This window comes from Ambystoma mexicanum, chromosome 3p, assembly GCF_040938575.1.
Source record: "Ambystoma mexicanum isolate Mex_15411 chromosome 3p, UKY_AmexF1_1, whole genome shotgun sequence".
Lineage (NCBI taxonomy): Eukaryota > Metazoa > Chordata > Amphibia > Caudata > Ambystomatidae > Ambystoma > Ambystoma mexicanum.
Window position 1 is genome coordinate 1,113,409,712 of NC_090925.1, and position 1,011,252 is coordinate 1,114,420,963.

General features: G+C 46.7%; 1 protein-coding gene across 6 annotated transcripts; it reads right to left on the minus strand.

Annotated features, from left to right (window-relative positions):
- Positions 1-68,698: 68,698 nt before the first annotated feature.
- RNF14 (ring finger protein 14) lies at positions 68,699-630,528 on the minus strand. Of its 6 annotated transcripts, none has more exons than XM_069652473.1 (8): positions 630,285-630,528; positions 560,498-560,602; positions 545,259-545,410; positions 510,756-511,274; positions 418,701-418,929; positions 199,993-200,165; positions 144,761-144,891; positions 68,699-73,448 (listed from the first exon to the last, which is right to left on the minus strand). In XM_069652473.1, exons 2-8 carry the CDS (start codon positions 560,592-560,594, stop codon positions 73,391-73,393), a joined length of 1,359 nt encoding a protein of 452 aa, XP_069508574.1. In that variant the 5' UTR covers positions 560,595-560,602; positions 630,285-630,528; the 3' UTR covers positions 68,699-73,390. The 6 variants fall into 6 exon arrangements, with proteins under 6 accessions (XP_069508574.1, XP_069508573.1, XP_069508579.1 ...); XM_069652472.1 differs by having other exon boundaries at positions 560,441-560,602; positions 630,285-630,527; XM_069652478.1 differs by lacking the exon at positions 560,498-560,602 and having other exon boundaries at positions 545,248-545,410; positions 630,285-630,527.
- Positions 630,529-1,011,252: the final 380,724 nt, after the last annotated feature.

The following is a 1,011,252-nucleotide window of genomic DNA, read 5'->3' on the forward strand; positions in this document are numbered from 1 at the left end:
ATACCGCGGATTTTCCCTGGATGTGCTGCAACCGGAACTTTACAATGTGTAATGTTTATTATTTATGTTCAATTGAAATTAAGATCTAAAATAAAACCCAACATATATTTTAACAATGGTTGTTTTGATTTTTTAAATGAATCTAGTGTGTCTCCATTGAATAGTCTTCCTGTGCCTTGTCTTGTCACACCACATGTCTCCGGCCAGCATCCTCCCTCACGCTGGCCGCCCACCTTCAATCCACATAACCGTTGAACCCATATGCAGCAGACATACATATGTTATTTTGCGGGTTGGCATCAAGCCTCCCGGCCTTGCCTCCTCCCCCAAAAATACTTACCACACCACTTTGTTCAAGCGTTGGCAATAAAAGGAAGGCCGTTGGATTTCATTGATACAAAACATGGTTATAGGTAAATAATCAATATGGTTGATCATAATAAATCATCCTTTTGGGCACCGGGTACAGAGATGACCCCCTCTGGCCCGTGCCGCCTTGCCACCACAGGCCAGCCTGCTGCTGACTAACTGCCTAGGTGCCAAAGACCATGTACACTTCAAAGTGGTCTATAGAGCATGGGTTGTTGTTCCCATGTCTACCTCCAGACCCCGTGTCTCCTGCCAAGCATCCCCCCTCACGCTGGACGGCCCCCTGCATCCACATAAGTGTGTCTCCATTCACGAGTCTTCCTGTGTCTTGTCTGCACGACCAACGCCCCAATCCACCCCCCGCCCTATCAAAGGCAGTTCGCACCGGGGTACTTGTGCTGGCAACTGGAGCTGTCAGGGAGCGATAAAGGCCAAGAGGTGCCAAAGACCATGTACACTTCAAAGTGGTCTATAGAGCATGGGTTGTTGTTCCCATGTCTACCTCCAGACCCCGTGTCTCCTGCCAAGCATCCCCCCTCACACTGGACGGCCCCCTGCAATCCACATAAGTGTGTCTCCATTCACGAGTCTTCCTGTGTCTTGTCTGCACGACCAATGCCCCAATCCACCCCCCGCCCTATCAAAGGCAGTTCGCACCGGGGTACTTGTGCTGGCAACTGGAGCTGTCAGGGAGCGATAAAGGCCAAGAGGTGCCAAAGACCATGTACACTTCAAAGTGGTCTATAGAGCATGGGTTGTTGTTCCCATGTCTACCTCCAGATCCCGTGTCTCCTGCCAAGCATCCCCCCTCACGCTGGACGGCCCCCTGCAATCCACATAAGTGTGTCTCCATTCACGAGTCTTCCTGTGTCTTGTCTGCACGACCAACGCCCCAATCCACCCCCCGCCCTATCAAAGGCAGTTCGCACCGGGGTACTTGTACTGGCAACTGGAGCTGTCAGGGAGCGATAAAGGCCAAGAGGTGCCAAAGACCATGTACACTTCAAAGTGGTCTATAGAGCATGGGTTGTTGTTCCCATGTCTACCTCCAGACCATGTGTCTCCTGCCAAGCATCCCCCCTCACGCTGGACGGCCCCCTGCAAACCGCATAATGCCACGACATATACACGTCATTCATTCACAAACACACCCGTTTCGAATTCTTTATAACCCACTTCATATTTCTAATGAGCACTTCTTTGCGCTTTGCTAGTCAACCCGTGAAGGTGCTGGTTATCTGCTCTTCGTCTCTGTGAACTTCCGTGACCACTTCGAGGAAACTCCTCAGTTTGCAACCTGTGAACTGCTCCCTGTTCTACGACAAGAAACTACTCTGATCCCTGCATCTAACTGTTTGTTTGTCAAGGTAAGGCCATGTACCATAATCATTTTGCGTCCAATTTCTTTTCGTTCAAGACAGTACATGCAAGGAACTAGTCACATGTTCTGAGTTTACATTGGTATTCATAGAGAATTGTTGATCTTTACTTTTCAGAACTTTCCAAAATGCCTGCCTGTTCCATTGGCGGTTGCCCTTCGAAGACCCATAATAAATCTGAAGGTACTATAATGGATGTTTTCCCTAAGACCATAGATCAGATAAGAGAATGGGTCCGATATTGCGGATATCCACCGTCTGAGCTTGAAAGTAGAGTCCTAGAAGTCTTTGCGGACAAGAGGGGTGATCGATACCGCATCTGCAGCAGGCACTTTACCTCTGACATGTACTCCACATCATTGCTAATAAAGAAGAACACACCGCGAGCGAGGCGAAAATTGCTCTCAACCGCTATTCCCACTCTATTCGTCCACATCCCTCCACTGGTGAGTCAAGTTTACGTATTTATCTCTCGGCCTTGCGGTAGTGTTTAGCATTGGCTAACAATAATTTCCCCATTTATGTATCCACTCAATATGAAGGCGGAAGTTTCTCCATCCGTGTCGTTATTGCAGTCATCAGCCACTTCAAGCGCCTATCGGGTAATCTTACTTGGCTATTCTGCCACTGACTTGTTTTAGGCATGTAAATCAATAGTTTTAATTTATCGTGTAATTATTTTACCTAATGGTACACCCTTGTACTTGTCCTCTAGTCTTTGTTTTCAGTTATAATTATTGTTATCCAAAATAATGCAAGTACTGTCTTTCAGGGAGATGCTGAGGAGTCCAACGTATTGACGACTATCGTTGATGTCACTCAGATGCTCGAGGTACGTTTCCGGACAGTTCCATCTATGGAGATCATCAGATCTTGCATTCTTGTAGCGTGATTGTTACACACAATGTTTCTTTCGTTTTTAGCCATTGATATGTCCTTCTGTCGTCGCCCTCCTATGTGTCTTCTTTTTTCAATATTGTGTTCATTACTAATGAAAGTCCTATGTTTCAGGGAGTCGATGGAGCATTAGTCCAAGAAGAAGGGGGAGCATGCAGTTACGGGTCGGCGCAACAGCTTGCAGAAGTGTGCACCGCAGTTACATCGTCCCTTGATGTTCTTATGCATTTCGAGGTATGGATACTGACAGTTCGATCAAGCGAAATCATATGACGTGATTACATCCGCTATACTTCCTTCTTTATTAACGCAAGTACTATGTTTCAGGGAGATGACGGAGCTTCTTCTACAAGAACATCACCCCTAGTAGTTGATGCAGATCTCTGGGTGGTGACACTTCCAACGATCGAGCAAATCGAATCATATTTACATATCCATTATTTATTTTAGACAACTGATCATTTGTGCAGGTCTATTTAGATGAGCCGTTGACGCCTGCACAAAGTTTATGTTCTTTTTAACAAAATAGAAAACCATACTAATGCAATTACTGTGTTTCAGGGAGTTACTGAAGCATCATCTTCAATAATATCATCAATGGAAGTCTACGAGGAGCCCGAGGTATGGATCTTGACAGTTCCTTCTAACTAGATCAACAATGCGTGAATAATTGTTGTTTGAATGTTCTACACAAAGCGTTCATTCGTGTTTTGCTATTGAGATGTACGTGTGTATTGGTCCCCAAGTACATTTTGTGTTTTCGATATTATTATACATACTAATGAAAGTTCTATGTTTCAGGGAGTCGATGGAGCGTCAGTGCGTGATGGATGTGCTTATCATGAAAATATAGTCGTTGCAGCGCAAGAGGAAGTGGAGACATGCACACACGAGTCGGAGCAACAGCGTCCTGATGTTGAAGTTCGAGGCAAGAAAGTTTCAAAGAAAAGAAAGCAAAAGAAGGTTAGTGTCCTGGTCACTATATTATGTTGTTTTTCACTGTTAATAGTTCAATACTGTAAGTTGTATTTAAACTGGACATCCCTTTTCCAATCTGTCCTCTAGTTGCGAGTGGGTGTACGAACTAGATCTACACAGACAGTGAAGCGAACGAGAGATGTTGCTTGTCAAACCTTTTGGCAGGGACTTGAGACTGGAGATGCATCGTGCCAATGGGAAGAATATGAAGTGATTGACAACGGAGCTATACCACCACCAGCCATTGATAGTGAATGTCCTCCTGGTAGTTCGGATGCAGTCGGAGATCAATTCACAGAATCCACACCCGCAAAAACTAAGACCGCGAGAAAGTTGAAGAAATTGTTTTATTCACCCATCGCCGGAGAAGGAACAGATGTTGCAATGGAAGAGAATGAAGTGGACGACAATGAAACACCATCAATATCACTGAACATAGCGGAAGACGATATCAGAGATTCTACCTTTCATGTGAGTGACATGTCCTCCAGGTTACAGGCCGAACCAGCTGGGATGCAGAGTGACAGTATAAGGAAAGAGGCCAAATTCATTGTATTCGATAGTTGTTTGATTGATATTATTATTCGGATGAAATGTGGGCATTCGGTTGGTGGGGAAGTATGTGGGGAGCCATTGATTAATGTGACTCGTGCAATTCGAGGCACTAACCTTAAAATACATGCCACCTGTACAAAATATCATCCTTTCTCATGGTCTGCACAACCCATGCTGGGGCAACTGCCAGCAGGCAATCTACTTTGTGCAGCGGCTGCACTTTTTAGTGGTTCAAGTTTTAAAAAGTTAGAGTCTTTCTTTCAGTTTGTGGGAATCCATTTCATTGCGAAAACTCAGTTCTACAAATACCAAACCGATTATCTATTTCCAGCCATTAGCGAAGCTTGGAGAATGGAAAAAATGTCTATTGATAGTACATTCGCGGGCAAACGGTTCAGGCTAGCCGGTGATGGACAGAGCGACAGCCCAGGATTTTCAGCCAAGTACTGCACCTACCACTTTCAGGACATGGAAAGTAAGAAAATTGTGAGTTCGGTGGTCGTGTAGGTGTCACAAAGTACATCCTCAGTGGCCATGGAGAAAGTTGGCTTTGTAGCATCATTGCAAGAACTACAATCGCGGGGAATGGTGATCGACCTGATAGCCACGGACAGACACGTTTCAATTGCCAAGACAATGAGAGGAGAGTACAAAAATATAAATCACCAATTTGACGTTTGGCATCTTGCAAAAACAATCAATAAAAAAATGTCGGCTGCAGGTAAAAAAAAAAGATATGCAAGGTATTTCACAGTGGTCCAAGTCAATCAGCAACCATCTTTGGTGGAGCTCAAAAACATGTGGAGGGTCGTTGAAAATTCTACTGGAAAAATGGCGGTCAGTAATGCTACACTGTACCAACGTTCACCGTTGGAACACAAACCAACATTTCCACAATTGTGAACATGGCCATTTGTCCACAGAGGAGGCACGGAAGAAGAAGTGGTTGATTCCTTCATCACCCACTCACAAAGCCATTGAAAAGATTGTATTTGATAAAACTATAACAAGAGATTTGAGGGGACTCACGGAATTCTGCCACACAGGAGATTTGGAGGTGTTCCACAATATGTGCCTAAAGTACAGGCCAAAACGATTGCATTTTGGCATGGAGGGCATGATAAATCGGACTCTTCTAGCGGTCTTGGCACATAACCATAATGTTGGCCGTCAACAAAGTAGGACGACCGGAACTTTAGGGACGCTTCGCTACAATAAGGCCTTCACTAAAAGAAGTAAACAATGGGTGATCAAACCAGTGTTTGAGGATATGCAATATGAGTTTATTGAAAGACTTATTGTTGACGTCCTAGATAGGCACATAAATGGAGTTGTGAACGAACCTGTGCAGGGGACAACTGCATTGCCACCCAACATTGCCTGTGTTCCATGTCCACCTAAAGAAGAGCTTATTGAGAAATACACATCACGGTTTAAATGATTGTAATTTGATTGTATGTTCTCTCGAGTCTCCTCATGTTGCAGGCCCATTGAATATGGGTATCTCTGTAATGTGTAAATAAAAGTGATTGCTCAGTGTACATGCAATGTGTCTCTCCACCTTTGCCCCTCCCTTCACCGTGCAGTTGTGCGAACCACCCGGGTGTCACCTGTGACTTTGCTCTGGAGTCTCCTCATGTCGCAGGCCCATTGAATATGTGTAGCTATGTATTGTGTAAATAAAATTGATTGCTCAGTGTACATGCAATGTGTCTATCCAACCTTGTTCATTTGCGCATTAAATTAAACCAAACAGTAATATAAATCATTTTTCAAAAAATATAGAATGTCTCCGTATTTATGGTTCTCTGGGGCTGCAAATGCACGCAGACAAAATGCAAAGATGGAGTGTAAATTTCAAGTCCTGTGAGATGGCCTTACACTGAATGTAGCTAACTAGGAATGTGTGCTCGTTCAAAGTGAAGGTCAGCTGCTTTGATTTTTTGCTCGGGTGCCGGAATGGCCCACGACTCAGTATAAGGTTCTATTGTTATTTGACCTTGACAGGCCGGGACCATCCCGAAAGACTTCTTTTTGGGGGTGTGGTGCAATAACGTAAACGATAATGAATATAATTTCAGAAACGAAAGCCATTTAATGTTCGTTCATTAGAAGAAATAACGTCGGCATAGAAGGAGTGGTATTTCGGGGCTGCCCTACGCACAGACACAATGGAAAATGCAAATATAATGTAAGTAACTCTTTAGATGAGTTTATACCGCAATTTAATTACTATACAGTAGCTTTAAAGACGGGTTAAGTTGTACTTGTTCGTTCTATGTGGCATATTGTTTTGTACCGCGCACTATCTTGAGGAGAACCATCTCCTTTTACGGAAGCACCTCAAAACCTTCCTCTTTTCTTCTGCTTTCTCTCTCCCTCTCCATTCTACAACTGGTCCACTGTCTGCGACCTCGGTCCTGGGCCCTTCCACTCTCCACCTGCACTGCCTCCCTGTCAACCCCTGCACTGGGGGACTGTCTCAGTATCCTACAGCCCCCCCTTGACGTATAATACCCAGTTGCACTGTCCTAGCTATGAAATAATTTCCCGACCTAATATATAAAATGAATAATTTTAATAAAGATCTGATGGTGAGACTAATTTCATTTTTTATGTTTTTCAAACAGGTACATCATTCATTATTGCATGTGTCACGAGTACCAGACACCGGCGGATGGGTTTTTTAACCGCCAGTTGCTTCTCCGCGTGAACAACGTTACCACCCTGACCATTTTATGGGACGATCGCCAAGTACAAGTATGCCCTTAGGCGGTACTAACGGCTAGATGCAACATACAGACCGTTGTGGTGGCCTAGTGCCTCGTTGTTGGAACAGCCATGCGATTATCAGTGCGACCGAAGAGCTTATTTTATCGTAAACCAACACCCTGTTGTCAGAATGTACCAAAGTATTAACTGAAAAGGATACAATACTCAAAAGGATACAGGAGGTAGGGTCTTCCGGATCCCTGTTCACCCGATTTGATAGTCGTGAAGTCAACAAAGACCTTCCAAATGATACAACCCTCTGGCTGATAAAACAGGCAGAGCGATGGATCACTGGAAAGGGCGTGGGTAAGGTATAGTAATCCAGCCTAGGACAAATTAAAGTATCATGAATAACTGCTCCAACCTGAGTATGATGAATTAGATAATGACAGGAATGATCACACTGACCTGTATCTCTGGGTAGAATAATCCAGAAGTCTCTTGATGGATTTGAAATGAAGAACAAATGACAGGGAAGGGAAAATTAGTAAGGGAGACTTATCCCGAACGGAACGAGGCTCACGCTAGATACGGGTTGAATTCACCACAGGATAGCGTCCAAAGTTCAGTTCAAAGTCACTTCCAATAATCCTTGAAAGGCTTCCTTCCCACTTTAGGGATCAATCCTTCTGTTAATTCCACAGATGCAGGAGTTAGAAGAAAATAGCGTTTGAAGACAACGTGCGCGTGTGGATTTACACGCGGGCAGGATTCGCGCAGCCTGGGCCAGCCGCGTGTGAAGACAACGTGCGCGTGTGGATTTTACACGCGGGCAGGATTCACGCAGCCTTGGCCAGCCGCGTGTGAAGACAAAGAGCGCGTGTGGATTTTACACGCGGGCAGGATTCACGCAGCCTTGGCCAGCCGCGTGTGAAGACAAAGAGCGCGTGTGGATTTTACACGCGGGCAGGATTCACGCAGCCTTGGCCAGCCGCGTGTGTAGACGAAGAGCGCGTGTGGATTTTACACGCGGGCAGGATTCACGCAGCCTTGGCCAGCCGCGTGTGTAGACGAAGAGCGCGTGTGGATTTTACACGCGGGCAGGATTCACGCAGCCTTGGCCAGCCGCACTTGAAGACAAAGAGCGCGTGGGGATTTTACACGCGGGCAGGATTCACGCAGCCTTGGCCAGCCGCGTGTGAAGACAAAGAGCGCGTGTGGATTTTACACGCGGGCAGGATTCACACAGCCTTGGCCAGCCGCGTGTGAAGACAAAGAGCGCGTGTGGATTTTACACACGGGCAGGATTCACGCAGCCTTGGCCAGCCGCGCTTGAAGACAAAGAGCGCGTGTGGATTTTACACGCGGGCAGGTTTTACGCAGCCTTAGCCAGGCGCGCTTGGAGACAGAGAACGCGTGTGAATTATCACGCGAAGGGATAGCTCCAGGAATCAGCGTGTGGCGGAACACACGCTATCGAAGGCCCAAAAGTAGCTGTAGGATTAAGCCAGGATGTAGATCAGAGGTTCAGCTACACAACGCCAATAGAGACGATCAGAAGAAGCGAGTGAAGTTACTACGCTGCTTAAATACGTAATACCGTAGTTCACGTGACGAAGCAAAAGTCACGTGAAGTTAGCGACGTGAAAAGTGCAAACGTCGTTTTCCCGGTAACGTATCGAATAGCCTCCATTTGGAGTAGAACGGTCTAGCTGTCCTACGAGCGTAGCGTCCAGCATGCATGACAGTGCCATCCCCCAAAGGGACAACCTCTCCCCTTCTTGTGTGAAAGCGCTTCAATAAAGCAGGAGCATGAATGTTGGAAAGAGGTTCCCAGGACCTATCTTCGGGACCATAGCCCTTCCAGTCCACCAGATAATATGGTCTACCAGAACGGAGTTTCATATCCAGTATGCGTATTCATCAGAACCCCGCACAGAAATAGCAACAGGCCGTACAGGCAGTCTAGTAGTGTCAGAGAATGGCTTAATGAGCGAGACGTGGAATACAGGATGCACCCGCCATCGTTGTGGCAAAGCCAGACGTACAGCAGCAGGATTAAGAACATGGAGCACTACATACGGACCGATGTATCTAGGCAACAATTTCTTTTTGCCTGGAATTTTTAAGTTCTTAGTGGATAGCCAGACTTTCATCCCAGCCTTATAGACAGGTGCGGATACCCTATGAGCATCGGCATAGAACTTGTCACGTCGTTTAGCCTGCTCCAATTGCTGCTTCACCTTTCTTTGTAATCTCTTCAGATCACGAAGAGTACGGCCTGCGGCAGGCGTGTCCAGGGATAGACCGGAATCCAGAGGTATTGATTGGGGTGTTGTCCATAGAGAGCATAGAACGGTGAAGTGCCTATGGCACTATGATAAGAGTTGTTATAGGCGAATTCAGCCGCCGGCAGTACCGTGAGCCAATCCGATTGGTACTGCAAACACAGACACCGCAGATATTGTTCCATAGTACAATTGACCCTTTCAGTCTGTCCGTCGGTTTGAGGATGATAAGCGCTGGACATTCTATCATCAATTAGTAATGCAGATGTTAAAGCTCTCCAAAAGCGTGACGCAAACTGCGAGCCCCTGTCAGTAATGATTACTGATGGTAGACCAAAGAAACGAAATATATGTTGGATGAATAGTTCAGCCAGAACAGTAGCAGTTGGTAAACCAATACAGGGAATAAATAGAGCCAATTTAGTGAAATAATCCACTACGACCCATAGGGTATCATATCCCTGATTTGGGGGGAGTTCTACCACAAAGTCCATAGATATCATGTCCCATGGTTTGTTTGGGACAGGCAGGGATTGGAGTAAGCCCACTGGTTTACCAGGAGTATTTTTACATTGGATACATACAGAACAAGAAGATACATAGTTTATAACATCTTTTGCCATGGATGGCCACCAGCACCACCTTTTGAGCAGGTCCAGTGTTTTCTTCCGTCCAGGATGGGCTGCAATCAAGGAATCATGATTCCATTTGAGGGCTTTATTCCGCATTGAAGGAGTTGGTAGATAAAGTACTCCTTGTGTGAAAGGTAAACCGTTATGCACGTCCAGATTCATATCCTGGACTACTTGTGGATTATTTTTTACCCACTCTTGTATTTCGGTTTTTAGGGATGGTTGAACCGAACAACTACAAATCACATGATCTGCCAACAGCTGGATCTGTACTTGTTTTTCTTCCTGCGCCTCTTTACTCATACGGGACAAAGCGTCCGACTTAACATGTTCTCGGGCAGGACGATAGGTGACCCGGAAATCGTATTGGGCAAAAAAGACATGCCATCTGGCCTGACGGGCCGTAAGGCATTTCATGGATTTGAATGCTTGGAGATTTCTATGGTAAGAGTACACTAACACCTGTTGTTTGGCCCCAAGAAGATGATGACGCCATTCTCGGAAAGCATCTTTGATAGCCAGTAGTTCCCGCTCAGTAACGGTGTAGTTTCGTTCATATGAGGTGAGTTTACGAGAGAAGAAAGCCACTGGGTGTTCCTCCTTGGTTTCTGTGCAAACTTGTGAGAGCACTGCGCCAATAGCGACACTGGATGCATCCGCTTCAACGATAAACTGGCGATCAGGATCCGGATGTTGAAGCACGGGTGCAGTGGTAAATGCTTCCTTCAGCTTTTCAAATGCTGCTTGGGCATGTTGGTTCCAACAGAAAGGTGCTTTGGAACTAGTTAAAGCCGTCAAAGGAGCTACTGTTTTGGAAAAGGAATGGATAAATCTGCGATAGAAATTCGCAAAGCCCAAGAAAGACTGTAGTGACTTGACGTTATGTGGAATCGGCCAATTCAAGACGGCCTTTACCTTGGAACGACTCATTCGAGCACCTAGATTGGTAATGTCGTAACCAAGGAATTCCACTTCCTGTGAATGAAAGACACATTTTTCGGCTTTCACATAAAGATGGTTCTCCCTAAGTCTTTGTAGGACTGTAGAAACATGTCTGACGTGTTCCGATAAAGATGATGAGTAGATCAAAATGTCGTCCAGATAGACCACCACAAATTGGTCCATTATGTCTCTGAATATATCATTCATGAAGAATTGAAATGTGGCGGGAGCATTGCACAGACCAAAAGGCATCACCAAATATTCGTAAAGACCATACCGTGTCTTAAAAGCGGTCTTCCATTCGTCGCCTTCACGAATGCGAACCAAATTGTATGCACCTCGCAAGTCCAATTTGGTGAAATAACTGGAAGTGCCTAACTGATCCAACAGAACGTTTATTAGTGGTAAGGGGTATTGGTTTTTGATGGTGATATCATTAAGTGCCCTGTAATCAATGCATGGTCTGAGGTCTCCCTCTTTCTTAGGGACAAAGAATAGAGGAGATGCAGCAGGAGATTGTGAGGGCCGTATAAAGCCCGTTGCTAGCGCTTTGTCAATGTATTCTTTTAACACGACATCTTCTTTAGGTGTTAAAGAATAAACACGGCCTGTAGGAATTTTGGCACCAGGAATCAATTCGATAGGACAGTCGTACTGTCGATGAGGAGGTAATTGTTCTGCCTGGCCTTTATCAAAGACATCAGCATAATCAGCGTATTCGCATGGTATGATATTGTCGCATTGATGTACAACGCTGATAATAGAATCCTCCACCATAGAGGCCAATACGTGTTGTTTATTTGACACCTCCTGACTGGTAAAGCAATGTTCATTGCAATGAGTCGAAGGATATTGGAGCGATCCCGAAACCCAGTCAACAGCAGGATTGTGAAGGGTTAACCATGCAAGACCAAGTATGATCTCGTCCTGCGGAGCAGCAATAACATCGAAGATGATTTCTTCTGAATGGTTATTTGATAACGTCATCTGAACAGGTACCGTCTCCTGGGTTACCATACCAGAAATCAGAACAGATCCGTCCACGGTGTTCACCGTTTCAGGTCTTTTTTTGTTTACAAGGGGTAAGGAACGGTTCTTGGCATAAGTGATGTCTATATAATTGCTGGTGGCTCCAGAATCAACCATGGCCTTGGAAACCACTTCTCGCTCCTCACAATGCAACGTCACCTGAACTATTACAGGCGCATGTTTAGGAATGGTACTGGAGTCCGATGAAACACTCGACATAGGGACTCCTGCTAATGTCGAGTTTTGGCGTTTCCCGCACGCTTGATGGGTTTTTTAGGACATGTTGCCAATAAATGCTCGGAAGAACCACAGTACATACATAAGTGGTTTTTTCTTCGTTTCTCCCGTTCTGCATTGGACAATCGGCCTCTCACGGCGCCTATCTGCATGGGTTCAGGGTCGTTAGAGATGACTGCTGGTGTCTCTGACCGCCCCGAGACTGGCATGAAGGGCTTTTTCTCTCCCTTTCGAGCATTCCTTCGGGCGTCGATTTGTAGAACCAAATCGAGCAGCTCTGGGAAACCCGTAGGAACCACAGGAACTGTAGATAAGGCGTCTTTCAGTTCTTCAGAAAGACCCTTGTAAAAAACAGCCGTTTTCTTGCTGTCAGGCCATTGGGTTTCCGCCGTCAGTTGATTGAACCGGGCAACGTAAGACATAAGGGGTTGGCTGCCCTGTTGTAGGTTAAGCAACTCTAAATCGGTGGCTTGAGTAGAGTAACGCATGTCAAAGTCTTTACTCATAGCAGTCAAGAGATCGTCACAATCGTACAACAAAGGGCTATTAGTTTCCAACAAAGGGTTAGCCCAAGCAGCAGCTGTGCCCCCTAAATGGGAAAGCACGAAGGCTGCTTTTGTGGTTAGATCAGGAAAAGATGTAGGACGGCAAAGAAAATGGAGCCGGCACTGATTTACAAAGGTTCTGTAGGTTTTGGGATCACCCGTGAACCTTTCCGGAGGGGCCAAGGGAAACTGAGTGGGCATAACCACATTAATAGTTTCCTGTGGGGGTGCCGTAATCCCCGATCCAGATGCAGTAGCCATCGGCGCCTGTGCTCCCTGAGGACTACCATGTAGGGCGTCTTGCATAACGTCCATACGGTGCCGTAACATGTCCTGTGCAGTAACCATTTCATTTCTCAAATCGTTGATCAACTGTGTCAAAACAGTTAAAGGATCCGTACCCTCCATGGCTTCTGATTCTGTCAGAATGTACCAAATTATTAACTGAAAAGGATACAATACTCAAAAGGATACAGGAGGTAGGGTCTTCCGGATCCCTGTTCACCCGATTTGATAGTCGTGAAGTCAACAAAGACCTTCCAAATGATACAACCCTCTGGCTGATAAAACAGGCAGAGCGATGGATCACTGGAAAGGGCGTGGGTAAGGTATAGTAATCCAGCCTCGGACAAATTAAAGTATCATGAATAACTGCTCCAACCTGAGTATGATGAATTAGATAATGACAGGAATGATCACACTGACCTGTATCTCTGGGTAGAATAATCCAGAAGTCTCTTGATGGATTTGAAATGAAGAACAAACGACAGGGAAGGGAAAATTAGTAAGGGAGACTTATCCCGAACAGAACGAGGCTCACGCTAGATACGGGTTGAATTCACCACAGGATAGCGTCCAAAGTTCAGTTCAAAGTCACTTCCAATAATCCTTGAAAGGCTGCCTTCCCACTTTAGGGATCAATCCTTCTGTTAATTCCACAGATGCAGGAGTTAGAAGAAAATAGCGTTTGAAGACAACGTGCGCGTGTGGATTTACACGCGGGCAGGATTCGCGCAGCCTGGGCCAGCCGCGTGTGAAGACAACGTGCGCGTGTGGATTTTACACGCGGGCAGGATTCACGCAGCCTTGGCCAGCCGCGTGTGAAGACAAAGAGCGCGTGTGGATTTTACACGCGGGCAGGATTCACGCAGCCTTGGCCAGCCGCGTGTGAAGACAAAGAGCGCGTGTGGATTTTACACGCGGGCAGGATTCACGCAGCCTTGGCCAGCCGCGTGTGTAGACGAAGAGCGCGTGTGGATTTTACACGCGGGCAGGATTCACGCAGCCTTGGCCAGCCGCGTGTGTAGACGAAGAGCGCGTGGGGATTTTACACGCGGGCAGGATTCACGCAGCCTTGGCCAGCCGCACTTGAAGACAAAGAGCGCGTGGGGATTTTACACGCGGGCAGGATTCACGCAGCCTTGGCCAGCCGCGTGTGAAGACAAAGAGCGCGTGTGGATTTTACACGCAGGCAGGATTCACGCAGCCTTGGCCAGCCGCGTGTGAAGACAAAGAGCGCGTGTGGATTTTACACGCGGGCAGGATTCACGCAGCCTTGGCCAGCCGCGCTTGAAGACAAAGAGCGCGTGTGGATTTTACACGCGGGCAGGTTTTACGCAGCCTTAGCCAGGCGCGCTTGGAGACAGAGAACGCGTGTGAATTATCACGCGAAGGGATAGCTCCAGGAATCAGCGTGTGGCGGAACACACGCTATCGAAGGCCCAAAAGTAGCTGTAGGATTAAGCCAGGATGTAGATCAGAGGTTCAGCTACACAACGCCAATAGAGACGATCAGAAGCAGCGAGTGAAGTTACTACGCTGCTTAAATACGTAATACCGTAGTTCACGTGACGAAGCAAAAGTCACGTGAAGTTAGCGACGTGAAAAGTGCAAACGTCGTTTTCCCGGTAACGTATCGAATAGCCTCCATTTGGAGTAGAACGGTCTAGCTGTCCTACGAGCGTAGCGTCCAGCATGCATGACACCTGTGTACTGCACACGAACATCGCTTGCCTCAAGACGAACTATTTTGGATCGAGAGCAAATAAAAATGCAAATCGCTGAATATTCTCGAAACATTTGATGTCAAATAAATGTACTTTACCAAATTTACAATCTTGCGGTTTAATTTAAAAGTACAGTTTCATATTCCCAATTGTGGCGCGCTGTGTTGTGAGCTGATCTGTGTTGATTTCCGGGTTCTGTGTGGAGTCGCGTAGAAGACGCCTGGGCGCGTTTGCCTACGCAGCACAGTCACGTCACGGATAGAGGCGGGGAATATGAATGTTTTGCTAAAGTCTGTTTCAGGGGCGGGGGATTTGATTTAGTGCCGCAAAAGCAGGTGAGCCAGGGCGATGGGGGGAAATGATAGGATTATCAGAAAATGGCGGCTGATTTCGAGTGCGTTAATGGACGAAAAGTCGGGTAAGGTCCATAGGAAAGTTTTCTACGATCTACCGAATTATGCTTAAAAACACATGGCCGAACCGTAGGGACAATAAAAAAAAAAGTCCCGGAACTATCCTTTAAAGGGAGTAAAGGTGATTATTATGCTGCGAGACAGCATATCAACCTATAGGTTGTGAGCGCGACGGGCGGGGGGCGTGACCAGTATTCTTGATACCTTCATTCCTTTGGTTTGGTGGAGGGGGGACCCAAAGATGTCAGTGCCCAGGCCCCCAAAAGTGCTTAAGATGGCCCTGCCCAGTTCAAAGACACAACCATCCATTTTACCCACTCCCCAGTAAAAGCCCCATCCAATGACATTCACAAAAGCATATGCATGTACCCAAAGACATGTCCAACAGAGCCACACAGCAGTGACACATGACTGAGGCTATGCTCACTGACACACGCACAAAAGAAATGGGAGTATTCCACACCAATATTGAACATCATGGAAATGTATTAAAACAAATGCAAAATGACCACTGACAATAAAATGTGAAAATGAGAAATGAATGAAAGTTGGTCCATGTCCAAAGTCCAATAAACGAAATCCAAAATGAAAACCATAAAAAACCATTCCTTCATGGGATAAAAAAAAGAAAATGAAAGTATGTGCATGATCCCAAAACAAAATGAAACCTACAAAAAACCCTATGTAAAACACAACTATAAACAAAAAGTGGAGCAAAGTCTGTGTACCCCAAATCATAAAAAAAAAAATGAAACCTAAACACAAAAAACTATATACAATGTCGACAGGCTAGTCCGACGGCTCACTTATTGATGGGCCAGGGCATAATCGAACTCCACGTTGATGTACCGGAGGCGGGCCTGTTCCGTGGCCTTGAGGGCTCGCAGGGATCTTGCCATGGACTCCTCTAAGTCCCTGCAAGTTTCCACGAGGCACTCAGCCTGCCTCAACGCCGGTGCATGGAGTTCTCCGCCCTGACCATCGTGACCCGTGCCCTCTCCGCCTGCCGCCACTCTGCATCGATTTGCTGGCCCAACCGCTGCCACACGGAAGACACTCCGAGTCCTGGGTCCTCCTGCCAGTCGGCCCATGCCTGCCCCAGGGATGTTGTTGTAGTCCCCGAGCGATGACACCTCCCACGCCGAGCCTGCTGCTGCCTCAATGCCAAATTCCTCTGCCACCACGACGGCCTCCGGAATGATGGTATCCCCCGGCGCCATCGTGCATGTGCCCTGCTCGATGATGCCTGCACATCCTCCATTTGCTGGGATCCAGTTGGTTTTGCTGGGGTCCAGTTGGTGGTGTGACCTCCGACTCCCGACTGTGGCAGGAATGTGCTCTCCACCAGCCTGGCCGCAGGCTCAGGGGCAGCTCCACAGGGGGCCCAGGTGATACATGGGCGGGAAGACGACCCGGAGGACGACTGGTGCATAGGGGGTGCAGATGAGGAGGGGGTAGCAAGAGCATCCAGCACACAGAGGAACCCTGTGCCGGTGACCTATCCTAGCAAGTTGAGGTGGCCACGAAGGTACTCGAAATGACGTGCACTGTCCTGCCTAGAACCATGCACGTCATCCCGAATACCACGCGTGTGCAACGCCACACTGACTAGGACAGGCTCAGTATAGTCACGGATTGCCACATCCGCAGGGAGAGGACGGCCAGTTGTTGTAGACGCATCCCCTACCTACGAACGGGCCTGGACAGAGGCATCCCTGCTGGTGCAGGAGGATGCAGTCACAGGATCAGGGACAGGATTACACACAGGCACCTCCGCTGCGACCTGTGCTGCCTCCTGCCCCTGCCCCTGGACTGCACGACTCACACCAGTGGAACCACCCCTCTAGGCCCCATGCATGGAGCTGATACGGCCTCCTCCTCAACCACACCCCCCACCGACCTGGATGACTCTGTGCCGTCTTCCTCAGTAAGCCCCTGTGGGGGCTCAGCTGCCCCTTCAGCTGCCATGGACGCGGCACCAGACTCCTCACTCCCGGAAGATATTATAACCTGGGAGGGGAGCTGGTCCCTGCGTCTCCGGCTGGTGGTTGCATCCTTGCCGCTGGGCTCCACAGCACCGTCTCCGCCCTCTCATCAGTCGACGCTGCAGACAGGGAGAGACAGAATACTGGCATCAGGGCACCGTACAATGGTCTGCTACACACTTAACAGTTGCACATGCGTGTCAGTGTCGGACATCACAGATGGCATCACACTCCCCAACACTCATGTCATTTGAACCCACCCACATGCACAAATAAACTGGGATCGTGCAACAGGCATCTTCATCCATTCACATGTTGTGCATGTACATCCCAAGGGTGACAGGAAGTTGCAAGCATCATGGGGCATGACAATCACTTGCACACATGCCACCCCACAGACATGCCTATGGCCATCTCAGCCTCCTGTCACAGTGAAATCGTCACCAACTGTCTCACATCAGCCAATCGGGCACTCTGATGTGCGTGTAACAGGCATCCATGGCGTCTCACAGTCACACACATACTAAACAGACACACGCACATGCACATCATGCAAGTAGATGAAGGTGGGAAGGGCATCCATGTGTCACACAACAAACATGGCATAGTACACACCCATGGGAAAACAGGGGTAACACAAACTGCCTCTTACTCCTACCGTGTGTGCAACAAGACACCCATTATTCAGTCTTTAGAAACCATGTCAGGAAACGCCCGCCAAATTGCTGGTACACAAGACACCTTCCTTTACCCAAAAAAGACCTAGCCTTTTTAACATGCAAGAAAGGCAAACACTTCTGTGAGTTGTAAGAACCTACAGATTGCATACATTTTTATTGACCTGTCTTAATTTAGTTCCCAATTCATCATAAAATTAAACAAAAAAATGACTCATTCTTCGAGGCCCATTTCGCAGAACACAACATTTATAACATGTAACATCTAATTCAGGACATACACAATGTAAAAATGTATGACAGCATAGATTGAATAAAGGGCTTCTCAATCACTCAAAGTTCTGACAGGTTTCAGAATTGGTGTTTTTATGGGTTTTCTCTTATCCACTCTCCTCTCAGCGGTACTAATGGGCAGTGGATGAGGCTGCTAGATAATCGTGTCAGTGCAGTGCTTTTCTGCCTTACTGGCATAAGATAGACCGCATCCCTCCGTGGTCTTCTCCTTTAGTGATGCCGGGCCTTCATCAGGACGGGGAGTAAATGGTCTAGGGGGCTTCTGTGGTCGTTAGCTCGTGTGATACTTCTCTCATTTCTTTTCTGGGGAGTGATGCAGGCACAGGGACAGAAGAGTCAATTGTTGATTCTAGTTGACTGCAAAAAGCCTCTTTTGGAAGGCTGAGAGATATTATTGTCTCTATTTTCTGTGGCGCAGGCTCACGAGGTTGATCAGCCTTAGGCGCTTGTCATATCTCCATAATTAAGGAAACTCCTAATCCAACCACTTTTAGAAGGTTGAGAAATGATATTTTCTGTACTGTGGGTTGGCGTGATTAATAGGTCTCAGGAGTATGTAGTCTCTCCTTAGTTGGGGGCTCTCCTTGTCCAACTCAGGGAAGGTGCACTGTTCAAGAAATGCCAAAGAACGGGCACAAACCCCTCGTGAAAAACAAAGTTTGGGTTCACCTGTTGTATAAAAAATAGTACACACCCAGACATGCAAACATGCGTGCATCAAAACATGCAGTTGTGCATCATGCATTGGAATCCATTCACCACTGATGTGAACCCCACATGACTTGGCACACATGCAGCACGGTCATGTCCCTGCAAACACACATCCATGAATGGACCATGCCACACATATGTCCAAGCTGCACACCTCTGCCACACCTCAACATGCACTGCTTGGAATGAGAATGCACGGACACTTACCGCTCGACTCCAGATGGGTCTGCATCTCGAGGACCTGGTGGTGAAGCACTGTGCGAATACGTTCCAGGACCCTCATCTGGTCGATGGTAAGCTGGACCTGGCGCCCCACTGCATCCACTGCGTCCAAGAGGCACCGGGCCTTCCGGAGGGTCCTGGACTTGAAGTCCTCCCAGCGTTTCTGGACATGTTTCAAGTCGAGGGTTGCCACCCTCTGCGCGTTGATGGCAACCACAATGTCTGACCAGATCCTCATCTGTCCTCTGAAGAGGGCATCATAATGCCCCAGGACTTGCTCCACCAGGACGCCAACTTCTCTGACTGAGTAGCTGACAGCCCTCTGCCTCTATGGCTGGGGGTTGCCAGTGGTCCCAGATGGAGTTTGCCCCGACATGGCAACCCCTGAGGCAGGTGTGGGTGGGCAACTGGGTCCTGGGGCTGGGCTGTGGAGCGATGGAACACCAGTCAGGAGTCTTCTGTTCCAGAAGGGGTGGTCACAGCAACTGGACCCCTGCAGATGGCTTCTGTGCAGGCACCAAATAGCAGGGCACGTGGGCAGCAGGCAGGCAGGCAGCAGCAGATGGCTCATGGGAGGCTGCTCGGGGCTCTGGGGGGCAGGAAAATGGCCTTCTGGGCAGGAGCGTGGTCTTCCGGGTGTTGTCGCGTGGCCAGCTTGATGCAGAGTGAATCTGCACGTGCAAAAACAGCATGTCCACGTGAGATTGCATGTAATTCGAGGAAAGGGCCTTAGCGCGTAAGCGTGTAAATGACATGACATGCGCGGGCGTTTCCCTTGGAACGGGTTAAAGGTGAGCACGGACCAGCAGTTTGTTGCACGTGCTTTTCGTGGAGACCGACGTGTGTATTGCTACTTCGTGTTGTTTCATGCGGCATCACTTCACAGCGAATTGAGGACGTACCTCTTCTTTTGGCAGGGGTCTTGCCTACACGTGTTTTTCTTTCCCACGCTAGTCAGACAGTGAGTCGCGCACACTATTTTTCCCACTGTGGGTCCCCCTGTGTATCGCGTACCTGTTTTCGAGGTCATAGTAGCCTGTGTGTCCCACGTGTACATGGTTTTTGTGTCCGTGGGTGCCAAAACATACTGCGGGAGGTTAATTCCACACATGTGGGCTACCGGGGGTTCCGTGCACGGTTTTATTGCAGATTTAGGGTGCCCGAGCATTGCGTGACCCGTCATTTTCTCCCAGGGGTCACATACAGCCTTGCAGGAGCACAGGGGTGCTGTTTACATCACGTACCCCGCCCCCTTCACCCCAATTGCCCAGGACAATTGTTGTGTACACATCCCATTGGCACTAGTACATCCGTGGCATGGTTGGGAGGCCACGAAAGGTGAAGGGCGCCTCAGTTGGGCGTCCTCCACGTGTTGGGGGCATAGTCAGGGACGTGGCCTGGGTGACCAGGGAGTAGGGGGAGTAGGGGGAGTCCAGGTTGGACAGGGTGGCTGCAGATCGGGGAAGAGGCAGGGGTGTGCCACTTGGGCAGGATGTTCTGCCACGTGTTGGTGCAGTCATGCCACCACCCCCTGCGGCTACGGGAGATGCAGCTCTTGCATCTGACACTGGCACCCATGTGACCCAGCAGTCAGTTTCATCTACTGTCACAGGGCCAACGGTAGTGGTAGCTGCAGATGCAGCTGTGGCGACCACCACCCAGGCTCAGGGTCGGCCAGCGCATGATGCGTTGGCACCTGAGGACTCCCAGGCTGAATTCCAGGTGGTCAGGAGGCACAAGCAATGTGCACGCAGGGATGCTCTGACCGAGGCACATGTCCCTGGGGCAGTGTTGTCATCTGCTGTCCCAAGCAGCCATGTGTTAGCAACTGCATGGGCAGATGCAGCCAACACCACCCCGGCTGTGAGTCTGCCAGCCAGGACTGTGTCGGTCACAGACCTTGGCACAGCGGCTGTTGTTGCGTTGGGTCCTGTCAAGAGCTCCCAGCAACCACTGATGCAAGTCAGGGCTTCCGTCCCGGTTCCACCTGCCACTCCCTTGGTCCAGTCCACCAGCTTCACTACCCCTACTGATCAGGGCGGCATTTGCCAGTCAGGGTCCGTACCACTGCCCAAGAGGAGGAAGGTTGCTCCTGCGCAAGAGGCTGGGACCCCAGATACGGCTCCAGCCTCTGGCACGTCGAGGAAGAAGCCTTTCAACAAGCAGGAACTGGACTTCCTTGTGGGCTACGTGTCAGAACACAAATGCAATATACTAGTGGACCCAAATTACCATACTCCGCCTGCCCAGCGTTGGGCACACTGGAAGCATGTTGCGGATGGTGTTAGTGCATTCAGATATGAGGTGCGCACAGCTCAGGACTGCAAAAAGCACTGGGATGACCTCCGACGCTGTGCTAAGCAAAAGTGTGCCTCCAATTATGCCATGACTCAGGTGACTGGCAGTGGGCCACCACCTGAGGAGGAAGACTCACTCTGCACAAGGAGATCACTGCAGAGTTCATCCCAGCACAATTGGTCGAAGGAGTGGGAGAGATGCAGGATTATGATGCTCCATCTGGTGGGTGTTGTTGCGTGTTTGTCCAGCTCATGTGTTGTTTGCTTGTGTGATGCGTTATGCTTGACTGCCACTACATGCTATGTGTACATGGTTCTCATGTGCGAGTCATGCAATGCTTCACTAATGCGTGCCTGTTGTGATGCATGCTGGACATGTGAAGCAGATGGGGACTGTCCTCATCACCACACATGCACCCTACTCACATGCTAGTCACCCGGCTGCCCCTTCGGTCCATGTTCCAGCTCACTGACCCGTCTGCATGTAGCCTGTGGTGTCTTTCCACTCAGCACTCGGACTATGTCATCACATGACTGACGTGCATGTGTGTTCAGCCTGCATGCAGGTACTCCACGCGGGCATGCTTCCTTGCCCCTCTACCCCCCTGCACCTCAATTTCACCATGGCACTGGCGGGTAACATGTTGGACTACTGCAATAGCCTGTTCCACGCTTCTGTGTACATGCACACTTCCCCCTGCGAACCTGCCTGACACATACTGTGGGGTACATCCTTTGTCCTTGATGCAGGGTGTCTTACTCGGACTGTGCAGATGGCAGATGCTCCCTGGGGACATGAGTGCCCATTCATGCTCCATGTGCATTCCATGCACGCCCCTATGTGTCCTTGGCAGGATGATCATTGTAGAACGTGTCCGGGATTACATACATATCATGGCATTTGGTCATCGATTCCATGCTCACTCTGGCTCAGACCTGCATCATGCACATGTTTAGTGTATCATTGTCTGTGTGGGGCACAGGCCTCCCCCTCTTGCAGGCCCCCTGACTCTGTTCAACTGGTGTAGTGCATTCTGCATGAATGGCTGTACTACTGACGGTTCATCATGTGTCCTGCTTGCTGTCCCATTCTCATCTGCTGTGGTGTCAGTTGACTGAGATGATGCAATTGACGCCAGCCAACACTGTCTGCCAATACACAGTTCTCTGGTCAACTTTTCATTGCCATGCAATGCCTCCGTGCATTTTCACTAAAGAGTGGGGGGATTAACTCTAGCCATGCAACCCAGTGCATGCACATTGCACATGATGGCTTAACTTGCCCTTACACTGCCGTCGTTAAGTGATTGACGTCGAAACGTAGTTGTTGATGTAGATGGTTGGTAACGTACACATGTACTGCACTGCACCCACCCACTTCTGAGCCATGTTACACCGTTCTACATGTCAACTCACTGCTGCAATGTCAAAGTGACCTGGCATGTATGTTCAGATGTTCATCCCTTGACTGTTATGCAACGAACCAGCACAGGTGCATCCTGTGACACATTTACTCTGTATTGGAACACCCTACTGGGTGTTTAGCAAAGTTGATTGGTCAATCTGCGGCCTATACTAACTGGTATAACCTGCAGATTGGTTATAGCCCGCAAATCGGGTTGTAATTACCGTGGAGCTGCCTGCACATGTGTATGTGTACACTTTCACATACATCAAAGCAAGCAGCGTTGAAGCTGCTTGCTTTGCTGTATAGGATGCTGTTCATATACACCATACGGGTGTATATGAAAACGGGTGTATTTGGACACTTTCACATACACATATGCAAGCAGCCTCAACGTTGTGTAGTGCAACATTGCAGCTACGTAGGTGTGTGTGAAAGTGATTATTTACACATGTGTTCTCAGGAGCATTTTTGTTAAATAACTAATATGTTGTTATTTTACGGAAATACTGCTGACATTTCAGCATTGCGCCCGTTATGTTAAACTGACACAATCCTGAAGGTGCACTGTCATGCAGTACGAGTACGCCCAGGCCCACTTAGCAATACTGGTGGAGCCTGGGCATGGGGATTTGTCACACTGAATCATGTTTTTTGAAAATTCAATGCACAAAGTGCTGAATCATGCCCTGAAGGGTGTTCTAGAAGCTTCATGGACCGGCAGCTCGAACCGTACTGGGCATTATGGACCCTCTTACCTCGTTGAAGGCTCTAACTTTGCTCGGGATATTCACTATGTCTTCAGGGTCCATGACGCCTGGTACGGGCCGAGCTTCTGATGGATGAAGCTATATTGGTGATGATGATTTAGTGATGCATGTGTACATACATATTACGTGTGTCACGGTGTGTTTTGATTCACTTGCAGCTGTGGCCATTTGGCTGTTCAAATATGCTTATGCTACGTGCCATCTCTTTGTAGCCATCTGTCATTTCTGCCTATGATATGTGCCTGCCAGAGGTGGTGTGTGATGGAGCTGATATACCACATTCAGTACATGTGTAGGCTTTGCAATTTACACGCATCCATTTCTGCTTTCGAGATGCCATTGCATATCAATGCCACTGGATGCATGCCGGAATTCGATTTGTGTGTGACTTGTCTGCTTCATGTGTTGGCTGTCGATGTAGTGATGTCTATGTGTGTGTGGGTTATGTGCTGCTGACATGTGTATTGTTTGTTTTGTTCATGTTACAGGTGATGATGCAATGGACCAGAGGATGGTGATGTCATTCCAGACACAGGGTTGCTTTTACATCAGCAACCCGCAACAAGTGGGGGTTGTGGGGTGGTAGACCAAGAGATCCCATTTATTCTCCAGACCGTCGTTTCCAGGGCTGGCAATCAGACAAGCTCTGATGAACACTCTGAGCACAATGTTGAGTTGGATGCGCATCATAACGATTCGTCGCCGGTGAGTGATCCTGATGTGGGTGATCTTCTGTCCACGACACCTGCACTCAGGGGCCACGCAGTGTTGGAACGTCCGCTTGTGGTGGTTCTGGACGCACAGTCACACTCCACACCAGTTGCTGATGTGCCTGGGGCATCATGTCGATGGAGGGATGCAGTCATGCAGCCGCGGGTGGTGCCAATCCAGCAAGGACCACGGCTCCTTGGGTCCCACAGGTGTAATGTCCGGCAACGCGGTGGCCGTGCGCCACTGGGGAATACTGAGTGGGAGCAATCCATGTATGCCAGTTCACAGCAACAGGGGGAAGCTATTGAGAAGATTGCTCAATGCATGGAAAGTGTGGCCCAAACCATGCTCGCCCCTGATAGGCAGGTGGAGCTCCAGCAGCAGGCAGCGCAGTCCACAAGCCGCTCACTCAGGCTGGGCATGGCAGCCTCAAACTGGGCACGCTTGGCTAAAATGGTGTCACTGCGCGAATCACTTGCTGCTCAGGCAGAGGCACACAGAGAGGCCCTGAGGGATGAACACCAATCCCTCAGATCTACTCTGGGTGTGCTCAACATGTCCTAGAGGCAGTGGTCAGAAGTGAGGTTGGAGCAGCCTGAGAACACCATCTCGGCTGAGCTACGCGCATGCCGGGAGGTGCTCCAGATGTCATGTGAGGCCATGCAGGCAGAACTCTGTGTTACACGTGCTACCTTGCAAGAGGAAGCATGCATATCACGTGAGGTGCTGCATGCTAACCTACGTGCCATTGCCACACAGAACCAGGCTTACCAGACCTGCATGCTTGCTGCCGTGGAGAGGCAAGCTGTGGATAGGTGTGGTCAGGCAACTGTGCCACGTCCACCTGATTTCCATCCAGAGGGTTTGTAGGACGACGACTTTTCTTCCACACAGGTCGGGCCGTGCAGGCTTTGAGCCCATGGAGTTTTTTTTTTAACTTAACATCATCGCATGTGGGTGTTGAGGTGCACCCTGTGCCCCCCGGCACCCCTGAGTCGTATGTTTCCATTAATTTTTTTTTATAGAATATTGTTTGTCTATTGTGCATTTATGTGATGGTGTGGTGCTTTGTGGCTTTTGAAAGCATCCACTGTGTGTTCCCGCTGGGCCCATACAAACTTGTCTCGTGTATGTGTTTGTGGCTTGGGGTCCTGACACATATGCCACTCCTGCTTCCCCTTTCCATGGGCTTGCAAGGATGGGTCGGTGTGACAGCAAATTACACAGGGGCATTGGACTTGCGTCATATCTGTTGCCAGTCTGCAGTCCTACTTGTGTATACACCCCTAGTGGGGATTATGGATGTTTTCTCCACGGCATGTCTGCATTCAAAGTTGGTGAGTACATTTTTGAACTGTGCTTTTATTGAAGTTGATTGTGATGTTTTTTCATTTTTTGCCTGTATACCTGCTTGATGCACTTCATGCTATAGACGGTAGCCTGCACCCTTTAGCTGTCAAAGCCACACTGATGGTGGGAGGGGGCCGTGTGGTGACAATGTCAAGTTGGTACGTGTTGGGTTCACCCCCTTGAAATTGTGGCAAAGGTGGAAGCATTAGGAATGTGACCCAAGAACCACAACTCATGGTCCAGCCCTCACCTGAGATGGCCGTCTAGACTACTTCTACGCTCCGTTCCGTTTGGACGGCAGGTTGTATCTGTCTTCCCTCTTGTACTTCGCTGATGCGTTACAGCACAGTTTTCCTACTGGACTCCAGCTCTTTTACTCATTTTTCACACTGTGGTGCCTTTGGTCCCTGTTTTTCTTCCTGCTACTGTCCTTGTTGCAGATCTGTCCGCCCATCTCTCGGGCAGTTCTTTCTGCATACTCGTACGCTGCCTCGGTTAGCCTCGGTACACTTCTGTACCATAGCAAATCTCTCTCACGCTCTCTCTCTCGCTCCTCCTATCTTTCATCTATTACATCCATACCTTTATGTTGACTTCGGCCTTTTACCAAAGCTATTCAACTATTCTGGGTCTTAACTTGCTGTCAGCTGTTTCCAGCGATCTCACGTTCACTCTGCCTTTCCAGACTTGTGCTGTCTCTGCCTTTCTCCGTTCACACTATCAAGGATTGATTGGGTTTCGGCTCAACCACCCAGTTGTGCCAGCCTCCTTGGTTATTTTCTACTCAAGTTTCAGCTCTACCCATCAGTTGTGGCAGCCTCATTGATTATTGTCTACTCAAGTTCCTACCCATCCTGTTGAACCATTTTACAACTGTGGAACCTTGGAAGTTATTCTATCATTCAGCTTGGACATTTACTTGCCCATTTTCTACAACTTCAAGTCATCTACTAGAGACTCTTCCAGGGTTTTTTGGCGGCTTGAGGCTTTTTCCCTGGTTTGGGGGTCTGGCTCCTTGGAGTTCTCTTCAATTTGGTATTTTTACCGGTCAAGGTGGCCTCTGAAGGAGCTAGAGATTATTTACATGAAAGGAAGATAAGAAAACCAAGGAGAAGGGGGATCCTGAAGCCAGGTAGACTAGAAGGAAGAAGCCGACGGACCCTAGAGACAGTTCTTCTGAAGGTCAAGGTGAGGAGGAAATGAGGGAGGGGCTTTCGTTGTCTGAGAGTACGCTTGGGCTAGTGATTGGTCACTGTCTGACATTGTCAATGTGGGGTACTATGTACATGATGTGTTCTGCTGGTCAATGGATGTTCCTGTGTTGGGTTTACTTTTCAGGTGTCAGGGGATTGGTGTGGTTTGACACACTTGGGTGTCCACGTGGGAAATGTTCACATGTGATGTGTACAGGACACTAAGGGTCACTTCATTTCACATGGATGTATTGAGTGCATGTTCCTACTGACACACACACTTACACAACGCACCACCACACATACAACTACCCATCCATGCCCACACGTGCACACAGATGGCCTTCTCTACCATGCTGTGTCCCTGCAGCGCATTACTTACAATTTTCGGATCGTGTACATGCGTCACTGGGTAATTTTTGTTGCTTGTCCTTTTTTATATGATGCTCAAGGTGTATCCCCAACACAATGGCCGCTCACTGTGCTGTGTGCTGAGCGGTGTGTTGCAGGGGACACACACAGCACACAGTTTTGGTATTTGTGGATTTGGATTGGCCAATGTGCATGCCCACAGGCATTCTGTCTTTTGTTGATGGTACCGCTGGTGGCATGCATTTGTGTATGACTTTTGTGTGGGAGGGTGTTGGTCACTCATTTCATCTGATTCCATGTCAGGTGTAATTGTCTCAGGCCTGTTTCCATTTATCATGTGGCACTTTGTGAAGAATTTGTCATGTGTTGTGCATTTGGTTTGCTCTTTTGCTGTTGCTTGCCATGTGATGGTGTGGCCGACGAGGGTCATGGGGCTTGGGAGGGTTTGGGTCACATAGCAGTGATTTTCATGGCCTGTTTTGCAGTGGGTGGTGGGATATGTACCTTGCATGTGTTCGTTTTGGTCACACCGGATTGGTTATCTTTAAGTAGCTAGGGATGCACACAATGTAGCACTTCCGTGGAAACATTCTCTGGGTGGTAAGGTTGTGACAGTTGACTGTCTCTTTGCCCTCATCGATTGTCACCTGGTATGTGCCAGGCCTGTGTGCACTCTGCCGGGATGGGAGTTTAGGTGAAAAATGTGGCCACAAGCTGGGTCCGGGCTGCCTCGCCACGTGCCCTTGCCCCTCCCAAAGTGCAGCGCCTGTGGGTGTAGTTGGGCATGTGAGGGCACCACTATGTCCACCGGTACACCCCGCTGTGTTGCAACATTGTGCAGGACACATGCTGCCACAATGATCCTGCACACTACTAGGGGTGCATATAGTAGCTGCCTGCCAGAGCGGTCAAGGGAGCGAAAGCGTGACTTGAGCACTCCGAATGTGCGCTCCACTATGGCCCTGGTTGCAATATGGGCTGCGTTGTATTTTACCTGGGGTGGGGTGGTGGGGTTCCGTATTGGCGTCATCATGTGGGTGCTCAGAGGGTAGGCACTGCCCCCTGGGGAGGTGATGATGGTTGTCATTAGTTGGGTTTGTGTATTTGTCTGCGTGTGACATGCATACATGTGCACAGACATTTCTACTCACCAATGAACCAAGTGTTGCCATGCTTCCCAACTTCCAAGGCCCGGCTCAGGGCAGACATTCTGTATATGAAACTGTCATGGATAGACCCAGGATAGTTTGCATAGACAGAGGTGATGATTCCATGGGCATCGCATGCAACCTGTACGTTCTTGGAATATCAGTGCTTGCGGTTGCAGTAGATGTTCTCAGTGGCCTTAGGTGGACGTAGGGCCACATATGTGCAATCTATGGCACCGAGCACTTTGGGGAAGTGTGCCACCTTGTAAAAGTCATGGACCACGGGCTGCCTTACTGCAGGTGTTTTGGGCATGTATGGGTGCCTGCGGACTGTGGGGCGTGCAGTCATGATTGCCAACACCTGGTGTAAGCAGCGTGACTGAGTGGCCTGTGAGACACCACCAACTATGGCAGTTGTCTGCTGAAATGACCCAGTGCCAAAAAATGCAGGACATTGAGCACCTTTTCCAAGGGGCTCAGTGCTTGGGAGCACAAGGTGGGTGAGGTAAGGTCATCCTCCCACTCAGTGACCAGGTCTAGGATGATATGAGGTGGAAACCTATACCTGCCATAGACCTGGTCATCAGGCATCCCAAAAAGGCTGGTCCTGGGCAAAGAAATGCTGGCTATTCTCCTCCTGCGGTGTCCCGCGATCACTGCTGCGAGAAATGGGACATTCATCGTAGCTGTATATGCATGTTTGTTGTTTGCACGCACTTTTATACTGCGCAGTGGCGGACATGTTTACGCCTGTGCATGTCTTTTGGTGTGCGCGGCTTTTCCCTATCCGATTCCATCAATACGTGTTGTTCGCGAGCGTGTGGGCGTTCCATGTATTTCCCAGCAGTACTTCCCCAGTTACGCCCTCATTTTCACACGTTGTTCCCCATTCTGCATGTTCCGCCCCCTTTTTGGTGTGTGCGCTACACGTTGTGCGCTTTCCCTGTGCATGTCGCGCATGGCGTTCCGGATGTCGCAGTGACGTGTAAGGTAGGCGCGGATTTGGCGCAGCTCCTAGAAAAAACACGCGCACAGACTTCCATGAATCGCTTGCATGTGATTCGCACGCGTGTGCTGGATTTTTCACGCTTGCACCGCTGAATTCGGCGTACAATTATTCCACGAATCAGCCCCATAATCGTTTGTATCCGGGTTAGGATCTGCAGGTTTGTGCACTCATTCTTCATGGATTTGACTTGCTCCTGGAGCTTTACCTGTGAGTCTTTTAGTGCCTGTGTCTTAGATTCCATTATTCTCTTAGTGGCTTCAGTATACCATTCGAGGTAGCTGTGCCACTGGCATTGGTGTACATGTGAGTCCCTTTTCTCTAATGCGGTTTTCAAATTCGTTATTCTGTCTAGATCAAAAGTGCCTTCCTGAGGAAAATATCTAAGTGACTTGGTAGGTATATACTAGTGCCATTGTTTACTGGTACTGTGAGGAATCTGAGTGCGTCCTCACCTCTTTTCCCAATAAATCCTCCTCCCAGATGGCATGGGAAAGGCCCTTGCTATTGGATCCTGACCCTGGGTTGTGGATATATATATACGAGGGAGGACTACCTGGGTGTAGGAGACCTGGGGAGTGGGGATGAGGCACCCTTAGGTGAGACACGGTATCCCCCATTTCCCTTTCACCATGAGCCCACAGTCCCCCTAGTCTTTATAGGCTACTGTCAATCCCTTCCCTATGTTTTCCCCAAAACATTCCCCAATAGATACCAGTTTGGTACGAGGAAGAGACCAACTAGAGACATACATCCTCTCTTTATTGACACACACAAATACATACAAACAACAGTTATGTACTGGGACAAGGAGGAGGCAAGCAAGAGCAATGCAGAACTTCTAAGTCAGCAATGAGCGGTCTAGTCCTTTTTGGACCTATCAATCTGGTGGGGGTTTTAAAAACAGAAAGAGCGATGACAGTTTAGTCAGCTGTGGAAGAAGGTGTCTGGCCTGTTGGACAAGAGCAGACCTCTCCTAGAAGGCGGCATGGTAGATGGAGTGGTCGAGGACTCCGGAAAGATGCAGAGTGTATGCAGCAGGAAGCGAAGCTGGAGGCCGGTGGCAGACCACAGAAAGGGAACCACTGTGACCAGGCAAAGCTGTAGAGTGAGGTCTGGGCTGCAAGAGACTCATCAGTGGTGGGAGCACATCCACAGAGAGCTGCTGTGAAGAAGGAGAGGCACCGCACAGGAGAGAACTCGTGGCAACTGGGAGCCTAGCTGAAACGCCATAAGCACCAACCAGTGAGTCAACCTAGGAATGGGGACACCGGGCGGCAGGCGAACATGTAAAGCTTGTGAAAACTTTAATGAATGCCGATTTAAATAAAAGCAAGTACTTTTTTTGAATACCGATCCAAATGAAAATGAAAGCAAGCATCTTGTGAATATCCATATGAAAAGAAAGCAAATCCAGTTGAATACTGATCTGATTGAAAGCAGTTTTGAGGAATTTCCTGATAGAAAGCAACTGTGTAACTTGAGAGAACAGGCATTGGCAAGAGCCATGAGAATATATGAAAGTGCAACAAGTGAGTGGTGGCAAATCAAGCAAAGGTAAAGCACCACGAGGATGTGAAATGAGAATAAACTCAGCACCACTGTAGAGCTGAAACAGTGGCAACGTGCATATGAAAGAGCAGCAAGTAAGGAGTGTCAGTTGTGTGACCTGTAATGGGTGGACGTTGCGGTCCGACAACTGCACCTAGACCAAGTAGATCCACATATGGAAAAGCCACTTAAACCACCTACAAAGAAGCTTGTGATTGAATATAAGGAAATCTTGTGTGATCTGAAATTAAGGAACTGAACTCTATGAAATTGGTGAAAGGTAGCCAAACCAGAAGAGCTGGGAAGTATCCTAAGGAATTGTGTTGTTTTGGAAAGTTGAAAAGACTTGAAGGCTTGGAGAAGGGAACCCCTTTCTGTATTGTGAACTATTTTGCAGCTTTGGGAAGGGAACCCCTGTTCCAATTCAAGAGCTGGAAGAAGCTCTGAACTTTTATTTGAACACTTCTCCTTTTGATGCCGACATTCCTGGACATGGTATAAAAAAATAGATGCAAGGTCAAGTATAGGTTTTGGACACTGACAAACATTCGATTTAGATCTCCTGAGACAGACTATCCTTGGTTTCATTTAGGTAGGGAAATCCCCCATTAGCATAGGGCAAGTTAGGACTATTTTCAACGCTCTTTTGGTTTAATAAAAGTTTATAACCCAAATTGCATTTCAGTTGTCTGTGTCTACTTCCTGATGCCTTCACAAATGGTGTCAGGGTTGGAATGCGGCTCAAACGATACAAGTTGGGGAACCCTAAAGTTTGAGAAGTCCCAAAGCGCTAGACCCCTCAGTAGCCATAGAAGGCTCTATTGACTTTAACATCTGTAGCAGTAGGGAAGACATCATTCCCCCAGGTTAAAGAAGACTGATCTGGTCTTGATTCCACCCACACATACATACATCAGATTGGCTCCCAAGTCGGGGTTAGCATGGACATTTGGAATTGATGTGTTAGCAGGGGTTATAGCTCCAGACTTCAGGTGAAATATAAAGGTGTTACTACAGAATCATGGGAAAGATCCCTTCCAGATCCTTCGGGGGATCAAATTGTACAGGGGGTGCTCAAAAGATTAATGTTTCCTAGGGTAAAGGAAAAGGCCGGGAAAGAAGTAACAGATCGAGGTACCTGAGGCTTTGGGTAGGCTGATGAAACACCCAACACCGCACAAAAACCCAAGCCCAGAAGGGTCATGGAAGAACCACCAGAAACTTCCCGACCTAGCCTTTGCCCAGAGGAATTGCCCACTGTTAACTGAAGCCTTCCTACAAATCGTACCAGAACGTGAGGGCGTGAGAAAGGTGGACCTTTTTTCTTTCTAAATCATGGGTTGATGTACTGGGGAGACACCACCTCAGAGGGCATGGATAGAACACAGTTAATCATACCTAAAAGTCATAGGGCTCCATTACAAGTTTGCCTGTTTGGAAAGAAGGGTGCCAGTAAGCTCACTGGAATAGCCCGGTGGCACTGCGAAGTCAGTCGCTGGTAATTTTCTACGGGTCCGGCGGCAACCCGTAAGGAGGCCCATAGTCCTCGAAACAGCCCATTCCCATCTGACCAGAGCTCACTTAGGGCAGACAAAAACCCAGGCACAAAATCCTCAACAAAATCTACTGGCCCGGAATTCACACCAATATTAAAGACATTTGTACAGTCTTGTACAAAGACCAGCGCTCATATGCCACCACCAGTACCCCAACAACCTCTCCCAATCGTTGAAGTTCTGTTTTCTAGAATTGGCATAGATATTGTACGATCCCTGGAAACATTGAAGTTAGGGAACAAGTACATACTGGTAATAGTAGATTATGCCACAAGATATCCAGATGCCTTTCCCCTTAGAGCTAACACCACCTAGCAGATCCTGAAACACCTACTCCCCTTCTTTTCAAGAGTGGGGTTTCCTAAAGAAATCTTAACGGATCAGGGCTCTACATTTATGAGCAAAATCGTGGGAGAAGTGGAACAACTATTACACATTACCACCTTAAAGGGGTTGTTCGGTTAGAAATTTTATTGGCCCAATGGATCGGGCATGTATTTCAGAGCATACATCGATCGTTCATAAGAAACTTCAATGCAACTTACGTGAGTTTTTCACACTTTAACACATGTGAAAACTACGGCTCGGGTACCGCCATCTTGTGCTATTCTTATCCGTTGATCTATCGCCCTAAGATCAAGTGGCCTCTTGGCACTGATCACCCACCCCTAACACTGACATCACTAGACGCTCACACCCCATTTCACTACACCAATGCATGTTTAATGTTAACGTCCTCGGTGCACAAACTATTGACCTGTCGCCATGGAAATGCCAAGAGGCCTCATTTCTTAAAGTGTAAACAAACCGTTTCTGAGCACACAACGTTGGAGTTTCTCTTACCTTCGTGTCAGTGTATTTAATTTCGAGCTTCCCTGACTTGTTTCTGCTCTGTTCAGCTCTTTGCCAAGTACGACACACTGAGAACAGGTACTTATACAGCCTAAAATGTATTAACCCAGTAGTCACTTTTCATTTCTTATATTATGCACAGAGGTCTTTACCAAACCATATTTAAACATGTGTCCATGGGAATTTATACAGTTTGAGACTATTAATTTTGCCTTTTTACAATGTGCTTTTGTGACATTGGCTGTTTCTTTATTTCTTTAACATTCAATGTTAATGGGATACCTCTTTTCTTTGCTTTACACAAACAAAAAGGGTTTTATTTGCCTCTCGGTTGATTCTGTGCTTCTTCACTATTCAGGAACTATGGTAATAATTCAGCCCTACATGTACAAGCCTGAATACTCAGAAGGGGAGATCCTTGAAAGAGAAAAAAGTCGAGACTATGTGGTATCAGATGAAAATCATGAGGAACAATTGTTGGAGCCTGAACCCAGTCGCATGGAACACGTCTCCACCTGGTTTACCTGCCATTGTTGTGAGCTTTTGCCTACTCTGGTAGAGAACTGCTGGTTCAGAGAAAACTCTGGCTGCTTGGCCTACATTGCCGAAGGAGACACACCGCCGCCATGCATTACCGAGCTGCATGACTTTAGGTCCGCCTGCCTTATAAGATCCGTGCTGCGAATGATGATGGTCCTTATGCACGAACCTCGAGCTAGTTTGCCCTTGTAATCCTAGTAACGAGTAAGTTTACTATATATATATATATATATATATATATATTATTTTTTTCACACTAGCGACGGGTACAATAATATGTTGTTCACCCAAATCACTAGAAGTTCAATGGATCACTGAAACGAGAATGTTTCTGTAAATTTAATTATTTACCCATTGTAAACTGAAGCCAAAGTGCTCCACTTTAGATTTATCGTCCAAGCTATAAAAAAATGTTCACTTTGAATTATCTCCCAAACTTCTTTTTCTTTAATGTGCGTTCACATTTGTAACTGATCCGTACTTGAAATCACAAGTACTGTCGATACGTTGACTGAAAATGTACTTTTTAAACCAAAACAATGCCCTACATTTTATAAGGTAGTGCAAATTAAAAATAAATTCAATTATTGGGTTAATTCCAGTAAACTATGTCTGTATCTCTTACAGCGGTGGTACAGGCTTGTGGCATTTGCATATTTACATGGTGGATTCATGGAAGACTGTGATTTTGCGTCCGAAGAGTAATACCTGACTGTGTGTTTAGAGCCATTCGTGATGAATTCCCCAGTGACAGCGGACAATACTGTGGATTTATGCAACCAGTACCTCGACTGCAGCAGTATAATTTGTAGTGTCATTTTTTTTTAATTGTGAAACAATTTTTACAAGTATACAGATTTATAAAACATGTGGTCCTTGTCCTGTTTCGAGCATCTGTTGGACCGAGCAAAACATCACGGTCAGGTAGTCATTGACATCCACCTTACCAAACTAAATACAAAAATAAAAAATAATTCAAGCTGAACAGTTGAGAGAAATTATTTGTAAGTCCAATACATGTCAAAACATATAAGAGTATCGTAAAATATTGGTGTGCAATAACACGTGTATTGGCATATCGCACTTGCCTCCTCCTTATCCATCCCCCCTCCAGTATCAATGGCAGTTTTCACCTGCAGCCCTGCACTCGCAAGGGGACTGGGTGGATGGGAAGGCACAAGATGCCGTACACCATGTGCACCTCAAAGGCATCTTCCGCACTGCAAAGATTGACCACATGGTCACTGCAGACCCAGTGTCTCCAGACTCCCCTTTGAAGACCCCGTGCCTACAATCAACAAATGTATGTGTCCCTTGAACATTGCTTCGGACCTATCGCGCTCGCTCCATCCTCATCCACCCCCCCCCTCCAGTATCAATGGCAGCTTGCACCTGTAACCGTATGCTCGCAAGGGGGCTGGGTAGATGGGAAGGCTCAAGATGCCAAACGCACGTGTACCTCAAAGGCATCTTCCGCACAGCGACTGTTGTCCACATGGTCACCGTAAACCTGGCGTCTCCAGACTTCCCTTTGAAGCACTCATCCCTGCAATCAAAATATGTATGTCCTTTGAACATTGCTCCGGGCCTATCACGCTCGCCCCATCCTCATCCATTCCGCCTCCAGTATCAATGGCAGTTTGCACATGTGACCGTGCACTCGCAAGGGGGCTGGGTGGAGGGGAAGGCACAAGATGCCGTACACCTTGTGCACCTCAAAGGCATCTTCCGCACTGCGACCATTGACCACATGGTCACTTCAGACCCAGTGTCTCCAGACTCCGCTTTGAAGAGCCCGTCCCTGCAATCAACATATGTATGTGTCCCTTGAACATTGCTCCGGGTCTATTGTACTCACCCCATCCTCATCCACCCCCCCTCCAGTATCAATGGCAGTTTGCACCTGTAAACATACGCTCGCAAGGGGGCTGGGTTGATGGGAAGGCTCAGGATGCCGAGCACCACGTGCACCTCAAAGGCATCTTTTTCCTAACTGCGACCATTGTCCACATGGCCACCGCAGACCTGCTGTCTTCAGATTCTGCTTTGAAGCCCCCATTCCTGCAATCAACATATGTATGCATCCCTTGAACATTGCTACGGGTCTATCGCACTCACCCCATCCTCATCCATCCCCCTCCTCCAGCATCAATGTCAGTTCACACCTGTAACCATACATTCGCAAGGGGGTTGGGTGGATGGGAAGGCTCAAGATGCCGAACACCATGTGCACCTCAAAGGCATCTTCCGCATTGCGACAATTGGCCACATGGCCATCGCAGACCCGTTGGCTCCAATCTCCTCTTTGAAGATCCTGTTCCTGCAATCAACATATGTTTGTATCCTGTGAACATTGCTCCAAGCCTATCGTGCTCGAGCCATCCTCATCCATCCCCCCTCCAGTATCGATGGCAGTTCGCACCTGTGACCATGCGCTCAAAGGCAACTGCAACCATTGTCCACATGGCCACTGAAGACCCGGTGTCTCCAGACTCCCCTTTGAAGACTAGCTACCTGCAATCAACATATGTATGTGTCCCTTGAACATTGCTCCAGGCCTATCGCGCTCGCTCCATCCTCATCCATCCCCTCTCCAGTATCAGTGGCAGTTTGCACCTGTCACCGTGCACTCGCAAGGGGGCTGGGTGGAGGGGAAGGCACAATATGTCATACACCAGGTGCACCTCAAAGGCATCTTTCGAACTGCGACCATTGACCACATGGCCACCGCAGACCCGTTCGCTCCAGTCTCCTCTTTGAAGATCCTGTTCCTGCAATCAACATATGTATGTATCCCTTGAACATTGCTCCAGGCCTATCGTGCTCACCCCATCCTCATCCACCCCCCCCTCCAGTATCAATGGCAGTTCGCACCTGTAACCATAGGCTCGCAAGGGGGCTCGGTGGATGGGAAGGCTCAAGATGCCGAACACCATGTGCACCTCAAAGGCATCTTCGCATTGCGACAACTGGCCACATGGCCACCGCAGACCCGTTCGCTCCAGTCTCCTCTTTGAAGATCCTGTTCCTGCAATCACCATATGTATGTATCCCATGAACATTGCTCCAGGCCCATCGTGCTCAAGCCATCCTCATCCATCCCCCCTCCAGTATCAATGGCAGTTTGCACTTGTGACCGTGCGCTCACAAGGGGGTTGGGTGGAGTGGAAGGCACAAGATGCCGTACACCATGTGCACCTCAAAGGCATCTTCCACACTGCGACCATTGACCACATGGTCACTTCAGAGCCAGTGTCTCCAGACTCCCCTTTGAAGACCCCGTCCCTGCAATCAACATATGTATGTGTCCCTTGAACATTGCTCCGGGCCTATCACGTTCACCCCATCCTCATCCGTCCCCCCTCCAGTATCAGTGACAGTTCACAACTGTGACCGTGCGCTCGTAAGGGGGCTTGGTGGATGGGAAGGCTCAAGGTGCCGAACACCACGTGCACCTCAAAGGCATCTTTTTCTAACTGTGACCATTGTCCACATGGCCACCGCAGACCCAGTGTCCCCAGACTCCCCTTTGAAGACCCCATCCCTGCAATCAACATATATATGTGTCCTTTGAACATTGCTCCGGGCCATTCGCGCTCGCCCCATCCTCATCCATCCCACCTCCAGTATCAATGGCAGTTTGCACCTGTGACCATGCGCTCACAAGGGGCTGGATGGATGGAAACACTCAAGGTGCCGAACACCATGTGCACCTCAAAGGCAACTTCCGCACTGCAACCATTGTCCACATGGCCACTGCAGACCCGGTGTCTCCAGACTCCTCTTTTAAGACCCGTAACCTGCAATCAACATATGTATGTGTCCCTTGAACATTGCTCCGGGCCTATCGCGCTCACCCCATCCTCATCCATCCCCCACCTCCAGTATCAATGGCAGTTCACACCTGTAACCATACGTTCGCAAGGGTCTGGGTGGATGGGAAGGCTCAAGATGCCGAACACCATGTGCACCTCAAAGGCATCTTCCGCATTGCGACAATTGGCCACATTGCCACCGTAGACCCGTTGGCTCCAGTCTCCTCTTTGAAGATCCTCTTCCTGCAATAAACATATGTATGTATCCCGTGAACATTGCTCCAGGTCTATCGTGCTCAAGCCATCCTCATCCATCCCCCCTCCAGTGTCAATGGCAGTTCGCACCTGTGATCGTGCACTCACAAGGGGGTTGGATGGAGAGACTCAAGGTGCCGAACACCATGTGCACCTCAAAGGCAACTTCCACACTGCAACCATTGTCCATATGGACACTGCAGACCCGGTGTATCCAGACTCCCCTTTGAAGACCCCATCCCTGCAATCAACATATGTATGTGTCCCTTGAACATTGCTCCGGGCCCATCACGCTCACCCCATCCTCATCCATCCCCTCCAGTATCAATGGCAGTTTGCACCTGTGACTGTGCACTCGCAAGGGGGCTGGGTCGAGGGGAAGGCACAAGATGCCGTACACCATGTGCACCTCAAAGGCATCTTCTGCACTGCGACCATTGACCACATGGTCACTTCAGACCCAGTGTCTCCAGACTCCGCTTTGAAGAGCCCGTCCCTGCAATCAACATGTGTATGTGTCCCTTGAACATTGCTCCGGGTCTATTGTACTCACCGCATCCTCATCCACCCCCCCTCCAGTATCAATGGCAGTTTGCACCTGTAAACATACGCTCGCAAGGGGGCTGGGTTGATGGGAAGGCTCAGGATGCCGAGCACCATGTGCACCTCAAAGGCATCTTCCGCACTGCAACCATTGTCCACATGGCAACCGCAGACCCGGTGGCTCCAGACTCCTCTTTGAAGATCCAGTCCCTACTATGAACATACGTATGTATCCCGTGAACATTGCTCCGGGCCTATCGTGCTCGCGCCATCTTCATCCATCCCCCCTCCAGTATCAATGGCAGTTTGTACCTGTGACCGTGCGCTCGCAAGGGGACTGCACTGGCGGGATTGAGAAGGTAAAACATTGTGATAGAGGTCTGGTGGGTTTAAATGAACACGCCAGACATTCACAAACACATCCACTTCAGTAAGCCTTGATAAAGACTTTCTAATTTACTAAGAGAACATCTTTGAAATCGGCAACCGATATCTGCATCTCTCCACTTCTTACCTTGCTTGCTGAATCAGCTCATCTGTTGTTTCAAGTAATGGTTAGTCAATTTTGAGTGTAGTTTTCAATATGTCATCAATCTCCACTAGGTCACTTTCTATTGCTTTATACCCCAATATATACCCTATTCTCACCTTATTTTATTTAAAAAGTCTACACCATTATCAACCGGCATATGCATTTTTATCTCTGTAATTAGCACATAACATTACAGAGTATTGTTTTTAAATGTAATTTTTAGGAGTCCATGTTTTCAATGAACACATTGAACAAATCATTAAAACCACTTTCTCAATATGTACTTTGTGGGATCAAAAGCTTTTAACATTACATTGTTTAAAAATGTATTTAATGTTCTTTGAATTTATTACGTACAAGGACTGTGCTACTGAAGTGGCTGAAATTGAAAAGAGACATGGACAAGAGGTATACGTAACATATTGAAAAATATCAATCATCATCCATTTTAACAGTAATGTAATATTTAATATGTTTTAGTTGCTTTCATAGTGACATTTAGTTATATTTGCGTATATGGACATATGATTCTTTAGCTGGAAGACCACATTTGAAGGTTTATACAATTTAAAAATGTTTTTCAGCTTGGTCTGGAGGTTGGCAAATCCAATTTGACAGTTTCAAGCAAAATCCGCAAAACAAAGGTACATAAAGGCTTTTTTAAAAATATATATTTTGTTGAGGATTTACTCCATTGAAATTACATTTTCAAGTTGTAATTGATCTATTCTGTGTTATACATTAAGCATGTTTTTTCTCTGTTAAATTTTAGAGGCCTAAGATGAAGAGGAACATAGAGACTCAGACAACTACACTAACCAAATGATGTCGGTTGCCAAACAGACGTGACTTGGGAGCAGCTACATGTTGAGGCTGAGCATGGTTCATGCAAGATTCAGTGTTGTGATGCAGCAGCCCAGTGACCAGAATTTGAATGAAATGTTAACAGTGACCCATGGAAAGTACGCCTGGATCATTGTTACACCAAACGTCACACAGAAGAGACAAACAACACAGCAGATGTTTCTTAATTGCTTGCAAAACCGCTCACACAATCAACACCCTATAAACAAATTCTTTCTAGGAACCTGAAAATGTTCCCTGTTTCCCAATACATGTGGACATATCGGAAGCATCACCCACAGAAATAATAGAAGCATCTTTACTACGAATTGACGGTTGTGCTTGTGATAAGGACTTCACTCTTCCTAGTGTTGAGGACTTATCCACCTCTGGACGATTGGCTACTAAAGGAATAATCAAAATACATTGTATTCGACTGCTGCCTGATGAACATTATGAAAATGGTTAATGTGATCATAAATTGCGTGGGAGGATTTGTGGGGAGCCATTTGTGGGTTTACTCATGTAGTTAAAGACACCAACGTGCAGATCAAGGGTAGCTGTGAACACCACTATAACTCATTTTCAAGGTCTGCTCAACCTATGCTTGGAAAAGTGCCTGCTGGAAATGTACTTTGTTCATCTGCATTGTTGTTTAGCAGATCAACGTTCAGTACACTTAAGTTTTTCTAACTTTGTGGGACTTCAGTTCCTTTCAAAAACCCAATACCACAAATATAAGGATTTCTTGTTCCCCGCTATTAGCCAGGCATGGACACTCGAACAGTTGTGAATGGACAATGCTCTCGCTGGCAAAAGGCTCTGGCTTGCTGGTCATGGACAGTGCAACAGTCCTGGTTTTTCTGCTAAATACTGCACTTACCCCTCTAAGACATGGAAACCAAAAGAATAGTGAGTTTGGTGGTTGTGCAAGTAGCCGAATGTACATCTTCTGTTGCCATAGAAAAATATGGTTTCATCAAACCCATTCAGCTTCTGCAATCAAGAGGAGTGCACAGAGACCCAATAGCCACTGGCAGGCACGTTTCAATTGCCAAGGCCATGCGAGAGCAGTTACAAGACATAAAGCATCAATATGATGTATGGCACGTTGCAAAATCCAGTTTGAAAATAATTACAGCTGCTGGAAAAAAAAAGCCCACCGAAAACATTTATTTTTAAATCAAATTTTATTAGCATTTTGGTTATAACAACATTGAACGGTATTAATATATTCCTTAATAACCTCAATATTGATACCACCACTGCCCCCATGCCATGGAATCCCCACCTGAATGTCACAAAATAAATTGGACATTTAATGATACCTCCTCTCTTAATCCAGGTTCTATCCCTGAGTACGCCTGAACACAACGCACATGAATCTCTCCCCCAGTCCCCACCTTGGGTCGTCAATCCACCTATGCCACTTCCCCCTAGAGAAACCGTCCTCCTCCAACCCGTCCCGTGCACATTCCTCAGCCCCTCCGGTCCAACCGCCATTTCTCTCAAAAAAGGGGAACCAAACACCCTCAATGTTAACCCTAGATTCTGCCAAGAGGTTGGCTAGGTACTCCATATCATATATGGCACGGATCTTGGAAACCCATCCCTCTCCACAGGAATGCGTGGGCTCTTCCACAATTGGGCCAAGCAGCATCTTGCTGCAACCAACATAATGTGAAACATATGTCCCTGTTCCGCTTCAGATTCCTCCTCCGTGCTTACCCCAAAGAGAACTAGCCAAGGCGAGAGGTCCCTTTGAATCCCATGAACTCTCTTAATCCAAGAGATTACTTCCCTCCAGTATGCCCTCACCTTAGAACAGCCCCACCACATGTGTATGTAGTCTCCACTTTCACACTGGCATTTCCAGCAGTGCGGGTCATATTCGTCTCTCATCCGAGCCATCATCACAGGGGGGTAGTGCCACCTATGCAGGAGTTTAAGAGCCTGGTGTCTGTATTGAAGAGACACGGTGGAACGATGGGCCCGCCTGCACATTTGGACCCACAACGTGTCCCGGATATCCCTGTCCAAGTCCTGTCCCCACTTGATTCTCGAAGAGGGGGGATTCCCTCAGGATTGCCAAGAGAATTAGTTTGTATAATCCAGCTATCAGCCCTTTGGACCCAGTCCGAGTGATCAAGAATTTCTTAAAATTCGTCAGTTCCCTCCCGAGATTTACAAACACCCCCGCCTCCAACCTCTGCTCGGACAGGGCCACCTTTAATTGTAGAAACTGAAAGGGCGACAGCTTGCACAGACCCTAGGCCTCCTCCAGTCCCCCCAGAAATATGAAAGCGTTTCCTACCCATAATTGTCCCACCCTGCTGAACCCCGCCTCGAACCATGATTGAAATGCCAGTGGTTCCTCTATTCCGTCCCGGAGTGGAGGCACCCAGACGCAGCTCAAAAGGTGATGGCCATGTCGTGAGCCATCTGTTCTCCCCTCCCTCTTTCCAGACAGACAACAAAACCTCCAAAGCTGAGTGGTGCAGGACTCTATTCGGGATGAGTGCTCTCGGAACCCACAACCACTCGTCCAACGTGACCGGGGCCAGTACCTCATTGTCCATTGCTACCCATTGTTTCCCTGATCCTGGGCTAAGGTGATCTAACAGGACTCTCAACTGGGTGCTTTGTAGTATGTTGCCAAATCCGGGTATCCCACTCCCCCCTCTTTCTTAGGCCAAGTTAGTGTTTCGTAAGCAATCCTATGTTTCTTCCCCACCCAGAGGAACCGTAACATGGTTCGCTTTACCTCAAGTAGGAAAGACGTGGACACAGGTATCGGTAACATCTGGAATAAGACTAAGAATTTGGGGAGAACCACCATCTTTATAGAGTTTATCCTCGCCATCCAGGACAACCCCAGCCCCGCCCATCTCTCCATGTCTCGCTTCACAGCTGCCCAGAGGGGGAGGAAGTTACCGGGGAAGAGATTCCCCAGGGTGTCGTGTCACCTGGACCCCCAAGTAGCGGAACGTCTCCTTCTGCACCTTGAATGGCAACCCAGCCACATAGTCCATTTCCTTATCTGATAATCCCCCAATTGCAATAACCACCGATTTCCCCAGGTTGACTTTAAAACCTGACAACTTCCCATACTCCTCCAGACTTTCCAACACTTGGGGGGATGACTGTGATAGGTCAGTGATATAGAGCAAACCATCTTCCTTAAAAATGCTTAACTTACAGTGTACCCCTCCCACCTCGACCCCTCTGATCTCCCCTTGTCTCTAACCGACGCAGCCCAAGCCTCCATCACTAACGCATAGATCAACGGGGACAAAGGGCACCCTTGGCATGCACCCCACTGCAGAGGGAAGGGCCCAGATTCATTCCCGTTCATCACAACCCTAGCATTGGGTTCTGAATACAGGGCCGATATCCACCCCATCCACCTTGGGCCCATTCCCAAAGACCTCCCCTATAAAAGCCCAGCTCACCCAGACAAATGCCTAATCGGCATTAAGGACCAACAGAAGTGTCCTCTTCTTCCGTACCACCTGTGAGCTCATAACATGGAGAGTTTTACACATATTGTCCGCTCCTTGCCTATTTAAGACAAAACCCACCTGGTCCGGGTGAATCAGTCGGGGGAGGCATGTTTCCAGACGCGTCGCCATGATTCTGGCAAAAATCTTGGCATCCATATTTTGGAGGGAAATAGGCCTGTATGAGGCACAATCAGCCACGTCTTTAACTGGTTTTGGTATGACAGCTATCAAAGCCTGCAGGAATGACAGTGGTATTGTGTCCTGTCCCCCTATTATATTAAACAGCTTGGCCAAAGGTTTTGCCAGCAGGGATTGATATTGCTTATAAAAATCAGCCGTGAAGCTGTCCACTCCCGGGGCCTTCCCTACCCTCAACCTCTTGATGGCTTCCAGCACCTCCTCCCCCTCCAAAGCCTCCCTTTCCGACCCCATAAGCTTGGGGAGGTTGCGCTCAGCCAGATATTGACATATGCCCTCCACAGATTCCTCCGCCGGCCTGGCATGTCATTTTTTGTCAAAATTTGCAAAGCATCCAGCTATGTTCTCCCCATCCCCCATTCTGGACCTTCCCTTGTCCATCCAGGACACCCTCAATCCTCCTTTCCACTCTACAACTCCTAACCTTATTTGTCAGGAGGGTCCCTACCCCCCCCTCTCATAGTATCTGTCGGGTGTACCTCATGTGAAGCAGCTCTCCCACTCTTATCTCCTTGGGCCAATCGGGGGGTACGCATAAGCCCTGTTGGTTCTGAACTGAACTGAACCCAGACCCACGCCTTCTACCACCCCGATACCTCCCCCAGACCATGAGCCCTCTATCCGCAAGACACTCTTCATTTCTTAGCAATTAAAAACTTGGACAAAGTGAACAGCTGGTCACTGTCCCTCCAGCAAAGAACAACTCAACAGTGGTTCCCCCATTTTCAAACGACTCCTTCAGGGTCCCTCGGCACTCAAGGGTATCACAAAGAGGGTATAAGTAAACATCATTCTGCGCCTTGCCCCCTCAAGGGGGGTGGATGGGGTAGGAGTGTTCCAACTTCTGAAACTTGTGGCCTCCTTTCCCCTTACGCTTTCCTCGCATTGAGTCTGGGCCTCTGGGTCCTCGAGTAGGGTTCGGCCCCCACCCACCATGCTCCAATGAAGGACCCTCTCCGCTGCCAACTAGATCCTCTGTGATCCTATGGATGTCCTCCTCTGCCACCAGATGATGCCTTTCCCCCACCCACTCGAACACCAGTGAGAATGGGGAGCCCCAATGGTATTTGATCCCCTTTTCCTGTAGCCAGTTACTAAGGGCACCACACTTCTTTCGCCTCAACATGTGGGCCGAGAGGTCCTGGGAAATAGCCACTTTCGAGTCATCATAGTTTATTTCCCAGAGACGTTTTGCTTTCTCGAGGACCCGCACCTTGTCTCCATAGTACTGCATGCATGCTAGGACCGACCATGGACCCTGTGCGCCTATGCCTGCCCGAAGCACTCTGTCTATCGTGACCGTTTCACCTTCCCCCGTGCCGAGGACAATCCTTATTATGTCCTGCACCTTGTGCTCCAGGCCCTCCAGCAGTCCAAAGATCCTGAGATTATTCCTTCTCTCACAGTTGTCAATATCATCCACCTTGAGGCCCAGCTCCTCTTCGTGTCGTTCCATTTCCATGAAACGGTCCTCTATCTGTTTCCAGGAGCCCAGTGGACATTTGGTTAGCCTCAACCCCATCCATTCTGTCTTCCAGCATGGACACCTTAGCAGACAGGTCGGCCAGCCTCGCCCCCATGTCTGTTCTAATCCCAATAATCTCCTTCAGGATAGTCTGTATGTCTGACTTTATGGAGCCCAACTAGACTGGCGCTGAGGGGCAATCCATCGTATCCTCAGTATGAAACTGAAATTTTGCCAGGGCCCCCTTCCAACTCATAGGGTGTCTGGTCCCGCCCCTTCTTTATTCTCCAGGAGTCACAAATACGGTTTATTCAATCCTCAAGTGCCCCCTGAGCGCTGGATTGTGTTCGCCTGGGCAATGCACCAATGTATTTGGGGTGGACAGGAGGCACTGATATCACCAGGGATGTCCCATGGCGCAGAGGGGCCAAACCTGGTTTTTCCACAATTAAAGTGACCCCCGCACCCTAGCAGATTCCCTGCCTCCTGGTTAGGTTGCTGTGCCCATCCAACCGGCCAACAGTGGGATGGGTGCCACTCAGGTGGACCACGTGCCGCAAGGGGCCTCTCCTTCCCACCCTTAAAAGCTCCTCCAGTCCTTTTCTTACTCCTGGAATTGGGGGGTGCTCCCAAGCAGGAAACCTGGTCGCCCGGTTCAAGGGCCTGTTATCTCCAACCTCAACAAGGCCGTCTGTGCCTGCCTATTATCTGGCCCTAACTACCTGCGTCTCACGTTCCTGTTTGGCTGCTCAATTATTGCAGTTCTCTGTGGCCGTCTCTTTATGGGCCTGGGGCCTTTTTTTCCACCACTGCTGCTCCCACAAGATGGTGTCCCCAAGATCCTTTCTCCTTTCCTTAGTAGACATGTGGGGGGTGCTGCCACGCATGGGCGGCCTCTTGTGAGGTCTCTGTCAGCCTCTTTGCCCAAACGAGTAGCAGCAGGCACCCAGGATCTCCCGAAGCACCAATCCGCTCTCGGTCGTGCATCGTGGGTATCTTGGCTCTGCGTTCAGCTCCCCCTCAAAGGCTTTGGGCACTCTCTGCCTCCTCACCTGCTGCTTGTCACATGGCGGGACAGTCCTCGGGCTGCCGCGGTTATCCCTCTCTGCTGGAGGCAGCGTCTGGCAAGGCGCACACCCGTGTCGGTCTTGCCAATGGATCTCAGCACTGGGGGCGGAGGCTCCTCTCCCCACTTGCCGTTGGTCTGACACTCCCCGGTCTCAGCTAGACATAGGGATCCACCTAATTTGCAGTCCAGGCCGTCACAGCATCCGGGTTTGGGAGCCCGCCGCTTCTTCTCTGTTTCCAGTGTAGAGCCCAGCCACAGAAGCGACTCCAACACGCACCAGACTGGTTTTGAGGTACCGGGACAGAGGTGAAACTCCTCTCAGCCCATCTGGGTAACTACATGTTCCGATGTGCGAATCACAGCTCCAAGAGCTTTTAGGAGATTACTAAGCACAAGAACTCCTTGATTATTCCAAGGCTGGGGACAGAGCTTTGCAGTCAGGCAGCCATCTTGCCTGAGCTCCTTGGTGGCCTGCAGAAAACATTTTAAATTGGTCACAGTCTGTAAGCAACCATTTTTGGTGGAGTTCAAAAACTTGCCAAGGAACTGTTCATATCCTGCTTGGAAAATGGCGTTCAGTGATGCACCATTGTTGTAACATATACTCTTGGCAAGAAAACGAATATTTCCATGAATATGCACATTGACCATTGAGCAGGAGCATAAGAAAAGGTGGTTGGTTACAGGCTCCCCTCCTCACACAGCACTTGAGTAGATTGTTTTCGACAAACACTTTCAAGGGACATGCAGGGACTCACCGAATTCTGCCACACCTGAGATTTGGAGGAGTTCCATAATATGTGCCTAACGTACAGGCCTAAAAGATTACATTTTCGCATAGACGGTATGGAGGACAGAACAAGACTGGTTGTACTTGCGCACAACAAGAACCTGGAAGGGAACAAGCAAAAACTGCAGAAATTTCCAGGATGCCTCGTTACAGCAAGGAGTTTAAAAAAAGAAGCAAACAGTGGGTGGCAAAGCCAATCTACCAGCAGATGGATTTTGAATTCATGAAAGAACTGACATTGAATGTGCTGGCCATGTAAACGTGTGGAATTGATCCAGAATTTGTTTCGAGGGCCCAAATTGTTCCACGTAACATTGCAAAAGAGGTTTGCCCTCCCAAATTGGAACTTGTGAAAAGGTTGACTTTGAGATATAAACGTGTGGCTCTCTTTACAATGTTTAACAAAGGCAATTTCAAACATTCACACAGTGCCTGCAAGCTGTTTTCATTGTGCAAAAAAATGAACTAGTATGTGATTTGAGATGTGCATTTTAATGAATTACTGTTTGTGAAGTAATGTCACTAGCTAGGCATACACATTTCAATTTATCGTTGCTTTTTCCATTTGTAACCATCAAAATAAATTATTTTTCAACAATAAATGCTGGTCTGATTATTTCAAGTATTTCACTCGAATGATCTCTGGCTCAATGCCAGCAAGACTGAGATCCTTTCTATTAAGATTACTGTTCTTTCCTCAATTCACTCTAGCCACCCTCCCTGGGCTCTCCTCCCTCCTCTTCCTCTAAAGCCAAAAACCTTGGAGTCATCTTCGACTCCTCTCCCTTTTTTCTTCCTCACATCCTGGACGTTGCCCAGAAGGCCATTTTCTAACTTCACCTCCTTAGAGGTATCCTCCCTTTCCTCACTTTTACCCAGAAGCTCAATGTTTCTAGAGCTTTGGTACTCTCTATGCTGTACTATTGCAACAGCATCCTCTTTGATCTATCCGCTTCCTCTCTCGGCCCCCTCCAGCTAATCCAAAATAGGGCTGCATGACTTATCCTTGGCCTCAAGACCAGGGACTGGCTATCTCACTCTGGCTCTTTAACCTTTACTTGGCACTCTGGCCCACCTCATCTCTATATTCTCTCCTAACTTTCTCTGGATGACACTCTGCTTTCCTTCTATCTCTGCGCTGCCTCCTCTCGTGTGTATTCCTGACTGTCTATCGGTGATTTAAGAATGGTGTGGCTCCAGAGATCTCTGCCTTAATGCAGTAAGACTGAGATCCTTCTCATTGGGACCCTTGATCCCGCTTTCCCTCTTTCACTACGTCCACCCTTGATGGGCCCTCTACCTGCACCTCCCAGAAAGGCAAATAAATATTGGTGTCATCTTCGACTCCACACTCTCATTCTTTCCTCACATCACGGACATCTGTAAGGAGTACCACTACCAGCTGCATCTCCTCAGAGGCATTCTTCCTTTTCTCAGTTTCCCCCAGTAGCTCAGTCTCAAGAGCCCTAGTTCTCTCTGGGCTGGACTTTTGCAACAGCCTCTTTCTAAATCTTCCTGCCTCTACTCTTCACCCTCTGCAACTTATCCAAAACAGAACTGCAAGACTTGTCCTTGTCCTCAAGCGAAGGGATATCTCTCCAGCCCTGAAATCTCTCCACTGGCCCCCAGTGGCTACAAGGATCAAGTTCAAGACCCTCTGCATTGTCCACAAGGCTTTCTGGGGCCTAAACACTTTCCTTCTAGCCCTCCGATCATCCACCTCCAACCCTCTGAGGAGCAGATGCTTCGCCAGGCAGAGAGTGGGGGGTAGATCTTTCTCCTTGGCTGGTGCATCCCCCTGGAATAGCCTCCCTGTCTCGCGCAAACCTGAGCAGGTACACCTCAGGTTCCAGAAGCAACTGAAGACATTACGCTTCTGCTTTCTCTCTCTCTCCCCTGCTGATGTTCCCGGTCTGCTGCACTAACTGGTTACCTGGCCACCCTGTGAACCTTATAAGGACCATGCTCCATCATGACCAGTAACCCCATGCACTGCATCCGGGCCCACCGCGCACCATGGGCTGTATTGGCAACCCTATGGTCCCCTGCCTACTTGCGCTTACTTTGAGCCGGCCACGCAGGGGCACTTATTTGAACTTGCTTATTACACTCTCCCCTTCGCTCCCCCTGTACTTCTTCTCTCCCTTTGCCTTGCATGATCTGAATGACACAAGGCCTAATAAGATAGTTTGTTCTGTTCCCCTTTTATCTTCCCTTCCTTGTTTTGTCGCGCCGCGCCTAGAAACACTGGTGTACAGGTGCGTCATAAATTACTTATCATATCATAGCTGTTTTTTCCATGCCCCCCCTCCCTCTTTTTTGGTCTTGTGATGACTTGAAACACTGTTTTTTTGTGTAGGTGCTTCACAAATAACCAATACATAAATCAATAAAGTAAATGAAGTCTGAACACGCTGGAAATTAGGAACCATGATAAGTGGCTGCAGATTGCAATAGACCAAAGGTTTATGTGCCCCTGTGTTAGCCAACATTGAATAAGGCGAACGAATATGTATTGCCAATGTGCATTATGAACATGCGCCTCTGGCCTTTGCACATTTACATCTTACTGTCGAGGACAACCAGGCGTGCCTGCATCAATGCAGAAATTGATAGGATTATGGGAATATATCTACACAGAAGTTAGTAAGTCTCTATTGACATCTGCCTACTTGTTGAAGACTCTGATCTTGACGTTCTCGCTATCACCGAGACGTGGTTCAATGCCAGGTCTGTCACTGCTTTTGGCTCCTTCCTCATTTATGTATACAAGGTCCTCTCCAAGCCTCGGCCCAACCGATCTGGTGGTGGAGTAGCCCTGATCTCCCCTGAGTTGGTCCATAACTCTCTCATACCCATGCCCTGCTATTCCTCCATTGAAAGTCTTATCTGAAAGCTGGGTGTCTCCCTCTCTCACCCTTGTCACTTGTGCAGACCCTTTGGCACCATGTTTGTCTTCCTTTTTTAATGGTATGACTTCACACCGTCTCCTATGACTTCTGCCTCCAAACTACTCCTTTTGACTTCAACATATACCTCGACTCCACTGTTCATGCCTCTACACACTTCCGGGATCCCTGTATGTCTCTCTCCCTCACTATTATGCCTTCAGGTCCCCAGCCATTCTTCCAGACAAACTCAGATGCCTTTGTGGTTGCTTCAAGGATCAAATTCAAGACCCTTTGCATCATCCACAAGGCTGTCTGGTGCATGGTAAAACACACTACCTGCAGCTCTCTCTCACAAACTATTCTCCTTCGCAATACCTTTGATCCTCTCGCTCCAACTATCTGCTGGGCAAACGCTTCTCCAAGCAGACAGCCGGGGGCAGATCACTATTGATTTATAGGGAAATCCATGCCTGTGTGCACCACCTCAGGTCATCCTTGAAAGAAAACGTAAATGTAGTGGGAACAGGTGCGTTGATACCGTTAACATGCCTATAGGCTGCCATGTTGCTCCTTGTTACTGCAACTGTGAAAGGACAGATTGTTGTCTGGCGATCATCCCAGATAATAGTTATCACAGATGCGTTGTTGACAATTTTTTTTTTTTTAAACCTTTTTATTATTTTCCAACAATAGAAAATAAACTAATAAACAGAACATAACATTTACTCCGGCACTTCTTTGTGGGTTCTGCTCTGCATTGTCATCCTGGAGCGGTTTTGGCTCCTGCCGCCCTGGTCTACCTTCGTCCATTTGGCTAGTTTGATTTCCCTTTCTCATGCGCATCTGCTCCCTCAGGGGGCTCAGCATACATCTGCCTATTTTCTAATTATTGCTCCTCCTCCCTCCTGGGATCTTCTGCATCACTCACTGCCCCTTGTCCGAATAAATGTTGCATCAGGGAGTTCCATGCCAGTATCTTCTGCCCATTTTCCCCTTCTCCCCTCTAGTCATTACCACTGTTTCTGCCAGTGCTCATTTCTGAAGGTCAGACCACCATGATTTTATAGTTGGGCCCACCCTGGAGTTCCATGCCATTGCTATCAGGCGTTTGCCCAGTATACTCACCAATTCTTTCGTTTTGGCCAGGTGTGTCCTTTGTCTGTCTCCCCTGGGAAAAAAGGCCTAGTAAGTATGACTCGGGATTCCAAACTTGCATTTGGATTCCCCCTTCCCGCACCATTTTCTCCTTGATCTTCCCCCCGAAAGTCTGTATCACTGGACAAGTCCAAAACATATGCAGCATGTCCGCCTCATCATCAGAGCATCAGGGGCATTTACAAGGTTTTCCCAGACTCATCATGGTCATCCTTTTGGGCGTAAGCTATGCCCTGTGCGTAAGGTAGAACTGTGCTTGTTTGAATCTTGTGTTCCTGAACACTGTTTTTGGATATCTCAGCACTCTAGCCCATTCCTGCTCGCTAAAGGGCCTTTGGAGCTTCTCTTCCCAGCATTCTTTCACTGAGTGCCTGTGCCTTTCTGAATTCTAACAACTGTTCATATAATCTAGAGGCTGTGTGTCCCCCTTCTGAAATGTCGTACCACACATCCAACCCTCCCCCCTTATCCTCCTCCTCTGGCCATGCTGCCCATCTCTTATTGATAGTCATTAGCATGCTGGTGTGTAAGATAAACTGGCCACCATGTATGTCCTGGTCCTCCACCATGTTCCGGAATTCCGCCCATTGTCCCTCCTTCCTCAAGTCTCCTATCTGTGCTATGCCCTTGGCCTCCCACTGGGATTGATAAGTTGCGAGAGTATCCGTGTCCGGGCCTACAAACCCCACCAGGGGGATCTGGGTCTTTCTTCCCCGGGGTTTTCCACGTCCTACTCCATAGGGTTATTGCGAGTCTGACCATGTTCGGTAAGGCCTTGATCAGGGATTTATCGATCCATGGCAATTCCCTCAGGTAGTACTGTTTTAGCGCCGGCTGGAACAGTATTGTGTCTATTGTTGTCTCTTCCCCCAGCCATTTTACCACAAACTGCAGTTGTCCCGCCAGGTAGTACTTTTTGAAATCCGGCAGTCGAATGCCTCCTGCTTCATAACCCCTTTGCAGAGTCATCATAGCAATCCTACACCCCCACCCCCCAGCCCACAGGAACGTTTGTGCTATAGTATTTCGTTTTGTGAAGAATGCCCTGGGTATGTTATATGGGATGTTCATGAAATAATATCACATATGTGGTAGTGTCACCATCTTCAAGAGGGCCGCCCTCCCCACCATGCCCAATGGGAGTGTCCCCCAGAATTGCATAGCCTTTTGTGCTCTATCAATGGCTACCTGCGTGTTATTTTTGTGTGCGTCTGTGGTATCATGGTGTATTTCTATCCCTAAATATCAGAAGGAGCGCAGTGCACACATAAGGCCCAGGTCTGGGAGCCAATTCGAGGGGACCCGTCTTAGGTCTGCCAGGGGGAAAAGAGGACTTTTCCTTATTAATGGCTATCTCGAAAGTCTAGCGTATGCGTCGATCGCTTCTAGCAAGGACAGATTTTCTCGCGGGTTCTCAACAAAGAGGAGCATGTTGTCCGCGTACAGCGAAATTTGATGCACCACTCCGTCTATGTCTATCCCTGTGTTTCCATAATCTGCTCTTAAGAAAACCGCCAGAGGTTCCAGGGCCAATATATACAACATCGACTACAGGGGGCAACCCTGCTTGGTTCCCCTATATATCCTCCATGCCTCCGAGATGTGTCATCCCGTTTACACTCTTGCTCTGGGGTCCCTATACAGCAACTTGACCCACTGAAGGAATCCTTCCCCCTATTCCGGGCAAGAACGTTCAATAGCCACACCTAGTTTACAGAGTCAAAGGCCTTCACAGCATCTAGTGACGCTATGGCACATTCACCCCACTTGAAATGTGTTCAGTCTATCACGTGGTGGAGCCTTTGGAGGTTCCACAGTGTGTTCCTCCCCGGGACGTAGCCCATCTGATCCGAGTGGATCAGCGCAGGTATCACTCATTTCAGGCGGTTAGCTAACACTGCCGTGAGGATGTTGGCGTCTTGATTAATGAGGGAGATCGGCCTATATGAGGCGCACTCCAGCGGCGACTTCCCAGGTTTAAGGATCGGTATGATTCCTGATTCCGACATGCTGCTAGACAGCTGTCCCTTCTCGTACGCCTCTTGGTATGTTTCTAGCAATCTCAGCGCTAGATCCCATCAGGTCTTGGGGATTTCCCTGTTGGGAGTTCGGCAATTACTGTCTCTATTTCTTCCACTGTGAGGGGATCATCTAGCTATTGGGCCTGTGCTTCTGCCAGTTTCGGTAATCTTGTCTCCGATAGGGCATCTGCAATGTCCCCTGGCTCCACCTCTGGGTTAGGGGCGTACAACCGCTCATAAAAATGGGAAAATAGTGTGTTGATGCCCTCCTGGCTTCTGACCTCTGTCCCTGCTGTATCTTTTATTGCATTGATTGGGTCTATTTTACATTCCTGCTTGGTGAGCCAGGCCAGAAGCCTACCAGGTTTGTCCCTCTCTGCGTGCAACCGTTGTATATATTTCCCATAATCCAGTTTTCCCAGTTTCTCCCAGAGTACCACACATCTCAGCCTCAGCGCTATTAATTCCCTGGGTTCCTCCCCCGCCATCCCCACCTGGCGTTCTTCCAATTCCATCTCCTTCTCCAGGTTACTAAGCTCTACCAGGGCTTCTCCTCTTAGTCCCCCTTTTTTTCCTATTGCTGCCCCCCTTATCACCACCTTGTACGCGTCCCAGGGCATGCCATTACTCTCTACACTTCCTGCGTTATGCTCAAAATAATCCTCTATCACCTCATACAAATACTCCCCCCTCCTTCAATGCCTCTGCCCTCAGCTGCCACGTTGGTATCGGAGCCCTTCTGTGGGTATGTTCCCATGTTGCTAATAATGGTGCATGGTCGGACAATATGCATGTCTTTATATTTATACCTGTAAAGTCTTTCAGAGATTCGGTGCCTGTGAACAAGTAGTCTATATGTGCAAATATCCCATGGGGTGCGCTACAATGTGAATATCCTCTCTCATCACCATGTACCTTTCTCCAGACGTCCGTCAGCTGCAGTCGGTTCAGGACCATTTGTAGTGCCTTGGCTGGGGGTGCTGGCTTCCTATGTTTGTCATCCGACCTGTCAAGGAGCGGGTCAAGAGTACAATTGAAGTCACCCGCCCAGATGAACGTTGCTTCTCTGTACTGGGCTAGGTTCAGCACAAGTTTCCTGAAAAATTCTGTTGCATCGTGATTCAGGGCATGTGTGTTTATTAAGCATATCTCCTTGTTCTCCAGCATTCCGTGCACTAGCACTAGTCTTCCATCTGAGTCGTTTTTTTGTTCTATTAGCTGAAATGGTACCCCTGGTGTGATTCAAACCAGTACTCCCCTCGCATAGTTTGAATATGTGGAGCTGTACATCTGACCCCCCCCACCCCATTTCTTGTCGACCTTGGTTTGTTTTTCCCATGTAAGGGGAGTCTCTTGCAACATCGCTATCTTGACCTTCATTCTGTTTATCCAGACATACACTCTGAGTCTTTTGACATAGGCATTAAGCCCCCTGATGTTCCAAATTTCAATCTTTATCTCATCTTGGCCCATATTCGCTGTGACTTTGTCGGCTCTTCCGTCCCATAGTCCACTGTGTGTCCGCTGCCCAGTATGTCAATCTATCGGCCCTGACCTGGTATAATCCTCCTTCTTGTGGACCGGATCTCTTCATTCCTTCCCTAATGTCACCTTGTATCTCCGTTCCAATGGGCCATCGACTGGGGGCATTTCTCTGTGGCTGACCCTCACGTTCTTCATCATTTCCGCCGCTTGTTGCTCCATCCCATCTACTTCTGCATATGCTGCTTCCTCCACTGTCAGTGCCGTCTGCCAACCAACCAAATACTTGACTAAATACAACTATAACTATCAAACCAATGCCCAGTCACCCTCCCCCTGCTCGGGCTCCACTGCTTCTCTTGCTCTGCCCACCGTGGTGGGGCTGGCCCGGCGCAGCGCGATGCCTCCAAACCGACATCTTAACTCGTAGAAAACTCTGGGGTCGTGTGTCCCGTCAGCGTTGCTCCGTTATAGAATTCTTTCTGGCTGTATTGTTACTTCTTTGCTAAGTGTCCCTGCTCTTCTCCAGCCTCCACTCTTCATCACCAGGGTGGGTTCCTACCATCATTGGCATTCCTAAGACTTTGCTGAGGGAAACCTTGCTGATTCATCCCAAGTGTGATCTTCCTCCGTTGTCTCGAAGAAGCTCGATCTACCCTGGTGTATCACCTTGAGTTTTGCCAGATACAGCAGCAAGTAGCGTATGCCTGCTAAACCAAAGGCGTTCCTTAGTCGGGCCGAAGCACGCCATCTGCTTCTGGACAATGACAGTGTAGTCTGGGTATATGGTGATCCTGGAGGAGTTCCTGGTGATCACTCCCCCTTGCCTTGAAAAGGCCAATATCTTTTTCCTGTCTTTGAAGTTCATGATCTTGGGGGGGCACCCGGTTGGGGCCTCCTGGTCAGGGCTCTGTGCGCTCTCTCTACTGGAAAACCCTGGAACAGTGCTCCTGCCCCAATCTCCTGGAGCAGCAGATTCTCCACGTAGTTCATAGGACCTCCGACTTCTTCGCCCTCCGGCATTCCAACTATACGGATGTTGTTCCTTCATGCCCTCCCTTCCGCATCCTCCGCCCTGCGTTCCAGGATCTTCACTCACTGCATCACCTCCGACATTTGTGTCTGTGTGACAGCGACATCAGTAGCGTTCTGGTGCACCTGTTGCTCTGCTGTTGTCACTCGATCTGTCAGGTTTCGTGCATCCTGCCGGAGGAGGCCCACATCCACCATGACTGTGTCTAACTTGTTTTCTAAAGACGCCTCCAGGGCACCTATCGATGTGTCCATTTTATTTTCAAGGGACGCTTTCAGGGAAGCAATTGCTTTCACTTCCCACTTGTTGTGTGGCACTAGTTGTAGCCACCACTGCCTTTGACTGGGGAAGGTTGTTGCTTTTCGGATTTGCTGGTGAAAGCGTCTATGCAGGTCTGTTTACCTCTCCCTTCTTTTGGCATGTTTGACATTATCTTTTTGCTAGCGTGGGGAGTCGTTTTCCCTTTCTGGTCATCGCGATGGCCCAGCCATGTAGGTCTGCATTAACTGGCGTCCCCTGCGTGCAGCCGTGCATAGATCTATGTCCCAGAGTACTGCATGGCCCGGTGTGCGCACCGGTACCCCGGGGGGCCAAGCTCTCCCAAGCACCCAAATCACCAGGCCCTTCAATTTTCTCTGGTCTACTGTGCGCCTCGTCAATCCCGCTTGCACTTATAGCAAGTGCCGTGGTGTTCCGGCCACACACCGGCTGGGCCCACTCCCCCAGGGCTCCCTCGTGGTGGCTGTCTTAATGCCGTGTCCAGAATACAGTGTCACTTGCGTGTGTCGCTACCCTGAGTTGCAGGTTATGTGTCCCCCTCGCCACTGCTGTGGTCTCCCACATGGAGGCAGCTATGAGCAGTGTCAGGGTCTCAAGCATATCCTCTCCCCTTAGTCACTCCTCTCGTAATGCAGATGCTGAAGGTAGCTCTGCAGGTGCTCAGGCCGCGCTTATTGCAAATTATTATCCTCCGGCTTCTTTCTTGCCTGCGTCGTACAGTTACTGGGACTTTCCTGAAGCAGCCAATTGGTTCCTGTGGGCAAATGGACTGTGTCCTCCCATGTGTGGGGTGTACACACCAGGATGAAATCTACTTATGCACCAGTTGTCCCAGGTGCTATGCACTGTGCCTCTCTGTGCTCACTATAAATGGAAGAGGTCTTCCACCTGCCACTGTGTCCTCTGGGCCTCCCGGATCCAACAAATGTCTCTGCCTGCCCCCCGGCTTGTCCGCCTCCTTCCCACCACCTGGAGGGTTAGTACGCCCTGAGTTCTTGCTTCTTGTGGCAGGGGCTGTGTGCGTTATTATATGGCTGAGGGTCTACAAGCACGGGCAGCCGGGCCACCCGTGCCAGTGGGTACGCGGCTCTATTTAGCTCTGGGCAGTCTTCTCAGTATTCCGCTGAGCTCCAGCCTTGGCCACAACAAACCTCGGGGCTGATTTGGTGGACCTCCCCTCACTGCTCTTATTCGCCTCTGGGTTTCCTGGGGTCGCCACTCGGGGCACAGCTCTCCCGCCACCTTTGTTCTATCTCGCTAGTCCACACCCATAGGGGTTCCAGGCACCGCCAGTGTTGCCGGCCGGCCTCTCTAAGCAGGCTGATGTCACGCTCTCTGGTGTCGGCCCTTCTCAGCAAGCCACGCTGGGTGGCCCGCCATCTTGGGATCTGCCACTCTGTTTCCTTCAACTGGGATAACGTCCGTTCGGTTTTTCTCAGAAGTTGCTCCGGATTGCCTGCAGACCTTCCGACACCTCTCTTATTTCAGCTGCCTTGGTGTATGTATTAAGCCAGTTATGTCAGTTCTTATTCAGGATCACTACAGAGCTCTGGGAATCAGCCTCCCTCTGCATGGCAGACAAGCCACGCCCCCACGTTGTTGATTATTGTCCAAATACTGTTGAAGAAGCCATTGGCCAGTAGGCTGTACCCATGACAGGCACATATCGGGATCATATAACTATTTAAAATCAAGAATGCAAAAACATATTTCAGTAACCACTTTATAATTAAATATACACAGTACATTCTTACATTGGCTATACATTTAAGTTACCATTAACACGCACAATGTCTATTATTTAGAATTTGCATTAGTGGGCAAACCCGATAGAAATTGGAGATTTTTTATCGATTTCAGGAAAGTCAATGCCATATCTGCCTTTGAAGTCTATCTGATGCTCCGTATTGATGATCTCATTGAACGGCTTCACAATGCTGTCTTATCTCTCTACCATAGACAAAAGGGTCTCTATCTTACAAAAGGGTATTGGCAGGCTCCACTATATGGCCCGGATACAGAAAAAACGGCCACGCCCGAGGTCTGTTCTACTTTAAAGTCCTCCCATTTGGACTACATGGGCCCCCAGCAGCATTCTAACAATTGATGGTTAAGATCTTTCAACCTTACTCTGACTTCTGCATGGCCTACATAGATGATATTGTGACACAATAGGACCTGGAAAGATCAGGTCTACCACCTCTATACAGTCACGCATCTCGTGCACCCCTCCCTGCTGGCCTGCCAGAAACCTCCACAAACATAAGGCTCAGGGGAATCACCTGCGACCTCCACCATGACTAGATCAGGTAGGCCTCAGAAGTGCCTGTGATGCGTGTTATTTGTTGCAATTGCGCACTAGTGCACCCTATCAAGATCTTATCTGCCTGCAGCCCACTATCTACGTGAGTGCACTGTTGTGTGCCTCATTTAATTCAATTGTACTCTCTCTCTTGCATTGTCTCTACTTATTGCTCACTTGTACCCCCCTTTTAGCGCCCACTGCTTTCCTATTCCTATTGTGTTCCTTTTCAGCCTGCACCCTCGTGTCAACTCCCTCCCTCGTGGCCCAGTTGCTCAGCCTGGTTAAGTGCACCACACCTTGTCCCCTCACAATGCCGTTCTCCATCTCTCCTATTTTCTCCAACTACTTCTCCATCTCCTATCCTTCCCCGCTCGCCAAGTCTGGCAGGAAGAAACTTAAGGAGGACACACTTGCCTCCAATCCAGGCCTTCCTATCGCGGACACTTGCACCAATGCATCCACCAGAGAGACTCTCACAGACATCCTCTTTTTCAGTCCCTCCACTAACATTTGGACCCTACATATGGTCGCTCTGCTCTCCCACTACTCTTCCTCACACATCAATGGTGGCACCCGCTTGTAGGTCCTTCTTGCCTTTTCCTCGACCTCCAAGGTCACCATAAATGTCTATCGCAATGGTACCTTCTTGGTGCAAGGGCCTCAACCCAACCTCCTCCTTTTTTATAGGCTCCTCCCTCGCCTTATCAACTTTCAATCTTCCTCCTCACTGGCACTGCATCCCTTGCCATCTACCACTGTCCCGGCTCCCTTGCCTGCACTCCCTTCGGCCCCTCTGCCTTCTCTTGCTTCTAGCTTTCTGGCCCCTGCGCAACTTACAGTGGTGTCCTTTGCACCCCTGTAAGTCTTTAAGAAACGTCAATCTGCTTCATGTTGCCACGTTTAACTCTTGCTCCGCAGTCAAGCACTCTTCTGACATCTGCCACCTCTTGGAACACCTGGACCTTGATGTTCCTGCTATTACGGAGACCTGGTTTGACGACAGCTCTATCACAAGTTTTGACACTTCTCCCTGAAGGCTACAAGATTCTCTCTGAACCCAGGCCCAACAGTCCAGGAGGGGGAGTTGCCCGTTTCCACCATTCCCACTCAGGCCTATTCCTCTTTCGAATGCATGGTTTGCAGGCTCTCTCTTCTGTATCCTCTGTTACTATGGCCACCTTCTATCGGCCACCAGGCCAGTCGACCCTCTTCCTCTCAGAATGGACTGACCTGGCACCTTCTCTCCTTTCCTCATCCCCCTCCTGTTGGGAGATCTCAACATCCATCTTGACTCTACCGACTCTTCAGGAGCTTTCCGCAACCGACGGAACTCGCTCTCTTATCTCCATTCTACCTTCTGGTCAGGCGCATACTGCCAGCCACACCTTGGATGCTCTTATCTTCACAGACATTCCTCTCACCACCCCACTGTCATGGACTGATCACTCTTCTCTCCCCTCACTTGAAGCTTTCCTCCCATTTATCACTGGCACACCCTGCACTGCCCCCGACCTTCAAGGTCATCTGAACTATGAAAAAAGTGTCAGTGGCTGCCTTTGCCTCCACATACTCTCCTCCTCCAACCTTTGTGGCCGACTACCACCCTGACACAGCCCTCTCTAACTTTCACCTTTCAACCTCCAACACCCTTAACATCCTTGCCCCTGTCAAAAGGGTCCGACTGAAGCCTGCCAAAAAGTGCAACTCTTGGTACGACTCAGACCTGGCTGACCTTAAACGCAAGTGCATGGCAGTGGAACGCAAATGGAGATCTTCAGGCACACCCTCTGACAAGCTGGCCTGCCATCTTCTATAAACGCAATATAGACTCTGCACCTGGTCCAAGAAAAGAGTCCATATTCATGCCTGCATCTCTGTGGAATCCAACAACATGGCTGAACTTTTCAAAGCCTATAAAGAACTGGCCAATCCTACTGCAGCCTCTTCCTCTACTGCATCCATCCAGGCCCTTTGCTTGGCCCTGACTGCACACTTCACCAGCAAAACACAGGACATCCTGTCTTCTCTGTCCTCCACATCCACTCATGCCCCATCATCTCCTGGGCCCCCCTTGTCCTCCCCGACAAATCCCCGTCTTCACTCCTACCTCTCCCCTGGTCAAACATGAGGAGGTCTCTAGATAAGTCTGGTCTATGAAAGCTTCTTCCAAACAGGTGGACCCCTGGCCATCCAAAACCATCAAGGACAACCATTGACTCACTAGCTCCAGCCTTGGCAGACCTCTGCAACCTCTCCTTTGCCAATGGAGTCTTCCCAACTTCTCTCAAGCACTCTTGTGCACCCTCTGCTAAGAAAACCCTCTGCTGACCCTACTATTCCGGCTAACTATCGCCCAATCTCCATCACTCCTTTCCTGGGCAAACTCCTGGAGAAGTGGTCTCTCAGCTTACCCTCCACACTGAATCTGTTGGTTGTCTCCATGACCATCAGTCTGGCTTTAGAGCATCCAGAGGCATGGAAACTGCTCTTCTGAACACCCGTGAAGATCTGCTCTCAAACCTTGACTCTAACTCTCCCTCTGTCCTCATTCTTCTTGCCCTCTCCTCTGCTTTCGATACAGTAAACCACAGTATCCTGATCTCCAGTCTACGTGAGACCTTGGGCATCACTGATCAAGCCCTGGCATGGTTAGCATGCTTTCTCTCTGACCGTCCTTCACAGGTTGAACTCTGTTCCTTTCTCCCTGCTATCACTCTCTCCACTTGTGGTGTTCCCCAGGGATCTAATCTATCCCCCTGGTTATTCAATGTCTACATGGTCCCTTTGGCCCACGTGATCTCTGCCTTTCAGTGTTATGCGGATGAGACACAGCTCTCTTTCAGGCTACCCTCAGCCTCTTACTCCTCCTCGCTCATCCCTGACCGTCCGCTATTCAGTCCCAGTGTGCTGCTAATGGTCTCTGCCTTAATGCCAGTAAGACCGAGATCATCCTCATTGGGACACATGCTCCCATGTTCCCGCTCTGGCTGACCACCCTTGGTCCTGCACCCTCACCCTCTGGTGAGGGAAAAAATCTGGGGGTCATCTTCGACTCTACTTTCTCCTTCTCTTCTCAGATCTCGGACATGTCCAAAAAGTCCCACTACCAGCTGCACCTCTTCTGAGGTATTCTACCTTTTATCTCCTTCCCCCAGAGGCTCACTTTCTCCAGAGCCCTGGTTCTCTCCAGACTGGACTACTGCCAACGGTCTCTTTCTCAATCTTCCTACCTCTACTCTTCGATCTCTTCAACTTAACCCGAACAGAACTGCAAGACTTATCCTTGGCCTCAAGCCCAGGGACCCCATCTCTCTGGCGCTGAAATCCCTCCACTGGCTCCCCATGGCTGCAAGGATCACGTTCAAGTCCCTCTGCATAATCCACAAGGCTTTCCGGGGCCCCATTATCTGCAACACTCTTCTCAAATACTCTCCACCCAGAGCTCTCCGCTTCAGCCTCCTCCAACTCTCTGCGGGTGAGAAGTTTTTTCAAACAGAGATTTGGGGGTAGATCCTTAGCCTCTGCAGTTGCCTCTCTCTGTCTTGAGCCGGACCTCCTCAAGTTCCGGAAACTCAAGCCATCCCTCTTTTCTTCCTCTTTCGCTCTTCCTCTCCCTTGTTAACCTCTCTCCTCCTTCCCTCTCATCCCCAACCTGTTTAGTCAGCTGACCGGTCACCTGGTGCCCCTCCAGAGCCTCACAGATCCCGGGCTCCCCTGCCAGTCCTGCACTTGCCTTTGGGCCGAAGCACTTCTGCCTCGCATTACTGCACTCTGAATACGTTCCATGAGAGTGGCACCCACTCTGCACTCATTCACTGGCCCTGAAGGACTGGGCGCACTTGCCCCCTCCCGCTCACGACCTGGAATGTACTTGTTGGTCAGCCTGTCCTCCTCTCCCTCCCCTCCCTAGCTGCCTGCATGCATACGTGCATTGTTGACCAACCCTTTGTCTTGTATGTAACAAAAATAATAATTAACTCTGTCAGGATGTCACAACAATAAACTGTTCACAGACGTATGTCCAAAAACCTACTTTGACCATCACACTTATACACCACAAAACTAGTATTCGGGGAAATAAACAATTTGCTTTCTTCCTATAGCCGTTTGACTCTAGTGGTTTTAATTCTTGAAGTAGATATTGTTTGTCACAAAGACACCCCCCTTACCTGGTCGTTTCCCACTTCATTCAGTAGTTATGCTACCATAGACTTTCGAAAGTGCATAGACTTGCTTTCCTCTATGCGTGACCACTCTGATATTTTATTTCACCATTTCTTCCTTTTGCGATTTACTTTCTTCCTTATGCATTGTTCTCAGTTTCCACTCCAAGTTCCACAATGCCTTTCTTTCAGTAACAGGTAACTGTGCCTTTAAAATCACTTAGTTTCGATACAGAATACCTTCAGAATACAATTTGAGCCAGAGAATACCTTTCCTGCTTCGTTTAAACACAAAGGGCTTGTCAATTTCATTTTCCTTGCACGCTCCGGTTACGTTGTATTCATTCTGTTTTCCTTTCCCCAATGTCAAATTTCACTTTGCTCAACTCGCAGTCGAAGAATTATGCAGTGTTTTCCCCCCTACGAATATTCCACATTGGAAAGGGCTTGTTATTTTGTCACGGTAAAAGGATTTCAAAGCTTTTAGATTCTTGCACTCACTGGCTTCTTGCAGAAGTTTCCTTTTCCCTGCGTTGCACTGCGGACCAGTTGCAGGCTCTCCCTCTGTTCCTAGACACTTCTGTGCCTCGACACTCCACAGAAGAATGAGCAAGCCTCCGGTCTTCAGAACCCCTGTTCTCTCGATTGACCCACCACAACTGTCTTCTCTTGCAGCCTTCTCGGGTCACAACCCACGCAGGACGTCTCTCAGCTTCCCAGCAACTTGCCTTGGTTTCCGTACAGTCCTTCGTGTTTTGCTCTTGTCTGCCCTGCCAGCTGCCCCATTTACAGTTCCTGTGTTCATGTTGGCACCCAACCATTCAGGTAGTCCAGAGTACTACTTCCATGACTGCCACGTTGTATTTATTGTATTCTTGTTGTGTAATGTAAAAACGCTTTTGTCACAAGTTTCTCCCCTTCTCACCTGTTTTTCCTTTCTTGTGACGCTCTTGGACGTAGCTTCCTTTTTTCTTACTGTCCGGGATTTGTATAAACCTGGACGTGGGTCTTCGGAGTCCAGCGTGAGGCTTTAGCCTTCCAATTGGAAGCGTTCAGTTCAATATCTGGGCGAGGAACCAGGAGGCAGACGAGTCGGCTTGACGGAGTCGAGGCTCCGACCCAGAGCACGAAGTGTTTCTAGGAGAAGACCACGAAAAGAAGGTAAAGGGAAAGGAGAAATCAGTACCAGGAAGGAAGGAATTAAGGTATCAAGGAGGGCATGAAGTGAACTTCAGACACACACGTCTAACTACACCAAGCAGTAGTGTTGAGATGCGCATCGCCGCAGAGGCATGGCCTTTTTCTAGGAAGTCGAACAAAGAATGGAAGAGTTTGTTAGCAGCGCTTCAGAAGTGCCGGCCATGTTGGTAGTACCGCAGTGTTTACACCGCGGTGCATCATGGACCATGAAGTCCTAAATGGGCGTGTTCGGCGGATCATGACAGCTTTGGCGTAAAGCGCTATATACAAGTTAATAAATACAATTGCACTACTTCTGCAACTCTCTCCACATCGGCCGCTTCCATTGCTACTTCCTTTCACATTAAAGTCCCTTCTGCTGCTATTTCTTTCTCATTCACTTATTGCCACTAGTACAACTACAACCTCCTCTGCTAAAACTACCACTACAACTTTTAGTTTCCAGCCCTTCTCTTTTATGCATTGTGTTACACAGAGAAGAAGGACTACATCACTGTGTACAGTCCTGTGCTTCCTTCTGTGGCCTCCTTGTCGCAGTACCAATCTTGGTAATTACTTCAGAAGATGCCACATTATATGCCATATAAGTGGATAATGAGCTGGAAGAGATCGGAATAAAGATTGCCCACGCTTACAGCTCAGGAAAGTCTTCATTCTATTAAAGACAAGGAGGCGAGCATTATGCTTTACTTTCTTTATTACTGCCATAATAGTTTTTCAACTTAAACTTTTAAAACATAACATTTGTGCTTTTTTTCTTTCCAACATGAAAATTCGCCAATTTTAGGTTTAAAAGTTCCAAGAAAATATCTTCCACCTTTAAATCCCCTTAAACTAATACTCCCATAAAACCTATGGAGTCTAGTAGTCTTGACCTCCTCTCCTGCTCCTAGCAGCTCTCAGGTCAGTCTATAAGAACCCCCCAGCATCAGGTCCTTTCCGCTTTCTTTTTTGCTGTCAGAATATAAGTACCTCACATTCTATTCTCTTAGATAAGTGTGGGGACTGAGTGTTTATACATTCTAGAAATCTTGATAAGAGTGCGTAGGCAGCATAAGTATGCGTTATCTTATAAGTTGTTAATTTACCACGTATTCCGGTGCGCATATCAGTGCGGAGTTGGGTCGCGTATGCCGTTTAAGCATTGAGCCCAGGGAAGTTTCCTTAACCGGTGAGTAGCATTTTGTCAGCGTGGAAGAGGAGGCGATGCTGGCGCGGCGAGCGAACGCGCCCACCTCCGGCACTTGGCCCCGCTCCTCATAGCTGACAGCCTAGAAGTTGCCCTGTCTTGTCATAGAATCTTCGAACCTTGTCTGACTTTTGTTAGGGGAGTAACATTGTCTTGGCGAAACATGGGGACGAAACCCCTGGGTTTGTGACACCAGATCAGGTGGAATGAAGAAGATCAAAAATGTTACACCCTACTGAAAAACACTTTGTCAAAGCCCCATTACCCAATACTATATATTAGCAGAAAACTGTTCCAGAGAAAAAAGCGACGGCATTATAGAACTAGTAGCCGGTGCGATAAAATGGCCCATTGTCCATCTGAAATACTATTTGTTCGGGCAGAAGTTTAGACTCATCACCGACCATTCACCTCTACTGTGGAATAGCCAAAGGAAGAAGACAAATCCGCAAGTTATGCAGTGGTTCTTGGATCTCCAACAGTACTGTTTTACTGTGAAACACCGGAAGGGTCGAGATCAAGGCAATGTCAACTTAGTTTCTCAGTACCCCTGTGCAACATCCAGATCCAACCTGCATTGGGTGAAAGGTCTGAAGAACCTGAGGGCGCCCTCACTTCTTTTCCAATATTTCCTCCTCCCAGGTGGCCAGGGAAGGGCCGTCGCTATTGGCTCCTGGGTGGATATGCAAGGAAGGACTGCCTGGGTGGAGGAGTGGGGATGAGGCACCCTTGGGTGAGACACAGTATCCCCCATTTCCCTGGCACACGAGCACACATTTCCCGAGCCTTTGTGGGCAACTGTCAATCCCTTCCCTATGTTTTCCCCAAAATATTCCCCAATAGATACCAGTTTGGTACTGGGACGAGGAAGAGACCATCTGACATACATCCATCCTACCTACCTACCTACCTACCTACCTACCTACCTACCTACCTACCTACCTACCCACACACACACACACACACACGTTCAGTACGAGGAGGAGACTAGCAAGAGCAATGCAGAACTCCCAAGTCAGCAATGAGTGGTCTAGTCCTTTTTGGTTTAAAAGCAGGAAGAGCTGTGAAAATGGAGTCAGCTGTGGAAGCCGGTCTATGGACTGCTGAACAAGAGAAGACCTCTCTTGGAAGGCAGCATAGCAGGTGGAGTGCTCGAGTACCCCGGAAAGATGCAGACTGTATGCAGCGGGAAGCAAGGCTGAAGGAAGTTGGGAGGCCAGTGGCATACCGCAGAAAGGAAACCGGTGCAACCAAGCAAAGCTTTAGAGTGAGGCCTAGGCTGCAAGAGATAGAGCGTTGGTGGGCGTGAAGCCACGGAGAGCTGCTGTCGAGAAGGAGCAAGGCGCTGCATAGGGAGAGAACTTGTGGCGGCTGGGAGCCACGCTGGAACGCTGTAAGCACCAACCAGTGAGCCAACCTAGGAAGGGGGACACCAGGCCGGCAGGCGAACACGTAAAGCTTGTGAAAACTTTAATGAATGCCGATTTAAATGAAATCAAGTACTTTTTTTTTTTTTTAATACTGATTCGAATGAATATGAAAGAAAGCATCTTGTGACCATCGATCTGAATGAAAGTAAGCCTTTTTTAATATCGAACTGAAAGAAAGCAAATACAGTTGAATACAGATCTGATTGAAATCATTTTTGTGGAATTTCCGGATGGAAGGGAACTGTGTAATTTGAGAGAACACGCACTGGCAAGAGCCATAAGAATATATTATAGTGCAACATGTGAATGGAGGCAAATCAGACAGTCATCATGAGGATGTGAAATGAGAATAAACTCAGTACCACTCTAGAGCGTGGCAATGTACATAGGAAGGAGCTGCAAGCAAGGTGTGTTGGTTGCGTGATCAGTAACGGGTGAATCATGTGGTCCGGCAACTAGGCTAGGCCAAGTAGACCCATCTATGGAAAAGCCACTTCAATCACCTACAAAGAAGCTTGTGATTAAATATAAAGAAAACCTTGTGTGATCTGAAATTAAGGAACTGAACTCTATGACATTGGTGAAAGGTAACCAAACCAGAAGAGCTGGGAAGTATCCCAAGGAATTGTGTTGTTTTGGCAAGATGAAGACTTGAAAGCTTGGGGAAGAGGACTCCTTTTTGTACTGTGAACTAGTTTGCACCTTGCGGAAAGGAACCCCCTTTCCAATGCAAGAGCTGGAAGAAGCTCTTTACTTTTATTTGAACACTTCTACTTTTGATGCGGACATCCCTACACATTGTATACAAATAGATGTGAGGGCAAGTATAGGTGTTGGACAGACAGACATTTGATTTGGACTTCCTGACAGACGATCCTTAGTTTCATTTAGGTAGGGAAATCCCACCTTAGCAAAGGGCAAGTTAGGCCTTTTTCCAACCCTCCTTTTGGTTTAAAAAAAAAATGTATAACCCAAACTTTTTTCAGTTGTCTTTGTCTACTTCCTGATGCCTTCACAGTACTTACATGTTTTTGGCACTACTATGACCAACATTGCGGTCACACGTCTTCTGAAGTCAGTAGGGAGCATGGATGCGCTGCTTTTCAAACTGTGATGGACAACCGCTTTACCTCTCTTACTTCAGATAGCCGGTTCTTGATTTAGACAGGGTACCTTCCCACCCATTGTTCCAGACAGATTCTATACTTAAACTCCAAATATAGGTCTTTGCCCAGTTTCAGACAACACAACATCAAAATACATTGATGCAGTCACTGGTGTTCATCAATCCAAGATTTTTCGATGAGCTCTTCCCTCTGCATCTGCTCTGTGAGCCCCCTAGAGTATACGGGCACTCCGGCTAGCTCTCCCCACCGATGAAATTGTTCCTTCTTGGGCCCTGGGGATCACCGGGAAGTGCGCCCGGTGGCACAGGTCCAGCCGCATAGCAGCGGGATCTGACGTCTAAGGCACCAGATTGTAGTGGGAAATAATTCTGGTGGATTAACACTTTATTAGCTAAGCAGTAATCAAACAAATAACCAACAGCAGCACAAGACTTTGGAGCAAGTGAATCCCCCTCCCTCTCTGGTCCCGTCTCTTTTACTCCCAGGAATACATGATTGCCAGTGGAAGGGGGGTGGTCTCACCCTGGCAAGGTCACACCTTGCAACTTTAATTGCTGACAGAGACAACCCCTTGTACCGTATTTAGATGCCAGCTGCATTCAGCTGCACTTGTTATTGTTATCAGTAAAAGCAGCTCAGCGCAAGGCATTTCGCCAAGATGAGTATACTCCCTAAAACGTCGCCCTCGCCTCAAGGCAGGCGAGAGGTCTAGAAATATGACATCCGCCCGCTAAAGCTGCCTTTCAGTAAAAGGCGAGAGCAGGGGACACACTTAGGTATGCCAAAACTGATGTGTGTCAGAAGCGTGAACAGTGAAAGCAATCATTCTCAAAAAGGTGTAAAGAGAGATGTTCTATGGTCGACATGCGTTCTACTGTCTACCTTTATTGCAGGCTAGAGACAGTGGTTTAGACATGGCATAATACATGACAAGCAGAATATATGGTCACTAAATGATAGGGTAACAGGGGAGTACTTGTATGATCAAGCCTTATTCAATTCCCCCCACAGGCTCCAATGTGATATGGCATAACAAGTATCTGAGTCCTCTAAGACATTTTGGATGCATGAGTACTAACCAGACTAACAAGGAAGTATTGTAATAGTGTGTTAGCCCAGAAACCCCTCTACCCATCCTCAACCTCTTTCCGGTTTCACCAATTCCCCCCTTTACCTGTCCACAGCCTATACGCAACCCACTTCCAACAATTGGTTGCCTTGTGGGTGACCTGGTTGTAAGATCAGGCGCCCCGTGACCACCAATAAGAGAGGGCTGGATCCCTGTGGCTTATGTGGTTATGCGGAGGGTGTGACCAACACAGCTTGTGACCACTTTACACTTACATACATACATGATCCAATGCAAGAGTAACTTTCTTCCAACTTTGATGTCATGTGTTTCATTTTATTTTCATGTGTTGAGATAATGCATTTTCAGTCAGGTCCCTTCCAGACTGCCTGATGAGATGGAACAGGGAGCAACAATGTTCCAGAATGGCAGCAAGCAGTGAGTTATCCATTAGGCACCTAATACATTTAAACATATTTTGATTTGCTTGACTCATGTATTTAATTGTTGAGGCAAGCATGTTTCGAATGCATGAGACTATGCCTAAAACACAGATTATAGTCTGGCCCCTGAAGAGCAGACAGATGTATGGCACAAACATGTAAAATAAACTACCTCTAAAAAGAAAGGTCCTGTTGTGGAAGTAAGCCGTAATTAACATTTAAAGCATAAATGGCAATACAAAAACAAGAGCATTAAAAAATGATTTAGACATAAAATGCAGATTCTTAAAGAAAATATTTTATTTTGTTGCTTACTCAATGAACTTAAAATATTTATCATAATTTTTACAGAGTCAGCCAAAAGTGCAACATATTGTTTATGTGAACTACAAGTATCAGAAACGTACCAACTTTATCTGAAACGTCTTTTTCAAATGCAGTTAATCAATTATTTTATATCTGTGCCGCTATGTCCATTCAAGGAAAATACAAACAACATTTATCATGAAAAATCATCAAGCCTGAACAGACGAAAGAAAAATATTTATGCATGTCCCCATCAAATCTCTCAGCACAAAGCTATTTTATGGGGAACGCAACTGTTAAACATTTGTATCCAAAATAACTACTGATCTGACTATTGTTATGTACTTAATGCTCCATTTTTATCAAACAGAAGTATTGTCTAACCAGAATTAGTTACTTACTCGATTTCCCTTTTACTACCCTATGTTACTTGGTTTTAAGAAAGCAGATTCAAGACAACCAAACCCAGGCTAGGTCAACATTTTAAAGTCCTAAACTACAAAGCAACGGGTGCTAAAAAGAACAATGGAGTTGATCTTATCTTAAACAGACTATTGTAACAATTGTCCCACAAGTTGCTTCCCCATGCACAATCGCAAGAAAACCCATGTTTTGAATTAAGAAAGTCAGTACTGCAGATACATGTTTTTAAATTGTATATTTAGATGACACTCCAGCTGATTCAGATCATGCCCGGAGCATGGCCACAAGGACGTGCAGCTACAATGGCATTATGGATTATTGAAAGGAGAGGTCTGTCGAGACTTTTTATTTTGTTAGGAAGTAATAAACATACCTTTCTACATTCCCAAAGGAAGTATGAATCATTTGCAAAGCGATGTTCATCTGCTATGGGAGACTGAGGCAGTAGTGTGGGAAAGCCACCAATCAAAAATACATATTTTCAATATTATTTCCCTTTAAACTGGAGACCCTGCCAAAATGCCTTTCCTAATCATGGAATGATAGTTGGTAGCCAGTAAGTTTCTATGATGCGACAAACTGGTCTGTACAGAGAGGAGACAAATACAGCAGTTAACATTCATGTTTACCAGGGTAATGGAACTACTTTGCACTTTTATTTCAACTCAATTTTCTAACAAACAAAGCAGCCTGTCTAAAATAAGATAATCCTATGGGCAGCTCCAACAAGGGTAGCCACACAACTGCTGCACATCAGACATCATACTTAAAGGGAAAAGAACGGTTTAGCCCTTTTAAGAATAATTTAGAGCACACTGCAAGCTAGTTTGAATAACCAGGGTCCTCTTTCTACATTTGTGCAAATTTTATATGACTATGTGGCGACGTCATGTATGTTTAAGCCATGTCTTGCCAGTATTGAAGTAGGTCGTGCTTTGAGATCTAAGTCATCAATAAAAAAATGAGCATCAAATACTGGACCTCTGGGACCTCCATTTCAAATAGTAAAACCAAAGATTATCCTGGCAGGTTTCCCATTTTCAAGCATTAGATACACAGTAACAATTGCCTCTACAAATGGTACTGGTTTATGTACTTTTGAGGTTAGAGTTCTTTTGCCATTCTGATCAAGTCATTGCATTCTTTGTTTTCATTAAAGAGATTCGAAGGCGGCTGCTTCAGGGAGCAGTTAGTGAAATTAAAATCATGGTGAAACTTCTGATTTGGTGGCAGCAGGTTGGGCCACGTGTACTTTAGAACGAGCCTGCCCTTTACACATTACAAACACATTGCATGAAACGTAAATCATGATCTCAAAGTGGAATTTGCATACGCACATTAGACTTGGGTAAATAGAAGAATTGCCTTTAAAAGACGGTGGTTTCCAGCTTCATGATCATATGTTTTTAATGCAAATAATCTCCTCTGCTAGCCCTTGAATAAAACAAAAAAACCTCGGACATTGAGGAATAAGTCGAATTTCAGAGTAAACAAAATGAACAGAGCTCCCTTTGAAATGCACATAATCCAAGACTTTTGGCTGAGGCTGATAATCTTGACAGGGTTACTTGGAGCAACAACCACTAGGTTTCCTAGGGCTTTTCATGGCATTTGGAAGATTTAACTGCAGTGTACAGCTAATAAATGTCCAAATAATAACAAACTATAATGTCCTGGGGTAGACAAAACGTATAATTGAGAACTACGGGAGGGGCAGGGCGAGTCTCATGGAGTTTATTTTCTCCACAAAAGAGAATCATATACTTTTTCAGCATTGTTTTAAAATCATATGGTAACATTCCTTTTTTTAAAGTAACATTTTGTAACATTCCTTTTCAAGATAAATATTAAACAAAATTAGGTTATTTCAAATATGCAAGTTCAAATCGACAGAACTTTCTTTTTTTTAAAAAATATATTAAATTCAGATATGCTTACAAATAAAATACTAAGTATTCCGTGTATGTTATTAGACTAGATGTATACACAATACATAGGTGTGGTAAAAATGCAGGCCTCAATGCGGATGTTCGTTTGCGTACACCAGGTAGAGTTACTCAATAGATGTGGACATTTTTACACACTGGACGACAAAGGCTTTAGTAGCCTTGCATGTATTACTACCTTCAAACCTAAGCAGTCATACATTTTACAATTGTGTGTTAAACAGCCAAGCCATCTCTTGTTAGAAGCGAGGTTAAAAGGGCACATGTATTCCAATAGGGCAATCTTGTTTTATGAAATTCAGAAAACATAATAATCTAAAGAAACTACTTTCAGTGATGGCAACCAGATATGCTCTTCAAACCCAAACATGTTGCTCAGTGCACAATTATGCATCAGTTAATCTTTTATATGCAGAGTAACTGTCAACGAAGGAACTAAATGCAGTCAACTGTGAGAACTTAAACATTTGTTAATAAACCTGTATGCCAATAGATCATAAACCTATAATGAACATTCCGGTTTGTAACAAATGTATTAGACAATAAGATGCTTGTCTGCAAAAGACCTTTCCAACCTAAAGAAAAAGAAGAAACCAATGTATATTAGGAGGGCCAGAAACAGGAGGGAGAACCCTTAAAAGAAATAATACTATCCACTGGTAGCTTAGAGTATTCAATACATATCTTGTTTTTTTAATGCTCCCACCCGATCTGTTTAAAAACGGAAGAGTGAAGATGCAGTTCTTTCTGAAAAGGGAACTTCAATATTTGTCTCAGCAAGCTTGTGTCTTCATCTGTAGGTTGTGAGACGAAAGAAACTTAACAGAAGATGTGGCACTTGTTGACAGAACAATAGGAACAGAGATGAGGACTAGATGTTCTCTTTAAAGCACTAATCTAGTGGCAAAAGCAAAACATTTGTGAGCTTGAAGGCTTCATACATTCACACCCTGTTCCACTATCACACATCTTAAAGAAGTGCTTTTTGATTACTGCAGACGCTTTTAAGAATGCATATCTAACTCAAGAAAAGGGTTAGCAAACAAGGTAATGGGGGAGTTGTCGAGCAACTCGAGGAACAGCACCCATGATATTTGAGGTGAAATATAAAGATTACCAGTATTTTTTGTTCATCTTAATATTTTTTACATATGTTGTACAGGTCTCAAATGTGCCCGTCTTGTGAGTTTGCCAATGATTTTGAGGTGCATGCTTAGGCTTTATGTTCTGATTGGATTAGACACCATTACATTTCCTATTGAACCATGTACTTTTCTCTTGATCATGCAATAATTTGAAACAATAAAACATGGCACAGTAACATACTTTTTGGATGATGCCAGTAATTGTTCAAAGTAAAGCTAATGAACCCGGTCATTGTTCTTTTTACAGAAGATGAATGTGGGTTCCAACATTATACCAAAAACCAGTTGAACATTACAAACGTGGTTGAGTGGGAGTGTAATGTTTGCAAGCAGAGCTCGTTTGATTGGATGGGACACTGGAAATCTTCCACTCCCCACTAATTGGATGCAACATGGGCAAACCACAATGCTAGGTTGCCCAAACCTTGCGTGTGCCTAGTGAGCTTGTTAGTGCGATTCTCATTCAACCCTGAGTTAGTCCATATATGGTGCCAACTAATTGGTGTTTATTTGTGTGTGGGTGAAATTGACATCTGACTCCTGGATCCAGGAGTGCTACCTGCAACAGTACATCCCTCCTAGACCTGGTTGCAGACCAGGCACCCAAGAAAAAAAAGATGTAACCCTCTGTTACAACATTCATTTGTCAACTTAAGATCTCAGGCAGATTATATGCACATCATAAACACGTGCTATACAAAATAATGTAAAACAATGTGGCTTTGCTAGCCAGGTTCAACATGTTTCTCTAAAACTGAGAAATAAAGAGTGATCAATATGCAAGAAAGAAAGGTATGCTTCCTACCACAGATGTGCCTGATATAATAAATATTATACTTAAAACAGCCATTCATTAACCTCTTTAAATAACGAATAAAACATAATGGGATTTACAAAAACATGTCATTCCTTTTTTGCCACATTCTATTTTGTGCCTACCATCGTCAACCTATATATTTATATATACACATGACAAATTAAATAGTCCTTTCATTCAGATATGAAGAAATGCCTGGCGTGCTGCTTCAGTGGCATGAAGAACTGGCTAAGCATCCTGCATGATTAAAGCATGATTGCGGGAAAATAATACTCTTGACAGAAGACCAGTCATTCATGTGCTCATTAGTGTTCCAGCTTTACTAGCATCACTAAATGTCATCAACGGCATCCCACGGGTCTCCATCCGCCTCCAATGCATGAAACAACCTGGAAGATCAAGAAATTTAGCATTGTATGCTTGCAATTAAGCTACTAATTGAAATATTTGGATTTTTTTCTTTTTCACCCAAATTGCATTGCATTCTTGAACTTGAAATCCTGCATTGTTAATTGGAAAAGTAAATCTGGAATCCAAGTTGAAAAACCAATTTTTAACGTTTCCGGTGCAAACAGTTAGATAAAAGACCTACAACTTTCTTTGTGCAACCTACGAAAAGCCACAACTTTTCAAAAAGAAGAACATGGCTTCTTACTATTCAAAACAGAAATACATTTACTGCTATATTCCATGTTTGTGCTATTTGTGAAGGCTAATTCGAAGGGGAATTCCTGTTGCAAAAAGGGATAACATTTTTCAGCCAACCAAGCATTTAAGAGAAGACCAACCTCCTAAATCATCAGGTAACATCACGTGCACAAATGTAGCATTTGAATAATATAAAATAGACTGTTCTCCTGATAACAAAATTGTAAAGTGCAATGCATCATCTCATTTAAAACCAACCAAGTGAATGGAGGCCTAATTGTTACACTGGCAGGTTTTTCTAATTAAGCAAGGACAAGTCAATGAAAACAGGAAAAAGTGAACAAAAACATTTATGTCTGTGGACAGTCAACTGATATGATTATATAATATAAGCTAGAGAGGCAGATCGTAAAAGCTGCTCTAGCATTATATGTAGCAAGAATGCAATGAAGAAAATGAGGACTGGATGATATACATTTGAAATGGGACACCTTGACAGCTCTGCTGCCAAGTAAAATCAGACACTAATCTCACAGAGTTTCACTGTGTAGTTAATGATAACAGCTAGCTTTTAACGCACTACCTTTTCTCTAGTACAGTGTGAGTAATTGCACAAGTACTGGTTTTGAATTTGCATTTTGGTACTTGTAGTTTTGCTTTTACTAGAACCCAAGGAACCACGAAATTCCTTATCAGATTACAAGAATCCAGAAGGTATTATTGAGGGTTAAGCATTGCATCAAAATATTTGCTAAAAACAGGAGAAACCTTTGTTGGCAACAAACCAGGCTAAATAACCTGTCCTGTTCTATGTGATAGCGTTCATTGGGGTCAAGAACAGAGTCCCGATTCTTTGGTGGCTTCTGCAGAACTCCCTTCTCTAAAAACCCTATTATTAAATAGTTATATAATAGTAGACCAATGCATATTTCTCCTTCGTAAAGGTTATGTAAAGAGTAAATGTTCATATATATACTGCGTGGACTATGTGAGAAACCTGAGGGTATTCTCCTAGTTAGAGCCCAGGAATTCCTCATCTAGGTGGCCAGGACACGGCCATCACTGTTGGATCCAGTTCCTGGGCGTGGACCACTGGGGGGAGGATCACCTGGGTGTGGGAAACCAGGGTTATGCTAGGGGGACTATCCAAGGTGAGGCGCAGTATTATACCGAGGAAGAAGGCGAGGGGGACAAAGTCCCTGACGCTTTCCTTGGTTATTCCACTTCTATCACCCTTACAACCAAAGAAGCTCCCTTAATCAAATACAATCGCCCCTACACCTCTGGTAAACAAACTAGGAGCCGAAACCCTGATACACCCGGAACCTACCTCTCTCAGAATCCCTGCCTTCCTATATCCTACCCGAATACTCCCAGTTAGTCTTCTTCCCCTTATTTCCCACACTCCCAACCTGCCCAGATAAAACACTACAGTTCCCACAATCCTCCTTTTTATTTTATAATAAAAACCCTGGTCATTCCCGTCCATTTCAAAATCCCTCTAAACCGAGGGCTGTAAGTCCATAGAACACTTGTTTCCCCATCCTACCCTGTAGGAAACTCCGACACTTCAAACCTTCCCCTTTCCGACATGAACATTGTTTTACCGCCCGGAAGATAACAGACTTATAATAAAACTGTTTACCTGACATGTCCCGACACAACGGTCAGGCAAAGTCAGGTAATTGACTTAAATCACACAACTGACGGTCGTCCCTTTTCCCCACAGGGATAAAAGGTGGAGCGAGAGAGCACAGTACGAGCACAGCAGACAGCACGACGAGACGGCTAACGAGGTGCGGCAGTTCAAGAGAAGGAGAAAGGCGCCAAGAATCGAGAGGATACTGATGAGAGAAGTGAGTTTGCCCTTTTCGTCTCAGACCTGCAGAACCTTCGAGGAGAAAGACATAAGACTGCGAACAAAGTGTCTTGCAGCAGATGTCAATGGTACATGGGGTAAGCCTATGCAGATAAGCAGGATCGAGGGAAGCTCCCGTGCCCATTGTACCGGACTTGACTCGAGAGAAGAGAAATGGCAAGTGGTTCATCAAAGCCGGTGAGATGAGGGGAGAACCAATAAGAACCAGGCTGCATTGAGAGAATTGCAAAGTGGCAAGTTTGAACTATGTTCAGTGAACTGAAAGAACGGTAAACAGTGTTCAGGGGAGACCAGCTGCAGAGGGGAAACCAGCATCATGCGGGTGCTAACTCACGAGACTCTGGTCGATTGCCATCTGAGAGAAACTACAGATACTAGAAGGCCAGCGGATAGGTCAAAGTTTTCATACTGAGGGTCAAGCAAAATCTATGTACAATCAAAAGCCTTCTATCTACAAACTGTGTGAAAGAAAGGAAGGAAGGTGAATCCCGCAAGCAACTGTGAATATGAAGTTAGCAAGAGTGAACCCAACCGAGGGATGCTGACGAGAGGGGCAAAGTCTAAAGTCCAGAGAAACAGGATGTTGACAAACGTGAACCCGGCTGAGGGATGTCCACTATGAACTGTTTGAAAAGACATTGAGAAAACAAGGGACGTGAATCCTGCTAAAGAGAAGAGAAGGGTCTGAGCCCGACCGAGAGAGATCCGGCTGAGATATGAGAAGGGTCCAAGCCTGACCGAGTGAGATCCAGGGGTGAATCTCTCACCCAAGTATTGGCAGCTAAGAGGGGTTTGAGCCCGAATGAGGCAGATCCAGGGGTGAATCGATCATCCAAACTTAATTTGAGAAAAGAACTGAAATATATAATTGTGAAATACGATACGTGGAGGGTCAGTGCCCAAAAGAGGGGGACCCAGAGGTGAAGCCATCACCCCACGTGGCCTGTGGCTAAGAGTTGAGAAGGGTCAGCGTCCAGGAGAGGGGGACCTAGGGGTGAGCCCATCACCCAGCGAACATTGGAAACTGAACTTCATTTGGATGTTAAAGGAACCTTTGCTTTTGTTATTTGAACAGGTCAGGCCCTCGAAGGCAAGAGACTTTCAAAGGAAAGAATACTTGGCCAATGATGGTCCTGAGAGCTGCAATTGGAACGGTCATCTCGTGCGGGAGAAGCCAGAGACTGCACTGTGCTCCAAACTCCCATCTTACCCCGTGCTCAAAACATAAGGAAGGGATATCCAGACTATCACCTACTGACCTATTTGAGAACACTTCTTTCTTTTCCTGAAAACTATCCCACACCCATTTTTGTATTAGTTTTAAATGTTGACAATAGGTTCCTTAGTATAGGCCCTTTTTATTTGACAACGCCAAAAAGACTGCCTTAGTTTCATTTGATGGGTGACGCTTGCACCCATCCTAGATTTAGGTTTAGATTAGGCATTTTTCCAACCTGCGTACAGCATTAATTGTTCAATAAACACCCTTGAACTGTGATCACTTGTGTCTGTCTTGCTTGTTGCCACCATGAGGTCCTCACAACTAACCCTTGCTGCATGTTGTCATACGTTACGTTGTACCTTTTTACCTCCATACGACCCTTTCAAGAGCATAACCTTCACTGCTATCATATTGTTATACATGGGATAATCAGAACGTACAGGAACATTCTGCAACCTGTGTGGGGATGTATCTTCCTGATCTCTAAAACTTAGGGTGTAGGAACATTCTAACAGTGTGGACTTTTCCTCAAGATCTAAAACTGAAAATGGGGCGTATACGAGAGTTGGGAAGTTTGTGGTCGTATACTAAATTGTTTTCCCAAAAGGGATGGTTTGGGGTTGTTGCATCAGGGGAAGCCAGTCGAAAAGCAAGAATTTAGGGGTGTGTAGGCCAATGAACATTATTTCTGTTTTACTTGTGCTTAAAGGTTGTCATCATTGGTACATTTCTGGATGTTTTGTCAATCTTTTGATTACCACAGTTAGGGTTTAGGTTAGGCAGTATTTGAAAGTTATTTGCATACATTTGGCAGATGGGGGGTGCCAGTTTGGATTCAATTTGCTAGGGGTCATCACATACACATGATATACTTCTGGGAGATGCAAGCATAATGCATTTATTTTTCATGGTCACTTTCTTCGTTTGCACTTTATTTGTGCAGTTTTCATCATTGTCGTTTTCCCGCATTTTTCTTTTTTTTAAAACATGTTTTATTGATTTTACAATATGACAAATATTAATCAACTATTTCATAACTCCCACCCCCCCCCCAATAAGCTCCATGTTCCCTCACTCCTCCATCCCTCAGTGGTGTGACTCGTTCCATTGTCCGGGTTGTGGAAAATTCTTACAAGAAGTCCAGTATTCTGATGGTGTGCAGGCACCATTGCAGCATGTAGCCACTTTGTAGGTAGGCCAGGATTTGACAACAGTCTTTCTGAAAGGCTTCCGATGCTCCCTGGATTTTGTACGCCATCCAATCCAGTGACACAAATCGCCATACTTTCTGCAGCCAGTCATATGTCGTTGGTGGGCCTTTTTGCTTCCAATGTTGGGCTATCGTCAGCCACACCGCTATTATGATCATCACTCCCCTTTTTGTGCTTTTGTGTAAGGTCCCTGGGTGGGGTCCCATACTCCTGCCATCCATACCCTTTCCTAGAGTTGTTCTATTCCTTGCATCATTTTGGCCATTTGAGCTTTCACATTGCCCCAGAACTGCTGCAGGTTCAGGCAGCTCCACCAGATGAGTTTCCAGTCGCCCTTGACAGAGCAACCCTGCCAACATTTGTCACTGGTGACTGGGTACATTGCGTGCAGTCTCTGGGGTGTAGTGTCCTTGTTGTAGGACTTCTGCCACATTTCTCGCACTTGGATCGATCTGGTCAGTTTTGGGATAATTCTCCATACATATTCCCACTGTTTCCTAGTGACAGGCACCTCTAATATGTCGTCCCAGCGTTGCATATAGTTCCAGCGGATTTCTTCCCCTTGATCGTTCAGGAATTTTAAAAGGTTCAAAATCATTTTTTTCGAGCCGTTGTCTGATGTTAAATAGTTCTTGAACCGTATTAGCTTTCTCGTGGCGTTGGAGGGGGGATCCAATGTTTTAAATTGAGTGTATTTGAATTCTTCTCTGTCCGTTATTCCCAGGTTCTTCTTGCAATTACATAATTGTTTGTCCCCGATACATGTCTCTAATCTTACAGCAGCTCGCCTGGACCCATTGTGCGTACGCGTTCTGTTCCAATCCCGGCTGAAAGTCTGGGTTGCCGAACATCGGGTAGAACAGAGACTGGAATGTCGTTAGGGTCCCCCTTTTGACTGCCTTGTCTCAGGTTTCTACCCCTACTTCCAAAATCTCGCTTTTCTTGGTGTTTGGATGCCTATATAGTTTGATGAGCCATAGTAGGTGTGAGGGGAGGGGGGGGGGGGTGCCCGCTACCGCCCTGTCTTGTTTGGCCCAGATGTGTTGTGGATGAAGGGCCACCGATTCCCGTATTACCCTTAGCTGTGCTGCCTCATAGTGCCTACGAAAATGGGGAAGTGCCATTCCCCCTTGTGTCTTCTGCGATGTTAGTGTCGGCATTGCGATCCTAGGGTGTTTTTGCTTCCAAATGTAGGCGCTTACCATTTTGTTTAGAGATCTAAAGAACGTTTTTCGGGATTCTCACTGGCATTGCTTGGAAATAGTATAGTCATTTTCGGAGTACTGTCATTTTTATGGCGACTAGTCTGCCCCACCAGGAGATGTTAAGGGGGTTCAATCTTGCTAGTTCTCATTTTAGGTTATCCAGGAGTTTTGGACAGTTTGCTATGCATATGCCCTATTAAATTAATTTGATTCCCAAGTATGTAATACCCTCTGATGAGTTGTTCAATTGTGTGGTTTGGGCTAGTTTGTCTATTGTCTCTGGGTTTTCTGTTAGATTTAGTATCTCTGCTTTTTGTTTGTTGATTTTTAACCCGGAGATCGAGCCGAATAAATCTAATTCACCTATCAGGAGTGGTAGGGAGTGTTCTGGCATGGTCAGTGCTATCAGAATGTCATCCGCGAAAGCCATTATTTTATGTTCGCCCCCTCATCCCCATTACTATCCCCTTTACCTGCTGGGCTTCCCAAATGCGAAGCAGTAGCGGCTCCAAATAAATGGCATATAGTAAAGGTGAGAGCAGGCACCCTTGTTTGGTGCCTCTACTCAGGGCTACTGGTCTGGAGAGAGTTCCCTTCAGAGCGATCCGCAACATTGGGGAGTTGTAGTTGGCCTTAATCATTTGCAGATAGTTTGCCTCGAATCCCATATGTTCCATTGTGTTAAAAAGTTGGGTCCACTCCACCCTGTCAAAAGCTTTCTCTGCGTCCAGAGACACTTGGATCGGTGTGGTATGGGTCAGTTCTGCCTTCACGATTAAATGACATATCCTTCGGGTGTTATCTGACATTTGTCTCATGGGGATGAATCCGGATTGGTCTGGCCCTATGCGTGTCGGAAGGGGGCGGGCTAATCACTCCGCCAGAACTTTCGTGTATAATTTTGCATCCAGGTTTATTAGGGCTATTGGTCTGTATGATCCCCGTTTAGGAAATACCAACAGTTCGGCTTTGTTCATTGATTTGGTTATGGTTACCTTTGACTTTAAACTGTTAAACAGGGTGGCTAATTTTGGTGCCAGGGCGCCCTGATATTTCCTATAAAAGATGTCCGAGTACCCGTCTGGGCCTGGTGCCTCGTTTCTCGGGAGTCTTTTAAAACGCACTTATAACTTCCTCAACCTGAATGTCCCTTTCCAGTTCCATCATGTCTGTCTCTGAAATTTTGGGGAGATTAAGCTTCAAGATATTCCCCCCGTCTATCCTCCAGAGGTTCATCTGACTTGTATAGGGCCTGGTAGTAATCTTTTAATATTTCCCTGAGCTCCTCGTTCAATGTTTCAGTTTTACCCTGTTTGTCTCGCAGCTTCACGATCGACTTCCTCCACCCTTACTCCCGTAATTGCCTTGCCAGTAGTTTGTCTGCTTTATTTGCTCTAAGATAATAGTTATGTTTTAGGTGTAAAGAGTGCTATTTCTGCTTTTTTACTCTGTAGCATTCCGAGTGGGCCTTGTACGTGCTTGAGGGCTAATTGCACTTTCCTGGTTGGGTTGTTTGCTACTTCTTTCTGTAGCTCTTTCAGCTTCCCCTCTAGCTCTTCCTCCCACTTCTGTCTCCGTCGGTCTCTACATGCTTTTATGGCTATTAGGTCACTACGCAGTACTGCTCTGAAGGCGTCCCATATAATATCTTGTGCAATGTCACCCGTATCGTTATTGGAAACGTATTATTCTACCTTGTGTTTTATAGCCTCCTCTATTAGTCGATCCTGCAATAAATCTGCCAGGGAATTTCCGTTCCATATTCCTTCCCGTGTCGTGTGTATGTTAAATGTCGCAGTTATTGGGGCATGGTCGAAGAGGGAGATTGAGCCAAGTTTGAGGCTACCCACTTTTCCTACCAAACCTGTGGAAGCCCAGATACATTCTATTCTAGACTGGGTGTTGTGTATGTGTGAGAAGCAGGTGAATCCCTGCGTTTCCCCTCTTACTGCTCTCCATAAGCCGTGGAGTGCTAATGTTTCAAATGCTGTCCTCAGAGGTTTTAGGAGGCATTTGTCCCTTGTTGTGATTTTGAGCTACTATCCAGGGTGGGGTTCCATGCCATGTTCAGATCGCCTCCTAGTATAATCTCCCCTGTAGCAAATCCCTCTAACGCCTTCAGAATCCCTTTGAAGAAACCATGCTGTCCTGTGTTGGGGGCTCATAAGGATGCTAGCGCAGGTTTTCTGACTGCTAGTTCTACATCCAGAAAGATGTTATCGTCCCTCTGTATCGGATAGGGAGTTTTGGATGCATACATTTAATCTGTCGTGCAATGCGATCAGGACGCCTGCCCTCTTTCCCCCCGCATTGGATTTATATACTTGTGTTGGCCCTTTATGCGCCCCCGACCCCCATCTGCTTATTTTCTTGGTACATTAAGATATCGGCTTTCGTTCTCCAGGCCTGCCGCTATAGCTTTTTCCTCTTGGTCTGGGTTTTCATCCCCCACATCTTGTATGTTATGATTTTTACTGGTTTTGGGTATACCCTATCCATATTCTGGGTCTCCACTACCAGTTAATGTCCCCTACATCCCCCCTACCTTCCTCATTTGTGCCTCTCCCCCCTGTTCCCCTCCCTCCCCCCCAATCGTCCCAGGTTCCTAGGAGTGCTCCGACAATGTGTCCTTCATGCCTGGCCCATCGTTACCCTCAGTATTAACTTGTGGGGGGTCCGAAACCCCACTTGAGATTCCAAAGTCACACTTCGGGTTTCTCCCTCTGGGACTCCCAATGTCTGATCCCTGGCGGCTCTCCTCCAACTCGGAGTGAGTTCCCTCTAGTTTCCTGCTTGTGCTGGTTGTTGGGCTTGTTCGGGTTTCATTTCTTTCTCCCTCCTCGACCCCTTCTTCCCACTGTCGTCCAGCTTTCTGCTTTTCCCGGGCCTTTTGGTCGGTACATGTCTTTTCATCGAAAAATGCACATAGAGGTGATGTTACAACAAATCTTTTTTAGTGAAAGAGGTTACAAACAACAGCCATACATAAAGTGGAAAGTGTTTATACATTGAAACCCTTTCATCAAATAGAGTTTCGCTATATAAACACTTTATTTATTGAATGGAAAATCGCTGAAACATGGATAATGTTACAACGTTACAGGGAGCTGTCCAGTACTGAAATAGATTGCAAAAAGTAAATCTAATCCAGCACTGGACAGCTCCCTCTAACTTGTTTTTGATGGAAAATTCTATGAACATTTTTCGATGAAACATTTGCAGATTAACATTGTATACCCTTTTGGTTGTCCTCTTGCTTGTTCTCTGTCGTTCTTGCCTTCCTGGTGGAGATGTAGGATCTGCTCCCCCTCCTCGCATGTTGTGATCCTGTGTTGCCGTCCTTCCCATGTGAACAGGAGGCCGCATGGAAATGTAGATTTGTTTCTTACTTGATTGGCCATTGGGTGGTGTATCACTGGTCCCATCCTCCTCCTCTTCTGGAGTGATCCTCCTCCTCCTCTGGAGTGTGGTTTGTGCCAGGTCCTGGTATAGCTATACTTCTTTCCTGTTCACTTTCAATTGACCCATTATTCTTGCCTTGCGTAATATTTGTTCTTTTTGACCATACGACATCACTGCCACCAACACATCCCTTGGTCGCGACAATGGCTCGTTCAGCCTTTGTGGGCCTACCCTGTGCAGTCTTGTGGACCTGGATTGGGGGTCCGGAGTCATCGGACAACACTTCTGTAAATAGCTGGGGGACCGTACTGGTCAGATATTTATCTTTGACAGTTTCCGGGAGATTTTTGATTCTTATGTTAGATCTTCTTGATCTGTTTTCCAAGTCTTTACATTGGATTTCCAGATTGATGTATAGTCAAGATAGGTGTTCTAGCACCTCGTCTAATGTTTGGGTGTCGCCTTCCATTTGTTGGACCACTTTTTTTACTCCTTGCAGTGATTGCTTCATGTCCTCTTTCAGGTTTTGAAATTGTTCCTGGAAGGAGAGCAGGAATTGGCTCTGGAATTCTTTGAAGCAGTTATGAGGTTCCATGTCATTTCATCGTGGGATGTTTTTTCGCAGGGTTTTTTACAGTGTATTTGTTTATGAAAAAACTCGATTTTTGTATTTAATGTTTGTATATATTCCCAAACACCAACACCCACACCCAATTTGTATATTTTTGTAACACCCCCCCAAAAAAAATTAGATGAGTTTTTTCGGCAAAAAAATCGCGGCAAAAAAACATCCCGCGATGAAAGGATGTCGTACCAGTTTTGCATATCTTCTTTGGTCATTACTTTTTCTCCTGTCCTCTGACATTCCTGGGGGGCGGGGTGCAAGTCTCGGTTGGTTTCCCCCTGTCTCGCCGTCGTTGTGTAATGCTCTTAGGTTGCCTCCCTGGAGGGGATTGAGGTGTTGGGGCTGTGGTTTTCATTCTGGATTTTGACAAAGGCTGGTGCTGTAGCATTGCGTTTATGGCTCTTTCTGTGGCGCTCTAGTGACCGTTAGGCAGACCCTTTGGTGGCGGGCCGTGATGGCGTCTCCCCTCCTGTTGCGGCCGGGGTGCCTGGCGGTGATGCTGGCGGTCTGTCTTTTTTCCCTGCTGCTTTCCGGTCTCATCCCAGCAGCCCTGCTGCTGCTGCTATATTCACTGGCTCGCCACCTGGCGGGTCGATTTGGAGCGGTCTTTCCTACCGGCACATATTTGGCTCTACTCTGGACACCCGCCCTGCTTCTGATTCCCTCTGGGGGGGCTGATGTTATAGTGCCAGAAGGGTGGGGAGTGTCTGGTGTGGCTGGTGGGGGTCTGTGTTATGCCGATTTCCTCGCCTGGGGCTCCTTGTTGTCCACCATGTGTGGCAGGCCTTTTTCCCCTGCTTCCTCTATGAAGACTGGCCTCGCTGCGCGTTTTTGCTGGATTTGTTGTTTTTATGTTCCAGTGTGCGTGTAACTCCCGGTTCGTATTCTGGTCCTCGACTGGGGGCGTTTCCCTTGCTGAGTGCTACCGCTTCCTGCGTGTCCCCCACGTAGGGTCGGTACGCGCAGTTACTGCTTTTGAGGCCGGGTGTGGTGCCTCCTTCTGGTTATGTCTCTCCTTTGGAGTCTTTCCTATGGGTTGCGCCATTGTTGGGGGTGGGTCTCACCCAGTGTCTCCCGTTAGAGGGCCGCTCTGGTGTTTGGTGAGTGGTCAGATCTTCCCCCTGCCAGTCCCTCACAGGGTTCCTGATCTTCTGCTCCAGGGTGGAATTATTGTTGAAGACCTTATCTTACGGGTGGGCATCCCAGCGCCAAAGAAGTGGTTTCTCCTTTTGTCCTTGCGTAGCCGGAGGTGGGAACCGCTCAGCACTCTTTGTCCCCTTCTCTGTGCCTGCCTGCTTTCTGCCATTGCTTTGGGTTGCTGTCTGCCTTGGAGTCTCCACAGTGCAGGGGTAGAATGTGTGCTGCGTGTCTGGTCTCTGGCGCTCGCCGCAAGATTTTGGCTGGCTGGAGGTATCCCCTCGATGAGCGGATAAACCTCTCTCGTGTCGCTTACCGTGTCCTGGAGGGGGGAGAAGCCCCATCACTTTGCTGTCTCTGCTTTTTAACGTGGCCTGGCGGGGAGAGACACTTACGTCCTCCTCTGCCGGCCACCATTTTGGAATCCCACTTTTCTTTTTTAATATAGGTTATGTGTGGGTGGGGTAGGTGGATGTTGGGGAAACTGGGGGACCAAACCCCCTAGCCCTTTAATAAAAATAAAGTTCAGTGAAACCAACAAAACGAGGACAACTGCACAAAGAAACTGCAAACGATGAAAGTGAAAATGAAAAATACATGTAAAAACACATGACAGAACCATGTTGGACTCAACAGGGTTGGCTCATTATGTTTGTAGTTCTCGATTTTCACTTGCACAATACAGTCTTAGTTGTACAGCCATTTAAGGATAGTGCCATCTATTCCTTTTTGCCAGAGGTCTGCAACCTTTGGCTCTGCAGATGTTTTGGGCTAGAAATCCCATCAGCCCTAGAAAGCATAATCAATGGTGAAGGGTCATAGAGATCGTAGTCCTAAACATCTGCAGAGCACTAGGTTGCAGTCCCCTGCTCTCTGCTCATCTGATGCTACAGCCTACGGATTAGCAGTTGCTGGTTGACTATCCTAGGCAGCAGACAGTTAGGTCCAAACACGTGAGGACAGTTGGGTGCATTTCTATGAATTTATTAAGAGTATTTTCTCTCTCAAATAAATAATGTGTCTGAAGGTTACACTAGAAAAAAATATATCAGGCTCGCTTAATGTCATCTTCCAAAGCAAGAACTTCACATCATGCTAAATATAATGCTCAAATCCAGGGTTGACTGATGGCCATTGCTTAAACAACAATTAATATTCAAACACTACAAGAAGTAGACAACCACCCTTTCTGTGAATGGTGGGCCTACCGTGCATGTTAGACTTGGTCACTGTACTCTAGCAATCACCATTTTCCCCAAATGGCCATGGACTAGTTGCTAGTAGGGAATCGCAAGCATTGCAATCCTGATGGTCTCCTAGATTAAACTGATGGGTTTCCAGAGTTGGAAAGCACCTCCTCCTAGAGATCTAACGAGTTATGCCGCCTTTGATTGACTGGCATCAAACTCTTGCCAATGAGTGGTGTACACATCAGATATGGTATAAAGAATTCTCCAAATTCCACGTAAAGAGGTTTCACTCATGCCCGACACGAGCTGCAATTTGTAAAATGTACCAAACTCTTACCTGGAAAGAGCTATATTTAGGGCACTGCAGCCAGTCATTCTCCCTCCCACGTAAAAGAAAACAAATGATGAACCCAATTCTATAGATAGGGAGCATTTCTTTCCATATTGGGGCTTTTAGAGAGCCCCCATAAGTAAAGTCAGAAGAAACAGAGGGTTCCAAGTCATAGGAATCTCTCAGTGAACTCATTAGGCCTAACTGCTGACTTGTCTTTCAGCGAGTCCCTTGGTATGCTGAAGTATCATTCAATACATTAAAAGAGGAACGATATGCATTTTCCAATTCAACTCGAGCTTGTCAGTCACTCATCTGCAAAGCAGAGTACAGCGAGCACTTCCATGATGGTCAAATCCAGGATGAGAGGTGGCCAGAACATCTACCATTGAAGAAAAACCTCCACATAGTGAACCCCGACCATGACATTACTTAGAGATGTACCTCCAAAGGGGATCTTCAGGATCACCACGGGCAATAATCCATAAGCAAATTATTCTGTAATTCCAGAGACAACGGCACGGGTAACCTACATGTGCTTCAAAATCTGTTTGCTTGATGGCCGTCTTATGCATTTGCTGTCATCAATTATCCTTTTAAGGTAGGTAATCTGTTTTCATGTCATGGCACAAAATGGCTAACAGCAGCAGGCGGGGAGGCTATGTGCTGTTCTGAGATTCATGAGGAGAATCGGTCCACATTACGGCTTAGGAAAAGCCATGTTCTTTGGAAAAGCCAATGCTATGAGTCCAGATCTCCTATGAGTAGCAGAATGGAAGTTCAAAGCTTATCTGCTGCTGCCCTCCGGTTCTTGGCTCGTGAAAACTCAGGATTTGTATGGTTTGTGGAGAGTTGTAGTTAGCATAGATCATGTGCAAGACCGACACATCCTTTGCATGCAATACAGTGTGCCCTTAATGAGGCATCAGTGTTGATGGGCAATCAGTGAAGATGTGCAAGCAAAATTGGAGGTCACATTCTTGTGTCAGTCTACAAGTGGGCAGCTGCATAGGTTTGTGCTCCTATAATATCTAGTCTCATTTCTAGATAGGGGCCGTTACAATGGTATATAGCCTTGAGGTGACAATGGATTCTATGATAGCTCTTTGAGGTGGAGGCAAATAAGATACGACACACGGAAGAAGTTCAGCTTAAAAAGGTATCATTTTGAAACAGAATCTATCTGCAGAACAAAGGATAAAAGTAGGTAATTAATAAATTCCATGGGTTAGCCAGACAGAAGTAGCAATTGGACCAGACCAAGAGGAGCAGAAATCAGCTGACCATAGCTACTATTTATCGCCAAGAATAAGGAGACTAGTCATGTTGCCATTAGGATCCAGGTAATTTAAATGATGTAAGTAGTCCAACAACTGTAATAACTAGGTTATTGCCTTCCGGTGGACAATCCCAATGAAATATGAAGACAAAATTATCCTCAAGTTAAACAAACTACCACCAAAATCCTTAGCTTCACAGATGCTATCATCAGTACATTTTAGATAGCTCACATAAAAGAATGCCAGTGCCAAGCCTCAGGGAGGATCCTTTATCTACCAAGGAGCTGTGCCCTGGACAACTATTGTTACAGACATGCAACCTTTCCTTTTCTAGCATTTAGTTCTCGTGACATTCACAATGTTACACACAAACTTTGTGCCCATCGTCAAAATGGCATGAAGGTGAAACATTTCAAAAACACATTTCCAACAAGATGCCTTACCAATCTCGGGGTGCATTTGTGTCCAAGAAGTAATGCCTGTACAAAGTATGGATAGATCTTTATGTTGCTTCCTTATAAGCATCTTCCACAGGGATGTTTTATTATAAAGCTACTATTGCTACTTTTCTCCTAGTGGTATATGCTGTGGGGCCCTGTCCTGGTGGTTAGAGTTTAATACAAGATGCCATCCAACTAAAAGTGAACTGCTTTGATAATCAGATTGGGGCATACAAAATAAAAAAGTTCACTTGTTCTCGATTATTTTAGTTCAAGGTCATTTTCACACTAAGCAGGCTTACAGTTTATTATGCTGATAAATATCAATCTGGGAGAAATGTCAGAGATAATTATTGCCCGTCAGATGTAGAATTGAGCTAAACCATCTTTGGCAAGGAAGTAGGGTGTGACCTCAAGTCCACTTTATCTCAATAGAAGGCTGTACAGGTTTCCCATGTATGAAGAGCCTGAAGCTTTGGTAGTTTCACATATTGACATGAGAAATTCGGTTCTTGTTGGTCTTTTAAGAGCTACTCTCGGTCATTGAAGGTAGTAAGTACTCCATGGTGCATTTAGGTTGGTACAGTAGCTGCAGGAAGTTTAAACACAGCACCCACTTTAAAACACATTTATGGCCAGGGTATTGTTTTTGTCCATTCATTCTCATATGCATGTCTATTTGGCCACTGAACAGTTATGTTCAGGTGGCGAGAAGTCCACCAGCTGGAGGTACCAAAGATTTCCCATTCCACGACTAGGAAGGGATCTTTTATGGGCACCGCCCTCGGTATTGGAAAGTCATCCCTTTGTTTATTGAGCAGAAGAGTCATCGCCTTCGTTTTCATTAATTAGTTAAGTCTTGCCTCTGAGTAAGGGCTTACATAAATAGTCGTTATGACTATTGCAATTGATTAGGAATGTTTCATGACCATGTAGGCAAGGTCTGTTTTTAGGGCTGCAAATTTATATTCAAAGCAGTTCTACATGTGTTTTTTTATATTGCTCAGATCAGTTTTCTGCTTACTTCACAATATAAAGGAATTTAAAATAAATAATTAAATTTCAATGACTCTTCCTGGCAGAAGAGATTGCACAAGGAAAGCCACTTTCAAGTCAATGTTTTAAGTCAAACCTGTGCATCGGGTTTGAAGAAATCCTCATGGACTTTGGTACGATCATATTCAACTTCCAGGAAGTGACACACTTAACCTGTAGTGAACCTTACCTCATGTGGAGTGTGCAAAAATCTATAAGAAACCAATATTTGTGTATTAAGGTTAATATGGAATACATTGGAAAGACAACTGTAAAAGGATACTAAGAAATCTTGCACCGATGAGAGCATTAGCTCAAATGACGTTTTGGCAAATTGGCAAGTCATGTCAATAATGACATGTTAAAGTAGCTAGAGCATTTAATGCCAATAATTCAAAGATGAAGCAGAAATAAAAAATATTTAAATTAACAATGTATTAGTCCTTTTTCTGTAAACAGTTCTCTGCACCAAAAAGTCTCGGGTATGCACAAGCTGCTACCGGGTACCTTGCCATAAATTAAACTTTAGGGTGGTCTTCACAAGTTTTCATTAGAAGACTGCAGATCAGATTTGTGTGGCTCACATGGGTGCCACTTCGACCAGAACATTCACTGCTCTACAACCTGTGAAAAGAAAATGGTGGCAAGGGGAGCTGGAGTAAAAGCATTTAGAAATGTCCTGTACGAGGCTATTGAAAAGTAATTTCCAAGGAAGTTCCGATGGGAAGCCTGAATGCAAAAGAAGGTTATGTTGCATTTCTTCCTCTGGCAGTAAAAGTCTTTACATGGTGTAGTTTTACCATTGCTCAAAAATAGCTCCCGTGTGTTGTTCTTCTCCATGTCTGTATTGGATGTATGCTCTATTCTTGTTCAATGCCCAGAAAATGGTGGACTGGGTTCTTGTATGACAACCACCACTTCCAAAGAGCTTGGGTTTCCTGCAAGATGATCACATACATTGTTCTTCACAGTTTGCATACCCAGAACATGCTGTTTGTGTTTCTTTGTGTGCATAAGAATCAACAACATTTGGAAGATGGACAAGAAATATAACAGTTCTAGCTGGAACACCCTCTATTTGAGAGAGTTAATTTGAAGTATCATCTCTTTTAGGGATCAAATGCTCTGAGCAGAAACGTGTTTTGTCTGGGCTCTGAACCTCATTGTGGGTGCATCAGACCGTTCCATCTCCTGGAGGGATGGGGCACTCCAGGGCCAAGTCTTTGAATGCATTGTTTAGTTTTGATCAACATTTGTGGAATTATACCACTGACAGAAAGAATGTTATGCTGGTTAGGTATGAGGTATATGCATAATGACATCAAGCTCAAGAGAGATCCAACTCTGCAGTCTGACCGGCTGACTATTGTCTGAAAAGCCCAGAGCATCTTTTATAACATCTTTTTCATCAGGTCAGTGTTGATAAGTGCTTGGACTGAAAATAGTAACATCAATGGCTGTTGAATATGTTGAATAGATCAATTCAGAGAGAATACCAAATATTGCAGCAGATTATTTGTTGCTTGTGAGACCCACATTGCTTTAGGATGCGAAGATCACTTCACTAAAAGTTAGGAGTTTCTTTCCAAAGTCCCTGCCTGGGGTAGGACTTCGAGAAGCCAAAAGGGGGTTGTTGCAATCAGAGTTAAACTTAACAACACTCTCAAGGGTAGCGAGACAAAGCAGTCAGGCTGAAGAAAGGAGGCAAAATAGAAAATAAAAATGAAAGGTGTAAGCTGCATATGTACCTTCTAATTCCAGAGGGAGGAAGGGCGGCGCTTGTGAATCTAAGAAGATTCAAGCATCAGAAAGACGATTACAGGTATGTAATATTTGTCTTCTGAGGCTTGCGGATCTGCTTAGAATCACATGCTTTGCATAGACGAGCAAGCAACACCAAGAGAAGGAGGTGGGTTGTTAGAAGGGGGAGTGGAAAAAAGATGTCTCAATAGCTTGTCCTACTTGAGTCGCTCCTAGATTGTGTCCATAGTGTGTCTGTGTGGGTGAATGTGTGAACTGAGCTCCATGTTGCTGCCCTACAGATTGCCTCTAAGGGCACATTTGCAATGAAGGCTAATGTGGCCCCAATACCACGGGTAGAGTGTGCTCTAGGTGTAAATGGTAGCGCTTTATTAGATAACCCGTAGCATTGCTGTATGCTTTTTACAATCCATTTAGAGATAGCTTATTTGGAGACAGGATCCCCTTCTCTCCCTGCAGCTACAATTGTGGGATATAGTCTCTTGACCCCCTCCATGAAAGCTTTAATCACAGAACCCTCCACCAGGAGGTAGTGCACGCTGAGAGTGCAGTTCGATGGACTTTAAGAGAGAACCACTAATGAGTCTAACAAGTATAGGAGGTAGTGTATAATATCAGAAGGTGAACAGTCAATGGGGTTGACGAACAAGTTACTCTCTTACCTGGTAACGTTCTTTCGATGGGATGGTCCGACGACTTATTCCATATCTATGACAGTAATCACCACAGCTATGCTGCTTCTGAAAATCTTTCGGCGTCTGCGTCAATGACGTCGATACGCTGCCCTAGAGGACCTCCTCCGACGGCAGACGTCACTGGATGTTATAAGTAGGACACGACGCCCTAAGCCTCAGTTGTAGTTTTTTCCGCAGAACGTGTGGCACCAGTCTTCTGCCAGTCTGACCACACAAAGCCTTGCGGAAACGTAAGCTGCAATTGCATAAGAAATTCTGTAGCGGGGAAGGCAGGGAGGGAGCGATATGGAATACATCGTCGGACCATCCCATCGAAAGAACGTTACCAGGTAAGAGAGGAACTTGTTCTTCGAGGGGATTGGGTCCTCCGACGTATTCCATATCTATGACAGACTCCCAAAGCAGTACCAATGCAAGGAGGTGGGAAAAGAATTTAGCAAAAGAAATTTAGAATGCCCAATCAAATTGCGGAGCAAAGGACCGCCTTGCCAAAGGCCAGATCCTGCCCACGGATGGAATGGAGGGAGTAGTGACATACAAAAGTATGGACCGAAGCCCAGGTGGCTGCGTCACAGATTTTACGAATAGGAACACCCATCTGTAGGGCAGTAGAGGCAGCCATACCCCTGGTAGAATGGGCCCGCAAGCCGACCGGTGGGTCCTTACCCGCCAAGCGGTAACACTCAGAAATAGCCAGAATAATCCAGCGAGACAAAGTCTGCTTAGTCACAGCTTGTCCCAAACGCTTACCAGCGTAACCAATGAAGAGTTGATTGTCCACTCTGACCCGGGACATGCGTGAAATATAAAAGCTTAAAGCTCTCCTAGGATCGAGTCTATGGAGCCTCTCCTCTTCCTTACCAGGATGTGGAGGAGGATGAAATACCGGAAGAACAACCTTCTGGCCCAAATGAAATTCCGACACCACCTTGGGAAGAAGGAAGGACGAACTCGAAGGACAACCCTGTCCTTATGAAATACAGCGAAGGGTGGCTTAATTGAAAGTGCCTGTAACTCACCCACTCTGCGAGCGGAAGTGACCGCAACCTAAAATACAGTTTTAAGAGTTAACAGTCTCAAAGGGCAAGAATGCAAAGGCTCAAACGGAGCACCCATCAGAAACTTGAGGACAAGGTTCAAATCCCAACCGGGCACTTGGAAAGGTGACGGAGGGAACACATTAGTGAGCCCTTTTAGAAACTGAGAAATTAAAGGAATTTTAAAATAAGAACATTCTTCAGACGAGCGCTTAAATATGGACAGCGCCGCCAGGTAACCTTTAACTGTATCCACTTGCAAGCCCCTGTGGGCTAAAGAAAGCAAAAAAGACAGAACCACAGGAATGTCACATGCAAAAGGATCCACATTCTTTTTTTTTTTTTTAACAACTTTATTTTATTTTTCAAATAAGTACAAACATTCCCAATAATGTCACCCCTCTTTCCCCCCCAACAACCCAACAATCGATACGGTGTAGTCAATATCAACAAATTAGTGACCTGGATCGTACCTTTCTCAGTTCAGCTTGTGTAATTAGATAACAGAAATGCTGCGCAAAAGTCTCGGTTTAAAGTACATTTGCTCTCCGTCTATTGTATAGTCGTGCAGTGGCAACCAAATGTCCAAATATTTTGTGTAGGAGCCGTGGGCTAAGGCGGAAGTCTTTTCCATGGCCATCACCCCCCATAGTTTCACCCACCACATAGCTGTTATCGGACCCTGTCTGATCTTCCAGTTATGAGCTAGAGTTATTCTAGCCGCGTTTAACATGTGGGTGATGAGGTGGGCTTTTGGACCCGATTTAGGATAGCATCCTTCGACCGCTTCCCCCAGTAGGATCACCAAAGGGTCAAATGGTAGTTGTGTCCCAGTTATCTCCTTGATGCGACTGAGGATTTCCTTCCAATATGTTTTGGCCAGCGGACAAGTCCACCACATATGTATGAAGTCACCTGGTTGCCCACAGATCTTCCAGCAGGTTATGGGGTAGTCCGGATTGATGGTGTGCATGCGTACAGGTGTCATGTACCATCGTAAGCACATTTTGTATGCTGCTTCTTTGATGGAGGTGCACTTGGAGCATTTTGCGGCTCTTTGCCAGAATTGACTCCAAGTGTCACTAGAGATCGGTTTCCCCACATCCGCCTCCCACCGCTGCATATAAAGAAGCACTTCTTCAGGGTCTAATGTTACCATTAGGCTGTACAATCTCGACACCCCTTTCTCAGGAGGACCCTCTTTCATCGTGAGCTCTAGGCCCACTGGTTCTCGGGTTGAGTCTTCTCAGACTTTTCTATTAGTAATCCAATGCCTTAGTTGAATATAGTGAAACCGCTCGGTCTCAGGAATATTAAATTTGGTTTTACATTTATCAAAGGTCAATGGTGTGCCTTCCTCATAGAAATCTCCCCTTCACCAGTCACAGAACTTTCGCCAACGGCAACGGTACAGGGACTTAGTTGCGGGCCTTCTGGCCGAAAGCAACACCTCCATCACGTCTTCAGGGAGGTCTCAATCCTTATACCGCAAACTTTCAGAAACCAAGCGTGAAGGTTGAGGGATCTGACCTCTGGATGGAGAACCTGACCCCCCTCCCGTGAGAGCAGATCGTCTCGGAAGGGAAGACGACATGGAGGGCAGATGGACAAGTCGAGAAGGTCCGGGTACCACGTCCTCCGGGCCCACGCTGGAGCAATGAGGCTCATCCGGGAACTGAAAATTCGTAACCTTCGCAGCACTTGCGGGATGACGGGGACTGGAGGAAACGCGTACAGCAGTGGGAAAGACCACTCCACCAAAAACGGGCTCCTTTTGGAGGAAATTCCCACGAGCAGAACCCTTCACACTTCCGGTTGACACTGGAGGCAAAGAGATCCACTTGAGGGGTCCCCTAAAAGGCGAAGATCTCCAGGAGAATCTCCTGAGCAAACTCCCACTTGTGAGAGATCGTGCTCTGCCTGCTCAGAGCGTCCGCCGTCTCGTTTTCGTCTCTGGCCAGATGAACTCCCGAGATCGAAACTTCCTGAGGAAGTAACCCTGCCCCCCCTTTTTGTTGAGGTAGCGCATGGCCACTGTGTTGTCCGTCAAGATCAGGACTTTCTTTCCTCGCACAGTTGGCAGAAGCCTGACGGCCCTCAGCTCCAAAAGATTTATATGGAGTCTGGACTCCGATGGAGACCAACTACCGCTAACTGTCAACTCGTTGGCATGAGCTCCCCATCCCGTGAGGGATGCGTCCGTCACGATCGTCACCTCCGGCCAGGGTAGCCAAAAAGGAGCCCCCTTCATCAGATTGCCTTTGACGGCCCACCACAGAAGGTCCAGGGCGACCGAGGACGGCACCTGAACAGGGTCTGACATCCTGCCGGAGGACTGAGACCACTGGAGCTTGAGTGCCCATTGCAAAGATCTCATCTGCAACCTGGCCTCTGGCACCAGAAGAATGCGATGCCATGAGACAGAGCAATCTCAAGAACTCGAACGCTGGGAGACACTGGGCAAGCTGAAACATGTGCACCATCTGCTCAATGTGATGAGCCCTAACCTGAGGAGGAAAACACTGCCCCAGGGACGTGTCGAGCACTGCTCCGATGTACTGGAGTCTCTGAGTTGGTGTCAAATGGGACTTCTTTAAGTTGAGGGAGAAGCCCAGCTTGTGGAAGGAGTGGCAGGTGACTGACAGATGATCCAGGACTTGCTCGGGAGAGCGCGCCCTGATCAACCAATCATCCAGGTAGGGGTAGACGTGAATCCCCTTTCCTGAGATGCGCTGCCACCACTGCCATGAGCTTGGTGAAGACCCTCGGGGCGGAGGTCAATCCGAATGGCAGGACCCGAAACTGAAGTGCGAGTCGCCAACCGCGAACCTCAGGTACTTCTTGTGCTTTGGATGGATCGGCACATGAAAATAAGCGTCCTTGAGGTCGAGAGACACCAACCAGTCCTGAAGTTGAAGGGCCCGGAGGACTTGAGAGAGAGAGAGTAACCATCTTGAACTTGTCCTTCCTGAGGAGTTTGTTCAAACCGCACAAGTCCATGATGGGTCTCAATCCCCAGTCTTTCTTGGAAATCAAAAAATAAAGGGAATACCAACTCTTGTTCCTCTCCGCTACAGGCACCAGTTCCATGGCGCCTCTCTCCAGCAGGGATTGAATTTCCTGCGCAAGGAGCGGATCCAGAATCTTCAAAGAGAGATTCCCCGGTGGATTTTCATGAGGCCTCTGCCGGAAAGGAAGACAGTAGCCATGGGCAATGATCTCCAGAACCCACACATCTGAAGTAATGGCACGCCACTCTACAAGGCCTTCCCCCAACCGGCGAACCATGGGACATGGCCTCATGACTGAGCTGAAGCGGCTGTGGCGTTGCCTGAGGGCAAAGAGGCAACTGCCCGAGCGGCCTTGGCACCTCGAGTACCTTGTTTTCCACCTCTGGCACTCCTACGGTGGCCCCTTTGACTGGCAGCCCCTCTCGCTTTACCAAAGCATGAGTAATAACAAAAGGAACCTCCCCTCCATTGCTGTCCCCTAGGACGAAAAGGCGGAGGTTGTCGAACTGCAGCGCCCAAAGACTTCGCTGCAGCTTTGGAGGCCTGCAACCTCTCAAGGCTCTCGTCTGCCTTGCTGCCAAAAATATGTACACCGTCAAAGGGCATGTTGAGGAGCCGAGCCTGCACATCAGGAGCAAACCCGACTTCCGCAACCACGCAAAACTGCGTATTACGGTGCTCGCCGCCATGGACCGACTGACGCAATCTGCCATGTCCAAACCCGACTGAACGGCCTCACACATGGCATCCTTTCCATCCTGGACCATAGCAAGGAAGCCACCCTGTTCGTTCCCCTTCAGGAATATGTTCAGCCGCTAAGGAAACAGTTCCACAGAGTGTGCGTGAATCGAGACAAGGCACATACAGAGTTGACCGCCTGAAGCGCCATACCCCCTGAAGAAAACACTTTCTTCGCCCAACCATCAAAACGCTTGTCGTCCCTATCAGGATGGATGGTAGGATACAACACCTGCTTTGCTGGGGGCGTAGCCGCCTGCACCACCAAACTCTCCGGAGTGGGGTGCTTGGTCAAGCAGCAGGGGTCGCTACTGGCTGGGCAGTATTTACGCAGCAAAGACTTGCCCACTGCCGGGAGACTCTCCGGAGTAGTCCAAGCCGCCGCCACCCTCCTCTGTAGAGCCATATGGAACGGCAGTACCGTGTCAGTTGGTGGACCTTGGTCGAGGATATCCGTAAGGTCATCCTGAAGAAAATCCCCTGGGGGAGCAGACCACCCCAAGTACTCGGTGACCCTAGACATAAGGCGCCGGTGCGAGGAGTCGGCATGAGTGCCAGGCTCAAGCCTACAAAACTCCACCTCCGGAGAGGTGTCCAGACCACTGGCGTCATGCAGGGACTGACGCAGATCCTCAATTTGGATATGGCCAGAGAGAATCTCATCTGGCACTGTATCAGGAACCATGCCATCATCAGAGCCCTCATCCAGCTCTGAAATGAACTCAAGATGGCGGTAAAATGGCACAGAATGGGGAACAAAGCCATGCTTGACCTTGGCCAGAGCATTTCTAGGAGGTTCCACCGTGCCCCGGGGTACCCCTGTCGAAACAACCTTGAAAGGTGTCGAGGGAAATTGGCGTTGACACAAGTCCCGAGGGCGGAGCCCCGAGCGTGTCCCTTGACAGCCTGGGTGCCGATGGCGTCGACGACTTCTTCTGAGGCGGAGCCTCGAAAGAGTGTCGACGACCTTGGCGCCACAGGCGTTGACGTCTTCCGCGAAGACACCACAGGTGCACACGGTCTCAAGCGCGTCGAGGATCGGGACCTGGAACGGGCATGACAAGAATGATTCCTTTTGTCCGAGCGGGACCTTTCCTGTGAATCATGCCGACCATCCGAGCCCGAAGGCGTGTGAGCGGTGTCTCTCGACCAATCCCACTCGGAGGCGCAGACAGACCAGAGCTCTGCGATTCGCTAGCATTTTCTTACCGAAGGAAGCCCATTCCTCCGGCGTCGCATGTTTGGTGGGATAAGCGACCCGCCGACGGGCAGAGTCCTCAGATGAGGACAGGGAAGGCGACCGATGACGGTGCTTCCGGGAGTGCCTCGAAGAGGCAGAGGAGTGGCGGGACCTACTCCAGGACCGAGACCCACTGGACATCTGACGATGATGCGGAGAGTCGCCCCTCGAATCGTCCGTCGAAAGCCCCGCAGACCTCGACTTCCGTGGCTTGGACACCTTACCTACCGACAGTTTCTTCTTGCGCTCCCGCAAGGCTTTGGACGTAAGCGACTGGTAGTTGACACAATCATCCGTGTCATGGGCCTCCCCGAGGCACCAGAGGCAGGCGTCGTGCGAGTCCGTCACTGACATCTTGGACCCAAAGTCCCCGCACTTCTTAAAGCCCGGACGCGGGGTGGAAGACGAGGTAGACATCACGAAGGATAACTTCACAAACAAACAGGTTCGAAGATCCGATAAAAGAACAGAAACTCCAAAGAGTCGAGGCGCGCCGAGATCTCCAAAGCGAACACGTTTGCCGAAAAAACAGAACTGAGGCTACGGGCGTCCTACTTATAACATCCAGTGACGTCGGCCGTCGGTGGAGGTCCTCGAGGGCGGCGTATCGACGTCATCAACGCAGGAGCCGAAAGAATTTCCTAAGCAGCACAGCTGTGGTGATTACTGTCATAGATCTGGAATACGTTGGAGGACCTAATCCCCTCGAAATTACTTTTGCACCACAAGACAAAACGTTTCCATTTGTTGAAATGATTGTGCCTTGTGTCTGGTGTACATACGTACTTTAAAGATGTCCATGCATCTTTGAGGCAAGTTTAGGTGTCTACATTTTATGACCTTAGGAGCCAAGCAGCCAAGTTCAGCGTTTGAGTATGTGGATGGAGGGTTGTTCCTTGATGCTGGGACATCATGTTGTAAGGGCTTGGCAGTTGGACTGGTGGGCTGTTAGGAGTGCTTAATGATCTGGTGAGGATTCATGCATCTCATTCAACTGTACATTCATTTTATGTAAATAGTTCCTTCATCAGTGTTACATGGTTGTCTGTATTACCAGTTGGAATCTGGAGCCTTGTCCTGATTGAAGGTTCCAGGTCCAGGCTGGTCAGTTCGAGGGGGATGTGCTGGCTGGGGGTTGCCAAGTAAGGACTTGTCATACCTGAGGGGAGATCCTCAAACACGACAAGCTCCAGCACAAGCACGTGTGTGTGTCCTTTATGTGCATTTTATGCCTCACACACACAACTGGCGATGTAGAAAAGCAAGCAACCTCCAGAAAAGCGTGAGAAAGGGAGGTGTATCGATTGACACCGTCGTGCCGGGACCCCACTAAGCCACAGGTGAGGTCCGTGCCAGTGAGTGGATTGGGGGGGGGGGGGTGAAGACCCAGAAACCCCAGCGGGGGCAACTCCTTGTTCCCAGCGAAAGCGAAGTGGTCGCAGCTCTGAGCACGCACACGGTTCCATCCTGCAAGGTCCTCGCCGTTAGAGGAAGGGACCTAGAGGTGTGGGATAATGTGTGGCCATCTTGGAAGTGGCATCTCACGTTGCCAAGGCAACCTCCCACGGAATCAAGCATTCCCCAGAGCTCACAGAGCTGAGCATAATCCGAACTGTAAGGCAATCCCTGGCAGAGATAAGCAAATGCCCTGCTAGAGACATTCTCCTGCGCACTCAGAGCTGAGCACTATTAAAGTCATGAGAAGGGACAGACTGGGATTATTTAAGTACATATATATTTAAGAAAAACAAGGTGTTACACCCAGAAGTTAAGGATTGTTTTTCTTTTGTGTTGGTTCTTTTCATTTTTCCTAAAAAAAAAAAAAAAAAACGGGAACAACCAGGGACCCTCACTACACCAGTCAAGTGAGTGTGTATGTGTGTGTGTGACATCTTTCAACATGGTGCAAGGGATATCCATTGAGTGTGGCGTCACAACACTAGTCTGCTTACCAAATTCAGCGCATCATGGCCAATGTACCTGGTCCAGTGTTTTTTCTTCCCACTCCTGGTGAACCCAGAGGGTGCTGTACTGATTGGAGGGATGGCTTCACCAAGTATGTCTTGGCTGTGTTTGGCGCTAACTATTCAAATGATAGGAAGGAAGCGCTGCTGTTCCATTGCCTCGGATCTGCAGGCCAGCAAATTTTAAAGAAGCTACCGGTAGTGATAGGCGATGCAGGTTTGTATGAAAGGACGATTGCCAAACACAACAAGCACTATGAGGTGCAAGAGAACATAATTCTAGCCCGATATCACTTCTCAACCAGAGAACAGAAGGCGAGTGAGAGCATTGAGGAATTTGTCACAGCCCGGAGGGGACTGGCCATGAAGTGGCAGTTCACTCATTGTCAAAAAGAACACTTGCAAGATCAGTTGATGATCAAGTGCAGTAATGACAAAATAAGGGACGAGATGTGGAAGGAGCGCAACCCCACCTTGTCAAGGGCGATTGAAATTGCAAAATGCAGAGAGCATACATAGAATTGCATCAAGGCTCTGCATCTGGACAAAGGCTCTGAAAGCAGCAGGACAGCACCGGAAGAAGGTTCTGTGGACAAAAGTTTGAAAGCATCTGAAAAGCAATGGTCTGGAAGTTCGAGGAGGGGTGAGAGTGGAGAGAAGAGGTAGAGACACCCCAGGCGACACGGGTCCACACAACAACAGGAACACAGGACGTTTGTGGGGTCCTCCGAAGGAGTTCAAACCCTCTATGGGCAAACTGTTCTATAGGTGTGACAGTGGTGCCCACCTAGTGTATGACAAGGAGTGTGTGGCAGTCCACATTATTTGTCGTGACAGTGGACGTAAGGGACATGTGGCCCGCTGCTGCACATTTTTTAGATCCTGTGGACAAGTGCAGGAGGTGGTTGAAGATAATGAGGATCATTAATATGGAAACATGGGGAAGGAAATAATAGGATCAGTACAAGCGGCGTCAGGGAAAGTGAGAAGGCATAAACCCTATGCCATGATAACCGTCAGAGGAGTACCCATCTCGATGTTAATAGATAGTGGTGCTGACTATACTCGAAGTTTTCAAGCATGGAGGAAGAAATTTGGCTGCTGCACACTACAAGAGCAAGAGATAATGGCTAACAAATATGGCGACATTCCCATAGAAATTGTTGGCCAGTTCAGTGGAGAGTTGGAATTATTGTGCTGGAGTGACATGGCGGAATTGTAAATATGACTAGATGCAAGACATCCCGAGCAGGTCTTGGTGATAGAAGGGGTCAAACCCAATGACAACTCAACAGGGTTGACAGAGAATAGTCAACACATTTTTGAGAAAAGACTAGGCTGCCTCAAAGGATTTGTGCACCGCATTAGACTCAGACGTGGAGCTCAACCAACCGAAGGTGGCCAAGTTGCGCATGGTGCCATTGGGACTGCACAGAGATGTGAAGGAGATCATAAGCAGGATGGAGTGCGAAGGGGGTCATTGAGCAAATTAAAATATCAGAATGGATTAGCCCTATCGTTGTTGTGAGGAAATCCAATGGCTCAGTGAGACTCTGCATAGATCTAAGGCATTTAAACAGTATGGTGGCACCCAGAGAGAATCATGGGTGTGGAAGTTCTTTAAGACCGTGTCAGGGGTACCAAAGGCTTAGGCTACCCATGTTCAGCGCATTGAGTGTGGAATCAAATTCAGTCGTGGACAACACGGGCACTACTCTTTTGGTACCATCTCCATGCGCCGCCACACCCGCTCCTACTACCAAGGTACTCGGAGAAAGGTTGTTCCTTTCTCAGATAGTAGTAGGCTGTCTTCCTCAACCTCTAATATGTCACCACACAGGCTACTCCTGTGGGGCAGAAAATCCCACCAGCTACCAGTCAAGCCATAAAAGAGGCCGTTGATCCATATCTTTCCAAGACAGCAGTACTCTGTGTATACTGCAACACACCACTCTGCAGGGGCAGTTTTGAAGTGCCTTTGAGGTTGTAATCAAGGAGCATGAGAAACACTGCCCCTTAACTTAGATTTTACGCACACCCAGCATCCTCTCCTTTCCACCTGCCCTTCCATATTTGTGGTTAGTGCCCCTTTCCTCATTTCCCTCCCCCACCTTAATTTCTTGCCTCTCCTGCAAAAACAAAGTACAAAATCAAAAAACACCAAAAAAGGTTCCTTTAGGAACCACCTTTCATAGTTAAAAAATAGAACTAAAAAAAAATATCTTGTAGACTATCTACTTTACATTTTTTGGTAAAGTAGTTAGTCTCAATAAGATTCTCCAACATCTCCATTAGCATGTTGTACTATGCTAATGGAAATAATGGACAATTTTAAACTAGAGAAAAAAAGCACAAAAATGTTCTGTCCCAAATTCTTTTCTCTAGCATGCAATAAGGAACATAATCGATGGACCTTGATGACTATCCGCGGTCTCTGTAGTGCCCTTTCCAGGCAACTCATCATTAAAAGACCTGAATTACACTTGCACACCGTTGCACAGGTCATCCCTTCTACCCTTTTTACGGTTTTGTTTGTAATACTGCTTCATTGCCTGCTTTCAAACAGTCACACATCTATCCACCAGTCACTTCCAAAAATTCTACATATAACCCTATCAACATATATACTGGTGTCGACTAGATATAGGGCCTGGAACTTATGAGGTTCATGAGGGACAAGGCCACCAGTCTAAGTGGAAGTGGTATGAGTTGGCAGGGAAGGGATTGAGTGAAACAGGAAGAGAAAAGCAAAGATTTGAGAAGTTTCTGGAACGTAAGGAAGTCCAGCTCAAGTCTAAGAGGAGCTGGAAGGCTGTTCCAAAGAGAGGCACTGGCCGAAGAGAGAGACATGCCTAATGCTTTCTGTTTCGAAAAGCGTTTGACAAGCAGAGAATGGGAGTTATAGGAGTGGAGGGCTCTAGCAGGGGAGTATTTAGGGAGACAAAGTTGGAGATAGCGTAGATCCAGGCCCCATAAAGCCTTTTCAACGATAGAGGATCTATCTTGATTTTCATCCTTCCAGACACCAGGCTGCAGCGATACGATCGCTAGGCTTGAGGCCAAGAATAAGTCTTGTAGCCCTATTCTGGATTAGCCGAAAGGGGCGTAAACAACAAAGGGGGAGATTGAGGAAGAGGCTGTTGCAGTAGTCCAGCCTAGAAAGGACCAGGGCTGTAGAGACGTTGAGCTTCTGGGGGAAGGTGAGGAACGTTAGAATGCCTGCAAGGAGGTAAAGCTGAAAGTGGGCCTTCTTTACAAGCTCCAAAATGTAAGGAGAAGAGAAAGGGAGAGGAGAGGGGGAGAGGAGAAGGGGGCGGGGGAGAGAGAGAGAGAGAGGGAGGTCTCAAAGATCACCCCAATGTTTTTGGCCTCACAGGATAGTGAGAGTAGAGGTCCCAAAGACATCAGCCAGTGGGTAGGAAGAAAACTGGGCACAGGTGTCCCAATAAGAAGGATCGCTGTCTTACTGGCATTGAGACAGAAATTGTTAGCCGCACACAATGCGTAGATGGCGGTCAGACAATCGGGGATAAAAACGGGGACAAGAAATTAGTAGAGGGAAGTTTCAAGGAAAGCTGTGTGTCATTAACAGAACACTGGAAATGAGAAAAAAAACAAATTAATCAGGTGAGCCAGAGGGACGAGAGAGATTGAAGAGCCACAATGATGGGATAGAACCCTGGGATACGCTGCAGGTAGAGACTGAGGTGGTTGAGTAGAACCAGCCCATTTCCAGCTGGGAAGGCGGATAGTGAGATAAACGTGTCAGCCAGCCCAGTGCCCATCCCATGATGCTAAAAGGTATCATGTAACCGTTATGAGGATAGAATGGTTGACCGTGTCAAAGGCGGAGGAGACATGGAGCACTATCCTCAAATGTCCTATCATAAATACCATATAAACTTCAATTATATAATTCAACCAGATTACAAATATGGTACACTCCCCCTATAGTACCTATAATAACTATACACATATTAGTATACTATATGTGGCCAGTGGCCAGGTTCTTGGCCCCTAAGAATCTGGCCACTGGCCATAACAACCACAATAGAATTAAACTGTGTAACAAGTATGTGCAAAACACCTTCAAATAACAAGACTCACCCAGACCACCCACCCACCCCCAATCCCAATAGCGTCTGCAGACGGAAAAATGATCAGCAGACACGGCAGCACCTGCACAGCTTTTTTTCACCTATAAAAAGCTCTCTATTTTCCATTCCCCTACCCTTTCCAGGCCCTCTTTCGTCCACAAAATAACCCCAAATATTTTGTCCATACTTTTCCTCACCACGCTATCTGCAGACAAATGCCATAATCCGTGCATCCAATATGACAACCTTTTCTAAAATTATGATGCACTTCATATTTTCAAACATCCAATCAGCATGCGCCTCTCCGCAAACTTTGGTGATCATTCGTCGCACAACGCCAAAGTTATAAGCTGCCAAAAAAGTAATCTTTCTATAAGTTGAGCAACTTAACCAAAGATATTACCATTCATCTTATAAACATTTCTCAAACAAATATCACCATTTCTTATTTTAACAGAAATGACAAACATACTTCAGTGGCTAGAGGAAAACTTTCCCAAAGAAGAAATGAGTGAAGATAAAAAAGAATGGTAGGCAATACATCTTTAAATATAAACAAATATTATAATTTATGGAGAGCTCATTGAAATAATAATTTCTTCTTTTCTTGTAGTACGTAGTTTATATAAAGAAACTACACCAAAGATTAATTATACAGAATCCCAACAATCAGAAATACAATGCCAAACCCAACTGTACAGAATGAAATAAGTATCTTGTCTTTAAAATTGTATGAACTTAGCAATGGCTTTAAAGAACTTTTAAATTATGTTAAAAATCATTTTATTACAAAAAATGTGTATTATCATTATTTTACTTGCACCTGTCCCCCTGCCCCAACACTCACCCCAATCAAATTCACAAAACATAAATCAAACAGGGTTTGATGAAACTTCTCTCCCTCTATCCCCCAGATGATAACTTTACCATTTGGAGGGTCCGTTTGCGCAATGGGGCGTCCGCGGACATCGGGCCCCGTCTGTGCATGACGAATTTTAAATTATTCCACAGACAAAGCGCCCGTTTGCCAACATCCCCACACATGCGACCAACATCTCCTTCCTGCCGATGTCCGCGGACACCCGCCACAGACGTTATGTCACTGCACTTGTGCGGCGTGCTAACGTGTCCATGGACAATATCCGTGATCGTGAACAGTTTGAAACTGCATTTCCAGACAATTTAGAAAGTTGAAAGTTTACCATTCAAGAGCTCCTAGACCTATTCTTAGTTGATCTGTCAACTTTTTCCAAGATCTATTTTCAACTTGGTAGTCCGCGGACAGTCGCGAGGTTGGTGACGTTTCCTCTGAAGGAACCCACCCATTACTTTTAGTCATTTTCAATTTGGCAGACCAATAGAAAGCATCTTTTCAGAGCTACTTCCAGGAGTTCAAGAATGGCATCCATCATAACCATCCCACCTTCCCAGGGGCTACCGCCATCACCACATGGAGGACCTTTGACAGGGGAACAAGTGCGATGTTGCGGAGAAGGATTGCAAGGAACAGGAAGATGCGGTAAAAGTTCCTACCGCCAGCACCCAGAGAGAATCATGGGTGTGAAGGTTCTTCAAAACCATTGGGGTATACCAAAAGCTCGGGTTGCCAAGATTGAATGCATTGAGTGCAGGGTTGTACTCACTGGCAGACAACCTGGCCAGTACTCTTTTGTGACCACCTATATGCGGCACCAAAGATGCTCTAAGAAAGGCTATTTCTTTCTCAGGGCGAAGTTATCTTCCTCCACCCCATCTTCCTCAACCGCTCCTACCACCACACAGGCTACACCTGTGGGGCAGCTGTTCCCACCGGCTGCCTTGCATGCCATACATAGTGCTGTTGACCCTTACCTTTTGAAAGTCACAATACTCTGTTTGTATTGTGACATACCACTTTAAAGGGGGGAGCAGTTTTAGAGTGCTTTCGAGGCCGCGGTCAAGGAGCATGAGAAACACTGCTGTTAGGGAGAATTCTCTTATAAGGCTAATTTCCCAAACCTAGTGAGTCCACCAGCAGCTTTGCTGGATTTTTGGGGTTTGTTTTTTTCTCCTGCTAAGAGTGAGACTCTTTTGCTCCCACTCTTAGGCATGATTTGAGGTATGTCTGACTTTGTGTGTGCTTATGGGCTGTGGGGTTTTCTTTCTGCTCCATAGGGTATCATCTATTTTTTGTGTGCGTGTTACACAGCACCCTCAGTGCAGTAACACAGGGGTGTCATAGTGACCCCCAAACAGACTCCATACCCTGGGACTGACTACTGTCTCCCAGGGCAGGTAAAGTCACCATTGACTTTACTAGTCCTAAATTGTGAACAGAACCAGTAAGAACCATATTGTGGAAGTACTGGAAGGGGTTAATTATATTGCCCCTGGGTCTGTTTCCAAGGGGGCACTTTCCAGTCCCCCCTTGTCGAGTTTCTGGCTGGTGGCAGTGGTTACCACGCGAAATATTCCACCGGAATATTCTCTATGGGATTTTCCCATTGATTTTAAACGCACCACTTTTTGGTGCAATGTTAAAGATACCGCTGGTTTATTTATTTAATATTAAATTAACGGTTGGGTCTTTTTGCAAGAACTCTTTTAAAAAAATGGCATTCGTGTCCGTCTCTGTAACTCTGACCAAGGTCGAGCCCTTTGTTCCACTTTTTGGCGGGCTTCTCCACAGAAGCCCTCCAAATGGTGCCACTCTTTCTGGGTTTCACAGGAAGGGTGGAGGGGGGAATTGGCACCCTGGACTGCGTTGCCTCCGCAACCCAAGTCTCACTCTACTCTGATTGGCCCAGTGGTGAGCCGCCCGGCTTACCACTTAGCAAGTGTGATTGACAGCTAGGCTGATGAAAGGGTTTTTCTGCATAAAAGCAGGGCCTTTGGGACTGGAACTTCAGAAGTCGTCACAGGACCTAAGAATCCGAAGAGGGAAGAAGCTGAGCCATCTGCAACGACGACACCACCGGTGCAGCCCTGCGGCAACTACCTCACCACTTTCCCGACAAGAGAAGATCTTGTGCTGGACGAGTCTTCTTCCTCTGAGCTGGTGGGACCAATGCGTTCGCCCTTTTCACCTTCCAAAGACGTCTCTTGGTCGAATCGCCCGTGCCAAACACCCCGGCGGCCGGATAGCCAAGCTTCACCACTTTGACCGTGAATAAAAGGAACGCTCCTTTTATTGACGAACTCCGCGGCTGGTTTCATCCCTGTGCAGTGCAATGATGCCACGTTTCCTCCTCGATGAGATCCTCTCTTCCCCTAGTCGAAACAACGAACTGCAACCACTGCCAGGAACAACTGCCACCGCTGGAGCTTCCTCTCTGTTTAAGGTACTGTGCCCTGCCTGGCCTCCCTTTCTTCAGTTTGCCCAAGGTGACCCTTAAATCCTTGGCTTCCCAACTGGGTTGGCCCAGACCTTCTAACTTTACCTTCTTGAATCGCCCCAACCTCTTTTGAACATTCTGCAAAGACTTTTCGTGCATTTGTAAACCGTGTGATCCTGGGCACATATTGCTTTGCTCCATTTAAAGTGGGCCTGACCTATGAACTTTGGCTCTACAGTGTATACTGCCTTTATTCCCTTGCTGAGAACTCCTAAAAGTGTTGGGACCTGTTTTATTTCTATGCTCCGCCTTTTTCTCTCCCTTTAACCGAACTAGTGGAGTGCCATCAGGTTATGCGCTCACATCTGTTTAACAAATCAAGGTGTTTTAATTCGGACTTGTCTAATAGTTATTAAGGGAGGTGTGTATACTTTACCTGACTGTTTTAACTTGCTTTTTATTTAGAGTGCTAGAGTATTGCCTAAAATGTGTTTTAAATAAATAATTATATACTTTTCATACAAAGCTCTGGTCAGTGTTTGGTTGCTCTACTGTGTGTTGGCCCTATTGTGTATACTCTATATACTGCCCTACTCTTCTTGAGAGAAGTCCGACTGCTCAGCCACAGATACCAGGTAAATCCGGGTGGTGCAGACTGCTACCAAATGGGTTTACTGCTTACTCCTGGAGTCTTAATCTTTTTGCAGTGTTCCCCAAGGGAACTGCACAGGATTCTGCCTAACAACTGCCCCCTAACGTAAATTTAAGGCACGCCCAACATCTTCCCTTGTCCACCTGCCCCTCCATATCTGTAGTTGGTGCCTCTTCCTTCCCTCCCTCCCTCCTGTTACGCTCACCTGGTATCCACAGGGACGGCACCCAGCCGGGTTACTCGCTGTTATGCTCCTCAGCTTTGCCCTGATGTGGTCTGCGGGGAAGGTTCTGCCTGAAAATACAGGAGGACTGTGTTCAAGACTGACTGACTGGGGCAGTATCCTCCCTCCACCCCGTATGATTTCAGTCCCTCTGGAGCCCTCTCCTCACCTTGTGGTAGAACTAGGCGTGCTCTCCGTCCTGCCTTCTTTGCAGGGGCTTGTTGTCTTTCATGGGCAAGTGCGGTCCAGTTACTTCACTGACGCCAGCCCGTTTGATAGTGTTCAGGTAGGTCTTATTGCTGTTCTTTAGTTTTGTTGCTATCCTGCATGCCTTTCTTGGTTTAAAATGTCTCTTTTTTTCTCCCTTAGGTATGCGGAGCTTCAGTGTGGCGAACTGGCTTGGTTGAGCCCCGCTGGTAAATGATGGCGCATTAAGAGCGCTATGATGCGGTAAGTAAGTGCTATGCGCAGCGCTGCAAAGTCTTGCCTTTGCTAACCCGTGTTTTCCTTCCTTGTAGGTCGCTGTGTTCTTCAGCGCAAATGGAATGTCCGGAGTGGTGCCAGCTGAGAGGCGACCAGCCAGGTAAGCCCTTTGAGCAGTTCGTAATTTGTAAATGTCTCTACTGCTTTCTTTAATGTTGCCTCTATCTTCCTCTTTCAGGTCCTTCTGTTCGGGAGGCGTGCAGATTCGAGAAAGCTGTTCTCAGTAGCTGCGAGCGTTTAAAGATGAAGACTGCAGGTAAGATGCTGCTGCTAATGATGTTTCTTTTGTCTCCTTGCAGGTTCTGCTTCTCCAAGGTTCGAGGGACTAGCTGAACACGGTGAGCGTCACGTTGCAAGCTGCAAAGTAACGCGAAGCGTGTTGTCTTGCTCAGGTGTGGTTTAAATAGCCCCAACAAAATAGTCCAGGTAAAGTAGTCCCTAGGCTACCACACCCAAAACAATAGACCGCATAGCTTGGTTCTTAGTAACCAAGCTATGTGGATGCCTCCATGTTGGCTGACAATACAATAAAGTAGTTTCCAAGCACATTGTTTTTCATGATGTATGAGTCTGGCGCCGTAGGCGCCAGGTCTGGCCCCATGAGGGCTTTTGAAGAGGATTCCAGGCTCTAGAGGCCCGAGTCCTGACTCCACCTGACCAATGGGTTTGCCAGAGGGGGTTTTGGGCGAGGGTCATGACACCTGCCTCACCTTACCTCCTCGCCTATCTTACGAAAAAGAAAAGAAAATATATAAAAACCACAAAGACAAAAAAAAAAAAAAAAAAAAAAAAAAAAAAAAAAAAAAAAAGGTTCCCTTAGGACCCATGATTCACAATTAAAAAATATAACTAAAAATGAATATCACAGGACCCTTTGCAGTCCGCGGACAGTACGAAATTCTGCGGACATCTGGAAACTTGTTTGTCATTCAGAAGAACAAGTTACTTACCAACTTTAACATTCTTTCGACTGGATGTTCCTCCCTCGTATTCCTCATCTTATGATAATTCGTTATCTCCAGCTTCGCTGCTTCGGAAAAAAATTCTCTCTCGGCAGAGGGCGCTGTGCTCGAGGTCGTGGCGTCGATTGTCCCTCGACGCACTCCGTACTCTGTCGACGTCACCGATAGTATAAATAGCTCGAGCCACGCCCGTTGCTTCAGTTCTGTTTTTTCGATGAAACATATAGGAGGAACGCCCAGGCGTGCCCCATAACTGATGCACTCTTCGTGAGAAGAAAGTAAGAAAACGTAAACTGTACTGTGGGGTAGGATGTGAGGGTCGATGAGGAATACGTGGGAGGAACATCCAGTCGAAAGAACGTTACAGTTGGTAAGGAACTTGTTCTTTGAATGGATTGTGTCCTCCCACGTAGTCCCCATTTTATGATAGACTCCCATAGCAGTGGCAATCTTGGAGGTGGGAGTACCAATTACAGTTTTCATGGACAGAATGCAGAATTGCTTTGGCAAATAAACCCTCATTGGAGGAGGCAGTATCCAAGCAGTAATGCTTGAGAAAAGTATGCATTGTTTTCCAAGTTGCAGCTGCACAAATATCTGCTGCCGTGACTCCCCTCTTTAGAGCCGCAGAAGTAGCCATTCCCCTTGTAGAATGAGCTCGAAGCCCATCTGGTGGGTCTTTTCCCACCAATCTGTAACATTCAATTATGGCCAAAATGATCTAGCGGGATATGGTCTGTTTTGTTATGGATAAGCCCAGTTTATGACAAGTATAACCCACAAACAATTGGTCATCTTGTCATAATTTAGACATCCTCGAGATGTAAAAACTAAGAGCCCTCTTGGGATCTAGTCTATGCAGTCTCTCCTCTTCCTTGCCCAAATGAGGAGGATAAAATGTTGGTAGTATTTTTTGTGACAAATGAACGTCCGAAACTACCTTTGGTAAAAAGGAAGGTTTAACTTTAAGGACTACCTTATCCTTATAAAAAATAGTATATGTTGGTTTGCATGAGAGAGCCTGAAGTTCACTAAACCTGAGGGCTGATGATAGAGCCACAAGAAGGACAGTTTTTGGTGTTAAAAGCCTCAATGGACAGAAGTGCAGAGGCTCAAAATGTATGCAAGTCAAGAATTTTAGCACTAAATTTAAATCCCAAGTTGGGACATGAAAAGGTACCGGAGGGTATACGTTAGTAAGCCCTTTTAAGAATTGAATTATTAATGGTATTTTGAAATATGAAACCTCTTCCGAGGTGCGCTTGAAAATGGACAGCGCAGCAAGATATCCTTTGATTGTTCCTATCTGGAGCCCCAGATTGGCTAGATGTAATAGAAAAGAGAGCACTACTGGAGTGCCAAATTGAAAAGGGTCCACATCCTTATCTTTGCACCAGTTACTAAACCTGTTCCAGCGACATCGGTACAAAGATTTTGTTGCTGGCCTTCTGGCCAAAAGCAAAACTTTCATTACGTCATCCGGAAGATCCCAATCCTTGTATCTCAACCTCTCAGAAACCATGCGTGAAGGTTGAGTGTCTTGACCTCTGGATGGAGAACCCGACCTTTCTCTTGCGAGAGAAGAACCTCTCTTTGCGGAAGACGTATTGGAGGGCAGATGGACATGTCTAGAAGGTCCGGGTACCACGTCCTCCTGGCCCAATCTGGGGCAATTAGGATCATGGTTTTCCTGAACTTTCTCAACCGCCTGATTACTTGAGGAATCACGGGGACTGGGGGAAACGCATACAGTAGTGGAAACTTCCACTCCACTACGAATGCGTCTCCCAGAGCTCACCTTTGAGGAAATTCCCTTGAGCAGTACTGATCGCACTTCCGGTTGATCTCGGTGGCGGACAGATCCACTTGAGGGGTTCCCCAAAGGGTGAAGATCTCCAGAAGGACTTCCTGAGCTAGCTCCCACTCGTGGGAGACTGTGCTCTGCCTGCTCAGAGCGTCTGCCGCCGTGTTCTTCTCTCCGGCTAGGTGAATTGCCGATAGAGAGATTCCCTCTCTTATTGCCCAGAACCAGAGCTGCATTGCCTCTCTGCACAGTGATAGTGACCCTACACCTCCTCTCTTGTTGAGATAGTACATGGCCACTGTATTGTCCGTCATTATCGGGACATTCTTGCCCTGTACAGAGGGCAGAAAGGCCTTCAGCGCTAGTCTGATTGCCCTCAGCTCCAAAAGGTTGAAGTGTAGTTTGGACTCCGATGGAGACCAACGTCCGCTGATTGTCAGATCGTTGGTTTGTGCTCCCCACCCCGTGAGTGAGGCGTCCGTCACTACTGTTATCTCCGGCCATGGTTGCCAAAAAGATTCTCCCTTGAGAATGTTGTCGTTGCAAGCCCACCATAGAAGATCCTGAGCAACTGCGCTCGGGACTTGCAGAAGATCCGACATATTCCCTGAGAACTGGGACCACCGAGTTCTGAGTGCCCATTGAAAGCCTCTGGTACCAGGAAAATGCAGGATTCCATGAGGCCGAGCAACCTGAGAAAATCGAAGGCCGGTAGATGTTGGGCATTCTGGAACTTTGTTACCATCTGCTGGATGTGGAGAGCTCTCACTTCGGGAGGCAAGGCTTTTCCCGAGGAAGTATCCAAGACTGCTCCGATAAACTGGAGTTTTTGGGATGGTATCATATGGGACTTCTTGAAATTGAGGGAGAAGCCCAATTTGTGGAGAAAATGGCAGGTGATCAAAAGATGTTCCTGAGCTTGTATTGGAGAACTTGCTCTGATCAACCAGTCGTCCAGGTAGGGATATATGTGAATACCTCCTATCCTGAGACTCGCTGCCACAACCACCAACAGTTTGGTGAAAACCCTCGGCCGAGGTCAACCCGAATGGCAGATCTCGAAACTGATAATGAGAATTGCCAATCGCGAACCTCAGGTACTTTCTGTGCTTTGGATGGATTGGCACATGAAAGTAAGGATCCTGAAAGTCCAATGATACCGAACAATCTTGGAATTGGAGAGCCTGAAGGATCTGAGAAAGAGTCACCATCTTGAACTTGTCCTTCCTGAGGAACTTGTTCAAATTTCTCAAGTCCAAGATGGGTCTCAGTCCTCCGTCCTTTTTTGGAATGAGAAAGTATGGGGAGTACCAACCCCTGTTCCTTTCCGCTACAGGTACCTGTTCTATGGCACCTTTCTGTAGCAGGGTTAAAATTTCCTGCAACAGGAGCGGATCTGGAATTTTGACGGAGTTGGCTCCCGGTGGATGATTCTGAGGCCTTTTTAGGAAGTAGAGACAGTAACCTTGGGCTACTGTTTCCAGTGTCCAAGCATCTGAGGTAATGCCCCGCCATTCCTTCAGATGCTGAGAGATCCTGCCTCCCACTGGTGTTTTGTGCAACAAGGTCTCAGAGGGATTTGGAGGCGGCTGCAGGAGTGGCTGAGGGTACAGATGCCACTCCTGAGGCTGATTTTGCACCTCTTGCTCGTGCTCCACGAGGGAAGTTTCTTTTGCCCCTTTGAGAAGCCTGTCCTCTTCCTCTACTAAATGAGGAGTAATAACGAAAAGAACGACCCCTCCAGGAAGATGAGCCAGAATAGGGTTTTAGAGGCTGGCGCATGGAGGAGCGAAGCGATTTAGCTGCCGCTTTCGAGGTCTGAAGTTTTTCTAGGCTTTCATCAGCCTTGCTGCCAAACAGCCTCGAGCCATCAAAGGGCATGTTAAGGAGTCTGGCTTGCATATCTGGTGCAAAACCCGACTTCCTCAACGGTTTATAGTTATAATTTAGAAAACAATAATGTCGAAAGTCATTTTTTAGAAAAGAAAAGTCGAAAAAAAAATGTCGAATTTATTTTCCAATACGTTTTTTTTTTTTTTTTTAAATGGGGGAGGGGGGGTTCCCCCCAACACTCCCTTTTTTTATTTTACCCATTTTTTATACTTACCAGTCAAAAAATACATATAAATAAAAAAATAATACATTCGACATTTTTTTTTCCCGACATTATTTTTTCGACATTTTTGTCATTTGACATTATTTTTTCTAAATTATGACGGACCACCTTCCTTTCCTCAACCATGCAAATCTGTGTAGCACAATGCTTGCAGCCATGGATCTGCTAATACTATCAGCAATATCCAGCCCAGACTGGAGACATTCCCCCATTGCCTCCTTCCCGTCTTTGACGACATTCAGGAAGCCTTCCCTTTCCTCGCCTTCCAGAATATTATCAGCCGCCGCCGAAATACAGTCCCACATGGTATGGGTAAACCTGGCCAGGGTGCAGGTGACATTTGTAGATTTAAGGGCCATACTGCCCGATGTGAAAACTTTACGTGCCCAGGCATCAACTTTTTTATCCTCTCTATCTGGAGGGATAGTGGGATATGCAGGTTGCTTTGATGTGGATGCTGCCTGAATGAGTAGACTTTCTGGAGTCGGATGCTTGTTTAAGTATTCGGGATCCGTACCAGCTGGTCTGTATTTCTTGGGAAAATTACTATCTGCAGCAGCAATGCTCTCAGGCTTTTCCCAGTTTCTCTCCACCGTCCTCTGAAGAGCCCTGCGAAAGGGGAGAACTGGATCTTTTTCAGGACCTCTGACAATTATATCCGTCATGTCATCCTGTCCAAAAACGGGTGAAATGTCACCCCCAACCCATATACTCAATTACTCTGGTCATAAGACTCCTGTACCCAGCGTCTGCATGCTCTGCAGGATCAGGTCTGGCAAACTAATTCTGGGGAGGTGTCAATTCCACTGGCAGAATGTAGAGTGTCACTCAGGTCTCTAATTTTAGATTCTTGATCAATGACTTCCTCAGGAACTTGCTTTGTGCCATATGAAACTCCAAAAGGAGTAACTTCGTTTTCCTCTGAGCCAGATTCCTCATAAATTGATGACATGGACTTAAAGTCTGATCTGGGCAACGGAGTGAATCTTCTTTCTTCCTCTACCATACGCGTCGAAGGAATAGAGAAATCCTTCGAAGTTGTCTAAGGAATCTTCAATGACTTCGAAGAGGACTTCGACACGGGCGTCGAGGTTGTCTTTGGTTTCGATGCTGAAACAGTCGACGCCGACGGTGTCGATGAAATCGTCGAAGCCTTCGAGGACTTATGTTTTTTATATGGCACCAGAGAGGTGCTCGACTCTTGAAGAGTCCTCGACGACTTGGCGTCGACTCGAGTTTTTCGAGTATCCTCGACACTAACGGTTTTTACCATGGTAGTCTTGGACTTCCCTTTGTCGTCCAATGGAGCGACTTTAGGGGTATGGCTTTTCCGAGGTTCATTCGAGGGGGGTCGGGGCGCATTCTCGAATACCACCATCATCTTTTTACGAAATTCTTCCCATTTTCTGGGAGAATCCGATTTTGTCGGACATCGAATTTCTTCAGTCGACTCTGAAGATGATGGAGATCTACGGCTCTTCATTTTTTTGGACGAGGAAGAAGTGTGTCTCGATCTACTCCTAGATCGAGATCTCTTGGAATGCCTATGGCGATCCGATTCCTTCGAATAAGTTGCCTTCTTATGTTGTTGGACATAGCCATCGTAGAGGCTTCCCTCCCCACCGACAGTTTACCTCTCCTCTCACGAAGAGCTTTCTCGGTCATGGATTGGTAGGAACCACAGTCGTCGGTCCGTTGACTGGAACCGAGTAACCAGAGACAAACCCGGTGAGGATCCGTGATCGACATTTTTTGATCCACAATCTACGCACTTCTTGAACCCAGTCTTGGGTGTCGAAGGAGTCGAAGATGACGACATTTTCTTCACAGAAAATCTCAAGCGCGCCGTTCTCGATAGCGAAGCGATCGGAAAAACGGAACTGAAGCAACGGGCACGGCTCGAGCGATTTATACCATCAGTGACGTCGACAGAGTATGGAGTCCGTCGAGGGACAATCGACGCCACAACCTCGAACACAGCACCCTATGCCGAGAGAGAAAACATTTTTCCGAAGCAGCGAAGCTGGAGATAACGAATTATCATAAGATGAGGAATACGTGGGAGGACACAATCCATTCGAAATGGGGGCTCTGAACCTTTTCTTATTTTGTTGAGGGTTTTATATACCGCATGAACAAATGTTCTAATGAACTTTATTTTGTTAAGCTTTCAAAAACAACTTGTAATTTATTTTGGTTTTTTATTTACTACAACTACTAAAAAAATACTTCACAACATATTTCACTAGTTCACAAAAATGTTTCCAGTGCATTTTGGATATTCAAAAGAAGAATCCGATTTCCGACATCAGTCAAATGCATTGCATCTCCTCGAAAAATATTTACACCATCCAACTTGATATTTGCATTGTCAAAAGATGCCTATTCCTAAACCAAATTAAAAAATTACTTAAACATGTATTGAAATGCTCTATAACTTCTTCCATTTCAGAACAAAACAAGTTTGGACGTCTCCATATTTGACTTTCATGGATTTTAGAAACTATAATCTTTGCCGCTGGAAGCAGTTTCATTACGCTTTTCAACATGTCCTTCATGGAAAACTGCAACAATCCATAGCCCAAACTGCTTCCTCCACAACGCACAATAATAATATCTGGATGTTTAAAGTGAGCCATACTCTCAAAGAGTGGTAATAAAATCATCTATAAAAACAGCTCCATATCAACTTTATTCTACCCCAAACCCACCCTTTCCAGGCCCCCTTTTGGCTACCAAATAAATCAAAATCTGTTTTCCACACTTTTTCCTCACCGTGCTATCTGGTCACCTGTGGCGGTCTGCGGGTCCAACATGGCGACCGGTTCATAAAATATGACGTGGATCACGTTTTTGAACAACCAATCAACGGGCGCGTACGATGTCCACGGACCTCACGCCAGACTCCGATTGGTCCAGAGGTGTCAGCAGACCCCGAATAAGAAAATTAGTCTGCGGACCAGACCCAGATATCGCTAATTTTTTTAAACCTACTTTTTGGCAATTTTATTTTAAACTACTGGACGGATTTACACCAAATTTACAAAAGCACGGTTTGGTGAAAATCCGTCCACCAGTTTCGGCTCTAGGTGAAAGCAAAACATTTTTTCATTGTGTGTAAGAGAATTTCACAAATTTGGGCCCCTCCTATAACTATGGCCCCCCGCCCCCTCCTTGATGAAATCTCACTAAACTTCGCAGAATCATTCCGGGGGCGCCATATACTTTTTGTGCAAAGTTTGGTGAGGATTAGTGCTGGGGGGGGGGCAATGTTCTAAGCTGTCCAAAAGTGCTCTATGAGTTGAACAACTTAACCATAACTACAGGGCTGCTACGGCAGGCCCTTTAATACGGCTGTGTAATCGTATTCATAAGCATATGAATCCATAATAGATCCCATGCTGGAGAAGGAACACGTTGCTTACCTCCTGTGCTCCAGCATGGGTATCTTTCATGGATTCACAAGCAACCCTCTCTCCTAAGCCTCTATGGCTCTTCTTGGTTCCTACTGTCACATTTCGTGCACTTTCAAATCTATAGATAGCCACCAGGGGTGGAGCTAGGAATTACTAATGCCATTGGCTGGGGCAGTATGATCCAAAGTGACAACAATGGGCTATATAAGTGACTCTTTTTTTTTTTAGGATTTAAAGCTAAACTACTTGTTAAGGAGAATTCTCAGAAATGTGCCAATTCCCTCTACCATAGAGACCTCCAGCAACTTTGCTGGATTTTGAGGACTTGTTTTTTTTTAACCTGGAGAGAGCGAGACCCTTTTTCCCCACTCTCTCAGGTATTTTAATGTGATTTTGTACTCTGTTTTTTTTGGTTGTGGAGTCTGACTATCTCCATAGGCATCTTTACATTGTGTCACACAGCACATTCAGTGCAGTGACACAGGGAAGTCTTTCAGATTTCCCAAAGGTTTAAATACCTTATGTGGGATAAACTGTTTCCCGAAGCAGTAAAGAGAAATTGACTTTACTTACATTTGTAACTTTCTAGACCCAGCACACACTATCTTACAATAGGGTGCTGAGGGGTTACTTAATATCCCCTTTGTCTAGCTTCTCATGTAACATTTTTATGTTACCCTTTCCTCGATGAATGGCTGGTGGAAGTGGTTTATTTTTTACTACCATTATGGGGTTTTACCGCGGGCTGTGTACGCAGCCACGGTAAAACACCCATGGGTGCCATTTTTGTCAAAATGGCCCTGGTCGTCTCTTTTTCGCCATTTCTTTGTGGAAAGGTCCTTCGAGATTAAGTCTGTGCGCCAAACCAGGTTTGGTCCCTTTGTTTTGTCTTTGGCGGGCTTCACGAGTGAAACCCGGCTCTGGCTCCAGGGTGTCTGGCGGGGGCAGGAAGTGAGGGAGGTGCCCAAAACTCCCTGTGCTTAGTCTCCTAGGAGACCCAATTGCACTCTGTGGTGATTGGCCGACTGACGGTCCGGCAAGGACAGCCAGCCTGCTGGGTGACTGACAGCTAGGCTGGAATGAATGGGAGCAAGCTGCATAAAAAGCTAGGCTTTTTGGCTTGGAAGGCCGAGTTGACCACTGGACGAAGGAATCCGAAGAGAACTTGAAGACGCCTGTTGCAAATCCTGGACCGTTGGTTTGCCCGGTGAAGCCCTGCTGCTGTGCTAAAACTCCAGTTTCGTATCGACAGGGAAGCTCCTGCAAGGACGACTTCTCCCTTTGAGTTGGTGGGACCAATCAACTCCAAAGTAAGCCACCTGGACATCCTCTCGGAGCTGGTTGAATTTCCACAGAGTTGCTGCTGGAAACCGAAAAGCCTGGGAGAGGAACACCAGTTTGTGTGGGCTGCTTTTAAGCTGGCCAAGAGCTCCACGAAGATCCTCCAGACTCCCAGGAAACAGGATTGACCGAGTCTGAGCCCCCTCAACAGAGTGCGGGACCCCAGAAGCAAGGAAAGTCCATCTCGACAGCCATGAACCACAGTGTTGCTATTTGCGGTAGTCACGAGGAGCTGAAACACCAAAGTGCCACTTCTTTGAAGTTTGCCGGTTGCAAGCGGTGACCGTCCCATTGCAGTGCAGGAACCTCAGAAGTCCTCCCTCTTGTCCCCACGACGGAGGCCCAGGAACAGTGAGATCTGCAGAGCTGCACAGGAACAGAAGTCATCTGATGCACTTTTTCTTCAATCTAAAGGTACTGTAAATTCTGAGAGAACTTACCTCTTGTTGGAGAGTTGCTTGCATCTTCTACTACTCACAAGTCTAACAGCTTGTGGCCCTACATTGATTCTTCTTTTTCCTCAAAGACTTCTAAAACATTGTGCAAAGACTTTTCTTACTTACCTGCAAAGAAGTGCTTCAGCTCATATAGACTTTTGCCCATTGACATTGGTGCTTCACTGAATAACTCTTGTTGGGGGATCCAAAAGGATTTGCCTGGTTGAGAATATTTGTGATCTCTAGTATGTTCTAATAACCTTTTCCCATCAACCGAATTCCTAAGTTCTTGTAAATGCAACACTGATACATTAATGTCACCAGCACCCTAGCTATTTAAGTCACCTGAGGGTGTAGGTTGTGTCTGTGGGCCATCCCAAAGAACAAGTTACTTACCAACTGGTAACGTTCTTTCGACTGGATGTTCCTCCAACACATTCCACATCTTTGACATGTAATGTGCACAGCTGTGGACATTACATATCAAAGATGTGGAATGCGTTGGAGGACACAAGCCATTCGAAAGGGTACTTACTGATTTAGAAACTGAAGAGTGTGTTTTGAAATATATTTGTGTGGTGTTTTATATTGCTCCCTTCTGAAGAAGGCTTACTCTAACTGATAAATTGTTTTATTAAGAAACCTTGTGTATAAGACTTTATTTGAATACTTGTCACTGTGAATCTGTGTCACACTGACCCATCTTGAGATAAGCCTGGCTGCTCTACACGCTACCAACCTGTGTAGTGCAGACTTACACCAAAGGTTGGGTTTCTATTGCCAGGAGGTCAGGGTTGTTGTAGTGCACCTAATGGGTACTGCATACAATCTTGCCTAACACTAATTTAATATTAGGATTCCCAGCCTGACGACAGGGAAATCTACATATGCATGTGAATCTATGAAAGATACCCAGGCTGGAGAACAGGGGTTACAGGGAAGTAACATGTTCCTTAAACCATTCAAAACCCGGACATCCAAGAAGAGGCCTGTGGAAAATGTGCCTATCAATGATAAACTCCTTTTTAATGATCGCCTAAACACGGCAGCTGATCACTTAAAAATTGAAACCCACAAATCGGAAAAAGACACCGATTTTGCAGATATGACAATGCATTACTTACCGTAAAAGCATTTCTGATGGTTGTATCTGCTTAGATTCACATGCTGTGCATAGGTCCGACATCCAGTGGTCAGTGCGGCATATTGCATTTTGTTTTTCGTAGTCGAAAAGGGACGTCGACAAGGCGTGTCTGAAATACTAACCCTATAGTGACGTGCGTTGTACCCACAATCCCTCACGCGTCGAGGTCCCTCTGTTTGTATTTTTCTGCCCTGAGGGAGCCTTCTAGACGTGAGTGAGTACAGAAAAGAGAGATATAAAAGGAAGTCTATGTTCCTTCCATCCGAGCGGGGAGGAAGGGTGGGCGCATGTGAATCTAAGCAGATACAACCATCAGAAATGCTTTTACGGTAAGTAATGCATGGTCTTCTGATGTTTGTTAATCGGCTTAGAATCACATGCTGTGCATAGACTAGCGAGCAGTACCCGGAGTTGGCGGTGGGTTATGAGAAGGAACAGTAGAGAAAAGATGTCTTAATACTGCCTGTCCCACCTGGGAGTCAGATCTAGAGTGTGCATCTAGACAGTAGTGTTTTGTAAAGGTGTGCACAGAACTCCAGGTAGCCGCTTTGCAGATGGACTCAAGGGGAACATTTGCAATGAATGCCCCCTTGCCTCGAGTAGAGTGTGCTCTTGGCTTAAAGGGCAGTTCTCTCTTAGCAAGAGTATAGCAGAGTATAGCAGAGAGTGATGCATTGAACAATCCATCTAGAAATAGTGGACTTTGAAACTGCATCTCCTTCTCTTCCTGCTGCCACCGAGACGAAGAACTGATTAGTCTTCCTCAGTGGTCTGGTTCTTTCCATGTAGAACATGACCGCTCTGCGCACATCTAGTGTGTGCAGAGTCCTTTCTCCCAAGTTGGAAGGATTTTGAAAGAACGTTGGTAGTTCTATAGACTGGTTTACGTGGAATTTCGAGATGAATTTCGGAGCAAACCTTGGGTGAGTGCGTAGAACCACCTTATCTCTGTGAACTGTAACGAAGGGGTCTAGAACAGAAAGAGCCTGTAGTTCACTTACTCTCCTGATGGAGGTGATAGCTATTAAAAAAGCAGTCTTAAGAGTGAGGTGTTTAAGAGATGCTTTGTGCATGGGTTCGAATTGGTGAGCCCATGAGTCTGGTAAGTACCACGTTAAGGTCCCATCCGGGAGCTGGGTCAGCTATCGGGGGGTGTATTCTCTTTACTCCCTCCATGAAGGCCTTTATAACAGGGATCTTCCACCACGACACCTTGAGTTGGGAAGTGGTGTATGCAGAAAGTGCCGCTAGGTGGACTTTAATGGAATTGAACATTAGACCTGAATCCAAAAGGTGGGTCAGGTATAGAACAATATGTGTGGAAGAGCAGTCAATCGGGTTGATGCTTTTTCCCCTGCACCAGATGACAAATCTCTTCCACTTGCTAGAATAGCAGTGGCGAGTGTTAGGTTTTCTGGCTTCCCTGAGGATATCCATGCATCTCTGCGGGAGCTGTAGATGTCCGAATTCTATGATCTCAGGAGCCAAGCTGCTAAGTTCATGTTCTGGGGGCATGGATGCAGAGTCCTGCCCTTGTCTTGTGACAGCATGTTGTACGGGCAGGGGAGTTTCACTGGGGGAGATGGAGACATCTCCATCAAGTGAGCGAACCATGGCTGTCAGGCCCACATTGGGGCCACCAGTATCATGGTCACTTGTTCCTGGTGCATCTTGTGCACCACCTTGTTGAGAAGGGGAGTCGGGGGAAAAGCGTAAACAAATTTCCCTGACCGTTCCCCTTGGATTGGTTCTGGAGGTACCTGGAGGCGTAACTTAGGCATTGTGAGTTCTCCAGGGTTGCGAACAGGTCTATTTCTGGGAATCCCCATTGTGTGAAGACCTCGAAGACGATGTCTTCGTGCAGTCGCCATTCGTACTCTTCGGGCAGGGGGAAATGTCTGCTGAGTTTGTCTGCTAGCAGATTGAGTTCCCCTGGTACATGTTGTGACAGTAGGAACATGTTTTGTTTGAGAGCCCACTTCCATATATTTTGGGCCAGTTTGGACAGTCCTGGAGAGTGGGTGCCCCCCTGTTTGTTGATGTAGTACATGGCTGTGGTGCTGTCTGTAAGGACCAACACAGTCTTGCCTTGTAGGTGTTCCTGGAAGGCTTTTAGCGCCTTGAACACAGCTAGTAGCTCCAGTAGATTTATGTGTTTGGATGCTATGTTCGGAGTCCACACTCCGTGAGCAGTCTGATGGGATAGGTGAGCCCCCCATCCTGTGAGGGATGCGTCTGTGGTTAGAGTGGTTTCCGCCGCGGGTGTGGCAAAGGGTTTCCCTTTTTCCAGGTTTTTCCTTTGTCCACCACCGTAGCGAGAGAACCAAGGCCTGCGAGACCACCACTAGATCGTCCCATAGTCCGCTGGCCCGACACCACTGGCTGTTGAGCCACTCTTGCATAGGGTGCATGCGCAGGCGCGCGTGAGGTAACAAATAAATACACAACGCCATCATGCCTAGCAAGCGCATTGCTTTGCGTACCGTCACCTCTCAACCGGTCACATATTGAGGGATCTGAAACAGCATGTTTTGGACCCTCTCATTGGAGGGGAAGACGAGGCCGTCCTTTGTTTGAATTAGAGCCCCTAGGAATTGTTTGATTTGGCTGGGGTCTAGGCTGGACTTCTTTTCGTTGATGGAGAAGCCCAACTGGAACAAAAGGTCTACAGTCTTTTGGGTATTGGAGAAGCATGTTTCGTAAGAATCCCCTGTTATGAGCCAGTCGTCGAGGTAAGGGTAAACTGGGATGGATAACCTGTGCAGGTGGGCCGCTGCCACTGGCAGTACCTTCGTGAATACCCTTGGTGCTGATGCTATGCCGAAGGGTAGCACTCTGAACTGGTAGTGTTTGCCCTCTATCATGAACCTGAGGTATCTTCTGTGCGCTGGCAACATTAAAATATGAAAGTATGCATCTTTCATGTCCAATGTTGTCATGTAATCTCCCTGTGATAGCAGTGGGATCACTCCTGTAAGGTCACCATACGAAACTTTTGGGGTTTGATAAACTTGTTCGCTGGGCGCAGATCTAATACAGGGCACATGGGTAGATCCTTTTTGGGTACAAGGAAGTACACTGAATAAATACCTTCCGTTACCTGAGATAGAGGCACAACCTCTATGGCTCCTTTTTCCAGCAGTTGTTGTACTTCTTGGAGAAGGATGGCAAGGTGTTCCGGTGTCATGCGTCGTCCCCTCGGGGGTCTGTATGTTGGGGAACTGTTGAATTCGATGCAGTATCCGTGGGCTACGGTGGAAAGTACCCAGCGGTCTGACGTTATACCCTCCCATGCTGGAAGAAAGGATGTAATCCGGCCCCCGACCAGTGTTGCATGGGAGGGGACGCGAATCTTCGCGTCACTTGGTGTTGTTGGGGGCTTGGGAGCCTCTGGGGTGGACCCCTGACCTCTCCCTTTGCCCCGGCGCTGGCCTCTTTGGCTGTACTGCCCACTATTGGTCTGGTAATTGGTGGCAGGGTACTGTTGCTGCTGATTCTGCTGTTGGCGTTGGCCACGAAAAAAGCGTTTGTTGCCATAGCCGCGTCTGGTAGTGGGCTTAGAGATTTGGTCAAGAGTTTTGATAGTATCAAACTCTTTTAGCCATCTCCAGAGCCTCATCCACCGCTTTCCCGAAGAGGTTTGAGTCTTCAACAGGTTTATTTATTAAAGACGCCTGTGTCTCCGGTTTGAACCCTGAGTTGCGCAGCCATACATGGTGTTTTTAGGAGTATTCTCTGAACCAGGGAACGTCCCGCTGTCTCTGCAGCATCCAGAGAGTTCTTTACAATACTCTGGTTGACCAGGGTTCCTTCGCCAATAGTTGATAGCAGGCGTGTACGTAGTGGTTCCGGCGCTTCTTCGGCGTCTTTGCGCAGTTTGGCCCACTGCGCGTTCGCATAGCTAGCGAGCAAAGAATTGTTGTTCGCAATTCTTGCCGAAAAGGCAGCCGAGGATGTGACTCTTTTTGCAAGGGCATATAACCTCTTGCCCTCCTCGTCAGGTGGTGCCTCGCTGGTGGAAAGCGGTACCCCTGCCCTCTTCCTTGTATTAGTTACTACAAGGGAATCCGGAATGGAATGTCCCCTGATGTACAGCGGGTCTGAGGGTGAAGGAGTGAAAAGTTTTTCAATTCTTGGATTAACTCCTCTGATTAGTACGGGTGTGGACAGCGAAGGGATGATTCTTCTCTTCACTGAAGCGAGGAGGGGAATGGTCTGGCTGACCGGGGGTTTCTCCTTAATTACTCTTTCCACAAAGTCTATTTCAGGAGAGATCTCCCCAGTGTCCAGTTCGAAATGTGCTGCTGCTCTGCGCAACAGGGCATTGAATGTGGGCTGATCGTCAATGAGAGACGTGTTTCTAACAGGTGAATTGTCAGGAGGATTTAGGTTCAGGACATCAGTGTCCGAATATACTGATGGGGATTGCCAGGGATGAGAAGGTCCTTCTTCTGGATTTTCTCCCAAGCCTTCTCCTATAATGTCTGGGCTGTCTTCCAGACCTTCCTCCTGGTTCTGTCCCTCTTCATCGTCCATAAATTCATCCTCCTCCTCCAAGTATTGTTCCTCACCAGTGAGGTCATACACATTATGGAAGTCTGAGACTGTGTCCTGCTGGGGATTGACTAGTCTCGGATATTTGGCCCTGGGTCCTCCTGAGGCCCTTCTCTTGTTCTCTTGGGAGTGGGAGGTTTCTGGGTCTTCATAAACCTCTCCATTCTCTCCATGCAGAGATGGAGCCTTTCCATGGTTTCATGGGGTACCCCTGAGCGGTCTAGCGGGGGAAAATTAGTGTCATCTAGCTGAAAACGGCTCGACCTCTCCCATAACGTCGAGGAAAGTGTCCCGTCGCCTTCCGGTGTGCTGGGGGTCCCCCCGACTGAAGGGGGTAGTCCCTGTCTTTCTTCGGGCTTTTTCGACGTGTCTTTCGACCTCTGCGTAGCGCTCGACGTGTCTTTCGGCGTACGCTTCTGGGCGTCGGCTACCACGATCCTCGCCAAGCTCTCAGCGACTCGTTTGTCAGCGGAGGGCTGTGGTTTCGACGCTACGGGTGTCGATCGTTCTACGGCGGCGTGCGCTTTCTGCTGGTGCGCGCCGGTCGATGGTTTGGGGACGGCGCCCTTATTTGCCGAAAGCCCAGTCGCTGGTCGCGGCTGCGGTTGCGAGAGGGGCTTCGAACCTGAACGGTCCGAGGAGGCCACCGGTGGAACCTGCTTCTCCTTGGGCGCTGATGCACTCTTCGTCTTCGACGAAGAAGAGCCATGGGTTGTGTGCTTATGTGTGGTATCGTGTGCGTCAATGTCGCCGGGGTGTTCATCCCCATAAGCAGGGCGTGAGCCGAGCCCGTCGGGGCCGTGGACAGACGACGAAGAGCGCGAGCGCTCTTTAGAGGGGTTTACGACTTCCGTAGCGGAGGTCGTGTTATCACGTTCCTCGTCACTGTCAGTGGTAGCAGCGGCGGGTGAAGCATCGGCCTTCGACATAGCGTAGGCCGCCCACCTCTTGACCCTACGGTCTTTTAGAGTCTTTGGCTTAAGAATCCGACAAGCCGTGCAACCCTCCTCTTTGTGATCGAGGGGCAAGCAGCGGTTACACCGTGAATGCTTGTCCTTCCAAGTAAACTTGCCCTTGCAAAGCGAAGCGGGCAAAACCTAAAGGGTGTCCTCTCCATAGCCGAGGCAATAAATCGTGATAACCACCCCAAGGGAAAGGAAGGGGAAAAGGAAAGGCATTCTCAGAAAAGAACCAGAGATGTCCCACGACCCCACTCTCCCTACTGTATATGGCCTGCGAGGCCAGGCCACGTGTTCGGCAACGCCGAAGGATCTCCTCCGCTCGTCCCCTCCGTCGAAGATCTTGCTCGGCGGAGACAGCTTCACAACTGCGTCGACGGAGGGATCGATATGTTATATACTAAATAGGAAAACGACCAAAGGTCGAGGAGATGAAATCTGCAATGTCTCTCGAGGAGCTACGCGTAAAGGCGACCAGTAGCTGGGCGGAAAAAAACAATCTGAGGGACCTCGACACGTGAGGGATTGTGGGTACAACGCACGTCACTATAGGGATAGTATTTCAGACACGCCTTGTCGACGTCCCTTTTCGACTACGAAAAACAAAATGCAATACTCCGCAGTGACCACTGGATGTCGGACCTATGCACAGCATGTGATTCTAAGCAGATTAACAAACATCAGAATCTTTGTTATTGTTATTTTGCATTTATATAGCGCCTTATATACCCTTGGTATGGTCTGAAGGCGCTGGTAGGTTGAACGCCCTTGGGAACCGAAGTTCCGAGAGAGTAGAGAGTCAAAAGGTGCGTGTGAGCACCGGGTATGTGTGCAGCTCGTGCGGTGTCAGTGTAATAGCTGCTACTTAGCGGTAGGTGTGGTGGTTGAGAAATCAGGAGTATGTGTTCGTTCTGGCAGGATTTATCCAGACCGGATGTGGCTGCGTTAGGCCTGAAGACCGCCTGGCTGGGGGGGGGTGTAACCAGCAGTGTTTACTTAGAATGATGTGGAGTGAGCGGTGGATGTTGGTATGAGAACAGTTATACCGAATGGTGTCATAGTATCTCTGTGTTCTAGTTGAGTGGTGATGTAAAGGAGAGAGTAAGCGTGGTGGTGTGATATGGTGGGTTGTATGCTCTTTCAAACGTTCTCTGCATTCCAAACCATACTATATACGTTGCGCAATTCTATGCGCTCCAGTCTGTTCCATGCACTCCTATCCACTCCATGCATCACAGTCTGCTCCATACACTCTGGTCCGTTCCACGCACTCATGCATTCCGGCTCGCTCCGCGCGCTATAGTCCGCGTGCATACTCCAGTCGGCCCCACGCATGCACTCCGCATTCGGCAGCTCTACGTATTCATCCATTCTACGCACTCATCAGTATTAGATGCAATCTGTGCTTGTTCGTTGTACGATCTAGTCTGCTCTACGCAACACGTCCGTTCACTCTGCACTCGTTCGCTCCGGCATTCATCTGCTTTATGTCCTCACATGTACTATGCATTCACCTGTTTTACGCACTCATCCCCTCTACGCACTCATCTGCTTTAATCACTCGTGCTTTACATGCATTCAACAGCAATATCCTGTTCCTTATATTCATCTCTACACTCATCTGTTCTATACCTTCATCCGTTCTGTACACTCATCCTCACTGTACACTCATCTACTCGTCCGCTCTAGGCGCTCATCCGCTCCCCGCGCTCCTCCGCTTTAAGCACTCGTGCTTTACACGCATTCAACAGCAATATCCTGTTCTGTCCGCTCTATACACTCTGTCCGCTCTATGTACTCGCCAGGTCTGTACATTCATCTGCTCCAGCGATCTACATACTCTCCGCATTCGCCAGGTCTGTACATTCATCTGCTCCAGCGATCTACATACTCTCCGCATTCGCCAGGTCTGTACATTCATCTGCTCCATCGAACTACACACTCTCCGCACTTCCATATTCATCCGTTATCCACACTCATGTGCTCTACATACTCATCCGCTCCACATACTCATCTGTTCTAGACACTTATCCGCTTTACGCTCATCCGTTCTGGACATTCATCTGTTTTACGCTGTTCTTCCACTCATGCATTCTTCCACTCAGCGCATTCCTTTGTTCTACCTGATTCATCCATTCTAACCAATTTATCCACGCCATTCTTTTCGTTCACTCCGCATGCATTCTGTTCATTTCAGGAGTTTAAATCTCTTTACTGTTTCCGTATGATCTACTCTATTAACCCTTTCACTGCTTTGATCTACTTTTATTCGTTTAATTCTGTTTGCCCTTCTAGTTTATATTAGGGGTTATTAGCTGTTAGTTTCTCGCATAAGGTGGTTTGATGGATTGGTGTCCTTGAGTTGATGTTGGTCTGTTTGGGTTAGTTTGGTACGGGTTGGTTTTAGGGGAAGAGCCAGGTTTTCAGCAGTTTGCGGAAAGACATTAAATCCTCAGTTAGGCGGAAGTGGGGGCCAAGGCTGAGAATGATGATCCGCCTAACCTGATTGAGTTTGTCTTCGGTATGACTAGGAGACCGGCTGAGCTTGATCTTAGGGTGCGTGGAGGGTGGTAGGATTTTAGCTTGTCTTGAAAATATTGAGGTCCAGTTTTATGCAGTGCTCGATGGGAGATGCAAAAGGTTTTGAAAGTCACCCTTCGGGCTACTGGAAGCCAGTGCAGCGTCTTAAGGGCTGGGGAGATGTGGTCTCTTGGGCCGAGCGCAGTAGCAATTTGGCTACCGCGTTTTGTGCTCTTTGGAGTTTATTCAGTTGGTACGCGTGGACTGCGAGGTAAAGGGGGTTTGCGTAGTCCAGTCTTGATATAACGATTGATTGGACCACAGAGAATCTGTTGGGAAAGGAGAGATATGGAAAGATGTGCCTAAGGGTTTTACGGTGGTAGTGGCAGGACTTTGAGACGTTGTTGACTTGGCGCGAGTGTGTTAGGTCAGAGTCAAGGGTGCATCCAAGATTTTTCACTGAGTTGGAGGGGGTCGGTGAGTTGCCCATGGTGGATGGCCAGGGTAGTGGGTGCGGAAGGAGTTTGGAGTTGCCACATAACATGATTTCCGTTTTGGAGGGGTTTAACAGGAGGTGGCTTTGGGTCATCCAGAGTTCTATGTCAAGGAGGCAGGAGACTAGGTCAGGTCGGGAGTTGGGTTTTGAGTTCAGGAGTTTTAAGAATTAGTTGAGTGTCGTCGGTGTAGTTGTAGCACAGGATGTTGTGCGAACAAATTATTGGTGGGAGGGTGATCAAGTAGAGACTGAAAAGTAGGGCGGATAGGTGGAGAGTATCGTTATTTGGTACCGATCTTTGAGGAATGAGGCTATCCATTTAAGAGTGGTTCCACAAATTCCTAGTGAGTGGAGGCGTCTAGGAGGATTGAGTGATTGATTGCGTCAAAGGCGGCGGATAGGTCAAGAAGGATTAGTGCTGCGCATCCCGCAGAGTCTGCCGAAATTTTAAGGTCATCCCAAATAGAGGTTAGCGTGGTTTCTGTACCGTGACAGGCTCTGAAACCTGATTGAGCGGGGTCTAGGAGATTGTTGACTTCGACAAAGGCATTTAGTTGGGAGTAGTCAGTTCGGTCAATGAGTTTGGCAAGGAATCTGGTGTTTCAGATGGGGCGGTAGTTTTTGGGCTCGAGAGGGTCGAGTGAAGGTTTTTTAATTAAAGGTTTGATGAGAAATAAATCAGTGGGCCAATATATTCCACTTTTACAATCCGTGAAATAGCGTATCCCGATATCCCTTTCCACGCCATCTCTCACAAGGCCAGTAAATCCACATATATAAAAGTGGTTCAAGCCAGCTCTCTCTGACCCCCTTCTAGATTAGGGGTCACTTAAAGCCACACTCTCTAGTGGTGACCACAACTCGCTAGAGGGTGGGCACTCATCTAGCTAAAACAGAAGCTCCTCCAGATAAAAAGAATATAGTCTACACAAAAGAAAGTGGCTAAATCTGCTGCTTTTCAAGTCAGCATTGCCAATAATACAAATCTAATGGCAAGCTACAACAGGGCCCATTGGGTTGTAGTTGAAAAGCAATTGGATTAAGTGCCAGAACCTCTCAAAACACTCATTTTAAAAACTGTGTCTCAGGGTAAAAAAGTGGCAAATTCCAATATTAAAAATGTGTTGACACAGCTGACACTGCTGGTAAAATTGTTGCTTAGGGGACACTCCTCAAATGCCACTTGTAGCTCCGGAACTCCGGTTTCAAGCCAAAGATGCAAGCAACTTTGATTAATATGCCCATAGACAAAGAAGTTCTTTTTTTTTTTGCAAAGCAATAGACGATGTACTTGACTACCAAAAAATAAACATGAAACCTTAAAAGCCCTTGGCCAAATCTCTAATAATCCCTTTATGCAATGGGGCGCCTTTAAAACCTCGTGCACTTTTCATTCACATGGGTTCTCAAGAGCATCACAGTCACTTTACACACCAGGTGCATTATCCACACCCTGGTATACAAGTGAATCCCAAACCTCGTCCTTCAGTCCTCCGGTCCAAGAACAAGAACCTACCAGACAGGGCCTAGTCGAGGCAAAGGCTAAGCTACTAAAAGCATGGCCACTCTCTCCAACCTATGACAAACACATCATGGTTCCCCTCCCATGACTCCGCGTGAGCACATTTCACAATACACTCATGCATGGAAGGGAATCATTACAGTGGGTGCGGTCTACCGTACCAGAGCGATACTGCATTGAGTTTTTGGAAATAAAGTGTGATCATCCGCTCAGATCAAAATTCATGTCCAAGTAACATCAAATAATAGACCCAATCAATACTCGAGAAGGGAGCAAGAGCACTCAGCCCTTTGGAAGAGGTAAACAAGGGTATTTATTCTGTGTATATACTTGTTCCAAAGAAAGACAAATCAAAACATCAAGTACTGCACCGAAGATCTGACGAAGCCTCAGAAGTTCAGGATGACAACCTTACAGGAGGTCAACCCACTTTAAAAAAAAAAAAAAATTAAAAAAAGAAAAGGGTGGGGTAGGGGATTACATGGCAACATTGGACATGAAAGATGCATGCTTTCATATTTCAATGTTGCCAGGTCATCGAAAGTACCTACGGTTCAAAGTGGGGTTCACTCACTACCAGTTCAAGGTGCTTCGCCTCAAGTTTTTACAAATGTTCTAGCAGTCGTGGCAGCCCACTCACGCAGGCAATCTATTCCTGTGTACCCTTATATGGATGACTGGCTGATAACAGGAGACGCACGGCAAATGTATCGGCAACACATCCAAAACCTCATCAACCTACAGTTTAAACTGGGTTTTTCAATCAACGAGAAAAAAAAAAAATCAAGTCTCGTTCTCAGTCAGACCAAACACTTTTTGGGTGCAATATTTAATACAAGCAGCACCCTAGTCTACGCCTCCTAGGAAAGAGTACAAAACATGCTGTTACAATTTTCCAGTTACACTGACAGTCGTTGGATAACCATCTAAAGGGTTATGCGCCTTTTAACAATGATGGCTTCCTGCATCTTTCTGGTGCCATACACAAGGCTGCACATGTGTGCAATACAAAAGTGGCTGACCAAACAATGGTCTCAAGCAAACAGTCACTGGGACAATCCTGTGGTTGTTTCACTGGCTATAGTGACGACACTGCAATGGTGGACAAGGGTGAACCTGTTAAAAGCCAAACCTTTCTCAACCCTGCAGTACAGGCCAAGTTAACTGACGCATCAATGTCAGGGCGTGGAGCACATTATCACCACCAAACCGTGCATGGGATGTGGACACAATGTCAAAGAAGCATATCAACCTTCTAGAATTACTGGCAGCACTTAAAGCCCTACAAGCTTTTCAAAACCAACTGTCAGGAAAGACAGTTCTAGTCCTCACAGACAGCACAACAGGCATGTTTTACATAAATAAACCAGGCAGAACACACCAAGTTGGTCCATACTAGCTTGGAGGATTTGGGATTCCTCCTATCGCAACATGTTCCAGCAGAACACCACTGTCTAGCGGCCGAGTTAAGTAGAAACATACAGCTTCCCTCAGAACACGAATGGGAGTTACACTCAAACATTCTATACAATGTCTTCAAAGACTGCGGACATCCAAACGAAGATCTCTTTGCAATACAAGAGAATGCAAAATGCCATGATTATGCACCCAGGTTTCCCCAGACAAGGTCCAAGGCGAACACACTGTGGATGTGTTGGTAAGGGAGATTTGCATAGGCTTTCCCTCCCACCTCCAACACCACTACTCAACAAACTGATCTACAAGATGCACCAGGAACATCTTCCCAATCCCAATCTTGCAATGTGGGTACGTCAAACATGGTTCCAACCTGGAACCTTCAATCAGGACAGGCACCAGATTCCAACTGGGAATACAGACAACCATGTAACACTGATGAAGGAGCTATTTACATACAATGAATGTACAGTTGAACGAGTTGCTTGAATCCTCACCAGATCATTAAGCACTCCAAACACCACCCTCCCTTCCTCCTACTCTCTTACCGACACCTTGATCCGATGCAATACCACCACTCTCTCCTTGTTCCAAATCCCCACACCCTTGACCAAAATGGAAGGACCCAGATCTTTAACCACCTCCTTGGGCTCGGAAAACATCGAGTTCCACTTTCTCACTTTTGCCGGCAACTTCACCTTAATTATCTCATTGACACATTTCTGCAACCATTCTTCTGGTCATATCTCTGCTTGGACCTGTGCCAACTGACCAGTAATTTCTCTCTCTCCCCCCTTCCACCTCCACACTTCGACCTACCCATCCAACCCGTACACAGATGTGTATTGGGCTTCCTACCCCGTAGCAATTCAAACGGAGGCACCGCCGTCACTGCATGTGGAGCAAGCCCATATCGGAATGTCCTTTCCATGACTGCCCACTCCCAGTCGCCACCAGTGGCCAGCGCAATCCTGATGACATCCATCAGGGTACGGTTGAACCTCTTGACCTACCCATTACCTTGTGGATGATACAGAGAGGTCGTAACCTGTTCTATGCCATGCCTTTCCAAAAACTCCTTAAAGTCCCTTGAGACCAACTGGGTACCATTGTCCCACAGACACCTACGGGGAAAACCTTCTCTCCAAAATAGAGTTATGGTTGCTTAGCTTACATAACTAGCAAATTTCTGGGTATGCAGTAATAAAATTGAGGCAAAAAAGTAGTCTGTACAAAAAATAAAGAGAACCAAAAAAAATTAAAATTTGCTGTGGTTTAACCCAGTAAAGGTGTACCCCATTATACCATTTAAGGGGAGCAGGGGTTGCGGGGGCAAAACCACAGCCTTTTTGCCACGATTTCTTGTGTAAACGGCATTTTCTGCTGCGATTGTACCACATGGAACCGAATTACTGGGGGGTTTTGGTTTTACTTGTAACCATAACGTCCCTTTAACATTTTCTCACTGAATATATATATCACAACCAATGGTTTGCCTTACAGCTCCACTGAAGCAAATAGAAATCACCTCTGCAACACTCACCTCTGGAAAATAGGTTTGAAAGCACTGCTTGCCCGACACTAGACTCCTCCCTGGAATCCCTGTCAATGCAGCAGAATCTTGTTAAGGTGTGGGTAGACCGCCACGCAGCAGCTTTGCAAATGTTGAGTAAGGGAACACCAGACAGGAACGCTGTAGTAGAAGCCACTGCCCTAGTGGAATGTGCTTTAGGTCTACCTCGCAGCAGGCTCTTTGCAAGCCGATGACAATGGGAAATGCATCTAGATAGCCACCTGGAAATTGAAGCCTTCGACAGGGCCTTCACTTTATCAACTGGTCCAAATAGAAAACAAAAAGTTGCAAAGTCTTGCGAAAGTCCTTTCTGCATTCGATATAGAACTTCAACGCACAGCAACGTCCAGTGAATGCAATCCCCTCTCTGCCGTAGAGATAGGAGAGCCGAAGAACACCGGTTCGTGGAGATGAAAAGTTGCCGGTACCTTTGGCATAAATGAGGGGTGAGTGTGCAGCACCACCCTGGATTGATAGAAAGTTAAATATGGTGGCTTGTAGTAGAGCGCTCTTAACTTTCAGACACGTCTGGCAGAAGTAATAGCCACTAGAAAGGCAATCTTCCATGAAAGATACTTCAGAGGAGCCCGGTGCATAGGCTCAAAGGGTGGGCCCATTAATTTGGAGAGGACCACATTCAGCTCCCAAGCTGGGGCAGGCGCCTTTACTGGAGGAAAAGTCCAAAACAGGACCATGAGGAATTCTTTAATCAGTCGATGAAACCAGAGGGCCTACCCATCGTGCAAGTGTAACGAGAGATAGCAGACAGGTGGACTTTTACTGATGCGTATGCTAAGCCTGCCTTTGCTAATGATAGCAGATCTGGCAAAAACGGAGAAGACTTGATTCAAAGACGGTTGAGCTTTTGCGAATGACATGGTAAAATGCTTCCACTTGTGTTCGTAGCATCATAAGAGTAGATGGAGATCTAGACTTTGCCAGTATTGTACGTAATTCCAAAGGCAATTTGAAATGCCCAAACTCTAGTGCTGCAGGAGCCAAGCTGTCAATTTGACAGACACTGGGTCGTGGTGGAGCACGGATCGGCCTTCTCTGGAGAGCAGGTCTGGAAGAGGAGGCAGTCTGATGCAAGGTGCTACCGACAGATCAAAGTCGGATTACCAAATTAGGCGTGGCCACGTCGGAGCAATGAGGATCATCTTGCATTGGCTCTGTTCTGTCTTAATTACTCGTAGATGGAGAGGGATTGGAGGGAATGCGTAGACAAAACAGGCTCTCCCATGTAATAGAGAAGGCGCCCCCAGACTCCTCCTTTGAGGGTTCCTGCTAGCAAACTGGGTGCATTTTCAGTTGGCCGCTGTGGTGAATAGGTCTATCTGCGGCCAGCCCCGTGTTGAGAAAAGCCAGAGAACCTGGTATTGACAGAGTTCCCATTCATGGCAGGATCACAGTTCCTTGCTGAGGGAATCCGTGATGGTGTTGTGGATCCCAGCCAGATGAAACGAAATGGGGACCATATTGTGAGGGATCGCCGAGTTCCTCAGCCTTTGCAATTCTTTGGAGAGAATGGGAGAGCGGGTCCCTCCTTGCTTCCTGATGTAGAACATGTTGGTGGTGTTGTCTGTAAAGATGTGATCCACCTTGCCATATAGCTGGGGTCTGAATTACGTGAAGAACCAGAACACCGCTCGGAGCTCCAACACATTGATGTGAAGCGACTTGTCCTCTGGCTGTCAGAGGCCTCTTGCATGGAATTCTCCTGTATGCGCTCCCAAACCTTCCAGGGAGTTATCGGTTGTCACCGTGGCCTGATGTACCGCTGAAAGGGAGCGGCGCCCTGTGTGAGGGGTTGTTGATGGCCCCACCAATGCAGAGTTTGGCAGAGAGGCGGATTGAGCTCGATTTTGTCGTTCCAGGAGACCGGCTTCCACCTGGCATCTAGGAACTCCTGAAGAGGTTTTATATGCAACTTGCAGTGGGGTACTACAGGAATGCAGGAAGACATCATCCCCAGTAGCGACATGATGGAGCAAACTTTTGTCAGCTGGAGAGAAGACAGCTGCAGGACCTTGTGGGGAAAGGCTTGGACGCTTTCCTCCGATGGAGTTGCTAGACATTGCAGTGTATGCCGACGTGAGCAGAGGAACAGAGCGTTCAGAGAGCACGCTATGTATGACTTTGGAAAGTTGATGGAGAATCCCAGAGAAGTCAGGCATTGGATGGTCTCTTTTGTGTGCTGCAGGGTTAGTGACTGTGATGGTCGCACATTAGCCAAACGTCTAGGTAGGGGAAGACTTATATGCCTGGGCGTCAGAGAGTGGCAGCCACCAGAGCTAAGCATTTTGTATAGACTCTTGGAGCCCATTCTAGGCTGGAGGGCAGAGCTTTGAACTGGTAATGCTTGCCTCACACCATGAAACGAAGGAAATGCCTGTGCTTGCGATGTATGGGGATGCTGAAGTAGGCATTCACCAAGTCCAGAGAGGAAGTCTTCCTGTTCCGGCTGGAAGAAAACCTGTTTTAGTGTGACCATGCAGAACGTTTGCGATTTTAGAACTTGTTGAGTAGCCTGAGGTTGGGGATGGGCCTACACCCACCAGACTTTTTTCTCACCAGGTGGTATATGTAGTACACTCCAGAGCCCCGGAGGTGTGATGGCAAAGCTTCTATAGCCCCACCCTTTTTTTTTTTAACAGGGACCTAACTTCTTGTAAAAAAGAGGGGCAGCTGTTAATTTTTCTTTATTGGTGAAATGGAAGGGCATTTGTCCAGAAATTCGAGGGTGGGACCCTGTAGAACAATGTTGAGCACCCACTTGTTGGTGGAGATGTTGCGCCACTGGTCGACAAACTGACGACCGGCCTCCCACTGAAGTGAGCTGAAGTGGGGGCCTGGACCCGAGTTTGCATGTGGGAAGAGTCTTCGTCGTTGTTGAGTACCTCTGTATGCTTGCAACCTCTCCCAGTACGCCTACTGTGAGGCAGTGCAAGACGGTAAATCCCTGGAGGTTCTGGAGAATCTGCCATTCCGAGATCAAAAGGGCTGCCTCTGTTGCTGCAAGGTGCCCCAGGAGTGGGCGGTGTCAGTGCTTTACTTTAATACATTTATATAGCGCCGCCATGAATCCAAGGGCATGAGGGCACTACAAGACACAAACAACAAGTAAGAGAGTCCGGGATGGAAAGCTATTGTGGAGAAGATAATTTATAACTGTCTCAGAGTCATTTAGTTGAACAAATATGCCTTTAGGCTCTTCTTCAACAATTCTAGGGAGTCAATGGATCGCATCTTTAAAGGAAGAGCATTCCAAGCGCTAGGTCCATTGAAGACAAAGGCTGAGTTAGCTGCTCTGACAGTGTGGCATATTGGTTCAGACAGAAAGTGCTGATTGTTCGACCTTAATGTTCGTACATTGTTGTTTGTGGATAGCAGCTGTTGTAGGTATCCAGGCAAGTTTCCGGATCTGCACTTATGTATAATAGTCAGGGTTCAGAATAGAAATCTAGAGGTCACTGGCAGCCAATGTAGCTCACGTCTTGCCGATGTGACATGGTCTCTATATTTAAGATTCATAACAGCTCTGATAGCCCCATTTTGGCATACCTGCAGCCTATTACAGTCGGACTTACTGATACCCATGAGTAGCTAGAGCAGTAGTCCATTTTAGAACCTGCTATTGTTCTCGCAATAGTCTCAGCGTTCTCCTGTGAGATCAATGGCCTTAGGTGTGCTAACAATTTGATGTAGTATGCACATGAGGATACAAGACTGCTGACATGCTGTTTCATGGTCATATGCTGATCGAAGGTTACTCCAAGGGTTTTCACCTCGTCTGTCTTGATTGCCTGAATGGACTTGTCGACCTTTTTACCAAAGGGGTCTACTCCATTAAAGGGCATATCTACGACTTTACACTGCACCTCCGGGTCTTCAACCACCCGTTGCCTCAGCACGGCGCCATTCCCCCATTTGACAGAAACCAGTGTCGGTTATGTCTAGGGCTACAATGATGTTGTGATCAGATGCAGCCTCCCCTTCATGTAGCAAGGCCAGGGCATCCTCCTTTTTGCCATTAGGCAGGACATCTAGGATGGGGCCCATCTTATACCACAATTCCGGGTCGTATCAAGGAATTTGCGGCTTTGATGGTGGTGGTAGCCGTGGCAATCACCCGATTTCCAAAAGTGTCTAGTTGCTTCCCCTCCATGTCCGGGGGCACCATGCATGGAGAAGGGTTGGCCGATCCCTTATTTGCTGTAGCTGACACAACAGAGTCAGGAGGTGGCTGAGCGTGAAGACACTTTGGTGTGGTATTCAGAACTTTATATTTCTTTCCTATGCAATCTTTTTTTGGAGGAGTTGGTGGATTTTCATGACCAGATGCTGTCAAGTATAGGGATGGGTATGACTGATTTTCTGGAGGTTTTGCTCCTTTGAAACAGGAAACCCTCTTTCCTCTGTTACTCCAGAACCAGATCGAAGAGCTTCACTGTACGTGTTAATAGTACATGAAAAGAACCTATTTCGTCTGGTGGAGAATCTCGTGAAGGCAGATCACGGGTTTCTCCATCCGCTGGTACAAGGTCCTCACACTCATCTGTAGTATGTGTATCCAGGCCTGTGTCCGTGTCTGGACCAGGGGTTGTGTCTGTGAGAGCAACCACTGGGACTAAGAACAACTGAAGTGTTGGTTGAAGAGGCCGCAGCTGCAGGATTACAACCCCTGTGCGGGCAACACTGGAGGGCTCCCTACTAGGGGCAACTTGAGGGGCCGGAGAAGGTATCTGGTACTGCAGTTCTTTGACTAAAGTCTGTAAAGCTGATAAGATGTCCAATGACAGATCTCTGGGGGCCGATGATGTTCCCAAGGGAACCATAGGCATAGCAGTGGGTGGAAGTGGTGGTGGCACTCGCTGACGGGGTGCTAGTAGAATTGTCCGGTTCCCATTCCCCATCCTCCTGATCCAAAAATGATGACTCCAGAGGCTCTTCCTCCAACATGCTACCTTCTTGCAGCATCTGGACAGGTGGTGTCTCAGTGGCCAAAGGGACAGGATGAAAAATGGTTTTGCCTCTTTTGACGAATGCTGCTGCAAAATCCCTTCAGTGTCCTTTCTTTTGTCACCAGGACTAAGAATCTGAAGACCGGGTCTTGTGCTGCTGCATCCTGAAGGCGTCCGACTCCAAGCTCTTCTCTGATGAGGTACTGTGTTGGCTTGGGTAAAACTTACCTTAAATCTTGTGTGAATCCTGTGTAGCTTTTGGGGTGATTCGTGTGTTTGGGAATTCGCACATACTGTTCAACCTGGCACAAAGCTGGGAAAGTCTAGGTTGTCTTCTGTGGAGTACCTGCACCCTTTCAGCGAACCCTGAAGTCTGCACTTACTTGTTGGAAGAGATATCCTTTGGAACTCTTATCTTTCTGCATCCTGTGCCTATCCTGACCTGGCTAAAGTTGGCCACTAGACCACTAGTGTCCCCCTTCTGTCACTGAAACACTCATGCTCCAAGAATAGGGAAGGACTTACAAGGTTTGGGCCTTTGCCTTGAAATATAAAAAGTGTTGCAATGTACTCACTTGTAAATGAGTTGGCTAGGTAACGATCTCTGTAATAGGATAAGTTACAAAAGTTCTTACTTACCTGTGAAAGTTCTGCCAAATTCTAAAAAGTATAGAAGGTTATTTTACTTACCTGTGAATATGTTTTGCCATTCTAAAACGTATTTGACATTACTGTACTTGCCTGTGAATTGTTTTCTACTCTTCTGAAAATGTAATATAGTTGCTTTCACTTTATTATATATCTAATTGTATAATTGTAAATGTTCATCAACTGCATCTTACTCACCTTGAATAGCTGTGTGCCATTCTAAAAGTGTATCATTTTGTTTTGCTTTCCCTGATCTGCTTTAGAGCATTTCTAAAATAGTCTTTACAGAAGCTTTGCTTACCTTGATCTGCTTTAGTGCATTTCTGAAATAGTATATGGAGTTATTGCTTACCTTAGTCTGTGGTCCACTGATCTGAAAGGCAACCTTAGTATAACCAATAGTTTACCATAACATTGGTTTTACTCACCTTGTATAACTTAAGGTTATCCTAAATGTAGTTCCGAGTTGATACTGATCCTAGAACTGTGTTTCACTATTCTGAGAAGCATCTAAGTTAGCTTTGAACTGTGTTCTGGAAAGTAATTCAATTGTAACTGTATGGGGTCTACCTGCAACACTGTTGCTATAACTGTTTTACTCTTGCTACAGAATAACACTGAATGTTATGACCCTTAGTGTATACTGCCCTTAAATTACTTATAGTGATCTAAAAGCAACTTATGTGGTTTTACTCCTGATGAATAGGTGTTTGCTATTTTAAATGTGTTACACAAGGTTTGACTAACCTTGAATTAGTGATTGTTTTTCCAAATCAGGTTTACGCTTTGGTTTGCATGCCATAAGCATTGTGTTGGTTTTTTTATATTGATTGTATGAATTGACATAGTACTTTCTTCCTGACAAGAATTGTCTTGGCCTACAAGTATTTAAAATACACCTTTATTTTTACAATACGTCTGGGTGTAATGTTTCTTTTGAACCACATACATGCTATAAATTGTGCTTGCCTACAGCCCCCTCTCCCTCCTAAAATAAGCCTGGCTGCTCGGTCTATGCTACCAAATGTTCTCAGGTGGTACAGCCTTATACTAAGAGTGTAGTTGTGGACTGCCTCAGATACTGTTTTGTGAAGCCCTTAGTTGGACTTCAGAAAACTCGCTCTAACATTTACCCTATTCCAAAAGAAGTGTTTTTGGTTTAATTAGGTTTATCTTCATAAAAGGTGACAACCTCAGACACCTTGTACATTGGAGGTTCAGATCTCTCCTTGGACCATGTACCTGTCCTTGACGTTTCCGGAAGGAAAAACACAATGTCCTCTGTGTCTACAGTTATCTTATGAAGGGTTCAGACAATCTTTCAGTAGCTTTGGTAAAATCAGAGGAAGTTGCTGGTGTATTAACAGGAGACCAAGAAACGTGTGTTTTTGTGCGCTTTCCCCCCATGTTTCAACTTGGATCTCATTAACCCAATCCAGCTTCCGTAGGTCGATAGAGTGTGCAAATGGCTGATGGTCGCTCTCTGTGCAATCAATCACAGTAAAATCTTAGAGTTAACAATCCACCATTATATACTCTATTATGGAGGAACAGTATGCCTGCTGGCATCTATCTTTCATTTTCACCAAGGCAAATTCAGACATTAAGTTATCTAAATACCTGCTGGTTCGTTCGTGCTTTGCTGACGGGAGATTTCTAGGAGGAATGCCACATGCTTCCTCCCGCAGCCTTCTTTTCGTCATAATTTTTGAGCAACTCACCGACTTGGACATTAAAATTGCCCATCAGCATAATATTGCAATTTGCACCATTCCCTGTGCTATCATGAAGAACTCTCCTTAGATTGTTCAAACTTGCAATATTGATGTAGATCACTATGTTTGTTAGAACAATATGGTGCAGAAAAGAACAAAAGCAATCAGTGTACTATTGGGGAACAACCTTGCGACCTGTAGCCATACACAGTCACGGAATAGAACTGCCAATCTTCATTTGTTCCTGCCCTTATGGCTTTTCTCAGCTTTTGCTCCAAAAAACAAAGGCCTGGTACATTGACTTCTTCCACCAGCCAATATTCCTCGAGGCAAACTATGTTAAAATTCTTAAATAGCCCATCCAGGCAACATCATATAAGTTTGTTTTCATACACCAGCCACAGTCCATGAAATTCTATTTGTTGCAGACATTAGGGGTGGTGAGCTGTGGGTTTGTTCACTTATGTGTGCCATAGAGATAATTTGGTCTATGTATGTGGATACCTTCATATGCTCTGTATGAACGAGGTATGCTTGTTTGGACACTATCAACTCATCAGCGATGGAGTCCCCTGCAAAGCCTTGTTCAACTCTAATCTTGTTAGGTCGATAATGGGAAAGATTGATTCAGGCAATGGCCCATCTTGAGGCATACCTTCATTTCCCCTCAAGCCTGATAATAAAGATGGATTAATATATTCATACCATGAGTCAAGGATGTGCAACTGCCTGGATTTTACATCTAAATAAAGCTAATTACCTTTTGCTAAAGCCTCTTGACATAGGATCAAGAAAGCCCGAAAATGAGGGTTGCTAAAACCAAAGTGGACAATGCATCCTCCACCTTAGAGACAATCGGATAGAATCCTAACTGATGTAAAGTTTTTAAAGGAAACCTATGTGAATCCCAACCTTTTTTGAATGGCAGCGATCAATGTATGCTTGGTTCCTCCGGTTTTTTAGACCGTCATCTTTCTCGGTTGAAATGACTTCTTCAGAATAGAAAGTAGGTACATTACATGGCCATGGCAAGGAGCGACAGCAGAGTAGTGTAAGACACAGAGTTAGATGTCATTCATAGCTAGCCAATTTTTTGTGTTCTTTCTGAAACTTAGGAAGGTCTGGTCAATTCGTAGATGATAGGGAAGGGCATTCCAGAATAAAGCTGCCTGCGCAGGGAAGCTGTTACCGCTGGCTTTCTTCAAGTTGAATCGAGGGGCTAAGATGCAATAGGAATTAGCTGCTCGTGTGGGCCGTGACAATGTTTGATGATTCTTTCTCTTAAGTACTGTGGAGCATTGTTGTTCAGGTATTTGTGAGTAATGGAGACTATTTTGAGTTGAATCCTATCCTTGATGGACAGCCATTTGTATTGTCTAACCTCCGAGATATGTTCTCTTCTCGGGATGCTTAATGCTGTTTGAAGAGCATTATTTTGTAACATTTGGAGTTTGTCTGTTATATATTTGCTAGCCCCTGCGTAGAGGGCGCTGCAATAATCAAGTTTAGATGGGATAAAGGCTCTTGATAGTGTGATGCAACTATTAGTGAAAAGGCAAGGTTTGCAAGCATGAATCAACTTGCACGTATACGCTGTAGCGGAGGCCGTTGCGTTAACTTGTTTGCCCATGTTCAAGGTAGAATCCAAATAAAATCCTAGCGTTTGAGTTTTCTTGCCAACTTTAATCACAATACCATCAATACTGAAAGATGAGTATTGCTCATCCTGTTTATTGAGGTTAGCCTGGGCTCCTAGGATTAGTATCTCAGTTTCATCATTCAGGCAGAGGCTGTGGGCTGCCATCCATGCCTGAATGATTGAGTACATTTTATTTACTAAGGCGAGGTCTGTGTTGTAGTTGCCCGAAAGAGGTATGAGTATCTGAGTGTCATCTGCATAGTTAGTGTAGATGACACCAAGATGGTCCAAGTCATCGAACAGGAGCTTGGTAAATATGCTATACATGGTCGGAGAGAAACAGGAACCTTGCGGTACTCCACATGTAATGGGTGTTGGATTGGCAGCAGCACAGAGAGAGAAGACTCTCATAGATCTGTTACTGAGAAAAGATTGGATCCACTTTTTGAGGCTTCTTGGGAGAACTTATCCGCGAATGATGTGTTCACAAAGGAGTTTGTGGTCCACCAGATCAAACGCAGCTGACAGGTCGATTTGTAGTAGCAAATCTATCAGGGCAGTTTCTGTGCCATGAAGTGGTCGAAAGACAGATTGTCTTAATCCTATGAGGTTGTTAGTCTCAAGATACCTCTGGATCTGGAGGTAAGCAGCCTTGTCTATTATTTTGAGCAAGAACGGGACCGTGGTAATAGGGCAGTAATTAGTTGGGATAGAAGGGTCCAGTGTTGATTTCTTTAGCAGTGGTAAGACCCATGCATCTTTTAAGTTTGTGGGTACCTTGCAGGTGCGGAATGAGGAATTAGTTTAGTTATAAATGGGGGAAGGTGTCTGTAGGCTTCTTTTATTATTTGGGCCGGGCATAAGTCACTTTGGCATCTTGAAGGTTTAAGCAATGCTATGATCTATTCAACCTCCAAGGTGGAAAATTGCGTGAATTTAAATTCCAGCAGCAAGTTAATTGGGTGTTTGAGGTCTCTGGTATGCTTCTGATTTGGAGAGGTTAAGTCTTTTTTCAGCTATTTTATTTTGTAGCGTTGCAATTTTGTCAGATAAAGCATTATGGATGTTTGTATATCATGTTTTATCTTTAGAGCAAGAGTCATCAGGGAGAATGGGAGATTCCATTTCCCTAAGGATCACAAAAAATTCCTTCGTGTTGGAGCTGGCTTTTTGGATCCTGTCGTTGTAGGTTTCACGTTTGGTACGGAGTATTTCCGATTTGTATTTGGAAGATCTCTCATTCGGATTGTCTCTATTTTCTTTCAATGGTAGATTTTTCCAGATGGTTTCCAATTTTCTATTCTCTAATCTTAAAGCTTTTAACTGAGGTGTGAACAAAGTATTGAGGTGTGCTTTGGGTTTGCTTTTTCTCAATTTAAGTGGGGCAATATCATCTAATGCTTGGGTAATAGTAGTATTGTATAAGTCTAATAATTAACAGGGACTACTAGGTTGGAGGATGCGTTCAAGGTAAGGCTCAGAAGAGGCATAGGTTTGTCGGTAGTGATATACTGTTTGTTCCTGGTAGGGAGAGGCGGAGACATCGGGTTAGGCTTGATGGCCACATGCTTGGCTGGAATAGTAAAGGATACAAGATAGTGGTCAGTCCATGTCTGTGGTTCGATAGAGGTGATTGAAGATTCACAGTTGATGTCGGCTACCCAGTCTAATATTCTACCTTTCTCATGGGTAGGTAGGTTGACTCTTTGTGAACCTACCTACCCATGAGAAAACTTTGTGAATTTGTTAAGACAGTTTTCTTCGTACAGGCCATCAATCTCTCCAGAGCCTCCAGGGTGGATTTACATATTCTCTGGGCTTCCAAAACCTGTTCCTATTGACAACGTTACACCACAACAATCAAGAAACTGGTATTCTGACCTGCGCCAGTGTCTCACCTCTCTAACCTTTTGTTTTCTTCTGGTATGCTCGTGCTCTGTTTCATGGTGCTGACTTTTATACGTCATTAAGATGAAACCCAGTCAACTATCAATCCACTTCTCTCCTTTCTCACTATTCCAAAGTTCTTGAACTTGTACTCTTTAACCATATTACCGAGAGGTCAGCAAGCCCTGTGAGCCCTTCCAGTCTGGGTTCTGCAGCAGCTACTGCTCAGACATAGCGCTTAACCAAGTCTCCAACTCCCTCAATTTGACTCATCCAAGCCATGTGACATCTATTCTCATTCTTCTCGATTGTTATTGCTGCATTCTATTCATTTTGTTTACTTTTCAGCATTGGCCCTACTCAGAATAGCTTTGGAGTGCCTTACAAAGTTCAAATGTTATTTACATACAGTTTATCATCTCTCCTTCAGACCCTCTGAGATCTTGGCTATCAGGGATCCGGCCTTGCTTGGCTGGCCTTCTACCTGGCCGATGACTCCTTAGCATTTTCTGAAACTTTGGAATGCCGTGTGTCTATCCTCAATTTGGGCACAACGATCATGCCTTTCCTCTTCCAAAGGTACAAAATAGCTTATTTCTTATATCCCACACTGTTCAATACTGTATGGTGTATCCCACAAACTGTATGGTGTGCTAGAACTACCTGAAAAGGGCTTGAAAATTATGGATTTGTAAAATGGATATAAGATTCAGGCCACCACACATAGCACTAACCCAGTCTCACATTGTGTTCAGGCTATGATGTGTACTTTCATAACTTCAGCGTGGCAACTTCTCCCCTAGCAGACCTAGATTCTTGCAAAAAGGAGGCCTCTCAGTATAGGTGGACATACAACACATATTCCCAAATTCACCCTGCTGTCCTCTCTAAGCAAAGGAACACAACTGACAGGGAGAATGGAAAGGGCACAATTATGCAGGTGATCCCCAGTTTAACAACACTGCACTGAAAGGGGCCAACACCTAGTATTAAAGACACACAGATTTAGCTTCACCCTCATTTAAAAGTGACTTAACCATGAATGTATGCAGATTTCGGAAGTTGGGAAGACCAGGAACTGTATTGTGCTCTCCTGGGAGCCCCCACACAACTCCCTCTCACCTGTCACAGCATGTGCAAGGCTCATAAAGAGGTACTGTGAGGTAACTGATTCTGCCAATGAGGACATATGCATCCAGTACTCCTCAAGTGGACACCTCATGGGCGATAATGTCCTAGCACCTGCAGACATTTCCAGGCAGGCCAAGGCAGGTCAAAATCATAGTTTACACGAAGTTTAAGTGAGACAGAGTCAATTATCTAAAAAGTCCCCCTGGGGTCAGATAATCAAGCACCTGGAACATTAATTTCATATTCTTCTCATGCACAACTGCCACACCTGTAAAGTAACATCCAAGCTGAATCTCACTGTAATTGGTTCAGAATTTATTTTCTTTCAAGCGTGTATAAAACAACCTTGAAATTATGCATCAAGGCTGGTTTTATGTTACTACATTCATTCTCAAAAGAAAGCTTGTGATTCTGTAACTTACCATAGTTCCTGCTATTTGTGGTTGTCGCTCCTGGAATTTAAAGTCACATTACTGGGCAATCGGGTTCTTGCATTTTTAAATGACAAAAGTACTAGAATGCAAAGGGATGGGCTTAACATCTCTAAAAGAGCTCATGCGCAATATAATGCCATTAGTCATTTTCACAAGAGGCAAATAGCTGTTTTTCAGAGAAAAAACACATTTGTGCTACTTACTGATTAAAGCATCCTAACCCTGGATCATTGAAATGAGAGTATGGATTCACTCTAGACAAGGAACCCATGCAGAGCCAGCAGAAGTACTGTGCGCAGCCAGTGCATGTCATCTTGTTGCAGCCATCGATTTTCTGATGAAAAAAATGAAATTAATATATCATGTAATAAACCTGTAATGTCAGATTCCACAAAGCACCATTGTTCCAGGTAGGATTAGTATGCTTTTCAAGGTAGTGCAGTCTAGACAAACTGAGCACTTGTAGACATGTCATGGAAAACCTAATTCTCCACCATGAGATCATCCATTTATATTTTTTTTAATCAAGTTTATTTATTTTTAAAAGGATGCCACACACGTTCTTTTCAATACTAACATACAATTGCTGTTTTTAGGAATGATTGACACTTAGTACACAAATTGTCATCGTTTTACATACAAGGCTGCAATTGTTGCAGCAAATAATCACTGGCAACAGACACTGTCGCATGTGCATTAATCCGACATCAGGAAATATGCTTTACAAAGCATGTTTGTTAAATTAAACAGGTAACAGTCTGTCAACAATCGATGTCCATAGACGAAATAGGCTGAAACTCCACACACATATTGGTAAATGTACACATTACATTTCTTAACTATAAACACCAAGAATTGTGATGATAAATGGGTGTGTGGTGTGATGAACACTGCTACCTGACTTTTGGGCGAATAGCCGGGAGACATCCTTGGGCGACATGTGCCATAGCCCGCTAAGTGATTTTAGGCCATGGAGTGAGGAGTAGGACCCTGGCTGACATCATCCAGCTTGCGTAGCAGGTGTTTGTCACATGGAGTCTATCATGGGTTCTGTGCATATAAAGAACATTGGTATGGTAGAAGTCCCTGTCATGTTGACCTTAAACCCCTGATCATGCTGGGTCAGAACAATACAAACACCTGGTGTCCCAAGCCAAACATTTATGAGATAGGTACGGTCAGAGGGGGCTATGAGAGACACTTCACAAGCAAAGCAAAAGAGAACAACTTAAATGCACGTACGTTCAAAGCAGAGAAACCTCTGTGGTGCCGAACCAGGCTTGTGAATCTGTGGTGGGCATTGCCCCAGCATGCTCAGCACCATCCACGCAAGCTGTTAGGGGAGTTTTCCTAAAGTCCTAATTGGAGGTAAGACTTTAGTAAGCGATCCCAGTGGTTTGTAGATCGCAAACATATGAGTCTGTACAACTCGGAGACCTTGGTAGAGTGGTGGAGCAGTGAGGTTTATATTAAAAGGATGATGTGAGCTGTAGGTAAGTACAGTGACCCTAGTTAGTTATGCACATCAAGGAAACACTTACACATACATTTATATTAAAATATAGATTATATTTACACAAGAGTCACTGTTAAATAATTAGCACAATAAACTAACACACATTGGTATACTTTACAATACTTTCAAAAGGCCACTTCTTAGTTGGTAGTTGCTGAACGCACAGTAGTTACAGGAGTTTGACAGGTCTACCGTACTATCAGTGATAACGCGCACCCACAAAGTAATACGGTAATTGCATTTAGTCAGCATACACATAAAATAATGATTTTTGGGAAGGAAAACAGTAAGTGTTACCCTAGTAGAGCTTCAGGTTCTAGAGGTGGTTTCCCTACACAGCAAGTGAAGTCCAAAACGCAATCCTAGCTAAAAGGCCGCTCAGAGAGGCTTAAAGTCTTGAAAAGCAGCAGAAGTCAAAAGGTTACCGTGGATACTTTCTAGTCTCTAGGAAGGAAGATACAAGAAGTCTTAACCAACCCTGTTAAAGGACTTGTTAAAGGGACACAAGCAGCAGCTTCAGTCTGAGGTAAGAGGGGGTTGCCCTGGACACCTCTTTGTGCACTCCAACGCTCTGGAGCGACTTCCTGGAATGAGGTAAGCAATACCCTTTCCCCCACAGTACCTTAGGTTTGAAGAAAACGTTTGTGGCGGATGCTGCACAATGTTGAAGCTCTGGACCCCAACCTCTGGATTCCTTGGTCTGATGACAAAAGGCAGGATAATGGATGGGATCTTTCAGCAGCAGTCTTGGAGGAGCTCTGGCACGGCTTTCATAAACTTCTTGTGTCACTCTGCGGTTTTGGAGCCTTTTCTGCAGCACCAACAAAGGAAGTGATTTGCCCAGTCAATCATCTTCGGTTCCTGCAGTCCTACACTCTGAGGAGGTCTGGTCGAGTTGGATTAGGTCTCTGGAGTGTACTTAGGTCTGAGCAAAGACTTGGATGGATGTTGCCTTTCCACGATGATACACTCTAAGTGGGCAGCAGGTCTCCTGGTATTGGGGTTCCACAGTTCTGGAAACTCACAGGACCTCGGGAGATGGCTCAAATCAAAGTTTATCTTGGGACTGGCTGTTCCCACCAGTTAAAAGGGAAAGAGTCGCCCTCGTCAGAGTTTCTCTGTCGCACAGAAAATGGCGTCAGGACAGCAATGGTCGCTTCACAGTGTTTCGAAGGGTCTTGCAAGAACCTCTGGTAGGCTTCTTCTTCGGTTACTTCATCTTCCAGTGGTCGACTTGCTCTCTACTCCAGGAGCCTCACCTTTTATACAGTTCCAGCACTCACTCCTCTGCAATCTTCCTCAGCAGTTTACAGAACAGGGCGTTTGGCTGTCCAATCAGGACAGCCAGACCCCCAGTGGGAGCTGGTCCCATTCAGTCACTCTGGCAGACAAAGGACAAGGGGGGTGGAAAAGTCCTCCCACACTTCCTGCCTGCCCAAACACTCTGGAGCCTTGGTGGGGACACCCAAGGGTTCCCGCCAAAGGCAAAACACACACACAGGCCTCCCCTTCCCAGAATGGTAGAAGGGCTTACAAAGAACCACCACGCTAGTAATGGTGAAAAAAGAAGGGAGGCCCCAGTACTTGGGTGCCCCTATTGTCCACTACTGAGGCTATGGACATAGCTGTGGTAGAAAAATCACACACTTGTTGGTAGAACACGTCCACTGCCACCAGCAATAACTAGGAGATTGTCTATGTGACTAAAAAGTCACAGGAGCAGAGAGAAGGGAGATACTATGCATCCCTTTGGCACTCCACATAAGGTGGTGTGTGCCAATCTCCAACTATAAAGTTTTCCTTAGGAACTGTAGTTACTCTAGGATAAAGAAAGAAAATCAAAAGGAGGACCCCAAAGGTCCCCGGCAACACTGCCCATAAGAAGCTGTGTGCTGCCATAGTAAAATACAGATGCCTTTAAGAGTTATGGAGGAAAATAGACACCATAGCATAGGTACAATACAATACAAAGAATAGAGTTCCAAAAGACAGAGCACATAAGAATGAATGAGTGGAAAAAGGCTCCACTCAATCATAATTTCAGAAAAGGGTCCAGAAGTCAAGCAAAAAGTGCTGGGGGTTTAAATAGAAGAGGGGATGAAGCATAAAAATGATAAATCTCCCGATCACATGCGTGAGACCAAGATTCAAGATGGTGGTGAGCCCCTTCGTCGCAAGGTCTCCAGAGGACTGAATCTGGGAGGAAGGCTAAGAACGTATTTGGAAGGTTGGGTAAAAGAATAATTAATACATCAGGTTGTAGAAAGAATGTGGTGGCACACCTGAACCCAGTTAATCAAGGGAGATCCCCTACAGTTGGAGTTAGGCTCTTATGCCAGGCCTACGGACTGACAAAGGTACAGATTGGAAAGAGTGGAAGCACAGTGCAGGAAGCTGGAGGAAAGAGATGGAGGAGCTGGCGAGCAAAGTAGGAGGCAGTTGAGAGAAAAACAGTGGTGCAGATGAAGTTGGAGGTAGTGAATGCTAGAAGGGATTTTCAGAAACATATTTGTGGAGGGGTTCCGAGAGGCCAACCTAGGTGATGAGCAAGGGCTTTTCACACGTGGTCTTAATCTCTCTCAAGATATGGTCGACTGAGCAGAAAGGTAGAGTGAGACGATCAGGTGCTGGTGTGCAAGTGCAGTTGTAAACACTCTGAAGCCAAGTAATTGTGTTCACATTGAAGCATACAAATAAACTATTAGGCCTTAACACACATGCAGGTAAAAGTCTTTCTGTGGCTTGTATGTGTTTAGAGTCCTCAGTGCCTAAGGCCCATAGTTGATTGCAAGCATATACCTCCATTGCATACGCTACACACTGTTTTTCTCTATGAACCCTGCCAGTCTTAGGCTTTAGCTTTTTACACGCTGGGCACCTATCCTGCCCATGGTCTCTGGACATTTATTACACAACCAATGGGTGTCTTGTGCCGCAGACTAGGCATTACAAGTAGGTAGAACTTCAAACAAGTGCTCTGCATGAGTTTATTAAAGCAAGGGCAAGTAGAGCAAGTGAAAACATAATTCTTAGAAATAATGAAAATATTGACCTCTAGAGCAACACCAATATTTTGCTCTACTACGCTGCACAGATTTGCGTAGGTGTTGCCCATGGAAAAGGCAGGAGTTATTATAATCAAGCTTCAGCGGTTACACCCGTTTCTTCTCTTGGCATCGTTCACCTGGCCACCCTCTGTTCTTTCGGGCCCAGGTATCTAGTCACCCTGCCACCATCTGCACTAGGGTTCTGTATCTGTACCCATACAGTCCCCCTCCCACTTTTCTTCTGCACTTATCAGATATACCTTTATGACTAACTTTCACCTGCCACTTGCTGGCTGCACTACCATGGTTTATCACCCTTATTTATTCTATTTAATATTTATGTTTTCTCTCTTCTTCCTCGCACTTTCTACTCCCCCCCCCCCTTTCCATGCACTTTTCCCCATATTTTCCTTTTCCATGCACTTTCGCTTTCTTAAATGTCACTGGGCCTAGTAAAATAGCAGTTTTTCTGTTTTTTCTCCCTTGTTTCCCTCCCTTTTTGCCTGGTCGTGCTCTGAAACACTTGCGTATGAGCGCGATATAAATAAAATATAATTTCATTTCAACCACACCGATGGCACAAAAAAAAGGACCCCAACGTGGGGATCATAAACTACATCACAAACCACTAGATGGTGGCCTCTGCAACACATTAAGCTGAAGCAGATACACAAGCCATTAAAAGGCTTTAGGACAACATTAGAGATACACCTCTAATTTCACCACACTATGGATTACCCATGGGGGCATCAAAAGCTCACCTCCACCGCTCACAGCCAGGAAAGTAATGATAGGGAGTGGACTTATACCCATGCAGTATAAACACTTGCACCCAGAACTGTGATTTGCCGAGCTACCATTCCTGGAGCACTCAGAATCACTGGGGATACTTACTTCTGTCGTTGGTGTCGTTGTCGGGAGTCCAAGGGTTGTGGGTGCAGTGGCTGATGAGGAGGGAGCCCCAATGACACATTAGGCAAAGTGTAGCAGCGAAGGCTACTGGCCAGGGGCCAGCAGGCTCGGTTTGTGGTGGCAGCAAAGAACAGGCTTAAGGTAGGCCCCCTCTCCAGGAAGGAGGGCAGATAAGGCAGGCAACTATATTCCCGGGCCACAAAAGGAGTGCCTGCAAAGCCGAAAGCTCCAGCTCTGGATGGTGACCTTTCCAGCACAGGAGGCTGCTCTGTGAACGATCAGCCCACAGGATGCTCCCAGGGCGCTTTGAAGTCCACAGACAACAGAACCCTCATGCACATTGCAGGACTAGTAGATCACACCAGGCCAAGAAGGAAGGTACCATTAAAGGTCTTAACTGGTTACAGGGGAGGCAAAATAGGTTGTGGCATGCTGGTTTCCATCAGCATCAGTCCTCCAATTCTCCAATGCATTCGTCACATCTCTGGATACTCTGCTCCATTGGGCGACTTACAGAATGGCTCCAATGCACATCTTAACCAAATTCCAGGTTGGAAGTTACCCTGCCCACTAATGATCTCCACCACTGAAACAGTTAAGAGTTGTCAAATTATGGAGAGTGTAACGAATTGCAGGGTTTCATCACAGCTCCCCACTAGGGAGCCTTTCCTTGTGAGGCTAGGGAGGTCAGCCTGCTATTCAACATTTCTGCTAGGGTCAAGGGTCAGCGGGAGAGAACTCTTCTGGGGATAAGGACTCCCATCGTGTTAAGGAACTCCGTAAAACCCTCTCTGTTGAACCATCAATACCATCCATGCTTCAGAGAAATCCATCACTACGGTTGGTTATTGTAATGTTAGTCCTAACTGCAAGGGTGCAGAAGGAGGAGACTGACACATAGCTGGCATAGTGATTGCTATAGACTTTTATTCAGTATAAAAATAAAGAGAAAACCTATCTTTCCCTACGTCTATGATGAGGGGTTTCCCTGCCTCAACTAAAGTACTAAAGGATCTGTCAGGATGTCTTCTTCACTTAAAGAGTCCATTGTCCTGTGTCAAAAAGTCCCCATCTCTGTCACTTACAATGATAACTGATATCCAAGGTTGCGCCAATGTTCTTGGTCCAGTAGAAGGGCTGGCTGGCACAGTTCTGGTTATAAGTTACTCACCAGGTGGAATGACTCCCTTCCCTGGTTTTAGTACTTCACAGACAAACAGGATTGCTGATCTCTCACAGTTCACCATTTCTTTGTCCTTGGGGGGGGTGGGGGGGGATAATGACCCCTTTCCCCTGGATCACTGGTTTGATCCTTCTTGCAAACTCAGCTACAAGGAGAATGATTCCCTTCTCATGGCCTTCCTTGGCTTTGCTTCTCATAGATCACAATGCCAGGGGAAAGGTCTCCCTTTCTCTGGCTCTTTTGTGCACTTGGTTTCACAGTTCACAACAGGGGCATGACTCCCCTCCCTTTGCTTCTTGTTTATTTGGTTTCACAGTTCAACCCTCTGCTGGTTTGTTCTGGCAAACATCGTTCACTCTCCAGCCAGGTACTGCTCTGAGGAAGATAACTTATACTGATCTTACCTTGTGGCTGCAGGTCCCAGACCTGTATCTTTCTACTACTTGGATTTGGCAGACCTGGGCTTCTTTCCTGCCAGGTACGGCCACAAAGAAGATGACTTGTGTTATGTTTCAGTTTCTGGGCCCCTCCCTGGTGGTCAGTGGCTTTACTTGACCCCAGCACGAGGGAAACCTCCCTCTGACTCTCTGGGTTTTTCTGCGGGTCCCAGGCCCTACTCTGGTGGTCAGTGGTATCTCTGTTCCCACTGTCATGAGGGATTTTATCCCTGTGGCTGTGCCTGGCTCTCCACTTCACCGGGTCTCCCACGTTGCCTGCTTTCAAAACGGGAGTCACCGGCTTTCGCAGGGTTCATGTTACTTCTCGCCAGCCTCTCCGGTCTGCTCTTATTCCAACCGGCTTTCTCCAGTGGCTCCCCGAGCCCTGATGTTTCCGCGTTGGCGACGTCTCGCCCCCTTGTTCCCTTCGCGGGAATCTTACTGGATTGGACTCGACAGTCCACTTCATATCAAGTGTGGGACTTCCAGTCCGTCGACAACCCCGGTACGAGTTGGCCTCCTGCTGGCTCCTCTGCTGCTTCTGTGGCGTCTCGCCCTTTCGCTCCCTTCTCCCAGTTTAAATTTCTGGGGCAGCTGTCGCAGATTACACACTTCTGTGGTAGAAGACGCTGAGTCCTCCTTCAGTTTCCTTATTATGGGGCTTGTCCCACCATTGTGTAATGTCAGTTATTGCTATTAGTGGCTCTGAGGTAATTCTCATGTTTCTTGAGAGACACCTCGTCTCAGTACTTCTGTTTTGTCTGTTTTTCTGGCACTGCTGTGATACCAGAGTCTACTACAAACAGCTGTTAAATCTTAAGGTTTGCAAGTGTTGGGTAAGGTATTGGGCTCTACATAGTAGGGCTGTGAGTAGGGTGTTGGGTGACGGGTGTTGTACCGCGTTCTCCCTAGATGGTCTTCTTTGTCCCTAGAGGGGGTAGTCTCTCCCCATGAGATCCTCCCGTCGAGTACCAACCCCAGGGGACCTATCAGGTAGCAGCCTCACTACCCTGGCCTCACTGGAAGGGGCTCCCCCTCGGGGAGAAGTGACAACATCTAAGGATTTGTCACAAGAATTTTTAAAAAATGTCTGACAAAACCACTGCGACAAAGAAGAACGATGGGCATGTAATACAGATTACTCTGTGCTCCAATGTTAATCCAACGAGTAAGAGGGATTACTCATCCAAGAGAGAATCCAGTGCTTAGATATAAAAATAGAAGCACTGAAGATGGAGAGCGAAGTCCAGAAAGTTCGCACCTGTGAAGAGCTGGGAGCTGCTGAGGACCAGGAAAGCCCCGGCTGTGAAGACATGGCTAGTGGATGTACAGGCGAGGCACAGGGAAACCAGAGATCCGTGCTGTGCAAGGGAAGAGAACCTTGAGGAAAAGAGGACCAAGTGAGCAGCGGCGTGACCTGGGAAAGGTGGACTTCAGTCCAGAAACAGCACAGAGACTGCTGCAGCCATGGCTACGCCACACTGAAGAACCAAGAAGAGCTGGCGTGACCTCCAAAGTTGTTTCGATGCCAAGAGTTGTTCTGATCCCAAAGAGATCCGGTGACGCTAGCCTGTGAGCAAAAAGGTAACGGAAGAGGCGGGAGACCCAGAGGCATAAGGGTAGCGGGGACGCACACTGCCTACCCGTCCCAGTGACACAACAAGTGCTTATAAGGGTCAGAAAAAAGCAAGCATTTCTAATGACTAAGAGAACATTTGTATAAAGCACGTTGATTTGGGGGAAATAAGGAAGGAAAGGAATACAGAAAGTCAAGAGAAGAGACATTTGTGTTCCTTTAAAGTGTTGGGGAAAGGGTACCTTAAAGAGACTTCAAGACGATGTGTCCCAAAGGGGCAAACAAGCAAATATTGCAAGGAGAACAGGGTAATCTCTAAAAGGAGGGGGAAGGGGACACCAAGAGGGTGGAAGGGTCCCTGAGAAGAACTAGAGAGAAGCACCTCAAAGCACCGCTTTGCTGCTCATGCTGCTCCTTTCCTTGCTGATCAGCTGATTGTGAATCGTTTTATCAAGCAGAAAGCTCTGGGAACTTGTGCTAACAAACTTTTACGGACTGTTTGTATTTGCAAACGCTTGGCTCCTCACCTTTTCTTCAACATGCATAAAAACCAGCACGCATGCGCACTAACGCGCGTGCGTACCAGTGAGAAGCACCTCGAAGCACTGCTTTGCCGCTCCTTTACCTGATCAGCTGATTGTGGATCGTTTAATCAAGCGGTAAAAAGACACTTCTCCTGTTGCTAAAATCATCTTGCATGGGCCATTGTACAAGTATTTACACTTGCCTAACTTTTTACATCAAGGAAAGATCTGGAAACATTGTCCTAACAAACTTTTATGGACTGTTTGTATTTTCAAATGCTTGGCTCCTCCCCTTTTCTTCAAAACACGTAAAAACTGGCATGCGCGCGCACCAATGAGAAGCACCTGGAAGCACTGCTTTGCCGCACTGATGAAGCAGCAAGAGTGGTGAGAAGTGTTTGCTATTTTGATGTTACGGTTTCACAATATTGTTACATTGTTGCACCACAGTCACAAGACTGGCGACTGAACAAGGTTTGTTTGTTTGTTTGTTTATTAATTTGTATAGCGCACCTGACCCAAAGGTTGTTGTGCGATTGCATTAATGCTTAATGGTTTAACTCATGCACGGTTACATTTCTCTTTTTGATAGCCGGTGAAATTGTTGAAAACATAATTGAAAGTGTATTTTTTGTCACGTATGTCCATACCATTCTACACTTTATAGTCAATATGCCAGACAGGATGAATACGCTGCAGAGCGTCATATTGAATGAACGTAATATACCTCGGAGAAAGACCACACCAAAGGTTATTATTTTGACGCCTGTGAACAAACACCAGTCAACACTGACATTCGTGATTTTTATTCGGTTCTTGCTGAGAGCAGAACAGAGTCTTGCTTACACCCCCTACCAAAGTTGGTTGATGCAAGCACGAGTCCTGTTGAGGGAACAACAGTTAATCACTTCATGTCACAACCGGCTAATACAGATGCTTCTAACATATCAAAAAGTTCTAAATCACTACAAGTGATTTCAGATCAAACTATATTAAGAGTATCCCATTCACCTCTGTGTCCAGTAATCAATTTACTGGACCTGACAACGCTAGAGACAAATCAGGTGATTTCTGATATATCAATTCATGCAAGTGATGTAAGTGCACAACAGCACAATCGGTTATGCCACAAACACAGGTGGTCTCAAGTAGTATGCTAGAGATAACCTTAACAGCAGTTAATACAACCATAACAAGCCTATTTAAATTATTTGAAATCCTAGATTCCAAATTGTCCCAACAATCCGGCCAAATCCAGCTTATAGCGGACTGGATTTCTCAAGAGATGCTTACCAGAACAAGTAATACGATCTCAAGCGAAAAAGCCAAAGAGCTATTAGCAGCCCCTCCTACCAAATCACGAACAATCTTTTCAGATAAAACTAACATGCCATTTGTTCTACCCGATTTGTCACAGAATTACTCAGTGGTGAAAGTAGATATTTGTGGACACGGGAGGAGCAGAATAAATCTTTGAATTTAAATATTGAACAGCATCCTTTCGACATATTTACAGTAACGGGCACCAAAACAGGGAGTACAGAAAGCTCAAAATTTAAATTATTAAATCAAGAGCAAAAGAAAATAAAAAAACATGCGAGCTGTGAAGTCTACCAGCATCAAGAGTGCCAAACCATTCATACGTGCCATTTGTAAGGCACTAAAGAGCCCGACATACGTAATTGGAACTAAAACGTTAGCCAAGAACAGACCCCCTAGCAACTCATTGCCACTGACCACCTCTGTAGAACAAAACAGTGTACATTCATGGTCATATGAACCACTGAATGATTTAATCACTGTAATTGAAGATAAAACTAGTCAATCTGTAAAAATATATACTCTCAAGGATCCCAATCAAGGCACAGTGCAGGAGAAAGAAAAAGAATACATGGAAATCAACAAGGCAGTAGACATTTATTTGATGGAACGATTTGAAGATCAAACTCAAACCTTGAATTAATGTACAAGTGTCAGAAGTGACAGTAGCGGGCAATGTACTAACTAGTCCGTCGACTTTGCAAGGTGCGCAAAAAAAACCTTTGCCAAAATTGCCTGTTAGTACAATAGTCCAAACATTAAGTGTCAATAAATCACAGAGTCATAACCAGGATAATAATACCACCAACAGACAAGAGATGGCTCATCAAGCTGTGACAACTAAATTTAAGTCCCAACACCAAACTCACTTGTTGATATTGAAATGTCACGCAATACAGAACAACAATTATGATCTATGTAGAACTAGCATACTGAACATATTTGCAGAAGGTCCAGCACTAGAAGACATCACATCTGTTGACATAGAACAGGTTGAATTTTGAGACAATATGGATATATCCATTGTAAGACTATGGCTACCATCAGGCCTAGTCTTGAATGCAGTGTGAAGAGCAAAAATGGATCTCTTTACATTGGGATTCATTATTGCACATAACCCAGAAATGAGACATACGTCCCCAGTTATGAATCATACCGATCAAACTATCAAGTTGTTCTTCTACCTGTGTGCATTCAAGAGTACATCAACAGTCAATACACCGAAAGGAACAGGCATAACCACCAGCAGAAAACCCTGTAAAAACAAACGCTGTTGGCGAGTTGGAACACTCGCGGTCATTCTCACTTGCAGTTTTCCAATTTCAATCAAATGGAAAAATGTGATATTTTAGACCTGCAAGAGACCTGGCTTATGGTTAACCCAATATGGGACAACCATAACATTTTATTGCCAAAGAAAAATCTATCACTTGCACACCAAATGTAACGGGAGCGTAGTTTGGATTTTATGGCATAGACTAAAGTTTTTTTTTTTAAAAGGAATTTAAAGTGCGGGGGAGAAGAACAACAATCCTGGAATATGGTCTGTGTGATAAGTAGAAAGAAGAAGTTTCCAATTAGGGAACTCCCATCCCCTGCACACCATCAAAGGCTAGACAAGCCAAATGTTTCTAGCTAACAAGTTTTTACATTAAACATTTTTTGAAGATTATATTCATAGTTCACATTTAGACAAAAGAATAACTAGTATGAGCAAGTTATTCAATTTAACACACTCCTAGTTCCTTCCACTATGTGTCCCAATAGGACATCGACCTACAGACACATTGTTCTACACAGCACCTGAATTCCTGTGATGGTACGTTATTGCCTATATTCATATTTTTGTCTTAGCCTGAACATATATCAGCAAGTGATAGAATTTTCTCTCTCTTTTTATATATTACCCTACTCAGGGGTGGCATATACATACACATTTGCACCCACACCTCCAAGATATGTCATTTTCTAAAATCAACAGTCTAACTGACAAATCAGCAGCTACCCTAGTCTTCAGTGAGGAATAAGCTAATCGAATATTAGGCCTTATAAAAGGTAACAGACAAAGAAACATCAGGTGACGATAACCCTGACAGACTTATCTTCAAATTAGAAAAAATGATCAGAAGAGAAATTTCACAAAAATTGCATGCGACAACTCTGGCCCAATACTATAAGAGCAAGAAAATCGCCAGAGGACTTTGTGTTCATCTCAGACCTACTTTATGTAAGGACAATCAAACGTTCATGACACGATGAGAGCAAATTCTAAATAAGTGTTCCCTTGACCTCGTTTTATTGACTATTGAGGAATTGGCTAAATCGTTATCAATCAACCAAGAAATTGACGACCCAACGCAACAACTTTCTAATCTTAAATAGGCCGATTACTTAAAATCCATTCTTGAAGATACCAAAAAGAAATTGGATTCATACAAGAAGGATATTGAGCAGCGTAAAATCAGGACATTCCGGCGTGATACCCTGGCTATGCACGCGACAGTTTACACGTGGCAAGACTTTTATAATAACTCAAGATCAGCACCACCCAGACCACCAGGACCTACCAACAACAGTGACAGCGGTGAGAACGAGACCCCCCCCTCACAGACTCCTCAAACATCACAGACCACTCCAACCACACAGCCGGACAACAGTCGTGAAGAAACAAACACCCCAAGTACTGCACCAATCACCTCAACAAAAGTCCCTTTTTAGGAGAAGGAAAGCCAGAATAGGGAAAAAGAAAACAACGGCAGAAACACAAATAACAGAATCTATCATCTTAAACATCTCATCTAAACAGTTGACCAAATCACAAATTGATACCCTCAATTTAAGTTCATCATTCATACCCACCAACACCACCACTAACTTTGAGGAAGAAATTAATTTGTTCAAACTAATACGAAAAATTGAATAAAAAATCTTCTTTGACTCACTTCCGGAATCAGTGGAAAAAACGCCAAAAATGTAAATACCTGGAATTAAAAAACAAGAGTACTTCCACCCACAGATAATCATCAACCTATTCAAGTTAAAGACTACCAAGGATTTAAGGCGCCTTAAGTACACTACTTCTGCTAGAACTAACATCAGAAAACACCAATTTAAACTAATCAAGGAGATAGCTGATGATCCCTCCATCACGCTCAAACCAGCCGACAAGGGGGGAGCCCTTGTCTTAATGGACACCGACTTTTACAACAAAGGATGCCACAACTTGCTAAATGATCAAAGTACCTATCTTATATTGGACTCTGATCTAATTTCTTCAATACAGAAAACAATCAAAGAAGTTGTGGAAAAGGCGGAAAGTATGGAATGGATTACTGAAAGCACAGGTGACTTTTTGATCAAAATATTTTTATTCACTTCCCTGGATACATAAAAACAGTATGAATCCTTCATTAAGACCAATTGTTGCAGGAAGTGAAAGCATCCTTCACCCTTTGGCCATCATCTGGATCATGCTTTACAACATTTGGTACAACAAAGATCTACCCATCTTAAAGACAAAGCCCATTTTCTCAGATTACTTAAAGAAATACGAGAAAAACAAGCTATTGATCCCAACATCATCCTATTTACACTTGGAGTAAATAGCCTATATACATCGATCCTTCATAACCTATGGATAGAAGCACTCAAATGGTTTCTCCCACAGCATAGAGAAACTCATCCAAAAAATCTTTGCCATAGAACTCCTGAACCTAATTCTCTATAATAATTACTTCCGCTTTGAAGGAAAGTACTATTTACAGATTGCGGGTACGTCAATGGGGTCAGAACTAGCACCATCATACGCCAACATCTTCATGTTCTACTTTGAACAGACATTTGTACTCAATGAGGATCCCTGGAAAAGTAAGATCGTCTTTTTGGGATTTGGCATGGTACCATTGATGAATTACAACAATTCTTCCAATACCTTAATAACTGTCATGAAAAAATAACTTTCACTTTGGAAATTGGACAATCAAATATCCATTTTTTGGATGTGAACATTGAAAAGATCGGGTCCGATCTTATTATCAGCATCTATAGAAAACCCACTGACACTAATAGTACATTGCACTTCAGAAGTTTTCACCCCTCTCACATCAAGGAGAATCTACCCTTCAGTCATATGCTAAGACTTAAAAGGATTACCTATGATACTACACGACTACTAGATGAGTATGAAAATATGAAGCAAAGATTCAAAAAGAGGCTTCCCTGAAGAAACCTTGAACAAAGCAATCAAATGTACAGAACCATACACCCGTACTGAACTGTTGGAAGTACAGCCAAAAAAAGGAAACCACAAGATTAATCCACACCTTAAAATGTTCTAGTCAAAGATACTGCATCAAAAAAATCAACAACAAAAATTGGGATCTAATAAAATCTGATCCCAACTTACACAAACTATTCCCAGGACCCCCAATGCGGGTCCTTGATTTTAATTTCTTAACTTTACCCTCTAGATATATACCTTTACTTCTTAGCATGGATACACATGCCATCATTTGGTTAGATGAATACCCGCAGGGTAAGTGTGACATTATCCTACTTTTTCGAATCAAGATTAGAATTCTTTCTTTTGAATTGAATACCCATTAGCAAAGCTTATTTCATTATACCTATTAGCTTAGCTAATTAACCAACTACTGTTCAATCGCTCCTTTAGCAACAAACAATCTGTTACATTAGGATTATTCCCCGAATGACCGTTTCTTTGAACTAATGATTGTCCATTTTTGAGTTAACCTGGAATTGTGCTATGAGCCTTTAAGTATGTTATTGATGAATATTTAAGTGTACAATATACTTTTGAAATTAGTAGATTTCTAATTATAAACATGCCTGACTGTTTTTCTATATTAGATAGAAAATTCTGAAATTCAATTGGCACCTGAAGAAGAGAATACATCTCGAAACGTGTTGGGCAAACTTCCCCTATTGATCAATGCATTTCGTGTGTTAAATTGAATAACTTGTTCATACTATTTATTCTTTTGTCGAAATATGAACTATGAATATAATCTTCAAAAAAACGTTGTAATGTCAAGGCATAAAATAAGCAGTGTCACGTAGCAATTTGCTATGTAGTTTTGTACGTTTGCTAATTAAATTGGCACTTGTATAGCAAAGTTAGCTATTTAAGTTACCATGTTCAATTAAAGCACAGCCCTCCCTGCATTCCTCTCTTGCCTTCGGAGCGCTCTCTACCCCTTTTCTTTGTTCACTGCAAGTTCAAAGGGGCTAATGGAGTTAGAGTGCAGTAGTAATCATCCCCTTGACTCCTGTGCCAAACGGCCTGTGTGGGAGTGCTACGCACATTTTATTTTTATTTTTCAAATAATTGCAAACCAGAAATAATCAGGGATAATACTGTTATTAAGCTAACTGTTTCACGTCTGCAAAAGACCAGTATGTCATTTAAAAAAAAGGCTTTAATTCATTTTCTAAAAATGTAATGGGTTACATAACGCATAATTACAGTATTGCTACTGTAAAACACTGCATTGTCTCCATGCTTTACAGTGAAGTATCTAAATCTCAGTGTCAACTAGATTTTATTTTGTTGGGAAGATGCATCATATTGACGAGTGGACACCTTTGAAAATGTACATGGCCACGTGGCCAAATGCTCTGATGGCAAACCTAGTCCTGTGGCCTGCTCGTTATATACAGCTTGCAACTAGTGCTCAATCCATGAGCTGATCCCATACTCCTTGACATGCTATCTTACAATGTTGGTTTATACCCGCTACGCTGAAAGTGAGATGGCCGCAAACTACAATATTGTGCCTAGTTTGCCCAGTTCTCTGCCTGCTATGCGCCTTCCACTCTGCTTAGTATTTTACATAATGAATACACAAAGCCAACTTGATATTTACTTAAAGTAGCAATCCATAATTTCATCCAGTCTATACATCTACAGACCTACTGCAAAACTGTACAATGTAGTTGGCCTCCAGAGCTCACTTTGCTCTATGATTATGATTGCATCATATATTTGCACCTGTAGTAGAGAGCTGGCCAAACTGTTTTAAGAGCCTTTTTAATCATATCTATTTGTGTCCCTTCATGCAGCTAACCTTTTTGCAGGCACTCAGGGCTCGCAAAGTATTTTCACCCACTCGCATAGTCGAGTAGATTTTAAGAAGGGCCAGTACCATTTGCAGGGGATGTTGGAAACTTATTTAAACTTTACATTGTTTTCCGTAAATGTCAAATACAAGTTTCACTGGGCATGGCTGGCCTCTGGGTGGCAGCAGTGTGCCAAACTAAAGTGGGTTTGTGGTGACATGCACCATTTTACAGTAAGAATTTCCAAGGTCTGACTTATCTCAATGTCTTACTTCAGCAGTATACAAAACTGCTGTATTGTTGCTCATTTTATATCTTGGATACAAGTATCTTCTGGTGGCAATAAAAACATTAGTACAACATTGCTAATCAAATGGGTTTGTTTGCTAATCAAGAACAATTTAATTAGCAAACTCTTCTAATCAATTTTTGAAAACTAATTTATGCCTTGAATGTACAAGCTTGTTACCTAGAAACATTTCGCTTGTCTAGCCTTTGATAGTGTGCAGGGGATGGGAGTTCCCTAATGGGAACTTATCTTCTTTCATCATTTTGCCAGCCAAGACAGCACTTAACGGCAGACCAACCTCGGGTCTGCTTGTGGCAGTAAAGCAAAGTGCAGGTCTAACAATTCTTCATTGGGCGCTCCGAACAATATTCGTGCAATTAGTCCAAATCAATGGTTATGATCGGAAAATAGCCCTTCTGAACTTATATCGAAATCCTGTAGCAATATCTGATGATAGCTTTTATAAAGCATTAATAGCCTTACTTGATGATATCGCAATGACCACGGGTGTTACAACCACCATAATTATGGGTGATCTGAATTAGAACTGTATTAATTGTAGACAAAAGGTAAAACATATTGAGAGTACTTCATGAATAACACATGTCCGAAAGTAACTTTAGAATGGCAATGGATCCATTATGGGCGATGTACCACCACAGAGTACATGGAGGAGATTTAGTACGCAAAGTATCATTGACTATATATTTTTAGAAGATGGTTTATTTGCGATAGCTGATAAATTTGAAATCATACAGCAACCTCAGAGTGATCACAATATGCTTGCCCTAACCTGGACATGGCCAATCGGACACGACACGACAGAATGGTACAGGCAACCGTTAACTCTTAATAATGCTAAAACCTGTTTCCGTTGGTGTGATGACAATTTGCAATGGCTTAATAATGAACTTTTACAATGGAACTGGTGTCATTCCAATGAGCAATACACTTCAATTTTGAACAGCTTTAAATGTTCCCTCATGACAGCTCGGCCCAAAGCTTTCCACCATTCACATTGCTTTGATCCTGTTCTAAACACCACAAAGGCAGAATGGCGCAGAGAAAAGAAAATCATTCCAAAATTATTACCAGCTGAGAGATCTAGAGCTATGAAATCAGCTAAGTGTCGCTATCTCGTAATTGGACCAGAGGTCGTTGAGCTTGGTGGTTTCAACACGATAGTGAAGCTATGCTTGAATCTCTGCATAATAATAACTCTGCACAGATGTGGCACCTCTTGAACAACACCAAATCTAATATACAAAGCTCCAATCAAATAAATGGCGTGTCGGAAAATCAGTGGTTGGCACATTATTCTACCTTGTATGCTGATCTACAATTTGATGCCCTAATGAGCACATATCAATTACACGATGTTTGGAATTTGCATTTCACAGCTGAAACCATTGAGGACGCATTGTGTTACGTGACTTTAACATCTGGACTAAGACATCGGCAGAGGGATCCCAATCAAACAGGGTTTGTGGCAGGTATGGGCACAGGAATAAATCTTCTATGCCTTAATGCCATCAAGGCCCAGGCTGACTCGTCAAAACAACCAATTTATTTCTCATTTATTGACCTTCCCTCTGCGTTCGACTCGGTTTCTCAAGTCCTTCTAATTTCCAAACTCAGTAAGGCTGGCTGTCCTCCCACCTTATGCAACATCATTTAGGCTTTTCATTCCAGCATTACTGTGCAAATAAGATTAGCCATGGAAGGATTATTGTCAACATCGATCCGCACAGCACGGGGGCTGAAGCAAGGATTTATCCTTGCTTCAGCACACTTCAATTTTTTGGTTCATGATGTTGGGGAAGCATTTAATGTCGTCATCTCTGATTCGCCCAAGTTAAATGGCACACCAGCCCCCCCCCCTATCTAACAGAGAGAAGATTAGGAGAACATCGACTCGCCCATCCAGAGCAGCCAATTCCCACTGCCTAGAGATACCCAGATTTAAGCTCAAATGATCGGGTAGAAGCAGCTTTCCGGTAAAAGCCGCTCAGTCCTGGAACACACTTCCACTAGATCTCAGAACTGACCAGTCCTACTTTAACTTCATACGCAACACTCTCAAATGGCTGCGCTCTAATGATGTATAATCCCTTTGGACTAACCCTGCTATATCGACCCATGTAACAGACTATAACTATTTGTACTATCCCTCTGTACCTGCTTGTATTTTTGTTGTACTTGATCCTCTTCCTCACTAACTTTTTCATTGTGTAACTAAGCTTTAAGTATCCTTGTACCTGGTTGCGCCCAGTTACCTAAGGGTTCGGTGCGCGCTACAAATCAATAAACAAACACTGATAAAGGCATTATTGTATGCCGATGATTTGGTGTTAATTACTGAAGCAAATCCATTAGTGATCAATTTGCATAAAACTCAAGTACTTGCTTGTACTGTTTGTAAACCAAGAGGAGGTAAATTGGCTTGGTCTGTAAACAATGTTCGACTGGATGTCGTACCCAACTGTACTTACTTGGGTATGATTATTTATCAACAAGCACACAAGTCATCTTTTGAAGTTGGAATGCAAATTGATTACTGCCATATCACAGACCAAGAATATATTACACAAGTATGCTAAATTCTCTAAAATCCCTGCCATAGCTTATTATAAGCAGAAAGTCATTCCAACTCTCTTCTCTATGGCATGATACGGTTGTATACGAATTGTTCGTTTTACAACTGTTCGAATGACAATTGACCTTTTCACAATTGACCGAATTGTGAAGGTCAATTGTACCATATACACCCAACGCCAACCCCCCCCCCAAAAAAAAAATAAAAATTATATATATATATATATATATATATATATATATATATATGATACATTACTCACCGTAATCGTATTTCTGATGCTTGTATCTGCTTAGATTCACATGCTGTGCATAGGCCGACATCTAGTGGAAGCTGCGGAGTATTACAGTTTGTTTTTCGAAACTCGAAAATGGGCGTCGACACAGGGCGTGCCAGTAATACTATCCCTAGTGTGACGTCCACTGTACCCAAGATCCCTCACGCGTCTAGGATCCTCAGATTGTATTTTTTCTGACATGAGGTAGCATGAGGAGTAGCGCGAGTACAGATAATCCAAGCAGATAGACAGAAAGGTAAGACTACAAGCAATCATGCGCCTTCTCTCAGAGGGGAGGAAGGGTGGGTCGCATGTGAATCTAAGCAGATACAAGCATCAGAAATATGATGCCGGTGAGTAATGTATCCCTTCTGAGGCTTGTGGAATCTGCTTAGATCACATGCTGTGCATAGATTATCGAGCAGTACCTGAAGAAGGAGGTGGGATGTGAGAAGGGTCATGAGCAAATAAGTGTCTTAGAACCGCTTGTCCCACTTGTGTATCTGCCTTGGAATGGGTGTCAATGCAGTAATGCTGAGTAAAAGTGTGAATAGAGCTCCAAGTAGCTGCTTTGCAAATGGTGTCAAGGGGTACATTTGCAATGAAAGCCAAAGTGGCCCCAATGCCTCTAGTAGAGTGGGCTCTTGGCGTGAAAGGCAGAGTTTTTTCAGAGAGAGAGTAACACAGCTGGATACAGTTAATAATCCACTTCGAGATGGCACCTTTAGAGACGCGATCCCCCTCTCTGCCTGTAGCTACGGAGACAAACAGTTGATCTGTTTTTCTTAGCGGTCTGGTTTTATTTACATAGTAGAGGATCGCCCTACGCACATCTAGGGTGTGTAGTTTCACCTCAGCTGAGCTTTGCGGGTCCTGGAAGAAAGCCGGAAGCTCGATGGACTGGTTTACATGGAATTTTGATATAAATTTAGGTGAGAACCTAGGGTGTGTGCGTAAAACCAGTTTGTCTTTATGGACAGTAAAGAAGGGATCCTGCACTGACAGAGCCTGAATTTCACTGACCCTTCTTATAGAAGTAATAGCTACTAAGAAGGCCGTTTTATAACTCAGGTGTTTGAGACTGCTTTTATGCATGGGTTCGAAAAGGGGGCCCACGAGCTTGGCTAGCACCACATTAAGGTCCCACCCTGGTGGTGGGTTTGAAATAGGAGGTTGAAGTCTCTTTACTCCTTCCATGAAGGCTTTAACCACTGGTACTTTCCACCACGAAACCTTGTTATGGGAAGTGGTGTAAGCCGACAGGGCTGCCGGGTGTACTTTCAGTGAGTTAAAAACCAATCCTGCATCTAGCAGGTGGAGCATGTATGTAACAATAGTGGAAGAAGTGCAATCAACCGGGTTGATTTGTCTACTCTGGCACCAGATAACGAACCTCTTCCACTTGTCAAAGTAACAGTGCCTTGTCTTTGGTTTCCTAGATTCCTTTAGGATGTCCATACACCTCTGTGGCAAATTGAGATGTCCAAACTCTATGACCTCAGGAGCCATGCTGCCAGGTTCATTGAGTTGGGTTGCTGGTGCACTGTTTGACCTTGGTGCTGGGACAGTAGGTTGTACCAGGATGGAAGTTTGAGGGGCTCGCACACCGCCATTCTGCGTAGGTGTGGGAACCACAGTTGTCTTGCCCACATGGGAGCAACTAGGACGAGCGTCATCGACTCTCTGTTCAGCTTGTTCACCACTTTCCTGATGAGGAGTTGGTGGAAAAGCGTACGCAAACATCCCTGACCAGTTCATCCACAGGCCGTTCCCCTGGGAGTCTGGTTGGGGGAACCTGGATGCAAATCCTGGGCATTGTTTGTTTTCGCTTGTGGCGAATAAGTCTATAGTGGGGAAACCCCACTGAGAGAAGATATCTTCTACGACCTCTCTGTGTAGAACCCATTCGTGTTCCTCAGGGAGGGAGTCTCTGCTCAGGGCATCCGCTAGGGAATTGAGCTCCCCTGGAACATGTTGTGATGACAGGAAGATGTTCCATCTGAGTGCCCATATCCAGATTTTCTGGGCATGCTTCGACAGATTTGGCGAGTGAGTCCCTCCTTGCTTGTTCAGGTAGAACATGGCTGTTGTGCTGTCCGTCCGGATTTGCACTGACAGGTTTAGTAGGTGGGGCTCAAACGCCTGAAGCGCTCTGAATACTGCCAGAAGCTCTAGCAGGTTGATGTGGTTCTTGGCCACTGAGTGAGACCAGAGACCCTGAGCTGTGTGGTGGAGATGGTGAGCTCCCCACCCCGTCAGACATGCATCTGTAGTGACTACTGCCTGTACTTCGGGATCGTAAAAGGGTTTCCCCTGTGCGAGATTCTCTCTTGTCCACCAGTGAAGGCTTTGTACCAGTGTTGGCGAAACGACCACTAGATCGTCCCACTGACCACTTGCCTGAGACCACTGTTTCGCCAACCATTCCTGCATGGGACACATGCGCAGGCGCGCGTGGGGGACCAGGTAAATACAGGACGCCATCATGCCCAGTAAACGCATTGCTTTGCGTACCGTTATTTGTTGACCGGACTGATAATGCGGAATTTGCAGTAGTATATTCCGAATTCTTTCTTCTGAAGGAAAGGTCAACCCCTCTTGGGTATCTAGGATTGCTCCTAGGAATTGTTTTGAGGCGCTTGGCACCAGGCTTGACTTTTTCTCGGTGATTGAGAAGCCTAACTCGTGGAGGAGGTCGATAGTCCTTTGAATGTTTGTCCTGCAAATTCCTGGGGTTTCCCCCGTTATGAGCCAGTCGTCCAGATAAGGGTACACTGGGATTGCCTCCCAGCGTAGGTGTGCAGCCGCCACCGCCAGTACCTTGGTGAATACCCTTGGTGCTGACGCTATCCCGAAGGGCAATACCTTGAATTGGTAGTGTCGACTGTCCACCTTGAAGCGCAAATACTTTCTGTGCGGTGGGAACATGGAAATATGAAAATAAGCATCTTTCATATCCAAGGTTGCCATGTAATCCCCCTTTTTTAGGAGGAGGATTACCTCTTGTAGCATGGTCATACGAAATTTTTGGGGCTTGACATACTTGTTGGCAGGCCGTAAGTCCAATACTGGGCGCATTGACAAATCTTTCTTTGGCACAAGGAAGTAAGTTGAATAAATACCCTTGTTTACCTGGTGTCCCGGGACGAGTTCTATCGCGTCCTTTTCTAGCAGAATGGCGATCTCCTCGAGGAGAATCTTCTGATGTTCTAAAGAGTGTACTCTTTGTCGTGGAGGATGGTTCCGGGGACGCTGCAGTAGCTCTATACAATATCCTGCGGATACTGTTGACAGCACCCATCTGTCTGATGTGATCCCTTCCCAAGACTGGGTGAAATTGGAAATGCGTCCCCCTACTGGGGTTGCGTGAGAAGGGACCCTGAACTGAGCGTCACTGCTTTGGTGGAGGCGTGCCGCCTCCCTTGCTGGGGCTGCCTCTGCCTTTACTACGACCTCTCCAATTACCTCTGCCGTAACCCTGGGTAGACTGTTGGTTGTTGTTCCACTGTGTACCCTGCCCCTGGGAATAGTTAGATCCTCTCTGGGAATTTTGGCCGCGTGGGCGACGAAAATTACTATTCCCTCTCTGGTTAGGGGGTTTATTGGTTAACTGGCCAAGGGACTTGAGTGTTTCATATTCGTCCTTGGCATTTTTCAGTGAGTCTTCGACCGCCTTACCAAACAGATCGGTTTCCACCGGTTTGTCCAACAATGATGCCTGGGTTTCTGCCTTAAAACCAGACTGCCGTAACCAAGCATGTCTTTTGATAACAGTACCCTCCGCTATCAATCTGCCTGCGTTGTCCGCGGCGTCGAAGGTTGCTTTCAAAATGCAACCAGACACGGCTCTACGCTCTGCGGAAATCCGAGCTAACTGGCCCTTTAAAGGTTCAGGAGCAGAGGCTATGAGTCCCGCAACTTCTTCCCACTGATGGCAGTTGTAGCTGGCCAACAGGGTGGTGGAGTTAGCAAGCCTTGCTTGATAGGCGGACGTTGAGGCTACTTTCCTGCCGAAACCGTATAGTTTTTTGCTCTCCTTGTCAGGAGGAGCTTCGGACGATGACAAGGGTGTTCCAGCCCTCTTACGAGTGTTGGTGACAACTAGGGAGTCTGGCTTCAGATGTCCTCTTATATAGAGAGGGTCAGACTGGGCCGCCCTGAAAAGTTTTTCAACCCTGGGATTGACTGCTCTGGTGAGGTTCGGGTTCACCAGGGACGGATCTATTCACCGCTGAATGGACTTAAGGATAGGGATGGTCTGGGTAACAGGCCTCCTTTCTCCCACTAACTCTTCTGTGAAGTCCCTTTCCTCCTTGACACCGTGGGTGGCAATGTGGAAATGTTCTGCTGCGCGAGCGAGAACCTCATTTAGGAGGGGTTGGTTATCGACCGGGGAGTCGGTAACCGGGGCTTCGTTCTCTACTGGGGAATCTACTCTGTATGTTTCCGGGTCCTCCTCTTCTTCTTCCTGGTCCTCATCATCCCTATAGTAGCCCGTCCCGGTTTGCTCTTCTATCATACCAAATTCTTGGTCTTCACCAAAGGAAGCCTCTCCTTGATACCCTGAGTATGGTCTTGCGTAAGGTTGTACCGCGAAGGGTTCTGACCTCATCGGAGTTTCAAACCAGGGCTTTTTACTCGGGGGGGATAGGATCAGTAAAGCCTGAGGGTGTGGCCCCTTGTGGATCATACGAGAGGAAATGTTCTGGATTTTTATCATAAAAATCAGCCAAAGAAGACATTCTTGACATGACCCTATCTATGTCTTCACTGGACCATTTCTTGGAACTGGGAATGACTCTCAGCAAGCCTATGGGATTTATCTTGAGTAGCTTTGCTGGTTGTAGACCTATCAGCAGACCTGGTTTTGTCTGTCTGTTTAGGCGGAGTGGAGTGTTTCACAGGTGTGGAAGAATGCACAGGTAGTTTCTTCTGCTGTTTTCCCCCCTCCCCGTGCGTGGAAAAATGTTTTCCCTGTCCTTTAGTGGCTCCGGAATTTTTCGAAGCCTGGCATCGAGGATCGGGGGTGGTGTCCGTGTCCTTCGAGTGTGGGGCCTTGCTGGCTTTAACTGTGGGCTCCGACTCCTGGAGCGCGGCCTGGGGGTGGAAGTCGTCTTCGTCTTCCGACGATCGAACTTCTGTTAGCCTAGGGAGCGAGGCACTCTTGGCAAGAGTGGATGACTGCCTGGAGTCATGCGGCGATCTTGATCGAGAGCGCCCAGAGGACACCGAATCGGACTGTTCTGTTTGTGCCTCTTTCCGAGAACTCGACGTCGTCGAGTCTCGGTTGGACTTAGTGTGTTTAGTGTGTGTAGTATGTGAAGCGCTTGTGTCGCCTGGGGTCTTCCCCATAGCCGCCCTGCTGGACGACCTTCCGAGGTCGGGGACCTGCGCTTGGCTGTCTTTCGACGCCATAATGCCCTCGCCGTCCGAAAGTACGGCGTCGCTGCCATCGCTGAAGGCGCCCTCCGCTGCCATGGCCGCCTGCCTGGCGTGGTGGGCCCAACGCTTCGAATGGTCCTTAAGTGTCTTAGGTTTAAACCTACTACACGCTCTGCAGTTCGCTTCGGGGTGGTCCCTCGGCAAGCAGAGATTGCACGTGGCGTGCCTGTCGACCCAAGGGTATTTGCGATTGCACTTGGGGCAGAATTGAAAAGGGGTACCCTCCATACGCACCTTGAGGCAGCGGGCAGTTAAGTGTAGGAAATGTATAAGGTGTACCTATATACCAAGAGTGTAGAGTATGTACCACCCCCCACTCTCCCAACTTGCAGGGCCGAGGCCAGAGGCCTACCAAGGCCCGGGCCGAGGCCAGCGGCCTCCGAGGCCCAAATCCGTCGTGCAGCAGCCGACGGTCGATTTCTTCTCCAGCCGGCGTCGAGTGTCGAAGTTCGACGTTGGGGTGGGGAAGGATGTCAATAGATTATTCTTTTAAATTTTTTGCAAAAGCTTCCGACCAGTATGGCGGAAATAAACAATCTGAGGATCCTAGACGCGTGAGGGATCTTGGGTACAGTGGACGTCACACTAGGGATAGTATTACTGGCACGCCCTGTGTCGACGCCCATTTTCCAGTTTCGAAAAACAAACTAATACTCCGCAGCTTCCACTAGTTGTCGGCCTATGCACAGCATGTGATCTATGCAGATTCCACAAGCCTCAGAAATAAAATATATATATATATATATATATATATATATATATATATATGTATCTGCTTAGATTCACATGCTGTGCATAGGCCGACATCTAGTGGAAGCTGCAGAGTATTACAGTTTGTTTTTCGAAACTCGAAAATGGGCGTCGACACAGGGCGTGCCAGTAATACTATCCCTAGTGTGACTTCCCCTGTACCCATGATCCCTCACGCATCAAGGACCCTCAGTTTGTATTGTTTCTGACATGAGGTAGCATGAGGAGTAGCGCGAGTACAGATGATCCAAGCAGATAGAAGATAGATAAGATAAGACTACAAGCATCCATGCGCCTTCTCTCAGAGGGGAGGAAGGGTGCGTCGCATGTGAATCAAGCAGATACAAGCATCAGAAATACGATTACGGTGAGTAATGTATCCCTTCTGAGGCTTGTGGAATCTGCTTAGATCACATGCTGTGCATAGATTAGCGAGCAGTGTTAGAAGGAGGTGGGATTTGAGAAGGGTCATGAGCAAATAAATGTGTTAGAACCGCTTGTCCCACTTGAGTATCTGTCTTGGAATGGGTGTCAATGCAGTAGTGCCGAGTAAAAGTGTGATTAGAGCTCCAAGTAGCTGCTTTGCAAATGGTGTCAAGGGGAACATTTGCAATGAAAGCCAGAGTGGCCCCAATGCCTCTTGTCGAGTGGGCTCTGGGTGTAAAAGGCAAAGTTTTGTCAGAAAAAGAGTAACGCAAATGGATACAGTTGACAATCCACCTGGAGATGGCACCCTTAGAGACGCAATCTCCCTCTTTGCCTGTGGCTACGGAGACAAACAGTTGATCTGTTTTCCTAAGCGGTCTGGTCTTGTTTACGTAGTAAAGGACCGCCCTACGCACATCTAGGGTGTGTAGTTTAACCTCAGCCGAGCTTTGTGGGTTTTGGAAGAAAGCTGGAAGCTCGATGGACTGGTTTACATGGAATTTGAAAATAAACTTAGGTGAGAACCTAGGGTGTGTCCATAAAACCAGCTTATCCTTATGAATAGTAAAGAAAGGATCCTTCACTGACAGAGCCTGAATTTCACTGACCCTTCTCATGGATGTAATGGCTACTAAGAAGGCAGTCTTATAGGTCAGGTGTTTGAGACTCGTCTTATGCATGGGCTCGAATGGGGGGCCCATGAGTTTAGATAGCACCACGTCCAGGTCCCATACTGGTGGTGGGTTAGAAATAGGAGGGTGAAGTCTCTTTACTCCTTCCATGAAGGCCTTAACTACTGGTACTTTCCACCACAACACCTTGTTATGGGAAGTGGTGTATGCTGACAGGGCTGCCAGGTGTACCTTCAGTGAGTTAAAAACCAGCCCCGCATCCAGCAGGTAGAGCATGTAAGTAACAATAGTGGAAGGAGTGCAATAAACTGGGTTGATTTGCTTACTCTGGCACCAGATTACGAATCTCTTCCATTTGTCAAAGTAGCAGTGCCTCGTGTTGGGCTTCCTAGCCTCTTTTAGGATGTCCATACACCACTGTGGTAATTCGAGATGTCCAAACTCTATGACCTCAGGAGCCATGCTGCCAGGTTCATTGAATTGGGTTGAGGGTGCACTGTTTGACCTTGGTGCTGGGACAATAGGTTGTACAAGCTCAAAAGTCTGATGGGTTCGCACACCGCCAGTCTGCGTAGGTGTGGGAACCATGGTTGTCTCGCCCACATGGGAGCAACCAGGACGAGCATCATCGATTCTCTGTTCATCTTGTTAACCACCTTCCTGATTAGAGGAGTTGGTGGAAAAGCGTACGCAAACATCCCTGACCAGTTCATCCACAGGGCGTTCCCCTGGGAGTCTGGTTGGGGGAACCTGGATGCGAATCCTGGGCATTGTTTGTTTTCGCTTGTGGCGAATAGGTCTATAGTGGGTAAACCCCACTGAGAGAAGATGTCTTCTACGACTTCTCTGTGTAGACACCACTCGTGTTCCTCTAGGAGGGGGTCTCTGCTCAGAGCATCCGCTAGGGAATTGAGATCCCCTGGAACATGTTGTGATGACAGGAAGATGTTCCGTCTGAGTGCCCATATCCAGATTTTCTGGGCAAGCTTGGACAGATTTGGCGAGCGAGTCCCTCCTTGTTTGTTCAAATAGAACATGGGTGTAGTGCTGTCGTCCAGATTTGCACTGACAGGTTTAAAGGGTAGGGTTCGAAAGCTTGAAGCGCTCTGAATACTGCCAGAAGCTCTATAAGGTTGATGTGATTCTTGGCCACTGCGTGAGACCGGAGACCCTGAGCTGTGTGGTGGAGATGGTGAGCTCCCCACCCAGTCAGGCATGCATCGGTTGTGACTACCGCCTGTATCTCGGGATCGTAAAAGGGTTTCCCTTTGGACAGATTCTCTCTTGTCCACCAGTGAAGGCTTTGTACCAGTGTTGGCGAAAGGACCACTAGATCGTCCCACTGACCACTTGCCTGAGACCACTGTTTCATTCCTGCATGGGACGCATGCGCAGGCGCGCGTGGGGGACCAGGTAAATACAGGACGCCATCATGCCCAGTAAACGCATTGCTTTGCGTACCGTTATTTGTTGACCGGACTGATAATGCGGAATTTGCAGTAGTAGATTCCGAATTCTTTCCTCTGAAGGAAAGGTCAACCCCTCTTGAGTGTCTAGGATAGCTCCTAAGAATTGTTTGTATGTGCTTGGCACTAGACTTGACTTTTTCTCGTTTATTGAGAAGCCCAATTCGAAGAGGAGGTCGATAGTCCTTTGAATGTTTTTTCTGCAAATTACAGGGTTTCCCCCGTGATGAGCCAGTCGTCCAGGTAAGGGTACACCGGGATTGCCTCCCTGCGTAGGTGTGCTGCCGCCACCGCCAGTACCTTGGTGAATACCCTTGGGGCCGAAGCTATCCCGAAGGACAGTACCTTGAACTGGTAGTGCCGACTGTCCACCTTGAAGCGCAAGTATTTTCTGTGCGCTGGGAACATGGAAATATGAAAATAGGCATCTTTCATGTCCAATGTTGCCATGTAATCCCCCTTTTTTAGGAGGGGGATTACCTCTTGGAGAGTTGTCCTGCGAAGCTTTTGGGGCTTGACATACTTGTTGGCAGACCGTAAGTCCAATACTGGGCGCATTGTCAAATCTTTTTTTTGGCACAAGGAAGTAAGTTGAATAAATACCTTTGTTTACCTGGTGTCCCGGGACGAGTTCTATCGCGTCCTTTGCTAGCAGATTGACGATCTCTTCTAGGAGGATCTTCTGGTGTTCCAAAGAATGTATTTTTTGTCGTGGAGGATGGTCTCGGGGACATTCTAGTAGTTCTATACAGTACCCCTCAGATACTGTTGACAGCACCCATCTGTCTGATGTGATCCCTTGCCAAGCTTGGGTGAAGTTGGAAATGCGTCCCCCTACTGGGGTTGTGTGAGAAGGGACCCTGAACGGAGCGTCACTGTTTCGGTGGAGGCGTGCCGCCTCCTTTATTGGGGCTGCCTCTACCTCTACCACGTCCTCTCTTATTCCCCCTGCCGTAACCCTGGGTAGACTGCTGGTTATTATTGTTCCACTGTATACCCTGCCACTGGGAATAGTCAGAACCTCTTTGGGAATTTTGGCGACGAAAATTGCCATTCCCTCTCTGATTAGGGGCTTTAGTGGTTAGCTGGCCTAGGGATTTGAGTGTTTCATACTCGTCCTTAGCATTCTTTAGTGCGTCCTCGACCGCCTTACCAAACAACAGATGCGGCTCCACCGGTTTGTCCATTAGTGACGCTTGTGTTTCAGCCTTGAAACCAGACTGGCGTAGCCAAGCGTGTCTCTTAATAACAGTTCCTTCTGCTATTAATCTGCCTGTGTTATCCGCGGCATCAAAGGTTGCCTTTAAAATGCAAGCGGACACGGCTCTTCCCTCCGCTGAAACTCGTGCCAATTGGCTCTTTAAGGGTTCTGGTGCGGAGTCTATGAGTGCTGCGACCTCTTCCCACTGATGCCAGTTGTAGCTGGCCAACAGGGTGGTGGAGTTGGCAATCCTTGCCTGGTAGGCGGAAGTGGAGGCCACTTTCCTGCCTAACCGGTACAGTCTTTTGTTCTCCTTGTCGGGAGGAGCCTCGGACGATAAGGGTGTTCCAGCCCTCTTACGGGTGTTAGTAACAACCAGAGAGTCCGGCTTCAGATGCCCTCTTATATATAGTGGGTCTGATTGGGCCGCCTTGAAAGTCCTAGGGTTCACTGCTCTGGTGAGGTTAGGATTGAGGAGTGACGGGTCTATTCTTCTTTGAATAGATTTTAGGATAGGGATGGCCTGAGCAACAGGCCTCCTCTCCCCCACTAACTCTTCTGCAAAGTCTCTTTCCTCCTGGGCACCCTGGGTGTCGATGTGGAAATGTTCGGCTGCTTGAGACAGCACTTCATTCTGGAGTGGCTGGTTGTCGACAAGGGAGTCGGTAATGGGGGCCTCTCTTTCTACTGGGGAGTCTACCCTGTAGGGGTCTTGCTCCTCCTCATCTTGATCCTCATCATCCCCATAGTAGACTGTCCCAGTTTGTTCCTCCACCATGCCCAAATCTGGATCCTCAAGAAAGGATGTCTCACCCTGGTAATGAGAGTAGGGCTGGGCGTAGAAGGGGTCTGAAGACCCTGTTGGTGTCTCAAAGTGGGACCTTGCACTTGGAGGTATAGGATCCTTAGAGCCAGAGGGTGCTGACCCGCCGGGAGTATAAGCAAGAAAGTGTTCTGGGTTTTTTGCATAAAAATCTGCCAAAGATGACATTCTTGACATTACCCTATCTATGTCAACACTGGTCCATTCTCTGGAACTGGGAATGACCCTTTCTGGGAGTTTTCCAAATTTATCCTGACTAGACTTGGTAGCCTGTGCAGGGGTTTTGGTGTTATTAGAAGACGTGGACTTGTCTTTCTGTTTTTGAGGAGTGGAGTGTTCTACGAGCTTGGAAGTGGGTAGAGACGGCTTCCTTTGCTGTTTCCCTCCCTCCCCGTGACTGGAGAAGTGTTTCCCGTGTGCTTTAGGGCCCTCTGAGCTTTTCGACGCCTGGCGTCGAGGTTCGGGGGTCTTGACCCTATCCTTCGAGCGTGGAGGTAAGGTTTCGGGATCTGCAGTAATTCGCTCTGCGGGCGCCGACCCTTGGAGTGCGGCCTGAGGGTGGAAGTCGGCTTCGTCTCCCGATGATCGAACTTCCGTGACCTTAGGGAGCGAGGCACTCTTGGCAATAGTGGATGCTTGCCTGGCGTCGTGTGGCCCAGAGGACGCCGATTCGGACCGTTCTCTACGTGCCTCTTTCCGAGAACTCGACATGCGCGTCGAGTCTCGGTTGGACTTTGTGTGTTTTGTGAAGGTGTCATGGGAAGCGCTTGTGTCGCCGGGGGTGTTCCCCATAGCCGACCTGCCGGTCGACCTTCCGAGGTCGGGGACTTGCGCTCGACTGTTTTTCGACGCCATAAGGCCCTCGCTGTCCGAAAGTAAGGCGTTGCTGCCGTCGCTGAAGGCGCCCTCTGCTGCCATGGCCTCTTGACGCCTGGCGTGGTGGGCCCAACGCTTGATTGAACGGTCCTTAAGTGTTTTAGGCTTAAACCTACTACAGGCTCTGCAATTTGCCTCGGGGTGGTCCCTCGGCAAGCAGCGGTTGCACGTGGCGTGCCTGTCGACCCAAGGGTATTTGCGATTGCACTTGGGGCAGAATTGGAAAGGGGTACCCTCCATACGCACCTTGTGGCAGCGGGCTGGTAAGTGTAGGAATATATAAGTGTGTCTATATATTACAAGAGTGTAGAGTATGACCACCCCCCACTCTCCCTACTTGCAGGGCTTTGCCCAGCGGCCCAGACCCGGGCCGAGACGGAAGCTTCGAGGCCCAAAGTCGTCGTGCAGTCGACGGTCGAAATCCTCTCCGATCCGGCGTAGAGTGTAGAAATTCGGTATCTCGACGTTGGGCTGGCGAAGGGGTAAAATTATCAATATTTTGCAAAATTATGGCTTAGTGCCAGGAACTCCGCAAAATGCTTCCGACCAGTATGGCGGAAAAAAAACAATCTGAGGGTCCTAGACGCGTGAGGGATCATGGGTACAGGGGACGTCACACTAGGGATAGTATTACTAGCACGCCCTGTGTCGGCGCCCATTTTCGAGTTTCGAAAAACAAACTGTAATACTCTGCAGCTTCCACTAGATGTCGGCCTATGCACAGCATGTGATCTAAGCAGATTCCACAGGCCTCAGAAATATATATATATATTCGGTCAATTGTGAAAAGGTCAATTGTGACCCTTTAAATTCAGTCAATTGTTCATTCGAACAATTGTAAACAAACAATTTGGGTAATACCCATGATACAAGAGCTATCCTACATAAATCGGTCTTTGAGAGATTAGAGGGCACATTTTTGAGGCATGCGTTACAACTGCCTCAGTGCATTCCAGTAGCTTTGATGCAATACGACTTGGCCTTGTTTCCTTAAATGCAGCATATCATTGGCGCTTATGCGCCCTATGCAGAACATGTTTAATGTCTCCTAACTCGGACACATTGCTCAAAACCATTTCCGATTATATTTTTTCATCCAAGCATTCATTTCCTAACCTATGGTCTATGGGCATTCATAAAATCTTGTCTAATGCAGATATCAACATTCAAACCCTGGTAACTAAGCCAGACCGTGCAAAAATGAAAATCTACTTTGTGGACTGATAGAAATGAGACGAATCTGCTTAACGTATAAAAACTTCATAAATAGCCCATTTGGCAAAAAATAATTGGGATAATGGAACTTTATTTAAGCAAATCTCCATCCCCTATCATTACATCTGCCATACTTAGTTTCAGGCTGAATTTATGGCCAACACAGGATTTGATGGCTGTCTGCAGTTTTATAGCACCTGACTTAAATATATGTTAGTTTTGCAAAGATGCAAGACACAAAGAAACTGTGGAACATCTAATCATGTGTTGTACAGCCTTAAAAGCAAAAAGAGAAAAGTACTTTGCTAACCATTATCAGTCTTTAAGGGCAATAAATCCTACTTTGCAGTGGCAGATGCTCTTCACTACCTCTTCTATGAGCATCAGAATAGCAACAATTAGCTTTCTTCAATCACTATCACTGAGTGATTAAATAAATGTTTATGCTAGACAAAAGTGGCTAAGTATTGTTAGACATCGTAGCCAATATTGCGAGATGTATAACTGTTAAAAGTAGGTTAGATTTTATTGATTGAAATGAAGTCATTTATATATTTTGTAATTATGTTTATGTTCATGAAGGGAATTACATTGTTCGACAGGTACTATGAAGAGTATTTGATTATTCTGGGACATTTGTTCCCTTTTTCTGAATTTTAATTGTTAAATTATAGTTTTAAATCATTCTTGTTTTTACATGGTCTTTCTTTTGCATACCATGTTGTCAATTAGAACTATTATTAATTAGAATGCTAAATCTGTCATTATCAATTGTTTAATTTTATAATTCGTTTAATTTTATCGAAGTTTTGTATCATTGAAAATGTGATTAATTCAGTTAATTTAATAAAGAAGAAGAAGAAAAAAAAGAACTAAAGGTATTAATCCAAGAGATAGCCAAGAATCATGTGTTAGGGCCGAACAGTCTATCCAGGAGAAGGGACTCATTCTCCTGGACTTCTATAGTTTCTTTCTTTAGTGGTAGGGCCAGAATAGATTTGTTCTGAGATGGGGGAGGGGCAGACTGTTTAATTTTGGACTTCACTATAGACGACAAGCACAGTTAGTTTTGTTAGGTAGGGAAACCCACTTACTAATTATTTCAATAAATCACTTGTTGACTATGACAAAAACTAGTCGGTGTCCTCCTAATGACCTACCACACACATGGTGTCAGAGGTGGATCATGCCCAAGTGAAAACGTTGGTGGACCCTGAACTTTCGCAAATTAAGTCCAAATGCCTCTACCCCTACGCTAGCCTCTGTTGAAATCAACAGGCTTTGATTTACATAGCAGTGTCAAATTAACTATAGATTTAGGTGAGCGCCAACTGGTTCATACAGGTTTTGTCATCCCCACCAGGAACTTATGTTAGACGTGCTTTCAAGTCTGGATTGGCTTGGAGGTATGGGTTGGATGTAATGGCTGGAGTAACTGACCCCAACTATAGGGAAGACGTAAAACACCCATATGATGTAAAAATAGGGGAGAAAATAGCACAGGGAATATTAGAAAATGCCATCTTCCCTGTCCCCACCAAGAAATTCAAGAACAAAGTGAAACCGAGGCAATCAAGGATTTGGGGTGGCAGAAAAACCGCTAAAGGACCCCTTCCCCACAACAAAGAAACTGTACGTATTCCCAACTTGGCATTTTCACAACCTAATGATGCCATTCTATCCATACTTGCCCATATTTGCCCTTTAGTTGAGCCACCTCATAATACCCACTCATGATGGGTAAGCCCAAGCCCCCCTCATTCCTAGGTGTAGTTAACAAATCAAACGAAATCCTAGGGTGTTAATTTTGCCAGACAAATTATGAAATCAATGTATAAACCGTTCTAAAAAATGACTGAGGAATGGGGATTGGGAGGGCCTGCAACAAATAAAGTAGTCTTGGTAAAGTTACCATTTTCACAATGGAAATACGACCTAGCCAAGACAGTTAGGGTAATTTGCTTTGTACAGGTGGGCGATTTTGCTGGTTAGTTTTACCCCTTAATAGGTTAAACGTATCTGATTTCCGAAAAAGGGGAGATCCAGTTTCCCCAGTAGCGATACCTATGCCGGAATTGATGTCTTGGGCTCTACCAGTGTCATCAACATATCAGCGTATGCCGCTGTCTTGTGCACTTCCCCCTCCAAAAAGGTATGCCCATTGTCTCAGTGTTTTGAGGGATCGTAAATAATAACAGTTCCAGGTAGATTGCGTATAATAAGGGGGATAGCGGGCAACATGGCTGTGTCCCTCGTAGAATCTTTATGATGTTAGATAAAGAAGAGTTAATAGAAAGGCGCATTGATGGATTTTAATAATGTACCTGTACCATCTGTATGAAATTCGGGCACGAAACCCAATTTTTCCATTGTCTCAAACAGAAACAGCCATTCGACGCTATCAAATGCTTTTTCAGAGTCAAAGAGGGGTTTTCCCTGCCCCAAAACTAGCTAATGAAACTGTCTGTCAGAATGTCAAAGTAAAGTTTGCCGTCCTGTGTCGGAATCTTAACCTAACCCTCACAAGGTAAACTCGATATAATGTGCAAGTGTAAATGTCTTGAATGCCGACCTGTAGCCTGACCTTTTCCAAAAGGTGTAGAAACTAAAGCAAAAGTTCCACAAAATTCAAGGGGTTGATTCACTTTCCCCAGAGTCTTTCCAGAATATGAAAACAAGTGAAAGTGCCACAAAACGTAAGGGCTTGTCTCCTTTTCTCAGTACCCCTCCTTGGTTTACTCTTCTGCCAAGTAGGGCACACGCCCTTCTCATTCACCCACAGGATTGGTTTACTCTCCTGCCAAGGTGTCTGAGTGTTCTTTGAATATGCAAGCTTTGTATTCAATGGTATTCTGGTTTGGGGTATTTGTCCCCTGTATGGGTCTCAGGCCCCCTTCACTTGGTTAGCTTCCCATGGCTCTCTGTCTTCACGATACAGACTTGGTTCACTCTCCTGCCAAGTTCTGCAAATCTCTCTTGCATGTGTAAAGTTTATATTCCTCTTTGTCAATGGGTGGGGGTTATTTCCCCAGTGTAGGTGACCCCCTTCACTTGTATGTTCTCCAAGTTCTCTTTATTTATAGACCACAGACTTGGTTTACTCTCCTACCAAGGTCTGCGAGTGCTGCTTAAATATGCAAAGTTTGTATTTATCACTGTTCGGTGTGCATCTTTCCACCATGGGTCCCAGACTCTCATTGTGTAATTATTCTGCCTCTTTGGTGTCACATAATTCCTGCCTCCAGCCTCCTGCCCCCTCTGGATCTCCACAACCGTGGGATCAGCAAACCTGGTACCTGGAGTGTCTGGACCGTGCCTCACGGGTTGCTCGCGGGTCACCAAGGGGTAGCTTCCTGGGCTTTCCGGCGTCCTCGCTGACCGCCTGCGTGCTTCTTCTGCTGTTTGGCATCCGTCTCCCTGCACTCTCGCGGCTCTGGTTAAGGGTAAGCAGCTTTTTGTTCGCTCCGGTCTGCTTATCGTGCTGTGAGCCTTCTGCAAGAGCAGTTCTCTCCGGGATTCGATTTTCTTCTCCCTCTGGCCGGCCTCTGCATACATGAAGCCTCTCATGGTCCGTGCCGGACCAAAAACGAAGAGGCCATCCTGCAGTTCCCTCTGTCTTTGAATGACAGCGGGCCAATCGGGTCCATGCAAAGGCTAGAGTGCGTACTGTCGTTTGTGTTGGTAATCAACATTACTTGCAACCCTCTTCATCGTCCCAGTAGTGGGATTGGATGTATTATAACAATACATGAAGTTTTCAGGTAATGTAGAGAAGAATGGGTTTTCAGGGAAGGTGGGAGGGGAAAAGGGATATTGTGTTCTCCCAAGCTGGTCACTACTCCCAATGGGGTCCTCCCTGCCCATGAAATCCTCCCACTGAGCACCACTACCAGGGAGAATATCGAGTAGCGGCCTCACCTCCCTGGCCTCATGGTAAGGGGCTCCCCCATCTAAAGCAATGGCGACACCTTGAGATTCATCAGATTAGGGAAACCCGGGAAAACAGGGAAAAAGCTGCAGTACCCATTTCACAAACTGCCCAACATCTTAAAGAACACGTGGTTATCGTACGGGAAGTGGTAGATAAACATCTAGCCCAAACCCAAGAAACAGAAAAGGCCCACTATGATAAAAAGGCTGTTCATCTCTCCTTTCAGTCAGAAAGAAAGTATTAGTATTGCTACTCACTTCTGACTGGAAAATGTTGAAGTGGTTTGGACCTTATAAAGTAAGAGAAAAAAGGTCCATGTAATTATGTGATTTTACAACCAGATCAAAGGCAGAAAAAGAGCTCTATCCAGCTATATCACATCAATTTATTGAAGGAGTGGAATGTAGATCTCACTGAAGCTGCCTCGATAACCATGGCCACCTTAATGACTGAAGTCGGTCCAGAAAACAGCTTAATTTCTTCTGAGTTAACATATGACCAGCAAGAAGACATTAGGGATATTTTAAATCAATTCCCTGATGTATTTCACAACCAACCTGGGAGGGTTAAGAACTTAACACACACCATCAGAAATCCCCACGGTAAGGTGAACTTAAAACCTTACGTAATCCCAGAATCCAGAAAAGAGAATATTCCGGGAAGTGGAAAGTATGCTAGAGGCTGATATCATCGAGCCACTGAAGAGCCCTTGGTCTTTGCAAATAGTCCTAATGTCAAAACAAGATACATCCTGGAGGTTTTGCATTGATTTTAGGAAAGTGAATCCATCTCACAGTTTGATGCCTAGAATCGATGACTTGATAAATTGAGCCAAGCTCAATATGTTTCCACAATTGATCTCACAAAAAGGCTACTGGAAAGTCCCTTTAAACCCTCATACTGGGAGAAAACAGCTTTAGTTCAAACTGTTGCACTTCGGGTTGCACGACACACTGCCACCTTCCATGGCCTAATGGATTAAGTGTTACACCCATTATCCCATTTTTGGGGTGCGTCTTCGACATCTTGATCCATAGCCAAACTTGGGAGGAACATCTTCATTTATATGAAATAATCAGAGCATTAAGGAAGGCGGGCTTGACAGCAAACCCCAAATAAAATGTCACCTGGCACAGTCTGCCATCAAATACTTAGGATTCTTTGTGGGTTGTTCCGGCCACAAATCGAGAAAGTCAAATCAGTCAAACTTACAGCCCCACCAAAGACAAAAAGTTAACTCTGTGCATTCATATGGCTTACAGGCTATTACCAGAGGTTTATTCCTAATTATTCCACCATCACCTCCTGCCTACCGGATAAACGTAAGAACGCAGAACCCCAAGAACTTAAGTGGAGTTAACAAGATCAAGACAACTTTGAGATGCTAAATACCATCCTATATAGTAAACATGTACTTAAAGTTCAACATTTTAACATGGAGTTTATCCTTCAGACGGATGCCTCTATAAAGTAGGTATTGGAACGGTTCGCTCTCAAAAATACGAGGGCATGGAACATCCTGTCCTCTATATTAGTCGCAAACTTTTTTTAGGGAGAACAGAACTATGCAACCATCAAATTGGAGGCATTAGCCATTAAGTGTGCCGTCACATATCTAAAATATTACTGTATGGGGCGAAAGATTAGGTTAGTGATTGACCATTCTCACCTGACAAAGTTAAGCCTTACGAAGGATACAAACCCTCAAATAATGCGCTGGTTCCAGGATCTCCGACCATTCTGTTTCATTGTTGAGCACAGAAAGGGAAAGGAGCAAGGAAATATTGATTTTCTTTGTCCATTTCCAATTTCTGAAGAAGGGGAAGCCAATCTCTTTCCGGAAAGGGTATGTGACAAATCACATGTTTTCATCACTTCTCCCCAGAAGGGAGCCTTTCCTTGTGAGGCTAGCCAGGTGAGCCCACTACACAACATTCCCCTAGGGGTGGCGGACAGCAGGACCTCACAGCGAGAGGCTCCCCTTCTGGTGATAAGGACTCCCACTCCGCTAAACTCCCTAATACCCTCTCTGTCGAACCAACAATAACATCTGTGCTTCAGAGAAGTCCATTAGAGTAAACTAATGTTTGTTATTGTAATGTTAGTCCTAACATTCATTTTGAAGAAATGTCTGACAAAACAACACAGACAAAGAAGAGAGATGGGTGAGTAATACAGATTACTCTGTGCTCCAAAGTTAATTTAACTGTGACAAGGAGACAAGATGAGTAAGAGCTAACTGTCTCAAAGAGAGAGAAAAGACATTGATGTTACGCTGTGGAGGACACAGCGCTTGGATATACTGATATTTTATTTATATCATGCTCATACATGTGTTACAGAGCGCAACGTGGCAAGGGGGGCAAGGGAGGACAAAAAGAACGATCTTACTAGGCCCAGTGACATTGAGAACACGCAAGTGCATGGGAGAGGGGAAAGAGAAAAAGCGCTGAGCAAAATATGAAGTAAATAAAACATGAATAAAATATATAACCAACGACAAGTAACGGTGGTAGTGCAGCCAGAAAGTGCTAGGAATAAGGCAACCAACAGGGTGTGTCTGAATAAGTGCAGAAAAAGAAAAAGCGGTGGCAGGGGGACTGTAGGGTTACAGATACATACCCCAGTGCAGGGGATTTCCCAGAGGCAGTGCGGGTGGGTGGCAGGCTGAGCAGGTGCCTGGGCCCTAAAGGCAGAGGGAGACCAGGTGCACAATGCCGAGGCAGACCAGATCAACAGGGAAGAGGAGGAGAGAATGCAGAAGCCAACAGGAAGGTCTCAAGGTGCTTCCGGAACCGGAAATGGTTCTCCTCTATTTTCAGAGTGGCAGGGACGCTGTTCCAGAGGGAGGCCCCAGCCGAACACAGATCTACCCCCAGCACGTTTCTTGGAAAAACGACTGACCCGGAGGGAGTTCGAAGTAGAGGAGCAAAGGTAATTACGGAGGGAAAGCTGAAGGTATTTTGGACCCAGGTCCCAGAAAGCCTTGTGGACAATGCAAAGGGTCTTGAATTTAATCCTTGCATCCACTGGGAGCCAGTGAAAAGATTTCAGGGCTGGAGAGATACGATCCCAGGGCTCGAGGCCAAGGACAAGTCTTGCAGTCCTGTTCTGGATAAGTTGCAGAGGGCGGCGAGTAGAAGCAGGTAGATCTAGAAAGAGGCTGTTGCAATAGTCCAACCTTGAAAGAACCAGGGCTCAAGAGACAGTGAGCTTCTGGTGGAAGGAGAGAACCGCTCCAATAACTACTTTATAGAGGCATCCGTCTGAAGGATAAACTCCATGTTAAATGTTGAACTTTAAGCACATGTTTACTATATAGAATGGTATTTAGCATAGCACAGCTGTCTTGATCTTGTTAACTCCACTTAAGTTCTTGGGGTTCTGCGTTCCTACGTTTATCCGGTAGGGTAGGCAGGAGCTGTTGCAATAGTCCAACCTTGAGAGAACCAGGGCTCAAGAGACAGTGAGCTTCTGGGGGAAGGAGAGGAAGGGCAGAGCACCTCTGGAGGTGAAGTAGGAAGTGTGACTTTTGGGAGACATCAGAGATGTGGGCAGAGAAGTAAAGTGTGGAGTAAAAGATTACCCTGAGGTTCTTGCCCTCACAGGTGGGGGTAGGAGGAGGGCCATGGGAGGCTGGCCAGAGTGATAGGAAAGGAGTCCTCCTTCTATACAAATAGAAGGACTGAAGATGGAGAGTGACGCCCGGGAAGTTCATAGTTGAGAAGAGTTGGGAGCTGTTGAGGACCAGTAGAGCCTCAGTTGTGAAGACCTGGTTAGTGGACGTACCGAAACACGGGGAAACCAGAGATCTGTGTTGTTGCTGGGAAGAGAACCCAGAGGAAAGGACCACCAAGTGAGCAGTGTCATGACCTGGGAAAGGTGGACTGTTCAGCCCAGAAATAGCACTAAACCCGCTGCAGCCGTGGCTACACAGAGCCACACCGAAAAACCAAGAAGAGCCTGCATGACTATAGAGGTTTTTTTCCGATGCACAGAGTTGTTCCGATCCCGAAGAGAGAACCAGTGATGCTAACCTGTGGTAGCAGGAGAGGCGGGAGACTCAGCGAGGGATAAAGGGAGCAGGGACACACTCCTACTCGTCCCAGTGACACAGCAAGCATTTCTAAAGACCAAGAGAATATTTGTGTAAAGCATGTTGTTTTTAGTGAAATAAGCAAAGCAATACAGAAAGTCAAGATCAAGAGAAGAGACATTTAAGTTTTGGGGAAAGGGAACCTTATAGAGAACACTTCAAGAAGACTTCGCCCAAAAGGGTGAACAAGCAAATATTGCAGGGAGAATAGGGTCATCTCTAAAAGGAGAGGGAAGGAGACACCAGGAGGGTGCAAGAGTCCCCGAGAAGAACTAAAGGAATGTATTAAAAATAATAGCCAAGAACTATTTGAAAATCATCCGTTAGGGCCGAACAGCCTATCGAGGACAAGAGAGTCATTCTCCTGGACTTTATTAGTTTGTTTAGTGTGGTAGGGCCAGAATAGATTTGAGATGGAGGGCAGACGGTTTACTTCTTGGACTCCACTACTGACAAGCATATTAGTTTTGTGAGGTAGGGAAACCCATAGAATAGGGATAGAGAAGTAACGTTCTTATTTCAATAAATCACTTGTTGAAATTGACAGAAATTAGTCCGTCTCCTCCTTCTGACCTACCACAACAGCCACCTACCACCCCACATCTGTACAGCAACAGACAATCCCCGGCTGAAATGTGTATTGGGAAGAGACAATTCCAAGCCTAGTTTCAACCAATTCAGTCACACAAAGCCCTTGCCCGGGAACCAGACCCCATAAAAGTCCTTGCATAGAAGTTACCAATGTAAGCGGGCAAGAAGACTGCCAAAAAGCAAACACACAGGGAAGGCATTTTGAGTTAAGTGGCACTGGAAAAAGTTGTAAAGCCATGATCACTAGCACCAGCCTGTCCCCAAGCAAATCACAAAGGCATAATAAATGTTGCCAGGGAAAAAGGGTTACTAAGTACACAAAACGAAAAAACACAGGAAATAAATGAGAGAAACAGTCTCCCTGCACCGACAGCTGAAGACACAGACCTGTGCCCAGAAAAGAGGAGCTGAGCAGGCAAGTAAAAATGTTTGGGGTTTGTAACAATTCAATGAAATGTGTCCCTTCTCCCAAAGTGGAGCCATTCCCTTTGGGACTAGGGAGGTGAGCCCGCTATGCTTAACATCCCCTAGGGGACAGGGCAAGTGGCATCCCACTGGGGGAGACCCCCACTTGTGGGATAAGGAAACCCCAATTGTGGTTTTTAATCATCCCCCCTCATGGACCAAGTCCCAACAATTGATTTGCTATATGGGAACTGAGCTGGGCAAAACTGTATAGGGCTCTTTAAAAGCTGGTGTGGTGAGTTTACCCCCAAAAGGTTGAAAAATAAAAGCGAAATGCGCGTTTGTAGCGCATTCGGCACTGACCCCAAAAAATAAAATCGAAGCCCATAATGCCGAACAGGGGGAGCAGGGGCTGTGGGGGTGTCCCCCGCTCCCTTTGTTCAGCATTATGGGCTTCGGGGTTCCCCCCTTGCATGACATTGGAAGCAGGGACAATAAAGACAAAAACGAAAAAAAGAGAAAGAAGCACCCTGCGGCGCCAGCTCCGACCCACGTTAGTGGTAGGGAAATGGGGCTGCAGGGGTACAGGAGAGTCAGTGGCACACTTGTGGGCGGGGGGTTGTGGGGTAGGGGGAAGTCAGATAGTGATATACGTAATCACTGGGCCACGGGATTTAGCGATTCAATCTTTTGGGATTTGCAAATTACTGATGCGCAGTAATCACTTAGATCCGGTGTGGTTTCCGACCTATTACCGTTACGATCTTTGCATGAAACATAGAATCAATGGACAATCCCATCTTGTTCCAGGCAGGAACATAAAGGTCCTGTGAGACGGACACAAAGCGGAAGGACCAGCCAGAGGGCTAGAGACGCATACCTGCGTAGAAGTGCAGATGAGGGAACATTTCCCTTCCAGGTGGAGTCTGAAGGCATTGCCACACAGATGGTGTGGTGGGCAGAGCAACGCTGCAATCTCCAGCAAGATGGGAAGGTCAGAGCCGCTGGGCAGAAACGAGACGCAGCCACCACAGGTGCGGCCTACTGACATCTTCAATACCCAACACTGAAGTCCTGTAGGGCACCGACGGGAGGAACAGATGCTAGAGACCAGCCGGAGAAGACCAGAAAGAAGTCGCAGTGACCGTTCCACAATGATGAGACCGCCGCCCCAGAAGAGGCTTGCTGCCGAGCAACAGGTACGCTGCACGTATCGAGAAGCAAGAGAAAGGTGGAAAAAACGGGAGATACCCCACTAAGGTGCGAGAACCCCCATCAGTCAAAAAGGACCAAGGAGCCAAATAGCCCAAGTCGAGCTAAGATCTGAGAAGCCGCATGAAGGGGTGAGAAAGGCCAAGGAGCCAAAAAGCCCTAGTCAGGCAGGGATCAGAGAAACCCCACGAAGGGGTGAGATAACTAAGAAACTCATAAGGGCTGAGATGCAAGAGGCGCTGGGAAGCCAAACAGCCCATGCCAGGCTGAACACGGAGATACCACAAGAAAGGGTGAAAGACATTTTACTTTGTGAAAACAGAGGCAAACCCAATCAAACAGAGCTTGTCAATGAGAACACACACAAAGTCTTTGGACAATCCTGAAACGGGAATCGCCCATTGAGGTGGATTGCGTAAAGAACAAAGTAAGGACATTTGGCTGGTAGCCTGGACCAAGCACCACTTGGGAAAAGAGGAAAACTCTCAGATTTGGAACTGTATAACCAGGCACGTGGTCGGATGGAGAACAGAGATATCTTTAGGTAGGGGTCAGAAACCAGCAACCATTACCTGAAGTAAGGGGAAGTCTTTAACCATATTACCTTTATGTTCGAGTTCTGTATTAGTAGTAGAGACAGATTCTAGGATAGACTAGGTTTGGACAGAGGACTGTTTTTGGTATTGTAAGACATCCTGACAAGCACTCTTTTGTTATTTTATCTTCAGTAGAAAAGGGGAAACCACCTCCTCAGACGTAGGAACAGGATAGGCCCCATTTCCTTTGATAAAATATATCACATCAGTTAGAAACATGATCTGTTGTCTATCTCCTATGTCTGACCTACCACAGGTTCTACTGAAATCGTTGCTCGGAAAGCTGCAAAAAGAAATCCCTAAAAAAAGGAGAGGATGGAGAGAGAAGGCAAGAACGGTGGTGAGAAGATTAAACGGAGCTCAGAATGGAAGCGTGAAGGATAAGGGGAGGATGGAGAAAGGGAAACAGAAAGGAGGAAGAGGAAAAAACAACCAGAGTAAGGCAGAGATTAAGGAGGAGTAATTAAGAATAAGTGGAAGGAGAAGGAAAAAAGGGACCATCTTGAAGGTGGAGTGTAAAAAGGAAAGGAAGAGCTAAACAAGAAGGATAAGGAGAATAAATAACTGGGGGTGGAAGAACTACGGAAGAAGCAGAGATTATCCCCCAGGAAACAAGAGTGTGTTAGCCCAGAAAAGGAGGTAGAGAGGAGAATTAGTCACATTAGAAGCCAGAGATATGTGAGGGGAAAGGAAGGCGGTTGTAGGGGAGAAAAGCCAGGGCAACAGAAAACCACAGCAGGGGCAAGGGCTTCCCTTAGGAAACAGGATGTCCCAGAACAGCGAGCAGACAGTGGAAAAAGGAGTCGTGGTGCGCAGAGTTAATCAGTTTAATTTTTGAAAGTCACAGAGAAGGAATCAAATATTTGTGTTCTGAAACAAGATGCTAAGGGTAATGTACAGTAATGGAACATAACCGATGGTTATTTTGAATAAAACAATGATATATATCCAATTCCAATCATTGGTGTGTGCGTTGTTCATTCTGCTCAGCTTTGTGACAGTGGGCTTCAAGGTGGGTAACTGTCTGTGATGAAAAGCACACCTGTTTAGCCCATCACATTTCAAAGCGCTACTAGATCCCCCCCAACTACCCTCTGTACCAGATGGCTCAAAGAACACTCCAACTCTCAGAGATGGTGCAAGGGATTTTATTAAAGGTTTCAGCAAAGTGCTAGGGCATTATGGCCATCCGGCTCCCTTGTCTAGAAATAGCGTTTACCATCCTAATCTAGGCATCCCTATTCCACGAGTTAGTATATACAGAACATTGAACTTTGTTGTCTAATTTCTAATCTAGCTGGTTAGGAACACCTTAAGGCAAAGGCTATCTAGACTCTCCTCAGGGAATTCCAAGACTAGCCCTAACACTATCGATGTTGACTAAAAGGGATTCAGACACCCGATTAGCTCTTCTTCCATCACAGTGAGCATAGCTTTTGGTAGCTTTTGGTAGGCAGCCAATCGGGCTGGCCCAATTAACCCCCAAACGCACTGGCCCACTGACATGGAAGTTAGATTGGGAAGTCTGTGGTTTGTAAATAATCTACAAAGGTTTAAACCACCATTGAGGGTGCAGCACTCAACCCTGCTTCTAGTCTATTGGTCAACCACTGATCCACTTGACCTCATTGAACACCTTCCAATCACCTCTATGCTGGCTGGGCTTTTATAGCCCAGTTTATACTCTTCAAACAATCCTCCCAGCTCCCATTGGTCTCCCTGGTGACATGCTCCCCTTGGCCAATCTCTGGCTAATCTATCCCTCTGAAGTTTTGGACTTTCTCTGGAAGGCTTTTTCAGTCGGCTTTTGTGGGATGGCAGCTATGTGCTCAGGCCACTCATTTTCCTTGTGGTATGCTTCAGGTTCTGGTGTGTTTTATTACAAACTGGGTTTTGGGAGGATTACTGTGTCTCACCTGCTCACTTGCAGTCCGTACTCGCTCAGTTATATTTCTGTTGCTGCGCCATTCTGCCGGAGTCCGTCCAGGGCTGGTGGTTCAGTGTCTGGTGTCTCATCCCTTTTTGGCAGGAAAAGCCTGTCCATACTATGCCTGGTCTCGATTATATTGCCCTTGTACCAGTACAGGTTTTCTTAGTTTCTCTGAGGTGTATTCTGGGAGTTGCCGTTTTAAAAAGGAAAAGATAACTCGGGGCAAAAGAGGGGCTGCGGTACCAGCAGTCATATACAATGCACACTCCAGGGTGGCAGGGACTGGTTCTTACCCCCAGCCCCCAATACCACTCCCTATATCCACCACTGGGGTAAAACAGCTCTGGTAGAGGTGTATACCTACCCAGGTCGAGAAGGGTCTCCGTCCCCACACATCCGGCAGGGTCTTGAACCTCAACCTGACACACAGACACACACACACTTCAAAGCACCCCTTCCCTTTTCCCCAAAGGTTTTCCGGGACCGTCTCTAAAACCTATTTGCTCCAGGCTAATCTTTTGAGTTCAACAAGGAGGTAGAAGATATGTCCCCAGGCCTCAGGGGCGGAGCATCTGTCAATTGGTTTTCTTGGTGTCTTAAGGCTTTATTCTTTGTGGCATAGACTCGATTAAATCCCTGAATCCTAGAAAATCTGCTCCCCGACACCTGATCCTCTAGGAGATTAGGGATCAGCAGGACTTGGTGCACCAGTTACTGTGTCCCCCCACCAGGTTTGGAACGCTTGCTGTGCTCTAGGTCATCCAATCCTTGTGGATGCAACAGGTAGCCATGTTGTTCTCTGGCCTGGGACTGTGCGAAGATAGGCATTCTGGACGATTGGCATTGCTTGTGCTGCCCGAGTATAATAAGGCCCAGACCATCTCCTCCTGAATCTCAACCGGCACATGGAAGGTTCTTTATGGTGCATCATCTCAGGTATACAGATAGCGATGGTGGGAGCATCCCTTGGAAGCCTTTATCTTCCTCTTCCATTATGGTGCAGGTTTCGATGAATGAGTAAGATCCAGCTCCTGGTATCTGGGGAGAGGTCACAGAATTTCAATGGGCCCCCTTACCACAAAGACTAGGCACAACATTTCCTCAGTTTTGCTCTCGCTACTGTATGGGAGGTCAAAGTAGTCTTCTTTGGGCAATTGATGTAGCACTACAGCCCTAAATTGTGCCCTTTCCTTCAGGCAGGGCCTTTTTCCTCCTTGGAAAGATCTTCCAGCTGTAGCTAAAGTGGTTTGATCTCCACCTTGTGTACATCCTGGGGTTGTCTCTCTCTGTAGGTAATGGTACCTTCATGGTCTCAGATTATTCTTCTGACGGCAGACTCTCAGAACCCTGTTGGGTCTTTTCCCCAAGGTTTTCCTTGGGATAGGTCTTCCCATCTGATATCTGATCGTGTCAAGTCGACCATCAGCCCTTTTCACACAGGGTTTAACGGATGCAGCCCAAGGTCTCTTGTCTCTTCTTGATCCTTGTTTGTGCTACTACTTTCCTTGGGGAGCAAAGTTAGCGGTTCAAATCATGTCTTTACCAATGGATCTGGGGGGAAATCGAGTGTCCTCTTATTCTCCTCTCTAGCGCTTTCTCTGGATTTCTCTGCAGAGATATGTCTTGCTGGAGCAGATATTGATCTTCAGGCTCCTCCATGTTACTTTAGCACAACTTTATATCAAGAAATTCCGATCTCCCTACCATAGGAAAATATATATGCGTCCAAGACTAAATCAGTTACCGTGCCTTTCAGTACTGTGTCCATGCTTGGGTCTTGCCTTGGAACACCGTAGTGGTCACATATGTAAAAACATGATCCCTAGCACACAGACCAATGCGTTAAAAATTCTCACCTGGAATACGAGTGGTCATAAACATTTGCTACTTTTCTACCCTGTACATTACATGTGCCCCATTCTATAACACACTGGCATTTTGTTGGTATTAATATTAGGAGGATAATTCAAATCAAAGCCCATGCATACAAATTCTGTCACGTAAGACATGATGAACTTTGATCTATATATTGATTACAATTGACTATTAAACACTTAAGTATAAACTAGCTGCACCCAATCTATATCATGCGTTTGCACCACTCTTATACTGATAATACACATGTAAGTGTAGTGCCATCTTTTAAACTGAAAATCTCTTGTATTTTAACACACACCGTAGCGCTTCCCCCCTCCGGACACTTTCTTTTCCTTAATGTGACTTCATTTTGCCTGCTTACAGTGTAGTTTGCAAGCGACCAGTGGTCCCTCGGCTGTTGTATATCACCTGATATGTTACCTCTGACTCCGCTCATCGTCACTCTGTGACAGCGATTGCGTATTTGTAATGTTCATATCTGTTACAGGTTTACCAAGCCATTGTTCTAACTTGGTTTTATTCTTTTTGAGCTTTTTAGGCTTAACTGTGGACGTTGCTTGCATTTTCATTTTCTTTAATTTTCACATAATATAAAACATTCATCAGTTTCTATTACTTCCATCTGCTTATGTGTAGCCAATGCACCTTTTTTCCAAGTGCCTCCTTATGTTACTTCTAGTTTTTCTTGTATTTGGTTTTGGTTTAGCCCTAAAAGGTCTTGGTAATGTTTCCTTAATGTCCATATCATGTGCAGATGCAAGTGTGTGGATATGGTAACCAGCGCCATCTTCGGGAGAAGGAACAATACCAAGTCTACCTGCCACCCCTGTTACTGCTACCAGCTTATGATTATTATTGCTAATTGCAGTGCCCTGTACAGCCACAACACTATTGATCTTATTGATGATAATCAAATGCAAGTCTTTATTAGCTTCATTATTATTTACAAGTGCTATTTTGACTGACATCACGCTGGTTAGTGCATGTAGGAGATTTTCAATCCTTAGTATTTTTTTGTATAAGGCTTTCTGTAGTACACACACTTCACGGCTTGATGCAGTTAGCCGTGATATGTTGATTAAAAGTAACAAACTCCATTGTTAAGTAGTTGTATTAAAGTGCACGTGTGGTAAAATGTACAGGGCTTCAACTCTTAGGTCTGGCCTGAACTAACCAAAAGGTTTGGTAGCTATGGTCGAGCAGCCTGGCTTAGTATAGGAAGGAGGAGGGCTGTAGTTGAGTACACTTAGTCAAGGAAACACACACTGTAGTTATAAAATAAATAGAGTTATTTATTATATACACTACAGCAATGTTAAACTCAAAATATAATTCAGGTAAGTAATGAAAGTTCCACACACATGTACAGAACAACATCTGCTGTAGCAATACTAAATTCACCAATAGACCCTTAGATGAGAAACGGGTATCAAAAGTAGCTTTAGGTTAGAAAATCTTTTATCAACCAACATTTACTAAATAGCAATACTGATAAGTGAAATACCTTTCTGTAGGTTAAACTTTAGTAGTCCAACCCTATCTGGGGAATGAGTCTCAAAGGTCAGATGGAAGCACTGGGGACCAGTGACCCGTGGGCGGAACAAAGGAAGGCAGATGCTGTAAAAGTTGTCAAATTCACAGATTATGCTTTTCACAGCAAGTAAGCAACGAAATTGGATTCAGGGGGCTAGGTAGGCCACCTGAAGGATTTCTGCCTCTAGGAGTGATGTCCTAGATGTCCACGCCAAATTAAAATCCCCAAAAATTAACAGTTCTATCATAAATGTTTCTAGTTCATTAATGTCTTTTTCAAAAAGCTATACTGACCTGTGTTTGGGGCGTATATTTATACTAGGATCATATTGATCGAGTCCATGTGGAGGGCCACAAATAGGGATGTACCTTCACCATCCAATTTTGTATTAATTATTGTCAATTGTAATCCCTGCTTAAACGCAGTTAGAACCCCACCACTTTCCCTGGCGTATTGGCTTGAACAATTATGGGGTAGTGTTGAAATTTAAAGCAGACTTGTCTTGCTGTCTAATGTGGGTTTCCTGCAGAATTAAAATTTCAGGGTGATGCCAATATAAGAACCCTTCCAATTTTTGACGTTTAACCGGGGTATTCAGCCCCTGAATATTACATGATATACACTTGAATGTTGTTCTTTTTCAAAACTGTTAATCTTTGGGACTATGCCCCACAAACTCGGAATGATCAAGCTTTGCGGCTTCATTCTGAAGTTGTCCCCCCCTCACCCTGTGCATGCCCCCCCATTCACCTTAATTCCAGCAACTTGTCTACAATTCCCCATCCTTCCCCCTGCACCCCCTCTGGTGTGACCCATAGTACCTAGTGTACTGACCTCCACCCTTCTACCTCGCGGCTCCCCATTTCCTCTAGGGATACCCTCAGGGTATCCTAAAACCCTCTTCTCCTCCACTCTAGATTCCCAGTGGGGCGTACCGTACCCAAACTAATAACTTCACCATATTTTTATCTGTTAGTGTTAACATCCGATTAAAAAAAGCTCCCCTCACCATTATTTCTTTTCATTCACTTTTTCTCCTCCAATATTGGGCCCTGCAAGCTACGGTTCCACCGGGAAACCCTTCCGACCCCCTTCCTCGCATGATGCCAATTCCTCTGGTGAATCTTCCCCATATTCCCTGTGGAGTCCGGCCTTCCCTTTGCGTTGGTTGTTGCTCTGCATTTTCTCCTTCATCTTCATTGATTTTCAGCAGCTCCAGTCCTTCTGCGAGAGAGGTGATCCTATGTTGCCCCGCATCAAGTGAGAAAGTGACCCCAAATGGAAAAGTCCATCTATATCTTATTTTCTTTTGTTGTAGCACTCTCACCATGGGTTGCATTTCCCTGCATTTTTGTAGAGTGATCGAGGAAAGATCTTGATATAGTTCTATTGTTGCGTCATTGTACGTGATTGGTTCTGTTTGTCTGGCTGCCTCAAGAATTTGTTCTTTTTGGGGGTATGATGCACTTGCTGCCAACACATCTCTTGGGCATAAACCAGGCTCCCCTCTTTTCAGGCCCACCCTATGAACACGATCGAATATAGTTTCTTCATTGTCTTTTGCCCCAAGTAGCTCTTTAAAGATTGTGGTTCTTGCCTCTTCCAGATCGGAGTCAGTGACTGATTCAGGGAGATTCCTGACCGAATATTTGCCTAGCGAGACCTATTCTCTAAGTCCTCACATTGAATCGCAAGATTCTGGGTCTCTCTGGCCATCTGTTCAAGCAATTCTTCCGACTGTTGGTTGTCTGTGGTTAGACCCTGTATCACTCTTCCATTAGCATCTGTGCGCTCTCCCAATTTGGTCAAATTTTTCTTCAAGTCTGTAATTATTTGTTTGATTTCCGTTGTAAAAGTGGTGAATTGCGCCTGGAAAGATGCTGTGAACGCGCTCTGGAAGTCCTGAAAACATTTCGTGAAGTCCTCTTTATAAGTTGCTGTTTCTGTTGGGGTGGCGTTGGGGCAAATCGAAGGGCTATGCTGATGAGTCCGAGAAGTTTGGGCCCAAATGTCCTGTAACAAGCTCTCCTTAGTGACGTGTATTTTTGTGCCCGGGTGAGACCCCCTGTTTTATCTGGTACACACTATGGCTTTGTTAGCTTTTATGGATCACGTGGCCACCCATGCTCATAATTTTGTGCATTCATTTCTGCTACCCGTCTAAACTCTCCTCCAAAGTGATCAGGTAGATTTAGGGGTTATTTATGCTATATTAACAATCCCTGATTTTCTCATTTGGCGGTAACAGCTTGATCATAGAGTGTAGTATTGGGCTCTTTATGTGGGGGTTTGATTGGTTGTGAACCCAGTTCGACCCTTGTGCTTTATTGTTCTAACGAGAGCCCATGTCTTCATATAGCACGCTTTGTGACTCAATTTTCACCATTTGCAGTGGGTAGTGTTGTAGCAGGTCAAACGTGGAATCTTTAGATGCCCATTCTATTTGAGATTCCACCTGCAAATTATCTGATGTTAGCTCCTGGTGCAGCCCCACTACCTTTCTCCGTGTCTGTTTCTCCGTAGCACTGCAGAGTATTAATAAGGATCGACACGCGTCAGCTGATCTTTATGCACCATATTCCCCAGACTGTATTATGCCTGGGCGCGTTATCGTGCGTTTGCAAGCTCCGAGTGCCTTTCGCATCCTTGATTTGCTGTCCTTCACGACGACACCACCCACCAGCAAATACGTTCACTGCCCGGCCGTCGGATTACATATTTAAGACACCAGTGCACCATTAACGTATAATGCCCTGGTTTCCCCTCCTGCGCGCTGGCAGTTATTCAGTGTTATAGCGGGGATAATGTCCGGCATATGCGGTGTGGGAGAATTGCAAATGTGCGTGGGTTTTTAAACGTTCCATCGTAAAACACTTTCTCTCCCAGTCCCTACCGTTCTTCAAAAGTCTCCAGCCGACAGCTTCCACATGGTCTCTCCCACGTTGTACCGAGGCTCTTCTTACTAATCGCGTGCACCCTTGGCTGCCGTGTACACTTGAAGTCTTCTTCCACGGGAGAGCCGAATGTCCTTATTGCCCGTTTCTGCAGCTCTGCTTTCGTTCATTTCAATAATCTGCGTTTATGGTTCACCCCCGTAATGCTGCTTCCTTCTATCGGCAAGCCAAGCGCTCGTCCCACAGGTTCTTGGGCATAGCCCCGCCATCGCACTCTGCTTTTCTCTACATTTTTAGTGCCTACTATCGAATTCACGCTCCCGGAGGGAAACGTTCTGTTTATTCTCATATGCTGCCGTTTCTGATGAGGAAAACTGATTTTAATGCTGTATGTTCATGCCCTTTGCTTCGGGTATAGGCACGAAGCTCCTCCTGCATGCTCCTTAGTGCATAGCGGCCATCTTGGAACCCAGTTCCTCAATTTTAATGCATAGTGGTTAGATGTTGTCAAGCAGGAGGAATACACAGAGGGCAGAGAAGTTTCTATTTGTCCCTGCCTCTCCAAGTCACTTTCCCTAGGCAGCGCTGGTGGGCCGCTTATCTAACAGTGGATAGAATAAGGAGGTGCAGAAGTAGCTACAGATTATTTATAGTAAAATTCAAAGAAACATTCTTTTTGTTTAGACTGTAGATGTTTATTATCTAGTCTTTAGGTAGTCTTTTACTATCTCTAATAGTGTGCAACATTATAACAGGGGTGGCCCTGCGAAGGGCTGGTGTTAGTTGTGTAACCAATATTTAGAAATATGATCAACTAAAAACAGGGCAGGAACCCCCCCCAGATATTCTGCCAATGATTGCTTTATTGGCCTATACTGTGGCCGAGTATGCCATGGTAAAAAGGGAGAAAAAAAGAGCCCCCTCAATAGAGCAGTTAAAAACCGAAAGAGGGCACATCCATATATTAGAGGGTCTCCCTGATGCTGAAGGGCGGGACTGCAGTGGAAATCTGTCCACCGTCTAACCGCATTCGGTCAACCGGTTTCGCTGTACTTCTAAGTTTATGACACTTTCTTCAGGACTGTCTTCGGTCTGGATTGCGATCATCATCTGCATATTAAATATGCCCATATTAGTTAGGCTGTTATGACGCGATTCCAAGGACATCATACATGGAAGGGTCTCACCTCAGTACTGGATAAGTGGAGATTTTCAAGCAGACCATTGTTGGTCTGCCATTCATATGTATGTCGTCATAAAGTTTGGATGCAGGGGCTGTTTATAGCTGTGTCTTCCGTGTGCCCCTGCTTGTTTGTCCTGCTTGCAACCTCCACATGTTGAATCAGCCACCACAGGCCTGCACTTATTTATTGGCAGCTAACCACTCACCCTGGCACTTAGAGGGATCACTCCCTAGCACTTCCCTCCTGGTACCCCTAGCACTTACCCCCCCCCACTCCCTCATCCCTTCTCTTGACTCTGCACTTGCATGTTCTGAATGCTCACAAGGCCTAGTAGGTACGCCTCTAGCTTTCATTGGTTTATTTGATTTTCATTCCCATATTGCCCCCCTCCCAATCACCCCACTGTTGCCCAGTGGGCACTTTGAAACACAATTTACTTGCCTTAGAAATGCACAATATATAAATTAAATAAAAGGAACTTCTACTCCTCCTGGGAATGATGCTTGGTTGCCATTTTCTGGGTCAGAATGTGTGATGTTGGAGAGAGGTGCGCAAATTCCCCCAACAAGCCGGTACCATTCCTCTGCAACAAATTTCCATAAAGTGGTTGGTCATAACACAATGTTATGTTAAGTTACTTGATAATTGTATAGCTCCTTACGGTCATTGTTATGGCTTGGAAGCACTTTGGGATGTGTGGCCCTTTGGCAGACTGTACTCTGAACATACATAAATAAATATAATAGAACTGCATTGTATGTGGCTATAGAATTTAGAATGACATGTCAAACGATTCTCCAGAAATATGGCCAGGCTCCTCAGGGTACAAGCCCTTTGGCGTATTACGAGATGAAAACCCAGCCAATGATATCTGACATAACCACTTTGTAGAACTGATAGTGTACCACTTGCGGGGTACTTAGGATTGACCAAGTATATGTCTTCAGTAATAAAGCTTGGAAGAAAGATGACAATGAACAGGTCCCAGACACTCTAGGCAAAGGTGAAGAGGGCCCCCTTTGGAAAAGGACCTGCCACAAGAGTGGCAGCAGCTGTGATCCCAAGGCCGGGAGGCCTGGAGGCAGACTGACCGCAAAAAAGAACTGCTTAGCAGTCGGCACCTGGCACAACAAAATGGTATGCAGATGAATTTAAAAAAAAAAAAACATGCCTCTGGCAACTGCTGTTTACCCATTAATGTGTAGAAAGGGGCTAGTAGTTGTGGGCAGAGGAGCATGAGAGAAGGGCTTTCGCCTGGGCATACCTGAACCTGCTGCCTTAGTTTTTTTTCCTGTACTGCTGCACAGAGTACTCTGGTCATGCCCACTTTGGAATGGCATGCCACAAATTCGGAGGAAAGTGGAAAAAACATAGGCGTACAGGATGTAACAGACTGCATATTAGTTAAGTGACATTTGTATGAGCAGTACACTATTTCGTATCGATATGGTGGCCCTTGGAACATTGCCTTTTTTTTCTTCCCATGTTGGTACTAGATTTTCTTGCTTCTTCCCTTCCTGTCCAAGCCTTTCTCTTCTGATAATCAGAATAATCAGTATCTTCACATTCAAAATGTTAATGGCTAATTGGGACAACAGAAATTAGAATGAAGAACAATCGCTTTGTGAACAGTGGCCTCATTAACACAACTCCCAACCTCAAAACAATATTGATGTATTTCTTTGTATGCCATCTACTATTAACAGTAGAAAGGAAGGTTCCTTTACAGACTGAAACCACAATGCAAGATTACAACTGATCTCTTGAGCAATGTGTGTACAGAAGCCATTATCGGAGCAGCTATGTCAAGGTCTATTCACACCTTCATGAGAATTTTCCATAGCATCCTACTCCAAAGTCAAGCTTCTTTGTTTGGCCCCACCTCAGTGTACGGATCCATTGTTATGGCATATCTATGTTTGTCCATTTCAAGAAGGAGTTGTGTTTTTGGAAAATAATCGAATTCACTCGGGTATATCCTCTGTTCTCCCACTTACGTATTTTGTTAGCTATTCAATTTATGGTGTAAGGATTAATAAAGATCCTGTGAAAGGTACTTATTTGTGAAGCTAGTTGTCTTACGGTTGGGCAGCTTCATTATAGCCATAAACAACCCAGCTTCCTCTCATTCATGTCAGATAAAGAGTAATAATGTGGAAATGTATTCATCTCAATATCACTGCAAAATCAGGTTAACTGACAATTCAATGCATTGCGGATACTCTTGATTATGTGACAGTTGTCCTTTTTTTGTGAACCATAGATTGAATGAGTTGAAAGAATCATCTTTTTTGTCATTCAGGTAAATGGAGATGGGAGGGTACATTTGTTGATGAATGCACGTTTCTAGTAATATTTTTTATTACCTCAATACCCACCGCTCATGAAGGAAACTAAACTCCAATTTTCTTCAAATATATGAGGTGTGCCGAACAAGGGAAAAACAGTGCACAATAATGAACAAATGAAAAAAGAAGGCAGAATCCAAAGGCTCAGCCTACAAACACATTCAGCATTCCACACACAATGGAACACTATTATTTAAAAAACAAACACCACAAATCCTGAGGGTCTCTCTATTATCTTCTCATATCTCACCTGGATGTGTGTGCCACAGCGCGGGCAGGCCTTGGAGTTTTTTTCTAGCCAATCTTTACTTTCCATTTCTTCAACAGCTTTCTGGATCACCCTCTTGCCATAACGTTTCTCCAGAAATCTTTTAGTGTTCTCATCTGCTTCTAGGTACTCAGTACGCAATGCAATTAGCTTCTCTGCTCATAAAAGAAATATGAATGTATGGAAAAGGAGATTATAGACAAGATAAAACGTCAAAAGTATTATTCAACACTAACATTCTGTTTCTAAACATCAGCCGTTATAGAAAGTATATAAATGGGTACGTGCACCTTTCAATGAGTGTGTCATAATACTATTCTTTTCAAACAAAAAAATATGCATCATGTGAGACATAAGGGAAGAGTTACCTACCTGTAAGAGTTGCTTTCCAGCATTGGCATCGTTTTTACAGTATCTATTTTATTGGTTTTAACAATAGCAATAAAACTTCCAAGTGAGTGGCCAGCTCCAAAATATAACAAAAAAATAAAATGGGTGGAAGGTGAAGGTTATGAATTAATCTAAACTACTGGTATTGCTCAGGGCAACCTTCCACGCCACTGTTTATTAGTCTGCTTGCACATATTGCAGAAGGGGACCAGCCATATGCAAACAAGTCTTAGTCCGGCTAAACTGCTAAACGCATCACCTCAGCACAGAAACAAGCAACCCATAAACATTTCAGCCTTGTTGGGCTTCAATAATGAGGTGCAGCTTGGTTCTCTAGGTAGCAGCAAGCAAGAGACTAGCGTCTGGTTTGCATATGGGCCTTTCTATTTACTGCACTGCCTTGGTAGGCTGGAAAACGATGGTCTGGAGGGTTGTCCCGAGCAATGCCACAATCTAAGATTAATTCCTTCCAAAACCTTTCAGCCATCACTCCTTTTGTTTTGCTTTAGTCGCCCCGGGGTGGGACAGATATGCCAAAACTTGGGTCCTGAGTCGGCTGGGCCTAGAGACTCAAGATACACCTCACCAATGAGGAAAGATTTTCTTTTTGCTGCTTTCCTTAACCTTACTTTTTTTTTTTCCCGACTCCTAACTTGACTTTTTGGAGGTAAATAAAGTCTTCTACTTTACTTCCCTTGTTTTCTTTGCTCGGGTCCGATCAGTCTGTAAACCTAATTAGTACTGAAGTCTGTAAGACTATCAGTACTGAGATACTATGACCCTCAATGTGAGTTTGCTGGTATTAATAGTAAAGTTTAGGTTAGTGTATCTAAACCTCAGTGTCAACTAGATTTTCTTTTGTTGGGGAAGATGCATCACATTGATGAGTGAACACTTTTGAAAATGTATATGACCACACGGCCAACTTCTTTTAATGGCAAATCTAGTTCTGTGACCTGACCTGCTGGGTGCATTCATCTGTGAAACTGGTGCTCAACGCATGTGTGGTTTTATACCAGTTACCCAGAAATTGAGATGTGTTGTAGGAGTGGTTTTTGTAGTCGTCGACAATGACTTAGCTGACAACAAGGATTTTGTGACTGTAGATGGCGTTGCAGCCGGTGGAGCAGGTGCCGTAGTTGAGGTTGTGGACGGTATGTTTGTCATTGACATCGATGACTACATCAATGACACTGCCGTCGCTAATGTTGGAGTTGTATCTTTATTTTATTTATTTGATTGTTAATTTAGAACACGCTTAATACCAGCCAGTGATTTCTAAGCGCGTGAAAATGAAGGTGAGGAAACTACAGAAGCAGAGTCAGGGGCTCCACCGGCATCTTCAAACCATGCTACCAGTCATCGATGATGCTCCCGCAGGGTCTTATTCGATGTGTGGATGTAGGCAATATAGACACTTCTCGTGCAGTCTTCCACAAAGATCTTCTGTAGGCCACATCGTGTGCAGGCATTAAAAAGACTTTCTCTTGGCCTCAGACATTTCAGTATGCTCAAATGTCAAGGGTAGAAGATGGGGCTACCTGAGGCAGGAAAACCGCTGACTAGCTGGAAAGATTGACAGATGCTATCTAGTCTTCAGTTTGTAGCTTGATCTGACGTTGAAAGCTTTGTAAAGTTATATTTCTATGAACTTATAGTAAATCGCATATACTAGACAGTGAAACTGATGACTCCCAACATCAAAACGCGTGGTAAAAATCTGAAGATGGAGTCCTTTCTATTAACTGTGGACAGTTTGACCCAAAATCATAGAGCACTAAAATGACTTGAGCTCAGTTTAAAATTGAACTTAAGTCATTTTGAACAAGTTACTCTTACTCTCTTACCTGGTAACGTTCTTTCAATGGGATGGTCCGACGACGTATTCCATATCTATGACAGGTAATGTCCACAGCTGTGCTGCTTCGCAAAATGTTCGGTTTCTGCGTTCTGCATCGATGACGTCGATGCGCCATCCCAGAGGACCTCCTCCGATGGCCGACGTCACCCGATGTGATAAGTAGGACGCACGACGCCCGTAGCCTCAGTTGTAGTTTTTTCCCCAGAACGTGTGACATCAGTTTTCTGCCAGTCAGACACACAAGGCCTTGTGGAACGCAAGCTGCAATCGCATAAGAAATTCTGCAGTGGGGAAGGTAGGGAGGGAGCGATATGGAATACATCGTCGGATCATCTCATCAAAAGAACGTTACCAGGTAAGAGAGTAACTTGTTCTTCGAGGGGATTGGGTCCTCCGACGTATTACATATCTATGACAGACTCCCAAAGCAGTACCAAGCAAGGAGGTGGGAAAAGAATTTAGAACACAAATTGAGCATGCCCAATCAAATAGCGGAATAAAGGACTGCCTTGCCAAAGGCCAGATCCTGCCCTCGGATGGAATCGAGGGAGTAGTGACGTACAAAAGTATGTACCGAAGCCCAGGTGGCTGCATCACAGATGTGACGAATAGAAACACCCCTCTGCAGGGCAGTAGACGCAGCCACACCCCTGGTAGAATGGGCCCGCAAGCCAGCCGGAGGGTCCTTACCCGCCAAGCGGTAACACTCGGAGATAGCTAAAATAATCCAACGAGACAGTCTGTTTCGTCACAGCTTGTCCCAAACGCTTCCCAGTGTAACAAATGAAAAGTTGATTGTCCACTCTGACCTGGGACATGCACGAAATATAAAAGCTCAACGCTCTCCTAGGATCAAGCCTATGGAGCCTCTCCTCTTCCTTACCAGGATGTGGAGGAGGATAGAATGCCGGAAGAACCACCTTCTGGCTCAAATGAAATTCTGAAACCACCTTCGGAAGAAAGGAAGGACTAACTCAAAGGACAACACTGTCCTTATGAAACACAGTGAAGGGTGGCTTAACTGAAAGTGCCTGTAACTCACTCGCTCTGCGAGCGGAAGTAACTGCAACCAAAAACACAGTTTTAAGAGTCAACAGTCTCAAAGGGCAAGAATGCAAAGGCTCAAACGGAGCACACATAAGAAACTTAAGAACAAGGTTCAAATCCCAACCAGGCACCAGAAAAAGTGACGGAGGAAACACATTAGTGAGCCCTTTCAAAAACTGAGAAATCAAAGGAATCTTAAAATAGGAACATTCTTCAGATGAGCGCTTAAATATGGACAGCGCCGCCAGGTAACCTTTAATGGTACCCACTTGCAAGCCCCTGTGGGCCAAGTAAAGCAAAAAAGACAGAACCATGGGAATGTCACACTCAAAAGGATCCACATTCTTAACTCTGCACTAGTCGCAGAACTTACGGCAACAGCAAAGAGACTTTGTTGCCGGCCGTCCGGCCGAGAGCAACACCTTCAACACGTCTTCAGGGAGGTCCCAATCCTTATACCTCAACCTTTCAGAAGCCAAGGGTGAAGGTTGAGGGATCTGACCTCTGGATGGAGAACCTGACCCCTCCCTCCCGTGAGAGCAGATCGTCTCGGTAGGGAAGACGACGTGGAGGGCAGATGGACAAGTTGAGAAGGTCCGGGTACCACGTCCTCCGGGCCCACGCCGGAGCAATGAGGATCATCCTGGAACCGAACTTCCGTAACCTCCGCAGTACTTGCAGGATGACGGGGACTGGAGGAAACGCGTACAGCAGTGGGAATGACCACTCCACCACAAATGCGTCTCCTAAGGCTCCTTTTGGAGGAAATTCCCACGAGCAGAACCTTTTGCACTTCCGGTTGACACTGGAGGCGAAGAGATCCACTTGAGGGGTCCCCCAAAGGGCGAAGATCTCCAGGAGAATCTTCTGAGCCAGCTCCCACTCGTGAGAGATCGTGCTCTGTCTGCTCAGAGCGTCCGCTGTCTCGTTGTCGTCTCCGGCCAGATGAACAGCCGAGATCCAAACTTCCTGCTGGATGCCCCAGAACTCTAGTTGCATCGCCTCCCTGCACAAAGGAAGTGACCCTGCCCCCCCCCCCCCTTTTTGTTGAGGTAGTGCATGGCCACCGTGTTGTCCGTTAGGATCAGGACACTCTTTCCTCGCTCAGTCAGCAGAAAAGCCTTCAGGGCTAGCCCGACGGCCCTCGGCTATAACAGATTGATATGGAGTCTGAACTCCGACGAAGACCAACGATAGCTGACTGTCAACTCGTTGGCATGAGCTCCCCACCCAGTGAGGGATGCGTCCGTCACGATCATCACCTCCGACCAGGGAAGCCAAAACGGGGCCCCCTTCATCAGATTCCCTTCGACGGCCCACCACAGAAAGTCCTGGGCGACCGAGGACGGCACCTCAACAGGGTCCGACATCCTGCCGGAAGATTGCGACCACTGCATCTTGAGTGCCCATTGCAAAGATCTCATCCGCAGACGAGCCTCTGGCACCAGAAGAATGCAGGATGCTATGAGGCCGAGCAACCTCAAGAACTCGAACGCCGGGAGCGTCTGGGCAAGTTGAAACTTGTGCACCATCTGCTGAATGTGAAGAGCCCTCACCTGGGGAGGAAAACACAGCCCCCGGGATGTGTCGAGCACTGCTCCGATTTACTGGAGCCTCTGAGTTGGCCTCAAATTGAACTTCTTTACATTGAGAGAGAAGCCCAGCTTGTGAAGGGAGTGGCAGGTGATCAACCAATCGTCCAGGTCGGGGTAGACGTGAATCCCCCCCTTTCCTGAGATGCACTGCCACCACCACCATGAGTTTAGTGAAAACCCTCGGGGCGGAGGTCAATCCGAACGGCAGGACCCAAAACTGAAAGTGCGAGTCGCCAACTGTGAACCTCAGGTACTTCTTGTGCTTTGGATGGATCGGCACATGAAAATAAGCGTCCTTGAGGTCGAGAGACACCAACCAGTCCTGAAGATGAAGGGCCTGGAGGACTTGAGAGAGAGTAACCATCTTGAACTTGTCCTTCCTGAGGCATTTGTTCAAACCGCGCAAGTCCATGATGGGTCTCAATCCTCCGTCTTTCTTCTAAATCAAAAAATAAGGGGAATACCATCCCTTGTTCCGCTCCGCTACAGGCACCAGTTCTATGGCGCCTTTCTCCAGCATGGCTTGAATTTCCTGCGCAAGGAGCGGATCCAGACTCTTCAACGAGAGGTTCCCAGGTGGATTGTTGTGAGGCCTCTGCCGAAAGGCAAGACATTCGCCGTGGGTTATGATCTCCAGAACCCACACATCTGAAGTAATGGCACGCCACTCTACAAGATGCTGCACCAGCCTTCCCCCAACCGGCGAACCATGGGACCTGGCCTCATGACTGAGTGGTAGAGGCTGTGGCGTTGCCTGAGGGCACAGAGGCAACTGCCCGAGCGGCCTTGGCACCTCGAGTACCCTGTTTTCCACCTCTGGCGGCACTCTTATGGTGGCCTCTTTGACAGCTCCTCTCGCTTTACTGAAGGATGAGTAATATCGAAAGGAACCTCCCCTCCATTGTTGTCCTCCAGGACGAAAAGGCGGAGGTTGTCGAACTGCAGCGCCCAATGACTTCGCTGCAGCTTTGGAGGTCTGCAACCTCTCAAGGCTCTCGTCAGCCTTTTGCCAAAAAGATGTTCACCGTCAAAAGGCATGTTGAGGAGCCGGGACTGCACATCAGGAGCGAACCCCGACTTCCGCAACCACGCAAACCTGCGTATTACGGTGCTCGCCGCCATGGACCGGTTGACACAATCTGCCATGTTCAAACCCGACTGAACGGCCTCACACATGGCATCCTTGCCATCCTGAACCAAAGCAAGGAAACCATCCCGTTCGTCCCCTTCGGGAATATGTTCAGCCGCTAATGCAACACAGTTCCACAGTGTGTGTGAAACGAGACAAGGCACATATGGAGTTGGCCGCCTGAAGCGCCATACCCCCTGAAGAAAACATTTCCTTCGCCCAGCCATCAAAACGTTTGTTGTCCCTATCCAGAGGGATGGTAGGATACGACGCCTGCTTTGCCGGGGCCGTAGCCGCCTGACCCACAAAAATCTCTGGAGTGGGGTGCCTGGACAAGTAGCAGGGGTCGCTACTGGCTGGACGGTATTTTCGCGACAAAGACTTGCCCACTGCCGGGAGACTCTCCGGAGCAGTCCAAGCCGCCGCCACCCTTCTCTGCATAGCCACATGAAACGGCAGTACCGGGTCAGTGGGGGGACCAAGATCAAGGAAGTCTGTCAGATCATCCTGAACAAACTCCCCTGGGGGAGCCGACCATCCCAAGTACTCTGTGACCTGAGACATAAGGTGCCGGTATGAAGAATCGGCATGAGTGCCAGGCTCCGGAGAGGTGTCCAGTCCACTGGCGGCATGCAGTGACTGCCTCAGGTAATCAAATTGGCTATGGCCCGAGAGAAGCTCATCATGCACCGTAACCGGAACCAAGCCCTCATCAGAGCCCTCATCACCCTCTGAAATGTACTCCAGGCGGTGAGAGGAAGACACCTGAGGACCAAAGCTATGCCTGACCTTAGCCAAAGCCTTTCTAGGGGCTACCCCCTTGCCACGGGGCCCCTCCGACACCACCGCCTCGAAAGGCGTCGAGGGCGCCGAACGAGTCGGCGCCGGCGTCGAGAGAATTGGCGTTTAGCGAATCGGCGTCGACGTCAGCCGCAGCACCGCCAGCGTCGACACAGGCCTCGAAGCCATGGCTCCGAGCGTGTCCTTAGACGACCTAGGCACCGACAGCATCGACGGCCCCCTCGAAAGCGGAGCCTCGAAAGAGGTCGTCGATAACCTCGGCGCCACAGGCCTCGAAGACAGCACAGGATCACGTGGTCTCGAGCACGTCGAGGACCGGGACCTGGAACGGGCATGGCGAGAACAGTTACCCTTGTCCGAGCGGGACCTCTCCCGCGAACCGTGCCGGCCACCCGAGCCCGAAGGCGTGCGAGCGGTGTCTCTCGACCGATCACGACCGACCCCACTCGGAGGCGCGGACGAACCAGTGCCCTGCGATTCAAGAATCGCCAACATCTTTCCGAAGGAAGCCCATTCCTCCGGTGTCGCTTGCATGGTGGGATAAGCAACCCGCCGACAGGCGGAGTCCTCGGAAGAGGATAGGGAAGGCGACCGATGCCGGCGCTTCCGGGAATGCCTCGAAGAGGCAGAGGAGTGGCGACACAGACTCCTGCAAGAAGACCCACTGGACCTCCGACGACGCGGAGAGTCGCCTCTCGAATCATCCGTCGAAAGCCCCGCAGACCTAGACTTCCTGGGCTTAGACACCCTACCTACTGACAACTCCTTCTTGCGCTCCCGCAAGGCCTTGGCTGGCAGTCGACACAGTTGTCCGTGTCGTGGGCCTCCCCGAGGCACCAGAGGCAGGCGTCGTGTGAGTCCGTTACCTACATCTTGGACCCACAGTCCCCACATTTCTTGAAGCCCGGACGCGGGGTTTAAGACGAGTTAGACATCGTCACAAAAACCGAACAGGTTCAAAGAACCAAAAAGAATACAACAAACTCCAAAGGGTCGAGGCGTACCGAGATTCACGAAACAAACACGTTCGCGGAAAAAACAGAACTGGGGCTACGGGCATCGTGCGTCCTACATATCACATCGGGTGACGTCGGCCGTCGGAGGAGGTCCTCGGCGACTGCGCATCGACGCAGGAGCCGAAAATGTTCCGAAGCAGCACAGCTGTGAACATTACCTGTCATAGATATGGAATACATCGGAGGACCCAATCCCCTCGAAGTTACCATACCGGCTTAGTTGAGCCTTGTTTTTGTTCGATGTCACTTCCCTATCCCCTTCCTCCGCTAACTGCACTCTCCCTCCCTCCCCTCCTTCCATTTTTGTTGACAGCACTTTCACGTTCCAAATCGTCTCACGACCTTTACAGCAGAATTGTGTTTCAAGATAAGGGATTTGGGGGAGGTATACTACGGGGGGGGTTAAGGGGGGGGAGGGAGACAGGGGAATGAGGGATAAAACAAGATGTTCTTAAATGGTCTTGAAGCATTCGGAATGGGGCTAAAGCAGGGGGCAGGAAAAAAAGGGTGAGGGAGGGGAAGTTCAAGAAAGGGGGAGATACTTGAAGCATTCGGAATGGGGCTAAAGCAGGGGGTAGGAAAAAAAGGGTGAGGGAGGGGAAGCTCAAGAAGGGGGGGAGATATAAACAAAAACATTCTGACTAGGTCGTGAGACTATTCGAAACGTGCAAGTGCTGTCAACGAAAATGTAAGGAAGGAGGGGAGGGAGAGTGCAGTTCCAGGTGGAAGGGGATAGGGAAGTGACAACAAAAACGAGGCTAAACTAAGCAATGGGGAAAATCAGAGCATGCAAGTGCTAAAACCAAGAGGGGGCAGGGAAGAGGACCACCACAGTGAGGATGCTGCAACAAGAGCATACAGACGGTAAGCCAAGAGTGGCAAGCCAGAGTAAAATAGTAGGGAACATCTCACAATACTCAGCAATTTAGAGAGTGGATAACAGGTAGGGGTAAAGAGGAGAGGTCAGGCAGAAAAGGGAAGAAGGGGGGGAGGGAGCAAAAGGCAGGAAGTAAAAGCAAAAAGCAGCACAATTGCAGAAAAAAACATGAAAGCAGTGACAGTCGAAGGGGTCAGCAAATTGAAGGGGAAGAGCAATTCAGAGGCTGCTGAGGCAGAGACTAGTCAGTACACGGTGAACAAATCCAAGTTGCAGCAATAGGATGATGCAGGATAGAGTTTGGAGCGGTCAGGGTAGTGAAAGGAAGTCAAGATGAGGACCGTGAGGTCTGCAGGGACAGTCCGGCACACTCCGGTAAAAAGCTCCAGCTGGCAGGATACGAGTGAAATCACAGGCTCAAAGAGAGGGTCAGCAAAGGAAAGTTTGCCAGAATGAAGGGGGGGGGCAGGTGGTGCCGAGGCGTACCGCAAGGCTGCACAGATGACCGGTACCACACATCACACAAGAGGAAGAGACGAGGGAAAGGGCGAAGAGGGGCGGGGGGTTGTGGCATGGCCACCTTCCTGGACAAAGACAAAGGCCTTAGTGTAGGCCTTAGTGGGGAGCTGGCTTCGCCTGCCGGCTCACCCAGATTGGCCCAAAAAAATAAGTGGGCGGCCAATCCACCATCAGCCCTGATGTTGGTGCAGCACTGCAAGCTACAGATTATGAAACATGGCAGTGGCCATGTTGGAAGGCACAGAGCCTTCGATCAGCTGCTGCAGCGCAGCAGGGCTCATCTAAATGCTGGAAAAAAAAATGAAGCAGATGGTGCGAGTGGGCTTGCAGGCTGTGGGCAACCGGCAATGAGCTGGGGAGTGAGTGCCCCTGGGGCAGCTTTCCTCAATCTCCTTTTGAACTTTGTATCACAGCCATTGGTATCGTCCAATCTCTTAGTAAACCTACCTGAAAAGTATTTATTTTTTTAAAACTTTCTTTATTGATTGATTCACGTCTCGAGACATACCATTTCACAAATCCGCACAGTGAGATACAATAATACAACAGTACATGTTACATGTTAACAGGCGTGCAACCAAATTACCAAGACAATGCGGAGTATTCGAGGTAATGCTTATACCTTGATCTCACACTCGCATAATTGGATAACTTTCAGCAAGAACAAGGTCCGGGGGCCGGTTCATTGTCTGTTATGCAAGCATTGGCTCCCCAGAGTCAGTCTCCGGGCAGCGAGACAATAGATAGGACAGGAAAGGCACCCATATGCTCTTCGGCTTGTTCTGTGGGCCACACAAACGTCCATATTCTTTATCAGTGTCATTTAGCCATACGAGTTCCTAAGCCAAGTTCCTCAGCCAAGTCCCTACCTCAGGCGGGGTCGAGCTAGTCCATCTCATCAGAAAACATCACCTCGCAACTATCATACATGTTTTAAGTAGCTTCCAGTTCTGTTTTGGGATCCCGGGGAGCCAACCAAACATGTATTTCAACAATTTGCAGGGTACCAACATATTAGAGACTGCCTCCACCACCCCTTCCCAGAAAACCCACAGTTTGGGGCAGCCCAACAGCATATGGATAAGGTCAGCTGTTTCCTCATTGCACCTTGGCCAGCCAGCTACTTGACCTAGAGCGAATAAACAAGTGGAGGTGGGCCGGTGCTAGATACCCTCTGCAGGGTTTTAAGTCAAATCAAGAGTCAACATCTGTTAAATGCACCACTATGCGTGCATTCGCAAAGCATAGCCCATTGTTTGTCTGAAAAGGGCGCTCCAGCGTCGTCCTCCGACCTCAGCCTACACTTCAGGGTCGCACGAGGAGAGTCTCGTTGGTTTAGCCTGTATAATGTTGAGACCACCCTCCTTGTGGACGGGGAGCCCAGTATGTATTTCAGCAGCGGGAGTGCGTGTGGCATATTGGGGAACGGGTGCCATAACGTTCAATACCCGCTCCTCGTCACTCCTGGATCAAGGCTACTTCACATGTTGGTGGTACGGACTCTACATTCCATAGCTGCAGACCTGGGTCAAAGGGGTCAAAGGGTCAAAGGGGATATCAACCCACAGCAGCTTCAGGACCCTGTTCCATCCATGTATTGTGTATGCCACTGGGTCAAATTTGCATTTATCCGACACCCTCCTTGACACCAGGATCCCCTGCAGGCCAAGTGGTTGCACCGAGCATCTTTCTATGCGTACGTGGGGGTAATATGGGCATTCGGCATCCAGTAAGACGAAATGTACAATTGTGCTACAAGAAAATATAACTCCAAGTCTGGGGCACCCACCCCACCACCCTCCCAAGGGAGAACCAGGGTGTCCCAGCTGACTCGAGGGGCCCGTAGGTGCAGTGGCAACTTGACCAACTGACCAACTGGGCCTTCACCTCGCCAAAATAGCTGACCCCCGGCCATACAGGGATGTTTTGAATAATATAGACTAACTTGTTGGACCACCACCATTTTTGCAATCGCAATCCGCCCGAGCAGCGTGAGGGGGAGTTTGCACCACCTCTCCATCTTGGTTTTCAGATCATTCAGATATCTTGCATAGTTATCCTCCAGAAGTGTTCTGGCATCCCGACTAACTCGCACCCCTTGATACGTGACTGACCTTTGTTCCCACCTGTAACCTTCAGTGTCCGGGGGCTGAGTGGTCGATTCATTCAGTGGGAAGAGGATCAACTTTGACCAGTTTATTCTGAGGCCGGAAGCCCGGCCGAACTCTGCTATTTCCTGTGACAGAGGTTGCAGATTATTCGTGGGGTCCTTAAAACAGAAGATTGCATTATCGGCATACAGCGACAACAGTTCCCTAGCCCCACCTAGCGCAAGGCCTCTTTCCAAGTAGAATTTACATAACCTGGCTGCTAGTGGTTCAATCGCGATCGCGAAGAGCAGTGGCGAAAGCGGATATCCTTGCCTAGTTAAGCGACCCAAGTCAAAAGGTACCAGATCCTCTGCCCTCTAGTCCTATGCAAGCATTCGCCCCAGCATATAGCAGACATACCGCTGCCAAGTAGTACTCCGGGATGCCCCCCTGTCGCAGCACCTCAAATAAGTAGTTCCATTCGACTGAGTCAAATGCTTTCTCCATGTCTAGTAGGGCCACCAATGCCTGCAATCTGAGCCAGTATTGCGAAGAGCCTGCACAGATTCAGCACGGTCGATCTCCCAGGAATTAAACCTGAATGGTCCGCGTGGACAATAGTTGAGACGTACAGGAGCAAACTGTCTGCTAGCACCGTAGCAAAGATTTTTGTGTCTAGGTTCAACAAGGATATAGGGTGGTACGAGGAGCAGTCTTGAGGGTCCATCTCAGGCTTTAGGATCAAGGTGATCACAGCCGAACACATAATTGGGGGGAGATGGCCAACTTTCAACCCCATCGCTCATACCGACAGTAAGTATTGCGCCACCTCCGGACCAAACTCCTTATAGAATTCAGCCGTGATTCCATCTGTGCCACACGCTTTAGCGGATGCCAGGGCACGTATTGGAAGCATATCATTCTGCGTGATTGGCTCAGCCAGCTCCTCAAGCGCCTCTTGCGCTTGAGCATCGGTAGAGACTCCTCGCCCACATAGCTTTCCAACTCATTTGCCGGAAGCGACCCCTTGATGCATATAGGCGTTCATATTATCGGCGGAAAGTGTCCAGAATGGCCTTCGGTCTCACAACCACTTCACCCCCCCTCCGTTCGCACAACGGTAATGTCTGTAGCCCCCGCTCGCATCTGATCATTGCTGCTAAAAGTCTCCCCGGTCTGCCCTCCTCTCCGTACCAGCGGGCCATTGTCAGACATGCCAGATATTCAATCTTGCGTTGGGCCTGATTGTTAAATTGCTCTAGTGCATCCCTCAAGTCAGCCCCGTGGTCGGCCTCCCTCCTTTCCCCAGCCCTGCTTTCATACCTCTTGATTTCCCTCTTTATTTCGTTTAGTTGCCTACGTATCGTCTTCAACATCCCAAGTTACACCGCCAGACACCCCCCTTCACAGGACCAACTTGAATGCCTCCCATGTGGAGCACATCGTGGTGACGGAACCAAGGTTCTCCTGGAAGTATGACTTGACCAGGCTTAACACTTCACTCATGAGCACTATATCTGATAGGGCCGCGGATTTGAATCTCCAAGGGTCGAGGGATACTTGTGACGCCCGAATCCAATGACCAAAGGACCAGTGAGTGGCCTGATAATTTTCTGGGCAGAAGGATACAGTCAACTGTTCTCTGTGTAGAGGAAGAGCCAAGTACCCCCACTCCACTGGCCCCGCCTACATTACCTGAAAAGTATGAACCAAAATATGCGCCGTATACTGCACCAATAAGACAGCAAGAAGAAGAGCAACGACTCTGTGCAGTACCTATAAGAATACCTATACCTAAGAGAATATGGGAAGTAAATTACCCATTGAGGAAACCATACCTACATCCAAGACAATATGATGGCAATTTGAACGCGATTCCTGATGAAACAAAGAAACGGAATGACCAGGATGAATGGTGATGTCATACAAAACTGTATCGACTCCATATAGAAGATAACCAGACCAGAGAGGCAGACGATTTACATGGAGCGAAGAAGTACCAAGGATAAGTGACATCTTGGGGGTCAAGATGAAGAGACCTATGCCATAAGCATGATGAAGATAATTAGTTTAGACGTGTACAGATGCAATGAAACGCAAGCAGCAAAGCAATCATGAAGCTAGCCACATGATAAAGAGTGAATAGATTGCGGCAAGCGCCAAAAAATACATTCATACCTCATAGATACATATGGATTAAATAAGAATGAATGTTTCCACTACGTATAAAGCAGTCTTGAGCAACGAGGAAGACCTCTGGTCAGTGTCGCAGTTACAAAAGCAAATTGAATTAAACAGAATATATTTCAGCTAAGGAGTTCACTGAGCCAGGAAAGCCAAGGTCTTATCAGAACTAGAATTGGCTGTCATTGGATACAATTAACGTGAAAGAACAGAAGCTTCTGTTCAAGAAGGTCAAGCGAAAACAAAAAGACATCAGAGGACTATTGGAGAATAAAATCAAATACGCAAAAAGGCTCAAATCGTGGTGTCCAGTCACGTGATGGAAGAAAGTTGGACGCATGAGAAGATCACACCTACGCACGGAAGCCAGACAGTACCCATACTCCTTAAAAAAATCCCAGAGAACAGTACAAACTCAAGGCCAACTTCAAAACACTAATTGACACTGAACCATTGAGGTGATGATGGAATGTATTTTTAATTGGTGGATAGCTGGTATCAAGACAAGCTTACCCGCACCTGGTTGTTCAGTCTGCGTTCTGCTCACGTAGGTGGTAAGTTATTGACAAGGGTTAGTAGTGTCATGACCACTGCTTCCAAGGAGTCAGGAGCAGCCCAACGCCCTTGGAAGCAGGCTCACAACATTCATTGCAGACGGCAGCAAGTCCCTCTAGGGACCTTTTGGGCCTTGTCCTGGCACCGGTGGTGCCAGGCTCATTGTGGGGACTGGTCCCGGCACAAGAAGCGCCGGGCTCATAGCAAATACAGAAGTGCTTGGGTGGACCTACCTGCAGCAGACCATGCTGCTTCCTTACCGACAAGATGATGTCTTCATCCTCTTCTGGCAGGAACTACTTTTCCTCTGGGTGGGGCTGGCACCACTCCCTATAACTGGAACTCTTCTGGAAACTGGAACTCTTTTTCTTACCTGGGCGAGGCTGTGGAAGAAGACGCCTAAGCACTCCTGTGCACTATTTAAACCAAACCCGATTGGTGCAACGTGCTTCCGTTATTCTGCATCAGCAGCAGGACCCTCACCGTGTCAGCTCCAGGGAATCTTGCATTCCGGCTCCTGTGAACGCGAAATCTCCGGATTTACCTGATGAGAATCCAATCTTCAGTCTTCAGCAGCATCTGCAAAACAACAAAAACACAGATTAGCAAAGTCAAGGTCGGCGCTTCAATTTACCCGATCCACCGGAATGTTAAGGTATTTGCCGCATTCTTTCTCCACCATCGAGCCCTGCAAAGACAAAAGAACATTGGTTAGTAACGTTCTGTTTCTGAACGGCTTACCTGTGCGACGTACGCTCCAAAGTCAGCTCGCACCGCACTCCGCCACCTGCAAGGCAAAAGAGAGACATTAAGGTGCGTTTAAAGGCCTAGAACAGACTTTCTACTTACGTGCCTTCATATGCCCCATCATCTTGTTCACTCTTCGGCACAAACCTGGGCATCATCTCCGGCGCCTTCATCATTCTCCATCTGAAAGGAAAAGACATTAAGGTGCGCATTAAAGTACTGTGGCATTCATTCTACTTACGTGCCTCCACGAACTTTGGCATTCTTTCGCCATCATTTCTTCTCAGTGAACCCTGCAGAAAAGGGACGTTAAAAGAGAACATTAAGGACTTTGATATATGCAAAATACGCTTGTGCAATTAACGGCGGCATCGCTCTCTACTTACCCTCTGCAATCAAGAGGCTGATCCCAAATCCAGTGAAGTAACTGGACCCTGAGCCCCTGCACAAGACGCAGGATGGAGAGCCCGGCATTCACCTATTTAAGGTGAGCACAGTTAGAAACCGAGTACCACGGGAGGAGAGAGTGTGGGGGTAGAGACTTCATCCAACCTTCCAGCTACTAATCCCCCGATTTTCCCACTTGTAGACATCTCACCCTCCAAGTCAAGCTTTCGGTGAGAAGGGGGCCAAACCAGGGAGCCAAACGAGCCCTACGCCTAACATTGATGACGGTTTCACCGCCCAGCCAAGACCCGCGCCTCCGAGGGAACCAGATGAGCGTTACAGAACGCGAAGCCTTACCGCATATTTCCCGCCCAGGCGCAATGGAAACCTCAGACACAGACCAATTGGCCCAGTTGCTTGGGGAGTTGAGGGCAGAAGTACACGCAGCACGCCAGGAAACGAATGCCTTAAGGAGAGAGTTAGTTGTTTCTAAGGAGCGAACTGATGATCTTGCCAGACAGTTGTTACAAGCCCAAGCGGGACGAACTCCTCTGCCCGCCTCGGGAGGGAGCCATGCTCCAACGACTTCCACTAATCCGGTGCAGATTAATCTACCAGGAAATGTACCTTTGGCCCCGCCCGAGCGTTTTTCTGGTGATCCGAAGAGATTCGCTGTATTCTTCAATCAGTGTCGCTTGCACTTTTTGTGTAGACCCGCCGCATTCCCAACGGACCAGGCCAAGGTGGCCTTCGTGCTCTCATATCTTAGTGGCAGTGCCGCAGAATGGTCTATACCTTTAGTGACTCAGGATGACCCTGTTCTTCATAACTTCCAAGACTTTCAAGCTAGTATGGAGAGATTGTTCGCACGACATTCCCAGGGTCAGGCCTTGGATAATGAACTTCTTTCACTACGACAGGGTAATCAAGACCTCTTGGCTTACATTGCGTCATTTAACAGACTAGTGGTGGAAACCGGATGGCCGGAAGAAAAGAGAATCACGCTTTTCTACAGAGGCCTGCGAGGGGAACTTAAAGACGTTCTGGCCCAGGTGGTAAATCCGCCACTAGACTGTTCTGAATATATCGATCTGGTGGTTCAATTAGATCACAGGCTACAGAATCGGAAGGCCGATCGTTCCAGATTTGAATCTCGTGTTTTTTCAAGACCAAAGAGCTCCGCTAAAGGAAATGATTCCGTGTAACCCATGCAAATTGGGGTCGTAAAAGGACCCCTAACCCAAAAGGAACGGGAAAGGAGAAGACAATTGCAATTATGCCTCTATTGCGGAAATTCCAGACACTTTCTTCGAGATTGCCCGGTGAAACCAAAGAAGAAGATGGTAGGAGCATCCGATAAAGGTGCCGAAGGTTCTGAGTCGGAAAATGACCTCGCCCAACAAGTGTAGAGGTCCGCTTGCCGAGCGTTAAAACCAGTTCTTTGACCTCGCATTTCATCATGCCTATGGTCCTCGTGAGTCCAGAGCAGCCTAATCGTATGCATGCCATAAAAGCATACATTGATAGTGGCGCGATCGGCAATTACGGGGATTGTGAAATGGCCGCCATGATGAATCTACCTCTTTGTCCTAAGACGGTGAGAGACGTCATTACCACCGTGGACGGTACGGAAATAGCTTCCGGACCAGTAACTCACACCACCTTGGAAGTGACGTTGGTAGGCCAAGATGGACATCAAGAGAAGATCATGTTTGACGTGATCAAGGCCCCGCAGTTTCAAGTTAGTCTGGGAATCCCTTGGTTGGAGAAGCACAATACTCAAATCGACTGGCGAGCAAAGACAATTCGGTTTCCAGAATGCGCTCCCACCTGTTATCCTCAGCCTCCCAACAAGCTGGCAGCAACCTCCTCTGAGACTCCACAATTGCCTCCTGAATACCGGGAATATCATGATGTCTTTCGGAAAGATCAAGCTAACACCCTGCCTCCTCACAGGTCATACGACTGTCAGATAGACCTGATTCCGGGATCTACTCCTCCGTGCAGTCGAATTTATGCCCTTACCGAACCAGAAAATCTTTACCTAAGGCAATATTTGGACCAATACCTGGCTAATGGATTTATCCGTCCTTCAAAGTCCCCAGCCTCTTCAGCTCTGTTCTTCGTTCCAAAAAAGGAGGGAGACCTGAGAACATGTATAGATTACCGTGCCCTGAATCAGATAACAATCAAGAACAGATATCCGTTACCATTGATCCCAGAACTACTAGACCAAGTTAAAAGTGCCTGTATTTATACTAAGTTGGACCTCAGAGGAGCTTACCATTTGGTACAAATAAAAGAGGGCGATGAATGGAAGACGGCCTTTCGTACTAAGTATGGATTATTCGAGTATCAAGTAATGCCCTTTGGATTATGCAATGCACCGGCCGCTTTTCAGTACTTTATGAATGACGTCCTCAGAGAACTCATTGATGTGTGTGTAGTTGTCTATATTGATGATATTCTGGTCTACTCGGCCTCTGAGGCTGATCATCGAAAACACGTCACAGCGGTACTGGAGAGGCTCCGTCAACACAGACTTTTTGCCAAGCTGGAGAAATGCGTTTTTCACGTTACTGAGGTCGAATTTTTGGGATTCATTTTGTCACCTAACGGAGTTCACATGGACTCGAGAAAAGTGGACGCTATTCTTAAGTGGCCCTCACCAACCTCAGTAAAAGGAGTCCAAAGCATGTTGAGCTTCGCCAACTTTTATCGTAGGTTTATTCCAGACTTCTCTCAAATAGTTCAACCCATTACAGCCCTTCTCAGAAAAAACAAACATTTCGAATGGTCTACGGAGGCCGAACAAGCCTTTCAAGAACTGAAAACTAAATTCATCTCAGCTCCGGTTTTAAAACATCCCCGCCCGGAACTTCCCTATATTGTTGAGACTGATGCCTCCAGTCTCGCGATGGGAGCAGTGCTTTCGCAGAGGGACCCAGAAACAAACCAGTTGCACCCTGTGGCCTTTTGGTCCCGCAAATGTTCGGCTCCCGAAATCAACTATACCATTACCGATGAAGAACTTTTAGCTATTAAGTCCGCCTTTAAGGCCTGGCGGCACTATCTCCTGGGAGACCGACACACAGTCACTGTCATTACGGATCATCGCAATTTACAATACTTGAAATCAGCCAAAGCTCAATCCTCTAGACAACTCAGTTGGGCTTTATTTTTCGCCGAATTCGACTTTGTAACTACTTACCGACCAGGCAACAAGAATGGAAAAGCAGATGCCCTCTCCCGAGTGGGAGTAGATGAACTCACGACTAGTCCTGAACCCGTACCAATAATTCCGGAACAAAGAATCCTGGGTTTAATTAACACACAATCCCTTGAAGATATTGAAGCGAAAGTTAAAAAACTTATAACTCCAGCAGAAATAAAAGATTGGAAACTCAAGGGGAAAGATTTTACAACGGAAAAAGACTTACCATACTTTCAAGGTAGATTATATCTGCCATGTACGGATTTACAATCACAGGTCATCTCATGTTACCATGACTCCTTAATGGAAGGGCATCCCGGCATTGCTAAAACGTCTGAAAAAGTAAAAAGACATTTCTGGTGGCCATCTTGGAGGAAGGACATCAAAGATTTTGTAATCTCCTGTGGTGTGTGCGCTCAAAACAAAAGTCAGAAGGAGAAACCATCAGGCCTCTTACATCCAATAGACATTCCTCCTCACCCGTGGCATACTCTCTCCATGGATTTCATCACGGATTTACCACCATGCTCCGGATATAATACGATCTTAGTAATTGCGGACCTATTTTCTAAAATGGCTCATTTTATTCCATTGAAGGGGTTACCCACAGCTTCAATTCTAGCCCGGGAATTCCTCGAGAACATCGTTCGGTTGCACGGCTTTCCTTCAGTTCTAATCTCGGATAGAGGAAGTCAGTTTATTTCCCACTTCTGGCGGAGTTGCTGTCGCTTAGCCCAAATTGATGTAAGGCTTTCAACCAGCCATCATCCCCAGACCGACGGGCAGACCGAGAGGACCAACCAAACTCTGGAACAATATCTACGCTGCATGTTGCAGCAAGCAGAAGGCACTTGGAAAGAAATCCTCTGGATTGCGGAGTACGCTTATAATAATTCAGTCCATTCTGGAACTGGAAAAACCCCTTTTTTCCTCTTGTATGGAATCCACCCTCGCACCTCAAATCTCGATCCACCTCAGACTCTTGGAACACCTGCTGTAGATCACCTGCACTCTACAATCACTCAAGCCTTTAAGGAAGCCACTTCTCATCTTCAGCAAGCCAAGGAACATTACAAGAAGAGTGCAGACCAACATCGAAAGGAAGCTCCCCAATATCAAGTGGGAGATCAAGTCTGGCTGTCCACCAAACATTTACCCTTAAAAGGACCACGTACTTTCAATCCACGATACCTGGGACCTTACCCAATCACTGCCATAATAAATCCAGTGGCAGTTAAATTGGGCCTACCTACTCATATGAAAGTTCATCCCGTCTTCCACGTTTCCTTACTAAAACCCATGCAACCTGGAACCCGTTTGACAAAATATCCAGACCCTATCCTAGTGGATGGAGAACTGGAGTTCGAAATTCAGAACATCCTAGACACCAAGATTTCCAAATCAAAGCTATACTATCTGATTGACTGGAAAGGTTATGGCCCCCAGGAACGGTCTTGGGAACCATCGGAACATGTGCATGCACCCCGTCTGGTCAAGAAGTTTCATTGAACTTTTCCCGACAAACCAAGACCCCCAGAGAAGACGAACTTGGGAGGGGCCTTGAGGGGGGGTGTGTCATGACCACTGCTTCCAAGGAGTCAGGAGCAGCCCAACGCCCTTGGAAGCAGGCTCACAACATTCATTGCAGACGCCAGCAAGTCCCTTTAGGGACCTTTTGGGCCTTGTCCTGGCACCGGTGGTGCCAGGCTCATTGTGGGGACTGGTCCCGGCACAGGAAGCGCCGGGCTCATAGCAAATACAGAAGTGCTTGGGTGGACCTACCTGCAGCAGACCATGCTGCTTCCTTACCGACAAGATGATGTCTTCATCCTCTTCTGGCAGGAACTACTTTTCCTCTGGGTGGGGCTGGCACCACTCCCTAGGACTGGAACTCTTCTGGAAACTGGAACTCTTTTTCTTACCTGGGCGAGGCTGTGGAAGAAGACGCCTAAGCACTCCTGTGCACTATTTAAACCACACCCGATTGGTGCAACGTGCTTGACGTTATTCTGCATCAGCAGCAGGACGTTCACCGTGTCAGCTCCAGGGAATCTTCCATTCCGGCTCCTGTGAACGCGAAATCTCCGGATTTACCTGATGAGAATCCAATCTTCAGTCTTCAGCAGCATCTGCAAAACAACAAAAACACAGATTAGCAAAGTCAAGGTCGGCGCTTCAACTTACCCGATCCACCGGAGTGTTAAGGTATTTGCCGCATTCTTTCTCCGCCATCGAGCCCTGCAAAGACAAAAGAACATTGGTTAGTAACGTTCTGTTTCTGAACGGCTTACCTGTGCGACGTACGCTCCAAAGTCAGCTCGCACCGCACTCCGCCACCTGCAAGGCAAAAGAGAGACATTAAGGTGCGTTTAAAGGCCTAGAACAGACTTTCTACTTACGTGCCTTCATATGCTCCATCATCTTGTTCACTCTTCGGCACAAACCTGGGCATCCTCTCCGGCGCCTTCATCATTATCCATCTGAAAGGAAAAGACATTAAGGTGCGCATTAAAGTACTGTGGCATTCATTCTACTTACGTGCCTCCACGAACTTTGGCATTCTTTCGCCATCATTTCTTCTCAGTGAACCCTGCAGAAAAGGGACGTTAAAAGAGAACATTAAGGACTTTGATATATGCAAAATATGCTCGTGCAATTAACGGCGGCATCGCTCTCTACTTACCCTCTGCAATCAAGAGGCTGATCCCAAATCCAGTGAAGTAACTGGACCCAGAGCCCCTGCACAAGACGCAGGATGGAGAGCCCGGCATTCACCTATTTAAGGTGAGCACAGTTAGCAACCGAGTACCACGGGAGGAGAGAGTGTGGGGGTAGAGACTTCATCCAACCTTCCAGCTACTAATCCCCTGATTTTCCCACTTGTAGACATCTCACCCTCCAAGTCAAGCTTTCGGTGAGAAGGGGGCCAAACCAGGGAGCCAAACGAACCCTACGCCTAACATTGAAGACGGTTTCACCGCCCAGCCAAGACCCGCGCCTCTGAGGGAACCAGGTGAGCGTTACAAGTAGCCAACCAATTGTAGAGGACCGCGTAGTTGGGGGTCTTATAGTTTGTGTAGCCAATGGGACGTCGTACATTTAGTGACGTTCATAGTGGCCATTTTGAAGGGAGGGCTTAGTTGCCACACCTGTTGCTGACTATCCAATTATTTCTCTGCGTTACCCCATACAGATATAACACCTATGATTAGTTCCTCACTTGGAACCAATCCCGTTTCCCCGATAGGTTTTAGAAGTTTGTCACGTAGGATGACATTGGTAATGACGCAGGTCAGCACATCAGCTATGACCAATTATGGGTTTAAGAACCCAGCTTTTTTATGAAATGATTGAGAGTGGAGTATCGAGCGATTGCTGATGTTCGCTGTACTCCTGGTTTTAATTACTTGCATTAAAACAGAAACATTTGCCAAGCTATTGGTGTCGTCTGAATTATTTATGTTTGATTAAAATCTGCATCCCCATCCATCGCCAGGGTATTGCTACTCGTCTTAAAGGGCTGGAAGCTTCCAGTTCACTTGGTAGCAGAGATTGATGGTTAGATAAGATACCATCGGCCTTTGACATAAGTAACTTTAGAGTCTCGGCAATATCACACGACCTTTGCCTTTCGGCTGACGTGAAGCTCCCCGTAGAATAGGACAAAATCCTTGCAAGGAGGGTGTGACAGGACCCCTAGTTTCAACAGAAACCCCTCCCACATCTACGAGAAGCGGATCGGAAAGCGGCTCGAAGAGCCAGTAACAAAGGCGGTGATCCCGAGGGTCCGAATACGAAAAACATGCGAACAGTGAGGGGAGACCAAGACGAACAGGATAGAAAAGACAAAGAAAGGGAGGACGATTGAGAGATGAAGGAGCGAAAAGAAGAGATAGGCAAAGACAAGAACAGTTATATCAAGATGAGCAAGCTAAAAAACGAGAGCAGAAGAGCAAAGAAAACGTGATAATAAAAGCAGAACAGCCAATGAAAAAGAAAGGCTAAAAGAGAAAAGAATAGAAGCAGAAGGGAGAAAAGAATACAAAGGTGAAGAGATGAGGAACTATGAAGGGCATATGAATAAAGGGATATGAAAAAGAAAGAGGAAGATAGAATAAGAGAAGAGGCGAGAAGCGCAGAGAAGTCGATGACAACATGGAACGCAAAAGGAGACCGAGCACGCAATCTTGAGTATTTGGAAAGGGAAGTAAGAGAACCCAATCCACACGTAGATTGGGAAGACAGAGGAAGTCTTTCCCGAGTCCAAGCCATTACCAGGCACATCTAGAATAAATCCAGAAGGCGAGTTTGACTTGCAAAGCATTGGGGAAATGATCTATAAAGTATACCACAAAATGCAAGCACAGAAGGAAGCACAAAGGAAGGGAAAAAATGATCTTCGAGAGTACTCAGTTGTATGACACGGAGGAACCCTGAAGTTTTATGAGACAGGAGCTGTCTTTAGACAGATTAACATTAAATAGAGATGATGATGAGGAGTTGCACGAGTTGGGCACAAGAAGTATCAGACGAAGAAAGGGAAAACTATTCGAGGGAGGTTAGGAGTGATATATGTGATCTAGAAAAACATCCGCCTTTGGATAAGGAAGATGGTCAGATTTAAAGATACCTATGTCCAAGGCATCAGAGCCTCTGACACAGTCAGACTGACATAAGGGGCAACCCCATGGTGTGGGCTACTTTGACCCACTCAGCAGTACTTACCCACATCACCAAGCTGCGCATCTGCAGTCACCAGCAAAATGGCTGCGCTGGCTCCTGTGAGCACCATGGTTGCACCATCTTGCCAAGCACATATTGGGCAGGATGGAACAAGGGGGCACACTGAGGGAGCTTGCCAGTGTGTTCTTAGATATACAAAAGAAATAGAGTAAAAAAAGTAGCGCCGTTTTGCTGTCAGCCCAAAGTCCCCATTGAAAAGGGGGTATTTTACCTTAAAATGATGCTGCTCTGACGCTATTTTTATCTGTTCTTCCTCAAACTACTGTTATTAATAAGGCCCTGCCATGCCCATTCATATCCCCATTGTGCTTCAGCAAAACCAAGCATGACCCCTGAATGACAGGCTCTGTCAAACCAAATCTGAGAAAAATCAACCAAGAAATTTCATTTTCCGCTGCACGGGAAAAAGCTTCACTATTCAGTTACAAAGTGGCAAGGATCAGTAATTCAAAGAAACTCCAGCTCTGGACTATATCAATTTCAGTGCATAGGTGTCACGCTCACCTGGTCTCCACAGGGGCGTACTCGTGTCCGAAGGATGTCTGCACTGGTGTTGCGCTGCTTAAATGAGGGTGCTAGCACGCGTCTTCCCTTCGTTCTCACCTCAGGAGACGTTCGCCTGCAAGTCGAAACAAGATATTAGCCAACTGAATGGAGCTGGTTTTGGTTTTCACCTCCTTCCGATTTCCTTCTCTTCCTCTGGCTCACCTTGGTTTTTTTACGGGTGAGCTCTCCGTCCTGCACACTCTGGCAGGGGCGCGGATATACAGTCTTTCCAAGATCAAGTTACTTCACCGATCCGATGGAGGTTGCTAAATTGGAAGGACCGGAGTAAGCAGGTAAGTCTCTATCCCAATAACTCCTTGGAATAGCTGCCTTAAGTCTTTCCTGCTCAAAAGTAACTTATGTTCGTTCTTGTCTTTCAGGCGCGGCGTTAAGCGGCTTTCGGATGATGGGTTGACTCTCCTGACAATGATGAGCAGGATTCCTGCCAGTGACTATAGCGCTGTGCGAGGCGCGCTAATTGTTTGCTTTATTTAGCTTTCCTTTGCTGTGTGCAACTAACCTGCTTTGTCTTTTCTGTTCGGCAGGTGCGGCGCAAATACCAGGAAGAAGATGGAAGAACCGCTCGACGGAGTTACTCAACGGTGTCGAGATGCGGCGCAATGCAGAATGATGAAGAACTGCTCGATGGAGTTCCTGGAGGAGGCCGACCCCAGGTGTGTAGCTACCCGAGAGGGGACCTTCTGTTCTGCTCTTCGACAGATGCGGCGCTCCGTGGGTAAGCAGAAGGCGAGGCCAGGATATTCTGCAGGTAAGGCCTTCAATGCTTTAATAACTCCTGTTCTTCTCTTTTCACAGCTGCCGATGGATAGAAGACTCTGGACGGGTGTGGCTGAAGGGAAGCAAGAGCTGAACTGACACGGTGAGCGTTAAAGTGCAGAATAACGCGAAGTGTGTTCAGTTTGCAGGGTGCAGTTTAAATAGCCTTGCAAGTAGCTCCAGGCAAACAGTCCCCTTAACCATATCCTGCCTGTAGTTAACACCTACCATGAGCCTGGCGCCAGGACTGAGTCCAGGTGAGCCTAGCTGGGGCCTGATAAGCCCCCAAGGAAGCCAGAGTCAGGGATGGGCTCACCAGTTTCAGGGGTTTGGGAGCACGCACCATGACAGCACTCCCCCCCCCCCCCCCCACCCCAAGATCCCCCTAATGGCGGACTCACTCATTGGTCCTGGTTTGTTCGGGTGATTGCGGTGGAACCTTTTTAATAGCTGTGGAGCATGCACATTTTCGCTAGGTTCCCACGATCTTTCATGTGGTCCGCACCCTTTCCAGTCTATCAATTAAAATAGTTTTGGTTTGGTGATTTTTGAGTCAAGAATTTCTTTAACCTCGAACTCAGGTTCCCCGTTGACTGTGATCGGTTTCGGTGGTTTCCAGGTTGCACTGGTTTCAAAAGCGAGACATGAAACACAGGATGAATCTTCATGTGCAGGGGTAAGTCCAATTTCATAGCCACCGGATTGATAATGGCCTTAATGATATATGGCCCTAGATATCTGGGGTTGAAGGTACGAGGCCCTTTCACTGGTATGTGCTTTGACACCAACCAGACTTCATCCCCAACCTGATATCTTGGAGCTTCACTTCTATGTACATCGGCTGATTTCTTGTATCTTTCCTTAGCTTGTTTTAGATGATCCGTCGCTTGTTTGAAGGCTTGGGTGATGGTAGAGTGCAAACTTCTCACAGCTGGCATTTCCAGAAGTTGCGGCGGGTCAAGATTGGAAGTTCGCGGGTATAACCCGTAAATTGTATAGAAGGGACTTTGACCTGTACTGGAATGTAGGGAGTTGTTATAGGCATACTTGGCGATCCATGAAACATCCTTCCAGCTGCTTTCAGTTTGATGTAACATGCACCTGAGATATTGCTCCAAGGTCTGGTTTGTCCTCTCAGTCTGACCATCAGTTTGGGGATGGTGACTGGTGGAAAGTCTTACGTCGATTTGAGCTAACTCGCAACATTTCTTCCAGAAGTGTGAGATGAACTGGCTGCCACGGTCTGAGATCAGGATGGAAGGAAATCCGTGAATTCAGACAATCTGCTCCAGAGAGTCTTTAGCCTGAATTGAAGCGGAGGGCAATCCTTTTAGTGGGATGAAATGGGCCATTTTCAAAAAACAAATCCACCACCACTAAAATTGTGTTGAACCCGTTACAAGGAGGAAGGTCTGTTATAAAATCAAGAGATAGGGTATGCCAAGGTGTAGGTGGAATGTCTAATGGCTGTAGCAGGCCTGGTGATTTTTTTTTTTGGGCCCTGTTTTGAGAGCAAACTCCACAGGATAGTGCAAACTGCTTGATGTCTTTTCGCCATGTCGGCCACCAAAAATGCCGTTTGACCTTGGCCTCAGTTTTTGCGATTCCAGGATGACCTTCTACTAATGAGTCCTGGTAATGTGAGATGACTTTTTCCTGAAGTTCTCTGCTGGGCAGATAGAGACGTCCTCGAAAATAGGGTAATTTGTTTGTGACTGAATGTTGAGGACTTTTGGTGTTGGAATCCATGAGATGAGAGATTCCTTCTTGAATGTCATCCAACGTTACAGACGTAGTAATTCCAAGAATCTTTTCACCAGGAATAATGGGCACTGGGTCGGGATTGGCGTATTCCTCGTCTACTCCTATACGGGACAGTGTATCTGCCTTGCCATTTCGACAGCCAGGTCGGTAAGTAATTACAAAGTCAAATTCAGCAAAAAATAATGCCCATCGGAGTTGGCGAGATGATTGAGCTTTCGCCAACTTCAGGTATTGTAAATTGCGATGATCAGTAATTACTGTGATGGTGTGCCTAGCTCATAAGAGGTAATGCTGCCAGGCTTTGAAGGCCGCCTTGATGGCTAACAGTTCCTTGTCCGTAATAGCATAATTCAACTTGGGAGCCGTAAACTTCCGTGACCAAAAGGCTACCGGGTGCAGTTGACCAGTTTCGGGGTCTCTTTGTGAAAGGACCGCTCCCATTGCCAGACTGGAAGCATCCGTTTCCACCACATATGGTAGATCTGGATGAGGGTGTTTCAGGATCGGGGCTGATATGAATCTTTGTTTTAGCTCCTGGAAGACTTTCTCAGCCTCTTCCGACCATGGAAAATGCTTGTTTTTGCGCAGCAGAGAGGTGATGGGGTGCACTAGTTGCGAAAATCCTGGAATGAAACGACGATAGAAGTTTGCAAATCCGAGCATACTCTGAACTCCTTTAATTGAGGTTGGCGACGGCCAGTTGAGAATGGCATCAACCTTTTGTGAATCCATGCATACACCATGAAGGGTTAGGACAAATCCAAGGAACTCGACCTCAGTAACATGGAAAAAAATGTTTTCCAGCTTTGCAAATAGTTTGTGTTGTCGAAGTTTGTCCAAAACTGCGCAGACATGTTTCACGTGTTCTTGCTCTGAACGGGAGTATACCAGAATGTCGTCTATGTATATTACGCCACACACAATCAATCAATCATTTCTTGCAAAACATTGTTCATGAAATACTGGAACGCCGCTGGGGCGTTGCAAAGGCCAAAAGGCATCACCTGGTACTCAAATAGCCTGTATTTGGTGCGGAAAGCAGTCTTCCATTCGTCCCCTTTCCTGATCCGTACCAGGTGGTATGCTCCGTGGAGGTCTAACTTGGTGTAAATCCAGGCATCTTTAACTTGATCCAATAGGTCAGGAATCAGAGGCAACGGGTAACGGTTTTTAACAGTGACCTGATTCAATGGGCGGTAGTCAATGCAAGTCCTAAGGTCATCTTACTTTTTAGGCACAAAGAATAAGGGTGAAGCCGCCGGGGACTTGGACGGGCGAATAGCGAGGTACTGGTCTAAATATTTTCTCAAATGCAAGTTCTCAGGTTCTGTGAGAGCATAGATTCGACCGCACGGAATCTGTGCTCCTGGTACAAGGTCGATCTGGCAGTCATACGAGCTATGAGGGGGCAGTGTGTTGGCTTGATCCTTTTGGAATACATCCAGATAGTCTTGATATACCAGAGGTAGAGAGTTGGTTGGTTTCATGATCGTTGTCGCTCCAGTGACCAAAGGTCCTTTAGTTGGATAACAAGTCTGAGCACAGTCGACGGAGAAGGTCAGCCTCTTGGCACGCCAGTCTATGCAAGGATTGTGTGATTCGAACCATGGCATTCCCAGAATTATTTGAAATTGTGGAGCCTTGATTATATCAAACACAATGGTTTCCCGATGACTGTCTTGGCACAAAAGAGTCATCTCTGTCGTAGAGTGCATTACCGGACCCAAAGCGATTTCAGTTCCGTCGACTGTGGTGACTTAGTCTGTTGTTGCCTTTTCGCAAATGGAAAGGTTCATCCTCGAAGCCAATTCTTGATCCATATAAATTACCGTATCCTGCCTCTTCAGGTATAGTAGTCCCATGCCACACCCTGCACTGAATGGCTCAGCCTCCCAGAGCCGAGTATATAGACCATGTAGTTAACATCTACCATAACTGAGTCCAGGTGAGCCTAGCTGTGGCCTGATCAGCCCTCAAGGAAGCCAGAGTCAGGGATGGGCTAACCAGTTTCAGGGGTTTGGGAGCATGCACCATGACAATAGGTGGTTCAAATAAACTACTGCCTAAAAGAAAATCACTTTAGCTGCAAAACAGTGTGGGAATCCAGATGGAAAGTCAAAAACTGAATTTGAAAGCAAAGTGCTCGCAACTTGCACCACTTGTGTAAAAATGGGCTTTGCAAACTAAAGGAGAAAAATGCTTGTTTGAGAGTACTAGGTTGAACAAAAAGGGGATCCTACTGTGAAAATACAATGTATGAAATGGTTCTATTCAGCAGGTTTTCTTCCAATTCAGAGCAAAAATAAATACAATTAAATCAAACTTCAGGGGCTGCATGGGGGAGGAATCAGCCCAAGACAGGTTTCCGCTGAGAGGATGACGGAAACAATAGGGGCCCTCTCAGTAGATACTAACTCCCCAGTGATAATTACTAGGTTGGACAGAATCTAGTCTGGGCTGAGCCATCTACAATGGAATTTCCCAGACAAGTGGAGATGGGGCAATAAACCTTCAATGAAGCTGGGGAAACCCCATCCTCCCTCTGGGGGAAGTGACGGTTGGTGGTAGCTGAAAAGAAAAAAAAAATGGACCAGTGTAGGACAAAGGATGCCCATTTGTTTCAAAAGACTATTATATTAAGAAACTTTGAAGACTTATCTTTGCAAAAGGACTTTGCAAAAATGTAAAAATGTAGTAGTTTAAATGTGATTTTTGTGGCTTTCAAATAAGAGGTCTTGGCTGTCAATAGGATGTATGGGACACAAACGCCAGAAGAATGTGAATCATGGGGAAAGGACACATGATGGAATGTTAATAATTAACAGAAATATAGTACGTACGCACATGTAAAGTCACAGAATTTTAGGCCGAACATGTCACACTGAAAATGACCAAAGATTATTAAACGTACAAAACAATGTCTCACAGATTGCAGAGTTGGACTGCAATGGTCTGCATAAAAAATGTAACCTGTTTATGTAATTTGATAAGAGACTTCAACTGTATAAATGTACCATTTGGGGCAAAATCGGATTTTAGCTAAAGTAACTGTGGGAGGTTTTTAAACATTGTAAAACTCACATCATAAATCTGACATCCTGCCCTTGAAATCCAACCAGCTGAGAGCGAGGCGGGGACTATCACCCCTGACCAATCTAGTGGTTTAGAGGTGTGCTTAGCTAAGCCTGCCCAGCCATATGCTTCTATGATGTCACTATGCATTATAAATAAGAGTCCAGGACAGGACTCTAGACACACTGTTCCTGAATTTCCTGCTCCTGCGTTCCTGATCTTCTGCATTCATCCTGCCAGATTCCAGACCCCACTGCAAGGCCAAAGCATTGCTGATCCTATTCCCAGCTAGGCCACTGATCCAAAATCAACCCACTAATCTCCCATCAAAAAGGGGAAAGCTGTGGTACCTTTTGCATTCTGAAACCAGAACGGCCTGCTGCCCACTAACTGCATCCAGTGGTACCTGTGCCATCCAGTGACCCGAATTGCCCAGCTGTTCGCTACCTGGTGACAAGACCTTGCCCAGATGACTTTTGCCAGGCGCACCGCCGTGTGGTGACCAGACCCTGTTGACTGTGCAAAAATCCCCAAACTAAAAAGTGGACTGTGAGCATAATCCCCACCCCATAGAGACACATAGCCTATCCTGTCTTGCCTTTGTCGTTATCCCACCCTCTAAGTAGTCATATTTACACCCTGATAACTTGTTGAAACTGTTAAAATAATCCTTGTATCCTGTCCTTAATGTTTAAGTGCCAGCGCCATCTCTTTTCAATATTGTCTGGTGTTAATTATAAGACCTTAGTTATATTTGGAGTAATCAAACTAATTTCCATATATTTATTGTTGGGGTTGAGCACTGGGGTGACAAGGTTGACCTCGCGAATCAACCTTGGAACCGATTTTCTCACTTTTAACTGCTCTATTTTCCTAAAAACGAACCTCGCTCTACCTTCCAAATCTCTCTCAATTCACCAGCTAGAGTCCTATTTTCACCTCTATATTGTCCCTATGATATACATCTATCCCCCAGCTCAAAAACCGCACTCCAAATCAGAGTATTTCACCAGTTTTTCAAAGAAACCATTTTGACATTTTAAACAGGAATTGGGTAAATTGCAAAGTTTCCAACGTGTTGTTTGGCTGCAGCCGTGTTAACGTTCCACTCATTTTTTAATGGTATGCTCCGTGTTGATCCATTGCATTCTGATAATTAGTCTCTATGCATTGTTGCCTTAGTGAGAAATCATATTTACTTCAAATTTTAACCGCACATTAATTATTTATCAAAATCCGAGTCATTTCAGGTTTTTGTCCCTTACTCTGTGAGGGAAGGTCGGATTGTGATTCTGTTTTCTCCGTCTTATTCCGGACTACCTGATGCTTCTTTCTATCCACTAAGAATTATTTGTGGGTTGAGGGAACATTGCACGGGAAACCTTAACTTGGGTGCCATCTTTCCTAACATCAAAAAGTGCTCCTTTTCAATTGTGCAGTGTATATGTTCAGGGAGAAGGTTAATTAAGTGCATTGCTTCCATTTTTCTTGTAATTATCACCCCATTGGTGATCGCTGCCCCATATTAAAAACTATGATTTCCTTTGAATTTTAAAAATAAATATTGTATTTTCACCAACCGGCCTGGTTCATGGTCCATTGTGACCCGGGGTATTTGAAAAAGGGGGTGTGATACGAGTTGTGTACCATCCCAAATAGAATTTGTATAAACTAAGGAGAAAGGCATGTCATGGCCACTGGACAAGGGCCCATGTCTTCCTCACCACCAGGGTCCAAATGTACCCAGTCCTGGCGCCAGGCTCATGGAAAAGTGTGCTTTGCACACTTTGTGCCTGAGACATGTGCATCAGGGCCGGGCATAGTCATAGACAATCATTGGAGGGCACATGCAAGAACCTCTGGGAGGGGCAAGGTGGAGCCACAAGGCGGGCCAAAAGGATGGGCCGAGGCCAGCCTATTTAAGGCCAACCCGCCCACATGCTGGCGCTTCGCGTTATTCTGCTTTCTGCAGCGTAACGCTTACCGCTGTCCTTACCTACTCTTCATCTTGTTGTGCATCTACTTGATTCCAGCTACTCCATCGCTGCAGGTGTATTTTACCAGATTCCAGTTACTCCATCACTGAAGGCACACCTTACTTGATTCCAGCTACTCCATCGCTGAAGGCACACCTTACTTGATTCCAGCTACTCCATCGCTGAAGGCACACCTTACTTGATTCCAGCTACTCCATCGCTGAAGGCACACCTTACTTGATTCCAGCTACTACTCCATCGTGGAACGCGCGTCTTAACTGATTCCAGCCGCTCCATCGCTGTGCGTGCATCTTACCTGTCTCCCATCGCTATCTGAGTTGGAGACTTTCCTCACCGGATCCGTGCGTCGAGTTACGCTGGAGCTCCACTTCCCTACTTCATCTTTGCGGTACCTCCATCCTGCAGCCGCGGATCGGGCGCCGAGCAACCAGACTCCGCTCGACGCTGCCAGACTTCTCCTGCAAAGGAAAAAGAACACAACAGGTTAGAAGTCACATAAATAACTAACGCTTGACCGCGCCATACTTGAGCCTAGAGTTCTATCTTAAAGGCCAACTTACCATCTAATTTGAGGGCTCCATCTTCCTCAGGGGAACCACCAGGCTCGCTCCGCGACTCTGATCAGCCATCTTCACACCTATAGGGGAGAGAAAAGACATTGCAAAAATTACCATTTACAAGCACGGCAAAAGACAATATAATAAACAAACAATAAACATTGCCAAGAGACTCACCTTCTAAGTGGTTGGTCGCAGCCGGTCTGGATCGCCACTTCCACGGACCAGTGAAGCAACTAGGTCCACTCTACGCGCCCCTGCTACAAGAAGCAGGACGGAGAGCTCAGCTTTACAAAACAGGTGAGCTTGCATGGGAAAACGCTTGCGTACTTCGTTCTGGCACAAAAGGGTCGAGGGGATTCACGACACCACCACACCATTCTCATTGCCTCTCATCTTCTCTCAGGGGCAATATCAGCATCCAGAGCCGTTGATTCCGCAGCAGCTGGGACAGAGTCGATTCAGGGGAGCCAAGTCGAGGGAGGGCTCCAACCGTGCCCCAACATCCCCGCAGAGGCCAGGATAGCATAACAGCATCTCAGTTGTGCGCTACATACTAGGCTGAGACCAAGGTGTGTGCCACCTGATTGAAATCCTTAACAATGGTCAGAGGGGGGAGTCCCTGCCCTATGTAAGCAGGCTTAGATCATTGCCAGGTAGACTGCGATGTGGGAATATTACTCCAGCAGTAGATAGACAAATGAGAGATGAGAATGAGTTTGGAGCATCACAGTTCCAGAGGGGCCAGGCCACAGTATATACCATGGCCCCAGATGGACAGGGAAAACTTAAAATGTAAACTCCTGAATTTAACTTCCTGCGGTGGAAAATGGATACTGGAGTTAGAAAAAATGATGGAAGGGAATACATTAGCTATAGGGGATATTAAAGGTCTTCCAATTGCCATACTTGGTGAAAGAGCTGGTGACGTATGGACACGGGCAGGTTACCCTGGTGTGACTACAGTCAACACAGTGCATGATGGAGCGCCGTTTAACAACTGTAGAGCAGTGATTTTGAAATCTCTTCGAGTACTATATCCGGACACGTCCGATATGGGACCTATAATGACAAAAAAAATGAAGGAAGGAGAGGACCCGTTGCTTTACATTCAAAATTTTCAAGATGCATGGGCGCTTGAAACACATGAGGCTTGGGGGGGAAGTCTATACCTGTATTTTATCATATATTATGCCAAGGGCTGCCAGAGCAGGTGCAGAAACAGCTCAAGAAATTAGTGGGGATAGAAGCAAAACCATGGTCGGACATTCAGTTAAACATTGCACATTATTGAAGACTCCTGCAGGAAAAGAATCGCAAAAAAGACTATGCACGAAAAGATGAAGAAGCAAAGTTAGTTCCGAAAAGATTATCCAAGTATGCCATTGAAGGGGCAATGTTAACTAACGTGGGTGGATCAAACTCGCAGCAGGCAGTGAATATGCCACATGTAAATGACCAATGACAGTTTGATCAGACAAATAATGGATATGCTCCAAGAGGAAGGGGATATCAAGGAAGAGGTTGGCAAGGTAATCAAGGGTGTTGGCAGAATAATCAGCAAGGGTTTCAGAATATGCAAAATGGTAATCAAAACATGCAATATGGGCACATGGGGAGACAACCTCTTGTATGTTGGACATGTGGAATGACAGGGCACATAGCTCGTATGTGTGGAAGCCAAGGGATGGTACAGAATACTCAGTTTTCAAGACGGGAAATGCCAAATCTACCTGCATATTCGCAGCAGAGCGGAACTGGAGTTGCGCAAGATCAAACAGTGCAGCAGCAAGCAGCAAGAGTGCAACAAGGCTTGCAACCACAGCAAATGTCAGTTAATCAACCGCAAGGACAATCGCAGCAATCTCCTATGCAACTTCAGCAGAACACAAACACAGAGCAACCTATGACACGCAGAATAGGAGTTGTGACTGTTGATGGAGGAAATCCATTCACGAGTGATGGAGTGAGGCTGTACCCGCCATGGTTCAGCTCACTGGGAGACTTGATGTGTTCAGTCCTTTCTATTACGCCGAATCTTCATGCGGAGCCATGGGTAGACGTAATTGTCAGTGGCAAAGCTTTTTTCCTTCTTAGTGGACATGGGTGCAACACGCTCGTGTATACGTGAGGGCAAATTTTCAATGTCTGGCGATGGGAGGAATACCCAGGGCTTTCCAGGAGCAAATAGTCGTGTTCCTTTTACAGAAGAATTACCAGTCTCCATAGGAGAGTGTGATATGAAGGTGCCACTGCTTTATTCGAGGCAAACACCTGTCAACATATTAGGACGACATTTAATGACAAAAATAAATATGACCATTTTGTTTACAGACAATGGCATAGTATGCTCAACACCGGGAATGCATTATTTAAACGCGTGCGAAATGATCAGGGCATACGCAGGACAAATAGCGCTTAGAGCAATACCATTGGAACCCGAGGTGTTCCATTATGGGATACGCATCCTGTTAACATGGCTGGCAGGACTAGTAGGCAGAACCATGAGAATACCAGATGAGTTTCTATTTAGACCACAGATACCTATGGATGAAGAAGAGGGGCGAATTTTCCCCTTAGCCTTAGAAGCAGCTATAGTCCGAGGAACTATGGCTTTGCTTGATGCAACTGATAAGGGTAGACGATGGAGCACAATAATTGCCATTGAGGAAGGCTGCAGAGTGACTGATGTCACTGATGATTTGTTTGGAGATGACAGATCCTACAATTTTGTGATATTTTAAATGTGCATTACTTATTGGGTCAAAGAGATTAAGAGAAAGGTCTTGCAGAGAATGATGTTCGCAAAGAAACGTCCCGAATATTTCGATGAAGATATGGCGAAAGTGCCAATTTCAGTATGGACCACTGGCCCCTGGGACGTAGGGTTACTGAAAGGAGCTGGGGAAGTGAAGATTAAATTGAAACCAGGAGCAATTTTACATTGAGCACAGCAATATCCCATGCCTCAAGAGGCAGATGAAGGAATTTTCATGACGATTTCCACCATGATGGACCAAGGTATCTTAGTGACATCAGAGTCACCATGTAATACTTCGATTTATCCAGTGAACAAGGGAAAGGAGGTCGTGAAGGCTAATCCAAGACCTTCGCCAAATAAACAAGATTGTAGAGGCCCAGGTCCCTCTAGTCCCGAAGCAGTCTACGATTCTATGTAATATACCTGTTGATGCACGATATTTCACAGTGATTGACTTGAAAAATGCATTTTTCTCAATCCCACTGCACAAAGACTCACAAGTTTTGACATCATTCACTTTTAGATAAGTGAGATTAAAAAGCACAGGGCTGCCCCAGGAGTACTGTGAGTCCCCATCAATATTAAATAGAGTCCTCCGGATAGAAAGCATTGTGTTGCAATACGTAGATGACATTTTAGTTTGCAGCACCACAGAGGAAGAGTGCAGACGCTATTCTGTTCAGCTAATGATTATACTTGGATATAACGGTTGACAAGGAAAAGTTCCAATATTGTCAACAAGAAGTGTTGTACATAGGCCAATTGATTTCACATGAGAGGAAGAGTTACTCCTGAAAGAGCGGAGGTCATTTTCACAACAGCTAAGCCACACACGATAAAACAGATGCAGAGTTTTCTAGGACTATGTAATTATGTACGAGCATGGGTCTTCGACTACAGCTCGTATACTAGGCCGCTCTTACAGGGCTTGAAGAAAACCCAGGCAACGCAAGAGAAAATCTTGTGTACCGAGGCAATGGAAGAAGGGTTTGACGAATTGAAAAAAGCCATTTGCACGGCTCCAGTTTTAGGGATTCCCAATTATGCAGAGGAATTATTTTGATTCTCGCACACAGATGGTACTTTTATGACAGCAATACTCACACAGAGAACTACATTGGGGTACAAACCCCTTGCATATTACAGTGGAATTTTGGACCCAATAATAAGGTCACTTTCCATGCGAACCAAGTTTAGCAGCCGCCACGTTCGCTACAGAAAAGGCTACAATCGTAGTGATGGGATGCTCCATGACGTTCTTTGTTGTACATGCATTATTTGCAATTTTAGAAAAAAGTGAATCCAGCTAGGTTTATAGCTGAACCCAGTACCGAAGGAGAACCTATACACGATTGTGCAAACTATGAAGAGTTCTGTGATGAGCTCCCTAGGGTAAAGGAGAATGCACTTGCAGGGTGAGAGACTGTCTTTATTGATGGTTCTTCAAAAATTCATCAAAATGACGGGCAAAGATATACAGGCGCCGCAGTAGTGAAACATTTCGCAAATGGAGAATTTCGAGTGTTTGATAGTACTCTGTTGCCATCACATTATTCAGCGCTAGCTGCAGAAATATTGGCATTGATACTCGCAGTCGAGTATCACGCAGACCAGGAAGTGACAGTGTACAGCAACTCTGCCTATGTGACGTTGACAGTGCACAGAGGATTAGTGTGCTGGAAAAGGAGGGGCTACCTCTGAGCAGACGGCACGCCAGTGCAGCATGCAGCCTTATTGGACCGGCTCATTAAGGCACTACAACTCCCAGTGGGCATAGCAGTCGTTAAATGTGCAGCTCACACGAAAGGGACAGATTTGATCTCGCGCAGAAATCAAGCAGCAGACGCTGAAGCCAAGCGCATAGCACATACAGATAGAGGAATGATGAATATCCAAACCACTGATGTGAATGAAAGAATGACTGATGACAAGTGTGGACGAGGGATATAATCATATGCCTAAAACACAAATAGTGGAGCTGCAAGGGGAGGCACTGCAAGAGGAAAATAACTTATGTAAGCAAAGAGGGTGTTCTTTAAACCCCTCTGAAGTATTGTGCCGATGAGCTCGGATCTTCCTGGGAGACACCAAAATCTATCCCAGAGAGACTCCTCTGCCTACACCCCACCGCGAAGAAGCTACAATCATCGGCAAAGAACCACAGCGTGTGCAGACGAGATCCATGACGGGAAAGCAGGACACATAACCCGACATGTGGAAAGCGTGAAGAACTTTTTAGTTGGACTGTGGCTTAATTTGGACACACCCTTTTCAGCTATAAATAAAAGGGTAAAGGGACACATTAGAATACTCTGTGCATCCTAGTTGCAGAGTAACAGAAGATCTGCATTCTTGAAAGCGACAGTAGGTTATTGACTTTGGACTGAGGCACACTTAAGCCTTGATAAGAATAAGGATATGCCAAATTTTGATTGTGGACACAGCAATTGGAAAAGGATACAGTACCCGATTCCTTCTATACAGAGCTTTTGTTCAGTGCTACTCATGGTGTTACCCAGTGATTACCTTTCTAGGCATATACTTGGGTATTTTGAGTTGGTGGTACGTTTGTATCTGTCACTGTTGGGGAGAACTTGCTGCATTCCAGATGTTATTGATAATACTGACATTGAAAGAAATCATTAGAAGATTGCTCATAATCATCACTGAAGAGTTTTTGAAGTTGCCCGAGTTCAGTGAGGAAAACACAAATGCCCCCATCACCCGACGCAGCACATAGACTGGTCAGTGTGGTGTTTTTTCGTTTAATTGAAGACTACCCGCATCTCGTTGGAAGACACACTGATGTGGTAACCTGTCTTAGAGACCCACAAAATACTGCAAACTTGAATGTGGTCCTGGAAGGAATCATCATTCAGGTGGCAATCTATTCTGAAAGAAATCACAGAGATGTGTAGAAACTTTCCTCTGAGGGACAGATCGAGGAAGTGATAAAACCTAAAATTGTATTCATGCTGACAGGGAAGCTACAATGTCATCTGGACTGAAGCAAATTCGAGGCATCAATTGCAAACTGGTTAATGAAGCAGAATTTATAGCAGCTTGCAGAAATCACCTTTTTTCACGATAAAGGAACATTTGCACCGCGACTGGTGAAGGAATTGGTTCCAGAAAACAGCTAGTTGATCTAGGACGAATGCTGAAGAAGACAAGTTTCCAGAAGCAATCTTTAAATGCAGTGTCATTAAAAGTGTTTTTCCTTCCTTAGCATCAAATGATCGAGATGGGGAATGAAAGCAGCAACTTTGTGTTGCCCCAAGAGGACAGACGAGCAAATTATCCCAGAAGTAGATGCTGTCACATTACATATCATTGTATTGTTTACACATGTATTGTATTCATACTCGTATTGCTTTCACTGACAGTAAGAACTGCTTTCTATATAGGAGCACGTGATGCAAAGATTCCTGTATATGTTTCTGAGCAGAAGGAAAAGGTAAACGTGGCAACTACAAGGCAACCCAGGCCATTCATAGTCATTCCCGTCCCTAATGGACAGATACCTGAGATCGAAATGGATGTTATTAGTAATACATCACACACAGTACTTGTTTCAAACACTACTTTTGAACGCTGGAGACAGGGTCGGCGGAACAGGCAAAATAAGGTGTGGACAAAGTTGAGGCCCACACAGAATGTATGCAGACATACCGGGTCCAGTGACACAAACCCCAAGCACAAGACCCACAGAGAAATCACGTGCACAGATGACTGCATAATCTTTATAGCCGATTTTAGCTATTGTTAGGAAAAAACAGAGATAAAGAAAGACATGCCGAACTTTCTACTACTCAGGGAACCCGGATGGATGTTCCTGCAAATCAACCTGCCAGAAGAAGTTATACTGATGTATTTAGAGATGTGGTTATAGAAAACTACATGAAGACTTTGAGAATCAAAAGAAGCACCCAAGAAGACAGTTATGAACCGAATGTTTAGACAGCACAGCACACTTGGGAAACAACATATGGTACCAACACATGAAAGAAGTTGGAAGAAGAACGTCAGATGAAGAATGCTTCGTATGTGCACTCCTGCCATACAGCATGGGAAAGTCAAAGATCTTCATAGCAATTGAAATCGATGTCCAGACAGCTCATTGCCTTTCGCACTTTGCAAAACAAGAGGTCAATTTATGGCAAGTGATGCTTCTCTTAAATGGGCAACTGAAAAGACAGATCCAGATGAAGATGACTACATACAAGACAAAGACAAGAAACAGAGCCCATACGAGAAATCATGTGATCAGATATGAGAAGCCTGGAGTGAAAGGAGCTGGCATTATATGGGAAGTGAACAAAAAACTTGATGTCAAAGGAAAATCTGCAGAAGACACCAACACGGAAGAATAGAGGACAAATGCAAATTTGGGGACTAGTACTGTCACCAGACGGATGGGAGAAAGGAGTGGTGATCTGCAGAGCAAGGATGATCATTGAATACTACAAAGAAACAATTGAGAATGCACAAATGTTATGCAAGCCATTATGGCCAAGACTTGCTAAACTACTGACATTGGTGGAAAACAGAGGAGGACCCTTGCAGATAGTACCATTAGAAAGTTCTAAGTTATGCTTCAGGAACAATGGTACAAGAAAAATGGGGGAAAATCAGAACTGTGGACGAATATTCGATGCACCCGGAATGAAGATTGGAACCGCAGTAATAATGGATCTCTATTGGGCTTGTGGATCAAAAGCCTACATCAGACTGCCTAAAGATTGGGGAGGAATATGCACATTGGTGAATGTCCATGTTCCTGCATTGGTGATTCCTAAATGTGACCTGAACATTGATCGTTTTCCAAAAGCAGATGCTCATTTAAGAAAGAAGAGCTCTGTAGAACTGATAAATCGAACAAAGAGAGAGAACTTCTTCTCTGCTAAATTAATAGAAGCCTTTGATGCTATTCTGTATGAACACAGGCTGTTCAGCCAGACCTCATCAGTGTTCACGATGATCTTTATGCCAAGAATCCAGGTTGGAGCAAATACCAAGTGGTTACAAATCACCAGATGGGAATTGCTGCAGACAATTAACACAACTATAAAAGGATTCAATGCAATCAGAGAAGAACTGAGAGCTGCAAGACTAATGGCTCTCCAGAACAGATACGTTCTGGACACGATTACAGCCATGGATGGAGGTGTTTGTGCCAAAATTGGAGAATCATGTTGCATATTTATACCTTCTCAAGATGATAATGGAACTTTGAGAGAGGCCATAGACATGCTGACGAATCTCCATGGCCAGATGATAGAAGAAGATATTGCTGATGAAAGCTGGATTGGATCACTCTTCTCGTGGGTTCCACAATGGATGGTGATAAGTTCAAATTTCTTGGAGCTTTGCTATTATTAGTGATGCTTGGGCCCTGTGTGATAAAGATAATAAACTCACAATGCAAGAAGACAGCAAAGAAAGCCATAGGGATGAAGATCATGATCGATGTTGAACCAGGACGGAAGCCTAAAGACTTGAATGATGAAGAAATCAGAGACTTTGTGAAGTCTAGTATCCATGCACTCGAGGGAACAAAGTTCCTGTATCCAAAGGACCACAAAAAATATGTGGGAAGATGGATCTACTGCAGTCCAAGTGGACAGTGCATGCTCATGACATGGAACAAGGATGATCATGTGAAATCAGCCAGATGCCTGAAGAGAGTCATAAAAATATGGGTCCCAAAGAGGCACTTCTTCAGACCAGGATGTCTAGGAATAGAAGACTATGTGAGAGTGGTCAATAAATCGCCCAGAGGTGGGAGTGTAGAGGAGGAGCCAAGTACCCCCACTCCACCGGCCCCGCCTACATTACCTGAAAAGTATTAACCAAAGTATGTGACATATACTACACCAATAAGAAAGCAAGCAGAAGTGCAACAACTCTGTGCAGTACCTATGAGAATACCTATACCTAAGAGAATATGGGAAGTAAAGTACCCATTGAGGAAACCATACCTACATCCAAGACAATATGATGGCTATTTGAACGTGATTCCTGATGAAACAAAGCAACTGAATGACCAGGATAAATGGTGACGTCATACGAAGCTGTATCGACTCCATATAGAAGATAACCAGACCAGAGAGGCAGACGATTTACATGGAACGAAGAAGTACCAAGGATATGTTACATCTTGGGATCACTATGAAGTGACCTAGGCCATAAGCATGGTGAAGACACTTAGTTTAAACGTGTACAGATGCAATAATTAAAATATTTTTGATTAGCAAATAAACGTATTTGATTAGCAATTTTGTACTCCTATTTTAAATGTCACCCAAAGTTAGTTTTACCCCAAGATAAACAATTAGCAAGAATACAGCATTTCTATGTACCTCTCAAGTAATACTTTAGTGCAGTGAGTGTCTGTAAAATGTAAAGGTTCATTTCATGATTGGACCACATAAATAGATCTGATTTAAAAAAAGCTCTGATTTTTTTTTCAGTTCAAGGCTCTATGCAGCTGGGTCATGCAGCAGTCAGTGGTGCATAGTGCAGTGTCTATCAAATTGTCAACAAGACATCAATAAAGATGCAATTGTGAGTGTGTCATTTTTATTTTATTATCAAGTTTCATTTAGCTAGTGTTCTGGCATTTAACAGTCACAAGCAACTCCCCAAGATGAAGACAGCAGCTACAAGGAGTTTGTGACAAATTGGGGACATTAGTTAGCTTATTCTGCAGAACCAAATGTCCAGATGCCAGTCTCTTGGTCTGCCCAGCTCAGTGAGGCCCTGATGCAGCACCTACCAGTTACTAGTGCCGTAAAGTCTCATGCATCTGCGAGACAAATGGGCCCAGCAAGTTAACATACTCATCCATTTTTGGTCTGGCTTATTGCAAGTCAACAAAAAGTGAGATTTAAAAGATCAAAATAAATGTGCCATCAGACACCTAAAAGCCAATAGAAAAATCATGAGGGTGCCCAAGAGGTTGGAAATCTCTTCTCTAAACCTATGGCACAAAGGCACCACATTTTGTGACTCCGTGGCATTGTGGGAAGTATTGAGTGGCAAGTTAGCAGCAAATTGTGAAATGTAATGCCCATCAGGCCACCAACACTGCCGAAGGATAAATAATGCACATTTCTATTCTTGCCAGCACACTGGTGTGGCTGGGTTGGGTCAAATGATTTGCCCAGGATCACACATTTTGGTTAAGCAGTGAAGCCAGAATTTGCCAGCAATTTAAACAACTTGCCACATACCTTCTAAGCTCTAATTAGTACACATTTGTTTTGGTTCAAGAACTACAAATGGTTGTTTATTTGCAAAGAACACAAATCACTCGAAGCAACCACCTTTGGGGGAGTATTTGCAATACCCTGAATACAGCGTGGCCACCTGCACCAATAACGCATCCTGCTTGCAGAAGGCATTTGAACAGTCTACAATTAAAAAGAAATTTCTAGAACAAAAGGTTGGGCTAGGCTTTGCTTACCTCTCAGGCACGTTGTTTGTTATCAAGTCACAGTGGAATGGTCCTCTCTGCCTAATCTTCCTCTACACTCGGACCAATTCCTACAAAATAGGCAAAAAGCAACTCATTACCCACAACAATGCACACTCTCTCGGGGGAGTGGTGGGGGGGAGCAGCTCGAGAATCAACAGGGCCCCTCAGCACCCGCTATGGAGTGAAAATAATATTTCTCCCACCCGAACAGGTCGGAGAAATAAATGCTAGCGCAGCCACTTGCTAACACCCAGCCCAGCAATCAGGGACAGCGTTGGGGCATTTCGCCTTTACAAACAAAAGAGGACTTGAGCCTCTGGGGGAGGGAGTCCAGCAACTTCCCTCATGTTTCCAGTCTGCAAAGCACAGCAAAAAGTCACAATTTTCGTTCTGGGGCTTTTAATATGCGCTTTACAATGCTCACATTAAAGTTATGGCCAGTGTAAAGCTTCCTACTGGCTCTGGCTGCCTGCCTCGTGATAAATTCAGCAGCTAATCTCCATGCACCATTGCAGGCTCGGACTGGCCTATAGGGCAATAGGCCCATGGCTTAACCAAAAACGCAAAATGCTTGTGTGGGCCCATTTTTTGGGTCAAAGTGGGCCACCTTTTTTGCCAATGTGGGCCAATTTGATGCGTTACTGGACTATATTGTGACTAATAGTTTTGATCAGTGTTGAATAAATATTCTCTAAAATGTACAATTTGCATCACATTTGATCAGAAACCTCCCCCTTCGGTTATTCAAACAGCGTCACAAAAGGAATGAATTCCCATTTGCAACAATAGAGCACTTTTTAGTTGGTGCCCCAGACAATTATTGTATGCCCCAGTCTGACCCTGGCTGGCAATAATATTTCTTCCGCCCGAATGGGCGGGAGAAATATTATTCTCAGCCACTTGCTAACACCAGCACCCGCAGTAATAACGCAGCCTGCTCGCAGAAGACCTTTTGAAAGGCCTTCTGTGAGCTGCGTGGGCCTGTGTTTTGGGTCAAATTAGTGGTCCACCTTTTTTGCCAATGTGGGCCAGTTTGAAGAGTTACTCAACTTGACCATTATAGTTTTGACCAGTATTGCTGAATAAATATTCTCTAAAATGTGTTCAAACAGCGTCACAAAAGGAATTAATTCCCATTTGCAACTGTGGAGCACTTTTTAGTTGGTGCCCGAGTCAATTATTGTATGCCCCAGTCTGACCCTGCACCACTTTTCACCCTCAGCAGTGGCGGGCCGGGACGCACACATCTTCAGCCAGGCCTATTGCTGGGTGTTAGAGAGTGGCTGGCAATAATATTTCTCCCGCCCGAATGGGCAGGAGAAATATTATTGCCTGCCACTCTCCAACACCCTCCAGCACTCGCAGTAATAACGCAGCCGGCTCACAGAAGACTTTTGAAAAGGTCTTCTTGCGAGCAGGCTGCGTTATTACTGCGGGTGCTGGTTTTAGCAAGTGGCTGACAATAATATTTCTCCCGCCCGTCTGGGCGGGAGAAATATTGTCAGCCACTTGCTAAAACCAGCACCCGCAGTAATAACGCAGCCTGCTCGCAGAAGGCTTTAAATATATTTTAAAGCCTTCTACGAGCATGCTGTGTTACTGAGGGGCTGGGTAATAGCAAGCATGGCTGGAATTAATATTTCTCCCACCCGAACAGGCGGGAGAAATATTTCTTCCCAGAATGCCCACTTGCTATACAACCAGCCCCTCCACCCCATGAAACATGAATGTAAAACGGGCCCGGCTCCCCCACCCAAAACTCCCTCAAGCACTCCTTACCTGAAACGCCAGAACCGAGTGTGATAGGGGGACTGAGATCTTCCTCTCACGCGATGACGTCGCCTCCGGGCTGGGCTGGGCTCATAACATTGATACAATGTTATGAGCCCAGCCCCGGGGTTCTTCTGCCTCGCCTGTAGTGCACGCTGTGCACAGACTCAGGCGCAGAGTTAAGGCACAATCTTTTGCTGTAGATTTAATGAATCATGAATCATATCGCAGTTGATGCGACAGGATTCATTAAATATACAGCAAAACAGCAGTATTGTATCGCAAATTGTGATGCGATACCGCTTATTTTATGCCTTGCGATAGGTTTTAGAAGTTTGCCACGTAGGATGACATTGGTAATGACACAGGTCAGCTTGTCAGCTATGACCAATTATGGGTTTAAGAACCCAGATTTTTAATGAAATGATTGAGAGTTGAGTATCGAGCGTTTGCTGATGTTCTTTGTACTCCCTGTTTTAATTACTTGCATTAAAACAGTCAAACTTTTGCCAGGCTATTGGTGTCGTCTGAATTATTGATGTCTGAGTAAAATCTGCATCCCCATCCATCGCCAGGGTATTGCTACTCCATCCATCGCCAGGGTATTGCTACTCAAGCCTCCAGTTCATCCGTGTAATAGGCAAGCCTGCAAAGAAATAGTGAATTCGCGAGGATGTGTTGTGAACAGTTGAGTGGAACGAGTACTCCTGGCTCTCTGGCCGAAGTACCCTCCATACATCCTCCAGCTCCGGTTCCGCTATGCCTTTCCGTACCGTTTCTGCTGCTCGGGAACGCAGACAGGTGCTACCAGTTGATCTATCTCTAACCGGCTCTAGGGTGATATAGAGGTCTTCCGCCCACACTATATTGGTGTGTAAGTACTTGTGACATCTGATTATTAACGACTCATAAAAAGAGGAGTTGTCCAAATTTGGGCCATATAGGTTAACAAAGGTCATCAAAGTGGACCCCCAGCATCTCCAAACAATCACGTACCTTCCTGTTGGGCCCATCTCAGTCTCTGTGGTGAGAAATGTGAGCGACTTATGCATGAGTACCATGACCCCGGACGATTAGGCAGATTAAGAAGTATAATACTTGCAGTTCCCCCAGGAACTGGCAACCCCATCCTCCAAATGGGTTTCCTGCAGGAGGGCCACCCTGGCTCCATGTGTTTCACAGTATTGTATCACCTTTCTGGCCTTACATGGGTTAAGCCCCTGCACGTTCCAGCTCATCACCCTACATCTCGCTATGGGCCCGCAATTATATAATGCAGGACAATCCTGCTTCCAAATACACTTGCACCCCTGAGCAGCCAGACCCTAAATTCATGAGACGTGAATCATTTTGAACTATTAACTCCCACCAATCGCGGGTCCAACCTCCGACCCCCCACCTCCTCCAGCCCCCATTTAACATCCAATATGAAACAAAATAAATTGCCATCACAGTTTGCGGGGGAAAACAATGGAACAAACCCAGGAAATTTCTCACATACAGGAAAAAAGATTAACGAGAGCGAGCATGAAAGGTTTGACCAGCAAACAATTAAATAACCTATGGTCAACTTATCAAGCAGACGTATCACTGATGACGAACTTACTGTCCTTAACACAGGATTATTCTTTTCACCAAGTTCAGCTTTAGACCCAATTGAACTGCAAATTGACTTTTTCAAATGTATTCGTAAACTGAAACTCAAAAAATGTTTGCTACTCGAGCTCAACCACCACAAGATCCAATACTACTAGACGTGGCTAGCCAGCTCACCATTTTGGATATTGAAAACACATTCTTATTGTGTTCACTCAATGAGAGTCAGGAATTTGAAATGAGAGATCTTATCAGTGATCTGAAAATAAAACCCATCACTTATGACTTGCAAGAATGTAAGCCTAAATCAAAATGTGTACCCCAGTTTGGTCAAGATAACATCACTGCCACTTTCTCCAAAGCAGTCATCAGGGACATTAATCAACAGTGTCAGATTTTCAAAAAAGACCAGTGGAAAACCTCTATTTATGGTAATTTGTCCAGACATGAAACCGAAGCACTCAATGCACTCAAGAACGATGACACAATAGTAATTAAAGAAAAGTATAAAGGGGAAAATATAGTCATAATGAACTTCGATGACTATGAACAAATGGCAATGAGACACGTGAATACCCTACGGTATTATGCAATTCTACGATGAAACCCAAGGAAGGACGTGGTAATACATTTGCAAGATGGCACAGGCAGGAATTAATTACAGATGGGGAGAAATCCTTCCTCAGTATCAGAGAACCAACCCTACCAACTATGTATTTCCTACCAAAAATACATAAACCATTTGACAGCATACCAGAGGCCAGACCGATCCTTAATGGCATAGGGTGGGCCACAGAGCCACTATCAGAATACATTGATGCGCTGTTAGCTCTTCATGTACCAAAACTTAAATCCTATCTGAAGGACACAAGTGTACTAAAATTACTCAAGGATCAAAATGGGACCAAAAATGGTTGTTGGCCACCTTTGATGGTTGGGCTCTTTATACTTTGATAAGCCACGACCAAGCAATCAAAACTATTGAATATCTATACAAGGACAGCTCTGCTTCCCACTACCACCCCGCAACATGTTAATTGAAATGCTGGAGATTACATTGGAGCAAAATAAATGTGTGTGCAACAATACAAACTATCAACAAATCCAGGGTGTTGCCATGGGCACTAAATATGTGCCAGCCCTAACAAATCTTTTCATGGGGCTCTTTGTGAGGTTCTACACTAATCCCAAATATGGCAGGAATGTGATCACATGGACAAGATATATAGATGACGTTTTTCTAATCTGGAATGGTACCACAAAAGAGAGAAGAATTCCTTAATGAAATTAACAGCAATGATTTTGGCATATCCTTCACAGGGACTTATGATGCAAAGAAAATCAGTTTTTTGGTTCTAGAAATATACATATCAAATCAACAACTAGAGACACAGACATTTAGAAAGCCAACGGAAGTCAACTCAACGAGTTGCCATCAAAATAAAGTGATACGCAATTTCCCAGAAGGGGAATTTATCAGGGCCAAAAGGAACTGCTGAGATACAAAAATATTTCAAAGTGAATGCAAATTGCTTTCCGACAGATTTCAACAAAGAGGCTATCCGAGAGACAATGTACGGAAAGCACTCAAAGCTAAACTACTGTATAGAGCAAACACTCGGACACAGAAAACTAGGAAGGTTTAAGACTAACGATGGAAGTACAATTTATAACCAAGTACTGCACCAACCATTTCAAGATAAGATACTTAAGAAATACTGGCACCTATTACTATTGGACAAAGAGCCGACAATAATATTTAAAAGAGCACAAACACTGAAAAACCGACTCAGTCCATCGTTCCTTACAAGCCGCACGTCAAGAGGAAATCTGCTCTGGTTCAACCACTTTACAGCGGGGTTTCATAAATGTGGCACCTGCACAATGTGCAGATATGCTATGATACAAGTATTGAATTTGTGAACCTCAACGGCACAAAATGGGAAATAAATAGTTTGTGTGTGTAATAAAATGTACATTGGGAGTACAATTGGAACACTGATGACGAGAGTCCGGGAACACCTTTCCTCCATCAGCAGGCTCCCTTTAGCTCTACACTGGCAAGAGAACCACCAGATGCAAAACAAAGATCAAATTAGATTAATCGGTTTGGAAAATAATACAAATGAATGTCAGAGGTGGGGATCAAGAACACCTCGAGGCAAATATGCCAGTTCAGGGCTTCAGAAATTTGACTTAATTTTGACCATGAAATTGGTTCCTTTTTGTAAAATACTCTGTTGGTTGAATTCAGACAAGGACATTCAGAAAGAACTTATCATAGACAGCCTTTAATGGTAGTTGGTTGTAAGTGTATATAGAATGTGTTGGTTAATCTCACACAAAGGTGACAAAGACTTTAAATAAGAAATCTGTAGCTCACACAAACTTTAAGACTAGTCGGCGCTATTTGGCTTGGAATTGAACAAGGAATTGGCTTTGCAAACCAACCAACAGGGGATTTGAAGAAAGTAGATGGAATTTTGCACTGTGTAACTGATGGATCGTTTTCTGTACCATAACTCAAATGTCTTCAATTGGTAGCATCTCCTGTCTAATTGGTTTCTCTCTTGCAGATTTTTCAAATCTTTCAGATGAAATTACTGACAGTCAAATATCATTCATTTTATTTCATGTTAATGATTTGTGAATTGTGACTAGGAAATTCGAAAATCTATTATGTTCAGAATTTCATGATTCCAGGTAATGTCTTCAAAGAGCAGAGTTAAATTGCGTACATTAAAGAATTATACAACAGACAAGGTAAACGTTGAACAGGTAACATTTTGGATAGATATTTATTTAGCCCACATAGCTGGTACACATTGTGTTAAAATCAGAATTTAAAGCATAGATCGGTATTGAGCGTGAAACAAATTTGCTCGTCATTTCTATGATATTTTGCCTTTTATATAAATTGCTATAGTCAATCATTGATCAGACCAAGCACTTCATCAAAAGACATTCAATAATATTTTTTTCGGAATTATCTACTCCTCCAACACTGATACCGCAGCACCCCCACGAAATGGTTAATACCGCACGGGGCGGGGCTTAACATTACGATCTTACTATAAAAAGTGAAACAAAAGGCAGCCACGTTTGTTTACTTACAATGCAGCCACAAGGATATTCTAGCACCAGATATATACAGGCAAGTACAAGGAGTAGAATTACTATTTTGAACTCTCTAGTTCAATATGCCGTATGGGCAACACAACGTACCTCTCAGGGAATTTCTAATTTTATTAGCAAACTCATGCAGGAAATTTTAAACAAAAGGGAGTCAATGGACCATATGGTAATTGGGAGTGTTTGCATTTGTCAGTGAATGTGTACACTTTTCTGAAACGAAGATGTAAATACCACAACTTATCGCTTGCGCAACTAGCATTCACTATACCTTGCGTCTAAGCTAGATCCATCAGCTACGATTGGCATATGGGCCAATTTAATGAAGCGCCGACATGGTCAGACAAAAACCAGAGCTAACACACATTATTGCACTGCTCAATGTGATGAGTGGCCGAAACACGAGTCCCCTTGGAGACACAGACCAAGAGTATATCAAACACACAGATTAGCGACTGGAAACACTACTGGGTCACAGGCTATATGCATAATATGCTCACTTAAGATACTCTCCATAATCAAATAACTCAAACATGCGCAATGATGTACTACACAATGCCGGATATTAATTGTCAGACATCTCTGGTAATTAATCATTACACTTTTCAGGAACAGCGATTTCTCCAGTTGTGAATGATTCACCAAGAACAGTCACTGCAATTTTCAAGATTCCTTATCTTTTCAACTTTTGGGGTGAGTTAACCCCTACTTAGACGTTCACACAACTATCATGTCAATTACTGATTTCTATGTCATTACCATAGTTGATTCTTAAATATAGATTCTCATATTTCAGTCAATGCATTGAAATAACTTTGGTGGCCGCTTTTCGTCAAAGTCTAGGTATTCAATTGAAGGGATTTCAGAACAAAAAATGTAATTGCTATATTTTGGTTGAATATTGACAATCGCAGGGCACAATGATAATTCACGTTTATAATTCTTTCAATTGAAAGGATTTCAGAACAAAGAATTGAATTGCTATATTTTGACTGAATACTGACTGAATCATGGGCACAATAATAATTCCAGTTTACCATTTTTCATTTTCTCATTCCCCTAAAAATCCATACCCACCTCCAACCCCTATTTTTCTGTCTCCTCACACTGTATATTTTTGTTTTGCTTTGTTTGAAGGATTTCTTTTTGGTGTAGTAAATGTTTGGTTTTGAAAAAGGCAAGGGGTCGAAAACATGCATTAACCAGAGGACATATCAACGATTAAACAACTATCTGGCGCAAATTGTGTGGTGGACATTTATTTTCTTTCATACTAAAGACAGCAGTGGGTCTACTCAAAGCCTTCACACAAAGCGACAGGACATTCGACCTTGAATATAGTTACACACCAATTATTTGACTGCAAGTCGCAGAAAGATCCCCTCCACTAAACCCACACCAGTGAGAATAACACCCAATAAATATGTCCTCTCCCACCCACACTGCCCACTCCCAACTAGCAGTGAATAGCCCCCCCTCCCTTCCCAAACACCCAAAACGTCAAGGGACACAGCCCGGAGCGCCGGACTCCACTACCCAAGGGCCCGCACACCAGTTCGGACCTCAGGGGGAAGCCCTCATAATAACATTACTCAGCAGCTGGACGGATTCATTACATGGGCTAGCATATCTATGACCCACCCGGAGACATTGGATATGCAGGCTGTTATTGATCTCAGTTTGCGAGGGACTGTCTCCCGTATAGACAGTAATGCACGGTCCCAGACAGGCAACAGCCCATGGTCACTTAGCTCAGATTCAAGCAGCTCCCCGTTCCCCCGGTAGCGACTCCAGGAAATCTTGCACCTGCTCCGGGGTCTGTGAAGAAGTGCGCCTGACCACCATGCTGCATCCGCAGCCTGGATGGATACACCATGGCATATTATAATCTGCGGTGACAGAGTGCCCTTTTTGCCGCCATGGAAAGGCAAGCCTTCTGGACCGAGGGGTGAAATCCAGGTAGAAGTAGAACTGGGTGTTCTCATAATTCAGATGTCCGAGTTTGAACAGCCCTGCGGAGGATGGTGTTGTGGTCACTGTAAGTGGGCAATTATTGGGCGGGGGCTCTGGCCCGGTGTGGGAGTCACCCGTGACACCCGATGCGCCCTCTCAATCAGGGACTGTGACAGCAGTGGCAGTGCCTGCAGCACATCCTGTATACATTATTCCATGAAGACCTTCACGTTTTGCTGAGGGATGGACTCTGGAACTCACACCACCGGGATATTGTTCCTCCGGGACCTCTCCTCCAAGTCTTCATTCTTATCTTTTATAGCACTGACCTCCCTCTGATATTGATATTTTCTTTGTATCGCGCTCGTACACAAGTGTTTCAGAGCGCGACGAGGCAAGGGAGGGGAAATCAGGGAGAACAAAAAACAACGATCTTACTAGGCCCAGTGACATTGAGAACATACAAGTGCATGGAAGGGGGAAGGGGAAAGTGCAAGGGGGGGTCAAATGGGAAAGGCTGAGCAAAAGGAATAAAAAAAAATAAGATAAATAATAGATAAATAAAAAAGCAACAGGCAGTGGTAGTGTAGCCAGATAGTGGCAAGTGCTAGGTTAAAGGCTACAGATAGGGTGTGTCTGATAAGTGCAAAAGAAACAAAAAAGGGGGGCTACTGTAGGGTTACAGATACAGACCCCAGTGCAAGGATTCCCAGGAGGCAGTGCGGGTGGGTGGCAGGGTGAGCAGGTACCTGGGCCCGAAAGTCAGAGGGTAACCAGGTACACGATGCCAAGCCAGAATAGATCAGCAGGGGAGAGGAGGAGCGAAGGTAGAAGCAAAGAGGAAGGTCTTAAGGTGCTTCCCGAACTGGAGATGGTTCTCCTTAAGTTTCAGAGAGGCAGGGAGGCTGTCCCAGAGGGAGGCTCCAGCCAAAGATGGAGATCAGCCCCAGACCATTTCTTTGAGAAACGACTGACCCTGGGGGAGTTAGAGGTGGAAGAGTGAAGAGCTTGCGAGGGAAGGTATTTCCGGAGGGAAAGCTGAAGGTATTTTGGACCCACGCCCCAGAAAGCCTTGTGGACAATAAAAAGGGTCTTGAAATTAATCCTTGCAGCCACTGGGAGCCAGTGGAGCGATTTCAGCGCTGGAGATACACGATCCCAAGGCTTGAGGCCAAAGACAAGTCTTGCAGTCCTGTTCTGGATAGGTTGCAGAGGGCAGAGAGTAGAAGCAGGTAGATTTAGAAAGAGGCTGTTGCAATAGTCCAACCTAGAGAGAACCAGGGCTCGAGAGACAGTGATTTCTGGGGGAAGGAGATGAAAGGCAGAATACCTCTGAGAAGGTGCAGAAGGAAGTTTGATTTTTTTGAGACATCAGAGATGTGAGCAGAAAAAGGAAAGCGTGAAGTCAAAGATGACCCTGAAGTTCTTAGCCTCACAGGTGGAGGTAGGAGGAGGTCCAAGTGAGGTGGGCCTGAGAGTGACAGGAAAGGAGGGTGCCGGTGTGCCGATGAGGAGGATCTCTTTCTTCCATGCAATTGTTCAGAAGTCCCCCGGGTTCCCAGACCCAGTTGCTACCTTTGGTTGTAGTCACACTTCAGGAGAGCAGGGAGGCTGCTGCAGTGCAGGGGCAAAGGGGAGCGGGCATGACCCAGCAGGGTTAAGGGTGCACAACCTTTTGCCCTCCTTGGGGGCCACAGCACCGGCCAGGATTTCGTGCTATGGAGCAAAGTATTGTGTGGATTATACCGGACCCACAATATACCAAGCATGGCCCTCCCCCCCCATAACATCCACCTCCTCTCGCACCACCCGGGGGCTCAGGGTCTCAGTCATCTCCACTCACCGCACAGCGCTCCTGGAGGTTTGCAGCGTTAGTTTGCTCCTCCTCACTAGCCAAGGGCACTCTGGCAGCGCGAGCCGCTCCGCCTCCTTGTTGCCATTGGGGCAGCCTCTGGCAGTCTGGGGAGCTCGAGCTCGATCAGCAGGAAGACAGTATTATATGGATGTGCTCCCGTCTCAATATTTACTTATTCTGTGGATGGGTCGGTACCAGCCTCCCCCTTTGATAGACGCCCCCTACCAGAAAACTATAACTTTGGAATGATGACTTTAGGGCACAGGGGGGAAAGCAATCTTAGGGCTGGGCTTACTAAGAGTGAGGGGAACTGTTTTTTGATTATTCTAAAATGCTTTTTACTGAATTTCATGCATCTGAGGGGTTACAGGTGTTGCAATAGTTATTGCATCACATGCTTTCTTTCTGTTCTTAAGGGTGAATGTATATGGCATACATTACTCACCATAATCGTAACTCTGATGCTTCTATCTTCTTAGATTCACATGCTTGCATAGGTCGGCATCTAGTGGTAGGTGCAGAGTATTGCATGACTAGTTTTCAAAGTTTGAAAAATGGACATCGACTGGGCGTGTTTGTAACACTATCCCTAGTGCGACTTGTATTGTACCCATGGTCCTTCACGTATCAAGGTACCTCAGATTGTCGTGTTTCTGACATGAGGGAGAATGAAGTGTATGGAATAAGTTATTTACCTGTAACTTGGTTCTCCAGCATTGGTATCTTTCATAGATCCACATGCTGTGAATATTCCTCATAGACAGGATGGGAACCCTTGGTAAAAGAGCAGTTTAAACAAACTTTCAGTCACGTTTGTGCTCTAGTACAGTAATTCCTGGGTCATACTGCCCACAGCCAATAGGAACATCTCCCTTAGCTCCTCCCCTGCCGGCCATCTGCATACTTGCCAAGCGGGAGAGTGAGTGGCAGTAAGAGCCAAAAGATGAGCCATGCGGGGTAGGAGGGAGGGTTGCATGTAAATCTAAGAAAGATACTAATGCTGGAGAGCCGGGGTTACAGGTAAGTAACTTATTCCTTCACCAGCATTAAATCTTTCAGAGATTCACATGCTGTGAATAGATTACAAAGCAGTATTAATAAACAATACATACGGGTTGAGGCAAGCTCCCAGCACAATTTACCACTGGAGGTTTACTAACCCCACGCAAAAAGGTTCCACAGAACTGACTGGCCAACTCTAGATTCTTCTACTGAATCCCGGTCAACACATTAGAACTTGATGAATGTGTGCACCAATCTCCAGGTAGCTGCACAGCAGATGTCAGGCAGCGGGATCCCGAGAGGAAGGCAGTGGTAGCAGCCACCGCTCTGGTGGAGCGAGTCCGGGGGCTGCCCGAAAGGGGCCTGCCAGCCTGTTGATGGTAGAATGAAATGCAGGCCGCAATCCACTTTGATATCGAAGACTTTGATAAAGCTTTTCCCGTTCCAGTCGGGCCAAATGACACAAATAATTGGTCTTTGAGATGGAGTGACTTAGTACGTGCAACCTAGTACTTTAGGACACACCACATCCAAAGACTGTTGCTCAGTCTGAGTCATCAGTGTGCTGAAAAACACTGAAAAAACACCTGGTTGACTCAGAAGATGGAAGGAAGACAGCACCTTAGGCATAAATGTCAGGTTTGTGCTTAAGCCTGAATTTCACCTAATTGCCTGGCTGATGTCATGTCCACCAAGAAAGCAGTCTTCCAGGAAAGATGCTTGATGGATGCCCTCTGCAGGGTTCGAATGGAGGTTTCATTTGCCTTGACAGCAGCACATTAAATTCCGGACGGGCGGGAAAGGCCTGTACAGCCCACGCAAGAACTCCTTTACCAGCCGGTGGGACCAGAGGGATGGCACACCTGCCGAATGTTGTACCTGGAAATGGCAGCTAAGTGCGCCTTGATTGAAGAGTGTGCCAACCCTGCCCGAGCCAAGGATAACAGATAAGGCAAAATGTCTTGCGGCCAGACGGCATGAGGCTGCAACTGGTGACTTCTACACCACACCTGAAGTGTCTCCATTTGCTCTTGTAACACACCAAAGTGGACACTCCTCTAGCCTAGGCCAGACCTCTTGGAAGTCATGTGGAAAAGACAAGGACCCAAACTCTAAGAACACAGGAGCCTGGCTGTCAGATTGAGTGAGACCGGGTTGTGGTGCAACACTGGCCTTTGGTTCCTGGACAGGAGATGTTGGTGTGGATTCAACTTGAGAGTAGCAGCTGATGAGAGGGAGAGGAGGTTGGAGTACCAGAACTATCTCGGCAACGCAGGGGCCACTAATATCAGTTTGCACCAATATAGTCTGAATGTGTTGATGACCCGCACCACCAGTGGAATCGGAGGGAATGCATAAAGGAACCCCACCCCCCTTCCTGGAAACGGTTCTATGTGATATTTCCACATTTTAAAGGCCAAACACAAAAAAAGACCGATTTATTTTGGCCTTATTTGTGTGGTCTTTAAAATGCTGCAAAACCACATAAACCCACCCCGCCCTGCACCCTGCGCTCGGAAGGTGATCCCTGTCCCCACTGCCCCCCTCTCGCATCTCGCACTGGTTTTCCTGTTAATCGGGGGGTTTAACCACCCGAATCTCTCATATCCCCCATCACCCCCTTCCCAGCCCAGCACACACTTTCTTGCCAAACACACACACACACACACACACACACACACCTTCCTCAATGCTCCTTTCTTCTCCTGCCCACGCTCGTCCGCTCCTGTGCGCACTTGTGTGCGGCATGGGCATGACTGTTAGATTTAGAAAGACCGCTCTGTGTGGTCACAGAGCAATCTTTCTAAATCAATCTTTTTTTCCTGAGTATTTTAAAACCATTTTTTAACTTCATACCCTGGAAACGGAAAGGCGTCCCCCAAGCTCTCTAGGTGGGGGAAATCGGCTGGCGAAACTTTTGTAGGTTGGAAAAAAGGTCGATCTCTGGCGTGCCCTAAGTCTGGAACAGGTGAAGCTGGTCCTCGTACAGTTTCCACTCATGGCAAGAGCGCAGTTCCCTGCTGAGAAAGTCTACTAGGGTATACTTAATCCCTGGTAGATGGCGGGGAATCAGGAACATGTGGTGTTGCAATGCTTAGTGCCAGAGGGCCTGGGCCTCCTTGGACAGCTGCAGGGACCTTTCCCACCCCACACCCCGTTTGCGGACATATAACTATGTTGTATTGTCGTGTAGACTCGCACCACCTTCCCTGCTAGTAGGGGGAGGAAAGACTTTAGGGCCCAGAAAATTGTGCCCGCAATCCAGCAGATTGATGTGCAGGCCCTTCTGTTCTGTGAACCAGAGGCCTCTGGTGTGCTGGTCCTGACAGTGGGTTCCCCGATCCCTCCAAGGAGGCATCCGTTGTGATGGTGGCCTGATTGGGGCACGCTTCACTAGATTTATTTATTTGCCATTTGTAGAGCTCACCAAGCCCACAGGCATCCATGCGCTGGTTACGTTGATTACAGAAGTCGAAAATGTACACACATGTCTAGGGATGCTGTTGGTACTCTTGTTCAGAGGAGAATTGCCTAGCATTTCGGTGCTGGACTGCCCCAGGGCAGGACAAAGACTGATATGTTTGGGATATTTCTTCTCTGTGGAAGATAGTGAGCTAAAGACTCTGGGTAAGTCTCTCGTAACCAGGACTTATGTCTGGCAGAGAGACTCCCAGGACCCCCCTTGTCAATTTGCATATTTAAGTAACTTTGGGTCTCACCCTAAGTTACTAGGGGAATCCAGACGTGGACCCCTTGCTCACTGTTCTTAGAGAGGCACAGCTCCTCCCTACTGATGAGGTCCAACCAGACCGAAACACGTGTCTGGGGATGCTGTTGGTACTCTTGTTCAGAAGAGAATTGCCTAGCATTTCGGTGCTGGACTGCCACAGGGCAGGAGAAAGACTGATATGTTTGGGATATTTCTTCTCTGTGAAAGATAGTGAGCTAAAGACTCTGGGTAAGTCTCTCGTAACCAGGACTTATGTCTGGCAGAGAGACTCCAAGGACCCCCCTTGTCAATTTGAAAATATACACAGTACATACAATAAATATGTTTGTACTGAGCTTGGTTACATTGCATGTTTTAGTCAGTCATGCGAGCAGATTAGTGGTCTTGAGAAAAAAGCCAGGTTTTGAGACATTTTCGGAACGTCCGCCGCGGCCACTTCTAGGAAGATAGAACCACTTGCTCTTTGTAATCTGAATCTTGGTATCGAGAAGTGGTGAGCTTGAGCGGACCGTGTCGGTCTAGAGGATTGTGGTATAGAGAATGCTCGGGTGAGGTATCTTGATGCCGTGTTGGCAAGGCATTTGTCGGTTAAGGAAACGCTCTCGCATTGGCTGCCAGTGTAGGCTTCTTTTGGCTGGACAGATGTGGTCTTTCTTTCTTTCTTTGGGATGTTTGAGACAGCTCTTAGAGCATTACTGTGTATAATCTGAAGCTTTTTGAGATTACTGATAGTGAAGAGCACATTACAGTAGTCTAATCTGGAGACTAAAGGAGCTCTTGCTATTGTCACAGCTCTCAGTAGAGAAGAAAAGTCTGCTGGCGGTGATCAGTTTCGCGGTATATGCTGATATGGAGGTGATAGCATTTACCAATCTGGTTAAGTACCAGTCTGGTTAAGCATAATGAATCGTCCAAGTACACCCCTAGGGTTTTTACTTCTTTGGCGACTAGGATGGTGTTGCCGTCACTACTGAAGGACTTCTATGCTTTGTCTAGTTTATTCAGAAGTTGAGATCTGACCAACAGCAGCTCAAGCTCGTCATCGTTCCAGCACAATGAGTGCGTGGCCATTCAGGCCTCAATAGTTTGGTAGATCCTAGCTAGAGTGTTGGAGTCTGTATTATAGGAGCCTGAAATAGGAATATGGTTTTGGGTATCGTCTGCATAGTTCGTGTAGGAGATACCCATTGAGTCTAGGAGGTCGAAGAGTGGTTTAGTGAATATATTGTATACAGTTGGGGGGATGCCAGAACCTTGGGGGACTCTGCAGGTGACAGGCTGGAGGGCCGGAGCGTGGCAGGAGAACACTGATCATTCTGCTTGATAGAAAGGTTGAGATACAAGCTGTAACTTTGGGGGTGAAGTGGCCTGTTCATGAAAGAAGTTGGCAAAGGATTTTATGATCTACCAAACCAAATGCTGCTGACAAGTCCAGTAGGAGGAGAAAGGCAAGTTTGCCCTTGTCTTTAAATTAGTATATTAGTATTTTTCAGTCTACGAGAGCCGATTCTGTGCCATGGCCAGTGGGTGCAGCCCAGGGAGGATGTTGGATTCTATATGCTTTGGTATTTGTAGATAGGATGCTCGGTACAGTCGAGATTGGGCGGTAGTTGATCCGCGTGTTAGGTTCTAGGGTGGGCTTCTTGAGGAGTGGAGGGAGGTACCTAAGCATCTTTTAGATTTACAGGCACGGTCCTAAAGACAAATGAGGCATTGATGAGAGAGGCAATGAAAGGTGCCAACTCTTGTGCAGTCTTTGATGGGCTCTTACTAAACACGAGCACAGGCTCTGCCTGAAGTCCTGTGTCAGAATGAAGCGATTGTCCCAAGTCTCCGATGCCCTAATTCATCGAGCGTCTAGCAGCAAGTGATCAGAGGAATGCATGACGATATCACCCCCAGCTGCGACTTGTAATCGCAAACCCGTGTCACCTAGGCACTGCTGAGGTGGTGTACTTTTGTGAGGAGCGCCGCCACCCTCTCGTCCGAGGGTGTTGCAGTGCAGGACTGAGTGTTGCCCTTCGATCTCAGATAAGAGTGCTTGTCTTGAAGGCGCTTAGTGCGACTTTGGGAAATTGATGGAGAATCCAAGTTTTCGCAGACACTGGATGGTGGACGGTGTGCTGTCTTCTGCCAGTGGGTAGGAGGGCACACCTAGCAACTAGTCATCCAAGTTCGGGTATACATGGATGCCACTCTGCTGTAGGTGAGCCACCACTGGTGCGAGGCACTTGGTAAACACCCGTGGAGCTGAACGAAGGGCAAATGCTAGGGCCTTGAATTGGTAGTGTTCTCCTGCCACCACGAAACGCAAGTAGTGCCATTGTAAGCAGCAAATAGGGATGTGAAAATAAGCGTCCTTGAGATCGAGGGACGCCAGAAAGTATCCTTGTTGCAGCTGGGACAGGACCTGCTGCAGCATTACCATGCAGAACGTTTGTACTTTTAGGAATCTGTTGAGCACCCCTCGACCTAATGTGGGTCTCCACCCCACCCACCTGACCTGACACCCCCCTCCCCACACCTGACTTGTTGTGCAGTGCCTTATTTCTTACCAGGAAGTAGCAAGAGTAGACTTCTGTGGCCAGTTCTTGGATTGGCACCTTCTCCACCGCCCCTTGTACTAGCAACGCCTGCAATTCTTGTAGCAAGCGGTGGCGTAACGTCCTCCCACCGGGTTTATTTGACCTAATGATTTCAGGGTCCCATGTTCCTCCTTTGCCCCTTTGAGTGCATCAACGGCTTTGCCGAAATCAAGATTGGGCACAAAGGGCATATTTAACAAGGTAGCTTGTGTCTCTAGTTTGAAAACTGATTGGTGTAGACAAGATTGACATTTTAAAAGAGTACCTTCTGCACTAATGCGGCCAGCATTGTCTGCTGCACCTAAGTTTTTCTTGAGAATGCAGTTGGAAAGTTGCTTGCCTTCATACACAGAATCTAAAATCGGGTATTTTAAGGGCTCAGGAACTGCACCGACTTTATTTATTTATATTATTTGTAACGCGCATAGTAAGGAGCCCGGAGGGAGAAGAGAGGGAGCAGAAGCGGTCATGCAGAAGCTCATAGTCGGATTGTTGGACGGAGGTTACTCAAATAGATGGATTTTCAACCTGCTCTTCAAGAGCTGCAAATTAGTGCATGACCTCAGATCTAAAGGAAGGGAGTTCCATATCCGTGGAGCAGCATGTGGAAAGGATCCATGCTCCACATAGGACAGATGCGCTCTTAGAGTTTCTAGTAAAACAGTATTTGATCTCAGCACTCTGCGCGCCGATAGGCGCGAAATGCGACTGGCCAGATACCTGGGGGGAGGCTTGCCCTGAGAAGCAATTGTGTGTAATGCACATCACGCGGTAGGTAATACGGCTACAAATGGGGAGCCAATTTAATGCTCTCCTAGCCATTGTAACGTGGTCTCTCCTTTGCAGACCTGCACAATACGCACTACGTTGTTCTGGATCACCTGCAGCCGGGTCATACCTTGTTTAGAAATTCCTAGCAGTAGACTGGAGTAATAATCAATTTTAGCTCCAATAATGTCATGGGCCACTGCGGCACAACTGGCTGAGGACAGGAAGGGCCATTGAGGAGTTGGGAGCTACAAATGATAACACATGCTGGAGACAAGACAGTTAACCTGGTTTTTCATAGCCAATTCTTGTTCAAAGATCACACCAAGTCTCTTAACCTTGTTCTGGGTATTGATAGGACAGTCTGCAATTTTAAAGGATAAATATGTCCCATAGGTGGCAGTTTTAACTTGCGATAAGGTGGTATTGTTCGCAATGCATGTCTGATACGCTGCTGATGTAGACCCTTTTCTGCCAAATGTGTATAGTTTTTTTACTTTCTTTGTCAGGTGCTGCCTCTGCGGATGCTAGTGTACGTGCCCTCTTTCTTGTGGTTGATACAACTAAAGAAGCAGGTTTGAGTTGTCCCCTAATGCAAAGCAGATCTGTAGGAGCAGGCTTAAACTTTTTTTTCGATTCTAGGATTAACAGCTCTGGTTAATGATGGAGTTAACAAAGATGGTTGAATACATCTTTTTACTGATTGAAGGAAGGGTATAAACTGTGTGACTGGCTTCTTATCCCCTAAAATGTCGCCCACAAAGTCTGTGTTCTGAAGGACTTCTTGATTCTCAATTTTGAAGTGCTCTGCTGCTTTAACCCCTTAAGTGCCAAAGACGAGCTATCTCGTACTTAGCTGTACGTTTGCAGTGCCAAGGGGCCCCTCTCTTTGTGCGATCGCTCAAATCTGTAATCCAAACTCCGGGCTATGTGAGGAGGAGGTTCCTCCTCACGGTCCGGGGGTTGGATTTCCATTCAGTGCACGTCAGCGTGCGTAATACATGCTGACGTGACACAATGTAAATTTCACAGCTGCAGCCATTTCTGGCTGCAGCAGTGAAATGGAAGGTGAGTTCCTCCCCCTATCTCTGGCATTTCTCTTCTGTTTGGATCGAAGGAGGTGTTGTTGGGAAGTGGAGACTCTCCCCTTTCCAACAGCAGCTTCCTTGAAGCATTGCTGGGCGCGGATCGCTCGATCCGCGCCCAGCAATGCCACTAGAGCACCAGGGATCTGTTTTAGAAGTGGGGGCGGGGGGGGGGTGCATACTATGTAAGGCCAGCAGGGAACTTTGCAATGGGAAGGGGGTGGCTCTTTCCTCCCCACCACCTAACCCACTGGGGGCAGATGGGCACAGTGATGTGCCCATCTGTCCCTAGGGAAAGGGCAAAAAAAAAAAAAAGAAAAAAGAATAATTCTGTTTTTTCTGGGGTTGTTGAGGTGTGCACTAGACCACCAGGGATTTGTTAGGAATGGAAAAGGGGTGCTCCCCCCTACCCCTCCAACCCCAAATGGATGGGTGCATCTCATGCACTAGCAATCTGCCCCTAGGAAGGGGTACATGAGATGCCCCAATACATTTGGGGTCGGGGTGAAGAGGACCACCAGGGAACTTTGCAATGGGGAGGGGGTGCCCCCCCGCAACTCCTGGGGGGCAGATTGGCACAGTAATGTGCCCATCTGCCAATAGAGAAGGGGCACAAAAACAAATTCACGTTTTTGGTGGGGGCAATAGACCAACAGGGAACTTTGCAGCGGAAAGGGGGGTGCCCCCCCACCCCAAATGGATGGGGGCATCTCATGTAGCCCTTCCTGGGGGCAAGTCTGCCCCTAGGAAGGGGCAAATGTGTATTCACTGGGTGGTGGAGGGGTCACTAGACCAGCAGGGATGGCTTGAAACGGGGGTGGGGGGGTTATCAGAGCGTAATAGTTGCGATTTGTTTTTGCTGGGCTGACCATAGATGAAAGTTTTTTGTTTCGTTTACAGGTTGCTTTCTTTTTTTACGCAAGGAGCTGCAATGTTATGCGAGTAGTTTTTGTATTATTCTACATTTTGGGCCCATTGTCAGAAAGGTGGGTGGGACTGGGGCTAGATTGTTGGTGGAGTGGTCAGTCTGGGGAGGTATTTTGGTGGGCTGGGACACAACTGCAGGGTCAGGCCACAAATTGACCCCCATGCCAGCAGAACATTGCTGTTTCCCTGGGAGCGGCTGTCTACTATGTGGCTTGATCGTCCGCAAGCCCAGGCTGCAACTCTGACCGTGCTGCTTTACTGATTTTACCTCTGGGAGGAATGGGGACCCTGCCGGGGCTCCCGGAACTGCTGATGGACTTGGGGAAGGTCGACCCAAGGCCAGAGGCATTACCTTAGACTATCCTGGAGTTCTCGCTGCCCTGTGTTACAGCCTTTCCCTCTGGGAAAGGACAGGGACCCTGCCGGGGCTCCTTGGAACCGCTGTTGGGCTTTTGGGACGGTCAACACTCATTGGAGACAGCCACCCAAGGACATGGACATCACTCCCACCTTCCTGGAGCTCTGGCTGGCCTGCCTTACAGCTTCTCCCTCTGTGAAAGGACGGGGACCCTGCCGGGGGGCTCCCTGGGACTGCTGCTGTGCTTGGGGACGGTAGACCGACATGGGAAATTAATGCCCAAGGCCAGGGACATCACCCCTAACCGTCCTGGAGTTCTGGCTCGGCTGTGTTACAGCTTTCCCCCACCAGGTGGCCCTGGCAGTTTGCCAATCCCTCCCTGGAGGGAAAAAGCTGTAACGCAGCCCAGCCAGAACTCCACAACGGTTAGGGGTGATGTCCCCCGCCTTGGGTGGTTGTCTCCCATGTGGGTTGACGGTCCCCAAGCCAAGCGGCAGTTCCGGGGAGCCCTGGCAGGGTCCCCCTTCCTCCCCACAGGCAAAATCTGTAACATAGCCCAGCCAGGGGTGCAGCCTGGACTTGGGGGCGGTCAACTCACATGGGAGACAGCCACCCAAGGCCAGGGACATCACCCCCGACAAATCCTGGAGCGCTGCCTGGGCTGCGTTACAGAATTTCCCTCAGGGACCGGATGCGGACCCTGCCGGGGCTCCCTGGAACTGCTGCTGTGCTTGGTGATGGTACACCCACATGGGAGACAGCCGCCCAAGGCCAGGGACATCACCCCCAACCTTCCTGGAGCACTGGCCTGTGCTATAGCTTCTCTCAACGGGAATGGACGGGGGCCCTGGCGGGGCTCCCTAGGACTGCTGTTGTGCTTGAGGACGGTAGACCCACATGAGAAACGAATGTCCAAGGCCGGGGACATTGCCCCTAACCGTCCTGGAGTTCTGACTGGGCTGCGTTACAGCTTTTCCCTTCAGGGAGGTATTGGCACACTGCCAAGGCTCCCTGCTGGGGAAAAGCTGTAACAGGCCAGCCAGAGCTTCAGGATGGTCAGGGGTGATGTCCCTGGCCTTGGGGTCTCCCCTGTGGCTGGAGCATCCCCAAGCACAGTGGCACTCCCAGGGAGCCCCGGCAGGGTCCCCAACCTTTCCTGGAGTGAGAAGCTGTAACGCAGGGCAGCCAGAGCTCCAGGATAGTCGGGGGTAATGTCCCCGGCCTTGGGTGACTGTCTCCCATATGGGGCAACCATCATCAAGTGCAGTGGCTGTCCTAGGGAGCCCCAGCAGGGTCCCCATCCCTTCCCAGAGGGAAATTCTGTAGCGCAGCCAAGCCAGTGCTCCAGGATTTGTCGGGGTTGATGTCCTGTCCTTGGGCGGTTGTCTCCCATGTGGGTTGACCGCCGCCAAGCCCAGACTGCACCTCTGGCTGGGCTCTGTTACAGATTTTCCCTCTGGGGAGAAATGGGGACTCTGACAACCCACATGGGAGACAGCCGCCCAAGGCCAGGGACATCACCACCCCACCTTCCTGGAGCTCTGGCTGGCCTGCGTTATAGCTTCTCCCTCTGGAACAGACGGGGACCTTGCTGGGGCTCCCTGGGACTGCCGCTGTGCTTCGGGACGGTCGACCCACATGGGAGACGGATGCCCAAGGCCGGGGGCATCAGCTGCAAACGTCCTGGATTTCTGGCAGCGGCAGTTGCGGGGTGCCTCGGTAGGGTCCCCATTCCTCCCTGGAGGGAAAATCTGTAAAGCAGCCCAGCCAGAGGTGCAGCCTGGGCTTGCAGACTGTCAACCTCACATGAGAGAGCCGTCCAGGCCAGGGACATCACCCACAACCACCCTGGAGCTCTGGCTGAGCTGCGTTACAGAATTTCCCTCAGGAACCGATGGGGACCCTGCCGAGGCTCCCTGGAACTGCCGCTGTGCTTGGGGACGGTACACCCACATGGGAGACGGATGCCCAAGGCCGGGACATCACCTCCAAACGTCCTGGAGTTCTGGCTGGGCTGTTACAGCTTTTCCCTTCAGGGAGGTATTGGCACACTGCTGGTGCTCCCGGGTGGGGAAAAGCTGTAACACAGGCCAGCCAGAGCTTCAGGATGGTCGGGGTGATGTCCCTGGCCTTGGGCAGCTGTCTCCCATGTGGCTTGACCATCCCCAAGCACAGCGGCAGTCCCAGGTAGCCCCGGCAGGGTCCCCATCCATTCCCAGAGGGAAATTATTTAACAGCGCAGCCCGAGCTCCAGGATGGTTGGGGTTGATATCCCCAGCCTTGGGCACCCGTCTCCCATGTGGGTCGACCATACCCAAGTACAGCAGCACTCCCAAGGAGCCCTGGCAGGGTCCCCGACCTTTCACAGAGGGAGAATCTGTAACGCAGGGCAGCCAGAGCACCAGATAGTCGGGGTGATGTCCCGGACTTGTGCACCCGTCTCCCATGTGGTTCTACTGTCCCCAAGCACAGCGCAACTCCCAGGGAGCTGTTGCCTGACCTGCGCAAATCTCCCCTGCCTAAACTTGGAATTCTGTCTATTTTTCAAAAAAGTATGCCTTTCTGTCTTCCCATTCAGCTTTCCTACCCTCCTCTTCCATTCCGTCCACGCATGTCCCATTTGAAAAAAAAAGGGTAAAATCGCCTACCTCCCACAAAACTGATTGAAATGTTTTTTTGGTTTCCATTCAACCTGTTCTTGAAAGCCTGAAAAATGGCGAATTCAGCAAAGCAATCCATTAATCCATTTGTTCCTAGCTCTCACAAGGAAAAACCCACAGGCTTCTTTTCTGTACCTCTTTTTATTGGCATTTTTGGAAAAAAACACATTTGCTCCCTTTTTGGTTATTTTCTCTCACCCCCATACATCAAACTAGGATTCCTTGGTGGCGTTATGACCGCCTAGATGTGGGCGGAAAAGGAGCCACATTTGGCAGAGATATCACATGTAACAAAAATGTTACAAGGGATTGAATGGTGACATGAGTGTGGAGAGGGCATGAGTGTGTGTGAGCGGACGAGTTGTGGGGAGCGGATGAGCGCGGTTGAGCGCGGAGTACGGTTGAGTGCGGAAAACGGTTGAGTGTATAGAGCGGCTTAGTATGAGGAACCGAAAAGAGCGGAGGACTGTGGAGAGCGGAGGACTGTGGAGAGCGGAGGACTGTGGAAAGCAGAGAACTCTAGAGAGCGTAGGACTGTGGAGAGCAGAGGACTATGGAGAGCGGATAAGTATGGAGATCGGGTGAGAGCGGAGATCGGGTGAGAGCGGAGATCGGGTGAGAGCGGAGATCGGGTGAGAGCGGAGATCGGGTGAGAGCGGAGATCGGGTGAGAGCGGAGATCGGGTGAGAGCGGAGATCGGGTGAGTGTGCGGAGAGCAGTTTGAGAGTGGAGAGCGGACAAAAGTGGAGAGCGGATGATTTTGAGAGCAGATGAGTGTGGGGAACGCACGAGTGTGGGGAGCGCACGACTGATTATGGACTGAACGAGTGTCCTACCTCGACCAGTATGTAGACTGGACGAGTGGATAAACTACACGAGCATATAGTCTCGACAAGTGTCTAGACCTGACGAAGTGTGCGGTCTGGACGAGGGTGCGAACCAAACGTAGGGTGCGGACTGGATGAATGTGTGGAGCGGTCGAGTATGAGGAACGGACGATTATGTGCAACGGACGATACTTAACACGCCTTGGAATAAAGGAAACTCTTGAAAACATACATCACGCCACACCCCACGCTTACTCTCTCCCTTACACCACCACTCATCTGGAACACAGAGATACTATGACACCATTCGGTATAACTGTTCTCATATCTACATCTCCCGCTTACTCCACATCACTCTAAGTAAACATTGCTGGTTTCTCACCACCCAGCCAGGCGTTCTTCTCAGGCCTAACGCAGCCACACTCGTTCCGGATAAAGCCGACCAGAGCAAACACATACTCCTGATCTCTCAACCACCACACCTACAGCTAAGAAGCAGCTACCACTTGTTTTCGCACCAGCTGCACACATACATAGTGCGCACACGCACTTTTTGACTCCCCCCCTACTCTCTCTACTGACCTGAACTTCGGTTCCCAAGGGCGTTCAACCTACCAGCGCCTTCAGACCATACCAATGGTATATAAGGCGCTATATAAATGCAAAATAACATAACATAACATACCGAAAACCACCAAAAAAGGGCTTTGCAGGGGGGGTCCAGGAGGGAGGGGGGGGGGGTTTAATAAGTAGCTGATTATCTGTAGGGGAAATCAGCGATGGGTTGGTCTTGGTCTTCTGGTGTTTGCAAAACCTAAATGTCTGGGTCATCGTCGTCATAATATTGATCCTGTGTGAATTGGCCATCTTGTGAATATTGGTCATCCTGTTGGGTATCAATGATGTATAAATCATTTGTTGCAGTTTGAGTGACGACGTGTCAGGGGGGTGTACCAAGTGTAATCTTTGTGCTTTAACAGGAGGTTCCCTTCCCCCTGTGGGTCTGAAAATTGGTCAGGGTGCCTGTCCATACAGTCAACAAAGCACGTAAATAGTTTCAAGGTCCTTTCAAACTTTTCTCTAGTCCAATGACTCGAGTTGGGGACATCTCGAAACTGAAAAGGATCAGTGGGATCCTTGCCCTGAGCGTGTAAAGCTTCTGTTAAGGTAGAAGTTGAAGGAGTGTAATGTGTGTGTTTGGATGTGACCTCAATGGGTGTTGAAAGATCTATGGATTTTGCTGGGAACTGGTTTTGAAAATATTTTAGAAACCTGTTTTAAACATGGTTGAAGTATCAACGTATTGTGGCCATGCGCCAAGTGTTAAGATTTGAGCGCTTGCTTTTCGGCAAGCAAAACAAATGATATTTTAGGCGCAGTGTCAGTTGTTGGTTTGCTCAGCGTCTGTTCAGATAATTGGTCATGCAGCGATTGCTAAGGCGGGGACCCAGAGGACAAAGGACTCTTCGAGGTAGAAAGGGTTTTCGCGCTTTCTTTTGACACAGAGTGGCCGTGCTTGTCTAACGATTTAGTCGACGAACAGCTACGGGTTGTGCGTTTAGTGCAATGGGCATGTGTGCCTTTGTTGCGGAGTGTGGTCTCCATCACAGGAATGCTGGCCTGCTTATCAGAGGCGGGTACTGGCACTTGGGATTTTGATGATCCCATATCGTCTTCAGCATCTTTATATGCTCCACAGCTGCCTTGATCATCTTCAGACTTTTCAGCGCCTGTTGGCACACCAATGGACACCTCAGCCTGTATGGCGTCGTCAGCCCAACGTTTGGTACGCCGGTCCTTCAATGTTTTGGGTTTAAAGAGTTTACACAATTTGCACTGTTTCTCCGAGTGATCTCTACGGTGGCAATGATTGCACACAGTACGCGTCCTTTCAGGGGTATTTACGGTTGCAGGACGGGCAAAATTGAAATGGTGGTTTTTCCATTATTAAAGTAAAAGACAGCACAGCGATAAATAGAAAATGGAGAAAGAGGAAAAGACATTCTCGGTGTGCAAGAGTAAATGACCACCTCCACTCTCTCTACTGTAACAGGCTGGGTCTGGTTTAGGCCGAAGCCAACTGTCGTTGAAAGGCGATGATCTCCCGTCAAAGGTTCGGAACTGGAGCAGTCCATTGAAAGCAGCACAAGAATGGTCGTCGAAACGATAAGTGAAGGCTCGAACAGCTAATATAATGTTATAACTTTTTATAATAAGTGACCTTAACCAGAAAACACTGCGGATAGCGACAAGACTACGATGGCGGAAAAAAACAATCTAAGGGACCTTGACGCGTGAAGGACCATGGGTACAGTACACGTCACACAAGGAATAGTATTACAAACATCCCAAGTCAACGTCCCTTTTTCGAATTTCGAAAACAAGTCATGCAATACTCTGCAACTACCACTAAATGTCAGACTATGCATAGCATGCTATTCTAAACAGATCCACAAGCTTCAGAAATATCTTCCATTACTAACCGTAATCCCATTTCTGGTGCTTGTATATGCTTAGATTCACATGCTGTGTGTATAGGCTGACATCTAGTGGTAGGTGCAGAATATTGCAATATTGTTTTCGAGTTTCGAAAAGGGACGTCAACAGGGCGTGCCTGTAAAACTATCCCTGTGCGACATGTATTGTACCCATGATCCTTCACACATCAAGGTCCCTTCGATTGTTTTGTTTCTGACAAGAGGCAGCATGAAGTATGCGCGAGTACAGAAGATAAAGAAGGTGTTAGCTGTCTATGTGCCTTCAAGTCTTAAGAGGTGAGTAAGGGCGGGCGAATGTGAATATAAGCAGATTCAAGCATCAGAAATACGATTACGGTAAGTAATGTATGCCTTCTGAGGCTTGTGGATCTGCTTAGAATCACACGTTGTGCATAAACTAACGAGTAGTACCAGGAGATGGTGGTGGGATGTTTCAAGGTACAGCGGCAAAAAGATGTTTTAACACCACCTGACCCAACTGTGAATCACTCTTAGAATGTGTATCCAAGCAGTAATGCTGTATAAAGATGTGAATTGAACTACAGGTAGATGCTTTGCAAATGGCGTCTAAAGGTACATTTGCAATGAAAGCTAAAGTAGCCCCTGTGCCTCGAGTAGAGTGTGCTCTGGGCGTAAAGGGTAAAGTTCTCTTTGAAAGGGAATAACACATCTGGATGCATTTTACAACCCATTTTGAAATAGCCGTGTAGAGGAGGTGCCAAGCTCGATTCACACTCCAATTGCCCATTTTGAAGTACCAGGAACGTTCATGCCGAAATATGTGACGTATGATGAGAAAATAAACTAGCAGAAAGCCGCAGTTGGGCTCTGTCCAGTACCTATCAGAAGAACAACACCTGTCGAAGTACCGACACCTAAGAAAACCTGGATAGTAAGGAACCCATTGAGAAAACCATACCAACACATTAGAAAGAATGACGACTGTCAGAAGACAATACCTGAAGAAGCTAAAAAGATACTAAAGGGAGACTAATGATGACGTCATAAGAACCCAGACTGACTCACATATAGAGGAAATGATGACCTGTCAATGATGAAAAGAGACGAACACCATGAATAAGTGACATCCTGAGCCTAAAGTGAAATCATTGATGTCAAGATGTCAGAAATAATGCCATATACGCGATGAAGATATTCAGTTAGTGTAAACGTGTACATATGCAAGGAACTGCAAGAAGCAAGGAATCGTGAGGCTTGCTTATGCTTAATAGTAAAATAGATTGCGGCAAGCGCCACCTATACATATCTACCTCAAAAAGGAGTACTTTGTATACTTCTACTATGCACAAGAGCAGAATAAACTAAAGGTTACAAGAGGAGAGCTTTGCAGCAAACAAATTGAGAATTAGAGACAGAGAGAAACTCAGATGAAGGTAAATCGTGCCAAGAAGCCAAGGTCGTATCGGCTTGGATACAATTAATGAGAACAACAGAGTATCCTGTTCAGAAAGGTCAAGATAAGCCACAGATGGCTGACAGAATTAAATCAAATACATGAAATTGCATGAAGAATAAGATGATTTCACAGTGTCAGAATCACGTGACCAGACGAGTGAGAAGGGGTGAAACTTTCAGACCTAGGCATGGACCTGTACCATGCACAGATGCCTCAACATTTCCAGACCAAGAATCAGTCTTGAAGCCAACCACAAAGAAATAATTGACACATGACCACTGAGGTGATGAGTGATTGTAGCAATAATTGGAGGGAAGCTGAGGGTGCAGACAACTCCCTGCACCTGGCCAGCTATTCTGTACGCTGCTAAGCAAGTGGAAAAGTATGAGTGGGGTTGTTGCCAACCCAATCATAATGGAACTAGTAATCTAGGGTCCTATAATTAGTAGAACCAATGAGACGTCGTACTTTTAGTGACGTTTACAGTAGCCATTTTGAAGGAAGGGCTCAGATGCCCCACCTGACAGTGTTTATCCAATCCCCTCTCCCCCTTACCATATACAGATATAGTGCCTAGATTAAAGTTACCTTCCTAGAACCAATAGAGTTGCATGCTAAAATTTTAAGAGTTACACGTCAGCGATGACAAGTTTTTGTTATAAATACTATGTTTTTTCTGAAATTAATCGGAGTTGAAGCAAGAAGGAAGATCGAGCGATTGCTGATATTCATGAACACCCCGTTTTTTGTACTAGTCATTAAACTGACTCCCTTTACCAAACTATCGAGTTGTCATTGATTTGATGCGAGAGTATTAATCTGCATCCCCATCCATCTCAAGGGTGCTGCTGCTCATCTTAAAGTGCTTTTGGGAAACCCCCAGTTCTATGGGCCGGCGGGGCCCTACTGCACACTTGGTAGCAGAGGGTGATGGTTATCGATTAGATAAGATACCCATTGGCCGTCGACATAAGTAACTCTAGGCCCTCGGCAACATCACAAGTCCTTTGTTTCTAAGTACACCGAGAGGCTCCTCGTCGATAGTCTAAGTGAAAACCCTGCATGTTGAGGTCTGAAGGAACCTGTGCTTTCCCCCCCCACAAACCCCTTCCCACTTCTACGAGCAGCTGATCGGACGAACAGCAAGAAGAGGCGGTAATGAAGGCGGTGATCCCGAGCATCCAGAGAGGAAAAAAATGCGAACGGTGAGTGAAAAAAGACTAAGTTGCATGCCTTAGAACAAGTAAGGGAAGGTAACGGAGGGAGGTTGGACAAAAATAACATCAAAGTAAGAGTATAGTGAATATTTAAAGGGGAAAGAAGAACAAGTTACTTCTTACCTTGTAACGTTCTTTCGACGGGATGTTCCTCCGACGTATTCCTCATCTTAGATATATCCTTTCAGCTCTGCTGGCCTCGGAACATTTTTTCTCTAGAGGGCGCTGCGCGTCGACGTCCCTCGAGTCGATGTCCCTCGACAGCCGCCGTATCGACGCTCAACGTCATCCTGCCTATAAAGGCCGCGCGCAGCGTCTGTTGCTCAGTTCCGTTTTGTAGCCCACAGTATTACTGTCTGGACTAGACTAATCACCCTGGAGGAGCGTAAGCTGCAACAAGGGAAGTAGAACTGCGGGGATGGATGGGAGGGTCGATGAGGAATAAGTCGGAGGAACATCCCGTCGAAAGAACGTTACAAGGTAAGAAGTAACTTGTTCTTCGAAGGGATTGTGTCCTCTGACGTATTCCTCATCTTAGATAGGCTCCCATAGCAGTATTCTATATTCGGAGGAGGGAGTACTGACTTCACGCTGTCTTCTATTGATGAATAGAATGCAGTACAGCCCTTCCAAACCTAGTCTCTTGACTGGAGGAGGAATCCAGATTGTAAAAACGTGTAAAGGTATGGACAGACGACCATGTAGCGGCCGCACATATGTCTTTAACCGGCACGCCTCTTTTGAGGGCCAATGAAGCTGCAATACCTCTGGTCGAATGAGCCCTAAGGTTTTGAGGGGGCTCTTTCCCTGCCAGTTTATAACATTCCAGAATGGCTAGAATGATCCATTTGGAAATGGTCTGCTTAGTTATTGGTAACCCCAGCTTGTGACCTGCGTAACCTACAAACAGCTCGTCTGCCTGTCTTATCCTGGCTAGTCTACTAATGTAAAAACTTAAAACCCTCCTAGGGTCTAGTCTGTGTAACCGCTCTTCCTCTTTCCCCGGGTGAGGAGGAGGATAGAAAGATGGTAGGGTAATCTTCTGAGTGATATGGAATTCAGAAACCACCTTTGGGAGGAAATTAGGCTTCACTTGCAGGACAACCTTGTATTTGTGAAAGATTGTATGAGGGGGTTTACAAGAAAGAGCTTGTAATTCGCTCACCCTTCTAGCAGATGTAAGTGCTATTAATAAAACAGTTTTAAGGGTAAGGAATCTTAACGAACAAGAATGGAGTGGTTCGAAAGGTGTACCCATCAGGAAAGTTAGTACTAAGTTTAAATCCCATAGGGGAACTTGGAATGGTCTTGGGGGATAAACATTGGTTAACCCCTTTAGAAACTGTATTACCAAGGGTAATTTGAAATAGGATGGTTCTTCCGCAGTACGCTTACAGATAGATAGCGCTGCGAGATAGCCCTTAACGGTGCCAACTTGAAGGCCTGAATTTGCCAAATATAGTAGGAAGGACAAAACCATTGGTGTACCACATGAAAATGGGTCGATATTCTGTTCTCTACACCAGCTGCAAAATCTGTTCCAACGGCAGCGGTATAAAGACTTTGTTGCTGGCCTCTTTGCCGAAAGCAACACCTCCATAACATCATCAGGGAGGTCCCAATCCTTGTACCTCAGCCGTTCAGAAGCCAAGCGTGAAGGTTGAGGGTTTTGATGTCTGGATGGAGAACCTGACCTCCCTTCTGTGAGAGTAGGTTCTCTCTGAGAGGAAGTTGAATTGGAGGGCAGATGGACAAGTCTAGAAGGTCCGGGTACCACGTTCTCCTGGCCCAATCCGGGGCAATTAGGATCATGGTTCGCCGGAATCTTCTCAACCTCCTGATCATTTGAGGAATGACAGGGACCGGTGGGAACGCGTACAGAAGCGGAAACTCCCAGTCCACTATGAACGCGTCTCCCAGAGCTCCTCTCGGAGGAAATTCCCTTGAGCAGAACAGGTCGCATTTCCTGTTTAGGCTGGTGGCGAACAGATCTACATGAGGGGTTCCCCAAAGGGCGAAGATCTCTTGAAGGACTTCCTGAGCTAGCTCCCGCTCGTGGGAGACTGTGTTCTGCCTGCTCAGAGCGTCCGCTGTCAAGTTCTTCTCTCCGGCTAGGTGAACTGCCGATAGAGAGATTCCTTCCTGGATTGCCCAAAACCAGAGCTGCATCGCCTCTCTGCACAGGGGTAGTGATCCTACGCCTCCTCTTTTGTTGAGGTAATGCATGGCCACCGTGTTGTCCGTCATTATCAGGACGTTCTTCCCTTGTACAGCTGGCAGGAAAGCCTTCAACGCAAGTCTGATGGCTCTCAGCTCTAACAGGTTGATGTGTAGTCTGGACTCCGATGGAGACCAACGACCGCTGATGGTCAAGTCGTTGGCGTGGGCTCCCCACCCCGTGAGTGAGGCATCCGTGACTACTGTTATCTCCGGCCAGGGTTGCCAAAACTGTTCTCCTTTCAGAATGTTCTCCTGACAGGTCCACCACTGAAGGTCTCGAGCCACCCTGCCGGGAACCTGAAGAAGATCTGTCATTCTCCCTGAGAATTGTGACCACTGAGTCCTCAGTGCCCACTTGAGGGATCTCATTCTCAGGCGAGCCTCTGGCACACGGAAAATGCAGGATGCCATGAGGCCTAGCAACCTCAAAAAGTCGAAGGCTGGGAGACGTTGGGCATGCTGGAACTTGGTAACCATCTGTAGAATATCTTGAGCCCTCACCTCTGGTGGCGAGGCTTTTCCCAGGGAAGTATCCAGGATCGCTCCTATGAACTGGAGTCTCTGCGATGGTATCATTTGGGACTTCTTTAAATTGAGGGAGAAGCCCAGTCTGTGAAGGAAATGGCACACGTGATTTAGCTGGATCTGAGCTTGCTCCGGAGAAACAGCCCTGATCAGCCAATCGTCCAGGTAGGGGTAGACGTGAATCCCTTCCCTCCTTAGACTTGCAGCCACTACCGACATTAACTTGGTGAAGACCCTCGGGGCGGAGGTCAGCCCAAATGGCAGTACTCGAAATTGATAGTGAGAGTTGCCAATTGCGAACCTCGGGTATTTCCTGTGTTTGAGATGGTTAGGCACATGGAAATAAGTGTCCTGAAGGTCCAGAGATACCAACCAGTCCTGAAACTGAAGGGCCTGGAGGATCTGAGAAAGAGTGACCATCTTGAATTTGTCTTTTCTGAGGAATTTGTTCAATTCTCGCAAGTCCAAGATGGGTCTCAGTCCTCCGTCTTTCTTCGGAATGACAAAGTAAGGGGAGTACCAGCCCTTGTCCCTCTCCGCTACAGGTACCGGTTCTATGGCACCTTTCTCTAGCAGGTCCAAAATTTCCTGCAAGAGGAGCGGATCTGGAGCTTTCTGAGAGCTGATCCCCGGTGGATGACTCTGAGGTATACGTAGGAAAGGCAGGCAGTAACCTTGGGCGACTGTTTCCAATGCCCAAGCATCTGACGTGATAGCCTGCCATACCGTCAGATGTTGAGTCAACCTGCCTCCTACAGGTGTCCCGTGAGGGGAGTCCTCAGAGTGGTTTTGGGGCGGCTGATGCAGATGCTGATGGTAAAGAGGCACCTGCTGTTGCTGCGGCTTTAGAATATCTACCCCGTCCACCTCGGGTAGTTCTTCTTTGACCCCTTTGAGCCGGTCGTCCTCTATCTCTTCCGAATGCGGAGTAGAAGCGAAAGGACTTGCCCCTCGCAGAGGTTCCTGTGGGACGAAAAGGAGTCTGACGGATTGCAGCTCCTAGGGATTTTGCTGCAGCTTTTGAAGTTTGCAGTTTCTCTAAACTGTCATCCGCCTTTTTCCCGAACAAAGAAGAGCCATCGAATGGCATGTTCAAGAGCCTGGCTTGCACATCTGGGGCAAAACCCGACTTTCTCAACCAAGCGAATCTCCTGGTTGATGTACTTGCCGCCATTGCTCTGCTGATACGGTCAGCCGAATCAATGCCCGTCTGGAGGGATTCGCACATAGCGTCTTTACCGTCCTGTATAATATTCAGGAACGCATCCCTTTCTTCTCCCTCCGGGATGCAGTCAGCCGCTGTAGAAGCACACTCCCAAAGTGTATGGCTGAACCTAGCAAGGGTGCAAGTAGCATTAACAGACTTTAACGCCATGCTACATGCTGAAAAGACTTTCTTTGCCATAGCATCATATTTTTTTATCGTCCCTGTCCTGTGGGACTGTAGGATAAGCCGTCTTGACATCGGTAGAGGATGCTGCTTGTACCACCAGACTTTCTGGGGATGGATGTTTAGACAAAAACTCTGGGTCTGTGGAAGATACCCTGTACTTTGCAGACAGTTTTTTATTTACTGCTGGTATTACATCTGGGGTTTCCCAGTTTGACATGATCTTTCTCTGAAGAGCTTTATGAAAGGGCACCACAGGATCCTCTTGTGGGCCTTTGTCGAGAATATCCGTAAGGGCATCTTGCTGGAAAGATTGTGAAGGTGCAGACCACCCCATGAACTCTGTAATCCTGGCCATTAAGGCTCTGTAGGGGGTTTCAGCATGCTCCCCCGGGTCTGGCTTAGCAAAATCCACCTCAGGGGAAGTGTCTAACCCACTTGCCTCATGTAAAGAATCATGCAGATCCTTTAATCTGCGCTCTTCAGAGGAAAATTCCTCTCTAACTGGGGTTACAGGTCCCTGTAACTCAAATGTGTCTTGTTCAGACAAATCACCCTCTTCTAAAATTGAGGATATAGTTCTCAATTGTTCTGAACTCATAAAGGGAGTAAATCCCATTTCCAAGGCAGAGGGTGCCGAACTTGTCATTATTGGCCTCGAAAACATCGATGTCGTCGGAGAGGGAGAGCCAGACAATTCAAAAAGGAAAGAGAAGGAAAAGGAAAAAGGATTGAGAGACAAAATTATCAGGAAAAAAGAAAGACAGAGACGAGAGCAGTTGTATCGCAAAGGGCAAGAAAGGAAACGCGATCATAAGCAGAGAACAGCTAATGATCAAGACAGGCAAGAACAAAGGAGAATAGAAGAAGAAGAAGAACACAAAATACAGGAAAAGAGAATAAAGAGACGAAGGGATGAGGAAATACAAAGGGCAAATGAACATAGAGATGCGATGAAACAGGAAGAAGATAGGGTCAAAGAGGAAGCAAGGAAGCGTAGAGAGTTCGATGACGACATAGAATGTAAGCAAAGACAGAGAGTAGGAGATCTTGAATATCTCGAAAGAGAGGTTAAAAAACTTGATCCAGTAGTAGACTGGGAAGACATAGAAGAATTCTTTCCTGAGTACGATTCAGTACCAGGCACGTCTAGGGCAAATATGGAAGATGACTGACACCAGAAGCATCAGAGAGACGATCGATAGACTATATGATGTAATGGGGCTAGAACAAGTACCCCAAGGGAAAAGAGATGAGCGATTGGAGAGCACTCGATACAAGACGCCTCCCGAAGTAGCAGAAATAGAGAGCTGTCCCTAGATAGGTTGACACTAAACAGAAATGAGGAGGATGAGAGAAGTTGCACAAGTTGGGCACAGGCAATATCAGACGCAGAAAGAGAGGCATATGAGGAAAAGGAAGATGAGAGAAGACATGAAAAATGCTTTTCTGTAGGAAAGGGAATAAGATGGTCAGATTCTTGTGGATCTGCACCCAAGGCATCAAGGTCAGCCACACAGTCGGACCGACACGAAGAAGTATCTTACGGTCAGAGGGGGGTGTCTCCACCACCCTATGTGAGCAGACTAAGGACATTGCCAGGTAGACGGCGATGCAGGAATATTAACCCTACATGGATAGGAAAATGATGCAAGAAGAAAAGGAGTGCCATGTGTTACAATTCCTGTTGCTCTAACAAAGAGGAATGAGGCCACAGTATGTACCTTGGCCACACATGGATAGCGAAAATCTGAAGAATAAGCTTCCAATGTTAACATCGGGAGCTGGAAAATGGATACATGAGCTAGACAAAATGACGGGAGGGAACACGTTAGCTATCGGGGATATTAAGGGTCTTTTAATCGTCATGCTTGGTGATAGAGCCTACGATGTGTGGACGCGTGCATGTTACCCTGGCGTGACTACAGTTAATATTGCGCATGATGGAGCGCAGTTTAACAATTGCAGAGCCGCGGTATGTAAAGCATTATGATTGCTATACCCGGACACTTCAGACATGGGAGATATAATGACACGTAAAAAAAGGAGTCCGAGGATCCTTTGCTTTACATTTAGAATTTTCAAGACGCATGGGTGCTGGAAACTTGCGAATCTTGGGGGAAATCCATACCCGTGTTTTACCATATATTATGCCAAGGGCTGCCAGATCAGGTACAGAAGCAGCTCAAGAAATTGGTAGGAATTGAGGCTAAACCGTGGTCTGAAATACAGTTGACCATAGCACACTATTGCAGGCTGCTGCAAGCGAAAAAAAAAATCACAAAAAAGAGGCTGCACAAAAAGCTGAAGAGGCAAAATGAGTGCAGAAGAAATTGTCAAAGTATGCCATTGAATGGGCAATGATAACTAACAGACGGATCAAACATGCAGCAGGCCAATAATCAAGGGCAGGAAGATCAAGGCAATACCAGGTTTTACCCAAGGGGGAGAGGCTTTCGAAGAAGAGGATGGCAGAAAAATCCAGGAGGTTTTCAAAACATGCAAAACGGCAATCAAGATATGTCAAATGGGCAAATAATCAGACCTCCGCCAATATGTTGGACGTATGGGATGACAGGGCATGTAGCACGCACATGCAGAAGTCAAGGCGTGGTGTAAAACGACCAAGGAACAAGAGTAGGGATGGTGAATACACCTGTATTTTTACAGCAGTGTGGAAATGGAGTTGCACAAAATCACAATGTGCACCAGCAAGCGCCAGGAGCACAGCAAAGCTTGCAACTACAGAATATGACAGGTTTTCCGCAAGGAGTGTCCCAACAGTCGCCAATGCAACTGTCACAGATAACAAGTACAGGACAGGTACTGAATTCTGGAATGAGAAATAGCACTGGTGATGGATGAAGTCCATTCACTCAGCATGGGACAAAGATATATGGATTATGACAGCTCACTGGGAAACCTGATGTGTTCTATTCTATCAGTGACACCAAACCATCACGAGGAACCAAGGGTGGATGTCGTTATAGGGGATAAAGAATATTCCTTCTTAGTTGACACAGGTGCAACACGCTTGTTTATACGTGAAGGCAAGTTTTCCTTGTCCTGCAATGCCATAAATACTCAGGGCTTCACAGGAGCAACAAGTTGTGTTCCTTTTACAAACAAACTTCCAGTTTCTACAGGAGAATGTGACATGAACGTGCCACTACTGTATTCATGGCAGACCCCAGTAAATATATTGGGATGAGATCTAATGATGAAGTTAAACATGACAATCTCGTTCACAGAGAAGGGCATAGTATGTTCAACTCCAGGAATGCACTATTTGAACATATGCAAAATGATTAGAGCATATGCAGGACAAACGGCTATAAGAGCTGATCCATTGGAACCAGAAATATTCACGTATGGAGTGCGTATACTAATGGCAGGGCTACCAGGTCTTGCAGACAAAACCATGAGAACCCCTGATGAGTTTCTATTTAGGCCAAGAATACCTATGCATGAGGAAAACGGACGAGTGTTTCCCTTGGCAATACACAGCTATAATGCAAGGAAAAGTGGCATTGATCGATGGTTATGATGACGAAGGCAGACGATGGCCCCAGTGATCGCCATTGAGGAAGGATACAGATTGACTGATGTCACTGATGATGATCTGCTTGAAGAGCAAACAGGTATAGATGAAACAGTTGAGGTTAATCTCGTTTATTGGGGGAAAATGATCAAAAGAGGTGCCCCAGAGAATGATGCTGGCACAAAAACGTCCTGAATATTTTGATAACATGGCAGAGGTGCCTGTCTCAGTGTGGACTACAGGCCCTTATGACGTAGGCTTGTTGAAAGGAGTCGGGGAAGTAAGGATTAAATTGAAACCAGGATTAATTTTACCAAAAGCCCGACAGTATGCCATGTCTAGGGAAGCGGATGAGGGGATTTTCAAGACAATTTCTGCTATGATGGAGCAGGGTATTTTAGTGAAGTCAGAGTCGTCATGCAATACCGCAGTGTACCCTATTAAAAAATCAAAGGGGGGTCTTGGCGTTTAATCCAGGATTTAAGGCCAATAAATGATATTGTAGAGGCAGAGTTCCCTCTAGTCCCGAACCCGCCCACAATCCTATGCGATATACCTGTTGAGGCAAATTATTTCACAGTGATTGACTTGAAAAATGCATTTTTCTCAATCCCATTGAACAAAGACTCACAAGATTTGATGTAATTCACGTTCAGGCAAAAGCGCCTGAAAAGCAGTAGGCTATCCCAGGGGTACTGTTAGTCTCCTTCGATTTTCAACAGAGTCCTGCAGATGGACCTAAGCAATATCACATTAGAGAGTGTTGTCTTGCAATATGTGGACGACATCTTAATTTGCAGCACGACGGAGGAAATGTGCAGAAACAATTCTATTAAGCTATTGACTATATTGGCTGAGAAGGGATATAAAGTTGACAAAGAAGTTACAGTATTGTCAACAAGAAGTGCTGTACATAGGCCAGCTAATCTCACAAGAGGGGAAAAGGGTTACCTCTAAAAGGGCTGAAGCCATACTAAACACAGCCAAGCCACACACGATAAAACAGATGCAGAGTTTTCTAGCCTTATGCAATTATGCCAGGGCATGGGTCTTTGACTGCAGCTCTTATACCAAGCCCTTGTTACAAGCCCTAAAGAAGGCACAGGTGATTAAAAAAAAAATTGAATGGACCGAAACCATGTAAGAAGGGTTTGTAGAACTCAAAAATGCCATTTGCACGGCACCAGTTCTAGGAATTCCCAATTATGCAGAGGAATTCTACCCATTTTCATACACGAATGGCAGTGTTATGACGGCAGTACTCACACAGAGAACCACGTTGGGGTACAAGCCTCTGGCATTCTACAGTGGGAATCTAGACCCAGTGATGAGGGGTCACTTCCCGTGCGAACAAAGTTTAGCTGCCGCTGCGCTCGCCATAGAGAAGGCTACAACCATTGTGATGGGATGCTCAATGACGTGGTTTGTCAACCACGCATTAATTGCCATTCTACAGAAACCAAAAGGCACATTGACATCTCAGAGAGCTTCTGCTTATGAAGTGATCATATCAAATCCATTGATTAAGATAATTCTATGTAAAATGGTGAACCCAGATATGTTTATAGCAGAGCCAGTCACTGACAGAGAGCCAATCCATGACTCCGCAAACTATGAAGAATTCTATGAGATTCAAAGAGTGAAAGAAAATGCATTGGCAGAAGGAGAAATTGTCTTTGTTGACGGTTCTTCGAGAATCGATCAAAATGTCAGGCAACGATATACAGGCAGCGTTGTGATGAAGCACACGGCAAATGGAGAATTTCGAGTACTCTGTGCACGATTACCATCTCATTATTCAGTGCAAGCTGCAGAATTATTGGCATTGATCCTCGCTATCGAGAATCCCGCAGACCAGGAAGTGACGGTGTACAGTGACTCCGCCTATGTGACATCAACAGTTCACGCAGGCCTAGCATGCTAGAAAAGGAGGGGCTACCACCGAGCGGACAGCACGCAGCCTTATTGGACAGGCTCATTAAGGCACTACAACTCCCAGTGGGCATAGCAGTCATGAAATGCGCCACCCACACGAAAGGGACAGATTTGATCTCATGTGGAAATCAAGCAGCAGACACGGAAGCCAAGCGTGTGGCGACAAAGGACGAAATAATAATGAACGTGGAAATAACTGATGTGCATGAGAGAATGATTGTTGCATGAAGTGAACCTGAAGGTTATAGTAACATTGGGCAAACCCAGTTAATAGAACTCAAAGGGGAGGCACTACAGAACAAAAAACTCTTTGGAAGCGGCAAGGGTGTTCTTTAAACCCCTCCGAGAGCTTGTGGCGACAAGACAGCACTGGTAAACTGGTGATGCATATAGCCTTATTGAAGATAGCACTGGAAAAGTTGCATTATACAGCGCACATGACAAAAGAGAATCGAGCAGCGACGATTGCTGAAGACTGGTTTATACCGAACTTAGCAGAGCATGTTGCTTTTTTTATGGTGAACTGTATAATCCGTCAAAAGTTCACGTCTGGGCATACACTACGAGTCATTAGAGGAGTCATCCCAAGGCCCAATGGACCTTTTCAGTATTTGCATGTCGATCTGATTCAAGTATGTAACGGGTACAGGTACCGAATTGTTATGGTGTGTCCATTCCCTAGATGGATAGAAGCCGGTTCATGTACACACCCAGACTCTACCTGTGCGGCTTAATCTTTGGTGAGAGCAGTATTTCCCAGATGGGGAGTATGTGAGGTCAGATAATGGTCCTCACTTTGTTAATGCAGTATTTGAACAGATTAGCTTGTTGCTTGGTATAAAGCACAAGTTTTCTTCGGCGTATCATCCCCAAGGTAATGGGATATGTGAGAAGCTCAACGGCTTATTAAAGGAAAGGATAGCCAAGTTGAAGCTTACTCATAAGAAGGGATGGCTGCACTGCCTTCCACTGGCACTGTATGCGCTCAGAAACCAGCCTGGTTCTGACCACCATCTTACGTCGCATGAAATCGCGACAGGCAGAAGGATGCACACACCACTGACACCACGAGATAGCTAGATGTGATGCTCAGCCGACAGGGGAAGTTTTAGGATCAGAAACACAAAATTACTTGATTGCATGATATCTTGTCTTACTGTAATTTCAGGACAGCTGCAGCGACGACAAAACGACAGAAGGAGATACTACAACAGACCAAATTCAAGGTTTACGTCTACCACAACTGTTCCCTGGGGACACGGTCCTGGTGAGAAACCACACAAGAAAAAAGTGGGACGAGCCATGGTTCAACGGACCATTTAGAGTGGAGGACGTCACTCCCTCTGCAGCTACAGAGGAAGAAGAGATTGGTTATTCCTGGGTGACATCAAGCCATACAACGGAGAAGGCCCTCTGCCCGCACCCCAATGCGTAGAGACTACAGGTGACAGGGAAGGACCATAGCACGTGCAAACGAGATCCATGACGAGGAAGGAGGACGCATGACCAGCAAAGCAAAGGCAAAGAACTCTTGTGCAAAGTTGTGGCTTAATTTTAGACATTTCCTCTGAGCAAAAAAGGGGATAAGGACATAAAAACTGACACTCTGTGTAGCCTAGTTGCAGGGTGAAGAAGAAAAATTGCATGTAGATGCCACAACATAGTTTATTGACTTTGAACTTTGGAATGAGGCATACTGAAGCCTTGATGAGAAAAGGATATCCCAAAATTTGATCGAGGACACAAATTGGAAGAAAATACAGTATCCAGACTCTTTTCATACAGCAGCCTTATTTGGACTCACTTATGGTGTCCCACAGCAGTGACATCACTAAGGACGTTTTAATATATTTCGCGTTAGTATTAAGATCGTACCCGTCGTTAGTGGGAAGGATCACTAACATCGCTGAATTTCTTCAAGACCCTGAAAACGAAAAGACAATAAGGAGGCTGCTCATTGTGATTGCCAAACAGTTCCTTCTGCTTCCGGAATACAGGGAGGACAAGACAAATGTCCCTGTCACCAGAAGATAGACTGGCAAGCAAAATCTTCTTTCGCCTAATTGAGGACTTTTGAGAGCTTGTGGGGAAGCCTGCCAGTGTTAACGTCCTCACTTTCATCAGAGACCCAGCGAACTCTACACAGATGAGCATGCTCCTGCATGGTATTGTAATGCTGGTTGAACTTTCTAATAATCATCAATTTCCGGAGAAGATTGTAAGACTTTCCGCCGAGGAACATGTCGAGAAAGCGTTGCCAGAAACTTCGCTCCAATTTATGCTGACAAGGACACGACATGTCCTCTGGAGTGAAACAGATAAGAGGCATTGGCAGGGAGCTTGTTTATTTTGAACACGCAAACTAGTGACTTGCTGAACTCATTACCTTATTTTGACATTTTCGTATACAGAAAAGAGAACGGTTTCCAGAGACAAGAGAGAATATTATTCAGGAGGACAATCACTCCAGTATCTGCAACCTATGAGCAGAGACAGCAGAATCCAGAGATAATATTACCTAGAATGTATTAAAGAGTTTGTTTTCTTTCCTTAGATGATCGGCATGGGCAACCAAATTAGTAATGTTGTCATCCCCCAGGAGGAGAGACGCACACATTGTCCCTGAACTAAGTGTTGTAGGTTAACCTATAGAGGAATCATGTACCTATGCATTGTATTCATCATTGTTTTACTGTCACCGACGATTCGAACTACATTTTTTTATTAGTGCAAAAGTGTTCCAATTCCAGTGCACCCACTCAATGATGTACGCATGAAACCCACAAAGGCACCCATACCTTACATAGTCATTCCAGTCCCTAGAATGTCTGACAGAGGAGTGAGGAACTTGAAATGGATGTGATTAGCAATGACACACACATTTGGTAACAAGCAAGCTGAAAAGCCGGAGACGGGGTTGGCAGAGTAAGCATGAGAGGAAATTAATGAAAAACACACACACAAACAATGAGTGCACATATACAAGGTCTAGTGTCAATAACTGCAGAACCACGAGCCAAAGAATGGGAGAAGGTTGGACAACCAACGATGAGAAGTTCCACTATAAGTGAGGTCAAAAGACAAATGGAAAAAGATTAACTTTTTAAGAGACAAAAGGAGCTGGAGAATAAATCAACAGAGGCAGCATTGATAAGCACCCCTGATCCAGTGATGAAAGGGGCAAGTACAAGTCCAGCAAAACTATCACGTGCAGAGATGATAGCAGAATCAATGTGGCCATTTGTAGCCAGAGCCAGGAAAAGACAAGAGGACAAGGAAAGAATTACCAGACTTTCTCCTACTCAAATGGTACAGATAAAGATGCCTGGACCACGGATGGAGATACCCGAGACTCCTGCAGTGAGGAAAAGCTATATGAATGCTATTAAGAATGTGATAGCAAACTACATGAAAACCTTGAGGATCAGAGAAGCACACAAGAAGAAAAACTAAACGACTACCTGGACAGCACCGCACACTTGGGAAATAACATCTGGTACCAACATATGAAAGAGGTTGGAAGACGAAATTCCGAGGAAGAATGCTTTGTTTATGCACTCCTACCTTACAGCATGGGGAAGTCAAAGATCTTTGTAGTAGCTGTTGAAATAGATGTGCAGACGGCACACTGTCTATCACACGTAGCAATGTGCAAGACCAGAGGCCAGTTCATGGGAAATGATGCTTCACTGAAATGGGCAACTCAAGCAACGGATCCAAATGAAGACGATTATGTCAAGGACAAAGACAAGAAACAATGGAAAAACAAAGAACATTTTGATCAGATAGGAGAAGCCAGGAGTTAAAGGAGCAGAGATCAGAAGAGAGACAAACCAAAAACTGAAAGTTCAAGGAAAAACTCCAGAAGAAGCTCAGAGATGGAAGAATAGAGGCCAAATGCAAACCTGGAGAACAGTGATTCACCAGACTGATGGGAAAAAGGAGTAGGGATTTGCAGAGCATGGTTGGTCATAGGTTGTTACCAAGGTACCATTGACATAGTACAAAATGGATGCAAGCCATTATGGCCAAGACTTGCTAAACTATTGACATGGGTTGAGGACAGAGGAGGACCCTTTCAGATAGTGCCATTGGAGAGTCCATAATTCTGCTCCAGGAATAATGGCACAAGGAAAATGGGAGAGAATCAGAACTGTGGATGAGTTTTTGACACTCTAGGAATGGCACATGGTACTGCAGTGAACATGGATCATTATTGGGCATGTGGATCCAAAGCATATATCAGGCTCCCGAAGAACTGGGGAGGTATATGCACACTGGTGAATGTCCATGTTCCAGCATTGGTGATTCCAAAAAGTGACCTGAATATTGACAGTTTCCCGAAAGCAGATGCTCATCTGAGGAAAAAGAGATCTGTAGAACTGATGAGCCGAATGAAGAGAGACAATTACTTTTCTGCCAAATCCAAAGAAGCTTTTCATGCAATCCCGTATGAACACAGGCTGTTCAGCCTCACCTCATCAGTGTTCACGACGATTCTGATGCCAAGAGTTCAGGTTGGAGCAAATATTAAATGGTTGCAGATAACCAGATGGGAGTTACTGCAGACCATCAACTCAACCATAAAGGGATTTAATGCAATCAAAGAAGAGTTAAGAGCATTTCGACTAATGACGCTCCAGAACAGATATGTCCTAGACATGATCACAGCTGTGGATGGAGGTGTTTGTGCAATCATGTAGCACATTTATACCGTCACACAATGACGAAAATGGAACCTTAACAGAGCCATAAGTATGCTGACGAAACTACAGAATAAGATGATTGATGAAGCAGACTAAGTGGACGACGACAGTTAGTTTGGATCACTATTTTCAAGGGTTCCATAGTGGATGGCAGATACATTCAAATTCCTAGGAGCCCTGCTAGTGATGATATTGCTCGGATTCTGGGTTATCAAGATAATAATATCTCAGTGCCAGAAAACTGCAAAAAAGGCCATAGGGATGAAGATCATGATCGATGTCGAGTCAGACTGGAAGCCCAAGGACCTGACTGATGATGAAATAAGAGACTTTGTGAAAGCCAGCATTTATGCACCAGAAGGAACACAGTTTCGATATCCAAGGAAACATAGAAATTATGTGGAAAAATTTAATTATTGTAGTCCAAGTGGACAGTGTCAACTAATAACTTGGAACAAAGATGAGCATGTGAGAACACAGGAAGCTTGAAGGGAGTCAAAGATATGGACCCCCAAAGATATATTTCTTCAAACCTCTATGTTTGGATCCAGAGGATGTAGTAAAAGTGGACCCAGAGGATGAAGCAAAAGTGGATGCAAAGGAAGAAGTGAAAGTGGTCGATGAATCGCCCAGAGGGGGGAGTGTAGAGGAGGTGCCAAGCTCGAGTCACACTCCAACCGCCATTTGGAAGTACCAGGAACGTTCACGCCATAATATGTGACATAGGATTAGCAAATAAACCAGCAGAGAACCGCAGTAGGGCTCTGTCCAGTACCTATCAGAAGAACAGCACCTGCTGAAGTACCGACACCTAAGAAAACCTGGACAGTAAGGTACCCATTGAGAAAACTATATCGACACATGAGACAGAATGACGATTGTCAGAATACAATACCTGAAGAAGCTAAAAAGATACTAAAGGAAGACGAATAGTGACGTCATAAGAACCCAGACCGACTCACATATAGAAGATATGGCGACCTGTGAATGATGAAAAGAGACGAATCACCATGAATAAGTGACATCCTGAGCCTAAAGTGAAATTATTGATGTCAAGATGTCAGAAATTATGCCATATGCGCGATGAAGATATTCAGTTAGTTTAAACATGTACATATACATGGAACTGCAAGAAGCAAGGAATCGTGAGGCTTGCTTATGATGAGTAGTAAAATAGATTGTGGCAAGCGCCACCTATACATATCTATCTCAAAAGGAGTACTTCATATAAGTATACTTCCACTATGCACAAGAGCAGAATCAACCAAAGGTTACTATAGGTCTGGAGAGCTTTGCAGCAAACAAATCGATAATTAAAGACAGAGAGAAACTCAGTCGAAGGTAAATCGTGCCAAGAAGCCAAGGTCGTATCGGCTAAAATAGACCAACAGTGGATACAATTAATGAAAAGAAGAAGAGAGTATCCAGTTCAGAAAGGTCAAGATAAGCCACAGATGGCTGGCAGAATTAAATCAAATGCATGAAACTGCATGAAGAATAAGACACTTTCACAGTGTCGGAATCACGTGAGCAGACGAGCGAGAAGGGATGAAACTTTCACACCTACGCATGGACAGGTGCCCTGCACAGACGCCTCAACTTTTCCAGACCAAGAAGCAGTCTCGAGGCCAACCACAAAGAAATAATTGACACATGACCACTGAGGTGATGAGTGATTGTAGCAATAATTGGAGGGAAGCTGGGGATGCAGACAAACTCCCTGCACCTGGCCAGCTATTCTGTACGCTGCTAAGCAAGTGGAAAAGTATGAGTGGGGTTGTTGCCAACCCAATCTTAATGGACCAAGTAATCTAGGGTCCTAAAGTTAGTAGAACCAATGAGATGTCATACTTTTAGTGACGTTTACAGTAGCCATTTTGAAGCAAGGGCTCAGATGCCCCACCTGACAGTGTTTATCCAATCCCCTCTCCCCATTACCATATACAGATATAGTGCCTATATTAAAGTTACCTTCCTATAACCAATAGAGTTGCATGCTAGCATTTTAAGAGTTACACGTCAGTGATGACGAGGGTTTGTTATAAATACTATGTTTTTTCAGAAATTAATTGGAGTTGAAGCGAAAAGGAAGGTCGAGTGATTGCTGATATTCATGAACTCCCTGTTTTTTGTACTTGTCATTAAACGGACTCCCATTGCCAAACTATGGAATTGTCATTATTGATTTGATGCGAGAGTATTAATCTGCATCCCCGTCCATCAAGGGTGCTGCTGCTCATCTTAAAGTGCTGTTGGGAAACCCCTAGTCCTATGGGCCGGCTGGGGTCGAACTGCACAGCCGACTTGAGACAGGATCACCTTTTCTTCCAGTGGCTATGGAAACAAAGAACTGATCTGTTTTCCGTAGTGGTTTAGTTTTATTTAATACATTATAGCTCTTCTGACATCTAATGTATGGAGGCTTCTCTTTGCTGAATTTGTAGGGTTTTGGAAAAATGTTCTATTGACTGATTGACATGGAACTGTAGATACATTTAGGAGAGAAGCGTGGATGTGTGCGTAAAAGCACTGTCCTTGTGAATGATGACAAATGGATTATGAACGGAGAGTGCTTGCGTTCACTCACCCTCCTTATAGAAGTAACGGCCACGGGAAAAGCAGTTTTATAAGCGAAGGCCTTAATACTGGCTTTATGCATTGGCTCAAAAGGAGGGCCGATAGGTTTATTAAGGACTACATTCAAGTCCCATCTGGGAGTTGGATTTCAAATCTGAGGGTGTAATTGTTATGACCCTTGCCCCTGGCCCTCACCGGCAAGTCATCCTTACAGTTAGGGCTAGGTCAAAGGCATTAAAACCTCATCCAAGTCTCTCTTGGAGTCGGTCCTGGCGCCTTTGGCGCCAGGCTCATAACCATCATGAAGACCAACATTAGAATGGGACTATTTACTTGGGACTATTTAACTTGAGGGGGTTCAGCCAACATGGAGGCACACACACAGCTCAGTTACAAGGAACTGTGCTATGCGGTCTAGTCTTTTGGGTGTGGCAGGCCTGGGACTACTTTACCTGGACTACTTTGGGTGCGGCAGGCCTGGGACCATTTTACCTGAGACTATTTAAACCACACCCAAACAGCAGAACATGCTTTGCGTTATTCTGCTGTGGGCAGCGTAACGCTCACCGTGCCCAGTTCTTTGATGCCATCTTACCTGAAACCAAGGACCTGCAGAGAGAGAAAGAACACTACGAAACTTACCTGGAACAGTATCCGGTCTTCAATCCATCGTTGACTTCACTTCCACTCACCTGAAGGTACGAACTCCATCATCCGGCACCGCATGCATCCGGGAATACCATAAACTGGAAAGAGGAGAAAGAAAGAAGCATTAGTAAGCGTTTACTCACGTTTCCTCCCGAATGAAGAAAGCCACACAATTCTTACCTGGGTAGTCATCTCCTGGTCAGTATCATTGCTGGAACATTACGGCGCTCGGCAAGGAACATCGCAACCTGCATCGCACATAACTCACCAGACAGCATCGCGCACACCACACTTTCGCCTACCTTCCCATGCTCATCTTCAAACTGCATGACAACACCAAAATACCTTTCCATACCTAAAAGGAAAGAAGCATGAAATTATTATTCGAACTAAACGGAACATAAGAACTGCATATGAAGACTGTAAAGCAGCAAACCTACGGAGCCGCAACAGGTCTAGATTCCGACAGGGGGGCTAGCACCAGTGAAGTAACTTGGTCGCTGCTCGCCCCCACATCTACGTGCCTCTGCCACGAGGAGCAGGACGGAGAATCCACCTTTTACAATATTAAGGTGAGGAGCAGGCCCATGGGGGAGGAAGGAGTTGAGGCCAAGGGAGGTGGGAAAACGAAGACAATCTGGTATTGAATACAGCTCTTCTATATTGCAGACCCATCTTTAACCTGTGGCATTACCAAAGGACTGGGAGAGGGTTCGAGAGTGCAAATCATCCAACCAGGGCTGGGTGGCGTTCCCGTGGATACTAGGTGAGCGTAAGAGTAATCATTTGACCCCCTTCCATAAAGGTTTTAATAACGAGGATTTTCCAACAAAAGATATTCTTTTTAGAGGTGGTGTAAGCAGAAAGAGAAGCTAGATGTACTCTTAGCGAGTTAAAAACAAGCCCTGAACCTAGAAGGTAAGTATAGAAAAATGTGGTAAGGAGTGCAGTAAATAAGATTGATGCTCTGTGATCTACAAGTGTTTCCACTTAATGAAATAGTGTCTGGTATTAGGTTTGCGTGCCTCTAAGAATGTTCATACATCTTTGAGGAAGATTCAAATGTCCAAACTAAATTAATTGAGGAGCCTGGCTGCTAAATGCTGTGTTTGAGGACATGGCTGCAGTGTCGATCCCTGATCTTGGGACAGCATGTTGAATGGGCATGGAAGCTTGACTGGAGGACAAAGAAATCCTCATTCGGTGTGAGAATCATGTCTGCCACATTGGAGCTATTAGGACAAGTTTGACTTGTTCCTGGTGCATCCTGTGCACTATACTGTCGAGGAGAGTAGTCTGGAGTGGGAGGGGAGGAAGTGTAGGCAAATCTCTCTGACCAATTCACCCACAGGGCGGTCTTCATGGATCTTGTCTGGGGATACCGGGAATCGTCGTCTGGGCATTGCACGTTCTCCAGTGTTGCGAATAGATCGATATGTGGATGGCCTCATTTTGTGAAGAAGTCGTGTACAATGTCGGCGTGCAACTGCCATTCGTGCTCTACAATTCCATATGTTTTGGGCTATTCTGGACAAATCTGGAGAGTGTGTCCCACGCTGTTCGTTTATATAAAACATGGCTGTAGTGCAGCCTGTTAGGACTAGAACTGTTTTCCCTTCTAACTGGTTTTGAAAGGCTTTCAGAGCTTTGAACACTGCCAGAAGCTCAAACAGGTTGATGTGCTTGTACGCTAGTGTCTGAGCCCACAGGCCATGTGCTGTATGATGAAGATAACGTGCTCCCTACCCTCATAGGGAAGCGTCTGTGGTAAGCGTGGCCTCTACTGCTGGTGTAGTGAATGATTTCCCTTTAAGAAGGTTCTTCCTTGACCACCACTGCAGGGACACAACTAGAAGCTGCGAGACAACCACTAGACCGTCCCATTGACCGCATGCCTGAGACCATTGTCTTGAGAGCCACTCTTGCATCGGATGCATACGCAGGCAGGCGTGAAGCACTAGGTAGATGCAGGAAGCCTTCATTACTAGCAGGCGCATGGCCTTATGTACGGTTAGCTTGACGACCAGCTATAAATTGTGGAATTTGGAATAGCATGTTTTGGACCCTCTCATTGGATGGGGAAGACAAAACTGTCTTCTGTCCGAATTAAATCTCCCAGAAATGGTTTGACTTGACTGGATTTTTTTCTCAGTGGAGAACCGTAGCTGAAACGCTAGGTTGATGGTCTCTTGAGTGTTTTTGAGACACACTCGAGGTGCGTCTCCTGTAATTAGCCAGTTGTCTAGATAAGGATACAATGGAATGGACGGTTTGCGAAGATGATGAGGATATGCCGTAAGGCAGTACTTTCAATTGATGATGAGTGTTTCCCACTTAGAATCGTAGGAACTTTCTGTGCACTGGCAACATTAGAATATGAAAGTACACTGAATAAATACCCATGCTTAGCTCTAGAATGGGGATGAGTTTTATGGCTCCTTTCTGAAGTAATGTCTCCACTTCCGCTTGCAGGATGAGCTGATGTTCTTGCAAAATCCTTCTGTGCTTTGGCGGAAGGGAACAGGGTTTCAGTACAAATTCGATGAAATATCCGTCTGCAACGGTAGACAGCACCCACAGGTCTGATGTTCTCTCCTCCCATGCACGGGTGAATAATGAAAATCTACCTCCTACTGGAGATACATGGGAGGGAACCTTGATAGAAAAGTGACTTGCTGGCAGGGGAGCCTATAGAGGCAGCACTCCTACCTAAACCTTTGCCTCATCTGAAACCACAGTTTTGAGAGGTTTGGTAGGTAGATTGCATACCATGCAGTGTGTGTACCAGGAAGAGGACCCAGATGAGAGCCCTGAATGTGTTGGAATGGAGTGAAAGGAACAACGGGTGTTAAAACTACACGTTGGATAAATGGCTTGTTAGAAATTTGACTTCGGGTCTTAAGCATGTCGCGTTCCTATTTTGCTGTCTCTAATGATTCATCGACACTTTTGCCAAACAGGACTGATTCCTCAATAGGCTTATTTATTGAAGTGGCGTGAGTTTCTAGTTAGAAACCAGAATTACACAGCCAAGAGTACCTTTTTAATAGGGTTCCTTGTGCAAGGACTATGCCTGCTGTTTCAGCTGTCTTGAAGGTGTTCTTTGAAGTGCTACGAGTGACAAGTCTACCCTTTAGGATGTCCTTGACAAAGTCAGTGTCAGAAGTACTCTCCTGTGACTGGATCTGAAAATGCACTGCTGCTCATTTAAGCAGATTACTAAAAAGGAGTTGGTCGTCATTGGCGACAAGTTTCTGGCCTGCTCATCGCTAAAAACATATTCATCGAGGCTATCCTGGGTGAGAGTTGCTGAACAAGTACCCTGAGCAGCATCCCATTGCCAAAAAATGTGATTCTGATCGCCTTGGTCTTGCACCAAATGGAGATCACTTTGATCATCTTTAAAGAGGTTAGAAGTGTCCTCATAGATGACGTGAGGTGGAGAGTGATGGAGTCTGGGAGACCTGGGGGGTGGGGTGGGAGGGGCTCACCCTCCACATGGAACATGGTCTTTGGCTTATACCCTGTCCATAGTCTTCAAATGTTTCTTTTGTCCATGTTCCTGTTCTTGGAACCTCGGGGAGGGGGAAATACAATGTCCTCTGGGTGAACAGACCTTTTACCTTGTAGGGACTTAGACAAAATCTCTGTAGACATAGCGCAAATGGAAGCGGTTCTAGAAGTGTTAACAAAACATGTTTAGAAACATGTTTCGACTTGTCCGAATCGGCAGTCGATGAGTGTTTATGACCGGCAAATGATTTGTCCGTACATTTAGAGCTATGTGGCAAATGCAAAGCTGACTTCGAGCGCAAGGGTTGGAGCTCTTTTGATGAAACCTTCGACGAAAGTTCAGTTACCTTTAAAGCCCCTTTTGACAATCCCGTCAAGGATTGGCTTGTGGTTGTATGTTTTTGTGAGTGCACATGTGTGCGTTTGTCACCAGTGGACTTCCCCGTAGCAGAGCTTTCGGCCCGCCTAGTGGCGCTGGGGACAGACCCGCAGGAGTTCACTGACTACTCCAATAAGTCTCTGGCTTCCAAAAACAGAGCAGTAGCTGCCGAGCTCTTCCTCGTCTGACCCAACAGCGCTGGTGGGGGAAAGATTTGGCCGGGATGGCGTAGGCCACCCACCGGTTGGTGCGCCTGTCCTCAAGTGTTTTAGGCCCAAAAAGCTTACAGAAATTGCAACGTTGTTCGGCGTGATCGCCTGGAAGGCACCCATTAACCACTCGGTATGCATCTTTCTAGGAAAATCTTTTATTGCAGGAAGGACATAATTTAAAGGGCGTCCGTTCCATAGTATTGTATTAGTTTAGAGGCAGCCAAACAGAAATCAGAAGCGGAAAGAGCCATGCTAGAATGTTCTTACGATTGCATGATCCTCCCACATATTCCTCAACTTTTTTTTTTTAATTACATTTTTATTGGTTTTTCAAGAGCAAGAAAAAGCAAACTTATGCATGTGGTATACATTGGGCACATGCCCATAATGACTTCAAAACTTAATAGAAACACAAGGCTTTAACGCTTTTCACCCCCCCGCCACCTCTTGGGAACTCAAGAGTCCGCAATTTGTGAATCTTCTCTTTGGGCAGCACCAGCCGGGCCCGGGGCCAACTATATATAATCGACTCTCCAGATTCCCATGCATAGGGATCCATGAACAAGGTAGTATTGGGCCGGGTGGAGGCGTCCAATTACCCTGGAGACTTGTCCTCCGAGTTGACAAACACCTCCATGAAACGCAGCCAGTCGGTTGCAATCTGTACACTAGAGCCATGTATTGCGGCCGTTAGTTTGTCCATGAAGTAAATGTCCTTGGCCACTGTCACCCATTCCCTCTTCGTTGGAAGTGTTTGTCTTTTCCAGGTCCTGGCCCGAGCCGCTCTAGCAGCCAGCAATAGGGCGTGTGTCAAGGCCGGTACCTTTTCCTAGTACTCATCTCTATGTTGCAGGCCAAAAATCACCAGTATGGGGTCCAACGGGTAGTCCCCCTCCTCCGCATCCCTGATCCAACTAAGCACCTCGGACCAATAAGTCTGGACTTTGTGACAGGTCCACCACATATGCCAGAAATTGGCTTTTTCCCCACACCCATGCCAGCACACTGGGGCTACGTCTGGGAACATCCTGGAAAGAGTAATCGGGTCGTACTGCAACCTGTGGAGGAGCTTGACAGCGTTGGACTTATATTGGCATGAAATCGACGTCTTGAAGGCCCTAGTGCAGAGTTTCCCCCAGAGACCATCCCCTATGGTGCAGCCTAGATCCCTTTCCCATTTTCTTCTGAGGCTCCCAGTGGTTCCCTCTCGGGGAGCCAGGAGGGCCGTGTACAGGAGTGAGATGAGGCCCTTCATTTCTGTATGGGAGTCCAGTACTTTTTCCACTGGGGTGAGCCCCCTCTGTAAGCATTCCTTCAGTTTTGGGTTCATTAGAATGCCCTTGAGTCTCTTCCGATACCCAGCGCCTCCTCTAGTTCCTGCATCGGTATGAAAGAGTTAACCCTCACCAGTTGGCCAACCCTACAAAGCCCCGCTTCGAACCAGGACTGGTAATGTTCGTGTCCCAGAATCTCTTCCAGTACTGGTGTGGACCATATGTGACTGAGTCGGAAGGCCATGTGGTGACTCCATCCTCATGTCCCTTCCCTGCTAGTGCCTTCCACATAGTTCCAATAATGGGGTGGTCTTTAATTCTTCTCTGAAGTTTCTTAAGTGGGACCCACAACCATTCACCCACCGTAACTGGGCTCAGGAAGGAGTTTTCAATGTAGACCCACTATTTGTTGGGGTCTTCTCTAAGGTGGGGGGCCAAAACCCTGAGCTGGGCAGCCCTGTGGTACGTGTCGAGATCTTGGAGGGCCACACCTCTTTCTTTGGGAAGTGTGAGGGTCTCATACCCTATTCTGGGCTTCTGGCCTCGCCATATAAACTTCAGTATGCGCCTCTTGGCCTCTCCGAGGTATGCCACCGGGGCCTCCAGTGGGAGCATCTGGAAGAGGTAGAGCACTCTGGGGAGCAGGTTCATTTTTATCGCATTTATTCTACCCATCCAAGAGATTTGTCCCTTCCCCCAACCCTCCATGTCCCTGAACAATTTATCAAACAGAGGGGGTAGTTTGCCAGACTCGGGTCCTCATTGGGTCTTACAATGTTGATCCCCAGGTATTTTATCCCATCGATGCAGACCTGAAGGCCCAAAGGGGGCAATTCAGGTAAGCACCCATCGGCATCCGAGGCAAATGGGAAGATCATGGGCTTGCCGACATTAACTTTAAAACCTGAGAACCTGCCAAACTGGTCGATGATCTGAAGGGCCGCCGGGGCTGAACGCGTGGGTTCCCTCAGGTGGAGCAGGATGTCGTCCATGTACAGGCCGAGTTTAAAGGTGCGGTCTCCCACCGCTATGCCCCGCACCATGGGAGAGCCTCTGCGGCATTCTGCGAGAATCTCCATGGTCATGGCAAAGAGAAGGGGGGAAAGGGGACAGCTCTGCCTCGTCCCCCTCTGGAGGCCAAAAATGCGAGACAGGCGACCATTGACAGTCACTCTGGCCGAAGGTGACATATATAGGGCTTTGACGGCCCGTCTGATCCCCATTCCAAAGCCCAGCTTTTCTAGGACACTATGTAGGTACCCCCAGTCGACCCGATCAAATTCTTTCTTGGCATCTATGGACACAAGGACTGGGTTCTCACCCATCGGAGCCGCGACCCGCATGAGATGCAGAGTTTTACGCAGGGTGTCGGCTCCCTGTCTTCCCTGTATAAACCCCACCTGGTCTGAGTGGATTAGGTTCGGCATATGGCCGTCCAGCCTCGTGGCAATAATTCTCGTGAACAGCTTCGCGTCCACGTTAAGGAGGGAGATAGGTCTATAGGAGTGGCAGTCCGTAGGGTCCTTCCACTCCTTCGGGATCACTGTGATTAGTGCCTTGCCAAATGACGGTGGTGCCTTCCCTGTCTGCATTATATTCGAAAATAGACCCGCTAGGAAGCCCGCCAATAAACCCGAGAAAGCCTTGTAGAAGCCTGCGGTGAATCCATCCTCCCCTGGGGCCCTACCCAGCTTCAGCCCTGTAATTGCTTTCAGCACCTCCTCCTCTGTTATTGGGGCATCTAGGGCCGCGGATTCCAAGGGTCGGGAGTGAGACCCCATTGAGGTATGCCTCCCGTGCTTCCCTCTCCACTACCCCCCCCTCTCTTCCATATAGGGTCTCGTAAAAACTAGCGAATTTCTCTGCTATGCCTTCCGGATCCGTACATTCCCCCTCTACATCATGCCTGATTTGTTGGACCCACCTGTCCGCTCTCTGACCTCTGAGTTTGGCCGCCAGCATAGCATCGGCCTTGTCCCCCTTCTCGTAGTACCTCTGACGCAGGTGTTGGAGTCCCGCTACTATTTTGCCCAATTCTAGATCCCTGAGTTCCTGTCTCTTTTCCTTCCCCCTTCCCCTCAGATCTTTCTAGGGAGAGTATATCTGACCTCAACCTGTGAGCTAGAAGGGTCCTTTCTCTTTTCTTAGAGGCTCCTTCACTTATCAGCCTACCCCTCCAGGTTGCCTTCGCCGCCTCCCATACGATATCCCGATACACTTCACCCGTGTCATTTAGCTCGAAATATTCTCTGATAGCCGAGGACATTTCTTCACTAAAGACTGCGTCCCTGAGCAGGAAGTCGTTGCATTTCCATAAAGATTCCGTGGCCTTTAAGCCAGAGATGCTTAGGTCCGACCATATCATGGTCTGACCAACTGACAGGGCGAATATCACACGCGTCTATTCTACTCATGAACTGGTGACCTGTGAACAGATAATCAATTCTTGTCCTTGTCCCATGGGCAACTGAATAAAAGGTGTACCCCTTTGCTCTTGGGTGGCGTTCCCTCCAAATGTCCACAAGTCCCCTTTCCCACATCAGGTCTCTGAGCCCCCATTCCGGGCCTCCCCCCACGACGCCTGGTTGGGTGCCCCCCCCGCTATGGTCTAAATCCCGGTCCGCCCACATGTTGAGGTCCCCACCCAGTACCAGGAGACCTTCCGCCCTGCGCATCACTTCTCCCATGGCCTCGTGGATGAATTCCTTCTGGCCTACATTGGGGCAGTAAATGGATACCAAGGAGATTCTGGAGTTGTGGAGATTACCGGATACCATCAGGACCCTCCCATCCTCCCTCTCCCAATGGGAAACCTCTGTTAGTTTTTGGTGCCTGTGGATCAGGATCCCAGCCCCCGCCTTTTTAGTGGCGCTGGACACCCAAAATACCTGGCCCACATGCGATCCGGGGATGGCCCTCTCCTCACCCTTCACCAATCTGGTCTCCTGCACGAAGAGGATGTCTGTCCCCGCATTCTTCATTCCTCGCCCCAGAAGAGAGCGCTTAGTTGGGGAGTTAAGCCCTTTGACGTTGAGTGAGCCAATTCTGATCATCTCGACCCGGCCCTTTCTCTCATGGTCTGCCATTACTCCCAAGCATGGTGTTCATCGGCTTCCCGATTCGGCGGGAGCTGCCCTGTCTCCCGTTCTGGCTGGATCCGAGAAGATCCCGAGAGTTCCCCTCTCCCCTGTTTGTGACGCCTGCCAATGGGCAAGCCGCCAAAGCCAAAACATGATTGTGCACCGCAGTTCTCTTGGTCAAAAGAAAATCCTGTCCCCGGCCGGGGTTGTGCCACTAGGGACCGGATATATCCCATGAGTTCATAGTCGTTTCATTAGTCTCCTCCAGCCTCCGACGGTGGGCTGTTGGGTTTTTTTAAATTTCCTCCTGCCCTTTGTTTTCTTCTTTATCGACCAGGGACCCAACGGTCCCCTCTCCATTTCCGGTCTGGGCCGAGTTCCCGCTCCTTCTCTCTCCTCCGGAGGGTCTCCCTTGAGCGCCTGTAAAACTTGCGTAGCCTCCTTACCACTGATCACCCTGTAGTCCACCCCCACCCGTTGGAAGGATAGGGCGAACGGGAAGGACCATCTGTATCTCATGTCCTGGCTTGTCAGCCATTGTGTGAGTGGATGGCACTCTCTCCTACGGGTGAGCGTGAGGGTCGAAAGGTCCTGATAAATCTTAATTGTGTCCCATTCAAAGATGAAGCTCCCCAGTCTCTGTGCCTTCTACAGTACTTCCATTTTCTCCCTGTAGCGGAGAAACCTCACCACGATAGATCTTGCGCCCCCCCCCGCACCGCCTCCACCTCGGTGCGCCCTTTCCAGCTGGACCTCTTTGCCCCCCTCCAGTGCGAAGAGTTGATTGATTAGGCCCTGGACTTTTCTCCCCACATCCGCGGGCGTCTCCCCTCTCTCCTGAGACACCCCCATAATGCGCAGGTTGTTTCGACGTTCCCTGTTCTCTAGATCGTCCATCTTTAGGATCATGTCCTCTCTCATTTCCAAGTCTGTTAACCTGGCCTCATATTTCATGTCGAGGAGGTCCGCCTGTAGATGGTTGTTTTCCATCCCCTCCATTTTGTCTTCCAGGGTGTCCACTCTCCCCTTGAGGTCTACAATGGAGGTTTGTATGTCCGTGCGGAGTGCCCTGATCTCCTGGAGGATATCCTTGAGGTCGTCCCTGGTCAGTGCTGTCGGGGGGGGGGGGGGGGGGGTTCCCTACAGCCGGCATGACGACTCCGGAGCCCTCGGGCTGGGTTGGGGGCTGGCGGCGAAACCGCTGGAGAGAACTGATAGTGCCGGGGAGTGGGGTCTGCTCCAGGATCGGGGGTAGGGCAGGCACCCCGGAGGTGGCGCCGCTGTGCAGGGTCCCCCTGGAACTTTCTAGAAGCTCAGGTCGGGGATCACGGCCCCTTCTTGTTGTAGGGTGCTGCGGCCACAATGCCAACCTGCTTTCCTCCCCTTCGGCTCACCTTGTATCGGCGGCTGATTCGGCCGAGCCCCTCCGTGGGGCCCGAGAGCAGCGGGAGCGAGGTCCCCCATGTGTGCGGCCCTGCGGGCCCGACTTTCTCTGGGTCCTCTTTGGTCCAGGCACCCAGGCTTTCACGTGGGGCGTGGCCGAGGAGCGCCTGGATCGGCGCGGGGCAGTCACGTCCACTCTGGCCAGGGACGGGTCCGGGGCGGCCTCGTCTTTCTCCCCCCTGCGCTCTGGTAGCTGGCACCTCGTGTCTCGCTCCGGGCTGTGGACGAGGGGGTGCCTCCGTCAGCGCCCCGGCTTCCCTGATATTGTGGTGATTGTTGGGGGGGGGTAGTTCCCGCCCCACTGGCGGTTCCCGTGTGCCTCCAAAGGGCCCGCTCGGCGAAAGCTCGGAGGTGTCTCCCGCGCCATAGGCGCCGCTCGCGTTCGGCGGGCTGTGACTTTCCCGCTTCCAGCGACTCTCTCTGTGGCTGCCCCTAGGGAGGCTGGCGTCTCAGGCTGCTGGGCGAGTGGGGCTTCCAACTTAATTCGGGGACAGTGGTCTCCTCTGGGGCCGCTTTAAAATACCGGCCGGGGATCCTCGAAGCACACTAGGCCCCGCGGTACTGACGGAGCGCGAGCTCACAGGTCTGTCATGTTCCGTGCCCCCTGGCAGTCTCCATTCCTCATCTTTTGATGTATCCATATCCAGCTTTAGCTATTGTTATGCTTGAGCTAAAACATGGCGCTGGTGCGCAGTGTATTCAGGGAGCACTCAGAGCCATGATGAATATTTACTTCATGCCGCAGTGAAAAGCTGCACTCATTTTGCTGAGAGCTAGATTCACGATGCTGAAGAAAACATGCTTTCCAAACCTGGTATGCAGTCAAGGACATTTCTGCTGGGAAAGCTAGCTTTGTTATGTCTTGTTATGAGTTACGGGGCTGTTTTCCGTGGTGCTTGTTTTTAGAGGAGGGAAGCACTTTGCTCCTTGAGGTTACTGTCGGTTGACCCAGCTGGCAACCAACGGCTGCTCATCAATGCGCAAGTGCATTGCCTGAAGGTTCGAGAAATTGCCACCCCTTTTTGAGGAGTGCATATATGCGGAACCCCTTAGCGGTCAGGTGAGACCTCCGCCGGAGGGAGGACGCTTTCGTCCGGCATACCTGTGGGCTGTTGTGCTCTCGGCCTGGCTGTCATTGGGGTCTTCCAGCCGCTTCTGGCGAGGTGAGGGATCCAGTTACGGCCACGGTGATGTATTTTCTTTTGAACTCTCTCTTTCTTCTGTGATTTATTTCTATGTTATCACTTGTTGCTTCCAAGCTTTGAATAAATAGCCGTATAAGTGCTCATTATTTTCTGAGAGTGTGTGTGTGGTTGCAAGTTATTGCGTCTAACCCCGTTTAAAGTATTGGCTCCGTAATTGCACTGTTGATTAATGACTGTCCGTGCACTCTGGGCGAGTAATACAGATGTTTTGGAAATACTTTCCAGCAGGGCATTGGGCGTCAATGCCTGTCGACTCAATGTCCCTCAAAGGCCTCCGTCTCAATGTGCGGTGGTCTGGTAAAAGCGCCACGCACATTCGAAAGTCTTCGAAACGGGTCCGAGCCCGATTGAGAGAGACCCGAAGTACAATTAACTTGGGAAGGGAGCACCTCCCCAACCCCTTGCAAGTTTGTGTTGAACTATGACATGAGAGGTCTGAGCCTGGGAGAGGGGGGTCCTTTGTGAACTGTGTGCTGTAAGTCTGAGACCGGCAGAGGGGCACCCTTGTGAACTTTACGTTAGAAATCCAAATTTTGGAAAGTCAAGAACAAGACTTTAACGTGGAAGGCCAAGGGGGCCTCAATCCATGTCTTGGAACTGCTTAAGAGTGTTAGAAACCAATCCAGAGTGTGTCATCCTGCCTACAGGGACAGCCTTACTCCATGAGGTATAACATGAGGAGGAGAGCTGGCCCAACTACCTTTATTCTTTGAACACTGATTTTTCCTTTTGCATACATTTCTCCTTTTACTCTTTTTGTATAAGAGATAGGGTGTGTCATGATCTCTGCTTCCAAAACGTCAGGGTTTTCCCAACTCCCTTGGAAGCAGATCCATAACCCAGGTTCCGAGTGCCAACCAGTCCCAATGGGGACCTTTTGGACCCAGTCCTGGCGCCAGTGGCACCAGGCTCATAAATATGCCCAGTCCCAGCGCTGGAAGCGCCGGGCTCATAATGCTTGGGTGGACTTACCTGCAGCAGACCATGCTGCTTACTTGCCTGCCAGTTGAGCCTCTGATCCTCTTCTGTTTGGAACTACTTTTCCTGTTGGGTGGGGCTGGAGCCACTCCCTAGATGCAGAACACTGGAACTCTTCTGGAAGGCAGGAACTCTTTTCTTACCAGGAACTCTTTTCTTACTTAGGCGTGGCTGTGGAAGGAGGGACCTAAGCACTACAGGAGGCTATTTAAACCACACCCGGTGGATGAATCTTGCTTTGCGTTATTCTGCATCCTCTGCAGCAGAACGCTCATCGTGTCTTCTGCATCTGATCCTGGGCCTAAGGAAAAAGGCTTACCATCCTGAATCCAGTCTTCAGCAACACCTATAAAGACAAGAAAGAACAGGTTAGCATTCCGGCATCTGAAAGGCAAAGGCTTACCTACTCTTCGTGCGCTCCGGAGGTCTTCACACTGTATTCCGGCATCTGAAAGACAAAAGCTTACCAACTCTTCGCACGCTCCGGAGGCCGTCGGCGCTGCATCCCACATCTGAAAGACAAAACAAGGTGCGTTTAAAGACATTGGGGAACTTTAATACTCACGTGCCATTACTCCTTTCCACATCTAACCCAGTGGGTATCCCGGCACCCTGCAGCCGCTCCAAACTTGTACCTGCAAAATAAAAAGACAGTTAGAGCGCATTGTGAAGCTGGCAACAAGCGCTTACTTACGTGCTTCCAGGCGCTTCTATTCATCACACGGGCTCCATCTTCAAGGCACTTCAGCCCGTCATCCGCCATCGCCGGAACCCTGCAAAACAAGAGACATCATTATTAAAGAATTTAAAGACATTTGAGTTACTCGAAACTTACCGTTCGTGCAGTAAACGACGGACAGCAGTCCTCTGAAGTCAAGAGGCCTGCGCAACCTATCCGGTGAAGAAACTGGTTACAGCACCCTGCCCCGAGGCAGATGGAGAGCTCGGCATTCACTTACCTAAGGTGAGAGCGTTAACCTGTGGGGGTCTACAGGAGAGGAGAAGAGGAAAGAGATAGGGACACCCCAATAACCCCAGTTCATTAACCCCGTATTTTCTATCTGCAGACATCTTACTCTGCACGTCAGGCATACAGGGCACAGAGGTCCAGCCCAAAGAGCCAACCGGGTGCTGCACATCACCTTTGAAGATACGGTAGTCGCCCAGTCAAGACCGGCGCCTCTGCGAGAATCAGGTGAGCGTTACAGGGTGGGCATATGGTTTTGTTAGCATAGGCCATTTTGATTTGACTGACACTAGGACTGTTTTGTTTATCGTTTGATGGTCGAGACTACTCCCATCTTGGTTATAGGGCAAATTAGGAGTTTATTCGCCCCAACATTTTCAATAAAGGTTTTACAAACTGTATCCATTATGTCAGTGACATACTTGTGATACCATGCCTTCAATAGAGGGTGTACCTTACGCAAGACAGTGACTCACCCTAAAAGAATGTAAACTGTAAATTCTACTGCTGGGTAGGTTGGGAGAGGTGATGAGGAATACGTGGGAGGAGCATCCAATCGAAAGAACGTTACCAGGGCTAAGTAACTTGTGTTTTGAATGGATTGAGTCCTCCTACATATTCTTCATCTTTTCATAGACTCCCAAAGCAGTGTACATTTTAGGAGGAGGGAGTCAGAATTTAGGGGTTCCTTATTGGCTTGTGTGTACCGAATTTAACACTTCCTTCCCAAATCCACCTTCCCGGCCAGAGGAAGAGCCCAGACAGTAATGCTTTGTAAATGTGTGAGCGGAGGACCATGTGGCCGCTGAACAAATATCCTGAATTGGGACTCCTCGCTGTAAAGCAGAGGAAGTAGCAATGCGCCTGGTTGAATATGCCCTTAGACCTTCAGGAGGATCTTTTCCAGCTAATCTGTAGCATTCAGAGATTCCTAAAATGATCCACCTAGATAAGGTTTGTTTTGTGACCGCAGTACCCAACCTATGGCCTGTGCAACCAACAAAAAGTTGATCATCCTGTCTTAATTTAGACATCTTGGAAATGCAGAGGCTAAGTGCACGTCTTGGGTTAAGCCTGTGTAATCTATCCTCTTCCCTCCCAGGTTGAGATGGAGGATAAAAAGACAGTAGCATAATTTTCTTTTTTTTTTAACATCTTTATTTAATTTTAACTCATATATAACAATAACATTAGTGAGAATCACCAAAGTGACAATATTCCAACAATTTCTTTTAAATACAAAACATCAACCATATAACAATGAAACCTCATCCAAAATTCCCACCCTATACTCAAAACATATGTTAAAAACACACACAACATATACACACACACAAACATAACACCACAACACCACCTCCCACCCTAACCCTATAATTTACCAAACCAACCATCTTACACTTTATCCAAATAAATAATTGAAGGATTCCAACTTTCACAATATTCAGTCTCCCTATGAAGCCGATAAGCACGAGACTTTCCATGCCCCGATAATATGCGCATATCTACCAACCAACCATCAACATGTGTTTTTTTTTCATGATTTCCAAACCTTCATAATATGTTTTATAGCTGTCATCAATGCCCTATTAATCCAATCAGAGGCACCACAAATACTCAGACTTCTACATTCATTCGAGAGGAAAATCACCCAGCACTAGATCCGCAATATCCAGAACATCCTTCCAAAAGGCAAGTACCCTTTCACATGCAGCAAGGGTAGAGGGCAGGAGCCCCTCGCACCCCCCCCCCCCCCCGAAGCCAGAATCCAGCCCCAGGAGTGCGGGCACACGGAGCAAGGCCTGCCTGACCTTGTCCCATCGGAGCGCCTGACCCCGCAATTCAGGGCGCATCGCGGCGCCACAACGAGGCCGCATCTTCACTTTTCTTCGGCCTGCATCCGCCGGCAGGCGGAAACGCCGGCCACGACGAAGGCCATACTAAGGCCCGTTGGGTGCCTGTTCGGAGCCATAGGAGCCAGGGGCCAGGAACTTTGCCCTTTCCGCTCCAGGTTCTTCATTATTAGAAGGTAATGGCAGTTCAAATTAGTATTTATGGACTGTAGATATATACGAATTTAGGGATTAGAATATGAAGATGTCTCCTGAAGCTGCCACTTACATTGCTTGCTTACATTGTGTTGTGCCTTATGGTCACCAATAGACCACACCTGACTGTGTTTTGCCCTGATTTATGTTGTGCCTTTAGTCTTATGGCCCTTGCCTTTCACTGCCAATTTGATCTTAGGTGACCACTGTCTATGTACATGGTTGTTGTGCCACCTAGCTCTTCTCTCTCACCTAGGTGACCAGGACTGTCATCATGCACGTCAGTGTACTCCTTCCATTACTCTACACACTATCCCTTCGACTTGCCCAAGCTCTCCAGCCACCTACGGTAACAACTTCCACACTCTGGGTTAAAATGGACCAGCCTTCTACCAGCATGGCATCCCCACGACCTCTCGTGTCACCTAGAATGAGCCCGGCAGCACCCGCTGTAGGCCATACCAACCAATACCTCAACGACCCAGCTTTATGGCTGGATCACTTTGCTAGGAAACCTACACCTAACCAACCCTGCCCCCTCTCTCTTAGAAATAAGAGACTAGGCACCAGATTCCGCCTACGCCACATCCGTCACATCACCAGGAAACAAAGCCCCCTCTCTCCTGGATCTCTGTCAACTGCCACCACATGCAAACCCACCACCTCCGAGGTTAAACTGCCCATGTTCAAAGGTGCCCTTATTAATGCTAGATCCCTCACTGCACACGCACTTGACATAGCTGACCTCATCACCACGACTGACCTTGACTTCATAGCTATCTCCGAAACATGGCTTCATGCCGCATCTGGCCCCTTACTAGCGTTAGCCCTACCGCCGAACTACGGCATCACACGATGTGACCGTTCCACCGCCTCTTCCAAAGGCGGCGGTGTGGCCTTCATCCATAAAAATATTCTTGACCTAAGAGTGTTACCTGATTCCAAACTCACATCAGCTGAATTGCTGTCTGTCAAACTAGCACTCACACCTAACCAAACAGCCACCATGCACCTAATCTATAGACCTCCAGGACCCGCACCAACCTTTGTCAGTGAAATCTCCACTCTCCTCCTCAACAATACAAAGAACAATTCTCAAACAATCATCCTAGGCGACCTCAACTTAGGTCTTGGTGACTTAAAACATCCTGTGGCCTCTGACCTGGAGATCGCACTATCTGACCTCGGCCTTACCTTATACATCCAAGAGCCTACCCATATTAAAGGTAGAACACTTGACTGGGTAGCTGGCTCCAATTGCAATATCAAGGTCCTTAACAATAACCCCTGTCTATGGTCCGACCATCACATTATAACTTTCAACATTGAAGCCACACCACGAATCCCGTCACCATTAGCCCCAGCACTCCCAACTAGAAGCAAAAAAGATATAACCAAGGAGAAATCCTCCCATTGTTACTCCCGTCCCTTAACACAGCCACCAACTCTTACTCTGATCCAACCTCACTAGCAAACACCTACAACCAAACAATGCGAACTGCCATTGATTGTATAGCACCTCTCAAACTTGGAAAGGCTAAACCTCAAGCTTATCTTAATTCATGGTTCACACCACAGTTAAGATTGCTCCGCAAAGCTAAACGCTGTGCCGAAAATCGATGGAAAAGCCACCCCTCAGACGAGCATAAAGACAGTTTCCTTCTAGCCTCACTCTCCTACAAAGATGCCATCATCACGGCAAAAAAGGAATCTTTCAACAACCGCATTATACAAGCGGACTCGAACACCAAGGAACTCTTTAAAATCCTAAGAGAGCTTGAAACTCCAGTCGCCCCCCCTGACACATGCGTGAAAGATAGTAAATGGTGTGCCAACATCCAAGCAGCCTTACTAAATAAAATCTCCACACTACAAGACAAAATCAAAGATAAACAGGACAGCCTGAAGCGCGACAACCACGTTCTTTCCCTCACTAAGGCCCCCTTGCCAGACTCTACCAATATCACACCATTCGCATTCTCTCCGCTTACCGTGGCAGAGGTAGAAAATATAATTCTTAGAATTAAGCCAACTAACTGCCAAGGTGACCCGTGCCCAGCCCCTACTATCAAGGACTCAGCGCATGAGTTGGCCCCATTCATCACGGCCTTCATCAACTCTTCCTTTCAAACAGGTATTGTCCCGGACAATCTGAAGGACGCTTCGGTTATACCACTGCTTAAAAAACCTTCCCTAGACCCTAACATTCCCACTAACTTCCGACCTATCACCACTGTACCATTTCTGCTCAAGATCCTAGACCGTGCCGCATACTTTCAGATCCAAAATTACTTGGAAACGAATAACTTGCTAGGTCTACGACAATCTGGTTTCCGCCCCAGACACGGGACAGAGACCGCATTATTAGACCTTAAAACTCAAATCGAGGTTCTAAAGGATCAAGGCAAACTAGCAATGCTACTACTTCTCGACCTTTCAGCCGCATTCGATCTGGTCAACCATCAGATCCTGTGCGAGCACCTCCATTCCGCTGCCAACTTCTCTTCCTCGGCTGCGGCTTGGATCAAATCTTTCCTGAGCAACAGATCCATGAGAGTCTTTGCCCCATCCGCAGCCGCGGACCCTTCCCCGATTCACTGTGGCGTTCCTCAGGGATCTTGTGTGTCACCTACACTCTAACATTTTCACGAAACCACTCTTTGATGTGCTTGACTATCTGGGTGTCTCCTATACTAACTATGCGGACGACACTCAGATACTCATCCCCATCACTGGTGATTATCTAGGTGACACCAAGGCCCTTAACGACGTCTTCTTGGTCATCCAAGCCTGGATGGCCCAACATCAGTTGTGCTTGAATGATGACAAGACGGAGCTCCTGATCTTGGGCACTGCACAACGCCTGAGCAGACTAGAGCCGTCCTATCAGTCATTCAACATAGATGGTAATATCATTCGTGTCTCAAAAGATATCAAAACGTTAGGTTTCTACCTTGATGCCACACTCTCATTAACCCGACAAACTAATGCTGTCAGATCTGCGTCTGCATATACATGCAAACTTATCGCAGCTTGCAGACCATTCCTCACTACGTCTAACAGCGTTACGCTAGCGAGAACCCTTATTATGGCTAAAATTGATTACTGCAGTGCCCTTTATCTTGGCACCAGCCAAGAGAACCTGAACAGACTTCAAACGACACAAAACAACGCCATTCGTGCCGCTTTAAACATTCCCCGACACCACCACATCACAGAAACCAGAAGTAAGTTAAATTGGCTACCTGTCAAACAGAGAATTTCACTCAAAACACTCGCCCTTACGCACAAATGCCTAGCCAACAAAGCCCCGATCTACCTTGGTAGTCGACTGTCGTGCCATTCTACCTCCCGACCTCTAAGAACAGCCCAATCCCACTGTCTAGCGATCCTCAGATTTAAATTGCAAAAAGCAGGGGGCTCAAGTTTCCCCGTCTTAGCTTCGAAGTTATGGAACTCCCTCCCTGTTTCAATTAGAGCGGAAGACTCTTTCAATACCTTCAAAGCCAATACTAGATCTTGGCTTTTCAACCAGCTTTAAGGCCGGCTTCGCGCTTCTTCCTGACCTACCCTGACTTGCCGACCGCTACTATCACCTATCGGCACTGAAACTACTGTACATATGTATATAAGATCCTCTTGTAAATGTATATAATGATTCTTTGTTATACCTGCATATCAGATCCCATGTGTAAATGTTTAATGTTTCTCTGTTATACCTGGATATCTCTAACCTTGTACAAATTGCGCCCTGATGCCTCCGGGCCTATTGGTTTGCGCGTTATAAATAAATAAAATACAAATACAAATACATTCCCACAACATATGTAAATAAGTTCCTCTTAATTGATTAAACCCCCAACACAAATCTGAGTCCATCAAGCCCCTCGCCTTCATCTTCACTGGGGTCCAATAAATACGCCCTAAGATTTGCCAAGTATAATTTTCTGAGTTAAATGAAAATCAGACGTGATTTTTGGTTCAAATGTGGGTTTAACCTTAAGGACCAATTTAAGAAAATTGTGTAAGGAGGATTGCAAGACAAGGCATGAAGTTCACTCACCCTACGGGCTGATTTAAGAGCAACAAAAAGAATGGATTTGAGGGTTAGCATCCTTAAAGGACAGAAATGAATAGGTTTGAAAGGAGTACACATGAGAAATTTCAAAACTAAGCTGAGATATCAAACTGGGACTTGAAAAGGGATCAGAGGGAACACATTTGTCAATCCCTTCAGAAATTGTATCACTAGTGGCATTTTGAAGAAAGATAGCTCTTCAGAGGAGCGCTTAAAAATAGTCAGCACTGTCAGCTACCATTTAATTGTGCCAACCTTGAGCCACAGATTAGCCAGGTGTAGTAAGAAAGATAAAACGATAGGTGTGCTGCATGTAAAAGGGTCCACATTCTTGTCCCTGCACCAGCTGCAGCACTTGTTCCAACGGCAGCAGTACAAGGATTTTGTTGCTGGCCTTCTGGCCCAAAGCAAATTATCCAATACGTCGTCTGGGAGGACCCAATCCTTATACCACAACCTCTCAGAAACTATGCATGAAGGTTGAGTGTCTTGACCTCTGAATGGAGAACCCAACCCTCCTCTAGAGAGAAGGTCCTCTATTTGTGGAAAACGTATTGGGGGGGGGGGTTAAGATGGACATGTCCAGAAGTTTCGGGTACCACGCCCTCCTGGCCCAATCCAGAGCAATTAGGATCATAGATTTCCCGAATGTTCTCAACCTCCTGATCACTTGAGCAATGACGGGGACTGGAGGAAATGCGTACAGGAGAGAAAACTCCTACTCCAAACGTGTCCCCTAGAGCTCCTCTTGGGGGAAATTCCCTGGAGAAGTACAGCTCGCACTTCCGGTTGACACCGGTAGCGTACAGATCCACTTGAGGGGTTCTCCAAAGGGTGAAGATCTCGAAGGACATCCTGAGCTAGTTCCACTGCCTGCTCAGTGTGTTCGCCACCGTGTTCTCCTCTAGGTGAACTGCTGATAGGGAGACTCCTTCTTGAATTGCCCAGAACCAGAGTTGCATTGATTCTCTGCACAGTAGTAGTGACCATACACCGCCTTTCTTGAGGAGGTAGTACATGGCCACTGTGTTGTCCGTTATGATCAGGACATTCTTTGCCCATACAGAGGGCAGAAAGGCCTTTGGCGCTAGTCTAATTGCCCTGAATTCCAACAGATTGATGTGTAGTTTGGACTCCGATGGAGACCTAATGACCGCTGATTGTCAGATTGTTGGTGTTGGCTCCCCACCCCGTTAGTGAGGCGTCCGTTACTATGGTTATCTCCGGCAATGGCTGCCAAAAGGATTCTCCCTTCAGAATGTGGTCCTTGCAAGCCCACCACAGAAGATCCTGTGCTACTCTGCTTGGACCCTGAAGGTCTGACATCCTGCCTGAGAATTGGGACCTTTGAGTTCTGAGAGCACATTGGAGGGACCGCATTCTCAGGCAAGATATTGGCACCAGAAAAATGCAGGATGCCATGAGGCCGAGCAACCTAAAAAAAAAAGAAAAGAAAAAAGAAATCGAAGGCCAGAAGACGCTGGGCACTCTGAAATTTGGTGAACCATCTGCAAAATGTGTTGAGCCCTCACCTCGGGTGGTGAGGCTTCCCCCTCTGCCCCCCCCAGCCACCCCCCCACACCCCCCCCCCCCGAGGACGCATACAGGACTGCCCTGATGAATTGGAGCCTTTGAGATGGTATCATGTGTGACTTCTTGAAATTGAGGGAGAAACCCAGTCTGTGGTGAGAGTTGCAGGTTCTGCTAAGATGTTCCAGGGCCTGATCGAGAGGCCGGGCTATGATCAGCCAATCGTCCAGGTAGGGGTAGACATGAATTCCCCCCTCTCCTAAGACTCGCTGCCACTACCGCCATCAACTTGGAGAAAACCCTCGGGCGAAGGTCAGCCCAAAAGGCAGAACTATAAATGGATAATGAGAACTGCCAACGGCGAACCGCTGGTACCTTTGTGCTTGTTGGCACATGAAAGTAAGCATCCTGAAGGTCTAATGATTCCATCCAGTCCTGAAGCTAGAGGGCCTGAATGATCTGAAAAAGGGTAACCATCTTGAGCTAATCCTTCCTGAGGAACTTGTTCAAGTCTTAAGTCCAAGATGGGTCTCAATCCTCCGTCGTTCTTGGGGATTAGGAATTAAGGAGAGTACCAACCCTTGTTCCTCTCCGCCATAGGTACTGGTTCTATTGCACATTTCTCTAGCAGGGTCAAACGTTCCTGCACAAGGAGTGGATCTGGAATCTTAAAAGAGTTGTTCCTCAGTGGATGATCCAGATGCCTTTTTAGAAAGGGAAGGCAGTAACCCTGGGCTAATGTTTCCAATGCCCATGCATCTGAAGTAACAGCCCACCATTCTTGCAGATGCTGTGAGTGTGCCTCCAACCAGGGTTTTGTGAACTAAGGGCTCAGATAAGTTTTGAGGTTGCTGATGCGGCGGCTGAAGGTAAAGCAGCAGGTATCTGAGCAGTCTTAGCACCTCTCCCCCGTCCACCACAGGGAGAATCTTCTCTGACCTCTGACTCGCCAGTCCTCTCCCTTTTCCAGCTCAGGAATACAAGCGTAAGGACAAGCTCCTCCAAGTTGTTCCGTTGGGGTAAGTTTGCGGTTGTCCGACTGCAGCACCAAGGGATTTGGCTGCCGCCTTGGAGGTCTGCAGCTTCTCCAGGCTCTTGTCAGCCTTGCTGCCAAATAAATGTGCGCCATCAAAGGGCATGTTAAGAAGTCTTGATTGTACATCCAGAGCAAACCCAGACTTTAACCAGGCAAATCTGCGCGTTAAGGATCTGCGTGATCTATCCGTCGCGGAAAAGTCAGCGACGGAAATGTTTGCACTGCAAATGTTCGTACATTTTCCATGTGCACATCCAATAGAAAACATCCATACATACACCCCCCACCCACAACACACCCCCAACATACCTCCACCACGCTACTTACCTTTCCTTCTTTCGCGCGGTGTCCCTGCAGCGCCGGTTCCCTTTCACTTCCGTGATCAGGAACCGGCGCTGCAGTGTCCTTTTCTTTTTTTTTTTTTGGGCAGCTGCATGGGTGTCCCCCGTAACAGTATAGTGAGCGGGGCTCGGGGGACACCCTAGCAGCCTGCAGGTTTTTTTTTTGCTGGGGTGAGTTGCGGGGGGTGTACCCCACAACACCCCGCTCACTATACTGTTTTTGTTCTTGCGGGGAGCTAGGGGGGTGTCCCCCGCAACACCTACTCACTGTAGTGAGCATGGTGTCGTGCAGGACCCGCCTCCCCAACACCATACCGTCCCCACCGAAACACCTAAACACATACCACAAAAAGTTTGAACTTTTGGTAGTTAAAACGTTTCAAGGTGTGTGTTTTAGGTCTTTTGGTGGGGTCAGACTTTTAGATTTGGTAATTTCGTCCTATACCCATTACAATGCTAGCTGCCATAGCTCTGCTGACACTGTCCGCAGAGTCGAGACAAGTCTGAAGGTATTTGCACATGGCGTCCTTCTCATCCTTAACAATATTCAACAAAAAGGTCTCTTTCTTCCCCTTCGGGGATATGCTCAGCCGCCATTGCTATGCATTCCCATAGGGTAAATGTAAACTTGGCGAGCGCACATATGGCATTTGCCGAATTAAGAGCCATACTCCCAGCACAGGCTGCTTTCTTTGCCATGGCATCATAGCATTTGTCATCTCTGTCTGGGGGAATCATTGGCTATGCAGTTTGTTTTGATGTGGACGTGGGATGCTTGATTAGATAAAAGGGGCCACTGCTTGAAGTTCATTATTTGCTTGTCAATTTTTGTTTATTTACTGCTGGATTAGGTTCTGGTGTCTCCAATTTGGCATTGACCCGCTTTTGTAAGGCTACATAGACAGGAAGAAGAGGGTCCTCCCCGAGTACCCATATCTAAAAATCATCCTGCTCAAAAAGTGTTGCAGGTCTACTTAATCCTAGATATTCAATTACTCTAGACATTAACTGTCTATACGACCCCATAAGCATGGTCTGAGGGAGCTGGTCTTTGAAATTCAATTTCAGGAGAAGGGCCTATCCCACTTGCAGTTTGCAGAGTCTCATATAGATATTTCATCCTTGACACTTCTGATATCAGTACCTCTGGAAAACCTTGTGTCCCATACTGCAACACAAAGTGTCGTGCCTCATCAGATGAAGGTTTATGCTCTTCATACATAGAAGAAAGTGATTTTAAAAAATCCTTTCTAGGCAGTGGAACAAAGATATCCCTACTCTTTTCAACCTCCTCGAAGATTTTGTCACATGCGTCGAAGACAGCGTCAAAAACATCAATGCTGTTTACGTCGAGGGCTTTGACAAGTGTGGCATCGAAAATTTTTCAAAAAGGATGTCGACCCTTTTCCTTTTGAAGGAGTATGTTCTCGATGTAACCTCTGCAGGTTCTCAAAGAGTTTTCTCCTGGACACCAGGGCACACAGGGTTTGTCCTTCGCTTTTCTTTGTCGAGTTTCCCTTCGACATGGGCATGACTCCTACTCTTCTTCTTCGAGGGGGTTGAGGCTGCATTCTCGAAGACCTGAAGCATTTTCAGTCTGAATCCCTCCCATTCTGCCAGTGAGATCGATTTCTTTGGACAAGTAACCCGTTCAGTGAAGCAACTCGATGACGAAGATGGCGACCTGCAGCGCCTTTTCATCGTACGTTGTGAAGACGAGTGGTGAGAGCCACTCCTAGATCGAGATCGCCTTTTAGCTTTCTTCCGACGAGGAGAGTCGCCTCTTGACTCATCAGAAGATTGCTTTTTCGACAGACTACCTACCTGCAGCTAATTTTCCACTACGTTCTTTCACCATCATCGAAGGCAGGATTCACACTCCGATGTCTTGCGATTGCATCCAAGACAACAAAGACACACCAGATAGGGGTCCGTAAGTGTTAGGGATAATTCTCCGTTTAGGCTGAATTTCCTAACCTAGTGAGTCCCCCGGCAGCTTTGCTGGATTTTTGGGGTTTATTTTTTTCTCTTGCCAAGAGTGAGACTCTTTTACCCTCACTCTTGGAGATGATTTGAGTGTGTTTCTTTGGATCTAGATGTGTTTAATGGGCTATGGGGTCTTTTACCCCACAGGGCTTCATGTGTTTTTGTGATGTGTGTTACACAGCTCCCTCAGTGCAGTGACACAGGGTGTCATAGTGACCCCCCAGTATAGACTCCATACCCTGGACTGACTACTGTCTCCCAGGGCATGTAAAGTCACCATTGAATTTACTAGTCTTCAAATCTGAACAGAACCAGTACAAACCATCATATTGTGGACGTACTGGCTGGGGCAATTCGATTGCCCCAGGGTCTGTTAGTCGAGGGGGCATGTCTCCGTCTCCCCTGATTGAGTTTTGGCTGGTGGCAGTGGATACTACTTTTTATATTCAACCGCAAATATTTTCCTATGGGATTTCCCATTGTTTTAGGCTACTATCTTTATTTAATTATTTATGGTATCCTCGAACATATCGCCGGTTTATTTAATTAATATTAATTCTCCGGTTGGTATTTTTTTGCCAAAACTTGATTTTAAAATGGCGTTTGTGTTCTCTTCTGTGACTTCAACCCAAGTCGAGCCCTTTGTTCTTCTTTTTGGCGGGCTTCTCCACAGAAGCCCTCCAAAGTGGTGCCACTCTGTCTGGGGTACTTAGGAGGGGTGGAGGGGAATTTAGGCTGCCTGGGAAAATCAAGTCGCACTCCATCCTGATTGGCCCAAGTGGTGAGCCGGCCGGCTCACCACTTAGCATGTTTGAGTGACAGCCAGGCTGAGTGAATGGGGGTTTGCTGCATAAAAGCAGGGCTTTGGGGACTGGAACTTCAGAAGTCACCACAGGACCTAAGAATCCGACGAGGGAGAAGCTGAGCCGACCTGCCACGACACCACCACCGGTGGAGCCCTGCTGGACCGCCTCACCACTTTTCCCAACGACACAGGAGATCTCCCGCCGGAGAGTCTTCTTCCTTTGACTGGTGGGGATAACCAGTTTCACCGTCTTTTCGCCTTCCCGACATACCTTGTGGCCGCCTTGCCTGTGCGAAGCACCCCGGCAACCGGGATACCACGTTTTACCACGACTGCAAAACAAAGGTACCACCTTTAACTGGAAAACTCCACGGCTGGTTTCTTCCCTGGTAGTGCAACGACCTTCATCTTTCCTCCAAGTCGAGATCTTCTCTTCCCCTGGACGACAACGCAACTTGCACCCACTACCAGGAACAACTGCCACTGCTGGAGGATCCTTCCCACTTAAGGTACCGTGTCCCGCCTGGCTTCCCTTGCTACCGACTGTACGGGGTAGATTTAGCCCCCGGCTTTCGAACCTGGGTTAGCCTGGGACACCCTGGCTAAACTTTCCTAAGCCTCTCTAAACTCTTTTTGAACCCTCTGCAAGACTTTCTAATCCTAGTGTAACTGTGATCTTGGGCGCATTTGTGCTCTGCTCTCTCTAAGAGTGGGCCCAGCCTTTGGACTTTGGCTCACCAGTGACTTTTGCTCTTCTGCCTTGCTAACAGTGTTCCTGAATCTTAGAGTGGTGTACTTTTCCATATTCTGTCTTTTTCCCTCCCTTTCTCACAAACTTATTGGCGTGCCATCTAGTTAAGTGCTCACCTCTGTATGAAAATAAGTGGTGTTTTACAGTGACTTATCTGATAAGGAAAAAGGGGTATATATATATTATAATAGTAACAGTGTTTAGAATATTTTACAATAAGAGTGCTGGAGTGTTTCAAACCGTGTTTTTAAATAAATAATTATATACTTTGATACCAAAGCTCTGGTCAGTGTTTGCTTGTATTATTGTACCTGAGTGCCTATTGTGTATACTTTGCATACTGCCTAACTCTTCTTGAGGGAAGTCTGACTGCTCAGCCACAGATACCAGGTAAATCTGGGTGGTGCAGACTGCTACCAAGTGCGTTTACTGCCAACACCTGTAGTCTTAAATCTTTTGCAGTGGTCCCTAAGGGAACTGCACAGAACAATAAGGGACATTTTCACCCGCAGTCGTGGCATTTCTTAAACCCCGATTTGGGAGTTGATGTCGAACGGAAATGCCATATTCACAAAATAACAGCAGGTTTCACGAAGGAACCGAAGCGCGCCCATCTTCTGAAGTGATGGTTCTCGCAGAAAAACTGAACTGAAGCCAGCAGTCGCTGTGCATGCCATTTTCCAGTGATGATATTGACATCGAGTCAGAGGCCCTCGAGGGACATTGAATTGACAGGCATCGATGCGCAGTGCTCCCTGCTGGAAAAAACATCCAAAGCAGCTAAAGCTAGATGTGGATATATCAAAAGACGAAGAATACGTGGGAGGACACAATCCATTTGACATATACATGTAGAGACACGCCCGCACCATGCTCCCTACTGCAAGGCCGAAGCCTGGTGAAGGCCACAGCCGGCTGTCGAAAAGGAGACATTTGCCGAAGGTTCAGACGGTAGTCGCTGGATGTTGGAAGATCAATCGCCGAGGCGACTGTCGAAATATAAAACAATAGTATTCATAATTATTTGGTAAACTGCAATTTATCTCTGTAGCCAGGTTACGAGCTACGCATATGCGACCGACCACGATGGCGAAAAAAAAACAATCTAAGGAACGTCGACGAGTAATGATCATGTGTACAATAAACATCACACAGGGATAGTACTTCATGCAAGCCCTATCATCGTCCCTTTTCGAAAACTCAAAAACAAGAATTTAATACTCTCCATCTACCACTAGCTGTCAGCCTATGCACAGCATGTGATTCTAAGCCGATCCACAAGTCTCAGAAATATTATATATCTAACAATATAATAAAAGGCCAGATGTACATTTGTCCGATGCAGTAGGTTCATCTGTTGTCATCGTTGGAGGGAGCTGTTGCCTTAGCGTACATAGAGACAATGCCAATTGCATAGCTTTGCCTGTTACAGTGGTCCAATTCGCATAGCTTCGCCTGTTGTCACCACTAGAGGGAGCTGTAGGCTTAGGATTGATATTGGTCCTACCATGTCAATGTAAACCTGCACTTTGGCCTGTGTTCACGGGCCTGTACACACATATGGGATACATTACTTTGCGTAATCGTATTTCCGATGCTTGTATCTGCTTAGATTCACATGCTATGAATAGGCTGACATTGAGTGGAAGTTGCAGAGTATTACAGTTGTTGTTTTTGAAACTCGAAAAGGGAAGTCAACAGGGCGTGCCAGTACTACTATCCCTAGTGTGACCCATGGTCCTTCACACGTCGAGGTCCCTCAGATTGTTTTGTTTCTGACATGAGGTAGCATGAAGTGTAGCAGGAATACAGGTTTATTAAAGCAGATATGAATAAGATAAAGCTCATATAAACATCTATGCATCTTCTATCCAAGGGGAGGTAGGGTGGGCACATGTGAATCTAAGAAGATACAGGCATCAGAAATACGATTACTTGGAGTAATAATATATCCCTTCTGAGGCTTGTGGAATCTGCTTAGATCACATGCTATGCATAGATTACCGAGCAGTGTTAGGAGAAGGTGGAGGGTTGTGAGAAGGACCAGCCCCAAATAAATGTTTTAGAACCGCTTGTCCCACCTGTGTATCTGCTTTGGAATGAGTGTCAATGCAGCAGTGCTGAGTGAAAGTGTGTACTGAGCTCCATGTAGCTGCTTTACAAATGGTGTCCAGCGGGACATTTGCGATAAAGGCCAAAGTAGCTCATGTACCCCTTGTTGAGTGAGCTCTTGTTGTGAAAGGCAGGTCTTGCTTGATAAGGAGTACAGAAGCTGTATGCATCTGATTATCCATCTGGAGATGGTATTCTTGGAAATGCGGTCTCCTTCTCTGCCTGGTGCTATGGAAACAAACAGTTGGTCTATTTTCCTGAGCGGTTTGGTCTTGTTTACACAGTAAAGGACCACTTTCCTTAACTCTAGTGTATGGAGTTTTCTCTCAGCTGAACCTGATGGGTTCTGAACGAAGGCCAGTAGCTCAATGGATTGGTTCAATTGAAATTTGGAAATTAATTTAGGTGGAAACATATGGCAATTTCGTAAATACCAATTTGCCCTTGTGAATGACAAAGAATGGGTCCTGCACTGACAATGCTTTAAGTTCATTTACTCTTCTTATGGACGTAATAACTACTAAGAAGACAGTTTTGTAAGTCAGGTAAGACTTATAGGCTCAAAGGGAGGTCTCATGAGCTGTGCGAGTATTGCATTGAGATCCCATCCTGGCGGTGGGTTTGAAATTGGAGGGTGGAGTCTCTTTACTCCCTCCATGAATGCTTTAATGACAGGAACCTTCCACAACGATACTTTACTGTGAGAGGTGGTATAAGCCGATAGAGCGGCCAGGTGAACCTTTATAGACTTGAATACTAACCCAGAGTCTAACAAGTGGAGCATGTAGTGAAGAATGTGGGATGGAGTACATTCTACGGGGTTTATTTGTTTAGACTGGCACCAAATTACCAATTTTCTCCACTTGTCAAAATAACAGTGTCTGGTGTTTGGTTTACATGCCTCCTTGAGGATATCCATACACCTCTGTGGTAGATTTAGATGCCCAAACTATGACCTTAGGAGCCATGCTGCCAATTTCATTGAGTGAGGTTGAGGGTGTACTGTTATTCCTCCGTATTGGGTCAGTAGATTGTACTGGCACGGGAGTATGATGGGATCGCACATAGCCAGTTTGCGCAGAAGTGGATACCATGGCTGTCTTGCCCAAACGGGAGCAACTAGGATGAGCGTCATCCGGTCTCTGTGAATCTTCTTCACCACCCTGTTCATTACAGGAGTTGGGGGAAAAGCGTAAGCAAATTTCCCTGACCAGCTCATCCATAGGGCGTTCTCCTTGGCGTCTGGTTGGGGAAACCTGGAAGCGAAGTCTGGGCATTGCTTGTTTTCTCTTGTAGCGAGCAAGACTAGTGTGGGGTAACCCCATTGCGAGAAGATGTGGTCTACGACATGTGTCTAGTCGCCATTCATGTTCCTCTGGTAGGGGATCCCTGCTGAGCAAGTCTGCCAGGGAGTGGAGTTCCCCTGGAACGTGCTCGGAAGATAGGAACCTCCCCCATTTGAGTGCCCATCTCCATATTTTCTGTGCTAGCTTGGACAGATTTGGAGAACATGTGCCCTCCTGCTTGTTGATGTAGAACATAGCAGTGGTGCTGTTGGTTAGAATTTGTACCGACTGATTTGTCAGCTGTGCTTAGAATGCTTGAAGCGCTTTGAATACCGCCAGAAGTTCCAGCAGGTTGATGTGGTTCTGTGCCATGATGAGAGTCCACAGACCATGTGCTATGAGATGAAGGTGATGTGCTGTCCACCCGGAGAGTGATGCGTCTGTTGTAACTACTGCTTGCACCGCCGGATCGTGGAGGGGTTTTCCCCTCAACAGATTCTCATTTGTCCACCAGCGAAGGTGTTGTACTAGTGTTGGCGAAACGACCACTAGATTGTCCCACTGACCGCTTGCCTGAGACCACTGTTTCGCCAACCACTCCTGCATGGGGCACATGCGCAAACGTGCGTGTGGGACCAGGTAAATGCAAGATGCCATCATGCCGAGCAAAGGCATAGCTTTGCATATGCTTATCTGGTGACCTGCTTGATAATGATGTATTTTGCGGCAGCATATTCTGTACTCTTTCCTTTGATGGAAAGACTAACCCTTCTTCCGTGTTTATGACAGCTCCTAGGAACTGTTTGGTTTTATTTGGTACAAGGCTTGATTTTTTCTTGTTTATTGAGAAGCCCAATTGAAGAGAACGTTTATAGTTCTTTGAGTATTTTGCTTGCAAATTTGGGTAGACTCCCCTGTAATCAGCCAGTCGTCCAGGTAGGGTTACATTGGGATTGCTTCCCTGCGCAGGTGCGCTGCCACCACCACCATTACCTTGGTGAATGCTCTTGGAGAGGATGCTATGCCGAAGGGTAGCAGCTTGAATTGGTAGTGCTGGTTTACCATCTTGAAACGCAAGAATCGTCTGTGCGCTGGGAACATTGAAATATGAAAACAGGCATCTTTCATATCCAATGTTGCCATGTAGTCCCCCCGCTTTAGCAGTGGGATTACTTCTTGTAGCATTGTCATGCGGAATTTGTGTGGCTTGACATAGGTGTTTGCAGGGTATAGGTCTAATACTGGGCGCATTGTTCGATTTTTTTTTGGCATAAGGAAGTAGGTTGAATAAATGCCCTTGTTTACCTGGTCTGCTGGGACGATTTCGAGGGTGTCCTTGAGCAGCAGCGTTGCAACCTCTTCTAGAAGGATGCGTTGTTCTTCCTTCATGGTTGGTTGACGTGGGGGATGGTTTGAGGGTCACTGAAGTAATTCCATGCAATAACTACCCACTACGGTCAATAGCACCCAGTTGTCCGAGGTGATTCCCTCCCTTGCGTGGGTGAAGTGTGTTATACGACCTCCGACTGGAGAGGCATGGGAGGGGACCTGAAGGGGGTGGTCATTGTTTAGGAGATGTTGCTCCACCTCTGGAAGTGGAGGACCACCCCCGGCCACAAGATCAACACTGGCCCCTTTGGAAACCTTGCAAGGCTTGTCCCTGATGGCTTCCCCAGGATGAGCCCTGGCTTTGGGGATAGCTGGAACCTCTTTGCGAATTTTGTCCTCGAAAGCGTTGAAAATAGTTTCTGCCTCTTTAGCCTTGTGGCTTATTATTTAGCTAGCCTAATGATTTAAGTGTCGTACGCTTCTTTGGTAGATTTTAATGCATCCTCAACGGCTTTACCTAATAGGTCATGGGGTTCTATTGGCATGTTGAGGAGTGTTGCCTGCGTCTCCAGTTTGAATCCCGACTGGTGAAGCCATGCATGGCGTTTTTAATATTGTCCGTTCTGCAATGATTCTGCCTGCGTTATCCGCAGCATACAAGTTATTCTTTAGGATGCAGTTCGACACCGCCTTTCCTTCTGCTACTGTGAGGGATAGTTGGGACAAGAGGTTCAGGTGCTGATGCTGTTAGAGTTGCAAATTCATCCCACTTGTAACTCGCCAATAGTGTGGTATTGTCTGCAATCCTTGTCCTCCCTAGATTGTAAGCTTCTTGATTTCCTTATCTTGGGGAGCTTCAGATGAGGCTCACGGTGTGCCTGCCCTCTTTCGTGTAGTGGTCACTACTAACGAGTTTGGTTTCAGTTGACCTTACGTAAAGTGCATCTGTGGGCGCAGGGCGGAACATCTTTTCAATACGTGGGTTCACAGCCCCATTTGACTTGGCGTTTCTAGTGAGGGCTGAATTCTCCTTTGTATTGATTGGAGGAGGGGTATAAACTGGGTAACAGCTTTTCTGTCCCATAATATGTCCTCTACAAAATCCTTACCCAAATGCATCTCCTGGGTCTGGATTTGGAAATGCTCTGCTGCTTTTATGAGCATATCATTAAACTGAAGTTGATTGTCCACCGGTGAGTCTGCCACTGGTGCGTCAAGGTGATGGGGAGAGTGTAGGATGTAAACGTCCTCCTCATCATAATAGTGATCTTCTTCCCCTTGGGTATCCTGCACCTCAGTGTCTGAATTGGATCATAAAGATCATATTGGACGGGGTCTTGCTGAGGACTAATTAAGAGGGTGTCAGGACGTGGCCTCTTTGTTGGGGGTTGTGAAGTGGATGCGCCATTAATGGCTTGCGGGTTCTGTAGGCTGTGAAATGCATGTGTGTTTTTCCCCAAAAATTTGCCATGAAAGTCATTCTACGCATTACCCTATTGATGTCTTCACAGGACCATTGAGAGGAACTTGGTATAGTAGGAGGAGTCTGTGGTAGAGGAGTCTGTGGTATTTCTGGGAGTAGGCTGCTTATGTCTCATAGCACCTGCTAAAGTACCCTCCCCTTGGGAAGCACTCTCTTTCCCCTTGTGAAGTGTACTACCTTTCTCCTTAAGGGAATGGTGACTCTTAGAGGATTTGTGACTCTTAGGACTGTTTTTTTCGACATTCTCCCTTTAAGGAGTGTCTCCGGGACATGTTTTTGCACTAGTTGGGCTATTTTAGAAGAACTGGCACTTTTCACCGATTTCAACGTTAGTGAGTGTTGAATCTCGGCGGAAGGGAGGTCCGAAGCTGCGTCTACCGAGGCTAGGCTTTCGGCCGTTGGTTTGGACACGGCATCTGCGTCGCCTTTGTTGTGCGACTTCGGAAGCCTGTCGTGTGGCGATCGAGATATTCAGTGCCCAGAGGACAGGGAGCTTGTGGACCTACCCCTTGATACCGTGTCGATGGTGGTGTGGTTGACTTTCGGCCATGGGGTATGTGTTTTGTGTGAGTTGCACTGTGTGTGCTACTGCCGCAGGGTGTTGTCCCCGTAACAGCGCCACCGGCCTGTCTATTGGGGTCACGGGCTAGCACGTGGGAATCGATCGGTTCCCCATCGCCTTCCGAAAAGACGGCGATGCTGCCATCGCTGGATGCACCCTCCACGTCCAAGGTGGCCTCGGCCTGCATGGTGTGGCAAGCCCAACGTTTGGTCTTTCGTTCCTTTAGTGTTTTTGGTTTGAAGAGCTGACAAGCTCGACAATGGGCCTCATCGTTGTCCCGTGCAAGACAAAGGTTGCCCACCCAGTGCGCTTGTCTTTCCAAGGGAACTTCTTGTTACAACTGGGGCAGAATTTAAATGGTGCGTTTTCCATATTTGGATGGAAAGGCAGCTAGACGAAAAATAGAGATGGTAAAGGGGAATATGTATTCTCTTAGAGCCCTAAGAAATGTCCATTCCCCACTCTCCCTACTGTCTGGGTCGAGGCCTGGTGCGGCCTTCCAAGGCCGAAGGGGTGTCGTCGAGTCAGGATGTTTGTCAGGCGACATTTGTCCTTATCACCGCCATCGAAGATGTTAGTTGAAGGTAAGCGATATAAAGGAATGAAAGGGTAACTAACTCTAAGTTTTAATAAATGGTGTTAGCTGAATAGGAACGCAATTTAGCCTCCGTCGACGATGGTGGAACAAAACAATCCGAGGGACCTTGACGCGTGAAGGACCATGGGTACAGTGGACGTCACACTAGGGATATTATTACTGGCACGCCCTGTCAACGTCCCTTTTCGGGTTTCGAAAACAACAACTGTAATACTCTGTAGGTTCCACTAGATGTCGGCCTATGTGATCTAAGAAGATTCCACAAGCCTCAGAAATATATATATAAAAATATAAAAAATCGTATTTCTGATGCTTGTATCTACTCAGAAATACATGCTATGCAGAGGACGTCGCATAGTGGTAGCCGCAAAGTATTACTTTCAAAACTCGAAAAGGGACGTCGACTAGGTGGGTCAGTAATACTATCCCCAATGTGACGTCCATTGTACCCATGGTCCTTCAAGGGTCGATGTCCCTCAGATTGTTTTTTTTCGGACATGAGGTAGTGTGAAGTTTAGCGCGAGTACATATGTAATAAAACAGAAAATCATGAAAGAGCACGAACATCCATGCACCTTCGACTCCAGCAGGGAAGGAACAGTGGGCGCCTGTGAATCTAAGTGGATACAAGCATCAGAAATACGATTACGGTGAGTAATGTATCCCTACTGAGGTTTGTGGATCTGCTTAGATCACATGCTATACATAGATTAGCAAGCAGTATCTGGAGAAGGAGGGGGTTGAGAAGGTACAGCAGCAAATAGATGTTTTAGCACCGCTTGTTCCACCCATGAATCTGCTTTAGAATGTGTGTCAATGCAGTAGTGCTGAGTAAAGGTATGTAAGGAACTCCAAGTAGCTGTTTTGCTAATAATGTATATGGGGAAGTTAGCAATAAATGCTAAAGTAGCTCCAGTACCTCTGGTAGAGGGAGCTCTTGGTGTGAAAGGCAGGGTCTTTTTTGATAATGAATAGCATAGTTGTATGCAGTTGACTATCCATCTGGAGATCGCGTTTTCTGAAATGTGATCACCTTTCCTGCCAGTTGCTATGGAAACAACGAGTCAGTCTGTTTTCCTTATAGGCTTTGTTTTGTTTACAAAGTACAAGACCGCCCTCCTTACGTCTAGTGTATGGAGGTTCCTTTCAGCTGAGTTAGATGGATTTTGGAAAAGAGTAGGCAGCTCAATGGATTGGTTGACATGGAACTTGGATATGAATTTTGGTAAAAACCCAGGATGTGTTCTAAGCACCACCTTGTCCTTGTGGATTACAAAGAAAGTGTCTTGTACAGATAATGGTTGTAGCTCACTAACCCATCTAATGGAAGTGAGGGCTACTAGAAAGGCAGTTTTATAGGTTAAGTGTTTTAGGCTGGCTTTGTGCATAGGCTCAAATGGTGGACTCATGAGTTATGAGGGAACAACATTAACATTCCAACCTGGTGGAGGGTTAGAAATGGGAGGGTATAGTCTCTTTACTCCCTCCATGAAAGCCTTAATAACTGGGAGTTTCCCCCCAAGACAGCTGGTTTTGTGAAGTGGTCTATGCGGATAGAGCCGCAAGGTGTACATTTATGGAGTTAAATACTTAGTCAGATTCTAGTAGTGTAGAATGTTGAAAGGGGAACATTCAATTGGATTTAAGGATTGTGACTGGCACCATTTTACAAACCTTTTCCATTTGTTGAAGTGTTTGGTGTTGGGTTTCCGTGCCTCCTTCAGGGTATCCATACACCTTTGCAGACGTTTTAAGTGCCCAAACTCTTTGACTTCAGGAGCCAGGCTGCCAAGTTCATAGACTGAAGATGTGGATTGGAGTGTTGTCCCCCTGTGCTGGGACAGCATGTGGTAGTGGCACGGGAGTTATCGCCAGTTTGAGCAGGTGTGGAAACCATGGTTGTCTTTCTCGTATTGGAGCCATCAGGATCAGCGTGGCTTATTCCTGGTGCATCTTGTGCACTATTCTGCTGAGGAGTGGTGTTGCAGGGGCGGGGGGTGTAATCAAATTTAAAAACAAACTCAAGATGCATCTCTTTAAATAATCTGGGCTTATTTCCCACTTCTGTTGGAAGAGCTCTGTTCACGATCTGCGCCCTTATGCCCCCGGGCCAATTTGGTTGTGCACAATAAATAATAATAATCCACAGGCTGTGCCCCTTGGAATCTGGTTGGGTAAACCTTGATGTGACGTCTGGGCATTGTTTGTTTTGGTTTGTGGTGAACAAGTCTAAAGGGGGATATCCCCACATGGAAAAGACTGTCTAGAATATCTTTGTTGAGCTGCCACTCGTGTTCTTCTGGAAGAGGACTTCTGCTCAGAGAATCTCCTAGAGCATAGAGTTCCCCTAGAAAGCGTTGAGAGACTAGGAACATGTTCTGCTTGCGTGTGTGGGCATGCGTGCGTGCGTGTGTGCATGCGTGTGTCTCTCTCCCCCTGTTTGTTTAGGTAGAACACGGCAGTGGGGCTGTCTATGAGGACTTGTACTATCTGGCCGAGAAGATGCTGCTGAAAGAATTGCAGAGCCTTGAGAACTGCTATAATTTCTAGAAGGTTAATGTGGTTTTGGGCTGTTGTGCCACTGCCCATGAGGTGTGTGGTGAAGGAAACAAGCTCACTTTCCGGAGAGTGAGTCATCCGTCGCTAGTATCGCTTGAACTGGTGGATTGCAAAAATGGTTTTCCTTTCAAGAAATTGTCTTTGGACCACAAGCGAAAGAGCCTGTACCAGGGTTAGCGAACAAACCACTAGATTGCCACACTGTCCGCTTGCTTGATACCATTGTTTTGCTAACCACTCTTGCACTGGGCAGAAGCGCAGCCACGCATGTGGAACTAGGTAGATGCAGGAGGCCAGCATCCCAAGCAGGGGCATTGCTTTGCATATGGTTATCTGGTGACCGTGGTGACCGTATAGATAGTGAGGTATTTGTAGCAGCACGTTATGAACTCTTGTTTGAGGGAAAGACCAGACCTTCCTTTGTCTTTATAATTGCACCAAGGAATTGTTTTGTTTAACTGGGTACAAGACTGGACTTGTTCTTGTTGATGGAGAAACCTAATTGGAACAGAAGGTTGATTGTTCTCTGTGTTGAATTTGCTAATTTGAGGGGTCTCCCCTGTTATCAGCCAGTCATCTAGATAAGGGTACACTGGGATGGACTCTCTGCGTAGGTGCGCCGCCACTACTGCTAGTACTTACGTGAGCACCCTTGGAGCCAAGGTTATGCTGAAGGGGAGCACCTTGAACTGGTAGTGTTCTCCCGCTATCTGGAAGTGCAGGTATTTTCGGTGTGCTGTGAACATAGAAATATTTAAGTATGAAGCTTTCATATGCAATGTTGCCATGTAGTCTCCCTGCTTTAGGGCGCAGGTGAAGTACTGGAGGGCATTCTTGGGTCTTTCGCACAAGCAAGTACGTTGAATAAAGGAGCCGTAGCATCGTTACCTACAGTCCTCAACTAGTATATCTTTCTATCCAACCAAGAGGTTTTTCTTATATCTAACAGGGACTGTTCCATACAATACAAGAAGCACGGACTCTTCAGACCATTGATTCTATTAAGAACAACATCACCCAAGTCTACCCATTTGACATTCTGCAAACAAGCACTGAGCAGTAAGGATTTACTTATGATACTTTCTCAGTTAATGTTTAACTATTGCGCCAGCCCAACCCCATTTAAGAGTACCCTCTTCTCCTGCCAATTTAAATACAATAATGAATCAGAATACAGTAGAAACTACAACTTTTTAGTATATCTGACATAGCCATAGCCACTATACAGGACTATAAGTATGTACAAATCTGAGATTTTCATTGAAATCAATTTGTAAAGTACTGAACTTTTAACACTGCAATTGCATTGTTGTTGATTAATAACCTCGATCAACTTTAAGTCTACCTTTTTTGTTCTTGTTCACAATGCTATCAAATTTTTATCTTTTACAGCAATCTTTAAATTCTAGTTTACCTCCTGAAGAACAACTGTATTATAAGTGGGGAAACACGTGTTGAGGATCTAACATGTGACTTTTTTTGTTTAAATGCATCTGTGAACAACAACATTCTAAAAAATTCAAATAAATATCTTTTGGAGCGCCTGACAAATAGTGTTTGAACTTTTAATTTGAAGAACGTTGAATAAATACCCTTGTTTACTTGGTTTGCTGGGATGATTTCTATTGCGTCCTTTCCAGCTGTGATTTCACCTCCTCCAGTAGTATGCGCTTTTCCTCTTGTGTTGATTTTCTTTGTTTCGGCGGGTGGTTGGGTGGATGGTTGATACATCTGTGGCGGGTGGATATACAGTATCCGCCCGCCACGGTGGGTAACACTGACTTGTCTGAGGTGATCCCCCTCCCATGCGTTGGTGAAGTGTGAGATGCAATCTCCTACTGGTGTAGCATGGCAGGGGACCTGGAGAGGGTCATCATTGTTTGGGAAGGGTGGAGCCCCTTGCAGAGGGGGCTCTACCTATGCTCCTTGATCTTTTGTAGCCTCTTTGAAAATTGGAGGAGGAGGATTGTCCCTGTGAGGTGCCCCATGATTTACATTGGTTACCGTGCCCATAACTTGAGGAGCGTTGTGTATCCTGCCCATGAACCGTCTTGTGTTGAAAGACCCCCTCTGCACAAACTGCTTGTTGGTCAGCTGCCCAAGAGATATTAGGGTGTCATACTCTTCTTTGGCGCTCTTAAAAGCATCCTCAACCGCTTTACTGAACAGTTAATTTGGTCCAATATGTTGAGTAAGGCGGCCTGTCTTTCAGGTTTAAAACCTGATTGCCTAAGCCAAGCATGACGCTTAATGAGCGTCCCTTCAGCTATGATACGGCCTGTGTTGTGCACAGCATTGAGGATGTTTTTTTAGGATGCAGTAGGCCACCTGCTTGCCTTCGGTTACAATCTTTAGGAGCTGAGATTTTAGGGGCTCTCGGACTGTCTCAATTTGTAGTTGCAGTTCGTCCCACTTATGGCAACTGTAGCTAGCCAAAAGGGTAGTATTTTTGGCTATCCCAGTCTGATAGGCAGCTGAGGAAGCCACCTTTTTGCCAAAAGTGTACATCTTTTTACTTTCTTTATCTGGTGGATCCTCTGCAGAGGCTAGTGGTGTGCCGGCCCTTTCCCTAGTTGCAGTTACCACCTGGGAGTTGGGCTTCAGCTAACCCCTGATGTAGAGAGGGTCAGTAAAGGGTGATCTGAATACTGCCTCGATGAAGGGATTGACTGCTCGAGTAAGGTTTGGCGTTAGGAGAGAGGGTTGTATTTGTCTCTGAATAGATTGCAAGAGGGGAATTCATTGGGTTGCGGATTTCTTGTCTCCAAGAATGTCCTCCACAAGGTCTTTATCAACTTGGGCCTCCTGGGTGTTTATGTTAAAATGTTCTGGGGCCTTGAGGAGCAGCTCATTGTATTGGAGCTGGTTGTCGACTGGGGAGTCAGTCACTGGCTGATTTTGATGGTCTGGTGACTGGATGATGTAGATGTCGTCATCGTCATAATATTGGTCTAGGACACCCTGGTCATACTGGTCCCCTTGATCTTCTTGAGAGCCAGGATCAAGTGAACCTGAGTTGTCTACAAAATATAAGTCCTGAGAGGGGAAGGGGCGCCTAGTGGTAGCCTGGCTCTGGGTAGAGGTGTTGGGCTGAAAGTGTGCAGGCATGCCTGCTTGGTTGCTGGTTCATCCCTAGCTGCTACTTTGTGTGATGGGCCCTGAAGGTTAAACAGTTCTGCAGGGTGACGGTCCATTAAGTCTACAAAAAAGGACATCTTCCCCCATCAATGCTCTCGGAGGTCCACTCAGATGACTTTGGAAATACTGAAGTAGGAATATACAGTAAGGGTGTAGGCTCCTTGTGGTGCGTGGTCCCTGAAAGAGTGTCTAGGGGTGCAGGGGTATCCTTAGATTTAGAGGGGCCACTATCATGGGAAGTGGAGGGCTTAGACGGTAGATGCGTTGAACTTTTAGTGGATTTTGACATCTTCAATTTTAAAAGAGGGCCCGGGACGTGTTTCTTAAGTTCTCTCATTTTTGAGGTAGTGGAAGGGGCAGTCGAAGCGCCTTTCGATGCATGCCTTTCAGCACACTAAAGGGCATCTGTTTTATGCGCAGTGTCAGAAGAACAAGTTACTCTCTTACCTGGTAACGTTCTTTCAATGGGATGGTCCGACGACGTATTCCATATCTATGACAGGTAATGTCCACAGCTGTGCTGCTTTGGAAAATTTTCGGCGTCTGCGTCCTGCGTCGATGACGTCGATGCGCTGTCCCCGAGGACCTCCTCCGACAGCCAACGTCACCCGATGTGAGCAGGATGCACGACGCCCGTAGCCTCAGTTGTAGTTTTTTCCCCAGAACGTGCAACACCAGTTTTCTGCCAGTCAGACACACAAGGCCTTGCGGAACGCAAGCTGCAATCGCATAAGAAATTCTGCAGCGGGGAAGGTAGGGAGGGAGCGATATGGAATACGTCGTCGGACCATCCCATCGAAAGAACGTTACCAGGTAAGAGAGTAACTTGTTATTTGAGGGGATTGGGTCCTCCGACGTATTCCATATCTATGACAGAATCCCAAAGCAGTACCAAGCAAGGAGGTGGGAAAAGAATTTAGAACACAAATTTAGCATGCCCAATCAAATTGCGGAATAAAGGACTGCCTTGCCAAAGGCCAGATCCTGCCCTCGGATGGAATCGAGGGAGTAGTGACGTACAAAAGTATGTACTGAAGCCCAGGTGGCTGCATCACAGATGTGACGAATAGGAACACCCCTCTGCAGGGCAGTAGACGCATCCACACCCCTGGTAGAATGAGCCCGCAAGCCAGCCGGAGGGTCCTTACCCGCCAAGCGGTAACACTCGGAGATAGCTAAAATAGTCCAACGAGACAAAGTCTGCTTCGTCACAGCTTGTCCCAAACGCTTTCCAGCGTAACAAATGAAAAGTTGATCGTCCACTCTAACCCGGGACATGCGCGAAATATAAAAGCTTAACGCTCTCCTAGGATCAAACCTATGGAGCCTCTACTCTTCCTTACCAGGATGTGGAGGAGGATAGAATGCCGGAAGAACCACCTCCTGGCTCAAATGAAATTCCAAAACCACCTTCGGAAGAAAGGAAGGACGAACTCAAAGGACAACCCTGTCCTTATGAAACACAGTGAAGGGTGGCTTAACTGAAAGTGCCTGTAACTCACTCACACTGCGAGCGGAAGTAACCGCAACCAAAAACACAGTTTTAAGAGTCAACAGTCTCAAAGGGCAAGAATGCAAAGGCTCAAACGGAGCACCCATAAGAAACTTAAGAACAAGGTTCGAATCCCAACCAGGCACCAGAAAAGGTGACGGAGGGAACACATTAGTGAGCCCTTTCAAAAACTGAGAAATTAAAGGAATCTTAAAATAGGAACATTCTACAGACGAGCGCTTAAATATGGACAGCGCCACCAGGTAACCTTTAATGGTACCCACTTGCAAGCCCCTGTGGGCCAAAGAAAGCAAAAAAGACAGAACCATGGGAATGTCACACTCAAAAGGATCCACATTCTTAACTCTGCACCAGTCGCAGAACTTATGCCAACGGCAACGGTACAGAGACTTTGTTGCCAGCCGTCTGGCCGAGAGCAACATCTCCAACACGTCTTCAGGGAGGTCCCAATCCTTATACCTCAACCTTTCAGAAGCCAAGCGTGAAGGTGGAGGGATCGGACCTCTGGATGGAGAACCTCACCCCCCTCCCGTGAGAGCAGATCGTCTCGGTAGGGAAGACGACGCGGAGGGCAGATGGACAAGTCGAGAAGGTCCGGGTACCACGTCCTCGGGGCCCACGCCGGAGCAATGAGGATCATCCAGGGACCGGACCTCTGTAACCTCTGCAGTACTTGCGGGATGACGGGGACTGGAGGAAACGCGTACAGCAGTGGGAATGATCACTCCACCACGAACGCGTCTCCTAAGGCTCCTTTTGGAGGAAATTCCCGCGAGCAGAACCTTTCGCACTTCCGGTTGACACTGGAGGCAAAGAGATCCACTTGAGGGGTCCCCCAAAGGGCGAAGATCTCCAGGGGAAACTCCTGAGCCAGCTCCCACTCGTGAGAGACCGTGCTCTGCCTGCTCAGAGCGTCCGCCGTCTCGTTGTCGTCTCCGGCCAGATGAACAGCCGAGATCGAAACTTCCTGCTGGATGGCCCAGAACTCGAGCTGCATCGCCTCCCTGCACAGAGAAGTGACCCTGCCCCCCCTTTTTGTTGAGGTAGTGCATGGCCACCGTGTTGTCCGTTAGGATCAGGACATTCTTTCCTCGCACAGTTGGCAGAAAAGCCTTCAGGGCTAGCCTGATGGCCCTCAGCTCCAACAGATTGATATGGAGTCTGGACTCCGACGGAGACCAACGACCGCTGACTGTCAACTCGTTGGCATGAGCTCCCCATCCAATGAGGGATGCGTCCGTCACGATCATCACCTCCGGCCAGGGAAGCCAAAACGGGGCCCCCTTCATCAGATTGCCTTCGACGGCCCACCACAGAAGGTCCTGGGCGACCAAGGGTGGCACCTGAACAGGGTCCGACATCCTGCCGGAAGATTGCGACCACTGCATCTTGATTGCCCACTGCAAAGATCTCATCCGCAGACGAGCCTCTGGCACCAGAAGAATGCAGGATGCCATGAAGCCGAGCAACCTCAAGAACTCGAACGCCGGGAGCGTCGGGGCAAGTTGAAACTTGTGCACCATCTGCTGAATGTGAAGAGCCCTCACCTGGGGAGGAAAACACAGCCCCAGGGATGTGTCGAGCACTGCTCCGATGTACTGGAGCCGCTGTGTTGGCATCAAATGGGACTTCTTTAAATTGAGGGAGAAGCCCAGCTTGTGAAGGGAGTGGCAGGTGACGGACAGAGGATCCAGGACTTGCTCGAGAGAGCTCCCCCTGATCAACCAATCGTCCAGGTCGGGGTAGACGTGAATCCCACTTTCCTGAGATGCGCTGCCACCACCACCATGCGCTTGGTGAAAACCATTGGGGCGGAGGTCAATCCGAACGGCAGGACCCGAAACTGAAAGTGCGAGTAGCCAACCGCGAACCTCAGGTACTTCTTGTGCTTGGGATGGATCGGCACATGGAAGTAAGCGTCCTTGAGGTCGCGAGACACCAACCAGTCCTGAAGTTGAAGGGCCTGGAGGACTTGAGAGAGAGTAACCATCTTGAACTTATCCTTCCTGAGGAGTTTGTTCAAACCGCGCAAGTCCATGATGGGTCTCAATCCCCAGTCTTTCTTCGAAATCAAAAAATAAGGGGAATACCATCCCTTGTTCCTCTCTGCTACAGGCACCAGTTCTATGGCGCCTTTCTCCAGCAGGGCTTGAATTTCCTGCACAAGGAGCGGATCCGGACTCTTCAAAGAGAGGTTCCCAGGCGGTTTGTCGTGAGGCCTCTGCCGAAAGGAAAGACAGTAGCCGTGGGTTATGATCTTCAGAACCCACACATCTGAAGTAATGGCACGCCACTCTATAAGATGCTGCGCCAGCCTTCCCCCAACCAGCGAACCATGGGACCTGGCCTCATGACTGAGTGGTACCGGCTGCGGCCTTGCCTAAGGGCAAAGACGCAACTGCCCGAGCGGCCTTGGCACCTCGAATTCCCTGTTTTCCACCTCTGGCACTCTTACGGTGGCCTCTTTGACTGACAGCTCCTCTTGCTATACTGAAGGACGAGTAATAGCGAAAGGAACCTCCCCTCCATTGTTGTCCCCTAGGACGAAAAGGCGAAGGTTGTCGAACTGCAGCGCCCAATGACTTTGCTGCAGGTTTAGAGGTCTGCAACCTCTCAAGGCTCTAGTCAGCCTTGCTGCCAAAAAGATGTTCACCGTCAAAGGGCATGTTGAGGAGCCGGGACTGCACATCAGGAGCGAATCCCGACTTCCGCAACCACGCAAACCTGCGTATTACGGTGCTCGCCGCCATGGACCGACTGACACAATCTGCCATGTCCAAACCCGACTGAACGGCCTCACACATGGCATCCTTGCCATCCTGAACCATAGCAAGGAAACCATCCCGTTCGTCCCCTTCGGGAATATGTTCAGCCGCTAATGCAACACAGTTCCACAGAGTGTGTGTGAAACAAGACAAGGCACATACGGAGTTGGCCGCCTGAAGCGCCATACCCCCTGAAGAAAATACTTCCTTCGCCCAGCCATCAAAACGTTTGTCGTCCCTATCCGGAGGGATGGTAGGATGCGACGCCTGCTTTGCCGGGGCCGTAGCCGCCTGCACCACCAAACTCTCCGGAGTGGGGTGCCTGGACAAGAAGCAGGGGTTGCTACTGGCTGGTATTTTCGCGACAAAGACTTGCCCACTGCCGGGAGACTCTCCGGAGCAGTCCAAGCCGCCGCCACCCTTCTCTGCAGAGCCATATGAAACGGCAGTACTGGGTCAGTGGGGGGACCAAGATCAAGGATGTCCGTGAGATCATGCTGAACAAACTCCCCTGGGGGAGCAGACCATCCCAAGTACTCGGTGACCCGAGACATAAGGTGCCGGTACGAAGAATCGACATGAGTGCCAGGCTCTGGCCTACAAAACTCCACCTCCGGAGAGGTGTCCAGTCCACTGGCATCATGCAGTGACTGCGTCAGGCCCGAGAGAAGCTCATCAGGCACCGTAACCGGAACCAAGCCCTCATCAGAGCCCTCATCACCCTCTGAAATGTACTCCAGGCGGTGAGAGGAAGACACCTGGGGACCAAAGCTATGCCTGACCTTAGCCAGAGCCTTTCTAGGGGCTACCCCCGTGCCACGGGGCCCCTCCGACACCACCGCCTCGAAAGGCGTCGAGGGCGCCCAAGGAGTCGGCGCTGGCATCTAGCGAATCGGCGTTGACGTCGAGCGAATCGGCGTTGACGTCAGCCACAGCGCCGCCAGCACTGGTGGCGGCGACACAGGCCTCGAAGCCAGGGCTCCGAGCGTGTCCTTCGACGACCTAGGCGCTGACAGCGTCGACAACCCCCTCGAAAGCGGAGCCTCGAGAGAGGTCGTCGACGACGACCTCGGCGCCACAGGCGTCAACGTCTTCCTCGAAGACGGCACAGGATCACGCAGTCTCGAGCGCGTCGAGGACCGGGACCTGGACCTGGAACGGGCATGGCAAGAACGGTTACCCTTGTCCAAGCGGGACCTCTCCTGCAAACCGTGCCGACCACCCGAGCCCAAAGGCGTGCGAGCGGTGTCTCTCGACCAATCACGACCGACCCCACTATCGCTAACATCTTCCCGAAGGAAGCCCATTCCTCCGGTGTCGCTTGCATGGTGGGATAAGCGACCCGCCGGGAATGCCTCGAAGAGGCAGAGGAGTGGCGAGACCGACTGCTGGAAGGAGACCCACTGGACCTCCGACAATGACGCGGAGAGTCGCCTCTCTGATCATCCGTCGAAAGCCCCGCAGACCTCGACTTCCGGGGCTTAGACACCCTACCTACTGACAACTTCTTCTTGCGCTCCCGCAAGGCCTTGGCCGTGAGCGACTGGCAGTCGACAGTCGTCCGTGTCGTGGGCCTCCCCGAGGCAGGCGTCGTGCAAGTCCGTTACCGACATCTTGGACCCACAGTCCCCGCATTTCTTGAAGCCCGGACACGGGGGTTGAAGACGAGGTAGACATCGTCACGAACAGGCTTTTTTCACAAAAACCGAACAGGTTCAAAGAACCGAGAAGAATACAACAATCTCCACAGAGTCGAGGTGTACCGAGATTCACAAAGCGAACACGTTCGCGGAAAAAACGGACCTGAGGCTACGGGCATCGTGCCTCCCAATTACCACATCGGGTGACGTCGGCCGTCTGAGGAGGTCTTCGGGGACGGCGCATCGAGGCAGAACATTTTCCGAAGCAGCACAGCTGTGGACATCACCCGTCATAGATATGGAATACGTCAGAGGACCCAATCCCCTCGAAACGGACTTGTGTGTCTGTCTGTTTCGGAAGTCTGTCCTGTGGCAAACGAGAGCGTGATGGCCCAGAGGACAGGGATGTTTTCGAGGACCTTTACCTTTGACACAGCGTGGCTTTCAACAGTCTACAGCGCGGCCACCGTGGGATGTGTGCTTGGTGTGGCGTGAAGTGTGCGTGCTTGAATCACCAGGTGTAGTCTCCGTAACAGGACCACCCGCCTGCTTAATGAAGTCAGGGGCTCACATTTGGGAGTGTCGAATTCTGTTCCCCCTCGGCGTCACTTAGGAGACTGATGCTGCCATCAATGGAAGCTTCCTCCACGTCAATGGAGGCCTCGACCTGAATGACGTGGATGGCCCAGCGTTTTGTTCTACGGTCCCTTCAATGTCTTTGGTAGAAAGAGCTTGCAGGATTTGCAGTTTTTCCAGGGTGATCCCGTGGAAGACATTGGTTACACATGCTGTGTGCGTCTACCCAGGGGTACTTCCTATTGCAGGATGGACAAAACTTAAAAGGTGTATTTTCCATGATTAGTGGAAAAGGCAGCGCAGTGAAGAGAAGGAAATGAGAGATTAGGCATTCTCTAAAAGGAGAAGAATGTATGGCCTCCCCCCAATGTCGCTACTGTGATGGAACCTCGATGCGTGAAGGGCCATGGGTACAATGGACGTCACACTAGGTATAGTACTGACACGCCCAGTCGATGTCCCTTTTCGATTTTTGAAAAAAAATAATTTAATACTCTGCGACTAACACTAGATGTCAGCCTATGCATAGCATGTGATCTAAGCAGTTCCACAGGCCTCAGAAATATATGAAAAATTACCTTCATGGTGATTTCGGTTCTCTTGGTCCAGGCTCTCCCTCCTTAACAAATGGTTGGTAACGTATGCATCCGCAGGCGTCCCATAAAAGCTGGCTGTAAAACAAAGCTTTCACCAAGTTTTGGAAGGGGTGGGCCTATGTCACGCGTGTATCCATTCACGTGCCAGTCCCACACCTTACCCCTAGATCACCAACGTTCCACACCGAGTTCCTGTGGTTCCCCCGATGCTGGTAGTATTTAAGTATATGCGTACTGTAGGGGATGGTTGGGTGGGTGTTGTGCAGGAGGGAGAGCCTGGACTAAAAACCTGAATCACCATGAAGGTAATTTTTAATTTATCTGTCGTCCTGGCTCTCCCTCCTTTCCAAACGTGTTGGGGCCAGACTAAAAAGCCTTAGAATAAGTAAGGGTGGAGGAGACAGCATGTACAAGATTCAGACAAACAAGTTGCGGAGAACCTCTTAGACGAATTTTGCATCATTTCTAGAAGATGTATCCATAGCATAGTGCTTGCAAAAGGCAAGCGGGGTAGCCCAGGTATCTGCTTTACAGAGGTCTGAAATGGGAACATGCCTGGTAAAGGCTACAGATGCTGCCTTGGCTCTAGTAGAATGAGCCCGAAGTCTCTGTGAAGTCGCAAACCCTTTCATGTCGTAAGCCCTAGAGATACAGGAGACAACCCATCTACAATGGAAGCTTTAGCTGCCTTATTAACAGGAAAAGGACCGTTGCGAGTAACGAAGAGCTGGTCTGCCTTTCTGAACGGTTTGGTCCTTGCTAGATAGAATTTTAAAGTTCTTACAACTCTAATGTTTCTTCGGCTGCAGAAGCGTGCAGTCTAAGAAGAAAAATGGGAAGACAGGTTTCCTGGTTGAAATGAAATTCAGAGACTACCTTGGGTGGAAAGGAGGGGACCGTACGTAGGACAACTTTGTACTTATGGAACACAATATATGGTTCCTTTGAGCAGAGAGCCTGTAGTTCTCCAATCCTTCTAGCGGAACTAATGGCTTTCCAAGTTTGAAATTCTAATTCACATGAGGCCCTTGGCTCAAATGGTTTTTGCATTAGGGCTGATAACACCACATTGAGATCCCACTGAGGTGGAGGTTCACGAATAGGGGGATGTAAACGTAAAAGGCCCTCGAAGTGCCTTTTAATTGCTTTGTTGGAAAGAGAAAGACTTGCGTTCTCTATTCAGGTAAGCACCAATAGCTGATAAGGGAGTAGTTTCTTACCTGTAACTCCCATTTCTCCAGCGTTGGTATCTTACATGGATTCACATGCTGTGGCTATTCCCCGTCGTCAGGCTGGGAAAACCTCAGCAACTTTAGTCTAGTAGTTTTCCTATGGAAAAAACATTCACACCTTGAGTGTCCTGTCAACGTCGATATGGGTGCTTTAGGTAGCACCAATGGGACGTCGAGTGTATAGCTGTGCCCGCGGCGTCCCCTCAGATTTTAACCTCTCCAAAAAGAGGAGTCCTAAGAGGCTGTTTGCCAAAAGGAGCAGGCTGGAGGGCGCATGTGAATCCACGAAAGATACCAAGGCCTTAGAAAGGGAGTTACAGGTAAGAAACTACTCCCTTCTCCAGCATTGGATCTTTCATGGACTCACATGCTGTGAATAGATTTTGTAGCAGTAAGAATGCCTGGAGGTGCACATCAGGCAATCAGGACGTAGACGTTAGGCAATATGCGCAAAAAGAGAAGGACATAACTAAGTGAATAAAAACAGGAGTAGAGTCAAAACCCTGGAAGCTGTAGGGCTTACCTTAATGGAAAAGGCGTTGGAGCACCGCACGTCCCACCTATACGGCCTCAGAATGTTGTTGTTTCAGACAGCAGTGCCTGGTGAACGTGTGGGGCACTGCCCACATTGCTGACTGGCAAGTGTCTCCGATTGGTATGCCCGCGCATAGAGCCACTGAGGTCGCCGTGTACCTTGTAGAGTGAGCTCTGGGAGCTGACTGTAATGGTTTGTTGGCTTTAGCGTGGCAGAAAGATATACTTGCCGCCACCCAGCGTGAGATGACTTGTTTTGAAATTGGCCTCCCTTTATTGGAGGGGCCGAATGCCACAAAGAGTTGCTTGGATCTGAACGACGTATGCGATCCAGATAGTACTTTAAAGCTCTTTTTATGTCCAAGGAATGCAAAGCTTTTTCCGCTGGAGTAGAAGCATTAGGGGAAAAAGGTTGGTAAGGTGATCATAGTGTTTGTGAAAATCCAATGGAATCTTCGGAATGAAATGTGGATTTGTCAAAAGAAGAGCTCGGTCCTTCATGAAGCACAGATATGGTGGGTCAATGACCTGGTCCTGCAGTTCCGATACTCATCTGGAGGACATAATGGCCACTACAAAGATTACTTTCCAAGTGAGAAAAGTTATGGCAGCTGTTGACATAGGCTCAAACAGTGGTTTCATGAGGGCTCCAAACAGGAGAAATCTTTTTCTTTGGGGGGGGGGGGGGTGAGTCCTGAAAAGACCCTTGAGGAAATGCTTAATTAATCCGTCACTGAAAAGAGGTGTAGAATTCCTTTTCCGCGTGTATCTTGATATTGCCGCAAGATGAACCTTGATAGACGATATTGCAAGACCCTCTTTTGCTAACAGCAAAAGGTAAGGAAGGAGTTGGTGAGGTGAAACGCGCAATGGCTGTAGGTTATGATATGATAGTTTATTTATATAGCGCCTATACACAATGTGTTTTAAAGCACTTCATGACAAGGGAGGGAACAAGGGAAAATACAAAAACATTCTTACAGGCCATGAACAACAAGAATGTGAAATTAACTATCGGCCTAGCGACATTTCAGATAGTGCAAGTGCTAAGACACAGATAGGAAGGAAATGGGAACAGACAGGCGACTACTGTACTAGGCCCGACGACATTTCTGGTAGAGCCAGAGAATTACATGAGGAGAGGGAGGGGGGGAGGAGGGTGAAGAACAAAACAAGCGACTATCGCACTAGGCCGGACAACATTTCAGATGGTGCTGGAGGGGTAAGGGGGGGAATCGCAGTAAAGGGGGGGGACAAAACAATTGTAGCTATCATACTAGATCCAGTGACAAATCTGATAGAGTAAGTGCATAGAAAAGTAAGGGAGGGAGGGTGGAGGAGAGAGAGAGAGAGAGAGAAAGAGGAAGGGGAGGAGAAGAGAACAGAATAAAACAGTGAAAAGGGCAGAGAAGCAGAGGGGCAGTTGCAGAGATCAGTAAAACACATGATTTTGCAAGGGAACAGGAAATGTAGGCAAGAATTCACAGTGATGGGCATAGCATGATTCAGGGCAGGGCCAACCTGAATGCGAGATCCAGGGGAGGTCCAGCGAAATCATGGGGGCAGGGCGGGGGCACAGCAACATCACAGGGGGCCAGAGGGAAGTGGGGGGCACAGAACAACATCACGGGGGGCCAGAGGGAGGTTGTGGGGGGGGGCACACAGCAACATCAAGGGGGACCAGAGGGTGGTGGGGGGCACACAGCAACATCAAGGGGGACCAGAGGGTGGTGGGGGGCTGGTAACCCAGGTGAAGAGGATCATCCACTGCCAGGTGAAGGTGGTCAGAGAAGCAGTTCTGCCTGTGCCAGATCGGGGCCACCAGGATGGTTTTGCAGGGAACCTTGCGAATCATTTGAACCATTTTCCTCATCAGGGGCAAAGGAGGAAATGCGTAGGCGAACATCCCCGTCCACGGAAAAGAGAATGCGCCCCCCTTTGAGTCCGGATGAGGGACTCTGCTGGCAAACTGAAGGCACTGCTTGTTCTCGGGGCTGGCGAACACGTCCAAAGGGGGAGTGCCCCACTTCTCAAAGATCTTTGCCACCTGGGAGCTGTTCAGTTGCCAATCGTGCATCTGAGAAGAGTCCATGCTGAGGGAGCCTGCTGTATGTTCTGAATCCCTGGCAGGTGTAAAGCCAGGATCTGAATCCTGTGTTGGATGGCCCAGTGCCAAATGGTTTGGGCTTCCAGGGAAAGGAGTTGCGAGTGTTTTCCCGCCTGCTAGCGCAGACAAAACATGGTTGTGGTGTTGTTGGTAAGAATCCTTACGACCGAATCCTGGATGAGGGGGAGAAAAGATTTGAGCGCCCAGTGTACCGCCCCCAGCTCTAGTACGTTGATATGTAGAGAGGACTCCGTGGGAGACCACAGGCTTTGACTTGGAACTGGTTGAGATGAGCCCCCATCCAGTCGGTGAGGCATCAATTACGATAGCATATCGAAAATCCGGTTCCACCCGGGGCATGCCCTTTTCGATGTTGACGTGATGAGTCCACCACTGTAGGGAGTCTGCCAGAGGCTGGGAGATGACCACCCTGTCCGACCAGGAGCCCTGGATCTGGGACCATCTAGAAGTGAGAAATTCCTCTGCTGGGCGCATAAAGAGATGACAATTTGGAATGTGTGGGATGCAGGACGAGATGATGCCGAGGAGAAGCATGTATCAGCAGACCGTGACAGAAGTTCCTGGTGTAAACGATCCCGCTAGGAACAAGAATTTCTCTATCCTCTCCTTCAATGGCTTGACCCGATTGAGAGTTGTCTGGAATTGTGCTCCCAGAAAGACCAAATTCTTTGAGGGCGTCAGAAAGGATTTGCTGAAGTTGCTTGAGAAGCCTAGACATTGTAGAAGGAGCATTGTGGCGTTGGTAAGCTGCTACAAGAGCCAGACACTTGGTGTAAGTCCAGGGAGCTGACTTTCGGCCAAAGGGGAGAACCCAAAACTGGTAATGGCTGTTGCCCACCGGGAACCTGAGAAATAGTCGATGTCTTGGGTGCATAGGTGTGAGAAAGTAAGCTTCCTCCTTGGGTGAACTGCCCTTATAATGTCTTGCAATGTTAGCGTCCTGAAGTTTGCTTTTTTTTATGTTCTTGTTGAGCAGTTACAGGTCTAGAATGGGGCCATTTTCAGTTTGGCTTCTTGACCACGGAAAACCTGCAATAGGTACCTTTTCCTCATGCCGATGGGGAGGGGGACCCTCTCACTTGCCCCTTTTTGTAGCATGAGACAAACCTCTAGACGCAAGACGTAAAGGCAAGACTGGGGTGTTTTTACTGGAGGAATGGGGAGTTGTGGATGCCTGAACTCCAACAAGTGGCCGTATTGGATAGCTTCTAGCACCCATCGGTCTGTTGATATTGAGCGCCACTCGTTGAGGTCGAACGCCACCTTCCCTCCTAGTTCAATGCCCAAGTGGCAGTCGTCATTGTGGCTTACTTTTTAGTGAAGGAGGAGGATTCCCTTTTCCTCTGGCCTTGGTAATCCTTGTTGCGTTGGGCGGTCTAGAAGGAATGCCTGCAGCCTTGGGAGTAGTAGGTGGACCTACTTTATCCCTTGTCTCGAGAACCCGAAAATCTTGCGTTCTCTGAGACGCCACGAAAGGGGCGAAAAGATCTTCTGGCCTGCAGGGCTGCAAGGGACCTTTCCGTATCGGAGTCCCCTACCATGGTTTTCAAAGCGCCAATCTTCTCCTCGAAAAGACTTTTCCCCCTCATAAGGTATGTCCGCAACCTTGTGTTGAACCTCTTGACGGAAATCCATGCAGCGAAGGCAAGCTTGACGCCCGAGAACCACCCAGTTATTAATTTGCTTGAAACCAGTCTCTGCTAGGTTGACAGCAATGTTTAACTATGGTTCGATGTCTCCCCTCACCCCCTCTCGCACCAAAAGCATAGCTTCTTTCCTCTGCTGCTCGGGAAGGTGGTCTAACAGTGATGCTAGGCAGTGCCACATCTCACGGTCGTAGCTTGCCACGAAGGCCAACGAGTTGGCAGCCTTCACACTAGTGGTTCCAATAGTGAGGACTTTACCGAAAAAGTCCAACTTGCAGTTCTCATTATCGGGAGGAGTGGCGCACCTTGTGCTGGGTGCAAGCCTTTCTACTAGACGCTGCAGGAACCACCAACAGTGTAGGCTGCGATGTCAGGCACTTCGGAGTGGATTTAGGAGCTTTGAATTTCTTATCCAAGCTGCCTTTGACCGCTAGCTCCGTGAACGGGTGCTTCAACGTACGGAGACCCTCCTGCCATACGTGAGCCAATATAGGGATTGAGAAAACCGCCTTTTGCCTCTGCCCCATGTGGTCGAACAAGAAACAGTCCTTTTCCTCTGAGATGAGACCAAATTCCTGACAGGCTTTAGCATGGAATGCCCCTATCATCAGGTGGAGATGGTTGGGCGGACTACCCAGAGCATCCAGGTCTGGGTCTGTATACCAGGTGTCCGTCTACGGTCTCTTCTTCTCCCAAAAGGGTAGAGTGTCCTGTGGGGAAATGTCTTGCTCTGAATCATCCCGTTCCCCTTCCTCCTGATCTCTTCGACAAGGATTAAAAGCCCTAGGGGAAGGGGAAGGAGGAGGAGGTCTTGCTGGGGACGGTTTCCTGGGGCAAGACCCTCGGTTGCGCCAGGCATCAAAGGTGTCTTTCTGGCAAGGGACGATATACGGTCTTTGCAGCAACAGGACTGATGGAGCCTGAGGTAATGGGAGCCTGGCGTCCAATTGCCCTAGAAGAGCTTGCAAAGTAGAGAGCACTTGCATAGAGAGCAAGGAGTGTGGGTTGATGAGGATACTGAGGAGGAACAGCCCCGAAGCCCGCTGATGTGGATGGGAGGGAAGGCGAATGCATTGTGCGCTGCAGGTCCAAACCAGATGGATCCAGGAAAGGTTGTTCCGAACCCCCTTCTTCGGGATCCGATTCAAAAGCTGCTTGCTCGTCATAGGTAGGTGCCTCAAAGTCAGAGGTGATCTCACGTTGAAGTATGTCCTCTGGTAGCATGGTCGGAGACCTTTCTAGAAGAGGATGCTCTGTAGACGCAGCTGAATGCTTTGCTGTTTCCCAGGGAGATGGGGTCTCCCGTTACCAACTCAGGCCTAGCTGGTCTTGTAGAGGAAGTATGCGTCGACGTGATTTTTTATTTTTCATCGTCGGCGAGGTTGTTGTCGAGGGAGCAATAGTCGACGGAGCAGTTCTAAACGGGACAGCGGATGAAATGGATGTTGTCGACGGGAGAGTCATCGATGAACCGGTCTTCGTCGGTGGAGTCGTAGACGCGGTCTTCGTCACCAGTACCGCGCAGATGGAGAAGGTGGCTGCTTGGATGACGACTTGGACTTGTGCTTCGTCGACTCCGTCAATAAGGAGGAGTGAGGCCTTGATTTTTCCTTTTCCTACGACGAAGTCCTTGGGTTGGGTCCGCAGATTTTTGCGGGTATGAGACCGTCTTCCCTCGGTTTTTCGGAGCGTGGTGTAAAAGTGTCCTGAGAAAGGGGAATTTGCGACCCCTCAGCACTAGACAAATGCCTTTTACCGGAGGATGTCTTGGCCTTCTCCTGAGTGGATGAAGGCCTGGGCTCAACTGCGCGCTCTTTCTTATTCAGCGCCCTTTGGCACGATGGCAACCTCTTGTCTGAGGCAGTGGAATACCTGCCCCCTCGTGAAGAGCCGATCTGCAAAGCCGGATAGGCACCCTCATTCAGCCAGCATATTAAGCACCTGTTCCTGTCCTTGAGGGTTTTTTGTGAGCACCCCTGACAGATGTCAGTTTTTCGGCCGAGTGATTAGGGTATTAGCAGTATAGGCACTCCGAATACCCGTTCCCCTCGTACACATTATTGAGGCTGCAGGTCTCACACAGCCTGAACAAAGATTTCCTCGGACCGGAGGATGCCATAACAGGACCGGAAAACACACCTTTCTTTTATGGAAGAGTGGCCACAGCGAAAGATGAAGCTAAGAAAATTAAATTTTCACACAAAAAGACAAATTCTCTGGAGAGAACGAGAGGTAATCCCAACCTTTTGGAAGACAGTTTAAATCTGATGGGAAGCTGCAGGGGCAGAGCTATACACTCTACGTCCCATTGGTGCTGCCTAAAGCACCCATAATGACGTTGATAGGACACTCAAGGTATCAAAGTTGTTTCCATAGGAAAACGACTTTACTAAAGTTACTAAGGTTTCACCAGCCTGACGACAGGGAATATTCACAGCATGCGGTTCCCGAGGACATTCAACCTACCAGCGCTTTGAGGTCATACCAATGATACATAAGGCGCTATATAAATGCCAAGTAACATAACATAACATGTGAATCCATGAAAGATTAAAAGCTGGAAAAGTAGTGTTTGCACGTGTCAACTTTGACACCAGTGGAAACTAAATAAGACATGAAGGACATGACATCAATAGAGGCCTTTTGAGGGTTAAGGTCTTGGTACAAAGCCCAGTGACCGAAACGTAACTATTGGTATTGCTTCTTAGTAGTAGCTTTTCTGGAAGCTGACAGAATGGTTATGTTTTGCTCTGACAAACTTAAGTGGAAAAAGACTACTTTTTCAGGATCCAAGCCTTCAAGTTGAGCAACTGAGGCGAGGGGTGAAAGACGTGTCCTTTCTGTTGAGTCAAAAGATCTCTCGATGGTGGAAGAGCCAATAGGGAAGTCCCGGCTAACTCCAGAAGGTCTGGAAACCAGATCTGGCAAAGCCAGAATATCATGGTCAGATTCTGAGACATTTAGAGCAATACTTTGTAAATCAATGGGAGAGGTGGGAACGCATAGAGCTAGATTTGACCAATCCAGATTTAGAGCATCTCCCAGGGACTGAAGACCCTGACCTTGCCTTGATGCAAACGGAGGACATAGACAGTTGTGCTGGTTGGCAAAGAGATCTACCGACGGATGGCCCCACTTGTGAAATATCATGCGTTCTACTGACTGTTTCAGCTCCCACTCGTGCGGAGCAGACTGTAGCCTGCTTAGTTTGTCTGCAACGACATTCTTCTTTCCCTCCAAATGGGACGCCAACAGGAAAATGTTATTTTGAATGTCCCAATACCAAATCGTCTCTGCTAGGAGACACAGGGGAAGGGAGAGTACCCCCCTGTGTGTTGATATAAAACATTGCAGTGGTATTGTCCATTAGAATTTTCATCACTTTTCCTTGAAGTGAGGGAACAAATTATTTCAGAGCAATAAATATGGCTCTTAGTTCCAGGACATTTATGTGGTCCTTTTCCTGAGGACACCAAAGACCATGAGCTGTTGGATTTATACAATGGGCTCCCCAACCGTACTCCGAAGAGTCGGTCGTTATGACTATTTGGTGAGGAGGAGGTTGTAAAGGAAAACCTATTAACAGGTTCTCTGGGGAGTTACACCGGAGTAGCGAGTCCTGAACTTGTTTTGGAATTTGGATTTTCATTTCCTGGGAATCCAAGAGCTGGTTCCAGTTGCAAGATGCCGCTGGACTGTTCTCATATGGAGCCTTGCAAAGGGAACTAGGTTTATGCAAGAGCCTTTGAAACCACCACGCTGTTAGGGTCTGGTGGGTATTGAACTTTACAATGGCTTGTTCAATAGCTTCCACACTTTCCAGGGGTGGAAAGGCTATGTGTATAGTATTATCTATAACTGCTCCTAGGAATGGGATCCTTAGAGAGGGATTCCACATTTATGGAAAAACCCATGTTGAACAGAGTATGGCATGTCACTTGCAATATCTGATGCAATTCCTCTGGAGACTGAGCCTTGAGAAAAAGACAGATTGTCCGTAACCGAAGGTAGGCTGCCACTGACCCCAGAACCTATGTGAAAACCCTGGGGGCAGAATTTAGTCCGTGAGCAGAGTCCAGTCTGCAGCAGTGAGAGAAGGAGTGAGGAGCTGCAGCTACGACCCAAGAACTTTGCTTTTTGTTCAGTGTGCCTTTAAGGAAATAAGCACAATTTTCCTTAAAAACCCTTGGAAAGCGGGGAGCGAGCGCGGAGTCCGTGAGCAGAGTCCAGTCTGCAGTAGTCCACTGCAGGTAGAAAGAGGGAGGTGGAGGCCGTCAGTCGACACCAGCGAGGAGGTAGGCAGTTTCACGCACCGCTTCCCCTTGACTTTCACCGTGACTTTAAGCCTGCCCACCTGCTTGCCTGCACGCCACTGCTCCTCGTCTTATTTGAACGGTCCTAGTGTTCCGTCTCCAGCGCGGGGGAAACAGTGTCCCCCCCTTGTCTGAGGCGGCCCGTGCTCATCTGCTCCCCCCCCCTTCCTTCCCTCTCCCTTCTCCATTCTCCCGCCTTCGCTCACCTTCATTCATCTCCGCTTCCTTCGGCACTCTTCCTTCCCCCCCGAGCCTCTCCTCCCCCCCCCTTCCCCTTTCTCCCACCTCCGTTCACCTTCACTGATCCACGCTTCCTGCGGCACTCTTCCTTCCCTCGACCCTCTCTCCCTTCCCCTTCCCGCGCCCATCCTTACCTCTCGTTTCTCTTTGGCGCCCTCCGGAGATGGAAGAAGGCCCGGAAAAGCGCCTTCTCCGAAGTGATGCAAAAAAAAAATCGAATCCTAACGCAGGCTGGTCCATCCACGTTTCCTACTACAGATATGCCGGCGGCCGTTTTGACTGCTTCACTGTCTAACCCAGGCCAAGGGATGAACAGCTTGATCACTAAGCCGGTCATGGGGCAAATTGGCCTCAGTGGAACAAATGCGGCCAACTTGACGCTTTCTGGAGGAGTTTCCTCTACATTAAATTCTACAGCATCCAAATGTGTCTTCAATGGGCCTTTGTCACAGGCCACTGCTACAGGCCCCAGAGACCATTTAATCTGCTCCGCTGTCAACCGTGGTCAACACATTTTGCCGTTAGCCAGCGCCACATGCCTCGACACCGCCTCGGTGAGTTGTCTAACCTCCGTGAGGGTCGGAGGACCCCTGGGGTGGCCCTGGCAGGCGGCTCTGTTGGACCAATACCTCAGTCGGCTTCGACCTGTGCCAAGCCAGATGCGCTAAACCCTCCGGAATTGCATCCCCAGATGCAGCCGCAGTTACAGGATGGAACCTCCCCTGGGAGACGCGCCCAACCAACAGCACGTTTAGAAGTTCCACCCACACAAACCATCACGGCCATGATCCACGTTCCTGTGGAGGCCTCGTCCATAGAAGCAAATGACTTAAGGAAAACTTTACCTCGGCTGTCCTCTGCAGTTCTGGCAACTTTGCCCTCGCCTTTTGAGGAACTAACACATCTGCCTACGGTGGATACACCCATGGTCCCGCCTTCTTCTAGGATCAACGAGCAGGACAAGGTGGTCCACCCGCTCCCTCAAATGTTGAGAGGCTCTGCAGAAGCCTCCTCTGATTCAGACTATCTCGGACCTCTCCGCTTCATCCAGGGGGAGTCCTAAGTTGCCCCTACAGTCTAACATAAAGAGACCTCTATACAAAAAAAAAGGGAAGGCAATCCAGAGAAATGTCCCGTCTCAAGGCCTTATTAGCAAAAGCTTCCCGGCCAGCAAACCACAACAAAATCAGGCGGTTCCTAAAAGAAAGAACGCTAAACAGATGAAACAAATGGGTTCTCCTATAGCCCAGAAAAAAAATCCCTCAGGGAAAAGTTTCCTCTCTACCCCTATGTTGTCAAACGCACTTTTGAACTTCTACAAGACACAGGGGAAAAGTCAAGTATTTATCGACTCTGAACCATCAGTTGCTGAGATTCTCGAAGCCTTGGAGCAAACCCCTCCAGCCCCTAAGTGCAGGAAAACAACAGGGGCGACAGCACCAAGCTCATTGATAGCTGAGCCACAGGCTGTCCAGGCGCCGGACACTCGGCTTCCTACAATAGCGGTCCAACTGACGGCCAACACTGCTGCCACAAACCTCAACGACCTCCACTTCAGTTCAGTTCAACCCACATCTCTGCAACCGGGTTTAGTGGCTCCCAACTTTACCATCCCGCCGTCTATAGGGCCGCACTCCCCTTCACCGGAAGATGGACCTCTTCGGAATGGAGTTTCAGAGATCTTGGATCTTCTACAGCCCAAAGTCTACCCATCTCAAAGAGGGATGTCTGCACAAGCGTGGGCCCCAGACCATTTGAACACACCAAAATCGGCCTCTTCGTCACAGGAACCTATTTTGAGACGCAGACACTCAATCGCCAACTCAACATCGACAGAACTGAAATCCACACCAGTCAGAAACGGAAGACCTTCTTAAGTAGAATCCTCGAGCCACAAAGAATCACCCACCGTGAGGAAGGACATGACAACGATCATGTCTGCCATTCCAATAGCATTGGCACCGTTCTGCAAACTCTATGAGGCCCTGGGGGACACATTAAAAGACAACACTGCCGCCCTAGCTATTATTCAATCCAAGCTGATTTTCCTGGAGGGCTTCATCACCGCCATTGATTTAAGATATGATATTCAATATCAAAAAAGGGGATCGCCACAGACACACGGGCCTTGTTACTCGTGGGACGCGGTGGGCCACAAATCCACACAGACCTCTGTATTTACAGACAGGAACGACCTTGCACCTCTGTTCCGTAGCAAACCTTCAACTACAACCCTGTCAAACAGAGCCATGGCGAAAGAAGCAAAAGAGCCGAAAGAAGTTTTGACGGGGGGCGGGGGGGGGATCAGGTTTGGGTCAGAGGCTCCCTCTGCCTGAGGGGAAAAAAACATTAGAAAAAAACCACTAAAAATAAACAGGAAAGAAGAGACGATACGGTCGAATGCTCAGCCCCTTTCCAAACAACCAGAGTCAAACGGGACAGCCTCTCAGGTTCTTCCAGAAGGAAGCACACCGTCTGCCAGGGGTAATTTGGCTCTCGTCATTACTAACCTAACTCAGTCGCCTAAATCAGCAGAAGACTTCTTCGACTCAAGCCTTTTAGTAAACATCGACGTTGATCCTGACGAATCTCCAGCAGCCCCAGACTTCAAGTATATAGAAGCTCAGAAACTGCCTGGCGTCTTAACTACCCCGCCATGGAAAGCTCACTCTAGAAGTATTTCAACATCCGAGAGAGCGTCCTCGCAGGAAATCGTGTCTCATTCACCGGCCCCAAGGGACACCTCAGCAAAGACAAATCGTCAAAACAGATCTCCGGAAGTTCATCAGAACAACCCACACAACCACATGCAATCTCGAGAGGCAGATGTGAACAGGAAACTTCAGATCCGCATGTTCAAAATCGAACATATTTCGGGTAAAGACAATTACATGATCCTAAATAGAAGAACAATTTTGAAAATTACATCTTCGACAGACTGTCTAAAGAAATTGAAATCCGCTGACTTCAAATGGATTCAGCCTTACCATTCCGACAACAAGGCCAAGGCCTATCTGTTCATACACGCTGCACCATTACAGGACCTTTCCAAAAAGGCAGGCGACAAATTAAAATCCATGGGGTTTTTGCTAACAGAAATAATAGATCCGGAAAACACCACTGCTAAGACAGAAGACAGGGTCGCTACTAGTAGTCACAAACCCCGAACTCCGGCCCATAACCTTTCGGCACGGAGAGAAGTCCTAAAAGCGCATTTCTTCGACTCAACTGTCAAAACCAAACCATCTAGGGGCCAAAATCAACATACGCGCCGTTCACCGGAAGTAACTCGCTGGACAGACAAGTATGCCTGCTCTCCGGAACCATCTCGACAAACAGATCATCATGCTCGAACATATGCGGCAGTAGCATTGGACTTCTCCAATAGAAGAGACCATTATGAGAAGAACAGGAATACCCTGCCTGAACGACGTATGGACAAATTGCGACCACACGGCTCGAGACATTCCACCAGAGCCTATTCACCGGCTCCAAGAAACTACACCCAAAGAAAACATCGGCAAGTCTCACCAACCAGGCACAGCAAAGATACACCTGAGATCTTGGAAAAACCATCGCTATCAGGGGGTCCCTGGAATTGGATGAAGGGCGCCCCGAGTGTTAAACGCCCAAGATAGCAACCATCTTCGAGACCGGCGATTTGTGTGTCCAAAAGACTTTGACGCTGGCATCTTGGAATACGAGAGGACACTCCCATTTAGTGGAACCCAGTTCTGTAGTTCTATCATCATTTGACATTTTCTGTCTTCAAGAGACCTGGCTCCAAGAAAAACCATCTATGGACAGCTACGAAATCGAGATCTCGCCAGCTATCAAGGGCATGCTAGGCCACCCGTCCGCCGGTCTTTTAATTGCGGTCCGTGGCAGAACCTGAGAATCATCAAGACCATGAAAAAGTCATATGGGGTTCTGGCAGTCCTTATGGAGTGGAACTATGAAGGTGATACTACACGTCAAAACAGTAAAAGCTGTACCAACCACCCTTTAGCCTTAATAACTACATACTGGAATCCGCAAAGAACAACAGTAACAGACTTCTGCCAAACCATGGCAGAAACCATGGATGAAATCATGCTGGAATGGAACTCCCCCTTTTGCAATAATTTGTGGAGACCTTAATGCTAACTGCATCCACCCTAACCAACAAGCTCTTGCGGATGCTCCCACGACCCAAGCAGAACACAGAGGCAAAGCATGGATGAACCTTATGGCTGCCAGAAGGCTCCACAATGCGGCTTGGATTCTGGGCAAAGACATTCATATCCCAACTTGGGAAAGAGGCCAGTCGATGGCCACTCTAGACTACATCTTTGTCTCGCAGGCCTTAATCGCTGAAACTCGCCAATACCAGGTGGTGAAAACCGAGGCAAGTGATCATAATATGCTCACTCTGGAATGGTCAGCAGATGTCAAGATGTGTAACCAGTATTCCCCATCAATCGAGACGAATCTTCAACAGACCAGGCTTCGCCTCACCGCGGCTAATGTGCGGTCGTTTACGCAGCACTATGCGGAGACAGCAAATATTTCTAACACTTCCGCAAAGGTACAGAGGCCGAACTACCTTCCTCTTCTGATTGAACATAGAACCAAGTCGGGCCCAGGGAATTCCATCGCTCCAGCTTTCACTCATAACTATGATAAATTCATAGCAGCGAAAAAGAAGGAGTTAAGAAAACAAAAACGCAGAGCAACTTCTGAAAATACACAGGCAGTGTGGGACGTCTGGTATCACCACAAGAAAGTCTATAAAGCTTGGATAAGTTCAAGGAGAGCAGCCATTTATCAAAACGACGCAGAAAAAATGCTAAGAGTTATCATTAAAAAAAAAAACTGCCGACTTTTGGAATTTGATAAATCACTCGCAGAGCAACACAGATAACAACATGATTAATACAGTGGCAGAAACAGCCTGGGTTCAATTCTTTACAGCACTGTTTGCGTCCCCGCACTCTACAGGAAACCTGCGAGTAGAGCCGACGCAGTCACCTTGGGCCGATCTATCCGACAAAGCAGACATATCCAGGGCCATTCAGAAGTTGAAATCCTCTAGAGCCCCGGGCCCCGATGGCCTTTCAAACTTGGATCTTAAAACTCATATCAAGGAATGGGTTCCCTTCGTTAGCCTTCTGTTCAAACACTGTGCTGACAGCAAGAAAATCCTGCTATCCTGGACCAAAGCCATAGTAATACCTATCTACAAAAAAGGAAGCCGAGAAGAACCAGGCAACTATCGGCCCATTGCGTTGCTGGATATTCTGGGAAAACTCTTTGCCTCCCTACTGCTGGACCGTTTCCGCCGCTGGGCACTTTCGGCTCCCTGCAGAGATCCCTTTCAAGTCGGTTTCAAGAAGAACGGAAGCACGATGGTTAACATCTTTATACTAAACATCCTGAAGGCAAAAATTAAACAAGGGGCTCCGACGGTATATGCAGCTTTCATCAACCTATCGCAGGCTTTTGATAAATTAGACAGAAAGCTTCTGTGGAATAAGCTGAAACATTGGAATTGCCCTAAGGCCATCCTGAATCCAATAATGGCGCTGCATTCGAACACCACGCTTGTGGTTCGTCTGAACAAACAAGGGTCGCTGTCAAAGGAAATTGCAGCCAAAAGAGGAGTCAAGCAGGGCTGTCCCTTGGCCCCGGCTCTGTTTTTAGCCTCTTTAGGCGATTTCAAAGACTCAGAACCTATGGTGCGTTCCTTTCCCCCGAATTTTGGTGGCTCCAAGCTATCCCGCATTTTATATGCGGATGACATGATTCTGCTTGATCAGATGCCCATTGGCCTCCAACTCCAGCTGGAAAACTTAGCCCAATATATGGAATCCAACAACTTGTCCATAAACAAGCTAAAAACTAAAATCATGATCTTATCAAAAAACCGCCCGTAGACGAAAATCATCAGGCCCTGGTCGGTCCACCAAACAAAAATTGAAGTGGTTTCTCAATTCAAATATCTGGGAGTAATTCTTGATGGCAGCACTCATGACGCCAAAATGCAGGACCATCTTTGGGCAAAAGCAAAATCTTTAACTTCGCAATTAAGAATGGTGGACCGCAAGTATGGCAAATTCTCTTTGATTCCGGCCATCAATTTCTACAAAGGAAAAATGGTTCCGGCATTGACTTACGGTATGGATGCCACACTCTCCATACTTACTTCTTTTTGGCAGAAACTGGAAGATTTCATCTGGAAATCTGTTCTCGGCCTTCCTAACTCTGTTCCTATTGCGGCCGTAAGAAGAGAGCTGGGCCTTCTATCACTAAGTTCCACGGTGAATGCTTTGTCTTTAGCTCTATTTAGAAAGACTCTTATAACAGACGGTCTCCCCATCTTCAACATCATTGCCCAAGCAATGGCTTCCTCAGAGTGCAAGACTCTTGTGAACTGGGCTGAACGCCAAAAAAATAAACTGCAGGAGATTATGTGCTCCGTGGACGATCTGATCACCAACCCAGTTAGAGTCGCCAAAAAACTGAAGGATCTGGATTGGATAACAACCAACGACCAAGTACAAGCATGTAAGCTGCTGACCCATCTTCCTCCTACGTTCAATAGACTGCACACTCCTCTAGCCTATTGTTCGAAATTTCCAGACAGAAAATTAAGATCTACCTTTTTAAGAGCACGTTTGAATTTACTCCACACAAGAGAAATCTTGACAATAAGACAACAAACAGCCACAAAAAGCTGTAGGCTATGCACAGTCTCAGACTCTATTGAGACAGTTCGTCACCTTCTTTTCCATTGTCCCTCCTTAACGAATGAACGCACCGCTTTCCTATCACCTTGCTGGCTCGACCCCCGTCTGATAGAAGAAAATACTTGGTGGTGTCGTCTCATTTCAGGGGAGAAAACCCACTGGGTGATAGCCTCAGCCAAACTGTTGGAAGCAGCGTTTATTAAAATCAACGCCGTGGGATGTAGCGAAATTTAACAAGTTGCTTCACGCTACCTGATTCCGCACAATGTAAGGTGCCTCACGGAAATTTTCTTTGTTACACACAGGTCAAGCGTAGTCTACCTGTTATCAGACTTGAATTCTGCATTCTGCTAACTTGACTAGTTCGCTTGATATTGCTGTTTGATGTTCAGCCTTGTAAAAATCATATATTTTGATTATACACAATGTAAATAAATAAAAAACCCTGGGAGCAGAATTTAGCCCGAAGGGAAGACATGTGAACTGGTAATGAGACCTTCCTATTGTGAATCTCAGAAACAGACAGTGGTGTTTGGAGATGGGGGATGTGAAAATACGCATCCTGTAGATCCACAGATGCCATCCAATTGTTTGGATGAAGAGAAGCTGTAATCTGGGGAATGGTCACCATGTGGAAGGTTTCGATTGACCGAAATTGGTTGAGGTCTGAAAGGTGAGGAATTGGACAGATCCCACCTCATTTCTTTGGAATCAGGAAGTAACAAGAGTAAAATCCCTGACCTACTTCCTCTTGAGGAACCAACTATCGCTCCTAGGACAAGGAGTTTTTGGATCTCATCCAGGAGCTCGGGGGATGATTTTTGGAGCTTGGAGGAGAGGAAGGTGGAATAACTCAAGGGCAAGACGGTTACCATGCTGAATAATATTCAGAACCCATTCTGCTTGAGTAATGGTTTTCCAAAAAGGGAGGAAGTTGGAAAGTCTTCCTGCTACCGGGAATGTATGCTCCTTGATGATAATTGGAGCGGAAGGTATGTACATGCCCCGAAAGAAGTCAAAGAGAATTCTTTTGCTCTTGAGCAGAATTCGAGGAAGGGGGAGGTCCCGGCTTAGACTTGAGTCTATATCTCCTCTTTTTAGAAAAGTAGTAAGATTTAGCAAGAGTGGCGGAAACACTTATCTTGTGGACGTGGTTTAAATGATTTAAAATGTTGGTGATATGGCTATTTCACTGAAATTGAGCCAAGGGTTTTCGCTGCTGTGACACTGGCCTTACATTTCTGTAGGGCCTCATTTGTGGATGGATCAAGCAGTGTTTTGCCATCGAATAGAAGGTCAAACACTTTCTCCTGGATGTCTTGGTGAAGGGAAGAGGCAGACAAATATGCATGCCTACGCATGCAGACTGCACTAGTGACTGCCCTTGCTGTTGTCTCAGTGAGATCTATGACAACTTGAAGCCGTTGCATAGCAGTATCTGTACCCTCTGAACTCTAGAAGGAAAATGTGTCAGCGGCCAACCTGAGTGAGCATGTTGGTCAATCGTTCAAGATTCTCCCAATTAAGGATAGTTAATCCCACCAAAACTGTAGCAGTGTTAACCTGCCTAAGATGTTAAGTAGAGTTGGTGTAAGACCTCTTACCTTGGGCATCCCATGCGTTTGCGTTTTTGTCTGGCACTGAAGCTGGAGATGGAGAAGGGCCTTTACCTTTTGTGCCAAGGGGAGCTAAGACTACTGCCGATTGAGCTGGAAGATTGCCCATGAGTATGACAGATTCCTCCTTAGGCAGCTTGTAGTTGTTGTCTAGGGCCTTGAAGATATGTGGATCAGAATGAAGCTTTCCCCAACGAGCTAGAACTTGTTCTAGAACGGACAATTCCATGGGAAGTGGAACTTTTGACTGCTGAGAAGGCAGTTACCCAAAAACACCAGCAGTTTCTGGCTTATCCTTTGGAAGGATTTCTAGTGCCTACATGGCTTTAGTCACGATGTCATGGAACAGCTTAGATGGTGACTGAGGGGGATCATTGTCTGAATCTGTGTCAGAGTCCTTTGCCATTTTTTGTTTTTTGGGGGGAGGAGCAGAGTCCTTGTTGTCCACTGGTACTGTGACAGGCTCGGGAATAGGGTTGATGGATAACGATCCATGAGGTAACATAGGTGACATTTTGTCCTTGATGCGCTGAGCCAGAACTTCTAGGAAGGGCTCAGAAAGCATTGTTTCCCAGACAGTATTGGTGATGTCGTTCGCCATTTGGCAAGGGGTAGGTGGAGGGTCTTCTAGTCTGATGGAAGTCAGCCCCATTAGGCGTTTGGCTACGATTATAGATGTTCAAAACCACGGGTCCAAGCACCTGAATGTTGGTTAGAACTAGCTTGGGTCCAGGTTGTGTTGGTACCCGAGTAGGTTGACCCAAATTGTCCTCATACTGAGGAGAGAATTGAGGCAAAACGTGAGGAGACCGAGCTCTCACAGGAGTGCTGAACAATTGCTCTGGTGGAACCATAAAGGATTGTGAAGCATCGAAGTCTTCTGAGTCAGCTATTAGAATAGAATTATCCTTCCGACTTTCCGGTACCAAACCTGAGACAGAAGCCATGGGAGATTTCTTCCGTTTGTGCTTTTTCGGATAATGAGGTACCGGACTAGATCTCGAATTAGAGTGTTTATGCCTCTTGTGAGAGGACTTATGTGATTTCCTTGGTACCCAGGAGCTGAAAGGCTCAATTGTGGTAGTAGAGGGTAAATCCTTTTATTTCGGTACCGAAGTATGAGAAGTTTTTTTTTTTCAAATATGTTTATTTTAAATCGAGGCAGGGTAGCAACAATACACATTTTTACCAAAGCACGTTATACAGCATGTCAAGATCCCACATTCCCCCTCCCTCATTTCCCCCTTTGTGATCGGCAGGTCAAGTCGAGGCTTTCCGACATCCAAGTTCCTCCCTCCTGCTTTACCCTCCCCATTCCTCATGGAGTGTGCCCCCGTTGTCCAGGACTCTTCTGGCCAGTTGGGGTTTATGGGTTAAGGCCGGAAATTTCAGGTCGTTGTCAAGTAATGGGCCCCAAATGTTCTGAAACCGGTGAAGGAGACCCGCCCTGGCTGCTGTCACTTTTTCTGCAATTAATACATCCCATATTTTCACCCACCACAGGGACAGGAGAGGACCGTCCGTGGATTTCCATGACCGGGCGACCACTATTCTTCCTGCCAGGAGGCAATGGGTGAGAGCTTAGCCTTGGCTCCGGACCGTGGATATATCCCTGGGACAGGGACGCCCATGAGAATGTGCTTGGGCTTCAGGGGAAGTGTTGTCTGGGTGATCCCTTCGATGGTAGCTAGACATTGCTTCCAGAATCGTTGGGCCTTTGGGCAGGTCCACCACATGTGGAAGAAAGACCCCATCTGACCGCATTGTCTCCAACATGCAGGGTCGAGTGCTTGGTTCATATGAAGGAGCCTCAGGGAGGGAATAGTACCAGCGCAGCAGGATTTAATAGGTACATTCCCTGTTGGTGACGCAGACGGATGATGAGAGGGTGTGGGCCCAAATATCCACCCAAGTTTGGTCCTCCACAAGGTGGTCCAAGTCTGCCTCCCATTGTGCCATGCATTAGGTTTTTGGGGTGAGGAATTCTTTCTGAAAGTCTGTATAAAGTAGAAATCTTGGCGGGAGATCCTCTAGGGTCAGTTTGAGGGCCGTAGGGGGGCGAGTTGCTGCTTGGAGGGTTTGAGGATGGGAGCACCAGTGGCGAAGCTGGATGTAGGAGAATCTGTCTTTTTCCTGAAGCCAGAAGGACTCGTTGCATTGTTCAAAGGTACGGGTTAGCCCATCCTCAAAAAGCTGTCACAGAGTCTCCAGGCCCCCTGCAATCCAGGTTTTGAAGTTTCGGGGGTTTGCCCCAGGCGAAAAAGCCGGGTTAAGGAACACCGGGGATGAGGGGCTCAGTCCCCTTGGGATCCTTTTCTGCTTCAGGGCTCTGTCCCAAATGCTTACTGTGTGCCTGGTGGATGACAATAGTCCCGCCCATTGTCGCCGCATCAGGGGTGAGATGTGTGGGAGAAAGCGCAGGGAGAGAGATAGGTGCGATTGTTCTAGCTCCACCCATCTGGGGCGACCAGTCGATATCTGCTATGCCTGGATGCATGCCAGTTGTGCTGCCATCTGGTATCCCTGTAGGTCTGGGACCCCCAAACCGCCTAGTCTTGCATTACCCAGCATCATTCTTTGAGGAATCCTGGCCTTTTTTCCACTCCAGATAAATCGCAGCATTTTCCCCTGCAGACCGCGAAGGGCTGCAGTCGGAATCGTAACCGGGAGAGATGAGCAGGCATACAAGAATCTGGGGAGGAAGTTCATTTTGCAGGCAGTAATACGGCCCATCAGCGATATTTCTTGGGACGTCCAGCGCTTCAGGCCGTCTTCCTGTTCTTTGAAGAGTGGAGGGAAGTTCACATTATAGTCCTTCGGGTTTGCCAGGATTTGGACTCCTAAATAGGGGATTGCCTTCGTCTTCCATTGAATAGAACACATCGGGGTCAAGGCTTCCCGTTCCGCCGGGGCTATACCTATCCCTAGTGCCGCAGACTTGTCGAAGTTGATGAGGAAGCCGGTGACCCTTCCATAGCTATCTATTTCAGCTACGGCGTGCGTCAGTGAGGTACAGGGCTCTGAGATGGTGAGCAGGACGTCATCTGCATACAGGGCAATCTTATGTTGTGAGGGGCCGACTTGAGGACCCTTGATAAGGTTATTCAGCCTGATTCTTTGGGTGAAAGGTTCCATGATTCGTGCAAATAGGAGCAGAGATAACGGGCATCCTTGCCTAGTTCCACAGGACAGGGAGATTGGATCAGAAAGAGTGCCATTGATCCTAAGGAGAGTCTGGTGACTTATAGTTAGCCAGGACCATGGCTTGGAACTCCGGCCCAAATCCGAAGGCTTCCAAGGTGAGCCTCATAAAAGTCCAGCCCACCTTGTCAAACGCTTTAGTCGCGTCAAGGGCCATGAGTACTAGTCCCCAAGAGTCCTGGAAAGCCAGGTCCATCAAGTTCAAAGCTCTATGAATGTTATCGCCTGTGGATCTACTTTTAATAAACCCAGTCTGGCCAGGATGTATTATATCGTGTCGCGAGAATCTTGGAATAGATATTGGCATCAATGTTCAGAAGGGCGATTGGTCTGTAAGAAGCAGGGTTCATCGGGTCCCCCCCAGCTTTGGGTAGGAGGACAGTGATTGATTCTTGCATGTAGGGGGGTTATGGTGCCCGTGTCCCAAGGGAATTAAAGAGCTTCACTAACGGAGTAAGCAGCTGGGGCCCGAAAATCTTGTAGAATCTGGTGGAATTCCCATCGGGACCAGGAGCTCGGGATTTAAGGGATTTTATGGCTTCCTCTACCTCCTCACCTGAGATTGGAGCATCCAGGATGTCTCGGTTTGAGTCCCGAAGCCGGGGCAGTGCTGCTTTCTGCAGGTATTCTGTCTGTTCCCTGAGGTCCCGTGTCAGTGTGGTCATCACCTGTGCCAGGTGGTTCGCTGCTAGCCGCTGCTTTTCCTGTTGAGCGTATTGTATTCTTCCCTGCGGGTCTCTTAGTCCAACGATTGTGTTGCTCCTTTTCGTTTTGGCTAGTTTAGCCACCAGTAATTTGTTTGCTTTATTGTTCTTTGCATAATAGAATTGCTTGGCTTTTGCCAGGAGTTGTGCTGTATGCTCGGCATAATGAGCCTCAATCTTCTTCCGCGCAGTGCGGCTGGCTCGTTGCGCCTTTGGGGACCAGCCCTTCTCCTTATGCGTCTCCTCTGCTTTCTGGAGTTCTTTTTCGAGGGTCTGGCGGATTTGTCACCTGTTCCTATGGAATACTACTCCCTGGGCTATCAACTCTCCTTGTATTACTGCTTTCATAGCGTCCCAGGTGTTTGCAGGGGAGGTATCTTAGCTAGGATTTTTTACGAAGTAGTTCTTGATTGATGTTGCGATTGCATCTCTTAGCGGCATCTCGTTAAGTATTGGGTTGTGCAGATTCCACCTGCACTGGGTAGTGGGGGTTGGCTCATGTACTCGAATCTCCAGGGTTACCGGGGCATGGTCAGACAAGATCCTCGACCCCATCGATACATCGTTGGCGTAGGCAAGCACTTGCAAGGACATCAGGATTGATTCTTGAGAAAGATTGATTCTTGAGAAAGTTCTGTGGACATAGGAATAAAAGGAGAAGTCTCTCTCTGAGGGGTGAAATACCCACCATGAGTCCACCACCTCTAGGGACCTGAATAGGTGTAGATGTCCCAGTGCCCGAGTAAAGTCGCCAGGGGAAGGCAGGTGCGATTTGTCTTTTGCGGGGTCCGGAACTCCGTTGAAGTCTCCCCCAATTACCGTTTGGCCCTCTAAGAAGGGAGATAGAATGGTGCCCAGCGCCTCATAGAAAGTGGCCTGCCCAGTGCTTGGGGCGTACACCGAGATGAAAGTATATAACTGGCCCAGCAATAGGCATTTCACCGCCATGAATCGGCCGTCAGGGCACAACTTCGTTTCCCGTGTCTGGGGGTTTAGCCCCTTCCTAAAGAGAACCGCTGTGCCCCCTTTCTTAGTGCCACCAGAAGCCAAGAATAGCGCTGAGAAGTGTTGCGAGCGTAGACGCCCGAAGTCTGCTGGTAGCAGGTGTGTCTCCTGAAGCATGACCACCGCTGCATTTTCATCTTGGAGCTTTTGTAGGATTGATTTATGCCTGGTGGGGGAGTTTAATCCTCTGACGTTCAAGGAAACAAATCTCAGGGTGTGGTTTTCCAGGGCGGGAGGCGAGGCCCATGCTGGATCAGAATGGTGGCAGAGGGGTGCGTGTGGATCAGCCATCATTTTGGAGAGTCTGTAGCTGCTCATCATCCTGCTCCTGGAAGCTTCGCCCGGGCCTCCAACGGGAGGGCCGGGATTTAACCGTAGGGGAGGCCAAGTTTTTCAGCCTAGCGCCACCCCTGGCCAACTGGGCCAAATAATTACTTACAGCCAACATGGCTGAAACTAAGAACAAACGTTGTGCATCATTTCAATGCTTCATGGATGGGTTGTACCTTGGAAATGGGCATTGGCCGGAGGGTAGGGGCGGGGGATGGTGGGCTCGCTGCAATGACCGTAAAGGTTTATCTGTTTTCTTGTGGGCAGCGAAGTACCATCAGCACAGAAGAAAGTTCTGGGCCCAGAAGAAGAGTAATGCTGCGCCGACTAGAGCTATGGGTGAATAGGGGGTCTCGAGGTACCTGGTTCGGGCCTCGAGCTTCACGGTGTCCGACGCTCCCGGCCATGCGCTCCTTTCTTGTGCTAGTTCATCTCTTCCTTCTGTATCTCGGGACCCTCGACCATGAGGTCTGCTTCACTTGTGGTGGAGAAGTGGGCTCTTTATCGACAGGGTTTTTCAGAGCCGAGGGCAAGGCCGAGTGCATGATCTTCTCTGCATCCTCTAGGTGGCTGATCTTCCTTAGAGTGCCCTTGTAGGTGAACTGTAGAGCTGTCTGGAAGAGCCATCTGTAACGGATTTGGTAGTCCTGGAGAAAAAGAGTCAGGGGTCGGAGGGTTCTCGTCCTTTGGAGCGTGAGAAGAGAGGTCCTGGTAGACCTGGAGAGGCGAGCCCTGAAAAGTTAATTTATCCCGGGTGCGACTAATCGACAAAATGGCTTCATTTGTAGTGAAGAAGTGCACCCTGGTTATGACATCGGAGGTGGGGGGGGGGGGTGAATCTGATTCTACCCCCCAGCGCGGGCGCAATCTATGGGCGCATCTAGAAGAAGTTGGGATTTGTCCAGTTGTGGGAGTAGGGATTGGAAGAGGTCGCCCACATATTCTGCCAGGTTTCTGTCTGGGACGGAGGTTGGAATTCCCCGGATCCACAGGTTATTGCGTCAAGCTCTGTTTTCAAGATCTTCTTGCTTAAATTCCAGGATTTCGCATTTGTCTTGTAGAAGTCTCACTGCGCATAAATGCCTCCCCCAGTCTTTGTTATGCCTCTGTCACTCTTTGTTCGGTGCGTTCTAGTTTTGTGGTAAGTTCGGTCATGCAAGACCTACATTTAGATTTAATGTCAGCCATAAAAGCCAGGATGTTGTCCTTGGTAGCAAGGGTCGCCCTGCTTTTTGCAGAGTGAGGTTAGGTGGGGTCCTGTTTCTTTCCTTTGTCAGCCGATAATAACATTGTGGCAATGTCTGGATTCTTACTGGATTTTAATTGTTTAGCCATGATGTCCTTTATAGAGGGAGGGGGAGGTACAGCGATTCCCGGAGAGGACAGGGTAGGCAGGCTGTTGTCCGGGTTATGGTCGGAAGTGCCCAGCTTGTGTGTGGCTCCACTGCCTTCGGGTGCCGTTCTGTTATTGTGGGTGATGGGGTTGATGGTGAAGGAGAGGTCTCTCACTTCTGGAGGGCCGGGGCGCCCCAGGAAATGATCAGGAAACGGGGAAAGCAGAATCACAGTATAGGTGAGCCAGGGGGAAGTGTCATTTTCAAATGGAGCTTCCCAAAGTCAGTTTGTGTGTGCTGGCTTTACTTTACTCATAGGGGATTCCGGTGGGTGTGAGGCTCCGCTTGACAGTTCTGGGGCACGGCACCATGATGGATCAAAGGGTCCCCCTGAGTGGGCTCTGGGCAGATACTACCCCCAGCAGGCAACTGGTCCCCCCCATTAAGTGTTGATGAGAGCAGACGTAGGCAGGGCTCCTCTTTTACTCCCCTTGAAGTCTGTGACCACTTCCTCTCCTTGGGGCCGAAGCTGATCTGCGGGCCGCAAAATCGGGCCCAGCCAATGTGTCCCTGGCTCCAGTGGGGCTGCTGCATCCCAGGCTAGGAATGCGGATAGGGTGGGCCATTGGTGCTTCAAGAGGGTTGGGGGGTCCCAGAGACAGGAGCAGCTTCCGAAACAAAGATGGGAAGCCAGAACCCCCTAATTCTTCAGTTGGCACCAGGGGTTCGTGGGAGCCTCCCAGTATTCCCCCGGCCGTACCACCGCCAAAATTGAAGCTCCCCTTTCCAGGGCAGTGATAATTGGAGAAGCAATTGGAGCCCAGATGGGTCCGGTGTGCGGTCTATGTGAGGCCGTCACTGTTGTGCAGGGGGTCCGCTCCTCGTGGAATTGGATTACCTGTTGTCAGCTGGTGCCGTATCTGTTGGGTCGGGAGTGCCCTCCTGTGCTCCCGCCGTTGATGCGTTTTCTTTATTGAAGCCCCGTCAGAGCTCCCCGACTCCGGGCCGCGGGACTCTGGCCTTGAGTCTTTTGGAGCGGGGTGATGTTAGTACCGCTCAGAGGGCACCCCGGTGACTAAGCGCATCAGGGAAGCTCAGCGGAGGCAAGGTCTCACTTTCTTTGCATTCTTCCTGCAGGCATTCTCAGACAAATCCAGCTCAAACTCCGCTTTCTCAGGGTCTGAAGCTTCTGCTAATGCATCGATGGAAGCCCCCAGTTTTCATGCGTTACCACAAGTATTTCAGTGGTGAGATGGTGTGCCGGAACCATATTAAAGCCCGAAAAGAAGCAGGCATCTCACGGAGGCCATCAGGAGAGAGACTGCATCGTCGGAGCTCCAAGCCACGCCCCAGTACCAGAAGTTTTACATGCAGGCGCCGACTTGGTGCCGACGTGGCTTTGACCGGTACAGGGTAATCTGAGTGGACCGAGTTAACCTCAGAGGCGCGGGCCTCTTTGCATGTACCCTTGCCTCTTCGGTTCTCCGAGGCAAAGGGGTTTTCCCTGTACAATTACTTTGTCCGGAGTAAATAACTCTTCTGGTACCAGGTGGGTCTTCCGAGACCCTTTCCTACCTGGAGGTACTAACACTTTCCCACCCAGAGGTACTTTTAGGTGAATAAGCCCGGGGGTTTCCCTGAACGGTCCAGTGAAGACTCCGGAACTGAGGAGGCAGTCTTCCCCTGGGTACCGACAGCCGGTGACAAAACGAATACCTCGCCTGAAGGTACAATCCCCCCCCCCTTACCAATGACAGCCTCCCTCCTGTTCCAAACAAAGTCTTCTGTACCAGTCCCAGCTGTGACATGGAGAGAAGAGACGTCCGCAGAGTCCTCTGGTGAATTCCACAGAAAAAGATGCAAGCACTCACAGGGTAATGTATACACAAACAGCGGACGCAGGCATGATGGGGATCGCCCGCAGAGAAATGCTTCTGGCAACGGATGCACTGCTTGAAACCTGTCGCATACGGCATGCGTAGAGGGAGGCACCACGAATTGAAAAAATAAAAATAAAGCACCAATCACTAAGGAAAAAGGGATGGACAGCAAAAAGAAACACCGAAAAGGGAGTCGCAGCGCAGCAAAAATTCTGACCACGGAAAAACAGGAACTGGGTGTGGAACGTTGGTGATGCATGGCTAAGGTGTGGGCCCAGGTCACGGAGGGACGCATGCGTGACGTAGGCCCTAGCCCTTCCAAACTGTTAAAGTGACAGCTATCTTTTACAGCCAGCTTTTCCGGCCTGCCTTCGAATGCAGGCGTGCCCAACCAGTTGGGAAGGAGGGAGAGCCAGGACGACAGAGAAATATATGTGTGGGGGGAGGGAGGGCACTAGAGTGGGACAACTCACAAAACATGAACACCATACCAGTAGGGGGAGGGTTAAAGGGTAACAGAATGCAGACTCTTTTCTGTCATGTTTTTCTTTTATGTGCACAGACCAGTAAGAGGGGCCTATGTGCATTCTTGAGTATTTAGTTCTCTCCCATCTCGCAACTAGTAGCATATCTTCCACCCACTCCTCCTTTAAGTAATTTCCACAACAAATTCATGGTTTGTTTAGTGGCTACTCTTGGTGATCAGAAGGAGGAGACTGACAAATGAGTGGCATATTGGTTGGCATAAACTTTTGTTCATCAAAAATAAAAGGAGAAACCTAACTTTCCCTACTTAGAGGGGATTCTGTCCGGGTCGCTGTCCAAAGTAAATAGTCCACCGTCCTGTGTCCAAAACCTATTTCTATCCCTTACACTTTAACTAAAGCTCGAGCCACTGTCTTGGTCCAGGAGAATGGATCCCTTCTCCTGGACAATGATTTAGAGGTCCTGTGGGTAAGGGAACCGTTGCCTGAGGGAATGACTCCCTTCCTCAGTTCATAGTTATTTTTCAAGATGTGAATTACGATGGTGTAACAAACGAAAGTTCAGAAGTGTGAAAAACAAAGTTCCAAAGGATACAAAGTTCTTAAAGAAAGCAAAGTGCCAATTCGAGCCCTTGGGTTTGAGAAAATAGATCTCTTCATTTGGTCTGGCTCAGGCTTCGAGTGCCAAGAGAATGGCACTCACTATAAATTTGCTGGTGCAGAAATAATGTACAGGTTTGTCGATGGGGTGGCTAGAATTACCCCCAGCTAAAAGCTAAGAATTACCGGCACCGGTATTACTGGTGCCAGCAATGCCGGCAATCCTCCCATGGAGTCCAATGGGACTCCATGGAATGGGGATTTACCACCGCTTCCCCAGCACTTCTCCCCATAACTCCTCCCCGCATTTGCACCATCTGAATCATACAAGGCCGAAGGCCTAGGAACATCGTTGTTTTGTCACCCTTCTGCCCCCCCCCCCCCCCCCTCCTTGTATTGTCGTGCCTAGAAATGCTTATGTACAGGCGTGTTATAAATTACTTATATCATATCAATCATAATCCGGCAGTAATACTGCAGGAGTGCGTGCCGGTATCCTGGCGGTATTACCCCCAAGATACCGGTATAGTTGTAATGAGGCCCAATGTCTCCCGGGATACTGTAGATAGGCAAGTTAAGAAGAGGCATTGTGCTTCTCGATCTTTGCCATTCTCCACAGATGCTTCACTTGAGGTACTACTTCTCAGTATGTGGTTATTTTGTCAAGGCCTTAATTTCTGTTTTGGGTCCGAGACCCAGACTCGAACTTGATTCTTGCTGGGTTCTGTCCACCTGGTATACTCGCCTGCCAGCTGTTGGGTCTATAGTAATTCTCTCAGAGGTCATGATGACTTCTGTGCGTGTGTGCCCCAGACTTGCACTTCTCATTCTGCCAGCTCTGTCCACCAGGTATATTAGTCTGCCAGGTACTGTAAAGATCTCGTTGGAGGCCTTGATTAGATTTGTGGGTGTAGGTCCCAGACTCCCACTCAGTTCTCCTCCAATTATGTCCACCTAGTACACTAGTCTGCCAGGTACTGCGACTATGAAGATCCCATTGGAGGCACGTAACTCACCACAGGACCCAGACCCTTCTTTCGTTATTCTCCCTTTTTTCGGTTATCCCACCAACTGTCTCAGTTTCCCCGACCTCTACGGAAAGCTTACTTAATAAGCATATGCTTTCTGGCTCTGCGTACAAAAGTCTAAAAAATCATATCCTCCAGGGTTATGAAAACAAATTAAAAAATCTTAAATAAGCTTTACATAGCTGATAACCAAAGGATGATTGCCAATTAATGCAAAGGCAATACCAGGAAAGTGTGGGCAACAGAGGCGTCACGCCCTCGGTTCCTGGCAATTTGAATTCTTCCATCTCAGCTGTGTGCTGGAACGCCTTCATACTTCAAAAATTCCAATTACCGGAAAAACACATAAAAAATGTCTGTGATGTGTCCCACGCAACACTATTAGAGCAATGCTCATTTTCCATTGAGGACGTGCGATGGGCAATTGCCAAATTCAAATGTTCCCAAGCGGCTGGTCCGGACGGAATACCATCTTGTATATTAAAAGCAGGCCCTTACCTCTGGGCGACTATATTAAAAAGCAAGTTTGATAACATTTTTCATTCTAACAAAATACCGGAATCATGATTGACAGCAATCATAACACAGATTTACAAGAAGGGTGATCCGAACAATCTAGCCAACTTCCGTCCAATTTCCCTCATGGACGCCTCCACAAAGGTTTTTGCTATAATTATCTTAAAACGGTTAGAAGATTACATCTTCACACATGATATATTATCTAGATGTCAAGTAGGTTTTTGAAAAATCTATGAGACCTTCTCTTAATGCAACTATTCTTGCTCAACCTTTGGCAAAGTCTAAAAATCCGGACTCGGGACCGTTCTACATGGCTGCTTTGGATTTGACAGTGTCTTTTAATTGTGTCATCAGAGACCTTTTGTAGGAAAAAATGCTTAGGTTGGGAATTCCTGTCGGATTAGTTCACCTAGTTGTGGCTTTACACCAGGATACCAGATTCCAGATACGCATTAATCAGGAAGGAGCACTCACCCGTCCTATACCCACTTTTATAGGGGTTAAGCAGGGATGCAATCTGGCACCAACGTTTTTCAATCTCTACCTCTGTGACCTGGATCAAATTTGGCATGGGGACAGCAAGTTTGCGATAAGGCTCGGCAACCTCGACCTGCATTGGTTAGGGTTTGCTGATGACCTCATCCTATTTGATAAGACCCCTTATGGTCTCCAAAATAAGCTCAATTCTTTTTCTGAATATGAAGCATAACTTACAGGCGAATCTGTCCAAATACAGAATCATTATTTTCAGCTATAGAAAGAATATTAGAACCTTCAAATGGTCCATGATGAGCACCTACATCGAAAGATCTTATTCATTACGGTATCTCGGATATACCATATCTGATTGCAATCCCTTAGTATGTGGACTATTACCATACAGCAGAAAAAAATGAGACCACTACTATCCCAAATGAAGATCATTTTCAGGAAGCATAGCAAATATTCCCTGATGCCCACCACTGACTTCTATACTTTGAAAGTCGAGCCCATATTATTATATGGGCTTGACATTTGTCTTTTGGACTTACCATTCTCGATCGCATGTTAATCTGGAAGCAGACTTTGGGTCTAACGACGGCATTACCAAATTCTATATTATCCCATGAATTGGGTCTGAGTTAGTTATCTTCAAAAGTCCAATGGCACGAATTATCATTTATGCCAAAATGTTAAATCCGACACGGAACTCGCCGCTTGAAAATCTAAATCAGATCCTGAAGATGGCTAATCTACAATCATTGGTGAAATTTGAGGGAAGGATGAAGTCTCTCCTTACCCAAATTAATGTCAGCACCGAAGTCCTGGGACGTGGCCTACTGCTTGTCAAAAAGAAGCATTTTGAATTTGACTGGATTTTGACTATTGAAACCAACAATGTCTACAAATCATATACAGAGTATGCTTGCTATCCCAAAAAAATAGAAAACCATGAGCGTATCTACTGCGTTTCCCGTGTGACAAAGCTTGCGCGTTATTTATGCGTTTTAAATTCAATCAAATTCACACACTTGAACGCACCCAATATTGGCATAAAAATGAAGGAAAACCTACTAACTGCTCCTGCCACTTTTGTTTAGGAAATGGTGGTTCAGACACTTTAAAAACATCTTGTTCTTTACTGTGTACATTTTGAAAACACCAGAATCATGTTACTTGATAAACATAAGATTGGAGCTACTATCTTTTCCAAGGAACTGTTATGGCCGCGATCTATGTGGGTAGAAAACACCTCTATGATTCTGGCACTAACTAAATTCAACTATTAGGTAGAAAATTACACAGCTTACGCATACATCATCATTTGTGCATTCTTGGACTTATAAAATGAAATGACTTTCTTCGAAGGTGGCTGCACACACAGGTGCCTTTTTAGCTATATACTTTATATATTATGTATGATCAAGGGATTTTATATAGCGCATATTTTACATCTTGCATATATTTTTTGGTCAATTGTCTCTTCATCCCTATACTGAAGTTTTAATAATGTGTGTTAGCACTTAAATTACACAGCACACTTTTGTATATCTGATAGTGTGTTAATTTAGTTATGAATTATATAGGCTTGCAATGTTTTATTATTTGATTTAATCTAATTGGACTTCGGAAAATTATTTATTTTAACATTGTCAATAATTGAAATTGTGATGTTTGTAAAGGTTTTATGTAGATAAACCAACAAATAAATAAAAAAAAATAAAAAAAAGCTTACCAGTGAGCTTTGGTTGTCTGCGGGTGCTTCCTGACTTTGCGGCCACCTTGTGCTTGCTCCAAGGACTCTGGTGGCTCTGCAGCCATTCCCTGCTTCTGTGCTGCACGTCTCAGCCGCGCGCTCCAGTCTTCTCGTTAAGCTGGTTGCCCAGGCATCTGCTTCTCTCACTCTTTGGACCACAGCAGAGTGGTTAGGGGTGCCTCTGCCGATGGGCATGCGTGTCGCTCTCGGCTTTCTAAGTGTTCCAGGTCCTCTTTTTATGTTACATTCATATTTGCTTGACACAAATTGACTAGTGCGTTTGTACTGGTTTGGTAGAGTATTCCACATTACTTTGCACTTCTACCTCGTCCCAGTATTTTAGTCATCACTGTACTCCATGTTCTTCCTCGTCTCAGTGTTTCTTAGAGAAGTGACATCCTCTATTCTGCAGATATACATGGAAGTGTGTGGGGTTATTGTGTCTTGTGCAGGATAACATGATGAGGGAGGCTGGGGTGTAGGGGAAATATACTGCGTTTCTCCCAAAGTGTCATCACTCTTCCCATAGGCGGTTTCCCTCCACATGATATCCACCCGCTGAGTACCACCCCCAGGAGTACTATCCGGTAGCGGCCTGGCCTCATGGGAAGGGGCTTCCGCCATGGAAGCAGTGATGACATCCTGGCATTCAGCTACTGGCAGCCAAAGTTGTAAGCAAGAACACCGTTTTTCCAGCCCTTCTACATTCTGGATTACCTTTCCCAGCGTACTGGGTGTTACAAGCTCAAGCACTGTTAACCAAGTTGAATACAACCCTCGAGCAGCACCAGTTTATAGCAGAAGGTGCATTTTTCTTTATTGAAAACCTAACACTTATCTCACGTCAGAAGCTCCAACAAAAAGATATGTTCCAGGGTCCAAAAATAACAAGTATTCGCAATGCCAACAGTTTGGTCTTTTGTGTAGGCATGGGAAAGGCACTTGCAAGGCACAGCTATAGTGGTATAACTGGTCATTGATGGTAGCAGGTGCAAAAAGGTGCAAGTACCTGGGTATCGAATACGAGTGCCTGGCAAATACCCGGTATTGGGTCATCAGTTGATTCTGTGTGGTTCACCTAAAGGATTATTACAGGGTTAGAAACAATACCAGCCATTTCAAGAGGGTCTTGCACACAATGGTCTTTCTCAATTCCCATATAACCAACAAACTGATGGGACTCTGTACCAGAGCGAGAATAAACAAAAACCCTTCCTGGGCATTCTTTGTCCTCTAAGGGGGAGGCACCCCTAGTGGGATCTCGTCTTGCTTGCTCTGTCTACTAGGGGATGTTAAGCATAGCAGGTTCACCTTTCTAGCCCCAAACGGGGTCCCTCCCACTTGGAGAGAAGTGAAAAATTCCCTGAATTCATCACACAACTGTGTGAATGCAGTCAGCTATGATGCTTCCTTCAGAGAGAATGGGGCACATCGGTCGAACATTTGCAATTCTTGAGGAAGATGCATCCAAGCAACTACAAGATTATGAAATGGCATCCTTCTTCAAACTAAATCTGGGCTTCAGGATGAGGTAAGGTACATGGGTACCATCAGTTATCAAGGACACATGCTCAGCATATACCAAGATTTGTCTACAACCACAACGCAGAAGAGAAGAGAATTTTAGAAGGCCACAAAACATCTACGGCACGACTAGAGAATGTGAAATATGGATGGCTTTTCGGCTATTCCCCCTTTTGATCTTCTTTTCAGCTAGAAGGGTAATACATCTGGGGTGATCCAAGTTGAGGAAGACACAAAAATAGTGGGAGGCAAAAGAAATTGCGAAAAAGGAGGCAACCCTGGTCTATGGTGGCAGGCTGTGGGACAGACCACATGGCAGAAGGTTTATCTATTGTGGCCACATAGTTTCCTATGTCCTCATTGATGGGAATGTTTTTATTTGGGGAAAGGTTCTTCACAGTCTTGTGACCTGTAAGATTTGATGCGGGGCATTTGGGTTATACCAGTCAAGGAAGACTATGTGTCAAGCACACCCAAGGGTTAAAAGTAGCTACATACAATATCTGTGGCCTGCCAAAAGAGTGCACCTAATGCACTCAATGAAGGACCAACATGTAGACACTATATTTGCAGGAGAAGCACCTATTGAAAGCTGAAATTGTGAGACCCGAGGTTAAAATATTTTTTGAAACAATTCTTTACTTTAGCACTATAGTTTTTTGTGCGTATATATATATTTTTTTAATTGTATTTGGTTTACAAAAAAAGAAACCTTCTACTAACAGAATATTTACACATAAAAGTAAACACTTTAAAAGAAAACAAAAACAACCTAAATTAGATTCATACTTCAAGTTTTCATTCACATTTAAAATGTCTATTTGGATAGTCAGTTTTCCCCCTCCACGTCTTTAGTGATTGTTTCATTGCTTCACTTCTTACCCAATTACTCAATGACCTACTTTTGGAACCTCCCAATTTCTCCTCCTGGACCAGGCACTTTTCTAATCAGAGAATATTATTACATTTTTCTAGCATCTGAATCACTGCTATTGTTAAACCCTGTGAGAAGCCAGGGGTCAGCCTATCCCAAAACATTTCCGGTATATAGTATGCAGACTCAAAGCCACATTTTTCAAAGAAAAGGGATCTTGCTTGCCACGTGCCTTCACAGTCCATTAATAAATGCCAGATGGATTGATTTTCGGGATGTCTACAGATATTATATAATTGGATGGCTGAGTGTCCCAGTCCTTTCTTTGCTAGTACCTTCCCTTTGTGTATGACGTTCAAACGCAATCTCAATAATTATTTCCTGATCCTCCAGTCGGGAAATTTCACCAGATATTTAAGAACCCCAGTTTTTTGTCGGCTTTCAGCAATGGATTGGGATTGCTTGCGGAACATACTTCCTCCATGGTATTAATCCAATCCATTTCATCCGATCGTTTTTTGGCTTTCATCAGATTCTCAATTAAGTACTGGATTTCTATGTCGCTCTTCTCTAGCCAGATTATTACCTGGGTATATAGATGACTTAGCACCTTTGATCTCTTATTTTACATATGCGCCTTTATGTCTGAATATCTTCTTTGGCTAGATGGATGAGTCGGATGAGGGAAATTAGTTTCCACCTTACCTGTGCCTTTAATGACTTTAGGCCCAATTCAAAACTATTATTTGCAATCGACAGACACGTTGGTAAGACTAGGACTTTTTCCACATCATTCCTTCCCATTTTTGCCATGTACTGTTCCGCAGATTAGGTTTGGCTTCCACCCCATAGGTTATGACTAGCATGCTTTAATACCCATCAAGTGCTAAACGATGCACAATTTCCTTATCCCCTTCCAGATACAGACCATTTTTTAAACCTTGGACACTGAAAAAGACATTTTGATGGGGGTCCCAAAAGACACAGGATTGCATTACAAAAACCCTTGCAGGGCGATGTCTAGGGGAGGGTTGCAAGTGGTGGATTTTGAGAAGCTCTACTTTGCCTCGCAACTACAATATGCAGGCATGTGGCTCTCAGACGACGAGAACTCAGAGAATCTGCTCTTGCAGCAGGCAGTAAAACCACACACGCTGAAAGAGACATTGTGTTTGAGAGCTGCAAATGATGGAGCCGTCTTGTTGTTTAAGACAGTAATTTAAGGGGAAGCATGGCCAGCAGCGCCCAACATGGCTGTATTGTTGGCCTGGTGCACGGACCCAGGAAGGCAATGGTCTGAGCCCTGCGATCCGAGCACCCATGTAAACACCCACGGGAAGGAAGACTTACCGGAGCACTTTGGGAGAGGAGGGGCCGCCTCCGGTGCTGAGCCGGTGCAGCAATCCAGAGAGCGGCAGCAGGGGGCCAGCTGCGCACCGAGCTGGAAGGAGTGGCGGCAGCCTCGGGCACGGACTGGTGTGCAATGAGGAGGCAGAGACTGCGCGGCAGGCCGGTGTGGATAAGCAAGCCCCTGCCGGGATCTGCATACCAGCACACCAGAGAGGAAGCAGTGAGAGATGGAGAGCAAGAGTCCTGATTTCACTGGGGCAGGGCCTCTGCCTGCGACAGCGGATAACATGTGGCTAGAGCAGGCAGTTGCAGCAGGAGAGCTGGGGTGCACCAATGAAGCTTTGGAAGACGGCGGCCGGTGGTATCACAGGGTCCCCACTGTGGCGGGTGCCGGAGGCAAACACATGGCCCAAGGGAGCATCAACAAGTGAGACTCTGGAGTTGACAGAGGGTGCTTCACGGTGGAGACCAGGAGAGCAGGTCCAGGTGGACGAAGGAGGAGAAGGAGGAATAGCAGCCAGCACCTGGACTGTGGCAGCGAGGGGATGCGGTGCACTGAGCATATAGGGGCTTACGTGAGCCCAGTGGAAGCATCCTAGGACTCGGGTGCTGGTAGCGCAGCCCTGTGGTGCTGGAAGGAGACTTTAAATGGAGGAAGTTTGGTTGAGGAACCAGGGAGGGGTAGGTTGCTGGAGATGGTGAGGGGGGTTGAGCAAAGCGCCCCGGTTGGCTGGAGAACCAGACAGAACCTTTGGGGGCAGAGAGAGCTTGTGGTTGGGAAGTGGAGGTAGTAATCCGAGCCCGGGACGCCTAAAAGAAGGTGGAGGATCTAGCAGCGGGCTTGGGGAGGGCCAGGGCAGATGCCGAGAAACAGGAGGCCTTCAACAAGCACTATAAGGAATTGTATTCCCCGTACACTCCGGCGTAGGAAGGGATTGAGGCTTTTTACACGATTGCACGCTACTCTGTGTTATCACCGGTACATCGGCAGATCTTGAACGGGGAGATCACCAAGGAGGATGTTTTGCACTGGATTGCATCACTGAATGCAAAACATTTGCAAAGAAGCTGGTGGAGCCACTTTGTGCCCTGATTAATGAGATGTGGAAGGAGGGGGATGGCGCCAGGCTCATTTGAGGCGGCAAGGGATTTGCTCAGATATAAGGAAGGGAAGGATCCAGAGCTGTGCGCCTCTTACCGTCCAATTGTTGTGCTGTATATTGACTGAAAGCTATATTAAAAAATACTGGCGGACGACTGGACAGGGTACTGCTAGACCTGGTGAGGGCAGATCAGTCGGGATTCATGGCTGGGAGACAGGCAGCAGATAATACCCGTAGAATAATTGATCCGATAGATGCTGGGCATAGGAGGCAATAGCAAGCGATACGGATAGCCTTAGATGTCGAAAAGGCATTTGACCGCATAGAGTGGTCCTTTTTTTTAACTGGCGGTGACAGCGATTTGGGTTAAGAGAGGACTTTACTCGGGGGGGTTTTCCCTGTGTCAAGGGCCTGAAGCGAGGGTAGCGGTGAACGGGCAGCTCTCCAGTTCAAACTAGATAGGAGGATGAGGCAGGGGCGTGCCCACTCTCCCTTTCTTTTTGCCCAGTCAGTGGAGCCCTTTGCAGTCAAGGTGAGTTGTGCAGGGCAGGAGAATAAAATTGCTCTCTACGCAGACGATATCTTGTTGGCAATCTCAGAGTCTGCGTCATTCTTTCCTCGCTTCATGGGGCTTCTCAAAGAGTTTCAAGAGGTGTTGGGTTTCAATATCAATCTAGACAAATGTGAGGCCTTGAACCTAAATATGGCATTAGACAGGGTGGAGGGGCTGAATGGTATATTGCATTTTCAGTGAGCGTCGCAGAGTGTCAAGTATCTAGGGATACAGCTGATGGCGAGATGCTCGACCTGTACAAGGCAAATTACCCAGGAGTGTTGCGTTCTGTCCTTGAGGCGCTGGGGAGGTGGATTTTGCAGGCTACCTGTAACGCTCACCTGGTATCCACAGGGACGTCACTCAGCCTGTTCTGACCTCTCACGATCTCGAACCCTTCCCTGAAGTCTACTCGACTGTAGACTGGGCCTGAAACACAGGATTGGTAGAGTTTAACTCCCCATTGTCTCTGTGTGCTTGAACCCCTTCTTCCCCGAGGTCCAACCCTTCCCTTTGATCCACAGCTCACCTTGTTTTCTTGGAAAGTGTGCTCTCTGTCCTGCTTTCAGCGCAGGGGCGTGTTGATTGATGCAGGCTCGTTGCTGCCTAGTTACTTCACTGGCAAGAGTCGACAGGTAAGTATAATGAGTCTTTTGAACAGTTCTCAAACTTTGTTCCTTTCCTTCCTTATATGATGGCCGGCGTCCGGGGATGGCGACGTGCTGCTGAGATGAGTAGCGCTGAAGGTGAGTGAGAGCGCGATGCGACCCTTTCGTATTTGTATTGAACTGAGTTCTTTTTCTGTGTCTTTTAGGTGCTGCGACGTTTTCATCCACGCCGGTTATGAAGAAGAAATGCAATGAGTAAGCGCGGTATGCAGCGCCTCTAGATGTTTCAACGCTAACCTGGAGTGTCTTTTCCCTCTTGCAGATGGATGAGAAGTTCCGGAGACAGAGTTCCCCCAGAGCGGCTGGGATTCAGGTAAGCGTTTGAAGCTCGTACAGTCTTTAAAAATAAGCGAAGATTTGCTGAATGCTTACTAATGCCTTTTTTCTGTTCTTTTCCCTTAGGAAGCGGCGTGCCAGGATGGGAATGACACCGCCGAAGATGCCCGCAGAACAGATGGAGCAATGAATGATGGGCAGAAGCGACGCAAGGTAAGGCTGTTCCTAACTGTGTTCTTGCAGGAGCTGAGCGCAGAAGAAAGATGCAGGCCTACTAGAGAACGATCCGAACACGGTGAGTGTCACGCTGTAGGTGCAGAAGACACAAAGCATGTTTCTCAGCCTGGGTGTGGCTTAAATAGTCTCTGGGTATCCCAGGTGTCTCTGGGCTGAACCACACCCAAAAGACTAGACTGCACATGCATTTCAGGGAACCGAAATATGTAGGGGCATCCATCTTGTCCCCATCAATGCACTACAAGTCCAATCCCCAATGTTATCCTAGGGAGTGAGTGAGTCTGGTGCCACAAGCGTCAAGTCTGACTCCAAGTGGGTCTTTCGAGGGATGGAGAGGCCCTTGAGGGCCAGTAGGTGATAGTGGCCTGGCTCCAGCCGGACATCTTGGAGGGCTGGGGACATGAGGGGCAGGAATCATGACATACCTTACTGCTTGGTAGGGGGTGGCCACAAAAATGAATATCCTTCCCAAGTTACTGTACCTGTTTCAGGTGCTATCGGTAGAAGTCCCTAAAAGGGTGGCAGTGAAGTTGAAGCGGGAGGTCTTTGGTTTGATATGGAAAAATAGGGCAGGCCGAGTAGCTGCGTCGACTCTTTCAGGATAGGGAGCATGGGGGACTGGTGGTGCCTCATATTTGGAGATATCGGGCCTCCCAGATGAGAGTGATGCGAGAGTGGGTCGACCTGGGCTCATCGAAGGGTTAGAGGCGAATGCCATGGATTGCACGGGGCATAGGCTGCTGAGCATGTACGAACTGCCATTGTCGAGAACGCCATTGCGGTGTGGGACGGAATCACAGGAAGATTAGAGCTGACATTGTGCCCTGGGCCGGTGACCTCTATTCATTATAACCCAGATTTTACTCCTGCCTATATGGATAATACATTTCGAGAGTGGAAAGATGGCGGGGTAGGGAGAGGGTGAATTTCTGGCACATATCTGAGAAGGAGCCCTTGGAGCCCTTGGAGCGGGGGATTAAGACCGTTTGACTCCTGCAAAGTGACCTTTCGGGTAGGGAAGAGGGAAAGGTATAGATCTATACAACTTTGACACTGGGCTTTACAGAAGGGAAACAGAGGCAGGGGTGAGACCCTTGACGTCGTTTGAGAAATTGATTTTTGCCCAGGGCAGCTCTGCTGGGCCTCATTTCTCGCCTTTATAAATGCCTGAACAGTGGGTTAAATGAAAGTCTCCCTTCTTATGTAGCAGCATGGCATAAGGATTTGGGTATGGAGCTGGAGGAGGATCAGTAGTTGGTATTCTGGAGGGGGGGGGCAACCATTAGTACGCAATATGTAGAACAGAGAACAGAACTACAAGAGCCACTTGCGGAAGCGAGCAACAGGAGTTTGCAGGAGAAGATGTGGAGGTGCTGTCACGTACCTACATATCTGGTGGAGTTACCCAAAATCAGCGCTACTGGAAGGAGGTGTTGCAGGTTTTGCTGAGGGTGACGGGATAGAGGGGTGCCGGCTGGGGTGAGTAGATAGAAGGGGAGGCAAGCAGGGTGTAGTTCAGTGGAACTTTTCAGATTGATGCCAATAGTGGTAAGAAGCACCATTGCAGTGGTTTGGAGATCAGCTCAGATACCCGCGCTAGATGACTGGTTAAAGGGATGTGGAGGCTGCTAATTTGTGAGAAGGCGTCCTATTTGCTGTGGCATTCAATGCCCTGGTTCTTTGAAAAGTGGGGAGCTTTTTGCTGTATGTTAAGGGCTTGAATAAGGACTATACTTGTCACACACTGTTAAGAGCTCGAGGACTTCTGCAGACAACGTAAAAGAATTCTGTTGAGATATATGGGATGCTTGATAGGGAGGATAGGTTTGAGGGGATGGGGATCACATGGAGGGGTTAAAGGAGGAGGGGCAAGAGGGTTCGGTTTATAGATTACAGTATATGTAAGATTCCTTGTTCACAGCAGTTTTGCATTTGGAGGATCAATGTTATGTTGTTTTTGAAATAAGATGAAACATCATTTTAAAAAAACTAGAAAGTCATTTAAGTGTGGAAACGAACATGCACCAGAAGGAAGCTAGGGACTCCCTATTCTCCAGACATTCCACTAGACACTGGGTTGTAACCTCTCCTTCAAGATACTCCAATATATTCACCCGAAATGGGAAACATGTTGTAGCGACCTGGGGTGATTTATTTTCACGACTTGTGACATTTGAGGAAGTGAAAAATACCCATGACATACCAGTTCAGCAGTTTTTAACTTGCATCATGATGCAGGATAGGGCGAAAGGTCACTGGAAAAGTTTGATGCTGGAACCACCACAGGAAAATATCTTGCTTGCACTTTACGGATATGCTGATAGGAGTAGGAAGGTTTCATTAATATATGATGTGTTGATAGAGCGTCCCAATCCGAAATGGGATGGGAGAAAAACCTTGGTTGCAACTTGGAAGACAAGGAATGGGAGGAAATGCTGGTACAACCCAAGACAGTGTCCCGAAATCAACGTTTTAAGCTAATACAACTTAATGTGCTCCAGAGAGTCTACTTGACAGACATTGGCACGAATGTCCTAAATGCTGGACAGTGGACACAGATTTGATGCATATGCTATACACATATCCGAAGATATCCCAGTTCTGGGAACAAATCCATACTAGGCTTGTGGACCTGGAGTTAACAGACACCCCTCTGGCCCCAGCAACATATTTATTAGGTTTCCGCTCACAGGTTCCGGAGATCAGTGTTCGGCAGAATTTTTAACCTGGCCCTGGTGCTGGCGGTTAGAAGTATTGCTTTACTGTGGGAATCCCAATTGCACCCAAGCTCTCTGTTCTGGCTTAAGACTTCGTGAAATGGGGGAGAAATGATTTTCACTCACTTCTACACATGCAAAGGGGACACACACAATGTACTCACGAAGTTAGGATGCAATGGGAAACAATGATTATTATTTATTTTTTTTAAATCAATTGTGCAACAGATAAACCCAATAAATTGAAGTATCCGCTTCTTGAATTATACAATTGCCAGTCTTGACTAGGGGTTTGCAATGTGTGTACTTGAAATGCAAATGCGTGTCTTAGACACTGTATAGTTTGGACGGACACCCAGAGTATTGGAAGACCATAACATCCACACTGTTATTCATACTAGGCTCAGCACATAGAACGTTACTCTGTCATCCCTACTGTTGTATACTTTGATTGCTTGCCAGGACATGTGGCCAGTTAATTTGGCAGCTTTTATATAAAGAAAATTAAAATATACATATATTTCTTTTAAAGGATGCAACTCTTCCCAACTCTGGGAGACTGGTCCATGCAAAGGACAAAGATTGTACCCATTATTCATACATACAAGCTACCTATTCACACATACATCTTGCTCTGGTGGTAGATATTTTTAACAACAAATGGCCCAAACACTTTTAATAAACACTTGGTTCCACTCACAGGGCACTCCCGTGGATCAGGAAATCAATTCCTTGCCTGATCATGAGTAGGAAGAGCTTGATGCTGGTGGTAGTAGACACTGCATCCCCAAATAAAACTGCAACAGCTAAGGGAGCTGTAGCATGCTTCACTAGCCAATTAACGTCATATGCTGAACTCTTGGGTCACTTGCTATATCCCCAATCAGGTTGCATGCGTACATGTTTTCTAAACATGGAAGCCCTTAAACAATTAAGTACCCAATGGATCTCCCTGCACAGAGATATAACCGGGAGGAAGTTAAGCAGACTTCTGTTAGTCAGGAACAGTGTGTTAGGAGAAGAACATTGCATGTTGTGGCAAGGAGGAATGGTGTAGAGCCTCACGAGCACAGGCAAAGGAGGAGGTGGAAGGAGGCCAAAGGAGGAGGTGGAAGGAGGCCAAAGAGCAGAGTTGGAGAGAACAGTGTTAAAGGAGGAGGTGGCACAATAGTGAAGAATAAAGGAGAGTCAAAGGAACATGAAGGGAGGTGGTAAGAGATTTGAGAGTGGAGGTGGAGGAGAAGGAAGAAGATAGGAATGAAGGTAGAGTAGAGCACTAAGAGATGAGGGAAGAGGAAATGAAAGGGAGAGAGGGAGAGAAAGAAGTGGATGGGGCAGCAGCCTATAGAGAGGCAGACCATCAACGAGTGAAGAGACTAGGAGAGTCAAAAGGTGGAAGCAATCAGAATGAGGAGATACCCGAGTAGAGGGGTCCGGGGCCTGATTAAGACCTAGGGTCCGGGAGAAGCATCAAAGATGGTCAAGTGCAACACCCAGAGGCAGTGCCAATAGGGTGCACAGGGGGTGTAAAAAACGCAGCGTTCAATGTCTTCCTAAGAGTCAGAAGCTGAACAAATGCTTAGATAACACAGGTCACAGGGGACCTCTGGAGGAAGTAGAACAGAAACCAAGATAAGAAAGACATGAGACAAGGCCAAGAAAGAAATGAGGGGCATTTGAAAACCCCAGCGATTGTGCAACACATTTCTGGCAGGCATAGTTTAAGGGAGAGGAAAGGACAGAGTACCATGATGCTAAGAAAAGCCTGACCAGTCACAGTTTTGTTTCAAATCCCACTCTGTGGCCTCAGTTAAACCCAATACCCTGTTCTCTCTTTTTCATAATAAAGATGCCCAATGCATCTAGGCTTTGAGTTGTGGATTGATTTCACGACTGACAGGAGTAGAGTAAAATACAAATATATGGATTGACAGTGAAACTAAGAAATTCAAATCTGAGCAATTTTCTTGGGAATATCCGAGTTCTATAATAACCCCTACAGGAGCTGTTTCCAGTTTTGTCTAGCTTACTGGCCACTTCCATCACAGAAACAGATCTAAAAAGTTGAAATTAAACATTGCTCCTCCTTTTCCACTTTTTTTTTCCAAAGAATTAAGTTAGGTGGCACGGAGGAACATTTTTCTGCTTGCAACTAAAGCAACTGAGTAGTCAACTATTTATGTGATATGCAAACATAATGTTAGACACGAGAAAGCCCCATTAAGAGTCTGGCTATGTTTGGGATTATTGCAACTTTGTCTAGAAAGGATCCCTCAAACTATCAACTTACTCCAGATGAGCTAGCTGCCCTGCATAAGGGTCTATCTTTTGTCCAAACAGCTCAAGATGACCCTTTCAAAACAAGTCAAACTGTCTAGATTTGTCAGAAAGGTTAGACTGAAGCAATATTGAGCAAAGTGTTAACAACCGATGAGAAAGGACTACATAATCCATCAAAATTTCCATGCGCATCTTCAGGAATATCAGCAGAATCAATTACCTTTGAAAGGGCAGAATTTAAAAGCCTGGAGAAGTTGGAATATCCAATGCAAGTTCCCTTTAACAACCAGACTAGGAGGGATTGGGAAGCAATATCCGAAATCACCATAAAACCGGCAAATAAAAGTGGCGCCATCGTGGTGATGGACACAGAAACGGGAATGGTCACTACACTGTTGAGTGACAGATCGAGCTACACCCCTTTAGCACAGGACCCTACCCAGGCATTAAGCAGCATTATTAACCTTCTGATTGAAGAAACTCCCTCTTGGAGGGGTATATCAGTAATCAAGAAGCCACCTTTTTGACACCACAACACCTGCGAATCCCAGGATTTCTACGCATTGCCAAAGAAACACAAGGGGTTAACCCTCCTCCTGGCCGACCGATAGTATTAGATATAGGCTCCATTCTAGAACCCCTCTCGCAATTTGTAGACTTCTTCCTAAGGGGAGAAATACCCAAGATGAGCTCACATATGAGAGATTCCACCGCTATGCTCAATCTCCTAAAGAATAGACCTTTTGATGAAACATCACATCTGTTAATCACAATGGATATAGAATCCTTGTATACAAAAATTCCCCAGATGGAAACACCTCTGGTTATCCAACATGTTTTGGACGAGCAAACTACCAATCAAGGCATTCCAAGTCAACGCATGCTGCAGTTAGCTAGAACTAGCCTTGACAAAGAACTATTTGACGGCTCATTTTTCAGGGAAATGAGGATACTTTAGAGGTTTTCTTCTCCTGACTGAACACACGCAGTAGATACCTCAAGTTCACAATAAATGTAAGCCGCACGATCATCCACTTGTTAGATCTGCAAATGGTGGTTGGAATGGCACTTTACAAACTACAGTATACCAGAAGTCTACAGACTGCAACACAGTGTTTCATTACACTAGCTATCACACAGGAAATCCGAGGGGCAAAGCGCCCTTTGGACAGGTTCTACGACTTTGTAGGAACTGCACTACTCTCGGAGACTATGAAAGAATCTGAACTGCTGACAAAAAACTCCATTCACAATGGTATCCGAGAAAACTACTCATACATGCTTATAAAAGGGTGAAGAGTAGCCTAAGAGAAATAACGTTAGAACACCAAACAAGGACGGGACATGATGACCAAATGACAGTGGTCCGTAGCTATTCACCACTCTGCTACAAGATCAAAAAGGAAATGAAACGCCTCTGGCCAATCCTGAATGCGGGCTTGACACATCTTGATGTACTCATGTCTGCTATTAAGAAGAGGCAGAACTTGCACGATACACTGCTACATACCTTTAAAGAAAAAGAGGCAAAGAGCCATGAACAAATACATTTGTGGTTATTACCTCAAGTGAAGGGACATTCACCAAGTGAGTCCTGTACAGTGTGTGACCAAACTCAAAGAAGCAAGAGTATTGTTATTGGTTGGAAAACTCTGTGGATCCAGTCAACATTGACAAACTGGAACACTAGCAATGTAATCTATTTCATAACCTGCTCTTGTGGGATGTGATACATCGGAATGACACAGACCCGTTAAAAAACAGGATTATTGAACACAAGTCTTGTATTCCGTATGGACAAACAAATGCTCCCATGGTGGAACATTGTATACAGCATTGTCACACTGAAATGATTTCAAGTGGATTGTGCTTGAACAGATAAAAACAACCCCATTGAGGTGGCAACGTGAACTTATTGTTACTTAAAGAACAAAATTGGATCTTTAGGTTAAGAACAGACAGGACAGGCTTAAATTAAATCATTCCTAGGCAACATTTATCGACACTTTAAAGCAAAAAAAAAAAGAAATCATGAAGTTATAGGTCTTGTACTACCTGCAGTTCGGGTCACTATTCTTGTAAACTTTTTAAGTATATGTAGAACTCTTCAATAAGGAGGAAGGCTTGTCTTTGATACACCACACGCTGCATGAGCCAACTAAAATGAATCCCAGCTTGGATGACCACTTAAGATGCACTTAAGCTGCATCGCCGACTGGCTTTTCAGTAGGCACATGATGTAACCGCTTTGCTACAATACATCATGTTTACTTTGTAGTATGGGGCCTCTGAGTCCGGCTAGTTAGAACACAGAGCACTGGAACTCAGTACTGTGAGAAAAATAGATGTGATCTTTTATCTTGGTCACCAAGTCTAGCGGGACAGTAAATAGCAGAAAAGGGTAATGCTCAGGGTAACACAATGCCATACCTGATTATGTCGGTGGCCACTGAACTAGACCGTTTGTGGATGTACCTTGGACATTAAGAACTTCAGCGATATAAAAAATATTAATTGTAGGTGTAAGACCAAGATCGTGACCATTGAAGTGAATGCAAATACCTTAACCAGGTACCATGATCTATGCGGATGAGCGATTACACTCCACTATAAGATGGCGCTCCTTGGGTACAATTGACACATATAGCAGTAAGATAAGAGCGCTCGTTACGCACGACTAATCATGCGATTCCAAACCTAGCTGGCAAATAGCCATACACCTAGTACGCCTACTTAACGCTGACCATAACAATGGTAGACGCCATCAAGCACTAATGGAACTGTCAAAGGTAAGCAGAACCATGTTTGCACTGCATATCCAAATTTGACCATTCACTTCATTCTAATGAGAGTATGAAAAGAACCTGTGACAACATGTAATTAAGAGGACTGCGCTTGGTAGGACTTTGCTCTCACTTCGGTTCTGAGCACCTCTTTAAAGCATTAACAAAAAAATGTCCATATAGCCATCAGAATGAGCAAGAGTATTCTCTGGCTGGCAGCACTAACAGACGGTGCTATGATTCATTATGTATTGCTGTTCGAGCATTGGTCAACCCAGCACAAATTACAGAATCTGGGCGTTTGTAAACCTGTATATGTCTTCTCTGAGATGATACAGAAGACTTTTTGCTAGCAATGAGTTTGCAGGGAAAGTGACATAGCTCGCTTATGTCTCCACCACAATTTTTTGGGATTCCTTGCCATAAAGGCACCCTCTAGAATGGAGGACATATTGTCTTTTAAAGGCAGCAGCATGTTTTATGATCAACTGTTTTGACTCACTAGTATTAATTGAATAAACCACACAGGTTAGTTGATTGTACAAGTTTAAAGAGAGTCAATCTTGTTTTGATGCACTTCTTCGTTAGATTCCTCTAGCCTCTGTGCCTTCCACATAGCCCTGAAGAATGTGGTTTATTGTGGAGTTCTCTGTTTTAGCAAAATGACTCTGACATCAAGGTGTGGATGAGTAACTTCTGAGGACACCACCAATAACACAAACATTCTAACCAGTAACATTCAATTGTCAATCATGACACTCACTCCAGATTCCATTAGGATGCAGGATAAGACCAGATCCTTACATATCTCCCCTCCTTAGAGATATCAAAAAGACAACCAGTTAACTCAAGCATAACAGCTATATACACACACCCACAAGCTCGATGCACCTGCATCATCTCTCCAAACTAAGAACATTCTGCTAACCACTTCCTATATTCCATGATCATCCACACCGCCGTGTGACACAATTACAACTAATGTCCCTTCCTCTTTCTACTAAGTGAAGAAGAGGCATCCAACTACTGAAAACCATTACTACACTTTAAGAGGCACCCATACCTCTCATCCAAATCTTAACTCCAACGTCCCCCAATAGAACACACACACAACTCCCTCACACCCTTCAATCGCAAACCGGTATATGCCTCAACACATACCACCTCCAACTAGGCTGAGAACCCCTGATACTCGGGTATCTACTTCACTAATCAGTGACTTCATTACCCCAATTGTGCCCATGTTGAAAGTATTCCTCAGTACATCAAGCTCCTTTTTGGGAGAACCCCACTTCATACACCCAGGCAACACACAAACATCAACTCTGCTAAAATCCTCATATCATCATGACTGTAAAGTTTCTAAGCACAACAACCATTAACTTTGCTTAATCATCAGCACATATACACTTTAACATAACCAAACTCTCATTAATTCTGCATTATAAAAGTCCCACCTGTGGAGAAAAACATTAGTGCAGAGAAACTCTACTTTAGTTTCCACATACCAAACTCTAGCAATACTGACTGCGCAACCTATACTTCAATAAAAAGTCCATCTGTGGAAGGAAATGTGTGTTAGTTAAACATGCCAGTAACACTCTATTCCACTACTAAGCATTTGTTAACGGAGGCCACGACTTTTACACTCCATCCGTGCACACCAATCAATATCATGCACCACCACTTGCAACAGGCTCCCCATCACAAATGTTCTTAAAACACAAATATTGAGTAACATTTAAAAATATCACTAGAACTACGCATGTTTCAGTCACTTCCTTCAGAAATGTCACTTTAAACCTCCTTTAAAACCCTTATCAGGATTTAAATCCTGCACGCCCCTGGCTGACTGAGCATAAACATCTTTGAATCCTAAACTCAAAACAAAATTTGTAAACGAACATTGTAAACCTTGTTCTCTGCTCCTCAGCATTCAACCACTTTGATGGAGCACCTAAATATCTGCACAACATATCCCACAAGAAACTACAACTGTCAATTTCAAGCACACACTCTCACGCACTCACCCTCTTTATTTTCAAATGTGTTTATTGGCATTTTAGTTATAGTTACATATTTCAAGGTGACCTATTGGTCAGCGACATTCAGCCTTTGTAGTCAAACAACAAACTTTACATAACAAGAACATAAACAATAGAAACATTAACTATCTCCGATTCAAGGGTGGGTGATGACCGATGAGGTTGTAAGCGGGGAGGAAGCGGCCGGGCAACATGGACACGGGTATGGGCTTTCCGAGAATGTTAATGCTGGAGGGGCTTGGTTTCGAATGTCTTAGGCAATCATTCGGGTCCTGTGCTAGGGCCGGTAGGTGGTTCAGGGGGGCTTATCATCCGAGGAGTGAAACAGTCTAGACATGGTGTCTTTCCAAGCAGCAAGGGCCATGCTTGACTCATCCGTAGATCTAGCCACGCTGTCCTCCCAAGCTCTTGTTTCGGCGGTCGCCCATCTTTCAAATTCTTTGCGCCATGCCCTTTGATTTGGTCCTGCCGGTCGTTTCCATGCCATGGCGATGGTTCTTTTGGCTGTTATGCATAGCAAGTCCATCAGCTTAACCGCATATTTGAGTTTGGCCAGTCTGGGGTAGCAGCCTAGGAGGCATTCTGCTGGGGTCCATCTATATCTGGTGACTTCTGCCTCTTCGCAGGTTTTTTTTACCGTCGACCAGAGGCTACGGGTTTTGGTGCAGTTCCATAACATATGGATTAAGTCTGCTCCCTCTATCCCACACCAGGTGCACTGTGTCTGGGCGGTTTTGTTGAACTTAGCGATCCTGCTCGGGGTTAAGTAGGTACGATAGAGTACATTTAACTGGAGTAGCCGAAACCTCTGGTTTCTAGAGACCTCTTTCGGGAAGGACAGCGCTCTGCTCCATTCCTCTTCGGACAACTCCATTCCCATGTCTGATTCCCAGCGGGTCTTTAGTATATCACCGCGGGGATTGGGGATGTCAACAAGGAGTTTATATATCTGAGATATTGCTTTCCCCTCTTCACTCAGGGTGTACATCAAAGCCAAGAGGGGAGTGATCTCTGGTTCCTCTGGCCAGGTGTCCCATTTTGTGCGTGCTATCTTGCGGATCTTTTGATACCACAGGAATTGGCCCGCGTGGATGCCCTCTTCCTCCTGCAACTCAGCGAACTCCCTGAATGTGCCTCCGGAGTATAGATCGCCCCAGGTGTATACTCCTTTTTCCTCCCAGTGCCTAATGGTGTGGAGGGTGGTGACAGATTTGTCGAGTCCCGAGAGTATTGGCACTTCTTGGAAGTATGGTTGCTTCAGGTGTAACACCGTCTTGGTTCTGCACCATATTTTCCTGCCTAGGATTGTTAGAAAAGGCTGATCGTGTAGGAGAGTTTGAGGGGCCCAGAGCAGTTCCCTCAGGCCAATTGGGGAGATCATGGCCTGTAGGAGGGGGTTCTCCGAAGTGGTCCCGTCTGCTAGCCATTTGGTTACATGGCTTAGCTGAGCTGCAAGGTAGTATTTCTCTAGACTTGGTAACTGGATCCCTCCTTGGCTGTGCGGTAATACTAAGGTAGATAGTGCCACCCGATGTCTGCCCTTACCCCATAGAAACTCCTTAATTATTGTGTCGAGAAGCTGAAAGAAGGGCTTGGTAATATAAAAGTGTACATTCTGGAACCCATATAGGAATCTAGGGAGAATGATCATCTTGGTTATTGAGGCCCTGCCCATCATGGATAATGGAAGCTTAGACCAGAAACTTATGGATTTGCGCAATTTGGGTATCGCAGCCATCGTGTTTCGTGTATGCATTTGTTCTGGGGTGTGCATTATCTGGATCCCAAGGTAACGGAAAGATTCGGTCTCCCACATTATGCCCACTGAGGGAAGCTCTTCTGCAGATTTATTTTTCAGGGATGCTAATGGAAACATGCAGGATTTCGTTTTGCTAAATTGTATGCCCGAAACTTTGGCGTAGTTATCAAGGATCTCCAGTATTGTCGGGACATTGAGATGAGGGTCGTTAACATATATTAGGACATCGTCTGCATATAGTGAAACAATATGGTCAGTCCCGCCCAGCCTAATTCCTGCATCAAAAAATTGCTGCCTAAGGAAGATCGCAATAGGTTCTAGACCCAGGATGTAGAGCATGGGAGAGAGTGGGCAGCCCTGCCTAGTGCCCCTGTGAATTTCCCATGTGTCTGATATATATTTCCCGGATTTTATCCTGGCCCTAGGTTCATTATATAGGATCACTACCCATCTGATAAATCGTGGACCGAGCCCAAAACCTTCCAGGACCGCTACCAGCCACTCCCAATAAATGGAATCAAATGTTTTAATAGCATCCAGGGAGAGTAGTGCGAGTTGTTATCCGCTTGTATTGGTTTCAGCTATAATGTGCTGTAGCCTGCGTAAGTTTAAGGACGTGTTACGTCCAGGTATAAAGCCGTTTTGGTCTTCATGTACTATGTCACCAATCACTTTGGACAGACGTCTCGCTAGTATTGTCGTCAGTATTTTCACATCATAGTTAAGCATGGCGAGCGGGCGGTAGGAGTCGCATTTATCGGGGGGTTTATTGGGTTTGAGCATCGGGACCAGTAAGGTTTCCCTCATACTGTCAGGTAGGATACCAGTTTCGAATGTCTCAGAAAAGACCTGGTGTAACAGGGGCGTCAGGGTGGGTTCGTATTCCTTGTAGAATTCTGGGGGGAGTCCATCGCATCCTGGGGTCTTACAAGTAGCGAGGGACCTAATAGCCTCTGTTATGTCTTCCGGTGTGATGTCGGAGTCTAGGGCTTCGGACTGCATTGGTGACAATTTGGGTAGGCCAATTTCCTCTAGGGTGTCCAATATCTGGTCCTGTGGGACCTTGTGTGTGTGGGAGTATAGTTGTGCATAGAATCGTTGGAAGGTATTGTTTATGTCTTGTTGAGTCCTGTGTTCTATGCCTTGTTCGTCTTGTAGTGCTGTAGTAGTATGCCTAGGGTGTTCTTTTTTGCAGAGCCACGCTAGTAGCCGACCTGGTCTATCGGCCTCTGCATGTGCTCTATTAGTTCCAACGCTAAAATCGAACTTAGCCAGCCTGTCCCATGCCCTGGAGCAGTCCTCCCTAAGAGAACTCAGTTCTTCCTCCCTCCCCAACGTGCCAATAGGGGTGGACTCTAGTTGTTGGACTACCAACTCTTTCTGGTTCAGTTCCTCCCGTAGTAGTTTCCTGATGCCTCCTGCTTTTGCAATTGTTTCTCCCCGTATTACCACCTTTAGGGCATCCCATAGCGTACCTATTTGGTCCACACTGCCTGTGTTTACCGCTATATAGTTTTCTAAGGACTCCTGGAGCTCGTCCCTGAAGGTCGGGTCTTTCAGAGCCTCAGCAGGCATTCTCCACATAGGAATGGGCGGTCTAGGGCTGTTGTGTTGCCAGTCTAATAGGAGTGGGGAGTGGTCGGAGATGGTCCTTCCTAAGTATTGTGCGTTAGCCGTCTGAGGCGTGTGTTCTCTGCTTATGAAAAAATAATCTAACCTCGTGTGTAGTTTGTGTGGGGATGAGTAATATGAGTTTGTCCTTTCGCTTGGGTGGAGGTCCCGCCAAGCATCTATCAGATCAAATTCGTTGACCGTTGCATTCAGGGATGAGGTGGCAGCGGGGCAGCCGCTTGCCGGTGGATAAGACCTATCTAGTTCAGGATTGTGAACGCAATTAAAATCACCACCCCACAAGAAGAGGCCATCCCGATACTGTGACATCTGGGCGCTAAGTGTTTTTAAGTGGGCTGGGATATTATTGTTAGGGAAGTATGAGTTTACTATACATATTTCTCTTTGTTCCACTGTTCCCCATATGATCAGATATCTACCTTCAGGGTCCCTCACCAACCTGCGTAGGAGAAACGGTACCTGGGGGTTGAACCAGATGAACACCCCTCTGGCGAATTTAGAGTAGGGGGCTCCGTAGCCTTGTCCCCCCCAGTGTTCTCTGAGTTTCTCATCCGCTTCAGCGGTGCAGTGAGTCTCTTGTAGGAGAGCAATGTCCACTCTCTTCCTCTGTAGGTAGGATTTAATCCTGTTCCTGCGGGGGTAGGTGCCCAGGCCCCTTACATTCCAGGTCAATAGTCTAATGTGTGTAGCCATCTTGTTTCCGCAAAACACTAAGAGAGCCCCCACTTCCACCGGTGAAGCAGATGGTGGCGACTGGCATCGCCGGTTCGGCACTGTTTTTTGCGGTCCTGCCCATCCCGGCCCTCCGGCCAGTTCCCCCAGCCGTCAGTTGTAATTTTGCCTTCGGAGATTTATCAACATTAACAACTTCCATCCCGTAGGACGGATCAACAGAAAAGAACAACAGTAAACTGCCCCCAGCAGTTGTTATGAACTTACAACGCTCAGGGGCTCCCGGGCCTTCCAGTCCTCTCCAGTCCTCTCCAGGTCTTCCAGCCCGGGTGATGTGTAGGTATTTTACCTGCACCGCTTCGGTTGGGGTGGGTCGTCAGTGTTTTTGCACAAGAGCCTCCGAGCTCCTGCCCGATTGCGTCGCCTTCTTGGTGTGGCGATGCGATTTATTCCGAAGTAGTAACCGTGGTTGATGTGTCCTTCAGCTTCTCGCGTGATCTTTGTCGTTGCCCTGGTGTTTATTGTTTCTCGCTGTTCCCTCCGCATCTTCAGCCAGATTGTTGTGCTCAAGCCATAGATTTGCCGCCGCCGGGGTTTCAAGGAAGATTGCCTTCCCGTTGTGGAGCACTTTGAGTCTCGCTGGATATAGCAGCATATATTTAAGGTTGAGTTTCCTTAGAGTGGCCTCACTGGTATAAAAGAGTTTCTCGCCCGTTGTACTACTGGGGTGTAATCAGGATACATGACTATTGACGCCGCGCCTCTTTTGATCTCTCCGCCTTCTCTCGAGAACCTCAGAATGGCCTCCCGATCCCTGAAATTTAGGATTTTAGCTATTATGGGTCTCGGATGTGAGCCGGGGGGAGGTCGCTTTTGAAGGGATCGGTGAGCTCGCTCCACAGAGAAACCCTGGGTGAGTTTGCCTGCCCCGATTTCCTGCAGGAACAGCGTTTCAATGTATTCGGTGGGGTCGGGGCCCTCTGAATCCTCCGGTATCCCCAGTATTCGGACATTGTTGCGGCGGGCACGGCCCTCCGCATCTTCTGAGCGCGTTTCTAGTCGGGCTACTGTGGATTCCAGCTCCTTGACTTTCACCCTGAGTTCCTGCGTGGTCTCCGTTGCTTCTCGCAAAGAGGCTTCAGCAGTGACCATTCTGTCGGTTAGGTTTCGCGCGTCTTGTCTCATCAGTTGGATGTCTGATTTTATTTCGCCGATCTTGTCTTCCATGGATGTTCGCAGTGCTGCTATCGCTTGTAGGATTTGGGAGTCTCTAGGATCTGTTGCCTGAGTCGGAGATCCTTGAACAGCGCTCATCTCCTGTGGAATCTGTTGTTTTGGTCGGACTGAGGTGAAGGCATCCATTGTGACAAGTTTGGGTTTGTGCTTTGGAGGTGGCATTCCTTCTAGAGAGGGCTTTGATGAGGTGCTATATGATGTTCGCTTCAAGCTCGTCAACCAGGGCTCTTAGGAGAGTGTTCCGAGAGGTATGTGCAGTGTCATCGCTGCCTGCAGTGGCAGCGTATCCGTTGAGTCGTTTATGCAACTGATGCCCTCGCTTCTCGTTGTTGTTGGGCCAGACCGTGTTCGCATGTTTTAGGGCAGGTTCGCACAGTGTTATGGCCCCTCTCAGTGGCCTGGTTCTCGCGGTGTTACTTTTATCGGGACCACTGGTTGTCGGGAATATGGGACCGTCGTGATTTGGTGGGCTTGTGGCCCTATGGCTCCTCAGGTCGTTTTCAGTGAGGGAGGGTGCCAGTCGCTGGTTTGTTGTAGACGCTGTCTTCCTGCATGCAGCAAGGTGCTCCCTTTCACTGGTCTCGTTACTTTAGGTTATTGAACAGGTGGTTGCCAGCGGGTCGGTCTTCCTCTTGGGGGTTACGGGGGTTATGGTGCTTTGCTGGTTTCCCCAGCCATGGGTTTATCCTTGGGCCGAAGGTGGGGAAGTGTCCGCTGGGGTGAAGCCACTCTTGGCCGCCGGTGCGGGACGTTCCTTATGCTGGGGCCCGGCACTTCAGCTATCGGTCTTCTCGTCCGCGTTATATGGCTGGGCCGTGTGATGGCCCTCGCCGCGGGGCTCACAGGCCCTCGTTGTGGCCTGGGTGCTTCTTGGTGTCTTGAGTGGCCCGTATCATGTGCGCAGGCCAAGTGGTAGTCGCCCGCAAGGCCCGCCGGCGTCTAATGGGGGCGCCGTGGACCGAGGGCGAGTATTGCCCGGCAGCGAGGGCCCCCACCTGTCGGGTCCAAAGAAGGCTGGAAGGCCCCTCCGCGCGGTGTTCCTCGTCTGTTTAGGGGCCCGTAGCGGCCCGGGCCACCAGCCTCGGCCTTCACCTCCTCTCTTGCAGCGACGGTGTGTGGCGGTGTGCGCCCCGCGGCGGTCTCAGCGCAGGGATGGGAGGTGCAGTGGTCTGCTCACCGTCTGTGGCACAGATGACCAGTAGATCAACACCATCCGGAGCCGCAGGTGCCGCCTCCTTCAGTTCCCGGGCTCTCCTCGTCTGCGGGCTTCGGACGGAGTCGCGGCCGCCATTTTGGATTCTCGGGGACCGAAGCGCGGAGGTCGCGTTTTCGGTGTTGCCGGCTCCGTTTTCGTTCGGATTTTTCCTCGGGCGAAGCAGGCTCGGATGAGGCAGCTGGAGATATGCTTATTTCCGTCCTCGGTTCGGGCTGGAAGTTCCTACGAGGATCGATCTCAGGATCAGGGCAGGAGCTCAGGAGAAGTACGTCCTCAGTCCATGGATCTAGGCCACGCCCCCCTTGCACTCACCCTCTTTAAATGTTATACAAGCCTCACATGACATTTATCACCAAACAAAACTTAATCTGCTATTCCACTAATAAACAAATCCTCAAAAGCAAAGAAAAACGAATAACTCCGTTCCTTGCTCCTCGTGTCCACATCTTTAAACTAAAATACCTCCAGGGACACGGCCCCTCCTGATGTCCACATCTTTAAACTAAAAGCACCTTCGGGGACACAGCGCCTCTTCCGGCTCAATGATGCAGTGCTCTGCATCTTTGCGATATTGCTTTCATAACAATGCGACAGCAGCACACCATAATCAGATCCCTAATTGAGAGCGCAGACTTTCCCAACTTCTCCTTTTAGCACTCTTCTGCACAAGGAAACCTCCTACACAGCGCAGGCCGCTTCCTGCACTTCTCGCTGGCACACATTTTGCAAGTGTGTCACTCCGCCTGAAAACAGCCGTTTCCAGAGCCTGATATATGCAGCCTTTACTCCTCAGCAAAGCCAGAATTAAGAGCACCTTCCAGCGCTGTAATGGGCTCTAACTCCCTTATGGTGTTGCTGCATATTGGCTCCGAGCCCCTTCATAAGCACATTTGTGATTCCGAATACCTCCAACTGTGCCATGGGCTCCAAGCCCCCCCAAGTGTATTCACGGGCTACAAGTCCCTTAGGTGCAGGTACGGGCTCCAAGCCCTCTCAAATGCTGGAATGGACCCCAGGACCCTCCTCTGCTCCAGGCACTTTGTACCTTAGCCCAAACTCCTTCAAACAACTTCCCTGTCACAGCTTAGGTTCACAACCTCTTCTGATGCTGCTGCCTGGGCTCCAAGCCCCCAGCTGAGCAGCATTGCTTCCTAATAATCAAGGCGTAACTTAGACCCCCAGGCCTCTTCAAATCGTTACTGCCTTGGGCAATAAGCGCTCCATGTCACAGCTTGGGTTACCAACCCCTTAAAACAGTCTTTGGGCCCTTAGCCCTCCTAAAGTCTCTTGACTTTCTGTGCTTGACCTGTCTAACTACTGACAGGCCAGCTGGCCACTGGCTCTGGCACAGCTCCTTGTTTCCTGCGCCTGTGCCCTTTGCGCTGGGCCCTTCTGCGCCTACAGCATTAAGCGATTGCCCTACCTGAGAGAGAGGGTCTTCCGTGGTTTTGGGGGGAGATGCTCGTCTCTTCTTCTGTGCATTCCCCCCAGCACAGCCAGCATCATAGTCACCAATGTGGAGTTTTGTGTTTTAGCGATAGAGTGTAAAAGTCGTGGCCTCCGTTAACAAATGTTTAGTAGTGGAATAGAGTGTTACTGGCATGTTTAACTAACACACATTTCCTTCCAGAGATGGACTTTTTATTGAAGTATAGGTTGCGTAGTCAGTATTGCTAGAGTTTGGTATGTGGAAACTAAAGTTGAGTTTCTCTGCACTAATGTTTTTCTCCACAGGTGGGACTTTTATAATGCAGAATTAATGAGAGTTTGGCTATGTTAAAGTGTATATGTGCTGATGGTTAAGATTCTAGAGTCATTCATCAGATGGTAAAGTCCAGTTCTCATAGACAAGCACCGGCATCCTCTCCCTCAGGCTACATCTCTCAACTCCATCAAGAGAACACCAGTCACACAAACATTCTAACCAGTAACTTCCTTTGTCAATCATGACCCTCACTCCAGATTCCATTAGGATGTAGGACAAGATCAGATCCTTACATATCTCCCATCCTTAGAGACATCAAAAAGACAACCAGTTAACTCAAGCATAACAGCTATATACAGCACACAAACACCCACAAGCTTGATGCACCTGCATCATCTCTCCAAACTAAGAACATTCTGCTAACCACTTCCTATATTCCATGAACATCCACACCGCCATGTGACAATTACAACCAATGTCCCTTCCTCTTTCTACTAAGTGAAGAAGAGGCATCCAACTACTGAAAACCATTACTACACTTTACAACCATAGAGGGACTCATACCTCTCATCCAAATCTTAACTCCAACGTCCCCCAATAGAACACACACACACACACACACACAACTCCCTCACACCAATCAATATCATGCACCACCACTTGTAACAGGCCCCCCATCACAAATGTTCTTAAAACACAAATACTGAGTAACATTTCAAAATATCACTGGAAATACGTATCTTTCAATCACTTCCTTCAAAAATGTGACTTTAAACCTCCTTTAAAACCCTTCACATCAGGATTTAAATCCCGTATGCCCGTGGCTGACTGAGCACAAACACCTTTGAAACCTAAACTCAAAACAAAATTTGTAAACAAAAATTGTAAGCCTTGTTCTCTGCTCCTCAGCATTCGACCACTTTGATGGAGCACCCAAATATCTGGACAAGATATTCCACAAGAAACTACAACTGTCAATTTCAAGCTCACACTCTCACGCACCAACGCTCTTTAAATATATATAACAGGCCTCACATGACATTTATCATCAAACTAAACTTAATCTGCTATTCCACTAATAAACAAATCCTCAAAAGCAAAGAAAAACAAATAACTGTTTCTTGCTCCTCGTGTCCACATCTTTAAACAAATAGTACCTTCGGGGACACGGCCCCTCCTCATGTCCACATCTTTAAACTAAAAGTACCTTTGGGGACACGGCCCCTCTTCTGGCTCAATGATGCAGTGCTCTGCATCTTTGCGATATTGCTTTCATAACAATGCGACAGCAGCACACCATAATCCAATCTCTAATTGAGAGAGTAGACTTGAGAGCGCAGACTCTTCCAACTTCTCCTTTTTGCACAAGGAAACCTCCGACACAGCGCAGACCGCTCCCTGCACTTCTCGCTGGCACACATTTTGCAAGTGTGTCACTCTGCCTGAAAACAGCCGGTTCCAGAACCTGATATATGCAGCCTTTTCTCCTCAGCCAAGCCAGAATTAAGAGCGCCTTCCAGCACTGTAATAGGCTCTAACTCCCTTATGCTGTTGCTGCATATTGACTCTGAGCCCCTTCATAAGCACATTTGTGACTTCGAATACCTCCAAATGTGCCATTGTCAATCTGGAAAAATGAATACCCTTCATTTGAATGATAGACGTAACTTGATGGCCGTGGGCCAACCGTTTTATGCACCAAATTATAGAAATATAAACTGCTATGCTTGACCGACGAGCGGCCATTTTAAATGTAGCAAGAATCGCCATTTTGCTCGTTAACCATTGCTCATTGCTTTCTGTCCAAAAACTGCTTTGCAGCTCGCAATTCTCGCGAATTCTGCTTACTCTGCTCAACTGTTAACATTGTTGTCTGAATATGAAAGGACAAGGTCGCGGGACTGAAGAGTTTGCTGAAACTCCTCATGAGTAGCCCAGAGAGGAATGCCCACGCTCCCTCTCTGTCGCCTTGGGAGGAAGCTGCAGGGCATTTAATCACTTCACAGCTGCCAGCCAGTCTCGTACGATGGTAGAATATGTTAGAATAATACAGTTAAAGGCTTGAATTATGCTTCTCTTACGGCCCCCCTTCGCAAAACCCTTTAGAACGTGTCGGCTCCCAGGACACGAATAGTACCTCATAGATAGCAAAGCTTGGAATGCGGGTCTTCCCCCATGTACAGATTGCTTCCAAGAACAGAACCACCGCGTTCTAAAAGATGCCTCCGCACTTTCTAAATTGCACATTGTTACTAGAATAGACATCGAAAGCATTATAATCGGCATACTCGTCGGATATGTCCGTCGTCATCCCGAGTTCAAAGGAACTTAATACAGAGGGGGTGTTGAACATGACTTTGCTGATTGTATGATATGCATTTTGTATATATATAACTGATGTACATAATTCGCTCTCTTGCGTCCCTCGAGGTCTAGGAAACTCACGTCGCGGGGCGTGAGATCAGAATTGGCCAATTGATACCATCTTTTGCTTGCAATAAACCCTAGCATTGGGAATTTGAAACCTTGTGTCTGGCGCATCTTTTCGTGTATGGTCATTGCCTTGTTTCCATAGCACGAGGGACCCCTAGGGTCCCCTTTCAAGATGGCGCCCAAATAGGGACCCTCCCCCACTTGCCCCATCGTATACGTTGTAACGGAGTAAAGGCGAAAGAACGGCGAGGATGGGACGGTCGAGCCGGGATCAAGAAGTGTACAGGACGCCCTGTAGAAGAGAGGAGAGATTCCTTCCGCAGAACTGCACACATCTGATCCCTGATCGACGTACCAGGCCAGAGGGCAAAGGAGGTGAGGGTCCTGAGACGAGGCAGAAGCCAGAGAAGCGCAGACACGACGTGGGGAGAGGTTGCGTTAGAACAGGCGACTTGTTTTATCAGGTAAGTTATTCCCCGATTCAAAGAGAAACCTGATTTTTGGTAGAGTGTTGATTTTGCAAACTCAAACGTCCAGGTAAAAGTGGCTAACCAAAGGGGAAGGTTAAAGAAACATGCCTGGAGTACTGTCCATTTTAGCGGGGCTTTTCAGCTGCGGTAGACAGTCCTTGGAATATGGCCAAAGTGCACCGCCTGGGGGAACGCCGGCTTATGATATGTATGCGAAATATGTGTGGGTGCGATAATATTTTGTGAAATTTGGCATAGGCAAACTAGAAAGCAACCCGACCATCAGTGGCTGATTAAGGTAGTTTTGAGATGGGAGGATAGATAACCTAGAGCAGGTGCTGATTAGAAAGAAAGCGCAACCTGCAGCTTTTGAGACCGTCAAAGATTGGAGGAGGGAAGCGATGCTCCGACTAAGGAGTAGAGAGAAGCATGCGCGTAGGCACAAAACGAAGCTTGAGATAGCAGTAGAGAAGGAAGAGGAGGAGTGGACTGAGTCTAAAACGGGAAGGGAGACGGGACCAGATGAGCATAGACAGAATATACCCGCAGCGGGAACTACACATAGCAGATGAATTAATGGAACATTTGTTAACTAACACGGGTTGAGGCCCGAAACCAGAATCGAAACCAAACACGCCAGCAGTGACTGCGCGGGCCCAACCAATAGCTCTCATACCTCCTCTCGCAGCCCGAGCACTTCCCCTCACGCAAGCGTTAACCCAAGCCCCGCCCACAGCATGAGCACTCCCACAAGCGCAGACCGCGGACACACAATTTCCCAGCACCCAGCAAGGCACTTCACAGATGCCACCTGTGTCACTTGTCCCCTCCGCACCTCCTGCTCTAGAGACAGATTCAGCACCATCCGCCCCTCCCGAAGTCAAAATTGAGACTGGGGAGGCGAGAGGTGGGGCTGAAGGAACAGGATTTGGACGGGTAACTCGAAGCGCGATCAGCAAAGAGAGAAAGATTGAATTACGGCAAGAGGCAGAAATGTAAATAGAAGGAAATGAGACGGCAGCATTGGCCTCATTGTATGGGTACCGAAGAAGAGACGAGAGACAGGTAGTGTTGGAATGCATGGGGGAAATTCTGGTGGGAGAATGGAAAAAGATACTTGGGAATTTACCACCACAGTGGTTGTTAGATTTGAATAAGTTAGCACGCAGTGAGCAAAGAGATGAGGATGTAAGAAAACATGTGCACAGACTGATTGAAGTAAAAAATGAAATGGAAGACAGATATGCTGAAATGTTTGCTACACCTGAGTATAGTAGAGCGTTTATTAAGAAAGGTAGGAAGGAGGCGTCAAGGTTGAGTATGAAAAAATCATGGCCGAGAGTTTTTCCAGGTGGTACAAAGCATTTGGCGGTACCGGGACAGATAGGCGATAAACAAAGATTGCAGGTATGGGTAGGGGAAACAATACGATGGATGTCGAACAAAAGAACGTCAGTAAAAGAAGTAAGTGAGATATGTAATGGGTACCAATTGGAGATGAGAAAGGAAGCGATGCAAACAATAGTAGGGGTGTTACTGCAGAAGGCCATTGGATACAATAGAGGTAGAGGTAATGCACAAGGCCGGGGAAATTTGAATAATATGCATGGGGGGTCATTGGGATTAAATCAATGTGCGTACTGTAAGGAGGAAGGACACCGGCGAGCGCAATGCCCGCACCTACAGAATAGAGGTGGGTTTGGTCAGAGAAGGCCTCATGGAGGACATCAGGGGTCGAACGGCCCAAGCAGAAGTAACATGCAGCAGGGATATACCAATGGAGGTACTCAAACCCAATCATACGGCCAAAACCAAGCACAACAGAACCAGACATTGAACCAAAGGGTTTCGAAGCAAAATCAGGGCGGGCAGGGCCAACAGAGAAATGATCAGAGTGGAGGACATCAAGGGGGAAATGGGAATATTTTTGATACACAACCAAACACGTATTATAGCAGTAGCGGTGACTACACATCGGACGATGTGTTATTTTCGCGATAGGACAGCCCACGACAGGGGTCGGAACCAGTGTCTATTTCCGTGAATCAGAGAGGACCCTACGTAGAAATGAGAGTCAGGAATAAGGAGCAGCGTTTCCTTGTACATACAGGGGCACAGAAGTGCTCGATAGACCACCATTTGGTTCCGGAGATACCACTGTCGGGGCAGAAGAAGGTTTCTGTAGGGTTCGCAGGTACACCAGTAATTAACCCCATGTCCGAAGCTGTCCCAATTACAATAGGACCATTTACGGAACAGTGTCAATTTCTTTTGACAGAAAATTGTGGAGAGAACTTGCTAGGATTAAATTTGTTGAGAAAATTGGGGGCAGTCATGCATTGTACGGCAGACGGGGTGTTCCTCATGATGTGGCCTCACGATGCACCGGTGATGGAATTTATGTCAAAAGAGTTGCCAGAAGAGTTAAGTGGAGTACCAACCTGTCTGTGGGCAATGCATGATAATGATGTAGGATGCTTGAAAATAGAGCCAGCAAAAATAACTCTGAAAGAAGGTGTAACACTACCACGAATTCCCCAGTATAACATTTCTGTTGAAGGTGAGAAGGGATTGAAAAGCATGGTTACTGACCTGGTGAGATTGGGGGTGGTTGAGGAAATCGCAGGTAGCACGTGCAACAGCCCGATTCTTCCAGTTTACAAGAAAGGAGGCAATGAGGTACCCTATTGTTTCATAATTGATCTGCGCGCATTAAACAAAGTGGTAGACCCACAATTCCCTTTGGTCCCAGATGTCACAACAATACGGACAATGATACCGGCCACTGCAGAATACTTTAGCGTAGTCGATTTGAAGAACGCATTCTTTAGCATCCCAGTGGATAAAAGCAGTAGATATCTGTTCGCGTTCACTCTAGGAGGTCGATCATTCACATTCACACGCATTCCACAAGAATATACAGAAAGCCCAAGCATTTACAGCAGAGCGCTAAAAGAGCAGCTAAACATGTTAGAACTACCCGAAGGTTGCGTACTCTTGCAGTACATAGATGACTTATTATTAGCTGCTGACACAAAAGAGATCTGCAAAGAAAGTACTGTATTACTCTTGACACATTTAGCGACCCATGGTCATAAGGCAAGTTTGAAGAAATTCCAGTATAATCAAAAAGAGGTGTCTTATTTGGGATACCTACTTTCGAAAGAAGGGAGAAGATTAACACCAGAACGCATAGAAAGTATTTCTAGTATGCCTATTTCAAAAACTCAAAAAGGAGTGAGATCTGTAATAGGCATGGCCTCTTATTGTCGGCAGTGGATCAGTAATTTTGTGTTGATTGTGAAGCCGATGATAAAGTTGACTAAAAAGGATGCAGAGATGCCTTTACAGTGGGATGAAGAATGTCCGAAAGCGTTTGAGCAATTGAAAGTTGCATTGTGTGCTGCGCCAGTTTTAGGCACTCCCAACTATAAAAAGATCTTCAGACTATTTGTGAGTGGAGAGTGAAGGATGTGCATTGGCGGTTTTGACACAGGAACAAGTTGGAAGAAATAGGCCGTGCGGCTATTTTTCTTGCGCGTTGGACCCTGTAGCGCGCGCACTACCACGATGTTTGTTTCACTGACGCAGCAGCCGCTGCGACAGATTGCAAACGGAAGGAATGGTATTGGGGCACACTTTAATTCTGATGGTGCCACATGCTATAGACGTTCTATTAAATAGGACGCAGATGCAACACCTCACCTCAGCTAGACTGACAAGATATGAGCTCATCTTGTTTGCACCCCACATCCAAATTATAAGGTGTAGCGTATTGAATCCTACAGAATTAATGCCACTGCCCATAGCAGACATTGGTGACAACGAATCACCACCCCATGATTGTTTAATGATCACTGAAGAAGAAACCAAGGGAAGGATTGATTTGAGCGATATCCCAAAGAGAGCCAGATGTTGGGTTATTTTGCGATGGCTCTTGTTTTAAATTACCTGATGGCACATCAACGGCTGTATATGCAATTACTACCCTAAAGAGAGTTTTAGAAAGCAGAAGGATCCCCTACAATTCGGCACAAGCCGTAGAAATAATAGCACTGACCCGAGCCTGTGAACTCTGAGAATCTGAACGTAAATATTTTACTGACAGCCAGTACGCCTTTGGCGTGGTTCACAATTTTGGGCGACATTGGGCTGAGAGGGGTTTCTTGACATCACATGGAGCCAGGATTCAGCATGGGCCTTTGATTGTGCGATTGTTGTCTGCGCTCACGGTTCCAAAGCGCCTAGCTATAGTAAAGTGCGAGGCGCATAAGAAAGTAACATGCAGAGTGGGAGAGGGAAACGCGTTTGCAGACAGGATTGCGAAGCAAATAGCCACAGATTTGGGGAATAAAATGATGACAGTACAGACTGAGGAAGTACCTTGTATGATAGAGAATGGAGTTGCCACAGTCAAAGAAATGCAGGCTGAGGCCACGACCGAAGAGATTCAGGGGTGGGCTGAGGGCTCTGCTGAGTTAGATTTGGAAGGATGTTGGGTAGACAAGGAAACAAAGAACTGGATGTTGCCAAATTGTTACGTAACTGCAATGGTTATAATGGCGCATAGTCCTACCCACATTTGCGCAGAGAAAATGGTCCAGCATTTATCCACAGTATGGAAGAATGAGCACATAAAAAATAATGCAGAAAGGCTAGTGCAGAATTGTATCACGTGCCTGCAACACAATGTAGGAAAGGGAACCGTGACTCCAGAAGGTAGATTCGGCCCACCCTCTATGCCGTTTGAGGTGGTCCATTTTGATTTCATAGAAATGGAAAGGTGCCAGAACTACAAGTACGTGTTAGTGGTAATCTGTGCATTCAGCAAGTGGGTGGAGGCATATCCTTTAAAAGACTGTACTGCCATGTCCACAGCAAAAGTAATGCTGAAGGAGTATTTCTCCCCGTTTGGGTTGCCTCGTGTCCTGTGGTCAGACAACGGCCTCCACTTTGTGGGCGCAGTAGTGCTACAGATCTGTGCAGGTTTGCAAATAGAGAAGCGATTCCACAGTTCCAGGCATCCCAGTTCTGCCGGGCTTGTGGAGAGACACAACGGAATCAAAGATGGCGAAAATTTGCGCTGGGAGCAAGTTGAGTTGGGTGGATGCATTACCCCTAGCGCTGTTGTGTATGCGCACGTCTGTGCAGGCGAAGACTGGGCTCTCCCCCTATGAGATTATAATGGGGAGACCAGCAAATGTATGGTGCGCCCCGCAGCCCAAGAGATTATGTGAGGTTGAGCATCCTATGTTAAGCACTTACTGTGGACTTTTAATACAAAAGTTGCGTTTGATTCATAAGCAGGTGCAGGAGGCGTTGGCGATGCGATATACAGGACCAGGGCACTCACTGGAGCCTGGGAGCTGGGTGCTAATCAAAAACTTTGAACGGAAGACAGCATTAGCACCCAGGTGGCGTGGCCCCTATCAAGTACTTTTGGCAACACAGACGGCCATCCGAGTGGACGGACGGAAGGCATGGATCCATGCGACACATGCCAAAAGATTCCCAGGACTGCTGACAACTTCCGATGACCAGAGAAAGGAAACGGTCTCGGAAACGAAAGAAACTATTGCCAGTCCAGTGCCACAGCATCAGCCTGAGCGAGAAGTGAAAGTTGAAAAAGCACAAACGAGAAGTGAAATTCGAAGCAGAGTCTAAGGAGGCTGCCAGTAAGGGGGAAGGGCGAAAAGTGCCTCAACGTTGCTTAGCGGAAACAACATCACTGCTGAGCGACACAAACCCTGCATTGCAAACACGAGCAGAAACCACGCGTGTACCCCTTTGGCGCCCACCAGTTCTCGCGAATGCACCAAAGCCAGAGAAAGAAACTACATCATTGCCACGACGCCCATAGCTGCCCATCATTGTGCCACAGGCTGACACTGAGCCGGATACTGAAAATGCAAGGGCACTATTCACGGATCATACAATAGCAGGAGTGAATCAATATAATCTGCGGCCTCGACAGGCAAAGTGATCCACAGATCTTTGGTGCTTTTCTTTTTGGCCTTTGGTTCTACTCACGGACGGAGTGGGAACCAGGAGCGTAGAGGAGAGAAGTGTGAGAATTGTGCAAGTCGGACAATTCAAGACTCACGGCTCCTCGGTGCGCTTATAAAAGTACATGTGTCAGGAGACAGAGCAGCACAAGCTGGACGCACATAAGTACTAAGGCTGATAGAGTACATGTGTCCTAAGCCAGAGTGGGACAAGCTGGATGCACATGGTACTCTATCAATAAAGAACTGTTCAGAAAATCGTCTGAGCAGTGGGAGAAAGAACAACTAATCTTGCTCGGGAGTGGATAAATGATCCAGGCTGTGAAAAGGCTGGCAGAATTGAACTGACATTTTTCGTTGAACTTTTCTGGCATCAAGAACGAGAGACATTCACAACGAACTTCGCCAGCAAGAAGGACGATGAAGAACAAGTCAAGACCGGTTTCAGCCTCCTCCTGCACCCCTGCTAAAAAAATAAAATAGATTTAGAGACTGTAAATTTAGGAAAAAAGCATGGTAAAAGGAATAAGGTAAAGATTTGGACATTGGTCCTATGTTTCTTAAGTATGATAGTACCAACAGTAACAGCTATTACACTGTGGTTCCTGGAGTACGTACACCCATTAGAAACACTTTTGCCAAAAGCAGCTACTGAAAGCCCGGTTCATGTAATCACTGGTACTTTGCCCCTAATGGAAGAAAGACAGAAGGTTACGGCAACAATACATTGTTGCTCATCATGAACATGACCCATGCAGTGTTCAAGAAAAAAGATTGCTGGGTTTGCGCCCATTTACCACAGCACGGTGGGAAAGGGATAGGCTTGTATGCACAACCATTGCCATCGATTTATTCCTGTGAAGTAACGTTAAGTGCAATGTTCTTTGGGAAATGGAACAAGAGTAATACGGGTCAGCTAGATGAGACCAATATGAATGAATTTGAGGAAGTAATCATGAGACCTGTGGGTTGTTCCATATTCCAAAAAGCTTGTGTGTTTGCACTAGAACCCATGAGAAAGAATACACGAAAAATAACAAGACTAGATAGATTACATAGGCAGAATAGACCAACCCGCCAGCAGAAAGAACATCAGTAATGACATTTCGGATGAGGGATGAATGGAAGAGTGGATCACAGCCCCAAAACTGCTCCCCTATGTCTACAGAAAAAGGGTTCCTATAAAATAGGAACGTTTAGCAACTGCCTGAACACAGTGGTTTTAAAACATGAAATAAAACCCGTGTACGTGGGAGACCCTGTTTATTTTATATGTGGAGAAAAAGCATATCCATGGTTACCTAGGAACTGGGGAGGTACATGCTACCTAGGTCTACTGTTTCCAGGAGTGTTCCTCTTGGAAACAGCAGAAGTAGCTAGACAAACAAAAAGTAGAACTCAAAGGAGTAGTGAGGATGGAATGATAGCAATGGATATAGCCAAATCATTTATACCGTTCTTGTCCAAAATAGAAAATTCTTACAATATAAGAAAACTGTCTGGAATATTACAAAAAACAATAGATTCCACAACGGATATTTTATTGAATATGACGTTAGAAGAAAAAGGAATAAGACTGATGGCACTTCAAAACAGGATGGCTCTCGATATAATATTAGTTGATCGTGGGGGAGTTTGCAAGCTCGTAAAAACTGCATGCTGTGTGTATATAGATGACTACTCCCCTACGATATTTAAAGCGATCCGGAAATTACATGTCATAAGTTCCACACTCTCTACTGAAGCAGGGGTTTGGGGGATAGAATCCTGGTTATGGGGATTATTGCGGTCTTGGGGATGGAAGTTAATTTCTATACTAATGATGGTACTCGGAATATTCATAACATGCTGCTGTTGCATACAATGCTTACCAATAATATACACTGAAATAACTGATGGATGTACTAAGGGATGTATGCACATGGTGTTGAGAGGAAAACAAACGCATGGCCGGAATAACAGAGACACTGAGGAAACAAAAATAGTAAAACAATTCATGGCGATAGACATTAATGATGGAGATGATTCAGACGTAGATACCGCAGCCTCCTCCTCAGAAGAGGAGGATACAATGAATAAATAAGACGTTTGGCACACGGCCAAAAGGAGGGTTTGTCAATCTGGAAAAATGAATACCCTTCATTTGAATGATAGACGTAACTTGATGGCCGTGGGCCAACCATCTTATGCACCAAATTATAGAAATACAAACTGCTATGCTTGACCGACGAGCGGCCATTTTAAATGTAGCAAGAATCGCCATTTTGCTTGTTAACCATTGCTCATTGCTTTCTGTCCAAAAACTGCTTTGCAGCTTGCAATTCTTGCGAATTCTGCTTACTCTGCTCAACTGTTAACATTGTTGTCTGAATATGAAAGGACAAGGTCGCGGGACTGAAGAGTTTGCTGAAACTCCTCATGAGTAGCCCAGAGAGAAGAATGCCCAAGCTCCCTCTCTGTAGCTTTGGGAGGAAGCTGCAGAGCATTTAATCACTTCACAGATGCCAGCCAGTCTCGTACGATGGTAGAATATGTTAGAATAATACAGTTAAAGGCTTGAATTATGCTTCTCTTACGGCCCCCCTTCGCAAAACCCTTTAGAACGTGTCGGCTCCCAGGACACGAATAGTACCTCAGATAGCAAAGCTTGGAATGCGGCTCTTCCCCCATGTACAGATTGCTTCCAAGAACAGAACCACTGTGTTCTAAAAGATGCCTCCGCACTTTCTAAATTGCACATTGTTACTAGAATAGACATCGAAAGCATTATAATCGTCATACTCGTCGGATATGTCCATCGTCATCCCGAGTTCAAAGGAACTTAATACAGAATGGGTGTTGAACATGACTTTGCTGATTGTATGATATGCATTTTGTGTATATGACAATGCATTACTTACCGTAAAAGCATTTCTGATGGTTTTATCTGCTTAGATTCACATGCTGTGCATAGGTCCGACATCCAGTGGTCACTGCGGAGTATTGCATTTTGTTTTTCGTAGTCGAAAAGGGGACGTCGACAAGGCGTGTCTGTAACACTATCCCTATAGTGACGTGCGTTGTACCCACAATCCATCACGCGTCGAGGTCCCTCTGTTTGTATTTTTTCTGCCCTGGGGGAGCCTTCTACCCGTGAGTGAGTACAGAAAAGAGAGAGATGTAGAAATAGGTCTATGTTCCTTCCATCCGAGCGGGGAGGAAGGGTGGGCGCATGTGAATCTAAGCAGATACAACCATCAGAAATGCTTTTACAGTAAGTAATGCATTGTCTTCTGATGTTTGTTAATCTGCTTAGAATCACATGCTGTGCATAGACTAGCGAGCAGTACCCAGAGTTGGCGGTGGGTTATGAGAAGGAACAGTAGAGAAAAGATGTCTTAATACTGCCTGTCCCACCTGGGAGTCAGATCTAGAGTGTGCATCTAGAAAGTAGTGTTTTGTAAAGGTGTGCACAGAACTCCAGGTAGCCGCTTTGCAGATGGACTCAAGGGGAACATTTGCAATGAACGCTATGGAAGCCCCAGTGCCTCGAGTGGAATGTGCTCTTGGCTTGAAGGGTAGTTCTCTCTTAGCAAGAGAGAAACAGAGTGATGCATTGAACAATCCATCTAGATATAGTGGACTTTGAGACTGCATCTCCTTCTCTTCCTGCTGCCACCGAGACAAAGAACTGATTAGTCTTTCTCAGTGGTCTGGTTCTTTCCATGTAGAACATGACAGCTCTGCGTACATCTAGTGTATGCAGACTTTTTTCTCCCAAGCTGGAAGGGTTTTGAAAGATCGTTGGTAGTTCTATTGACTGGTTTACATGGAATTCCGAGATGAATTTTGGTGCAAACCTTGGGTGTGTGCGTAGAACCACCTTATCCTTGTGAACTGTTACGAAGGGGTCTAGAACAGAAAGAGCCTGTAGTTCACTTACTCTCCTAATGGAGGTGATAGCTATTAGGAAAGCAGTCTTAAGAGTGAGGTCTTTAAGAGTTGCCTTGTGCATGGGTCCAAAAGGAGGGCCCATGAGTCTAGAAAGTACCACATTTAAGTCCCATCCGGGAGCTGGGTTAGCTATCGGAGGGTGTATCCTCTTTACCCCCTCCATGAAGGCCTTGATAACTGGTATCTTCCACCACAACACTAAGTTGGGAAGTGGTGTATGCAGAAAGTGCCGCCAGGTGGACTTTAATGGAATTGAACACTAGACCTGAATCCAGTAAATGGGTCAAGTACAGAACAATGTTTGTGGGAGAGCAGTCAACCGGGTTGATGCTCTTACCTCTACACCAGATGACAAATCTTTTCCACTTGCTAGAATAGCAGTGGCGAGTATTAGGTTTTCTGGCTTCCCTGAGGATGTCCATACATCTCTGCGGGAGTTGTAGATGTCCAAATTCTATGATCTCAGGAGCCAGGCTGCTAAGTTCATGGTCTGAGGGCATGGATGCAGTGTCCTGCCCTTGTCCTGTGACAGCATGTTGTACGGGCAGGGAAGTTTCACTGGGGTAGATAGGGACATCTCCATCAAGTGAGCGAACCATGGCTGCCGGGCCCACATTGGGGCCACTAGTATCATGGTAACCTGCTCTTGGTGCATCTTGTGCACCACTTTGTTGAGAAGGGGAGTCGGAGGAAAGGCGTAAAAAAAAAAAAAATTCCCTGACCATTGAATCGACAGACCGTTCCCCTTGGACTGGTTTTGGGGGTACCTGGAGGCGTAACTTTGGCATTGTGAGTTCTCCAGAGTTGCGAACAGGTCCATTTCCAGGAATCCCCATTGCGTGAAGACGTCGAAGACTATGTCTTCGTGCAATTGCCATTCGTACTCTTCGGGCAGGGGGAAGTCTCTGCTGAGTTCGTCTGCTAGCAGATTGAGTTCCCCTGGTACGTGTTGTGACAGTAGGAACATGTTGTGTCTGAGAGCCCACTTCCATATATTCTGGGACAGCTTGGACAGTCCTGGAGAGTGGGTGCCCCCCTGCTTGTTGATGTAGTACATGGCTGTGGTGCGGTCTGTAAGGACCATCCCTGTCTTCCCTTGTAGGTGTTCCTGGAAGGCTTTTAGTGCTTTGAACACCGCCAGTAGCTCCAGTAGGTTTATGTGCTTGGATGCTACGTTCGGAGTCCACACTCCGTGAGCAGTCTGATGGGATAGGTGAGCCCCCCCATCCTGTGAGGGATGCGTCCGTGGTTAGAGTGGCCTCCACCGCGGGTGTGGCAAAGGGTTTCCCTATTATCAGGTTTTCCTTTGTCCACCACCGTAGCGAGAGAACCAAGGCTTGCGAGACCACCACTAGATTGTCCCATTGTCCGCTGGCCTGACACCACTGGCTGTTGAGCCACTCTTGCATTGGGCGCATGCGCAGGCGCGCGTGAGGTACCAAATAAATACACAACGCCATCATTCCTAGCAATCGAATCGCTTTGCGCACCGTCACCTCTCGACCTGCCACATATTGGGGGATCTGAAACAGCATGTTTTGGACCCTCTCGGAGGGGAAGACAAGGCCGTCCTTTGTTCGAATTAGAGCCCCTAGGAATTGTTTGACTTGGCTGGGGTCTAAGCTGGACTTCTTCTGGTTGATGGAGAAGCCCAGTTGGAACAAAAAGTCTACAGTCTTTTGGGTGTTCGAAAAGCATGTCTCGTAAGAATCCCCTGTTATGAGCCAGTCGTCGAGGTAAGGGTATACTGGGATGGATAACCTGCGCAGGTGGGCCGCTGCCACTGCCAGTACTTTCGTGAATACCCTTGGTGCAGATGCTATGCCGAAGGGTAGCACTCTGAACTGGTAGTGTTTGTCCTCTATCATGAACCTGAGGTATTTTCTGTGCGCTGGCAACATTAAAATATGAAAGTATGCATCTTACATGTCCAGTGTTGTCATGTAATCTCCCTGTGATAGCAGTGGGATCACTTCCTGTAAGGTCACCATACGAAACTTCTGGGGTTTGACAAACTTATTCGCTGGGCGCAGATCTAATACAAGGCGCATGGTTAGATCCTTTTTGGGTACAAGGAAGTACACTGAATAAATACCTTCCATTACCTGAGATAGAGACACAACCTCTATGGCTCCTTTTTCCAGCAGTTGGTCCACTTCTTGGAGAAGGATGGCGAGGTGTCCTGGTGTCATGCGGCGTCCCTTCGGGGGTCTGTATGTTGGGGAACTGATGAACTCTATACAGTAGCCGCGGGCTACGGTGGAAAGTACCCAGCGGTCTGATGTTATTCCCTCCCATGCTGGAAGGAAGGATGTTAACCGGCCCCCGACCGGCGTTGCATGGGAGGGGACGCGAATCTTCGCGTCACTTGGTGGTGTTGTTGGCTTGGGAGCCTCTGGGGGTGGAACCCCGACCTCTTCCCTTGCCACGACGTTGACCCCTCTGATTGTACTTGCCGCTATTACTCTGGTAGTTGCTGGCAGAGTACTGTTGTTGATTTTGTTGCTGGCGTTGTCCACGAAAAAAGCGCTTATTACCAAATCCCCGCCTTTTAGGGGGTTTAGAGATTTGGTCTAAGGTCTTTATTGTATCAAATTCTTTCTTCGCGTTCTCCAGCGCATCATCCACTGCTCTCCCAAAGAGGTTGAACTCCTCTATGGGTTTATTAATAAGGGACGCTTGTGTTTCCGGAATTGCGAAGCCAGACGTGACGCTTCAATAAAATTCCTTGTACCAAAGTGCGGCCAGCCGTCTCTGCTGCATCAAGGGTATTCTTGTCGATGCTTTGATTGACCAGAGAGCCCTCGTTAACTGTAGCCAGTAAACGAGTCCTTAGGGGTTCGGGAGCTTCTTCAATGTCCTGTCTGAGCTTAGCCCATTGAGCATCGGCGTAGCTTGCCAATAGGGTATTATTATTGGCGATTCTGGTAGAGAATGCTGCAGAGGTGGTGATTCTCTTGGCTAGGGCATACAGCTTCTACCCCTCTTTATCTGGGGGTGCCTCGCTAGTAGATAGTGGGACTCCTGCCCTTTTCCTGGTGTTGGTCACCACCAGGGAGTCCGGGATTGAGTGACCCTTAATATATAATGGGTCTGATTGAGAGGGAGAGAACAGTTTCTCAATCCTCGGATTGACCCCTCTCACCAATGCAGGAGTGGAAAGAGAAGGTGTAATACGTCTCTTAACTGAGGCGAGCATAGGTATAAACTGGCTAGTGGGAGGTTTTTCTTTGATAATCCTCTCCACAAAATCGGTGTCTGGGGTGACGTCCCCAGTTTCGATTTCGAAATGTGCTGCTGCCTTCTTCAGCAGTACATTGAAGGTGGGTTGATCATCGACAGGCGAAGGGTTCCTGACTGGTGTAGTCTCAGTAGACCTGATGACTATACTGCTACTGCCTGTGTCAGTCGACCTAGCCGGTGACTGCCAGGGATTTTGGTCGCCCTCGCCTGCGTTTTCCTGGAATCCTTCCTCACATAGGATAGTTTCCTCGTGAAAACCTTCCTCTTCTTGTTGGTCCTCAAAATAGGTGAACTCATCTTCCTCTTGGAAGAAGGTGTCTTCCTCAGTGGGATTGTAAGAGTTTATGTCCTCCTGTATGGGGTTATAAAACTTCTGGTATTTAGCCCTTGGACTCTCAAGTGGGGCCTCCCTTGGTCTCTTGGGTGCCCTGTCTTCTGGGATGGACATGAACCTATCTAGTTTGTCCATACAGGTCTGGAACCTTTCAAAGGTCCACTGAGGTCGGCCAGGACGGTCTGGGAAAGAAAAGGGGGTTTCTTCCTCCTGTAATTGTCTGGTTCTGTCCCATCACGTCGAAGAAAGAGGGCCTTTGCCTTCTGAGTAGCCTTCTTGCTGGCTAGGGCCTTCTGTCGGCGTCAGGAACTGGCCTGATCTGTTTTCCGGCGCCTTCGGCGTATCTTTGGCCTTGTGCGCGGTTTTCGGCGTTTCACTCGCCGTACGTCTTTGGCCGTCCTTAGATGCTGTGCGCGCGAGGCTTTCGGCGATCATTCTCTCTTCCGAGGGATCGGTCGTCGTCGCGCTATGGAGCGTCGAGCCTTTGCTCGTCGAGTCCTTGGTCGTCGAGTCCTTGGTGGCAACGTGAGCGCTCTTGCGATGCGCGTCGCCGGAAATTTTGGTGTTAGCGCCCTTATTTTTAGGGTGCCCAGTCGCCAGTCGCGGAACCGGTGGCGGGGAGGGCTGACGACCCTTACGGTTGGTGGAAGACGTCGGTGGGCCCGGCGTCCCCGTTGGCGCTATGGCTGTCTTCGTCTTTGACAAATGTGTGCCTGGGGGTATGTGCTTTGGTGTTTTTCCTGTGTGCGTCCTTGTCGCCGGGGTGTTCATCCCCATAAACTGGGCTTGAGCCGGGCTTGTCGGGGCCGGGGACGGACGACGAGGAGCGTGAACGCTCCTTTGAGAGGTCTACAGCCTCCGTTACGGGGGCCATGTAGTCACTGTCCTCGTCACACTCGGCGGCAGCGGGCGAGGAGTCAGGCCTAGACATGGCGTAGGCCGCCCACCTTTTGACCCTGCGGGCCTTTAGAGTTTTGGGCTTTAGTAATTTACAGGCCGCACAGCCGTCCTCCTGGTGAACGAGGGGTAAGCAACAGTTGCACCGTTTGTGCTTATCCTTCCAGGTATATTTACCCTTGCAAAGCGGGCAAAACCTAAATGGCGTCCTCTCCATAGCTGAGGGTAATAGGTGTGACTACGACCTCGAAAGAGAGGGAGGGGAAAGAAAGGCATTCTTAAAGAAAGAAAGACCACAAAGCCCCACTCTCCCTACTGTGTATGGCCGGCGAGGCCAGGCCACTTGTTCGGCAGCGCCGAAGGATCTCCTCCGCTCGTCCTTCCGTCAAAGTTCTTGCTCGGCGGAGAAACGGCTCTGCGTCGAGGGAGGGATCTACGTTATTGATATTAATAACAAACGACCAAAGGTCGAAGAAACTATTTGGCAATGTCTCTCGAGGAGCTCCGCATAAAGGCGACCAGTAGCTGGGCGGAAAAAAACAATCTGAGGGACCTCGACGCGTGAGGGATTGTGGGTACAACGCACGTCACTATAGGGATAGTGTTACAGACACGCCTTGTCGACGTCCCCTTTTCGACTACGAAAAACAAAATGCAATACTCTGCAGTGACCACTGGATGTCGGACCTATGCACAACTTGTGATTCTAAGCAGATTAACAAACATCAGAAATATATATATATATATAACTGATGTACGTAATTCGCTCTCTTGCGTCCCTCGAGGTCTAGGAAACTCACATCGCGGGGCACGTCGCGGGGCGTGAGATCAGAATTGGCCAATTGATACTATCTTTTGCTTGCAATAAACCCTAGCACTGGGAATTTGAAACCTCGTGTCTGGCGCATCTTTTCGTGTATGGCCATTGCCTTGTTTCCATAGCACGAGGGACCCCTAGGGGCCCCTTTCAATGTCCCCCAGGACCCTCCTCTGCGCCAGGCGCTTTGTACCTTTGCCCAAACTCCTTCAAACAACTTCCCTGTCACTTCTTGGCACAGCTTAGGTTCACAACCTTTTCTGATGTTGCTGCCCTGGGCTCCAAGCCCCCAGCTGCACAGCATTGCTTCCTAATAGTCCAGGCGTAACTTAGACCCCCCAGGCCTCTTCAAATCGTTACTGCCTTGGGCACCAAGCCCTCCATGTCATAGCTTGGGTTACCAACCCCTTAAAACAGTCTTTGGGCCCTCAGCCCTGCCAAAGTCTCTTGACTTTCTCTGTGCTTGACCTGTCTAACTACTGACAGACCATCTGGCCCCTGGCTATGGCGCATCTCCTTATTTTCTGCGCCTGTGCCCTTTGCGCTGGGCCCTTCTGCGCCTATGGCATTAAGCGCTCTTCCTACCTGAGAGAGAGAGGGTCTTCCATGGTTTGGGGGGCGGTGCTTGTCTCTTCTTCTGTGCTGTCCCCCCAGCACAGCCAGCATCCTTGTCGCCAATGTGGAGTCCTGTGTTTTAGCAAAATGACTCTGACATCAAGGTGTGGATGAGTAACTTCTTTAATCAGTTTCCAAGTGCAACATCCAGTTTCTAGATTCATTATTCAAGAGATGGTAATGTCCCGATCTCAGACAAGCACCGGCATCCTCTCTCTCAGGCTACATCTCTCAAATCCCTCAAGAGAACACCAATCGCACAAACACTCTAACCAGTAACATTCCATTGTCAATCATGACACTCACTTCAGATTCCATTAGGATGCAGGATAAGACCAGATCCTTACATTTATCTACAATTTACCACAGAAACCGGTCGGCTTTAGAACACTCTAAACTAGTGCAAATCAACAACTCACAGGTTAAGACTGTTCTGGTTTCTTTTATATCCCCCGAAGAAACAGAGCGGGATATAGTATCTAAACTCTAAATAGAGGAATCTAAGAAAGAATTGTATTTTAAACCTGCACCTGCTAAACAGAGAAACCCTAATAAAAGAAATGTCTTCATTTGAATAGCAGCTGACACATGCCTAGTACTTTGTTACCTAGCATGTGCCTTTTAGCACCACAAAGTGCATCAAAACAAGATTGAGAAAAAGACAACGCACGCTGGCTCTCTTTAAACTTGTACAATCAACTAACCTGTGTGGTTTATTCAGTGTGTTAATATAGTTGGGTAACCCACAGCTGGAAATCCCTGAACAGTCCCTCCTCTCTTGTATTTTTGTAACACTAGTACTAATATCAGCATTTCTGTATTTGCAGACTTGCACACTAGTGTCTGACAGAAAGCAGAAAATGAAGTGTTGCTGTTTGCAATAGAGTTATAGGGTGATTCAAATGAGAAGTTGTATATTCTTCTACATGCGACAATAGGAGACTTGATACATTTCCTTTTCCAAGTGCCTTATAGTGAATGCATAGGGAACCATGTTTTTTTCTCATTGTCGCCTGAAGTTTGCGTGTAGCACCACTTGCATGTGCGATATGGCGCCCTGATACCGAAAAGCCCCAAATGAGAGGGTGTTCCCAGTCCTGAGGAATGCAGTATAGTGACCCAGCACTGCAGAAGCCGGTCGACTTTAGTTGGGATCAAATCAACTACTTTTTACCCCATAAGAATAACTGACAATTGTCCATGCATGCTTTTTGTTTTTATAGCTACTTCAATTTTGATATGCAAGGCTCACCTTGGCTATTTGCACAAAAGGGTCAGCCTTTCCAAGGTTTGTGCTAAGCTAGGTCAGAATAAAGTCTAGGGACCCACGTTGGACATTACTTACAAATAATTTTTTGCACACGTTGGAAATAGTAATTACGCCAAAATACTCATGAGCTTAATGTTTTGAGCTAGGGAGAGCCTCTTCTGGTATCCCCTTTCCCAGATAGGTGGCACACCACAGCTACCTAAGAAAAGTCACATCACTGAGGGTCAGTAGACACTTTCCGTTGAGGGAGCGACAGCGATTTGAGCAGAGCACTTTTAAAATACATTAGGGATCCTTTCTATTTTGTGTATAGATTCTAGATACGGTTTTTGAAAGGACTGTGGACCCAAGAGGCCTCCTTGTTTGTTGCTATAACTGTTGTATGACTACACTGGCCCTTTTAGTTTCTTTATTGATCAAGTATATACCAAGTAACCTAAACAAATAATTCTGCTACCAAACCATTTTCTGAATGATGTTCCAGCATTTTGCAGCAATAGTGTAAAGTGAGTCATCCCAGAAGCGCAACTGAATTGCCTGAAGCATAAATGAATTTCATTCTAGGAATGATCTAGTCTTTCATGATAATGCACTAAGCTGTCTTGCAGCATAAATGCAACTATAGGTTAAAAAAATGGTGTCATGATATCAGGACATCCCATGCACACAGGAATCAAGGCACAGTAACATTTCCTACTCTGGATAGGGCCACACCCTTTAAAATGATAAATGCAGAGGGGAAATAAGACCTGCTATGGATAAGGAACAAATAGCTTTAGCTATCCTCGAAGAGAAAAAGTATGGGTAAATCAGAGCGCGAGACAATAACCAGTCACAATTCTGGATTTGACTGTGCTTATGTCACAAATACCCATAGAGTCCAGGCATATCTGTGTCGAAACCACTGGATTACAGGTGAAAAACATTCTTGCTATACGAGAAACCCCCAGTTAATTGAAAATAAGGGTCAAGGGCATGTGCCAGTTGACGAAACCCAGAACATATGGTAGCACTCAATGAAACTGAAAAGCCAACAAAAGACAAAACAAGGCCAGTAAAAGGAAAGAATGCAATGAATACCTTGAGATAAACCTGCAGCAAAGACGAGGCTCAATATGGCTGTAATGCCTATACAGTGTTATCATCTGAAACGCATGACTATGCAAGCTTTTGAGATACTTGTCTCAGAACTGTCAGGCACACGTTTTAATATCACTTGTTAATATGCAATCTATTAAGTACACTTATATTATACTTATATGCTCACTGCAGCCACACCCAGTGCAACAACCAGGTATTCAAGAGTATCTCTGTAGATTAACTGTTGGACAAAGATTCTGCAGCATTCTTACAATTCGGTGTATTACCAAAAGACGATGTGCAATCTTTTATACTTTTGAAAGCCATACATATGTTCTCCGGACAAGCTTCCCAGGTTGTTATTCAGCATTTGCCACCTGTTTCTTGTTGCAGTCAGTTCCCAAAAGCCATGACCCTGTAGCAGCAAATCTAGGTCATACTCCAGAGGGTATGGAGATGCTCACTTGCACCATTAAGAAATAAGTACCCAACTGCAAAACTGGAAGGGGGTCTGGTTCTCCAAGTAGTTACTTCATTGTTCTTTGTTAATTAAGTCCCAACCTTCTACTTATACTATTCATCGCAAATCAGGCCAAATACATTTAATGTAAACATGGGATGCTCAGGGTTGCTCCTAATTTGCTTCAAAGAAATGTGGGCAAATTTTGTCTATTTTTGTCAAATTCATTTTCCATCAGTTACTTTTAACATGTATTTTTAAAAAATCTAATAGGCAGGTTGTGCACCTTTAGTCCATTTCTGTTGCAATTCTCAAATATCAACACACTGTTCAGGAGTGTGGCTCCCTCCAGCAAGCCAAACACATGAATTTTTCTCAACTTTTTTTTTCTCTCTCGCTTGAAAAGTATTCCTAAAACCAATGCAAGTGAAGGGGCAAGTACAATTTGCCAATGTGTTCCATAATTTGTTCCCCCCTACCTTTCCTCTCTCCTCTCGTTCTACGCTCCCTCTCACCCCCTCCGATCTGCAGATCTCTTCCTACTCACTGTTCCTCCTTCTCCTTGTGCCCGTTCTCATTTCTGTTCCTTTCAGCTCCTTGCCCCTCTACACTGGAACTCTCAACCTGTCCCTATCGACTCCATTTCCTCTTACTCCTCCTTCCGTTCCTCCTTGAAAGCTCATCTTCTGCATTCCCCATCCTGTTAACCTTGCTTCCCGCTTACTCTTCCTCTGTTCAGTTTCTCTCATACAGCCCTAGGCAAATTGTTCTATATATTGTTTTTGATGGTTTGTCTCATGTTTTGCAATTATGCTTCCATTTTATTCTAATGTGTTCTTGTTGTTGTAATGCTCCCTATGAAGTTTTCCAAATGTTTGTCACGACTCGCTCCCTTCGCTCCCGTTCCCGCCACTTGGGGGCATGTTTTGGGGCTTATTCCTTGCTGGACATTTCCTCCGAACCTAATGCCACAGTGCTGTAATGAATTGGGAGCGCAAAATCCCTATTTTCCAAACTACTTCCCTTCCGGATCCATTCCAGGTCTTTGGCAGCCAGCATGCTTCTTTAACCAAATGACTGTGTTTCCCAGAATGCCTGGCCCACTGCTCCACCTCCACCCTTGCAGGACTAGGTTGGGTGGAGGATAAGCAACACCTGTGGCTGCAGGTGCAGCAGTCAGCACACCTGAGGCGTGTGCTCGTTTAGCAGCTTTAAAAGCCTCAGTCTCACTTCAGTCCAGCGCTGGTCATCGTTTGCAGTGTTCCTGTTTTAGACTAGTCCCTGGTTCCTGGTTCCTTGCCTTTGCACCTACTTCCTTGTTCCTGTTTTCTTGTTTCCTCCGCCCTGAATCTCTGATTCATGCTCTAATTGATTTCTGCTCCCTTGTATCCCTTTTTTCCTTCCTCTGTTTACAGGCAGCATTTCTCAGTGCTTTCCCTATTCAAATGCAGCCCAGTTGGTATTTCTTTGACTCTGTCCTTTGCTGCTGTTAAACCGTATGCCTTAGCCTTCCTCTTGATTAGCTTCCTGTCTTTTCCTTGGAAGGATAGGGAGAAGTTTGCATTGGTTATTTAGCTTTTTCCCTGCTCCTGATCCTTACTTCTATTGGGATCCATTCCAGGTTTTCCTTAGCACTTCTGCATTTATTTTCCCATTTGATTTTAGGTGTGGTGTGCGGTTGTTAGCTAGCTCCTGTGTGAATGCTTATGTTTTCCTCACTATTTGTTATCACTATTTCAACTTAGGTATTTAGTTTTCTGTAGCGGATCACTCTCGGCTGCCTTCCAGCCTTCACCCTTGCCCTGTCGGGCTCCCCACCTAACAGCGGATCACGCTCTGCTGCATTCCAGCCTCCGCCCTTGTCCTCTGGGCTCCCTGCCCTGCAGCCTGCCTCGCTCCGGCTGCCTTCAGCCCTTGTCCTCTTGGGCCCCCCTGTTCTACAGTCTACCTCTCCCTGGCAACCTACAGCTCGTGCCCTCTGAACCTTCCTACTTCTCCCATTGCTGTTCTAGCCTCTCGGGGTCCCAGTTCATCAACAGGATTCCTGGGCTAGCTGACATTCAAGAGGTTTATTCTCGTCCTTGTGAGTACAGTTCTTTAGTTCCCTTATTTGATACCATCAGAGTGTTAGTTCACAGATTCTGTCATTGCTTGCCCTCCACGTGGGTTTAGCGCTGTCAGTACCTGTAACAGCAATTGGGGGTAAGGCGCTTGCCGACTTTCCTCGCGGTCAGGTGCTTACCCCACATCCCTTTTCACATATTGGGTTTAATATCACACTCTGTTTGCCCTCCTGGCTTCTAGCATACATGAGTCGTTGTTCCTATGTGCACATTTCCCTTGCCATATTCGCTGCCTTAGTATTCGCAGGACTAATCCTGACAGAATGACCAGCCCAAAATTCCCATTGAATATGGCAAGTTTAAGAAAGAAAGGCAGCAAGGCCTCTAACAAGTTTGTACAGAAAGCTTCCCCTACATTTACCTGTGACAATCAAACCACTAGTCTTGGTTTAAATGAACTCCTTGTCACGAATGGGCATTTACGAGCAGAGTATTTTTCCCATAGGATGGCTCATCCTACATTGCCTGATCCTAGTTCGATCTTTTGTTCTGATCCCGATTCTATGTCAGCGCAAGCCTTAACCGTAGAAAACAACACACTGTCAGACTTATTATACAAGAGTACCTCGGTTGTTGAACCCCATGATTCCAGTTGTGCTTCACCTCAGATAGAACAGTTTCATGGTACAAACATAAAGAATGGAGGGGTTCCTTGCATAACTTCTGTTTTCTACCCGCAGTCCAAATACTTTTTTGCACAAGTACATACGGTAGTCCCTAATGTCAAGAGGTCTAAGGTCAATAGTTTGCTTAAGGGTAACACAGGCCAAGTTAGTATGAGAAAGTATAAATCTCAGAACCTGAAAGCAGTAGAGGACAGTGCACAATCGGTGCACATCCAGATTGCTAGTGCAGGATCCAGCCCTGATGCTACTATGCCTCCCCCTGTGCCCACTGATAGTGATGTACAGTTAATGCAGGGCATACTAAGAGCCAAGCTTGAGGAGTTAACACAAGAATTAATTTCTTTACAAGAGGAGAATAAGATCTTGCACGCATTCCTGAATACACCTCAGACTTTATCCATTGATGTTGATGAAGTGAACACAGTTCAGCCCCTGAGTGCAGAGACTTTGGTAAATCATGATAATGGCCAATATGTTAGATCTATTGGAAGTGAAAGTCTTTCTTCTAGCACAGCGCTCAACCTGGGCACAGTTTCTAACAATTGTTCTGCTGATTATCAGGGATTGCAGTTAGCTGAAGATTTACAAGCCACTCCTTTACCTAAAGTTTCCTGTGTAGCAGTCTGTCATAATTCTGAGCTAGCACACATACAAGCTTCTGATCTCCAAACACAATACACAAAGGTGGCATACACAGATTCAGTCACTACACTAGGCTTAGGTCCTGCTCTTGATACAGCTGCTGAGACTGAAGTAGAGTTTAAAGCTGATGTGGAAGACGATCTTACCTCTGGGTTCACTCTTCCTTCTGCCAATTCTGATCAATACAAACAGTCAGAGACTGTACAGATTGCAGGTTCTGATGAACTCATTCCACAGTATACAGAACCAAAAGACCAGCAGGCGAATCCTGAACTGTTGATTGTTAATCTGCCTCTTTCAGAAGCTAAGACAGAGGAATGGACAATTGACGAAATCCTGATTAACAGAGACTTTACTATGGTGATTCCACTGGTGGATTTTGACTTCCACAAAGAAAGAGACTCTGTGTCACCCACTAAAGAAAAGGACCGCAAGGGTACAGTTCAGTCCTTGGTTACGGGAGCCAAGGAGTCTAATGCCCTAAAGGTGCCCTCCATTCCTGAGACACCAATGTGTCTATCAACTTCTGAGACTTCTGGGTGTCCTCCTACAACCATTGACTCTTCTATGATCCAATCCACAGCCCTGCAGTCATCTTTGGTACACGTGTCTTCAACCAATGAACCACTGCCATGTCTGCCATTTCATCAAGAGCCTCCACCATGCACGGGGTTAGTCCCAAAGACCCTGACATGTTTGGATTCAGCTACCGAGATGGCTCCAACTTGCATGCCTTCTGCTTCAAAATTTCCTCTGGCCTGCCTGTCTACAGTGACTCACCCAGAAGATCATCCTTCAGCCAGAGAGCCTCCGGTAGTCCATCATATGTGCATGTCTTCAGTTCCAGAGTCTATTGCTTGTTTGCCTTCAGTTCATGATACACCGCTATCCTGCTTAGCTTCGCTTCCAACATCAGAGGTATACCTGTCTACACCATCAGATCCTGCTGTATTTTCTACTGCTCCAGACAGACCTCCTGAATCCCAAACATTTACTGTCGATGAACGTTTAGATTGCCTTACTTTTGCTTCAGGAGGAGCATCAGAATGCCTGCCTTTTCCACAAGACAATTCTCCCAACTGCTTCACTTTAGCATCAGAGCCTCCAAAAAATGCAGCATCAGATTTTGAGACTTTTGCCAGCTCCCGCTTCAGAGTCATCAAGCTAGACCAAGTGGTGAGTCAGAACCACTCATCTGGGTGTGCACAGGGGGTGGTGCAGACCGGCGTATTACCTACAGAACTTGTGCAACAGAATTCCGCCAAGAAGCACCAGTTGGGTGCGAGTAGCCAAAGGAAGGGAATGACTGCTGCAGTTCAAGATGTGTCTGTTATTGCTCCTTCTGCAAGTGTGCCTGAAATACCAAGTACTGTGTCTAACACTCCTATCAGTATGCCAAACGTCCCTGCTGTTGTATCCAACGTGCAATCAAACCTTAATCATTTTCAACCACAAGCCTTTTCCCAGATGGATGACAGAAAAAGATCTGAACCTCTACCTCAGCCGCCACCTTCTCTAATGGCTGAACATGAACATTTCCTGAAGCCAGCAACTTCCTTACCTCCCGCATGTCCGCTCTCGGCAGAAAGGCTAACAGAACTTCTACCATTGTCTAAGGCAAGTTGCACCAGCCTGCCTCCCTCCTCAAAGACTTACAAGGGTCCACTCCCAGTGACTGAGCTTCCTGGACCTTTCAACTTTGCTTCAGGTCTTGCAAGTCCTTCATGCCTTTCTTCAAACCATGAGTCTCTTCCTCACCAGAAGCCATCGATTCCATCAGTATCACCTCCAAAGACAAAGCACTCCTATCATGGAAGACCATCTGCCTTTGCCCACAAGCCACCATTTCCATCAGTGCCACCTCCAAAGAAAAAGCACTCCCATCATGGAAAGAAGAAGTCTCGTGCGGGTGGCGGGCACCCGAAGAGGGCCGTAGGAGGGGGTATACTGTCACGACTCGCTCCCTTCGCTCCCGTTCCCGCCACTTGGGGGCATGTTTTGGGGCTTATTCCTTGCTGGACATTTCCTCCGAACCTAATGCCACAGTGCTGTAATGAATTGGGAGCGCAAAATCCCTATTTTCCAAACTACTTCCCTTCCGGATCCATTCCAGGTCTTTGGCAGCCAGCATGCTTCTTTAACCAAATGACTGTGTTTCCCAGAATGCCTGGCCCACTGCTCCACCTCCACCCTTGCAGGACTAGGTTGGGTGGAGGATAAGCAACACCTGTGGCTGCAGGTGCAGCAGTCAGCACACCTGAGGCGTGTGCTCGTTTAGCAGCTTTAAAAGCCTCAGTCTCACTTCAGTCCAGCGCTGGTCATCGTTTGCAGTGTTCCTGTTTTAGACTAGTCCCTGGTTCCTGGTTCCTTGCCTTTGCACCTACTTCCTTGTTCCTGTTTTCTTGTTTCCTCCGCCCTGAATCTCTGATTCATGCTCTAATTGATTTCTGCTCCCTTGTATCCCTTTTTTCCTTCCTCTGTTTACAGGCAGCATTTCTCAGTGCTTTCCCTATTCAAATGCAGCCCAGTTGGTATTTCTTTGACTCTGTCCTTTGCTGCTGTTAAACCGTATGCCTTAGCCTTCCTCTTGATTAGCTTCCTGTCTTTTCCTTGGAAGGATAGGGAGAAGTTTGCATTGGTTATTTAGCTTTTTCCCTGCTCCTGATCCTTACTTCTATTGGGATCCATTCCAGGTTTTCCTTAGCACTTCTGCATTTATTTTCCCATTTGATTTTAGGTGTGGTGTGCGGTTGTTAGCTAGCTCCTGTGTGAATGCTTATGTTTTCCTCACTATTTGTTATCACTATTTCAACTTAGGTATTTAGTTTTCTGTAGCGGATCACTCTCGGCTGCCTTCCAGCCTTCACCCTTGCCCTGTCGGGCTCCCCACCTAACAGCGGATCACGCTCTGCTGCATTCCAGCCTCCGCCCTTGTCCTCTGGGCTCCCTGCCCTGCAGCCTGCCTCGCTCCGGCTGCCTTCAGCCCTTGTCCTCTTGGGCCCCCCTGTTCTACAGTCTACCTCTCCCTGGAAACCTACAGCTCGTGCCCTCTGAACCTTCCTACTTCTCCCATTGCTGTTCTAGCCTCTCGGGGTCCCAGTTCATCAACAGGATTCCTGGGCTAGCTGACATTCAAGAGGTTTATTCTCGTCCTTGTGAGTACAGTTCTTTAGTTCCCTTATTTGATACCATCAGAGTGTTAGTTCACAGATTCTGTCATTGCTTGCCCTCCACGTGGGTTTAGCGCTGTCAGTACCTGTAACAGCAATTGGGGGTAAGGCGCTTGCCGACTTTCCTCGCGGTCAGGTGCTTACCCCACATCCCTTTTCACATATTGGGTTTAATATCACACTCTGTTTGCCCTCCTGGCTTCTAGCATACATGAGTCGTTGTTCCTATGTGCACATTTCCCTTGCCATATTCGCTGCCTTAGTATTCGCAGGACTAATCCTGACAATGTTGCTATACAAGCATTGTAGGATATGAATAGCAGCTTTAGGCTTTTGTACGAAGGATATGAATAAATAAATACAATTACCTGCAGTTACTTTACAAGGTGAGACTCCGTGATAGGTCATTTTACACATGGTACAGAAGGCATAGCGGCAACTTGAGCAGATACCCATTGTACCACCTGGCTCTTGCATCACTGGTGTCTGACAGCTGGGACGGGGGCAATACACCACATCTGCCATTAAATCCAAGCTTGACTGCAAAAGAAGGCGATCATAACGGGAAAACAACTGATCTCCAACCAGCTCCTTGACCTACAGAGAAAACATCAAAGAAAGGCATTTGTATCCGGTTTAGAAGATAACAATCCTTAAGTAACCAACATTTCACCTTTGCTTAAACATCTATTGCAAATCCATGTAACAAAGCCATGACAACAATGTTAGCCTGGTTCCCTAACCGGCAATAAATCTCAAAGGCGCAACTCCCATAGTCAAAGATGCACAATAATTAGTGGGGATTACGGGCAAAAGGGATGAAGTGTTCAGAATTGGTAATATGGATTTCTAGAATCTGGCCTGATGGACGGATTTTAGGAGCACACCTAATTATAATGAACAGGGAGCTCTCAGAGGTTAGCCAACATTCAATCCAGTTAGGTGGATGAGCAGTCAATGATTATTCTCAGGAGTGTGTGAGTGGGGTCAGGGGCACTTAATGAGTCCACACAATATAATAGACAAAGACTTAATTTAGACAGGCAAGTGTAAAAATATTTATTCTAGGCCTTTTTCGCACACTGGAAAATTGAACTAATAAGTAATATCACACAAAACGTAATAGTAAGACATAAATGACTTACCGTAATCGTATTTCTGGTGCTTGTATCTGCTTAGATTCACATGCTGTGCATATAGTCTGACATCTAGTAGTACTCGCGGATTATTGGATCTTTTTTCAAAGATCGAAAAGGGACGTCAACCTGGGCGTGTCGAACACTAGCCCTACTGTGAAGTGTAGTGTACCCATGGTCCCATGCGTCAAAGTCCTCCCGGTTGTTTTTTGTTCTGTCATGAGAGTGAACGCACGAGTATAGAAGGTGTAAGATGTCCATGTTCCTTCAACTCCAAGAGGGGTGGAAGGGTGGGTGCATGTAAATCGAAGCAGATACAAGCACTAGAAATATCATTACGGTGAGTAATGTAGGTCTTCTGATGCTTGTGAATCTGCTTAGAATCACACACGGTGCATAGACTAGGAAGCAGAACCAGGAGATGGTGGTGGGATGTGTGAAGGAACAGCAGCAAAGAGATGTCTTAACACCACCTGAGCCACCCGAGAATCAGTCTTCGAATGTGTATCTAAGCAGTAATGTTGCGTAAAGGTGGGAACAGAACTTCTGGCAGTCCCTTGTCATACCGAATCTAGAGAAACATTGTAATGAAAGCTTTGACAGAGAGTAACACATTTGGATACCTTTAACGATCCATTTAGAGATTGCGACCTAGAGACAGTGCCCCCTTCTCTACTAGCGACAACAAAGAATTAATCTGTCTTTCCTTTGTCTTAAGCTAATACATCACTGCTCTCCAAATATCTAGTGTATAAGAAAGTTGGAAATTCAATGGACTGGTTTACATCGAAATGAATTTATGTGCAAAGTGTGGGTGTGTGCGCAAAACCAATTTGTCCTTATGAATAGTAACAAACGGGTGTAGAACTGAGAGAGTCTGCAGTTCACCAACTCTCCTAATGCAAGTAATAGACACCAGAAAAGCAGTTTTATAGGTGAGAGCCTCAAGACAAACTTTGTGCATTGGCTCAAAAAGCGGGCCCATAAGTTTAGTAAGGACAACATTCAAGTCCCATCCGGGAGTTTGATTAGAAATAGGTGGGTGAAGTCTTTTCACCCCTTCCATGCAAGCCTTGATTACCGGGCTTTCCACCTGAAAATCTTGCTTTGGGAGGTGCTGTAAGCAGAGAGTTCAGCAAGGTGAACATTCAGCGAGTTAAAAACTAGTCCTGAGTGTAAGAGGTGAGTTTGATAAAGGAATATTGCGTTGTGGAGCGAGTATATTGCAGTCACTGCAGTGTTCTATGCCGGTAAAAGTATCCAGCCGATCGTACTCAATTGTTTTCGTCTGGATTGGAGTTTGAATCTTCTGCCTACAAACATAAAAGTGGCCGGCATGCGCGTCAGCGCGCGCGTTGTCGAGCGAATTGGGTCGAGTTAACTGCAGTCACCGCAGGCCACATGGGTGAGCAGCACTTTAATTTACTCATTTGTTGGACAGTTTCTTTGTAGCAAAATGGTCATAATATGAAACACATAGGGGAAGAAAAAGCCCCAAAACTTCCCCAAGCCATGCTCCTTTGCACTAAGCATCAAGGTAGTTAGACCTATTCCCACATTGCAATTGAGAAAAACGTTGTTGCGGGGTCCCGCAAAAACACCTAATGTGCTCCACACTGTGGTCTTTAGCTCCTCACTGATCATGCAGGCAGCAACTTTTTCTAAACCTGAAACCCCACAAAGTAAAAAATTAGAGAGCACAAAAATCACTGGCTTTAAGGTGACCCCGAAACTTACAACAAGTAAATCTGCACCATGTGCAAATGATCAAACTGCAGCAATCTGAGGAGAAGCAACCTATGGTTCGTGAGTAAGAAAAGCTACTGGGCACAAAAAAAGCAATGCTGCAAAAAAAAAAAAAAAAAATTTAAAAGATGAATGGCAGGAAGAAGCGCCGAAATAGGTGCAAGCTAAACAACATGGCAAAAAAAAATCTTGTCAAAATACGGAGAAAAAATGAACAATGTTGGCCCACGTCCAATCAGGTGGATATTGGGTGTATAGAAAAGGATGACTGCTACATTTTAACACAACAGAATGAGCCCATTTTGAAAAACCGCTTACACTAGTACCCTGGATAACTGGTTACAGGGTCAGGGTACTGGTCTTGGTCATCCAACAGAACTCAAGCAATCACAACTTCCTGCTGGTACGATCAACAGTAGAGACCGACCTGCACCCCAGACCACCACTTTTGAGCCTATACTCTTGACCATATACGCACATGCCAGACACGATGTATTGAATGAACCCAATGCAGGAACATACTATTTGGACCCTGTGACACACTGAAATGAACATTCAGGGGGCTGGTATCAGAAACCTACTGGATTACCTACTATTGCCTCGGGCACAGCCAAATTGTATATGTGCCGTTGATGCACAGCATTCGCTTCAAGGAAAAGCAAACCTCCTGTAACAGCCCATTCATAAACCGTATGCACTTATTACGCTTACTTCATTTGGTGGAAGAGTTACAAATCATCAATTCGCACAACTTAAGCGTGGAACTGCCTCAATGGGACAGTAGCAGTAACGGGGTCATTGCTACTTTTGTCCCATTAGTTGTTGTGGAACGTATTTGTGCCTATGCAAATCTTATTGACAACTTGGGCTTTGAAAAACACCAGCAGACGATCCACAAACCAAGACCAGCCGCCGACACCCAACACACTGTGATGGGACTCAACAGCAATTCAGCATGGTATACCAATAAAATTCGTATTTATCGGGACAGCCTACTACTCAAATGCCAGATAAAATGAACACAAATTATAATGATACTCGAATTGATGGCACGTACTGGGCGACAAACACAAAACAGGGTTGGCAACAGTGACCCTCAGGCTTGCCACATTCAACATAATTATTATCATGGAACACATGAGGTTTTCACTCCTTTATTGCTCTTCAAGAGGGAAAACTTCTATTTGGAGCAGTCGGCTTACTATTTCTGCAAGAGACTTGGATAACAGGAGCATTGGCCATTGATGAATTTACGATCGACACACGCAAAGGAACAAGAGGTAAAGAAGGATGATCTAGGGGTGGCCTTTGCCTTGGAGCAAAAACTCATCTACATGTGATTGAGTACAAACAAAGAACTCCCCGATTAGAACGAAGCGCAATAGTTTTCAACTTTCCACTACCGAATTGTAAGACCCTGGCCATTGTCTTGTATGACCCTCCAGATGGTTCATGTACACAATCATTGGTGAAAGGCCTAAAAGGGACATTGGAAACATGCTAGGAAGTTTATTTATTCATAGAGCGCGCCACACCCTGAGGTATCTGGGCGCATTACATGAATATGCATTTACGTAGTTACACAATTTATCATTAAATACAATTGATATATAGTTGATATACCATAGAAATACAGGAAGTGATGTTGGTTACAGCGGAAAGACATCAGGGTCATTTACAAAGTGGTTAATGTACATAAGCATTATTCTATTTACACAATTACAGTTGTTGCTTGGGCTGGTTTACATTACGTGGTTACATGCGGCACATGGCCTAATATGGAGCATCATTTGAAATGATCCAACTCTTCATGTCTTTTTTAAACTTGTAGAATGGTTGGTCAGATTTTAGGGTCATGGGTAGTGAGTTCCAAAGTTGGGCGGCCAAAACTGGGAAACGCCTCCTGCTTTTTTGAGTTTATATCTTGGTATTTGGAGGCAACCTGAAGTGGAGGATCTGGTTAGACGCACTATGTAGGTTTTGGAGAGTTTGTCAGTGAGGTACCGGGGGGCTGCACTATTAAGACATTTATGAGTGAGCGATGCGGTTTTAAGTTGGATTCTTTCTTTGATGGACAGCCATTGGTTGTCACATCTCATTGAAGAGATATGTTGTTTGCGCGGAATGCTCAGGGCTGATCTTAGTGCCTTGTTCTGCGAGATTTATAGTTTTTTTAATGACATGTTTGTTGGCGCCTAGGTATAGGGCATTACAGTAGTCTATTTTCGATAATACTAACGCTCTGGCCAGAGTCATGCAACCTTTTGTGGATGGGAAGGGTTTACAGGCGCGGATAAGCCTACAGGTGTAGGCTGTAGATGATGCTGTAGCACTCACTTGTTTGCCCAGATTCAGGGAGGAGTCAAGGTAGAAACCTAAGGTTTTTACTTCGTTTGCAACCTTAATATTGTTTCCATCGATACTGAAGGAACAGTATTTATCGCCTAGTTTGGCAGAGTTGATAGGAGTGGCTAGAATAAGCAACTCGGTTTTCTCATCATTCAGGCATAGGCTCTGTGTGGCCATCCATGCCTGGATGAGAGAAATTCTGTTCACAAGGGCTAAGTCTTTATCGTATTCGCCTGTCAGTGGTATGAGGATCTGGGTGTCATCTGCATAGTTAGTGTAGGTGACACCCAGATGATCCAGATAGTCAAACAATGGTTTGGTAAATGCATTGTACATGGTAGGCGATACACATGATCCTTGGGGGACTAAGCAGGTTACAAGGATGGGGTCAGCGGCAGCGGAGGAGGAGAAGACTTGCATGGTCCTGTATAGGAATGAGTTACTCCATGCTGTTGCTTCAGTTGAAAAGTATGAAGTAGTGGCGAGGTGCTTGCACAATACCTTATGATCGACTAAATCAAAGGCAGCCGACAGATCTAACAGGAGCAAGAGGGCAGAGGTTCCTTGATCCTTAAGGTAATCAATTTGGGTTTTTAGGTCAATCAAGGCTGTTTCAATACCATGTTGGGGTCTAAACCCTGATTGACGGAGGCCTAGTAGATTGTTAATCTCTAGATAGTTGTAAATTTGACTATAGGAAGTTTTGTCTATAATCTTTAGCAAGAATGGTACCATTGTAATCGGCCTAAAGTTGGTTGGTATAGTGGGGTCGAGCAATGGCTTTTCTTTTTAGAAGAGGGAGCACCCATGAGTTCTTCCGGTTCGACGGCACAGTGCAGGTACGGAAGGAGGCATTTATTAACAATGTAATAAAGGGGGCAAGTATATTAGCTGCTACCTTAATGACAGTGGCTGGGCAGGCGTCTCCCAGGCAATTAGATGGTTTTAGTGAGGCCATGATTTTTTTTTACCTCATGGATAGCTACTGATGTGAATTTAAAGCGTTGTGTTGGTTTAATAAGGTTGGGGATTTGATTCTGGGTATTATCTTGCAAGGGTAGTTGTACTTTTTTTGTTGGCCATTTTATTTTGTAGCATTGGGATTTTGTTAGTTAATGCCTCTTAAGTTTTGGTACACCAAGTTTTATCCTTGATACAGTTGTCAGGTAGGTGGGGTTGACTCGAGTTCCCTGAGAATAGTAAACAATTCCCTTGTGCTGGACGCAGCTTTGTCGATTTGTGTAGTATCACGTTTGACTGATAGGATTTCTTTTTTGTCGGTGGCTGAGATTTTTAAGAGGAGGTCTTTATTTAAAGTGGATGGATTGTTAATGCAGGTGGTTTCACATTTCCTTTTCTTAGGTCTTTAAGTTTAGGGGTAAACCAAGTGTTCAGGTGGGAGGTAGGTTTACTTTTGCGTATTTTTAATGGTGCAATGGAGTCTAATGTATTATTGATTGCCTTATTATACAGTTCCACTAGCTCTGCGGGGTTATCAAGAGGTTGAGGGTTAAAGCAGAGGGTCAAGAAAAGGCATGAGGTTTTCAACAGTGATGTTTTTCTTATTTCTAGTTGTAATGGCAGGAGCCTAGGCATTAGTCTTAGGAGGGGGTATGCAGTCCTGCAAATTGAAGGTGAGTAGGAGGTGGTCAGTCCATGGTAATTGTTCAACCAAGCATATGGTGGTATTGCAATTTAGGTCTGCTACCCCAGTTGAGGGTTCTACCTTTGACATGGGTAGGAAGTAGGACTCTCTGGGTAAGGCCGAGTTCTGATAAGGCGCTGGCCAGGATCAGTGCAGGGGCATCGGCAGGGTCATTAAATCGTAGGTTAAAGTCCCCTAGTAAGAGAATTTGCGAGGATGGTTTGGCATTGGTAGAGATCATGGTATTGATATCTTCTTCAAATGAACCCAATCGTCCTGGAGTTCTATAGATTAAATGCATGGTTAGGGTACGTGAAGCGGAGAGAGATAGTTTCACAGTCAGTCGTTCACATGAGGTGATGAGGTCATAGGTAATTATTCTGAGTTCTAGAGAGGCTTTGGTAATAAAGGCCACACTGTCTCCTCTAGACAATTCTTTGTCTGGTCTATGAACTATGTAGTTGTCATGTGCCGCCATAAGGAGGGAAGGTCCTGCTGCAGCATGCAGCCAGGTTTCAGTAATTGCCAGGAAAGCCAGCTTTTTGTCAAGAATCAGGTCGGCAATATCAGTTGCGTGGGCTATTCATGATCTGGCATTTATTAATGCTCCAGAGATAACTAAGGGGCTTGCTTTATGTGGAAGTGGATTGGGTGAAGTGGTCTTAGGTGTCATAGGATTAGGTATCTGTTGCGTGTGTACATTTTCCTACTTTTCATAGATTTCTTTGAAGGACTTTGGATGAGCAAGGTATTATGTAGGATTATAGGTATAGGATTGTAGAATTTCTCCAATCTAGATCCTAGTCTGGTATTTCTGACTAAGGTTGGGCAAGCGTGAGTCAGGGTGGAAGGCATAATGGGGCTAGGTTCAGGCCTGATGTACACAGTATTCTGGCTGTTGTGTTGTATAACATCCCCCGATAAAGTCAGGATGTTCAAGTTGTGCATTTGAGTAGAGACGTTATTACAAATTATAGTCTGTGATTTTTAAAGGTGGAAGGAATGGGGTGGGTTTAATCCTATTAGGAAGTATGAATTGTGGGAGGAATACTGGAGGTTTGACGGCGGCCACCATTATGGGATCAATGGTCATGGTGTTTACGTTCTGACCCAGGATGGTCTGTACGCTCGACATAAGGAAGAGAAGGCTATATGTATATATATCCACAGTGAGGCGGAGCAATATACATTGACAATATACATGATTACACAATCGTAGTCTAGTATCCATGAATAGGCATTAGTTGTTAAGACAATAGCATGTTGTTAGACAATCGGCAAGCCTAAGTGCTAAAAATCGAATATAATGCGCAAGCTCGGTATCTACTGAGCAAGTCGTCACAAGTGATGGGTGTAATATATATAAAAAGGGAATAGGAGCTAGGCAGCGTGGATCTCAGAATTGGTGCAGCTGGCAGTTTGAAACAAAATGCACAGTTTCTACTGACAAGATTTCTGTTGCCATTTTAGAATACTGAATCCAATAGTTGAAATTGCAAAGGATTTAGCTGATCAAGAATGATAATTAATCATATTCCGGTGTTTTAACAGTAATACTGGTTCAAACAGTTAAAATTGCATGGTCAAAAAATTATCGTAGGGCGGATCACATGAGAGGGCATTTCAGGCATATATAATTCAAATAATGTTGATTGTACGGTGAGGCAATGTACCATCAACTATGGGTATATGCCCCCCCCCCCTTTTTTTTTTTTAGAGAAGGTAGGACTACGAGACTATAGCATGTAATGAGCTCGCAGTATACTTGCAGTAAGAGAGGAGTACTATAGTCACCACAGTAGAAGAGAGGGCGTACCTCATTACGAGTGTCAGGTGTGTAGATCAACGAGAAGAGTGTTCTTACCGGCGCGATTGTGTAGCTCTGGGTGAGTCTGTCGAGTATTGTGTAGCGGGAAGGCAATTCCTGTACGGCAGGGTCGCATTCAAATGGGCAGGGGTCCTGGCGCCGGGTCATCACGGGACAGGCACAGGATAGGTGCCGCGCAGTTGGTTAAGGCAGGAGTCCTAACCAATCAGGATGCAGGACACAATGCGATGTTAGTAGCTGCAGAAACAGATGGCGGCGGCCATCATAGTAGTCCAGACTTCTCGGTTCTCGTATAGCAGGTAAGGGGCATCAGTGGCACACGTGCAGAGGTCTTGGGCATAAGAGGTTCAAATATACTGAATCCCAATATATTATAATGATATGTCGGAAGGTAGAGCGGGTGATGTCCCGCTCCGGTGCACTTGGCACACAATAAGCCTCAGAGGCTTACCTTCACTGCGTTCGTTGTGCAGATGGTGGCGATGGGCTGCTCCAGCAGCTCCAGGGGAGAGGAGAATCCTGCTCCGTTCTCCAGCAATCATGGAAGTGCCGCCGGCAGGCACAGTTATTATTGCAGGAGACTTCAACGCACACTGCTTCTCTGAAGAAGAGAACCATTATGACCGGAACTACGGAAAAGATTACAATTACAGTAAGGACAGCACAAGATTGCTGGATAAGTGCAAAATATGGACAAATCTGTTATTGGAGTACGATGTGCTACCCCTGGTATCTATTGATACCTCTCCTCTATTGAATCTAAGGACCTGGCGCTGCGGGCACAGCACATCTTGCCTGGATACCATCTTTGCAACTCAACAGGTTTGCGCACAAATATTAACATACAAGGTGAAATTTAACCCAATGAGTAATCTTGCTGCTCTAATAGTGTTTCCAACACACATAAATATAGCTAGGGGGAGAACAGCAGCATTGGCTACTGCCAATATACAGGGTAATGTATCAGGTGGTCCACTGCAGATGTTACCGGAGCGAATATCTTACTGAGTCAGATCATCTCCAAAGAAGCTCAGGCATCAAAAGACAAGTGTGCCAACTATGAATACTGTAGTAAAGAGCATTACAGGATTGGCCAATCAAAGTAGACTAACAAGCAATACTGACACTGAAATACAGAAGGTAAAGAAACTGTACCGAAAATCGGTTTGTGTTATCAAGGCCTCATAGTCCAAGTTCTGCAGGGAAGAAGAAGGAATTAAATAAACAGTCTACTATAACCAATGGTTGAGAGCACATTAGATGAACAAGAACTCAGCCAACTGGAAATTAGTCTATAGGCTCATAAAAGCACACGATGCGAAGAAGGTACATCTACACAATTTTTATAAAGGGAAACTACCCTAAAGAAATTAACCCCATCTCAGAAGAGTGTTGCCGCGACTACATCGGTAGGCTGTACTGGGACAAAGTGTGAATCTAATAATGGCACAAAGGAGACGGAATGGAGCACTAGTACCATCCCATTTGATTCGATGACATTACCATCAAGTTTATATTTTTGAGAGCAACTGGCCCAGACAACGCGTCAGATATTGTAATCAAGCATAATCCACAACTATGGGCAAAAATTCTGCCTCATTGTTTGAGGCAGATTATCGACAGGGAGATGGAGTGGGGGGGGGGTCGTGGGGACTTCCATTCTCATAGCGGTTCACAAAAGTGGTGCACTAACTGAGCCTAGCCACTTCAGACTCCTGGCAATGCTGCCCAGCAGCAAAATCTTTGCAACAATAGCATTAAAACATGTTAGCAAATGGGTGGAGGAAAAGTTGTTGTTTAGTCCTTTGCAAACATTGTTGAGTGCGGGATGCAGCATGGTGCATAGTATATAGGCATTGATGTTGCTTGTGGCAGAAGCTAGTCGCAGAAACAACAGTTGCCTGTAGATATGCTTCGTACACTATTTCTGCGCCTTTGAACGTTATCCAGGACTGTCTGTGGGCCAAACGTGAGAAGTGGGGAGATTGATTTGTCCTTGCTCTATTACATTTGGTGCCTATACATGAATACTACTGTGTGTGTCAGAACTTCACAGAAAAGCCTACTAATTGAATACATTAACTCCAATATAGGCCTAAAACAGGGCTGTGTCCTTGCCCCCGCCCTCTACAATTTGTATGCGTTGGACCCGAGCACTGTTTTGGATAAGTGTGGCAATTTCCCTTATACATTAGCCGGTAGTCCGTGGGGCGGTTGTGCTACTCAGACGACAGTCTTAATAGATCCAACTCTACTGCGACTACAGAGACCAATTACATGCCTAACGAATATGTGAAATAAAATAGGATGAGAGTCAATCGTAATAAGACCAAGATGATGACTCTAGGAGCTACAAAGCATTGGAGTCTTCCTTAAATTTGGCATGTTGGGGGGGGGGGGTAGCAGGGTGGGGAGGGCATTAGAGATTGTCAACACAACCATTTAGGTCAACCTATCCGCACTTAGACATCTCACATTGCAAAGGTGCGCCATATGCAAAAGTAGTGGGGCGCTGGCAGGTGACAAAGAACTTCATTAATCAGAAATGTGGGTGTTCAATCGAAGCAATGCTGGAGGTTTACACCAAGAACATAACTCCCTGCATTCTGTATGCCCTTAAAACTTTATCTGATAAGCATTTCGGTAAGTCAAAGGGGAAATTGATCAGCTCTATTTTGGGCCTCCCGAGCACCATTCTGGTGGAAGCATTGCGCCTGGAATTGGGGTTGAAATCATTCCCTATGCTCTGGAAGATTGCACGACGTAAACTGTATGTCAAACTTCATAACACGCAGGAGCACAGTGGCATGTTAATGTCTACGATGGTGGCACATGTAAACATATTGAAATAAAATGCAAACGAAAAGCACACCAATTCAACATATAGTGATCTTGTGATGACCGCCTCTCATCACCTTGACAAACTGTGCATTGAATTATCAAGTGAAAAAAACTTGGCATCTTTAGGAAAATACTTTAAGTTGAATCACGAGAGCGGGACAGAGTACACAATATAGATACCCCTACCAAGAAAAAGCGCTATACAGAGTACATAAGATAGACCCACCTACCAGGCGCCCCTAGAGGCTATTTGCCAAAGCTTTGTTGTCCCAGACTTCGCCGTTTCATCATTTACCTACATTTAAACATATTGCCAGTATTTGAATATACAGGGGCGTGGAGTAGCACTGAATATGAAAAAGGCTTATGCAGATTGTGCAGTTTAGGCCTCAAGACATCCAGACATAGCTTTATGAGATGCATCAAATTGAGATTGCATTATTGGAATGGTTACAGAGATGTCTGCAGCTCAGAAAGTATTATGCAAACTGACCAGCTTTGGTCCGCGATATATGCAGCTGATTCGATTGTCATCACAGCCGCAGCATATCATATTTGGTTAATAGCACAAAATAAGAATAACATCAATTGCCAACAAATAGTTGAGCAATCTGTCCTAATGTTTTACCAAATAGTACATGAAAGGGTTTGAGTCCATTGTGTCCATTACACAAAAGCAGAAAACATATCTAATGTAAATTTTAAAAACTGTTGATACAGATGGCATGGAACCTTGTAATTTGTAAACTGCATAGCTAATTTGTAAACTGCATAGCTATATAACTGGAATTTTATTGTGTGTGCTTGATGTTTGTGATTTTATTTTCTTGTACTTTTATATGGAGCAAAAAGCTTAAGGCTATATGCACAAATAAAAAAAAAAGACAAAAAGGACTATGCGTGTGTTAATCAATTGGGTTGATGTGTACGAGTACCACAACAAATGACAAAACATTTCTATTTACTGGAATTTGGTTTGCGTGCCTCTCTAAGAATGTCCATACACCTTTGAGACAGAGTTGGAGATGCCCAAACAATGAGTTCAGGAGCTATGCTGCTAAGCTGACAGTTTGAGGGTTAGGGTGCATTATTGTCCCCTGATCTTGGGACAGCATGTTGTAGGGGCAAGGCAGCTTCACCGGAAGGGCAAAGTAACATTCTCATGAGATGTAAGAACCACAGCTGACAAGCCCACATTGGTGCTATCAGGATTAGTGCAACTTGTTCCTGGTGCAGGTTGTGAATTATCCTGTTGAGGAGAGGAGTTGGGGGTGGGCAGTGGGGGAGTAATGAGGGGGGTGTAAGAAAATCTCCCTATTCTGCAAAGACGTTGTGCAAGATGTGTTCGTGTAAACGCCATTCGTGTTCTACGGGTAGCTGAACGGGTCTGCTGAGCATGTCTGCAAGAGCACATCTGCAAGAAGATTGTGTGTTCCCCTGGAACGTGTTGTGACAGGAGGAACATGTGTTTTGAGTGCCCACCACGTCAAAATGCTTTGTGACAGTTTGGACCGCCCTGGAGATCGAGTACCTCCCTCCTTGTTTACGTATACCATGGCCGTGGTGCTGTCTGTTAGGACTAGAATGCTCTTCCACTGCAACGTCTTCCACTGCAGATGTTGAAAAGCTTTCGGGTCTTTCAACAGCGTTAGTAGCTCTAACAGGTTGATGTGTTTGTTCGCTATGGACTGTGACCATGTGCCGTGCATCGTCTGGTGGAGAAGGTGCGCTCCTCGCCCTGACTGGGTTGCCTCTGGTGAGATTGGCCTCTACTGCGGGGGTGGTGAATGATTTCCCTTTCAGAAGGTTGTCTTTCGTCCACCACTGCAGTGATAGAATAGTTTGTAGGGTTCAGGTCACATGGTTAAATCCTTTTCTGGTGCAGGGATGTATATTGAATAGACACCCTAGTCTACCTGATGATCTGGGACAAGTTATATCGCTCCCTTTTGCAGCAGGGCCTCTGCTTTTGCATGAGGATGAGGAGATGGTCTGGAGACATTCTTCAGTCTTTTGGTGGGTGGTACCTACATGTTTGAAGAAACTCGGTGCACTAGCCCGTGCTGAGTCTTGAGCACCCACTTGTCTGAAGTGATCCCCTCCCATGAGTAGGTGAAGCATGTTATTCAACCTCCTACTGGAGATGCATGGGAGGGGACTTGGACCGGAAAGTCACTTGCTGGCAGGCACAGGGGAGCCTCTGGTGGCCACATTCCTACACCTTCCTTTGCCACGCTGAAACCCCTGCTGTTCAGGGGCCTGATGAGCGTTGGATGCACCTTGGCTAGAGTATCAGGGCAAGCCTCCTGTACCATAAGAACCCTGTGCGGGTCTAGAGAAGGACTGTACCAGAAAGGAGCAGCAGGTATTAAAAACCCCACGCTGCACGTACGGACTGATGGAAATCTGGTTGAGACATAGTGTCTCGTGTTCTTGCTTTGCCGTCCCGAGAGCGTTGTCCAAGAGAAGACTCTTCTATGGGCTTATTGGTAAATGAGGCTTGAGAACTGACTTTTTTAGCCAAGCTTGGCATTTCAAAAGGATCCCATCTGCCAGTACTCAGCAAGCCGTCTCAGTGGCGTCCAGCATGTTTTTTAAAAAATATTCTGCATAACCCGACACCCCCAATCGCAATCATCTGTGACTCAGCTGATTCAGGAACACTTTGAAGTCCATCTTGCACCAGGCCCCACTGGACCATCACTGAAGCTGGTAAGCTGTTATTGGCAATGCGGGTACTATAAGCCACAGAAGAAGTGGTTCTTTTGCCCAAGGCGAAGAGTTTTTTTTACAGTATTTGTTGGGAGCCACCTCAGCCTAAGACAAGGGAACGCTGCAAGTTTTCTGGTTGTGGTGACCATCAGGGAGTCCGGAATGGATTGTGCCAGAATATTGAGGGGATCAGAGGGTGCGGGGCAAAACATCTTAGCGTGCAGGTTCACTGCCCGAATAAGGGAGGGCGTTAAGTAAAGAAGCGGCAATAAGCTTCTTAACAGAGTTGAGAAGAGGAATTGCCTGGCTGATGGGAACCTTCTCTTTGAGGATGTGGTACACAAAATCTGAGTCAGACAGCGCCTCCTGAGGAATAATCTTGAAAGGGTCCGCTGCTTTCCGAAGAATGTTATTGAAGAGCAGCCGGTCGTCAATAGGGGAATCCTCCCTGGGCTGTGTGACGGGACTAGAAGCCAAACAAATATTGTCAGTTTGTGCCTCATGAGCAGGGGTTGTGGGCCAGGCCCCGGGTCATCTGTATCAAGCCATGTGTCTGGGTCCTGAGGCAGGATCTTGGGACACATCATCCTGGTCTGGGACATAGAATATCTCTTCATCCTGATCATACTGAAAAATATCTTCAGAGTGATCAGGTAACTGGAGTCCAGGGGAGGTAGGGCACACATTAACCAAACATTTTTACTCCCCACCCATGACTCCTAAACCTGACTCTACCACACTTTTACCTTATGACTAGCTTCTGCCCCAGAGTACATTAAGTTACTATCAGACAACTTTGACTCTTACTCTCTTGGCTCTGCACAAAGGTTAGCAGACGTGTACCTACATCCACTTGTTTTATGTTTGTTTTAACATGAATAACGTTCACGCGCCAGAATTTGTTACTCATTGTGCCTTACCAAAAGCCTCACCTACCCTATATAATCAAACTACCAGCTCAAATATCGGATACTGACTAAGTAAGCAGGCTACTTGGATGTGTAACCAAATCCTATACTTCCTCTTCTTTGTACATATGTCACGCAAGTGCTTTGAAGCGGCCCCCTTGTAAGTGAACGCATTATAAAACTCAAATATTAATTTGCCCTTTAAAGATTATGAAAAGACAAATGTGATGCTCAGCGTCTCCTACTTGAGCATTACTAACATTACCCTATAATTAGAGAGCAACATTGCAATATCATTTACTCAGCCTACAAGGGATAAAGGATATGGACTATGCTTGGGATTATTCGTCCATAGTATCAAGGCACCGGATATCCAGACAGGAGAATGATTTTCACACAATCTGCATCGTTTCCAAGTGTTCAGAGTTCCTTTGGACATAGACTTTGTTAGGCAAGATTTGGAGCAGTACCCTGGATGCACTACAACAACCTTGTCCTCCTGGCACTAAGAACCCAACCTTTGGTATAAGTCTGTACTAGACAGGTTGGTAGTGTGGCTGAGCAGCCAGGCTTATCTCAAGAGGGGCCAATGTGAGCAGTAGGGGAGTTACACAGAGATTCACAGTGACAAGTATCCAAATAAACACTTAACTCAAGGTTTCTTGATTAAACAATTATTCATGTATTTAACAGTCAGTTTGAATAAGCTTCGTCAGTAGGGGCAATATATCAGTGACACAAATACACCACAAACTTCACACACTTAGTATGTCAAAGAAAAGGGTATAGGATAAAACAAGAGATCACACAATTATCCTGTAGCAGGTAAGTGCTTTTGAACCCTCCAATGCAAAGGAGATTAACCCCTTCCTGGAAGGAAAGGTAAAACACAATATCAGAGGAAAGAAGAATTATTCAGGGAGCCAGGCCAGCCAATGTCAATTGGGCAATAGTCTAAGTGAGCTGAAGCACTTCTTGTAGGTGAATAAAAGTCTTGCACAACGTTTTAGAAGTCTTTGTCGAAAAAGTAGAATCAATGTAGGGCCACAAGCTGGGAGGCTTGTGAGAGGTAGAAGATGCAAGCAACTCTACAGAAACAACCAAGACAAGTCACAATGGAGATCAAGTAAGGCAACAACATCAACAGGTAAGTTCTCTTAGACTGGACAGCACATGTGGTTAGGAGAAATGGTTCCAGCTAGCTTCTGTTCCTGTGTGGCTCTGAAGATCCTTTTGTTCCTGTGCCTCAGTCGTGGGAACAAGAGGGAGGATTTCTGGAGACTCCTGCAACACACCGGGACGGTCGGCGACAGAAAATGACAAACTTCTATTCAGTGGCACTTCGCGGTTTCAGTTCCTCGCATCTCAGCAAATAGCACCACTGTGGTCTCACGAATACCACTCTGGACTTTCCTCGCATCTGAGGTCCAGCAGTCTGTTGAGGTGGCTCAGGCTTGGTCAGTCCTGCTTACTGGGAGTCCGGGGGATCTTCCAGCAGCTCGGGTCCGTCTTAAAAGTGATGCACTCTTTTTGGTGTGCCTCTCCTTGGCACTTCGGTTCCAGCAGCAGTGGAAGTACAGCCAGCTCTGAGAGGATGTCCAAGCGAGTTCGCTTTGGAGTTGATTGGTCCCACCAACTCAAGGGAAGAGGTCGTCCTTGCAGGGCTTCTGTAGTCGAAACGAATTCAGAGCTTCAGCAAAGCAGCAGGGCTTCACCGGGCAAACCAATGGTCCAGGAGTTGCAGCAGGCGTTTCTTCCAAGTTCTTCTTCGGATTCCTTCGTCCAGTGGTCGACTCTGCATTCCAAGTCAAAAAGCCTCGCCTTTTATGCGGTTTTCTCCCATTCATTCCAGCCTAGCTGTCAATCACAGAGCAGGGTGGCTGCCCTTGCTGGACAGCCAGCCGGCCTATCACCTTTGGGTGCATTCCAGGAACCAAGGGTATTACGCACAGGGAGTTTTGGGCACCTCCCTCACTTTCTGCCCCTGCCAGACATACTGGAGCCAGAGGCGGGCTTCACTCGTGAATCCTGCAAAGACAAAACAAAGGGACCACACCTGGTTTGGCGAGCAGAGAAAATCTCAAGAAGGACCTTTCCAACAAGAAATGGCGAAAAAAGAAGACCGGGCCATTTTGACAAAATGGGCACCCATGGGTGCTTTACCAAGGCTGCAATTGCAGCCCGCAGTAAAAACACACAATGGTAGTAAAAATTAAAACCACTGCCACCAGCCATTAATTGTAGCAAGGGAAACAAAAGTGTTACATGAGAAACTAGACAAAGGGAATACCAAGTAACCCCTCCAGCACCCTATTGTAAGATAGTATGTTCTGGGTCTAGAAAGCTACAAAATGTAAGTAAAGTCAATTTCACTTCACTGCTCTTGGAAACAGTAATTTCACCAAGAGAAAGTATTTGAATCTTTGGGAAATCTAAGAGACTTCCCTGTGCCACTGCACTGAAGGTGCTGTGTGTCACAATGTAAAGATGATGCCTATGGAGTTTGTTAGACTCCACAACCATAACAATCCAAATCACAGAAAATACATGTGGGGAAAAAGGTCTCACTCTCTTCAGGTTAAAAGTCCTACAGTCTAGCATAAGTGCTGAGGAATTAGTACATTTCTGACAATTCTCCATAAACACTCGCCACCCCCTACTCCCCCACGACTAAGGGACAGGAGGATTAATCCACCCCTGGATGAATCTCCTCACTCCAGCCGGTCATACTTTCTGGAGAGACATCAGAATTTTGGTGATTACACCCTGAGCTCTGTTCTATGGTAAAATCAAAACCCTGAAGGCTGATAGACCATCTTAAAAATTTAGAATTCTCCCCCTTCATCTGCATTAACCATCTGAAGGGTTCGTGGTCTGTTTGAATTATAAAAGTAGATCCATACAAGTATGGTCTAAACTTCTTCAAAGACCACACAATAGCAAAACATTCTATGGTTGCCCACCTTGTCTCAGGGTCCTTCAGTTTCCTAATGATGAAGATAGGGTGATCCCAGCCTCTCTCATCCAGCTGACTCAGGACTGCACCTATACCTGTACTGGAAGCATCTGTTTGTACAATAAAGGATTGGTTGTAGTCAGGGGCTCTTAAGACTGGAGCTTGACAAAGGCCTTTATGAAGTCCTTCAAACGCCTTAGTGCACTCCTCATTGCACCCAACCTTCTTGGGGAATTTGGGTGAGGAGATCACATTTAAGGGAGAAGCTGTGGTCCCATAGTTCACAATGAAGTTCCTATAGTAACCTGTGAGACCTAAAAAGGCTCTCACTTGGGTTCGAGTAGTAGGGGTGGCCCAGAGTTGTACAGCTTGTACTTTGCTAGGCAATGGCCTTATTTCACCTCCTCCTACTTCATGTCCCAGGTAGACCATTTTACTTTGACCAATTTGGCATTTGCTTGCTTTCATGGTTAGATGGGCCTGATCAAGAGCGTACAAACCATATCCTTGGTGGTTAATATATTCTTTCCAAGTAGGGCTGAACACTGCAATGCCATGCAGAATTCCTCCACCCCATTCAGAACATGATTTACCATCCTTTGGAATGTAGCAGGTGCATTCTTTAGTCCAAAAGGCATAACCTTAAACTGGTAGAGGCCTCCTGGGGTTGAAAATGCAGTTTTCTCCTTGGCATGGTCTGTCAGAGCCATTTGCCAATAGCCCGAGGTTAGGTCTCATACTGAGGAACTTGGCTGAACCAAGTTTATCCACCAGCTCATCTGTGCTAGGTAAAGGATGGGCATCAGCTATGGTGACTGCATTAAGAGCTCTATAGTCCACACAGAATCTCAACTCCTTTGATCCTGCTTTTGGCACTAGTACAACTGGACAAGCCCATGGACTTGTAGATGGCTCTGTTACCCCGAGATCAAGCATCTTCTTGACCTCTTCCTTTATGTGGGTTCTTACATGGTCTGACATTCTGTAACCCCTGCTTTTAACAGGGAGACAGTCACCAGTAAGTATATCATGCTGACCCCGAGGGGTCAAGCCTGGTATCAGTGAAAACAGAGAGGCACATTGATTCAACAGAACTTTGCACTCCTCATGCTGTTGCAGATTCAGATCAGAAGAGAGATTAACGCCCATCTTTTCACCTAAAGGTTGTCCCTTGAGGAGGTCAGGTAGAGGCTCACTCCCCTCCTCCTCTTGATCAGTGGCTAGAAGCAAAGTGCCCAGTTCTGGTCTAGAAACTTAGTCCTTTAGGCGGTTGGTGTGAAAGACCCTGTGGGCCTTCTTAGGATTGCCTAACTCTACCAAATAATTGACCTCTCCAAGTTTGCCCACAACCTTGAAGGGTCCAATACATTTGTCCTGTAAGGCCTCCTGCCTTGTAGGTAGCATAACTAGAACTAGCTGGTCTTGTGTAAACTCAACCATGTTGGCCTTCTGGTCATGCCAATGTTTAACCAGAGCCTGACCTGCTTTCAAATTATCTGAAGCTTGTGTCATCATGGGTGTCATTTTCATTTGGGGTCCTAATACAGAGTCTGACTCTCACTGGCTTGTGGGAAGGAGCACTCTCCAACCCCTCCTTGATTAGGGCCAATGGACCTCTAATCGCATGACCATAGAGGGGCTGAAGCCAACCCCTTCTTGACGGACTAACTCTATAAGCAAAAAGAAGACATGGCAGTAGAAGGTCCCACTTTCTTCCAAGGGGTTCCTCTAAAGCACCTATCATGCTCTTTATAGTTTTATTAAACCTATCCACCAACCCAATGGTTTGGATGGTAAGCGGTTGAGAACATGTAGATCAATCCAGTTTTTCCACATGGCCTGCATTTAGTGGGACATAAAATTGGTCCCCCTATCTGAAATAACCTCCTTAGGAAAGCCAAAACTGGTACAAATACAAAGGAGGGCTTTAGCTACTGCCTGTGCAGTAACAGTTCTCATAGGTATAGCTTCAGGATACCCGGTAGCATGGTCTACCGCAACCAATATAAAGATGTGGGAGCGTCTAAGGGACCAACAACGTCAATTCCCACCCTCTCAAAAGGTACTCCCACCACTGCGAGAGGCACCAAGGGTGCCACGTTCTTGGCTCCACTCTCGCCAGAAGTCTGACAAGTGTGACAGCTTCTACAGAATTGATCTACATCAGACACCCATCTTAGGCCAGTAGAAATACAGAGAAATCCTTTCCTTGGTCTTCTTAAAACATAAGTGACCAGCTAAAGGAATCTCATGGGCTAATTGTAGAAACTGAGGTCTCACCTCCTGAGGCACTACATATCTTCTGTAGTCCCCTGGGGTAGACCCAATAGGCTCACTGTAAAGGAGGCCATCCTCCCAGTACATCCTGTGCTTCCCTGGCTCTTGCCCTTCCAGCTGGGACGCTGCCTGTTGGCGAAGTCCTTCAAGAGTAGGACACTCTGACCTCTGTCGAAGTCTGCCCTAAAGGGGCCACCTTCTGCAAGTAAAGTCTGCAGCTCAGGGTGGTCTTTAGGATCCAGAACTCCAACAGGGGGAAGGGCTTCTTCCAGATCTGTTTCACCAGTAGCTGGTTCACCATCCTCTGGTTGGTCCTCCCACTCAGTCTCAGCTGGTGGAGGGGTCACAGGTGTGACCTGGGACTGTCCTCTCGGGGATGTCCTTGTTTTGTGCACTGGGGTGACACTTTTTCCTGAGACCTTGGGTTTCCCCTTTGTCTCTTTCTTCCTGGAATCCGAAGGGTGCCCTTCCTATGGACTAGGAGTTATAGGTACTTCTGTAACTTCCCATTGAGAGTCATCAAAAGTTTGCTCTCTGGCCAGTCTCGTCTGCTCCCGCTTCCTTTTACTGGGAGGCTTGGGGGTGCTCGATACAACTCCTAGAGCTTTTAAATCATTCCCCAACAGGACTCTCCCAGGCACCTAATTTTTTACACCAACAGGTATTCTTACAGTCATACTGTTACACTGGATGAGAGCTGGTAGTATTGGAACCATCTGGACAGGGCCTCCAGCAAGCTTACTGGGGCCTTTTGGTGCCTTAGCAAAATCCTCAGGTTTGAAACAGGTTTCATCGACCACTGTAATGCTAGCCCCAGTGTCTCTAATGGCAGGGGTTTCCTGTCCATTCACAAGTACACGGTCCTTGTAATATTCATTTGTGTTATCTGGAATAGAGTTATACACATCTACATTCTGCTGTTCCCACAGACCCAGGGACACTAAAGAAACACTGGCAGAGACTCCAATGGGGTCTTCAGCCAATAGATGAGTTTCCACTTGCCATATGAACTTCTCCCTCAGGGATGAAGGCTAAGGAGGCAGTGTGGACCCCTGAAGGTTTACCCTTGCATCTGGGATCCCCTTTCACATGGTCAGTTGACCCACAAGCATAACAATTTCCAAATGTTTTGACAAAGGGGGGCTTCTGTTGACCTCCCTCTGGTTTAGCACCAGAGGTTTCCCTAGACTGACCTTGTTTCCTAAATGGCTTACCCTTCTTACGTTTATGGCCCTCTTTTGGGTGGGAGGATTTAAAATTTTCTTTGTCATCTTTCTTGTGCTGCTTCCCCTCATCCTTTTTATGAGTGGCCCCAGAATCCTTGTGAGTAGCCCTGTTGGCACCGCACACGTCAGCAGCCTTTGCTAGCTTCTTGGGAGCAATCTCTTTTGAGTCAGCCAAATGCTATCTCAGCTCAGGAGAGCAGGCATCAAAAATAGATTCTAACAAAAATAGATTTCTCATTCCTTCAAAAGGTGTTCCCTTGTAACCTTTTACCCAACCATCTAGCTTATTCAAAAATTCACACACCGAGGTATCCCAAGGGGTACCATCAGTCTTTTTGACGGTTCTAAACCTCTTAAGGTACAGGGAAGGAGTTTTCCCAAATCTGGCTATAAGAGTCTGCTTCACATTCTCATACTCCAATCTTTCAAGTTCCCCTACCTCCATTACAACATCAGTTGCAACCTGGGGAGCCTAGACAAAAGTCAAGGAATCAACATATTCCCGGTGAGACCCTGAATCCCATGATTGTATTCAAAAGCACCCAACCAATCCAAAATATCAAGTTTCACATCATACATACTCACTGCTTCTTTGGATCCTCTTACCCAAAATACAGGCTGGAAGCAAGCCAACCAATGGTAAGGATCTGCACCATTCAAACAGCCAATAGTCAATCAGGGAGAACTACTGTTTTCACTCATGCCCCACATTTAGACTCTCTTCCACTGTGGATGTGGAATGGCACCAGACAGTCCCAACCCTTTCCTGGACGACACACACACACAGCCCGACACACACACACAGCCCGACACACACACAAGCCCACAGCTTTCTAGGGCAAGTACAGGACCGTCATGATGTCATGACCTGGCAAGTCAAGAAGGTGGCCATACTTCAATATGGTCAAAGAACAATCTCATGGCATGGCCATTTTAGTCACTAGTCACGTTTTTTAGCCATATGCAGTAAACGTGAATGTGCATACTAGAAGAAATGCACAAATATATCTGCTACCACCAGCTTGTCTTTAGGCACATAAATGCACGCATCCCGTGAGGTCAACACACATAAAAGTAATGAAAAATCCCAAGTGTAAAAAGCTAGTGTGATACAAAAGAAGTATCCAATTGCACTGTATTATAAGATGCTGTGTGCAAGAGTCACAAACATTTAAACGGGAAACAGTTTCCCCAATACCGATAGTCGCAAGGACTGATCAATTTCCCCACAACAAATGAGCTAAAAGGTATGGGAAGCAAAGCTGAAGGCTTTACTTCCCATTAAAAAGTTAGACCAGGTTAAAAAAGAAAGCAAAAAACATTGGGTGTCCATAGGAACTATGGAGGGAATGTTGTCAAAAGAGAAATATTTCCCAACAAGCATAAAAAAAATCACTAGAATGATAAAGTATTCATGAACGTTCAAGGAAAATAGAGTTATTCAAAAGCTGATGCAACGGAAATAGCCTCACCAAACTGGGCTTTAATTAAATCGAGTGAACAACTTTTTTTCTCAGATTCAAATACAGAGTGGTACAGTTTCAACCTCCAAAAACCACATTCCCCAGACTATATAAATTGCCTTAACCCCAATGCAAGTAAATGAACAGAGAATGCCATTTTCCCAGTTAACTGACCAGTCGATGGGGAAAAAGATCCCTGGAACTTAAGGGGTTAAGCGTTCAGATCAGTAGTTCCTGGTATGTCGTTTCTTGCTCGAGTGGCTATATAATCCAGCAAGGGAAGCCCGAAAGTAGGTGGCAGTCTGGTGTCTACACGGAGACTGGAAGTGAACAGCTGTTTCCCAGTGAGTGCATGACTAAACGCCGACTGAGCCAATGACTGTAGGACTGGAAACAGGGAAGTAGGAGCACTCGGAAGGGTGTGTGTAAAGGAAGGGAAATGGAACAGCCTATTGTCAAATGAGCTGTGTTGTAAACAGCATACCTGACAGAGAGGAGTACCTCTTGGTATTTTGTCATATTCTCCCCTCCTCTAAGATGGAAGAGCATATCCAAGCACGTAATGATGGGAAAACTGCCACTATTTGGGCCAAGGAATACTGGCCGAGCTCCCTGGAGAAGGGCTAGCTCGTGGCTAGGCATGAGTGAGGCACACAGCTAAGGAATTAGATGATATTATGTATTGATAATACACTGACAAGTAAGGAGCGCAATATAGGGATGTAGATATTAATGTGTGGAGAAAGGTAGTGAGAGATGGCAGGAACACTTACCAGGAGAGTTCGCTTTCCAAGGTAAAGCTATTACGAGAGAGGTATGGTGTGGTAATGGAAAGGAAATAGGATATGTTAGTGGCAGCGGGTCATTAATTTCATGGTGCATCTTTCAGGTATCCCTCCGAGTGGAAGCGATGCGTTCTCCTACATGTAGCAAATGTGGAAAGTGACTGCTATATTTATTTAGTCCCCAGAGTCTATCCTGATGACTGTAAGAGTATGTCAGTACAGGGTTGCCCCACAGGTAACCCACTTGGTAGGACTCTTACTGAAACATAAACCATTGGGTATCTTAACTTTTGGCAGGGGAAACATACAGGAGGAGGAGTTATTGCAAGCTCCGTCACCCCAGGTGACTACTGGCCTGGTTTGGAGGTAATTTTATTGACGGGATGGGCTAAAGTTTGAAGATTACAAATTTCAAGTGTGAAGTAGGGATGTAACGGCATAACGGTATACCGTTAAAGATACCGTGAACCACTTAATTGAACAATAATAACAGTCACATTTTTTATACCGTTATACCGTTCATACCGTAAAGTGTGCTTTTCAATCTGATTTGAAAAGGCTGCAGTAAGCAAGTGCTGCGCAGTCTTGGTCTTGCACTGTTGGATGTGCCGTCTGCCAAGTAGTTTCAGTTGGAGCAGTTTTTAATGCCATTCCATAAACCACACGTGCCCGACACAAAATCAATATGTTAGCAATAGGAAGAATAGATACAGTGCCAAGAAGGAAAAGGGTTTACTTTGGGTTGGCGGCTTTGGGGTTTATATATTTATAATGGATAATGTTCTCTAAACATATGGCAATGGGGGATTTCCCTGGTTCTATCATTGAATTTACATATAATAAGTCACACTGCGAAATTCACTCATCTCTGTGGGCATTCCCTGCTGCCATACCAAAGGGTAACATGTCCGTGATTACTGAACACCTTTTGGCCCGCAAGTAAACTAAAGGTGGTAACGTAAAGCGAGTACGTGCGTGCGGACGGGCATGTGTGCGCGCGTGTGTTTATATGCGCACAAGCGTATACTACCATCAGCCTCCATTGATCGGTGGCATGCAGGTTATCAAGATGGCAACATGTTCATCTTCACCAGTAGCCAGTGGGGGAGCATAAAGCCTAAATGACCACTTAAGAAAAGCTATTCAGTTTGCTTTGCCAGTTGCAGCAGGGCTCCCCCCTCCTCCTCTCCACACGTGTGTTTGTGTTTGGTGGAAGCAAGGCATTTCAGTGGAAAGTATGTTGAAATGCCCAATTCTGGCCCTGGGTGCCTGGTTTTGTTTGTGATGATAAATCTGTCAATTTATGACCTTTTAGAAAATATTTGTCAAGATTAGTTAACTCCACCTGCTATACCGCGATAACCATGCTATACCGTCATTTGGCAAGAAGGTTATCGTACCGTCATAAAACTAATACCGTGACACCCCTAGTGTGAAGCGTCAGATTGTTTAACTAAAAGATATATCATTAAGGTACACGATTCACATTTCTGTGCCTTACCATTATTCTATAGTGCGTTATTCTATGGATGCATCCTCTCTATGTAAATGTAGACCACATTATTGTGTAATATCGGGGTCCTATTGCTCTTTGATCAACAGGTGGAGGCACTTTCAAATAGTATCACCATAGGACATAGGGTCTGGGCATTGCCATTTAGTAGGTGGACTGGATCATGGATCCTGCAAAATACAGGAGATTAGGGTTATGACAAATAGCATCAACCAGGGATTATATGTAAATGGTGTAAACCAGAAAGCCTACATAGATCCAGCTCTCAGTTCTGTCTGCGTCTTCTACATCCTGTACATTACTAGCATAGCAATAAAACCTGCATCACAGTTGCTTTTTCCAACCTCACAACAGGCATTTCTGCCATCAGATATTGGTGCTCTTTCAGTAACTGGTGTAATAAAGTAGCTTTAAAAAAAGGTTAATGTCCCTAGTCTTCAGGGAGTGAACACATTATCTGCAAGTTGCTGTTTGCCCTTGCTGACCTTGGTCTGGCTGTATGGGTTGAAACAGCACAATAGATGTTCTGCCCCCACCTGCCCAAACTCGCAGTGACCCATGGTTGCGATGTCCAAAAATTCTATGGGCAGAAAAAACCTTCAAACAGCTTCACAAAGTAAGTAGCAAAGATTGATGCTCCTTCGAACTGATGTACCAAACTGCATATTATTTGCAGACCTCATGACCAGGACTAATGAGATGGCCAGGCCAGACCTTCCTTGAGAAAGGGTGTTTTTAAGATGGATTTCCAAAAATCAACCCTGAGGGCGGATTTAGGGACGACAACCTTTTGTTGTGATAGGAAAAAACACTGAAGTCTAGCCAAAACCAATCAAGGTAGGTAGCAGAGTGGCAACGCAGACTCAAAAGGGTTTTGAGGCCTATGGCTACAATGAGATATATCCACAAAACTCAAATATTCCTCTTGGACAGAGAAGTACACACATATAGCTCTTAAATCCAGCTCAGACAAAGAATGGTGCCTAGTGTGCCACCATTTCACCATTTCCACAAGATATACTGTTCAGGTAGGTTTACTATTGGATTGAGCAATGCAAGTGGTTGTGATGAAGTGTTTCAAACATTTAGGTAAGTAGTTCTCCTAGTCCCACCATGTTAGAGAAGGCCCAGGGAGGATCCATCGCTAGACCACCATCGATCTGAGGGAGGGATAGGGCTAAGGTTTTACTCCCATGTAACCCCAAGGATGAGAGGACAAAACAAGTATGTTAACTTACCCCTTGTATGAACATTTTCCCAGAGACCAGTTCAGAAGTTCAGGAATCTGTTGCAATCTTCAGTTAGCAAACAATGGAGCAGGGCCTGCATGGTTTCTGTTGGGACCGGAAGGCTGAAAATGCAGGAGCAGGTGTTCTGTAGCAGAAGTTGAAGATCCTCCAAGTTCCAAGAACGCACTCGGAACAGCGACAGCTGCAGCAAGGTAGCCCAGGAGAGAGCTGGTCAGTCCACCATGTGGGCCCAGGAACACTTCTGAAGGTTTAGCAGGCACAGATTTCAAGCAGAGACCAAGACCGGTTATTCCAACCAGTCCAGAGGTCGAACCACTGATGAGGGCCTTCTTGAGATCAGGACAGAGGAGCAGGTGTTTACCCGGACTTGGATGGAAGCAATGCTGGCTAGCTTCACTGGTCATCCTTGGGTCTTCAGCAGGCTACACTTTTTTGTAGGGGTTGTGGCTCCAAGGATGATCTGTTGATCTGGATGATTTATCAATATATATATATATATATATTATGATATGGTTAAAAAAAAAAATGAAAGAAAAAAGCCCTCAATGTAATGTGTCAGTGGAATAGGTGAATTGAGCTAAAGTGCCACCTTGTATCATTCTTGGGGGTTTACCTCCAGTTCCGAAACATACAGCAATGCACTATGGTTATTGAAATCCTCCGAAAAGATCACATTTTTAACTCTGTGGTCATCTTCTTATCGAGCAGGATATTAATTCGACCACAAGGATGTTCCCCTAATGAGGATGAAATTCTCATGTGTTGCTGCATCCTTAAGAGTGGTTGTGTTGGGCTAATCAAGTTGTGAATAAAATGGTGCTGCTCTATAAGAGAATTACAAGTATTTTGTTTGGGGCTAAAATGCAAGGCTTTCTGTTAAATTGCATTCCCATAGTGAATTGCGGTATTGGGGGAGCGAGGGGGTGTGGGACAGCAAAAAACTTTCAAGGAGATTTAGTAGGTGGCGCTGTGACACATCTGACTGTTTAACAGATACGGCCTATTCTATTCCTTTGTCACACTTAAGGGGCTGAAGCTGTTGTGCATAAAAAAAGCAGAATGAGGCTGCACATGGTTGGTGGATCACATCACCCCATACAGAAGACCTTTTTGGTACATACACATGATCATGTGCATGCCTTTCCTTAGGGGTGTCTGATATAATTTGTTTCTGCCAGGTCATGTTTTTGTGCACTAGAGCTATGGAATTGATTGTTTATTTGTATAGCGCCTATACACAATGTGTTTCAAAGCGCATCAAGGAGGGAGGGAACATGGGAGAAATCAATTACATTCTTACAGGTCCTTGAAACAGTTAGAATGTGAACAATAACTATCATAATCAGCCTGGCAACATTTCGGATAGTGCAAGTGCAAGGAACAATTAGGGAGAAGAGGGGGAGAAGAGAGGGAGGGAGGAATGAGACAAACCAGCAGTAACATTACTATGCCTGACGACAATTGATATGGTGCATGAAAAACAACGTCGATTTAGAATAGTCCAGTAGGGGAGTGGGAGGAGCAGACAAGGAGGGAAGGGGGGGGGGACAGCCAAGCTGCTATCAGAGATCATGGGACAAATGATCGGAGTAAGTGCTAATGGACAAACAAAAAAAAAGGGGGGAGGAGAGGGGAAAGAGGATGCAAAGACAGAGGAGGAACGAGACAAACCGGCAGCAACATTACTATGTCTGACAACAATTGGAGTAATGCCTGAAATTAACAGGAGGCGGAAAGGTAGGGGGCAGCCAACAACCATTACAGGGAGCAGGGGGGTGGGCACAGGCATACTCACAGGGGGTAGGTGGGGGGGCACATGCATACTAACGGGGGGCATGGGGGTTGGAGGGGGAACAGAAATACTCATGGTGGGCCTGGGTTCGATGGGGGGGCACAAGCATACTCGCGGGTGTAGGGGGGAGTTGGTGGGGGGGCACAGGCATACTCACGGGGGCCAGGGGAGCAGCAGTGCAGCGTACCATGGTGGACAGGCGTAGACAGGGCCGGAAATGCCTGCCGGCCTTTCCATTGGGCCAGATGTACAAAGCCCCAGCCAAGCCATAACCCCCAGCAGCACAGTACCCAGCACTCCAGTGCAGGCAAAGGAAACAGCCATCTTAGGATGGCAAATACCACAGACCAAAGGCAGGTGACAAAACAACGTGGCAAAGACAGAGTTATCAAGGCTCTCAATGAGCTAGCATCCAATCACTAAGAATAACCACTTCACCATTCTTTTTGCGTGTTGTGATGGAGTATTCTTACACTAATGCCCCCTGTTATGGAGTGTTGGCGATAAGCCATGCAAGGAAGATGTTATGCTACACTGTTTTATTGCAGACACAAACATCCCATAGACAGTGTGCCTCATAAAATGGGTGGTGGATGACCCCCATTGGACAATTCCTTTACTTTAAATAAGGATAGTTTATTTTGGGTGCATAAATGAGTCTAAAGGCCTTTCCCCTTTACTGCCTTGTACAGTACATTTTCACAACTAAATCCGGACAAATGAAGCAATCACATGAATGATATCTGTGCAGGAGAAGTTGTGCTGCAGGGTCTCAGAGCCCCTGCACAGGAGTTGCATTTGGCTCCATTGCGACAGATGTGCGTGTAATTCCTCTCAACAACTGGCATTACATTTAGAATGTAAGGTCTCTGTCAGCCTCATCTTCTGTGCTCCCAGCAATACCCAAACCCTTTGATTGCTAAATACTGGAGCACTCATGGGGCAACACGGGTCTCAGGCAACCTTGGACTAGGTCCTCCCTAGGTCAAGTAATTATTCGGTATATCATGTTCACACTACTGAAGAGAATGTAAGGCCTCCTCTAGACTTGGTAGCTTAAAAGGAATCTATCACATTGCTTCCTACTACATGCCAAGAGCTGAACATCATCTAACAAAAACGTGTCAGTGTTTGTAGCTTTTAATGGAAGGCAAGCCAGTTAGGGAGATTTATCATTGTTATGCTTCATCCCCTCTTCTAGTGAGGCCCCCAGAACGTCTTGCTGGACTTCTGGACCTTTTTCTTTAATCTTGAATGAGTGGAGCCTTTTCCCACTCAGATTCTTGAGGGCTCTGTCTTGTGGAACTCAAATCTTTGTTTTCTACCTGTACTATGGAGACTATTTTGTATCTATAAACTCTTAAAGGCATCTGTATTGTACTTATGGGCAGTGTTGCTAGGGGACCTTATGGTCCTCCTTTGAGATTATTTTCTTTATCATGTATTAACTACAGTTCTTAAGGATAGAGAGATATTTTGTATCTCTCCTAAAACTTTATAGTGTGAGAGACACCTTATGTGGAGTGCTAAGGGGATCCCTAGTATCCTCCTCATCCCTGCTCCTGTGACTTTAGACACAGAGACAACCGCCTAGTTACGGCTGGTGGTGGACGGCTTCTACCAACTATTGTGTAACTTATGTACCAGAGGCTATCTCCATAGCCTCGGTAGTGCACAACAGGGGCACCCAAGTACCAACTTGGGGCCTCCTTTATTTTTTCGCCACTACTAGAGTAGTTGTCTTTTGCTAGCCCTTCTTCGACCATTCGGGGTCAGTGTGTGTTTTTTCTTTGGCGGGAACCCTTGGATGTCTCGACCTAGGCTCCAGAGTGTGTCATGATCATGAAGTCAGGGACACAGGCATGCAGGGGTCGCATGCACAGGAGACCTGGGTGGACACTGTTCTGGCGCCTTTGGCGCCAGGCTCATGAACAAAAGTAAACAAGAACTTCCATTTAACATCAAAAGACTTATTATGGACATAGCACTTCAGATGCATTATCCTTGAACATTCCATCCATTAAGCAGGATGCATTAACCTTGAACATTCCATCCATTAAGCAGCCCCAAGTGTATTCTTGGGCGTGGCTGCTAATGGATTGCCTCTCTAGGAGTGGCAGGGTGTGGCTGGTAAGCCGGCCCTAATGGGCGTGCCCACGATCTCAGCTATATAAGCTGCCCCAATCCTCAAGACAGACGCTTCGCGTTATTCTGCACTTGCAAGCAGCGTAACGCTCAACGTCGCCTGAGGTCAGACTTACCTTTGAAGATCCTGCTTCCTGGACATCCTGCTTCCTGGCAGCATACTTACCAACTGGGCAAGCTGTTCTTACTTGTACATCTCTTCGGCGAACCAAGTATTCATCTTTACACTTTCCGGAATGCCGAAATCTTCATCTTGGCACTGGAGCACGACACGCTCCATCGTCGACAGCAGTGCCTGCAAGGAAAAACAGAAGACCAGGTTAGACATCGGAAAAAACAGTTAAAGGTTGCGCTTCGCCATACTTCGCGCTTTCCCTTAAACCATCACTTACCTGCTGTTGAGCATTGCGGTTGCATCCATCTTCCATCTGACCGCGTCTCGCAGCTGCATTGAGGCCGCATTTTCATCTAAGGGAAGAAAATAGAAGAGACATTATTGCGGGCATACATAGGAACAACATATACAGACATTAAAGAGAACGAACAGCATCACAACAGCTCAAGAAAGACTTACCAATCATAAGGAGAAGCATAGTCGCAGCTGGACTGGACTAATCCTTATCAGGGATCAGTGAAGGAACTAGATCCCATTCCAGGCGTCCCTGCCAGAAGTAGTAGGACGGAGAGCTCATCTTCCATAATTCACAGGTGAGCTTTATGGGCTGGCGTATGCTCACAGAAACCGTACTTTGGGGTGAAGGGTTCGAGAGGTACATCAATCACAGATTGGCGCACTGACACACTTATCTCCACGCAGGAGCAGTATCTCCATGTACCACCACAGACAGCTTTTCTACTGGGGAAGAGGCCTGAAGGGGGTGATTCAAGTTCAGGGAGAGCTGCAACTGTGCCCCAACGCCTCCGCAGAGACCAGGTGAGCTTAACAGAACGCGAAGCCTCCAATACTCTCTGCCTGGGCGTTCTGGAAACTTCAGAAACAGATCAGTTAGCCCTCCTACTAGGGGAATTACGGGCTGAAGTACATGCTTCAAGACCGGAAAACCAATGCATTACGGAGGTATCTTATTGTAACTCGATAAAGAACTGACGAATTGGCAAAACAAATGCTACAAGCAGGACAGGTTCCACTGCCTGGAGTGACCCATTCTTCTCATTCTTCCACACCACAACAATCAACACTGGTTCAGGTGATTCTTCCAGGAGCAGTGCCCCTAGCCCCTTCCGAACGCTTTATCGGCGACCCTAATCAGTTTTCTGTATTTATGAACCAATGTCGCCTTCATTTCGTGTGCAGACCAGGAGCCTTTCCTAACGACCAAGCCAAGGTGGCGTTTGTACTCTCATATTTAGGAGATAGTGCGGCGGACTGGTCTATACCTTTGTTAAATCAAGATGACCCTTTACTCCGGAACTTTGGGAATTTCCAACATGAGAGGGAGAAATTGTTTGCCCATCATACTCCTGGATAAGCTCTAGACAACGAGTTGTTGTCACTCAGACAAGGGAGTCAAGATATATTAACCTATATTGCAACCTTCAATCGTCTCATAGCCCAGACCAACTGGCCAGAAGAGAAGAGGACTACACTCTTTTACTGAGGGTTACGTGGAGAACCTAAGGAAGTGTTGGGGGGCATGGCCAGCAGTGAAGCGATGCAGACGTGAGCCTTCCTCGCTCCCGTGGCTGCCCGTTAACATCCTGAATTTCAGCCTGCAAAGACTCATGATTGTGCCCTAAATGAGTGTCGGGAGGCTTGCATGCTCTGCAGCACCAGCGGCTGTATTAATTAAGAGATAAGCCGGCGTACAACGGATGAAAAAACTGCCAAGGCACGCATGAAGGATCGGGCGGTGCGAGACAAAATGGCTGCCGGGAGACAGCGGTGATTCCAGCCTGCCAGGCGGCCACGAGGAGTGCTGCGGAGTCCCTGGGTCAGCCGCTTGAGCCGGACACCCCAACGCAGAGTAGTCACCACCCAAGAGCACATCCTCGACCCTGCAGGACCCTACGGCCCGGACCCAGCATGTCAGCCCACAACACGGTGAGCCGGGGAAACAGCGATGTGCATTGCAGAGGAGAGCCTCCGTAGTGTTTGCGAGGGAGGAAAAGACCCAGGCGCCTGCGCTGCGTGTGTACACAGCTAGGCAAGGATTAACAATTCTACCCGCCGCACTCAACAACCTGCTTGCAGCAGCCGCGCTCTGCCTTGCACGCCATGGCCTCGTAATATCCTGGGACACGGCTGCGATCTGCCAGAGCGTGGGAATAAGAGGCCCCCACCTGGAGCTGCGGCGGTGTGGGCGCTCGCGCTCCCAAAGGACCCCTGTGAGCCAAGAACTGCTCATCCACCTACAACAATAGCCTTCCAGTTAGGGCTAGGTCAAAGGCCTTAAAACCTCATCCAAGACTCTCTTGGAGTCAGTCCTGGCGCCTTTGGCGCCAGTTTCATAACCATCATGAAGAACAACATTAGAATGGGACTATTTACTTGAGACTATTTAACTTCGGGGGGTTCAGCCAACATGGAGGCACACACATAGCTTAGTTACAAGGAACTGAGCTATGCGGGCTAGTCTTTTGGGTGTGGCAGGCCTGGGACTACTTTACCTGGACTACTTTGGGTGTGGCAGGCCTGGGACTATTTTACCAGGACTACTTTACCTGAGACTATTTAAACTACACCCAAACAGCAGAACATGCTTTGCGTTATTCTGCTGTGGGCAGCGTAACGCTCACCGTGTCCAGTTCTTTGATGCCAGCTTACCTGAAACCAAGGACCTGCAGAGAGAGAAAGAACACTACGAAACTTACCTGGAACAGTATCCTGTCTTCAATCCATCACAGACTTCAGTTCCACTCATCTTAAGGTACGAACGAACATCATCCGGCACCGCATGGATCCTGGAATACCATAACCTGGAAAGAGGAGAAAGAAAGGCAGCATTAGTAAGTGTTTACACAAGTTTCCTTCCGAATGAAGAAAGCCACAAATTTCTTACCTGGGTAGTCATCTCCTGATCAGTATCATTGCTGGAACATTACGGCGCTCGGCGAGGAACATCGCAACCTGCAAGGAGAGAAAAGGCACAGGTTAGCAATATAAAAGGCAAAACAGCGCAGCGCATCACTCACCGGACAGCATCGCGCACACCGCGCTTTCGCCTACCAGCCCATGCTCATCTTCAAACTGCATGACAACTCCAAAATACCTTTCCATACCTAAAAGGAAAGAAGCAAGACATTATTTTGCGAACTAAGAGTAACATAAGAACTGCATATAAATACTGTAAAGCAGCAAACCTAGGGAGTTGCAGTAGGCCTGTATTCCCACAAGGGGGGTGGGGGGCTTGCACCAGTGAAGTAACTTGGTCGCTGCTCGCCCCCCACATCTACGTGCCCCTGCCACGAGGAGCAGGACAGAGAATCCACCTTCCACAATATTAAGGCGAGGAGAGGGCCCAAGGGGGAGGAAGGAGTTGAGGCCAAGGGAGGTGGGTAAACAAAGACAATCTGGTATTGAATCCAGCTCTCCTATATTGCAGACCCATCTTTAACCAGAGGCCTTATCAAGAGACCGGGAGAGGGTTCGAGTGTGCAAATCATCCAACCAGGGCTGGGTGGCATCCCCGTGGATACCAGGTGAGCGTAACAATACCACAGGCGTAACGAAAGACAGAAGGAGACTGCTGCGGGGCTCGAGTCGGTTCATGGGACCCTGGAGTCACACCATACGCGGACACAGCGAGGCATCTGAAGGAGCTCTTGCCATCTTGCCTAGGTGGCTGAGGCTCGTTATAGCGCGGGAGGGGGGAAGCCACCACCAACAACCCCGCCGGCCGATGAAACAGTGGCTGACACTGTGGCATCGATAGCGGCCGCCTGGCCCTGGGAGTAGCGCTGCCACCCTTGAGCCCTTCTGGACCGCTGCAGCCGATAATTATCGGGACAAACACATGCACAGATCTCTGGGCGTCCGCGTGCCCAGAGCACCGTTGCAGCGACTGGTGCCGCAGTCCGGTGGTGCTCTGGCGGGTGGGAAGCAGTGAACAGAGGCACTCAAGCCCAGTGCCAACACCCCTCCCCGTGCACCGGGTGGAAGGAATGGGAAGGGGAAGAAGCGGACAGCCCTGCCCGATTACTGAGAGCCTGTTGCTGGTGGGGCCCTCATAAAGCAAGGACAGGAGCGAGACAGGCACCACTCCCTGATACCGGAGAGGGTGCTACTGTGGTTGCACCGCGCAGCACGGCTGGCCCAAGATCCGGGGAGGAGGCGTGATACCTAACTGAACATTCCCAGCACTTCTGAAAGACTGTAAACGAGCGCAATCAACAGCAGCGTAGCTTGAAGTGCCCCCCACGGTTACTAGAGGAGCACTAAGACCGATAGTGGTACTTGACGGTGTGATAACCCTTGCGCACCCTGCTAGCTCGGAACAACGAATAATGAGGTCTGAGTGAATGAGTGTGCACAATCTTGCCACACAGCCCTACCCACCACAAATTGAAGAGAGGGCTACGGCGTTGTGGTGGACGAAAGGATCAACCAGAACACGTCCACAGCAGTACCGGATAACTTTAACATCGGCCACATGCGTCTTGTTGCACCTCAGAAGAGTTACCATAAAGCAGCGCACACCGGTCCTACTCAAGTTCCATCCTACACGACCACCATCCAGACCAAGAACCCAGCATGGGCAAAGACAAACTAAGGAAACAACCGGTGCAGAACAGAATCAACCAGTACACGACACCAACAATACAAATACATAAAGAACAGGATCCACCGAAAACGATGGATGGAATCGATAATACGCTATCCTTAAAGGATGTCATGGCGGCAATTGCAGACTCTCGAGCATCCATGGAACAGAAAATGGATGGCATAAGCACAGACGTCTCCCTACTCCGACATGACCTGCAAAAACTTTCCTCACGCACCAGTGAGGCGGAACAGCGGATCTCTGACGCAGAAGATACAATGCGTAATATACAACAGCAACTATCCGGTGTCAACTCCAGGTTGAAGTTAATGGAAGAGAGGGTTGATGAAGGAGAGGGGAGGTTGAGAAGAAACAACATTCGAATAATTGGTTTACTGGAAAAGGCAGAAGGCCCCAGCACGGAACTCTTCCTAGAGCAATGGCTCACAGACCTATTTGAACCATACACCTTTTCCAAATTCTTCTCTGTTGAGAGAGCCCACCGAGTGCCAACGGGCAAACCAGCGCCGGGCGCCCCTCTACGCACGATCATAGCCAAACTCCTGAATTACAGGGATCGGGATGCTTTACTCCAACGTGCACGAGCCAAAGGCACAATAACACACAATGGCTCCAGGGTTGCCTTCTTCCCAGAATATACGAAAGAAGTGCAGAAAGCTAGACAATCATTTGAACAACTAAAAAAGCAATTGCAAGCAATGGATATCAAATATGGGCTACTATTACTGGCTCAATTTAAAATATACTACAAGGGCACCACGGTCCATTTCAGCGACCCCAAAGAAGCATGGCGATAGGCTGAGCAACATATTGACGGCAACTGGTCAACTCTGAGCAACAACAGAAATAGAGAGCCCCCGCCTCGAATGGACAGGAGAATGCCTCCAATACGACCACAACCACCAGACCCAGTACATCCAGGAGAGCAGCAAGAATAGAAGATACAAGTCCAGCCTGAACATAGTCATATGACTCATGCGAGTCCCCAGAACGACACCAGCGGTCCAGACCAAAGAAGAGTCTATAACACTGGGCAGCCATGGGTGACTGCGAGTTGTAAACCGCCCCCTCCCCCCCAGAGCCTCACCTCCTCCCTTACCACTCCCTTTCCTTCCTCCCCCCCCCCTGACCCCCTAACAGGACAAGAGGAAGACTACCTGCTCTGAACGTAAACAGCAGGTACCTGGGGAAGTAGGGAACGAGAACAAGAAGGGGGAGAAGAGTTGGTTAATGGTTATTGAGTTAACTGTCTATTTTCAACAGTGAGTTTAGTTTTGTTACATTGGGCGACAGATGGTGGAGTATGGGGCATCTCTCACACTATCTCTAGCACATACAATGTAATGCTCTCTTTACCAGCAAGTCACGACACAAACAAGCAAGCATGTCCTGTCAATTAAATACCCCACACATGGACGCGACAAACCCCTAACCACAATGTTAAAACACACCGCACCCCCTGATGTACGACACACACTGAGACCACTTATGTACATCTCAGATGGCAGAGACTCCTAATGGGAATAAAAACAGAACCATCCGAGAGATGACATGGAATGTAAATGGGGTTGGCAACAGCATCAAAAGGCGTCTAGACCTACAGTTGTTGAATTGTCACTCTCCTGATGTGGCGTTCCTTACAGAGACGCACTTAGCTGGCACAAACTGTACACTATTTAAAACGCACTAACTACCGGCTGGCGTTACAAACCGGATTCACCATGGGATCACGAGGGGTACTAATACTAATACACAAAAGACTGCCCTTTATACCCTCTACTGTCACACAAGATACAGAGGTAGATTTGTACACACAACAGGGACTCTATGGGAACGCACCATAACCATGATTGCCGTATATGCACCACTGAATCTACTAACCCCCTGACCAATGACATCACGCCCCTATTCGCCAGCAACTCTACAGATCTCACATTAATTGGAGGAGACTTCAACGAAGTGATGAATGTAGACCTTGACCGAACACGTGTGATCCAGGAACCCAGACGTACGCACCAAACTTGCCACATTCAGTAACGCACTAGGGCTGCAAGACGTGTGGAGGACACTACACCCCAACATAAAGGAATACTCATATCATTCTGGAGCACATGCCTCACTGTCCAGACTAGATTATTTCTTCTTGTCATTAGGAAATATACATGAAGCATGTGAAGCACAACTACTTCCCAGAGGCATATTCGAACATTCTCCCCTCATAATAACGATCAAAACTGACAGAGCGGTCCACCCGCCCAATTGGCGACAGAATAGTTACTATTTAGGATTCCGAGAAGAATTGGTAGAATATATCCAAAATATCACTGAATCGTACTTTGAGATGAATACCGGCTCTGTAGACAGCCCCGGAACGCTATGGGAGGCACTAAAAACAGTGCTCAGAGGTGAAATGATATCCTGGACCACAGCCCACAAGAAAAAAACATCTAAAAGCGATACGCGAAGCCGAAGCAAAAGTACAAAACGCTGAGGTTGCCCACTTGACCCTTGACCAACCAGAAACACACCGTGCACTACAGCTAGCACAAAAACATTTGCAACACAGCTTTAGATAATGCAAAACAAGCACACACAGCGATGCGGGCAAAGGTATACGAAACGGGGGACAAGGCGGGAAAATTACTGGCATGGGTAGAACGCAGAGATCTGGGCCTCACCCAAGTTAGGAAACTGACAACAGTGGAATCGGAACCACTAGTGGCAGACTGAGATATAGCAGAAGGCTTCGCAAAGTACTACGCTGATTTGTACAAAGCACCATCCTCACCGCTTGCAACCGACATCCTGGCGGAAATTGCCCTCCCCACCCTAAACGAACAACAGTTGAACTTATTATAACAGGAAATCAGAGAGGAAGAAATAACCCTGGCCATGTTGGAACTACAATCAAGTAAAATCAGAGGCCCGAACGGCTTCCCCATCGAAGTATGGAAGAAGATAGGCGCAAATGTAATTTCCCCACACTTATTACGCCCATTACAGCACTCACACTCACAGGGTTGTCTCCCCCCAGACCGAAGGAGAGCCACGATAATAGTTCTGCCGAAAGCAGATAAACCACCTGACAAGTGCAGCCTCTACAGACCCATCTCTCTTATAAACAGTGAGGCCAAACTATTAGCGGCTGCAACAAGTTTTACACTCGCTGGTACATCCGGACCAATGTGGATTCATGCCGCAAAGATACACTAGACAGAATATATATAGACTACATACAGCACTAGAAAAGCTACCCGAGCTTCGAGGTCCCCCTGGCCCTACTCGCTACAGACTTTGAAAAACCTTTCGACTCGGTCTATTGGGAGGCAATCTGGGTAATTATGCAGCGCATGGGCATAGGACTGTACTTCGTGAGCTGTGTTAAACTACTATATAACTTCCCGGAAGCAGTAAAAAAAGGTGAATGGGCATATCTCTGGCCCTTTCCAACTAGGTTAGGGTACAAGACAAGGTTGCCCCCTATCGGCTTTAATCTTCGCGTTGGCAATTGAGTCTCTGGCAATCCTATTAAGAACCACACAAACATGAGTGGCTTCAATTGGTCGGATGGCTGGGAGGACAAGGTGTCCTTATATGCGAGCAACCTGCTAATATACTTAAAAGACCCACGAGAATCCTGCCCCATCGTGACGCAATTATTAAATAGCTATAGCATGTTTAGTGGTCTCTGTGTCAAGTGGTCTAAGTCCATATTGTTCCCATTGAAGCAAACAGATAAAACAGTGCCAGACGAATGCCCCTGCTACGTTGAAAAAGAGCAATTCAGGTACCTCGTCATACAAATCACAAATAATCTAACGGACTATGTGCCCAAAAACGTACACCCAATAACGGTGAGGTTCAAAGAAGACGTCCGACATTGGATGTGCCTACCACCAACGTTACTAGGACACGCAGCACTTTTCAAGATGAGGGCTCTCCCCCGCTTTCTTTATATATTACAAAACGCTCCGTTACCTATAGCGCCTAGTGAATTTCATAAAATAGATCAAACACTTAGGAAACTGCTATGGAACGGGGGTCATCCACGTCTAGCACTCACCACTCTACAAAAATCTGTATAGGAGGGTGGGATTGGACTCCCCCGGCTACAAACCTACTCCTGGGCCAGTCAAATGGCAATAGTGAACGACAAACTTCATGGAGATACCACAATGCCGCACAAAAGAACACAAGACTTAAATCCACAAGAAAGGCCCATCATGAAATACCTCTATCGCAAAAAGGACCGGCTAGCTGCCCCATTCATGCTGACACACACAACTCAAGTATGGACGGACACACAAATACCTAGGTTGGGATAAAAAAAAACTAACCCCTGTACAACCACTATGGGACAATAAACACCTCCCAGAAGTGAACAAACTACCCAAATGGCCCTCTTGGTCACAACTAGGCATAACGAAAATTGTAGATGTTGTGAGAGAAAACAAGATAATACCATTCGCAGACCTAGTCACCACATTTGAACTCCCCCCGAATGAGCAGTATCACTACACGCAACTTAAACACGCACTGCAGGTCCACCTCCCTGACATGATTGATATGCCGGACTATACCCTGCTGGGACGCAACCTATTCCCAGAAATGATCAAGCACAAAGTCACGTCAACTATGTACAGCGCCATAACCTCTTTTACCACCAATGAACTAATAGGCTTGAAAACCAAATGGGTGAGGGATGTGGGTGCCATATTCCCCCCGGAAGAATGGGTAGCTGCACTGATGTTTGCCAGAGAATCGCCTATCTCTTCCAGGCTCAGGCTAATCCAACTGAAGATACTGAATAGAATAATATATTATCCAAGGGTAGCATTATTCAGTTGGGGCAAAACCACAATCCCATCCTGTTTGAGATGCAAAAGTGAGGTAGGCTCCTTCTTTCACATCCTGTGGGAATGTACTCTTATTCAGCAATACTGGCAGCAGTGCTGCAATGAACTGTCAAAGGTAATGGGCAAAGTGATTCACAGAAACCCGAAACAGTTGTTGGGGATAGAGGAGGATGGTGAACTGTCAAGATACGAAAAATTGTTTATATCCACCACCACTGCATTGATCAAGAGGAACATAGCGCAACTTTGGGGTTCTGAGACGACACAGAGTTTTGCGCAATGGACCACTGATGTGGACATTTGTATTGCAATGGAAAAAAGGGTTTATGCTGCTAGGGGGTGTCCCGAGAAAGCCCAGAAGATGCACACTGAGGGGAGGTTTGTACTGACGGACCGAACTGTCACCGGAGGACATGTGAAGGGAACCAGGTTTACGAGACACCGGTGTAATGAATGTAACTAGACGTGTTAAGAGACCTTATTAAGCTGCAACCATGGTGTGAATTCGATGTTTGGCGGGTAGAAGAAGAAACTTACCTCGCAGTGAGAGGCTCTATGTTTTTATGTTATTGGAAAACAATAAAATGTTAATTAAAAAAAACAAAGAAAAGAAGTCTTGGTGCAAGTGGTGAATCCCCCTGAGAGGTGTGCGGACTACATAGACCTGATGGTGCAATTCGGTCATAGGTTGCAGAATTGGAAAATGGATCGAGCTCAATCAGAGGGACGGTCAGTTTACGTACGACCTCGTGAATCAGACTAAACCACATGAAAAGTCTGAGCCAATGCAAATTGGTGGATTACGAAGTCCCCTTACCAAAGCAGAAAAGGAAAAAAAGGAGACAACAGCTTTGCTTATATTGTGGACAAGCATGTCACTTCCTCCGTGACTGCTCGGTAAAACCACCCAAGAAAACGGTTGGGGCAACAGACAAAACTGATGAAGAAGAACAGTACTCGGGAAACGCCAATGCCAGACAAGTGTAGGGGTCCGCTTGTTGGGCATGAAAAAGGAATCCGTACAGACCTCACATTTAGTATGAGTTCTTTTGGTGAATCACAAGCATCAAAAATACATGCTTTGGAGGCATATATTGATTGTGGGGCTGTGGGTAACTAAATTGACCAAGATTTGGCTCTCCGAATAGGCCTTCCTCTCCGACAGAAGCAGAAATTGGAAAACGTCACTGCTGTGGCTGGTTCTCAGCCATCATCCGTCCCGGTGACACAATACACTGATAAAGTCAAGCTTCTGTGTCAGGACGGGCATCAAGAGGACATTACTTTCAATCTCATCGGTGCTCCTCAGTTCCAGATGATACTGAAAATGCCCTGGCTGGAGACCCACAATCCTAGGATTGACTGGCGAAAACGAGTTCTGACATTCGTTCATGATTGTGCCGAAACACGTTACAAAAAAGATGACACCAATCTGAAACCGAAGAAAGGAATCGTGTTGGGTCTCATCAGCTCCTTACCGCTTGAATACCAAGATTACCAGGATGTCTTCAAGAAAGAGCAAGCCAACGTTATGCCCCCGCACAGACCCTACGATTGTCAAATAGATCTTGTACCCAAAGCCCAGATCCTTTCGCAGCCAAATTTGCGCTCTGACAGAACAGGAAAATCAGCATTTTAGAATTTACCTGGATCAGTACCTGGCGAACAGTTTCATTCGCCCGTCCAAGTCACCTGCCTGCTTGCCCTTATTCGTCGTGCCTAAAAAGGAGGGCGACTTAAGAACTTGCATCGACTATAGAGCCATCAATCAGATCACAGTAAAAAAACAATATCCTTTACCACTTATACCAGAGCTCCTGGACCAAGTGAAACATGCTCAAATCTACACAAAACTGGATTTAAGAGGAGCATATCATCTTGTAAGAGTAAAAGAGGGAGACGAGTGGAAAACAGCCTTCCGCACGAAGTACGGCTTCTTCGAATACCAGGTCATGCCCTTCGGGCTATGCAATGCCCCCACGGCGTTCCAATTCTTTATGAATGATGTACTCCGTGAACTACTGGAAGTTTGCGCTCTCGTTTACATTGATGACATTCTCATCTACTCAAATTCCATGGACGAACATGTAGGCCATGTCCGGGCAGTCTTAGAGACGCTTCGACAACACCAATTGTATGACGAGTTGGAAAAATGTTTTTTCCATGTAACCGAGGTCGAGTTTCTCGGTTTCATGCTCACACCACAAGGCGTACATATGGACACACGAAAGGTGGATGCAATCCTCCAATGACCAGCACCACAATCCACGAAAGGCGTGCAAAGCGTGCTCAGATTCTCCAACATTTATCGTCGGTTTATACCTGGGTTTTCACAAATTGTACATCCAATTACCTCCTTGTTAAAGAAAAATCAAAAGTTCCATTGGTCGACAGAAGCTGCAAAAGCCTTTCAGAACTTGAAACTAGCATTCACTACAGCACCAGTCCTTCGACACCCACGACCAGACCTACCTTACGTAGTTGAGACAGATGCTTCAAAAATAGCCATGGGAGCAGTGTTGTCACAATGAGACCCTGAAACAGGACAACTACACCCCGTCGCATTCTGGTGCCGCAAATTTTCAGCCCCCGAGTTGAACTATGCCATCACAGATAAGGAATTACTGGCGATTAAAGCAGCATTCAAGGCCTGGAGACATTGCCTTCTTGGGGCGAGACATACGGTCACTGTCATCACGGACCATCGTAACTTGCAATACTTGAAAACCGCCAAAGCACAATCCCCGCGTCAACTTCGTTGGGCTCTCTTTTTTGCGGAATACGATTTTATTATCACTCTCAGACCTGGAGTACAAAATGGGAAAGCAGATGCTCTGTCACGCATGAGTGAAGAAAGAGGCTTTTAGAGAATCCAAACCCGTGGCCATAATTCTTGAGGAAAGGATTCAAACCAGAATAGCTGCCACCATGTGTGTGGATAACCAAAGAACCAGTTTGCAATCCCCAATGGATCAATCAACACAACAGGAATGGCTGTTAAAAGGTGACCAGTACACCATCGAAGACAATCTACTGTATTTCCAAGGACAATTATATGTCCAAGACCAAGAACTGCAAAAGCAAATCACCACAAATTACCACAATTCATTAGTGGAATGACAACCAGGAATAGCCAAAACTCAGGCTAAGGTAAAACAAAACTACTGGTGGCCAACCTGGCGAAAAGACATTGCCCAATTTATTGAAACCTGCGGTGTGTGTGCACAACAAAACTTTCAGAAACGGAACCCTGCTGGCTTACTACATCCCCCAACAGTACCGCCAGCACCTTGGCATACCCTGTCGATGGACTTCATCACGGATCTTCCACCCTGCAATGGATACAACACCATATTAGTCGTCGTGGATTTATTCTCCAAAATGGCTCATTTCATCCCTCTAAAGGGACTCCCAAATGCGTCAACTCTCGCTTCTGTGTTCCTAGAGCAAATCGTTTGATTGCATGGTTTCCATCAATATTAGTATCTGATCGCGGAACTCAATTTGTTTCTGCCTTTTGGAAAAAGGGTTGTACGATTGCCAAAATCGATCTCCGGTTGTCCACAAGCCATCACCCTCAAACTGATGGGCAAAGTGAACGAACCAACCAAATCTTAGAGCAATATCTCAGGTGTTCCGTTGCAAAAATATACTCTCGATAGCCGAGTATGCATACAACAACTCAGTTCACACAAGCACAGGGCAAGCTCCATTCTACACTGTGCACGGAAGACATCCGAGGACATCAGTATTTGATTCAACCGATACCCTGGAAATGCCAGCCATAAAACATTTGCATAAAACCATCACTCAGGTTCTTAATGGGGCGACAGAGCATCTGACCAAGGCTAAGGAATGACGAAAACTGTTTGCTGATCGACATCGGAAGGAAGCTCCCGCCTACCAGATTGGAGAAAAGGTGTGGTTAGCATCCAAATATATTCCCCTGAAGGGGCCAAGAGCTTTCCACCCAAGATACCTGGGCTCCTATACTATAAAGTCCATAGTCAATCCTGTCGCCATGAAATTGCAGTTACCATATCACATGAAAATTCACCCTGTATTTCATATGTCTCTCTCCTCAAACCAATGAAACCCAATGCACGCTTTAGTTCTCCGCCAGAGCCCGAAGTAATAGATGGAGAACCAGAATATGAAGTAAAATCCATCCTGGACTCCAAGGTGGTTCGATCAAAATTGTATTACCTAATTGACTTGAAAGGTTACGGACCTCAAGCCCAAACTTGGGAACCCAGTGAACATGTCCATGCTCCACGTTTAATCAGACAGTTCCATTGCAATAATCCCACCAAATCAGGACCGGGAGGAGAATCACCCTTGAGAGGGGCCTTGAAGGGGAGTGTTGTCATGATCATGAAGTCAGGGGCACAGGCAAGCAGGGGTCGCATGCACAGGAGACCTGGGTGGACACTGTCCTGGCGCCTTTGGCGCCAGGCTCATGAACAAAAGTAAACAAGAACTTCCATTTAACACCAAAAGACTTATTATGGACATAGCTCTTCAGATGCATTAACCTTGAACATTCCATCCATTAAGCAGCCCCAAGTGTATTCTTGGGTGTGGCTGCTAATGGATTGCTTCTCTAGGAGTGGCAGGGTGTGGCTGGTAAGCCGGCCCTAATGGGCGTGCCCGCGATCTCAGCTATATAAGCTGGCCCGATCCTCAAGACAGACGCTTCACGTTATTCTGCACTTACAAGCAGCGTAACGCTCACTGTCACCCAAGGTCAGACTTACCTTTGAAGATCCTGCTTCCTGGACATCCTGCTTCCTGCCAGCATACTTACCAACTGGGGGAAGCTGTTCTTACCTGTACATCTCTTCGGTGAACCAAGTATCACATGCATTACTCACCGTAATAGCATTTCTGATGATTGTAACTGTTTAGATTCACATGCTGTGCATATGGTCCGACATCTAGTGATGACCGCAGAGTATTGCATCTTGTCTTTCGGGGACCAAAAGGGGACGTCGGCATGTCTGTAACACTATCCCTATTATGATGTGTGTAGTACCCAAAATCTCTCACGCGCCGAGGTCCCTCCGATTGCATTTTTTCTGCCATGAGCGAGTCCAAGGCTATAGTGAGTGAGTACATAAAGAGAGAAAGTAGTAAGACGTCTATGTTCCTTCCACCCCGAGCGGGGCGGTAGGGAGGGCGCATGTGAATCTAAGCAGATACAATCATCAAAAATGCTATTACGGTGAGTAATGCAGGTCTTCTGATGCTTGCTAATCTGCTTACAATCACATGCTGTGCATAGACTAGCGAGCAGTACCCGGAGTTGGAGGTGGGTTGTGAGAAGGAACAGTAGAGAAAATATGTCTTAGTACTGCTTGTCCCACCTGAGAATCAGACCAAGAATGAGAGTCTAGGCAATAGTGTTTTGTAAAGGTGTGTACAGAACTCCAGGTTGCCGCTTTGCAAATGGACTCAAGAGGAACATTTGCAATGAATGATATGGATGCCCCAGTGCCTCGACTAGAATGTGCTCTAGGCTTGAAGGGCAGTTCTCTCTTCGCAAGAGCTTAACATAGTGTGATGCATTTGACAATCCACATTGAGATAGCTGATTTAGAGACAGGATCCCCTTCTCTACCAGCTGCCACTGAAACGAACAATTGTTTAGTCTTCCTTAGGTGGTTTAGTTCTTTCCAGGTAAAACATGACAGCCCTGCGCACGTTTAGTGTGTGAAGGCTTCTTTCAGCCATTTTAGTAGGGTTCTGGAAGAAAGTGGGTAGTTCGATTGACTGGTTCACATGGAACTTCGAAATGAATTTCGGCGCAAACCTGGGATGTGTGCGCAGAACTACTTTATCTTTGTGGACTGTAACAAAGGGGTCTAAAACAGAAAGTCTGTAGTTCGCTAACCCTTCTGATAGAAGTGATAGCCACTAGGAAGGCTGTTTTATAAGTCGGGTCTTTCAGACTTGCTTGGTGCATAGGCTTGAAGGGAGCTCCCATGAGCCTGGTCAAAACCATATTCAGATCCCATCCAGGGACTGGGTGAGCGATGGGAGGTTAAATGCTCTTAACCCCTTCCATAAAGGCTTTAATTACTGGTATTTTCCACCACAATACCTTTGGTTGTGATGTGGTGTGGGCTGACAGAGCAGCCAGATTAACCTTTAGGGAATTGAAGACTAACCCAGATTCCAAAAGGTGGGTTAGATACAACACAATCTGTGAGGGTGAGCAATCGATGGGATTGACGCCCTTGGTATTGCACCAGATGACAAAACGTTTCCATTTGCTGGCATAGCAATAACGTGTATTAGGCTTTCTCGCTTCCCCCGAGTATGTCCATGCATCTCTGAGGGAGTTGCAGGTGTCCAAACTCTATGATCTCAGGAGCCAAGCTGCCAAGATCAGAGTTTGTGGGCATGGGTGTAGGGTCTCCCCCCTGTCCTGAGACAACATGTTGTATGGGCAGGGCAGCTTGACTGGTGGGGAGAGGGACATTTCCATCAGGTGAGCGAACCCGTGTTGGCGGGCCCACATGGAGGCCAACCATACCATGGTAACTGGTTCCTGGTGCATCTTGTGCACTATCTTGTTGAGAAAGGTGAGTCGGGGGCGGAGGGCTGGGGCTAGCATAGACAAATTTCCACGACCAAGTTATCCAGAGACCGTTCCCCTTGGATCAGTTCTGGGGGAACCTGTAGGCTTAGCTTTGGCATTGGGCATTCTCCCGAGAAGCGAACAGGTCAATCTCTGGGCAACCCCATTCTGCGAAAACGTTGAACACAATGTCTTCGTGTAGTCGCCATTCATATTCTTCTGGCAGAGGAAAATCTCTGCCGAGTACGTCTGCCAGAAGATTGAGTTCCCCTGGAACATGTTGGGACAACAAAAACATCTGGTGTTTGAGAGCCCATATCCAAATGTTTTGGGACAGCTTGGATAGCCCTGGAGAGTGAGTGCCCCCCCTGTTTGTTCAGGTAATACATTGCTGTAGTGCTGTCGGTTAGGATCAGTACTGTCTTCCCTTGCAGTTGCACCTGAAAGGCTTTCAAAGCTTTGAACACTGCTAATAGCTCCAGTAAGTTTATATGGTTGGATGCTACTTGAGGGGACCACACTCTGTGTGCTGTCTGCTGAAGCAGGTGAGCTCCCCACCCCGTGAGAGATGAGTCCGTCGTGAGAGTAGCTTCCACTGCAGGGGTGGTGAAGGTCTTCCCCATCAAGAGGTTTTCTCTTCACCACCACTGCAGAGAGAGAAAACGAGGGCTGGCGAGACAACAGATCTTCCCATTGTCCGCTGGCCTGACTGTGGAGCCTCTCCAGCATTGGACAGCATGCGCAGCCGCATGTGGGGAACCAAGTATATACATGACGCCATCATCCCTAGCAAACGCATGGCCTTGCGTACCCTCAACTCCCGACTGGCTACATATTGAGGAATCCGAGAGAGCATGTTCTGAACCCTATCGCTGTAGGGGAAGACAAGACCGTCTTCCGTCTGAATTAGCGCTCCCAGAAATTGTGTTTGGGGACTAAACTGGATTTCTTTTCGTTGATTGAAAAACCCAGGCTGAAGAGGAGATCTACGTTTTTTTGGGTGTTCGAAAAACAAGCGTCAAACGAGTCCCTCGTGATGAGCCAGTCGTCGAGGTAAGGGTAAACTGGGACTGATAGTCTGCGCAGGTGTGCTGCTGCCACTGCCAGGACTTTGGTAAACACCCTTGGCGTCGAAGCAATGCCGAAGGGGAGTACCTTGAATTGATAGTGTTTGTCCTGGATCATGAACCTTAGGTATTTTCTGTGCGCTGGCAACATTGAAATATGAAAGTATGCATCTTTCATGTCCAATGTTGCCAAGTCCACTTGTTTCAGCAATGGGATCACCTCCTGCAGCGTTACCATGCAAAACTTCTGGGGCTTTATAAACTTGTTCGCCGGGCGCAGATCTAGAACAGGACGCATGGTGAGATTCTTTTTGGGTACACTAAATAGATACCCTTGTTTACCTGAAGAATAGGGACGGCTTCTATGGCGTCCTTTCCCAGCAGTGCTTCCACCTCTTGGATCAGGATCTCCAGATGGCCCTGTGAAAGGCGCCGTGAGCGCGGCGGTCTTAACTGTGGAGGTCGGGCGAATTCCACGCAATAACCGTGGGCGACAATCTTTAAGACTCACTGGTCGGAAGTTATCCCCTCCCATGCTTTGAGGAAAGATGTTAATCGCCCCCCAACCGGGGAGACATGGGAGGGGACCTGGACTTAGTGGTCATTTCTGACCAGAGACTGTGGCTCCTCTGGAATTAGGGCTTCTACCTCTACCTTTGCCGTGTTTCTGACCCCCTAGGGGGGTAGTAAGTGGGGCTTCCAGATGTTTGATTTGTGTTGAAGTTACCCGTGCCGTAGTTGTTTTGATCAGCACGGATTGCCCTCGAAAGGACCGCCGAGAATTATTATCCCACTGGGAGGAGGGTTTCTGTGTAATTTGGTGCAAGGACCTTATAGTCTCATGCTCCTTCTTGGCTGTCTCCAAAGCTTCATCCACTGCTTTCCCAAAGAGGTTAGTCTCCTCAATGGGTATATTAATGAGGGAGGCCCGAGTCTTTAGAAGAGTACCTTGTGCAAGAGACCTGCCTGCTGTTTCTGCAGTGTCCAGGGTGTTCTTCACCACATTCTGGTTAACCAGTCTTCCCTCCGAAACAATGGCGAGAAGCTTTGTTCTGGCGGGTTCAGGAACCTCCTGGAGGCCTTCTTGGAGTAAGTTCCATTGGGCATCAGCATAACTTGCTAATAACATTATTATTAGCAACCCGAATGGTGTATACAGCTGCTGATGCGACACGTTTGCCCAGGGCATATAACCTTTTAGACTCCTTGTTCAGTGGTGATTCACCCATGGCAAGGGGTACCCCTGCCCTCTTTCGAGTGGTAGTGACTACCAGTGAGTCTGGGATTGCGCGCCCTTTGATATACAGAGGGTCAGTAGGAGAAGGCCAAAATAATTTTTCAACTCTCGGGTTCACAGCCCGTGTCTGAGCAGGTGTGACCAATGAGGGAGCTACCCGTCTCTTGACAGAGTTAAGGAGGGGGATGGATTGACTCGCCGGAGGTTTTTCCTTGATAATATCCTCCACGAAATCCTGCTCAGGTACTGTCTCGAGTTGCAGCTGCTTTTTTTAACAAGGAGTTAAAAGCTATTTAGTCATCCACAGGGGAGGCCTGGCGAGCCGGGGTGGACGGAGGAGAGTCTAGGCACAAAATATCAGTGTCCTGATCTTGCTGTGTCCAAGGGTCTTGACCTTCCTGCTGGGTTTCCTCCCAGTTGCCGTTGTATCCTGTTGATCTTCCTCATAGTTTGAGAAAGGAAGCTTCTTCTTCATTATAGATGTCTCTATATGTGTCCATATGGACCACGTCTTGTTGAAAATCATGAGACTGAACTTCTTGAATTTGGGGGTTAAGGTCTACCCGAGCCCTTTTCGGGGGGAGGATGACCAGAGGAACCCATAAACTGTTCCAGCCGATCCATGTAACCCTTGAATCTTTCCGTGGTCCACTTAGAGGACCCAAACGAGCCTACACGAGAAGAAACGACGTTCTCCGCACCGTGGCGACACGAGGAACTTCTCAAGGTGGCGGAGTGGGGCTCTTGACCATCTACGTAAGTCTCATCGGAATCGAGGATCAAATCCGTCGAAATCCTTTCCGCGGCTTGGCCAATAAATTTAGGCGGAACCGGAGTAAGGCCCACCGCCGCTGCGATTCTTCCGACGCTACTCTGGAAAGTCGCCAAATTGTCGGGGGACAAAGTCTCCGATGATTTTTCGGCAGTAGAAAAACTGTCCATGGCACCGGGAGGCCTAGCGGTCGGTTTTCCAGGTAGAGGCCTAGCCGTAGTTTTCGGGCCTACTGAGGCCTTGGAAATCGAAGCGTCGGGCTCCCGAACTTCGACGCGTGTGGGTTTAGAAGTAGCGCCCTTGGTTTGTTATGATTGCCCAGTCGCAATACGCTGCTGCGGATGCGGGGAAGGCTTTGGATCTGAGTGATCCGGTGAAGTTTTCAGCGGTCCCGCTGGCGCTTTCGCCTTTTTTCGACGAAGGCGTCGAAATTGGCATAAGGGTTGTGCTTGGTGCAATGTGCTTGTACGCCCCTGTCGCCGGGTGTGGTCCCTGTAGCAAGACCAGAGTCGAGCCTGGAAGGGTCGGGGACGGGCATCGCGGACCTAGAAGTGTCCGCCTCAAGGTCTATAACATCCTCGTTGGACGTTTGGTCATCCAAAGTACTCCTGTCACTTTCGACAGGCGTGGCGGTGGGGGAGGGGGGCTCCACGAGTGACATAGCGTACGCGGCCCACCGCTTTACACGGCCCTACTTAAGGGTTTTAGGCCGAAGGAGTTTGCACGCCGCACACCGCTTCTCGTCGTGCTCTAGGGGGAGACAGGCGTTACACGTCCTGTGTTCGTCCTTCCAAGGATATCTGACCCTACACTTAGGGCAGAATCTAAAAGGAGTCCTTTCCATAGCAAAAGGGAAGGATGACCAGACCGAAGGGGAAAGGAGGAAAGACATACTAAACAATATGGCCACCCCAACCCCACTCTCCCTACTGTGTAGATCGGCCAGAGGGCCCGACCATGTGGAAAATCCGGCCGCCAGATCTTAGGCGCTGAAAACCACAGCCATAGACGATTCCCCTGTAGTCTTCGTCGAAGATGTTCTTGTTGTAACCGAAGTGACTTAACAGGGAATAAACTGACAATTCGGTAAAGATAAACAATGTTCTCTAGTAAGAGCTCTGCTATGGGGCGACCAGTTATCTGGGTGGAAAAAAACAAAATCGGAGGGACCTTGGCGCGTGGGGGATTTTGGGTACTACACACGTCACGATAGGGATAGTGCTACAGACACGCCTATGCCGACGTCCCCTTTCGGTCCCCGAAAGACAAGATGCAATACTCTGCGGTTACCACTGGATGTCGGACCATATGCACAGCATGTGATTCTAAGCAGATTGACAAGCATCAGAATCATCTTTACACTTTCCGGAACGCCGAAATATTCATCTTGGTACAGCAGCACGACACGCTCCATCGTCGACAGCAGCGCCTGCAAGGAAAAACAGAAGACAAGGTTAGACATCGAAAAAACTGTTTAAGGTTGCGCTTCGTCATACTTCGCGCTTTCCCTTAAACCATCACTTACCGGCTGTCGAGCATTGTGGTTGCATCCATCTTCCATCCATCCGCGTCTCGCGTCTCACAGCTGCATTGAGGACGCATTTGGGGTGAAGGGCTTGAGAGGTACAATAATCACAGATTGGCGCACTGACACACTCTTATCTCCACGCAGGAGCAGCATCACCACATACCACCGCTCACAGCTTTTCTACTGGGGGAGAGGCCTGAAGGGGGTGATTCAAGTTCAGGGAGGACTGCAACCGTGCCCCACTGCCTCCGCAGAGAGCAGGTGAGTGCAACAGAGTGTCTGGGCAGACAAAGTGGGTGAGGAGTTTTCCACCCCCCTGTCGTCGGTATGCCAGGGAGCCTGAATTGAACCAGCTCCTACTGCGTGTCTGACTGTCCTAATTGGATACCCAAATGCCCTTTTCTGTAAATTGCTGAGATAGATTGCAAAGGAGTGTGCTCGAACTGTATAAAAGGGGAGGTTCTTGGAGTGAAAAGCAAGTCGACCACTTCCAGCTGGAGTGACAGGAGAAGACAACCAGACACACCTGCAGACCCTTTGCAACACTGAAGCGACCACTTCTCTCCTGACCCTGTTTTCTGTGCGACAGAGAGCTCCGAAGAGGACGACTCCTTCGCTATGGCTAGTGGGAGCAACCAGGCCCAAAACAAACTTTGATTTGGGCCATCTCCCGAGTTCCTGCGAGTTTCCAGAGCTGTGGCGCCCCAATACCAGAAGACCTTGCTGCCCATTTTGAGTGCATTGTTGTGGAAAGGCTAAATCTGTCCAAATCTTTGCTGCGCCCTCAAGGACACTCCATAGATCCAATCCAACTCTCCCACACCCCCTAATCAGAGTCTAGGAAGCAAAGAAGATTGACCGGGAAATCTGTGTCCTTTGTTAGTGCTGCAGAAATTGTGCCAAAAACCAGAGCGAACCAATAAGTTGCCCCAGGTCCTCCCTCAAGACTGCTGCTTAGAGATCCCGTCCATTATCCTGCCTTCAGTCATCAGACCAAGGAATCTGAAGGTCAGGTCCAGAGCTGCAACATCGCAGAACATCCAGCACAAACATTTTCCTCTACCCAAAAGGTACTCTGGGGAAAAGGGTATCACTTACCGATTCCAGAAAGTCACTCCAGACCATTGGAGCGCCCGTAGAGGTGTTGAGGACAACCCCATTTTACCACTGACTGAGGCCGCTGCTTGTGTCCCTTTAGCGAGGCCTTTAACAGGGTCTCCTAAGTTGGTTAAACTTTCTTGTATCAACCTTCCTAGAGACTATAAAGTATCCAAAGGACTTTTGATTTCTACTGCTTTGCAAGACTTTAAACCGATACGAACGGCCTTTTAGCTAGGGTTGTGTTTTTGACTTTACAAGACTTGCTGTGCTGTGAAACTGCTTCTAGAACCTGAAGCTCTACTAGGATAACACTAACCAACAATTTTCCTTCCCAAAAATCACTATCTTATATGTGTATTAAGACTAACTACAATCACAGTATTATTTTGTGGGCGCACAGTCTTATCGATCGAGCTGTCAAATTCTTATAACAATTGTATGCGTTCAGCAACTACCAACTAAGAAGTGACTATTTGAAAGTGTTGAAAAGTATATCTATGTGTGATGGTTTATTGTGCCAAGTATTTAACAGTGACTTGTGTAAATATAATAAATCTAGATTTTAATATACATATATGTGCAAGTGTTTCTTTGATGTGCTTTTCTTAATGGGTTCAGTGCAATTACCTACAGCTCACATCATCCTCTTAAGATAATCCTGAGTGCTCTGCCACTCTACCAAGGTCCTTCAGTAGTACAGACTGATACTAAGAGTTGGGGATCTACAAACCACTGTGATAGCTTACTAAAGTCTTACCACCAAGTAGGACTTTACGAAAACTCCCCCAACAACCGCGACTGGAGAGACGCCTTCTGTCGCCCATGTGTGGTGACTGGCGCTGGAGCCAGCTTTCTTCCATCTGGTAGAGTGTCCTGAAAGAGGCCTGCATCAGTGTCTGATGCATTTCTTCATTGAAAGAGGTTGCACGCGACTCCTCGACCCAATCAGAATCACCGCTGCATACAGATGCCTTTAAGAGCTATGAAGAAAATAGACTCCATAGGATAGGTAAAATACAAAGAGGCCAGAAGAATGATTGGAAAAAGGCTCCACTCATTCAAGAGTTCAGGAAAAGGTCCAGAAGTCCAGCACAAAGTATATGACGACTCTTCCTCTCACATTTCATTACTCTTTCTATATCTGTTTTTTCATTTTCTATGTTGTGGTTGCTACTCCTTTTGATAATCTTTCTTGCACTGCCCATTGTGTTATTGGCCTGCCTTTCTCTAGTCTTGCTTTTCTATTTCCAGCTCTCCCCGCCTGCTGTTGATCTGTCTTTCTTATTTTAGTGTCTCTAAATGTCCCTTTTGCTCTGCTTCTATCCCTCACTCCTATTATGTGGGGCGAGGGGGACTTCCTATTATTTAGGTATGCTTCCCTACTCACTTTTTTGGTTGCTCCCTTATGTAGCTCATTTGTCTCTCTTCCTGTTTCGGATTGTCTATGTTCTCTGTTGAATCCCCCCCCTCCATTCCCCACCCCAACTTTGTTCTCCTGTATTGCTTTGGTTCAGAGTTGCTCTTCCTCACCGGTTTTTCTATTTGACTATTGACAAAGCACCAATAAATATCCAAAAAGCTGAAAATGCCTTTTCTATTTAGTATTGGGTGCTCCTTCTAGATGTGTGCAAACCTTTTGGCCATTAAGCTGGGAATTATAGAATTATAGGTGTGTCTCACCAGATGCAGCTCTTGCTGAATGCAGATGCTTTACCGACCCTATATGCCATTTCGAGTAGAGAAGCCCTCATGGGATTTGCGTGTTCTAATTCTGAGCCATTGATGAGGTATGTTCTGAGCCATTACTAATATAGCATCCAAAGTGAAACCTGTGTTCTGAATCACTGTACAATGGGGTGTAGGGTGGGCACCACTAGATTACTTGTTAATTGCTGTTAATTGAATACATAGTAGAAGATGATTTATCAGAGCATACAGAACAAATCCTATAGGCACAAGGATATACTGTACATGAAAAAGGTCAAGGGTTGCCCCTTAACTAACCATACGCTCTTGTTAGGCCCTATAAAAAAGTTGCAAAGCATTTCACATTTCATAAGTGTGAATTATGTGTCTAAATCATCCAAAACTGTAAATCATAAGTCTTTATGGAGTGATCCAATATTTGTATTTCTTCATAAAATAAAGTGTGGATCCAACAGGTATCATAAAAAGCCAATGCATTTCGGACCCAAGTCCATCTTCAGGACTAAACACTGCCTGCTTCGCAATATTGTGTGGATTCTACATGCCTTTTTAAACATCTGGACAGGAAGGAGCTATGTAGAACCCAGATTGACCATGCCCCTCTATCAGGATTGCAGGATTAACTGACCCAGATGGGCATTACTTTTAAAGCAGGCAGTATCTGCTTTAAATATTCTAAAGCAGACACGGCCTGCTTTATTCTACAATAAAGCGATGTAACACTTGCCTGTTTATAGGAGCTAAATAAATACCATACCACAAATATTGCGTCACCTCAAAGACTTATAATTTACAGTTTTGGTTGATTTAGAAACATAATAATTTACACTATTGTGTAATGTGAAATGCTTTGTACAACTTGTTTATAGGGCCTAACAAGAGTGTATGGTTAGTTGACCTTTTTCGTGTTCTGAATCACGGAACATTTAGTAGTCCAAAGTCAAAAGCTATGTCCATTCTGTTACAATTGAATGTTACCTGCATCTTAACGCATACCTCTGATGCAGCCGCATTAACTCACCTATCAAGATTTGAAAACTGGTTACACAATGATCTCTGCAGCAGGGTTATTGAGCTACTGAGCTACCTGTCCCAACAGTCTGTTTGAAAGACACTTACCTGGAATACTTTACTTGAAGTAATCCAGGGGAAGGGAGTCAAGTCAGTGTAGTTGTATGTTTGAGGTATTGCACTTTGAAACATTAACCCTACACTGTTTGCTTGTATATGTTAGTTTGAGGTCCACATTTTGTTTGGACACAAGGTCATCCTGTCTTAGTTTAAATTTCATAGGAAGGGTCATTTACGTTAGGATAGGGAAAGTTAGGCTTTCATTCATAACCCTTTTTTCTGTTAATAAAATGGCTAATATTGAGAAAAGTATCTCTGTGTCGGCCTCTCATTGCTGACCCCTCCCACTACTCTCACCTTTTAATGCTTAAATGGACTGGCGCCCAGATATTTAAAGGAACGCCTGAATTTAGCCCCATTAAGAGAGTTTGTTGTTCCAATGAACTTCAACTTCTGACTGTTCCACAATATAATCTTAAGAAATATGGTGGAAATAGTTTTGCCCATCTTTTTGCTCATACCTGGTATGGGCTTTTGATTTTAGTTAGATCTATTCCTTGCTTGGCCTGTGTAGGAAGACTAAACAGACTTTTTTTGCGATACGAGTGGATTAGATTGGTCTCCCTTTCTTGACTTCCTTTGTTGTCTGTATTGTCCTATGTTCTGTGTGTGCTCTGAGGCCTTCAGGTGTGTTGACGCATTATAAGTAAAGTAAAGAGACAGGGTAAGGAAAGACACCAGGGTCTTGCACGCCCACACACACACACAATGTGATTCTGTCACTAGAATGGAAAAAACAGAAATACTGCTGTGTCGGGAGAGCTAGTTGTGTCGGTCACTGGTATCTCCTACGAAGAACTGGGGAACAGAGGCGACGTCAGAGAAAGAAATGGTCTTCCCAAAGTCACACTTGCCTAACCATCCGGTCAATGACTGCACAAGTTGATCTGGTTTGGAATTGATAAACAGACAACAAACTCTTTCACACAGCCACTTTTTGGCACCCATGTAGTATGATTTGCCGCTTATCCTAAAGTGGCAACTTTGTTCTGGGTATAACTTCTTGTGGAAGAGGTATTCTGGTTCTTTGGTGGTTTTGAATTGAGCATGGACCTCTTTTCTTACATTAATTCAAGTGCCATTTGTACAAGAATATTGACTCACAGTTAAAATTATACATTAAACTTTGTATATGGATGTTAGTGCTTCTTCTGACAGTCGGCTGTCCCCACACCAGATGGGGTGCTCTTTCGGACAGATCCTGAATAGGTTACCATCGACGAACACAATAAACAAGTTCAAACAATTATGATCTTACATATTTATTAAACTCTCCTCTGAATAAAACTAGTTATTTCTTTTGTTGACCAAAAGGCACCCTGAGGGTTAAACTGGTGTTAAGGCCTCCATACTTCCCAATCTACATCTACTTTGCCAATGCCAGTGTGTGATGTTTTTATTGCATACCTGATTGGCTGGTTGCAACAAATGTGGGTGCTGCCGGGAGCATTCTCTGCATGCCGCAGATTAGTGTCTGATTTTACCTGAAGAGAGCTGTGAAGAATAGCTGCCACTGAGCACTCCAAAGTCTTCCTTTGATTCAAGATGTACTTTTAGCTGGTAGGACTGGCTGTCTTGGTGGAATATTCCTCATCTGCAGTTGTTAAAATCCTTTGGGCCCAAGTGTCCAAAATAAAGGGGGAAGGGGTCCACCCTAGTCTTCGTGGCATGGAAATCTGAGTAACTTTCTGTTCTTCCACCTCTGCTCTGTTGTGGGGCTACTTGGGTCTTCTTCAGCCATTTCCTCCATGGGACCAATTGCCTGCTGGCTGGCTGTACCTGCATGCTTCCCTGGGCTGACCTGTGACACTTCCTGGGTTCTGCAGGGCTTCTATCACTGCTGCAGAGTTCTTCACCTTGTGTGTCATCCCTACCGGTGACTTCTATGTTGGGCTTTCCTCGTCTGGGACCTGTCTGGGTTGTGGGTTCAAGTGACATCTAGCCGGAACCCCCAACCTCTGCTATCTGAATCTAAACCCACCAGCCAAACTCTTGTGTGCACCCACCGTTACTGGGATAAATTCAGAGCAGCCAGCGCCAGGAGTACCTGTCCCTTGGTCCTAGGGATCCTGATCCTAGAGCTGGTTTTATTTGCAGGGTTCCCATGGGTGCCGATGTAGTGCAGTTGTAAGCCCCTCCCTTCTATCGTTGATCTCCTTTTGTCCAGAGTGGATCTTCCGCTCTCTCTGCAACCAGCTGTTCCTGGCGTGCTGGTTCTCAAACCTGGGCTTGATCTCTTCAGGAGGGGTTCCTTGGATCCTCAAGTGGACTGGTTTCTTCTCCTGCCGCACCTGTATGGTAAAAGAAAGTTTTACCTAACGTTTCCCCAAAATTGCTGCCGGTCTATAGGGTGTGTTCCATTAATCCCTATGTGAAAAATATTGGTAACATTTAAAGAGATGTAATATAGTATGTAATTAGATTTTGGCATTTTTCCCTGGTACCCATTGGGGCCCTGGAGTTTCTAGGAAACATTTTTAGGAAGTGCATGTCAGTGCTCCAGATAGGATTTTGACGCAAGAGTATTGTACTCCCAATTTTTAGAATTAGAGAGTAAATCCAATTTCAAGAAAGTTAGAAATGTGTTTCCTCCTTCTCAAGAGTAAAAAGTGTCTGACATTTCAATTTGTGCGCAAAATTAAAACCGTTTGAAAACATTAGTGACAAGTTCTTATAGGTGCGTTCTAACTGGCTTCAGCTTCAACTTGGACACCAAAACTCTTGAAGTACTACATATGACAGTAAGTTACATCATAAATCAAGCCCCTCACTACCAGCATCACTTCTATTCCTATCTGGCCTACTGCTGCTGCGTGGCACTACCTGCTTGACAGCCACTCCATGTTTTTGCTCCATTTCTCCCTTCCCTTTGCTACTTGCTTTCCCCAGCCTCTGACTTTCTGGTGATCTGGCTCTCACCCTTAAGTGTTGATATGTCACTCTGTCTTTCCCATCTCTGCATTCTATTATTGCTGTTCCCCTCCTATATCTTGCTGTATCAGTCGACATAACTCCTCTTCCTCGCTCATGTCATTACTCTGGCTAAATCTGCTTTTTTAATCATCTCTGTTGTGCTTGCTACTCCCTTTGATCATCTTTCTTGCACTGCCTCTTAGGTTATTGGCTTGCCTTTCTCTATTCTTGCTTTTCTATTTCCAGCTCTCCCCACCTGCTGTTGATCTGTTTTTTCTTATTTTACTGTCTCTAAATGTCCCTGTTTGGGGGTGTGCGGGGTGTGTGGTGTGCGTGCGTGCGGGGTGTGTGTGAGTGAGAGATAATTTACTTCGGTTTCCCTCCTCACTTTTTTTGTTCCCCTCTTATGTAGCTCATTGGTCTCTCGTCCTGTTGCTCAAATTCCCGTTTTGGATTGTCTAGTATGCTCCCTGTTGAATTCCCCCCTCCCCACACCCCAACTTTGTTCTCCTGTATTGCTTAGGTTCAGAGTTCCACTTCCTTTCCTGTTTTTATGTTTGCCTATTGATAAGCACTAATGAACATCCAAAGAGCTGAATATGCATTTTCCATTTACAAATCTAGTGCACCTTTACTATTGGGTGCTCCTTTTAGATGTGTACAAACCTTCTTTTTAAGTTGGGAATTATAGAGTTAGAGGTTTGTCTAACCAGATGCATCACTTGCTGAATGCAGATGCTTTACAAGCACTATATGCCATTTCAAGTATAGCAGCCCTCATGGGATGTGCGTTTTCTACTTCTGAGCCATTACAGGTATAGCAGCCCCAAAGAGATGTGTTTTCTGAGCCATCACAGGTATAGCAGACCTGATGGGGTATGTTATGAGCCATTAGTAGTATAGCATCCATGATGAAATGTGTGTGTTCTGAAGCACTGAACATTTAGTAGTCCGTTTGAGAAGTCGAAAGCTAAGTCAGTTCTGCTACAATTGTAGGTTTCCTGCATCTTAAACACATACATCTGATGCAGACACATTAACTCGCCTATCAACAAGTTACACAATGATCTCTGCAGCAAGGTTGACCTACTGAGCTACCTGTCCCAAGAGGCTTTTGACTCTGAAAGGCACATCAGGTTAGGGCACCAGCAATAACGTGTGAGGCTTGCCTGACGTAACTGGCTTGTCAAAAGCTCTAAGCCTGTTTGGAGTATCCTACATGCGAGTCAGGAGATTCATAATGAGGCTTTGAAATGTGCTTGATTTTTGGCTGTGGGACTCAGTAAATCGGACATGTTAGAAGCAGAAGTTTTGAAAAGCGCAAGACCAAGTAGGAGGGATTGAAGAATATGACAGCAATGCCATCTTCTCACAGTGTCCGCCAGTGTGCATCACACCAGCGGAGGAGGATGGTGGGAAGAGCTCAGACACTGTTCTGGTTCAGTACTTTAGCTCTCTGTTGGTGCTGTGTCATTACACCAGCTGTTAAGAAATGCAGGGACTGTCCCAAAACATATCAGTCCTGCTAAGAAAGGTGGGCATGATGCAATCAGCCCTGCTGTGAATAACTGGCATTGTGCCATGACACCTATAGCAGCTCCGCTGATAAATAAGGCTACTTTGCCTGAATATAGAGCAGTCGTGTTAAGAGGCAAAGGTACAATCTGTGCCACTGAAATATACACAGCAGTGCTCCTACCTGTATCCATTATACTTGCTTGCAGTGAGTGGTCAGAAAGGGAGTTAAAGTAAAGTTCAGACCACATGCCTAGTTATTCCTTGCTCTAAGAAATCAAACTATGTAAAGTGCTCTTTCCCAGGCTCAGACTGGCCTATAGGGCAAAAGGCCCATGGCCGAAGCAAAAATGCAAAATCCTGGTGTGGGCCAGTTTATTTGGTCAAAGTGGACCACTTTTCTGAACAATTTGGGCCAGTTTGATGAGTTACTTCAATATGCAGTAGTAGTTTTGACCAGTGTTGCTGAATAAATATTCTTTAAAATGCACAATTTGCAACATTTAAAAAAAAAAAAAAACATTTTTCTTCAAATTCGTCTTAATTAAAGGTTTTTTAACAATAAGCAACATGAGTTTATGAGGCATACATATCACAGTTATACTAACCCCACTGCGAGCCCTTGCCCTCTGTCTCCTTCCTGTAAAAAAAAAAAAAACAAAAAAAAAAACAAAAAAAAAAACAAACAGTGAACTGCCCCTTCTCCCTCCCTCTGTCCCATGAGGTGGCCGCGAATTCTACGGGGGATTCTGTCTCCAGGTACCCATAACCATTCCCCCACTGTAGCTGGACACAGGTGTCTGTTGTCCAGTGCAATCCATTGAAGGTCCACTTGAGCCCCGAGGTGTGGTATAAGAACCCTGAGTTTGGCTGCCTCATAATACCTTTTTACATCTGGGAGCCGTATCCCACCTTTTTTCCTTGGGGAGTACAAGTACCTTCCACAATATCCTGGCCTTCTTTCCCTGCCATAAGAAACTTGTTATGGAGCGTTTCATCTCCTGGAAAAAAGTAGTTTGGGACGCCTATAGGGAGCATCTGAAATAGATACAAAGGTCTTGCGAGTACCACCATTTTTATTGCCTTGAGGTGCCCCAGCCTTGACACCGTAAGCTTACTCCATTTTGCCAGGTCCTGCTCAATCGTGGACTTAAGTGGGATGAAATGAGCCTCAAAGAGCCCGCCCAGGTCTTTGGTCAGATTAATGCCCAGTTATCTTAAATTCCCCCCACTAATTTGCATCCCAATGTATTCTAATCTTTCTGTGTCGCACTCTCTGTCCGTGCCCAGTGGAAAGAATGGATTTAGACTTGTTTATATTCAGTCCGACAAGTGCGCCATCAGCTGGACTGCAGCCGGTATGGAAGCCAGAGGGCTCACAATGTGTGACATGTTACTTCAGCAACATGTCATCTGGGTACAGGGCGAGTTAATATTCTTCCTCTCCAACACATATTCCCTCCACTCGGTTGTCTTCCCTGATCCTCTGTGCGAGGGGTTCCAGTGAAAGTGCATATAAAAGAAGGGGAGAGAGGGCAGCCCTGCCTGGTCCCTCTTCCCAGGTCGAACCATCGGGAGTATCCCCCATTCACTGCAGCACAGGCCTTTTGGGACACGTCCAGTGCCATTATGCTATGGAGAAAGCCCCCCATTCCATATTGGACCAGGACTGCTTCCAAAAATTCCCATTACACCTGATCAAATGCTTTTTCAGGATCAACTGAGAGAAGGCTTCGTGCATCGGGTGCAAGGTCTTCCTCATTATATCCGCACCGGTCTACCCTTAATAAAGCCCACCTAATCCGGGTGGATCAAGCGTGGCATGTGGTCCTCTAGTCTTGCCGCCAGTACCCAGGTATACATTTTGGTATCCAAGTTTAGGAGGGAGATCGGGCAATATGCGCCACATTTCTTAGGTTCCCTCCCTTCCTTTGGAATCACAGAAATTAATGCCCCTGAGAAAGAACCCGGGGCTTTACCCATCTGCATCACATCTGTAAGAGTTCAGCCAAGAACGGTGATAAGGCATTGAGAAACGCTTTGTAAAATCCTGTGGTGTACCCTTCATCCCTTGGGGCTTTCCCCACAGGGAGTCTCCCCACCGCCTTGCGAACATCCTCTGTTGAAACAGGAGCTTCAAGTATGGCCACCTCCTCTCCCTTTAATCTGGGGGAGGTGAACATTAGCCAAGTACCCCGCAATCCCTTCCCCATCTGGAGTATGCTCTGATTTATAGAAGGTCTCGTAAAAGGAGGAAGAAAGCCTCCTGGATCCCCTCTGTGGATGTCTCTATTGCCTCGCCCCCACTCTCAATTTCCGCCACCCATTTCTCTGCTGTCTGTCCTCTAAATCGGGCCGCCAGGAGTGCATCTGCTTTATCACCTTTTTCGTAACATTTCGGTTTAAGGAAATGCAAATTCCGCATTATCTTACCCTCCTCAAGTAGTCTCAGTTCCTCCCGTTTACCCCTGGCCTCCTTAATCACCTCTCCCCTCCCTTCCCCCTGTGACTGTGCTCTCCTATCTAAATTTAGCATCTCCTCCCTTAGTCTGTTCTCAATCAGACCCCGCTCCCTTTTCTTCCACGCCCCCTCCCTATTCAGTAGCATCCTCCCATCCCCCCCCCCCCCCAAGTTGCCTTCTCCGCCTCCCACTTCACCCTAATGTCCACCTCCCCTGTCTGATTAGTGGTGAAGAATTCCTCAATTTCCATAGCCATCTCCTGTCTGAACACCGGGTCCTTCCATAGGGACTCATTGCATATCCATTTAGTACCCCCCGGGTTCATACCCTCACAGCCCACGTCTAATGTCACCATATCGTGGTCCGACCAAGAGGTAGGGAGAATTTCAGCATTCAGCACCTCTTCCCACAGGCTCCTTGAAGCATACACATAATTTATTCTAGTAAATGTTCCGTGGGGTGGTGAGTAGAAAGTAAATCCCCCTCTATGGCGGGTGAAAGTAGCACCAAATGTCCCGCAGCCCATATCATTCCAGAGTCTCCTGGATCTCCCCGTGGCCTGACCTCCCCACTTCCTGAGCCCTAGCATGGATCCCCTGCCTATCCAAGTTCACGTCTGCCCATATATTAAAGTCCCCTCCAATGATGAGGTGTCCCAAGCTCTCCACCATTCTATTAGGGAGGATATTATCCAGGCGTCTCCTTGCAAGCGTGAGCGAGGACAGGTCTTGGAAAATAGTAACTCTGAAGTTACCATACATCACTGGGCCCTTCATTTTCGCCTTCTCCAGAATCTTCTGCTTGTCCGGATAGTTATGAAAATGGGCCAGAACTGATCTGGGCCCCCTGCTGGACCTCCAGCCCTGTGGATCCTTTCGATTTTGGCCTTGTCGATGGTGGTATCCTCAAAGATGAGCTTGGTGACTTTGTGAAGGGTTTTCCTCAAATCTCTCTGCCTCACCCTCCTTGTCCGGGATCCCAAAGAGCCTCAGGTTGTTACGCCTCTCTCTGTTTTCGATGTCGTCCATTTTCAGCATAATTTCACCCTTTCCATTTCCGACATTCTTACATCCATCTGCATCTCCATGGCATGCAGAGAAGATTGATTATGCTCCACTTCTTCGAGTCTGTCTTCCATCTCGTCAATCATCTGGGTTATTCTGTCGGCACTTCCCCCGATGTCGGCCCACATGCTCCTGATCTCCTCCGTCAGTGCTGCGACATCTTTTTTCGTGGCTGTCCATTCCTCCCCTCCAGTCGCCATGGCAGATGGGCGCTCTGTTTCCCCCTGGTTCTCCATAGTTTTGATCTCGCGTCCATGAGAGCAGTTTTGATCTCGCATCCACAAGAGCTCCCTCTCCACTGGGCTTGTTGCCCATGTGGGGGCCCCACGGCAGCAGAGCGTCCCACTCCCGAGGGGGTCCGACGTGAGGCCTCTTGCGCCCTCTGGGTTGGCCAGCGAGCAAGTGGGGTTCCTTCAGGTAATTTGAAGGGGGTCCCAATGCTCCCAAGCCGTCGGCTCCTCCTGCCCTCTCACTGGATGTGTGAAGTATGTCCCCGCCAATAGAAGGGGGGGGGTACAGTCCCCAGTGCGTCTGCCGTTGACGTCCTCCTGCTCCCTAGATGTTCCTTTTTGCACCCAGTCTGGTCCCCCTATCCTGGGGCCCCAATTCCAGTGAAACTGGCTTGTACGGTGGGATGTCTGGTGTAACGCTCACCTGATTCCCGCAGAGGCGCCGGTCTTGACTGGGTGAATGCCGTATCTTCAAAGGTGATGTGTAACACACGGTTGGCTCTTTGGGCTGGACCTCTGTGCACTGTATGTCTGACTCGAGTAAGATGTCTGCAGATAGAAAATATGGGATTTATGAACTGGGGTTATTGGGTGCCTCTCTCCTCTTCCCTTTCTCTTCTCCTGTAGAACCTCAAAGGTTAACGCCCTCACCTTAGGTAAGTGAACGCCGAGCTCTCCATCTGCCTCGGGGCAGGGTGCCGTAACCAGTTTCTTCACTGGATAAGGGTGCAGGCCTCTTGACCTCAGAGGACTGCTGTCCGTCGTTAACTGCACGAACGGTAAGTTCTGGGCACTTCAAATGTCTTAAAAGTCTTTTGTAATGATATCTCTTGTTTTGCAGGGTTCCGGCGATGGCGGATGGCGGGCTGATGAGAGTTGAGGATCGAACCCGCGTGAGGAATAGAAGTGCCTGGAAGCACGTAAGTAAACGCTTGTTGCCTGCTTCACGATGCACACTAACTGTCCCTTTTATCTTGCAGGTACAAGTTCGGAACTTTAGAGAAGCTGAAGGGTGCTGGAATAACCACTGGATTCGGCGTGGGAAGGAGTAATGGCACGTGAGTAATAAAGTTGCCCAATGTCTTTAAACGCACCTTCTTTTGTCTTTCAGATGCGGGATGCATCGCCGAAGGCCTCCGGAGCGTGCGAAGAGCTGGTAAGCTTGTGTCTTTCAGATGCCGGAATGCAGCGCGAGGCGTTGGTGACAGCCGATGGACCAGGTAAAGAGATGCGCTGCCACTGAAGACCGTAGTGCTAACCTGTTCTTTCTTTGTCTTTACAGGTGCTGCTGAAGACTGGATTCCAGGATGGTAAGCCTTTGTTCCCTTAGGCCCAGGATCAGAAGCAGAAGACACGATGAGCGTTCTGCTGCAGAGAATGCAGAATAACGCAAAGCAAGATTCATCCATCGGGTGTGGTTTAAATAGCCTCCTGTAGTGCTTAGGTGTCTCCTTCCACAGCCACGCCTAGGTAAGAAAAGAGCTCCTGCTTTCCAGAAGAGTTCCAGTGTTCTGAACCTAGGGAGTGGCTCCTGCCCCACCCAACAGGAAAAGTAGTGCCAAACAGAAGAGGATCAGGGGTTCAACTGGCAGGTAAGTAAGCAGCATGGTCTGCTGCAGGTAAGTCCACCCAAGCATTATGAGCCCGGCGCTTCCAGCGCTGGGACTGGGCATCTTTATGAGCCTGGTGCCACTGGCGCCAGGACAGGGTCCAAAAGGTCCCAATTGGGACTGGCTGGCACTCAGAACCGGGGTTATGGGTCTGCTCCCAAGGGAGTCGGGCAAGTCCTAACCACCCCCCACAGGAATGTTCTTGTCAGCCTGTCCAGTCGCCTGAAGAATCCACTAGGGATGACCCATGGCCCATTGGTGAAGTGGTACAGGAGGCGCGGGAGCACCACCATTTTCATGAGTGCTGCTCTGCCCGACACCCCCAGGGGTAGTTTCTCCCAGAATCTCATGGAACTCTCCACCCCCTCCAAGGCCTTCTGTGTGTTGTCCACGTGTGTCGCGGCCGGGTCGTGCCACACATTCACTCCCAGGTATCTAAAGTTGTTCTCCTCCCACCTCAGGCCCAGGGCTGGCAGCTTCTCATTAGTTAGGCCTCTTATTCCTCCCAGTGGAAATAGACTAGACTTTTCACTGTTTATTCCTATACCCGATAGCTTAGCAAACTGGTCCACTATATCCAGTAGGCACAGTAAGTTGTCTTCTTATTGGTTGACATAAAGCAGCATGTCGTCTGCGTAGAAGGATACTGTATGTACCACGCCATCTAACTATTCCAGCATCTGTTTACTCCGTTCTAAGAAAGGCTGCCAACGGCTCCAGTGCTAGGATGTATAGCATTGGCGATAGTGGGCAACTTTGTTTCGGGCCCTTCCTCACCTCCCACGCTTCCGAGATCTGTTTGCCTGTTTTCACTCTTGCCCTGGGTACCGTGTACATCAGTTTCACCCACCCCATGATGACGTTTCCTATCCCAAACCGCTCCAGGGTTCCCAGGAACCAGTCCCACCTGACCAAATCTAATGCCTTAACCACATCTAGGGAGGCTACTGCGCAGTCTGAAGTGGTTTGTGCTGTATATTATGTGATGTAACCTGCGTAAGTTCCATGAGGTGCAGCACCCCGGAACTTACCCAGTTTGGTCTGAGTGGATCAGGCTTCCTATCACTCTCTTGAATCTGTTTGCCAGTACTGCGCCAGCACTTTGCTGTCTTGGTTCATCATGGATAGCGGCCTGTAGGATCTGCAGTCTTGTGGGGACTTTCCAGGTTTAAGTATGGGTATGATTATGGAATATCTAAGGCTACTGGGCAGTTTTCCTGCCTCATATGCTTCCATAAAGACGACCAAGAGCCTGGTGCCTGGAAGTCCCTATATGCCTTATAGAACTCACCGGGGAGCCAGTCTGGTACTGGCGTTTTAGCTGTCAGGAGGTCGGCTATTACCGCACTTATTTCTTCTAATGTGAGGGGTGCATCCAGAGCGGTCGCTTGCTCACTCTCCAATCGTGGCAGGTCCATCTGGCCCAGGGCTTCTGCTAATGATCTCCTCCTGCATCCTAACGACTTCCCTGTCTTCGTCCACAATGGTAGTAATCGTCTGCCTAGGCTCCTCTCGTCTACATATCCAGGCTAGTAGCCTCCCTGCCTTGTATCTGCATTACATCTTATAAAAAAAAAAAAAAAAACTTGTTTAATATTCAAACAGTGTCACAAAAGGAGTGAATAGCCATCCACTTTTTCATTGGTGCCCGAGAATTTTATGGCCCAGTCCGACTCTGCCCTTTCACGCACGCGAACACATGCAATTTTAAGACCAAAAAAATATGCATCTTCATATAGAACACCGAAAGCTTTTCCTTCTCACAAATGCCAAACACCTGCTTGCTGGGAGGCTCTCCTAAAACCTCAAGACATCTAGAACCCCAAGCAGTTGAATGCAACTGATGTTCTTCTGTGATGAAAAGTAAAAACATGAAATGCCCATGCTGCTGCAACAGCACTGCCTCCATTAAAGTGGATTAAAACGGAGGAAAATGAAGACGAAATGCAGGCCTAGTTTAAGACAATTTTCATTTTACACAATACTGCAGGTGCCCTAAAACAATGTGAAAAGCAGGTTCATGATTAAAACTGCTATAATAACACTGTATCCTACAAAATGAAAGCAGTTGAACAAAGTGAACAAAAACACACATTCACTTCTACATTACTCAGAAGATATTATCTTGATACAATCATTAACAGAGGAGAGTGTTAAAAAATAAACAGACCAGGAACCATCCCAGTTGCTTCTTTCAAGGAACTCTTGATTGCTAAAGTAAAGAGTGGATTTGCAAGCTGCTGCTCCAGGGCTGTCACCAGTGAACTCCGATTTATGGGCAGGCTGCCATAAATAGCCTGAGTAAGTGGTACGCAAGGAAGGATGAAAAGTGGCGTCTTAACAAGATTTCTGTGCATAAAAAAGCCTGATACGTGCCTTATCTGGAGGGCTGGTCCCACCAGTCCAATGGTTGAAGCACTGAAGAGAGCCTCCACAGATCAGGTAGTCCATAAGGTCTTCACCTGGCAAAAAGCAAGAAGGGGTGCCATGCCTCTTCAGAAATCATCCACAGATCTTCAGTCGGCTGTTCTTCTACACTTGGCTCCAAAAACGCTGATCTGAAGAAATGACTGCAGGAGTCCTCTTCTTATCCTAAGTCCTGGCTGGAAGCAAGTCCAAGCCCACCAATGGAAAGGATCTGCACCATTCAAACAGCCAGTAGTGGTTGACTCAGGGACCACTCTGGGTTTCTGACTCTATTTTTTTTTTTTTTTAATTTGTTTATTGGCATTTTCAATAAAATCTTTTACATATTTCCATATTGTATCTTATCCTCATACAAACCAATGTATATTAAATTTAACTTTAACTTTAACTAACAATAACAACCGTCTCCTTATAGTGTCCTCTTGTGTGGCTCGTCGCTTCGCTGAGGGGTAGGGGTGTTGAGGGGAAGCTTTCATGTTGTTCACAGGGTGTGGGGGGGGAGTTTCCCAGAGGTCCGTGGTGTCGCTTGTTGGTTCTCCTCTAGCCATCCTTTATATCTCACAGGCATATCCGTGCTGGCCGTTGGCTCAGGGGGGCTTGTCATCTGACGGGAGAAACATGTGTCCAGTGAGTTCCTTCCATGCTTCCAGGGCTCCGCTGGACTCTTCAGTTGATCTGGTCACGCTTTCTTCCCAGGCCTTGGTCTCAGCCGGGAGCCATCGTGTCATTTCTCCATGCCATGCTTTGTATTGTGGTCCGGCTGTTTTTTTCCAGGACATGGCTATGGTCCGTTTGGTTAAAATGCACATCATGTCCATGAGTCTGATTAAGTGTTTTATCTTGGCCAGTCTAGGGTAGATTCCCAGTAAGCACTCCTCTGGCGTCCATTTGTATTTGGTCATGCCTGCTTTCTCACATGCTTGTTTCACCTTTCCCCAGAGTGTCTTTGTTTTGGGGCATTCCCACATCATGTGAATTAGGTCTGCTTCCTCCCTGTTGCACCAAGTGCAGTTGGGTTGTGATTGTTTGTTAAATTTGGCTATCCGCTGCGGTGTTAGGTAGGTTCGGTATAGTATGTTCATCTGTATTTGCCTGAACCTGTGGTTTCTCGACACCTCTTTGGGGAATGTGAGCGCCCGGTTCCACTCCTCCTCTGTCATCTCCCTGCCTATGTCCACTTCCCATTTCCTTTTCATGTCCGCGCTTCGGGGGTTAGGTGTGTCGTTCAGTTGCCTGTATATTTGGGAAATTGGTCTACTACCCTCCCCCAGGTTATATAGCAGTGTTAGTAGTGGGTCTGTGTCCGGTTCTTCGGGCCATGTCTCCCATTTGCTTCGCGCTTTGGCGCGGATCCTCTGGTACCAGAGAAACTGACCCGATTGTATGCCCTCTCTGTCTCGCAGCGTGTCAAAGTCCTTGAATGTGCCGTCTTCGAATAGGTCTCCCCAGGTGTAGACCCCTCCCCTCTCCCATGATCTGATTTGCTGCAGGTCTGTGGTTACTGTGTATAAGTCTGTGAGTAGTGGGATCTCTGGTGAGTAGGCCTTCTGTGTATTGGTGAGTGTCCTCGCTCTGCGCCAGATTTCTCTCCCCAGGTTGACTATGTGCGGTGTTTCTCCCATCTGTTTCGGTGGTATCCAAACCAATTCTTTCAGGCGGTGAGGGAGGCTCATGGCCTGTAGTAGGGAGTTTTCCTCAGTCAGTTCATCTGATAACCATTTGGTCGTGAAGCTAAGCTGTGCTGCTATGTAGTATTTTTCTAAGTTAGGGAGCTGAATGCCACCTCTTGTGTATGGCAGGGTTAATGTTGACAGTGCTATTTTATGTCTGTGCTCTCCCCATATGAACTCCTTTATCAGTGTCTCCAGTAGTCTGAAGAAGGGTTTTTTGATGTAGTATTGTACGTTTTGAAACCCATACAGGAAGCGCGGCAGGACAACCATCTTAACTATGGAGGCCCTTCCCATCATTGACAGGGGTAGCCGCGACCAGAAGATCGTGGATTTGCGTAGGGCCCGTAGCGTCGTCATCGTGTTATGTTCGTGCATCAGAGTGGGGGTGTGCAGTATCTGGATCCCTAGGTATCTGAATTTGGTGGTCTGCCATTTTATCCCTACCTTCGGGAGTGCCTCTGTCTCGACATGTTGCAAGGCCGCCAGGGGGAACAGACAGGATTTAGTCTTGCTGAATTGGATCCCAGACACCTTGGAGTAGTTGTCCAAGACCTCCAGCATGACTGGTACATTGAGGTGTGGGTCTCTAACATATACGAGGACATCGTCCGCATAGAGCGAGATGATGTGGTCTACCCCCCCCAATCTTATGCCGGCGTCAAAAAACTGTTTCCTAAAATAGATCGCTATGGGTTCTAGCCCAAGTATGTATAGCATTGGGGATAGGGGACAGCCCTGCCTGGTCCCTCTCTGTATGTCCCATGCATCTGATATGTGCTTCCCAGATTTCACTCTAGCTTTTGGTCCGGTGTATAGTATCTGTACCCATCTGATGAACCCGGGCCCGAATCCAAATTCTCTAAGTACCGCCACCAGCCACTCCCAGTAGATGGAGTCAAACGCCTTTATGGCGTCTAAGGACATCAGCGCGTATGGGCTTCTGTCCTCATTGGTTTGGGCCATAATGTGTTGTAGTCTACGTAGGTTCATTGATGTGTTCCTGCCCGGTATGAAGCCGCATTGATCGCTATGTATTATGTCCCCTATGATTCTGGATAGCCTCCTAGCCAGTATTGATGTTAGAATTTTCGCGTCGTAATTTAGCATTGCTAGTGGACGGTAGGAATCACACAGATCCGCAGGTTTGTCCGGTTTAAGGACCGGAACCACCAGTGTCTCCCTCATGTTTTCGGGCAGCACTCCCCTTTCATAGGCTTCCTGGAATACCTCGTGTAGCAAGGGTGTGAGGGAGGGTTCATATGCTTTATAGAATTCTGGGGGCAGGCCGTCAGTGCCGGGTGTTTTGCACGTTGCCTGGGACCGGATAGATTCTGTTATGTCATCTAGTGTGATTTCGGCATCTAACATTTGGGCCTGCTCGGGTGATATCCTATGGAGTCCTATCTCCTCAAGTGTGTCTGAGATCTGTTCTGGAGGGACCTGTTCTGCATGTGAGTAGAGTTTTGTGTAGTATTGTTTGAAGGTGTCATTTATGTCCTGTTGTGTGTGTTGTGTGTTCCCTTTTTCGTCTTGTAATGCTGTGGTGGAGTGTCTAGGGCGTTCCCTTCTGCATAACCAGGCTAGCAGCCTTCCCGGCCTATCCGCCTCTATGTGTGCCGTTTGTTTTTGTCGCGTGGTCGAGCTTCTCCAGCCTACTCCACGCCGAGTCGTTTTCTCCCCTGAGTTTTCGGAGTTTCGTTTCACTGTTCTGGTTGCCTGCCTGGGCTGCCTCTAGTCTTTCTATCTCTTTTTCCCGCTGGTCTAGTTCTTTCCTGAGCTGTCTCCTCATTCCCCCGGCCTTAGCAATAATTTCTCCCCTAATTACTGTTTTTAGGGCATCCCACACCGTGCTGCTGTGTTCCACACTTCCCACATTATTGTCTATGTAGTTATCTATGGATTCTTGTAGCTCCTCCCTGAAGCTTGGGTCTTTGAGTGCTTCTGTTGGCATTTTCCACATGGGGATTGGGGGTCTGGGGCCACTGTGGTTCCATGTCACCATTAGTGGGGAGTGATCGGATATGGTTCTTCCCAAATACTGCGCTCCTTCCATCTGTGGTAGGTGTTCTCTACCTATGAGGATGTAGTCTATTCTCGTGTATATTTTGTGGGGGGATGAATAGTATGAGTAGCCTCTCTGCATTGGGTGCTCTTCGCGCCACACATCTGCTAGGTCCAGCCTTTCTATCGTTGCAGTCAGTGCCGTTGTCGCTGCCGATGGGCCCTTCGGGTGGGGGATGGATCTGTCAATTGTCGGGTCGCACACGCAGTTAAGGTCGCCTCCCCATAGGAGTAGGCTATCTCTGTGTTGCACAATTTTGGGGTATAGTGTGTCCAGGTGAGCCGGTATATTGCTGTTGGGGAAGTAGGAGTTGATTATGCATATTTCTGTCTGCTCTATATGTCCCCACAATATGACAAATCTACCCTCCGGATCAACTACTGATTTTCCCAGGCGGAAAGGGAGCTGTGGGTGTATCCAGGTATATACTCCCCTGGCGTATTTGGAGTATGCAGTACCAAAACCCTGCCCCCCCCAGTGCGTTTGAAGTTTGGTTAGTGAGTCTGCCGCGCAGTTGGTTTCCTGTAGTAGCGCTATCTTCACCCCTTTTCTATTCAGGTAGGTCTTAATTCTGTTCCTGCGAATGTATGTCCCCAGACCTCGCACGTTCCATGTCATTATTTTAACTGCTGTTGTGGCCATGGTGGTTTGGTGTAGGCATAGTGACCGTTCAGCTTCCCTTTCCCTGGTATTCGCGTTCTAGATGCAGGCGTATGTGGCCCCTCCCCTGTGTGTGACAAGAGGTGATTTTCCTTTTCCCTCAGTCCCGCTCCTCTCCCCCTTCTGATCAATCTTGGAGACTTACCAACAATAGTAACTTCCATTCTTCTGAATGGGAACAGTAAACCATGTAACTTTGAACTGTCCCCAGCAGTTGCTTCCAACTTGCAACGCTCGGGGGGTCCCGAGCCTTCCAGGCCGTTCCTGGCCTTCCGGATCTGGGTGTGTGTGGGTGGGTTACCCACACGGTTTCCGTAGGGGTGGGTCGTTTTTTCCCGTGTTCGTGTGGTCCTTCGAGTTTCCGTCTGGTGCAGCGGTCTGCTTAATATTATGTCGCTTGGGTCTCAGTGCCTGCTTTGTTGGCTCTGTGTGGGGGGGTCTCCCCTTGCTTATTGTGGCGGTGGGTGTGATGTTATCCCATGTCCGATTTCGTTGGATCTTCCTTGCCGTCGGCCAGGTTGTTATGTTCCAGCCATAGGCTTGCTGCAGCAGGTGTCTCCAGGAATGTTGCTCTTCCTTTGTAGAGGACCTTGAGTCGTGACGGATAGAGCAGCATATACTTTAAATTGTGTTTTCGTAGTTGCGCCTTTATTGGGATAAAGGAGTTCCTTGCTCGTTGCACAGTGGGCGTGTAATCTGGATAGATGACTATCGTTGAGCCGTTGCGTTTGATTTCACCTCCTTCTCTTGAGTATCGTAGTATGGTTTCACGGTCCCGAAAATTCAGGATTTTAGCTATGATCGGTCGCGGGTGCGAGCCTGGTGGTGGGCGCTTTTGGAGGGATCTGTGGGCTCTTTCCACTGAGAACCCTTGGGAGAGCTTCCCTGGGCCTATCTCCTGCAGTAGGAGCGTTTCTACAAAGTCAGTCGGGTCCGGGCCCTCCACGTCTTCGGGAACCCCCAATATGCGAATATTATTTCGGCGGGCTCGACCCTCGGCTTCCTCTGACCGTGCCTCCAGCCTCGCCACTCTCTGCTCAAGCTCCTGGACTTTCGATTGCAGTTCTTGGGTGCCCTCCACCGTGTCTTGTAGTGTGTTTTCCGCCGTCGTGACCCTTTCCGTGAGATTCCGTGCATCTTGACGCATAAGCTGTATGTCCGATTTCACCTCTTCTATTTTCCCCTCCACCGATGTGCGTAGGGCTGATATCGCCTGGAGTACCTGCGCGTGTTTGTGGTCTTCTTCCTTCTGGGGGGGTTCCCCCGCTGGTTCCTGGTCCTGTTGGGGTTGTCTCTGGGGTCTAGCCGTCGTAAATGAGTCCATTGTGACCAGTTTCAGTTTGCTCTTGGGGGGTGACATCCCCTTCCCTGGGTCGCTCCTGTTCCTGCTCTCGGCTTGCAGGTTATATGGTTCTGGGATATCGCCTGCGGTTAATGTCACAGTCCCGGCGTTACTTGGTGGGGCCTTCGAGCGGTGCTCCGTGGCCCGCCTGTGGCTCGCGCCCCCAATGTTCGCGGTGCAGGCCCCTCGTGTTGTCCCCTCACCTCTCGCCTTGTCTCTTCACGTTAAAGCGTGCCAGCTCCGCAGGTATCGTTCCGGGGTGTTTGGTGGTTCTTCGGGTACTGTGGACTGCGGCGCGGCCCAGTGTCCCGCCGTGGGCCCAAATCGGAAGTTTTCGCCGGGGGTGTATCCGGGTGTATCAGTGCTCCCTCTCGGCCTCCGCTGCGTGCTCCTGTGGGTTGCAGGCCCAGCGTCCCCAGCGGTGTGCGATAGTGCGTAGGTGTGCGTTGCTTGCGGGGCCGAAGGCCTCCCCGCGTGGCGTGCCCTGGGTAGTCGTGTCCGCTCTCACCCTTGGAGGCGGTTGATGCCACTGTCCCGGTGTTACTTGGTGGGGCCTTCGAGCAGTGCTCCGTGGCTCGCCTGTGGCTAGCGCCCCCAATGTTCGCGGTGCGGGCCTCTCGTGTTGTCCCCTCACCTCTCGCCTTGTCTCTTCACGTTAAAGCGTGCCAGCTCCGCAGGTTTCGTTCCGGGATGTTTGGTGGTTCTTCGGGTACTGTGGATTGCGGCGCGGCCCAGTGTCCCGCCGTGGGCCCAAATCGGAAGTTTTCGCCGGGGGTGTATCCGGGTGTATCAGTGCTCCCTCTCGGCCTCCGCTGCGTGCTCCTGTGGGTTGCAGGCCCAGTGTCCCCAGCGGTGTGCGTTGCTTGCGGGGCCGAAGGCCTCCCCGCGTGACGAGCCCCGGGTAGTCGTGTCCGCTCTCACCTTTTGGGGGCCACGGCTCGCAGCGTTCTGCTCTTTCGGCCTTTGGCGCCAGTAGAGGCCGGGGTTCAGCTAGTCCAGTCTGTCGGTTGTTGCTGTGGGCCGGCTGCCGCGTCAGTCTCATCTCGCGGCGAGCGGCGCCATCTTGCCTTCCCCAGGGGCTCGACTTTGGGCTCCGCGTTTTTTAAGTTCTCCTCTGCGATTTGGTTCGGGCGTCTGGTCGAGTGGTGGGGGTTGGTTCCCCCGCTGGATCATGCAATTAGATCGGTTGTAGCAGAGCTATTTAAGCATTAATGGATCTTTTCAGTAGGATCTCGGACGGAGCTTCGCGGGAACCTGTCTTCACAGCATGCGTGCAGGCCACGCCCCTGGGTTTCTGACTCTATGGCACCGCAGGGACCAGACAGTCCCACCCACTTTATGGGTCTACACATACATGGGATGCACTAGTGTGTGAAAACAGCAGCTTTCCCAGGCAAATGCATGACCATATTAGGGATTTCGTGGCATGGCAGGAAGAAGGCAAGAAACAATATGGCAAAAGAAAAAGTGAAAAATCTCGTGGCACTAGCCACGTCGGTAGCCAGACGTGGTAAACGCGAATGTGCAAACTAAAAATACTGCAAAAATGGTAAAAATGTAACTGCTGGCACCAGATTGTCTTCAGGTAGGCATAAAAGTAACCAAATATTCCCACTGTAAAAGACTAGGGTGATACAAAAGTATCCCCACTGCACTGCGAGATGCTGTGTACACTGCCAAAAAGGTTACCCAAACAGTTACAAAAACAAAGGGGAAACAATTTCCTAGTACTGATAGTCTGAAGGACTGATCAGTTTGCCCATGACAAAATAAAAGACCAGGGAAGTGAAGCTGAGGGCTTCAGTTCTCTCTAAAAAGTGAGGACAGGTTAAAAAACTAAAGCAAAAGGTTTGGGGATCCATAGAATATGGAGAGAAAGTTGCCTACAAGATATCTTGTTCCTAGCACACAAATACTTAATGGATTCATCATGAAGTGCCTTTGTGGTATCAACTTCAAGACATTCTGTGGGACTAACATGGAACTCGCTCTCTGTCGCCTCCATGTGTTAGCTGAAGCATGGGTGTGAGACACCCAGCTTCCTGGGAAGCAGACAAAACTGGAAGAAAGGTCCAGACACAGTTCTGCAACATTTTCACCTAGACATAGGTCATGAGTTTAGAATCTACAAAGACCAGGCAGCTTCTCTTTGCAGCATGTATTTTGAAGCTCACTTCTGATCGTTGCTGCTGGAGAAAAGGACTAAGTACGCGCACCTAGGGGTTGCAAGAAAGAACCAGTGTCCAGCATTGCACAGACGAGCCAGTCATGGAACCCATTGGTTCATAGCTATCCCAACACTGTGGCTACTTCAGCTGCATTCCAAACTAAAAGGGAACAACCCGACTCTCAAAAATAGTCCTCTGCATTGCATTCAAGCCTTAGGAGTCCGTTATGCTGCAACCTTATTGTGCACTGCACAATGTTTTTATTATCTTAAACTAGCAGTACTTAATGGAGAACCTTTTCAATGACGTACAACCTTTCTGAAGTAATGACACATCTATGAGAGAAAGCTATTTGCAATGTTGCATGCAATATTGTTTATTACTGTGCTATTTTTTCCCCGCTTGTTAGATCTGTAAGCGAAATGTGCATGCTCCACTGCACATTGCACTTCATTTTTTTTTATGGGATCTGAAGTTGGAACAGAAACCATTGAATATTTAATGTCCATTCAAAACTTGTTTAAATTGGTGCTGTATCAGCATTTGGCAAGTTATCCACAGAGTATTGTATGGATGCTTTGCAGGTCTTTTGACTGGAAACAAACAATTGACTAACTGGGTCATCCATGGCTCCATTGCGAGTATGCTCCCCCAAACAGCTTCCTTGAGTCTGAGAAACCCACAGATTGCTATACCAGGTCAGTTCAAGTGTACCAGATCTTGCGAGCTGGATCGAGATCAACAGTTAACTACAAGTTGACCAACCCATCCCCTTAATTACAAAGTCAAACAACTTTATTCGGCCAAAAATGACCATCAAAGTGCATCCTACAAAAACATTTCTAAAAATAAGAATGCGGTTCTGATACAGAGTTGCATAGAATCAGCAGCAGAGAAAACTACAGAGCAGTACGAACAATCCACCCCCTCCAATGGAAACCCTACGCAGATCTTTGGGCCCAAAATCAGGTCACACCATCCCTTTGCCTCCTCCAACACCCATGGCGCCTCGGGCCTAAGGCAGTCAAATTAGCACCTGAAAGGAGGCTGTTGCTAGGAAAGACCCCAGTCTTTACTATGGCAGATCTAACAGGGGCGACAGAGCTGAGAAGAGGGGGCATACTGATTGAAATCCCACTCTTCGATAACTTGCCTGCCCGTCCACAACCTCCCCAAACCCTGTGTGCTATACTATGGTCCCAAAAAGTCAATTTGATGCTGTCCAGGGAGTTTTTGCCCATGCTGGTAATTCTACTGCACCCCGCCAAAACCTCTCTACGTACAAACGTGCAGCCTCCAGTGGTGTTTAGCCAGAATAGGCATTTGTTGAGTAAAGCGTCCCTTGGCTCTGGCTTGTCTACTGCCAGTTTGGGCACCCCCTGAAGAAAGACTGTTGTACAATTGGGTTTTCCTGGTTCCGGCAACTTGAGCTGAACCCCAGACTTCCATGGACCCTGGGCTTTGGATTCGGTGCAGTCGGAGACCATGGGGGCAGAGGCCTGTGCCTGTATTTGGTCAATGGCAGTCCCTTTGGAGGTGGTCAAAACCAGGGGGACCTCAACAGGTAGACAAACCAAGGGACTTTCCAGGAGTGGGCACGTGTGCCCTTCGTCTGCTGGGGTGCTGATCATGGGCTCCTCCACTTGAACAATTCCATCTCCCTTCCTTTGGGCCTCTAGCAAAGTCTATAACAGATCCTTAATGATGGCCAGTTCCGCCAGAACTTTAGTACACCCACACCCCCTAAGCAAGGGCGCTTCCTCGGTGGGTCGGTCAGAGGTCAAGTTGGGCTCATGGTTACTCACAGCAGGTGTTTTGTTTTGGTTAATGACCTCGACCGACCGAAATGGGGACACACCAAAGGGGGGGCTACCCCCTGAACTTATAAATGAAGATATATCGCTCCATAAACTATTGTGGGAGCTTGAGGAGGAATAGCCCCTTTGGGCAGTTTGGGCAGTTAGTGTCAATCTGTCCCCCTCAGCCAAAGCAGATGAAATGGGAGTGTCCAGCCGGGGCCCGGAGGGTAAAACAACCAGACTCTGTGCGGGAAAGGGGGGAGGGCTCTACCCTTGGACTATCCAGAAGATGACGGATCTCATTGAGCAGGAAGTGGGTATCCCCAAACTTTACGGGTGCTGTGGCCTCATGGATGGTTCCTGGTGCGCAATGTATTGTCAAGGCAGCTAAGGGACCCGCTATCAGATTCCTCTTTAGCTGTCTGATTTTCCTCTTGGCACCGGGAGGGGGGGGCCCAGGCTGAGCTCAGGCCCAAAAAACACAAGGGGTGCAGGAGCTGGGGTCCCCCCAGTGTCTTGGGCAGTGTGGTCCGGCATAAGGCCCCAGAGAGAGGACTCAAAAATAGGGCAGAAAAGGCGCCAGGAAGGAATGGTCTCCTAGGTTACCTCCTTTACAGGCAGCATACGGCAGCAGCTTCCATACGGTGAGCAGCGGCTTCAGACTCCAACCTCCCACTGTTCAACGTTGGTGTGACTTCACTGCAGGCAAACAAGGAGTGCAACGCTTCCCCTCTGCGGCCCGCGAACACCCTTGCGGGACGCAAACACCCCGCGCCCTTTCCCCGCGGGCTTCACCCGGTGGGCTTCAGAGTCCAGGCATATAAAGTGGAGGGGGCGTGGCCAAAGTACAAAGGCCCTCCTGGGCCAAACAAAGTCCCCCTGCGGGACGCAAACACCCTGCGCCCTTTCCCCGCGGGCTTCACCCTGCGGGCTTCGGAGTCGAGGCGTATGAAGTGGAGGGGGCGTGGCCAAAGTACGAAGGCCCTCCTGGGCCAAACGAAGTCCCCCTGCGGGACGCAAACACCCCGCGCCCTTTCCCCGCGGGCTTCACCCGACGGGCTTCGGAGTTGAGGCGTATGAAGTGGAGGGGGCGTGGCCAAAGTACGAAGGCCCTCCTGGGCCAAACAAAGTCCCCCTGCGGGACGCAAACACCCCGCGCCCTTTCCCCGCAGGCTTCCCCTTCAAATAAGTCCCGTTTATCTGAGTCACCTCCTGAAGTTATTGTTTCATATGGGAACCTTCACCTTAAAAAAAAAATATAATCTATATGTCAATTATACAAATAAGTGATATGTTAAAAACAGAGAATACCAGGACAGTCAACTACTCACAGATGCCTGAGAACAAAGAACTAAGCAGACTGAAAAACATGTTCTGAAGGGAATCCTAGAAGGTCAAATAAATGACTTCACTCTGGTTTTATTCTCCATTCACTTCTATCGGCAATGCTCTATAGGTTGTTCCTTTCCGAGTGGGGGAAAGCAGCAGAAAAACATGCTTACAATATGGGTTCCGACTCTTTTTCTACTATGGAGACTGAGGAGCAACACCAAACAACTCACTACACCAAGAATGTCTGGAGTAGAAACATGAAGGCAGAAAGTTGAATACCGTTAATCACTACTATGAGTGAACTCTTGCAGAGACCAGCAGGGGCTCAGAGAAGATGGTGGTCATGGGGTAGGCGCACTGTAACTGCAAGTGCTCCGACAGACCCTGTCTGGGGCTGGTGTTGCCGGACCCCAGCAATCCGTGCCACCCTGGGAGAGTGTGACTGAGGGCAGTGCAGCGGGGCAGCAACCGACATGTCTAGGAGCCACGCGACCCGAGGAGCACCACAGTGGGAGCTCAGGCACCCTGTTTGGGAGGCTGGGGGAGCACCTGGTGAAAAGGACCCAGAGGCCCTGACACCATAGGCTGCTGGAAGAAGAGAGTGCGAGACGTTGCCTGGTGTGCTGCAGCAGACGAAGAGGAGGTGGCGGCGGTGGGGAGCCTTGTCTGCAGGGGATGAGACCCTGATGGACCAGGGTCCCAGGACAGGACTGAAGGCCAGGGATGATGGGGTGGTGACCAGCAGGGGTAGCAGGAGAGGCCCGGCTCCACCACGGAGGGGGACTAGCAGTGAGGAGCACCCTAACACGGAGGCAAGGTTAGACAAGTTGGAGGTGGTACCTGGGGCCCCAGACCAGCAGAGTAGAAAGGTGTGTGCTGGTTCCCTGGGCGAGTGGGGAGTGGGGCCCACTTCATGGCATGGAGTTGAGCCAGTCAAGGGTAGAGGTGTGAGACTCTACCGTGTGGAGACCCAGCCCTTGGATATCAGAGAGCATCATTGAGCACCATGCAAGGTCCCAGGGCTAGGGCTGGCTGGGAGAGAAAGCGTTGCTGAAGATTGTACTCCTCGGAGCCAGGGGTGTGGCTAGGGGTGGAGGGGACTACCACCGGCTCCTAGAATGGACTTTGAGCGAGCGGTGGTTCGTATCCAACAAGATCTTTCGGGGGCACTTTGCTCGCTCCTAGAATGACTGGGAATGAAAAGGATTGCTGCTCACCTGGACACGAAGGAGATGAGGGGCTCGCAAAGGCAGACATTCAGGGGATCCTGCAGAGGATAAAAGCCATCTGGTTAGATCTACATGTCTCCCTGGAAGAACTAACAGGCCGGGTGGATTCCATCGAGAACAGAGTGGAAAAGGACGAGCATAGCCAGTTCTCGGCCGATGTTCTGGAAGTTCAAAAAGGACACAGCATACAGGACCTGGAGGAAAGAGAGACAAGGAACGGACGCCAAGGATGGATGATATGGAGGACAGAGGGAGATATGCAACAATCTACGGATCTGGGGCCTGCCAGGGAAGGGGAAGGTGAAATAGCAAGTGAATTGGAGGGCAACGTGGAAAGACTGGTGGCGGCAATGTGGAAAGACCAGTGGCATCCATCTTGGGAGGGGTCTCGCCACAGAGAATTCAATTTGACCGGGTCCACAGGGCAGGGGGCCTCAGGGATGGTCACAGTTCCACCCTGGTCAAGTGTCACTATTTTCAGGACAAGGTTGAGATACTGGAAAAGGCAAGACGCTACACATGGACTTTGAGCGAGCGTGGTTCGTATCCATCAAGATCTTTCAGGGGGCACTTTGCTCTCCGTAGGGTCTTTAAGCCCCTCACCAAGATCCTGTCAGAGTGGGAAGTCATATCGGTGGGGCTTCCCCTTCAGGTTTCAAAGAGGTCCCCCACAGGTTCTCAGATGTCCTCAGGACTCCAGGGTTCGTAACCATGGGGTGTTTGGGTAGGTGCATGGGGCGGTTGGGGGATTTTTCAATTTGTATTGTTCTGGGAGTTGATATGGGCAGTTGTGGTTACCCAAAGTGTCAAGGGGTCAGGGGTTGGGGAATTGGGAGCTTACAGGCTAGAGTAACATTTGTCTCAGCGTGGAGTGGCGGAGTGAATGCTGCGCACTGCTGTGGCCTGGAGATGTCCAGGAATCCTTTAAGGGCCTCCCCTGTTCAGGCTGGCAAGGGAAGCACTTTGACTAACAGTGGATGGAACTGGAGCCAGATGAAGGGGAAAGGCCTGGATTTCATGGGGGAGGGTTGAGGGAGAATTCTAAAACATGGGGGCGTGTCAAAAGAGGAAGAAACACAGGGAAGGATAGAAGGTTGGGAAAGGAGCAAACAGGGAATGCATAAAAGGTTGGATGAATCTAGATTACAATGGCATCTCTTGGTAGTGACTCTAAATGTGAAGGGGATCAATTCCCCTACAAAGAGATCCCTATTTTCTGTATTTTAAACTTATATAGCGCCTTAATACAAAGCGCTGTACATAACAATATCAAAACAGTGCAATGATATGAAGTAGGAAATGACAAGCCTAGGACCAACCCTGCTGCATCAGATGAGATTCCAGCGATTTACGAAACAAAGAATAGACCGATGGAGAAAGAGGACGAGCGTTCCAATGCAAGGGAGCAAGGTGAGAGCATGTGCGAAAATGAAACTGGGCACAGGGTGGAGTGGTACTACAAGCCGAAATTGAGAGCAAGAGGGAAGAGTAGGAGGGAGTACAGAATGAAAAGCGAGGAGAGGTAATCCGGGGCAAGACCGTAGAGTGATTTAAAGACAAGGGATACAAAGTTGAATTTGAATGGAGCATAGAAGGGGAGCCAGCCAAGAGTGAGAAGAGCAGAGGAAATAGAATCACGTGGAGGCAAGCAGAAAAGTACACAAATAGAGGCATTCAAAACAGATTTCAAGGGAGCAAGTTGGGAGGCCCAAAAGCACAGTGGAACAATAGAAAAGGCGTGAGAAAATTAAAGAAGAATACTTCGGTTGCATCAAAGGTGAGTAAAGAGCAAACTTTGGGAATATTGAATAGATGAAGGTGACAGGCACGAGAGGAGATTGAAATGTTATGTTTAAGAGGCTGGAGCAGAGTCAAAGTAAAGTCCCAGATTGCGGGCTGTTGATGCAATGGGGAGCTGAGAGGGGGGACATGATATGGACGAGGGAGGCAAGGGGGGGGATGGTGATTGAAGGGAAAAAGTGTACTTCAGTTTTCGTAGTGTTGAGTGTAAGATAGTGGGAAGACATCCAGGATATTATGGCCAATACGCATGAAGACAGCCGAGTATGTATGGCAGCTGAGAAGAAAGAGGAAGAGTTGAGTATTGTTGGCATAGAAGTAATGTGATAGCCCATAGGAAGAAATAACTTTAGCCAAAGGAGAAGTATAGAGAGAAAATAGGAAAGGTCCACGAACAGATCTGTGTGGACACCATGAGAGCAAGAGAATAGGAGTCTGAAGTTGTCCCTCCCCATGAGACAGAATGTCCGCGGGGACAAATAGGATTTAAACCAGGAAAGGACAGAACAAGAAAGACCAAAGGATGAAAGAGAGGCTACCAAGGCAGAGAGATGTGCTCTCAATAGTCATGGTTCAGGAGACGCCTTATCGATGCGATCAGGAAATAGCAAATGAAGGGGATATCTGTGGGCCAGTGCTACTGGTCTTCGGCACTGGCCAAAAAGAGAGGAGTGGGGATCATATTACACTCAAGAGCCTTACTAGAGGAGGTCCAAATTAAGCAGAATACGGAGGGGCAGCTCCTGAGGGTGAAGGGTGGAGGGTAAAGCGCACAGGAGGGTCCTGACTATTGTCTCACTCTATGCACCCAATCAGGAGACATGAGATTTTGTGAAAGATGCAGTCTGGACCGTGGCAAGCTGGGCAGATGGGGTCAGTGTCCTTGGTGGGGGATAACGGGGGGGATTTCAACTTGATGTGGTACCCAAACCCTGGATTGGAAGAGGGGGGGAGGGGGACAGGGAAGGGGCACAGGTAGGGGCCACAGTCTAGGAAGGATCGTCTGCTCACAAAGGGCTGAGCATCTCGGAATGGTGGGACGTGAGGAAGGAGGTGCACGGGGATCCCCGGGGTTACACTTTCCACTCTCATCCTCATGGGTCTTTCACTTGGATCGATTACTTGCTTTTTGGGAAAGGAGTAGAACATCTCATCAAGGAAGCAACAGTAGTTGCAGTGGGCTGCTCCGGTCACAACCATGAAGGCAGAGCTCGCATTTATTTATTTTATTTACTTATATAGTGGCAGGAACCCTCTGGCATCAGGGCGCACATAGACACAAAGGACATTTATCAGACGTGACTGAACATTTATGTGGTACTCTCAGGAGAATGCTAGGTGGTGCTAGTTAACCCCTTTAAACAGTAACGTTTTCAATTGGGCCCGGAAGCTGTTGATATTTTCTTCCAGCCGGAGTTTGCTTGGAAGCCTATTCACATGGGTGTTGTGGGGGCGGGAGGGGGAAATAGATGGCTCTGTAACACCACAATGCTGAAAGACCAAGGTTTCTGGGACTTTGGCAGGGACGAACTGAGTCACTTCTTTGCTGCAAATGACATGAGGGTCATGGCTCTGAACAGTACGGAAGCAGCGAAGGTCACACTAAGGGGCTACTAAGTAAAGAGGGGGCCATGGTTAAGAGGCTCAATGGGCTCCAGAAGGCAGGTCAAGGTGATTAGGGAGGAGGGCGGGGGGGACCCTCACACACCCGGAGGACATCGTATATACCCAGGAGCAGCTAGTGGAGGAGGGGGGCCTGGTAGGGTACATAGCGGGAGTGGGCCTTCTCGGCGTTGGTTTGTGGAGCTGGGGGGACTGAAGTGCCCGATCTCTAGACAAAAGGTGGCTCAGGTGATTAAAAGCCTGAATACGGGGAAAGCCCCGGGGGAGTAGGGTTTCTCATCCCTTTTCTACAAAACCTTTAGTAGTGTGCTCTTGCCGTTTCTAGCTAAACTCTTAAATAGCTTTGGGGACTCCAGGGGATCTGCACCATTTTTTCTTAAAGCCTTGATATTGGTAATTGGGAAGGAAGGGAAGGACCCTCGATTCTGCTCATCCTACAAACCAATCTCGCTCTTGAACAAAGATGCGAAGATATTTATTAAGATCCTGGCGTCTCACATGAAGGGGTCCAGTCACGGTTTACCAGGTGTGTTTCGTCAGGCAGAGACAGGGTGCGGAAAATCTGAGGAAAACATTCAACCTGATGGCCCTCCCCTGGGACAGGAGGAGGGATACCTTGCTCCTGACAATGGATGCAAAAAAGGCCTTCGACAGCGTGGAATGGGCCTTTCTTCGACAGGTCTTGGTTAAATGTGTGTTTGGCCCTCAGTCGCTGGGATGGCTGAAGAAGCTTTATGCCGGCCCAACAGCCAGAGTACTGGTGAATGTTATCCAGTAGGAGGTCATCCCGCTAAAGAGTGGTACGAGACAGGCTTGCTTGCTCTCCCCCTTGCTCTATACACTGGTTAGCGAACACCTGGCAGCGCAGCCGAGAGAGAATTCGAGCGTGAAGGGGATTCAGGTCTGAGAACCCCACTATAAAGTAGCCCTGTTTGCGGATGATCTTCTCCTTTACATTAGGAACCTGTGTGAAACCTTGCCCGAGGTGCTTGTCGAGCTAGAGGAATATGGGAAGAGATCGGGTTTTAAAATGAACTACTCAAAATCCATGTTCTTCCCCATAGGGGAGACCTCTAGTGCACTATATAAGGCGGTCCCAATTTGGCCTTGAGGAACGCTTAGTATTTAGACATACATGTCACTTATCCGCTGGACGAGCTATTTAGGGCCAACTAGTCACCCCTCGCAGAGTAGATTAGGGTCGACATGGAGATGTCGAAAAAAAAAAACCTTGTCCTGAATGGCACACCTTAATATTAACAAGATGAACAACCTCCACAGATATCTGCATATGTTTGTCGCTCCAGATTTTGGTTTCATGGTTCTTCCATGCCAACATTCATAGGCAGATGGTGGAATTTTCTGGGCAGGGCTAGACCTAGGTTGGCATACAACTTTATTTAGGCCCTGGTGAAGGTAGGAGTGGGTTTCCTGGACTTTGAGGCATACTACCACGCAGCTTAGGGTCTTACTAGACCACATGGCCCCCAGACCCGTAAGCAATGGGTGGCCCTATAAAATGAGGTCCTCTTCCCGGGCCCCTTAAATGAATGGCTTTGGGTTCCTCAGAGGGTTATTTCGGCTAGGATACGTTCTCACCCTCTCTTAAAGGTTATATGGGACCTGTGAACCTGCACTGGCTATCTACATGGCCTTCGCCCCCGAGCTCTGTATGGGCGCCCTCCATCATGGACCGCCTTCCGGAAACGGAGCGGTATCACGACTGGTACGAAGCAGGGTTGAGTAGGGCAGGCCAGTTGTGGGAGGAGGGCAGGTACCACACTATACACAGACTGGGACAACTACTGGGCATGGGGTTGTCATCGCCTTTACTATTTCTTCGTCTTTAGGGAGGTCTAACTGACGGGAGCTCACTGCTCAAGAACATTCTGGTGGAAGGGGGTCATGAAAGGGGAAGGATTTATAAATGATATCGCGCTCAGAGGAAGGCGGTTCCATTAGAGGAACCTAGACTTCACTAGGAAAACGACTTGGGGATGGAGGTGTTGACAAAAAGGGGTTTTATCTCTGCCCAACATAGGTTAAATGCAGTCAAGCTCTATAGGTGGCAACTTCCCACAGCACGACTGGCACGTATGTACCCAGGTGTGGCCCTGCATTGCTGGGAGGGCTGTGGAGCAATGGGAACATACCGGCATGGTCATGGCCTTCTTGAGACTAGGTTGGGAAGAGTAGTCTTGGATTCAAAGCTAAATACACATCCTGTGTTATCTCCACGACAGGAAGCCCGGGAAAATTTGAATGTGGTGACCATCACCAAATGATTAGCTGCCTAAGAAAGTAAAGTAAAGCTGAATGTGCATCCAGCTCCCAAAAGTGCTAGAAGATATAGCGTACTCCTCTAGATGTTCATCAATCAGTTGGACTCATCCAGAAAGACTTTGCAAAGAAGATGGAAGGAGGCCCTGCTATGGCGTCCGTCCCAGTCTGTGCAAATAAAGGGGAAGTGTTGCTGGCTTCTGTGGAATCTATACTTGTTCCCTGAATGCTTACATGCTGGGCCAAGCTCATCTTGTGTCGAGAGAAACGACTACCCTAAATGGCTTGCAGTGGTTTGGATTTCTCTACAACTGGTAGAAGACACAGGCATCATCTCCTGGTATTGTGTGTAATCCTAGGCTTATCTTCTTGGAACTGCTGGAGCACTGCTTGCATCGCTCCCGCAGTTAGTCTGCATTGTAAGCCACCAAACTAGCTGCACTCCAACTAAGCATCAGGTTTGTCTCCGTTTAAACCAGCAATGTCGTTCGAGGCCTTTGGGATGCCCACCATATGCAAGCGTCTTTGCTTGCATACGCTACACCCCTTTTGACAAACTGCAACATGTGCCCCTACAATGTTTGACATCTCCTTTTTCACAAAACAAGTTTTTATGTTGTCTTTGGCCCATTTAATATTGGACAGTACGCCGCGTAGAACGTGAAGACTGGTGAGCAGCGTTCTGAGCTTGCAGCCATGTTGGTAGTATTATGGAGTGTAATCCCCGACGTGTCAGGGACCAGGAGTCCCAGAAAGGGCGAGTTCGATGGTTCATGACAGCATGCCTCCTCCGAAAACATGTCCCGCCGGGTTTGCCCGGGTGTATGAGATGGAACCTTCTGAGTAACCTAGGGGTATTTAAGTTTGAGATAGGTTCCCAAGTGCGTTCACTGGGGGGATATCCTTTCCATTCCACCAGGTACTGGAGTTGGCCACGTCTATATCTGAAATCACAAATTCTGGAGACCTCATACACCAGTTGGTCATTGACAAGCACTGCGTTAGGCCGGAGGTTATTTAGAGAGGTCTGGACATATGGCTTTATTAAGGATGTATGAAAGACTGGGTGGATTTTCTTCCAGGAGTCTGGTAATTTGAGTCGAAAGGCCACTGGGTTGATGATTTCCTTTATAGGGAAAGGCCCATAATACCGGGGAGCCAATTTATGTGGTCATAGATGCCGTGGCAGTAGCTTCGAGGATAGCCATACTTTATCCCCTATTGTGTAGGAAGGGCTCGGTCTTCTTTTAGAGTCCGCATACAGCTTGGTCTGGGTCCTGGCCTTCTCTAATTGTTCTTTGGCCTCTCTTTGTACATTAATGAGTGTAATAGTTCTTTGGCCTCTCTTTGTACATTAATGAGTGTTTCAATCCAGGAGTCGACTGTGGGAACTGGTGTTGGATTTGGAAGGACAGAAGGTAGAACCGAAGGGTGGAATCCTTGGCTACAGAAAAAAGGGCAGGGCTTAACGGCCGAGTGATCTGAATCATTATACGCGAATTCAGTCACTGGTATTAAAAGGCACCAAACGTCCTGGACCTTGGTAGTGAAGCAACTGAGATATTGTTCCAAGTTTGGTTAACACGCTCTGTAGCTCCGTTAGTTTGGGGATGATAACCTGAAGAGAGGGCACGTTGCATTCCTAGTATCTGGCAAAGGTGTTTCCAGAACTGAGAAAGGTATTGAGGCCCTCTGTCCGAAATGATCTTGGGAGTCCATGTAGTCAGAATTTGTGTTCCAGGAAAATTCCAGCAAGTTCTGATGAGGATGGCAGTTTATACAGGGGTGTAAAATGAGCCATATGAGTGATCAAGTCGATGGTGACCATGATGGTTGTGTATCCCCTGGAAGGTGGTAACTCCACAATGAAGTCTGTAGCTATAAATTCCCAAGGCCTTGTTGGTAGTGGAGGTTGATGTAGACCCGCCGGTCTTTCGTGGTCGTGTTTGTTTTGATAACAGACAGAGCATGCCTGAACTTACAGCTGTACGTCAGCTTTCATTCCGGGCCACCAAAATTGCCTTTGTATTAGTCGAACGGTATTGGTAATACCGCAATGTCCAGAGTAAAGGGTATCGTGACAGAGGTTTACTATCCTTTGTTGTAGTTTTTGTTTTGGAATGACCAAGGCGTCATCTTTGAACAAGTATCCATATTTAGTCTTCAAATTCCACTGGTTCTTGCTCGAGATGTCTTTCCAGAGCTCAGAGGATTGAGTTTGCATGAAAACTTCATCTAGGATACTGATTGCCTGAGCTACAAATATTGTATGGGGAAACATCTTAGGAAATGTTCGGTCTTCAAGGGGTTCATAGTCAGGACGCCGAGACAGGGCGTCAGCGATTATATTTTGTGTTCTAGGAACATGGTGAATCTGGAACTGGTATTGGGCAAAGAAGAAGGCCCAACGGGCCTGACGGCTGTTCCTGCATTCCAGGGCCTGTAATACTTGGAGATTTTGATGGTCCGTGCGAACCTGGACAGAATGTTTAGCTCCTAGAAGTAAATGACGCCACTCGGTGAAAGCTTGGCGGATGGCTAGCAGTTCATTTTCTAAAACCGAGTAATGAGTTTCACTGGGAGTCAATGTCCGTGAAAGATAGGCAATAAGATGTTCCAGTCCGTCATCAAGTTCCTGTTTCAAAACTGCTCCGATGGCATAGTTCGAGGCGTATGTTTCCACTAGGAAGGGTCGATTTATATCAGGTTGAGCCAGGATGGGGGCTTGTGTAAACTCTGTTTTGAAGCGTTGGAAGGCCTTCTCCTGGACTGATGTCCAATGAAAGGGAGTATCTTTCTTCAACAAGGCAATAATCGGTTGAACAATCTCGGAGAAGGATGGTATGAACTTCCGATAAAAATTAGCTAGGCCCAGGAAAGACTGGATCTGTTTTACGGTGGTCGGAGTTGGCCAGGATAGTATGGCCTTAACCTTGGATTGATCCATTCCTATGCCGTCTGGGCTAAGGTCAAATCCTAGATAGTGAACAGTGGAAACATGAAAAAGGCACTTCTCGGGTTTTGCTAGGAGCTTGTGTTCACGAAGCCGTTGTAACACTGCCTTAACATGTCCTTCATGCTTGAGAGGATCCTTAGAGAATATCAAAATATCGTCCAGGTAGACGATGACGAAAAGAGGGTGCACTAATTTAGACCTCGATAATCAAGACAAGGTCTGAGCTCCTTGGTGTCTTTCCTAGGAACAAAAAATAGTGAAGCTCCGGCTGGAGACTTGGATGGGCGGATGGTGCCGTTTTCTAGGTTAGTATCTAGGTATTCACGAAGGGCCTTTTTCTTGTGTTCAGACAGAATAAACATCCTTCCAAAAGGGAATCACAGATGAAGGTTCGCTTTCAATAGCACAGTCTTCCGGCCTATGGGGTGGTAAGGCTTGGACAATAGCAGAAGAGAACACATCAATGTATTCCTGGTAGGCTTTAGGAACCTGGACGATGTTGGAGACCGTAAGAGGACCTTGCTGGGTTGTTGAACGTTCTTCCGATGGTGTCGGAGAAAGATCCAGGAGTAGACAATGAGACATGCAAAATTCAGAACCTAGGAACAGGGAACCTGCTTTCAATTGATGTATGGATTGTGTTTTTGTAGCCAGGGCATTCCCAATACCATTGGGTAATGGGCAGATTTTATGATGTCAAACTTTATCTTCTCTCGATGATGGTTTATTGCAAGCTCGATTTCCTTGGTCTGAAGGGTTATAGGTCCAGAAGAGAGGGGTCTCCCATCAATTGCTTCTATGGGTTGCAAGGTGTTCCGGGATTCGTAGGGAATATGATGTTTAAGGACCCATTCTTGATCTATGAATATTCCCATGGCCCCACAGTCCACTAATGCCAGAATGGGGTAGGTTTCCTTCTTGGATGGCGATAGAAAGGCCTGTAAAATTACCAGAGAGTTTTGTCCAGGAGAGTTCAAGGATGGTATAGATGTGGAGCCTACATCTCTCTCCCGAAACTGAGCTCCATCTAGGATCGGGAGCTGGCGTTTCCCGAACACTGCAGAGGGGCTATTGGACATTCTCTGACTAAATGGTTGTCCGAGGCACAGAACATGCATAAGCCAGTATGGCTCCTTCGCAACCTTTCTTGGGGGGATATGGGTCCACGGAAGGCCCCTAGTTGCATGGGTTCAAGTTCGTTTGTAGGAACAGAAGTATCTTCGGATTTCGAGGAGGTCACTAAGGGGTTCTTCTGGAGGGGTGACTTGGTCTTCCTTTTCTCTGCCTTCCTTTCCTGGATGCGAAAATCAATCTGTAGAGCAAGATCCATAAGTGCCTGGTAAGAACTTGGACGTGCCACCCTGGCTAATTCATCCTTGATATCTTCATTTAGCCCTCTTCGAAAGAGAGTGAAGCAAGCTTCAGGAGGCCAACCCACTTCTTTAGCCAGTTGCTTGAATCGAGTCACATAAGTGAGCATGTCCTGAGAGCCTTGCTGGAAATCAAGTAAACGTTCTTGAGCACTAAAGACCTGTTCTGGGCGGTCAAACATGGTTTTAAGTCCTTGAATGAATCCGTCCAAGAGGGCATCTCCGGAATTAACTAATGGTGTGGCCCAGGCTAGTGCATTCCCGGAAAGGTGTGAAATAATAAAGCCCACTTTAGCCCTGGGGGTGGAAAAATAATAACGTCTAAAGGTAAAGTGGACCAAACAAGAATCCAGGAATCCACAAAGGGTTTTTGCAGAGCCATCATATTTCTCAACAATACCGCCCAATAGTACACTGTCTTTTGTGGCAGAGTCACGGGATAGCACCAATTGCTTTAACGCGGCGTTCACAGCTTTCAGGTTCTGCACTTTGGTCGTTAGTTCCTGCATGCCGCGCATAAGATCCTGGATGGCCACCTCCATGTCTGTATCGACTTCGGTCAGGTGGCGTCTCAATCTGTCACAGGTTTCCCCCTTTCTCACCTGTTTTCGTTGTCTGATGACTTCTTTAGGAGGAGTCTTCTTCCGTATGGTTCGGGTCTTATACAAGCCCGCTCGGCTGTCCTCGGCTTCCAGTGTTCGTTCAGCTTCGATGTCCGGGATCAAGGGAAAACTCCAGGAAATTCAGAAAAAGGATATGGAGCACGCGGAGGCAGTCCAGGGGTTCCGGGAAGGGCTGGATAAGAAGGAGGGAAGGTAGATTGGAAGAAGGGGTTCCAGGAACCAGGAAACAACAGAATACTACAAGGAAGAGTACAGAGCACACTTCCGGTCACAGCTAACAGCAGCGTTGAGACGCGCAGGGCCGCGGGGTGTGGCCTCTTTATAGAGTACGCTGCGTAGCACGTGAAGACTGGTGAGCAGCGCTCTGAGCTTGCAGCCATGTTGGTAGTATTATCGAGTGTAATCCCTGACGTGTCAGGGACCAGGAGGCCCAGAAAGGGCGAGTTCGATGGTTCATGACACTAGTCAGTACAGGTCGAGAATGGAGTGAGTGTTAGATGTACAACGGACTGTGGAACAGACTAATGGAAGGCTTCGGGAGGGGATTTAGGAGTTTAACAGGACTTTAAGGGTTGTTGAAACATAACAGATTGTATCATCTCACAATGACATAAGTATTGTTTATTAATGTTAATAAAAACTTTTTTTATTATTAAAAAAAGGGAGGGGCATTGGGAGATAGCCCACATGGACATCTGGGTCAGCGGAGGGTTTCTTCAATTGAAGGATGCAGGAAAAGCAGGTAGACTACTGGCACTGCTGCGACATTGAGCAGCCTTCAATAAGGTCAACTGAAGGGGACACTATTCTCTCCATAAGGGTGTGTTGTGACCTACAGTTCGGGCTGGTTTACCTACTTTTCTGGTCATTAAATCCCAGTTCATAAAGACAGAGTCAGAGAGACACAAACATACCTCACTCATGTGCAGCACCTCAGGGTTGTTTTCCCTTTGCCCAAGCAATAGTTAATCTATACAAGAAACAACACAGTCGCCAACATTGCAATGCACCAACATGCAGACAAAAGAAAGCTTTACCTAGCGGTCATATTTCCTAAACATATTTTAGAAAAAAGGATACCAAATTTTGCAGTAAGGGTAAATGCCTTTTAAAAAAAAAAAAAAAAAAAATCAGGGTACCTCCTAGATGCTATGCCTACCCATCCACCTAGTACCGTCATAGATTCAGGATCTTGCCCTACGTTTACTCTCTTGGACCATTAAGATTCTACAAAATCTTTTGGAATCGCCACAAAAACCACCTTGCAACCCCACATCATAAAAAAAATAAACCATACATTATTTTCTCAGCTCCTCATTCCCCAACTAGATTATGAAACTGTAGTATACGCTGTAGTATGATCACATCTTGACGGAGGACATTGTATCATTGCCCAACTATCATTGCTAGCACCCAGTGAAGTTGTGCGACTTGCTGGAGTTTGTTTGGCCACTAGAGAAAAGAAAATAAAAAATATAAAAATCAGAATACATCACTCCTAGCTTCATCGATTTAAAGAGAGAACCCATTGATGCCCCAATCATTTTCAATATTGGTGGGGTCACACAAAGCCGTTCCTATCGGAAATCATGAATACCCTTGATTTGAGGTTCTGGACTAAAACAGAACAAATTATGTTTCTCAGTGGGTGCCAAGAAAATCAAAACTTCCAAGCAAGCTTTCTCCTGCGTCACTGCTAGACTCAAACTCTTGGGCGTACCTCATTCCATTTTGAAAAGCACTGATATCAAATCTGTTCAACTTGTATATCCGTGATTAAATAATCTTGAAAATAATCTATGTTCCACCACAATACTACCACATCTTATCCCTTCACAAGCAACACTAACCTTTCATTACTGCCACACCTCCGCTTCGACCGCCTTCTCCTAGCAACTTAAAAAGTGCTCTTGTACCCTAGCAGCTTGAGCTATGCTGGACAAAAAAACCTACCCAAACAGATTAAAATACAGATTGGACTGCAGTTACCTGAGCAGGTGTGGCAACTGAAGAACATTTTGGTTCTGGGCAGTTGAGGGCATGCACCTGGCCGTCCTTGATCTGAACCTCGAAGTAGCCAGTCAGACAGGTGTTGCAGTAAACATGCTGGCATTCCTTAAAGTGTGTGCATTCACTGCCCAGCTTCTCGCATAAACAAATATTGCACATGTACGATTTGCTGTCGAAACATTTCTTCTGCTGAATCTGGTCAAAGTCCAAGACATCCCTGATTAGGCTGGAGAAAGAGTCTACATCTTGAATCGCTCGTGTGTCCAAGATTTCGCTACCCTCGGTCAGCACTTCCTCCGTGGAATCCTGCTCTGTATTCTTGGGGATTACATAGCTCCGGCAAAGGATTGCTTTTGTGCATACCGTCAACTCATACGGAGAGGTGATGTTCAGAAAGGCCAGCGTTTCTTCTTTCAGAAATTGCATCCAGGCAAACAAAACAACTCCACCTTTGTTCTCCTCCCATAAAGTGTCCAAGTGATGGCAAAGTGCAGAGAGCTAAAATACAAACATTGCAAGAAAAGAACAGCAGATGAATCTTCAATCACAGCATTTTGAAGAAAATGCACTTCTCTCTAACCTCTCCAATTTAATAAAGACAAAAGGCACAATTCTGAAAACTAGCGTACACATTGATTCCACTTAAAAAGAAATCTATTAGATACAGCCCTTTTATAGATTGCCTCCCTGTTTTTATTGCGACGGGCAATAAAGCTAAGGGTTTGAAAGCGGAGAGAAGCTGCAGAAATCCTAGGGTGTTGGAAACCCCAAAACATGCGCTCTCTGAGTGCACGGTTCTGGGTCCTACCTATATGAAATATTTGAGAGAACATGTACATTGTTTGGACAAAATTAAAAGTACTTCTTTCTGGTGACGCTGCTGTAATACACAAAGTAAAACCCTGCAATTGGATCTATACAGGGTTTGGTTAATAGTTTTAGAGAAATTGCACTAGAAATTGGCTGGGTCAATGAGGATTGTATAATGTGAAAGGACTGTGTGCAGCGAGGGATTAAGAAAAGTTGAAAGTTAAATGGGACGGATTAGGTCTTAACTACAAATTTAAGAACAATATGAAGTATTTTAATCTATGGTTGCATTAAGAAAAGGAATGTAATCTATTGGATCAAAATGAAAGGAAAGAAGATTTCATGGAATGTATCTGATGAATTTTGATGAATGGTTATGTATGATTTTAGATTTGATTGTATGTAAATAATTGTGTCATACTATTATGTAAATGTGTACAGTTTTGAATACTAAAACACATTAACAAATAAATAACTGTATAGTTTACAGGTTTTTTGTATGGGAAAATTGCTACTTACTTTTGGTGCATTTCTCCCAGACATAGGGGTCCAATTAGCTGCCAAAGATAGGAACATTAGAAGCAGAATCTCAGCACTGCAAAGGTTAGAAGCCCTTGAGCAAGCCCCATTGTCTTCTCAACTATCATACCTGTACCTCAAAGGGTCGAGTACATGAATGTCACTGTATTTGCTCGAGGGAAGTCCTCTCATCTTCTGACAAAGGGGCGTGGGAAGACATATTTTAGTCTCAGAACGGTAGGATATTATAGAAGCCAGTCAGGTAGTTCTAGAAACTAAACTAAAAATACATTTTGAATAGGTCACACTGGAAGGGCCAGATATTTGAAGTTACTGTAGGTCATTCTCAAGGGTGGCAAATTAGTCAAAAGAGGGGTGTTACAGCCAAACTGTTACTCCAAGGAGGTAAGCCACATTGTTCCAGTCAGGCACGGTCTAGTTTTCACTCTAACAAGGGAACATGCCTCAGCTGGCATGTTTGACACAGGGAGCTTTGCATTTAGCACATTTCTGTTGAAGATACACTGACACAAAGCCCTTCAGATAAGGGGTGTGTTATGCACTTTTACTTTGTAAAAATAGGCAAATACTCAAAAAAAGAAAAACGGGAAGTATAAATACTAAAAAATAAATAGGAAACACACAATGTGCCTGCTTTCACCCATACAGCCCTGTGGATATGTGTGTACCAGTATTACATGCAATGACCTATTATTGGTAGATCTGAAGAGGTAAGCATTTATCTTAATGTGCATGAATAACTAGATGCAAAGAAATATTTATTAAAAACAAAATTCTGTTTTACTGTTAAAACATTTTGACCCACTTATAAAATACTCCCATTAGGAAGAGGACTACTTTTTTACTCCCAAAAATAGGGCGTAAATTACTCACTTCAAAATTTTATGTGGAGCACTGCTGACACGAAAGCATAGATTAGTGATCCTTGGACCATAGATGAACATCCTGATTTTCTCAGGAGGAAAACACCCAACCTTAGGTACTGCAACATCTTGTTAACGTAAATGAAGGCTATGGTCATACATGATTCATAGATGCTCTCGGGAGCAAAGGAGAACTGTGCACCAGGTCCCTCTAAAAATGTACAGTGCCTTGAAGCTATTCAGAAGGGTGGACAATACTCCTTTAAGAAAGAGGCAAATGAAAACAAAATGGCACCTCTAAAGAAAATGTAAGTTGAAGCAGTGTGCAATCACATAAGCTGCAGATGGGAAACTGCACCTTCAGTAACTCGAAGTCCAAAACAACATTATCCTGCCTCAACAATAGCCCAAAAGACAGGATATCTCAATTCTGTAACCTCTCAGTGTTCATAGGTTGAGTGACACAAAGATGTAAAGAACCTACCCTGCTTTGACAAAATAGAAATCGAAGGACCAGGACCTATTGCCTTAATAGATTCTGCTACAGGAGCAGCCACATCATCCTGCTACTGTATCACGTAATTTGCAAACACATTACATGGAGGTCTGTCTTTTTTTAATTCAGTGATGAGGGAGGACATGGCTAGTTGCAATTCTAGTGTAGTGTTAACTAAATGTCTTAACCAGGATGTCACAATATTCTTAGTTTAGAGGAACAGTGTCCGTTTACCTAAGAAGGCTCTGGGGATCAACCAGGATTAGGAGAAAAGAGCTGTACATATGTCTACAGTTTCCCAGCATAGGGAATCAAAGCATCTTAGAAGTCAGCCTTTGCCTAAATTCTCTGTTTGAGCTCTAGTGCGCCCACATTCAGCTACCCTCACATAACATCTAGTCCAAGAACCTGCATATCCTCCCTGGCAAGAGACTGAAAGTGCCATGTCACCGTTTTCTACCAGAGGGGTTGGATGAGAAACCATTGGTATGAAACTGGATGGGCAGATACCTTCTATGAGGCAGGAAATGTCTTGTGTTTGTTATGGGTAAAATACCTGTCACATATTAGTTCTATCCAAAACATAAGAGGAGGACTGGCTGCAGAGGAAAAGTTAAAAGATGTATTAAAGTAAAGGTTATGTTGGTGTTTGGAACTTTAGAATCTCTCCTTCTGGGATTCAAGGGCCTCCTTGCCGCTCCCTTGTCTACCGATAATACAAGCAAGTACCTCTGCCTTAGAGTCTCAGAATTTCTAATGTGGTCTCTGGTTAGAGGCAGTCTTGTTCAGAATGTTCAGTCTTGGAAAACTCTCTTAATCAGTCTTCTTTCTATGGTCTGGACTCAAGATTCAATTTGTAAACCCACGTGGAATCCTCTCGATTAACATAGAATGTCTTTCACATCAACTTATTTTTTTAGATCTATGTAGCTCATTGGATTTTGATACTGGCTGATCTCACGGTTTCTGTAGTATTGAGTTTTATAGACTAACTCGGACAAATAAGCAACTCCAACTTGCACTACTGATTTTAAAGTCTTGTACTTGTACTGTTGTGTAGGTCAGGTGGCATTTAAAGGTCCATAAGTTAAACCAGAAGTAAACTTCATGTTTTTTTAATTCAATTACTTTTGGATTACAAAACTGTGCATTATGCACAAAAACCCTTCTAGTGATTCTTGGAGTAAGGCAACTGTGCACTACATGACCATCATGATAAAGACATGCAACGATTCTTTCGCTTTGACAACTTTGCGCTTCTCAGACTTCCTGAATTTCAATTACTTCAACACCATTAAAAAATATATCTTTATTGTTTTTCAATAACACAATATTCCATATCCAATGCAATGTCAGCTGCATAAGTGGTCCAATACTTTCCAATAAAGAAATAAGAACTAACAAGATAAAAATACTTTCCCTCCCTGTCGGCACTTTACAACTCATACATCTTCCAATATACTCCTACTTTCCTGTACCAGAGTACTCAGGGGTAAGGCTGAAGGGGGTTTCGGATCTGGCGAGGAGACAAGTTCATACAGCATTTGGCCCCAGTCCAGCTCCACTCTTTCCCCACCCGGATTCCTATTTTTCCCCCCAGAATCTCCACTTCTGCTAATCCCCACTGTTGAACATTCGTCATCTATTGCTGTTTCAATGGACCCTTTGCACATTTCAAGGCTATTGCTAGCCGTCGTTTTGCCAACATCAGCATAAACTGCAGTATCTGTTTCCGGGTCTTATGTTTCTCATCTCCGGGGATCAGTCCCCATAAACAAATAGATAGGTGTTTGAACATATGAGCCATGCGTTAATCCTGGACAGCACCCCATCCTAATACTTCTCAATAATTGGACAATCCCATTCCATGTGCCAAAAACCTGCTTCACATTGTGGGCAACCATGAGATAGGTCAGGGTCTATGGTATACAATTTCACTGGGGTCATATATACCCAGTGTAAGTAGTTAAATTATATCAACTGGAATCTCACATCCTGCAATATCTTTTTACCTGCTCCCATATTCGAAACCATTCCCTCTCTGAGATTGAAAAACCCACATCTCGTTCCCATTATAAACAAATACTCCCTCTTCCGTCTCTGAGCAACTGTACTACTCATATCACCTGTCGCGTTTCTGGTTCCTCTGGTATGCACCCCCACGGCTCAACTAACAGTCTGGCATCTTTTGCATAAGTTAAAATAAAAACCCCAGAGAAATGCCATATGCCATTCTCCATTGCTCAACGGGCATTAACTTCCCTTCCAGAAATAGATCTCCCAAGGCGTTGCACCCTTTTGCCCATAGGGTTGTTAGGCCCACTTCCCTCATTTATATCCGATCATATTGGCAGATCCACACCCTGTCACCTTCAATCTAACAACTTTCTCCATATTGCGCGCAGAACCTGAAAATTATTATTAGTACACTTCTATACAGTGTCCCACAACAATTCGAGCCTCGCTCCCATGACACACCCCAATCTGGCAAGGTAAACCCCCAGTGATTATGTAAACCTGCTAAAGGAAAACCACAGATTTTTCCTGATTAATCAAAAAACATCATAGCCCCCCAAAATGACCCTAAACCTCCATTATAATTGGGATATTCTCCAGCGGATTACTATCATCTGCATGTAAGGATATATTATGTACAGTTGTCCCTGCATGCCTGCCTCTGGAATATATTTCCTAAAATACACAAGCAGAGGTTCCAACACCATTGCTTGCAAATAAAATTGGACACACCAGGCAACCCTGTCTTGTGCCCCTCTCCAGGGTCCATCTTGCATATACCCAGCTACCCTTTTTCACCCTCGCCACCCGGACTTTGTAGAACAATCGAAGCAATAGCAACCTACCAGATTCCAAACCAAATGCTTCCAAAACCATAAAAAACCATGCCATTCTAAGGAGTCGAATGATTTAACTGCGTCCAGCAAAGCCAACGCCAGGTTTTCTTGCCTTTTTTCACCTGTTCCATAACATAATGTAAACAACGTATGTTTCTCGCCGTATTGCGACTCTACACCAATCCACACTGGTCAGGATGTACCAAATGCAGCTGCACCTTAGACAGTCTCATTGCCAAAGCCTTCCCTAGGATTTTTGCATCCACATTTATCAATGAGATAGGTCGATATAAATCACAATAAGTCAGGTTTTTCTTTACCTTTAAGAGAACCGTGATCAATGCCTCAATGCATCATCTCCAGAAGAATCCCTTTCTCCAAAGCATCATCATAAACACGCTTTGAGGTACCAGGACCAGCACGAACATTAGGTAGAATTGTACTGGAAGGCAGTCGCCACCTGGCAATTTATTCCTCTGCATTGATCTGAGAGCATATAGAATTTCTGCCTCTATCGGTACATCAAGCTCTTCCAGAAGCCTGCGACAAAGAAGGCAGTTGCATCAATTCCAGCGAATCGGCTGCCTTATCTCAGAATATGTTCCCTTACTAGAGTTTAATGATTTATAATACCCTTGAAATACATCATTTATTCCTTGCTGTGATATAATAAAGTCTACCGCTCGATCAAAGCTTGGTGTTATCATTGACCTCAGTAACCACGACAATAACCATCCTACTATCCCCTTCACTGTGAATTTGAACCCCATATTGACTTTATTCCAATTTAAATAGAGAATCTTGTAGGTCTTGAGGAGTACGCAATTGTTGCGCTAAATCCTCCCCCACAAATGAACCATTCGCCAATTCCTCTTTCAAATATTTAACCTTTTTTCTGTCTGGCATAAGGACTCGTTCAACGTTTTCCTCACCCTTGTTCATTTCGATATGACGACACCCCTCAGTTTCTTTAAAGGCTTCCAATTGTATCTCTAAAGCTTCTACTGATCCTCCGTTTAGTAAAATAAATAAATAAAATTTAAAAAAGGGATATCTCATCCCTCAATGTAGTTCGAAAAACCAAATCTTCCAGAGCTTCTACTCTGAACCTCCATAGGGGTATAGTCGGCTTTCTACTCAACCCCTGAAGCGTCGAGAGCAGTGGAAAATGATCAGATATCATTTTCCCTATATATTCCTTGTCTGTGAAACAGTGAAAATGTTCACTCCCCACAAAAATGTAATCTAGGCCTTAGTGAGAATAGAGCACACTCGAATAAAAAGGCTTAACCCTTTCTAATTTGTGTGATTCCTGCCATAATTCTACCATATCCAAATCCTGCATTATACTGTTCAGCACTGCAGACGTCTATTGTTTTGGATGACCCCCTTTCCCTTTTCTATCCATCTCCAGATGCAACAGACAGTTGAAACCTCCTCCCATGCCCTCCAAATAAAAATATCCAACCTGTAACCTCCAGCCAACCTCAACAACAAAGGGAAAGACTGTCCGTCATCAATATTGGGTGCATACAAATTTACTATAGATATATCCCTACCTTCTAACCTACCTAGCAGTAACATAGTTCAGCCCTCGGAATCCCACACTGTCTTTTCCATTATTGGCAACCTTGGCGCGATGCATATTAATACCACCCTTGCAAAAGAGAAATATGAAGAACCAAACCCCTCTCCTTTCCCATTTAAGTTCTAGTCTCCAATCCTGGTCCCAATAGAAGAGTTTCCAGCAGCAATGCGATCTGTATTCCATTACGCTTCATTAACTTCTCTACTTTCATTCTCTTCCCACCATTCCCCAACCCCCTCACATTCCATGTACCTTATTTCAGTCGACTATCCCCCGCATGTATAATCTATGGTCTCCAACCTCATTACATTAATCCAGATCTGTAGTTGTTCATAGTGCTCAACCCCATATCCACCCACTGGTTGATGTCTAACAAACATCAAAAGCTACTTTTACAATTCTCACAAACCCTGCAAATACTTCTCTCTTCCCCCCATCACCTCTCCCCCAAAATCCCACCAAAAACATTGTCATTATCAAAACATCACGCAACTCCTTGTTGCCAACTGACCCAAAATATCTATTGATTGACCATCCGGTTCTTCCCTCCCTCGATTGATACACCACTTGGCGATCTCTGACTGTAGGTCTTTGGGCTGGGTCGTCCAGACCGCCCAACCCGCCCTTCAATATTTCCCTAACATTCTACCATATCTCAACAGCCTTACCGCTTCGTAGGCAACATTTCCCTACTTTTTATTCCACCCTACAGCATTAATTTGTGATCTACACCTTCATTGTCATTGGAAGGGATCAGATTAACAAGTATACACAACATTTCCCAAGAACTGTTTGTTCCGTTCTTTACCTGCATGGTCAACGCCTCTATCGGAGACAGCGACATCCCTGAATCTATTAAAATCGTGACAGTCACCCCATTGCTAAATAAAAAAAAAAAAAACAGGTTTGGACAAAGATCGAAGCAACCTTAGAACAATCAAAAATTGCTGCTTTCTGTTGAAAACCCTTGATAAGTGTGCTACGGGGCAACTTCCGCACTTCGTGGAAGATAACATTCTGCACAAACAACAATCAGGTTTTAGGCAAGCCTATAGCATGGAGACAGCACTTATTGACTTGCTGAGCCACATGTTGACGATAATGGATGAAGGAAAAGCTGGTGTGCTCATGTTGCTTGACTGTCTGCTGCTTTTGATTAGCTGGACCACGACAAGCTACTGCAAGCTCTCAAACAGGCAGGAAATCGCTTAAAGGGGGCAGTCGATTGGATTCACTCCTTCCTTGCCAACCGAATATCCAAAACCCACAGGGGCGGGGGGTGCTTTCTCGTCCCTAGCTTTGATTAGTTGTGGAGTACCACAGGGTGCCAGTCTGTCACCTGTGCTCTTTAATCTATACCTCAGACCTCTCTGCGACCTATTTGAGGGCACAGGCACAGTCTTTATTAACTTCGCTGATGATACACAGCTGGTCCTAGACAAGAGCGCCAACTACTCTCAGGACTCGAGTAAAATCTCAGGCGTTTATAACATCATTGAGGCATGGAGGACCATGAATTGGATATGCCTAAATGGCAGTAAAGCCGAACTCTATTTTCAGCTCCTGGCAGGTTTGTGCTAAGCTGAGCACAGACTTCACCACCTTTATGATTAGGAACAATGCTATCCTGGTCCTAGGCCAAGTAAATACCTTAGGCATCTCTTCGGGATCCTCAAGGAGCGCTGAAGCCCAGGTCAATCGAATAAACAAAAATGGTCAGTATCATCTACGCTTGCTTAGACACATCGGGCCGCTGATCATCGAAGAGAACTGCGCCACAATTGCCAGAGCCACTATACACTCAAGGCTGGACTATGGCAATGAGCTCCTAATAGGGGCAAATACTGCTTGCCTGGCTAAATGCCAGACAATCCAGAACAGTGCTGTGCGCATCATTAAAAACATACAGAGAGGAGAACACATCTCGGCCAGTAGAAGGGATCTACACTGCCTGAAGGTAAAAGACTGGATTGCCTTAAAAGCTAGCACACTAGTACACAGGTACCTCTTGGCACAGCTCGCCTTTACCTGAAAACACTAATCTGTCCATACATCCTTGGCAGATCACTGCGTTCAGGAAGCCAGGGCCAGATCAACAGCATTGCCCACAAACGGTCCAACGGCCTGGGCAGATCCTTCCCTGTTAGAGCGGCCAAGATCTGGAACAAACTCCCAACCACTCTACTGGAGCGCAATAACCTGAAGTTCCGCCATGCTTTAAAAATGTCCCTTTTTAAGTAATCTCTAGGATAAACTGTTGGCCCTCCCATTTCTGTGCATCCCGTCTCACTTTTGTGTGTCTCCTGTCTCTATGTTGGCGCTCGGATGCCTGCGGGCTTCAGCGCCTTCTATAAATAAATAAAATAAATAGGCCACGAAAACTGCAGCCTTTCTGGGAAAATGCATGACCATCTTAGGGATTTCCTGACTAGGAAGGCGGGAAGACCGCCAAGAAACAATATCACCAAAAAACAAGCGCGATACCTTGTGGCATGGCCATTTTAGGGAAATCGCCACATTAAGTAGCCAGATGCGGTAAACGCAAATGCGCACACTAAATGTACTGTAAAAATGGTAAAAATGTAACTGCTGAAACCAGCTTATCTTTAGGCACATATAAAAGTAACCACAAATCCAGTGTAAATGTCTAGGGTGATACAAAAGTATCCCCATACACTGTATTGTAAGATGCTGTGTGCACGGTTGGCAAAGTTACCAAAACAGGTAAGAAGTAAAAGACGAAAGGGAAACAGTTTCCCGGTACTGGTAGTCTGGAGGACTGATCAGTTTCCCCTTACCAATGAGCAACAGGCCAGGAAAGTGAAGCTGAAGACTTCACTTCACTGTAAAAAGTCAGGGCAGGTCAAAAAGCAAAACAAAGTTTTGGAGGTCCATAGAATATGGGGGGAAAGTTGCCTAAAAGAGAAATCTTCCCCAACAGTGCCAAGTCTAGTGCTGGCCAGGCCAGAAAGACACTTCCACTACTGAGCACTACCTTTGGAGAACACGTATGAGACATCATACGAGTAGTGGGTGGAGGGCGGCAAGGCCACAACCAACCAACACCACGCCGGGCTGAGAACCCAAAGACCGCAGGAAGGAGTGCGAGAAGCTAGAACCAAAATGGGGCTGAGTAGGCCCATAACCCATACCGGGCTGATGAGTTGAAGAACAGAGGAAAGGGTGAGAAAAGCTTTCTTTCTTTTCATAGTGGTAGAGCAGATGTTTGGATAGGGTAGGGTTTTGACAGAGGTTTTGAGTTTGTTTTTAAAATGTCAGGTCGAGCACCCATTTGTTTGTTAGAAAAGGAACCCATTGTAGAGACAGCGTTTACAGGAGGTTCTCGTTTTATTTAAAATAATAAAACATCTTGTTCACCATGCCCGCTTGTCCGTCTCCTATGTCTGACTCATCACAGCAGTCACAGTAACATAATCTGTAGCTCCAAGCATCAACGTGTTTTTAACATGCAAACCTGGAGCTTATGAAAAAGGCTAGGTTGAGAGCACATGAAAATTCAGGCTTCTGAAGCAAACAAATTTCACCTCATTGCCCAGAAACGTGGAGAAGCCTTGCACAGGGTCTCAAAATGCCAGCATGGCATCATGTCCATTCAACATTATGCCTATACTGAGGCTGGGGGCAAACGTTTAAATAGGGGGAATGGTAACCACTGCTAACAAAGGATACTGAACAAACTGACTCAAGAAAGTGCTGCGTTAAACGTACTTGTTTAGATTAAAGACTGTAGAACATTTGTGCTGGTAGGAAAGATCTGTGGGCTACTGACCCCTTTGCAGCAGACTGAGAATTCCAAGCATCTATCGTTGATAAACGGAGTACAACTAAGGTGGGTGACGGTAGCATCTATTATTGGCTATCCTGTATTACCCATGGTATGGGTGCTATACACAAGGATATTAGGAAGGACACATGCAAACATTTCCAAAAATGTGATTTCATGATAGCAAGTGCCTGTTAGGAAGGCCAGGCAAAATTAATCTGGCACTTAAATGCATAAGGTGTTGCTGCGTTTTGGGGCAAATGAAGCCATTTTCTATTTTATTTTATGACTGGTAGGGTTCCCTTTTAAAAACCGACATAACCAGAGTCTCATAGGATAATAAAATGCCATGGCATGGGCTGAGCCATCATGACAGTGGCAGATCTGGAATGGGGTTGCCTTCCTTACAGCTACTTTTAGATTCCAATACCGCTGCCTGGCTGCCTCCTTAATGTTATTGTTAAAGGATATTTGTACCGCGCACTATCACCACCGGAGTGGTCCCTGGGCATTCTGGCGGATCTGAAAAGGAAAGGGTGAAGTTAGTGGGAACGAGCAGGACAAGTGCAAGAGAGCAGTGATGTGCTGTTGGCAGCTTCAGTTCGGTTAACATTGTTCGCTGAGCTTGGGGGTGCGTTCAGGTCGGTAGCCGTCGCGTGCTGTTGTGCGAAGCTATGTGTGGTTTGTTTTGTTGTTGCGGTGTAGTGAAGTTTGTGCGGTTTGTTGTGCTTTAGGGTTGCGGTTGTGTTTGGTTAGAGTTTGAGAGGTGTATGCAGAGGGGTGAAATTGTTAGTGTGTTGGTTATTGGCCTCGCTATATAGAAGTGATATGTGCTAAATTTCCACTGCATTTCTATCTAGATCTGGCACTGGCTAAACAATCTTGTCTATATAGGACGTATGCCAATATTCACAATTATATCCAGATGTGGCACTGGCTAACCTTCAAAAAACCTATCTAGATGCGACGCAGGCTAATGTTCACAATTCTAACTAGATGTGGTACTTGCTAACATTAACAATCCTATCTAAATGTGATACTTGCTATCATTCACAATTCTGTCTGGGCCCGGTGCAGGCTAATGTTCATAATTCTATTTAAGTGTGGCACTTGCTAACATTTCACAATTCTATCTCTATGCGGCGCAGGCTAGTGTTCACAATGTTATCTAGTTCTTATGCAGGTTAGTGTTAATGTCCTGGTCTGGTATGGTCTGTGGGCAGGTAGAGTGGCAGGGCTTCTTGAGTACAGTGATTGCTCTACTCCCCACCCAGGCCACACCTACCTCGATGGTTGCTGCTGGTTAATGGCTGGACTCGCCTGAGGACACAATCTGGAGCCGCCTCTGTGGGAGCCGCTCTTTGCCGCAGAGGCTGGACGGGCAGAGGGCTGCTCTGGGAAAGTCAGTTATGACCAGTTGATCTTCCCAATTCTGGCGAGGTGGGCGGGCTAGGAGACGAGAGCGTGGGACTGGGAGAAAGCCAGACACAAACAAAGAACTAAACCCCAGAGACTGCACACTCTGCATGCAGGCCAGCACAGAAAAAACGGGTCTAAAGCTACACAAACACAAGAGATACCCATCACAATAGCACAGGTTGGTCAGAAAAACAATTGAAAAAAAACACTCAAACCTCTCCACTGCAGTACATCAAACAGGCCAAGAACATATTAAAATCAATGTACAACTCCTCACTGGGCATCACCCAGCCCCTAAATCTGCTTCCCAAGTGGTTTCCTACCAGATCCTTCGACATTTCAGTCCAGAAGGCAAGGGGAAAATGCCTGCAGAGAGAGAGAGAGACAGGGACACACCTAACTATTCTAGGAAATTGCAAGAGGGGAGGGCAGGACTGGGAGAAAGCCATACACAACAAGGACTAAAACCCAGGGACTGCACAGTCCACATGCAGGCCAACACAGAAAAACAGGGGCAGAAGCTACAAAAACACAAGAGAAACCCATCACAATAGCACAAGGTGGTCAGAAAAACGATTGAAAAAACACTCAAACCTCTCCACTACAATGCATCAAACAGGCAAAAAATGGATTACAATCAATATACAACTCCTCACTGAGAATCAACCAGCTCCTAAACCTGCTTCCCAAGTGGTTTCCCTACCAGATCCTTTGACATTGCAGTCCAGATGGCAAGGGGCAAAGTAGAAGATGGTATTCAGACAGTATTCCGACTCATGTATTGGAATTTGAAGGCCACATTGGACGCATGGGTTATGAATGTGAGCTGGTGGAAATGGAGTATGGCATGAGATATTGTGGTTGGTCACCTGGTTGTATTGAACCGGGTGCAAATAAAGTTTCCATTGTTATCAAATTCAGAGAAGGAAGCTGGGTATCTAGATCATATCCAGGGGGAAGAATCTCACCGGACTTAGCTGGAAAAGTTGGTGGCCCTATACGGCAGGCCAGGACACCAGCAGGTGGCCTTGAACCAAAGGAGAACCTTATTAGTTGGAACACACATGGACATTGCCATCTAATGGAGGGTGAGGGCCTGCTGGAGGAAATCGATGACTACTCCTTGGTGGCCCTCCAGGAGACTTGGCTCATTGAGGAACTGGTTATTGAACAACTGGTTATTGATGGTTGACAAACTTGCCAAAAGTTGGTAGCCAAGTGTCCATGGGTCGCCCTAAGGGAGGACCATTGCTTGCAGTCAAGAGCCCTTTAATCATGGTGGAGATGGGTACAACTTCCCCCAATTTGCTAGTGGGTAAGATCACCTCCCCAACTTGTTTTCTGGGGAGGTGGGGGGGGGGGGTTAGTGAAATTATAGTGAACATCTATGATCCACCCTAAAGGACCCCACATGAGATGGTGGCATCTGAATTGGATGCATTCCTCCTGTGTAAGCTTGGAAGCATAATTTGTGGGGATTTCAATTCCAGGATACCAAGGGAATTGGTCCTAGCCGATTCAGACACTACCGCCGCGACCACACAGGTGGATGAGGACCTGCTTACACGTTGCTGTAAGAGGGGTTTGGCATGGGAAAGGATCCTGTATTCCTGTGGAGTTAAGATGCTAAATGGATCTGTGCCACTTAGCATCATTTGTCACAAATTCAAGCTCATTGGTAGTTTATATGGGTGTAATTCATGGATTGGAGAGTGATAATTTGCCCCTCCGGGTCAGCCTGAATTGTTGCGAGTCACCCGATTATGCTAACTGATGGGGAGCGAAGAGTCAATTCCACCTTGAATCGAATCTCTTGGAACAATCAAAGGTTGTTGATGGTACGGGCTCCTATGCAATTGGCTTTGCTTGCCTACGTAGAGGATTGTGAGGAAAGGTTGTTCCACTGCTCCAAAATTCGTGTGACTGAGGTGGTTACCGATATTGGTGTACTGATTCAGTCAGTTATTTCTAAGTCCTTTGTCAAAAGAAACTCCAAGGCTCAAGTGACTACCACTAGACCCCATAAACACTTGATTGACAAGCCAACCATTAATAGGAGAAGAGAACTTGGTGTTCTCCTTACAGACCTATCACATAAAGAGTTGGCCGCTACGGAACATGCCTTGCCGGTCAAAGAGGCAAAAAACAACTACCGTAAATGGTTGAGGTTCCGTAGGTACGAACTAGAGTGCCTTCGTTGGCGTTTATTGGTGGACTCTGCAATAATCAACGATACTCGCCAGTTTTGGAAGATCGTTGAGGTAGACTCATTTGACACGTGATGTGGTCAGTGTCTCGGAACACACATGGGTTGAATATATCGATAGTACCTTGGGGAGAGGAACTGTAGCGGCTACCCCTATGAACCCCGGTGCAAATAAGTGGACATACTCTTAAGGCCCGGCTGACGTCCTTAAGCTAATTGGGATAAGTAAATCCTCTAGAGCACCGGGGCATGATGGTATATGTAGTACTCAGATTAAAGCTGATGCTAACCATTGAGCCATAGCCCTTGACTGCTATTCTGCTGTATTGGGGAAGCTCAGATAATCCTGCCATCCTGGCAGGACTGTATCATGCTTATTTGGAAACAGGGGAGTAGGACTGATCCCAGCAATTATCAGTTGCTGGCTATGTTGGACGCTCCTTCAAAAATCTTCTCACGCCCATTACTGGACGAATTGTGGAAGTACTCGTACCTAGGCATAAATATAAATGATCAAGCCCACGATAAAACCTATTTACGCACCTTAGTCAAACACACTATCCGCAGCTATATCGCAAACAAAAACCATACTTGCAAAGTATGGTAAATTCTCCACTATACCAGCAGTTACAATCTATAACCAAAAGGTGGCTCCTATAATTTTGTATGAAGTGGAAACAAAGGAGATTTTTCCCCAAGTCTTTTAGCATAGAATGTAAGGGAAGTACTGGAAGCGAGTTTTAAATCTACCCCAATGCCTTCCAGTAGCCAGGCTCTGATATGAATTAGGCCTAATCTCATTAAATAGCATATATCTATGGAGACTTTGTGCCCCATTTAGAAAATGGATCTTCGTGCCAAATTCAGACACGGTACTTAACATACTATCAACATATGTGGTCAGCTCAGAGCACACATTTGTGAAAAAATTGAAGACTATAGTCATCCAGATATTAGCTGAAGCAGATATATTAGATCTACTACTGAGCAACCCGGACTTCAGAAATAATCCTTTTGGTGATAAAAAGCTTTGTACAATGGAGGCATATCTGATTAAAAAAAAATCCATCGCCTGCTTATAGATCAGCAACTCTGTGACTGAGATTTAATCTGTGGCCCACCAAAGAAATATAAGCAAAACGAAAAATCATCAGTAAAGAAGAGAATACTTGCCGTTATTGCAACAATTCCAAAGAATCTGAAACCTTGCGACATTTAATTATAGAATGTCCCAAGCTTGATCAGAAACGCCACTTCTATCTAAATAGACATTTTAAGCATCTTAGAGGCATCACATCGGATATCCTGTGGCGACTCATTATGTATCGACCACACTACAATTGGGATTGCCACAATTGGCTTTTTACAATCGTTGCTTAAATATAAAGTGAACGTTAAGAAGATCTGTTGGAAAATTAAGATGGCTATTGTGCTTTTGAGTACTAACACTGTTAAGTGTATGTGATGAATATATTGAAGCGAAAATTAACAATTCTTTGAAAAGTAAGGTTCGCATTTGTCCTCCGAGTAACGATACTTGAAACCAAAAAATATTGAACATAAAGTGAACGTTAAGAAGACTTGCTAGAAAATTAAGGTTGCCATTGTGCTCTGAGAAATGTCACTGATAACCAAAAATCCTAATACTGAATATAAAGCCTCTGCTTAAAATAATCAAAACATAATTATGTATTGGTAATAATGTGAATAATGCCAATTAATTCAGTTTGAAAACATTTACAATGACCTACTTGCACTTTTCCTAACTATTGGCATATTTTCACATTTTAACTAAAGACTTATTTTAAAAGAGAATAGAATTGAAATGCAACCTGTGATGTTAACTCTCTATCTCCTATCAATTGTTAACCTTAATTGTTTTGTTTAATCTTCCTTAATTATTTTTATTTGATTCTTATTTATATTTTACTTAACTTATTTTGTTAAACCTATTTTATTGAAATGTTGATTGTATTCAGCTGTATCATTACAAAAAAGGAAAATAAAGTGGACAGATAGCTTGAATCGAATACCCTTTAACCAGACTGGCATCCAGAAGGGTTTGAATAGGACCACCAACTGTCTTGCAATGCTATTGGTTATTCAGAAAGCCTGGTGCATTTGTTGGAGAACAGTGTATGTGGCATTTATAGACTACAGCGAAGCCTTCGATTTGGTTAATAGGCCCAGGCTTTGGAATAAGTTAGTTATTTGGAATATCACAGCAGAGCTCCTTTCCATGATAGTCGCACTCATGGTGGGACTAGAGTTGAAGTTCGCCTTGACAAAGCAGGTAGGACATCCCCTGGATTTTAACTCATCAGTAACTTAAACAGGGGTGCATACTTGCGCCCCCGCTTTATAATCTTTATATGGCCGATATGGGACCGGTATTACACAACCACATTTCTATTCCACCAAAACAGGGGAACCTTCCGCTTCAGTGGATGGGTTATGCAAACGATATTGTCCCGCTAGACCTTACTTCTGTAGGGTTGCAGGCAGCATTGTCCAAACTCGAGGAATAATTCATTTATTCTAATTCCTTTATTATTAATTCTAACAAAAGTCATGATTTTTACCCCACAGCATACTAAGGCCCGGTGCTAATACCTTGGAGTTGTGTTTGACAGGAAGCTAACTGGCTCATGTCATCTTGAGCTAAAATGTGCCCAGGCAGTGGGTGGACTGTTTAAGATGGCTAGAAGTGGTGGGGGATATTGGATATTGGTACATGTTGCTAAGATCCTACCGATCCTCTTATATGGCGCTGAGGTCTGGGCATTTGGTAATATTGCAACGCTAAACAGGTTGGAGTCTAAATTACTCAAGAAGTTATTTTGTCTCCCTGTGCGCGCTCCTGTGGACCTCATTCACCTCGAATATGACTTGGCTCCATGGGAAGCGAGATTCCAGCTGTCTTGCGTTAACATTCACTGGAAACTGGTTAACGCCCCTAGTGGTTCCCTAAACCGTTTCATTTCCGTGGTTGGAAAGACTAAGGCCCATCTAATGCCCAACAGTAACCTGGCCAACATAATGGCAATGGTAGATCGCTGGCATTCTTTGACAATGGGCCTGGGCCAGAGTAAGGGTTACTTCCAATACAAAATGTCCATGAAAACTACAATTTTCCAAAATGATCAGGATCAACAGATAACTAAACACACTGGGAAGAGGACTTGTGCTTTGTTTCACGAATACATTATCACAACGTGTGCAATACCCTAAATATATCCACAATTTTGTGGGCAATTACTTGGTGTGGGACTATTTAAAGATCAAAATAAATGCCGCCGAGTCCCTGGAAATAACCAGAGTCCGGACACATATAGCATGGTCTCTCCGCTATTGCAGGCTTTGTGGGGACTCCAAACTTGAAACAGCTAAACACCTCTTAAAGAGCTGTGAAGCTGTTGGGCCTATGTTAAAGGTATTTATATAGCGCACCGTCACCAACGGATTTGGTCTCCAAGTGCTCAGGTGGATCTGTAAAGAAGGTGGACGGGGTGGGTTAGTGGGTGAAGGGGGCGAAGAAAGTGAGAGCTGGTGTACCGTTGGCAGCTTCAGTTCGGTTTTCACCATGCGCTGAGCAAATAGGATCGAAGCGGGACCTCGTGTGCTGTTGTTACGATCTATGTGTTGATTGATTGTTGTGGTGAAGTCTGTGCGGTTTGCTCTGAGAGAGGTGGTTGTGTTGGTTTTGTGTGAATCAAGTAAGCAGAAATTAGAGGTTTTGGTTAGTGAGTTATATGTCTCATAATCCCTGTAGTTTAGTTTATGTATCAGGTAGTCATAGTGGGTTGGTATATTCTCTCTTGGTTATTGATAAGGGTTGATGATTTAGGGAGTCAGGGTAGGTTTTCCTCTCGGCATAGTTACTCAGTGTATGTCCTTATGGGCATTCTTTCTGGTTATGGGGTGAAGAGCTGTGATTTGAGGAGTTTCCTGAATTGTAGGTGATCTCTTCTGTTCCTTATGTTCTTTGGTAGTTCGTTCCAGGTTTTTGGGGCAAGGTGAGAAAAGGAGGCTCCTCCGAGTTTTCTCTTGTTGTATGATTTGGGTTCCAAACGGATGTCGCTGCTGGATCTGAGTGGTCTTGCAGTGTGGTGGACGTTTAGTTTTCTTCTGATGAACTCTGCGCCTTGGTCGTGGATTGCTCTGTGGGTTATGCACATTGATTTGAACTTCATCCTCCGTTTGATGGGTAACCAGTGTAACGTTTTCAGCGCTGGTGTGATGTGTTCTCTTCGAGGTAGTTTAAGGAGCAGTCTGGCCGCCGCATTTTGTATGCACTGGAGTTTATTTAGGAGTCGTTCAGGGAGGCCTAGATATAGGCTGTTGGTGTAGTCTAGTCTGGACATGATGAGGGTGATGACGGCAGTTTTGTTGGCAAATGAGAGGAATGGTAGGCTCCTTTTAACCCATCGCAGGAGAAAGAAGGATTTTTTGATTAGGGCATTTACTTGTGGTTCTAGAGTGAGTTCATTGTCCATCAGGACTCCCAGGTTTTTTTTTTTTTTTAATAGTTGATGATGGGGCTGGAGTTTCACCAAGTTCAGTTGGCCATGGGATGTAGATGTTGTCTTCTCCGTTTCTTGTGATGATCATTATTTCTGTTTTGCCTGGGTTGAGTTTGAGGTAGTTTAAGTTCATCCAGTTGTATATTTCACGAAGGCAGTTCTCTAGTGTTGCGCTGTCTTCTTGTGGGTCTTGTATTTTGTAGATTATTTGTGTGTTGTCAGCGTAGTTGCTGTAGTTGATATATGCCCTGCAACCATCATTAAAGAAGCAGCGAAAGAACTTGCACCCGCCATCACATCATTTATAAACTCCTCCTTTGAAGCTAGCACGGTCCCCCACCAACCTGAAAGATGTTGGGTCCTTCCACTGTTCTTGGATACAATCCTTTCTGGATAAAAGAATAATGAGAGTATTCTCTCCTACTGCTTTGGCTGACCCAGCAACTGTGACGTGCTTGTGCATCACCAACGCTGTATAATATAATATATTTACTAAGCTTCCATTTGATGATCTTGACCTCTTGGGTGTCACCTACACTATGCAGATGACACCCAAGTCCTCATCCCTATTTCTGCCAACTATGACAGTGATACCAATCTACTGAACAAAATCTATCTCATCATTCAGGCATGCCTCAATGATGAGAAGACCGAATTACTACTCATTGGCTCCAAAGCCAAATTAAATGAACTGGACACCACATATAACTCAGGTTACCATAGACCGCATTAAAATCCTGGTCTCTAAATAGGTCAAGACTCTTGGCTTCTAGCTTGACTCATCCTTAAGCCTGACCAAACAAGTGAACGCTACAGCCTCTGCCACAGCTTACACGTGCAAATTAATAAGCTTCAAGTCCTACAAAACAATGCGCTCAGAGCCACCATCAACATACCTAGATCTCACCACATATTGGAACCGAGACGCAATTACAGCTGGAGGTCCGTCAAGAACAGAATCTCACACAAAACTTTGACCCTCACCCACAAGTGTCTGTCTAACACCCAAATACTTGACATGCACATTCTCCAAAAGCCAATCTGACCGACCTTCTAGATTGGCACAACTACATTGTCTTAGAGTCCCTAGCTACAACCTCCAGAAATCAGGAGGCAGCAGCTTCCCTGTCCTAGGTGCCAAACATGGAACTCATTACCCCCCCCCAACAACACTGGATGACTGCCTTGAAAACAACGCATGTCGAACATGCGTCGGCTGACAACCCAAAGACATTGAAAAATGTGCATATCAGCTGCATTTGAATTTTAGACAAGGAATACAATTAATCATAATACAGCAGTTTTACTGATAATGTGAACACGGAAATATCTTTGGAAAGTGACAGCAGTAGCCTTGGTCCTGACTGCATGTGCATGCAGCCTGTTGGGCAGGTTTTCTTCTGAATTTTGTTACGATTCTAAAATACAAGCTACAATCCAGCGAGCCATGGTCGCTTTTGAAGCTAGAACTCCCGGTTGTTGACCACCGAATGTCACAGACAGTGCGACTTCCTGAATTTGTTGTAGTAATTCAAGTAAAGCTTTAGGGAACGTCTGACATCTAAAGAGAGCAAAGGCCCTTTAATCCTCTGTCTGAGGAGAGAGGAAGAATGTTGGAAGAACTTTCACCTGATTGATGGGAAAAGAAGATACGATTTTGGGTATGAAGGAAGGAGTTTTAGGCACTATCTTGCCCTGATAAAACAGTATAGGGTTCTGGGGCTGTTCAAGCCTAAATTTCGCTTCTCCTTCAAGAGGAAGTGGCTGCTTCTAAAAAGGCTGTCTTCCAAGTAACCAGCTTAATATCTGCTGTTGCCATAGGCTTAAATGGTTTATGAGCCGGGACCAGCTAGCACCACATTAAGGTCCCAGGAAGGATAAGGTCTTTTGACTGATGGGTGCAGAAGTAGTAAACCCTCAAAGTGTCCTTTTGTAATAGTATTGGCTGTTTAGACAAGCAGATGCTCTCGCCCAAATATGCTCCGATTGCAGATATATATGACCTGCAAGATTGAAATTCAACACCCAAAGATGTCAAATAGGAGAGAAAAGATACATGGCTGTCTAGAGAAGCCAGACATGGGTCTAAAGACTGCTCTAGCATCCAGTAACCGAATCAAGTCCATTTACACTTATACTGGCTCCTAGTAGAAGCTTTCCTGGCTGCCCAAATTATAGACAGGTTCTGTTCAGATAACCATAGGTTTACAAACTATTTCTTCAGGGACGAAGCTCTTAAGATTAATGATGGAGAGGAGGGATGAAACCCCTGACACCTCTGTTGGCTTAGAAGGTCCTACGACACAGGAAGATTAAGAGGCCCTCAAATCTTCCATATCAGAAGATAGGAGTACCAAATTCGGTTGAGCCAGTCCAGAACCATCAGGATCAAGCCATAACGGTCTGAGTTGCAGACCTTTGCTAACAACTTCAAAATGAGTGGTAGAGGGGGAAACACATAAAACCTCCCGTGGTCCCATAAGAACTGGAGTGTGTCACTTAAGGAGTCTGGACAATGGCCCAGCGAAGACGCAAACAACTCGCCTTAACTCAGATTGTGGGCCGTTAAAGGCCATGTCCACCCCCCACAGTGGGCATAAAGCCATTCGCACCCTGGGATTCATCTGGGGTCCGAATGGCTTTTTTTACTCGGGGGATACTCGCTGTTTGTGCAGCCTATCTCCCGAGGAAAAAAGAAAAAAAGACCAAGAAAAAGATGTCTGCCGCAATAAACAAAAATGGACTGAGTCCCTTATCCATTTCCATGGCGGCCAGACGGGAAGAATGCTGGGAACAGAGCACACAGCTCCAGTCCCCAGCAGGTAAGTGGGGAGGGAGGGAGGGAGAACAGGGGTGGGGAATGGGTTGGATTGTTTGGAGGGCAGGAGGGGTGGGGAGACAACAGGGAGCGGCTCCTTGTTGCCGCCCCATTTAAAAAAAATGTTTTATATAAATGGCGCCACCCAGACAGGCCCTTAGGTGGCTGGAAGCAGCGGGCTGAGAATGTCTCATCGCACCCGGTGTTTCAGCCACCCGATTGGATGGTGCGAATGGAGTGTGAAATCTGTTCCATGAGGGAGGAGGGCTGGACACCATCCTGGCTGACAAGCTTCGCATCTACGGCGAGTGAAGACGTTGTGCTCCAACTACACCAAGGTAATGCTGTGCGTGTTTGCTGTAGCACCATCAGCTTACCTGGAGCCTTGCATTACCCCACGAGAGGAGAACTAGCTTACGAGCAGCGTTGCAGAATCGGCTGCTTTGTTAATATTTGCAGCCGAGGAAACTAAGATGGCCACCACCATGCTCCGTTACTGCGTTGCCTAGCAACGCTTACTCGCCGAGCCCTGAACCCTTATTGGGCCTCTTGCCCCATTTCGTCGATCCAGCCGAACCGGAAGGCGATAGCCAGCCTGTCCTGCAAAGGCCTGAATCAAAAAGCCGTTCGCCTGTCTGTGGCAAGTAACTCTGAAGTGAGAAGTGCTCCCACCAGACCTCCTATTGTCAGGAAAAAGTGCTGGTGCAAGAAAGGAGTGTGCAAAAGACGGTAGAGGTCTGTGGAATTCACGAATTCAACTCTAACTACATTTCCCAGCATTCTTTGGGGAAGTTGTAGTTGCGGGCCGTGCGGCCGTTGACACAGCTGGTAAGGATTAACAACCGTTTATAAGGAGTAACGGAGCCACGGCAGGTGTGGCTTATTTTGTATCGAAGCAGGAGCAGGCAAAACTACGACGCAGGCAGCAGCATGTGAAAACTCTATACAGGAACACAGACTACCGGCAGCGGCAGAATCCACTTTAGAAGCTGAAAACTGCTACGTCTGGGAAGGCTCGCGGGCCTCCCGGACTTAAGTACAGGGCGAGTGGCGGCGGGCAGAATCACGCACATAAGGGTGTTATTTGCTGTGTGTGGAACGGCGCGCTTACCGCTCGGACATAAGCAGTTTTGTCCTTGTTTCTAGTACCCTGCTGCCTTGAAATCCAGTGCTAGAAGTTTGCTCGCTCGTTTCATTTATCAATGCGGGTGGAAGAGCCATTACTGCATTGCTTGACAGCAAATCACGTTCTAAAATCAAAAGGGTCATATGTTATTTGTTATTCATGTTGCTGCAAATACGTTCAACGTTTCATGTTACGTGTTCATACTTATTGTTTTCTGTAAGCCCACGGGCCATGTGCTTGTTGATTCATTGTGGGATTTTCTCCCAAGTATGACATGTGCTGGGTATCATCTATGTTTTGTGTTTATGAGGTCATAGGGGCAGGTCTAAGACTATGGTAGATGCACGTATTAAGGTGTTTCAAATCTCAGGTCTATATGATGTGTATGGTATGCATGATACAGGTGTAAAGTGTTCAGAGGAAAATAGGTAGGTTTTTTTCCCGTTGCTTTCCCTTGTCCTATCCAACATATGTTTTCCTAACCCTCTTACCGGTGTTCCTAATTTCCCCCCACCCTATCCACAACCTCTTCCTAACTCCTCTTCCCCCCCCATTGGCTGCCACGTGGTGTCCTGTTTATTCTATCAGGTGCCTGTGCCAACCATGGGTGGAGGGTCGACTTCATTCGGCTTCTGTGGTTCGGGAGAGAGTGTTGAATTCTCTTCCCTTGTACGGAGTATTATTGACAGCTATGCAAGCCACTACCTTGACTAATTCAACTGAGTCCCAAATAGAAGGTGAAAGTCTACAGAGATGTACATTTGTTAACAACTCCTATTCATCTCTCAGCCTTCCCGGCCACCCCATCCATGACTATGGGTCTACCTGTACCTTTCAAGTAGCCTAAGGCACCATGTACAACCGTCATCAGCCAAAAAGGAAATGTTTGTAACCTATGCACCTACTTTATGTAGTTCTATGCCCTGTTGCGTGGCTTAAATGTAAAACCTCAATCTGTCTATAGCCGGCATGTATCGATGCATCTCGGCTGACCTTGCTGCAATTTCAATTAACATTTGCTGCCTCCAAGCTTGTACGCTCTTGCAAAGTATTGGTGTTGCTTTCACAGTTGGCCGACTGCTACTAAATGTGCATTATACACGTTATAAGTATCTCATATTTTATGTATACCTTCTATTAGCCCGATAGACATTGTAGAATCCTATGCGATTCGGGCGAACACCCGTATGTCTCGCGTCGCCCTCTACTGATAGAGTCGACTGGTGCCGGCATGAAAGACTGCTCAACTATAGACCTACTTACTTTGGCCTAAGTGTGTATATGACACTGCTCTCCTATGCAACATTTGTTAAAAATACGCATATACACAGTACCCTGTTGCTAGATTGCTCATATGCTTTGCTGTGCTAACTTCCAATAGGCTTTATATAGACCGATGTAACCTCTGCTTTAAGTACAAATGCTTGCTGCACAATGCTCAGATTAAGAGGTACTTCTACCGTGATTAGTAATTATCACCATGCCACTTGACTAAATGCCCAGCTGCCTATGTTCATGTTGCCTACCTCTCATTGTGCAATCTATAATACTGCATTTTGTATTGATTTAGGCTCAACACAAAACAAACTATAGGCACGTTCAGAATTATAGTATTCTCGCCCACATGCCACAGGATTACCTGTACTAATAGCCTACTTCTGATTATACTATGCATGTTACAAGCTGTCCCATAGTTACTCTCCTGCTCATTCTTGCAGGCGCCTTCCTTCATGACATAACGTTTGACTGTCCTCTTCCAAAGCCTGAAAAAGTAGCAATAATCATGACGTTCTCGCCATTAGGGATTAAACCTACACATATTCTGCCACCTCTTAATCTAAACCCGCCTTTTACAAACATCAGACCAACAATATTCTTACCAGAATTAAATTAGAACATTAAGGCCCACAGCAGTGACCTAGTTCCCACTACCAAAGTAGCACAAACTAACTCCTAGCCAATGGATCAAGAGATAGAAATGCAAGGCTTGGCTCCAGACTCACCAGAAACTCCTGTGAATTACTTAGTCAAATGCACCACGACTAAGAAAAGTACACCAACTATCCACCTAATATATAGACCTCCAGGCCCGATTGGTTCCTTTGAGGAACTCATCACTACTATACTCTCGGAGAAGACCAAACCCACATCGCAAATACTGCTGTTAGGGTCCTGGCAACCCAAGTTGAAGTCACCCAACTACCAACAAGCTAAGGGACTGTGACACATTAACTGAACTAGGCCTTGCGCAAAGAGTCTACCAGCATACTCACGAGAAAGGTAGAACATTAGATTGGGTAACTGATTTCAATTGCGAAACTGCAATCACATCTATTAAACCTCCGACCTGGACTGACCACTATCTCATATCCTTCACCACTCAGACCAAGCTAATAGGTTCCAAGACTAACTAGATTGTTAGCGGAGCTAACAGAACATTAGTAAGGATAAGCTCCTGCCCCTCTTGATACCTACATTGAATTCCCCATCAGAATCTTTTGGACCCTACTGAGCTAGTTGAATTATACAATTCTACTATGACTCAAGCATTAGACGCCATTGCCCCACTCAAAATCCGGAAAAGTAAACCGAAAGCCCATCTTAATGCATTGTTCACCCCCCAGCTAAAAGCTATGCAAGCAGCGAAAAAAAACTAGAAGTTTTGTGGCAAAATCTGCCTTCTAAAGAAATCAAACTTAACCTGATTGAAATGTCGAGCAAATACAATGCTGAGATTTTACGAACTAAAAAAGAAACATACAATGACAGGATCATTAAAGCCAGTTCCAGTACTAAAGAACTTTTTGCGATACTGAGGGAAATGGAATCCCCCATTCCACTGGAGGATTCCTGTATTAAGGATAAAGTATGGGGTACTAACATACAAAATGCTCTCACAAACAAAATCTCTACGCTCCAGTATAATATTGCAGCAAAACGACTAATCACCAACTCAGACACCTACTATGAACCAGAAGAAAACCTTCCTTGCCGCCCCCAGAAATTCAAAATTCTCACAAGTCTCCATTGTAGAGGTTGAAAAGATCATCGCATCTCTCAAGGCTTCTAGATGCCAAGGAGATATATGCCCAGCTCAAATAATAAAAAGAAGCCACTAGAGATTTAGCCCCTTTATCACTAAATTAATAAATAAATAAATCCGTACCTGCAACGTCCCAACCTACCTAAAGGACGCTTGGGTTCTACCTTTGTTAAAAAAAAGCATCACTGGACCCATCCATTCCAACTAACTATAGGCCGATCACAACGGTCCCATTCCTTCTTAAAATACTTGATAAAGCTGCATACCACCAGAGCCAGCGATAGCTTGAGACCAACAATCTCTTAGGAGTAAGACAAATCGGGCTTCTGTAACTGCATTGATTTATTTGAAAAAGCAAATCGACCAACTCAAGGATAACCGGCAATGTGCCCTGCTACACCTACTAGACCTATCAGCCGCCTTAGATTTGGTGCATCACAAAGACCTCTGTAAACACTGGTCCTCTGCTGCTAGCTTCTCCCAAGAAGCCTCAGACTGCATTCGATCCTTTCTTCACAACAGATCAACGAGAGCCTTTTCTCCCTCGGCAGCTGCAGATCCATCCCCAATCACGTGTGGAGTGCCTCAGGGCTCTTGTGTTTCACTAACAATGTATAATATATTGACTAAGCCTCTGTTTGATAAACTGGATCATTTGGGTATCATCTACACTAACTATGCAGATGATACCCAGATACACTTACCTCTTTCTGGTGACTATGACACAGACCTAGCCCTTCTTAAAAAAATATACCTAATCATTCAGGCATGGATGGCTGCCCATGGCCTGTGCCTGAATGATGACCAGACCGAACTCCTCATTCTAGGAGAGCCAGCCAACCTCAGTAAACTTAATGTTCAATACACATCTTTTAATATTGATGGTATGATCATCAAAGTTGCTAAAGAAATTAAAACATTAGGATTTTACTGGGATTCAATCTTGAACATGGGCAAAGAAGTGAATGCCACAGCCTCTGCAACAGCATTTACATGCAAACTTATTCATGCCTGCAAATCCTACCTATCCACCAAGAGTTGTATCACACTACCAAGAGCCTTAATCCTGTCGAAACTCCACTACTGCAACGCCCTCTTTGCAGGAGCTGGGAAACAGATCACCAACAAACTCCAAATACTACAAAACAACGCTCTCAGAACAGCACCAAGTATTCCAAGCAGAGAACATATCTCAGAGACCAGAAGACAAAACAAATGGCTTTCCATCAAGGATAGGATTCAATACAAATGAGTTTCCATTACCCATAAATGCCTAAACAATGCTGCCCCACAGTACCTATGAGAAGAAATGATCAGAAAATCATCATCACGCCCTACTAGGGCTGCCAACTCTTGTTGCATTACAGCTCCCAAATTCAACCTGAAAAGGGCAGGTGGGAACAGTTTCCCTGTTCAGGCCGCCCAATACTGGAACGCCCTCCCTCTGCACCTCCAAACTGACCAGACCTTCCTAGGTTTCAGGAAAAATACTAAAAACTGGCTAGCTACGAATTACATCTAATCCCCATTGCCGCCCACAACTGGAAGGCCTGAACCTTGTACTCTATTCTTGCTTGCACCTTTATTTACCGGTTATACTGCCTTATTACATTGGTAACTTCTCCTTTGTCTGTCTGCAGGTTGGACTAGTACCCAAGCTTGAGTGGCATAAATATGCCATTGGCTACTACTCTACACTTGTTCCACAACCTTTGCCATACCTGTCCTTCTGTATTATACCCCACTCATGCTTGCTCATTTTGCTACCTTCCCAATGCTTTACTCTGCCTGTAATTTGTGTGTGTATGTAAATATGTATGTAATTTGTAACCATTCTATTTTATGCAATGCGTCCAGATACCTACGGGTTTGGTGCGCTTTACAAATCAATAAACAAACCAACAAACAAATAAACGCACCGAGTCTATCTGCCAGTAAGTTGAGATCGCCTGCCAAGTGGAACGCCTATATATGCGATGACGAGTAGCCCATTCCCAAATCTGTACTGCCAACTTGCAAGTGGGGGGGGGGCAGGGGTACTGCCCTGCCATCATGCTGTAGGTTTTTACAAGGACGGTGGATTCTCAGATTGCACGTAGAAATGTGTGGCCAGAAGTTCTAAAGTTTACATACAACTCCTTCTCCTTCATGGACCAGAGAGCATGCCTTTGAAGCTGCCCTAAAGTTGCTCCCCAGGCAGTGAGGGGCGAGTCCGTTGTCATCACTTTTATTGGGGTAAGCTCCTGGGTAAGCAGGTTATCCTCGCTGTTCTACCAAAGCAAGTCGGACCTCCGATCGGCCAAAATTTACTATTTCTGCACCTCTTGCTCCCAAGAAGCAGAGAGGTGTAGTTGTAGGGGTCTCAATTTGGGACATGCAAAAGGAACTGCTAGAATTGAAGCTGCCATAAGTCCCAGGAGATGTTGGAACTACCAGGCTGAGGTCTCCTGGTGGCTCAGGAAATGCACTGTGGCCAACTTGAAGTCCAGAATACTTTCTGATTTGGGAAAAACGCTACCTAAACTGGAGTCCCACTAGAGCCCCACAAATCTGATGTTCCGGTATACGCAAGACTTTCTGGTTGACTGATAACCCAGGCTGTACAATAAGTGGAGTAGAGGTTGGAGAGAGGACAGTGCTTCCTGAAATGTCTCCTCTCTGACAAGCCAGTAGTCTAAATGCGGACTACTGCAGATGGCAAGTGGGCTGCGACTGAAATCATACATTTTGAAAAAATCTCTAGGTGCCGAATTCAGACCAAAAGGAAGAACCCAGAACTGAAAGTAGTGACTCAAGTGTGAATCTCAGATTTTCTTGTGCGATGCATGTATGGGCACATGTAAATGGGAGTCTGAGATCTATAGTGCAAAACCAGTCTCCCCAGCAGAGGGCGTATTTGCACTGACGTAACCATCTTGAATTCCTCTAAGGGAAGGAAAAGGTTTAGGAAGGACGGATCCAACACTGTCCTCAGGCACAACTGGTACTTTATCGGTAGAGTGAAGAGGCGAGAATAAAATCCCAAACCTCTTTCTAGAGGTTTGGGGGTACTCCTCTATCGCCCTGATTTGAAGAACGTTTCAAACCACCAGAATGAGTACTGAAGCTGTAGATTCCATCGGGAGAAGGAAGGGACTGGGTAAGGGTGAACAAAAAAAAGATAATCGGTGGACGAGTGAAAAAGGGAGATGATCTTGTCCTGCGTGACCTCATTGAAATGTCTGACCTTATTCCAGGCCATGCGTCGCATGTCAATGCCCACACCAATTGCCCATCGGGTTGTGTCAATATGGTGCATGGATGATTGTCCAAGATCCTGGGCTATTAGCTTTGCTTCAGTGAAGCCAGATTTAAAAGCTGCAACTCCCTCAGTTGGGAGATATTGTAGGAAATCTGAAATGTCCATCCACAAACGCTGATTGGCTGCTGTCAAAAGAGCATCAGCATTGCTTTGCTATAAATGCAATAATCCATTTAAATAGATCTTTTCCTTAGGACTCAATTATCTTTGTCCTATTTAGAAAGAGGAGATTGAGAATGATCCGCAAACATAGTGGATGCTCAGGATTTGGCAATAACAGTGGCAGCCATTACAAATGAAGACTGCAGTTGAGGATTAGCTGCCAGAATGATTGCTTCTTATTGTAACTGGCGATATCTAGCTTCAATTTTCTTATTAGTTACTGCCGTGGAATAGGGAGTCTTCCAAAGACCATTTGCTTCATTCAGTATTCGCTGAATAGATATCTCAGACTTATCTTCCTTATTTAAAGACAAAATGCCGGAAAGAACACTGGCTCCGTAGCCATCTCCTCTGGTATCAGTAGCCCCAGGAAATCCTGCACTCCCCTGCACATGTGGCTGTGAATAGCCTTTGCCAACAAAGGGGATGATGATTCTTCTCAGTCATAATTGTCGCCTGTATCCTGCCTTAGATCTTCCAACAATGGCCTTGGTGCCGGATCCACTGGTGTTGCACCTGATGATACATCAGGTGCAATCACTAAAGTGGGAGTGGCTGAAGGTATCACCAGAACGACCAGGTCCATAGTCGGAGCAGTCAATGGTAAAACCTTCAGAGCCCTAGGGGGCAACTCTTAAACCCAGACGGAGCCTCTGGCTATCTCTGGTAATCTTCTTAAAGCCCTCAGAGTGGACTCTGCGATAGGTCGTAGACTTTTGGGTCCACCAACCCTGGGAGACTTTCGACGGAGAGATGTCACCTTGGATCCTGGAAGACCCGGCCTTAGACCTCACATGGTCATCGGCGCACGCACCAGTAAAAGCTTGTGTGGCATCGGAGCAAGCCCCGGGAGGGCGGTGGCTAGACGCAGCAGGACTTGCGTCCTACCAGTTTGTGCGAAGTGGTGGCAAGCTTACCTAAGCTCTTGACCTCTTCGATCCGACAAACTCAGTGATCTGCTTCGGAAGGGATCTGTGGAAGACAGTGCCCTAACCAATAAAGTGCGAGGGGTGAAAAGGCATGGCACAAAGCGCAATCCACCCACCTGTGCTCTGGGATGACACACACTAAACAGAGCATGTAGGAATCCACAGCCACGCAGTGCTTACCGCATGAAGAGCAGGACCCGTTACACCCGTCATAAACAGGCCTACGGATGTTGCCGGAATGGAGAAGTATCGCACTTTAGGATTAGTTCAAGTCCAAACTCTGAGACATCCAAAGAAAAGGGGGAGTTGCGACATAATATAGTTTGGACATTGAAGTTTCAGATCTAGGAGCCCTTTGAAGAAGAGGTGCAGTGGAGAATCGGTAAGTGGGAAATCATTGAATTGAGAAACAATGTTCTCTGGAAATTAAAGTCTGAATTCTTTGAGAAAGGCATGGTATCGAGAGACACAGACTCAAGAGTTATAGTTTCAAAACCTTTATTTACTATAATGCTGGGGTTGGTGTAATACCTAAGAGGCCATAACGCTAAAGGGATGATTCCCTTAACTGATGTTTCTAAGGGACGTCAATGTCTGAAAGTCCAAAACCAAAATGTGTGTCTAAACCATTGCTTGCCCTCGCTCTCTGATAAAATGTTGTAGGAAGTCGCTTTAAAGAAAAAATAGTGATTCAAAAAGAAATATACCAAGACTAGTTTCAGGCGGTCTTGTCACCAGGTGTGGCTTGGTCAGCATCATCAAAGTTCAGGACAATCAAAAAGAGATGGTTTGTTAGCTCTTCTCCACAAAGTTCTTGCACACTGTTCAAACAACTCCCAATGTCTTTAGTTCCTGGGGAATCCCTTCCCCAAGCTTCAATCCTTTCAGGTTTCAGACAAAACAGAAATATAAGTTTCTTCCAGACTGCGCAAGGTTCCCTTCCCCAAGTTTATGCCTCCTTGTTTCACCAAATAAGGGTTCACCTTTGTTAGACTTCTCAGGGTTCCCTTCCCCAAGCTCAGGCCCCTTCAGTTCCAAGCACAAGTTTAAGTTAACAATGCAGTTTCTCTTAGGCCTCTCAGGGTTCCCTTCCCCAAACTTAGCCCCCTTCAGTTTTAAACACAAAATTCTACTTGTCAAAATGTGCCCTTCTTTTATTTACAGTTCCTTCTACACACAACCTTCTCATGGGTTAATATCAGAGACTTTCGAAAACGCTAGGTTCTTTTGCTCCTCCTAAGCACGACCATTCTGATCTTTGGCCCCTCTCTGTATTTCCTGTACTTGCTTTTCTTTCTGTCCTTTACCCTTTCAGTTGATTCCTGCAACCTTTGTCATCTTCCACTTTGCTGGGCACACTTGCACCTTCTTTGGCTTTCTCTTCTCTCATCTTGCTGTGCCCCTGGCACCTTCCTTTGGGCTCTCTTTCTCTTCACTATGTCTCTTGCACATTCACTTCTTTACTTGCGTGTACCTTTGCAATTGTTCTTTTTCTTTCCGTGCCTCTTGCATAATTGTTTCACTCTCCTGTGCTCACTTGCACCTTTACTTCACTTTCGGGTCACTCGCACACTTATCTACTTTCAAATCCTTCTCTTCCTTTATCACAGCTTTCTCCTCTTCATTGGCTTGTGACTACAGTTCCCATAATGCCTCTCTTCCTTGCGCTATGGGACTTCACAGTTCTCAAATAATGATCAAAACTTTTTTTTTAGCAGTTCTCTTCCTCTTTACTTTAATGTTCAACAATCTTAATTTCAGTTTTCAATCAGCTCAGCATTCGGAATATTGGGGAAAAGTATTTTGCTCACTTTTCACTCAGCTCTGCATTTAGTGAACACTTCTTTTTCACTTGATTCCTTCTGTATACCTTTCAATTAGATGTCCTCTTATCTCACACGCAGTTACATTTAACAATACAAATACATCTTGCTTTCTGCTTTGTGCAGCTTACAAACGGTCTTTCTCCCTTCCAGCTCCAGCTAGCCGCATGCTCCCACGTTTCTCTCACTTTCATGCTTGAAACTCACTGGGTAGCGTTGTGCTGGCAAGTAGTCCTCTCCAGGCATATGGGATCGAGGTCAGGGTCTCACCACCTGCTCCTCAGACCCCCTTGGGACAGGCACACGTCCCAAGAGAACAATCACTTCTCAACACACCGCCAGCAGGTGACGGGCTGCCTCAATCCGGCCCCCTGGAGACAGGTTTCCCTAGTCACGCTACAGCCCTTCACAAGCACCGGGTCAGCGTCTCGGCACACTGATGTTCTCCAGATTCTCCAGGGTGCTCTCCAGTCAGCTACCTGCTCCTTGGCTTCTTAGCTTCCTTCCGGATACACTGCTCGCTCGGCTTTACTTTTAGAATTTAGTTTGGGACTGAGAATGGATCCCCCACGCAGCCTCCCTTCTGCTCTCCAAACTACTTCTCTTGTCACTGCTGAAAGCCCCACCTTTTTAAACACCTGAGCCCTGTTAAGGGGTTTCAGGTGGGAGTTTATGGCCTCCCCTGCCCCACTCGCCTTGGCCCAATTAGTGTGGCATACCCGACCCTTAGGATCCATTTTCTCAAGGTCAGTACTGGAAGGGTATTTAACACAGGTGTGTGTGTGTGCTTGTTGTTCAATGCCGGACTCTGCCTGACCTCAATAAAGGGACAGCCTAGTGGTGTAGTGCAGGAGGCCTCTTCATTGCTCTTCCTCCTCAAAGTACATTTTCTACAAGTAATCTTCCTAACTCTCAGTCGCCTCTTCCTCGTCCCAGTACTTGTTGGAGATGGAAGGGGACTGGAAATATCCTATAAAAGCTGAGGGAGACGTCTTTACAGTGTATTGGGGAAAGGGGGAATACCACGTCTCACCCTCAGGTATTCTCTTCCCAATCCCTTGAGACCCTCCACTCAGGAGATCCTCCCTCACTTGTCCACCTCCAGGGTCGGGATCCAAAAGTGATGGCCTTTCCCCTGGCCAACTGAATGTAAGATCCTGGGGGAGTAGGTGGGAGAATACGGTCAGGTTTCTCACAATTCTCAGAGCCCTCCCACTAAGCAGTGAAGTTGAGAATCACTTGGTGGAGAATTAAAGAGTGGAGAATCACTATGCAATTATGCACAATGTGCAATCTGGGAAATTACATTGGTGTTCACAGAATCTATCCACCAAGGAAGAGACTGAATGGAACATACTGGGAAATGCAGTTAGAAAGTTCCAAGACACATGGTAGAAGGAATGTCAAATCTTCACCTGATGTGGATTGAAGCTCAAATCTCCAGACCAAGTTGAGGAAGAGGACTGCACTGTGGAAGACCCTGAACACCTGTAAAAGCTTGTCTTGAATAAAATCTTTAAACTTTATGCCTGTTCTAAAAGCATCTTTTTAATAACAATGCCATATATGCTATAATATGCATAATACTTCATGCTACAGGCCAACGAAACCCAAACTAGTCTCATACGCATTGTGGAGAGTAAGATGCCCTCCGGAACCCCTGCTTTTGAAACTCCAACTGAAAAGAGAAAACATATAACCCTACATCCCATAGAACATAACAGCAATTGCTTTGATGAGGCTAAGGACCTATAACACTGAGACAAGGCCTTCCAAATCCTCAGTAAAACAAATGAGGCCCTACGATCTCAGAAGGTAATAATAGCTTTGCTGTTGGCAGCTAAACACAAAAAACAGGTCCTGGTGGGTGTGCCGATCCATAGATTAGTGCTGTTCTAGAAGAGGGCATGGAACTAGGTTGGTCACACAGCATGCAAGTATCCTGCTCCTCCAGAAACATTTCAGGGAGCAGCGGGGAACAAGGAAAAGCGCATGGTAACGTTTGTTAATCAGAAGTTAGGAGGCCATGAAGCAGCAGCCAGTGCCATAGAAGCAAAGTATGACCTATGATAGTTTTTAATTTGATTTTTGGAACTGCCACCTAATGCATTGATTACGAATACCATGTTTAACTAACCACATTGAGGCAAAAGATTTCACACGCTGTCTATCAAGCTGCAAAACATACTTATGCCAAACCTGCATCGGCGAGAGCCACTTGCAGCTAAGTGTAAATATTGGCGCAGAGGTTGATGGGTAGTCGGTTGGGAGTTCAAAATTCAACAAAATCGGTGGTAGAAAGCAAACCGTGTCTTCAAAGCCTTCATTTTCTACGTTTGCAGCTGCATTCCCTAAGTATACAAAAAGAGACCAAAATATTAACCAAAGAATCAGTGAAAAGTAGGTTTCATGCTTGGGCTCTATAGGTATATAATGGAATGTTCGGTTTTACTCAAGCACACTAGGTTTGCCCTTAAAACCCAAAGTGGAACAAGTTCCTACTGTCACGTCACATGTTGAATCGGAATGGAATCTATGTTGGGGTACATGATAGAACACATTGCAGAAGTCAAAAGGCACACAATCATGAAACCCGCCTATTTACTGCTTAAAGAGCCACATCACACCAATGCTAAACACTCTACATTGCTTCACTGCTTACCTGTCTTGTAATGTATAAAAGTTCATTTTGCTCAGCTGCTTCTACAAATACCAACACATGTGGTTTATGTACTCACTTGCCCATGTGACAAGTGGTATGTTGGCAGTAAACTCAAATTGATGGTGCTGCAACATATGAGGGCCATTACAAATTTTGATCAGTCTTATCCTATGGTGGCACATTTTCAAAACAGAACATGCCAGTAAACTGGATGGTTTGGGATATTTTGGCATCTGCTCAGTTCCGGAATTACCAAGAGGTGGGAATCGTGGACTTATGCAAGACAACTGGAAACTAAACACATTTTATGATAGGAGACTAAATGCACAAAAAGCACACAACTTGGATGAGTAACTTTATACTTTTTTGGGAACCAAATACAATTTCGATTAGCCATACACCTCCCTCTACGTTTTCTTTTCTTCATGTTCTGCCTGGGATCTTAATGTTTCATATAGATGTGCTCTTCATACACCTCCCAGTCTCTGTACATTCCTGCATGCTTTCCTATGCTCTCCTCCAGTGGTCTGTTTATCTCGGGAAGGTAAAAAGATACAGACCATGCACGCAACACCTGTACTACTTCTTGATGATCTACACACCTCTCTCCTTTTTCTGTCAACCTCACCCGTTACTGTTAGATCTTTCAGGTTTGAGATTGCTTTGAGGTTTTTTGGATCACTACAGTTTGGATTTTCACCAAATTGTAGATGCTGGTAATGAATACATTTTTCTCTTATTCATTTTTCTTTTATTGATATGTTTATCACTGTTTTTATATATTTCATCATTGATTCAATTCTATCAGGCCTGTATCCAAAGAGGGTCTTTTCTCAGCATAATTCACATCAGGGTCTCTATGATGCACTGTTCTGTCTAGCCTAGGCACGGCTCTAAATTGATCCAAGGTCAGTTGATGTATTGCTGCTTCTAGTTGTGGTTTGTATCTGCATTTTTAAACATAGGAACTGTTGAGCTAGTCACCTTAATCTTATGCCCTTGGCACTTTATGAATGCTTTTTACACATATGCAATACACAACACATTGTGTGGAGTACTGCACTTTTCTTGGCACTTAATTGCATATTTTGCACAGAGCTGCTGAACTGCAGTTTTTAACTCTCAATAGGAAGCAACATCCTTAGGACACATTTTTAACTATTTTTGGAATGGCTGCACATGGTCCTTTACCTTTGTTGAATATACATTTGTTTACTGAAGCACTGGGCACTTTATATACTTGCATATTTACACATGTCAAAATTACTTTATTCCAGTTTTGTACAATGTATGGTCATGTAGCCCACTTGGGCCAAATAGAGATTATATTATTGACTGGCTCTTTAAAAAACATTCATCTGGTCTTGCACATTTACAGAAAAGGTGCCCCCTTTCTTTTCCTATGGAGTAACATAAGTGGCATCCATTCCATTCATATTTTATATCTAGGCGAATGCGGCTGTGTTAACTATCTTTGCCCCTTTGAACTTTTTTCCTCCATAGAAACATGTATTTGCATTCTTAATACAATTGCGCTGGCCACTCAAATGAGCGGTTGCAGCACACAGCTTATCAGCAGGTCATGTCTTACGGCTCTAGTTATATTTGTACGGCATCGTACTAAATGAATTTTTCTTTTCCTTCTCATTTGATTCCGCTTATCGGTAGCATGTAGCGATGTTGCTAAATCTTTATAAATGTACAATACAATATACTTCAGCTGCACGTGTAGTCTACATAGGGGCCATATATTTCGCGCCTCTGTTTGAATGGATGCCACGCCTCTCCACAAGTAGTTTCTCTCTCACATTTTTTTTACGAGAGAGACATCACCGTGTAAGATTTATTTTGCCCATTCTCTGCAACTGTGCACCACTACAAGATGTCCGCGTTCGTGCATACGGCTATTTAGCCAATGATCATCCCGGTCTGGAGACAGTTAAGCAATGTAACCATAGAGACTGGGATACATTTATTAGTCCATTTTTGCGGTTAAGACTTAATGTGAACAAGCGGTTTGTTACCGCGAAACGCGTCGTTGCCTGCACATTTTGCATCCAATGCACTAAAAGGATAATCTGGTGTTGTGGAGACTTTGGCCGTTTCATCTGGCAACCTGGATATTTATTCATATTGCTGCTCCTGGAGTGCTGTCCGCCCCACGTACCTTTGTACCAGTTCTTGAGAGAACTTGTTGGATAACAGTGGTCTTCATCGAAAAAAGCTGGCACTGGAGGGGCAGGTGTACAGGAATTGGGGCCCTCAACTGCCATCATCCACCTCGGGGGTAGGACTGGCTCTGAATTTCTCCCCGACAGAGGGGTTCCCATCGCCTCTCGACAGGGGCATTTCACCGACCTTGTCACAATATGAAGAAATGTAGTGATGCCCCGGCACTCTTTTCTTGCTTATCCAGCTTTTATGTTAGGTATCTCTCGAACTGCATTATCTAATTCATTGTTAAGCGGGTTATAGTTATTTTCAGTGGCACCGATTCTTCTTGTATTGTCCTCCATCCTATTGGCCAGTTGTGTGAATTGTTCATTTTCATGTCTTGCATTAGCTCTAAAACCTTTTTATTGAAAGTTTCCAGTACCTTATTCATCCTTTGCATTTCCACTATAAGGTCTGCCAACTGTGAATTATCCCTCACTGCCACCAACTTGTATTACTGTATAACATGGTTTATTCCATAGATTGATTTTGCCAACGTGAGCTGCTCCAAAACCTTGCTTTGTGGTTGTTAGGACAGTTTTTCTGAAGTCCAACTAAGGCTTAGTAAAACCATTCAACTGAACAGTACAAGACTCCACTCTTAGTAGAAGGCTGTACAACCAGAGTATACGGTAGCGGTGACAGGGCAGCCAGGATTATTTTAGGAGGGAGAGAGGGCTATAGACTCAACACAAAGAAATAGTACAAATGTGCTCCAAAGAAACACTGAAAATTTGTATTGTAAAATAATAAAAGGGGTTTATTTAAATATAAGAAGGCCAAGGTAAATCTTGGGTAAATAAGTACTATCACATTATATAAAACCACACTTATAAAAACAACACTATGCTTTAAAGTACACAGACCAAAGCATAGACCTTGTTCAGAACACTAACAGTATTTCTAGGTAGGTCAGACCTTAGTATACACATTTAGTATAGGGCACACCTATTCATGGGAGGTAAAACCCTTCGTTACTTTCAGATTACTTTACAGTAATTCAGGGGAGGTAAACCCTCTCAGTTATGCAGCGACCCTCAGTTAAGGAATCACATAATCAACCAACCCTGTTACCAGGATACTTTTCTGAATAGTGGAACACAGATTCAAGGAACAGTATATACCTATAACTACATTTATGATACACACATTTATTCTAGGTGACGAAGATCTTTTTGGTGTAATATACATTTACAGTTGCTTTTCAGCTCAGTGAAACACAGTCGAAGATAAACGAGTACTATTTACACTAATTTAGGAGTGCACCAGGCAGCCCAAGGTCAGCTACACCTAAAGCACACTTTTTAAGAACGGCACACAGCTATTCGAGGCAGGTAAAACCTAATGGTGTAATATGCTATTACAGTTGCTTTTCAGATCAGTGGAACACACGATGAGGCAAGCAATAACTCCATTTTAGGATGGCATACAGGTAACTTAAGCTAGGTAAAACCTATATACTTTTTAAAGGCGCCATCAGCAACTTTAAGGTTTGTATAGACCCAAGACTGTTTTAGCATCTGTATAAAAAAGATCACAGAAAGCAACACCCTATGTTACAGTTTATGAATGACTCAATGTTATTCTAGGTAGGTAAAACCTAAGGCAGACTTATTTTAACAAGATCCAGTTGGGGAACTTATACACCTCTTCTCTGAAAGAAATAGTGAAACCAACAGCATTGCTTTTGGAAAAGAGGTAAAACCAATTCACAGCTGAGTAAATTAACCTTATATATACTTATAACAAACCAAGAACATAGGTATTGATTGACAAAAGAAAGAGGAGCAAAAAAAATTGTCAAGACCTGGAAAAGCGGAATTGTAAAAAACAGATACAAAATCACTATGCCTGAGGTATGACAATACGAAATTGGGTGGCAGAAAAAAGAAGGATGACGTAAGAAGATACTGCTTCCAGTTAAATCGTCTTCTCGCAGCATATGGCGGCTTGATCCTGAACCGCCACAATGTCCTTGGACTGTCCTTTCACATAACATTGCACATATTTTTGAAAACAGAGGATATTAGAACGGTAGAGTTCCCAAACGAAGAGTGCTCAGATAATCCAATTTTACATCTACATTCAAATGCAGCTAAATGCTTTCTTTTAGAAATGGCTAATCTTCTCCTCCCCCTGCGATTCAAGTTACTGGAGGAAATGCAAAAGTGTTCATCACCTCTGAGCTCTCCAATAGAGACTAAGTACACAACCATAAATGGAATCCGGAAGGAATACAACCGGACACATCCTTCCAATGGAGAGCTGGATACCCAGGACCTCGGCGAAAAAAGTCACTTAGGAAATAGCATAGTAAAGGAGGAAAACACTTAACACAAGATGTTATCAACTGTTATTATAACTCAGCTAGATCAACGAGAGTAGAGAAGACAGAGCATGAAGGGAAACAAGGCGAGACCTATAAGGACAATGGATGCAGACGCTCAGTGAAACAACTTGAAGGAAATGACAAATAGCTTAGCACTCCAAACGAGAAAAATCAACTAACACTGATGTTGTGGAATACAATAGGATTTACACACTTATTAACACCAACATAAACCTAAAATCTTATCAAATCCTCTGTTTTCAGGAGACCTGTATAAAAACTCTGACTGTGGATGGTTACAGTGTGCATCTAAATCCTGCATACAAAGGAGAAAAAGGGCGACCTTCATCAGGCCTCCTTACCCTTGTTAAATCAGAAATTGGAATAGGGATAATTTCATCTTGGAACCCAAATCCCTTTATACAAAGGATCCGGTTATCAATCCCGAAAAAATTATAAAAACGTCACAGCAAAGTTTCTTCATACTCCATTTGTATTGGAACCCGGACGCCATCCAACTTACGAGTTTCACAGAAACCATCACTGATATACTGGACGAGCACATCACCCTGTCAGATCCCCCACAAATATTAATCTGTGGAGATCTTAATATTGCCTATTTGGACGAAATGGCCAATGTTAAAATACACTTTCAAACCACGTCCAATAAAGCTGAGGTTAGAGCCGCCGCATAACAATGGCTATGGAAATCAGGAAACTTGAAATGCTAAATGGTCAAACAAAAGGCGGTAAACCATGGAGAGCCAACTGGTCAAATAGGATGAACTTTATGACCTTAGATTACATCTTTGTCTGTCAGGACATTAGAAACCAGGTAAGTCACCTGGAAGTGACAAAAACAACAAAAAAAGATCATCTGCCTTTGAGATTAGCAGAGCTCAAATAAAACAGATTAAAGAGACATAATGCTAATCGGAAGGCAGAAACCGGATCCTTGTCAGACACAAGGATGAAGCACTTATAGTTACATCCTACAGAGTGGAGCGGGGAGCCGAAGTAAATTACCTCCCCCTTCTGCTTGACTTTAAGGTTCTACCTAAGGCCTCAGGTAAAATAAGAGTCATCCATAAACATATACAGAATCTCGCCATAGCAGAAATAAAAAGCCACTTTAAGAGCGGACCTGCGCAAGATCAGATCCTCAAAAACGGATCAAAATATGGAAGTACTGAGAAATAGAAAACACAAAAATTGGCAACATGCCCACAAAGCAGAACAAAACCAGGCTGACGCAGAGACAATGTTAAAAGAAATTACATCAAGATACATCAGGGCCATGTGACAATTAGTCAACAAAACATCGACACCCCAGGATGCAATCCTGACAAATGCAGTGACGGAAGAGAACAGAGTGCTCTTTTACCAGAACTTGGATCCAGGGAGCCAATGGAACAAAAATGTACCGGCCAGAGAGCCCGAGTCTGGATTATTCCCTTTGATGAGGCCCTGTTTTGGATGATCTAATTAAAAAAGCAATTGGAACAACTGCTCCGGGCCCAGATGGTTTGACCTACAGAACCATCAAATCTCAACCTGCGACATGGACATTGCTTATTTTGCGACTCTTCAAGGATGTCTTTAAGATGGGATTGATGAGACTCCTGGGAAAAGGCGATCATAGTACTGATTTACAAAAAAAGTAACAGAACAGACCCAAACATTCATAGACTGAGTGCTCGAATGTGTTGGGAAAACATTTCACAGCCATACTACTGAAACATCTGCAGGCATGTATAACCAAGATGGGAAAAAGAGATCCTCTGTAAGCTGGATTCACCAAGGGAGTGGTAACAGATCTCAATCTGTTCCCGTTTAACCTTCTAAAAATGAAGGCAATACAAAAAGAAATCATACTGAAATATATGTGGCCTTCATAGACCTTAAGAAGGCACTCGAGAGGCAACTATAGTGGGAGAAAATGGCAAAATGGAACTGCTCTCACACTTATTGGGAGCAATCAAATAAAGCTCTTTACACAAACACCAAAGTCCAGGTAAGATTGAACGTAGATGAATTGCTATCAAGAGAAATTCCTACCCAGAGAGGGCTAAAACAAGGCTGCCCCTTAGCCCCAAAATTCTTTAACCTTTTCCTCTCGGGTCTTTGCGAATATCTAAATGAAGCCAGGGCATTTCAACCTAGAATCAACGGCCTTCCATTAGCGTGGTCCCTCTATGCCAATGATTTATTCCGGAGGGACTCCGCACTGATTGGCTTACAGAGGGGGGTGGCCAGTTTACAGAAGTATATCCTTAAAAATAGCCTGCAAATTAACGAGGGGAAACCAACGTCATGGTTCTGAGAAAAATGAGGGCAGACCCAAGAAGCCCTTCAGATGGTACTTGAACCAAGTTGAACTCCCACTGGTAAAGGGCATGGGGTGTCATTATGACCCTGGTGGTAGCAGTGCCGGTAAATACCGGAGTCATGAATTTTCCAGCACCTGGCAATGGGGACTTACCGGGGCATTACAGCCCTGGCGGTTCGCATAATTCCCATTGGTGGGTGCCGGAAAATATTACTCCCCATTCCCATTTGAGTCCCATTAGACTCAATAGGAATGGGGAGGCAGGATGCACCGGCACCATTCGTGAATGGTGCCGGTGCATCCGTCGAGGTCTGCACGCAGATGCCCTTCCGCCCGCCAGGTCAAACCTAGCAGGCTGAAAGGTACCTGCTCGCAGAACTCGCAGTTTGCCGGTTTGGAAACAACGGTACCGGCAAGCTTACCGGTACCATTGTTTCCGGACTGGCAAACTTATGAGGCCCATGGTATACCTGGGAGTCTTCATAAGCTCAAGCATTTGGGACAAGCCCAGGCAGCTGGAACGGAGGGTGTGTGTTAAAGTCTTAGCATCTCAGGCCACAATAATCCATAAAAAATATGTCAAGTTTACGTTCCGGTCTATTCTGGACTTAAGATGAAAGTCGTCCCAATAATTACATATGGAGCGGAAGCGTTGCTATCATTGCCTTGGAAAATGTGGAACATACTTGAAGGTTTATTTTAGAGATGGGCTCTAAGGCTACCAAGAACACCACCAATAACAACTATAAGGAAAGAAATGGCCTTGATCTCCATTCATGGAATGGTAGTATGGAAAACCCTGGCCTTATATAAGAAGACCATCATGCCCGATACACCAGAGCCGTTTTTGATACTAAAGGACCATGGATCCGCTGAAGACTTCCCATTAAAGGCCTGGAAAAGGGGCTAATAGGGTATCATGGTGAATTTAGGAATTACGGAAGATACTTTGATTACAAACCCGAATCTAGCAAAGCTAGTAATGGCTGGTGGGACTGGACGTGTTCTACCAACTATTGTGTATAACCCCGGTAGTGCACATTAAGGGCACCCAAGTACCAACTTGGGACCCTCCTTTTTGCACCATTACTAGCGTGGTTGTTCTTGGTCAGACCTACTTCTACCATTCTGGAAGGAGGAGGCCTACGGGTGTGTTTTGCCTTTGGCGGTAACCCTTGGGTGTCCCTGCCTAGGCTCCAGAGTGTCTGGCCAGGAAGGAAGTGGGGGAGGAGTTTTCCACCCCCCCCGTCTTTTGTCTTCCAGAATGCCTTAATAGGCCCAGCTCCGATGGCAGTCCTGATTGGACAGCCAAACACCCCATTCCATAAAATGCTGAGAGATATTGCAGAGGAGTGTGTGCTGGAACGGTTTAAAAATGTGAGGATTATGGAGTGAAAAGCAAGTCGACTACTGGAAGCTGAAGTAACCGAAGAAGTAGACAACCAGTGACGCCTACTGACCATTTGCAACACCGTGAGGCAACCACTGCTGTCCTGGCCCCATTTTCTGTGCGACAGAGGAGCTCCGAAGAGGACGACTCCTTCTCTTTGGCTGGTGGGAACAACCAATCCCAAGACGAAGTTTGAAACAAGCCATTTCCTGAGGTCCTAGGAGTTTCCAGAGCTGCAGAACCCCAATACCAGGAGACCTGCTGCCCATTTCGAGGGCATTTCGATGGCATTGTTGTGGAAAGGCCGAATCCGTCCAAATCTTTGCTGAAACCGTAAGAACACTCCAGAAATCTGATCAATCAACTTGCCCAGACCCCCTCATCAGAGCATGGGAACTGCAGGAAGTGAATATGATTGACTGGACGATCCGTGTCCTTTGTTGGTGCTGCAGAAAAAGCACCAAAACCGCAGAGTGAACCCAGAAGTTGCTGAAAGTCTTGCTACAGGTCCTCCCTCGAGACTGCTGCTAAGAGATCCTGTCCATTGTCCTGCCTTCAGTCATCAGACCAAGGAATCCGGAGGTCGGGTCCAGAGCTGCAACATCGTGAAGCATCCAGCACAAACATTTTCTCCTAACCTAAGGTACTGTGGGGAAAAAAGGTGTTACTTACCCGATTCCAAGAAGGCACTCCAGAGCGTTGGAATGCACGCATAGGTGTCCAGGGCAACCCCCTCTTAACTCAGAGCCAAGCTGCTCCTTGTGTCCCTTTCTTGAGTTCATTTTCAGGTCTCCCTTGTTAGTTGTTAATTTGCTGCTTCAATAACACTAGAGACTGGAAGAAATCCATAGAAACTCTTCATTATTCGATGCTTGTCAAGAATTCAAGCCCTCTCCAAACTGCCTTTAGCTAGGGTTGCGTTTTAGGATTTATTATGTGAAGAAACTGTCTCTAGAACCTTGGACTAAACTCATGCTATGCTAACTAACCATTTTCCTCCCTTTACTATATGCGTTTGCAGAGTAAATGCTTTACCGTATAAACTGTTGAAAACCGCACAAGTGCGCAGTAACCGTTAATACGATAACATTTTCTTTTCCCTTTCTAACGTTGCTACAAATGTAACTGCAAACAAACACAAAAGTGATGGTGCCCTTTTAAGTGTATTATCAAGTACTCCTAAGTGTTCTAGTATAAATGTCTGAAGTAAATATTCTGGTGTAAATATAATAAATATAGACTTTTATATAACTTCAGTGTACTTACCTCCAGTTCACATCTTTCTCTTAAGATAAGCCTAACTGCTCTGTCACTCTACCAAGGTCCTGAGTTAGTACATACTGATACTAAGAGTTTGGGGTAGGCGGGATCTACACACCACTGGGATAGCTTACTAAAGACTTACTACCAGTAGGACTTTAGGAAAACTCCCCTAAAAACCCTCGCTTTCTGCCTTTCCAGAAACTCTGGAAGCTGGGTGGGGAATCCACATAATTCCCGCCAAAGACAAAACAGCCACTGAGGTCGTTGCCACCTAGAATGGCAGGGGAAGACCTCAGAAACAGCAAGCACACAAGAAATGGCGAAAAAAGAAGGAGCCCACCATTTTATAAAAATGGTGGCCCTTCTGTGCATTACTGAGGCTGAATTAACAGCCTGCAAGTAATAAAAACGAAAGTAAAACCACTGCCACCAGCCATTCATGTAAAACTCGCAATTGTAACAAAATGTTACCAGGTAACTAAGTAAGAAAGGGATTGTATCCCCCCCAGGCACTCCACATAAGGAGGGGTGTGCTAGCTCACGATATAAAATGTAAAGGGGGATGAAAATCCTGCTTTACTACTTGGGAACTGTAGTTCACCCAAGTACATGAAAGATAAATTAACAGAGGAGCCCAAAGGGGCAACCCAGAAAAGCCGAAAGTTGTAGGAAACTAGAACTTCAACCATACTCCATGGAGTGACGTAAAAAGGTCACCCATAAAAAGAGTAAAGACTAGATGAGGGGGAGGGAGGGAACGATTTCCCTTCATCCAGTGACAATGTAAATAGTTACCCAGTCAAAGCAAAACGTTCTGGGGTTGACACCGGTCAGGAAGATGTATCATAGATATGAAAATCTTACCCAACAGTGGTTGGTAGTGATGCGTCTAGCATAGCCTCTAACCAAGAGATGCAGCTTTGTTGGCAATTTAAAATCAAAGTACGTTTTGCTTAGCGTCTCTCCGCCGATGGCCGCTTATTCTGGAGGGTCATGCCACACTGTAGTATACTTTGGCATTTTTTGTAATTTATGTATTCCTCTATGTCAGAGTTACTTATATAAGACTAAGCCCCAATCGTTATAGTGTGACGATTCACAAGGTGTCGTCACTTCTCCCCGGGGGTGGGGGGAGCCCATTCCCATGAGGCTAGGGAGGTGCAGACCCTACCCAATAGTCCCGTGGGGTGTTGTAATGCAAGAGGACCTCATGGGTAGGGACAAGGATGATCACCTGGGGTACAGCTCACTGAACGTCACTGAATGTCGTCACTCCCTGACATTCCCCAACCCTCCCCAATATTCAGAGGCACTATATTGAAGGCAGACCTATGTATAACTGTGACCGAGAACACCAAAAGCGCTAGGATGAGGAAGAGCACAGGACACAAAGATCATTGACTATATTTATACTGGCATGAGGTAGCCCCGCGGAGGCAGGACGATTCAATCATCAACAGAGTTCAAGGACTCTTGTAAACCGCATGGGAGGAACTGGATACAAAGTATGAAGAGCAACAAAGAGCTATCAGAGAATGGAAGGCCGGCCACAGAGTCAAGCGCAGCCATGAGAGGACGCAGGTGCAGGCAACCCCTAGCACATAAGAATCAAATCCTACTGGCGGTCCAGCAGGAGAGGGACGTGAAGAACGCAGTGAGCAGCTATGGGAATTGTCTGTTGCTTCTGTAGGGCCAGCGCATGACCGAGAGAAAGAAGGAAGCAGAGCTGCACAGGGAGTTGCGAAGAGCAGACAAAGCCGATCACGGTCCCAGAAAGCCCCAGTGATATACCTAGAGCCCCGAGGAGGTAAAGGGAGGTACAGGAAATCCGGAGGGGATGCAGGACTGGGCGGGGGAGAGAGTTTTCCATTGGCCCAGTGAGAAGGAGGCAGTGTCACGACTCGCTCCCTTCGCTCCCGTTCCCACCATTTGGGGACATGATTTGGGGTTTATTCCCTACTGGACTTTTCCTCCGAACTTTATGCTCCAGTGCTGTGATGATTTGGGAGCGCTAAATCCCTATTTTTCCAGCTACTTCCCTTCCGGATCCATTCCAGGTTTTTGGCAGCCAGCATGCTTCTTTAACCAAATGACTATGCTTCCCAGAATGCCTGGCCCACTGCTCCACCTCCACCCTTGCAACACAAGGTTGGGTGAAGGATAGGTAACAGCTGTGGCGGCAGGTGCAGCAATCAGCACACCCGAGGCGTGTGCTCGTTAAGCAGCTTTAAAAGCCTCAGTCTTACTTCAGTCCAGCGCTGGTCATCGATTGCAGTGTTCCTGTTTTTGACTAGTCCCTGGTTCCTGGTTCCTTGCCTTTGTACCTACTTCCTTGTTCCTGTTTTCTTGTTTCCTCCGCCCTGAATTTCGGATTCATGCGCTAATTGATTTCTGCTCCCTTGATTTTCCCTTTTTGTCTTCCTCTGTTTGCAGGCAGCAATTTTCAGTGCTTTCCCCTTTTAGATGCAGCCCAGTTTGTCTGTGTTCTATATTTCTTTGACTCTGTCCTTTGCTGCTGTTACCCATTTGCCTTAGCCTTCCTCTTAGTTTAGTTTCCTGTCTTTTCCTTGGAGGGGTAGGGAGAAGTTTGCATAGGTTATTTCGTTTTTCCCTGCTCCTGATCCTTACTTCCTAGAGGATCCATTCCATGTTTTCCACTGCACTTCTGCATTTATTTTCCCTTTGATTATTAGGTGTGGTGTGCGGTAGTAGCTAGCTCCTGTGTGAATGCTTATGTTTTCCTCACTATTTTGCAAACACTATTCCCATTTAGGTATTTAGTTTTCCTTCCATTGCTGCTCTAGCCTTTCGGGGTCCCAGTTTCTTCAACAGGATTCGTGGGCTAGCTGACATTCAAGAGGTTTATCTCGTCCTCGTGAGTACAGTTCTTAAGTTTCCTTATGTAATACCATCAAGAGTGTTAGTACACAGATCCTGTCATTGCTTGCCCTCCACGTGGGTTTAGCGCTGTCAGTACCTGTAACAGCAATTGGGGGTAAGGCGCTTGCCGACTTTCCTCGCGGTCAGGTGCTTACCCCACATCCCTTTTCATATATTGGTTTTGATGTCACACTCTATTTGCACTCCTGGGTTCTAGCATACCTGAGTCGTAGTTCCTGGGTGCACATTTCCCTTGCCATATTCGCTGCCTTTGTACTCGCCTGACTAATCCTGACAGGCAGTTATTGGGCCTAGCCAGTGTCAGTCGTCCCTACAGCACAATTTTCCTTGTGCCAGTGGCAGAAAGAAAGCCACCAGGGAAGCGTTGGGGACCCTACCACGAACTAGAGAAGGGTCTGGGACCCAAGAGTTGAAACTGACAGCACCAGAGGATTCCTCATCACAGTGGGAAGGAGAAAACCACTGACCACTAGAGAATGGTTTGGGACCCAAGAGCAGATACTGAAGGCCAAAGAGGAAATCTTCGTCGTCATAGTGTGAAAGAGAAAACCACTGACCACCAGGGAAGTACTGGGACTTTGCTAACAATAGATCACAGTGGCCAAGTGTGCATCAAAATTGAAAGCGGAAGCGAATAAAAAAAACGATATCCAGCAATATCAGGAGAAGGGAGTCATTCTCCTGGTACCAGATCAGGATTTTTGATAAAGACACCAGGGGTAGGGAGCCATTCCCACTGGCTTTGTAATGAACTCTGAAAAGTCAAACCAAGAGGAGTGGGGCATTCTCTTGTTCCGGAACAGAGTCTTGAGCTAGAGACACCAAGGGAAGGGAGTCATTCCTCTTGGTTTTACTGGAAATTGAGTCATTCTCCTGGACATGAGCTTGTGTAAAGAAAACTGAAACCCGCAAGCCAGGGGAAGGCAGTCATTCCCCCTGGTATTTTTGTTGAAAGAGAACATTCTTTTTGAATGGTATCAAAGAAGCAGGAGAAGGGAGCCATTATCCCTCAAGAAGGAACTTTGTTAGTTTATCTTTTAGTTGTATTATGAGGGATAGAAATCGGTTGCGAAACAGGACGGTGGAAATTACTTTGACAGACATTCCGACAGGACCCTTTAGTATTAGTTTTGAGGCAGGAAGTTAGGGACAGTGGGGATTTGTTTTCTTCTTCTACAAAATAAAAGTCTATAACCAAAACCACATTATCTTTGTGTCAGCTTCCTTTTTCAACACCCTTAAAATAGCCGGTGCATAATTATGCCTATAAGAGATTGTCTTGCGTTAGTTTAACCCAGGAGCAAAGGGTACCGTCAGTTCTAGATGATCTGTAGCACAAAGCACTTGAAACCCACCAGAGCTCTCAATTATTCGCTGCACCTTCATATCAGCAAATCTTACTAAGTGCAAGAGTTACAGCCCGTCCTTGGTATTCTGGGAGCCGCACTGCTGATCTCCATCGAACTCTGACACTGGGTCTCTGCAGTGCTGAACAGATGGGAAGCCTACTTTAACAAGGTTCATGTTCTCTAGGTCCTCACCGGGTTCCATCGCTGAGCGAAATGCCACCGCCTGTGGACCACTCTCACAGCAGGGTGCAGTGACCTGCATGCAAGCCCCCTGCAGGCAATCAACTGAATTTATATCTCACTCCTGCGTTTGCTAGTGGGCGAGAGTGAGGGGCACACAATCGATGTTTATCCTCAGCCATTCCCTTTTTATATTCCAGATACACAACTGTATTCAGTGTTGTTCCCTCACTCATAGGTGCAGAGCATTGGATATTTGCAGCTATCTTGTGCAGGCTCCACAGCATCCCAATATTAAACTACCTTGTTTATGTTTCTATCCCCTTCTCAATGTCCTTGGTCTATGTTCTGTTGTTTTACCACCCCCTGTCCTGAAAACCAGCAGATTTATTCTCAAACAAACTGTAATTTGCAAAAGGTACCATACCTAGGGTCTGCCGCTGCTACATAACATGTATCCTCTCAAATATATTTCTGTTAAAAAGTATATCATTTTCAACAAATACAACAGCAGTATACTGAGACTGTTTTCAGATCATGCCTTTGCTTGGTCTAAGGAAACACGTCACAAAATCAATATTAACCACAATCTGAATGTCACAAGGCCTAGTAGGACTGTTACTGTTATTTTCTCTTCTGTACCTCTCCCTGCCCCCATCCCCTCCCCTTGTCTTGTGGCGCCTGGAAACACTTTAGTGTATAGGTGCCATACAAATGTTCAATAAATAAATTGAAAATAAATAAGTGCAAGCACACAGACCCACCTTTTACACATATTCTGAAGTTATCAGGCAAATCCAAACACACTCTTATCTCCCCACCTTGGGCAGACTCTGCTCTCTTGAACTCATCTTCGTCATAAATGCTGGCCAAAGCCAGCAGCTCATCTTCTTGGGATTCTTGGTTTTCTGTAGACATTGATGTTTCTGTGAATAAAAAAAAGGAGCATTGATGTAACTCACTGCTAAATGGAGAATCAAACTTGTGGGTACTGTTGGGTAAGATTTTCATATTTATGATACATTTTCCTGACCTTTGTCCACCCCAGAACCTTTATCTTGGACTTGGGGATTATTTCTCTGTGTCCCTAGGTGAGTGGAAATCTTTATCCCTTCTCACCAAGTCTTACTCTTTTTGTGGGTGACCTTTTTGTGTCTCTTCATAGTGTATGGTTGGAGTTATAGTTTCCTATAACTTTTGGGCTTAGGCTGGGTTGCCCCTTTGGACTTCCCTGTAATTTCTCTTTAATGTACTTGGGTGAACAACTGTTCCCAAGGGGTAGAGGGATTTGCATCCCCTTTACATGTTATATGGTGAGCCAGCACACTCCACCCTTATGAGGAGTGCTGGGGGGATACAATGTGTCCCCATTCTTACTTAGCTGGTAACATTTCGGTAACAATTGCAAGTTTACTTGAATGGCTGGTGGCAATGGTAGTCTTATTACTCGCAGGCTGAATCAGCCTCGGCAATGCACAGAAGGACTACCATTTTGCTAAAATGGTGGGCTCCTCCTTTTTTCACTATTTCTCTCATGATTGTTGATTCCGAGGACTTCCCCTGCCATTCTAGGCAGGAATGACCACAGTGGAAGTTTTGTCTTTGGGAGAATTCATTGTATTCAGCGGCAAGGATCCAGAGTGCCTGAAGGCAGGAAGGGAGGGAGCAGTCCAAAACTCTGCAGCCTTTTGTTTTTCACCTTTCCTGAAAGGAACCAACTTCCCAGTGTTGGGGGCTGGCTGTCCTGATTGGACAGTTAGGCTGCCCATTTCTGTAAAGTACATGGAGAGATTGCAGAAGTTGTGCTGTAGATCCCGATAAATACTCTGAACCTTGAAGCTGCTGACAACTCGATGACTGGAGCTGAAACCGAAGAGGAAGATGAAGAAAGGCCATCTGTAGCAATTGCCAGCATCCGGAGAGCCTGCTGTGTAACCAGAGCCTGATGTAATCCTTCCTTCCAATCGACCTGGGGGTACCGAATGCGACTCCTAGCCAGAGGCTGGTGAGATCCACTAGTCTCAAGTCTCAAGAGGACCTGCATTTTGAGCCATCCCACGACGCGCTGTGATATTGCTGAGCTGCAAACCACCAATACCATGGGACTTCGAGCCTGAGTGCAGTTCATGGTCTGAAGTCCAAATCGGTCCAAAACCTCTGACTCCTGCTGGATCTCTAGAGACACGATTTGACTCCTTTAAGTCCTCTCACCAGTGTGCAGGAGCAGATTAGCAAAGCGAATCCGACCGGCAATATTCCTTCTTCATCTGGCTGCTGTAAAAAGGCGCCAAATTCACAGCGCCATGAGAATCTATGAAGAAACCTTTGCTGAAAGCCTCCTCTGACGAATGCTGCTGCAAGTTCCCATCCAGTGTCCAGTTCTTTCCTCTCCAGACCAAGAATCCAGGGAACAGGTCCTGTGCTGCAGAATTCTGAAGCCATCCACTCCTAAAATCTTCTTTTCTCCTAAGCTACTGTGCAGGCTTGGGTAATAATTAACTTAAGTCTGGTGTGCATCCTGTGAGGCCGAGTGGGGGGGGATTCATGTGGTTGTGAGTTTGCCCATGCCACTTGCCCAGGCCCAATGCTGAAACACATATAGGGAGCCTTCTGCAAGTCCCTGAACACTAACTCTGAATGTGAATACTTACTTGCTTAAGAAGATCTCTAATGGAACTGACTTTCCTGCAACTGATCCCTATCTCAACCTGCCTAAAGCTGGCACCTAGACCACTAGGGTCCCACTTCTACCTCTTTGAGAACTCAAACAATAGACTAGGGAAGGACTGGATAAGAAAATGATTCTGCCATGAAAGTATAACAAGTGTAAAAGTACTTGCTTGCTAAAGAAGTTAGTGTGGTAACTGCATCTCTGTGCTCTGTGAAAGACGTTACAAAGTGTCGTTAAGTTTATGCTTACCTTTGAGTTGCTTTGTGCCCGTCTAAAAAGTATATCAATTGCTTTACTAACCCCTTCGTGCTGTTTTATCATTGCTCAACTGAATGAGTGTAAAAGCTTACCAAAAGGGTCTACCTGCCTTGAATAACATTGTGTCATTCTTAAAGTGTAATATTGGGTGTTGCTTTCCCTGGTCTGCTTTATACAGATCTAAAACAGTCTGAAAGTTAAATTTTTAAATTGTGTGTAGAAATTCTTAACATCGGGTATATTACCACATTCTCAGATCTGTGATGATTACAATACTGTTTGCATTTTGGCATGGTCCATGGTTCTATGTCTGTAGACATTGTAGACAGTCTTACTCAATCTATGAAGATTGAGAAGAAAGTCACAGCGTGGTTTAAATTGAATACAACTTACTTCAATAGTTTGTTGCTAATGAAATGTAAGTCCATGCAACTAAATAATATTCCCAATGACAAGAAACCAATCCAATTTATTGCCATGCATCATATAGTACAATCAGCCCAACAGATAAGGGGTGTATCGGCCATTTTTACTCTCAAAAAATTTAAAATTAGGAAGTACAAAAATGCTCCCAACATAAAATAGGAAACTGATACATAGAACCTTGAGCCATCCTGCTTTTACCCACAAAGCCCAATGAATAGGTTTGGACAAGTAGCGCACATTTGTACCACAGGAAGAACCTACCATTATCACTGCCTATCAAGAAGTAGTACATTCGTATCTTTTATTACAGCAGCAAAAAGTTCTTAAACTTATGGGGACGGGATTGTATTGTAATGTGGCTTTTACCCACAAATTCTGAAAACAGTCAACACATTTGATCAGGTCTTTTAAAAGAGAGTACATTGTTTCAGCACAGAATTAGTTTGGTCATATTGATCCTACCAGTGGCACCGATATTGCCTCCATTTTTAGTGCATATTTTAACTCAAATGCTGTGATATGAACATTCAATGAAACGTCTTCTAGCAGAGTTTAAAATCTTTAATTAAAAATACTGACAATGTGAAAGCAGGGTGAAAAGATGTAGGGGGTATGGGGTGGGTCTTTCTCACAGCACTCCAAAGTGTGCATGGTTTGCTAAGAAAAGAGGCTGAATTAAGCAAGTTGATAGATGAAAACAGGATGTTGAAAGAGCAGCAACTTGTCATGAGAAAAACGGCCAAGAGTGTGGTTCAACGGGGAGATGACATTACGACAAATGTGTGCATTACCACCCAGAAAAGGAATCGGAGCTCTCACGCACAATCTGTGATGAAATGCATGCTTTAGTTTGAGATAATCAGCGGTCCCAGTCTTCATTGGATGGGATAATAGTAAGAAGTGACTAGGAATGGGATAAGGAATTAGAAGTGAGAGTTACGGAGAGTAATAAAGAAAAGGCCAGAGGTGATAGATGGCAGCTCAGTGAACGTACGACCTTTGATCACAAGTCAAAAGAAACCTTTCAGGGGGAAACGCACAAAATACTTCTGTGTTTAGCGATTACACACAAAATGTGCTGGTGGAGAGAATTTGAATGTTTAGAAAGAATGCTAAAGAGCCACTGTCCGGGTGACTATTAAGGCTGTGGGGAACAGGGGTAGACAGGATACAGATGACTCCAGAAGAGTTATTAAAAATGGGAGTTACAAATCATGAAATGATTGGTTAGATTCTTAGAAGGTGCAGGTGAACAGAAATACACATGTACTGCTGGAATGACTTCATTGTTGCTTTACTGACAATGTGCCCCTTCAATATGGCAGGGTTTGAAAATGCCAGGAGTTGGGAGCAATTTAGATCCTGGCTGTAGCCAAGGGGAGCCTGGATAGCTTGAATCCAACGGCTACCAGGAGCTGCTTTTGACTGTACATGCAAGTGGTGCCCTGCAAACATAGCTATCTGATATTACCTGTGTAGGTTGGGGAATGTGTTTAAAGGAGAATAACGGACACCCCAAGCATATTGTAGAATATGTAACTGACAAAAAGGTGGCGTTTAAATTGTGTGCACATGTTAGATTGGTAGGACGTCCCTTCATCGCCAGGCTTTCTAACCACTGCCTTTTAAAGGTGGTTAAAATAACGAAATAGGTGGGCACTTTTTTGGGGGGGAACCGGAACCCCCACAAAAAAAGAAAAATGCGATGAACTTTTTCGTTATTTTCTCCATGTTTAAAAGGCAGTTCTTAGAACGCCCGACGACGAAAACACATAGAACCATTTGATTTGCTGTGTGCTATATTTCAAAGGCCCATTTCTGGCCAGCTGGTCCCCCATTTCACTCCCGGTCCACTACCCTGCTGATCGCGTGCTGCATGTGCGCCCATTCAATCCAACTAAGCTGGCTTTTTCCCCCTTTTCTTTGTCTCTGCTCATGCCTCGCGCTCGTAGCGTGCTTTCATTTAGCTGTTCCTAAGCATTATCCAGGGCCTGCTTTTACTGCCTTCAGCACCCAAAGGATTCTTGATCCCCCGGATGCAGCTCATACAAACAGTCAAACAGCTTTGCAAAAGACTTTCTGGATGCCGCGCTCGCAGTGCAAGTTGATTTCACCTGTGTTGCGGCCCAGCTGGAAAGGCTTTCCCGATGCCGCGCTCGCAAAGCATGCTTTTTCTCAACTTTGCTGAGCTGACTCAGATCTTCCTTTTCACCTTGATCCTGTAGCGGTCCCACTGCATCGGAAGTAAGCCTTTTATGGCAAGCATTTCTCCACTGGACCCTTTATTCGTTTTCCAATAACACGATCTGTATGTTGGCCAAAAAGGAATGAACGCATTTTGGAGGGGGCATTTACTCTTGAATTACAGCCGCTTCTTGGAAAATGAAAAATGCATGTGTGTTGATGTACACGTTTCCTAGGGTGCTTTAACTTTGTGTGCTCCTGATTGAGATGGACTTTTCATTCCATTGCCACAACACTGCAACGGCCATCAACCCTCTCCAAGATGGCGTTTTTAACCTTGATGCTTTTTCTGGTGCCCATCCCTGCCCCATGACCATTTGTTAATCACCTTTTCATCTTCCCATTGGTTGGGCCAGGAGGCGTGAGGCAGCCCTTGTTTCAAAGGCCCATTTCGAAGGGCCCTGGCTGCTTCCTGTCCGCTACCGGGACTGCTTGATTCTACAACTTCAACCTGGCTCTCCCTGGGGATACCAACACACTTAGCAAAGAAACTGGACTACTAAGACTCTATTGCTACCCTCCTTAAGGGTTAGTTCCCTCCTCCCGTGTACCCTTTCTTCTCCTTTCATGGTCCTTTTTCCACCTACAGTCAATTTGGGCGTTTTGTGAAAAGTCAAATAATTTGGCCCCAAATTGTAACCTGCTAGCCCAGTGACAGTTCCTTACCGCTGTACTTGCATATTCATCCTACTGCCTCCTCCCTCTACCTGCCCGTGGCGTTATCGGTTTCTCCCATCTACTCCAACTGCTTCTCTAGCAATTATCCTTCCCTTCTCACTAAATCTGGCAAGAAGAAATTGAAAAAGGATATCCTGGCCTCCAACCCAGGTCTCCCCATTGCTGACGCCTATTCCAGCGCCTCAGCCAGACAAACCCTCTCCGTCATCCTCTTTGTCGTTCCTTCGCCAGATCCCTGGACCCCTCATATGATCTCTGTCCTGTCTCCTCCTCTCCCATTAATGGTGGCACCCGCTGGCATGTGCTCATGGATTCCTTTGACTCCTCCAAGGTCATCATTAATGTCTACCTAAACGGCACCATCATGGTGTGCAATGCCCTCAGGCCAATCTCCTCCTCTTCGATAAGCGGTTCCCTTGCCTTATTAACTTTCTTTCCTCTCCAGCTGTCCCCTACTCTCCTCCTTTCGCTACCCTGCCCTCTTTTCCTTCTTCCTCTGTCCTACCTCAAGTTCCCTCCACACCTGCGCAGGGCGTACCCCTGATTCGTACACCTCCCCGGAAGGTCTTTAAGGCTGGCAACCTTCATCTTGCCACTCTCAACTCTCGCTCTGCTGTCAAACACTCCTCTGACATCTGCCACCTCCTTGAAGAACTTGATCTTGATGTCCTTGGTCTTACCGAGACATGGTTCACGGCCAGCTCTGTCACGAGCTTTGACAATCTCCTGCCTGACAGCTACAAGATCTTCTCTGCCCCCAGGTCCACCCGGACTGGAGGTGGGGTCGCCCTGATCTTCCCTGAATAAATTCTTGCCTCTATCGTCCCTACTCAGACTTACTCCTCTTTTGAATGCCTTGTCTGCAGGCTCTCTCTTTCTCCTAGCTACTCTCTTACTGTGGCTACTCTCTACCGTCCTCCTGGACAAATCACCTCTTTCCTCTCTGAGTGGGCTGACCTCTCCTGCTTCACTCCTGGCCTCAACCACTCAACTCCTTCTACTTCTCCTTGGTGACCTCAACATCCATCGCGATGGGGGCGTGGCTTGGAGCCGATGGAGGGCAGAAGCTGATCTGCCGGGCTCCGGCCGAGACGCCGCTTCCTGATCCCTTTTCTCCGGTACAAGAGTGGTTGCAGCCAGCGGAAAAGCACGCATCGGTGGGGGAGGTGCTCCCCATTGGGAATTACTCGAGTGTTGGAATTTTCGGTGCCCCCGGGAGGAACGGTGGGCTCCGGATCCCACCCTCCCCTCCGCCGCGCATTGATCCAAGATGGCGCCTGGCACAGTTTCACGCAGCCCCTGTACCAGAGTCCCCTGACGGAGCGCTTTGGGGATTGGCAACAAGGCCGGGGGGGGTGACCCCGGTCCGACGCTGAATCGACACAGGCCCCCAGGTACCTGACCCCGTTACCCCTCGGCTGGCCCAATTTATGCAACGCGGACTACAACTAGAACCACGTGGATGGCATCACATAAAGAGAAACTCGCCACCTTTGTGAAGCACCACCCCGCCCCACGGCCATCACCCGAACGATCTGATTCCAGCTGAAGCACTCGGTGGCCCGGAAACTCAAGGCACGTGAGCCTACATAACACCCTTTGGTGGGCCCCTGACCACCACCGCACCCTCGGGCCGCCTGCACTTGGCTCCCCGACTCGGCTGCCCGGGGCACGCACTTGCCCTGCAGGTTCGGCGATCCACGTCCAGCGGCTTCAAGATGGCCACCAAGAACAAGAGCAGGGCCGCCACCATGGACTCCTTTGTCTCGACCAAGGCGAAGACCTCCACCCAGTCCCGACCTAGCCTCTCCGAAAACACCCATCCGAACGAAGGGGAGGTCAACGACAATCGCTCTCAGATATTAGATGCCATTGCCTCACTGAGAACCCACATTGACGCCAAGATGGATGAGTTCAAAATGGACATACAACTCATCCGCCAGGATGCCCGCAACTTGACGGAGAGGGTAACGACCGTCGAGAATTCCACGACGGAGCTGTCCGGGGCCACCACAACCCTGAAGTCCGAAGTCTCCGATCTAAAGAGGAGGGTCGCCTTCCTGGAGGGAAGGGTGGAGGAAGCCGAAGGACGGGCCAGACGGGGGAACATCAGGATCCTGGGTATCCCGGAGGGAACAGAGGGCCTAAACACCACATCCTATGTCGAAACCCTTCTGCTACAGGAGATCGGGGCCGGAAAACTAACCCAAGGCTTTGCGGTTGAAAGGGCACATAGATCCCTCCAGAGACGTCCTCCCCCCGGCTCGCATCCACGGCCAATAATAGCCAAAATATTGAATTTTCAAGATAGAGAAACCATCCTACGGCACTCCAGGGAAGCAGGTCCCATAGAAAGGGGGGACTCAAAAATTACTATTTACCCCGACTACACCCAGAAAGTGCAGAGGGAAAGGAACTCATTCGTCCCGATCAAGGCGAAGCTTCGCCAACTGGACATTAAATACAGGCTGCTGTACCCCGCGCGCCTGAGAGTTGTTCATAATGGGCGAGCGATATTTCTTGAAAACCCGGAGGCGGCCAATATGTGGCTAGAAGATAATAACCTAGCCGATGGCAAGGATCCCCCTCGGAATGAAGATTAAGTCCCGAGTCTCCTCGCACCACCAGTAACCGGACCCCAGCAGGTAATCCAAATAACAGTTTAACTTACGGAAGCGGCCCTGCCGCCTCGCACCAACCCTAGCCCCAGCAGAAAATCCAATTGGGCCAGTTCATCGCCCGACCCAGCTCGCGCCCGATTCCCGGATGGGTTCAGACGGCTCGAGAGCGCCTGAGCACCGCGACAGTGTTGTAGTCGCTGGGCGCACCAGTTTGTGTTATATCATTAGTTTAGTTGGTTTTGCAGTCTACGAATCATCAATGTTGTTAAAGTACAAGATGGTGGCAAGTTACGACACAAGACTTCATGAACCAGGGGCCCCCCGCTCGCAGAACGCCTCCTGTGGCTCGTCGTACCACCGAGCCAGAGGGCCAGAACCCCAAGACGAATTCAGAACACCGATCCGATGGCGTCGCAACTTGTTGTAATGACATGGAATGTGAGGGGGATGGCTTCATACCTCAGAAGGAACCGCGTACAGTCCTACCTCAGGAGGAAGAAGGTCTCGATTGCGCTATTACAAGAGACCCACCTTACAGCGGACTCCATGTCTAAGTTAACAGACCGATGGGATGGGACCACGAGGGGGTCTCCTTACTCCAAATATGCGAGAGGCGTACTGATATGGGTGAACCCGAATGTGCCTTTCCAGCTAGAAGGCTGGGATTCTGACAACGAAGGGAGATATACATCAATGTGGGGCACCATAGAACAAACCCCAGTGTGCTTCATTAACACATACTTTCCGCAACACGGAATCCCGTCACACTTAAGCACGTTGAGTGCTAGACTGGCACAACACCGAGGCAGGACCTTCGTGTGGGGGGGAGACTTCAACTGCGTCATGGACTTAAGCAAGGACAGATCGCGCCCTCCTCCTCAGCCAAGCAATCCCGCATCCACCTCCTTGACGGAAACACTCGACCAGCTCAACCTGGTAGACATCTGGAGAGTGCAACACCCAGAGGCCAGAATTTACTCACACTACTCAGCTCCACATGGCGTCCACACAAGGATCGACTACTTGTTTGTTGATAAGGAACAATCCCCACTGGCCACATCCACTGAATATTTGGGGAGATCGATCTCCGACCACTCCCCGCTTGCCATGCATTGGCAGCTGCGTGGACCCAAACCTCCAATTCCCATGTGGAGGATGCCTACAGCAGCGTTGGATGATCCGGAGTTCAGAGAGGACCTTGCTGAGAAGCTAGAGGAATATGTCGAAATCAATAAGGGATCGGTGGCTACCTGGTCCACACTGTGGGAGGCCATGAAGGTAGTTACCAGGGGAGAAATCATTTCAAGAGCGGGCGGAACCCGCAGACAACTACAGTCCTCTCTCGAGGCCCAGGAATTAGAGATCGCAAGACTAGAGTCCGCCCCTGACATTTCTCCAGAGTCCGAAAAGATCCTTAAAACAGCCCGTATAAAATGCCAGGAATCATGGGTCAGACTGGAGAAATTTGACTTCGCAACACGTACCGCCAGATCCCACAGAGAGTCTGACAAACCCGGCAGATTGCTTGCCTGGCTCTGCAAGCGGGAACACCCTAAACACCTGCCAACGGAGATAAAGGACGAAAAAGGAGCAACACACAAGACGCAGATGGAGATCAACAAGACTTTTGCTAAGTTCTACTCCAAATTGTATGCCCACGAGTCCCAGGTGCCCGCCGCAGAACTAATTGAAACATTGGAGGAGATAGGCCTCCCTCAAATCTCCAGCGAGCAGAGGGAGGAACTGGACTCAGAAATCACTTCCGAAGATGTGACAGCGGCCATCAGATCGCTCGCTAATGGTAAAGCCCCCGGCAGTGATGGTCTCCCGCCCGAATTCTACAAGACCTACGAACCCATACTCACCCCCATCCTGCATGAAGTTTATCAAGAAGCCTACACAAATGGCATCCTGCCCAACACCATGAAAGAGACCATAATTATTCCAATGCTCAAGCCGCACAAGTCACCCACCGAATGTGATTCTTATCGACCTTTGGCTATGCTGAATTACGACAGTAAGATCCTCACTTCCATATTAGCCAACAGACTCGCCAGAGTGGTAGGATCCATAATTCACGAAGATCAAAATGGATTCGTCCCAGGACGCAATACCACGGCCAACCTCAGGAGACTACAACATATCATGGCCGAAACCCACGACCGAGAGGAGGACCTGGCGATACTGTCACTTGATGCCATCAAGGCCTTCGACTCTATCTATTGGGAGTGGCTTGTGGAGGTTTTGAGGGGCTTCGGCTTTGGTGCGGGCTTCATCAGATGGATCCAGGTACTTTATAATTCGCCAATGGCAAGGGTTAAAACAGGCAGAATTGTCTCGGGATCCTGGGCAATACAAAGGGGCACGAGACAGGGGTGCCCACTCTCGCCCATGCTATATATATTGGGCCTAGAACCAATAGCCATATACTTTCGCCAACAGTTTTTTGATGCGGGCATTAAGGTGGGCAACGCTTACAATATAATCTCATTATACGCGGATGATGTACTTCTCTACTTGAGGAACCCTGAGCTCAACGCACCCACAACGCTAGAAGTTCTCGACAATTATGCAAAGTACTCAGGGATACGATTCAGCAGACACAAATCAACTGCATTCCCCCTAGCTAGCCTGAGGGGCATTGCAGTAGACGACCTCCCGCCTATCGGAATACAGTGGCAACTTGACAAGTTCCGGTACCTGGGAATCAATGTGGGTCACACCCCGCTACTCACACACGAACATAACACTATAGCAGCAGTCACCGGCCTTCGGCGTTCAATCAAATTTTGGTCCAAACTACCACTGTCAATGGTGGGTAGAGCGGCGATTGCCAAAATGATAATCCTTCCTCGATTTCTGTACTTCTTTGCCAATATTTGCCACTACGTTCGCCCGCCTTTCTTCAAGACACTAGAGGCCATCATCAAGGACTTCTTGTGGGGTCCGCGCAGACACAAGCTCACACTGGCCATGCTGTCTCTCCCACATAAGGAAGGTGGAATAAAACTCCCAGACCTTCACCTTTACTACTTGGCGGCCCAGCTCAGTCACATTACGAAGTGGCTGTCTGATGACACATCGGCCGAACTGGAGCTACTCAGGCAATCTTCCACAAACTTAATACCTAAAGAAACTCTATGGTTTCCCCCTCGGCTACCTCCCGAAGCTCCGCTGATTGTCAAACTGGGCAGGCAGATATGGGCCAGGGCCTGTCACATAAGGCAAGTGAAACATCCGTACTCACCGGATAACCCCATAATGGTGGATGTGTGCAAGTCAGAGGCGGAACTTCCCACGCCCAGGAGATGGGAAGAAGCAGGCATATACACATGGGGAGACATGTTCACAGATGGGGAATTCAGGGACTTCGAGTCGTTACAGAACATTGAAGGACTTTCCAAGGGCCAGTTCCTCTGGTACCACAGGATCAAACAGATCGCTAAGAAGCAGTGGAACAGTTGGCCGGAAGAGCCCACCCCAGACCCACTGCTACAGGAAATGCATGACCTCTCAGATGGTTGGAGACCAGTTTCCAGACTTTACAACAGACTCATAGACAAGCCTAACCCCAAAGGTCAGGCACTGAAGGCGAAATGGGAGGCAGATCTTGAATCACCACTTACTGACAAGGAATGGGAGAGAGCACTGATTTACCCCAAGAAAGTGTCCCGGAATTCCAGATTTGGACAAATACAGCTGAATGTCCTTTACCGAACATATATGACTCCCCACAGGATTGCCACATTCAAACCGAAAATACCCCCGACGTGCCCATGGTGCGGAAATGACAAGGCAGATATGATCCACATGTTCTGGTCCTGCATCAAAGTGAAAACACTCTGGTCCAAAGCCAAACAATCCTGCGCAGAAGCTGGCATGGTAAGATACGACTGGACGCCCGGTGAGTGCCTACTAGGTATATATCCTAGACCGGGCAAACTTAAACATTTGGTGAAACTAATGGACATCTCATGCATCTTGGTCAAGAGAACAATAGCGATGGCCTGGAAGACCCCAGCGGGCCCCAGCCATGCTCGGTGGCTGAGCGAACTGGCGAGATGGACGACTGCTGAAACCAGGGCCTGGCAAGACGGGATCACAACCAGCGGAGAAGCCACAAGTGGGACCCTGGACTCCTGGAAAGCCCTCCTGAGTGACATGCGCTTCAAGGCGAACTATAAGCCTCCCTGAGGGACTGTAGCGTCCTGCAACACCCGATTTTTCATACTGAAACAGAGATGGAATTACCCGAAACTGTTCCCCTCGCTTCCTGTAACATCGGAACTATAATTTTTACTTGCCACCAAATATCTCATAATTAACGCTACACGTAGACTGCTGTTGTTTTGGTTGTTCTCACGTTACTTTTTTTTATTTCTTTTTTCCTTTTTTGTTTGTTTGTTGTATCGCTTTTTTTTTATTACCACACTTGTAAGTTTGTAATGTTTCTCACTTTCTTGAAAAAACCAATAAAATACTTTTAAAAAAAAAACATCCATCGCGATTCTCCCTGCTCCTCATCTGCGCTCTTTTGCTGTCTCTGTGACTCACTCTCCCTCTCTATCCTCCCCTCTGGCCAGATTCACTCTTCTGGTCACACACTTGATGTCTTGATCTCCTCTGGTCTCCCTCTCTCTATTCCCGTCACCACTCCTCTCTCCTGGAGTGATCACTGCCTCCTCTCCTTGTAACGCTCACCTGATTCCCGTAGAGGCGCCGGTCTTGACTGGGCGTATACCGTATCTGCAAAGGAGATGTGTAACACACGGCTGGCTCTTTGGGCTGGACCTCTGTGCACTGTATGTCTGACTTGAAGGGTAAGATGTCTGCAGATAGAAAATATGGGATTAAGGAACTGGGTTATTGAATGTCTCTCTCTTCTTCCCTTTCTCTTCTCCTGTAGAACCCCAAAGGTTAACGCTCTCACCTTAGGTAAGTGAACGCCGTGCTCTCCATCTGCCTCGGGGCAGGGTGCTGTAACCAGTTTCTTCACTGGGTAAGGGGAGTAGGCCTGTTGACTTCAGAGGACTGCTGTCCGTCGCTTACTGCACGAACGGTAAGTTTCGAGTAATTCTAATGTCTTTAAAGTCTTTAGTAATGATGTTTCTTGTTTTGCAGGGTTCCGGCGATGGCGGATGCCGGGCTGAAGTGAGTTGAAGATGGAGCCCGTGTGATGAATAGAAGCGCCAGGAAGCACGTAAGTAAGCGCTTGTTGCCTGCTTCACGATGCGCTCTAACTGTCTTTTTATTTTGCAGGTACAAGTTCGGAGCGGCTGCAGGGTGCCGGAATACCCACTGGGTTAGATGTGGAAAGGAGTAATGGCACGTGAGTATTAAAGTTCCCCAATGTCTTTAAACGCACCTTGTTTTGTCTTTCAGATGCGGGATGCAGCGCCGAAGGCCTCCGGAGCGTGCGAAGAGTTGGTAAGCTTTTGTCTTTCAGATGCCGGAATGCAGCGCGAGGCGTTGGTGACAGCCGATGGACCAGGTAAGTGAAGAGCTGTCACTGAAGACCGTAATGCTAACCTGTTCTTTCTCGTCTTTATAGGTGTTGCTGAAGACTGGATTCAGGATGGTAAGCCTTTTTCCTTAGGCCCAGGATCAGATGCAGAAGACACAATGAGCGTTCTGCTGCAGAGGATGCAGAATAACGCAAAGCAAGATTCATCCATCGGGTGTGGTTTAAATAGCCTCCTGTAGTGCTTAGGTGTCTCCTTCCACAGCCACGCCTAGGTAAGAAAAGAGTTCCTGCTTTCCAGAAGAGTTCCAGTGTTCTGAATCTAGGGAGTGGCTCCTGGCCCACCCAACAGGAAAAGTAGTTCCAAACAGAAGAGGAACAGAGGCTCAACTGGCAGGCAAGTAAGCAGCAGGGTCTGCTGCAGGTAAGTCCACCCAAGCATTATGAGCCCGGCGCTTCCAGCGTTGGGACTGGGCATATTTATGAGCCTGGTGCCACTGGCGCCAGGACTGGGTCCAAAAGGTCCCAATTGGGACTGGTTGGCACTCGGAACCTGGGTTATGGATCTGCTTCCAAGGGAGTTGGGAAAACCCTGACCTTTTGGAAGCAGAGATCATGACAGTACCCCCCCCCCCCCCAAGGCCCCTCCCAAACCGGGCTTCTCCGGGGGTTTTGGCTTGTCAGGAAATTTTCGGTGAAATCTTTTGATTAGGCGAGGAGCGTGGACATATTCAGCAGGTTCCCAGGATCTCTCTTGGGGGCCGTAGCCTTTCCAGTCAATTAGGTAAAATAGTTTAGATTTGGAGATCTTGGAGTCCAGAATGCTTTTGACTTCAAACTCGAGTTCTCCATCAACTAGGATAGGTTTTGGAGATTTAGTTAGTCGGGTTTGAGGTTGCACGGGTTTTAATAGAGAGACGTGGAAGACCGGATGTATCTTCATGTGCGGGGGCAAGTCCAACTTGACCGCTACTGGGTTTACTATGGTAGTGATGGAATAGGGACCAAGGTATCTTGGGTTGAATGTGCGTGGCCCTTTTAAAGGTAGATATTTGGTGGATAACCAGACTTGATCCCCTACTTGATATTGAGGGGCTTCCTTCCGATGTTGATCTGCTCCTTTCTTGTATTGTTCTTTAGCCCTTTGAAGGTGAGAAACAGCTTCCTTAAAGGCTTGGGTGATTGTAGAATGCAGGTAGTCTACTGCTGGTGTTTCAAGATCTTGGAGGGGATCCAACTCCGAGGTTCGAGGGTGACTGCCGTACAAAAGAAAAAACAGGGTTTTCCCAGTTCCCGAATGGACAGAGTTATTGTAGGCATATTCGGCTATCCAAAGGATGTCTTTCCAAGTTTTTTCAGTTTGTTGCAGCATGCAGCGTAAATACTGTTCCAGAGTTTGATTGGTCCTCTCGGTTTGTCCGTCGGTCTGAGGGTGGTGACTGGTCGATAGTCTCACATCAATTTGAGCCGACCGACAGCAACTTTGCCAAAAATGAGAAATAAATTGACTACCTCGATCCGAAATTAGAACCGAAGGAAAACCGTGCAGTCGGACAATGTTTTCGAGAAATTCTCGGGCCAGAGTTGCTGCTGTTGGCAAGCCTTTGAGCGGAATGAAATGCGCCATCTTGGAGAATAAGTCCACGATTACTAGAATCGTATTGTATCCGGAGCATGGAGGTAGATCGGTGATGAAGTCCATAGAAAGCGTATGCCAAGGGCGAGGTGGGATGTCAATAGGGCGTAAGAGGCCTGCTGGTCTTTCCTTTTGACTCTTGTTTTGGGCGCATACTCCACAGGACATTATAAAGTCTCTGATATCTTTTTTCCAAGACGGCCACCAGAAGTAGCGCTTGATCTTTTCTGAGGTCTTGGCCATACCGGGATGTCCTTCCATTAAAGAATCGTGATAACAAGAGATTACTTTTTTCTGTAAATCTGTGCTGGGTAGGTATAATCGTTCTTGAAAATACAATAAGTTGTCCTTTACTGCAAAGTCCTTTCCCTGCAGATGCCAATTCTGTATGTCTGCTGGAGTTACAAGTTGCCTGGCCTTATCCTTAACTTCCTCTATGGATTCCGTGGCAATTACACCCAGAATTCTTTGGTCGGGAATGATTGGTACAGGTTTAGGGTTGATCAAGTGTTCTTCCACTCCCATCCGAGAAAGGGCATCAGCTTTACCGTTCTTTGTACCAGGTCGATAGGTAATTATGAAGTCAAACTCGGCAAAGAATAATGCCCAACGGAGTTGTCTAGAGGATTGGGCTTTTGCGGTTTTCAAATATTGCAGGTTTCGGTGATCCGTAATCACAGTAACGGTGTGTCGGGCCCCCAGCAGATAATGCCGCCAAGCCTTAAAGGCAGACTTGATAGCCAGAAGTTCCTTGTCCGTAATCGTGTAATTGATTTCAGGAGGCGAGAATTTGCGGGACCAAAATGCCACGGGATGCAACTGATTGGTTACCGGGTCCTTTTGTGATAGAACTGCCCCCATGGCAAGGCTTGAAGCATCAGTTTCCACGATGTAGGGGAGTTCGGGGCGAGGGTGTTTTAAGATTGGTGCAGAGATAAATTTAGTCTTCAAATCCTGGAAAGCTTGTACCGCCTCGGTAGACCATTCAAAACGTTTGTTTTTCTTTAACAAGGCAGTGATGGGCTGGACTATTCGAGAGAATTCGGGGATAAACCTGCGGTAAAAGTTAGCGAAGCCTAACATGCTTTGCACACCTTTTACGGAGGATGGTGATGGCCATTTGAGAACTGCATCGACCTTCTTTGAATCCATACGCACTCCGCCAGGTGATAATATGAATCCCAAGAATTCAACTTCAGTCACGTTGAAAACACATTTTTCCAACTTAGCGAAAAGTTTGTGTTGACGCAATCTTTCGAGGACCATTTTCACGTGTTTCCGATGTTCAGATTCTGATGAAGAATAAACGAGGATGTCGTCAATGTAAACAACAATACACACATCTATGAGCTCTCTGAGGACATCGTTCATAAAATATTGAAAGGCGGCCGGGGCATTACAAAGTCCGAAGGGCATGACCTGATATTCAAATAGCCCATACTTGGTGCGGAAGGCCGTCTTCCATTCATCGCCCTCTTTTACTCGTACCAAGTGGTAAGCTCCTCTAAGATCCAGCTTTGTATATATGCATGCTTTTCTGACTTGGTCCAGGAGTTCAGGGATCAAAGGTAACGGATATCTATTCTTAACGGTGATCTGGTTCAGGGAGCGATAATCTATACAAGTTCTAAGGTCTCCTTCCTTTTTTGGAACGAAGAACAAAGCTGAAGAAGCAGGGGACTTGGAAGGACGAATAAACCCATTTGCCAGGTATTGTCGAAGGTGAAGGTTCTCAGGCTCGGTGAGGGCATAAATTCTACTACAAGGAGGAGTAGATCCCGGTATCAGGTCTATCTGGCAGTCATAAGACCTATGAGGAGGTAGAGAGTTAGCCTGATCCTTCCGGAAAACATCTTGGTATTCGGGAGGTAACTGGGGAGTCTCTGAAGAAATTGCTGCCAGTGCAACACCAGGTGGAGGGTGACAAGTAGAGACACATTCTGGAAACTGGACCGTTCTTGCTCGCTAATCGATCAGAGGATTGTGTTTCTCTAACCAAGGTATTCCTAGAATAATCTGAAACTGAGGGGCCTTGATCACATCGAACACGATCTTCTCATGGTGTCCATCTTGACTTACTAGCGTCACTTCTTGAGTGGTATGCGTTACTGGTCCGGAGGCTATCTCCGTACCATCCACCGTAGTAATGACGTCCTTTACAGCCTTGGGACAAAGAGTTAGATTCATCCTCAAAACCATTTCATGATCCACATAATTGCCGATGGCACCGCTGTCGACGTAAGCTTCAATTGCATGTAATCGATCCGGATTATCAGGGCTAATGAGGACCATAGGTATCACGAAATGCGAGGTCACGGAACTGGTTTTCACGCTCGGCAAGAGGACCTCTATTCTTGTCGGGCGAGGTCGTTTCCCTGCTCAGAGTTTGTAACTTTGGTAACTGCAGCTCCTACTGCCTTCTTGGCAGGTTTCACCGGACAGTCTCGAAGAAAGTGCCCTGAGTTTCCGCAATAGAGGCATAATTGCAACTACTGTTTTCTCCTTTCCCGCTCCTTTTGTGTTAGAGGACCTTTCAGACCCCCTATTTGCATGGGTTCCCCGGAGTCTACTCCTTTGGAAGGAGTTGGCGGTTTGGAAAATACTCGAGCATCAAACTTGGAACGATCGGCCTTCCTGTTCTGCAGTCTGTGATCTATTTGAACGACTAAGTCTATATAGTCCGAACAATCTTGTGGGGGATTCACTACTTGGGCTAACACATCTTTGAGCTCTCCACGTAGACCTCTATAAAACAGCGTAATCCTTTTGTCCTCAGGCCATTGAGTTTCCACTATCAGTCTGTTGAAAGACGCAATATAAGCCAAAAGGTCTTGATTACCTTGTCGCAACGAAAGAAGCTCATTGTCCAAGGCCTGCCCCTGTGAATGTCTTGCGAACAGTTTTTCCATACTGAGATGAAAAGCTTGAAAATCATGGAGGACCGGATCATCTTGATTTACTAGAGGGATCGACCAGTCTGCCGCATTGCCACTAAGGTACGAAAGCACGAAAGCTACTTTAGCTTGATCAGTTGGAAAGGCTGCTGGCCGGCATAAGAAATGCAACCGGCACTGGTTGATAAATACTGCAAACCTCTTTGGGTCACCAGAAAATCGTTCGGGCGGAGCCAGAGGTACATTCCCAGGTAGGTTGATCTGCACTGGATTCATAGAGGATGTAGAAGGAAGATTTCCCCTAGATGCGGGTAACTGGGTCTGTCCGGCTTGTGACTGTAGCAATTGTCTAGCGAGATCATCTGTTCGCTCCTTGGAAATAATCAGTTCCCTTCTTAGAGTGTTTGTTTCCTGACGGGCTGCATGCACTTCTGCCCTTAGTTCCCCAAGTAACTGGGCTAGCTGGTCGGTATCCGAGGTTTCCATAGCGCCTGGACGGGAGTTTTGTGGTAGGCTTTGCGTTCTGTAACGCTCACCTGATTCCTGTAGAGGCGCCGGTCTTGACTGGGCGTATACCGTATCTGCAAAGGAGATGTGTAACACACGGCTGGCTCTTTGGGCTGGACCTCTGTGCACTGTATGTCTGACTTGAAGGGTAATATGTCTGCAGATAGAAAATATGGGATTAAGGAACTGGGTTATTGAATGTCTCTCTCTTCTTCCCTTTCTCTTCTCCTGTAGAACCCCAAAGGTTAACGCTCTCACCTTAGGTAAGTGAACGCCGTGCTCTCCATCTGCCTCGGGGCAGGGTGCTGTAACCAGTTTCTTCACTGGGTAAGGGGAGCAGGCCTCTTGACTTCAGAGGATTGCTGTCCGTCGTTTACTGCACGAACGGTAAGTTTCGAGTAATTCTAATGTCTTTAAAGTCTTTAGTAATGATGTCTCTTATTTTGCAGGGTTCCGGCGATGGCGGATGCCGGGCTGAAGTGAGTTGAAGATGGAGCCCGTGTGATGAATAGAAGCGCCTGGAAGCACGTAAGTAAGCGCTTGTTGCCTGCTTCACGATGCGCTCTAACTGTCTTTTTATTTTGCAGGTACAAGTTCGGAGCGGCTGCAGGGTGCCGGAATACCCACTGGGTTAGATGTGGAAAGGAGTAATGGCACGTGAGTATTAAAGTTCCCCAATGTCCTTAAACGCACCTTGTTTTGTCTTTCAGATGCGGGATGCAGCGCCGAAGGCCTCCGGAGCGTGCGAAGAGTTGGTAAGCTTTTGTCTTTCAGATGCCGGAATGCAGTGTGAAGACCTCCGGAGCGCACGAAGAGTAGGTAAGCCTTTGTCTTTCAGATGCCGGAATGCAGCGCGAGGCGTTGGTGACAGCCGATGGACTAGGTAAGTGAAGAGCTGTCACTGAAGACCGTAATGCTAACCTGTTCTTTCTTGTCTTTATAGGTGTTGCTGAAGACTGGATTCAGGATGGTAAGCCTTTTTCCTTAGGCCCAGGATCAGATGCAGAAGACACAATGAGCGTTCTGCTGCAGAGGATGCAGAATAACGCAAAGCAAGATTCATCCATCGGGTGTGGTTTAAATAGCCTCCTGTAGTGCTTAGTTGTCTCCTTCCACAGCCACGCCTAGGTAAGAAAAGAGTTCCTGCTTTCCAGAAGAGTTCCAGTGTTCTGAATCTAGGGAGTGGCTCCTGCCCCACCCAACAGGAAAAGTAGTTCCAAACAGAAGAGGATCAGAGGCTCAACTGGCAGGCAAGTAAGCAGCATGGTCTGCTGCAGGTAAGTCCACCCAAGCATTATGAGCCCGGCGCTTCCAGCGCTGGGACTGGGCATATTTATGAGCCTGGTGCCACTGGCGCCAGGACTGGGTCCAAAAGGTCCCAATTGGGACTGGTTGGCACTCGGAACCTGGGTTATGGATCTGCTTCCAAGGGAGTTGGGAAAACCCTGACCTTTTGGAAGCAGAGATCTTGACACTCCTCTCATCTTTCCATCTCCTCCCCTCAAGCCTACCCCAAGACTGCCACCCACCTTCTCGGACATCTGCCCCATGAAGCGTGCGTCAGTCGAGGCTTTTGTCGCCACCTTCCTGCTCCAAAGGCAATACTGACTCTCTGTCCGCACCAAGAAGAGAGCCCACATTCAAGCCCGTGTCTCTGCGGCTTCAAACAATTCGGCCAAATTCTTTAAAATCTGTAAGGAGCTGGCCAATCCTGCTGCAGCCTCCACCCCTCCTCTTGCCTCCCAGGCCCTTTGCAATGCCCTTGCCTCTCACTTTATTTCTAAAACCCAGGATATCTTGTCCACCCTCTCCTTCGCCCCCTCTACTCTTGCCTCTCCTTCTCTGCCTGCGACCCTCCTTCAGCTACCCCAACCCAATTTCTCCTCCTTTCCCCTTTTCTCCCCCTGATGAGGTTGCTAGACAAGTCCGATCTATGAAAGCCTCATCAAAACAGGTCCATCCTTATTCCTCTAAAACCATTAAGGACCACATTGATGCCCTTGCTCCGGCCCATGCCTATTTCTGCAACCTCTCCTTTGCCACTGGATCTTTTCCCCTCCCCCCTGAAGCACTCCCTTGTTCATCCTCTCCTTAAGAAACCTGCAGCTGATCCTTCTTGTCCGGCAAACTATCGTCCAATTTCCATTACTCCCTTTTTGGGTAAACTCTTGGAAAAGCTGGCCATCTCTCAGCTTAACCTTCATTCCGACTCTGTTGGTTCTCTTCACGATCACCAATCTATCTTCAGAGCGCCAAGAAGCACGGAAACTGCTCTCCTGAACATCCGTGAAGATCTGCTCTCCAACCTTGACTCCAACATTCCCTCTGTCCTTATCCTACTTGATCTCTCCTCTGCTTTCGACACGGTCAACCATACCACCCTGCTCAACCGTCTCCGTGACAACCTGGGCATCACCGATCAGGCTCTGGCCTGGCTGACCTCTTTCCTCTGTGATCGACCCTCCCAGGTTCAACTTGGGTCTTTCCTATCTTCTAGCTCCCTTTCTACCTGTGGTGTTCCCCAGGTGTCTAACCTCTCGCCTTGGCTATTTTAACTAATACCTGGCAACGCTCGCCTACTGCATATCCTTGTTCTGCTCTAGCTTTCAGTGCTACGCTGATGAGACCCAACTCATTTTCAGGCTTCCTTCAGCCACCTCCACTCCTACCCACATCTCTAACTGCCTAATCGCGATTCAGAATTGGTGTGCTGCCAATGACCTTTGTCTAAATGCCAACAAGACCGAGATCCTCCTCATTGGTACACCTGCACCATCCTTTCCCTTCACTCTCTGGCCGGCCTCCCTTGCCCCTCCTTCTACCCCTACTTGCGAGGCCAAGAACCTTGGTGTCATCTTTGATTCCACACTCTCCTTCTCTGCACACATCTATGACATACCTAGTATTCCCACTTCTCTCTGCTCCTTTGATTTTTTTTGTTTGTCACATAAAGGGAACAAGGGGTTTTCCATTAAACTTGTTAAACAAAGGTCTGTCTGGGGCGGTCACACGTCATTATGTGTAGACAGACGAGGAAGAGAAGGACTTGGAGTAATGAGGATTACTGCTAAAGTAGTCAGGGCATTCTCAGTCATCAATGGCTAGTGCACATTTTGAAACCTGATAAACTGGCTACCCATAATAGTTCTCCAACTAAATATTCATCGACCATTTTTTCCGAACAGTGGGCTTGTAAGAATAAATCCTCCTCTCCCGACACTCACCTCTCCCATCACTGTGCTTACTCTCTACTCTATACCAACACACAATAGAGCGCAGCTACACCCCTCGATCAATTTCAGCATAGCTGCTCACATACGAACAATACTCCACGAACACCTCAAACATCTCGCTAGAAGGCAGCTATACCCCACGAAAATTGGCCTAGGTGCACACATAAGCATCCTGCACAGGCCTAACGCCGCCAGAATCCAGTCTCGGAGACCATCCTCCAGACTGCACACATTCAACTGATCTCAATATCACCACACCCAATGTTAGGATGCAGCTACCATCAGGCAATCACACCAGCTGCTCAAATACGGAGTGCGCCCAAGCACCCTATGAAACCCTACTCTCTCAACTGACCTGGACTACGGTCCCCGAGGGCGTTCAACCCACAGCGCTTTGGAGGTCATACCAATGATATAGAGCGCTATATAAATGCCAAATAATATAACATAACTGCATGTTGTTTACCACTTTTTTGGGGAAAAATGTAGACAGTTGGTTTGGGTGAGGCAACAGAGGATGGAGAGAGCTACAGAGCAAAGGGGGCGGGGGATGATGCTGGGTGACCTCCCTCCTCATTTTGCAGGGAAAAAGCAGTCCAAAAAAGAATAATAATAATACTATGCTGTGAAACATTTTTCAGTACAAAGACAGTATGATGCTGCTCCAACTGTAATTCTCAGGGAACAGCACCAAAGGGAAAATATAGGTTTACCTTTTCAATTAGCCACTGTGCGAAACCCGACAATATTCTCCCACCTACTCCCCCGGGATCCTCTACTCAGGTGGCAAGGGGAGGCCATCACTTTTGGATCCAAACCCTGGGGATTGACAAGTGAAGGAGGATCACCTGGGTAGGGTAGGCAAGTCCGGGGTTATATTAATGGGGGTGCCCCAGGCAAGACGCAGTATATGCACAGAATAAGAAGAGAGGAGGAAGAAGTCCCAGAAGCCTTCATGGGGTATTCTGATTCTTAGCCCCGATTCAGGTTTTATTGCTTCAAAGCCCATTTATTCATGGTTCAAGTAAGGAGGAAAACAGTTAAATAAACCAAGGCCAGAGAATGTTCCTATCCCCACCGTCAATGTCCTAACTGTATTCTGGTAAAAAGAAGTAACCCTCAATTCCAAATTAATTCCCCCTCTCCCCATGTGACATCTGAAACCCCTTCCTCAGCTTTCATGGGATATTTGCAATCCCATTCCATCTCCCCCTCCCCATTTATGACAAATATTGGGAAGAACGGTAGTGAGGATTACCTGCGAGAAACACCTTAAGAAACAAAAAGGAAGACTGCCACCTACTACCATTTTGCTGGCCCATTAATAGGGTCAGGCAGGGTCAGGCATTTCACATCGACTACTCACACCTGACACTTGTGTGAAGTATAAAAAGGTGTGGTTTTGCACAATCAGGAGAGTGAGCTGTGAATCATGAAGGAAGCCGAGAAACCAAGGAGCAGGGAGCTGAAGGGAGAGGAGCCTGGAGGATATGGAGGAGAGCGGTGTACTGCGATTCTGTCATGGTGCCTTTGAGGGGCTGCAGCGTGGCTAGAGAGTCGTGTCTCCAGGGAGCCGGATTGAGGAAGCCCGTGTCCTGTGCCCGCGTGTCCTGCTGGAGTGTGGAGTGCTTGTTCCCAAGGGGGTCTGAGGGGCAGGTAGTAAGACCCTGACCTCAATCCCATATGCCCAGAGAGGACCGCTTGCTAGCGCAACGGGAAAAGTGATGAGAAACTCGGGAGCGTGTGGCTAGCTGGAGCGGGAAGGGAGAGAAAACAGAATTTACAAGCGGCACGAAGTAGAAAGCAAGAAAGATAGCGGAAGTAAAAGGAAAGCGAGAGAGGTGCACTGAGAGAGCGGAAAAGAAGAAAGGCTTGAAGATAGATGAAAAGGCTGCGAGTGACCCGAAAGTGAAGTGCAGGAGCAAGTGAGCAGTGGTGAACGTAACAAGTGTGCAAGAGGCATGGAAAGCAAAATGATAGGTGCAAGGGTGCACAAAGGCAAAGAAAGTAATGTGCAAGAGGCACATTGAAGAGAAAGTGAACCCAAAGGGAAGGTGCCAGGGGCACGGCAAGCAGAGAGAATGCAAGACAAAGAAGGTGCAAGTGAGAACAACAAAGTGGAAGATAAACGGGTGCAGGAAGCACCTGGAAGAGGAAAGGATAGAAGAGAAGCAAGTACAGGAAATACAGAGAGGCCAGAGATCAGAGTGGTCACAGTTAGGATAAGCCTAGCTTTTTCGAAAGTCTCTGATATTACCCCATTAGAAGGTTGTATGTGAAAGGAACTGTAAACAAGAGAAAAGGCACATCTTGATAAGTTGAACTGTTTGTTTAAAACTGAAGAGGTCTAAGCCTGGGGAAGGGAACCCTAAGAAGCCTAACAGAGGTGAACTTTTATTTGGTGAAACAAGGAGGCATAAGCTTGGGGAATGGAACCTTGAGATGCCCGGAAGGAACAGAGTTATACTTTTGTTTGATTTGAAACTTGGAAGGAGTGAAGCTTCGGGAAGGGATCCCCCAGGAACTAAAGACATTGGGAATTGTTCAACAGAGTATAAGAACTTTGCGGAGAAGAGCTGATTAACAACTTTATTGTGTTAAACATAGGTGATACTAACCAAGTGTAATGCAATTAAAAAATGTAACTTCTTTGCTTTGATTCCAATATGGAGCCTGGGTGAAATGCATTCTGGGAACACAAATGAACATTTGACTCCAAGCTGAAATAAAAGCTCATTGCTAAGTATAGTGTGCATATGTTGAAGCCGTGGAAAGACAGCTTGTTTGTGTGTGCAGACTAAGAAGATGAAGCCAAGATTTGTCGGCTCTCATGGGAAACCAGGAGTTGTTTATAAAGCAGTGAGGTTTGAGGGCTGCACCGGCCGAGCAGCTGTGGAGCTTTACTGACTGCGAACTTTTCTGGAAAAATACTAGGTTGACATTAGAGTGAAAGACATCAGACAGAGTAAAGTCAAGTCACTCTCACTCTTTTGGACGTCGACTGGGCCGACAGAAGCAGACATGCTCCTTCAGCCTGTTTGTGTTGACGAGCGACTCTCTTCCAACTTGGATTTCCCATTGAAGTGCATGGTAAAGATGAGGTGTTTTTCATTCGCATTTTGCTTTTGTTTTTCAAATCTTGCCTTCATCTTCTTAGTCTGCACACACAAACAATCTGTCTTTCCACGGCTTCAACATATGCACACTATACTTAGCAATGGGCTTTTATTTCAGCTTGGAGTCAAATAAACCATTTAATTGAGATAATAAAGAGACCTGAGAAGTGTCCAATTCAAAATCTGAAAGTGAATTAATTATTGTGTTCCAAAAAAAAAAAAAAAAAAAAAAAAAAAGAAGAGCACATTGCCTTCCAGCCTTATAACGGACATTCAGGAACCCCTTAAGTGCAAAATATACCTAAATTACAGAGATTGGGGAAGGCGAAACACCAACACACCTGGTGAGGAGACAACCTGAAACCAGCCTTGGTATATATTTCTTTTTTTTTTATTGATATGGTTGAATTAAATCAACCTTTCAAAAAGTAAATACAAAACAAACATATATCAATTTCATAAAAGTAAAAGGAAGAATGAAGAACAAAATCAACATATTTCATGATAAAATTAACTGCTTAAATACTTACTTAGCAGTAGCAGAATAAAACTATAAAACAAATATAAAGTCTTTCATTCTCTTACATTACATTTGGTTCAAAACACATTTGACATTTTGCATTATCAAGGAAAAAAAGAGAAGAACGATATTTCTTTTCGAATCACTATTTTTCCTTTAAAGAGACTTCCTACCACATTTTATCAGAGAGTGAGGGCACGCATAGGTTTAGACAGACAGAATTTGGTTTCAGACTTTCAGGCAGACGGCCCTTAGAAACATCAGTCGAGGGAATTATCCCTTTACAGTTATGGCCAGGTAGGTATTACACCTACCACAGCATTGTAGTAAATAAAGGTTTTGAAACTACGTGGGTCTGTGTCTCTCCCAATACCATGCCTGTCCTACACTACCCTTCCAATGAGCATCAGGTAAAGGAGTAGTCTCTAAAAGACTTTAACCACCAATCTTACAGTACATCATTATTTCGCATTACAAATAAACCTATTCAGTAAATTGCCAAAAACAAAATTTACTGAATTAATTTAGGATTGAATTGATGAAAAAAATGTCAGTCTATTTGCAAAATGTTTGTAGGTGTTATTTGGGATGTTAAAACACCTTTTGAAACTTATTCATGCCACCAAATTCAAGCTGACCATTTTGTTGGATTTTTGCAAGATTTTAATGCTTAACAAAATATTTAACACTTGCCTGTGTGACCTAATGGCCCAGCCACATCCCGATCACAATCACAAAGATCTCATCACATCCACGCCACGATCACAGCCAACATCAAAGTCACAGGCACAACCAGAATACACAACATCCCACCCATAGATAAAAACCACAATTACATCATCATAACTACGACATCTAATTCACAACTACATAAAAACTTAATCTCAACCACATCCAATTCCCACCAGCAACCAAATGTTCATAACACCAATGACTTCATAAACACATTCACATCGCAACTACATCCACATCGAAGCTCATCTCAACCATACCAGAACTGCATCCCAAAGAGTTCCCTAATCATATCACAATTACATCAAACACGTATCCCCAACACATCCACACCACAACCCCATCAAAATCTCATCCTAATTACACTGCATCTTCATCACAAACGCAGTCAAATCACATATTATCACAACATCATACTATTTGCATCAAAGCGACACCAAGCAACATCCAACTGATAACCACAACCACACCAAAATATCACCTCAAACATATGCACATCACCTTTTACAAACACGTCCAAAACGCTATCCTATCACAGCCAAGTCACAACCTCAAAACATCATCCCAGCCACATCGGTGTCCGGTCAATATCCCAACTACAAAATGGCAGATGTGCTAAACAGGAACAATTACATTACATCCACATCAGATCTCGATGTGGCAGAGCTGCTGTGGGCCAACATCATAATTACTGAACCAGTTTCCCACACAATTCAAGGTATCTTCTGTAAGAGTTGGCCCTTAGGTTGGCCTAGCAGATTTGGAGCATTGAACGTCATACATTTTACAGCTTCTGAATTAACTTACCCACCCTAGTTTTCTCCAAGATCATACAGTAATGATTCAAGCTCATTAAATCGAAACACCTTCCTCATGTATGGTGGGCCAGAACCATAACAGATTTCTTCATATACTGTGCGGAGAAAGGTTTCTGTGTATTTGGGAATTTGGATAGGAAAAATAAGTACAACAAAAACAATAAACCTCTGCTAGAAGCTACTACAAAATCAATCCCACCAACGCAATAATACTATAATGAAGCATCACAAATTATCAAATGAAATATGTAAAGAAAAAGAAAATTGTTATAAGAACACAGTAGGGTTAATGTTCTACGAGTGAAACGTGGCACGGATTCCAAGCTGATGAAATAGTTTCCAGGTACCTGCCCCTTCAATACTTCTAGACTATGTAAGTCAATATAAAAGTATGCAAATCCCATTCACATCTGATATCACAGTCTATGCATATCAGAGTCGTTCTGAGTGCGAGTGTGAGTGTGCGCGTGCAGTTGTTTGCCGCCAGGGTTTGGCGTCTGGAGATCCAGGTTTGCCTGGACAGACTGCCGAATGTGATGAAGGCGGTTATCCAGTTGGGAAGACTGTACTAAAAATCGAATTTCAAATAGTAATATACTTTTGAACAATGGAGTATTGACCCTAATGAATTGGTCATAAGAATTGTTGTGTGCATTGAATTTGTTTTGGTGAAGTGAAATGAATGGTATGTAGGGTTGAATGTTGTGGATCTTCTAAATGAAAAGCATTAATTGTTGGTTTTTTTATGTGATGTATTTTCACACCATTAGGTGTGTTTAGATATGCAATATTATTAAATATTTTGTACGAAGGAAAAGAATATTGAATCATTTGTGATTATTTATGAAGAAGCAAATGTATAGTTTGTCATCCTCTATCTATGGGTTCACCTCTGGTTTTGTACTTTCAAGAGTATATCCAGCCTCCATCAATGTGTCTCCCAGGATGATAACTCTCGGATGTAGTGAGAGGGTGATCCCCGTAAGGTCTCCAATGTGCGAGAGGATCTCCTTCCAGTATAGCTGGAAGAAGACTACCACAAGTGTCCCAATGTATCTCGCTCCCCACAGCCCCGCCAACATCTATCCGAAATCTCGGGCTTGATTTCATGCAACCTACTAGGTATCATGTACACGTGCATATAATCTTGTACCCACACTCCTTCATTTCTGTACACCGTGATGCTTTGTGAGCTCTTTTCCATATTGAAGCCCATGATTCCGGTTGGATAGCGACTCCCAAATCAGCCTACCATTTCAATATGTAGGGTAAAGGATCAAAGTTAGCTGTTGGGTCAAGGAGCCTATAGAAAGTGGCAGTTCTCTTCGTTTAGGGCCATCTACAAGTGTCAATTGGATCCCTTTAGGTTCCCTTGTCCCTCGGCCCTTAACCTCCCTGTTTGTAAAGCAATGGAGAATTTGGCTATAGCGGAACCTTTTCCCCCCTCATCCAGTGTAAATCTGGACTTCCATGCCTCAAAGAGGAGACAACATACAATTGTGACAGGCGCAGCTTCCCCGTGGATCCCAACTTTGCAAAGGATCGGCTCCCTATCCCTGGGTAAATTCCAGGTTCCTCAGAATCTGGGATTTTGGACCCAATGGCACCGGGATTCCCAGCATCCGAAGCCACATGTCCCAATACCCCAAGGAGGCCCTAGCTGTGTTAAGTAACTTCCCGGCTCCAAGGGGAAAGGAACGGGGCATCCGCCAGGGACAGTGTTCTGCCCCCCCCCCGCTCCAGAGTCACCCACTTCTTATCAGGTCCCACTTCTCTGTCGCATATGGGACCAATTTGAGCCGCCGTAATATATCAGTGAGGGAACCCCCAGTCCTACCTGCCATGGTGAATGTAACATCACCTTCCTCCTGGCCCGAGGTCGCTTCCCTCCCCAAATAAATGTGAACAATTTTCCCTGTAGTTGGGTAATGGGCTTCACCAGTATCTTAACCGGGTGGGCATGGAATACATACAGCAGCTTAGCGATGAGGGACATGTGCCGAATATAGTGTGTCAGGACACAGGGTTATATACACCCCCAGGTACTTTATCTTGTCGGATACCCAGCTAAGGGGCAGTGAAGTGAGCGTGTCCGCTAGTGCTCCATCCGTTTCACCAATGATCATTCCCACAGATTTCCCATTATTGATTGTAAACCCGAAACACGTCCCAAAATGTTTAATGATTTCCAGTGCTCGGGGTAAAAATCGATCGCGCTGGTTCAGTCAAGTATAAAATAACATTGTCATCATGTTGCTCAGTCCCCGACCGAATAGTGGAGATGCCCCGATCTTCCTGTACCAATTGGGGAAGGGTGTCCATGGCTAGGGCAAAAAGGGATGGGGATGGGGGGGAATCCCTGTATAGTGCCTCTTTTAATAGCAATAGGGGCCGTGCAAGTCCCATTTATCCTTACCCGCATGGAGGGTGCCGCAATACTGGCAAACACCCACTTTCAAAACTGTGGTCCAAACCCATATTTTCCCCAGGAACTCTCTCAGGTAAGGCCAAGCCACACTGTCAAAGGCGTTACTTGCGTCAAGGGATACCACTGCTGCATCCTGCTTAGTGCGGATTCCCAAGTCTATCAAGTTCAGTGCCCGTCTGACATTATCAAAGGCCGACTGCTCTTTTATAAAAACCTGTCCTCATTGATCAATTTTGGCAAGATCTCTGTTAATCTGTTGGCCAATATTTTAGTATAGATCTTCACATTGCAATTAAGCAGCAGTGCGATAGGCCTATACATTATGCACTCTCCCGGGTCTTTCCCCGGCTTTAAAAACGAGTGAGGTCCACGATTCCCCCATTGTGCCCGAAACCCGCTTAGTTGTCCTTAAGGATTTTAAAAGCTTCACCATATGGGGGATTGGTCGAGCCTGAAAGCATTTATAGAAGGCATTGGGGAACCCATCAGGACCCGGGGCTTTATTGTTTCGGAAGGTTTTTAATAACCACTTTAATTTCCTGGGCCGTAATCGGGCTCTCTAGCGCAATCCTATTTGCCTCCGACAGCTTTGGAAGTCGGAGTCCACCCAAGAGGGTCCCTGCTGCTGCCAACTTCGACCCCCTCTCACCCAAGAATTCTGAGAAATACAATTCTATGATCTGCATCTTATCCTTTGCCTCCCAACAAAGGATCCCCTCCCGATTTTGCAAGGCCTTTATTCTTTTGTGTGTCTGTGCTGATTTCAGTTCAGCCACCAAAATGTTGTTTGCCTGGTCTCCTTTGGTGTAGTAATACTGCTTGGCACGTAATGGGGAATTAGCTGCTGCGCTCACCTGAAGGGAATCTATCATGAGCCCGTACAACCGGTAAGCTCTAAGGGATAATATTGTGTTCCTCTGTTTATGTTGCTTTTCCCTATCACAGAGCTCAGCCTCTAGGGTTTCACGAATAGCGGCTTTAGCCTGGTTCAGGGCCACCGGTTTCCCTATAAATTCCCCCCTAAGCACCGCTTTTCCTGCATCCCATACCAGGCCCATTTCAAGTTCGCCAGTGCCATTTTCCTTAAAGTAGATCAATTATCTCACCCATTTCCCGTCTTATCACTGGATCTCCAAGGGCTGTTTAGCTGCCAAGAGGCCCACCCCCACCGGGTCCACGACAAGATCCTGCAAGGAGAGCGTCACTGGAGCATGGTCAGTGTGTTGCGCAAGTTCCATTTCCACTCCCCTCCGCATAGCGTACCAGGGAAGTAGCTGCCATAATCAAATCTATTTGGGAGAACGATTTGTGCACCGATGAGGAGAAAGTGAAGTCCCGCTCCTCCTGGGGGTAAAAACGCCAAGCTGCTATGAGGTCTAAGTCACGCAACATACTTGTGATTGCCCTCAGAAATCTGCACGAGTTGCCGGGCGGGGGGTGGGTGGGGGGGGGGGAAGAGTATTGTCCGCTAGCGGGTTAACCACAAAATTGAAATCCCCTCCTATAATTATCGCTCCCTCCTTGAACCCCAAGATAATCGGAACCAGATCTCCGACAAGGCGATCCTGATCATCATTTGGGCCGTATAGCCCTACCACTGTCACCGGAAATCCCTCTAACGAGGGATTTCATTCGATACCACCCTTCAGGGTACATTTTAACCACCCCTACTTTGAATGGGATACCTCTCCTCAGCAGAATGGATACCCCCTTCCCCTTAACCCCTGCACTACTGAAATACCCTGCTGGAACGCAGTATACTGGAGTCTCTTCTCATCCTGGGGAAGCAAGTGAGTCTCTTGTAGAACGGTTAAGTCCCATCCCAGTTTTCCTAGACGGCCCAAATGATTTTGCTTTTCATGGGGGAATTGAGACCCCAAACATTCCATGTACCCACCCACAGTGTCAGTGTCACCCTATCGAGTTGGCCCAAATTAACTCTGCCACTGAGAAGCCTGGGACCACTTACAGACCGCACCTATCAACCTTCCATGTCCACTTTATTTCCATTTGAGTGCTGGTGCATATCAAACCTAACCTTATCAATTTAACCTGCAAACCTTCGTTTAAACAACCCTCCAAGGACCCTTTGAGACCAGATTCCATAAGGCTCCCATATGGAGGCATTCCCGATCTCCCGGGGGTTACCCGCTCTGCCCTCCCTCTGCCCCCCCAAGCCCCAACCGAGCCTCCTTCTCTCCTCCAGACCCACCCCCCGATCCTACCGCGCCACATCCGCAGCATTTCCTCCCCAACATAAATCATTCAACATGAAGTCTAACCTTGCGACTCAACTTTAAATTTCACCCCCCAGATCAAGTAAAGGTACTTCTCAACCATCTCTCCCTAGCTCTCTCTCCATCCCAAGGAAAGTTAGCACATAACATCAGACTAGTGGGGCCGGGACCCACGTCCGGTCACTGTCTCGTGCCGCTCCTCACGTTTGTATGATCTATTTCTGCCTTTGCCAATGGGACCCGAAGCCAGGATCTTTTCCTCCCCTGTGGCCGAGATAAGTATGTGTGGTCTTCATGGTTCTCTTCATTCTTGCTGTCGTCCCCCTCCATCAGGGCAGCTGCCTCATCCTCTTTCATCACCAAGTATTTTGCCGACTTGAGCTTGAACAGAAATTTGCACGGGAATCCCAATCTATATGAGATCTCTCACACAGCCAGGGTGTTATAACATTCAGTTTTTTGCACCTGAACAACGTGGCTTGCGAAAAGTCCTGGAACAACTTCACATTCGAGCATCTAAAGGGGACCGAGTCCTGCTTCTGGGCCTCCCTCGTCACCCGCTCCTTCGGACCAAAGAAATTGACCCTTGTAAGCACATCCAGGCACAGGGCATTTTTGATCTGAAATGTAGTTTACACCCTTTGCGTCCGATCCAGGACCAACTACTCAGCCTCTGGGAGATTCAACGCGGAGCAAAGCAAGGCTTCAACATAGGCAGGGAGTTCCGGGTCTTGCACCTGTTTGTGGATACCTCGTATCCTGATGTTATTTCGCCTGGAGCGGTTCTCTCCGTCCTTTTGTCATACTGCTACCGCCTCGAGGCGCAGTTCCAGGTTTTCCATCTGCTCCGACATAACTGCCTGCTCATGAGCTTGCTCCGCTACCAGATCTTCCAACTCCCCCATCTGGGATTCAGTACCAGTGGTACGCGCCTGAAGATCCTGGACCGTCCCAGCTAGCTCATCAATTCGCCCCTGGATTTCTTGCGTGAGATCACGTTTCAATTCAGCCGGCATCGCCTGGATGTCTTCCTTCATGGCTGGTGTCCTTGGGGATTCCCACCCACACCCGAGCAGCGTGGAGGTTTTTACAACACTGGCGTCTTTCAGGTACCCTTGCTGTAGCCAGGTCTCACCCAGCCCACCTTTTCCAGGGGCTGTCAGTTCAGCCAAGATTGGGTGTCCCTAAAGCTTCCTCTGGTCCTTCTCCTCTCACAAATTTGTGATGTTGGCGGGGCTGGACCTCTCTCCGGCCCCTCAAGAGGTAATATTACGCATCATTTCCACCATTCAGCGCTCAAATGCTCATTTAAAACCCAATGTCTAGGACTCCAATACACAGAGCCTGTTAAGGGGTTAAATTGAGCCCGATCTGATAGATATCCACTGGAAATATAAACGTATGCCCTCTGCTTCTCCAGATAATGTCAGAGCTGTCAGTTCACAGGTGGTGGAATATGCTCAAACTATCCCCTCCTGGGGAAAACACTTAGCCCAGACCAGTGAAGCAGGAGGACCAATGCCATGACTCAACGTCAAGGGCCACAATGACTCACTCTACAATACCCACGTCCGGCTCAGAGCGCAGCTGCTCACCATCATCTCTCTCTCCTTGTCCATTCCACCAGGTTCCCATTCCCCTGGAAGAGGCTGCCAGGGGGGAGCCAGCAGGTCCTCCTAGACCCCTTCCGGACCTGTCCCAGCCCACTGCAGGGCTCGCTCGCCACTGAGGCCCCAGCTCTGCAACAGTCCTCACAGTGAGAGCAGGTCTCCGGTCTCCTTCCCTCACCCGCTCCGGGACAGGTGGGTAGATGTTCCGTCCCCTGTTGGGCCCCCAGCTGCGTGGCGCCGATACCGGAGCGACATCTCACTCCAGAGCTTCGTGGGGCGGATGCCCAACTGGGTCTGTCCTTCAAAGTGATCCTGGAAGAGAGCCTCGCTCACAGCGACCCCCGCTCACGGCCCGCACAGCCTTCACTGTAAGGCACCCTCTTGGCCATGCGGGCTATGCTGCGGATGAGGCAGGTCCCAGGGAGATCAGGGACCCTTCATCTCCCTTTCCCACCCATTGTGGCCCTGAGGGGGAAGGTCTTGCGTCTGGCAAAAGGGGGTTTGCAGCCCCGGGACTCAGTAACACACACGGCCCGCACATCTACTCCGTCCGCTGCTTGGCCACACACCCCCAAGATACTTATGTCCCTATCCAGAGATCACATCACAACTGTCTCTAGTTTCTGATTGGGGGGTCTCCATTTCAAGCTCTGCACTCTTCCGTTTTGCCTGGAAACTGCACCAAAGATGTTTACCAAGGTAGTTAATCGAATGATGGTGCACCATCATGCCAGGGGGTGCTTGTTGTTCCGTACCGGGATGATTGGCTGAAAAAAGGCTTTCTCCAGGGACCACAACATGTGGGGATTACAATCAAGGCACTGCAGGAGTTGGGGTTTCTTCTGAACCTGGAGAATTCACACTTGCTTCCATCCGGCACCTTCAATACATTTGGGCTCGGTTTTGGACAGTGCAAGGGTGGGGATTGTCGATGTTGGATCAGGGAGTCCGCCTAAAGCAACTCGAGAACCCTGCGGTCCCTGGACTGGGTGATAGCCAGGGAGGTGTTGTGTGCAGGGCCATATGGCGGCATGCACCTTTGTGGTTCAATGTGCCAGACTGCACATGGGGCCTTTGGTATCCCACCTGCACAGGTGTTGGCAGACAGTGTTGCAGGGTTTCGAGGATAAGACTGATGGCTGCGGTAATGGATGGACAGGGCCAATCTCCTGTGGGTGTTCACAGTGCTGCAGCCCTTGCTGAACATAATCACTACGAATGCCAGTGGACTCGGCTGAGGGGGGACTTTGGTGGCGGGTGGGTGTGGGAGGTCCTCAGTTGCCAGAAGTAGAGGACTCCTGTGCACGTCTCATTTCTCCAAATGGAGGGAGGTTGCAGTGATTTCTGGGCTCTTGAAGTCTTTTTATATCAAGTGGTTGGCTGCTCCGATCAGGACGGACAGCACATCATCAATGGCCTAGCTGAATTGCAAAGGGGATAATCGGTACAGAAGATGAAGGCATTGCCTTTCAAGTTGGGACACTGGACGCATATTGAGGGGGTGGACAATGTCCTGGCTGATAGTTTGAGCAAGGCAAGACCTTTCCTTCCTCAGTTTATATTTTTAACAGTCTACTGTGTGTGATTGTTAGATCCGTCTTTCAATTTCTTTACTTAGGATAGAGTCTTCCAGCCTACATTTCCCATTTTGATTTCCGCTCGCTGTCGCTGCAGTGACTGGTAGGGCTCAACAGACTTGTGTCATCACCTAATTTGAAGTGGTGTGCTATTGGCCGCAGGACAGTTAATTTACAATTGCACTTTTAATGCCCTTTTATGCTTTGTGGCGTTTTCCAAGTTGTGTCTTGACCTGGGTTAGATCTCCATGTTATACAAAACAGACTTCACATCATTAGACGTACGCTGATTAATTGTTGATCTGTACACAATAAAACCAATACATTTCAAAATCTTCTTTTAGACCTAAAGTTCAACTTTCTTTTGAAATCTGGATAACCGAGGACTCGCAAGCCATGTGGTTCCAGAGCAATACTCAATAAAAAAGAGTTAGCAGACATATGCATGAAGGCGGAGGTGGGGCATTGCAGTCATAGTCAAATCTCTTTGGACAATAAATAATTGTAATGCTCATTCCTTTGATCGCACATCCGCTCCTTTACGATTTGGCCATCCCCTACGATTTCTTTTAAAATCGTACGTTGCTACGGACTCCGGCTGTGGCGACTTACATTTTAGCAGGCTTCGAGAGCTTCTTCACATCTTCAGCCCTTGATGTCACGGAACTCAACTCATTTGTATGGTATTTCTATATCTGGCATGAGATAGCTTTTTTGCCAGATGCCAACAGCTTGGCAGACTTACCGTTTGTGCACATGTTGGCACCTGCCCCAATCTCCCCACCACATAAAGGTGGTCACTGTCGGGACTTAGCTCTCAGCAGGCACTTGAATATAACTGATCTACAGTTCATGTGTATTGAGTGATCTTTCTTTTTTAGGCATTTTACGGTATCATATCCCGCCTCATCATCCTCCATTCCTTCTGCTTCTCTTCCAACCTGCAGATCCAAACAATCCCTGCTTAATATCGCTCCCCAAAACTGCTCTCTGCGGTCCTCGATGTAAGGTAGACTGACACATATGTAGCACAAGGATGGTACTCCTAAATTATGAATGTGCCCCTGTCAAAGTGTCCAAGCAATGTGAGAACTCTAAACCTTGGATCTCCCATGCGTTGCTTACCTAAAAAAGGGGGCACCAAAAAAATAAATAATTATAATAATAATATTTGGAAACAGAAATGTGCGCCATTCAAGAAAGACCTTAACATTATCCCTCATCTGGGAAGACCATAAGGTTTATAAAAGAGCGGTGGTTGCATGAAAGCCTAATACATCAGTGAGCACATTCGGTTTGTGATTAACAAACCCAAATAACTTTTCTCTTTGATTAAATATCCTACCCACCCACTGTGTTTGTTTGAAGGCCTGAAACCCTTGCTGAAGTTGGCACAGCACTTCAATGTATTTTTGTTTTTATTTCTAAAATTGCTAATATCCAAAATAACACAAACAGGATACAAAATGTCAAGCTACTAACCTGCCATAAAAACTCAATTGCCACCTCAATTTCATACATAGACAGCCCACCATTTCTTAATTGGCAAGAATCAATAACACTAGCCAATGACCAGTGGAAAGTGCATATTTTGCACCTGACCTAACCAATACATTACATCACCTGACCCCTGTTGACCTTTAGGTCAATCTTCCAAAACCTGCCTTTTCAACCCTTAAAAATACCACTGATGGCCTGGTGCTACCACTCCTTCAGAAACTAAAACCTATGCAAGGAAATATGGACTTTCTTCATGCTTTAGTTGCTCTTCACTTGGCCACAGATATAGCAAAAATTGTCACTCATATAGTTCACCCCTCGTTCATGCTAGGAAAGGTACCTGGATCATTACAAAATATATTAGCCACCCTTCTTTTAAAGAAATCCACTCTTGACCCCTCTTCCACAAATAATTTTAGACACATCGCCAATTCATCAAGGATGGCTAAAATACTAGAGAAGGTCATTACTACACAACGCCAACACTATGTGGAACATAACAAAATCTTGGACACAAAACAATCAGGCATGGAACAGAGTCAGCGCTGATCACAGTTTGGGACAACATTCTTGCCCATGCCGACAGGAGTCGCCTTTCACTGCTGATCATGTTTGATGTATAAGCGGTTTTTGACACTGAATCATTCCATTTTATTATCCCACCTGAAAACCCCTACATGGATAACTAATTTAACACTTTCTTAGTTTATGTTTCTATAAATGAGAGTCCAAATAGTGAACATTGGGTCATTCACTTCAGATCCTATTAGCCTTGGCTGTGGAGTCTCGCAGGGCTCTCGCCTCTCTTGTTTAATGTATATGTTCAATCTTTGATGAACCTCCTTGAACAATAACAATTGCATTATCATGCTTAGGCAGATGACACCCAAATGTATGTTGACATTTCAGGGCCCTCCAAATCTGGAAATGGAAATTCTCAAATGTGGGATCCCAGCAGCAACAAGGAGAAAGTGGGACATAGTTGGCAAACGTCTGAGATTTTTCTTAGCCACCCCATAAAAGAGTGTGTCCTGTGAAGATGCAGTGCAAAGTATAAAAGGTGCACACCTTTTAAACATACAAAGCTTGCTTAAATATTGTGTTCAGAATGCAATTCTAACAAGCATTTCACATGTACCCTCAACAAATGCTGAAGTGGTCTAGCAGTTAAGTCTCTCGACCTTTGTCCTGAAGACCGGTATTCAAATCCCAGCTACGGCAACAAAAACATTGAAACCCCCGAAGGGCAGTACATTGGTTTCCTGAATCCGAGCACACATTTTGCCAGATCTCGGATCTGGGAAAATCCATCTCAATGACCAGCGCCGCGGTTCAAAATTAGATGGTTAGAAATGGTTAGCTTAATCCTGCAAAGACGGAATTACCATTGTTAGGTCTGAGACACTTGCTTAGGGATTCTCACTAGACACCAACTCACTCAAGTCGTCTTGGCCATCCCACTTCATTTTCTTCAAAAGGTAGGAAACCTAAGGGTAATCTGGGAATCAGAAAACTCCTCAACAGCCCAGATAAATGAAGTTTCAAGAGGTTCCCCCCAGCCCCCATCTTCGGCTACTTGGAGGAATTCTTCAGTTCAAACTAAAGTTGAGCATGCCACTGTGTTTGGCTTGCACATTAATCCCTACCTGAATTATGGTAATACATTATATGTGAGCATGCACTCAAAAAACTCATCCAAATTTTGCACAAGATTCAAAACATGGCTGTGCAACTTATTTTCTGGCTTCCTAAATGTTCTGCCACCTCCCTTTTTTTGTCAAGAGCTCCATTGGTATAGGCGCAGAGTACATGTGTTAAACTGACCCCGTGGATCTTGGACCACAGAGAGAGGAGTGTCATTTTGCCCCCGTGAATATTCTGCATCTATTTTTATGGAGGTGAGCCCAAAAGAAAATTATGATTGTTTTGCACTCATCGGTCAGTGGGGCGGGGCTTCTGGCTCCTCTCCTGCTGGGCTGAGGCTCAGTGAAGTGATAGCATGCATCTTGCATAATTAGCAAGTGCTGCTCACTTCAAAGTATGAAGGCCGCCTCCATCAATGGATCACTGTGCCTTAATTACAGGGGTGAAGGGGATGCAGAGGGGTGGCCAGGCCAAAGCTGTTGGATAGGCCATAAGAGGGGAATGTTATGTAAATAATACTTATAAAGTGCACGGTCACAGTAAGGCATCATGGCGCGAGGAGAACACAGTGTATAAAGGCCACCAGCGGGCCTAAAATAGCCAGGTTTTAAGGTGATGACAGAAAGTCAGATGGTTATCAACCCCACTAAGAGGAGTGGGCAGACTTTTCCAAAGTTTGGCCGCTGAAACAGTGGCGCGTCCCCCCACCCCCGAGTCTCAGATGATGAAACTTAGGAATGACCATGAGAAGTGCATCACCTGATGGAGGAGTGCACCCGGGCACATAGGGCTTAAATTTGTCCTGCAAATAATCAGCCCCCTGATGGAAATATGCTTTATGCACCATGCACATGGATTTAAATTCTATCCTTTTTGCCACTGGAAGCCAGTGGACGGCACAAAGTACCAGACTAATATGAGCCCTTTAAGGAGTAGAGGTGGACAACCCGACAGCCAGGTTCTGGAGATGTTGCAGCTCGAGAATCAATCCCAACGGCTGAGCCAAGAACAAGGCATTGCAGTAGTCAATTTGGCTGAAGGCAACTGCAACGACAGCCCGAGGGCGAAGATGGATAGGGAGGTAGGGCATGCAGTAGGAAGTGACCTGAGCTGTTGTAGAGCTGTTCTAGAGAGTGACGAGGTAAAATGGGCCTGTAAATTCTTAACCACCGTCACAGAAGTAGGTAGGACCCCAAAGGCAGTGGGCCAGAAAGAAGACTACCAGAAAGACGGGTCAGGACGAGAACCGACCACCAGGATCTCCATCTTGTCCTCATTTAGTTTCAGGCAATTGCTGCTCATCCAGCCCCCCACGGCCAACAGGCACACACACACACACAGCCATGAGGACACCCCAGCCTGGTCAAGATCTAAACGGACCAGGATTTGGGCGTTATTGGTATAGGAGTAGCACCGGAAGCCGTGGGAGCGGATCAGACCAATCAATGGCTGAATATAGATTTTAAATATCATTGGGGACAGGGCAGAGTCCTGAGGGACACCACAAATGAACAGGCAGAAGAGGAAAAAGTTGGAAGAGTGTGTCCCTGTTGGATAGAAAAGACTAATACCATGCTAGTACTGGGCCAGAGAGGCCTGCTGATGCCATGCGGAACACAGGGATGGAGTGGTCGACAGTATCGAATGCCGCCGTTAGATCCAACAATATCAGCATGTCCACTCCACCCTGGTCAACCAGCATGGTAAGATCGTCAACCACCAATACCAGGACACACTCTGTCCCAAGACCCGGACGAAAGCCCAATAAAAAGGGGTCAAAAAAGATGAAAGAAGAGGCGACACTAAAGATTCCAACCGTTAAATCAGAAATGGGAGGAGAGAGATAGGCCGGTAGTTAGCCAGAACCTAGGCGTCCAGTGACGGTTTTGTTAAGAAGCGGGATAACTGCTTGCTTAAGGTTTGTGGGAATAACGCCCGATTGGCAAGAGAGATTCACTGCTGCTGAAACGATCATAGGCAGAATTTCTTTTAAAACTTTTAATGGCACATGATCAGAAGGGGCTTCTGACTTCAGTAGATTTGCTCCCTAGACACGTCCTCGGCGGTGAAAAGGGAAATGGGAACAAAGAGGAGGGTCAGAAGCAGGCAGGTCAGACGCCTTGGTTCTATCCCAACTCGGGGCACTGGAGGCAATAAGTTATCTGTGATCTTAGTTACAAAGAAATCACACTGCAAATTGCATAAATGTTGAATGGGGGGGGTCATCTTAGCTGTAAAACGGGTAGACAATGAGAAGGACTTAACTAATGAGCATAAGTCTTTGCATTAGCAAAGTGCCGATTCCACTTTGGATGTAAAGAAGGCTTGCTTGGCAGCCTGAATTAATAAATACTACTTTCTGGTAAGTTGGCGATAGGAATGCTGAGGAAAGACAGCTCAGCAGGTTAGGCAAAATGTTATATGTTTAGACCTGCGTGTAAATCCTATTGTTTTTTATTCCACAATTATTGCTGCAAAACGTGCTCTAAAATTGGTTATTTTGACCTGGGCATGGTCACAGCTCCCTCGCTCAGTGTGGACATGTCTGCCCCATAGCTAAAATCAAAAAATGGCACCAATGTTTATTTGCTCTCTTTATGCCAATGGATTTCTCTCAAGGTACTATGCTTGATGTTCAAGTTAAAGTATGAACTGGCTCCTCCTCATCTCCGCTCGCTCATAACTTGGTATCAGCCAAGTAGAAGCCAGAGATCGGAATATTGTCATGTTCTGGCCATTCTACGCTCATGCTGGCTTAGATATAAAGACGTTTTTCAGTGGCAGGGCCCATATTGTGGAAAAAACTACCTTCTGATATCAATACAACTGGATCATTGGAAATATTTTGGAAAAAAAAAAACAGTACATCTTTCTTTTATACTTTTTTCTTCTTGATTTTGTGGTCTGGCACTTCTTTGGTTGGTGTGACTTGGCACTTCTTCGAGACGTCATCCGCACTTAGATACAGGTTCACCTGTTTGGTTCCCTTGGTATAGTTTGCAACATAAATAAATCAAATCCTGTTGGGTGTTGTGCCAGAAGGTGTTTTTCCTGATCTGTAGGAGGTTCGGCTTGTCAGTGTTGCATCTTTTTGCCTCATCTCAGGCCACTCAACTTCCCCTTTTCTGCTCTGGGTTCTCATGTCCAGGGCCACGGGGAGTGGATGCCATGTCATTGCCCTGGCCGTCAGGACTTCAATATGCTTTTGAGGGTGTGGATCAAGATCAGGGATTTAGCGTTGGAGGTGATTATGGTGGTGCTATTATGGGAAAGGTGATCCTGGTATGTGGCCAATGCGTTCCTGGTATTCTCTATGCCTCGAACTGGCAGTGGCTTTGGGCTGGGGCCTGCAGTCCTCCCTTTATTTTCACCATATGGTTCTGGGGACTCCGGCCACCTGCAACAGGTGTTGGGGGTTTGGAAGCGGAGAAACATGTGCTATCTCCACAGCTGGCTTTGGCTATAACAGTCCCTGGAGGCGTTCCACACCAAAGGTTTGTGATAAACATTGGATGAACTGTGCATTGCAGTGTGACAAATGATCTGTGCAGGTGGGGGGGGGAGAAGGTTGTTTCTCAGGTGCTATGCTTCTACAATAATTCTTGCAGGAAGATGGGATATGGGCCTGGCTGTGTTCTCTTTACAGGCTAAGTGGGACATTATTCAGGCTTTTCAGGAGCTGTGGGTTCCGAGTACCGCTGGTGGCACAACTGCTAAAAAGTGTTTTCCTTGCCAGGCCCTTGGGGTAAACAGGGGTTCCTCCTTGGGATCGTCACTTGCTGTTACAGGAGTTACAAGACTCACCTTTTGAGTCAGTTGAGTCTGTGGACCTTAAATTCCTGACATGAAAGTCTTTCTTTCTGGCGGCGGTCACGTCTGCCCACAGGCTGGGGAAATCTGAGTACAGCTGTACCCCATTCCTCTGATTCCAGGCTGATCCGGGGTTTCTTCTGAAAGCTGTGTCAAAGTTTCACCAAGCACCGGCTAGTGTTCTGTTGACATTTTTCCCAAACCAGCCTCTCCGGAGGAGGAGTGGTGGCACTAGTTGGACATGAAAAGGGCGGTGTTCGCGTATCTGGACAGGTCTACCTCAATCAGGTGGCTAGAGAGCCTGTTGGTGGCAGCTTGATTCAGCAAGTGATTTCTATGGCCTATTCTGTGGCAGAGGCCCCCTTCTGCCTGCATCGATTCAGATTCACTCTACTAGAGAGATGTCGACATCAAGCGCAGAGGCGTATGGTGTGTCTATTTAAGACATCTGCAGGGTGGCGACCTGGGCTGACCCGAACACTTGCACCAGGAATTACCACCTTAATCTGCATAAAAGGGGTAAAACTCCTTTTGGGACGCACTCTCATGGGCGATTTGTTGATGTGGCTTGAAATAAATTGGTGCTGGGGCGTTGAGCAGACTTCTTTGTGGTCTGCGTTTTATTCATAGATAATTTTTCACTACTGGATTTGGTATGCTCCACGTGTAAGCACACTGGTAATATTCATTATTCCTATTCCTATGCTTCGTTGTCAGAGCACTTACAACTCACCTCTCAGGAAATGGTGTGGGTTAAAAAAAGAAAAAAAAAAAACATGATGATATGTTAAGACAGTGATCTAGAACTAATGCGCTTTGGTGGCTGGGAGGGTTATGCTTCCGGTGAAGTGGGTTGGTCATGTGGGTGGTAGTTTGAAAGATGCAGAGCTCGAGTCCAAAAAGAAAGTGGGGGAGACTGAGGCACATTTGGAAGTGACGTCCCATGAAGGGACCAGATCCTAAAATTAAATATGCAAATTTCATTAAAGCTAGTCTTTCACAATCGAGAAAAGAACACAGAACAAATATTTGCCAAGAGACCATTTTCTTAAAAGACTGCTGGCACCGCACCTTTTAAAGTGAAGAATGTTCAACAGAATATGAAATGTATAGCGTGATGGCAGTATGAAACATTTCAGTAGTCCGTTGTCAGGGATTCCTGCAGTCTTTTGGCTACTTCTCTCGCCTCTCACCGGTATGACTGTGGTTCGAATCCTGGCATTGTTCCGGCCAAGGGTGTGCAAGAAGCTGCTTTTTAAAAAATATATTACTCAAACAACCTACAGACCCTCCACTTGTGCCCTGGTCTCCATCTCTATCTTTGCCCTTGCACTAGCATGACTCTACTCCTGTACCAAGCTCTCTGCATCTATTGCCCTTTGCATGCCCGTTTATTGGTAATACTAGTAGCCTTATGACCCTGAGATTTAAAGTCAGCTCAGTGCTGAGAAGTGTTGGTTAGAGTATCCATGGACTAGCCTAGGTCTGCTGCCAGATCCAGCACAGTTGTCAGACTGGGGAGACAATGGGTCTCATCATGTGTTTGGGGAAAATATGGTGATATTACCGTTACCACCGGGATTACCAGTGGAATTACCACCAGATCATGACCAACGGGCACCCCCCCTCCCCCAGCAGTAACAGTAATGCTGTCTGGCGGGATTACTGCAGATAATGGTAATCTGGAGGTAATATCGCCCAGATACAACGGTATTACCGTTAACAATGTCAAACCCGGCAGTATTACTGCTGGCAGAAAAAACGTCACCACCGGAACGCGAGGCACGGCAGCAGCCATCTTTAAAAACTCAATCCACTCTAAACCTCCCATTTCCTGTTGCCATCCGGACACCATACTGGCAAATCATCGTGTCTCAGGAAAAGGTAAAGGCATGCCAAGTCGAGGGTCTGCAGCCTCATCTCATGTCACTGGAGGGAGAGTGCTCCCACAGGAGGTGGCACCAGACCCTTCACCCTCATGCCTTGGGAGGAGAAGTCCAGCTCCATCCTCTACTAGGAAGGCATTGAGGGGATCGGGAGCGCAGAGGACGGAGCAGGAAGTCATGGTGATGGTGGCAAGTCTATAGACCCCACGTACATGTGAATGCACTGGCCAAAAGCATGCTCCCCCAACATAGATGAGCACAATAGGCAAGGGAATGGGCAAACACATGGCAATCGCAGCAAATGCACAGTGAGTACGCGCATGTGCTAGGGCAGCGGGGAAATGTAGTAATGCACATGCATTGTAGGTGAAATGTACATGCCAACACATGGAAACATGAGAAGCGGCCATGTCTAAACTTCATACTTATCTATAGACCCCCTTCTTTGGAATCAGAGTTCAACAATGAACTTACAATTCTCGCCGATTCCCTTATAGGCCTAAATAAATCCACAATCATCCTTGGTGATTTAAACCGGTGGCGTGGAGATCCAAAAGACAAGGAAGCCATTTCTCTTGAAAAAACATTGGAAAAAATACACTTCAATGTCATGAATCACGAACCTACCATGGCTAATGGCCATCAACTGGATTGGGTCATTACCAACAACCTAGAGACCAGTAACTATGTCACGACCCCTTGCATATGGTCTGACCTTATAAAATAGTTTTTGATATGCATCTACCTATCCCAGCTAAAAATAACGGCTAACAAGGCAAGTAAAGTTCTGTCCAATATTGATAAAGCAGACTTCCAACTCTGCATCAATAGCATCTTGGCTGACATCAATGAAAAAGATTCTTGTGACACCATAATCAAAAAGTATGATCAGCAGATGCTCACGTTAATCAATCAGAAAGCACCCAATCGATAAAAAACTGTAAAACCCAACCTTAACCATCAAAAATGGTTCTCGCCTGAACTCATCTCTCTCAAGAAAGAAAAAAAGCGTAGTGAAGTTGAATGGCAAAAAAACCAAACAGAGGACCACAAAACAAGCTGGAAGTCACTAGAAAAATCCTGCAAAACTAAGATCAACGAGGCGAAAAAGAACTATTTCAACAGTCATATTGAAGCGTCATCTAATTCAGCCAGTAAGCTATTTGACATTCTTAAATCCTTAGAAAAACCTAAGGCGTTTGCCCCTGAATTTAAATGCATGGTCTAGTAAAAAATGTTATTTAAAAAATAGATAGGCAACATAAAAAAAAAATACTAGCATTTTCTTTTTTAAAACTTCCTATGTAAAATTTTGAGCTATTCAAGCTCAAAATTCGCAAAAGCAAGCACATGGGCGCATCCATTTTGTGAAATGGATGCCCTCCTGTGCTGGCTTTTGCTTTTGCGGCACTAATGAAGGAAAAGACAGCCAGCTGTAGTAAACAAAAGCTACCGCTGGGTGGCTTTCCCTTCATTAGTGCTGTACGCGGAGGATGGGGACCGGAGACCAGAGCAGGAAAGCTGCAGCTGAATCTCGGTAAGTGCCATTTATTAAAAAAAAAAAAAAATAAGCACTAGCTGGGTTTTTTTTTTTCCTAAGTTTTCCGGGCTGGAGGAGCCCGGAAAACGTAGAAATAAAACCGCAGCTTTAAAAACGTTGTATTTATGTTTGTGGTCGCTTTTGAAGCGACCGCAAACATAAATACAACGTTATTGTGTTGGAAAACGCTGCGGTTTTTCTTTCCAAGTTTCTCAGGCTCCTCCGGCTCGGAGGAGCCTGAGAAACTCGGAAAGAAAAACCGGAGCGGTTTCCAAAACAACCACGTTGTTTCTGCCTGAATCTGCTTTCCCATTTGGGGCTCTCGGGCTCCGGGGAGCCCGAGAGCCCGAAATGGGAAAGCAGATTCAGGCAGAAACAACGCGGCATTGCGGAAAACAACCACGTTGTTTCTGCCCGAATCTGCTTAGGCAGATTTAGGCAGAAACGACGCACATTTAGCATTTCCCATTTGGGGCTTTCGGGCCCCCCGTGGGGAGCCCGACAGCCCCAAATGGGAAATCAGCTGTAGGCAGAAACACTGCGGCATGTAAACACAACCGTGTTGTGTTTCTGCCTGGCTTTCACTTTGGGTCTCTGGTGCTCCCCTGGGGGAGCACCGGAGACCAAAAGGGATAGCCACAGCAGGCAGAAACACAACGCGGTTGTGTTGGAAAACGCTGCGGTTTTTCTTTCCGAGTTTCTCAGGCTCCTCCGAGCCGGAGCAGCCTGAGAAACTTGGAAAGAAAAACCGCAGCGTTTTCCAACACAATAACGTTGTATTTATGTTTGCGGTCGCTTCAAAAGCGACCGCAAACATAAATACAACGTTTTTAAAGCTGCGGTTTTAGTTCTAAGTTTTCCGGGCTCCTCCAGCCCGGAAAACCTAGAAAAAAAACCGCAGTTAGTGCTTATTTTTTAAAAAAAATAAATAGCACTTAACGAGATTCAGCTGTAGCTTTCCTGCTCTAGTCTCAGGTCCCCGTCCTCCGCGTACAGCACTAATGAAGGGAAAGCCACCCAGCGGTAGCTTTCGTTTACTACAGCTGGCTGGCTTTTCCTTCATTAGTGCCGCAAAAGCAAAAGCCAGCACAGGAGGGCATCCATTTCACAAAATGGATGCGCCCATGTGCTTGCTTTTGCGAATTTTGAGCTTGAATAGCTCAAAATTTTACATAGGAAGTTTTAAAACGGAGAATGCTAGTATTTTTTTTTTAATGTTGCCTATCTATTTTTTAAATTACATTTTTTACTAGACCATGCCTTTAATCCCTCACAAACCGAATGCGAAAACACTCAGGCTGCATTTGCAAATAAAATATCCAAAGCCAGAGAACGAATTACATTATCACAGGCCAATAAACCGCAACGCAGCTTACCTGCAGAACAACTAACCGTAATGGACAAGGAGAAGTTTCAATTTCAATCCATCTCTTCAGAAACTATGTTAAAAACGTTAGCAACCATGAAACCATCCTCCTGCGCTGAAAACCTACTCCCTCCCAAGATCATCCTACAACACCCCGAAATGTTTGCGCCACTCTTTACTAGAATTGTCAACACCTCATTTCGGGACCAAGTAGTACCCAACAATATAAAAAAGGTTACCGTCACACCCTTGGTTAAAAAACCTACCCTTGATCCTCGCGACCCTAACAACCTAAGACCCATCACTAATTGTAATTTTACACTTAAAGTACTAGACAAAATAACAACAGCCCAACTCCAAGAATATGTAGAAAGCCATGAGATCTTACACCCTCAACAATCTGGCTTTAGAGCTGCGCACAGCACTGAAACCGCCATGCTGGATTTACAGTCCAGCTGGAAATTATGGATCAGGGAAAGGCTGGTTTACTAATATTGTTAGATCTGAGTGCCGCCTTTGACCTGCTTGACCACCAGCTCTTGCAACAAGCACTGGAGAAGGTCGCAAATTGTTCTAAGGAATCCATAAGCTGGTTAACATCCTTTTTAGAAAACAGAATATCCAGAGTACACTGGGGCGACAAATTCTCCTCCAAATTTAACATCTTTTGCGGGGTTCCACAGGGAGCTAGTCTATCCCCTTTACTTTTCAATCTGTACATCCGGCTTCTATGTGAGCTACTACAACAACTCCAGATATTCTTCACCAACAATGCTGATGATACTCAGCTGGACCTGGAACTGACTGGCGATTACGCTAAAGATAGTAAGACTCTAAATACACTCTATGGTAACATCGAAGACTGGATGGACAATAACTGGATGTGCCTGAACGGAAACAAAACCGAATTAATGGTATTCGGTTCTACTCCAGCACGTGCCAAACTTTCCACGGAATATCAGGCTTTCAAAATCAAAGAGACCTTTATCCCAATGACAGACAAGGTTAAAACTTTAGGCATGACGCTGGAAGCATCTCTCAATTCTGATGCCCAGGCGACCTATGTTAGTAAAAATTGTAACTACTACATCCGGCTACTTAAAGCCATCAGACCACTATTGAGTGAGAAAAACAGCGCCACAATTGCAAGAGCGACCGTCATGTCACGTCTAGACTATGATAATGCTCTCCTGGTAGCAGCTAGTAAGCATAACATCCAAAAATTCCAACTGGTCCAGAACAACGCGATCAGAATGGTCAAAAAGAAATCAAGAAGTGAACAAATAGGTGAAGCTAGACGAGACCTTCACTGGATGAGAATAGAGGAACGTATTCAATTCAAGTCCATGTGCCTTACGTGCTTAAATGGCAAGGCACCTGCCTACATGAAGTCCAAACTGATGTTTTACCATCCACGTAGGGCATTAAGATCAGAGGCAAATGGATTCATGAGACCCCTGAAATTCAAGAAAGAACTCGGCTTGGGCAGAGCTTTCCCGAACCGAGCAGCCTCCAACTGGAACAAATTACCTAAGCACCTTAGATTGGAGTCCAACCTTCTGGTCTTTCGCAAAAAACTCAAAAACAGAGCTCTTCCAAGTAATCGCTCGTCTAGGCCACTCTGAATCAGCTAACTGGTATAAATCTGTCTGCCGTCCCGTCGCCTCTTCTGGCTCTATCTTGAGCTTGTACATGTCTTTTTGTAAGCGCCCCGATGCCCGTGGGCAGTCGGCGCTATATAAATATATAAAATAAAAAAAATGTGTCCCATGATAGTGCATGTTGGCAAGTGAAGCCCCAGCGCACCCACGACAACAAGCGACCTTGGCAGGTCAACAGGCAAATGCACATGCATGCACCATGTACACCCTCAGCAGGCACCAGTAGTAGTAGCAGCACTCATTGGCCTAATACCATCCATAGCAATCATACAAAGTGCAAGGCCTTAATTAGTTTTCAAAAATTGATTAGCAGAATTTGCTAATTAAAATGTTCCTGATTAGCAAACAAACCTACTTGATTAGCAATTTTGTACTAACATTTTTAATCTCACCAGAAGTTATTTGTTCCCAAGACATAACATTAGCAAGAATACAGTATTTCTATGTGCCTCTGAAGTAATACATTAGTGTGATGAGGGTTTGTAAAATATAACGGTTAGCTGCATGGAATGGACAAAATAAACAGATATGATGGAACCACAGGCAGGGACGGAGGATAGCACCATCCCCCAAGCGGTGCCCAGTGGCACCTCCACTGGCCATGCAGGTGGAATGGTCGCCACTGAAGCTGCCACAGCCTGGCAATCCACACAGATGCAGTTCCCGCTATGGCACCCACACGTCAGGGCACCAGCACACCCTCTTCGCTATCTCGGGTAGTGCATCAGCTGCCACATCACCATCATAGCACTGAAAGTGATCGCACCACCGACGAGGACGGCATGGGGTACCGCTCTTTGTGCTTAAGCCCCATGGGTCCCCACAGCCCACCACCGCTGCCCATGCACAACATGCCACCATTTCGGCTCAGCTAGATGACATCAAGCAGCGCCAGGCATCTCTCAAAACACTGGCGGGCCAGCAGGTGGTGCATATGCAGACAATGAGGGACTGCCTGCAGAGGTCATGCCGCAGCATTTCTCGTTTCCTCTGCCAGGCCAACGCTGCCACCACCAGTCGGGCAGAGGATGAAGGAGCACACAGAGGGAATGTCGGCCTGCGCCGAGTACCTAGATCCTTGTATGTTGCTGACCCTACAGCACATCCTGGGGCAGGGGTCTGAGCCCTCCACCTCCGTCACCCCCACATAGGGGTCACAACCCAGCACCACAAAGCACTTCTCACAACGCTACCCGACTCCTTCCGTCTACCTGCCGGCACTGAGCGCAACAGCAGGGGCTATCCTCCCTTCGGAGCACTGCAGCCTTCACCATTAGCTTGCTCAAGGAGCGAGAGAGCACCTTCATTCCTTTCGCCGAACTGGGGCAGCGGCACCACGGGCCGCAGCTGCATCACCCAAACAGCATGAGGCTGCAGATGCGGCACACCACGGGAACAAACACCTTGTCACCATTGTTGTGACTGGACCTGCGGTCAAACAGGCCAGTCACGGTCATTAGTGTTGTCCACTCTATGAAGGTCTCCTCCAAACAGGTCCTCCCTGTTCTTCCAGAACTATTAAGGACAACATCAGCCCCCTTGCCCCTGCACTTGCTGATTTTTGCAATTACTCTATAGCTACTTGGTCTTTCCCCTCTTCCCTCAAGCAGTCCCTTGTGCGCCCCTTCCTGAAAAAGCCCTCCGCCGACCCCTCGTGTCTGGCTAACTACCACCCCATGTCTATCACTCCATTACTTGAGAAATTCCTGGAGAAGCTAATATTCCCTCACCTGACCCAGCATACTGAGCTCCTAGGTTGCCTACACGACCATCAACCTGGATTCTGAGCATCCAGTGGCACAGACTGTCCCGCAGTTCTAATTCTACTTGATCTCTCCTCTGCATTTGATTCTTCTGGTTTGCCTCCAGTGACCTCCGACTCAATGCCAACAAGATTGAGATCCTTCCTATTGGGACACCTGCTTTCCCTTTCCTCCCTTCACTTTGGCCACCCTCTATGGGCTCTTCCCCTTCATCTGAAGCCAGAAACCTTGGAGTCATATTAGACTAATATGAATAGATAATCTGCCACTCAAGAATTGCGCCACACTTGTTAGATCAATATTTTCAAAAGAACATTTCTTTTTATTCCTTATTTGCCCTTTAAATTCTTGTTAACACGTGTTTCGGCTACTCAAGAGCCTTTCTCAAAACAAAACAGGGCTTGATCAGGTACATGTCATATTCTATTAGCACAATTATTATGTAATGTTCAAAAAATGTTTGTATTCAAGGGGCATGATATTTTATTTCTGGTAGAAGGAAACAAATGGATACTGAAATGGATGTTATTCTTTATGGTTTGAAACCTTGATTATACATGTAAAATGTATAAAAATGATAAACAATTTGATATGCAAAGGTAGTTTGTAATGCCGAGTCCTTTCAATAACATTTATTTGTATCAAGATTAATTGAGAAATAATGTTATGTAAGGGTGGTTAGTGGCTAATCACATTCGACACAAACTGAGTCGGAACACCATTTGGATAATAACAAGAATTTAATTTCTAGGGGCTAACAAAAATTTGTTTCATATATATATTTCCAAATTGGCCTATAATAAAGGGTAGATGTCCGTTCAGAAATATATTCATTTATTTCAATATGTGAATGGGAGATGGGGAATATGACACACCATCATGATACAAACAATGATTAAGTGAATGGATGATATGTGCATTCTTAACCTTTCCAATATGGCCGCTCTGTAAAACGATGTTAGAAAGAGAAGAAGGAGGATTCGCGTAACTTTGGTGATGCTATACATTGCATGGTGGATCCCCGCGGCGGCTCATTTCTGTTCGAGGCCGACGCGAGGAGACGGATTGTTACTAAGCTGCAGGTAAGCCATTAGGGGTGGGTCCCCGAACGAAAGGGAATAAGAGACGTTTTTGCACGCCCGTAGTCGGGCGATCCAAATACCCATATGGGAGTTCATTCTGACCGGGGGCTTTTTGCTAACGGGGAGACTGTGAAACCGAATAAGACAAACCGAAATTGTTGATAAATTAAGGTGTGGAGTGGCGAGGTAGATGTGATGGACTTTCAAGTGGAAGGTTAGAATTCATGGTCATACGAAATGTTGAGTCTAACCAAAACCTTTGGAGAATTAATAGATTCGATTTCTGTGTGCCAATAACAATTGGATTGGAAATATTTCTTTCTGCATTATTTTTACTATAGGGATTTACCCGGGACTTATGGAATTAACGGGTAAGAGATCTTTACTGTTCTATGTATTGCGCTCAAATATGGATTTATCACTGTGTGTCGAATGTAGATTTACTGCAACCCATTAGAGGGAACGATACTGTAGACTATAATACATGATAGAATCATTATAGAAATAATACAAATGAGAATTTGTGTTTAATATTGAAACCATAAATATAAAATGTGGATTTATGTATGAGGAATTATTCTAAAACAATATATTTTTTCTGTTTCTCTGTTTGTTATTTTATTTATTATCCATTATTATTTTTTATCTTTTACTGTTCTTTTATCACTTATATTGTTTTGTATTTATTATGATTTGGATGCACATTTTGATTTAACTATTTGTATTGCGATGTATTGCATTTGTGAATTATTTATTATTCATTATTTATTTTTCAAAATACATGTGACTTAATATTGCATAACCCCCTTTTTCCTATTTCTTTCTTTTCTTCTTTTCCTTTTTTTTTCTTGCCTGAACCTTTTTGAATACAAAATTTTTTTGAACATTACATAATAATTGTGCTAATAGAATATGACATGTACCTGATCAAGCCCTGTTTTGTTTTGAGAAAGGCTCTTGAGTAGCCGAAACACGTGTTAACAAGAATTTAAAGGGCAAATAAGGAATAAAAAGAAATGTTCTTTTGAAAATATTGATCTAACAAGTGTGGCGCAATTCTTGAGTGGCAGATTATCTATTCATATTAGTAACCAAGGAGGTAGGGGATTGGTTCCTCCAACGAGTGCCACATAGGATGCGACACGGCTGAGAGGCCAAATTAAACCCATCTTGGTCGCCAACAGGAGAAGTTGTACCGACAAATACCCCAAAACACAATATCTGTATCATATTAGACTAATCTCTCTCTTTCCTCCCTCACATCCAGGACCTTGCCAAGAAGGCCCACTTTCAACTATACCTCCTCAGAAGTATCCTTCCTTTCCTCACTTTTCCCCAGAGGCTCAATGTCTCTAGAGCTCTGATACTCTCTAGGATGGACTACTGCAACAGCCTCATCCTTAATCTACCCTCTTCCTCTCTCCACCCCCTCCAGATTATTCAAAATAGGGATGCAAGAATTATCCTTGCCGTCAAGCCCATGGACTGTATCTCTCCAGCCCCAAAATCCCTCCACTGGCTCCCAGTTGCTGCAAGGATCAAATTCAAACCCCTCTGCATCATCCATAAGGCTGCCCGGGGCCAGAGACCATGCTATCTACAACTTGCTCTAACCAAATACTCTCCCTCCAGATCCTTACCCTCCCCCGGCTCCAACTCTCTGCATGTCAAGTGATTCTATAAACTGCAAACTGGTGGCAAATCCCTTTCCTCGGCTGGCACCCTACTCTGGAAGAGCCTTCCCCCTTCCTCTACGTCTTGAGCCGGATCTCCTCAAATTCCAGAAGCTCCTCAAGACTGTCCTCTTCACCTCCTCCTACCCACTCCCGTGCTAATCCCCAGAGTCGCCGAGATAGGCAGCTAGGGCCCTTATTTGTCCTTCGGGGTTCTGGCTTTCACCCAATCACCTACACCCTTCTGCGCTCTCCCAGCACTTACCTTTGGGCACCCACTGGCTGCGTTGTCTCACAGGCCTGCACTTATGTATTGGCAGGTGATCACTCTTTACTAAATGATTTCTGCAAGGCATTTAACTGTTGCCCTCACGGACTGCCTGGTAAATCCCTCTGTTGCACTCCTGACACACTATATATATCTATCTCCCCCCCCTCCTCCTCATCCACCTCCCCCTCTCACTTCTCCTCCCCCTCCTTTCCTCCTCCCCCTCCTTTCCTCCTCCCCCCTCTCCTCCATATCCCCATACCCCCCTCCTCCTCCTCCCCACCCATATCCTCCTCCCCCTCTTCCCTGCCCCCTCCTTCCCACACCCATATCCCCTCCCCCATTTGCCCTCCCCACCCCTGCCCCTCTACCGCCTGTTCCCCTCTCCCCCCATCCATTCCCCCTCTCCCCTCCCCCCACCCATATCCCCTCCCTCCTTCCCCCACCCCTTCCTCCTCCCCCCCACCCCCACCATCTCTCCTCCCCAGGTCACCAAGGCGTCTTTAACCCTCAGCGAACCTGAGGATTCCTTGACATATTTCGAGGTTTATAAAAGATGGTTTGAAAAGTACACAATTCAAGCCATCTTTTATAAAGCTTTGCAGATGGACAAAGTCTGCTCTCGAAGGCTTGAATTGTGTACTTTTCAAGCCATCTTTTATAAACATAGAATGTTTAAAAAAGATGGCTTGAAAAGTATGCAAACCCTAAGGTAAGCACACAAATATAGAAATGCTATATATTTGTGTGCGTACCTTACTATGGTTTGTGTACTTTTCAAGCCATCATTTATAAACATAGAAATATGTAAAATATTTCTATGTTTATAAAAGATGGCTTGCATACTACACAAACCATAAGTAAGGTATGCATACAAATATATAAATGCTTGTGTGCATTTATATATTTGTTTGCGTACCTTTCTATGTAGGATGACCAGAGGTCCCGGTTTTGCCGGGTCTGTCCCGGGATTGGGACATCTGTCCCCCTGTACCGAAAGTTTTTATGTTTTAAAAACCCTGTCCCAGTTTTGGGCAAGGGGAGAGTGACAGTTCAGTTTGGTTTTTTTCCATCACAAATAATTATCAACTATATAAACAATATTAGATGTTAAGAATGTTGTCATCTTACGATGGGTTTGAACCCCGAACGTTCCAGATACAAGCCTTATGCATTAACTGCTTGCACCACAGAGACAGGCTGAGAGGAGTACATAGCAAGATATGTAATGTCAAACAGAGCAAAAGCACCTTTGATATTAATATTTACATTTTCTTTTAGTGTGTTATAGAGCAGATGCTCAACATTTTGACACTAAATAATACCAATAACAGTCAAGTTCATTGTACAAATATTGAAATACATAATTCAATGAGTATCATGCTTGGTATTTACGTTATCAACACTCAAAGCCGCACAATTTCTATACATGCATGTGGGGCCGGATATCTCGTGAGATTTGGTTCTCGAGGAAAGCGCGACCCACGCCAGAGCAGAGGCACCACAGCACACACAGGCCTCGGCGCTCCACCTGTGGAGGGGAATTAGCCCTCCCAGAGCCTTTCACCCACAGGCCCCTTTGTGCGGAGCATAATTCCAAGGTTGAGGACAGCCTCCTGGGAGCTCCAGCACAAGGGACAACAGCACCTCATAAATGATACCTTGCAGTGAAGACAACTGCACAGGGTTAAATAACTGAACTGTGAGCACTTGGCTCGTTCCCTGCCCTGGACTCAATTACTCCCTGTAGCTCCACATCCAGGTGTCCAAATAAACACCTCATCTACCATATAAGTGTTCTGTCATCATTCCAGGCCAACACAAATTGGCCTTCTCCAGCCCCCCGGCAATCCTGCGGCAACAATGGGAGCCCGTGTTTTCCACCTATCTGGAGGCATTAGGTGGTACAGGTTATTCGCCAGCCAGAAAGAAAGCCATGATGCTCAACGCATCTTCGCAGGGTTGACGGCCGTGCCCACCGCAGACGAAACCGATGATGTCTACAAAGTGGCAGTTCACCGCATAGTCAAAACATTATAAAACAAAGAAAATGTTGTCCTCCACAGACTCAAGTTTTACACAAGGAAACAGGAAAGGAACGAACCAGTCGATGATTAGATCACCAGGATGAGAGAACTGGCGGCATTGTGTGGATTCGGGGACAACGTGGAACAGGTCATCTGCGACATGCTAGTGGTGCACACCAATTCCCGCAAAGTGCAGGAGAAATTCATACAAGAGAAAGAACTGGACCTGGATAAAGCCATACAAATTTCAAGGGCCGAAGAGGAAACCTCAAGAAGGCGCAGAAAAGTTAGTGGGCTGTCGCCTGCACCCAAAATGGCCGCTGTGCAATGGAAGGGGCGTAGAGAGAGACAGCTACGAGAAGCCATCAGAGAAAAAGGACCAAAGTCGAGAGAAGCACCCAAGTGTTACAGATGTGCCAGCACCAAACAAATGGCGAACGATCGAGATTGCCCCACAAGGAGCAAAGAACACTCCAAGTGCAGGCAATTTGGCCACATTACTGTGGCATGCACGTGGCGGGAAAAAAATGTCACCCGCGTGAATGGCAGAGGATCGAATGATGAAGATGATCAGTACGACAAGCCCATGGTGATCATGGTCAACTCATCTCGAGCATGGGGGAGAAACCCCATTGCATGGTGAGACTAGATGGAATGGAAATGCGCATCATGGCCGACTCGGGGTCCGACCTGACCATCCTTCCCATCCAGACATACAAGAACATGATGGGACGCAACTTGGTTGAAATTAGAAGCACCAAACAAAGGGCAACAGTCTTCGGGGGGACCCACAGTAGATCTATTAGGCTCCATCAGAGCCAAAATCGAATTCAAGGATAGGTGCACCATAACGAACATATACATTTCGTCCGAGGGCCCAGCTGTATTGGGATGGGACAACTAGCATGAACTGATCATCCGGCTAGACCGCAGATTTACGTGCACAAAATCCATCTCAAACTGAATGCAGTACCGGTCAAGCACGAGGTCAGGCCTGTTCCAGCGACGGCGAGAAGGGTACTTGAATCCAAGCTCCAGAAAATTGTCAAAGAAGTAACCATTGAGACAGTAGAGTCATCCGAATGGCTATGCCTGGTGGTCCTCATGAAGAAGAAATCCTCCAATGAGTTGAGAGTGTGCATAGACCTACGCAGCCTCAACCTGGAAGTAGTCACAGACAGTTTTCCTTTGCCCAGCATCAACGAAATCATACCGATGATGAAGCAAGCAACGATGTTTTCAAAACTTGATATGCAAGATGCCTACCATCAAATAGATCTACATAAGGCCTCACGCCCGCTCACAGCCTTCATCACACCATTCGGCACATATCAATATTATGGGTGTCACGGTATTAGTTTTATGGCGGTACAATAACCTTCTTGCCAAATGACAGTATAACATGGTTATCGCGGTATAGCATGTGAAGTTAACTAATCTTAACAAATATTTTCTTAAAAGGTCATACATTTTCAGATTTATCATCACAAACAAAACCAGGCACCCAGGGCCAGAATTGGGCTTTTCAACACACTTTCCTCTGAAATGCCACCCATAGCTTCCACCAAACACACACGTGGAGAGGCCCTGCTGCAACTGGCAAAGCAAACTTAATAGCTTTTAGCTACCTCACTGGCTACTGGTGAAGATGAACATGTTGCCATCTTGATAATCTGCATGCACAGATCAACTGAGGCTGATGGTAGTATGCGCGTGTGCGCATACATACACACACACACACACACACGCATCCTCTCTCTCTCTCTCTTTACGTTACAGCCTTTAGTTTACTTGCTGGCCAAAAAGTGTTCAGTAATCACGGACATGTTACCCTTTGGTATGGCAGCAGGGAATTCTCGCAGAGATGAGTGAATTTCCCCGTGTGACTTATTATATGTAAATTCAATGACAGAACCAGGGAAATCCCCCATTGTCATATGTTTAGAAAACATTTTCCATTTTAAAAATATAAACGCCAAAGCCGCCAACCCAAAGTAAATCCTTCACCTTCTTGGCACTGTATTTATTCTTTCTATTGCTAACCTATTGATTTTGTGTCAGGCACTTGTGGTTTATGGAATGGCATTAAACATTGCTCCAACTGAAACTGCTTGTACCAAAAAAAAGAACTTTTTTTTTACTTTGTCTTTTTGCATTTGAAGTTCTTCAAGTTACCATTAAGTCAATGCTTTTTAGTTAACTTACGGATATGCAGGCAAGAATTTCCATCTGTAGCAAGGTAGCATTTTGAAACTTGTCTCTGCACATATTTAGCTGATCCTCCAGGAATCTAAGGCGGGTGCAGAATTGGTCTTTCATGGCGCTCACTCGTTGATCGTCTTGAATGAAAGAGTGACTAGTCGAAGTGTTATAATGCACATTTTCAACATTGAGTTTGCTGCTCAGTCACAGGTCATCGCTTTGAAAATTGGCCTCAACTTGCATTCTTTTGGAACCACATGGCATGGGCATCATGACCCCTTGCTGCGACCAAAAGTTTGTTTTGACAACTCTTTATCCCATTAAAAAGGGAGAAAAGTCACTCATGTGCGGTCTGAAAGCCCATGTCATTGTGTTTCTTTTGTCAAAATGTCATAGCCAACACAGACACACCGAAAGGTTGCATAGTGATCTAATCACCATAGCTTGTTTAACATCTGCCTGTTGTATTATGAAGGTCTGATGTTTGAGTCACCACTAACCATGTGACCATGTAATCCTAAAGGGACAGCTTTCAGTGGGCGCTATTGATTTCTTTCTTGATTCTTGCAATACATGTTCATTTACCTTCTTAAAGATAGTGGCAAAAAAAATAAAAATAAAAAAAACATTGAAAATGACAAAGTTAAAATACATATCGGCACAAATATGGCGTAGACCACTACCTAACCACAGCCTCATCATTACTGTTTTCCCCAGATCTGAGTGCATTAGAACCCTTGTGACGCGAGTTCAGAGGGAGGAATGCTTTCGTGGGTGGTGTCACAAATTGAGAATAGTCCCAAGAAATATTTTACCCCCATTGCTCTGGATACTTCAAATTGAATGTAGAATCTGTCCTGCCTGAGTCCAGTGCCATATGCAGAAGGCAGGTAAGTGAAGGATCAAGCGAAGCAACAACTCCAGCGCCAATGAGCAAGTCTACAGAGGACAGTGGTGGGGGCAGTTTATTTACCAGCAGAAAGCACCGAGAGACCCAGTGTTCACACAGTCTACAGCAGGGTCGGACTGGGGCATAAAATTGTCTCGGGCACCAACATAAAAGTGGCCCACAGTTGCAAATGGGAATTCATTCCTTTTGGAACACTCTTTGAATAGTTCACAAGGGGGAGATTTTTGATAAAATTGTGTTGCAAATTGTAAATTTAAAAGAATATTTATTTAGCAACAGTGGTCAGAACTATTAGCTGCATAGTGAAATCAATCATCAAACTGGCCCACTTTGGCCAAAAAAGTGCCCCACTTTCACCCAAAAAAAACTGGCCCACAAAAGCATTTCGAGTATTTGGTTCGGCCATGGGCCTATTGCCCTAATGTCGAGTCCATGCCTGGTCTACAGAGCTAAAGTTGTTTGTGGAAATGCATCAGAAGGGCATCCAGTTCATTCCCCCCCCCCCTTTGAATTTTGGGTTGTGTAGTTCCCCATCTTTCAAATGGGTGGAAAAACTACAAATCCCAGAATTCTAAGCTAAAACAGAACTGGATGGTTATCCGATCCATGACAATGAGAAACTTAAGTTCCTTGAATCTAAACTTTGGGGAGAGTAATTCGATATGCATGCATTCACTGGCCGTCCTTTATTTTACAATTTGCACAGCCAGAGCAAGAGCTGTTCCAATGTATGTTTGCTCAGTGCAGTAGGACCTTAACTTACTAAACTAATGGCACTCGATGCCAGGCCATGCTGAATGGATACATTGCTGCTCCTGCTGGCTGAGTGGTTGCTAAGCAAAGTGCTCCCGGCTCCACTGTTTTGCAAGTCACTGAACGTGTTATTACATTTGTTTACATACAAACAAAAGGAAAAATAAAATGCTCACTTTCAGTTCAGGCCCTCAGCTCACCCTTGTGATTTCCATGTGGTCTTGCTAATTGCAAATTGAAAATCGGGACAATCCCCAAAGAAGATCTGAGCTGCAGCGCAGAGCAGCAGGACTATGTGAAAACGTTTAAAATCTGTATGCTGCATTTCAAATAAATAATGCCTGAAACAAAATAACTTTGTTCTAGTTTGCCCATGAAATCCAGGTCTGGCGGAGTCTATGAACTGAAGTCTCCGGTATGCTTATAAAGCCAGTCCGTCAGCTCATCGTTACCAGCTTTGCATGGGGAACACAAAGGTTCAGGCACTGGGCAGCTTTCAACACAATTTGCACAAAGTCGGCTGATCTTTGACCCGACTCTACGGATCACAGAGAAAGAGCGATCACAGCAGCAAAGCTGCATTTACTAATGTGGCCTCACTTTCCCTATGCTCTTGTCTGCCTAACAAGGCCCCATTGGCAGACGGCACATCCAACAGTGTAAAACCAAGACTGCGCAGCACTTGCTTACTGCAGCCTTTCCAAATCAGATTGAAAAGCACACTTAAAAGGTATAAACGGTATACCGGTATAAACAATGTGACGGTTATTATTGTTCAATTAAGTTGTTCATGGTATCTTTAACGGTATACCATTACATCCCTAATCAATATACACGAATGCCATTCGGGTTGTCATCCGCTGCATCAGCATTTCAAAGAACGATTAACTCCATGCTGCATGGCATCGAAAAAGTGTTGCATTTCCAAGATGACATCCTGGTTTAAGCCAAGGACACAGAAATCCATGACAGAGTACTGAATGAAGTACTGGGCAAACTAGAGGACGCAGGAGTCCACTAACATCATGAGAAGTGCATATTTGGTGCAAGCAAGTAGAGTACCTAGGCTACCGCATCTCGAAAGAAAGGGGAAACCCCAAGAAAAACCTGCTACAAGCCATAGTTGACGCCCCAGCCCCGACGTCGAGAGACGAACTTCGGTCGTTCCTGAGTCACGCCGAATATTATGTGAAATTCGTGTCCAGATTCTCCGAAATCACATCGCCTCTGAGATCGCTTCGGAAGAACGGTGCAGAGTACGCATGGGAATCCCAACAAGGCGGGGGTTTTACTGAAATCAAAAAGAGAATCCTGCTCGCACCCTGTCTAAAACCATTCAATCCCGATTGGGAAACCTACATAATGACAGACACCAGTGCATATGGCTTGGGCGCCACCCTTACCCTAAAGAAGGGAGGCACGGAAAACCTAGTGGCCTTTGCATTGAAAGCACTGTCAACCTCAGAAAATAACTACTCTACAGTTGAAAAAGAGTTGCTGGCGTGTGCCTGGGCCGTGAAGTATTTCAGGTTGTACGTTTGGGGAACCAAATTCTGCTTAGTCACTGGCCACAAACCCCCAGTACACATGCTGAGCCCTGGCGGCACAAAACTACGACACCACGTCTAGCAAGGATCACTGCCAAACTACAGGAGTACACATATGAGATTACTCTCATTGCGGGCTGGAAGAACGCCCAAGCAAACTGCATGTCCAGGCTACTGGACCAAAGTACCCAAGCACCACATTCCTCAAAGACAAATGTGTGGTGGCATCTATAGGTGATCTAAGGAATAGAGACTTTATGGAGAGGAGCAAGCAGCACTGACAGGAAGAAATGAAACAGGATGATGCCCTGGCCCCAGTACCTGAATGGGATTGCAAAGGGTGGCCCAATGAGAGAGCAGTGCCGGAAGGTATGTGAGCATATTGGAAAGTCAGCGACGAAATCACGGCAATGGATGGCCTAGTAATGAGAGGCGACCGAGTAATTCCCTCAAGAGGCACCCGAAAGGTGATCTTGTGCAGAGCGCATGGGGGTCATCTGGGCAGCAATATGACGCAACGCAGGGTGCGTGATGCTTACTAGTGGCCCGGAATGGACCAAGATGTAAGGGCAATGATCAAAAGATGCCACGAATACACAAACCGCGACAAACAACTGAAGATGAGGCAGTGTTACAAAGTTGCCGGTCGTGCAGATATGAATACCTCCGTCCCCAAGTAGCACACAGGCAATTTTATGAACACTGCCTGTGCAGTCCTTGAGGCCACAGGTGTGGTAGTCCGTCGAGTCTGGGGTCAGGAACTGCCGGAAGGACCCTTTGAGCGCTGTAAGGCAAGGAGGGATTAAGTACAGGGCGAAATGCAATATTACAGGGTATACTAGGAATAGAAACTAAACGTTCTTACTTATGTGTACTGTAGGCCCACCCAGAAAGGAAGGAGAGTGACCGGACCTGAGCCAGGGTTCAGATGGGGCTTCCCACAAACTCTGGTATGGTGATGGCAAGCACTGGTGTTCGAGTGCTTGACCAGGCGAACGCCAAGTGAGAGGCCGTAGGCCCAGGTGACAAGGAAAAATCATGGTTCGTGGAGCAATCCGTTAGTCAGGCCGTGGTCGAGTAACCATGAGATTCAGAACTAATCAAAGCAAGTTCAGGGCGTAGAGAGAGCAATCCGTTAGGCAGACCGTTGTCGAGTGACCAGGAGTTCCGGTGATGTTCAAGGCAAGTTCAGGGCATAGAGAGAGCAATCCATTAGGCAGACCGTTGTCGAGTGACCAAGAGTTCCGGTGATGTTCAAGGCAAGTTCAGGGCATAGAGAGAGCAATCCGTTAGGCAGACCGTTGTCGAGTGACCAAGAGTTCCGGTGATGTTCAAGGCAAGTTCAGGGCATAGAGAGAGCAATCCGTTAGGCAGACCTTTGTCGAGTGACCAAATCCTGGTAAGTACAAAGCGTCGCAAAGTCCGAGAGAAAAACCAGCTGTGAAGCAACGTTTCTGTGTTTCCGAATGCATTTGAACCAATGGAGAAGTCACGTGATGTTCAACAAGGAAACGTTGAGGCGTGGGGTCGTCACGTGATACCGATTGCGTTTGGTCTCCTCACGTGACGATCAGGTCCACACGAGCAACGGTGATTGCGGCCAAATGGGAACCTCCAATTACATTGCCAATGGAGAGAAGGGCGATAGACACCAAGCCTGCCATGGCCCCCCCTGACATGACGGGCACAATGGTGCCGCCTCGTCTGTGCGCCCGGAGGTAAGCATCGGGAGCTACGTAATGTGGGAGTTGTGGGCGTGCGGAAACGTGAGCCTGTGGGAATCATACTAGTTCGTAAGGTGGGGGACGTGGAAGATGTAACAGAGTCCCCCCTCAAAGGCCCACGACCTCATGGGCAGGGGGGATGGTCCCTATGGAAGCGTGCAACGAGAAGCGGGGCCTGGACATCCCGAGAGGAAACCCAAGAGCGCTCTTCCGGACTGTAGCCCAGCCAGTCCACGAGGTATTGGAGCCGACCCCTGTGCAGACGGGAACCCAAAATGGCACTGACCTCAAAGGTATCGGGTGTGGAGACCGCGACAGGAGCGGGTGGAGTATGGACACGGGTAGGGGCAAGGTAGGGTTTGAGGACGGTAGTATGAAAAACCGGGTGTATACGCCAAGCTGATGGAATAGAAAGGCGCAAAGCTACAGGGTTCAGGACTTTAGTAATTCTGTAAGGGCCGTCAAAGCGGGGCAGAAGTTTGCGACAGCCCGGGATGTGTAAATGGCGAGTCGACAACCAAACACGGTCCCCTACATGATGCACAGGTGCTACCGCTCGCTTCCTGTCCGCCGCCTTCTTCATAGATGTCTGTGCCTCACGGAGATGGATCAGGGTGTGGGCATGAACCTTAGTTAGATCGCGGGCACATGCAGTAGCAGCAGGTGTGGCAGAAGGAAAGTCAGAAAGTGGAAGGGTGCGTGGGTGTTGGCCATACATGGAATAGAAAGGAGAAAAGCCGGTGGCCGAGTGCCATGCATTATTGTAGGCAAATTCAGCGAGATGAAGCAGATCGAACCAGGAGTCTTGATACTGGAGGGTCAGGCAGCGCAAAAACTGTTCTAGAGCCTGATTCACCCTTTCCGTCTGTCCATCGCTTTCCGGGCGATAGGCTGAGGAGAAGCGGGCATCGATACCCAGGAGTTTGGTCAGAGCGCCAAAAACAGGACATGAATTGCGATCCACGGTCCAATATGAGGACTTGTGGGAGGCCGAAAAGACAAAAGACAGACCTAAAAAACAAACGGGCCAAGGTCGGGGCTGAAGGTTCGCCAGTGCAGGGAATGAAACGGGCCATTTTAGTATAGGAATCAACGATGGCCCAGATGGTATCATACCCCCGTCTGCAGGGTAAGTCTGTGATAAGGTCCATAAAGACCGTGTGCCATGGTTTGGGGGGGGGGGGAACGGGTAGAGGTTGGAGCAAACCCAAAGGACGTCCCCTGTGTGATTTACATTGGGCACAGATCGCACAGGTGTTTACGTAGTTCGCTACATCCCTTCTCATTGATGGCCACCAACACCAACATTGTAGTAACTCCAAGGTACGTTGTTGCCCTGGATGCCCGTTGATGGCAGCATCATGAGACCAGGCAAGTGCCTGATTGCGTACATCGCTAGTGGGAAGGAATAATTTCCCTTGAATGAATGGCAGTCCCTCCTGAAGTGTAATGTCCCATTCAGTGAGTACATGCGGGTGTTGACAGGCCCAATTTTTTATAGTGGTAAGCATGGTTGGGGACGGTGTACATAGGCAGATGACATGGCCCCTTCCCAATAATGTGTCCAGGAATGTGGAAAGTGATACCCCCCAGGAGAACGCGAAAGAGCATCTGCTTTACCATGAGCGAGAGCTGGCCTATGCTTCACCACAAAATCGAATGCAGCGAAGAATAAATGCCAACGCACCTGCCTGCTGTTCACACATTTCAGAGAGGCAAGATCCTGCAGGTTTTTATGATCCGTGTACACCACCGTTTGATGCTTTGCCCCCATGAGATGGCGACGCCAGGTTTGAAGTGCATCCTTAATGGCTAATAGTTCCTTTTCTGTTACGGTATAATGGGACTAGGCTGCCGAGAATTTCTGTGAATGATAAGCTATAGGATGCAAGAGCCCAGTAGCAGAACAAGGTTGAGAAAGTATAGCACCTAGCGCGAAAGAGGAGGCATCCGCCTCTAAAACAAACGGGATTTCCGGGTCAGGGTGTTGTAGCACAGGGGCAGAAACAAACCTGGACTTGAGTGCCTCGAACGCCCCTTGGTGTTCAGGCGTCCAGATGAAGGGGACATGAGGACTGGTGAGGGCAGTCAGGGGGGAAACGATGGCAGAAAAACCGGCGATGAATCGCCTGTAAAAGTTGGCAAAGCCGAGAAATGATTGGACTTGTTTGAGGTTGACGGGGGTGGGCCACTCCGTGATTGCAAGTACTTTCGTCTGATTCATGGACACCCACCGGGTGTAATGTGAAAACCCAGGAACTCTACTTCTTGAGAATGGAACAAACACTTTTCGGGTTTGGCGAACAAGGCGTTTCTTTTGAGGCGAGAGAGGACTTCTCCTACATGCCCGATATGGTCTTCCAGAGAGGAAGAGAAGATCAGGATGTTGTCTAAATAGACCACCACGAATACATCAAGGATGTCAGAGACTACAGCATTGATGAAGCGTTGGAATGTTGCAGGAGCGTTACAGAGCCCAAAGGGCATCACGGTGTACTCAAATAATCCCTGTCGAGAACAAAAGGCCGTTTTCCACTCGTCCCCACGCCGCATGCGGATCAGATTGTACGCCCCTCTCAGGTCCAACTTGGTAAAGATAGAGGCGCTCGTTAACTTATCTAACAGCGTAGAGATGAGTGGAATAGGATACCTGTTTTTAATGGTGATGGCATTCAAACGTCTATAGTCCACGCACGGGCTTAGATCGCCTTCCTTCTTTGGCACAAAGAATATAGGGCTAGCAGCCGGGGAACAGGAGGGACGGATATGACCTAGACGTAGAGCCTGCTGGATGTAATCCTTCAAGGCTTGTTCCTCGGAAGGTGACAACGAGTAGATCCTACCCTTTGGTATGGGGGCATCCGGAATGAGATCAATAGGACAATCGTAGGCCCTATGCGGAGGCAAACCCTCCGCGGATGCCTTATCGAAAACCATATGGAAATCTTGGTACTCAACAGGGATGCTAACCGTGATGGCCCCTAAGGTATGTAGCGTGGCAGCCTCTGCTGTGTCATCATTAAGTCGGGAGGAGGCCATGGCGCCAAGAATCGTGGCAGGAGAGACAAGGGAGTCTGATTCTATCAGGCAATAATGTTCACATAACTCTGACTCAAACGATACGTGTCCTGTTCCCCAATTTATCAAAGGGTTATGTTGTCTCAACCAGGGAATACCCAGAATGATACCGAACTGCGGTGTAGTGATGAGATCGAATGACAGGACCTCTTTATGTGTGCCTTGTATCACCACCTCAAGAAGGGCAGTTTGATGTTTGATCGGGCCAGAAGTCAGGGACGTGCCATCGACTGCTTGTACGGGCTCAGGATGTTCCTTTTTGATTAGCGGCAAGTTAAGACTATGGGCTAAAGCAATGTCCATGAAGCAGCCAGTGGCCCCTGAATCGATCACGGGATAGACAGTGTGTGTGATCTCCCTGGTTGGTTTTAATAAGGCCTGCACTACTATGGGTCTGATTGGACCAAAGGCGGGTTCAGCGGGGGTCAATGAAGGGCTCGCCGGTGCCCCCTCTCTCATGGGCGAGCCTTCTGAAAAAACAGAGTCTTGTTTCTGGGACGTCGAGGACATTCTTTTACTTAGTGCCCGTTGAGTATGCAATAAAAGCAGGCGTTATCAGTCCTCCGACGTTCCCGTTCAGTCGGCGTTATTGGACTGCGGATCCCGCCTATTTGCATGGGTTCGGAACTGGTAGATCGAGGTACCGGGGAAGAGTGACTCGTGAATGCCGCTTCTGCCTTCCGCTCGGATCTGCGGGCGTCCAACTGTAGCGTGAGATCAACTAGATCCGAAAAAACAGAAGGCAGAGCAGGAACCACCGACAGAGCGTCTTTCATGGCATTACACAAGCCTCGGTAGAAAACGATCGCCTTTTTCTCCTCTGGCCAGGAAGTTTCTGCGGCCAATTGGTTGAAACGGGTGATATATTCTATCAGTGTTTGCCTACCCTGTGCGAGGTCAAACAATTCCAGGTCCCGTGACTGGGCCTTGTAACGGGTATCGAATACTTTTGCCATTTCTGCGACCAGCAGATCGAAATCGTATAAAGCAGGGTGATCGTTCTCCAATAATGGATTCGCCCAAGTCGCAGCTACCCCAGACAAATGAGACAGAAGGAAGGCGGCCTTAGTGACAGAGTCGGGAAAAGCCTGGGGTTTGCATAAGAAATGTAGTTTACACTGATTTATGAAGGTGAGATATTTCCGGGGTTCACCCTGGAAGCGTTCTGGGGCAGCAAGAGGGGGAGTCATCGGGAGCAGTACCGGAGTAGGAACGGGGGCTGAAGTCGGGGCAGGCTGGGCTGGAGAGGCAGGACCGGTTTCGTCATCACCGGGCAAGGGAAAACGTGTACTCTGGGGGGCATCAAGACGGTGATGAATGGCGGTCGTGGCAGTGGCCATGTCGGTCCTAAGGGCCTCTAGGGCCTGCATTAACGCGGTCACTGGGTCCCCGGAAGAGGGATTCATAGTCTGGAGGAACCGGGAAGGCTTCACAGTCTGTTACAAAGTTGCCGGTCGTGCAGATATGAATACCTCCGTCCCAAAGTACCACACAGGCAATTTTATGAACAGTGCCTGTGCAGTCCTTGAGGCCACAGGTGTGGTAGTCCGTCGAGTCTGTAGTCAGGAACTGCCGAAAGGACCCTTTGAACGCTGTAAGGCAAGGAGGGATTAAGTACAGGGTGAAATGCAATATTACAGGGTATACTAGGAATAGAAACTAAACGTTCTTACCTATGTGTACTGTAGGCCCACCCAGAAAGGAAGGAGAGTGACTGGACCTGAGCCTGGGTTCAGATGGGGCTTCCCACAAACTCTGGTATGGTGATGGTAAGCACTGGTATTGGAGTGCTTGACCAGGCGAACGCCAAGTGAGAGGCCGTAGGCCCAGGTGACAAGGAAAAATCGTGGTTCGTGGAGCAATCCGTTAGTCAGGCCGTGGTCGAGTAACCATGAGATTCAGAACTAATCAAGGCAAGTTCAGGGCGTAGAGAGAGCAATCCATTAGTCAGACCGTTGTCGAGTGACCAAGAGTTCCGGTGATGTTCAAGGCAAGTTCAGGACGTAGAGAGAGCAATCCGTTAGGCAGACCGTTGTCGAGTGACCAAATCCTGGTAAGTACAAAGCGTCGCAAAGTCCGAGAGAAAAACCAGCTGTGAAGCAACGTTTCTGTGTTTCCGAATGCATTTGAACCAATGGAGAAGTCACGTGATGTTCAACAAGGAAACGTTGAGACATGGGGTCGTCACGTGATACTGATTGCGTTTGGTCTCCTCACGTGACGATCAGGTCCACACGAGCAACGGTGATTGCGGCCAAATGGGAACCTCCAATTACATTGCCAACGGAGAGAAGGGCGATAGATACCAAGCCTGCCATGGCCCCCCTGACATGACGGGCGCAATGGTGCCACCTCGTCTGCGCGCCACGGAGGTAAGCATCGGGAGCTACGTAATGTGGGAGTTGTGGGCGTGCGTAAACATGAGCCTGTGGGAATCATAGTAGTTCGTAAGGTGGGGGACGTGGAAGATGTAACAGGCAGGCACCCATGATACCCAGAGATCCCACACGGTGCCTGGCACAAAATAGGGCTGGATTTAATTGACCCACTAGTCGGCATGTCGAGTGAAAACAGGTATGGGGTAGTCATGGTGGACTATTTCTCCAAGTGGGTTGAAATTGAATTTGTGCCGGACATCACCATGGGCACAGTTATAGAAGTACTCAGCGCTGTTTTCCAAAGGGAAGGTCTCCCCAAAGAGATTGGGACAGACAATGCAGGGCAACTAGTTTCCAGGGAGATGGAAAGATTCTTAAAGAAGCACAATATCCGTCAGTTGATCAAAAGGCACCTTACAACTGGCATGCGCTTCAGGCATGAATCCATACAAGATTGTGAAAGAGGCTGTAACCGCGCATCGATTGACACCAAATGGCATCAGAGGAGTATCTCCTATTCCATTGCTGAGGGAGAAGAAGGGCTGCATCTACGCAGGTACCACCGTGGCTACACAAAGTCAGAAAAGACGATGACATCGCCATGAGCGACATCGTCTTCAGATTACAAAAGAACAAGGAGATCATGAAATCTCAAGGCGACAAAAGCAGAGCAGCCCATCGCAAAGAGGTCAACGAAGGGGACTTGGTGAAAATACACCTACCCACAAAGACGCTAACACGGGCTCCAAATACAGTAGGGCCATAGAAGTCAAGCGCGAGTGAACCAACCATGTCCACACCAGTGATGGAAAAAGGTGGAACCTGGAAAGAGTGGTCGTGTACAAGAAAAGGTTGTCCACTACATGCTCCTGCAGGGAGTAAGAAACGACCAGGAACAATGGGGATTAGCAAGCGACCCTCAACAACCAGAGACGGACGTCACGTAAGAAGAGAACCGAGATGAACATGCCCACATGAGCTCCACACCTCAGTATAGAGAGCCACACCAGGAAGCAACCTCAATGGACCCAATCCCATTTTACACATCCCGCATAACCACCCAATCCCCAAGTGCAACCACCAACCAGAACAGGCCCCAATGGGTGAGAAGAAAGCCAAACATGTTCACAGACTTTGTAATGGACTAGGAACCATCTTTTCCTACAGAAGGTGGTGTGTGGTGACTCCCCTCACGAGATCTCGGGCCGGAGATCTCGCAAGATTTGGTGCGCGAGGAAAGCCCGACCCGTGCTGGAGCAGACGCGCCACAAAACACACAGGCCTCGGCGCTCCTCCTGTAATGGGGAATTAGCCCCCCCAGAGCCTGTCACCCACAGGCCCCTTGTGCTGAGCATAATTCCATGGCTGAGGACAGCCTCCTGGGAGCTCCAGCACAAGGGACAATAGCACCTCATGAATGATGATACCTTGCGGGGGAAGACAACTACACAGGGCTAAATAACTGAACTCTGAGTACTTGCCCCCTTCCCTAGTCTCAATTACTCCCTGTTGCTCCACATACTCCAGGTGTCCAAATAAACACCTCATCTACCATATAAGTGTCCTGTCCTCATTCCAGGCCACCACAATATACTCTGGGAATGGGGGCAGCGGGGAAGTCTGGGTGGGGGTCCTTCTTTTATGTTGTTGACTGTCCTGGTTTGTTGTCCTTAAAATCTGGTCACCTGACTTACTATGGTTTGTGTACTCGTTTAGGCCATGCGGGCCACCCCACAAGCCACGCCCTCAAATGAGCCCCCTCCTCGATTTCTTACCCCACTTAAAGCCCTGGTTTGAGAACAAAGTATCTGACTTCTTTCACAGTTTTTTTACAGTAGAAGTGCCCTACAAATGCACAAGAAATACATCTTCTTAAAGGGTCAATACATATTCTTAAAAGGGGCAACAACACACCCTTAACTTGAGCCCTGGAAAGATGGAATGGATTCCTGACATGAAGGTTGGTACTTCACATGTAAGGACTGCGACGAGGAAAACTAGCAGAAATGATCACTTCAGAGAAAAATCCAACCCGCCCCCCAGCTCTCCCCTGTGGTCCAGTGAAATCAGACTTACATAACATACACACTAGAACACATATCAATTACAGTTCTGTTTAAGTAACTCACCTGGACTTATGTTGTAATTGTCCCAACGTAGCACTAAACAGCCGCTAAGCGGTTTGTGGATTTAATGAGCAATTGAGGTGCAATCTGTGCTTGTCACGAACTTGGGTAGTGCCAACTTCCTATCCGAGAAACGGACCTATCAACGCTCCACCACCTCATCATTACGTGTCTTGCACGTTACGTTCAGGGCATGTAAATTGCTACGGTGGTGTGTAGTTCCCATCTGAGAGACCTACCCTAGTCACGGCACGCCTCCTCCTAATCACGTGACGCCCTGTCCATGACGTACTCTGCTATGTACGTCCTACGTCAGCTCGTCATCTACGCACGTCATACCTCTCGAGCGGGAAGACACTGGCTGGTAGCCGGAACATGACCGGGTATGAGTGGGCTCAGCAACTGAGTTTAAGGGATCTCGGAAAACTTCCCCAAGGAGTGAAGCCTCGCACTGCGTACCCGGTTGAGGATATTTCAGCATTCTCGTAATATATTCACTGATGCGGGTATGGAGTGCGCTGCTACTAGGTGTGTGTCAGAAAAGAACACTGGTTGAGGGAAACGATTTGCGGGGCTGATTTAAACTGTTGACCTGAGAGTGTAAAGCTAGGAACCCAGCTCGCAAGGCTCTTTGTAATTAGCAGGTGGTTAGGCAGGGGCTAATTTAGAGGGGCTCTGATGTAAACTCATACTTGCCAACATTCTGTGACCAAAAAGATGTCGGATTTTTCACGTTTCAAAAATAATACTTAGCTTAACAATAACATCACAGGAAATTACAAAACATACGTTGTTGGTACCACTGGAGAATTCTAAAATGTGCAACCCATCAAACAGCACAACATGTAAAGATGCTCAAATGTTTAAATTGCATAATTATGAATGGTAAGTTAACACCAAATTCAATTATCTAACTTTTCCGAAAATAATCACACAATGCTGGTAGGCAACATTTGCCACTGCTCTGTAGCAGTACGTATTAATTTGTGCGGTGCAGGTTCAACACTGAACAACATGGAGACTGACACTCTCCTCAGTCTGAAAGGCAGATGCTTTGTGATGGTGGTGCGCTCTGCCACTTGCCTTCACTAGTGGTTCACCTAAGGTCTGTCCCGGCAAGAGTGCAGGGCAGAGTCATGTAGCTGTCAGGTCAGTGGATTGATCTAAGCCCATCACTCACATTTATAGCTAACCCACCCACCGCACAGACAGATTAATTGCCTTAGAGTCACATAAATTACCTGCCAATGGAAAAAATAGTAGGATCTGTCACCCAAATCTGTAGGCGGTAGGACTGCTTAAAAAGCAGTAGCTTGCTGCCTAAATTAGTAGGGTTAGCAAGTATGTAAACTGATGAAGAGGGGGTTTGGATGGGAAGCTAAGAAAGAAGGGTGTTTAGACACATAGGTGGGTAGACTGGTATGAATTAGGAGGGGGGGTCATTGAGGGGGTGTGGGTTGGGAGAGGGGGCTTTGAGTATGAGGCTGAAGAAGACAGGCATTTGGGCGAGGGTGTGGAATTATAGTGAGGGTTCCCATCTAAGTGTGGCGGGTGGACTAGTCTTCTCCTATATTGCACAAAAACTCTGGAACTCACTCCCTGCCACCCTTAGAGCTGAAACTTCCATCTCTGTCTTCCGCAACAGCCTCAAGGCCTCTCTCTTCAACTAGCAAGTGCAGGACTGCCCCCTCCACTTCTGCCATGTATATTGTAATATAACACAAATGTAATATAACTATATTGTAACCTGTATATATACTGCTAATGACTATGTAACTATATTGCAACCTGTATATATATTGCTAATGACCATGTAACTAAGTAAGTAAGCTTTGTACTGTAACAAGTGACACGATGTCCTCGGACTGTTGTGCGCTATATAAATACGAATAAAACAAAACAAACATGGGCATCTGTGTGTAGCTTTGGAGGAAAGGACAGGTTCATCTGAATGTGGGTTTGGTGAAAGGGACAACATTTGACCGTGGTTCTGGAGGTAGGGGGTCCATTTGAGCGTGGGCCTGGAGGCAGGGGGTACATTTGAGTATAGATCTGGAGAGAGAAGGTCCATTTGAGCGTGGATCTGGAGGGAGGGGGTCCATTTGAGCGTGGATCTGGAGAGGGGTCCATTTGAGCGTGGGTCTGGAGGAAGCTGTCCATTTGAGTGTGGGTTTGGCGGGGGGTTCCAACAGAGAGCAAACTGGTACCCAGAGGGATCAGCAGCAGGGTGTAGAATCTTTCCAGAGAACAGGACAACCATGGGATAGGCTGGAACGGCAGGAAAACTGGAAGAGCTGCAAGGCAGGACACGAAGGAACAGGAGCATGAGGAGCAGAAAGAGGAAACAGAAAAGAGGAGCACCAGAACAGGCTTGGGAAATCTAAACATTGCGATGCCCTCTTGCCGAAGCTTTGAGTTCCTTTGTACTTCTCGTCAGTTCGGTAGTTGTCCATTTCTATGTTTTACCCTCAATCTGTCCATGGAGGGGTCTAATATTGCATTGAAATCCCCTCCCAAATAATGGGGACGTCACAGGTATGACCTATCAATGTTGCTACCTTGATGTAGAATGCTGGGTCATCAGAGTTGGGGCCATAGGTATTCACGATGGTGACTGGTCTGTTGTTGATGGTGCCGGACAATACCACAAATCTGCCGTCCGGTCTATATTCGCAGTTCCAATTCTGAATTCGATATTCTTATGTATGAGTGTTATCACGCCCCTAGATTGAGAAGAGTAGTTGGTGTAGAATCTGTTCTTCCCCCATTTATACGCCATCTGTTTGTGTGTAGGGTCAAGGGCATGAGTGTCCTGGAGCATAACAATTTTAGGGGCGTGTCGATATAGGTAGGCCCAGATCTTTCTTGCCTTAATTGGGTTGTTGAAGCCACCCAGCCAGCTCTTTGTTGGATCCTTCAAGCCTTCTACGAGAGTTTTTCCCATTGTGTTTTTTCTCTTTTCTGATAGCTACCATGGGACCCACAAGATTTTGCGGTCATCTGGTGGGTAATGTGGGCACCACTGGTGCCTGTCACTTACTCACATCTGCCTGCTTCCCAGCACTACAAGGGATGTCTAGACAAACCTTTGCAGATTGCGATGACAAAAGCAAAACAAAAATATCAATATAAATATGGATCAGATGCAACATCTGGTCACGGGGGTCCAATCTTTGACTGCCCAAGCCCAGGCTCTCAAAGTACAGAATTCCACCCTTAAACAGGTTGTTGCTTATAGAAACACTCGGAACCTCCTGTGGCTACCTTGTCCTGTGGGAAAATCCACCAAGAAACTCTTGAGTTTATCGATGGGTACACCATGCAGTGTGCCTTTAAGACCACCTATTTTGCTATTGATCACTCAAAAGTAGGCTAGATGATATCTAACATGGCTAGAAGCGCATTGCCCTGGCCAACCCCCTTGGTTTCTACCAACAACCTGGTACTCATCAACTATCAAGGGTTTATTACCAGCTTGAAGGCCATGTTTAACCACCCAGAGTTAACATGTGCAGTGCAAGAGACCTTACTGGACCTGCATCAGGGGCATTCAGAATGAATGGCCCATGTTGCACACTTTAAGCAACCAGCGTCAGAAGCAGCTTGGCCTGTGGAGGCCCAGATGACCTTGTTCCACAGAGGATTCAATGCGTTTTTGAAGGGCGAACTGGCCCATGTTCCCCGTCCGCATAGGTTGTCAGACTTGGCTACCCTGACGTTACAACTTGATTATGGTCTCCACACACGCTTTCAGGAGAAACCAAAAACCTCAGACACCAGTCCCTGACTCTCCACTTCCTGCAAATTGGAGCTGCTCATGGAACACTTACCATCGCAGAGCGGAGAAGAAGCAGGACTCGGGGTCTCTGCATATATTGCACTTCATCATGTGGCCATGTAGTCTGTGGCGGCCCTATTACACCCCCAAGGCATTCAGGAAAAGCTGATTCCTGGTGTACGGAGGACAACCGACCGGGAACCTGAGTCAACAACTTCTCCCTTTCAGTCTCTACTATCAACACCACACAACAAGACAACCATTTGGTTGTACTGATATGCATTCACGTTGCTGATTCCATCGACATCGATCTCGATACTTGACCTCAATGTCCTTGGTCTCACCTAGACATGGTTCACTGCCAGCTCTGTCATGAGCTATGACACTCTCCTTCCTGATGGCTACAAGATCCTCTCCGCACCTAGACCCAACCGTTCCTTTTGTGGCATAGCCTTGATCTTCCCGGAGTGGATTCCTGCCTCCTATCATTCCTATGCAGGCCTACTCCTCCTTTTGAATGCCTGGTCTGTAGGCTCTCTCTCACTCCTGACCACTCTCTCACAGTGGCTACTATCTGCCGGCCACCTGGTCTGATCACCTCCTTCCTTTCTGAGTGGGCGGACCTCTCTTCCTCCCTCCTGGCCTCAACCACTCAACTCCACCACCTTGGTGACTTCAACATCCACTTGGATGCTTCCTGTCCCGCCACAGTACTTTTCTGCAACCTTTGCGACTCTCTCTGTATTCTTCCTTCTGGCCCGACTCGCTCTGCAGGGCACACTCTTGATGTTCTGATCTCCTCAGACCTCGCACTCTCTAACACTCTCACCACTGCTCTCTCCTGGAGCGACCACTTTCTCCTCTCCTCCCATCTCTCTCTCTCTCTCTACCCCTCAGGCCAAACCTACCCCAACACTGCCACCCTCCTTCTCAGTCATTTGACCCATGAAGTGTGTGTCAGCTGAGGCATTCGCCACCACTTTCTCTTCCCCTCCTGCACCTCTGGCTGATTCACATCCTGACACAGCCCTCTCCATGCTCCACTCTGCTATCTCTGATACTCTCGATGTACTTGCCCCTGTTATGAGGATCCGCATGAAGCTTAAAGTCAAGTGCAATTCCTGGTATGACTCACACCTTGTCACTCTGAAACGCAAGTGTAGGGTGGCTGAGAGGACATGGCTGGCATCTTGTACACCCTCTGACAAACTGGCCTGTCGCCTGCTCCAAAGGCAATACCGACTCTCCGTCCTCACTAAGAAGAGAGCTCACATCTAAGCCTGCATCTCTGCAGCATTTAACAACTCGGCTGAACTCTTTAAAATCTGCAAGGAGCTGGCCAATCATGGTGCAGTCTATACCTCTCCTGTCTCTTCCCAGGTGCTCTGTACGGTCTTGGCCTCTCACTTCATCTCCAAAACCAGGTCATTCTGTCCACCCTTTTTGCCTCTCCTGCTTCTCCCCCCATGCTCTCATCTCCAGTACATCCCTCCCGCCCCTCTGTGGCCATCCCTTCTCCTCCTTTCCTCTCTTCTCCCCTGATGCGGTTTCAAGAAAAGTCTGACCCATGAACATCTCATCTAAACAGGTTCTTGCCTGCTCTTCCAAAACCATCAAGGACCATATTGACACCCTCGCTCCAGCCTTGGTTGACTTCTGCAACCACTCATTCGCCTCCGGCACCTTCCCCTCCTCCATGAAGCACTTCCTTGTGCACCCCCTTCTCAAGAAGCCCTCAGCCAACCCCTCCCTTCCTTCCGGCTAATTATCACCCTATCTCTATCATGCCTTTCCTGGGCAAACTCCTGGAAAACCTGTTCATCTCCCAGCTTAATATTCACACTGAATATGTTTGCTGTCTCCATGACCATCAGTGTGGTTTCAGAGCAGCCAGAAGCACGGAAACTGCTCTCCTGAACATCCGTGATGACCTGCTCTTTATCCTTTAACCACCATGCCATCCTGCTCAATCGTCTCTGTGATAACCTGAGTGTCGCTGATCAGCCTCTGGCCTGGTTAACTTCTTTCCTCTCTGACCGACCCTCCCAAGTCCTACTTGTATCCTTCCTCTGTCTCTCCACCTGCAGTGTTCCCCAGGGGTCTAACCTTTCTCCCTGGTTGTTCAACCAATACCTGGCACCTCTCGCCCACCGCATTGCTGCTTTCTGCTCCAACTTCCAGTGCTATGCGGATGACGCCCAGTTCGCTTTTAGACTCCCCACGGCCACCTTTTCTCCTTCTCCCATCCCTGACTGTCTCTCTGCAATCCAAGAGTGGTGCGCCACCAACGATCTCTGCCTGAATGCCAGCAAAACAGAGATCCTCCTCATTGGCACACCTATACCCATCTTTCCCCTCACTCCCTTGGGCCTCCTCCTGCTCTCACCTGCGGTTTATACTCTGTTCAATGAAAAAAATGCATCAAAAAATAAATCCATTGAAGTAATAACACTGAATGTTAACGCATCGAAATTCTAACTTTTACATTTAAAAGCACATATCCATCGAAACTTTTCCATCGAATATAGGAATGGACAAGTTTCGATGGATATGTACTTTTAAATGTAAAAGATAGCATTTAGATGCATTTATTTTTGCACGTTAAAAAGTTACATGGAGCTGTCCAGTGCTGAAATCTTCAAAGTATTTCGGCACTGGCCAGCTTCATATAACGTTTCAGTGTTTATTTTTTTTTGATGGGGGTGCCCTTGGTGGTTGTGGGTGGTTTGGGGGACCCCCTAACCATAACCCAACCCTAACCCTATTCGAAATCCAACTAAATGTATTCAATGAACGTGCATTTCGATGGAAAGGGCTTTCAATGAATATAATTCGTTGGATATTAATTTGATGAATCTAATTTTGATAGTCTAGATACCCCACCTGCGAGGCTAAGAAGCGTGGAGTTATTTTCGACTCCATCCTCTCCTTCTCTCCTCTCATCTGACGTCTCTAAGAAGTCAAACTACCAACTGCACCTCTTCAGAGGTACTCTCCCTTTCATCTCCTTCCCCCAGAAGCTCACTCTCTCTAGAGCTCAGGTTCTCACTAGGCTTGACTACTGTAACAGCCTCCTAAATCTGCTTGCCTCTGCTCTCCGTCCTTTGCTACTCATCCAGAAAAGGACTGCAAGACGTCCTTGGCCTCAAGCCCAGGGATCGTATCTCTCCAGCACTGAAATCCCTCCATTGGCTCCTAGTGGCTGCAAGGATCAAATTCAAGACCCTTTTCATTGTCCACAAGGCCTTCTGAGGCCTGGGACCAAAATATCTCCAGCTTTCTCTCTTGAAGTATCTTCCTACTCGAGCCCTTCGCTCCTCCTCCAGCAACTCCTTGAGGGTCAGGTGCTTTTCCAAGCAACAAGCTGGGGCAGATCTCTCTCTTCGGCAGGCGCCTCCCTCTGAAACAGCCTCCCTGCCTCTCTGAAACTTGAGCAGAACCACCTACGGTTCCGGGAGCAGCTCAAGGCTTTCCTCTTTGCTTCTGCCTTCTCTCTTTCTCTTCCCTGCTGATCTCCTGTCTGATACTGCACTGGTTACCTGGCACCCTCTGAACCACGGACCCAGGTCCCTGCCCTCACAGTTGCACACTTGCACTGCCTCCTGGCAACCCTGCACTTGAGGCTGTATCTGTAACACTACAGCCTCTCTACCACTTGCTGTTCTGCACTTAACCTTGCACTGCCACCTGATGGCCACACTTTGTTTTTCTTGATGTTTATCCTATGCCCTGTACTTGCTCGTCCTCCCCTTTCCTCTGCACTTCTTGTTTCTTGATGTTGGTACTATGTCCTGCACTTGCTCCTCCTCCCCTTCCCTCTGCACTTTTCCCCTTTCCTCTCCCCTGCACTTGCACAATCTCAATGTCACTGGGCCTAGTAAGATTGTTGTCTTGTCCCCCCTTGTTTCCCCTCCCCTGCCTTGCTGCACTTTGAAACACTTGTGTATGGGGGCGCTAAAAATAAAATATCATATCCTATGGGATATATCAGCACTGGTAGACTGCGGAGCTGCAAGAATTTTCATGGATGGCAAATGCCCATACTCAAGACAGATATCTCGTACACCCAAGACTGTGAGCATGTAGAACATGAAGATTGACAACCCCTAGTGTCCGGGCCAAATATAGAAGAAACTATGGAATTGATCTTGTTCATCAGAAATCAAAGCGAATCAGTTACCTTTGATCTAACTCGAGCTACGGACTTCTCTCTTATTCTCTGCCTCCCGTGTCTAAAAAAACATAACCCATAAATTGGGCTTCAGGAACTGTATTCCTTGGATCTGAATAATATGTGAATATCTGTCTACTGAAATATGTTCGGGATGTGCCAGTCATGAAACAAAGTCTTTCAGTAAACCACTTAACCACTGTTATCAGTAGGGGGTTCGAAAATGCCTCACTAACCCTAATTTAGGAGGTATTTCCGTACCTCAACCAAGACTAAGGGGTCTGTCTTTTGTCAAGATGTTCAAAGCAAAAATATGTCCTGTGTCTGAAGTCCTATCCTGTCCCTCACTCTCTAAAACGAACTCTAAGGTGCAAAGGATATTGGAGCTCATTACAAGTATGGCGGTGCGGGGAAAAAATGTCGGTAATTGAATTACCTCCACCTTTCCTGCACCGCCATACTACGAGTATGGCACTGGAGTGGGGGATTTCCCGACAGCAACTTGCTGGAGGGAAATCCTCCCACTTCCTGCTGAAAATCGGTAAAATCAGCAGAATTACTGCAACGGTAATTCCGACAAGGAACTCTGGGAAAATGGGGTTTAACTCTGCCATCCAGCCCTCCAGATAAGAGGCGTGCCTGGCCTTTGTACGTAGTGAAATCTTGGAGATACTCCACATTTAATTTTTCCTTTTGTATCTTTTACGCAGACAGGCAACAGTAGTTATTAGTGAATTACCTGCCTCTTTCCTCCAGTAGATGGCAGTAGAGCACTTGTTCAGCACATGTAAGCCTTGTCACACTAAAGAGCAAAGCCTGAGTGGACTATCTGAGCGAGCTTCATAAAAGGAATGACACACAGGCCCCCAAAGCACCTCCTATTCGCTTCAGCGTGGGTTGATCTACGCAGTCTTTGTCTAGGCTCAGTCATGGAGAGGACAACGTTAGATGTCTTGGTGCTATTTTCCATTAAATAAGTCATCATACATGCCTTGATAGTGGGGGTCAGAGGCTCGGTTAAGTAACATATTAGTGCTTCGACCGATAGCACTTCTAGACGTGCTGGGTAAGCTATTTGGATCCTTTCTTCTAGACAACTTCCAACTCTGGGCAACAACTTCGGAATGCCGAGACCCCTTTCAGTCAGGGTTCGTTAAAAACTCAGGGACACTGGCTAACATCTTCGCTCTGAGTGTAATGAAGGCCAAAATCTTGGAGGGGAGCCCGAGAATATTCTTGGCGTTTGTGGACCTAAGTCAAGCTTTTGACAGAGTCAATAGAGACATACTCTGGCACAAACTCTCTACATGGAACTGCCCTAACACTATCCTCGCCCCAATCAAAAGCCTGTACTCAGAAACCACCTTGCGAGTGCGACTCAGTGGTACGGGTCAGCTCTCAAAAGAAATCAGCACTGCAAGAGGAGTAAAGCAGGGCTGCCCACTCGCACCAGCACTGTACAACGCTTACACGGGAGACATAAGGCAGCACGAGCAGAACGTAAGGATCTTTCCCCCCTCAACTAGGAAATGAGAAAGCCAGTCGCCTACAGTATGCAGACGACATAATACTGCTCGATCAAACTGCAAAAGGTCTACAACGAAGACTAGACGGGCTACTGGCATACACTAAGGAAAATGACCTGGAAATTAACACACAAAAAATGAAAGTCCTAATCCTGGAAAAACATCACAAACCAAAGGAGAGCCTAAAGTGGTCAATCGCCGGCCAGAGGGTGGAAAAAGTCAGCTCCTTTACATACTTAGGAGTGAACTTCAACTGCACCAGAAAAGAAACCCAAATGCAAGAAACACTGTGGGAAAAAACAATCGGTGACGGCACAAACAAAGAAAGTAGACAGAAAATATGGCAAGTTCACCCTACAAGCTACAATCAACTTTTACAAGTCGAAAGCAATCCCGACCATCTTGTATGGCACAGAAGCGATGCCCGAGATACAAGACACGATCTGGTCGAAAATGGAACGTTTCCTCTGGAAAAAGACATTGAACCTACCGCAATAAACCTCTATCGTGGCCCTAAGAAGAGAACTCATGCTGGTCTCGCTGAAAGCTACAGTCGCATTAAACGGCCTGATGCTGTACCGGAAACTCAAAACCTCCAACTTCAAAACCTTCGAATTGATAAGAAAAGAAATGGAGACGAACAAAAACAAGATGTTAACATCCTGGGCAAAAAAAAATTACGATCTCCTCACAGAAATAGGAAGCTCAGAAAAAGAACTAGAAGAAAACCCAAACAAAACAAAAGCGAGTCTAAAAACTTGGTATTGGATTAACACCTTAGAAGGAGCAGCGAAAAACAAACTCACCATGCTCCTCCCACAGAACTCACAAAAAATCAATGAGACGATTGATTATTTGAAAAAATTTCCGGACAAAAAAACGCGAACTACTTTCCTAAGAACTCGCTTAAACCTTTTGAAAACAAACGAAATACTGGCGATCTGAGGCAAAGCAGCCAACAACAACTGTCGCTTCTGCAAAACCGAAGAAACGGTGGAAACCCTAAGACATTTACTCCTAACGTGCAAAGGAACAACAAACAGAGAATCCTACATCGGCCACCTATTTCAAGACACGCGAATAATAGAAGAGCAATATTGGTGGGACGGCCTGATGAGTGGCAAGATGACAAAAGGAGTGATTGCAGTAGTCCAATTTTTTGACAGCCTACAACTGGACACACTAACAACAAACTTACAGGAACAAGAATAAAAACCAAATCTCAAACCTCAGAAAGGAAGTTCAAAAAACAAATGCCAAAGATTAAAACAAACACTTCAGACACTCAAGGACAACTCAAAATTTGTAAAAACTGCAATGTTCAGTTAAACCAAGAATAAAAAATAAAAATGAGTGCTTCGAGGAACAAATCATGTAACTGCAAACACTTTTACTGCATTCCTTCAAGAGGTTGAAACTGAAAGAATTTGACTTGTTTTTACTAACATAGATTAGATCAACTGCTTTATGGCAATCAGTGTGAGTGTGACGCCTCTTGATCAATACAAAAGAAGTGAATCTTTACTATAAAACATGCTTAAGAGATGTTTTCACAAACAGTTGAGGCTCCAATGTAGATCCCATTCTGTCTATTAAAAATATGTCCTTCGAATCAAACTTTTCCGCTGTCTGCAGGTATTGGAAGTATTTATTTAGGCTGCAGCTCAGAACTGTGGACTGCCCTTCCTTGCTTGAAATCTGAGGCACAGACAGGTCACAGAGCGAATAATGTGCAGGATGCTGTCACCATACCCAGTTGCCACAATTTACCGAACTAGCTAATAAAGATGGAAAGCAAAGACGAGGGTATTAGTGTTTAGCTCATAATGGTATGTAGATGTGCCCTGGACAGTCAGGTTGCAGTATTGAATTGTAGGATCAGGAAAAGGGAATATTAGTGCAAAGCTAACTGAACAAATAGATGGGATGCCATAGATGATGTACTTTAAAAAAAAGTTTTTATTAAATTTAATCAAACCACACAACAATACAACCAAATACGCAGTGCAATTTACAACAATGCAATTGTTCAATACTCAATCTTGATCACTGCTCCCACCCTCCTACCTCCCTTCATGAGCCTGTTTGTTCCTCGTGCTCTGTATCTGCCGCACATGGCAGGGTCTCGCTTCCCGTAGATTCTGTCCGATCATGTATTGCTCCAAACAATACAGCTATTAATGATTTCCATGCCATCAGGGCACCTGTCTCTTCCTCCCCCGCTACAGTGCTTGCCTCTTGCCATACCATTGTTTCTGCCTCTGCCCATTTCTGTAACTCTTTCCACCACACCTCCACCCGTGGCCTGTGACAAGTCCTCCATCCCATGGCAATCCTTCGTTTAGCAAGTACATATGCTAGATTTTTCAATTTGCTAACATGTTTAAGTTTTGACGATCTGGGGAACCCTCCCAGCAAGCATGCCCAAGCTGTATCTAAAATTATCGTGAGCCCCTTTTCCGCCAGTTTTTGTGCCACTTCTCCCCAGAAACACTCTATTACTGGGCATGACCAAAACATGTGTGTCATATCAGCTTTTTCTTCGTCACACTTGGAACACGCTTGTCGTCCAGCGTTTTCAAACCTGGATATCCTCATCTGTGACATATATGCTCTGTGCGTTATATATAGTTGTATCTGTTTTAGTCTCGCATTTCTCGACACCTTGTGGTATCCCAGGGCACGTTCCCACATCCCATCTTCTATCGGGGTTCCTACTTCCGCTTCCCAATCTAGTCTCAATTGTGTCAAGTCCTTCCCGACCTTAGCCATCACCATCTCATACAGTCTAGAAATCTCATGCCCCCCATCCGATATATCATGTATTGCCTCTATGATTGCATCTGGTTCTTCTTCCAACACTGTTTCGGGCCATGTTTTCCAAATTCTCTGCACCATTCTGTGATATGTGATGTATTGGCCCGTGTGCAATCCTATTTCCTCCCCAAGAACTTCAAACCCCAGAATGGTCCCCTCTTGCCAGGCATCTCCTAGTGTTATTAACTCCACGGATTCCCAGTGGGTCCTGATTATCACCCTTAACTGCATATCTTCCCCTGCCAATGCGACCAGTGGTATCTGCGGGGAGCACGGGAATGGGTTCTCCATCATCCGGCATACCCGACGCCACATCTGCCACCCAAGCATCATCATCCTAGGGCGCTCTCTCATTTCGGATTTGGGCAGCCAGATCATCTCTCTTAGGTGAAATGGGGCGCAATCATGTCCAAATAGCCTAAATTCAGGGGCCGCTTCATCTGAGAGCCACTTAGCCACATATTGCAGCTGGCTTGCTACATAATAAACCTCAAAATTGGGCAGTTTTATCCCCCCTTTTTCATAAAAGTTCTGCAGCTTCCATAGCGCCACTCTGTTTCGGGTACCATGCCACAAAAAATCCCTACACATACTGTTCAGCTTGGCAAAGAACTTCTTGGGTATCATGTATGCAATATTACTAAAATAATGCAGGAGCCTAGGGAGGACCACCATTTTTAGCATTGCACCCTGTCCCATCATTGCTAGGGGCAACTTCACCCAGAATTGCATACACTTCTCAATTTTCACAATTGCCACCTCTGTGTTGTGCCTATGCTCCTCCTCCACCGCGTGGTACACATCTATCCCGAGGTACCGGAAAGAACTCACCGCCCATGGTATTTGTAACACTGGTAGTCGTTTCTCAGGGATTCCTTTTATAGCTGCCCAATGGAAACGTATTACATTTTTGGGGATTCACCGCTATCCCAGACAGCCCTGCATACCTCGCCATCACCTCCAGTATGTACTGGAAATTTTCCTCTGGGTACCTTAGGTATAGCAACAAATCTTTTGCATATAAGGAGATCAAGTATCGTCCCTCCCCCCACTTCAATACCTATCATATCATATTGTTGTCTGAGGTATATTGCTAGGGGCTCCAGGGCTAATATATAAAGCATCGGGGACCAAGGGCACCCCTGCCTAGTGCCTCTACAAAGTTGCCACGTCTCAGATATCACTGATCCCGTTCTAACCCTGGCCAGTGGTTCACTACATAGTATCTTCGCCCACCTCCTGTAACCGGGCCCCATACCATACCTCTCCAAGGCCGCCAGTAGCCACGGCCACTTGACCAAGTCGAAAGCTTTGACCGCATCTAAGGACAGAATCGCCATTTCGCCTTCAGTCTTACTACCCCATTCAACAACCCGTCGGAGTCGCCTGTGATTATGAGTTATATTCCTATTCGGGACATAGCCCGTCTGGTCGGGGTGTATTAGTTTGCTAATTACTCTTCGCAATCTGTTTGCCAGGACAGCCGTCAATATCTTGCTGTCCTGGTTCAACATCGAGAGAGGTCTGTAAGAGCCACAGCTCAGCTCAGGTTTATTAGGCTTGGGAAGCGGTATTCTGATCGCTTCTCTGAGTGATTCCAGTAACCGTCCCACCTCAAACGCTTCATTGAGCATTTCTAACATTGGGGGGAGCACTTCCTCCTTGTATATTTTATAAAATTCACTCGGGAGCCCATCCGCCCCTGGGGTCTTGCAAGTAGGTAGCTGTCTCACCACTTCTTCTAACTCCTCCAGGGTGATTGGTGCATCTAGTTCCTCCCTTTCCTCCTCGCTTATCATGGGTAGTCCTGTCTTCTAACGTTTCTATTATTTTCTCTTGGCTACCACCTTTCTCGTCTGGATCTAGCACCTTGCAATATTCTGCAAACTCCTTGTTGGCCCCCTCTTGGGTGTCCGCTACACTGCTATCTTCTCTCATTATCGTTCTAATCGTGTGTCTGGGAGCCTCGTTCTTGTATAACCATGCTAGAAGCCGTCCTGTTTTATCCCCTCCCGCATGCTGTCTCTCAATGTACTTTTTGTAGTTGAGATTGCAGAGCCTTTCCCAGTGTTCCGCACATTTCTGCTGCAGCCTCAGTACCTGCTCCATGTCTTCGCATCCACCCTCTAATGCTCCCTCTAGTTTCTCTTCTGTTCTTCGTAAGTCAGCCAGGACCCCGCCCTGCAGGCCTTTTGATTTTGCTATGGCGACCCCTTGCAGTAGTACCTTAAAGGCTTCCCATAATGTACTTGCCGAGTCAACGCTACCCGTATTCTCCTCAAAGTAATTCACAATCTCCTCCCTTATATCTTCTCTAAAGACTGGGTCCTTGAGCGCCTCTGCTTGGAGGCGCCACGTCGGAATCCGCGCCCTCGGGGGGCGGAATTGCCACCTGAGAACCAATGGCGAGTGATCCGAGAGGACCCTCGCCTTATATTCTACCTGAGTGATCTCTGTTATGACATCCGGCGTGGCAAAGACATACTCCAGCCTCGTATGTAGCTGCAGCGGGGCGGAATAGTGCAAATATTGCCTTTTTTGGGGGTGCATCGTTCTCCACACATCCGCCAGACTAAAGTCATCTAGCAGTGTCTGTAATACTTTCGCCGCTGGGGTAGGTCTATCAATCTTACCATCTGACCTATCTACGTTGGGGTTCAGTACACAATTAAAATCTCCTCCCCAAATCACCACGCTACCCACACATATGCTAAGGTTGGCACACAGAGTCCTGAAATATGCTGCCGTGTTCTGATTGGGGGCATACGTATTTACAATGCTTATCTCCTTATTCTCCACCAGCCCTCTCAGCATGACCATACTCCCATTCGTCTCCGCTACCTCCTGTAATAGTTGAAACGGGACGTGGGGCGCCACCCTGATGAGTACTCCTGGCATAGGCCGAGTATGTCGAGCCCACCACCACCCCTTTCCATTTCTTAACAACCAACTCCATCTTCTCCCGTGTCAGATGCGTTTCCTGCAATAGTGCAATATCTATCTTTTGCCTTCTTAGATACAGCATGACCTTATTCCTTTTCAAATAGCTGTTGCCATAGATGATGTACTTGCTCTTACCAGGGTAGGCAATAGTGAACATATATCCATTTGAACGTTTCTTTTTTGAATTGGCAGATTGTTTGCGCCCATATCTTATTGTATATTGATAAATGTTTCCCATATAGCGTTAAATGTGTGAACTGCCTTGTCAAATGGATAATTACCAAAGTACACATACAATCTGCTGCCCTGTGCAGGAGTGGTACTATACAGGAGAGGAGTGCACCAATTGAAGGATGTGAGCACAGGCAGCGTCAGTGTGGAGAAAGATGGAGGGCAGAGCTCTGCATTTTTCAAGGTCCATGGACTCATTAAAGCTAATCAGACTTGTACCTTTTTTGAATTCCAAGTAATCTGAAAGACAAATGTGGCATTTAAAATTAGGATGGGGCTGGGCACATGATATGGACTGGTCTGAAGGGGGATGTGTGAAATTGGGCAAAGTAGATGAGCATATTGTAAGGTGCGCGATTCAGGTGCCACAGAGAAAAGGGGCTATTGTGAGAAACTGCAGCAGAATGTTTTTTTTTCCTTCCTGCTGCCCCTCAGGATCTGTCCCTGTGGTGTAGGCAGAATATGATTGCGCTCAGCTGCATTGACAGCCAAACTAAATCACAACATCATGCAACTCCAGTGAGCAGGGGAATACATGTACATGTACAAAGCTCATTGTTGGTAAAATGCTTTACCAAGACATGCATACTGCACCAACACCCACATGACTGTTTCCAGCCCTCTATGATCCCTAATCCTTGAAAATGCATCAATTTCCTGTGCCATTATTACTATTAATTTCCCAGACCAAAGAGAAAACTAAACCTGCGCCCGCACTTAAACATATCGACCACTTGCATTGCCCCTTTCCACTTCACATCCTTTTCTGTTCACTATTAATGACACTCGCTCGAGTACCAGACGAGTGCTGACTGCAGGTCTGCAGGAAACGCTACTTCTTCGCGCTCAAAAAACATCATTGGATTGCTCAAGGATTACGTTCTCAACAACCTTGTCAGTTTGGCCACACCTGCTCACGTGGTAGCCTATTTCAACCAGGCCCCGCGCTCACTGCGCGCACGCACCCGCTCGAGTACCAGATGAGTCCTGACTGCAGGTCTGCAGGAAACTCCACTTCTTAGCACTCAAAAAACATCATTGGATTGCTCAAAGATTACGTTCTCAACTACCTTGGTACCTCTCTACACACCGTTCTACTTCAATCGCTATTTGGACTTTAACACTTTGGTGTATTTTTATTAATATATACATCTTTTTCCTTGTTCTAGTCAGTTTAGCCACGCCCCCTCACGTGGTAGCCTATTTAAACCAGGCCCCGCGCACAGCGCGCGCGCGTACCCGCTTGAGTACCAGACGAGTACTGACTGGTGCACCGAGTCGGCCGTCAGCCCATCTGAGCGGACCGCAAGCCTTAAATCTTGTTTCTTGTCCCCATGTTCTTCATCAGTTTTGACAGAGAAGTGTCACTCTGCCCTTTCACAGGTATTAGTTAAATTCCATCGTCTTGTTCTAAATTGAACTGCATAATGAATAGACTGACTGTGGGTATGCCACGTTCTCTAAATCCCACTTTACAGCGACAATTCTTTTTGAAATCCCCCAAGAACTTAGCCCTGGGCAAGGCAACTTCCAAATCCCCTAAAAACAATATCGGATTTTCCTCTGACATTCACACCTTCCTAATTGAAAGTGATGTTGTGCGAGTGCCGAGTTTGTGTGCTTCAATTGTAAACAATGAAGCTTCATCTCTAGTGCCACTGCAAACTCCGTTAACCTCCAACACAAATGCAGCATTTTTTCCAAATCATCTATCGGACGCAACCATGCAATGCTGCGCAGCGGCGACCAATAGTCATGTTAGTATTGACACTTTTCACATGCCGACTTACCTGAATTTCATTTGGATACCCAGGCTCAAAATCAGTCACAAGCTGCACAGATTTTTGTACAAATTCCTTTATATTCTCAAATTTTATGTCCAACTCAGCGGAGGAGTAATTCACTTAAAGATGGAGGCCATACACAGGTAACATCGTCTGAGGCATTCCAATCTCTTCTGATCCCTTCTTTCCAATCTAACCAATCCTCTGAAGGATTTCCTGCTCTAGGAGCTATTACGAACAATACTTTACTTAAAACCAATATTGAGCACTCTGCACTCTCAAATTCCCCTGAATTATATCCAACGGATGTTCCGCAGGATATAATCTCTTCTGATGATTCTGAATCATCACTAGTAGCTTCTTTCAATAAACCAACTCCAAGGCAATCATTTGGATTCCCTTCAAATTCCAATTCCATTATTGACGCGGCCTTAGCGGCCCTAAATGCTAGTATTTTTTTGTTAACCAAATTATATGAGGTAATTGACCTCCGATCTGCCACCCAAAATGAATCATTGATTCTTTTACATAGCAAGCTTGATTGGCTAGCTACTAATAAAGTGACTTTCCCCATCCCTGATTTGGCTGTCCAGCATACTCGACCTGACCCAATAGGATTGCAAAGTGCAATACCTATGGAGATGCCACAATCCGAATCAGAAGGAGTTCTTCCCTTAATTACGCTGGGAAATAACGAAATACCTGATCCAGGATCTATTAGTCTTGAGATTCGTGACTCCTTCATTTCTGAAAAACCGTTATATGAGCTTTTCTCAAAAGCTTCGAATAACAAAAGAAGAAAAAGGAAGGGAAATAGAAAACAAACATCCCAGTGTTTAAATGATACAAACACTAATCAGAACAATGAAAGAACAAGAAAACAAAAAAAAATGTGGCTTCTTCTACCACAAAAAACTCCAAAACCAAGAAATTTATAGCGAATCTATCCTCTCCTCACCAAAGGCCGACCATTATTGTTGAAGATGTGCCTTCGATAATCTTTCCGGAACCGGTGATTGGCATCTCTAAAGGTAAGCCTAGTGATCAGACATATCCTGTATCTGGTGTATCTCAATCTAATTCTGGTCCTACAGCTAATGATCCTCTGACTAACTGTGGAACTGATTATCCGACAAATTTAGATTCTACACACGAACAACTTATGAATTTGTATGTTCTCCTAACAACAAATCTATTGTTGAAAACGTTTATCAGGGTCTACACCATATCCATCAACATAAACATCACATAAGGCCATCTTTTCATGTAAATTTTGATATTCAACCACCAGCTTTTAAAACATTGGCCCAAAGACGCAATTATATTAACCCAATCGGCTATAAACCTCATGAGAGTATTGGTTGTTCAACTTCGTCCTTGTCCTCTACAAATGAATCTTCTAGTAAAAGCACCACGAATGACAGGAGTAGTGAGAATGACATTCCTGCCATGCTTCCACCAAATTCTGCTTTACCCTCCAGGTTTCAATCAGTCAATACCTTAGACATAATTCATGAAGAGACGAGACCAGTAATTTATTGTCCTGACCCTCCAACTTTAAATGACGAGAATATTCGTCTCACAATGTTAGACTGTATTCAGACCCCTTTCCAAATCGAACGACAATACTAGCAGTTCCAGCTTTGAAACAAATAAAATCTAGTGACATTGAAGCAGTCAAATATCCACTACCGGCACAACAAGACATTACTATTATCACGATTCCTTTGCTCCTAGTAAAAAATATGGTATGGGCCGAGAGACAACAATTATTTGACAAAGGAATGCGTCTTGAGGCTATAACTCCTCCCTTTCCAAACAATCAACCGCTGGGCCATAACTCTGTGGTGTCTTTTTCTAAGACAAATGATAATGTTTCAATGTCTAATGAAAGACCATCTTGCCGATGCATGAATAATCCCAGCCCAAAAACAAACCTTGTACCATCTAAATGGGACTGGGTGAGAAGTGCGGACAAAAAGAATGAACCTCAGCTTGTTCATTAGAATACTATCACAGATAGCACTCATATTTGCTCATTGACACCGTGGAACACCAAAGGATTCTCTCATCTGCTATTTCAGAAGCCTCTGACTTGAACGAACTTGACATAGTTTATTACAAGAAACTTGGATGCTAACGGTTCCAATATGGGCCAATCATCAAATTGATTCCATTCCTGCCTCTAAACCCACCAGAGGTAGACCTGCAGCCGGTCTTCTCATTGCAATTCGCAATGACTCACAACTGGCCCTTCATGCATGGCTATCTCCTGACCTGGGCATCCAAGTGGCTAAATTGTCTACAACCAATCCAAAGCATACTCTGTTTCCGACCAGTATTATTATAAATATTTACTGGAACCCTGCCTCACCCTCAGAACCTCAATTTATAGACAAAATTGAAAATGTTCTAAACAAAATCTTACTTCAACCTGAAGTTAAAACTACAATAATCGCAGGCGACTTCAACTTAAATACCCTTTCATCTTCTAAAAAGGGTCCTGAGTCGAGAGGTTCAAGATGGTTGCGCTTGATGAGCACGAGGAACTTCACCATGCTCAACGGATCCACTCCGGAAGATACACCACCTAGATCAACATGGTCTAGAAATTTGAATCACTCTATTCTAGATTATGTGTACATTAACTCTGATGCAGATAAGTTAATATCCTCCTTTGAAGTTATTCCCACTAAAGTGAGTGACCATAATAGCTTAAAAGTCTACTGGCATCCTCACATTCTTGCCAAGCCATCTCAGTTTTCTTGCGAACTTGGGATCAACAACGCTGGCAACCGTATTAGATGGTTCCTTGTCAGATTAACAAGTTACATCAGAGACTTAAAATAAGAGATCTGCAAAATTCCTTCTCTTTGCAAATATTCTACAACGACTACATTATGACATTAATACAAGAATCCTCTGCTTTAAATCCCTTGAAACTTGCTCATAGGTATAACCAGATACCAGCCATTTATAATCTTAAACGAGAGCTCGAAATATGCACTTAGAACTTCATCCGTGAAGCAATCCAAGAGTTTAAAAACTCAGCTCAAAACAAGCTATAGAAATAAGATCAAACATGTCCTATCAATCTATAAACAAGAACGGGCTGAGCTGATGTTAAGAGCTATTATATCTAAATCTGGCGAAATTTGGAAACTAATCAGCAAATTGCCTTCCAATGCACACCAGTCTATCATTCGGAACATGATATCTGAAGCAACATGGACTTACCATTTTCAATCTCTTTTATTAAAATCTTACTCATCGTTAAATGACCTGTTTTCACCCTTCCCTGACTTAAAACAACTTAAGTTTGATAAACTCGACATCGAGCTGATAATAGAAAAATTAAGCTCTTCAAGAGCTCCAGGGCCTGATAAATTAACTAATGCAATTTTGAAATCTAATTATGAATCTTGGGCTTTGGTACTGGAAACTATCTTTTTAAGAGTGCTAGATAGAGCCAGAATCTCTCCATCTTGGCAGCAGGCCATAGTCATACCAATATTCAAAAAAGGAGATTGATCCAATCCTGATAATTACCAGCATATAGCCCTGCTCGACGCCCCGGGTATAAATTTTGCTAAACTTGTTCTTCGCGACTTTACAAATTGGCTTATTCAAAATCAGTTAATGGATAAAAATCAATCTGGATTTGTACCAGGTGTTGGAACAAATTTGAACCTTTTTAATTCTAGCAATTTTAAAACAACAAGCAATTCAAGCTAAATATTCAGTGTTTGTAGCGCTCGTGGATTTTAATAAAGCTTTCGATTCGGTCTCAAGACAAATCTTATGAACCACACTTTTTAAAGCAAACTGCCCCTTATGTATTATTTTTTTAATCTATCAATTTTACTCGAACACCTCAATCAGAATAAAGAGGATAAGTGATGGGCTTTTATCAAATCCGATTGAGACCAACACAGGTCTGAAACAAGGCTGTCCATTTGCCTCTATACTTTTTAATTTTTATATCAATGACTTGAATCGGGCTTTTAATTCAGCACGCTCTTTTCCTCCAAAATTGGGAAAACACGAGATATCGTATTTACTATATGCTGACGATCTCATTCTTTTAGACAGAACTCCAATTGGATTACAGAGAAAATTGAATGGATTATCAGAATTTGCCATAAAAAATGATCTAATAATCAATACAAACATATCAAACATTCTTATCTTTCAACATCTTCGCTCTACCAAAAAGTTTAAATTCAATTGGAAATTGGGTAACACCTCCAGATACATGAAATTAAATATCTTGGAGTTAACCTAACCTCTCATCCGTCTGATCAACCATATAAAGGAGATCTGACTTCTAGAATGAGACTTTTAGCCATCCAAGGAAAAGCATTACAAGCGGCATAGGGTACATTTTCTCTCTCTCCAGCAAGAATTTATTACATGCAAAAAGTTGTGCCAATCATCACGTATGGAAGTCAATCAAAAGCCTCTCCTCAGACTGTTCGATGGGACATCTTAGAGGGAATCTATTGGAAACTTATACTCCCTGTGCCTCCAAGTACTCCATGAATTGGGTCGGTGTCCCTATAGGCATCTGTATCTTGGCTGATGTTGGCAACGTATAGAAAATGCCTAACATCTCAAAATATTTCAAGAAATGAATTCCCAGTTCTGAAAGAAGCATTTCGATCCTCACCATCTAAACCGATGCTTGATTGGAAACTAGCATGTTGTGCCTTATTAGAAGCAGCAGATTTCTCCGACGCTTTACTTTTAGATTTTCCGGGCAAAGCTAAAAAAAATCTTTGGAGACAAGATTGGATAGCCACCTTTTGATAAAATTAATACATATAAAACTGTCCAAGTGGGTGCATTCCAACCGAAACTACTCAACACACTCCCTCAGTATTTAATCAAGTTCCCCGATCGTGTATATGCTGATTCTTTTTTACGATTTCGATTTGATTTACTCCCTACCAAAAGCAAACTTGTTGTTTATAATAATTTATCGGATTTATCAATGAAATGTAATTATTGTGAATTACGTGATTCCATTCAGACCACGAAACATCTGATGATAGACTGTCAACCCTAATCGATATGAGGACGCGATACCTTCATAAACATTTTTGCCATTCGACTCTATTATCTAACAATGAATTATGGTCAGCTGTGTTTAATGCTTCAAATTATTCACTAATTCTTCTTAAGAGAGTTGAATCTTTTCCCATCGCAGCACTAGCTCAAATAAAAAATCCTGATGTTCATTTCTTTGGTTAGCAAAACAATAACCTCTGAATTGATTCTTGTTCGTATTTCTTCTGTTTTTTTCACTCCCCAACTTGTGTCTTCTACCAACAGTGATGTACAGAATGCATCTAATTCATGCAAAGGATAATAACACTTGTAACAATAATGTATTTGGAAGTAACCAAACTTTCATTTTTTATTGATGAACTAGTATGATTAGAAACTTATGTTCTTGAATAATAGACATTGATTATATTTTTCTTCATTATCTAAGACACATGTACATGCACATCAGTAATTGTCAATGTTGATCCGTATTTTTTCTTTTTTTAACACAAGAGTTCAGAAGTAACGTTGGCATAAGAATTGTTATTTTATCCTTTAGATTGCCTTTCAATCTGTGCCGTGTTTACATACTGATTAATTATGTCAACTGTTAAGAAAGAGCAAGAACTGAAAAGTGAATTTGATTATTGAAAAAGTTCTTAAATCAACTAAACCAATATCTTAATAAAAAAAATTAAAAAAATTAATGACTCATTGTTTTGTGTCTTGCCACACAATCTCATCACTTGAAATGCTCCTTTTAACAACTGGACTGCCCTGCTCTGTGAGACTGTCTCCATAGTGTCCTCTGACCATAAGTGTACGCCTTTCTGTGTATTCTACTTACACGATGCAGGCTGTAGATTCTGTGCTTCCTGATGCCCGCTCCCATCTTTCAGTGCATGCATCAATTGATCCAGTTCTTAAATTGCACCTACTATTAAGCAATAAGAAAATGTTTACTAAAAGTGTATTGCCATGTTTATTATCATCAGCACAATTGTAAAAAGACTCATGGCCTCATCACAAGTGTGGTGGTAAATTGGTGCAATTTCTGGCAAGCGCAAATAGTGTTACCGCCGGGTCGTGAATGATGTGCGTGAATGACCATGATACTGTGCAGCAGTCGCCGCAGCAAGAAGCTGTCCCAGTAGGCCTGCCCCGCGAGGGCACGTCAGACAAGCGACAGGGAAGTACATGTCCCACACACAGACATGTGCCCAGCCTTCCAATCACTGTGCACCACAGTACAGCCGTGCTGGAAGCCCAGCATTGCCCCATGGATTCATGACAGTCCCATGGAATAAGCCACCCCCGAACCTCACCAGGTCAGTGCCAGCCGGGGAGGGGATGTGGGACCATGAAGGTCCATGCACATCAGACATAATCCAGCCCAGCATGGACACCCTGCCCTACACAAACACAGGCCAATGACCAACAGGCCATCGATCTCACACTCATCGCCACAGGTAACCCCATGACAGTGGTTACGTCATGGATTCTCCCAAGGCCAAACATGGCCACCTGCCCATATGTGTGGGGTCACACTCTGTACCCTTGCAATTGTGTCTTGAATGCCAACACACATCGGTGAACCATACCTGATGACACTTCCTATGTCCCCTACAGGCACTCGCACATCACCAAGCAGTGGCTCTACAAGGCCTCAAGGTCTACAACCACCACCCCCACAAAGGCGCGCACAATGCTTTCCATGGGGCACGGACCGCTGTACAACACCTGCAGCCAGCAACGCCAAGCTGCTGTTGCCACCGCAGGCCCTGTGCCAGCATCAGCATCCGTAGGCACCATCACAGAGGCATCACCTGCTTCCAGGGCCACTGAGGAGCCACAGGGGGACAGCAGCCCAAAGTCACCACCAGCAGCAGGCCCACACCCCCCAGGTAGCCGTCCACGCCGCCAGCGAATGGCCACACTCGAACCGGACGTGGACACCCCATCACCTGGCTCACCTGCTTACGGCCCAGTGCAGAGCCCCAGACACAGGCATGCTGCTTCATGTAATGGAGCACAGGCAGCGCGAGATGGAAGCGATAGGGCGCACTCGCTCTGCAGGCCATCATGGACACTATTCAGGGGGCTACCTGCAGGGTACTGCGTCAGATGGTGTGGAACAGGGCCGAGATTAGTGCAAACACGTCCGCCATGACACACTATGTGCAACGTGTCCGTGAAATGACAGAGGGTGTCTCTGCCCTAGCGGAAACCATACGGCAGGGCAATGAGTTGCAGCGGCAGCAGAGCCTGGTGGAAAAGTCTGTCCCATCCGCCTCCGCCACACCCACCAAGGAGTCACAACAGGGCACGCCACGACGACAGTAGCAGTGACTACTGCGCCCAAGATCACCTGGGTCTGGCAGAGTGGAGAAGAGGGCAGCAATGCATGCATTTTCCTCAGCCACAGGCCTTACTTTCGCATCCTTTGTGGGTGGCATGTCCACGTCAGGGGTAGTGGGTCATTTCTCGTCAGGCAGATATTGTGCAGTATGGCACACGCAAGCACAATTTTTACAACTTTCTCTAGTGCATTCATCAGGGCTCCACCAGTACGGCCGAGGCAGCTGAACCATGCCTTCAGGAGTCCAAAGGTCTGCTCAATGCAAACACGGGTCCTGCTGTGAGCGTGGTTGTAGGCTATATCCTGCGTTGTTTGTGGATCACACACACAGGGGTCATCAGCCAGGGCAGCTGTGGGTATCCTGAGTCATCTGCATGTGGGGAGGCACATGCGTTAGATATGGTCTAAGGTGTGGGGTGGACTTACACATTATCTGTTCGATGTACTAATTGTGCATGCACATGGGTCTTCATTCCACAGCATGGGTCAATTCCATGTTTATGCGTGCAGTGTGACTTGTTTCATGCATTCTTGGTGCTTCACATGCACCCTCTCACCTTGAAGCATATGTTACATTAGGGGAATTTCAGTGACATGTGCTGTGGACATGGTGGCTGACATGTGTCAGTGTATTTCCTCCGTGCCTGCGGCATGCTGGGTACCCCATGGGCCCTCCCTGTGCATCTGGTGCCAAAGGGTGGGCATTGTGTCTGGCCGCACATCGGTACATGGCTGTGGTACTGTTAGGGTTGTTGTTGTGTGTGGCAATATGGCCGTTTCCGGCATTGATTTGGTAAGTGCTTTTTGCATTGTGGTACCTGTAGTCATGTCATTGTAGATGGTTGCTACTGTATGTATATTACTGCTTCTCCATGCAGGTAAGTCTGACATGTGCATGCTCCATGGCCTGTAATGTGACGTTGGTGCGGGAAGAGGTAAATTACAGATTTTTGCATTCACTTGTCATGTCATCCTTTGTCTAGTCATTTACATCCCGTCCCCTCCCATTTGGGCATGTGCATAGCGGCGCATGTGTACTGTCTTTTCAACTCACCCACTGTCCAGGCCCGTTGTCCTCTGCCTCACCATGTATCCCGTCAATGTGGTGTTCCGTGGGTCCATGGCATTGTGGGTGGAACTAGGGTAGCGGGCACAGCAGTGGGTAATGTACAGGTTGGGGGGGTCGCAGGTCACCTGCACATTCAGGGAGTGGTAGTTCTTGCAGTTTCGGTACGCTGCTTTGTGCGCCCGGAGTGCCACCAGTGCAACATGGGTGCAGTCCAGGGCATTGATCACATTTGGCAGTTGGGCAATGACCTAGATCTGTGCTTCATGGCATTTAACTGGGCTGGGATGGTAGGCAGTGAGATGTGGCATTGCTCTGGGTTTCAAGCACCTGGCCCAACACTGCTCAAAATGTGGGATGTGCCATGCCGTGCATCATGGCCACAGAGTGCTGGAAGGTGCCAGTTCCAAGGAATTGTAGGATGGACACTTCAGCAGTGGGGGCACAGCTGTCTGGATATTGATCCTGCGCACTATGTCGTTCTGTATTGGGGTGGGCAGCGCTGTTATGCTATCCCTGTTGAGGTGGTACAGGGTGACCAACTGGCTGTCGGTGAGGGTCCAGGGTGAGGGCCTAATCCTGGGGATCAGTGCATGCCTTGCTTGGGCTCTCCTCCTCCTCCCTACCCCACACCTGTGTATTCCCTGTGCCCTGACCTGGTTGTCCTGCCTCTCTATTTCCAGGCACAGCATGAGCAGCTGCCTCTCCCAGCTCACAGTGGCTAGTTTATTTGTTTGTGTTGGAAACAGTGTTTGGGGTAGGGGTGTGCCTTATGTAGTCATTTGAGGTGGATTGGGATCACCTGTGGCTTCATTTCAGCCACCTGTGCTGGAGGTAACTGTGGCGTGTTTTTGGCGGTATTTGTGACAGATTTCGGCGCTAATACAGCCGAGGATGGACTTGTGATGCAGATGTGTTTGCACCTCGTGTGGGCAGCTGTAATAGCACCAGCTATATTAGCACCGACTGTAATAGCACCCGCTGCTTTTAGAGTCAGCGTTATTTGTGTCTTCTCATGATCCGGGGGAGCGGTATAGGCGGTGCTATTACTGTTACCGCCGCTTTTAAGGGTTACCAGCAGACTTGTGATGAGGCCCTCAGCATTTTACAAAGCACCAGATATATGGATACTGCTTTGAATAGACAATGTTAAACATGTTTAAACTTAATCCGAATGCCTTCATGTGGAAGGCCCCCGATCTGCACCTTACACCCCCCTCACCCTTCCATCCCACAAAATGCATTTTCAACATCTAGAACATGCCTGCCCTTATTGGTAGTGGGCACTGTCACACAGTCAGGTATGTCCCAGGCCCTGTCACCTGGAGAGTTTAAAGTGACCAACCTATGAAGGCCTGAGCTTCAGAGAGTTCAGGACCAACTCACAGCTCCTTTAGAACGACATGGCACAAATCAAGGGAACGTGCAAGTGGATGGAGACCCAATATCCACTTTAAAAAATATATTTTTATTGGTGAACATAACAAGAACACATGACAGGGATCCTGGGAGTGCCTCTTTACTGGCCTGTATCTTGGGTTAGAGTCTCAACCAGAGTCCTTAGCCCACCATCCTTTCACAGAAGAGAAATTTCCACTGATAAAAACTGATATGTAGTGGAAATTTCTCTTCAAGTGAATTAACGTTAACCTGCTGTTGAATGCCACCCTCTTTGTTTGGGCACAGCAATAATGCCATATATTGTCAGTGATGGGGTCACGAAGGGGCTTCTCCCATTTTTTTACAAGAGCCGTCCGCCCAACCCACTGCGTCATCTATTATTTTTGCATACAGCTCAGATACCAACCCCCTCCTACTTTCAGAACTGAAACCTCCATGCAAAACAGGTGCAGTAGGGGACGCCATAGGGAAGGAGGGAAACTATTCCTCCAGCACATTCCGCAATCGAAAGTATAAAAACTCAAAGTGCCACCCCTGCTTCTAAATTCGTCAATCGTAAAGAATTGCCCCCATCGGAAGACATCCTGCCAGCAAGAAATCCCCTGTCATGCACTGTATTTAAACCTTTTCGCTAGTCAGCTGAATCCCGGGAACATGCGTAACAGGCAGGAGGGGGAAGTATAACACCTCATTTTGCAACTTGCCCTCAATGCGCCTACAGGCCTTACAGGTAATCACCATGTGGGCCTAGCTACGCAGCGCAGGGAAGACCATGTCACTGCCCTCAAAAGAGCGGGCGATGCAAGTGCCCTTTCAGTCTCGACTTGCGACCTAGCAGGCAGTGGATCATACCAATATGCAAGAAACAATGCCTGCACTGCAATACAGTAGGATTCAAGATTGGGATGTGCCAGACCCTCCCTGGCCAGTGTAGCAACCAGCGTATTCGGGGTTGTCTACCCCGCCATATGAAACCAGAGATAATGTTTTCACGGTTTTAAAAAATGACGAGGGAACCGATATAGGCACATTTAGAAACATATACAGAAATTTAAGGAGGATGAACATTTTAATCAAAGATATCCATCCATAAAATGACAACGGGGAGATGCTCGCACCTTTCCAATGTTGCCTTGGCATGATTGAGTTTCACAACAAAATTCTCTTGATACAGCATCCGGGAGATTGTGCAACCACTACCCCCAGGTAACAAGTGCTGTCCTCATGCCACTGGAAGCCCAGCTCCCCCACTATACCTCTCCATGCTGTCTGTTAATGGAAACAACAATGACTTTGCAGGGTTAATATTAAGTCCAGAATATTGCCCAAACCTCAGCACATCTGCCATAATAGGCACCAAATTTGCCTTAGGGTCTGAAACAAACAGAATCATATCTGCGTATAAGGAGATCACTAGGCGATGCATAAACAGGCCTATGCCCCTATGTATATGCGTAGATCTGATCAATTCCACCAAAGGTTCCACCGCCAAGGCGAACAGGTGGGTGTACAGGGGGCAGCCCTGCCTTGTTCCACGCCCCCATTCTAATGGAGTCAGACATACAACCATTTACTCTAAACCGTGCCACGGAAGCCGTGTACAAGAGTGACCAATGAAATAAATGCTTCACCCACCCCCTATGCGTCTGAGCACTGTGAACAAGAAGGGCCACTCCACAGAGTCAAATGCCTTCTCGCCTTCAAGAAGGGAAGCTACAACCAGAGACAACTGGAGACGGGCTATCCAGTGCTGACAGAAGGCCAAACACCTCGCGCAGCCTTTATGAAGTGGCCCTCCCAGGGGCAAATCCTGCAAAATCTGCCTTAACACTCTTAGACATTAGTGGGGCAAGCCTAGCAGCGAGTGCTTTCGCCAATATTTTATTATCCAAGTGTATAAGAGAAATCGGTCAGTAAGACGGACATTCCTCAGCCGCCTTCCCTGGCTTCAGGAGCAAGGTGATAACAGCCTCACACATTGATGCAGGAAGCCCACCGTCCGCCAATGCCTGTTGATACACGTTAAACAAATGGGGCACCAAAATCATCTCAAAATAGTTGGATTGGTGTTAATTTGCCTGTAGAATTTGGTATCTGACAGTTGTTTGTTCACTTTGTTATTGTAGAGAAGTCTGCGCCATAATACAATGCTGCCTCCTTTGTCTGCTGGCTTGATTAGGAAATCATGGTCACCTTCAAGGGTTTTTAAAGCTGTTCTTTTCTCTTTTGTCAGGTTATCTGAATATCGGATGTTTCTTGAAAAGAGGTTCTGCATTTCCATCAGGATCCGGTTTTCGTAGACTAAAATATCTGGACACACCATTGAGGAAAGAGGTGTAAATGTTGACAGTGGTTTGAGGCCAGTAGATCTGGGTGGATCTCTTTCCGAGGTATCTCTGAAGAAATATCTCAACCTGATTACCCTAAAAAAAAATTGCAATTCAATTTCCGTATTGAATCTGTCTGCATGGGTGCTGGTGATAAAACTGAGTCCCGTGCTTAGGATATCAATTTCGTGCCATTATTTGTTTTCATTCCTGCTCGTGCTGTATTTTTTCAAAGCCTTTATCTGGCCAAATGTCTCATGTGTATGCGACACGCGGCTCAATAAAGTGTGTTTCTTTTTCACTCACAACCTTAAATTTTGCACATGCCCAAAGGCGCAACACTAGTCTCCAGCACAGCTCTACAGCTGAGGGGTAAGACAAGGCTCTCCCCTTCCAGATTCTGACATTGAGTCGCCTAAGTGCATAGGACTCAATAGATCTCCCCTTTTTCATTTTACCCTTCACTTCGGGTGTCCACAAAATCGCTCTGTCTATACCGCAATGTTGTTTTTATGTTCTGCAAGTTGCGTTTGCAGCATTAATTGCTACTAGACTCACCCATCTCCTGAACTACAGTCGCAGGCTTTTCTCCATTTGCCGTACACTACCCCAGCACTCGGAGACCCTCATGTGCACTACCATCGTGGTAACGAAACAGCACGCCACCCACGCCAATCTATTTAACCACCATGCTTGGTTCTATCATTATGTACATTTAGTTTGCATGGGTCTCACTTCAGTGTGTTTACTGGGCCACCCCCAATATGCCCATCCGCATAATGTCCCCTTTTTCTGATTGATTCCTAGGCCCCCGCCGGAAATTATCCTGCAACACACCCCGGGAGCCTGGACCCATTTACCTGCTGTTTCCAAATATCTTATGCAAGCAGCCATGCTGAATCCTATGCCATCTGACTTAGCTGAGACATTGTGAAGCCAGGTAGGCTCTGAGGCTCCATTTTCTCAATCTAACCTTTGACCCTAACTTCACTTGCTCTATCTCTGGGCTAATGTTCAGCCTCCTGTGCGTCTATGAAATGGGTAGCCGTTGACTCTATTCTTTATTCTGATATTTCTTATTAGAGAAATCCAGAAAAAGCTGTATTTGATCCCCTTTGGACGTGAGGGTGCCTTGTTCCCTGGAGTGACGCAGGGCAAAGTACCTGGGCCTCATGAGGTAGGCGGTAACCCGTGGGTGCCACCAGCGGGTTGCCGCCAACCCGTAACACAGTTTCCGCCACCTCAGATCCCAGTGCCACCGGGACATTACAAGTCCCAGCCGCCTGGGATCTCAGGCAGCGGAAATCGAAAGTCCCCATTCCCATAGAGTCTTATAGGACTCTATGGGAGTGGGGAGACGGAAGCACCAACACGGATGCTAACGGTGCTGGTGCTTCTGTGAAAACTGTGCCTACCGGGGCCGCTGCGCCCGCCAGGGTCTGGACGCAGTGGCCCTGGCAGGCACAGTTGTAGTCTGCCGGTCCAGAGTCCAGAATGGGTGCCGGTACGTTGCTACAGGCACCCTTAATTCCAGACCGGCAGACTTGTAATGAGGCTCTCTGTCTCTGAGTCTAGCGATGATCGGTTGAGGTGGCGCACCAGGTACTGAAGGCTGTCCTCCCGGTATGCGTGGGACCCGCTCCACCACGAATGCTGACGAAAAGCTGTCCTAGACCAAAGATTCATACTGGATGGCCTCTACAAGTAGCTCCTAGACTTGTCGCTGTCTCCGGCAACCCCACAATTCATATGTTATTCTAGCGAGACCTCGATTCCCTGTCATCCTTTTTATCTGTTAACACCTTGAGTATTTTTTTCTTCTGAGCCAATTCTCTAGAGGTCAACGTTGATTCGGCCTTAGTAGGAAGGGCAGTTTCGACCTCATCAAGCCTGTCACCATGTTTGTTCAACCTAACCTACATATGATCCACCTTACAGGTAAGGGTATTGTGGTTGCCATCCAGTGACTGAATTCCTGCCTGGAGCTGTATCAGCATGCTCTTTATATCCTGTAGTGCCTCAGCAGGAGGCCTGTGATTCTCTTGCAGGATCTGTCTCCGATCCACACCTTGTGGAATGCTTGGATTGAGAGGGGGTGGAATATGGAATCTTTGACTGACTCTTGTCTGTCTTAACCATAGTTGCACCTGGGGTGTGGGGGCTGTATTATGGGTCAGATCCCTCCTCAGAGGAAGGGAGCAGCGTGCGCCCCTTGTCACCGAGCACCACAGGCGATGCCTACAGTACTGCCAGCAAAGCCCCTCTGGGGTCCATAGCACATATTAAACCCCCCCGCACCACCTGTTAGGCAGAAACCTGTGCAGTTCCCTCTGGGACCACTGCAAAAGATTTAAGACTACAGGTGGTTGGCAGTAAACCCAATTGGGAGCAGTCTGTACCACCCAGGTTTACCTGGTAGCTGTGGCTGAGCAGTCAGACTTCTCTCAAGAAGAGTTAGGCAGTATACAGAGTATTCACAATAGGTCAAAAGAACACAGTAGAACAAGCAAACACTGACCAGAGTTTGGTGTAAAAGAGATATAATTATTTATTTTAAAACACATCTAGTTAAACACACTGGCACTAATGTTAAGCAGTTCAGAAACACGGTCACTAAAAGATATACACTCCCTTCAACGATTATTAGACAAGTCTTAAGTAAGGCAACACTTATTTTCAGACAGCGGTGAACGCTTAACGAAGATGGCACTCTAATCAATCGGTTAAAAAGGGAGGGAAAGGCAGAGCAAAGATAGAAACAGATCCCATCCCTTTCGGAAGAACACAGTAGGAGAAGAAGGTCAAGAAGTCAAAGTTAACAAGGCCGGACCCACTTTAAGAGGCTCCGGTCGAAATGTGTCCAAGGTCACACGGTTAAAAGTGCCCAAAAATCTCGCAATAGTTTCAGAAGGAGTTGGATCAACAGAAAGGGACCAGTTAGATGGTCAAGGCGGTCAGCCCAATCCAGAAGGTTAAGGGATTATTGTTACCTTGTAGCAATCTTTAGAAAGGGAGGCCTGGCGGACACGGTACCTTAAAATGGTGAGAACGCTCCAGCGGGGACAGTTCCTGGCAGCGGGTGCAAATCGGTGCTTCGTCCGGGGGAAGAGAGGAGCTTGTCGGGGAGGAAAGCAGGAGTCTGTTGCACTGCCAGGGAAGAAACCAGCCGCTGAGTTCTCAATTACAAGGAGCGGTCCTTTTATTCGCGGTCCAGGGGTCAGTGGCTATCCGGTTGCCGGGGTGCTTGGCACAGGCAATTCGACCACAAGACGTCCTGGGATGCGAGCAAAGAAGCTAAACTGGTTGTGCCCACCAGTCAGGGGAAGAAGACTCTCCAGCAGGGAGATCTCCTCTGTCGTTGAAGTGGTGAGTCGGTTCAGCAGGGCTCCACCGGTGGTGTCGTCATAGCAGGTCGGCTCAGCTTCTCCCTCGTCGGATTTTCAGGTCCTGTGGCGACTTCTGAAGTTCCAGTCTCAAAAGCCCTGCTTTTATGCAGCACACCCCCATTCACTCAGCCTAGCTGTCAATCAAACATGCTAAGTGGTGAGCCGGCCGGCTCACCACTTGGACCAGTCACACAAGAGTGCGACTTGAGTTGCCAAGGCAACTCAGTCCAGGGTGCCTAAACCCCCTCCCACAACCCCTGTGGTACCCAGACAGAGTGGCACCACTTTTGGAGGCTTCTGTGGAGAAGCCCGCCAAAAAGTGGAACAAAGGGCTCGACCTTTGGTTTGGAGTTACAGAGGCGAACACAAACGCCATTTTAAAACCGAGTTCTGGCAGAAAATACCAACCGGTGAATTAATATTAAATAAATAAACCGGCGGTATGTTAGAGGCTATGTTAAAAAGTATTAGCCTCGAACAATGGGAAAATCCCATAGAGATATATTCGCGGTTGAATATAAAAAGTAGTATCCACTGCCACCAGCCAAAACTCGACGAGGGGGGACGGGACAGTGCCCTCTCGAATAACAGACCCACGGGCAATCAAATTGCCCCTACCAGTACGTCCGCAATATGATGGTTTGTACTGGTTCTGTTAGTAATTTGGGACTAGTAAAGCCAATGGTGACTTTACATGCCCTGGGAGACAGTAGTCAGTCCCAGGATGTGGAGTCTATGGTGGGGGGTCACTATGACACCCCGGTGTTACTGCACAGAGGGTGCGGAGTAACACACATAGAAAAAAACATATGAGACCCTATGGAGTAAAAGACCCCATAGCCCATGAAACACATTAACATTCAAAGGAACACCACAAATCATGTCCAAGAGTGGGAGAAAAAGAGTATCACTCTTGGCAGGAGAAAAAAACGAACTCCAGAAATCCAGCAAAGCTGCTGGGGGACTCACTAGGTTAGGAAATTCAGCCTAAACAGAGAATTCTCCCTACCACCACCCAACAAAAAAACAAACAAAAAAAGGTGCATTCCACACGCTCCAAATACGGCCACCAGGATGCAATGGGGAAGTCAGCTGCTGCAAAAGTGGCTGCTGTTCCAATATAGAGCTCCTCCGAGCATCACAACACAGTGTCCTCACAAGTTATCCATGCTGTGCACTTATCTACTGGCCCACACGGGGGCTAAGGGCTCTCTGTTGCCATGTTGGACACTGATTAAGTGTCAGAAATTCCTCTGTCGCAATGCAGCGAACAGCTCTATCTCCTCGAAGCCTCCGAGCCTGCTGCATGTTGTGCACTCTGCCTTATGCGTGCTGCCTTACAGAAGGCGATCGCCAGGCTGCCAAACTCTCTGCAGCATTCCTCAGCACGGAGAATGAGGCCAGTAAGGCACCAGTCCACACTGATACCTTGAGCTTGTCACTGCTCCTCACGCCACAGAGCTGCTGCAGAGCGCGCTCCCTCTGCGCTGGGCCGTTCCACCAGAACGATTAATGTTGAGCAGTATGGGAGCTCAGTTATGTCACAAGCTTGGTGTCGTTAGATACCTGGAACCCTCCGCAGACAGGTGCGCTACACAATATGCCTCTTCAGCACCGGTAGTAGGGGATTTTTGCCGGATTCGTTGCAGACGAGTGGGAAGCTCACACCAGGGCAGCCATCTTGGTGGGGCTCTCGAACACCCTCTCATGCATATTGTGCTGTTTAGCAATATAGCATTACATGATTAAACACATCCTATCTGTTTGTTCCCAGGAACTGCTGGGCACAGTAAAGAACTCATGATGGCAACAGTAAAGACAGACACAAGTGATCACAGTTCAAGGGTGTTTATTAAACTGTATAGGTAGGTTGGAAAAACGCCTAATCTAAACCCAAATCTAAGATGGGAGCAAGCTACGACCATCAAATGAAAACAAATGCAGTCCTAGTGGCATCTTGTCAAATAAAACGGCCTATACTAATGTGTTCACAAATAATATGTCAGGATGTGGTAACCGGGGGTCACCCTTACCCACGTTTTGAGCATGGGACAAGGCGGGACTCCGGAGCACAGCACACGCTCGAGCTTTCCCTGCACAAGACGACAGTTCCATTCTTAGGTATCAGGACCTTCTGGGTTTAAGTCTCTTTTCTACAAAAAGTATCTTGCCTCAGAGGACCCAATGTGTTCAAAATGAACCCACAAAAAGTTCAGCGTTCTATCAGGACCTTCGGTGGTTTGATCTCTTGCTTCCGTGGGCCTGGTATTTTCAAAACCATATACCATTTGGATTGTACTTGGGTAATGATTTGTCACCCCTGGGTCCCCCTCTTCCGGGCTCAGACCCCTCTCGAATATCAGCCTCCCTCTGTCCGGTTCACTCTGGCTCATATTCAAAAGATTTTCTCTGTTGCAGTCATGTGTCGGTGGGTGATGGCTTTGCACCCCTTGGTCCCCTTCTTCTGGGCTCAGACCCTTCTTAATTGTTTTCTTCACTCCGTCGGGTTCACTACAGCTTTTATCAAACATTTTCACCCGTGGCATTCACAAGTTTTTATGTCTTTTTTTAACAGTTCACTGTAGACATCCCTCTATCGGGTTCACTCTTGTCAACACACTGTTCATTGGGACTTCAGACTTCGCCCCTTTCCATTGGCATCCCTCTGTCGGGTTCACTCTTGCCAACTTTTGCTAATCACACCATTCTTTCTCTTTTCTCACTATTCGGGATTCATCTCCCTTAGCTTTCGTGCAGGTCAAAGACTTTCGACTGTACAGGGGGTTTTGCTAGACCCCTCTATGACCACTTTCACATTATCCTTGCGGTTCTCCTATGGCGTTCTGGTATCGGTAGTTTCAACAAACGTGGGATCAACCAGAGTCTCTCAAATGAGCACGCACGTGGTGCCAGAACCCTCTGCAGCTGGTTTTCCCTTAATGTTAACAGTGATTTGAACTTTCCTTAATTTGCCCTTTTCGACTTTTGTTCAACACAGTTCGGTTTCTTATCGTCTCTCCCCTCGACTCACCGGCTGTGATGAACCGCTGGGCTTTTCTTGTCTCTGGAGGCATGGCCGGTACCACAGTAGCAAGCGTCTCTCCGTGTTCTGATTATCAGTAAAGGCATGCTCTGTGTACTGTTGACATCTGCTGCAACACACGCTGGCTTTTGTTCACGGTCTTACGATTCCTTTCAGGGTGGCTTTGCAGGTCTGGGTCAGAAAAGCCAAGGTTGCTCCGTTCCTTGTCACGCTTTCGGTTCTCTACACCTTTCTCCTTCTCTTGAACTGCCATGTTTGGATAGCTGTCTCGTCGTGCGGTCTGCCCTGCTCTTAGTGTGGTCTTGTGCTACACCTTTTATCCCTGTGGGGAAGGGAAAGGGCCGTCAGGTGTGTGTTGTTCTGGTCAATTACCTGACTCTGCCTGACCCTTGTGTTGGGACATGTCAGGTAAACAGCTCTAGTGTTAGTCCCATGTCTTCTGTGGTGTAAGAAAATGTTTGTGTCCGAAAAGGGGGTGGGTGGTAGAATGTCTGAGTAGCATACATGGTGGTCTGGGGAAAAGGTGTCATAAGAAGGGGGATACCGCGTCTCACCCGGTGGTGTCCCCCTTCCACTCCCTGAGGACCCTCCATGTAGGTGATCCTCCTGCACTGGTCCACCCCCAGCAACTGATCAAATAGCGATGGCCGTGTCCTGGCCACCTGGATGGCAGACCCCCGGGGACTAGTCAGAGACACCTTCAGGTTTCTCACAGCACAAAGCACCTCAAAGATGATAAGTCTTCCTGTGTTATGTTATTTAATGGACCACAATATGGGTGGGTGTAAAACAGTTTTTTCCTAATGTTTTCTAACACACTTAACTCAATGCACATCTTGGAATGAATGTCACATAATGGGTACTGTTTTACAAAGGAAAACAATAATTTGTACTCCCTTAAAATTGCAGTCACTCTCTAATGCTAAAAATAGGGAGTAAAATACTCCCACCTCAAAATCTTATCTGGAGCTTTGCCGCCACCGCCACTTGTAATGCAGCGTTAATTCCGGCGTGGTAACAGATTTACAGTTTGGTGGTATATGGGCTGATTTACCACCCAGATACCACCAAACTCATCTCTAGTTTTCAAAGTGCACAAATATTCAAATGCAACACACAGATATAAATCCAACCAAAAAGTTCAAAGTGGACGATGTTCACAGTGCCACGGAATCCCTCCATTCCCCAGATTCCTTTTTACCAACACAAAAAGTTCAAACAAAGAATAACCATATTTCTTGTAACCCCAAGAGGATAACTCTATCCTCCTGGTGTGTTCACAGTTTTCGGGCAAATGGCTTCCTTCCCCAGGTTTCTCTTTGCATTCCAGATAGTTCAAAATCCTAAGGGCAGGTCTTCTCCTTGGGATTCTCTTTTCACTGTATTATAATTTGGGTGCGCATCTTGCGGGTCACCTGGTATACTCCCCTGCAAGGCTCTTTTCCACATTTGCAATTCAAACTCTCAAGGCCATGGGTCTTCCTTAAGGTTCTCCTCTTGCAGTAATTTATTACACACACTTGACTGTAGTATATTCGCCTGTCAGGACTTCCACACAATGTTGCAGTTTTGACTTGATTGCTTGTGATCAACATGATTCCTGCCCCTTCCCTCCACCTCGGTTGAGGCTGTGGGAAGTGGACATGGAATCTGAAGTCATGTTTTATGATAATCAGCACCCCAGGAGGTGACCTAGGGCTTTCGACAGCCTTCCTGAGTGTTTGTGCTCATTAGCATAATTTAACAAATACAGTCTGGAAATTTGTGAAGTTATTTTGGACACAAAGAGACACCATTCTGAAGCTTTGCTCAGAAATATGAAATTGACAATGAGGATAGTAGGTTCATATATTTTTAAAATCACATCTATCTTCGAAAAGCTCTAATTTGCATTGCACACACCATAATAGAAGCAACTATAACATAGCACATTACCATACATATGAAAATAACTATTATGTAAGCTAAGAGCACGGTTTTCATTAATAGAGAAAAGAACAAGTAATCATTTTAGTTTAGCAGCTTGAGTGACCTGGGATTTATGTTATGTTGGGCTATGCTATGGAATGGTGAAAAATACCAATTGCCTTTAGTCTCAAAATGCACACAGCAAGACTTCCACATTTAACTATCGCTTTAGGGCAAGATGTGCTGCACACAAACCAACCACGGTTTCCTATCTCCAGCTGGGCTTGCTTATCTCTTTCTCTCTCTCTCTCTTTCTCTCTCTCTCTCTTTCTCTCTCTCTTTCTCTCTTTCTCTCTTTCTCTCTTTCTCTCTTTCTCTCTTTCTCTCTTTCTCTCTTTCTCTCTTTCTCTCTTTCTCTCTTTCTCTCTTTCTCTCTTTCTCTCTTTCTCTCTTTCTCTCTTTCTCTCTTTCTCTCTTTCTCTCTTTCTCTCTTTCTCTCTCTCCTCTGGGACATGCGACGGATCTCTCCCCAGCCCTTAGGACTTGAGTCTGCTGATTGCTGCGTGAAAGACTTCTGCCTTTTCCCCCAGTCAGCTTGTGCTTTATATCTAAGATGGGACTTAGTCTGTCTAACATGCGTGCGTCCTTTCCGCTACCTCGAAAGTTAAGACCTAACGCTTAAGAGTGTTCCTTTGCTTTGCTTGAACATACAGGGTCTCATTACGACCCAGGCGCTAATGGGTTAACGGTGCCGTAAAAGGCTGCGGCGCCGTTAACCTATTAGCGCCTAATTACGAGGTCCCTTTGCGGGAACCGACCTTAACGGCGGTGTAGACCAGCCGTTAAAGTAGGGACCCGTAAAGGGACCTTGGTGCTAATTACGGTGCCGCAATTTGCGGCACCGTACTTAGCGCCTTCCCCATTCCCATTGAGCCCTATGGGGCAAAAATGGGAATGGGGATGGGCCATGGAGGAAGGGGGAATTACCGCCCCGCCAACCTTGTAATGGGGTGGTAATTCCCCCTTTCTCCATGGCGGAGTCGGTAACTTACTGGCATGGACCATGGTGCTAATAGCACCATGGTCTTCCGCCAGGGTCGTAATGAGGCCCAGAGTATTCGATATGTACACTATAAAGACATGTCGCGTCTGTTGTTCACTGACTATTCCATTGAATTCAACGGTTTTTGGTTCAGCACAGGACTAAAGCCTGTCATATGCTTCTTGGCGAGGACGTCTGTAGGTGTTTCCTGTCCTTTGACTTCTTATCAGATCTAAGTTGTGTAAAAGGCATCTCTTGACCTTGCTACGTGCCGTTTAAGGCAGGAAGTTGCCACTTGTGGTTAGGGTTCTCTGCTGGAAGGGGAAGCTACGATTTCCTCATCATCGCCTTTCGCTACAGCAAGTGCATGCTTTTGTCCCTTGTCAACAGCCCTTGCATTATGTGGAAGGGTGTGCCTTGTATTCAACGAACATTTGTAGCCTCTTGCTGTTGCTAGTGACTGTTTCATCTGTAAATTCGCCTGATGTGTGACCAACTGTCTTACCAGGCTTGTTGTTCATTATCTATAATCTACAAAACCCCCCTCAAGGGAGTTTGCCACTGATCAAAGATTTGTAGCACTGTGAAGTCATTAGTACACTTACTTGGAGCTCCATTCACATAAAAAAGGTTGCCTATTGCTGGCAAAACACAATTTAAGCATTCATATCTTAGCAAATAATTACTGCATGCAAAAACTAACGAGTGGCCTGATAAATGGATGAGCGCCTAGAAGCATGTCATGTGTGCTATACACAATAAAAATCAGAGGATGCATCACGTTTCAAATAGTTAGCACTAATTTCCAACACCAGCATGAACAAATGCATGTATCTTCCATTGAGGTATTGTGAATGAGTCCACTATATTGTAAATGGAAATAGCTGAGGATACATGAAAGAAGGAATGTACTCAATGTGAGGTATTTAGGTTAACTGAAAATCATTACTGGCAATAGCCTCAAGATAAGACAAAGGATCCTTTGAGAATCCATTAGCAATTAACAACCAGCATAGCTTAGCTCCTGGCTTCTTGACCCAATGCTTTTTTGACTGTGTGATCTTGTCAATAGTTTGAATCGGTGTCCTTGAAAATAAACCAATATGTGAGTGCCTTTGTTACCCACAGAGATTTGCACATGGAGGTTATCCAATTTGTAAGTTTGTATTGCACTCAAACTTGCATCTTAAGGACTAATGCAATATATTTTCAGTTCTTTGACCCCTGACTGTGATGCTACCCTGGGCGAATTTTGTAGAATTTCAGGCATTCTAAGCTCCGGATTAGCAGCAAGCCGTCTTCTGAGGTGTGTTACGAAGCACAGAGGGGACAAAAACAGGATGCACATGTCGTAATTTTGTACTGTCCTGGGCATCATCTCCTTGTGCCATGTACTCCTGGAACCAGAGCAATCTACGACTTTTCTCGCCTGTTTGAGGTCCCTGGGGTCCAGTGTTTGCGAGTAGGCATTGATCATCTTGTGGCTGGCTTGTGTCAGGCTTTCCGACAGAGGGTCCAGCTGTTTCCTTGGCTGTGGCATCGGTCACATTTGGCAATATTCAGAGTCGTTTTCGTCGTTCCTGAGCATTTTATCTTGCTCTGGCATGTTCCCATGGCAAGACGTGGTTTCAGAGGGGATTTCAATAAAATCACAGTAGAATCCTTGCGGGAAGGACCTTTGGATTCCGCAAATGTCGCTATGCACAGACCGTTTTTAGCAAGTCTGCTGCGCCACAGCGCAAGCCTGGATGGTGAGACTTTGACTCCCACGTTCTTGGCAAGAAGTGATTCTTTGGCACTGGCTGATACCGTAGACTTCTTCCTGATCAATGACAAAATGAAATGTTTTTGAAATAGAACACACTGTTCGTAGCCAAGACGTCTGCAAAGTTCTGCTCTGAACCAGAAACGAGTTGCTTCAAGGCCCTTCATATTGCGACTTGTCATGATTTGAGTCTCTGCAGCAAAATATGAGACAAATTCCAGGTGTTAGCACCAGCCAGCCGTACCACGCACTCAACGAAGTCAGTGTTCTAATGACCGTGTCCAAGGAAATTAACCCTTTATGTAGGGCACTTGTAGCCGCTGCTGCCACCACAGAAAGACCAGCATTGAACCCACTGAGCTGTGAACTGTCAATCAACGTTTGCATGGCCTCTTGCATTGTATTTTCGGAGGGTAGCAAAGATGCAATCTGTTTGACACAGCAAAGTGTGCTTGGAGATATGTATCTTCAGTGCTTCGCACCTCCAAATGCATTTTTAACAGCCGTGCTATGTGTAGGCTCAATTTCGGGTATTCTAGGTGCCTTAACGTGAAGCTGGGCCAGTGTAATGATTTCAGTTGAACTAATCTAGACAGATTCAAAATGAAACCACAACATTTAACTTGTGCATTTACAGTGATCAGGGTTGGCATTTCCACTGTGACATGACAACAAGATTGATTGAAACGTACCATATATGGCCAATTAGGTAGGCTATGCGCTTGACTGTAAAAAGACGCAATTGGTGCAACATGTATTGTGCATTTAGAGTTACTGTCGCAGGAATTCACTTGCTCAGCATGTGTACACGCCATTCGTGTAGAGCCTTTGCATTCACGTAATGAGTACAGTGTTATTTCAGGACTTGATGGTGAAACACATGCATGTGAATACTGCACAACATAATCCTCCTCTCACCCACGTGTCATTTACCGAATGCACATTACCCCATGAATGTAGCTCCTGACATATCATAGAAGGTGTTGTTTGAATTGGGCTGTTTGGCACCCCCTGCACGATCCAATTTGTTGAGGCTGGCAACCAGGCAGATGCTGCTACAACCCTCTTTGCCAGTACACTAATCAACAAGGAAGTGGAGCCTGACATCGCCTGATGTGTTGCAACAAGTAAAAAGACATTGTAATATCGCACATAACACACATGGGGCCCAATTTCATGGAGATCCTCCACATCATCAAATAATGCATTTTGCGCAAATGTCTGGAACCTAGTTCTTAACAGTTCTCTGTATGTTCTAGACACAGGATTACTGGGTGCAAACAGTCTGGATTCATCAATCACAGAAAAGGTGTGAACCTGCAGCTGTGTAGCTGGGCCATTAAATGTCTTAAACGATGGCATCCACACATGAGCCATAGTTAGAGGAAACATTTGTATTGAGGCTGGAGTTCCTGGCTCTTGGAGCTCTTTTTTCTCTATCATGTGTGAAGAACTTAAAGGCTTTAAAACAACTTCTTTGCTTACAGGTGGAGTGGAAACCTTGCTCAGAAAATGCGCGGAAGTCAGTGAGATGAAGAACAAAGTGAGGCTGAGCCATAGTAGGAGAAAATACACTACCAGCATTTTATAACACAGTTTCAGAAAGTCTGTCCAAAATAATTCTTTCATTACTTTAGCAACTAGAAAGGCTTTCTGTTTTCAAATTGGCAGACCTGCAGTACTTCCCTGAATTGTGGACCTGTTATCCAGGGTGACATATTCTTCCTCTTCTTGGACGCCTATCATTATTATTTGACTCGTCTCCATCTCTACATCTTCTGCAGGCTCCTCACTTGGACGAGGAAGATTGTGTGGAAACACTGCGGTAACCATCTGGAGTGGGTTTCAGTTGATCCACAGAAACTTGCCTGGTACCTCTCTTGGGTGGTAATGCGGGTAGGACAGCAGTTCTGGAACCTTTCACTCTGATTACTTGCAATGCTGGTCTGTAAGACGGGCCAAAGAGAGCTTTGTCAGGGATCTTCTCCAGGACCCAATCTCCTGCTTTGAGAGTGTTCTCAGGACTGGCCTCAGTAGCTTCCACTTGGAGGGATTCCCACAGCAGCGTTATCACCAGCAGTTGCTCGTGCCTACAGAGGGGCCTGGGAAGAGTATGCAGATCAGGTATAAATATCTTTATTCCAAACAAGAGTTCAATTGGATTCCTACCGTTGCACATAGACTGGCGTTGTAAATTATTTAAACTCCTGATCACTAAGGGCACATGGTCTACCGTTTTTCCTCCAAATGACAGAATGCATTTAGTCAGGCTCACTTTCATGGACTGGTTGGCTCTCTCCACAATCCAGTTTGTTTGAGGTGAAAACGGGCGAGAGAATTGCAGCTCTGTTCCCCATGCTTCAAATGCTTTTTTCAGAGCCCGCCCCGAAAAGCTGGACCATTGTCAGCATGGAACGTTTGAGTTGCCGTCATCGCTACTACACCCCTAAGTGCCTGTATGACTGATATGCAGTCTGCTTTCTTTTGAGGAATCATCCAGGTGAACATAGTGCAAGAATCCACTATTACTAGAATGTACTTGTACGTATTTATTACTGGTAGTGGGCCTACATGATCCATATATTGGATCTCAAAAGGCGAGGTTGCCTTTCTCAAAGGAACCTCCTTAGGTTTTTTGCTGTGGTCCGCAGTTGTCTTTAAGCATGTGTCACAGTTTGCTATATATATTTTCACCTGCTGTCGTAGCCCTGGCCACCAGTAACGGTCAAGGAGTAGCTGTGCCGTTGCACTCACCCCAAAATGGGCGGATGCCAGTCCAGCGTGTGTGGCTGCAGACAGCTTTTCCCTGTCTGCTGTATTAGGGATTCATCTTTGTATAGGATCCCCTTGTTTCATAGGAATGGTGACTATTGCTTTGGTATTTTCAATGTCATAAACATAATTACTGGCGAAACCTTTTGGCCTAGGTACAATACCTAAACAAGCCTCTTTTATTTCCTCATCCATTGCAGTCGCTGAGCGAGTTATGGCTGCTATCGTCGTTCTCACTGTGTGCTCTTTGGCATATATATCTGCCTGTGCTATGAATGTGCCCTTTAGTATGTGCTCTTGTGTGGTATCACCTATAGCAAAAGGCAAGTCTGTTTAAGATCCCAAACCTGCTTCCAGAGTTGCCTGGAAGCATTGGTCTATGCCTATTGTCTCTGAAGTCATTTTTAATCCACCAATGCAAATCAGTGCTGTAAACCCTGACAATGTCATCTGAATCTGAGACTACTAGTGTGGGCTTCCCTGCATCTGCTTGGCGCAATGCAAGCAGTAATCCATGCAATTCAGCAGTCTGCACAAGCATATCTCCAGATGCTCTGTTGCAATATCAGTGTGTATAAATGTTTCTTCATGTGAAAAATGCCCTATAACTGCTGCTCAGGCGGCAGCATATTTGGAACGTGTCCCTACCACCGGTATCGCGGAACCATCGCAGTGAATTACCTGGAAAAAAATCAAACAATGGTATGTCAGGCCGTGAGGTGTCAGGCTCTGTGTCCATTGCCCAAGTCAATCCACTCAGTCTTTGCAATGATGCTTTGTAATGGTACTTTTCATCTGGAGCATGTTGAGATTCTGACCATTGAATCCTTCTGGTATGCAATGCCTTCGCATTGGGCACGCTAGCTTTTGTGGCAGCCTCAAGTTGAGCTAAAGGTGTGTTTTTGTGTATAGTTCTATTTGCTGCTAATGGCCTCTCCTTCTGAATAATCATCTGAACTGAAGCCAGAATGTTCTCCTCAGGTGTACATTTTAACTCGGGTGTGGAATATACATGTGACCTATATGCAGTTGGTTTAGTCTCCCCTAGATTGCACACTGTGTATGTGAAAGCGTTATCTCCCACCAACAGGTTTATCTCTAAGTCTTTATCTGTATCTCTGTCCTGCAAAGGACCAGTTTTAGTCATTAATGAATACACATGGTGCAGAATGTGAGTGTGTTCTTGCATCCAGTGAGCTGCTTTGAAATTCAGTTTTATCAACGCATACAATGGTTTCCCTAGCTCAGCAAAATTAGACACATAAGATCTGCCAAAATTCAACAGCGCTAGAATAGCCTGTAACTGCCTAAGCGTGGTGGGTGGTCGCATCCTAGCACACTTCTCAAGAAAATCTGCTGACAAGCCTCTGCCCTCATCTGAAAGAGTGAATCCTACAAAAGTAATCTCCGATGAGCTATTCTTGATTTTCTGAAGTTAATCAGGTATCCTTTTGCAGCCAAAGTGTGAATGACTCTGTCTACTTGTTGCAAGTGTTCACTGAGATTCTCATGGGTGATGTAAATATCATATACATATTGCCAACAGTTAGGAATGTCTGTGAGCAAGTTCTATATTCTACTTGAGAATGTGCTAGGTGAATTTTTATACCCTTGCATTATTCTAGTGAATTGGAAATGTGTTCCCTTAAACGTGAATGCAGTGTATTTCTGGCTCTCTAAACTTAAGGGTTATGTGAAATACCCATTGCCTAGATCAAGGTTTGTTTTATATTTACATCTGTGTAAGTTGGCTAGCAATCCCGAAATGTGTTGCTTCTGAACTGCCTCTGTCTTAAATTTGTATTCAAAATTCGAAAATCCACAATAAAACGGTAAGTACCATCAAGTCTTCACACGGGGAGCACTGGACTGTTATGTGGGCTAGCTAGCTGTATAATCACCCCCTGGTCCATTAGCTGGTCTACTATGGTTTGCATGTTGGCCACTGCCTGTGGTTTAACTGGATACTGCCTCTGTGGTTGGGGTGGTTTCAGTACTGGAATCACCTGCGCTGGATATTCCTTATTATGCCCTACATGATTTTTAAACAGCTGCACTGCTGCCAGCGCTGACTAGCTTCTTACATGTTTTTGCATTAGTTCCCCCCCCCACTTCTTTTGAAAAAGCAGGCATTAGCACTTCTTCACCTCTTGGCGCTTGCCGCACATACAATGGTGGGCAATCTTGAAATGCTAACAGTCCTTTATATTGGATGTGTAACTGTGGCCAAAACAGTACTTCCATCTTTTTGGTGTGTTGGCCTTCCAGCTGAATGATTACAAAATACACTTCATTATGTGCTAATGTCTGCCCAGTGGGTGTAATGATTTGCGCATTTCTGTGTGCCCTTGTGTTCTCCAATAGTGCCTTGTGGCTACATTCAAATATGGAAATGTCAGACCCGGAGTCCAATAGGACTTGGATCCAATTTGTGTGTCGCTTAGTCTTGGGAAAGATTTGATGAGTGTGTGGACTCTGCATTCTGGGAAACCTGTAGTGCTGCAGTGTGTTTTTTTTCTCAATCTTCACGTCCTTCCCCTCAGCTTTAGAATGATCTGGCACCCTTGCCTGTGGGGAAGGAGATGGACCCTCATCAGTGCCGTACTTCTGTGAACTTTTCATGTGTTTCCAATCTCTATAATCATAGTCAGTAGGTCTAAAATGGGACTGCCCTCCCAGGCTTACCCCATGATAGCCTACCCCAGTGATTGCCTTGCCACTTTGGGGACTGCCTATCTCCTGTAGCGTTGCCATTTTTTGGCCTATGCTCAGGATATTTTTCTTCCTCTATTGGCGATAACTGTCGCCTCTGTGGTGTGTTACCCTTCTTACCATGGAACGATCCTCGTCCTTTTGAGGACCTCCCTTCGTGGTGTGTTTCCCTATCTGGCTTACCGTCTTTGTTAGCCTTTTTCTGTGTCTCTGCAGGTCTCCTGCCTAAGTTATCCCTGCCTATTGATTGATAAGTGGATGTCACTATGACCCCAAATTGGTCCCTTTTTTCTTGTTCATTCAATTGGGACAATTTCCTATGGACCTCTAACCTTGCAGGCTCTCCTTTTAATAAGGGTAGAATTATGCTGTCAACCATTTGATAATTATTAGATGCAATGGACAGGCCTAAATTCATGACTGTGGCCGCGCCTCGTGTTCCCATGATGTCTGCTAGTATCAGTGGTAGTGATGTGATGGACGATGTGCCTATCAGCTGTAAATAAAGCAAGCCATAAATTGAGATCCAGTTGTCACTGCTCTCGAAAGGCGGTGTGCAGCCAGATGGGGAACATGGCTAGTGCTCTATGTCTGTGCTGTGTGGTAACCGGAGGGTAGGCTCCTTGCAGTTGTCCTAGCTTCTCTGAATACCACGTGGGTATGTCTTCATTTCTGGACGGACAAGACCCTAATATGAGTCTCAATGTCTGTAGTTGTACCCCACCTGCATCCAGCTGTCCCTGATGTTGCTGAGCAGGTGCTACACCCTGCTGTGTTGCATATTGTAGCGCAATATTGCACACTGTGTCAAAATGGGTGGCTAGCAATTGGTAGTAAGTCTGCGGATATGGGCCTCCACGGTTTGGATGAAACCGGGCTAAGAATTCTAGTGACAGATTGGGTGTGGCTAACGATCCATGCATAGCACTTGTTTGTGGGTAAACTAGATTACCTCCAAACCAGTTGACATGATTTGTGTGTGTTAAAGCCAATTCAGGAAACTGGTATGGACGATACTGGATGGTGTCTAAATCTCCCCTCACCAGGAGAGTCGCATATACATTATTTGTCTTGTTGGCCGGGGCTTTTAAGTAAGTAAAGAGCGATTCTGCTGGCAATCCACCTAGTTGCGCCACTGCTACTGTGAAGTTGACGTTCACTGTTTGGCAGTGCGCTGATCGAAGCCAATTTATATAGCGCCATTCTGCAATGGATGGAAATGTTGATTTCCTGGTGCCATCTTCCGTACTCACTCTTATTTTGAAAAAGATTTTTTTTTTTATTTTTTTGCCCTATCCTTTTGTTGTGACTGGAACATGAGGTTATTGTACTATTAGTAATGTTATGGTCATTTCTAACACGTCCCATCTGTTCCAGCTGCAACCTAACTTGATTGCTTGCGGTCAACCTTGATTCCTGCCCCTTCCCTCCACCTCACTTGAGGCTGTGGGAAGTGGACATGGAATCAGAAGTCATGTTTTATGATAATACACACCGCAGGAGGTGACCTAGCGCCTGGGACAACCTTTCTGAGTGTTTGTGCTCATTAGCATAATTTAACAAATACAGCCAGGAAATTTGTGAAGTTCTTTTGGACTTATAGAGACACTTTTCTGAAGCATTACTCAGAAATATGCAATTGACAATGAGGATAGTAGGTTCATACATTTTGTATGTCACATCTATCTTCTACAAGCCCTTATATGCATTGTAACTGCCATATTCGAAGAAACTATAACATAGCACATTACCATACATATGAAAAGAACTGTTCTGTAAGCTAAGAGCATGGTTTTCATTAATAGAGAAAAGAAGAAATAATCATTTTTGTTTAGCAGCTTGAGTGACCTGGGATTTATATTATGTTGGGCTATGCTATGGGATGGTGAAAAATACCAAATGCCTTTAGTCTCAAAATGCACACAGCAAGACTTCCACATGCAACTCACGCTTTAGGCCAAGATATGCTGCACACAAACGGACCACGGTTTCCTATCCAGGTGGGCTTGCTTATCTCTCTCTTTCTCGCCTCTGCTCTGGGACCTGCACCGGATCTCTCCCCAGCCCCCAGGACTTGAGTCTGCTGATTGCTACGCAAAAGACTTCTGCCTTTTCCCCCAGTCAGCTTGTGCTTTATATCTAAGACGGGACTTATTCTGCCTAACATGTGTGCGTCATTTCCGTTACCTGGAAGGTTAAGGCCTAACGCTTAAGAGTGTTCCTTTGCTTGAACATACAATATTCGATATGTACACTATAAAGACATGTTGCGTCTGTTGTTCACTGACTGTTCCGTTGCATCCAATGGTTTTTGGTTCAGCACAGGACTAAAGCCTGTCTGCTTCTTGGCGAGGACGGTCTATTGGTGTTTCCTGTCCTTTGACTGCTTATCAGATTTAAGTGGTGTAAAAGGCATCTCTTGACCTTGCTATGTGCCGTTTAAGACAGGAAGTTGCCACTTGTGGTTAGGTTTCTCTGCTGGAAGGGGAAGCAAGGATTTCCTGATCATCGCCTTTCGCTAAAGCCAAGCAGCAAGTGTATGCTTTTGTCCCTTGTCAACAGCCCTTTCATTATGTGGAAGTGTGTGCCTTGTATTCAACAAACATTTGTAGCCTCTTGTGTTGTTATTGACTGTTTCATCTGTAAAGTCGCCTGATGTGTGACCAACGGTCTTACCAGGCTCATTGTTCATTATCTATAATCTACAACAGTTTCTTTCAAACACTTGGCTTTGCCTGGTATACTCTCCTGCCATTACTTTTCTGCAATTACTTTCAAGCACTTAACTTTGCCTGGTATACTCTCCAGCCAGGACTTGTATGCAGTTACTTGTCCTTTTATCCATGAAAAGATATTTGCACAATGTTGGTTTTTCGAGCCTAGTTTACTAAAGTTTGTTTCAATATTTGCTTCTTCTATCACACATTGGGTCTCTGACTTTTTCACAAGATCATTCCCTTTTACTTTGCTTTCTCTCCTGTGATATGGGTTTAGCAACCCGCTCGTAGCATGGTTCACAAATATGTTAATTTCTTCATCAGCTTCACTTTAGGTCTTTCGTATTACTTTTGTGAATCGGCACACACTTTCAGGCAACCCAGTAACCCGTCCGTCTTCCCTGGGCGTACCAGGCACTTTAAGTGTGTCTTTTGTTTCTCTGATTCTGTTCCTTTCAGTTTGCTGGCTTGGTGGGCTTCCTGCAAGTTGCTGCAACTTCACTGTATCTTCTCTACTGTGTCCAGTTCCCGCTGTCTTGCATTCTCGGGTGGCAGGCTTTCGGCATTCCGGCTTCTTTTTACGGCATCTGGATTCACCTCCACACTGCTTCCCACAGTGCGGTTTCTCTCAGCATTCTGACCTGTGTCAGCACAGGTTGCGGCACAACTCAGCCTCAGCAGCTCTCCCCGCTGTCTGTCAGTATGGCAGATTTAAACTTCCTGGCATGATTGAACAACTTCCAAACACTAGACCGCTATGTTGGTTTACTGGTCTTAGTTATTTTCATTGCTCCGACCCTCTTTCTCATCTAAGTTGTTATCATGCTGTTCCTTGTGTAATATTGGTGAATACTTGAAGTAAACCTAGCAGGTGGTTGAGGGCGGGTGTTACAATATGTCATCAGGGCATGAGGAATGGAGGGAACATCCCTAAAAGGGAATAGGGGGGGTTATGTGACTTTCTCCAATGACGTCATTGTCATGATCCCAGTCAGTGGGCATAGCCCTCATTCAGGCTTTCAGGCTAGGCAGAGAACATTATGTAAAACAGCAGATCAAAGGTGGGTGTTAGCCTGGCACACATTGCATTTACATCATTCTCAGCATACACTTCCATAGACTTTTGTGATGATTTACAGTAATTCCATACACTTAACATGGCCGCCGCAAGGTCCATTCATAAGTTTCAGCACGTACTACTCATATTGCAGAGGGAGCTATTTAAGCCCTGCCTCCGCTGGAACGTGCGCTTCGCGTCTGCTCCTTTGACAGCGGGTACCAGCATTTCTCCTCACAAAACCTGTAAAAGGAGATAATAGAGACATTAGTTTTACAGCAAACTACATAGTTAAATAGTTAATAGAATAGACTTACCTGTTTGAAGTTATTTCCGAAGCAATTATCTTCAGTCGGCAGTCTTCGCTCTTAGTCGCAGCATCTTCAGTCAGAAGTCTTCGCTCGTAGTCACAGCATCTTCGGTCAGAGGTTTCACTCACCGCCGCAGCATCTTCAGTCAGAAGTTTCTTCCACAGCCACCGCATATTCCGAAGGTATTTTTCCCTCAGATTTCTGAAAACATGCAGACAAGAGGTATTTAAAATAACAATAAACAAATGTAATAGTTAAAGAAAGAAGACGTTTTCTAAGCATTTTACGTACCTGAAGGTTCTTCAAGTTTTAACCTCACAGGTGTTTCCACGCGCTTCCCTGAAGGCAGCAGTTACTCCGTATAGGCGAACTTACGTTTAAAAGACGTTTTCTCATCCTGAGTAACTCTGCAGCCCTCCGTAGCCATAATTCCTTTTCCTAAATCCAGAGATCCTTCAACAGAAGGGAAAAAAGAGCAAGTTATTAGAAAGAGAGATCTCTCCAATGTAGGAATCAATCTAAGCCCTAATGGATTGCAGTATTATCACCAGCTACTTTATCCAAGACTCATTCTTTAAAAAAAAGCAAAGACATTTGGCGATAAGAGACTATAGAATACTTCAGCTACCCAAGTTACTATTGTTTCATCATCTCAATGCGCCCCTGTAGAAAAGCAGGATTGATAGCTCCACACAAAATAAACACAGGTGAGAAGGGAGGGATTAAAAGAGTACACATCTCATGCAGTAGTATCTTGGTCAATAGATGTTATAGTCTTCTATTATTGTTATTGTTGTTTAAAAAGAAAGAGAATCCAAAAAGTGTCAAGCACCAGGTCCACAGGGTGAGAAGGCATTACGCTCCCGAGGAGTCCAGGTAAGTGTTACAGTCTTGCCTTCCCCCAGGTGGTCCTCCCTCATATCGCCTCCCCCAGGGTCAGGAACAGGTAGCATCTGCCATCTCCTGGCCACATGGGGAGAGGCTACCCCAGGGAAAGAAGTGAGGAAATCATCAGATTCATCACATCTCTTAAAAAGACATTTAGCATGTCCCTGATACTATGCCAGCCAGACCCAAATAAACTGCTCATTCTCAAATCATAGGCATCAAACAAAGCCATTTGTGCAGTACTGAAACAACTAGAGGACAATGCCATAGAACATCCCACAGCGTACCTTTCCAGGACCTTGATTACTTTGTAAGAGAAATATACCGTGCTAGACAAAGAAGTCCTCACCATGAAGCAAGCCTGATCGAGTGGAAACACCTGCTACTAGGAGCAAAATACCCCATTTAAATAGAGACGGACCATCATAATCTCCAAGTCTTCCAAAACCTGGAGTGTCGCAACCCATCTATTTCTTTCACAATACAAAATCCATTTCACATATCTCGCTTGAATCAACAACATCAATGACGATAGCCTATCCCGTAACGAGAGCACAGGACGAAAGATGGGAAGGTGGTTCCAGAGTCTTGGGGCAAAGACGGAAAAGGCCTGTCTTCTGATTCTTTCCCTCCTGCACTGTCAGAGTTCAATACTGCACATATCCTTGCTTCTGGTGGATCATATGCCTTAGGTGATGCTGAGTTTCTCAGTGAGGTAGTGCAGAGACTTCCGGCTGACAGCCTCGTAGATGACACAGCAGGATTTGAAGACGATACGGACTTGCATCGGGAGCTAGTACAGTTCCATATGGGTTAGGGTGATGTGGTTGAATCAAAACCAAGTCTGAAGGCCGATAAATTGCTCAAAGCTCCACAACTGTCTGCACACTAAGGTTTCATTTCTGAAAAATGTTGCTCAATAGCTATGAAAATATAATTATTTGTTCCAAGCCAACCTATATATTATTACACTAAAGGTCTTTGTTGCTTAGTCCCCATTTGATTGCAGGATTACATCATTGTGGTGTGTGTTATGCCAACTTCTTTTTTTTAGTGACGCCCCTCAACTGTGCCCCATGTATCAGACAACTTATTGGTCTGGTCCTCCCCTTAGGTGTTCTTATGTGAATGTTAGCTGGGAGTTTGAAACTCCAGTCTTTCGCTTGCCCCCTTTCCTTTTTTTTATATTTCTTCAGTGTTCCTTCATATTCTGTCTATATCACAACAGCCACTGCAGTCTTACTCCTATGGTGTACTTCAGATATATACTTGGTTGGCCAAACCTTGAGGTACTTTTATTACCTGCTTGTCTGTCTTTAGTATTGCACATCTAAATGCTACCCCAGAGTGAGATGGCCCCACCGCTTGAGAGACTGCCATTGATTTGTTTAATGTTACATTGTGGAATGTCCAAGGGCTTATAAATCTGACAAATCTAAAAAAGAACAATGTGACTGGCTTGTTGCAAGATACCCTCCTTGATGTTGGAGAATCAATCAAATTGTATCTGTAACTGTAGATCCATCGCAACGAGTGCTTGCGACAGGAAAGGGGTGTTTTGATCCTTATTAGGAAAGGTCTGAAAACAAAAATCACCGGTGGGGGCCGCTCGAGAGCTTGAGCAAGATAACCTCAGCTTACCAGAGATCCCGTCGAGGGAAGGAAACGCCACACATTTTGGGCGCATGGGTCTGCAAAGACACCCCATTTGTAGTCAACGTCTCATAATAAACCGTTTTTTAAATTTTTTTTATTTTAATTTTAATACAGCTTATTACAAGCTTTTTAGAAGAAGACTGCAAAATAAAATAGACAAGAAGAAGTGAGACCAGCAAAAGAAGCCTTCTCGCCAAGGGGCCATACCAATGTCATTTTGTTTTTTTGTTCCAGTTAATCTCCATTTGTGCAGTCGTTGTGATGTTCAAGATTAGGCAGTTGTTTATGATTAAGAAGCACATGGAGTCTCCTCCTTCCATCCTCATTCCGTTTCTAACGCTGTACTGGATCTCTGCGATCCGATCTTGGTTTAATCGAACGTGCTTCTACAAACCTTTTGCAATTGTGGCCCCTTGCGGCTTTTGACCATCTTGTTATTGTGCCTTGATCAGAGTTGGAGACTCTCTTCTGTCTTCTTCCATTAACCGAGTCAAATCTTCCAGGAAGAAGGTCAAGGCAAACGTCAGCTTCTTTTCTTCCCCTTCCAACATTCTAATCTACCAGTCATTGCCACTCCTCGTTCTGCATTTCCTTGTCTCAGCCTCGAAGTGTCTTGTCCTGAGGCTCCTTAGTTCTGGGCACGCAATTATTAGATGTTTTAGAGTTTCATTGTTTTTTTGACAGAATCGACAGGTGCTATCGGTCTTGTTCTCCTTTTTTGATCTTCGTCTTAATATTTCCTTTGTGGCAAAAAGATTTTGCCTAAACTTTAGGAAGATCCTCCTGTGAAATTTGGATGGGAATATCTTCATATATCTTGGTAGTTCATATAAGGCTTTTGTTTCATGTATATACTCTTGCATGCAGGTTTGATTTCATCTTTTTTCTCCAGTTTCGATCCAATCAAGTTCGAAGAGCTTCTTTTTCACCGATGTTGGGTTTGATGCCAATACGTCTTTGCTGGAGTTAAGTTGCGTCAATATTTTTTCACAATTTAACAACCAGTTTTCAAAGACACCCTTTAGGTTGTTTACAATTGGTGGATATTTAAACTGAGGGAGGGCATCTGTTCCTTCTATTTTCCTATATAGGGCCAAGGCGTTCCATATTACCCTCGCGTTGATTGAAGATAGGCCTAGTTCATAACGTATGTACACTGTAGGAGTACTTTGTGGGAGCTGTAAAATACGTTTCCAAAAAATGTTTTCGCACTGGGACCAAAGCCCGAACGGGCAACCATGCATTGTTTCTGCTCCATGTATCAGAGCGGGAATTACCTTGAGCTTATAGAACTCCACAACCGGTTTCATGGATAACTTCCCATACTCCTTATTAAGAGCTTCTCCTTGGGCTGCTAAGGCTTTACACTTGGCTTTGGTTTTTGCGATCATTGGCTAATCAGTGGCTTAGGTTACTACATTCAGCGGTTCTTTTCCCATCACCCACTTGAAACCTTTTTTGGTGTTTTTCTTTTGTCCTGTTAAGTTCTTCAGTTGCAGGACCTCAGTTTTCTTTGCGTTTGTTTCTAGGCCATTTTCATCCAGGTGCGTTTTTAGTGCTGTTAGCTTCCTTTGGAGGCCAATTGGGGTCCTGTCGATCAGGACAATGTCATCGGCGTAGATTAGCCAATTTACAGGAGTGCCATGAATTTTTGGAGGGAAGGAGATTACAGATTCCAGTGCCCTCCCCAGATCTGCGATGAGTAGGCTAAAGAGTGTTGCTCACAGGGGGCAGCCTTGCTTCACGCCTCGTGAGGTCGAGATTGGGTGTGAAAGCGTCCCTTCTTGGTCTAGACTAATTTGTAGTTGTGTGTCTGAATTTAATTCCCTTATAGCCATGATCAAACTAGGCGGACAGTTCCACATCGCCATTTTTGCCCATAGCTTCTGCCTATCGACTCCGTCAAAGGCGTGGGCTAGATCAACGAATGCCAGGTAGAAGGGGGCTCCTTTCCGTATTGATTCCATCTTTAAGATATTTATTATTAATAGGTTCAGCCCACAGCCCACTCCTCTGACGAATCCTGTTTGATGTGTGTCGAATGAGCCAGAGATGTTGATCCAAGATCTTAATTGTTGCAAGATCAGGGTTGCAAAGACCTTTCCAAGCACATCAAGGAGTGCTATCGGCCTATAGTTTTTGTGATCCGTTCGCAGGCCTTGTTTGAAGATGGGGACGATTATGGCATTTTTCCAAGATACTGGGATGGTCTTTTCTTTTACTATTTGTTCGAACAGTTTCACTCAAAAATCAGCCCATTCAGCAGGATTTTCTTTTAACATCTGGTTGGTAAGACCATCTAGTTCCGGGGCCCGACTTGAGCTGTATTTCTTGATGTTTAGTAGGATTTCAGTTTTCAAAATTCTAATGTCCCATCCTTCCAATTCTTTGTATTCAACTTCCGCTGCGTATCCTATTTTTAAAAAATATTTCTGAGTAGTGATCTACCCACTGTGCCTCGTTCACCATGTTATCCAATGCCGCACATGGTGAGATGTCGTTCGCATTAATGATGGCCCAAAAGTCTCTAGTATTTTTATTTTTTAAGGTTTCCATGATTTTTTCCGCATCTTGTTGTGCCATCATTGTTTTATGATTACGTTGCCAATTTCGGTACTTCGTTTTCAATTGTTCTTTTTAAACAACTTTGAAGTTTTCAGGATTTCTCTCAAGTGCTCTTATATTTCGCCGTAACTCTCTTTTCTTTGCAACTACTGCTGGGTCGTACGCATGCTTTGTATAGGACAGTTTTTTTGGGCCATGATTTTTTCCGTAAATGTCATTAGTAACGAGGTATATTGTAGCCGATCTTGGGTTTTGTTTGCCATCTTATATCCAAGTTCTTTTGTGAGTTTTGTTATTTTTTCACTATTCAGTCTCAGCCTATTACGTCCTGGCTCCAAGGTCATATGGTTTTTCTAGCGGATTTCCACTGAGCCCCTTTCCCACATCATTGACCGTCTCGCCATGTTATGGTCACTTTCTTTGGCCTTGATGACTTCCAATCTGCAAGTGTTTCTTGCAATTTCATCTGATACAAAATAATAGTCGGGTATCGAGCACTGGGCATCTCTTTCCCAGGTGGCTTTTGGGGAAATGTCTCCTTATGTATTCCCGTTCAATAGGAACATGTTTCTGACATCCATCTCTTCAATCCATGCTTGTCTCAGGATCCTCTTTTTATTATGTATTTGTGTATTCACCGGCTTTTTTTGTTCACTGCAGATTATTTCGATGTTTAGGTCTCCTCATAATATTATTTTCAGACTATGCTTGTTCTTCAAAATCTCGTCCAGTATGTCGCATATCTCATCGATTAAGTTTTCGGCTCCGCTTGCTTATTGCTGCCAGTACAAGTTAATTATGTGTATAGTGGTATCAACGCTTATGCACTCTGACCTTTGTATGATAGTTGTTACTTGGATGTATGGGGAGGGATTTAGCGACTTCGGGATTCTGAAGCCACTAATGTTCTTAATCACAGTAATTAACCCGTCCATTGGTCGACCCTTTGGATTACTGATCACCGGATTAAAGGCCAGTTCATATCCCTCTACACACGGCATTACTAACAGCCATGTCTCCTGCAAACATACCAGGTCCAGTTGTTTAAGATCGTCAGATGGATTGTTGTACAAGTGTGTGTGGCCCCTTGTGTTCCACAAGCCCACTGTTAGAGGTTTTCCTGCCTGAGCCGGGCGTTAGCTGGAATTTCGGTCCGCAAGTTTTTTAGCCAGCCAACCCCAGTTTTTAACCTCTCACGCTTCCTCCGAGACTCCATTCAGTCTAGTTGGTGAGTTTGATTTTTTTCCATTACTTATAAATGTTATCTTTATTCTCTTTGTGGGGCTTTTTTGCTCCTCTACCCACTCTTGGGCTTCAACATCTTTCGACCTTTTGCGAGAGCGGTTTACGGTCATCTTTTTTTTCTCATCTTTGTTATCATCCTTTATTGATACCGTTTTTCTTGGGTCAATGTGGGGATCACCACTCGCTGGCAGTTTTTTGTTAATTTCCTTCAGTTAAAATACCAGAGCGTTCAAGTCCTCTTGACTTTCAAGCATGATGTCTCTTATTGTTCTGGTGTATAGGTGTGTAATAATACTCGGTCAGTTACCTCCTCCTGTATAAATTCAACTATCTTTATGTCCTTAGAGGTTATCTGTTTTAGGTGTGGGATGTGGTGTAACAGTTGCATGACATTTATAGATGTTTAGGACCAGTCCATCATTGCTCAGGGTCCTCCTCTCAAGTAAAATTGTAATTAAGTCAGATGTTTTTCCTGTTTTTTTATGACAGGAGCCAGATCCATCGACTTCCCTCCTCTTGTCGACTGTCCAATCGTCATCTAGATCTTTTTTCTTTTGGATCGTCTTTGTTTTGATTTCCTCAAGTATTACAGGCGCCTTCGCCTTGGCACTCTGTTTCCTTTTTTCTTCAATTGTCAAGAATTGTAGATGTACTTTGTCTTTTCCGTTTTCACAATTTTTTTTCGTTAAGGTTAGAGCTTGGGAGAGTTGCAAAAGTACATTTCCTGGCGCTATGCCCCGTCACTGTCGCTGACTTTCTAGCACATTCCAGGGGCCCTACCTCTTCTACCTCTGAGTCGGAGCACCAGACGGTTCTTACTTTGTCTTGGGGGCCTTTTTCTTCTTGTTCTCCTTCTTCATCAACATCATAAGTTGACAGATTCATTAGCGCCTCTCTCATAGTTTCTTCTTCCGTCTCTTCATCTCTTCTTTCTGGCTCAGCAAGATCCTTCTGGTCCTGATTTTATTCAGACTGATCCATTTTGGATCTTCTTGACTTCTTACCTTTCAGTTTGTGGATGCTTCTGTTTGTATTTTGACATTGAAGGCCTTAATGTTTCTTAGGAACTTGCAGGAGCTCTTGGCTAATGTGTTTTTTTTCCGGGGCATATTTTTAGGTTTTCTCTTACATTTTTGTGAGGTTTCTTTGAGATCTCTATTGTTTATCTGTTTCTTAGATTTGTTGAATATGGGATAACTTCCAGACGCATCTTCATTTTGAATATCTCCCTTCCCTGCTTTATTAGGGATGTGGTGGGTCGTTCCTTCAGCTTTCGCGCTGTTCGAAGGGAACACTTTGTGACCGGTTTCAGAGTCAATTTGAATTACCGGTTGTACATTTGCTTGTTCCTGTTCCAGGCAGCTGCCGGTCTGAGGCCCCCCTGGAACCTCACAATCTTCATTTCTACCCTCTGGCACTTGCTCCACACTCTGCTTCACTGGGCTCAGTGTTTCCCCGGGCCCAGGGCAGGGACTCAAAGGTGGTATGTCATTTGGCTCCACTCTGGTCCACTCCTCGTCTGAGATCCATTCACACCCTGACATCCTACGTTTCTTATTTGGGGTTGTTTTAGCAAACTAAAGCTTCTCTTGCAAGTTCGGCCAGCAATCTCTTGTCCTCATTGTTGTTTTTTAGAAGGTATTTAAGAGTTTTTGCTGATAACTCATTTTTTTGCCTTTCTAAGGAGGTTTCCATTTTTCTTACTGACAGGTCACTCCATTTTTGCCATTTTCGAGCTCATTAGTACAATGAACGTATTCTGATCTTTATAATTTTCATTTAAGTGTTCGTAGAGCTTGATCAGAGGAGCAGTTGCAATTGACACTGCTGACATTAGATTTGGTCTTAATTCGTTCAAAGTTTCTCCATGATTTCATACATTATTGTTTCTGACTTACTAGACAGAGTTTTTCCTTTCATCCAGCCCATTGTCCGTCATACTTTAGGATATTCTCTGGTGAGAAAGTAGGAGTCCGAGGAGCCATCATTTGATGTTCCTGTTGACTCTGACGCCTCATTATAAGTACTTGAACTATCAGTTCTTGTTCTGGTTGCCATCTTGTCAAGTTGTTTTCGTGTTTTAAGTGCTTCATTGGACTAGTGCTTCATGCCTCTTTTGTGAGGTGAGCAATTTATTGGTTCTGGGGTACTCTCAGCGAGCCTCCTTCTTTTCTGAGGGCGTTTTCTTTCACTCCAGTTTTCATTTACTTTTTGGTTTTTGGGAATCCTCCTGTCACCCTTTGGGTCACTTTTGTCCCCGTCACCTCCTTCCATGGAAAGTGTTTTTGTGTCACTGGCTGCTTCACGATTCTGTTTTTGAATTGCCGCTTTACCAGCTGGGGTGCCGCTTATTTTGGCATTCAGTTGTTTTAGGTCCCTGATCAGCTGATCGGCTACCGCTATTGAATTTTGGTGGTTAGTATCAGGTCTTTCATCTTTTTCCATGTCGTCTTCCGCTACCGGATCCACTCCTTTTCCTGTGATTGGGATTAACAGGTTTTGAACGTGGGCAGGCAAAAAGACGTCGTCGACCTCTAACACAGTTTTTTTTGTGAGGGCAACACATTGAGTGTCCGCGCTAAGTCCGCTTGTGTCCCTGGGTGTTAAAGATTCTTTCAGTCCTTTTCAGTGGAGTTCTTCCTTGTGGGCAGTCTCCACTCCTAGAGCCTCAGGCAGTCTTTCGTTGTCGTGGTGTTTCTCCAACACCATCCAGGCCAGTTCTTTTAATTGTGATATCTTCGCATTTGGGGAGCCCATCTGGTTTTTTCGTCTCCGGTTGTAAAACTGTTGGCGCAGACAGCGCCTCGGAAATGCAGTCACCAGGGTTTTTTTTTTTTCACCGCTATACATGCTGTGATTTTCTCTTGGCGGATCTTCACCTTTTTGAGATTGTGTTACTCTCCCCATGTTATAATCGAACACTGAATCCAGTCTGTGGCTTCTTGACGCTGATTGCAGATTGTGAGGGTGGGCCCTTGAAAATGGGTGTTTTGGGAGAGGGTCTGTTGTTCTTACCGCCGCCGCGGTTCCGATTTTGCTCCTTCTGTTATGAATTGAATAATTTGAATGGTGATTAGGATTTCCATGTGGCGTTACAGAAGTATCTGATAGCCTTCTTTGCTGTACTACCCAAGACCCCATGTCTCCACCCCCAATGCCTGTTCCGATATTCCTTTCCTTGTCAGTTTCGACAGGTGAAACGCTTAATAGTTCTTGTGCGTTTTCGGCAGTACCGGGACCCGCCCCACCATCATCGCAACTTACTTGGTCATTTTCTTCGGGCCGCCTTCTTCCGGATCCCACTTCGGTTCCATGTCACAGCTGGGAACGGGAGCGAGATAACGGGGGCGGCTTTGAGGTTACTAACTCGCGATGACTTCCCATGGACGCCATTCTCGATCCTCTTCAGCAACGCCACAACTACGGCTTGCTGCGGCTCACAAGGAACACAAAGAACACTCCTGCTTCACTCCGTGTCGCTCCGCGACAAGCAGGGGGTTCTAATCCTCTTAGCTCTGCCTTGATGATGGAAAGTAAAGACACACAGTATTCAGTTTCAGAGAGTCCAACACAAAAACACTCCTGCTTCAAACCGCACCTTTGGATACTCACACTTCTGAGTCGCCATTGCCTCCAAGTTCCTCTTCTTCATCCCAGTACTTTTGGTATCATGGGAATTGGAGTTCTTAAGAGAATGAGTGATATTAACTTGCTCTCTTTTTATTTTTAATTACATTAGATTGTTTTATAGACTGAAAGTGACCACAGTAACGGGGGGGTCTGGATAAAGAGTTTGCAGTTTCACATTAGAGGCAGAGGTTCTCTTTAGGATAGACTCGCACAATTCAAATGGTTTTCTCTTTAATTGAGCATCTAAGGTACCAACATGACTCTGTTATATTGGTTCTTTAGAACAGGTTTCTGGAACCTTGATGTTAGAGGGATTGGAACATTGATAGTATCCCATTAAATATCTGGGATTCACTTCCTCCTCATCTTCAGACAATGAATACTGTGTCTCTCCTAGTGGAGTCACCACTTCCCCATGATAGCTGTCTCTTTTCATGTGATCCTCCCCCCCGATACCGCCCCCAGAGTTAGGATCAGGTAGCGGCTGCCTTCCCCTGGCCACATGGGAGGAGACTTTAGGCTGGGGTTTTGTCAGGATTCGACCCAGTATAGGATATACTAGAACCTCCAGCACTCGGGCTGCAAGAACGGCCAAAGCGCATGGACATTCTTATTCACACAATGCTCTGCGGGCAGGCGTACTGACTCCTACGGAACAACTATTTAAGCTTCCGGGTTTCAGGGAACGCCGCTTCTGATTTTGATTGATCAAGTTGCTGTTAAGTTTCACGTCTTGCCACTTTTCCTTGCTCCTGTTCCTGTCCTATTTTGTTTCCTGATCCCTTGCCCTTGTACACCTTGAATCTGACTTAATTACATACGACAACGAACACAGAACGAATTACGACCTGCCTACTTCCTGCTGATTTTGCTTTGGTGTTCTCCGCTCTGCAAACGGACTCACACTGTTCACTCGACCAATCTACTGCTTACCCATTTTGTCCTCGTTGTGCCTCGCTCCACAAAACAGACCCGGAGCACATCCACGACCACGATACTGCTTGCTGATTCAGCCCGCAATTGTCTCTCACCCTACAACAGACCCCGGACCACAAGACCTACCAGCTTCCCCGCGATTGTTGTTTCTCTCTCCAAGCATCAGGACAGTCGCTTCCACCGGACCTGGATACGCGCCCCACTTGTGTTTGCCTATAAAGCGCAGGAACTCAGAGACTTCCACCCCTAGCGCTCAAGTCGTTAGGCGTCCTCGTTCCGTTATGGCAGGTGATCCCTTGGAACTAGAGACTTTGACCACTACCGTAATAGGCGTCCTTGTGCCGTTGCGGTCAGGTGAGCTAGGCAAACGCATTGGGCGCACATCCTGGATGGTTCCTCCATGTCCCCTCGGATGGTAAGTGTTTCTCTGTCCTCTGTCCTCTGTATGTCATTAGGTACTCATCCCGGGGTAGTTGTTTCATACTGTTTTTTCCATCTTTTAGGAGTTCTGTCCGCTCAAGACTAGTGAAGCAAACGGAGAGGGGTCCTCTGCTTTGTGTTCAGTGGGGATAATTGAAGCTCATTTCATGTTAACTTGTTTGCTAAGTCCCCGGATATACTGATATTTCCATTGTACCCTTTACTGATTATCCTTGTCTTCGTTACAGTTCCTGGGTTCAACTGGTCTCCATCTCTCTCAACTAATTGATCTCTCTGCATGTGTGTTTCATTCAGAGAGGTACATTGGTGGGGAGAATTCTTTGCCTACACTACGAGAGGCAAGAGCTCTCTCCTATGCCACGATGTAATATAAGGTATCTGACAAACTTGACATAAATCAGAAGCCTACCAAAGAGAATGGGTGCCAATTAAACCCTGGCTACTTTAATGCATATGGTGGCGGAACTCCGCACAGAGATGGTCTCAGCTCATGCCGCTTCTCATACACATACGGAGATAATGGCAGAACTCTGTGCGGAAATGACTTCGGCCCATGCCTCTATGCAAGGTCAGATTGTGGGCTTACTAGCGGGTGCCCATCTCGGGGCTGCCATACTTTCACGGGCAGTGGCCCCCGGGGAGCTTAAGCCGGTTTCCCTCCCTGGTCAAGCCCCCAGGCTATTTGACCTCCCAGTTCCCCTTGGCACCTCCGGAACGTTTTCATGGCGATTCAAAGGTGTATCGTGCCTTCTTGAACCAGTGTCGGCTACACTTCTTGTGTCGCTAAAATGCTTTCCCTGACGCCACCACCAAGGCGGTTTTTGTTCTGTCCCATTTGGGGGGTACCGCTGCAGCCTGGGCAAACCCTCTGCTCAAGGCTGGTAGCCCTTTGTTATTCAACTGTGACGCCCTTCCGGAGGCCATCAGTTGTGTCTTTGACACACGTTATAAGACACAAGCTACAGAACTTGAACTCCTTGGCTTATAACAAGGTGATGCTTCCGTTCTTGCCTACGTTGCCAAGATCAATCCACTCATGGCTGAAATCGGTTGGCCAGAGGACAAAAAGGCCTCCTTGTTTTACAAGATCATAGCCGACAACCTAAAAGATACCCTAGCCACAGTACCTGTGGTCCCAACAGCTTTTCACAAGTTATTGGATCTAGTACTCCAAATCGATGCCAGGAGGGCAGAGGTAAAAGGCGAGAAAAGGGGCCCGATGCCGGTTGTTGCCACATGCCAACACTCGGGGTAATGGAGAACCAATGCAAATCGGTACAGTGCGAGGGCCGCTGACCGTTGCAGAAAGGGAAAGGTGAAGGACTGCCAATCTCTGTTTCTACCGTGGTTCCTCTGAACATTTCCTGAAAGCCTACACTAAAAAACCAAAGAAGTCGGATAACGGGAAAGCTCGGTAGTGGATGGAGCCCCATTACCGAGTTCCAAATCTTTGGGCTCCAGTCCCCTCATGATCAAGGTCAATTTTTGTCTCCCTTCAGGTTCTTCGTGGCTCGGACAAGCAGTGCTAGACTCAGGGGCCACCGGGAACTACATTGACCAGACTTAAGGCATCCCTATGGTTACGAAAGAACGTCCCGAACTTGTAAATGCTGTGGACGGTTCCACACTGGTCTCTGGTTTCGTCACCGAACATACGGTGTTCATGGAAATGACCACTGTTACAGGCCATGAGGAAACCATACGTTTTGGCCTAATCGCCGCTCCCCAGTACAAGGTCATCTTGGGACTCCCATGGCTATGATTGCACAACCCAGTTATCGATTGAGTGGCTGAAGAGGTCTTCTTTACATCAGAATACTGTGAGAACCACTGCATGGAAACTCCAGATTCGATCAAGAATCCTTGTCATTCACTGTTGGACACTGCTCCTACCATAGGGGCACTGACAACTGTGGTGTTACCCAAAGATTACCATGCTTTTCGGGACGTCTTCAGTGCAAGGGGGCTGTCATTCTGCCCCCACATAGGACTTATGACTGTCCCATTGATCTAGGCCCTGGGGCTAAAGTCCCCTCAGGGCATATCTACTCCTTGAAAGTAAAAGAAGACGCCATCTTGAAGGATTACATTGATAGATCTTTGGATAATGGCTTTATCCAACCTTCACGTTCACCAGCGGCTTCTCCCATGTTCTTTGTCCCTAAAGAAAGAGGGTGACCTTCGCCCTTGTATTGATTATCGTTCCCTCAACTCGGTAACGATTCGGAATCAGTACCCCATTCCTGTCACGACGACTAGCAAGGTTCCCTGTCCCCCCAGTTCCCCCGCCATTGTTTCTAGTCCCAACCCGACCCCATGCCGGTTCCGGGATTCACCTGTGCCCTCCTCACTTACTTTGCCATCACCTGGACTCCAGCGTGCTGCTACCCGCTCGCTGCAACGCCCATTTCGGTGGCGACTCCCATGACGATTGAAGGATCGGCTTCGTGCCATCGCACTTCCGCATACCAGGAATGCTTCCCGCACTCATAACATGGCTGCGGTTCACGTGACCCAAAAGATACGCACACGTGCTGTACCCGCAGATCACGTGACCAGAACCTGCGGATCACGTGTCCGAAAGGGAAGAGAAGTGCCAGTATTTAAACGGCTGCGTCGGTCCAACCGATGCTTCACAGCGGTTTAATTTTGGACACTGTTCGGCGCTACGTACCTGATTTCTTGATCATCTGGATATCGACCTTGGACTGCCTCATGGATTGGTTTTGGATCTCCCTGGTTTTGTCTTCTGCATTGCCTATCACGGATCACAGACTGCTTCTTGGACTACCGCTTGCTTTATCCCTTGGCACGGCATTTACTTGGTTCTTGTTCAGGACTCTGGCAACGTGTGGGCCCGGCCCATTAAACCCACATCTGGCCTTCCGGCACTTCCCTCGGAGTAAGGAGGGCCCTTGGAGAATCCCGGAAACCCCCATAGGTATACAGGAGTACCTCACTGCTCCAGTGGGTAAAACCGTTCCATTTGTTTGTGTTTGGCTAGTGGTTGTTGTTAGGCGCATAAATTAACCAGTGCTTTCTTTGCAGTGGTCCGGGTTTCGGAGGGTCTGCGGCTCCGGAGGAAGAAGATCTCCCACCTGTGGCCTCAAGGGTTGCACAGGGAGTGTATTTTGTTCCTCCCTGTGCGGCACTTGTGGACAGAGGACTCTCCTGACTACACGACAGTCAAGACACAACAGACTGTGAAGCCAACCTGTCGTGTAGTCATGGAGGGGGCCGCAGATGAACCCTTAGCTGCTACGGTACAAGCCATAACCGTGTTACGTGCTGATATGGCCGCAGCTAACACTGCCTTACATCAACGCTTGGACAACATCCAAAGCACTAGACATCCCTTGCCTCCTGATGCCGAATTCGGGGATACCCCATCAGGTTCCCAGCCTGCTCCGCCTCCTGTACCAACCCCCCAGGGTCCCATACCGGTGGTACTTCCATCCCCCTTCCCATTGGTTTCCCCCAAGAGATACCATGGGGAACCCAGTAAATTCAGGACCTTCTTGAACCAGTGTAAATTGCACTTCTTGTGCAGGCCCCAAGCTTTTCCAGACTCTACCACTAAGGCAGCCTTTACACTCTCCCATCTAGCTGGTACAGCAGCCGCTTGGGCCAATCCCCTCCTGGAGAACGACAACCCTGCCCTTTATGACTTCGATCTGCTAGTTGCAGAAATGTCACGGGTATTCGATACACGCCATAAAGTTCAGTGCCGTGATTTAGAACTCCTGGACCTAGGGCAAGGGAAGGTTTCTTTGATAGAGTACATTACCAGATTCAATCAGCTGGTAGCAGAGACGTCTTGGCCTGAAAGCAAGAGGTCTGTCGTGTTCTACAGGGGCCTAAGCAACGCCATGAAGGACGCCCTTGCCGTTGTTCCCTCTTTGTCAACCACATTCCAAGACATAGTAGACCTAGCATTACAGGTAGACGCCTGGCGTTTGGAACGCAGGGCTGAGGCTGGTTTTCCAACGCCTCCTGGCGCTTCGGCTACCCCAGACTCTGCTCATGAACCTATGCAGATAGGGGGCATACGAAGTCCTATCACGCCAGTAGAGCGCGAGGGTAGGAGAACGGACAACGCTTGCTTCTATTGCGGGTTAACAGGTCATTATGTCAAAGAATGCCCCCGCAGGCCGAAACACAAGATCTCGGGTTTTCGGACTGCTCGACCCTAGAAACTGGGACTGGGTCGAGCACCTCTTGTCTTACAACGAATCCCATACCCGCTTTCGGTCGCATCAGGCCGATCCATGTGCAAGCAGTTATCCAGCCCACACCCGGAATCACACACCAGGTTACGATCATCATAGACTCCGGGGCCACGGGTAATTACATCAACATCACACTTGCACAGTCCCTGAACCTACCCCTTTTGACCAAGACCTTGCCCGAACCAGTACACGCGGTTGATGGCACTTCGCTGATATCCGGGCCTATTAAACAGCAAACGGCCCCGATGCTCTTGACAATCCAGTCAACTCACACCGAAACCCTGAGCCTTGACCTCATTTCTATGCCCCAGTTCGGCCTCATATTAGGAATCCCCTGGCTCCAGGAGCATAACCCGTTGATAGACTGGAAGGCCGGTTTCATACACGGCCGGTTACTGTGGCAACCTCCAGGCGGATTGTTCATGGTATCAGGAGCATAAGAATGCAGTGACCTTTGGTTTTCTTTGGCAATGCGTGAAATCAGTTCTGTCCGCTCGAGACTAGTGAAGCAAACGGAGAGGGATCCTCTGCTTTGTTTCCAGTGGGGATAATTGAAGCTCATTTCAGGTTTGCTTGTTTGCTAAGTCCCGGGATATACTGATATTTCCATTGTACCCTTTACTGATTATCCTTGTCTTCGTTACAGTTCCTGGGTGCGACTGGTCTCCTCTTCTGCCAACCAACACTTCCTGGGTTCAACTGGTCTCCATTTCTCTCAACTAATTGATCTCTCTTCGTGTGTGTTTCATTCATAGACTTACATTGGTGGGGAGTATTCTTCGCCTACACTACAAGAGGCAAGCGCTCTCTCCTATGCCACGAGGCAATACAAGGTATCTGACAAACTTGACAGGTTTTGAGATGACTCCATAGGAGTCCCCACCCTTCCCCTAAAGACCTGGCTTCCCACTCCAAGTTCTATCACATGACCTGCCTTAGTAGCTTCCCCCAAATCAAAAGAAGATTTGGGGTTTTTTCCAGTCCCAAACAGGATTTCTTGATGAAAGTTCTTCCCCTTTCCATCACTTAACTGGGGAAAAAGATATTTGCTACTTTTGCCTTTTAGATGTTGAAAATGTTATTTGAGCCACTTGAAGGATCCACTGATCAAAATATGGAACTTCACTACTTAACACCAATTGAGTTGGGAGATCAGATATTACTGCCATCAACTGTTAAGATGGATTTCTGAACTCTGACCTGGTGAGGTTCAGAAGGCCAGGTTAGTTTCTTGGAACAGGGCATCCTTCTGGACAACCCAGACCAACCAAGATAGCATTGCCGGCAGTCAAGACTAGGTCTCTGGATGGGTGAGGGTGACTTAAAGACCTCAATGAGCACACAGAGTAAAGGACACTTACAAATTACTCCCAGTCAGGTGTATATATATTAAAAATACAAGTACATTTATTCAAGGCCTTTGAGTTCTCCAGCATGGGGTCTGGCATGGATTCACATGCTCATGAATATTCCCCGTCGTCAGGCCGGGAATCCTCGGTATAGAAAAAAATCAGTATCAGTTTCTTTTCTAATCTGTCTTTCTTAGTAGTAACCAATCACTGGTCTCTGGGTCATACTGCCCCCAGCCAATGACTGCCCTCTCCCTAAGCCCCGCCTCCGGCAGCCATCCTCAGATTTTTACCTCACGTTCAAGTGTTGGGAGTCCTCGTGCTGTAGCTCTCGAGCTTTTGCTGCGTTTTCGCGCTTTGTCGGGAGATTTCTCTCATTTTTCGGTTAAATAGAGCCTCAAGCTCCACCGTTTCTACATCTGATCAACAGGGATCCATTTCGGAGTTTTCTACGCCCCTCAAGGGTGAAGATTTCATCGAGTTACGCTTTTGGAGGATTCCAGAAGTTCCGAGGCCTACCCCGGACATGGCCCAGGAGAAAGGAAGCTCGACGCCCGAGAAGCTGTTCAGGACCTGCCCTGGATGCCAGCTTCAGAATGTTTTCAAGGAGGACGAGCATTCGTTATGCCTCTACTGTCTCCATGAGGACAAGACGCACACGGAGAAGGACTGTGCGTTTTGTGGGAACATGTTGGAGCGGACCATGAAGGATCGCCACCTCCGTCTCACAGGACTTAGAAGTCTGAGCGGTCTTCTAAGTCCTGTGAGGGCGCCCTGGCGAAGGGGGCCCAACAAAAGACTAAGCACCGCGAGTCCGCGGGCACCGGGAGTGCCGAACGGTCGGGCTCCTTGGCTGCCAGGCAGGGCGCATCCTCCCCGGCGCCATCAACCACTTGCCAATGCTCTGGCTCGGGTAAGAGGAAGTCCGAGAACCCGGCGAAGCTTCTGAAGAGGCCCCGGTCGATCTCGAAGATTCCGGCAGAGCGGGAGCGAGGCTCGGACCCTCCCCCCAAGGTGAAGGCCCCAGGCGTCCAGAAGGTGACGATGGCCTTAATTCATCCTTTCTAAGACCTCGATTGAGGATGTCGCCGCGGCCCTGGCTCAGCCTGTGGAAGCTACACCAGTGGAGGCGACCTCAGGACCCAGAGTCTACCTGCCACCGCGGAGGGAGTCGTCTTTCAGGCCCATTGAGAAGACCCCACAAAGTCCTCGTTGGAAAAGGTGGGGGAGGGGCTGGTGGCCATCGTGGATACGGACACGACCTCTGAAGAAGAGCTCATCGAAGTAGTGGAAGAGGCCCAGCCCATCGGGAGGGATCCCGACGAGAGCGACAGTGTCGCCGACAAGGCTCCTCAAGAGCCCTCGCGCCCGTCGTTTCCGCCGCTGCAGGACACTTCGGCGACCATTTTGTCAGTGATTCAGTCCTTCTGTTCGGAGATAAGGACAAGGTTGCCCCTCCCCCTGACGGAGGTACCTGAGCCAGACCCGACGGGGGAACTGGAGCCAGGACCTTCGCAAAGTCCACCGCATAAGAGGAGGTGGACGCATCCTACGCCACCTCTCCCACCTCTGCGGCCTGCTCTGTCTTCCCCCCAGTCTACTACCCACAGGGATGATACAGGTACGGACACGGCTACGACAGGTACAGATGACGACGGAGGCGACGACGGGACGTGTCCCCCGTCGCCCCCTGCTCGGGCGTCCCCGCCCGACGAGATTGGATCCTTTCATGCCATGCTTTCCAGGGCATCCGAGCTCTTCCAGCTCTGCCCAGAAGAGAAGAAGGAAGGGTTCCTTTGCCAACGGCGCAAGGCTAAAAGGAAGATGGTCCTCGCCGTACCGCTTCTTGATGACATCTGAGATGAGGGGCTCGCCCTCCTCAAGAACCCTGCCACGGTGCCGGCAAAGAGGGACCGGTACGAGAAGAAGTACCGGGTCCCCGACGCTGCCCCCTTGTGCCTTCGGGCACAACCTACCCCGGATTCGGTCGTCTCGGTGGCAGCAAAGAAGAAAGCTGGGGGAGCATCGGCCTGGACATCAACTTCCCCTCCGGACGGTGAGCGCAGGAAGTTGGACACGATGGGACGGCGGATCATCTCATCCGCAGCGACGACTATCAAGGCGGCCAATGCCCTGGCTATCGTAGCCCGCTACGACAGGGAGTTGTGGTTCAAAATCGCCACTCTGTTGGACTTCCTTCCGGACGCCAAAAGGGCTGAGGCCCTTGAAATCCTACAGGAGGGCGAGATTGCTTCGGACCACGCCATCACGGTGGCAACGGACATCGCCGACACCGGTTTCCGTCAGTTGGGCAACGGCGTTTGCTTGAGACGACGAGGATGGCTCAAGGCCACGGATTTCCACCAGGACGTACAAACCAAGGTTTTGGACATGCCCTTCGACGGGAACAACCTGTTTGGGAAGGCGGTTGATGAGTCCCTTCAGGCCATCAAGACAGACACAGAGACTGCCCGGGCACTGGGAGTGCTCCAACAACGACGGCCGTCCTTTTGGAGCTCCGGAGGCAGACAAGGTGCCTCCAAGGGATCCGGCAGTGGCTCCTCCACATACCACCAAGCGGCAAGATCTTTGTCCCAGGAAGCCTACAGGGGGCGCGGCAAGTCAGGTGGTGCCCGTCGTCGACAGGGAGGTTAAGGAGGCAAGGCGGCCCCCAAACAAGATTGAACCGACCTTGGGGTCGGGCCCCCGCCGAAGCACCCCGGTGGGAGGCCGGGTGGCGAGGTTCGTCAGCGTGTGGGAGTCCATCTCCACCGACCGTTGGGTGCTGGACGCCCTGGCCCAAGGGCACGCCCTTGAGTTTCAGAAGAAGTGCCCTCGCGTTCCACCCGTGGCCAGGAAGGAAAATCACGTCCCTCAACTACTGTTGGAAGTAAGGGCGATGCTCAAGAAGGGTGCCATCGAGCTCGTCCCAAAGAGGCTTCGGGGCTCTGGAGTTTACTCAAGGTACTTCCTCGTAAAAAAGAAGACCGGAGGATGGCGCCCCATCCTGGACCTACGACGACTGAACAAGTACATCAAGGCACAGAAGTTCCGTATGGTCACCCTCCAGCACGTGCTGGGACAGCTGAAGGAGGGCGATTTCCTGTCGTCGTTGGACTTGGAGGATGCGTACTTCCACATCCCCATTCTAAAAAGACACCAAAAGTTCCTCAGGTTCATGGTCCAAGGGCGGCACTACCAGTTCAAGGCCCTCCCGTTCGGATTGAAGTCGGCACCCAGGGTGTTCACCAAGTGCCTCGTACCGGTGGCGGCGCGGCTGCGCCTACAGGGGATCCACGTCTACCCCTACCTGGACGACTGGCTCATCCGGGCAAGGACAAAGGGAGCTTGCCGTGGAGCACACTGCGAAGACCGTCCAGCTGCTCACGGACCTGGGATTCTCCATCAACTTTCCAAAATCCCACTTGGTTCCGTCGCAAGTCGCCCTGTTTCTGGGAGCCAAGCTCGACAAAGTGGCGCGGCTGGCCTCGCCGTCGGAGGAAAGGACCAGGACCATTCTGGGCAAGGTGCAGCGTCTGCTGGCCACGGACATGGGCAGGGTAAGATCTATCAAATCCCTCCTCGGGATGATGTCCTCCTGCATTTATCTGGTGCGCCTTTGCAGGCTTCGGATGCGCCCCTTACAAGAGTTCCTCGACGCCCGCTGGGTCCTATCGACGGTCAGCTTCGAGGACAGGATCCCTCTCAACCAGACGTTCCGTCCGGCGATCCGGTGGTGGGGTACCCGCTCCCATCTGTCGGCGGGCACAGACTTTCAGACCCCAGCTCACCAGGTGACGGTGACGACGGGCACCTCCCTGGAAGGTTGGGGAGTGCACAGCGGAGATCTTCACGCGAGAGGCCTTTGGCTCCCGGAGGAGAAGTCTCTCCACATCAACATCTTGGAGCTCCGCGCAGTGTTCTGGGCCCTCAGGTCCTTTCTTCCGTCCCTCAAGGGCAAGGTGGTGAGGATCTTCACCGGCAACACCACCACGATGTTCTACATCCGGAAGCAGGGCGGAACCAGGTCCCCGGCCCTATCCAAGGAAGCCCAGGATCTGTGGCATTGGGCCGTCGCCAAAGGGATGTTTCTGGTGCCTCTTCATCTGGCAGGAATAAAAAACACGATCGCCGACTCAGCAGGGAGCTGTGCTCGTGCCACGAGTGGGAACTACGCCAGGATCAAGTGGATCGATTCTTCCGACGATGGGGCGAACCCCAAATCGATCTCTTTGCGACGGCGACGAATTCCAAGTGCCGGAGGTTCGCCAGCAGGTTCCCCCAGCCGAGAAGCATGGGCGATGCTTTCTCGTTCCCCTGGGACGGCCTATTTCTTTATGCGTTCCCTCCGCTGCCGTTGCTGCTCCGGCTCATCAACCAGCTCAAGAGGTCCCGGTGCAGGATGATCCTCGTCGCACCGGCGTGGCCGAGACAGATCTGGTTCCCAGACCTTCTGGACTTGTCAACGTCCCCACCAGTCAAGCTGCCGACGGACGCAGACCTTCTCTCCAGAGAAGGAGGCGTCATTCTTCACCACAACCCGGAGTCGATGAACTTGCAGGCCTGGCTCCTGCAGCACTAGAGTTTGGAGGGTACGACATTTCGGCCGACATCAGAGAGGTTCTTGCAAAGGCCAGGGCGTCCTCAACTCTCAAGTGCTATGGACATAAATGGAAGAGGTTCTCTGTCTGGTGCCGTGCACAGAAGATTAACCCTCTGCGGATTACGGCCCCTCATGTACTGCTGTACCTACTGTCGCTGGCCAAAGTTGGACTGGCTAAAGCCTCCTTCAAAATACATCTGGCTGCAATCTCCCGATATACCAGGACTACGGGACGGGTGTCCTTGTGGTCTCATCGCCTGGTGAAAGAATTCATGAAGGGACTATTCCGATCATTCCCGCCGGTGAAGGCTCCTGCCCCGGCGTGGGAGCTTAATGTGGTGCTCACCAGGCTCATGGGGGCCCCATTCGAGCCTATGCATTCGGCGCCTTTGAAGTTCATGTCATGGAAGACAGCTTTCCTCGTGGCCATCACCTAAGCACGACGAGTGGGAGAGATCCAGGCCCTATCTTGCAAGCCTCCATAGTTGACTTTTCATGACACGAGGGTGGTGCTGAGGACATCCCCTCCTTTATGCCCAAGGTGCCGTCGGACTTCCACCTCAACAAGCCCTTGGTGTTGCCAGTTTTCTTCCCATCGCCTTCGTCGCCGGCCGAGAGTACTTTGCGCTGAAGTTCTACGTGGACCGCACAAAGAGTTTTCAGAAGACGTCACAGCTGTTTGTGAACTTTGGGACTGTGAATCAAGGGAAGGCTCTCTCGAAGACTTCCATTTCCAGATGGCTCTCCGGCTGCATCCTGCACTGTCACCGGTTGGCAAACCGACCGCTGCCCGGCCGTCCGAGAGCCCATTCGACCAGAGCGATCGCTGCTACCACGGCGTTCCTGTCTGGTGTGCTCCTGCTGGACATCTGCAGGGCTGCGACGTGGAGGTCGACGCACACCTTCACAAGATTCTACTGCGTCGATCGGGACTCCAGGGAGGAGTCCAGGGTCGGCCAAGCAGTGCTGCGCAACCTGTTCGCCTAAGGTGAGCCTGGTGAGGAGGTAAGAGTTGCTTAATGTTGAGTTGTTGTATTGCTTAATGTTGAGCCTGTTGCTACCTCCCGTGGTTGTGCATGTGTGTACTGCTATGTATTCTCTTATTCATGAGCATGTGAATCAATGCCAGAACCCATGCTGGAGAAGGAACAAGTTACTTACCTGTAACTGTTGTTCTCCAGCATGGGTCTGGCATGGATTCACATGCGAACCCTCCCGCCTACCCATCTGCGGCTCTTCACTTGGTCATACTGCCACTTTACGTGCTACCAAATCTGAGGATGGCTGCTGGAGGCGGGGCTTAGGGAGAGGGCAGTCATTGGCTGGGGGCAGTATGACCCAGAGACCAGTGATTGGTTACTACTAAGAAAGACAGATCAGAAATGAAACTGATACTGATTTTTTTCTATACAGAGGATTCCTGGCCTGACGACGGGGAATATTCATATTCATGAGCATGTGAATCCATGCCAGACCCATGCTGGAGAACAATAGTTACAGGTAAGGAACTTGTCCCTTTCAACACACAGTACTTATCAACAGTAATACCTTTAAACCAATACAATCGTACTAAAATACATATATACAGTACCAAGTGGCCTTAAGGGTTAAAAGCACAGAATGGGTCCACAAGCTGAAAGGAAAGGAAGCAAACAGTGCAAATCAACTTTAGGCAGTTCTGCAATGTTCAAATCCTAACTGAAATGCAGTCCAGTCCCTACGAAGAGTGGAGCCTAGTTGTCAGCAATCTTGAAGTCAATATCCCCGCTTCCCTCCTTCACCTCCTCACCTGTTGAATCAGAGTCCTCTTCAATAGATCTGAGTGTTCGATGCGCTCTGTAGTCCTTTTCTTTTTTGCTTAATTGCGGATATCTCCCACGAGAAGAAGCCACAGTGAGAACGATAGGAACGCCCTAACCGTGACCCCCTCCCGGGAGAGACCAGAAAGGGGAAAAAAGCCAAGAGTAGGCAAAAACCTTGGGAATTCACAACGGCAGGTGAGACTCCTGATAGAGGTTGGAGGATTGTAGCAGGTGGACTCAGCGGAATTCAGCAAATCTCAGAAGTAGAAAGCGAGGAAGGAATAAACAGGAAACAGGAAGTGTAGGAAAATGCAATAGCTAATACTACACTGCAAGAAAACAAGATGGTTAATAAACCAAAGAATAAGAAGAAAATAGAGAGAGAAGGGTCCCGGGAACGGAACCCTAAAGGACGAGGAGGAGTACAGAGAGGAAAGCTCAGCGGAGCCAGAATACAGCGTATAGCAAACCGCGGCAGTAAAAGGAAGCACAGCTGACCGGAAAGGTTGCAACGCACAGAAGGAAAATAGGGTGTGGCTTAAATAACGCCACGTTCGCTTAAACGGAAAAAGACTAGACCGTTAAGTGGACGTGACGTGAAAGACGTGCCAGGAATTAGGACGTGCGTAATCTGAATCGGGCCACAGACGCCAGGTAGGAATGCCTCGCATGACAGTATGCTCCCTTCCAAGACACAGACCCCCGGTTTACCAGAATGTAATCGATGAAACTTTCTGAGAAGTATTGGGGCATGGATATGTGAACGAGGTTCCCAAGAGTCCTCCGTATGAGAAAAACCCTTCCAATGGACCAGGTATTCCAGGCGCCCTTTGCAATACCTTGAATCCAACAACTGGGATACCTCGTATTCAGATGAATCAGGTGAGTGAGAAAAAATAGGTAAAGATCGAGCCTTGTGAGACTGATCGGCACTCTTAAGAAGTGATGCATGAAACACCGGGTGGATCCGCCTCAATGCATGTGGTAATTTTAGACGGAATGCCACTGGATTTATTTTCTCAGTGATAGGATAAGGTCCAATGAACCGAGGGGAGAGTTTAGACGGACGAGACCATATTGTGAGGTATTTAGTGGATAACCACACTTTAGAGCCCACTTTCCAATCAGGAACCACCTGCCGGTGTCGATCGGCCTGTCTCTTATAGACGTGTAAACTGTCCTTCAGGTTTACTTTTGCTTTTTCTTGAGTATCTTTTATCCTGGACAGTGTTTCAGCAACCGCCGGAAGGGTAGGTTGAATGGAAGAGAGAGGAATAATGGCTTGGGATGAAAACCATATGAACAGTCGAAAGGAGACAACCCACTTGCTGAGTGGCAGGCATTGTTATAGGCGAATTCTGCCGTTGGCAAGAGTTCCACCCAGTTGTCTTGTTCCAAGTTCGTGTAACTGCATAAATATTGTTCCAAGGTAGCATTCAAGCGTTCCGTCTGGCCATTCGTGTGGGGATGAAATCCAGACGATAAAGCACGCTGAATGTTAAGAGCAGCACAAAGCGATTTCCAGAATTTAGACATATTGACTCCCCCGGTCAGATATGATTTTGTCTGGGAGACCATGGAGTCTAAAAATGTCTTTTATGAAAACCAATGCCATGCTGTCAGCAGTTGGGAGACCTGGGAGCGGAGAAAAATGGGCCATCTTGGTAAGAGAATCGATAGTCATCATTATACATGTGTCCCTGTGAGGGTGGTAAGTCCACCATGAAATCTGTGGATATATGACTCCACGGGCGATCAGGAATGGTGTCTTGTTGCAACAATCCAAGGAGCCTCGTAGTACTGTTTTTGCTCTGACAACAGACTTTGCAAGTCCTGACATATCGTTTAACATCCTCAGGCAAACCCTGCTAATAGAAAGCTCTTCTTTTCAAGTCTAAGGTGCTGGCTTGCCCTCTGTGGCCTGCTGTTTTGTGCTCATGGCACCAAGACAAGATGTCTTTCTGGAGGGTCTTGGATGGTACCCATATCTTTTTATCTTTGACAAACAGGCCATCACGTTCAGTTATGCCATGGGGCTTCGGTTGGGAGGAGGCAGCTTCTCTAATCTGTTGTAAAAATGAGGTGACGGTAGCCACTATTCGATTCCTTGGGAACAGTTTTTCAGGGTAGGAAGAGGCGGTCTGGGAGGCAAGTGTCTTTCTGGATAGAGCATCAGCCAAGGTATTCTGACTTCCGGGGATGTAAGTAATCTGGAAATCGTATTGTGAAAAGAAATGTGCCCATCTTGCTTGTCTGGAGTTTATGCAATCCATTGACTGTAACACCTGTACATTTTTGTGATCAGTTCGAATTGTGAAGGGGTGGCAACTCCCTTGTAGCAGATGTCTCCAAACCTTGCAAGCCTTTTTCATGGCTAAGAGTTCTCTTTCAATGAAAGAATAATTCAGTTGACTTGTTGTAAGAGTTTTTGACAGATAGGCTATCGGATGTTCTGTGTTGTCGTGTTCCTGTAATAAAACTGCTCCTATGGCTGCAGCTGAAGCATCGGTCTCAAGGATAAAAGGTTTCCTTTGATCTGGCTGAAGTAGGACAGGAGCACTACAGAAACCTTTCTTCAAGCGTTGAAAACTGCCTTCAGCCTGAGTGTCCCAGAAAAAAGGCGTTGCTGACTTCTTTAGTAAACTGGTGATGGGTAGAACGATGTTCGAGAATCCTGGTATAAATCGCCTGTACAAATTTTCCAAGCCCAGGAACCGCTGTATTTCTTTAACAGATGAAGGAGCTAGCCATTGTAGAATGGCATCAACCTTCTTTTGGTCCATTTGAATTCCTTGAGATGAAAGAATGAATCCCAAGTAGGGTACAGAAGAAACTCCAAAAACACACTTTTCCCTTTTGAGTCACTCCAGTACTTCTTTGAGATGTATTAGATGTTCTGGCATGGTCTGAGAGAAAATCAGTATGTCGTCAAGGTAAACGACAACAGACACGAACAGCAAATCTGAAAAGATAGGGTCGATAAACCTTTTGGAAAATCGCGGGAGCATTCACTAGTCCGAAAGGCATCACGCAGTATTCATACAGGGAAAATGGTGTTCTGAACGCAATTTTCCATTCATCTCCAGGACGTACTCTGAGTAAATGATAAGCGTTACGCAGATCCAACTTTGAGAAAACCGTTGCCCCTTGTACGGATTCCAAGATGTCTGGGATCAGCGGCATGGGGTATCTGTCCTTGAGAGTTACTTTGTTGAGTCCCCTATAATCAATGCATGGCCTGAGGTCTTTGGAATCTCGTTTGGGGATAAAGAACAAAGGAGCACCTGCCGGGGACTTTGAAGGCCTAATGAGACCATTGCACAGGTTATCGCCCAAGTATTTCCGTAGTACTTCCTTTTCAGTCTTTGATAATGCAAACATCCTGCCAAAAGGTACGAGAGCGTTGGGAGCCAGGTCAATGGCACAGTCCTCAGGTCTGTCAGGAGGTAACGACATGAGAGCAGTTTCTGCAAATACTGATTGATAATCCTCCAAAACTTTGTCAAGAGAGTGTATTCCAATGGTCGTGTGAAGAGTGGTGGGATGAATCTTTACCTTCTGATAAGGTGTATCCTTGAAACAATGTGTTTGGCAATAATTGGAATTGAAATGCAAACTGTTGGATTTCCAGTCGATGTTGGGATTATGTTGACGCAACCAGGAGATCCCTAAGATCAGAGGAAAATGAGCTGCCCTGATAATGTCGAATGTGATGACTTCTGAATGCTGAAAAATGGTGAGAGGCAGAGGTTCAGTCGTTTGTACAATGAGTCCAGAACTCAATGGTGTACCGTCCACCCCCTCAACCTTTTGGCCGTGTCAGCCATCAACTCGCTTTGCTCCAACTTTGTCCACCCAGAGTGTATCAGCAAAATTTCTTGCCGCACCACAATCTAAAAGTGCTAGAGTCTCCAGTTGATTGTCATGAATGGTAACTTTTACTGTTAATACCATAAGCCGTGAATCTTCTGAGGGATTTGAAGAATCAATTGACATAGTCACATAGGGACTGGAAGATTGCCCTCGATAACCCGTCCCTTTTAGGTACGAGGGTTTGCGTTTTCCGCCGGTTTATGAAGCAATTCTGTACAATTATGTACTGAATGACGATCAGAAGCACAATAAGCACATAGGCCAAGTTCCCTTCTCCTTTTCCTTTCTTCAGAGGTCAGGGACCAACCAGTAGCTCAGATTTGCATGGGTTCATCACTACGTTTGTGTGAAGCTGAAGGAGGTGAGGAGGTTCTTGTAAAAGAGGGGTGTGTCTTGCGTCTCTCCTGCCGCCTTTCTTGCATCCTGAATTCCATCTGAAGCATGGCAGTCATCAGCTCCGGTAATGAGGCAGGACGAGGAAAATGAGCCAATTCATCTTTAAGTTCCTCTCGGAGACGTCGGCGAAATAATATAAATTGAGATTGCTCCGACCAACCAGTCTCCAATGCCAGTCTTTTGAAAGAGGAAATGTAAGACAACACATTGGTTTGGCCCTGGCGAATGTCTAGCAGGTCTTCCCCTGCGGCCATAGATACTTCTGGTCTCTCGAATGTGCGTTTTACTAGATCCACAAAGGTATCGAAATTTTGGAGAACTGGGTCGGTTCCTGTAACTAGAGGGGTAGCCCAAGCAAGAGCATTCCCTGTCATGTTAGATATTAGAAACCCGACTTTGGCATGATCTGAAGCATAGGTGCGAGTTCTAAATGAAAAATGCACCCTGCAAGCATCAAGGAATTCTTTTAGGGTCTTAGGAGACCCATCGTACTTCCCAGAGGACAAAGAAATAGGAGGTAGATCTGTCGTGGGTGGTTTACGTGCCGTCACCATTTGTTTCTAAAGGTTATTTTCAGCTTTCATGTTTTGCATTTCGAGAGAAAGATTTTGAACCGCAGCTATTAACTCTTGTACTTGCTCAGGAGTAGCCATTGTTGATGTTTGGTGGGGTTGCGAACTGTCAGCAATCTCGAAGTCAATATCCCCGCTTCCCTCCTTCACCTCCTCACCTGTTGAATCAGAGTCCTCTTCAATAGATCTGAGAGTTCGGTGCGCTCTCTAGTCCTTTTCTTTTTTTCTTAGTTACGGATAGCTCCCATGAGAAGAAGCCACAGTGAGAACGATAGGAACGCCCTGACTGTGACCCCCTTCCGGGAGAGACCGGAAAGGGGAAAAAAGCCAAGAGTAGGCAAAAACCCTGGAATTCACAACAGCAGTTGAGACTCCTGATAGAGGTTGGAGGATTGTAGCAGGTGGACTCAGCGAATTCAGCAAATCTCAGAAGTAGAAAGCGAGGAAGAAATAAACAGTAAACAGGAAGTGTAGGAAAATGCAATAGCTAATACTACACTGCAAGAAAACAAGATGGTTAATAAACCAAAGAATAAGAAGAAAATAGAGAGAGAAGGTTCCCGGGAACGGAACCCGAAAGGACGAGGAGGAGTACAGAGAGGAAAGCTCAGCGGAGCCAGAATACAGCGTATAGCAAACCGCGGCAGCAAAAGGAAGCACAAATAACGCCATGTTCGCTTAAACGGAAAAAGACTAGACCGTTAAGTGGACGTGACATGAAAGACGTGACAGGAATTAGGAAGTGCGTAATCAGAATCGGGGCCACAGACGCCAGGTAGGAATGCGTCGCATGACACTAGTGCTCAAAAATGTACTTTCAACTGCTGGTGCACGCGATATTGCAGAAGGGCGAAAACAGGGTCTCTTTTAGGGTCTGTAGCAGCTCAGGAAGGTGGCTGAGCTGATGCAGAATAAGTTCCCACTATTCGTGGAGGTTTGCAAGTACTCACCGACCCCCATAACACTCCGGACCAAACTTCGGCAGTCGAGTCCACTTCGGTTGCAGGTTCAAATGCCGCAGTTATGCGGCTTTCAGCGGCAAAGTTACAAGTGTGGATTCCTAAACGGGACAGTGTCGATTTCTCTGCTCCTGGTGGATGGATCAAGACAGTTTCACGGTAGCAGGCTTCAGGGCACAGCAGCAAGGCACCTGTGAAGTTCGTCACCACGGCTGGGCAACACAGTAACCACGTGTACGCCGGTTCAGGCGCTCTCTCTTTATTCCAGACCTGGGAATGCCAAGTGTACAAAATTCGGTGTGAGCGTGCCGTGAACAAAGAGCTTGCAATTTACCAAGTTTCAAGGGTCTCCTTGAAACGGTGGCAGTGTCAGAACAAAGGTCCTGCACAAGCTGGTCAGTCCACTGGTTGGCCCAGAGACACTTCTGAGTAGGCTTACTTGCAGGGTTTGATGAAGGTGCCGAATATAGTTGGTCCCACTATGTCAGGATTCGAGGTGGTAGCCGTTTGATATCTGGATCCAAAAGGGAGACTGGGGCTAAGACACTCATCTCTTGTAAGAAATCACTGGCGCAGAACACTCTATTCCAACAAGAGATTGAGCGTTTTGAAATCTCTGTACTGTGGTGCCTGGAAGCTACCCCGGAAACAGTGGCGTCCCTTGCATCGGCGCTGAACGACTTTTCCGTGAGGGAGACGGAAGATGTTGTCATGTGACCTAGCGTTTATTAGCCCCTCCTGCTATGAATAGCTACTTCTGAATTTTCGTAAAGACTTGTGTACTGTTTAGCTCGTTGCGAACTTATATCCTGTATTACGATCTTGCTCCTTGTCTTTCCCTTGTCTTCTTTGGCGATATTTCTGACCCTGCACTGTTTACTGGACTTGCCTCACTGTTGTGATTCTGTCGCTAGTTACCTGACTAAAGCCTCGACCCGGACAGTTACCTGGACTGCCTTGCTTTCATTTTTGTATCTTATTGCCTGCCGACCTCGGATTGTCTCCTCATTTCTGCTGTCTGCTTTGCGCTTTGTAAACTTTGCAACAACGTGGGATAGCTGCTGAAATCCCATCCGTCTCCGACGCTGCATACAACCTCCAACTCCGCACACCCACGGAACTTAGGACATTACTCCGTATCGGATCAACATCCCATCCATCTCCGACGCTGCATACAATCTCCAGCTCCACTTACCCACGGAACTTAGGACGTTACTCCATATTGGATCAACATTCCATCCGTCTCTGACGCTGCATACAACCTCCAACTCCACACATCCACAGAACTCAGGATGCTACTCCATATCGGACCAATACCTTCTCCAAGGCACACAGACTAGAGACTTACTTTGTGTGTCTGTACTGCAGGCGTCCGCGTGCCGGCGGGTTAGGTTGCTTGTGAACATTAGGCGTCCTCGTGCCTTCGGATTAGGAATTGGGATACTACTCAGCTGCATTCAAGAATCTGCAGTTTGAACTGATAAGGATTCAATACGTTAAGAAGTGGTCAACCCATTTCTACTTTCTTGTTTCGCTATTCTGTATTACTGATCAGCCTGTGTGTTTTGCATACCACCTTTTCATACCATTAACTCATGTGCCTTTTTTAACTCTGGTTCCTCTGTAGTCCTCCTCCTTGACTTGGCACACCTCAGTTTTAGTTATTTGGCCTTTGTAAGTGTTAGGCAAAGTTTGTATGCAGTAACCTTTGGGTGCACTGCACACAACTCTGAATACAGGCATAGGAAACCCAACCTTTGGTATAAGCTTATACAACACAGTTTTGGTAGTGTGTTGAGCAGCCAGGCTTATCACAAGAGGGGTTAATGCGAGCTGTAGTGGAGTTACACAGAGATTCACAGTGACAAGTATTCAAATAAACTCTTACACCCAAGGTTTCTTGAATAAACGATTATTAATTTATTTTTCAGTCAGAATAAGCCTTCTTCAGAAGGGAGCAATATAAAAAGTAACACTCAAATACACTTCAATACTATACACTCTTAGTTTCCAAATCAGTAAAGACCCTTTTGGATTTCTTACTGTTTGCATTTAGAAAACTCTTAGGAGTTGGTAAAAGGAAAAGATTATTGGAACAACAAGAGACCACAAATATTCTCAAGCAGGCAAATACTTTTGGATCCCATAAGAAGAGTCACTCAGTACAATAGGCTAAGCCAAAGTCAATGGGAAAAAGTCTTATATAGGATGCAGCACTTCTGGTTGGTAAGTAGAAAAGTCTTTGCACAATGTTGTAGAAGTCTTTGAAGAAAAGAAGCACATTTCTGCGAATTCTCCCTAACACTTGTCCCCCCTAGACTAAGGGACAGGAGGATTTAATCCACCCCTGAATGAATCTCCTTACTCCAGTCGGTCATACGTTCTGGAGAGACCATCAGCATTTTGGTGATTACACCCTGACCTGTGTTCAATGGTAAAATCAAACCCCTGTAGGCTGATTGACCATCTTAAAAATTTAGGATTTCCCCCTTTCATCTGCATTAACCATCTCAAGGGTTGGTGGTCTGTTCGAATCACAAAAGTAGATCCATATAGTCTAAACTTCTTCAAAGACCACACAATGGCAAAACATTCACGTTCTATGGTTGCTCACCTTGTCTCAGGTTCCTTCATTTTCCTACTGATGAAGCAGATTGGGTGTACCCTGCCTTTCTCGTCCAGCTTACTCAGAACTGCACCTACAATGTATTGGAAGCATCTGTCTATACAATAAAGGATTGGTTGTAGTCGGGAGCTCTAAAGACTGGAGCTTGAGAAAGGGCTTGCTTAAGTCCTTCAAATTCCTTAGTGCACTCCTCAATCCACCTGACCTTTTTAGGGAATTTGGTTGAGGAGATCACATTCAAGGGAGAAGCTATGGTCCCATAGTTCTAAATGAAGTTCCTATAGTAACCTGTGAGACCTAGAAAGACTCTCACTTGGGTTTGAGTAGTAGGGGTGGCCCAGTCTTGTACAGCCTGTACCTTGCTAGGTAATGGCCTTATTTCACCTCCTCCTACCTCTTGTCCAAGGTAGACCACTTTACTCTGACCAATTTGACATTTTCTTGCATTTATGTTCTGATTAGCCTGCTCAAGAGCCTGAAATACATATCCCAGGTGGTCAATATGTTCTTTCCAAGTAGGGTGGAACACTGCAATGTCATCCAAGTATGCCATGCAGAAGTTCTCCATCCCATTCAGAACATGATTTTCCATCCTTTGGAATGTAGCAGGTGCATTCTTTAGTCCAAAATGCATAACCTTACACTGGTAGAGGCCTCCTGGGGTTGAACATGCAGTTTTCTCCTTGGCATGGTCTGTGAGAGCTATTTGCTAATAGCCTGAGGTTAGGTCACATGTACTGAGGTACCTGGCTGAACCAAGATTGTCCACCAGCTCAACTGTCCTGGGTAAAGGATGGGAATCAGTTGTGGTGACTGCATTAAGGGCTGTATAGTCCACACAGAATCTCAACTCCTTGGATCCTGCCTTTGGTACTAGCACAACTGGACTAGACCATGGACTTGTAAATGGCTCTATTACCCTGAGATAAAGCATCTTGTTGACCTCTTCCTTTATGTGGGTTCTTACAAGGTCTGACATCCTGTAACCTCTGCTTTTAACAGGTAAACGGTCACCAGTGAGAATATCATGCTGGCCCCAAGGGTCAAGCCTGGTGATAGTGAAAATAGAGGGGTGTATGGAAGGAAGGGTCTTCAAGGCCCTCTCCCTTGCATTCTCACAAATGTGCAGGCTATAACTCATCCAGCAGCCACCCATGCGCCAGTGGCCAGAGATGCGGGATGGCTGCGGGTCGACACATATGGCTGCAACACTCTGCCCGCAGCATGATACCAGACTCCATTTTGTGGCATGATTAGACTCCATTTTTGAACATAATAACTTAGGCCTCACAAACCCAAGCAGTCTGCAGAGCTGCAGCTCTCCCCTCATAACCGCGCACAGCGAGCCCGGCGCTTTCCTCGGCCTCCTCCCCTTCAGCGTCCCTGCTGCAGGCCTGTTCTCACAGGAGACTGGGCGTGAACAAGTTACATGACAAACACTGTATCTTTCACCTTCCGCAGTTCATCATTGACATACAGATGACCGGACCGAAGCTGGGGTTTGAGAAAAGCAAGCTATCTCCATAAGACTTGTCCTGTCCCCTCGCAGACCCCACATTTATTACACATGCTAACGATAACCCCCAACTCTGTTCCCCGTTTGAAGTGCCCGACCCGTATGCCAAGCCTGTGTGCCACCCTGTTTTCACCCATATAGCTAATCCCTCTGAAGGGACTATAAATTCACTCCTGTTGTATGCCATGACATTGAGTGTATGTATGTGTGTATATATATATATATATATATATATATATATATATATATATAAATAAGATGACCCTCACCCATCCCAGATTGCACGCAGAACCATGAAGTGTATGTTTAAGCCTTTCATCATTAAGCAAGGATTATTGCTTGCTACAGAATAAATGAAGCAATGTATGATATCAATATATACTCAATAATTTTCTAAAAATTTACAATTTCAAATCTATTCAATCACGTATCACAATATGCATGGTTTAATATGATGTGTGCCGACTGTATAATAGAGTGTCCTTTGTAGCATACGTGTAACCTCTGAGCATTGGATCATTGTAAGCAGAACGTTGCACACCTTTTAATGTACCAATGCACACACTAACCTATTTCTACCTCGTTTGAATGCACGCTCTGTGTGCCCCCTCCCACAACATAGACAATGTATGGCCCAACATGCTACAGGGCCTTTTCTCCCCTCTCATGTACCACCGCGTGCACTGCCCCCCCTTCCCTCCCTCTGGCCAGGCTGAGATGTTAAGCCCTGGCCCTGTGACTGATGTGATGCTACAATTCTAACCCATCGCCCTTCCCTTGTGCCTGCACCCAGCGAGCACCCTCCAAAGCCCCCAGACTCATACTGAAAGAAATATGGTTGACAAGCCTCCCATACCGCCTCCCCCTGAGGTACCGGCTGAATGCCCCCTGACCCGGTAGTATCCCAGTTCACCCTAACCCCAACTGACCATAAAGGCCATGTATTTTCTCTTGTACTGACATACTACAAAGGTGTCCCTCAATAGTTCTAACAAGGAGTAATGATAGATGTATCCCTGCCTGTGCCCCCTGATAAGCCACCTAAGCCCATGAAAGCTGCTCACCTAGTGCTCACCCCTTGTATAGTATTCTTTAAAATAATTAATGTCTCACACTCAGAGTTATGTGTTATGTCTCTTGTGATGTTAGAATAACGGTTTATAGGATTTACATGGCATCATGAATTACAATTAACAAAGAATGAGTATGAGAGGCCACAAGGGCAAATGTTAGCATAGTCAAAGATGTATCAATCAACCATCATCTGACCAGAGCTCCACCCTGATGAGTTCAGCTGACCTGCAAGCATCACAACGACACCTCAAGGAGCCTCGCCAATCCAGGAGCTTCACCCCTATAGATGTATACGTACCCCATCCCCATTGCCCACTCTCACCGATTCATTTTTTCCCTTAGCTCCCACGTCATAGGTGACATGGATTTGTAACAAAATGTGAATGTTTGTTGATGTTTGGCAAAGCGCTTTGGGAGTTTGCAGAGTTCCCTGCTTGCCCCATATTGGTTTGGATAAACTTTTACCTTTTGACTTCACCCGCACTTGGTCTTGGTCTCATTCCCATCAGGGGTGCATCCATTATTGACTCATTGTGGGGAGTTTTAAATGCCTTTTGGGGGACGCTCCCTTTCAAGTGGCGACGCCTAGGACGTGACTTGTCCTTTCATTCCTTTTGGCACGAGATGCCCCGGCCACAGCAGAGACCCACGGCGCGCCCCCTCAAGAGAGCTGCCCGCGTACAGCAACTGGTACACTAAGACGTGCGCATGCAGTAGGGCAAGAGGGTACGGGTCCCACTTTGCAAAACCCACAGTACTGCTCGCCAGAGCTGGGAGCGGCCATTGAGTGTGGGGCAGCGCACGGATGGATTGGGTCCGGAGTGTCTCGGATCAAGACGGACACGTGAGTATCAAGTGCGAGCGACATTAAAAGGAGTTGAATGTAGAACATAGTATACAAGGTCAAACTGAGCTGAGGGGGTTCTTGGGGGTACAATAGATACTATCTTATTATTTTTTCTTTCTCTGCATCTTAGGATGAGTTAAGGAGATTGCAAGGTGAAAAAGGAGTACAGGAACCTAGCTCTGCAAGGGGGTAGAAGACGGCGCCGCATAGTTCTATCTTGACTAGTACTGGGAATAAGTGGAAAATAGAAGAAATCGGTGGGAGTCTCGCATAAGGGGAAGACTTGGAGTACAACTTAGAAACGCTTTATTCTTTTTCTTTTCCTGATCCAGGGGAAGATATTCAGACAATCTAAGGGGTAAGGGGGGGGTAAGGTGCTGGGGTAAGAGAGATCTTCCCCTTCCTGGTTGCATCCCCTCCCGCCTCCCGACCCGCCTTCCCCCGCTCTGATAGGCCCTCCGGACCATCTCTTGCAGGGCCTAGCTGCCACTGCGTGTGCACCGGCATCCATTCCCCAGTGGATGCGCGTTGAGTAAAATGTTTATTTAGGCCACTCCGGGCCTTCTCCTTTTGCTGGTGCCCCCCCCCCAGGGCCCTTGCAGCCCCCAGCTACCGTCCTCTCCCTCCCCACTCCCCCTTCCTGGTTGCATCCCCTCCCGCCTCCCGACCCGCCTTCCCCCGCTCTGATTGGCCATCTCGACCTTCATCACCCATCTTCCCAGGGCAGCCCTCTGCCCGGCAGCCCCCTCCGGCTAAGGGCCCCAAGGCAAAGGGCGGCTCTTACATGGGCGGCTCCAAGATGTGTCTGCAGGTGTCAGCAGGGGAAGCCAATGAAGCCACCAGACACCGACAAAACTGTAAGTGCTGGCATAGGTTGGGGCTAGAGCAATTACTCTACTCCAGAAAGCTCATGCCACTCTAACTTACCTTTCAATGGACAAGACTGCTACAGACCTACACCATGCATTATTAGAGAAATATGTGACCACCAGCCTAAACCTATAATGGCTGGACTGCTAACACTGCCTGCAGTATCGTTTTAATTAGTACCATACCCCGAGAGAACCACAAAGATTAGTCTGCGCCTAATCTAGACAGAAATGTGATTGTTAGCATATGTAATTCTTAGCATGCACCAAACTTAGATTTCTGAACCTAGCTTGCGTCGCATCTAGACAGAAATGGGACTGTTAGCATATGCCACACCTAGATGAATTCTCATGCTTAGCCCGCGCTGCATCTAGATAGAATATGATTATTAGCATATGCCACACTCAGACGGAATTTCCGAAATATGATTAACATATGTGATTCTTAGCATGCACCACATTTAGAATTCTGAACTTTAGCTTGCGTCGCATCTAGATATAAATGTGACTGTTAGCATGTACCACACTTAGAATTCTGAACTTTAGCTCGCGTCGCATCTAGATAGAAATGTGATTGTTAGCATGTGCCACACTAGTACGGAATTCTGAACTTTAGCTCGCGTCACATCTAGATAGAAATGTGACTGTTAGCATGTGCCACACTATTCCGGAATTCTGAACTTTAGCTGGCGTCGCATCTAGATAGAAATGTGATTCTTAGCATGCACCACACTTAGAATTCTGAACTTTAGCTGGCGTCGCATCTAGATAGAAATGTGATTCTTAGCATGCACCACACTTAGAATTCTGAACTTTAGCTGGCGTCGCATCTAGATAGAAATGTGATTCTTAGCATGCACCACACTTAGAATTCTGAACTTTAGCTTGCGTCGCATCTAGATAGAAATGCGACTGTTAGCATGTGCCACACTAGTACGGAACTCTGAACTTTAGCTCGCGTCGCATCTAGATAGAAATGTGATTTTTAGCATGCACCACACTTAGAATTATGAACCTAGCTTGTGTCGAATCTAGATAGAAATGTGACTGTTAGCATGTTCCGCACCTAGATGGAATCCCACAATTACAAGGACAGCAATGCCAACTAACCAACCAACTAACAATTCCATCCCTCTGCATACACCTCTCAAACTATAACCAAACACAACCACAGGCCTAAAACGCAGCAATCCGCACAAACTTCCCAACAATGCAACAACAAAACAAACCACACATAGACTTGCACAACAGCACATGACGACTACGGACCATAAAACACCCCAAGCCCAGCCAACGGACCCACCGGGCTGAAGCTGCCAACAGCACATCACTGCTCTCTTGCACTTTTCCAGCTTATTCCCACTAACCCACCCCCTCTCCTCCCCTTTTTCAGAGTCGCAAGAGCGCCAGGGGACCACTTCGGTGGTGATAGTGTGCGGTACAAGTGTCCTTTAACATTAACATTTATTAATAAGAACATTTGAAAGGAGGCAGTGACGGTATGTGTTACGCGTTGTATGTGAACTGTCTATTGGTCAATTTTATGTACTGAATTTGTTATGTCTTTGTGATCACTGTGTCTTGGTAATGGCTAAAATGACTGTATTGTTGTCTTATGAATAAGTGGTCATTGTAAATGTGACACTTTAAATACTCAGTGTATAAAGGTGGTATATCAACGACAAAATACTGATATAGTTAGCATTGTGACTATATAACACACACTAGCAAGAGGTACAAGGGGGGGTGGGAACTTAACATGGGTGCGGAAACACCACTGGCCCATATTTGTCAGAGTTTACCAGGTTACGCGGAGAGAATAACCAAATACCATGATCAGTGGATCACAGAATTAAAAGGAGAAGGGCTACCGCGGGTATGGCCCCAGGGAGGATCATTTGATAAAAACGTACTGGATATGGTGGCCACATGCCTATTTGTAAAGTATAAAGGCAAACAATTGCAGAATAGAAGGGAGATATTAGAACTATGGAGGTTATTTGAAGAGGTGCCTTCAATAAAAAGGAAAGAGCAAATAAAGAAACAGGTTGCATCTCCCTGGGAATAAAGAATAATGGGAAGGAGGGCGGAGAAAAGGAAGGGCCAGTAGAGGTTGTACGAATATACCCCCTTTTAAACAAACCACTAACAGCTGAGGGATACAGTGACCCGGTGTATGTGTCAAAACCCACCTCCCCCACCATGCCACAACCAACTGCACCTCTGCCATATGAGTGCCCAAGAGCGTGTGGATAGGTGATTACCCCGGCAATATACATTGAAATATTTACAGAAGATTTAGACTCAAGGTTATCAATGGCCCGAAGTGAACTGTCCAGGCTAAGAGATATGTGCGAACAAGGTGGATCAGGCACTTCCAGGATCGATCAGACACAAAGGTCGCAAACACCCGACAGGTCCATAGAAGAAGGGTGGAAGAAGGGGGAAATACTATTTTGAATAAACGATGAACCGACAAGAATCATAGAGTTAGAGCAACACACGTTTGAGGGGGAAACAATGGGAGAGGGCATGGCATCGGGAGGAGTGGAAGAACTGTGGTGTGACATGGAGGAAGAAGAGCTAGAAGGAAGAAGAATAGGATTGCAGCAGGAGGAGCACCGTTGAGGTTAGACGAAACGCCCCTGGGGCGGGCAATGGAGGAAGAATGGAATGGAAGGCTAACAGAGTGGGGAGGATGGCCGTACTGGGAAAAATAGGGACGAAGGTGAGTACGGGAAAAGGGACAAAAGGAAGGTTGGAGCTGCCGCTGATACACAGCGGAGGAGGGAGACCAAATTACATACCTTGGGCACAAATGGATAAAGCAAATTTATTAAAGTTATTACCCCCACTGTCGGGAGGTGCAAGTAAATGGATATATGCATTCGAGAAGAACACTGCAGGGGTCCCTTTTGGCAATAGGTGAGGTTAAAAGCTTGCTGGTGTCTGCGGTGGGTGATCAAGCTGATCAGGTTTGGGCAAAAGCAGGCTTCCCAGAATAACATTAGATTGTGACCGCCATGATGGTGCTTCCTTTAACACAGTAAGAGCAAGAATATGGGACGCATTAAGAGACACATTCCCAGACACACCTGACTTACAGTCAGTAATGCAATGCACAATGAATGATGAAGAAGATGCAATGGCTTTTATTTTATGTGTGCAGGAGATGTGGAGAGCGGAGACGGGCCCGGCCTGGGATCAGTCAACCTCCCTGTTCTACTTTATAATAAAGAGAAGGCTCCCGAAGGAAGTTCAGAAGGAGCTTGATAAAATAGCTGGGATTGAAGCCAAAGGCTGGCCCGAGATACAGAACATCATAGTACACCATTACAAAAGGATCAAAGAAAGGGAGAAGGAGATAGCACAGAGAAGACTGGCAGACAAGGCAAAATGAATTCAGACGAAATAAGTGAAGGTCACAGCAGCTGTAGCCGCACTCCCCACAGACAGGGAACGAGAGGAGGAGGAGGAAGGGTCAACAGCAATACAAGCTAGAATGGCAGCTAATCGGGCAGGAAACAGACAGGAGCAGTGGAATTGTGAGGAACAATATGGAGAGCCACAGTGTTAAGCAAAGAGTGCCCGCGGAGGACCAGGTGGGTACAGAGGGCAAAGGGGGGGTGGTCCGGGATATGGAGGGTACAGAGGTCCAGGTCCAAGGAGAGAACAAGGGAATTGTTGGAATTGCGGAAGGTGGGGACATTTTTCAAGGGAGTGTAGAAGCAGACCCATGAATAATTACCAAAATGAAAAACAGTACCGCCACCCCCACCTAGGAAGCCCAGATGGGCTGCCAATGGGCGGTGGAGGGAGAGAAGGACAGCAGGATCAGAGATACACAGATGAGCGCAGGGCGCCACCGCGTACTGTTCAACAGCACCCACAATACCGTGAACACATGGCACATGTGCAAGGTAACCCTTTTGTCACCACAGCAAATGGGGCACCTACACCCTTTGGCAGTGTGGCAGTGGTGTCAGGAAAGGAAATGTTTTTGACAAGGGGGAACAAGGCACCCAGCATAGTACAGCCCACAGAGAGCACTTGTGTGTCCAGTACTATCGACGACCCTCGATGCAGCTGAGGAACCATTGGGGGGGGGGGCGGAGATAAGAAATAAACAATTCATTTTTATGGTAGATTCGGTAGCTGAAAAATCATGCCTACGAGAAGGTAGGTTTCCGTTATCTAATCGTAAGTTGGAAACGCAAGGGTTCTCTGGGGCGGTGGTCGAAGTTCCTTACACAGAGAATTTGGATGTAACAGTGGGTGGGAAGACAGTACAAGCACCTTTACTGTACTATGAAGAATCACTGATTAACTTGCTGGGGAGGGACCTCATCAGCAAGCTCAATATGACCATATCATTCACAGAAAGAGGGATAGTCTGCTCAATCCCGGGGATTTGCCCAATGCAAGTAATGTTGGTAGTACTCACACGAGCCACAGCACCAGAGGTACGCGGTATACCCGTTGATCCCGACATGTTCATCCAGGGACTAAAAACACTAGCACAGGTTGTGCCTGAGTTAAAGCGCCAAGAGTGGAGGGTGCCAGCAGAATTTGTTTTCCGCCCTATAGCACGCCCGGAAATAATGCCAGGAACAGTGATGTCTTTAGATTTGCATGCATTTCAGGTGTCCGCGCAAAGAATAGCAGTCATAGGAATGGACATACATGGGTGTCAATGGCGAACATTATTGTGCATTAATGTTAACATTGCACCGCAAGACTTGTCCGACGAGGAACTTTTTACTGATTCAGACAACGATGGGGAGATAGTGATGGAGATTGTGATCCCCTGCGATATCATGATACAGACAAGACAGGTGCCAGTAGAGCTAATGGCAATAGTAGGTGTGCCACCTCCCTTTTTCAATGATGACATGCAACTGGTGCCACAAGAACTTTGGACCACAGATCCGCATGATGTGGGTCTGTTGCGCGAGGTAACAGCAGTAAAAATAAAACTCAAATCAGGGGCGTTGCTGCCCCGGGTAAAACAATACCCTCTGTCCCAAGAAGCAGAAGAAGGGATAAAAGAAATAATATATGCACTGCTAGTGCAAGGGATAATAGTGCCCTTGAATTCACCATGTAATACTTGCATCTACCCCCAAAGCAAAGGGCAGGGCGTGGGGGATGATCCAGGACCTACGCCCCCTTAATGACGTCATACAAAAAGAATTTCCTTTAGTCCCAAATCCTGCATCAATTTTGTGTAGTATACCAAAAGATGCATCATGTTTTACAGTGGTAGACTTGAAGAACGCATTCTTCTCAGTCCCACTGGACCCAGAGTCCCAATATTTGACAGCATTCACCCTGGGAGACAAAAGATATGAGCATTGCAGATTACCTCAGGGATACTGTGAGAGCCCAAGTATATTCAACAGAATTTTCCATGAAGATCTAGGCAATCTCGTCACGAAGAGCACGATCATTCAATACCTGGATAATCTCCTGATTTGCAGGAAAGATGAAGATGAGTGCAGGAAAGACCCTATTACGCTTTTGACATTGTTGACCCACAAAGGTTACAAGGTGGAAAAGGAGAAATTACAATACTGTCAGGAAGAAGTGTTGTACCTGGGTCAATTGATATCAAAAGATGATAAAAGAATCATACCAGGCAGGGCAGCTGCAGTACACGCAGTGAGTGAGCCAAAGATAGTGAAAGAAATGCAGAAATGTCTCGACATGTGCAACTACTGCCACGCCTGGATATCAGAATATGCAGGATACGCAAAACCATTACTGCGGGGACTCAAAGAAGCACAAAGAGAAAACACAGAAATACAATGGACAGCCGAAATGCACAGGGCCTTCAGCACACTAAAATAACTGATCTCAACAACACCAGTACTCGCAAACCCAGACTATGGACGCGAGTTCTACTTATTTTCACATTGTAATGGCACACTCATGACAGCAGGGCTAACACAAAAAACATCCTTGGGTCATAAACCTCTGGCGTACTACAGTGGTAACTAGATGCAGTCATGCAAGGACATTTCGCTTCGCAAAGAGCACACTGACAACACAGAGAGCAACAGCTTACGAGATTATTCTATCCAACGCTACCATACACATAGTGAGATGTAAAACAGTTAACCCTGCAACCTTTAGAACAGAAGCATACACAGTGGACGACATGCAAACACACGATTGTGCTACATACAGAGAAGAGGATGGAGACACGCTCACAGCAAGTGAAAATGCATTATCTGAAGGAGAGATATATTTTATAGATTGGTCAGCATCAATCAATTCGGAAACAGGAGAGAAACAAGTGGTGGTGGCTGTCGTGCGACTAGAGGAAGGTGAATATGAAGTACTCATCCAACAAAGTTTATCTGCCCATTATTCAACACAAGCAGCAAAATTAGTAGCACTTATCGAAGCACTGCATGCAGAAAAGGGATGTGCATTAACAATATATACAGACTCTGCATACATGACCACAACAGTACATGGGGGATTGGCTCGATGGGGGAGGAGAGGGTTCCACAGGGCAGACGGATCCCCAGTGCAGAACGCTGAGCTACTAAAAGAGTTGCTAACGATAATTGAAATAAATAAAATGAACAAAATGTAAATAAGAAAAACTATTATGTATATGAGTTGCTTAATACACTTTTATGCCTCATTATGTAGGAGAAACAATGCAACGAAGGGGGCCCCCGATGTAAACGGCATTAGAATAGATAGAAATGGAAATAGCAATTTTGACCTGCGTAAATACAGTTATGAATGCGATCTGTTTGTGTGCTGTGATATTCTTTTCAATGATGTTTGGCCTAGTAATATATTGGGCAGTATCATTTATATCAATTGATGTAAATGAGGGGTGAGGGAATGGGACAAGCATGATAACACAAGGGACCCACCTCATATGGGATTGCTTTAAACTGATATGGGGATATGGGACACACCACAGTGGCACACTGCATACAAATAGTACAAGTGATGGACAGGTATACCCACCCCACTGCCCCATACAATGCCTCTGTATATAATATTTACCAGTTGAATGACCCAAGTTTTTCTGAATTACCCTGACTATATGGTACCACCACAACTGTGACACCACTATCTGAAACTACTATAGGTAATCAACCTCCCACAAGTGTAAAGCAAGAAAATGCGGAGACAGCCGAGAGGTTTGTTGCCTTATACAATGAATGGGAAAAGGGGGTAGCGGGGGGAACACCTTTAACGCAGCATGATGTAGAGAAAGAAAGAACATATCCTGACGGTAATAAAAGACGAAGAAGGGTGACGGGGAGAAGGAAGTATGATGAATATTCTGGATTGGGATTAGACATAGTAGAAGATCCACGACACCCACACCAGTCCAACAAGTGGTATGCAGACATGAGTTCCACTGCAAAGCAAACAACTAACGAGAGCTGTTATGTGTGCTCTCTTATCCCACATGCCTTGGGTACCCCCAAGGTGCTCCTGCCACAAGAATCACCTATTGCAGATGCCCAGTGTCTCCTTCATCTTGCATTATGCCGAATAAAGAACACCTTCCAGGCACACACAGTCTCTTTCAAAATGCTACAGAATGAAAAAACATGCCACTCAAGACCAAAAGGAGTGGTGTGCCTGAAGGAACCATTTTTAGTGATCAAAGGAACATTGTGCTCGGACAATAAATGGCAAGACGAACAAATTACATACAAGGCAGAAGCACTACATGGGTTGGTAGTAGAAAAGTTGCAGTGGATCGAGAAAACATGCGCTCCAATATGGGCCCAACACATCACAAAGCTCACTTGGGTAACAGCCCTGGAAAAACCCTTCAAACTGCAAAAAGAAATTAAATGCAAACTGTGTTTTCTCTGAGAAGGAAAAGTAAACATGGGCACAAACAAGAACAGCAACAAAACGTTCATCATCCCAGACATGAAGAAAGGGACAGCTACATTAATGGATACATACTGGGTTTGCGGTAAACGGGCATACTTGCACTTGCACCTCTCAGTCATGGCAACGCTGCATTCTGCCCTGATGGTGGTCCCGGAAATTCATATTCAAAAGGGGAAGGGGCTGTCGGCCGTCCAAGGACCAGAGGCACCACAACCAACCGATGAGGCCCCAGTGTATGCCTTATCCGAGCAGAACAGGCAAAGTTCAGTATCCAGAAAAAGAAGGTCGTCCAATTACATATCCAAGGTATCCACAGAACTGTTGGCGCAAATTCCAGAAAGGTTCCGGTTGTTCAATTCTGCAGAATTTTATTTTGTTTTGCCTCCCTTATCCCAAGTATCCAAGCGCAAGCCACTGCAAAATGGCTCCAAATCACACACCGGGAGCTGATCCAACTGGCCAACGACACAGAAGAAGGATTCAACGTAATAAAGGTGGAGCTAAGGGCCCTACGACTAATGACGATGCAGAACAGGTATGTCCTAGACCTGTTGACGACCATGGATGGAGGTGTTTGCCGAAAAATTGGGAGTGCATGTTGCACTTTCGTACCTTCTGCAGACGCGTACAATGGAACTCTGTCTCACGTTATTGCAGCCGTTGACAACCTTGGCGAACGGATGAAGGCAGAAGGGGAGGGGTGCAGCCAAGCTCGTGGTTTGATGACATTTTTTTCTGGGTACCTTCCTGGCTCGGGATGACCGTCAAACTATTGGTTTGGTACCCATCATTGTCTTTTTGCTCCTGATCTTTTGTGTGTGCCAGTTAGGTCTTCGGTGCTGCGCAGACACAGTCCCTGATGGTGACAATGGGCAACGCTAAGGGAGTGATGCAGATGACACACGAAGCACAGGTACAAACAGGAAAGAATCCGGGCCCTAAATATAGAATGGTACCACTGTACTATGATGGGTACATAGTGGACAGATTGTATCACACTACAATAAAGGAGCCCCGCACACTAGAGTGGTATAAGGAAGTATGGGTGGACTTGGAGGGAGATGGCGGGTGTATATATACGACCTGCACTCCAGATGAGTATGCTAGAGCGGGACAGCGCCACCGGAGAGTGTGTAGGGCCTGGATGCCACGAAAGGGAACACCTGCATGGGACGAAGCAGTGGCTGAGGAGGAGGAACAGAAGAGGTTGGGTGAATTACAGTATTCGTTACTTAAGTAACGAAAGGGGGGAATGTATGGAAGGAAGGGTCTTCAAGGCCCCCTCCCCTGCATTCGCACAAATGTGCAGGCTATAACTCGTCCAGCTGCCACCCATGCGCCTGTGGACAGGGATGCCAGATGGCTGCGGGTCGACACATATGGCTGCAACACTCAGCCCGTAAAATGATACCAGACTCCATTTTGTGGCATGCTTAGACTCCATTTTATAACATAATAACTTAGGCCTCACAAACCCAAGCAGTCTGCAGGGCTGCAGCTCTCCCCTCCTAACTGCGCACAGCGAGCCCAGCTCTTCCCTCGCCCTCCTCCCTTCAGCGTCCCTGCTGCAGGCCTGTTCTCACGGGAGACTGGGCGCGACCAAGTTACATGACAAACACTGTATCTTTTACCTTCAGCAGTTCATCATTGACCTACAGATGACCGGGCCGAAGCTAGGGTTTGAGAAAAGCAAGCTATCTCCATAAGATTTGTCCTGTCCCCTTGCAGACCCCACATTTATTACACATGCAGTGGATAACCCCCAACCATGTTCCGTGCCAGACACCTATGCCAAGCCTGTGTGCCACCCTGTTTTCACCCATACAGCTAATCCATCTGAAGGGACTATGAATTCACTCCTGTTGTTGTATGCCACGACATTGAGTGTATAGATATATATATATATATATATTGAAATAAGATGACCCTCGCCCATCGATTACATGCAGAACCATGAAGTGTATGTTTAAGCCTTTCATCATTAAGCAAGGATGATTGGTTGCTACAGAATAAATGAAGCAATGTATGATATCAGTATATACTCTAAAAATGTACAATTTCAAATGTATTCAATCACGTATCACAATATGCATGATTTAATATGATGTGTGCCGACTGTATAATTGAGTGTCCTTTGTAGCACAAGTGTAACCTCTGAGCATTGGACATGCACTTTTTATTGTAAGCAGAACGTTGCACACCTTTTAATGTACCAATGCACACACTAACCTATTTCTACCTCGTTTGAATGCACGCTCTGTGTGCCCCCCCCACAACATAGACCATGTACGGCCCAACATGCTACGGGGCCTTTTCTCCACTCTCATGTACCACCGCGTGCACAGCCCCCACTATCCCTCCCCCTCTGGCCGGGCTGAGATGTGAAGCCCTGGCCCTGTGACTGATGTGATGCTACAATTGTAACCCCTCGCCCTTGCCTGCACCCAGCAAGCACCCTCCAAAGCCCCCAGACTCGAACTGAAAGAAATATAGTTGACAAGCCTCCCATCCCACCTCCTCCTGAGGTACCGGCTGAATGTCCCCTGACCGGTAGTATTCCAGTTCACCCTAACCCCAACTGATCATAAAGGCCATATATTTTTTCTTGTACTAACATACTACAAAGGTGTCCCTCAATAGTTCTAACAAGGAGGAATGATAGATGTATCACTGCCTGTGCCCCTGATAAGCCACCTAAGCCCATGAAAGCTGCTCACCTAGTGCTCACCCCTTGTATAGTATTCTTTAAAATAATTAACGACCCACACCCAGAGTTATGTGTTATGTCTCTTGTGATGTTAGAATAGCGGTTTAAAGGATTTACATGGAATCATGAATTACAATTAACAAAGAATGAGTATGAGAGGCCACAAGGGCAAATGTTAGCATAGTCGAAGATGTATCAATCAACCATCATCTGACCAGAGATCCACCCTGATGAGTACAGCTGACTTGCAAGCATCACAAAGACACCTCAAAGCGCCTCGCCAATCCTGGAGCTTCACCCCTATAGATGTATATGTACCCCATCCCCAGTGCCCAATCTCACCGATTCATGTATCCCTTAGCTCCCACGTCGTAGGTGACGTGGATTTGTAACAAAATGTGAATGTTTGCTGATGTTTGGCAGAGCGCTCTCGGAGTTTGCAGAGTTCTCTGCTTGTCCTATATTGGTTTGGATAAACTTTTACCTTTTGACTTCACCCGCACTTGGTCTTGGTCTCATTCCCATCAGGGGTGCGTCCCTCATTGACTCATATTGGGGAGTTTTAAATGCCTTTTGGGGGACGCTCACTTTCAGGGGCAAACTAATTTAACAGAGCTTTGCACTCCTCCTTTTGTTCCAGTGTCCGATCAGAAGAGGGATTAACTCCTTCTATCTTCCTATCTAAAATCAGAGTTTGCAGAGTTCTCTGCTTGCCCTATATTGGTTTGAATAAATGTTTACCTTTTGACTTCACCCCTCACTTGGTCTTGGTCTCATTCCCATCAGGGGTGCATCCATCAGTGACTCATATTGGGGAGTTTTAAATGCCCTTGGGGGACGCTTACTTTCAGGGGCAAACTGATTTAACAGAGCTTTGCACTCTTCCTGTTGTTCCAGTGTCAGATCAGAAGAGAGGTTAACTCCTTCTATCTTCCCATCTAAAGGTTGTCCCCTGAGCAGGTCAGGTAGAGGCTCACTCTCCTCCTCTTAAGCAGAGGCTAGAAGCAAAGCTGCTAGTTCTGGTCTAGAGACATAGGCGGTTGGTGTGAAAGACCCTGGGGGTCTCCTTAGGATTGCCTAAGTCCACCAAATAATTGACCTCTCCAAGTTTTTCCACAACCTTGAAGGGTCCAATCCATTTGTCCTGCAAGGCCCACTGCCTTGTAGGTACCATAACTAGAACTATCTGGTCTTTAGTAAACTCAACCATGTTGGCCTTCTGGTCATGCCAATGCTTCACCAGAGCCTGAACTGCTTTCAAGTTATCTGAAGCTTCTGTTATCATGTGTGTCATTCTCCTTCGGAGACCTAACACATAGTCAGTGACTCTCACTCGCTTGTGGGAAGGAGCACTCTCCAACCCCTCCTTGATTAGGGCCAATGAACCTCTAACCGGACAACCATAGAGAAGCTCAAAGTGACTGAATCCAACCCCTTCCTGAGGGACTTCTCTATAAGCAAAGAGAAGGCATGGCAGTAGAAGGTCCCACTTTCTTCTAAGGGGTTCTTCTAAAGCACCTATCATGCTCTTCATAGTTCTGTTCAACCCCTCCACCAACCCATTGGGTTTGGGGATGGTAGGCTGTTGAGAACTTGTATGTCACTCCACAGTTTATCGACATGGCTTGCATGTAGTGGGACATAAAATTGGAACCCCTGTCAGAGATAACCTCCTTAGAAAATCCTCCTCTGGTAAAAATACAAAGCAGGGCCCTAGCCACTGCCTGAGCAGCAACAGTCCTCATAGGTATTGCTTCAGTATACCTGGTATCATGGTCTACCACAACCAATATAAATCGGTTGCCTGAAGATGTTGGAGGGTCCAAGGGACCAACAATGTCGATTCCTACCCTCTCAAAAGAGACTCCCATCACTGGTAGAGGCACCAAAGGTGCCACATTCTTGGCTCCACTCTTGCCAGAAGTCTGACAAGTGTGACAGCTTGTACAGAATTTATCTACATCAGACCCCATCTTAGGCCAGTAGAAATAGAGTGAAATCTTTTCGTTGGTCTTCTTAAAGCTTAAGTGACCAGCTAAAGGTATCTCATGGGCTAACTGTTGAAACCGAGGTCTCATGTCCATAGGGCACTACACGTCTTCTGTAGTCTCCTGGGGTAGACTCAATAGGTTCACTGTAGAGGGGGCCATCCTCCCAGTACAAACTGTGCTTCCCTGGCTCTTGCCCTTCCAGCTGGGAAGCTGCCTGTTGGCGAAGTCCTTCAAGGGTAGGACACTCTCTTTGACCTCTGCTGAAGTCTGCCCTATAGGGACCACCTTCTGCCAGTAAAGACTGCAGCTCAGGATGGTCTTTAGGATCCAGATCACCAACTGGGGAAGGTCTTCTTCAAGCTCTGTGTCATCAGTAGCTGACTCAACCGCTTCTGGTTGGACCTCACACTCAGCCTCAGCTGGTGGAGTAGTCACATGTGTGACTTTGGACTGTCCTCTCTGTGATGTCCTGGTTTGATGCACAGGAGTGCTATCTTTCTTGTTTCCTGAGATGTTGGGTTTCCCCTTTGTCTCTTTCTTCCTGGAAATAGAAGTTTGCTTTTCCTGTGGACTGGGTGTTATGGGTTCCCCTGTAACAACCCACTGAGAGTCATGTAAAGTGAGCTCTCTGGCCCTCCTAGTCTGCTCCTGCTTCCTTTTACTGGGAAGCCTGGGGATGCTTGATACAACTCCAAGAGGTTTTAAGTCATTTTCCGGCAGGACTCTCCCAGGCCCCTCACTTTGTACACTGACAGGTATTCTTACAGTCATATTGTTGCACTGGATGAGAGCTGGTAGTATTGTAACCATCTGGATAGAGCCTCCAGAAAGCTTAGTGTGTCCCTTGGGTGCCTTAGCAACATCCTCAGGTTTGAAAAAGGTTTCATCCACCACTGTGATGCTGGCCCAAGTGTCTCTAATGGCAGGGGTCTCCTGACCATTTACAAGTACACTGTCCTTGTAGTATTCTTTTGTGTTATCTGGTATAGAGTTATACACATCTACATTCTGCTGTTGCTACAGACCCAGGGACACTAAAGAAACACTGGCAGAGACTCCAATGGGGTCTTCAGCCAATAGTTGAAAGTTTCCACTTGCCATATGTACTTCTCCCTCAGGGATGAAGGCTAAGGAGGTGGTGTGGACCCCTGAAGGTTTACCCTTGCATCTGGGATCCCCTTTCACGTGGTCAGTTGACCCACAAGCATAACATTTTCCAAATGTTTTGACAAATGAGGGCTTCTGCTGCGCTCCCTCTGGTTTGGCACCCGAGGTTTCACTAGACTGACCTGGTTTCCCAAATGACTTACCCTTCTTATGTCTGTGGCCCCCTTTTGGATGGGAGGTTTTAGAATTATCTTTGTCATCTTTCTTATGCTACTTCCCCTCATCCTTTTTATGAGTGGCACCTAACCCTTGTGAGTAGCCCTGTTGGCAACCCACAAGTAGCCGCTTTTACTAGCTTCTTGGGAACAATCTCTTTTAAGTCAGCCAAGTGTTGTCTCGGCTTAGGAGAGCAGGCATCAAAAATAGATTCCAACAAAAACAGATTTCTCATTCCTTCAAGAGTTCACTCTGTAACTCTTGACCCAACCATCTAAGTTTTTCAAACATTCACACACCCAGGTAGCCCAAAGGGTACCATCAGTCTTTTTGAGGGTCCTAAACCTCTTAACGTACTAGGAAGGAGTTTTCCCAAATCTAGCTATCAAAGCTTCACATTTTCATACTCCATTCTTTCAAGTTCACCCACCTCCATTGCAGCATCAGTTGCAACTTGGGGGAGCCCAGACAAAAGCCAAGGAATCAACTTATTCCCTGTGAAACCCTGAATCCCATAGTTTTATTCAAAAGCACCCAACCAATCCAAAATATCAAGTTTCACATTGTAACGCTCACCTGGCTCCCATGGAGGCGCTGGTCTGGTCTGGGTTGCTGTGGCCTCTTCAAGCGTGATGCGCAGAATTCGGACCACCGATTGAACAGGACCCCAAAATCTTGCTTTTCTGGCCCGTAGGAATATCCTTCTGCAGATGAGAAAGGGGATTAACTGTCTGCTGAATAGTGTGCTTGCTCCCCCCTTCCCCCTTCGTTCTTCTCTGACTTCCTCCAAAACCCCCGGTTTAAGCTCACCTTATGGTTTGGAAGGATGAACTCTCCATCCTGCTTCTGGTGCAGGGGCGCGCGTTCGTCCAGTTACTTCACTGGTTTTCAGAATGGCGCTGGCACATCCACTTGACTTTTCTGAGCGATACGCCGTAAGTATGAAGATGCAAAGATCAAGTGTGAGCCTCCTTTTATGTTTTTTCTGTCCTTTATTTCAGGTGCAGAACAAAGGCAATGCGTTGAGGGGTTAAATTGCCGGTGGTAAAATCAGGTGAATTAGTGATGAGGGCGACCCCTCTAAATGTCTTTATAATTCCCCAGTAATGTCTTTTGTCCTTTCCCCATAGGGGCGGGTGTGCGGTACCTGCCAATGATGCGGCGCCGACCCGAGATGTGGAATGGTTCACCAAGAAAAGACGGTAAGTAATATGGCTGAAAATTCGGCTTTCCTCTTGTGTTCCCTTGCTCACCTTTTGTCTCTTCTTCTCTCCCCTAGGTGCAGAGATGTGGCGACCGGTGCTGAGAGCCGCGATGGAGCCGGGCGGCGTCTCGGGAACAGGTGAGTGAAGCGCGGCACTGCAGCGAGCAACGCGGTGCTTTTAAATGGAAGTCTTCCTTCAGGAATGCTGGCGTGAAGATTCCGGATGCAGGTAAGAAGGTTGAAATAGTTCTTGGTTTTCACCTTTCTCTTCTCTTATTCCCTTACAGGTGTTCCAGGTTCGAGGCGGGCGTGGCTGGAGTCCAGGTGCAGGAGCAGACACAGTGAGCGTTCAGCTGCTGGGATGCAGAACAACGCGAAGCACGTGTGGCTGTCCGGGCGTGGCTTAAATAGCTTTGGAAGAAGTTCCAGGTGAGTATTCTTCCACAGCCCCACCCAAGTAACAAAATAGTTCCTTCAGAAAAATAGTCCCTCCTAAGACTCATTTGGCTTGGTTCTTCATGCAGCATGGTCTGCATCAGGTGAGTGTGCAGCATGGTCTGCTTCAGGTAAGTGCACCAAACACTTCCCCTTATGAGCCTGGCGCCTATAGCGCCAGGACTGATGTCCAACATGAGCCTGGCGCCAACGGCGCCAGGACAGAGTCCAAAGAGCTCCTATAAAGGGCCGCTGGGCTTTTACCCGGGGGCGTGATGCCTGCTCCCGGGGGTGCTGGGCCTGGCCTGGTGCTCCGGGGGTAGACATCATGACACACATCATACATACTCACTGCTTCTTTATGCATGCAAGGGGTCTTTGGACTGGAAGACTCTGGGATAGAAACATTTTCACGAGACAATTTCTTCATTTCAAGAGCATGCTGCATTTCCATTTCCCTTTGTTTGATGTCCTGATGTTTGGTTTCAGCTTGGATCTGAAATCTTTTGAACTCTAACTCAAGTCTCATTTTCTCAAGCGACACAAATTCTGGACTCAGTGATGGATCTTGTCGGGTCCCTGTGGCTAAAGGTTGAGGCAAAAGGGCCTGTTGAGGTAAAGAGGGGCTCTCTTCCTGAGTCTCTTCTGACTCTTCAACAATATTAGAGTTAGACTCTGAATTATCATCCTCATCATCATTTTCCACATTTCCTGGGATAGTAGGTGTGACAGGCCCACAACCCAGACTTTGATTATTCAACAATCTTGCAATTAGTTCATTTTTCTTTCCTTTAACATGGAGATTCCTGACTTTACACATTTCTTCCAGTAGATCTACTGTTAAAATAATCAGGGCAATCACACAACTCTCACTACAGGTATAGGAAACCAAACCTTTGGTATAAGCTTGTACTACACAGTTTTGAGCAGCCAGGCTTATCTCAAGAGGGGTCAATGTGAGCTGTAGTGGAGTTACACAGAGATTCACAGTGACAAGTATTGAAATAAACTCTTACACCCAAGGTTTCTTGAATAAACAAGTATTAATGTATTTATCAGTCAGTTAAAATAGGCCTCCTTCGGAAGGGAGCAATATAAAAAGTAACACTCAAATACACTTCAATACTATACACTCTTAGTTTCCAAATCAGTAAAGACCCTTTTGGAGATGGCCCACAGACACAACCTACACCCGGATCCCCCAAGAAGAGTCATTGGGGGTCCTTACGAGGTTGGAGGTAAGTAACAGACCTTACCGGCATGGAGCAAATACTGTGTCCGTGTAGTAAAGAGCCCGCTAATAGAGGGCTATTAAGAGTTTGCATGCACGAGCTTAGCGGCATGCCTGTAACGACATTACCGGCATGCCGCTAAAGTCCCAAAAAAGGCCCTTAGCGGCATCGTGGAAAGCGCAGACAGCACAACCGCCGGCATCCTCCTCCAAATAACGTGACCGGCATCAATGGATACGGCATTAGCGGGCACCGCTATAAGCGGTGACCACTAATAGCGGTGACTGCTAATAGCGGTGCCCGTTAATAAGCGGAGCCGGAAGTAGCGTCATTGCACAGGAACGGGAAAGAGCACGGCGGCCATCTTGAAAAACACAATCCATTACCATCCACACCACACAGGACCTGGAGCCTATTTCCGGCGACAGATATCAACCTACACCACCAGCATCATGCCCAAGGCTGTAAAAAAAAGGCGCATCTCAGCAGCGCAAAGAGCGATTCTATGAGGACGAACTGACTATGCTGGCAGAGACACTGGCAGACAATGCAGAGGTTGTTTTTGCCAACAGCCTCAAGAGAGATGCACAGATAAAGAAGAAAGAGATCTGGCAACCTGTTGCCCAAAAAGTCAGTGCCGTAGGAAACGCCCCCACACACAATCAAGGATATCCGCAAGCGATGGGATGACCTGCGCCTGAGAGTTAGGAACATTCTATCGGCAAACCGGAGCCAGGCCATGGCTACTGGCAGTGGTCCTAGCTCACCCATCAAGCTCAGCCGGTGGGAGGAGATCTGCGCCAGCAGGATTGGCATCAAGGCTATAGAAGGTGTGGGCGAGATGGAACGTGGCGCCGCCTCATCGGCGGATGGAGGTGAGTGTCCTAAGAAAACACTGTAATGCAAAGTATGATGATAGTCCACCAATTTGTCCGTCCAAAGAGGCAATGCATGGCCCAATACATATACATTGACACATCCCTGCCTAGATGCCGTCCGCAGCACAGACACATGCACATGCATGCAGCATGGCAATGCCATAACTGACACACACCAAACAAATATGAAAATGGCGTAAGTCACACTGCACGCAGTCCACAACAGAAAAGCATGCCAGCTCCAACACGAGTGACCCTGACGGATGCCTGTGTGCTCCACCCATATTGGAAGCAACATGATCATCAAAACTCCACTGCCTAATCCCCCCAATGTGTAGAAGAGCAATAATACCAATGTATGCATGATGCTTGTCACACCATCACTGATGTCGTCCCTCTCTTGGTACCCCACAGGCTCAGATCCTGACAGCGACGCCCGGGACTCACCCCCACAGGCAACAACTCCCGGAAGAGGGCCAGGAAAGAAGGCAACATGCCTTCCACATCGAAAGGCCCAGCAAAGCCACGACAGGCACAGAAGGGGCAAACAGCAAAGGATGCCACGCCACTGGTGCTGCGAAGGCCCATTGCTACAGTCCCCACAACACCTGTTTCACCTGCACAGGAGACAGTGGGCGATAGGGCACATTCAGCAGAGAACAGCTCTGTTGCGGAGGCGGCAGCTACGGCACCCCAGACAGACAATGATACGCAGGGCCAGGTGTGTGTTTCTGTCGAGGATGATTCCTCGGACCTTCCTGCAACACCCATTCCCGCACCATCACCCCAGGTCACACCTGTGTACTCCTACCATGACACCACACCAGAGCAGTCTGGAGGGGAGGCAGTTGAAGGGAGCATGAGTCCCACAGAGGAGCCACATGGATTTGGGGATGTCACACATGCACCCTCCACCTCCACTGGTGTACAGGCGGGGTGCAGCTGATAGGACATACAGCGCAGCGCCAGGAGGAGCTCACAGCCCTAGTGAGGCAGTTTGTTGCGGAAGGTGCCCAGGCAAGCCATGAGGGGCGCGACAACACTGCGTCCCTGAGGCAGGCCATTGTGGCAAGCACTACAAGAATATGCGAGGAGGTGTCTGCTTTTAGGCAAGTCCTCTCCCGCATTGCAGATTCCTTGGAGGCTGAGCGTCCGGCCCCCGGACTGGAGCAAGCAGCCACCCCTTCTTCATCCAGCTCCACCCAAACCAGCCCCCTTCGCAGGTCAGCGCGCACCTTGCGCCGATCGGAAATGCCGCCACCAGGTGCAGGCAGTAGAAATATGTAGATGAGGCAGCCTGATTAAGGCAATAGACGCAGACACATGAAGCATTTGCTTGGACACCATGTGTGGGGGAGTTGTGGGGGGAGCTGGAGGGAGGAGAGGGTGTATGGGGGAGTTGTGGGGGAGAGGGTGTGTGGGGGTTGTGGGGGGAGGGGGAGAGAGTGTAGGGGAGTTGTGGGGAAGGGGGAGGAAGGAGAGGGTGTGAGGTGGAGGGTTTGAGCACTTAATACTATTGGACAGTTCAATACACCCATTGTGTAAAAAAAAGATTATTAAGGCAATAGATGCAGACACATGAAGCATTTGCTTGGACACCATGTGTGGGGGAGTTGTGGGGGGAGCTGGAGGGAGGAGAGGGTGTATGGGGGAGTTGTGGGGGGAGAGGGGTTGTGGGGGGAGGGGGAGAGAGTGTAGGGGAGTTGTGGGGAAGGGGGAGGGAGGAGAGGGTGTGTGAGGTGGAGGGTTTGAGCACTTAATACTATTGGACAGTTCAATACACCCATTGTGTAAAAAAAAGATTGAGTGGACATTCCTTATTGCATATGTGTCATTTATTGCTATACAGTGCATAGTGTCCTTGTAATCCCACTCCCAGTGTCCTCTGTCCCACTTTCATGTCACCCTCTGCACCCATGTGTCTTAGAAATATTGTCCAATCACAGACTGACGCATAGCACGTCCCTCCAGTGCATCGGCACCGCCATGATGTGCACCCACATCATCTTCTTCCCCTTCATCATCACCTGGTGGTCGCAGTTTAATGTCAGGGGGCAGGGGCACGTTCCGTCGGATACACATGTTGTGAAGCATGACACATGTCATGATGATCTTGGCCACCTTCTCATGCCTGTAGATGAGTGCCCCACCCGACAGGCTAAGGCGGCGAAATCGTGCCTTCAACAGGCCAAAGGCCTGCTCGATGACCACACGGTTATGGGTATGGGAACTTTTGTAGTCCTCCTCGTGCCTGTTCTGCGGGTTTCGGACAGGGGTGAGGAGCCACCGCTTCAAGGGATAGCCACTATCACCTGTATGTGAGAACAAAAAGGTATGGACCTCATTACACGGACGGTGGTAAGGGTTTACCGGTAAGGGCACCGGTACCGGTAAGCCCTTACCGCCTTACTACGAGGTCCCTTTGCGGGTTGGTACTTTAACGCCTGCTATTTAGCAGGCGTTAAAAACCAACCCGCAAAGGGACCAGGGTGCTAATTACGGTACCGCAATTTGCGGCACCGTAATTAGCGTCTTCCATATTCCCATAGAGCCCTATGGGGCAAATATGGGAATGGGGAAAGGCAATGGGGGAAGGGGGAATTACCGCTCCACCAACCTTGGAATAGGGCAGTAATTCCCCTTTCCTCCAAGGCGGTGCTGGTATTTTACCGGCATGGACCAAGGTGCTAATAGCACCTTGGTCCTCCGCCTACTGTGTAATGAGGCCCTATGTGTTAGTCGATTCTTGATGGACAGCTGTAATCATCACACATGCCTGCAGATATTTGTTGTTCACATACACATGGCCCTGGTTGTATGCACTCATTTTTTATTCCCTCAATGTGTGCAGTGCCATGCTCTTATGGTGTGGATTGCATCTTCAAGATGATACATGGTGCACACTGCCTTGATGTTTCTCATGCATAGTAGACACATACCGCTGTGTTTGTGATATATAAGTGATGTGTAGTGTTCTGTAGGATTTTCTAACTGGCAGCGTTGGCAGTAGTCTCTGCATTATTTGGCTTTCAGCGCTGATTAATCACATGGTGACAAGCTGCACTTCCGTGGTGGTGGCCCTTTGACAAGCAGTGGATTCCCTTGTTGGTTTTCTTTTGTGCACTCACATGGATGCTTGTCCTGTGTAGTGATTTGCTGCAGACCTTTAAATAGTGAATACTCACAGCATGTTGCTGGATTGTGTTACGGCGGGTGAGGTCCGATGATGGGTGGTGCACGTGTTGTGGGATGTGGAGTAGTTTTAAGTTTGGCATGTTGTGATAGGTGTGCAGTTTACTTCATTGCTATGGAAATTGGTTGTCATGTTCTGTTTGGGATGCTTTGGGGCACAGGTGTTTGGGATGTGCAGATCGTGCTGTCACCAATACAATGACACCATGGTGGTGTGTTCATCTCTCCCCCCATTTCACTGCCATGTGCCTGTCATGCAACTTACCAAGCAGCCAGGCACGTCGTCCTGCATGTCGCTCCATGTAGCGTGGAGTTCCGCAAGACCATTGAGTCATGGGTTGATCCGGGAAATCGGGCACAACAATGTGTGATGATCTTGCTGGCGTCACATACCATCTGCACATTGATGGAGTGGTATAGCTTGCGATTGCGGTACACCACCTCCATGGCATGCGGGACCACCATCTCCACGTGGGTGCAGTCGAAGGCACCAATGCAATTTGGCATGCCTGCCAGTGCATGGAAGGTAAGTTTTGTATCGAAGATCTCCTGGGGAGTCCGTAGTAGGGATATGTAGTCCCTTGTGTGCTTCAGGAGGGCATCCAGTACTTGGTTAAGCATGCGAGAAAATAAGGGTGTTGATATGCCTTGCATGTGCCCCACTGTGTGCTGGTAGGTGCCAGTGGCCAGGAAGTGGAGCACCGACATTACATTCAGTAGAGGGGGGATGGCGGTGCGTATTTCTATGAGGCTGACAATGTCGTTGTGCATCATGTCCACAATGGTGGTGATGGTGTCCCGGTCCAGACGGTACAGGGTGTGGATCTGCTCAGGGGTTAGGTTAAATGGACTGGCTCTGATGCGAGAGATTGGGGGCTGCCTGCGTGGTACCACTGGCTGCACTGGTGGGGATTGCTGGGCCTGTCTCACCCTCCTTCTGCTCCTGCGTCTCCTCTGTGGTGCCTGCTGTTGTTGTTGCTGGTGTAGCAATGCAAGCATGTCCTCCATCCCCAGTATTGCTACTGCTAGTGGAATCATTTTGGTGTGGGAAGGGGTGTGGTGTGTGAGTGTGCTCCTTTTGTGCTTGCCCAGACTCCATTGCCTCCATCTGTGATGATTGTGTGCACATGTGGCAGTTGGTAACACTGCACATAGCAGTTTACGGGTGGTTTGCGATGCCGGTATTGCCGGCATGCCGGTATCCCGTATTAGCGCCTTCATGATGCCGGTATTTGCATGTACGCCTGACTTGTGATGTCCTCCTGTTAGCGGCATCCCGGTATTGCCGGCCTGAAGGCCCGCGTGCCCGCGCCCATGCCGCTATTAGCGGCGCCTCTCATTCCAAGTTCTTGGGTCGGAATAGCCCAGAGCGGTATGCAGTGCCGGTAATCCTTTACCGGCATCGTTTTTCCATTACCTCCAACCTCGTAATGACCCCCATTCAGTACAATAGGCTAAGCCAAAGTCAATGGGCAAAAGTCTTATATAGGATGCAGCACTTCTGGTAGGTAAGTAGAAAAGTCTTTGCACAATATTTCAGATGTCTTTGAAGAAAAGAAGAATCAAATGTAGTACCACAAGATGATTAGACCTGTGAGTAGCAGAAGATGCAAGCAACTCTACAGTAAGAGGTAAGTTCTCTCAGACTTTACAGTACCTTTGTATTGAAGAGAAAGTGCAGCAGATGACTTCGGTTCCTGTGCAGCTCTGCAGATCTCACTGTTCCTGGGCCTCAGTCGTGGGGATAAGAGGGAGGACTTCTGGGGACTCCTGCACTGCAATGGGACGGTAACCCGGTGCTTGCTGAGGTGCTTGCTGAGCTGACTGCCATTAGGAAATTATTCCCGGTCCTAGTAGAAAATCAGGGGAGTGGAGGTAAAAGGGTGCAGGAAGATTCTGTGACTGCCCCCCTCAAGGTTAGGGGTCTCAGTAATCAACCCCTGGAGTGCACCGAGGCTCAGGACTGCATGAAACCAGTACCAAGTACAGCACATGTTGCTCCTCATTGCAGGACACACAAGAGATCGTCCTCCATCTCTGCCCCTTGGGAATGTAGGATCAAGCCCCCAAACTGTAGCAATGTGCCTCAGAACAAGTGTATGCCTTCTGGAACTGTGGAACAAGCTTCATGGCCTGCAGCTGACCAGAGTATAAAAGTCCCTAGTTCATACAACCTGCAACACAGAAGGAACACACTTGGGTGCCATGTTAAGGGTGGGCTTGGACCTTCTACATCTACTTTCATGGGGTCCCAAAATTGCCTGAGCTTAACCCGGAACCAAGAAACGCATTATTGAATAAGTGCCTGCACTGGTTGCGGTCGGTGAGAGGCTGTGAGTTTGTCTCGAGAGAATCTATGGCGGTATGTTCAAGAGTCCAAGGCAAGGGTTTGAACCCCTATCACACTGTTAAATTGGTCTTTGGGATGGGAGAGTGGCCAAAGGGATTTTGGAAAGAACTGGGTGGGATGGTCAGCTGATAAAGGGTGGGATTTCAACCAGCCAGTACACCCCGTTTAACACCCGCCTAACTGGTGCAAACCTAACTCCTTTGGGTATCAAGAGAACTGGGGTTCACTGTAGTTCAATTTTCTGACTAGGGCCAATTTTGAACAGGGCACATTTCCTTCTACTGTTGTGTGCCTCCCTCTTTCTTCCTCTATTTACGTTATGTTTCATAGCGATTTGATTTTGTATGTTCAGTAAATGTATAAGTTAGTATGCACTTTGATTGCCTCTTGGCCGAATAAAGTTATTGATGATGATGATGATGATGATGACTATTTTAATTAAGCATAAATGCAGCAACATGTACATATGTATACCACAATATTTCCTTTTTCCATTTGCAAAATTTCGAATTCAATGCCACAATACCCAGGGGCCCTTATAAAATAGGCAACAGCAACAAAAGCAAGCATTGACAAAGGCAACAGTTTTGGCTTTTATGTAGAGATAGTAGAGATGGTTTCATGGTACTGCCATGACAGCACTATCTCGCCATAAAATGGAAACAGCTGGCAAATGGTGTTAGCACCTTGGTATACTATGACAATGCCTGGCAAATGCCTATCTAATGCATAAACAAGAGCCAACACTATTGGATTCGTCAGTGCTTGTTATTGGCTGGAATTCAGTGCATGAAACAAATGCAAGGACACGCATAGTGATTATAAACCATTTGCATGAAGACATTTCAAGTGCCTTGAGATATTTACATTACACCAGGAGGTGGCCTATAGTTGCAAATATACCATTGTCTTATGGAAGACTGCTTTGAAATACCAGGCTTCCTCTTAAAAGAAGCACATAGCTAACTCAAAGAGATCCTGGGGGGGAGGGTATTGTAGATTGGGAGAGGCAGTGGTTGAGAATGGCCATAGCAACTACCATGGTCATGAATGGTCAACAGGTGGATAAATATCCAAGCAATACCCACAGCATGTGTGTCCAAATTCACATTCCATCTCACTCTTAGCTTCACTTTCTATGCCAATAATTGGAGCTTATAGTCTGTGTTTAAAGCACCACTAAATTGGCAACTTCTGACTCCGGAGGTCTCAAGTTTCAAGTTGACATGTTTGAGAAGGCCACCCAGTCCTGTTTATTTCCTTTGGATTGTGGGTCTTGTAGTGTTTTCTTTCCCATTTTAAATTTAGGAAAACGAAAAGTCACAGAATTTCAAGCAAAAAAAGTACTGGATGGCCTCTACCCTGCAATATACTATGTAAAGTGAAACCCAATGTTACCACCTTTGTGATAGCTCTACCTTATATTGGGAATTGAATCTTCTAATGCAGAGGAGGTAGTTAGCTCATATCAACAGTCACAGTTAATGTACATTATATTAAAAAACTATTCAGTGATGCGAAAAATTCATTTTATTCATAATATGCACAGTTTTAAAAAAGACGAAAAACATCACCTTTTATGTTATCGTACGATGTATTCAGTAAAAAGTATGTCTAAAAAGCAGACAGTTAACTCGTGACATCAATCCCTTGATCTAATAAGGTGATTACTCTATTTGAGTTCAAAATATGACTAAATCAGAGGCTATTGCCATCTTGAAATAATTAGGGCCCTTTTAGTGGGTTTTTCTAGAGTATCCTTAGTTTTTATGCTAGGGTTGAAGGACTCGACATGTTTTAGTTCTCTGAGGTAGTTGAGGGAACTTTCTTCAGGAGGTATGTCACTTTCTAATACAAGTTAATATTGAAACAGTGATTAATACAGTTGCTTCTGTTTGTAAATAGTTTTAACTCTTGTTGACAATGCAGAACATATGTATCTGCCAGTTTTAACTGTGTCTGTTGATATAAAAACAAAAAAGAGAAGAAGTAATAAGCTAGTATTGCTTGTATACTTCTATAGTTTAATTATATATATTCTGGTTCTAGGGCTATTAATTACCTGGTCCAGTTGGTGGAAAAGATCTGAGGAATAAAGTCCTGAATTAAGCAGGGATTGTCCTCAGTGCCATTAGCTGAACGGCTTTTGATCTAGCTTGGCCTGTAAAATGAATTTAGAAATACTTTAACCTTGCTTGCTCTGTGGTACATAGTAGTCCCAATTAAATCTCGAAATTCGAAAAATGTAGGAGAACGGTCACCAACATACCTAATTTGCAATGTAGATTTCAAATCTTAGAGTAGCTTCTCTTTTGCTCTATCCCGCTGAGCTCAATGTCTCTATTCGATGGAGTAATAGTTAGGAATTGCTAAAAGTCTTTCACTGGATTTACTGAAATAGAGTAAAAGTAAATCCTTTTATTTCTAACTAGTTTACATTTAGTTAAGTCATATAGTAGTCTCAGGGTATTCTGTCTTTTATAAGACATAGACCACTGACCTTTAGCTGTTTAAACGCCAAACCCTTCTTAGGTGTAGTTCCTCTTTCTTGGCGTTTCGTGCAATACAAGTATTTCTTTATCCCTGCATTGGCTGCCAACTGCTTTCGTTTTCAGTGTATTCTAAACGGGTTTAAGATAAAAATATCTAGTTTTAATTCTGTGTTGCGCTTACTGTTGTTATTAACCTCTGCGGTTAATTGATATACAGTTCAGGCTTCAGACTATCCATTTCGAATCGATCGCATTGAACGTTTGGTTACTGCGTCTTTTTGTGTATTACTACGTTCATAATTACTATAGTAGTTCTAGGTTGTGTCCTTCAGTTCCTGTATTTAAATTTGTTGAATTCAAAAGAGCTTTATCTTAGTATCTTGCTTACCTTAGACTTTTGGATGCTTCTTAGTTTGCTACTCGGTCTCCATTCTAATGTTGATACTTTATCGCTGGTTCCTTTACTTGAAAAAGAACAAAGACTTATATTTCTAACCAAAAGTGATGAAAACGGGATGAAGAAAGCCATTGAATGGCATAAAATATAAGTGGTGAAGAATCACACATCAGTTGAGATCAGAAATACCCCCAGTCCTTATGGTTAACCTATGGCTCAAAATGCCTAATTGAAATCTTCAACTTAAATTCACATACGAATTTAAGGGCACTTTTCCATGTTCCCAGAGTGAAGGTCCAATGAATAGTGATTTTGTACATATAATATAATTAGGAACTAATCTGACGATATCTGTTGTAATCAATGATGCTAGAGTTTGGTTACTATCCATTTATATTCCTCACTTTGATTGACTAGGTAATTATTTAATAATTCCAAACTGCATTTCTTGTAGCATATATTAGGTCAGGACGAGGCTTCCTATGTAAGAAACCAAGCTATTACCTTAACGCGTAAGAGTCATAGCTAGATTTTAAATAGAAAGTAAAGGTTCAAAACCCAGATCAATATAAAAAAAATAGAAAAAAGGACACTACTCTAAGTCACAAGTCCTCACCTAAAATGGCGGAAGTATAAAAGCTACACCGGCGATAAAGTATCAACATCAGAATGGAGACCGAGTAGCAAACTAAGAAGCATCCAAAACGCATACTTGAAAAAGATCAAAGACTTATATTTCTAACCAAAAGTGACAAAAACGGGATGAAAGAAGCCATTGAACGGCATAAAATATAAGTGGTGAAGAATCACACATCAGTTGAGATCAGAAATACCCCCAGTCCTTATGGTTAACCTATGGCTCAAAATGCCTAATTGAAATCTTCAACTTAAATTTACATACGAACTTAAGGGCACTTCTCCACATTACCAGAGTGAAGGTCCAATGAATAGTGATTTTGTCAATTTAATATAATTAGGAACTAATCTGACGATATCTGTCGTAATCAATGATACCAGAGTTTGGTTACTATCCATTTATATTCCTCACTTTGATCGACTACGTAATTATTTAATAATTCCAAACTGCATTTCCTGTAGCGTATATTAGGTCAGGATGAGACTTCTTATATAAGAAAACAAGCTATTACCTTAACCCATAAGAGTCATAGCTAAGTTTAAAATGGAAAGTAAAGGTTCAGAAGCCGGATTAATATATAGAAAAAGAAAAGGACTAAGTCACAAGTCCTCACCTAAGATGGTGTCAGGCCTGTGGTTCCATCTAGGGTTAATTCAAGCCTCTCTACTCATGCAGATCACAATAAGTCACAGAACAATCCGCATTCATGTAAACACCAGCAATATTAATTTTCGTGCCATGCATCGCAAACTCAGAACATTAAGCCTGCACGACATTTCCCAGACACGCTGGCGTCAATCCCACAGGAGTAGCTATGGTGCTGGTTGGTGGTTGCCGTGGAGACTAAGATCGCGTGCGGAAGTTGCAATGTTCCGACACTCACTGCGATCACATGACAAAGGCCACCGTATTTAGTTCACTCCGTCCCTGACGGCGCTGCTTCTGATCTGCTGAAGTGTTTTTGTTCTTGTTTCTCTGTCCTGCTGAATTACGAACTTTGGCTGTTACCGGATTCCTTTTGCCCGCCACTAGTCTGTTCTGGCGTATTTGGATATTTCTTTCTTGCCTCCTGCTTGATCTTCGGACCACCTCTCGGATTGCTACGTTTTGCCCAATTGTCCCGCGCCTTGGAACTATTACCTTGTCACTCAGGTACTCGACCCGGACTGTTTCTCAGAACTCCTCTACTGCGTGTGATCTTGGATACCTTGTTACTCTGGCACTCGACCCGGATTGTTTTTGACTTCTACAGTGTTTCGTTTCTCGGAGCCAGCCTTCCGTTTTCTATCATCAACAGAGCCTTCTATTCTCATCACGATACTCCTCCCGCGACCAACTGATACTCAGAAGTAGAGCACAACATCTCTGCCCAATCGCCTTGCGCGGACTGGAAACCCATACTGGCAGTAACCCTATAGGCGAATGCGTGCCGTCGGAACTGCTAGATCTGGTTCTTCAAATTGATGCCAGAAAAGCTGAACGTAAAGGAGAAGGTAGACCACAGGTCCCACTACCTGTCACTTCTTCAAATACTGCTTTGGTTGCTCCCGAGCCAATGCAGATAGGAGCCGTGTGAGGTCCTCTGTCTACGGAAGAAAGGGAATTAAGGCGTAAAAACCACCTTTGTTTTTACTGTGGATCTGCTGACCACATGTTACGGGCATGCACAAAAAAAACAAAGAAACAGGGAAATGCCAGGGCTTGACAGTAGAAGGGGTCCATCTGTCGAGCAAGTCTCCTACGGACTCCTTGAAATCAATACCGTTTACCATCGCTGCACAAACCTCGGTCTTTGAGAACACGGCCTGGGATATTCAAGCAGTACTGGATTCAGGGGCTACAGGCAATTATATGGACAAAGACTCCAGGAGTTGGGTGTTCCCATTATACCAAAACAACATCCGGAGGCTGTCAGTGCGGTTGACGGCACCACGCTCAGTTCTGGACTGCTAACAGAACAGACTGTGGACCTTACACTAACCTTAGGAAATGATCATGTAGAAACCCTCAGTTTTGATTTGATTGCTACCCCACAATATCGTGTGATATTGGGACTGCCCTGGTTAACCTTGCACAATCCTGTCATCGATTGGCAAACAGGAGAACTGATGTTTGTCTCTAAACATTGTGAGAAGTGTATGGGTTCATTTTTTTCCGTTAGAAACCCTTGTCGCACATTACTTCTTAATGCCCCGGCAATAGGGGCGGTGTCTACCGTATATATACCTAAGGAGTATGAATCCTTTAAGGACGTCTTCGATGTGAAGGGTGCCAATACCTTGCCACCTCACAGACCATACGACTGTCCTATAGACCTCATTTCAGGATCTAAATTACCATTGGGTAGGATATACTCATTGACACAAAAGGAAGACCAGGGCCCTCATTACAACTCAGGCGTTAAGGGTTTAACGGCGCCGTCGGCGCCGTTAACCCTTAACGCCTGATTACAAGTGTCCCTTTGCGGGTTGGTGTTTAACGCCTGCTTCTAGCAGGCGTTAAAAATCCAACCCGCAAAGGGACTTTGGAGCTAATTACGGCACCGTAATTTACGGTGCCGTAATTAGCGCCTTCCCCATTCCCATTATGCCCTATGGGGGCAAAAATGGGAATGGGCGAAGGGCAAATGGTGAATGGGGAATTACCGCCCCACTCACCTTGGAATGGGGTGGTAATTCCGCCATCCACCATGGCGGAATCGTAACCTTAGCGGCATGGACCATGGTGCTAATAGCACCATGGTCCTCCGCCAAGGTTGTAATGAGGGCCCAGATCTTGAAGGAATACATTGAGAAATCACTAGCAACTGGTTTCATACGTACCTCATGTTCCCCTACTGCGACTCCATTGTTCTTTGTACCAAAGAAAGAGGGTGATCTCAGACCATGTATTGATTATCGGGCATTGAATGCCATCACTATAAGATATCAATATCCCATTCCCCTAATTTGCGTTCTCTTAGACCAATTGGGGTCTTCCAAATTGTATACTAAACTAGTTTTAAGAGGAGCCTATAATCTCGTTAGGATTAGGCAGGGGGATGAGTGGAAGACAGCCTTCAAAACCAAATATGGATTGTATGAGTACCAGGTAATGCCTTTTGGCTTGTGTAATGCCCCTGCCACATTTTAGCATTTCATCAATGATGTCTTTAGTGATATGACACATCGATTCCTGGTCGTTTATCTGGATGATATTTAGATCTACTCAGATTCATATGAAACCCATTTTCAGCACGTAAAACAGGTGTTGCAACCTCTACGTGAACATTCATTGTATGCCAAACTCGAGAAATGTATATTCCATGCACAACATGTTGAGTTCTTGGGTAACGCGATAACAAATCGGGGCATGCATATGAGTACAGGCAAAGTTAAGCCGGTATTCGAAAGGCCTATTCCCACTACCTTGAAGGCACGCCAATCGTTCCTTGGCTTTGCCAATTTTTATCGTCGTTTTATAAAATCTTTCTCTGAGATTGCCGCTCCTCTTACCAGGCTTACCAGTACAAAACACCCGTTTAAGTGGGGGCCGGAATCTCAAGGAGCATTCCAAATGCTCAAGACCGCTTTTACTACGGCTCCCGTTCTTCAACACTCTGATCCATCCCGCCAGTTTGTTGTTGAGGCAGACTCATCAGATATGGTCTTAGGAGCTGTGTTGTCCCAAAGGTGCAAAGATACTCAAGTTCTTCATCCTGTGGCCTATCACTCTAGGAAATTTTCCAATTACGAACAGAATTATACGGTGACAGAAAAGGAATTACTTGCTGTTCGTGATGCTTTTCAAGTTTGGAGACACCACCTATTTGGTACGGTGACTCCTGTCCAGGTTTTCACTGACCATAGAAATCTTTTGTCCTTACAGTCCATGAAGTGTACCACAGCACGCCATGTCAGGTGGCATGAATTCTTTTCTCAGTTCCATTTTATTATTACATACCGTACAGGCTCTCTACACTCTAAAGCTGATGCACTGTCCCGCTTAGCCGATGAGGCCATAAAAAGGGGTTAGCAAGACTCATTATTGTTACCCAAACAGGTCGTTTGTGGATGCACGTTACAGTCCTCGCTGAAATCGAATCTACAGGCTTGGGTCAAACGGAACTCTCAACTAATACGTGATTTGGAACTGGAGGTGGTACAGACCCTACCCTATCATCACGGGAAAATATATCTCCCCGATTCTGTATCTCAACGCACAGCCATGTATTGTTGTCATGATTCTAAGATTGCAGCACATCCAGGTACCAGGAAGACGGCCGAATTGTTAAAGCGTTGGTGTTGGTGGCCTCACATGGCCAGAGATATTGTCCATTATATAGAGGCCTGTGCCGTGTGTGCCCAGGGAAAACAGAACCAAGCCAAGCCTATGGATTTGTTACAACCTCTCCCAGTCCCTGACCAGCCCTGGGCTATGATCTCGATGGATTTTATTGTTGAACTCCCATCTGTACAAGGTTACGACACGGTTTGGGTCGTGATTGACTATTTCACTAAGATGGCCTTAGTCATACCTTGTCGTGGTCTCCCAAATGCTCCCGTTCTGGCAAGTCTGTTCTTGCGTCACGTATTCAGGCCGTTTGGGTTGCCTACAGTGATTATCACTGACCGGGGTACGCAGTTTACCTCCCGTTTTTGGAGGGCTCTTACGGGGACTTTTGGAATCGAAGACCAGTTCACAAGTTCTTATCATCCCCAGACTGACAGCCAAACTGAGCGTGTCAATGCTACACTAGAGCAATATTTGAGATGTCTCATTTTGCAACACCAGTGTTTGTGGTTGTCAGCTCTTGTGATGGCAGAGTTTGCATACAACAACTCTCTCCACACTGCTACTGGTGTCACTCCGTTTTGCGCCATGTATGGTCATCATCCTCATTCCCTCCCGATTCCCATTGCTGCAGTTCCTTGTAATCCCGCTGCCCTTTCATGTGCTCAGGAGTTGTGCTCAGGAGTTGTCCATGCTTCATTCCGACATCAAGCATCATCTGCTCGAGGCCCAGGACCGTGTTAAGCGTTTTGCCGATGCCCATCATTCTGAGTCTCCTGTTTATAAGGTCGGAATGAATATTTGGCTCTCCACTAAGCATTTACATCTGCCTGGTAAACGTTCTTTGCAGCCCCATCTTGTTGGTCCTTACACAGTTCTGAATGCTATAAACCCTGCAGCCCTGACATTTTTGGTAATACTTGCACCATACCTTGTTATGCATAAATAAATGTATTCTATTGTTATAATTGAATCGATTCTTGTGTTTTCTTTATGTCTTGTGTTTTGTGTCCATAGGAGTAAGATAGGTGTATGTTGTTAGGCATAATATAGGAGTAACAAAGTGCACATAGGCCCTGAGATACGAAAGCAGGGGGGGTATAGTGATCCACACCCCCTAGGAGATTGTCTAAGATTGTCTAAGACCGGTGCATGGTTGCCCAGGGGGGGCAAGACCGTGATAGGGATTTGTTTTAGGACTCACAGGGTGGGCATGATGGGTTGGTAATGATGGCCATAGTCACGTAGAGGCCGAGTAAGAGTGAGAGTGGCTGGTACCTCTGGGTTTTGTTCATATTCATGGAATGGTCAGAGTTATCACAAGGTAAATTGCTCCGCTTATCACACAGTAGGATAATTCCAGTTATGACAGGATAGGTTAATTCCAGTTATCACAGTATAGGCTGATTCCAATTACCACAGAATAGGCTAATTCCAGTTATCACAGATTAGACTAGTTCCAGTTATCACAGTATAGGCTCAATCCAGTTATCACAGAATAGGCTGATTCCAGTTATCACAGAATAGGCTAATTCCAGTTATCACAGAGTAGGCTAATTCCAGTTATCACAGTATAGGCTGATTCCAATTACCACAGCGTAGGCTAATTCCAGTTATCACAGAGTAGGCTAATTCCAATTATCACAGAATAGGCTAATTCCAGTTATCACAGTATAGGCTAGTTCCAATTATCACAGAATAGGCTAATTCTAGTTATCACACAGTAGGCTTATTTTAAGTGTCAAGAAATGGCAGGGTCATATTTGTTTGAGATGCGCAGGCAAGTTTACATGAAGCCTAAATCAGGTGGCAGAGGATAATACAGTGTAGGTGACAGAGTTATATAGAACTGTATATTGTGTTGTCCTGATTCCTTCAGCATGCTGTTAGGTCGCCCCATGTGGGGTTAATTCCCAATTAATACGCACACGTGAGAAATACATGTATAGTCTTAAGTGGAATAGTCTGGGAGTTGATTCACCAATGGTATGGGAGCGGCCATGGTGTATGTGGGAATGTGAATCTAGCAGCCGCACGGCTGTACGGTGTGCAGGCGTGCTCACTGGGAATTGTTTATAGGTGCACTAGGATTGGGTGTAGCTGCGGGGAAGTAGTACTTACATATATTACATGCTAGTGGCACCTTGCAGCTGTGTGGTATATGTCCTTGAGTCCAGGTCAGGGTGGATTACTTGCCGTACGCAGTCCAACGGCAAACAGGGCCTTATGATGGCCTTGGGGATGATTGGCTCTTCCGCCTTCCGGCGGATGTCCCTCTTCAAATGGGAACACATTGCCTAGCAACCAGGGGGAAGCCTAGCCTCGCTTCCATGCCTCATCGCGTCTGACATTTTGAATCCAGGCAAAGTCGGCGCGTGCGTTGCGGACTGGAAAGCAGGTAGGCAGGTGTTATTTCCACACACAAACGAAGCAGGCTGGTGCCCTGGCAAGGCACAATAGGTGAATTTCACCAGAGGGACACGGTCAGTGCTCGGATGCTTCGTCGCTTCGTCGTCCACGACGATTCTCATCAGGGGGTAGCAGTCGAACACGCCGTTCAGCAGGCAGTTGGTGGGGTGCTCCTGCCCTCTCCCACGCCGGATGGGCTGACTGTGGAGTGTAGGGGCAAACAGGGCCTTGGGGATGGCCGGCTCATCCGCCTGCCGGCGGGTGTCCCTCTTCAAATGGGAACACGTTGCCTAGCAACCAGGGGGAAGCCTAGCCTCGCTTCCATGCCGCATCGCGCCCGACATTTTGAATCCAGGCAAAGTTAGCGCGTGTGGTCACCAGAGGGGCACGGTCAGTACTCGGATGCTTCGTCGCTTAGTCATCCACAACGATGCTCATCAGGGGATAGCAGTCGAACACGCTGTTCAGCAGGCAGTTGGTGGGGGGGCTCCTGTCCTCTCCCACGCCAGATGGGCAGATAGTACTGACACTTATTAGCATGGCCGCAATGCTCTTCGGACGGCATTACGGTTGTACAGGCCGTTCTGTCAGGACATAAAACTCTACATTCCCTTTGTCCCCCATTCCAGAATGAAAAGCATTCACTGTCTGTATTTGTATCCACCTGGCAATAGCTACTTGAGCCAATCAGATTGATCAGTGTCACCATCGGTAGGATATTGTGATAAATCAATCTAGCTGGAACACCTGCATTGATACATGCCATTTCTTGGGGTCCCACGTGGATTTGGAATCATCAAGAGTGTCAGTATGCCCCTAAAGCACTGTTCCACTACATGGAATAGAGGTGTTCCACTCATTCCTCTAGAACTGATCAGATCAGCTTTTCAAATGTCGAAAAAGGACAGAAGGACTACTCAGGATGGCTGCTATACATTTAGTGGACAATTTAATGTGACAGGTCTTCTCGGAAGAGCTACTTTAGTTTTAGTAGTGCATCAATGGCACTTTTTTTTTAATGTGCAGCATAAAGTCCAATAATTTAACTAACATTGCATATGAGCAATGATTCTGATCCGCATGAACCAGTAGGGTGGTACAAAAAAAACACACGTTTCACAGCCTCTACCATAGGAGTAATTTGGCTGATACTGATTTAGCTGTTTAGATCTTTAAGAAATATATCTTATGTTACAGAATAATACAGTTGTAGTTTTTGGTTTCAAGTGGCTGTACTGAGAGAGAAACGTCTGATTGTACCACTATTCTGGATAAGCATCAAGGATGTTTTTTGTTTAATATCACATGCCAAGTCTCTGAGCTCTGAAGATTCTCTATCGCATAACACTGACATCATGCCATCGACCAGCACCATTTAATGGACGGACACAGGTTAAATTACGATTAATTTTGTGCACTAGCCATTTGACTATGTTACACACGTGATTGATTAAATGTACTGTCATTGGTGCACAAAGAGGACCCCTTAACTCTGCTCTATTGCTTTAGATTTTACCTCAAGAATTAAACATTTTCATCCATTCTTTAGAACATTCATATCTTTTTCTAAATATGTAGAGCATGAGTACCTTGTCACTTTATCATCAGAAACGGACCTCTGAATAAGCATGAAAAGTGCATTCGCTCTGCAAATACATGTATCAATTTTTACTGTGCAAGCAATTAATATGTGAAATCTATGGACTCATATAGAGAAAATCGTGCCAGAGTTGCAGATGTCTTCTCTGTGCATGTGCACATGTAGTTTATGCATTCATGAAGTGAATTACTGAACTTTCAACTCCCTGCTTGGCGATGGACCAAAATGAACAGAAAAGGCCTGATCAATAAATCACTGTAGCAGTTTGGTTCTTTACCATACACATTTTACGGCAACCTGAAGTAGCGCTTAAGAGACCATTTCAGTGGTGAACCCGCTCTCAAAAAAGTCACATCACCAGGCATATTATATATTGATTATATATTTGGAACATGGGCTTCCAATGCACCATTGGATCACATTTTTTCTAAAATACATTGCAAGCACTTCCCCACACCACTCAGTTCTGCTTAAGGGAGTTGGCATATTTGCTGCATCTGCTGACTCATTAGCATCAGGATTGTTCACACCCCTATGATTTTGGTGACATGACATCATTAACCAGCACCCCCACTCTAATAATTGTTCCAGCTCCACTGGGTTCTTCGTTTCTCTTGGGTTAGTCAGGCTGAACATCTAGCATCGCTGTAACAAGTGAAACCCAGGCAAGCATTTGAAATAAGGGAATGCATGCAAGCATTCTGGCAAATGGGGTGGGGCAGGAATTGGCCTTGTCTATGTTGTCATCGGGCCTCTCAGGGGTAGGACTGGATCTGAATTCCCCTCTTCACCTCCCTCCTCTCAAAAGGCGGTTGTAAGGAACTGTGTCCCAACTCCTCGCATTGTTCAGAAACACAGGACCTCAGCTGACTGGCGGTTTCCTTGGCACCTGTATACACACTACCATCGTCCTCACACATTTTACGTAATGGCGCTCAGACACATGCGTGATGATGTCACATGGTGAAGAGCGGGCGTTTGTGAAGCCCGCAATCTTCTATGTAAGCGCCCTGCAAACACAGAGACTCAGCGTTTCTCAAGCAAAGCTGTTGTTTTGTCTGATTTGTGAGTTGATTTGATTTTGCTTTTATTTAAAATATCCCTAAATGATCTTGGCTCCGCACGCTGACTTCTGCTATTTGGATTCTCTTACTGGTCTTGGCTGCTTGCAGTGTACTTCCTGGTTATTGACCCTGCATCTGGCATTGGACTGTGAATTTACTCCGAGTTTGGAAAACTTTGCTACCAGAACTTTTTTTTTTATTCTTGAAACTCAACCCCTGTTTCTGGATTGCACATAATGTTTCTGGATAGTGTTGTATGTCACCCCTCCTAGGAACATGGTAGCTCCCAGGACTTGTGTAATGGTCACATGGTAGTAACCATGTGACCAAGCTAATAAAAGTGGCGAGCCGCTTCCGGCTCGTCAGTCTAACAAAAAACGGACTCTGGTGTGTTTACTGTGAGCACCATGCCGGTGCCACACCGCTTGCAGGAGGACTATGGGATGGGCCCTGCACTTGGACGGTGCCCCTGCCGGGGGCAACACCGTCCCACTGTCCTTGGGGCGCAGTGTGAACACTAGGATGGTCGCCGCCCCGGCCTGGGTGCCCCCAGAGCTCGGGCTGCTGTAGGCTGGGTATCCCCAGCCACGCGGTCCCGCTCCAGTGATCCGGAGCCCGCAGGATGCCTCCTGCTGTGTGTCTGCTACGTGAGCAGGTTAATGTCGGGTGATCCCGACGTGTGCTGCGGACCGCTCCGGTGACCCGGGGGAACGCCGCCAACGGATAGCATCTTGGTTGTTTCTCCTATTTCATATCCTGCTTAGTTTTGCCTGCTCGAGGCACCCCGTTCAGGCCAGTTGCAGACTGTTCCCCTCCTCGTCCGTTGGCAACATTCCCACGGGCTGTTATCTGGTCTATGTACTTTCACCACTAAACTCACAAATGGAGAAACATCCACACACACATAGGTGAATCAACACACCTAAAGGCTAGTGCAGGTAGGAGTGGAACTTGGCTGGCTGCGATGGGGCGCTGGGGGGAGGCTTAGGGTGTGTTCTTATGTTCTGTAAACAGCCCAACCATCTGTTATTGATATTATCCTTCTGTTTGTTCCTTTGTATTCTGAGAGAGAACCAAGAGGTGTTCATTCCCCCCCCCCTTTTTTCATCCGAGTTGCCTGGTCACTGTGTGTAAATGGATGATAACAAGGTCAGCACCCTCAGGAGGAAAGTCACCCTATTTTTTTTAGACTTAGCCCGCACTATCTGTTAGCCATCCTGCAGGGCTGCTTACGGTGTGGTCTTTGAGCTTCAGACACCGGGTTTGTCTGCCCCTAAGGACACAGTCAAAGGCTCTGTCACACCATCCATCAATGTACAAAATATCAAATTGGAGCCAGAATTCTTAAGGTCTCCCTGGCCGCCAGAGAGTAAAGGAGTAAAATACCCACCACCACCATTCAGCGTGAAGAAGTCTCTCTCTGACATACCTTCCTCAAAGTCCCATCCACCCTCTGCAACAAGGCCTCTACAGCCTTGGGGTGAGCAAAAGCACAATGCTTGCCTTGATGGGGAACCCTCATTTTGCAGGGCAACAAATGGAGGCAGATATTAACACGCCTGCCAGCGTTTTACGAGACTGCAAGCCTCACTTTTATCCAGGAAGACGAGCAATCTGTGAACCGAGCTAAGCATCATTTTGCCATAAAGATTCCCAAACCCCAAATTCTTAAGAGCTCCTCTACTAGGCCCCTTTTGCTCACCTCTAACTGTGTTCATTTCGGTGCTGGAATGCAGTAGTCTCTTTTAATATTTAATATCCAGTGGATCATTATATTGAGTACCTACTTTTCCCAGCCAAAGAAAATGCCTCGAGGGTTAGGTCAAGATTCTGGAGAAGAATTGCAGAAGGGATGCCTATAATCGTAGCGTTAGCAGCTCTCTTTAAATTATGCACTACTTCAAGCCTTTTTTGAAAAATTTTTTATTGCCATTTTCATTATCCGGAATTTCCACCATTGTGAACATCTTTTCCTGAATCGCCAATTCATCTGGAAGTCGAGTTTCAAAGTGGCAATCTTTTCAGCCAAGGAGTCAAGATATTGGACCCAACCTCCTTCAAGGACCCCTACATTTGGCCCTCTAGGCCATGAAGCAGGCCTCTATTGCCAAGAACTACCACTCGACCTTGTTAACCTTTGCATGCAAAGCAGATTGCTTCCATAACATTTCTAAAGACTTTACTGGTGTTGGTTTCATGTGGTGACAGCTTGCTACACATCCATTCCCCGTTCCTTGAGCATGAGCGAGGCACACAACATTCCTCTCCTTCACGCTTACATCACCTGTCTCCCGTAAAATAGGGGTTGCCAGCACTCCATTTTGCACCAATCAGTAGGAAAAGGGCTGGTGTAATATAGCCTGCGGTGCATTCTGTAGACCTTCGGGGGGCAGTATTCTGGCTCTGGTACATTGTGTTAACACTGAAAGTATATCCAAACTTAGAGCTTGCAGCAGTTAGCAGAAATAGATTTATTTATTTACAGCTGTAGATAAATGACAGGGAAACTGGCAAGAGTATTCCAGTCCAGGAAACTTTTTCCGCGAACACAGGCTTATCTGTATTTTTATAGGGTTATACAAGGGTTTTACACATTGGAAACTGGGCAGTTTGATACATTTAGTCGATTTCCATTTAAACAGTACACTACCTTAGTGGAAAACCCCTTGATCCAGAGTCCTTGTTCAACAGCACATCACATGCCTGTACAGTTCTATTTTCCTACCATGTAACACTGTCCCCACCCATGGTGGATCCCTCCACCGTGTATAATCAGACATTACCTACACTCCCTGCTGGTTCTCAGGTGAAATTTCTCAGGTGAAAAAGCCACTCATCGTGAGTCACTGGGTGTGACTATGTACCGAGCAGGGGCACGGGTGACAGTCTTCTGACCTTATACAGTAGGGACTTATAAGCGCTGCCCTTTCTGAGACGAGTTGCAAACTCAGTGATCATAGAAAAGAACAAAATATTCACTCTGTATCTGCATTTTCGTTTTTTGTGCTTACAAACACAAGTGATACATTTTTTTCTTTTTAGTGCAGTGGTACTTCAGGAAAACTCCTGTCCCTATCTGGGCCCCTAATTAAGCCTTTCTTTCCTGTCCCTACTTACACATAGGCATTCTAAATCAGAGAATTATTTAATAGATTTTAAATCTTAGATAGCAAATGTTAGTTATCACGGCAATCTCCTTATTGGCACATTGTGTTTCTCTTTTGTTAGGCTATTCTCAATAATACCTAGCAGCATAGGCAACACTCATTTCGTATATCCATGTAATTCCTTATCGTGGCTTCTTTGGCAGCAACACCAGCATGAGGAAAATGTGATTTTGTAGATATTGTGACTGTCTAGATCGTAAAATATATTGATTTGATTGAATGAACATTTGGATGACATGGTACAATATATTTTTCGGGGTACACAGGGTGTATGTTCTATGCGCTAACTTGAAACCATTTTTCTGAGTTTTGTATGTCACTTGTAAAACAAAAGTTCTTGTTTAATGCCTGCAATTAATTCAGAGCGTATTCAGAGTGTTTACAAGTGTTTTCTTGTAACAGAATTTTCGAACTGCTGGTCTTTCTACGGTGTTGTTCCTCACATCAAGGGAAGGAGGAGCCAAATCTCTGTCAAATACTCCACTCCATGTGGAGCGTATTCAGAGTGTTTAGGAGTGTTTTCTTTGAACTGAATTTTTGAACTGCTGGTCTTTCTAGTGTTGTTCCACGCATCAAGGGAAGGAGGAGCCAAATCTCCCTCAAATACACCACTCCAAGCGGAGTGTGTGCAGCGTATTCAGAGTGTTTACTAGCGGTATCTTTTAACTGAATTTTTAAACTGCTGGTCTTTCTACAGTTTTGTTCCACGCATCAAAGGAAGGAGGAGCCAAATCTTCCTCAAATACTCCACTCCAAGCAGAGCGTAATTGGAGTGTTTACAAGTGTTCAAGAGAGTCCACGGGAGGCTTGTGGTTTATCTGCCATTACTGTTGAGCTTCACTTGCACTCTTCTCTGCAAAAACAGTGAAACTTGCTACCGCAACGTGTCCTCCTAGTCAAGTTGAGGACATCGCCGAAGAACATCGGGGTAGGCCTCCAGGGTAACCCTCCAACTGTTTTGACATTCTGGTTTTCAGTGCTACCTGACTACTAGAGTGCTTAATTAACAGTTGTTACTGGCCAGTGGAACTCACCATAGTTGCCTAATTCATAGATAAAAAGTTACTACCGATAGCTAGATATGAATGCCTGGCAAGCTGCGCATAAGGGCTAATAATTACAACCTACGAGAAAATTCCCCCTACAAGAAAGACCAAGCTGCAGTAGCCACACGCTCGAAGGCCCCTAAAGCTACCTCTCACGTTACAAGTTGCCCACGAAGGCCTGCTACTAAAGTAAACAACGCAGCAGGCTCCATGAAATCATTTTTTAACGTGGAGATTACAACGCTACAGACGACGACGAGCGAGTCTGTGGAAAACAAGGAGTTCTTGTGGTCTATGGGTACAATCCCCAATGACGTCGTGAACATCACAGATCCCACATTGGAGGCAATAGATAACAAAAATTCACTTCTGGCACTATGTTACCCTTTGCAAGATACCTTGGTAAAGGACTTACTCCCAGAACATGAAGCACAAGTAGGAGATAGAAGCGGTATGAGACAGGTGACGAGTATAGACATCTTTGAAACTGCAAATGTGCCATTGCTGGAATGCACCAACTTACAGAGACTGTCAGCTTCACCAAACTTGTGCAATTCGCCATGAAAGTCCTCCTGCATCTGAGCGGAAAAATCTCGGATGAGGTACAATGCACATCTGCCGTGAAAACTCAGTGTGAGGAGTGTAGCAATGCCCTGGACGACTTAATCGAAGCTGCCCAACAACATGCAAGTAATCATGACCAACAGTGGGATGATGAACATATATTGCCTTACTCCATCAATGAGCAATGTTGGGTGTCTGTTGGAAACACTATGCAGCCAATAGTGAAGTTTCTGTAATCTATCTAACTAGGAAGCAGCGCAGATTGCAGAAACGGCAAAATCGCCAGATATCCATGAGCTTACAGCCACAAGCAGGTACAGTTACCCAGAAGCAGTCCGTTAACATGGAGGCAGTCGCAACCATAAAGAAGTCAACTAGGAAAACCAAAAGAAGAAAGAGGAACACAAGGTCTACTAGCATGCTGACAAGTTGGCTAATAAACAACCAAAGCAAGAATACGGTAAACGAAACGGTATCCGATAATGGAGATGCAGAGGCCCTTGTTCTGGGTGACTCCCTGCCCGTGGTTGTTGGCGTCCCGACCCCTGCGGTAGAGGGCATTGTGCCAACGCCAACTGGAGCAAGGGTGACGTTCAGTGGTAACAAGGCCTTACACCCAACCACCTTGGAACTGAAATTATTTTCAATAGGGCGTGCTCCTTCGACTGTCTCCAAAAACCAAACAAATAGATCTGACTTACTGAGGATATGTGATAAAGTACTTGCTTTAAGAGTTTTAACATCAAACGACTTTGTCTTCGTGGAACCCATGGAATCTGAAAATTGAAACTTTGCCCGGGTCCTCTGTTGTACACCTGAAGTTGCTTCACTTGTACGGAGCTACCTAGCTGCAATATTGCCCTTTGGCTATGTAATCGATTGCCCTACCCACCTCCCTCAACCCCACTCCCAGTAGTCAACGCCACGTCAGTAAGAGTGAAAGGAGTAGGAGCCGGAAATGGATCTCATGGGGTGGTACAAACACCAGCAGAGCTGGCTGAGGATATGCTGGGTTGGGAATGGTTTCGAGGGTTTCTAAGGAAGCAGCTTTTGGAAAACAAGTGAAAATGGAAGAGTGCAATTTGGAACACCAGGGAACACAAACACTTCCTAGTAAAGGATGTGTCATTACCCCTGTTACTAGATTTGGACATATTCTTTCTCCAAGAACCTTTGTTCTCTTCCTCAATTGTCTTTAACATTTATTTGGTGTTCCAGGATAAGGGACCAAGGGGACGTCCGTTTGGGGGCTTGATTATAGCAATAAAGCAAAACCTGATTGTGCAAAGTACCAAGATTCCCTCAAATTGTTGTAACGTCTTGGCGATCAAGGTCTCCTTTAATAAGGGGACTGAGGCCGTGGTCATGCTATTATTGAATATCTATAGTCCCCCTGGTGTTTCCAATTTGGAAGAGATCCACAATAGTATTGATGCAATATGTACTAGTTGGACTATTGTACCAGGTCATGATACTATTCTCCTAGGTGGGGGATCTTAATGCCGGCTGCAGTGACCCAGACAAATGTGGCAACTATCTGTGTGTTAAAGCTGACAGTGCAATGGCCCTCAAAAAGGGAAACAGAAATGGTGACCACTGGATCCGCTTTATGAAATAATGGGAAACGATTATGCTAAACGCGAGTTCCGAGGATTATTGCCCGAGCCAGAATACTTGGAGTTTGGGTAAAAAGTCGGCGACCCTTGATTACTTTTTTGGAAGCAATACTTGCGTTGAAAAAGTTAAATCACTAAAATTAAAGCACACCGATTTCAGCAATCACTCGATTATCGAGTTGACTATCAGAATATAACAGGATGAAGTAAAATCATTGGGAGCTTGTGGGATAAGTGTAAACCATGCAGGAAATGGGATTAGATGGATCCTGCAGAATGTTGATAAGGCTTATTACTCTCTCTGTCTACTTCTGAATTTAACAATTTGACCATCGTTAACGTAAATAAAATTGAAGAGCGTTTAAAGCTGCTTGCCTTTACTGCTGGGAAACCCACACTAAGGGACTTGACCATTACAACTAAACAACATCTGAACCCATACAATAAAGAGATCAGAGAGGCCAAACGTAAAATGCAGAGAAATATCCGGTGGGCCAAATTAGCTCAGGGTACTGATTACGAAGTCTACTGAGAATCAAAAAGAGCAAGTTAGAATATAGGTGTTGGCTTAAAAGATGATTTTCTGCCAACAATGTGCAGTGGCAACAAATGATTGGGGCATTTCGAAGTAACACAACATGCACAATTTGGCAAATTTTAATGCTAGCCAAGGGGGACAAATGCAAACACACACCAAACGCTGTAATGTGAGAAGGTGTGGATGGAACACCTGCGTTCAAAATTAGAGGCCCCACACACTATAAATAAAGAAAAAGTTAAGGATGCCCCATGGTTGTTGAACATTGACCAGGAGGCCATATGTTCTGCAATCTACGGGTTAAAAAAAATACCAATCTCCAGGACCAAACGACCTTTCCAACACAGAATTAAAAAACAACCCTCCGAATTTGGCAAACATATTGACAGTTCTATTTCATAAGGTATGTTGTGATGGGGAAATCCCGTCCTCCTGGCAACAAGCAATATTGGTCCCAGTATATAAAAAGGGAGCTTCCCGAAAACTATACACTATTATCGTTACTTGATGTAACTGGTACATTATTTGCTTCTTTTGTTTTGTCAGCATTGGAGGAATGGGTGACAACTGCAAACATACTACATCCAATGCAGGCAGGTTTTAGGCCTGGGTCGGCCACAACCTATAACATCAGGTTGTTAGATAAGATGATCCAAGAATCAACGATATGGGGAAACCCAGGGCTATACCTGATATTTATAGATTTGTCCACAGCATTTGATTCAGTCAACCGTACAACCCTTTGGCAGAAGATGAGAAATTTTAGATGCCCGACATGGCTACTAATAATCATCAAATTGCTACCCACCAACATGAGCATCCAAGTGCGGATGGACTGGGTGGGTTTGCTTTCTAGATCAATTGCAGTCAACAGTGGGTACAAGCAAGGTTGCGTGCTGGCCCCTATGTTGTTTAACTTGTATCTGAGTGATCTCCTCTCCTGTCTGTTGCAAACTGATGGTTGCCCACAAAAACTTGGCAGCACTCCACTTGTAGGTATGTTATTTGCTGATGATCTAGTTTTAATGGATTGTACAATCAGGGGTTGAAAGCAAAGTTTTAACGAGTTAGTGCGCTGTTCAGCAGAAAACGACTTTTCAATAAACATGTCCAAGACAAAGGGTATGGTAGTCTCTAGCAGGAAATGTAACCGTACCGCTTTTGAGTCCCAATTGGGACCTATTGAATATGTGGAGCAATACCCTTGCATGGGCTTGGAATTTGATAATCGAGGGGACTGCCTTAATATATAAGAAAAAAGGAAAGCAAACAGCAGGATGGCTACCATTAGCATGTTTGCAAAGAAAACAGCGGGCTATTCTATTGAAGGCATTGTCATGCTGTATAAGCAGAGTTTCTGCCCTATCATCTTTTACGGGTTGGAGGCCCTCGCTATGAAAGATCTGAAATGGCTAGATGTACTCTAAGGGTCCTTCTGGCGTAAAATGCTGAACCTTGCACCTTCCACCCCTGGGGCTGGTCTCACTTAGTACTGAAGTGATACAGCGGCGAGGGATCTTGTATATGAAGTCTAAAATAGACCCTCTCTGTACACTATTGAAAACATTAGATCAACACCAAGGGACGCTACAGCTTATTAACAGAGGAAAAAATAATTTCGAAAGTCTAAATGATGCTTGTTTTTCCCACATAGATTGGTGTCCTGACTTTCAGAGGGGTACAAGGTTCGAGACATTAAAATATATACTTAAAAAGAAAACTGAGGAATGGGACTGGATCCATAATTACGAACATTTGAGCACTCTGCATGGTTATGGATGCGTCTCCAGGGTCTACCATGCGTACCTTAAACCCCAGGTGTACCTTCTTCAGAGTCCTAGTCTGGCAGTAAGTAACTTGATATTGATGCTAAGAATCAACCACTACTCTTGCGGGCGGTACAGGGGGCCTATCTAAGAGTACCCCATGAGCAAAAATAGTGCTGCATATGTAAAGTTCAAGATAAAATGAAAACTGCCAGACATGTTTTCACAGAATGCTGTAAGCTGGGAACAATTTACATGTGTATGTTGGGTCCGCTTGTTGGTTATTATGAATCAATTAAATCTGGAGAGTTTTGGGACTACTGCACTGACTCTCAGTGGTTTATTTAGGCTTTCTGCTGCCCTAGGCCCAGATAAGTGCATATGCCCCTCCCAACTTTACTCCACCTCTGCCAGACTCTGTACCTTCACCAGATTCCGCCCCTTCAACAAACACTATTACTATGCCCTTCACCCCCATTTTGTCCCTCATTTTGGCTCCATAATATTGGACGTTTTTAAGTTGTCAGGGATTCAAACATGATTGCTTCCTCTCTATTAATTCAAGCCCGTCATCTTCTATGTTATGTTAGTTGAAAGAGTGTTTTCAGATCTCTGTTGCCCAAGATTTGGAGTAGGCAGTGTGTTCTATAGCTGAGTGCACTAGAGGTAATTGCTACAGCTAATTGTCTACTTTCGGTTAAGTCTGAAAACAATACTTTAGAGGAAGTGATAAGAACCTAAGCTATCTGTCAACTGGACACAAGTGAGAGAAGGTTGGAATGAGGAATTTTGGTTTCAACGGTAATATCTTGTTTCTCTCACAAGTTGCCTGCTGTCACTCTATGAGAAGCACCTAGACTGATCTGTAATATTAATGCAACATAACTAAATTTTGACATCCGGTCTTTTCAAATGGTAAAGTTTGCATATAAGATATATGCTGTTAGCACCCGGGCGGGTGAGCCAGCCAATCAGGTGGCTAGAAATGCGGACTTGAATCGATGATGCAAGCCTGCATTCCAACAAGCCTGATGGCTGGCTCCCCCCGCCGCCATCTTCCCCCTTACCCTCCTCCATCTTGTTTTTTACACACTACCCAACACCCACCCACCTTATTTCAGCTGCACGGCACTCGCTGCCGCTCCTTCTTCCTGGCTCCAGCTGGCCACCATGGAAAAGGAAGAGGGGCTCCATACCGTGCCTCCCCTTCTCTCTTGCATGGCGACCATCTTTCTAAAGGATTTTCCTTCATTCAACGGGACACTCGCAGAGTCCCATTGAATGAAGGAAAATCCTTTTTTCAACACGCTGTGTCACTGCTTTGGCAACCCGGGGTGCTAATAGCCTTAAGCCGCCATTCCAAGGGCTGGAACAGGGGTTAACGACCCAGAGCCCTTGTTATTCAGCCTTGCTTCACTCGGGCCGATAACTTGGGCTGCCGGCCTGTTAACCCCCGGTCCAGCCCTTGAAACAGGGACTTAACGCCATAGTGGTACAGGCACTTCTTATAAATATGTTGAATAAAAAATAAATTAATCCCCTTCTCATGGTTACAGCGCTGATGTTAGCAGGGGGGGGGTGGGATGGAAATGAGGAAAGTTACCTGCAGCAGCCGATGTACCTTCAATCCCTTGGGCTGGAACGCCATTAAAATATGCTACAATCACAAATGAAATTTGTAAACTCTGCCTGTGCATAAACACCTCAGGAGAGGAAAGACATTTGGAGGAGGTTCTTGGAATCGGCTGTGCTTTCTCACAGTGGATTAGTGACTCTGAACATTCATATTTGGGAAGCAACAGCATTCCTCATAGCTGCACAATGCAGGCACCGTTCATAACAAATGAAGTGGCGCATACGGTTTACATCATTGCTGTTTGTGCAATTGTTCAAAATACCCAACCCTCCAAGAGTAAAATGGAGCAATGGATCGGTGTTCCAGCACAATATTACCTTTATGGGTGTGGTTTAGGCTATGGGTATTTCCAGCTTGCATTTAAGGTCATTTAAAATGTTTAATTCTGTAGAGTTGGTTGGACTGTACAATACATAGGGCCTCATTACACGGACGGCGGTAAGGGTTAACGGTCACCGTTAATGGTATCGGTGACCGTTAACCCTTACCGCCTTACTACGAGGTCCCTTTGCGGGTTGGAGACTTTAACGCCTGCTTTTTGCAGGCGTTAAAAACCAACCCGCAAAGGGACCAGGGAGCTAATTACGGTACCGCAATTTGCGGTGCCGTAATTAGCACCTTCCCCATTCCCATTATTCCATATGGGGCAAAAATGGGAATGGGGAAGGGCAATGGGGGAAGGGGGGGAATTACCGCCCCACCAACCTTGGAATAGGGCGGTAATTCCCCTATCCACCAAGGCAGTGCCGGTATTTTACCGGCATGGACCAAGGTGCTAATAGCGGACAAGAACTAAATCTTTTGATATTAGTAGAAGTGCTAGATAGGGCTGTGTCCTTGCTCCCCCACTCTTCATTTTATATCTTAACGAAATGGATGCAGTTTTAAGAGCACTAACGCTGGATGTCTCAAAAAATCAGAGACCGGCTAACCCCCATTACTCCTTTTTGCAGATTATGCGGTTATAATAGCCATAACAGAGATAGTTCTAAGCAGGCTACAAACTGCATTCAAAACCCATTGCACTAAATTAAATTTGCAAATTAATGCTTGTAAGTCTACATTTATGCTCATAGAAAGCTACATTGCTTAATACGCGATGCAAAGAAGTAAAGAGTTCACTGCTTCCACTATTTAGGGATTTGCTTTGCAGACAGTAACAGCGGACAGCCCAAAAAAAGAAGGCCCTAGCAAGTACCCAACTGACGATAGGAAGCATACTTTGCTTCTATAGAAATTGCAGTTTTTCATCAGTTAAGTAAGCCTTCAAAGTATATAATGCCAAATCAATCTCTCAGGTATTTATGGCTGGGAAGTGTGGGGTCTCCCTGGCATAGGTGATCTTGTAAGTGCATGGAATCTATTTTTTAAAAGGCTACTTGGTGTATCAAAGTCACCAAATAACCTGATTGTACACTTGGAACTTAATGATTTCTTTATTGATGACCACCTCCTGTAAAGCACAATAAAGATATGGATCAGAATATTGCCAGCCAATGTTGAATCATTGCTCCATTCTTTGATTAAAGAATTTTGGGAACATTGTATGATTCAATGCATCGAATGGTTGAGGTGTGTGAAAAACCTAAGGGTCTATTCCCCCTTCCTGCCGAGCTGAGTGGAAACATCGGGAAGAATGCCAAAAAAGAACACCATTAGATGAGAGAGGGTGTTCCACCCTCCTCTATTCTAATGTCCTCGCCCAATGTCCTCTCAGCTTTAATAGATTACTATAACACCTACACTCCCAATCATTCTTCTCCCCGTCCCTTTGACTATTATTTTCCGAATTCCCAGTCTGTTTTTATAAAAAACTACAGTTCCCATAATCCTCTCAATTCCACGATCCAGATACAAAACCCTGAGACAAAGCTAAAAGAAATACCTTTTGGCTTTTTCCTGCAAGCCTGTCTTGCTAATGAGATCAGGCAGGGTCAGGGAATTACGGATCATTACACACACCTGACTTCCATCACACTTCCCTAGATGGATAAAAGGCAGAGCACAAAAGCACACTCTGAGCGAGGCAAAACACATGAGGAAACAACATTTCCAAGATGGCAGTTTAATCCAAGGAGAAGGAGAAAGACAGCGGGACCAGATAGGGATGCAAGGAGGGAAGCACCCTTGACCTGCAAAGACTGTTACTTTTGTGAGCCTTGGAAATTAAGAAACCGAAGACCAAGAACTAAGGCTGATCAACCCTGCACAGTGTGTCGGAGGTACCCAGGGCTCTCCCGTGTCGATTACCAAGGTGGGGAGGAGCAAGTGCCGCCGTGGTACTGTCCTTGGCTCCTACAACAAAGCGGCATCAGAAAAGTCAGCACAGCTGGTGAGTCACAGACATTGATACCAAACCAGCTTGTGTTTTGGACCAGGGTTGCAAGCAGCAACATTGTATAAAGAGAACAGTGTGTGAGGTGTTTGGGAAGAGCGGGGCAAATATAACTGGAAGCCAAAGGAAGTACTTGAACTTTATAATTGAACCTTGGGAGGCCAATAAAAGATACAATACACAGAGTGGTCCGGTGCCACATGGGTGCTCATTCGAAAATCTCTTGTTAGGTATCCAACTGATGCTGAGTGTGAGAGAAAGAAATATTGAGATTGAAATGGTCATGCAACGGGTTAAGCTAAACCCTGTGCACATTCAAAAATGTTCAATAGTTTAACGTACATCACACTTAGTCCGGGCCCGTCTGAGGGAGACTAATTGAACAAAAGAAAGGGATCTGAGACTGGCAGAGGGGGATCTGTGGTGAACCGTGAGTCACCCGAAAAATAATTCTCTGAACCTTGTATTGAAAGGGATCTGAGCCCGGAAGCGGGGGGATTCAACGTTGAAATTTGTGTTAAGAAAAGGATCTGAGCCCAGCTGAAGGGGATTCAGGGTGAACACCCAAGTTGAATACTGATGAAAAGGAAAAGAACATTTGCGTATTGATTTTAGTACAGCAAGCCCTCTGCATCAAGAGACTTGCAAGAAGTAAAGAGATTTAGACACAGAAGCGACTGAACTGGGAAAATGGAACTGTATCCTCGTGCTGCAGAAGCCAGAGTGTGTGCTTTACTCGAGTGACCCGCCTTGCCTCGTGCCGAAAACGTGGGGAAGGGAGACCACGGCCCGAGCATCCTGACATATGATTTTTTTAACACTTCTTTCTTTTTCATGAACATTACCCCACATTATTTGTAAATTAGTGGTAAGGATTGGCAATAGGTTATAGTATAGGCCCCTTTATTTTGACAAGACTCCACTAGGACTGCATTATTATTATTTGATGGTCATCGCTTGCTCCCATCTGTAGATTTAGGTTTAGATAAGCGTTTATCACACCCTTGTGCAAGTTGAATAAACACCCTTGAACTGTGATCACGTTTGTCTGTCTTACTGTTGATACCATGCCTTCCTTACATATGGTGTGAGGAATGGGATGTGACTCAACTGAGACAAGTTGGGGACCCCATCAGATTAGAGAAGACCCTTCCTTAAAAGTAAGCCTCCTGACAACACCAAGGGAATATAACCCAGTCCCTTTCTCCATCAACAGGGTGAATTCTGTAGAAAGATCCCAAGAATCTTCTCTTCTTCCAGGACAAAGAGTAGGAGTCCGATTTCTTCCCCTTTCTACTCAGAAGCTCACTGTCTCCCGAGCCCTGGTTCTCTCAAGGCTGGACTACTGTAACAGCCTCTATCTAAATCTGCCTGCCTCCACTCTCCGCCCTCTGCAACTTATCCAGAACAGAACTGCGAGACTTGTCCTTGGCCTCAAGCCCAGGGACCGTATCTCTCCTGGACTGAAATCTCTTCACTGGCTCCCAGTGGCTGCGAGGATTAAGTTCAAAACCCTCTGCATTGTCCACAAGGCCTTCTGGGGCCTGGGGCCTAAATACCTTCAACTCTCTCTTCCTAAATATCTTCCTTCACGAGCCCTTCGCTCATCCGTCTCCAACTCCCTCATGGTCAGCCGCTTCTCGAAGCAACGAGCTGGGGGTAGATCTCTCTCCGCAGCAGGGGCCTCCCTCTGGAACAGCCTTCCTGCCTCCCTGAAACTTGAGGAGAACCATCTCCGGTTCCGGAAGCACCTCAAAACCTTCCTCTTCGCTTCTGCCTTCTCTCTCCCTCTCCCCTGCTAAACCTTCTTAACTCCCCACTGAATTCTGCACTTAACCTGCATCTGGGCCACTCTCAGCGACCTCGGTCCAGGGCCCAGCCACTCTCCACTTGCACTGCCTCCCTTGGCCCCCCCTGCACCGTGGGACTGTCACTGTAGCCCTACAGCCCCCTTCCCAGCACTTGCTCTGCACTTACCTCGCACTTGCCACCAGCTGGCCCTTTTTATTCATTATTTATTTTACGCTACTTACCTTGTACTGCACTTTTCCCCCCACCTCCTCCCCTTGCACTTTCTCCTTTTTCCCCTTACCTCGGCACTTGCGCGATCTGAATGACACCTGGCCTAGTAGGATCGTTTGTCTGTCTTTCCCTTGTTCCCCCCCCCCCCGCCTCGTCGCGCCTTGAAACACTTGTGTATAGGCGCGTTACAAATACAATATCATATCATATCATATCATAAGCCATCCTCTCCGCCAGGAACAGGGTAGAAAGTAACAACTATAACCTCTTCTTAACTCACTCTTACCAAATCCTTAGCAGGGACAAAATAATTATATCTCTAGAGCTCAGAGCAGAGATACCAGGTCACTTGGTTCTATATTTGATGCCACAAAATGAAGTGAGGCGAGAAGGGAGGTTAAGGATGTCACCCCTATTGGCCACTGGGGAAGAAATATAAATTGCCCTCCTATCTTTCTTACCATCTGATATGGATTGAGAGGGGTGAGTTGGTGGGTCTATTGGTATATGAGATTCCCTGGGAAACAGGGCCCCAACTAAGTCCCTGGAAAGAAGAGAAGGAAAGTCCAGAAATGTCCCCACGTAATTCAAAACAGAGGACAGAAAGAAAACATAACTAATTACCATATGACTAAGTCCAAACGCAAAGAGGAAGATAGCATAGTCCCAGATACTCGTCTATCCCAGGGAACCCCTCTTCTTTTTGAGAATAAGGAATCTATCTTTCCCAAAGTTGTACATTCTGAACCATCCTTGGGGGATTCTTTAGTTGATGTAACTCACCCAGGAAACAATAGCTTGTTAAGGCCGCCATTGACTCAAGAAGATTTTTGCTCCTCAAAGATAGAGACCCATTTAACCTTTCCATCTGAATTTCTTTCTTCCTCTTTGACAAATAATACTTCCATCTCATTAGAGGGAGAACATTTAGTGAAAACCTCTACCTCTTTTGAGGATGATGAGAAAGGGGGATATGAAGGGAAACCAGTAATGTTCTTTCCTGAAACTACCTTTAATGGTGGGCAAAATGTGAAGAACCATGATGATTACGAGAGTGGTAACCTAGACAACAATATCACGAGAACAAGGAGAAAGCATTTCGGGGTCTCTCCACCCTCAAGTGATGATGAAACCTATAGGGAACCAGAACCACTTCCTTTGGAAATGAAAGAAACAGGAGAAACATCTCTCAAAGGGGAAGGAGAGAAGTCAGAGAATGATTCTCCAGGAGAATCCGTTGATATTCCCTTTGCCCAAACAGATCCACCAGAGAAGAAACTATCTGCTTCAAACCAAAAAATAACCTTTGCTACTCCTGTAGAAAGGTTGGTCATGAGCTGCACCATTGCCCTCTTAATAAAATCCCTCTTCTCCAGCATGGGGTCTGGCATGGATTTACATGCTCATGAATATTCCCCGTCGTCAGGCTGGGAATCCTCGGTACAGAAAAAAATCAGTATCAGTTTTGTGTCTGATCTGTCTGTCCTAGTAGTAACCAATCACTGATCTCTGGGTCATACTGCCCACAGCCAATGAATGCCCTCTCCCTAAGCCCCGCAGCCGACAGCTATCCTCAGATTTTTACCGCACGTTCAAGTGTTGGGAGTCCTCGTGCTATAGCTCTCGAGCTTTTGCTGCGTTTTCGCGCTTTTTCAAAGCTCTGGCTCGGGTAAGAGGAAATCCGAGAACCCGGCCAAGCTTCTGGAGAGGCCCCGGTCGATCTCGAAGATTTCGGCTGATGGGGAGCGAGGCAGGGAGCCCTTCCCCAAGGTGAAGGCCACAAGCACACAGTCGGTGACTAAGGCCTTGATTCACCCAGCCAAGGCCTCTATCGAGAAGGTTGCGGCAACCCTGGCGCAGCCTGCAGTTATTACACCTGTGGTAGCGGCCTCGGGGCCCAGAGTCTCCCTGCCACCTCTGAGGGAGGCATCTTTCAAGCCCATCGAAAGAACCCCCACAAAGCCCCCGGCGGAGAAAGAAGGGGGGGCCAGTGGCCGTCGTGGATTCAGACACAGCCTCCGAGGAGGAACTTGTCGAAGTCCCTGAGAGCCACGACGCGGGCAGGGAGGAGGACCAGCCCGTCGAGAGGCATACCGACGAGGGGGACGACTAAAGCGATGGCGGTGCCGACGGGACCCCAGACCAACCGTTACGCCAGTTGCAGCCAGTGCCGCAGGACAACTCGGCGGCCATTTTGATGGCAATTCAATCCTTATGCTCTGAAATAAGGACTAGATTGCCTTTACCCCCGACGGAGGAGCCGGAGCCAGGCCCGACTGAGGAGCCAGGTGCAGGCCCGTCGGGAAGCCCACCACCCAAGAGGAGAAGAACACATCCTCTTGCACCCTTCCAGCCCACGAGGCCTGCTCGACCCTCCTCCCCGTCCACGGTCCGCGGGGATAACACGGGCACGGAAACGGCCACGACGGGCACGGACGAAGAGGGCGGTGACGACGGGATGGACCTCCCGTCGTCCCCCCCTCCCCGGTCTTCCCCGCCCGATGAGATTGGATCCTTCCATGCGATGATCTCCAGGGCATCCGAGCTTTTTCAGCTCTGCCCCGAAGAAAAGAAGGAGGGGTTCCTCTATCAACGTGGAGAGACCAAGAGGAAGACGGTCCTCGCGGTACCTCTACTGGATGACATCTGGGACGAGGGGCTCTCCCTCCTCAAGAACCCGTCCACGACGCCAGCGAAAAGGGACCGATACGAAAAGAAGTACCGGGTCCCTGCCGCGGCCCCTCTATGCCTTAGAGCACAGCCGACCCCGGATTCAGTCGTCTCAGCGGCGGCCAGGAAGAAGGCGGGGGGGCATCGGCATTGACATCGACTTCACCGCCGGACGGCAACTCAAAGAAGCTTGACGCGATGGGACGACGAGTCATCACGTCGGAGGCGACGACGATTAAGGCGGCCAACGCCCTGGCTATCGTTGCCTGTTACGACAGGGAACTTTGGTATAAAATCGCTCCCTTGTTGGAGTTCCTGCCGGACGACAAGAGGGCAGAAGCCCTGGAAATCTTGCAAGAAGGGGAGGTGGCGTCGGACCACGCCATAATGGTGGCGATGGACATCGCTGACACCGGTTTCCGCCAGTTGGGCAACAGGGTTTGCTTCAGACGGCGCGGATGGCTTAAGGCGACGGATTTCCGCCAGGACGTACAAGCCAAAGTGTTGGACATGCCCTTCGACGGGAACAACCTGTTTGGGAAGACATTCGATGAGTCCCTACAAGCCATCAAAACGGACACGGAGAGAGCCCGGGCCCTGGGAGTTCTCCAGCAACGACGGCCGTCCTTTCGGAACACCGGAGGCAAGCAAGGGGCCTCCAAAGGTTCCGGCAGCAACTCCACCTACCGTCAAGCGGCCCATTCCTCATCACAGGAGACCTATAGAGGACGGGGCAAGTCTGGAGGTTCCCCCCGTCGTCGCCAGGGAGGTCAAGTCGGCAAGGCGGCCTCGAAACAGGACTAAACCGACCGTGGTGGTGGGCCCCCCACAGAAGCACCCCGGTGGGAGGCCGGCTGGCCAAGTTCGTCAGCGTGTGGGAGTGTAACACTCACCTGGCACCCACGGAGGCGCTAGTCTGGTCTGGGCTGCTGTGGCCTCTTCAAGCGTGATGCGCAGAATTCGGACCACCGATTGAACAGGACCCCCAAATCTTGCTTGTCTGGCCCGTAGGAATATCCTTCTGCAGATGAGAAAGGGGATTAACTGTCTGCTGAATAGTGTGCTTGCTCCCCCCTTTCCCCCTTCATTCTTCTCTGACTTCCTCCAAAACCCCCAGTTCAAGCTCACCTTATGGTTTGGAAGGATGAACTCTCCATCCTGCTTCTGGTGCAGGGGCGCGCGTTCGTCCAGTTACTTCACTGGTATTCAGAATGGCGCTGGCAAATCCACTTGACTTTTCTGAGCGATACGCCGTAAGTATGAAGATGCAAAAGTTCAAGTGTGAGCCTCCTTTTATGTTGTTTTTCCTAACCTGTGATCTGTCCTTTATTTCAGGTGCAGAACCAAGGCGATGCGTTGAGGGGTTAAATTGCCGGTGGTAAAATCAGGTGAGTTAGTCATGAGGGCGACCCCTCTTAATGTCTTTATAATTCCCCAGTAATGTCTTTTGTCCTTTCCCCATAGGGACCGGGGTGCGGTCCCTGCCAAAGATGCGGCGCCGACCCGAGATGTGGAATGGTTCACCAAGAAAAGCCGGTAAGTAATATGGCTGAAAATTCTGCTTTCCTCTTGTGTTCCCTTGCTCACCTTTTGTCTCTTCTTCTCTCCCCTAGGTGCAGAGATGTGGTGACCGGTGCTGAGAGCTGCGATGGAGCCGGGCGGCGTTTCGGGAACAGGTGAGCGAAGCGCGGCGCTGCAGCGAGCAACGCAGTGCTTTTAAATGGAAGTCTTCCTTCAGGAATGCTGGCGTGAAGATTCCGGATGCAGGTAAGAAGGTTGAATAAGTTCTTGGTTTTCACCTTTCTCCTCTCTTATTCCCTTACAGGTGTTCCAGGTTCGAGGCGGGCGTGGCTGGAGTCCAGGTGCAGGAGCAGACACGGTGAGCGTTCAGCTGCTGGGATGCAGAACAACGCGAAGCACGTGTGGCTGTCCGGGCGTGGCTTAAATAGCCTTGGAAGAAGTTCCAGGTGAGTATTCTTTCACAGCCCCACCCAAGTAACAAAATAGTTCCTTCAGAAAAATAGTCCCTCCTAAGCCTCCTTTGGCTTGGTTCTTCATGCAGCATGGTCTGCATCAGGTGAGTGCACCAAACACTTCCCCTTATTAGCCTGGCGTCTATGGCGCCAGGACTGATGTCCAACATGAGCCTGGCGCCAACGGCGCCAGGACAGAGTCCAAAGAGCCCCTTTAAAGGGCCGCTGGACTTTTACCTGGGGGCGTGATGCCTGCTCCCGGGGGTGCTGGGCCTGGCCTGGTGCTCTGGGGGTAGGCATCATGACAGCACTCCCCCCAAAGCCCCTCCCAAGGTCGTTTCCCCAGGAGGTTTCTGTTTGTTCGGGAAATTCTGATGGAACCTTTTTACTAGCCGAGGTGCATGTACGTGGTCGCTGGGTTCCCAAGATCTTTCCTGAGGCCCGTACCCCTTATAATCAATTAGATAGAAAAGTTTTGATTTTGAGATCTTAGAGTCCAAAATGTTTTTCACCTCGAATTCAGGCTCCCCATCTATCTGGATTGGTTCTGGTGGCTTTATTAATCTGATTCCTGGTTGCACCGGTTTCAAAAGCGACACATGAAAAACGGGGTGAATCCGCATGTTAGCTGGTAGATCTAGCTTGACTGCCACTGGGTTAATTATAGCTTTGATCAAGTAAGGGCCTAAATACCTTGGATTAAAAGTCCGAGGTCCCTTGAGCGATAAGTGTTTGGTAGCCAACCATACTTGATCCCCTATTTGGTATGGAGGCGCCTCCTTTCGATGCAGATCCACATTCTTTTTGTATTTCCCTTTCGCATGTTGTAAGTGTGCAGTAGCATCCTTGAAGGCTTGAGTAATCGTAGAATGCAAATGGTCCACTGCGGGCATTTCGAGGCTCAAAGGTGAGTCCAAGTCTGAAGTATGAGGGTGATGTCCATATAGGGTATAAAAGGGGCTCTGACCAATTCCAGAGTGTATCGAGTTATTGTATGCATATTCAGCCACCCATAAAATATCCTTCCAATTACCCTCCCATTGGTGCAACATACATCGTAGATATTGTTCAAGGGTCTGGTTCGTTCTCTCCATCTGACCATCGGTCTGTGGGTGGTGGCTGGTTGAGAGTCACGTCGATTTGTGCCAGTTGACAACACTTTTTCCAAAAATGAGAAATAAACTGGCTTCCCCGATCGGAGATTAGTATGGACGGGAATCCATGCAGACGGATGATATTTTCGAGGAATTCTTTGGCAAGAACAAAAGCTGAAGGTAATCCTTTCAACGGAATAAAATGGGCCATCTTGGAAAATAAATCCACCACAACCAGAATAGTATTGTATCCATTACAAGAGGGAAGGTCCGTGATAAAATCTAGTGACAAGGTGTGCCAAGGTGCTGGTGGAATGTCTAAGGGTTGAAGAAGGCCGGCGGGTTTTGTTTTTTGACCTTTGTTTTGGGCGCAAACTCCACAGGACATCACAAAAGATTTAATATTTCGCCAGGACGGCCACCAGAATTGTCGTTTGATTTTTTCCTCTGTTTTGGCAATGCCAGGATTTCCTTCCATCAGAGTATCGTGATGATGGGAAATAACCAGTTCTTGAAATTCCTTTCTGGCAAAAATAAACGTCCTTGGAAGTAAGGTAAGCCATCGTTGATTGAAAAGGCAGACCCCCTTTTGATACAATCCTGCAAGACTGAAGAGTCCAGGAATAGTTTTACCCGTGCTTGAATGTCTTCAAGGGTTTGTAAAGTGGTTATCCCCAAGATTCTTTGTTCGGGAATTATCGGCACAGGTTCTGCGTTTGTGTCCATTTCTCCCATTCCAATTCGAGATAGCGCGTCCGCTTTGCCATTCTTACAGCCGGGACGGTAAGTGATTACAAAATCGAACTCAGCAAAGAATAAAGCCCATCGGAGCTGTCGTGAAGACTGAGCCTTGGCAGTTTTTAAATATTGTAAATTTCGGTGTTAAGTGATCACAGTGATGGTATGCCTGGCGCCAAGAAGATAATGCCGCCAAGCCTTAAAGGCGGACTTAATGGCTAATAATTCCTTATCGGTGATTGCATAATTTATCTCCGGCGGCGAGAACTTTCTGGACCAAAATGCTACGGGGTGCAGTTGGTTGGTTTTGGGGCCTCTCTGAGACAGGACAGCTCCCATGGCTAAGCTGGATGCGTCGGTTTCGACTATATATGGGAGATCAGGACGCGGGTGTTTCAAAATAGGTGCGGACGTAAATTTAGCTTTTAATTCCTGAAAGGCCTGTTCAGCTTCCTCGGTCCATTCAAAACGTTTATTCTTCCGCAAGAGTGCAGTGATGGGTTGCACCACCCATGAAAATTCCGGGATAAATCTGCGATAAAAATTGGCAAAACCAAGAATGCTTTGGACACCTTTCACCGAACTAGGTGATGGCCATTTGAGGATGGCATCCACTTTCCGTGAGTCCATTCGGACCCCTTTAGGTGTCAGGATGAATCCAAGAAAATCAACCTCGGTGGTATGGAAAACGCATTTTTCCAACTTTGCAAACAGTTTGTGCTGGCGCAATTTCTCAAGGACGGCCCTGACATGTTTTCTGTGATCTGATTCCGAAGAGGAGTACACCAGAATGTCATCGATATACACGACAACACAGACATCGATGAGTTCCCGAAGGACATTGTTCATGAAGAATTGGAAGGCAGCTGGCGCGTTGCACAACCCGAAAGGCATCACCTGGTATTCGAATAGTCCATATTTTGTACGGAAGGCCGTTTTCCATTCGTCGCCTTCTTTTACTCGTACCAGATGATAAGCCCCCCGGAGATCTAACTTGGTGTATATGCAAGCGTCCTTCACCTGGTCAAGGAGTAAAGGGATCAAAGGCAGAGGGTAACGATTTTTAACAGTTATCTGGTTCAATGCGGGGTAATCGATACAAGTTCTAAGGTCGCCTTCTTTTTTTGGCACGAAGAACAAAGCCGAGGATGCCGGAGACTTTGACGGGCGAATGAAACCATTGGCTAGGTATTGATCTAAATATTGTCTCAAATGCAGATTCTCCGGTTCAGTAAGGGCATAAATCCTGCTACAAGGGGGTTGTGCACCGGGCACCAGATCGATTTGGCAATCGTACAATCTGTGAGGAGGTAAGGTGTTGGCCTGTTCCTTTTGGAAGACGTCCTGAAAGTCTTGGTATTCCGGAGGTAGTTGGATGGAGACAGAGGTTACTGATGCTAGACTGATCTTCAGATTTTCTGGGTAGCAGGTTCGTGCACACTCCGGAAAGGTTATTCTCTTCTCTCGCCAATCAATTCGAGGATTATGTGTCTCTAACCAAGGGATCCGAGAACAACCTGAAACTGTGGAGCCTTGATTACATCAAACACAACTGCCTCCCGATGGCCGTCCGGACCGACAAGTGTCACCTCAGATGTGGAATGTGTTACCGGTCCCGAGGCAATTTCGGTTCCATCAACTGTGGTGATAACATCTTTACTGGTTTTAGGACGCAGAGGGAGGTTAATCCTGGAGACCAATTCACGATCCACGTAGTTTCCTATAGCCCCACTATCGATGTATGCCTTTATTGGATGCAACCGCTTGGGCTGTTCCGGATCTACGAGGACCATTGGCACAGTGAAATGCGAGGTCTGAGAGTTCGTTTTCAAGCTCGGCAAGCGGACCCCTACGCTTGTCGGGCGGGGTCGTTTCCCGATACAGAGGTTTCATGTATTTTATCAGCGGCTCCTACCACCTTCCTCGGCGGCCTTGCCGGGCAATCTCGTAGAAAGTGTCCAGAGGATCCCAATAAAGACATAAGTGCATCTGCCGTCTTCTTTCACGTTCCTTTTGAGTTAAAGGTCCTTTAACTCCTCCGATTTGCATTGGCTCAGAGGCTTCAGCCCCCTTGAGGTTAGCATGGGTCTTGACTAACACCCGGGTCTCAAACTTGGACCGATCTGCTTTTCTGTTTTGCAGTCTGTGATCCAATTCGACCACTAAGTCAATATATTCTGAGCATTCTTGGGGCGAATTTACAACTTGGGCCAGGACATCTTTAAGTTCTCTGTGTAGACCTCGATAAAATAACGTGATTCTTTTATCCTCTGGCCACCCAGTTTCCACAATTAGTCTATTAAAGGTTGCAATGTAGGAAAGGAGGTCTTGATTGCCCTGTCGCAGAGATAGAAGTTCGTCATCTAGAGCCTGCCCCTGGGAGTGACGAGCAAATAACCTTTCCATGCTTGCTTGAAATCCTTGAAAATCACGAAGAATAGGGTCATCTTGAGTTACCAGTGGAACTGACCAATCGGCAGCACTGCCGCTGAGATATGACAATACAAAGGCTACCTTGGTCTGGTCATTAGGGAAGGCCCCAGGTCTGCACAGGAAATGCAAATGACACTGATTCATGAATACGGTGAATCGTTTGGGGTCCCCAGCAAAGCGTTCGGGTGGGGCCAGCGGCATGTTTCCAGGTAGATTAATCTGCACCGGGTTACTGGAAAGCACAGGAGCAGGGTTCACTCCGGAACCGGGTAAAGGAGTTTGTCCAGCTTGACCTTGCAAAGGCTGTCTAGCCAGGTCATCAGCTCTTTCCTTTGTTACAATCACTTCCCTCCTGAGAGCATTAGTCTCTTGACTAGCTGCGTGTACTTCGGCCCGTAATTCCCCCAGTAGTTGGGCCAACTGGTCAGTCTCAGAAGTTTCCATAGCGCCTGGGTGGGAATTTGTAGGAAGGCTTTGCGTTCTGTAACGCTCACCTGGCTCCCACGGAGGCGCTGGTCTGGTCTGGGCTGCTGTGGCCTCTTCAAACGTGATGCGCAGAATTCGGACCGAACAGGACCCCCAAATCTTGCTTGTTTGGCCCATAGGAATATCCTTCTGCAGATGAGAAAGGGGATTAACTGTCTGCTGAATAGTGTGCTTGCTCCCCCCTTTCCCCCTTCGTTCTTCTCTGACTTCCTCCAAAACCCCCAGTTCAAGCTCACCTTATGGTTTGGAAGGATGAACTCTCCATCCTGCTTCTGGTGCAGGGGCGCGCGTCCGTCCAGTTACTTCACTGGTATTCAGAATGGCGCTGGCAAATCCACTTGACTTTTCTGAGCGACACGCCGTAAGTATGAAGATGCAAAAGTTCAAGTGTGAGCCTCCTTTTATGTTGTTTTTCCTAACCTGTGATCTGTCCTTTATTTCAGGTGCAGAACCAAGGCGATGCGTTGAGGGGTTAAATTGCCGGTGGTAAAATCAGGTGAGTTAGTCATGAGGGCGACCCCTCTTAATGTCTTTATAATTCCCCAGTAATGTCTTTTGTCCTTTCCCCATAGGGGCCGGGGTGCGGTACCTGCCAAAGATGCTGCGCCGACCCGAGATGTGGAATGGTTCACCAAGAAAAGCCGGTAAGTAATATGGCTGAAAATTCGGCTTTCCTCTTTTGTTCCCTTGCTCACCTTTTGTCTCTTCTTCTCTCCCCTAGGTGCAGAGATGTGGCGACCGGTGCTGAGAGCCGCGATGGAGCCGGGGGGGCGTCTCGGGAACAGGTGAGCGAAGCGCGGCGCTGCAGCGAGCAACGCGGTGCTTTTAAATAGAAGTCTTCCTTCAGGAATGCTGGCGTGAAGATTCCGGATGCAGGTAAGAAGGTTGAATAAGTTCTTGGTTTTCACCTTTCTCCTCTCTTATTCCCTTACAGGTGTTCCAGGTTCGAGGCGGGCGTGGCTGGAGTCCAGGTGCAGGAGCAGACACGGTGAGCGTTCAGCTGCTGGGATGCAGAACAACGCGAAGCACGTGTGGCTGTCCGGGCGTGGCTTAAATAGCCTTGGAAGAAGTTCCAGGTGAGTATTCTTCCACAGCCCCACCCAAGTAACAAAATAGTTCCTTCAGAAAAATAGTCCCTACTAAGCCTCCTTTGGCTTGGTTCTTCATGCAGCATGGTCTGCATCAGGTGAGTGCACCAAACAATTCCCCTTATGAGCCTGGCGCCTATGGCGCCAGGACTGATGTCTAACATGAGCCTGGCGCCAATGGTGCCAGGACAGAGTCCAAAGAGCCCCTATAAAGGGCCGCTGGGCTTTTACCCGGGGCGTGATGCCTGCTCCCGGGTGTGCTGGGCCTGGCCTGGTGCTCCGGGGGTAGGCATCATGACAGGGAGTCCATCTCCACCGACCGTTGGGTGCTGGTAACCCTGGCCCAGGGGCACGCCCTCGAGTTTCTAAAGAAGTGCCCTCGCGTGCCACCCGTGGACAGGAAGGAAAACCACATACCCCAGCTGCTGCTGGAGGTAAGGGCGATGCTCAAGAAAGGTGCTATCGAGCTCGTCCCAAAGAGCCGTTGGGGCTCTGTGGTCTACTCAAGATACTTTCTTGTAAAGAAGAAGACAGGAGGTTGGCGTCCCATCCTGGACCTGCGGCGACTGAACAAGTACATCAAGGCTCAGAAGTTCCGGATGGTCACCCTCTAGCACGTGCTGGGACAGCTGGAGGAGGACGATTTCCTGTCGTCGTTGGACTTGGAGGATGCCTACTTCCGCATCTCCATTCTAAAAGGACACCAGAAGTTCCTCAGGTTCATGGTCCAAGGACGGCACTACCAGTTCAAGGCCCTCCCGTGCGGATTAAAGTCGGCACCCAGGGTATTCACCAAGTGCCTAGCACCGGTGGCGGCGTGGCTACGCCTACAAGGGATCCCCGTCTATCCCTACCTGGACGACTGGCTCATCCGAGCAAGGACAAGGGAGCTCGGGCTTGAACACACAGCAAAGACCGTCCAGCTACTCACGGACCTGGGGTTCTCCATCAACTTCTCCAAATCCCACCTGGTCCCTTCGCAGGTCGCCCTGTTTCTGGGAGCCAAGCTCGACACAGTGGCACGGCTGGCCTCGCCGTCCGACGAAAGGACGAAAGCCATCCTGGGCAAGGTGCAACGCCTGCCAGCCACGGACGTAGCCAGGGTAAGATCCATCAAATCCCTTATCGGGATGATGTCCTCCTGCATCTATCTGGTACGCCTGTGCAGACTTCGAATGCGTCCACTGCAAGAGTTCCCCGATGCATGCTGGATCCAGGCAACAGGCAGCTTCGAGGACAGGATACCGCTCAACGAGAACTTCCGACGAGCGATCCGGTGGTGGGGCACCCGCACTCATCTGACGGCAGGCGCAGACTTTCAGACCCCAGCTCACCAAGTAACAGTGACGTGGATGCCTCCCTGGAAGGGTGGGGAGCGCATACCGGAGATCTCCACGCGAGAGGCCTTTGGCTCCCGGAGGAAAAACAGCTTCATATCAACATTCTGGAGCTCCGCGCAGTGTTTTGGGCCCTCAGGTCCTTTCTTCCGTCCCTCAAGGGCAAGGTGGTGAGGATCTTCACCAACAACACCACCACAATGTTCTACATCAGGAAGCAGGGTGGAACCAGATCCCCAGCCCTGTCCAAGGAAGCCCAGTATCTGTGGCACTGGCCCGTCGACCAGGGGATGTTTCTGGTACCTTTTCATCTGGCAGGGATAAAGAACACCATCGCCGACTCACTCAGCAGGGAGCTGCGCTCGTGCCACGAGTGGGAGCTACGCCAGGATCAAGTGGATCGACTCTTCAGGCTGTGGGGCAGACCCCAGGTCGATCTCTTCACGACGGCGACGAACTCCAAGTGCCAGAGGTTCGCCAGCAGGTTCCCGCAACCAAGGAGCATGGGCAATGCTTTCTCGTTCCCCTGGGACAACCTGTTCATCTATGCTTTCCCGCCGTTGCCACTGCTACTCCAGCTCGTCAACCAGCTGAAGAGGTCCCGATGCAGGATGATCCTCCTCGCACCGGAGTGGCCGAGACAGATCTGGTTCCCGGACCTTATGAACTTGGCGTCCCCACCAGTCAAACTGCCCATGGACGCGGATCTTCTCTCCAGAGAAGGAGGCGCCATTCTTCATCACTACTCGAAGTTGCTGAACTTGCAGGCCTGGCTCCTACAGCACTAGAGTTTGGAGGATACGATATACCGGCCGACTTCAGAGTGGTTCTTGCAAAGGCCAGGGCGTCCTCTTCTCTCAAGTGTTACGGACACAAATGGAGGAGGTTCTCTGTCTGGTGCCGGGCACAGAAGATTAACCCTCTCCGGATTACGGCCCCTCAAGTACTGTTGTACCTACTGTCGTTGGCCAAGGCTGGACTAGCTCACGCCTCCATCTAGATACATCTGGCTGCCATCTCCAGATACACCAGGACAACAGGACGGGAGTCCTTGTGGTCTCATCGCCTGGTGAAGGAATTTATGAAGGGACTATTCTGCTCGTTCCCGCCGGTGAAGGCCCCAGCCCTGGCGTGGGAGCTCAACGTGGTGCTGACTAGGCTCATGGGGGCCCCTTTCGAGCCTATGCATACGGCACCGTTGAAGTTCCTATCGCGGAAAACAGCTTTTCTTGTGGCCATCACCTCCGCACGGCGCGTGGGAGAGATGCCCTATCTTGCAAGCCTCCATACTTGACTTTTCACGAGACGAGGGTGGTGCTCAGGATGCATCCCTCCTTCATGCCCAAGGTGCCGTCGGACTTCCACCTCAACGAGCCCTTGGTGTTACCAGTTTTCTTCCCGTCGCCTTCGTCGCCGTCTGAGAGGACTTTGCACTCGCTGGATGGAGCTAGAGCGCTGAAGTTCTACATGGACCGCACAAAGAGTTTTCAGAAGACGTCACAGCTTTTTGTGAACTTTGGACCTGTGAATCAAGGGAAGGCTCTCTCGAAGGCTTCCATTTCCAGATGGCTCTCCGGCTGTATAATGCACTGTCACCGGTTGGCAAACCGACCTCTGCCCGGCCGTCCGAGAGCCCATTCGACCAGAGCGATCGCTGCTACCACAGCGTTCTTGTCTGGTGTGCCCCTGCTGGACATCTGCAGGGCTGCTACGTGGAGGTCGACGCACACCTTCACGAAATTCTACTGCGTCGATCGGGATTCCAGGGAGGAGTCCAGGGTCGGCCAAGCAGTGCTGCGCAACCTGTTCGCCTGAAGGGCCTGATGAGGAGGTAAGAGTTGCTTAATGTTGAGTTTATGTATTGCTTAATGTTGAGCCTTTTGCCACCTCCCGTGGTTGTGCATGTGTGTACTGCTATGTAATCTTATATTCATGAGCATGTGAATCCATGCCAGACCCCATGCTTGAGAAGGAACAAGTTACTTACCTGTAATTGTTGTTCTCCAGCATGGGTCTGGCATGGATTCACATGCGAACCCTCCCGCCTACCCCTCTTCGGCTCTTCACTTGGTCATACTGCCACTTTACGTGCTACCAAATCTGAGGATGGCTGCCGGAAGCGGGGCTCAGGGAGAGGGCAGTCATTGGCTGTGGGCAGTATGACCCAGAGATCAGTGATTGGTTACTACTAGGAAAGACAGATCAGAAACGAAACTGATACTGATTTTTTCTGTACCAAGGATTCCCAGCCTGACGACGGGGAATATTCATGAGCATGTGAATCCATGCCAGACCCATGCTGGAAAACAACAGTTACAGGTAAGTAACTTGTTCCTTGTCACCCCTTTACCAGAAAACCTTAATCGGGAAGATAAGATCAAACTATCATCTGCTAGCATACCTTTTATCCTATCCCATGAGACACCAGGGAGGAGGAGAAATAAAATTAAAATCTAGACCCACAAGAAAATCCCAGACCTCTTTATATACCGAGAACACAACATATAGAATCCCTGCCACCTTCGAAGGAAATACTCTTTGGGCTCAGTTGGACAATGGAAGCAGTGGATGTTCCATACAAGCAGATCTACTTCCCCTTGGATGGAAGACAAAGGGTGAAGAAAAGATGCATTGTATCCATGGTCACAGTGAGAGTCATCCCTTCACCAAAGTTCCTGTTACCATCTTGGGAAAACATTTTCATCTGAGAGGGGCTGTGATCCCGAATCTTCCGGCCCAATTAATACTTTGGACAGACCTACCACAATTCCACCAGTGGGGCTCCCAGATGGCCCAGATAAAGAGAAGAAAGGTAAAACCTGCGGAAAATCCTAAACAGATCTGTGTATTCCTTGGGAACAACACAGACTATTTGGGAGGGGTATGTGAAAAACCCAAGGGTCTTTTCCCCTTCCTGCCGAGCTGAGTGGAAAGCTCGGGGAAGAATGCCAAAGGAGGAGAACACCATTAGACGAGAGAGGGTGTTCCCCGTCCCCTATTCTAATGTCCTCGCCCAATGTCCCCTCAGCTTTGGTAGAATACTGTAACACCATCCCAATCATTCTTCTTCCCATCGCTTTGACTATTATTTTCAGAATTTCCAGTTTGCTTTTATAAAACACTGCAGTTCCCATAATCCCCCCTATTCATTCCACGATCCAGATACAAAACCCAGAGACAAAGTTAAAAGAAATACCTCTGGCTTTTTCCTGCAAGCCTGTCCCACTAATGAGATCAGGCAAGGTCAGGCAATTACGGATCATTACACACACCTGACTTCATCACACTTCCCCACACGGATAAAAGGTGGAGCACGAAAGCACACGAAAGCACACTCTGAGTGAGGCAAAACACACGAGGAAACAGCAGTTCCAGGATGGCAGTTTAATACAAGGAGAAAGATGGCGAGACCAGACAGGGTGGCACGGAGGGATGCACCCTTGTCCTGCAAAGACTGTTACTATTGTGAGCCTTGGAAAGTAAGAAACCGAAGAGCAGGAACTAAGGCTGATCAAACCTGCACAGTGTGTCGGAGGTACCCAGGGTTCTCCTGCGTCGATAATCACGGCTGGTGTACTGTCCTTGGCTCCTACAACAAAGCGGCATCAGAAAAGACAGCACAGCCGGGAGTCGGAGAGACTGATACCAAACCAGCTTGTGTTTTGAACCAGGGTTGCAAGCGGCAACATTGTGTAAAAAAGAGAACATTGTGTGAGGCATTTGGGATGACCAACACAAATATAAATGGAAGCCAAAGGAAGTAGTTGAACTTTATAATTGATCCTTGGGAGGCCAAGAGAAGATACCATAAACAGAGTGGTCTGGCGCCACGTGGGTGCTCCTTCGAAAGTCTCTATTAGCTATCCAACTAATGCTGAGTGTGAGAGAAAGAAATGTTGAGAGCGAAATGGGTCTTGCAACAGGTCAAGCTAAACCCTTTGCACATTTGAAAGTCTTCGATAGTTTAACGTACATCACAATCAGTCTGAGCCAGGCTGAGGGAGACTAATTGAACGAAAGAAAGGGATCCGAGCCCGGCAGAGGAGGATCCAGGGTGAACCGTGAGTCACCTGAAAAAGAATTCTCTAAACCTTGTTTTGAAAGGAATCTGAGCCCAGAAGAGGGCGATCTAGGGTTAACACCCAAGTTGAATACTGGTGAAAAGGAAAACAACATTTGCGTGTTGATTTTGGTACAGCAGGCCCTCTGCGTCAAGAGACTTGTATACAGAAGGTCCTGAACTGGGAAAACAGAACTGTATCCTTGTGCCGCAAAAGCCAGAGTGTGTGCTTTACTCGAGTGACCCGCCTTTCCCCGTTCTGAAAACGTGGGCAACGGAGGCCAACGGCCCAAGCATGCTGACATAATATTTTGTGAACACTTCTTTCTTTTTCATGAACATTACCCCACATTATTTGTAAATTAGTGGTAGGAATTGGAAATGGGTTTTTTAGTATAGGCCCTTTTACTTTGACAAAACTCCACTAGGACTGCATTATTATTATTTGATGGTCGTAGCTTGCTCCCATCTTTAGATTTACGTTTAGATAGGCGTTTATGACCATGTTGTGCAAGTTCAATAAACACCCTTGAACTGTGGTCACTTGTGTCTGTCTTACTGTTGATACCATGCCTTCCTTACAGGTGTCTCAAAATAAGGCTGTCTGAACTTAACAGAGAGAAGTGGTTTAATACACTGGGTGAAATAGGCAGGTACTCAGCTGGCAAGGTTGTTTTATTTCTAAGGGGCTTTATGACAGATGAGTGAGAGATTTTGAAGGGGTACTCATTTACTGAATACCTCAATATGACTGATTATGTTAATGTTAAAGGTATTTATATAGCGCACCGTCCTGTTGGGTGTCCTGACCCACGTTTGAGCTATCATGCTGCAACATTTGGTGCTGTGGGCTTAGAAAATCCAAGATGGCCAAAAAGCCCACATGTGCGCAAGAATCCAGGAGAACCACGCAGTTTGTGCGCACACCAAAATGGTTGCCTAACTTGCCACCCACCAGTGCGAGCAGGATGGGCCGGGGTGCTATGAGTGAAATGTGTGCCAAAGGAAAAACCGCACTTTAAAATCACCTTTTGTTTCTCTGAATGCCAGCTCAAAAGCCTATTTTCAAACATTGCAACACATCCAAAAATCTCACTGAACACCAGCGGACATCTGGCAGAATGAAGTATGTGTGCATACTAAATCTGGGAAGATGAAGAGCACAAAACAATGTTCATAACAAAACTGGCTGAGCTATGCATGTCAGCCGCCTAACTGAAACTGGATTAAAACCACCGAAATCGAGATGTTTGAATCAACTGAGTGACCTACTTTTCAGTGTCACATAGTTTGTAACTGTTAAAATGTCATAGTTTTGAACTTAGAATCAGCATTCTAGCTGCATATGTAAAAATTGTCTTGACTTAAACTGGGGAACATAAAGTGACATTTTACCTGAAACCTGGCTTAAGGAAACTTGAACTCTGCCAGACAGCTACCCCCGACAGGAGTGGGGGCTTGCCCAACAAATGCATTCCCAGGCCTGGCTGCATTCTGTTGCTCCTGCCAAAAGGAGGTCACACACTCTCTGATTGAATTACCAGGGGATTGCAAGAAACTAAAGAAAGGGCCCAGGCAGATGGTTTGTTAGGGTGGTCGTAAATGGCTTCCTTTTGAACAAAGCCCTGCCTTGACTCAGGCAGATAGTTTATTGGGGGGAACCGTAAAACAGCTTCCTCTTGGCAGAAGCTGGGAGGGGCAGGGTCTCTGAGCTTGGCAGAAACTGGATAAACTGGTTTCTATACCATGTGACCTGAAAAGACACACCCCTGTTGGCCAGAATATAATTCTAAGAAAGATGTATAACTCACAGTGCGGACTTGTCAAAATTATTTAAATGATACCATAATTCTTGTGATTTTTCGGTGCACGTTTTAAGACGCGTTGGGAATTTGTGTGATGTTCTTGGGCAAAACCCTGCTATTTATTGACACCACAGTCTCTGTGTTTAAGCTAGAGACATGGGAATTTACTGGAGTATGTATGGACAGGCCGTGTATATGTGTATAATTTTCAATGAAAAACCAATGTTGCAAAACCAGTTAAAAAACGCAAAATGTTGCCAGTTCTGAATGCGAGCTCTTAGAAACATCAGAGTTTGAACAGAGTATACCTCATGTGATCCGTGATGGGTGCATGTAATTTCAAACCACTGTGTATCTATGAAATATGTGTTTAGGTCAAATATAGATTTGTGTGTAATTTGACAGGGGAGTGTCCTTTCTGCAAGCCATTAAATGACATCATTCTGACACACAATCCTGTTCTCCAGTGAGAACGCAAAGAATTCTCCAACCTATCAGAACTCTGAAGGGGTTGGGCCTAGAGAGCTAGCCTCTCCACCCACTTTCAAAACACATAAAAAGAGACTGCTGGGACAGGTAGAGACATTCAATTTCATTTGCTGCGGAGCATGCGGACCGACGACTTCACATCCAGAGATCCTACACTTAGACTTCCAAGCTAAACAGAGACTACAGAACTTTGAACCAAGAAGGCCCACTGCAAGCAAAAGTATTTGTCAGCAGGCCCAAAAATCATTTGCAGACTATCAACAGCCGGGCGAGCTGTTTGAATTCCCTGCCTAGAACATTGCTGTGTCCGGAGAAAGCGGGACTAGGAGCCGTGCAGACCGGTGCTAGACCAGACCAGCAGAACCCAAGATCCAGGAGCAGTTCTGGTGACCCAGAAAGCAGAGCTATACTCGGAACCAGAGACCAGATCGCTGTGAAGTGCTGTGCGCAGTGACCGGATCCGTGACAAAGTCGCCTTCCTGTCCAAAATCTCTTGTGAGTACTCAGCAAAACTCAGAACCTATCCCTTAGTTTAATATAATATAATTCAATCTATTTAACCTAAGTAGAACTGTCACCTGTCATTTTCTAGCTGCAAGCTGTAACCTGTCGCTTTGAACTTTTAAAATTTCAAATCCGAAAAACTACCTTTATTTAATCGTCCGTATCTCTGGAACCGTTTGGGCTAGGAACTTGGTTTAACTTTCCTCTGAAAGCTTAGGATCTCAGCTTTTCAACAAGCTTAGAACCGACCTGCTACTCCTTATACTTTTGCCGTAATCGTGATTCACGCATTCGCGAATTTTGCCGCGATTCGCGATTTGGTTAAAAATCCAGCCACGTGTGAAAACAGCAGCTTCCTTGCTTTCCTTTGCCAAAAATTCGTTTAACCTGCTAGTTACTCCTAGATCCTTGCTAAAGTGAGCCTGAACTCATCCCAAGTATATTTCACTCACCCTGAACCTCCTAAAGGGAATTAAAACCATTTTCAGCATATTCCTTACTTCATTGCCAGCACATATAAAAGCATTTTGGGCCTGTGTTTCAAACTTCTGTAGTCTAAGCTTGCTGGGGTGAACTGAATTACATTTGATTGCATTTCTAAGAACTGTGTGCTCTCCTCTTCATTTCCTTACATTGCATAAGGGGGGGAGTGGATTGCCAGAGAAACGTGATTACATTGTTTTGTTGAAATCATATTGAGTATTTTCTGTATTGCATTTTCATTCAACATTGCATCCATCTGAAACTAGATAAAGCATTCTCTACCACCTTATTCTTCTGTTCCTATTCCCAAGCGTGCTACCTCATCCTTTATACTACTCCTGGGTAATCAAATCAGTTTATTAGTAGAACATTACCCATTGGGCCTCATTCCGACCCAGGCGGTAAGTTACCGCCTGGGTCGTACCTTTACCACCATGGCGTAAACTACGTTTACGCCATGGTGGTTGGCAGACTTACGGCCCCATTCCGAGGTTGGCGGGGCGGTAAGTCCCCAATCCCCATTTACCCTTCCCCATTCCCATTTTTGCCCCATAGGGCATAATGGGAGTGGGGAAGGCGTTAATTACGCCACCGTAAATTACGGTGGCGTAATTAACAACAAGGTCCCTTAGCGCCATGGATTTTAATACCTGCTAAAAGCAGGTGTTAAATCCTCCATGGCGCTAAGGGACCTCGGAATCAGGCGGTAAGGGTCGGCGCTGTTTACGCTGCCGTAAACCCCTTACCGCCTGGGTCGGAATGAGGCCCATTGTTGTTAACTGCTCATGTTCTGAAGTGTGATATTAATTATTAATTTATTATAAAGTGTGATATATATATATTGTTTACATTCTCAAATAAACTGTTTAAACTTGCAAAACAGAACTACTTCTTGGCTCAGTGGGGTCAGGGGGGTTCCAAGAGAGGGGTGTTATATAGGGGTAGTCATCCAGAACTCATGAACTGGACATAAAGATATATCAATAAGGGTTTCCATTCAGTATCCCAGACTAGGCATTGACTTAGCTGTAGTGCTGGATTGAATCCTCTTACAAATTGGGGGCTCGAGCCGGACGTTTGGGTTAGATCTATCACTTGTGCAGATTAATACAGTGTGCTAACTGACAGGAGACATACATCCGGTCGGATCACCACGCTGTGTTACGCTGTAAAGCACTCCTCAAAGGAACGCTCTAAGGAAAAGGTCTGTTTTGCAAAAATAAAATACAAACTTCTGTAAGTCAGGAAGGAACTCAAATTCCAGAATGACGACCTTGCTAGATATGAAAATAGCCAGAGAGCACTTCTTACATAAGCTATTTGTGAGAGGTGAGTGGACTCATCAGGACCAGACGTTCTGGTTGCAGGCAATCACACCCCAGACCACTGAAACAGGGTCATATATATGGAGAGACCAGGGTCCCTTACATGTGGCCCTGAGTGAACTATATATGGCCCCTAAGGCCAAGGATGAGCACAACAAGATTGCCAGGGTAGCGGCATATTTATATTTACATATGGCAGCCATGCAGGACAAATGTGCTGAAGGCCAAGATCTGGCGAGTAGGCAACTGCTGGCATTACAGAAGGCCCAATCTGATCTGGATTCTTCTGAGCAGAGGCTGCAGAGGAGCCAGGAGTCAGAAAATGATAGTAGGCAGTATATCATTAAAATAAAAGAGGACATGGATATACTGCAACAGGAAAAGACAGACCAGGATACCAGAATTCTGGCTTTGCAGAAGGAGCACCAAGACAGTTTGGACTCCTTGCTGCAGAGCAGGAAAAAGCTGGAGCAACAGATGAATTTCAACAGGGCATGCACAGAGCAGGTAGCCACCCTGCAAATCCAACTAGAGAGAAAGAGGAAAGCAACAAATTGATTTTGAAAGACCTGGATACCCAGGCAGAGTTTGATGAAGAACGCCAGAAAGCTGGTGCCTTTCAAAGGCAGAGGGACGATCTGGCGTCACAAATGCAGGCTCTTGGTCAGGAAAGGGATACCTTAGGCCAGGAAGTCTGCCACTTAAAAAGGAAAATGGAAGAAAATCACCTGGCCCTCCAGGGACTGGGTGACCTCAAAAAAGAACATCAGAACTTGTTAGAGCACACCAGGAGGGTGGAGGAGGCTCTGGCAAGAAAGGAGCAGGCCAGTAGGGAAGGGGCTCAGGAGGTAACCCTCCTGCAGCAAAGACTGGCCCAGTACTCCAGGACCAATCAGGAGGCACAGAGAGAAAATGAGGCTCTCTGTCAGCACAATGATAGGCTCCAGCAACAGGTAGCGATGCAGGAGAGACTGATAGAGTCGAGTAAGGCCTTTACTGAGGAACTGAAAGCGCAGGCTCTTGCATTGCAACAGGGATCAGGGGCGGATAGAGACCAGGTTCGCTGGGAAAGGGAAACTCCTGAGCATAACCTCAGGAGCCCTAGTACCAGAGGCCTTTATCTCTCTCAGACCCTGGACTCTGCCACCCCCATGTCCCCTGGCGCACATGAGCACCGGGCCACAGGGATGGCAGATTACTATCCAGCCAAAAGCATCGGGCTCATAGGCCAGTACCACCCAGGTATTGAGGGGCGGGCATCTGGGTATGGGCACCCAAGCACAGTGCAATTTAGTGGGGAACCCCAGGAGAGTAGGCCCATTAAGGGCATCCTGAAAACCTCTGCCCAGATAGGTCAGTGGGGGGGGGTACCCATCAAATCCTGGCAGCAAGGAGGGATCTGAAGACTCCTCTGAGCGGTACAGGACACAGGAGACCAGGTCCCCACATTCTGCCAGCCACTCCCAGGCTTGCAGAATCCGGGAAAACCTGGAAGATCAGACAGGAACCTCTGGGAGCAGTGCCTCTGAGTCAGAGGATGAATGGACCAGGGTTACCTGAACCAAAAAGGCCAATAAGGCAAAAAGGGCCTTGCTTAAGGACCCATTGAAACAGATTAAGGCAATCAGGAGTGTCATCACGCCTTATCATAAGAACGCCAAGTTCTCTGTTTGGGAACACTTGGAGCTCTATGAGCAAATGATGGAGACTTTTCATTTGAAGGACAGCCAAAGCTGTATCCAATATGTAAAGTGGACATTCTCCCCAGAGTACTCCAGTTTCTTTGCGGGGCTGGAGGACCAAAATCATTCAAGATGGTCCACCTATAGGGCGGCCATATTTAAACATTTTTCTGTTCACAGAAATCCCCAAGAGGCTCGCAAAGGCAGCCTACAATTTGCAATGTGGGGAGGATCAGGCCCCACAAGAATTCGTGCAAGAACTGAAACGTGCCTTTGCGCAGACCACCAGAAGGGTGCGCACAGACAGCAGAGAATTTGTCAATACATTTTTCCATGCCTTGCCCAAATACATCATGACCCAGCTCGTGAGAGATTTTCACGAGAAAAGATCTTTAGACTGGGTCATTGAACAGTCTACCCGGATCTATGAGGTGCAGAAGCCCTTAGAAAATAAAAATAATGCGCCCAAAAACCCCAAAACCAACAGCACCCCTGCTGCTGCCAAGGTGGCAGAGGTAAAGGTTGCCCCCGTTTTAGACTTGGAGATGGGGGGGCCTAAAAACCTACCTGCACCTAATAATCCTAAGCCCAGAAATCCCTCGGGCCAGTCACAGACAGGGAGTCGAGGAGGTAGTCCCACAAATGGGGTCCCCCGCTCCCCTGACTATGTAAGTCCCTATGTAAGGGAAACTGACCAATCCTGGGTTATGTGTGGACTCCTCCAGCCCAAGGGGGTGATCCAGCCAAGCACCTGACCCGGGGAACTTCCCTCCTAACTTCCCCCAGGTGGGCAGAATTCTCGAAATCCTGGGCAGAACTTTTTCCCCAGGTATCCACCCAATTTCCAGCCCCAAAATCATCCATCCTTCTTTCCCCAATTCCCTGAGCTCAGACAACCTAATCCGGGAGAGGGGAGGCCAAGGGTGGAGGAGTACCAAAATCTTCCCAACCAGGGGTACTACCAGAGAAGGGATAGCTACCCTTCCCGGGATCAGCCCAGGGGAGAAAATAGAGCCCGTATCAGCCTGAGCGGGTTTCCCAGTTAGAGCGCCAGGTCCAAAATATGGCACGGGATCTGGGTCACATACTGAGGGCTCAACAGAACCCTCAGATGAGCATGCCACCGCAGAATGCCCCAAACTCTGGACCTGGTGCTCCAGAACAATGACGGGGGCAGCACCCCGATAACACACCGGTTCCCAGGGAGGAGGCACAAGGGGAAGAGGGGTGTAAAGCCTTGGAGGAAGCTTCCTTCCCAACTTGTAAACAGCCCCTGGAAAACCAGGAACCGGAAACAAAATCTCCTACCCCTGAAAGCCTGCCTCCCAAGGAGCAGAGGCGGGGTAGGAGAAACAAAGGACCCAAACAGGCCCACTTTGTGGAGGAGGTACAGATCTTCCAATTTGAGGGAGAGGGATCCTCAGAAGATCCTGGGAAAAGGATCTTCTCCTTCAGAGATGGGGGAACTCCTCCCAAAGAAAAATGGGTCCCAAGGGATTCCAATCCAGACTGGGGAGATATGGAGACTGAGCTACCGCCCCCCATCATCTCATCCCAGAACCCACAATACCAAAATCCCCTGGTTCAAACCCATCCTGGTGACTGCCTCCAAGAAGGGGGAGGCGGCCCAGAACCGGAACCAGGGGAACCCACAATGGCTCTGATCTCCAGTTGCCAACTTTTTCTTTCAGATTCCCAAGGCTCTCCACAGAATTCTGCCCAAATCTCTTCGCTAGCAATGTCCAAAACCAGAAAGTTAGCCCACCAGTTGTCCAAAAATGTGCATTATCTGTGCCCCCTTGAGGAGAAGGAGGGAAGATACTATGCCCCGGTACAAGTACAGAGGCAGGGTACAATTTTGGCACTGGTGGACACTGGATCCCAAGCTACCCTTCTGTCCAAAAGGGCCTTTGAGGAACTAAATTCCGGAAGGGGGGAGAATTACCGTATTCCTCTCACCTCTCTTCCTGGACAACTGCAGAACTTTGACGGGAAGGAAATTCCCGTTGAGGGGACTGCAGACTTGGACATTAAAATTGGGCGACACAAGTTGAAACACCCAGTCATAGTAGTGACTCCAGAGGGCACCCCTTGTTTACTAGGGAATGACCTCCTGAGAAGGTTGTCACCTCTAATAGATTGTGTAAACAAGGTCCTCTGGACCCAGACTAGCCGACCAATAAAATTAAAACAGAGTGTCAACCATGTTAGTTTAAACGGCACCTGCCACATGGTTGAACAAAAATCTGACCAAGTAGAATTTCACTTCCAGAACAACCAGATTCCAGACGTGACAGTAATAGCAGTAGGACAACAGACTGGTGATGGGGGGTCCTCTCTATTTCTGAAAATCAACCTTCCTTCCAGTTTAAGGTGGTATTCCGCACTGGAAGGAAACACCCTGAAATTCTTTACTAATCCACAATCAGAAACTCCCACTCCTATAGTCCAGAAAGATGTGAAATCAGCTCAGAGCCTGGCTGATATTCAGCAAATTGGAGAGCAGCTGTTCATCCCTGTTCAGTTAAATGATGGGAAGGACTCTGTTCTCGCTCGACTGTGTGTGAACAACGGTAAGAGCTTCATCAGCGAAGCCATGTTCCGCCAACTCCCAAAAGATCCAGCCATTCCCACATTCAAACTGATAGACAAATGGGAAATGGACCTGGAAGCACCTAATTCCAAACATCTCCTGCCAAGCAGGTGTATGCTCAAAATCTCCATTGGCAACAAGAGCATAGTCCATAATTGTTGTGTCGTGCGAGACGTCACTGCCGCCTTTTACTTAGGCAGTGACATTCTCAATCGCTTTGCCATTAGTTTGGACCTAATAAACTTCAAAGCTTGGTCCCGATTAGCGGATAATCCCATGGGCTTTGATGATCCAGAAAAAGCATTTAGGTCAGCTCAATTGCTACCTTAAGCAGTTGAAATTCAGATCAAAGAGGAAGTCACCATCCCAGAAAGGACCCGACAATTCTCCCTGGAAGTGAAAGTTAAAAGAGGACAAAAATTGCAAAACCCTGATGCTTACATACATCTAAACGCTTCTCTCCAACAGCGAGGGTTGGGGGTAAACCCAACTCCATTAGTCAACATAGAACATGACACCATTCCAATAGAGGTGGATAACAGCGACTTAAAGAGTATTACTCTAGCCGCAGGCACCATTATTGGAATGGCGGTTGATGACCGACATTTTTCCATTGATCTAGGAAATGAACTGTTAGGACCAATCCCCAAGGACTGTTTTGACAGTGACAGTGAGGACAATACAACACCAGACAGGATGTTTACCCGGCATGGGGGAACTTCCTGGTGTACACTTCCTGCCCTTATGGTAAGGAGGATGTGAATTGTGACATCAGAAGGGATGAGGTGATTTTCCAGGTTCATGAAGGCTGCCTTTCCCACCTGGGGCCTCCAGTCCAAATCAGCGCTCTAACCAGGGACTTCTCCACCCAGCTGGAGGAGGCCGCTGAAATAGCCAAACCAGAAGTCTTTCCAGGCTTCAGGCAGATGGTGGAAGAGAGAGTCAACCTAGCTGATGCCTGTGTGACTCTGGAACAAAAGCAAAAGTTGAAATAAGTTTTCTTGGATTTCCAAGATCTCTTTGCGGTAGACTCATATGACTGTGGTCGCACCGACATCCACACAACAACAATCCCCACGGACCCTGGCATGACTCCAGTGTTTGTGAAGCAATATCGTTTGCCTCTCGCATCCATGGAGTCCCTTACTGAAATAATTAAGAACCTTGAGTCCCGGGGAATAATTCGTCCAATACACAGCACCTTCAATAATCCGGTGCTGGGAATACTGAAGCCAAACGGCCAGTGGAGACTCTGCGCCGACCTCAGGGAGCTCAACAAATGGGTCCATACTCCCCGATGGCCTCTGCCCATCATTGACCAAGGGCTCGCCCAGATCCAGGGGTCACAGGTATTCACTGCAATAGACCTGACCAATGGATACTGGACTGTGCCTGTGAGTAGGGAGGACCAATACAAGCTGGCTTTTACCTTTGGGGGCCAGCAGTACACATGGACCCGGACTCCCTTCGGATACCTCAACTCCGGCAATGAATTCAACATTTTCCTACACAAGGCCATGCCCGACCTGGGTGCAAGGGGTAACCTGGCTTATGTAGATGATGTCCTCATCAAAAGTTCATCTGTGGAGGAACACATAGTGGAGATCCGTTATGTTCTGACCCAGTTGAGGGCCGCCGGAGCAAAACTTTCCTTTCAGAAAGCACAGTGGTGTAGAACCCGTGTTAATTTCTTGGGGCATGAGATTACCCCTCAGAGTCTCTGTCCCCAGGAAAAGAAAGTGGAAGCACTTCTGAAACTGAAAGACCCCACAACTATGCGGGAACTAAGGAGCCTCCTTGGACTGACTAATTACAGCAGAAAGTTCATTGAGGGCTACGCAGAGATCACCAGACCCCTGATTCATCTCCTGAAGGGGGAGAGGGGTCAAGTGGGAATGGGATCCAGAACAAGCTGAGGCAGTAAGACAACTCAAAAGAAGCCTCTCACAAGCGCCTTGCCTAGCTTACCCTGTCAGAAACAAGGAGTTCTTCCTGGAGACGGGGTTCTCTAATACGTGCTTGACGGCAGTATTATACCAAAAGCATGACAAGGTCAATAAAGTAATCTCCTATGCGAGCAAAACTTTATCCTCTGTGGAGCACCTGGTTAATTGGAAAACCAGAGGCATGTTATGTGCTAACAACAAACCCTTGAAACATGGGAAGTTGATCCAAAACATTGATGATCTGGTCACCTCGAATGAGATGACCATCTATTGGAAAAAGATCAAGGGTCATTCCAAAGTAGAGGGACCAGACAAAACTGGAAATGACTTAGCTGATCAGCTGGCCAAAACCGGGGCCATCCAAGGGGATCTAATTGAGATTGAGTCCCTGTTGGGGGAAATCCAGGTCACTGCTATCACTAGGTCCCAGACAAATGCTCACAATGATCTTTCAACTGCCCAATGGAGCAAGGAGACCCCTGATGCTGATTTGATTACAGCTCAGAAGGGGGATCCAATTATTGGTAAGTTTTACCAACACCTTGAGGACCCTGAGAACTTTCCCCTGACAGATACCGATTACATTGGGAAAGAGGACCTAAGAGTGTTGATGAAATGTCCAAAAATGTTCCGGATCCAAGACGGTTTGTTGGTAAGGAAATCCAAAGCTGGCCACGATCAGTGGGTGGTTCCTTCCTCATTCCGAAGCCTGATGCTAAGTCACGCCCATGATGCGGCCACCGCCGGTCATAGGGGGTTTCACACAACATTGGAAATCTTGAGAGGTTGCATACTGGCCACACATGGGGCAGGACCTCAACCAATATTTGAAGGGTTGTCTTGTGTGTGCACAATTTCAGCCAACATCCCTCACACACCGGGCGCCTCTCCAAAAGAGGGGAATGACACTCCATTGGTCAGATTTACAAATCGACTTTGTAGGCCCCGTGATTCGCTCCGCTAGGGGGAATAAGTGCATGTTGACTGTGACTTGCTTGTTTACCAAGTGGGTGGAATGTCTCCCAGCCCCAAACTGCAAGGCAGAAACGGCAGCTGCCTTGATGATTAACCACATCTTTTCCCGTTTTGGTCTACCTCAAAGGATTCAGTCAGACAGAGGTAGCCACTTCACCAGTGAAGTAATGACAAAGATGTGGGAGATACTGGGGGTCAAGAGAAAGCTACACATTGCTTACAGGCCAGCTTCTTCTGGAGCAGTGGAACGCTACAACCGGACAATTGTGAGCAGCTTAAAAAAGTTTGTGGCAGATTCTGGGCCAAGTTGGGATATCAGATTACCTCTGGTCCTAATGGCCATCAGATCTACCCCTTCATCTGCAACCAAAATGTCACCATTTGAGTTGATGACTGGGCGCAAGATGGTGCTTCCTTAGCATTTGCTCTACAGGACCCAAGAGCAGACACTAATAAATGCCTCCACAACTCACGAGTATGTGGAGAATTTAAGGAAACACCTTCAACATGCTTTTGCTTATGCTCAGCGGAATCTAGAAAGATCAGCTGATAGCATGAAGACCCACTATGACCTGAAAACTTCCAGGAAGGAATATCAGGTGGGGGACAGGGTCTATTTATACAACTTCCAAAGAAACCAGGCGAAACAGCGAAAATGTTTGCCTACATGGAAGGGACCCTATGAGATTATAGACAAGGGGCCTCATTCCGAGGTTGGAGGTAAGGTACAAACCATGCCGGTAATGATTTACCGGCATGGATTTCCGCTCCATGCCATTCCGACCCTTCAGACCGTAAATTACGGCACCATAAACAACAATGCCGTAATTTACGGTCTTGGGTCGCACGCGCACACCACCATGGCGTAATTAACGCCATGGCGTAAACCGGAGCTGTTCGCAAGTAAGGAGCACACGTAAATAACGGTCTCCTTAAGGCCGTAAAGTACCTTACCGGCATGGAGTACATACAGGCATCTCAGAGAAGGAGTTAAGAACACAGAGCAGTGGTTTCCACAGCCACAGTTGCACACAATCAGCACAGGTGTAGCCAATGGAGTCTGGCACAGCACAAAATGAGCATACCCACACACCACACCCTCTCCCACACCAAGATGATACCAATAGTAGTGGCACAACTGGAGCAGGAGGCCTTGCTTGCAAGGCAGTAACAACAACAACCACAGCCCCAACCACAGAGGACACACAGGAGGAGACGGAGGGTGAGACAGGCCCAGCATGCACCACCAGTGCATCCACCGTTACCACGCCGGCAGCCCCCAATCCCTCGCATCTGAGCCACCTCCTTCAACCTAACACCACATCAGCTCCACACCCTGTACCGGCTTCACCATGACACCATCACCACCATAGTGGACTTGATACATGACGACATAGTGAGTTTCATTGAATAAAGCTCTGCCATCCCCCCTCCACTGAAGGTAGTGACTGTGCTCCACTTCCTTGCCACAGGCACCTACCGGCACACAGTGGGGCACATGCATGGTATATCACAACCCTTATTTACCCGGATACTGAACCAAGAGCTGGATGGCCTCCTCAAGCACACAAGGGACTACATATACCTACCACGGACTCCCCAGGATGCAAATGTTGCCTTCCATGCACTGTGAGACATCAAATGACACCTGCGCAATGATCAGTGTCCACTCCGTTTTACATTATGAACAACCAGTGTATTGAATAATTGACATGAAACGTGTACAACAAAACCTCCACCACCCTCCCCCTCCCCCCAACTCCCAAACACACCCTCACTCCCCTCCCCCTCACCCACAACAACCCCAGAATAGTGCCATAAGGCCAACATAGGCCACATGTGTGTGCCAGCATGTTCAAGGCGTGCCCCCAGAGCCAGGGGGATCCATGTTGGGCCGGCGCAATGTACGCAATGAGCGTCGGAGCGGGCTGGTCTGGGTGGAGGAGCACTGTGACGGTGTGTCCTCCCGCTGGGGCTGTCGTGTGGGAGGTGCAGCCTCCAGGGCATCCGCGATGCGTCCCAGGACCGCACACAACCTATTGCTGCTGTCAGTGACCGCCTGACGCATCTGCCTTAGCTCATCCACCCACTCCACCCTGCCCTGGCGGGTGTCCTCCATGAACGCATTGATGAGGTCCGTCAGCTGATGTGCAAGTAGTTCATCAATGTATGTAGGTACATTCCTGGCGGGTCTTGGGCCTACCTGCCCTGGCATGGCCTCAACTTGTGGAATAGGTCCAGGATCTGCCGGAGCACTACGTCCAGGTGTTTCCTGCTCTACAGAGTCACTGCTTGATGGCAGGGGGACATTGGTGGGCTCCGGGGTGTGGACTGTGGGGTAAAAGTCCTCCTCAGTGGCACCACAGATCGATAAGGGGCTGTCCACATTCTCCTGGGTGGCCGTAGCTGCCAACTCCCCAGCAATGCTTGATTCTGCCGACCTTGGGGTGTCTAATGTGGCAGGTGCCGAGGCAGGGAGGGATTGTGGTGGTGCATCCTCCACTGGCGTTTGTGGTGCCTGGGTGGTTTTCTTATTCCGTGCGGTAATGCTCCGGGACCGGCCTCTGCACGTGGAGGTGGATGGACGGGTCGTCTGGGTATCCCCGCTGTCATGATCGGTGCCTGTGGGGGTAGAGGAGAGGGACAACATGAGTGATTGTATGATGCGCTAATTGCATAGATCGCTGCATTCACATTTCTGTAATTTGGGGTTTGTGGCCCTATGGGCGTTGCAACAGTACTAGTACATATGAATGTGAATTGAATGTATGCATGTGTACGCATGTGTCGGAGTGACTCATCCTACCATAGTAATGTGCAGTCTGGCACACACACTGCCGAACCTGTTGCACAATGTGCATGATGGAATGTGCAAGTTACTGCACTGTGGCTGATGTGTGTTATGTACTTGCAGTTGGCCCTTGATTGCGTTGCAGTTGACTCTGCATTAGTTGGATGGGGGGGTGGCTACATGACAAGGTGCCTTTGGGGGAGTCTACATCATGCAATTGCCATTGGCAGTGTTGACTTTGGACACTCACCTCCATCGGCAGACGACGTTGCCCCGCAGTCCATTTCACCGATGCCCTCTATGCATTCCGTGCCAATCATTGCGGCGCATGTCTCCTCCCATGCCTCAAGTCGCACAGGGGAACTTGGGCCCCCTCCAGTCTGCATGGCCTGACTCCTGTTGGCAGTGAGGAGCCCCCGCACCCGTACCCGCAAGTCATCTCACCGCTTGCGGCAGTCCTTGGGGGTGCGAGGGGTGGAGCCTACAGCACTCACCCTTTGGGCGGTTTCTGCCCAGATGTTCTTTTTGCGGATAGTGGAGTCCCTCCGCATGTCTGGGCTGAACACCACGTCAGCGTGTTCTGCCAGGTGGTCCACCATGACCTGGAGCTCATCAGGGCAGAATCGCTTCTTGCGGAGCCGGTCCGCAGACTTCTTAGGTGCTTTAGGCATAGTTCCTGGGTTCCTGATGCTTTCCCCAACTTCGGATTGCTCCCGAGGGTGCTGCTGATGAGGATGGCTATGGATTGTGTTTTTATAGATGGCCGCCGCGCTCCTTCCCGTTCCTGTGCAATGACGTAATTTCCGGTTCCGTTGTTTTGCGGTGACCGTAATTTACGGGATCCGTAAATTACGGTCCCCGTTATTTACTGTCGCTGCTGCTTCCATGGCGGTGTTGTAATGTACGTGTCGCAGCAGGCCGGTAGGGTTTTTTCGGGGGGTTTTGCGGCATGCCGCTAGGTACTTTTCCAGCATGGCGAAAAGCGCGTGTCCGCGAGGTCGGAATGGGACGCAATTAGCTGTCTGTAACCTTGCCGGAGTCGTACTTTACGTCATGCCGGAAACGACCGGTACTTACCTCCAACCTCGGAATGAGGCCCAAGATCTCCCCTGTGGCCTACAAGATCCGCATCCCCAAAGGCGGTTTGGCAGAGGGGGAAGACAAGTGGGTCCACATAAACCAGTTGAAGTGTTGCCATCCCAGGCACACTTTGCAGCAACTGGAGGAGTCCTCTGCAATCCCAGAGGGTACCGCTCCAGAGTAATTCAATTCCAACCCTAAAAGATCCTACGTATAGCCTATCAAATTCGGTGTTTCTCAAGTTTATGTGTTCCTGTCTCTTAATTTAAAAAAAAAATGTGCATGTTCATATCTGTTGAGTTCTAAAATATATATGCCACCCCAATATATCAATGGTGGGGGAGAAATGTCCATGAATAGGTATTGCCGCTTTTCCTTTGTCGTCCTAGGAGAAAGAAAACCTGGAGACTGGCCTAGGAGGACGATCCGGAGACCGGGAGCAGAGACCCAAGGGGCCCGGGGTACCGCCCAATATTCCCATCAGGACCGGCAAGGAGAACCGATCGATCAGTACCGGATGGAGGAAAAGATGCTGAACTGTGCCATTTGCAGAATTGGAAGATTAGGCGGACATACCAGTGTGTGGGTCATCACCTTCTGTGCACCCGACTCCCCATCGACTCAGATTTAAAGTGCAGTCGGGTGGGGGGGCTTTGTTGGGTGTCCTGACCCACATTTGAGCTATCATGCTGCAACATTTGGTGCTGTGGGCTTAGAAAATCCAAGATGGCAAAAAGCCCACATGTGCGCCAGAATCCAGGAGAACCACACAGTTTGTGCGCACACCAAAATGGTTGCCTAACTTTCCACCCACCAGTGCGAGCAGGATGGGCCGGGGTGCCATGAGTGAAATGTGTGCCAAAGGAAAAACCGCACTTTAAAATCACCTTTTGTTTCTCTGAATGCCAACTCAAAAAGCCTATTTTCAAACATTGCAACAGATCCAAAAATCTCACTGAACACCAGCGGACATCTGGCAGAATGAAGTATATGTGCATACTAAATCTGGGAAGATGAAGAGCCCAAAACAATGTTCATAACAAAACTGGCTGAGCTATGCATGTCAGCCGCCGAACTGAAACTGGATTAAAACCACCAAAATCGAGATGTTTGAATTAACTGAGTGACCTACTTTTGAGTGTCACATAGTTTGTAACTGTTAAAATGTCATAGTTTTGAACTTAGAATCAGCATTCTAGCTGCATATGTAAAAATTGTCTTGACTTAAACTGGGGAACAAAAAGTGACATTTTACCTGAAACCTGGCTTAAGGAAACTGGAATTCTGCCAGACAGCTACCCCCGACAGGAGTGGGGGCTTGCCCAACAAATGCATTCCCAGGCCTGGCTGCATTCTGTTGCTCCTGCCAAAAGGAGGTCACACACTCTCTGATTGAATTACCAGGGGATTGCAAGAAACTAAAGAAAGGGCCCAGGCAGATGGTTTATTAGGGTGGTCGTAAATGGCTTCCTTTTGAACAAAGCCCTGCCTTGACTCAGGCAGATGGTTTATTGGGGGGAACCGTAAAACAGCTTCCTCTTGGCAGACGCTCTAGGGGGGCAGGGTCTCTGAGCTTGGCAGAAACTGGATAAACTGGTTTCTATACCATTTGACCTGAAAAGACACACCCCTTTTGGCCAGAATATGATTCTAAGAAAGATGTATAACTCACAGTGCGGACTTGTCAAAATTATTTAAATGATACCATAATTCTTGTGATTTTTTGGTGCACGTTTTAAGACGCCTTGGGAATTTGTGTGATGTTCTGGGGCAAAACCCCGCTATTTATTGACACCACAGACTCTGTGTTTAAGCTAGAGACATGGGAATTTACTGGAGTATGTATGGACAGGCTGTGCATATGTGTATAATATTTAATGAAAAACCAATGTTGCAAAACCAGTTAAAAAACGCAAAATGTTGCCAGTTCTGAATGCGAGCTCTTAGAAACATCAGAGTTTGAACAGAGCATACCTCATGTGATCCGTGATGGGTGCATGTAATTTCAAACCACTGTGTATCTATGAAATATGTCTTTAGGTCAAATATAGATTTGTGTGTAATTTGACAGGGGAGTGTCCTTTCTGCAAGCCATTAAATGACATCATTCTGACACACAATCCTGTTCTCCAGTGAGAACGCAAAGAATTCTCCAACCTATCAGAACTCTGAAGGGGTTGGGCCTAGAAAGCTAGCCTCTCCACCCACTTTCAAAACACATAAAAAGAGACTGCTGGGACAGGTAGAGACATTCAATTCCATTTGCTGCGGAGCATGCGGACCGACAACTTCACATCCAGAGATCCTACACTTAGACTTCCAAGCTAAACAGAGACTACAGAATTTTGAACCAAGAAGGCCCACTGCAAGCAAAAGTATTTGTCAGCAGGCCCAAAAATCATTTGCAGACTATCAACAGCCGGGCGAGCTGTTTGAATTCCCTGCCTAGAACATTGCTGTGTCTGGAGAAAGCGGGACTAGGAGCCGTGCAGAACGGTGCTAGACCAGACCAGCAGAACCCAAGATCCAGGAGCAGTGCCGGTGACCCAGAAAGCAGAGCTGTACTCGGAACCGGAGACCAGATCGCTGTGAAGTGCTGTGCGCAGTGACCGGATCCGTGACAAAGTCGCCTTCCTGTCCAAAATCTCTTGTGAGTACTCAGCAAAACTCAGAACCTATCCCTTAGTTTAATATAATATAATTCAATCTATTTAACCTAAGTAGAACTGTCACCTGTCATTTTCTAGCTGCAAGCTGTAACCTGTCGCTTTGAACTTTTAAAATTTCAAATCCGAAAAACTACCTTTATTTAATCGTCCGTATCTCTGGAACCGTTTTTAACTTTCCTCTGAAAGCTTAGAATCTCAGCTTTTCAACAAGCGTAGAACTGACCTGCTACTCCTTATACTTTTGCCGTAATCGTGATTCACGCATTCGCGAATTTTGCCGCGAGTCGCAATTTGGTTAAAAATCCAGCCACGTGTGAAAACAGCAGCTTCCTTGCTTTCCTTTGCCAAAAATTCGTTTAACCTGCTAGTTACTCCTAGATCCTTGCTAAAGTGAGCCTGAACTCATCCCAAGTATATTTCACTCACCCTGAACCTCCTAAAGGGAATTAAAACCATTTGCAGCATATTCCTCACTTCATTGCCAGCACATATAAAAGCATTTTGGGCCTGTGTTTCAAACTTCTGTAGTCTAAGCTTGCTGGGGTGAACTGAATTACATTTAATTGCATTTCTAAGAACTGTGTGCTCTCCTCTTCATTTCCTTACATTGCATAAGGGGGGGAGTGGATTGCCAGAGAAAAGTGATTACATTGTTTTGTTGAAATCATATTGAGTATTTTCTGTATTGCATTTTCATTCAACATTGCATCCATCTGAAACTAGATAAAGCATTCTCTACCACCTTATTCTTCTGTTCCTATTCCCAAACGTGCTACCTCATCCTTTGTACTACTCCTGGGTAATCAAATCAGTTTATTAGTAGAACATTACCCATTGTTGTTAACTGCTCATGTTCTGAAGTGTGATATTAATTATTAATTTATTATAAAGTGTGATATATATATATATTGTTTACATTCTCAAATAAACCGTTTAAACTTGCAAAACAGAACTACTTCTTGGCTCAGTGGGGTCAGGGGGTTCCAAGAGAGGGGTGTTATATAGGGGTAGTCATCTAGAACTCATGAACTGGACATAAAGATATATCAATAAGGGTTTCCATTCAGTATCCCAGACTAGGCATTGACTTAGCTGTAGTGCTGGATTGAATCCTCTTACAGTCCGGAGTTAGTCGCCAGGCGCTTAGGCGGATCTGTAAACAAAGAGGTGGGGTTGGGTTAGTGGGTGAAGAGGGCATAGGAAAGTGAGAGGTGGTGTCCTGTTGGCAGCTTCAGTATGGTTTTCACAGTGCGCTGAGCTTGGGTGTGAATACAGGATCGAAACGAGTCCTCGTGTGCTGTTGTTGCGATCTATGTGATGATTGTTGTTGCGGTGTGGTTTAGTGCGTGTGGTTTGCTGTGAGAGAAGTGGTTTTGTGGGTGTTTGTGTGAGATAAGTATGCAGAAATGTGAGGTTTTGGTTAGTGGATTATAGGTCTCTTAATCCTTGTAGTTTTGTTTTATGGATCCGGTTGTCATACTGTGTAGGTATATTCTTTCTCTTTCTTACCTGACAGTCTAGTTTCTAGGGCGATGGCATGGCTGGTTCCCAGCTAAATTATTTGAGCTTAGTACACCCGGTTGGGCGAGCATTATCCCCTAGTTCAATAGTGGTGTTATATTATCAATCCCCTGCTCCTTCCTATCTATTTACTGTCGGTGGTCCATTGGGTAGGTATATTCTTTCTCTTTCCTTTCCTGACTGTCTAGTTTCTAGGGCAATGGCAAGGCTGGTCCCCAGCTAAGTTATTGAGCTTCGTACACCCGGGTGGGCGAGCAATATCCCTACTTAGGTAGTGGTGTTATATTATCATTCCCCCGCTCCTTCCTATCTATTTACTATCGGTGGTCCATTGCTGCATGTGATTACAATGTGGGCCAAAGTGTTAATGCTAGGGCATACCTTGCCTTCCTTCTCGATTGATGTGTATATGTTCTTTGGTATGATTCTAGGTGGTCTATCTTTCAATTGATAAGTGCATATGTTGTAGATCGGTATATCCTTACTTCTAATAAGGGTCGAAAGCTTAGGGGATAGGGTCCTCTCTCAACCTAGTTCCACCTGTATGCCCCTATGGGCATTCTTTCTTGTTATGGGGTGAAGAGCCAGGATTTGAGGAGTTGCCTGAATTGTAGGTGATCTCTTATGTTCCGTATGTTCAAGGTAGTTTAAGGAGCCGTCTGGCCGCTGCATTGTGTATGCATTGGAGTTTATTTAGGAATCGTTCAGGCATGCCTAGATATAAAATATTGGCGTAGTCTAATCTGGACATGATGAGAGCAATGACGGTAGTTGTTTTGTTGGTGAATAAGAGGAATGGTAGGAGCCGCTCGCAGAAGAAAGAAGCATTTCTTGATTAGGGCGTTTACTTGTGGCTCTAGAGTGAGTTTGTTGTTCATCAGGACTCCCAGGTTTTTTACAATCGATGTGGCTGGGATTTCACCAACTTCTGTTGCCCATGGGATGTAGAGGTTGTCTTCTCTGTTTTTTGTGATGATCATTATTTCTGTTTTGCCTGGGTTGAGTTTGACGTAGTTTAAGTTTATCCAGTTGTATATTTCACGAAGGCAGTTCTCTAGTGTTGAGTTTTCTTCTTGTGAGTCTTGTATTTTATAGACTATTTGTGTGTCGTCAGCGTAGTTGTAACAGGTGAGGCCATGTCTTTCAATGATTTTGATTAGTTGGGACATATAGATGTTTAATATTAGTTGCGAGAAGGGTGATCCTTGTGGGACATTGCATGACAATTCTCATGGGCTTGATTTGAAAGGTTTCATCCATATTGTTTCTGTTCTGTTTGTTAGGAAGGATTTGATCCATAGTAAGGCGTTGTCAGTGATTCTGAATTCTTCCAGTTTCATGATGAGGATGTCGTGGTTAATGGTGTCGAATGTCGCGGCAAGGTCTAAAAGTAACAGTGCGGTACTGTTGTTTGAGTCTGCGTTTGTCTTTAGATCATCCCAGATTGATATAAGTGCTGTTTCTGTTCCTCTCATTGGTCTGAAGCCTACTTGTGCCTGGTTTAATAGGCAGTGTTCTTCTATGAATTCTTGGGTTGTTCTATATATTTGTGTTTCCAGGAGTTTAGCTCGGTAGGGGATGTTGGAGATGGGTCTGTAATTGAAGAGGTCCTCTATGTTTCCTGCTGTATACTTGAGGAGTGGTTGGATGTATGCTGATTTGAAGGATGTTGGCACTCGCACTGTTGTGATCGATTGGTTGAGGACGTTCCTGTAATATTCCATTGGTGTTCCTTGTGAGAGGATTGATGTCAGGGGGCAGGGATCCACGGGGGAGCCTGATTTGTTGCTTTGATTTACCAGTTTGCCGAACGTCTCCACTGATATGTGCGGGAAGTTTCAAAGTTTGTTCCGGTGTTCCTTACATCAGTGGGTGGTTGCATGGTCTGTTTTGTATGGTCTGTTGGATGGTCATGATTTTATTTTTTAAACCATCTGCGAGGTCAATGCATAGTTTCTACGATGGTATTGGAGCGTTGTTGCAGCCGGGTGAGTTTTTTATTTTGTTTATGATTTTACATAGTTCTTTTAGGGTGTTTGGTGCTTTGAGGATTCTGTTGTCGTAGTATTTCCTTTTTGCTTTTTGTATTTCCTTTTTGTATGAACGGGTATGTTGAAGTTTACATTTTTTTCTGCAGTTTTTATTGATCCTCCATTCTACTTTTAGTTTTTTCCTTTTCATGGCGCCTAGTAGTGGGGTGAACCATTTTGCCGTTGCTCTTTATGCCATCAATTTCAGTGTCCTTGATCTCATCCCATGAACATATGATAGAGTACTGTTTCGTCGACTACGCCTTAATTGGCTGCCTCTCCTAAATGTGAGATCTAGATGGTCATCACCCCCCAAAGAATTGCTGGTCTATGTCTGTCAGAAGTGGTTTCAAAGAGTCTAGGGCGCTCTTACTTTTCTTTTGTCCCTGGTATAATTCTTTAAGTAAAACATGGTTAATACCTCTTTTGAGTTCTCTTTCTCCGACTGGATACCAGAATGCTGGGAGGAAACCACTAACCTATTTTGAGGCCCACATCTGGTGGGCCTGGGCATCTCTTAGGATCAGGAAGAGACACTGGAAGAAACAGGACACTCAGGCTTGGTTCAAGAAGAAATCAGGCTTTATTTTTCCAGCAGGCAGGTACACATCATACATCTTGGACATCTCTGGAACTCTTCTCTCAAACACTGAATTCACTCACCCTTATATACAGTCCAGGGAGGTGAGCTAATGGTTTGTTCATAGAGACAACCCCTTCCTATCTAAGATTCGTTAACTCATATGGCATGATCAATGAGCTGTTCCTATTTCTGCTCTGTGATTGGCTGACCTCTCTGCCACTCAACTGACCCATCGGTCACTCAAGCCTATTCTAAACTTGCTCTAGCCACTCCTGGCCCCCTCCTTTGTCCTTTACTTGAACTCTTATAAAAAAAAAGACCACTACTGGTGTCATCATGACTCACAGCAATCCACCATTTTAGGAATCACCTGACTGCTTGACCTCACAAAATGGTGAATTATCCTACTTCTGGTCATATCTTGACACCTAATCTGTTTCAAGTCTAGTTTTTTAGTACAATATACTTAGCATGTACTGCTTAATAAGTCTTTCATTATTTAAAACATTCTGACCTTATAACCATAACTCAATCTTGAAAGCGCTTTTGCTGCAAAGCACTATCATTCTAGTTTTCTGCACATTTAAAGTCATTGATCACCCCACCAAGTTTTCTACGCTCGGTTTAAGGGGTAGGCAGTCTATTTCCACTACATTCAGTTTGAGGGGTGGCAACCTCCTTTACACTCCCCCATCTTACACAGTATTTAGTTATTTCACAATACTTACAACCACACCCATGTCAACCCTCCTTAATTCTTAATGTACCTACACATTTCCTCATCCTTTTCTATAGGTAATTTTCTTAAATCTAATAGGTATCCTAACACATTTCTTACAACGTCAGTACTAACTCATTATACTCTCTTAATCTAAACATGTATGTGTCCCTGAACTACTTTCATTTACTTTTAATTGAACCCTACCTCCATTCCCCAGTTTTACTTTAAACTAACTATATGACTCAAGATAATTTTATAGCCACTATGCCTTTTTTGAGAGACAGTCACTACTTGAGGTAACCCAACAGCCCATCATCTGCATACAATTTAGCCATATTGTGGCTCATGGTCCACATCCTTTTTGTTACTCCCACCCCACGACATCATTCTCTTTGCTCCCATTGTCTTGTCCATGTATCTCTTAAAATACACAAAGTTCATTTTTTATTTTCCTGCTGCTGGTAAATCTTCCACCTGACTCATCTCGGTTTGGCATCTGCGGACTGTCTGTTTCCTGTAGACCCTTGTCCTCTCTTTTGAGCTGGTTTGCTGCAAGTCTTTGGGCCTTAAATTCAAGACCAGCTCTCTCACATTTGAGGGTTTCTTTTTCCATAGAGCATCAGTTATGCCCATTCAACATGGGGGCACTTTTAGCAAGGGAACACAAGGATGGGGGAGTTTTGCAGAAAACAACTGTGAACACATATGATTGGAACTCGGGCATGTAGAGCTATCTGCTCGTAGTTGGCCAATTTTTCTGAGCCACATAGGTACCTAGTTGTACTCCTGTAATATAAAAGCTGAATGAGTTTCCTTTGTAAAAAATAAATATGTCTCTATTATCAGTACATTTCCTGTCAACCCATCCCCTTAAAAACCTTGGTTGCATATTCTGGCAACCTTCACCTGCCTTCTAAACAAACTATATATACACATTTTCAGAATATCCCTGCCTCCTAGAAAAACTTATGGTTAAAACATTACGGGTCATTCCTGCCTCCTAGACAAACTATATCCAAGATATTTTGGTTTGATATGTCAAAAGGGTATCAGGTAATAATATCGCCATATATATGTTCGCAGTAAATAATATCGCCGGGAAAATGTTGTGGCGATATTATTTGGGTGACCATATATATGGGGACAGGGGCAAAAAAAAAAGAAAAAAAAAGTTTGGTGTTTGCGGGGGTGTCCCCCACATGTTCCATGCAATAATGTCGCCACAAAAAACGGCCATTTTTCGGCGATATTTTTGCATGGCAAGATTTTTGTGGCGACATTATTACATGGAACTGTCAAAAGCTACTAATTTTCTCAATTTTTTATACATATTCTACTGTATGGTCAGCCTGCTGGGACCTGATATGTTTTCAATAAATATATATTATATATTTTTCTTTTTTAATCTCCTCATTTTTCTCTGCCCTTATGACATCTGGGCTTTCCCGTTAAACAATATTTGTCCTTTCAGGGACACATTTTCTTCTAAGGTCGATACATTCAAACCAAAGAGACCAAAATAGCAAACAACAAATAACCACATTTGAAAAAGACATTAAAAGAAGGGCGTCTTCTTCTTTTCCCCTTTTCTAGGCGCATCTGTAGCAAATGAGTACAGCTTCTCTCAGGGATCCCTGTTGTCTCTATAAAATCGAAATGGAGACAAATGTCATTCGGGGACTGACAAGGGGGTCAAGTTTTCTTCCTAACTTAAACTCCTTCTCCTTGCTGCTAACAAAACATGTTTTATAGATTCACTTCTATGTTTTTTTCAGCCCTATTTCACTCACAGGCCCTCCCTTACTCATTGGTGGACAAAAACAACTACTTCTTAACAACCCTATATAATACTCAATGTTTGGGCTTTGTTCTCTGCTTTGCTGCATGTGCTTGCCGCTCAGCTGTAAATTCTTCATTCAGCTTAGCAGAACGTGCTTCATGTCTTTGCTGAATGTGCTTCTACAGCTTTGCTGAACGTGCTTGCTGCTCTGCTGTAAATGCTTCATGCCTTTGTTCCTCCATCTTTCTCCCGGTTGTGTTGGGCCATGGTCTTTTCTTTTGTGCTTTGCTTTCATCCTGTTGAGACAAACAGAAGCGTTTTGCTAGACAATATCTCTTCCTTATCTCACTATACTTAATCTAGTCAACTCCTGTTTTTCTAGACTATGGCACCAATTCTTACTACGTGCCTTCATTTTTATCATAAAACTACAGTGTTTGCCTATTCTAAACATTTCTATACCCTCGCCAAATCAAGCACCTTGGCATCATAAACACAAAAATATTTACCCACCTTCAATTTGACTTCTATGTTCTGTGTTTGTCTGAAGTGGCCATGCTTTCATCTTTTTTCTACTCTCTTCACACCCGATTGCACCTATCTTGGGAAAATGATTAAACACTTAAAGACACTGGGCCTCATTACAACAGTGGCGGTAGTTATAATGGCGCCGGTAGTGCTGCCGGCGCTGTTATCACTGTACCGCCACATTATAAGTTCTGCTTGCACGTGCCGCTCTGCACACCTGGTCAGACCAGGCGTGCAGAGCGGCACCCGTGAGCAGAACTGGATAGTAACAACGGTACCATTATGAACGCTAACACTGCTACCATCCTCCCCGTTCCCATTGAGTACTATGGGGGCTCTAATGGGAATGGGCACGTACCGGCTCTGGTTCCCGCTAAAGGGGAATTACTGGGCCCGCCAAGGTCGGAATGGCCCGGTAATTCCCCTTTCGCGGGACCTGGAGCCGGACCCCTCCAAACTCGTAATGAGACCCACTGTGTCTCTTTTTCTACCTCTTTTTCTGTTACTCACCTGGGTCCTCTTACTCATTAGTACCTTTTAGTGTGAACCAGTACTTACCTCTTTTTTCTATTTCTCCCTATTTAAGGCCATGCAGACATTTTGCTTGTTTTCACGCAAGATACACGACTTTCATCTGTAACATAAACCAACATCGTTACAGGCACTCAAAACATTATAATTTGCTTACCTCAGTATTTCTTCTTAAATTGGCCTTCTACACAATATTCTTTGTCTGGCTAACCCAATTTTGGTCTACCATACTTTTCTGGTGTTCCATATTTCCTGATGTTTTTTAATGTTCTGCGCCATTTTTCAGTGTCAGCTAGGAATCCTCGTTGGTGCTATTTTTAGTAAGTTTTTGGTTTTTACTTATTTATGTTCCCTATTTAATTCCCTATCCATGTATTCATGCATCCAATCATTTCTTCATTCATTCTTCTCTTTGATTTATTTTTTAATTATTTATATATTTATTTAAATCATTTTCTTTTTTCATCCAAATGCTGTCAATTTTTTAAACTAAGCTCCTTACTTTTATACTGTATAGAATAGATTATTTATTTTTTATCTTCTCCTAATTCATTTTTCTGGACCTATGCCAAAAAGGCCCAAAGTGTACCTGTTTTCGACACTTTTTCCAATCTTTTTTCTTTTATGCTGGGTGTTTGTTACATTATTGTCATGTATACTACAATGTTTCCTTTCTTTTTAATGTGTGATGTTTCATACCGAAAGCACCACTTTATACTCTATTAAGCCCTATCTAGGTATACCGTCATCTGTGACGCTACTTAACGTAAATCTTTTTATCTAAACCATTACGGTCCTTCATGATCCCATTTTTTATTCTTCACTCCTTAATCATTTGCCATATTTCCTTACTTTATGGCTGCCTCTAATTTCATGGAGGTCATCTGTCCCCCCTCTTTGCTCATAAATATCCATAGTCTGAAAGTGAATTCATCATATACTCCCATCACTTTTCCACTAGGTCATATGATTATCCATAATACTGCGCTTTTGTCGCAAAATTAAAACCTTTGATCTCTTAATAGAAATATCTTGTTGGGCCTTTTTCCCTACACATACCACTATGGATGCACCAGTGCTCAAATATTGTGCTTCTCAGAACAACAAAAAAACACGCTTTTCTTTGGTTACCTAAACAACATCATCAGGCTTAGGCTTTGTCATCCAATCCTTTCCTTAATCACTGGCAGGTGCCTGTTGCAACTACACCAAAGCTAGTCATGACACACTCTCCTCCAAAACTGCACATTTTTCCTTAAACAACACTACATTTATAATTTTCAAAAACTCATTCTCAGCCTTTTAATATTCATTTACCACTTTTCTGTCTTTGCTCCATGGACACAGAGTCGCAATGTCTACCACTAGACCAAAATTGTTCTTTCTTTACCATATTAATTCTTGGCACCTTTAAAACCTAGCACCACTACCAATGCTAAACACATCAGGTCCCCCTGTGAGGCGGTCCTACTATAAATACATGCATTCCTGTTTTTTCGAAGGCTTTTCCTCTTTTTAGGCTAACACCTTTTATTCCTATGTGTCTTTATGCATTCTGTGTTTACACATTGCCAAGCCTGCATGTGATCTCACTTACTTGTCCTCTGCAGTAAATTAATTTTGCATGCGGTGCACTTTATTTACACAAAATGTAACATGTTCTCTATTCAAACCCGAATCACTCCTCGCACTCATTTCAGCGTGGTTCTTTTTTATGAACATACTCAAACAGTATAGCTGTCCTATCACCCTATTATAATGACTACTGGGAGTTGTAGTGCTCGCTCCCATGGGTCTATTCAATAACGCTGAATGCTGCACATGAGTGCCACCCACTCGGAGGTCACCCCTCCTTTTCCAACATGCTAGTTCTGCGCGTACTGTCGACATCACATATCCGGGGCCACTGTACATCATTACCTCCTGGTCTACAAGATTTCTCTAGTGCAACAATCAGTGGCACTAATTTAGCAGCCTATGACAAAAAGCAAGATGGTAGGCATATATTTTGTCAATACCTCAAACATCTCCATTAATCGTGCGCTTTACCCCAGCGGCACCTGCATCTCTAAGTCTATTACCCTGATTGATTCATACAGAACCGTTAGGGAAGAGAATCTCTTGCGCTGTCACTATTTCTTCCTTTAGCCTTGAGGGTTCATCATAAAATTCCTCAAAATACATACAACCATGAGTTTGCTCAGTTTTGCCAGTGATTTCCGCTGCACCCCTGGCAGAATTCTCTTATTTATGTCTGACTATTTGATCATCCGTTTTAACACAAACTCCTCATAGGCAGTAGCCCTTGGAGATACCAACATACCCTCAGATTTTCCTAAACAGGAAAACCCCTACATGTTCAATACATTATGTCACAAAATAATTTCAGCACCTCGATGCTCCTGGGCTATGTGAGCGCTTTAAAAATGCAAAATAAATAAAATAACCAAATCTTATCACTGTGCTGTCAGCCCTCATAATGGCATACTCAACCGCTGTCATCTTTAATCAGATGACCCCTTATTACTGGGTCCAAGGATCCCCCTGTAGTGCGCACAAGGCCCCCCTAATATGAGTCTCTGCATGTGGACATTCATTATATCTGTTCCATTTGCATATGGCAAAACGAATATTTTCTCCGTATAGTTTGAGCATCTTTGAACTGGAGTCTATTCTGTGCTCCCTTCCTTGATTTGTCAGCTGCACACTAGGGGGCATACTGTCTCCCTTCTCAAGAATTCTCCATTCTTTATGGCTTCTGGCACATGCGTGCAAGGTGCTTTGACATATCTCATGTTTAATACATAGGAGGAGGTCTCCTAACCTGCCCATCCTGCATATTTTGATTGTTGTTCTGCATATTTTGAAACCCACCCTAATTACTCTGAGAATGTCCCTAACTATTTTGGATGCCTCTATCCTAGAAGCCTCCCCTACTTTATAGTACTGATCCATTATTACCTTGATCAAGCTGCCTTTGGTTCTTTATCTGCGGCATGCTTGCTTATTTACTGTGAATTCAGTTCGCCTCTACTACTCACATTGCCCTTCCACTGGTGCATTTCAACAATTCCTTTGCATTTATTTCTCACTTTTTTCTCACTTTCCCAACATTCCTTTTCTTGCGATTCTTTTCTTGCAGAAGCCTGCACTAATGCATAATGGTTAACTACATTTCTAATCATGGCCTTATTTCCAGGCCCACTAATTCCTTAGGCTTTGTCAGCATAGGCTCTGACAGTCTCTGACATTTCGATAGCTTACCCCATCTGGCGTGTCTGGACACAGCGTTATAAACTCTTTCTAGACTACCACCCTTAAATTGTTTGCACAGCGCTCCATTATGAGCGGTAATGCTTAAATATATTGCCTTTGACCAACTGTATTGGTGCATTCTTTTGACTAAAAAAAAACCTATCAGTGGTTCACTCACTTGTATGCGATTTGTAACTCTTCCCATTACTTCACGTTTTTCTCAGCTATGACCTTCGCAAGCTGTTATGTTCAATTAATTATTTTCGCCCGCAATGGCGAGTGCTGCATTCCTTATTCTCTCTTAACATGAGCCAGTTTTAACCTGGCAAACTTTTTTCTCAAGGCCACTCCATCGTGCGGTATTACTGCATTCCTGTCCAGTAATCTCAACATTATCCCCTCATGTTTTGAAACAGTCTTTGCCTATGGGCATAATAAAACATAATTGCTGTTTTTTATTCCTGCTTGCGCACTGCAAGAAACTCAATATTCCTGAATATATAAACACAATGGTCCTCATTACGAGATTTGTGGTAAAAACCAATCCTTACCGGCATGGAGGCAATACCGCGTCTGAGTAGCACTGACGCCGTTAACAGCGGGCGATTACGAGAATGCGTGCACGTGCGTAGCGGCATGCCAGTAACGTCTGTACCGGCATGCCGTTAACTATCCTAAAACCCCCGTTAGCGGCATCATGTAAAGCGCTGACACCTCCTCCGCCCTCCCCTAAATAACGAGCACCGGCAATAACAGGTCTGGCAATACCAGCTCCGGCAATACCAGGCCCGGCAATACCGGAACCAGAAGTAACGTCATTGCGCCGGAACAGGAAATGCATCGGCGGCCATCTTGAAAAAGACAATCTATTGCAATCCTCCACACACAGGACCTGGATCCACAAACCACCACATACATCTCCACCAGAATGCCAAAGGTGATCAAGAAAGGTGCCTCCCGTCAGCGCAGGGTGTGCTTTTCTGAGGATGCATTGAATATGCTGGGCGACACTTTGACCCAGAATGCTGATGTGGTTTTTGCAGCAGACCTCAGGCGACCGGCACAAATCAAGAAAAAGGAGATCTGGGAGGAAGTGGCCAAAAAGGTCAGTGCGGTCAGCAGCACCTCCCGCACGTTAAAGACGTGAAAAAGCAGTGGGATGACCGACGCCTCCGTGTGAGGAACATACTATCCGCCAATCAGAGCGAGGGTCTAGCAACAGGCGGTGGGGCCCACTCCCCCATCAAGCTCACCAGATGGGAGAAGGCATGTGCCAGTACCATCGGCATGGAGGGCATAGAGGTAGTCGGAGATATGGAGCGTGGAGTACCGTCATGGGCAGATGGAGGGGAGTGTCCACATAAACCATAGGAAACCAAAGCATGATGTTGGCCTACAAATGTGATAGTGACATATGGCAATGCATGGGCCATCACACACACATGGACACATTCCTGTCCAGATGCTGTCCCCAGCACTGTCACATCAACAGGCATGCAGCATGCCAATGCCATACCTGAAACACACCCCACAAAAAGCTAAACAGCATGTGTCACACTGCACGCAGTCCACAACACAAAGGCATGTCACACAGCATACACCACCTTACACATGTGAGAACCTGACGTATGCCTGAATAACCCCCCATAAAGCAAGCAACCTGTATACCTCAACTCCAAGATAGCAATTCATCACATGCGTACAACTGTACCAATACCAATGTATACATGATGCATGTACAACCATCACTGATGCCGTGCCTCTCTTGGTCCCCCACAGGCACAGATGGTGAGGATACTGTGGCACAGGCCTGGACACCAGCAAAAAAGGCCAGGGCCAGGGATGACGGCACCAGGCCATCCACATCAAAGGCCACTAGCAAGTAACAACTGCCACCCAAACCAAAGCCAATTCAACATGCCAAGGCACAGGGGTGGCAAACAACTGCCACAACACCACTAGAGGGAACACAGGAGGTATCCACTGATCCGCAGGCAGTAACCGGCAGGACCCTGTCAGCCGCAAACAGCTCCATAGGGGAGGCAGCTGCCTCAGTGCCCCAGAGTGGAGACGAAGGACAGTGACAGGTTGAGGAATGCTCACCTGAGGGCGACAACCTGTCCAGGGATAGTGCACGCACACAGAACCCCTAGCAAACCTCCCAGCACACCCCACTGAGCACCCCAGATAGCACCCCTCTGCACCATTCAGGAGGAGAGGCGATCCAAGAGGCCTGGAGCCCCCAGAGGACAGACCTGCATTGGGCCCCTCGGCAGTTGTCCCGTCCACCTCCACAGCCATCCACGACTGAGAGGGGCGCATGGCCCGAATGGAGGGGTGGCAGCAGGAGCTCACGGAGCTTGTAAAGCAATATGTTGCCGATGGTGCCTTGACAAGGCAAGAGGCACGTGACAACACTGCGTCCATGACAGGGGCCATGGAGACAAACACCAGGCTGATATGCAAGAGGCTATCAGCGGTGACGCAGGTCCTGGCCAGGATTGCAGAGGCCTTGGAGGTGCAGCGTCCTGCCCCAACAGTGGAACATGCGGGCACAGCGGCATCTACCAGCTCAACCCAAACGAGCCCCGTGCGTAGATCTGCACGCACCACGCGGTGCTCTGATATGCAGCCCCCGGAGGCTGCCAGTAGCAGGGGCAGCCTGCATGTGCGGACTCATATTTCATTGAATGACTTGCATTGCACATCATGTGTGGGTTGTTGTGGGGGGAGGGGGCAGTGGCAGGGGGTGTGTGGGGGAGTTGTGGGAGGAGGTGGGACGGGGTGTGGGGGAGTTGTGGGGGGAGGGGGGAGGAGGTGTGTGGGGGGGTTATGGGGGAAGGGGGTGTGCGGGGAGGGGTGGTGATGGAGGGACAATTCACTATGCCGAAAGGTAATGTTCAATGCAACCGTTGTGTTTAAAAAAGAAATCACAAGTGGACATTGGTTATTTGGCATGTGTCCATTCAATGCATTAGAGTGTACAGTGTCCATCTACCACCACACCCTGTGTCCATATGCAGACGATCGCAGTGCACATATTACAGCCACCAATCCACCCTCTGCATCCCTGTCTCTCATTTGAAATTGTCAAGCACTGATTGGCGCACCACACATCCATCTGGTGCATGGCGCCCTGGCCGTTGTGCGACATGTACTCCCTCCTCATCCTTATCCACACCCGGTGCTTGCTGGTTAATGTCAGGTGACAGAGGTACATTCCGCCGGATGCACATGTTGTGCAGCATGGCACAGACCATGATGATCTCATCCAGCCTCTCAGGCCCGTAGAGGAGAGTGCCAGCAGGCCTGCTGAGGTAGCGGAACCATGCCTTCAACAGGCCAATGGTCTGCTCGATCACAACACAGGTACGGGAACGAGCCCGTCCTCTTCATTCCTGTCCTGCGGATTCCTGACAGGGGTGAGGACCCACAGAATCAGGGGATAGCAAGCATCACCTGCATGGCAGCACAATAGTCTATGAGTGGGGGTATGTCCTCCATGACATCTGTACTAAGGCTGTACATTGTTTATGTTGGTACGCAGGATATCACAGTTGTCAGTCACTGGCTACACATATGCGCAACTATCTGGCCTGTTCGCTACTTGGCGACGACATGGTGTAGGGCAAGTGTGACTTACAGGACTGAGGGGCCTTCATATCGGACTCACCACGCAACCAGATGGAGTGAGAGGGACCATGACGTGGTCACATGTGAGGGGTGTGGGCTGCTTGCAAGTCTGGCATATTGGCATTGTGCCGCAAGGGTGAGTGGGTTGACATTTTCAGTGTCATGTTTAGGTTGGGATGTTTAGGGGAGAGTGTTTTGCAGTATGGCCAGTGTCCAGTCACCATCCCATTCTCACCCAGGTGGAGTATGCATCTCCCCCCCCCACACACTGCCATGGGCCTGTGTGCAGACTCACCCAGCAGCCAGGCATGTCGTGCAGCCTTTTGCTCCATGTGGAGCGGTGGCGGTTAGTTCCACAGCACCTTGACATCATGTGTTCACCCTGGAAATTGTGCACAGCAAAGTGCGATGAAATTGCTGCAGTCACATGCCATCTGCACTTTCATGGGGTGGTATGGCTTACGAATGCGGTACACCACCGCCATGGCAAGTGGGGTCACCAATTCCACATGGGTGCAGTTGAGGGCACCTATTCGATGTGACATGCCTGACAGTGCTTGGAAGGCCATTTTTGTGTCATTCACCTCCTGGCCAGTGCGTGCTAGGGATATGTAGTCCCTTGCGTGCTTCGGGAGGGAATCCAGCACTTGGTTCAGCATGCGTGTTATACAGGGTTGTGATATGTCATGCAGCTGACCCACTGTGTGTTGGTAGGTGCCTGTGGCCAGGAAATGGAGCACAGTTACTACCTTCAGTGGAGGGGGGCTGGCGGTGCGGATTTCAATCAGGCTCACCATGTCGTTGTGTTTCATGTCTACAATCGGGGTGACAGTGTCACTATCCTGGTGGTACTGGCTGTGGATCTGCACAGGGGTTTGGTTATGAGGACTGGCCCTGATGCGAGGAATTGGTGGATGCCTACATGGGACCAGTGGCTGCACTGGTGGTACTTGCTGGGCCTGTCTCACCCTCCTTCTCCTCCTGCGTCTCCTCTGATGTGCTGGTTGTAGTTGTTGGTCATGGAGTGGCAATGCAGGCATGTCCTCCAGCCACGAATTTGCACCAGCAAGTGTGTTCATTTTGGTGTAGGAAGGGGTGTGGTGTGTGGGTGTGATCCTTTTGTGCTTGGCCAGGCTCCATTGCCTCCACCTGTGCTGATTGTGTGCACCTGTGGCATTTGGATACACAGCAGTTTCTTTTAACGTGTGCTCCACAATGCCGGTGATGCCGGCATCGCAGTATCCCTACTTACCGCCTTCAAGATGCCAGTAGGTGCATGTCCATGTGACTTGTAATGTCCTCCTGTTAGCGGCATCCCGGTATTGCTGGCCTGAAGGGGCGCGTGTCTGCACACATGACGGTACAGAGGGGCACGGTCTCAGCAGTGGCACTGATACCGGGATGTCTACTCGTAATAGGCCAGAGCGGTAAGTGGTGCCAGTATTCCCCTACCGTCATCATTTTTCCATTACCGCGAATCTCGTAATCGGGCCCAATGTCTGTCAATTTAAAATTTTAGCTGAAGAATAAAACTCATTCACTCACGAGTCGGAAGCGGCTGTGTGATTCAGTGGGTTTGACTTGTTTTCCCAGTTATTTGTCTCTCCAGAAGGTCCATTTCTCTAACCCGACGCAGAGCAGAGGTGTTCTGGAGCTGTGAAAGTTGTGGAGCCGTGTCCGTAGAACCCTGAGACCTGAAAGGACTGCGGAGTGGGCAAGGGGCAAAGAGCTTACTCTGCGTGCGGGAAAGGGGCGCACGGGTGCAGGAGGTGCTGTGGTCCTCCTTTGAAGCTTTTGCCTCTGTGCTCTGGTGTGCTCCGGCGGTAAGCTGTAATAGCTGTAATAGTACAATAGTACAATAGTACAATGCGGAATGCGGAAAGCCCCAATGATGTTTTGATTCATGTTTGATGTAGAACACATGAACACATGAATACAGAGAACACAGAGCATATAGCTATAAAAGTGCTCTGGGTCCTCCAGCTCACGTGCTATGGGGCCGCCTCAAATCATTGTTTGTCCTGATAAGTGGCAGCGCCTGTAGTTACTATAAGTGGCAGTGCCTGTAGTTCGTAGTTTCTGGGATATTCTGCTGTAAGCCTGCCATCAGAGCTTGTTGAAGCTTGTTAAATCATCATAACCTCTAATTTTGGCTGGTTCAAAGTGTGTTCCCAGTCACCAGCTACCAGTTATCAGTCACCAACTACCAGTTCCCAGTTACCCGTCTGGGTGTTTAGTGTTCTGGTTAGGTTTGGTACTGATTAGTAAATAGTGGTGTGCATTGCTCCACGGGTGGGAACACGGAAGTGCCTCTAAGATTGAGGTGCCTAATGAAACAGAATCATCTCTGATATTGCTTTGATTTTGTTTGTGACGCTGCAAAGGGAAGGTTTCCTCTCTGTGTCTTTTTATTTACTTATATTTATTTTTGTGCTTAAGAAGTACTTTGAGCAACAATTACCATAGGAAACCACTTCTATTTCTCTTTTCTCTGGGCAGCTTAAGTGCAGCTAAGGATTCAGGGACTGCAAGCTTGGGCCTTTGACCCGAACAGGGACGGCGCAAGTTGTTAAGTTTTTTCTCTTTCTTACGACCGTCTTCCTGCACTTTTTAGACTTTACCTTCTGTGCTCATTGGTACTTGGGGGCTGCGGGCTGTGGTGGCCTTTGACCCAGGTGCCAAGGTCATACTCATACCCTGTTGCATATGTATGATCTACGAAGTTCGGCTCAAAACTCATTCTGTGAACTCTTTATTGAATGCTTGCAAATGTGCATGCCCATGGTGCACAGATCAATTTAATTTCATATCTTTGTATATGTGACTTTATGTTTGCGCATGTGTGTTGGTGTGTCCGTTCTTATGTCAGTGCACCTTCATGGATGCCTACATATGTCGGTACAGTTTGCTATAATTTTACTTAAATGCTTTCGTATTTCTTTTTAAACTGTATTTTAATATTTTTCCAAATTTGTCATGTTTTAGCTAAAAAAAACATTTGTCAAATAATGTTTTTTCCTCATATATTACTGTCACTTCCCATAACGTATTTACTGTGCTTGGTCCAAGTACCATCTATTAGCACATTTGCCTGCTTTTTTGCTGCATTCTGTACATAAAAACACAATTTAAATCTCAGCTACACCTTTCTCAAATTGTGTGCTCCTGGGTACCTTTTCTCTGACTTCGGGCCTCATTATGAGGCAGGCGGAATGGGTTTAACGGCGCCGTTAAAGGTGCTGGTGCCGTTAATCCCATTCCGCCACATAGCCTACCATGCTTAAAACACAGCACACATATTTTCTAAACCAATGCTCAATCGATACACGGCAATTTTCTTATTTTAAAGACATCAATTTTGTCAACATCTCAGTCCATTTAAAAGGCTAGCTTCGGCTTAAAACAAAACTGACTTTCATTCCTATTCCCGGTGCCGCGCACACCTGTGCTTATCTTATTTTCACTGCGTAGGTTGTTAAACAGATTCATTCCTTAGCAGTCGGATGTCTTGGAATTTTGCCAAGCTACGCACTTCATAATCTAAAAACATTTTCCCTGCTCAAACTCCTGTAAATCAAATGCGATTCTATTTCGTTCAAAACCTATGAGATTCCTAAAGGGTCTAACCTCATTAATGTAAAGAATTTAATCATCTGTCTGCTTGCAATTTTCTACCAAAGGGCTTTTTTTTTTTTAAACGTCTACATCTTTGTCAACAGTAAATCTCCTTTTGATTTTACACAGGAGCTGTTTCGCATACTTGCAGCTCCCTATTTCATGGTTCTTAGCTCTAAATTTAAAAGAAAATTCAATGCGGTTTTAAACGGTTGGATATTTTCCATGCCCTGGAAGATGTTAACCTCATAAATATAAAAGTTTTAACCTTCTGCCTGCTGTCATTTCTCTATCACAGTGCCCATGTATTTGTCAACAGTACTTCAGAAAAAAGTGGAGTTTTATTTCCTACTTTTTCTTATCAAGATGGATGCGGTTTCTTACCGTATGTGGTCCGTAACATAAATCAACTTGCTTATATTCAACAAATGTAATAATTAACCTTTTATATGCTGGATTTTAATTTTTTACAGAGGCTTAAAGAGAAGGAGTTTCTTCCTTGTTTTTTCTATTTATTTCACTAAGTTTTGTTTTTATCAATATAAAAACAACGCAAATCTGTTTACTTTGACCTATAGTATCTACTTATCTCAGAATTTTTTATAATTGATCACTTAATTCTTGGCTCAATGCCAATTTTGTAAATCAACTTAAAATGCATTTTCTTTCTCTTAAGTCATAAAAATATTCAGTGCACACACTAGGACAAAAAACACAACACAGACAACAAAACACACTCGGCCGGCCACATGTACGTACTACTCACGATCTTCTTCTAAGACTCGTCTTACCCTCTAGATCTGCTCTGATTGGAACTTAAACTAATTCCTTTAAGAATGTCTTTTAACCACTCTCATCTCCTATATGTCCCACGTAAAAGGGGCTTTGAATTAAAGTTTCTGCTAGCACTCTTTAAAGTGTAGGAACAAGGTGTATCCTCATAGCGTGGCTCCACTCACGACTATTTTTCCTCATATATTGCTTAGCCACACTCAAATCAATTTTTCCATAACTCCTTAACGCTCAACGTCTTGAGTTAATTCCCATTCTCTGTTACTTTTTCTAAGCTACTTATATTACACTTTAAAAAACATTATTCTTCCAAAAAAAACTTAGGGAGGTTCCCTTCAATTGGTAAATCTTGTGTCTGAAAAGACCATCAACAAATAATCTCAAAATATTTTTCTTAGAGGGGTTCCCCATCAGTGACTAAAGTTGTTTCTGAAAGCTGTTAAAAAATTTCCTCAAAACACATTTTTTTTCTAAGAGTTGTCACTCAAAAGTGACTATTACTTCTTTAAAACATTTTTTTAAGTTTTTTCTATTTGCTTCTCCGGAACATGGATTTTTAAATAATGAATTTAAAAAAAATGTAAGACCCTCAAATTGTCACTCATTTTTTAATTTCTTGAAATGTTTTCAAAACTGGACTTTGAAATAATTTTTCTTGGGATTTTGCCAAAAATAAAATAGTCCCCTTCACTGGCCTAGTGCCAAGGCCTACTGCCATGCTATCATGCCTGCATGTCCCTTCTCTTCTATCGGCTAGGGCAACTGCAGTCTGCCCTTCCCCCCAACTGTCCTCCTATTCATTCTCATTCCCCCATCCAGGCAGGATAGCATGGCTTACCTTCCTGGTTCGGTCAGTCCTGGAGACATTAGCTCAGGTTCTGGCTGGCTCGCCGAGTGTTTTAAGGGTCCCAACACCCCCATCTGGTGGGTCTTGGCATCTCTTAGGATCAGGAAGAGACACTGGAACAAACAGGACACTCAGGCTTGGTTTAAGAAGACATCAGGCTTTATTTCTCCAGCAGGCAGGTGCACATCATACAACTTGGACATCTCTGGAACTCTCCTCTCTAACACCGAATTCACTCAACCTTATATACAGTCCTACTGAAGTGAGCTAATGGTTTGGTCATAAAGACAACCCCTTCCTATCTATGATTCGTTAACTCATATGGCATGATCAATAAGCTGTTCCTATTTCTGATCTGTAATTGGCTGACCTCTCTGCCACTCGACTGACCCATCTGTCACTCAAGCCTAGTCTAAACTGGTTTTGGCCACTCCTGGCCTCCTCCTTTGTCCTTTACTTGAACTCTTATAAAAAAAGATCTCCACTGGTGTCATCATGACTCGCAGCAATCCACCATTTTAGGAATCGCCTGACTCTGCCTGACCTCACAAAATGGTGGATTACCCTATTTCTGGTCATATCTTGACACCTAATCCGTTTCAAGTCTAGTGTTTTTGTACAATATACTTAGCATCTAGTACTTAATAAGTCTTTCATTATTTAAAACATTCTGACCTTATAAACATAACTCGGTTTTTAAAGCGCTTTTGCTGCGAAGCACTATAATTCTAGTTTTCTGCACATTTGAAGTTTTCTATGCTCGGTTTAAGGGGGAGGGGGTCTAACTCCGCTACATTTAGTTTGAGGGGGCGGGGGTCAACCTTCTTTACAAACCCTTGACACGTCAGTAGGCCTATACAGGATAGTGACCTACACAAAATTGCTTTGAGGAAAAGATCTAATCTGACCCAAATGATTTGAAAGACCGACTTCTTCTAATACTTACTAGGAAGGTGACCAAAATATTGCACTTGCATTACACCATGCATCTTTTAGTAAATTATATTAGCGGTCGGTTGAAATTGACAAAAAATACAATCAGGAAAGTGTGAGCATTTGTTTTTATGACATCAACTTTTTAAAATATTGCTTCATATGCGTTTGAAATGTTTAACCATTTTTTTTACTTTTTTTAGCCTCTTGTTAAGTACAAATGTTTACAGATAGATTTTATGGATTTTTGTTTTTAATTTTTCTCGTATTTTGTCATACTTATACATGCTGATTGCTAATAATGTAATAATGTAGGTTTTATGGGCACTGTGCCTGAAATAAACATAAGTACTACTACATTTGATGGACCAGGTAAAAATTGAGGATTTAAGGCTTTAGAGTGAAGAGTGGTTATTTGCGACTCTTAGGAGACTCAAGCACAGCAAGCCAATGTTGTGGGTGTTCAGAAGCCACCAACAATGTTGTGCACAGGATGGTCTTCGTCTGAAGCTATGTTGCCACCGATGAGGTGTTCGTCTTCGAAGATACGACAGTGGATAAGGATGCCATTCACAGTTTTCATTGTCAACGCAGTCGTGGATGATGCAGGCTTGGCCGGTTTAACCATCATCGACAAGGAAAGCATCAATGAGGCCGTGGTCCAATGGCGTTCCGTGGATGATGCCATAGGCATGGACGAAGCCATAGATAGAGTTATTGACTATATTGTCTTGAATTTCAATGATAACTAGCTTTTTCAAGGATTTGTGTGCTGGGGCTGTCTTATCCGGGGTCGAAAGTGCAGGGGTGGTATATCCTTTACCCACCCTTTTAACACAAGAAGCCCCCTCATGGTATCTCTTGGCAGAGGAAGTACACTCTTGTGGTCTGCTATGCGAATAAAAGCATGGCACCTTACCGATGATAATTAAGAGGCCACAGTCCTATGACATTCTTTCAAAGTCTTATTAGAAAAAGAGTGGCAAATGGAGCAGGAGTTGACATCACAGTCTGGATACTGACGGTACAAGAACTCCTCATGTTGATCATCAATGTACATATTCCTTAGCTGGCAAGTGGATCATGCCTTGACATTACTTTTCTGAGGCTTTGATTCAGCCATGGTGGGGCCATAATAAACACTTCCCATGCCTCAACACTGGGGGAGGTCAGGCATCTGTGCCCAATAGAGGAGTACCAAACGGGTATAAGACTTCTTTTCTCCAGAATATAAAAGTCACTTATCTGAGCTTTCAATGAGTTAAGAGATATATATTTTGCAAAGAATCGTTGAATTAAAGAAGAAAACTCCCAACACTTTGATGTACAGTAAGAAACTAAAGATTGCCTCCAGGGGAGGAGCTATTGAAGGGGATGACTATTTGCTGAGGGGTAAATTACCTAATACAACACCGAGAGAACACTAGAGTGTTGCAGTTCTTCATTTCAACTGCTTTAAATGTTACAGAGGATTCCCAGCCTGATGACAGGGAATATTCAAACAGCATGTGAATCTATGAAAGATCCAATGCTGGAGAACTTCAAGTACCTGTTTTTGATACTCTGTCCATGCTGATGCCATTATATTTATACTGCCCCAGATGTGGGCATCCAAGTCTCTCTTCATTCTGCCCTTGACCCCCAGAATGTCATGAATAGCTGCTCCCACAGAACAATTTGGAAAATGGGATGTTACTTGAAAGTTCAACAACAAAAAGAACTGCATCAAGTCTAACAATGGATTCACCATTGTCTACCTGTCTGGACCACAACATTTGTTCCTTTATAGCAATGTTGTCTTTTAAATGTTCAAAACTTAAAGAATTGCAGGATGTATGTTGAAACAATGCGCAGATCATGCGTGAAATTGGCAACCACTCCATGCAAATGATTTCTCCCTTTGGTATGCATATTATTTCCACAGTGCTTCATCATGTACTAGGTGTGTAACCAAAAACCATGCCTCATTTTGCCAGTAAGATTGCTCAGCGGGTTGAACGCTTGCTGCTGTGTTCTGTGTGTGATCTGTGAAGGTCAAATGTTAAAATCACGAGGCTAACTCAGCCTTTTCATCCTTCCAAAGTTGATAAATGAGTTCCAATTTCACTTGAGTACCATATGTAAATAGCGTGCTCCCAACAAGTGGTCTGTTCGCTGTTCGTGTGACTCTGCACGTGTTTGGAGCTGTTGGTGAACTTCGCCACGCCCCCTGTTTCGGAAACACGTAAATTGACCAGGGCACGTGCTCCTGCGCGCGCACTCCCAGCAAGTGGTCTCTCAGGTCGTTTGTTCGCTGTTAGTGGGTCTCTGCTCATGTTTAGAGCTGTTGGTGAACTTGGTACTTAGCCTCATGAAATAAACATTTTATGGACCTCAAAAGTGCATATAATATATTTATCATGCATCAGATGAAAATGTCCCTAAATATGTACTTTCTACTGTTTTTTAATTAGGCCACGCCCCCTTTTTCGGAAACACGTAAATTGACCAGGGCACGCGCTCTTGTGCACGTGCTCCCAGCAAGTGGTCTCTCAAGTGGTCTGTTCGCTGCTCGCAGCGCATCTTACAGCAATACATGCTTTTAATAAGCTTACACTTTGGAACTGCTAAAAGCTGTGACTGCGGTTTGGTGGCCGCGTGTCAGCTGTTCGAAAAGCATGCATTGCCACCGGCGGGTCCGCTTGGTGAGTTAGAGAAATGTGTGCGCGTAACAGACTCTGACACAAATGTTTGAGACTGTAAAATTGTGTTTGTTGAGGCGGCATCGAGAAGCAGGAGTTACGCGGTTTATAACCTCCAAACAAAGCAATATTGCATGAGGTGTCTGTGGGAACTCTGAGTGCTGGAATACGATTATAAACTCGAACAGCTAAGGTTTGACCGGGAGGTTTGTAGATTCCACACGTGGGGTCGCTCTACATGTTAAGATCGGAAATGAAACGCAGGATTGCACAAGGGAAGCGCGACTCTTCTTTGATGTCGGCTTCGGTTAAGACGCGACGCATGAGCTTATGCGTGCTGCTGCGCTTCCTCTCCCAGGCTCCTCTGATACTGAGGAGGACCTTGTGGAGTGCACGCAGCAGTGCTCGATTAGGTCAATTGCGGCATCAGAGGTTTCTGGTGGTTTGGAGTCTTCACAGTCACTTTATAGTGAAGACAAGAATGAACCTTTGAATGGTATGACAGTTGGTACGGTTGGTATAGATCAAATGAGGGGGTCAGAGCCTTCCTTTTCCTTTATGGATAGGCCACCTATATTAAAACTTGATGAAATTACGATGCTTACCCTAACCCAACACTTAGATGCCTCAACTCAACTCTCTAATCACACAGTTTCTTGGAATCCTACTATTGTAACAATGGATGGGATTAATAGAGATACATCTGGGGAATGAATGTGCGACAGGGCGGGTGAATCTTTGATTCTTATGGAATTGAGAAAACAGACACATACTCTGAATGAAATAAAGATGGTACTAACTGCTATGCCTGAGATGTGTGTAAAAAGCATGGCAAAAATGAACCCTGTGGCAATAGGGGGGGGGGGTGAACCCCGAGGAACGGTTCCGACTTTGTGATCTTACCCGAGTCACTAGAGACTGGGGTAATGGAAAAGGGGCTAAACATGCCTTGAAATTATTGATCTTGGTGATTTAGGGTCCAGTTCATTGGATCTAAGGATTTCTACTACTGTAAATGACTCAGCGCTTCAATATAATACTAAAATATCTAAACAAAAATAGAAAAAAAATAGACGTAATGAAGCGCAGGTGCAAAGGGCATTGAACCTATCCTCTCGAAAGTTTTTGAGGGATAGTAACCTGCGCAATGAATTGCAAGGGAACCTAACCGAGGGTGAGGCTAAACTGGTTAGGGACTCACCGGAAAAAAAGCCGGAAACAAAGGATTCGCCATCAACGGCCTTGCAAGTTAATATTAGTGAACAGTGCGAGGTTATAGATCAGCATGGATATTCTGAGGGTGAAAAGAATCTGTCAGATGTGTTAAAGAACAAAATAGTGACTGACAGAATCAATATGAATCTGAAATCGATAGAAATGGGCATGATGGAAATATTTGAAATCTTTAAGAATCCTGCAGCCCTTTCTCGTCCGAACCCTCCGACATCTGAGGTTGTTGGCTCTTCGGAAGCTCCAATTTCTTTTGGGGCATCCCCTTCTGTTGATGAGAATAAAGGCAAGCCAAATAAGGACGATCAGGGAAAATCTGAGGTCCGCTTAATAAACCCGGACATAGTAAAATCTGGTAATGTCAGATAAGCATAGGAAGTGTGGGAACTGAGGACAGGCAGCCCATTATTTCAGCGAGTCAGAATGCTATTTCACCTGGAGGTATAGGCAATGGTCTCGGCGACGACAAGAAAAAAGGACCTGACTTGTTGGCTGAGAACCACTTCCTCTCTGAGGATTTAGTTTGAACTATGATCATGGATATACTGAATCAGAAAACTGAAGACAAGATAACTGCATTGGGTGTTTCCATAAATAAATCGGTTGTTACGTATTTAGCTCCAGATGCAGTTGTCAGGCGGCAGTCAGCTCCAACAGTTGAAAATAGTAATGAGCAACCTCCATTATATATATATATATATATATATATATATATATATATATATATATATATATATTAGTCAATTGTCAATTGTGCAAAGGTCAATTCGGACCCTTGACATTCGGTCAATTCGGTCATTTGAACAATTGTGTTTGAACAATTTGGGTAATACCTAATATGTACTTCAAAGGATGCACGAAAGCGATTTTACGTCCACCTGTGCTTCCAAATAATCCCGGTTTAATGTATTATGTATTTGACACAGGTGGATCGCATTCTTTGAAAAGACCTTATATACTAAGTCTATTTGGTGACATACCCGATTTGAGTTTGATAACATCATCAGACATAAAACTGGTTTACTACATACATCCCTGTAGGTAAGATTATGTTCGAATGGTGATTCCTTCACCGCTAGTACATGCATTGATCCTAAAAGAAGCCAGATCTTTAGAAATGATGATGGAATTATTTTAAAAGAGATGCAAGAATGGCGATCTCTTGCGGTTTCATTAAGAGAATTAATATCCCAATTAAGAAACATGGGTAAACCTCTTTAGCGAAATTGTAACTTTCAAACTAGTGTCATGGAACTCTAGAGGCCATATGCATTTAGTTTTGAATAACAAAGTATGCAATAGGTTGGAGAAATTTGATTTTGTTCTTATTCAGGAATCTTGGGCGTGTGGACAGCTGATGTGGGACGGGTACGTTATATTGTGTTTACCTGCAAGTAGTGGACCCAGAGGTCGGCCCCAGGGAGGAATTGCCTTAGCATTCCGCAATAATCAAGGCATTGTAATGTTAACTGAAAAGCACATGAATACTTCAGCATTAATAGCTACCTTTCACATTAAAACTAGGAACGGCACTGTATCCTTAATGTTGATTAATAATTACTGGAACAGTGCTGATTATGCGGATAATATGCTAGAAAAATTGATTGAAGAACTCAACACTATGATTGAGGATTGGCTGGACCTAATGCCGGGTGGTTATATAATCTTGGCTGGAGATCTAAATTTCGACTGGAATCAAACAAATTGTGAGACAATATGGGCACTAACCTCACTTGGCAACCATAGAGTCAAAACTGGTGACAAACAATATCGAGGAGCCCTATGTTTAATATTTGCCAGATCATGGGTATGGTAAAGCAGTTTAATGATAAACCAACATGGAATGCAAGAGGGGAGTCGTCAATTATTGACTTTATGTTTGTCAGTGAACAAATAAATGAAATAGCAGAAAACCTGATAGTACAACTTAGTCCGTATAGTGATCATGCTATGTTGTCAATTGACTTAAAGTTGGAGAAATTGCCTTGTGATGGAAATCTGTATTGTGTGGAAACTTTGGTTAATGTAAGGGGCAATAGAGTCAAATGGAATCTGGTAAAGACTGCTAAACTGAATAATCTGTTGATGCATGATTTTACACAAAGAACGCTGGAATCCAAAATAGAAACATTCTTTTGACTCTTTTGGTGTTTTATTGGATACAATGATGTCCAAGTTTTATAAACCAGTGACTTTAGGAATCTCACAAAAAAAGTCATAGACACGCCTTTAATTTGGCAATAAAACAACATAGATCACAGCTGAATAAAGAATTACGTGGCATGAAGAAACTAAATTTGTCTCCACTAAATTCTAAGGAATATATTACAGGTAGTCGGCAGCGGTATAAGAATTGGCTGATTCAACATCGAGCTTCCCAGCACCAAAAAGATGGTGAGGCAGTGTTAAAAGCAATGAAAGAGTCGAATTCTAGGAATTATTGGGCTTTGATTAATAGTACTGAGTTATTGCAAGCCCAACTGATTCTAAATCCCATAAGTGAATCGGTCTGGTGTGACTACTTTGGGAATTTGTATTGTTCTTCTGCTACGTCTTGGATGGTTCCAGTTAATGAAAAATCAAAATGGGTTTTGGATGGGTCTGTAGAAAACATAAGTAGGATGATGAGAAAAGCTAAACCGTCCTCCTCTCCTGGGCCGAACAATCTGTCTTTCATAACTTTTAAACAGAATGAGTTTTTGTGGTCACAGATTCTCTGTCTAATATTCAGAAATGTGATTGAGACAAAGTCAATACCCGAATCATGGAAAATGTCATACGTGCTTTTGATCTTTAAAAAAAGGTAATCGTCTGAGCCCTACAAACTCACTCTATATCGCTGATGAATGTGGAGGCAAAGATTTTTGCATCCATAGTATTGGAGTATCCTGTATATAAGGCAGTTTAGGTTCAGGAAGGGGATAGGGACAGACGTTGGGGGTCTCCTTGTTTCCACTCTACAACATAAAGCACGTAACTCAGGACAACTTCCACTGTATGCTGCATCGATGGACCTCTTTGATGCCTTCAATATGGCGATAGACCCATGCTTTGGCAGAGGCTTTTGACATTGAATATTGATAGAGGCCTATTGGATATATTGATATATTTATATTCCAACACGGCGATGAAAGTGAGACTCATTAGGATGGGTTGATGTCGAAAGAAATTAAGTCAATGAATGGCTTCAAGCAGGGGTGTGCCCTGGAGGCTATTTTGTTTAATCTATATGTGTCTGGTGCGAGAGAAGTTCTTGACGTAGGTGGATTAGTGGCTCCTAAGGTGGGAACAACAGCAATAAAATGGGTCGCATACGCAGATGATTTTTTGCTTTTTGATCGAACTAAGATTGGCCTACAAAGACTTATTGACGCTTTTGTGAAATTCATAAGTGAATTGAAGTTAAAAATAAAATAAATCTTCGGGGTTGGCCTCTAGGGGGCGCACAGATGTGTTCCTCTTCTGTGTGAGCTCCACACCTCGGTCCAAATAAGTGGTAAGAGCCCCCACTTTTGGACATTTCCAAGGTTGGAAAGTGAATGAGCCAAGGTCGGAAGAGACCCCCGCCACCACCTGGGAGAAAACTAGAAGAAAATCGGACCAGTTTTCCCAGAGAAATTTGCTTCTCTTGAGCAGACGGACAGCAGAGCCACATCAGCCTCCACCCTCCATGATCGAGGAGACTGCTGTTCCATCCTGCAGAGCTAGGAGCCCTGCGGTCGACCTGGGGGCTCCTTGGACACAACCAGCGCTCACGGGAGCTGATCAGAGGCAGCGAAGGACTGCGCTGGCACCCCGCCGGGACAAGGTGAGTGACATGCCTCCATCGTGCATGAGCGCCGGCTTCAGCACGGCAGTGCCGTATGACGCACTTCCCCCAAGCCTCCGGTGCTGAAATCTCTCCAGCGGCCCCCACATCAACGCACCCCAGTGGGCTCCTCCACAGTACTAAACACGCAACCCAATAGAACCCTAGGGAGGCAGAAGGCATCAGGGGCAGAGACTAGGCCCAGGTGACAATGAGCCCCAACAGCGCGCATAGAGGACCCAACAGCACGTGAGAAGGCCTACTATCACACACGAAGGTACAAACAGTGGCGACCACTGTGGGCCCAAGGGCCCCAGCACAACTTAGGAGCCCCTTAGAACCAGAACGCTTATAAACGTTCATCTCATCTGACCACAGGGCACACGCCCGACATTGAGGCCCGCAGGGGGCATCACAGGACGGAACCTGTGTTCACCGTGGCCTCTCTAAAAGGACCCTCCCCGTACTTCACCACCAGGAAGTGGAAATAAGGAACACACATCAAGGCTGCAGCATTGCAAGCGACCCGAACTGGGTGCCCCTGCTCTTCCCCTTCTGAGGGCGACTAGACAAGACTCTTGCTCCCCCGCTGAGGCACGCATAGAGGAAAACGCAGAGCGCACTCAGCAGAGAGTCAGATCAATAGTGACAGCGATCACATACCCTGGAATGGCCAAGGTACCTCGCTCACCCTAAAACGCTAACAGCACATGCCCCATTTCCTGGAATCATACTGGGGTCACCCCTAACTGAGGTCAATTCTTTGGGGAACTGGGCTAGATCATGTTGTCGTGCAGATGAGCAAGGAATAAGGAAAACAAATAACACACGTGGAAAGTGCGCAGACGCCAAGTACCATATTTAACATCACAGAGACACCAACCACAACGTTACAAATTTGGCAACTAGGCAATCACCAGGCACAATTTTGCCGCCAGCACCATAGGCGACTGCCTCGAGAAGACAAGACGGAGCGCCTGAGCCTGGTGACCACATGGAGACTGAGTTATCTCCCCTGAAAGACTCGGTCAACCCATCCTCTCGTCCCGACATACTCAGAATCCCTGGGAAGCATCAGAAAGTGTAACCAGACGTATATGAACGCACAACAAAAGCTAGCCATTTTTGCTTACGCCCTGACATCCCACTGTACCGGCAGCCTCAACTTGGCAACTACATCGATGGCTAATATCGAAACGGCCACCACAAAAGGAGACATTGCCGCCTTTTAAGTGAAATAAAGAGCATGGGGGCTAATATAGGCGGGAAAATTGACAAATGTACACAACGCCTAGACAAAATTGAAGACAGGCTAGATGGAGTCGAGAACAACCAAGCTACGATAGACACCCTAGAGACACAGCTGGAACACAGAATATGTACCGAGATGTATTAAGATCAAAATGGATGATTTGGAAAATCGTGAAAGGCGGAATAACCTGCGCTTCTTTGTAATTCCAGAGCGAGAAGGCAAAACAGAGGATGACCTCAAGAAAACGCTCCACGACATCATCAAGCTCCTGGTCGCTGATGATGCAATCGACGAACCCAAAACTGTACGTATCCATAGAGCTCGAGGCCCCCGGGAGGTCCAAGATCAGTCCTAGCTCGATTTCATCTATTACTAGGACAAGACCAGGGTGCTTGAAAAGGCAAGGAGCGGCGGAATGATTACCCTTGGAGGGGCGCAGATAACGATATATCAAGACCTATCCTCCTTGACACTAGCACTCAGGAGGATGTGTGGACCCCTCACAAAATGGTTGAAGGAACGAGATATTTACTGCAGATGGGGATACCCTTTCTCCCTCTCCTTTGAACACGAAGGCTCAAAGATTAGGCTGAGATCAGAGAAAGAGATAAAAGCGTGCATATCGGAGCTGGTTGAAATATATGCAGAAAGGGATGATCGAGAGGAATTGAAAAAAGATGGAAGAGAATGGCGCATTCAAGGTCCCAGGAGAAAGCGGGTGAAAGGCTTGAGGAAATATCAAAGAGGCAACATCTCCCCAGACGGAGAAAATTAAGCTTAACCAGACTCAGTATGCCTATGCTTAATCGGTTGCAAAATGCAAAATTTGGTTATTGGTTATTAGACTAACATAGTAATTCATGTATGGTTGCAAAACATAAGTCTAGAGTGGGGGGGTTTGACTGGGGCTAATTTCCATCTTGATTTTACTTTTGCAAGGGACCGCGAGGTAACGGTCTCTGCTGGTGGTTCGATGTCGGGCCGGTATTCTCAGCTGGGCTCGATCGATCGCCACCAGTCGGGTGGAGGGAAAGTGGGTGGGGGAGGGAGTTAGGGGTAAACGGTAGGGTAGGGGAAAGGGTGAAAGCAACATTCTTAGTGACTGAAGAAACAAGAAATGATGTGAGGTATGATGAGCAGATGACATGTTGGTGGTTGTGGTTAAGAACCTTTTTCACCACGATATTGCACAATGGCGATAATCGCTGACTCAAGGGGAAGGGACTCCCTAAGGGTGGGAACGCTTAATGTCAAGGGTCTCAACTCACCAACCAAGAGATCTCTAGTATCCAGAGAGTTTCGTAGAGCAAAAATTGACATTCTCCAGCATGGGGTCTGGCATGGATTCACATGCTCATGAATATTCCCCGTCGTCAGGCTGGGAATCCTCGGTAAAGAAAAAATCAGTATCAGTTTCGTTTCTGATCTGTCTTTCTTAGTAGTAACCAATCACTGATCTCTGGGTCATACTGCCCCCAGCCAATGACTGCCCTCTCCCTAAGCCCCGCCTCTAGCAGCCATCCTCAGATTTTTACCGCACGCTCAAGTGTTGGGAGTCCTCGTGCTTTAGCTCTTGAGTTTTTGCTACGTTTTCGCGCTTTTTTTCCAGAGATTTTCTCATTTTTTCGGAGCTCCGCCGTTTCTACTTCCGATAACGGGGAACCGTTTCGGAATTCTTCTACGCCCCTCAAGGGTTTAATTTTCATCGAGTTTACGCTTCTTGGAGGATTCCGGAAGATCTGCGGCCTACCTCAACGGACATGGCCCAGGACAAGGGAAGCTCGACGCCCGGATCCAAGCTGTTCAGGTGCTGCCCTGGATGCGGATTACAAAACGTTTTCAAGGAGGACGAGCATTCGCAATGTCTCTACTGCCTTCATGAGGACAAGACGCACGTGGAGAAGGACTGTGCGTTCTGCAAGAACCTTTCGGAACGGACCAAACAAGATTGTCGTTCCCGCTTCGCCGGCTGGCTGGAAAAGGGCACAGCAGGTGAGAAGGCGAAGAAAAAGTCTGAGCGGGCTTCTAAGTCCTATGAGGGAGCCCCAGCGACGGGGGCCCAACAGAAGGCCAAGCACCGCGAGTCCGCGGCACCGGGAGCGCCGAAAGGTCTGGCTCTTCGGCTGCCAGGCAGGGCGCGACTTCCCCGGCACGTTCAACCACGAGCCAGCGCTCTAGTTCGGGGAAGAGGAAGTCCGAGAACCCGGGTAAGCTGCTGGAGTGGCCCCGGTCGATCTCGAAAGGGGAGCGAGGCGCTGACCCTCCTCCCAAGGCGAAGGCCCAGGATGCACCTAAGGTGGTGAGGGCTTTGATCCAGCCGGCAAAGGCCTCTATCGAAGTGGTCGCTGTGACCCGGGCGAAGCCGGCTGAGACTGTGCCAGTGGAAACGGCCTCTGGGCCCAGAGTATCCCTGCCACCACAGAGGGAATCCTCTTTCCAGCCCATCGTTAAGACCCCCGTGAAGTCCCCGGCGGAAAAAGAGGATGGGGGCTGTGGCCATTACAGACCCGGAATCAGCCTCTGAGGAGGAGCTGGTGGAAACCGAAAAGGGCCTCAACGAGAGGTTCATAGGCCTCAACGAGAGGTTCGAGAAGGTTCGATCCCAGGGGACGATCCCCGCTGACGTGATCGAAGATAGCGACGATGGCGACGAAGAGGGCCCAGTGGAGCGGCCATCCCGTCCGTCGCAGCCATTACCCGAGCACCAGGATAGCTCGGGGGCCATTTTGTTGGCGATCCAATCCTTATGTACTGAGATAAGGACGAGATTACCACGGACCCCGACGGAGGATCCAGAACCAGGCCCGTCGGGAAACCCTCTGAACAAGCGGAGGAGAGTCCACCCCTCTCCGCCCTTCGTGCCCGCGAGGCCTGTGGACCCCTCATCCCCCTCGCCGGACCCTAGAGAGGATACGGCGATGGATACAGCGACGGGGACGGACGACGACGGCGGCGATGACACAGCGGACATCCCGTCATCACCCCCCGTGGGCTTCACCAGCCGACGAAATTGGCTCCTTCCACGCCATGATAACCAGGGCATCCAAGCTCTTCCAGCTCTGCCCTGAAGAACAAAAAAAGGAAGGCTTTCTTTACCAACGACGAGAGGCCAAGAGGAAGACGGTCCTCGCGGTGCCTTTGCTCAACGACATCTGGGACGAGGGGCTTGCTGTCCTCAAGAACCCTTCCACGACACCCGCCAACAGGGTCAGGTACGAGAATAAGTACAGAGTCCCCGATGCCACCCCCTTGTGCCTCAGGGCCCAGCCCATGCCGGACTCTGTCGTCTCGGCAGCGGCTAAGAAGAAAGCAGCGGGTGCGGCGGCTTCAACTTCCACTTCCCCGCCAGACAGCGAGGGCAAGAAGTTGGACTCCATGGGACGACAAGTCATCTTGTCGGCGGCGACGATTAAAGCAGCCAATGCCTTAGCGATCGTGGCCCGCTACGACAGGGAGCTCTAGTTCAAGATAGCTCCCCTGCTAGACTTCCTACCTGATGACAAGAGGGCAGAGGCCCTAGAAATTCTGCAGGAAGGCGAGGTGGCGTCGGATCATGCCATTCCGGTGGCAACGGATATTGCCGATACTGGATTTCGCCAACTAGGCAACGGAGTTTGCCTCCAAGGCGGTGGAAGAGTCTCTACAGGCCATCAAGACCGACTCGGAGACGGCCCGGGCCCTAGGAGTGCTTCAACAGCGACAGCCCTTTCGGAGCTCCGGAGGCAGACAGGGTGCCTCCAAAGGATCCAGCAGTGGCTCCTCCACTTACCGCCAGGCGGCCCGCTCCTCTTCCCAGGAGGCCTACAGAGGTTGTGGCATGCAAGGGGGATCCCGCCGTCGTCGCCAAGGAGGCCAACGCGGCAAGGCCACCTCCAAGCAAGACTGACCCGGCCGTGTCGTCGGGCCCCCACCGAAGCACCCCGGTGGGAGGCCGGCTGACGAAGTTCGTCAGCGTGTAGGAGTCCATCTCCACCGACCGTTGGGTGTTGGACACCCTGGCCAACGGGCACTCGCTGTAATTCCAAAAGAAGTGCCCTTGCATTCCTCCCGTGGCCAGGAAGGAGAATCACGTCCCTCAACTGCTGGTGGAGGTAAGGGCGATGCTCAAGAAAGGTGCCATCGAGCTCGTCCCCAGGAGGCTCCGGGGCTCCGGATTGTACTCAAGGTACTTCCTTGTCAGAAAGAAGACAGGCGGTTGGCGCCCCATCCTGGACCTGGATGAATACATCAAGGTGCAGAAATTCAGGATGGTCTCCCTCCAGCACGTGCTGGGACAGCTGGAGGAAGGTGACTTCCTATCGTCGTTGGACCTGGAGGATGCTAACTTCCACATCCCCATTCTAAAAGGGCCCAGGAAGTTTCTCAGGTTCGTGGTTCAGGGACGCCACTACCAATTCAGATCTCTACCGTTCGGATTAAAGTCGGCACCCAGGGTTTTCACCAAGTGCCTGGCACCAGTGGCGGCGCGGCTGCGCCTGCAGGGGATCCACGTCTACCCCTACCTGGATGACTGGCTAATCCAGGCAAGGACAAGGGAACTCGCCGTTGAACACACAGCGAGGACCGTCCGGTTGCTCACGGAACTGGGGTTCGCCATCAACTACCCCAAATCCCACCTGGTTCCATCGCAAGTAGCACTGTTTCTGGGAGCGAAGCTCGATACAGTGGGGCAATTAGCCTCCCCGTCACAGGAGAGGACCAAGACCATCCTGGGCAAGGTGCGGCGCCTGTTAGCCATGGACGTGGCCAGGGTGAGGTCCATCAAGTCCCTTCTCGGGTGATGTCCTCATGCATCTATCTTGTACCCCTTTGCAGACTTCGGATGCGTCTGCTACAGGAGTTCCTCGACGCCCGCTGGTTTCAGGCGACGGGCTGCTTCGAGGACAGGATCCCTCTCGACGAGGAGTTCCATCGGCCAATCCTATGGTGGGGTACCCGTGCTCACCTCACTACAGGCACAGACTTTCAAACCCCGGGCGTTTCAGGAGACAGTGACAAGGGACGCCTCTCTGGAGGGTTGGGGGGCCCACACCGGAGATCTCCATGCAAGAGGCCTTTGGCTACCGGAGGAGGGGTCTCTCCACATCAACATTCTGGAGCTCCGAGCAGTGTTCTAGGCGCTCAAGTCGTTCCTTCCGTCCCTCAAGGACAAAGTGGACATACGGAAGCAAGGGGGCACCAGATCCCCAGCCCTATCCAAGGAGGCCCAGGATCTGTGGCACTGGGCCGTCGCCCAGGGGATGTTTCTGGTTCCCTTCCACTTGGCAGGAATAAAAAACACCATCGCCGACTCACTCAGCAGGGAGCTGCGCTCGTGCCACGATCAAGTGGATCGGCTCTTCCAGCGATGGGGCAAACCCCAGATCGACCTGTTCGCGACGGCGACAAACTCCAAGTGCCAGAGGTTCGCCAGCAGGTTCCCGCAGCCGAGGAGCATGGGCGATGCTTTCTTGTTCCCCTGGGACGGCCTGTTTCTATACGCGTTCCCTCCGTTTCCGTTGCTGCTCTGCCTCATCAACCAGCTCAAGAAGTCCAGGTGCAGAATGATCCTCGTTGCACCGGCGTGGCCGAGGCAGATCTGGTTCCCGGACCTTCTGGACTTGTCAACGTCCCCACCAGTCAAGCTGCCGGCGGACGCGGATCTTCTCTCCAGAGAAGGAGGCGCCATTCTCCATCATGACCCACAGTCGCTGAACTTGCAGGCCTGGCTCCTGCAGCACTAGAGTTTGGAGGGTACGATATCCCGGCTGACTGCAGAGAGGTTCTTGCAAAAGCCAGGGCGTCCTCAACTAGTGTTACGGTCATAAGTGGAAGAGGTTCTCTGTCTGGTGCCGTGCACAGAAGATTAACCCTCTGCGGATTACGGCCCCTCGAGTACTGCCGTACCTACTGTCGCTGGCCAAAGCTGGACTGGCTGACGCCTCCATCAAAATACATCTGGCTGCCATCTCCCGATATACCAGGACTCCGGGACGGGCGTCCTTGTGGTCTCATCGCCTGGTGAAGGAATTTATGAAGGGACTATTCCAATCGTTCCCGCCGGTGAAGGCTCCTGCCCCGGCGTGGGAGCTTAATGTTGTGCTGACCAGGCTCATGGGGGCCCCATTCGAGCCTATGCATTCGGAGCCTTTGAAGTTCCTGTCATGGAAGACAACGTTCCTCGTGGCCATCACCTCCGCACAACGAGTGGGAGAGATCCAGGCCCTATCTTGCAAGCCTCCATACTTGACTTTTCATAACACGAGGGTAGTGCTGAGGACGCACCCCTCCTTCATGCCCAAGGTGTCGTCAGACTTCCACCTCAACGAGCCCTTGGTATTACCAGTTTTCTTCCTGTCGCCTTCGAAGCCGGCCAAGAGGACTTTGCACTCGCTGGATGTAGCTAGAGCGCTGAAGTTCTACGTGGACCGCACGAAGAGTTTTCGGAAGACGTCACAACTGTTTGTGAACTTTGGGTCTGAGAATCAAGGGAAGGCTCTCTCGACGACTTCCATTTCCAGATGGCTCTCCGGCTGCATCATGCACTGTCACCGGTTCGAAAACCGACCGCTGCCTGGCCGTCCGAGAGCCCATTCGACCAGAGCGATCGCTGCTACCACGGCGTTCCTGTCTGGTGTGCCCCTGCTGGACATCTGCAGGGCTGCTACGTGGAGGTCGACGCACACCTTCACAAGATTCTACTGCGTCGATCGGGACTCCAGGGAGGAGTCCAGGGTCGGCCAAGCAGTGCTGTGCAACCTGGTCGCCTAAGGTGAGCCTGGTGAGGAGGTAAGAATTGCTTAATGTTGAGCCTGTGCCACCTCCCGTGGTTGTGCATGTGTATACTGCTATGTATTCTTTTATTCATGAGCATGTGAATCCATGCCAGTCCCCATGCTGGAGAAGGAACAAGTTACTTACCTGTGACTGTTGTTCTCCAGCATGGGTCTGGCATGGATTCACATGCGAACCCTCCCACCGACCCCTCTGCGGCTCTTCACTTGGTCATACTGCCACTTTGCGTGCTACCAAATCTGAGGATGGCTGCCAGAGGCGGGGCTTAGGGAGAGGGCAGTCATTGGCTGGGGGCAGTATGACCCAGAGATCAGTGATTGGTTACTACTAAGAAAGACAGATCAGAAACAAAACTGATACTGATATTTTCTTTACCGAGGATTCCCAGCCTGACGACGGGGAATATTCATGAGCATGTGAATCCATGCCAGACCCATGCTGGAGAACAACAGTTACAGGTAAGTAACCTGTTCCTTCTCCTTCTGCAAGAGACCAAATACATGAAGGGGGATGAAAGGCAGGTTATTGGGAACCATATAGGAACAGAATTCTGCGGCTCCAGACTGCTGAGAAAAGGAGGGGTGGAAATTCTCGTCAGAAAAGGAATAGAGTTTAAGGTCGCTAAAACATGGTCAGATGCAGAAGGCCGAGCTTTATTGGTAACAGGATCTATCGGAAATGTGAAGGTGACAATTGCCACCATTTATTCCCCCAATATAGGCCAAGTTAGATTTCTGTCTAAAACAATCCCTAAAATAATGCTGGAGGCCACAGGGCACATTATTCTGGGAGGTGACTTCAACCTATGGTCAGACCCCATTATGGATCGGAAGACTGGTCATGAGAGATAGAGCTAAAGGAGAACGTAATGAGTTTGCAGACATGATGGATGTGTATGGGATGAGTGATGTGTGGAGAGGACTGCACCGAGATGAATGAGGTTACACCTTCTACTCAACCCCGCACAACACCTTCACCCGAAATTACTATATTTACTTTTCAAAAGATCTATATAACATCACGACACAAGCAGAGATCACCCCAATCACATGGTCGGACCATGATATGGTCATTGCTGACACCCAGTGGGAAAACCTGCCGGTTAGAGGAGGTAAATGGAGATGTAATGAGGCCCTTTGGAAAGACTCTGGGCCTCATTACGAGGCGGGCGGAATGAGATTAACGGCGCCGGTAATGGTGCCGGCGCCGTTAATCCCAATCCGCCCTATTACGAGGTCCCCTCACGGGACCCACTCTGGACGTCTGGTTTGCGAGCGGGTTATTAACGGGCCCGTTGTTAGCTCCCTCCCTATGCCCATTGAGCCCTATGGGGGCTCGAATGGAAATGAGGAAGGACCGGGTTGGGGTTCCATGAAGGAGGAAAAACTGGGCCCTCCAAATTCGAAATGGCCCGGTATTTCCCCATTCAGGGAACCCGGACACGATTCTGGAGGCAGCCATGCCCTTGTTAAGGGCATGGCTACCTCCAAAGTCGTAATGAGGCCCTCTGTCTTTAGGAACGAAATGGAAACAGAGATTACTGAATACTTTAAATTGAACAACACCGGGGAGGTTTCCAAACAGGGGGATGGTGGAAGCGGGGAAGGCTACTTGGAGAGGTGTCCTAATAAGGGAAGGGACCCTCAAGAAAAGAGAAAGAGCACTGATAGAAAACAGACTCAGAAAGGAGATTTGCCGGTTGGACAAGGAGGTTAGGAGAGGCAATAAGGTGGATCCCGACAAACTCAACGAAGTGAAAATGAAAAGGGAGGAACTTTGCATCCTAGAACACGACCAGACTGTGAGCAAACTGCACCTGCTGAAGCAAAAACTTTGCAAAAAAGGGGACAAAGCAGATGCACTGCTAGCCGCTAGGCTTAGGGAACAGCAGGCGGAGCGAAGAGTGCTGGAGATAATCGAGGAAGGCCCTGCCCCAGCAGTAAGCATACCCATCACCAATGTATACCCCGGAGACGGACCCAGACCCGCCTGGCATCGAAAACTACCTAGCTGCTATCGGCATGCCAAAGGTAACAGGCATGTACTCGGATCAGCTAGCCCACTATGTTGGCGTGAATGTGGTGAGGTCGCAGATTATTGTCACATGTGGTGGGGATGTCCCTGGATTAAGGTGTATTGGGACGAGGTCCTGGGTTGGGTCAGAGACCTAGATTAGATGGGGTCCGCAGAACTGCAGACCCCTACCTCATTTTGTTTGGCTTTATGATATGATATGATATGGCATTTGTAACGCGCCCATACACAAGTGTTTCAAGGCGCGTCGAGGCAGGGAGGGGGGAACAAGGGGAAGACAGACAACGATCCTACTAGGCCAGGTGTCATTTAGACCGCGCAAGTGCTGGGGTAGGGAGAAGGGAAAAGTGCAAGGGGAAGGGGAGGGGGGAAGTGCAGTACAAGTAAGTAGAGTAAAAAAAAATAATTAAATAGGGCCAGCTGGTGGCAAGTGCAAGGTAAGTGCAGACAAGTGCTGGGAAGGGGGGGCTGTAGGGATACAGAGACAGTCCCGCAGTGCAGGGGTTGCCAGGGAGGCAGTGCAAGTGGAGAGTGGCTGGGCCAGGACCGAGGTCGGTGAGGGTGGCCCAGTAGCAGATTCAGTGCAGTTTCAGTGAAGAATTTAGCAGGGGAGAGGGAGAGAGGGAGAGAGAAAGCAGAAGCAAAGAGGAAGGTTTTGAGGTGCTTCCGGAACTGGAGATGGTTCTCCTCAAGTTTCAGGGAGGCAGGAAGGCTGTTCCAGAGGGAGGCCCCTGCCGCGGAGAGAGATCTACCCCCAGCTCGTTGTTTCGAGAAGCGGCTGACCCTGAGGGAGTTGGAGATGGATGAGCGAAGGGCTCGGGAAGGAAGATATTTAGGAAGAGAGAGTTGAAGGTATTTAGGCCCCAGGCCCCAGGCCCCAGAAGGCCTTGTGGACAATGCAGAGGGTTTTGAACTTAATCCTCTCAGCCACTGGGAGCCAGTGTAGAGATTTCAGACCTGGAGAGATACGGTCCCTGGGCTTGAGGCCAAGGACAAGTCTCGCAGTTCTGTTCTGGATGAGTTGCAGAGGGCGGAGAGTGGAGGCAGGCAGATTAAGATATAGGCTGTTACAGTAGTCCAGCTTCGAGAGAACCAGGGCTCGGGAGACAGTGAGCTTCTGGGGGAAGGAGAGGAAGGGAAGAATACCTCTGAGGAGGTGCAGCTGGTAGTGTGACTTCTTAGAGACGTCAGATATATGAGGCGAGAAGTAGAGTGTGGAGTCGAAGATGACCCCGAGGTTTTTTGCCTTGCAGGTAGGAGCAGGAAGAGAGCCAAGAGAGGCTGGCCAGAGAGCTGCAGGGAAGGAGGGAGTGGGTGGGTCGATGAGTAGAATCGCAGTCTTACTGGCATTAAGGCAGAGGTCATTGGCGGCACACCATTCCTGGATAGCAGACAGACAGTCAGAGATGAGGGAAGGAGAGGAGGAGGCCGACGGTAGCCTGAAAATGAGCTGGGTATCGTCCGCATAGCACTGAAAGTTGGGGCATAGGGCGGCGATGCGGTGGGCAAGGAGTGCCAGATACTGGTTGAACAGCCAGGGAGAGAGATTAGATCCCTGGGGAACACCACAGGTGGAGAAAAAGATGTCAGAGAGGAAGGACCCAAGTTGTACCTGGGAGGGTCGATTGGAAAGGAAAGAGGTCAGCTACCCCAGAGCCTGACCAGTGATACCCAGGTTATCACGGAGACGGTTGAGCAGGATGGCATGGATGACAGTGTCAAAGGCAGAAGAGAGATCAAGCAGAATGAGAACACACAGAGTGTTGGAGGCGAGGTTCAAGAGCAGGTCGTCACGGATGTTCAGGAGAGCAGTTTCCGTGCTTCTGGCCGCTCTGAAGCCAGATTGATGGTCATGAAGACTACCAACAGATTCAGCATGGAGGTTAAGCTGGGAGATGGCCAGTTTCTCCATGAGCTTGCCCAGGAAGGGAGGGATGGAGATTGGGCGATAGTTAGCCGGGCAGGAGGGGTCGGAAGAGGGTTTCTTAAGAAGAGGGTGCACAAGGGAGTGCTTGAGGGAGGATGGGAAGACTCCAGAGGCAAAGGAGTGGTTGCAACAGTCAGCCAGGGCAGGAGCCAGGGAGTCGATGTGGTCCTTGATAGTTTTGGAGGAACAGGGGTGAACCTGTTTAGACAAGACTTTCATAGATCGGACTTGTCTGGAAACCTCGTCAGCAGAAAAAAGGGGAAAGGCAGAGAAGGGGGGAGGAGGGGTGGCTGCAGAAGGGCCAGAGGAAAAACCGGGAAGAGAGGGAGGGAGGTGATAGGAGGAGAGTGAGGACAGGATGTCCTGAGTTTTAGAGATGAAGTGAGAGGCCAGTGCAGTGCAGAGGGCCTGGGAGGGGACAGGAGAGGTAGAGACTGCAGCAGGGTTGGCAAGCTCCTTGCAGATTTTAAAGTGTTCAGCTGAGTTGTTGGATGCCGCAGAGATGCGGGCTTGGATGAGGGCTCTCTTCTTGGTGAGAATGGAGAGACGGTATTGCCTTTGGAGCAGGCGGCAGGCCAGTTTGTCAGAGGATGATCATGAAGCACGCCACTTTGAGAAGTATGAGGATGAATGGCGAAGGATTAAAGGTCTGGTCACACAGCTGTTGCTAGCTGCCCGGGCTTTGCTGGCTATGAAGTGGAAATCCACAACAATCCCGAGTGAGCGTGAATGGGTTAATGTAGCATCAAACATATGTACCATGGAAAAAATAACATCATCCCTACATAGGAGATCCATGCAATGTGATACTCTGTGGATGGACTTCATGAACAAATACATGCCAGGAATATCACATTAACATGTAGGAGCACGGATGGAAGCTTACCCCACCACTTGATTTGTCATGTAATGCCCTCGAATGTTTGACGCTGTCTAAAATGTTATCTAAAATGAAAGAGAAATGTAAAGATAACTTCCCCAATAGGGGAGTCCCTTAAAACCTGAAACGTGACCACATAAAAATAAGCCCACACATTTCTTGTATAAGGAATGCCTAGCCCGAGGGGGGATGGGGGTGTGGGATGGACGTGTGTGGGTGGCGGAATGAGAGACAGGAACGGTCACTTCAAAGACTTGCAGACTGAGGTTGTTTGAGTACACAAGGTTTATGTTTGAATTTTGATTGAAAAGTCCTCAACTTTGTTCTGTAATCAAATGCTTGCACTTTTTCTTGTGACCTGTATAAAAATCTAATAAAATTAAATGAAAAAAAAAAAATCCGCACAAAACAATCCTTATTAATGTGGGACATACAAATAAGAAATGTGTGAAGCCCATATGGTTCGTTGAGGGGGCAAGGATTCATCTGCAGAAGGTATTTCGATACCTGGGTTACTCATTCTCTAGTACCATGACTAAAAGTTTTCTTAAAAATTGTTTAAAGATGAAGGCAATCGAGGCTGGGAGGCAAATGAGAGTAATTGAAAGGAGATTTGGTAAATTCACAATGTCTGCATGTATGAATTTTTATGTTACGAAGGTTATGCCTAGACTGTCATATGGGCTTGAATTTTTTCCAGATAAATTGACATCATATTTAAAAACTATTGAAGCTCTAACTTGGAGAAAGGTCTTGTTTTTTCAGCCAAAATGCGTACCAATGGAAGCAATTCGGTATGAGTTCGGTCTTGACTCATTGAAAAGCCTGATGGAATGTAAAAAGATTTCCCTATACAGAAAATGTGTACTTAGCGATAGTAACTCGATGTATAAGTTATTTAGTGACAATGTGACAGAGGAATTTATGCAGAACCTTAAAATTGATGTTGAAACTATACTTATAAATGTTGGTGTTACAATGAAATGTCTTATTGGGAAACCATCAATGGTAAAAATGTTAATCAAAGCATTTGATTGGGTTGGCAACAATGCAGTTATTTTGAATTCTAAGTTGTATTGCCAAATGGTATCAGCCTGGAAATGGTACCCAGAGCCAGAGAAATATCTTGTAAAATATCCTTTTCGTCAACTGAGGAACAGTACGATGCATTTTAGGTGCAATGTTCTAAATACAAACGAAATTTGTTTTACTCATAATTTAATCCCTGAGGACCAGAAAGTATGTAGATTTTGCTTAGTCACTGGGGAAACTGAAACTTTGATGCACATTTTACTAATCTGTCCAAAGTTGAGCAAGGAGAGGATGGATTATTTCTCGAAATTTGTTCATGATACTTCATATTTTCAAAGGGATCTGATTTCATACGAAATATTACATGACTTATCAATGTCCTTAAAGATCAGGGTTAACTCCTTTTTGGTGAATATTTGTAATGTGATTCAGGGGGTTGCCGATATGAGTGGTTGGGATTATTCAATGGGGAATGAATGTTAGCCTGGTTGCTAAGAATGGAGTGATTTTCGCTCTGTGATTATTTTATTGTTTGATTGTTATGTGCTTAGGAATTTGATGCGACTTTGTATAGGTCAAGGAACTCAGCTGGTAAAACTGAAATTATATGTATTTGAATGTTCTGTTTGATGGTTTATTGAATTTTATGAGATTTTGTAAAGATTTATATAAACCAATAAACAATTAAAAAAATATATATGTTCTATGTAAAGCATTTTGGCGAAAGCGCTATATAAATCATACATCATTATCATTATGACAGACTCACACATTATTTTCTCTGTGTCAGCTCTCACTGTGGGCATGATCACGACCTCGGCGGTAACGCTAACGCTCTTAGCGCGGGGGCTATTAGCGCGACCGCCATAGCCCCCGGCGCTAATAGCGCGGGATCACGAGTTGGGCGGACTTGGAAGTCCCCATTCCCCATTGAGCCCATTCGGGAATGCCCCATTCCCCATTGGGCTCAATGGGGAAAATTCACGCTCTTACCGTCGGCGGATTTCCCGCCAGCGGTAATAGGGCGAATTTTCGGCAGATTTCCCCCCAGCCAAGACCTGGGGTGAAATCCGCCGAAGCCCTGATTCGGCGGACCCTTAAATCTGGCGGTAATAGCGCTACTGCCGAATTTAAGGGTTACCGCCGAGGTCGTGATCAGGTGTCATTTGTCATCTGCCTATTTACTCTTTGATTAATCTTTTCTCGCTATGTGAAACAGATGTGAGTCGAACAATAAGAGATCAGGATAGATCTGTGAAGGTCTTGGTCACCCTGCTCCCTTTAACGGATGAACACAGACTTTTATGGGGTTCATTACACATTTCTTAGGGTTATCAGTGTTTCCATCGAAAATTTGCCATCAAGGGTGTTTTGCATTGAATTTTTTTCCAACGAAAAAATTTGCATTAAATGCATTTATTTCTTCTTTTTTTGGGTGCCCCCTCAACTCTCCATTTTGAACCCTTAAAAACCCACCCCAAACAAAATGAACCCTTTAACCCACAAAAATATGCATTTTTCCATTGGAAATAATTAGATGCAAAAGCCCTCGATGGAACATTTTCCGGTGGAAAGACTGCATACCATTTCTTAGACACTTTTTCAACACCTTTCTCTAATGTCGGTGCTGCCTTGGAAAAGCCGCTCTTTCCCATTCACTGGCGACCCAATTAGGAAGCACTTGGCAACTTGAGGTAATAAGTACATTTTCTTGCCCCTGGGAACAGTAACACGTAGTACATTATCCCATACTCCCATAAAGCTGTCCTGCATGTCGCTTGCCACATCATAGCTGTCCAGTTCTTCCACCAGGGCCAAGCCGTAGCTCCTCTGTACGCTTTAGACCAGTTTCATAATAGATTTTTTGAGATTTTCATTTTCAGGACTCAATTTTCTTTCGACCGTACCCATTGATTGTGGGTGGTACAGGCTCAGAGGCAATGTACTTAAATGGCTACAGTCCTTCCTAACAGACCCATCCTGACAAGTACGTCTTGGTCTGTTTGCTCACAGCTGTATCCCATGAGTTGTGGGGTCCCGCAGAGTTCCTCATTATTGCCTATCCTCTTTAAATCTATATCTTTGCCCTTTAATAGACATAATTCACAATATCGGTGTAGTTGTTAGGGAGAATTCTCTGTAAAGGCTAATTTCCCAAACCTAGTGAGTCCCCCAGCAGCTTTGCTGGATTTTCGGGGTTTATTTTTTTCTCCTGCTAAGAGTGAGACTCTTTTCCTCCCACTCTTAGACATGATTTGAGGTGTTCCTTTGACTTACTATGTGTTTTATGGGCTATGGGGTCCTTTACCCCATAGGGCTTCATGTGTTTTTGGTATGTGGGTTACACAGCACCCTCCGTGCCGTAACCCAGGGGTGTCGTAGCGACCCCCAAACATACACTCCATACCCTGGGACTGACTACTGTCTCCCAGGGCATGTAAAGTCAGCATTGGCTTTACTAGTCTCAAATTGTGAACAGAACCAGTACAAGCCATCCTATTGTGGACATACTGGTCGGGTCAATTCGATTGCCCCATGGTCTGTTGTTCGAGGGGGCACTGTCCAGGCCCCCCCGACCGAGTTTTGGCTGGTGGCAGTGGATACTACTTTTATATTCGACCGCGAATATATTCCTATGGGATTTTCCCATTGTTCGAGGCTACCACTTTTTAAAATAGCCTCAAACATACCGCCGGTTTATTAAATTAATATGAGTTCACCGGTTGGTAATTTTTGCCGAAACTTGGTTCCAAAATGGCGTTTGTGTTCGCTTCTGTGACTCCAACCCAAGTCGAGCCCTTTGTCCCACTTTTTGGCGGGCTTCTCCACAGAAGCCTCCAAAAGTGGCGCCACTCTGTCTGGGTACCACAGGGGGTGTGGGAGGGGGTTTAGGCACCCTGGACTGAGTTGTCTCGGCAACTCAAGTCGCACTCTTGTGTGATTGGCCCAAGTGGTGAGCCGCCCGGCTCACCACTTAGCATGTTTGATTGACAGCTAGGCTGAATGAATGGGGGTTTTCTGCATAAAAGCAGGGCTTTGGGGACTGGAACTTCAGAAGTTGCCACAGGACCTAAAGAATCCGAGGAGGGAGAAGCCGAGCCGACCTGCAACAACGACACCACCGGTGGAGCCCTGAGGAACCGTCTCACCCCTTTTCCCGACGACAGAGGAGATCTCCAGCCCGGAGAGTCTTCTTCCTTTGATTGGTGGGGATAACCAGTTTGCCCGTCTTTTCGCCTTCCTGGACCATCTCGTGGCCGCCTTGCCCGTGCCAAGCACCCCGGTTTACCACTACCGCGAAGAAAAGGGTGGTACCTTGTAACCGGGAAACTCCACGGCTGGTTTCTTCCCTGGCAGCGCAACGACCTTCAGCTTTCCTCCACGTCGAGACCTCCTCTTCCTCTGGACGAAACACCGACTTGCACCCGCTGCCAGGAACAACTGCCCCCGCTGGAGCGTTCTTCCCACTTTCAGGTACTGTGTCCCGCCTGGCTTCCCTTGCGACAGATCGTTCGGGGTGACAGTAAAGACTTGATCTCGATCTTTTGTGAACTTTCTACAAAGACTCTTTGGGCATAACCCCACTCTGTGATCCTGGACACATTTTGCTTGCTCTCTCTAAGAGTGGACCTGGCATTTGAACTTCCTTGCTCTCCAGTAGACTTTGCCTAACCTGGCTCACTGTGGTTCTTTGAAAAGTATTGAAATGTGTGTGCTTTCATAACTCTGCCTTTTTCCCTCCCTTTTTAATAACTTATTAGAGTGCCATCTTATGTTAAGCGCTCACCTCTGTCTGAAAATAAGTGGTGTTTCTCAGTAAGACTTGTCTAATAAGTAATTAGGGTTGTATATATATAATAGTGACTGTGGGCCTCATTACGACCCTGGCGCTAAGTGTTTAACGGCGCCGTAAAAGGCTGCGGCGCCGTTAAACACTTTGCGCCTGATTACGAGGTCCCTTTGCGGGACCCGATCTTAATGGCTGGTTTTACCAGCCGTTAAAGTAGGGACCCGCAAAGGGACCTTGGTGCTAAGTACGGTACCGCAATTTGCGGTACCATACTTAGCGCCTTCCCCATTGAGCCCTATGGGGCAAAAATGGGAATGGGGAAGGGCCATGTAGGAAGGGGGAATTACCGCCCCGCCAACCTTGTAATGGGGTGCTAATTCCCCCTTTCTCCATGGCGGAGTCGGTAAATTACCGGCATGGACCATGGTGCTATTAGCACCATGGTCCTCCGCCTGGGTCGTAATGAGGCCCTGTGTGTTGAATTTACTTACCTTTTTGTGCTAGTGTAATTTACAAGTGTTTAAATAAATAATTATATACTTTTACACCAAAGCTCTGGTCAGTGTTTGCTTGTGCTACTGTGTCTCTGTATCTATTGTGTATACTCTATATACTGGCTTACTCATCTTGAGAGAAGTCCTACTGCTCAGCCACAGCTACCAGGTCAATCTGGGTGGTACAGACTGCTACCAATTGGGTTTACTGCCAACCACCTGTAGTCCTAAATCTTTTGCAGTTGTCCCTAAGGGAACTGCACAGGTTTCTGCCTAACACTAGTCTTCTTCAGTTATGCGGACGATACCCAGATTGTGTTAAATCTAGTTTTGGCTAATGATTCCTGGTCCAAAAAGTTGCAGTGTTTGACCTCGGTCAAGTTCTGGATGGACTCCAATTTTCTAAAGATGAACCCAGATAAAATGGAGATCCTGACATTACATATAAAACCTTTACAGTGGAAACAGATTTTTTGGCTGTAATCATTTGACCAGAGCCCAAATGAGAAATCAAAAATCTAGGCATTGCATTTGACCAAGAATTATTTTAAAACAAACAAGCCGCAGCAGTCACAGGAGAATTAAGTACATCCAACTATGTTTGTTCTTCACTCATCAAGTAATAGTAAGGAATTAATTCTCACATCTAAACTAGATTACAATAGTATTTCACGACTGCAGAGAATCCAGAACACAGCAGCCAGGACATTGCTAAAGCTTAGGAAACAAGTTCACATAATCCTGGCTTAAGATTCTATGTCTCATTCTTAAAGCTTTGTATCAATCAAACTGTTTTCCTTTCTCAACCAAACGTAACCTTTGCCTTCCTAATCAACCACTGAGACCAATTAATGGAAGATGAATGGTTCCATCCTACTGTAAAGAAACTCAAGGTTGACAATATTGCCCCTCTCAAATCTATCTACCACTCAGCTGTCCGTGCCCTCTGTCTCCTTGCCCCGCATGACTCCATTTCTTCTTCACTGTCCTCCCTTGGCTGGCTTCCCTTCCACTCCCAACTTAAATTTAATTTCCACTATCTAGTCTTTAAGTCTCTCCATGACCTGGCTCCCCCCTATCTCTCCTCTCTTTCTATAATCCTTCCCGCCCCCTCCATTCAGCCGACCACTTCCTTCTCACCACCCCCCTTCCCGATGTGCTTCCTCCCGTTTCCGCTCCTTTCATCTCCTAGCCTCCCTGCACTGGAATGCCTTACCTCTCTCAATCCGCTCCATTCCTACCTTTTCCTCCTTCCGCTCTTCCCTGAAATCTCTCCTTCTCCATTCCCCGCCTTGAAACCTTCCCCACCTCTCATTCTCTCCCCTTCCCTTGATTCTTCCCTATGATCCTCTCTTCCCTCCACCTTCCCCTTATCCTCCCTCTTTTTCACCCTATTCCCCTCCTGTTTCCTTCCTCCCTTTCCCACTCCCCCTTCAGATTCATTGCTCTACTTACTGTTTTTACTGGTTCGATTCATGATTGTAAATTGCTTCTACTGTTTTATTGATTATGTATACTGTTGTTTAATGTGAAGCGCTTAGGATGAAAGCGCTATATAAACTCAATAAATACAAATGCAATCTTTAACAGTACAACTGACTATGGAACTCGCACCCTCCATCATTACGGAAAGAGACCAGCATAATGCCATTTTATGAACACCTGAAAACCGTTCTACTTGTTCTCCCCTAAATTACTACACCTTAAAAGAGTCAATCAACATTTTCACCTTCTCTATAGTGCCAAGATACCTTCGGCTGAACGATGCGCTATATGAAAACTCACATAACATAACAGGCAATGGAGCCTCTGCTGGAACTACAGCTTTTCCATAAAATGTGTTTCATGATTACTATGAATACTCACTGGCACTCCAAAGTGAAGCACACAATCTTTTATCAGTGCTTTGACCACTGCATGCGCATCGACTCGGCACAGATATACCTCAACCCAGTTGGAGAACATGGGCCTCATTACGAGTTGGCAGTAACTCTGCCGGTGCTTCCCGCGGGTTCTCGCCGGACTCGTAACATTTTACCAGCACCTAGCTTGCCAGTGCCACTGGGACATTACAAGTCCCGGTGGACCGGGAAGCTAGGTTCCGGAAATTATGAGTCCCCATTCCCGTGCAGTCTGCTAGGACTCCACAGGAATGGGTTCACGGAAGCACTGGCACTGTGGCCGCTGTGCCCGGCATGGTCAGACCTGTCGGGCGAAGCGGCCCCAGCAGGCAGTCTTGTAGTGTGGTGGTCCGGAAACAACGGTGCCGGTGAGTTTACCGCACCCTTGTTTCCGGACCACCACACTCATAATGAGGCCCCAGGTCTTCAATAACCAGCACATAGTCCCACCTTGAAACCTTTCACATTTTAATGAAGTCACACTTGATGTAAATGAACAGTGCCCATGGTGTCAGTTTGGCCCCTTCTCTCACACTAACAGTCTAACCCAGATTGTGCCTCCAGCATATCAAAAATTGTTTGCAGTGTTGTTCAGTGTGAGGGGTCAGAAATGTAAGGCGGACAACTTTGTGAAGGTTTTTCAAAGACACCATTTATTTAACTTAGAAGGTTAGATACACGTGTCACTATCCCTAGCCTGGCGAGGATTTCCCTGCCTGAAACTCCAGAAAACCCTCTACCACAAGGTTTCTGACCTCCACACTTATACATAAACTCAACAAGGTAATCAATATGGCAATTCAAGAGCAAAACATATAACAGTTAGATTCACCATATGACAACACTCTCCTTTTAATCTGGGTGAATTTCCCTTCCCCAGATTCAAGCAGGATTCACTTTAACAGTTCAAAAAGAATAAGGAAATCCTGTCTTGTATTAAAGTTCCAAAGCAGTTCTTTTGCAACAAAATGTTCCAACAGTTCAGGATCGTTCAAACAAAGTTTCCTTCTCTTACAAACAACCTTCTTTGCATAAACCAGAACAATGCCTGAATTCAGTAGAATGAACATACATTTTCTTTGACCAAATGATTCTTCAACCACATATTTGTTAAGAAACAATTATACATTTCTGCCACAGTTTATACAACACTTTCTTCAGCAATGAAAGTTTGTCAGGACGACTCGTGAACACCTCTTCATTCACTTCTGCAACTTCCACCTCATCTACTCCCATGCCAGGCCTACTACTTCAAAGTTCTCTGTAGGGTATACTCCCCTGCCCGAACCGGATACAGTGTTCAACTTCAACCTCTGACCTGGTATAAGTCAGGCAATTATGAACCACAATTGCTTCTGTTAAGGTCAGCTTACAACAACTTCCAAATGTTTCTTGTTTCACATCACCACATTTGAGAATTTCTTCAGGGAAGCCAAGAGTCACATTGGTGCTCTTTATTACACCTCTGTGATTTCCAAGACCTTTGCAAGTTATGCTGCACTCCTTCTGAATCTCCTTTACCAGAAGGGCAGCCTTCTTGCCACCCTTGTTTCCCCACTTGTTCATTAACCGAAAACTAGGCAATGTGGGTTTTCACCAGCTTTGTTTACGTATTTTTTTAAACATGGGCAGCAAACGTTACAAACTTATGAATTCCTATTCAACCTATCTTGACTTTGGCAATAAGGTTTAATTTTGTATTGCCTTGTTTAAACTTTATTTTGGCTTGGGCAATGATTGTTTGTATTGGGTTCTAGGATTATTGTCACCTCTTGCTGCTGTCTCTCACACAACCCTGTATGATTAAAGACAGGGCCTCATCACAGGTCTGGTGGTAACCCTTAAAAGTGGCAGTAACAGAATTAGGGCGCCAGTACCGCTCTGTCGGATCACGAGCCGGCGCAAACAGCACCGACTGTAAAATCAGCCGGTGCTATTACAGCCGGCCACACGAGGCACAAACACAGCCACATCACAAGTCCATGTTCAGCAGTATTAGCTGAAACCAGCGCTAATACTGCTGAAAACATGGCCTAGTTACCTACAGCTTCCAGCTGGAGGTAAACACACACAGGTGCTGAAATAAAGCCACAGGTAATCCCAATCCACCCCAGAGTGCTACATAAGGCACACCCCTACCCCTAACACTGTTTCCAACACCATGCTGCCACTAGCCACTGTGAGCTGGGAAAGGCAGCTGCCCATGCTGCGGCTGGAAGTAGAGAGGCAGAACAACCAGGCCAGGGCACAGGTAGCACAGAGGAGGTTTGGGGGTGGGGAGGAGCAGGAGGAGAGCCCAGGCAAGGCGTGCTCTTATCCCCAGGGTTAGGCCCTCACTCTGGACGCTCACCGACAGCCAGTTGGTCACCCTGTACTGTCTCAGCAGGGAGACCATAACAAAGCTGCTCACCACAATACAGGACGACATAGGGAGCAGGATCAACATCCAGACAGCTGTGCCCCCACTGTCTGTCCTACAATTCCTCAGAACTGGCACCTTCAAGCACTCAGTGGCCATGATGCACGGCATGGCACAAGCCACATTCTGCGCAGTGTTGGGCCAGGTGCTTGAAGCCCTCCTGCGGCAAGTGCAACACCACATCTCACTGCCTATCACCCCAGTCCAGGTCAATGCCATGAAGGCACGGTTCTATGCCGGTGCCCAAATGCCAAATGTGATTGCTACCCTGGACTGTACCCAGGTTTCACTGATGACCCCCCAGGCCCATGAAGCAGAGTACTGTAACCGCAAGCACTACCACTCCCTGAAGGTGCAGGTGACTTGCAACCCCAACCTGTACATCACCCACTGCTGTGCCCGCTACCCCGGTTCCACCCACGATGCCATGGTCCTACGGAACAGCACACTGCCAGGATACATGGAGAGGCACAGAGGACAACGGACCTGGATAGTGGGTGAGTAGAAAAGCCAGCACACATGCGCTGTGAAGCACATGCCCAAGTGGGGGCAGGGGGATGCAAATAACTACACTCTATATGTAGATTGTGAAATAGGTAGTTTGTGTCTTGTTTATTATGTTTAATTCTGTGTGTAGAAGTTTGTGATGTATAACCAAAGCACACAATAAATAAATAAATAAATAAACAAAGGATGGCATGACAAGCGAATTCCGTACTTGACCACCTCCCGCACTAACGTCACAGTACAGGCAAGGGAGCATGCACATGTCTTACTTACCTGCATGGAGAAGCTGATGTACACATACAGTAGCAATTATAAACACCAACATGACTACAGTACCACAATGCAACATGCACTTATCAAAGCAATGTTGACACATGGCCACATCGCCTCACACAAGTACAACCCTGCTAGTACCACAGCCAGGCACCCATGTGCGGCCAGCCTACAATGCCCACCCATTGGCACCAGACGCCCAGGGTTTGCCCATGGGGAACCCAGCATGCCACATTCACAGGTTAAATGCATTGCCACATGACAGCCACCATGTCCCCTGCACATGTCACTGGTGTCCAGTCAACTCGTCGAAAAAAAACTGGTCGACTGCAATTTGGTCGACGCAATTTGGTCGAAAACCATTTCGTCGAAAACATTTTTTTATTTATATATTTATTTTTTGGGTTTTCGTTTTGTTAAAAAATGGGTTTTTAGAGAAAAAAAGGGGGTTGGGGGGGGACCCCCCCAAAAAAAAAAAAAAAAAGGGTTAAAATAGAAAAAAAAAAAAATTCGACGAAATGGTTTTCGACCAATTTGATTCGACCATTTGTCTGGTCGACCAATTTTTTTCGACGAATTGACTGGCAACCCATGTCACTGACATACACCTTATGTAACATATGCTGCAAGGGAAAAGGGTGCATGTGAAGCACAAACAATGCATGGAACGAGAGACACTGCATGCACAGACATAGAATAGACACATGCCATGGAATGAAGGCCCATGTGCATGCACAGGTAGTCCATTGACCTGATATTGTGTAAGTACACCCCCACACCTTACACCGTGACTAATGCCTGTGCCTCCCACTATGCGGATGATGCCGGATACCCACATCTGCCCTGGATAATGACCCCTGTGCATGATCCACGTGCAGCGCAGGAGAATGCCTAAAACCACGCTCACAGCAGGACCCGTGTGTGCCTCGAGCGTGCCTTCAGCTTCCTGAAGACACGTTTCCGCTGCCTCGACTGTACCAGTGGAGCCCTGATGTACACTCCAGAGAAGGTGGGCAAAATTGTGCTTATGCCATGTTGCACAATATCTGCCTGAAGAGAAACATTTTCCGCTACCCCTGATGTGGACATGCCACCCCCAGAGGATGAGGATGCCAAAGATGACGTGAGGGATTGGAGAATGGCACCTTCACATGGCACAAGTCATGCACAACTGTGTGACACCAACTCAATCAATAAACACGACAACAACGCTGTCAGGAATGTCCTTGCATTAATGAAGTTCAACCGTGTTTATTGAATGAAGTGCCCCAACTATCCCCCTCCCACTACCAACTCCCCAGCACACTATCCGTGCTCCCCCCATCAACTCCCTAGCATGGCCACTCATGCCAATCAGTGTCCCTTAAAACCGTGGCCTCTTCCCCCCTGCCAGCCCCCAGTGAGTTTGGGCGCAGAAGGCGCTGTGACTGACGCCTCAGCATGCCCTGCTGTGACCCATCTGTGGGAGTGGTTGAAGTGGAAGGGACGGAGCCTGTCCCCAGGTTTTGTTGACATTGCACCTCCATGCTCTGCCGGATGGTCTCTGCCAATGCAGGGATGCCTTCAGTCATCTCCCTGATCCTCTGGGCGTACAACGTTAGGGTGGCCGTACCGGCAGTTTTCTAGGTCCTGTTCCACACAATGGCCCGCACAATGCTGTTTGTGACCCCTTGAATGCTGTCCCTTATGGCATTCAGGTGTTCGGAATGCATATGGCCAATTGCCTCCATCTCATGCTGTCTCTGCTGCATCTCCTCGAGCCTCCAGGACAGCGTGCTGCGTGTTGGTGTGTGCTGTGTGGGAGAGGGGCTGTGCACTGGCCCTGGGCTGAAATCAGAGGAGTCATAAGACAGTGTGCCAACATCCGGCTCTGGGGTCTGTGGATGCTGGCAGCGTGGGGGGCTCTCTGGGGTCTGTGGACGACCTTTGGCAGGTGGTGACACTGGGCTGGTGTCCCCCTTTGACTCCACGGTCACCCTGCCAGCAGGTGTGGCCTCTGTGTCTGAGCCAGTGGGTGCAGTGTACCTTGCGCTGCTCCTAGTGGCCTTTGGTGTGGAAGTTGGCTTGGCACTGCTATGTTGCAGTGTTACATGGCGGGACATCCGCCTCAGTGTCACCTGACTGAGCTTTTGCAGGGTGGTGGTGGCAGACCTTGAGGGCCTGGATGCGCTGCTCCCAGATGGGCCTCCAACCTCCTCCTCCTCTGATGCCTCTGGCGATGCGTGAGTGCCTGTCGGGGACATAGGAAATGTTGTCAGGTATGGTTCCCCCACGTGTGTTGGCATATGAGACACATTTTCTATGGTACTGGGTGAGACCCCACACATGGTTGGTCAGGGGGGATTGCATGTGGGCCCAGCATCATGGGGTTGCTTTTAGCAGTGAGTGTGTAAGACATGGCCAGTTGGCCTTTGGCCTGTGTGTGGGGAGGGCAGGATGTTCATGCTGGGGCAGCTGACGTCTGGCATGCATGCCTGTGGTCCTTCATGCCCCTACATCTCCTCCCCGGGGTGGCACTCACATGGTGGGGGTAGGGGGGATGGCTTAGTTCATGGCACTGGCATGGTTCTATGGGGCACTGCTGTGCAACCAGCAAGGCTGCACTGTGGTGCACTGTGATTGGTAGGCTGAGCACATGTCGGTGTGGGGGATGTGTACGTCCCTGTGGCTTGTCTGCCATGCCAACATGGGGCAGGCCAACTGGGCCCGCAACATGCTGATGTGACTGCTGCGTAGTGTTGTGGTTGCTCAGGCACCTCAATCCCACCGGCACAGGGTGCGCCAGCAGGGGTGTGGTGTGCATGGCATTTGGTAAGGTCACTTGCCACCCGTCCCACTGCTATGATGCTCAGGGGTGTTCTTTGTGCCCTGCCCATGGCTGCTGTTCAGGGTGGCTGATGTGCCACCCTGTCACTCCGCAATGTTGGCATGCCCAGCTTCTGGGTCTGCTGACATGTGTCCCTGTCTACCTGGGCATCTTATGCTGGGCTGTAATTTGTGCATGCCCTTGTGTTGGGGGGGCGTTGACTCACCTCCTGCCTCCTTGATGCCGGCACCCGCCTCTGCACTGCCAACTCCCACACATTTCAACACCTTACTGCACTTTTACTCCCAGGCGGTGAGGACCAGTGGCTCCACAGTGCCTCCTTCAGTTGCCAGGACTCCTGGCGGTGTTGGGACATCAGTCCCCGCAGCCTGACCCTCAGGTCGTTCCATCGCTTGCTGCAGTTCTCTCCATCCCAGGGTACACTTGCCGCTGCTGTCACCTTCTCGCTGATAGCATGCCAGATGGCTGTCCTGCACTGTCCAGTGGTCTTCCACTGCTGACTGCCATAAAGTTTGTCACAGTGGGCAATATCCTTATCTGTGAGGACCACCAGCTCCATGTCACTATATTTTGGTTTGTGCAGATGATGTTCTGCCACCTTGCATCTGATCCTCTCCTGGGACATTCTGGCTTATTTCCAGGACCGGATGGCTGCAGGAAGTGGAGATATTTAATGGATTGTGTTTTTCAAAATGGCCGCTGCAATGCTTCCTGTTCCGGCGATGACGCAATTTCTGCTGGCGCTAATAGTGAGGGGATTGGCAGCGGTAGTGCTGGTTTTTCGGCGGTAGAGTCAGACGTGTTCATGCCAGGTTGTGATGCGGCACTAATACCGCTGCACGACCCGGCGGTAACGCTATTTCCGCTTGGCGTAAATTGCGCCGGATTACTGGCCAACTTGCGATGTGGCCCACAGTCAGTTTGCTTTACAAAATAATGCTTTCTCTGCTTTTTGTCAGTACGAGATTCAAAATTGCCTTCTTTCAGGGATTTATCTCTTTGCGGTTGCTTTTTATTATTTAAGTACCTGTTCTGAGCACGTAAGTGGATACGGAGCACTCTGGGGTCACATTTGCCAAGTGAACTTACTGGGTATGGGTGTGCGCGTCCGTTTCACTTGCTGCTCCCAGGTCCTCCACCTCAGTGGCTTCTGACAGTCCAGCAATCTGCAATGTCCAACCTGCTGCTGCCTGCGCCACTCAGACACAGAGATTTCTCTGATCCACTGGCTCTCCGGTGCACGCCTGCCACTGGAGACAGCCTTACCATGGGGAGAGCGCTTTAAACTGTCGCTTCCCGCTGCGCAGACTCTGCACTTCACGTCCACAGGGGGCAAGCTTCCTTCTCCGACGCCTCCTGCTACGTGACCTCTGCAAATTCAGGCTCTGAATTGGAAGACCCTCTGAGGACCCGCTACTGCTCAGCACTCGACAGTGGTCCTGGCGTCTTCCTTTTCCTCCAGTATCTGCCTCTGCTGCTTCTGCTGCGACGTGGAGAGTTCACAACTCCTCCACCTCTGACTAACTCCTCTACCTCTGACTACTGCTCTGCTCCTTCTTCTTTCCCATGGCTTGCACCTGAGGCGGCCTTTTAAGCCTCCTAGTCTCGAGGGTGTGGGTCATTTACCTTAACAAGCTGCACTTTGCAGTTGTGTTCCTCTTTGGCTCTCTTCTTCGTCCCAGTACCTTGGGGATTATGGGACTTTCTAAGGGAAATATTTTCTTGCTCATTTCTTTTTCTAATTATATTCCTTAAAGAAATGTCACAAGGATAATTTAACAGACTTGACTTTACAGAGGAATAAGGATTTTCAAAGTCTAAATTGGTATTGTTTTCAGACTTTTCCTTACTATTCCTTTGGGGTGTAGGGGAGTATTTAATTTTACGAGCCTCCCTGTTTTTAAAAGGGTTTTCCTTTCTTCCAATGTCTAAAGTGTCGAATGTTTTCACCCACATTAAGATGTTCAGTTGGGGAAGTAAAAAGCTCTCTCTGCCAACGCCCCATTACAGACTTTGGTATCATTGACGTATCTTCCATAGAAGAAGATAAATACTGCGTCTCATCAAGCGGAGTCCTCTCATTCCTCTGGATCCCTTCTCCTCCCAGGTGATCCTCCAGCAGAACACCACACCCAAGGTTAGGATCAGAAAGAGTCTGCCTTTCCCTGGCCATCTCAGAGGAGACTTTATGTAGGGTGTTAGTGGATTCAGGATTCATCACATCAGATAGAGGAATAAACTAGCGAACACCCTTTGCACTGAATGACAGACACCATCCTCCCCTTTACCTACGTGTGAGATTGGGATGTCACTAACAACACATCAGCTTAACACTATAATTCTTATGGCACTTTGCCTTGGTTCTTTGCCTTGGCTGCATTCAAACAAACTTTGCCTTTGTACTTTGTCTTGGCTGCTTTCAAACAAAGTTTGCCTTGGTATATTTTCTGCCTTAGCAATCTTATACCTTTCAATCACTTGCTGGTTTGGTGGTCGGAACGCCCTGGGGTCCCCAGCTGCTTAAGGCAGACTCACCAGTCTTCTCCAGGATTCCTGACGTTGCTTGCGTCCCTTCATTATGGCTTCTTCCTCTGCCTTCCAGGTTGGAGTGTGCAGACGTTTCCCCAGCACCCGGCGCGGCAAGACAGTCACACGCCAGCTCTGCTTCTTGGCCAAGGGGGTATTAGCATAATTGACTCTAAAACATTTGATCGAATTTCTTTGACCTTTTTTCTGATCAAATGTAATTGACATGTGTTTGTGAACATGCACACTTCTGTAGTCTTAATATTGTGTTTTGGTATACTGCTAAATTAAGGTATTACAGCAAGGTTAATGAATATAGTTTACCGAGGGCTATGCTAAATCATGGTAGGAATACTATTCATTTCATAACGAGTACATGAGACTCTCGAGTGTTTGTTGAACCCAGATTATCCTACATCTAAAGATTTGTGGCGCGACACGCCACCTTAGCAGGTTTAACGCAATAGATGCAGATATGAAATGACAATAACATTTTAACACTTCAGGCACAACCAATGTAATTTCTACTACGGTTGGGGGTTTGATAAAGAAAACCGTTATATGTATCGATTGACAGAACGAGGCTTGTAACACATTAGGGAAGACGTAATACTGTATTTCCATAACATTGATTAGATTGTTCCAAGATGGCGGTATCACTAACCTAAACAAAATGGGGTGGCTGCATGGACGGCACGTTGCCTTGACAACAGGTGTTGAGCCGTGCAGCATTACCATGACGATGTATACACATAAGAAACAGTATGGCGTCGGTGTCCCGTAAGAAAGGAGCCGACGCGTGTGACATGCAACTCGCTTACGGTAAGAATGTACTATGACGTAGAACTAGACCAGCTGGTATGAAAGGATTATGAAACATTTACCGAACACTGTGTATGAACCATTAAGCAGAGGGGTACATAGATCGAACGCTATACGCGAGAGACAGATCTTAATGGCTTTTAGACAATCCCTGTGAAATGTATGGAGGCGAATGCAAGGTGTGGTGCACAAGTTTCAAATAATACGACACCAGATGTTTAATAGAGTGGTTCTTAATAGGAGCACTCTGCGAACTGCATGGGCATTAGAAATAATACAGAGGGATGGCTCATGCAATTAGATATCAGATGACTTTACTCCCATAACGCAATATTTATAAGAGCTTCCTCATATATTGTTTGCAGCTATGAAGGGATTTGATTCGTGATGTATTAAAATAAGAATGTTTTGCAACGCTCAAATAAATATGGTAAGAAACCTTAAATTCAATAATGTGTCAATAATTTGAAGCAATGTCATTTTGTATACGATAAGACAATCCAGTGATCTGAACCCTTTCCAATCCTTCCCAATACCAACACGCAATCTCTGTCAATTTAATATTACTTCTATGTGACATGCTAATTAAGTATATGGAGGTTAATAATCTGATCAAGTTTACAAATGACCAATGTTCATAAGCATACACTGTGTGCAAACAAGTTCTGTTGTAATTTTTGTTATCATTGTTAATTTCAGTTACACTTTGCCTTGTTTTGATAAAGGACATTTTTCACCAAAACACGTGTCATCAGGAAGGGCACTACGTGTTATGAGACCATTAAAATTTGAAATCTAAAAACAATTGGCGCAGATCTCTGGGGGTTGTTTCTCTATCATCTATAATATCGTACTAAACCCCAAAAGGCTCTCAAATCTTTCTTTAATTTTGGAGTGGGGGTTTCTTTAACCGCTCTGACATTTTCTATCTGTGGATGAACAGCTCATTTCCAGCCAAAAAAACAAGATATTTTACTGCTGATCTAGCTAGATGGCATTTAGGGCCATGGTAACCAAACACAGGTGGTAAACAGGCTCCTTCCAAGACCTGCTGTGGATGATGATATCATTGATGCATGCTCCACAGAAAGAGACATAGGGCCGGGGGATTTCATCCATTAACCTTTGGAAGGTAGCCAGTGCCCAAGGTAAGCCAAAAGGCAATACTTTAATCTGGAAAGCCCCCTGGGTGTAGAAAAAGCTGTTTTTGATTTATCTGCTGGAATAACAAGGACTTGACAGTACCCCTTTGTCAGATCAATCATGGAGAGGTAAACAGCAGATCTCAATCGATTAATAAGATAATCAATTCTGGGCATGGGGTAACTGTCAAATTGGGGGACAGTGTTTACCTTCCTGAAATCAATGCATAACCTCCACGACTGATCTGGCTTAGTGACTAACACAATCAAGGAGGACCAGGAGCTTTGATAGGGCTCGATAATATCAGCCCTTAACATATTTTCCAACTCTTCTTCAATAATTATATTTCTACTCTCAGGTATCCTATATGGCTTTAGATGTACCACTTTTCCTTGAGGGATACGGAAGTAATGATATACCCCCTCTACTCTCCCAGGTTCTGTCCTAAAAACATCAGGGAACTGTTCTAAGAGGTCCATTAGGTCCTCCTTCTGATTCTGGGCCAAATTGAGGGGGAATCAAAGTATTGGTACTGGTTTAATCAGAAAACAAACTGATTAATACCACAGTACTATCTTAAATGAGATTTTCTTTCCATTCCCTGAGAAGATGATAAATGTGAGTTTTGATTTTTCTGTCTGGTTGCGAGACTCGATAATCGTAAGGCCCTATCTGATCTATTATCTCATAGGGACCATGCCACCTAGAGAGCATTATTTTGTCAGAAGAGGGTAGGAGGACTAGGACCTTTTGTCCAATAGAAACATATCTTAATACCGCTCTTCTATCATGATAGCCCTTCTGTTGTTCATGGGGCTTAGTCATATTAGTCTGCATTATGGACCTAACTGCTGCCATGTGCTCTTTCAGTCTCTGGACAGTTTGGGATAATGCTAAAGTGGCTTTTTCTCATTCCTCCCAGGTTTCACACAGCATATCTAAGGCATCTCATGGTTCTCTCCCATATAAGAGCTTGAGAGGGGGAAAATCTTGTGGAGGATTGTGATGTTTTCCTAATGGCGAAAAGGGCTCATGGTGTCATAACATCCCAATTATTTCCATCAACCTCAACCAGTTTCTTTAAGATATGTTTCAGGGTCCTGTTGAATCATTCAACTAAACCATCAGTTTAAGGGTGGTATATTGAGGTACACAAAGTTTTAATCTGAAGAATCTCCTTTACCTCGGACATGAGTTTACTCATGAATGTAGATCCTTGATTTGTTAGATCTCCTTCGAAACCCAACTCTCTGAGAAAATGGAATTATTAAATGCTTGAGAATCTGTTGGGTTGTGTTGTTCCGTAATGGAAAGGCTTCAGGGTAACGGGTTGCACAGTCTAATATCACTGGTATTTATCAGTATCCCAACGTTTTTTTTTAACAACTTTATTTATTTCGGTTACAGCATAACAAGTACATCAACCACAGTGGAGTAACTCCCATCACAGTCGACATAGGAGAAACATGTTCAGTCACCCCCCTCGGCGGCTCCCAACATGACCGCCCCATGTTCGTGAGGCTGTGGTGGACTGGGGAGCCATTGGGGATCTGTGGCCCTAAGAAGTCCGTCACCAGGCGAGGTTGGAAAGTCAACGCTGGGAATCGGCTATGGTAATCCAGCACTGGAGCCCGGCAGTCATTGAAGCGGTGGAGGGCCCCTTCTTTCGCCGCTGTGACTTTCTCAGCCACCCGTATTTCCCAAACTTTTATCCACCAGAGGGGCAGTAGGGGGCCCTCCTGCATTTTCCATTTATGTTCCATAATGATCTTGGCCGCTAGTAGCAGATGTATAAGCAATTTAGCGGAGCATCCTTATTTAGGATAGCAGTTTGGTCTCGCTACACCCAGGAGGATCACTTCTGGGTCCATCGGCAGCCTGCGCTGGGTAATTTCCTCAATGAGTTGTATGATCCCCTTGCAGAAGGTCTGAACCATTGGGCATCCCCACCACATGTGGAAGAAGGACCCCTGTTCACCGCAGCGCCTCCAGCAGCTCAGATCTATACATGTGTTGCAATGATGCAGGTGAACTGGGGAGTAGTACCAGCGGTGGAGAAGCTTTAGAGTGCACTCTTTGTTCGTGACACATCTGGAGGTCAAGTTGGTCCTTGTCCAAATCTCCACCCACGTCTGGTCCTCGATGGGGTGTCCTAAGTCCGCTTCCCATCCGGCCATGTATGGGGGTCTGACCTTTAACATATCTTCTTGGAGGAGGCGATACAGCTTGGTGATCTGTCCTCGGTGTGCGCCTTCCCCCAGCGCATGTTTGAGGGGGTGTAGGTCCCGAATAGCCCCTTGGCGGATCGCTGGCTGCGAGGTCCAGTGGCGCAGTTGAGCGTATGTAAACCTCTCCCTTTCCGTCAACTGGAAGCGGCCCTTGCATTCCTCAAAGCTGAGTGGGGTATTGCCCTTGTAAAGTTGAGAGAGGGATCGAAGGCCTCCCGTAGTCCATCAGCTGAAGTTTGCTGCCTCCATTCCCGGTGAGAAGTCAGGGTTCCAGATGACCGGAGATAGCGGGATCAGGACTTTAGGCAACTTCTTCCTTCGCCGGACTCATGACCATGCGTCTAGAGTTGCTTTGGTAGTTGATAGCATCCGTGCTCTGCGGCTCCGGGGGGACCCCTGGGACATGCAGTAGGGAGTTTAGCTGTGGCTGACATTTAGCTTGCTCGATACGAGTCCACTTCGAGGGGGGGGACTCTTGCTCAGCCCAGGCGGAGGCACTCGCCAGTTGGGCTGCCACAAAGTAGTTCATGAGGTTGGGCAGACCCAGGCTGCCGCATTTACCTGCTCCTGTCATGACTTTCATTGATATTCTAGCCCTGCGCCCCCTCCAGACAAATTTCGCAAGCTTCCTCTGTAGTCGTTCCAAGGCTTGTTTCAGGGGTGGGGGGGGGCCGGGAGAGTGGAGCACAGGTATAGCAATCTCGGGAGGAGATTGATTTTGCATGCTGTCACCCATCCCAGCAGGGAGATTTCTTGGCTGTCCCAGCGTTGCAGGTCATTCTCCAGCTCCTTGAATAAGGGGAGGAAGTTGGCTGTGAATAGCTGTTTCGGGTCTGCTGTGAGGCGTATCCCTAGGTAGGCTGATGAAACGGTGCCCCATGACAATGGGTAAAGTGCTTGGAGGGTAGCTATGAGGGGAGCATCTAAATTGATGCCCAGTGCCTCCAATTTGGAATAGTTTACCTGGAATCCTGCCACTTGTTCCAACGCCTCCAATTCGGTTAGGACGTCGGGTAACGAGGCCTGGCAGTTGGTGATGGAGATCATTACATCTTCGGCATACAAGGAAATCTTGAACTGCTCACCGTTTATGCCCAGCCCAGTAATTTTATCATTGGATCGTGTCCTTTGGGCGAATGGTTCCATGACCAGGGCAAAGATCAGTGGAGAGGGCGGGCAGCCCTGTCTCATCCCACACGAGAGCAGGATCCGGGTTGAGGTCTTTTGGTTTAGCCGCAGTGATGTTTTTTCGGGGCTTTATAGTTAGTTAATAGCAACCTTTGGAATATTTGGCCGAATCGAAAGGCCTCCAATGTGAGCCGCATAAAGTTCCAGTACACCCTATTGAAGGCTTTGTGGTATTCAAGGTTAGGACTGCCAGGCCCTGTCGATCTTGAGCCGCCACTTCGATGAGATTGAGCGTTCGGCGGATGTTGTCCACAGTGCTCCTTCCTCTGATGAATCCCGCTTGGTCTTGATCCGTTTGGCCCGTTGGGTGACCATTTCTTCTTCATGGTCGCATCCGCTTCCGCCATCTCCCCCTCCAGCTGGTTCTTTATTATAGTTTGCCTATTCCTGTATGCGGCGGCCTGGGCTATCAATTCCCCCTAATTACGGCCTTCATGGCTTCCCATCTTATTGCCGTAGAGGTGAGATCGGGGGGGTTTTCCTTAAAATAGTTATTGATCACCTTAGCTATTGCATAGTGTACCGCAATGTCATGTAACATCGGCTCGTATAAGGACCACCGGTGTCTTTGCGGAGGGTCTGGGTCGAAGATCCTTGCGGTGAGGAGAATTGGGGCTGGTCAGAGAGAACCCTCGTGCCGATTTCCACTTCATCTATGAACTGTAGGAGCTGCAGGCTTGCTAGGGTCACGTCTATCGGGGATGAGGAGCGGTGGACCTTTAGAGAAAAATGAATAGTCTGTTGTATGCGGATGGAGGACCCTCCAGGTGTCTACCACACCCAGGGTCCTGAACAAGTGACAAAAGCCTATAGCAATCTTGAAGTCCCTGGGTGATGGGGCACCCGTCTTGTCCAGCAAGGGGTTGGGAACCCCATTGAAATCACTGCCCAGGACCACCTGGCCCTCGAGAAAGGGGAGAAGAGATGACTCCAGGTCTGCGAAGAAGGACTCCTGACCGTCGTTTGGCGCATAGACAGCGATCAACGTGTGGAGTTGGCCATAAAGATCCCCGTTGATCACCACGAATTTGCCGTCTGGGCTCCGCAGAATCCCCCTCTCCTCAAAGGGGGTGCTTTCCACCAGCAAGATCGCTGTGCCTCCTCTCTTGCTGGGCCCTGATGCCAGGTATTGTGTCAGGAACGCCCGGCATCGTAGCCTAGGGAAGTCCTCCGCTGAGAGGTGCGTCTCCTGGTGGAACACCACCGAGGCCTGGAGATCCTGCAGGTGACGGAGAGTGGACCTACGTTTTATGGGAGAGTTCAGGCCGCAAACATTCAGTGAGATATAATGTAGCTTGGTATGTGCTAGGGGGGAGGTCTGCAGGTCGCCTTCAGTGATCAGGTGGGTGGTGAGGGGGAAGTAACCATCAGATGGGGGGAGTCTTCCAGTGTAAGGTTGTAGACGCAGGTCAGCTGCAACCAAGTTTTAACATTTTCCAAACCAGGGCCAAACGTGGCCCAGTAACCAAAATGGCTGGGAAGGGGCCCAACCCAACAAAAAGCAAGAAACAAAAAGTCAACCAAACTAGGCCCAGTGGGCCTAGGGCCAGAGTGACTGTCCATCTAATCGGCTGGGGCAATGCGTGGGAGAATCAACAGTCGGTTATCAGTCGTGTGCGGCGGAAGGCTTCCCTCCTTTCGGGACTTTCATCCAGCGATTGCGCTGTGACCTTGGCATTGAGCTGCGTGTTTTGTCTGCCGGGGAGGCAGTCAGATCTTCTTTAGGGGTCGAGGGCTCTCCACCCATGATGCCGCCGGCTTCCTCAAGAGCGTGGATCACCCTTGTCTGCCCCTCAAACATGAATTGAAGCGAGGCCGGGTAGAGCCGTCTATATTTGATCTTTCGATCTTGCAAGAAGGTAGTCAGCGGCCGCAGGGCTCTCCAACGTTGAACTGTTGGGGGGGGCAGGTCCTGGTAGAGCTGTATGGGGGCTCCCTGGTATGTAAGGACACCTTGTGAATGGCTGGCCATCATAATTTCTTGTTTTGTGGTGAAAAAGTGGACTCTGGTGATCACCTCAGGTGCAGCAGTTGTAGGGGTGCCCCTGCGACCTCGCAGTCTATAGGTGTGGTCCAGCAGGAGCAATGACTTATCACAGTCCGGGAGGAGGGTCTGGAAGAGATCCCCGATGTAGGCAGGAAGGGCTTGGTCCGATATCGAGGAGGGGACCCCTCTGATGCAGATGTTATTCCTATGGGCCCTTTTTTCCAAGTCCTCTTGCTTGCGGTGCCCACTCTCAGTATTGTCCTCCAGAGACTTGGGTTTCCGTTGCAACTCCGCTATCTGAGCTGAGTGTTCCAAGACTTGATCTTCTGTGTCCCCAACCCTATGTTCCACCTCTTCTACGCGGTTGTCCAGGCGCTCTATCTTAGTCGTGACCTCCGACATACAGTTGCGGAATTCCATCTTGATATCAGCTAGAAGGGCCTGTATATCTTACTTTGTGGCCCATTGACCCTGGGATCTCGTGTGCGAGGAGGGCTGGGCCAAGGGGGTCCGGCTGTTTGGATTTATCTTTCGGCTGCAGCATGATGGCTATGTCCGCCGATTTCGGGCCCTTATGCTTAGACATCTTGGTGCCGGAGCCGTAGTCTGTTCGGGTAGGGAAGCAACCTTGTAGATACCACACCACCAGGGATCGTTCACCAAAGGGGGGCCTCACCAGGGGGAGATTGCCTGTGCCCCTCAGTCTGGTTGTGTTCGGAGCAATGAGATGAGGGGGAGGCCCACTGGTAGGGAGCCGGGTCCTCCCCCAACAGTGGGGCCGGTGCTGAATCAAGCAGACAGGCGGGCTCTCAGTATAGTCCGAGGGCGCTTCCAGGGGGCCTTTGCTGAGAGTTGCCCAATGTGGTATGGGAGCGGGTGCAGGGTGGTCCCCCACCTTCCCATGCTGAGTGCACTAGTTACAGTGGAGTGTTATGGCGGGACGCTCCTGCCCTGTCCATGGAGTCCACCTGGCTGGGGCTAATGAAGTGTGTGACACCACCCGCAACCGCCTGAAGAGTAGTGGATTGCATGTAAAACAGGCCTCTTATAGCCAGAACGCTTTGGTGGTGACAAGACCTGAGCAGCCCCGAGGCCGGGATGAGCAGTGCAGATATGTAAGGCTGGAGCCGGGAGCCACACTATTGCAAGCGTTCGGCGGCACAGTGGCGCGTAGATGGGGAGAGACCCCCCCACTGTTCCCGGTAGGGTCCGGGGGGATCAGGGGCGGAGGGACCACAAAGGGGCCGTCTCAATTGGCAGGAGCTCCTCACGGTAGGGCAGCCTCGAGCTCCTCCCGGCAGGTGTTGGGGCTGGCGGGCCCAGTGCAGGCAAAGAGGAAGCGCAGACAGAGAGGATGTCGGGCTCCGACTGGCGTTGCTCCTGCGGTGGTGGGCGGGCGGGCAGAGGTCCCTCCATGGTGCTTCAGGGCGCCGGAGGCGACAGGGCAGAGGAGCTGCGCGGGCGTCGACACAGCTGGAACCCCAGCCTGCGGGGTCCCTGCAGCCCCCTGTTGCTCCTCCCTGTCACGGGGCAGTCTTCACTGCCCCTCTCCGGCTTCGGGATGTCAGGCTGGATCAGGTGCAGCGGCCGCTTCCCAGGTGGTACGGCGGCTGTCCGGCGGTTGCAGGTGCTGCAGTCTGCTCAGCTGTGGGGCCAGGTAGGGGGGCCAATGAAGTTGGGCGTAAGCCGCGGTTAACAACTCCGTCTCCCCAGCTCGGTGTCCTCATGCGGTTGCCATCTTGGGCACCAGATAACAGCCCTGGCACGGACCCCACCGGCCAAGCGATCAGAGGCTTCCCCGCTCCGGTTTTTGCTCACGTTTGGGCAGCAGCCTCGGGATGTTCCGCCACCTGCCCGTACATCTTCATGCCGGGAATTGTGCTATAAAACAGGCATATGGTGTCAAAAGCCCAGGCGTCCCACGGAGCTCTTAATGAGGCGTCCGCATTGTCAGAGCCTCAAGCCAAGCCCCCCATCAATATCCCAACTTTGATGGTTCCAAGGGCCAGACTATATCCATACCTTTGCATGAAAAGGGTATGTCTATGATGAGTAAGAGAGCTGGAGGGGGCATTTGGGTACTGGTCTTCTGACATAGGGCACAAGCACCCACCAAGTTCTTTACCTCTTCATACATCCCAGGCCAATGGAACTGGTTCAGGATCTGGGCCTAGGTTTTGGCTGTCCCTAGATGTCCGCCTCTCAGGTGAGAATTGGCAATTTCCAGCACAATTTCTTATGGCTTTTGGGTACCACAACTTGTGACATAGGGATACCAACAAGTCCAATACCCACTGTGAGAATCCTGAGTACATTCTCACATCTACTCCCCTTGGATCCTCTGCACAAGTGGCCAGGGAAAGGCCATCACTTTTGGATCCTGACCATGAGGGTGGAGAAGCGAGGGAGGATCACCTGGGTGGAGAGTCCTTGGGGATTGGGAATGGGATGTTCTCAGGTGAGGTGCAGTATTCAGCATATCCCTTCCAGGAGGAACCCTCTATTCCAGAGGCAGTTATGGGACATTATTACCCATATCCCATTGGCCTATAAAATGATGAGAAATATCACCAGTCTGGACACACCAGAAAGAGGGTGAAAAGGATTAAGGATAAGACAGCTGAGACATGGTATCCCCCTTTTTCCAGTGATGACCAACCTAACCCTCCCCCAACTTTTATGGACTACTATAAAGCAGAGCCCCTCATTTCCCCAAATGTGACACTTGACAGTACTGAGGCAAAGAAGAGGAGACTGAGAGTAATGCACACTAGGCCATGTCACCACTTTGCTACTGGGACGAGGAAGATGCCTGCAAACAGTAGTGAAGGTCAGGCATGTCCTCTTAATCATGGTCAGGCAAATTTAATTGAAAATCCACACCTGCAACCCTTTGACAATTAGCAGGTGCATAAAGGGAGACAGAATTGGCAGCAAAGAGAGAGACAGGGAGACCTGTGGGAAGGAAACAAGCAGGAGACCCGTGTCTGGAGGGGGCAGTCGAGGTGAGGCCTCTGGAGGAGCCAGGCCGCCGGCACGAAGCCCAGGAAGCCTGCCCAGCCTACCGTGAGTCCAGCCGTTAGGGTGTTTCAGGGGCAGGAGCCTCCATGATGGAGAAACCAGCAGCTGGGGCTGCGGGACTGTGAGAGAGAGCAGGACGCTGACACTGGCAGGGCGGAGACCAGCCCTGGTGCATGAGCGGTGCTTGCATCAGCCAGTCCGTTACCTGCAGAAGCTGGGAGAAGCAGCGGAAGCCACCGCTGAGCTACGACGCCGACCGGTGAGTGTCAGGAGAGGCACTCGGCAGCCCGGAGCATTCCTAGCCGGTGACAGGACCATCATTCTTTATCAAACTGAAGGTGAAAACGAAAATAAATAACCTAAAGGCATATTGAATACCTAACCAATTGGGAACTTGAAATATAGCATTTTTTAGCATTTATTAAACATCGAATTGAATTAAATTTGAACTTAAGCATATTGAGCCTTTTCTAATCAATGAACTCAGTGAAAACTTGAAGTTGCGCAGTTTTGAATATCTAGTGAATATGAACAAAGTAAACCTCGCAATTAAGCTTGTCAAATATAAAACTGAGAACAGCTTTTTGGGAATAGCAAATAACCAAGAACCACTGAAGGGAACGTGCCCAATCAACAACAACACACAAGAAGAGGATACAAGTGCGAAAGAGTGCCATATAAAGGTGGGGCAAGAGAAAGACCACCACAAAGTGTACTTTATAAATAAATACAGTGGCGCGAGGCCAAAGACTGGTGGGAGGTGAGAAGCCAGTGAAGGGTGAACATTATCCACCAAAGTCAAGAGGCCAATAAATAGAGGGATCCTGGTTGCGTGACCTGTGATGGGTGGACCATGTGGTCTGATAACTGTGCATAGACAAGTGAGCCCTGAACTTTGATAACCAAAAGACACTTTGGAATTAACCAAATGAAAATCGTATTGTTTGAAAGACTGAAAGAGGTATACTTATTAGAGCTGAAGTCTTGGGGAAGGAAGCCCTGAGGCGTGAGAAGTTATACTTACTGTCTCGAGAAGAAGCTGCAAGACCATCTTTTCTTTGAACTGTGCTATTTGGGACTTGGGAAAAGGAACCTCGAGAATTGTGTGGCACTGTGTTACCTTAAGTGGGAGAGAGGTAATTCTGAGACCTTTGTGGAACTTTCTTAAACTTGGGGAAGGGGAGCTGAAGAAGAAGCTGAGAGCTGGAAGCAGCTCACAATGTTGTGTTGCTCACCATTTACTTGGTTATTGACATCCCTACACATTGTTTAGCTTTAGTTGTGAGGGCAAGCATAGGTTTTGGACACAGGCAGACTTTTAAGTTGAACTCTTTGACTCAGACATTCCTTAGTTTCGTTCAGGTAGGGAAATCCCACAATAGCACAGGTCAAGTTAGGCCTTCTACCATTCCGAGATTTCAGTTAATAAATTACTTTATTTTGAATCTGTAGTCTTTGTCGTACTTTATGATGCCTTCATAAATTGTGTCAGGAGTGGGATGAGGCTCAATCGATACAAGTAGAGGGGCCCCTATGTGGTTGGTAATTCAACAAAAACTAGGGAAGGACATTAGTGTGAAAGTTCAAGAGCAGGATAGAGTGTTGGCACTAAAGAGGGCTATTGCTTTGCAACTACACCTCCTGGATAAGTGTCAAGATGTATTCTGTAAATCTCAGGTCCTCCTTGATATCCTCCTCTAACCACTTATCACTTAAAGCACAGGGATAAAATCTGGCTGACAGTCAGAGAATCCAGAACCTTTATTCGACTGGCAGCCTTAGGACCTATAAAATCAGGGCAGGGAAGTTTTATAATCTCTCCCTCTTCCTCTCTTATAGAGCTGATAAAAGAGGACCTAGAAGTAAAATCAAACACCACGAGGACCTAGACTTTTTTCTGCCCAATCCCACCCCTGACACTATATGTGAGGGGTCAGAAATGAGAGACAGACGCAAAGTTGTTGTATTCTCAAGTGTAGATATTTATATTAAATAAAAAGGGGTTGGAAAAAACCCTATTGTAAGATGAACTTTTCTACCTAGAAACTAAAACTAAGGATCTGTCTCTGACAGGATGTCAGTAACTGAAAAACGGTCCTTGTGTCCAAAGCAACATATCCTGAGCCTCACAATTAGAATCCAACAACAAACGGTGCAAGGAACTGTCTTTAACTTGATGTTAGGAAAAGTGCTAAAAACCAAAAATGTAAGAATGTCTCCAACAAATATGTTCCCAAAGGTAAAGACCCTTGGCTCCAGAGGATGGTCCCCTTCCCCTGGATTCTTAAACAGGATGGCAAAATGTCTCTTTAGCTAACAGTTTCTTTGTGTCTTCAATGGTCTCACAAATTTCTTGTTTAACCAAAAAGTTCTGTTTAAGCAATTGGTTCTGCAACAATCTTTCCGTAAAAAAGTTATTTTTTAAAAATAAAAGCATGTTTATTATTAGAGACACACATTGGGCAGAGAAAAATCATTAAGCAAAGACATTGAGTTCAATTTCAATTCAATCATGGCAACACCACCAGACCTTGAGTCACATGAGAACCGATTGCCCCGTACTGACTGAGACTTCACCTGACCTTGTCCCAACCCACCAATGTTTTACAGCAGGGCTAGGTACCTGTATAGTTATAGGTTATGTGCCCCAGTAGGAGTGCTATACATAATTAGTGAAAGGGAACCATATTGCAACACAGGATGTGTATTTCCCGCAGGCTAGTGCTGTCATTTTTTCTGCTGCAAGAATCTCACATATTTTCACCTCACCACATTGGAATAAGCGGGCCTTCTGGGTGTTTCCAATTACGAGTGAGAGAGATCTTGGTGGCCAGTAGGAGATAAGTGAGTAGCTTTGAATTTTTCCAAGTGTGAATATCCCGTCTCCACAATCAACCAGGAGGACCACCAAGGGATCCAGAGGCAGCAATATCTTGAGCGTGCATTTTGAAATAGCACTTCCTTCTAAAATGTTTGGGCCTTGGGGCACAGCCACCACATATGAAAGTACCCTGGCATCCACATCCCCTCCAGCAGCTATCAGGATATTCATGGTTCAAGTGATGACGTTTGTCTATAACAAAGTTTCACTTGAAACTCCTTAATTGTGGTGCATTTGGAGACTATGTGGTTATGCTCCCAAATGCAGCACCATGAGTCCTCATCAATGTGGGTCCCCAAGTCACACTTCCAGCTGCGCATGTAAGGCAGTCGTTCCTGTTGGTCATAGCGATCAAGCAAGTTGTACAGCACTGATATTTTCCTATTGCTGCGCCCAGCAAGGTATGTCAATTCCAAGGCATTGAAGTCTCTGGTACCCTTCCGTTTGATCATGGGCTGACTCGCCCAGTGGCGCAACTGAGAATAATGGAGTCTTTCTGTTTCCTGTAAGAAGAACCCCTTTTTCCAATCTGTGAACTTGAGAGGGGACTCATCTTTGCATAGCTGTCTTAATTCCTTAAGTCCTCCCCCAGTCCTGTGCAAGAAAGCTGGCCTATGTAGGCCAGGGGTGAAGTCCGGGTTGCTGACAATGGGTGACAATGGGCCGAGGCCAGGCGCAGTTCCCCATTTCTTGGTCGCTATATTCCAGCATGCATGGGTATGCTTAGTAGAGGACAAGAGACCAGATTTTTGGGAGTCCTTGTAGGGTGTTGTGAAAGGGAGCTGCTGCAACGGGTCCTGGGTCAGTAGTTGCTCTAGTCGGGACAAAACAAAAAGGTGATGGCTGGAAGGTTTTGAATTAATCATAACCACGGGTATAGCTCTGTGAAACCCTCTAGACCATTGTTTTACAGCCTGCCAAGCCATTACAGAAGGGGAAAAACATATGCAAATCATGCTTGGTCCTAACCCATAAGGGGCGGTCCAGCCCCAACTGCTAGGTCACATCCCTTCTGCACGAGACCACAATCATCCCCAGACATGTTTCAGCCTTGTTGGGCATCATCAGTGAGTTGGGTCTCTAGGCCGGGCAGAGTGGGACGGTCTATCGGACGGCTATCCCCAGGTCTTAGTATTTCGAGTAGATGACTTCAAATCCGGAGGCCTGACTGAAACGGGCAAGTTCGGCCACCAGGACATTGTTGGCATACAGGCAGACGTCATACTCCTGGCTCTGCACAGGGATCCCTCTGATGGCATTCGCCAGAGACTTCATTGAGAGGGCAAAGAGGAGAGGGGACAGAGGGCACCTTGTCTGGAACCTCTGGCTACTGTCACCAGGGGGTGGGTAGAATTCCCATATATCACTATCCGGCTGCTAGGTGTGGAGTAGTTAGCTAGTAGGTAAGCACAGAATTTTGGGCTAAAGCCTGCTCAGTGGAGGACCAGTCAAGTAGGACCAGTCAAGGTGATCAAACACCTTATGGACGTCAAGGGCTATGACCCCTGCCTTGAGGCTTTTTCTCTCCACGACCTCCACCAGGTTTTGGGTCTTTCTGCCATTATCATGGGCACATTGCCCCTTGATGAAGCCTGTCTGATCTCTGTCATCAGGCGTTTGGCGAGGATTTTGGAGTATATTTTGACATTGTTATTGGTGAGAGTGATTGGGCAGTAAGAATCCAGAAATGTGGGGTCTTTAGTAGGTTTCAGGATTAAAATCGTGGCCATCTCTAGCATCAACTGGGTCGTGGTCCCTGCTTCTGGAAATGTATTGAAAAGCTGAATGAGGCGTGGAGATAGAATTGCACAATAAGTTTTATAAAATTGAGCGATGAACCCTTTAGGACCCGGGGCCGTGTTCTAAAGAGACTCAATAGCCTCTATAACCTCTGCTTCCTGTATAGGCTGGTCTAGTTGTGCAATGGCCGTAGAGGGAAGCAGTGGGAAGGCAGCCAGATTCAAGTAGTCCTACAGGAGCGCCTCGCTGGCAGGGGTGGCTTTGTTGGCCATTAAATGGTATTTATGGACCTAGCATAGCAGGCTATGTTCATCTTTGCATAAGACACACCCGTCATCTAGTAGGACCAGTACGCTGTTAAAGGCTTTACACTTAGCTAGTTTACAAAGAGGTTTATTGGCTCGTTTGACTCTGGTGCAGTAGTATTGCTTAACCCTTAGTAAAGACTGCGAGGTCTGTTCAGCGAGGTGCGCTTCTAACTTGGCACTGCCGATTTTCAGTGGACGCCTGGCTTTTGGGGAGCCAGAGAGTTTATGCATTCTTTCCTTGGCCTGGACTTCTGCCTCGAGTTCCAGTCGTAGGCTCGTCCTGGCCTTAGTGTAGGCCATAGTTAGTTTCAGGAGTACCCACCTAATCACTGCCTTCATTGAGTCCCAGACAAGGCTGTAAGAGATAACGTCAGTGAGGTTAGTTTCGAAATATGAAAGAAGCCCAGCTTTTATCTCTTGTCGTATTTCTGTCTTTAAAGTATCGGTTCATATAGTTCGGCGCTGCTGGGGCCACAAGCAGAACCTCCAAATGTCAATCAGGTTCAACTGTCAAAGTATCTTGGCAAATGCCAGGGAGTTTCGGTAGTCTGCATTCGTGACCAGCAGGGTGTGATCTGTGGCCGCGTCGGGGGCTAGATTAACAAGATCCCCTTCAGCAAAGGACTGTGGGCAGTTCAATAACTCAGCAAGGAAAATATCCTGCTGGCCATTTGGCACATAGACCCCAACAAATGTGAATGTGTTCCCCAGAAATGCCCCCTTCCCTCCCAGAAACCTCCCATTCGGGTCCCTCAAGATCCCTGACTTCATGAAGGGGGTGGTTTTGTTTATTAATATGGCCTCTCCCCCTTTCCTAGCCCCCCGGATTCATAGAACACAGGAGAAAAGTATCGATATGCGAGGTGCTTCTCGTCCTTTTTGAGTAGGTGGGTTTCCTGCAAAAAGACCACTGCGGGAGTTAAGTCTTCCAGTTTCACAAGGATAGATTTACATTTCATGGGGGAAGTTAAGTCCCTGAAGATTACAAGTAAACACAGTCAGGGCGCGATCCGAGCTAGGGTTTGTCCTCAAGGCGCTGTGCCAGTGTGTCAACTGTGCTTTCTATCCCAAAAGTATACACCCACCCTTTACCCCCAAAATGCATACAAATAAACAAAGAAAAACAACATTTTCTAGCCATTATACAACCAGGTAACAATGTAGGGGTAACCCACAGCAGGAACAACGGCAACCACATGTAGAAGCGATTGTACTTGCTTCTAGGTCAGGCAAACAGTAATGTAGCAGTGTCCATCAAAAGGCCCAAGGGGCACTCCGGCCAGAACCCTCAAAAGAATGCAATAGACAAGTCAAACCTCCTCGTCCAGTGTCAACAGGTCAGGTAGGGTCCATGTGATGGCTCATACCCCTCCTCCTCCTGCATCCCTTCCACACCCTAGTCTAGGGTCCCACTCGGACCCCTGCTCTCTCATGAGGGGCAGAAAGAGGCTCTGGGGTAGCAGGTGAGTCCCCCTGATCCGGGGACAGGAGATGTTCTGCTTCCTTGTGATGGGCTTCTTCTGGTAGGTGAAATGGAGTGCCATCGGAAAGCCCCACCTATAAGGAATGTCTTTTTTTCCGGATCCATTCTTTGAGCGGCCTGAGAGCCTTACTGCTAAAGGGAGATTTGCAACCCCTGAAAAAGGCTATTGGGCCTCATTACGAGTTTGGAGGCAGCCATGCCCTTAATAAGGCATGGCTGCCTCCAAACACAGGTACGGGTTCCCTGAATGGGGAAATACCGGGCCATTCCGACCTTGGAGGGCCCGGTATTTCCCCATTCAGGGCACCCGGACCATCGCCATTCCCATTTGAGCCCCCATAGGGCTCAATGGGAATGGGGAGCATGCTAACAATGGGCCTGTTAATGACAGGCCCGTTGTTAGCATGCTGGCCTGCTCGTGGGACCCGATAAGGACGTCTGGTAAAACCAGACGTACAGAGCGGGTCCCGCGAGCGATACTCGTAATAGAGCGGTAAGGGTTTAACAGCTCTGACACCTTTACCGGTGCCGTTAACCACTTACCGCCCACCTCGTAATGAGGCCAATTGTCTCTGTGTCTGGCTTCGGACAGGATTCTTTCCTTTAGCTTGAAGAAGTGCATCCTTGTCAGAACATCTGGGACTTCACCTTGACGGGTGCGTCCCGCAGGGTGAACTCTGTTGTATCTGTCCAGCTTGATCAATTCTTCTGATGTTGCACCTAAAATCTGCTGGAAAAGGCGAATGACATATTCCTCCAGCTCTTGGTCCTGCACCAGCACAGGGATTCCTCTGATGCATATTTTGTTTTGGCGGGAGCAATTTTCAGAGTCTTCATGTTTAATTTCCAGTGAGGACACCCTGTCTTCAAGACGCTCCTGCTGGGCCCATTCTCTGACTTTGTAAAACAGCTCACACAGGGAATTTTCAACCTCTTCAATACGTCATTCGGTGGCATCAACTCGCTTACCCATTGATGCGATTTTGCCCGACATCTCTGCCAGGCTTCCTTTGATCTGACTTAATTTCGGCGTGCCATGATTAAAGGTCGGTTTTCGTGACCCACTGTGGCTCTGAGGGTGGAGGATTTTCTCTGTGGCCCTGAGCAACAGTGGTCGGGTCCTTCTTCCCCTTGTCCTGGATGCGTAGAAGAGAGGCGATGTCCCATGATTTCTGCGACTTCCCTGATTTCGCCATGGCAAAGGTATGAAGGGAGACTAGCTGACAGGGCCTGCAAGACGAGTGAACACCCCAGACCCCCAAACAGACACCAGGAGCGGCACGCCACAGCAATGCTGTGTAGGATTCAGCAAAAGCGAGTGACTGAGGGGTCAGGGAGATGGCAGCACAGGCCTGGCTCCTGCAGGGGGCCCAGCCCCCCCAATGCCATCCCCTGACCCCCCCCTAGAAAGGAGGCCTTGCCAGTGGTGTTAACCACCACTGGGACCTGGGGCACCTGGGGGGGTTTCAGATTTAGCGATTAGCATTCTGAGGGGGCTGCACTGCAGGAAGCACAGCCAGGATGTCTTTGCTTGCCTTGGACAATGATTTATGCCCTACAACCATGAAAGCAGAAAGGACCCTGACAAATTACATTGAAAGTATATATTATGCTGCATTACCTACTTATGTAGAAGTGAAAAAATAAGATTGGTACTAAGAAATATGTAATTCTGGAGAGGAGAGTGTAGTAAAATCAAAAATGTATTTGATGCAAGACTTTGAATTGGACATTACCTTTATCATTTTGCTGGTCAGTCTTCCAGTTCATAATTCTTAAGTAAGCCTTTGCCATTACTGAAGGGGACAAGCCATTAAGAGTCTTGGTGCTGCCTCCAAACAGCACAGTTGAGTCTCAATTGCTAGGCCATGTCCCCTCTGCACTGGAACACAAGCCAGTGCAATCATGTTTAGGCCTCGTGGTCCGGCAGTTTGGTCAGGGCTGCTCACATTAGTGGCAGCACCAAGGCTGATTTGCAAACAATAGTATGGAAGGCTGACCAAAGCAATGACAGTGGTAATGATTGCTTCAGAGACTTGCATCCATCAAACTGAGGGCCCTTACAAATTACATTGAAAGTATATATTCTGCTGCATTAACTACTTGACTATAAGTGAAACAATAACGTTGGTTGTAAGAAAAATTTCATTCTGGAGGAGAGAATGTAGTAAAATCAAAAAGTGATTTGATGTAAGGCTTTGAATAAGGCTATTAGGTATAAACCAGAACGATTGAAATGACCACAGATAGGGTGGAGAAAGGATGTTAGGAGGGACACACAATCTATGGACGCGTTTGGTTGTTTACTGATCCAGTGTCATGTTAATCCCCAGAGTATTCCCACCAACTACCTGCCCCTCCCTGCTGAAACATATCCTCTTGGGTACTCTTTGAACTAGCTCTGTCACAAAGTAATATCAACCTTTGTGCTGTATAAGGCCTGCTTGTGTTATAGCTAAGCATTCTTCAGAGTGCTTAATTACTTAATTGCCTCTGCAAAAACGCTCCTGTTGTAATAAAAAATCTCTTAACAATGAATGCGTGTTTTCAGCCAGTAGATGTAAAAGCAATATGTGTGTCCTCACATATGCTCTTTTCACTGGAAACCTGTCTAAAACAATCATGTGTTTTGGCATTAGACAGACATTTGCCAGACAATGACATACAATGACATCATATGTGTAGGTACTCGGACCATTTTCCAAATGTTGCCATCTTATGGCCAGGTGGTACCCTTATGGCAGTGCCTGGCAAATGCCTATACCATGTGTACTCAAAAGTCCAAACTGTTGGTGTTGCCAATGCATGTTGTTTTCTGTTTGTCTGCGTATATGCCCAGATGTGGGTGCCTTGCTTGCTACGCCTGGAAAATCAAGCAGCACCTCACTAAGTTGGTCCAAAATGTCCCTACCTGAACATTTCCAGGATTGGATGGTGAACATGGACCAGCTTCAGATCTTGTCATGCATACTTAGCAGTGGGGTTCTGACCTAAATAGTATGTATCTTTGTCTTGATGGATGCCTAGCCTGCCAGGCCAGGACTTTTTATGAAATGAACTGATAAGTACTGACTTGATAACATCATACTGTTGGAGTAACTATTAACAGTGTCTGCATAAAAACATACTACATCATGTTTATTGCGGTTCTTGTTTGGAAAGTGTGATGTAACTGCTGGGTGTTTAGGCAGTGCCAGAAATTGAAGTTATTTACTGTGGGATCAAACCAGTGACAGAGGAGGGGAGCACAACTGGAGGAGTGCCACCCAACCCCCAGTAAACATTTGCCTCTCAGAAGATTTAACATGAATACATGGAGAAAAAAAAACAAGAAAAGTGCATTTTGTATTCTGTTGCTGGCAAAGTATAAATGGTACACATCTTTTAAAACTGAAAAAAGGTTATTGAAATATTTCCTGCAATTAGAGGTGTATTTAACAGTAGGACAAGGGACACATGTCCATGGGGCACCCCTACTCTGCCTTTCTCCTCTCAAAGTCAGCCTGGCCTGCACAGGCCCTCCCAGGGAGGTCTTATCTTTTTTGCATGTCTCAGCAGCAAATTATTTAAAATAGGATATGATTAGTGATATGAAAATGTAACTGCCACTTTTTTCTTAAAATTATATAAGATTTTAATAAGCTATGTAAGTGTGATTGTTGAGTAATGAGAAATTATGGGGGTTCATAACAAGCGCTGTGAAACAATTACTTTTGTTATGCATTTCATTTCACTTTTTGTCTGTATTATTTTTTTTAAAAGTTCTCATTAATTTGCATTCAGGAGCTTGTTGGTCTTTATTCCGGATGTGGAAAATAAAGCTACACTCATAAAATCATTTTACCACTGCTTTTTCCACTGCGGGACTTGGAAAATGACCCCATACTATTGCAGCTTTATTGGTAAAAGCAAGCTGATTCGAAATCATGAATTGTGGGAGACATTTACACTTTTGCAAACACATAGTGTAGAAGTGAAGAGAAGAGGCGATTTGGCCTATGTTTTGCTATTTACTTTTCCAGTACTTGGTGGAAACAATTAGAATTGCCTGTAGGGCTGTTTTTCAAAAAAGTGCAAACAGGAGTGGTCCGCTCTATGCAATGAAGGATTCAAAACAAAATTAACCCTTTAATCTTTTTCATGAAACCATTTTTACAATGATGTACACATTGTCAGGTTGGTTTATCATGTAACTTGTGCATTTTTAAAGTAATCGGTATAAAATTGATTATTTTAAGTATTTAAAACCAAACTTCAATACATATTTGTACCAACTTGAGCTGGGAGGATGTGTGGGCAAGTACCTACATGTCAGGCTAGGCTCCAATTCAGGCGTTACCACTTAACCAAAGTGTATAATGCTGATCAAATCATTTAATCTTACTGTGCGTTTAGTGCCAAAATTAGGTGCCCCTAGAAGTGATTCAGTTTACAGTATGAGATATTCTGAAAAAGGCCCACTCATTGTTTAATAGTTGGGAAATGCAGGGGTCAGGGCTCGCCAAAGAGACACACACACACAGACCTTTCTTTGGAAAATATAAGGCCATATTTATTGAATGAAGTTGTGACATTGAATAGCAAATCAACGTAAAGATGTTAAACAAGAAGTCATCATGGACAATTGCATATTATAAACAGTATGTAAACAGTATGTACCAGACAATGGCGTATAGGGGGTGGCAGGGGAGCAGCAGCCCTTGCTCACTCCCATATGCAAACGGGAGCGATACCAGGAGGCCGGAAACCTGTCAACCTGCGCTACCTCCTGATTCCACTCTCTCATGCATGCCCGCACTCCCACACATTCTCAACTCAATTAAAATGTGCTGCAAAATTGCAACAAAAAATAAAATGTTGTGCTTCAAAAAGTCCTTTTGTAAGATACAAAATGTCCTATTCCTTGCTTCATTATTTATCAAGGAGGAGGAGGGGTCTGCCTTTCATTACAAGATGGCTGGACCACCCACAAGCACATCCTGCATGGCCCGCTAGGAGTAGCCACTATATTGAGGGAGATATTGTTGAGCGCACACCATTTGAAAAGGAATCAGGACTGGGAGCCTCATTGCTCAGGCCCTACAGAGGAGCAGCTGGCATGATCATCGATTCTCCCGAGCCAGGCCAAGAAGACATGTTGCAAGTAGGGTGGGTTGGGTTGGAGTGGTGGTAAATGGGAATGGTGGTTAGGGGGAGCTAATGGAAGGTGACTGGGGGAGTGAAGGAGGAGTGAATATAATAGAAAGGGGAAAGCAAATGAGAGAAGATAAGTAGATTGATATTGCCGCACTATTTTTTCTACTCTTTTGCTATGTACTGTTTTGTATAGCTCAATTATAGCATTATGTTGAAAAAGATAAACATCTTTTGTTCTTGGGCGATGATTCATTGGGATTAATCTGTCAGACTCTTGTTAAGGGTTTTGCAGTATACAGTTTTCATTCTTCATGCTTTGGCAAAAGTTTTCCTTATGGTCATGAGAGAGCGGATGGAAGATGATGTTGGTAGCGAATGGAAGGTCAAAGTAGTGAGGGAGCTTATAGAAGGAAACAAATGAGCAAATGGAAGAAGAGAGTTGAAAACTTTCGAAGGGGTACTGGAGACCCTGTGAATTTGAAAGGGATGAGCAGGTGGAGGGCGGGAGCAGATTTCCCACTTGAACAATTTTAGTAAACCTGGGCAAACCACTTTATATCAGCAAAACCTGGTGAGGTGAAGAGGCTGTTTCCAGCCAGAGTCATACCCCTAAACATACAGCTCCACTAGTAGAAAAAGACAACTTGAAAACATGTAACATTAGTTGCACCCGTGACAACCATTAACTATACCCACCATAAGCTCCACATCCATACCCCACCCACCAGGGACCACCTGTCAGCCTTGCCCAAGAATCCCTTTGCCTTAAATCTGCCACAAAGTGCAATCCTTACAAGCATCTTTATCAGACATTTAAGTGGTCTTGCAGCTAAATGTGCTACCCCTGGTCCTAACAACCTGGTTTGAATCCAACAGTAGGAACCTTTTAAATCAGTCTAACAGTCAAAACCAATTAAACGGTGCAAATCGATTTTTCCAGATCCAGGCAGACATTTAATGGTAGCACTGTTTTAGGGTACTCCTTCACCCACACCCAATGGAAGCTGGGCCCCCTGATCACAAACCTGGCTCACCCAGATAAACATTCCTGGAGCTGGGCCAGTGGCAGCGGGAGATCTGCTGCGTCCCAGGGGAACCTTTAATTGGGAATGTTTGGAGGGTATTCAGGTCCGGGAAGCCCGGACTCTCCAATGCTGTTCACAGTTTGTAGCCCTTTGGGCCTTCCCAGGCATCACACCGTTGGGGAAGCCTCCCATGAACAGATCCCCCGCTGCTTGGATCAAGAGGTAGGAGTGGGGAGGGCACTCTCCCAGACAAGACTTTGTGTCACAGTTGTGAGGTTCCCCCTCACTGAGTCAGCAGTGGGACCACTTGTGTCACTGCAGGTATAGGCCCAGTCAGAGGGTGGGCTTATATGGGCCAGGACACCTCCCCACTTAATGCTGCAAGCTCTGGGTTCAGCTCGCGATATCCACATTGCAGGGCGCCGGCATGGCTTGGGCCTCCCCATAGATCCCGCTGGTCAGGAAGGGATGCCTCCCCCAGGACTCCCCAGCCGACTGCCTCATCTGTGGCGCAGGCTACTGGGGATCACTCCGGGAGGAAGCTGCCACGTGCGCAGCCAGGCTCCTGTGCCGGCTGGCACACCGCATCAAGGCATACGAGACGCAGCATCCGCCTTTAGCTGCTCCATATGCGCAAGCTGATCAATGTTGCTGGGCTCTGTGCCGGCTTAGCATCAACATTTAGTAAGGCCCGGGAAAGCTGGATCGCGTCAGCAGCAGGCTCCGCCAAGGTGGGTCGCAAGACTTGAGTGCATCACTCAGGCTCTTCCCGGCCAATAGGTGAGTCGTCGCCACAGCTCAACCTTCCTCAGATGTTACTGCATCCGCCACAGTGGTATTTTCAAAACAAATGCCCACCATGAAGCAGAAGCTTCCTCTGTCATTGTTCCTGGAGGTGAAGGAGGCACTCAGGTGGCCATCTTGCTTCTTCACCCAGCAGTCCATGCCCCCTCCGTATAAGTTCTTGTATCCCTGCAGATTACCTGGTGTACTCCCCTAACAGGAATATGAATAGAACTTTCAACTACCTGGTGTACTCACCTGCCAGGGATTCTCTTTAGGATTATCAGTTTTCCTGGTGTACTCGCCTGCCAGGAATCTTTGTACAATCTCAACTGCCTTGTATACTCACCTGTCAGGACTTCCTCTGTGTTTCACAGTTTTTAGATTCAACCTTAGCTGTCTGGGGTATTCACCCGCCTGTGCTGTTATCGATTTCATAGTTTTCAAGTGTACCATAATAGCATATATCATATATCATTTGATGCTTGGTATACCTATCTGTGGTAATATTCTGCTCAAATGTACTTGGCCAAAACTCTCCCCCACATTGGCATCTGATGCTTCTGTATTTCATTGGGGTTTGCTTTTATACTTTGTCGTGTCTGCATACACACATTCTTCTTATGGCACTTTGCCTTGGTTCTTTAGCATTCAGACACACTTTGCCTCTGTACCTTTCCTTGGCTGTTTCAAACAAACTTATTTTCTGCATCAAACATTCTTCTTATTTAGTATTGAATCTGTACATTGGTTTGACTGCATTCAAACAAACGTTGCCTTTGTATATTTTCTGCATTCGCAATCTTGTACCTTTCAATCACTTGCTGGCACGGTTGTCAGAATACCCCAGGGTCCCCAGCTGCTTTAGGCAGACTCACCCGCCTTCTCCAGCGTTCCTGATGTCGCTTGTGCCCCTTCCATATGGCTTCTTCCTCTGCCTTCCAGGTTGGAGTGTGCAGAGGTTTCCCCAGCACCTGGCACGGCTCTGAGGTCACACGCCAGCTCTCCTTCACGGCCCAGGGTGAAGTCTGCTGCCTCGTCGAGTGACCAAATCCCCAGGAGCTTCTGCAATGCTCCTGGCGTCTCCACTGTCCTTCCTGCTTACTCGCAGTGATCCTCTACCTTTCCCAATGGCCTCCTCTGCTCTGCCAGCTCTGTTGGTGTGCTTTGCCTTTAGGAGCCCCGGCATGAATGGAAACGTCTGCTTCTGCACCTCCCGCTGCCTTTCTGCTCTTCGCAGTGCGGTGGCCATTTTTTAAAAGTCCCGCTCATTGCAGGTTTGGCAAAACAATTAGTACATATGTTGCACTTTGTGCTCCTGTCACTCTGCATAAACTCCCTTGTCCTCTTCCTCTTCCTAGTACCTGAGTGGCTATGGGAGTTGAAGTCCATAACTTATTTTGGACTTTTAACTCCTGGATGGTTTTTTCATTAGTTTTCACAAAAAGGTACATCAAGAACAAAAGGTGTTGTCTGTGAGTCGTGAGTGTTTGTGTGAAAGGTGGGGGCCTGGCTGGAATAACAATAGGCCATTAGGAACTCGGGTATCAGCGGGTCTTCCTCATGAGGAAGGGGGAACACTGTGACTCCTCCAATGAAGTCATGAAGTCTCTCCGGTAGTTGTCTCCTCGCATGTGATCCTCACTCATGAAACCGCCCCCAGGGTCAGGATCAGGTAGCAGCTGCCGTCCCCTGGCCACATTGAAGGTGGTCACCGCCGGGGAATCTGTGATGACTCCACTGGATTCATCACACTAGTTATACTGTAAACTGGAATGTGTGAAGGTGAATACATATTGAGTGTCTGAGTGTATTGAGATAAAGAAGAAAGCAGAGCATAAATCAACAACAGTAAAATGGAATGCAATAAAGGAAAGATGTGGGGTTTGGTATGGTAGGAAATGTGAGCAGAACCATTGAATTCACAGTGTGAAAATGATATATTGTTGATAATGACCAAGGGGTCAGACAGACAGGTGTGATATGTATCATTTTTACGAGAAAGTGAAATTGAATGGATGGTAGGAATGAATGTGTGTGAGTTAAACTTGGAATACATTGTTTTGAATAACATTGTTTTATGAGTTTATATTATATAATTGTGTATGAGAATAAAAAACAAAATTGAATGTATATTGTGACATTTTTGGTATATATAAAAAGATAAATGTATAAGATGTGGCATCCCCTATCCTATTGGTCCATTATTGTGTATTACATGTACTGACAGTCGGGAATATATACTCTTGTTTTACCAATGACTCAATTAGCACTGCAATACCTTTTCACAGTTTGGGTTTCAAAGGATATAGAAGCTTTTTCCGAAGGATTAACATTAATGCAAATAGGCTCTTCATTTTGGATGAAACCTACTTCATTTACATGCTGTGACCACAAACACTCATGCACTTTAGAAAATAGTGCAAACAGGTCTGCACTCAACGCACCGTCTTTGGGGGTACCTGGTAGTTCCTCCTGTAGTGTATCTAACTCAATATCAAAATTTTCATGGAGAATATCAAAGAACAGACCTGGTGTACAATAAATATTACATCTCAGTCACACAATTGGTCCCACTCCTAAAAATTCACTGGGGAGGATGGATTGAAAAGAAGGCATGCTAATTTGAGAGTGGGACAAAGGTTACACTAAGGAAAACTTTAACAGGATGCTGCACAAGGTTATTAGAAATACCAAGAGCATTTACAGTTACAGTATAGCGTTACAGTAGGGAAATTGTATCAGGTGAAGTTTGCTTCTGTACGTGCTAAACAAGGCCCAATCATTATATCTAATTTTACAATCAACAAAAGGTCCTTAATAGATTACATATTTTCCCCTTGCTGTTATAGCCCTAAGATCGCTGGTGAAAATTCTGTACATTCAAAATCACAAATGGAGCTCTGGGAACCTGGGGCTATGATCTGATGGGGGTACTCAAACTTTCAAAGCCTCCTTTGCTTACAATAATAGCAGGCAGTATTACTTGACAGAAATCCACTTCGGAAAACTGGTACATTTTGAGAATCTCAGACACCACCACTCCATTCTCTGCCCCAACCCCGACCCATATCCTTGACATTGACATTTATACCTGTTCATATCTGTACCTCTTCCTCATCCTTGTGAATTTTGTGATCACAATAACATCAATTTGCACATTTCTTTTTCCAAAAAGACAATGATTCACAAACGCCTCTAATTCCATTAGGGGCTTTGTTTGCCACCCAACACAAATAGTTTCCATCTGTAGCAGAAGCTTGGGAATTAGCTCTTGAACTAGTGTGGCAGGCACTGCCCTGGGCAGTTTTTGTCTATTTGTTACTAAATGCTACCTGAACACACTTTTCATTCAATCGTTCAAGGTAATCTGCTGTAAATCCATTCTTAATTTGCTCATAATCGTTTATATTTGCTTAAGCACTCCGTCTGGGAGATACCTGAGGTTTTTAAAGCCTAACATTATTTTGCTTGCACTAAGCCTTGCCCCTATTCCTGGGTCTTCTATGGGCAACCCATTATTGTTAGGAAGGATGATGCTGCTGCTTGAACAGCTATTTGGCAAGCATTCTCTGTACTAAAGGAATCAGATATCCTCTCTTTCCTCTACCATCTCTCCCTGTCCCACAATATCTTTTGAAACTTGTTGTGGGTATAGAGAAGAGATGGGTGTCATTAGTTAGGTGGACCTTTACCCCTCCGCTGTTCATTCTTTAAGTTGTGCACCTCACTTGTTTGTATTCCTAAGACTCCCCATACATCACTCATCAATCCATATGGAAGCTTCCCCAAACCAATCAAGGAATACTTCCAGTTGCTCTGGATCTATTTTCCCCTTCTTATGCTCGTCTTAAAATGTAGGAATTTGGTCAAATCAGAGGTACCCTTCCACAGGGAATTGCTTGTGGTAATCCTATGGCATGGCGTGACAAACCTTTAAGTGCTTGCAAGTATCAGGCATATAATGTATATACATAAAATATGCTGGCCTGTCTTTTTTTAGACTGTCCCTTCCCCATTTTACCTTTTAAGAAAACTCTAACATGTGCTGGCCATGGAATACAAGAAGGGTACTCACTACTAGGTTAAAGTTGGTAATTTTGGTCAATCTTAGTTTGACCCATGGTCGACCCTGTTTTTCTTTTATCTGGCGTCCCCCGATATCCCCTCTCACTACCACAGGCCTCAATACACCTTCCTGCACACCCTTACCACAATATATACACCAAATAAACTGAGTCGGCCATTACCACCTTCATAATTATTGCAAATTAACCATTGCAGACCCTTACAATCACATGCAAGGAAGACTCCCACTTTAACGTGCCCTGAGGCAGGATATATATATATATATATATATATATATATATATATATATATATATATATATATATATATATATATATATATATATACACACACACACAGGGCTCTGCACGGTGAAACAAATCTGCACGTTGGAGAACGTACCGAAGAGTGAAGCCGGGTGAGTCAGCTTTGTTTTCCACCCCCCGTAACTGCTTTTGCCACGTAACACTTCATAGAACAAACAATTATCTGCTCAGCCTTTTGAGAAACCCACAACCAGCACGATTGACTGTAATTTAGTGCCATTGCTTTGGTCCTTCATAGAACAGAAAAGACATGATTCCGACATCAAAATTGGAATTATAATGAACCGATGACACCAGTTTGTTGACAATATTTGGAAACAACGAACATATCATGGCTACTTCCCAAGCCCACAAAGAGGCAACAAGAAAGGCACAAGCGTTAGATTTGTTTAATGAAACATTGAAAATCAGCCATAAACAACCCAAAACTGCAATGGCAATTGAAGAGAACAATGAGATTGCTCTACTTAAAGAATTAGAAAAGTTACAGAGAAGAAAAGTCAGAAAATGGTGGGAAGAACACTCCTTATAGAATTATATCGAAGTGGGGAGAGTACCACGAGTTTGAGGATTCTGATAATCCCCTCTTTTGAAGAACAGGACCCGGAGATGCTCCACGAATGGAGTGAAGCGACAAATTGATGCTCCAAAACTTTTCAAGAGATATTGGTTAGATATGCTGGTGCAGATAGGGCAAAACTGTTGGACAGAATCCAAAAAATGGAGGAGAAACTGAAACTGATACCTGAAAGTGAGGAGGCGAAAAAACTAAAATGCAGCATGGTGAAAAACATGACCAATTATGAAGAGGAAATAAAACAGAGGAAGCAAAGGAAATTCCTAAGAGATAAGGAAGACTACGAGAAAGGCAGGGTATACACATTTGCCAGAAGGTTTGAACAACTAAGACAGACATCTACCCCAGGTGAAGCTACGACATCAGCGCCAAAAAATGGAGAGAGTGGATCCACTTCATCAGCATCTGAATCAGATGTAACTGGTAGTGAAAGTGAAGAGTCGAACATACGGCTAAATTTTTTAGACGAAATGAGACTGCTTTGCTAAGACGACAAAAAACAAAAAAAAGCAAGAGGTGGAGCACAAGCAAAGGGCAGAGGCAGAGGAGGCTGAAAAAAACGAGGAGGGGGCAGAGGGGAAACAAGTGCCCCGAACAGTACCCCGGGCCGATCACTGCGCTCTGGAAATTAGAAAAAACAAGCCAAGATACTGAGACAAGTTTTAAAATCATAAACCTGTCGAACCATACCTTGACTGACAACCAAACAAAACTATTAGGTATGGGCTTGAATTTCTGTCCAACATCGGGTTTCAACTATGTACAAACCCGGATAGACTTTGACCATTTCGTCAGAAAACTACGTCTGAAGAAATTTTTCACTACCACTGACTTCAAAGCAAGGAAAACCTCAGTACCAGAAGGCAGAACTGAGATAACTATTGCTGAAATTGGGGTCCTTTCCGATCTGGTGGTGCTCCAAAAAGGCAGAGCAGCCGATGCTGATCAAGAGACGGAATCAATTGATTTCCAAGAGCAGGAGATAAGAACGGATTGGACAGTCAAAAGTAAACTTAAACAAAAATCTAAGTTCAATCCCATGATGAATACTGCCAATAATATTGAGGCGTTTCAAACACTGGTCATTGAAGATTTTAAAAAACTCAGACGAAACAAAGGACATCAAGAAAAAAGTAATCTTACTGTGAAGGATAGAGTGGCTCTTAAAGAACTATGCAACCTGACCAACTGTGTAATTAAGCCCTCGGACAAGGGACGGAACATTGTACTTATGACTCATGATAATTACATTAAAGAGGCATACAAACAGTTGAATGATAAAAACTGCTACGAAGATGTGACAGAAATCCTACAAAAGAGCTAGAAGGAAAAGTAAAGAAGCTTGTAGCAGGTTGGGAGCAGAAAGGCATTCTTACTGAAGAGAACTGCACATTCTTGCAAACGACAAACTCCACCACACCCACTATATATTTTCTCCCGAAAATACATAAAAATTGTAAAAAACCACTGGGGAGACCAATTGTTTCCGTAGGGTCAGCTTTGGAGAACATGTCGAAATTCATAGATGAAACTTTGTTTCCCTTCGTCTCCTCGTTACCTTCCTACCTCAAAGAAACCAAGGACTTTCTGTCACGCATCAACAATATTCCCTGGGAATCCAATTTTATGATGGCAACAATGGACGTTGTGTCCTTGTACACGTCAATTGGGCATGACTATGGGAAAAAAGCTTGTGAGAGATATCTGAACACGAGGTCTCTCAATTATCTGGAACACACGCAAATGATCTTAGAGATGATTGATCTCTGCTTAACCCAAAATATTTTTGTCTTCAACGAAGACTATTTCAGGCAAATACAGGGCACAGCCATGGGCACTACATTTGCCCCGTCTTACGCAAATTTGACTATGGGTGCCTGGGAAGCCTCAGAGGTATGGACGGAACAAAACCATGAATCAACTGAAAATGTGGTTATCTGGCTCAGATACATAGACAATCTGTTTATAATCTGAAAGGGGACCGAATATGGATGGGTCGAATTTATGAAGCTGTTGAATCAAAATGAGCACAACCTAAGGTTCACTGAAACCCACAGCTTTTCATTCATAACCTTCTTGGATGTGAATTTACGGATAGTGGAGCAATCGCTTACGTGTGAATTACACAGAAAACCAACAGGGTCAAACACGCCACTTCATGCCAAAAGTGGACATCCAAAGAGCTAATTTGGAGTGTACCCTACGGCGAATTTGTAAGGATAAGAAGAAACAGCTCTACTCTGGACACATATGATGCAGAGAGTAAAATCACAGCTAGAGGATTCTTACAACAATGTTATCCGAAGAAAGTTATTGAAAGAGCGTACCTAAGAGCTAGAAGTCACGACAGACAAATTCTGTAATGCTCACCTGATTCCCGTAGAGGCGCCGGTCTTGACTGGGCGTATACCGTATCTTCAAAGGTGATGTGTAACACACGGCTGGCTCTTTGGGCTGGACCTCTGTGCACTGTATGTCTGGCTCGAAGGGTAAGATGTCTGCAGATAGAAAATGTGGGATTAATGAACTGGGTTATTGAATGTCTCTCTCTTCTTCCCTTTCTCTTCTCCTGTAGAACCCCAAAGGTTAACGCTCTCACCTTAGGTAAGTGAACGACGTGCTCTCCATCTGCCTCGAGGCAGGGTGCTGTAACCAGTTTCTTCACTGGATAAGGGGAGCAGGCCTCTTGACTTCAGAGGACTGCTGTCCGTCGTTTACTGCACGAACGGTAAGTTTCGAGTAATTCTAATGTCTTTAAAGTCTTTAGTAATGATGTCTTGTTTTGCAGGGTTCCGGCGATGGCGGATGGCGGGCTGAAGCGAGTTGAAGATGGAGCCCGTGTGATGAATAGAAGCGCCTGGAAGCACGTAAGTAAGCGCTTGTTGCCTGCTTCACGATGCGCTCTAACTGTCTTTTTATTTTGCAGGTACAAGTTCGGGGCGGCTGCAGGGTGCCGGAATACCCACTGGGTTAGATGTGGAAAGGAGTACTGGCACGTGAGTATTAAAGTTCCCCAATGTCGTTAAACGCACCTTGTTTTGTCTTTCAGATGCGGGATGCAGCGCCGAAGGCCTCCGGAGCGTGCGAAGAGTTGGTAAGCTTTTGTCTTTCAGATGCCGGAATGCAGTGTGAAGACCTCCGGAGCGCACGAAGAGTAGGTAAGCCTTTGTCTTTCAGATGCCGGAATGCAGCGCGAGGCGTTGGTGACAGCCGATGGACCAGGTAAGTGAAGAGCTGTCACTGAAGACCGTAATGCTAACCTGTTCTTTCTTGTCTTTATAGGTGTTGCTGAAGACTGGATTCAGAATGGTAAGCCTTTTTCCTTAGGCCCAGGATCAGATGCAGAAGACACGATGAGCGTTCTGCTGCTGAGGATGCAGAATAACGCAAAGCAAGATTCATCCATCGGGTGTGGTTTAAATAGCCTCCTGTAGTGCTTAGGTGTCTCCTTCCACAGCCACGCCTAAGAAAAGAGTTCCTGCTTTCCAGAAGAGTTCCAGTGTTCTGAATCTAGGGAGTGGCTCCTGCCCCACCCAACAGGAAAAGTAGTTCCAAACAGAAGAGGATCAGAGACTCAACTGGCAGGCAAGTAAGCAGCATGGTCTGCTGCAGGTAAGTCCACCCAAGCATTATGAGCCCGGCGCTTCCAGCGCTGGGACTGGGCATATTTATGAGCCTGGTGCCACTGGCGCCAGGACTGGGTCCAAAAGGTCCCAATTGGGACTGGTTGGCACTCGGAACCTGGGTTATGGATCTGCTTCCAAGGGAGTTGGAAAAACCCTGACCTTTTGGAAGCAGAGATCATGACAAATTCTTCTGGCGGATAAAGAAAAGATAACGCACAAAGAGAATGAAGAGATACGTCTCATCCTAACGTATGATAGCCAAACAGCAGAAGTAAAACGAGTGTTGCAGAGACATTGGAAAGTGCTCACTATAGACAAGGACATTGGAAAGTCGCTAAAAAAACACCCAGATATCAGTTTCAGAAGGAACATTTCGATTAAAGACAGGTTAGTCCACAGTTTTATGGATAAAGAAGTATCCGATGATGCGAGCACCTGGCTGAAGAATCGGAAGAAAGGTTTTCATAAATGCACAAGGTGCAATATGTGCAAGTTTGCAAAAAACTGTGCTACTTTCGAGCATCCAGTAATAGGAGCAATTGTGCACATCAATGAAAAAATCACGTGCGACACTGAATACGTGGTGTACATTTTGTCATGTAAGTGCAACAAGTGGTACGTGGGAAGCACCAAGTGCAAATTGAAAACAAGGGTGCAGCATGTCAGAGCCATACATAATAAAGATGCAAACTATCCAATGGCCAAACACTTCACAGAATGCCATGAGAACAATATGGACAGTTTTGCATTTTTTGGAATCCATGCCATTGAAAATTGCCCGAGAGGAGGAGACCGAGAAAAAAAGCTCCGACAACAAGAAACTCGCTGCATTCTAGATTTCGAAACAAAACAGCCAAGGGGCCACAACATGGACGAAGAACTTTATACTTTTTTAGGGCACTGACATGGAAAACCAGTGGCCCTCATGTCTGATATATGACTGATTAGAAGTGATTTCATAAACTGGATTCTAATAAGTGTGAATCCAGAATTGTTGCATATTTTTTATATGTTTATCACATGTGTTTTGGTGATGGGTATTTGTGTGCTTTTTTTGAGAGCCACAACTGTGGGGTTGTTGTATATTTTTAAATATTTGAACTAGTATGAACTGACATATACCGTAGGCTAGTGACATTTAAGGAAAAAATTGGGGTAATTTCTAAAAATAATTTGATCCGAGGTTGCAAATAGACCTTTGTTACTGATGGTAATTTGAAGCACTAAGCACTTTATGGACAATAGAGGTCTTTATGCACTGAAGCACTTGGTACCTTAATAAGCTGCAGGCACTATGCACTTTATTGACAAATGTTCAATGCACTATGCACTTTATATTAAGGCACAAGACACTTTAAATAAAGGGAATCAGGTATTTCGTGTGAAATTATATAGTACCATATTACTCGGATCATGTGGAAACCAAATTATAAACCTGAAAGGGACAGGACTAGGGCAAAGCGTGCCGTGGGAGCGACCACACCAGTAAGAAGCTACTAGTAGTTTATGTGAGATACCACTTGGTATGATAGAAGTCCGTAATGATTACTAAATCACTGACTTCACATGAACCAAACTAAGTAGAAACACACTACAGGAATTAAGCCTGTCTTAAAATGGCCGCAGGCACAGAAACAACTAATCACAAAAAAAACCTTGTTTGTTTCCACTTTATGTCAATCCCCATGTCCTGTTTCTATGCCTACAGTCATGCCTTTTTGTATTTAAACACTAAGGTGGCAGTATGTTGGTGTTGTGAGCAAGCGGCGAGTAATGCCGCGAAACGCGTGGACTTTTTGTTGGGAAGGCCGAGATGCAAGACGGCTGATATATGTTTATGCCAACTTTTAACCAATAAAGAGGTTATAAAGATATGCTGGTGGCGATTTAATTTCTGAAGCATCACTTGAAGGCGAGTGCTCCTCGAATGTCTGACGACAAGTCAGTTTCACGGACAACATATATATATAGGTAGCCTCCTCTTGCTACTGGGAAGTCGTCTTTTTTACTGCAAATAAATTTTTGAGTTAAAGTTTGAAACCTTCTTAAGCGAATTTTCTTGCTGTGCAGTGGTTTGCTTTCCTATTTACCGGACATTTTCGGCGAGCACTTGCTGATGGATATTAATGGATTTCACTAATTGGAGGGAGTGCGGCTTCTAAAGGAACCCGACCTTGCGGTCCGTGTTTGCCTTTCTGCTTATATATATATATATATATATATATATATACACATTATACATACATACATATTACACAGCCACGCTAGTGGCTGTGTAGTTATGGTTAAGTTGTTGTTTCCAAAGGAAGAACACTTTTTGGGTGGTCTATAACCCCGCTCCCCCTGGACGAATCCCGACCAAACTTTGCAAAGAAAGTATATGGGCCACTCTGAATTGTTTTGCAAAGTTTGCTGAGGATTCGTCTAGTGGGGGAAAAGTTATAGGGGGGGTCCCAAAATGTCTTTTTTCCCCATAGATTGAATGGGGGAAAACTTTGCGCACGGCTGCAGGCCAAACCGCTGGACAGATTTTCACCAAATTCGGGGCAGGGGCTTGGTCCCGAAAGCGTGCTTTGTAAATTTGGTGACAATCAGTGCAGTACTTTTATTTAAAATGACCAAAAAGTAGGTCTAAAAAATTAGTGATATCTATATCCGCTCCGCGGTCACACTTCCCTGTTCGCTCTGCGGACAAGATACCGATTGGCTAAGGGGCTGGCAGCATGACGGCAGACACGCAACGTCTCTGCTGATTGGCTGCAGTGAGATGTGTTCTGCGTCAGATTGTTTGGATGCGCCCGACATCTTCAATCCGCCGACAGCGCAGCGGCGACCAGCGGCAAGATGCTATTTCAAAAACTATTTTGCTGAGTCATAGTGCTTGGGGAGGTTCACACAGTAAGAGATGGGTGAAAAACCAAGAACAAAGTTATAAGCACTGGAGGTATAAGCCACTGCACACCCATACACTGTAATATCTATGGACATACAGCTAGGAGTCTAGCTTCTGGCCAGAACCACTGAAGCATACCACACCTATCAATACACCCGTACTACCGCACATCACTCAGGTGGTTGTGGGGAGGGCCTGCAGTCTTCGGTGCATGGCCGAAGGCCATGCACCCGAGAACAAACTTGTCAACTCTAAAGTTATCAGCCAACATGGATTTTACATAGTGCGGTGGTTGTGGGCAGGACATAGAGTTTTAGGTGCATGGCTGCAGGCTGTAGGCCATACACCGAAGAGTGTAGACCCTGCCCACACGCAGTGCAGCATATCACATTCATACATCACACCCATACAATCGACTATGTATCTGGTAGGTGTGGGCAGGGCCTAGAGTCTTGGCTACAAATTGAGTACATGCTACAGTTACAATGTTTCGTTGTACGGGTGTGCTACTGATTTATAAGCAACCATGGGTTTAAAATGCTGTAGTGGTTGTGGCCAGTGCCTAGAGTCTTGGGTGCATGGCTGTAGGCCATACTTCCAAGACTGTAGGCCCTGGCCACAACCACAGCAGCATGTCACAGCAATGGGTACACCTCTAGTATTCATTATCGATCAGATGGTTGTGGGGAGTGTGTAGAGTCTTGGCTGCATGGCCGAAGGCCATGCACCCAAGAATAAAGTTATAAGCACTGGAGCTATAAGCCACTTCACACCCATACACTGAAATATGTATGGACATACACCTAAGACTTTAGGCCCTGGCCACAACCACTGCAGCATTTCACGGCTCTAGACACACCCATAATATTGAACATCAATCTGGGTATGATATGGTGTGGTAGTTGTGACCAGGCCATGCACCCAAGAACAAAGTTATAAGCAGTGCAGTTGTAATCCACTATGGATTTTATATACTGCATACCCATACATTGAAAGATCTATGGCCTTACACCCAAGTCTGTAGCCTGTGGCCACAATTACCTCACAATATCACAGGTATAGCTACACTTGTACTATGAAACATCATTCAGGTGGTTGTAGGGAGGGCGTAGGGTTTTGGGCATGCTCCCAAAACTAACTTTATACGTAGTGAAATTAGAAGGCACAATGGTTGCGATATGCTTTGGTGGTTCTGGCCAGTACCCAAAGTCTTGGGTGCATGGCCAGAGGCCATGCACCCAAGACTGAAGTCATTAGCTGTGAGGTTATAAGTGAACATGGGCGTGGTGTGGTGCGGTGGTTGTGTGCATGTTCTAGTGTCTTGGCTGCATGGCTGTAGACCATGCACCCAAAACTAAACTTAGAAGTAGTCAAAATAGAAGCACCATGGTTTTGATATGGAGCGATGGTTGTGGGTAGGACCTATAGTCTTGCTTGCTTGGCCGTAGGGTGTAGGTGGTAGGTTACACATCAAAGATGCTAGGCCCAGCCTACAGCGACTGCACCATATTACTGACATAGATTAGCCGTGTAGATTTGCATATGTATGAAAGGACTGTAATTATACTTACTGTTTAATTTGTTCAGAATCCATACATGTCTTACATGACAGTAGTACTTGGCGGAACTAGCCTTTTTTTTAATTTCTGTGATAAAAGAAAACAACATGTCAGTGTTTGCATTTTATGAAGACTTATTATATTGTATAATAGACAGTTTAGCTTTTTTTACCCTCATATTTAGTTTACAAACCAGTGTACTGTGCATTGTGCTCAGCTTTTGTGTTTGTTTTTCTAATCCTTGGGTCTGGGGGAAATAAATCCTTGTCGGATAAAAATAAAAACATTATTTGCAATGCTACAAACTATTTCCTTGCTTTCTTTGAGTGTTTCCTTGTTCTTTCTGATTAATCTTATGTTTGTTGCCTTGTTGCTGATTTTTAACAACAGTTGGATACCTGTTGGCGTATTCTAACTGTGCAATTGTTGTTACGGTTCTGTGGTATTCATTTATCTGTGTCGTTGTTATACACTCTTTGGCAGCTAGATACCTGTTGGCGTATTTTAACTGTTTGTAGTCTTTAACTTCATTTTTTGGTAATGTTGAAGTACACATTAGTTATTAAATTTTGGCTTTAAGAAGATTAAATACGCATTTGTAAGATTAGCTGGCAATCTCTGCTTTAGAGTAATGGTGCTATCATTACATTCCACCCATCCACATTTCTTTTTAATGTATGCAGTGTAGTGACCTGCATTGGTTGTAGCTCCTGCATGGTAGATTATACCTACTGCTGTAAAGGTTTTCTTTTCAAGTGACACTTGACCGTGTGTGAATCCAGTCAGCTTGCAGTTGTTTTTGGTACCATCTGCATTATAACGTAGCAGCATAAGTATTATGTACTTACTATGTGTTTGTATCAGTAAGGTGGAGCGATTGTCTGAATTGCACATAGTACATAATCTGCCATGGTTTGCATTCTGTACAAGTTGCTGAAATGGAATGGATTCACAATTAGGTATGGATACATACACAAATCGCTCATTTGGGATTTGTTCCTGTATCACATTGCTACAGAGAGTGCATGTATGTTTCCACAAGTATGAAATCTGGAAGATTTCATTTATAGGTATGCTTTTGTTTTCCAGTACTTGTAGTAAGTACATTAGAAATTCTTGTGGATCTTCTTGTGAGTTTATAGTGAATCTCACCATTCCAGCACAGTAGTCCAATTCTTGTCTTATTCCGTGAACACTGTACGTGTTCTCAGGATTGTTTGTTGCGTTTCTATGAAGGACTAATATTTGCAAACACAATTGGTCTGTACTGTGTAAGTAAATATTGTTAACAATTGGTGGCAATTGAAATAGACTATTCATTGCTACATTTGCATAGCAACTTACACCAGTTTCATTTGAAAATTTGAATGGACCAGCTAGTTCTGTATCTGAGTGTTTTTTTCAGAGTTTCTCTTCCTTCTTTTAAGAAGTACCTGGTTTACTTTCCCTAACAGGTTCTTCTTTGCTTGTGATAATTGATGAATCTTTACCTTCTTTTGTTTTGTTTGAAGGATTTGCTGTCAGATTCTGTTGCATTTCTGTTTGAATTAGTTTCCTTTTACCACATTTTACTTTTTCTGGAACAGGATATTGTTTCAGATGGGGGGTGTACAGTGAACGTAGTCTATTGTATTCTACAATACAACGAATATCAGCGTTCACTTTGCTTGCATCAAAGTTGATTAGAAATAGACCGTCAAATGTACGTAAGCGTGATAGTGCTACATAGGTCATGCCTTCTTTAAAGACTGTGTTTCCTATATCTATCAATGCTTTGTCTAGGGTAAGACCTTGGGATTTATGAATGGTGACTGCATATGCTAGAGTTAGAGAAAATTGTTCTCTATGTATATACATGTCTTTGAACAGAAGGAATCGAGCAGTTGAGCGCCCTATCCTTTTCACTTCTGAAAGTTTGTCAAAGCGAATATTGACAAACTGAATGTTGTTGTCATGTGGGTATGATTGAAAGCCAACAACTGTACCCAGTGCCCCATTAACTAGCCCTTGCTTCACATCAAGGTTACATTTAAGCATTACTCTACAATTTAAGGATAATTTTAATATTCTTTCCAACCCAGCTGTGTTGGAGATTGAATTTTCTAAGCTATTTAGTCTTGTTGTGGCTTGCTCACGCATGGGTAGTGTCATAGCATGTACGTCTAGTTTGTCTGTGGCGCAAATTTCCATTATTGGTTGCATTTCTTTATTTAACATTGTTTCATTGAATTTGAAACAGCTTGCAAGAGTTGGCATTAAGGCCATACAATTGACATTTTTGTGCGCTAATTGTTCCATTACATCAGTAGCACATGCATTATCGCCATAAAGTGCATGAATGTGCCAGTTTTTCAATATTGTTTGTGCTTCTTGAGATAGTACACCCACTCTAATACTTTTTAGGATGTTGGCATAAGTGAGATCTGCAGATTGCCGCATGTTTTCTGTTAATTCTCTGTATTGGAAATGTTGCCAAAGGTTGACATTTCCTATGCTGCCAACAGTTTTACGGCAGAGTTTGTGTCCTAAGGTTTTAAAAATAGGTTCACCTTTCACTGATGTCAATTGTAGAAGATCTCCGAAAACGGTAATGTGTTTCCCTGCAAAGAGTTATTCGTAGTTTGTTTTAAGTACATCTTGCAATCTGAGGTGAATCAAAGCCAACATTAGGTTGGAGACCATGCTCACTTCATCTATTAGTAGCATTTTAATTTGCTTTAATACTCTGCGTAATTCCATTGCAGCTTCTGCAGAAAGGGTGTAATAGTAGAATTTATTTTGGTGTTCTACTGGAAGAAGTAGTAATCGGTGTAAAGTGACACCGCCTATGTTGTAGGCAGCTAAACCTGTGGGGGCAGTTACAACAGCTGACAGTTTGTTGTTTGTCAATTGCTGAAGGAACTTGCTGATGATTTTGATTAAGAATGTTTTTCCTGACCCAGCTTCACCACTGACGTACAGCAGTATTGGTTTGTAATTTTGGCAGGTACATTCTTCATTTTCGTGTTGTACACCATGTGCAATTTGTTTTGTTACGTCTTCAAAAATGGTGTGCTGATCTTTGTTAAGTTTTGCTTGTTGTACAGTTAAATCTTCTATATTTTCTTGATAGTGACACATGGTGTTTTCCACTTCTGTCATAGCTAATTCTGCCTCATTTGCTATTAGTGGCTGTCCTAGTGGTTCTTGGCTTCCTGTTACAGAAGGTTGACTACTGTCGGAAGGGTCTTTATCTAGTTGGGCCTGAAGTTCTTCTTCGTTTTGCTGTTCATTGTGCAACATTGTTTTGTACTGCGTAAAGCTCACATCGGTGATAGCGCTTTCATTTGCTTTGAAAGCATCTTCATAGCAGTCAAAGTTATCTAGTATCTGTTCCTCTTTTCTCCGTGGTTTTAAAAGTTGTAACCGAGACATGTAATATAGTTCTTTCTGTTGAGGAGTTTTTAATGACAATTTAACATGATTAATTAAGCTTCGTTTGTAAAGTTTCACTAAGCTGCCTTCAAAATCTGTGACTCTATATCTACCTTTGCTTTCATCGGGTTTTATATTATTTTTGTATGCAAAGTTTTGAGCTATGTGGTATAGACACATGCTTTCCAAAGTGCTACTACTGTTCAGATAGTATGTGTCCAGTAAATTGTTTTTTAAAATGTCTTGGCTGTTGGGATAATTTCTGGCAATTGTTTCTATGTCCTCATATGATTTCAGAACTCTTTTTCTAGATTTAGCAGGACCAAGACTTAGCCACACTATGTTGTCTGATTTTCCATCCAAAGCAGTACCGGTTAAAAGATCTGCTGCTTCATAGGCGCCACATTCTCTATGAGAGAGCATTTTTATGCCTAGGCTGTACAATTTCTGAGATAGTGTTTTGTCTGTGATAGGTCACCCCAGAGGTCTTGAAGCTCTGTTTTTTCTGCTTTTGTTAAGTAGGCTGTAACATATCGTGCAACACCAGTGGAATTGTCTGCAATGTACTGCACATCTATGTTTGCATTCCATAAGAGGGCAATGATTGCATTGTAATCATTGATATATTTTGATTCTTCTGTTCTTTTTATGTAATACGTGTTCTTAGGTGATTTACCTTTAACACTATGTCGAACTGAAGACATGAAGTTGTTCACGTCACCTGTTTCTGTAACTGGTCTAGGGAAACCAAACCAGCATTTGGTGTAGTATTTCCCATTGTTTTTGTATTAGCAATGACAATATTTGCCACATTTGTGTCTTTGAAATTGTAAAATCTGCCTATGCAGGTCACTCTGTGTCCGTTGTGAAGGGATTTCACAAGTCACATATGTTTGGATGAACTGCAAAACAGTGGCATCAGTGTCGTGACCAAATTTAGGTGCACCTTTGATCCATAAAAGCATGTGAATATGTGGTGCTCCTCTCACTTGGTATTCTTTTCTCCAAAAGAAGTGTTGCACTTCTCCGAGGGGCGGAACAGTTTTATTGCAAATGAAGTGTAGCATAGCAATGAAACGATGATGGAAATATCTTGACACATTAACTGGATCTAGAGAGCAAAGTTCTCCAGGTGTTAATAAATGTATGTTGGTTTTGTTGTTGTGTGATATGCGTAGGAACTAATGTAAATCTTCCCATGCATATTCTGCACAACGGAATGTAACAAACCAAGTTGGTGGTCCAGGTTTTCTGATCATACAACGTACGTCTATGTGCCGTCGGAACCAGTATTCTTTTGTACCACGCATGTTTGCAAACAAATTTGTTATACCTGATTGTAAAACCTCATCTTTTTCTTGTACTTTTTGTATTCATTGTGTAGCTGACATATTTTGAAAGTGGGTTCCAGATTTCAAAATGTGTGCAACTCCGTAACATAGGGTTGCTAGTTCACTTTCAAAGAGTAGGTGGAATATGTATTCAATGTTGTGTCTAAATCTGGGATCTTGCGAATACATTCGTAATGAGCGGTATTCTGATGCCCCAATCTGAGTGGGTCTATCATCGTATCTTCCACCTTTGCCAGTAGGAAATAGTAGTGGAAAAGCATGTGCTTCTATACTTTTTTCCCATATGCTCATTGTTGAACCTTTGGTTTGTCGCATTTGGTAAGTTTCTAGTGCATCATCTATGCTTTCATTGGAATGCAATGGATGAATTGTGTACTGGTCCAAAAGAGTGGATACTGCAGCAGGATCCAGAAATTCGAATTGTCCACTTTCTGATGACTCTTCAATTATTTCAGTTGTTTCCCTTAAGCTTTCTTCAATATTTATTTCCTTGTAGTATTCGTTATTGTCTTTTAGATATTGCAAGGATTGTCTAACTTTATGTAAATCTACCAGTTGTTGCCAAATTATTTTGTCTTTTGTTGGTACACCATTTACCAAGACAATTAAATAATGCTCTATTGAACGTTGCACTCCTAGAGTGTGTACATTTTCTGCTAGATCTAATGGCAAATACACTACCTTGCCACAAATGCCTTTCACCAATTCAGAGGGAGGTAATTTTGCTGTTTTTGGGTGAAGGCGTATAATTTCTTGAAATGGGTGAACTGTTTGAATTATAATGTTCTCATACAAATTGAGTTGTTGCAGGGTTTTTGGTAGTGGGAACAATTCCCAATTATTTGTGATAGCATGTGAAGGAGTTTGGTTGTCTAGTTTTGTAGTGCAGTAACTGCAACATATTAGGGGTTCACTTATTTGATATTTGTTTTCGGCTAAAAGGTAGAGAGTTAATTCAAACCATTTGGAATCTTCATTGTCTTCAATTTTGTATATTTTATACTTTATTTATTTATTTATTTAAATTTATATAGCGCGCAAGCAGCCCGGGGCATTGAGGTGCTGTTACTTGCAATAACTTAATTACATGGTACATATGATAGCGATTGTTGAACATTATGAGTAGTACAGGAAATCATACTGTTACAAATATTGCATTTGGGCGTAAATTACAAACATAGATGATAAGAATTTGTGCTGATGTGTCGGTCTTTATGTGAAGAGGGTAGTTTTCAGTGTTTTGCGGAAGGTGGTGAGGGAGTCCTCGCCACGGATGGTGGGAGGTAGGGCATTCCAGAGAGTGGGCGCGAGGTAGGGGAAGCTGGATCCACCCGCTTTTACTCTTTTTACTAGTGGCACAGAGAGCATGTTGGTGTACGGGGATCTGGTTGGCCTGGTGGTGGAGACAGGGTGGATCCTTTGAGAAAGGTAAGCAGGAGCAGTGAAGTGAATGCACTTGTGGGTCAGTGTCAGGGCTTTGAATACGATCCTTTCCTTTATTGGGAGCCAGTGGGCTAGTTTTCTGGCTTCAGAGATGTGTTCTCTTTTAGCAATGCCTTGGGCTGCCCGGAGAGCATTTTTCTGTATTACTTGTAGTCTCACTAAGTTTTTGTTGGAGGTTCCTAGAAAGAGTACATTGCAGTAGTCTAGCCTGGAGCCGGTGATGGCTCTGGCGATGTTGGTGCAGTTCTCTTTGGATAGAAAGGGCCTGATTGCGTTGATAAGTTTAGCATGATATGTAGCTGCGGATGCTATTGCGTTGACTTGTCTATCCATGGATAGGCTGGAGTCCAGGTAGACTACCAGAGTTTTGACAGAATCGGAGACCGGGATTTTAATGGAGTCAATGGTGAAGTGGCTAAATTGGACATCTAGGTTTTTTAGCGTGTCGGGGGAGCCTACCAGGAGGAGTTCCGTCTTGTCAGAGTTGAGGCATAGTCCGTTGTCAGCCATCCAGGCTTGGACGGTGTTATAGAGGTTGTTGAGGGTCAGGGAGTCGGTGTCATAGTTACCTGTGAGAGTGAGGAGGATCTGGGTGTCGTCGGCGTAGTTGGTGTATGAGATGCCCATAGCGTCGAGGATGAGGAAGAGGGGTCGTGTGAAGATGTTGTATAGGGTGGGGGGGAGACAGGAGCCTTGGGGTACACCACAAAGTATAGTAGTTGGGGATGCGGCGGCTAGGTCAGAGAATACTTGCATGGTTCTGTCTTGTAAGAAGGAGGTGATCCAAGCTGTGGCCTCTGGGGAGAATTTGGCGGTGGAGGAAAGGTGGTGGCATAGGAGGCCATGATCCACGAGGTCGTGGATACACTAGATTACTTACATTTGAATGATGTATTGATATCCTTTTGATATCATGGAAGGTGCTTTTGCAAATAGGTCCAGAAATGCAGGCTAATGAATGTCCTTGTAGTCCTGTGTATTTGCGCACTGGACAGATATCCATATTTTGCAGCACTTTCATTTTAATTTTGTCTTTACCTTTCACATTCTGATAGAGGAACTGACGTAAAGATTTGAAAGATTTGTTAGGAATGGCACACATTGATGTGCATACTGGACGGTCTGGTTCAGTCGAATCGAGAGGTAATTCTGAGTTTTCAGGAGATACTTTTCTAAGCAGTGTTTCTTCTTCCATGATGCTATTATTGATTTTTTCATACCCTCGTCCACTGCTATGCATGGCAATTGTGTTTGTTTGATTTTGTTTGTATGCTTCTTCCTTAAAATATGGTTCTGTGGTTGTTGTGTGACTCCATTCACCTCCACAAATATAAGTTATTTTTGTTAACATTCCGTTTATTGATAAGTTTCTTTTGTAGTTTGGTACTTAGTTTTGTTAGTGGTTTCATCCTATTTAACACTAATATGAACAACTTCCTTTTGGGAAGGATTGCATGGTCCGCGAGAGCTTGTAGGATTAATTTTCTACGGTAGGTTTTAAGGGTTGACGATGATTTCGGTCCTCTTCTTATTAGATTCTGAAGGACTCTGTGGCAAAACATTTTTGCTAAAATACTTTTTTTACTATAGGTTCTTGTTACTATATCAGGATTAATAGGAGCATTTTAAGCAATACTGGTAGCCGATTTTTTGTGAAGAGTTTTGTGTTTCGTGCCACATTTTGTTGGAGGAGTTAAAGTTTCGGTAGTTGAAGCTTCCTTTGTTTCGCTAAACGACTGTATTAGCTGTTTTGTTCCAACGTTCTCTACAAACTCTGCTACAGATGGATGCTTAGGTTGGACACATTTATTTTTATTTGCTCTACTTTTGCGTTCCTTTCTACGGACTTGCTTTTTGGTAGGCATTCTTTGTGGTCGGTTGAAAAAAAAGATGGCATGGTTTGGTCTGTTGTACAATGTATGTGTGCTGTGTGCATGCGTGCATGAGTTTGATGGGGAAGCTCTTTGTGGTGGTGTGTGAATGTGCATTGGCCGCTTACATTGATTTGGGAAGTCTATTTTTATGTTTGTATACTACTACAATGTGCTTCAGATGAGAGTACAAAGTGACCTAGTGGTGAGGAGAAGCATTAATAGTAAACGTAATGGCATACAATTGAAACAGCTATTTGTTTTCTAGTACTAACATTCTAAGGCTTCTGTATGTTATTTGAGTTCCAAGCACACTGGGATTTGTGAGCCATTCTGCCTGTTATTCTTTGTTTAATAAATGGGTATTTGTGGGTAGAATGGGTCAGAAATCACTGTTTGCTTTGGTGCGCAAATTAAATACATTACCCAGACAGTCTGTTTGTGTCACAAGTTTCTCCCCTTCTCACCTGTCTTTCCTTTCTTGTGACGCTCTTGGAGGTAGGTTCTTTCTTCCTTACTGTCCGGGACTTGTACAAGCCTGGACGCGGGTCTTCGGAGTCCAGCGTGAAGTTGCAGCCTTCCTACTGAAGAGTACCGCTTCCGAGCGAGGAACCAGGATGCAGACAAAGGACCCGAAAGAACAGGTAAATTCCAGGAATAGTCCACGAATTTGAGTAAGGGCAGGGAGAATTGGATACCAGGAAGGGAGGAGGAAAAAGGAATAACTGGGAGAGCGAAGCGAACTTCGGAACGCACGTCTAGCTACACCAAGCAGTAGCGTTGAGACGCTCTGTGCCGCATAGGTGTGGCATTTTTCTAGGAAGCTGAACGAAGTAAGAAAGGAATGGCGCGGCGCACTTTGGTAGCATCGGCCATGTTGTTAGGACCGCGGAGTAGACACTGTGGCGCATCATGGACCACGAAGTCCAAAAGGGGCGAGCATGGTGGTTCATGACAGCATGCCTCCTCCTAAGCCCGGCTCCTCCGGGTTTGCCTGAGTGGATCGGATGATATCTTCTTAACAGGCGAGGGGCATTCATGTTTGAGACCGGTTCCCAGGTACGCTCACTGGGAGGGTACCCCTTACATTCAACCAGGTACTGGAGTTGGCCGCGTCTGTATCTGGAATCACATATTCTGGAGACCTCGAACTCAAGTTGTTTATTGACGAGTACTGTAGGGGTTCTAGGAGCAGTTCGGTTGGACTGTATAAACGGTTTCAACAAAGAAGTGTGGAAGACTGGATGAATTCTTTTCCAGGAATCTGGAAGCTGGAGTCGGTAGGCTACTGGATTGACGATTTCCTTTATAGAAAAGGGTCCATAATACTTAGGAGCCAATTTGTTTGGCCGTAGATGCAGTGGAAGAAGCTTCGAGGACAGCCAGACCTTATCTCCAACTGTATAAGGAGGACTTGGCCTCCTTTTGGTGTCTGCGTAACGTTTGACATCCTTCCTGGCCTTTTCCAATCGTTCCTTAGCGTCTTTGTGGATATTGATTAATGTTTCAATCCAGGAGTTGACCGTAGTGACTGGAGTTGGATGAGGTAGTATAGATGGTGGAACTGAAGGATGAAACCCCTGACTACAGTAGAAGGGACTGGTCTTGATGGCTGAGTGGTCCGAGTTGTTGTAAGCAAACTCGGCCACAGGAATCAGAAGCGACCAATCATCCTGGACTTTGGTAGAAAAACAAGGAAGATACTGCTCTAAAGTCTGATTAACTCGTTCCGTAGCTCCGTTGGTTTGCGGGTGATAACTGGATGATAATGCACTCTGAATTCCCAATATTTGACATAGGTGTTTCTGAAATTGGGATATGTATTGAGGCCCTATGTCTGAGATGATTTTGGAAGGCAGTCCATGAAGTCTGAATATGCGTTCCAGGAAGATTTCAGCCAGTTCTGACGAAGATGGTAGCTTGAGCAAAGGTGTAAAATGAGCCATGTGAGTGAACAGATCAATTGTAACCATTATGGTTGTGTATCCTCTGGATGGAGGTAACTCTACGATGAAGTCTGTGGCGATGATTTCCCAAGGCCGTGTTGGCATCGCTGGTTGGTGTAAGAGACCTGTTGGTCTTCTGTTATCATGTTTATTCTGGTTACAGACTGCACAGGACTGAACGTAGGTTCTTACATCATCTTTCATCCGTGGCCACCAGAATTGTCTCTGAATATGATGAAGGGTGGAAGTGATGCCTCGATGTCCGGAATGGAAGGTGTCATGACAAAGATGGATAATCTTGGTTCTCAAGTTGTCCGTGGGCACAGCCAGCTTGTACTCTATGAAGAGGTAACCATCCTTTGTGTCTAAAGACCATTGGTTCTTTCCAATGTAATCCTTCCACAACTCAGAGGATGGGATTGCAGTTCGGAACTTTTCCAGCAGAGAGTCAGCTTGGGCCATGAACACTGTGTTCGGAAAAACATCTTGGGAAAGGAGCATGCTTTGAGATGCTCATAGTCAGGGTGTCTGGACACAGCGTCAGCAATGACATTATGTGTTCCAGGAAGATGAAGTATTTGGAACTGGTATTGAGCAAAAAAGAAAGCCCAACGGGCCTGTCGGCTGTTTCTGCACTCCAGGGACTGTAGGATTTGAAAATTACAATGGTCCGTACGAACTTGTACTGGGTGTTTGGCTCCCAGAAGGTGATGACGCCAGTCAGTGAAGGCTTGTCGATGGCTAGCAACTCCTTTTCCAGGACGGAATAGTGACTTTCACTGGGAGTTAGAGTATGGGATAGATAGGCAATGGGATGTTCCTTCTTGTCATCAAGTTCCTGTTTCAAGACTGCTCTGATGGCATAATCCGATACATCAGTCTCAACTAGGAAGGGTCGGTCTGTATCCGGTTGGGCTAGGTGGAAGCCCGAGTGAATTCCGATTTTAATCGTTGAAACTCTGACTCCTGAGCTGAGGTCCCTGAAATGGAGTGTCTTTCTTTAGAAGTGTTACAATAGGATGTACAATGTCAGAAAATGTGGGTATGAATTTCCTGTAAAAGTTAGCAAGCCCCAGGAAGGATTGGATGTGTTTCACAGTAGTAGGAACAGGCCAAGACAGGATGGACTCAACCTTGGAAGTATCCATTCCGATGCCCTTGGAGCTAAGAACAAACCCAAGGTAGTGAACAATTGATACATGGAATAGGCATTTTTCAGGTTTGGCTAGGAGCTTATGTTCACATAAACGCTGTAGAACTGCCTTCACGTGTTCTTGATGTTTTCCAGGATCCTTGGAGTAAATCAATATGTCGTCTAGGTACACTATGACGAAAAGGAACAACATATCAGAAAAAACCCGATCCATGAAACACTGAAACACGGCGGGAGCATTAGCAAGACCAAAGGGCATTACCAGGTACTCAAAGTGACCAAAGGGAGTTCTGAATGCTGTTTTCCACTCATCGCCTTCTTTTATACGAATGAGATGGTAGGCGCCCCTGAGATCAAGCTTAGTGAAGATGACAGCTCCCTTCACAGCCTCCAAGAGATCTGAGATGAGGGGGAGTGGGTAGCAATCCTTGAGAGTGCACTGGTTGAGGCCATGGTAATCCAGACATGGTCTAAGTTCCTTCGAGTCTTTTTTTCAAACGAAAAAGAGAGAAGCACCAGCTGGGGACTTGGATGGTCGAATCGTTCCTTTTGTTATATTATTGTCCAAATATTCTCGGAGGGCCCTCTTTTCCGGTTCAGACAAAATGAACATTCTTCCAAAAGGAATTACCGCTGAAGGCTCAGTATCAATAGCACAATCCTCACGTCTGTGAGGTGGGAGTGATTGAACAATGGCGTTGAAAATACATCTGAGTATGATTGATAAATTCGGGGAATCTGGATGATGTTGGAGACAGTTACTGAGGATTGCTGAGATCTCTGGAAATCTTCTGAAGGATGTGACAAGGTGGTAAGGGATAAAAATTGAGACATACAATGTTCTGAACCGAGAAACAAGGACCCTGCTGCCCAATTGATGTAGGGATTGTGCTTATGTAACCACGGCATACCCAAAACCAAAGGATAGTGGGCCGATTTTATAATGTCAAATTTGAGGATTTCCTGATGGTTATTTATTGACAACAGTAGATCCTTTGTTTGATGGGTTATGGGTCCAGAAGACAAGGGTCTGCCATCAATGGCTTCGACCGGTTGAATAATTTCTTTAGATACCCGGGTTATTATGTGATGTTCAACGACCCAATCATGGTCTATGAAGATGCCCATGGCGCCACAGTCCTCTAAAGCCAGGATGGGGTAGGATTCATTTTTGGAAAAGGATAGGGTAGTCTGTAGGACCACAAGAGTATTCTGTCCAGGAGATCTCAAAGAGGGAATAGACGAGGAGCAAAGGTCTTTCTCCCGAAGATGTGCTCTGCCTCGGATCGGGAGCTGGCGTTTCCCGAGCGCTGAGGTGGCGCTAAAGGACATTCCCTACAAGATGTTTGTCTGCGGCGCAATACATACATAGCCCGGTGTTGATTCTGCGCATCCTTTCCTGGGGGGAAATAGGACCTCGGAAGGATCCTAATTGCATTGGCTCAGGTTCAGAGGCTTGAGTGTTTGTTGCTTCTTTCGGAGCAGGATAGTTCTCAACTGACTTAGGAGATGTCGATCTTGATTTCTTCTTCTTGGCCTTCCTTTCCTGGATCCTGAAATCGATCTGTAGGGAGAGATCCAGGAGGGCTTGAAAGGAGCTGGGGCGAGCTACTCTGGCTAGTTCATCTTTTATCTCTTCGTTTAAACCTCATCGAAAGAGGGTAAAGCTAGCTTCTGGGGACCAAGCAGCCTCTTTGACTAGCTGCTTGAAGTGTGTGACATACATGAGCATGTCCTGGTTCCCTTGTTGGAATTCGAGTAGTCGTTCCTGCGCACTGTATACGAGCTCAGGACGATCAAACATGGCCTTAAGAGCTTCTACAAACCCATTTTAGTCATCCAGGAGGGCATCGCCAGCATTGACTAAAGGGGTGGCCCAGGATAAGGCATTGCCCGTGAGATGAGATATCATGAAGCCGAGCTTAGCTCGTGGAGTGGAAAAATAGTATGGTTTGAAAGTGAAGTGTACCAAACAGGAATCTAGGAAGGCCCGTAGAGTTTTGGATGATCCATCGAATTTGTCAACCACTCCGCCTAACAGGACGCTTTCCTTAGCAGCAGAATCCCTGGACAAAACCAGCTGCTTTAATGCAGCATTCTCCGCCTTTAGATACTGAACTTCAGTGGTTAATTCTTACATGCCTCGCATAAGGTCCTGTACAGCGGCTTCCATTTCTGTCTTTGTTTCAGGTTTTAGGCGTCTCAATCTGTCACAAGGTTCTCCCCTTCTCACCTGTCTTTGCTATCTTGTGACGCTCTTGGAGGTAGGTTCTTTCTTCTTTACTGTCCGGGACTTGTACAAGCCTGGACGCGGGTCTTCGGAGTGCAGCGTGAAGTTGCAGCCTTCTGACGGAAGAGTACCGCTTCCGAGCGAGGAACCAGGATGCAGACGAAGGACCCGAAAGAACGGGTAAATTCCAGGAATAGTCCACGAATTTGAGTAAGGGCAGGGAGAATTGGATACCAGGAAGGGAGGAGGAAAAAGGAATAACTGGGAGAGCGAAGCGAACTTCGGAACGCACGTCTAGCTACACCAAGCAGTAGCGTTGAGACGCACAGCGTCGCATAGGTGTGGCATTTTTCTAGGAAGCTGAACGAAGTAAGAAAGGAATGGCGCGGCGCACTTCGGAAGCGTCGGCCATGTTGGTAGGACCGCGGAGTAGACACCGCGGCGCATCATGGACCACGAAGTCCAAAAGGGGCGAGCACGGTGGTTCATGACAGTTTGAGGAATAGTTAGAATATAAAGGTCATACTATACTTACTTTTTTATGCAGAATGAACAGGTTTCTTCGGATATGTCGTTTGCAGTGTAGATGCTGTTGATTTTCTGGAGAGTAGTCTTCACTGCGATTGTGAAAAGAAGAAGTAAGTAACTTTGTGTGTTTAAAGCCAGTGATGTTACTGTATGCGTTAATTTTGCATTTTTCGTCTGAGTATTCTCCTTTGATATTTCAACACAGTGCATGTGTGCATTTCACTTCACTATGTGCTGCCTTTGTATGTTACTTGCAGTATGTTACTTTCATGTGCTTCAGAAATGAGTACGTCTCCCATCCACCTTCATGTCTGTCTTCTCACCTGTTTCCCCATCTGAAGTCTCCACCCTCCTCTCCAAAGCCCACCCTATATCTGCCCCTACTGACCCTCTGACATCCCTCCTTATCCCCAAGATCTACCCTCTTCTCATCCCCTCCCTTACTTCCTTCTTCAACACCTGCCTCTCTTCGGCCACCTTCCCCTCTGCTTTCAAACATGCCACTATCATCCCTATTTTGAAGAAACCGTCGGCTGATCCCCTTCTTACCTCTAACTTCTGTCCTATTTCTCTTCTTCCATTCCTCTCTAAGCTGTTAGAGCGCATTGCCTACTCCCAGCTCTCAACCTTCGTCACTAATCTCTCCCTCCTACCCCCCTCCCAATCTGGCTTCCGCCCTAAATACTCTCCTGAAACTGCTCTTACCTATATCCTTAACTCCCTTCTCTCTGCTCGACACTCTAAGCAATCCTCAGTCCTCATTCTTCTTGACCTCTCTGCTGCGTTCGACACTGTCGATCACCCCCTCCTTCTTAACACTCTCTCCTCCTTTGGATTCACAGGCTCCGACCTTAACTGGCTATCCTCTTACCTCTCTTCCCGCTCTTTCACTGTCTCCTGGGGTGGCCGGTCCTCTCCATCCCAACCTCTTGAATATGGCGTACCTGAGGGCTCTGTGCTTGGTCCTTTCCTTTTCTCACTCTATACCTCCCTCCTTGCCCGTTATCTCCTCGTTTGGCATTTCCCACCATTTCTATGCCGACGACACTCAACTCTTCCTTTCTTTCTCTTCCTTCTCATCTGACCTCCACCTGAAACTCTCTTCCTGCCTCACTGCCATAAAAAACTGGATGCCTTCCCGCTTTCTCTCCCTCAACACTGACAAAACTGAAGGCATCTTTTTCCCCTCCAACTCTCTTCCCCCTCCCATCCCTCACCCTTTCATTAATTTCCCTCCCACTAATCTCCCTATCTCTCTCCACGCCCGTAACCTAGGCGTCCACTTTGACTCCTCACTCTCTTTCTCCCACCATATCTCTCTCACTTCTCGTGCCTGTCACTACCACCTTTTCAATATTCGCAAAATCAGCCCTTATCTCACCTTTCATGCTACTAAACTTCTAATCTCCTCCCTTATCTTCTCTCGCCTCTTCTGCTGCTCGTCCTTACTCTTTGGCCTACCTACTTCTCATCTTGATCCACTCAAGTCCATCTATCACTCTGCTGTCCGTACCCTCTGTCTCCTTACCTCCCACGACTCTATCTCAGCTTCCCTCTCCTCCCTTGGATGGCTTCCATTTCACTCTCAACTTAAATTTCACTTCCTCTGCCTTGTCTTCAAATCTCTCCATGGACTTGCTCCCCCCTACCTCTCCTCCCTCCTCTCTTTCTACACTCCCTCCCGCTCCCTTCGTTCAGCTGATCAGTTCCTTCTGACTGTTCCTCTGTCCCCTTGTGCCCCCTCCCGTTTCCGCTCCTTCCAACTCCTAGCTCCCATGCACTGGAACTCCCTACCTCTCTCAATTCGTTCTACTCCTACTTTCTCCTCATTTCACACCTCCCTTAAATCTCTCCTTCTCCACCCCTGCCTTGAAACACCCTCCCCTTCCTGCTCCCCCTCCTTTCTTTTTCCTTTCCCTTGATTCCCTCCTTCCACTCCCTACCACCCTCTCTCACCCTGCCCCCCTCCTCCTGCTCCCCTGTCCTCTCCTCTCCCCGATATTCCCACTGCTCTCTCTCCCTATTCCCTCCAGTCTTATTGCTCTTCTTAATGGTTTGTTATTTGATTGATTCATATTGTAATCTGCTTCTACCGTTATATTGTTATGTTATGTTCTTTGTATCAAGTTGTTCAATTGTGCAGCGCTTTGGCATAAAGCGCTATATAAATTAATAAATACAAATACAATTATTTTTCTCATACGATCGCATTGGAAGTAGCATTTATGTAGGCGGTAGACAGTAAAAAATGGTGCCATTTTCTAATGGAAAATCGAGTTTCGCGCTAAATAGGGAGGGTTGTAACGTATGTATAGGTTATGTGGGAGACAGTAAGAAGTAGTGCGGTTTGTCAATGAAAAATCGGACATCTTGCACTTAAAGGGATAGCGTTGGTATGTATTGGCTATGCAGATTTAGTGGCATTAATTTGTTTAAATTAAATCATAAGGGTTGCACATGTTCTCTGATTAAAATATGCATACCTGTACTTTATACGCATGCATGTGCGCATGCATGGAGCTGTACGTAGAAATCCGCGACACTTGCAAGTAATTTGTGAAGTAGGTGCTTTGCAATGATATGCGACTTGCATTCAGAGTGATCAATAGTACATTTGAAGTGTGAAATTTTGATGGCGGAGTTAGATGTAGGGATGTTGAATGTGATTGGTGGATGGTTGTGTGACTGCTTAGCTGTGTCCAATGAGGGAATGGATTTGCGAGTGATGTGGAAAGGGTAGAAGGACTGGCTAAGAGTTACGTGCCGCACGTAGACAACGCTTGTCTGCGGGTAGGGCGTGTCACATACGGGTTTCTACAGCAAATCCAGCATGGAAAGGGGACTGTAGGCATCAGCCAATCAGATGTTCACATTGCTCTTTTGTGCCGAAAGACAGTGAGTATACTGAAGATGGGAGAGGTGCAGAGGGTCATGGTTTTGGTCCTTGGAGATATTTTTGTCCATGGTTTACAGCACTATGCCGAAAGTAGGCATGTGGCACACGATTTCGATGTGAGAGGAGTGGAGGTGGTGTGGAGCGCTGAGACTGATCGCAATGTTGCAGCAATTCTCCAAGTTTGCACCAAGATTCGTACGATGCCCACTTCTCATGTGGTAGTTTTGCACTACGGTGCTTGCCATTTGGGCTACGTGAGTTCACATACTTTGTTGGAAGATTTGGAACAGTTGGTTCAAGCAGTCATGAACATATTTCCAACTGCAAAATTAATTTTTTCTGGGTTATTCCCTAGAGGAAAATTGGACAACAGTTCTGTTTTCTGTCCTGATCAAAGTATTGGGAGGTGTAACAGCAATCGTGGCATGCATGCTTTTATGTTGCGCGCTGGTATGTTTTTCTGCAGCCACGAGAACATTGTTTCCAGTAATGCGGCTTATTTTGAAGCAGATGGTGTTGCGTTATCTTCTTTGGGAAATGCCATGTTCTTTTGGAATGTGAGGCTTGCTTTGGAAAAGGTTCTGTAATGGTTGTAGGAGTAAAGTAAGAACAAAAAATATTTTAAAAAAAAACCAAAATAACAGGTGTCTGTAAGGCGTCTGCCCAAAAAAAAAAAACGGCTCTTTTCAGAGCCCACCTTAAAGGGGAAAAGGGGAATAATATTTAAATGTACAGTCGTCAAGCTCTGATCCTGTACGTGTCCGCGAACATGGCGGTAGTTTGCAGGCGGTGAGTATCACCAACGAGGATTCTGGGGTGGAGACGTGTGCAAATGAGAATGTGCAAAGGTAGGGATTGGTCATTAAAGTTCAGTGGGTGTGTTCTGTACAGAGAAATTTAGTGAGAACGTCTTTTCCCTGACAGGAGACCAGATAGCCATGGCTCTGTGTGCTCGAAAACAGATTATCTGTATTTTGGGAGACTCATGGATACATTGGTTGACGGTGCATGCAGAAAGTTGCGGGCTATGTGCAGATCTTGGATTTCCTCATGTGGAAGTGCACTGGCATGGCGTGCGTGGAATGAGGTGGCTGGACTTGGTACCTCTCTGTGCAACTTTACAGACAGAGCGTCATCCTGATATACTTATCATTCATTGCGGAGGAAACCGTTTAGGCCATGTCTCTGGAATTTCTTTGCAATTTGCAATGAAGGAAGGACTTGCGAAGGTCATGGACATGTTTCCAAATTGCCAAATAGTTTTTTCCCGTATTGCACAAAGACAAATATGGCTGCGTTCTTCTGCATTTGGTCCACAACTGGAGAAAGCGAGGCGCAATGTGAATAAGGCTGTTTGTGCCTTTCTAACAGATGTTGGCATGGCCTCATTCCACAATGAAAACATTTTGTTTCGCAGCTCTTTCATTTTTCGCAGAGATGGAGTCCATCTCAGATATGCTGGCAATCAGATTTTTCTTCGCAATGTACAAAATGCTTTGCAACTTTTTTTGGATTCATAGTCACCTATTTGGCAATCCGTTTTTCCCAACCTACATTTTTTGAAACACACACAACACCAAAAGGCTCTTTTCAGAGCCACCACTTACTCCCAGTGAAAAGTCCATTGGTTTTGCTACGCTTGCACCCTACATTTTTGTGTGTCCTACGACTATCCGCTGACTTTTTCCAAAAATGCGCAGAGGCCTACAACCGTCACTTGATAGTTCTATTGTTAAACTGAGAAAGGCGGCTCTGAAAAGAGCCTTTTTTGATATTTTCCAGTTTACTGCTTTTGAGGACACGACACACTAGGAGAAGAGGGCAAAGGAGGGTAAGGAAGGGACACCAACCACGGGGATAAGAAGGGGCAGGTGGAGAGAGAAAGATATAGGGTGGGCTTTACTTAGGTAGGGAGCAGTTCTTCTGGTGCTCCGTGACCGGTGCCTCAAAAGCACTTCGAAGACTCTCCCCCCTGCAGAGTACTGCATCACAGTACACACACAATATTGTGACCCTCGAAAGGTAAGGATCAACAGCATCGCAAATGGCTTGTGAGGCAGCTAGAGGGATGCGCTCCCCACAGGAGTGTCTCTTGTGGTGAGAGGATCGGACAGGGAGGATGCTGTGTAGTAACTCAATCTACTACGTTCTTCGCATGGCACCACCTTGCGAATGTCCCAGTATGGAACGAAGTAAGGTGTAGCTTCATGGTTGTCATACCAAAGCTGTACGCACCAGGTCTCCCGAGACTGAGCACCAACTAGCACTGGTTACACTTGACCAGGTTTGCACGTGCTTTCGGTACGTTCCCTAAAACGGAAAACAACTGCCAAACCCATGACTCCCGGCGAGTGTTTGTAGTGCGCAGTTCCTCCACCTCATTTTCTTCTTCTTCTTCTTCCTCGATCTCTACATCCTCACCCGTATATCCCTCTGCAGGCCCTTGGGGAGGTGGTGGCGGTGGAGGGTTTGGGGTGGTGCTGAGGCTAATGAAGCAACGGTAGCCATGGATGCCATAAGGATTAGTTGCCTAATGGTCGCAACAGCAGTAAAGGCAGCACAACTCAAACTGCTATAGCCAGAAGTACAATCAAGATGAGCTCGGGGGTGTGGCCATTTATAGGGGTGGAGGGGTGCGCCTTGTGACCATATTGATCACTCAAAAGCGCTGCAAACATTCTAAACGACACATTCACAGGTAGAGCTATTGTATGGGACATGTGAAATGGTGATTTCATACTGTAAAATAATTTACTATGTATGTATAAGTTCTTTTGCAATGTTGCGGAAGCAGACAAACTGCGCAAATTAGTCCACACGCTCAGCGTGGGTGCGGTCACATGATGACGTCCTGAACACATCCGTGAGGGAAATGCGTGCCTACTGGACAGCAAATGCAGACTAACAAACGTGCGCAAAGCGCGCCAGTGTTCTACGGACAGTATTCGGGTCCTGAAACTAATTAAAAGTGCGACACAAGTGAGACGGACAATTAGGGACAGGCGCGATGTTCGCAGTACTTATGGGTGTACTGCGCATGTGCGTACATGATCTGATGACTGTACGGGCAGGTCCAGTGTCCTTAGGACACCTCCATTTTGTTTAACTACGAACATGCCGGCCACCGCGCCTGTTCTACGGACGGTTCCATTTTGGCTGCAGACTATACGGACAGGTAGAGTGTCCTTAGGACACTCCCATTTTGCTCATTTACAGACATCCCAGACACCTGGTGTGTCCTAGGAACATGTTTTATCTCGTTTGTGAGCGGTACGGAGAGGTATAATGTCCTTACGACGCCCCATTCTGTTCATTTACGCACAACTTGCACAGATGGTGCATTCTAAGATCAGTTCCATCTTGGTTGGCATTGGTACGTGTAGGTGTATTGCCGTTAGAACATCCATATTCTATTACTTACGTCTAGCTCAGACAGGCGTGCTGTTCGCGAACATTTTAAGTCTTTTTAAAAAAAATGTTTTTTACTGAAACCCTTCGACTACAACAAATATACAAAAACCTTCTAAAAACACACACACACTTCAATCAACAGAAATTCAGGGAGAAGCAGATACTGACACGAATATAGAGGAATTAGGGTTCAACACGGGCTGATTGTGGGCGATGATTTTTGAGGAGAAGAAGGGATGGATGTTTCATCAAAATGTCTATTTTCTTCTTGAAGGTTTGGGGATGGTTCACTAGGAAATGGAGAAGGGGGCAGGTACAGGTGGGACAGTGATAACGTATTTTTCCTCTCACAAATTCCTCCACAAATTGCCTTAAACTGTTAAAATTGTCATATAGTGTGCCCATTTTCAGTTATATCCTTTTCAGCCTGTCTTCCACTGTGTCGTTTGTTGGCCTTTTTTCTTTTTTTTTCCTGGTCTGTTAAAAATAAATATATATATGTTAAATGCCCATAAAATACTGACCATTATTTGCTTATGCAGAGCACTGTGCACCATTATTATAGCTATTTTCGGACATTTCCCCATGCAGAAAATTCTCCTCCAGCCACTCCAAAGTAGTGGACATTTCTGTGTCAAAACAACAGAAAGAAATTTTTTCTGCCCCTCATACCAAAAAAAGTACACACACATATAAGAAAAATGAAGTTCACTTACTATTTTGTTGTAATTTGTCTTCGTTGTAGTGCGTGCGTTTACTGTCGGTCCTGGCTGCAGACTTTCTGTGAGGTAATTACGTTGGAGACATACTTTTTTTTGTTATGGTATAATCCATTTCATTCTACATGGTCATTAAATGCATGGTTTCTGTTTCAGACATTTAGGTTTCCCTATTTATTTACTAGTACTTATAATGGGCCTCATTACACGGTAGGCGGTAAGGGTTTACCGGTACCGGTAAACACTTACCGCCTTACTATGAGTTCCCTTTGAGGGATCCGACCTTAACGGCTGGTTTTACCAGCCGTTAAAGTAGGGTGCCGCAAAGGGACCTCGGTGCTAATTACGGTACCGTAATTAGCACCTTCCCCATTCCCATTATGCCCTATGGTGGCAAAAATGGGAATGAGCAAGGGCCTTGATGAATGGGGAATTACCGGCCCCGCTCACCTTGGAGTAGGCCGGTAATTCCGCCATCCACCAAGGCGGACACATTAAAATACCGGCGGCAACCATGGCGCTAATAGCACCATGGTTACCGCACAATGTGTAATGAGGCCCAATGTCTTTATGTGTCCATTTTCAAAGTTGAGCATTTTTTGTGTAAGACAATAGTACAATTTCAGATACCCCCTGACTGTTTGGGTACTGTTGACCTCGTCCGCACCCGTCCGCAGACAGGCGCACAGTCCGTGCCTTTCAAATATCAATAGCGAGGGGGTTCTGTATGTTCTATGTTACATGTATATAAAGTAAACAGATTATACTACATATCTCCCAAGATCAAATGATGATAGTGTATATTCAGCAAAAAAACTTTATTAACGCAATTTTATGATTAGGTTCCCCTTCAAAAAACCTGTAAAATTCAGTAAAAAAATAACTTTGTTCAAGGGACATTATGGTTAAGTTGCCCTACTAAAAACCTGACCAATTCACTAAAAAAAAACTTTGTTAAGGGGACATTATGGTTAAGTTGCGCTTCTAAAAACCTGTGAAATTCCCTAAAAAGAGCTTTATACACGTGACATTATGGTTCGCAGTAAAACTGAAAAACCCCTGAAATTCGCCAGTTATGGTAGGCTAAGCAACCATAACTGCCCGCACCACTGTGCACTGATAACACTAACACCCACGACGATCAAAGATGACATCACAAATGTCATTTATGACATCACTGATGACATCACATGTGTAGCCCCTTCGTTTTTTGTTCACTGCTATATCTAGGCCAGGTGGGTTTATTTACTGACAGTCAGAAACTTACCTTTCAAAAGGTATTATATTTATAGATATTGCTATTCTCACATGTTCTTACAATAATTTCCTTAGATTTTAATCGCATCTTATGATGTACATATATAGGGGAAGAAGCAGGTCTGAAACAAAGCTATCATTTTTGTGCGTGAATACAATCATGTAGATTATAGACAGTTGCTAATGATACTGCCTCTTGTTTGCTTACTTTAGTCTCCATATATAAGCCCCATATTTGTATGCATTGTAGTCTATTTATGTTTTGTGTGTATTACTAGCAATATGTAGTAAGCGATGCATTATTAACAACTTAGTACATGTTTCACAGACCAGAAAAGTCTGATACAGAAGCATTCACCGTTTTATTATACAACTTTGGAAAGTACAAATATAGCACCTCTGTGGTGTATGCTGCAGCCAATACCTACATTTCTGTATGAGTAGGTTCCTGTACTAGAAAGAACACTGTAATGTAATTTTGTTTAGAACACTACATTGCGTGATGAAGTATGTAGTTTATTACACATGTCCCGATAACCCCTGATACTTTTTGCCAAAATTACATTCACAACCCCTTGTCTGAAAAGTAAATACACATGTGATGTCATCAGTGATGTCATCAATGACATTTGTGATGTCATCTTTGATGTCCTGGGTGTTGGTGTTAGCAGTGCACAGTGGTGCGGGCAGTTATGGTTGCTTAGCTTACCATAACTGGCGAATTTCAGGGGTTTTTCGGTTTTACTGCGAACCATAATGTCACGTTTATAATGTTTTTTTTAGGGAATTTCACAGGTTTTTAGTAGCGCAACTTAACCATAACGTCCCCTTAACAAAGTTTTTTTAGTGAATATATATATATATATATATATATACATATATATATACACACACACACACACACACACACACACCCTTCACACCACACATAAGGGATGCTATAGGTTACTCTTTCTGATCCCCTTCTAGCTCTTTTTTTAAGAGCGTTCGGATAAACACCACATTTTCGTATCCTCCCACTGAATCCTTCTAACTTTACTTGCTTAACACTGTTTATTACAGAAAATTATCGGACCCATGTCGTGACTTTAAATCCCATTAATGAACTGTAGTTTCCTTCCCGTTCCGCTCCCCTTCTGGGTCTGCCATGCTGCCATACAATTTAAATATGGCTTTGTGCAGCCCAAGGAGAGACACTAATCACATGGGCAGCCCTCCCTCAGAACCCCTTCAGAGGTTTCAATTGAGTCTCTTGCCTATGTTGTGCGCACAATGGTTTGAGGTGGAGCAGCCTGCAACTCATGTTACCGTCTCAGCTGGGTATGATGACCCAAGGCTTGACTGCACCAAAACTGTCAGAACTACAAGCAAACTCCCTTTGATCCAGCAGAAGCTAGCAGAAACAGATTTATTACTCTACAACTGTAGAGAAACTGCCAGAGGGAAACCGGCAGAGGATCCTGGTCCTGGAAAATTGGCCCCCAATCACAGATTTGACCTGGGTTGTATAGGGATTTACACAGTAAGAAATGTAATTTAAGACAGTAAGATACATGTATTGGGTTATATTTAAGCAGTAAACTTATTTAGTGGAACATCCCCTGGCCTTGGGGCCTTTGTCAATGGCACCACATCTCCTGTTTGTACAATTCTATGTTACCTACCATGAAGGTCTTTCCACGACCCCGGTAGATCGCTCCCCCATATGAAATCAGACACTGCCTGGTAACTGATGTTCCACGTGACATTCTCTCCAGTTCTCAAAAAAAAAACGTCATCTTCATTTGACGTGTCACTCATCATGCGTCACTGGGTGTTGCTATGTTCCAGGGGCTCATGCACAGCCACCTGGAATTCTACAATTTGTGCCAACCAACCATTGCTTCTCATGGTTCAGGCATGTCATATCAGTAATTATGGCTGTTGTTCTGCCCTGTCTCCGACAAGCTACATGCTCAGTGCTCCTAGGAAAACACAAAATATTTAATCAGTATCTACAGTTGGTACCGTCCAATGACCGGTTCTGCACTGGACCGCTGTCTTCTGATCAGTGTCTGCTTTCTGCAGCCAGAAAGCCGAGGTAACCCTTTTTACTGCTCCCACAATACCCCTCCGAGGGCTCTCTTCCTCACCAGGTCTGTCACCCTTCTCAAGGGGCCATCTTGGTGTTACACACCTCTGAAGATGCACCACAGCTGCCACTTCAAGTTCATAGTCTAAGATAGAGTAAAGGAAGACAATGATTAGAGAACTGTCCTTGTCACCGTCAGGGTCCCAATGGCATCTCCACAACTTCTCAAAAGCCACCCTACCCCCAAAGGGGCCAGAGGCCCCAAATACTTATCATGATCTGTGAGCTGATGTTGAGAACTGCCATCTTCAGCACCACTCTGCTCCATTACCCTCCTCTAATCTTGACCTCCTTACCTCTGCTATCTGCACTTTCGCTGATATTACTTCTTCCTCCTCCATTTGATGACCACTTTCTCCCTTCTACCCTCTCCTGCTACATCAATTCCTTCTCCTGCTCTGCCACCTCTTGAATTCCGCCAACCTCCTTGCTACATTAAATCCGCAATCTCCAACTCTAAGCCCCACACTTTCCCTTGTGAGGTATGGTATTATACCTTGGTGTGTTCCCCACTGGTTGAATAAATCAGGTTTGAACTTTAGCTGGCCCTCAGAACTACCCGATGGCAGGGATTACTTTCCTCAGGTTGTAACTATTAAATGGTCAGCTGGCTGTAATTGATTCAAGCACTCGAGCGCGACTCTGAGGGCCAAACATTTATCCAGGCTGTCTGTCATTTTGGGTCTTTGTTGGTCTATGGCATGGCCGAGTCCTGAGGCTCCTAGAGAATATTGATTTGCAGTGAGAGTGTTCTGTGTGCTCTGCACTGGTGGCAGCAAACCTTGATGCTCCCGACATGCTCCTGCCCAATCGGTATACGTTGCCTTATGTTATGTATATTTAATAAAGCGTGACAATGACCCAAGGGTATCTTGGCGCTGAAATAAACTGTCTACCGGTAGGCCCCAACATCAAAAAGACATCAAGGCGACTCCTATTCTTTAGGCAAATAGAAAAGGCTTAAGTGTTTTTCTGAAAGACAAATGATCGGGAATCACCATCTAAAAGGGAGGAAGACAGTTTCAAAGAACTGCAAATGCCACATAGAAGGCCCCTCCACCCATGGTACTCCTCGATACCCGAGGAACACAGAGGAGCAAAAGATTTGCTGAGCCGAGATTACGGTACGGGGCAAACTTAGTAAACTTCTCCTACAAATACACAGCTCCAGAGTCATATAAAGCCCTACAGGATTTAAATTTAACTCTCGCTTCCACAGGGAGCCAGTGGAGATCACGCAACACCTTGAGACGTGTGGGCAAATTTAGGCAGACTCACACGTCAGGCAGGCAGCAGAATTTTGCAAGACCTGCAGACGTTGAGTAAGACATTTGGGCTGAGACAGAAACAAGGAATTGCAATAGTCCAGAGTAACAGTTATAATAGCAGAGACCACCTGGCTTCTCAGACTCTCAGGAATGCACAGCATGATTTTTCCCAGAGTTCTGAGTTTAAAGTGACCAGTGCTACATCTGGAAATTCAACAAAGGTAGCAGGCGCCCCTCTCTCGGAAGAACAAGGCATGATAACCTATTCAGTGGTTGTTAACCACATTGAGAGTTCGCAGCCATCTGCTTTTTGCTCACTGTACCTTTCACAGATGGGAAATACCCATTTACATATCAGTCTTTGTCCCGCCCACATCGGCAGTCCAGCACCGAAATGCTATGGCAATTCCTCTCTGAACAAGAGTACCTACAGCAACCCCAGTGCTACATCTGGCACTAAACTCTGGAACCATTCAAAGCGATGAAGACATTTTCACTCCCAGGTTCTTGAATATGGGAACTGCGGTCGGCCAGGGACCCCAAGAAACAGGCCAGAAATATTTGGTTTACATAAAAGACACAGAAGGGGAATTCCATAAAATCATATTTTCAGTCTTCTCAGAGTTAAGCTCCAGCCACTTTGTATTCATCCAATTACCAATGGAAGAGAGACAATTGCTCAGATGAGACAATGCTAGGTCACAGTGACAATCAATGCGAAGAATCAGCTGCGTATCATCAGCATACACGTAAAAGTGACAGCCGTAAGCATGGATACGTTTGGCCAGAGGAAGGACATAGACATTAAACAACAGAGAACAAATGGCCAAACTCTGCAGAACTCCACAGGCAAGAGGGGTGGGGGCAGCAGAGAAAGGGTGAAGGGAGAGGATTTGTGTCATTTCAGCCAAAAAGGAACACAACCATACAAAATCAGCCCCACCAATAACGATTTCCTATAAGCAATGACACATTATAGCATGATCAATGGTGTCAAATGCTGCCGACAGGTCCAACATGATTAGAAGTCCTACACCGCCCTAGTCAAGGATCAGAGACATGTCATCCATGACAGAGACTAACACTGACTCTGTGCCCATTGCTGGGCGGAAACCTGGCTGGAAATCATCAAGAACAGCCGATTATTCAAGGAAATCTCTCAGTTGGGGGGTTACTATCGGCTCCAGCACCTTCACAGGAAAACCCAACAGGGAAATAGGCCGAAAAGTGGCGGGCACAGCCGGATCCAGGGAGGATTTATTCAAGAGAGGAGAGACCACCGCGCATTTCAGCACAGCAGAAATACAACCAAGGCAAAGAGTGAGAACCCCGTCCCAAAAGGGGAGGGGGCTGGGGCAGCGGAAGGAGCCACAAGTTCCAGAGATGAAACAGAAATATTTTCTCGAATTGTGGCTATTTTGTCAAGAAAGAAAGAGGACAGAGTCACACAGAGTCTGCGACACAGAGATAACTGAGACACCAGTCGCTGGGGTAGAGGACTACAGAAACAAGTTCTTTTGAATGATTCCCTGAGGAAGAGATCTGGTTCAAGAAATATACAATCTTGCCATTTTCAATGGCTTTGCGATATTTGAGTCGGGCTATTTTTAAACAGACTTTATCATCCTCCAAGTAGGCACGACGCCAATGGAAATCCACCTGTTAATATAGAAGTTTAAAATCACGAAGCTCGGGAGAGAACCAGGAGGCAGATCTCCTGGAAGATATATGATTTTTTGGTGATGCCAAATCATCTGCTGCCCTCCCACAGCCAGCCTGAAAGGCAAATAGTGGATCCACAATAGGGTCCAGCATAATCTGACTATAATGTTCACAGACGCAGGCGGACAAAGTGGAGGCATCAACTCGCCTCCTGTCCCGAGAGGGAAAGCAGGGTGCATTTTTACAAAGAGAAGTAGAAGGTACACAAAGCCTAAAAGGAATAACACAGTGGTCAGACCATACTATGTATAAACCATTATGAAATGCTCGATGCCGTTTGTGTGCAGAGACCCATAGTGGCTTATCCATGTGTTGGGGCCTGCGAATGAAGCATATTTGTTGAAACAATTTATTTCCAGCAGCTGGGTTACTGCCACGAATATCAATATCAAAGTGAATACATTTACTGTAATAGACACTCTGGGAAGGAGGAACTCCCTGCCATAGGAAGCATTTTCCCTCGCATCGCTGCTAGTTATATCCGGGGGTGAGTTGGGGGACTATTAGCTAGAAAGGGATTTCCTTGCTATGGCTTGTTTAATCCTGCAACTCACTTCTCTAGTTAACAGCAATTTCTCTGGTTAAGCCCCTGCGCTCCATATCTCTGACTACCCTTTCCATAAAGGGGGACCAAAGCGGACAGCTTAATGGTCTCAAGGTGTTTGCCCTTGAAGTCATTGGGGGTCTTCTAGCTATCTGAAATCCTTAGCATTGTGATGGAGTGGGGTGCCTGGAGGTTCCCCGGTGTATCTCCTGCAGGACTGCATCGCTGAGTGGGTGGTGACACCTTGCCCCTATGGTACTCCCGAGTTCCATTACTCAGCCTCAAACATGGGACCTCATCACAACAGCTATTTTAGAAGGAATCTTTGTAAAATATATTTATCACTGGAACACTGCTATTGTTCTGCTGAGGATACATCATGCCTTAAAAAAAAAAACCAGGACCACATTGTGGTCACTGCAAAGAGCACACACACACATGTGTCTAGAACGAGCGAGATATACCTAGGAAGACACTAATAAAATGAGGCGCACTTTTTTGTGTTAGTTTTAGAAATGCACAGGTCAGCTTATTCTGTTAGATGATTGCATTTCAACGGGGCTGGATAGCAGCACAAATGATGCACTGGCCAGGACCCTTACATACATTGGTGGTAGGAGAATGTACAACTGGCTCTAACACCCTCATGGGTGTCCGGAACCCATTTTACAGTAGTAGGACCTAAGGAGGACTGTCACTGTGAAATTATGGGAAAAAACATGTATTTCTCTGCTTGAGGGATAGACATCCATGTAGGACATCAGTGGTTCATACTGTCGCGCATCCACTGATAGTCATAACAAGGCCAGGAATGACTCCTGCAATGCATATCTCCCAGCACCTGCCCCAAACAGAAAAAAGGGGAATGTCTTTGTTTTCTGTGCATTTTAAAGCACAGCCTTCTGGAATTGTACTAGCCTCCAGAGATGATCAGTCTCCTGGCTAGGTAAGGTGGTGCTTCAATTTTCACACACCTGCATTAAATCAAAGCTTCTAAAATATTATCTCGGGTGGTACCAGTAGATAATGTCGATCATCAGGATGGGGAGATGTGTTGGGATTTCTTGATGTTGCGGTTAGTCTGGCTGCACTGAGGTCTACTGTGGTGAGAGGCTGTGGCAGGTTGTCAAAGAAGAGTGGGATAGCCCCATCCAAATGTGAAAGTACCTGGAATGATATGGCTGTATTGAACTCGGAAGGTGGCAACAAAGGTTTTATTTGGCACAATGTTAGTTGGCACCAGGATGTCGGGTCCGCATTGGCAATGTGCTGTTTGAAGGAGAGGTTGCTGTCAATGGTGATGCATAGAGTTTTGGTGCTTTGTACTAGTTTTGCTAGGAAACATCTATGGTTCATGTCAGCGACGACTGCCTGGAATTTGAATGAAAAGGCGATTTGCTGAGTGCGTGACATCCAGGAACGAATCAGCATCAGACAGCCTTTCAGCTGTCTTCAAACGGGCTGGTCTTCAGTTATCAAGTGGTGTCATCTGCATTTTGAGGCACAAAGATGTCAGGATCACTGAGGAAGCTCCTGCAAAATCCATGTTTAGATTAGAGGACTGGTGACAAGATGGAGCCTTTGGGACCTGAAGGAGGACTTGGCAGCATATTGATCTGAGGTTTCCTATTTGAAATAGCTGGTGTCTGACACATTGGAGAGAAATCAGGTGAGTACAGTCTTAGAACCACATTTGTTGGGTTGGTGGGGTTGAGAAGAGTTGCATGATTAACAGCATCAAGCATCACTCAGGTCCAGAAGGACTAGAAACATGGGTCCAGTTTGTCAATGATGTGCAAGGCATAGTCAATTGAATTGTTGCTTTCTTGGTACTACATCTAGGCCTGAAACCAGATTTCTAGTCCCATAATAAACAATGTTGGTTCATGTGGTTGCAAAGCAAGGCTGGTGTTTCAGGAATAATTTGCTAGTTTTGCTAGCAGGTTTAGATTTGGTTTTTGAGGAGCAGGTATATCATTCTATTTTAAGAGCTTTGTGGAAAGCCGCTTATGAGAGGGATGCATTGACAATATGGAGGAGGATAAGAGCGATTGGTGCTTAATTTCATGTTTAGGAGAGTAAAATGTTATTCTTGTATGCCATGAATCTGATAGATGTAAGGGTGTTGGTGCGTTTGTCAACTGAGATGAACCTGAATCTTTACAGTGTTTCCACAATCGTTGCCAGAACTAGTTAGGGTATAGAGTTGGCAATGGCAATATTGTCAATATGTGCAAGATTTCTGATCAGTAAGAGGATTGCAGCAGTGTCTGGTTGCCTGAAAATAGGGCTCTGTTTTAGTTTGCTGTCTCTGCTATTGTCAACATGCAGTTTAAGGGCTTGGCTGTTTTTATGAGTGTGCATCTGGTTTTGCATAGTTGGGTGAGTGCTGTCAGATCGAGCCTTATTGGTTTGTACATCAAGTTCAGTCTCCTATTCAGGATCCAGTGGTTAAGGGGCGAGGATCAGGCCGCAATTAATCTGGATCAGGGGATGTGCCACTGCCTGAATCCAAAGCTGAGCAGCTATTTCACAGACTGTAGTCCGGTCTCCTATGGGGGTCTTCAACACCTGCGGTTCTAGAGGGCTTTCCTCCTTTAGCTCTAGGTGCTCAGTCCCTGCCTCAATACAGATTATATTTCTTATAACCTTCCTTCTGGGTTGTGATTGGATGGGTGATTCCCTCCCTTTTCTTAAGCTTATAATTGGTTTAGTGCTTTGAGTCCAGCACTCCTTGCCAAAAGGCTCTTTGTTTTGACTGCTGTCATACAGCAGGGCAAATCCAGAGGAAATAACCCTATTTAGCCACTTCATATTTCTCATTCTTGTGCACATAGTGGTTGGTCTACTGATTGATGTTGTGGGCCTCTCTCACCACAGCATATTTCTTGATACATCTCCAAGAATTCCATCATGAACTATCACTGGGTGTACCACAGAACACCAGGAAAATGCAGACTCTGCACACTTCTGTCTGAAAATGTTCCCAGAACTCCGATAGGAACAAAGGTATGCACTGGTTTTGGACTTTAGAGTCAAAAGTCGCTTGTGGCGATTTCTCACGCTATATTGTATTTTGAAATATTTGGCATCTGCCATTCATTCTAATAACGTGTTATTTGGAATCTGATCGAAATTATTGTTAAATTAGGGCGGGCTTGCATTCCAATAGAAATATCTTCTACAGAAAAAAACTTTTAAAGATAAGGTAAAACTGACAGAGTAACTGACAGGGCTTAGGGCGCAGAGGGACAATGGGGCAGAATGGAAGAGGAGTCGGAGGTGCAGCTAGGGGAGGACATGCGGGCCCTGGCGGAGAAGCGCACCAGGTCTTTATATAGGATGCTGAAACATATCTGGGGCCAGCTCGACCTAATACGTATGTGAAGGGCCGAAATGCCCCTACTACGGGCCAAGCAGAGATACTATCTCAGTGCAAATAAGGTATATTGGCTGCTGGCACGGCAATTAAGGTCAGCAACAGCCGCCCAGACCATCTTCCAGATAGTACGGCCGGACGGCTCGATGGCGACGGATTCAGAGTCTATAATGGGGGTATAGTTGTGAGACAGACTTGGTATCAAGAGATGACACAGACACATAGGGCCTCATTATGAGTCTGGCGGTAACCTGCCGGTGCTACAGGCGGGTTGCCGCCGGACTCGTAACATTCTTTCTGCCACCTGAGATCCCAGTGCCACCGGGAAATTAGAAGTCCCAGCGGCCCAGGATATCAGGCGGCGGAAAGTGTAAGTCCCATTCCCATAGAGTCCCATAGGACTGATTGGGAATGGGGACACAGAAGCACTGGCACCGTTGTTAATGGTGCCGGTGCTTCCGTGACAACTCTGCCTACCGTTGCCTGCCGGGCGCAACAGCCCAGGAAGGCAGAGTTGGAGTGTGGCACTTTCAGAAAGGGTGCCGGTACGGTGCGACCGGCACCCTTATTTCCAGACTGCCACACTTGGAATGAGGCCCTATAGATAGACTTGGAAAACCTTTAGTGTTAATGGTCAGGATGGAAAAATACCTACCTTGCCCTAACTCTAAGGTGGGAATGCTCCCTAATTAAAAGAAATCTAAGGGAAGTCTAAGTCTGTCAGTCAAAATTGAACTACTGTCTGTGTTAAACCCTATGCTTGCCCTCACTTCTACAAAATAATAGGGTGTGTGGGATTTGGCCAACTTAATAGTGTTCAAAGCAAAGTCAATGTGAATTATGGAGCTCTTCCACGGCTGCCTTCCCCACTCAGGGTAAGAAAGTTCCACAAGTTCTCAGAATTCACTTGGCAAAACTCACAGTACCTTTCCTGGTTTGAGTTCACTTCTTCACAGGGTCTCTCCAGCTCCCCTAGTCTCGAGCTTAGACCCTCGTGGTTATCCTTCAATGTACCAATGTTCAAAGTTCATTTCCAAACAGAAAAGTAAAGTTCACAACAATTCCATCAGAAAATATCACGCTTCATTTGTTGCTTGCAGGACTCACTTCCCCATGCAAAGCCAAGTCCTTCTGATCTTCAACTTCAGTATCTCAAATGATTCCTTCTTGCATTTAGGCACCCCCCCTGGTCGTGGCGCAGTTGCAGACTGCACAGTCCACCCATTACAGGTCACGCAATGAGGTGTCTAGGTTTGCTTGAGTCTCTCATTTGGTCTTTAATGTGATTTTGATTGATTGATTAATTTTTTTAATTTCTTAAGCGCGAACGGTCACCCAAAGGCAACTTGGCGCTAGATAGGGAGAAGAACCTCCACAAAGAATCACTAAACGAAGCCATTAAGCGAAGACACTGGCTAACAAAGAAGTCTTATCGCTTTCCTAAAGACCAGATGTTTTGAAAGTTGCTTTATGGAAATTGGAAGTTCTTTCCATAATCTAGCGGCAGCTATAGAAAAAGCTCTGTCACCGATCCTCGTGCGACAATAGGGTGGCACGATAAACAGATCCGCCGTAGCTGAGCGCAATTGATGATTGAGATAATAGCGTGTCAATTTGGCCTGTAGAAATTCTGCACCTGAATCATGGATGGCACTGTGCAGTATACACAGAGCCTTAAATCTTATACGCTGGCCAACAGGAAGCCAGTGTAATAAGCGTAAGACCAGAGAAATATGGACTCTGTAGGAGGTCCCTGTTGCCATCTGGGCCGCCAGATTTTGCAGGCGTTGCAATCTTTGGATGACACCCTTAGGTTGGGCCAGATACAAAGAATTACAATAATCCAGCAGAGATAATATTAACGCTGCTACCACGGAGTTGCGCAGGGACGCAGGCATTAAGGAAAGGACCCTCTTCAAAATTCTCAACTGGAAATGCCCCGCCTGACACACAGTCGTGACTTGATTAGCCATAGAAAGAGAGGCCAAGAGAACTACATCCATATTTTTTACTTTACTCACCGGGGTGGGGAGAGTACCAAGAGAGGATGGCCAGAAAGAAGAAATCCAGAGAGTGGGATCTTTAGGACACCCAAACACCAGTACCTCTGTCTTGTCTCCGTTCAGTTTGAGCCAGTTGTGGTTCATCTACTCACACACGGCCACCAGGCATCCCTGCAGGCGCTAGACATTAATGTCTAAACGGGTCAGCATCTGGGTGTCGTCGGCATACGAGTAACACGTGATGCCGTAGGAGCGGATGAGACACACAAGTGCCCAAATGTATATGTTGAATAGGATTCTGTGGAACACCACAAGTGAGAAGACAGGGAGCAGATAGAAAAGGTGGCATGGAGAAGGTCTTGGTACGATCATCCAGGAACGAGGTGAACCAGACTCGAACCTGGCCAGATATCCCTATCTGAGCCAGTCGAGACAGCAGGATGGGGTGGTCGACAGTGTCGAAGGCCACTGACAGATCTAACAATATCAGGCTCCAACGCCCCCTGAGTCTACCAGCCTGGCCATATCGTCCTGGACGGCAACCAGTACACTCTCCATGCCTCTGCCAGGCCTGAATCCAGCTTGTGCTGGATCAAGCCGATGAGAAGATTCAAGGAATGAGGAGAGAAGGGGTGATACCAAAGATTCAATTAGTTTAACCAAAAAGGCAAGAAGAGAGATAGGACGGAAATTAGACAGGATGGTGGGGTCGAGCGATGGCTTTTTTAGAAGAGGGACATCTCTAGCCGCTTTGAGTTAAGGCGGAACCAGACCAGTTTGACAAGAATTGTTCACAGCAACTGTGAGTACTGTCACAAGATTAGGGGAGATGGTCTTCATAATGTCAATTGGAATGGCTTCTGATGGAGAGCAGGATTTAATCTTTTGGATTGCTGCCAAGATGCTGTCCTCTGAGAACGTAGAAAAGGAGGACCATTCGGCAGGATCAGCTGTATGTGTAGAATGGCCAAGATGGTTAGTAGAGCTAAGGGAAATTGCTGCTGTGCTTGCAATAGTGCGATGAAGGTCACCAATCTTTGTTATAAAAAATTGGGATAAGTCGTCACAGAGTTTTTGCGTCGGTCTAACCTTTTCTGTCAGTGTATCAGATGAGGAGAGGGACTTGACAACTGAAAACAGCGCTTTCGGTTTGCATAGGGCAGCTTCGATCGTCTGGGAGAAAAACAAAGTTTTTGCAGCTTTTATGTCTGCATGATAAACTGCAAGGCAAGCCTTATAGCGTTCCTTATAAAGGGGATCATAGAATGTATGCCACTTATGTTCAGCTTGTCTGAATTTCAGCCTAATGCTTTTTAATTGGTCCGAGTACCACGGTTTCGGATGGTAATCTACGTGGTTGTACAAATCTCAGGAGAGCAATTTTATCAGCTGCCTCACTAAAAATATGGGACAGTTGCGAAAGAGATGTGGAAGGGGTGGAACACTTAGAGTTGACCAATGAGACTAACCCTTGAACATCAGCATTGCGCCAGGAGCGGAGCCATACTTTGGGTACTACAGGTTTAGCAGATGGATCTGTGTCTCTAAGCAGACAGGTAATAAGGAAGTGGTCGGACCATAGCACTGGTTCTATGGATGAGAGAGTCAACAAGGGCTTACTTGTGAAGATCAGATCTAAAGTATTGCCCAGTTTGTGTGTAGGACTATGTACATCAAGATCAGATAGGCTCTCAAAATATGAGTCAAGAATTGGGGACCTGGGAAGATTACATTGCAACTTAAAATCACCTAAAATCACCAGGTGGGTGTGACAGATTTGTAGTTCAGCTAATAGATCTAAAAATAGTCTACCACATTTTCCAAGAAGGCCAGGGGGTCGATATGTTAGGAGAAAGTGGCAGGAATAAGTAGGTGACCAGGCACATCTAAAAAGAAGTGCTTCCATGTCAGGGACGTGTGGACAGTTTACCTGAGTAACATTAAATTCGGATTTGAAAATTACTGCAATCCCGCCTCCCCGTTGAGGGGTGAGGGGGGCTGTCGACCTGGATTAGGTGGTAGTCTGGTGGAATAGCCTGCACCAAAGCAGGTGCGGAGCTAGGCATCAGCCAGGTCTCAGTTAGGCATAGCATTGCTGGACGCGATCAGTTAGGAAAAGATGTATTTCTTCAGTGTGCGACGGGACTGAACATCTATTAAGTAACAATGTAGATGGATCCGAAATGGGAACAGAACTTTACATATTGTTAGGCAGCATCCTGTGCATTTCCCTTGGGGAACACTGCAAAAAGATTAAGACTACAGGAGTAAGCAGTAAACCCAATTGGTAGCAGTCTGCACCACCCAGATTTACCTGGTAGCTGTGGCTGAGCAGTCAGACTTCTCTCAAGATGAGTAGGGCAGTATACAGAGGATACACAATAGGGCCAGAAACACAGTGGAGCAAACAAACACTGACCAGAGTTTGGTATCAAAAGTATATAATTATGTATTTAAAACACACTTTAGGAAATACACTAAGGACTATAGATCAAAGCAAGTTCAAACACAATCAGAAAAAGTATGCACACCTCCCTTAATAATTGTTAGACATGTCTAGGTCAAAACACCATGATTTGTAAAACAGATGCGAGCGCTTAATTCAGATGGCACTCCAATAATTAAGTTAGAGGGAGAGAAAAAGACAGGTCATGAAAATAAAACCGGTCCCAACTCTTTTCTAAGACCACAGCAAGCTAGTGAAGGCAGGGTCTACTGTAGAGCCAAAGTTCATAGGCCAGGGCCACTTTAAATGGAGCAAGGCGAAATGTGCCCAAGAGCACACAGTTTAAAAATGCATTCAAGTCTTTGCTAAAAATGTTCAAAAGAGGTTGGTTTGATGCGAAAGGTAAAGTTAGAAGGTCTGGGGGCTAACCCAGTTGGAAAGCCAAGGACCTTTAGCAATCCGTGGAAAGGGAGGCCAGGTGGAAGACAGTGGGCCTCATTACGAATCTGGCAGTAGCTGAGGCGGTAAAACCGTCTGGTTACCGCCGGACTCGTATTACCATTCCACCTCCGTGATTCCCGGAATTACCGGGGCATTACAACCCCGGTTTTCCGGGAATCACGGAGGCGGAATGGTGTTAATCCCCATTCCCATCGAGTCCCTTGGGACTCGATGGGAATGGGGATCATGGAAACACCGGCAGCATCCTCGTCCGCCTGCAGGCGGGCAGTGTTAAACCCGCCAGGTCAGACCTGGCGGGAACATCACCTCCCGCCTGCAGGAGTTGTGATCGCCCAGCATGGAAACAACGGTGGCGGCGTTTTACCGCCAGCGTTGTTTCCATACCGGGTGATTTGTAATGAGGCCCAGTAGCTTTAAAAGTGAGGAAGCTCCAGCGGTGGCAGTTGTTCCTGGCAGCGGGTGCAGTTCGTGGTTTCGACCAGGGAAGGAGAAGATCTCATCGAGGAGGAAACTTGGAGTTGTTGCACTGCCCAGGGATGAGACCAGTCGCAGAGTTTCTCGATCGGTTAAAAGGTGCATTCCTTTTATTCGCGGTCCCAGTGGACTGAAGCTTGGCTATTCCGCAGCTGGGTGCTTGGCACTGGTGATTCGACTAAGGGACGTCCTGAAGGCGAATGTCGAACTGGTTGTTCCCACCAGCTCAGAGGGAGAAGACTCTTGCAGCAGAAGATCTTCTCTTGTCTTCGGGGAAGTGGTGAGATCGTTGCAGCAGGGCTCCACCGGTGGTGTCGTCGTTGCAGATGGCTCAGCTACTCCCCTCTTCAGATTTCTCAGGTCCAGTGGCGACTTCTGAAGTTCCAGTCCCAAAAACCCTGCTTTTATGCAGAAAAACCCCCATTCAACAGCCTAGCTGTCACTCATACATGCTAAGTGGTGAGCCGGGCGGCTCACCAATGGGCCAATCAGAACAGAGTGCGACTTGGGTTGCTAAGGCAACGCAGTCCAGGGTGCCAATTCCCCCACCCACACATCCTGTGAATCCCAGACAGAGTGGCACCAGTTGGAGAGCTTCTGTGGGGAAGCCCGCCAAAAAGTGGAACAAAGGGCCCGACCTTGGTTGGAGTTACAGAGATGGACACATATGCCATTTTGTAAAAGTGTTCCGGTGAAAAGACCCAACCGGCGATTTTATATTACTTAAATAAACCAGCGGTGTCTTTACAATGCACCAAAAATGTGGTGCATTTAAAATGAATGGGAAAATCCCATAGGAAATATTCCGGTGGAATATTTTGCGTGGTAACCACTGCCACCAGCCAGAAACTCGACAAGGGGGGACTGGACAGTGCCCCTTTGGAAACAGACCCAGGGGCAATCTAATTAACCCCTTCCAGTACTTCCACAATATGATGGTTTGTACTGGTTCTGTTCACAATTTTGGACTAATAAAGCCAATGGTGACTTTACATGCCCTGGGACACAGTAGTCAGTTCCAGGGTATGGAGCCTATGTTTGGGGGTCACTATGACACCACTGTGTTACTGCACTGAGGGTGCTGTGTAACACATATACCAAAACAGATGATACCCAATGGAGTAAAAGACCCCATAGCCCATAAGCACATACCAAGTCAAAGACATACCTCAAATCCTGCCTAAGAGTGGGAACAAAAGAGTCTCACTCTTAGCAGGAGAAAAAAACAAACCCCAAAAATCCAGCAAAGCTGCTGGGGGACTCTCTAGGTTTGGGAAATTAGCCTTTTGAAGAGAATTCTCCCTAACACATATGTATCAGCGGTTCCCTTGTAGCAGGCAAAGTAGTCTGTAGAGCATTGTTGCACCCAGTTGGAAAAACAGTGTCTCTGTGAGCAAATAGTAATAGCTGAGCTTTACTGTATTGATAAAAATATGCCCGCACAGACCTGGCACGGACGGGCACAGACAGGCTTGCCTTCAGCGCGCCTTTGGCGTGCTGACGGAGTGCCCGCTGCGCCCGTCCGCTGCATGGGTTTTTGACACTGCACATAAGTGCCGGTGTCGGAGTGAAAGTGAGGCAGGTACCGCCTTCACTGAAAAATAAAAAGAGGACTAAACCTCGGGAAAGGTAAAATCTACATGCAAAGTAAAAATAACTGAAGCAGTTTTTAGCAATTCAATGGCAGCGTACATTACTATTAAAACATAGTCAATTTAAACAGTATGCAAAGAAACACTATTTAAGTGCAATGTGGGTTCTCTTCGACCCTCCTGGATCAGCCTCCTGCCTGGGGTCCACCCCAATGCTTCTCAAAGTGCACAGTTCTTTTCACAGTCTCTTTAGGCCCCTCAGGGTTCCCATCCCCAAGCTTAGGCCCCTCTTGATAAAAAAAGATTCACAATTTTGTATATGCCTCTCATGGTTCCCTTCCCCAAACTGAAGCCCCTCTGATCTCAATGGTTCACCACAAATTCGTAGAACACAAAGTTCACTCATAATATCTCTTTATTTGTTTTGCAGCTTTGCTCTTACTTCAAATTTATGTGGCTCCCCTATTGTCGTGGAACTTTCAAAAGGCTTTCTATTATGTTCACACTTTGCTCGTGCACAGCTCCCCTGCCACAGCAATGTTTCTTTTCCTTCACAGAGACTTTCAAATGCGTATACCTTTATGCGTGACCACTCTGCTACTTAATATCCTTTCATCCGTTCTTTCTCCTTGTTCATAACTCAGCAGTAATCTCACAGCTTTCGGGAACGAGAGCTCTTTCACTCACGATCACACCTCTACAAAGTGTACAGTTTTTTCCTAACGCGTGCCGGGTTTCTTTCACTTCAGAAACTCATCGGTCATGGTTTTCTCCAGTCTTTCCTTCATCTGCTTTGCTGCTTGAGGTCTGGGTCTCTCCGCCTGCCCCCAGACTCTCCTGGGCCTTCAGCTTTGCCGAATGGAATGCGCACCTCTCTGGCCACCCAGAGTACAGGATTGCTACATCCCACAGCTCCCGTCTTACAATTCCTCTGGCTCTCTGGAGACACAGCCTTCTCACTGCGATTTCTCCTGCTCCACTCAGCAGTCTTACAGCGTCCCGGCATCTTGCTCTCCTTGGCCTTGGTTTGGGCTGCTCTGGCTCTTCTGCTTCTCCTGTTCGCCGTCCAACTCGCTCTACTTGCCCTACTCAATCAAACATGTGTGTTCCTTTTTTATCCATCTGAGTAGTTAACAGGCTGTAGGTAGGCGTAGTGGAAATCAATTGCCTGACCCTACCTGACTTCATTAATGGGACATGTCCATTGGGGAAGTTGGTGTACCTTGGTCTGCATCTTCCACGTCCCAGTAACATACTGGTGTTTCTCATGGGAAATCTGCAATCCTCTTGACTTCCTCTTCTCCGTTTCAGTATGACCAGGGAAATTACAGGGGTTAAGGGCATTGGACTGACAATAGCCCATAAAGGCTGAGGGGGGGTTGGACAGGTCACCATCAAGAAGGGGGGTATTCCATGTCTCACCCTCAGGCATTCCCTCCCCAATCTCCAAGGACCCTATAACCAGGTGATCCTCCCTCGCTTGTCCGCCCCTAGGGTCGGGATCCAAAAGAGATGGCCTTCCCTGGACACCTGGGCAGAGGATCCCCGGGAAGTAGGCTGAGAAAGACCCTCAGGTTTTTCACACTGTATACATCGGTGAACCAGGATGACATGGGAATAGAGGAGTATCTAGAGGTCCTAGCAATGTCAAAGCTGATGCCCATAGAGAGTCAGGGGTTAGAGGAGGCGATACGGGAGGAGGAAGTGGAGGCAGCAATCAAGGCTCTTCCACTGAATAAAGCGCCTGGACCGGATGGGTTCCCGGCAATATTCTACAAAAAATGTAGAGCAAACTCATGCCGAGGCTCACCTAATTGCAGTCTTAGGGTCCATTATGCAATCTATGACAGCGGCTACGTTGGTAGTGTTCAAGAGACCGAACAAAGATCTGACCAAGTGTGGGTCTTATAGGCCCATCGCACTGATGAATATCGACGCTAAGCTATATACGGGTATACTGGTGGCTAGATTGCCTCCATTGCTCCCGGAATTAATCAATGACGATCAATCAGGGTTCATTATGGGGCGACAGACCTGTGATAGCACCAGATGGATATGCCACCTGATGGAAATGATCCCATAGGCCCTTTAAGACGAGGTAACAGTATCAGAGATGGATGCAGATGCAGATCTTACTCTAACATCAATAATCAGAACGACTCAGGAAGTTGGCAAAACACAACCGTTTTAATTGCAATTGTCTAAAACAGCGAGTACAATGGACATCAACGGACGCCGCACAAGTATTCTCGTATTCTCTCTCAAGAGTTCTCAAAACATTTCATAAAAATTAGATTTATATAGCAAAAACTTCATCACTGACGTCATACTACGTGGCAAAATAAGAAAACCTACTAGGGGATGTGATAGGCCTAAAGGGAATATCTATGTATACTTTCAATGGGGGACTGGTGAAGCAAATGGGGTGCTCCCTACCCTTCTCATCCAGTTGGCTTAGAACTGCACCTATACCTACATTGGAAGCATCAGTTTGTACAATGAAAGTTTGGTGGTAGTCAGGAGCTCTTAACACTGGAGCTTGGCAAAGAGCTCTCTTCAGTTTTTCAAAGGCCTGATTGCACTCCTCATTCCATTTTACCTTTTTAGGGAATTTGGGAGAGGAGATTACATTCAGTGGAGAAGCTATGGTCCCATAGTTCTCAATGAAATTCCTGTAATACCCAGTGAGGCCTAGGAAAGCTCTCACTTGGGTTTGAGTAGTTGGTGTTGTCCAATTTTGCACAGCTTCAATCTTGCTGAGCAAAGGCCTTATTTCTCCACCTCCTACCTCATGTCCAAGGTAGACCACCTTACTTTGACCAATCTGGCACTTACTGGCTTTGATTGTCAAGTGGGCCTGTTCAAGGGCCTGCAACACATGTCCTAGGTGGTTCACATGCTCCTCCCAGGAGTGGCTGAAGACTGCAATGTCATCCAAGTATGCCATGCAGAAATCTTCCATCCCAGCTAGAACTTGGTTCACCATCCTTTGGAATGTGGCAGGTGCATTTTTTAGTCCAAAAGGCATGACCTTAAACTGGTACAAGCCAACTGGGGTTGAAAATGCAGTTTTCTCCTTGGCATGGTCTGTCAGGGCTATTTGCCAATAGCCTGACGTCAGGTCAAATGTGCTGAGGTACTTGGCTGCACCAAGTTTATCCACCAACTCATCTGTCCTGGGCAAAGGGTGGGCATCAGTCTTGGTGACTGCATTTAGAGCTCTATAGTCCACACAGAATCTCAAGTCTTTGGATCCTGCCTTTGGTACTAACACAACTGGGCTAGACCATGGACTAGTAGAGGGCTCTATTACCCCGAGATCAAGCATCTTCTTGACCTCTCCTTTGATGTGGGTTCTGATATGTTCTGACATTCTGTATCCTCTGCTTTTGACTGGCAGACAGTCACCAGTGAGTATCTCATGCTGGCCCCAAGGGGTCAAGCCTGGTGACAGTGAGAACAGGGAGGCAAACTGATTTAACATAGATTTGCACTCCTCTTGTTGCTCAGGTGTCAGGTCTGAAGAGAGATTGACTCCTTCAACTTTTTCATCTAAAGGCACACCTCTGAGGAGATCAGGGAGAGATTCACTCTCTTCTTCCTCTGCAGCTGAAGCTAGAAGCAAGGCTCCTACATCAGGTCTGGAGATGTATGCTTTTAGTCGGTTGGTGTGGAAGACTCTAGGAGCTTCCCTGGGTCTGCCCAGATCCACCAGATAGTTGACCTCTCCAAGTTTTCCCACAATCTTGAAGGGTCCCATCCATTTGTCTTGCAAGGCCCTCTGCCTTGTTGGGAGCGTAACTAGAACTAGCTGGTCTTGAGTAAACTCAACCATGTTAGCCTTCTGGTCGTGCCAATGTTTGACCAGAGCTTGACCAGCTTTCAAGTTGTCACTTGCTTCTGCCATCATGTGTGACATTCTCCTCCGGAGACCTATCACATAGTCAGTCACTCAGACTGGCTTGAGGGGAGGAGCACCTTCCAATCCCTCCTTAATCAGGGCCAATGGACCTCTGACTGGATGGCCATAGAGAAGCTCAAAGGGAGAATAACCCACTCCCTCCTGAGGGACTTCTCTATAAGCAAAGAGAAGGCATGGCAGTAGAAGGTCCCACTTTTTCTTAAGGGGTTCTTCTAAAGCACCTATCATGCTCTTCATGGTTCTGTTAAACCTTTCAACCAACCCGTTTGTCTGAGGGTGGTATGCGGTTGAGAACTTGTAGGTAACTCCACAGGTTTTCCACATGGCTTTCATGTAGTGGGACATAAAGTTTGACCCCCTGTCAGAGATTACCTCCTTAGGAAACCCAACCCTGGTAAAAATACCAAGGAGGGCCTTAGCCACAGCCGGAGCTGTAACAGTCCTCATAGGAATTGCCTCAGGGTACCTAGTAGCATGGTCTACTACAACAAGGATAAACCTGTTGCCTGAGGAGGTTGGGGGAGCAAGGGGACCAACAATGTCAATCCCTACCCTCTCAAATGGGACTCCCACAACTGGGAGAGGCACTAAAGGTGCCACATTCTTGGAACCAACCTTACCAGAAGTCTGGCAGGTGTGGCAGCTCTTACAATATCTGTCTACTTCAGCCCCCATCTTTGGCCAATAAAAGTAGAGAGAGAGCCTTTCCTTGGTCTTCTTGAAACTCAAGTGACCAGCCAAAGGTATCTCATGGGCTAGTTGTAAGAACTGTTGTCTGTTCTCTTGTGGGACTACAAGGCGTTTGTAGTCTCCAGGTTCAGACTCAGTTGGTTCACTGTAGAAGAGGCCATCTTCCCAGTGTAACCTATACTTCCCAGGCTCTTGCCCATCAGCCTGAGAAGCTGCCTGGTGGCGGAGACCTTCCAGAGTTGGACATTCTCTTTGCCCCTTACGAAAAGCTGCCCTGCTAGGCCCACCTTCTGCCAGTAAAGACTGCAGCTCAGGATGGTCCTCAGGGTCCAAATCTCCAATAAGGTTTGGGCCTCCTTCTAGCTCTTCCTCAGAGTCTAGCTCAACCACACAGGGTTGTACCTCCCTCTCAGCCTCAGCTGGAGGTGGAGTTACAGGTGTAACTTTGGACAACCTAGGGGAAGTCCTTGTTGGAAGCACTGGAGTGCTTGCTGCTGGCTTTTTCCTAGGAGTCTTGGGTTGCCCCTTTGCTCCTGATCTGGTAGTTACTGCAGTAAGTTGCTCCAGTGGGAGAGGAGTGATTTCTGTCATCATCTCCTGAGATAACCCTCGCAGGGTTTTCTCTCTTGCAGGTTTTGTGAGCTCCTGTAACCTTTTGCTAGGTGGTCTGGGGGTATGTGACACAACTCCAAGAGCCTTGAGGTCATTACCCAACAGAACCCTACCTGGCACTTCACATTGTACACTGACAGGTATTTTTACAGCCATATCATTACATTGGATGAGAACTGGTAACTGGGGACACATCTGCACAGGCCCACCAGCTAACTTGGTGAGGCATTTGGGTGCCTTAGCAACATCCTCTGCCTTGAAAAATGATTCATCCACCACAGTTATGCTGGCTCCAGTGTCCCTAATGGCAGGAGTCTCCTGACCATTCACCTGGACACTGTCCTTATAATACTCTTTAGTATTATCTGGGATGGAGTTATAGACATCTAAATTCTGTTGCTCCCACAACCCCAGAGAGACTAAAGAAACACTAGCTGAGACTCCAGTGGGTTCATCAGCTAGTAATAGAAAGTTTCCACTTGCCATATGTACTTCCTCTTCTGGAGCGAAGGCTAAGGAGGCAAGCTGGACCCCTGAAGGTTTACCCTTACATCTGGGATCTCCTTTCACATGGCCAGTAGCCTTACAAACAAAGCATGAGCCAAAGGCTCGCTGGAATGGAGGCTTGGTCTGACCCTCTTCTGGTCTGGGACCAGAAGGTACACTAGCCTGATTCGGTTTCCCTTGTAGCTTACCCTTATAGTTTTGTTTGGGGCCCTCTTTGGAATTTGTAGTATTAGAATTCTCTTTGGAGTCCTTTTTAGGCTGTTTCTCCCCATCCCTCTTCTGAGTTACCCCAGAGTCCTTGTGAGTGGCCCTGTTGGCAACCCACAAGTCAGCAGCCCTAGCTAGCTTCCGGGAATCTAATTCCTTGGAATCAGCCAAGTGTTGTCTGAGCTCAGGAGAGCAGGCATCATAAATAGTCTCCAACATAAACAAATTCTTCATACCTTCATAAGTGTTCACCTTGTAACCCTTAATCCATCCCTCTAAGTTTTTCAACCCTTCACTCACCCAGGTAGCCCAAGGGGTACCATCATGCTTTTTGAGGCTCCTAAACCTCTTAAGATACTGGGAAGGGGTCTTCCCAAATCTAGCTATCAAAGCTAGCTTCACACATTCATAGTCCTTCTTATCCTCCTCCCCCATCTCCATTACCACATCAGTTGCAACAGGGGGAAGCCTAGAGAACAACCAGGTGAGTAAGTCATTTCCTGTGATGTTCTGGAGCCCATGATTATATTCAAACAGAGACAACCAATCCAACACATCCAACTTAGGCTCATACATACCAACCAATTCTTTAGGCATCCGGGGTCTTTTAGGACTGGAACTTCTAGATGAGCCAGAGAGAGAAGCATTTTCAACAGATAATTTCTTCATTTCTAAGTCATACTTGAGCTCCATTTCCCTTAGCCTTAGTTCTTTGTCAGTTTGAGCATTAAGTTTCTTATACTCCAATTCTAGTTTCATTTTCTCCAGTTCAAAGTACTGAGGACTAAATGTGGGACCTGGTAAAGGTCCAGTAGGTACAGCAGGTAGAGCAGGCAGAGGCCTAAGGGGGACAGTCACAACAGCCTCACCCTCCTCTTCTGACTCTTCCTCAGAATCATCAACATTTTGCTCCATGTTAATTTCAATACTGTCATCTACAGTTGCTGGAGTGGTAGGTTCCTCTGAACCATCACCCAGACTTTGGTTAGCTAACAATCTTTCAATCAGCTCCATTTTCTTGCCCTTAGTCAGGAGATCCTTATGTTTACAGAGCACTCTTAAACAATCAGCAGTTTTGGCTGCAAGGGACTCTTGACTATAGCTTTCTATAACTGACATGTTAGAGGATTACTTTTACAGTGCTAAGCTTTGTGGTTAGTTGCACTAAGGTATCTAGAGCACAATAAAATGTATACTCAATACAAATCCCACCGCTGTACACCAGTGTTAGGCAGAAACCTGTGCAGTTCCCTTGGGGAACACTGCAAAAGATTTAAGACTACAGGTATAGCAGTAAACCCACTTGGTAGCAGTCTGCACCACCCAGATTTACCTGGTAGCTGTGGCTGAGCAGTCAGACTTCCCTCAAGAAGAGTTAGGCAGTATGCAAAGTATACACAATATGTACTCAGGCACAATAGCACAAGCAAACACTGACCAGAGCTTGGTTTCGAAAGTATATAGTTATTTATTTTTAAGAACACACAAATTGAAAACACTCTAGCAAAATATAATAAAACACTCCAAACACAGTTATATGGACAGCAGTCCCAATCCTTATTCCTATCTAGACAACTCTAGGTTAACACCACATAATTAAAACAGAGGTGAGTGCTTAACGTTAGATGACACTCTAGTAGGTTAAAGAAGGGAGGGAAAAAGAGCAGAATTAGGGTAAACACACCACTCTAAGGTCAAGAACACTTTTGGTAAGCTCAAAGAAGCACAAAGTCACAGGTGAGCAAAAGTCACTAAGCAGGGCCCACTCTTAGAGCAGACAGAGCGAAAACGTGCCCAAGATCACACAGTTGGTAGGGATTCAGAGTCTTGCAAAAGAGTTCGGAAAAGAGTTAGAGAGGCTCAGAAAGTTTAGCCAAAGTGTCCCAGGCAATCCCAGGATCGAAAGCCGAGGGCTAAAACTACCTCGTACAGTCGGTGGCAAGGGAAGCCAGGCGGAACACGGTACCTTAACGGAAAGGATCCTCCAGCGGGGGCAGTTGTTCCAGGCAGTGGCAGCAAGGCTCGACGTCGGTCAGGGGAGAAGAAGATCTCGCTGAAGAGCAGAAGAAGAAGGTCGTTGCACTGCCCGGGAAGAAACCAGCCGCGGAGTCCTCCGGTTAAAGGGTTGTACCGACTTTCGCGGTTGGGGTAAAAGTGGTGGGGTTCCGGTTGCCGGGGTGCTTGGCACTGGCAAGGCGGCCACGGGATACCTCGAAGAACGGAAAGAAGGTGAAAACTGGTTGTCCCCACCAGTCAAGGGAAGGAGCCACTCCGTTAAGAGTTCTCCTCGGTCGTCGGGAAAAGTGGTGAGATGGTTCAGCAGGGCTCCACTGGCGGTGTCGTCGTAGCAGTTCAGCTCAGCTCGTCCCTCGTTGGATTCTTAGGTCCTGTGGCGACTTCTGAAGTTCCAGTCCCCAAAGCCCTGCTTTTATGCAGCAAACCCCCATTCACCCAGCCTAGCTGTCACTCAACCATGCTAAGTGGTGAGCCGGCCGGCTCACCACTTGGGCCAATCAGGACGGAGTGCGACTTGAGTTACCTAGGTAACTCAGTCCAGGGTGCCTAAATCCCCCTCCACCCCTCCTAAGTACCCCAGACAGAGTGGCACCACTTTGGAGGGCTTCTGTGGAGAAGCCCGCCAAAAGTGGGACAAAGGGCTCCACTTTGGGTCAGAGTTACAGAGGCGAACGCCATTTTAGTATCAAGTTTTGGCAAAAAATCCCAACCGGAGTTATAATAATAAATATATAAACCGGCGGTATGTTTAAGGCTACCGTAAATAAATAATTAAATGTGTTAGCCTAAAACAATGGGAAATCCCATAGAAAAATATTCGCGGTCGAATATAAAAAGTAGTTTCCACTGCCACCAGCCAAAACTCGATCAGGGCCCCCCGCGACTAACAGACCCTGGGGCAATCGAATTGCCCCAGCCAGTACGTCCACAATATGATGGTTTGTACTGGTTCTGTTCAGGATTTAAGACTATTAAAGTCTTTGGTGACTTTACATGCCCTGGGAGACAGTAGTCAGTCCCAGGGTATGGAGTCTATGTTGGGGAGTCCCTAGGACACCCCTGGGTTACGGCACAGAGGGTGCTGTGTAACCCACATCCAAAAAATACATGAGGCCCTATGGAGTAAAAGACCCCATAGCCCATTCAACACAAGGTTTAACCAAGAAAACACACTTCAACATGCCCAAGAGTGAGGGTAAAAGAGTCTCACTCTTGGCAGGAGAAAAAAATAAACCCCAGAAATCCAGCAAAGCTGCTGGGGGACTCACTAGGTAGGGAAATTCAGCCTAAACAGAGAATTCTCCCTAACACTGACCACGCAATAAATGCTGAGCAAGCATATATTATGCACCAAGACATCAGTCTCCACCACTTCCGATTCTCCACACGTCGTTGAGTTTGCTCACTCCCTGGAACTGCATTATTCTCCACAGTCCACATTGTGCCTGCGTACTACTTAAAGGAAGGAGAAAACATTTTCAATCAGGCAACCTCGTTAGATGCTCAGGAAGCTGGAGGTTCTATTCAATTAAGTAACCTCCTAATTTTTATTTTTTATTAGCATTTTTGGTTTTTAAAAATAAACCTTATTGCTATACATCACACACCAACATACCACATGATCCTAATAAAAATAAGAAAACAACTAAACGTTAACTCATCTTCTCAAGGGACTAAGCCCCCTCCATTATTACTTAGAAAGGACAGAAACAACAGAAAAGAAAAACATAACATGATCTTACAAAATATAAAACTTCTAACTCCCAGTTTAGAATTCACCCTGCTTTTCCATTATTACAAATACTTCCTTCAGGAAGGCTAGTAATGCCAATGTTACCAATATTCTGTCACCTAGGAGTAAAATACTCCACCATTGGTCAGCAGACCGTGTGGAAGCATGTGTTACAAATATTCCCAGCCACCTAGTTCTCTGATGTCTCAATACTGGGTACTTCAAAATCAAATGATACAGTGTTTCTTGCTGTCTTTTACACAGTCTGCAGTCATAGTTTCTCAAATTTTTATCTTTTCTCACTTCCATGATTTCTCTTGTGGGCAACGAGTTCAAATGAAATCGCATAAATTGAGATCTGAGTGCATTGCTGGGGAAACTTTCCAGGTATTTTAACAGTTTCCCCTGGATCTATGTTACAAAACATGGTGCCCATAGAGTTTTGTTTTTCTTCCTTTTTCCCTGGTGGCGATCCAGTTTTGGTCAAATAGCTTTTGTTTCACCTTTCCCGGGTTTGTCTTTAGAATGTCTTCAGATGTATTCAAATCTTGCAATATAGCCAAGCAGGCTGTTTTCCATGTGATTAAGATAACTTCGCTATTATTGCATAGCGCATTGTTCAGGACTTTAAAGCCCCCTTCTGTATTGCCTAACAGACATGTTCGATAAAAAGACAATGTTTTCCAAACAATAATGGAATATAAAGATGAAAGGCCCAACTCTTCTCTTATTCATTTGATAGGCAAACATGAAGGTAATTCCAGAACAGTTCTCCAAAATATGCCGTCCAATTTGGGGCATACCGCTGCTGAAATGGGAAACAAAGCCTCTGCTCCATAAGTCAGGATCAGTGCCACTTTCATTCGATAGAAATCTATCACCGGAGTTAGGGTGAATTTACAATGTTTGGATTGTATGAGCCGTGCCTGAGAGGCCAGATTTCTGGTCTTACATCTTAAAATGACCTTGCTTTGTGCGTCCACAGTGCTGTTGTTTACACACTTACCTAAATAGGTGACAGTGGACACCTCCATGATTTTTCTGCCCTTCAAATACCACAATGTTTTGGTGGAGTTCTTCTGACCAATTCTACCCCCCAAAGTGAGGATTCTTGATTCAGCTACATTCACCTTCAATCCATTGGCATCGACATAAGCGGCCAGAGTGTTCAGCTGTCTTTGCAGCCCCACTTGTGTTTGATCAGAGAGGATTAAATCATCCGCGTAGAGCAAGCGACTAACCGGCTCCCCCGCTATTCGTGGTGGAAATCATCTGATATCAGCAAATGCAGAGGCGATGGCAGAAGTGAATGCATTAAACATTGCCGGGGCCAAAGTTCACTGTTTCAGTCCTTTCAATGTCTTTATTGGTGCTGACAGGTTGCCACCCTGATCCAGTCTGACTTGTAAGCTAGTTTTTGAATATAGTGAGATCAAAGCTTCTCTAATGTCCTGTGGACAGTCCCATTCCTTTAACTTCCAGCAGAGATCTGGTCTTTTGATGGTATCGAATGCCTGTGCGAGGTCAATTGAGGCCAGATAGATCTTTCCTTTCTCCTTTTGCTTCGCTCTTGCTTTGATCAAATTAATCAAAAAGATGTTCAAGGCGGTCCGAATGCCTTTGACGAATCCCGCCTGCCATTTGTCATCCTTACCTAATCCAGGAGAGCGATAGGCCTATAATTATTCAGGTTAGACCTGTCACCCTTCTAGTGGATTGTGTCCTCCAACGTATTCCTCATCTTAGATGTATTCCATCCAGCTTTGCTGCTCTTCGGAATTTTTTTCGGCCGAGGGCGCTGTGCGTCGATGTTGTCGAGTCGATGGTCCCTCGAAGGCCTCCGTTGAAGGTGACATCATTGGGTATATAAGTAGCATGCGCGGCGCCCGTTGGCCTCAGTTCCGTTTTTCCCCCATATACGTAGCTTCGGAGATTCGGCGCGCCTCAAGTTCTGTGAAGATAATAAATATAACAAATGTCGTCATCGACGCCGACCACAACCCCGAGATCGGGTTTCAAAAAGTGCAAGTCGTGCGGTTCAAAAATGTCGATCACGGACCCGTACCGAGAGTGTTTGTGGTGCCTCGGAGAAGGCCACGGCATGGAGGCCTGTACAAAGTGTCAGGCGATGACGGGGAAGGCCTTGCGAGAAAGGAGAGGAAAACTACAGGTAGGTCGCAAAACCGATCGTAAAGCCTCTAGCGTCGAGTCGAGGTCCCGTGAGGAGAAATCTCCTTGACGCGAAAGGCATCGGTCCAGGTCCCGAAGCGATTCCCAACGCTCGTCGTCAAAAATCAAAGAAACAACGCCACAGGTCTCCCTCCACCTCGTCGTCAGACGAATCTCCGAAAAGGATGAAATGCCCCACGAAACATTAGTCTCCCGAAGAGTGGGAAGCATTCAGGGTCAAAATGATGGAGGTGTTTGAGAAAGCAAAGCCTCGGTCCACGCCTTCTTCGGAAGCCAGCCGGGAGCGTCACTCTCCCAGGTTATCGAAAAAGGAAGGGTAGAGAACCTTCCAGGACGCCGAGCGAAAAAAAACACTTGAGTCGAGTCGAGTCGACCGTTCGAGGTCACCGACGCCGTCTGAGACTCATCACACCTCTATCACGCTATCTGTCCAAACATCCAACTCCCGAGAGTCTGGTCATACAGGCAGCCACAGCTTCTAACAAACTTGCCTACCCACAGGGTCGATAAGCGTGTGGATGGCTGGGCACGGAAGGTATTTTCAGCTGGGAGTATGGCTGTAAAATCTGCCAACTCCACATGTGCTTGGCAAAATGTTTGTACACTCTGTGGGAGTGCATCGCAATGGCGGCGGAGAAGGGGAAGAAAGGGAATGGTTCCTAGCCATCGTTAGAGATGGAAAGGAAGCCATGCAGGAATCCCTTCAATCTGGATTGGACACTGCGGATAGTGTAAGCAGGTCCATGGGCACTAGCACGGTAATGCGCAGATTTGTGTGGTTACGGAAGTCGGGTTTTGCACCGGACGTACAGAACCGCCTTCTGAACATGCCTTTTGACGGGTCTCACCTTTTTGGCAACAAGGCTGACGAGAGCCTTGAGAGGTTGCAGACCTCAGAAGCAGCTGCCAAGTCTTTAGGAGCTGCTATTAGGCAACCTCAGCCTTTTCATGCGTCAGGACAATCGTGGAGGGGACGATCCTATCGTTACTACTCCTCATATGGAAAGGCGAGAGGAATGGCCAGTCAAAGGGGCCAGAGAAAGGCCACTTGCGGTGGACGAGCAAAACGTGCAAAGCCAGCTCCAGCTGCAGCCTCTTTGCCATCAGCGGCTGCAACAACCGCCTCAAAACCACTTTGAGGACTTGCATCACAAAACACCTGTAGGAGGCAGGCTGTCACAGCATCTGCAGGAATGGCGAGCCATTACTTCAGATGTTTGGGCTCTAGAAATAATAGCCCAGGGCTACTGCCTTCCTTTTCTAACGCAACCTCAAAGCAATCCACCAGGGAGACACCCTTTGAAGTTTTCGGGCCCACTCCTACAGCAGGAAGTTCTAACCCTGCTGGAGAAAGGTGCTATAGAACCAGTACCTGCAGCGGAGAAGAACAATGGATGGTACTCCCCGTATTTTTTGATCCCCAAAAAGGATGGAGGACTGAGACCCATCTTGGACTTAAGAAACTTGAACAAGTTCCTCAGGAAGGAAAAATTCAAGATGGTTACCCTTTCTCAGATCCTTCAGGCCCTTCAACTTCAGGATTGGTTGGTGTCATTGGACCTCCAGGATGCTTATTTTCATGTGCCGATTCATCTCAAGCACAGAAAATACCTGAGGTTCGTAGTTGGTGACTCACACTATCAGTTTTGAGTCCTGCCATTCGGATTGACCTCCGCCCCGAGGGTCTTCACCAAGTTAATGGTAGTGGTGGCAGCGCACCACAGGAGAGGGGGGGATTCATGTCTACCCCTACCTGGACGATTGGTTGATCAGGGCACGTTCTGCCGAGCAAGCACTGGATCATCTGAAAGTCACCTGCCACTTCCTCCACAGACTGGGCTTCTCCCTAAATTTCAAGAAGTCGCAAATGACACCTTCCCAACAGCTTCAGTACATAGGAGCTGTATTAGACACATCCTTGGGAAAGAGCTTGCCTCCCAAGTTAGGGCTCAAGGCATTCTTCAGATGGTTTCCAAATTCCAAAATGCCCAAAATCTCCAGGCTTATGACTTCTTAAGGTTGCTCGGCCTCATGGCATCCTGCATCTTCCTGGTGCCAGAGGCACGCTTGAGGATGAGATCCCTTCAATGGGCTCTAAAGACTCAGCGGTCCCAGTTCTCGGGTCAAATGACGGATCTTTTCCATATTCCGAACAAAGTTAGCCAAGGTCTTCTATGGTGGACTTGTACAGAGAACATCCTAAAAGGAGAACCTTTTTGGCAACCATGGCCGGAGATCACAGTAGTGACGGACGCCTCACTCATGGGGTGGGGAGCTCATGCCAACAATCTGACAATCGGCGGTCGTTGGTCTCTGTCGGAGTCCAAACTACACATCAACCTTTTAGAGCTGAGGGCAATCAGACTAGCGCTGAAGGCTTTCCTGCCATCTGTCAGGTGAAAGAATGTCCTGATAATGATGGACAACACAGTGGCCATGCAAAAGAGGAGGTGTGGGCTCACTACCTCTGTGCAGAGAGGCAATGCAGCTCTGGTATTGGGCAATTCAGGAGAGAATCTCTTTAACAGCAATTAATCTAGCCGGGGAGGAGAATATGATGGCAGATGCTCTGAGCAGGCAGAGCACGGTGTCCCACGAATGGGAACTGGCTCAGGAAGTCATTCAAGAGATCTTCGCCCTTTGGGGAACCCCTCAAGAAGACCTATTTGCAACCAGTATCAACCAAAAGTGCGAAAGGTATTGCTCAAGAGAATTTCCTCCAAGAGGAGCCCTGGGGGACGCGTTCGTGGTGGAGTGGAATTTCCCACTGCTGTATGCGTTCCCTCCGAATCCCGTCATTCCTCAGGTCATCAGGAGGCTGAGATGCTTCGGGAGCCGCATGATCCTAATTGCCCCAGATTGGGCCAAGAGAACGTGGTACCCGGACCTTCTAGACATGTCCATCATTCCTCCAATATGTCTTCCTCAGAGAGAGAACTTTCTCTCTCAAATGGAGGGTCAGGTTCTCCATCCAGAGGTCACAACGCTCAACCTTCATGCTTGGTATCTGAAAGACTGAGATACAGGGATTGGAACCTTCCAGATGATGTAATGGAGGTGTTGCTTTCAGCAAGAAGGCCTGCAACAAAGTCTTTATGCCGTTGGAAAAAGTTTTGCAACTGGTGCAGAGAAAAGAATGTCGATCCTTTTCTATGTTCTATTCCGGAAGTACTATCTTTTCTTCTGACCCTAGCGCATAGAGGTCTGAATGTTGGAACAATAAAAGGTTGCCTTGCAGCGTTTTCCATTTTCAAGCGCTCGTCGGAAGAATGCTCCTACTTCAAAATTCCTTTGATAATACAATTCTTAAAAGGACTCACTAATGTGTTTCCCCCTCACCCATTTCAAGTACCGATTTGGGATCTCAATTTGGTCCTAAAATTCTTAATGTGTGCTCCTTTTGAGCCTACGTACACGTGTCCATTAAGATTACTAACATGGAAAACTGCCTTCTTAGTTGCTTTAACATCTGCAAGAAGAGTGAGCGAATTGCAGGCACTGTCTTCTGGGCCACCCTATACTGTGTTCCATAAGGACAGAGTTGTGTTGAGGGTTAAACCATCATTTTTACCTAAAGTAGTATCTGATTTTCATTTAAGTCAGAAAATTGTTTTACCCGCATTCTATCCTCCACCCCATCCTACTAAGGAGGAGGAAAGATTACACAGGTTGGATCCAAAAAGAGCTTTAAGCTTTTACATCTTTAGACTTTCCAGACTTAGAGTGAACAACCAGCTGTTTATAGGTTACACAGGAAGGAAACTGGGTCAATCTGTGACAAAACAGACAATTTCACGCTGGATTGTGCTTTGCATTTCAGAATGCTACAGATTAGCACAAAAAGACCCACCAGAAGGGTTAAGGGCTCATTCCACCAGAGGCATCGCCTCTTCGACAGCCCTTCAAAGAGGTGTTCCAATAAGGTCCATTTGTGAAGCAGCAACTTGGTCTTCACTACACACCTTTTCAAAATTCTATAGTTTGGATGCTTCTCAGTCTAAGGAGCTGAGTTTTGGGAAAGCAGTGCTATATTCTGCCATCTAAGGGCATTGAAAAATCTAACACCTCCTCCAGAGAAATTATACAGTACTGCTTTGGGAGTCTATCTAAGATGAGGAATATGTTGGAGGGCACAATCCACTCGAAGAACAAGTTACTTACCAACTGGTAATGTTCTTTCGATTGGATGTTCCTCCAACGTATTCCTCATCGCCCTCCCAGCCTACCCCACTGTAGATTTTTCCGGGTTATTGGCAACTCAAATCTTGCAAGGCTGATACCTGTCTGCCGGCACAATCTACACAGTACAAAATCAAAGATAAAAAGCGAAAAACAGAACTGAGGCCAACGGGCGCCACACGTGCTACTTATTTACCCGATGACGTCACCCTCGATGGAGGCCTTCAAGGGACCATCGACTCGACTACATCGACGCATGCGCCCTCTGCCGAAAAAAATTCCGAAGAGCAGCAAAGCTGGATGGAATACATCTAAAATGAGGAATACGTTGGGGGAACATCCAATCGAAAGAACGTTACGAGTTGGTAAGTAACTTGTTCTTCTTGAATATAGGCCCGATTATAGAAGTGCGCCATGAGTCAGAGGTTGTCCTTGGTCTCTTGATCTCCTTAAACAAGTTGTACATCAGGCGGGTACATTTTTCAGCATCTATTTTTAATATACAGTTAGTGATGCCATCTGGGCCGGCTGCTCTTGATTTACTTGCAACTTTAATGAGATTCTCAGCCTCACTATTCTCTGTCTAGAATAAACATCTTCTCTTCCTCGTTCCTTCCTCATCTGTCTCCTCAATTTCTGTTCAGATCAGGGTACTGAAATGGTTAATCCAGACTTCAGCTGGTACTAAATTCGAGATCAGAGCCACCTGTGGGGCACCGATGTTAGTAAAAACCCTCTACATATCAGATGTATTTTTTGTGGCTACTAATTTTAGCACATATTCAGCATCCCGTTGATGCAAGGCCCACTTGTATCCCATAAACCAATTTTTATGGCGCTGTTTTAGTCTTTTTACAAACTCAGTGTCTTCAGGATCTTCTTTTTTGATGTTTCTTATGCTCCTTTTTAATTACTTCTTTTTTAAAGCAACCACCCTATTAAAGGTATGGCGCTTTACAAATTGCGGGCGAGGGCCCCTATGACCGATTTCCTTATCGAATACGAGGTTTTGTTGCTCTGAGAGTTTTTCAATTTTTTGCCCTCCTTTAACTTTGTCTCCTACTGGATCCTCAGTGATTTTGAGTCTGTTTCTTCCTGGTTCGACTAGGAGGTTTTTTTGCTCCTTGGTTTGCTTCGCCCCCAACAATCCCCTGTTTGTTACACTTATAATGCCATGGTCACTAAAGTTTGACATCCCAACCTGCATGTTACACATTTTGGCGAATATATAATCAAGAGTCTTTTCTTCATTGCCTCTCCTCCAGGTAACGCTCGCAGGGATGTCCCCCTCGATGTGACCAGTGGCAATGTGCACGTTTTTTCTTCTAGTTCCGCCCTCCAAGCGAGCCCTCTGATGACTTGTGGGGGGCAGTGTTATATGGTTCATTTATCAGACTCAATCTTTCATTGAAGCAGTAAATGTAAAGGTCTCTGCATATTAAAATATCCGAGTTGGCCCTTGTTTCCATAGCTTCCTCAATCAGCACATGGACAGCTCTTACAGATCCATCTGCATCTGTGACATTCCAGTATAGTTTTAATAGTAGAAGAGTCCTGCTATATTTTTGATCTATTGTTCCTGTACAAATTAAAAGCGCCTGCATCAAAGGGGATGGGCATTTTTCACTGATTACCTCGAGATTTCTAGTATTTTTCAGTGCTATTAATAGGCCTGCCACTGGTCGACCACTTGTGCCCTTAGTTGCCGGATTTATGTAAACTGAATATCCCTCCAGTATTGGTAACACCCGAAGCCATGCCTCCTGCAGGCAGACAATCTCAAAGTCTTCACATTTTAAGTCGACTCCTCCCAAAGGGTGGGCATAGACTCTCGTGTTCTAAGATACCAAAAGAAACATCCAAAGTCGGTCCTCCCAGCTGCCCTTTAAACAAAAGTTTGTGCACTCTGCTGCAAAATAATCCGAAGCTAACGCCACTGCAAACCATTCCCATAAATCTTCTTTACTTCCAGATCTCATGTCTTCCCTAGATTGAGCTCTCTGCCTCATTTGGTGTGTATTATCTATGGTAATATGATAATTCAGATCTTTGTGGGACGGCTCCCAATCCCACTGTCGTTGATTGCTCTGGTCCTCCCTTTGATATCTTTTACGTGGCTGCATTGAGGTAGGCTCTGCCTTGCTTATATTTATCTCCACAATCGTGTCACTGAGTATTCCCTTAGGTTTCTTAGGGCTCTGATCATAAATGTCATAACTAGACAAGGCATATCGCCTAGGCAATAATCTCCTTCCTTCCTGTAGCAGATTTTTCTTCTCCTGAGTTGATACATAGAGGATTACTTTGTCCAATCTTGCCTCTTCAGGGAATTCAATTAGTTGATAATCTCTCGACTCAATTCCCTTAAATACTGAGAGACACTGCAATAGCCGAAGAATATTCGCCCTATTTAATATCAAATCGTCGTTTATTAGTAGAATTCTTTCAGTGAGTAAACGATGTATATTATTCTCTCTGTCTCCTCCTCGTTTCTGACCCCCTCTCGGGACCTTTGCCCCTGTTTTATCATAAGGTCGGGGATTTCTTATCGTTCCTTGGAGGGCTTAGAATACTCGCCCTTTTCTGCTCCAGGGTCCGAAATGGCCGTCTTTGACTTTTTAACTCCCTTGTTAATTTTAGGGGAAAATATTGTGTAGGTGGGTCGTCCAAATTGTCGGTCTTCTCTGCCTGCAAGTGTCTTCTTTTATTATCAGACATATCCGATTGATTTCTAATTTGGACAAATTTTATTTTTGTTAACCGGGTCTCCGGGGCTGTTGAAACGACTTGTATTAGGTCTCCATCGTCATCAGTGGTTTACACCAGAGTACTGCAGCTATCCCGGGCATTCACCGAGCTTGGGGTTGCAAATTCCTTTGAACCTCTTTCTAATCTACTTTCTTCACCTTCTGTAATCGTGTAGGTTGAGAGATTCATGAGATCCTCCATCTGATCAGCCTCATTAGTTACCTCTTTCTGATGGTTAGGTTTCGACTGGCTTCCCTCCTAATCCATAGCAGGGTGTCAGGCTTGAAGTCCATTAGACTGATTGTCCACGGAAGCTGCTGAACCCCCGAGGTCCCCCTTGAATGCTACCCTCTCAACTGGTTGAATACAGTTAAGCTGAAAGCACCCTCAAGGGAAAAGGGGAATTGGGCCAAAATAATAAACACCAAGTCTGTCTTGATCTGCTCAGGCCGTCTTACAACCTGGTTCTCCTCTACAAGAGCCTAGAGGCGTAATTACTTGCTGGACTCTTCTGACTGAAGTAAGCTGCAAGGACTGATAAAGTTCCCAGGGTGCACTTCAAACTTTGCCAGTGACAATTAGGGTTCACTTGTGGTAATTGCTAATGTTTGCACTTTAAATCAGTTAATCTGTTGTTAACTTCTTTTCTACATTTTCTTGACCAATTAGTTTTAATAGAAAAGAGTTAACTAACTTGACCAGATGTTAATGTATTTAGCTGTGCCTCTGTTTAAGGTCTCTTGAAGTTTTTTTTTGTCATTCATATAACCTTGCATCATGACGTCTTGAAATGTTCGTGAAATACTGCCTAGTTGTTTAGTTATATCAACTTTTGCATCTTCAGAAGCGTATTCAGAAGCTTGAAACGTTGTTACGTGCATTGCCAAGCCGAACAGTGTCTCAGTAAACGAAAACGCTGTGAATTGGAGAATCTACACGAACCGCGCACGCGCGGAACAAACAGTGTCTCAGTAAACGCAAACACAGAGAATAGGAGAGTCTACTCGAACCGCGCACGCGCTGAGAAAACAGTGTCTCACACTTGCGTTCAAAATAAAATAGGCAAAACAGTACCGCGCACGCGCGCAAGGACTAGTGCACCAAATAACTGCAGTTAATTCAACTTCATCGCGCTGCTCAGAAGTACGCGCCACAATATAAATCCAAAACTACACTGTCATTTGCGCAGACAGTTCGAAATGTTCAGCATGCCGCACCAAACAAAATGAGGAATAACTTAGTACTCATTATATTTATCACTCGATACAAAACGCCCGTAGCAAACTGCTCTTACTCTTATGAACTTGTGCGTGGCTATCTTTTGAAACAAGTCCACAGGTTGCTTAGCAACAGAGGGGCTTCATAAGAGAACAACAGTAAACAGAAGAAAACATGCTTTCCTGGCTCGCACACAAAGCGTAATGAAGCATTTGAATAACAAAGCAGCTCACTATGGTATTCTCAGTCTTCCTGACCAAATTAACTTAAACAGACTCTCTACTTGTATTAAGAAGGAAATAGGTAAACTGGAATTAGAACTAAACTAAGGTAAAATAACTTCTCATAAGGAAACCTACAAAGTTTAGTAACTTTACAATTCACTTAGCTTGCTTCTTTCTTTAGGTGTTGATCTCTGGAATGACTTCTTGGTTCTCCGGACTCTCTCCTGGTCCAAATAAACTAGCATAGACATAAAGCCCAACTAAAGTCAAAAAGTTACCACTGCTTCTAACATAGATCCTTCCTGCTGGGCTGATGACAATGAAAGGCAGTTTAGAATGTTCAATCAATGCCTTTCTTAAGCTCCAGGCCAATCAGAAAGCTTACTTGGAATCTCCATCTTGGCTTGGGAAGCTTTCCACACACTGTATTTGAAGATTAAGGCATAAACCAAAAACATAGGAAACACACATTCTCACAAACACCATCCAACCTGACACAGGGAGCTCCACCCTTGGTTCTACAGTCGGTCGTGAGTGTAAACTGATCTTTTGTGGTACTATTTCTCCACTGTTAGGTAGTATTTCTCCACTATTAGGCAAGCTTATATTTCTTACTATCCGTCTTGGTCTTTGTTCTCTTACATTCAGTTTGAATCTTGGGGCCGTTAAATCACCTTTTTTTTTGTTTTTGCTTGTTTAGACAGGTTTGCTTTTAAGATTTCTCTTTTCTTTCTGGGGGATAGTTTTTTTTCTGGATTTCTCCCAGCTTGGAGAAAGTCCTGTATTTCTTCTTAGGTGGGCTAGAGTCCTGTCAGGAACTCAGGTAAACATCATGGGACTTCTGCACTTGAAAGGGATTCTGTGCGTGAGTTAATTACATCCTGTGTACAACGGCATGATTCTGTCTTAGCGGTATTGAGGTCTTCACGTTTCAATAAACACATAAACTATCGTAGACTCCGTGGTTGTTGGCAGTTGCTGTGGAGATGATGGCGTCCCTTGCACAGGTACGGAACAACATTTTGCGGAACCTAGGAAGTGGTCAGGTAACTCCTCCTACACTAACCTCGCTGCTTCTGAATCTTTCCACAAACTTCTGTGTTTCATTCAAGTTGCCGACCTGTGTATTCTTTCTGTTTGACCTTGCCTTTGCCTAACCCTAGCCTGCCTTGCTGATCTTCTGTGACCTACGACTCAGAATACCTTTTGGAATCGTCTAGATTCACGTTTTTTGTCCTGTTTTTGCCTGCCACCTCTCGACCCGGACCGCCTGCTGGATTGCGCTGCCTAACGTTTTGTACTTCACTGCTGGCCTCCTCACGACTCGGATTGCTCCTGGACTTCTCGTATTTACATGCCTTCAACGCTACCAATGCACGAAGATACTGATGCTGGGTTACTCTCTGATTATGGACTCACAGTACAAAACTTTAAAGATTGCTGGATGTCAATCTTTTCTGTATCCTCATCTTACCCAAGCACACGGACTACAGGCTGCCTTGTGTGCTGACATCTTTAGGCGTCCTCATGCCGACGGTTTTTCAGGCATTTGGATTTACTTCAAATTCCAGACTCATTTACGTCTCTTCAGGATCCATTACGGTAAGAACCGTTCCTCTTGACTCTGTTTGTGCTCTTGCCTATCTTTCTAGTACGTATCTATCCTTATATTATTTACAGAAACTCCACTGTTACTACTATCCCTGTGTCTTGCAAAGATCTGAATTCCTTGGGCTCCTTCCTATATCGGCACAGGTTAGTTAGGGAGTTTTGTGAGTCTTTAGTATTATCAATCTGACTCAGAGTAGTAAATTGTGAATTTTCCCTTGCAGCCATTGGTATCTCGCCTGGATCCGGTCTTTCAATTAATAGATCTCTCTGTATGTTGATTTGACAATCCAGAGAGGTACATTAGTGGGAAGAATTCTTCTTCTTCATTATGAGTTCAACAGATTGAAGAAGAATTCTGACAAGTCCATATCCCTCTCCCCATCCAATGCCCTTTCTCCTTTTCTTTTTGATTGGACCACTGCTGGTAAATATATGACTCTTCCTTCTATTTCAATGGGTTCCCCTTTAAGCAAGTGAATTAATTGTGTCACTGCATGAGAGGACTTCGCTGTACCTGTATGATCGGCAAGCGGAGGTGACTTTTACCTTATGTCTCACTGTACCCTCCTTTTCCAACAGATCTTTTTCAGTGGTAACTAGGCTCATAATGGACCCTATGACTTCGGCCATTGTAGCTCCTGCATCTCTTATTTTATTCATGTCAGCTCTTCTTTTATTTTTCTCCTGAATGATAGGGTCAATTATTCTGTGAGGTATTCCTGTGATCTGCTCTGATTTTTGGTCAAGATTAGATTGAATAGCTGTGATGAAGCCTTCTAAGAACACCATCTTAGAGTGTAGCATTGCAAGTAGTGTAGATTGATCCCTGATCTGTTCATTCTGTGACTCGTGAAATGTCATGTACAGGGCCAAAGTTAAAGTTAGAGTCGCTATTAAGTTTGTATCTACTGAAGATTTTTGACTTGATTGTTCTTCCATTCGCTCTGCGGCCAAATCAATTAAAAGGTCCTCGTGCAAGATTGATTTATCAAGCTCTTGTTTGTCCTTGAGGATAGATTTGCTGGTTTTATTTTTAGTAGTTGCCTCCCCTGAGTTGTTGCCTTGTTTACTCCGGTCTTTAATTATCCGGGCTGAGTGGTCGCTACTCGAGGTTCTAGGACTTGGTTCCTGCTCCCTTGAATCATCATTTTGATTGGAAACTTTTGTGTTATTAACGCTAACCCCTGTCTGTGTATTTGTGCCTCCACCGGCCCTTCAAATAGAGGCTCTGAGATTTTATCATCTGGCGTCCTATAAAAAAAAACTCTGTTTGGAAAGTAGCATCGCAGATTTAAGGCTCGGCAGCTTCCAAATTGACTTCAGCGAGGAAAGGCTTGACTTTTTTAGTGCAGGCCTCGGGGACAGTTTTCTGAATCCATAAACCGAGGTTAGCTTCTTGGGAGTTATTTTTTGCGCGACCTCTGGTAGCACTATGCCTGATTCCCTCCCCACTGGGGGTACAAGTTAGTTTTAAGACGATGGGCCTCATTACAAGTTTGCCGGTCCGGTAACTACGGTACTGGTAAGCTTGCCCGTACTGTAGTTACCGGACCAGCAAACTACGAGTTCTGCTCGTGGGTGCCTTCCCACCCACCAGGTCTGATCTGGCGACCGTACCGGCACCCGGGAGCAGAGCTTTTCGGATGCACCGGCACCTTTCACAAATGGTGCCGGTGAATCAGACCTTCCCATTCCCATTGAGCTCTAAAGAGCTCAATGGGAATGGGGAGCATTTTATTCCGGCACCCGGGAATGGGCAATTACCGGGTCGGGCGGTGCTGTAATGACCCGGTAATTGCGCATTCGCGGGTGCCGGAATATTTCGCAAGTTTGGCAGCAGCCTGCCGGTTTTACCGGCAAGGCTACCGCCAAACTTGTAATGAGGCCCTATGTCCCACGCTTGCGCCCCCACCATCGCCCTCTTCTGGGGCGCACAAGTGCTGTCACGACTGCTGTTAGATTCCCATAGGTCACCTATTGGGGGAATGCCAGAGTCCAAATCTCCCTCCATGTCCTTTTGTAGGACATTTTCGGAGGAGGCCGTTGAGCGGCCAATTTCTACAGTAATGTCGATTGGACGTAGTCCCTGCACTGGGGCCATATTCACTGGTTCCATTAGTGTTCCATCAGTCGTCTCCTCAGCTTGGGCCTTCTCCCTGCTGTTGGCCTGTGCCGCCATAGAAGGGTTACAGCAGCCAATCTCCCTCACCTCAGTGATGCATTCCAAAGCTATTATGTCAGTCGGTGTACTAACAGCCATTCAAATGGGGGCACGCTAGATGTACAGTGCTAATAGTCTACGTGTTTGTTCACTGATGTAACTCTAGCTGAGGTGTTTCGGCCGTATTCTTTCAGTTGTCACACTGTTTACTCAGTGTACCGCCGGCACTATGGTCAGCCGCTGGGATCAAAGGGAGAACCCTAACAGTCTCCCAGCAGCTCCCGATGCAACCAAACAGCACGTTCACTACTGGGAATTAGTTCCTGTCCTCACAGAACGTTGCAGTCTTTAAGCAGTCATGGCCCAGGTGAAATAGAACGCAATCACTCTCAAGCTTTCACCGCGTTACCGGTACTTGTAGTTCTAGTGCTCTTACTGATGTTACTTCCTTCACGGCCAACTGCACAGCCCCCCGCACAGAACAGAGATGATTTCCTTCCAGTTAATGTTCACTGTTCACTGCAAACTGCATTCCACTTAGCAACCACTTCACGGTTGCTTTGTGGCCTTGCAGTGTTTAAAACTGAAAGCAGGGTGGTGGAGCACGTCCGCTCTACACAGTGTCCCCTATGTTCTTAAAGTGAAAGTGGCCTTCAATTCACTTATACTTTGCATGCCGCTGCAGCGATAAATGTACAGAAACACAAGATCAGTATTCTCTCCTCGACACACAAAAGTAAAGCGGTCTGCTCCAAACTGCGTTCCACTTAGCAACCACTTTGAGCCGCTTTGCGGTCTCACAGTGGTTATAACTGAAAGCAGGGGGGTGGAGCATGTCTGCTCTACACATTGTCCCCTGTGTTCCTAAAGTGAAAATGGCCTTCAATTCACTTATATTTTGCATGCTGCTGCAGCGATAAATGTACAGAAACACAAGATCAGTATTCTCTCCTCGACACACAAAAGTAAAGCGGTCTGCTCCAAACTGCGTTCCACTTAGCAACCACTTCGAGCCGCTTTGCGTTCTCACAGTGGTTATAACTGAAAGCAGGGGGGTGGAGCATGTCTGCTCTACACATTGTCCCCTGTGTTCCTAAAGTGAAAATGGCCTTCAATTCACTTATATTTTGCATGCCGCTGCAGTGATAAATGTACAGAAACACAAGATCAGTATTCTCTCCTCGACACACAAAAGTAAAGTGGTCTGCGCCAAACTGCGTTCCACTTAGCAACCACTTTGCGACTGCTTCGCGGTCTCGCGGTGGAGTATGTATAAAAAGACAGCGAGAAGTAGTCTATGGGCATCGACATTTGATAAAACCATGAGGTTTAACTAAAGAAAAACTCAATGAGGAATGAATTGGGAAACTGCTCCCTTTTACAATCGTCGAACTCAAAGTCTAGATCTGGCATATTTGGCTTTCTAAAGCCCAACTCAAGTATTCCTGCGACTCAAGAATGTTTGTTTTGGCACTCCTGCTAAAATGTCTATAAAGAGTGTCCGGGGTGAGCCACAGTCCAAATGCAGACTTGCATTTATTTAATCAACAATTTTAGCATCCTTCTTCCTCATCATCTATCGAGTCTGCAGGTGCTGAACTACTTCTTCTTGTCTTGCTTCCGAATCAACGGGTGGGGGTGTATCGGTCTCACCTGCATACGGCTCTACGTCGCCCAGGTGCATCCAGGTGCACCTTTCTTGGACTTTTACTGCTGAGGGAGTGACATTTTCAACTATGAAGGGACCACTAAAACGCAGCTCATGTCACTTCCTTGTGAAGTTGCGCACTAGGACTGGGGCTCCAATAAATAATTTAGGTACAGATAGTAGTTCTTTAGGTCCGGTTGCTGAATGGTCTTCATCTGTGTCCTGAGACTGACACCCCTTGCGCTTGAGTTGATCTGAAATGACAGAGATACTAGTGGTCATACATGTCAAATACATATGTAACGCATTTCCTAATAATTCTGCAGTCGTCTGGGCATCACTTCTGCTCCTCGATGGAGGAGACAAGGGCCTTCTCGTTCGCCTCCCTGTCACTAACTCGTGGGGTGTGAGGTGGTGGTCCGATACAGGCTGATTCCTTAATGTATATAATGCAAGGGGCAGGGAATGCAGCCATCACTTCTTCAGTGTCAATTTTAACTTGGAAATTCTCTCTTTGAGAAGACCATTGAGTCTCTCACATATTCTGTTTGCTTGAGCGTGATAAGCATAAGAAAACCTATGTTTTATACTAAGCAATAGGTAATCTGTTCAAATACTTCATTAACAAAATGGGTCAAAAAAAAGGTAGCAGGCGCTCCTCTCAAGAAAGAACATGGCATGATAACCTGTTCTGAGATGAGAGTTTGCAGCATACGCATTTTGCTCACTGTACCTTTCACGGATGGGAAATATCCATTTGCATATCAGTCTTTGTCCCACCCACATGGGCAGTCCAGCAGTGAAATGCAATGGCAATTCCTCTATGAACAAGAGTACCAACAGCATCCCCATACACGTGTTTCAGCCTTGTTGGGCCTCATCAGTGAGGTGAAGCTGCGCCTCTCTGAGCACAGTGAGCAGGGAGTCCCTGTCTGGTTGCCCACAGGTACCTCAGGGTGACCAACCCCAAGTTCCTTGTAAATATTTCAAAAAAAGGTAGCAGGCGCTCCTCTCCAGAAAGAACATGGCATGATAACCTGTTCTGAGATGAGAGTTTGCAGCACACGCTTTTTGCTCACTGTACCTTTCACAAATTTGGAAATAACCATTTGCATATCAGTCTTTGTCCCACCCACGTGGGCAGTCCAGCACCGAAATGCTATGGCAATTCCTCTCTGAACAAGACTACCAACAGCAACCCCATACACGAGTTTCAGCCTTGTTGGGCCGCATCAGTGAGGTGAAGCTGCACCTCTCTGAGCACAGTGAGCAGGGAGTCCACGTCTGGTTGCCCCCAGGTAACCCACGGTGACCAACCCCAAGTTCTTTGTGAATATTTCAAAAAAAGTAGCAGGCGCTCCTCTCCATAAAGAACATGGCATGATAACCTGTTCTGAGATGAGAGTTTGCAGCACACGCTTTTTGCTCACTGTACCTTTCACAGATGGGAAATATCCATTTGCATATCAGTTTTTGTCCCACCCACATGGGCAGTCCAGCACCGAAATGCTATGGCAATTCCTCTCTGAACAAGAGTACCAACAGCAACCCCATACACGTGTTTCAGCCTTGTTGGGCCTCATCAGTGAGATGAAGCTGCGCCTCTCTGAGCACAGTGAGCAGGGAGTCCACGTCTGGTTGTCCCCAGGTAACTCAGGGTGACCATTCCCAAGTTCCTTGTAAATATTTCAAAAAAAGGTAGCAGGCGCTCCTCTCCAGAAAGAACATGGCATGGTAACCTGTTCTGAGATGAGAGTTTGCAGCACACGCTTTTTGCTCACTGTACCTTTCACAGATGGGAAATACCCATTTGCACATCAGTCTTTGTCCCACCCACATGGGCAGTCCAGCACCGAAATGCTATGGCAATTCCTCTCTGAACAAGAGTACCAACAGCAACCCCATACACGTGTTTCAGCCTTGTTGGGCCTCATCAGTGAGGTGAAGCTGCGCCTCTCTGAGCACAGTGAGCAGGGAGTCCACGTCTGGTTGCCCCCAGGTAACTCAGGGTGACCAACCCCAAGTTCCTTGTAAATATTTCAAAAAAAGGTAGCAGGCGCTCCTCTCCAGAAAGAACATGTCATGATAACCTGTTCTGAGATGAGAGTTGGCAGCACACGCTTTTTGCTCACTGTACCTTGCACAGATGGCCAATATACATTTGCATATCAGTCTTTGTCCCGCCCACATGGGCAGTCCAGCACTGAAATGCTATGGCAATTCCTCTGTGAACAAGAGTACCAACAGCAACCCCATACACGTGTTTCAGCCTTGTTGGGCCTCATCAGTGAAGTGAAGCTGTGCCTCTCTGAGCACAGTGAGCAGGGAGTGCACGTCTGGTTTCCCCCAGGTAACTCAGGGTGACCAACCCCAAGTTCCTTGTAAATATTTCCAAAAAAGGTAGCAGGCGCTCCTCCAGAAAGAACATGGCACGATAACCTATTCTGAGATGAGAGTTTGCAGCACACGCTTTTTGCTCACTGTACCTTTCACAGATGGGAAATACCCATTTGCATATCAGTTTTTGTCCCGCCCACATGGGCAGTCCAGCACCGAAATGCTATGGCCATTCCTCTCTGAACAAGAGTACCAACAGCAAACCCATACACGTGTTTCAGCCTTGTTGGGCCTCATCAGTGAGGTGAAGCTGTGCATCTCTGAGCACAGTGAGCAGGGAGTCCACGTCTGGTTTCCCCCAGGTAACTCAGGGTGACCAACCCTAAGTTCCTTGCAAATATTTCCAAAAAAGATAGCAGGCGCTCCTCCAGAAAGAACATGGCATGATAACCTGTTCTAAGATGAGAGTTTGCAGCACACGCTTTTTGCTCACTGTACCTTTCACAGATGGGAAATACCCATTTGCATATCAGTCTTTGTCCCGCCCACATGGGCAGTCCAGCACCGAAATGCTATGGCAATTCCTCTGTGAACAAGAGTACCAACAGCAACCCCATAGACGTGTTTCAGCCTTGTTGGGCCTCATCAGTGAGGTGAAGCTGTGCATCTCAGAGCACAGTGAGCAGGGAGTCTATGTCTGGTTGCCCCAGGTACCTCAGGGTGACCAACCCCAAGTTCCTTGCAAATATTTCAAAAAAAGGTAGCAGGCGCTCCTCTCCAGAAAGAACATGGCATGATAACCTGTTCTGAGATGAGAGTTTGCAGCACACGCTTTTTGCTCACTGTACCTTTCACAGATGGGAAATATCCATTTGCATATCAGTCTTTGTCCCACCCACATGGACAGTCCAGCACCGAAATGCTATGGCGGCAAACTCTCATCTCAAAACAGGTTATCATGCCATGTTCTTTCTGGAGAGGAGCGCCTGCTACCTTGTTTTGAAATATTTACAAGGAACCTGGGGTTGGTCACCCTGAGTTACCTGGGGCAACTAGACATGGACTACCTGCTCACTGTGCTCAGAGAGGCACAGCTTCACCTCACTGATGAGGCCCAACAAGGCTGAAACACGTGTATGGCGTTGCTGTTGGTACTCTTGTTCAGCGAGGATTTTCCATGGCATTTCGGTGCTGGGCTGCCCCTGTGGGTGGGACAAAGACTGATATGCAAATGGGTATTTCCCATCTGTGAAAGGTACAGTGAGCAAAAAGCATGTGCTGCAAACTCTCATCTCAGAACAAGGTATCATGCCATGTTCTTTCTGGAGAGGAGCGCCTGCTACCTTTTTTTGAAGTATTTATAAGGAACTTGGGGTTGGTCACCCTGAGTTACCTGGCGGCAACCAGACGTGGACTCCCTGCCCACTGTGCTCAGAGAGGCGAAGCTTCACCTCACTGATGAGGCCCAACAAGGCTGAAACACGTGTATGATGTTACTGTTGGTACTCTTGTTCAGAGAGGAATTGCCATAGCATTTCGGTGCCAGACTGCCCATGTGGGTGGGACATAGACTGATATGCAAATGGATATTTCCCATCTGTGAAAGGTACAGTGAACAAAAAGCGTGTGCTGCAAACTCTCATCTCAGAACAGGTTATCATGCCATGTTCTTTCTGGAGAGGAGCACCTGCTACCTTTTTTTGAAATATTTACAAGGCACTTGGGGTTAGTCATCCTGAGTTACCTGGGGGCAACCAGACGTGGACTCCCTGCTCACTTTGCTCAGAGAGGCGCAGCTTCACCTCACTGATGAGGCCCAACAAGGCTGAAACACATGTGTGGGGTTGCTGTTGGTACTCTTGTTCAGAGAGGAATTGCCATAGCATTTCAGTGCTGGACTGCCCATGTGGGTGGGACAAAGACTGATATGCAAATGGGTATTTCCCATCTGTGAAAGGTACAGTGAGCAAAAAGCATGTGCTGCAAACTCTCATCTCAGAACAAGGTATCATGCCATGTTCTTTCTGGAGAGGAGCGCCTGCTACCTTTTTTTGAAATATTTACAAGGAACTTGGGGTTGGTCACCCTGAGTTACCTGGCGGCAACCAGACGTGGACTCCCTGCTCACTGTGCTCAGAGAGGCACAGCTTCACCTCACTGATGAGGCCCAACAAGGCTGAAACACATGTATGGGGTTGCTGTTGGTACTCTTGTTCAGAGAGGAATTGCCATAGCATTTCGGTGCTGGACTGCCCATGTGGGCGAGACAAAGACTGATATGCAAATGGATATTTCCCATCTGTGAAAGGTACAGTGAGCAAAAAGCGTGTGCTGCCAACTCTCATCTCAGAACAGGTTATCATGCCATGTTCTTTCTGGAGAGGAGCGCCTGCTACCTTTTTTTGAAATATTTACAAGGAACTTGGGGTTGGTTACCCTGAGTTACCTGGGGGCAACCAGACGTGGACTCCCTGCTCACTTGCTCAGAGAGGCGCAGCTTCACCTCACTGATGAGGCCCAACAAGGCTGAAACACGTGTATGGGGTTGCTGTTCGTACTCTTGGTCAGAGAGGAATTGCCATAGCATTTCAGTGCTGGACTGCCCATGTGGGTGGGACAAAAACTGATATGCAAATGGATATTTCCCATCTGTGAAAGGTACAGTGAGCAAAAAGCGTGTGCTGCAAACTCTCATCTCAGAACAGGTTATCATGCCATGTTCTTTATGGAGAGGAGCGCCTGCTACCTTTTTTTGAAATATTTACAAAGAACTTGGGGTTGGTCACCTTGAGTTACCTGGGGACAACCAGACGTGGACTCCCTGCTCACTGTGCTCAGAGAGGCGCAGCTTCCCCTCACTGATGCGGCCCAAAAAGGCTAAAACACGTGTATGGGGTTGCTGTTGGTACTCTTGTTCAGAGAGGAATTGCCATAGCATTTCAGTGCTGGACTGCCCATGTGGGTGGGACAAAAACTGATATGCAAATGGATATTTCCCATCTGTGAAAGGTACAGTGAGCAAAAAGCGTGTGCTGCAAACTCTCATCTCAGAACAGGTTATCATGCCATGTTCTTTCTGGAGAGGAGCGCCTGCTACCTTTTTTTGAAATATTTACAAGGAACATGGGGTTGGTCACCCTGAGTTACCTGGCGGCAACCAGACGTGGACTCCCTGCTTACTGTGCTCAGAGAGGCACAGCTTCACCTCACTGATGAGGCCCAACAAGGCTGAAACACGTGTATGGGGTTGCTGTTGGTACTTTTATTCAGAGAGGAATTGCCATAGCATTTTGGTGCTGGACTGTCCATGTGGGTGGGACAAAGACTGATATGCAAATGAATATTTCCCATCTGTGAAAGGTACAGTGAGCAAAAAGTGTGTGCTGCAAACTCTCATCTCAGAACAGGTTATCATGCCATGTTCTTTCTGGAGAGGAGCGCCTGCTACCTTTTTTTGAAATATTTACAAGGAACTTGGGGTTGGTCACCCTGAGTTACCTGTGGGCAACCAGACGTGGACTCCCTGCTCACTGTGCTCAGAGAGGCGCAGCTTCACCTCACTGATGAGGCCCAACAAGGCTGAAACACGTGTATGGGGTTGCTGTTCGTACTCTTGTTCAGAGAGGAATTGCCATAGCATTTCAGTGCTGGACTGCCCATGTGGGTGGGACAAAAACTGATATGCAAATGGAAATTTCCCATCTGTGAAAAGTACAGTGAGCAAAAAGCGTGTGCTGCAAACTCTCATCTCAGAACAGGTTATCATGCCATGTTCTTTCTGGAGAGGAGCGCCTGCTACCTTTTTTTGAAATATTTACAAGGAACTTGGGGTTGGTCACCCTGAGTTACCTGGGGACAACCAGATGTGGACTCCCTGCTCACTGTGCTCAGAGAGGCGCAGCTTCATCTCACTGATGAGGCCCAACAAGGCTGAAACACGTGTATGGGGTTGCTGTTGGTACTCTTGTTCAGAGAGGAATTGCCATAGCATTTCGGTCCTGGACTGCCCATGTGGGTGGGACAAAAACTGATATGCAAATGGATATTTCCCATCTGTGAAAGGTACAGTGAGCAAAAAGCGTGTGCTGCAAACTCTCATCTCAGAACAGGTTATCATGCCATGTTCTTTATGGAGAGGAGCGCCTGCTACCTTTTTTTGAAATATTTACAAAGAACTTGGGGTTGGTCACCGTGAGTTACCTGGGGGCAACCAGACGTGGACTCCCTGCTCACTGTGCTCAGAGAGGTGCAGCTTCACCTCACTGATGCGGCCCAACAAGGCTAAAACACGTGTATGGGGTTGCTGTTGGTACTCTTGTTCAGAGAGGAATTGCCATAGCATTTCGGTGCTGGACTGTCCATGTGGGTGGGACAAAGACTGATATGCAAATGGATATTTCCCATCTGTGAAAGGTACAGTGAGCAAAAAGCGTGTGCTGCAAACTCTCATCTCAGAACAGGTTATCATGCCATGTTCTTTCTGGAGAGGAGCGCCTGCTACCTTTTTTTGAAATATTTACAAGGAACTTGGGGTTGGTCACCCTGAGTTACCTGGGGACAACCAGACGTGGACTCCCTGCTCACTGTGCTCAGAGAGGCGCAGCTTCCCCTCACTGATGCGGCCCAACAAGGCTAAAACACGTGTATGGGGTTGCTGTTGGTACTCTTGTTCAGAGAGGAATTGCCATAGCATTTCAGTGCTGGACTGCCCATGTGGGTGGGACAAAAACTGATATGCAAATGGATATTTCCCATCTGTGAAAGGTACAGTGAGCAAAAAGCGTGTGCTGCAAACTCTCATCTCAGAACAGGTTATCATGCCATGTTCTTTCTGGAGAGGAGCGCCTGCTACCTTTTTTTGAAATATTTACAAGGAACTTGGGAATGGTCACCCTGAGTTACCTGGGGACAACCAGACGTGGACTCCCTGCTCACTGTGCTCAGAGAGGCACAGCTTCATCTCACTGATGAGGCCCAACAAGGCTGAAACACGTGTATGGGGTTGCTGTTGGTACTCTTGTTCAGAGAGGAATTGCCATAGCATTTCGGTGCTGGACTGCCCATGTGGGTGGGACAAAAACTGATATGCAAATGGATATTTCCCATCTGTGAAAGGTACAGTGAGCAAAAAGCGTGTGCTGCAAACTCTCATCTCAGAACAGGTTATCATGCCATGTTCTTTATGGAGAGGACCGCCTGCTACCTTTTTTTGAAATATTTACAAGGAACTTGGGGTTGGTCACCCTGAGTTACCTGGGGGCAACCAGACGTGGACTCCCTGCTCACTGTGCTCAGAGAGGCGCAGCTTCACCTCACTGATGAGGCCCAACAAGGCTGAAACACGTGTATGGGGTTGCTGTTGGTACTCTTGTTCAGAGAGGAATTGCCATAGCATTTCGGTGCTGGACTGCCCATGTGGGTGGGACAAAGACTGATGTGCAAATGGGTATTTCCCATCTGTGAAAGGTACAGTGAGCAAAAAGCGTGTGCTGCAAACTCTCATCTCAGAACAGGTTACCATGCCATGTTCTTTCTGGAGAGGAGCGCCTGCTACCTTGTTTTGAAATATTTACAAGGAACTTGGGAATGGTCACCCTGAGTTACCTGGGGACAACCAGACGTGGACTCCCTGCTCACTGTGCTCAGAGAGGCGCAGCTTCATCTCACTGATGAGGCCCAACAAGGCTGAAACACGTGTATGGGGTTGCTGTTGGTACTCTTGTTCAGAGAGGAATTGCCATAGCATTTCGGTGCTGGACTGCCCATGTGGGTGGGACAAAAACTGATATGCAAATGGATATTTCCCATCTGTGAAAGGTACAGTGAGCAAAAAGCGTGTGCTGCAAACTCTCATCTCAGAACAGGTTATCATGCCATGTTCTTTATGGAGAGGAGCGCCTGCTACTTTGTTTGAAATATTCACAAAGAACTTGGGGTTGGTCACCGTGAGTTACCTGGGGGCAACCAGACGTGGACTCCCTGCTCACTGTGCTCAGAGAGGTGCAGCTTCACCTCACTGATGCGGCCCAACAAGGCTAAAACACGTGTATGGGGTTGCTGTTGGTACTCTTGTTCAGAGAGGAATTGCCATAGCATTTCGGTGCTGGACTGTCCATGTGGGTGGGACAAAGACTGATATGCAAATGGATATTTCCCATCTGTGAAAGGTACAGTGAGCAAAAAGCGTGTGCTGCAAACTCTCATCTCAGAACAGGTTATCATGCCATGTTCTTTCTGGAGAGGAGCGCCTGCTACCTTTTTTTGAAATATTTACAAGTAACTTGGGGTTGGTCACCCTGAGTTACCTGGGAACAACCAGACGTGGACTCCCTGCTCACTGTGCTCAGAGAGGCGCAGCTTCCCCTCACTGATGCGGCCCAACAAGGCTAAAACACGTGTATGGGGTTGCTGTTGGTACTCTTGTTCAGAGAGGAATTGCCATAGCATTTCAGTGCTGGACTGCCCATGTGGGTGGGACAAAAACTGATATGCAAATGGATATTTCCCATCTGTGAAAGGTACAGTGAGCAAAAAGCGTGTGCTGCAAACTCTCATCTAAGAACAGGTTATCATGCCATGTTCTTTCTGGAGAGGAGCGCCTGCTACCTTTTTTTGAAATATTTACAAGGAACTTGGGTTTGGTCACCCTGAGTTACCTGGCGGCAACCAGACGTGGACTCCCTGCTCACTGTGCTCAGAGAGGCACAGCTTCACCTCACTGATGAGGCCCAACAAGGCTGAAACACGTGTATGGGGTTGCTGTTGGTACTCTTGTTCAGAGAGGAATTGCCATAGCATTTCGGTGCTGGACTGCCCATGTGGGCGAGACAAAGACTGATATGCAAATGGATATTTCCCATCTGTGAAAGGTACAGTGAGCAAAAAGCGTGTGCTGCCAACTCTCATCTCAGAACAGGTTATCATGCCATGTTCTTTCTGGAGAGGAGCGCCTGCTACCTTTTTTTGAAATATTTACAAGGAACTTGGGGTTGGCTACCCTGAGTTACCTGGGGGCAACAGACGTGGACTCCCTGCTCACTGTGCTCAGAGAGGCGCAGCTTCACCTCACTGATGAGGCCCAACAAGGCTGAAACACGTGTATGGGGTTGCTGTTGGTACTTTTATTCAGAGAGGAATTGCCATAGCATTTTGGTGCTGGACTGTCCATGTGGGTGGGACAAAGACTGATATGCAAATGAATATTTCCCATCTGTGAAAGGTACAGTGAGCAAAAAGTGTGTGCTGCAAACTCTCATCTCAGAACAGGTTATCATGCCATGTTCTTTCTGGAGAGGAGCGCCTGCTACCTTTTTTTGAAATATTTACAAGGAACTTCGGGTTGGTCACCCTGAGTTACCTGTGGGCAACCAGACGTGGACTCCCTGCTCACTGTGCTCAGAGAGGCGCAGCTTCACCTCACTGATGAGGCCCAACAAGGCTGAAACACGTGTATGGGGTTGCTGTTCGTACTCTTGTTCAGAGAGGAATTGCCATAGCATTTCAGTGCTGGACTGCCCATGTGGGTGGGACAAAAACTGATATGCAAATGGAAATTTCCCATCTGTGAAAGGTACAGTGAGCAAAAAGCGTGTGCTGCAAACTCTCATCTCAGAACAGGTTATCATGCCATGTTCTTTCTGGAGAGGAGCGCCTGCTACCTTTTTTTGAAATATTTACAAGGAACTTGGGGTTGGTCACCCTGAGTTACCTGGGGACAACCAGATGTGGACTCCCTGCTCACTGTGTTCAGAGAGGCGCAGCTTCATCTCACTGATGCGGCCCAACAAGGCTGAAACACGTGTATGGGGTTGCTGTTGGTACTCTTGTTCAGAGAGGAATTGCCATAGCATTTCGGTGCTGGACTGCCCATGTGGGTGGGACAAAAACTGATATGCAAATGGATATTTCCCATCTGTGAAAGGTACAGTGAGCAAAAAGCGTGTGCTGCAAACTCTCATCTGAGAACAGGTTATCATGCCATGTTCTTTATGGAGAGGAGCGCCTGCTACCTTTTTTTGAAATATTTACAAAGAACTTGGGGTTGGTCACCGTGAGTTACCTGGGGGCAACCAGACGTGGACTCCCTGCTCACTGTGCTCAGAGAGGTGCAGCTTCACCTCACTGATGCGGCCCAACAAGGCTAAAACACGTGTATGGGGTTGCTGTTGGTACTCTTGTTCAGAGAGGAATTGCCATAGCATTTCGGTGCTGGACTGTCCATGTGGGTGGGACAAAGACTGATATGCAAATGGATATTTCCCATCTGTGAAAGGTACAGTGAGCAAAAAGCGTGTGCTGCAAACTCTCATCTCAGAACAGGTTATCATGCCATGTTCTTTCTGGAGAGGAGCGCCTGCTACCTTTTTTTGAAATATTTACAAGGAACTTGGGGTTGGTCACCCTGAGTTACCTGGGAACAACCAGACGTGGACTCCCTGCTCACTGTGCTCAGAGTGGCGCAGCTTCCCCTCACTGATGCGGCCCAACAAGGCTAAAACACGTGTATGGGGTTGCTGTTGGTACTCTTGTTCAGAGAGGAATTGCCATAGCCTTTCAGTGCTGGACTGCCCATGTGGGTGGGACAAAAACTGATATGCAAATGGATATTTCCCATCTGTGAAAGGTACAGTGAGAAAAAAGCGTGTGCTGCAAACTCTCATCTCAGAACAGGTTATCATGCCATGTTCTTTCTGGAGAGGAGCGCCTGCTACCTTTTTTTGAAATATTTACAAGGAACTTGGGGTTGGTCACCCTGAGTTACCTGGGGGCAACCAGACGTGGACTCCCTGCTCACTGTGCTCAGAGAGGCGCAGCTTCACCTCACTGATGAGGCCCAACAAGGCTGAAACACGTGTATGGGGTTGCTGTTGGTACTCTTGTTCAGAGAGGAATTGCCATAGCATTTCGGTGCTGGACTGCCCATGTGGGTGGGACAAAGACTGATATGCAAATGGGTATTTCCCATCTGTGAAAGGTACAGTGAGCAAAAAGCGTGTGCTGCAAACTCTCATCTCAGAACAGGTTACCATGCCATGTTCTTTCTGGAGAGGAGCGCCTGCTACTTTTTTTTGAAATATTTACAAGGAACTTGGGGTTGGTCACCCTGAGTTAGCTGGGGGCAACCAGACGTGGACTCCCTGCTCACTGTGCTCAGAGAAGCGCAGCTTCACCTCACTGATGAGGCCCAACAAGGCTGAAACACGTGTATGGGGTTGCTGTTGGTACTCTTGTTCAGAGAGGAATTGCCATAGCATTTCGGTGTTGGACTGCCCATGTGGGTGGGACAAAGACTGATGTGCAAATGGGTATTTCCCATCTGTGAAAGGTACAGTGAGCAAAAAGCGTGTGCTGCAAACTCTCATCTCAGAACAGGTTACCATGCCATGTTCTTTCTGGAGAGGAGCGCCTGCTACCTTTTTTTGAAATATTTACAAGGAACTTGGGGTTGGTCACCCTGAGTTACCTGGGGGCAACCAGACGTGGACTCCCTGCTCACTGTGCTCAGAGAGGCGCAGCTTCACCTCACTGATGAGGCCCAACAAGGCTGAAACACGTGTATGGGGTTGCTGTTGGTACTCTTGTTCAGAGAGGAATTGCCATAGCATTTCGGTGCTGGACTGCCCATGTGGGTGGGACAAAGACTGATATGCAAATGGGTATTTCCCATCTGTGAAAGGTACAGTGAGCAAAAAGCGTGTGCTGCAAACTCTCATCTCAGAACAGGTTACCATGCCATGTTCTTTCTGGAGAGGAGCGCCTGCTACCTTTTTTTGAAATATTTACAAGGAACTTGGGGTTGGTCACCCTGAGTTACCTGGGGGCAACCAGACGTGGACTCCCTGCTCACTGTGCTCAGAGAAGCGCAGCTTCACCTCACTGATGAGGCCCAACAAGGCTGAAACACGTGTATGGGGTTGCTGTTGGTACTCTTGTTCAGAGAGGAATTGCCATAGCATTTCGGTGCTGGACTGCCCATGTGGGTGGGACAAAGACTGATGTGCAAATGGGTATTTCCCATCTGTGAAAGGTACAGTGAGCAAAAAGCGTGTGCTGCAAACTCTCATCTCAGAACAGGTTACCATGCCATGTTCTTTCTGGAGAGGAGCGCCTGCTACCTTTTTTTGAAATATTTACAAGGAACTTGGGAATGGTCACCCTGAGTTACCTGGGGACAACCAGACGTGGACTCCCTGCTCACTGTGCTCAGAGAGGCGCAGCTTCATCTCACTGATGAGGCCCAACAAGGCTGAAACACGTGTATGGGGTTGCTGTTGGTACTCTTGTTCAGAGAGGAATTGCCATAGCATTTCGGTGCTGGACTGCCCATGTGGGTGGGACAAAAACTGATATGCAAATGGATATTTCCCATCTGTGAAAGGTACAGTGAGCAAAAAGCGTGTGCTGCAAACTCTCATCTCAGAACAGGTTATCATGCCATGTTCTTTATGGAGAGGAGCGCCTGCTACTTTTTTTGAAATATTCACAAAGAACTTGGGGTTGGTCACCGTGAGTTACCTGGGGGCAACCAGACGTGGACTCCCTGCTCACTGTGCTCAGAGAGGTGCAGCTTCACCTCACTGATGCGGCCCAACAAGGCTAAAACACGTGTATGGGGTTGCTGTTGGTACTCTTGTTCAGAGAGGAATTGCCATAACATTTCGGTGCTGGACTGTCCATGTGGGTGGGACAAAGACTGATATGCAAATGGATATTTCCCATCTGTGAAAGGTACAGTGAGCAAAAAGCGTGTGCTGCAAACTCTCATCTCAGAACAGGTTATCATGCCATGTTCTTTCTGGAGAGGAGCGCCTGCTACCTTTTTTTGAAATATTTACAAGTAACTTGGGGTTGGTCACCCTGAGTTACCTGGGAACAACCAGACGTGGACTCCCTGCTCACTGTGCTCAGAGAGGCGCAGCTTCCCCTCACTGATGCGGCCCAACAAGGCTAAAACACGTGTATGGGGTTGCTGTTGGTACTCTTGTTCAGAGAGGAATTGCCATAGCATTTCAGTGCTGGACTGCCCATGTGGGTGGGACAAAAACTGATATGCAAATGGATATTTCCCATCTGTGAAAGGTACAGTGAGCAAAAAGCGTGTGCTGCAAACTCTCATCTCAGAACAGGTTATCATGCCATGTTCTTTCTGGAGAGGAGCGCCTGCTACCTTTTTTTGAAATATTTACAAGTAACTTGGGGTTGGTCACCCTGAGTTACCTGGGAACAACCAGACGTGGACTCCCTGCTCACTGTGCTCAGAGAGGCGCAGCTTCCCCTCACTGATGCGGCCCAACAAGGCTAAAACACGTGTATGGGGTTGCTGTTGGTACTCTTGTTCAGAGAGGAATTTCCATAGCATTTCAGTGCTGGACTGCCCATGTGGGTGGGACAAAAACTGATATGCAAATGGATATTTCCCATCTGTGAAAGGTACAGTGAGCAAAAAGCGTGTGCTGCAAACTCTCATCTAAGAACAGGTTATCATGCCATGTTCTTTCTGGAGAGGAGCGCCTGCTACCTTTTTTTGAAATATTTACAAGGAACTTGGGTTTGGTCACCCTGAGTTACCTGGCGGCAACCAGACGTGGACTCCCTGCTCACTGTGCTCAGAGAGGCACAGCTTCACCTCACTGATGAGGCCCAACAAGGCTGAAACACGTGTATGGGGTTGCTGTTGGTACTCTTGTTCAGAGAGGAATTGCCATAGCATTTCGGTGCTGGACTGCCCATGTGGGCGAGACAAAGACTGATATGCAAATGGATATTTCCCATCTGTGAAAGGTACAGTGAGCAAAAAGCGTGTGCTGCCAACTCTCATCTCAGAACAGGTTATCATGCCATGTTCTTTCTGGAGAGGAGCGCCTGCTACCTTTTTTTGAAATATTTACAAGGAACTTGGGGTTGGTTACCCTGAGTTACCTGGGGGCAACCAGACGTGGACTCCCTGCTCACTGTGCTCAGAGAGGCGCAGCTTCACCTCACTGATGAGGCCCAACAAGGCTGAAACACGTGTATGGGGTTGCTGTTGGTACTTTTATTCAGAGAGGAATTGCCATAGCATTTTGGTGCTGGACTGTCCATGTGGGTGGGACAAAGACTGATATGCAAATGAATATTTCCCATCTGTGAAAGGTACAGTGAGCAAAAAGTGTGTGCTGCAAACTCTCATCTCAGAACAGGTTATCATGCCATGTTCTTTCTGGAGAGGAGCGCCTGCTACCTTTTTTTGAAATATTTACAAGGAACTTCGTGTTGGTCACCCTGAGTTACCTGTGGGCAACCAGACGTGGACTCCCTGCTCACTGTGCTCAGAGAGGCGCAGCTTCACCTCACTGATGAGGCCCAACAAGGCTGAAACACGTGTATGGGGTTGCTGTTCGTACTCTTGTTCAGAGAGGAATTGCCATAGCATTTCAGTGCTGGACTGCCCATGTGGGTGGGACAAAAACTGATATGCAAATGGAAATTTCCCATCTGTGAAAGGTACAGTGAGCAAAAAGCGTGTGCTGCAAACTCTCATCTCAGAACAGGTTATCATGCCATGTTCTTTCTGGAGAGGAGCGCCTGCTACCTTTTTTTGAAATATTTACAAGGAACTTGGGGTTGGTCACCCTGAGTTACCTGGGGACAACCAGATGTGGACTCCCTGCTCACTGTGTTCAGAGAGGCGCAGCTTCATCTCACTGATGAGGCCCAACAAGGCTGAAACACGTGTATGGGGTTGCTGTTGGTACTCTTGTTCAGAGAGGAATTGCCATAGCATTTCGGTGCTGGACTGTCCATGTGGGTGGGACAAAGACTGATATGCAAATGGATATTTCCCATCTGTGAAAGGTACAGTGAGCAAAAAGCGTGTGCTGCAAACTCTCATCTCAGAACAGGTTATCATGCCATGTTCTTTCTGGAGAGGAGCGCCTGCTACCTTTTTTTGAAATATTTACAAGGAACTTGGGGTTGGTCACCCTGAGTTACCTGGGAACAACCAGACGTGGACTCCCTGCTCACTGTGCTCAGAGTGGCGCAGCTTCCCCTCACTGATGCGGCCCAACAAGGCTAAAACACGTGTATGGGGTTGCTGTTGGTACTCTTGTTCAGAGAGGAATTGCCATAGCATTTCAGTGCTGGACTGCCCATGTGGGTGGGACAAAAACTGATATGCAAATGGATATTTCCCATCTGTGAAAGGTACAGTGAGAAAAAAGCGTGTGCTGCAAACTCTCATCTCAGAACAGGTTATCATGCCATGTTCTTTCTGGAGAGGAGCGCCTGCTACCTTTTTTTGAAATATTTACAAGGAACTTGGGGTTGGTCACCCTGAGTTACCTGGGGGCAACCAGACGTGGACTCCCTGCTCACTGTGCTCAGAGAGGCGCAGCTTCACCTCACTGATGAGGCCCAACAAGGCTGAAACACGTGTATGGGGTTGCTGTTGGTACTCTTGTTCAGAGAGGAATTGCCATAGCATTTCGGTGCTGGACTGCCAATGTGGGTGGGACAAAGACTGATATGCAAATGGGTATTTCCCATCTGTGAAAGGTACAGTGAGCAAAAAGCGTGTGCTGCAAACTCTCATCTCAGAACAGGTTACCATGCCATGTTCTTTCTGGAGAGGAGCGCCTGCTACCTTTTTTTGAAATATTTACAAGGAACTTGGGAATGGTCACCCTGAGTTACCTGGGGGCAACCAGACGTGGACTCCCTGCTCACTGTGCTCAGAGAGGCGCAGCTTCACCTCCCTGATGAGGCCCAACAAGGCTGAAACACGTGTGTGGGGTTGCTGTTGGTACTCTTGTTCAGAGAGGAATTGCCATAGCATTTCGGTGCCGGACTGCCAATGTGGGTGGGACAAAGACTGATATGCAAATGGATATTTCCCATCTGTGAAAGGTACAGTGAGCAAAAAGGATGCGTTGCAAACTCTCATCTCAGAACAGGTTATCATGCCATGTTCTTTCTGGAGAGGAGCGCCTGCTACCTTTTTTTTTTTTAAATATTAGCAAAATGGGGCCCATTGTCAGATCTCAGCAACCTCACATACTCCCCATCTAAGAAAGACTTCTTGGACTAAAGACTTCACGGCGCAAGTGGCATCAGGGTGTGCACATGGACCTGCTTCAATCCATCTCGAAAACGGGCACACCCCCACTATCATATACCTATATCCACTACATACTTGCAGCATATCAACACAGTCAATATGTGAATGCTGAAAAGGACCGTTCAGTTGAGGAATCACTCCTCTGATTGTTTGCAGTGTGTGCCAGCGGTAAACTTTTGACATAAATTGCAATTTACTACATTAAATGCTAAGTGTTCTAACAGGTACGGTATGAACCAGTCCTCCGCAATAGCTGCTGCAAGGCTTTCCCTAGTTACATGCGCACGGTAGTGCAGCTGTTCAAGCGCTACCCTTGATAAGGCTACAGGCATCACCGGCTTTCCAGTCCTGCCACCACAATGCTTCAGAGGGGGATAAAGAGCACCCCTTCCGTTTCCACAATTATTGCTCTTCCTGTGGAGGACTGTCTTGAACCTCCATCAACTGCGTTCTTGACAAATTATTAAACTCTTTTTCTTTTACATTCGGAGTATCAAAACTTGAAATATCTGGTGAATATGCAACCCTTTTGGCCTCTTCGTCTGTGGCTTCGTCCTTAGTATCTGCTGCACATTTAACTATTGCGATGGCTACTGGGAGTTGTAGTGTCTTTATAAGCCTGTCCAATAATGCTGCGTGTTGCACTGGAGACCGTCCGCTCAGAGATAGCCCCTCCTTTTCCAATGTACTAGCCCTGCTTACACGGTTGATGTCACATAGGCGGAGTCACTGTACACTGTCTTTTCTTGCCCATCGAGTCTTTCGAGCGCAACAATATGCGCCACCAAGTCTGGTGCTTGTGCTGAAAAGTGAGACGGTAGTCTTGCATTTACTACTACTACAAATTCCCCACTAGCTCTCTGCCTTACCACAGCTGAACCGGAATGCCTTTCCCCATCAGTTTGATCAATTTTTGAAGACCCGTCAATAAAGAGAACCTCCCCCCTGCTAGAGCATTCTCCTTTACTCTTGGAATATCATCATAGGAATCCTCGTAGTGAGAGCAATCATGCACTTGCTCACCCGCTGCCACAGGCTCAGCTACAAACGTGGCAGGGTTCACTATTTTACACCTGACTATTTTAATTGCTGGATTCGATATCGCTACCTCATATGCAGAAGCCCTCTGAGATGTCAATGTACCTTAGGTTTCTCCAAAATGGCAAACAAAGCATGCTCAACAAATAAAGCCATAGTGTCATGTACCGGCGTGTAAGCAGTGTCAAGAAACGGATGCATAGCCCTTTAAGAACACTACAACCAGGGGCTTGGAAGTTGGCATGGCAACGCTGGCGTCCTCTCAGCGTTTCCCACGGTCGACGCTGGAAGCTGCGGAACGCTGTCATGTGACCTCACCTTTATATTCTCCGCCTACACTCCAGATCGGTGCTTCTGATTGAGAATTGGTGGCGCCTCGTATCTTGTACCTTGTATCCAGTTTTCCTTATCATCCCGGTTCTGTCCCTTTCCCTTCCCCTTCCCTCCAGCATTTCTGATTACCTCGTTGCCTCGACCCGGACCGTTTACCTGGCTTTGGATTTTGGACTGCCTTGTTCTTGTTTGCTGCCCGCATCATTCTTCGACCTCGGACCGCTCACGGATTTCCTAGCCTTCGCCCATTGGTTTTGGTTGCTCTTCGGTTATCTTCTGGATCATCAATCATCTGGACTGCATCTGGGTATTTTGAGGAACTTTGGAACTTTTCTTGAACTTTGGATTGTTGACCTTGGAACTCTTGAACTTTCGGATTATTGAACTTGGAACTTATGAACTTCCAACCTGGGGTTTCCTTGTGACGCACACTATCTAGTGTGTATTAGGCGTCCTCGTGCCGGCGGGATAGGTGGTGGAGCTTTGCTGGTATTCTGCATTGGGGACTTCGGAGTTCTTCTCTTCCTGGTTCCATCTGATTCTCCCCGGAGTAACGGTAAGCCTAGGGGTTGTTATCAGAATTGGGATCAACGTATTGCATTCTTTCTGTTGTGTTCGGGTTTGGTCAGAAGGGCGGTTGTTATATTATCTGTATTGTGTTAACTCCTCACTTACAGATCCAACGCCTGTCCTCGGCTACTCGTACCACCCTGACTTCTGCATTACAACTTTTGCGTCATCTACATTACAACTCCTGCGTCCTCTGGGTCTCATCAGGTATCCGTTCTTTCCTCTGATTGATCGCTCTGGCTGTCCATTCCTGGGGCCAGAGGGTTCCATCAGGAGGAAGAACTCTTCGGCTACACGACGTGGGCAACTGGATTCTGACATAATCAGAAGCCTTTCAATATGGATACCAATGAGACGCTGTCCACTATTTTACAATTGGTGGCCGATTTACGTAATGATATGACTGCGGCTCATTCAGCCACGCAGCGACGCATTGATGAGTTGCAAGCAGGGTTCCAACCCCTTGGGGCAGCTGCCCCACCTTTGGCCAGTGTCTCTGGGGCAGGTGCTGGTCCATCCCAACAGGGTGCTGGACCAGTTTATATGGCTACCCAGTTCCCTTTGGCTCCACCGGAACGCTTCAGTGGAGACCCCAAGACCTTTAGGACCTTTTTGAACCAATGTAGACTACACTTTCTGTGTCGTCCTGTCTCTTTTCCAGATTCCACTACTAAGGCGGCGTTTCTGTTATCTCATTTAGGGGGAACCGCGGCTGCCTGGGCTAATCCGTTGTTGGAAGAGGGCAGTCATCTTCTTTACAATTGTGACGCCCTAATTGAGGCTATGAGTCGTGTGTTCGACACACGTTATGCCACACAAGCTACGGATTTAGAACTGCTTGGTCTCCAACAAGGCAGTACACCTCTCCTGTCCTATCTAGCCAAGTTCAATCAGCTGGTGGCGGAAACTAATTGGCCCGAAGAGAAGAAGGCTTCTCTCTTCTATAAAGGGCTATCCGACTCCCTAAAAGACACACTGGCTACCGTTCCGGTGATACCTACTGCTTTTTCGGAACTATTGGATTTGGTTCTCCAGATCGATTCCCGACAAGCAGCACGGAGGGGTGAAAAGAGAACGGTTCCTCCTGTTGCTATCTCCGTTCCTTTACCTGCCGCTGGATCCACGGAACCCATGCAGATTGGGGCACTTAGAATTCCTCTCTCGGCTGAAGTTAGGGAACACCGGAGAAAGAATGGATTATGTTTCTATTGCGGAGGTTCAGACCACTTGCTCCGAGAATGTACGAAAAAACCTGCTAAGAAACAGGGAAACGCCAAAACCCGGTGACTGAAGGGGTCCAGATGCCGGGTGTTTCTTCGATAGACCCTACAATATACAGTCCTTATTGTCTATCTGTTTCCCTGTCGTCTTCCGGTTCTGAGAAATGGGCCGTGATGATGGTCCTGGACTCAGGCGCCACAGGGAATTACGTGGATGCCACTTATGCTCAGGAGTTGGGTCTACCAGTTACGCACAAATCATGTCCTGAAGTGGTAAATTCGGTAGATGGCTCTTCCTTGGTCTCTGGGTTAGTGACGAAGCGGACTACTGACCTCACCATGATCACTGACTGCGGTCATCAAGAGAGCATCTACTTTGATCTCATTGCGGCACCACAGTTTAAATTCATTCTTGGCTTACCTTGGTTAAGATTGCATAATCCTTCTGTGGATTGGCATTCTGGGGAGGTAGGTTTTCCGTCGGATTACTGTGAAAGGAGATGCCTCACTATCAGTTCGGAGATCACCAATCCAAGTCATGCTCTTGCTGAAACTACCCGTACTGTGGGGGCAGTACTTAACACTGTCCTTCCTATGGTGTACAGGAATTATCAGGACGTATTCGACGCACGTGGGGCAGAGATACTTCCACCCCACAGGCCCTATGACTGCCCTATCGAGCTGATTCCTGGAGCTAAGATTCCGTCTGGGCGCATATATTCCCTGACCCCTAAAGAGGACGTGATTTTGAAGGAATATATTGACAAATCCTTGAGTACTGGCTTTATTCGTCCTTCCCGCTCACCTGCTGCCTCACCCATGTTCTTTGTCCCTAAGAAGGAGGGGGACCTGCGTCCTTGCATCGATTACCGTGCTTTAAATGCCGTTACGATGAGAAATCAGTATCCGATTCCTCTGATTTCAGTCTTATTGGACCAATTGGGTGCAGCTAAGGTGTTCACTAAATTGGATTTGAGGGGAGCCTACAATCTCGTCCGGATTCGCGAAGGCGACGAGTGGAAGACGGCCTTCAAAACCAAATATGGCCTCTTCGAATACTGCGTTATGCCCTTTGGCTTATGTAACGCTCCGGCGACCTTCCAATACTTCATCAACGACGTATTTCATGACATGCTAGACCAGTACGTAGTCGTTTACTTGGATGACATCTTGGTCTACTCTCCTTCGGTGGACACTCACGTCATCCATGTCTCCAACGTTTTGCAACGTCTAAGAGAGTACCACTTGTATGCTAAGTTGGACAAGTGCAGGTTTCATGAAACCGAGGTAGAGTTCCTAGGCTATGATATCACTAGCCGGGGAGTGCAAATGAGCCAGTCTAAGATCACCGCGATATTGGAGTGGCCTCGCCCTGATACCTTGAAGGCTCTGCAATCCTTCCTAGGTTTTGCAAATTTCTATCGGCGGTTTATCCAAGACTTTTCAGCCATTGCCTCTCCACTTACTAAACTAACCAGCACTAAAAGTTTGTTTGAATGGAACGAGGAAGCTCAACAGGCTTTTGAGGCCTTAAAATCTGCTTTTACCACGGCTCCCGTCCTTCAACATCCGGATCCCTCTTTGCCTTTCATTGTAGAAGCAGATGCTTCAGATGTTGCACTGGGAGCTATCCTGTCCCAACTTTGCCCTGAGTCCGCTGGTTTACATCCTGTTGCGTATCACTCCAGAAAACTCACCTCTTACGAGAGGAATTATACGATCACAGAACGGGAATTGTTGGCTGTAAGAGACGCCTTTATGGTATGGAGACATCATCTTTTGGGGTCTTCCGAACCAGTTCAAGTGTTTACTGATCATCGGAATCTCTTGGCACTGCAATCAGTGAAGTGTACCACGGCACGTCATGCCAGGTGGCATGAATTTTTCGCCATGTTCAACTTCACCATTACCTATCGCCCTGGTTCTCTGAATTCGAAGGCTGATGCTCTTTCCCGCATCCATGGAGTCCCTGAACCATCCAAGCTTAAAGGAGCTCTTCTATTACCCAATCAAGTGGTGTGTGGGTGTACCTTGCGCCCCTCTCTGAAAACAAGGATACAAGAATGGGTGAGAACTACTCCCTCCGAGATTTCTAGCCTGGGGTTGGAGGTCATCAATTCATTGCCTTATAAGGAGGGTAAAATATATGTGCCTGACTCCGACACAAGACACACCGCCATACAATGGTGTCACGATTCAGCGGTAGCGGCACATCCAGGTACTGGGAAAACTATTGACCTTTTGAGAAGGTGGTGCTGGTGGCCCTCCATGTCACACGATGTTCGGGAATACATCGTTTCTTGTGCCATTTGTGCACAGTGCAAACATCAACCGGGCAAACTGGTGGGCCTGCTTCAACCCATGCCTATTCCAGACAAGCCTTGGTTAATGGTCTCTATGGATTTCGTAGTAGAGCTTCCGGTAGTCGACGGCTACGACACTATATGGGTGGTCGTGGACTATTTCACTAAATCAGCCTTGTTTGTACCCTGCCAGGGGATTCCTTCTGCTCCGGTTTTGGCGGAACTGTTCTTGAAGAACGTCTACCGAAGATTCGGTCTGCCTTCCATTCTTGTTACTGACCGGGGACCACAGTTCACTTCTCGTTTTTGAAGAGCCGTGACTTCAACGTTGGGTATAGACGGCAGGTAGTCTAGTGCATACCATCCACAAACCGATGGGCAAACAGAGAGGCTTAACGCCACCATGGAACAGTATCTACGATGTCTTACCCACCAACGCCAAGATACGTGGGTTTCTGTTCTACCTCTGGCCGAGTTCGCCTACAATAACTCTATGCATACGGCGACAGGTATATCTCCGTTCTTTGCACTATATGGCCAGCACCCCCGTTCTTTGCCCAGTATTGCTGATTGGCCATTACAAAATCCGGCTGCCTCTGGTTGTCTTAGGAACCTATCAGATACCCACGCTATAGTTAAGAGTCAACTATTACAGGCCCAGTCACGTACTAAGTCATCGGCAGATGCACATCGCTCACCGGCTCCTAACTACCGACCGGGGATGAAGGTCTGGCTGTCCACAAAAAATCTACGCCTGCCTGGTCGAAGATCCCTGTTGCCTCGGTTCGTGGGTCCCTACAGCATTCTGCAGGTTATTAACCCTGCGGCCTTCCGATTGGCTCTTCCTGCAAAATGGAAGGTACACCCGGTATTCCATGTCTCTCTAGTGAAACCATGCCACCCATCTACCAGACTTCCTGCTCATCCACCACCGATTAGGGTGCGTGGTTTTGATGAATATGAGGTGGGTGCGATCTTGGATACCAAAGTCCGAAGGGGCAGACGTCTCTATCTGGTCGATTGGAAGGGCTATGGTCCCGAAGACCGTACGTGGGAACCTCTGGGAAACATCCATGCTCCGGCCCTATTGTCTCGTTTCTGGTCTGCTCGGGGGGTGACGCCCCCTTTGAGGGAGGAAACTGTCATGTACCGGCGTGTAAGCAGTGTCAAGAAACGGATGCATAGCCCTTTAAGAACACTACAACCAGGGGCTTGGAAGTTGGCATGGCAACGCTGGCGTCCTCTCAGCGTTTCCCACGGTCGACGCTGGAAGCCGCGGAACGCTGTCATGTGACCTCACCTTTATATTCTCCGCCTACACTCCAGATCGGTGCTTCTGATTGAGAATTGGTGGCGCCTCGTATCTTGTACCTTGTATCCAGTTTTCCTTATCATCCCGGTTCTGTCCCTTTCCCTTCCCCTTCCCTCCAGCATTTCTGATTACCTCGTTGCCTCGACCCGGACCGTTTACCTGGCTTTGGATTTTGGACTGCCTTGTTCTTGTTTGCTGCCCGCATCATTCTTCGACCTCGGACCGCTCACGGATTTCCTAGCCTTCGCCCATTGGTTTTGGTTGCTCTTCGGTTATCTTCTGGATCATCAATCATCTGGACTGCATCTGGGTATTTTGAGGAACTTTGGAACTTTTCTTGAACTTTGGATTGTTGACCTTGGAACTCTTGAACTTTCGGATTATTGAACTTGGAACTTATGAACTTCCAACCTGGGGTTTCCTTGTGACGCACACTATCTAGTGTGTATTAGGCGTCCTCGTGCCGGCGGGATAGGTGGTGGAGCTTTGCTGGTATTCTGCATTGGGGACTTCGGAGTTCTTCTCTTCCTGGTTCCATCTGATTCTCCCCGGAGTAATGGTAAGCCTAGGGGTTGTTATCAGAATTGGGATCAACGTATTGCATTCTTTCTGTTGTGTTCGGGTTTGGTCAGAAGGGCGGTTGTTATATTATCTGTATTGTGTTAACTCCTCACTTACAGATCCAACGCCTGTCCTCGGCTACTCGTACCACCCTGACTTCTGCATTACAACTTTTGCGTCATCTACATTACAACTCCTGCGTCCTCTGGGTCTCATCAGGTATCCGTTCTTTCCTCTGATTGATCGCTCTGGCTGTCCATTCCTGGGGCCAGAGGGTTCCATCAGGAGGAAGAACTCTTCGGCTACACGACATGGGCAACTGGATTCTGACACATAGAACACCCCATCACAATGGTGGTAGACTTCTCAACGGAGAACTCGGCTGCTGCCAACGATTGCTCGCAAGGAAAGTGTCCTCTCATAACTGGATCTAAAATCCCCCTATAATATGCCAGAGGTTTGTAACCTAGTGTAGTCCTCTGACTAGTGTAGCATCTCTGACATAACTGTCCCATTCGTGTGCGAAAATAAGAAAAGCTCCTCACAATAGTTGGGAATTCCTAAAACTGGAACTTTCTTCAATTCTTCAAACTCTCCCTCCATTTCCTCAGTCCATTCTATTTTTTCCTTGCTCGCATGGGCTTTCTTAAGAGCCTGCAAAAGGGGTTGCGTGTATGAACTGTTATCAAATGCCCATGCTCTGACATAGTTGCACAATCCCAAAAACTGCTGCATTTGCTTTATCGTGTGAGGTTTTGCTGTTTTCATAATCGCCTCAGCTCTTTCAGGTGTGACTTCCTTCCCATCATGTGGGATTAACTGACCGATGTACAACACCTCTCTTGGCAATATTGCAACTTCTCCTTATCCATTTCATATTCCTTGTCTGCTAGAATAATCATTAACTGAATTGAATCTTGCCTGCACTCATCTTCTGTCGTGCTACAAACCGAAATGTCATCTACATACTGCAGCACAACACTTTGCAAATCAATGTTGCTTAGGTCCATCTGCAGGACCCTATTAAAGATCGATGGAGACTCACAGTACCCTTGGGGCCAACAAGTGCTCTTCAGCTTATTTTGACGAAAACATATATGACATCATTTTTCAAATCAATCACCATGAAATATCGTGCCTCTGCTGGGATACTACATAGCACACTCGTCGGTTTCGGAACTAAAGGAAACTCTGCTCCTACAATCTGGTGAATTGGACGCATGTCCTGAATTAGTCTCCACGACCCCCCGGCCCCTTCGATTTCTTCACATGGTACACAGCGGTATTACACAATGACTCTGACGTCACTAAGATACCCTGTTCCATCATGGCTGATATAGTCTTAAAAATACCCTCATCCGACTCTCGAGACACTGGGTACTGTCTTGCTCGGGGTAAAATCTCTCCTGGTTTCAGCATAATCTTAACCTCCCCTAACCCCTTCAATAGGCCTATGTCATAGGGGCCTGTAGCCCATAAAGAGGTTGGCACTTTTTCCAAATCCTCATCAAGAAATGCTGGACTCTGCCGCAGTATCACCATTCACAGTGGGATTTCTCTCTTCTTTATTCTGATCCAATATGTAATACTCATCTTGAATACTACTTCATCATCTGATGGATCATCTACGAACATATTTTTGTCTGTGATGTGAGTCAATCTATACCCTTCCCCAATGGCAATCACTGTTCTCCATGGCCTGCCCTCGTCATCGGTTCCTTTGAGCATGGCCAATTCCCCTCGTACTATGGCTGCAGTTAACCCTAGGGGAATAGTCTGTATCCCCCCTACGTCCATAGGTATCGGCGGCCTGAATAAAAACTCATCAAAATCTTTCCCACTTGGCCGGGTAGCCATGTCAGCAAAATGCATACCGCATAAAGAAAGACTTCTGGCTCTAATGGCATTCCTTGCAGAGCCATTTGCCCTGTAAACGCCATTATAAATTCGACCACGTTTAGATAATGTATCCCTGGAGTGGAACACACTATGCCTTCATCAGTGAAAGAAATTGTCATATTTAGCTTCGTCATTAAATCTCAGCCCAGAATATTAACCGGTTGTCATGGTCATGAAGTCAGGGGCACGGCATGCAGGGGTCACATGCACAGGAGACCAGGGTGGACCTTTGGCGCCAGGCTCATGAATAAAAGTAAACAAGAACATCCATTTAACACCAAAAAGCTTTTATTATGGACATAGCACTTAAGATGCATCAACCTTGAACATTCCATCCATTAAGCAGGATGCATTAACCTTTAACATTCTATCCATTAAGCAGCCCCAAGTGTATTCTTGTGTGTGGCTGCTAATGGATTGCCTTTGCACATGCTCACTCTCTAGGAGTGGCAGGGTGTGGCTGGTAAACTGGCCCTAATGGGCGTGCCCACGATCTCAGCTTATATAAGCTGCCCCTATCCTCAAGACAGACGCTTCGCGTTATTCTGCACTTGCAAGCAGCGTAACGCTCATCGTCGCCTGAGGTCAGACTTACCTTTGAAGATCCTGCTTCCTGGACATCCTGCTTCCTGCCAGCATACTTACCAACTGGGGGAAGTTGTTCTTACCTGTACATCTCTTCGGCGAACCAAGTATTCATCTTTACACTTTCCGGAACGCCGATCTTCTTCATCTTGGCACCGCAGCACGACACGCTCCATTGTCGACAGCAGTGCCTGCAAGAAAAACAGAGGACAAGGTTAGACATCGAAAAAACAGTCCGTTTAAGGTTGCGCTTCGCCATACTTTGCGCTTTTCCTTAAACCATCACTTACCTGCTGTCGAACATTGCGGTAGCATCCATCTTCCATCAGGCTGCGTCTCGCGTCTCACAGCTGCCTTGAGGCCGCATTCCATCTAAGGGAAGAAAACAGAAGAGAGACATTATTGCAGGCATAAATAGGAGAAACATATAAAGACATTAAACAGAACGAACAGCATCACAAGGGCTCAAGAAAGACTTACCAATCATAAGGAGAAGCATAGTCACAGCTGGACTGGACTAATTCTTATCAGGGATCAGTGAAGGAACTAGATTCCATTCGACGCGCCCCTGCCAGAAGTAGCAGGACGGAGAGCTTATCTTCCATAATTCACAGGTGAGCTTTATGGGCCGGTGTATGCTCACAGAAACCGTACTTTGGGGTGAAGGGTTCGAGAGGTACAACAATCTTAGATTGGCACACTCACACACTGTTATCTCCACGCAGGAGCAGTATCACCACGTACCACCGCTCACAGCTTTTCTACTGAGGGAGAGGCCTGAAGGGGGTGATTCAAGTTCAGGAAGGGCTGCAACCGTGCCCCAACGCCTCCGCAGAGACCAGGTGAGCGTAACACCGGTGTCTGACTTGAATACAATAATGGAACAGACATGTCACACTCTCCTATAGAGACTGGTAATTCATTAGTAAAAGGCACTCTACTAGTAGCTGCAGAGAAGTCCTGCGCATTCATGGCATTTCCCGATAATGGATATTTTTCCTCTCGTATACATGAGCGAGTAGCCCCAGTGTCTACTAAAAAAGAAAAAGATTTTCCTCCTATGGTAACATCAACCCTTGGTTCCTCTTGGGGGTCTGGTGTTACCGATAGTACTGAACACATCAAGTCACCCTGTGAGCTGTCTTATTGTGGGTACATGCTTATCCCTATAAAATGACTTCCCCCCACCATAGTGATACCCCCTACCCTAGGTGTCAAGAACTGCCCTGTGTTTGTATTCTGCTGTATCTGCATGGGTGCGTGCTGTGACTGCCCTTGCAGCGGATTCAATGGTGCTTGCTGAGGTTGCAATTCCTGTTGCATTTGCGGTGCTTGTGCTTGATACACTTTCTGATCTTGGGCAAACCCATCCCTATTTTGTGAGCTATATGCTGAAGGATAAGCTGTTCCCCTCTTGGAAATTGCCCATTCTGTACATACCATTGGCTTCCACATGTTTGTGCAATGTACCCTGTCATTCTACATGTCCAACACACAGGAGGAGCTCTTCTGACTAGCCCCCCTTGGTTGAATTCTCTTTGCACATTTAGATTTTCATTCTACATATTCTGAAACCCGCCTTGGTTATTTTGAAAACCACCCTGATTACTCTGTAAACTACCCCTTCCTCTGTAGCCCATTCCTCCGCTTCGCAGCGTAAACCCAGTCCCTCCTTGGTCCAAATGATGTTGATTGTTCGCCTGCAATGTACCCACTGCTTGCTTTTGTTTCCAGCCCTTGTCCGCTTGTCAGTACTGCCCCTTCAAATGGATTGTGTCCTCCCACGTATTCCTCGTCTTAGATATATCCTTACCTTTAGGTTTCGCCTCGGAAAATGTTTTCTCTTCTCCAGCAGAGGGCGCTCCACTCGAGGCTGCGGCGTCGATGTCCCTCGGCGGCATCCGTCGAGTGTCGACGTCATCCCTTGTATAAAAGCCTCGAGCGCGCCCGTTGGCTTCAGTTCCGTTTTTCCGTTAGCTTCTCTTCGGATCGAGTAAAACGGTGCTTCAGTATTTCGTGACAAAAAGCAATGTCGTCGTCTTCGAACCCTTCCACGCTGAAGACAGGCTTTAAAAAATGCCTAAGATGTGGGAAGAAAATGTGTTTGACGGGTCCACATAAGAACTGTCTATGGTGCCTCGGCCCCGACCACCAAACGGAAGTCTGTGGTTCGTGCCAGTCGATGACCCACAAAGCCCTAAAAGAGTGTAGAGGTAAACTGGCGATGGGGGAGGGTTTTTTCGAAGCCTACTTTAAAAAAGAAAGACTCGGACGAGTCTTCAAAATCTCATCGTAAAAGACATTAGAGAAGTAGATCGAGGAAATCTTCTTCGTCTTCAAAGAAGGCGAAGAAAAGACGGCATCAATCTCCCTCATCCTCTTCGGAAGAGGTTATAACATGCCTATCCAAACATGACTCTCCTAGGAAATGGGAAGCCTTTCGAGTAACCATGTTAAAAAATTTTGAGAACGCGGCCCAGACCCCCAGAACAAGAAAGGCTCATAAAAAGGTGTCGAGAACGTCATTGAGGGATTCTTCTCGATCACCTCGTAAGACACATCCTTCGGTGCATAAATCGAAGGCAGAGGGAAACAAAATGGCTTCGAAAGATCATACGACATCGAAGTCGACATCAACGCCGTCGAAGACTTCGAAGCTCCTCGAGTCGATAACTCACTCGAAGGAAGCTACGTCGAGCTCGCGCTCGAAGACCACGAAGGTTCCTTCAACTGTTTCCACGGCTTCCTCAACGATTACATCGAGATCGCTGAAAGTTCCTTCGACGATATCGAAGGAAGTGGTTAAGACTACGGCGCCATCGACGCTTTCGTCGACGCCCAAGCCTCTATTGAAGGAAAGACCTGTAATGCCTGAAAAGGTTTTTCAACCTGAGAGTCGACAAGAGTTTTTCAGGACCATGTCATCCATATATGAGGGAGACTCATCAGAACAAGAGGAAGTGACCTCTGCTGGTGTTAGATATGGTACAAGACCTGTCCCAGAGGAATTAATTGATCCTCAATCAAGAATTAAAGACTTGTAAGAATGTTTGCAAACAGCAAGTGCCCTGGATACTTCTCCAGAGTATGAATTTGACAAACCAGACCCATCAGAACAAGTGGATACGAGTTATAGAAGACTAATGAGCAGAGTTACAGAATTTATGGGGTGGGGTAGGAGTTCACCAGTCAGTCATGATGATGACATGACAGATATATTATCTGGAACACCCCAACAAGACCCCATTCTACCCTTTCACATTGCATTACAAAGAAGGGTCAGTTTTGCATGGGAACATCCTGAAGCCATAGGGGCTGTGAATAGAAAGCTTGTGGCAAAGTATAGACCTTGTACATCTGATCCAGAATACCTCAGTAAACATCCATCTCCGGAAAGCTTAGTAGTACAGGCAGCCACTTCCACAAAAAATGCTGCACACCCTACAATCCCCCCAGATAGGGACGATAAAAAGTGGATGCATGGTCCAGGAAAATCTTTACATCGGGCAGTATGGCTTTGAAGTCTACCAATGTAACCTGTACTTCAGCAAGGTTCTCTTATACCCTGTGGGACTGTATGCCAGCGGCAGCTGAACACATCCGAGGAGGCCGAAGAGCATCATGGTTTTCTAGCTATTATAAGGGATGGAATGGAGGCTTCGGGAGAAAGCCTTCAATCAGGACTGGACACAGCTGACAGCATCAGCAGGTCCATGGCGACTAGCACAGTGCTATGCAGATTTGCGTGGCTAAGAAAATCTGGGTTTGTTCCTGATGTGCAATCCAGACTTCTTAATATGCCCTTTGATGGCTCAAGGTTGTTCGGTAGCAAGGCAGATGAAAGTTTGGAGAAGCTACAGACCTCCAAAGCCGCAGCAAAATCTCTAAGTGCCGCTATAAGACAACCTCAGCAACGCCCCTACACAGGCTCATCTTCCTGGAGGGGTCGTCCTTTTCGTTATTATTCCTCAATTGAAAGAGGAAGAGGGCAGGCCAATCAAAGAGGTCAAAGAAAATTTCCTCGGGGAAGAGGAAAAGGTGCTAGATCAACCCCAGCAACGGCATCTGTACCATCAGCCGCTGCTGCAGCTGCCGCAAAACCACTATGAGGTTTTGACCCACAAGACCCCGGTGGGAGGCAAGATCCCACAGCATCTGAAAGAATGGCGGGGCATTACTTCAGATGCTTGGGCACTGGAAACAGTATCACAAGGTTACTGCCTTCCTTTTCTAAAGAAACCTCAGAACCATCCTCCGGAATACAACTCTGCCAAGCATCCGGATCCGCTCCTGTTGCAGGAAGTTTTAACCCTGCTACAGAAAGGTGCAATAGAACATGTACCTGAAGCGGAGAGGAACAAGGGTTGGTATTCCCCATACTTCCTTATTCCAAAGAAAGACGGAGGACTGAGACCCATCTTGGACTTGAGAAAACTGAACAAGTTCTTAAGGCAAGACAAATTCAAGATGGTCACACTTTCTCAGATCTTTCAGGCTCTCCAACTCCAGGACTGGTTGGTATCATTGGACCTTCAGGATGCTTACTTTCATGTGCCAATCCATCTCAAGCACAGAAAGTACCTGAGGTTCGCGATTGGCAATTCTCACTTTCAGTTTCGAGTTCTGCCATTCGGATTGACCTCCGCCCCAAGAGTTTTCACCAAGTTGATGGCGGTGATGACAGCGAGTCTCAGAAGAGGGGGGATTCATGTCTACCCCTATCTGGACGATTGGATGATCAGATCACGTTCTCCAGAACACGCCCTGGATCACCTGTCCAAGACTTGTCACATCCTTCACAAACTAGGCTTTTCTCTGAATTTAAAAAAGTCAAACATGATACCATCACAAAAGCTCCAATTTATAGGAGCAGTCCTGGATACCTGTTCGGGCAAAGCCTCGCCTCCCGAAGAGAGAGCTCACCACATTCTGCAGATGGTGACAAAGTTTCAGAATGCCCAGCATCTTCCGGCCTTTGATTTTCTCAGGTTGCTCGGTCTGATGGCATCCTGCATTTACCTGGTGCCAGAAGCCAGATTGAGAATGAGATCTCTTCAATTGGCTCTCAGAACTCAATGGTCCCAGTTCTCAGGGGAAATGTCAGATCTACTGCAAGTCCCAGCCCAAGTAGCACAGGACCTTCAATAGTGGGCTTGCAGACATCATATCCTCAGAGGAGAATCTTTTTGGCAACCATGGCCGGAGATAACAGTAGTGACGGACGCCTCACTCACGGGGTGGGGAGCTCACATCAACAATCTGACAATCAGCGGATGTTGGTCTCCATGGAAGTCCAAACTACATATCAATCTTCTGGAGTTGAGGGCAATCAGACTAGCGCTGAAGGCCTTTCTGCCCTCTGTATGGGGAAAGACTGTTCTGATAATGACGGACAACACAGTGGCCATGTACTACCTCAACAAGAGAGGAGGAGTAGGGTCACTACCGTTGTGCAGAGAGGCGATGCAACTCTGGTTCTGGGCAATACGAGAAGGGATCTCTCTATCGGCAATTCATCTAGCCAGAGAGCGAAACACAACAGCGGATGCAACTCTGGTTCTGGGCAATACGAGAAGGGATCTCTCTATCGGCAATTCATCTAGCCAGAGAGCGAAACACAACAGCGGACGCTCTGAGCAGGCAGAGCACAGTCTCTCACGAGTGGGAGATAGCTCAGAAAGTCATTCAAGAGATCTTCGCCCTTTGGGGAACCCCTCAAGTGGATCTGTTCGCAACCGGGGTCAACCAGAAGTGCGAACTGTACTGACCAAGGGAATTTCGCCCGACGGGAGCTCTGGGGGACGTGTTCGTGGTGGAATGGGAGTTCCCACTACTGTACGCGCTTCCTCCAATCCCTGTGATCCCTCAAGTAATCAGGAGGTTGAGAAAGTTCAGGAAGACCATGATCCTAATTGCTCCGGATTGGGCCAGGAGAACGTGGTACCCGGACCTTCTCGACATGTCCATCTGCCCTCCAATACGTCTTCCAAGAAGAGAGGATCTTCTCTCGCGATAGGAAGGTCATGTTCTCCATCCGGAGGTCAACACACTAAACCTTCACGCATGGCTTCTGAAAGGCTCAGATACAAGGATTGGCACCTTCCGTATGACGTGATGGAGATTTTGCTTTCGACCAGAAGGCCAGCAACTAAGTCTCTATATCGGCATCGTTGGAACAAGTTCAGTAGCTGGTGCAGAGAAAAGAATGTGGACCCTTTTCAGTGTAATATCCCCACAATTTTATCTTTTCTGTTACATTTGGCCAATCTGGGGCTCCAGGTTGGGACAATAAAGGGATATTTAGCAGCGCTATCCATCTTTAAGCGCTCTTCTGAAGAAGAATCTTACTTTAAAATACCTTTGATAATTAAATTCCTAAAAGGTTTAAATAATGTTTTTCCTCCAATACCTTTCCAAGTGTGGGATCTAAATCTAGTTTTAAAATTTCTCACATGTATTCCATTTGAGCCCTTACATTCCTGCCCTTTAAGGCTCCTTACGTTAAAAACAATTCTTCTTGTAGCATTGACATCAGCCCGCAGGGTAAGTGAGTTGCAGGCGCTTTCGAGCGGACCTCCTCACACCATCTTTTATAAGATAAGTAGTTCTTAGGGTTAAACCTTCTTTTCTGCCAAAAATTGTTTCGGATTTTCATCTGTCAAAAAAATAACTTTGCCTACATTTTACCTTCCTCCTCATGCAAGCAAGGAAGACGAAAGACTTCATAGACTAGATCCCAGGAGAGCTCTTCGATTTTACATCTCAAGATTTGCAAAGATTCGCCAGTGTGATCAACTTTTCGTGGGCTACACTGGACGTAAACTGGGCCTTCCGGTAACAAAACAAACTTTATCCAGGATAATTTTAGCCATAACAGAATGTTATAGATTGGCAGGAAAAGAACCGCCTGATGGACTAAGAGCTCATTCGACCAGGGGCATGGCAACTTCTACAGCATTAAAAAGAGGTGTCCCTGTGCAAGATATTTGTGCAGCAGCCACATGGTCATTGTAACGCTCACCTGATTCCCGCAGAGGCGCCGGTCTTGACTGGGTGAATGCCGTATCTTCAAAGGTGATGTGTAACACACGGTTGGCTCTTTGGGCTGGACCTCTGTGCACTGTATGTCTGACTCGAAGAGTAAGATGTCTTAGGTAAGTGAACGCCGAGCTCTCCATCTGCCTCGGGGCAGGGTGCCGTAACCAGTTTCTTCACTGGATAAGGGTGCAGGCCTCTTGACCTCAGAGGACTGCTGTCCGTCGTTAACTGCACGAACGGTAAGTTCTGGGCACTTCAAATGCCTTAAAAGTCTTTTGTAATGATATCTCTTGTTTTGCAGGGTTCCGGCGATGGCGGATGGCGGGCTGATGAGAGTTGAGGATCAAACCCGCGTGAGGAATAGAAGCGCCTGGAAGCACGTAAGTAAGCGCTTGTAGCCTGCTTCACGATGCGCACTAACTGTCCCTTTTATCTTGCAGGTACAAGTTCGGAGCTTTAGAGAAGCTGAAGGGTGCTGGAATACCCACTGGATTCGGCGTGGGAAGGAGTAATGGCACGTGAGTAATAAAGTTGCCCAATGTCTTTAAACGCACCTTCTTTTGTCTTTCAGATGCGGGATGCAGCGCCGAAGGCCTCCGGAGCGTGCGAAGAGCTGGTAAGCTTTTGTCTTTCAGATGCCGGAATGCAGTGCGAAGACCTCCAGAGCATGCGAAGAGTAGGTAAGCCTTTGTCTTTCAGATGCCGGAATGCAGCGCGAGGCGTTGGTGACAGCCGATGGACCAGGTAAGAGATGCGCTGCCACTGAAGACCGTAGTGCTAACCTGTTCTTTCTTTGTCTTTACAGGTGCTGCTGAAGACTGGATTCCAGGATGGTAAGCCTTTGTTCCCTTAGGCCCAGGATCAGAAGCAGAAGACACGATGAGCGTTCTGCTGCAGAGAATGCAGAATAACACAAAGCAAGATTCATCCATCGGGTGTGGTTTAAATAGCCTCCTGTAGTGCTTAGGTGTCTCCTTCCACAGCCACGCCTAGGTAAGAAAAGAGTTCCTGTTTTCCAGAAGAGTTCCAGTATTCTGAACCTAGGGAGTGGCTCCTGCCCCACCCAACAGGAAAAGTAGTCCCAAACAGAAAAGGATCAGGGGTTCAACTGGCAGGTAAGTAAGCAGCATGGTCTGCTGCAGGCAAGTCCACCCAAGCATTATCAGCCCGGCGCTTCCAGCGCTGGGACTGGGCATCTTTATGAGCCTGGTGCCACTGGCGCCAGGACAGGGTCCAAAAGGTCCCAATTGGGACTGGCTGGCACTCGGACCCGGGGTTATAGGTCTGCTTCCAAGGGAGTCGGGCAAGTCCTGATCTTGTGAAAGACAAAACAAAGTGCGTTTAAAGACATTGGGGAACTTTAATACTCACGTGCCATTACTCCTTTCCACATCTAACCCAGTGGGTATTCCGGCACCCTGCAGCCGCCCCGAACTTGTACCTGCAAAATAAAAAGACAGTTAGAGCGCATCGTGAAGCAGGCAACAAGCGCTTACTTACGTGCTTCCAGGCGCTTCTATTCATCACACAGGCTCCATCTTCAACTCACTTCAGCCCGCCATCCGCCATCGCCGGAACCCTGCAAAACAAGAGACATCATTACTAAAGACTTTAAAGACATTAGAATTACTCAAAACTTACCGTTCGTGCAGTAAACGACGGACAGCAGTCCTCTGAAGTCAAGAGGCCTGCTCCCCTTATCCAGTGAAGAAACTGGTTACAGCACCCTGCCTCGAGGCAGATGGAGAGCACGGCGTTCACTTACCTAAGGTGAGAGCGTTAACCTTTGGGGTTCTACAGGAGAAGAGAAAGGGAAGAAGAGAGAGACATTCAATAACCCAGTTCATTAATCCCACATTTTCTATCTGCAGACATCTTACCCTTCGAGCCAGACATACAGTGCACAGAGGTCCAGCCCAAAGAGCCAGCCGTGTGTTACACATCACCTTTGAAGATACGGTATACGCCCAGTCAAGACCGGCGCCTCTACGGGAATCAGGTGAGCGTTACAGAACGCAAAGCCTACCACAAAACTCCCGTCCAGGCGCTATGGAAACCTCGGATACCGACCAGCTAGCCCAGTTACTTGGGGAACTAAGGGCAGAAGTGCATGCAGCCCGCCAGGAAACGAACGCTCTAAGAAGGGAACTGATTTTTTCCAAGGAGCGAACAGATGATCTCGCTAGACAATTGCTACAGTCACAAGCCGGACAGACCCCGTTACCCGCATCTGGGGGAAATCTTCCTTCTACATCCTCTATGAATCCAGTGCAGATCAACCTACCTGGGAATGTACCTCTGGCTCCGCCCGAACGATTTTCTGGTGACCCAAAGAGGTTTGCAGTATTTATCAACCAGTGCCGGTTGCATTTCTTATGCCGGCCAGCAGCCTTTCCAACTGATCAAGCTAAAGTAGCTTTCGTACCTTAGTGGCAATGCGGCAGACTGGTCGATCCCTCTAGTAAATCAAGATGATCCGGTCCTCCATGATTTTCAAGCTTTTCAGCTCAGTATGGAAAAACTGTTCGCAAGACATTCACAGGGGCAGGCCTTGGACAATGAGCTTCTTTCGTTGCGACAAGGTAATCAAGACCTTTTGGCTTATATTGCGTCTTTCAACAGACTGAAAGTGGAAACTCACTGGCCTGAGGACAAAAGGATTACGCTGTTTTATAGAGGTCTACGCGGAGAGCTCAAAGATGTGTTAGCCCAAGTAGTGAATCCCCCACAAGATTGTTCGGACTATATAGACTTAGTCGTTCAAATAGATCACAGACTGCAGAACAGGAAGGCCGATCGTTCCAAGTTTGATGCTCGAGTATTTTCCAAACCGCCAACTCCTTCCAAAGGAGTAGACTCCGGGGAACCCATCCAAATAGGGGGTCTGAAAGGTCCTCTAACACAAAAGGAGCGGGAAAGGAGAAAACAGTTGCAATTATGCCTCTATTGCGGAAACTCAGGGCACTTTCTTCGAGACTGTCCGGTGAAACCTGCCAAGAAGGCAGTAGGAGCTGCAGTTACCAAAGTTACAAACTCTGAGCAGGGAAACAACCTCGCCCGACAAGAATAGAGGTCCTCTTGCCGAGCGTGAAAACCAGTTCCGTGACCTCGCATTTCGTGATACCTATGGTCCTCATTAGCCCTGATAATCCGGATCGATTACATGCAATTGAAGCTTACGTCGACAGGGTGCCATCGCCAATTATGTGGATCATGAAATGGTTTTGAGGATGAATCTAACTCTTTGTCCCAAGGCTGTAAAGGACGTCATTACTACGGTGGATGGTACGGAGATAGCCTCCGGGCCAGTAACGCATACCACTCAAGAAGTGACGCTAGTAAGTCAAGATGGACACCATGAGAAGATCGTGTTCGATGTGATCAAGGCCCCTCAGTTTCAGATTATTCTAGGAATACCTTGGTTAGAGAAACACAATCCTCTGATCGATTGGCGAGCAAGAACGGTCCAGTTTCCAGAATGTGTCTCTACTTGTCACCCTCCACCTGGTGTTGCACTAGCAGCAATTTCTTCAGAGACTCCCCAGTTACCTCCCGAATACCTAGAATACCAAGATGTTTTCCGGAAGGATCAGGCTAACTCTCTACCTCCTCATAGGTCTTATGACTGCCAGATCGACCTGATACCTGGATCTACTCCTCCTTGTAGTAGAATTTATGCCCTCACCGAGCCTGAGAACCTTCACCTTCGACAATACCTGGATCAATACCTGGCAAATGGGTTTATTCGTCCTTCCAAGTCCCCTGCTTCTTCAGCTTTGTTCTTCGTTCCAAAAAAAGAAGGAGACCTTAGAACTTGTATAGATTATCGCTCCCTGAACCAGATCACCGTTAAGAATAGATATCCGTTACCTTTGATCCCTGAACTCCTGGACCAAGTCAGAAAAGCATGCATATATACAAAACTGGATCTTAGAGGAGCTTACCACTTGGTACGAGTAAAAGAGGGCGATGAATGGAAGACGGCCTTCCGCACCAAGTATGGGCTATTTGAATATCAGGTCATGCCCTTCGGACTTTGTAATGCCCCGGCCGCCTTTCAATATTTTATGAACGATGTCCTCAGAGAGCTCATAGATGTGTGTGTTGTTGTTTACATTGACGACATCCTCGTTTATTCTTCATCGGAAACTGAACATCGGAAACACGTGAAAATGGTCCTCGAAAGATTGCGTCAACACAAACTTTTCGCTAAGTTGGAAAAATGTGTTTTCAACGTGACTGAAGTTGAATTCTTGGGATTCATATTATCACCTGGCGGAGTGCGTATGGATTCAAAGAAGGTCGATGCAGTTCTCAAATGGCCATCACCATCCTCCGTAAAAGGTGTGCAAAGCATGTTAGGCTTTGCTAACTTTTACCGCAGGTTTATCCCCGAATTCTCTCGAATAGTCCAGCCCATCACTGCCTTGTTAAAGAAAAACAAACGTTTTGAATGGTCTACCGAGGCGGAACAAGCTTTCCAGGATTTGAAGACTAAATTTATCTCTGCACCAATCTTAAAACACCCTCGCCCCGAACTCCCCTACATCGTGGAAACTGATGCTTCAAGCCTTGCCATGGGGGCAGTTCTATCACAAAAGGACCCGGTAACCAATCAGTTGCATCCGTGGCATTTTGGTCCCGCAAATTCTCGCCTCCTGAAATCTATTACACGATTACTGACAAGGAACTTCTGGCTATCAAGTCTGCCTTTAAGGCTTGGCGGCATTATCTGCTGGGGGCCCGACACACCGTTACTGTGATTACGGATCACCGAAACCTGCAATATTTGAAAACCGCAAAAGCCCAATCCTCTAGACAACTCCGTTGGGCATTATTCTTTGCCGAGTTTGACTTCATGATTACCTATCGACCTGGTACAAAAAACGGTAAAGCTGATGCCCTTTCTCGGATGGGAGTGGAAGAACATTTGATCAACCCTAAACCTGTACCAATCATTCCCGAACAAAGAATTCTGGGTGTAATCGCCACAGAATCCATAGAGGAAGTTAAGGATAAAGCCAGGCAACTTGTAACTCCAGCAGACATACAGAATTGGCATCTGCAGGGAAAGGACTTTGCAGTAAAGGACAACTTATTGTATTTCCAAGAACGATTATACCTACCCAGCACAAATTTACAGAAAAAAGTAATCTCTTGTTATCACGATTCTTTAATGGAAGGACATCCCGGTATGGCCAAGACCTCAGAAAAGATCAAGCGCTACTTCTGGTGGCCGTCTTGGAAAAAAGATATCAGAGACTTTATAATGTCCTGTGGAGTATGCGCCCAAAACAAGAGTCAAAAGGAAAGACCAGCAGGCCTCTTACGCCCTATTGACATCCCACCTCGCCCTTGGCATACGCTTTCTATGGACTTCATCACCGATCTACCTCCATGCTCCGGATACAATACGATTCTAGTAATTGTGGACTTATTCTCCAAGATGGCGCATTTCATTCCGCTCAAAGGCTTGCCAACAGCAGCAACTCTGGCCCGAGAATTTCTCGAAAACATCGTCCGACTGCACGGTTTTCCTTCGGTTCTAATTTCGGATCGAGGTAGTCAATTTATTTCTCATTTTTGGCGAAGTTGCTGTCGGTCGGCTCAAATTGATGTGAGACTTTCGACCAGTCACCACCATTAGACCGACGGACAAACCGAGAGGACCAATCAAACTCTGGAACAGTATTTACGCTGCATGCTGCAACAAACTGAAAAAACTTGGAAAGACATCCTTTGGATAGCCGAATATGCCTACAATAACTCTGTCCATTCGGGAACTGGGAAAACCCCGTTTTTTCTTTTGTACGGCAGTCACCCTCGAACCTCGGAGTTCGATCCCCTCCAAGATCTTGAAACACCAGCAGTAGACTACCTGCATTCTACAATCACCCAAGCCTTTAAGGAAGCTGTTTCTCACCTTCAAAGGGCTAAAGAACAATACAAGAAAGGAGCAGATCAACATCGGAAGGAAGCCCCTCAATATCAAGTAGGGGATCAAGTCTGGTTATCCACCAAATATCTACCTCTAAAAGGGCCACGCACATTCAACCCAAGATACCTTGGTCCCTATTCCATCACTACCATAGTAAACCCAGTAGCGGTCAAGTTGGACTTGCCCCCGCACATGAAGATACATCCGGTCTTCCACGTCTCTCTATTAAAACCCGTGCAACCTCAAACCCGACTAACCAAATCTCCAAAACCTGTCCTAGTTGATGGAGAACTCGAGTTTGAAGTCAAAAGCATTCTGGACTCCAAGATCTCCAAATCTAAACTATTCTACCTAATTGACTGGAAAGGCTACGGCCCCCAAGAGAGATCCTGGGAACCTGCTGAATATGTCCACGCTCCTCGCCTAATCAAAAGATTTCACCGAAAATTTCCTGACAAGCCAAAACCCCCGGAGAAGCCCGGTTTGGGAGGGGCCTTGAGGGGGGTTACTGTCATGATCTCTGCTTCCAAAAGGTCAGGGTTTTCCCAACACCCTTGGAAGCAGATCCATAACCCAGGTTCCGAGTGCCAACCAGTCCCAATTGGGACCTTTTGGACCCAGTCCTGGCGCCAGTGGCACCAGGCTCATAAATATGCCCAGTCCCAGCGCTGGAAGCGCCGGGCTCATAATGCTTGGGTGGACTTACCTGCAGCAGACCATGCTGCTTACTTGCCTGCCAGTTGAGTCTCTGATCCTCTTCTGTTTGGAACTACTTTTCCTGTTGGGTGGGGCAGGAGCCACTCCCTAGATTCAGAACACTGGAACTCTTCTGGAAAGCAGGAACTCTTTTCTTACCTAGGCGTGGCTGTGGAAGGAGACACCTAAGCACTACAGGAGGCTATTTAAACCACACCCGATGGATGAATCTTGCTTTGCGTTATTCTGCATCCTCAGCAGCAGAACGCTCATCGTGTCTTCTGCATCTGATCCTGGGCCTAAGGAAAAAGGCTTACCATTCTGAATCCAGTCTTCAGCAACACCTATAAAGACAAGAAAGAACAGGTTAGCATTACAGTCTTCAGTGACAGCTCTTCACTTACCTGGTCCATCGGCTGTCACCAACGCCTCGCGCTGCATTCCGGCATCTGAAAGACAAAGGCTTACCTACTCTTTGTATGCTCCGGAGGTCTTCACACTGCATTCCGGCATCTGAAAGACAAAAGCTTACCAACTCTTCGCACGCTCCGGAGGCCTTCGGCGCTGCATCCCGCATCTGAAAGACAAAACAAGGTGCGTTTAAAGACATTGGGGAACTTTAATACTCACGTGCCATTACTTCTTTTCACATCTAACCCAGTGGGTATTCCGGCACCCTGCAGCCGCCCCGAACTTGTACCTGCAAAATAAAAAGACAGCGCGCATCGTGAAGCAGGCAACAAGCGCTTACTTACGTGCTTCCAGGCGCTTCTATTCATCACACGGGCTCCATCTTCAACTCACTTCAGCCCGCCATCCGCCATCGCCGGAACCCTGCAAAACAAGAGACATCATTACTAAAGACTTTAAAGACATTAGAATTACTCGAAACTTACCGTTCGTGCAGTAAACGACGGACAGCAGTCCTCTGAAGTCAAGAGGCCTGCTCCCCTTATCCAGTGAAGAAACTGGTTACAGCACCCTGCCTCGAGGCAGATGGAGAGCACGGCGTTCACTTACCTAAGGTGAGAGCGTTAACCTTTGGGGTTCTACAGGAGAAGAGAATACAGGAGAAGAGAAAGGGAAGAAGAGAGAGACATTCAATAACCCAGTTCATTAATCCCACATTTTCTATCTGCAGACATCTTACCCTTCGAGCCAGACATACAGTGCATAGAGGTCCAGCCCAAAGAGCCAGCCGTGTGTTACACATCACCTTTGAAGATACGGTATACGCCCAGTCAAGACCGGCGCCTCTACGGGAATCAGGTGAGCATTACACAGAGTTATTGTAGGCATATTCGGTTATCCAAAGGATATCTTTCCAAGTTTTTTCAGTTTGTTGTAGCATGCAGCGCAAATACTGTTCCAGAGTTTGATTGGTCCTCTCGGTTTGTCTGTCGGTTTGAGGGTGGTGGCTGGTCGAAAGTCTCACATCAATTTGAGCCGACCGACAGCAACTTCGCCAAAAATGAGAAATAAATTGACTACCTCGATCCGAAATTAGAACTGAAGGAAAACCGTGCAGTCGGACGATGTTTTCGAGAAATTCTCAGGCCAGAGTTGCTGCTGTTGGTAAGCCTTTGAGTGGAATGAAATGCGCAATCTTGGAGAATAGGTCCACGATTACTAGGATCGTATTGTATCCGGAGCATGGAGGTAGATCGGTGATGAAGTCCATAGAAAGCGTATGCCAAGGGCGAGGCGGGATGTCAATAGGGCGTAAGAGGCCGGCTGGTTTTTCCTTTTGACTCTTGTTTTGGGCGCATACTCCACAGGACATTATAAAGTCTCTGATATCTTTTTTCCAAGACGGCCACCAGAAGTAGCGCTTGATCTTTTCCGAGGTCTTGGTCATACCGGGATGTCCTTCCATTAAAGAATCGTGATAACAAGAGATTACCTTTTTCTGTAAATCTGTGCTGGGCAGGTATAACCGTTCTTGGAAATATAATAGGTTGTCCTTCACCGTAAAGTCCTTTCTCTGCAGATGCCAATTCTGTATGTCTGCTGGAGTTACCAGTAGCCTGGCTTTATCCTTAACTTCCTCTATGGATTGTGTGGCGATTACACCTAGAAATCTTTGTTCGGGAATGATAGGTACAGGTTTAGGATTGATCAAATGTTCTTCCACTCCCATCTGAGAAAGGGCATCAGCTTTACCGTTTTTTGTACCAGGTCGATAGGTAATTATGAAGTCAAACTTGGCAAAGAATAGTGCCCAACGGAGTTGCCTAGAGGATTGAGCTTTTGCGGTTTTCAAATATTGCAGGTTTCGGTGATCTGTAATCACAGTAACGGTGTGTCGGGCCCCCAGAAGATAATGCCGCCAAGCCTTAAAGGCGGACTTGATAGCTAGAAGTTCCTTATCAGTAATAGTGTAATTGATTTCAGGAGGCGAGAATTTGCGGGACCAAAATGCCACGGGATGCAACTGATTGGTTACTGGGTCCTTTTGTGATAGAACTGCCCCCATGGCAAGGCTCGAAGCATCAGTTTCAACGATGTAGGGGAGTTCTGGGCGAGGATGTTTTAAGATCGGTGCAGAGATAAATCTAGTCTTCAAATTCTGGAAAGCTTGTTCCGCCTCGGTAGACCATTCAAAACGTTTGTTTTTCTTTAACAAGGCGGTGATGGGCTGGACTATTCGAGAGAATTCGGGGATAAACCTGCGGTAAAAGTTAGCGAAGCCTAACATGCTTTGAACACCTTTTACGGAGGATGGCGATGGCCATTTGAGAATTGCATCGACCTTCTTTGAATCCATACGCACTCCGCTAGGTGATAATATGAATCCTAAGAATTCAACTTCAGTCACGTTGAAAACACATTTTTCCAACTTAGCGAAAAGTTTGTGTTGACGCAATCTCTCGAGGACCATTTTCACGTGTTTCCGATGTTCAGTTTCCGATGAAGAATAAACGAGGATGTCGTCAATGTAAACAACAACACGCACATCTATGAGCTCTCTGAGGACATCGTTCATAAAATATTGAAAGGCGGCCGGGGCATTGCAAAGTCCGAAGGGCATGACCTGATATTCAAATAGCCCATACTTGGTGCGGAAGTCCGTCTTCCATTCATCGCCCTCTTTTACTCGTACCAAGTGGTAGGCTCCTCTAAGATCCAGCTTTGTATATATGCATGCTTTTCTGACTTGGTCCAGGAGTTCAGGGATCAAAGGTAACGGATATCTATTCTTAATGGTGATCTGGTTCAAGGCGCGATAATCTATACAAGTTCTAAGGTCCCCTTCTTTTTTTGGAACGAAGAACAAAGCTGAGGAAGCAGGGGACTTGGAAGGACGAATAAACCCATTCGCTAGGTATTGATCCAGGTATTGTCGGAGGTGAAGATTCTCAGGCTCGGTGAGGGCATACATTCTACTACAAGGAGGAGTAGATCCAGGTATCAGGTCTATCTGGCAGTCATAAGACCTATGAGGAGGTAGAGAGTTAGCCTGATCCTTCTGGAAAACATCTTGGAATTCTAGGTATTCAGGAGGTAACTGGGGAGCCTCCGAGGAAATTGCTGCCAGTGCAACACCAGGTCGAGGGTGACAAGTAGAGACACATTCTGGAAACTGAACCGTTCTTGCTCGCCAATCGATCTGAGGATTGTGCTTCTCTAACCAAGGAATTCCTAGAATAATCTGGAACTGAGGGGCCTTGATCACATCGAACACAATCTTCTCATGGTGTCCATCTTGACTTACTAGCGTCACTTCTTGGGTGGTATGCGTTACTGGTCTGGAGGCTATCTCCGTACCATCCACCGTAGTAATGACGTCCTTTACAGCCTTTGGACAAAGAGTCAGATTCATCCTCAAAACCATTTCATGATCCACATAATTGCCGATGGCACCGCTGTCGACGTAAGCTTCAATCGCATGTAATCGATCCGGATGTTCAGGGCTAATGAGGACCATAGGTATCACGAAATGCGAGGTCACTGAACTGGTTTTAACGCTCGGCAAGAGGACCTCTATTCTTGTCGGGCGAGGTTGTTTCCCTGCTCAGAGTTTGTGACCCTGGTAACTGCAGCTCCTACTGCCTTCTTGGCTGGTTTCACCGGACAGTCTCGAAGAAAGTGCCCCGAGTTTCCGCAATAGAGGCATAATTGCAGCTGTTTTCTCCTTTCCCGCTCCTTTTGTGTTAGTGGTCCTTTCAGGCCCCCTATTTGCATGGGTTCCCCGGAGTCTACTCCTTTGGTAGGAGTTGGTGGTTTGGAAAATACTCGAGCATCAAACTTGGAACGATCGGCCTTCCTGTTCTGCAGTCTGTGGTCAATTTGAACGACTAAGTCAATATAGTCCGAACAGTCTTGCGGGGGATTCACTACTTGGGCTAACACATCTTTGAGCTCTCCACGTAGACCTCTATAAAACAGCGTAATCCTTTTGTCCTCAGGCCATCGAGTTTCCACTATCAGTCTGTTGAAAGACGCAATATAAGCCAAAAGGTCTTGATTACCCTGTCGCAATGAAAGGAGCTCATTGTCCAAGGCCTGCCCCTGTGAATGTCTTGCAAACAGTTTTTCCATACTGAGCTGAAAAGCTTGAAAATCATGGAGAACCGGATCATCTTGATTAACTAGAGGGATCGACCAGTCTGCCGCATTGCCACTAAGGTACGAAAGCTACCTTAGCTTGATCAGTTGGAAAGGCTGCTGGCCGGCATAAGAAGTGCAACCGGCACTGATTAATAAATACTGCAAACCTCTTTGGGTCACCAGAAAATCGTTCGGGCGGAGCCAGAGGTACATTCCCAGGTAGGTTGATCTGCACTGGGTTCGTAGAGGATGTTGAAGGAAGATTTGCCCCTGATGCGGGTAACGGAGTTTGTCCGGCTTGTGACTGTAGCAATTGTCTAGCGAGATTGTCTGTTCGCTCCTTGGAAATAATCAGTTCCCTTCTTAGAGCATTCGTCTCCTGACGGGCTGCATGCACTTCTGCTCTTAGTTCCCCAAGTAACTGGGCTAGCTGGTCGGTATCCGAGGTTTCCATAGCGCCTGGGTGGGAGTTTTGCGGTAGGCTTTGTGTTCTGTAACGCTCACCTGATTCCCGCAGAGGCGCCAGTCTTGACTGGGTGAATGCTGTATCTTCAAAGGTGATGTGTAACACACGGTTGGCTCTTTGGGCTGGACCTCTGTGCACTGTATGTCTGACTCGAAGAGTAAGATGTCTTAGGTAAGTGAACGCCGAGCTTTCCATCTGCCTCGGGGCAGGGTGCCGTAACCAGTTTCTTCACTGGATAAGGGTGCAGGCCTCTTGACCTCAGAGGACTGCTGTCCGTCGTTAACTGCACGAACGGTAAGTTCTGGGCACTTCAAATGTCTTAAAAGTCTTTTGTAATGATATCTCTTGTTTTGCAGGGTTCCGGCGATGGCGGATGGCGGGCTGATGAGAGTTGAGGATCAAACCCGCGTGAGGAATAGAAGCGCCTGGAAGCACGTAAGTAAGCGCTTGTAGCCTGCTTCACGATGCGCACTAACTGTCCCTTTTATCTTGCAGGTACAAGTTCGGAGCTTTAGAGAAGCTGAAGGGTGTTGGAATACCCACTGGATTCGGCGTGGGAAGGAGTAATGGCACGTGAGTAATAAAGTTGCCCAATGTCTTTAAACGCACCTTCTTTTGTCTTTCAGATGTGGGATGCAGCGCCGAAGGCCTCCGGAGCGTGCGAAGAGCTGGTAAGCTTTTGTCTTTCAGATGCCGGAATGCAGTGCGAAGACCTCCAGAGCATGCGAAGAGTAGGTAAGCCTTTGTCTTTCAGATGCCGGAATGCAGCGCGAGGCGTTGGTGACAGCCGATGGACCAGGTAAGAGATGCGCTGCCACTGAAGACCGTAGTGCTAACCTGTTCTTTCTTTGTCTTTACAGGTGCTGCTGAAGACTGGATTCCAGGATGGTAAGCCTTTGTTCCCTTAGGCCCAGGATCAGAAGCAGAAGACACGATGAGCGTTCTGCTGCAGAGAATGCAGAATAACACAAAGCAAGATTCATCCATCGGGTGTGGTTTAAATAGCCTCCTGTAGTGCTTAGGTGTCTCCTTCCACAGCCACGCGTAGGTAAGAAAAGAGTTCCTGTTTTCCAGAAGAGTTCCAGTATTCTGAACCTATGGAGTGGCTCCTGCCCCACCCAACAGGAAAAGTAGTCCCAAACAGAAAAGGATCAGGGGTTCAACTGGCAGGTAAGTAAGCAGCATGGTCTGCTGCAGGCAAGTCCACCCAAGCATTATGAGCCCGGCGCTTCCAGCGCTGGGACTGGGCATCTTTATGAGCCTGGTGCCACTGGCGCCAGGACAGGGTCCAAAAGGTCCCAATTGGGACTGGCTGGCACTCGGAACCGGGGTTATAGGTCTGCTTCCAAGGGAGTCGGGCAAGTCCTGATCTTTTGGAAGCAGAGATCATGACAGCACCCCCCCTAAGGCCCCTCCCAAACCGGGCTTCTCCGGGGGTTTGGGCTTGTTATGAAATGTTCGATGAAATCTTTTGATTAGACGAGGCGCGTGGACATATTCTGCAGGTTCCCAGGATCTTTCTTGGGGACCGTAGCCTTTCCAGTCAATCAGGTAAAATAGTTTAGATTTGGAGATCTTGGAATCCAGGATGCTTTTGACTTCAAACTCGAGTTCTCCATCAACTAGAATAGGTTTTGGAGATGTAGTTAGTCAGGTTTGAGGTTGCACGGGTTTTAATAGAGAGACGTGGAAGACCGGATGTATCTTCATGTGAGGGGGCAAGTCCAACTTGACCGCTACTGGATTTACTATGGTAGTGATGGAATAGGGACCAAGGTATCTTGGGTTGAATGTGCGTGGTCCTTTTAGAGGTAGATATTTGGTGGATAACCAGACTTGATCTCCTACTTGATATTGGGGGGCTTCCTTCCGATGTTGGTCTGCTCCTTTCTTGTATTGTTCTTTAGGCCTTTGAAGGTGAGAAACGGCTTCCTTAAAGGCTTGGGTGATTGTAGAATGCAGGTGGTCTACTGCTGGTGTTCCAAGATCTTGGAGTGGATCCAACTCCGAGGTTCGAGGGTGACTACCGTATAAAAGAAAAAACGGGGTCTTCCCAGTTCCCGAGTGGACAGAGTGTCATGATCTCTGCTTCCAAAAGGTCAGGGTTTTCCCAACTCCCTTGGAAGAAGATCCATAACCCAGGTTCCGAGTGCCAACCAGTCCCAATTGGGACCTTTTGGACCCAGTCCTGGCGGCAGTGGCACCAGGCTCATAAATATACCCAGTCCCAGCGCTGGAAGCGCCGGGCTCATAATGCTTGGGTGGACTTACCTGCAGCAGACCATGCTGCTTACTTGCCTGCCAGTTGAGTCTCTGATCCTCTTCTGTTTGGAACTACTTTTCCTGTTGGGTGGGGCAGGAGCCACTCCCTAGATTCAGAACACTGGAACTCTTCTGGAAAGCAGGAACTCTTTTCTTACCTAGGCGTGGCTGTGGAAGGAGACAACTAAGCACTACAGGAGGCTATTTAAACCACACCCGATGGATGAATCTTGCTTTGCGTTATTCTGCATCCTCAGCAGCAGAACGCTCATCGTGTCTTCTGCATCTGATCCTGGGCCTAAGGAAAAAGGCTTACCATTCTGAATCCAGTCTTCAGCAACACCTATAAAGACAAGAAAGAACAGGTTAGCATTACAGTCTTCAGTGACAGCTCTTCACTTACCTGGTCCATCGGCTGTCACCAACGCCTCGCGCTGCATTCCGGCATCTGAAAGACAAAGGCTTACCTACTCTTCGTGCGCTCCGGAGGTCTTCACACTGCATTCCGGCATCTGAAAGACAAAAGCTTACCAACTCTTCGCACGCTCCGGAGGCCTTCGGCGCTGCATCCCGCATGTGAAAGACAAAACAAAGTGCGTTTAAAGACATTGGGGAACTTTAATACTCACGTGCCATTACTCCTTTCCACATCTAACCCAGTGGGTATTCCGGCACCCTGCAGCCGCCCCGAACTTGTACCTGCAAAATAAAAAGACAGTTAGAGCGCATCGTGAAGCAGGCAACAAGCGCTTACTTACGTGCTTCCAGGCGCTTCTATTCATCACACAGGCTCCATCTTCAACTCACTTCAGCCCGCCATCCGCCATCGCCGGAACCCTGCAAAACAAGAGACATCATTACTAAAGACTTTAAAGACATTAGAATTACTCGAAACTTACCGTTCGTGCAGTAAACGACGGACAGCAGTCCTCTGAAGTCAAGAGGCCTGCTCCCCTTATCCAGTGAAGAAACTGGTTACAGCACCCTGCCTCGAGGCAGATGGAGAGCACGGCGTTCACTTACCTAAGGTGAGAGCGTTAACCTTTGGGGTTCTACAGGAGAAGAGAAAGGGAAGAAGAGAGAGACATTCAATAACCCAGTTCATTAATCCCACATTTTCTATCTGCAGACATCTTACCCTTCGAGCCAGACATACAGTGCACAGAGGTCCAGCCCAAAGAGCCAGCCGTGTGTTACACATCACCTTTGAAGATACGGTATACGCCCAGTCAAGACCGGCGCCTCTACGGGAATCAGGTGAGCGTTACAGAACGCAAAGCCTACCACAAAACTCCCGTCCAGGCGCTATGGAAACCTCGGATACCGACCAGCTAGCCCAGTTACTTGGGGAACTAAGGGCAGAAGTGCATGCAGCCCGTCAGGAAACGAACGCTCTAAGAAGGGAACTGATTTTCTCCAAGGAGCGAACAGATGATCTCGCTAGACAATTGCTACAGTCACAAGCCGGACAGACCCCGTTACCCGCATCTGGGGGAAATCTTCCTTCTACATCCTCTATGAATCCAGTGCAGATCCACCTACCTGGGAATGTACCTCTGGCTCCGCCCGAACGATTTTCTGGTGACCCAAAGAGGTTTGCAGTATTTATCAACCAGTGCCGGTTGCATTTCTTATGCCGGCCAGCAGCCTTTCCAACTGATCAAGCTAAAGTAGCTTTCGTGCTTTCGTACCTTAGTGGCAATGCGGCAGACTGGTCGATCCCTCTAGTAAATCAAGATGATCCGGTCCTCCATGATTTTCAAGCTTTTCAGCTCAGTATGGAAAAACTGTTCGCAAGACATTCACAGGGGCAGGCCTTGGACAATGAGCTTCTTTCGTTGCGACAAGGTAATCAAGACCTTTTGGCTTATATTGCGTCTTTCAACAGACTGATAGTGGAAACTCACTGGCCTGAGGACAAAAGGATTACGCTGTTTTATAGAGGTCTACGCAGAGAGCTCAAAGATGTGTTAGCCCAAGTAGTGAATCCCCCACAAGATTGTTCGGACTATATAGACTTAGTCGTTCAAATAGATCACAGACTGCAGAACAGGAAGGCCGATCGTTCCAAGTTTGATGCTCGAGTATTTTCCAAACCGCCAACTCCTTCCAAAGGAGTAGACTCCGGGGAACCCATCCAAATAGGGGGTCTGAAAGGTCCTCTAACACAAAAGGAGCGGGAAAGGAGAAAACAGTTGCAATTATGCCTCTATTGCGGAAACTCAGGGCACTTTCTTCGAGACTGTCCGGTGAAACCTGCCAAGAAGGCAGTAGGAGCTGCAGTTACCAAAGTTACAAACTCTGAGCAGGGAAACAACCTCGCCCGACAAGAATAGAGGTCCTCTTGCCGAGCGTGAAAACCAGTTCCGTGACCTCGCATTTCGTGATACCTATGGTCCTCATTAGCCCTGATAATCCGGATCGATTACATGCAATTGAAGCTTACGTCGACAGCGGTGCCATCGCCAATTATGTGGATCATGAAATGGTTTTGAGGATGAATCTAACTCTTTGTCCCAAGGCTGTAAAGGACGTCATTACTACGGTGGATGGTACGGAGATAGCCTCCGGGCCAGTAACGCATACCACTCAAGAAGTGACGCTAGTAAGTCAAGATGGACACCATGAGAAGATCGTGTTCGATGTGATCAAGGCCCCTCAGTTTCAGATTATTCTAGGAATACCTTGGTTAGAGAAACACAATCCTCTGATCGATTGGCGAGCAAGAACGGTCCAGTTTCCAGAATGTGTCTCTACTTGTCACCCTCCACCTGGTGTTGCACTGGCAGCAATTTCTTCAGAGACTCCCCAGTTACCTCCCGAATACCTAGAATACCAAGATGTTTTCCGGAAGGATCAGGCTAACTCTCTACCTCCTCATAGGTCTTATGACTGCCAGATCGACCTGATACCTGGATCTACTCCTCCTTGTAGTAGAATTTATGCCCTCACCGAGCCTGAGAACCTTCACCTTCGACAATACCTGGATCAATACCTGGCAAATGGGTTTATTCGTCCTTCCAAGTCCCCTGCTTCTTCAGCTTTGTTCTTCGTTCCAAAAAAAGGAGACCTTAGAACTTGTATAGATTATCGCTCCCTGAACCAGATCACCGTTAAGAATAGATATCCGTTACCTTTGATCCCTGAACTCCTGGACCAAGTCAGAAAAGCATGCATATATACAAAACTGGATCTTAGAGGAGCTTACCACTTGGTACGAGTAAAAGAGGGCGATGAATGGAAGACGGCCTTCCGCACCAAGTATGGGCTATTTGAATATCAGGTCATGCCCTTCGGACTTTGTAATGCCCCGGCCGCCTTTCAATATTTTATGAACGATGTCCTCAGAGAGCTCATAGATGTGTGTGTTGTTGTTTACATTGACGACATCCTCGTTTATTCTTCATCGGAATCTGAACATCGGAAACACGTGAAAATGGTCCTCGAAAGATTGCGTCAACACAAACTTTTCGCTAAGTTGGAAAAATGTGTTTTCAACGTGACTGAAGTTGAATTCTTGGGATTCATATTATCACCTGGCGGAGTGCGTATGGATTCAAAGAAGGTCGATGCAGTTCTCAAATGGCCATCACCATCCTCCGTAAAAGGTGTGCAAATCATGTTAGGCTTCGCTAACTTTTACTGCAGGTTTATCCCCGAATTCTCTCGAATAGTCCAGCCCATCACTGCCTTGTTAAAGAAAAACAAACGTTTTGAATGGTCTACCGAGGCGGAACAAGCTTTCCAGGATTTGAAGACTAAATTTATCTCTGCACCAATCTTAAAACACCCTCGCCCCGAACTCCCCTACATCGTGGAAACTGATGCTTCAAGCCTTGCCATGGGGGCAGTTCTATCACAAAAGGACCCGGTAACCAATCAGTTGCATCCGTGGCATTTTGGTCCCGCAAATTCTCGCCTCCTGAAATCAATTACACGATTACTGACAAGGAACTTCTGGCTATCAAGTCTGCCTTTAAGGCTTGGCGGCATTATCTGCTGGGGGCCCGACACACCGTTACTGTGATTACGGATCACCGAAACCTGCAATATTTGAAAACCGCAAAAGCCCAATCCTCTAGACAACTCCGTTGGGCATTATTCTTTGCCGAGTTTGACTTCATAATTACCTATCGACCTGGTACAAAAAACGGTAAAGCTGATGCCCTTTCTCGGATGGGAGTGGAAGAACATTTGATCAACCCTAAACCTGTACCAATCATTCCCGAACAAAGAATTCTGGGTGTAATCGCCACAGAATCCATAGAGGAAGTTAAGGATAAAGCCAGGCAACTTGTAACTCCAGCAGACATACAGAATTGGCATCTGCAGGGAAAGGACTTTGCAGTAAAGGACAACTTATTGTATTTCCAAGAACGATTATACCTACCCAGCACAAATTTACAGAAAAAAGTAATCTCTTGTTATCACGATTCTTTAATGGAAGGACATCCCGGTATGGCCAAGACCTCAGAAAAGATCAAGCGCTACTTCTGGTGGCCGTCTTGGAAAAAAGATATCAGAGACTTTATAATGTCCTGTGGAGTATGCGCCCAAAACAAGAGTCAAAAGGAAAGACCAGCAGGCCTCTTACGCCCTATTGACATCCCACCTCGCCCTTGGCATACGCTTTCTATGGACTTCATCACCGATCTACCTCCATGCTCTGGATACAATACGATTCTAGTAATTGTGGACTTATTCTCCAAGATGGCGCATTT

Coding starts and splice junctions, on each gene's coding strand:
- RNF14 (XM_069652472.1), bottom strand. CDS start 560,594: ATGTCTACAGAAAACCAAGAATCCCAAGAAGATGAGCTGCTGGCTTTG. Junction 545,411..560,440: donor CTTCAGAATATGTGTAAAAG/GTGGGTCTGTGT, acceptor TTGTATACTTAG/GGAATGCAGCTGCAAACGTA. Junction 144,892..199,992: donor GCTGTGGCACACACATCCAG/GTGAGATATGAG, acceptor TTTTTTCATCAG/AAAATCGATGGCTGCAACAA.